The 1150630-nt window shown below is 36.9% G+C and overlaps 18 protein-coding genes and 2 long non-coding RNA genes across 47 annotated transcripts; 10 read left to right on the forward strand and 10 right to left on the reverse strand.

Annotated features, from left to right (window-relative positions):
• Window positions 1-36837: 36837 nt before the first annotated feature.
• LOC137247092 (trypsin alpha-4-like) lies at window positions 36838-38036 on the forward strand. The gene is made up of 2 exons (XM_067778158.1): window positions 36838-37531; window positions 37607-38036. The coding sequence occupies exons 1-2, from the start codon at window positions 36847-36849 to the stop codon at window positions 37618-37620; spliced, it is 699 nt and encodes a 232-aa protein (XP_067634259.1). The 5' UTR covers window positions 36838-36846; the 3' UTR covers window positions 37621-38036.
• A 54767-nt stretch (window positions 38037-92803) lies between these two features.
• Window positions 92804-116892, forward strand: LOC137245397 (uncharacterized). 2 transcript variants are annotated; one of them, XM_067776000.1, is made up of 5 exons: window positions 92804-93014; window positions 115740-115849; window positions 116075-116374; window positions 116428-116584; window positions 116658-116892. In XM_067776000.1, exons 1-5 carry the CDS (start codon window positions 92987-92989, stop codon window positions 116825-116827), a joined length of 765 nt encoding a protein of 254 aa, XP_067632101.1. In that variant the 5' UTR covers window positions 92804-92986; the 3' UTR covers window positions 116828-116892. The 2 variants fall into 2 exon arrangements, with proteins under 2 accessions (XP_067632101.1, XP_067632100.1); XM_067775999.1 differs by lacking the exon at window positions 92804-93014 and adding an exon at window positions 115288-115648.
• Window positions 116893-116984: 92 nt separating this feature from the next.
• Egm (Enigma) lies at window positions 116985-121219 on the reverse strand. Its single transcript, XM_067775997.1, has 5 exons — window positions 120303-121219; window positions 119740-120247; window positions 118781-118919; window positions 117901-118086; window positions 116985-117829 (listed from the first exon to the last, which is right to left on the reverse strand). Exons 1-5 carry the CDS (start codon window positions 120946-120948, stop codon window positions 117305-117307), a joined length of 2004 nt encoding a protein of 667 aa, XP_067632098.1. The 5' UTR covers window positions 120949-121219; the 3' UTR covers window positions 116985-117304.
• Window positions 121220-124230: 3011 nt separating this feature from the next.
• LOC137245396 (hexokinase type 2-like) lies at window positions 124231-126260 on the reverse strand. The gene is made up of 2 exons (XM_067775998.1): window positions 125189-126260; window positions 124231-125120 (listed from the first exon to the last, which is right to left on the reverse strand). The coding sequence occupies exons 1-2, from the start codon at window positions 126039-126041 to the stop codon at window positions 124588-124590; spliced, it is 1386 nt and encodes a 461-aa protein (XP_067632099.1). The 5' UTR covers window positions 126042-126260; the 3' UTR covers window positions 124231-124587.
• Window positions 126261-137252: 10992 nt separating this feature from the next.
• LOC137247093 (ATP-dependent 6-phosphofructokinase-like) lies at window positions 137253-150460 on the reverse strand. Of its 2 annotated transcripts, XM_067778160.1 has the most exons (10): window positions 150274-150460; window positions 150061-150218; window positions 149737-149891; window positions 147522-147630; window positions 144886-145347; window positions 142761-142924; window positions 141942-142561; window positions 141649-141871; window positions 137700-137788; window positions 137253-137418 (listed from the first exon to the last, which is right to left on the reverse strand). In XM_067778160.1, the coding sequence occupies exons 1-10, from the start codon at window positions 150449-150451 to the stop codon at window positions 137366-137368; spliced, it is 2211 nt and encodes a 736-aa protein (XP_067634261.1). In that variant the 5' UTR covers window positions 150452-150460; the 3' UTR covers window positions 137253-137365. The 2 variants fall into 2 exon arrangements, with proteins under 2 accessions (XP_067634261.1, XP_067634260.1); XM_067778159.1 differs by lacking the exon at window positions 137253-137418 and having other exon boundaries at window positions 137497-137788.
• Window positions 150461-159427: 8967 nt separating this feature from the next.
• Window positions 159428-162298, forward strand: LOC137245399 (uncharacterized). Its single transcript, XR_010951320.1, has 3 exons — window positions 159428-159732; window positions 159793-159948; window positions 160007-162298. It is a non-coding gene; the product is annotated as an uncharacterized lncRNA (long non-coding RNA).
• LOC137245398 (uncharacterized) lies at window positions 161649-164532 on the reverse strand. Of its 3 annotated transcripts, XM_067776003.1 has the most exons (7): window positions 164314-164515; window positions 164183-164254; window positions 163905-164110; window positions 163570-163830; window positions 163315-163513; window positions 162569-163235; window positions 161649-162504 (listed from the first exon to the last, which is right to left on the reverse strand). In XM_067776003.1, the coding sequence occupies exons 4-6, from the start codon at window positions 163824-163826 to the stop codon at window positions 162582-162584; spliced, it is 1110 nt and encodes a 369-aa protein (XP_067632104.1). In that variant the 5' UTR covers window positions 163827-163830; window positions 163905-164110; window positions 164183-164254; window positions 164314-164515; the 3' UTR covers window positions 161649-162504; window positions 162569-162581. The 3 variants fall into 3 exon arrangements, with proteins under 3 accessions (XP_067632104.1, XP_067632103.1, XP_067632105.1); XM_067776002.1 differs by lacking the exon at window positions 163905-164110 and having other exon boundaries at window positions 163570-163870; window positions 164314-164519; XM_067776004.1 differs by lacking the exons at window positions 161649-162504; window positions 163905-164110 and having other exon boundaries at window positions 163065-163227; window positions 163570-163870; window positions 164314-164532.
• A 1798-nt stretch (window positions 164533-166330) lies between these two features.
• Window positions 166331-248838, forward strand: TyrRS-m (Tyrosine--tRNA ligase, mitochondrial). 4 transcript variants are annotated; one of them, XR_010951321.1, is made up of 8 exons: window positions 166331-166626; window positions 166687-166834; window positions 166893-167077; window positions 167139-167710; window positions 167787-167975; window positions 168361-168536; window positions 228531-228615; window positions 228679-229076. XR_010951321.1 is itself a non-coding variant. In XM_067776026.1 (7 exons), exons 1-6 carry the CDS (start codon window positions 166496-166498, stop codon window positions 168522-168524), a joined length of 1389 nt encoding a protein of 462 aa, XP_067632127.1. In that variant the 5' UTR covers window positions 166331-166495; the 3' UTR covers window positions 168525-168536; window positions 248820-248838. The 4 variants fall into 4 exon arrangements, 3 of the variants coding, with proteins under 3 accessions (XP_067632127.1, XP_067632125.1, XP_067632124.1); XM_067776026.1 differs by lacking the exons at window positions 228531-228615; window positions 228679-229076 and adding an exon at window positions 248820-248838; XM_067776024.1 differs by lacking the exons at window positions 228531-228615; window positions 228679-229076 and adding an exon at window positions 206931-207261.
• LOC137245405 (uncharacterized) lies at window positions 168477-169543 on the reverse strand. The gene has a single exon (XM_067776027.1). The coding sequence runs from the start codon at window positions 169435-169437 to the stop codon at window positions 168607-168609; it is 831 nt and encodes a 276-aa protein (XP_067632128.1). The 5' UTR covers window positions 169438-169543; the 3' UTR covers window positions 168477-168606.
• Window positions 174255-178565, forward strand: mus201 (rad2 superfamily protein mus201). Of its 2 annotated transcripts, none has more exons than XM_067776022.1 (2): window positions 174255-174477; window positions 174529-178565. In XM_067776022.1, exon 2 carries the CDS (start codon window positions 174545-174547, stop codon window positions 178439-178441), a length of 3897 nt encoding a protein of 1298 aa, XP_067632123.1. In that variant the 5' UTR covers window positions 174255-174477; window positions 174529-174544; the 3' UTR covers window positions 178442-178565. The 2 variants fall into 2 exon arrangements, with proteins under 2 accessions (XP_067632123.1, XP_067632122.1); XM_067776021.1 differs by having other exon boundaries at window positions 174538-178565.
• On the reverse strand, window positions 193455-713116 carry atos (atossa). 11 transcript variants are annotated; one of them, XM_067776019.1, is made up of 10 exons: window positions 712780-713116; window positions 705982-706185; window positions 336442-336507; window positions 255966-256224; window positions 209537-211169; window positions 209231-209367; window positions 204638-206828; window positions 203352-204575; window positions 202240-202688; window positions 193455-201703 (listed from the first exon to the last, which is right to left on the reverse strand). In XM_067776019.1, the coding sequence occupies exons 5-10, from the start codon at window positions 211148-211150 to the stop codon at window positions 201367-201369; spliced, it is 5952 nt and encodes a 1983-aa protein (XP_067632120.1). In that variant the 5' UTR covers window positions 211151-211169; window positions 255966-256224; window positions 336442-336507; window positions 705982-706185; window positions 712780-713116; the 3' UTR covers window positions 193455-201366. The 11 variants fall into 11 exon arrangements, with proteins under 11 accessions (XP_067632120.1, XP_067632119.1, XP_067632118.1 ...); XM_067776018.1 differs by having other exon boundaries at window positions 705982-706257; XM_067776017.1 differs by having other exon boundaries at window positions 705982-706257; window positions 712603-713116.
• LOC137247094 (uncharacterized) lies at window positions 630681-631076 on the reverse strand. Its single transcript, XR_010951776.1, has 2 exons — window positions 630866-631076; window positions 630681-630802 (listed from the first exon to the last, which is right to left on the reverse strand). It is a non-coding gene; the product is annotated as an uncharacterized lncRNA (long non-coding RNA).
• LOC137245400 (UDP-glycosyltransferase UGT5-like) lies at window positions 640459-686316 on the forward strand. 4 transcript variants are annotated; one of them, XM_067776005.1, is made up of 6 exons: window positions 640459-640521; window positions 663254-663534; window positions 670252-670469; window positions 673997-674149; window positions 674234-674872; window positions 685348-686316. In XM_067776005.1, the coding sequence occupies exons 1-6, from the start codon at window positions 640470-640472 to the stop codon at window positions 685625-685627; spliced, it is 1623 nt and encodes a 540-aa protein (XP_067632106.1). In that variant the 5' UTR covers window positions 640459-640469; the 3' UTR covers window positions 685628-686316. The 4 variants fall into 4 exon arrangements, with proteins under 4 accessions (XP_067632106.1, XP_067632109.1, XP_067632108.1 ...); XM_067776008.1 differs by lacking the exon at window positions 640459-640521 and adding an exon at window positions 662608-662646; XM_067776007.1 differs by lacking the exon at window positions 640459-640521 and adding an exon at window positions 662610-662764.
• A 24725-nt stretch (window positions 713117-737841) lies between the features above and the next one.
• Window positions 737842-986679, reverse strand: LOC137245406 (F-box/LRR-repeat protein 20). The gene is made up of 12 exons (XM_067776028.1): window positions 983175-986679; window positions 973184-973537; window positions 900948-901665; window positions 887179-888545; window positions 871129-871245; window positions 775470-775553; window positions 775314-775408; window positions 773627-773804; window positions 749604-749792; window positions 749230-749523; window positions 748946-749158; window positions 737842-741577 (listed from the first exon to the last, which is right to left on the reverse strand). The coding sequence occupies exons 4-12, from the start codon at window positions 888355-888357 to the stop codon at window positions 741470-741472; spliced, it is 2457 nt and encodes an 818-aa protein (XP_067632129.1). The 5' UTR covers window positions 888358-888545; window positions 900948-901665; window positions 973184-973537; window positions 983175-986679; the 3' UTR covers window positions 737842-741469.
• Window positions 986680-999038: 12359 nt separating this feature from the next.
• On the forward strand, window positions 999039-1010052 carry Mlc-c (Myosin light chain cytoplasmic). 2 transcript variants are annotated; one of them, XM_067776030.1, is made up of 3 exons: window positions 999039-999290; window positions 999356-999383; window positions 1008584-1010052. In XM_067776030.1, exons 1-3 carry the CDS (start codon window positions 999288-999290, stop codon window positions 1008994-1008996), a joined length of 444 nt encoding a protein of 147 aa, XP_067632131.1. In that variant the 5' UTR covers window positions 999039-999287; the 3' UTR covers window positions 1008997-1010052. The 2 variants fall into 2 exon arrangements, with proteins under 2 accessions (XP_067632131.1, XP_067632130.1); XM_067776029.1 differs by lacking the exons at window positions 999039-999290; window positions 999356-999383 and adding an exon at window positions 1006822-1007020.
• Window positions 1010053-1024740: 14688 nt separating this feature from the next.
• On the reverse strand, window positions 1024741-1035501 carry Agxt (Alanine-glyoxylate aminotransferase). Of its 2 annotated transcripts, none has more exons than XM_067778162.1 (3): window positions 1035384-1035501; window positions 1026329-1027191; window positions 1024741-1024976 (listed from the first exon to the last, which is right to left on the reverse strand). In XM_067778162.1, the coding sequence occupies exons 2-3, from the start codon at window positions 1027186-1027188 to the stop codon at window positions 1024814-1024816; spliced, it is 1023 nt and encodes a 340-aa protein (XP_067634263.1). In that variant the 5' UTR covers window positions 1027189-1027191; window positions 1035384-1035501; the 3' UTR covers window positions 1024741-1024813. The 2 variants fall into 2 exon arrangements, with proteins under 2 accessions (XP_067634263.1, XP_067634262.1); XM_067778161.1 differs by lacking the exon at window positions 1035384-1035501 and adding an exon at window positions 1032724-1033584.
• An 8617-nt stretch (window positions 1035502-1044118) lies between these two features.
• On the forward strand, window positions 1044119-1049942 carry dare (NADPH:adrenodoxin oxidoreductase, mitochondrial). The gene is made up of 5 exons (XM_067776037.1): window positions 1044119-1044426; window positions 1046587-1046959; window positions 1047039-1047210; window positions 1049051-1049371; window positions 1049433-1049942. The coding sequence occupies exons 1-5, from the start codon at window positions 1044197-1044199 to the stop codon at window positions 1049759-1049761; spliced, it is 1425 nt and encodes a 474-aa protein (XP_067632138.1). The 5' UTR covers window positions 1044119-1044196; the 3' UTR covers window positions 1049762-1049942.
• Window positions 1049943-1050081: 139 nt separating this feature from the next.
• Window positions 1050082-1063215, forward strand: LOC137245411 (CIMIP2 protein GA14893). Its single transcript, XM_067776038.1, has 4 exons — window positions 1050082-1050151; window positions 1058732-1059146; window positions 1059224-1059386; window positions 1062597-1063215. The coding sequence occupies exons 1-4, from the start codon at window positions 1050111-1050113 to the stop codon at window positions 1062905-1062907; spliced, it is 930 nt and encodes a 309-aa protein (XP_067632139.1). The 5' UTR covers window positions 1050082-1050110; the 3' UTR covers window positions 1062908-1063215.
• LOC137246130 (microtubule-associated tumor suppressor 1 homolog) lies at window positions 1062600-1068108 on the reverse strand. Its single transcript, XM_067777220.1, has 4 exons — window positions 1068004-1068108; window positions 1067642-1067944; window positions 1067391-1067566; window positions 1062600-1063249 (listed from the first exon to the last, which is right to left on the reverse strand). The coding sequence occupies exons 1-4, from the start codon at window positions 1068106-1068108 to the stop codon at window positions 1063129-1063131; spliced, it is 705 nt and encodes a 234-aa protein (XP_067633321.1). The 3' UTR covers window positions 1062600-1063128.
• A 4464-nt stretch (window positions 1068109-1072572) lies between these two features.
• On the forward strand, window positions 1072573-1141435 carry Fbl6 (F-box and leucine-rich repeat protein 6). Of its 5 annotated transcripts, none has more exons than XM_067776031.1 (11): window positions 1072573-1073042; window positions 1080703-1080860; window positions 1125962-1127176; window positions 1128051-1128428; window positions 1128494-1128704; window positions 1131637-1131806; window positions 1131874-1132014; window positions 1134377-1134544; window positions 1134622-1134851; window positions 1136298-1136432; window positions 1136508-1141435. In XM_067776031.1, the coding sequence occupies exons 3-11, from the start codon at window positions 1126001-1126003 to the stop codon at window positions 1136824-1136826; spliced, it is 2928 nt and encodes a 975-aa protein (XP_067632132.1). In that variant the 5' UTR covers window positions 1072573-1073042; window positions 1080703-1080860; window positions 1125962-1126000; the 3' UTR covers window positions 1136827-1141435. The 5 variants fall into 5 exon arrangements, with proteins under 5 accessions (XP_067632132.1, XP_067632136.1, XP_067632133.1 ...); XM_067776035.1 differs by lacking the exon at window positions 1072573-1073042 and adding an exon at window positions 1080134-1080548; XM_067776032.1 differs by lacking the exon at window positions 1072573-1073042 and adding an exon at window positions 1080134-1080467.
• Window positions 1141436-1150630: the final 9195 nt, after the last annotated feature.

Genomic DNA, 1150630 nt, shown 5'->3' on the forward strand with positions numbered 1-1150630 from the left:
AGAAACTCGGCCTAAAATCTCTTCGGAGGTTATCGCGCTTTACATTTATTTTTTTTTTATTCCTCTCTGCCAGATTTTGTTACGATAGGTTTAACGATTCTATCACAAGTGGGCGGTGCCACGCCCATTTTTTATTATTTTTTTTTTTCAAAAATTTATCACGAGTCTCAATATCACTCCACATGTAAAATTTCAACATTCTAGTTGTATTTATTCCGATTTGGCTCATTTTCAATACCAATCTATTCTGGATCCAGATAAGCTCGTGTATCAAATTTGGTGAAGATATCACAATATTTACTCAAGTTATCGTGTTAATGGGCGGACGGACATGACTCAATTAAATTTTTTTTCGATTCTGACGATTTTGATATATGGAAGTCTATATCTATCTCGATTCATTCATAACTGTACAACAAACCGTTATCCAATCAAAGTTATAATACCCAGGGTACAAGTACGGCTGGGTATAAAAATTAATCACACTTTGTACATATCGACGAAAATCTAAAGTACCCATCGGAAAAAAATTTTCCCAAATCAATGGAAATTGTGAGAGTCCTATAGCTTTGTTGAACAAAAATTAATTGGGCTACAAAACTGTATAAGCAAGAAAAATTAGCGAGCACCAAAAAAAAAAATTTCTTAAAAATTTGTGGTTGTTTTTAATAGTTTCAGTTATAAAATTTATAAAATGTTATTCTTAAAATGTCGAAAATAAAAACAGAGTAATTTAATTGACAAAATTTGACAAAAATTGTCACTGATATTTTTTCGCTGTACTTATCAATTATGGTGGCCACCGTTGTTGATCCGGTACGTTCCGGTCACAAGTACTATTAAAGTACTAGCCCGACAATCTCGGAAACGATTTAATATGACCACATTGAACCCTCTAAGGTATCGAACCCCCTTAGTTCTATGAAAAGCTTAAGGTCGCCAGATCCTCGCCTGCTAAATATATGTATGATATTGGTAAAAGGATGCGCCTCGCGTAGATGAGGTTGATAATTGGGTTGTGGAAGCTATGAATTGCGCTCATCAACCCCTTGATTCCCTCTTACGAATCGCCTCCTTTTACGAACACGTGAAAACATAAATAAAAGTAATACTTATCATTTACACAGGGACTTTGCAATCTATCTTTTGCATCAACCTTTTTTTTTTTTGCCATTTCCCTTTGTTCCATTTTCATTCAGTTTAAAATTATCAAATTTTCGATTCAAATTAAAATAATGTGGGCTGCTTTTTTTCAGTATACCAGACAACGAGAATAGAGAAAGCGATGAGAACCTGGAAACGTTCCGTTTCGTTTCTGCATTTTTTATCACATGGAAACATACATTTTTATTTTATGAGAATCGATCACCAAGCCAAAAATAAAATACTAAGCTAGCCACCCGGATGTTAGTTAGTCATCTGTGAAGCCCACGAATGATCAAACAAACATGAGTCCAACCCTGTCTCCACTTTTATTTAATTTCTGTATATAGTAACTCCCTTCACATCAGACTTCCAATCAGAAGGGGTAAACTTGATTACCTATGCTGATTATTGGCCGATATTAACTTAAGGTACTAACATTGATAAACCTTTACCAAAAATAATCGGGTACATTTCCATCCAAACAAATTGGACAGATTATGAAGGTGGAGCAACCACTAGGTACCAAAGTAGACAGCCAATCAAAAATTCAAAGTTATATTTTATACGATTCCCTTTTCCACACACACATAACCGCCACTGCTTTGGGTGGAGGATCGCAAAAATGCATCACTAGCTGATTAAACATCAAAAAAAGCAAAATAAGATTGCTGAAAAAAAAAATAAAATTCAGACGACCTAAAATGCACAAAAAAAAATCCGACAAGATAAAATCTAGAGAAAAACAATATCCAAGGGGAAATCGACTTAGTTCACTCTCTCATTCTTTGTTCACCCAGGAACCAAGGAACGATCTACGTAAAATTCCATAAATCAATTTTAGACCACACAAACTCATTCGATGCTAGTTCACGCTGATCCCAGTAGCGAAATAAGCTAAAATCTGTGGGAATTTGATTATTGTTATATTAAAGATATATATATATATATATATATATATATATATATATATTTAAGGCGCGATAACCTCCGAAGAGATCCAAGGCCGAGCTTCCCTTCCAATTTGCGTCGTGCTCCTCTTGATTTTCCCTACAAATTGGCCGGACGGGACCTACATGTTTTATGCCGACTCCGAACGACATCTTCAAGGCAGATGAGTTTTCACTGAGAGCTTTTCATGGCATAAATACACTCGGAGCGCTTACCAAACACTGCCGAGGGGCGACCCCGCTTAGAAAAATTTTCTTCTAATTGAAAAACCTTATTTCTAAAATTTTGATGTTGCTTTGCCTGAGGTGCGAACCCAGGGCATACGGTGTGGCAGGCGGAGCATGCTACCATCACACCACGGCGGCCGCCGTTAAACATTTATTTCAGACTTGAATTAATGGATCAAGACCGATTATACCGGTGACCTAAACATGGTATTAACCATCGCAAAAAACGTACCATATCGACTGTGGAGCGATAGACGTACGGCATATCAATCAGACATTGAGAGCAAAGCTCTTATATTACATTCTTATTACCACACCTTGTATTGGTACAACAATACACTTTTTTCTGAAGAGCTAAAGAATTAGGAGCTTGGTAATATAAGTAACAGCAACAAGCGGTGTGTGGAAGTCAAGGCAAAATAACACAACAGCACAGTGCAGCACTTGGGTGAAAATACTAGCGCAATAGCAACACTCAGTTAAGGCGGTTGCTGAAGAAAAAAAGGAGGTGGTAAGTCGAGGAACTTGATGAAGACAAAGATTATCGAAAATAAAGATGTTGCAGGCGCAAACTTTCACCACACCAAAAACTTTAACACAATTTTTAACATAATTTAAGCACAGAAGTACACTGATTGGAGTTTTAGAGAGTAAAAGTTAAAATTCTGAACACATTACCTGAATAAAAAGTGTACAAATAATTGTTAAATAACAAATACAGACAGTGGTAGTTAACAAATTCTGCTGTGGTAAGTGGTGAATGTGACCTACTAGAAGTTTTGTGAAGCTTGCTTCACACGATTTTTCGTCCCTGCAACATCTTACTTTTCGATAATATTTGATGAAGATGACCGACGACCCACAAAGGCGTATGTACTTACGCCGGCGCTGACGACGACGTTGACGAAGGCGATTGAAAAGGAACATCGAGAGCGTATATTATTCGACAGCGATTCTGTACTCACACGCTTACACATATGAATGGGAGCATTCACACATGTGAGACATTCGAAAATGCCAAAATAAACAAACAAAAAATGGTGACAATAATGTACAGGACTCAGAAAAGCGCGTTGTGTAAACATATTTGTGATTGTGTGGACATTTGTACATATCTACATGTGCATGTTTGTATGTATTTTTATACTCAGCGTGCTTTACACACAGAGTATATCAACTTTGATTGGATAGTGGTTGGTTATACAGGTATGTATAAAGGAATCGAGATAGATATAGACTTCCATATATCAAAATCATCAGTGTTGAAAAAAATTTTGATTGAGCAATGTCCGTCCGTCCGTCCATCCGTCTGTCCGGTAACACGATAACTTGAGTAAATTTTGGGGTAGAATTATATGCAAGGCGAATTCAGTGCCAGGTGTTGTTATCCCAACATCTGATTACTTCTTGATTGTTTTCCATTGGAGCTTAAGATTTCTCCCAAGACTCGCCTTCTCGTGAGATTCTCGAAATACTCGTAAAGCTCGCGAGCTTCTCGAAATTCTGTTTACTCGATGCAGTCGTTGTTTTATATAGAGCTTACGATTTATTCTGGAGCACAAACGAAAATTTCCACAATACCACAATTAAAAAACAACGAAATGCGTAGAGTACTGCCAACAGCAACTTAATTGAATGTCGAGAAACTCGCGAGCAATACTAGTACTTCGAGGTTGGAGAACCTCGCGATAACCCGAGTTCTCGATAAAAAATTAGAATTTTAAGAACAAAATTATGTTTATAAATATGTTTTGAGTGAAGAATCGTTGGAAAAGCAATTTAATCAACAAAAAAAAAAGTAAAAAGAAAAGAGTGTAAATACTGTCAAGACAGCGACTAAGTTGAATGTCGAGAAGCTCGCGCGATTTACGAGTATTTCGAGATCGAGAATCTCGCGAGAAGCCGAGTTTTCGATTTCTCGGGTCTCGGAATTCACGCTTGTGTTCGAAACGACATCGTAAGCTCTATTTTCCATACAACGCCTTGTACAACATGTCAGTTAATCGGAATCAATGAAAATTTTCTTTTGACTTGACATTCTTCTGCACGGCGAATTGGTTGAATTCGCTTTGCCACCACCTAGTACGGATTCTCCTTGATTATATGTAAGACTAACACATAATCCTAAAAAATTTGGAGCTAAAATATGCAACTAATGGATTGGAACGTCAAGCATATACGCATCGTCTTCTTATCGGTCTTTTTATTTTCTTCAAAATAAATGTAAGGCGCGATAACCTCCGAAGAGATTTTAGGCCGAGCTTCTCTTCCAATATGCGTCGTGCTCCTTTTTAATTTTTCCTACAAATTGGCGGGACGGGACCTACTTATTTTATGCCGACTCCGAACGGCATCTGCGAGGCAGATGAGTTTTTACTGAAAGCTTTTCATGGCAGAAGTACACTCGGTGCGCTTGCCAAACACTGCCGAGGGGCGAACCCGCTGAGAAAAATTTTCTTCTAATTGAAAACCTTATTTCTAAAATTTTGATGTTGCTTTGTGCGGGGTGTGAACACAGAGCATTCGGTATGGTAGGCGGAGCACGCTACCATCACACCACGGTGGCCGCCAATCGTGGTATTACATATATAAATAAATTAGCGGTACCCGACAGATGATGTTCTGGGTCACCCTGGTCCACATTTTGGTCGATATCTCGAAAACGCCTTCACATATACAACTACCACCACTCCCTTTTAAAGCCCTCATTAATACCTTTACTTTGATACCCATATCGTACAAACACATTATAGAGTCACACCTGGTCCACCTTTATGGCGATATATCGAAAAGGCGTCCACCTATAGAACTGAGGCCCACTCCCTTTTAAATAATCACTAACACCTTTCATTTGATACCCATATCGTACAAACGTATTCTAGAGTCACTCCTGGTCCACCCTTATGGCGATATATTGAAAAGGCGTACACCTATAGAACTAAGGATCACTCCTTTTTAAAATACTCATTACCACCTTTCATTTGATTCCCATATCGTACAAATACATTCTAGAGTTACCCCTGATCCACCTTTATGGCGATATCTCGAAAACCTTTCATTTGATACACATATCATACAAACACATTCTAGAGTCACCCCTGGTCCACCTCTATGGCGATATATCGAAAAGGCGTCCACCTATAGAACTGAGGCCCACTCCCTTTTAAGTAATCATTAACACCTTTCATTTGATATCCATATCGTACAAACACATTCTAGAGTTACCCCTGGTCCACCTTTATGGCCATATCTCGAAAACCTTTCATTTGATACCCATATCGTACAAACACATTCTAGAGTTACCACCTTTATGGCGATATCCCGAAATGGCGTCCACCTATAGAACTATGGCCACTCCCTTTTAAAATACTGTTTATTACCCTAGATTCATTTTCCTACATGGTGATTTTCCCTTATTTTGTCTTCAAAGCTCCCAGCTGAGTATGTAATGTTCAGTTACACCCGAACTTGGCGTTCCTTACTTGTTTTTTTTGGTAGATGCTCGTAGGCTCTAAACTCAATAGTGGGAATTTGCATATTTGGACAAGTTCAGCGATTTCGAAAAATGCATACATACATGCATACATAAAAAATGAGGTTAAAATATATTTCGAATTTGACATTTTTCTCGCGCGCGGAGTTGGGTGCAGTGAGAGAGATTAAAAGGTTTGCATATTAGTTCATACATACATTACATTTAAAAAGTATGTCGCCAATTCGACCTTTGGTGGCTTTCCATAATTCGATAGTCGACACTCGTTAGCTCGTTACTTTAATTCGATATCGAACGCTCGACGACACAGTTTTGGTTTACGTATTTCAATTTCAGTACATTTTTCTCGTGTATCAACAAGTGTTTCGAAAGTATATGGGAATCATCAAAATAATTTCAATAGGGAAAAGCGTTTGTTTACTGACTCTTTACCTTAAAATTATTTCTCAAATAATCGCAAAAGCATTAAAAACTCTAGCTTACGAAAGACAATTCGACACCTAAGGTGCTATCGAACAGATTGTATCGAACGCAATTGCCCTGGGGCCCGGAAGGTTTTTGGGGGCCCGGCAAGGCAAAGCAAGGGTGGCTTTCCGTAATTCGATATCGATCAAGAACGAGTAAAAAATAATCGTTTTCGCTTTCCGTAACGCAAATTGTCGACGCGTCGTATCGAACGTTCGATACAAACTGTTTGATACCAAATTAGGTGTCGAATTGCCTTTTTGAAAGTTATAATTTTATGCTTTGGTGATTATTTAGGGAATGATTTTTTCATCAGAGATTAAGAAACAAACGCTATTTATAAAAGAAAATATTTATGTAGCTCCAAAAAGCTTTCTAAACACCCTTTGAAATCTGCAAACGAAAGAGATCATACCAAGATACGGGATCTAAAATGGCATCATCGAGCGTTCGATATCGACTTGAAGTATCTAAAAAAAACGGAGAAAAAGTAAAGCGTGATTGGCTCGTTTGGAGTGCAACAAAAGAAGCGCTTTTTTGTTTTCCATGCCGGCTTTTCAGCAAAATTTCCGAAAATGCCCGATCAGCTTTGACAAAGTCTTCAGGTTATTCTAAAGAAAAAGGCAGGAAGAGGTTACACGACAAAATTCTTGAACATGAAAATAGTCAAAATAATAAAACTTGTTATATAACTATATATAATATAACATCACATTTTTCGGTATTATGCAGAAATTTTATAATATCTTTAGCGCAAGCCCTCAGAGATGGAAATTCTCAAGGAAAAACCTTGCACAGCATGTCACAAACACGATGGTCTGCTCGTGTGGATAGTGTGAAACCTTTCTCACATTCCCCAAATATTGAAAGCTATTGATGAAATCAAGCTTTTGAATCTGAGCTCAGAAACAGTAACGGATTTGAAAGGTATTGAAGCATATATGGGGAAACTTGAGTGTATCCTCTTAGCCTCCATTTGGCTCAAAATGTTGACGGTAATCAACCATCCAAATCTGGTACTGCAAGCTAGAAATGCCACACTGGTCGTGGAAAAAGAAAATATACTTAGCCTGATTGATGAGTTGAAGAAGTTCAGGGATCAATGGTCGATCATACTTCAAGAATGTAAGGTTCTGGCAGGGAGTATAGGAGTTGTGAATACCTTCGCAGAGAAAAGAAGGAAGATAAGAAAGCATCAGTTCGATGAATTACCTGGCGAATCACCTGAGTGTGATTCCGAAACTCAATTCAAACAGCAAATTTTTTACGTTCTTTTGGACTGCTTGATTGGTAACATGACAAGACGTTTCGAAGCCGTCAATGTCAATTAGATTTAGGTTTTTGTGGAAGTATCAGGATCTGACGGAAGAAAAGCTCAGAGAAAAGGCAGCGGCATTCTGCACGATTTATGGTATCGATATTTCTACGGATCTAATAGATGAAATCATTCATCTCAAAGCCATCCACTTAGCAAATTTGGGATGTGATTCGCTGCTACCATTTCAAATTTTGAACAAATTTCAAGAATAGAGGATGGAAGTATTATTTCCGAACATCTGCATAGCATTAAGAATATTTTGCACACTTCCAGTCAGTGTGGCTGAAGGGGAGCGTTCTTTTAGTCTATTGTCTCGCGTGAAAATTTTTTTACTTTCTACTATGAGCCAAAATCGCTTGACAAGCCTTGGAACATTGGCGTTGGAGTCCAGCCTTGCTCGCGGCATTAGTTTTGAATCGGTAGTTTCCATATTTGCAGACCAAAAAGCACCGAACGTTTTCCTTGGCTGATTCAAGCTCTTAAAATGTACATATTTGGAAAAAGTTAATGTAAGTAAATCAAACAATGAAACCTAACATTTCATTTATGTAAGTGCTCAAGTAAATCTTATTTTATATGAAACTAGCAGACCCGGCAGACGTTGTTCTGCCCTAAATTTGGCCTATCTGCATACATTTTAATAAGCTTTTTCCGTCTAACTCTGCCCTACCCCTCTACACATTTTTTCAAATCTTTTCATTCACTCCTCCCTCCGTCTTTTTCGCTTCATCTCCATCTTCGTCTCATTCTATCTCTTTCTCAGTCTCCTTCTCTCCTTTCTCTTCTCTCAAGTTTTTCTCCTTCTTCTTCATATCTTATTGCCAGTCCCAGAGGGTAGTATGTATTTTCTTCCAGTCCTATTCCGAGTCTCAGTCCCAGTCCCACTCCGAGTCTCAGTCTCAGTCTCAGTCCTAGTCCTAATCCCAGTCCCAGTCCGTCTCTGGTATACTTCCCGGAATAAAGCATCGCAAATACTAATATAGGCAAATTTATATACTAAATTTCAGGCAAATCGAATAGGACGTATGTAAATAGGTATGTGGGTATTATTAATTCTTGTCTTTGTTTCGGCTTCGCATGCATATTTATCGGTGTGGTCAGGTTGATCCGACTAAATCGAATATCACAATGAACTTTAGAGCTCTCAGCAACAGATTTCGTTTGATATCCATAATACATACACATTCTAGGGGTACCGTGGTCCACGTTTTGGGCTATATCTCGAGACCCTAGCCTCCCAGTTGTATGAAAATTATCCTGTACTATAGCACTCATCAACAGCTTTCATTTGATATCCATATTGTATAAACACATTCTAAGGGTGCCGGGGTCCACGTTTTGGGCTATATCTCGAGACCGTAGCCTCCCAGTTTTATAAAATTATACTGTACTATGCACTCATCAACAGCTTTAATTTGATATCCATATTGTATAAACTCATTCTAGGGGTACCCGTGTCCACATTTTGGGCTATATCTCGAGATCGTAGCCTCCCAGTTGTATGAAAATTATCCTGTACTATAACACTCATCAGGGGGCTAAGATACTTGGCTTGGATATCATAAGTGGTTTCAGGCTCTGGATCAGGGACTGATTTCAGTCTTAGACCGGCCATAGTGACGAATGTCACGCGTGATAAGTTTTCACGTCCTGCACGAGGTGCCCCTGCTTCTACTGATAATGGCGGATCTAGAGAGGACAACTCGATAAAACCCGCACCCCCTGAGTCATTGTGCCGAGCTCAGGGGAGGGAGGACTCTTTAAGAGTCAAGATCGGTACACAACGGTGACGAACTGGACTGTTTTAGGGCTTTGATTTGACATTAAATTTGGACTTGATGACTTTGGGCTGGTAGGTGCGGTATTCTGCCACTTTAGTAGGTCGGGGTGAAACCCTACCGAAATGGCTGGTAGGCTAATGCTGCACCTGCCCACGTCCCGTTAAAACCGTGGCGGGCCTCAAGGTACGTTCCGGCTCCGTCGCCGTTAAGTTGGTGGTGTAGGTGCGGTTGAAGATTTTCCCGCTTCGCGTCCGGTCTGGCTCTGAACGCATTACTCATAAGGTAATGCGTCAACCCTCGCGTGGCCTCCCTGCGTAGCATAGATAACCACGAGACCGTTAAAGGGCGACTACACAATCGGCTCCGGATAGCAGCCTTGAGGGGGGACTTTTTTAGAATGGACAAGACTAATACGAATCCGCCAAGGATGGGGTGCGGAAGAAGAGCGCTTTTGATGGAAATCCGTCAAATCAATCTTCAGCACTCTAAGGCGGCTTCCGCAAATTTGTTGCTCTGCCTTGAAAAAGGCGGAGTGGATATAGTCCTTGTCCAGGAGCCGTGGCTGAGTAGTAACGGCAGTAAGATTTCTGGATTAAGGACTGGAAAATTCAACACCTTGGTGCATGGGGAGGCAAGTAGGCCTAGATCCTGTGTGCTTGTTAAAAAAGAGATTAAAGCTTTTATTCTCTCTAATTTCAGCAATGCTGACGTAACCACGGTCTGCCTCGAGCGAGGAAGTAATGAAATGTGGGTGGTATCAGCGTACATGCCCCACGGGGACGTAGAGGGACCACCACCTGCGATACTGGGTGAAATCACCGCTGAAGCAAGGCGGAGAGGTGTTGGCGTGATCATCGGTGCCGATGCTAATGCCCATCATAGCATTTGGGGAAGGTCGGATACCAACACTAGAGGCGAGTCTTTATTTACTTTTATTGTAGATGATGGACTTTGTATATGTAATAGGGGGAATGACCCGACTTTTATTACTGCGGTAAGGGAGGAGGTCCTGGACCTCACCCTGGTTAGTAGAGAACTGGAAGGTCGGATATCTGGATGGAGGGTTCTCAACGGGCACTCCTTCTCTGATCACCGATATATTCAGTTCTAAGTGAACGAAGAACGTCCCGGTAAACTATCTTTTAGGAACCCTAAAAGTACTAACTGGGACTTGTATTGTAGGAAGCTGGGAGAGCTACTGCCTGCGGTGCCTATCATTAGTTCGGGTCTGTCCGAATCTGAGATAGACTTTCTGGTGGAAAACTTCATTTCGGCAAGCAATAGCGCCTTTCAGCTGTCCTGCCCATTGAAAACTTACAGGGGGAAGGGCAAGCCGCCCTGGTGGTCGGATTCTCTTGACGACCTAAGAGCGTCCAGTCGGCGGCTCTTCAACAGAGCCAGGAGGAGTAAATTACCCTCGGACTGGGAGCTCTATAAGGTGAGTCTGGGGATTTATAAATATGAAATAAGGATAGCCAAGCGAGATGCATGGCGAAGCTTCTGCAAAAACGTAAAAGGCTGCAATGAATCCGCGAGATTTAGAAAAATACTCTCTAGGAACCCCGCTCCTCTGGGGTATCTGAGAGATGATGGTGGGGACTGGTCGATGAGTAGCGGGGAGTCCCTAAGGCTTTTACTGGACAATCATTTTCCCGATGTCCCAGTTGCGCAGGGATCTTCGCCTACATGGTCGGCGGTCGTTGGCCATGCAGAAGTGCCTGCCATTCCAATACGGGAATGTCAAATAACCTGGGCTATAGGGTCGTTCAAGCCCTATAAGTCTCCGGGCCCGGATGGAATCATTCCTGCGCAGCTTCAAAGGTCTTTGGGGATTTCCTGCCGCTGGTTGGCCATCATATATACTAACTGCCTCAGGCTTAACTATATCCAGAAGTCTTGGCACACGGTTAGGGTTATTTTCATTCCGAAGGCCGGCAGAAGCTCTCATGTATCACCTAAGGATTTCAGGCCAATCAGTCTCTCGTCGTTTCTTCTTAAGACGTTTGAGCGGTTGATTGACCTGTATCTACGGGAAAGGATACCTCGGGGGTTAATGTCGGCTTCACAGCATGCGTACTACAAGGGCAGATCGACGGAAACGGCACTCCATTCGATTGTAAAGCAAATAGAGGGGTCCCTAGAAAACAAAGAGTATGCTCTGGGTGCCTTTCTAGACATCGAGGGAGCTTTTAACAATGTCTTACCGGGGGCAATCGAAAGGGCTCTGGTGAGTTTAGGAGTCGAGGCGGCTCTGGTTGAATTTATTAACAAACTTCTATGCGACAGAATTGTCGCAGCGGAGTGGGGAGGGGCCATAATTAAGAGGAAGGTGTGCAGGGGCACGCCACAGGGGGGTGTCCTATCTCCTCTCCTCTGGGTTGTGGTAGTCAACGAGCTTCTTGTGGAGCTGGAAGCCAATGGTTGCCGGGTGGTTGCCTATGAAGATGACCTCGCTATCCTAGTCAGAGGCAAATTTCTGGGCACCCTGCGCGATGTTCTGCAGGGCTACCTGGATACTGTGGCTAGGTGGGCTGAATCATGTGGATTGGCGGTCAACCCGGGAAAAACGGAATTGGTCCTTTTCACAAGGAGATATAAGATGCCCGATTTCAGAACTCCCTCGATTGGAGGGGTACCGTTGGTACTTTCTGATAGGGTTAAATATTTGGGGATTGTTTTGGACAAGAAACTGTCCTGGAGACCCAATGTGGAAGATCGAGCAAGGAAGGCCTCCATTGCCTTGTACTGCTGCAGAGGAGCTATCGGGAAGAGATGGGGACTCTCGCCAAGAATAGTACACTGGCTTTATGAGATGGTGGTCGAACCGATTCTGCTATTGTGCTGGTCTGGTGGAAAGCACTGGACACGGCGAGCACCTCCAAAATGTTAGTGTCAGTGCAACGGACTGCGCTGATCGGTATCAGTGGCGCTCTCAGAACAACACCTACCTTGGCACTGAACGTCATGCTGAACATATACCCAGTAGATATTGCGGGAAAGGCGGCCGCGGCAAGGTCGTTGGTCAGGCTTCGTGATATGGGATATAGACTTTCTGACCGCGGACACTCTAGCCTTCTTACCAGTTTCGACTTCATCCCGGACAGAACGGACTACTGTATGCCGATAACTGCTCCCTATACAACCTTCACCCCAGTTATTCCAGAGAGAGAGGATTGGGGAAGAGGAATTATCTGGGGCATGGGACCGGTTAACTTCTTCACGGATGGGTCAAAGCTGGATGGAAAGGTTGGTAGGGGGGTCTTTTGTCAAGAGCTAAATTTAAGCCGCAAGTTTAAGTTGGCTGATCACTGCAATGTATTTCAAGCGGAAATTGCTGCGATTAAGGATGCGGTGGATGGAATGCTATCCAGTGCTACCACGGTTAGGGAATTTAACATCTACTCTGATAGCCAAGCGGCTATCAAGGCCTTGAGCTCAACTACAGTGCGATCGAGGGTGGTCTGGGAGTGCCTGACCTCGCTTGGGATTGCATCGAATTATTTTACAATTAAGATTATCTGGGTCCCGGGCCATAGTGATATCCCGGGTAACTGTCAAGCGGATCTCTTAGCCCGCATCGGTACAACTGAACCGGATGAAGATGGCTGTAGGGATTTCGGGATCCCGCTGGCCACCTGTGGATTGCTCCTCCATAGCTGGGCCTCGAATCAGCTCAGCAAACGTTACGCGGATACCACGTCTTGCAGGGTAGCAAGATCTTTCTGGCCAAAAGTGGATGGCAGGAGGTCTGCTGAAATAATTGGGTTCACTAAGGCTCACCTATCAATGGTCATTGGGGTTTTGACAGGTCACTGTCACATGGGTATCCATGCGGTATGTCTCAATATACTGGAAACTCCATCCTGCTGCAGCTGTATGGAGGATGATGAGGTGGAATCACCAAATCACTTTATGCTTGATTGTCCAGCTTTTGCCAGAAAGTACTTCGGTCGCGACTCACTTGGATCTCCCGAGGATATATCCAAAGTTGAGATCGGTATCATTCGGAGCTTTATCGTTGCTACCCAACGATTCTCTAAGTAGCTAGATCTAAGTCACCGTTATTTTTTGGATATGTGGTATCACAACGGACCTTCGTGTTGTCCAAGTGAGCTATCCTTATCAGGGCAGCTACCACCTAACCAATCCTATCCATAGCACTCATCAACAACTTTCATTTGATATCCATATTGTATAAACACATTTTAGGGGTACCGTGGTCCACGTTATGAGCTATATCTCGAGACCCTAGCCTCCCAGTTGTATGAAAATTATCCTGTACTATAGCACTCATCGACAGCTTTCATTTGATATCCATATTGTATAAACACAATCTAGGGGTACCCGGGTCCACGTTTTGGCCTATATTTCGAAACCCTAGTCACCCAGGGGAATGAAAATTACCCTGTACTATAGCACACATCAACAGCTTTCATTTGATATCCATATTGTATAAACACATTCTAGGGGTACCGGGGTCCACGTTATGAGCTATATCTCGAGACCCTAGCCTCCCAGTTGTATGAAAATTATTCTGTACTATAGCACTCATCGACAGCTTTCATTTGATATCCATATTGTATAAACACATTCTAGGGGTACCCGGGTACACGTTTTGGGCTATATCTCGAGATCGTAGCTTCCCAGTTGTATGAAAATTATCCTGTACTATAGCACTCATCAACAGCTTTCATTTGATGTCCATATTTTATAAACACATTCTAGGGGTACCCGAGTCCACGTTTTGGCCTATATCTCGAGACCCTAGTCACCCAGGGGTATGAAAATTATACTGTACTATAGCACTCATCAACAGCTTTCATTTGATATCCATATTGTAAAAACACATTCTAGGGGTACCCGGGTCCACGTTTTGATCTCAAGACCCTAGGCTCGTAGCGAAAAAAAGGTAGACGTTGGCCGATTCTCAGACCTACCCAATATGCTCACAAAATTTCATGAGAATCGGTTCAGCCGTTTCGGAGGAATTAAGCCTCTAAAACCGTGACAGAAGAATTTTATATATTAGATAAAACTGACAATGTTAATTGAAAAATTTATGTATGTTATGTTATTTTTTTTACTGGATTGAGTTTATTTTTTAGGGGGGCCCGTAAACGCGAACTGTCCCAGGGGCCCTGCATAGCAATATAGGTACTAATTTGTTTGCGTTTTGTGTAAAATATACTACAACAATTTGCAAATACAAAGATGCTAGACTATTTGCACAACATCTTGAATTCCCTTATTTTATTACATAAGTGTGCCAAAGAATTAAAACAAAGTATAGTGCTAACATTTGAAAGTATAAATACCGCGCTTGAGCTTTTGTTTGCCAAATATATTATTTTGAAATGCGAAAATAAACGAAAGTCTCTTTCGATATTGCTACTCCACTTGTTCAACGACGGCTATTACTTTGGAATAAACGAGGGAGCGAAGCAATACGTGTGAATCGAATATGCACAACGGTGCTATGACGATCCCTGCTTTAGGCCTAAACCATTCATTGGTAATGCGTTGTTGTTGAAATAAATTTTTGGTACGGGGCGTATGAGTAACATTAATAAATTTCAGTGCTCTTAGCATTTCAATAAATTGCTGAGTGGTAGTAAAAACATTTTTCAAAAAACTTAACCACATGTTTGCCCTTTACTTGTATACACACTTGCTGGGATTCAGATAAACTTAATTTCCCGTAGTATTGGAAAGGCGCACTCCAAGTGTTGAAGGTACTTCGCCGGAGTTTGAGAAGCCTATATGAGGTCAATTATAAAGCATCCCACTAAAACTAGATCTCGCAGAATGCTGTACATTTGTCCCTGGAAGTTTTGTGTAGTGTTTCGAAATCCGGGCGGCATGCTCAAAAATTCGAAATGGTCAAAAGGTTTTGTTACTGCTGGTTTTGCCAATGTCTATCGTGGATCCGGGTATATGTATGTTGGTATGCCCTTACAAGGTCTATTGTTGAGAAAGTCTTTTTCTTGTGGAGGCGCTGAAATAAATCCTCGGGAACTGGAATGAGTACGCCAATCCCCGGATTTTTTGAATCGGACTGGCCTCCAAAAACGACAACTCCCAGATGTCAGATAAAAGTAGTGCAGCTCATCTTACAGTGCAACACCAGAAGTTTGTGTAGATAGTCGTACATCGCCTAGCAATGCAATTTGCACATGGCACAGATCCAACAGTCAAAGCTTAGCGCAAATACTGTAAATTCAGTGTTTTAACGGATTTTATGTCCATTTCGAAGGCCACGTCTCAAGAGCAACTTCGCGGAACGAAATGAATGGCACAACTGCAAAACCTGGCATTATCACCGACTAAATCCTCCGCGACCTTATTTACAACATGGACGTCCCAAATGTCGACCATTTTGAACATGCAGGTCGATGGCACTACGCTATCGACTGTCCTACATACACCCGAAAATCTTGGGTGCGACGTTTGATGAGTATCTACATTTTGGTGAGCATGCAGCCGCAATTGTACCGAAAATCCAGAGCCGTAATAAAATCCTCAAATCTCTTGCTGGCAGTACTTGGGAAAAAGATAAAGAAAAGCTCATTACCACTTACAAAGCAAATGGCCAGCCGATTGCATGCTACGCGTCCCCGATATGGTCGCAAAGCCTAAAGACAACTCACTGGAAGAAGCTACCGGCCTGCCAAAATACTGCCCTCAGAACCACCACGGGTTGTCTTATGCCTCCAGAACACCTCATTATGTAGAGGCGAGAATACTTCCCATAAGGGAGAGAAATGAAATGCTAACCAAACAGTTCCTGATGAATACCCAGAAACCTGGCCATCACAACAGACATCTGATTGACGAGCCGACACCGCCCATGGGCTTAAGGAGTCATCTCCGTAAGCATTATGAGGAAATACGGCACCTGAAAACACAGCCGTATGAAGCCAAAAAACACAAGCAGGTCCTCAGTGAACTCCATAAACAGGCGTCGGACCTCTATGCCAGGAATTGCCCGGTGAATCCTGTACTCACAGAACAATACCCTAAACTTGCAGAAGAGGAACGCACACTCCCCAGGGAAACGCGAGTCGCTCTAGCTCAACTTCGATCTGGATAATGTAACAGGTTAAACTCTTACCTATCCAGAATCAACCCCGACATACAAAATGTATGCCCTGCTTGCAATGTGTCCCTACATGACACCAACCATCTCTTTAATTGTAATGTGGAACCAACGCCTTTAATGCCCCTCTCATTATGGTCCACCCCTGTTGAAACAGCAAGTTTTCTTGGACTCCCGTTAGAGGATATTGAGATGACAATTTGTGATCGGTAGCACCTATTGGATGGGCGAAGCACTGCTACAACAACAACAACATGTGCAAATATGAGGATTCGTAATTCTTCATGGTGAGCGACGACGTCTTCCATATTTTGCGAGTGTAAGGCAAGACAATAATTGAAGATCATGAACTAAGGAAGTGTAGCAACGCACGTACTTGTAGAAGCTTCAATTTGTTGATATGCATAGGTATAGAAGTTTTACTAATTTGGCTAAGGGTAAAAAAGCTTAGTGTCTAAATTATATCTGTTCAAGTCAATACTACCAACACGCCACCTCTCACTCGACATAAGCTCATCCTCACGAGGGAAAAATAGAGTGCGAGCTTAAAAACCACAGAACAGTTGTTAGCATTTTCAGTGTAGCGCGGACACTTGTGGAGTTGCTTAATTTTTTTATCGTTTGAATATCTGAACGACTTATAAACTGAATAAGAGAAGAGACGCCGAGACGGTAATCTCTTAAGCGACAGACATAATCAATTTGTAAGCGAAAGGGATTTCCTTAAATCCAAATTGTTGTTGTGTATATTTATACTAAATTCTTTAAAGAAAGTGAAACACTGTGCACACAACAAAGCAGAAGTACCGAATAAAATGCAGGCTTCATAAGTATGAGCTTAGCAAGACAGCGCGAAGGGTTTACCTTTATATAATTGTACATACAATACTAATAAAATAAAGGCAACAAATAACAAAGGGAATGATGGAAAATGAAACGCAGTACAGCGGTTTTGATGAAGAACAAGAACATGCAAAAGAAGAAGCATAAAAGATGAAAGAAGTCAATGCAAAGTGAAACAAAACTGGAGCCAAATGTAACTTTGAAATAATGATAAGACATCTACGGGGTTGAGTTTGAACAACAAGGCGAGAGGCAGTCAGTATTGCATGCAGTGACAGTTGGCAAAACGTTAAAGGCTTTTACGTTGTAGGTGTGTATGTGTGTTAGTAATGTATGCATGCCAGGGCCGTCCTTACGTTATTGGATGTCTTAAGGCATCAGTTCTTTGGGTGGATGTCAAAGTTTTTAAGCTATTGCATAGATTTTATCGCAGGCTTGGCGACTAAATCAAAAAAACCGTAACGAATATTTGTCAAAAAAGATCCGAAAAGGCTCGAAAAGGTTCGAAAAGATTAGAAAACGTTCGTAAAGGTTCGGTGTTAGCAACAGGCCAAATACATAATATTGGATCTCTATCATAATCAACGGTGGGCAGGTTACCAAATTGAGAATGTGTTAGTAAACACCAACGCGTAGCGAGCACGAAAGCAAAATCAATTATTTATTTAGTTTGATTTCAATGCTTGAGTGGTAAGCATGTGTCACACGCATTCTTTGGTACTCTGTTTTAAGCGCGCGTGCGACACTTCCTCACCGTACGACCATCGAAATCAAACTAAAAGAGCTGTTGTTGATTTTCACGAAGTAGCCATTGTGCTATCGCTTATCGCCAACCTAATAAAACCGCACTGCGTTTTTTTAGCGCACGCAAACAACCGGCGTTTTTTGCCCTAACCCAAATATACTTCGCGACAATGTAAAGCAGAGCCGGCCACACAAATACTAAAACAATTGCATAAGTGTGTGTAAAAATTGAGTGACAACTCCCAACAGTGTGCTAAAAGAAAATGTGGACTGTGAAGTTCGAAATTAAAAAGGACTCTGGTTATTTGATTTCAAGCTAATCCTAACAATATTTACTTATATTCATATAACTAAGAACGTGGAGGTCGAGCTAGCCAGATAAAACTTTTCTATAAAAGAAGGTATGGTGTTTCCTCAATACAAAATTTACTTAAAAAATCACTTTTTCATTAAGAAAGAACTATAAAACAAAGTAAATGTAAAGATAGAAATATATATTTTCAAAACATAAAGTTATTCAATAAAAAAAATGTATAAAAATTAATAAAACTAAGTAGAACGTATAAAAAGTTACTTATATTAAATTGTCAATATTTATTAATAATTAATTAATTATTATTAATTATTAATATTTAAATTGTCAATATTAATATGTATGTTCAAAGGAACTTAATAATACTAACTAAAACGTATTAAAAGTCACTTTAACATTGCAGCATATTGTTTTTATTATGTGCCCAAAAAGTAACATGGACTTTTCCTTTTGCATTCACTGTTGATTTTAGTGAGTGACAAGCGAAAGCAAACGATCGTGATCGCACATCGTTAGTGCCTGTGTGAAAATACGAACTCAAGTTGCACAATGTGCAACTTTTGGCCGGCTCTGATGTAAAGCATGTGTGCCAACGTCAAATCTAAATGTCACGCAGAACAAAAATTGGAAATCGAGTTAGGTATTCACGCAGCAAATTCAATTTGAGTTGCTCTCATACAAGTTGTATTTGCATGAGACATTTTTGACAGAAAATGACTTGCGTGCGTTTCTATTAGGTTGGCTTGTTAGCAGGTGCTAAGCTCACGCCCACCCCGGATCATAAAGTGAATGTTAAAGTTAAAGTGAAAGTTAAAAATAAAGTTAAAATTAAAGTGAAAGATAAATATTAACTTCTCATTTATTCAATAAAAGTAAAAAATTTGTTTTCTTATATGTCACCACGCTTAAAAAGGTTAACTTGAATTAATATCAAAGACAAAACTTGAATTAATATCAAAGAAAACAAAATGTTGCATAAATATTATAATTGCATAAGTTGGTAATATGTAATAGCTTTACCGCGGCATTCCCCGAGTGCCACACGTCCTTTTTTATATGTGGATATTAGAACCCTATCAGGCCTCGCGTCAGCTAAGCAAACGCTGGGTAGACATTGCTTCTTGCATCGACAGCATTCTGCCCTCAGCTGAAATTCCGTCGGCCTGCAGAAATTGTTCAATCTACATATACTCATCTATCAATGATTAAAGTTGTTGATGGTTTACGGTCCAATTGGAGTTCCTTCTGCTTCAATGAAGTCATCGAGTCCCTTCATGCTTGGCTGTTCAGCAAGTTTAAGCTGCCTTGGATGTCCGGTGGATTTCTCTGGAGTTCAGTATGTATGAGGTCTTAACGCAACGTCCAGTTTAAAGTAGCCAAGCTAAGGGCCCATATCTCTATGGGATTGCTCGGAATTGTTTTTAGAACTTATTTCATGCCGGTTACTTTTACGGACAAACAAATGGAACTTTGATGATCTTTGCAACAAAATAAACGGCTGCCACGCTAATCTCTCCAGTTTTTTCACCTCGCGTAACCTGACATTATCGCCGACTAAATCATCGGCGACCTTATTTACAACATGGACGTCCCAAATGTCGACCTTTTTGAGCATCCACGTCAATGGCACTACGCTACCGACTGTCTTACACCCCAAAATCTTGGGTGTGACGTTTGATCAGGATCTACATTTTGTTGAGCATGCAGCCGCAGTGTGTCGCCACATGACACCAACCATCTCTTTAATTGAATACCTCTCATTATGGTCCACCCCTGTTGAAACAGCAAGTTGGACTTCCGTTAGAGGATATTGATGACAATTTGTGATCGGTCGCACCTATTGGATGGGGCGAAGCACTGCTGCAACAACAACATCGAACAAACTACTTTTACGAGAAACCAACTTTTGGACATTATACTTGAGTGCGAAGAGCTCTCGATGCTGTCAGATACAAGTAATGATTACAAAATGAGGCGAAGTGTTCGTACAGAACATGCATCAATACCTTATCTCCAGAGAATATGGAATAGCCCTTGGATTCTTCGAGGAAGAGTTACGGTTCTGTCCGTGATTTCAACGGAGATTTAATGATGAGCCTCTCGTGCTAAGTCGTATTTTGCAAATGGCCGAAGAATCTTGGGCCGAACAATTATTCCTAGCGAAAACCATTTTTTGAAGGAGGGAAAGTGGAAGACGTTCACTGAGTTAGAAAAAATAGGTGGACAAAAGCTGGTGCTCCCAACATGGCGTCAGTTATAGCGAAACAGTAACTGTCGTTAAAAGAGGTCCATCAAATCTGTGCAACACAGGAGGGCCAAGATTTGCCATTTTAGTATATTGCGCCCTTTAAACTTTGGTGTCATAAAGGGACCGCCTCAAGATAGAGACCACACCGAAGTTTATATGTACATATGTATGTAGACAGAAGACAATCACCACAGTAAGCAAACGCAACAACAATTGCAAGCAATTTATATAAAAGTATGTGGCATATCGTTGAGTGCAGTGAGCGCATAGTGGCAACAACAATAAACAAGCAAAATAGCAACACTAAGTTCTACCACAAATGTAAAATTTTGTTGAATTGGCGAAATGGAAGCTTAAAAGGCAAAAACAAAAACACAAACAGCAGTAACAAAAACGCAATAACAAAAACAAGAACATCACTAAAGAGTCGTACATGTATGTACACGTGTACACCATTGATGCCCCCAGAGATTTCGGATGCGTCCAGAAAAGACGACGGAGATGATATGAGACAATATGCAATCAAAAACCAGAGGTGCACAAATCAGAGCTCCCTAAATGTATGTTTGTATGTACGTATGTATGTATTTTGCATATTGTCGCATATAAAAGCAGCAGCAGAGGCGGCTGAAAATTTAAGGCACGACGGAGTTGAAGATTGGAGCTAGATATGATATAAAAGTATATGTGGAATGAGATGAAGTAGAAATAGGAGTCGTATAGAGTGACTTGTGTGGAGTGCTGAGAACTGGTGAAGAGCAGAGAAGAGCCCGTCCAGCAGGAGTTTGTGCAACCTCGATTGTTGGTGCGGCAGTGTATGCTGGGAGGGGATACAGGCGGGGAACTGACGAACGGAGCGAAATCTAGATGAGCAAAGTAAGAATGGGCAGTAGCCAAGAAATAAAGATGCGCGTCGCGCTTATACACACACACGCATGAGCAAAAGACATACACAAGAAGAGAAAAGGAGGCATTGTGACTTGGCAGTGACAACTATAAAGTGCAATAGCAAATGATATATGTATGAACGTAAATATATACATACAAACTTAAATGCATGAAAACAAATACACAAACAAATAAAAAATAGCAACAAAAAAGTAACAGCAAAAAAAATGTGTTGCCGAACAGCAAACACTGCGGACATTTGTAATGGGGCAAGTGGCAAGCAAATGTGGCATAAACTCGTCTGACTATGATCTTAAAAGTAAAGTGGAGCAGGCTGCTATTCTAGAGGTAGGAGGGGCCGTTATCTATATCTAAATGAAACAACAATTCCAGCAGTAAACAGTAACAGCATCGACACTAGCAATTGTCATACAAGAAACAACTATGTTCCATAGTAAATGAGTGATTTATGATAAGAGTGATTATGTATGAACATTAAACTGGTTCGAAAAACAAGATGCAAAATATTGCCCCAAAATATTAAGCTTTTAGTGCGAGGGTCTAGAAACGAAATTTGTATATATTTATCCATTTAAATAGCCGTGTTTTATTTTACATGTGTATACATCAATATTTGTAGGTAAAAAACGCTTATCACTTAGACAATATTTAGGAGACCCATCTAGCGGAAGTGGATAAACAACTAGCTACATAACGGGTTTTACCGAATAGCGGAGACACGCATCCCCCCGTTGGCCTTGGTGTATAACCTATGTATAGTTGAATCGGTTGCGGCGAATAGTGGACACACACCATTTGTAGAGATAAAACTTAGAGGTAGTGTAGAGGTAAAGCATAGACACACATTTCAGTTGCATCTGAGTATAATGCCGTTTGACATTTAGGAGTTAAGTTAAGGAGGAGATAAAGTTACGCACTTGGCAGTCCATATAAAGTTTAAGTGCATATTTATATAGAGGTAAACTAAAATAATTACAACAAAAATTTTAAGCTAAACGGTTTTATTGAAAACTTAGGTACATGAAGTAATAATAATACTAAAAGCTAGAAAATAATTAGGTAGGTCCTAAGTACTAGTCATCACACTCCTCATCAATCTAAGGCGTTGATCAGACAATTAAATAAAAGCGTTGGACGCGTCAACCGTGGTGTGATGGTAGCGTGCTCCGTCTACCACACCGTATGCCCTGGGTTCACACCCCGGGCAAAGCAACATCAATATTTTAGAAATAAGGTTTTTCAATTAGAAGAAATATTTCAGGCATGCTTAACGAACGAAACGATATCATTTCGTTACGATAATCAACGCTAATAAACGGAACGAAGTCACTTCGTTTCGTTTATTAACGTTAAGAACGTCAAATTAACGTTAATTTGACGATCTTAACGTTAATAAACGAAACGAAGTGACTTCGTTCCGTTTATTAGCGTTGATTATCGTAACGAAATAATATCGTTTCGTTCGTTAAGCATGCCTGAAATATTTTCTAAGCGGGGTCGCCCCTCAGCAGTGTTTGGCAAGCGCTCCGGGTGTATTTCTGCCATAAAAAGCTCTCAGTGAAAACTCATCTGCCTTGCACATGCCGTTCGGAGTCGGCATAAAACATGTAGGTCCCGTCTGGCCAATTTGTAGGGAAAATCAAGACGAGAAAGATGCAAATTGGAAGAGAATATCGGCCTTAGATCTCTTCGGAGGTTATCGCGCCTTATATTTATTTATTTTTTAAGTATTGTTTTCAACAAAACCGTTTAACTTAATTTTTTTTATAAATTTTATTTTCATGTTTTTAGTCTTTATTTAATTGCGTATTATTTCTCATTCTACTTAGTTCATCTAGTGACTCATTATTACAAGGACTCCTTCCTGACAATTTGTTACAATCTAAGTCTCCAATACATAATCCTTCCAACGACTTTGCTCGACTCTGCGCCACGTATTCTTGTCCCTCCTCGAACTCCAAAATATTTTGATGTCACTTCTACCGCACTGTATGTAATATTTGTTCCAAATATGGACCAAATCGGACCACAAATACAATTTTTTTGAATATCTCGATCCTTGCGCCACCTAGTGGCGATTCTTTTCATAGGTACCTTTCTATTCATGTATGTATTATGTTTTCCAAATATGAACCAAATCGGACAACAAATACGATTTTTTTTTTTAATATTTCGATCCATGCGCCACCTATCGGAGTTTTTTTTTATTAGTGCATTGTCATCGGGTTCTGGACTATATTCCAAGTTTCAAGCGTGTAGCTTATCGGGAAGTTACAGCCAGCCAGCGAAATGAAATTGGCAAAATCCCGGCTTAAGAATAACAAGGCGCCTAATAATGACCGCCGAAATACCGCGGAAATACCGCCGAAATGCTGTTAAACTACGGAGGCGCAGAATTGGTGAAAATCATGCACCAACTCCTATCCGAAATCTAATGAGCGCATGCCTCCAGATTGGAATTAAATTGGCAGTTACCGCCGAACCAGCCTGCTTAATATCGCGTATAAGCTTCTGTTTAGCGTGGTGTGCGTAAGGTTGAAGCTCGAAATCACCTAACTGATTGGTCGTCTTCAGATTTGGTAAATCTACTATCGACCAGATCTTCACGACGCGCCAGACCCTGGAGAGGACTCAAAGTAAGATAATCGGCACTCACCATCTCTTTTCGACTTCAAACGGCGCAATCTATTTTAGGAGCGTGCAATTATTGGCCTTAACAAATGTGCCGTAAGTTTTTACATCCCTGGATTGAATAAAAAGGCGAAAAACGCATGACTTGTGGTAAATGAATACAATATGAAGTAAAGAAACAACCGTCCCACGCACGCCTTTTCAGCCACGTCACTGCTGACGATTATCAATTCAAGACTGTGATGAACTATCTCTGATGCAGCTTTAACAGCGAAAACAATATCAGCTTAGAAATCAAACGGATAATAACTCTTGCCAACAAGTTCCGCTTTGGACTGAGTAGGCAATTAAAAATAAAGTCCTCTGTTGACGAACAAAAATCACGCCCTACCAGTTGCTCATTATACCTGCTTCGATGTATGGCTCGTAATCATGGATGGTGTTGAGAGAAGAAGAGATGGCTCTTAGAGGGTATGAGGGGAAGTTCTCCGTAAGATGTATTTTCTTGTGCGGGATACGGGTGAGTATCGATGGGGGTATAATCGTGAGTTGTATGTAGATAGTGCAGCACATAAAAACCCAAAGGTTTAGCTGGCTAGGTTGTGTTTTGCGAGTGAACGAAGACACTCCGGCCAATAAAGTATTTCAATAGATTCCGCAGTTTGGAAGCAGAGGGAGTGGGGGTTGGGAGAGACAAGTATAGGAAGCTTTGACCCCTCTTTCTGTCTCCAATTGGCGTCAGTTAATCGCTTAGGCGATTAGGCGCCAATTAAGGATGGCTACTTAAACTATTAACTGCAAGCAGGCTCAGTGCCTCGGGTCAGCTTGAGCGCCTACCATACGGCCGTAGTAGTATAGCGTCATCAATTACAGGACGAACAGACTACCTGATTCCCTATCTGCGCTTCGAGGGAGATCTTAAAGCCACAATAGACGTGGATGGTTAGCGCAAGGGTGCTTAAATGGCGGACTAGGCGATACATGTGTACACATATGGTTACAAAGTAGTGGAAGGAGTAGGGTCTGCGGTATACTGTGCTGATCCGGAAATAAACAGATCCTACAAGCTGCCAGCCGTAACCAAAGCAGTAGAAACACTAGAAGAGAATAGCTTAAACTGCAACCGTGTTAACTTCATATTGACAGCCAATCAGCAATTACGGCAATAGTCTCGCATAGCACAGCATCTACAAGTGTGTTAGAGTGTAAGCAGTCGCGGAAAGAATCGGGACAGAGAGAAGCATACATCTATATTGGGTCCCAGGGCATATGAGAATATATGGGAATTAAAAAGAAGATGAACTAGCTTAAAAGAGCGCATCGCTTGAAGCTTGCTCCGTAGACTTGCCAATTAGATTGAAAGGCGTGGGTTCAAGCGCGGGGCTGTAAAGTGTCGAAGATTATGTGTACGTCTTACAACCTTAGACTAACACAGTTGCTTCTATCATTAAAAAGAGAGGACTGTAGACTCATGACGGGTATTCTGACTGGACACTGCCTTCTGGCGTCACATGCCTTTAAATTAGGCTTGGTCAGTAATAGCAGATGTAGGAAGTGCGGGTTGGAGGAGGAAACGATCGAGCACGTTCTGTGCTCGTGCCCTGCACTTGCCAGGCTAAGAATCCAGCTATTAGGAGTGATACAGCTGTCAGATCTAGAAGCAGCAAGTGGCTTAAGTCCTAGAAAGCTTCTAGTATTTGCCAAGAGGACGGAGTTATTTTATAACGTAGGTCCTGGTTTTTGATATGGTTTTTCAGTTCGGTCGTTAAAACAAACCTTTGGTAATACTACGGACTTATTCAGTCTATGTGAGGTCCTCATGGACCGGCCAGTTCAACCTTACCTAAACTATCTTACATTAGGATTAAACTCAGCTTCTTTACTCAACTTCGCGCTGAAGTCGATAATTTCTTGCCTTGTCTGTTTTATGAAATTGCGGTAGAACAATTATGTCAGTGATTGCGGGTGGTTTGTTTTGAAATATTGCGTGTTTATCTTATTACACGCCCAAAACGATAGGATCGCCCATGACTTTGCCAAATGTCCAAGTTTATTTTCATGATGTTCTGCAATCGGCTTTTGCTTATGTATGTGAAACAACAGACCTATTCGTAAACCCAATGCACATCTATTTGAAGAAGGATTTATACGTAACAATTCTTGATATTTTCCATATGTTGGCCCAAAACTTTTGCCTATTTGTCTTCATTTCATTGTTTACTGCAGTTTGCTTTAGTACTCGCATTCGTCCTTATTGAGCTTGTTGTCCATTTCTTTATATACGCTCATACAAAAGCCATTTACTTTATGCAGTTCCAAACAGGGCCGGATTAACAAGTAGGCAGAATAGGCAGTTGCCTGGGCCCCCGATTTTAGGGGGCCCCCGAAAAATGAGACGGACTTCTAAAATTTTCTTACAAACATAAAAATCTAGAGAGTGAAATAATAATATAATCAGAACTGAAAATAATTGTTACTCAAATAAATAAAACTCAATTTACCACATTCAAAAGGCGACGACCGACAAACTAGACAAGATTCCTAAAAAGGACATTTCCGACTCATTTGACAAATTGTATTAGCGTGCAAATAAGTGTATCGAAGTAAAAGGAGAGTATATTCAATAATAAAAAAGAATTATCTCAAATGATGTATATTGGAACGATTTTCCGTCATCCCTTGTCAAATTTGGTTTTGAGACAAACCGGTGTCGGCGTTGTGCCATCATCAGTGTCGATTTTCGTTCTGATCTGTTGTTTTCGTTTGTCCTGTATTTATAGGTCATTTTATGCTAGATACGTGGATGACATAATATGCGTTTTAACTACTAATAACGAAGAGCTTGTACTGGAGTACCTCAACAAGCAGCACGGAAATATAAAATTTACAATGGAAACCGAAAAAGACGGAGGAATCAACTATCTAGACCTCACGATAAATATTGATAAAGAAGCCAAAAGATTTAACTATGACATATATAGAAAGTCAACGGCCACAGACACAATAATACACAATACCTCAAATCACCCTCAACAGCATAAAAATGCAGCATTAAGGCACTTGATACATAGATTTGAAAGAACACCTCTTACACAAGAGGTATATAAGAGAGAACTTCAGGTCATATATAATATCACTGCAAACAACGGATATAAAAAAGCACTAGTAGATAAGCTCAGAAGGACAAATTGAGAACCAAAAAGAAATAATGAAAAGGAAAATAATAGCTGGACGACTATGGCATATACTGGAAAAGCAACATATAAATTGGCAAACTTCTTTAAAAAATACAACATTAACACAGCATTCAAAACATCGAACAATCTAGGGCGAAAACTAAGAACTAACGTTAACTCAGAAGATCCGTTTAGCAGCCACGGCGTATACAAGCTTACCTGCGGATGCCAGCATAGTTACATAGGACAAACAGGAAGGCAAATAAGAACGAAGTTCAGAGAACATATTAGAGATTACAACAAAAAAATACCGAATCCAAATATTACACCCGAGTATAACTTCGCGAATCACATGGTCGAGAATGAATGTTCCCCAGCAAACATCAATAAAACAGTTAAGGTTCTTCGCATACAAGAAAAGGGCCGACGTCTCAACGTACTCGAAAACATGGAAATATACAAACAGAAAACATTCGACGGTAGAATAATAAACGAACAGATAAACACAATTTCTGACACAATATTCGAGCCTTTAAAACTTGTTTACAGGAAACAACTTAATCACACAGGTACAACAGATAAACACACAACAACAAATAAACACAAAACAATTAACACACCAAAACAAAAAACCGACAAAGAAGGTCAAACGAGTAAAATCACAGATTTCTACCTACCCCAGTCAACCACACAAATCGATTAGTAAACCACCCTCGGTTCTGAATGAACACACAGCACATACACATAACTAAATATACACAAGCATCAATTTGACAATACCTGCTCATTATACCTACGAACTATAAATACAGGACAAACGACAACAACAGATCAGAACGAAAATCGACACTGATGATGGCACAACGCCGAAACCGGTTTGTCTCAAAACCAAATTTGACAAGGGATGACGGAAAATCGTTCCAATATACATCATTTATCCACCCTGTCGGAAAATCAACCAAACAAGATAAGTCAATTATCTCAAAATATACACTGGTTGTTTTTATTTTGAAAAATTTCGGTTGTTTTTGGAACAGAGGGTGTAGAAGCCTTCAACTATGTTTTGGCTGCTATGCGTTCAGTGAGTAAGTCATTGCAAAGTGAAAAAGCAGATTTGCAAACTTGTGCTTTTTTGTACGGATCATTAGAAAAGAATTTAGTTTCATTCCTTGAAAAGTTCAACGATTTCCAGGAAAAAACAACACAATTATTACCTGGTGTAGGTTATACAGAAATCGTAAAACGTAATCGGCGTTGAAAAAAAAAACAACCTAATGACGGAAATGCTCCAGAAGTAGAAGTTTCGCCTAGCGATGATTTTATGACAAAAGGTTTCCTCGAAATCATCGAACAATCTTCACAGTGAAAGTATATGGAAGTTTCAGAGAGATTTGCATTTCTCATCAACTTTTCTCTAAGTGATGCAGACCTCCACGAAGCTATAAATAATTTAGTTATTTTTAGTTCTAGAGATTTGGAAGGATTTTTTATTAAAATGAAACAATTCGAAAGTTACGTGAACTTAAGATACACTGATGCACAAAATACTCATAGTCATTTGTATAAGATTCTAATGGAAGATCAATTAACTGATGTATTTCCTAACACAAAAATAGCTCTTCGGATTTTTTTAACATTAATGATCACAAATTGTTCAGCCGAACGATCCTACTCGCAATTAAAAAGAATCAAAGCTGCTGAAAGAACTACAACATATTTATTGAACAAAATCGATATGGATGACATAATTGATGAATTTGACGAAAACAAATGTAGAAAACGACATGTTTAAAATGTAGATAGTAATTTTATTGATATTATTACATTGTGACAATTAAATTTTTATGAAAGATATAAGTTTGTATTTATTAGTCGAAAAAAGGAGGGAACGGACGTGAAAAAGGGCCCCTAGATTGGTAGTTGCCTAGGGCACCGTTGACGGTTAATGCGGCCCTGGTTCGAAATATTTCCGGAAAAGTCGCGTGTGCATCATTTTTATGCTTCGGATACATACAATATTTGTTAAGTTTTTGTTTTTGCTTTACTTTATGCAAGGACTTTGCACAAACTCATTGAGTGGCATTTTTTGCCTCCCTGTCCGTCTACTTTTTTCCACCTGCGAACGGCATAGTTTTCGTTGTGGCTGTTCGCTGAACTTTTCCTACGCTACACAATTTAGTTTCGTGATGGGGAGTTTCTTTATTTTTTTGTCCGCATTTCAACTAAGTAGATGGGTATGTTTACATATATATTTCTCTACACCTTTTTAAGGCTGACGTCTTTTTTGTTTATTCTTGGTTTTTTGCATTAAAACAACAAAGTGTGCAGTTTGTATGAGAATTTGGAAAAAATGTGGATAATGCAGAAAATGGCATCATTGAAATGAATGAAAAGAAAACAAAGACATGTTGGGGTTGGACTTTCTTTCTTGAGGTACGCTCGTAGAGGGCCGCCCGCCCTGGGGTGAAAAGAGAACTACGATAGGTACTGTTAAGGCGTTAAGCTAATCGCTAAACGCTTATCCTTCCCCTGATGACCAATGCGCTCTGTTATAGGAATATTTTCTCCAGCGGAGCGTCTACAACCATGCTCATAGACCTCATCCTTAAACTTACGTCGATACATGCCGTTGGTATCACAGCGATCACCATAATTATAACGGATAACTTTTATCTCGGATACTCCAAAGGCTGTCCATGATTTCGACCTATAGAGCGTAATTTTTTTTCTATCTTATTTAACTATCTTATTTAGCTGGCTCGAGGTCTGTGTTGTAATTTTTTTTCTTCAGAGGACTTAACTTTTTAATTGTCCGCTAAGTCCAAAGTAACACTTGTTGCTTCTTTACTTTAAACTTTGATCTAATCGTTATTTGGCAGGACAGAGATTGTCTCTATTTTGACTGCCGCGAACTATAATTTGGGTTAAGATCAAGTTGGCTTTGGCTTTTCGTCGATGGTCGATGGTTCGTATACGACCTCATAGCTAGAGACATATAAAACTCTCCCGGAACGCTCTTTCACTTGTATCATTAGCATATCTGAGGCAGGAGAACAGACACAGCGAAGAGAGCTATCAGATGAAAGTGGTAATAGTATCGTTGTTGCTCTATTGAGCTGTGATAGTAACGCTGTAACTGCCCAAGATTTTGCCAATAGATTTGTCTATGTCGCAAGAGCTTTACAGACGCCATGCAATGAAAATTGTGAGATGTTCATTAGCTTCATATCTGATAGATAATCGAACAGATAAATGTAAAAAATTTCATAAATGTAATAAACATTGCACCAGGGAAAAATAGAGCAGCTAAAATAACAACTCAAATTACAACAACACAAATTGCAATGACCAATCCAAGCACCGATGCAGCATCATCCAACGAACTATAGACGAATTCCAATGTAAATTGAGAGGCAACTTAAACAACAACAATGAGAGGAACAATAATAACATTCAAAGTCTTCAAATCATGGTAAATACAAAGACCTAACAACAACAAATATAACAAAAATTCGAAATGCAGGCAGTGGCAAAGTGACTAAGCAGCATTTTTTTGCAACCGAGGTGCGAAAATTTCCTTATATAAAATTGACTGCTGATATTACACTCTATCTGAAGATAAATTCAAAATATTTTTACGGGAGAAAGGGTGTGTATAGATAAAAATTCTGAGAGAAGGCGTTCGTCAACCGAATTCCGAGATAGTGTTTTTTTTTTTTTTCAACAAATCCTGGGATAGGCGTTTTTGAAAGAAGCTCTGAGATAAAACATTTTTGAATACAATTCTGAATAATGGCCAAAATACATTGATATTCAGCTCAGCCGTCGAAATAAAAAAGTTCCAAAAGACCGTCCCTAAATTAAAGATTATGTTAAGACGTCATCGAAAACAATTTTCGTGAACAACTTTTTTGATTTTCAAATTTTTCTTTGCACAATTAGCATTGGATCGACAGTTGTTAATTTGATATTCTATGTTGAGAACGTATACGACAGGTTTGATGTTGAGTACTTGCAATGAAGTTGATGTTGAGTAGGTACTTGCGGCCGCCGTCGTGTGATGGTAGCCTACCACACCGACGATGTTGGGTTCACGCCCCGGGCAAGCAGCATCAAAATTTTTTAAAACAATTTTTTTCAATTAGAAGCAAGATTTCTAAGCGGGGTCGCCCCTCGCCAGTGTTTGGCAAGCACTCCGACTGAATTTCTGTCATGAAAAGCTTCTCAGTGAAAACTCGTATGACTTGCAGATGCCGTGCGGAGTCGACATAAAACAAGTAGGTCACGTCCCGCCAATTTGCAATGACGTAGCAATATATGCGAATATGTTGTTGGTCTATTGTGTAAATGTACTGCACCAGTTTGCAAATGCAATGATGCTAAACCGTTTGCACAAATTCCTGACCTAAATGTTTGCTCGTTTCTAACCTTTGTTCTTTTTTTTCATTGCTCAAAAATTGTATTAGTATTGCCAAGCTTCACGCTCCAGTCCATGATGTGTGATTTTAGAATTCTATGGAGTCTTTATTTACGACTCGCTTACAAAAGTAGTGTGACGAATACTACCAACACTAAGCCGATACTGAGCAGTGACTTGTATGCACATAACCAAATTAATCATTATGTCTACACATATGTCCGTACAAGCAGCGGAGAGCAACGCACAAACACATGCATATATCTGAGATACTCCCAAAAGTAGGCAATAATTTGTGCAAGTATCACTCACATATACACGCGCATATGAGAAGCTATACACGTGCATCTGTAGTTATAATTTTATAGCTAGTAACTAAGTAAATTCTCGAAACGCCTAGAAGTATGGAACGAGGAAATCGAAGAGAATAAAAGAGGGCAATCTGAGCAATCAGCAATTCAGTTTGATTTAAGCACGCTATCTGTTGAGTACTTCTTCACTTCTTATTGTGAAGTTGTTATTGTGAAGTACTTTAATAAAGGCCCTTTTGCATTATTGAATAGTGGAGTTATTTGTTCAACAGTTTAGTGATTCGAACGTTAGTAGAAGGTTGCAAATAAGCGGAATTACCCAAAATTCGTTACAGTAGTATTCTTCATACTAGTCAATAAAGGATCCACTTCCATAGAGGTGCAGGTTTTATAATTATTAGATTTTGTACAGAAATAGTTCCAAACAAGTGAAGGTTGTTTAACGTTCTCTGAATATTCGGTATTTACCAAAACTTTGAACTCTAGGTGGTCCAAGTTTCACCATTGTCGAACTCGTTAAATTCCATACAGGAAATTGTAGCTGTCAACAAGGACTTTTGCTGAATTGTTTGGGGTTTCATTGACGGGTTTAGTGTGTAACTGTTGAAGGGGTAAAACGATGCAATATTCATGCACCCGCATAAAAAAATAAATGAAGGTGCTCAAGCAGTAAGCAAATTATTTGATACGTGTATGTACACAGCAACAACTACAGACAAAGTAATTGTCTGCAAAAAGCCTTACAACTTTCATGTAAAAACAAGTAAGGAAGGGACTGTGTTCGGCCGTGCCGAACACTTCATACCTTTCATGAATGGGGCTGAACAATAATCTTATCCCATTCGTAATATCCAAATATGTAATAGGCTGTATGAGATATGAAATATATAGTGAACAGGCGTACATACCTAAGCGATTATTTAGATAAATATAAAATATATAATATTAAGTAAACTAGTTTGCAGACAAACAGACTGACAGACATGGCTAAATCAACTCATTTCTTAATTTTGACCATTTCGGTATACTTATTGGTGGGTCTATCTCTTCGCCTTTATGAACTTACAATTTTGAGATTCGTGACAAAGTTAATATACCATTTTATTTTAATGAAATGTATAAAACTAAAAAATAAACAAGTAGAGGTGTCTAAGTTCGGGTGTAACCGAACATTATATACTCAGCGTGAGCTTCAATTGTACATTTCGTTTCAGATAAATTACTTTTCTACATAACACGTGGCATCGGCCGTTTAAGAGAAAAATGTCTACCCATTTCCTCTTACAGTAAAACTTGATAAGTGAAATATCATTGATCATATCATAATGCAATGTTACAGTTTTTCCAAAGTTAGAAATTTTCGATATAGGAAAAGTGGGCGTGGTTCCAGTTCGATTTCGCGCATTTTCAATACTAATTCACTCCAGGTAGAGCTAAGCTAGAGTACAAAATTTTGTTGAGATATCTTAATATTTACTTAAGTTCTCGTGTTCATTATGGTTAGACGTACAGACATGGCCCAATCACAGCCTTTTTCGTTGCTGATAATCTGATAAATCTTTCTTAATCTATCTCCTTTCTGTGATTACCTACAACCGTTATCTAATCAAAGTTACTATAATCTTGTGTACAAATAAACGCTGTGTATGAAAATTGTCTAGACCCCGACCTCAATATAATTCATCTAGCTATACTTAGAGTTCCCACACTCTCTTGCAAAAACATCCAAAAATTTAAATTTATTCTAAGAAGATTATGAGTAGTCGGTAGTGAAGATGTTTTATTTGAAGCAATGTAAACTCAATTTCTATATTCCTATAGAAGCCGCCTAACTTCAGTTTTACGAATAAATGTAATATGAACAGACATTTGGGATTCAAGGGGTTGATAAGCGCAATACAAAACTTTATAGCTTGAAAGTTTCTGCAACCAAATTATCAACCTCACCTACGCGAGGGAAATCCTGTTACAAATATGAGTGTATCATACACATATTTAGGAGGCGAAGCTTTGGCGACTCCAAGTTCCTCATGAAATTAGGGGGTTGGTAGGGCGTTATGGCCTAGGAGGTTTAATGTGGTTCCCGAGATGGTCGGGCTTGTACCTTAATGGTGCTTTCTTACCGGAACGTACCGGATCCGTATTCGGCAAAGGACCATCAACATCGATAACCAATCCCAGTAGCCTTCTGGGAGTGGATTTATCGTTAATACAACAACAACAACAACAACATGAACAGACATTTAAATTCATAACAAACTAAGGCCTCATTAAAGCCTAGAACCAGATTTTGATTACGTCAGCCTACTTAAGTTCGAGAAGAGTTATTGTTCAAAATTTATTGCACTGTTCCCAACTCTGCTTTTGTGGTAGTATACGATAGAACATATTAGCAGAGTGGAAACAAATAAAACTAATTACATATTTTAAAAATATAAAGCTCCTATAACAAGAAATTTCTAAAAAAATGTTGTTTTTAGAAGTTTTGTCGTTCTTGTTAATTAGGCGTTTAGAATTTTAGCACACGCTTTCCCCCGAAAATTTAAGCTTAAATGGGCCGCTAGTTGTATAACTCTAACTGGAATTGAGAAGTATTTTTATTGTGTCTACTTCCTTAAGTCTGAGGGAAACGTAATTGCAGTGGCGGATCCAGGGGAGGGGCCGATGCCCTCCCCCACCCCCCATCTGATCTGAAAATTATAAAATTTTGTTTTAATTACTTATAAAATTTTAAAAATTTTTAGCTTTTATGTATGTATAATCTATAATATCGTCCTAATCGCCCCCCCCCCCCCCCTCCCAAGATCTACAATTTATAATACTTCGGTTGAAATATTTTATGAAATGAATAGTTTAGCTATTAGTCTAAGAGCCCGTGACTGCCAGACCTTCGTCATTTGTCTGGCTAATCACAACCACTATGGAAAGTGTCTAGCAATGAGGCTAGTGGCTTCTTGTATTGTGACGAAGACCATATATGAAAATCAATCTTTATAAAATGACAAAAGAAAGGTATATTTTTCTGCAAAATTTTTGCACGATATCTGTTAAAGCCACTATGACTCAAGTTTTATAATAGACCAACGATCCTGCTTCAGTTGGAAGTATGTACTGGCGAAATTTCAACTTTTATAAATGACGAAGGTCTGGCAGTCACAGGCTCTTCATCTATATATATGGGGTATTCCATCCCATTTCGACCAATTTTGAACCCGACCGCTTTAGAATTGGCTGAAAGTTTTTCTTCTTTTTCTAGCTTACGAAAGACGTTTTTCAGAATTTTTTCATCCAACTAAAAAAAGTTATGAATTTTTAAAAAAACACCGTTTTTGTTTTCAAAATGCTATAACTTTTTCAAAAATTCACCGTTTGGGATCTGTTTTCTTTTTTAATTTGTTTTTAAATGCGTTTGTGTGACATCAGTATCAAATGGAAGGTATTAAAGAGTATTTTAAAAGGGAGTGGGCCATAGTTCTATAGGTGGACTCCATTTCGGGATGCCTTTTCGAGATATCGCCATAAAAATGGACCAGGGGTGAGTCTAGAATGCGTTTGTACGATATGGGTATCAAATGAAAGGGGTTAAAGGGTATTTTAAAAGGGAGTGGGCCTTAGTTCTATAGGTGGACGTCTTTTAGAAATATCGCCATAAAGGTGGACCAGGGGTGACTCTAGAATGTATTTGTACGATATGGGTATCAAGGGAAAGGTGTTAATGATTATTTAAAAGGAAGTGAGGCCGTAGTTCGATAGGTGGACGCCTTTTCGAGATATCGCCATAAAGGTGGATACTTTTTCATTTTCTTCTACTTAATATGGTAAGTGTCACACCCATTTTACAAAGTTTTTTCTAAAGTTATATTTTGCGTCAATAAACTAATCCAATTACCATGTTTCATCTCTTTTTTCATATTTGGTACAGAATTATGGCATTTTGTTCATTTTTCGTAATATTCGATATAGAAAAAGTGGGCGTGGTCATAGTCGGATTCCGGCCATTTTTTATACCAATATAAAGTGAGTTCAGATAAGTACGTGAACTAAGTTTAGTAAAAATATATGGATTTTTGCTCAAGTTATCGTGTTAACGGCCGAGCGAAAGGACAGACGGTCGACTTTGTATAAAAACTGGGCGTGGCTTCCCCCGATTTCGCCCATTTTCACAGAAAATAGTTATTGTCATAGAATCTATGCACCTACCAAATTTCAGGAGAAAAATTCAAAAAATTCTTACTGAAAGCTAAAAATTTGCATGAAAATTCGCGGAATTTTCCCGAATTTTCTAAAAAGTCTTAAGTGTATATTTGGATTGTTGGTGTTATATAATTATACATAGTTTTATAAAAATATCGAAAAGAATGAAGGTCGAAGTAAAACTTAGTAAAAACTGGAAAAATCTGAGTGATGATGACTTTTGTAGATGAGTGTAGATATGTATGTGTGTTTGTATGAAACATTTTAAGGTCACTTTATCTTACTTAAAAAGTTGACTTAAATCGCGCCCCCTCCCAAATCGGGCTGGATCCGCCCCTGCGTAATTGCTTATATTATTTGGAAAAAAGTAAACTAATTAAGTGTACGCTTTGTACACATAAAAATATAAAGCTCCTATAACAAGACATTTCTAAGAAAATGTTGTTTTTAAAGGTTTTGTTTCTGAGGGAAAAGTTATTGCGTATTTTTTATTCACACGATTCAATTATGTATAAATAGCGGCCACAAAATTTAACTTGCTTCACTTTATACTTAAAAATCGGTGAAAATAGTCTTCTAAACTAAAATGTATTCACACAATCATTACGCGTTAGTGTTTGTCGTTGTTAGTTGCCTTTTCTTGACTTATACGAATTCGAAATTTCGAATTATAAATGGCGTTGATTGGCATATAGCGAGGAGCCCATATATAGTATCAGTAAATTATTCCAGCGCCGCTCATTGCGTTGGTTCATTAATCACTTCGCAGAGGGTGGTTACAGCTGCACATTGTGTGCATCATTTAGATGTGAATCTCTTCACTATTATAGCCGGTGTCACCGATTTTCGTGATTCAAGTGTATCTGGGCAAAGTCTGCTTATGGAGGATGCATTTTATCCATGTGATTTTTCTCCGGGAACAGGAGATATGGATATAGCTGTGATAAAAACGGTTGGTTACTTTATCCTGAGTGGTGGAGTAGACTTAATACAATTGTGCCCTTGTCCATTAAACCCGGACACAGAAGTGCGAGTTAGTGGATGGGGTTGGACAACTGCAAGGAATGGCAATTCTTCGCCTAGACTCCAATCTACTATCCTGAAAATAATATCAATGGATGAATGTAACAATCGTCATTCGCTGCATGGTACAACTTTAACAGATGCAATGTTTTGTGCTGCAAGTCCTGGAAGTGATACGTCCAAAGGAGATTCTGGGTCACCGGGTGTTGTGAATGAACGACTTTGTGGGGTGGCATCACGAAATCTGGGTATTGGAGACGACCGTTATCCGACTATATTTACAAAAATAAGTAATATACATGTTCAAATATTTTTATATACAGCGGTGGCAGCCTAGATCAAAACAGCGACCAACTCAAAAAATCGCAATGTTCAGAAACGCGAAAAACTGTCTGCTTCCGCCATATGCGCCAATGCAATTTTTATTCTTTACAAAGCCTTTTCTCGCTGATTAGTGGAGATATTTATAAATCGAGTATACAGTTCGGTAGCTCTTGAATTGAGAAGCCCGGTGGTACGTATAACTTTCAGATTTTTGAGTTAGCTCCCTTTTCATCGAGGTGTACGTTATACTAATTGCAGGGTAATAGTTTAAATGAACTGCTGAGTGGAAAATCACCCTAACTGGACTAAACGCCGCATTTCATAAACGCCCCAGCTCACGTCAAAACAAAGCCTTTTCGTAACGGCAGCTCGGATATGGTGATATTTCTATCAGCAGTCGAAATGGCAATATTTCTTTTTGTGTTATCTACAAATAAATGTTCATAATTGCGATTTAACAAAATTTTTGGTTGTATGCAATTAAAGTGTGACGCATGCAAATGTCTTAGGTTGTGGGATCAAACTTTAATCATAGGTTCATAGCGGTCGTAGTATATCGGCGAACTCGGTTGCCAAAAGTGTTGCAATGTTTCAAAGCTTATTTGGCAACTAAGAAAACGATGATGTTAACAGTAATTTCATATAGCTGCAAGCCAAGATACCAACTCTAACTCATGATGTCCATTTAAAAGATAACTTGGGCAACAAGTAAAGAAGGCTAAGACTTTTCCATTTTCTTCTACTTAATATGGTAGGTGTCACATCCATTTTACAAAGTTATATTTTGCGTCAATAAACCAATCCAATTACCATGTTTCATCCCTTTTTTCGTATTTAGTATAGAATTATGGCATTTTTTTGGTTTTTCGTAATTTTAGATATCAAAAAAGTGGGCGTGGCCATATTCAGATTTCGGCCATTTTTTATAGCACGATAAAGTGAGTTGAGATAAGTACGTGAACTGAGTTTAGTAAAGATATATCGATTTTTGCTCAAGTTATCGTGTTAACGGCCGAGCGGAAGGACAGACGGTCGACTGTGTATAAAAACTGGGCGTGGCTTCAACCGCTTTCCCCCATTTTCACAGAAAACAGTTATCGTCATCGGATCTATGCCCCTACTAAATTTAACAAGGATCGGTTAATTTTTGTTCGACTTATGTCATTAAAAGTATTCTAGACAAATTAAACGAAGAAGGGCGGAACCACGCCCATTTTGAAATTTTCTTTTATTTTTGTATTTTTTTTGCACCATATCATTACTGGAGTTGAATGTTGACATAATTTCCTTATAAACTGTAAAGAGGTTCAATTTTTTTGTTTAAAGTGGGCGTGTTCTTTATCCGATTTTCCTATTTTTATTTAGCACATATACAGTAATAGTAGTAACGTTCCTGCCAAATTTCATCATAATATCTATTCTGCGTCATAAGGTCAACCCACCTACAAAGCTTCATCGCTTTATCCGTCTTTGATAATGAATTATCACATTTTTTCGGTTTTTTGAAATTTTTGATATCGAAAAGGTGGGCGTAATTATAGTCCGATTTTGTTCATTTTAAATAGCGATCTGAGATGAGTGCCCAGGAAGCTACATACCAAATTTCATGAAGATACCTCAATATTTACTCAAGTTATCGTGTTAACGGACAGACGGACGGACGGACGGACGGACATGGCTCAATCACATTTTTTTTCGACACTGATGATTTTGATATATGGAAGTCTATATCTATCTCGATTACTTTGTACCTGTACAACCACCGTTATCCAATCAAAGTTAATATACTCTGTGTGCAAAGCACGTTGAGTATAAAAACAACTACACTGAATGTGCGGTTGTGCGCCGATTTGGGCGTGCGCCTCATGCCGATAGCAGAAAAAAAGACCGCACCTATGCGAACCGGAAGTAACTGTTACAAACATTTGAGTTAGGAAAAGAATGAGGAAAATATTTGAAAATTTTGTTTTAGGTACGAATATGGCATAAACAAAATGAAATATACATATTTTATCTTATATCGCATTTGATTCAACTCAAAAGTGTATGTTTTATACCTTTCATGAACATGAAATGGTATATTAACCTTGGTCCGATGTTTGTAACGTTGAGAAATATAGAAGATAGACTCTCCATTAAGTATACCGCATTGATCAGGGCGACGAACTGAGTTGATATAGCCATGTCCGTCTGTCCGTCCGTCCATCCGTCCGTCTATCTGTCTATTTGAAAGCTATTTGAGATATCTCAATGAAATTTGGCGCAAGGATGTATTTTGGTATTATATTATACATCTGTCGTTCAGATAAGACGATTTTGGTCATTCCTGCCGCAATTTAGAAAGTATAAACGTGAAACTCGGTGAAATATATTTTAATATATCATAGAAGATTTTCTGAAAAAATCACTTTGATCGGAGCTTTAAATAGTATATATCCCATACAACCGATCGTTAAGATAGAAAGATTTTTGGCATTTTCTCCCTTAATTTCCAATATAAAAACGTTAAACTTGGTAATATTTATTCTAATATATTGTAACGAATTTACTTGCAATTCCGTTTATTTCAAATCTTCTACTAAGGTTCGAATCACTACTAAACTATTGAATAAATAACTCCAATATTGAATAATGGAATAATGGCCTTTATTAAAGTACTTCACAATAAATAATACTGCTATTGCTCGCCAGATAGCATCTTAATCAAAACTGCTCTCGCGCCTCTATTGTTGGTGCTTTTATACTCTGTGATTTCCTCGTGGCATCTTCTGGGCGCTTCCAAAATTTACTTAGTTACCGCCATATAATTATAAATACAGATGCACGTATATAGCTTCTCATATGCGCGTGTATTTGTGAGCGACACTTCCGGAGTTACAATTGCATACTTTTGGGAGCATCTCAGCTAAGATATCTGCATGTGTTTATGCATCTCTTCTCCGCTGCGTGTACGTACATATGTGTAGACATAATGATTTATTCGTTTATGTAGATACATGATTGATTTATGGATGTGCATACAGTCACTGCTTAGCATCGGCTTAGAGATGGCAGTACCCCTTAGTGTTGCTAATATTTGTAACAATATCATAGAATATTTCCTGTAAAAAACATTTCGATCGGAGCTATATATAATATATATCCCATACAACCGATCGTTTAGGTAGAAAGGTTTTTAGCCATTTCTCCCTTAATTTCCAATATAAAAACGTTAAACTTGGTATATTTATTCTAATATATCATAGAAGATTTCCTGAAAAAATCACTTTGATCGGAGCTATATGTATATAGTATATACCTATCCCATACAACCGATCGTTCAGATAGAAAGATTTTTGGCCATTTCCCCTTAGTTTCCAATATAAAAACGCGAAACTTAGTGATATATATTCTAATATATCATAGAAGGTTTCCTGTAAAAATCATTTCGATCGGAGCTAAATATAATATATATCCCATACAACCGATCGTTCAGATAAGGGGGTTTTTTGCCATTTTTTTATTTTATATTTATCTTAAAAATCGTTTAGGTATGTACATCTGTTCACTATATATTTCTTATCTTATACATCCGATTATTTGGAGATTATGAACGGGATAAGATTATTGTTCAGCCCCATACATGAAAGGTATGAAGTCTTCGGCACAGCCGAAGACAGTCCCGTCCATACTTGTTTTTTTTTTTTTTAATTTATGACAGACTAACGAAATTAAGCTGGCATTTATAAAATACTCAAAAAGATCAAAATGGCGGACATACATACCTTAAAATCTCATTTTTATAATGGAATTCTATGAAAAAATGAAACTTTGTTTGTATTTTCCCCAAAAATAAAATCTTGTTGCAGAAGAAAACGATCGAGAACGTTCGGCAGTCGTGTCCTGCGCTCGCCATGCGAAGAATATAGCTAATAGGAGAGGCAAAGCTACCAGATCTAGAAGCAGCAAATATCATAATTCCTATTAATCGTCAATTATTTGCTAAAGGGAGGGATTTTTTTTTATAATATAGGTGCTGGTTTTTGATAGGCTTTTACAGTTTGGTCTTGGAGGAAACTTCTGGTAGCACTATGGACTCATTCAGACTATGTGACGTCCTTACAGACGGGTTATGTCAACCTAACCTACTATTCGATAACACACTGATAGCAACGCTGTCCTCGTTGTGCTTGGTGATTTTGGCTTGGCCTATTTTCCGAAGTCTCTCCAACTGTTAAACACTGCAGGGTGTTTGGTAGACGGAATGATAAATTACGGTAACTATGGTCCTTAGCATCTATATAGTGACACAGTCTTCCCTTTTGAAAACAATGTCTTCAAATTACTTGTAGTTCAACTTCTCCGAAAAGCACGGTCCGTAGGGTCAGACAGACAATCACACCGGGATTGTTTAACGCATTGAAACTCTCTGTCGGTACAAGTTGAATCCTTGTCGAACTAGTAAGCTCTCTACCGGATAGTTCTAGTTGAGTTGTAGTTGTTGCACTACAGTGTACTTAAACAATAACATACATTTGTACATCCATCGGTACCACCTTCTGAGCCAGCCCCACTCTACCGCAACGATTGTGAAAATTTGCAATAATTTAGGTGCAATGCTCATGAGACACAACCGAGACGACAGACATGAAGAGGCAAATACAAATACATGGCTTAAACGCTTTACTAACTGCATACATATGCATTGCCTTATGGTTATGCACGAAAACTGTGGTGACTTATAAATGCTCAAATTCAAATGTTGCTACCACCAGCTTTTGCCACCCCACCTTGTTTGTTGCTCTTTCGCCTCTCCAACTGGTATTGGGGTGGTAGAAGCAATTGCAATTTTATAAAATTTTTGCGCAAAACTTCTTCATTTACCGCACAATTTTGTTTTTACTTATTGCATTTATTTTCATATTTTATTTTAGTCATTTATTTTTTTAACTTTTTTTGTTTTTTCTTTCAGCAATGTTTATATGACAGGGCTTTATTAATTACTTTCATTATCTTAGTAACAATTTATACAATCTGAAATAAACTCGAACTTATGTGTGTATGTACAGGTGTATTAGGCCGTATAGGTTTCTTCTCCAAATCGCACATGCGAACTAATAAAACCGATTTCGAGCCCCGGATACCGGCAGACCGCTTGCTTTCCACTTCCTACATGCGGGATTTTGCACCATTCCTTTCAACTTCGCCTAATCCGTAAACCAATCAACTAATTCAATGCTCCAGATGATTTCCTCTCTCCAAACCTTCACCAATGAAATAACTGTGTTAAACTTTGGCCATTGGCCAGTTGTCGGCATACAAAGTCTGCCTTGCCTGGCATGAAGTCGCAGTGCAATTGATGTTGTGGTTGTTGTTGTTGTAGCGATAAGGACTCCCGAAGGCCTTGGGGAGTGTTATCGATGTTGATGGCCCTTTGCCCGATGCAGATCCGGTACGTTCCGGTACCAAGACCGACCATCTCGGGAACGATTTGTTATGACCACATGGGATCTTCTAGGCCATTCCGCCCACCCTCCCTCTACATCCATGAGGAGTTCGGGGTCGCCAGCGCCTCGGCTGTTAATGAAACCGGATTCGCCACGGATAGGTGAGGTTGACAATTGGGTTTGGAGAAGCTATATATTGCGCTGGCAACCTGAAAGGGTTGCGCTACACAACCCCTTGAATCTATTTGGTATTTTAGTCGCCTCTTACGATAGGCATACCTACCGCGGGTATATTCTAACCCCCTAACCCGCTGGGGAAGTTAGGTTAGTTAGTTGCTAAGAATGATGCACTGTCCAAAGTTAGAAAGTCATATCAAAAAGCAATATTAAGTCGTTGTTAGAGCGCGGCTTATACTAACCAATGCTATCCGTTTAATGGATACTTACATTTTGGCAGACCAGCTCCGCAAAGAGCAGAATCGGCAAAAATACCATCTCAGTGCAGCAGTATAAGGCAACCGAGGCTATAATATTCCTCCCTCTATTTTGGCCCATCAGTACAGTTTCCTGTCGAAAATAGTCCCTAGATATCTAATGTGGCAGTCGTTATGCGCAGGTAGTGTGCTCGCCTACCAGACCAATGGTCAACGGCTTAAGTCCTTCGAATAGCGAAATACTTTAGAAAAACAGTGCCGCCGCTCGGCAGTGGTTTGGCAAATAACCCGAATGTATTTGAACCATAAAAGCTTCTAAGCGAATATTGATCTGCCTTGTAGATGCCGCTAGGATTGGGTCACCAAAACTAGAGAGTGATGACAGCCAGTCTACACTTCTCAGCCCGTCTCACTGCTCATTTACTCACTCTACCCAGTGGCGTGCCTCTGCTCACTTTCAACTAATTTTTGACCCCATCTCACTCCGTTGCGACAGTTCTTGTTGCACAGAAGTTAGGTATTTAATATAAGCAAGTCCGTTCAGCTCCAATTGGTGTTCTTTAGATGAGTCCAGGTGGAACACTGTAAAGTTCCCTTCATACTTTGATCTATAGAGACCCCTTTATTTTTTGTTTTACACTTTAAAGGAGCACTACTCATTTCCGTTTCCTACAATAGGCAGGCTGCGATGCCAAGGGTAGCCCTCAAGGAATCCCGTCCCGTATGTACAATTCACTTAAGCGCTCCAAATAAATCAGAAGACTGATGGGTCTGAATCCTTAGCGAATATGAGAGAGCGCCTACCGGCTTTTGAAATAAAAGTAACCTTTCCAAGACTTCGGTTTGAGCTACAGTTTAAGGCAATTAGAGTAAATAAACTACCCAAAGATCACATGGGGTAATACCAACCGACCTTGGAGATTTGTAGGGCTTGAAATAGTTTAAAGTCCACACAATTTGGCTTTTGCGCAGGCGATACCAGGAGCGCTTGCAGTGTCAACACTCGGCTGCTTTATCCAGATTCAGCATAACGCAGAGAATAAAATTTTAATATCTACCCTCGCTGGGTCTAACATGCCTCACTTATGTATCTTGCATTTATTCATTCAAACGGGATTTTCCGCAGGAGGCTAGGCCATGTTACGATAATTTATGGCAAGGAAAATGTTCTTTACGACTCCTTCTTTGACCTGAAGGAAGAGGAAGATCTTCACGGACTTAATAGATTGAAGAAAACTTTGTCTCCCTTATAAAAAATTAAATGTAAGGCGCGATAACCCCCGAAGAGATTTTAGGCCGAGCTGCTCTTCCAATTTCCATCGTGCTCCTTTTCTTAATTTTTCCTACAAATCGGCTGGACGGGACCTATGTGTTTTTTTATGCCGGCTCCTAACGGCACCTGAAAAGCAGACGAGTTTTCACTGGGAAGTTATTCATGGCAGACATACGCTCGAAGTGCTTGCCAAACATTGCCGCGTCGCTGAGAAAAATTTTCCTCTAATTTGAAAAATTTGTTTCTAAAATTTTTTATGTTGATTTGCCTGGCGCGTGAAGCCAGGATCTTCGGTGTGGTAGGCGGGGTACGCTTATCATCACACCACGACGCACAGTGGAACGAAATTGAAAATTTGGGACTTAGGACTTTAAATGTACATTTTCGTATTCTGTGATCATTTTCCATAATTTATTGTTATATAAATAACATTTTTTCGTAAAACCTAATTTAAAAAAGTTATGACACTTTTAGTAACCGGGTTTCATATCGACATACCCTAACGAGCATATGTGTACATCTAGATATTTTTTCCAATTTCCAGCAATTTTGGCTTCGCTAAAATAATTTTTAGTATTCAGACTGGTTTATTGGTAGACGTGGTAAAGCAAGGGAACGGTACAACGAATGATGGAAATACCGCTAGACGATTTTTCGTTGACATTAAAACTACCGCCTCTATAACTGGTGTTAGTGAAAATCTCATGCAAAGATTCTCTATAATATTATGGGCACTTTCAAGTGGGCGTCCAAAAAATGTAAAAAAGTTCAACATGTACGCCAGAGAAACCATTCGAGTTTACGTCGAACTATATGAATGGTATTACATGCCTTCATGTGTACATAAAATTTTAGTACACGGAGCTTCAATAATAGAGCATATTGGTTCCATTCCTATCGGAAAGTTGTCCGAAGAAGCCAGAAATAAAGATTTTAGAGCATATCGTCGAGACCATGCAAGAAAAATTAGCCGCAAAGCCACAGATGAGGACATTTTAAATAATTTTTTAGTTACTTCTGACCCATTTATTTCATCGAGGAGATCGAAATTACCTAGTAAGCATGAGGAGATATCCGAAGAAGTGAAATCTCTACTACTCCTACCGCAAAAACCTCGACTATGATAAAGAAAACTACATATTTTAGTTTCTCAATTTTAATTGGGTACGAATATACATACTACATATGAAACGCAATATTTACTTAAAATAATAAAAATATTTATTTTTTTTTTGTGTTTTTTTTTTTTTTTTGGTCATATAGCTATATGTATATTTGGAGATTTCATGGACTATTGACCGATCGAATAATTTTTGCTTTTAATTATTCTTTTGGTACTAACGAACAAGCTGGAATAGTAAGCATCATAAAACAAAAAAAAAAAAATTTACGAACAAGCTAGAATAGCTAAATTTTTGATTTGAACCTTTTTTGGATTGTTAAATGCAAATTCAATATAAACAAGTAAGGAAGGTTAAGTTCGGGTGTAACCGAAAATTACATACTCAGTTGAGAGCTATAGTGGCAACATAAGGGAAAATAACCATGTAGGAAAATGAACCGAGGGTAACCCTGGAATGTGTTTGTATGGCATGTGTATCAAATGAAAGGTATTTAAGAGTATTTTAAGAGGGAGTGGGCCATAGTTCTATAGGTGGACGCCATTTAGGGATATCGCAATAAAGGTGGATCAGGGTTGACTCTAGAATTTGTTTGTACGATATGGGTATCAAATGAAAGGTGTTAATGAGTATTTTAAAAGGGAGTGATCCTTATTTCCATAGGTGGACGCTGTTTCGAGATATCGCCATAAAGGTGGACCAGGGGTGACTCTAGAATGCGTTTGTACAATATGGGTATCAAATGAAATGGGTTAATGAACATTTTAAAAGGGAGTGGGCCTTAGTTCTATAGGTGGTCGCCTTTTCGAGATATCGCCATAAAGGTGGACCAGGGGTGACTCTAGAATGCGTTTGTACGATATGGGTATCAAATGAAAGGGGTTAATGAGCATTTTAAAAGGGAGTGGGCCTTAGTTCAATAGGTGAACGCCTTTTCGAGATATCGCCATAAAGGTGGACCAGGAGTGACTCTAGAATGCGTTTGTACAATATGGGTATCAAATTAAAGGTATTAATGAGGCTTTTCAAAGGCGTTTTCCAGATATCGACCAAAATGTGGACCAGGGTGACCCAGAACATCATCTGTTGGATACCGCTAATTTATTTATATATGTAATACCACGAATAGTATTCCTGCCAAGATTTCAATGGTTTTTTATTTCGTCCTTATAGTAAAAGCAACCTCTCTGCCAGAATTTGTTACGATAGGTTTAACGATTTTTGATTTATGATTAATAATATTTGTAAAATTGATTTTATCACAAGTGGGCGGTGCCACGCCCATTTTAAAAAATGTTTCCTAATTTTAATCAAAGGTCTCAATATCAGTCCACACGTCAAATTTCAACATTCTAGGTGTATTATTTACTAATACTATCAGGTTTTTTGTGTTTTCCAAAATGTTATATATATAAAAAGTGGGCGTGGTTATCATCCGATTTCGCTCATTTCCAATACCAATCTATTCTGGGTCCAGATAAGCTCGTGTACCAAATTTGGTGAAGATATCTCAATATTTACTTAAGTTATCGTGTTAACGGACAGAGGGAAGGACAGACGGACGGACGGACGGACATGGCTCAATCAAATTTTTTTTCGATACTGATGATTTTGATATATGGAAGTCCATATCTATTTCGATTCCTTTATACCTGTACAACCACCCGTTACCCAATCAAAGTTAATATACTCTGTGTGCAAAGCACTCTGAGTATAAAACAAGTAAGGAAGGCTAAGTTCGGGTGTAACCGAACATTACATACTCAGTTGAGAGCTATGGAGACAAAATAAGGGAAAATCACCATGTAGGACAATGAACCTAGGTTAACCCTGGAATGTGTTTGTATGACATAGGTTTCAAATGGAAGGTATTAAAGAGTATTTTAAGAGGGAGTGTGGCATAGTTCTATAGGTGGATATCGCCATAAAGGTGGACCAGGAGTGACTCTAGAATTTGTTTGTACGATATGGGTATCAAATGAAAGGTGTTAATGAGTATTTTAAAAGGGCGTGGGCCTTAGTTCTATATGAAACCGAGTACATTGCATAGTATATAATCCTAACTATATAAATAAATTAATGAAGTTATGAGGAAATCTGAGGAAAATGAGTTAACGGTAAAAATGTGATTTTTCCCATACATTAAATTTTTTCATTTGCTATAACTTTTTTGTTTAAGACTTTATGAAAAAATACTCATATATAAAAACGTCATGTAATGAGACTTAAAATCGATCCCCATCAAAGTTGTTGTGTTATTAACTAATATTTTTTCATTTCCCTAAGTCCACTGAAAGCCAAATCCAGCCCACTGTGCGACGGTCTGCCTCTCCCTTGGTGTTTTCAAATACCGTTAATGGGCTACAAATTCGATTGGAGAGTTTAGCGTAAAGTTATGATGTATATTGGTGAAGGTCGCACTCAACCTTCGTCATTCACTCATGCTACCCCAAAAATGTATAGTTGGTTTAAAACATCTCAATCACTTCAAAAGTTCAGCAGGCAGCAAGCTCAGCTACCCTATTTCATCTTCTAACTAATACTTCAAAACCGTTCGCAGCCGCATTGCCCGCTTATTGGTTATCCTACATATCAAAGTTTTCAAATACATCCATAACCCAAAATATCGTCAAACAGCCACTCAATTCGACAACTACAAATAAGCAGAGTATATTCCATCGCAATCCTTAACAGTAGGTACCTACAGCCGCACAGGGGAGAAGCTAATGTGAATCCATTATGCGACAAGTTTGCAACCTTCCATTTAATTTTGAGCACGCAAAAAAAAGTTTCTAGTGGTAATCTCATCTTATGTATGTAGGTACAACACTGTTATATTTGCCGTTACATCTGTTATTAAGCGTGTTATGTATCTACGTATATAAATTTCTTGTTTCAAACTTTGCTTCAAAGACATTTTCGACTTCTTTTCATCTCTCGTTCGTGTGCTAAATTTTCTTAAAAATTTGATGTATAATAGTCCAACTTACACCTGGCTTCCCAACGCCTCAATTCTATTTAGTAACTGCTGAATAGAGAATTTACTTGTAGCCACTTACAAAGCCACTTCCATTTCCATCCATCGTCCCATCTTCTTCTACCACAATATTCAAGCAGACCCCACTCTCGTCTTACTTTTATTTGCTTTGTTTGTGTTCATAGGTATGCCTGATTTGCGAATATGTGCACCTTGAAGTTCGCATTTCCTTGCTGTTTTAGCTACGTACCCTCCTGCCTCTCGCCACCTCACATCCATCGTCCTATTATGTCATGTCTTCTCTTCCATTCTCGCGCAAAATAAAGTTTCCTACGCTTTGACTTAATACTAAGCGAGGCGTTGCTATACAATAAAATAAATGTACATATGATGATTTTGTTGTTTTTGTTGTTATAAGAGTTCAACGTCGCATGATAATACAAAGGGGAGCGAAGTGTGGAATATGTGGTATAGCAAAATGGGATTAAAAAGTGGGCTGAGGTTGTGGATACTTAGTTTTGACGTGCTTGCAATATATTACCAACTACCGAATGGCCAGGTTATGGCGCACCGCTTTGACAATTTCTGCTCTGAATTTAACTACCGCGTTTGTAGCAGCTCTAAATTGTCCTTCCTTGCTCATGTAAATACATATTAGAAAATTATACGGAACTAACATATGGTATATGTATGTACGGTCGTTGTGTAGAAGATGCGTTTACCCAGCGAGCATTATTCTCAGTCGAAGTCAAAAGATTGGTTGTGCAGTTCGCACTTACTCAAGCGAATTCTTTGGTTTCACAACGCTAGCCTGCTCCCAATATACATATATGGTCTTCAGGCGAGTTGTAATGATGCTAGACTGAATGCAGTGTTGCCCTTGAGCTATACCACTATTCTAGAAACAATCCCGGAAATATTTCGTGAACTAGATTATACTTGATGTATATTGGAACGATTTTCCGTCATCCCTTGTCAAATTTGGTTTTGAGATAAACCGGTTTCGGCGTTGTGCCATCATCAGTGTCGATTTTCGTTCTGACCTGTTGTTGTCGTTTGTCCTGTACTTATTGTTCGTAAGTACATGATCAGGTATTGTCAAAATTGATGCTTGTGTATATTTAGGTATGTGTATGTTTTGTGTGCTCATTCATGTACTTACGAACTATAAATACAGGACAAACGATAACAACAGATCAGAACGAAAATCGACATTGATGATGGCACAACGCCGAAACTGGTTTGTCTGAAAACCAAATTTGACAAGGGATGATGGAAAATCGTTCCAATGGACATCATTTATCCACCCTGTCGGAATATCAACAAAACAAAATAAGTAGATTATACTTCTTCGACCCTTCCTTCTAGACAAAAGTTCTAGACAGATATCTCCACTCAATACTCAGAACCCACATTGGATGGATTCAAACTTAATGGCAATGTGGTCAGTTGTATCTGCTAAAAAGATCTTACGCTCTCCTTAAATAAAAGGCTAACGATTGCAACCTCTTTCAGAAAGAACTAAAAGTCACAAAAGGGGCTGCTTGATGAAAACTATCTAAAACCTCACGTACGATGCAATCTACTTAACAGTTAAGCCGCGATCAAAGCTCTACAAGGCAAGAGTACTTCCTCAGAGATAGCAGTTGCAGATAGTCGCTAAACGAACTAAGCTACACCATACTGCTGATGTGGGTCCCGGCAACTGTGTTGCTAGCTAAGCTAGCGATGAAAGCCATGGAACAAACCGAGTTAATTCATTGGAGACACATCGATCCACCTCTTTCCACGTGAAAACACTTCCTCATATCTGTATTAAACGAAAAAACTGATGTCAGATGGGCACTGGAGCTCAGTTGTAAGCTGTATAGACAAACTTCGCTTTGTATAAATGAGAACAGTTTCCTTATCAAACTCAATTGCCCACTGTCTGGTGGGAAAGTCGTAAGGTTAAAGAGGAGGTGGAAAGCGTTGAATATTTCTCTGCAAATGCCAGACTCTAGCCAGGATACGCATGAAATAACTGCACAAACATTTAATCGGCTGTTAAGCAGAGCTTGGCTTTAGACACTAATTGGTTAAACTTTTTAAATATATAAAGGAGAAAGGGTATTAGCTCACTCAGTGTTACCACAATGGACGAGCCGGCCTAATTGTGGCTCACGAGCTTGCTGGGGGCAGCCATTATAATCTAAAATAAACTAACCGTCTCGGCGCTTTTTGGAGTCTAGTAGCAAAGTACGCCGTTAATTCCTTCTTGCTTGTAACGGACAGCAAACACCTCCTCTTCGTCCTTGCACCTTTAATTTGGTTTCAAAAGTATCGGAGAGATCCTTCACAATCCTGTTGAAACTCATGGTGTTACCTAACGTCATTTGGCATAGCCGTATAACCTTTTCCCAGTAGAGGGGATTGCCCACTAGACTTAGGAGCCGCCACTTAAAATCTCTCTCCATCGAAAATTCTTTCAAAGAATCGGATAATGAGGCAATCTCCTTCAGAAGGCTACTGTTGCAAACCTTAAAAAGCCTACGACTTGAGGACGTGCACGTGGGATATCGTCCCATTAATTGGGATGAAACAGCTGATTTATGTTCTGGTGAAGACAAAAGCTGACATCGCTGCCATCCAAGAGATACGATGGACGCGATAGAGATCACTAAGTGATCCTGCTGACGAGCGAGGGTTCGATGCCGGATTCGTTGTGAGAGAGAAACTTGATCGCCAAGTCTTGTCGTTCACTCATGAACAAGAACATCCTCATTGGCAAAGGGGTCAAAAAATTGTATCCGAATCATCGAACTAGTGCCAGATGGTGCTAGTACCGGAGCGTACTGGATTCATGTCCCCCAAAAAGACTGCATGCATCCGTTACACTTTCTTAAACCTAAGGGGAGTGATTTTGGGGTTAGAACAATACAAACATTGCACGTTGACCCAACGTCCTTGAGAGCTTCCGCATCAAGGAGAGGATGCGAATGCTACCGCAAGTTGCGGAGGAAAGTGAAAGGTCTGTTCAGAAGAAAAGTAGTAGAGGGAGAAAGGCGCGATTATGAACAACTTTCACCATTTTCCTATAGGAATAGCGTACTATGGGTTTCAAGGCGTTGAAAAGCGCAATACAGAGCTTTATAGCTATAAAGCTTCCACAACCCAATTTTCAACCTCACCTACGCGAGGAGAATCCTGTTACAAAAAAATGAATATATCATACACATATTTAACAGGCGAGGCTCTGGCGACCCCAAGGTCCTCATGGAACTAGGGAATGGGGACGGGATGGCCATGTGGTCATATTAACCGTTCCCGAGATGGTCGGGCTAGTACCTTAATGGTGCCTTGTTACCGGATCTTTATCCGGTAAGGGACCATCAACATCGATAACACTCCTCAAAACCTTTGGGGAGTGTCTTTATCGTTAATACAAAAACAACCACAATAGCGTATTATGGGAAGGAGTCAAGCTCCCAGGTCCAATCAGTTCGTTGCCTCTGGTATCCAGCCTTTATCACAATGCGTTAAATTCTAATATACATGCGATATTAAGGAGATTTATTCCTCGGTAATTGGTGGGGTTTGCGGGATAACTTTTGTTATTCATTGGGCAGAGCACACTCAAGCTCCAACGTGAAGGCAGCCCTTGTCCGGCAATATTTGGTCTTTTTACCATCGGCTCCAATGTCAGCCATTTGTGGCATAGCAGGGAATGTGATGAAGAGTACTGGCTGAAGGCAGCCCACCACAATACCTCACATTCAGTTATGTATGTAAAATAAGTTTGTTGGGTAGTTCCACAATCCTCCACGTAGTGGGTATATGATTCGTGGCATCCACTTCGCTGCTGTTGTCACTTCAATAATTGTCATTTCCTCTGCAGCTTTGTCGTCTTTACATTGACCAACAAGTTCGCTATCTTGCTTCTCAACTCATTTTGTGTATTTCAGTTGCAAAATTTTTCATAGAACATAAATCTAAAAAAAGGTTGGCGTTGTTAATAAAAAAAGGAAGTTCATCTCTTCCTAGCAACTATTTGCAATAACACCAATATTTGTTAACCTTATAAATACTCGGCGGCCACCGTGGTGTGATGGTAGCGTGCTCCGCCTATCACAGCGTATGCCCTGGGTTCAACTCCCGGGCAAAGCAACATCTAAATTTTAGAAATAAGATTTTTCAATTAGAAGAAAATTTTTCTAAGCGGGGTCGCCCCTCGGCAGTGTTTGGCAAGCACTCCGGGTGTATTTCTGCCATGAAAAGCTCTCAGTGAAAACTCATCTGCTTTGCAGATGCCGTTCGGAGTCGGCATAAAACATGTAGGTCCCGTCCGGCCAATTTGTAGGGAAAATCAAGAGGAGCACGACGCAAATTGGAAGAGAAGCTCGGCCTTAGATCTCTTCGGAGGTTATCGCGCCTTACATTTATTTATTTTTTTATTTTATAAATACTCGACGCTGACATTGGCATACCCAACGCACGCAGTTCCTACATAATACACACAACGAAAATATTATTCGAATCCAAAAGAAGCAACAGAGAATTGTCCAAATCATACAACGCGCTTATCTCCTTCTACTTAAATACCTCCAAGTTTTTCATTTACCAGTGAAAATCTTAAATCGGCGCAATTCTGGTTTTTTACGCTATCGATTCACTATTAGAAGGAATGGAGTGGGCAAATAGCAAGGGTGAAGGCGATGTGGCATAGCGAAAGTATTGAATGAGGATATCCGCGAATAATCTCTATAAGCAAAAACAAAAAAATATACGCAATTTAAGATGCTGAAGCGTAAAGAGTTTGCACATTTCGCGATTTTTGAGGAACAGCGTGATTTGATGCTGTGACTTTTTAGTCGCAGTGATTTTTATTCGTGACCTTAACTGATCAGTGATTAAAGAGGAATATTAGCTTAATCGCATTTCACAATCACGTTTGCCAATAATAGCAATGACAGACTCAATCACAGCTCTCGTCACATAAGAAAAATTAGATGTGACAATATAAATCACTGGATTCGTGATACATACTATTATATATTGCTAGTTGTCGCAGTTAGTTGCGAGCGAGTGCATTTGCCTAGCCGACTATGTCAGTATATATCGCAGTCGCAGTTAAATCGATATCTTCTGCAACAGATAACACGGCCGGCCTCATTGCCTTATATTCGCGGCGCAAGTGGTTTCTGTGACAAGAGCAGTGGTTGTTATCAATGATTTTTATGAATGGTCAGGGTGATTACGACCGTGATACAGATGCCGTCTCAGTCGATCAGTTATGACGATTTATCCTAAGGAGTCGCTGCGATTTAATATAATAAAAAGTCACATTTGCAGTGACAAAGTCAGTCGTACATGAATAATCACCATCTCTGTTGTAAATTGAAGTTGGGAACGTCAATCTTGCCCAAAGAGCAACAAGCGCATTCATTGAAAACGAGAGTTGTTTGTACGTAGTGTATAAAACAGTTTTTAAGAGAGCAAAAAAAATTATATAACTAAGCGCTGAAATCGATTATCTTTTTTGGTGACGGATACATTTGAAATTTGAAATGAGACACTCACCGCGGATATGAAATTGGCAAAACTGAGAGGGCGTGTATCTTAGCTTCCTCCACTTCCAATCGAAGAAATCGCATCAGTGAGACGCGGGTGAGGCCACTCAATTCCTTTTTGAAGGGCTCCAACAGGAATTGGTGGGCGCTAGGCAAGCTTCAAGACTCTAGGCACTTCTGCAAGTCATATTATTGATGACACTGCCTGGGGATAGTTGGCAAAGTGCCTCTTCTATCCTCCTTCGCTTTCCAAGAAGGTGTAGCGTAAACCGTTTATATTTCCGCAGCATAGTCAATTTGAACTTCCCATCTTATCTATTCTGTGGAGATATTTACAAAAGTAAACCTCTCCGTATGGTTGTTTCCACCATGGGTTTAGTTCATAAGGTCATTCCCTGGTTCACTTTTTGTTGTTATTAATTGCCCCAACTGTGTATTACTCTTTGTTCTTTTCTATATCCATTTGGGAATCTATCCTGGCCATCTCATCAGCAATAATTTAGTACTGCAAAGGCCGGAGACCCTGCAAAAGGTGACATTAAGGTGCCCTATGGACACCAGCGCAATTCTACACCTCCGTACAATATCCGATTTTATTATGGTTTTATTTATTGGGATTCACGGGGTTTTTAAGTGCAATACAAAGCTTTATAGCTTTACAGCTTCCCAAACCCATATGCCAACCTCACCTGCTCGAGCGAATCGTACACATATTAAGCAGCCAACGCTTTGGCTACTCCAAGGTCGTCATGGAGCTGAGGGTGACTTCGGGTAGACTTTTTTAAACCATTAATATTAGGGGGACTCATGTAACCGTATAAATGCCTTATAAAGTGTGTAAACGTATAAATTTATCTAGTGCGTGAACGAACTGTCAAATTTTGTATGAAAAATCATTTACACAATTTGTATAAATTTACGCGCACATTTCATTGTGTAAACGCGGTAAACTCAAAGGAATGCAACCTTGCAGACATTACAGCAGGCATTTTCATCAGAAATCTCCAACATCAGCAAGTCATTTTCTAGAATATCTTAGTAAAGACGTTTTAGTTTTGATTTTTCACTTAATCTTGGCATTTTTTAATTTATATAACAATCAAAAAATTTTTGTTTGGCAATAATACAGCTGATAAACAATCAAGTTTATCAAGAGTATTTCTAGGTGCGTTCATATAACAGCGTGTGTAAATGGATATAATTTTACACCTTATAAGTTTATATGCTTTCATGAGACCCCTATTGTACTGGTATATAACTATAACTACAGATGCACGTGTGTAGCTCTCATATGCGCGTGTATTTGTGAGCGACACTTCCACAATTACAATTGCATACTTTTGGGCGCATCTCAGATAAGATATCTGCATGTGTTTGTGCGTCTCTTCTCCGCTGCGTGTACGTAAATATGTGTAGACATAATGATTGAATTATTGATGTGCATACAGTAGGGCCAATGATGACAGTAGGGCTGATCACATTCAACACGGCGTCTACAGACCACAACCACGATAAAGCAATGCTTGTCGACAACCGTAGCCAAGCATTGGCTTCTTGATTACTTTGAAAGCGGTAGCCACCAATATAAATTACAGTCAACAGTAGCGAAAAAAATATTAATTATGTTTAAAAGATGTTCAAAAGAATGATTTTGGCTTTTATTATCTGTTATTTACTTCTATTTTAGTTTTTATTGACAAAATAAAAAGGACGCCACTCACTGTGGTTTTCCAAAAATAGAATTAGGTTTACTCTGGCTACAACGGCTTTCGTGATTGATTGTCGTGCTGCTCTGTCGCGCCGAAAATAACGACGCTCATAAGAACATGTGTAAAAATATATGACAGATGTGGCGGCTATACTGCCGTCGTGAATGTAGTCAGCCCTAGTCACTGCTTAGCATCGGCTTAGAGATAACAGTACCCCTTAGTGTTGCTAATATTCGTAACAATATTGTTAACAGTCGCCAAATGTCAGTTGATCCAACCTTCTCATGAAATTTAATTTTTCAAAAAGGGCATCCCAACTAACCTCGCACCTAAAAATAATTAATTCATTCATTTATTTATTTAAATAAAAAACTAGTACAATGACCGATTAAAAATCAGAAAATTCAGTATATAACTCGCAGTAAAAACAAAATACGAACACAAAATAAAAGTTGTAAAAAGACTGTCCCTGAATTTGAACCTCTTCAGCCCTTTTCATTTAGTAGTCCACATGTAGCCCCATACAGATTGCTTCTTATTTCCAATTCTCAAAAACGGTTGTCAGATATTCAAGTTACAATAAAACACGTAACGAAACCGAACATTATATACTCAGCGTGAGCTTCAATTGTACATTTCATTTCAGATAAATTACTTTTCTACATAACACGTGGAACCGCCCGTTTAAAAAAAAAATCCCTCCATTTCCTCTTACAAAAAACTTGATAAGTGAAATATCATTGATTCAAAACTATTTTTTGCTAAGTCTAAAACCCTTTTAAATTTGTTTTATATCTAAGTTAATGTGGTCTTTAACCGATCCCGTCCATTTTTACTAGAAATATTTCCTGCCACAAGGAAAATATGTGTACCCAATTTTATTACGATCCGTAAATTTTTCTTCGAGTTATGGCTCTATTCTATTGATACAAAGCTCTTTTTCGCTAAGATATAGCTTATTTTATTCGTCCACGCCTCTTTTAAAAATCATTTATATAAAGGTGGGCGTGGTCCTCAACCGATTTCGTTAATTTTTCTTCAAAGCATTCCTTATAGTAAAAGCAACCTCTCTGCCGGATTTCGTTACGATAGGTTTAACGATTTTTGATTTATGATTAATAATATTTGTAAAATTGATTTTATCACAAGTGGGCGGTGCCACGCCCATTTTAAAAAATGTTTCCTAATTTTTATCAAGAGTCTCAATATCAGTCCACACGTCAAATTTCAACATTATAGGTGTATTATTTACTAAATAATGAGGTTTTTTGTGTTTTCCAAAATGTTATATATATAAAAAGTGGGCGTGGTTATCATCCGATTTCGCTCATTTTCAATACCAATCTATTCTGGGTCCAGATAAGCTCGTATACCAAATTTGGTGTAGATATCTCAATACTTACTTATCTCGATTCCTTTATACCTGTACAACCACCCGTTACACAAACAAAGTTAATATACTCTGTGTGCAAAGCACTCTGCGTATAAAACAAGTAAGGAAGGCTAAGTTCGGGTGTAACCGAACTTTACATACTCAGTTGAGAGCTATGGAGACAAAATGAGGGAGAATCACCATGTAGGACAATGACCCTAGGGCAACCCTGGAATGTTTTTGTATGACATGGGTTTCAAATGGAAGGCATTAAAGAGTATTTTAAGAGGGAGTGGGGCATAGTTCTATAGGTGGACGCCATTTAAGGATATCGCCATAAAGGTGGACCAGGGCTGGCTCTAGAATTTGTTTGTACGCTATGGGTATCAAATGAAAGGTGTTAATGAGTATTTTAAAAGGGCGTGGGCCTTAGTTCTATAGGTGGACACCTTTTCGAGATATCGCCATAAAGGTGGACCAGGAGTGACTCTAGAATTTGTTGGTACGATATGGGTATCAAATGAAAGGTGTTAATGAGTATTTTAAAAGGGCGTGGGCCTTAGTTCTATAGGTGGACGCCTTTTCGAGATATCGCGATAAAGGTGGACCAGGGGTGACTCTAGAATTTTTTTGTACGATATGGGTATCAAATTAAAGGTATAAATGAGGGTTTTAAAAGGGAGTGGTGGTAGTTATATATGTGAAGGCGTTTTCGAGATATCGACCAAAATGTGGACCAGGGTGACCCAGAACATCATCTGTTGGATACCGCTAATTTATTTATATATGTAATACCTGCCAAGATTCCAAGGGTTTTTTATTTCGCCCTGCAGAACTTTTTCATTTTCTCCTACTTCATATGGTAGGTGTCACAACCATTTTACAAAGTTTTTTCTAAAGTTATATTTCGCGTCAATAAACCAATCGAATTACCATGTTTCATCCCTTTTTTCGTATTTGGTATAGAATTATGGCATTTTTTTCATTTTTCGAAATTTTCGATATCAAAAAAGTGGGCGTGGTCATAGTCGGATTTCGGCCATTTTTTATACCAATACAAAACGAGTACAGATAATTACGTGAACTGAGTTTAGTAAAGATATATCGATTTTCGCTCAAGTTATCGTGTTAACGGCCATGCGGAAGGATAGACGACGACTGCGTATAAAACCTGGGCGTGGCTTCAACCGATTTCGCCCATTTTCACAGAAAACAGTTAACATCATAAAATCTATGCCCCTACCAAATTTCACAAGGATTGGTAAATTTTTGTTCGACTTATGGCATTAAAAGTATCCTAGACAAATTAAATTAAAAAGGGCGGAGCCACGCCCATTTTGAAATTTTATTTTATTTTTGTATTTTGTTGCACCATATCATTGGTGTTGAATGTTACATAATTTACTTATATACTGTAAAGATATTACATTTTTTGTTAAAATTTTAATTAAAACAAGTAAGGAAGGCTAAGTTCGGGTGTTCAGTTCATCAAGTTCATTTGATACCCATATTGTACAAACAAATTCTAGAGTCACCCCTGGTCCCCCTTAATGGAAATATCTCGGAAAGGCGTCCACCTATAGAACTAAGGCCCACGCCCTTTTAAAATACTCACTAACACCTTTCATTTGATACCCATATTGTACAAACGCATTCTAGAGTCACCCCTGGTCCACGTTTATGGCGATATCCCGAAAAGGCGTCCACCCATAGAACTAAGGCCCACTCCCTTTTAAACACTTATTAACACCTTTCGTTTGATACCCATATTGTACAAACGCATTCTAGAGTCAACCCTGGTCCACTTTTATAACGATATTCCGAAAAAGGCTTCCACCTATAGAACTAAGGCCCACTCCCTTTTAAAATTATCATTAACACCTTTCATTTGATACCCATATAGTAAAACAAATTCTAGAGTCACCCCTGGTCCACCTTTATGGCGATATCTCGAAAAGGCGTCCAGATATAGAACTAAGGCCCACGCCCTCTTAAAATACTCATTAACAACTTTCATTTGATACTCATATCGTACAAACAAATTCTAGAGTCACCCCTGGTCCACCTTTATGGCGATATCTCGAAAAGGCGACCACCTATAGAACGAAGGCCCATTCCCTTTTAAAAATACTCATTAAAACCTTTCATTTGATACCCATATCGTACAAACAAAGTCTAGAGTCACCCCTGGTCCACCTTTATTGCGATACCTCGAAAAGGCGCCCACCTATAGAACTAAGGCCTTTTAAAATACTCATTAGCACCTTTCGTTTGATACCCATATTGTAAAAACGTATTCTAGAGTCTCCCCTGGTTCACCTTTATGGCGATATCTCGAAAAGGCGACCACCTATACAACTACCACCGCTCCCTTTTAAAACCCTCATTAATACCTTTAATTTGATACCCATATCGTACAAACACATTCTAGAGTCACCCCTGGTCCACCTTTATGGCGATATTTCGAAACGGCGTCCACCTATAGAACTAAGACCCACTCCCTTTTAAAACACTCATTAACACCTTTCGTTTGATACCCATATTGTACAAACGCATTCTAGAGTCACCCCTGGTCCACCTTTATGGCGATATCTCGAAAAGGCGACCACCTATACAACTACTACCACTCCATTTTAAAATCCTCATTAATACCTTTAATTTGATACCCATATCGTACAAACATATTCTAGAGTCACTGCTGGTCCACCTTTATGGCGATATCTCGAAACGGCGTCCACATATGGAACTAAGGATCACTCCCTTTTAAAATACTCATTAGCACCTTTTTTTTTTTTTGATGCCCATATTGTACAAACAAATTCTAGGGTCTCCCCTGGTCCACCTTTATGGCGATATCTCGAAAAGGCGACCACCTATACAACTACCACCACTCCCTTTTAAAATCCTCATTAATACCTTTAATTTGATACCCATATCGTACAAACAAATTCTAGGGTCACCCCTGGTCTACCTTTATGGAGATATCTCGAAACGGCGCCACCTATGGAACTAAGGATTACTCCCTTTTAAAATATCATTAACACCTTTCATTTGATACCCATTTCTTGCAAACAAATTCTAGAGTCAACCCTGATCCACCTTTATGGCGATATCCCTAAATGGCGTCCATCTATAGAACTATGGCCCACTCCCTCATAAAATACTCTTTAGTGCCTTTCATTTGATAGACATGTCATACAAACACATTCCAGGGTTTCCCTCGGTTCATTTTCCTACATGGTTATTTTCCTTTATATTGTCACCATAGCTCTCAACTGAGTATGTAATGTTCGGTTACACCCGAACTTAACCTTCCTTACTTGTTTAAATTTGACTTTAAAATTTTTTTTTAAGTGGGCGTGGTCGTTCTCCGATTTTGCTAATTTTTATTAAGCATACATATAGTAATAGGAGTAACGTTCCTGCCAAATTTCATCATGATATCTTCAACGACTGCCAAATTACAGCTTGCAAAACTTCTAAATTACCTTCTTTTAAAATTGGGCGGTGCCACTCCCAATGTCCAAAATTTTACTAATTTTCTATTCTGCGTCATAAGTTTACGTCACCTACCAAGTTTCATCGCTTTATCCGTCTTTGGTAATGAATTATCGCACTTTTTCGATTTTTCGAAATTTTCGATATCGAAAAAGTGGGCGTGGTTATAGTCCGATATCGTTCATTTTAAATAGCGATCTGAGATGAGTGCCCAGAAACCTACATACCAAATTTCATCAAGATACCTGAAAATTTACTCAAGTTATCGTGTTAACGGACGGACGGACATGGCTCAATCGAATTTTTGTTCGATACTGATGATTTTGATATATGGAAGTCTATATCTATCTCGATTCATTTATACCTGTACAACCAACCGTTATCCAATCAAAGTTAATATACTCTGTGGTCTCTGCTCAACTGAGTATAAAAGGACATTTCAGTCGTATTAAGGAGCGGTCTTTTGCAAGTTTTCTTACTTCGTATGCGGACCAACCCAGCCTTTTGCTCATCTGGCTACTCAAATTCAATTTTGTTTCAGCACAAATCAAGATTGGCATATTCGACGTTCGCCAATCCAACACTCGTCAATTGACGCATTCGCTTTTTTTGGCAAACAACACGAATTGAGGCGAATAGCATTGCGCCATACCGCGCGGCGCTACATAACACATTGAAATAATTCAAAACTGGCAAATAACGACAAAAATAAAAAGAAATAAAACGAAAAAAAATAGGAACGAAAATTTAATATTCGTTTGAATAGCATTAGCGCCTAAAGCGATTTGTGAATAACAACGGGGTAATCGGTGTATGTGTTGTTGTTGTATGATAATAGCAACTCTATATTGGGTAAAATATTTAGGTAGATATGATGTTCACAGTTTTATTGAGAAATAGATACCCACTGTATACTAAAAGGCCAATCATTCGATTAGAATTAATGCAGTATTATTCAATTGGAAGGCTTTGTCAATGCCTTCAAAGGACCATCTACACCGACAAACCTCCCCAAAACCTTCGGGGAATCTCCTTATCGCCACAAGAAGAAGGAGCACATTTCCCACTTACTGCGCATCTAGCGATCCCGAAAAAACAACTCTAGCAAAATGCGTACATGACGTTATCAGTCATTCCGGAGAAGTAACGCCCTTCGAGTGTAGAAGGGGGGTCACAAAAAACAACAATAACAACACCAAGGATTTGCGCGTTATAACTACAGCAGAAGATGTTTAAACCGAGGCTGCCAGTATTTTCAGTATAATTGCGAGTCTCTAGCTAAAACACGGTTAATATTGATTTTTTGTAGATCTTAGAGGTTGTCTAAAATAGAGTCATTAAAATTCTTTATTTTATGAACTGCTCTGACTTGTTGAAGCATACAACCGTTTCACCTTGAATGGATTTAGACGAATTTCATGATATGAAGACGGCTCCTTATTAGGGACTACTTGAGTAACCTGGATAGCAAACATTCTTCTTCTGTTTTTCTTTCGTTGGAACAAACACATGCAGGGTATTCCTCTTCTAAAACATCTATCCCAAGGAGCGTAAAAAATTCTCAGGCGTGCTCATCAACCTCAGGAAGGGGAGGTTGGATTGTCTTGTATCGTGATCACAGCCATGAGTTTATGCATGTGAGGTGACCTGTCAGCAATCCCACAAGTTTTCAGTAGTCCCGTCGTATCAATGAAAACATCATGGATTTTGCCCGCGTGCAACCCCTTGGTGCTTCCCAGTCTAAACTGCGATGGCCGAAGGAGGGATTGAATAAACTGGTTGCGGTCCCAGGAATGCTTGAGATTGATGGCATCACCAACTATCCCCGCCTACAGCGACTCGATGCTTCCTAGTGGCGAATTTGCGAAATAATCACAACGTTTCTGAGTGTGGCTTTGATGGCCGAAGGAGAGCGAAATAACTGCTGGCGAGTGCAGGAATACTGTTGTGGACCCAGCGTACCAATTGGTCTGCCGCCTCATTCCCAGGGACTCCGGTGAAGCCCGGCATCGAGAGTGTAGTAAGTGCGTTATGTTCGCAACATTTTTTGTCCTAAACCTACATTGCCCTACCAGTTTTGAAGTAGTTAGAGAGTTAGCCAGCGCCTTTGCGCACAGTTTGTCTCTCCATCCATTCTTCACGACAACGTAATTGGCTTGCGATAATGACCAGGCGGCGCAGTAGCAGCTACCCGTCAGCAAATTATCCAACGTAACCAGATGGAGAATATTATATGCTACACCAATGTGGCTCGGATCTAAACTGATTCACCAAAAACATATAGTAGTAGCCTACCGACTAACTGCTATAGGAATAGCAAGTGGATATCGGACAGCGTCTCACCTGAAGATCCCTGCTTCATCTTGAAAACCCCTCCTTAAGTGCTGGTAGGAGGAGCTCAGCCAGCCTTATTCATCTAGTAAACAGAAAAACACTACGTTTGGCAGCGCCAATAGCCCCGTCTCATCACACTAAGTGTTAATCATATTCAGTGTAATTTCCGCTTTTCTACCAACTCTTGCAAAAGGAGTACCTGCAGCATCTGTATAGGCCTAAGTAAAAATTTTCGACCCGTTAAGAGAGAAATCACAAAACACTGCGACAGCCTCACCAATCCTACCAACCAAACTCGGCAAGGCGGTCTCATATGATTACCTCTCCTGGTAGGCATGTTAATGGAGAGGCAGGAGATGTAATGTCAACGCCTATTTTCGAATATCAAACTCAACTAGCCTCTTCATACATGTCAACAAGAACTAGTCCATTTTAAATCTAGTTACCATTTCGGCAGAACATCTCGGTAAATTTATACGGTTCATTGTACCTCAACAAGCTTTACACCTCATGTTAAACTTAAAATCAGCCTTGAATTACATTCCTTTTTTCGAATTCCACTAAAGTTTATTTCGTCCTCCATATGCAAACATTCCATCATTCTAAATCTAGACATACAGAACAGATTTTGTTTTTTTTTTATAGCCAATATATTTTGCCAATTCATCGATTATTGGCAAACAACTTGGCATATACAAGTTGACTGAATTTTTATGAAGCTCTTGCGGCAGTCTTTTATCTCAATCTTACATATGTACATATCTAAAAGTCTACATATAACTCGACGAGCTCGTTTGTATCAAGGTATATTCTTGGCTCGCTTGCAGCTGCGTTTTTACACTCACAATACAAGCACCAATCTTATTGTATCTGTTATTCTTTTCTCCCTCCTTTATTGCATCATTTTTTATTGTCACAAAATTTCCATCAAAGTCACCGTCTCGCTGTCATTTAATCCACTCTCTGCCATTCGTTTGATATTAAGCGCTAACGAATAGTTTAACAATGGTGGGGTGGGGATTGGAGATAAGGTTAATTCGCCACTGATTGTCCAACTCTGAAATAGTAAGTCATCAAGGTGTAAGTATTAGTACATAAACATACGAAGACACAGTGAAAAGTCAGTTACTTTTTGATGCAAAACCTAGCTTCTTTAATTTTTGATATCCCTCTAAATGCAGTTTGTCCAGAATTATTCATATCTAACTAATAAGACATCTGCACGGATCATAACCGAAAGCAGCTTTGAGCATTCTTCAGCATATCTGGAACGCATAGGTGTATCCATTTACCTGAGAAGAACCATACAGAGCAGACGCTTCGGTCGGCTGCTAGGCGACACTTCTGCTCGCATAGGTGTTCCACAGGGGTCCGTACTCAGTCAACTACTGTGGAACATTGTATACAAGGCCTCTATAACCGTCGAAATAACGGCGTTATTGCAGAGTGATACCGGAACATTTTGCTTAAACTTGTAATAAGCGAACTGCGGGTTTGTACCTCTAGAACTCACCGTTCTTAGGAGGGGCAACGAAAATAAAGAAAGACAGAGGAAAGGACCATTTGGTTAAAATCCTAGTATATATAAAGCATGATCTAGAACGGCTGAGCCTAGTTCCTATACAAGGTTAAGTTAGGTTGAACTGGATGGTTAAGAATGTATCCATAGTATTACCAGCATTTGTTTGACAAAAACCGGAAAACCTCAATTAGCTGCCAAGATTTATGTTATAAAATAACTCCGTCCTCTGGTGGCTTGATACCGCGAGAGCAGGACACGAACAAGAACTAGGGGTTGGGAGGGCGCATGCGGGCTGGAAGGTTAAATGTGGTTGGACTTATACCTTAATGGTGCTTGTTACTGGAAGGTACCGGATCTGTGTCCAGCAAAGAACTATCATCGCTAATATGATTCCCCCAAAACCTTCGGGAGCACTTCTGTTTTCGTGTTCTGCGCTTGCAAGGTTAAGGTTCCAGCTACTTAAATGGCGAAATTACCAGATTTCGAGGCAGCAATTAAGCTCCATATGCTCCGCCTATCGCACCGAAAATCACGGTTCACATCTCGGGCAAAGAATCATCAAAAATTTAGAAACAACTTTTTTTTAATTAGAAATGAGTTTTTTTAAGTGGGGTCGTCCCTCCCCAGTGATTTGGCAAGCACTCCGAGTGTATTTCTGCCGCTTCTCAGTGAAAACACATGTGCCTTACAGATGCCGTTCGGAGTCAACATAAAACATGTAGGTGCCGCCCCGTCAAAGTGTAAACTTTGTAGCTCCGCGTTTCTTTCCTTCAAATTTGATTTGAACGTCTGCCGTTGATTCGTCCAGTGCAATTACCCTCCTTTAACAATTCCTCGGCCCTTTAGTTACCTTCTTTTCTTTTATGACCGGGAACCCAGCCTGAGCGAAGTCTCACCAATGCTTGTTTGCATTCCAGGACACTTCTTGATGAAGTTATGTCTTAGATTATTGCCTTAATGGCCGCCTGAACATCAATATTTATATATATTAACGCGACTGCAGTTTAAGCCAACTTCCTCCAGAATTTCTGCCGCTTACTTACTTAGTTGACGCTTAGCCGTTTAAATGGTTATGGCTCGTTATCAGTAAAGTGTTGTCGAAGCTCCTATGCAAAATCTTAGTCGAATCAACACCAAGTCAGTCCCCTGGTGCGAACTGCTTATTAACTGTATGGATCGTAACAGCCTATTTCGGAACTAGATTGAGCGTGTAAAAACATAAAATTAAGTTGATTCGCTAGACGGCTCGGTAGCTCGTAGTATGGGCATTGCGGCTAGAATGCTTGTAAACTTAAGCAAGTCGGTAGTTTAAGCTTTTGCATTGGTTTTTGAACAATGGATAAAAATCTGACCACGAGATAACTGACATGGTGGAAGCATAAAGAGAAGGTAGTCATAACTAAAGCCCAAATTAGTTTAGAGCGGAATGCAGGTAATTACTTATGTATTTTATCAATCTTCTCTGATGTGAACCAGAATCGATGCAGGCTTAGCGCAAGAGTACCAAGGCAAAGAAAATATAATTTACGTGTTAACAACTCTGCCAAAGGAGAGCGCGTGAACGGACTCTATTTTTGGGAAATTTAACCCTTCACCCCTGATTTATTCGCTATTGCTACTACCAAGGCTATGAGTCTTTAGATACATCTCAGCAAAGGAGTGAACTGACGTTGCGGTGTCCCTGTGAGAGATTCGTTCCCAAAATAGTAACAATAATTTCAAAAGCCGTTTTCAATGTAATAACATCTTAAACCTAGCAAATAACTGAGTGTCCTATGTCGATGGCTGATCCACGCATTTGCTACCTCGAGTTCTCTCTATCAATCCCCTGATTTTCTTGACGGCGCACATAGAGGTATTTGAGCAATCTGGGCGGCCAAAAATTAATTTTTCAAAAGGCAGCAAATAAAAAAAAAGAATTATTTTTAGTAGGCCAATACTCTAGCGTATTAGAATAAATAATTATTTATTTTGATAATTCAAATGCCTAGTGTGGACATCCACTCAAAGTTGGACCATTCGTGCGTATCTTGCGGCAGTTTTTCACGTTCTTAGAGTATATACATTTTCAATTGATATTTTTACGGGTTTCAGTGAAGTTTATAAAAAAGAAGCCATGGATTCTTATGAAACAGGTAAGTGTGTATAATATTTATGTATTTTAAGATTTATATGGTCCTTAACGCCTTCGTTATACAATTTTTAAAAAGTGATGTATTGGGCAAAATTTTTTTCCTAACTTTTTTTTTCCAAAAGCTTTTTGTTTTATTGCCCCACTTTGCCCCGCATTGATTCCAATTTTTTTAGAAAGCCTGTGTTTTGTTTATTTAAATAGTGGAAAAATTGGTCCCGCTTATTCCCGCTTTTTGAAACAAAGTGTAATTTTGAGCGTTGCACAGTGGTGCCATCTCCAATGGAGATTCTCCATAGGGTGAGCAAAAAAGAATAGTAAACGTACTCCAATTTTGCTGAAATTCGGCGCGTGATCTTGTTGTAGCATATAAAGAATATATATGCAATATAGTGATGATTGGTACCGTGCCACGACCCCTACTCTTGTGGGCGGTTATATTAAAAGATGTCTGATTTTTATGAAACTCAGTTTGGTCGTTAATCTCGCGTTTAGAAACACAACTGTAGAATTTGATCTTGTTTGGTGAATCAATGTACTGATACAGAATCCTAGATCTATTTGGCCAATGTACCCCAAAAACTGCAATCGATGACTAACATTTTTTTTTGTGTGTTCTGTATATAGCTGTATTAAGATTTTTTTAATTAAGGTTTCTCTGGTCGAGTAATCATCCGTAAGAAATTATTCAATCACATGAAAGCATCAGATGCGGAAAGTATTAACGAGAAATTAAAGAGTTTAGACAAATACCTTCTAAGCTTGGGACCTTATTCAAAAAAGGATACCATTGAACTCGAAAGAGACATACGTCGTTTGAAATCCAAGATGATGACCTGCCTGATGAGCCCTAAAGAATGATAACTAACCATGCAACTGGACTTCTGTTACAAATAACAATGTATCGGATTGGGATACGAGTTTTAACTTTAGTATTGATTATTTACTAGTCTGGTAATTCCGCACACGTAAGCCATGTATAGAAATTCACTATTTTTCCGCAGGCTTAATTTTTTTTGGTAATTACTTAATAAATTGTGTTAGAATTTTCGATGCCAGGCATATAAAAATAAATGCCAAAAGTCAGCGAAACGTGCGATCTGCTTGTAAGTTTTACATTATTATACTAGAATGAATAATTATACTAGAATGTCCGTAGACTTTTTTGGACCACTGTATATACAATAAAATAAAATAAAAACTTAAATATAACTGAAATCACCATGAATAACATAATTAAACTATTTAAAGCCAAAAAATAATTTTGGTCGCCCAGATTGCTCAAAAACCTCTATGTGCGACCTAATATAAATAATAATATGAAGTAACAAGTAAGGAAGGCTAAGTTCGGGTGTAACCGAACATTACATACTCAGTTGAGAGCTATGGAGACAAAATAAGGAAAATCACCATGTAGGAAAATGAACCTAGGGTAACCCTGGAATGTGGTTGTATGACATGTGTATCAAATGGAAGGTATTAAAGAGTATTTTAAGAGAGAGTAGGCCATAGTTCTATGGATGGACGCCATTTAGGGATATCGCCATAAAGGTGGACCAGGGCTGACTCTAGAATTTGTTTGTACGATATGGGTATCAAATGAAAGGTGTTACTGAGCATTTTAAGAGGGAGTGGGCCTTAGGTCTATCGGTGGACGCCTTTTCGAGATATCGCCATTAAGGTGGACCAGGGGTGACTCTAGAATGTGTTTGTACGATATGGGTATCAAATGAAAGGTGGTAATGAGTATTTTGAAAAGGAGTGATCCTTAGTTCCATAGGTGGACGCCGTTTCGAGATATCGCCATAAAGGTGGACCAGGGGTGACTAGAATGTTTGTACGATATGGGTATCAAACGAAAAGTTTTACTGAGCATTTTCAGAGGGAGTGGGCAATAGGTCTATAGGTGGACGCCTTTTCGAGATATTGCCATTAGGGTGGGCCAGGGGTGACTCTAGAATGTTTGTACGATATGGGTATCAAACGAAAAGTGTTACTGAGCATTTTAAGAGGGAGTGGGCAATAGGTCTATAGGTGGACGCCTTTTCGAAATGTCGCCATTAGGGTGGGCCAGGGGTGACTCTAGAATGTGTTTGTATGATATGGGTATCAAATGAAAGATGGTAATGAGTATTTTAAAAGGGAGTAATCCTTAGTTCTATAGGTGGACGCCTTTTCGAGATATCGCCATAAAGGTGGACCAAGGGTGACTCTAGAATGTTTGTACGATATGGGTATCAAACGAAAGGTGTTACTGAGCATTTTAAGAGGGAGTGGGCATTAGGTCTATAATTGGACGCCTTTTCGAAATATCGTCATTAGGGTGGGCCAGGGGTGACTCTAGAATGTGTTTGTACGATATGGGTATCAAACGAAAGGTGTTACTGAGCATTTTAAGAGGGAGTGGGCATTAGGTCTATAGGTGGACGTCTTTTCGAGATATCGCCATTAGTGTGGGCCAGGGGTGACTCTAGAATGTTTGTACGATATGGGTATCAAACGAAAAGTGTTACTGAGCATTTTAAGAGGGAGTGGGCAATAGGTCTATAGGTGGACGCCTTTTCGAAATGGCGCCATTAGGGTGGGCCAGGGGTGACTCTAGAATGTGTTTGTACGATATGGGTATCAAATGAAAGGTGGTAATGAGTATTTTCAAAGGGAGTAATCCTTAGTTCTATATGTGGACGCCTTTTCGAGATATCGCCATAAAGATGGACCAAGAGTGACTCTAGAATGTTTGTACGATATGGGTATCAAACGAAAGGTGTTACTGAGCATTTTAAGAGGGAGTGGGCATTAGGTCTATAGGTGGACGCCTTTTCGAGATATCGCCATTAGGGTGGGCCAGGGGTTACTCTAGAATGTTTGTACGATATGGGTATCAAACGAAATGTGTTACTGAGCATTTTAAGAGGGAGTGGGCATTAGGTCTATAGGTGGAGGCCTTTTCGAGACATCGCCAATAGGGTGGGCCAGGGGTGACTCTAGAATGTTTGTACGATATGGGTATCAAACGAAAGGTGTTACTGAGCATTTTAAGAGGGAGTGGACATTAGGTCTATAGGTGGACGCCTTTTCGAGATATCGCCATTAGGGTGGGCCAGAGGTGACTCTAGAATGTTTGTACGATATGGGTATCAAACGAAAGGTGTTACTGAGCATTTTAAGAGGGAGTGGGCATTAGGTCTATAATTGGACGCCTTTTCGAGATATCGCCATTAGGGTGGGCCAGGGGTGACTCTAGAATGTGTTTGTACGATATGGATATCAAATTAAAGGTATTAATGAGGGTTTTAAAAGCGAGTGGCCCTTAGATGTATATGTGAAGGTGTTCTCGCGATATCGACCAAAATGTGGACCAGGTGATCCAGAAAATCATCTGTCGGGTACTGCTAATTTATTTATATATGCAATACCACTAACAGTATTCCTGCCAAGATTCCAAGGGCTGTTGATTTCGCCTTGTAGAACTTTTTCATTTTCTTCTACTTAATATGGTAGGTGTCACACCCATTTTACAAAGTTTTTTCCAAAGTTATATTTTGCGTCAACAAACCAATCCAGTTACCATGTTTCATCCCCTTTTTCGTATTTGGTATAGAATTATGGCATTTTTTTCATTTTTCGTAATTTTCGATATCGATAAAGTGGGCGTGGTTATGGTCGGATTTCGGCCATTTTTTATACCAAGATAAAGTGAGTTCAGATAAGTAGGTGGGCTAAGTTTAGTAAAGATATATCGGTTTTTGCTCAAGTTATTGTGTTAATGGCCGAGCGGAAGGACAGACGGTGGACTGTGTATAAAAACTGGGCGTGGCTTCCACCGATTTCGCCCATTTTCACAGAGAACAGTTACCGTCATAGAATCTATGTCCCTACCAAATTTGAGAAGGATTGGTAAATTTTTGTTCGACTTATGGCATTAAAAGTAGTCTAGACAAACTAAATTAAAATGGGCGGAGCCACGCCCATTTTGAAATTTTCTTTTATTTTTGTATTTTGTTGCATCATATCATTACAGGAGTTGAATTTTGACTTAATTTACTTATATGCAGTAAAGATATTAAATTTTTTGTTAAAATTTGAATTTAAAAAAATTTTTTTTAAAAAAGTGGGCGTGTTCTTCATCCAATTTTGCTAATTTTTATATAGCACATACATAGTGATAGTAGTAGCGTTCCTGCCAAATTTCATCATGATATCTTCAACGACTGCCAAATTACAGCTTGCAAAACTTTTAAATTACCTTCTTGTAAAAATGGGCGGTGCCACGCCCGTTGTCCAAAATCTTACTAACTTTCTATTCTGCGTCATAACGTCAACCCATCTGCCAAGTTTCATCGCTTTAACCGCCGTTGACAATGAATTATCGCATTTTTTCGGTTTTTCGAAATTTTCGATATCGAAAAAGTGGGCGTGGTTATAGTCCGATATCGTTCATTTTAAATAGCGATCTGAGATGAGTGCCCAGGAATCTACATACCAAATTTCATGAAGATACCTCAAAATTTACTCAAGTTATCGTTTTAACGGACGGACGGACGGACGGACGGACATGGCTCAATCAAATTTTTTTTCGATCCTGATTATTTTGATATATGGAAGTCTATATCTATCTCGATTCCTTTATATATGTACAACCAACCGTTATCCAATCAAACTTAATATACTCTGTGAGCTCTGCTCAACTGAGTATAAAAATACATCGAACTGCACACAATTTTTATACAACTTTAGATGTGCGTGGTTAGGTCCGTTGACTTTGCAGACAGCTTTTGGGGTATGTATACTATTCAATGGACATCTAGAAACGCCAGGGAGTATATTTAAAAAAAAACTGGAATATTTTGGAAAATCGACTTTTGGCCACCTAAATTGATCTAATACCCCACCGTGCGGCTGTGGCGCTATTAACTCGAAAAACTTTGAGTTGATCCACAGGCTGAAAGAGTAAAACATATCGCTTCCATGGCATAGGACTATACATAACACTCCCCTGGGACAGTTTATGGGGCTACAACAACAACTCCATACAGGCATGGCTCATTTTTTCATTCCAATCTACAACTTTCGAGATCTTAAAATATTTGAAATGGAATTTGTGAAAATTAGATATGTATGAACGAAGTGGTTATACCCAGAACAACAATTAAGAAATGTAGATAATTACAAATAAAATATAACTGTATTTGCAACCTGCAAAGCGATGTCAATGTGCCATTTACTCAGCCCCGCACGCAATAAATGCTTTTGGGTGCAACAAACCCATTTAAATGGAAAATCTTGTTGCGTGGGTAATACGTAAACGTATCTCCGTAGAGTCGACTAGTAGGCGAATCAATATGAGGTAGACAGGTGTTGCACTAGCCGGTTGAATATATAAATTTATGTATATCGTTTACATATCCACAACGGTATGCGTAACTGAGGTGGGGTAGCTGGTGGGGTAGATAATACTACGCTCAATTACACTTTTTGGTTACATTTTTCTCATAGAAGGTAGCAACAACAAATACTCTGTGTCAAGTCTACAAACGGGCCTTTGAAGGTAATCAAAAATACTCAGTCAATTATTTTCTTAACTTATCGATAGCAGAGGAGGAGTGTAATCTACCGCTAGGGTCGCACGTTACTCTTTATAAAAAATATTATAAGCCGATCTCTGATGTATATAGACTTAACCACGACATACTTAATGTGTATAGAAAACTCCGTATGACTCTTAAATAATCAACATAATCTGCCGATGTCCAGGACTGCAGACAAGAGTACTAACATTTCTGGGCGCTACTACTTAAGTTCATATGGTGCAAGGCGTGATAACCTCCGGAGAGATTATAGACCGAGCTTCTCTTTCAATTTGCGTCGTGCTCCTTTTTAATCTTTCCTACAAATTGGCGGGACGTGACCTACATGTTTTACGTCGACTCCTAACAGTATCTGCAAGGCAGATAGTTTTCCACTGAGAAGCTTTTTGCGGCAGAAGTACACTCGGAGAGTTTGCCAAATTACTGCCGAAGGGCGACCCAACTTAGAAAGATTTCTTTTCTAATTGAAAAAACTTTTTTCTAAATTTTTGATGCTGCTTTGCACGCAAATCGAATCCAGGATCTTCGGTGTGATAGACGGAGCACGCTACCACCACACCACGGCGGCCGCAAGCCGTAAGAGCTGTAATCGAGACTAATATGGAAGCATCTGGACGGAACTCACCATTCATAACGGAAAAACATTGTCTCTTAGTGAAAGTGTGATAGTTCCCATACACGCTCTATCAGCTTAACTTGACCTTGGGCGTTTGAAGAATATATAGACATTGGTATCCATTCAAATCCATGGATTGATTATCTGTGCTGCTGCTAACAAAATACTCCAATGATATCAAAGTAAAGACTAAAAAATCGCATCTCGCAAAATTTTGTTTCAAACAATTCTTCCCGGAACGGTTAGGACGGTCTAAGAAGAAGAATCAGTTATCTATTCAACGTCTTCAAATAAGCTACGTGTTAGAAGTAAGACCATTAGGAAAGGCTGAAATTATAAGAGTTTGTTAAAACTGTGAGGACATTACATTACCTAGTTATTTATACTACGGATGTGTACACAATGGTCTGAAGTCCATCAGGCAAATATGTGACTCGGCAACGGATAGAAAGCACAATTCAAGTTTCCTAACAGTTTTCAACTATTAGAGGGTTAATACTCTTCTCGGTTCCAGAATATGGTGGATTGCTATAAACTAGTGGACCACCTGCTCTGAAACTTACTTCACATCTACCTTTTTTTTGGCTACTTCTGATGTCTGGCATAGTCGTTCTCAATCACTGCTTGACTACCTAACCTTATTTTATTATTTACTACACGAAAGATGCTACCACACTTGAACTGGACTACCTAGTTAGCCTCAGAATTAAACCCTTATCCCAACACACATTTTGACTATCATTATGTGCTCGCTAACGCAAACTAAGCATCCAAACCACTACGCATTGCTGGCTGCTTCCCTATGAGTGCCAGTGACCTTAACAGCATGTATTAAACTGTAGCTACTCAGGGGAAATCTGTAGCCATTAAAACTACTTCGTTGTAAGTGGTAAATTTTTGGTAAATTGAAAAGCAACATGGACCTTCTCAACAACAACATCATCAATGAGCTGACATAAATTGAGCTAATACTAAAATTATTTACGCCCGAACGCACTCACAATTTTGAAGCATTTAGTTTTGGTTTTATGTGTTGCACTTTTAACCAAGCTGTTCTTGTCGGACTTGCTGCGCCCTCAATAAGCTTTTGAACTGCCCAACTTGTAGGCAATCGGCAAACATGCTAGTTGCCCGGCGGATAATGTAACTCGAAAAGGCCGCCTTTGCAAGTTTTTCTGTGCCTTAAAAAATGAAGAGTTGGCATGGTCATGGGTCATGATCAGTGGCTAAGTAATGACGACAACAAAATTTCTAGATCGAGCTATATAAAATACAATGGTGCAGAGGCTGTCCGGAAGGTTAAGATCCTGTGAGGATCAAAGCGTTTCTTGTGTGAAATGTCAGTAATGATGACGCACCTGCGGTTTTTCTGAACAGTGGAAGAAAGTTTTTGCTAATCTCACACCAGGCCACCGCCATTACCTTCGAAGCAAGACCGATATCATAGGAACCGATGCTAGTTTCCTCCACCACACATGGGATAGCCCATATACCATATCTTCAGTTGCCACTTTAGGCTACCCTATCTTTGAATGGCCTTATACAAGGAAGGGGTCGCTATTACGGATAGATAAGATGCTTTAGCAACTTTATAATTTAGGGAATTAATATTTTCTCAGATAGGCAGGTGGCTATCATGTTTGCGTTCAAACTCTGTGGAGGGCTGTCAGTGAATGGTTGATCTCAATCGCTGTGGTATTGATAATTCTTAGCAACTGTCACGCTGATCCCCTAACCCGGCAGGCACTTGTGAGCTGAGCGCGGCTGTCAGCAGAGACTTTGAAATTCCGTTGACCACTTACTCTCTTCTTCTGAATAAGTGGATCTCAAGGAAGATAAGCAAGTACTGGGCTGACACCACCTCTTATTAGGCGTCGATATCGTTCTAGTATTCAGTTGTTTACTCATGTAGGGAGCTTTTTAAAACTTTCCCACAGATTGGCGCTCATTTTCAAGGCAAAAGCTTTTTTCCACCATGAGATGTGAAGGTTTGTTTGCCAATAATAGTTAAGCTTAGGTTAGGTAAAAAGATGTCTATGAGATTTCCACTCGGAAATATTTTATCCATTGTGAGCGATTGATTTCTTTTTCCCTATTAACTTAAGCAGGAGCCAACGACGAGCTTCCCTTACCTACAGTTTATCTAGAGAACGCCCACTCCCCTCCTCCTCCCCAACCTTACATTATCCAAAGAGCTCTATTTGCCATAAATTAGGTACAGTAGGATTTTTGGCGCTTTAGCACAGCGTCTAATAATGACACTCCTCTAAGTACCCATACTCCAACATTACATTCTTTGAATTCAAAGGTGTTCATATTTAAGTGTCCGCCTCTTCATATCTATTTGAGAACTTTCTTCGACCATCTTATCATAAATACATTTCTTTCAATATTGTTGTGTTTAGCCAACAAGTAAATAGAGAACGCTGACGAGAAAGATCGTGACCTTGATTTGTTTTGTTAGAATAGCATAAACCCGCATTTGGAAACCGAAAACATAGTAGCAGAATGTTTGTACATATGTTACGGATATGTGTAGTCCTCTGACGGATGTGAATCTGGTACGATCCAGTACTAACACTTTCTTGTACGAGGTCACGGGCCACGGCAGTCAGTTTTACAGACTACTCGATCTTTCGGGGCTATGGATTTAAGCTGCCTCTTTCGACAGGCAACTTAACGCACCAGTGATATGAGTCCGGTGGTCGGTCTGATTAACGGTAGCTGTTAGGTTGATGTCATTAGAACGTCCTCTTATCATATCATCTAATATCGTTAATTCTTTATATAAAATAAGGTAGTGCGGAAAATCCAATATATTATTTAAAGTTCTTGGGAAAAACATTTTCTCTTACCTAACTAGCTATTAGCATACCTACCTTATGCAAGGATTGTTGTCCTGTGACTTTGTCTAAGGTGTCTATCATACATATCTATCAGCATTGCATCCAGCCACTATATCGGCTGCCAGTTCGAAAATGACTTATCTCAAAATATTTCTTTAAAGCGCTCTGACCCAGGACATGTTTCAAAAACGTCCTATTCTAAATATCGATTTGAGAACACCCATTTCCAGAACTTTTGTGACTAACGCCCAGTTTCAAGATTTCAGGTTCAAGAGCGCCATATGTCATAATTTTTCATAAACTTGTTATTCCACGTAAAAATTTATTAAATTTATGCTTTTTATTCCTCTTCATTTAGCGATAAGAAGACACCGCGAAGGTTTTGTGGATTTTTATTTATATTGGTGGACCTTTGGCGGATGTTGATCTGGCACGTTCCAAGAAACAGTACCATTAAGGTACTAGCCCGACAAATCGATTTAATACGACCACGTTGAACCTTCTTCTTCCTTCCGTCCTTCCGTGAGGAACTTAGGGTAGCCAGAGCCTCGCCTGCTAAATTAACAGGATTCACCACGGCTAGGTGAAGTTGACAATTGGGTTGGAGAAGTTAAAAATTTCGCTGGCTCCCCCTAGCAAGGGTTGCGCTTTACATTTCCTTTAATCTCTTGAGTCTATGATTTAAAATAAATTCCGAAATGGGCGCTTTTTTCTGATAAAAGGCTTTTCGGAGCGGTAGCATGATATTCCACTAGGGAGTCGAAATACGAATTAAATTTGTATTCGGAAATTCCTATAGGGCATCTCATAAAACAAAATTTTGCATATATACACTCTCCCAATTGTTGCTTTAACCGATTGCAACTTTAACAAAGCCTAGTAACCGCAAGTGTGTTTGTTGGCTTGGCGCACAACAAAGGCTGAAAACTGAAGAGCCGAAGGCTGAATGTGTGATTGTGAGGCTTTACCAGTGATCATTCCATATCCGGTTAATGTCAGCGTCTGACAATGCCGTATCATGTCTGCCTTGTTTGTATCCTTTTGTGGTGTCTTTAATAGGCTGATATTCGTTTCGGCCCATTTTATGCTTTTTAAATTGCAAGAACTACAAGTACTCAAAAAATAATTCCTATTGAACTACAAAAATACCCTGCAGTGAAGCGTAGTTGCAAACTTCTTAGTTGATTTTGCTATGTGTTATATACTTGAAGTCGTAAAGCAAAACGAAGCGAACGATTTGCGCTAATTCCCAATGGGATTGCATTATCGATTGACATTGAGGGTTTGCGATCTTAATTTTTTTCTGCATACTTCAGTTGCTCGACAGTACAAATGAATACATTTTATTGTTGTTGCGTGGTTTAATAAAACTTTATATAAGCCGGAGGATGAAGATTCAATACGAAAAAAATTTATTGACTATTTTGAATTGCGTTGGTTATTGGTTATTGTATTGAATTACATGTGAGGTGGCATAAGGTCAACGGCCACAACATCAATTGACCGTATGGCCATTTGATTTAAAGTTTTTTAAATTTGACCTAATGACCATTTAGGAAGTTTGCGTTTGACTTTATGACCATTTCGAGAAAAATTTAGGTCATAAACCTATTTTACTGAATTGAGTCTATTACAAAATTAAGCTCAGCAGGATCAATTAGACGTTTAGCTGAATAAGTTCTTTTTATAAACACAAAAAAAAAAAACAAAAAATCTCGCCGAATCAGCCTTTAATCCAAATGTTCACTGTTATGAACCGAGAATGAAATAATAGAAACACCGCAGGCAAAAATTTTGAATAAGTTGTTAACATTTTGATAATAGGAGGTGCAAACAAGTAAGGAAGGCTAAGTTCGGGTGTAACCGAACATTACATACTCAGCTGAGAGCTTTGGAGACACAATAAGGGAAAATCACCATGTAGGAAAATGAACCTAGGTAACCCTGGAATGTGTTTGTATGACATGGGTATCAAATGAGAGGTGGTAATGAGTATTTTAAAAGGGAGTGGGCCTTAGCTCTATAGGTGGACGCAATTTCAGGATATCGCCATAAAGGTGGACCAGGGGTGACTCTAGAATGTATTTGTACGATGGGTATCAAATTAAAGGTATTAATGAGGGTGTTAAAAGGAAGTAGCCCTTAGTTGTATAAGTTGCTTTGTATAAGGCGCTTTCGAGATATCGACTAAAATGGGAACAGGGTGACGCTGAACATCATCTGTCGGGTACCGCTAATTTATTTATACATATATGTAATATCACGAATAGTATTCCTGTCATGATTTCAGGGGCTTTTGATTTCGCCCTGCAGAACTTTTTCATTTTATTCTACTTAATATGGTAGGTGTCACACCCATTTTACAAAGTTTTTTCTAAAGTTATATTTTGCGTCAATAACCAATCCAATTACCATGCTTCATCCCTTTTTTCGTATTTGGTATAGAATTATGGCATTTTTTTCATTTTTCAAAATTTTCGTTATCGAAAAGGGGGCGTGGTCTTAGTCGGATTTCGCCCAAGATAAAGTGAGTTCATATATGTAAGTACGTAAACTAAGTTTACTAAAGATATATCAAGTTTTGCTCAAGTTATCGTGTTAATGGGCGAGCGGAAGGACAGACGATCGACTGTGTATTAAAACTGGGCGTGGCTTCAACCACTTTCGCCCATTTTCACATAAAACAGTTATCGTCATAGAAACTATGCTCTTACCAAATTTCCCAAGGATTGGTAAATTTTTGTTAGACTTATGGCATTAAAAGTATTCTAGACAAATTAAATGAAAATGGGCGGAGCCACGCCCATTTTGAAATTTTCTTCTATTTTTGCATTTTGTTGCACCATATCATTACTGGAGTTGAATGTAAAAATATTCAATTTTTTGTTAAAATTTGACTTAATTTTTTTTTTTTTTTTAAATTGGGCGTGTTCGTCATCCGATGTTGATAATTTTTATTTAGAACACATATAGTAAGAGGAGAACGTTCCTGCCAAAATTCATCTTGATATCTTCAACGACTGCCAAATTACAGCTTTCAAAATTTTTAAATTACCTTCTTTTAAAAGTGGGCGGTGCCACGCCCATTTTCAAAATTTTCCATTCTGCGTCATAAGGTCAAGCCACCTTCCAAGTTTCATCGCTTTATCCGTGTTTAGTAATGAATTATCGAACTTTTGCGGTTTTTCGAAATTTTCGATATAGAAAAAGTGGGCGTGGTCATAGTCTGATTTCGTTAATTTTAAATAGCGATCTGAGATGAGTGCTCAGGAACTTACATACTAAATTTCATTAAGATACCTAAAAATTTACTCAAGTTATCGTGTTTACGGACGAACGGACATGGCTATATGAATTTTTTTCTTTTTTCGCCCAGATCATCTTGATATATACAAGTCTACATATATCTATATCGATTAGTTTATGCCGTTACCGGGTACCGTTATGCGAACAAATTTAATATACTCAGCTGAGCAGAGCTGAGTATAAAAACAGAGATGTCATATTGTCCCTCTCGTTGACATTGTAACCATTTGAAATTTGACATTGTGATCATTTATAAGCCCAATTGACATTAAAGTCATTTGAAGTGATCAAAGGTTGACCTTTTGGCATCCCTAAAATTTACAAGCATACTCACACATTCTGTTTGAAAAGTAATTGGAAATGATTGTAACAAATATTTACAAGTTTAACTCGATATTTCAGCTTCTTTCGGTGGTTCTGCTTTACTGTTAAATATCAAGATTTGAGGTATTTAATGGAGCTCATTTATAGACTGCAAATTAATGGTAGATTAGGTGAAGCTGTAGTTTGTTTATTATGTCTCACGTTATGCAAGGAGGCTCAGTTATAGTGACTAGAAGTACAAGATTCTACAAGGATATTTAAATCATACAAAACTTTTTGCTGTCCGAACTCATTGAAGCGCCTTACAAGCAGAGATCAAAGATATGGTGGATGGAATACAATCAAGCGCTCTAACAGTTTGGACATACTTGCTGTATTGTATGTCTTGAGGATGCCGAAGAGACATTTTTCAGTACATGCCAACCCATTTGCTTAATTCTGATAAACAAGCCAAAGTCGCCGTTACATACTTTAGTATCAGCCATTAATGTCCAAATCCGCTCTTAGTGTATTTTTCATATGCTAAATTGATAAGGCAAATTACCAGTCGGAACCGGTAAAGTATTAATAGCGAAATCAATGTCAGACTAGAAATGATGGAAATGCAAATTCCTCTCTCGACGGACAAAAATTATGTTCTATAATTATTTCATCATACTTGTCCTGATGTATGGTTAGGAATTATGGACTGTGTGTCTAGAGAAAAGCTGTCGAGAAGATTTATAGCCCCGTCTGTGGTGCCAACGTTGGCTCACTTGTATGAACTTTACGCTGCAACAGACATGTGGAGGAATACTTGACATCCTTTGTTGCTACTAATTGGTCTTAATTATTTACGGTAAAAATAGCTTAGGCGGTTAAGCGCCTATTAATGAAGATGCTGAATGAACCTAACACTAGCCAACTCCTAAATCTCTTCAAAGGCGTAAATACTCCCAAAACTTTTTCTTTTGTCCAGAGAATCACGATTCTGAGGTACCAAAATTGTTGATAAAATGTTAAACCTTAGGTGTTCTTAGATCTGTCCTGGGAAGATCAAAATCCTTAGAGAATCCGCTATTATAAACTATCGAAATCTGACCATAATTTTAATATAAAACAACTTAAGGAGCTGAGCTGGTCCCAATTGAAGCGTTTTTCATCCGGTTTCATCTTGTAACCGGTATTTTGCGCATTTAAGGAAATCCCGATTTGGCAAATACTCCGAGCGTATTTCTGCCATGCAAACTTCTCAATGAAAATTCATCTGTCTTGCAAATGCCGTTCGGAGTTGGCATAAAACGTGTAGGTTGCGTCCCGCCAATTTTTAGGAAAAATTAAAAGAAGCACGAGGCAAATGACGTTGAGCAACACCATCAGCTCAGTCAGAATTGGGAAGGACCTCCCCGAGCCGTTCGAAACTAAACGAGGTTTCAGACAGGGTGACCCCCTATCGTGCGATTTCTTTAATTTGATGCTGGAGAAAATTATACTAGCTGCAAAACTTAACCGCACTGGAACAATATACTATAAAAGCGTGCAATTACTGGCATATCCTGATGACATTGATATCATCGGCCTAAATACCCGCGCTGTTAGTTCTGCTTACTCCAAACTGGAAAAAGAAGCGGTAAAGATAGGTTTGATGGTGAATGAGGACAAAACGAAGTACCTGCTGTCATCGAGCAAAGAGTCAGCGCATATGCGCCTTGGCAACCACGCTACTATTGGCAGCCATAATTTCGAAATAGTAAAAGACTTCGTTTATTTGGGAACCAGCATCAACACTAGCAACAACATCAGCACTGAAATCCAGCGAAGAATCAATCTTGCCAATAAATGCTACTTTGGACTAGGTAGGCAATTGAACAGTAAAGTCCTCTCTCGGCGAACGAAAATCATACTCTACAAGCCACTTATCGTACCCGTCCTGCTATATGGGGCAGAAGCATGGACCATGACAACAGCAGATGAAGCGGCTTTGGGAGTGTTCGAGAGAAAAGTTCTTCGAAAGATTTATGGACCTCTACGCGTTGGCGATGGCGAGTACCGAAGAAGATTTAATGATGAGCTGTACGAGCTATACGCAGACATCAACATAGTCCAGCGAATTAAAACATAGTGGCTGCGCTGGCTAGGCCGTGTTATGCGAATGAAAGATGATGCTCCGGCCAAGAAAGTGTTTCTATTGGAACCCGCCTATGGAAGCAGAGGTAGAGGGCGGCCCCCACTCCGTTGGAAGGACCAGGTGGAAAACGATTTAAACTCCCTTGGTGTGACCAATTGGCGCCGGTTGGCGGAGCGAAGGAGCGACTGGCGCGCCTTGTTGGACGGCCATAACCGTTTATACGGTTAAGCGCCAATTAAGTAAGTAAGTAAGCACGAGGCAAATTGGAAGAGAGGCTCTGCCTAAAAACTCTACGGAGGTTATCGCGCTTTGCATTTATTTTTTTTTATTTATAAGGAAATCTCTGTGGCCAAATTTTCATGTTGTTGTTGTTGTTGTTGGAGCGATAAGGATACTCCCCGAAGGCCTTGGGGAGTGTTATCGATGGTCCTTTGCCGGATGCAAATCCGGTACGTTCTGCTACCAAGCCCGACCATCTCGGTAGCGATTTGTTATGACCACATGCAACCCTAACACGCCAGATATGCATCATCTACTTCTGTATGTTTTCAATGCACATATCAGATTTTGGTATATTGGAAAGTAAAAAGGTACCTGACCACCAAAACTTTTAAACGTAGTAAGGCCTACCTCCCCATCCTCTCACTGTCTCCAAGTTTGAAGATTTCTTTCTTAATAGGACGGAGCACTTCTTTAAGATAGTTTCCCTTCACTTCTTTAAGTTAGCTACCCTGTAGATTCGAACAAGGGAATGTTTCCAGAGCAGCAGTCTGTCATCTACTGTTCTTTAAATTCCACTAAAGTCCTACTTTTTGAACTGCAACAAGGATGCTAGAGGCTCGAACCAGTCTTAGCTACTCATCAAGATCCCCTTAGCTTTAAGGACTGTAAAGTTCATTGTTTAAACACATATTTTTAAAGAGTCTCACTTTAATCCGTAACTCAGCTCTTAAGATCCTGCACCTTGCCTTTGTTCTCTCCCTAAACTGACCACAAAAGTACATTTCTTAAGTCATTAAACGATCCTTCCGCAGCTATTTAACGATGGCAACGAGTATAACAGTACTTGAAACCGTTACATCAACTCCACAATGAACAAGTAAGGAAGGCTAAGTTCGGGTGTAACCGAACATTACATACTCAGTTGAGAGCTATGGAGACAAAATAAGGAAAATCACCATGTAGGAAAATGAACCTAGGGTAACCCTGGAATGTGATTGTATGACATGTGTATCAAATGGAAGGTATTAAAGAGTATTTTAAGAGAGAGTAGGCCATAGTTCTATGGATGGACGCCATTTAGGGATATCGCCATAAAGGTGGACCAAGGGGGACTCTAGAATGTTTGTACGATATGGGTATCAAACGAAAGGTGTTACTGAGCATTTTAAGAGGGAGTGGGCATTAGGTCTATAGGTGGACGCCTTTTCGAGATATCGCCATTAGGGTGGGCCAGGGGTGACTCTAGAATGTGTTTGTACGATATGGATATCAAATTAAAGGTATTAATGAGGGTTTTAAAAGCGAGTGGCCCTTAGATGTATATGTGAAGGCGTTCTCGCGATATCGACCAAAATGTGGACCAGGTGATCCAGAAAATCATCTATCGGGTACCGCTAATTTATTTATATATGCAATACCACAGTATTCCTGTCAAGATTCCAAGAGCTGTTGATTTCGCCTTGTAGAACTTTTTCATTTTCTTCTACTTAATATGGTAGGTGTCACACCCATTTTACAAAGTTTTTTCCAAAGTTATATTTTGCGTCAATAAACCAATCCAGTTACCATGTTTCATCCCTTTTTTCGTATTTGGTATAGAATTATGTCATTTTTTTCATTTTTCATAATTTTCGATATCGATAAAGTGGGCGTGGTTATGGTCGGATTTCGGCCATTTTTTATACCAAGATAAAGTGAGTTCAGATAAGTACGTGGGCTAAGTATGTATGTATGTATGTATTTATTTGAAAATTTGTTCCTATCACAACAATTTTGACAAATTATTTAACAGTGCTAGTCATGAATAGCATGAGCTATAAAAATTGAACATTTATAATAATAAATTAGATTAATCAAATTAAATTAAATATAGCGGACAATAGTGAAATATTTATGTATGTAAATGTAAATCTTAAAACTAAAGAAAAGTAGTTAATAAATATTAAAAGACAGCAGTAGTGATGATAACCTTTGGCTGGTTATAGATTGAATAGTATTTAACAAATAAAGAAAGACACAGAGAAAGGAAAAGGACTTAGAAATGAACATTTTAACAACAACAATTTGAGATCCAGTTTAAGAGTCGTTAAAAAATGATGTTAGCTCTTTTCTGAAGTGCAGAGCATCACTTAAGAGTCGAAGACTAGTAGGTAGCGAGTTCCAAAGACGTATTGCAGTAACAAAGAATTGGCGCTCAGAGGTTAGCGACCGGTATCTGATGTGCTTAAGAAGAAGCACCGATCTTGATGATTGCAGAAAAATAAGATTACGATATAGATAGTCAGGTTCCTTCGTGTGTATCAATTTATGGAGGAAGGACAGTGTTTTGACTTTTAAAAGATTTTCGAAAAAATGTTTAGCAACCTTTCAGCATGTTGAGATACGTGGTCAAATCTTTTCAACCCATAAACATATCTAGCAATGTTGTTGTAAACAACATTTAGTTTGTTCTTGCACAGATAGTCACAGTTTGAGTAAATCACACAACCATGGAGTAGCGTAGGTATTAAGTACGCTTTAGCCAGAAGTAGTCTTATGTGCAAAGGCGTGAAATACTGTGTTAACCATAGTGTACGAAGCATTCCATACACTTTCCCAACCTTTCTAAAAATATGGTCTTTCCATGTCAATGTTTTGTTAAAAATTACACCTAAGTTTTTCGCCGTATCTACGTTTTCTATAACGGAATTGTCGAACACTACATTCTCTAAATCATTAGTGGGAAAAGACCTTCTATGAATAACAATACATTTTGACTTATTCGGGTTTATACATAAGCCATTCATAGCAGCCCATGAAAATATTTGATTCAAATCGTGGTTTAAGTTACTTATGCACAAGCTAGTTTGATCACGAGGACAACACGTAAATAACTGCACATCATCAGCGTAGATATGAACATTACAATACTTAAGGACATCGGGTAAGTCATTGATGTACAGAACAAATAACAGAGGACCCAGGATAGAGCCTTGAGGGACGCCTCTTAAGACATGAAGGAAGTCAGACTTTTCACCATCTATACATACTGCTTGAGTCCTATCGCCAAGATATGATCTTATAAGGGCAACTGCATTACCAGAGAAGTTAAATAGGTTTTCCAGCTTCCTACAGAGCAGAGTGTGGTCTACAGAATCGAAAGCTTTGGAGTGGTCAAGAAGTGTTAAGAAGGCAATGTAACTTTCATCCACTCGCTCACGAATTTCTTCTGTCACAGATAATAGTGCCGTTGTACAGCTCCGCTTTGACCTGAAACCGGACTGACTATCTGACAGGAGCTTGTATTCATGTACATATGATACGATTTGCCCATGTAGAATACGTTCAACGACCTTAGAGAGGAAAGGGAGTATGGCTATTGGTCGATACTCATTATTTTGTTTACGGATTGGAATAACTTTTGCAGCTTTCCAGTATATTGGGAAGACACCGGTCGTCAAAATTGAGTTGACCAAGTAAGTAATGTGGGGAAGGATTTTGGGAAGAATGACTTTTAAAAACTTTGAACATATACCATCAAGCCCCATTGCGTTAGACTTCACAGAAAGTATGGCTTGGACAACATCACAATTATCGACACAAACAAACTCGAAAGGGCTAGTGTCAACATTAACACGCACGGAGTAGTTATCAATACACACATTGTCGGCTGAGTTTGGTAGTCTTACAAAAGTATTATTTAATTCGTTGATGTCGACATCAGGGGGATGAGACAGGTCACTTTTGGGCTTACCAATTCCTATTTGTTTGATTTTGTTCCACTTTTCCTTTGTATTCAAAGCAGAACTAAACTTATACTTAAAATAATTTGCCTTGGCCAGCCTTATGGCTTTGTTTGCAATAAGCCGAGCTGTTTTAAAGCAGCTAGTTTAGTAAAGATATGTCGGTTTTTGCTCAAGTTATTGTGTTAACGGCCGAGCGGAAGGACAGACGGTGGACTGTGTATAAAAACTGGGCGTGGCTTCCACCGATTTCGCCCATTTTCACAGAGAACAGTTACCGTCATAGAATCTATGCCCCTACCAAATTTGAGAAGAATTGGTAAATTTTTGTTCGACTTATGGCATTAAAAGTATTCTAGACAAACTAAATGAAAATGGGCGGAGCCACGCCCATTTTGAAATTTTCTTTTATTTTTGTATTTTGTTGCATCATATCATTACTGGAGTTGAATTTTGACTTAATTTGCTTATATACAGTAAAGATATTAAATTTTTTGTTAAAATTTGAATTTAAAAAAAATTTTTTTTTAAAAAGTGGGCGTGTTCTTCATCCAATTTTGCCAATTTTTATTTAGCACATATATAGTAATAGTAGTAACGTTCCTGCCAAATTTCATCATGATATCTTCAACGACTGCCAAATTACAGCTTGCAAAACTTTTAAATTACCTTCTTGTAAAAGTGGGCGGTGCCACGCCCATTGTCCAAAATCTTACTAATTTTCTATTCTGCGTCATAACGTCAACCCATCTACCAAGTTTCATCGCTTTATCCGCCTTTGGCAATGAATTATCGCATTTTTTCGGTTTTTCGAACTTTTCGATATCGAAAAAGTGGGCGTGGTTATAGTCCGATATCGTTCATTTTAAATAGCGATCTGAGATGAGTGCGCAGGAATCTACATACCAAATTTCATCAAGATACCTCAAAATTTACTCAAGTTATCGCGTTAACGGAGAGACGGACGGACGGACGGACATGGCTCAATCAAATTTTTTTTCGATACTGATGATTTTGATATATGCAAGTCTATATCTATCTCGATTCCTTTATACCTGTACAACCAACCGTTATCCAATCAAAGTTAATATACTCTGTGAGCTCTGCTCAACTGAGTATAAAAATGTGCTCGTACACTGTTCTTATAGGTACGTCTTTCATATTTTATTACCAATTCAAACACAACAAAGATACAAAAAATATGCACAAAACGGAATGACAAAATATCAAGAAATAAATAAGTAACTGAAGAACTTTGAAACGAATAAATTTCAAGCCAAAAGAATAAAACTTCTGCTAAAGCACAAAGAATGAAAGTGGGCGTCATATAATTTGGTCGATAAAAAAAAACAGAAGTAATGTCAATTCAACGTAGAGGCTCAACAATTCTCATAAGGAGATTTCCAACAATAAACCCACCCACACACAGCAAGACAGCACTGTATTCACCAGTAACGACCTTTCACCTCTCAAGCGCAGGAACGGTGTGGATTGTTCAGCCAATAGTGATGTGAGGTTCCGAATATTTACATAACCAGTTATGTTGAGTCTGGTTCCAAGCTGTACCGGGTATTGGTATCAAATGAAAGGTGTTAATGAGTATTTTAAAAGGGAGTGATCCTTAGTTCTATAGGTGGATGCCTTTTCGAGATGTCGCCATAAAGGTGGACCTAGGGTGACTCTAGAATGTGTTTGTACGATATGGGTATCAAATGAAAGGTGTTAATGGGTATTTTAAAAGGAATGGGCCTTAGTTCAATAGGTGGACGCCTTTTCGAGATATCGATGAATGTGGACCAGGGGTGACTCTAGAATATGTTTGTACGATATAGGTATCAAATGAAAGGTGATTATTTAAAAGGGAGTGGGCCTTAGTTCTGTAGGTGGACGCCTTTTCCAGATATCGCCATAAAGGTGGACCAAGGGTGACTCTAGAATGCGTTTGTACGATATGGGTATGAAATGAAAGGTGTTAATGAGTATTTTAAAAGGGAGTGGGCCTTAGTTCTATAGGTGTACGCCTTTTAGAAATATCGCCATAAAGGTGGACCAGGGGTGACTATATAATGTGTTTGTATGATATAGGTAAAATGTGGGTTTTAAAAGGGAATTTTACAAAGTCTTTTCTAAAGTTATATTTTGCGTCAACAAACCAATCCAATTACCATGTTTCATCCCTTTTTTCGTATTTGGTATAGAATTATGGCATTTTTTTTTTCATTTTTCGTAATTTTCGATTTCGAAAAAGTGGGCGCGGTCATAGTCGGATTTCGGCCATTTTTTATACCAAGATAAAGTGAGTTATCGTGTTAATGGCCGAGGAAGGACAGTCGGTCGACTATGTATAAAAACTGGGCGTGGCTTCAACCGATTTCGCCCATTTTCACAGAAAACAGTTATCGTCATAGAAGCTATGCCTCTACCAAATTTCACAAGGATTGTTGATGTTGATTTTTGTTCGACTTATGGCATTAAAAGTATTCTAGACGAATTAAATAAAAAAGCGCGGAGCCACGCCCATTTTGAATTTTTCTTTTATTTTTGTATTTTGTTGCACCATATCATTACTGGAGTTGAATGTTGACATAATTTACTTATATACTGTGAAGCTATTCAATGTTTTGTTAAAATTTAAACAATTTTTTTCATCCGATTTTGCTAATTTTTATGTAGTAATAGTAGTAACGTTTCTGCCAAATTTCATCATGATATCTTCAACGACTGCCAAATTAACGCTTGCAAAACTTTTAAATTACCTGCTTTTAAAAGTGGGCGGCCATTGTCCAAAATTTTTTCTAATTTTATATTCTACGTCATAAATTCAACCCACCTAGCAAGCTTCATCGCTTTATCCGTCTTTGGTAATGAATTATCGCATTTTTTCGGTTTTTAGAAAATTTCGATTTCGAAAAAGTGGGCGTGGTTATAGTCCGATATCGTTCATTTTATATAGCGATCTGAGATTAGTGCCCAGGAACCTACATACCACATTTCTTCAAGATACCTCAAAATTTACTCAAGTTATCGTGTTAACGGACAGACGGGCGGATGATTTTGATATATGGAAGTCTATATCTATCTCGATTCCTTTATACCTGTACAACCAACCGTTATCCAATCAAAGTAAATATACTCTGTGTGCAAAGCACGCTGAGTATAAAAAGAGTAATCTTGATATTGTGACGAATATTAGCAACACTAAGGGATACCATCATCTCTAAACCAACACTAAGCAGTGACTTGTATGCATATGAATAAATCAATCATTATGTCTATACATATGTCCATACAAGCAGCGGAGAGCGACGCACAAACACATGCATATATCTGAGATACTCCCAAAAGTAGGTAATAATTTGTGCAAGTATCACTCACATATACACGCGCATATGAGAAGCTATAAACGTAGTTATAGCTGGTTATTTTATAGCTGGTAACTAACTAGTAAATTCTAGAAATAAAAACGCCTAGAAATATGCCAACGAGGAAACCAAACAGTATAAAAGCAGCAACAGTTGAGGCACGACGAATCAGTTTGATTTAAGCAAGCTATCAGTTGCGAAGTATAAGTGTTATTGTGTAGTACTTTAATAAAGGCAATTTTGCATTATTGAATAGTGGAGTTATTTATTCAACAGTTTAGTGATTCGAACGTTAGTAGAAGGTTGCAAATAAGTGGAATTGCTCTAAATTCGTTACAATACGTATGTTGGCAATACTACGCCCTCTACAGGTAAATGTGTCGTTTAGGCAAAAATGGCTTGACATTTTGTGGTGAGCCCCCGAAGTGGCAAGGTTAAGGTAAGAGTAACTCTAAGCGTAGTTTAAACTGGCGCTGTAGAGCTAAGGCTTCGAAAAAAATTAATATTAAACGAAGTCTTCTGTATGTGCACATGGACTTAATTACTCGGAGGTTTTTCATCCTTTAGACCCGGATTAGTTGTAATTGCAGAGACATTCATAAATTGTCATCAACATTGTCTCCCTGGGAGATGACCTTGTTTTAGAAGACGTGTGAAAATGTGATTTGTATACCGGAGGAACTCTTCTCATGCAAGGCATACATTGGCTATGCGGGCTAAAGTGCTTACTAGTGCGATTACCTAGGTCACGAAATGTTCCCAGCCCTAGGCAAGTACCATTAACTATTGCCAGTGGTTGACGCGCCCTCCGAGTGTATTTGTCCCATGAATTGACTAACACCGCATTAACATTATAGGCTATGTGATCAAGTTGAAAAAATGATAGACAAAACGTAGATTTTAAAGCCAGAACTAACAGCATGAATTTTTACAACAGTTAACCGGTCGACGGGTTCTAAACTATAGAGAGATAGTAAATTCGCTCAAAGATTCAATATTTGCTCAGACTTATCTAAAATTGTTTGTGAGGCGGGCAGCAGCGATAGTCTGTGCAGCAATATCTGCTTCGTTCATATTGAGATAGATCTTCCATTAGAAACGACATTATCCAGACTGGATGATCAGGGTAGAGTGTGGACCCTGTATCCAGGGAAAGGACATGGCTGATGAGCTAGCTGTACGTGGATGTTGCTGTAGATAAGTAGGTTCTTACACCCCTTTATTAGTATCGGAAGCTTTGCACTATCTTAATAAGGCTAATAGATAAAACCGGTAGCAATTCTTTGGAGTTCCGATGAGTCTGAAGGCTTCATGTTACGAACGACGTTCTATAACCTTCCGATTAGTTATGGTGTACTTGACTATTGTGTCCCGCGTTGTATGAATCGAATGGAAAGACAATACGGCATGCAGCTGCAGGTGCCGTCTTTCGGAGCCGGACCGGCATGATTGATTTTATTTTGGATTCGGTTGCACAAGCTCTTTCCCCTGGAATGGTTTGCGTTGGTTGAAATTGCTAAAAATCTAGATGTTAATGTCGGTCCTATCAACTGCTAACGAATCGCCTGCTTATTCTACGTTTAGAAAAGTTGGTACTTGCTAGTGTACTTAATAATTAACTATCTCCGTTGAGGCTATGGAAAGGCTTTGCCGTGTGTACCTTTTTGGTCTGTTTTTTTTTCTGCTGCCCGTCAAGCCATTTTTTTGCGCATGTCAAACGATTCTTACGTCGAGAATTGCCAAGAGAATAACTAGCTCGGGCTTGATATTATCTTGTGCTATTTTGCCGCTAGTGTTGTCATCCTCGATTACGCCAATTCACTGTTTCCTGGTCTGCAGCCTGTCCGAAATGCTTCCTGATTGTTCAACGGCGGCTTCGATTCGTGGTTTCTAACCTCAAGATCGGTTATAACGAATTTGGGTCCTCTTTACCATTGTCAATTATCAGCCGCTGATTTCGCCATTTGTAAGGAAATAATTCATTCCTTACTTACGTTCTTACTTAATTGGAGCTCAATTGTTGAAACAGTTTTGGCCGTCCACCAAATCGAGCCAGTACCTTCTTCTCTGTGTTACCTTTTGCCAATTGGTAACACCAAGGGAATTCACATCGTTTTCCACTTGGTCTTTCCAGCAGAGTACGAGTCGCCATCTCCCTCAGCTTCCATAGGTGGTGTCCGATAAGGATACCTTCTAGGACGGATCATCTCTTTCAAGTGCATAACATGGCATTTGCCATTGATTTCAATTGGTACAGCTAATTATTAAATCCTTCGTTCCTCTGGCCGCGTTTTGTAAGTTCTTTAATGGCTTCTGCTGGAATGCTCATTGCCACTGTAGTTTTAAATACTATTGTAACGAATTTACTTGCAAATCCTCTTATTTGCAATCCTCTGCTAAGTTCGAATCACTAAACTGTTGAATAAATAACTCCAATTTGTAATAATGCAAAATGGCCTTTATTAAAGTACTTCACAATACACTCAACTGTGCAACGAATAGCTTGCTTAATAACCACACTGATTGATAGCTCAATGAAACTCTACTATTCAAAATAATACTGCTATTGCTCGCTAGATATCGTCTTAATCGCAACTGCTTGACAACTCAAATCAAACTGAATGAATTCTTACTCGCTTGCACCGCTTTTATAGTTTACGCTGCATACTTCTAGGCTCTTCGATTTCCAGAAGTTACTAGTTGTTTCGGCTACAAAATCGCCAGACAACTACGTGCACAAATTCTTGCTCTCTCTTGTGACAACTCAGATAAGGTATATGCATGTGTTTGTAGTTTACAGTCTCCCGCACACACATAAGCGTATAAGTAAATTCATCGGTGTGTGACATCTCATCTCTTGCTGCCTTGTATGTAAATGTTGCTCGTCGGAATGTGTACATATGTGTAGACGCAATTATTGATTCGTTTATGTAGATACATAATGATTGAATTATTGATGTGAATTCACGTCACTGCTTAGCATCGGCCTGGAGATGGCAGCACTCCTCAGTTTTGCTAATATTCGTAACACTATAAACACTTTCGTCACTTCGATGAATGAGTTGTAGGTCCTCAGGTATTCTTCGAGTGGTTTTATTTTTGCTTACGATATACTCTTAATTTGCACTTCAAGGTAACCGATTTGGGAGTCACAGTATACCTAACCCGGTTCTTCGGCTCTGTACATCATCAGCTGCCAGTAAACAAACAAAACATACGCAGGATAAAGTGGGCAAAAACCTTCATTACACAGCACCACATTTAAGTCAAAGCAAAAGGTTCTTACAACAACAACATCACATTAATAAAATATTCTCCACATATCATTTTAGCCAGCAATAGCAACCATTTGTCGTATGCACATTGAAATGGAGTTGTTGTTGTTGCTATTATTTATATTTTTCCTATTATAGTTTTTGTTGTCATTGTTGTTATGCTCCCCTTTGCTAGTGTCGTTGCCGTTTTAGAATAATAATAATAATAAACAAGTAAAAATTATCTAAAAAACCAATGCGAAAGACAGGAGCTCTGCAAGTAGAGGGAAAAGGACGGCAACCGAGCGCCAACGTCACGACGACGAAACGTGAGGCAGCGCTGTAAACAATGTCGACGTTTGCTTTTTGTGTTGGCATATCGACGCGACGTTGCTGCAGCCCCTTATCTCAGCGTATGTGGTGTAGTGGATATTGCTCTGGTGCATAGTTTGGAGCACTTCGTTGCGTGAGAATCAGCGTCGGAATAGTCATCGGCAAAATCGCAAAATTTTGCACCACCAACCGCCTTCTATTGCATTGTTAATGGGAATGTGATATATAACAAGAAAAGCAAGAAATGTTTTGTAGCGACATTTACGCGCGCGGCCTCGGAGTAAATCAACTGTTGTCGTAGCTCCACTTTGCATTTACTTACACACACTTTGATCTCCATCAACTCATTCAAAATGGCAATACAAATCGATTCAAGCCGAGGTGAGTGTGCGTCGCCCATATATTTGTAGACTCCACGAACTCGCTCAGTTGGTCGAATAAATTGTTTGTTGGTGAACAGATGAAATTACTTGTTAAGGAATGTAAAGCCATAGAGCTCAACTCAAGCTGCTTTGCTATTTAATAAGTATGTACCTTGCATTGTTTTCCTTATATTCGTTGTTTGCTTGTTTGTAATTGAAACTGTTGGGTGTTTTTGAATGTGGCTGCGTCAGCAATTCAGATTTATAAATAAAAGGTGCTGATTTAATCATAAAATAAAAAAAATTAAGCACTTCCTTTATATAAATGGACAAAAATCAACGAAAAATGTCTTCTTATATAAAGACATATTCTTGCTACTATTGCTTTGATTTTTAAATTTAAGTGGAGCACACATTACTTGGATTGGAAAGTTGGTAGGAAAGAAGATATTAATCAAGGCGAATCTATACCAGGTGGTGGCAAAGCGAATGTCAAGTCAAAAGAAAATTTTCATAGATTTCGATTAACTGACATTTTGTTGTACAAGGCTTTGTAAGGAAAATTATCAAGAAGAAGCAATCAGCTGTTGGGATAACACCACCTCTACTGAATTCGCCTTGATATTAATAGTCAATCAATTACGCTCCACCTTTATATTTTTACTTCTCATAAATATTTTTGCAATTTCTGTGTCAAAATTTAAAAGTCAAAGTTTAGCAAGAATATGTCTTTATATAAGGAGACATCTTTCGCTGATTTTTGTCCATTTATATATGTAAAGGAAGTGCTTCAATTTTTTTTTTTTTCTCCTTTTCTTACATTTTCTCGGTGTCTTAACCTATCTGTTAAGTTTTACAGTTGTAGTTCAATGAGAACTTACATAAAAATCAATCCCCAAAATTCCCTCGTACGATTTTTCTAAATATATCATCCCGTGCGCCCCCTAGCGAATCTTTTTGTATCGTGTCATCGGCTGTCATCGACCTCTGAATTATGCTTGAAATTTCAAGTATTTAGCACATCGAGAAGTTACTTAAAAGCTGGTTTGAAATTTTCAAATTCTTATCTAAGTATTTCGATCCGTTCGCCACCCAACGGATTTTTTTCCTTTTATCGCTTTTGTCACGGTTTTCTAACCTATGTGTAAAGTTTGACGTTTGTAGCTCAATGAGAAGTTACTTAAAAATCGATTGCAAGATTTGTATGAAAAGCGGACAAACATTCAACCGACCTAATATAAAGGAAGTAAAAAATTACTGGTAGAATATTTTTTTTGTAGTCTCGTGGGTGCGAAACTTTTTTTGTTTGCTCAATGCTATATGGTGTAATACAGTGTCTACATAATTTCACCGAATTTGGGACTACGCACCGTCCTTCTTGGGTCATATACATACTGCTTTTTGCGTATTTATAGCAATTGTAAAGCCTATCCTGTACTATAGAGTCAATGTTTTGTGGACAGACACCTCATAAAAGTGGTCTAGCAGGCGGCCGCCGTGGTGTGGTAGTAGCATGTTCCGGCGGCCCTGGGTTCAAGTCCCGGGCAAAGCAACTTTTAGAAAAAAGATTTTCAGTGCGAGATAAACATGTAGGTCCCGCCCCGACCATTAATTAATATCTAAAAAGGAGCATTGCGTTAATTGGAAGAGAAGTTCGGCGCAAACTTCCTCGGAGGGACACGGTCGATGTCTACCAATGCTTAGCATAACGGGAGTCCTGACAACAACGCCGATGGCTGCGCTGTATGACATTCTGCCCATTTCAAACGCAGGCCGGTGGCAAAGAACATAGCGTTAGGAGACTCAATGTCTCGGTGAAGCATGAGCGCATACCAAAGGGCCATATTAGTATAGCGTCATCTAATACTCTGCGGACAGACTACCTGATCTCGTGTCACTGCCTCGAATAGGGCGTTAGAGCTACTACTACAAACTAGTGGAAGGTTTATGGTATACCGCAGACTGTGCTCACGCGGAAAAAAGCAGATCCTACTACCTGCCAGATTACTATAGGATCTTTCATGCAGAAGTAGTAGCCGTGGCCAAAGCAATCAAAATACTGGAGGAACACCACTTGAACTCGCATAGCACAACATCTAAAAGCTTTTAGTGTAAAAATATCTTATAAGAATCGGGATAAGGAGAAGCATAAACCTATAAATGGTCTTGGTCATATGCGATTAGATATGTAGCTATGATAAGCTAGCTAAGGAGAGTTGAAGCTTGTACCACAGACGTCCCAATCAGATTGTGCGGTATAAACGGGACGTAAGATGTGCACAGGATCAATCAAATAGTAAATGCTTTGTGACGAATATTAGTATCACTAAGTCATACTCACATCACTAAGCGGTTATTAAATAAACAAATCAATCATCATTTACACACATATGTACATAAAAGGCAACGAAGAGATACTACAGGTCCTATGGCATTAGACTAACAAAGTTAGTGTTGTCATAAAAAGGAGTGACTCTATGCTTTTGGTGAGTATTCTTATACGGTATTGCGTTCTGACGTCATATGCTTTTAAATTAGGCCTCGTCAGTTATAGCTGAAATAGCTGGAAATTCGGGTTGCACGTTCTAGAAGCAGAAAGTAGAATTGGCCAAGAGGACGGTGTTATTTTATAACCTGGTTTTTTATGGGATTGGTAATACTATGAACGCTTTCAGTATATGTGAGGTCAGTACGAACTGGTCCGTTCCATCTAATTTAATCTAACTCAAATGATGATGAAGCTTTGTAGGTCCATATATACACATATGTATATACATATGTACCAGATGTCGTCATAATATTCTGAATAGCTTGAAATTTAGGGGGGGACGTACATATATTATTTACTTACTTGCTTAATTCTCACTTAACAGTTCAAACGATTATCACCGTCCAACAAGGCAGGCCAGTCGCTTCTTTGCTAGGCTAACTGGCGCCAGTTGATCATAGCAAATGAATCTAAATCGTTTTCCACCTGGTCCTTCCAGCGGAGTGGGGGACGCCCTCTTCCTCTACTCCCATGGGCGGATTCCGACAAAAATACTTTCTTATCCGGAGCATCACATTTCATTCGCATAACATGGTCACACGATTTTAGTACATTTTGAGTGGCAGATAAGATTTTATAGCGGCCGGAATGGATGCTTTGAAAGGTATTACCCAGGAATTCCAAATGCAGTAACAAATACTCCAAGGGTAAAAGCTCATCCTTTCTGCGACTGTGTCTGTTCATGGCATTAAAAGAGACACCTTTTGAGACCATTCTGAAGGCATAAGGAAACTAATATGAAACATTGCAGGCCACCATTGAAAGCCTCTAAGACTAATAAAGCTTTGCATAAATTTGCATTTGTTATCACCCTTAAAATGCGGACGCAATCGTAGTTTCTGTGAAGCGTAAAAGGAACTTTTTCTAAACGATATGACATGTTCTGCCGCATGAAACAGTCTCGGCTTAGAGTCAGCCTGCGTTCGAAACTCATCGTGCGGAAGTAGAAAGGCCAGACTGGGTAGACATTATTTAAGGAGCGATGAAGTGAAAATGTCATGATGATGATATAAAGTTTCTCAAGGGGATTTGAAGCCTCGTAATGTTGTTGTTGTTGTAGCAGTGCCCAAGCCTCTTAATCATCCTGATTATTCAATAGCACGATCGTTCCACAGAACATCCTGTAGATGGATATTTATAACTGTTGTGATATACTCCGTGTCAGACTGTCAGTTTTGATACCGTTTAATTGTCCAGCTGCCATGTCATCTAAAGTTGGTTCGTGTTCGTAGTGGGTTGATATCTACATATTGGTTTCTCCTAGTCGCAGACCTAATAATGTTTGAGGTACCAGGTGAAAAATTAATTTCTGTCCGAGATGCGCTGCTGCCTGCATGTCTTTAAAGTGGAGTGGGGGCCGCCCTCTCTCTCTGCTTCCATAGGCGGGTTCTGATAAAAGTACTTCCTGAGCCGGAGCATCATCTTACATTCGCATAACTTGACCTAGCCAGCGAAGCGTAAATCTCATACAGCTACGAGTAATCTAGAAGAGGGTTTATAGTTGCGCCGTTCGAGTTCGGGAAGTTGAAGGTGATAATTTTTGCTTTTCTAATAAAAAGGACGCTCTGTTTTAGTGATAGTCGTATGAACGCACTTAGTTGTTGTTGTGTTAATATGCGACTACCATTTTTCTTTTTTCTCAAAAGGTTTCCACCCCCTTGAAGGGTGCGCCTGGTAGTGTTGATGATCGTACAGGTGAGCGTATTGAAAATCTATGTAACGGTAGACCCTAGAGTTCCGTGTCGTACATGTTCCCTACTGAAGGCCATTGTTTTTTCGTCTACGTCTATGTCTACGAAGCTTGCCAGGCAGTAATCTGTGTTCCTCAGATCGTAATCCTGATTGAAGGCGATGCTGTGGCATCATAGGAAGGTATCCCTGGGGTCAGAGTTCTGATACTGCGGTTTATTTAATCCCTGCGACCATATTGGCGATGCTAACTTGAAAACGTCCGAGTCTGCCATATACTTCAGACATGATCAAATATATAAATTGTAAAGAGAAACCCAACTTCGCTGTTTGGACGAGGTACTTAAAAACGAATTTTTTAACTTTTTAATATAGACGAAGTATTCTAATCCGCGTGCGCAGTTTCAAAATTTTTTCAATGATACGCTCTAATGTACTTGATATTGAGTTTGATGCAAAAAAAGGCGACACGAATGGCCTACCTAAACGTGACAACTTCGGCTTATTTTATGAAAACACCGAAGTTGACACGTTGTAATTTTTTTTAATGAGTGCATATATGTATGTTTACCTAAAATCAAAATATATAAACAAGTGTGTAATTTAATGGATTTTCATCTGATTTCGATTAAAATGAACTATCAATGAATAAGGGGGTTCGCTTTCAAAATGTATTATGAAATTTGACAATTGATGAATAAAAAAAGACAAGCGACCCGTGGGCACCTTGTGCAATCAATATAAAAGCCTCTTATCAAATATCAACAAAAATCAGCTGTTCTATCAATCAATTAAAACTTACAGCAGCTTGCGCTGCCATCTGGCGAATGTTAGCAACTGCCGGTAATGCAGTGTTAGTTCTAATTAAATATTCACAATAGTGCCATAGTACAAATAGATTTTTTTGTGTGCTCATAATCGTTTATTTTTAACAAATTATTTTAATAAAATATAGCTTAACAAAAGTACTACGACCAATAATGTCCAAAGCTTGCTAATAGCCCGAATCTCCATCTTTACAACTATAACTTTTTTACAGATTTGAATTTCAAATAAGAGCGAAAAATGGACCCGTACATAAAACCAGCAGTTAAAAAAAAAAAAATGTAAGGCGCGATAACCTCCGAAGAGATCTAAGGCCGAGCTCCTCTTCCAATTTGAGTCGTGCTCCTATTGATTTTCCCTACAAATCGGCCGGACGGGACCTACATGTTTTATGCCGACTCCGACCGGCATCTGCAAGGCAGATGAGTTTTCACTGAAAGCTTTTCATGACAGAAATACACCCGGAGCGCTATTTGTATGCAATATTTTACTTTTGGCAACTCTGTTCGATCGCCATCGTGTCGTGATCACGGTCGTTAAAAAACGAGCAATGATCGGCTGATGGTGGTCCGCAAACGCATTGCAAAGGAGTATTGTTAGAGTAAGGGTTTTGTTTATATGTATTTAAGGACATCACCGTGTTGGCCATTTCGGAAAGATCCGGGGGTTTTGCATCAAAAGACGGTTCAAAAATTTTCAGGAGTAGCTCCTTGCGAAGGGATTGTCCCTCGTTCGCTTGCTCTAGAGAGGCTTTGAACCTAACCCCGGTCTATGGAATTGGTACTGCTGCGTCTGCTGAAAAGAAATAGAGATACATAAAATATTCACACTTTTGCTTGTATATCTCGTGCAAAGCGTAGTAGTTTCACCTAGGGTTAACTCCTAATAATCGTCGCGAACACAATTTCTTTAAATCATTTGTCGCTCCTTGGCGGTCACGCATAAAGGCGACTTAGGGTTGCTACTAATGGTCTATTAATACTCATGACTCTCGTGGCACAGGGTGCCTCCAGTTTTTTCGGCTGTTTTTTAAAAGCTATAATTCCCGATGTGCAAACAGTAGGGATCCCTACCACCAGTCGCTACCACGCCTCCTGAGCCTCACACCATATGCCAGCACAGAAGCTATAGCGCTGCGGCTTCGAACTCATACCTTCGTCGACGTCACTTTCCTAGAAGCTCTAGGCGTAGCCCCGAAGACTTTCCAACGGATGCTTTTGTCGAGCTATGCTTCCGATCTACACCACAGAAGGACCTTGAAACGTTAGGGAGTGACTATTCGGCCAAGGATGCCGCCCTCGTCTAAGTGTATGTCATTGCGGAATGGGTGAAAATCGTATAATCGTATTACAAGGACCCTGGATAAAATTTTTAAAATGTAGACCAAAGATTGCAGACGTTTGTGTTCACAATATTGACTTCAATAGTCTTCGTTAAATCATATTTAGAATGAAAGTCGACAGATTTTAAGTTGAAAGTTGTTAACTACTGTTTTCCGGCCTTACGATATAGGAGCTCATTATGGATGACCGCGTAGCTTCAGTTTTCAGACAAGTTCGACTGTCCACTACGTTAGTGTAGTATCACACACGGTCATTAGTTCCACTGTCTTGGGAAAGCTTTTGCTTCACCACTTTGAGTGTTCTTGCGAAGGACAAAGCCTCACCTGGTAGATATATGTGCCTACGTATTGACATTTGTAAAAGGAACCGTAACGTGTAGGTGATATTTAAACTTGCTTGATAGGCTATAATCAATGCGATTCACTCCAAGGGACTAGTTTTTGATAGGGCCGCCAACTTTACGAAATGTCAAACCGGGAGACTTGGGTGTTGAAGGATGAAGTGTGAAAATCAAAATTAACATTTCAGACGCTATTAGTATAGTTTCGCAAATAAACAACAGATGTTTGAATGCAAGACTAATGATTTTTCAAGCCTTTCTCATAAGTACATATATCCTCAACTTAAGTATGAGGTAAGAATAATTTCAAAGGAGTGTTTATGCCCCTAGAACCAGCTAAAGGATTTTGCATCACTGATTTCGCTTATTCTTGAGGACAAAACATGTTCGCCTTGGGTCATTTTATTTGAATTAATTCTTCATTATTAATTTTTTTAAAAATATAAAGTGAGCATATAAATTAATTATATAACTTTCCCTGTAGTGTTTTGTTTTAATAACTTGCTGAATTGGGTGATGCAAAGTCCGTGTTAAGCTGACATCGAAAGCGTCTGTTATTTTAAATAACTTTTGAATAGTTATAAAGAGTTAAGTTTCGCAATTAGTATCTTATAACTGGCAGTGATGCGCATCCGTTTATACCACTTTCGACCATATCAGACCAATTTTCGACATGAACAATAAATGGCCTAAACAGTGTTAAACGAGTAGAAAATATAGTAACGCGCCGATATTTTTGACATTCGGCGGCGGCGTGCGAAAAACGACCAAAATCGGCGGCGGCGTTTATCGGTGGCGTATATCTCTATTATGTACCCACAAAAAAACTGTGGGTAAAAGTGTTTTGCATGGATATAGATTTGGTCTCCCATGGTAATTTTTTATACGCGCGGCCGAAGGCCGCCAACGCAGAAAGGCTTAACTCCTCCGAAACGGCTGAACCGATTCTCATCAAATTTTGTGAGCATATTGGGTAGTCCTGAGAACCAGCCAACGTCTACCCTTTTTTCGCTACGAGCATAGGATCTTGAGATCAAAACGTGGACCCGGGTACCCCTAGAATGTGCTTATACAATATGGATATCAAATGAAAGCTGTTGATGAGTGCTATAGTACAGGATAATTTTCATACAACTGGGAGACTAGGGTCTCGAGATGTAGCATAAAACGTGGACCCGGGTACCCCTAGAATGTGTTTATACAATATGGATATCAAATGAAAACTGTTGATGAGTGCTATAGTACAGGACAATTTTTATATAACTGGGAGGCTAGGGTCTGGAGATATAGCATAAAACGTGGAGCCGGATACACCTAGAATGTGTTTTTACATTATGGGTATCAAATTGAACCTGTTGATGTATGCTTTAGTACAGAGTAAGTTTTACACCGCTGGGTGACTACGGTCTCGAGATATAGGCCAAAGCATGGACCCGGATACACCTAGAATGTGTGTGTATTATGGATATCAAATGAAAGATGTTGCTGAGATCTCTAAAGTTCATTGTGGTATTCAATTTAGTCGCATCAACCTGGCAAAACTGATAAATATGCATGCGAAGACGAAATAAAGGCAAGAATTAATAATACCCACATACCTATTTACATTCGTCCTATTCGATTTGCCTGAAATTTCGTATCGAGAGGGACTGGGACTGGGATTAGGTCTAGGACTGCGACTGAGACTGCGACTCGGAGTGGGAGTGGAACAAAATACATACCACCCTCTGGGACTGGCAATAAGAGATGAAGAAGAAGGAGAAAAACTTGAGAGAAGAGAGAAGGAGACTGAGAAAGAGATAGAATGAGACGAAGATGGAGATGAAGCGAAAAAAACGGAGGGAGGAGTGAATAAAAAGATTAGGAAAAAGTGTAGAGGGGTAGGGCAGAGTTAGACGGAAAAATCTTATTAAAATGTATGCAGATAGGCCAAATTTAGGGCAGAACAACGTCTGCCTGGTCTGCTAGTGTAATATATATTGTAACGAATTTGCTGCAAATCCTCTTATTTGCAATCCGCTGCTAAGTTCGAATCACTAAACTATTGAATAAATAACTCCAATTTGTAATAATGCAAAATGGCCTTTATTAAAGTACTTTACAATAACAAACTGTCCAACGAATAGCTTGCTTAATAACCACACTGGTTGATAGCTCAATGAAACTCTGCTATTCAAAATAACACTGCTATTGCTCGCTAGATATCGTCTTAATCAGACTGCTTGACAACTCAAATCAAACTGAATTACTTCTTACTCGCCTGCCCCGCTTTTATAGTTTACGTTGCATACTTCTAGGCTCTTCGATTTCCAGAAGTTACTAGTTAGTTTCGGCTACAAAATCGCCAGCCACAACTACGTGCACAAATTATTGTTCTCTCTTGTGACAACTCAGATAAGATATATGCATGTGTTTGTGCATTGCCGCTCCGCTGCTCGTATACGTACATACGTGTAGACGCAATTATTTATTCGTTTATGTAGATACATAATGATTGAATTATTGATGTGAATGTTTGTAATTTACAGTCTCTCGCGCATACATAGGCGTATAAGTAAATGCATCTGTGTGTGACATCTTTCGGCTGCCTTATATATGTGTATACATGATTTGATTATTGACGTAAATACTGCTTATCGTGGCCTTGGCATCGCCTTAGTGATGGTATAACTTAGTGATGTTAATATCCGTGACACTGCCCTCCACCTAAGTCTGATCGTACCGATCAGACAAATCTCCCGATCTAAACGTTGCCAGCCTTTCCAAATGGACCACTTTCATTTTGGTTCGTGGTTTACCGATGGTTTGTATGCGTACACTACATCGTCGATCCGTTTTATAACTTTGTATGGGCCTTCCCAATTACACTGCAATTTCGGGGACAAACCTTTTTTTCGTTGCGGGTTGTATAACAGCACCAAATCTCCTTCCTGTAAACCTTCTGAATTAATTGCTTTATCATATCCGGCTTTCATCTTGTCACTCATAATCTTTGTTCGTTGCCTTATCAGATCATGTATTTCTCTTAGCTCTTCTTCCAAATCACTAGTGGATTTCCTGACATTTCTCTCCGCGTTGGCATCTATCCCAAACTTCAAATCAGCTGGCAGTCTAAGGTCATTGCCAAAAATTACTTTTGCAGGGGTTTGGCCCGTTGTCTCATGCACTGCTGATCGGTAAGCCATCAAGAATAATGGTATGCGGGTATCCCATTCTTTATCGTACTTGTCCACTACTTTCCTTAAGTGCTCCTCCAATGTTCTATTGAATCGTTCTACCATACCATTGGATTGAGGATGCAATGCAGTTGTCCGTGTTTTTCGAATGCCCAATAACTTACACTTTTCCTGGAACACAGCTGATTCGAAATTCCTGCCTTGGTCAGAATGTAACTCCATTGGTACACCATACCTTGCAACCCAATTGTTTATAAACACTTCTGCTACCGTTTCCGCTTCTTGATTTGGGATTGGGTATACCTCTGGCCATTTGCTGAAATAATCCATAACTACCAGTACATATTTGTTTCCGCCGTTGCTAGTAGGAAATGGACCGGCGACATCCATAGCGATCCTTTCAAATGGCGCACCTGAGTTATATTGCTTCATCTGGCCATGACTTCGTGTTCTGGGCCCTTTCGCTCTGCTGCAAACCTCGCAGTTCGCAATCCACTTAGTGACCGACTGACGGCAACCAACCCAATAGAATCTCTGTTTAATCTTCTCGAGCGTCTTCGTGATTCCAAGATGACCTCCGCTGGGACCATTATGCAGCTCGCTGAGCACATCAGGAATCCTCTTTCTGGGAACAACTATCAGTGTATTCTTGTATTTACCATCCTCACTCTCCCATACTCGATGAAGACAACCGGATATCAATTCTAAACTGTTCCACTGTGCCCAATATGACTTCGCAATGGGACTCTCTGCTGACATCTCTTCTCTGTTTGGTCTTTCATTTCGTTCGAGCCCTTGCATAACACGTGACAGATCTGCATCTTCTAGCTGGCACTTTCTTAGCTGTTCCTTGTCCCATTCATCTGTACATGTTATAGTCATTAGCCGGACATCTATAATGTCTTCTTTAGCCTCGGCTTTTGAACAGTGCTTGCATTCCAAACTACATGGTCTTCGTGACATTGCATCGGCATTTCCATGGGTACTACCTTTTCGATGCTCAATGGAAAAGTCATAGCTTTGTAGTCGCTCGATCCACCGTGCCAATTGTCCTTCCGGATTACGGAACTGCAGTAGCCATTTTAAAGCTGCGTGATCTGTCCTGACACGGAATCGCTGGCCGTAGAGGTATTTGTGAAAATGTTTAACGCACTCTACCAATGCCAACAGCTCTCTCCGCGTAACGCAGTAGTTCCTCTCTGGTTTTCCAATCGAACGGCTGTAATATGCAACTACCTTCTCCTGTCCATCGACCAGTTGTGATAAAACGCCTCCTATAGCATATCCACTCGTATCTGTATCTAGAATAAATGTTGCTCCTGGAATCGGATATGCTAACATTGGGGCAGTGCACAAACGCTCCTTCAATGTTTGGAAAGCCACTGCTTGCTCCTTCTTCCATTCAAAAGCTTTATTTTTTCTTGTAAGCTCATGGAGGCTATGGGCTACGCTGGAAAAATTTTGTACAAATCGGCCGTAATATGTGCACAGCCCAAGGAAACTTCTTAATTCATGTAGGTTCTGTGGTCTTGGCCAATCCTTTACAGCCTCTATCTTTTCGTTCGCAGTGCAGATGCCCTCTGTCGTTACCTTGTGACCCAAATAATTTACTTCCTTTTTAAACAGCGCACACTTTATGGGACTTAACTTCAGACCAGCGCCAGCTATTGTTTGGAAAACTTCCTCCAAGTTCTTAAGATGTTCATCGAAATTCTTGCCCAATACGATGATGTCGTCCAGGTACACCAAGCATGTTTTCCAATGTAGTCCTTTCAATACCTGATCCATGAGTCTCTCGAAAGTAGCTGGTGCATTACATAGTCCAAAGGGCATTACTGTAAATTGCCAAAGACCATCTCCGACGCTGAAGGCTGTTTTCTCTTTGTCTTCGTCTTTTACCTCCACTTGCCAGTAGCCGCTTTTCAAGTCCAGTGTGGAAAACCATTTCGTACCCGAGAGCGAGTCCAGAGTGTCGTCAATTCTTGGAAATGGGTAGCTATCCTTTTTCGTAACGTCATTCAACTTCCGGTAGTCCACGCAAAACCTCATTTTTCCATCCTTCTTCTTTACAAGTACTACCGGTGAGCTCCAGGGACTAGCTGATGGTTCGATGACGCCGCTGTCGCTCATTTCTTGTATAATTTGACTCACAACTTCCCGCTTCGCCAGTGGAACACTACGTGGATCTTGACGGATCGGCCTCGCATCTCCAGTGTCAATTTGATGTTTCACAACGTTGGTGCGGCCTGGTTTAGAACCATCCTGGTCAAATATGTTCGCGAACTTTAGGAGCAGTTGTTTTGCCTTACTCTGATATGCTTCCTCTAGCCCCTGCGTCCATGCCGTGATATCATTTGAAAGATTAGTATTACTAGCTGAAACGTGTTCCTGGAGCTGTTCACAGTTAATAACTACTTCAGCCTCTAGGCATCTTCCCAAAATAGCTCCTTTAGTCAGTTTGAGTGGTGAATTGAACTCATTGAGTACTCTTACCGGAATACGTCCATTTTGTTTTGTCATAGCCAGGGTGTTTCCTACAAGTATGTTCAGTGCTGATTTGTTTGCTGCTTCGACAACCCACAATTTGTTTGTCCCACAATCTCCATCAACCTTTGCCCAGATGACTGCTTCGGATTTTGGTGGTATTCGCTGACTCTCTTCCACCAGCATTCGTTTACTGCTGTAGCCTCTCTCGTAGCCGAAATTAAGTGGTACATCCATGTTCTTATATCGCATCGTCTTGCTTTGCATGTCGATCTTGATGCCCTGGTCGATTAAGAAGTCCACTCCAATTATGATTTCATCAACAATCTCTGCCACTATAAAATTGTGTACTACCGTGACGTTCCCAATTGCGACTTCACATGATACTTCTCCTAGAACCGTGCTGTCTTCTCCAGTGGCTGTACGCAATCTTGCTCCATGTAATGGTGTTATCTTCTTGTTGACTAAATCCGCTCGAATGATGGAATGAGATGCACCCGTATCTACAGTCAGTAAACGTTCCTTTCCATCCACATGTCCTCCGACAGTAAGATTGTTTGACCTTCTTCCAATTTGTGAGATAGAGATTATGGGGCATTCAATTGAGGGAGCCAGCTGTCGCCCCTTGCGGCTGACTCGCTTTAGTTTAACGATTGAGTGGACTTGGAGATTTGCTCATCTCCTTCAGCTCTGCGTTTACGGCCACCCACATTGTTGGAGCTATTGGGACCGGTGCTGCAATGTCGTGCAATATGACCTGGGTTGCCGCACTTGAAACATTTAATAACTCCGGCATTTTTCTGTTGTGATCCCTTCAGTGCTTCCAAAATTGTGTCTACCCATTCTGGCCTTTCTACTTCTACACGATGAGCCTTATATGCTGGTTTACTCAATAGGGAGGCAGTTTCCTGAGTCAATGCATGTTATACCGTTTCAGCAAATGTCAGTTTTGGGTTCGCGTATGTAGCTCGCTTCGTTTCCACGTCTCGTATGCCATTTATAAAACTCTGGATTTTTACCCTCGCGGTGTATTCCACGGGTGCGTCCGCATTTGCGAGATGAGCCAACCTTTCAACATCTGAAGCAAACTCCTGCAATGTCTCATTTGCTTTTTGGTAGCGGTTTTGCAACTCAATTTGGAATATCTGTTTTCTATGCTCGCTTCCATAACGTCGTTCTACAGCAGCCATAAATGCTTCATAATTGTTCCGCTCTCCTTCGGGAATCGTGTGTAGGATTTCCGCTGCTGGCCCCTTCAATGCCACGAACAGTGCAGCAACTTTATCTTCCGCATTCCAGTTGTTCACTGCTGCGGTCTTCTCAAACTGTAGCTTAAAGACCTGGAAAGGAACAGAACCGTCAACGGATGGTGTTTTTACCTTTGGATTACTCGCTGATACTGCTGGACGATTTAGTTGTAACTGCTCGATACGCCCTCTCAAAGCATCCACCTCGGCCTCGATTTTATCCTGTCGACCACTGAAACCTTCATGAAACTGGGTTAGTTTTTCTTCCATATGCGCTTCCAGTTTAGATGATATACGGGCTTCCTGCTCTTCGAGTTGTGTGGAGATCTGAGATGATATCTGTGCTGACATTTCCGAAATACGCGTTTCTTGTGCTTCAATCTTTGATGTTATACGTGTCTCTTGGGATTCCATCTTAGATGTTATATCTGTTTTCTGTTCTTCTAGTTGAGATGACATATACGTTTTCTGTTCTTCTAGTTGAGATGACATGTTGGTGGATATTTGCGATGATATTTCTGTTATACGTGCCTCTTGCGCTTCCAGTTGGGATGCCAATTGCGACGACATTGATGATACTGTCGATGTTTGTGCAGATATTGCAGCCAATATCATGTTCAAGTCTGTGCTGGTAACCGTCTGCGATGTTTCGTTTTTCTCTTCAATTTTTGTTGTCTCCTCGCCATCAAGGTGAAAGACATACTCTTCCACATCAATTCCTTCTGCTTCCATTGCCTCTCGTAGCCGTGCCTGAAGTTCGAGTTTAACGCCGCTTGTATTCAATCCACGGCTCTCAAACTCCTTCTTCAGTTGCTGGATCTTTAATTCACTGAACTTTGCCATGTCCTTGTTGTCTTCTGGAATTTATTCAACAATTCCTCTTCTGACACCAATTGTAACGTATTTGCTGCAAATCCTCTTATTTGCAATCCTCTGCTAAGTTCGAATCACTAAACTGTTTAATAAATAACTCCAATTTGTAATAATGCAAAATGGCCTTTATTAAAGTACTTTACAATAACAAACTGTGCAACGAATAGCTTGCTTAATAACCACACTGGTTGATAGCTCAATGAAACTCTACTATTCAAAATAAAGCTGGAGACATTGGTGCTTTATCGGCAACCGTATCGGTAACCTTTTAACAGCTGATTCGACCAACCTTATGAGAATCAATGCAATCGATTATTGGTGCCACTAAGGTCGTAACCGTATTGTAGCCAACCAATTGGGTTTTGGTTTACCGTCGTAACGATAAACAGCTGATTACGTTAGGGATACGGATACAGCGTTACGACATACGGCTCCAATGACTCCAGCTTAACACTGCTATTGCTCGCTAGATATCGTCTTAATCAAACTGCTTGACAACTCAAATCAAACTGAATTACTTCTTACTCGCCTGCCCCGCTTTTATAGTTTATGCTGCATACTTCTAGGCTCTTCGATTTCCAGAAGTTACTAGTTAGTTTCGGCTACAAAATCGCCAGCCACAACTACGTGCACAAATTATTGCTCTCTCTTGTGACAACTCAGATAAGATATATGTATGTGTTTGTGCATTGCCGCTCCGCTGCTCGTATACGTACATATGTGTAGACGCAATTATTTATTCGTTTATGTAGGTACATTATGATTGAATTATTGATGTGAATGTTTGTAGTTTACAGTCTCTCGCGCATACATTGGCGTATAAGTAAATGCATCTGTGTGTGACATCTTTCGGCTGCCTTATATATGTGTATACATGATTTGATTATTGACGTAAATACTGCTTATCGTGGCCTTGGCATCGCCTTAGTGATGATATAACTTAGTGATGTTAATATCCATGACAATATATATGATGATAACCATCACAAATCACACACACAAGATTGCGCATTGCGCATGTAAACAAAAGATCAGCTATTTTTTATGGGCAATTTACACATCATTTTCCTTTAGCTCTTGTTTTTTTTTCTCTCTTTCTTTCATTCGCTCAAGCAGTCAAGTGTGACGTAGATACGCAGAACGAAGCAATTTTGAAATCGTGAATGCGCAATCTTCAATTAATAATGCCTTAACCTAAAAATCGTGAAAATTTCATAAAAATTTAGAAAACGCATAAAATTACAAACATGTTCCACAAAAAATAAATCTCTTAGTCATAAAGTATCCAAAACAATGAATAAAATCTACAAACAGTTATTAAATTCACCAACTCAAATATTTTTAGGTTATGGATATGGCGGAAAACCAAAAACCAATTGGTTGGTTACGATCCGGTTACGACCTTAGCATTACGATATGGCACCAATAATCGATTACATTGATTCCCATAAGGTTGGTCGCATCAGCTTTTATAAGGTTACCGATACGGTTACCCTGCAAAAATTGTTGGATTACGTGTTCCATTTTCTTCATGTTGGAGTACTCTAACAATACTCCTTTGCAATGCGTTTGCGGACCACCATCAGCCGATCATTGCTCGTTTTTTAACGACCGTGATCGCGACGCGATGACGATCGAACAGAGTTGCCAAAAGTAAAATATTACATACAAATAACTGATAATAAAATTTTACTATGGCAACTGTGATAAAATGCAACTGCGCACTGGTTTTATGTATACATACTATAGTATGTATAGAGAAATATTAGTTTCTTTATTCACGCAAATGCTAAATAACATAAGAATATTCGTAGTATAAAATATACAAGTTGTATTGCCCCTCTTCATTTACTTTCAGTTTAAATTAAATTCACTTCGATAATTCTTTCCGACACAATTCCTCTTTAGTACTTTGGCATATGATCCTCTGTGGGTGCTCCATGGAGTACAACAGTGAAAGTACTTTGGAAAGTACTCTCACGTATGTACTCTATGGAATACTCACAAACAAAGCGAGAGTGGGATCACCTGCTCCTCTCCTAGGACATCGCAATGTTAATTGGAGTACATTTTTTGTATGAATACAGATTAGATTTGGAGCAGTCCTATACTCCCAAAGGAGTATTCCTTACATTATTTATAGAGTACTCGCGTTTTTTGAAGGGTGCCGATAACGCACCAAAGTCTACAGCTTAAAACCAATTGGTCGCCTATGGTATGGTTATGGCGTTAACATTATGCCATACCCATTAATCTATTCAATGTAATATATATATATAGACTTTGGTGCATCAATTTGATAAAAAAAAAAATAAATGTAAGGCGCGATAACCTCCGAAGAGATCTAAGGCCGAGCTTCTCTTCCAATTTGCGTCGTGCTCCTCTTGATTTTCCCTACAAATTGGCCGGACGGGACCTACATGTTTTTATGCCGACTCCGAACGGCATCTGCAAGGCAGATGAGTTTTCACTGAGAGCTTTTCATGGCAGAAATACACCCGGAGCGCTTGCCAAACACTGCCGAGGGGCGACCCCGCTTAGAAAAATTTTCTTATAATTGAAAAACCTTATTTCTAAAATTTTGATGTTGCTTTGCCCGGGAGTTGAACCCAGGGCATACGGTGTGATAGGCGGAGCACGCTACCATCACACCACGGTGGCCGCCTTTGATACCCATAATATAAAACACATTCTAGGTGTATCCGGGTCCATGTTTTGGCCTATATCTCGAGACCGTAGTCACCCAGCGGTGTAAAACTTACTCTGTACTAAAGCATACATCAACAGCTTCAATTTGATACCCATAATGTAAAAACACATTCTAGGTGTATCCGTGTCCACGTTTTATGCTATATCTCCAGACCCTAGCCTTCCAGTTATATAAAAATTGTCCTGTACTATAGCACTCATCAACAGTTTTCATTTGATATCCATATTGTATAAACACATTCTAGGGGTACCCGGGCCCACGTTTTATGCTATATCTCGAGACCCTAGCCTCCCAGTTGTATGAAAATTATCCTGCACTATAGCACTCATCAACAGCTTTCATTTGATATCCATATTGTATAAGCACATTCTAGGAGTACCCGGGTCCACGTTTTGATCTCAAGATCCTATGCTCGTAGCGTAGACGCTGGCTGATTCTCAGACCTACCCAATATGCTCACAAAATTTGATGAGAATCGGTTCAGCCGTTTCGGAGGAGTTAAGCCTCTAACACCGTGACAGAAGAATTTTATATACCTATTGAATTTTTTCTAAAAAAAAATCATAACTCAAGAATGGCTAAACCGATTTGGGATTTCAAAATCAACAAACAATCATCATCTTTCGTAAAAATTTCATGGCAATATTTCTATCCGTTCTCGAGTTATGGAGTGACAATCAAAATGTACACTTCTTTTTATATATATAGATTGAATCGATTAATGGGTGCCATATCGTAACGCTAACGTCATAACCATACCATAGCCAACCAATTGGTTTTAGGTTTCTCGCCATATCCATAACCTAAAGATATTTGAGTTGGTGATTTTAATAACTTATTGTAGATTTTATTCATTGTTTTGGATACGTTATGACTAACAGACTTATTGTTTGTGGAATATGTTTGTAAGTTTTGCGTTTTCTTAATTTTTCTGAAATTTTCACGATTTTTAGGTTAAGGCACCATTAATCGATCACATTGGAGATGGTTAAGGATATGAGTATGGTTACGACTATGACGTTAGGGTAAAGGAAGTGTAATTAGCCCTTTCCATAGAATTTTCTACAAGTTTCGCGAATTACTATGACTGCACAGCGCATTCCATGGTTCAATTATGTACAGGTTGGCTCATCTCATCAGCTGATTTTATTTATGTCATTGCATGGTCGAAGGGATTGCCAAAAGGAGATGGCAAACTCAACATGAAACCAACACATTGGCAACATTTTACTTACACATACAAAAGCTGCTAAGTTTTATGTTTCCATTCCATACCATTCGCACCAACACCAATACACAGATTTTGACAATTTGAACAGACATATTTTGTTGCTTTACAGATGAGCCAACCTGTATATAGTTGAACCATGGCGCATTCGTAATTCAGTTGCAATAGGAGAACAGTTGCTTGTTATCATTGTTTACTATATAGTTTGGCAGCTTAAGTAAAGGTTATGTTGCGAATAGAGTGGAAGGCAGTGGACTAGGCAGTCGAATATCATATAATGAAGGAATGGTGTTCGGAGTTTTTTCAAAGTTAAAAAAAATGATAAAAGCTTTAATATAAATAAAACTATTGTTTTAATAACAACAAAAACGCCATATATATTCTGTATACATAAATTGGCAAGAATTATCTCACCTTAAAATTTGAATTAAATAATTTAAAGTTTTTTTTTGAAACTGAGTCGAGAACTGTGCGTGTGAATGTGCGAATTTTCACCGATCAGCTTTTAGTTGCGCTACTTGGTAAAATTTACAATGCTTGTTATTTCGCAACTGATTGTTTGTGCTGAGAGCACTGGGGCATCATATATATTATTTATAACTGCTGGCGGCCACCGTGGTGTGATGGTAGCGTGCTCCGCCTACCACACCGTATGCCCTGGGTTCACACCCCGGGCAAAACAACATCAAAATTTTAGAAATAAGGTTTTTCAATTAGAAGACAATTTTTCTAAGCGGGGTCGCCTCTCGGCAGTGTTTGGCAAGCGCTCCGGGTGTATTTCTATCATGAAAAGCTTCAGTGAAAACTCATCTGCCTTGCAGATGCCGGTCGGAGTCGGCATAAAACATGTAGGTCCCGTCCGGCCGATTTGTAGGGAAAATCAATAGGAGCACGACGCAAATTGGAAGAGAAGCTCGGCCTTAGATCTCTTCGGAGGTTATCGCGCCTTACATTTTTTTTTTTAACTGCTGGTTTTATGTACGGGTCCATTTTTCGCTCTTATTTGAAATTCAAATCTGTAAAAAGAGTTATAGTTGTAAAGATGGAGATTCGGGCTATTAGCAAGCTTTGGGCATTATTGGTCGTAGTACTTTTGTTAAGCTATATTTTATTAAAATAATTTGTTAAAAATAAACGATTATGAGCACACAAAGAAATCTATTTGTACTATGGCACTATTGTGAATATTTAATAAGAACTAACACTGCATTACCGGCAGTTGCTAACATTCGCCAGATGGCAGCGCAAGCTATAAGTTTTAATTGATTGATAGAACAGCTGATTTCTGTTGATATTTGATAAGAGACTTTTATATTGATTGCACAAGGTGCCTACGGGTCGCTTGTCTTTTTTTATTCATCAAATGTCAAATTTCATAATACATTTTGAAAGCGAACCCCCTTATTCATTGATAGTTCATTTTAATCGAAATCAGATGAAAATCCATTAAATTACACACTTGTTTATATATTTTGATTTTAGGTAAACATACATATATGCACTCATTAAAAAAAATTACAACGTGTCAACTTCGGTGTTTTTATAAAATAAGCCGAAGTTGTCACGTTTAGGTAGGCCATTCGTGTCGCCTTCTTTTTTTGCATCAAACTCAATATCAAGTACATTAGAACGTATCATTGAAAAAATGTTGAAACTCCGCACGCGGATTAGAATACTTCGTCTATATTAAAAAGTTAAAAAATTCGTTTTTTAGTACCTCGTCCAAACAGCGAAGTTGGGTTTCTCTTTACAATTTATATATTTGATCATGTCTGAAGTATATGGCAGACTCGGACGTTTTCAAGTCAGCATCGCCAATATGGTCGCAGGGATTAAATAAACCGCAGTATCAGAACTCTGACCCCATGGATACCTTCCTATGATGCCACAGCATCGCCTTCAATCAGGATTATGATCTGAGGAACACAGATTACTGTCTGGCAAGCTTCGTAGACATAGACGTAGACGAAAAAACAATGGCCTTCAGTAGGGACCATGTACGACACGGAACTCTAGGGTCTTTCGTTCCATAGATTTTCAATACGCTCACCTGTATGATCATCAACACTACCAGGCGCACCCTTCAAGGGGGTGGAAACCTTTTGAGAAAAAAGAAAAATGGTAGTCGCATATTAACACAACAACAACTAAGTGTGTTCATACGACTCTCTCTCTCACTAAAACAGAGCGTCCTTTTTATTAGAAAAGCAAAAATTATCACCTTCAACTTCCCGAACTCGAACGGCGCAACTATAAACCCTCTTCTAGATTACTCGTAGCTGTATGAGCTTTACGCTTCGCTGGCTAGGTCATGTTATGCGAATGTAAGATGATACTTTTATCGGAACCCGCCTATGGAAGCAGAGAGAGAGGGCGGCCCCCACTCTACTTTAAAGACATGCAGGCAGCAGCGCATCTCGGACAGAAATTAATTTTTCACCTGGTACCTCAAACATTATTAGGTCTGAGACTAGGAGAAACCAATATGTAGATATCAGCCCACTACGAACACGAACCGACTTTAGATGACATGGCAGCTGGACAATTAAACGGTATCAAAACTGACAGTCTGACACGGAGTATATCACAACAGTTATAAATATCCATCTACAGGATGTTGAGTACCTTTCAGTGGAGATATCCATCTCCAGGATGTTGAGTACCTTTCAGTTGAGATATGGGCAGAGTTACAACGTACACAGGCGGATAAAAAATTGAAGGAAGAACTAGGGTTGAGCTTTATTCGAATGATCTACAAGGTTAGTCAATCTCATGCCGTGTCTGCAAAGCGAAGTTCTATGCCATACAAAAGGCAGCTGGATTGCTCCAGTTATGCCTCTTGACAGCTAGGGTTCCTTATAATCATTATATTGAAATTGTGAGGAATATATATATATATATATATATGTATATATACAAATCACTCACACAAGATTGAGCATTCATGATTTCAAAATTGCTTCGTCCTGCGCAACTACGTCACATTTGACTGCCTGCTTCAGCGAATGAAAGAAAGAGAGAAAAAAACAAGAGCTAAAAGTAAATGACGTAACAATTGCCCATAAAATAATGTTTACATGCGCCACCTTCTATAATTCCATCATGATATATGATCGAACCTACCTTATGGAAATCAATGTAATCGATTAATATCACATATATATAATTTATATGAATAAAAGTCACCATTTATTGGTCCTTTAGCCAAAGCAAATGGCATTTTCTTCTTCTTGTGCTTTGCTTGTAACAAAATTTGGAAGTTGGCTACTTTTCCATGCCAGATGGCGCCAATGTCTCTCAATCTACCGTCCTCCATAAAAATACATGCAATCTACCCATAACGATCTTATGCGTTAGTAGAACGCATCTATACGAAAATCTGCTATGTGTCGTGGCTTATGAATGGTTGCCAACTAATGGGCGAATTAATGGTGACTTATAACCATAAAGCCATAATCAGATAAAACAGCTGATCCCACCTACCTTATGGAAATCCATGTAATCGAGTTAGCGTTATGGTGTGGCACCATTAATCGATTACATTGATTTCCATAAGGTAGGTTCGATCAGCTGTTTTATCTGGTTATGGCTTTATGGTTATAAGTCACCCTTAATTCGCCCTTAAAGACAAGAAATTACCAAATTATCTGGCTCACAAATTGAATCAGTCTTTTATATGGCTGGAGTCGTTGTTGCTTTTACATTCAAAATTATTTATCTGGCTCAGGATCGATGCGGCGGGATGATGGCTATTGTCAATATCGATACAGTCTAACCTATACACATCTCTTGTTTCGGATCAATATATCGATATTCTCGAACTATCGATGTATAACTTGCATTTCTGCTGAAGCCGCACAGAAACAGTAAACAAATTAAAGAAAAGTCAAATAAACGAAACCTGCAAACAAAAATAAAACAGCATATATTTGAAATGGATAGAAGTTTTAGTACTGCGATGAGTGAAGAAAGGGCGAATTTTAAGAAAAATATAGAAAACTACAGGGATATTGATAGGTTTGCGCGTACCGATGTGCCGGAAATAAAAGCTTCCGACAGCGAGGACAGTGTAGAAGACGAAGAAACCCTGCGTCTTTTAGATAATATCACGGACTTGGATCCATTACTAGATGGAGAGTCCATTGATGGGATAGCAAAAGCTCCAAAAATTGATCCCAGTTCTGCATTAGGTAGCTTAATTATAAAATCTGCACTGCTCAAATGGTTGGCACATACATAGCCGCTACTAATTAAATAATTGTTTAATTTTTTCCAATATAGATTGCAGTTCTATTTTTATTCAAATTTTCCAAACCCAAAAAGTAATTATTGCAAATCAGCAAAAAATTGAAAGACGACTTCATGCATTAGAGACAACTTTTGAAGAAAATGTAAGAGAATATGGATACCATTTTACAAAACGGTTCAGTGGATAATTAAAATTTTTTTAGACGGGTTTTGACCCTTGCATAAATAACCAAAAACAGATACTTGTATGACACGAACAATAATTTTCGATAAGAAAGAATCTGGCTCTGAACAGTATTGTAAAATGATAACAGATTTTCGTTCGTAAGTCCATAGGAATGTTGTAAACAAAGTTGAACATATTACAGGCCGTTGACAAAGTAGCACTGATGGCTCAAAATAAATGCATTCGCGAATGTAAAGTACTGGTAAGCAAAGTACTGAGTGGAGTGAGTCGTTTGACACAAAAACTTGACGATGAAGAAGCCAAGGCACTCAAATCCGATAAGCCAAACGACCCAGTTGCAGTACCAGAAAACTTTCAGTACATGGGACTTCCTATGGATGAACTTCAAATTGAAATTTCTGCCTCCTTTCCCATGGCCAGTATCGACGCAATTAAAGATTTTGAAGAAAAGTTGGAGCAAAAAGAATATGTTAACGCAATGGTAATACGAAATTATATTGAATCTAAAATGACTTCAATTAAACATTATTGCAGGCACTCTACCTTAATCAACTAAAAGGTTCCAATGGTACTTTGGATAAAGTTTTTCGTAAAGTCATGACCGACGATCTCATATTTGCATTTAATTATGATGGAAGAAATACAAAGAGAGCTCTGTCAAAGTTGAAGCTAATAAATCATGTTTTATACGGTAATGGTTTTCTTAATTTGGAGTTGCTTTCTAATTGAAATAATGAATGATAATTATCTTCTTCATTTTGTAGGCGTTTTTTCTGAGGAAGGTCGGGATCAATTCGAAAAAGCCATAAGAAAAAGTGTTGATATGAGCCACAACCGCATGCATCAAAAGAAGTTTCAAAAAAATAAAAATCCATCAGGTAGTGTTACTGTAAAAACCGGTAAAAAAAGGCGTCAGTCTGAATCGAGTATGTAAATATATTTACATATGACTCGTTATTTATTGCTGTTCAAATAAAAAAAAGATAGGTTACAACTTAATGAACGATTTTAGTTTTATTTGAACTATTGCTTACATTTTTGTTTTAAGAGCTTAGCATTGTTTTCTTAATTTGTCGTTCTCCGGGTAGTCCTGAAAGAGAGAAAGTGGTGCTTGTTAAATTGCAGGGCTTCCCTTATGGAAGGTGCTAGCCCGACCATCTCGGGAACGATTTATATGGCCACATTAAACCTTCAGGCCATCATACCAAAGTAGCCATTCGCTGATCGGATGACGGGTACCTGCCATCCCCGTCTAGTATAATATTACATGATCTACGTAGCACTTTATTGATTATTTACTTTGTTAAAGTATTAAGAAAACGTTTATTGTTTAAATTTTCAAACATAATCTGTCAATCAGCCATTATTTTTAAACCAGTTAAGCTACATCTAATCTACATACATATACCTTTTAAAAATTATAAGTAAGCGCATGTACTGGGAAGTAACACTTCTTGGTGATGATTTGCTTTGCCAAACGTCTCAAATTACTATCATTATTTACATATTGTCCATTGAAAATATCTGTGCAAAGAACATGTACCTTATCACGACCATACGCACACACAGATGATGCAAGCACCGTTTCATAATCAGCCAAAGGCAAGCCTATACAATATGAGCGTGATGCGCGTGCTGTACTTGCAAACATTGCATAAATTATGGTTGCAACCTCTGCTATACGCTGCATTTCCTCATGTTTCTCCACCACAGTGCTGCCATAGCGCGTGAACAACAATTCAACGCTCATCTGCAAACGTGCCACCGACTGCTCAATACAATGTGCAGCTGGTTCCAATGTAGGGTGTACATTTTCATGTAAACGCCATTGAGTCTTTGGATTGTCGACGTTGGAATTTTGTAGAAATTGTTTCAAAATGTGACCGGGATGAAAGAGGGGATTACGTTGCATACGTACAACATCAGCAAGTATTGGCTGTGTGGATAAAATGGATAATGCAAAAATGAAGTTGAATTGAAAAACAAAAATAATAACGTTTAACTTACGCCTCCATGTTGTAAACCGATGAGCGCAATATATAAGCGTAATGTATCCATTGATTCGTTTTGCGTATAGAGCTGTGCAGCATCACGGAATAAAACATCGGTGTCTTGGCCCGATAGCAAAGATTTGGGACCAATGCAATCCATACATTTCGTTGCAATTTTGAACAACTGCGTGATGGTATAATACTAAAAAATACGTAAGTGTTACAACATTTTTCGAACTTTATCTATAAAATTCAATCAAGGCCACAATCTGCTTGATCTTCTTATTATAAAGTTTGTACTGGGAATGTAATTGTGTAAAATACTATCAATTAGACGGGAATAGTACTTAATACCGGGCCTTTTGGAAACCCCAATAATAAAGGCGGAAAGAGGTTGTAATAGCGTGACTGACACCCATCGTAATTTGCGAAGTTAAAAAATCTATCGTGATATTTATTACTTCTGATTTCAGAGTAGACTGGCGTTGAACCACAGATCACACCAAGCCTAGGTTTTACTATTAAATAGGAGTGAAGGTTTTAGAATAATATAGGGAAAACCTGCATAAGAGTCAGAGCTTCAACAGAATGTGTCGACCAATGATTATCACGTAGTCAGTAGTCCCAAACGCTTATCTTGTATTTTTGTTTTGGAAAATAGCACGTCGAGGTGGTTCTTACGTGTCTGCCAGGTCACCTCTACAGGGTTTCTAACCTGTATTGAACTAAGAGTACGTCTATATCTATTAAAAAGCTTGAGGGAAGCATGCGCTTTCCAAAGCAGAAGAAAGGTTCAGGGAATATAGAGATGTTGTGTTTTGAAGATAAGAGGGCACTTAAGATTTAAAATTGCTGTAAAAACTCAAACTTCTTTCTACATCTTTATATCAACGTACCTTCGTAATTGCGGCTTCCAAAGCTACATCGGGCGCAGCAAATTCATCTAATATACCAGCAGTCATATAAATCATACTCTCCATAGCATATGTAGCACACGAAGCCTTGGATATATGCATTTGTAACACTTCCATATCTCTGCCAAGGCATTAAAGAGAATGAGCATCATTTAATCATGTATTTAATACATACATAGCGTAATACTGCATAGCAAAAAGGCAGTAAAGTTCATACTGCCTTTTAGGCATTTTAAGGCCAATAAATGTCTACTACTTTAATTTACTAATTAACTAAAAAAATTAATTGTTAATTTTTTTAATTAATTGTTAAAATTGTCTTTCAAATATCTTAAATTTCCTTACCAGAAAGGCAGTAAATCAATTCTCCAAGGGAAAAAGCAGTATACATAAATATTACTGTTTCGCATCAAGGGGTTGTGTAGCGCAATATATAGCTTCTCCAACCCAATTGTCAACCTCACCTTCGAGCGGCGAATCCCGTTTCACTAACAGACGAGGCTCTGGCGACCCCAAGCTCCTCATGAAACTTGGCGGTGGGGAGGGAGGGATGGCCTGAAGGTTCAATATGGCCATATAAATCGTTCCCGAGATGGTCGGGCCAGCACCTTAATGGTGCTGTGTTACCGGAGCGTATCGGATCTGTATCCGACAAAGGACCATCACATCGATAACACTCCCCAAAGCCTTCGGGGAGTAACCTAATCGCTACAACAACAACAACAACAGTTCGCATCTTATTCCAGGCTCCGAAGAGAATTATGTAATAGAACCACAAGATAATGGCCCTCCATAAAGCCATTCAGTGATTCATTAAAGTTCGTTGTGTAGAAAATGAAGCTATTTATTTACTTAAAACCCGTACTTCGTATTTCTTTGATTTCACTTTTTACATTTTACTGCCTTTTTGCTATGGACGGCAGGATGGGGTAGCTGCTTACTTTAGGGACACGTTACACTGTCTGGTTTCAATGCAATATGTGGTCATATGGTTTATGAATTTCTTGGCTATTCCCACTCCCAAAACTGCTATTCTTAAGCGATTGCTACGCAACAACACCTCTGCCACTTGATTGCCTTCATGTACTGCGCCCACAATACTACTGCTCGGTACATGCACTTCATTGAATTCGATGCGACACATATGTAAACCTCTGCAGCCAATAGTAAAATGTTGTTCACCCAGCTTTACACCGGGCGTACTGCCGTCTACCAAGAAAATGCTCGTACCACGTGCTGCATCGCCTTTCACATTCGAACGCCTTGTCTGTGCGATTACCAGGAATAGTGGTGTGGCATGAGTGGCAGCAAACGGACCAGCCACAGCATACGCCTTTTGGCCATTCAAAACCCAATCCTTAGTTTCGTCAAAGTACTCAGCAGTTGTGTTGAATAACTCATTTTCTGCAACATCATATTCGAAAATTGCTTCCACACCAACGTGTGATCCTGGGTGAAGAGAAGTTGTTTGATTTACTTCTAAAAATATACATCAAAAACATACCATTTGCCAATTTTGGTAAAAAACGTTCTTTTTGTTCGCTGCTACCTAGTGAATTTAGCAAATCTACAATGACACGATGGGATAGCAGACCAAGAGCTACATTTGTACAATCCGCCTCTGGTTCTGTAGCCATTAAACTAGCTGTCCAACCCCAACCCTTACCCCCATCGTGTTCGCTAGGCACATTGATACCATACAAACCTAGCTGGCGTACACCATCAACCACATCAGCTGGCACTTGGCGTGTACGATCAATTAAGCAATTGTTTACTTGATCAGCAAAGAAATTTTTTGATGGTAACTGTTCGTTTTGCAACTGTGCCATATCGTCACGCTGCACAACTTCTGGATAGCCTAACATTTCTTTATCAATTACACCAACAAAAAAGTTCTTCACAAGCGGTTGTCGCGCTCGAAGTTTTCCAGACGTTGGTGCAATTTTTATACCTTCACCAGCGCCCCGTTTTTGTTCAATGGATGTTGCATCACCAGCTGGTGTATTGTCGTCCGGGGCTTTAGCTGACGGGTGGCTACCGCGTCCGGCGCTAGTGCTGGTAGCTCGTAGGCTCTTTCCGTTCACATTTTCAAAACAGCTTCCATGTTTTTTTTGCACAATTCGACAAAATGTTGGCCGGAGACGTAACATTTTGGAATCGATAATCCTACAGAAATAGCCGGCTAGTGACAGATGAAATGTCTGAAAACTGTTCTCACCGAATCATTGTAAATTTTACCAAGTAGTGCAACTAACAGCTGATCGGTGAAAATTCGCACATTCACACACAGTTCTCGGCTCAGTTTCAAAAAAAACTTTAGATTATTTAATTCAAATTTTAAAGTGAGATAATCTTTGCCAATTAATGTTTCTGTATACATAGGGGTTTTTGTTGTTATTAAAACAATAGTTTTATTTATATTAAAGCTTTTATCATTTTTTTTTTTAACTTTGAAAATACTCCAAACACCATTCCTTCATTATATGACATTCGACTGCCTAGTGTCCACTGCCTTCCACTCTATTCGCAACATAACCTCTACTTAAGCTGCCAAACTATATAGTAAACAATGCACCGAATTTTAGACAACAATTGACGCTTTCAGCCAATACAACTGTCAAACCTCATGATGGAAAAATAGAAGGTGGCGCATTGCGCATGTAAACATTAATTCAGCTGTTTTTTATGGTCAATTTAAGGTCATATTCCTTTAGCTCTTACTTTTTATCTCTATCATTCGCTGAAACAGTCAAGTGTGACGTAATTGCGCAGAACGAAGCAATTTTGAACTCGTGAGTGTGATTTTTGGTTGAACCTGAACTGTTGAGCGATCACTTTCTGAACGCATCGTTGAGTATATTGGACAACTCAATGGTTTGGATTGGTCGAGAGTAAATACGCGTCAAAAAAGTTGTTAAAAGACGGGTTTCGACCTTAGCATCAATAATCCAAAAGCGAACAAAAATTGTGAAGATCAAAATTATAACCCCGCAAAACAAAAGGCTGTTCGGGGAGGTTGGGGAATGAAGGCGAATAAAGAAATAATTGGGCAAACGAGATCGCTTGTTCTTCGAAATTATTGGTTGATATCATGGTTGAAATATATGGATGGCTCATCTGTACACAAGGCGAATCAAGTCGTCAAGTCAAAAGAAAATTTTCATTGATTCCGATTAACTGACATTTTGTTGTACAAGGCTTTGTATGGAAAATTATCAAGAAGAAGTAATCAGCCGATGGGATACACCACCTGTAATGAATTCGCCTTGGTACCAGGTGTTGTTATCCCAACAGCTGATTGCTTCTTCTTGATCATTTTAACTTTAACTGTTGTTTGAGCCATTGTTTACTATATAGTTTGGCAGCTTAAGAAGAGGTTATGTTGCGAATAGAGTGGAAGGCAGTGGACTAGGCAGTCGAATGTCATATAATGAAGGAATGGTGTTCGGAGATTTTTCAAAGTTAAAAAAAAAAATGATAAAAGCTTTAATATAAATAAAACTATTGTTTTAATAACAACAAAAACGCCATATATATACTGTATACATAAATTTGTAAGGATTATCTCACTTTAAAATTTGAATTAAATAATCTAAAGTTTTGTTTTGAAACTGAGTCGAGAACTGTGCGTGTGAATGTGCGAATTTTCACCGATCAGCTGTTAGTTGCGCTACTTGGTAAAATTTACAATGGTTTGAGCTCTCACTGAAAAACTGGTCAGGAGGGTTATACCCATATATGTAATACTCCTATATTGCTACAAAAGGCTAAGTCCATTCCCAAACATCGGAGTGCCGATATATTGCTGTTTAAACGTTTTTGTTTTTGTATTCAAAAATCGAATGTACCTAAATTTAAACTTTTTCTTGTCACACTTATGCTGCTCCAATCACAAAAATTGTATGGGCTGTCTTGTTTCGACTTCGAATTCAAAACACATTACGAGCATTTTCTATTAGAAATATAGGAGAATTACATATATGGTTATAACCGACTAAAGGCCGTTATTTTATCAGAAGCTTGTCGTGGCTGAGGAATTCCCTATCAAATTGGAATCAGTGGAGGTCTTGAATATTCCGGTCCTTACATTTTCCGTAACTTATCGAATATTCCTTCCGTGTTTTCCAAAGAAATTTGCAACCTAAATCTATCTCGAGCCGTTGAAATATGTAAAAAGAAGTTCATCTTAAAAGCAAAGATCGAACACTGTCTACCTAAAGCCTACTTTGGACTCTGATCACATCATTAATGGAGCCATAACAAAGCGAGCCACAAGCACTCATCTGTGATTCTACCTTCTACCACTTTTCACCAACAAGAATTCTATAGACCGCTATAGAACTGTCCTGACAAACATCATCGTGTGCAGCATAATTTTTTCATTTCGAAATACCACTCCGCGACCAAACTTGCACTGTCTTTACCAAAAGTAGTGAATAAGCACCAGCTCTTGATCCTCTGAGCCTTTTGCTATGTGGGGCAGTTCAGAATATTCACAATATTCACACTATCATGGCGGGTTGCAGCAATACTAGCAACAAGCCAAAATTTGCCTTATTGCCCTTTCCCAAAATTCACATTCCGATACTAAGGTTGGCCTCTGTGCGCTTAGGTGATTTAGATTTCTAACGAAATATCTTAATATTTATTTAACCAACTTTTGTATTCTTGACCTACGGAAACAAACAAAAGCGACAGGGAAGTTAAGAAGTGGTACTATATCCTGTTTTTCTATACCTGTCAACACCCTTCTGCGCTATAGAAAGATACAACGACACAACGCAAAATAATGCATCACAATATACAAAACGTAAAAACCAGACATCGTCAAAGCAAGGCTAACACAATACTTTACTTAACTATGTGCCCCGTCGAAGGCCATCCCTGAGGCACCGCGAGGATTAGTAAAGTGCAACTCTTTGACCCATGCATAGAAATCAAGGAGTTTACATACTGTATGAATGCGGTACTGGGCTTTTTATTGTTCCTTCGAACCAAGCCGCTGGGATAGGCAGTGCCGCAACTCATCGAAGTTGATGTCCAGGTATATGACATTGAAATAGGAACTGCCTATTCAGCATATTATTACATTATGTCATGAAAATATATCAGGCGGCTGTTCTGCGTTGCGTTGCACCATCATTAATGTCATTCTTCGCTCTAATGCTGTCATTTCAGTATAATCCCGCTCAGTCCACTGTGTACTTCCCATAAGTGTCTTTTATGGGTTTTGTTAGGAGGGCTAAGATCACCCGACAAAGATAGATAACGACTCCTTTTGGGATTTCCGGCTCTTGTTTAGGTGGCCTGAGACCTAACTGGCAAGGTGTTCAAATACAAATATATAACGAAAGGGGTTCAGCACTGGCATCTCTGTAATTAATGAATGCCACTCTTATAAAATTTGATTCCCTTTCTATACATTCAACGTCTTGTTCTAGAAGATTGAAAAGGTTTCTTTCCATCATGTATGTATTTTTGTTTTTTAATTCCATTACAAGGCGCCACTCGTTGTTATTCTGGTTACTTATTTTTATTCAGGATCTTATTATTTGGATAACTTTGAACCTTTTTAATATATTCTATTTTATGGAGTTTGTTCAGACGTCAAAAATTCGGCTGGTTCTTACATCAAATATCTAATCAACGAATTTCATCATCCTACTTTAGTATTCTTATTTCATATAAAATCATCACAGGAGTGTGATGGGAAACCGTGAAGCTTTTCAATCTCTCACTTTATGGGTGATCACAATGTAAATTTGTATAGTTTGCTGAGTCTTAAAATTTCAAGGTCCCCTACTTCTTTCCATTCTATCATTATGAACGACAGCGGCCACTAATGCTGCGCCTCGGCCAGAGCCATCCTCAGATAGCATAATATCATATTTGTATTCCTGATCAACGAATTTATCCAAAGTTTCACGCATATAGCCATCGAAATTTGGATGACAACGATATACTGTGCCATCTACGCCGATAACGGTAAAATGCTCGCCCACTTTATTGACCAGTGCGGCAAGTGTTACGCCTAGCATATTGCCGGCACGTTTCACCACAACATCGCATACATATTTAAATTTCTTGCAATCTTCAGGATCGGGTTCATTTAAATTAAACACTTGTTTGAAAACCTCACGCACCGCAGGCCAGTCATCACCCTTATCATTGGCTATATCCGATAGTACTTTCGTTGCAATACAATCGGGTTTCTTTGTTAATATGTCAGTGATGGGTTTACGTAGACGACATTGCGAGAAAACTAAATTTTCATTAACTGCACGCAGCATAGCCAAGCGTACAAGTTCGCCCAGATACATGCCTAGCAAAAAAAAAAATGGAAGTTGAGCATAACAATAACCTTATGGACTTTAGCTCAACTTAACTTACCCGCCACCATTTTTTCATAAAGTTGTGCACCCGGATTTAATGAGTTCTTGTCAATAACTCGATCATACTCTGTAGTCACATGATCGATACCACCTTTCTCGCCGAATGCGCCCCATTCCACATTGATAATGATTTTTGGTTTATCTTTATATTTTGCTTCTAAACGTTCACAGTTATCTACACTCTCCGTGTAGCATGCATTACAACCAGTGCCTATAATCAACCCAATATGACATGGCGGATTACGATGTGCGCATGACATTTGTGTCCCCGTTGTATCATTCAATATGGCAACAACTTCGATTTTAAGACCCGATCGTCTCGCAATTGCCGTCTTCAACATTGTTCCCACATCTTCACCCACCGTATCAGAACAATTGAAACCCTTTGTCCAACGCAGCAATATGGCCTTAGTCAAACCAGTCTGTATGCATGGGAATGAGAATGTAAAACCCAATGGTAAATTTTCCGATTCCAATTTATTTTCACAAACGAATTCATGCAAACACTTGGCGATGAAATCGAACAAATGTGGACCGCTACCAAGTAATTCAGTTTCCGTTAGTTCAAATGTTTTTGATATCTGTTCGGCATCGTGATCTCCCTTCAAAATGATGAGTAATACACGAAACTTGGAACCACCCAAATCGAGTGCCAAATATTTACCCGTTTCATTACCCGTTGGAAAGTCTTGTACGTAGGTTAGATAACATTTTGTACTCGCTTCCTTGTTCGTTTTAGAGCCAAGACCTTTGCGTATTTGTAAACAAAAATTTTGATATAAACGTTGTAGTTGATCTTCACTGGGTATTAATTCGTCTAGAAACTCCCGTAATCGTATAATTTCGCTCATTGTTCCTTAGTTTAGCTGTTTTTTTTTCTTTTAGTTGTCGTTAACTGCAGTTTGTCCTTGGTTAGATTTTTTAACTTTTCTATTCTTTCTATTGTTGTTGTTTTTCGTATTGCGAGCACACGTTGGATCCGCGATCAACTAACGATCCTCAATTTTGTATTTATGTATGATTTAATAAAAAGAATGACACCTAAACAGTGGTCAACGAACGAATTTTGTTATTTTAAGAGTAATTTTGAAAAATAGCTAAAATATTTTGAAGTTTTCTACTGAGTAATCAAAGAGCTACTTGGTTGCTAAGTAAGGTGGAAGTCAAGTTAGGTTCGGTAGAGAAATTCGTTTGTGAGACTACACCTATTCCAGTTTAAGTTCAGAAATGTACATCTCAAGTTTAGAAAATTGCAATTCAAGTTCAGAAAATCACAATTCAAGTTCAGAATTTCCAATTTAAATTCAGAAATTTACAATTCAAGTTCAGATTTTCCAATTCAAGCTTAGAATATTACAATTCTAGTTCAGAAATTCCAATTTAAATTCAGAAAATTACAATTCAAGTTCAGAAAATTACAACTCAAGTTCAGAAAATTGCATTTCAAGTACAGAAAATTTCAATTCAAAATCAGAAAATTAAAAGTAGGGTGTTATTTTTAAAAGTTATTCCAATTCATACTACGTAATGTAATACTTATATGTTATTTGTGGAACTGTTGATGCTTCGTTAACAATGGTGGCTTGGATATACTGTACCCCAAGATTTCTCCAAGGCTTATAGGTACATCCCGAGCTAAGAAATCAAACGGAGGATAACTCTTTGCAACAAGTGCAAGAGGATGCTCCGGCCATGAAAGTACTTAAGTCGACATCGCAGTTTGGAAGCAGTGGAAGGGGAAGACCTCCACAGAGTTGCTAGAGGCAGGTGGAGGGAGACTTGATCTGTGCACACAGTACTTATACGTTACTTGCGGCCATGTGGACGCTCCGTTGATTTCGTCATCACTGCTGTCATACTCAATGCAGTTCAATGCTTGTGACATTTAGAATATAGCTGGATGTTCTTGTAACTGACCTCTTATCAGAGGAGAGAGAAGAGAGGAAACGGTTTTTTCGCTATCCCCTTCATGTGAGCGAAATTGATTTAAGTGAGTTAAGAAGTCCAATGCTTCCTTGGCAAATAGTAGGCCTTCATATCCTTGTATCCATGCATGAAAGAAAAAATTCCTGACAAACTTTCTGAACTTGAATTGTAATTTTTTGAACATGAATCATAATTTTCTGAACTTGAATTGTAATTTTCTGAATTTAAATTGGAAATTCTGAACTGGAAATGTAATTTTCTGAACTTAAACTGGAAAAGGTGTAGTGTTTGCATCATCCAATCAATACATCGATCTTCGGCTATCCAACTTCCAGACCGATAGGTAAGAACAGAAGCTGGGTGAGTTCGCATACGATTGGATGGCTTACTTTAATACCATTTAGAATACCTTTTGGTATTCACAGATAACTCCTGCTCTCCCTGTCCAGCGAATGTTCCATAACATAAGGAGACTAAGTAGCAGAACAAAATAAGCTGCACAGAGGGAAAGAGTAACCGTAATCTTGATTCATTTGAAGCTTGTTATGCGGAGTGGGAAAGTTATTGGCAACCGTAGAAAACCAATCGATCCGAAAGATAGTGTCTCCGTTTGGATGCTGAGCATATCGACAATTAAGGTGCAGCTTTCCTACTGTAATACCACTACGAATGCTTCTTGAAATTCACAGAGAGCACTTTCGCTTTCCTCGCCGCACCATCAAGAATCCTACAAGGGTAAATGAAGGTCGGTATGATCATTGCCCCTGTGTGGTTTTGCTGTTTTCCTTAGCAAAAGATCTTGATCAAATGCTTCAGTTCGAACCTCTATTAGTGAAATAAGGGCAATGGAAACCAATATATTTCCTCTGACCAATTGCAAAGGCACTCGCGGCTGTACTCCTTCCATAATAAGCCACGAATTTGAGAGAACTTTTAAAGATGGAAAAAATAATACATACATAAACCGCATTTGTGGCCGCTTAGAATATAAAAACAGCCGATCCTACAAGAGGTTCCACTGGCTGACGTGTTATTCACGCATTTTTTTATACATTCATATGAATACTCCTTTCCTGTAGTTGTTGTTATTATTTTAACCGCAAAAACACTCCCCGAAGATTAAGGACAGCGTGGCCACTGTGGGTACAAATCGGCCACTAGCCCGACTGCTTCTGGAACGAGTTTTTTTTAACACCTCGAACATTCGCGTCTGTTGATTTTTGTCGGCTTCTGTTACAGGTATTCCTACCGTGGGAATATCCTTAGCCCCTTTACATACTGAGTTGAGACTCCCTTTCTCACCCGCAGAAGTTAATATTGTGGCGAATATTAGCATTTTGGTCTTTAACTAACACAAATTTAAACCTAATTTTATTTTTATGTAATTTGACAACGAGACTTGTATTGAATTAAGACTTCTGATTCATTATCAATATTATCCAAAACATGATCTCCAGGAGAAACGCTGCGTTCCCCAACTCATATGATACTGTCACGGATATTAGCATCACTAAGCTATACCATCACTAAGGCGATGCTAAGGCATGCTAAGCGATATTTATGTCAATGAGCAAATCATGTATACACATATATTAGGCAGCCGAAAGATGTCACACACAGATGCATTTACTTATACGCCTATGTATGCGCGAGAGACTGTAAACTACAAACATTCACATCAATAATTCAATCATTATGTATCTACATAAACGAATAAATAATTGCGTCTACACATATGTACGTATACGAGCCGCGGAGCGGCAATGCACAAACACATGCATATATCTTATCTGAGTTGTCACAAGAGAGAGCAATAATTTGTGCACGTAGTTGTGGCTGGCGATTTTGTAGCCGAAACTAACTAGTAAGTTCTGGAAATCGAAGAGCCTAGAAGTATGCAGCGTAAACTATAAAAGCGGGGCAGGCGAGTAAGAAGTAATTCAGTTTGATTTGAGATTTCGATTAAGCGCTATCTAGCGAGCTATAGCAGAATTATTTTGAATAGTAGATTTTCTTTTGAGCTATCACTCAGTTTGGTTATTAAGCTTGCTATTCGTTGCAAAGTATAAGTGTTATTGTGAAGTACTGTAATAAAGGCCATTTTTCAATTATTCAATATTGGAGTTATTTATTCAACAGTTTAGTGATTCGAACTTAGCAGAGGATTGCAAATAAGAGGATTTGCAAGTAAATTCGTTACAATTGGTGTCAGAAGAGGAATTGTTGAATAAATTCCAGAGGACAACAAGGACATGGCAAAGTTCAGTGAATTGAAGATCCAGCAACTAAAGAAGGAGTTGGAGAGCCGTGGATTGAATACAAGCGGCGTTAAACTGGAACTTCAGGCACGGCTACGAGAGGCAATGGAAGCAGAAGGAATTGATGTGGAAGAGTATGACTTTCATCTTGATGGCGAGGAAATAACAAAAATGGAAGAAACACCGCAGACAATGGCGAACACAGACCTGAACATGATATTGGCTGCAATATCGGCACAAATGTCCGAAATGTCATCACAAATATCCACCAACATGTCATCTCAACTGGAATCGCAAAAGACAGATATTACATCCAAGATGGAAACTCAGCTGGAATCGCAGGAGAACCGTATAACAGCGAAGATTGAAGCACAAGAGGCACGTATAACAGAAATGTCATCACAAATATCCACAAATATGTCATCACAGCTGGAAGAACAAAAGACATATATGGCAACCCAACTGAAAGAAAAAGAGACACGCATAACAGTACAACTAGAAGCACAAGAGGCGCGTATATCATCAAAACTCGAAGCGCGCATGGACGAAAAAATAATGCAGTTTGAAGAAAAATTCGAGGCAGAGGTGGATGCGTTGAGAGGTCGTATACAGGAATTGCAACTTAATCGGCCGGCTGCTTCAGCGAGTAATACGAAGGTAAAAACTCCATCTTTTGACGGTTCTGTTCCTTTCCAGGTCTTCAAGCTACAGTTTGAGAAGACCGCAGCAGTGAACAACTGGAATGCGGAAGATAAAGTTGCTGCACTGTTCGTGGCATTGAAGGGGCCAGCAGCGGAAATCTTACAGACGATTCCCGAAGGAGAGCGGAACAATTATGAAGCATTGATGGCTGCTGTAGAACGACGTTATGGAAGCGAGCATAGGAGACAGATATACCAAATGGAGTTGCTGAACCGCTTCCAGAGGCCTGGTGAAACATTACAAGAGCTTGCGTAGGATATTGAAAGGCTAGCACATTTAGCGAATGCGGACGCACCCGTGGAATACTCTGAAAGGGTAAAGATTCAGAGCTTTATAAATGGCATACGGGACGTCAAAACAAAGCGAGCTACATACGCAAACCCAAAGCCAACATTCGCAGAAACGGTGTCACAAGCTCTGATTCAGGAAACAGCGTCGCTTCTGTGTAAGCCAGTTTTCAAAGCACGCCGCGTGGAAGTAGAAAGGCCAGGGGGGGGGGGGGGGGGGGAGACGCAATATTGGAGGCACTGAAAGGATCGCAAAAGCGAAGTGAAAAAGTTTTCAAATGCGGGAAGTCCGGTCACATAGCACGTCATTGCGATCTTGGTCTTAATAGTTCCAACAATGTGGGTGGCCGTAAACGCAAAGCTGGAGGAGATGAGCAAGAGCGAGTAAGAGGTAGAGAGCTAGATCCAGCTATTGAATGCCCTGTGATATCTGTGTCGCAAATTGGTAGAAAATCGAGCAGTCTTACCGTCAGAGGGAATGTGGATGGCAAAGAACGAGTACTGACTGTAGATACGGGCGCATCTCATTCCTTGATCCGATCTGACTTGGTCAACAGGAGAGTAAAACCGTTACCTGGAGCAAAGTTGCGTACGGTCACTGGCGAGTATAACCAAGTTCAGGGAGAAGTGATATGTGAAGTATTGATTGGGAAGGTCATGGTTCTACACAAATTTGTTGTGGCGGAGATTGTTGATGAAGTTATATTGGGAGTGGATTTCTTGGTTGACCATGACATCAAGATCGATATGCAGAGAAGGGTGATGCGTTATGAGAACCAAGGTGTGCCACTTAACTTTAGTTTGGAAAAAGGGTTCAGCAGTAATCGGGTACTGGTGGAGAAGACTCGACGAAGGCCACGAAATTCAAATGTAAAGATTGATGGAACAAATGGGCCAAACAAATCAAAACCGAAGGTACCTGTGAGAGAAACACTGGCATTGAAAAGCCCTAACGGACGTACTAAAACGAAGAAAGAATGCAAGGGTGGTTTCAAGCCAAGGCACACTACTGTTGTGAAGTGTGGGAACGATACTGATTATGCGAAGACAATCCGTCAAGCGCAAGCTCTACGAAGTAGTTCATTGGCCAAACAACAGAGTGTGAAGGAACGAACCAAGGTATTGAGTGGTACGATGAAACACAGGTACCATGAGAACAATAATTCGAAAGGTTTCTTGGCGGGAGATTTGGTACTGTTATACAACCCTCACCGGCGGAAAGGTGTTCCATCCAAATTTCGGTGCAGTTGGGAAGGCCCGTACAAGGTTTTGAAGAAGATCAGCGATACCATCTACCGCATACAAAGCATTGAGAAACCACGGAGTAGAAGAGTGGTACATTTGGAGAGATTAACAGCGTTTAGATGGAGAGATTTGTCTGATCGGGACGATCAGACTTAGGTGGAGGGCAGTGTCACGGATATTAGCATCACTAAGCTATACCATCACTAAGGCGATGCTAAGGCATGCTAAGCAATATTTACGTCAATGATCAAATCATGTATACACATATATAAGGCAGCCGAAAGATGTCACACACAGATGCATTTACTTATACGCCTATGTATGCGCGAGAGACTGTAAACTACAAACATTCACATCAATAATTCAATCATTATGTATCTGCATAAACGAATAAATAATTGCGTCTACACATATGTACGTATAGGAGCAGCGGAGCGGCAATGCACAAACACATGCATATATCTTATCTGAGTTGTCACAAGAGAGAGCAATAATTTGTGCACGTAGTTGTGGCTGGCGATTTTGTAGCCGAAACTAACTAGTAAGTTCTGGAAATCGAAGAGCCTAGAAGTATGCAACGTAAACTATAAAAGCGGAGCAGGCGAGTAAGAAGTAATTCAGTTTGATTTGAGATTTCGATTAAGCGCTATCTAACGAGCTATAGCAGAAATATTTTGAATAGTAGAGTTTCATTTGAGCTATCAATCAGTTTGGTTATTAAGCTTGCTATTCGTTGCAAAGTATAAGTGTTATTGTGAAGTACTGTAATAAAGGCCATTTCTCAATTATTCAATATTGGAGTTATTTATTCAACAGTTTAGTGATTCGAACTTAGCAGAGGATTGCAAATAAGAGGATTTGCAAGTAAATTCGTTACAATACATACGGAATGTTATACATTTCATTCAAAGTCTGCATGCATATAATTCATACCTCTTTTGACGCTCTGTGCCTTGTTGATATAACTGGCACACAAAAAAAAGTACCATGTACACGGTACTCGGCCAATATTCCCATATGTATTTCGTGTGCTGATTCCAAACTTTTTGTCGGATTTTCCAATACACGCTCAAAATCTCGAGATATTTGCAGACAAGTATAAAGTTCAACTATTGCGGCTATGAAAGTAAAATCTAAAATTCTCCAATTAAATCAAGGATATTTCTAGTGTATTGAGATGTTGTGAATAGGAATTGGAAGTGTGTATTTTGCTTCGAACTCAGATTTTGTAATGATGAAATGGGAAACGAACCATATTGGTTTTACTGTTGGCTTCGCCCAACCTTGGTTCAGTATTAAAATACATATATGGTTAAAAACGCTGTACATTCTCTTTAATCTCACGATTTGAATAATTTTGTTTTTAAATGAAAGCCTTTGAGATTTGAAATTCCATAGTTGAGATTGATCTTTGCATTTTTGATTCTTTATATTGTGACGAATATTAGTGACACTAAGTGATACTCACTTCACTAATCTGGAACTCAGTAAATAAAGCCACAACAACAATAAAACAAGCTGTGACACTTGTATGTACGTAAACAAATTAATCACTATGTCTACACATATGTCCATACAAGCAGCGGAGAGAAACGCACAAACACATGCATATATCTGAGATATTCACAAAAGTAGGCAATCATCGGTGGAAGTATCACTCACATATACACGCGCATATGGCTATGCGAGAAGCTATAATAGTGCATCTTTAGTTATAGCTGGTGAGTTTATAGCTGGTAAACAAATAGTAAATTCTAGAAACGCCTAGAAATATGCAAACGAGGAAACCGAAGAGTATAAAAGCAACACCAGTTGAGGCATGGCAATCAGTTTGATTTAAGTACGCTATTTGTTGCGAAGTAGAAATGTTATTGTAGTCTAATAAAGGCCATTTTACATTTTTGAATATTGGAGTTATTTATTCAAGAGTTTGGCGATTCGAACGTTAGCAGAAGGTTGCAAATAAGCGGAATTGCACTAAATTCGTTACAATATATTATTTTTATTCTAATAAGTTGTAGTAAACATAACCTAGCTCGAAATAATCATAGAGCCAACCCAAAATGGAAATAAAGTTTAAAAAATTATACTTGAAATGCTCAGAAAAAGGTTTTTTAATTTTTTGTTGATTTTCGAATAAAAGATTTTTTTTAACATTTGAATTTTTTTACTTTTAGTTTCTTTTTGGGTTGGCACTTCAATTAGTTTGAACTAGTTTTTGTTTACTTGAATTTAGAGAAAGCAGGAGAATTAATTACCTCTAAAATTTGCCAGTTTCGTGAACGTTGCACTAAAAAAAACTATGTAAACAAAAGTACAAAACAAATAAATTCAAAGATCAATCTCATTTTTTTCAAATCATAACTCCCGGAAGAAAAGGCTTTGAAGAGATTTACAAGGTATAATCGAAACAGCTGTCGCTTTGTCCATCCTGATGTCACGTTGTTTAAATTTTTCCCAAATTATTAAATAAATTACAAAAGCTTTTATTTAAACAAAAAATTATTCAAATCGTATGACAGAGAGGATTGTACAGCGTTTTTAACCATACTATTATCGCCCGGGTCGAATATTCAACCAATTCAGATTTTTAGATAATTTTTAAATCTTTAATAGAGATTTCTATACATGGCACACACAAATTTCTCTTTATTTGAGATGTGCCACAGCACCATCGCATAATTTCTTCTCCTCTGTATAACACGATGTTTATGTGGAGTGCCTCCAAACCAAATTTCACTAACCAAGCGTTTTTGGTATTTCAGCTCCGATGATGTAAATGGTCTAAACCAAAATAAAGCATAGGCAACAAACTCGTCATATGTGACCAGGCCTATGAAAAGGTGGCTTATGACTCAAAAAAAAGAAAACTACTAAGAACCTGACGAAATGCATTGTTTATCTTTAACAGCTGTTTCTTGCAATTTAATTTTTGAGTCATGAGCCACCTTTTCATAGGTCGGGTCACATATAGAGTTCTTACTATGTGCATGGTTAATATTTAAGGCATCAAAAAGGAATGTTTACCAAAAAATTGTTCTTAGCAAGTTTACAATCCAGGCCGACGATATGATAATAGAATTCTATGAGTGCACACTTCCTTTTGCGAGACATACATATGGAAATTTAAACTTATATGGTAGGAAACCTCTCCCATAATACATCCCAATTTTCGTTAAAACTTTGACATTAAAAATACTCACAGCTATGCCAAATTTCAGCAATATGAATTAATCGGTACAGGAGATATGCGATATGGAAAGAAACATTAGTATGGGAGGTACCACATTCCAATTCTTCCCACTTTTCACCACTGATATAACATCGTTGTTGAGCATCTGCCTGCCTTGGTGATAGTACCCTCTACGCACAGAAGAACTCTATTTGCTATTATATTTAATCCAAATCGGCCAAACGGTGCGTCAAAAAACGGAGATAGATATTTTAATAATGAACCACTATTGGGCGAAGCCAACATTAAAACCAATATGGTTCGTTTCCCATTTCATTATTATAAAATCTGAGTGCGAACATCGTTATTATTTTTCCTCTAAACACTCTCAATACATTTTTATACTCAGCTGAGCAGAGCTCACAGAGTATATTAACTTTGTTCGCATAACGGTAATCCGTAACGGCATAAACTAATCGAGATAAACATAGACTTCTATATATCAAAATGATCTGTGCGAAAAAAGAAATTCATTTAGCCATGTCCGTCCGTCCGTCCGTCCGTCCGTAAACACGGTAACTTGAGTAAATTTTTAGGTATCTTGATGAAATTTGGTACGTAGGTTCCTCGGCGCTCATCTCAGATCGCTATTTAAAATGAACGAAATTGGACAACAACCACGCCCACTTTTTCGATATCGAAATTTTAGAAATCGAAATTTTCGAAAAACCGAAAGTGCGATAATTCATTACCAAAGACGGATAAAGCGATGAAACTTGGTAGGTGCGTTGACCTTATAACGCAAAATAGAAAATTAGTATAATTTTGGACAATGGGCGTGGCACCGCCCACTTTTAAAAGAAGGTAATTTAAAAGTTTTGCAAGCTGTAATTTGGCAGTCGTTGAAGATATCATGATGAAATTTGGCAGGAAAGTTACTACTGTTACTATATATGTGCTAAATAAAAAATCGGATGACGAACACGCCCACTTTTAAAAAAAAATTTTTTTTAAGTCAAATTTTAACAAAAAATTTAATATCTTTACAGTATATAAGTAAATCATGTCAACATTCAACTCCAGTAATATGGTGCAACAAAATACAAAAATAAAAGAAAATTTCAAAATGGGCGTGGATCCGCCCTTTTTCATTTAATTCGTCTAGAATACTTTTAATGCCATAAGTCGAACAAAAATTTACCAATCCTTGTGAAATTTGGTAGGGACATAGATTCTATGACGATAACTTTTTCTGTGAAAATGGGCGAAATCGGTTGAAGCCACGCCCAGTTTTTATACACAGTCGACCTTCTGTCCTTCCGCTCGGCCGTTAACACGATAACTTGAGCAAAAATCGATATATCTTTACTAAACTCAGTTCACGTAATTATCTGAACTCATTTTGTACTGGTATAAATATGGCCGAAATCCGACTATGACCACGCCCATTTTTTCGATATCGAAAATTTCGAAAAATGAAAAAAATGCCATAATTCTATACCAATTACGAAAAAAGAGATGAAACATGGTAATTGGATTCGTTTGTTGACGCAAAATATAACTTTAGAAAAAACTTTGTGAAATGGGTGTGACACCTACCATATTAAGTAGAAGAAAATGAAAAAGTTCTGCAGGGCGAAATCAAAAGCACTTGGAATCTTGGCCGGAATACTGTTCGTGGTATTACATATATAAATAAACTAGCGGTACCCGACAGATGACGTTCTGGGTCACCCTCGTCCACATTTTCATCGATATCTCGAAAAGGCCTTCACATATACAACTAAGGGTCACTCCCTTTTAAAACCCTCATTAATACCTTTAATTTGATACCCGTATCGTACAAACGCATTATAGTCACCCCTGGTCCACCTTTATGGCGATATCTCGAAAAGCCGTCCACCTATAGAACTAAGGCCCAATACCTTTTAAAATACCCATTAAAACCTTTCATTTGATACCCATATCGTACAAACACATTCTAGAGTCACCCCTGGTCCACCTTTATGGCAATATCTCGAAAATGCGTTCACCTATAGAATTAAGGCCCACTCTCTTTTAAAATAGTCATTAACACCTTTCATTTGATACCCATATTGTACAAACACATTCTAGAGTGACCTCTGGTCCACCTTAATGGCGATATCCCGAAATGGCGTCCACCTATAGAACTATGGCCCACTCTCTTTTAAAATACTCCTTAATACCTTCCATTTGAAACCCATGTCATACAAACACATTCCAGGGTTACCCTAGGTTCATTTTGCTAAATGGTGATTTTCCCTTATTTTGTCTCCAAAGCTCTCAGCTAAGTATGTAATGTTCGGTTACACCCGAACTTAGCCTTCCTTACTTGTTTCATACTAAAATCTGTCATAAATGCAAATGCGAAAATAGTTTGAATCCATTGATTTCTTCTATTAATAGTACATAAGTTTCTCAAAATATACACACCAGTCTTTATTTAGTAAAACAACAACTATGTTTTATTGAAAAATTACTTATTTAGTGCCATATAAAATATATAATATTTTAATAAAGCATAATAATCCTGCGCTATCCAGCAATTAATAACTTCTTCGGTTTTAATTAACAGAACAGTTTATATCGACGGGATTTGGAATAGGTGAAGCCGGACCTTAAAAATGTGTCAATTAATTATGGACATGTATATATAGTATGTACATACATATGTATATCGACGACTGTGCCAAAAAGTGCTTTTTCTCTAATTCGGTCCAAAACTTCCCTATCGCAGAATTCGGTTATATTATGCGCTATATCAAAATTCGAATTCTCGGATGAGCAGTTCTACAATCATTTGCAGATATAGAACGTTTCTGGGACAAGTTTTGAGAGATGCATTCTTCCAATCAGTTGTCGATATGTATTGCAATGAAGAAGTTAAAGTACACTTACATTTTTTATCGTACGCAGAATTGTGTATTGAAAGAACTTTTAATAAAGGTCGTAGTTCCATCCACCATTGGGTCTTTGGTATTCGATGACTAAAAATAATGAAAGAAAATGGAGGTTATAAGGAGTTTGTTCTTAAAAGCTCTAGACTTCCAAATCAGATTTCTGTCAATATGTCGGATCAAACTTCAATCATTTAACTTTATCCTAATCTCTTCACATACAGCAACGAACAGCAAAATAGCAGTTTCATCAGTTAAGTCAATTAAATGTCATTTGTTTATTTTCGATATTTTAAGAAAAAATATTTGATGTAATATGTTTCATGAGCCTGAGGCTACAAACTTATTGTTGGTTTTGTATAAAACTTTTAATGGGACGATGTTTCAATCAAAGTACATGGAGTTTATATTTATGTTTGTATAGTTCCACCGCCTTGTATAGTTCCACCACGCAATCTTCGGCAACAATTTTGTAAAAAAAACAATTCAAACTCTGAGGGACCTATAACTTATACTTTATTAGACTAAATTTGGCTGGGCTACAAAGTTACATACCCAAAAAAAGATCAGAGAACCCAAAAATAAATGTTTACGAACTTTTTCCAAAACGTTTTTGAGACTGATTTGTATAGTTTCAGCAGTTCTAGCAGTTTTTTCTTAAAATTTCGAAAATAAAAGACTATCGACAAAATCTGAAAAAATTCACACTACTGTTTTTCTTTTCGCTTTTGTACAGCAGAAAGAAATGTGAAAAAAAAATTGTGAAAATGGACGTGGCAAGCACGTTCGGCACACATAACACGAAAAAAAATGTATTTATCTTAATAAAATTTCTTTCCACATATAACGAGAAAATTAGCTGCTAATTTGCATTGCATAAATTGCACAGAGCGTAAAGTCATAACAAAATATATGCAAAAAATGTATGGCATGCTCAAACCTATGTAAATTTGCAACGAATGGTAGATAATGTAAATCAACCCTTCTTCAATGATATTCCACCCAATACTCTCTTCATTTCGCTCACGAAAAGATTTAGCAATATGCCCATTTTTTAACGGTTTTATTTATGTAGGTTGACTTGACGGCGGCCACCGTGGTGTGATGGTAGCGTGCTCCGCCTACCACACCGTATGCCCTGGGTTCACACCCCGGGCAAAGCAACATCAAAAATTTTAGTAATAAGGTTTTTCAATTGGAAGAAAATTTTTCTAAGCGGGGTCGCCCTTCGGCAGTGTTTGGCAAGCGCTCTGAGTGTATTTCTGCCATGAAAAGCTCTCAGGGAAAACTCAGCTGCCTTGCAGATGCCGTTCGGAGTCGGCATAAAACATGTAGGTCCCGTCCGGCCAATTTGTAGGGAAAATCAAGAGGAGCACGGCGCAAATTGGAAGAGAAGCTCGGCCTTAGATCTCTTCTGAGGTTATCGCGCCTTACATTTTTTTTGGGCGGCACGAATTTTGTAATTGAAATTTAAGTAACTTTCTGATAAGCCACAAGCTTGAAACTTGGAATATAGTTATGAAAAAAAACTCCGATAGGTAGAGCATGGATCGAAATCGCCGCTAGGTGGCACAAGGATAGAGGTATTCAAAAAAATCGTATGTGTGGTCCGACTTGGCTCATATTTGGAACACATAATACATACAAGAATAGAAAGCGACTTATGAAAAACCGCCGCTAGGTGGCGCAAGGATCGATATATTCAAAAAAATCGTATTTGTGGTCCGATTTGGCTCATATTTGGAACACATAATACCGACAAGAATAGAAAGCGACCTATGACAAAAAATGCCGCTAGGTGGCGCAAGGATCCAGATATTCAAAAACGTCGTATTTATGGCCCGATTTGGCTCATATTTGGAACACATAATACATACAAGAATAGAAAGCGACTTATGAAAAACCGCCGCTAGGTGGCGCAAGGATCGATATATTCAAACAAATCGTGTTTGTGGTCCGATTTGGCTCATATTTGGAACACATAATACAGACAAGAATAGAAAGCGACTTATGAAAAACCGCCGCTAGGTGGCGCAAGGATCGATATATTCAAAAAAATCGTATTTGTAGTCCGACTTGGCTCATATTTGGAACACATAATACATACAAGAATAGAAAGCGACCTATGAAAAACGCCGCTAGGTGGCTCAAGGATCGATATATTCAAAAAATCGTATTTGTGGGCCGATTTGGCTCATATTTGGAACACATAATACAGACAAGAATAGAAAGCGACTTATGAAAACCCGCCGCTAGGTGACGCAAGGATCGATATATTCAAAAAAATCGTATTTGTGGTCCGACTTGGCTCACATTTGGAACACATAATACATACAAGAATAGAAAGCGACCTATGAAAAAACGCCGCTAGATGGCGCAAGGATCGATATATTCAAAAAAATCGTATTTGTGGTCCGATTTGGCTCATATTTGGAACACATAATACATACAAGAATAGAAAGCGACTTATGAAAAACCGCCGCTAGGTGGCGCAAGGATCGATATATTCAAAAAAATCGTATTTGTGGTCCGATTTGGCTGATATTTGGAAAACATAATATATACAAAAATAGAAAGCGACTTATGAAAAAACAGCCGCTAGGTGGCACAAGGATAAAGGTATTCAAAAAAATCGTATTTGTGGTCCGATTTTGGCTCATATTTGGAACACATAATACATACAAGAATAGAAAGCGACCTATGAAAAAACGACGCTAGGTGGCGCAAGGATCGATATATTCAAAAAAATCGTATTTGTGGTCCGATTTGGCTCATATTTGGAACACATAATACCGACAAGAATAGAAAGCGACCTATGACAAAAAATGCCGCTAGGTGGCGCAAGGATCCAGATATTCAAAAACGTTGTATTTATGGCCCGATTTGGCTCATATTTGGAACACATAATACAGACAAGAATAGAAAGCGACCTATGATGTCCCATTTGGCTCATATTTGGAACAAATATTACATACAGTCCAGTAGAAGTGACATCAGGAAAGAGTCCTTATAATAATGAGTAACTAAATGAATTAAATTGAATGAGAAATAATAGGCAATTAAATAAAGACTAAATACTTGAAAATAAAATGATTAAACATTTTTTTTAAGTTACAAGATTTTATTGAAAAGATTACTTACATGAAGTTATAATAATACTAAAAGATAGAAAACAATTAGGTGGGTCCTAGGTACTAGTCATCGTACTCCCCATCAATCTAGGGCGTTGATCAAACAATTAAATAAAAGCGTTGGACGCGCAAATTTCTATTGAAAGTCATATATAAGACCAACTGAACCTTAATCAGGTTATGATGCTACGCCTCACATTTTTAGAAATTTTACGCGCCCAAAGCTTTTATTTAATTGTCTGATCAACGCCCTAGATTGATGAGGAGTGTGATGACTTGTACCTAAGACCTACCTAATTATTTTCTAGTTTTTATTATTATTATTACTTCATGTAAGTATTGTTTTCAATAAGACCGTTTAACTAAAAAATTTTTTTTAAATTATTTTATTAACACTTCACTTTGATGCACGCTTTAACTTCGAAATGGGGCGATTTTAATCAGATGAATTTTCGCAAGCTTTTCAGAAACATGAAGTTAAAAGTTTGCCAGCCACTTCCGAGGTGTGACATGATTTTTCAAAAATGTTTCTGAACTGTATTGATGTAACCTCTCCCGGGACCTTCTAATAGTACGCTTGTACACCAATCTTTTTACGACATCGGATGCTTATATGGCTACAGAACTATGAATGAATTCTAGTACTACACGAAGGCGGCGCTTATCGGCCTTGTATGAATTTCTAAAATTCCCGAACGTGTCTATATTCCTTTTAACAGCATTCTTTTATGAAGAACAGATGCCGTCGACATCATTCATCATTTCAGTCCCTCACATGATGTTCCAAAGCAGAACTTCCTTTGGAATTTTTAAACTTACTGAAAATCCGTTTCCTTTGATAAATCTTCCACTGGTGTAAATTTACACTTCGGACCCATTATGCCAAGCATGCATGCTGATTCCTTAGTCGTGGCCAACATCGTGCCATCGGGCTGTAAGCATTTCTTCATTTCTTCACGTATAAAATCAGCACAAGATATACCCATTTTCGTTGCTGTACAACGATCGAATGGTGAAGGATAGCCACCTTGTTGCATATGACCTAAATAAATATCAGTCCAACCCAGTGAATAGATGACGAAGTAATTTAAAAAATTCAACAAAACACTTACCCAATATATTGGTACGACAACTAAAATTACCATTTCCCTCTTCTTCATAAAGACGTTCCATAAAATTTGCTGTATAGTTCTTGTTAGAGCATTCACAACGCAACACTAGACCACGTTCGATGCCTTCGTTCATTTTCGCCACCATATTATGACAATCGCGTTGGATATCGTTAACACGAAATTTCTCCTCAAAAATATATGCCGAATCAGCGCCACTTGCCATAGCTGCCATTGTAGCTAAATAACCGCAAGAACCGCCCATAGTTTCGATAATGAAGACCCGTTTCTTGTACCCGCGTGCCGCATTGCGTATCAAGTCACAACTCTTTGTAATTTCATTTAGGCTTGTATCCGATCCGACACTATAATCTGTCCCGGGAATATTGTTGGAAATTGTGGATGGTATTACGACCATAGGTATGCAAAATTCTGGAAAAGTACTGCGTTCCATTGCAAAAGATAATACTGTACGATATGCTTCAAAGCCACCTATAACGACTAAAGCCTGTATTTTAAATTCACGCAATCGTCGTGCTATTTCCGCAAATTTTCCTTCTGGTGTTATGCGATTCATACCAAGAAAAGCACCACCTTGACTACACCAACCGATGACATCCCTCCTGCAAAGCAAAAGCAAATATGTGACAATAAAAAAGCAAATTTTTGGGTAATAAACAAAGGTCCCGTATTCGTTGTAATGTCTCAAGTTTTTAGTTGTTTCCATGGTTTACATTATAAAATTTAATTAAAACGTAGTACATACGCCGAAAAGAAACCCTTGTGCATTGTCTAAATATGTGAAGAACATAAGCCACTTGCCAATTCATTTTCATCACTTCACCAGCCATTAGCCCTGTAAGACCCTTTGATATTGCATAAATCTCGTCGCCGTTATACAGAGTTGCCCGTACCAAACTACGTGTAGCTGAATTTATACCGCACGCAGGAGATCCTATTTGCATAACACCAACTTTAAAATGAGGCTGTGAGATAAATAGAGATTCAGATTGTTAGATACTTAAGTGTCGAAAAATTCGCCGTACGTCCCAAAATTGCAAGCATATTGTGAAAACCCTGTATCTTATTATTTGGACCAACTTGGGTTACTAGGTACCTTTCATCTTAATAAGAGGAAAATAAAGAGGGTAAGCAGTGAGAAAATAAAGGGGGAAATCCTGTAAATAAGAAGCCCACCACGGAAAGTGCCACACCCCTTTAAGGAAAATGAGTAATTCGATCATCTATATATATCCAATATTTAGTTTAGTGATTTTATATACATACTAGAAGACCCGGCAGACACTGTTCTGCCCTAAATTTGGCCTATCTGCATACATTTCAATAAGCGATTTCCGTCTGACTCTGCCCTCCCCCCCTCTTCACTTTTTCCTAATCCTTTTATTCACTCCTCCCTCCGTCTTTTTCGCTTCATCTATCTCCATCGTCGTCTCATTCTATCTCTTTCTCAATCTCCTTTTCTCTTTTCTCTTCTCTCAATTTCTTCCCATTCTTCTGCATACCTTATTGCCTGTCGCAGAGGATGGTATGTATTTAATTCCAGTCCCAGTCCCACTCCGAGTATCTGTCCCAGTCCGTCTCTGGATAATATATTTAAAAAAATGTCATAGTACCTCTAAATCGCAGGCCCCTCAGAAACCCCGGGCCTGGGCCAAACCCCCCCCCCCCCCCCCTCCTTCTCGGCGGGCCTGGTGATGTGCTATACTTGACATCATTCGCTATAATATTTTCTATTGATAAGCACGTTGTTTAATTAAACACCAACCAATTACACGGAAGTATATCCGCACTACCTGAAAATGTGAGTGTCGGTGCGCATACGTAACGTTTATTACGTATAAACAAATAAAAAAAATTGCAATAAAATAATATTGCGACCGAACTACACACGGGGTGCCAAACAAATTCAAAATCGGTTCAGTAGTTTAGGAGTCCATCGGGAACAAACATAGTGACACGTGATTTTTATATATTAAGATAAGGCAGATGAGAGAAATCGAGCAGAGATGAGGAAGCGAGGTAAGGAGAGAAGATGAAGATGAGGTAGAAAAAAGAGAGTGATAGGAAAAGAAATGAGCATAATTAAAAGAAAAGGGAAAGGTAGAGAGTAGAGAGAAAACAAAAATATGAAGAGGGTGGAGAGCGGCGAGAGAGAAAGGAAGGGGAAGACGCAGAGAAAGAAAAAAGGGAGGAGAAAGGAAGATGAGAAAGAAAGTGAAATTGGAGTGGAAAGGAAGAGTAAAGATTAGCCAACATAATAATAGGGTGGATGGGAGATGCGGATGAGGAGAGGGTTGCAGAAAACGAAAAAGGAAGAAGAAAAATATTAGAGAGGGTAGGGGCAGAATGTCGTATATACTTATAAGTTGGGGTCTGGTCAAAAGTATAAAATCTCTTCTTTTTACCTTGGGTGCCGGTCTAAAGTTTCATCGACTGGTGAGTTGCTGAGACCAACCTTTCCAACATCTTTATGGATGTTACCTTTGTGCTTTTAACCTCTATTTTACTAACTAGTAATGAATGTTCTTTTAACACAGTAGTTTACTCATATGCCCCAGAGTTCGAAAACTCCATACCGTATACAAAATCGCACTTATTTTAAGGGCTGAAACTATGATTTACCTGCAAATTTTAAAGGTTAATATCTCTTACTCTGCTCTCCGTCTCTCTTTCTTCTTTTCGTGTATCTCTCCCTCTCACTTCCTTTTCCTCTTCCTCTCTCTAAATCGGCGGAAGCAAGCGTCACGGTTAATCACGCGGTAGCCTCTTGGTTATTGGACGTTTATCTACAAAGCTCTCGATATGCGAAATCAAAGTACTTATAAAAGTGGGAGTAAAAAAATATTGAATATTATTCAACTAAGGAAACACACCATCTACTCTTAGCTTCAGTTCCTCGATATCGTAGTTCAATCTAATTACTTACATCATCCCTGTTTGGCTCCGTGGATTTTGGTGGTTTTAAAAGCGATAACATTCTCAATGCTTTCAAATTCTCCTGAAATGCTGTACCGCGCAATTCAATTGCTGTCGCCCAATTCCTAGCTTTCATAGCGAGATTTACCGCTTGTGTTTTCTTCACTGCTTCCATTAGAGGAATTCGTTTGATGCAATTATCGACCATGACAATGACTTGGGGTGAAGTGTCTGACTTTGATTCCAAAACAGCTATAGTAGCTTCAGCGCCCATCCGACAAGCAACAATACGATCGAAAGCAGTTGGTGCGCCACCACGCTGTACATGACCCAAAACTGTAATTCGACTTTCCCAATTCAAAACGTCGTGAATAACTTTTTTTACAATTTCTGCTGTAATGGGGGCTCCATTTACATCGTTGGCACCCTCGGCAACAATAATAATATTGAGACGTTGACCAGTATTGCGTTCCTATATAAATGGAAATAGATTAGTTGAATATTATATGTATGTGTTTATAAAAAGGGATGTGAGCGAAACTACGGACAAATGGGATCCATGGTACTTTTTATACCCACCTGTACTTGTATGCAGGGTATTATAACTTTGATTGGATAACGGTTGGTTGTACAGGCATAAAGGAATCGAGATATGGAAAAAAATCATCAGTATGGAAAAAAATTTGATTGATCCATGCCTGTCCATCCGTCAGTCTGTCCGTTAACACGATAACTTGTGTAAGTATTGAGATATCTTCACCAAATTTGGTACACCCTAGAATGTTGAAATTTGACGTGTTGACTGATATTGAGACTTTGATAAAAATTTGAAATTTTTTTTTAAATGGGCGTGGCGTACTTGTGATAAAATCAATTTTACAAATATTATTAATCATAAATCGAAAATCGTTGAGACTATCGTAACAAAATTCGGCAGAGGGGTTGCCTTTACTATAAGGAATGCTTTGAAGAAAAATTAACGAAATCGGTTAAGGACCACGCCCACTTTTATATCAAAGATTTTTAAAAGGGTTGTGGACGAATAAAATAAGCTGTATCTTTGCAAAAAAGGGCTTTATATCAATGGTGTTTCATTTCCCAAGTGGATTTATAACAATAAATAGGAAAAACTTCAAATTTAAAAAAATGTGCGTGGCACCGCCCCTTTTAGGACTAAGCAATTTTCCATGTTTCGGGAGCCATAACTCGAAGAAAAATTGGTTCAGAATAGAACCATATGTATATGTACTACTGCGCAGCTTTGTGACACTATTAAGCACACAAAACAAACAACAACAGCATTTCAAGTGTACAGCTGGGTATGTAATGTTCGGTTTCACCCGAACTTAGCCTTCCATACATGTTTCAGAATGGCTTCGATGGACGGTATTCGAATTATTCTTGAAAACTTTCGATTACGTTCAACACCTCTAAAAAATCTGCAACTTAGACCTACGCTTGGAGGACATCATTAAAAGGCATGAAGTAAGTGAGACTGCTTCACCTGCAGATGCTACAAGACATAGAGCACAGCTCCAATTTCCTCCTATCGTGAAGGAATATTCGCATAAAAAAAGGATTTATCGTTCTGCCGATTATTTAAAAAACCTTCCTTAAACATTTAGGCAATTCACAAACTCTCCTGTTCGTCGTGTGTGCTATGTTGTAATCAAATTTTCTAATTTTGACGACGAATACGACAATTTTGAGAATCGCCAAATTGCTTGCTAGTAGCATTCCGTTATGTTCTATTGATACAAAAGTTAACAGGTAAATATATTGTTTGAGAGGTAAACGATTAATGTCCGGCTTTTCAGTACAAGTTTAGACATCCTTAGAGGTGACTGAAGTTCAACTTTGCCACTTTGATCAATGGCATAACCTTTTGCTGCTCAACTTATTTTAATCGGCCAATGTGGCAGGATTTAACTCTAGGTAACTTAAACAAGTACCGAGTACCGAAGAAGATTTAACGATGTACGAGCTATACGCAGACATCAACATAGACCAGCGAATTAAAACGCAGCGGCTGCGCTGGCTAGGCCATGTTATGCGAATGAAAGGTGACGCTCCGGCCAAGAAAGTGTTTCTATCGGAACTCGCCTATAGAAGCAGAGGTAGAGGGCGGCCCCCACTCCGTTGGAAGGACCAGGTAGAAAACGATTTAAACTCCCTTGGTGTGACCAATTGGCGCCGGTTGGCAGAGAGAAGGAGCGACTGGCGCGCCTTGTTGGACGGCCATAACCATTTTAACGGTTAAGCGCCAATGAAGTAAGTAAGTAACTTAAACAAGAGTTTAAATTAGTACTGAAAAGCCAGGCCTTAGTTGAAACGAATTTGGAGGCGATGTGAACTTTATGTAGTGAAAAGTAGGTGGATACACGAGGCGTTCTCGGTAAAAATAATAAAATGCTCAACATGAGCGTGGCCGAATTCGGGGTTCAGCAGTTCAGTAAGGGCATGAACGCTTTCAATCAAATCCGCAAAGAAAAGTTTAGCTTTTGATTAACTTCGAACATCATGCATGTTGATTGACATCGGACCTTATTGGGATTCCTTGGAGCTTAGCTCAACCGTAGATAAGTTATCGATATGTGGAACACTAAAAGCTCTGCCTTCTAGAGAAAAGAACTGACACCGTATTACCTTTTGTAACTTTTCACATAAACGCTCATGCCAATCTTCAGGTGGGGGCGATTCGGGACAAAATACGTAATCCGCTTCTGATATTATGCCGGAAATTATTGCTAAGTAACTGAAAATAAAAGAAAAATAGATATTTCCTATAAAACGGAGCTTATTCTCAATTCAAAGCTTTCTAAACTGAAAGAATCGCATCTGCTTTACTGAATAGTTTTGTTGTTGTATTAACTGTCAAAAAATTCCGAGATGATTGAGGAGAGTGTTACCGATATTGACAACCTTTCCTCGTACATATATATTTGGTACGCTTCAGAAGATCTGTCAGGGGAATAAATTTTGACTCCGTGAGTGTGACGCACGGTGTACGCAAGATACGCGGACCTAAAATCAATTCTGATCACTATCTCGTTGTGCCTGTCTCTGCCCGGCTAAAAGTAAAGAGCAAAAATCACAAGGAAAGTTAGACGTCGAAAGACTGCCAACGCAACAAACAGCCAAGGATTTTGATCGACTCTCACACCTGCTCTCTAAGAGCACAAGTCAACCCGACGGAATCAGGAGCAGTGAGGGCATATCTGTAAAGAACTACGTATCGCAGGCCAGGAAAAAATTGGTACAACAGCACAAAAAGGCGTTGTTTATAAGACGCTATGTCTAAAATTGCTTTTCCCCGAAGTAGGTATACTGCTGTGCGAAATGTCGTTGGCCAACACCATAAGCTCATTCAGAATTGGGAAGGACCTCTTCGGGCCGTTCGAAACTAAAGGTTTCAGACAGGGTGACCCCTATCGTACGATTTCTCTAATTTGATGGTGGAGAAAAGTATACTATCTACAGAAATGAATCGCTCTGGAACAATATTTCATAGAAGCGTGCCGTTACTGGTGTATGCTGACGACATTTAGGCAATTCACAAGGTCTCCTAATCGTATATGCTATGGTTTAATCAAATTTTATCGAGAAAGAGTCATTGTTTGCAGCCATAAATTCGGAAAAATAAATGATCTCATGAATTTCTTGTGAATCAGCATTTAAACAAACAACAACTTCAGTCTAGAAATCCAGAGAAGAATCACTCCTGCCAACAAATGCTACATTGGGCAAATGAAAAGGAAAGTGCTCTCTCGACAACCGAAGATCATGCTCTACAAGTCACTTATCGTCCCCGTCCTACTATATGGTGCAGAAACATGGACCATGACAAAATCGGATGAGGGGGCTCTGGGACTGTAAGAGAAAAGTTCCTCGAAACATTTATGTGCCTCTACGCGTCGTCGGCGGCGAGTACCAGTGAAGATTTAATGATGAGCCGTTCGAGCTTCATGCAGACACCAACATAGTTCAGCGATTTGAAGCACAGCGGATACGCTGGCTAGATCTTGTTATGCGAATAAAAAAAAGTGTTCTTTGTCCGGCAAAAAAAGTGTTCTTGTCGGAACCCGCCTATGGAAGCAGAGGCACAGGGCAGCACCCACTCCACTGGTAGGAGCAGGTGGAAATCGATTTAGATTCCCTTGGTGTTGCGAATTGGCATCAGTTAGCCCAACGAAGAAGTGACTTCCGCGCCTTGTTGGACGGTCATAGCTGTTTACACAGTTGGGCGCCAATTATGTAAGTAAGAGTGGGACGCAACAATTAAATGGGGTTACACTGAAATGATAGCTCAGCCGGTTGGCGTGGGTACTATTTCTGTAAAGCGCTGGGACCTTAATGTTTTTATGTCGACTCATAACGGCATCTGCGAGGAAGATATCACTTTTTGTTAAGCTTTCCGTGGCGGAAATAAAACTTCGAGTGTTTGTAAAATCTGTGCCGTGGGAGTACCCTGTATAGAGAAACGTTGTGCCTTTGGTGTGATAGGCGAGCACACCTCCTTCCCACGGCGGCCGTCCGTCAACAACAGCATAATTTCTCTACATATCTAGTCTTAAGCTGGATCTAATTTTGGAAATTGGCTACATACTTTCTATTTATGGGCTATTTTCTTTCTATTTCTGGGAAAGTCTTACTCACAACCTTGTTTTATTAAGCTCACTGCCTTCCACTAGGATACTGCTACCTACGTAAGATACGACTAAAAAGGTTCCAGCAGGCCACAATATCGTTCCAAAGACTCATATATACGTAACACTCCTCCGGGCCTTCGGGAATGTTTTCACGGCTATGACAACAGCAACTCATACGGCAGCCGTAGCTAATATACAAGTATTTCACTAACCCACAATGTCTGCCCATAACCTCCATTATAAAAATTCGTTGATGAGAATAAGCAGTGCTCGCAATCGAGTCAATAGCCTCTGTTATGCGTTGTAAAGCGGTATCCGTACCAATGGTGACGTCAGTACCACAGAAATCATTATCAATAGAGCCAACCTAAAGCGAGAAACAAATTTTTTCAAAAGCGTATAAAAAGATGTTGACTGTCGAGACGATATAGAAATAGATAATAGAAAGTGAAAGTGGTTGCTGTCTTAGATATAGTACTGCTCGTAGGCAGCCTAAACATCGTTTAAATTTAGGAAAACCTTCTCATGATACCTACCACGCCCACTACGTGTAGATCGTTAAATTTTTCTTTTTGCTGTACCGTTATTTTACCCGATACAGTTAATTCATTTAATAAACCTTTCCATTCCTCACGGAATAAATTTGCACCGGTAAGGGAGCCATCACCGCCAACTACAACCAAACGATTGATGCCTAAAAAGTTGTAAAATGATTTATAGTATCAAACTAACTAAATATCTAGCTTTACCGTTTTGTACTAAATTGTAAGCCGCTTTTCTTCGTCCCTCACGTTCCATAAATTCCATGCAACGTGCCGACCCAATAATTGTACCACCTACGTGTATTATTGAGGATACTGATGACCATTTCGCTTTAATAAAATGTTCGCCACCCTCAACCATACCTTTATATCCCTCACGTATCATATATGGCTTAAAAAAATAATAAGATAAACGCAGAAGGTAAAAGTTAAAAAAAAAAAATTACAAACACATGCGACATACATATGTACATACTTGACAGCCCAAATAAATGGCCATGCGTACACAAGCTCGTACTGCCCCATTCATACCACACGCATCGCCACCGCTTGTGAATACCCCTAAAGTTTGACCCTTGTAAAGATTTAAACTAATCTTCGACATATTTATTAACATATCCGAACAAAATCCAGAATATTTAAAATACTTTTGAAGAGTTACAATTTTTAAAACTTTTTTTGTTAAAATTGAAATGTCTCTTCTAATCATTTAAATATTATGGCATTTTATAAGAACGTATGTTCAGTTAAAAATTTGTTTATATTTTTTTTTAAAGGAAACAAGAAATTTAATAATAAATGTGACATATATTTCTTAAATTTTTGTTATCTGCAGTATATTTAATAAAGCTGGCATTTATTCGAATTACGCTTTTAAAATTCAAATTATTTTCTGTGAAAAGAATATTAATGTAGAACACTTAGCAGAACTGGAATTGGGTGGTTTGCTTTGGGGCTAGATTCAGTAAGTGTGAGTTTTGAAAGTTTTACTTTCTTTTCTTACAAATTACTTACTTACTTAATTAGAGCTCAGCCGTTTAAATGGGTTTGGCCATCCAAAAAGGCGAACCAGTCGCTTCGTGGCGCTAACTAGCGCCAATTGGTCAAACCAAGTTAATTTGGTAATGTTTTACAAAAAAGGTGGTATCAAAAAAAAAAAAAAAAAAGTTTCGATCTCCGTTTTTAGAATACGAAAGCGGATATTAAAAACTTTATTTATGTGAAAGATATTAACAAAAAACCAGAAAATGACTCCTAGAGGGTCCGAAATGGGGGCCCGATCCGCATTTTTTTTTTGCACAGAACATCTTTCTGCGTTGGAGGCCTTCGGTCGCTATTAATAGAAATAGCCCTCGGTGGGTCCAACACTGGTTTGGGGGTCAAAATTATATCCGCGCAGAGCAGCTTTCTAAATAGCGTGTGTATGTGTGTGTGTGTACAACAAATCTTGCAAAATACAAAAACCACATGAAAATTTTAACCGATTATTTGCTTATATATCTTTTAACAGAAATAAAATTTTGTATTTTCGCTTTCGGATTCTTTCGATCTACATAAAGCTCGTACAGCTACTCATTAAGTCTTCTTCTGTACTCGCAGTCACCGACGCGTTGAGGCTCCTACATCTTTCGAATAACTTTTCTCTCCAACACTCCCAATTCCCTACGAATTGGCGGGACGGGACCTATATGTTTTATGCCGACTTCGAACGGCATCTGCAAAGCAAATGAATTTTCACTGAGAAGCTTTTCATGGCAGAAATACACTCGGAATGCTTGCCAAATCGCTGCCGAGGGGCGACCTCACTTAGAAAAATTTTATTTTATTTAAACAACTTTTTTTCTAAATTTGTGATGTTACTTTGCCCGGGAGTTGAACACAAGACCTTACCTTTGGTGTGGTAGGCAGTAGAATATCGTAAATATCGGCGCGGTTCTACATGTTTACTGTCTAATGTGTTGATATTGATGTCGAGATTTGGTCCGATATTGTCGAAAGGGGTATCAACGGATGGGCATCACTGCCAGTTATAAGAATCCAGTTGCGAAATTTAACTTTTTCTAGTTAACAGTGTAAAAGTTATTTAAAAAAAAAAACAGGGCCAACTTGGCAGCATAAAGCGAATGAAACAGAGCTTCTAGGAAAGTGACGTCGACGAATTCGATGTCTCAGTCCTACTGGCTCTGTGCTGGCATACTGTGTGAGGGTCAGGAGGCGCCAACTGGTATTAGGAATTGCTACAGTTCAAACTTTGGAAATTTTAGCTCTAAAAACGGCCGAAAAAACTGGAGCCACCTTTTGGCGCTATCAACTACTAATAAACAATTAATAGCGGCCGTAAGTCGCTTTAGGGCGTGAACAGCAAGGAGCCACGAATGATTCAAAGGAATCGTGTCGGCGACAAGTATTATGAGTTAGCCCAGGACATCTCTTTCGGCGAAATTACGCTCTCAATGAGACATACAGACAAAAGTGTGACCATTTTCATAAAAGTGTGATATTTGTCATATTCTCTAGGATAGGGGTTAGGTTCGAAACCTTCCTGGAGTAAGTGAATGAAAGACAGTCCTCTGCAAGAAGCTACTCCTGGCATGACATTTTCTGAACGATCCGCGAAAAATTTATCAGCCTTTCATTGCAATATCATAATTATTCCTGGCAAAACCCCGGATCACTCCAGTATTTAGAACCGGTTGCTGTGAGAGATCCGTCACGCCGGCATACTGTAGATCATACGCCGCCGCTGCCGATAAAGTGATCGGCGTAAATCTTTAGTAGGCAGAGCACGCTATCATCACACCACGGCGGCCGTGGGCACCCACAAATCACTCACACAAGATTGCGCATTGCGCATGTAAACAAAAGATCAGCTGTTTTTTATGGGCAATTTTTACGTCATTTTCATTTCCATTTTTCTTACGTAAAATTGCCCATAAAAAACAGCTGAACTAATGTTTACATGCGCAATGCGCCACCTTCTATATTTCAATCATGGGTAGCAATAACTCCGGCTTACAGGGCTCCGGCGATTAACAACGAGATTGACGGAATTTTGTGTGTATTAGAGAGTCGGGTGGCTTTGGGACACATGTATTTTTTGTAGGCTACACGTTGATGAAAATCAAAAATTATTGTGAATCAAACTAACAGCATCATTCTGTTTGGCGATATCGTCTCCAAAACGATCATCGTTCGTGTTTTCGTATTATGAATTGCAATACGATAGACAAAACGATAACAGCTGACTGTTACGTAACGAAAATGCTCGTCGATTGGTATTCTGTATCACGAAAAGTTGCTACCAATACGAAAACAAAGTGTCAAAAACAAACAACAGATATTCACCTACCGTTTTGGTTTAAAATGAGCGACACAAACCAAAAAAGTGAGTATTATTAATTAATTAGTTATTATTGTATAAAAAAAACTTGTATTTTATATTAGAAAATTCAAAAAAGGCCACAAGCGCCCGATTCCTCGTGCTTGTTCATGAACTGGAAGCAAATGTGGATCTGGCCAGAGGAGCACCGGAATATGGCGCAAATAATAGAGCAATAGCTTGATACATTTTTATTATATTTTTATCTCTATATTTATTTCACTAACAACTTTATTTTTATTTCACTTATTTTGTAAACTTTATGACGTGCGCAAAAACAAAATATATGTGCACAAAATTGCAAGTTTGACACTTGATATCGTGTAGTTGACGAACGACGTAAAGCTACACGATAAACGGCAACGTAAGATCGTTCAAGCAGGTATCGTTCGTTGAGCGTATCGTTCGCCAAACAGAATGAGGCTGTAAGTGTGATATCTTATCTGTCAACAGGATGTTCAATATGACTACTTTTCAGCGTTTTGACAGGGTGTTCAATATGGCGGCGCATTGGGCCGGCTATCTTCAGCGGGTGATAGAAAGAGATACAAAATGAGACAGCGATAATCAATTACAAATCAGGTGGTCCAATCACTTTGTAAATTTGACGTCTATGCAGAAGATATCACATTTAGTTTGATTCACAATGTCAAAAATATTAGATTTTTTCATTTGACGCTTGCTTATTTGATAGTCGCGGGGTGTGATAGACTAAACAGCAGTGTTGTATTTAGTTTGTGTTGACATTCAAAATAAATAAATGCGCGAAAGAACAGCAATTCATATTAAAATTTATTGAAAATTATCAATGTATTACGTTTTGCGTACAAGCTTTTCATCCGTAATTTCTTTTTATCACTCATTTTCCTTTTCTTTTTTTTTAATAAAACTGCTGTAGTTGCAAGTAAAAAAATCATAATCCGATGACGTCATATTCACGTCCGGACGTGGGTTTCTCAATGCAAATGTTGATCGTTGGCTGTTTTGATAGTCGCAGGGCAAGCGTCATATACCCGACACGCACACATACAAAAATTCAGTCAATATTGTTGTTAATCGCCGGAGCCCTTAACATATCTGCTGTTAAACGGCAGTTACCCACCGACGTGCGCCGTACGTACGGACGTTTGTCGTACGAAACACGTTTGACCGAACCTTCAAGCCCGTAGGAATCAATGTGTGCGGCTGTGTACATGTACATAACATATTTGTGTGTGTATTCTTTACAGCAAAGCACTGTTGCCATTGACCAGTTTGCATGCATGCTTATGGAAACATCAACTTTTTCCAATTTAATTTTTGATGTTGTAAAAGGCTGGAATTAATATTAAATAAATATAAATAGATTACATATTTATAATCTGCACTTTTACATAATTATTTCGAATTATTTTCACAATTTTTCAAACTTTATTAGGTGTTTTTGCATAAAACTGCAAACGGTCAAAAATTAGCGCACAAAAGTTTACTAGGCAACTCTGTCTAGTGAGAGAGCGATCAGCTGACACGTTCTTACGGAAAAAATCAAAATTGTTTTCATTTCTACGTTCCGGGCTACGTACGTACGGGCGGTGCACGTCGATGAGTTTTCGTTTACATTATCTGTATTTCGTTGCAAACTATTACAATTAAAACACTAGCTAGCTTACCGAATTGCATGGAAAGCAACAATAAAAAGTAATCGAGTTGAGTTGGCTAAACGGTTTCAACTGAAACCGCTTAGGTAGTTGTCGACCTGATTGATAGTGTTGTATAGTGTTGCATATTCAAAAATAGGGCACTATTGTGAACGAGCGAATGAAATGAACATACGAATATGCAGATAAACAAAAATAACTGTTATGGAATCGCATTTACGATGGAAGCAGTAAGGAAGGCGGTCGGCATGATGTGTTGGTGCACAGTGGCTAGTCATTGTCGGCTGGGGCGGGTCCTTGCCAACCTTACTGTTCCTGCGCCATAAACAGAGAAAAGTTCCTATCATGCCTATCAAACTAGCAGCTGTCAAAATCAAAATAAACTGACAGAAGCGCAGAGACCGACTCAAAACGCTTATCAATACAAAAATAAAACAACATCCGGCCGAACTGGATGTCACGGACAGACCGTTAACATTCAAAAATTTAAATTCAAATTCAAAAAAAACCTAAACGCAAAAAAAAATTACCCAACCGGACATGGCCGGTTACTAACGCTGAAAATCAAATTAAAAAAAAAAAACTGCTGAAAAATAAAATTGCAAAAAAAAAAAAGCTGAAAATTAAAATACAAGAAAAGGAGGAAAAACAAAAAGGGCCGAATATATCTTGGGGGCGCCGCGGGTGTTGTTGCGACGCCCGGTGCTAGTCCCACCCTCAAAATCCTTGGCACCGACGCACCTATGTTTCGGTGGCCCCTTACCTGTATTACCCTATGCCTTCTAAATCATTAGTGACGCCAGCATTCCCATAGTGTCAACAAATTTATTCAATGTTCATTATTACTAAAGCTTTCTTTTTCTGTTCTTACTACAAGGTTTTTGAATATGTTTATGTTTATAAATTCATTGAAAGTAATAATAATCGGTTTGTTTTATAATCTAATATACTATATATGTAATAAAAAAAAATCTTTTTTTTTGTAGAACTTTGGTCAAATGCCCTTTTCTCTTTTTTTTCACAGATCTATCTTAGGGCTGTACAGTTTGGATACAACTTCTGATAATTGGGGCCCCCTTACAAAATTAATAGGTTGTTGTATTAGACTTACTTTGAGTTTAACAGAACATCAATTTGGTATTACACATAGTCTAATGACACCAATATGTACTATGCACTAAGAAATTTGTTATAAATGCAACTAGGACTAAACTTGGGGTAAATCCTACCCCTCAAAAAATATTGTTTCACAAGTTCAAGTAAAACGTAAGCTTTAAATTTATTGTAAACTCAACGAAATTGTTTTAGAGGTTCAGGTAAAGCATGAACTTTTTAAACTTATAGTACAATTACTGAAATCGTTTTACTTGTTCAAGTGAAACGTAAACTGTTTTACATATAACAGTCAGGGTTGGTATTGTGTCGGGTTTAGTTCAACTCAGTCACCAAAAAAAATGTATACAAAAGAAAGTTTTGTTTTGATAATGCAAGCTAACCCGCATTACTTGTTATTTGCGTCTCTTAATATAGATTTAATGCATTTTAACTGACAATGCAACGGAACTTGAATTACCAATAAAACTTTATTCCTTACCGAAACAATATCAATACTTTTGCTCATTCCAAAATCTTATTCGCAACGATTGCATCAATAAAAAAAAATGTAATAGTAAGATTTTACCGTAACGCAAAGCAAATTTTAATAACTGAAACACTTTTTTTTGTTTCACAGGCCGTATAAATTGCATACCTATGACCATTAAAATATGCTTTGGTTTTTTGTTGGGTAATTTTTTTTTTTTTTCCCAGTATGCAACAATTTTGAACGTACAACAAGAACTGCTTTTTTTCTTTTTAACTTATCATTTCCTTCGGTCAATGTGCATATTGCATTCGTATTCACATTCGCTTTAATTCTACACTAGGGTGATAGCCTTAAATTGGAGTATGTTGGTATATTAACATTGTATAATGTTGCGGAGTCAAACATATAATTTTAAAAGAAAAGGTTAAGGCTACAAATACATAATTTTAGTTCAGTAGTGGAACGAACTCACCGCTTTAACCGCTGATGTTCGTTATCGCAATTGGAATGGCCACAGGCCTATATTCGCTGCCCTGTGATTGTCATTGTAGCAGGTTTATTGTAGCTCAATCTGGTCGTAGTTGATAAGGGTTGCGCTAGTATTGTTACAGCCGGTATGGACGCAGCCAATAAGGATGCGCTAGTAGTGTTATTGCTGGTATGGACGCAGCTAATGAAGATGCGCTAGTGGTATTATTGCCGGTATGAACGCAGCTAGATAAGATGCGCTAGTATTGGGGTCGGTGGTACCGCCTGTTGTTGGTGTTAACATTAGTGGCCGCAAGCCTATGTACGTGGCCCTGCTACGTGCGTTGCAACTGGTGGGGCGGTACGTCTGGTGGTTGTTGCGCTCGTGGATGGCGCTTATGAAGGAGTTGGGGGAGGTATTACCGATGGTGATGCCCGTAGTAATAGTAGGCACCGTTGGTGGTGGTTGGCGCTGTGGTCCGAGGTAACCAAATGACCCGGGTGGCGATAAAGCTTCGTGCTGGCCTTTACGCCGGAGGTAGTGCCCGTAGTAAACGTAGGGGAAGAGGTTTATCTCGCTAAAAATGCCGCAAACGCCGACCTACTTCCACTGGATCTTGTGTTCATTCAACATAACCTGTATGCGTTTATTATCACCCCAAAATAGCCTTACACAGCGAGATTTGTCGCAAAGAACTGTTTCGGTGCTTTGCGCTACTGACTCTTTCCTCGCTTTTTTTACCGATCCTCGGGTAAATGCACCGCCGGCGAGGATGTTTCCCGATTTTTCTTAAAAATTTTACGTACCTCCACCTGTTCTGCCGGAAAATTAATTGTATTGTTTACTATATAGTTTGGCAGCTTAAGTAGAGGTAATGTTGCGAATAGAGTTGAAGGCAGTGGACTAGGCAGTCGAATGTCATATAGTGAAGGAATGGTGTTCGGAGATTTTTCAAAGTTAAAAAAAAAAAATGATAAAGGCTTTAATATAAATAAAACTATTGTTTTAATAACAACAAAAACGCCATATATATTCTGTGTACATAAATTTATAAGGATTATCTCACTTTAAAATTTGAATTAAATAATCTAAAGTTTTGTTTTGAAATTGAGTCGAGAACTGTGCGTGTGAATGTGCGAATTTTCACCGATCAGCTGTTAGTTGCGCTACTTGGTTAAATTTACAATGATTAATTGCCTTCTTTTTTCCTCTTTCCTCTAGTGATGGCCGGTCTGTCTTTTTCTTGTTTTCGATATTTTTTTATCGCAACTTTCGCCACATCGCTAGGTGTGTTCGCGTGAACACGCTCCCAGGTGGATCGTAGCCGTAGACCGTAGCGGCAGACCGTAACATAACAAAATAACAGCGTGGCGGCAGGGTGACATACATACAAACAAACACACGCATTTCATGTATTTTGTTTTTCTAATTCTCTGGTTGAGTATCAAAAACATACTGCGCTAGAAGTAGAAATGTCAAAGCAGCTAAAAAAGTAACCATCTGTATGGTTTTGCCATAATGAAACTGTTTAGCTAGTTGAAGCGTTTTTTTCAAGCTCGCTTGCAACGAAATGCAGCTATTGCACACTCATAAGATATGTCGTGTCAGCTGCCAAGTTTTTTGTACGTACGTTCGTGGGTAACTGCCGCTTCAGAAATCAAATTGCTCCCCAACAGCGTCAGCTGTTTAAAGTGTGAATTAAACTTCCTTAAAGGCCAATTAATGGTGACTTATAACCATAAAACCACAACCCGATAAAACAGCTGATCGAACCTACCTTATGGAAATCAATGTAATCGATTAATTGTGACATAACATAACACTAGCGCCATAACCATACCATAGCCAACCAATTGGTTTTTGGTTTGTAGCCATATCCATAACCTAAAAATATTTGAGTTGGCGAATTTATTAACATTTTGTATATTTTATTTATTGTTTTGAATACGTTTTGACTAAGAGACTTATTTTTTGTGTAATATGTTTGTAATTTTTTGCGTTTTCTTAATTTTTATTAAATTTTTACGATTTTTAGGTTAAGGCATCATTAATCGAACACATTGGAGATGGATATGGATATGGGTATGGTTACAATTATGGCGTTAGGGTTAAGGAAGTTTAATTTGGCCTTTATTAAGGCCGAATTAATGGTGACTTATAACCATAAAACCATAACCAGATAAAACAGCTGATCGAACCTACCTTATCGAAATCAATGTAATCGATTAATGGTGCCATACCATAACGATAACGCCATAACGATACCATAGCCAACCAATTGAATTTTGGTTTTCTGCCATATCCACAAACAGCTGATTGTTCATTCGCCTATTTTTTTTGCCATTTTGTGTGTCTATATAATTTTTTTGTGTTTGCCGCTTTTTTGTTTTAGTAATTAAAAATTCTATTGTTTTGTTTATTTTAAAGACAAATTAATTTCGTTTATTGTTTATGCAGATCATAATAGACGACTGCAAATTAATTGAATTTGTTCGCGATTTCCCATGCCTTTATGACAAGGCAAACCGGGATTTTAAGGACGCAAATAAAAAAAGTGCCGCTTGGAAGGACATAGCAGAGAATTTAGGTGTGGATGGTAAGTAATAATGAATGATCTTATAATATATGCGTACTAAGGTATTATTATTCCCAATAGTGGCAGTAGCAGTAAGGCGATTGGGGAATTTAAGAGAGCGTTTTAGTAAGGAGATAAGAAGCAGTAAAAACACTTCAGGAAGTGGCGCGTCTGATGGAAGGCAGTGGGTTTTCTTAGAGAGTCTTCAGTTCTTAAAGCCCACATTATACCCCGACCGTAAGTATAATGGAATTACTTAACATGTTTGATTATGAAAAATTTTCTATTACAACAGAATGCGGCAGAGCTCTCAAAATATAAACAGAAGTGTTGAAGGTGGCAAAAGTACACCCACCATTTGCGAGTCACGCCCTGCAACTCCCACTTTACCTGAGCTGCTATCTACAAGTACGCCGTCCCCTCCTATTCCTCCAGCAGTCTGAGCCATCAACGTCTCGCGGACGAAAACGAACGGCAGTATTGCGTGATGAATTGGACGCTGCCATAATGGAGACCGTCCAAACTTTTAGGGATGTGTGTGCGCGTAGAGCTCGCCTCGAGAATTACAGTGCCGATATAAGTGCATTTGGCTCCATGATGTGCTCCGTCATATCGAGTTTGAAGAAGAAAAATCAGGCGGTGGTGATGCAACGGTGCACTGAGATTGTCATGCAAGCTCAGATTGAGGAGAACGACGAAGCAGAGATTGTGGAATACTTGTATGACAACCAGTAGGGCGATTGCCATTTTTATAATTTTAATATTAAATCTAAACGGCTGGCACTAAAAGCAGATAAGAAATGGGTAATTGTTTACTTTAGCTCACAACAACTAAAACACGTCTAAAAATTTCGGGAGGGGAGTCAGAAGCCGGGCCTTGACCTCGGGATCAATACGAAGGAAAAAAAAACATTTTGCTTCTATCAAAAGGTGTTCAGAAAAAACCAAAAAACTTCCGGTTGAGGCAAAATCGAGAGCCTGATCCAACGCCGGGTACGCGATCTAAATTATTTCTGCATAATTGTGTGTGTGTGTACAACAAAACTGGACGTGTTTTATCAGTTTGGAGCTAAAGTAAACAATTACAAAAAAAGGCAGGCATACAAATATATGTAAGTAAGAAGTTTTTGTATATCCACATTTTATACATATTTGTATGTCTGCCTCTTTACGCTTTTTAATGCAAGCTTTGCAATAGCAAAACCTATCTTTTTAGTTTATAAAGAAATTGACTGATTTTTCTATTTAATTTCCTTTTAAGTTGTAATGAAATGTGAATACATCCCGTGACATATATTAAATATGTCAATATGAATGCGACCAAATATGCCACGGGATGTTTAGTTGAGATTCTATCGGTTATTTGTTTCATTTATTAATTTTACAAAAAACTTGAATATATTGTATAACGAAAACTATGTAAACCATTTTCAAAAACGTTTTCAAACAAATTAGAAAATTGAAGAAGTTTTTGTAAATCTTCATAAAAATTTCAAACTTTTTACTTGGATATTTTAGAAAACTTTTTAGCATGGAGTTTTGTAGGTTAATGAATTTTAGTCTAACAAAGTGCAATTTTGAAGTCTGCCAAAATTGACATTGATTTTTGAGACACTTCAAAATTGCACTTTGTTAGACTAAAATTTATTAACCTACTAAACTCCATACTCAAAATTTTTTTTTAAATTCCAAGTAAAAATTTTGAAACATTTATGAAGATTTTCAAAAACTTCTTGAATTTTCTAATTTGTTTGAAAACTTTTTTGAAATTGGTTTACATAGTTTTCGTTATACAATACATTCAAGTTTTTTCTAAAATTAATAAAATTAAATAAAAGAAACAAATAATCGATAAAATGTTGCAATAATTTTTGCTACTATTTTTGTATGTAGATATATTTGAGATTCCTAAGAAAGTACAAAATGTAGACTACAAATCGAATTGTGATACATTAATTTCTTTATTTATTAATATATTATATGTTGTATTGCATGTAACATGAAAGTTGACCTATCCTAATATAATAATACGTTAATTCGAGTATAAAAAAATATGGTGAATATTGAATTGTGATAATGTAACAAAGAAACACACATAAGAACTTAAATTTTTATAATAGTAGATATGTACACACCTGCTCATATTAATAGTGAAAATAGTTTTATTCGTTACATATATTGATGTACAGCGAGCACTAAAATAGCAGTGAAAATTATTGATGTATTTTATCAGTTATTTTCTCCTTTTATTTATTTTCGTTATTTTATATTTCGGATTTTTAAAGCTACATATATTTATTTATATGAACTAAATTTGCGTATTTATGAAAGTGCAAAAAATATGTATTTAAAAATTTTTTTTGTTTTCCTTCAAAATGTTGAATTAAATTTTTCCTTTTCCGGCAAAATATTTAATCTGAATTTTTCATTTTCCATTTCATACTAAATATTAGTATGTGGAAACACTAAAGTGGAAAACTAGAATAAGAATTCACAATACAAACTTTGTGGTATTATATTATGCTCTATTTAATATACAAGAGGCAGAATTGCAATATTTGATTTAGTGAAATTATTTGAACTAACTTTCTATATAAAAAACCGTAATATATGTTTTAAAAATATATGAATTATTGTTCTTTACTGTATGTATACAGAAAAAAATTAAATAAACAATATTATTCTATGTAAAAATAATTTGAAAAGCTTATGATTTTGTAGCAGCATTGTGTTTGTGCAGCACGAATAGTTGTTGCTTTGTTTTGATGTGTATCCGCATTCCGCCGAAATGATCTATAAGAAGGTAGTGAAAATGTAAAATAACTTCTAGATAAGTGTATATAAGTTGGGTTCTTACCTCCTGAAATATATTACTCGATGTGATTTTGAAATGCTACTGTACCATCGGTCATAAAGTAGTTGGTAAGGTATTCCCGATACTCGTATGCACTATTTCGACCCCTTCTTCGAAATGAGTGTACTGTTCGCAGCGGACCTCCACAAGTTCTTAGTTCGTTCCTCCATTCTGCACTCGCCCCTTCTCCGTCAGTGTAGTTTTCTGGGCAATACCACCGACTACTATCGTGGAACATTATGAAATTATGCAGCACTAAACATGCGAGTACGATTTTTTCTGCATTTTCAGGATAAAACTCCATTGTAGTTTTCAATACTCTCCATCGCGCAGTCAAAATCCCAAATGCGTTTTCTATAACGCGGCGGGCCCGCGACAGTCTGTAATTAAAAATTCGCTGTTCCCTTGTCGTATTCCTTCCCGGATATGGTTTCATTAGATTGTTTTTTAAGGGAAATGCACAATCTCCAACGAAGAAATGCGGAAAGGGTTGTGACGATAATGGAAGAGGAGTATCTGGTGGAAGTGGTAATCGATTTTCCAACAGATCTTCCCCAAACTTTGTTGCATGAAAAATGCCTCCATCGCTTTGACTTCCATAAGCTCCTACGCTTACAGCGGTAAACTTGTATTTAGCATCGCATGCTGCCAACAAGACGATGCTGAAAAACTTGTTATAATTAAAAAAACAGTGATCCTGACTTCGGAGGGCATTTTATAGCAACGTGCTTTCCATCAATAACACCTACACAATTTGGCATGATCCACATTTGGGAAAAGTCAGTGGTTATATCTTTGTATTGCTGCTCTGTGGGTTCACTTAAATATATCGGGGAAAGCGTTTGCCAGATAGCCTCGCAAGTCTCCAAAACAATCATCCTCACAGTGCTCTTTCCAATTTTGTGGCTCCAAGCTATTTTTTTGAAAGGAATACCATGTGCCAAGTACCTAAAAATCATACTAATTAATACAATATACGATGTTAATATTTGGGAATTTTTTACTGAAGTGTAATGGATAAACGTTCTTCCACACCAATTTGTTGTTTGAATTCGGTTAGTGATGGAGCCATTAGTTTCAAAAAAGTGTCATAAACCGGCAGCGACATTCTTGTATGCGCAAAAAACTCGCTTTCGTCCCTATCCTTAATTCTTAAGAAAGTTTTTTGGTGATATCCGGCATGAGTCCTATTAGCATTAATGGGGCGGGCATGCCATCGTCTTTTTTGTCTTAATTTCCTTCTTTTGGCATATAACGCCATTATGCTGAGGAACAAGTTGTCAATTTCGTCACTGCTCATGTTAGCTTAAACAAGAATAAATATATATGTTTTATTTACTTCTTTCTTAATTATCCATTATATATATTGCGGTTCATAGATGCGATAGCAAGGAATTGCCGGCAGACGAAACCCCAACCCAGGAGATAAGAAAATTATTGCTCTCAATACCGAGATGAAGCAATTGGTCGACCAACACAAACAGGATATGCAACCTCTTTGCTGGTGTTGGTAATATGTGCTCAACCGTCAATCCCTAACAGACCCTACCAAATATAACGACAGAGTATTAATGCACTTCCCACGGCAGTTTCCGTGTTTTATTTGAAGATACTTACTGTTAAATTCACGTCCTTGCACTCAAATATATATAAATCTTCGCCTATATGTAGTGCTATATTTAATTAAATCTGTAAGAATACAGAAATCCTTATTAATTTGTTAAACTTGTAATATGTGAACAACTTACATTGTGGTACATGTAAATATGGGGCTTTATTCACCACCTAATTGTTTCATTATGTAGATATGCACCCAATTTGTTGCAGTATTAATAAAAATAATATTAAAAATGTTTTCTTTTACTTTATTTTGATTATAAATTACAAAATTTTGCAATCACTTTGCACAATCACTTTTTATAAACAAAACATTCCCAGCTCATGACAGCAATGGTCAGCTGTTTATGGTTATGGCACCATTAATCGATCACAATAGAGATGGTTATGGATATGGGTATGGTTACGACTATGGCGTTAGGGTTAAGGAAGTTTAATTTGGCCTTTAACCCTAACGCCATATTCGTAACCATACCCATATCCATAACCGACTCCAATGTGATCGATTAATGGTGCCTTAACTTAAAAGTAGTGAACATTTCTTAAAAATGACGAAAACGCAAAAAATTACAAACATATTCCACAAAAAATAAGTCTCTTAGTCATAACGTATCCAAATAATAATTAAAATCTACAAAAAGTTATTAAATTCACCACCTCAAATATTTTTAGGTTATGGATATGGCGAGAAACCAAAAACTAATTTTGTCTGTTTGTATGATTTAATAATCGGGGATTGCCCGTATTGCTTTTTTTTTTTTTTTTTAAATGTATGAAAACATTTATTTGAAGCAATTTTTTAATTTTATAATTTATTTAATAATTTGGGAAATATTTAAACAACGTGATATCAGGACGGACAAGGCGACAGCTGTTTCGATTATAACTTGTAAAGGCTTTGAAGAGATTTACAAGGTATAATCGAAACAGCTGTCGCCTTGTCCGTCCTGATGTCACGTTTTTTAATTTTTCCCAAATTATTAAATAAAAAACCAATTGGTTGGCTATGGTATGGTTGTGGCGTTAGCGTTATGGTATGGCACCATTACAAGCTGGAGACATTGGTGCTTTATCGGTAACCGTATCGGTTACCGTCGTAACGATAAACAGCTGATTACGTTAGGGATACGTCGTTACGACGGTAAACCAAAACCCATTTGGTTGGCTACGATACGGTTACGATCTTAGCGGCACCAATAATCGATTGCATTGATTCTTATAAGGTTGGTCGAATCAGCTGTTAAAAGGTTACCGATAAAGCGCGAATTAATGGTGACTTATAACCATAAAGCCATAACCAGATAAAACAGCTGATCGAACCTACCTTATGCAAATCAATGTAATCGATTAATGGTGCCGTACCATAACGCTAACTCGATTACATTGATTTCCTAAAGGTAGATTCGATCAGCTGTTTTATCTGGTTATGGCTTTATGGTTATAAGTCACCATTAATTCGCCCTTAAAGCTGGAGACATTGGGCTTTATCGGTAACCGTATCGGTAACCTTTTAACAGCTGATTCGACCAACCTTCAAGCTGGAGACATTGGTGCTTTATCGGTAACCGTATCGGTAACCTTTTAACAGCTGATTCGACCAACCTTATGAGAATCAATGCAATCGATTATTGGTGCCGCTAAAGTCGTAACCGTATCGTAGCCAACCAATTGGGTTTTGGTTTACCGTCGTAACGACGTATCCCTAACGTAAAAGGCCAATTAATGGTGACTTATAACCATAAAACCACAACCCGATAAAACAGCTGATCGAACCTACCTTATGGAAATCAATGTAATCGATTAATTGTGACATAACATAACACTAGCGCCATAACCATACCATAGCCAACCAATTGGTTTTTGGTTTGTAGCCATATCCATAACCTAAAAATATTTGAGTTGGCGAATTTATTAACATTTTGTATATTTTATTTATTGTTTTGAATACGTTTTGACTAAGAGACTTATTTTTTGTGTAATATGTTTGTAATTTTTTGCGTTTTCTTAATTTTTATTAAATTTTTACGATTTTTAGGTTAAGGCACCATTAATCGAACACATTGGAGATGGATATGGATATGGGTATGGTTACAATTATGGCGTTAGGGTTAAGGAAGTTTAATTTGGCCTTAATCAGCTGTTTATCGTTACGACGCTAAACCGATACGGTTACCGATAAAGCACCAATGTCTCCAGCTTTAACCTCACTAATTATTCAACCGGTTTGTTTAAGCTTTAGCTGGAGATAAAAATATTTATATAATAAAACTAGATTTACATTAGAGAATAAACAAAATAAAAAGTTAAAACAATATGATACGGAGGCAGGCAGAACTTTTAACACAAATTCAACGTGTTGTAATCAAGCGAAGTATTACATACAAAAACCTACTTGCACTGAAAGAGCGCGGCTTTTTTCAAGACATATTTCCAGATACGGCGAAGTAAGTAATTTTGTAACTAAATTAATATGGTCATGGTTATATGATAACAAAATTTAATAGTGATCAAATGAAGGAGCTCTTCACAAAACGAGTTCAAACCGTCTACGCCGGCTTTGATCCAACTGCTAATAGCTTACATGTTGGCAATCTCCTAGTAATAATGGGTTTGATACACTGCCAACGTGCCGGACATAATCCAATTGCACTGGTGTGAGGCATAATAATTGAAAACACTAAAAAACTTTTATAAAATGTGTGGTCTTTAGGTTGGCGGTGCCACTGGCTTAATTGGCGATCCTAGTGGACGCAAAACGGAACGCAATCAGATGGGTGAGACCGAAATAGAAACAAATTTAAAAAGCATAACAAGTCAATTAGAGCGCATTTTCGAAAATCACCAAAACTATTTACATGATGAAAGCAGGAACAAGCGAAAGCTACCTGATTTACGGTAAAAAATGTTTGCACAAGCGTTGCCTTAAAAATTGTATTTCTTGTAATTTTTCCCTAAGTGTCGTCAATAATGCTGAATGGTATGCGAATATGACCCTCATAGATTTCATTGCTAATATGGGTCGACATTTTCGTATGGGATCCATGCTATCACGTTCCTCCGTTCAAACACGATTGGAAGCAGAAGGTGGCATGAGCTTCACAGAGTTTACCTATCAAATTTTTCAAGCATATGATTGGTTGCATTTATGTCGTACGTACGATTGTCGTTTTCAAATGGGAGGCTCAGATCAGATGGGCAATCTGATGACTGGACATGAGTTGATAAGTCGTGTAGTTAAAAAACCTGTCTATGGTATGACTGTACCTATAGTGACTAATGAAGAAGGTGATAAATTTGGTAAATCAGCTGGTAATGCTGTATGGTTGGATGAGGAGCAAACATCAGCATTTGCATTATACCAATTCTTTGTACGCATACCAGATTCAGCAGTTGAAAAATTATTGCATTTGTTCACCTTTATACCATTAAAAGAAGTAGAGCAATTGATGGTTGAGCATCGTAAAGAACCAGAAAAGCGTAAAGCGCAAACAATATTAGCAGAAGATGTAACGTTGCTAGTACATGGAGGTATTTATACATATGTTTTTTCAAATTGTTTTATTAAGGAAGTATTTAAGATAATTGTTTATTTTATCTAATATAGAAAAGGGACTGAAACAAGCTGAACGCGTAACAGACGCACTTTACAGAGGTAGTGTCGACGGTTTGGGTGAACTGAACTACGACGAAGTAAAAAAGGTTTTTGCTGGCGCTACTGTCGTTGAAATACTACTTGAGCCGGGTACTTCAATTCTGGATATAGCAATGAAGGCTAAATGCTTTAATAGTGAGGGTAAGTATTATTTATATCGTATAAACGACTCAGTGGTATATCGCCTTGTCTTTCGGTTCGAAACTGCTTCAACTCAGAATTTCTGTGAAAAAGTCTTATCTCTTGAATATTTTCAAAAACGTACTATCTCAGATATACAATCAGAGTATTTGTTTTAAAAACAATATCTCATTCTAAATTCACACTTTAAGCTTTGGTTGGCGGGTTGAAACGAATTGTGAGACAGCACCCTTCAATAAAGTTTTGAACTGTGATATAGAACTTTTCTTAGCCCTTTGCTGAGATAGTTCCTTTCGAACTTTAAGCCAAATTGATCCTCTACTCAGACGTTGATGTTAAAATATAGATTTGAAGACAATTTGAAGCTAACTGAATATCTCTTCAGGCGATGCTATACGCATAATTGCTGCTGGCGGATTTTATATAAATCAAAAACGCGTTCAAAATATTGCTGAAATTATTACATCTGGCATTCACATACTCAAAAATGGACTATCACTGTTACGCGTGGGGAAAAAGAATTTCTATATTGTACGCTGGTTGAAATAGACGCATTACAAGGTATTGTTTTATGTTAAAATTCATAATTTGTTAAAGATAAAGAGTCTTAATTCTATTAAAAGAAATGCAACTAAGTGTTCGATCCCCTTGCCGCTCCTGCTGGTTTGCGCCAACGTTTCCGTGCCAACAAGTCCTTAGCTTTCTCTTTTTTCAAATTCTTATCATAGAATTTTCCACTCTTCGTAAATGTTTTTCGTTCATTACGCATTTCAGCTAATTTCCTATTTTTCTGTTTTAGTATATTTTTCTTATTAGCAGATTTCTTCTTGCCTGCCTCTGAGAATTGCACTTTAATTGTGCGTCCTTGCAAGGTAGAATTATGTAGTTGAAAGCCTCGTTGGTAGCTTTCAACGTCCGCCATTTCAACAAAAGCAAATCCACCACGTCGATTCTTCGGTATACGCACTCCTTTAACCGTGCCAGCACTGGCAAAATGATCCTCCAAATCTCCCTTTGTAGTTTCAAAATTTAAATTTGTTACGTAGAGCACATGACGGTTAGCCTTCGCCGATCCACGCATTAATGTTGCCAATTGCTCTTTCGTTATATTCGTTTTCACTTCGTCTTTATCCTCGGTGTCACTGGCATGTAAATTATTTCCTGCAGTTTTGCCGCTGGTGGTACCATTCGTTTTAATGGTTTCATTTTCAACTCCACCGTTTCCATATTCTTCATCGTCCAGATCTACACCTTCTGTGTCCGTTTCTTCATCAGTCTCACTATCGCTAGGATTTCGATCCGTTTCCTTTTCCTCATAAGTGCCATCGAATATTTGCTGTCTTTTGACATCATCGAAATTTCCTAACAAATCCGCTGAGTCGCCATTCGCTGTTTGTCGCACCCGCTGTGGCTTCACACATTCTTCCACATTATAATCGCTGTCGGACGAATTGTCATCCATATGATTAACTTTATGGTCTTTTCTATAAAAAAAACTGTTGAAAGTTGTGTGAAACTCAAGAAAAATTTAACAATCAAAACAAAGACACATGGTCTCCAATTCATGCCGCTTCTTCTTCTGAGCTATTCACAATGGTCGCTTGCAGAGAAAATTTTTATTGATATGTTACAAACCAAGGCGAATCCATACCAGGTGGTGGCAAAGCGAATTCAACCAATTCGCTGTGCAGAAGAATGTCAAGGCAAAAGAAAACTTTCATTGATTTCGATTAACTGCCAGGTTGTAGTACAAGGCGTTGTATGGAAAATAATCAAGAAGAAGCAATCAGCTGTTGGGATAACACCACGTCTACTGAATTCGCCTTGGTTGCAAACATGTCCGTCAGTCAGTTGGTGCAAGGCGATTAAGTAGAAGATGGTTTTGTGCCATTAGCTGATTGCTTGTTCCTTCTATTTTCGGGACAACATTTAGTACAGCAGGCTGTCAGTAAAACGAAATCCACGCTACATTTCTTTCGATTTGATGCTGCCGTACGGCAAATTTAGTTGATTTCACTTTGCATCATCTTGTATTTAGTCAACTTGGTTGGGTGCAAGGCGAATTCGGTACCAGGTGATGTTATCCCAACAGCTGATTGCTTCTTCTTGATAATTTTCCATGCAACGCCTTGTACTGCAACATGTCAGTTAGTCGAAATCAACGACAATTTTCTTTTGACTTGACATTCTTCTATACGGCGAATTGGTTGAATTCGCTTTGCCACCACCTGGTATGGATTCGCCTTGGTTGGGTGATAGAAATTATATTAGTCCCTCCAACATACCCAAAAAAAGAAATTATGTTATATGAACGGCGAGTTGAGCCAACTTCCCAATGAAATAGATATTCATAAATTTTAAGGAAACGGACTTCCTGGATATTTCACACTTGTTGTAGTGATCTACCTCACTTGCAAACATTTTTCTGGAGCTAGATTGTGCCGAAACAACAAACGTGTTTGTGCGGTACGATCCTTGAGCAATGAAGCGCAAATGAGACACTTGATTTAACGAATGCAGGTACAAAAAACCACCTTTTTACTAGTACTAATGCATAATTTAGCACTTCCACCTGTTCTGTAAAGCAAAGCTATTGGATCTATTAAAAAAGAAAAGAAGTAATTAAACGATGAAATGCGTATGCTTGACACATTCTACAAATACTTCAAGATATCTTGATTTGAAAATAAAGTGCACACAAAACAGCTGTTTTGAACTTCGAATTCCATCTCCGGAAATTTGTGCAAAAATCTTCTTCCAGGGAGTTCATAGTTGGCAGGAACTATTTTTGCGGGAAACCAATTGGGATATTTGGAATGGGGCTTTATAATATTAAGAGGAAACATATCGATCATAACCAACACTTAAAGATGTCGAAGAACTGCCTGATATCCGCATAAACTCGTTGAGTGAACGTAGCGTTGGACGAATTAAAAACCAGGGCTCACACCTGTTCGAACCGAACCGGTACGTGAACCGAACCACCCGCTTTTAATCGAACCACGAACCGACACGTTTTTTTTTTAACTACAAAAACCGAAAACCACAAAAAAAAAAAAAATGGTTCGGTTCGGTTCAAAATAAATTTTCAACAAAAATCACTTAACTTATTTAATTCACCACTTTGCTTGAAAATACAACTCTAAGATAAAATTGCATTTTTAAAGTTAAATTAATCAAATTTTTATCAATTTTCGTAACTTTTTATTAACGGTTTTTAGAAAATTTCTGAATGTGCAGTCTTACAGTCATTCAATTGTAGTTAAATACTGTGCAAGTAGCTGAGAATTACCGTTAATTTTTAAAAATTTCTTTTCCCGAGGGTGTTGCCCATATCTTCCATATAAAAACAAATTTAGTTCATGCGGTGTATGGAAAAAAATACGAACACCCTCTTGAAACTTGCACATTATTACACTACAGTTAGGAGAGCTACAAAACTGCACTCAGACATTTTGTGAAAGTCGTTAATCATTTGGAAAACTGATGAAAATTTTTTTAATTGTTGGAAGCTTTGTGTAAGCTTTGAAATGTATATATATTAGACTGGGTCGATTTATTAACCGATATGCGATTGTATTTGTGAAAAATTTTTTTTTCAAAAAACTGTTATCGCCAACGTTTTTAGCGGACATTTTTGGGTCGGATAGGGTATACATATGAAAATTTTTTTAGTATGTCATGAAAAAACCTTAAAAATCAAGGTCGAAAAAAGTAAAAAAAAAATGAAATTTCGCAGGCTCGAAAATTATATTTTTGGGTATGCGTAGTGGAACTTTTTTCCTGAGCCCAAATCCTATCGAAAAATTGAGGCGCGACATCGGTTAACTTTCGTCCATACAAATCGGCCCACCCTAATATATATAGTTTGTGTTATATTTAGAACGGTATTTTAAATTGGAATTATTAAAAACGTTTTTTTTTTGCACGCGCATACGTTTCATTTGCGCGTAAAAAAAAGGCCATCCCCGCTTAGGAGACCCATCTAGCGGCCGTGGTTAAACAACTAGCTACAGTACCCTCTGTTGTATTTCCGTGTATAACATATAGCTCAATCATTTGTGATAAATAGCCGACGCGCATAGAATACATAGAATTTGTGCAGAGGGTGAAACTTAGACACATATTTCAGTTACATCTGAGTATAATGCGTATTGAAATTTAGTAGTACTAATTTTATGCGTAGGAATTTCAGAGGTGTATTTAAAGTTTGTCGTTTAGCAGTCCATATAAAGTTTAACCGTAAACGTACTAAGATGTGAAAAAAACACAGCTTTTATCACAAATCACACACAGAAGACTGTACATTCACGAGTTCAAAATTGCTTCGTTCTGCGCATCTACGTCACTCTTGACTGCTTCAGCGAATGAAAAAAAGGGAGAAAAAAACAAGTGCTAAAGGAAAATGACGTAAAAATTGCCCATAAAAAACAGCTGAACCAATGTTTACATGCGCAATGCGCTACCTTCTATAATTCCATCATGAGCTACTAGGGCCGTTCCATTGGTTTATCGAGCTCTGGCTCTGGCTCAAATCTCATTGGAACGATCTGGATCAACTTTATGAGAACTGGCAGCACTAATATAAAACGTCTGTTTTGTTGAAAATAAGAAGAAACGTACACAAAATTTTAAGATACTGATAGAATTATTGTAATTTAAATAGTTTCGCACGTAAGCAAACTATTTATTTTCCTTACATCATCTTCAAGTTGTTTACTCTTTCAGTGTTTTTGCTTTTAAATATGGCGAATTCTTTTATGTATACACAAATGTACACATATTTAGTTCAGTGCTACAATGGCTCAACTATATGGTCGGCTCATCTCACCAGCTGATTTTATTTTTTTCATTTCACTGTAGTAGAGATTGTCAGAAGGAGATGGCAAACTTAAAATGAAGCCAACGAATTTACAACATTTTCTTACTACATACAAATGCTGCTAAGTTTTATGATTTCATTCCATTCCATTCGTCTAACAGCAACACTCTGATTTTGGCAATGTGAACAAATGTATGTTGTTGCTGTAGAGATGAACCAACCATATAGTTGAGCCATGAGTGCTACCAACTCAAAAGTGGTTAGCTGTCAAAAAATCTACTACAGAAAACGAAACGAACAGAACTGCTATACGGATCAGAAATTGAACCAGATATATATCAGGATCACAACGTTGTTGTTGCATTTGCATGTTAAATTTCTATCCGTATCTCGCTCAAGTCTCAATGGAACGTAACTACTATTGCGCAAATGATTTAAGTAATCGAACAGCGATTGAACAGGTGATCGAGCCTCTTTGCTATTGTGAACGTTTTTATCAAACATTCGTCACTTGCATGAATTCACAATGGTAGCGAACAAAATGTTTGCAGAGTGATTTGACTCAAAATACCAACCGTACAGTGCGTGCAGAAAATAATAGTTACGTTCCATTGAGACTTGAGCGAGATACGGATAGAAATTTAACATGCAAATGCAACAACAACGTTGTGATCCTGATATTTATCTGGTTCAATTTCTGATCCGTATAGCAGTTCTGTTCGTTTCGTTTTCTGTAGTAGATTTTTTGACAGCTAACCACTTTTGAGTTGGTAGCACTCATGGCTCAACTATATGGTTGGCTCATCTCTACAGCAATAACATACCTTTGTTCACATTGCTAAAATTAGCGTGATGGTGTTAGGCGAATGGACTGGAATGAAAACATAAAACTTAGCAGCATTTGTAAGTAGTAAGAAAATGTTGTAAATTCGTTGGTTTCTTTTTAAGTTTGCCATCTCCTTCTGACAATCCCTACTCCAGTGAAATGAAAAAAATAAAATCAGCTGGTGAGATGAGCCAACCATATAGTTGAGCCATTGTAGCACTGAACTAAATACGTGTACATTTGTGTATACATAAAAGATCTCGCCATATTTAAAAGCAAGAACACTGAAAGAGTAAACAACTTGAAGATGATGTAAGGAAAATAAACAGTTTGCTTACGTGCGAAACTATTTAAATGGTAATAATTCTATCAGTATCTTAAAATTTTGTGTACGTTTCTTATTTTCTACAAAACAGATGTTTTATATTAGTGCTGCCAGCTCTCATAAAGTTGATCTAGATCGTTCCAATGAGATTTGAGCCAGAGCCAGAGCTCGATAAACCAATGGAACGGCCCTAATCGCTCAACGATTGATCAGCATGTTGTGTTTACAGAAAGCACCATTGAGGTAAGAATTGGCCGTGTGAATTGACATAAGAAGTGACATTGGGCTCATTGAAAACATTCTGATCGATATCATATACCATATGATCGTTATTTGTTAAGTAAAATTCAGATTTTCGAGTATAACAACAACAAAGTAATCTAAATAGTGTAGCGGAGCGTAAACAAACTGTATTACTACAGCCATTAGCTAAAAAGCAAGCTGTGGAGCAGGCACTTGGTTATTACTATTAAGGTTAAGGTGCACAATGCACCTGGCATTAATGTTGAACTTCTAATAAAGTCACCAAGTAAGGGAAACATTTGTAGAAGTAAAAAATGAAAATTACAATATTTTTAAGTTTCTGTAGGTTTATAATGGGAGTAACAGGTCTTTGGAAACTCGTTGAACAATGTGGCAGCCCTGTACCAGTAGAGGCCTTGGAGGGCAAGATATTGGCCGTTGATATATCTATTTGGCTACATCAGGTCGTTAAAGGTTATCAAGATAGTAAAGGGTCTTTGTTGCCGCATGCTCATTTACTAGGCCTCTTTCACCGGTTATGCAAACTGCTCTATTACAGGGTCCGCCCTATTTTTGTTTTTGATGGATGTGTCCCGCAAATTAAACGGGACACCATTATCCGAAGGCAAATTCAACGAAGTAAACTAAATAGTGAAGCGGACCGTATTCAAACTTTATTACTTCAGTCATTGGCTAAAGAGCAAGTTGTGCAACAAGCACTTGGCATTAATGCTGAACTTTTGATAAAATCACCAAGTAAGAGGCAAAACAGTTTGAGAAGTGATAAAAATGAAAATGACGATATTTTTAAATTACCCGAACCCGTAAACGGAAGCGAAACGGAAAATGAAATCAAACATGATAAAACCAACCTTTCATTGGAATCATCCACATCAACAGATGACAGTTCCTTTGATGACTCTAATCCTTGGCGGGAATACAATGCAAATTTACAGGCTATCGATGTCCGTAGCGAGCACTTTAAAAGTCTGCCACCAGAGGTGAGACATGAAATATTAGTTGATATTAAAGAAACACGAAAGCAATCGTCATGGGGCCGTCTACGTGATCTACCTTCCTGCAGTGACGATTTTAGTTCTTTCCAAATGAAACGATTACTTAAACGACGTTTAGTTCAACAAAGTATCGAAGAAACCGAGAAAGAAATGGGTGGGAAAACATTAACTTTTACAGATTTACAAAATATGTTTACTGAAGAGGGAATTTTGGATCCTGAAAACGTTAGTCATAGTGTAAAGCCAGTATGCTCCGATGAGGCAGTGCGATTTACCCTAGTAAGAGATTTAAAGAATACCACGAAAAATGAAGCAAACAAAAATGAGAGCAAAGAATTAAGCCAAACCAAATATGAAGGGGGAATATCTGAAAATCAACAAGAAAATGCCAATGAAAAATATACCACCGACTTAGAAATGGCTATTGCATTATCAATGAATGATAATTTGGAAAATGTTTACGACGAAGTAGATTATGAGTACGAGTCTAACGAAATTATTAAACTAAATCGGCAGCAACGTAATCAATTACAAAAAACAGCAATAGGGCCTGCTCGTGCCTATATGATTGAGTATGGCGGATTGAACGACGAAGAAATACATACAATTGCGGATAAAACGCAGTGCGAATTAGCAAGTGAAGATGAAGAAACAAGTTTCGAAAAACCAGCATCATTTGTTATGTATGGGGAAGAAAGTGGAGAAAGAAATGAAAGTTTGGTGACAGAGAATAAATGCAATGCAACTGAAGAAGATAGTCAAGAGATTTGCCTTAAAATTAGCGATGATTCGGAAAGTGATTCGGATTTAGAAAGAGTCGATACAAATAAGCCATTGTCAAATGCTTCCATAAGGCCAATGCATGTCGAAGGTCTGAAAGGCGATATATTTTCAGACGTTCTCAAATCTCCAAATAAGGAAACTGTTTCAATTGATGTAAAAAAGCCCTTTCAGATTTCAACTCAAACTGATGCAGATATATTTTTAAGTAGCGACAATAAACCGCCTGAGGAATGTAGCATGTATGGAAGAGAAGGAAGTCTAGGAATTCATGAAAGTTTAGAAAAAAATCACGAAACGATAGAAGTTAGTCAAGGGATATGCATTGAAGTGAGCGATGATTCCGAAACAGATTCGGATTTAGAAGAGGTGGATGCAAATCAGCCACCATTAAATAACAAGCATATAAAAAACTTGGAAATTACTATAAGGCCTAAGAATCGAGTAGACCTGGAAGACGATATGTTCGCAGATATTTTTATATCTTCCAAGGAGGAAACTGCTTTAAATAATGAAAATAATTTGTTCCAAACTTTCACCAAAAGCGATGAATCTGTACTTTTTAAAAGAGATATTAATACGTCGATTGATTGCGGCGTCAGCAAGCAACAAGACGAAACAGAAAAGTCTGATAATATTAAGCAGACGGGCACAACAAAACTCGCACCAAATACAGGAGCCGCTGAAGATAATAAGGTTACCATGACCTCCATACTGGAAGACTTAAAAAAACAAGTTGGAGACATTAAAAACATAAACCTAGATGCAATGAACATACAAAAATCGAATATCAGTTTTGAAACTATTGAAATATATGATAGTGATGATCAAAAACTTGCACCAGTAATAGAGTCAAGTAAATCACCAAAAATAGTTTCGTCAAAAACTAATAGTATAAATCAATATTTCGAAACTGAATATGTGATAAAACGAACACCAGAAAAAAATCCAATTGAGCCAGAAGAGAAACATACACCCGGGTTAAAGTCTCCTTTCTTTGTGAAAAAATTACCATTATCTCAACGAAAGAGCTCTACAGGTAAAGGTCATCAATCTTCTGGTCATGGGCAAAAACTTTCAAAAGCATCGAAAACATTATTCAAAGACTCGACCAGTTCAAAGGCAGATAATACACAACTGATATCCGAGGATTTATTGGAAAAAAGCGTTATTGACTTTAAACAACAAAAAACTGCTGAACAATTAAAAACAATGGCCACAGATTTGGAAAAAGAACGACTTAATTTAGAGAACGAGCGCAACCGCCAAGATCGAATGGGTACGACTATCAACCAAAATATGCACAACGACTGTCAAAGTTTACTAAAACTTTTCGGCATTCCTTACATTATAGCTCCGATGGAGGCTGAAGCACAATGTGCGTTCTTAGAATCAGCAAAATTAACAGATGGAACCATCACTGATGATAGTGACATTTGGTTATTCGGAGGTAGAACTGTCTATAAGAATTTTTTCGAACAAAATAAACATGTTTTGAAATTCGAATCTGATAAAATTAAGCAAAGCTTTAACTGTGATCGTGAAAAACTTATACAATTAGCTTGCCTGGTCGGCAGTGATTACACAACAGGTATACATGGTATTGGTGCGGTCACTGCTTTAGAAATTTTGGCAACGTTTTCTAGCACATCAAAAGGCATACAAGAAAAGACTTATAATAGCGATGTATCAACTACTACTGTGATTGCATCATTGTGTCGATTTCGAGATTGGTTAAAAACACAAAAGGATTCAAATCATCCCGCTGGTAGCACTTCCCGTCTCAATCTACGAAAAAAATTGAAGAACATTGAGTTATATGAAGGATTTCCTAATCCTGCAGTTGTCGATGCATATTTAAACCCAACAGTTGATTATAATGATGCGCCATTTTCCTGGGGCTACCCAGAAGTTAATTCCATACATGAATTCACAAAAAAAGTTTTTGGTTGGACAAGAACAAAAACTGATGAAATACTGAAACCTGTGCTAAGCCGTATTACTGAAAAGCACACTCAACAGAGCATACGTAATTATTTTACTATCAAGAGTGCCATTAAGCCTCGAGAATTAAAAGTAAGTAAGCGAGTTCAAAAGGCGATTGATACCATGGCTGGTAAATTAGATGATGCTGAGAGTGTATCTACTAAGAAAAAAAAAGTAGACCAAGCTCATAAGAGAGAGAAAAAAGAGAAAACACAGCATGGATTAAAATCCACCCCGATTGATTGCTCTGATACTAAAAATTTGGATTATATTCCACGCACAGGTGCGGCAACTGAAGTAAGTAAATTTAAACCACGAATACCGGAAACCAAAGAAGTTATTCCTCAACGAGAAAAGGACAAAGAAAAAATGCGCCAATATAAGAAAAGAGCAGCAACCTTGCTCAGACAAACTGTATCTAAAACATCAACTTCAAAAAATAAAAAAAAAAAAATCGGCATGACATGAAACAAGCGTTATTATGAAAAATTATAAAATGTATTATACATAGCTTGTTATGGTATTATCAATACCTCCGAAATAAAAACAGAATAAGTTTTGCGAGAAATAAAAATTAATCATTAAAAAAAAACACTACTGACTCGTCGATATATGTAGCAAATCAGCAACTGTCAATACAAAACAAAATGGAAAATAAAATGTGTACTCAATCCCGACTCTTATGTTTGGTTCGGACCTTCCGAACTCACTTATTCGATACGACAATTGTGAAAAAATTATGATATCGCCGTTGTTCCGAATTCTTATCTGCTTTCGGGAAGATCTGCCCTAAATTTGGTCTATCTGTATACATTTTAATAAGCTTTTTCCGTCTAACTCTGAATAGGACGTATGTAAATAGGTATGCGGGTATTATTAATTCGTGTCTTTATTTCGGCTTCGCATGCATATTTATCAGTTTTACCAGGTTGATGCGACTAAATCGAATATCACAATGAAAATTACTCTAAAGCTCTCAGCAACAGCTTTCATTTGATATGCATATTACACACACATTCTAGGAGTATCCGGGTCCACGTTTTGGCCTATATCTCGAGACCCTAGTTACAAATAGGTATAAAAATTACTCTGTACTAAAGCACACATAACAGCTTCAATTTGATACCCATAATGTAAAAACACATCCTAGTGTTACTCTGATCCACGTTTTGGCCTATATCTCGAGACCCTAGTTACAAATACGTATAAAAATTACCCTGTACTAAAGCACTCATCAACAGCTTTCATTTGTTATTCATATTGTATAAACACTGTCTAGGGGTACCCGGGTCCACGTTTTGGCCCATATCTCGAGACCCTAATCACCAATAGGTATGAAAACTACCCTGTACTAAAGCACTCATCAACAGCTTTCATTTCATATCCATATTGTATAAACACTGTCTAGGGGTACACGGGCCCACGTTTTGGCCTATATCTCGAGACCCTAGTCACCAATAGGTATGAAAACTACCCTGTACTAAATCACTCATCAACAGCTTTCATTTGTTATCCATACTCTATAAGCACATTCTAGGGGTACCCGGGTCCACGTTTTAGCCTATATCTCGAGACCCTAGACACCCAGGGGTTCATCGGTTCATCCGATCTTGAGTTATAAATAGTGTAACACCACTTTATTTTATATATATAGTAGACTGGGTCGATTTATTAACCGATATCACGCCATCGATTTTTCGATAGGACTTGGGCTCAGGAAAAAAAGTTCCACTACGCATACCCAAAAAAATTATTTTTTACGTCAGCCACCGTATTCTGCTTAATGAGCCAACATGTTACCGCTTCGTTTACATAGATAAATGTTGAGTCTCGGAACCTTGTACCGACAATCCCGAGTTTTAGTATTACAAACCTCCCAGATACACATACGCAACTCCATAGTATTGTTCTAGATCGTCAGTCACGTCAGCGGTATCTTTCCATATTCCTTAGTTATTGACAATGTGATACTCTGAAGATTCAACCATTCAGTTCCGTTGACTAAAACTTTTCCATTTCCTCTCAGAAAAAGAAAATAAACCGCAGGCGTTATTTTTCTGCACGTTACTTCATATTTCAGAAAGGCATTAATGCAGTATTTTTTTTATGATATGTACTGAAAAAATCAGTGCTGCAGATAAGTCAAGTGTCAAATGCGACTCCATTTTATTCCTTTATATTAGGTCGGTTGAATGTTTGTCCGCTTTTCATACAAATCTTGCTATCGATTTTTAAGTAACTCCTCATTGAGCTACAAACGTGAAACTTTACACATAGGTTAGAACACCGTGACAATGCAACAAAAGGGGGAAACATCCGTTAGGTGGCGCACGGTTCGAAATAATTAGATAATTTGAAAATTTTCAAACCAGCTTTTAAAGTAAGTTTTGCTGATCTTACATTTCTTTGCCAACTCTCGTACACTTAGTTTTTCTTTCTTATGAATTTCAATGACATTAACTTTGTCTTTAATACTCAACACTATTTTAGGCATTGCGTTTCATAATGTGCGCTCCACTTTTATATTTTTACTTCTCATAAATATTTTTGCAATTTCTATGCCAAAATTTAAAAATCAAAGTTTAGCAAGAATATGTTATTATATAAGGAGACATTTTTCGCTGATTTTTGTTCATTTATATAAAGGAAGTGCTTAAAATTTTTTATACCCAGTTGTACTTGTACACAGGGTATTATAACTTTGATTGGATGACGGTTGGTTGTACAGGTATAAAGGAATCGAGATAGATATAGACTTCCATATATCAAAATCATCAGTGCCTGTCCGTTAACACGATAACTTGAGTAAATATTGAGATATATTCACCAAATTTGGTACACGAGCTTATCTGGGCCCAGAACAGATTGGTATTGAAAATGAGCGAAATCGGATGATAACCACGTCCAGTTTTTATATATATAACATTTTGGAAAACACAAAAAACCTGATAATTTAGTAAATTATACACCTAGAATGTTGAAATTTGACGTGTGGACTGATATTGAGACTTTTGATACAAATTTGAAAAAAAAAATATTTGTTTTTAAATGGGCGTGGCACCGCCCACTTATGATAAAATCAATTTTACAAATATTAATCATAAATCAAAAATCGTTAAACCTATCGTAACAAAATTCGGCAGAGAGATTGCCTTTACTATAAGGAATGCTTTGAAGAAAAATTAACGAAATCGGTTAAGGACCACGCCCACTTTTATATAAAATATTTTTAAAAGGGTCGTGGACGAATAAAATAAGCTATACCTTTGGAAAAAAGAGCTTTACATCAGTGGTATTTCATTTCCCAAGTGGATTTATAAGAATGAATAGGAAAAACTTCAAATTTTAAAAAATGGGCGTGGCACCGCCCCTTTTATGACTAAGCAATTTTCTATGTTTCGGGAGCCATAACTCGAAGAAAAATTTGTTTAGAATAGAATCATATGTATATGGGGTATTCCATCCCATTTCGACCAATTTTGAACCCGACCCCTTTAGAATTGGCTGAAAGTTTTTCTTCTTTTTCTAGCTTACGAAAGACGTTTTTCAGAATTTTTTCATCCAACTCAAAAAAAGTTATGAATTTAAAAAAAAAAAAACCGTTTTTGTTTTCAAAATGCTATAACTTTTTCAAAAATTAACCGTTTGGGATCTTTTTTTTTTAAATTTGTTTTTAAATGTACTTTTCGGAAAAAATACAAAAAAATTTGTAAAGTTCTTTTTTTAATTTTTCAGTTTTTCGAGATTTTTCGAATTTTTTTTTTTTTCATAAAAAACTTCAATCAATTCTGCAATCATCCCCACTAATCCCGGAGTGGGCCGATTTTTTTTATATTTTTTTTATTTAATTGAAAAAAAAATTTCAAAAATAAAAGTTTTTTTTTTATCAATTTTTTTTATATAACAAAAAAATGTAAGAAAATGATTTTTAAGTACTCTTTTCTTTATATATTATGGTAATCTACGATTAAAATGACTCGCTTTCGCTGTCCAGCAACTGCATTAGGCCGGTATACACATACATTCGTATGTATGTATGTATGTAATGGTTGTTTGTATGTTAAAAACTTTTCAAATTCAGAAGAACAAAGAATTTGTAAAATATTTAAACGCCAGAAAATAAATTCATAATTTGTTACATTATTTTTAGAAAACTTACATGTTTACTGTGTCAGTCATTAATCCTGGTTATTTTAATCGTAGATTACCATAATATATAAAGAAAAGAATACTTAAAAATCATTTTCTTACATTTTTTTGTTATATAAATAAAATTGATAAAAAAAAATGTTTATTTTTGAAAATTTTTTTTTTCAATTAAATAAAAAAAAATATAAAAAAAAATCGGCCAACTACGGGATTAGTGGGAATGATTGCAGAATTGATTGAAGTTTTTTATGAGAAAAAAAAAAATGGCGAAATTCGAAAAACTGAAAAATTAAAAAAAAAACTTTAAACATTTTTTTGTATTTTTTCCGAAAAGTACATTTAAAACAAATTTAAAAAAAAAAAGATCCCAAACGGTCAGTTTTTGAAAAAGTTATAGCATTTTGAAAACAAAAACGGTGTTTTTTTTTTAATTCATAACTTTTTTTGAGTTGGATGAAAAAATTTGAAAAAATTCTGAAAAACGTCTTTCGTAAGCTAGAAAAAGAAGAAAAACTTTCAGCCAATTCTAAAGGGGTCGGGTTCAAAATTGGTCGAAATGGGATGGAATACCCCATATGCACTATTGCGCAGCCAATCGATAGTTTTGATTCAATATAATTTGAAACAAAACTTGTAGAGAGAAGCCATTAATTTTTTTTTTAACAAGCATTTGATTTTATTGATAACTGCATAGATACGTATTTTTCAGTTTTTTTTTATATTTTTAATTTTGTTTTTAAAACCCTTTTGCAATGGGCTGTTAATTGGTTTTTCTAAAATAAATTATTTAGCTGTATTTATGTGTGTATGTATTTTATTGGTTTTCTATTTTAGTATATTTGTTTGTAGTGACCACATATTGTTATACACACATACATATATATTTATATATTAATACAATACATAATATGTTATTGTATATTTAGTAGCTATTTCAATGATTTCATTTATTGAATTACAACTATTTTAAAATTAATTATTTAATTTCAGTTTGATTTATTGATAATAGTTAACATTTGCATTTTTCTCTCTCACTACTGTATGTATTTAACTCACTACTGTAGCTGCTTTTCAACTGGCAGGGTTTTGTTCTGAACTTTTTTATTTTCACAATTGTTATTTTTGTAACTTTCTTCATTCTATTTTGTTTGTAAATTTACAGCTATTGCTTTTGCTCATACTTTGCTCATAGCATACCTAAAATCTCTGAGGAAGAATAAAATTTGCACATTTAATTTTATTTCAGTAAGTGTAAATAAAGGAGATGACAAAGTTTTCCCAGCATTTTCACTCATGCTTTTTTGATATTCATCAAAGAGAAGAGTTTCGTTTTTAATTTATTTAACTTGCCCTTTTATTTTGCATTATTACTAAATACGTCTACATACATATACTTATACATCTACATTTGTATATTTGTAGTTTATGGCCATATTAGTTTGATTTTTTTTGTTTTGTTTAATATTTCGACTTTACCAAAATACTTTTTTTAATGTTTTCATTGGTGTTTATTAATATTTTTCATAACACAAAATACGCTACTCTATGGTATTTTTTTAAGATTATAATTATTTGTTTTTTATTTATTATTTAATTATTTAGGTATACATATGTACATACTTAAAACTAAAATGTTAAATTCTTATTTTGAAATTTTTTTCATTTCTAATTTTACTTAATTATTTTAATTTATCACACATATTTATGTTGTTGTTTTTTTTTTCATATTTTTAAGACAAACTGCAATCACTACTGTTATGTTAGAATAAAATTTTAATTGCCTCTTTTCAAAAGCGTTCTTCAAACAACACCAATACTTTAAAGCGATTTTCATTAATTGTGTGTTTAAGCTCTTATATAAAAACACTACGGACTCAATCAGTCTATGTGAGGTTCTCATGGACCGGCCAGTTCAACCTAAGCCCTTATAAATGAGTAACTCGATTTATTACTCAAATTGTCCAATTTTATGTATATACATTAGAATATTAACCGATATCGCGCCAAGACACTTCCCAAAACCGAAAAAATTTTTTTTTTTTTCAAAAAACTGTTATCGCCAACGTTTTTACAACAGTTTTTTGGAAAAAAAAAACATATTTTTTGGGTTTTGAGGAGTGTTTTGGTCGAAAAATTAACCCTTTCGCCATTTTTTTTCTCAGGCTCGAAAATTATTTTTTTGGGTATGCGTAGTGGAACTTTTTTGCCTGAGCCCTAATCCTATCGAAAATCGGTGGCGCGATATCGGTTAACTTTCGTACATACAAATCGACCCGACCCAATGTACATACCCTGTAGGAAATGTCAACAGCTAAACAGATTATCTTCTGTCATCAAAACCACTAGTCGTAGTTTCTTTAACTGTGATTTTTGAGATGTACACTTCATTAGGCATTTCTGAAAAACTTAATTCCAAGTTTTCTTCAAAGTTGTTAAGTAATGCAATCACATCGGAATGCAATCCATGCATATCCATTACTGGACTAACAGCTTTGGATTGCAACCTTTATTACCTTTTTTTTTTGGAATAATGAGCAAATTTTTTTTTAGTCATTATTCCTTTTTGTTAGTCCGGACTAATAATTCCTTTTTGAATTCCTAATGTGGAATAACAAAATTCAAAAGTATTTAATAATATTGAAAACAAAAGAAATGCAAAGGATTGCGGAATTCATTTCTCCGAGTATTGCCGCCCAAAAAATGGAATAAAAATAAAGAGAAATAAAAAGTCTGGAATGCAAACAGGAATAATGACTTGTTAATTTTTGTATACCCAACTGTACTTGTACACAGAGGGTATTATAACTTTGATTGGGTAACGGCTCGTTGTACAGGTATAAAGAAACCGAGATAGATATAGACTTCAAATATCAAAATCATCAGTATCGAATAAAAAAATTTGATTAAGCCATGCCCGTCCGTCTTTCCGCCCGTTAACACGATAACTTGAGCAATTTTTGGGACATCTTCACCAAATTCGGTATACGGGCTTACCTGAACTCAGAATAGATATAGAAAATTTAGAAAAATGAGATAATTCAAAAACGATTTAAGTACGCCAAGATTCTGTCAATGCAAAATACTCTAATTCCTTCCAGAATTACAAGTTCGAATTTGTTTGCATTGTAAATTCTGCTAGGAAAAACTTTCTAAAAATTCTTGACGTGTGCATTATGACACCATATAGAAAGCGATATAATTCCAAGAAGAAACAAGGTAATTGCGGGTCTGAGTTGACCTGAACAATAAACTGATGAAATTTGAAAAATTCATAAAATCTGAACAATCAGATTTTGGTGGTTTTTTCAGACAATAACTTATTTCATATATGAAAGCATCTGGTAAAATTTCAAGCCTCTAGCTGTTAAAATCTAATAATATGTATATGCTATATTGGTCCGATCCGGTCGGTTTCGACAAATGATGACTAACACCCAAATATACCCGCTACCCAAATTTCATCAAGATATCTCAAAAATTGAGAAACTAGTTTGCGTCCAAACAAACGGACATACGGACATGGCTAAATCAACTCAGCTCGTCATCCTGATCATGTTGTTTTTTTTGTTGGAGTGAAAGACACTCCTCGAAGGTTTTGGGTAGATTTATCGATGTTGATTGTTTTTTATCGGATATATGTAGATCCGGTATTTCGGAAACGATTTAATATGAACACATTGAACCTTGTGTCGATTTTGGTGGTTTCAAATTGAAACTAAATGCTGTATATTCTAAATTTTAAACCAGTGTTGGCTTATGTTGCACTGGCCGGTCCATGATGAACTCACATAGAGGGAATGAGTCCGTAGTGTCCAATATTGGCTTGGTCATATATGAAGTAAAAAAAAAACTATCAGATCCGTGTGATTTTAGCCCAAAGAGTGAACAAAGTAGAGGTCCACAGCTGTACAAAGACTGCCATAAAATGTCTTGTGCGCGTTTGAGCCTTTTAACCTCAAACAGCACAAATATCAGTATTTCGCAATACTTCCTTTGCTCTAATCTAATCGACTCTGCATTCAAAATTAACCCACTTTGATATAGAGCGCGCAGTTCTTAAAAGTTCAACGAAGTTTTAGTGCCCAGCAAAATTAGAAGAAGTTGAAGTAATATGGGAAGTTAGTTCGATACATTTGCAATGAGTAAAGGGGTCACATTGGAAAGCCACAAAAACCTGCAAATGCTGCAAAGATATTCCGCAGATCATCATCTTTTAAGATTTCGCAAATGGAGATTATCAATAATATTTACTTATTCAATTCAATCTTTTGAGCAGAAAATTCTTAGCGCTCATCGCTTTTTTTTTGCCAAAGTTAAGTTGGTTGGGATTCTCTACCTGGAAATTTTAGTTAGGATAGCTTGAATAACTTCATCGGTGACAGTTTCAAAATGAGAGTCCAACGTGAGTGCCCACGTATAGTCCGAAGGCTGTTGTAGGGTACTTCTTTTTTCCAGGTCCACCTACAGATGGCTTCGTTATCAGCTTAGTTAATCTAAAGTTGAAGTCTTTAAGTCGCATCCCCAAAAATTAGTGGTGACAAGATTTCACATCATTCACCGATAAAAATGCTTCATGTACAGATCATTTCCTAGCAAGTAGCCGAAATCTAAGGCTGACGACAGAGTGGAAGCGAGAAGCGTTGCAATAATATAAAAATATAAAGCTCTGCAAATTACTTCTTACGGAAAGTTCTTAAAGTTGTCAGAGTGCCAGAAGCTTGTAAAATATAAAAAATAATACTCGCTTCTCGCCTAGCATTGCTTATAGCGAGCACTCTGCCGTCAGCCTAAAAAAAAGGAAAGAAAAAACCATTCTTATTCCTCAGCTGGCCATTTCTTTCATCCAAAGCCCATTAATGGAAACCTGAGCGGGTCCTCAACTAAAAATTACACTCTTTGTGCTGTTCTTAACCGGATTACGGCGAGTGCAGTACATTCCGTTCGTATAGTTCGATTTCGGTGATTTGGTTTTCCTATTATTCTTAAATGTTTGTAAAGAGTTGGGCCCTTTTCTTTCTCATATTAATGTTAGCATTATGAGGAGTTTTTGTGTTTAGATTTAGTCGTCTGTTCACATAAATTTAAGCGCTGCATTATCACTATAGTATATAGAGTTTACAACTTCTTTTCGAATACAACCTAGCTTTATTGAATGTATAATCGAGTGAAAAAACTGGTCGGTTTTGCTTAGTGTAACAAATGACAATCAAAAATAAATTATTTTCAATAATTTACGAAAAATAGAATAGAATACGAAAAAATTTCAAAATTAAATTTTTGCTGCTTTTGCTGCAAAAGGTAACATGGCATTTTCGAAAATAGGCACATATTTGGTTAGGTGCAACATCTATGAATAGTTGCGCATGCATTTTATTTTGATTGTATTTTTAATTAAGAAGGAAACGGCTGATTTCCATTTTAACCATTTTTTGTAAGAACGAAATATTTGTTTGAGGATGCCGACAGCTGTTCGCTTAATGAAGCAAAAGGCCCTGTATGAAAAGGGAAACTTAATTATTTCATTAAATAGAATTGCTATTCGATTAAGTTTCTTTGTGAAAACGGTATTAGGCTTAATTTCAGTTTTAGCACCAAAACACTTTTCAGTAAATTTTTTTAACAACTGAACTTTTTAAATTAAAAAAAATTTTTTTTTCTTGTGTTACTGACTTCTTATCACACAAATATAAAATTTATTAAATACATAAAAGAATATATTTATTGTTATAACGTCAGAAGGAAAAATGAACAAATATTGCAACTACAACTCTACCAGAAACAAAAGTATCTTAGTAATTTTTTTTATTATTTTCTTATTTTTCATTTTAAAGGCGGGGAGATATCGCACGTTTTATTGCAATTTTTCCAGATTTTATGACACTCTAAAATAGCATACTGTTAAGATTATGCTCAGAGATATGGAAATAATGGACAAAAATAACCGGCATAACTGTCTTTGAAACTTTTTTTTTTAATGAAACTACACGGTTAAAAATTCCAAACTAAATTTTAAACAATTCATGTGTTTAAGCAATTTTTGAAACGCTTTTGTACTAAACATGGCTTAACTATATGGTTGGCTCCTCGCTAAAGCAACAACATACCATTGTTCAGATTGTCAAAATCTGCGTGTTGGTATTAGGCGAATGGAATGGAATGAAAACCACACTTAGCAGTTTTTGTGGGTTGTAAGAAAATGTTGTCAATGTGTTGGTTTCATTTTGAGTTTGCCATCTCCTTTTGACAATCCCTACACCAGTGAATTGAAAAAAAAAAAAAAATCAGCTGATGAGATGAGCCAACCATATAGTACAGACATGGTACTAAATTAGAAACCTCTCAATTTACTACTGTGTTTTTTAGTTTTATTCGGTTTCAGTTTTAAACTTATTTAACAATATCTCAGGAATCCTAAAATTGTGTTTTTAGGCAAAAAAAAAACAAAAAAGTTTAAAAAATCTAAAAATAGAAGCTGGATACACCGCTGGTTTTAAAACAAACCCCAAGAGTTTAAACATGGTGCTGAAAATATAAAAATACGAAATTTAATTTGTGAAAAGTGCTGCAATTCACAGATTATTTATTGAAACATTTTGTTATACATATCAGGTTGTTAAGATATGTTTTCTTACAAAGATGTGATATCTCAGACGTTAGAGCAAGCTACTTGAATCCGTGGCACGTCGGGCCACCCCCACTAGATTTATTCCTTTTTATAACTACAATTAACATAGCTGCAGCCCGACAGCAGCAATATACACCACTCTAAACATCCCGCCTGCAGACCTAATGGTCAAAAACATCGCGTTAGCAACTGCAACAAGGCTTTAGGCCTCGGGGCAGCTTGAATGCAGGCCATATGGCCATAGCAGTATAGTATATATACATATGTATATAATATCGGGCAAACGGAATATATGGCGCCGTGTATGAGCTTCGAAAGTGATCTTGGGGCCACAATTGAGCCGGAGGGTTAGTGCTAGGGTGCAGAAATGGCAGAACATACTATACGTGTGTATACGTATGGTTCCAAATTAATGGAAGGGGTCGGGTCTGCTGTGTGTGTTCTGCAATGCAAAGAAGCATTGGAAAAACTTCGCTCAGGCCGGAACATACATCTATACTGGGTTTCCGGTTATAAAGGGATAGAAGGTAACGAAAAGGCCGATGAGTTGGCAAAGGAGAGTGCAACACTCGCTGAAACAACGATAGACGTCCCAATACGTTTGGGAGAAATTAAAAGGGGACAGAAGTTGCATATGATCCGTAAAGCAGGAAAAGCGTGGACAAAAGCGCGGAGCTACAAAATTTCTAAGATCATGTGCAAAGCCTACGAAATTAGACTCACAAGGTGACTCATATCTCTAAAGAGAGAAGGCTTAAGGCTCATGATGGGCATACGAACTGGACACTGCCTCCTGCCGTCACGTGCTTATAAGTTAGGTCTCGATTTGCCAAGAGGACGGAGTTATTCTATAACATAAGTCCGGGTACCTGATTGGGGTTCCTCCTTATGGTCGTCAAACAAATTCTGGTAAAACTATGGTCACATTCAGTCTATGTGAGGAGGTCTTTATTGACCGGCCAGTTCAACAAAACCTATAACTACAAGTGTAGACCTATCTAGTTTCAAATTTAAACCCAGTTACGTGCATTCATTTCCAGGAAGACCGATATAAACTATATTTGAAAACAAATTCGGTTTGTTTATATATGTAGTACTAAAAAATTTTAGCCCAAACTTTTAACCTTTGTAGAAAATTGTACAAAATACATTTAATTTATATTAGGGTGAAACGAAGGAAAATCATATTTTTTTCTTAGCTGAATCAAAGTATGAGCATGGGTACTTTTAACTAGGGCTGGGACTATCTGCATATTGGAATATCCAGATATCCATACGGATAAAATCCGGACGGCATGGCTATCCGGTTAATATTCGTTTATGAAACTATCCGGATATCCGGATGTATGAAGATCCGGTTAATTACTGTATTTTTGGATATCCAGTGAAAGCAACAAATTTATGTACCATATATGTTTATTAACATTAATAACAATAAATTCGTGGGGCACTTAAATCAATTAACAGCGTTTTTTCAGAATATAAACAAATGACACTGTTCTATTTTCACTTGTTTGTAAAATTGTAGCTTTTTAATTTTTGACGTTAATTTAATAATCTACAAACATATTTTGTGAATAATTTTTTGATGTTTGCTTCGTTCAATTCTGATATGCAGATATTCATCTTTTATATTCCAGTATCTGTACATACGGATATCTGGATTTTCCGTTTACGTATCCGGATTGCCGAACAGCGGATATCCGGATTTCCCATTTGTGAATCCGGATATCCGGATAGCCGGATTTTTTTCTTAGCTATCGGTTATTCGAATATACGGTTTATCCGGATAGTTGAAAATCCGGTTGCAGTTCACAGCCCTACTTTTAAGACATATGTATGTTTGATGTGAATGGGACTTGAAAACCAAAACCCAATATATAAATATCGCGTTGACATCAAACAAATATTTTTGCGATTTCCACGCCTAAGCCACAATTACAGATTGTAATTGATTGATCGCTAATGTACCGATTTGATAATGTGACGTCATGCTCAGAGAGCATAATGAATATATCGCAAGCAGACATTTTTCTTAAACAAAAGGCGATATTTTGCATCCACTGTCCTTTACAAAAACTATTACTTTTGAACTATTACAAAATTTAAATATATTAAGGGGATTTCTTTTTATTAATTTAATACTTTTATCAAATTCTGCATGATGATTAATCGACGTAAACGAGTAACTGAAGGTAATCGTTCAATTGATCGTTTGGTCATATTTTTAGCCTTAATCGGCTTGATCCTTTCTGTACGACTGACGCATCTTGATTTTACTTTTCGTCTTCATCTTGAACGGGATACATAGCCGTCTTTACTTCAATTCAGCATCTTTTTCATCTTTTCTTATTTATTACCTCTCCTGTCTGATAATAATTACCTGTTATTCTTATTTTTTCTGTACACTCACTAAATCTCTCTTATTGTTTAATTTCACACCATGCAAAATGTCATAATAATGATGGCAAGATTTCCGATAGCTGATTGTAGGCCACATACGAAGTTTAAACAAAAGCCGCTACAAGAAAGTTTTGTCTGCAGCTCTCCACCTTACAAAGTTTACTTTTAAGGCAGCATTTAATGTATCTAAAACTTGTGCAACTCGCCCATCATTTAAGAGAGATAGTAATTTTGCAGCTGCATTAGATTTATTTCCCAACTCGATACGATACTAGGATTCAGATGCTAAAACCTTAAATAAGACGTTCTAAAACAGTAGAGTATAAAATACCGGTGCCGAGGGACAAAAATATTGATGTAGTATTGTATCGTAACGTAATTGGTGCCCCCTTAGGTGAGACATTAGAACAACTTCCAAATATGAACACTATTTGCATCAGAATACACAGCAAGCCCTCAGATCCCTGTTAGTCCACTTACTCCCATTAGTACTTGCAATACAAAAGCAAAGCCGGATTGACAAGATTTCAATGAACTCACTACCATTCTTATGCTTTGCTTTAAACACATTGAGCGGGTGTAAACAAATCTTTTTCGAGACAAAATTCTTATCAAGATATAAATACTAAAGGCAGTTCCACTCAAAAAATAAAATTGACGTATGGAGACAGTTTTTTATTTGCATTTTTCATAAACATTATCACCAACTTTGCCCCACTTATGAAAAAAATTGTGCAAGTTTTTTTTGGAAATTTCGAAAAAAGTAGGGACTTTTATTTTTTATTTCATAGAAGTATTTGTATTTACGTAGGTATAGGGAAATTTAGGTGTTGGGTCATTTGTGTACCGATAAATTCCCATTTTTACCTTTAAGGGTTAACGATGGAACTTTATATCAAATTGTGGATTAATCTTAACGATTAAGACGCTAAATGGATTAATCGCTTTATTGACAACTACTGTCCCTAATATGTATATCAAATTAAGGATTTATCTGCAAGCGGGTATTGAAATTTTGCAAAAACAAAAACATTGCTATTACATTTGGTTCAAGAGATATACACACAGAGACAGTAGTTATCGATAAAGCGATTAACCCACATAGTGCCTTAACCGTTAACGGTAGAACCTTAAAACAAATTGTGTCTATCTAGAAGTAGGTAGCTACATAATGCAAAAAAAAAAACTCGAAATTATGCCTGGTTCCAGAGACATACACAATAATCGGTTTAGGCGTCCTTAGTTATCGATAAGCCGGGTATCTCACGTAGCGCTTGAACTGTTCATGATAGGACTTTTGGTCAAAGTGTGGATTAATATACAAGTAGGTGGATATATAATGCAATAGAGTTTAGAAAATATTGCGTTTGCTCAAGATATATTGAACAATTTAGGTGCTGGGTCATTTGTGTACAGATAATTCAAATTTTTGCCTTGAAGGGTTGATGATGGAACTTTATATGAAATTGTGGATTAATACTTACTTGTCGTTTAATTAAAATTATAAAATATAAGAAATTTTTTTTTTTAATCTTGCCTGATTCCAGAAATATTCGACAATTTAGGCGCCGGGTCATTTGTGTACATATAAATGCCCATTTTGCACTGAAGGGTTAATGATAAAAGTGTATGTCAACATGTGGAATAATCTGCAAGTAGGAACCTATACATATATTACAAAAGAAAAACTTTGCTATTTGGTTTGGTTCCAGAGATATATACAAAGGGACAGTAGTTATCGATAAAGCGATTAACCCACTTAGCGCCTTAACTGTTAACGACTTAAAACAAAGAGACGAGACTTAAAACAAGTTGCGTCTTATTCTACAAGTAGGTAGCTATATAATGCAAAAAAAAACTCGAAATTATGCTTGGTTCAAGAGATATAGACAATAATCGGGTTAGTCGTCAGTAGTCGATAAGCCAGATATCTTACGTAGCGCTTGAACTGTTAATTATAGGACCTTGGATCAAATTGTGGATTAATCAACAAGTAAGTGGCTACATAATGCACAACAAGAGTCTAGAAAATCTTGCTTGGTTCAGGAAATATTGAGCAATTCAAGTGCTGTGCAAAATATGTGAGCTGCAGATGGCTTACAAAAACTTCAGAACGTCTTTACTTTCAAAAGTGATAGAAAAATTACAAAATCCACTACTCGAATAGTCGAATATATCACTAATCGAATGCAAACAACTAGTCGATTAGTGATAATCGATTTTCCAACTAAACAACTTCTGCTAATCGACTAATCCATTATTCGAATAATCGATTATCAAGAGCTCGAGTGACAAGTCTTTCTGTTAAATCAGTGGTTCACAGCTTGGCGCTAATGATTTGACTGGCCCTATTTGTTGTACTATACAATGTGCAATACTGAGTATAGAAATGAAATCTTCAATTCCTTTAGCCGCGAACATTATTGCAAACAATTGCTATTTTTTTTTCTAAACTTTCTGTTGTTACAGGTTTCAAATTCCAACCTCAGCTAAGAAAAAAATAGAATTTTTGCATCCACCCTAATTTGTATATGCATTCATGCCCTTCCATAGTTTGCATGTTGTTTTTGTATACAATCTCTGTTGCTCTTTTTATCTGCACTTCAATATTTTTTGAATAGCATCTTTACCTCAAAAATATATTTTTTTATTTACGTAGTAGATATGTACACACACAAATACATAGATATGTACATATGTATATTGCAAATTTGAAATAAGTATATATAGTAAATACATAGCATAATTATTGCATAAACACAATTCTTTTATTTGAAACGAATTAAATTTTACATATTTTATACTATTTGTTTAAAATATTTTAGTTTCTCTTATTTCTTATTTTTTGTTTTTGTTTTTAATAATAAAGAACACTTGATTTTCATTTAAATTTATATTCATACATTTTTTATTCTTATTTTGCATGTTGTTTAAAAACTAATCATTTAATAACTTATATATAAATGTTGTTATGTATTCACATGCAACATGTGGATAATTAAATAAATTAATTTAAAAAAAAAAACGATAATGTATATACTAAATATTGCATTATAAATATGTATTCATTTATTTATGTATGTTTTGGCTCTAAATATTGTACGCATTTTATTTTATTTTTTATTAATTAATTAAATTTATTAAATATATATTTTTATACACAAAAAATCACTTTCATTTCATTCGTCGAATATCGTAAATGCACAACGCTCATATCGTATCACAGAAATGCTTGCAAACACACATACCCACACGCACACGACACGCATACCTTCACAAACATGTCATAGAAAAAAAAAAAACAAATATGTTCCTTCAACAACTGTCGTTTTTATAAAATAAAACAAAAATTGGCGCGATTAAATAATATAAACTTTTTGAAACAAAAAAATATATATATTAGGAAAAATTTAAGTATTTATATATATATATTTTTTTTGTTAATTGAAGACATGTTTTTCAGAAAACATCTTTTTCTAATATTATAAAATAATGTTATCTTGTTTAAAAATGAAATGTCTGTTGCTATTAGTTTGAAAAATGCAGCAGGTACAAAAATTTCCTGGTTTTTCTATTTAATTTTTTTTTTCAACACTACCAACTTAAAAAAATCCTCCTTGAAAAACAAATTTTTAAATATTTTAAAATATTAAACATACAGACTAAGAAATATATTTAAAGAAGAAAACTAACGACAATTTTAATTGAAAAAAATGTTAGTTTAGTTTTTGTCATCAACCGTAAAAATTTGCCCCCTTTATTATCATTCTATAGTTTTATTTTAAATTTTTGTTTCATAAAACAGCTTAAGAAATTTTAAAAATAATTAAATAAAAAAAAATTCTAAGAAAAATATTTTTAATTTATTTTCAATTTTTGTTTTCGTATAAATATTTGTTTAATTAATTAGGAACCAAAAACATTGCACTTCGAAACAAACAAGTAAAGAAGCAAACATGTTTATAAAACAGATTTGATAACAACATTTCTTAACCAAATTATTTCGTTATAAAATAATATTTAAAAACATATTCTGAATAATTAAAATATTTCTGTAAAACAAAATTAAAATATAAGGAAATGCGATAAACCTGATGTAAAGAAGTTTTTAATTAAAAAAAATTTCAAGCAAAAACATAGAATGAAATGAAAAAATTTTAAAAACTAATAATTACAAAAAAAAATTGTAATAAAAATATTTTATTTTTATTTAAAATTTCGCGTCTTAAAAATCACTTTAAAAAATAAAAAAAGTTGGCAAGAAAAATATTTTTCAAATCAAATATGTTTGAAAAAAAAAAAAAAAATGTAGGCATGAAAAAAAATTAAAACATTGAAAAATACAAATATGCATGAGAAATAAAAAATAACTAATAGTAAATATTATGGAATAAAAAATATTTATTTAACAATTAAAAAAAAATTATTGAAATTAGAAAAGCAGCTTGCAAAAAAAGAGATAACATCGAAAAACTGCGATACAAACAAATAAAGAAGCAACCATTTAAAAAAAACATTTTCGATAACTAAATTTTTTAACCAAAGATTTTTGTTATCAAAAAATATTCTTTAAAAAATCTTTCTGAAAAATTTTAATATTTTTGTAAAATAAAATTAAAATATAAAAGAAAATTTTTTAAAATTTTAAACAAAAAAACTTCGAAAGAAATATATTTTTTCCACAAGAAAACTAACAAAAGAGAAAATGATTAGAAACAAATAAAAAAAGTTCTAACGAAACTTCCATTATCAGAACTTGAGTTCTGGGGAAAAAATGTCGGTTAAAGTAAAATGTTTACGAATAAAGACATTAAGCAAAAATTAAAAAAAAAAGAACAGAAATTAAGTTTAAATAGTTTTTATACGGTCGATCGTTCTTAACAAACGCCTTAATTTGTATTTAACTTTTGTTAGTGCACTAACAGTAGCTTTTCTAATAATATACATATATCAAATTTTTGCAAATTGTTTGCCCTTCATAAAAATTTACCCAGACTAAAAGACTAAAATTCATAAAAGCAACAAACTTCAAAGCAGACTTCAAAAAAATTTTGTTTCAGTGATATTTAGTTTTTTAAAATATCCGTAATTTTTTTTTGTTATTATTCATTGCATTTATATTTTCAAAATTTCTTAAAAAAAATTTGTTTTTAAATTTTTGGAAGTTAATAATTTTGGTTAATACATTACGGTACTCTTCACCTTTATGAATTATGAAATATCAACATTTTTATGGAATAAAAAATTATTACCAATTTTTTGAAATTGTTTTGACAACCATTAAGATAAACAAAATGTTTAACTAAAAAAAAAAAAGAAATTGTGCATCGACCCTTAAATGTTCATGGTCAATTTATGAAAATCTCATGTGAACAAACATTTTAATTAAATTATGCTTAAAGTTGTGAATTTCATAACATTTTTAATATTTTTTATTTATTTGTAATATTTGTAAATAAAAAAACCCCATTTACTTTCCAAAGGCTAATTTCATATTCGGATTTACGGATTTAACATAATTATTTACGCATGCATAAATGGGTACTGTTTTCTTTAGTTGTCGACTAGTCTAATCAAAAAGAATTAAACATATCATTGGATTTTTGCTTCTTTCCCTTTTTTTGGTTAGTAATCATGAATATTTTTTATTTTTATTTCATAAATTTTCAATCGACAAAAAAAAAATTATTACAAATACACACCCACATAAACTTACAAACTTAATCTCTAGCCTACATTCACACACAAAATTGATCGATATTAGCGTTTGCACATTATGCCATTTCAACGAATTTTTCGAATTAAATATTAAAATACTAATATAGAATAAAAATTAGTAATGAATACAATTCAATATGCAGAGAAACCAAACGATTCGCTTTGTTAATTAAGCAGCAGTAACCACACATCATTAACCATTTAAAAAAAGGGATTTAGGGAAGCAAAATAACGCCAATGCCGGTAAAGAAATAGCTGGTTAAAATGCTATTTTCTAAAAAAATAACAAAAACAAGAACAAAAAAGAAAGGGCAACGAATGCTACGTGTTTTTGTTTGCCAAAATAGGCGATAAAGTCGAAACTAATATTATACAGATTTGTGTAGCATAACATCAGTACATACAAAGATGTTGATATTTTATTTTAGTTCAGCACTAAGAGCAAGCCCACAATTAGAATATACATGGTTTTTATTATTTTTTTTTTGTATTGCACAAATACAACGCAACATTTCACTACTTCAGTAGCTGAAACAACAGCAGCACTTCAATTCCACATAAAACAGAAGATATCGACTGCTGAGTGGAATATCACCCTACCTATCTCGGCTGTCGTTGCGAAAACGCCTTATCTCAGAATTCGATTGAAGAACGTCCTATTTCCGAATTTGTTTCAAAAACACCTTATCTGACCTTAAATTTAATACATTGTGACATTAGCTGGGGCGTATAAGAAAACTATTCTCAAATAGGGCATTCTTCCACCGAATACTGCGATAGGGCATCTTCGAACTGGCAACTGAGATATGGAGATTCTGCCCTCAGCCGGCAATTTGTGTACATAACAATATCAACGCAGCAAGCAGACCCATGTAAGAGCTTAGACTCAATAAAAAAAAATCAAGAATAACACCGATTTTTTTTCTAGCTCAGCTACAGGAACCTCGAATTGTTGCGCACTCATTATTTTCATTTTGAATATCTAAAAAAACAATGCATATTCAATGTTTGTATATTTAATTAATCAAAAAAGAAATGTTTTACTGAAATATTTTCTTTCTGTCGTCAGTAAAAACAGCGTCGAAAAAAATGGCGACGACGACAGCAAATTTGCTTAGCCAATACCAAAGATGTGTCGATAGTCGTCAATAGTTATCGAAAAAGACGATGACAATACCGAATTTAACACGTCGTCGTTCAGTGACGACGACGACAATGACAATAAGGGTGAATGTTTTGAGTGTCCATAGAAAAATCTTAACTTTAGCACCTGAGCGACACTCCTAAACCGTCTCCAATCAGGACTAAACTTCATATGTAACATTTTTTTGCCTTGGTATTTCCCTTCAAGACTATAAGAACTACGTCACCAATAACAGTTTAACAGGAAAAAAGTTGCTAATGTCCGCCCCTAAATTTAAAGATTATGCTGAGAGGGTTTCGGAAAAAAATTTAATTTTTTTTTTTGATCCTTCGAAATATAGCCGAAAGGGTTTTTTGTTGTAACTTGGTTATTTGACGTCATTATTAAAATTGATATGTCGTTATTTTGGCCTTGAGAAGCTTCACTTTTCCGTTTAATGTCCTTTTAAGCTATGAAGTCGATTTCACATGATTAGGTCAGCTAACAAAGTTTTACATTCGAAATTTTATTTTTTTTTTTGTTAACGCGTTCAGCAAATTGAAAAAGTAAAAATGTGGTCGTGGTCCGCTCTTTTCCCTTATTTGAAGGGATGAATTCTTTTTTTGAGAAATTTGGTATAACATAAAATTTCGAAATGTAGAATTTCGAACTTCGAAAACCGATATCTATTTTTTGGAGACTAACTTCGAAAAACGGAGGTAGTACTTTGTTAACTTAAGCCTCAATCTCTACAAAAAAGTGGGTTTTGTCCAATACCCAAAAAAAACAACTTTGTTAGCTGACCTAATCATGTGAAAACGACTTCATAGCTTAAAAGGACATTAAACGGAAATGTGAAGCTTCTCAAGGCCAAACTAATGACATATCAATTTTAATAATCGGACGTCAAATAACCAAGTTACAACTAAAAAACGTTTTCAGCTGTATTTCGAAGGATAAAAAAAAAAAATAAAAATAAATTTTTCCGAAACCCTTTCAACATAATCTTTAAATTTAGGGGCGGACATTAGCAACTTTTTTTTCGACCCAGTCTAATATACATTTATAGTAAGCATCATGGAAATAAATTTCAATAAAAACTTGACTGTGAAATTTAAATTTTCTTTATGCTTTCATTGTTTCCTTTACGAACGCTCGAAACAAATTATGCATTTAAATTATTTCCCACAAAACGATTTTTTTTTTTGCATTGCCAGCGGAATTTTTGTTTTGCATTACCTTAGAATATATTGTTTGTAAAAACAAATTTCAGCAACAAGTAACAAGTCAATTTAAATAAAAAGTAATGGAAATAAAATCTCAGCAACACTAAATTTTTACAGCTTTATGCTGTCAGATCTCCCAACACTTACATTTTCTGCTACACGCTCAAAACAAATTTTCCAGTTGAATAATTTTGTACATAATTTCATTGTTCCTTTTCATTAAAATTTGTAAATTTCATATCAATTTGTATTGTTTTTCAATTTAAAAAAAAAATATATATATCCATAATATATCGCATATTGTAAGTTTTTAATATTTTAATAATAAAAAAATTAAAATATTAAGTAATATTTATAAAATAAAAAAGTTTACACAATGTATTTTTTTGCTATCGATTCTACACAGCAAACATTCAGAGTCATATGTGACGCAAAAATGACTCATAAATAGGCATGCTTATATTGGTTTTGATTATTAGATGTCTTTGGAGAATGGATTGCGCTTCGTGCGGTAATCATCATTCATACACCTAATGAGTTTGAATAGAATTCATATCTGACTATAGAGTCGGCTTTTCGGTACAAGTTCAACTCTGTTTGTCAGTTAAAGTACGCTTAAATATATTCTGCAGTTTTTCAGTCTATATGGCAGCCGCTCGTTTCTGACACATCACATGAACCTTAATAGGAGTCATATTTGACTATGTTTCTACATAACCTATTGCATATATATATTTATGTTGAACACATATCTTTACGAAATGTTTGCTGTAAGATAGGTATGTATTACACGTTTGCAAAGAGAATGTGTATATATAACAGAGTACAGAAATACATATGTAGCGCCCAAATATCATGGGAGAATGTGGCAATTTGAAAAAACAACCTAATTCGAGTTAGGATATAAGTGATATTCTGGCTTCATAACAGAAATCCGTTACAGATATCTCTGTGTTACTTATTCATAGCCCTAGCGCCAAATGCCTGCTACAAAATATAGGAAGTTATAATGGTGAATTGTGTCCAACTTTTCAGATAAAGGTTTATATATCGCCATTATCTTAACTCGAATTAGGTTGTTTTTTCAAATTGCCACGGATATATAAAGGACATTAGCATGTTATGTTTACTGAAGTGTAACAATGATGAAGTGTGTATATATATGAACATGAGAAGGCCTTAAATTAGCGAAAATAGAGCATGTGGGCACTGCCAAAATCCAAAAACAACTTAACTACAGAAATGTTTGCAACCGTCAATGCTATTGCAAAACTGTACATCCGACTGATTTCAAAACAGCCTAATGCTGAGCTCGAGATAACGAGCTTCATATGTAATAATCAGTAAAACAGTATTAAAACAAAGTTCGTAAAGTATGATATTAATTATAAAATAGATGTTTAGCTTTGTAAAGCTAATTAAGCAACTAATTATTATAATGCATTATTAGTTATAGGTAAACTAAACACTTGTTGCATATTTAAAAACAATTTTAATTTAATTTTCCAATGCATAGTATTAGAAAAAATAATCGTGAAATAAGTGTTTTCGCACTCTTGTCAAATTTTGAATTTCGTCACATACGCGGTTTTGCAAAGACATCGACGATTTCTATACGTCCAATACAAATCAGATAATTTTTTGTTTTTTGGTTTGCCGTGTATACATTTAACACATTATTAATATTGTTAAGCTCTTCTAATGCTGCTGAAGAATTAAGCTAAAACGCTATACCAGCCAGTTAAGGCGTTGAACGCAGTTTAAAATTGCATCACTTATATTAGCTAAGTAGATGAAATATTGAGTTCTGAAATGCCTAAACAGCTTGGTATAAAGTTCTAGTTTAAGTTTAAAATGACAATTCGCTTTTTTACCGCCGTATTGCTTATTTGGCATCAAAAGTGGTTTGCTTTGCTTTTTGCTTTCCCCTCCAGGTAGTTATCACCTTTTACCATGTGCACCTATACCAGGCACACAGTCGCATCTTTTTCCAACATTTCCATAACTTTCGCTACCCTATATCTCTTGCTTCCCTCCCTAATACTAATTAATTATAACTGCAGTGCCAGTGTTGCAAACGTAAACGCAACTCCTTCCAAAACAGCACAAAATAATGATGCGTTTGTGTGCACACTGCCCGCACCAACTACTAAATTTTATTGCTACTGCTACCGTTATTGTTGTGAGTTGTTGTTGTTTGAGTTATTATTGATGTTGGCAGCATACTATTAGTTAAACTATTTGCCGACATGGCCGTTGCTACGATAATATTTGTACTTGTGCTGCTACCGCCACTGTTGCTACTTTGGTCTTGACGTGCACTATATTTGGGATTTGTTGGCATAACTGTATCTGTGACGAGATCATTGGGCGCTTCTAAAACACCCTTGGCATGTGCCGCTGCCGTATCATATTCGGTGCGGCGTGAGATCAGTAGGCGTATATCGGTGTGTAATGATAGGCGACCAGAGCGCGAGGTTTGAAATCTGTAAAATAAGAGAAATTAATTGTTTATACAATATTGTGACGAATATTACCCTCTCTAAGGTTACTAAATAAAGGCACAACAACAGAAACATTAAGCAAGCTACATAAACACACTAATCATCATTTACCCACACACATACAAGGCAACGAAGAGATAACTCACATATACACGCGCATATGGCTATGCGAGAGGCTATAAACGTGTATCTGTAGTTTATAGCGGGTAGCGTATAGGTGGTAACCAAGTAAAAATTCTAGCAGAAGAAAGGTCTAGACATTTGGGCACAGAGTATAAAAGAAGCGAAAGCTGAGTAATCTGTAATCAGTTTGATTTAAGCACGCTATTGGTTGCGAAGTTTAAGTGTTATTGCGAATTACTTTCAAAGTAGTCTAATAAAGACCATTTCGCATTATTGAATATTGTAGTTATTTATTCAACAGTTTAGCGATACGAAAGTTAGTAGAAGGTTGCAAATAAGCGGATTTCAGTAAATTCGTTACAATATTAAACACACTATTATGAATAATAACTTACCTTAAATGAATGGAATAACGTAATCGTTTCATATGTTCTGCTGATATGAAGTGTCCCAAATTGCTTTCGCCATGTAGGCCACCACTAGGTGATAGACTATATTTGTTTTTGGCATTGGCGTTATTGTTACCATCATTGTTGTTATTGTTCATATTTAAATTATCATCTCCACCGGCACCAAAACCATTTGTGAAGGCTGGCATATGATTGCTAGTAGTTTTGAAACTTTCGTTTTGGTTGGACTGTACATTCTGTATGGTCGCTTCATTGCTACTGGCCTCAGCCAATATTCGTTGTCTTATAAATGTTTGATGTAATGGTGGCATATCGCGCATATCGTAGGGTATAACAAACATACGCACCACAGTGCCCATCGGATTTAGTAGGGTGGCTTGTATAGTGCCAGCACGTGGCACGGAATAGCCTTTGCGGGGCAAACGTATTTCACACTGAAACAAAGTAAAAAGAATTGATAAGGCAAATATATATGAAAAGTTTCATGTAGGTGTCATGTAGGGACACATCACATGCAGGACATTCATTACGTATGTCGGGGCCCGAAGGTCTTGGGGAGTGTTATCGATGTTGATCGTCCTTCGCCGGATGCAGATCGGGTACGTTCCGGTACCAAGCCCGACCATCTCGGGAACGATTTGTTATGACCACATGCGACCTTCTAGGCCATACCGCCCTCCCACCCCCTAGATCCATGAGGAGTTCGGGGTCGCCAGAGCCTCGGTTGTTAATGTAACAGGATTCGCCACGGATAGGTGAGGTTGACAATCGGGTTTGGAGAATCTATATTTTGCTCTGGCAACCAGAAAGGGTTGCGCTACACAGCCCCTTGAATCTATTTGGTATTTTAGTCGCCCCTTACGGCAGGAATGCCTACCGCGGGTATATTCTAACCCCCTAACCGGTGGGTTAGTACCTTAATGGTACTTGTAACCGGAACGTACCGGATCTGCATCCGGCAAAGGACCATCGACATCTATAACACTCCACAGATTCGAGGAGTATCCTTACAATAAAAACAACAACACCACCACCAACAACAACAGCAACAACAACAACAACAGCAACAACAACAACAGAAAATAGCTTCAACTTACCACATATGGCGTACTCAGCGTTTCACCTTGCAATTCGTAAAAATATGCTGCCGCAGGTATGGTAAGCTGAGTTGGACAAAAACCGCCAGATGCACCTAAAAGCACTTTAAAACCCAGCACTTCGACTTTAGGCATCAAACGCTTTTGCAACAGTGACTCTTCAAGGTTACCCAACAATGGCTGACGTCCAAAAGCTGCTGCAACACGGGCACACTGTTTCAATGGAGATGTCGCTGGGCTATACATGCCGGCACTTTCTAAATCTTCATCAGAGAATTGTTCATCTGAACCAAGTGATGAGCGATCTGAATGATCGGATAAATGACGTGACCGACGTTTATAAATTGCAGCCTGTTTGGCAAAACGTGGCGATAGCGAAGGTGAATTAGGTAAAGTTGGTGCAGAAAATGATTTTTGTACAGGTATATTATTGGCATCGGTGGTGGTGGTGATGAGTGGTGAAGCACAAAAACTACTACCGTTACTGGAATGCATAAGTTGGTGGTGCAGTTGCAATTGATTTCCGCTAAGATTCAGCATTGTTGGCTCAAAACAAAATGTATTATCACAATTTGTAGCACCATGTATTGGTATAGGTAATGAGTAGCTGCTTTTTATGTTGTCATCGGCGCCACTGCTGCCGCCTATTGTTGTTGGCATAGGATTACAAAAAATTGGAGTTAGATTAACTTTAGGTAGACCCTTGCGTGGAGGTAGGGCATTATGAGTCCCTATTTGCAACTGCTGTTGTTTCTGTAGCTTACTGTTAGGCGAATTATGTGTCGGCACTATAGTTGTCAACTTGCCAAAGCCATCACCAGAAGCGCCAATCGATTGCATGCTCTCGCTAGCAACACTCATTTCGTCATGATAATTGCAACGTAATGGCAGTAAATTTGGTTTTGGTGTTTGCTTGTGCGTCAATGCTTTTTGTGCGTTTTGCTGCTGTTGCTGCAATGATGTTTGCTCATATTTAATGCAACTCGAAGCGATGTTCGTGGGCGTTCTGAACTGTGATTCATCGAAGCCACATTCACTATCCATGTATGTGGTTATTGTGGGTGGTGTATGATTTCCATGGCGGCTAAAAGCATTAGCTGACTGATCGCCATCAGCACGATCGCCTGTCGTCAAATGTTTAAAGTTTGGCGAATTGCTTTTGTGCGAGGAAAGCGTGCAGCGGTCAATTTGTGGTGTTAGCTTGGTGGATGATATAAACGATTCCTATTGCAGAAATAGATTATGTTTAAAATTTAATAAAAAGAAGTTACAAATTGAACACTTACCGCTTCCATTAAATCTGCGCAAGGCGCCAATACCGTGAGTGGTGTAGTGAGATCTTGATTTGTATCTGTAGCGCTTTTTGTACTCTTTTTGTAATTTCGCCCACCATCATCATCATCCGCATCCTCATCCTCATCAGTTTTATCACCAAAATTGTCATCGGATTTTTCGCCCTCTGCCGTATCGCCATTGTCAGTCAAATACTCACTACCGGTTGCTTTGTACTCTAAAGTGCCATTGCTGTTACCAAAATTATGTTGCGTCTTCTGTCGTTTGCAAACTTGACAACCCGAGCTTGTGGACACATTGTCAACTCCATTTGCCGTTTGACAGCCAGCTTTCAACTGGTTATTATTTTGTCCCTTCGCGCCACCACATGGATGACGTGGCTGCTCGTTCTTGTGCTTTGCTGCCGCCACTTTTGGTGTACGTTGTATGGCTTGCAATAATAATTCTGCTTTGTTACGTGGCGTATGTATAATCTCACTGCTACTTATGCTAGACGCCGTCGAGTCGTCCATATCCTCAACGCCTTTATGCTCGGTGGGATTATCTATGGCTTGCGATCGACGACGTAATTCGCTGCTACCATCAGCTGTGCATCGCAAGCAGATGAGTGTTTTTTCGCAGCCACACTGACGGCAACAACTCATGGGTGTTTGTGTTCCTGTTGAGATCATTTCGATTTGTTGGGCACTGCTGTGCGATGTGAGCATTGTAGTTACCGTCACGCAATCATCCTCATCACCCTCCTCCATCGGTTGACAGCCATTTACTGTACGACGTTCCTGCTGTATACTCTGTAGCTCGTATGACACATCCGAGGCAGGCGATAATTGTTTGTTTTGGTGGTGTTGATGCTGATGCTTCTTATCACGTTTTAGCATACGTTTGCGGTACTTCATTAATTGCTTTTCTCGATGTGACACATGTGCATATGTGCCGGTCATACTATCTGCTGTGCTATTAGCAGTATCACTACGATTGTCATCATCATCGTAGGCTTCAATATCACCATCAGCCTCATCAACAGCATGTAGCTCATCTTCGCCAATGAAAAACGCACATTTGTGTTTCGTTGACGTAGAGCTGGTGGTAGTGATGTGACTTATATGCCTCTCACCATTGTCATTGCTATCGGTACTGCTGTGCGTCAGATCATCAGCGCCTTCATCACTTTTACCATTTGAAAATGATGGCGCGTTAGTGTGAATGCTTGAGTTGGTAGCGCTGCTAGTTGATGATTTAGAAGATGCAGACGTAGTAGAAGAAGATTTTGCAAGGGGCGAGTCGCCTATAGCAGCATTTTTTATGAGCACACATGATTTGGCAGCACTACTGGTTGCTGTTGATGTTGAAGGAGCTTCAGACCGAAAAGATGAGACAAGCGACGTTGGCGCAACGCCAGATCTGTGCGTACGACTACTGCGCGGCGTTTCCGTCGACTTAAAACTGTGACTATTGCCATTGCGAAATATGTTGGGATCACTATTATTAGTACTGCCGTTCGCTGCTGTCAGCTTTTGTATAGAAGCTCTCATTGCAGATGATGAGCTGGGTATAGTTGTTACAGCTGCTATTGTTGCTGTTTTAGAACTTTCATTTCTCTTTGTTTTGCTTGCTGCCATTTTTGTTATTGTTGTCGTAGTTGTTATGCTTACCGCTGCACCTGGATTGGACAACATTAGCGTACCAATTTTTGGTATGCCGCCGTTGATACGTGGAAGACTTTTGAGACAAACCGATATGCTACAATTCTCCGAAATATTGACATTCGGAAAATTATGTACATTTGGTTTTGAATTAAAGCAGGCAGTGGAATCGAATGACTTAATGCGGTAGTATATATTAAGGCGTGGCCGTTCATTCACCAACAGCGAATTATTTAACTGTTGAAGCATATATGAATTTGGCGATGTGCTTGGCGTGATGTTGATATTGTGATTTGTATTTCCGACAACAACTCCACCAGTGCTGCTACTACTACCGCTGGTGTTAACAGTGACACAACCGATTGGAGTAGCCAGATCACCGGCAGCTCCAGTGGGTGCTGGAAATATAATACGTCCAGTATCGTAGATTGTTTGATCCGACTTTTTGATCAGATCACACCAGGCACTAATTTGTGAAAAATACAATTGGCTGCGTATTGCACTGCAGAGTGATGGTAGCGTCATGGTGGGCGGTGGAACTCTGTTTGGAGAAAAAATGAAAGAAATAATAATTTTTAATTTTTAGCGAAATCTTATATTACTCTATTTCACTCCAACCCAACCTATGTTCGCCTTTCCGTAGCTTCAAGTAAACCCTATTGTGACGAATATTAGCAACACTAAGCTGATACTAAATAAATAATCGCGGAACAATAAAAAAACATGAAGCAGCCACTCGTATATACATGAATACATCAATCATAATTTACACACGAAGGCAACGAAGAGATATTTCTCGCAAACGCTTGTGGTCATCAGCCGGAGTAGTTGCTCACGCATACACACGCATATGACTATGAGAAACGCATAAACTACAAATATACATGTATAACTCTGGTAACCAGGCGGGAGATTACAAAAGGTGAAACGTCTAGACCTTTGGAGAAATATGCTGACGAGGCAACAGAGAGTATAAAAGCAGCACAAGCTGAGGTATCAGTAATCAGTTTGATTTAAACACGCTATCAGTTGCGAAGTGAAGTTTAATTGTGAAGTATAATTGTACTACTCCCAAAGTAGGCTAATAAAGACCATTTTGCTTTACAGAATATTGGAGTGATTTATTCAACAGTTTAGCGATTCGAACGTTAGCAGAAGGTTGCAAATAAGCAGAATTTCCCAAAATTCGTTACACTATTTAAAAATTTTCCTGATTAACCTCGCCAGCACACTCACTTTCTTCCTTTCGTATTCACCTCTGTTTACTTGTCTCTTATCGTCTTATATCATTCTGTTTAATACTTATCGTTTTTACCCTCTTCCTTTTTATAGTTTCATTTTCCTTGAAATTTTTCGCTATGTCTCTCCGTTTATCTTCTTCTCTTTCTTCGTTTCTCGGGCAATTCAAATTTTACCCCCTTTTGCTCTTTTCTACTCCTTTTTTGTATATATTTTTTTCAGTGAGCTCTCTCTATCCCTGTATCGTGTTATACGATCCGTGATCCAAATCAATGTTTTAAGAGCCAATTAAACTTCCTTAACCCTAACACCATAGCCGTAACCATACCCATATCCATAACCATCTCCAATATGATCGATTAATGGTGCCTTAACCTGAAAATCGTGAAAATTTCATAAAAATGAAGAAAACACAAAACATAAGTCCCTTAGTCATAACGTATCCAAAACAATGAATAAAATCTACAAAATGTTATTAAATTCACCAAATCAAATATTTTTAGGTTATGGATATGGTGAGAAACCAAAAACCAATTGGTTGGCTATGGTATGGTTATGGCGTTAGCGTTATGGTATGGCACCATTAAGCGATTACATTGATTTTCATAAGGTTGGTTCCATCAGCTGTTTTATCTGGTTATGGTTTTATGGTTATAAGTCACCATTAATTGGCCCTTTAAATAGCAATTGATTTGAAATGGCAAATCTAATTAAGGAAATATGTGAAATAATGGCTACGAGTATACACTACATCTTCAACGTAATATCATTTCCACGAATAGTTCGACAGATTCATATTTATCGTTTGGATTAAATTTTTTCGATACGTGATCGTATAACACGATAAGAGCCCTGCTCTTACTCTCCATCAAATTGATCCAGAGTGTTACGACCAAACTGGAGAACCCTATCAAGAACCAGGATCTGTGTTATAAAATGACTCCCTTCCCTTGGGAAAATACTAGAAGCTTTCTAAGACTACCTTACTTCCAGCTTCGAAATCTGATAGGTGTGTCACTCCAAATTACTTTCGGGTACGAAACAGCAGAGAGTTAGCCATCAGTAAGCTGCTCACGAAGCAACTCTCCCAACTTCTCACTGAGAGCAATCTACGGCCTAGCAGTGGAACTACTTTTCTCACTCATTACGTCCCACCACCGCTGACTACATAGAGTTCGCGTCGGTGCAGTTCGATCCGAAACAAAAATGGTTAAAAGTTTAATAATGCTCTGCGTTTTCCTTTTCTCTGCAGATAAATTTTGCTTTTCCTCTTACTGATCCCATCCCTGTACTATTCTTAGATTCTCTTTTCCTCTCCACTCCTCGCTCATCCTACCTTATCCCATACTCGTTCTCTCCTTCGTATTGCGTTCCGGTTTTGTTCCCCCTTCCTTTCCCTCACTTTTATTTACCTTATTTCGTTCAGACTCCTCTCCCTTTCTTTTTCTTTCTATCGACCAACTCTTTCTACATTTCCTTATCGCTACCTCTTCCCGACCCTTTCTCTATCCCCTTCCCTAACCAAATCTCTCATCCTCTATCTCTTATGGAATGCAAATAAAATTAAACTTAGAAATCACAAGTCAAACGGTAACATTTAAAACAAAATTCGTGGCTACCCGAGTTCACGTGTGATGTGTATCTCCGGACGGTTTTTGGCCATTCCATATTATAATATATTTCCACATCAAAGAACATACTTACTTGACTCCTTGGGTTATAATCCATTGTTCGAGTAGAATTTTATGATTCATTGGTCCCAAGTAAACTTCTATACAAACCGGTTCACCACGAGCCATTATCGATTCTATCCTATTGCAGTACGCTCGCCAGCGTGAGCACTGAATAATAAAGGAAATTTTTTTCTAAAAATTATATCTTGCTTGTGAGATAATAAATTAAGAACTTCATACTCGAGCTGAATTCATTTAATTGGCTTGGAACGTCCAAAATGCCAGTATTGAGTATAGCTTGGGTAGTTTAAATACAAGTTTTACTTTTCCAACTTACACTTAAATTTAAGTTCGAACTATCACAGACATGATCCTCAGCTTCAGCGGCCTCACCTTTCGCAAGACCCATCTTCTTGAGGAACTGATCACAGTGCGGCCCCTGTTGTGGGTACTTCGAGGACGACGACGAAGATGGTGTGGCAGCAGGGGCAGTCGGCGCTGACGCCTTTTTCGTTGTTTTGCCTAAGTTTGTAGTCTTGTCTGTCGTCCCTCCTATTGTTGCATTGATTGCTGAACCTGGTATTGGTAGACGTCCTGTGCCCAAACTTATGCCAGTACACGCCACATGACGCATATACTTTTCCTTTGCATGCAACATCTGGCTATTTTCTGCTGCTGCGGTGGACCAATGTGGTCTTGGTGATTGCACCCCACTACCACAACTACTCGCCGAACCATGTTGATCACGAAAGCGTTGTTGATGCATTGCTGACAATGTGGGTGTCGGTGTATTGGCACGGTATAGGTACGTTGAATGTTGTGGTGGTGGTGTGGAGGAGAGTGCTGCATAACGATAGCTATTTGGAGTAGCGGTGGTACTCGCACTCCCGCTCGGTTCGAGCGATGGGCTACCGCTACGCAAACAAGTTGTCGCCAGAGATTGCAGCGAAAGTAAAAAGGTATCCGAACCTGAAACGGAGCTGGGTGATGAGCTTGCACTACCCGCACCAGTACCGCTTGCAGCTTGGCCACCACTAGATCCTGTCATCGAAATACCGCTCATTGCACTTAAATTGGCGCGATTGAGTATAGTACGTCGCACAATCTCGAATTCACCGCGTTCGCTCGCACCAGATTCATTGATTGCAAGTGCGACTAGTTCGGGTTCACGTGCCTCTACTGTTACTGGTTGCTCGTATGCTGTGCTAAGACTGGCAGCTGGTGAAACTTGACGTAATTGACATAATTTCTGTGTCCAACGTTGATGTGTGCTTTCAGCCGATGAAGAAGCCGATTCGGAGCTGCTATGCGTATATGGATCAATGTAAAGGGGCCGGGAATCAGCACGTGCGTTATAAGCACTACTAGCGCTACTGCTGTTAAAGGCATACGGATTTGTTGTTATATTTATTACATGTCCACGTGTAACACCATCGCTACCCCCACCACTGCTGCTACAAAAGCTAGCTGCTGCACGAGATGTTGAGGGTCGACATGTAGGTGATTGCCGTCCACCACCAACTGGACCATTGCCGTTTCCACTAAGTATGCCATATGAGGTAGTCGCAAGCATACTGCTGTTGGTGTTGTAACTTTGCGAACTGATGTCGACACCAGCATTACTACTACCACTACTTATGCCTGTGCCAGTCCCACTCCCACTAAAGCTATTGGCATCATTGGTAACGGCAGTGGTACGCGTCTTACGAGGTTGAAATTCATCGTCAGCTATGGCTCGACCTTCCAATATTAAAGCGGCTAGTCCCAACATGATAGAGGACGTTTGTGTGGATTGTGGTGATGTTGCGGAGGCAAATACGGAACTAGATGTTGGCGTCCCTGTCGAAAATGAGTTTAGCGTGCCATTATTACTTGGGTTGTGGTGGTTATTGCCGGTGGTACCGCTGATGGTAGCGGTGGATGGGGAACTGCTTACTGTGGTTGGTATCATTTTGGCTTATTTGATTGAACTGCAATGAGAAGAAGAGAAAAATATATATAAGTTTAAGCTTAAAAGAGCACATACTTATTTACAAAGCAATACATACTACTGATAATTTTATAATAAAACTTCTATGGGGAGGGAGAGGGAAGAGTATGAGAAAGTACTTTATGTAAACAGTTATTCACGTGTTCTTGAAAGGCCAAAGGCTTAACCACGGAGAGTTTGATATTGTGACGAATATTAGCATTACTAAGCTGCTACTAAATAAATGCACAACAACAATAAAGCAAGCTGCCACTCTTGTGTACATGAACAAATCAATCATCATTTACGCACACACATACACACATACAAGGCAACAAAGAGGTATCTCACAAACACATGTAATCATCAGCCGAAGTAGTTACTCACACATACGCCCGCATATGGCTATAAGAAAAACATAAACTACAAATATACATGTATATAGATAGTAACGAAGCAGGAGAAACAAAAGTTCTAGAAGGTCAAACGTCTAGACCTTAAGAGAAATATGCGAATGAAGCAACAGAGAATATAAAAGCAGCGCAAGCTGAGTAATCAGTAATCAGTTTTGATTTAAGCACGCTATTGGTTGTGTAGTATAATTGTGAAGTACTACTCCCAAAGTAATCTAAATAAAGACCAGTTTGCAATACTGAATATTGGAGTGATTTATTCAACAGTTTAGCGATTCGAACGTTAGCAGAAGGTTTCAAATAAAAAATCGAAGAGTAAGCAAACGGGGAACACTTGTCACACACAACACCGCCAGTAAAAGAACTGCGATGCTGCATGCAATATATGTGGACGCTGCCGCCGGATCTTATGCCTTTTGTGGAACCAACAGTTAAAAATTTGCTCAGACGCCTTCTTCTAACCGGTTCTGGCGTGTTACGCTACGTTCGGTGGTGTGCTTATTGCTGCTTTTGCACACTCGCCATTTGCTTGGACGCCATTTGCAAGGTGATTTTTCTCAAAGGGTAACACTGACGCAATCCAGAGTCGAGTAAAGGTTCCAACACTTTTATTTATGACCAAAATTATCTGTGAATGTGTGGATGGTGAAACAGCTGATGGTTGATGTGTGGTCAAAGTCATCGTCATTGTTCTTCTGATGGATGTTGAAGTGGCGAGTTTTAGAATGAATTGCTTTTTTGTAGACCTTTGGCATACATACCTCCCGCCCATCCCTGATCCAATAAACCAGTTTTCTAACAACGCCACAAGCCCTCTTTGTTTCTGGTACCTCTTCTACGAAGAAATAAGCAGATTTGTGAAGGCGAATGGAAAGTCGTCCCCGAAGTAAGAAACTGCTGCTTCGACACCGCAGTATATTTTTGACCCAACGCTGTTCTTGTAGAAAGATCAATAAGGTTGGTAGGTGGTCCGATGTCGAGTTAACTCCGGAAAGATTATTTAAGATACCATTTATAAGTTGCAGTTAAGCGCTTGTGAAGGTCTAGTTTTATATACTCAAGTACTACATTTAGCGTGTTTGTTGGGAACGTTTAACTGCACCTGTTACGCCTGCCCACACTGTCTCATTCGTCTTATTTGTTTCGTAATATAATTTGAAAAAAGGCAGTATACCTTCATTTATCCCATAAGGACACGATTGGCAAAGTACATAGCTCACAAGAGCCATTGGCTCATCGGATCCGGCTGGGGTCCCTACCATCTCGGAAGCGGCTCTACCGATTTGAATGAAATTTAGTTTATAGATGAGTGTACCATATTCTAAGACCTTTTGCTTAGATGTCACCACTGAGAATGTTTTTGCAAGGTTGCCATTTATTTCCAATTTTTTTATAATTAAAGGATATATGCCAGTATTAACATAAGTAAACGGTGTTTAATGTCGTATTCCAAAAAAAATTCTGAGTGGGGCTACTAGCTGAGGTTACCACCTAATCCTGTTTTTCTATTTATACATATTGCCATTAATATTTCGCAAAGGCTTAATCGATTTGGGTGCAATTTGGTACATAGATAGCGTATCACATGATACTCTATTTTGCTCCTTCTAGTAAGCATGGCTTTGCAAAGGTTGCCACCTATTTGTATTTTTTTTAATTTAATGAGTTTTGCCAATATGGGGATAAAATAAAAGATATTTTATGCCGTATTTGAATATGAACATTTTTAAGAAGGGTTCCCAGGAAGGGTTTGCAGTAGGATCTTTTCCAAATTAAGTTTGCATATTTTACGCCGTTACAAATATATTTGAGTAGGGTTGCCATTTAACCTTAGTTGCATATGTATTCATTTCATTCATTGGCGCTCAACCGTCAACGATTTTGGCCGTTTCGTAACAAGTCACACCACCTATAACTGACACCAATTGACAGCACCAAGGGAGGTCAAGTCATTCTCCACCTACCCAACTCAGTGGAGTTCTCGGCTTTTCTTTGCTTCCAAACTGCAGCGTCGACTGAAATACTTTATTTTCTAGAGCATCTGCGCTCATTCGCATAACATGACCTAGCCAGCGTAGCATTTGGGCTTTTATTCGCTGTACTATCTTCATATCTGCGTAAAGCTCAGACACCACATCATTATAGATCCTTCGATACTCGCCGTCGGCATCACGGGCAGAACCGTACATCTTTCGAAGAAGTTTTTTTCTCTTAAACACTCCAAGGTTCATGCATTTCAGGGGCAGAAAATATGCCCATCCTTACCGTAGAGGAATTCGTTTTATAATCCTCCCAATTTGGTAAGACTGCATTTAAAGTACATATATCTAAAAATCACAATTTCACAGTGTTGTACAAATACACAAATTCAATGGATATTATCAGTGATAGAAGAGTACTTAAGCTTTTGAGTAAGCAACACTTAAAGTGCTCCTTAATTGACAAGTGCCAATCACACATCGTTATGATTATTTATTTCAGTTACTGAATAGCTAGACGGCTGACGGAACTTTTAACTGTTCTAACAATTTTTATTGGCGGTTTGAGAACGCGCTTGAATTTTTGCAAATGACCTCGGTAGATGCAAATTGAAGTGCATAGCTGAGAAAATTATGTGCGAGTATGTATGTACATTTGAATGTATATAAGAATCTATGTACTAGTATATACAGATACGTGTACTTGATAAGTGGCTTGATGCTCAAAACTAGGTCATGGTCCACATAAACACATAAGGCATTTTCAAAAGCAGCCGTGCGTACGTATACACATATTTATATAATACAAGTACAAGTACATATATGCTAAATGCATTTAGAATATCACAGGTTTATATATATACATACATACATACATACATACATATATGTAAATAGGTGCATTAAGTTATGCTATAAATAGCTAAAATTATGACATAGCAACAGTTGCCCAATACGCGCACGCATAAATTTACGACGAGCATATGATAGCTTCACGAGATGTTTCTTTTCACTTTATCGGCATTGAAGTTTGAATAAGCCAAATTGATATACTTACATTGATTGAAACTAGAGCGTACGATTTCTCGAACTTGTTCGATAAGAGATTTCTCGCAAGTCTCGCCTTCTCGCGAGATTCTTGAATCTCGAATTACTCGTAAGGCTCGCGAGCTTCTCGACTTTCAATTCTCGCGAGATTCTCCAATCTCGAAATACCCGTAATACTCGCGAGCTTCTCGACATTCAATTTAATCGATTCATTGGTTGACAATTGGCTTTGGAGAAGGAATATATTGCGCTGGCAACCTGAAAAGGTTGCGCTACACAAACCCTTGAATCTGGTATTTTAGTCGCCTCTTACGACAGGCAAACCTACCGTGGGTATATTGTAACCCCCTGACCCGCTGGGGGATCACGAAGTGATCCTGATATGCTTTTATTGGAGTAAACTATGCTGCAGCTTTATGTGTCCTTATTCAGTATTTTATACCGCAAACTTATCTGACACCCTTAGTGTGTATGCTGTGATAACATGCTGTGGGCGCGTCGAATGCCTTTCAGTGGACTGAAATCGTTTTGTCAAGTACAAGGATTCAGTTAATGGTGACAACTAGTTACGTGCATGTATATGTGTAATACATAACAACAAAACTACATTAACAGAAACATTTTCACATCATTTTTAAGCTCATTCCTCTGAATTTTGCGCTAAAAACAGGTGTGGGAGAGAATAAAAAAAAAAGAGGGAGAGAGCTTTTCTTAAAAAGTAGAGCACTTTTTTATGCACCATCCACCATTCATTGTTGTTGTCCTTATCACTTTCGACCTCGATGCATTCATTGTACGTTTATTGTAACGGCAATTGGTTACGAGGACATTAACACGACAACAACAAAAAGAAAACGAGAAATAAAAATAATCGTACAATGCAATTTCCGCTATTTGAATGCTGTACAAGTACAACAACTATTTTAATGGCCGAAGGATACGGATATGAATACGATTTGTAATTGAAACAGCTACCATATAAGCATTCACGCACACAAATACACATATGTAAATATGTGTGTGCGCAAAATTTTGCATGCTTGCACGAATTGTTTTTCTTTTTTTTGTATTCGTATGCGAGGAGCATGAAATTGAGGTTACATCATAATTAATTTACAAACTTACATATACATAAATGACATCGTAGAAAACTAGGTCAGCCAACATACAAAATATACACAAAGTGCCACCTCCGCGCGAGAGCAGGGACAATTTCTTTAAGTTATTTAGATGACTTTTGGCTTTTGCATTTTTGTTTCTTCGTTAGCTTTGATTGAAACTTATTGTAAATTTGAGAATAATAGCAGGCATACACGTAAACGGGTGCAAATATTTATTTCTATACAAACTTTTGATGTTGTGTGGCATCGTAGCATGAAGGCATAAAAACTCTCATAAAAATCGTTACGTGTTAAAACTATGTCAATGTGCATTCAAAACAAGTGCATCGCCAAGAAAAACAACGAATAATTAACTTTAACATAACATTTTTACTAAAGTTAGTTGCTAACGGCCGCCGTGGTGTGATGGTAGCGTGCTCCGCTATCCACACCCAAGATCCTAGGTTCACGCACCGAGCAAAGCAACATCAAAATTTTAGAAACAAGTTTTTTCAATTAGAAGAAAGTTTTTCTAAGCGGACGCGCCCCTCGGCAGTGTTTGGCAAGCACTCCGAGTGTATTTCTGCCATGAAAAGCTCTCAGTGAAAACTCATCTGTCTTGCAGATGCTGTTCGGAGTTGGCATAAAACAAGTAGGTCCCGTCCGGCCAATTTGTAGGAAAAAATCAAGAGGAGCACGACGCAAATTGGAAGAGAAGCTCGGCCTAAAATATCTTCGGAGTTGATCGCGCCTTACATTTGTTTTATTTCTTAGTTGCTACCAAGCAGCAAATAAAAAATTTAATGCCTAAAAGCACGCTAGCATATTGATATTTGTAAGGTAAATGTAAGCATACACATGGGCATATTTGGGAGGTAGGGTATTTAGAATATTCCCCCCTATCTATCCCGCAAAAGTTGCAGGTGCCGTATTTCCCCATAATGCTTACGGAGATGACTCCTTAAGCCTCTGGGCGGTGTTTGCTCATCAATCAGATGTCTATTGGGATGCCCAGGTGTCTGGGTATTCAACAGAAACTGTTTATTCACCATTTCATTTCTCTCCCTAATGAGGAGTACCCTCGCCTCATTGTGTTGGTGGTGTTATGGTGACATAAGAAGACAGCCCGTGGCGGTTCTGAGAGCAGTATTTTGGCAGGCCTGTAGCTTCTTCCAGTGAGTAGTTTTTAGGCTTGGCGACCATATAGTGGACGCGTAGCATGCAATCGGCTGGCCAATTGCTTTGTAATGAGGCGTAATGAGCGTTTCTTTGTCTTTTCCCCAAGTACTGCCAGCAAGAGATTTGAGAATTTTATTACGGCTCTGGATTTTCGGTACAATTGCGGCTGCATGCTCAACAAAATATAGATCCTGATCAATCGTTACACCCAAGATTTTGGGGTGTAGGACAGTCGGTAGCGTAGTGCCATCGACGTGGATGTTCAAAATGGTCGATATTTGGGACGTCCATGTTAAAAATAAGGTCGCGGAGGATTAAAAAAATAAAAATAAATGTAAGGCGCGATAACCTCCGAAGAGATCTAAGGCCGAGCTTCTCTTCCAATTTGCGTCGTGCTCCTCTTGATTTTCCCTACAAATTGGCCGGACGGGACCTACATGTTTTTATGCCGACTCCGAACGGCATCTGCAAGGCAGATGAGTTTTCACTGAGAGCTTTTCATGGCAGAAATACACCCGGAGCGCTTGCCAAACATTGCCGAGGGGCGACCCCGCTTAGAAAAATTTTCTTATAATTGAAAAACCTTATTTCTAAAATTTTGATGTTGCTTTGCCCGGGAGTTGAACCCAGGGCATACGGTGTGATAGGCGGAGCACGCTACCATCACACCACGGTGGCCGCCAAGGAGGATTTAGTCGGTGATAATGCCAGGTTTCGCGAGGCGAAAAAACTGGAGAGATCAAAATTTCACTCGTCCCCTTTCTTTTCCCATTTTTCTCTACCTCTTCTACTTTCTCACACTCTGCATCTACCTCTAGCTCTACCTTAACTCCTATATCTATGTTTACATCTAACCTTCCTTCTTTTTTAACACCCTTATATTAGCTTCATCTGTATGTTTGTATGTAAGCGAATCCTTTGGACTCGACTTTGACCCTATTTAAATGGACAGATTTAATTCAAACTTATCAAAGATCAATGACAATGTAATAATTTAATGCTGGAGTGACAGAAGGTCAACGGACATAAGTTAATTAACCCTACTACCACTTCAAATGGCCTTTATGTCAATTTTAATTTAGCGCACGTATCAAGGACAGATGAAAATAAAATAATTTGATAGTGAGGTGACTTAAATTCCATGGACATACGGTCAGTTGACCCCATGAACACTGCTATTGGCATTAAAGTCAGTCGAAACTTTGCGCACGTATCAAGGATCGATGCACTAATTTGATGGTGGGAGGACATAAAGTCAACGGACATAAGGCAAATTTAGCTTATGAGTATATGTATTGGCCATTTAAAGTGGCCATAAGGCCAACTGACTTTGTGACTTTTCAAAATTTGGTGAAGTGACCATTTAGAAAATTTCCGTTTTACCATATCACAACTTCGGCAAAAACACCATAACCATATTTTAAATGAATTGAGACCAGCACAAAAACAAGAACTAAAAGACTTGCAACAAATAATAGTTAGCGACAAATTTATATAAAAACCGCGCACTTTTTAAGGTACTTCTTCAGAACTGGGTACTTTTTCGGATCCGGGAAGTTTTAAGAATCGGTTACTTTTGCGAATCTGGGCCTTGTTCAGAACCGGGTCCTTATTGAAAACCGCCTGCGAAATTCGAAATGATCTCGAAATTATCACAATATCCAACTCGAAATGGAATAGAATATAGATAGTACCGAAACAGTGTGTAAATTTCGTAAATGGCATTCTTGTAAAAACACCCTCAATGGCAAGACCTAGGCGAGCAGTCTCAGAATATGACACACTATGTTTATATGAACAAAATGTAATCACAAGCGGCTAACCCAGAGAGGACAATCCACTACATTTTTTTAAATACGACGTAAATACCCTCAGTGGCACCACGTAGAATAGAATGTGATGCACTATATATGTACCAAATTTGATCCAAATCGTTGGAACCGAAATTCTAGACAGTACTGCATATACCCTCCCACTCCTACAAGACGAAAAATATTTTTGTTATTAGAATAAAAGTACTGATAACATCATTCCAATTCGCAGAGAGCTTCCCAGTAACATATGTCGACTCTCATTACTTAAATAATCTATTTAGCCTCAATGACGTCTGAACAGAAATACACTTCCCTTGTATGATTAGCCTAGACCACTTTTGTTCGCCTGCTCTCAAGCGTATTATACATACCTCTTCGCTTACAAGGTAAAATCTGAATTCACTCCTGCCTCACTTTCAATACGGGTTTACATCAGATTACTTAGAGTATGTAACTATATACCGGACTAATTTTCGAGGAGTTGGTAAGGCGCGAACGAGTGCATATCCGACGATTGGAATCTAAGTGTTCTTTGCCCAGTCCACAAGAAGGGGGATACTGCAAACTGAACTAACTATCGCGGAATCAGCCTTCTTAATATCGCATATAAGGTCCTGTCAAGTGTATTATGCGAAAGATTGAAGTACACCGTGAATCAACTGATTGGACCTTATCAGTGCGGCTTCAGACCTGGTAAATCTACCATCGACCAGATTTTCACAATGCGCCAAATCTCGGAAAAAACCCGCGAAAAATGAATCGACACACATCACCTCTTCGTCGATTTAAAAACCGCCTTCGACAGCACGAAAAGGAGGTGCCTATATGCCGCTATGTCTGAATTTTGTTTCCCCGCAAAACTTATACGGCTGTGCAAAATGACGTTGAGCAACACCATCAGCTCAGTCAGAATTGGGAAGGACCTCTCCGAGCCGTTCGAAACTAAACGAGGTTTCAGACAGGGTGACCCCCTATCATGCGATTTCTTTAATTTGATGCTGGAGAAAATTATTCTAGCTGCAGAACTTAACCGCACTGGAACAATATTCTATAAAAGCGTGCAATTACTGGCATATGCTGATGACATTGATATCATCGGCCTAAACGACCGCGCTGTTAGTTCTGCTTACTCCAAACTGGAAAAAGAAGCGGTAAAGATGGGTTTGATGGTGAATGAGGACAAAACGAACTACCTACTGTCATCGAGCAAAGAGTCAGCGCATATGCACCTTGGCAACCACGCTACTGTTGGCAGCCATAATTTCGAAATAGTAATAGTATAGACTTCGTTTATTTGGGAACCAGCATCAACACTAGCAACAACATCAGCTCTGAAGAAGAATCACTCTGAAAAGTAAAGTCCTCTCTCGGCAAACGAAAATCATACTCTACAAGTCACTTATCATATCCGAGAGAAAAGTTCTTCGAAAGATTTATGGACCTCTACGCGTTGGCGATGGCGAGTAGCGAAGAATATTTTAAGGATGAGCTGTACGAGCTATACGCAGACATCAACATAGTCCAGCGAATTCAAACGCAGCGGCTGCGCTGGCTAGGCCATGTTATGCGAATGAAAGATGACGCTCCGGCCAAGAAAGTGTTTCTATCGGAACCCGCCTATGGAAGCAGAAGTAGAGGGCGGCCTCCATTCCGTTGGAAGGACCAGGTGGAAAACGATTTAAACTCCCTTGGTGTGACCAATTGGCGCCGATTGGCAGAGAGAAGGAGCGACTGGCGGGCCTTGTTGGACGGCCATAACCGTTTAAACGGTTAAGCGCCAATTAAGTAAGTAAGTAATTTTCGCAATCTTGGAATTTTTACTTGATTCTAATTTGTGCTCTTTAATGTGCCCTTGCTAGAATTCTATGAACAAAGTACATAAGAATAAACATAAGTACATAAGTAAAACATATAGTGTGCCACATTTCAACAGGTCATATCAGTAAAGCTTTACTTAAATTGTTTTTTTCCTTATCCTTTTCCTTATATGAAATAGGTGACCCGGTGATCTAGTTGTCGGTACGAATTACACAATAAAGGATTCAGAAATACATTGCGTACAGATGTTTTTAGTACAAAAGTTGTACATACTTTCATGTACATAAATAACTACTATATCACCTTCATGGATGCCATTTGTTTGGAGGTGGAGGTAGTAATTGACCCAATTCCCTATAAATCCAACCAACGAAAATAATAATAAAATTATTGATTTTTGCAAAATTGTCAGCAGTTTCGAATGCGGAAATGTTAAGCACAACAATAACAGGCATAGATATGTACTTAAATTAGGTATATAAGACACCCTTACCTACTTTTCATTTACTATGTAGGTCAAGTAAAAAGTTATTGTGAAAATATTAAGAGCAGATACTCCCCACTCAGCATTTATGTGATTCAATTTTGAATTTCCCTACATATCAATACAATTTGATTACTCTTTCTGTCTAAATAATGAGTTATCATACAATTGAACAAAAGATATAATCAAATATGAATACGTTTGATGATGAAAAACTAAAAAGCATTTTTCGATCACCTTTTGGAATCATTTTTGAAGCCCTTTAACCACTAAATTTTAATATTTCATAAAAACCAACAAAAAGAGTAATCAAATATGCTTACCTTTGATGATCGAAAACTGAATATAGTTTTTCAATCACATTTTGGAATCATATTTGAATTAAATGTGTTTACTTTAGGTGATCAAAAATTTATAATCATTTTTCATTCAGCTTTCTGAAGCTTTTATGAATATATGTATTTGTTGACTATGAATTTTATACTTGTTGAAATTTTACTTTTCATTAAAAATTTTATTTTTTTCACATACACATATTTTTTCAATCATGAAGCTAAGAAAAAATACATATATAAAAATTGTATTATTTATGCAAAAGATATTCTTCAAGACAAAAATAATGTAATGCTGCTCGTGAACGAAGATTTCCCCAAACATTTCTCCCGTTCAGTTTCCCAGAAAATACATAATGATTGGACAATACATAGGTTGTGAGCTATTTAAACCCCAGGTAAGTGAAACTATCTTGACATACATACCTGGATACGGCTTCAACATCCCGTATCGTATCCGTATTTTAAGATGCAGACGATAATGCTGATGTTAGATGGTGTAGTCGCAGGTGTATATCGGTCAAGTTTATTTGCTAGTTAGCTGTGGTTCGAATAGCTCACTTTCGCATGCTTTCTTCCCCTGGTGAAATAAGATTATTATGTAGTATCTTATTTTGAATGAGATATGAAGAATAAATGCATCATAATCGCATTCAAAAATGATTCAAAAATCTCAACCAAAACGATTGAAATATATTCACGAATATGATCAGAAAATGACTGTGAAAAGCCGTCAAATATTACTCTAAAACAACTAAAGTTCAATTTTACAATGATATCAAATATGAATAACAAACGTCTCGAAATAGGAATCATAAATGATTATTCAAGAATAATCACATTTATGGTACATTTTTCTCCCGACGATACGTCAATTTTCGAACAGAAAATGCTTTTAAATTTGAACGTTTTTAATCATCTTGGGGTATGATATTTAAATATTTTTTGATCAAAATTTTCAAAAAATGCTGGCTGGGTCATAGATGAAAGAGCTCGAGCTCAGGAGAACTATCATATTTGATAATTTTAAGAATCGGCGCATTCGCGCCTTGGCAGTCGGATTTAAATCAACTTAGAAATCAAACGGAGAATAACTTCTGCCAACAAGTGCTACTTTGTACTGAGTAGGCAACTGAAAAGTAAAGTTCTCTCTCCCCGAACAAAAAATCATCATACCTGTCCTGATGTATGGGTCGCAATCATGGGCGGCGGCGAGAGAAGATGACATGGCTCTTGAAATGTTCGACGGTAAGTATCGAAAGAGATATAATGATGAGCTTGTGATACTTATGCAGGTATGGAGATGGTGCAGCGAATAAAAGACCAAAGGCTTCGCTGGCTAAGTCATGTTATGCGTGTGGACGAAGCCGTTCCGGCCAAGAAAGTACTACATAAATAATAATAATAAATTTTTCATCTTCACACACAGCCATTGTTGTTAAAAAATTGTTAAAATGGCAAGCAGCTTTTCATTTTTTGACGTTGTAGTTAATCTTAATAAAATAAATAAACTTGCACCTAAACAAATATGTACTTATTTTCTCAAAAGATTCTCTTTTCCTGCTAACACTTCTGAAATCAAATTTAACATAAGTACATATAAGCGAACAACAAATGAGTGTATGGGTGGAACACTTCAAGAAAGTATTAAATAATCCTGTAGGTGAAGCGACCTTAAATTCCAACACTATTGCTGCAAACTACAACAGCCAACCCCACTTCAATGGGGTAAACAGCGCGCCCCCTACGAAAAATGAAATAATTTCAGCAATCAAGTCCTTAAAAAAGGGCAAGGCCCCAGGAACTGATGACATATATGCTGAATACCTCATAGCAGATCCAGATACCGCAGCTGAAACCTTACTTCCAATCTTCCGTCAGGTATGGGAAGAAGAATCCTACCCTCGTCAGTGGAATGAAGGCATACTTGTAAAAGTCGCAAAAAAGGGAGATACCTCTGATTGTAACAACTACAGAGGTATCACCTTACTCTCGATTCCTAGCAAAGTGTTCTCCACGATCTTACTGTCCCGAATTGAAGAGGCGGTGTATCGAACTCTAAGAGAAAATCAGTTTGGCTTTAGACAAAACCGATCCTGTGTTGATCTAATAAATACCGTCCGAATCATTGTTGAACAATGCTGTGAATACAGAACATCAGCTTATTTACTTTTTATCGACTTTAAAAAGGCTTTTGATAGTCTCGACAGGAAATATATTTGGGAAATACTACGAAAACGAGGGATGCCCAATAAAATAATCAACATTATAAAGGCAATGTATGCCGAATTTAAGTGCCGGGTCAGTCACGATGGGCGCCTCTCAGAACCCTTCGAAATTAAAAGCGGGGTGCGACAGGGATGCATACTCTCCCCGCTCTTGTTTATCTTGGCATTAGACGAGATTATGAGGAACGCAGAAAATGGTGGACACGGTGTACAGTGGACGCCTTTCACTCAGCTAGGGGATTTAGAATATGCAGACGATGTCTGTCTGCTAAGCCACAGAAGTACTGACCTTCAACACAATTTAGAAGCTGTCAACACACATGCAAAGGAGGCCGGACTAAGCATCAATACAGCGAAAACCAAAGTCATAAGATGCGGCTATAGTATTTCATCAAGGCCATTGACGCTTACGGTTGACGAAAATGAAATCGAAGGTGTAGAGTCCGTTGTTTATCTTGGTAGTATTGTCTCAAATAAGAGCGGTGCAGATGAGGACGTTCAGTCTCGCATAAACAAAGCAAGAATGGTTTTTGGGCAACTGGCAAACGTGTGGAGGTCCAGCCAAATATCTTTAAAAACGAAGCTTCGTCTGTTTAATTCGAATGTTAAATCAGTACTGTTTTATGCTTGCGAGACGTGGAAAAGCTCAACTTCAATTCAGAAACGTCTACAAGTTTTTATTAATAAATGTCTGCGCCGAATCCTGAAAATTCGATGGCCGGAAAGAATTTCAAATGACGACTTATGGTCTAGAACAAATCAACCTAAGGCTACCACAGAAATAACCAAGCGTAAATGGTCGTGGATTGGTCACACTCTCAGAAGACCTCCAGTAAATATAGCCAGACAAGCATTGCGATGGAATCCACAAGGAAGCCGACGACCTGGTGCACCTGCGAAAACTTGGCGCAGAACTGTGGATAAAGAACTCGAAGACGCAGGATATACGTGGAATGACATCACAAGAACTGCACCTAACAGAATAAGATTTAAGTCGGTGGTCGAGGCCCTATGCTCCAATAGGAGTTGAGGAGGATGATGATGATGATGACATATAAACTGTACATATTTTGAATGAAAAATTGAGCTCAATAAGCGCTTTAACATATAAAACATGACTAATTACTTAATTAACTGTCTTTGTGAAATTGGTGTAATATTAATATACTAAGCAAGATATTATTTTTTCAATCCAAATTAATACTGCCAGATATTCGATCACTAAATTTAAAAGGTCAAGCAATTGTTTCTTCGTCCATAGTTAAATACCTATACGTTCTGCGCTTATGATCTTGTCTCACACGAATGTTTCTCTGGGTAAAAAAACGAGAGGCGTATAGTGGCTGGCGCTTGGGGTTGATCTCCAGTTCGAACTTCGGAGGCTTTAGCTCTAATAGACAGCCGTAATACTGGAGACTCCCTTTGTTGCGAGCAAGAACCTGATTTTTGTCTGGCTATCTGGCAAGCATTGGCCGCCGTGGATGGTAGCGTGCTCCGCCTACCAAACCGCAGATCCTGGGTTCACGCCCCGGGCAAAGCAACATCAAACATTTTAGAAACAAGTTTTTTCAATTAAAAGAAAATTTTTCTAACCGGGGTCGTCCCTCGGCAGTGTTTGGCAAGCACTCCGAGTGTATTTCTGCCATGAAAAGTTCTTAGTGAAAAGTCATCTGCCTTGCAGTTGCCGTTCGGAGTCGGCATAAAATAAGAAGGTCCCGTCCCGCCAGGGTTAGATTTGATTTAAACCGAATTACTTGTATTTATTAATTGAAGTACAATTGAAATTAATATAAATTGTTATATAACCTTTTGACCTGATTCTTTTATATTGTACGCCATAGTTTCTTGCATACAACTATCATAAGTAGGAGCTCGTAATTGAAGATGTTTTGTATTGTGCCATAATTGCATTTGCGGCGCACATCAATTAATTAACAAAAGTACGTAATTGGGCAGCTTAAGTCATAAAACTAAAATGCATTAAAGAGGTCATTATATTAAACGAATCATAATTTTCAAACTATCAAAATAAATCAATGAACTAAACGCTGACTAAATATGTATGTATATTGTATATGTAAAAATTACAAATCAGCTGAGATCAGTTGCAGTCCACAGACCAATAAAAAATAAATTAATTTAAGGCGCGAAAACCTTCGAAGAGATTTTAGGCCGAGCTACTCGTCCAATTAGCATCGTGCTCCTTTTTTAGTTTTTCCTACATTGGCGAAGCGGGACCTACTGGTTTTGTGCCGACTCCGAACGGCATTTGCAAAGCATATGAGTTTTCACTGAGAGATTTTCATGGCAGAAATACACTCGGAGTTCGACCCCGCCTAGAAAAACTTGGTTCTAGTTGAAGAAACTTGTTCCTAAAATTTTGATGTTGGTTTGTCCTGGGCGTGAACCCAGAATCTTCGGTGTGGTAGGCGGAGCACGCAGTCACCACCCCGGCGGTCACTGGCAAATACAATTTAAAAAAAGCTATATTAATAATTGCATAACTATTTAGCAATACAAATTTTAAAGTTTTTTATGATGAGACATAAAAATTACAAAATCATTTACTTGCACATTAATATGAACAAATGAGAAATAACAAGTAAAAGTCTAAGTTCGGGTGAAACCGAACATTACATACCCAGCTGTGTACTTGAAACACTGTTGTTGTTTGCTTTGGGTAGTTAAAAGTGTTATAAGGATGCGAAGTAATACATATATGATTCAATTCAGAACTAATTGTCGTTCAGAAGATGCAAAAATACTAAAGAGGCTACCACTAAGGAACTTGAGCGGATAAAAATGAAATTTTAACAGTTGTAGCTATAAAAAAATATCTATGCCATATTTCGTTCAGATTGGGAGATTTTTGTTCGACTTAAGGCATTAAAAGTATTTTGAAAAGAGTAGCAAATAAAACCGTTTAAAAAGGGGTGGGTCACGCCCATTTTCAAAATTTGTTATAAGTTTTGTTCTTAGCTCAACCATACCACTACTGAGGTAGAATATCAGTAAAATGTAGTTAAATACCATAGAGTTATTGAAAACTTTGCTAAGGTTAGACCTTTAGGAAAAGTGGGCGTGGTCTTCAGCCGATTTTGGTTATCGTCACTCAGTTTATATAATTTGGCAAGGATAGTGACTCTGCCAAATTTCCATGTAATATGTATCTTTAACGGCTTTTGATTTACGGCATGTTAAATTTCCAAATTTTCTTCTAAATGTAGGTGATGCCACGCCCATATGCCGAAATTTTTTCGAATTGATGTTTTGCGTCATAAAACCAACCCACCTACCAAATTTCATTACCCAACAAACATTTAGGTTAGAAAACGATTAGAAGACGAATCAAATTCTAATGTATTTCTCCAAGGTAGAATGTTAGAAGACGATTTGCGAAACTGTCGCGAATTATAGCATTCTCGACAAAAAGGGGACTTCGTTCTCGATATCGAGAAAAGGGTTAGAATTCTAATCGAATTCTAACGTCAAATTCTAATGAGTTTCTAATGAGAATTTTGAAGTGATGCGCAATTAAGTTCAATTATTTAAAATCAGCGAAATTTTCATTGTTTCATTATATCCAATACGTTTATATGGTTATAATCTTATGTATTAAGAATGAACATATGTATATCAAAGGCTTTTTCTATTATAATAAATTAAAACCGTGGGGAGGGGTTTTCTTCATGCCATTCAAATAGCATGCTTTCCTTTTTTAACTTTTTTTTATTAATTTTCACTTACTAGTATTTATTAGTATAAATAAAAAAACTTATTTCGCAACTTTTAATATTTCCACTATTTTAATTTGTTTGTATAACACTAAGAATAAGTGATCATGTCGTGCAAATAATCGATAACTGTGACAATAATCATAACATCGCATTTCTAGTGTTATTCGAATCGTTTCACAGTCGAATTCTAACCTAGTTTTCGATTCGAAATACATTAGATAACTACACTAGAATTCTAATGTAAAATTACAATATTTCTCTAACGTTAGAAACTTTGTTTGCTGGGTAGCTTAGCGGTATTCGTTTTTGAATTACAGTAGTAACTCGATTCGTACACATACTCAGTACTTGCACTCCTAGGTTCTTGCACCCCTAGATTCTTGCACCATAGAAAATTTTTCCATTTCATACTCAGTACTTGCGACATCCAAAAAATTTGAACTCGATACTTGCGACATTGCCTTGCTGCTTTTGGTAACGGTTTCTTAGATTCAATAAAATTCGGGGAAGTCCCGATTTATTTCGCAAATGAATTGCTGTGATTGGCTAATTCTCTTACGCACGTGTATTTTGGGAATTTTGAATCAGTTGTAACTAACGTTGTAGTGAGTACGGACTCATAACGGCAGGGAAAAAATTTACGTTGCTTACAATAAAATAAAAAGCTGACATTTTAAGGAAGATACGTGAAGGATTGTTGTCAATGCCTTAGCCAAAAGTTTTCACGTGCATAGATCAACAATAAACCGTATTAAGAACAAGGAGAACACCATAAGGAAGTTCCTGGGGCATGCTGAATCTGGTCCTGGGAAGAGAAAAACGTATAAACCTTCTGAGCTTCCTAAATTAATCAAATGGTTTGCAAATCAACGAGCTAAGTTTTTCCATGCTAAAATCCAAGAAAAATTGGGAGACTTTCATGCTAGCAATGGATGGGTTACAAACATTAAAAAAAGATACGAAGGAATACGACGACTCAATATATGTGGGGAAAAACTTTCCAATAAGACTAATCCAGTTAAACCATTTTTGCAAAAACTGAACAAAAAACATTGCTGATTTAGGTTTGAGCAAGGACCAAGTTATACAATGCCGATGAATTTAGTCTCGTTTGGAAGCTTTTGCCTGATAGAACTTGTGTGCGCTCAAAAGAAACTTTCGCTCCAGGACATAAAATCAGTAAAGTTGTAAAAAATTCCGTTTATTAATTTAAAATTTCCTAAAATTTCAGGTAAAATAGTTCCTTCTTGCCGAAAATCTTCCAGAAAATGCTCTATTGCTTATTGATAATGATGGAGCATTCCATCCCAAAAAAGGTGAGTTAATGAGAATAGACAAATCTCTACGAAACATTAAAAAATACGCAATATACTTTTTAGCTAATACCTGGAATGCTGCTAATGTGTCTTAAATTCAGTCATCATTTCAAAAAGTGTTTGAGGTAGCATCCGAATGGGATAGTGAAGATGTTATCCCTCTTTCAGAGTTACGTTTACAGCTTGTTGAAGATACACCCAATATTCAAACAATTTCAAATTTGCTTCAAGAAATAAAACCATTGCAGCACATATCCGATTCTAAAAATCAGCATACAATATTTGCTTATAATGGGCTGAACAAAATAACGCCTCTTTAGGTGATATTATGACGCTGCAGAGACTTAGAAGCAGCGTAATACTGAACAAGCGAGCTTGCTCAAAACAAACAAAAATTTAAAACTTTTAGTTCCACATAAAGTATGTGAGCCTTTCTATATTTATGTATATGAACGAATTGAATTAAAATACATTTTAAAAATAATAAACTTATTTACAAACAAATTCTTTCATAAAAATACCTTTCATTTCATACGAAAAAAATTGGTACTTGCGACAACCTCAAAACTTGCACCGAGCCCGGTTTCCATTACGTACAAGAATCGAGCTACTGCTGTATATCTTTTTTTCCATTTTACTAAATCTTCGATATCGAAAAAGCTTCGCTCATTTTCGATACCAATCTATTCTGGGTCCATATAAGGCCCTATACCGAATTTGGTGAAGATATCTCAATATTTCTTCAATTTATCGTATTAACGGACGGACATGGTCTTATCAATTTTTTTTCGATACTGACAATTTTGATATATGGAAGTCTATATGTAGCTCGAATCCTTTATACCTGTACAATCAAAGTTATAATACCCTGTGTACAATTACAGCTGGGTATAAAAATAATTAACATGTCGCTCAACATTAAACGCTAGCAACACATCGCGTAACCAGCAACTTTATTGCTTAATGCACCAGCAACATTGGTGCCATTTGTTTACGAACAACACAAAGACAAAATAAAGTATCTATGTAATGCCACTTTTTTTATTTTGTGTATCTTTTCTAGTATCTTGACCTGTTTACTGCTATCGCTATCGCAACTTTTAGATGCAAAAAAAAAAAAAAACAAATATAAATAAACAAAACACAAAAAAACAGAGAGCAAACAAAACAAATATATGTATGTACATACATACGAATAACCTGAAAATCCACTAAGTGCAAAAACAATAAAATCAAAACAGAAAAAATACGAAATGGAGAGCAACGCTGACAGCGCATATTGCGGTCAAAACAAGTGAGTTGGAGAGTTGTTATCAGCAAAAACACCCTCTTAAATAGCAAATACACAACAAAAAAATGAAAGCAAAAGCATTTAGAAATAAACATCTGATTTCGGCCGTGGCAGAATGAGAAAATTAGTAGTGCGACGAGAGAAAGAGAGAGAGCGAGAGAGAGAAATAATCATATGTTATTACAGAAGAGTAAATTTCGTTATCTACTATTTCGAAAGAGCTAATTCAGCTGCCAACAGTGTTACCAGATTTGATAATAATAAAATAGTTGGTTACTTTTAAATTGACTAGAAAGTTATACTAATTTTGCACACAGAGCTAATGCAAGATGGGCTGGTACAAAAATTCTGCAAAACTTTAATTTGTTTGCACTTTTGTTTTTATTAGTACGGAAATATATATTAGCTGCGTTTTTTTTTACATATACGTTTAAACTTTATATGGGCTGCTAAGCGTTTAACTTTATCTACACTTCTGAGAACCCAGCAAACAAAGTTTCTAACGTTAGAGAAATATTAGCTGTGTTTTTTTCACGTCTATATACGTTTACGCTTAAACTTTATATAGACTGCTAAGCGACAAACTTTAAATACACCTCTGAAATTGCTACGCATAAAATTAGTACTACTAAATTTCAATACGCATTATACTCAGATGTAACTGAAATATGTGTCCATGTTTCACCCTCTGCACTAATTCCATGTATTCTATGCGCGTCCACTATCTATCACAACTGATTCAGCTATATGTTATACACAGAAATACAACAGAGGGTTGTATCTCCGCTTTTCGGTACACCCTGTAGCCGTAGCTAGTTGTTTAACCACTGCCGCTAGATGGCTCTCCTAAGCATTATCTAAGCGAGGATAGGCGTTTTTTCACGCGCAAACGAAACGTATACGCGTGTAAAAAAAAAAACACGGCTATTGTAATTTTACATTAGAATTCGAATGTAGTTCTCTGATGCATTTCGAATCGAAAACTAGGTTAGAGAACTAGGTTAGAATTCGACTGTGAAACGATTTGAATAACACTAGAAATGCGATGTTATGTTTATTAGCCGTTTTTTTTACACGCGTGTATGTTTACGTCTGCGTGTAAAAAAAAAAACGCTTATCCCCGCTTAGATAATGCTTAAGAGACCCATCTAGCGGCAGTGGTTAAATAACTAGCTACAGCACAGGGTGTACCGAAAAGCGGAGACACAACCCTCTGATGGCCATAGTGTACAACATATAGCTGAATCAGTTATGAATTGTGGACACGCACCATTTTAAGAGGTGAACCATTTAAGAGTACTAATTTTTATGAGCAGCAATTTCAGAGGAGTATTTAAAATTTGACGCTTAGCAGTCCATATAAAGTTTAAGCGTAAACGTCTATAGATGTAAAAAAAAACACAGCTAATTTTAAGCTTATAACTAAATAAAAGTATTTGATATAATGAAAAACTAAAAATTTCGCTGACTTTAAATAATTGAACTTAATTGCGCATCACTTCAAAATTCTCATTAGAAACCCATTAGAAATCGACGTTAGAATTCGATTAGAATTCAAACACTTTTCTCGATATCGAGAAGTCCCCTTTTTGTCGAGAATGCTATAATTCGCGACAGTTTAGCACATCGTCCTCTAACCTTCTACCTTGGAGAAATAGATTAGAATTCGATTCGTCTTCTAATCGTTTTCTAACCTAAATGTTTTTTGGGAAATTGCTACGCAGAAAATTAGTACTTACAGTCCGGAAATTTTTTTCTTAAAATATCCAAAGTAAAGAAAGAAGAATTTAATTGACGAAATTTTACGCGCTCGTTGCTCTCGATAATTTGAAAACAAATAAGCGAAGTATCGAATTATTGTAAAATATTGCAAAAGGGTTTTACTAGGAAAGGCATTTAGAAAGATTTCTCCATACCTGATATTTTATCAAGTAGGGTTACCAAATGCTTCACAATTAAAATTCTTATATATAATTAGTTAGCGAGACATAAGTATTTTACACAAATAGGATTACAAACATATTGAATTAGTATGTACCTAATGGCAATACTTAGAGACCAATTGCAAAGCGAGCATTCATATGGCTGAGTTGATAAAGGCATCTGCCTTTACACTAGTATAAAGTATGAATGTTGGAGATTTCGAGTTCAATGCTCAGCTCCCGAAAAGAAAGCTGATGAAGTAGTGAAATTCAGAAACATTTCCTAGTAACCATCGCGGTTAGTAAACTTTGTAATTTTCTCTAATATCAATAATAAAATTATTATATTTATTTTTTGACAACCTATATCTCAAATTTAATAACTTTGAATATGTTCAGTGAAAATCAATGAAAAACAAACATGCAGCCATATTGAAAATCAGCTGACGGCGTTGTATACATGTAAATAAAGAGACATATATATGTATATACATGTAATTTGTAACTCAAGGTATGTGAGAAAGAGCATAGACATATACCAACCTTTTAAAACGGGTGTAAGAGAAAAAACCAAAAACACAGCTGGTGATGAACTTGCGCAGTGTTGCATGCCAACTTACGTAAAAACAAATGTGTTATGTACTTAGTTGGGTATTGGGGCTAAATACATATGTACATAAATATCTACATACATGAACAAATATATGGTCCCAAAACAACTTTTAAACATGGAAACGTGAAAGAGAGTACAGGAGAATGAGCAGCAGCAAAAAATTTATATGATGATGAGTGGGTAAATTCGAGGTCGGGGAAACTTTGTAAAGCACGTGCGAGATTTAGACATGTTATATTTATTCAAATGTATGCGCGTGTATGTATATATATATATGCAGTTAAGAAAAAACAAGTAAGGAAGTCTAAGTTCGGGTGAAACCGAACATTACATACCCAGCTGTACACTTGAAATGCTGTTGGTGTTGGTTTTGTGTGCTTAATAGTGTGACAAGGCTGGGCCATAATATATATACATATGGCTCTATTCTGAACTAATTTTCGTTTAAAAGAAGCAAAAATGATACAGAGGCTAACACCATTGACCTTGAGCGGGTAATAATGCAGTTTTCCTGCAGATATGGAGATTTCCCTACTGTTTATTTTAAAATAAAGATATAACAGAACAATAAAAATACGATTGGTACAAAACTATTTTTCGCTAAGATTTAACTTATTATTTTTGTCTACGACCCTTTTTAAAGTCATTTATATAAAAGTGGGTGTGGGCCTTAACCAATCTTATCCATTTTTACTAGAAATATTTCCCGCTATAAGGAAAATATGTGTACCCAATTTTGTTACGATATGTAAATTTTTCTTCGAGTTATGGCTCCCGAAACATTGAAAATTGCTTAGACAAAAAAGGGGCGGTGCCACACCCATTTTCAAAAATTTTTGTGTTTTCCAATTAAATGTTATAATTTAATTTAGAAAGTAAAATTCTATTGATACAAAGCTCTTTTTCGCCAAGATATAGCTTATTATTTTCGTCTACGTCCCTTTTAAAAATCTCGTATATAAAAGTGGGCGTGGTCTTTGACAGATCTCGTCCATTTTTTCTAGAAATCTTTCCTGTTATAGGGAAAATTTGTGTACCAAATTGTATTATAATCCGTTAATTTTTCTTCGAGTTATGGCTCCCGAAACATAGAAAATTGCTTAGTCACAAAAGGGGCGGTGCCACGCCCATTTTTAGCATTTGAAGCTGTTCTTATTTATTGTTATAAATCTACTTGGGAAATGAAATACCATTGAATAAAGCTCTTTTTTGCAAAGATATAGCTTATTTTATTCGTCCACAACCCTTAAAAGTGGGCGTGGTCCTTAACCGATTTCGTTAATTTTTCTTCAAATCATTCCCTATAGTAAAGGCAACCTCTCTGCCGAATTTTGTTAGGATAGGTATAACGATTTTTGAGATATGATTAATAATATTTGTAAAATTGATTTTATCACAAGTGGGCGGTGCCACGCCCATTTAAAAAAAAAATTTCAAATTTTTATCAAGAGTCTCAATATCAATCCACACGTCAAATTTCAACAAGCTAGGTATATTATTTACTAAATAATTTGTGTTTTGCAAAATGTTATATATGTATATAAAAAGTGGGCGTGGTTATTATCCAATTTCGCTTATTTTCAATACCTATCTATTCTGGGTCCAGATAAGCTCGTGTACCAAATTTGGTGAAGATATCTCAATCTCGTATTAACGGACAGACGGACGGACATGGCTCAATCAAATTTTTTTTCGACGCTGATGATTTTAATATATGGAAGTCTATATCAATCTCGATTCCTTTATACCTGTACAATAGGGCGGTTCGATTTAAAAATCGCTCATTGCTCTGTGAAAATCGTATTCTAGGGATCAAAATAAGAAACTTTACCGAAGGAACCATACCTCTAAAACGAATTCTGATGTCCCCCCTTTGGGTCGAACTTTTGGGTAGGCGCAATTTCAATTCTACCTGCTGTGTCTTGTGGTGGCTTAAAAAAAACAACACAAGCAATTTTACGATCTGCAATTGTGTCACATGATGCCTTGGTTTTAAAAGGGGGTTGTAAAAACGCTAATTTCTAATAATTTTTTTTAATTTCTTTTCTATTACTAAGTTAAATTCATTTTTTCATTTACATATGTTCTGATTAAATAAATTTCTAAAGAGAAAAATAAACTCCAAAAAGAAACAAGTAAGGAAGGCTAAGTTCGGGTGTAACCGAACATTACATACTCAGTTGAGAGCTATGGAGACAAAATAAGGGAAATCACCATGTAGGAAAATGGACCTAGGGTAACCCTGGAATGTGGTTGTATGACATGTGTATCAAATGGAAGGTATTAAAGAGTATTTTAAGAGAGAGTAGGCCATAGTTTTATTGATGGACGCCATTTAGGGATATCGCCATAAAGGTGGACCAGGGCTGACTCTAGAATTTGTTTGTACGATATGGGTATCAAATGAAAGGTGTTACTGAGCATTTTAAGAGGGAGTGGGCCTTAGGTCTATCGGTGGACGCCTTTTCGAGATATCGCCATTAAGGTGGACTAGGGGTGACTCTAGAATGTGTTTGTACGATATGGGTATCAAATGAAAGGTGGTAATGAGTATTTTAAAAGGGAATGGGCTTTAGTTCTATAGGTGAACGCCTTTTCGAGAAATCGCCATAAAGGTGGACCAGGGGTGACTCTAGAATATGTTTGTACGATATGGGTATCGAATGAAAGCTGTTAATGAGTATTTTGAAAAGGAGTGATCCTTAGTTCCATAGGTCGACGCCGTTTCGAGATATCGCCATATCAAACGAAAGGTGTTACTGAGCATTTTAAGAGGGAGTGGGCATGAGGTCTATAGGTGGACGCCTTTTCGAGATATCGTCATTAGGGTGGGCAGGGGTGACTCTAGAATGTGTTTGTACGATATGGGTATCAAACGAAAGGTGTTACTGAGCATTTTAAGAGGGAGTGGGCATTAGGTCTATAGGTGGACGCCTTTTCGAGAAATCGCCATTAGGGTGGGCCAGGGGTGACTCTAGAATGTTTGTACGATATGGGTATCAAACGAAAGGTGTTACTGAGCATTTTAAGAGGGAGTGGGCATTAGGTCTATAGGTGGACGCCTTTTCGAGATATCGCCATTAGGGTGGGCCAGAGGTGACTCTAGAATGTGTTTGTACGATATGGGTATCAAATGAAAGGTGGTAATGAGTATTTTAAAAGGGAGTAATCCTTAGTTCAATAGGTGGACGCCTTTTCGAGATATCGCCATAAAGGTGGATCAAGGGTGACTCTAGAATGTTTGTACGATATGGGTATCAAACGAAAGGTGTTACTGAGCATTTCAAGAGAGAGTGGGCATTAGGTCTATAGGTGGACGCCTTTTCGAGATATCGCCATTAGGGTGGGCCAGGGGTGACTCTAGAATGTTTGTACGATATGGGTATGAAACGAAAGGTGTTACTGAGCATTTTAAGAGGGAGTGGACATTAGGTCTATAGGTGGACGCCTTTTCGAGATACCGCCATTAGGGTGGGCCAGGGGTGACTCTAGAATGTTTGTACGATATGGGTATCAAACGAAAGGTGTTACTGAGCAATTCAAGAGAGAGTGGGCATTAGGTCTATAGGTGGACGCCTTTTCGAGATATCGCCATTAGGGTGGGCCAGGGGTGACTCTAGAATGTTTGTACGATATGGGTATCAAACGAAAGGTGTTACTGAGCATTTTAAAAGGGAGTGGACATTAGGTCTATAGGTGGACGCCTTTTCGAGATACCGCCATTAGGGTGGGCCAGGGGTGACTCTAGAATGTTTGTACGATATGGGTATCAAACGAAAGGTGTTACTGAGCATTTTAATAGGGAGTGGGCATTAGGTCTATAGGTGGACGCCTTTTCGAGATATTGCTATTAGGGTGGGCCAGGGGTGACTCTAGAATGTTTGTACGATATGGGTATCAAACGAAAGGTGTTACTGAGCATTTTAATAGGGAGTGGGCATTAGGTCTATAGGTGGACGCCTTTTCGAGATATCGCCATTAGGGTGGGCCAGGGGTGACTCTAGAATGTGTTTGTACGATATGGATATCAAATTAAAGGTATTAATGAGGGTTTTAAAAGCGAGTGGCCCTTAGATGTATATGTGAAGGCGTTCTCGGGATATCGACCAAAATGTGGACCAGGTGATCCAGAAAATCATCTGTCGGGTACTGCTAATTTACTTATATATGGAATACCACTAACAGTATTCCTGCCAAGATTCCAAGGGCTGTTGATTTCGCCTTGTAGAACTTTTTCATTTTCTTCTACTTAATATGGTAGGTGTCACACCCATTTTACAAAGTTTTTTCCAAAGTTATATTTTGCGTCAATAAACCAATCCAGTTACAATGTTTCATCCCTTTTTTCGTATTTGGTATAGAATTATGGCATTTTTTTATTTTTCGTAATTTTCGATATCGATAAAGTGGGCGTGGTTATGGTCGGATTTCGGCCATTTTTTATATCGAGATAAAGTGAGTTCAGATAAGTACGTGTGCTAAGTTTAGTAAAGATATATCGATTTTTGCTCAAGTTATTGTGTTAACGGCCGAGCGGAAGGACAGACGGTGGACTGTGTATAAAAACTGGGCGTGGCTTCAACCGATTTCGCCCTTTTTCACAGAAAACAGTTATCGTCCTAGGAGCCAAGCCTCTACCAAATTTCACAAGGATTGGTTAATTTTTGTTCGACTTATGGCATTAAAAGCATCCTAGACAAATTAAATGAAAAAGGACGGAGCCACGCCCATTTTGAAATTTGCTTTTATTTTTGTAATTTGTTGCACCACATCATTACTGGAGTTGAATGTTGGCATAATTTACTTATATGCTGTAAAGATATTAACTCTTCTTTTAAAATTTGAATAAAAAAAAATTTTTTTTTAAAAAGTGGGCGTGGTCGTTCTCCGATTTTGCTAATTTTTATTAAGCAGACATAAAGTAATAAGGGTAATGTTCCTGCCAAATTTCATCATGATATCTTTAACCACTGCCAAATTACAGCTTGCAAAACTTCTAAATTACCTTCATTTAAAAGTGGGCGGTGCCACGCCCAATGGCCAAAATTTTACTAGTTTTCTATTCTGCGTCATAAGCTCAACTCACCTACCAAGTTTCATCGCTTAATGCGTATTTGGTAATGAATTATCGCACTTTTTTGATTTTTCGAAATTTTCGATATCGAAAAATTGGGCGTGGTTATTGTCCGATATCGTTCATTTTAAATAGCGATCTGAGATGAGCGCCCAGGAACATATATACCAAATTTCATGAAGATACCTCAAAATTTACTCAAGTTATCGTGTTAACGGACAGACGGACGGACGGACGGACGACTGTGTATAAAAACTGGGCGTGGCATCAACCGATTTCGCCTATTTTCACAGAAAACAGTTAACGTCGTAAAATCTACTCCCCTACCAAATTTCAAAAGGATTGGTTAATTTTTGTTCGACTTATGGCGTTAAAAGTATCCTAGACAAATTAAATGAAAAAGGGCGGGGCCACGCCCATTTTGAAATTTTCTTTTATTTTTGTATTTTGTTGCACCATATCATTATTGGAGTTGAATGTTGACAGAATTTACTTATATACTGTAAAGATATTAAATTTTTTGTAAAAATTTTACTTAAAAAAAAAATTTTTTTTAAAAGTGGGCGTGGTCCTTCCCCGATTTTGCTAATTTTTATTAAGCGTACATATAGTAATAGTAGTAACGTTCCTGACAAATTTCATCATGATATCTTCAACGACTGCCAAATTACACCTTGCAGAAGTTTTAAATTACCTTCTTTTAAAAGTGGGCGGTGCCACGCCCATTGTCCAAAATTTTACTAATTTTCTATTCTGCGTCATAAGTTCAACTCATCTACCAAGTTTCGTCGCTTTATCGGTCTTTTGTAATGAATTATCGCACTTTTTCGGTTTTTCGAAATTTTCGATATCGAAAAAGTGGGCGTGGTTATAGTCCGATATCGTTCATTTTAAATAGCGATCTGAGATGAGTGTTCAGGAACCTACATACCAAATTTCATCAAGATACCTCAAAATTTACTCAAGTTATCGTGTTAACGGACGGACGGACGGACGAAATTTTTTTTCGATCCTGATTATTTTGATATATGGAAGTTTATATCTATCTCGATTCCTTTATATATGTACAACCAACCGTTATCCAATCAAACTTAATATACTCTGTGAGCTCTGCTCAACTGAGTATAAAAACATAGGCATTTCAAAGTGGGATTTTTCAAAATTTGCCCCTACGACCCAAAGGGGGGGACATCAGAATTCGTGTCAGAGGTATGGTTCCTTCGGCAAAGTTTCTTATTATGATCCCTAGAATATGATTTTCACAGAGCAATGGGCGATTTTTTTGCCTCCCCACAAATCGACCCGGCCTACTGTACAACCAACCAGTTATCAAACAATAACAAAGTTATAATACGCTGTGTACGCTAGTACAGCTTGGTATAATAATATAAACTCGACTGAAATTAGTTTTTAGGTAAGTAGTTATGTTTAAGTTTGTAACTAAATATGTATGTGTATCCACGGTTAGCCACCCTGCAAAAACTACTGCGACTAATCCCTAAAGAGAACGGTTTCCGATTGATCTTCTTTGTCTACAATATTGATCGTCTCTAGTCCCTTTTGGGTATAGTTGGGATTAGTCAGCTTGAAATCTAGGTAGCAATGAAGTGAGTTAAATTAAAAGATTATAGCTGATTGATTCGAATTATTTAAGAAAAATGCGGAGCTCTATACCGAACCTAAATAACTTGGACTATATGTTCCATTATCGTCGACCCATATCTCTTGGAATGAGTTGGCTACTTAATAATTTTTTTACATAGATGCATCTAACACATTTTTGTACGTTTTAATATTACGTTTCTACTAATCTCGTACCATACGAAAACTAACACTTTCTGATGAGAAAAGAGATTAGTCTTCATTCGTACCTGGGTATAAAGGGTATTGGTCCCATCGCTGCCGTTCGGGTATAAATGGGTACAATTGGTCTCCTCATAGGACATGCTCCAACAAAAAGGAACAGTTCAACGCATACAAACAGAACCAAACTGGCATTAGTCGCATACTCCTTTGTGACTCATCCCGGACGCATCCTAGAATATACGCATTTTTTGCAGGGCAAGTTTGTATGCACACATGTACAATGTACACATACAAAATTGATATATATGTATGTGTGGATATGATTTTGGAGATGACCATAAAACTGTTGATAAATGTGTAGTGGTAAATGCAGTTTATATGTACATAAATGTTATATGTATATTTGTGCTTCAAAAGACTTTCAAGTGTCTAAGTATCTTTATTCATATGTAAATATTTGGATAGATATGGCTCATTTCATGTAAAGCCATCTCACAGACGGATTTTGTTATCGCCGATTTCGCTTAAAATTGGACGCATTTTTGTATGATTTAAAAAAAAAAAACATTGATAACATTTCTTTGAATTTCTTAATTTAATAATTAATTTGTTGAATAATTTTTCAATAAATTTCTTTTACAATAGGGCAATTCTCTTAGTTTAGTAAACATAGTAAACGTAGAAAATATTCCAAGATTTTTAGATTAAATATACAACATATATGTTAAGGGGCGTAAAATATACTCGCGGTAGGTGTGCCTGTCGTAAGAGCGACTAAAATACCCAATTGATTCAAGGAGTTGTGTAGCGCAACAATTTAAGGGGATGCCAGCACAATTTGTAGCTTCCCCAACCCAATCGTCAACCTCACCACACATCTGGCGACCCTAAGCTCCTCATGGAACTAGGTGGTCGGGCTTATACTTTAATGGGGAGGGAGACCAACAAACTGCTTAGCAATGGTTTGCAGTGAAACCACCCACTTACGAAGCCAGAGATTAAGAAGCACTACTGTCCTTAAAGGAGTGTACAGGTTTTGATTTACTTTTGGGATAAGGCATCACTATCCCGAGAGAAGAAGTAAACAAAAAAAAAAATTAAGGATACAAATGACAAAAACCATATTTCCGTTGAAATAAAAAAACGAGTTTGACTAAAAAGACATCCGTATTTGTAACAAATTATTATTGTTTTAGAACATCCATAAAATCACTATAAATAAAAAATGTTCATCAAACTAGCTTATCGAATGATGAGTGGAATATCACCCAGTCTCGGTTGCCATTTCTCAGAAATGCCCTATCTCAGAAAACTTTTGAATAATGCTCTATTTCAAAATCCACTTGAAGAACATCCTCAGATTTTTGCTTCAGAAACGCCTTACTTCTCTTCAAAATGTATTGAATATATGCGTTTTCGAAACAAATTTTGAAATGGAGGTTATTCTACCGAATTTCGAAACAGGACGCTTTTAAAACGGCAGCTGTGATAGGGTGATATTCAACTCAGCAGGCGATATATTAAAAACACATTTGTTTAGAGTTGTATACCAAATTTCTGAAACTTTCAAAAATTCATATCCATCAAATGACAATTAAAAAAAGTGCCCTTAGACATACAATTTTTTTAATGTTTTTTAAAACAAATAATAATAAAAAAATGCTGAAAAAGAAATTGTATAAAATCATTGCACCTTTCTCGAGCGGTACAAAATTCAACGAAATCGGTGATACAAAATGCATGTGGAGGATGAGCTCGTATGGAATGCCCCATTAATAAGTATGTAAATTTACAAAAATGAAAGTGGAAAACGAAAAAATGAGGGCAAGGTAAATTAATAGAGAATTCTTCTTTGCGATTTTTATTTTGTTTTTGAAGCATAAATATTTACTACATGTAAGTAAAAGTTTATAGCGTACAACGCAAAGAGGCGTTATAAAACTAATTTTTAACTAACATTTAACTAAACATAATCGGATAACGTTATCCAAGCTATCAATGATTAGGTGATTTTTGTTTTTAAGTTTTTGCGTTTTCTGTTTTCGTTTTTATTTTCTTTGCTTGCTCGCTCACAAGAATATCTAGATAAAAGTGAGCCGCAGTTATAAGATCTATGTGTTTGTATTTGTTAGTTTAGGACTGTTTGTACATTTAAGTATAAGCATACATATCTAATTTGTAGGCAAGTGTTTTGGGCTTGTTAATTGTGGTAAGCCACATCCGTATAGATACGAAGGTTACATGATAAATATACGTTATATACGTTATATACGTTAAAGCTAGTATATACATCGCTTGTACGGTCTAAACTGGAATATGCTTCCTTCGTTTGGAGACCATACCATGCTTGTTATATACAGCGACTTGAAATGATGCAGAACAAATTTTTGCGTTTTGGGCTCCGGTCATTACGTTTTCACGATCCCTTACCTCTTAATACTTTAGATGACTGAAGTTCCTGGATAGTAGAAGATCTATTCTAGCGCTAACCTTTATTTATGATTTGACAGGCGGCACGATTGACTCGTCGTTTCTTTTGTAGCGTATTCGTTTCAATATACCATCTAGAACACTTCGAAATCATGATGTTTTTTTATTGGATAGAGCCAGAACGACATATGTCGCTAATTCGCCTATTGCTAGGATTTTTCAGTAAATAAATCAGAGCTTAAACTTCTACTAAATGATTTAATATGGTAGATAATATTTAAGCTAATAATTTGTAAATAGTCTGTAAGGATATTTTAACCTGTCCTAGATTTACTTTGGAATAAATAAATAACTAAATATAACGCAGTAAATGAGGAAAAGCCAACGAGCTACATAAATAACAAAAAAAAAAAAGTTAGTAAAAAAATTTATTTAAATTCAAAATTAATAAAAAAAAAAGGTTGATTAAAAAAAATTTCTTAACTTCAAATTTATACTTCGAAATTTTGAGGAGTTGTTGAGTATGTAGTTTTGTATGAATTTTTTGTTTAACAAAATATTTCCGAAACGTGTTTCAGATTACCATACAAAAAAGTTTTATAGAGCAAAATCTAAAAACACACGAACTAGGCAAAAATTAATGCTAACTTTGACAACAAACTTATCAACTCAAAAAGTTTCTGAAAATTCTAAGTAAGAAATTTTTATGCACATTTTTACAAAATTCTCGGGATTTCGAATTTTTCCGAAAACGATTTAAAGTTCATTTATATAGTTTTTGTTAAAAATTTGTTTAAAGTTCTTAAAAAATTAAATAAATCGTACAAGTATTTTCTCTTTTGGTGCTTCCTGGCTACCGGAAATTGAATCTGACACCTTTGGTATAGAAGTCAAGCACATCACGCTATTTAGCACGAGCTGCAGCGCTCTATATCTTAAAGTACATAAAAACAAATACCATGTTATTAAAAATACTTTATTTCCAGGCAAATAAATATCACTCATACGCCATGTCACACTCTTAAAATTCAGATCAGTATCCAAGTGAAGTAACAACAAAACCTTTTGTACATTCTTAGAAATTTTACAAACATATACAGCAGTGAACACGAAAATAGCAGTGGTAATTTTTATCAAATTTTCACGATTAAATTCAACTTTTTTATTTTCATTAACAGGGCTGTACAAAATTTTGTATATTGCAGTGCAAATCATAATACATATACAAAGTTATATGTACACTGATATATTTTTAAATGGAAAAAAATATTTTTTTAAATCTATAAAGAATTTTGATGGTCCCCTTAATGAAACTTTTCTCAGTGCTGCAATATTTTTGAAAAATTTTTTAAAATAAAAATAAAATAAATGTAAGGCGCGATAACCTCCGAAGAGATCTAAGGCCGAGCTTTTCTTCCAATTTGCGTCGTGCTCCTCTTGCCTTTCCCTACAAGTTGGCCGGACGGGACCTACATGTTTTATGCCGACTCCGAACGGCATCTGCAAGGCAGATGAGTTTTCACTGAGAGCTTTTCATGGCAGAAATACACCCGGAGCGCTTGCCAAACACTGCCGAGGGGCGACCCCGCTTAGAAAAATTGTCTTCTAATTGAAAAACCTTATTTCTAAAATTTTGTTGTTGCTTTGCCCGGGGTGTGAACCCAGGGCATACGGTGTGGTAGGCGGAGCACGCTACCATCACACCACGTTGGCGGCCGGAAAAATTTTTTGGTTAGTGTAAATTTGAATATCATGCCGAAGTGCCTTGGATTCATATGGAAGTGCTTTTTCTTTGCACTTTCATATGAAATTCAGGCACTTTCATAAGAATCGAATTTATATGTGAGGGCATATGGGAGTGGTATGAAATTTTTTTCTTTATATTCAAAGTGTGAATTTGCATCTGGGCCTATTGTTCAGGGAAAAATAAAAACAAAATTGCTAGTGGTGTATAGGGGTTGAGCAGCTCTGTTCATCAACTTAAAAAAAAAATTCATGAATTTTGTTATTGAAACTATGCAAACCAATCACAAAAATGGTTTCGAAAAAGTTCGAGAAAATTTCGAACCTTTTATTTATTTATTGGGAGTTTTGTGAATTTTTTCGAGCATGGAGTTTTGTATCCGAAGGACCGCTTTTTCATGTGAACTTTAAAATTTATATGCCCTAAAAACCAGGGGCTGAAACTGTTAATCCTTTTATAATATAATTCCTTGCAAAACTATTAATTTTGAACTTTTAATATATTTGGATCAAGATAAAAATTATTTTCGTATTTTTATTTTTTGAGTCCGAAAGAACTAGTTAATTTAGTTAGTTAATTAAGGCCAAAATAATAATAATAAAAAAATTTGTTTAATTCGGATAAGCCGTTTCTTTGTTATCAAGCCGGACTTTTATTTAACATTTATTTCCGGACTTTTATTTTTAATTTTTTTTGACCAGGACTTTTTCGACTCCGAAAAAAAAAATTTTTATTTTCCGTCCCTGCTATAAACACAAATTTTGTTTTGACAAACATTATTTTTAACCGACAGATGGACCTTCAAATTTACTTGGGAAAACTAACCTAAGTCTAACAAAGTACAATTCATAGGTCACCCCTACTGATTTTTGACAGTATTTTTTCCGAAGGGAAATTGATTGGGCTACAAAACTTCATGGTCAAACAAATTCAAATCACTCCAAACAGAAAGTTAGAATATTTTACAAAATTTTTTTCGAATATTCGAATTTTTTCGAAGATATTTTTGAGATTGGTTTACATAGTTTCAGTTACAGAATTCTTAAAAGTTTTTTCTTAAAATATGAAAAATAAAAAACAGAAGAATTTAATTGACGAAATTTGAAAAAAAGAAATTGCCACTGCTATTTTTGTGCTCGCTGCTGTATGTTGGGATGTATATATAAGTGGTCATCTACACGCGTCATTCCGAAACAAAATTAAATTTGTTAATCCCAAATACGTCAACTTGTCTGCAATGATATTTAAATTATTTGAATTAGTGCCAATTATCACGTATCAAATACGTGAAAATACTAAAACTTTTATTAATGATATTGACTGTCAGAGTTGTCGAAAAAAAAGGGTTTTTCGGTAGCCATTATCGGCTTAATCGGTGGTAGCGCCTAGCGATTTGGTTTCCATTCCCCCAGATCCTCCCCCGGCGTGGATCCGCCATTGATATTAGAGTGTGTCAAAATATATTTTTTTTAACCTTTTGGTATAGTGAAAATATTGTTCAGGACATCCAGAATGATAACCTGTAAAAATTTCATCTTTTATGGCTGAACGGGATTTAAATTTTTCCGTACAAACCGTATGGAGAATTTTCAAGTTTTTGAAAAAGTGTACCAGAGCTCTAAAGCGTAGTATCCAAATCATAAGCTATACATAATCCTATAAGAAATGTAATAGTCTGCAGAAAAGGCCTAAACAGATTTTTTGCTTAGTTGAATAGTCAATGAGTTATTCGAGGTTAAAGTTCAACCTCAAATGGTATGAGATTTCCCATTATGGAAACACTAAAGACCCGATGGAACACCTTTAAACTTTAAAATAAAAAGCTGAAATTTTCACAGGCTATCTTTTTGGATGTCGTAAGCAAAATTTTCACCATACCAAGAGGAAAAAAATATATAAATTTTTTTTTTTGGCTTATAAGAAGATGGCAGAAAACAATAAAATCTGGCACTAATATCTACCCGAAAGCAGTGATTTTCACATATGAAAATATAATACCCAAGTCCGTCGCATACTTTAATTGACAACACGCGTGCACACGTGCACGCTCAACAACAGACAAAAATGTGCAATAAGCAGTTACAAGGCCATGCGCAAAAGTTAAGGTTTGCGTAAAACAACAGCAACCGTGCGACAGCTGGCCAACCCCTCATCACTGCACATGAGATAGCAACAAACTAAAGGATAAGTAATGACAATAAGTACCACGAATGACGCACTTAAATAAATACACCATCTAGCTGTAGTATAATATAAATATGTATGTATGTATTTTTGTATGCTTATAAATGAATGTGCATTTATTAAGACGGAAAAGTGAGAGAAGCGGTGATTTGATGTTTATTAGCCTAAAATGACAAAGAAATATGTAAATGCATCAACACTTAATATAAATGAATGTACAACATCAAAGAAAACAATAACAGACCAATTCTAAATATTCTCGCGGATTTTTTTATTCCCGCGGAAAAATTCCTCCAATTCTTTTCTCCTAGGGAGAAGAATAATTGGGGAATAGGAATTTCGAATTTTCGAAGTCAGCTGTTTTGTCAATTGAAATTTCGTTGCGCATTTCTTATTTTGTTTAAAGAATTGTAAAGTTTAATTATTGTTGCCAATTTGTTTCAAATTAAGAAATAAGGTATAAACAATGCACATTATTGCATTTTATGTTGTATTCACTGAAATAAGTAATGAATTGGTGCCCCAGCAATATCAACAGAGGAGCATAAGAAGCAGAAGACGGCGGGATAACACAAATCCGCCGGAGTTGCATGCATTCATTCTGCAAAGCAATTATCTGGCGGCCAAGTCGAGTTGAGTTCGCCTTTCGCCATATGCCAAAATCTCTTTAAGCCTTCTTAAAAAATCCTTGCGCAATTTCTGGATGGCTGCATCAAATATACTAAGAGCTCTTCCGTTGCTTATGATATATTTTTCGACTTAAAATAAAGAATATTGTGGTTGTTGTTGTTGTTGTATTAACAGTGAGAATATTGTGGTAGAATGTAAATATATATTTTAGAACAAATTTGTACAAATAAGTGTTCTTTCTTAAAATAACCAATTTCCTTTAACTATTTTGATGCATTCCCTTTAATTTAACTAGTGAAAAAACGCCTATGAAATGACAGAGAAATCTCCCTCTTCCTCACATTCATAATACCTACTTTTCTCCCATTACCGGTTTCCGCTTTTTCGAACATTGTTCAGAATAGGAGGAAAGGGAGAAGTGAAAAAACTCACAAGGAATTTTTATTTAGAATACGAGGAATGGGAGAAGGGAAAAACTCGCACGGAATTTTCGTTTAGAATTGGGCTGTAAATGATAAGTAGGCACATGTCTTATGGGATGTGAGGTAAATATATATTTGAAACAGAAAACCAATTCCAAATGTTTCCAACGTAATTTAATCTCCGTATAAATATTTGGGCAATATTTTGACAAACAGAAAACTGGAACATCTGCAAACTTCTCTAAATACCCAATAGCTTGTTCTAACTTTCAACGTCTTAATCAGCTTTGTTATAAAGATTACTTATGTTGTTGTAAAGCTAAATTTTTTGAAAATCCAAAAAAGTTTTACAGTTTCGTAAATTCAAAACGGCAAACTTCTGGGTATCCTTCCACATTAACCTTTGGATGTAAAAAAGCTTGCACTGATGACGACGGTGCTGAAATATTTTCTGAGTTCTTTAAGTCCACGTATTCATCCCGTGGTTTTCATTCCAGTCAATACCCCTATCGCTTAGATAGCTCGAATTCCATTAGGAATCCTGCTATTGATGGTAATATTGTTCTTCAGAGTCTTCAATCTTTGAAGTCCAACTTTTCTCCGGGACCAGATGGTGTTCCTAGCTGTGTGCTTAAGTACTGCGCTGAAAATATATATGAGCCTATTTTAAAATTATTTGAGCTATCTCTTGGATCTGCGTCATTCCCGTCACTTTGGAAACAGTCTTTTATTATACCCCTGTATAAAAAAGGTAGTAGGTCAAAAGTTGAGAACTACAGGGGTATTGCTAATCGGTTATTCCTAAAGTTTTTGAACAGATTGTTACCAGTCGACTTCAATATCAGTGCTCTTCCCTTTTATCTCCATGCCAACACGGCTTCATTTGTAAAAAGGTCAACCACTACAAACTTGCTAGTATTTACCTCTTTAGTTATGGAAGGATTTTTAGCGAACAAGCAAACGGTATAGATGATACTGATTTCAGCAAAGCATTGGATACCGTCAATCATGAGTTACTTATTCATAAGCTTGATTTACTGGGCTTTCCGTTTGACCTATTAATGTGGCTGAAAAGCTATCTTTCTAACCGGATCCAAAAAGTCCTGTTCAAATGCAATCTCTCCGAATCGTTTGGAGTTTCCTCCGGTGTACCTAAGGGAAGTCATCTAGGCCCTTTGCTCTTTACATTCCCATATTATAATGTATGCGCATGATGTAAAACTTTGCTACACTTACTGTCCTACCGATTTGAGTTCCTTGGATCTTCTTCAGGCCAACTTAGACTCGTTCCACAACAAATTTACTAGCTTTAAATTGCTCTATATGTAAGCATATGACACTTCATCGAGTGAAACCAGTTTTGAAACCGTATGTAATAGATGGTACCCCTTTGGAGCGTATATCTATTGTAAATGATCTAGGTGTTCTTTTTGATCCGAAACTGAGTTTCAACATGCATATTTCATCTATTGCCAACAAAGCGTTGGGTGTACTTAGGTTCGTTAAAAGATGGGCTAAAGAGTTCGATGATTCGTACCTCACTAATATTCTTTACACATCGCTGGTCCGTCCAATACTCGATCGAAATACTATCTATTGCTCATGCGTTTGGTGCCCTGTTTCTCAAAATCATATAAAGCGTCTTGATTCAGTTGAAAAGCAATTCTTTGATATTCGCATTACGTGGCATTAACTGGGACTCCAGTCTCCACATTCCACCATACAGAAATATACTTCTTCTTATTAGCTTACCCACTCTGGAAAACCGGAGAATATTACTGGGGGTATTGTTCATCCATAAGCTTATTATTGGAGAAATTGATTCTGCTGACCTTCTCAGCCGATTGTTTTTTGCAGTTCCTCCTAGGGTTTCCAGACACTACGTTCCTTTTACTTATTTAACCCTTTATCGTCGAAACTTTGCTAAAAATAATCCTCTGCTTATCTGGTGCTCGCACTACAATGACTGTAGCTGTATCAGTCTTGAATGTACTTTTGCCAGTATACGTAATGCAATACTCGGCTATCTAAACTAAGAGATATAAGCTAATTTATTCTTTAAAGCTGGAATTATTATTTCTTCCGTAGAAAAGAGGCACGATATCGTAAAAGGATGGATTGGATACATCGGTACTTCAACCAGTTCACGTGTTCCCCTGCTGGGCATCCGGCTCCTTTATGAGCACGTCGCGTCAGCCCTCTTATGAGCTCCTCACGATGACCCGCCACTGGGGACACTTATATTAATATTAATCCTTAATAACAGTACTTTCTGTATAAGAGAAATTGTAATGCCAATAATTATATACAATTTACATCAAATTTTTACCAGTCGACCGCTTTGTTTTTGAGTCGACTATAATTTTAAATAAATAAATAAATAAGAAAATCTTTTTTACTTGTTCATAGTAAAAAACTCATTTAATAAAAACCACATTATTTACTTCTCATAAATACAAATATTTGTAGTCAAAGCTACAATGTAATATAAAACTTAGGAAATAAATAATAATTATCTAACCATTCACTGCATAGGAGGTTTTCATGTCTCATAAATTCATTGGATGACTCAACGACAGGATGTTGTATTGAAATTCAGGTTTTATATAAAAATAAAACTTAAATAGCTGATGACTCACCAATATGTGTGTAAGTTCTAATGAACTAAAGCGTATTTTTGAAAATTATGTTTTGTATATTACGGAAAAAATTTAAGGTTTTTTTGCGTATTACAAATGTTTGCAGGTGAATTACTACCCAGCAGGAAAAGAAGCTTAAGTACTACGAGCTAACTGATATCTGTTTATATTATTTAAGAAAAGTTAACTACTTTTTTATCGCAATGGCTGAAAAAAGTCAGACGTGGTTATTTTTGCACTACTTGTCAACTAACTAATAGTCAACTATTTTTAGTCAAAATATGAGAGCATGCTACCAAGTGTTATAATCATATATGTATATTATGTCTAATTGCTGTTTTTATGTACGGGTCCCTTTTTCGCTCTTATTTGGAATCCAAATCTATAAATAAAGTTTTAGTTGTAAAGATGGAGATTCGGGCTATTAGCGAGCTTTGGGCAATTTTGGTCGTAGTGCTTTTGTTTAGCTACATTTTATTAAAATAATTTATTAAAAAGAAATCTATTTGTACTCTATGGCACTATTGTGAATATTTGCACTGCATTACCGGCAGTTGCCACCATACGCCAGATGGCAGCGCACGCTGTAATGTTTAATTGATTGATAGAACAGCTGATTTCTGTTGATATTCGATAAGAGACTTTTATATTGTTGCGCAAGATGTGCACGGGTACAGCTCCTTAACAGTTATAATAAAAAAATAGCTTTGTGTTTTTTACATCTATATACATATGCAACAAGAGGGCGCAATTTTGCATTTCGCTTGGACGAGAAGTTGCAAAATTGTACCCGATAGATAGGTGTCCCGGTATCTCATAATTTTTGCACAGTAAATTCAAAAAAGGGTTTTTTCGTTTTGTATTGATAACTGAAAAACTAGTTTATTGTTGTTTTCCCATTTTGTGTATTTTTTCGATTTGATGGTTTTCTTATTTTGGTGTTTTTTAACAAGTGGCACCATCGTCATAAGTACAAAGTAGAGAGTGCAATGAGCGTAAAATTCTCTTTGATCATGTATTGACAGTTGATCGCCGTTGAATTGACCTGTAAGATCAGTTGTGTTAACAGAAAAATCAGTTAGATTGACCAGGAATCTGTAAATTTTACAGAATTTTGTTAACTTAAGAGCGACAATTTCTCTTCTGTTGAAATGACTAAACTAATTTCTTCGTTTGACAAAGAACTCGGTCGAATTAACCGTAATTCGATCAATTTTACCGAACCTCTGTTAAGTCAAGAATAACAGAACCGATTTGTTGATTTTACTAGCACCATTTCTTTCAGTGTATATTGTTTAGGAGGCCCATATAGCGGCAGTGGTTAAATAACTAGCTACAAAATGGGGTGTACCGAATAGCAGAGACACACACCTCTGTTGGCCATAGTGTTTAACCTATAGCTGAATCGGTTGCGGTGAACAGTGGACACACACCATTTGTAGGGGTAAAACATAGAGGTGGTGTAGAGGTAAAACATATACACACATTTCAGTTGCATCTGAGTATAATGCGTATTGAAATTTAGGAGTACATACTAATTTTCTGCGCAGCAATTTCAGAAGTGTAGATAAAATAATGCGCTTGGCAGTCTATAAAAAGTTTAAGTGCATATGTATATAGATGTAAAAAACACAAAGCTATTTTTTTATTATAACTGTTAAGGAGCTGGACCCGTGCACATCTTGCGCAACAATATAAAAGTCTCTTATCGAATATCAACAGAAATCAGCTGTTCTATCAATCAATTAAACATTACAGCGTGCGCTGCCATCTGGCGTATGGTGGCAACTGCCGGTAATGCAGTGCAAATATTCACAATAGTGCCATAGAGTACAAATAGATTTCTTTTTAATAAATTATTTTAATAAAATGTAGCTAAACAAAAGCACTACGACCAAAATTGCCCAGAGCTCGCTAATAGCCCGAATCTCCATCTTTACAACTAAAACTTTATTTATAGATTTGGATTCCAAATAAGAGCGAAAAAGGGACCCGTACATAAAAACAGCAATTAGACATAATATACATATATGATTATAACACTTGGTAGCATGCTCTCATATTTTGACTAAAAATAGTTGACTATTAGTTAGTTGACAAGTAGTGCAAAAATAACCACGTCTGACTTTTTTCAGCCATTGCGATAAAAAAGTAGTTAACTTTTCTTAAATAATATAAACAGATATCAGTTAGCTCGTAGTACTTAAGCTTCTTTTCCTGCTGGGTAGTAATTCACCTGCAAACATTTGTAATACGCAAAAAAACCTTAAATTTTTTCCGTAATATACAAAACATAATTTTCAAAAATACGCTTTAGTTCATTAGAACTTACACACATATTGGTGAGTCATTAGTAACATTTTGTTCAAATTTTTACGAATTTTCACTCACGCGAACGAATTTAATAAGATAATAAAAAACATCCTTTTTTAATGTTGATGTTTCCGACAACATAAAAGTTTGAGTTGTTTTGCAATCGTTTCAACTTAAAGTGTTACGAAAATTAAACTTGCCGAATTACATATAAAGTTACTCCAGTGGTGAATTACCTTCCTGCGATTCGATTCTTTACTTTTGTATAACTTACAAGTTCTCTTTTTAAAATGTTACGTCAAACATTTATACTACAAGTTTTGTTCGAAACAATCAAGTGTGGCAACTACATGCGAGAGAAGAAATTGAGAATGAGCTGAGCTGCAACTGAAAGAATTGAGAAACAGTTTTGTGACTACTATTTTCATTTCTATTTGCAATGCGAAGTTGAAAACTATAAATTAAATAAATTATAAAATATGGTGAAAGTGCGTTTAATAAAACAAAATAATAAAGTGTATAATGTTTAATGTGTACCAGCATATTTGATGTAGCCCAATTGACGTTCGGTTAGTAAGTGCCACCGTGGTGTGATGGTAGCGTGCTCCGCCTGCCACACCGTATGCCCTGGGTTCGCACCCCGGGCAAAGCAACATCAACATTTTAGAAATAATGTTTTTTCAATTAGAAGACAATTTTTCTAAGCGGGGTCGCCCCCCGGCAGTATTTGGCAAGCGCTCCGAGTGTACTTCTGCCATGAAAAGCTCTCTTTGAAAACTGATCTGCCTTGCAGATGCCGTTCGGATTCGGCATAAAACATGTAGGTCCCGTCCGGCCAATTTGTAGGGAAAATCAACAGGAGCCCGACGCAAATTGGAAGAGAAGTTCGCTTAGATCTCTTCGGAGGTTATCGCGCCTTACATTTATTTATTTATTTATGTATATGGCAACATAGGTACTTTCGTACAAAGCTGTCGCAACAACTTTTTTTGTTCATTTGACTACTAAAATGGTCAATTACGAATCAACGATTTGTGCGCAGTTGATTCCACATCTTGTTGCGATGGAAAAAAAATAACAGAAATTTCGGTTGAAATGACCCGTATTTCGGTTGATTTTACTAGTCTTTTTCTTTCAGTGTATAAGTAATGATAAGCGTTTTTTTACCCGCCAATGCAGTTGTATATACATCTAAAAAACACACGGCTAATATTTTCTATCTGCGACGGGTTCAAATCCAACCAAAATCCGAGCACAGATCGCTTTTAATCTAGACGCATGAAATCAGATCTGAACAGAGTCAAATAATTATTCACATTTTTTTTTTGCAATTTTTAAGAAAATTTTAAAGCCAAAAAATATCCAATGCCACATGAAAATATAGCATTTTTCTTATATTGAAAAATTTTTGTTACAGTGGTTGCCATGGCAACGCTGCATGACTTAACAACCAGTAAATAGCTCACTTTTTGTAATCAACTAAAAGTCAGTTACTTTTTAGAATCCCGTAAAAGTGAATTATTAGTTTGCGAAAATCTAAAACACCCTGCGGAAAAAAAATTGTCAAAAAAAAAAAAAACAATGCGAATTTTGAGAGACCTACAACTTGTACTTTGTTAGAAAACTGATTGGGGATCAAAACTCAAAAGTACAAAAAAAAAATCAGAAAACTCTAAATAAGAAGTTCGAAATTTTGAATTATTTCGAAAATTTTTTTGAGATGGTTTGCATAGTTTCAGTTATAAAATTCATAGAAGTTTTTTTTTTAAATATCGAAAATAAAAAAAAGAGGAGTTTAATTGACGGAATTTGATAAAAACGTGCTTGCTCTGTTGAACAAAGAGAGAGTGTTGATGAAGCCCCAGCGGGTTAAGATACTTAGAAAATGCCTGTCATAAGAGTTGACTAAAATCCACAGACCCGAAGACAAGAGAAGTAAAAAATCGTTCCCGAGGCAGTCGGGCTAGTACCGAAGGTAGCGTATTCTTATTCGGCACAGCCCTGCCTTTACCTTCGGATAGTGTTTTACGGCTACAATCTTCAGTAATTGTCAGTAGTCAGCTTTACGTCCATCTCTTCATAACGAGTTGAGAAGAAAATCATGATTCGTTAAAGAACTTAATCATTTAATGACAATAACTCTAAAGGGAGCAATATAAAACCAAGCAAACTGCATCGACTAGTTTGTATTGGCGTAGCCTTCCTTCTATTTTCTAATAGGGAAAGAGGCAACACTTGCTGCACTAAGACTTCAAATATCTCTGAACTACAGAGCGGAAATAAGGCAGGGCATATGAAAGTAATAAGAAAATTCAATTCCGTATTGCAATTACTGGATGCATGCTCATAATCTCACGGAATTTTGAGCTGTCTAATGTGGACAGAACTCATTGGGGAACATGGAATCCATATACTGACCCTGACTCAGAGGTCTGGTTCACGGATGAATACAAAATTTGATGACGAAAAAACGGGAGGTGTCATCTATGGGTCAAACTTCAAGAAATCGATATCAATGGGATGCCACCTCACTATTTTTCAGTCAGAAATCCAGGCAATAGAAGTTTGCGATAGATAATGTCTACGCAGGGGCTTATCCTAGGAGAGTATTCTAATGATGTCAGACAGCCAGGCAGCCTTACGTGGAAGAATATATTGGAGTCCTAAAAGATCTCAATGAGCTTAAAACAAGGTTTTGTTATGATGGGTTCCCGGTCATCAGGGATATGAAGATAATGAATAGCAAACTACCAAGCCAAGCATAACCCAGAGGCCTTCTGTGGACTCACAAAGGCACACACTAGGAAAGGCATAAGTATCTGGGATACAAAGCAGTTCAGGCGACACTGGATTGCATGCCCAAGGCAAAAGGCAGGCCAAATTGTTTACACTCAGAACAACGAGAGTATTAGCCAAAGCATTAATCTTATCAGAGAGGACCTACGAACTCTCCCTGAGGACTATACGGGCCACTGTAGTCTACGATATATCCTAAGTAAGTTAAATTTATACAATACACAAATCTGCCGCCTTTGAGAGCTGGAGGAATGTATTATGATAATGCCAGTAGTGTATAAAATAATTTTGGGGGCTAGCCCGATCCACCTTTTCAAAGAAACACCGCACCGGCGCCACGAAGCAACGATTTTTTATAAATCTCTAGCTTTTCACATGCCATTTCCAAAGGTATTTTCAAAATATGCTCAGAATTGGATCAGAAATACAAATTTTCTAAATATCACGATTTGTGCGCCACCTATCCGAACTTGTTATACTCAGCTGAGCATAGCTCACATAGTATATTAACTTTGTTCGCATAACGGTACCCCGTAACGGCATAAATTAATCGAGATAGATATAGACTTCTATATATCAAAATGATCTGGGCGAAAAAAGAAATTCATTTAGCCATGTCCGTCCGTCCGTCTCTCCGTGAACACGATAACTTGAGTAAATTTTGAGGTATCTTAATGAAATTTGGTATGTAAGTTCCTGGGCACTCATCTCAGATCGCTATTTAAAATGAACTAAATTGGACTATAACCACGCCCACTTTTTCGATATCGAAAATTTCGAAAAACCAAAAAAGTGCGATAATTCATTACCAAAAACGGATAAAGCGATAAAACTTGGTAGGTGGGTTGACCTTATGACGCAGAATAGAAAATTAGTAAAATTTTGGATGTGGCGTTGCACCAGCCACTCTTAAAAGAAGGTAATTTAAAAGTAGTGCAAGCTGTAATTTGGCAACTGAGTATGTAATGTTCGGTTACACCCGAACGAAGCCTTCCTTACTTGTTCTGAAAAGAAATATATAGTTATCTGAATATTTTTTAGAGTTTACGACTTCTTTTCGAACACAAGCGAGAATTTTGAATGAAATTGTGTGAACCTTTCTCAAACTTGGTAAGTTAGTTTTAAGGGCTTTAAATTAGTTGAACGTCAAAAAATCGACCAAAAATCCGACTCGTTTGTTTTTGCAATTAAAACTTGATATTTTGCTTAAATAATGATTTGAGAAGTCTACTATAGAATTTTGACTTCAACTCCGATTTATTTTCTTTTTACTACGATTTCGCTCATGGGTAGGCTCTAACCCTGGTAGGAAGAGGGCTAGTAGGAGAATGTTCGAAAGCGCAGCAGTTGAATATTTGGTCAATGCAGTTTTAATTGAATTTAATTTTTGAATATTTTTGTTTAAGTTTTTGGAAAATATTTGTAATAAGTATGTATCCCTAACAAACTTGTTTCATTAATTAATATAAGTTAAATTTTTACTCACCAAAGTTGTGTTAAGAGTTGCTAGAATATTGTGTTTCTAATTTCTGCCCAACCGCCCCTCGCTTCCCTTTCGGCTGTCTGCACCAAGTAACGTTACGACTGTTACTGTTGCACTACAAAACTCCTGCTATTACTTTTTAAAACTTTCACTTCCGCTTTTCCGTCGACGGTTGCAGTAAAGACCACAAAGATCTTTCAACCTCAAAAAACGATAGCTGCTTTTTTATCAGACATTTTTATGGATAAACTTTTGAGCTTATCTGCAATGGAAAAAGAGGAAAAAATGCGGTTATAAAATATTCTTGAAATGTGCATAGCGAAATAAAACCGTGAATATAAAAAAGTTCAAAAATAGTAAGCAAAGCAATTTATGTAGGTTTAGGAAATATGTTGGGATTGGAAGATCATGTATTCGCTTCAAAGTTCGATTTTATTCATCTTTACGCTTGCCGCTGCTATTAAGGCTACCCTTATAGTGACACTTATGTCGACTTTAAGGTTATGGTTATTCTTGCGGAAGTCAACAGAATAGGTCCGACCTGTTTAAGCGGGAGTCATTGTAAAGGATTATGTTTACGGTAACAGTTTCGCAGAATGTTACGGTTATGATTGTAATTTTGGTTACGGCTAAGTTAAACAGTCATGGTCATGAGTAAGGTCACTGCCATGGTAACGGTTGCGATTTTTATTGTGGTTACGGTGCGTATTATGGTTGCTGTGACGTTTATACTCACTGTTACTGTTATGGCTACGGTTGCATTGACAATGACGCCTATAGTCACGATTAAGGCAAGGTTGACGGTACAGCTATGGCTAACTCAAACAAAGGAACCTATTTGCACATCAAGCTTTACGGGCTCATTTTACTTATGGTTTTTCTTTCGAAAATGGTTTGTCCTTGGGCAGGGCACACTACTATCGTATTTTGTTTGATTATAGCTACATCTGCGCTTCGTTCGCAATCACTCTTATTAATAATGGCAGTCGCATACCAGATCACTGTGAACGAGGGCGGTTGCATAGACGCGAACGCAATTGCTTCCTGCGACATCTAGCAGTTTATAACACCACAAATCACGGACTCCTCGTTCGTATAACCACAGTCAATTGTCGTGCTGGAAGCGAGCTCAGCTTGGGTCTGTGATTGCGAACATTATATTGCTCTTCTATAATTTTTCAGTCACCGTCACGGATAAAAATCGCTGCGAGTTAGAAGTGATTGTCAAAAACCACGCTGTTTCGCTTAGTCGGCGAACTCTCTTCCGTAATGTAATTTTCTATTAGACGAAAAAAATACGAAATAGTTACTTTAGAAAACCTTAAAGGAATTGCAGAGATAAAGCAATAGCTTTATTGAACAATATTTAGTGCAATTTATTCACCTCAATTTTATGCACTTAACTTTACTTTTCAGACGGGCAACTACGAACGAGAAGCGCAATCAAGCTACAATCGTTTTGGGGTCACGAAAGAAGCAGCAGAAGAAGTGAGAATGAGCATGCAGAATAGATAATCGGTTAACGGTATATGGCGTAACAAAATGAAATTCAAGCAGACTTATTATAGATAAAACCGTAAGAACTAAGTATAGATTGTAGTTGATGGACAAGCGACGTCACCCGTGAAATCAAAAGGAGCAGTAGAAAAAAACACAACACCGATCAATATTTGGCTGTAGGCGTTGTGCTGCACGTTTCCAATTTCTAAATGCATTCAAAGCCAAAGTAATGATGCAAAAAGAAACGAATTCTTGCATCAAGCAAGTCCCTTGTGCAATATTTAACTTGGTCATTGCCGCTTGATGCAAAGGCAACAATTGAAAAACGTTGAACAAATTTGGCAGTTTGTATTACTATTCTAGCTGTAGTTTTAGGTTTACTCAAATCAATAAAACCAGTCGACATTTCGAATACTGGAACAAGTCTACTTCCCTTTTTGAAATATTATTCACACTTATTTTTGTAAGAGGGATTACTGTAGACATTTTTTTTTTTAATTTAAGTAATCTTGTCATTAACAAAAATGTTGGCTGTAAAATGTAAAAATAAAGCTGCACAATAAAGTTAGCATATCCCGCAATTTTTTTGGAACAACTTTGTTTTTGACTGGGTTGGCAGTCGCTGCGATTTATATTCGTGACTGCGACTGAACAGTTGCTAATATTCGCAGATCTAATTGAAGCTCTCAAAGCAGAGCAATAAGCTGCGAAACAATGAATCTGTGACTTGTGCTGCGACTAAAAAGCACTAGACAACACAGTGTGCTGCGAGTCAGGACATTTGCATAGCCGACTAAGTAGAAGTAGATTGTTTAGTTAACTCTGATTGCGCCATCTACAGCTAAGTAGTCGCAGCAAAAATCACTGGTTCATTAGTTCATAATATCGCAGCTAATTGTACTTATGGCGAGTACTGTGTTTGTGACTCTGAGTAGGCGTGATTGCGAACGAGATGCAGATGCTATCGCAGTTAATTAGTCACGACGATTTTTTCGAATATGTCGCTGTAGTTTACCATGATGTTATAGTCGCTGTACCAAAATTATAGGAAAACTAATATTTTCAAGCTCGCATGCACTAAAACTAACAACAGGTATAAAAAAAGCTTGCCCCTTCTTTTTGAAAAATATAAGCAAAGTTGTCCGTGAGAAAAGCAAGGGGAACGTAGGTATAACCCTGCAACTTGGAGCGCTTGGTTTTGATTTTAAATGTTTCCGAAATTATCAAGAAGTGCTAGCAAAGTGATTTCGGATTGAGCTCTCTCGCAATTTTCGTATTATTCCAAAATGTCCCAGGAAAGAGTCTCGACATGGGCCCAAAAATATAAGATCTGAATTCGAAATACAACCTTAGGCTGTTCCAAAAGAGCATATGTACGTGCGGTATGAGTTTTTTTTTTTTTTTGTTTAGCAATCATTTCGAACTAGCCCTTCTTCCTAACTACTAGCTTACAAATTGTCTGAAAGCTTCCATCTCAGCACCCCACATTTCTCTAATACCTATCTCAAATGGTTTTCAAGGGGTTGTGTAGCGCAATATATAGCTAGTCCAAACACCTACCTGTGGTGAATCCTGTTTCTCCTCTGAAGACCCCAAGCTCGTCATGGAACCAAGGGGCGGGGCGGTATGACCGGGAAGGTTCAATGTTACCATATTAAATCGTTCCTGGAATGGTCGGGCACCTTAATGGTGCTTGTTACCGGAACTATATTATACGGCAATGGACCATCAACATCGATAGCACTACCCAAAACCTTCAGCAAATTCTATGAGATATTGTCATTGTTGTATCCTGTAGCCGGTGCCCTTTAACAAGTCCCGGATTAATAAGTGTGGAAATTAAATGGAATTATAAAGGAATATATATAATAAGGTTGGGTGGCAAACCCACGTGGTAATTCTACCTAAAAATATTTCGATTGCAATACAAAGTAAAACAGCTTTCGTTTGATACTAGTATTGAAATAGATGACAACGTCGTAAAGCCATCTTTGTTGGCAAGTTAGCTTCTAAAATTAAGGCCCGGGTTTAAACTACAAAGAACGCTTAAGCAGACGAAGTGGTAGGGTTAAACTTTAGTCAACTTTATTTTAAACTGAAAACCCGGCCCTAAGTGTACGAAATTTCAGGAAGATTTGTTCAGTATTATAAGCGTGATGCTCTTGCAAACATTCTCAGAAATTTTCGAATTTATAAATAAGTAAAGCTGCAGTTACCCAGCGACGTGTGTAACGTACGTCCCAGGCATATGCCGTACGTACACACATTTGAGCGAAATTTATGCCTGTAGTGGTAACGAAAAAAATGTTGCCATTGACCTGTTTGAATGCATGCTTATGGAAACATCAACTTTTTCTATTTTAATTTTTGATGTTGTAAAAGGCTTGAATTAGTATTAAATAAGTACGAGCCGGACCCGTGCGCATCTTGCGGAACCAATATAAAAGTCTCTTATCAAATATCAACAGAAATCAGCTGTTCTATAAATCAATTAAAACTTACATCTTGCGCTGCCATCTGGCGTATGGTAGCAAATGCCGGTAATGCAGTGCAAATATTCACAATAGTAAATAAATAAATGTAAGGCGCGATAACCTCCGAAAAGATCTAAGGCCGAGCTTCTCTTCCAGTTTGCGTCCTGCTCCACTTGATTTTCCCTACAAATTGGCCGGACGGGACCTACATGCTTTATGCCGACCCCGAACAGCATCTGCAAGGCAGATGAGTTTTCACTGAGAGCTTTTCATGGCAGAAATACACTCGGAGCGCTTGCCAAACACCGCCGAGGGGCGACCCCGCTTAGAAAAATTTTCTTCTAATTGAAAAACCTTATTTCTAAAATTTTTTTGATGTTACTTTGCCCGGGATGTGAACCCAGGGCATACGGTGTGGTAGGCGGAGCACGCTACCATCACACCACGGCGGCCACAATAGTGCCATAGTACAAATAGATTTCGTTGTGTGTTCACAAATAACATTTCTAACAAATTATTTTATTAAAATATAGCTAAACAATTATTGACAGTCAAGCAGCAATTAAGGCAATAATCTCGCTAGCACAGCATCTAAATGCGTGTTAGAGTGTAAGCAGTCTCTGGAGAGAATCGGGACAGGGAGAAGCATACATCTATATTGGGTCCCAGGGCATATGGGAATAGATGGGAATGAAAAAGCGGACGAATTAGCTAAAAAGGGCGCATCCCTTGAAGCTTGCTCCGTAGACGTCCCAATTAGATTGGGCGAGATTAAGCGAAGGCGAGAGGTGCACATGATCGACCAAGCAGAAAAGGCGTGGGTTCAAGGGCGGGGCTGTAAAGTGTCGAAGATTATGTGTAGGTCTTACAACCTTAGACTAACACAGTTGCTTCTATCATTAAAAAGAGAGGACTGTAGACTCATGACGGGTATTCTGACTGGACACTGCCTTCTGGCGTCACATGCCTTTAAATTAGGCTTGGTCAGTGATAGCAGGTGTAGGAAGTGCGGGTTGCAGGAGGAAACGATCGAGCACGTTCTGTGCTCGTGCCCTGCACTTGCCAGGCTAAGACTCCAGCTATTAGGAGTGATACAGCTGTCGGATCTAGAAGCAGCAAGTGGCTTAAGTCCTAGGAAGCTTCTAGTATTTGCCAAGAGGACGGAGTTATTTTATAACATAGGTCCTGGTTTTTGATAGGGTTTTTCAGTTTGGTCGTTAAAACAAACTTCTGGTAACACTACGGACTCAATCAGTCTATGTGAGGTCCTCATGGACCGGCCAGTTCAACCTCCCTACCTAGCTAAACAAAAGCACAACGACCAAGATTGCCCAAAGCTCGCTAATAGCCCGAACCTCCATCTTTACAACGAAAACTTTATTTATAGATTTGGATTCCAAATAAGAACGAAAAAGGGACCCGTACAGAAAAACAGCAATTCGAAATAATATTATGATGATAAATAGACTACATATTTATAATCCGCACTTTTACGTAATTATTTCGAATTATTATATTCACAATTTTTCACACTTCAATTAGGTGTTTTTGCATAAAACTGCAAACGGTCAAAAATTAGCGCACACAAGTTTACTAGGCCACTCTGTCTAGTGAGAGAGCGATCAGCTGACACGTTCTTACGAAAAAAATCAAAATTGTTTTGATTTCTACGTTCCGGGCTACGTACGTACGTGCTTTGCACGTCGGTGAGTTTTCGTTTACATTGCACATTTATAAGATAGGCCGTGTCAGCTGACACGTTTTTTGTACGTACGTTCGTGGGTAACTGCATCTTAAGATTCACATACAAGATTACGTTCCATTACACGTGTACAGTAAATTCATAAAACTGCATACTCGTACATACATGGATAAATAAAAGTAATAAAGCTAACGTAAGACTAGTAATTAATATACAAACATGTTTTCTACTACTTTTCAAAAGTCAAAAACAAAAATTATAGAAAAATCCGCTTCTTGTATTACCAAACATAAACAAAACAAGCAAACTGCATTACATTGAATAAATTATGAAGGAGCGACGAAAAGAAAACGTAAACGTGACCAACAACGCTCAACTGCGCATGTGCAACGTCACGTTATGAGTTGCTTTATATGTAACTCGTTGTGTAGGCTTCGAAGAGGTGGTGGTGTGACAGGGTGGCGCTACTAATGTAGCACGGTCGCTGATTACGGTAAAATAGTGTTGGAAAACGTGTTTCCTTGATTGTGAGATATGGTGCTCTTTGTGTGCAAGTTAACATGTGCATAAGAGCACTCATTTTATATCGATATAGCTGAACAAAATGTGTAAAAGTAGTTTTTTCTTTGCTCAACATGCACTTTAGTACAGATTGTGTCTTAAAAATAAGATAAGCATATACTCCATGGCTGGTATTCCTCAACCCACTATTCTCCTTTTGTCTTTCTTCAAAATTTAATCATAAATACGATTGTTTTGAAAAGATCGGTGCTAGGTATACTTCCCCTAAGATAAAGTAATCTAACTTTTAAACAAATAGAACGTAAACTAGGATATTTTCGAATATATCGATTTCTCATCCACCTCCCAGAAAAAAGGTATCCTCAAATTTTGTTTATCTCCATAATTCTAAGAAACTTTCTTTGCTGTAACCTTTTCCTCTCTCTATCTCTCTCTCTCCATCTCCTGTGCAGTCCGTTCTTGTTCAAAAATCTAGCAAATCAATAGTTAACACAAATTGAATAGAACGGTCTAACGACCATTTATTCGTAAAAAAGTTTTTTATATTTATTTATAGAAAAAAAATGTGGTCTGAGGCCAGTACTCACGACGAAGGTTGGTAGAGTCGCAATCTTTGCAACACTCCCGGCCACGCCTTTTTATCTTCCGGACTCAGCGAGTGTGTTTCAAGACGAGACGTTCGCTAAATAGGAAACATTTAAAGCATAACTGGATACAGCCAGACGGCGCTTAGCGCTCTCGGTACAGGGACAATAACAGCAAAAAAGGTTGGTCAATGTAGGGAGTGGACCATGCATCTGGAACACGCATAGGGCATCGTATAATATATATGGCAAAGATATGGCCGATGAGATGTCACGACGTGAATCGACTCTCGGTGTCGCAGGAGCGAAGGAGGCCCTTACACCCCTTTTGCATATCAAGGGTACACTATCCAATAAATAGAACTTCATAGAGCATGTGGCCGTCATACGATGAAAAGTTCGTTTTCGATATTAAACTGACAAGTTTTTGAAAACATTTCAATAAATAGTAGATAATAATAGATTGGTAAATTATCGCTAATCTTTTGACAACAATTCGATAGGTTTTTGAGATTTTTCTATAAGTTTGTCGAGACCAAATTTATAACATTTCGATACTAACTGATAACTCATCGAAAACAAACCGTTAGCACATCGATAACAAATTGATACCACGTCGTACGGCTTCAGTTTCGTCTTCGATTTGGACTTTTAAGCTTTCCCTTCCTCTCTCTTTCTTCTACCTTTTCTTTCCTTATCTTCCCGTTCCTTTATTTTTCTTTTTTTCCTCTTTTCTTTTCTTGCCTTAATTTACTGTCCGATTTCGCTCATATAAACTCTACCACGTTTATTTTTTCCATATTATGCTACAGTGTATTGACCTCACTTACGCTTACATTCCGTATTCCCTCATACCGTGAGAAAAGATGTTTACACAGAAAAAATGAGGTAATAGTCACTTTCTAATGCTAGGTGGAACATCAAACTATCTCGGATGGCAGTTCAAAAATGGCCTATCTCAGAATATTTTTCAAAAATGTCCTATATCACGTCAAAATGTATTGAATGTGAGCTGAGATATGTAGTTTAAACGTTTTCTGAGTTAGGACGTATCCGAAACGACAGCCAAGATATGGAGGTATTTCACTCAGGAGTCGCTATTTAATGAATTGATATAATATTGAAAAAATGATTTTTAAAAAATTTTTAAGTTAAACGGTTTTATTGAAAACAATACTTACATGAAATAATAATAATATTAAAAGCTAAAAAATAATTAGGTAGGTCATAGGTACTAGTAATCACACTCCTCGCCAATCTAGAGCGTTGATCAGACAATTAAATAAAAGCGTTGAGCGCGTGAAATTTCTAAAAATGTGAGGCGTAGCATCATAACCTGATTAAGGTTCAGTTGGTCTTATATATGACCATCAATAGAAATTTGACGCGTCCAACGCTTTTATTTAATTGTCTGATCAACGCCCTAGATTGATGAGGAGTGTGATTACTAGTACCTAGGACCTACCTAATTATTTTATAGCTTTTATTATTATTATTATTTGATGTAAGTATTGTTTTCAATAAAACCGTTTAACTTATAATTTTGTTTTTTAATTATTTTATTTTCAAGTTTTTAGTCTTTTTTTAATTGCCTATTATTTCTCATTCTATTTAGTTCATTTAGTGACTCATTATTACAAGGACTCTTTCCTGACAATTTGTTACAGTCTAAGTTCTCAATACATAATCCTTCCAATGACTTTCCTCGACTCTGCGCCACGTATGCTTGTCCCTCCTCCAACTCCAAAATATTTTGATGTCACGTCTACCGGACTGTATGTAATATTTGTTCCAAATATGGACCAAATCAGACCACAAATACGATTTTTGTAAATATATCGATCATTGCGCCACCTAGCGGCGATTTTTTTCATAGGTCGCTTTCTATTCATGTATGTATTATGTGTTCCAAATATGAGCCAAATCGGACCACAAATACAATTTCTGTTAATATCTCGATCCATGCGCCACCTAGCGACGATTTTTTTCTTATTATTGCATTGTCATCGGGTTCTGAACTATATTCCAAGTTTCAAGCTTGTAGCTTATCGGGAAGTTACTTAAATTTTAATTACAAAATTCGTTCACAACGGCCGGCCGTGCACGACTGCCAAGTCAACCTAAATAAAACCGTTTAAAAAAAATCTAGATAAATATTACATCATAAGTTCTCTACGTAAGTGAATACATAAATAAAAACTATAAAAAATCACGTTGCCAGCTTATGCTGACACTTAACAATTAGTACATACATACATATGTACATATATCTACTTATTGTTCACTTAGTAGAATGGAAGTAAAAACTAGTAGAGCTAATTAAAGTCAGTAATTACTTTTTCACAATTCCATTATTGTTTAAATAGTTAATATTAGTTGTATGATTTATAAATACGGCAGCGAACAGAAAAATAGCAGTGACAATTTCTTTAAAATTTCGTCAGTTAAATTCTTTATTTTTAATATTTTAAGAAAAAAACGTCAACTAATTTTGTAACTGTAATTAACTGTACACTGAACGAAAAACGTACATGTTTTCTTAAGAAAAAGTTTCATAGAAAATCACTCCGATTTTTTCTTAAAATGTAAGGAAAATTGCATATAATTTAGGAAATTTGCGTATGATCTAAGAAAAAATTCGTAAAATTATATTTATGACAAAACTTCGTTCTTATAATGTAAGAACCATATTCATGAAGCTGCTTGACTAAATTTGTTGATTGTATTTATATTCTTAAATTCTATGAATACGGCTTTTCGAGAGGTTTTCAATGAACATTTCTTAAAATATACGCACTTTTTCTTAGTATATAGATATGCATGCACTTTTTTGGTTCAGTGTAACTATGCAAGAGAAATAAATCTCTGGGATCTCCTTTCTTTGACGATATTTGTGATCTGGTTAACTTGGAACCTAAGAAATTCGTGACGTTTGCTAAATCGACCTGTTGGTTTGTGTAGGGGAGAGATCCACGTGTTATCACAACGGGACCTTTATGGGCCTAAGTGCACTGGTGCTCGCACCGGTGGCCACTCTAACCTAACCTAACGTTTTTGAAACAATTCTAAAATTTCCAAATTTTCATTTGGAGTCCTTTGAATTTTTTTGAGTATGCTGCGTTATATATACTGTAATCAAATTTTTTCAAACTCGCATTGATTTATGAGAATTTCTTGTATTTATGAAGGGTATTTTAGATTTTTTTCAATACAAAGTGGGATAATTTTTATTTGCGAGAAAATCTGAAGCTTCTTTCGAAAAATAATTGGTTAAAAATCAATGCAAATTTTGAAAGCCCTATAAGTTGTACTTTGTGAGACTAATTCTGTAATTCAATCTCATATCAAGTCTATAAATTTGTGATTTTTCCTTAGAGAGAATTTTTGTGATTTGAGACGATTTCGTTATTCAGTAAACCAAAGTCACAAAAAAACGCACCACATCAACAAAATTCACCAAAAGGACAATTTACTCATACACGGAACAAAAAAAAATAAGACTGTATTTTCGCAATGTAACTTTGTAAGGTGTTGTGGCTGAGTTTGCTAAGGCGGCGTTCTAATTTCTGTATAGAAACCCGAAAGAGTGTAGGTTCGAATCTCTGCGGCGTCACATTGATTTCGATTTTTTTTAATATTTGTTTTTTTTTTATTGCTTTAGGAATGAAACAATAATGTTGTAATATGTATGTAATTAGCGAGACTTGTTCATATTCATATATGTAATACTCATATATTGCTATTAGAAAATGCTCACAATGTGTTTTGGAAGCGAAATCAAAGCAAGACAGCCTATAAAATTTTTGTAATTGTAGCAGCATAAGTTTGACAAGGAAAAACTTAAATTTTGGTACATTCGATTATTGAATACAAAAACAAAAACATGTAAACAGCAATATATCGGCACTCTGATGTTGGGGAATGTACTTAGCTTTTCGTAGCAATATAGAAGTATTACATATATGCTCATATTGCTTTATACAATGGTTTTTGTTATTGATATTAAAGAAAAATTATAAAGTTTACAAACTGCGATGATTACTAGGACATGTTTCTGAATTTCACTTCTTCTAGTTTCTCGGGAGCTGAGTATTGAACTCGAATCTCCAACATTCATACCAGTGTAAAGGTCTTCATACCAATGCCTTTAACCGCTCACCCATATGAATGCCCTGCTGCTCACTTTGCAATTGGTCTCTAAGAATTGCCTAATGTTTAAAGCGTTTTTGGCAAATAATTTTCATACTTTTTCTGAAATATTCATGTTTGTGATATGCCCCGGCCCAGCTCAGAAATTAGTGACCGTTTTTTGTGAGACTGGAGACGCGAGACAGCTTAGAGAATAGCAAATTTTCTCACAACAGATTTTCACCCCAAATAGTCTCTTATAGTGAATAGAGACAGCTTAATGAATTCAGCAGTAAAATTAATTGGTCTCCAAACCTGCATACCAAAAAAAAAAAACAAAAAATTTTTGAAAATCTATATATGTATATAAAAGAAAGTCGTGTTAGTTACACTACGCATAACTCAAGAACCGATGAACCGATTTGGCTGAAAATTGATGGAGAGGTAGCTTAGAACCAGGGAGCGGACATACGATACTTTTTATCCCGTTCTGGCTAGGGTCTTGAGATCAAAACGTGGACCTGGGTAATCCTGGGATGTGTTTGTTCAATATGGGTATCAAATGGAAGCTGTTTATGAGTACTTTGATACTGGGTATTTTTTGTACCCCTGGGTGACTAGGGTCTCGAGATATAGGCCAAAACGTGGACCCGGGCACACCTATAATGGGTTTATACAATACGGATATCAAATGAAAGCTGTTGATGAGTGCTTTAGTGCAGGGTAGTTTTCATACCTATTATTGACTAGGGTCTCGAGATATAGGCCAAAACGTGAACCAGCCCCCCCTAGAATGTGTTTATACAATATGGATATCAAATGAAAGCTGTTGATGAGTGCTTTAGTACAGGGTAGTTTTCATACCTATTGGTGACTAGGGTCTCGAGATATAGGCCAAAACGTGGACCCGGGCACCCCTAGAATGTGTTTATACAATGTGGATATCAAATGAAAGCTGTTGATGAGTACTTTGCTTTTCATACGTATTGGTGACTAGGGTCTCGAGATATAGGCCAAAACGTGGACCCGGGCACCCCTAGAATGTGCTTATACAATAAGGATATCAAATGAAAGCTGTTGATGAGTGCTTTAGTACAGGGTAGTTTTCATACCTATTGGTGCCTAGGGTCTCGAGATATAGGCCAAAACGGGGACCCTGCAACCCCTAGAATGTGTGTGTAATATGCATATCAAATGAAAGATGTTGATGAGTGCTTTAGTACAGGGTAGTTTTCATACCTATTGGTGCCTAGGGTCTCGAGATATAGGCCAAAACGTGGACCCTGTAACCCCTAGAATGTGTGTGTAATATGCATATCAAATGAAAGATGTTGATGAGTGCTGTAGTACAGGGTAGTTTTCATACCTATTGGTGACTAGTGTCTCGAGGTATAGGCCAAAACGTGGACCCGGGTACCCCTAGAATGTGCTTATACAATAAGGATATCAAATGAAAGCTGTTGATGAGTGCTTTAGTAGAGGGTAATTTTCATATCCCTGGGTGACTAGGGTTTCGATATATAGGCCAACACGTGGGCCCGTGAACGCCTAGATAATGTTTTTACATTATGGGTATCAAATTGAAGCTGTTGATGAGTGCTTTAGTACAGGGTAGTTTTCATGCCTAATGGTGACTAGGGTCACGAGATATAGGCCAAAAGGTGAATCAGGGAACACTAGGATGTGGTTTTACATTATGGGTAACAAATTCAAGCTGTTGATGAATGCCTTAGTAGAGGGTAGTTTTCATACCTATTGGTGACTACGGTCTCGAAATATAGGCCAAAACGTGGATCAGGGTAACACTAGGATGTGTTTTTACATTATGGGTATCAAATTGAAGCTGTTGATGTGTGCTTTAGTGCAGAGTAAGTTTTATATCACTGGGTGACTAGGGTCTTGAGACATAGGCCAAAACGTGGGCCCGGATACCCCTACAATGTGTGTGCAATATGGATATCAAATGAAAGCTGCTGCTGAGAGCTTTAAAGTAATTTCCATTGTCATATTCGATTTAGTCGCATCAACCTGGCAAAACTGATAAATAAGCATGCGAAGTCGAAATAAAGCATGAATTAATAATACCCACATACCTATATACATATGTACGTCCTATTCGATTTGCCTGAAATTTGGTGTATTAATTTGCCTGTATTAGTATTTACGATCCTTTTTCCGGGAACTAGACCAGAGACGGACTGGGACCGGGATTAGGACTAGGACTGGAACAAAATACATACCACCCTCTGGGACTGGCAATAAGAGATGAAGAAGAATGAGAAAAAATTGAGAGAAGAGAAAAGCGAGAAGGAGACTGAGAAAGAGATACAATGAGACGAAGATGGAGATAGATGAATCGAAAAAGACGGAGGGAGGAGTGAATAAAAGGATTAAGAAAAATATAAGAGGGGGGGAGGAGGGGGGGGGGGCAGAGTTAGACGGAAAACGCTTATTAAGATATATGCAGATACACCAAATTTAGGGCAGAACAACGTCTGCCGGGTCATTTCATTTTCATTTCATTTATTAGGCATTTTCCTTATATCTATGTATGTACATATTAAAATAACATCGTAAAAGCAAACAATTTAATCTTATATATATGGGATATATGTACAAGTAGATATAGGAAAAGTTAAGACATTTTTATGCCAATTCAGCATAGTGACAAATGTCAATTATAGCAAATATAAAAAATACAGTGGGGTGAACTGTTAAATAAAGTGATTAAATTATAAATGGTTGTTTAATTTAATTATAGTATATAAAAAGATTCAGCTAAAATTCCAACAAACCCATGGGTAAATGAAAGGAAAAGCAATTAAAATTATGAAGTATTTGTTATTATAAACGGTTTATGTAGCTGGCTGAAGCAAAACTTCGATTTCATTGTGTGCGAGGCCTAAGAGGAAGGACTTAACACTTTCTGTAAATTGCCGAAGATTCCGTAAAGTACGTATTTCGGTGGGAAGTATATTGAAGGGTTTTCGTGAAACAATTGTGAAAAACTTGCTTGAATGTGTGGTTATGGTCGAAGGTACAACGACTCTAGTTTGTGAGTTTGTCCTCAGGTTATATGTTTCCGACCTCATACTTTGCAGATTGCCACATCTAATAAAAAAAAATTTTTAAACTTTGAAATAATACAGGTCCTTGACTGGGAGAATCCCTAGACTTCTAAAAAGTTCTCTCGATGGATGCAGCCGGTTAACATTAGATATTTTTCGAACAGCATACTTTTGCAATACTAGTAACGGCTGGGTTTTGTTAAGGGTGGCGCCACCCCAGCAGCTGATTCCGTATTTTAATTTAGAATGAAAGACCGCATAATAAACTATTTTGAGAAGATTGTTGGAACCGGAAGTTCTGAGATGATAAAGACAACGCAAAGAGAATTGAAGATATTTTTTTAGACGGGATATATGGTTACCCCAGCTCATATTCGTATCAACCGTTACACCCAGATACTGAAATTCATCAACATAGTCTATCGTGAAGCAGTACTTACTACAGGCCACAAGCGAGGCGAAGGTACCGGACTGAAAAACTTGGCACATATTGTCATGTAAAGCAAATCGCTCGCAAATCGCAGAATGAAAAACAATACTTACATCCGGTGGTTTTTTTATATTTAGACTAAAACTCATGAGTTTGGTCTTATTGCTAGCGACGAGCTTATGTTTTGCAAACCAAGTTCTCAGTAGATGTACATCATGGTTTATACTACTTATCAAATCAAAGGTGTTAGGAGAACTATAGGCCATCGCAAGATCATCTGCGAATGCAGTGACTTCCCCCAAGAAGGGCATATCAAAAATTGAATTAACATAAATTAAAAATAAGATGGGACCGAGCACGGAGCCTTGCGGAACCCCTCTCGTGATTGGATTAGTCTTCCCCAGCTTTCCGCAAACTCTGACGCATTGTACCCTTTCAGAAAGGTATGATTGAAACCACTTATGTACAAATCCTCGAAAACCGGCATCATACAATTTATTTATTAAAATAGCATGATCTACCGTGTCAAAAGCTTTGGTTATGTCTACGAAAAGACCAGCGCAATTTTTTTTATTGTCCAACTCTTGATAAATAAAAGAGCAGAATTCTAGTAGAGCATCTTCAGTAGAGCGGTTTGCTCTAAAACCAAACTGCCTTGGACTAAAAAAGCTTCTGCTTTCTAGAAACTGCATAATTCGATTTTTAAGAGCTTTTTCAAAGACCTTAGATATAGAGGATAGAAGTGAAATAGGCCTATAGTTATTTTTATCTTCCCTGTTACCCTTTTTAAACACGGGTATAATAATTGCACATTTCAAGGCATCGGGGAAAATTCCTGTAAAAACACTAGTATTAAATAGATGCTTTAGTACGTCCAGCATATTAAGGGCTATGCTTTTAAGAAGTTTATTTGAAATACCGTCGTATCCACTAGAGCCAGAGTTGCTTAGACTTTTTATTATTGCAAGGAGCTCAGTGCCTGTGAAGGGTTCAAACATAAAACTGCACCTAGAAATAGATGCGTCACCACTGGACATGATGCAGTTGCAGGAAGAAGTATTGCATTGACCAACAGACACAAAAAAATCATTAAAAATATCAGCAACAACAGAGGGGTCGTCAATCATATTGCCACAATTATTCAGAGCAATAACCCGTTCACTACCAGAGCTATTTCGGTTGATAATGCTATTTACAACTTCCCATTCTTTTTTAGTGTTCCCATGGCAGCTCAATAGTCTACTCCGGAAATAAGTATCTCGGTGTGATTTTATGTCTTTATTTAATTTTTTGCACAACTTTTTGTAACGAGATCGAAGCGCAAGATTTCTTGGATGCTTTCTACACTTAACACCTAACTTATTTTTCAATTTAATACTTTTTAAAAGGGCAGAACGCATCCAGGGTTTAAGCTTGGTTTTGGATTTACGTCGAGCACAAGTGAAACTAGAGAATTCTATGTGACCATAGAAATATCTTTCTCAGCGTAGACAACAACTCAATCCTCATAAAGCAGCTTTTCATTAAGCATGGAATAGTTTATCATATTCGTTTTTGTATTGCTCGTTAAATCTTTCTTTTTCATATGGAACTCAAGTTTGACACCAGTCATACTGTGATCTGTAATACCTAGTTCCAAATTAATACCAGTGCACGCACACAAGCTGCTAAGACGGCAAAAAGTATGATCCAGACAAGTGCCAGAACAGTTCCTTGTCGGCTCATTTAAGTACGATGTAAAACCGTGACTGGCCAATAGTGCTAGGTAGCTTTCAGATACCGCATTCAACTGCATTATATCTATGTTCAAATCACCTAATATAACTACATCCCTCTCTTTTAAACCATTTAAAAAATCTGAGATCTCTTCCAGAAAGGCCTGACTAGTTTCAGAATGTAACCTATATACACATATTAAGGCTAAAGTTTTTTCACCATTTTTTAGCAAAACTTTCAAAATATCAGCACTTTGCACGTTGTATTTAGCAATAGTACAATCAAACGTGTTTCGCACAAAAGCTCCCACACCTCCAGCAGAATAATCGTCATTATTAGTTGCAAAAAAGTTATAATTAGGAATATCATAAAAGCTATTCTCATGAGAATATATCCATATCTCCGACACAACTATTATGTCTGGGTAGACTGGAAACGATTCTGCATTACACATTAGAGAATCGAAGTTTTGCCGCAGACTACGTATGTTTTGATGCAATATATAAATACAATTTTCAATGTAAGAAAGCTGGTTAACATTATTTAAAGGGCTGTTATTGATAGGGTTGTCGATGTAGAGATCATTGAAATTCATTATAAGTTAAAGAACTCAAAACAAAATAATAAAAACGATAAAAATATAAAGTTAGTCTGGAATACCAGACAGATCATCAAACGATCGTACAACAACAACTGCATCATTATCAGCTTTTCTCAACATAAACTTAGTATTACTAAACCACGCATATTTATATTTTTTTTCCTTTTTAATTTTATTAACAGCATTATACAGAGCTCTGTTAGAGGGTGTGAGGCTGTTATTAATATATATCTTGTGCTTACTGCTGGCGCCCGTAAAAATCTCGGTTGTTAGTTTCTTTTTCGCCACTTTTTTTGCACTCATTACTTTTTTCTTAAACTCAAGCGAAGAGAATCGCAAACAAAGAATTTTGCGCGGTGAAGAGGAAGAGTCATTGTATTGCTTGATGTAACTTCTCTCAATTTGACCAGGCGACACAGAAACACCCAAAGCGTTTACAATTATTTTTCCAATGCACTCGTCTATTTTGTCGGTGGCTATGTTAGGAATCCCAACAATTTCAACGTCTCTCTCCAGTCGCTTCTGCTCACTCCAATTTACTTGACGTTCCAGCTTTGCGACTTTTTCTTTCAGCGCGATATTCTCCCCTTTCAGTCTATTGATTGTTTCCAAAAAATCAATGTTTATTGCTTTGAGACTCATTATCTCGTTATACAAGAGTTCAAGTGTTATGTTTTTATCACTTTTCTCTGCATTTGCCGTAGTGCCGCTAATTGGCATTTGGTTTGTTGTGTTATTGGAATTTTGTGTGGTATTTTGTTGTAGCTGCTCAGCTGAAAAACTGGTTTTAGTTAGTTGTTTCAAAGGTTGATTTGGTGCCAATGTATCTCGACTCAAAGAGTTTCGGCGCTCAGACGAGCACTTTTTGCAGCGATATTTCACATTCTGTGTCTTCATGAACTCTATTTCCGCGGCGTTCATTTTGACACACAGGCCATGGAAATAACTATTGCAATCTCTGCATTTAATTTTTGTTAAATCAAAGCGATCAACCTTTTCTCTGCACACTACACAGTTCATTTTTTAAATAGTTAAAATTTTGTGGAGATGTGTATGAAACACTTAAAAACAATATTTTATTAATCCTTGTAGCAAACAAGAGATTTTCAGTCGTGTATACTAAGCGCGCACCCCACAGCACAAAGCAAACACGTCCGTTCACGACGATAATCGAACTTTTTTTCTGCTAGTTCTGAATAAAAATTTCGAAATTTTTCTCGAATTTTCGAAATAACGTTTTTGAAATTGGTTTGCTTAGTTTCAGTCACAAAATTCATAAAAGCTGTTTCTTAGAATAAGGAAAATTTTATTTACGAAATTTGGTAAAACTTGTCACTGCTATTTTTCTGTTCACATGTTCTGTATGTTTGCATATACATACTACGTAGGTACATATATACATTTGTAATATTGCATGTGGAGATTTTAAATCATTCCATAAGTGTATATGCGAATATAAAACAATTACTTATTATTTATGTAATAAATTGAAAGTGATCAGCTGACATTGACGTCAGGGAAACAACAATACTGACACATTTAAATGTGGGTGATGGAGGACGACGACAGTGTGCAGCAAAATAAATGAAAATGAAACATAGTGAAGAAAGTTATAAAATTAAATTATTTCTTTTTGTTACTATTCTTTATAGCGTTTGGGGATACGATTTAAAATTATATACAGCTATGTTATTAGATTCAAATTTGTTCAATATTTACTGGTTATTTTAAAAAAATTACATATGTATATCGCTATTGCATCTACAGCGGGTGAGTTTCAAGTAGAGAAGCTAGTTAAGCATCTGGTTACTATTACCCAGGAATAAGTGCTCTATATAACAGGCTTATTACTAAGTCAAATCAGTTTGCCTTTTTGATGAGATTTGCAAATTCAGTGCGCTTGAAGGCACACTTAGATTTCCTTACTAATTTTCATTTAAAATCAACAAAATACTCATAAAAAAGTACTAACAATAAAGAACTACTTTTAATTACTCCATTGCATAATTTTGCAAAAACACAAAAATATGCATGAATTCAACCACTGTTTCAAGGCGTTCTACCTGCATTGGATCTAAATTAAAAGAAAAAAAGGAAAAAATCACCAAAAGCCGTTAACGTCAATAGGCAAACGTAGACAGCCAATATATATGCAACATACTAACCATGACCCACTTTTTGTCATATAAAACTGTGCTAACAACAAACAACACACATGCACATATACATAGCACATAGCACAAGTGTTGCTGCAACAAATTGTACATAAAAAAGATCTGCGTTGCTCTTGCTTGGGCAATCGAAACAAAAGCTCAGCGATTGCAATTACAAATTCAAGCCTTTAAATGACTGCCAATTTATACGTAAGGTTGTCTATGTTCACGTATAGACGCTTGTTTCAGTTACTAACTGTGCCACTGCCGTCAATTAGATTCTAAAGTAAAAATAATAAAAAATTAAGTACATATCTATGTATGTATATGAAAACAAAGTTAAATAGAATAAAAATTTAAAAACACAAAATAGGCGCATTGCCAAAGACCCACAAGTTTTTACAGTTCTTCGAGCGCAGTCAAAGCATTGCACAGTGGTCTGGAATCTCCAGAATATGGTTAGAAATTTGGAATCTATGCAAATGAGGTATATGTTTGACATCACAACAGAAACGACTAAAATTTTAATTAATTAGCTTTTAAATTTTGTTTATTAAAAAAACAATAACATTTCGTGCTTAAATTTTTTAAATGTGCTCTGTTTAGGTAAATATAGCATTTTTGGGTCAAATAAAACTTTTTTCAAATCAAATTAAAATTTGGGAAAATCAAATTATTGTTTGGCTTATGAGATCCAAAGGTTAGAACCTTGCACCTAGAGCTGGATTTCGATTCGATATTTAATCGATTCAATCGATTTTTTTTAAGAAATGAGGAATCGATTTTTTTTATTAGAATCGTTCGATTTTTGAGCCTTCGATGTCTTGATCATCTTTCAGCAAATGTACCATATTTATTGATAAAAACGTGCAGAACATATATTTGTTGTAATTTTTTATAAATTTAGCTTTATTGGCGCATATTCACAGACCAAATAAAAAAGTGTTTAAATTTTCAAAAAGGTAGACTTCTTTAAAAACCATGAACTATGAATATACGCGATTATGATGGTGACTATGAGCAAAAGGAGAAATAGCGCTTAGCCGCCTAGAAGATTTTGGCATTGCAGTTGCGCAAGTCAGTTTAGCTATCCCGGCTTCAACATAACTCACACCAATAGCGAGCACCAAGGGAGATCAAGTCTTCTTGGCGGAGGTCTTCAGCTTCGTCTGTTTTCAAATACGGATGCCGAAACTTTTTCATAAATTCCCATAATTCATCGGCATAACTTTTCTCTAGAAAAGGGCCATGCCATCGACTCTCGATGCCGCAGCTATGATGAGAGATTAATAGAGGGTTATAGCCAAAAGTTGTTCTCCATGTGATTTCCAAGCTAACACTGCAGAGAAGGCAGAACTAAGTGAAGAAACGTCTGCGCACAAGATTGGAATATCTGGAAAAAACACAGAAAGCATGCTATTTAGGTATCGAATACACTATCAATCTCCCCACTCCGATTGGGGGAACAAGTGAATAACCCTGTGGTACTCTTTGATGTTGCCAAAGAGCCTCAGTCAACGAAACGTGAAAGAAACTGGCGAGCTTTTTTAGCGGTAAAACCTTGGTAAACAATTGCGCAACAATCAACTATTTTCAGCTCGATTTAATCGATGAAGTCGATTTTTTTTTTGAAAATCGAATCGAAAAAATTTATTCTCCAAATCGAATCGAATCTAGCTCTACTTACACGTACAAGTTATTTTGCTAGTAAAGGTGTCCTGTGTTAGCTGCATATATCCATATAAAATTTCATTTGATTTGAAAAAAAAAAAAATTCATTCGACTTTAAATGTATATTTATTTTTTTAGGTTGGACCAAATATTAAATTTGATTTTTCTTCTGGTATATTGAAAATATATTGACAATACTTTCAAAAAGCTATGATACATTATGCAAAGTCAACAATTTTTTTTTCATTTGTTTTAAAAAAGGTTTCACATGATAAGCTGTCATGGAAGCTCAACGTGGAGGAGAGGGTGAAGAAGGCTTCAACGCCACTTTATGCATGTAAAAGAATGCTGGGGTGTACGTGGGGCTTATCGCCCTCTCTTTCTCATTGGGTTTTTACAGCGATTGTAAGCCCTATCCTATACTATGGAGTTCTTGTTTGGTGGAAAGCCACACAAAAAGCAACCTACCTCAAAAAATTTGAGAGGGTATGCAGACTATCAATGCTTAGCATTACGGGAGCTCTGAAAACAACCCCGACAAGTGCAGCTGTCATATGCCATTCTGCATATTCCACCTATAGACCTGGTAGCAAAGAACATAGCGTTAACAACTGCAACCAGGCTCGGTGCCTCGGGGCAGCTTGAGCGCCGACCATACGGCCATAGTAGTATAGCGTCATCAATCACAAGACGAACAGACTACCTGATTCCCTATCGGCGCTTCGAGGGCGATCTTAAGGCCACAATAGAGGTGGACGGTTGGCGCAAGGTTCCTCAAATGGCGGACGAGGCGATACATGTGTATACAGATGGTTCCAAAGTAGTGGAAGGAGTAGGGTCTGCGGTATACTGTGCTAATCCGGAAATAAACAGATCCTACAGGCTGCCTGATTACTGTAGCGTTTTCCAAGCGGAAATAGCAGCCGTAACCAAAGCAGTAGAAAACCTGGCAGAACATAGCCCAAGCTGCAATCGTGTTAACTTTTATATTGACAGTCAAGCAGCAATTAAGGCAATAATACCGCATACCACAGCATCTAAATGCGTGTTAGAGTGTAAGCAGTCCCTGGAGAGAATCGAGACAGGGAGAAGCATACATCTATATTGGGTCCCAGGGCATATGGGAATAGATCGGAATGAAAAAGCGGATGAATTAGCTAAAAAGGGTGCATCCCTTGAAGCTTGTTCCGTAGACGTCCCAATTAGACTGGGCGAAAATAAGCGAAGGCGAGAGGTGCACATGATCGACCAAGCAGGAAAGGCGTGGGTTCAAGCGCGGGGCTGTAAAGTGTCGAAGATTATGTGCAGGTCTTACAACCTTAGACTAACAAAGTTATTTCTATCATTAAAATGAGAGGACTGTAGACTCATGACGGGTATTCTGACTGGACACTGCCTCCTGGCGTCACATGCCTTTAAATTAGGCTTGGTCAGTGATAGCAGATGTAGGAAGTACGGTCTGGAGGAGGAAACTGTCGAGCACGTTCCGTGCTCTTGCCCTGCGCTTGCCAGGCTAAGACCCCAGCTATTAGGAGTGATACAGCTGTCAGATCTAGAAGCAGCAAGTGGCTTAAATCCTAGGAAGCTTCTAGTATTTGCCAAGAGGACGGAGTTATTTTATAATATAGGTCCTGGTTTTTGATAGGGTTTTTCAGTTTGGTCGTTAAAACAAACTTCTGGTAACACTACCGACTTATTCAGTCTATGTGAGGTCCTCATGGACCGGCCAGTTCAACCTAACCTACCTCACATGATTTGAAAATAGTTTTATTAATTTGAAAATAGTTTTATTTAATTTGAAAAAAGTTTTATTTGATTTCAAAAAAGTTTCATTTGAACTGAAATGCTATAGAGCAGGCATGCTTAACGAACGAAACGATATCATTTCGTTACGATAATCAACGCTAATAAACGAAACGAAGTCACTTCGTTTCGTTTATTAACGTTAAGATCGTCAAATTAACGTTAATTTGTCGTTCTTAACGTTAATAAACGAAACGAAATGACTTCGTTTCGTTTATTAACGTTGATTATCGTAACGAAATGATATCGTTTCGTTCGTTAAGCATGCCTGCTATAGAGACACTCCATAAAAAAATTGGAAACTTTACGTCCACGTATTTGATGAGCACAAACTTTTTAAATTACATATCCATGATTCTTAAACCCATGCGAGCAGTATTTTCACGTAGTGTCTGTAGGTCAGGCAAATAACAGTCTGAATGATTTTATTCAATAAATCGACTAAGAACTGATAATAAAGAAGCTTCTGAAAACTTGGGGACTGCTGTTTAAGAAATTTTTATTTTATTTTACTTTTTTCTTTCAAATTTGCTACAAATGTGGACAACACGAAGGTTTATAGGATATTTTTCTGTAGATTTTTAGATATAATCGGAGTTTTTTGAAAATGTTGTCGAAACTTGTAAACATCGTTCCCATTAAATGATTCATAATTTTTTTTATTTATTTATCGAATATAAGAATATGTTTACTTATAAGCCAATAATTTCTCCGAAATTTTGCCAAATCAATCGGGGTGAATTGACACGTCACTTATATTTTTATCGACTACTTAATACCTATCACTATTATGGTAGTAGAATTTCATAATTCAAATTATTCTCGAGCTTCACTTACAACGTGTTAAAATTTAACTGTCTGAATATTTCCCAGACTTTGCTGTTTATATATTCGCTGATGCCTTGTTCGCTTACTTCTCCCAGAGTCTCGACTTTTTGCGAACAGCCTTCTCGATTAGTTGCTTATTTACTTATCTCATATCTCTGCACATGCATTTGACATTGAAGATGTTGGTCTTGTACCGCCAATTTGTAGACAAAAGTAGGACGACCAAAATATCCACGGAGGTATATCGCGCCAAATTATTATTATTATTATTATCACTTACAGCTTTATGAGATACAAACCAGTTGATCTCGAAATGTCTCAATTTCGACTTATAACAATCTTATCCTTATTCCAGCCCACTGTAGGTTGTTTGTTGACAGGCAAACACAAAAATAACAAGTAAGGACGGTACTGTCTTCGGCTGTGCCGAAGACTTCATGCCTTTCATGAATGGGGCTGAACAATAATCTTATCCCGTTCGTAATCTCCATCAAATCGGATGTATAAGATAGGAAATGTATAGTGAACATATGTACATACCTAAACGATTTTTAAGATAAATATAAAATAAAAAATGGGAAATAAACCCCCTTATCTGAACGATCGGTGGTATGGGATATATACTATATAGCTCCGATCAAAGTGATTTTTCAGAAAATCTTCTATGATATATTAAAATATATATCACCGAGTTTCACGTTTATACTTTCTAAATTAAGGGAGAAATGCCCAAAAATCTTTCTATCTGAACAATCAGTTGTATGGGATATAACTATATATAGCTCCGATCAAAGTGATTTTTTCAGGATATCTTCTGTGATATATTAGAATATATATCACCGAGTTTCACGTTTATACTTTCTAAATTGCGGCAGGATTGACCAAAATCGTCTTATCTGAACGATCGATTGTATGGGAGATATATGTTATAGTGGTCCGATCCTACCGGATCCGACAAATGTCTAATATAATCCAAAAATACATCCTTGTGCCAAACTTCAGTGAGGTATCTCAAAATTTGAGGGACTAGTTTGCGTTCAAACAGACAGACGGACGGACAAACGGACATGGCTATTATCAACTCAGCTCGTCGCCCTGATCAATTCGGTATACTTAGTGGTGAGCCTATCTTCTATATTTCTCAACGTTATAAACATCGGACCAAAGTTAATAAACCATTCCATGTTCATGAAAGGTATAAAAACTTACGATAATAATACTCGTAATAAAAACAAACATTTGTTTTGCATAATCGCTGTGCTTTGAAAGCATCAAAAAGCGCAGTTGCAATTGCAATAATACCAACAACAACACCAAAAGCATATACTTATGCACTTTTATGAATATTCATACCGTCAGCTGTGATTGTTGTTTTTGCCTATTCATTTACTTGAATTTACGTAAATTTGTATGTGTGTCGTTGTGTTGCTATGTGCCCCATTCTGTTTACATGATTTGCACAACTTAAATTGGAAAAATAAAGCGTTACAAGGCAGCCACAAAGCGGGCGAAAAGCCACATCTCGACCGCGAGCCGCAATCAAATGCGAACATATGTATATATAGAAAATTATATAGACAAACCCACATATTAGTATATACATATGTCTACAAGCATATATATTTGGCAAGTTGTACGCGTACGCAGCTTGTTCGAATTTCGTGCGACCTAATCTACTTTGTCTTTTCTATTTATTGCTGTTATTGTTGTGTTTTTTCGTTTGCTTTGTAATAAAAATTTTCTTTTGCCAATTGTTACTGCACTTTAACTTTAAATATTTAAAAACTTTTTTTCTCTTGCCTTTTGTCTGTTGCTAAGGGCTTCAATCGCACGAGCAATCAGCTCCACCACCCACAAGCGAACTGAAACTGCGAGACAAAGACGTCGCATTAACGAGCCTGCCATAAATATTAGCCTCCGAGTAGTCGGCTATAAAACAAAAATACTGATTCCTCGGCAGTATCCGCAAAGCTAGAAGCAATTAAGACTGCAGGCTAAAGGTGGAAAACGTTAAGAAAGGTCAGCATGTTGGCAGAACCGGATCTGATAGCTTCTTGATCGCCGTGATTCTTATAAGTCTACGTCTACGGAAAAGTAGCAGTCTATAGAGAACGCTATTGCCAGAATGATGCGAAGCGACCCGCAGAGAATGATAGCCACTTTCGATGCAATATTATGATGGCTAGAGAGTAGTACCCAACCGCAAATGGTTTGAGATGGTAGATAAGAAATTGATAGCCGAGATATCTAAGCCAGTAATGGGTTTTTGCTGTTTTTTTTTTTTGTAGCTCTGATAAAGTAACTCCACGTGGATTTGAGGGCTGTTGGACATCATGAACCAATAAACAGATCTCGCATTAAAAAATGAGAGAGCAAAAAAATCATAGTTGGCTGGGAAATAAATTTCTCGGCGTAACGTCACGCTTTTGACAACATGTTTTATTGCTGACGCAGTGTTCAGACTTTATTCCAATCGGAGTATTTTGCTCCGCTCTTACCTCCTACTACATTTTTTATCTTAAAGATTTATTTGGGTCGAGTTGAAAACTAAATAGTATTACTACCTAATATCTTTTGGTTGAAGTTTTCAATGCATATGTACGTATGAAAAGCTGATTGTTTACAAGTGACGATTGGACGAAATGATTGTTCGTGTCTTAAGACATGTTTGTTCACATTTTTCGTATGGAATCAGAATAGGAGTAAAATGCAAGCAAAAAATGTGTCCGGACGCGATCTGTAAATCCTGCCTAAATTCAACATACTGGTCTTCTTGAAGTTTTATATAAAAATAAAGTACGTTGAGTCAGTGAGGTCAGCTAACCCTGTTTTGCGATAACAGTCGCCAATTGGGAGCACCAAGCGAGGTCAAAGCTTCCTCCAACTGTCTTTCCAAACTCAGTGAAGGTCTTCTCTTTCCTATGTTTACAAACTGCCGGAGCGTATTCGTTCATCCGCATAACATGACATAGCTAGCGAAGCTTTCTGTTTTTATTGACTGCACTATCGTCATATCTGCGAAAAGCTCATATAGCTCATCATTATACCTTCTTCGATACTCGCCGTCGACATCACGGATAAGACTATAAATCCTCCGGAGAACTTTTCTCTCGAATACTCCAAGAACCATCTCACGCTCTCCCGACACCTTCCATCATTCCGAGCCATACATCAGGACAGTTATGATGAGTGACTTATAGAGCGAGAATTTTGTTCGTCGAGACAGGACATTCCTTTTGAATTGCTTAAAGAAGCATTTGTTGGCTAGAGTTATTCTCCGTTTGATTTCAAGGCCGACATTGTTTTTGCTTTTAATGCTGCTTCTCAAATAGACGAAATCCTTCACAGTCTCCAAATTTGAATCCGTCAACAGTGACGTGGCTACAAAGGCCACGATGACAGCAAGTACTTCGTCTTGTCCACATTTACTGCAAGACCCACTTTTTTTGCTTCTTTATCTTATACCAGCTCTTCACCTCCATGTTTGAACAGCGCGACGGGTATCCCGTCATTACTTGGCACCTTGTGATTTTTTAGCCGTAATATTGCCATTCTCACATCGCCAAAGTTGGATGCCGGAGCGTGTTTTTCATCATCGGCAATCGGGGTATCGGGTTCGTCTTCCCCCACACTCTGTACGTCAGCTACCAGGTCGCCATTATCATTCCTAAAGAAATCTGCACCGGTCTTGAAACCTTCTGTCATTAAAAGAGTATGAAAAATGTATGATAAACCAAAAATAATAATAATATTTTTCGCGATATATATCCGGGGAGATAGAGCCCACTTTTCTTCTAGAATTTTGTGTGCTAATGGGAGCATTATTTGGCAATCCTACACATTTTAGGCCGACTCCATGTGCATCTGATAAGGCAGATAACTTTTTTGCCGACAAACTCTTCATGACAAAAACACAATCGAAGGGATTGGCAAGCCACCAAATCAATTTGATGTTAGTTGTTCTCCCGCTTTCAAAAATGAAAAAAAAATATACTCCGAAAATTTTATTTTTACTCCGCCGTAGTCGTTTACTCAGGTAACAGTTTTAAATACTACGAACACTGGTTGCGAAATATGAGAGAAATGTAATAAATCGAAAAACTTCAAAAGCGCTACGTCATCAAACTTTTTTTCAAATTCGATTACAAATACAACAATTCCGGAATGCGGGATCTTTGCTGATTTGTTTATGGTTGGACATGGTCATATAAATCGTTGTCGCACTATTCGGGCTAGAAGATTAACATGCTAGTTTTGGAGGGAGGATTATAAAAATCGGTATGCTCCCCAAACATGGTGAATTCGAAAGACTCGCTGTGCTTGCTCTAGTTTCAAAACCTGAAATATTGACTGGCATTTGAAGGTAGTTATGGTAACTAGAGCAAAGGATAAGAGGTGGCGATATTTATACGGAATTCAGGAAGTTGTACTGGGGCATTCGCAATATATGTTTGGGCTCATCCAGAAAAACACAAAAGACAAAAGAGAGCAGAAATCGAAGAAGAATCCTGAGTTGAGAATTGTGGAAGATAGTGGGAAAACCGAAAGATGATGATGTTCAGGCCCCTTCAAACTAATGTCCATCACTGTAACGTGGCTACAAACGAACATCTCATAAAGTTAGGAGAGATGCTGTTTGAGAGCATAGGCATCCGGACTGAATACGTATGATAACACGTTTCGCTGCGCTAATGTTCCTTTGTGTATTCCGAATTTTTTTTGCTCGATCTATGTAGTTATACAAATGTTGCCTATTATGTAACGTTTTAACCATCTAGCGATCTACATATATGCCCATTTTTTTTACTCTCCTAAACGACTCTGTCGTGTAATAGGTATGGGTTGGCTTAGATTTAGTGATAGCAACTCTGGCATAGTAAGTCTACCTGGGAAGCATGAATGTCCGTTGCGATACCACATAAGATAACGATGACGTAAGGTATAGTACTAGAGAATCTTTGCATATCAACGATATACTATCGAAAAAACCGATCGCGAACATTAATATAAATCCTACGGAGATGCAAATCAGTCGAGACCGAAATACATTTAAAAGCGTGAAGTGACTCAATGACTCCACCGGTTACCATTTATAGATAAGCCTTAGTGGCCCAATAATTTCGACAGCCCACCTGGTATTCACTTTCGGTCAGAAAGAACTCGCTATTGCGCACACTGAAAGAAAAAACCTGGTAAAATCAACCGAAATACGGGTCAATTCTACCGAAATTTCTGTCAATTTTTATCCATCGCAACAAGATGTTGAATCAACTGCGCACAAATCGTTGATTCGTAATTGACCGTTTTAGTAGTCAAATTAACAAAAAAAAATGTGTTGCGACAGCTTGCCTATGTACCTATGTTGCGGCATTTGCAAGGCAGAAGAGTTTTCACTGAGATCTTTTCATGGCAGAAATACACTCGGAGTGCTTGCCCAACAGTGCCGAAGGGCGACCCCGCTTAGGAAAATTTTCTTCTAATTGAAAAATCTTATTTCTAAAATATTTATGTTGCTTTGCCCGGGGTGTGAACCCAGGATCTTCGGTGTGGTAGGCGGAGCACGCTACCATCACACCACGGCGGCATACATGCATACATACGTAAATATGTGCATACATATAGTACACAGCATACATAAGTACAACGTAGAGAGCGCAGTGAGCGTAAAATTCCCTTTCAAATTTGCTCATGTATTGACTGTTGATGGCTGTTGAAATGACCAGTGAGATCAGTTGTGTTAACAAAAAAATCAGTTAGATTGATTAGGAATCTGTCAATTTTACATAATTTTGTCAACTTAAGAGCGACAATTTCTCTTCTGTTGAAATGACTAAACTAATTTGTTCGCTTGACAAAGAACTCGGTCGAATTAACCATAATTCGATCAATTTCACCGAATCTCCGTTAAGTCAAGAACAACAGAACCTAATTTTTTATTTTACTAGCACCATTTCTTTCAGTGCAAGAATTACTCTCTTCTTGTAGCACTTCTACAACAACAACAACAGGTAACAGCTGATTCATTTTCAAATTATTTTATTCACAAGCGTGATGCATAGTGTCGATTAGTGGGTAAACAGCAACTCAACTCCAATTACGTACAATTGCAATTAGAAACAAATGTAACGGTTTATACGAGCTTATACACTCACCAAGCTATAAAACAATGAATGCATTTTTATAAATTTATGATGAGTGTACATTTGAATGCATGAAATTGAGATGCCAGATCCGCATTTAGATATCAAATGTACCTGCATAGCTGCATGCAATTGTAATCAAAAATGGTATTTGTAGAGGAAATCCTAAACCATTCTTATACTTTTTTATTTGATTTTAACTTGAAAAATGTGTGATGAAAATAAAAGCAGTTTTCATAAAGGAAATGTAAAAACTCATTACTAACTGTTCAAGCATTGCACACACTTCGTTATTATTATACAAAAAGGGCTTAACTCAAATATAAAATATTTTACAAGGAAGTGGAAAATTGTCATAAAAATTTTAAAGCGATAGCTAAGTTTTTTTTTTATTGAACTGACTATAATACTTAAGTGAGACTTAATTTTTGTAGGACGGATTATTTTCGACTGCACCAAGAGTAATAACGCTAGTAAAAATAACAAATTGGGTTTGTTGTTCTTGCATGAACAGACATTCGATAAAATGTGACACTTTATGAGTATTTCAATCGAGGCTTTTGTCAAGAGAACAAATTTGTTTGGTCATTTCAACAGAATAGAAACTACTGCTCTCAAGTTAACAATATTCCGTAAAATTTATAGATTCAGTTTATCTGATTTTTCTGTTCAAACAACTGATTCACTAGTCGTTTCAACAACCGTCAATATTATGCAAATTCAATAGCTAACTTTAGAGAGAAACTTACGCTCATGTCGCCTACTACTTTGTTCTTATGACCTTGGTACCACAGAAATCTCTGTCATATCAAAAGCCCTCACTGTTATTCTAATGTTAAGGGAAATCTGTTATTTCAACAGTTTGCATTGGTGCTTTGAGGGTGGCAGTAATAATTGTGAAGTTAGTAGCAATCATATGGTTTAGGTATGATGCGATTTTTTTTTGTTTTCTGCGAAGTTGACTCAACAGCTACTTGCGATGGATAAAAATTTACAGAAATTTCGAATTATTGACCCATAAGTCTGTTGATGTTGCAAACCTTTTTCTTTTATTGTGACCAGCCTCTAAATGCAAAATGCTTTATTTCGAAAAAGTTACACATACGCTATTCTTCCCATACCGCGCTGTGTGGTAATTTAATATATTAGTGTTATCAGAGTTATTTTTCATATGTGGTTTACCACAGTTATGTGTTATCTAAATAAATAAGAAGTGACAAGAATGTGACTTTTGTAGAACAATTAATGACATGATCTTTATCTTTTCACGAGGCTTCTACGGATATAAATAAGGTCGTTTGCGTGAAACTTTTTTTAATTTATTTAATAAAACCTTTACAAAATGATATGTCACGTTCTCATTTTTGTCATTATAATCTTACTCGTCGGATCTTAAGAGACGGAATTGATAAAATTTTTGTCGGATCGTCGTATGCTCTTATTTGATGTAGACTGGGAAAAATACTAAAAATTTAACCAGAAGTCTATTCCATAAGAAGTCAGTAGTAAGTTCTGTAAAAACAAGACACTCATGCAATTTTTAGACAGTATGGCCGAACGAGTTAAGTCTCTAGAAAAAATTTGTCGCGCTTGAAAAGTCCCGAGAAGAAAAACTTAGGTTCCTCAACTACAGCTGGTCAAGAGTACCTATACTACGCATTGCACAAGGCTCGGTGAGATCAATTTCAAAAACTAATCAAACAAAACAAGTAAGGAAGGCTAAGTTTGGGTGTAACCGAACATTACATACTCAGCTGAGAGCTTTGGAGACAAAATAAGGGAAAATCACCATTTAGCAAAATGAACCTAGGGTAACTCTGGAATGTGTTTGTATGACATGGTTTTCAAATGGAAGGTATTAAAGAGTATTTTAAAAGGGAGTGCGCCATAGCTCTATAGGTGGACGCCATTTCGGGATATCGCCATAAGGGTGGACCAGGGGTTTGTACGATATGGGTATCAAATTAAAGGTATTATTGAGGGTTTAAAACGGAGTGGCCCATAGTTGTATATGTGAAGGCGTTTACGAGATATCGACCAAAATGTGGATCAGAACATCATCTGTCGGGTACCGCTAATTTATTTATATATGTCATACCACGAACAGTATGCCTGCCAAGATTCCAAGGCCTTTTGATTTCGTCCTGCAGAACTTTTTCATTTTCTTCTACTTAATATGGTAGGTCTCACACCCATTTTACAAAGTTTTTTCTAAAGTTATATTTTGCGTCAATAAACCAATCCAATCACCATGTTTCATCTCTTTTTTCATATTTGGTACAGAATTATGGCATTTCCTTAATTATTCGTAATTTTCGATATCGAAAAAGTGGGCGTGGTCATAGTCGGATTTTGCCTATTTTTTATACCAAGATAAAGTGAGTTCAGATAAGTACGTGAACTAAGTTTAGTAAAGATATATCGATTTTTGTTGAAGTTATCGTGTTAACGGCCGAGCGGAAGGACAGACGGTCGACTGTGTATAAAAACTGGGCGTGGCTTCAACCGATTTCGCCCATTTTCACAGAAAACAGTTATCATCATAGAAGCAATGGTCTTACCAAATTTCACATGGATTGGTAAATCTTTGTTCGATTTATGGCCTTAAAATTATTCTAGACTAATTAAATGAAAATGGGTGCAGCCACGCCCATTTTGAAATTTTCTTTTATTTTTGTATTTTGTTGCACCATATCATTACTGGAGTTGAATGTTGACATAATTTACTTATATACTGTAAAGATATTGAATTTTTGTTAAAATTTGACTTAAACAAAATTTTTTTTTAAAGTGGGCGTCTTCGTCATCCGATTTTGCTAATTTTTATTTAGCACTCATATAGTAATAGGAGTGACGTGTCTGCCAAATTTCATCATGATATCTGCAACGACTACGAAACGCTTGCAAAACTTTTAAATTACCTTCTTTTAAAAGTGGGCGGTGGTACGCCCACTGTCCAAAATTTTACTAATTTTCTATTTTGCTTCACAAGGTCAACGCACCTACCAAGTTTCATCGTTTTATCCGTCTTTGGTAATGAATTACCGCACTTTTTCGGTTTTTCGAAATTTTCGATATCGAAAAAGTGAGCGTGGTTACAGTCCGATTCCGTTCATTTTAAAGAGCGGTCTGAGATGAGTGCCCAGGAACCTACATACCAAATTTCATCAAGATACCTTATAATTTACTCAAGTTGTCGTGTTTACGCACGGACGGACGGACGGACGAACGGACATGTCTAATTGAATTTCTTTTTTCGCCCAGATCATTTTGATATATAGAAGTCTATATCTATCTCGATTAGTTTTTGCCGTTACGGATTACCGTTATGCGAACAAAGTTAATATACTCTGTGAGCTCTGCTCAGCTGAGTATAAAAACAATCGTTCTTAAACTTGTTAACGAAATATTTGTGAGATCCCCAGCTAGAACCTTTGACAGCCTTACAGATGCCCATTTTTGGGCTGGCCCTGAAAAAATAGCACAAATATAATAAACAGCACTCCAGGAAACACCTGGAGCGTTATGTGTTGATTTGCGGCACTTTAGTATTACGTTCTGTGTTCTAAAAACATTCGAAAGATTACTGGACATACTTCATACGCCAGGGGAATATTACCAAAACTATGTAGGTGTTCAAAAGAATGTGTCATTAGGTTTAATATGGATCTGATACTCTTTATAGGAACCATTTACTATCAGTTTGCCAAAATTGAATAGGCAGCAATTAAACCTATAACCTAGTACCAAGTGCTTGGGTATAGCAATTGACTTCAATTAGAATATAATTTTTGCAAGCGTGATCGACCTTGACAGTAGTTTGGCAAATACTCCGAGTGTATTTCTGCTCAAATCTTCTCAGGAAAAACCCATTCGCATTGCAGATGCCGTTCGGAGTCGACGTAAAACATATAAGTCACGACCCGCCAATTTATAGGAATAATAAAAAGGAGCACGACGCAAATTGGAAGAGAAGCTCGGCCTAAAATCTCTTCGGGAGGTTATCGCGCTTTTTACTTATTTTTATTTTATCCAGAATCAAACCCAACATAACCAATGCATGCCCCGCTTGTAACGTGTTCCCCACATGACACCAACCATCTTTTCAATTGCAATAAGAAACCAACGCCTCTAACACCCAAATCTTTTTGGTCCAACCCTGAAACAGCAAGTTTTCTCGGAATCCCGTTTGAGGATATTGAAGTCTATTTGTGAGTGATCGCAAATGTTGGATGCGGCGAAAGTTTGTTAGAACAACAACGAATAATATTTTCGAAAGTGCTGCCGGCTTGGTCTGGTAGGAAACCTGGTCGTAGCTTTGCTTGAACCAGAAAACCGAGGGGACGGTAACAGCATAGTTTGTGATCATCGTTGCATCATGTTTTAAAAATTTAATTAGTCGAATTGCAATTCAAGCGTAGTTGTTATTATAATTGGTTTTGCGCAATCCAGTTTACGATATGAGTTAAAAGTTGTAATCTGACAACGCAGAATAATGGCAAACTCTCTATTATATTGTAGTAATATTATGTTTTTTTTTTAACGAATAGAAATTGTTGATGATATTTTGTATTTTATTAGCATAAATTAGTGATTGCAATACTTGGAAGAACAAGAGAACGCGCGGAGCAAGTGGGTAATGTAGTAAGCTTTAATGAGTAGGAAATTGTTCAGAAATGATGAAAATTACTGGAAATTTACACGAGCAGAATATAAAATGCAAAAAAAAAAAAAAATTATAATAATAATGCTACAGAACGAGATTAAAAACTAGATTTAATTAAGTATACAATATAAACAGCTGAGTTGGAAATAAATGCGCAATGCCACGATTCAATTGCTGCTTAAGCAACAACGGCGGGGGTGGGCGTTAATCGTTAAAGGCTGGTACTTGCGGGGGGTGTGATTGTGTTGATGGTTGTGCAATATTGGCGTCTTTATGTGAAGGCGTGTTTCACTCTTATCGTATTTACTTTATTTTTTTTCAATTTTTTTTTTTTATTAAAACAGTTGGCAGCTTTGGAGGTGCGCGCGCTGGGTGAGTGAGTGCTGCTTGAATTATGTTTACCCATTGCTCGGCTTGGCACAACTCAGCTGTAATCTATTATGAGCTGCGTCGTGTACAGGCACGCCCACAACAACAACCATAACAGTGGAGAAACAGTTGATATCAATAGTCGAAAAATAAATAAAGAGGCGCAATAACAACTCAAAAATAGCAAAGGCGTTAGTAGCAAATGTCAGTCATGCCGAACACAAACAAAATACTCAGAACACAATTTTATAAAAAAAAGCTATAGAAATTTGAATTTGAATTGAATCACTTTTTTAAATATCAGCCATATATGTAATACTCCTATATTACTAATAGAAAATGCTCGCAATGTGTTTTGAATTCGAAATCGAAACAAGACAGCCTATAAAATTTTTGTGATTGTAGCAGCATAAGTACGACAAGAAAAAATTTAAATTTAGGTACATTCGATTATTGAATACAAAAACAAAAACGTTTAAACAACAATATATCGGCACTCTGATGTTTGTGAATGTACCTAGCCTTTCGTAGCAATATAGGAGTATTACATACATATATGATATCAGCTTTGAAAAATTTGATTTCTTTTATTTTTTAACAATTACATAAGTATATACATTAGGGTGGTTACAAGGTATATAGTGAATTTTAATTTTTGTTCTATCTTACGGGGCACCCTCCTAAAATATGCCAATAGATCAGAAAATGATTATTGCAAAGTTTCAGGCCAATCCGATAATGTTAACACGTGCCTCATTGAGGTCAAAGGTAGGAAAAACAGCGAGTTTTCTGAAAAAATTTTAGTGTTTCTTCAGTAAAAGCGAAACCATTTATGCCAGGAACTTCACTCGTAGACCATTCGATAGGTAATTTTATTTGTATTAATTTTGATCTTAATAATATTTTTATAAAACGGCTATCTTTAACATAATTTGGCATTTATCCGATCAGGGTGGCCGCATTAAGATTAAGATGATCGGATAAAAGCTAAAACTGCTAAAAATTAATACAAATAAAATTACCTATCGAATGATATACGAGTGAAGTTCCTGGCATAAATGGTTTTGCTTTTACTGACGAAACACTAAAATTTTTTCTGAAAAATCGCTGTTTTTTCCTAACTTTGACCTCAATGAGGAACGTTGTAACATTATCGGATTGAACTGAAACTTTGCAATAATAATTTTCTGATCTATCGGCATCATTCTATCATTCGGGTGCCCGAAAGATAGAACAAAAATTAAAATTCACCATATACCTTGTAACCACCCTAATATACATATATTTTATTAATTAAATTGCTTATCTTAGCTAAAATGTCTACACCCAAACAATTGATTCTAATCATTAGCAATTTATTGAATTTAAAAATAAATAAGTAGCTTTTTAAAGTTGCCTGAATGTCTACTGCAAAAATCTAATCTTATCAATAAAACTCTAAATAACGAAAATAGTTAATGACTTAGACATTTCAATGTGGCATGATTAAGTGACTATAGCACTATTTCGAAATATGAAAAATAATGATGATGTATACATAGCTAGAATATATTTATAATACATTTCCACTGCAAGATTTCAAAGAGACACCTCACTATACTGAGTAAAAATGTTAGTGTTGGAATTCTTAAAGACCTTTTATTTTTGATTATTTCAATTTTGCTTCTGGGAACCGGGAAAGCGCATAGCAAAGCTCGTACAACGTGTAAATCTCACAAACTTTTATGGAAAATGAAAATGATTTGCCGCCATAGAAATTTCAAATCAGAGATATTTTTCTAAAACAAGGAAACCTGGAAGCTTTCTTCATTGGCAAAAAAAAAACTAAGCTGGAGAAAAATTGATATGCGAAAAATCAGTCGCACTTTTCATGCTCTGAGTAAGTTTTTAGGTGTAATTATCTTTACTCACGATACGCGGGATTTCAGAGTGGAAGCGCAAGTGTACACTCAGAGAAAAACGCCGTTCTAAAATCCAGCACCACCGGACTCAATTCAAGATTTTCATGTTCTTACTTTTTTGTTCTTGAAACACGACCGATCTGTTCTTAAACAACAACCTTGTTCTTGAACTGACAACCATTTTCTTAAAATATGAACAAATGTTCTATTAATGAGAACAATGTTCTTAAATTAAGAACAATGTTCTTATATTAAGTTCAAGTAAAAAGAAACGGTAAAATTCGTGCGTACTACAATGTTAAATACAACATTTGGCGGTCGTAGTGGCCCAGCGGTTATGATGTTGTGGCTGCGATCGCGTGGCGCGAGTTCGATCACCGTCAAACTATAAAATTTTTTAAAGCAATTTTTTAACTTTTATTTTTTGTTCAATTATTTTTCCATTCACTTATGCACAGATAATTCTCAAACTTGTTATGAAATGGTGTAAGTATATATACAGATTACATCCTCAAATAAGAATAATTTCTCAATAAGATAAACATATGAAAAAATGCATATTATGCATTTTTCCTTAAATTTTTGGACTATAATAAAAATTTTTTTGTTATAAATATTTTCTATTTATGACAAAAAAATTATTATTAATAAAAAATAAATCGGTACCTATTGAAAAAAATACTTTCCCATCCCATCAATGGTCAAGCACAAACCGTTCATGAATTGAGAACGAAAACTGTTAAATCGACCACAAGTCGTTCTCGAAGCGTGAGAACGAAAAATCTTATTTTAAGCACAAATATACCAAAGGGGTCATAAAATAAGAACGGTGTGCCTGGAGAAACTGTTCTTAAAACAAGCCGTACTTACGTACTTAACAGACTTTTTTCAACGAATGTTCTTAATTTTGAACTTGTTTCGTTCGTTTTAGAACGATTTTTTCTCTGAGTGTAGTCACTACACTGCAGCATAATGTGGGAACGATGTACATGGTATTGGTGTCGATATGAACGAAATCAAACAGCAAATCAAGGCAAGGCAACAAAAAGAAAAGAAAGTTAAGTAAAGTAAGACGGGGTATAGACAAGTTATCGATTTATTTAATAATTTGGGAAAAACTTAAGCAACGTGACATCAGGATGTACAAGGCGACGACTGTTTCGATTATACCTTGTAAATCTCTACGAAGTCTTTGTTTCAAACGGATTCAAATAAATTAAAAATTGCTTTAAATAAATGTTCTCATACAATTAAAGGCAATGAGGGCGATCCCCGCTTAATTCATAACAATTTATCGATTTGTTATCGAAAAGTTGTCGATTCATTATGGAAATGTTATCGAATGTATCGAAAAATAATCGATATGTTATCAAAAAGTTATCGACATTAAGTCGGTTATTATTGTTAGGGATGTGTTATCAAAAACTTATCGATTATATCGAAAAGTTATAGTTTTACTATCGAAAAGTTTTCGCTTTACTATCAAAATGTTAGCGGTTTGTTACCAATTTAATATAGGCTTGTTATCTATTTATTATCGAAAGAATATCGGGTTTTAATCGCAACGTCTTCGATTTGATAACAGAAACGTATCGATTTCTTTTAGAAGTGCTACCAATTTTGTTATCGCCGTGTTATCGGTTCTTAAAATAAATTCGATACCGATAAAAGTTCAAAACAAAATCGCTGACACATCTGTAACCCTTCGATAACATGCCGATTACTCGGCAGTAAGAAACCGATAACTCGACTATTATAATTCGCTATCGATGATAAGCCGGCATCGGCTTTTAACGACAAGAAGTAGACGAAGCTCTTCTCAAAACTCCCGAAATTATTTGTTTTTGTTAAGATGCCTCTGTTGTGAATTAACTTCAACTCCTGGACGAGCGCCAGTTCAATTACAACATTAGTTTACAAGAGCTGCATTTGTACATTTACACAACTTTACGAGTACTTTGTATTCACGCCAGTGGCAGCTCCACACCAGTTGCAACTGGTCACATTTCTGCAGCTTCATCACTGTTGACAGTGTCGGATTAAGTTTCATATGTCATTAATCCGCTCCACTAATTTAGAGCTATTGTGATTAAAAAAATTAGTTTCGATCATTGTTCGTAAAACGAAATACGCATCATTTCCGCTCCTCCCTCTTTCTGCCTCTTTTACGCCATCCACCTTTCACCTTCTCTTCCATCCTTTTTCATTTTCTCTTCCTTTCCAAGTCCTTCATTTTCTTCCCTGTCCTCTTAATTATATTTTTTCTTAATTTTACTTTCACGGCTTTTTTTGGTATTACTTTTACTCTTTTTCTTACTTATCCGCCTTTCCGTTTTCTTGCTCTACCTTTCTTCTACTTCTAACCTTTCCTTCCTTTACCCCCTCCTCATCCTTCCTTTTCTTCGACCCTTTTATTTTCATACCCCTTCCCTTACCGTTTTCCCGTGTCCCTTGTCCGCGTCTGCTGCGAAAGTATCGAAGAAATTGCATTTGAAACGTTTAAAAGTAAAGTTTTGCTGTGCTGTGCTTATAAACTGAAGTACACAAGTCAGCCGTCTTAAGTACTATTGGCAGCTGTTTGACTGATTAAAAACAAGTTAAGCTTAAAGGTATGTTTATTTATTAAAGCTATCACACTTATCTTATGTACACACCCTTCGCTTGCAGCTATTTCATTATATTTTTTTTAATATGCGCATTTATGAATTAATAATCGCATAAAACAAGCGTTATAAAAAAGGCGTTGTATTGAATTCTAAATTGAATGAATGTTTTGAGAAACAAACAAACACACAAACATTATAATGCTCGCTTTTTCTGAAATCTTTACAAAGAATGAATCGACTGCTGAGAAAACGTTTGAACAACTTCCTATTTCAGTATTTTTTTAAATTCAGTACATTTTTACACTTGCTGGGGCGTTTATGAAACAAATGTTCAGATAGGGCGTTTTAAAACTGGTATCTTTAAAACTGGTCAAAATATGGGCCGTAAACATTTAGCTCGACTACATTTATAAAAAAAAGTACGTGTGGCACTCGGGGACGGCCGCGGTAAAGCTATTGCATATTATCAAATTATGCAATTAAAATATTTATGCAACATTTTGTTTTATTTGATATTAATTCAAGTTTTGTCTTTGATATTAATTCAAGTTACACTTTTTAAGCGTGGTGACCGATAAGAAAACAAATTTTTTACTTTTATGGAATAAATGAGAAGTTAATATTGGTTAAAAATTTTTTATTATTATCTTACAAGATATGTACATATGTACATAAGTTATTCAGGAATATTTATAATTGAAATTATAGGTTTATGGTAACTGAAATAGGAAATATACGTTTGAGACTTGATATCCTCTAAATATCTTGAAAATACCGCGTCAATGGTGGTCCCATATTTTGTTGTGGATTCTTTTGGATCATTATTTATTCTCAAATTGAATTTTTCAAAAAGAAAACTTGTCAACCGCTCTGATTTTTTATCAGCGAAATTGATGTTGAAATCGCCGGCCAAGATAAGTGGAAATTTATTACCATTTGTACCAAGTATTTTTGCCCCTTCTTCAGAGTACCAGTAAAGAGCGATGAATAAAATGCTCTACCTCGTCCAATTTTGGATTCGGAGAAATGTAAATTGCTACCATGACAATGTGTAGACCATTTCTAAGTTTGCATAAGCACGCACAAATATCTCCAACAAATGAGCGCCTAACATTAACATCGCTAACGTGTGCAATATTTATTTCAATATTCAATATTTTTAACTTTAGCTTTAACATTCACTTTAACTTTAACTTAAAAAAAACTTTAACTTTATTTTTAACTTTAACTTTAACATTCACTTTAACTTTAACTTTAACTTTCACTTTAACTTTAAATTTATTTTTAACTTTAACTTTAACCTTAACTTTAACTTTAACCTTAACTTTCACTTTAACTTTAACCTTAACTTTCACTTTAACTTTAACATTAACTTTAACGTTCACTTTAACTTTAACTTTAACTTTTTTATTTTTAACTTTAACTTTAACTTTCACTTTAACTTTAACATTCACTTTAACTTTAACTTTGACTTTAACTTTAACCCTAACTTTAACTTTAAATTTCATTTTAACTTTAACTTTATGATAGAGATCCAATTTTATGTATTTGGCCTGTTGCTAACACCGAACCTTTTTCGAAGCTTTTCGAACCTTTTTGGACAAATATCCGTTACGGTTTTTTTTTGATTTAGTCGCCTTTGACTTTAACTTTAACTTTATTTTTAACTTTAACTTTCACATTCACTTTAACTTTAGCTTTAACTTTGACTTTGACTTTAACTTTAACCTTAACTTTAACTTTAAATTTCATTTTAACTTTAACTTTATGATAGAGATCCAATTTTATGTATTTGGCCTGTTGCTAACACCGAACCTTTTTCGAAGCTTTTCGAACCTTTTTGGACAAATATCCGTTACGGTTTTTTTTGATTTAGTCGCCAAGCCCGCGATCAAATCTATGCAATAGCTTAAAAAGCTTATAAAGCTTTATAAAAGGGCATTGCCATGCAACTTTTCAATTGTAAATCTATTTTATTGTTAGTGAATTTGTGGGTGAGCCTTTCGGCCAATCAAATGAAGACACAGTTTTTCTTTTGTTCCTACGCGTTTCTATACATTTTTTTCTTCATCAGGGAATCTGCCTACACATAAAATTTTTAAATACTTTCCCCTTACATTCGATGCTAAATTAAAAATTTGTCTAACACTTAACTACATATCTTTTCAGTCTTCCCGGATCAAATAGTACGTTTACCTAAAAAACAATTACCCAAATTTTTATATGTGTACATACATACATGAACATTTTTCTTTGATTAAAATTTATGTATATGACAAAAAATCAATTTAATTTTCCTTGTTCTGAACAAATTTCTTTTTAGTATTGAATTCAAGTACTTCATTCTGTACATATGGCATATTTTATTTATTTTCGATACGATCTACTGTGTTTACTGTTACATAAATAATTACTGCAATCATTGAAGTGCAATGTATCATGCTCATATGACACATTCTTACTCAGCTATAATTATTTATTCATATCCCTCATTTATCATTCATTAAATAAACTTTAGTTATCTCACGTTTCTTTTTTGATTACGAATTGAATGATATATTGCACAATACGAAATAAGAATGAATGCAAATGTAATCAGTAATTACAAAAAAAAAAAAACTATAAGCAAAAAACACGAAGAATGTATCTATTCAGTTGCTTGCTACTTACTCTTATCACCGCTTCTTATATAATCCAGTGTTTCTCATTAAAACACATACCAGATACTAAGACTACTCATATCAGAATTGTATTGTTGATGCTGTCGGAATAGACGCGATTTCCAGCATGCTAAATAATTGTTTATAATCTTTGTATGTTATCGGAAGGAACGCGATTCCAATCAGCACATGCAAATCTATCACACGCATCAATTAATGCTGCGTTGTCTGGGAGGTTGGAAAGCACGCGTTTCCAAGCCACTCTACCATTATTGTGTTTGTTAGGTAGAGTGTGTCAGAGATATGAAAATGAGTGCAATGCTTATTGAAATTCTGACACGAACAACGAAATTTTTCATCAATTTTGAAATCTGATCTACATTTGCTTCATAAAAGTGATTAAAAATTTCCGCATTGATATGTCTAAGTCAAAGACGGACTGCTGCTGATACTGAGCGTGCTCTTACTAAGCATAACAGGGTTGTTCAAAATGCATTTGGTTCACTTCGCAATTAATATTACACAGAAAATTTCGCTCTAGCTAAGTAAAATTGGTAGGTAGCTGTTTTAGTTTCAACCGTCTAGAGTAGGTGGGGGAAGATTTCATTATGGTTTAAAGTCAAGTCTTACTATTGCGTTCGATTGCCTGCCCATTTCGACAGTTTTGTAGGAATGTGGACAACCCTCAAATCCCTCACACAAAAAATAAGACACGAGTTTCAAAACTACCGGCTTTTTGTCAACTTTTGTACATTTACATTTTGGAATAAAGACTATCCCAATCGACGTATATCAAAAGATTTTTCAACAACCCTTCTCAAATTTGGTTTGGAGGAAAACCAGCTACGGAACTGTGCCATCTTCAGTGCTTCACTGTTTCAATAAACATCAGATCTCCAGCCTGTCGGAAAATCAAAACAAAACGAACCACTACTTTAATTAATGGGAACATGACTTTGCCGAATGCCAGCGAAAATTTAATCGTCAGTGAACCAGTTTTATGTTGCTGGAAAGGTCCCTAGCGGCCCTACGGCTTTTTATAAGGAGGGTATTCGGCTTTTTATTCCCGTGATTTTACTTGACTTCAAAGATGCGACTTGTACACGATCCATACTCTTTTCTAAGAAAATAAAATCAAGATACTTATCGTCGGTTCCTTAGCTGCTTCCCTAAGGCCTACTTGCAGTAAGGCAAATTAATTTTTGAACTTAGGGTTTTGCTTCTTATGAGGGATTAAACTCACACATTTTTTGACAGATTTTAAAATTTACTTTGAATTAAAAAGTTCTGCAAGTGCGCATAAATGTACTTCCAGGATTTCGAATTTTGTAATACAGCTCGCTCTCCTTGTATGTTTCTAAGCACAAGAATGTCCTTGCCATTGTCCTTGTAAAGACATATTTGTGTTAGCAACAACTACAAATTTGATTTGCATTTTTTGTAATTTTATAAGAAAAAAAATCGCCTATTTTTTGCTACAAATATACAGGGACACTTTTTAATAAATAGCATACTTCAAAACACTTGTGTTCGCATTCATTGCAAGTGAGTGTTATAAGGACACGCCCTTGATAGTCACTTAACCGGTAAGCTAGCACAACGCATACATATGTACCTACATAGCCAACATGCACAAACACAAACGCGCACCTTCAGATCGCATCATAAAAATTGCCTAGCTGAAGGGCGTGCACACGCTGCGCTAATAAATTGCAATGACCTTGAGGAAAATATTTTTTGCTTTCGACTTTTTCTACTTTTTATTTATTGCTGCAAATTTGTAATTTTGTAAATATGTACATTAGACTGGGTCGATTTATTAACCGATATCGCGCCATCGATTTTTCGATAGGATTTGGGCTCGGGAAAAAAGTTCCACTTCGCATACCCTAAAAATAATTTTCGAGCCTGCGAAAAAAAATGGCGAAAGGGTAAATTTTTCGACCAAAACACTCCCCAAAACCCAAAAAATATTTTTTTTTTTCAAAAAACTGTTATCGCCAACGTCCTGAGCCCAAATCCTATCGAAAAATCGATGGCGCGATATCGTCCATACAAATCGACCCAGGTTAATGTACATACAGCAGCGAATAGAAAAATTACAGCTGCCACTTTTTTTTTCAAATTCCGTCAGTGAAATTCTTCTTTTTTATTTTCGATATTTAAAAAAAAAAGTTTCATAAAAAAAAATTCTATAAATTATGTAAGCACACCAATCTCAAAAAGGTTTTCAAAAAAAATCTAAAATATTTTGAACTTTTTTGTGGAGTTCTCTGAATTGTTTTTAGTATGCAGTTTTGTAGATCCATTAATTGTAGTCTAGCAAATAACAGGTTATAGGTCTCTCGAAATTCACATTGATTTTTGACAATTTTTTCGGAAGGGTGGAAAATCTGAAAAACCCGCAAAAAGTATTGCTAAAATCAAATGAGAGTCGCGAGAGACCTACAACCTGTAGTTTGTTGGGCTAAAATTGATTGGGCTACAAAACCGCATTATAAATTATTCAGAGAAATGCAGAAAATTAGTTCAACATTTTCGTAAAATTTTTCGACTTTTCAAAAATTTTTCGAACACATTTTTGAGATTGGTTCGCATAGTTTCAGTTACAAAATTCATAGAAGTTTGCTCTTAAATATCGAATTAAGAGGGACTTATTTGACGAAATTAAAAAAAAAATGTCACTGCTAATTTTATGATCGCTGCTGTACATATATATACATTATTAGCTTCAATCGAAATTTATTTTTACATCACAGCGACAGAAAAAAAATGAAAAATAAAAGAAACGTATAGGAAAAGTTTAAAGGTAAAATCAAAAAATTTTTTATTGCTACACAACAACAAATCGGTTCTGTTGTTCTTGACTTAACGGAGATTCGGTGAAATTGATCGAATTATGGTTAATTCGACCGAGTTCTTTGTCAAGCGAACAAATTAGTGTAGTCATTTCAACAGAAGGGAAATTGTCGCTCTTAAGTTAACAAAATTCTGTAAAATTGACAGATTCCTAATCAATCTAACTGATTTTTTTGTTAACACAACTGATCTCTCTGGTCATTTCAACAGCGATCAACAGTCAATACATGAGCAAATTTCAAAGCGAATTGTACGCTCACTGCGCTCTCTACTTTGTACTTATGTATGTTTTGTACTATAAGCTGGAGACATTGGTGCTTTATCGGTAACCGTATCGGTAACCTTATAACAGCTGATTCGACCAATCTTATGAGAATCAATTATTGGTGCCGCTAAGGTCGTAACCGTATCGTAGCCAACCAATTGGGTTTTGGTTTACCGTCGTAACGATAAACAGCTGATTACGTTAGGGATACGGATACAGCGATACGACATACGGCACCAATGACTCCGGCTATATGTATGCACATATTTACGTATGTATATGGCGGCCGTCGTGGTGTGATGGTAGCGTGCTCCGCCTACCACACCGAAGACCCTGGGTTCACATCCCGGGCAAAGCAACATAACAATTTTAGAAATAAGGTTTTTTCAATTAGAAGAAAATTTTCCTAAGCGGGGTCGCCCCTCGGCACTGTTCGGCAAGCACTCCGAGTGTATTTCTGCAATGAAAAGATCTCAGAGAAAACTCATCTGCCTTGCAAATGCCGCAACATAGGTACTTTCGTACAAAGCAGTCACAACAACTTTTTTTGTTCATTTGACTACTAAAACGGTCAATTACGAATCAAAAATTTGTGCGCAGTTGATTCAACATCTTGTTGCGATGGATAAAAGTTGACAGAAATTTCGGTTGAATTTACCCGTATTTCGGTTGATTTTGCCAGTCTTTTTCCCTCAGTGTATTGTATTTTTTTTTAATTATGCAAACAGAAGTACAAACAAGTAAGAGTATGCTTGTAACTAAAAGAAAAAAAACAAGTAAGGAAGGCTAAGTTCGGGTGTAACCGAACATAACATACTCAGTTGAGAGCTATGGAGACAAAATAAGGAAAATCAATCTGGGGTAACCCTGGAATGTGGTTGTATAACATGTGTATCAAATGAAAGGTATTAAAGAGTATTTTAAGAGAGAGTAGGCCATAGTTCTATGGATGAACGCCATTTAGGGATATCGCCATAAAGGTAGACCAGGGCTGACTCTAGAATTTGTTTGTACGATATGGGTATCAAATGAAAGGTGTTACTGAGCATTTTAAGAGGGAGTGGGCCTTAGGTCTATCGGTGGACGCCTTTTCGAGATGTCCCCATTAAGGTGGACCAGGGGTGATTCTATAATGTGTTTGTACGATATGGGTATCAAATGAAAGGTGGTAATGAGTATTTTAAAAGGGAGTAATCCTTAGTTCTATAGGTGGACGCCTTTTCGAGATATCGCCATTAGGGTGGGCCAGGGGTGACTCTAGAATGTTTGTACGATATGGGTATCAAACGAAAGGTGTTACTGAGCATTTTAAGAGGGAGTGGACACTAGGTCTATAGGTGGACGCCTTTTCGAGATATCGCCATTAGGGTGGGCCAGGGGTGACTCTAGAATGTTTGTACGATATGGGTATCAAACGAAAGGTGTTACTGAGCATTTTAAGAGGGAGGGGGCATTAGGTCTATAGGTGGACGCCTTTTCGAGATATCGCCATTAGGGTGGGACAGGGGGACTCTGGTATGTTTTTGTACGATATGGATATCAAATTAAAGGTATTAATGAGGGTTTTAAAAGCGAGTGGCCCTTAGATGTATATGTGAAGGCGTTCTCGCGATATCGACCAAAATGTAGACCAGGTGATCCAGAAAATCATCTGTCGGGTACTGCTAATTTATTTATATATGCAATACCACTAACAGTATTCCTGCCAAGATTCCAAGGGCTGTTGATTTCGCCTTGTAGAACTTTTTCATTTTCTTCTACTTAATATGGTAGGTGTCACACCCATTTTACAAAGGTTTTTCCAAAGTTATATTTTGCGTCAATAAACCAATCCAGTTACCATGTTTCATCCCTTTTTTCGTGTTTGGTATAGAATTATGGCATTTTTTTTCATTTTTCGTAATTTTCGATATCGATAAAGTGGGCGTGGTTATGGTCAGATTTCGCCCATTTTTTATACCAAGAAAAAGTGAGCTCAGGTAAGTACGTGGGCTAAGTTTAGTAAATATATATCGGATTTTGTTCAAGTTATTGTGTTAATGGCCGAGCGGAAGGACAGACGGTGGACTGTGTATAAAAACTGGGCGTGGCTTCCACCGATTTCGCCCATTTTCACAGAGAACAGTTACCGTCATAGAATCTATGCTCCTACCAAATTTGAGAAGGATTGCTAAATTTTTGTTCGACTTATGGCAATAAAAGTATTCTAGACAAACTAAATGAAAATGGGCGGAGCCACGCCCATTTTGAAATTTTCTTTTATTTTTGTATTTTGTTGCATCATATCATTACTGGAGTTGAATTTTGACTTAATTTACTTATATACATTAAAGATATTAAATTTTTTGTTAAAATTTGAATTAAAAAAAATTTTTTTTTAAAAAGTGGGCGTGTTCTTCATCCAATTTTGCTAATTTTTATTTAGCACATATAGAGTAATAGTAGTAACGTTCCTGCCAAATTTCATCATGATATCTTCAACGACTGCCAAATTACAGCTTGCAAAACTTTTAAATTACCTTCTTGTAAAAGTGGGCGGTGCCACGCCCATTGTCCAAAATCTTACTAATTTTCTATTCTGCGTCATAAGTTCAACCCATCTACCAAGTTTCGTCGCTTTATCTGTCTTTTGTAATGAGTTATCGCACTTTTTCGGTTTTTCGAAATTTTCGATATCGAAAAAGTGGGCGTGGTTATAGTCCGATATCGTTCATTTTAAATAGCGATCTGAGATGAGTGCTCAGGAACCTACATACCAAATATCATCAAGATACCTCAAAATTTACTCAAGTTATCGTGTTAACGGACGGACGGACGGACGGACGGACGGACATGGCTCAATCAAATTTTTTTTCGATCCTGATTATTTTGATATATGGAAGTCTATATCTATCTCGATTCCTTTATATATGTACAACCAACCGTTATCCAATCAAACTTAATATACTCTGTGAGCTCTGCTCAACTGAGTATAAAAACAAAAAAATAAGGTAAACAAAGGTAAACATAGGAATAATTAAAAACATCAAGGTAGCTGTATTAGTTGTGTCATTATTTGTATGTGTAAGTGCATGCAATTGACTTCCATGTACATTTCTACACTTCTATTGTGCCACATGTATTAAAAGCCAAAGCCAACTCAAACCCAACCCGAACCCTCATGCAGTCATGGTCGTTATGAGGAAAACGATTATTTTGTTTTTCCTAGTATTACATTAATAAAAAAAGACCAGTTGACAACAAATGTCTGCTTCCGCTAATGTTGCACGTTTGGCCAATGGCACCCATAAAATGCAGCCGCTCATGTGCAAATACTTGTAATGGACACGCATAAGCTTCTGATTTGGCTTATCGGTAGACTTAAATGTACATCAAAATAAACAAAATTTAAGGCGCGATAACCTCCGAAGAGATCTAAGGCCGAGCTTCTCTTCCAATTTGCGTCGTGCTCCTCTTGATTTTCCCTACAAATTGACCGGACGGGACCTACACTCGGAGCACTTACCAAACACTGCCGAGGGGCGACCCCGCTTAGAAAAATTTTCTTCAAATTGAAAAACCTTATTTCTAAAATTTTGATGTTGCTTTGCCCGGGGTGTGAACCCAGGACATACGGTGTGGTAGGCGGAGCACGCTACCATCACACCACGGTGGCCGCCAATGTGCAGCAAGGAACACGAAAATAGCAGTCAAAATTGGTCAATTAAATTCTTCTTTTTTCAATTTTGATATTTTAGCGAAAAAAACGTGCATGAATTTTGTAACTCAAACTATAAAATCCAATCTCAAAAACGTTTTCAAAAAAATACGAAAACGTAACACGAACGTTTTATTTAGAGTTTTTTGTGTTACCAATTTCTAGTCCAATCAATTTTGGTCTGGCAAAGTACAAGTTACAGATTGGTTTTTGACAAATTTTCTTGAAAATGGAGGACCCGCTGATAGCTTTATTATTTATAGAGAAAAAATCGGTTAAAGGAAGTAACCAGATCAATGACAGGTCCCAAAAAAGCACCCGGTCCAAAAACAGTACCTTGTTCTAAAAATTATCCGGGTCTAAAAAGTATTCGGTTCTAAAAATTACCCGGTTCTTAAAAGTCAGTGGCTCTAAAAAGTACTCTGTTCTTGAAAAGTTCCCAGTTCTAAAAAGTATCCGATTCTAAAAAAGTGCGCGATTCTAAAAAAATGTGCGATTCTAAAAAAGTGCGCGATTCTAGAAAGTGTGCGGCACTAAAAAGTACCAGGCTCTGAAAAAGTACCCAGTTCTAAAAAGTATTCCAACCTAAAATGTACCCGGTTATTAAAGGTCATCATCAGTAAAGGGTTGTCTTTTTATGCGAGACTTGTTTAGTCTTTTCATTGGAGCGTGGTTTTACATGGCGAGTCCAAAGCCCAGCGCACAACTCGCTCAACGGGGATGAATATTACTTGCACATTTGTATAGCGAGCCGCTTGTTCCAAGACAGACGCCCGCCTGCAGCTGCACCATCAAACGTTTCCAATGAAATCGCCCAGCTAGCCCTTAAACAGTTTAAGTCGGCGTGGCATAGCCAGGCTGCCGCCCTCTCACCTTAGCTCACAAATGAACGGATGTTCAGTGGGCACACAGAGTATGCTTGGCTGCAAGCGAACGGCAATAGTGAGCTGCTTGAACTGCATTTAAAAGAATCATCCTCGCCACGGCTCCCCCTCAACCAAAGAAGTCGTATAGGAGCTGGAAACGCATGAGTTTCCAGCTGTGAACGTAACTACACTGAAAAATAAATGTTTTTTAACCATTTGCAAGACCATCTTTAGTGTAATTTTCTCATTAAAATGGCATCGCCTAATAAATAAGCAGCAACCAGACTACATAAAATAGTACTGGATTCCGACAGTTTGTAAGGAAATTTGAAACAAATCTAAATAAATTCTCATATTTTTGGTCAATATTATAAAGTGCAATTAATTGTAAGTAAATAGAAAGAGCCAACTTGGCACACATCTCACGTACCACACGTTCACGTCAACTGCCTGCAAAAACGTATTCACATTTTGGTTTTATGTCATCGTATTTATTTTTCTTTTCTTATTCGGTAGTACTCTATATTCAGTTTATCTGCATCTTAACGTGTTTTTGCATTTGTTAGTTCTGCTGTTTTCTGCATACGTGTATTTTCATTACATATGAGTGCATCATATTGACGTTCAAAGTTCGAATCACTTCCGTGCATTTATTTTTTCAAAAATTTTCCCCACTCTTTTAGTGGCTTAGCTCTTACGACTAGCGTCATCGCCAACGGCGGTGGATGGTTATTTTGTGGTGGAGCTGATTGCCTTCAATTATATACGATTTATTCCATGCAACTAACTACATATTTATAGACGAATGCATCATATATGTATGTAATGCCTGTAAGATCGATTATTGAAAAAAAAAAACGGCATAATAAATATTCTAGTAATTAGCTCTGTGTGTGCGTTATTATATAAATATTGAATATAATCTAATATACTCTTAGAGAAAAAAGATAAGTACTTTTTTTTCTTAACTCGTGACTGATGGGCTTGTTATAAGAACAGTTTTTTCAAGCACACCGTTCGTATTTTATGACCAGTTTGGTATTGAAACAAACACTCAAGATGGCTTATCTCCATTACGAATATTATTTATGGAAACTCTATAACTCTCGAGATAAAGTACATAAGTATCATGCAAAGAAAGGCAGAGCGATTTAGAGGAAATTTATGAGGTGATTTCAGCGGCTAATCTCCTAGCTGTGCCCTGGCAGAACATAAACATTCTTGAGCAGATGTAGTTTATTTTGTTTCACCTGCCTATTATATATATGAAGTAATTTCTAATTGACAACTCTGGCCACATCTTGGCACATAAGTAATTATCCTCAATTGCCCTTTATCATCCTAGCGTGCTCCGCCTACCACACCGAAGATCCTCGGCAGTGTTTGACAAGCACTCCGAGCGTATTTGTACCATGAACGGCTATAAGAGAAAATTCAACTGCCTTGCAGATGCCGTTCGAAGTAGGAATAAAACAAGTAGGTCCCGTCCCGCTAATTTGTGGGAAAAATTAATTTTAGGTAAGGTTTAGAATATTCATCTATCAGAAATTAATAGAAATTGTTAGCGAATATCTTAAAGTCGACGGTTTGACAAAAACTTTGCGACAATTTCTTTGAACTACCGTTTGCTTGAAATCATTACGACTATCATCATTCAATCCCTTTAGTATCACTCTGTATTGCGAACGGTAGCTCAGAAGAACGAATCGTTTCTTATCAGTTTTGTCTAGCAAAGGTATTCGTTATAATTTTTGTTCAGCCTTTACGTTTCTTACGTTTGGCCACAGAGGAAAGCGATGATCGGCAATTGTCTTATTTTATGTTTCCATCGTTTAACATAATAGCAGACTCGAACTCCGAGAAGACATTTGCTGTACTTTTATTGACGTGTCTCCGTTAGTCAAACTTCTTGATCAACTTTGCTTTAGATACACCGTAAAATCTTGTCATTAAAAAACTTTTATTTCCACAATGTGACGCGGTAGCAATAATTAAAATAAAACAAACAAAAAATATTTTAAATAGCTATAAATTTTTTGTCTTCGGCTCTTTTTACCTAAATATTTAAACAAAATACGTACATGTGTACGTGTGATGTTCTGAAAGTCCAATAAACTCTGTTTTGTATTTTAATTCATGAATATAAAAAAATATCACAACTAGTTCAAGGTTAATATTATTTCAGCTGCAGTTATCAACTACAAAAATTTTACATATTTCAAATCCAAATTTGAATTCTAAATAAAATAAATTTTTGTACGGAAGCGGGTATGTTTATAACTTAATTTTAGGGCTTCCTTCTGTATTGCGAACGATGGCGCAGACGAACGATTCGCCTCCAAACGATTTTATCTAGCAATGGAATTTTCTATCATTTTCGTTCGGCATTTATGTTTTTTACTTTATTTTAAACAGGAAGGCAAAAGCAATTGTCAAATTATACGTTGCCATCGTTAAACATAGTGCAAATGCACTAGAGATTCATCTCTGAGGCGAAATGAACGACCGTTTCGTAATAGAGAATGAGGCCCTTAATTGTTTTTTATTATTATAATAATTGTGGAATAAGACTACTTTTTTCATATCAAACATTTTTATATAGCATAACTAATATGCAGACAAAGGCCAGATGATGTCATCCAAACAAAAAAAAAAAAACACAAAACAAGAACACTCATTATGCCGTATTATATGAGTGGAAGGTTTCTTTAAAATCAAATATAATTACACTTAAGCCCTTGCCACTTCTGTTTGCAGCAGACACATCAAAACATATCAACAAAAAATTCTGGGTAGGTACCTAAAAGTCATTAAACATCACTTAACCTCCCGCAAACAATTATTTTTGGTTTGTTTGTAAATGCATAAAATTATTCAAAATACAATACTTTAGTTGATCTCATAGCAGCGGAAGAGAGGAAGTAGCAAAGACGTGATTATCATAACGTCATCAAAGGTAAAAAGCTTAAAAATATTCTAATGGGGCAGTAGAGTCAATGGCAGCTCAAGGTTAAAATGTTTGCTTTTATAATCTTATTCTACAATATTTTTTGTTCGCTACAGTTATATTTTTTATACTCAGCTGAGCAGAGCTCACAGAGTATATTAATTTTGTTCGCATAACGGTAGCCCCTAACGGCATAAACTAATCGAGATAGATATCGACTTCTCTATATCAAAATGATCTGGACGAAAAAAGAAATTCCGTCTGCCCGTAAACACGATAACTTGAGTAAATTTTGAGGTATCTTCATGAAATTTTGTACTGGGCACTCATCTCAGATCGCTATTTAAAATGAACGAAATCGGATTATAACCACGCCCACTTTTTCGATATCGAAAATTTCGAAAAACCGAAAAAGTGCGATAATTATTTACCAAAGACGGACAAAGCGATAAAACTTGGTAAGTGGGTTGACCTTATGACGCAGAATAGAACATTAGTAAAATTTTGGCAATGGGCGAGCCACCGCCCACTTTTAAAAGAAGGTAATTTAAAAGTTTTGCAAGTTGTCATATAGCAGTCGTTGAAGATATCGCGATGAAATTTGGCAGGAACGTTACTCCTATTACTATATGTGTTCTAAATAAAAATTAGCAAAATCGGATGACGACGCCCACTTAAAAAAATGTTAACAAAAAATTTAATATCTTTACAGTATATAAGGAAATTATGTCAACATTCAAGGCCAGTAATGATATGGTGCAACAAAATACAAAAATTGAAGAAAATTCCAAAATGGGAGTGGCTCCACCTTTTTTCATTTAATTTGCCTAGAATACTTTTAATGCCATAAGTCGAACAAAAATTTACCAATCCTTGTGAAATTTGGTAGAGGAATAGATTCTATGACGATAACTGGTTTCTGTGAAAATGGGTGAAATCGGTTGAAGCCACGCCCAGTTTTTATACACAGTCGACCGTCTGTCCTTCCGCTCGGCCGTTAACACGACAACTTGAGCAAAAATCGATATATCTGTACTAAGCTTAGTTCACGTACTTATCTGAAATCACTTTATCTTGGTATAAAAAACGGCTGAAATCCCCACTTTTTCGATATCGAAAATTTCGGAAAATGAAAAAAAAAACAAATGTCATAATTCTACCAAATAGGAAAAAAGGAATGAAACATGGTGATTGGATTGGTTTTTTGACGCAAAATACAACTTTAAAAAAACTTTGTAAAATGGTTTTGACACCTACCATATTAAATAGAAGAAAATGAAAAAGTTCTGCAGGGCGAAATCAAAAGCACTTGGAATCATGACAGGAATACTGTTCGTGGTATTACATATATAAATAAATTAGCGGTACCCGACAGTTGATGTTCTGGGTCACCCTGGTCGACATTTTGGTCGAGATCTCGAAAACGTCTTCACATATACAACTAAGGGCCTCTTTTAAAACCCTCATTAATACCTTTAATTTGACACCCATATCGTACAAACACATTCTAGAGTCACCCCTGGTCCACCTTTATGGTGATATCTCGAAAAGGTGTCCATCTATAGAACTAAGGCCCACTCCCTTTTAAAATACTCATTAACACCTTTCATTTGATACCCATATCATACAAACACATTCTAGAGTCACCCCTGGTCCACCTTTATGGCGATTTCCCGAAAAAGCGTCCACCTATGTAACTATGGCCCACTCCCTTACTCTTTATTACCTTCCATTTGATACCAATGTCATACAAACACATTCCAGGGTTACCCTAGGTTCATTTTTCTACATGGTGATTTTCCCTTATTTTGTCTCCAAAGCTCTCAGCTGAGTGTGTAATGTTCGGTTACACCCGAACTTAGCCTTCCTTACTTGTTTTTGTTGCTTTTATTTTCAGCTTTTTTAATTTTTTCCTAGGTATCTTTGCAAACCATGATACAAAAAAGAAGGTAGTTCCACTCAACATTTTTTGACGTGTTTGGGGACTTTTGAAGTTTCATAATGTTTGTTGTTTTGCCAGAAGCGTTGACATAACGTTTCTGTTTAAGGCGAAATTGTGTTTTTTCGGGATGGAATTTTCCTTTAGGATGAAAACGCACTGCTCATCTGAGACAATAATAATATGCTTTAGCACGATTTATGTGCATATATATATCGATTGAGAATACAGTAAAATATGCAATTTTATTGAAAAATAGTGGATAATGACTCATACATTGGTTAATAACTCATATCTTTATGGCGGCTTGACCGCTAGACAGAAAAAAAATACACGAAAAATCTTGTTGTTTTAGCATGGCCCTATTATCATGCCCCTACAGTGGATATTTCTCAAGGCATGTTGAGAAAAAGTGTACCTCCAAAGCGTGCAGTGAGTGGTAGGTGTTTAATTTGTTACGTTTGTGGGACGCTACATCCATTTCAATGCTAAAAGGGCACAGAATATGTATAGGCGGGTCTGCCCCAAGGTGACCCCTGGTACAACGGGCAAAAACACTCTCCTAACTAGTGGCTAACTTGCAGAGCTACAGGGTAATGGTTTCCCTAAAAAATGGTTTAGCAATTCCCTCCTAAAGCGCAACGCTTGAATTATACAATAAATAAAAAAATAAAAAATTAGGACTTGTAGCCAATTTATCAAGAAATTGCGGTGTCGGTTTATAAGGACCTCCTTTAAGAAAGCAATGTACAAACGTGTATGTTTTGTCAAAATGTTCTGAGCAAACGTACGAACACTTAAGAAGGCTATATTCCCCTGCTTTGCAAACTTTGATCCATGTTTCTTCCACCAAAACAATTTTCGGGAGCTCGAAAAACTTATTAAAAGCCTTCTTTTCTAGGCTGATATTTCGTATTGAAATAATTCCAAGGCATGGGGCTCATTTTTTTTTCTTTATTTAAAATAACTATAGAAGTAATTTAGTCGTGTTCGTTAATATGAAATCCATCAAAATTAGACAAATTGGTAACATTTTTCAATCTGGTAGCTTGGTTTTGGTGAAACTGTCATTGTCCCCGCAAAAGTCAAGTGGCTAACGTCATACTAAATGGAACTACCTCCATTTTTTGTATCATGTTTGCAAACATTTCAAATTTCATGCTTACTATAATCTCACTTTTAATTTAATTAAAATGTTTTTTTTTGTCAAACGCCAAAACAATTTTGTCTGCCTTGCGCTGAAATTTAAAAATGTACAAAAAATAATAATTTATAAACAAAATAAATAATAAATATATACATAATCCGAAAAATTTATATACACACATACATCTAAAATTTGCGTCACATAAACCATTTCCTATACAAAACAAAAACCACCAACACTTTTAAAATATACCCACACACTGGGAGAGAATTGTCACTCTCTTCACCTTGTATATCTCATTCCACACCTTTATTCAACTGTGGAGTCGATCAGCTGTTATTTAGAACAAATGCGCACGTTGTGCTGTCATCTGTTCGTTGCTTCTTTTCAGGCTTCCAAGCTTATATTTATTGCTTTGTTTACTTTTTATTATTGTTGCTATTAGCATTTTTCTTTATAAATTGCTTAGTTGTGCTTTTTGTTTGTATGGTTTTGTTGTTTTTAGTTTTATTCTCAATTTTATTGTGAAACGTTTGTCATATATGAATGCATGTATGTTTTTGCGCAGTTATTCCACAATACACACACATGCAAAGTATAAATAGACAGACTGGCTGTTGTACCCATTGCCAGACTGACGTTTCATTATCAGCTGATCGCGACATGGGCGCATAGAATATACTTATAATTTATACACTGGCGTTCACATTAACAGTACATTTTAATTATAGGACAATACTCTCAATTGTGTTTCACTTTTTGTAAATTTCTATTTCCAAGCCGAAAATAAAATTTTTAAAAATTTCTCATTTCCGAAAACATAATAATAACCTATTTGACGATCCCCATACAAACACATACAGTCAACTTCAGCATCGTGCGCTGACAGATGAGTTGACTGCATGTGTTTGTATGGGGATCGTCAAATAGGTTATTCTCATATGTTCGGGCCTTAAGTCACACCAATAATTTGATATGATGTTTGGCAATAGATTTAACCCAGAAGAAGTAACCAAAGTTTCACTCATTTAACAAATCGGCTAATATATCGTCTAGTCCTACAGGTCCTCATGCTCATTTTAGCATTTTCTAGCATAGGATACGCAAAAAGTATTTATGCTGCCCGCATTTTGCAAATGCCGATTTTCCAAAGTCCGAATATGTTTTTTTGATTACCAACTTTCGAACCATGTGCTTTTTGTTTATATAACAATTTTGTTTACATTACGTAACTATTTACGTAACCATGATTATCAATTCATCTGTTTAAAAATGATTGCTGTCTACTGTTTTTTGCAAGGTTGAATTGCAAAATGTCAAAAGCGGGCTGAACTTGAACAGCCCTAGAGAACGCTTTCGTCAGGCTTTTGTTTTAATACTTTTGTCGTAGTTTGAAAACAAGAAGAAAATTAGACTTTATTCGTTTCTTGATTTTCCGACAGGGTGGATAATTGATGTATATTGGAACGATTTTCCGCCATCCCTTGTCAAATTTGGTTTCGAAACAGACCGGTTTCGGCGTTGCGCCATCATCAGTTTCATTTGAAGAAGGAATGACACAAAATCGTTTCAAAAATAGATTTCTTAGTCTTTCTTTTTTTTTTTTTTTGTTAACAACCAAATTGATGATAAATTCGGGTTCAGCGACATCAAAAACATAAGAGACAGGACTATGATGGAATCACCAGGGTAAGTAAATTAAAAAAATTAAGAAGATGTACGCTATCTGAAACAGTAGGGATGTATTTTCAACGGTCAGACCCCGCTTTGAAAAAATATGAGCGAAAAATAAATAGCTTGCTACGAAAGCCATTACAGAAACTGTTTTTTTTCAGCATATCAGTGCCACACATAAAAAATTCATGTCGGCCACTTAAACTATATATAGCAGTAAAATTCAATTGATGCGGCCAAAGTAAACTGATCTCAACTTCAGCTGCAGTTGAAACTTCCATCAGACGTAGAAGGGAAATGTGTTATCCATTAATTAGGTGAACTTTACTGGTTTTTGCGGCACTTAAATGGGTTTCGGTTTCAATGAAATGTTGTACAGTCACAACTGAAAGTAATCGTAGTTCTTCTAAATGTGCTTCTATCAGTAAAAATCCATTGTAATGCTGTGCTCAGTTGATTTATCGTTCTGAGTCGGAAGTAAAACATATGACCTTCTAGTATATTATACAAACTTAATCGGAAGATCCCCCAAAAACTCTTGACAGTCCAATTCGTGATGTATTACTAATGTTACCAAGTTATTATTTACTAAAATATATCAGGGGATAGGCTAGTCCCGCTGCAATCCGCCTGAACCAAAAGATGCTGATCCGAAGCAAGCTGGATTCATATATTCTTAATTACAACCCTCTTATTTTAGTGGTCTGATTTTTAGGGCAAAACGACAACGGTGAGTTGAAATTTTTTGTAACTATGTTTAGAATACCATTGTTTTAGCGAAGCTTTTACATAAATAATATATAAACGAAAATTTTGGTGTTTTTGTTGTGGGAATGACAAAAATATTCCTCGAAAGTTTTCAGTCGCTGCACAGGAGAAACTCTTCGGTTGGACAGGACGTGAATACAAATAGTTTGCTTTAACTTTTTAGGCCTGGCACGAGGCTGAAGTTTGATGCATTTTACCAGATTCACTAATATATTTCTGCAGCAGCTTGTGGGATCCTAACGATTTTTCAAATAGGTCAGCTTAATATCAGAATATATCGATGTTACTTCTGGTGTTCGTCAGGGTAGCCACCTTGGTCCAGTGCTGTTTCTGCTGTTCATTAACGACCTTCCAAATGTTTTGATGTACGCTGATGATGTCAAACTTGTTATGCCTATCCGCTCACCAGTGGATAGATAAAACTTTCAATCGAATCTGAATAGCCTAGTTGAATGGTGAAACGTAAATGCCACTAAACTTTCCGAAGTGCAGGTTTATGTGCTTCACAAGAAAATCCTGCCAATCCTACGTTGATATGATTGCCAATTATACTATTAACCAAGTCATTAACTTCGTAGACCTTGGCGCTACATAGAAACCCTAAACTTGGCTTTAAATTTCACATAAAATGCTGCTTGAACAGAGCCAAAGGAAACGTGAAACGATGATATAAATAATTGGATCATCCATATATATCTAAAAATATCCTTATATCTTTGGTAAGGCCAATATTGGAATATGCTTCGATAGTCTGGAACATATGCTATCAGACCCACTGCGGATCAAAAGCAATTTCTGCTTTTTGTGCTAAGGGACTTACCATGGGATCCGTCAAGGATTCTTCCTCCCTACTCTTATTCATCTTCCTACATTACAGAGTCGTAGAGAGAGGGTAGGTGTGTTATTTGTATTAAAACTTATTAGAAGGATGGAAAATAGCCCATTTCTGCTTAGTGAAATTGTATTTAATATTCCATTTAGACCATCTAGACACTACTTCATATAAGCACATGCAGAATTTTGAAATGCACGAATCACTGCAAAAACATTGATACGTGCGACTCATTCCTCGTAGTAAAAAAATATCTACTACTACCTGTACAATGATTTGGGTGGGTCACGTCCTTTCCAATCTCCCCCCTTTCGCAGCTCCAATAATACGGGCAGGTGGCTTGGAATCACGTCCTTTCCAACCTCAGACAGCGCAGGCCTAATTATTGGGTGATATATATACATCAGCAGCTCGAAATCATGTCCATTCCTACAACTTATTTAATAATATACATATCTGTGGTCATAAGCAATAACCGCCTAAGTACCATGTAAAAGGATAGAACTTAGGCGATTATTGCTTTTGGCCACAGATACATATTCCATAGTATAAATTTTGTTCACTATATAATTATACGGACAAATTCTTACAGTAAAACCGTAATTATATTTATTTTGATTAATTGTTAAATTTGTAGACTAATAATAAATAATAAATAAATAGGCAGCAGCCACTATCGCTCATCAGACTACTTTGTTATTACAGAAATTAATTATAGAGTAGGAGTCGAGCCCGAGAGTATGTAGTATCAATGATTTTGTATGGTATCTGGCTATTTCTTCTTTAATTAGTTTTAGATTTGGTACCTATTATTTCGAACATGAGTGTATATACAAAACTATCAATTTATTAGATTAGACGTAGAAAATTGTGAAATTTTAAATAATCAATTCTCTTCACGTAATAATTTATTCCGCACATGAGTGATCCATTTAGATCCCCTCAACCACAAGCAAGTCCTAGTGGGGCGTTGTGTTACATACATATGTAATCTGCATAGTGGGGGATTTAGTGACAAAATGTGTAATTGTATTTTTTTTTTTGAAGTAAAGGAAATTACATAGTTCAAAGCAAGAGTGCTAAATTTATCAGTTTATGCGCACTGTTATATCATCGTTACACACAGAAAAATTTCACAGATTTTTAGCCAACATGATTCATGTTAAATCAACATGAAGAACCTTAACACGTAAAGCAAAAACAATTTCAGAAAGTCAACACGGAGATTTTAACATGAAGCTTATGGTTAAAATAACATGAAATATTTCTGCATTCAAATTACATTTAGTTTGTATCCTTACCATAAATTCGGATTTATTTAACATGAACAAGTGTTAATTTCGTTCATTGTCTGTCCCTCTTTTTCGCTGATCAAAGCTTCATAACAGAAATGTATTTCTACATTGAATGTAGAATCTACAAGAACAGAAGTTTAATCGTAAGAAGAGTTGCCAGTGATGGTAGGCTTCAATGGATTTTGGTAGATTTCAGCAATAGTTTTTTCTCGCAGGAAATATTATTTTTTTTTTTTTGAGATCTTTGACCAGACTAATATAGGACAGAAGGTCTTAATGACATTTTCGAAACATTTTTGCTTAAATTTTCTAAAATCGTACGAACAACAAATCGACTTGGCCCGGTTTTTCAGTGCGAGTGAAAACTTAGATGAGCCGTAAAATTTTATGGAAACTGACAAAGTGACAAGGCAAAACTCTAGTTAACTTTTACTGTAGTTTAAACTCGCACCCAAAAACCGAGCCTTGAACTAGATTTTCTTTCATGTTTCTAAAAAATTCTTTAGAAAAAAAGAATTAATTGTATTTTATAAAAAACCCGTTGTTTTTTTAGTTTTTAGAAGAACGCTTGTGTCGTTTTTTATGCATATTTCTATATTAGTTTAAAAAGATCAAAATTTCACACGTCCCCATAATGTTCCAAAATTCATATTTTTTAGCCGCTTATATAATTATGCACAGTATAATGAGTAAATAATATACTTGGCATAGCAAAAAATTAAAATGTGGAAAAAAATTGGGTAAATAAAACATATCGCATTATCATTATAAGCGGCAACATTATTGCATTATCATTTCTCGCGACTGTTACTACTACGCTGCCTTTTTGTGTATTGCGCGTTGTATCGAATTGTGAATAGTGAATTTTTAGTTTGTTTTTCAGCTGTGAAACAATTAATAATATTATTGTGGTTTAAGTAGATAAATATTTTATTAAAATGGATTTCGAAATAACCAATTTCGACCAGGAGTCGAATGTATTGTTTACCGAGGCTAGTGGCGAAAATTTATCGCATTTGCGGCGCAATGGAACTTGGCGAAAACATTTTTCAAAGAATATTGAGTAAGTTATGCGAGTTTTCCGATGATCCTCTGTTGTCGGATGTAAAATTTTATGCATAATTAAAACTGCAACTCGATATGTTTACTTCTGGTTTTAGATTGAAATTGATTTTTCGGCAAAGTACGCTGACGGCAACCAAAAGTTGATCAATGAATGGCCTGATTTTAGAAGACATATTATTCCCTACATGAGGGACAAAAGATAATGCATGTAACAATATGCTACTCATGATTGATGAAAATGAGGATTTAGGTAAAGTTTAATACTTTGTTAGATAGTGTCATTCTAAATTCATTTATTCATTTAGAATCAGCCGATTGTATAATAACCCTACTCGTGCATTGCATACTTAAACCACCGCTAGTTTCCATTGGCAAAACTCTAGGCAGTAAGAGAATTAAATGGAAACGATCTATATGTGACGCCCGAAACGTCACCACGCTGCACTGTGAATGTGTCAATGACTACCAGAGAAAGTATGACGAATTGAAATGTAAATCTATGGAAAATGTACTTCGTCGCAACCACTAATTTTGGTTGTAGGCAAAGAATTGCCAAGATTAGAAAGTTATTATATTGTTTTTGACAGTGTTCTGTATAAGGTACCAACATTTCTACAGCGCTTGACATTTTGTTTAAATTATTTCATGTATTAAACCTTAAATACCCAATAGAAGCTAAATGCTTGTACGATTTCATAGAAAAATACATTTAGGAAAAAATTCTATTTAATATACAGTCACTCATAAAAGTAAACATTTTTATGTTTGCTCTAAGAATAGAAAATTTATTAAAGATTTGAAACTTTGGTTTTTGTGATTTCTCGCATGAAAAATTAAGTGTGTTTTAAATAAAAAAAAAAAAAAACAACAACCAAAATTTGTATATTCACCTCAGGCTGCTTATCAAGTTATCAATTTATACATTATTTTTCTGTGGGGTATTTTGTTTTTGTAATAGATTAAAATACGTAACCACATAAGTTGATAACCTGATAAGCACGCCTACGTGAATAGCCATAACACCATGAAAAAAATTAAATCCCGATTTTTACTATAAGTAAAGGAAAAACAATTTTTGGACCTGTGAATTAATGAATTCAATAAATTTCAAAAACCAAAAAGCAAGTGTTCTATTTTAACATGGAAGATGGTGTTAATTTAACGTCACACATCGTGTTAATTCGACAGGGAAAATAGTGTTAAACTAACATTGAAGATAGTGTTAATTTAACATGAGTTACTGTTAATTTAACAAAAGATAGTGTTGGTTTACCACGAGTTCATGTTAAGTCAACCACTGTATTCATGACTTTCGCGTTAATGTAACAAGAATTCATGTTAGTTTAACGCGATTTGATCATGTTAAACTCACACTATTCCTTTATGCTGGTTTAACATGAGGGAACAGTGAAAAAGTTGATTCATGTTAAAGTAACATGAGTGATCGTGTTGAAAAATATTAACCTGAAAAAGTGTTGATTTAACACGAAAATTTCTCTAGGTGTAATTCTCCAAATTTTTAGCAGAGAAAGGTCAAGTCAACTGAATACTGAGACATGTAGGTTTCTTTTCAAACAAATTCTGATGTAATACTTAGAGCAATTTCGAACTTCCGCTCAGCCCTCAAAATTTATTTATTCATTCGAATTGCGTTCAACTTTCTAGTTATTATAGCTTTTTTTTTTGTTATAATCGCTTTTAAGACGCTTGTTGATAGATAACTACATTGAAAGCTCATTCGCGTATAATATATGAATTACAAATCAAGAAATATACAATACTAACTCGTATAATTGTCTATATGCAACTTAATCACTTTAGTATAGTAACTACAGATTACAATTACATATTTAATATTGCGTTTGACATAAATTAGATGAAAATGTCGAAGAGACCTTCAGATAAAAGCAAAAGCGGAATCAATCCAATCACAAAAATAAAACCAATTGAAATGCAATGAAGCGTGTTGTTTGAAACATTTATGTATATGTATAGAAGAGTAATAAATAAAAATAAATTTAAAACCCGATTTGCTATTTCTCACAGTGTAACGTAATGTTCTAATGAAGACGAGCAACTTATCTACTGGCAATCCACAGATATGAAAAACGTAATATAAATATCTAAGTAATGAGATTTTTTTATGTACAGCTGTGAACACGAAAATAGCAGTAGCAATTATCTTCTCAAATTGTATTAAATATATATATTTTTTCCATAATTTAAAAAAAAAAGTTCATGAATTATGTAATTGAATTTATGCAAACTAATATCAAAAACAAAGGCATGCCGTGGCTGAATGCGTTTGTAACACTTGAACCATCGTAGTCCCACTCCCGGGAGAAAAGGTTTTGAAGAGATTTACAACGTATAATTGAAACAGCTGTCGCCTTATCCGTTCCGATGTCACGTTGTTTCAATTTTTCCCAAATTATTAAAAAAATTAAAAATTAAAAATTGCTACTAATAAATGTTCTTTTACATTTAAAAACAATGAGGGCAATTCCCGTCTAATTCATACTAATATCAAAAACGGTTTCAAAAAAATTCGAAAATTCGAAGTTTTCATTAAGATTACGAATTTTTGATTCAGAGTTTTTGAAATTTTTTTGAGTATGCAGTTTTGTAGCCCAATTTTTAGTCTAACAATGTACAAGTTATAAATATCTCAAAACTCGCATTAATTTTAGACACATTTTTTTGCAAAGGGTATTTCAGATTTTCTTGCTTATAAATTAAAATTTAAACTATGCGCTCTTCGTATAAGAGAAATTGAAAAACATACTTCGGAAACAAATTTTTAAATCAATGCGAATGCCGAGAAACTTATAAATTTTACATTGTGCGACGAAAATTGATTGCGCTACAAAATCGCATACTCAAAAAAAAAAAAACGAAAAACTCTAAATAAAATATTTATAGTTTTCGAAATTTTTCGAAGACTTTTTGATATTTGTTTGCATAGTTGGCGGCCACCGTGGTGTGATTGTAGCGTGCTCCTCCTACCACACCGTATGCCCTGGGTTCACACCCCGGGCAAAGCAACATCAAAATTTTAGAAATAAGGTTTTTCAATTAGAAGAAAATTTTTATAAGCGGGGTCGCCCCTCGGCAGTGTTTGGCAAGCGCTCCGGGTGTATTTCTGCCATGAAAAGCTCTCAGTGAAAACTCATCTGCCTTGCAGATGCCGTTCGGAGTCGGCACAAAACACGTAGGTCCCGTCCGGCCAATTTGTAGGGGAAAGCAAGAGCGCGACGCAAATTGGAAGAGAAGTTCGGCCTTAGATCTCTTCGGAGGTTATCGCGCCTTACATTTATTTTTTTTATTTGCATAGTTTCAACTATTTTTAAATTATCGAAAAAAAAATACAATTGATGGAACTTGCTAAATATTACCACTGCTATTTTCGTGTTCGCAGCTGTATGCAAGTAGCTGCCCAGTAAGTTCACATTTCCGTAGTGAATGCAGTAATTGCGTGTTTGAGTAGTAGAGCACTTGTAACAATTACATATTTGATTTTCTCTACTTTAGGGACTTCTATATTTGCTACATGCAGTTACACGCAAAAAAAAAGGACCAGAAAGACTTTCGGATTATGAATTCAAATGTTGCCGAGAGGTTTCTTAGCGGTTTTTCCCTCTCATCTCCGTTAGTTTTCCATATTACTTTAAATTAACAAGTAAGAAATTCTAAGTTCGAGTGAAACCGAACATTACATACCCAGCTGTGCACTTGAAACGGTAAAGTAGGAGTGACTTTTAGGCGATTTCACTGATTTGCAGAGAGCAAACAGTTGTAGCTAAGAAAAATTTGTTTATTGGGATGGGTCGATTTGTATGGACGGTTACTAAATCGACCCAGTCTAATGTTTATGCCATATTTTCGAGTAACAAAAGAAGTGCGGGTCAACCCCTTGTTTAAGTTTTGTTCTTAGCTCACCCACACCACTGCTGAGGTAGAATATCTGTCCTATGTAGTTAAATACCATACAGTTATTGCAAACTTTGTTAAGGTAAGACCTTTGGGAAAAATTGGCGTGGTCTTTAATCGATTTTGATTAACTTCACTCAGTCTATATAATTTGGCAAGGATAGTCTCGCTGCCAAATTTCAATGTAATATCTTTAACGGCTGGGAGGGTGGGGCCGTGTGTAGAAGTCCACGAAAGTGGGGAAAGCTTCTGACCGCCATTCACCTGGGAATGGCCAGAGCGATTCTTTTGCATGCGGTTCAAGCAGCTCACTACTGCCGGTCGCTTGCGGCCAAGTATCCTCTGGGTAGCCGCTAAACACCCGTTTAGCGGTGAGCTAATGTGAGAAGGCGACAACCTGGCTAGGCCACTCTGACATAATCGGTTTAAGGGCTAGCCGGGGGAGATTTCATCGCCAGCGTCTGTACACCTCTAGGTGCGGCTGCAAGCGGGCGTCTGTCTTGGAGCAAGCGGCTCGCTATATAAACGTGCCAAGTAATATTTTCACCCCCGCTGAGCGGGTTGTGCGCTGGGCTTGGGACCCGCCACGTAAAACCATACTCCAATGAAATATAACAACAAGCCTCGGATAAATACACTCTCTATTGATGACGACCATGGCAAACGTTTGAAGGACAATGAATTGAGGGCACGCATCTGGAACGTCCGCTCCCTGAATGGGATTGGTGCAGATGCCCGGCTGGTTGATGTCCTCGTCAACGCAAAATCTGACATCACCGCCATCCAAGAAATGCGTTGGACAAGCAAGAAAGAAAGAAGATCAAAAATTGTGACATATATTGGAGTGGCCATGCGAATAAGCGCAGTTTCGGCGTCGGATTCGTGGTGGGAGAGAGACTTTGTCGCCAAGTGCTGGCGTTCACGCCTGTGAACGAGCGTCTCGCCGCTATTCGAATAAAAGCAAAATTTTTTAATATATCATTCATCTGCGCCCATGCGCCGACAGAGGAGAAAGACGATGAGGTGAAAGACACTTTTTATGAACAATTAGAACGCACATACGAGCGCTGCCCCCGTCATGATATAAAAGTCGTGCTTGGCGACTTTAACGCCAGGGTGGGCAAAGAAGGTGTTTTTGGCCCTACAGTCGGAAAGTTCAGCCTACACAATGAAACTTCTCCTAACGGACTGAGGCTGATTGACTTTGCCGGTGCTCGAAACATGGTCATATCAAGCACGAGGTTCATGCATAAAAAGATACATCAAGCTACATGGCTGTCTCCTGATCGAAATACTCGCAATCAGATCGATCACGTTGTGATAGACGGACGGCATGCCTCCAGTGTTTTAGATGTGCGAACGATCCGAGGACCTAACATCGATTCGGACCATTATCTCGTTGCAGCCAAAATACGCACCCGCCTCAACGCGGCTAAAAACAAGGAACAAAAAACACAAGGAAAGCTAGACGTCGAAAAGCTTCAATCACAACAGACTGCCAATGATTTCGCAACTCAACTCTCACAGCTGCTCTCTGAGGGCACAACTCATCCTGAAGGAATACAGGAGCAGTGGGAGCATATCTCCAAAGCACTTCATACTGCCGCCGAGGAAAAAATTGGTTACCGGCGGCCACGAAAAAACAACTGGTATGATGAAGAATGCCGCGTTACAACCGAAAGAAAAGACGCTGCCTACAGTTAAAAGCGAGCGCGACAAGAGGAGTGTGTGAACGCTATCGTGAGTTGAAAAGGGAAGCGAGACGCCTTTTCATGAAGAAAAAAGCAGAAGCAGAAAGGCGTGAGTGCGAGGAGCTTGAGCTGCTAGCCACCAGGAATAACGCCCGAAAATTCTACCAAAAAATACGGCGACAGACGGAAGGTTTTAAGACCGGGGCAAACTCCTGTAGGAATGAAAACGGCGACTTTGTAACTGATGTCCAGAGAGTGCTTAGATTATGGAGGGAACACTTCTCTGCTCTCCTAAATGGAGGCAGCAATTCACCGCGCAGAGATGAAGAATCCGATCCCGCAATCGATGATGATGGAATATATGTCCCCCCGCCCGATTATGACGAAGTTAGAATAGCAATAACCAGATTGAAAAACAACAAGGCCGTGGGCGCTGATGGATTGCCTGCGGAGCTATTCAAGTTCGGCGGCGAGGAGTTGGTAAGGCGCATGCAGCAGCTTCTTAGCAAAATATGGGCGGACGAAAGCATGCCTGACGGTTGGAATCTAAGTGTTCTTTGCCCAGTCCACAAGAAGGGGGATACTGCAAAATGCACCAACTATCGTGGAATCAGCCTTCTTAATATCGCATATAAGGTCCTTTCAAGTGTATTGTGCGAAAGATTGAAGCCCACCGTGAACCGGCTGATTGGACCTTATCAGTGCGGCTTCAGACCTGGTAAATCTACCATCGACCAGATTTTCACAACAATCTTGGAAAAAACCCGTGAAAAGAGAATCGACACACATCACCTCTTCGTCGACTTTAAAGCCGCCTTCGACAGCACGAAAAGGAGCTGCCTATATGCCGCTATGTATGAATTTGGTTTCCCCGCAAAACTTATACGGCTGTGCAAAATGACGTTGAGCAACACCATCAGCTCAGTCAGAATTGGGAAGGACCTCTCCGAGCCGTTCGAAACTAAACGAGGTTTCAGACAGGGTGACTCCCTATCGTGCGATTTCTTTAATTTGATGCTGGAGAAAATTATACTAGCTGCAGAACTTAACCGCACTGGAACAATATACTATAAAAGCGTGCAATTACTGGCATATGCTGATGACAATGATATCATCGGCCTAAACACCCGCGCTGTTAGTTCTGCTTACTCCAAGCTGGAAAAAGAAGCGGTAAAGATGGGTTTGATGGTGAATGAGGACAAAACGAAGTACCTGCTGTCATCGAGCAAAGAGGCAGCGCATATGCGCCTTGGCAACCACGCTACTGTTGGCAGCCATAATTTCGAAATAGTAAAAGACTTCGTTTATTTGGGAACCAGCATCAACACTAGCAACAACATCAGCACTGAAATCCAGCGAAGAATCAATCTTGCCAATAAATGCTACTTTGGACTAGGTAGGCAATTGAAAAGTAAAGTCCTCTCTCGGCGAACGAAAATCATACTCTACAAGTCACTTATCGTACCCGTCCTGCTATATGGGGCAGAAGCATGGACCATGACAACAGCAGATGAAGCGGCTTTGGGAGTGTTCGAGAGAAAAGTTCTTCGAAAGATTTATGGACCTCTACGCGTTGGCGATGGCGAGTACCGAAGAAGATTTAATGATGAGCTGTACGAGCTATACGCAGACATCAACATAGTCCAGCGAATTAAAACGCAGCGGCTGCGCTGGCTAGGCCATGTTAAGCGAATGAAAGATGATGCTCCGGCCAAGAAAGTGTTTCTATTGGAACCCGCCTATGGAAGCAGAGGTAGAGGGCGGCCCCCACTCCGTTGGAAGGACCAGGTGGAAAACGATTTAAACTCCCTTGGTGTGACCAATTGGCGCCGGTTGGCGGAGCGAAGGAGCGACTGGCGCGCCTTGTTGGACGGCCATAACCGTTTAGACGGTTAAGCGCCAATTAAGTAAGTAAGTAATCTTTAACGGCTTTTAAACTTCCAAACTTTCTGCTTCTAAATGTGGTTGGTGCAACGCCCATATTCCAAAATTTTTTGGAATTTATGTTTTGCGCCATAAAAGCAATCGACCTACCAAATTGCATTAGCTTAGCGGTATTTGTTTTTGAATTATCTCATTTTTTCCATTTTTTAAATTTTCGATATCGAAATTTGGTGAAGATATCTCAATATTTACTCAAGTTATCGTGTTAACGGACGGACAGACGGACGGACATGGCTTAATCAATTTTTTTTCGATACTGATGATTCTGATATATAGAAGTCTATATCTACATATCTCGATTCCTTTATACCTGTACAACCAACCGTTATCCAATCAAAGTTATAATACCCTTTGTATCAGCTGGGTATAAAAATGGTTCGGATTATTTAATTTTTTTGTTAAAACTGTATTATTTAACTCTGTACGAAAAAAAATTCTACCAAATTTGAACAAAAAAAAAATATGTCCAGCAATGAGCACGAAAATAGCATTGGTAATTCTTGCCAAATTTGGTCTGTTAAACTCTTCTTTTTTATTTTCCATAATTTAAATTATGGCGGCCACCGTGCTGTGATGGTAGCGTGCTCCGCCTACCACACTCAAACAAATTCAGAAACATCTTAGTAATAATTTTGAAATTTTCATAAAACTTTTTCGAATTTTCAAATTTTTTCGAAATAGTTTTTGAGATTGTTTAACAGTTTCAGTTATAAAATTTATTTAAGATTTCTATTAAATTATCGAAAGTACAAAAAGAAAAATTTAATTGAAGAAATCAGATAAAAATTGCTTCTACTTTTTTCGTGTTCGCTGCTGTATGTACAGCTATGGTCAAAAAAGTAGATATTAATATATTGCTTTTTCAATAATTTTGAACTATTTTTATGTATGCAGACTGTATATGCAAGACTATTTACAAATTCTCTCTCCAAGTTACCAAGTAAATAAGCTACAATTGAGTAAGTTATTTATATGATTGTTTTTGATAGCTTTTGCCTGTTCAATAGTGAAAATTTAAACGTTTTTAAATTGTTTTTATTCAATCGCCAACACACGCACGCACACTAAAGTTGATATTCACGAGAAAATTTATTGGTAAATAAAATATTTCATGAATTTTTTGAGTAGGCTAGTCTGATCTCATATTTCTGGGTACAAATAAAGACTTATGTATTTTACCTTTCGCCCGACATTTCGGTGAATATTTCAGCCTCTTCAGGGGCTACACTATTTTTATTTTCAAATAAATAAAGAAACAAATTTCTGTGTTGTGATAATTTGTTTCTTTATTTATTTGAAAATAAAAATAGTGTAGCTCCTGAAGAGGCTGAAATTTTCAGCGAAACGTCAGGCGAAAGGTAAAATAAATCATTATTTGTACCCAGAAAAATGAGATCAGACTAGCCTACTCAAAAAATCCAAGAACATAATCGAACTGATATACAATATTTTTCAGTTTCTCATTGAGCAACACAATGCTCAATGTTCTTGTTAATTTTTTCAAAAATTTTTATGTATGTCTATTCTTTTGTACATTGAAACATAACTACAACAATCGAGTGTTGTTTGTATTTGTACATTTTTGATTTATGCCTTATGTGGCAATCTGCCAATATCTATTGGCCCTTTACTAACTAAAGTAGTGTAGACGACCTTCGCACAAGCTTAACAAATACAAAAGATAATGAAAAGTGAACTAAACATTAAAAAAAAGCAAATAAAACAAGATACAGGAAATTGTTTGGGGAAAGACAGAAACAATATTTTTTTTTTGTGTTCTTGATAAGTATTTATATTTAAGTATGCGATACAAGTTCATTAGACTGCACACACTTCAGTGGAAAAAAATCTGCTTTTGCAACATGAGATTTATAAAATTTTTTGCATTAAATATTTTGAGTTCTGACTAAGTTAAGGTCATCCTAAATAGTTAGCTGCCGTGGAAACTCCATATGGAAGATAGAGCGAAGAAAATTTCCGCGGCACTGTATCAATGCAAGAGGATGCTAGGATGCACGTGGGGCCTATCACCCAAACTCTCCTATTGGGTATTTACGGCAATTTTCATACCCATTCTTTACTATGAGGTCCTTGTATTGTGGGCAACCACACAAAAAAGTACGTATGCCAAAAAACTTGAGAAGGTATGCAGATTATCAATGATTAGCAGCATTGCATGCCATTCTGCACATCCCGCCTGCAGAGATATTGGCCAAAAATATCGCGTTAGCCACTGCAACAAGGCTTAAAGCCTCGGGTCAGTTTTAGTGCAGGCCGTATGGAAGAGTTGGGACCACAATTGAGTCGGCGGGTTGGCGCCAGGGTGCAGAAATGCCATAACATACAAATCACGTGTATACCGATGGCTCCAAGTTAACGGAAGGAGTCGGGTCTGCTGTTTACTGTGTCGATCCAGAAATAAGTAGATCCTACAGGATCCTACAGTTATTCTATAACATAAGTCCTGGCACCTGGGGGTCATCAATGCACTTTTTGACTTATGCGTAAATCTTGAGATGTTCCAACAAAATTAAAAAAAAACCGTAATATGTATTCAGTTTTTTTTTTTGCCAATCACCCCAATGTACATACATAATGTAGCATAGTAGTGCCTTTGTACGTATGTACATATTTGCTTAGAAGGAAGTGGCTGATGAGAAGCTTGTGCTTGAATGGTTTAAATTAGTCGACCCATATAACATTTGTATTATATTAAATACTCGATTGAGTGGTGTTACAGAGAGAATATAAAAAAAATTCACGGAAAACATGATTAAAGTGTTAAGAAGACATAATTATAGAAGGAATAAGATGAGTCTGTAAAATAGTGAGTTCTATATCTTATGTAGCATATTTCTATCTTTCTTAGTTTTAGGACAAATATAAATAAGAGGACTTGCAAAATGTAGAATAACAACTTTCGACATTTTGGTCACGGGTTGGACAAAGCTTATACTTATAAACAGACAATCTAATCAAAAACTGATAACGTACTATTAAACTGGTAGAGTGAAATTAAATTTACAAATGAAACACAAAGGAAAAAATAAACAAATAGAGAAGATAAAGAAAAAGATCGTGTTCTGTAGCTCACCCCATGTAGTGGTTTCAGCCGAATATCAATAACCAGTATCTAAATCCTTATAAATGCAAATCAAGCTCTTCCCTACAGAAGGTATATTTTGAAAGCCTGTTAGTTCACCAAAATTATTAAACCTCATTTCATAGTTTTCATTGGAACGCTTTTCGATCATCACTCATCAAATTTGCTTTGGAGATAAACCAGTTTCGCCATTCTGGCATCTTCCGTGACATTTTTTGTTCTCCCTATTGTATTTTTAATTTAATTTTTTTATACTCAGCTGAGCGGACCTCACTGAGTATATTAATTTTGTTCGCATAAAGGTAACCCGTAACGGCATAAACTAATCGAGATAGATATAGAAAAAAAATTCATTCCGTCCGTAAACACGATTACTTGAGTAAATTTTGAGGTATCTTAATGAAATTTGGTATGTAAGTTCCTGGGCACTCATCTCGCTATTTAAAATGAACGAAATTGGATTATAACCATGCCCACTTTTTCGATATCGAAAATTTCGAAAAACCGAAAAACTGCTATAATTTATTACGATGAAACTTGGTAGGTGGGTTGATCTTATGACGCAAAATAGAAAATTAGTAAAATTGTGGACAACGGGCGTGGTGGCACCGCCGACTTTTAAAAGTTTTGCAAGCTATAATTTCACAGTCGTTGAAGTATTATGATGTAAGTTGGCAGGAACGCTACTCATATTACTATATATGTTCTAAATAAAAACTAGCAAAATCGGATGACAAACACGCCCACTTTAAAAAAAAAATAATTTTAAAAGTCAAATTTTAACAAAAAATTTAATATCTTTACAGTATATAAGTAAATTATGTCAACATTCAACTCCAGTGATGATATGGTGCAACAAAATACAAAAATAAAAGAAAATTCCAAAATGGGCGTGGCTCCGCCCATACTTTTAATGCCATAAGTCGGACACAAATTTACCAATCCTTGTGAAATTTGGTAAGGGCATAGCTTCTATGACGATAACTGTTTTCTGTGAAAATGGGCGGTTGAAGCCACGCCCAGTTTTCATACACTGTCGACCGTCTGTCCTTCCGCTCGTCCGTTAACACGATAACTTGAGCAAAAATCGATATATCTTTACTAAACTTAATCCACGTACTTATCTGAACTCACTTTACTTGGTATTAAAAATGGGCGAAATCCGACATGGTGATTGGATTGGTTTTTTGACGCAAAAATAACACTTTAGAAAAAACTTTGTAAAATGGGTGTGACGGTGTGACATATTAAGTAGAAGAAAATGAAAAAGTTCTGCAGGGCGAAATCAAAAGCCGTTGGAATCATGGCAGGAATACTGATCGTGGTATTAAAAAATAAAATAAATAAATGTAAGGCGCGATAACCTCCGAAGAGATCTAAGGCCGAGCTTCTCTTCCAATTTGCGTCGTGCTCCTCTTGATTTTCGCTACAAACTGGCCGGACGGGACCTACATGTTTTATGCCGACTCCGCACGGCATCTGCAAGGCAGATGAGTTTTCACTGAGAGCTTTTCATGGCAGAAATACACCCGGAGCGCTTGCCAAACACTGCCGAGGGGCGACCCCGCTTATAAAAATTTTCTTCTAATTTAAAAACCTTATTTCTAAAATTTTGATGTTGCTTTGCCCGGGGTGTGAACCCAGGGCATACGGTGTGGTAGGCGGAGTACGCTACCATCACACGACGGTGGCCGCGGTATTACATATATAAATAAATTAGCGGTACCCGACAGATGATGTTCTGGGTCACCCTGGTCCACATTTTGTACGATATCTCGAGAACGCCTTCATATATACAACTAAGGGTCACTCCTTTTTAAAACCCTCATTAATACCTTTGACTTGATACCCATATCGTACAAACACATTCCAGGATTACCCTATGTTCATTTTCCTACATAATGATTTTCCTTTATTTGACAGAGGATGAAGGAAAATCGTTCCAAAAAACGTCACCCTTGGTCTACAATTTGGTCGATATTTCCCAAACGTATGTGATAATTAAAAACCACTTATAAACCATCTACGAAACCCTACAAAACCAATGCGGCTTGGATCTCAGCTGAGTATGTAATGTGCTGTTACCCCCGAACTTAGCCTTCCTTACTTGTTAATCTTGCTACTTTACACATAATTGGAAACATTTGTATTCAATATTGGATCTGTGATACTATAACTGTCTCACGTCAGACGGACTAAAGCACGCTACAAACCTGATTCATATGCGACCAAGAACTGTTACTGCCAAAAATGTTGGCAGTGTATTTCTATCGCTACAAAATTAACTTAACATAAACATATTTGGGAAAAATATTATGCTGTTCAGCATTGACAGCAATCCGTATTCATTAGATCACTTGAAAAATAATCAAGTTTCTATGACCTTCCACGTAAAAATAAAAAATTTTATATATGTATACATATACTTGCGTGCTGTTACATATTTATAACTGATTGAAACGAAAGCACAAAAGCATAGAAATTTTTATGCTGAGCTATCATGCCACCGACCACAAAACAAAAATGAAATAATAAACAAAAGTCAACCAATCACATATGAAAAAAAACTAAACAATACAAATAAGCACGAATCACACAAAAAAAAAACATAAATAAATAAATAAAACGCCAACGCTTGCGCGTGCAAATGGGGAAATTGCCAAGTCTTCATTGAAACAGTTGGGCGTAAGTGTGGGTAATGGCGTTTTTATTAAGGCGTTGGGATAATAACAAAGCGTATAGTAACACTAAGATGAGATTTTAACGCATTGTTGGCAGTCGCAAAGTTCAAATTAGCCCGCCAGGATTTTCCTGCTTTAAGATAACTGACGTCATTACGAAGAAAACAGCCCCAGCGGGTAAGGGGTCTTACAATATACGCGCTGCAAGTATGCCTGTCGTAAGAGGCGAATAAAATACGAAATTTATTCAAGATTTTGTGTAGCGCAACGCTTTCAAGGTTTTGCCAGCGGAGTTTATAGCTTCTAGAGCTAGATTTCGATTCGATTTTTAATCGATTTAATCGATCTTTATTTACGAAATGAAGAATCGATTTTCTTTTTAGAATCGGTGGATTTTTTTAGCCTTCGAAGTTTTTATCATCTTTCAGAAACTGTGCCTATTTCATATTTATTAAAAACGTGCAGAAAATATAGTTGTTGTAATTTTTTATAAATTTGGCGTTATTGGCGCATATTCAAAAACCAAATAAAATATTGTTTTAATTTTCAAAAAGCTCGACTTTTTTCAAAACCATAACTATACGCCATTGTGATGGTGGCTATAAGTAAAAGGAGAAATATGAAGAAATTTAACATCACCAACAATTGGCGCTTACCCGCCTAGGAGATTTTTGCATTACAGTTGCGCAAATCAGCCTAGCTATCCCGGCTTCAACATAACTGACACCAATTGCGGGCACCAAGGGAGATCAAGTCTTCTTGGTGAAGGTCTTCCGCTTCGTCTGTTTCAACAATACGGATGCCGATAGGAACACCTGCTGTGCCGAAACTTTTTCATGAATTCTCATAACAAGACCTATCGGCTGGTTCCACGGAGATGACCATAATTTATCAGCATGACTTGTCTTGAAAAGGGCCATGCCATCGACTAACTGAAGAAATGTTTGCGCACAAAATTAGAATATCTGGAAAAAACACAAAAAGCATGATATTTAGGTATCGTACACACCATCACTCTCACTCTGATGGGAGGAACAAGTGAATAACCCTGTGGTACTCCTTGATGTTGCCAAAGAGCCGCAGTCAACGAAATGAGAAAGAAACTTGCGAGATTTTTCAGCGGTACAACCTTGGTAAATAATTGAGCATCAATAAACTATTTTCAGCTCGATTTAGTCGATTAAATCGATTTTTTTTTAATCGAATTGAAAAAATCGATTCTCCAAAAAATCGAATCGAATCCAGCTCTAATAGCTTCTCTAACCCAATTGTCAACCTCACCTGCCTGTGGCGAATCCTGTTTCCTTAGCAGCCGAGACTCTGGCGGCCCCCAGTCCCTATGAATTTAAGGGGTGGGGAGGGATAGCCCAGAAGGTTCAATGTGGTCATATTAAAACATTCCCGATATCGCCGGAAAAAAACCTTTGGGAAGTGTCTTTATCGCTACAACAACTACAGCAACAAAGGAGAAAACACTTATCACTCCGACTTCCGAAGGAGTTCATGATCCTAAAAGTCTAATCCATGAAGGTATATTTAAATATACTCTGTCAGCCAACAAGCAAAACGGGGAGAATAGCAAAATCACACCTGAAAAACCTACCCGGGAAGGACGGATTACCCGACGTGCTACTCAAGAATAGAGATGAGAACCGCGTGCCTTCAAATTGGAGCCTGAGCGGGATGTGCTTCATTTCACAAAACACCCCATCACCACTTTCAGTAGTGAAATTGAATAGGCAACAACGTCAAGTGTGTTCCTGTGGCCGCTTCACAATGAAATTTCTCATGTGAGTTTTAATGCAAAAGCGACCATCGTCACAATCGCGCAAGATGTTGCGTTTGTAAATAAAAAAAATTGAGACTTAGCAGTTGAAACTTATTTCGGGTTGACAATTCACATAGAAAAATTACTCAAAGCACTGTTATAAACATGCCCACTATACTAGAAAAATACTTGCAACATATGTATATTGTCTCCTATTCATTTGTTGAAATGCAACGAGTGGGAAAAATAATTTCACTTGCAAAGTCTGAAAACACTCATAGCTAAAGCAAAGGTAAAATTTTTCTTCTTATGCTTTGCTTGCAACAAAAATTTAAACGTTGGCTACTTTCGTATGTCAGATAGCGCTGGTAATGCGCTATTTGTCGCTCGCCATACAAATACATGCAATCTACTCATCTGTCAGCGCACGATGCTGAATCAAAAATATTATGTGACGGGCCTTTTACTGAGTTGAAGCGCAGTATGCATCAGCGCAAAAAGGCAAAGCAACGCAGTGTACCATTAACCAGTCCTACTTTGGCGCTTACATATGACATTACGTCATTTTATTGGCAACAGTGAATGAGCATACAAGACCCACTATCGTGTGCGCATCAAAAAAGGGCTCCCCTTTGCTCCCTCTCTATCTTAAATACAATTCAGTATGTTTTATTAAATAAATGCTGGTGTGATCGAATGATATTATCACGACCTCAAAACGTGCCCTTCCACACAAAATTAAATGCGGAGAAAAACTGAAATTTATTCAATTTTAATACAATGTTTTCTATGAACATTTTCTATCCTACAAACATATATTTCGTAAAATTGTGCTTTAAAAAAATTCTTTCATAATACATATCGTCGCCCACTAGCCAGAAGCATGTGCAATTTTTCCGATTTTGTGTTATAGGCCTCCTTGTATTACACTTTAGATTCTCTAGGTCCTGCTTAAATCTAGAGCTTACTACGTACATGGAAATCCCAATAAATTGCAGTGCCATTTTCACGAATGCATAATTCAATCACACAAAGTTGAGCCAGAAAAATGAATGTAGCACATTCATGTTTCTGGCTGGCAACAAGGTAATGATTTTCCTGTTTGTATGACACATTCGTTGATATGGCTCAATAATTTTTGAAAAAAAGTAAGAACAGCACACATTAGTATGTTCGAATGTTCCGGTATACGTGCCTGAAGGTTGGGCACAAATTATTTGAGGAGCTCGTAACACACCAAAACTTTTCGACGTTCACATACAATTGTATGACGATTTTTATACTCAGAGTGCTTTGCACATAGAGTATATTAACTTTGATTGGGTAACGGTTGGTTGTACAGATATAAAGGAATCGAGATAGATATAGACTTCCATATATCAAAATCATCAGTATCGAAAAAAAATTTGATTGAGCCATGTCCGTCCGTCCGTCCGTCTGTCCGTTAATACGATAACTTGAGTAAATATTGAGATATATTCACCAAATTTGGTACACGAGCTTATCTGGTCCCAGAATAGATTGGTATTGAAAATGAGCGAAATCGGATTATAACCACGCCCACTTTTTATATATGTAACATTTTTGAAAACACAAAAAACCTAATTATTTAGTAAATAATACACCTAGAATGTTGAAATTGAGACTCTTGATAAAAATGTGATAAAATCAGTTTTATAAATATTATTAATCATAAATCAAAAATCGTTAAACCTATCGTAACAAAATTCGGTAGAGAGGTTGCCTTTACTATAAGAATGCTTTGAAGAAAAAGTAAAGAAATCGGTTAAGGACCACACCCACTTTTATATAAAAGATTTTTAAAGGGTCGTGGACAAATAAAATAAGCTATATCTTTGCAAAAAAGAACTTTATATCAATGGTATTTCATTTTCCAAGTGTATTTATAACAATAAATAGGGAAAACTTCAAATTTTAAAAAATGGGCGTGGCACCGCCCCTTTTATGACTAAGCAATTTTCAATGTTTCGGGAGCCATAACTCGAAGAAAAATTAACGGATCGTAATAAAATTACGTACAAAAATTTTCCCTATAGCAGGAAATATTTATAGGAAAAATGGACGAGATCGGTTAAAGACCACGCCCACTTTTATATAAAAGATATTTAAAAGGGTCGCAGACGAAATTAATAAGCTATATCTTAGCGAAAAAGAGCTTTGGGTGAATAGAATTTTACTTTCTAAATTGATGTATAACATTAAATTGGAAAACACTAACATTTTTGAAAATGGGTGTGGCACCGCCCCTTTTATGACTAAGCAATTTTCTATGTTTCGGGAGCCATAACTCGAAGAAAAATTAACGGATCGTAATAAAATTTGGTACACAAATTTTCCCTGTAGCAGGAAATATTTATAGGAAAAATGGACGAGATCGGTTAAAGACCACGCCCACTTTTATATAAAAGATTTTTAAAAGGGTCGTAGACTAGAATAATAAGCTATAACTTAGCAAAAAATAGTTTTGAATCAATGATATTTCACTTATCAAGTTTTATTGTAAGAGGAAATGGGGAGACATTTTTTTTTAACGGGCGGTGCCACGTGTTATGTAGAAAAGTAATTTATCTGAAATGAAATGTACAATTGAAGCTCACGCTGAGTATATAATGTTCAGTTACACCCGAACTTAGACACCGTTACTCGTTTTATTTATAACTATTTTACCCAGGGAGCTATAAAACTACCCATGCGATATATATGCTGGTTGAGATACACAAAAGATGAGCTGTATAATGTATTCTTCAAAAAAAAGTATACCGATGAAGAATTTTTAATAGCTTAATATCCGAAAAAGGTCGTTAATTGAAGGTAAACCGATTTATTCGAAGCCGTTGCCTCTTGCCGAATCAAAACTAAAAGACAAAATGTGTGAAAAACTGGTTATACCAAGAATATCATTCTTATTATAAAAATCCAGAGGGCAACACTTTACCCGAACCCAACATTTCAAAAGATGTGTTAACAAAAATTAGATCAGCTTTTTAAATTTTTGATGTGCCAGAAAAATGAATATGCCAAATCTAGGAGAATAGAAGGAATGCGAGCAGAACAATTATCTCAGCAGAAAGAGCATAGTGTGAGTATAATATAAAAGTATATTTTTACACTAGAACCTAATTCTTTTAATTTTGAGGGAGCAATAAACTTTAAAACTCGATTTCCCAACATTTACATTTTTACACATTCATGCTTCTGGCAAGCGGGCGATGATATGTACATACGAATTGTATGTATGTGAAGAAAGATCCAATCAACAGCCGTGATTTTTTTTTGTCCGCCACCAAATACCAAAACAAAGCTCATTCAAGAATTATTATAAGGTGCAATTTTTATGAAGTAGAAATGCTTAGAAACGTCACAACCAAACATACACTGAACGCTCCGAAGTTGGAGCTAAAAGCCACCCTTTCAATAATCTCGCAAAGAAGCGCTCTTAGTATGGATTGCAACGGAAATTCTCAAAAGCAACGCATATTTTGCGACGATTTAGAAAAAAAACGTATGCATATTGAAATATTTTCGTTGGCGACAAACCGGTTTTTGCATTGTGTCATCTTCAGTGTCAGTTGTGGGTGTTATTTGTTAGGTCTGTTAGTTTAGTTCATTTATTATTGCATGTTTGTTCGTTGTTTCCTTCGTTTTACTTTGCTTTCTTTGTAAACCAGTTTTCTGGTTAAAACTTTTCGTCAGAGATAGTGCTTATTTGTTTGTTTGTTATTTTTGTACCGTTTAGTTTTTATTTTCAATTTTTTTGTGATAAATGGATATATTCCAACAAGAGAATTCAAGAGGTTCCGAGAACACATTAGGAACAACTGCAAATAGACGTAGAAGTTATCAAACTATACAAGGTAATGGGGATAGACAGATCAGACCAAAACACTGACACCCAAACCACATTTAATAAGAGATTACGGCAAATAGGAATATAAAAGAAACAAAATGGTTTAAAACGGACTATTAAATAAAAAACAAAACTAAATACATCAATTAAATTCTAATGTTCTACGTTTTCTAAAATTTCAGGAAAAAAGCATACATATTTTTTTTTTTATTGAAACTGTGTATGTAAATTAATTTCGAATACTTTTTCGAAAATTTTCGAATAAGCTATACGTCTCCCAAAATTTTCTTTTTGAAACTTTTTTCTTACATATAATAAAGCTATGCTCCCATTATATAGAAATAAATCTAAGAAACGCTTTGGAAAAAAGTGTCAGAAATCAGTGCGAATTTTGAGAGACCTACGACGAGTTTGTCACACTTAAATTGATTGGTCTACAAAACTGCATACTCAAAACAAATCTGAAAACTCGTAAACAAAAAATTCTAAATTCATGGAAGTTTTTTCTCAAATTTTGCAAAATAAAAGGGATGCATTTTTTTGACGAAATTTAGTACTACTATTTTCGTGTTCGCAGCTGTATAACAGTATAATTAAACTATATTTTCCAAAACTTACCCATTAGAGTTTCTGAATGAAAGGCGGCATGCTGTACTTGAATTTGCTCACAAATTTTATATAAAACTGTAATGAGAGCAAATATTAAAAATTAGTTTTGATTGAAAGGAAGTGGAAAATTATAATTATAGTGATAATGAAGATATACATAGTGTCTGCTTTGAAATTTTACAAAAACCGTGATACATACAAACTTCAAAAATAAAAAAATAAAAGACAAAATATCAAGAGATAATAGCTGTGTTTTTTTACATCTATATATATTACATCTATATACATAACTTTATATGGACTACTAAGCACTAAACTTATCTACACTTCTGAAATGCTGCGCAGAAAATTAGTACTCCTAAATTTCAATACGCATTATACTCAGATGCAACTGAAATCTATGTTTTACCTCTACATATGATGTGTGCCCACTATTCCCAACCGATTCAGCTTTAGGTTAAACACTATGGCCAACAGAGGTGTGTGTCTCCGCTATTCGGTACAACCCGTTTTGTAGCTAGTTATTTAACCACTGCTGCTAGATGGGTCTACTAACATTATCTACATTATGATAAGCGTTTTTCATCACAGAGAATTTTTACAAAATGGCCTGATCAGAACTCGTTTGAAGAACGCTCTATCGCAGAATTTTGATTTAGAAACGCTTTATCTCAGAATTTGTTTCAAAAGCGTCCTAATATAAAATGAACTCAACACATTTCAGGAGAACACTGAAACAAGGCATTTTTTAAACAAATGTGATATACATACATAGGAAGCTTTTCAATCAAAATTTGGGAAACTCCGTTTTTGCGTGTTGACCATATATTTGCGTATATACTTAGCCTGAATTATATGAACAAAAAAGACTTGCAATAGACTGAATCTGTCCCTAGTATTACCAGAAAATGCCCATATTTATAGTTACCTATATACTTATTGACGTGAACATATGCATATGTATATTTCTATTACTGTTTTCTTTACAAAATAAAAAGGTTTATGTGAACAATTTTGTAACTATCTGTGTGTTAACATTACTAGGTAACTTACAGGCAATGCTGCGAAAAACATTTCAAAAAACCCCCCGAAACCTCCAGCAGAGAATATAGAAAAACCACACACTATTATGAAAAAGTACTAAAATCGTATGTATATAAACCAGTCACAGCGCACAAAACCACGCAGTACAAGAAAACATACCTATTCACATACATATAAATTTATAGTCCCTTTATCGTATACATACAATACATTATCTATTACTGCGCAACAGAAGGCATGGCAAAAAGGTATTGAGAAGCAAAGGCCAACGAAAAAAGAGGAGAACTTGAAAAGCAAAACAGAAATACAAAAATGAAGAATACATAAAAAAGTAAACAAACTGCAGAGTAAAACCAGATTTTCAAAGAAAAGCAAACAAACAGCTGAGCCTTATAAAAAATTAAAACATAAGTAGATAGGTACAAAAGTAAAACATAGTACCAACCAAATGAATAAATAAAGAAATTAACAAAAAGAAAAACATAAAACTATAAATAAAACCTAAAAATATTGTCAAGCAGAGAGAAAAGCGAGATAAAAGCGACCAAAACAAGTCAAACAAAAAGTCAACAGGAAAATAAAAAAATTACAAACAACGCAAAAGAAACGCTGCGAGAGTACAGAAATACTAAACGAGTATTTCAAGTCAAAGAGCCATTATATGTATGTACATACTTTATACATAATAAGTATACATACTTATGTACTTAAGAAGGCTTTGTTGTTCATACCAAACCAAATGAGGCATGGTTGATATATACTCAACACCATGGACGTACATAATTATGTATTTATTCTATATCCGCGATGTCCAAAGTTGGGCGACCATATACCTACATATGTACATATGTTTTTATATATAAACCTTAATACATTTAACTCTAACAATGGGCTTAAAATGTGTGTCAATTATTTTGAATTTTCCACTCCAAAATATGCCCATGGAAAATAGAATTCACAAAGATAAGGCAGCAGATAAAGAAAATTATGCACATACATATATGTATATGCAGCCAAACCAAAGTGTACATAGATTGAGGTAGTGTTGAGAGTGGAAAAAGGTGGATGCTTTAATTGGTCCATCCCAGCAGTACCATGAACAAGAAGAGTACAAACAAATAAACGTTGGCAATCAAAATCTATAGCATTTAAAAGGCCAGTAGGAATGGTCCAAGTAAATTAGTAAATGTAGGCTTCCGATGAAAGGTATCAACTAAATGAACAATATTTCAAAAATTTCACTATGTTGTTGTTGCATACTCATTGAAAAAATGTCGATGTATTCTAAATTGCGGCAAGTTGTATTGTTAATGTGATGTGGAAATGAAATGCAGGTTATTTCGGTATTGTCGTCTGACAAGAAAAAGTTGCTAGATCCGATGCATTTTTCCTTTACAATAGTAATAGTTGGATATTGCACCTTTTGCCAGTAGCGAAGATGTTGGAAGCCGTTCAGCTCCATTACTTTACTGCAAATCTTTGTTTAGCACACACCAACATGGCTTCCGCAAAATACATAGCACTAACACCGCGCTAAACGCCGTAAACCCACCCAGATAAATTGCGAACTAAACCGCAAAAGCTTATGACACAGTCTACCACAGAACAAGTCTATATAGGATTTAAAAGGTTCACCCACTCCCCCTTGTCTAAAAAGATGAATCACAAGTTGTCTGAAGTGCCGGTTCAATTTAGGAACGAAACCTCAAACCCGCAAGAATTAAACTATGGTGATTTCTTATCTGGGTATAAGATAAAGAAACGCTGCTAACAACTTGTGGAGCAATTGGACGACTATGGGCTACGCGTCGCTAGTTGCGTCACCTGTTCGAAAAACCACACTCAGAACTGTTACGAGATGTCTTCTTATGCCCCATACTTTAGCATTGCACTTAGGCGGTTATTGCCTATGCCCACATGGTACTAAATATTGCATGCTTTTCTGAGCACATGGTATTAGCCGTGTTTTTTTACACGTAGTTACATATATACATCTACATTTGCGGGGCCCATCTAGCGGCAACTATTGAAGACTCGCGGCAATGGTAAATAACTTACTACCAATGGGCACATACCATTTTCTGTCATAGAAGTGGAGACTAGTGTGGAAATAAAATGGAGAGACACATTTCAGTTGCATTTGAGTATAATGCGTATTGAAATTTAGGAGTACTAATTTTCTGCGCAACAGTTCCATGAATGTAGATAAAGTTACGCACTTAGCAGTCCATATAAAGTTTAAGTTCACATGTATATACATTAAAAAAAAACACAGCTATTGTTTAATAGATTTTTGGCGATGGAGTTTTAGCGTGAGCGAAAGCTGGCATTTAGCGGCAGGACATCTCAGCAAACAACTGCTTGATCTATCCACGCCTCACAGAGGGGCAAGGAAATAGGATGAGATCTGACACTTGCCCACTCAGCTGTTTGATCTAGATAAGCATTCAGAGTCCCTAAGCCCATTAACCTATCACTTTCACTTTGGCTGAGAAGCGAGTTGGAAAAAGAAGAGCTCTGTGCATATACAAAACCAAATATGATTATAATATTCCTACAGGGCTAAACCAATTTTCTTAACAAAAAATAAAAAGAGAGAGAAGAATGGTAGATTTTCGCTAGCTCCCGATAATGAAAACGAAAAACACAAACGCATAATCGCTCCGAAAGTGACCTGCCAGCCTACTTTTTTTTAGATACAGGCAAGCGCACCCGAGAAAAACAAAGGATGAAAATGGAGAGAAATAGAAAAAAAGCAGATAAATACGTGCTTTGTTTATTTCACGTTGTTGTGCAATTTTTCTTTAAAGCGGGCCAAAAGCTGATATTTACTTATTTTGCTACTTTTTGCTTTGACCTTTATCTAGGTATTATATGCTTATGGTAGATATGTAATAGGTACCTATATAAATATATTACATGGGATATATGTATGTTGGGTTAGTATCTAAAATAGACTAGGTAAACACGGTTCGCTGGGAAACATATTTTTTAAGGTTTCATCCTAACTCCCATTTTCTGCGTAAACGTGGTAGTCCAAATGGCTTCAAATCGAGTTCCATAAACTTAAACTTATTTACTATAATTTATGTGATTATTTTTGCTATGATCAATTTTTTTCTTAGTTGGCTTAGTTTTTTTAATTTTTCTAACTAAACATTTTATATCAATTTAACACATTTATTTTGAGCATTACTTAAAAAATTTGTTTATCATTTTTTAATTATTTTATTAATTAGAATTTGTTTTATTGCTTTTTATTATAAATAATATATTTTTTATAATAATTTTTTCCCTGCTATTACTACTACGGTATAATTTACTACTATTACTATCCTATTTCTTTAATTTATCCTATTTTGTTTATTAAACTAATTTTTATCGCCATTACATGTTTATTGTTTTAGAATTTTGTTTACTTTTGTTTTTTTTTATCATTTTTCCTTAAAAAATTTGTTTTTTTTTGTTCTGTTAAATTAAACTTTTTATTTTTATTTTTACAATTAAGGCCTTTATTTTATTACTCATGCCGCTTAAGTCACAATAATTTTTAATATGTTTGTTATTATAATAATTTCACTAGTTCCTAAATTTATCATTTTAACTTTAAATTTTTAATTTTGTACTTTTATCATTTTTAAAAATTAAAATTTTTTTTAAATTTGTATACTCTTATTTTATATATTTAGTTTTTATGATTTTTGTTTTCATATTTTTACTTTACTTTTGTAACATGCATATATCTTTTTTACAACATATTATTATTATATTATTTCTTCTTTAGTAAAAATTTTTAGTTTTGTATTTTTATTATTTTTTGTATGCAGTTGTTTTGTTTTTCATGTTTCAATATATTATATATTTGAATTCGCATATTTTTTTTTTAATATTTTATTTTTTCTACCTAAATTTTTCCATACAAGTGATACGTTTTTATACTCAGCTGAGCAGAGCTCACAGAGTATATTAATTTTGTTCGCATAACGGTACCCCGTAATGGCATAAAATAATCGAGATAGATATATGTAGACTTCTATATATCAAAATGATCTGGGCGAAAAAAGAAATTCATTTAGCCATGTGCGTCTGTTCGTCTGTCCGTGACCACGATAACTTGAGTAAATTTTGATGTATCTTAGATTGCTATTTAAAGAACGAAATCGGATTATAACCACGCCCACTTTTTCGATATCGAAAATTTCGAAAAACCGAAAAAGTGCGATAATTCATTACCAAAGACGGATAAAGCGATGAAACTTGGTAGGTGGGTTGACCTTATGACGCAGAATAGAAAATTAGTAAAATGTTGGACTTTTAAAATAGGGTAATTTAAAAGTTTTACAAGCTGTAATTTGGCAGCTGAGTATGTAATGTTCGGTTACACCGAACTTAGCCTTCCTTACTTGCTTATTACTACAATTTATTTTGGTTATTATTTATACTTTTCATAAGCATACAGATTATTTAGTTTGAGAATTTTACAATTCCATCAGATTATTGTACAACTCCAATCATGAAAGTATGGGGTTCCGTTCGTACTTCTTTTATTAATACCTCGCTTTTGCTGTGTTTAATTTAAAATATTGTTTACAATATTTGTAGTAATATTTTTTTCAATACTATTTATGATTTTTCCTTTTTAACCTTATTCTTTTTAATTTCTTTACTTTCTTAATTATATTTCATGGGCTTAAAATTTTCATTACATTCAAAGATGTCTTATTTTTATTTGATTTTTTTATTTTTTGTTTGTTATATTTAATTTATTTATATTACATTCTTTTTTTATTGCCTATTTATTTACTACTACAATTTATGTGAATTTTTCCCCCAGCGGGTTAGGGGGGGTCAGAATATACCCGCGGTAGGCATGCCTGTCGTAAGAGGCGACTAAAATACCAGATTCAAGGGGCTGTGTAGCGCAACCCTGCAGGTTGCCAGCGCAACATATAGCTTCTCCAAACCCAGTTGTCAACCTCACCTATCCGCGGCGAATCCTGTTTCACTAACAGACGAAGCTCTGGCGACCCTAAGCTCCTTATGGAACTTGTGGTTGGGGAGGGAGGGGATGGCCTGAAGGTTTAATGTGGCCACATAAATCGTTCCCGAGATGGTCGGGCCAGCACCTTAATGGTGCTGTGGTACCGGAGCGTACCGGATCTGTATCCGGCAAAGGACCATCACATCGATAACACTCCCCAAAGCCTTCGGGGAGCAACCTTATCTCTACAACAACAACAACAACAACAACATGTGATTTTTTCAGCACATTTTTTTCTTTTTATATATTTTTTGCATATTTATTTCTGTACTTATTTGTTATTGTTTTATATTTTTTAATGTTTTCATTATTCACTTTTTATATTTTTGGATTATTTTATTTTGCCTTTTTTTCCTTTTTATCATTATTCATTGTTTTATTATTTATGATTTATATTTTTTTATATTATTTTTTATTTAATATATATTTTACTTATTTACAACTGTTTCTAATTTTTATTTCCTTTTTTGTTTTTTTTTTTTCAATATTTTAATTGACGACTACATAAAGAAATTGTGTTTCTCATTATTTAGGTTGGGGATATGTTAGTTTTAATTTATTACTAAAAATCTTTACAAATTAAAAACAAACTAAATTTCATCAAAAAAAATTACATGGAAAATGTTTGAGTAAAGAATTGACTCATGAGATGTCTACTGCTTGAAGTACAAGCTAAAACTGATTATACAGTAGTCGCTCACAAATTAGAACCTTCAGTAATTAGAATGTCCAGAAATTAGAATCAACTTTTTCAATACATTACACGATCTGAAATTAGAATCGAAAATTCTAATTTCTGAGCGTATTTTTGTTTGTTTTTTTTGTTACAAAATATACATAAAAAGGGGAATCCCCAATTTATACATGTTACGCTCGGTAGTCGTTGGATTTTCGCCGCGGTTCTGTACAGTTTTTGTTAGCTTTTGTGTGAAATTCGATACGCGTGCACGTCTTTTAGCATTGTTTGTTTAAAAGTAAAAGTAATTCGCTGAAATGGAAACCAAAGTTCAGATCTTGGGAAAGCTTTACAAATGTGTTCAATGGTATCGGTTAGCCCTAGAATTTGATGTGGCGCCGTCTGCAGTCAGCTATATCAAATCGAATAAATCATCAATTTTATACGCTGCTTCTAATACCTACCATGAGGCCAACAAAAAATCATTGCAAATCGCTGAATATTAGTTATGAAGTTTTTGATTAATTTTTGGCTTTTTTAATGTATTTTTGTCGATCTCTTATGTATTTTTAATGAAAAAATATATTTATTGTAATTCGAGTTTTTCTTTTTTGGATCTTTTTTTTTATATAGCATTTTTTTTTTTTTTTATACATATACACTATATGTATATTTAATAAAAACAACATGTGATATGTATTGTACTGGATTGCAGTTTTTTTTAATGCAAATTGACTTATTTTTTAAGGTTTTATACAAAATTAAAAAAACGTCCGAGAATTAGAATTTTTCAAAAATAAGAATCACCCTGAAACAAAGTGGTTCTAATTTTCATATACATAGATGCGTTTAGCTCAATCTTATGCGTTATGAGTAGCTTGTACGTATATTTATGGAGAACGGTAGATTGGGCGAAACTGGCGCCATCTGACGTTGAAAAGTAGTAAACTTGCTACTTTTGTTGCAAGCAAAGCATAAGAAGAAGAATTTGACATTTGGCTAAGGGTGCTGGCACACTTTGCAAGTGAAATAATTTTTCCCACTGCAGTGGGCGGTTTTCGAAATGCTATCATCGCAATATGCCAGTAAAATGCTTCTTTCTTTTCAGTTTCTCTTAAACAAACATAATAATTGAATATTCAATTGTTATAAGCCGGCGTTAAGCTCACTAATTCTTAAATATTAAGTACTAATAAAAACAAGTAAGGAAGGCTAAGTTCGGGTGTAACCGAACATTACATACTCAGTTGAGACCTGTGGAGACAAAGTAAGGGAAAATCACCATGTTGTAAAAAGAACCTAGGGTAACCCTGGAATGTGTTTGTATGACATGTGTATCAAATGGAAGGTATTAAAGAGTATTTTAAGAGGAAGTGGGCCATAGTTCTATAGATGGACGCCATTTAGGAATATCGCCATAAAGGTGGACCAGGCCTGACTCTAGAATTTGTTTGTACGATATGGGTATCAAATGAAATGTGTTAATGATAATTTTAAAAGGGAGTGGGCGTAAGTTCTATAGATGAACGCCTTTTCGAGATATCGCCATAAAGGTGGACCAGGGGTGACTCTAGAATTTGTTTGTACGATATGAGTATCAAATGAAAGGTGTTAATGAGTATTTAAAGAGGGCATGGGCCTTAGTTCTATATGTGGAAGCCTTTTCGAGATATTGCCATAAAGGTGGACCAGGGGTGACTCTAGAATGCGTTTGTACAATATGGGTATCAAATGAAAGGTGTTAATGAGTATTTTAAAAGGGCGTGGGCCTTAGTTCTATAGGTGGACGCCTTTTCGAGATATCGCCATAAAGGTGGACCAGGGGTGACTCTAGAATTTATTTTGTACGATATGGGTATCAAATGAAATGTGTTGAGTATTTTAAAAGGGCGTGGGCCTAAGTTCTATAGATGAACGCCTTTTCGAGATATCGCCATAAAGGTGGACCAGGGGTGACTCTAGAATGCGTTTGTACAATATGGGTATCAAATGAAAGGTGTTAATGAGTATTTTAAAAGGGCGTGGGCCTTAGTTCTATAGGTGGACGCCTTTTCGAGATATCGCCATAAAGGTGGACCAGGGGTGACTCTAGAATTTGTTTGTACGATATGGGTATCAAATGAAAGGTGTTAATGAGTATTTTAAAAGGGCGTGGGCCTTAGTTCTATAGATGGACGCCTTTTCGAGATATCGCCATAAAGATGGACCAGGGGTGACTCTAGAATTTGTTTGTACGATATGAGTATCAAATGAAAGGTGTTAATGAGTATTTTAAGAGGGCGTGGGCCTTAGTTCTATATGTGGACGCCTTTTCGAGATATCGCCATAAAGGTGGACCAGGGGTGACTCTAGAATTTTTTTGTACGATGTGGGTATCAAATGAAAGGTGTTAATGAGTATTTTAAAACGGAGTGGGCCTTAGTTCTATAGGTGGAAGCCTTTTCGGAATATCGTTATTAAAGTGGACCAGGGTTGACTCTAGAATGCGTTTGTACAATATGGGTATCAAATGAAAGGTGTTAATGAGTATTTTAAAAGGGAGTGGCCCTTAGTTGTATATGTGAAGGCGTTTTCGAGATATCGACCAAAATGTGGACCAGGGTGATCCAGAACATCATCTGTCGGGTACCGCTAATTTATTTATATATGTAATACCACGAACAGTATTCCTTCCAAGATTCCAAGGGCTTTTGATATCGCCCTGCAAAACTTTTTCATTTTCTTCTACTTAATATGGTAGGTGTCACACCCATTTTACCAAGTTTTTTTCTAAAGTTATATTTTGCGTCAATAGACCAATACAATTACCATGTTTCCCTTTTTTCGTATTTGGTATATAATTATGGCATTTTTTTCATTTTTCGTAATTTTCGATATCGAAAAAGTGGGCGGCGTCATAGTCGGATTTCGGCCATTTTTTTTACACCAATACAAAGTGAGTTCAGATAAGTACGTGAACTGAGTTTAGTAAAGATATATCGATTTTTGATCAAGTTATCGTGTTAACGGCCGAGCGGAAGGACAGACGGTCGACTGTGTATAAAAACTGGGCGTGGCGTCAACCGATTTCGCCCTTTTTCACAGAAAACAGTTATGGTCCTAGAATCTAAGCCTCTACCAAATTTCACAAGGATTCGTAAATTTTTGTTCGACTTATGGCATTAAAAGTATCCTAGACAAATTAAATGAAAAAGGGCGGAGCCACGCCCATTTTCAAATTTTCTTTTATTTTTGTATTTTGTTGCAACATATCATTACTGGAGTTGAATGGTGACATAATTTACTTATATACTGTAAAGATATTAACTTTTCTTTAAAAATTTGAATTTAAAAAAAAAATTTTTTAAAAGTGGGCGTGGTCGTTCTCCGATTTTGCTAATTTTTATTAAGCAGACATACATATAGTAATAAGAGTAACGTTCATGCCAAATTTCATCATGATGTCTTCAACGACTGCCAAATTACAGCTTGCAAAACTTCTAAATTACCTTCTTTTAAAAGTGGGCGGTGCCACGCCCATTGTCCAAAATTTTACTAGTTTTCTATTCTGCGTCATAAGTTCAACTCACCTAACAAGTTTCATCGCTTAATCCGTATTTAGTAATGAATTATCGCACTTTTTCGATTTTTCGAAATTTTCGATATCGAAAAAGTGGGCGTGGTTATTGTCCGATATCGTTCATTTTAAATAGCTATCTGAGATGAGTGCCCGGAACCTACATACCAAATTTCATCAAGATACCTCGAAATTTACTCAAGTTATCGTGTTAACGGACAGACGGACGGACGGACATGGCTCAATCGAATTTTTTTTCGATACTGATGATTTTGATATATGGAAGTCTATATCTATCTCGATTCCTTTATACCTGTACAACCAACCGTTATCCAATCAAAGTTAATATACTCTGTGAGCTCTGCTCAACTGAGCTTAAAAATGTATACAAAAACAAGTAAGGAAGGCTAAGTTCGGGTGTAACCGAACATTACATACTCAGTTGAGAGCTGTGGAGAGAAAGTAAGGGAAAATCACCATGTTGTAAAAAGAACCTAGGGTAACCCTGGAATGTGTTTGTATGACATGTGTATCAAACGGAAGGTATTAAAGAGTATTTTAAGAGGAAGTGGGCCATAGTTTTATAGATGGACACCATTTAGAGATATCGCCATAAAGGTGGACCAGGCCTGACTCTAGAATTTGTTTGTACGATATGGGTATCAAATGAAATGTGTTAATGATAATTTTAAAAGGGAGTGGGCGTAAGTTCTATAGGTGGACGCCTTTTCGAGATATCGCCATAAGGTGGACCAGGGGTGACTCTAGAATTTATTTTGTACGATATCGGTATCAAATGAAAGGTATTAATGAGTATTTTAAAAGGGCGTGGGCCTAAGTTCTATAGATGAACGCCTTTTCGAGATATCGCCATAAAGGTGGACCAGGGGTGACTCTAGAATTTGTTTGTACAATATGGGTATCAAACGAAAGGTGTTAATAAGTGTTTTAAAAGTGAGTGGACCTTAGTTCTATGGGTGGACGCCTTTTCGGGATATCGCCATAAACGTGGACCAGGGGTGACTCTAGAATTTGTTTGTACAATATGGGTATCAAACGAAAGGTGTTAATAAGTGTTTTAAAAGGGAGTGGACCTTAGTTCTATGGGTGGACGCCTTTTCGGGATATCGCCATAAACGTGGACCAGGGGTGACTCTAGAATGCGTTTGTACAATATGGGTATCAAATGAAAGGTGTTAATGAGTATTTAAAGAGGGCATGGGCCTTAGTTCTATATGTGGAAGCCTTTTCGAGATATTGCCATAAAGGTGGACCAGGGGTGACTCTAGAATTTGTTTGTACAATATGGGTATCAAACGAAAGGTGTTAATAAGTGTTTTAAAAGGGAGTGGACCTTAGTTCTATGGGTGGACGCCTTTTCGGGATATCGCCATAAACGTGGACCAGGGGTGACTCTAGAATGCGTTTGTACAATATGGGTATCAAATGAAAGGTGTTAATGAGTATTTTAAAAGGGCATGGGCCTTAGTTCTATAGGTGGACGCCTTTTCAAGATATTGCCATAAAGGTGGACCAGGGGTGACTCTAGAATTTGTTTGTACGATATGGGTATCAAATGAAAGGTGTTAATGAGGGTTTTAAAAGGGAGTGGGCCTTAGTTGTATATGTGAAGGCATTTTCGAGATATCGACCAAAATGTGGACCAGGGTGATCCAGAACATCATCTGTCGAGTACCGCTAATTTATTTATATATGTAATACCACGAACAGTATTCCTTCCAAGATTACAAGGGCTTTTGATTTCGCCCTGCAAAACTTTTTCATTTTCTTCTACTTAATATGGTAGGTGTCACACCCATTTTACTAAGTTTTTTTCTAAATTTATATTTTGCGTCAATAGACCAATACAATTACCATGTTTCATCCCTTTTTTCGTGTTTGGTATATTATTATGGCATTTTTTTAATTTTTCGTAATTTTCGATATCCAAAAAGTAGGCGTGGTCATAGTCGGATTTCGGCCATTTTTTACACCAATACAAAGTGAGTTCAGATAAGTACGTGAACTGAGTTTAGTAAAGATATATCGATTTGTGCTAAAGTTATCGTGTTAACGGCCGAGCGGAAGTACAGACAGTCGACTGTGTATAAAAACTGGGCGTGGCTTCAACCGACTTCGCCCTTTTTCACAGAAAACAGTTATCGTCCTAGAGTCTAAGCCTCTACCAAATTTCACAAGGATTGGTAAATATTTGTTCGACTTATGGCATTAAAAGCATCCTAGATAAATTAAATGAAAAAGGGCGGAGCCACGACCATTTTGAAAATTTCTTTTAGTTTTGTATTTTGTTGCACCATATCATTACTAGAGCTGTCACGAATATTCGGCAACTATTCGGTATTCGGCCTATTCGGCCACTTTTTTGCTATTCGGTATTCGGCCGAATAGTACGTATTATTCGGCCGAATACCGAATACCAAATCATGTAAAAAAGACACGCTATATTACTCAAAATTATGTACTTACTTCCAAATTACAACACTTTAGTATTTAAAATTGATCAGTGGTAATTTATGTTATATAAAAATAAGCTTTTCATCATTTTTGGGTAGTAAACGATTATGCTTTTCATCGTAAATGTTACCAGCATCAGAAAATAAGGTCTCACTATACACGCTACTTCCAGGAGAAGAAAGATAAACTTTAGCAAACTTTTAAACTTTGCCACAGCATTCTTCTCCACGTCCTCCTCATCATTAGCATTTCGCATATTATTTGTAGCGACTTCCTCAAAGCAGTTCCAGAAACTGTCGTGATTTCAGTAGTCCTATCATTTTCATTCAGGTCTCTTTTCTTACGAATTGGAGAAGAACCGTCATCGGTACTATTTTCAGGCTTCTAGAAGAATTTTTTGTCTTGCAATTTCTGCTTGAACCAATCTTGGGAAACACGGTTTGAAGCGAGGATCCAGAAAAGCAGCAACCAGATATTTGTTTTTTTCATCGAAGCTGAATCGCCTTTCAAACTTGCCTTGCAGTGAAGATCTCATTGTTACTAAATTTGTTACTTTCTCAGCTGTTTCTGCTTTTCCCACATATTTTAATAAATTTACTGCATGCGGAATCACTTCAGAGATGCAACAGATACCTGAGCTCGTTATTTTTGTAATCTCTTCGAATGGTTTGAGGAGTTTGATACATTGTTCCAATAGTTCCCATTTTTAGATTTATTAAAGTTTCATGATCTGTTATGTACAAGCAGGAAACCAGGTGTCCACTTGTCTTAATCCAGCTAACGCGCCCCGACAAGCATGTACATATGTATTTCGTGCCGAATATTCGGCGCTTCGGCCGACAGCGTTGCCGAATATTCGGTATTCGGCCAATTCACTATTCGTGGCATCTCTAATCATTACTGGAGTTGAATGTTGACATAATTTACTTATATACTGTAAAGATATTAACTTTTCTTTTAAAATTTGAATTAAAAAAAATTTTTTTTTAAAAAGTGGGCGTGGTCGTTCTTCGATTTTGCTAATTTTTATTAAGCAGACATATAGTAATAAGAGTAACGTTTCTGCCAAATTTCATCATGATATCTTCAACGACTGCCAAATTACAGCTTGCAAAACTTCTAAATTACCTTCTTTTAAAAGTGGGCGGTGCCACGCCCATTGCCCAAAATTTTACTAGTTTTCTATTCTGCGTCATAAGTTCAACTCACCTACCAAGTTTCATCGCTTAATCCGTATTTGGTAATGAATTATCGCACTTTTTCGATTTTTCGAAATTTTGGATATAGAAAAAGTGGGCGCGGACAGACGGACGGACGGACGGACATGGCTCAATCGAATTTTTTTTCGATACTGATGATTTTGATATATGGAAGTCTATATCTATCTCGATTCCTTTATACCTGTACAACCAACCGTTATCCAATCAAAGTTAATATACTCTGTGAGCTCTGCGCAACTGAGTATAATAAAAAAAATTCTTATTCATTACATTGAAATATTGCTCAATTTAAAAAAAAATTTTTTTTTGGTAACGTTGTCCTCATTTTAGGTAGGTGTTTTTTCTGAGTGTACTTTATCTTTTCAACTTTCTTAAGTAGAACTAAAAATTAATTGCTTATTTTTTATACTTAGTGAAAAAAATTTAATACACACCAGTTATTTTGTTTTTGCTGCAAATAGTAACTTTTTTAAAGCAAAACTTTGCTATAAATTTTATTTATTTAAATCATTATTAATGGATTTTAAATTTCTTCACAAACACTTTTATCACTAAGAGCACAAATTGTCGACTTAATTTATGTATACACAGCTGTTTATGAAGTTTTGTTGTTGTTGTTGTTGTGTCAACGCAAATGATCGTTGTTATTGTTGGTATTTACGAAAGCGTTTTTTGTTATTGCATCACATGGATTTATGAGAATTTGTTTGAATTTTCGTAGAATTTTTTTTTTCACAATTCAAATTAAATTTTGTTGTTGCAAACGACGAATAGCTGAATTTGCCAAAATCATAAAATTTAATTTGCACTTGAATAATTGTAAGAAAAGTTTTTTGTTTTGTTGAAATGTTTGGCCTTCAAGTGAAATTGAAACACACTTTAAACACGTTAATTTTTTGATTTTTTTTTCAACGGAATTTTTTTTCATTACATTGAAGGGCACTGAAAGGTTGTATGTACATACATACATGCATTTGTCATATGGTATCTATGCATGAGTTGTTGTTCTCGTTGTTGCTGTATCTGTGAAACAGGTATTCGTACTATGCTTTTATTTAAACGTACTTTCACATTTTTTTTAGTTTTTATGTCATAAGGTATTTTGTAATATTGTAATTTATTAGCACTCGAATTTTTTATTCGTTTGTTATTGCTTTTGCTGCTGCTGCTGCTGCTGATACTTCTGTTGCTAGTACTTATTATTTTTTTATTACACAAACAACACTTTTGCTTAATACGTCGTATTTTCAACTCTGCCTTTGCTTTATGGCACAGAAAATTTTCCATTAGTCTTTTGTCAGAGGCGGAAAACTAAACGTTATAAAATGTATTACTTGTTTATATGTATGTATGTATGTATGTAGTTAGAATCACCACAAACAACTCGACGGTCGAAAAGTTGATAATTGAATGAATGTGACTTGACACAAACGACTTGACTGCCACGACTAAAAACAGCAGTTAAATCAGCTGTTCAACGACTGGATGGGTGTTATCGATAATTTTTTTTTTACTTTTCTTGTGATTTATACTTATACATATGTATGTATAAGTTTTTTTTTCACAAATGTTCACTTTTATTATTTTATTTATTTTTTTACTTTACTCCACAGCTGAGTGCTTTTACGACCATATCCAATGTGCGACTGAACGTCTGAACGTCAACTGATGTAGAGCTGTGTTAAAACGAATAGTTCACGTCAATGTGGGGACAATTTGTAAGCAAAGCAAGAAAAGAAAAAATACTTGACTAACTCGTCGACTGACCGTCAGACTGATATCTGCATATACATATGTATATATGAATATGTATGTATATCAAAATGGAAAAATTACAAAATATCTAACGCATATATCGTCGTTCTAAGTGTGAAAACGCGTATCGCACATGCTCGAAAGGGTTTAAGTGCTAACACAAAAATTATACCATAACGACGAAAGCAATCGGATTTAAGACGATTTATCATTCGGTTGTTTTATACGTGCTAGGTATGTATTTTTAAAATGTTTTTAAAACAATTCCTGAAACACAATTTATTATTTAAAAAAAATTATTTTTTAGCACTATCCATTTAAATGCATGTTAATGCTATTTCCGAAATATTAGATGAGCGTTATTGCACTTTCAACGACGACACACTCGCAGCTTGCGGATAAACACTTGCATACGTTCGCATGTCGATAAATTTTATACCAACAAGTAACTTGTTTAGAGGTACATAAATACATACATACACGTTTGTACTCTGTTGCCAAAGGTTTGGGTCAGGAATTCACAAACTGTGTACCGAAGACTGTTGGGTAGAGTTAACAACCCGAGTTTCTTTTGTCAATTTAATTTAACAACTATCTGTCAAAAGCAATTAACATTGCAGCAGCTCCAAACCCTCTTTCTGCGCGAATGTATTGAACCTAGCCCTATACCTGGCAATCTGAACCCGATGCGTCTGCGGAGAAAATATACATTTAAGACGATCACACTCCTGGAAGTGTCTCATGTAAAGAATGGTTACGTCATACGGGATGTTCTGGGCTAGATATTACTACTCACCATCCCGTTAAGTCTTCAACAATAGCCGTGTTTTTTTACACGTATATACGTCTATGTTTGCGGGTAATAAAAACGCTTATCCTCACTTATATACTGTTTAGGAGACCCATCTAGCGGCAGTGGTTAAATAACTAGCTACAGAACATCCGAACAACCGAAAAGCGGAGTCACAAACCTCTGTTATATGTCTGTTTATAACCTATAGCTGAATGGGTTGCGGTGAATAGTGGACACACACCATTTGTAGAGGTAATACATACAGGTAGTGTAGAGTTGAATGAAACATAGACACATATTTCAGTTGCATCCCAGTATTTAGGAATACTAATTTTCTGCGCAGCAATCTCAGAAGCGTAGATAAAGTTTAACGCTTAGCAGTCCATATAAAATTTAAGCGTATATGTATATAGATGCAAAAAAAAAATATAGCTAATGTTTGCTGTTCGCTTGTAAAGCTATCTGCGCCTCGTCCACCTGTAGCATCTACAAATCAATACGCGTCAAAGGAGTATAAATGTCAATATCGCTTTCCAATTCCTAAGAAAGTGACTTTATCGCCACAAGAAGAAGTATAAGAACCTCGATCATCTCGTAAACGTGTATCATCAGCGCTGCTCAGCAATCCTTACCAAACTCATTACTTACATTGTATGAAATAATTAACAGATATCACGTTCCCTTCTACTCCATGTTTTCGGGACAAGCATAAACGTGAGACAAGATCATCCGCTTTTGGCCTCGCACACACTAAACTTCAATGGATTAAGTGATAATTTGAAATGATGTGGTCCGAAAATGAATTGCTGCGATCAAAAAGACAGAAATAAGCGCCAGATCGAATCTTCGAATTCTCGACGGGAATGATATCGGACGCTAACAACTACGCCATGACTTTGCCATACCAATTTAACTGCCGATGGTAGGTGACAGGAACATGCAGCGCAAAATACTACAACATTCAGCACTCCCTCAAAAGTGGTAATAAAATGAACTTATCAATAACATCATTTGAAATCCCTTGAAAAGCAGGAAGAACCAAAACAAAGGAAAACGCGGTTGATAGTAGGAAAACAGGGAGTACCAAAAAGCTACGAATGTTTGATGGTTGAAAAACTTTAGCAAAGTAGAAGGGATAATTAATTATGTGGTTTAAGTTTCGTATTAAACCGACGGATGTTACTGTAAACCTTCCAGTGTTACCAATTTGAATAACAAAGTATGGTTAAAAAAACTGGTATCGTAAACTATTTGTACTAATGACCACTTGTAATAGTCGTAAAGGGGACTACATTCAAGAAATAAAAACTTGGAGGGTTCCCAGTAACGTCAACATTGTGTCAGCTTAATTATGACCCAATTTGGGCTCTGCACATTACAGCAGGATTGTCTAACGAAAACGTTTGATCGGTTAATTCAAAAGAAAGGAATCTACCAAACTTTAGAAACAGAATGGCGCCCAATGAAACGGTACTGGGTTAATGACATGCTCAACATGTCTTTGACATTATAAAGTGTTAGTTATGAACACAATGTTTCCTTGACGATGCAGAGCTTTCTGATACCACGTACTTACATGCTTGAGGGGACAGAAATCCGGCATTTCGAAACGGACACGACCTATGTATTACGAATAGGCAACAAGTATCCGCAATTTAGCAAAGATTTCAAGTATTGGTATGTGCATCATTTTTTATGTCTAAGCCTAATTGAAGATTGTCTCTTTAAAAAGATTTTTAGATTACTTCCTCTGGAAACTCCGCGAGTCAATTGAGACAGTTATAACCCTGCTGTTCTAGCAGTGGCAAGATAACCTATTCTACAAGCACTGTCTCATAGCCCTATTACCATGCATCTTCGGTGGATATTTCTGAAGGAATTTAGTTTACAATGTGGGCGATGTTAAGAAAAAGCATACCCCAAAGTCTGCAGTGCATGGCATGTTGAGAAAAGGTGTATCCTAAAATCTGCAGTGTGTGGCTGGACGCTCTTGCTGTAAAAGCAAGTAGATATGTGATATTTCTCACGATTTGTAAAATGCTACGTGTGGCGGGGCGCCACCTCCAATGACATGCTAATGTTAAAAGGGTATACGAATTGCATAGACGGGAGTCGCCGATATTGTTGTTGTTATAGCGATAAGGTTGCTCCCCGAAGGCTTTGGGGAGTGTTATCGATGTGATGGTCCTTTGCCGGATATAGACTCGGTACGCTCCGGTACCACAGCACCATTAAGTGGCTAGCCCGACCATCTCGGGAACGATTTATGTGGCCACATTAAACCTTCAGGCCATTCCCTCCCTCTCCACCCCCAAGTTCCATGAGGAGCTTGGGGTCGCCAGAGCCTCTTCTGTTAGTGAAACATGATTCGCCGCGGATAGGTGAGGTTGACAATTGGGTTTGGAGAAGCTATATATTGCGCTGGCAACCTGAAGGGTTACGCTACCCAGCCCCTTGAATCTGGTATTTTAGTCGCCTCTTACGACAGGCATACCTACCGCGGGTATATTCTGATCCCCTAACCCGCTGGGGTTAGAAAGGGTATATTAGAAAGGGTATACGAATTCTCATGCCGCAGAGCTACAGTGAGACAAATAAAATAAATATACATTTTAAAAATCCATTTTACCAGCCCCCTCGCTATATAAGAAAAGTTTGGGAAGTAATGCCCTTGGCGAAATTGAGGTTTGTGGTTTAAAAAAAAACAACATTTGTTATTTACATATACTTATACATACATACATAGATATGTATCTACGTGATTTCGGGCGATTTTTTTTCTCTTTAGAATTTTTTTGGTTTTTAATAATGTGTTTAAAATTCATGTGGTTTTATATGTATATGTATGTGGGTATAAAGTTGCCTGTTGTCCGTTGGCACTATTGCAGACACACCTCCCTCAAAATTAATGCACACAAATGGGGCTGCTATGCACTCTCTGCCTGTCTGTCATGGTCATGCACTGCTCTGTTAAAATCACAGCATTTCACTGTTACCGAGCAACCGTTATTACGATCCGTTATTATGCACTGCACTCAATTTGCTTGCCAACTGAATTGGTGTCGCACTAAATTGTGATTGAATTTTCCTTTCCTTTCAAACGTGCTTTATATATGAACGTATGTATGTATGTAACGAGTATGAATTGAATTGAGTGTCTGCAACATAGGCATACATACAAATGACGTACATTGCTCACTTACACTCACTCAAATATCTCAAAATCGTTTCTGTTAGTTGCTGTTACGCCGGAGGTGAATATGCTCTGCTATTCGCAGTTGTTGTTTTTTGTTGTTTGGGCGTCAAGTTAGCATAAATTCATATGAGCAAACGAATACGCGTTAGGGCGTTAGGTTGAAGATGTGCCATTGCTCCTGCTGCTCTGCTGGCAGTGATTTTGATGCTTTGTATATTTTTTTCACTCAGCAAACAAAGGAAAGTCGAACTGTTTGACTTGTTCGCTTTTTGATTTGCACTTTAGTGTTTTCAAATACGATTATTTTGTTTGATTTATTTACTTTTTCGAAAATATCTGAAGATTCAAAATTCTTGTATCGCACATGACACTCAAATACCCCACCGAAGAAATCCAGTTGCACTGGTCACTTCAAACTCAAAAGCACTGCACTGCACTACACTCTCTCCATCAACTTAAGACCACTCAGCGCTACACTGCAACAAAACTTCTTTTGTTATTTCCTCACGACTGTGGTCAACGCTGTTGTCACTAGCGATGTATCTATTCGACTGAATTCCAAAAGCAAAGAATTGACTTTCTAAACAGCTGAGCGAGGAGACCAGTGCCACACAAACCAAAGCAACCAAGTAGGAAAATTTACTTATGTATATTACAATTGCATACATACATACATATATATATGTATACCCATATGTTTTAATACATGTTCCACGTAGCAAATTTATATGTAACACTCTATGTAAACATCCATTTATACGAGCAAACAGCAAGCAAAGTAAATTCAAACACAATTATAATAACAAAATAAATGAACGAGTTCTAATAAAAGGCGATAAGTGGTGTTGAAATATTTTCATATTCAACTCGCAGACGCAGAGACTTGTTATTGTGGATTTTCTTTATTTTTAAGAGAGAAACGTCATCAAGGTAGCCATACTTAATTTTTTTGGCGACCAATTTTTTTTTTTAAATGGACAAAATAAAATATATATGAGACTTCAAAATCCTAAACGGTACGAAATACCTCTGCTTAATCTTAATATCTGGTGCGAAATTTCAGGAGACAGTCCCAGCCCATTGACTGTTCTTGGTGTAGTAGCGAGAAAGACACTACCCGAAGGTTTATGGGTAGTGTTGTTGTTGTAGCGATAAGGAAACTCCCCGAACGCCTTGGGGAGTGTTATCAATGTTGATGGACCTTTGCCGGATGCAGATCCGGTACGTTCCGGTACCAAGCCCGACCATTTCGGGAACGATTTGTTATGACCACATGCCACATGGCCATCCCGCCGTCCCACCCCCCAGATCCATGAGGAGTTCGGGGTCGCCAGAGCTTCGGCTGTTAATGAAACAGGATTCACCACGGATAGGTGAGGTTGACAATTGGGTTTGGAGAAGCTGTATTTTGCGCTGGCAACCTGAAAGGGTAGCGCTACACAATCCCTTGAATCGGATATCTTAGTCGCCTCTTCCGACAGGCATACCTACCGCGGGTATATTCGTATATTCTGACCCCCTAACCCGCTGGGGGATTTATGGGCAGTGTTATCGATAGTGATGGTCCTTTGCCGAATACAGAGCCGGTAACAAGCACCATTAATCGGGAACGCTTTAATATAACTACATTGAGCTTTCTAGGCCACCCCCACCCCCTAGTGCCATGAGGAACTTGTGGTCGCCACAGCCTCGCCTGCTAAATATGTGTATGATATATTCTAACGGGATTCGCCTCGCGTGGGTGACATGAACAGGTGGGTTACAGAAGCTGCGAATTCTGCTTATCAACCCCTTGAATCCTGAGAACATTTGCTCTATAAATCTTTCGGAAAACAATGTTTGATAAGTTACACGAAATTGCCCATTCTGGCACCAAAGCTTCTCGTAGATCAATGGTGCACTCGAGAGCTACGAAAACTATTCGGCTGAACCTACATGTCGTGTTAGTGTAGCGACAGATATTCAGTAAAGCAATCAGCCAATCAGTGCCCGTATCGTGTTTTACGATCCGTGATCGAAAACAATTTTTGAAATCACAATAGATCCAGCATAGTGAATCACATATGTGAGATAGGGACAATTCGTGCTCATAATATCCATAATTGATTGTCATTTTCAAAAAAAAGATTGACCGTTTCATATCTATCGCTTGAGTGAAAACGGGGTTCGATCCGTGATCGTAAAACACGATGCGGGCCCAGTTTAGCTTGGTCTTCAAGCAGTAAAAACCTCATGACCGAATTCCACGCTCAAACATTCTCCATACCTACTACTAAAGAAAAGGTGCGATATAGTTAAAAGGTCTTTTGGGCCAAATATGAATAAACAATAATGTATGGTCTAAATCAAAGGTCGTCAACTAGTGAAATAATTATTCGCGCTCAGCTCACACATAAAATTATTCTCTTCACTTTAGTTATCGCTGAGCAAGCGTCGTAGCAACATGGGAGGATGCTGTCGTTTATTTGAGCTGGGAATTAGAAAATATGCGTACATATGTCTTGGCTCGTTGCTCTTGCTAACACAGTAACGGTTTCAATTTTGCTGATCGCTGGTCTAAATAATGTAAAAGTTGTCAGAAACCAAAAGGAACGTTTCAGAAGTAACTATTGCAAGACCGTTTTTTTAGTGAATATATTTCGCGTTTTGGTGTTCCATGTAACTTAACTACGGATCAGAGCTCACAGTTTACATCAAATTTGTTTTCGGAATTGACAAATCTCTGGGATGTCAGCACATAAAATGACCCTAAAACGTTTTCATAGACAGTTAAAGTCCTCAATAATGGCTAAGAATGGGACCAGGGATTGGTACGAAGAGTTACTAATAATACGTTAAGGTTTTCGAACTACTTTCAAAGAATATACATACTTTAGCTACACTACCTGGAACGGGTTTGGGTCAAAATTTAAGATTACCTGTGAGCTTGTTGTCTCAACTACTGAGAATTCATCTAAAACAGATGCATTGAGCAGTTAACGTAAACATTTTATAAATTTCAGATCAAATCTGGACCACTATCAAAGTTCTTTTGGAGTTTATGTTAACAAACATTCCATACAACATCCATACGAGAGAGCTCAGGCCCATTTTGAAAGATTTTTGTGGCATCGAAATATGTTCTAAATTAAAGTGCACGGCAATTCGTTACCATTCCACGGCAACTGTAACATTAACAGATTTCCAGGTGTACTAGTTGCCAAAATGTAAACTCATATCCAAGATGGACAATGGAACTTGATGATATTTTATATCACAGGGCGTCAACTAATGAGATATGGCTCAAAAGTCTAAGAGTGCAATATAAGGGTAAATTTTTTTCCAGAAAAGAAAATGCCAATAGTCCTTCGCGTTCACATATCACATATGTATGTATATTATTAATATCTTTCTATGTATATTATTATTATCTCTCGCTTAGTAGTCGCTGAACAATTAGAGTAGCAACATCGAAAGGGCTCATTTCAAAGAAGATATTTTACAAGCAAACGCCAATTAATGTTTTAATTGTTCGCAACCAATTTTGTTTAAATTTTTTGTCACAAGCAATAAAGTAGGAGCACTTTTACGTCTCGTTTCTTAGCTTGTTAATCAACGAATCATTACGATAATTTTACTCTTATCGACACAATGACAGTTTCGATTTCGGTGACCACTATTTTATATATTTATGCGACATCAAAGAACACTCCAAAAATGTGTATTGTAACCAGGGCCCGTATTACGTGTTACGATCCGTGATCCAAACTCATTTTTTAAATCACAATAGTTCTGAAATAGTGGATCGGATTAATGGCATATCTGAACTAGCGACAAATAGTCCTCTTTAGTTCCATAACTTATTATAATTTTTAGAAAAAGTTTGACAGTTGCATAGTTTATGGGCCAAGGGGATGTTTGGGCAGTGGAAAGTTAAAAAACGTGTTATCTTTTGTCAAATTAGTTTTAATATGGCAGCCTGCGATGTAATTAAATGTGATATGTTGGGAGTGTGAGAGAGCGAAATGCACCCTGCGCTGCACAGAAAAAGTTTAAATACCGCAGGTACAAGGCAGCGTTTAGAGATGACCATTCTTATGAATGTTGGTCAATTTAAAGGTAAATAAAAATTAATAAATTGATATTTGTTAAATTTTTTAATGAAGTAATAACTGCGGTTACAATGGACGTGTTAACATTTCAAGCATCCTTGTAAAAATATTGGAATGTTCAAAATTTCGAGTAAAATGTACCTATCACAAGACAGAATAGGCCCTCTACCCCAAAATTGTTGGGTTATTGTTACTCTATATATATTAGATTAGTATATCATTATCAAACATATTACCTATAGAAAGGAAGTACCTAGAACATATACCTGACCCTAAGTTAGTTTTCAAGGGTCAAGGATGAGTCCTAAACCTCTTTGATGCTTGGCAATAGCCAACCAACGAGATGTTTCGCTAATGAGCTAAAAACCAACACACTCCCACTTTTACATGTTATAAATGTTATTCTGTGGCTTTGGAGCGACCAAATTTAGAACATGACACCTAGACAAAAAATTCACTTAGAGGGAAAGTTAAACCCCTATTAAAAAAAATTTGTAATAGAAAAAGTGCAAAAGAAATATACGACGCAATTCGAGTAGTGGAAGCAAAATAAACCCAACACAACAAGTATCTATGTAGGTATAAATGTACTGAGAGTGATATAAGGAACTGAAGTTACAGAGAGAAAAAAAAAAACATTGAGAATCCTATGTAGAAGTAAGAGAGTGAGATTTAAAACTAAAAACATACGAAATAATTTAACAAACCAATACATTAGGCGGGGATCAGATAGGGAAAATTGTTGCCTGATTTTGGTCCTGAAAACGGATGGTGTATGAATACGTTTTCTTTAGGCCTGGTTTTTCAGTGCGAGTTTAAGGTACAGTTAAAGTCGACTAGAGTTTAACCCTGCCACTTTGGCCAGTTAATTTGAGATGGGCACACAATTTTATGTTATCGCACAAAGTGGCAAGGTTAAACTCTACTCAACTTTAGATGGAGCTTAAACATGCACTGAAAAGCTGGACATAAATGTATGAAACTGAAAAAGGTTTGAAAAGTGTATTATGATATAGCAACTATTTGATAACACAACCGGCAACGAAGAAGAATAGCCCAACAATCAGCAGCAACGAGTTGTCGGGTTTGAACACTGTTTCAACATGCAAACAATAGGAACATGTTGCTCAAACGCAATTCAAAACCAGTCCGAGAGTGAGAGTGTGCTACCGAGGTATGTACGTTAGACTGGGTTGGTCCCCATACAAATAAAAAAGAGTTGCTAATGTCCGCCCCTATTTCAATTTGCTGAACGCGTTAACAAAAAAATAAAATTTTGAAATGTAGAATTTCGAACTTCGAACTTCGTAAGCCGATATCTATTTTTTGGAGGTTTAGTTCGAAAAACGGAGATAGTACTTTGTTTACTTAAGTCTCAATCTCTACAAAAGTTTGTTTTGTCCAATACCCAGAAAAAAGTTGATTTTGTCGCATAGCGTTATTATTATAAATACGAAACAACAGGTAGGGGGTAGGGGTAGGGGGGGGGGGGGGTAAAATTTTTTTAGCTGACCTAATCATGTGAAAACGACTTCATAGCTTAAAAGGACATTAAACGGAAATGTGAAGCATCTCAAGGCCAAAATAATGGCATATCAATCTTAAAAATCGGACGTCAAATAACCAAGTTACAACGAAAAAACCTTTTCGGCTATATTTCGAAGGATCAAACAAAATTATAAACAATTTTTCCGAAACCCTCTCAACATAATCTTCAAATTTAGGGGCGGACATTAGCAACTTTTTTTTCGACCCAGTCTAATGTACGTGTAGGTACGACTGATAAGAGTTGTATGTTGCTCGGCATGGGGTTTTGACAGATAACAAGAGATGTAGGAAGGGCAACTACAACAAACTGAAACGAAATAAACACAAATCATATGGTTTCTTTGCAAAGACAAAAGCATCTACTTACTTAGGTACTTATATAAATTTATATATATATATATACATATATATATATATATATACCTGCATATATATATATATATATATATATATATAGTTATGAATGATTGTATAAGGGATATGTATTCATTTGAGATATAAATATGGGTTCATAAAACATATATACATATGCAAATATGTATTTTTCATGCTACCCGTAGATTAAAGTACAACGCATTTTAAACACGAAATTTTGGTAAGAAAATTCATTTAAAATTTAGCATCATACATGCATACACTTGTATGTACATATGTATGTATGTATATGTGTGTTCCTGAATACAGCCCAGTTTATCAGAAAGGTGTGGACCTAGGTATTACCGAATATGGTGTCGCACAACTTAGAGTATTTGTGTGTAACACCCTTCCCCTCTCAAAATACAACAAGCACTTGCAAACAGACTGTATGGAGATTTAGATGCCAAGTGGTGTTTTTTTTCGAAAATAGCTGAATATCTTTAGAAATATTATTGAAATTAATCCTTGTGCGGAAATTCTGTTGTTAAATTATTCGCAATCAAAGCAAGGCAACAAAAGAGCACCAATAACGCAATAAACCCAACAAAAGAAAGAAAAAAGGAAGGAAACCAAAAAAATAGAATTATACCTGCATAAAGGTTTCATGCTACAAAGAATTCATGCCTATCCAGGATATTAATAAAATTTATTAAAATATATCACGGGTTCGAAAGGAGCTGAAAGCTTTAACAGTAATTTTTTTCATGCTTGTGTTAAGAATGATTCTGTACTTTGAGGGCTGATTTCGATTAGATTTTTTGGAGAATAGACCTTTTGGATTCGATTCTCAAAAAAATCGTTTTAATCGATTAAAAAATTATCAGTACTTAACTGTTTACACGATTTTTACAATTTAATAAAGGTGTCGTTTCTTTTTCGTTAACTGGCACTAATTCCCAACATAAAGGGCCCACATGGTTCTTCACTTGCTCCTTCCTCTTATAACATAAATTTTTTTTTCGAAGCTTATTATATCACCTCGGGTAAAATTTTTTTAAGGTACATATACCAATTTTGTGCGGAGTAATTTCTTCTGTATGTTCTGCCTTCTCTTGATTGGATTGAGGAAACATTTTAGGCAATTTGGACAATTTTTAATGATGTTATTGATTAGCTTTTTTTGGAAAAACCTTAAGCTTACAAGTCAATCGGAGTGCAATAATGCATTAATATTTATCACTTCTACAGTTATTTAATTTTTTTTCATACCGAATCCTTCTTGTTTCAACAGAAAGCGGGGTCTCAAATTTCAAGGCAATATCTCATTTTTAGCAAACTTTATACCGAAAAAACAGGTGAAAATTTACTATGGAAAAGTATAAGTATAGTACTATGAGAGTTCGTTATGGTTTTTCGAAGACAAATCTCCTGTATTAGTAACACAAATTTTACGTGAAGAAGAGAATCGGTTGGTTAAAAATTCATTTCATTTGGATTAGCCGTTCCTTGGTTATGCGGCTGGAATTTTATTCTGTCCTTAGAAAATCAAGATCCGGATTTAATTTTTATTTTCGGACTTATAAAATAGAAGCCCGGTCTTTACTTTTACTTGCGGATTTAAAAAAAAATTCGTCATGAAAATGCTCTGGGGATCCCATAAACTTTCATTTAAGACAATTTTTTTTACTCAAAAACAAAAAAAACTTTTATAACATAAACAAATGAGGGACATTTATAAAAAAATTACGAACACTTCCTGTTGCCTGCCGAGAAAAGCAATGGACCGACGTTTGAAGAACAGAACCACCCGTCAAAACAAGGAACGTATGAACGTACCCTAATAAAGGAGTCCCTTAGGAGAGGTTAGTAAATTTTTTCAATGCAGCGGCTGCGTGATTATCTCGGGAACATTATGTAAATATTTTTTGCAACGAGGATAGAACCGAATAAAATTTGTTACAAATGGCATACAGACTGTTTTTAATTGCAAGCCTTCATATATGCTGCCATCCCAAAATCATGGTTATTTCCCGAAAATGGCCAACATTGAAAAAATGGAATCACCACACCAAACGAGTTTGGAGAGGACCATTTCATGTCCAAATGGACCAAAGTGGCAACCGTGCTGTCAATCCAATAACAAAATTATCAAATTACAACGGTAGCACTTTTTGAGTATTCATATCACGAAAGAAAAATTATAGCATTGTATATGGATGTGCTGCTCCCAATGAAGTGCAGAAAAACTCACAACAAAAAGATATGTTGACTTTGTATTTATGTACAAGTATATGTATGAACTTTTCCAAAATAGGTAGATATGTATGTACACATCTACATTTGTATGGGTGATTTTCTTTGTTATGTTCCTTTAGCTGCATTAGTAGTGGTAGGTAAGGTTTGTTGATCGTTATCGATTTGTTTTTGCCCCGCACAGCTGATGCGCTTGTTCGATGACTAGATAAGTAAGTATATATATATATATATATACATATGTATATGGGAGATAAAAACAAAAACTATTGAGTATACGAGAAAACGGATGGATGTATAGATTGTCAGACGATTTATTACGAAAACCTGTCTCATACAATTTCTTCCTCAATTTTTTTCTTTTCATTTCGTGTGTTTTGTTTGTATTATTTTGTCGCGTTTCAAAATATTGCCCGTTATGGCAAGGTCCAGCTGACCGACAATATGTAGATGTGAACCATGGCGGAACGATACAAGGTGGCAGCATGGGACAGCTGATTATTTGATTTGATACATCAACTTTCGGCGCAGTACGATTTTGACATTTGCCCATCGAATTTACAAAAACAAAATACATGGAATTTTTATTTATGTTTGTAGGTATGTCACCATGCTGCCACCTTGTATCGTTCCGTCATGATGTGAACATAGCGACAAATGTCAATATAAACAGTTTTTGGAGACATATTTATATAGTTCGAGAGACAGACAAAAGTCTGTGTGCTCAACTATCTCGCCAAACAGCAGAACAACATTTTCTTTTATCATTTCAAAATGACTCAAACCAACAACAAACAAATACGCATGTGCTCAACCGTAGTTTGTAAAGCAGCAACAAATCTTGAGACAGAGCAAGTCGTCGTCGCCAGGTCTTGCAAAGTAAATTAAAGCCACACATAGGTACATAAGTACACATCCCACATGTATACTACCCACCAAAAAATGCGATTAGTCTAGGACGAGACGCAAAGGAGTATGCGACTAATGCCAGTTTAGATTTCTTGAAATAAAATTTTCAATTCCCGCTTTCGGATTCGTTATCCTGGGTCAAAGCCGTGTCTTTTGACACCTCTACCGATAATTTTGAACGAGATTTAGCAGTTGTGAACTAAAGTAAAGAATTACCGATCTTTTTGTATGCGTTGAACTGTTCCCTTTCGTTTGAGCATGCCCTATGAAGAAACTTATTGAATGTAAGTTGGAACGATTTTCCGTCATCCCTTGTCAAATTTGGTTTAGAGAGAGTAAGAGAGCTTGAAGTCATATACAACACTGCTGCAAACAACGGATATAAAAAAGCACTAGTAGATAAGCTCAGAAGGACGCATGGAGAACCAAAAAGAAATAATGAAAAGGAAAATAAAAACACCTGGACGACCATGACATATACTGGAAAAGCACAAACTTCTTTAAAAAAATAAAATACAACATTAACACAGAGTTCAAAACATCGAACAATCTAGGGCGAAAACTAAGAACTAACACTAACTCAGAGGATTCGTTTAGCAGCCACGGCGTATAAAAGCTTACCTGCGGATGCCAACATAGTTACAGGGAACACATAAGAGATTACAACAAAAAATACGGAATCCAAATATTATACCAGAGTCTAACTTCACGAACCACGTGGTCGAAAATAAATGTTCCCCAGCAAACATCAATAAAACAGTTAGGGTCCTTCACATACAACCAAAAGGCCGACGTCTCAACGTACTCGAAAACATGTAAATCTACAAACAGAAAACATTCGACGGTAGAATAATAAACAAATAGATAAACACAATTTCTGACAATATTCGAGCCTTTAAAACTTGTTTACAAGAAACAAAATAATCACACAGGTACAACAGACAAACACAAAAACAAATAAGCACAAAACAATTAACGCACCTAAACAACAAACCCACAAAGAAGGTCAAACGACTCAAATTACGGACTTTTACCTGCCTCAGTGAGCCACACAAATCGATCAGTAAAAACCACCCTGGGTTCTGAATGAACACAGCACATACACATAACTAAATATACACAAGCATCAATTTTGACAATGCCTGCTCATGTATCTACGAACTATAAATACAGGCCAAACGACAACAACAGATCAGAACGAAAATCAACACTGACCAACGCCGAAACCGGTTTGTCTCGAAACCAAATTTGACAAGGAACGACGGAAAATCATTCTAATATACATCATTTACACATCATATACACCCTGTCGGAAAATTAACAAAACAAAATAAGTCACACTATTTACACCCGAACGGAAACGATTGGACCAATCCCCTTTGTACCCGTATGGGAGCGAATGAAGATTAATCTATTTTCTGGTGAAATATTGTTAGTTTTCGTATGGTATATGGTTATGTACATTTTAAATGCAATATTAGAATTTACAAAAAATTGTTAGATATGTACATCTATGTAATAAAACTATTAAGTCGCCAACTCATTCCAAGAGATATGGGTTGGCGATAATGGAACATATGGTGCAAGTCATTTAGATTTGATATAGGGCTCAGCATTTTTCTTAAATAATTTGAATCAATCACCTATAATCTTCTTTATTTAACTCACTTTGTTGCCGCTTTCTTTTATGTTTCTTACATAGATTTCAACCTGACTAATCTCAGCTGTACCCTAGAGGGACTGGATGGGATCAATTATGTCCCAATGTAGATATAAGAGAACAATCGGAGACCGCTCTCTTTAGGGATTAGTCCCACTATTTTTTGCAGGGTACTCGTGCATGTGATCTATGTATGTGTAAGGTATCTAAACACGACGTTGACGCTGATATCGACAGCTAAAGTGCCTTCGTAGCTGGTGCAGACGGTCAACAGTTCAGTTTGCGTTACACAGCTGATATGGTTGGAAAATGAAAAGGCACAAAATTCAGAGGCAAAATGGAAACAACAACGGGGTGGTACAAAGAGTACCTACATTCATTTTTACATACATTCCTGAAACTGAAGAATAAACAGTGTAGTAGAACTTAAATATAATCTATTAAAAGAACATTGACCCTTAAAATCGCATCGTAAGTTTGGCCTTTATTGTGGTCCAAGTTATAGTAAGTTCGAATACGGGTTTAGCAACTAAATACGTCCATTTTTAGGCTAGGTCGGATCGATTTAAGTCTGATAAAATTCATTAGCAAGTTGCTGAGCCGCAGCACGGCCACATCAAGGTGGTGGGGATAGCTCAGAGAAAGGTGAGAAGTGGTACACCACAAAGGAGGTGTCCTTCTTCCCTACCATGGGTCGTGGTTAAGAACGACTTGCCTCAGAACCTAGAGGGCTGCCAAGTTATGTTGTAGTAGGAACCTGTCATTGCTTGTCAGTGGCACCTGGGCGCCGTGATCAGGTGGTCTGAATTATGCGGTCAAGCAGCACTAAAAGAAAAAAGCTGCTAAATTTAAGCGAAATTTCTGTTAATTAACTTAGCACAAATTTTTGATTATGATTTAACTGTCTCATCATTCAAATCAACAAAAAAATATCTGTTAATTTAACAATTATAACTGTCACCCTAAGAGTACTGTTGAACAGATTTCCGTCAACATTAGAATAAATTTGAAGGCTGTTGATGGAACAGAAATTTAAAATTGGCTGATGGTGTTGCATAATATTGCCACATAATCGCTGTTGAAATGACCAATGAAATCAGTTCCTTTAACAGAAAAATTACTTATTTTGATTGAGAAGCTGTATTTTTTACAGAATATTGTTAACTGGAGACCAACAGTATCTCTTCTGTTGAGATTACTAATTCAATTGAGAGAAAATTTGGTTGAATTAACCCTATGGTGACCAATTTTACAGAAAGTCCGTAAATAAACCCAATTTGTTGATTTAATCGGTACAGTAAGCAAATGTTGGGGGGTGTCACCAAGCCAGTCCTCTTCTTTGGAATTCTGGTCTGATTGAAATCGCTAGACATTTCGTCCACAGAGAAGTGGATTGGTGCTGGTTCGAAAAAGCGGGGCCTTGAGTCCAATGCCGATACAGAAGCTATACACAATTAGCTTTGTGAGTCACGGGCACTCCAGCATTTTCGTTCCTGGCTCGAAAGGCAGATATGAGCCGGATTCAGCTTTTTGTGTTAAATGCACCACTCATATAGAGGAGTATGGTGGGGAATTAATATGAAGAAGTTTGGTGAAATTGCTCTAGGTTGGATCCAGGCTGGACAAGAAGGTTAGGGTGATATTCCTCCAGAAGTTTGGTCACAACCGATAAGATAGGCTGACGATAATAGGCAAAGGCCGGTACTAAGGGTGCGGTAAATGGAAAGATATACATATACATATGTACTTGTTTGTCTAACTAATATCTCGCATAGCACAGCATCTAAAAATTTGTTAAGAGTGTAAGCAATCCAATCGGAAAAAGGATAAATATATATATAAAGAAAGAAATGAATAAATATATATTTATATATGGGTCAAATTTAAATTTATTGTTGAAAAGGCACATCCTGTACAGGTTTCTGAATCTATGGGTCATACTGAGTAATATCGTCCATGGACCATAGGTCTGAAATAAATTTCGAGCCTCCCTAATTTTGTTCGAAAATTTTATATCCCAATCCGAATCCGAATTTAACATTTATTTTCATGTATTTTATTTGTGAGAGCCGCTATTCGGATGGGAATATAAAGATTTCTAACAAAATAAGGGAGGCTATCGAAATTCATTTCAGACCTATGGTCCCATGGACAATATTACTCAGTATGACCCATAGATTCAGAAACTGGATGTCCACCTGAAGTTTTTTCCCCCAATTTTCCCCATAAAATTTTACCCACCCTAATATATATATATTGGAAACCGGATGAGCTAGCTAAAAATGGAGTACCCCTCGAGCTTGTACCGTAGACATCCTAACCAGAGATAGTTGCACATGGTCAAACAAAACAGGAACAAGCGGGGCTGCAAAGACTGGAAAATAATTTGCAGGTCTTATGAGTATAGACACATTCAGTCAATGCGAGGTCTTTATTGACAGGCCAGTTCAAAGTATGTGTAGGTCTTATCACTGAAAAGAGAAGACTACAGGCTCATGATTGGTATTCTGACTGGATACAGCCTTCTAGAATAACATGCTTTTAAATTAAGGCTCGTCAGATAGCAGCTGTAAGAAGTACGGGTTGTAGGCAGAAACGTACTGTGTTCGTGTCCTGCGCTCGCAGAACTAAGACTCCAACTATATGGAGTGACATGGCTATCAGATGTAGAAACAGCAAGTAGCATATGTCCTAGAAAGCTTTTTGTACTTGCCAAGCGGATGAAGCTATTTTATAACATATGTCCTGGCTCTTCGTTTTGACCCTACAGTAAACTTTTGGTAACACTATGGACTCATTAAATCTATTTGAGGTCGTCACGGTTCAACATAAGGGTCTCCAGAGCTCCGCCTGCTAAATAAACTGAATTCGCCACAGGTAGATAAAGCCGAAAATTGGGTTGAAGAAGCAGTTATTTGCGCTGACAAGCCCTCGGTTGTTGCGCTACACAACTCCTTAAATCCAAAGGTATGTCGATAACTTTCTGGCCTAAAATTCATATACCTGTGGAAAATGGAGTGTAGCAGCGCACTGCGGACCTCAAAATCCTGAACAGCCCCAACTGCGTTAGCTGTATGCAGGTCTAGTGAGTGAAGTCACCCAGTCCCTTTACGCTCACCTGTCGATATTTTGTGAAGATTAAGCGCCAAATTAAGTATGATGCCGTGACTCTTTGCGTCACTGGCACTCACATTCACCGCTATATAATATAAAAATTTACTGTCACTCACTGAGGTGAATGAATGCTGCTATATAACATTCTTGTTCACACGATAAAATACGACTTGTTGCGTTATACATAATATGCCCCTAAGCGTACATTTCACGGTCGGGACGTATTGGGCGTCATTTAAAGGCCGCACTCAGCAATTTGTTAAATAAATGGATCATCGTTACAGAATGCAGTTATACAAAAAGAGGACTGAAAAAACGGAGCTGTCCCTTAATTAAGAAGTGGCCACCCACCCTAATCCAAAGTAACTTTAGTTAAAAGGTCTTCGTTTATAGACGGGCTTTCTATTTTTTAGTAGCGGTACCACCCTTATGTGGTTGCCTCCAAACAAATACTCCCTTTTAATATATAAATTTAGCATAACACCATCATTTGCAGTCCCTTGCTATGGAAATTCGTTTGCATTTCTATTTCAAAATATCAAGGTAAAATGGTTGTCGATGAGAGAGTTAGAATGTATTTACATAGTGTACATGCATATATATGCACGTATGTATATATGGGATAAATAAAATTACAATGGGCCCTTTCAGCGAACACCATTTTTTTTTTGATACGTTGCAAACGTGTTTCCGTCAGTTGAGTTATAGAAAATTTGTTCTCTGAACGGCAAGTTGAGCAAACTGCCAAATAAAATAATCGTCCTTAAATTTTAAGGAAAAGACATTTATAAAATATTTTTCGCACTTAAGAGGAACAAGTAAGGAAGGCTAAGTTCGGGTGTAACCGAACATTACATGCTCAGCTGCCAGATTAAAGCTTGCAAAACTTTTAAATTATCTTCTTCTAAAAGTAGGCGGTGCCACGCCCATTGTACAAAATTTTACTAATTTTCTACTCTGCGTCATAAGGTCAACCCATCTACCAAGTATCATCGATATCGAAAAAGTGGGCGTGGTTATAGTCCGAATTCGTACATTTTAAATAGCGATCTGAGATGAGTGCCCAGGAACTTACATACCCAATTTCATTGAGATACTCCAAAATTTACCCCAGTTATCGTGTTTACGAACGGACGTACGGACATGGCTAAATGAATTTCTTTTTTCGCCCAGATCATTTTCATATAGAGAAGTCTATATCTACCGTTATGCGAACAAAATTAATATACTCTGTGAGCTCTGCTCAGCTGAGTGTAAAAATTGTATTCATAACCAACTTTTTAAAACTTCCAAGAACAGTCAGGTAGCCGACGTGTTTCGTTGAGCGAATGTAGCAAAAAAAAATGTATGCTGAATAATTTGATGTCGAGTGGATCAAAAATACGCAACGGGGAATTCAGGAAATTATCACCCAACGATTGATCAACACTTGTGTTCGCTGAAAGCGCCGAATGTCAGCAAACAGTAAGAAAATTTGGTTTAGCACTTTTCGTGATAATGCTCTGAATGCCTTTAATGGTTGGTCGCATATCAAACTTTTCGTTTCCTATCAAATTCACTTATTCGACTCTGAACCTTGATTTTCACAAAACGGTAATTTCATTCATACCATAGCTGTAAAATGATTCAATCAATACAGTTATAAATCAAGATTGAATCATTTTACAAATATGATTGGGTGATTTCAAATATATAAGCCAAGTTTGAATGCGATTTCATTTTTTTCATTCAAAAATTCCGTTAGTGATTGCATGATTGTAAAAAAAGCATTCAGCGTGATTGTGAATGCATCGAGAGCACTCCCACTCACGAGTGATTGCAAAATTTGTTGACTGCAATCACTTTTTCATTCACTTCCATTCAAATATCCGCTTTCAGGGTTGATACTTTCGTACTTTTGATGGCTAACATACCTGTGATTGGTTTGAAGGCTGCCATATTTTATATAAAACATTTTGTTTGATTCTTAAAAGCTTTATTCGGGGAATTTTGCCCCAAATCAATGAAATTAAATTTTAAATGCTTCAGTTCTGAATGAAATAAATAAGAAACACGAATAAATGAGTTAATACATTCATAAAACATAATTGGAATAAAATATTATTGCCAAAAAAATAATTTCCAATCATAAATCCAAAATGTGGTTCTCGCATCAATAACGACGGTAACTCTGACTCAATGTTTTGACATTTTATATTGTAAAACTGTATTTTTGTATTTTCTACAAAAATAAGCATAATTTTTTTTAAAAGTTAAGTAGAAATCAATTGCCACATAAATAAGGAATATAATGAAGTGCTTCTTGTAGATTATAGTGCAGTGAAGGTGGAGAAAAATGCGTTTAAAAACCTGAAACGGTAGACGTCAAATAGTTGTGCACAGTGTTCCTCTTTATATCAAAAACACATAAAATATGATTGTATTATTCAAAGGGCCGGCATTTCTTGATCTTCCCCAAATATATATTTTAAGACTGCGAGACTATTTCACTTGCAGATTTAAGCTTGCCATTGCAATAAATTTATTTCAGCATTTCTTAATATGGTTAACTATGCTAATCAGTGATTTAATATTTTGTAATTTTGGACCCCTGTCTATTTCACCATGCACAAGTAACTTGAATTAGTTTACTAGAGCATGTTAATGATATCTTTATGAAGTAAAAGTCACATCTGGGACAGTCTTGAATACTGTTACTAGCAAATACCTATGTATCAAAATTCAACAACCTCTGTAAAGCATATTTCAATGTATATAAGTATAAGTCAAAAGTAAAAGTCATTATAAAAAAAAACAAGCTACTCTGAAATTTAAAAAACCGATTTTTCCGATTTACAAAGTCTTCGGCATTGTGTGCATAACTTAAAATAAACCAAGATTTGATAGTTACTTTCCGCTAGATCTAGGGGTGTGAAGTCTCTGTGCATTGACTAAGCTTCCCATTGCGTTTGGTACAAATGGCCTAAAGGCATCAGGGCAGCGGTCGTCACCTCATAAGCGCTTTCACGCAATTGTTTTTGTAAAACGCTTAGGCAAGCGCATCGCATAGGAATGTACTGCTGTGCTCATTAGGAACTCAACTGCGATAATTTCGTGTAAAATGACTTTTGAAACAATATTGTAACGATTTTACTTGCAAATCCTCTTATTTGCAATCCTCTGCTAAGTTCGAATCACTAAACTGTTGAATAAATAACTCCAATTTGTAATAATGCAAAATGGCGTTTATTAAAGTACTTCACAATGACACTTATACTTTGCTACTCGCAGGCTTAATAACCAAACTCATTGATAACTCAAATTGAACTCTACTATTGGCCGCCAGATCGCGTGCTTAATCAATAACTGATTGATTGCTCAACTCAAACTGAATTACTTCTTACTCGCTTGCCCCGCTTTTATAGTTTACGCTGCATACTTCTAGGCTCTTCGATTTCCAGAACTTACTAGTTGTTTCGGCTACAAAATCGCCAGCCACAACTACGTGCACAAATTATTGCTCTCTCTTGTGACAACTCAGATAAGATATATGCATGTGTTTGTAGTTTACAGTCTCCCGCACACACATAAGCGTATAAGTAAATTCATCGGTGTGTGACATCTCATCTCTCGCTGCCTTGTATGTAAATGTTGCTCGTCGGAATGTGTACATATGTGTAGACGCAATTATTGATTCGTTTATGTAGATACATAATGATTGAATTATTGATGTGAATTCACGTCACTGCTTAGCATCGGCCTGGAGATGGCAGCACTCCTCAGTTTTGCTAATATTCGTAACACTGCCCTCCACCTAAGTCTGATCGTCCCGATCAGACAAATCTCCCAATCTAAACGCCGCTAGCATCTCCAAATGTACCACCCTTCTAATCCGTGGTTTCCCAGTGGTTTGTATGTGGTAGATGGTATCACTGATCTTCTTCACAACTTTGTACGGGCCTTCCCAACTGCACCGAAATTGGGCTGGAACACCTTTACGCCGGTGAGGGTTGTTTAACAGTACCAAATCTCCATTCCGGAAACCTTCCGAATTATTTTCCCTGTCGTATCGTACCTGTGTTCCATCTTACTACTCATTATTCTGGATCGTTCTCTCGCACTCTGTTGCTTGGCCAATGAAGAACTACTTTGTAGAGCTTGTTCTTGACGGATTGGCTTCACATACTCAGTATCGTTCCGACGTTTCCCAACAAAAGTGCGCGCTGGCTTGAAACCATCCTTGCATTCTTTCTGAAAAATTCTTTCAGTGAATTTAGTGCGTCCATTAGGGTTTGTTGATGCCGGTTTTTTCCTCGCAGGTACTTTTAATTTCGCTTTATTTGGCACATTCGATCCATCAACCTTTGCTCGATCTACTTTCCTTGACTTTCGTGGTCTCTGTCGAATATCCTCCACCAGCACTCGCTTACTGCTGAACCCTTTTTCAAAACTGAAGTTAAGTGGCACATCTTGGTTCTCATACCGCATCACCCTTCTCTGCATATCGATCTTGATGTCATGGTCAACCAAGAAATCTACTCCCAATATAACTTCATCAACAATCTCCGCCACAACAAATTTGTGTAGGACCATGACCTTCCCAATCAATACTTCACATATCACTTCTCCCTGAACTTGGTTATACTCGCCAGTGACCGTACGCAACTTTGCTCCAGGTAACGGTTTTACTCTCCTGTTGACCAAGTCAGATCGGATCAAGGAATGAGATGCGCCCGTATCTACAGTCAGTATTCGTTCTTTGCCATCCACATTCCCTCTGACGGTAAGACTGCTTGATTTCCTTCCAATTTGCGACACAGATATCACAGGGCATTCAATAGCTGGATCTAGCTCTCTACCTCTTACTCGCTCTTGCTCATCTCCTCCAGCTTTGCGTTTACGGCCACCCACATTGTTGGAACTATTAAGACCAAGATCGCAATGACGTGCTATGTGACCGGACTTCCCACATTTGAAGCATTTGATAACTTTTTCACTTCGCTTTTGCGATCCTTTCAGTGCCTCCAATATTGCGTCTACCCACTCTGGCCTTTCTACTTCCACACGGCGTGCTTTGAAAACTGGCTTACACAGAAGCGACGCTGTTTGCTGAATCAGAGCTTGTGACACCGTTTCTGCGAATGTTGGCTTTGGGTTTGCGTATGTAGCTCGCTTTGTTTCGACGTCCCGTATGCCATTTATAAAGCTCTGAATCTTTACCCTTTCAGTGTATTCCACGGGTGCGTCCGCATTTGCGAGATGAACTAACCTTTCAACATCCGGGGCAAACTCCTGCAAAGTCTCATTCGCTCTTTGGTGACGGTTTTGCAACTCAATTTGGAATATTTGTTTCCTATGCTCGCTTCCATAACGTCGTTCTACAGCAGCCATCAATGTTTCATAACTGTTCCGTTCATACTCTGGAATCGTCTGTAAGATTTCCGCGGCAGGACCTTTCAGTGCCACGAACAGAGCTGCAACTTTATCTTCAGCATTCCATTGGTTCACTGCTGCGGTCTTCTCAAACTGTAGCTTAAAGACCTGAAAAGGAACAGAACCGTCAAAGGATGGTGTCTTTACCTTTGGATTACTCGCTGAAGCAGCCGGCCGATTAAGTTGCAATTCCTGTATACGACCTCTCAACGCATCCACCTCTGCCTCGAATTTTTCTTCAAACTGCCTTATTTTTTCGTCCATGCGCGCTTCGAGTTTTGATGATATACGCGCCTCTTGTGCTTCTAGTTGTTCTGTTATGCGTGTCTCTTGTTCTTTCAGTTGGGTTGCCATATATGTCTTTTGTTCTTCCAGCTGTGATGACATATTTGTGGATATTTGTGATGACATTTCTGTTATACGTGCCTCTTGTGCTTCCATCTTGGATGTTAAAAGTGTCTCCTGCGATTCTAGTTGTGAAGAAATTTGTGTCGACATTTCTGAAATACGTGTTTCTTGTGCTTCAATTTTCGATGTTACTGTCGACGTTTGTGCAGATATTGCAGCCAATATCACGTTCAAGTCTGTGCTGGTAACCGTTTGCGATGTTTCGTTTTTCTCTTCAATTTTTGTTGTCTCCTCGCCATCAAGATGAAAGACATGCTCTTCCACATCAATTCCTTCTGCTTCCATTGCCTCTCGTAGCCGTTCCTGAAGTTCAAGTTTAACGCCGCTTGTATTCAATCCACGGCTCTCCAACTCCTTCTTTAGTTGCTGGATCTTCAATTCACTGAACTTTGCCATGTCCTTGTTGTCCTCTGGAATTTATTCAACAATTCCTCTTCTGACACCAATTGTAACGAATTTGCTTGCAAATCCTCTTATTTGCAATCCTCTGCTAAGTTCGAATCACTAAACTGTTGAATAAATAACTCCAATTTGTAATAATGCAAAATGGCGTTTATTAAAGTACTTCACAATGACACTTATACTTTGCTACTCGCAGGCTTAATAACCAAACTCATTGATAACTCAAATTGAACTCTACTATTGGCCGCCAGATCGCGTGCTTAATCAATAACTGATTGATTGCTCAACTCAAACTGAATTACTTCTTACTCGCTTGCCCCGCTTTTATAGTTTACGCTGCATACTTCTAGGCTCTTCGATTTCCAGAACTTACTAGTTGTTTCGGCTACAAAATCGCCAGTCACAACTACGTGCACAAATTATTGCTCTCTCTTGTGACAACTCAGATAAGATATATGCATGTGTTTGTAGTTTACAGTCTCCCGCACACACATAAGCGTATAAGTAAATTCATCGGTGTGTGACATCTCATCTCTCGCTGCCTTGTATGTAAATGTTGCTCGTCGGAATGTGTATATATGTGTAGACGCAATTATTGATTCGTTTATGTAGATACATAATGATTGAATTATTGATGTGAATTCACGTCACTGCTTAGCATCGGCCTGGAGATGGCAGCACTCCTCAGTTTTGCTAATATTCGTAACAATATTTTTGGTTATATTTTTCGGTCACTTGTACGAAAACAATGAAGCTTTGTTTGATCTATTTAATTGAAGGCATGTAGAAGTATTTTTAAATGCATTCAAGAAAACAATGCGATACGTTAATTTTGGAAGCTACCAAGTCCGACTGGGTTTGTTTACATGCCAGCGCCATTTCTGGTCGCTGATTGGTTGTCGCAATTTTTTTAGAAAACAAAATGAAGAATAGACATCCACTGAAAAAAATTTATTTCGTCTCACTTGAACTTAAAAATTGAATACGGAATATACATATTAGTGAAAAGTTTGAAGCTAAGAAAATAATTTAAGATTATCACTCATTTATCTAATAGAATATAATAAATAATAGCCGTTATTTTTAGAGGGTTTTATTTAGCTTAACTCTGTGTAGCGAACAGAATTTTGTAATCGAAATTTAAGTAACTTCCCGATAAGCTTGAAACTTGGAATATGGTTCAGAATTCGATGAAAATGCAATAATAAGACAAAAATTTCAGATAGGTGGCGCATGGATCGAAATATTTAAAAAAAATCGTATTTGTACTCCGATTAGGCTCATGTTTGGAACACATATTAAATACGGGAATAGAAATCGCCGCTAGGTGACGCATGGATCGAAATATTTCAAAAAATCGTAACTGTGCTCCGATTACGCTAATATTTGGAACACATGTTACATACATGAATAGAAAGCGACATATGAAAAAAATCTCCGCCAGGTGGCGCAAGGATTGAGATATTAAAAAACTGTTATTTTATGAATTTTCGAAGTTTTTACAGTGTACATTTTACTAGCTTCGTGGCCATTTTTTTTTTATTTTTGGATTTCAAAGTAGATGTGGTCAAAACCAAGGAGAAAAGAGGATTTTGTACAGGTTATTATTTATAAAAACATTTTTTTTTGTTTTCTTGGAGCCCCTGCAATAGTTTTGAAAGTTTAGAAAGTCTTGGCAGCGAATTGTATCGAAATTGACCACTTTTTTAATAAAAAATACGACCTATATCGTTTTCAAGACTTTTAGAAAGTTTATTCATATAAAAAGATGAAATTCGCATGACACCAACGTAATTTTTTATTAATAGTTAATAGTGTAACTATATTACTATTAATTACGTTAGCTGGCTATAACCTTTTTACTTTATATCTCATGTTTGTTGAAAATGCTACACTGTGTCTGGATGCGACGTTTTTTCTATTGTCATAAGCAAAAAAATATATAAAAATAAAAAATGTCATTAAATGACATAAGTACAATATTGGACTACCTACCCAATTGGAAACTTTATTGCTCATACAATATATATCGCCGTGTCTTTTCCAAGAATATGTTAGCAAGAAAATTTTGGATTTGGCCCAAATAAATAAGTTAATAATAATAATTAGTTTTTCTCTCGCAAAGGAAAATGTAAATTTTTTGTATGCTATGCGTCAAGCGAAGAAAGGTCTATTTTACAATCATATTTGGACACATTGCTCAATTGGTGCACCATCAACTATATGCCACTTAATCTTAAAAAATGCAAATTTATGTAGATTACTTCAGCCAGCTTCCTACACTCTTAACAATTAAAACCTTGAACAGGTATGTATACAGTTTTATAGACCTTGGGGTTGATATTGACAGTAAACTAAACTTCAACCTTCATATTACTACAACTGTTAATAAAGCTAGAGGTATTCTGGCGTTTGTAAGGCGATGGTATAAAAAATTCAGCGACCCGTATGTTACTAAAGTTCTTCTTACAACATTAGTCAGGCCGATATTAGAATATGGTGCAATAATTTGGAACCCGAGCTACCAGGTTCATATTGATCGGCTAGAATCAGTCCAAAAACAATTCTTACCTTTCTCCTTAGGGGATTTCCTTGCTAGTAGTAGGGAAATGCTTGGTATATTGGTAATTGTATTTATGATTAAATTACTAAATGGTTCGGACCCTAACTCATTCCTGTTGAGCGAAGTAAACAACTTGAATGTGCCTGCCGGCCTTCAAGACATCTTAAACCTCTCTACCTAAAATATTTTAGATCAAATTTTGAACTAAATGAGCCCTTCCGCTGTTTGTGTCAGAATTACATCTCCCACTCTAGCACATTTGATGTTTCGGACTCGCTTTTTTGTATTAAAAAATCTGTTCCTTCCTCTCTTAATAGTAACTAACTGTATTCATTACCATATTGAATTCATTTTCTACTAATTCTATCCATTATATGTCTGTATATTTAATACTAATACGGCATTTATTTTACTTAGCTGATGAGGGTTCCTCTGTAGCTGAGCAGTTTTAGATTTCGGCGGTTAACAAACCATTGCCTTACAACGAACGTATGAACAGGATTAGACTGGTTTCATTTGACGCCTTGAGGGCAGTGCGGTGTCACAACGTCTATAAAAAAAATATATAAAAAAAACTCTTTCCGCTCTGAACACTTTTTTTTTTAAAGGAATTTTTTCTAAATGCTCCATTTACTTGATGGGATCATTTAAAAAGAAGTAATAAAAACTTGAATTCTTTAAGTCCTTTAATTGGTGGTGCTAAAACGTACAATAAGAATCATAATTTTCTACTTTGGTTTATATTATGAAAACAACTTCTTAGTACTGAGAATAAGTACGTATATTTTTCTGAAAAAAAAAAAAAAAATGTTGGGGAAACGGTTAAGCAGAATTAATGTGTACGGTGGGGGCCGTCAGTATGCAAAAAAAAATTGTAAAAGTAGTACTGCGGAAGTGCTTAGATTTCAATTGTTCAATTTAAGAGTGAAGTTTATGAAACAAACTTATAAAACCCTACCCCACTCCTGGCAGTGGACATGTTTGTGTTCTTTTCTGGAATAAATATTGCATGATTTTTGCAGCTCTCCCGAAAGTTTGTGTCGTCATTTAGAAAAATATTGTCCGAAAAAGCATCATTTTGTACAAATTTAGTAATCGTTACATTATTAAATAATAACAATAAGAAAGAAAGGAAATCCCCATTACATAGGATTACAGAAACTTTGCCATACATGCGCTAATTTCCTACTGGTGCGCTAGGTGTGTAAAATTATTTGAATCAATTTTTATTTTTATTTGACAATTGCCTAAACATGAATGCTAACGATGTAAATTCAGAGACTTCACCTTTAATACAAATTTTAGCGTTTTCGGGACTCCAAATTTCTTAAGAAACATGAAGTGCCGTCAGAAAACCGTTTTTTAAAGCTTACCTAATTCAATATTAATTTAACATGCGCGCATACATATACATACGAATATATACAAACCTATAGTAGTAGTACTTATTTGAATGTAGGAATACTTTTTGAAGTTTTTGAATGTTGCTTAGTATTAGAACATACACATAAGTAGGATGTTATGCAATTTCTTTTACTTATCAGATCACAATAGATTAAAGGTTCTCAAGAAATTATGGTCTTATTATACAATGTATATTATTTTTTCAAAATATGTGATTGTTAGTTGTTCTTCCAAAGAATTTAGACCAATTAGCCTGTTGCCAGCCTTGTCTAAGGTTTATGAGAAGCTATTAGCTAAGCAGATAATTGATTATATATATAATAATAACTTACTATCTGAGGACCAATCGAGATTCAGGAGAGGGCATAGTTGCGCTACTGCCAAGACATACGCCCTGCCTTTTAGATTTCTCACGAGCTTTTGGCACAGTTGACTTCAGAATACTTCTTCATAAGCTGGAAATAAACTATAACTTCAGCTCTTATGCTATAAAGCTAATCCAAAACTACCTCACAGCTCGATTTCAGCAAGTTCAATGCGGTGATAATGTCTCAAACTTAAAGCTTATAACATCTGGTGTACCACAAGGATCTATTTTGGGTCCAATATTGTTTACACTTTTTATTAACTACATAGTTCCTTGTTGCCAAAATGCCAAAATACATCTCTACGCGTACGACACACAAATATACTTGTCACGCCCTATTGGGCTTACCGAAGACTTGTTCGTCAGGCTGAATGAAGACTTATCACGCATAGGAAATTGGGCTCACAGAAATAAGTTATATATGAATGCAACGAAATCTAAGGCGTTAGCAATATCAAGCGCAACATGTGACTTGAACAGCCTTCCTGAAGTTATACTTAATGAAGACAAAATATTATTCCAAGACGTGGTCACCAATTTAGGCTTCAGAATTAACTCTAAATTAACATGTGTGGACCATGTTAACCTTATGGTCGGTAAAATATATAATACCCTTCGAAATTTGTACAGAACTGCCTATTTACTACCACGTGAAACAAAAATGAAGCTGGTCAAATCTCTTATAATTCCAAAAATTTCTTATGGGAAACTTATATACGGTAATCTTGATTCATCTTCATATAAAAAATATTGCAGCCTGCCTTAAACAATGCTGCCCGTTTCGTTTTTTCTAAAAAGAAATTTGATCGTATCTCTGCATATGCCGTACAAATTCTCGGAAGTAATGTTAATAACTTCTTAAAACTTGGAAATCTATGCTTCTTGCATAAGCTACTTCATTCCAAAAATCCACCTTACTTATTTGAAAAACTAAATTTGTGTCAGTCCACTCGGTCTATTGGTCCCTAAGTTTAAATACACAACATCCTCAAGACTGTTCTTTGTCAGTACAATCTGTCTATGGAACTCACTTCCCTCCAAAACAAAAACTATTAAAGAAGCAGGATGTTTCAAACTAGCAGCATTTTCTTTTCTTAACTCTTAAGTTACTCTAAATCTTCAAAGTTTTAAGTGAATGTTTGATAATATATACTATTGAAAATTTGTATGTATTTAACTTTTCTGTTTTTTATATATACTTTGTTATATCTTTAGATGAATAAGTAAATTTCTTTTTGTAACATTTAGGTATAATTACTTAATCGGATTGATGTACTGCCTAAAAGACTAAGTCTTCCTTGTACAAACACTAAATAAATAAATAAATAAATAAATTGAAAATGTTATGCAACGAAGTTTGCAACCTTTTTATTTCTGAATTAATTTTAACCCTTATAATTTGAAGCATAAAAGATTATCCTAAATAATATTGTGCACTTTCGTAGGTTAGGTTTTTGAAATCTAAAGAATATCTAATCCCGGTATTAATTACAATACAAGATCCCGAAATTCCCGTGGTTCCGAAATTATAAAATATTGACATCCCTAATATAAGGTGAAATTTTAGAATTTGTTGGCATATTCGTTAACCCATTTGTCGGCATATGTTGCTATTATTCGGAAACTAAAAAATATATATCCATTTTACTTTATTCTACCAAAGATAATAAGGTTATTGTTTTCATCTGGCACTCTCCATCGTAATGGCATCAACTAATCGAGATAAAATGTATCAAAATGATCACGTGAAAATAAGAAATTGATTGAAACCGATGATGCAATCTTTACAGTTGGGTAGAAAACTTCTGTAGACAACTTTTTCTTTTCCAATTTTTACCATGAGAAGATAAGTAATAATTTTTCTAAATTAAAAAATGCTTCTGCTTACTGAAAGAGTCTATAGCATTTGTGAAAGCAACATTTGATTCAACCGTTATTTTGCAAAATTAAGGTTCAAATAAAAAATTTATGATTTTTATGTATAGAGCGTTCAGAGCTGTAAAATCTTACGTTTGCGATTTGTGTTATTTCGGTGGTTTTGCACTTTGTCTATGACAATTTCCAAAAACAAATTTTTCATAAGCATTTATTTTCCATTTAGCTTTATTTTTTTACAGCTGTGAGAGCGAATTCAAGGGCTCCTTCGAAAAAAGCGAGCAAAATTTGTTAAAAAACCTAACAAAATGAATCACCAAATATGCTCCGAGGGTTAATTCAATATGCCCAAGTAAAAAAATCACTATATCAGCAACTCCAAAAAAAAAAATTTAATATGAAAGACAGGAATGTTCAACTTGCCGGAATGATACTTTTTGTCAATATAACTCGACATTTTTAAAATTGTCATGCTTAATGCTCTTGAGCAAGTTGTTTTAACTCTTCTCACGCTAATTATCTTCATAACAACTTTTTCAACCAATTTTTAAAACTAAGCTTTCATAAAATGGAACTTAACATTTTTTCGTACTATTTTAGGTACTATTTACGCATTTTTGTAGCAAGTGATTGGTACTGAATGCATGACTTCACCCACAAAAAATGTGAAATCACCTGAGTGCACTCATTGATTTCAGTACATTTATTTCTGCAGTCTGATTTAGCATTCTTTTCAATTGCATGCGGTGCTGAATGAAATCCTTATTTCTCTGCATGATTGTAGAATTAAAAAAATGAAAGCTCTAATTTCAAAAAGCAAATGATCTCATTCTTCATCAGCTCTGATTCATACATATGTACATTCATATCTCATAAACCCATGCACAAAAAAATATATTTAATTCATATATGTATATATACATATGTAGCTCATACATACATATTTACACCTAAGAAAACACTAAGCTAATGTGGAATTTAAGGGTTTCATTTGTGACCGAACAAAGAAAAGTGCGTTGTTGTTGCGTTTACAAGTCAGTGACCGAGTGGAAATTGAGAAGATAAGTGTTGTAAACTACATATTTTCATATGTATGTACTTGGATTGAACAAAGGACAGCAAAATATTGAATAAATAAACAACAAAGAAAGGATTAATGCGCCTTAAAATATGCTTCTTTTGTTTTTTCTTACGAAGCCGCATATTCGGAAGATAACGAGCTATAAAATGTTATCGAGAGTCAACAACTTCTGGAATAGTGCGATTTCATATCAACACCTCTGTTATCACTGCACTGCTGATAGGGAAGTTGTTTTGAACGAATAAGGCATTTGATTAGTAAACAAATATAATCTCAGACAATAATCAACGAGCAGTTCTTGTTTATTTGTATGTCACCTACAATCTCGGAAATGGCTCCACTGATTTGAAAGAAATTTGTCACATAGATGGTGTGTTATATCATAAGACCTATAGCTAGGTTTGCCACTAAATATGTGTTTATAAGACAATGAAAATAAAAAAAAATTAAGGAGAAACAAAATTATGGGTATCGAAGAAAAGATATTTTACTTCATTTCTATAAAAACAATTCTGAGTGAAGGTGCCATCTGACTACATATTGTTTATTCGCATATAACTCTAAAAAGGCTTGACCTTTTTATACCTTTCATGAAAATGAAATGGTATATTAACTTTGTCACGAATACCAATTATAAGTCCATAAAGGAAAATAGATAGACCCACCAATAAGTATACCGAAATGATCAGGATGAAGAGCTTAGTTGATTTAGCCATGTCCGTCTGTCCGCCTGTCCGTCTGTCTGTTTGTATGCAAACTAGTCCCTAAATTTTTAAGATATCTTGATAAAATTTGGTGAGCGGGTATATTTAGGTGTCCGATTAGACATTTGTCGGAACCGGCCGGATCGGACCACTATAGCATATATCCCCCACAACCGATTGTTCAACTAAGAAGCTTTTCGTAATTACTGCCCCATTTTAACAACTAGACGCTTCAAATTTCACCGAATGCTTTCGTATATAGCGTACGTTTTCGTCATATATTGTTGAAATAAGTGATTCATGGTCATAGCTATTTCATGCAGACCACAAAAGACGTTCAATTTTGCATCCTCACACAAAGCACTTACCTATTTATACCTTTCATGAACATGAAATAGTGTATTAAATTTGGTCCGATGATTGTAACGTTGAGAAATATAGAAGATAGACTCACCATTATGTATACCGAATTGATCAGGGCTACGAACTGAGTTGATATAGCCATGTCCGTATGTCCGTCCGTCCGTCCGTCTGTCTGTTTGAACGCAAACTAGTCCCTCAAATTTTGAGATATCTGAACGAAATTTGGCACAAGGATGTATTTTTGTATTATATTAGACATTTGTCGGATCCGGTAGGATCGGACCACTATAACATACATATATCTCCCATATAACCGATCGTTCAGATAAGACGATTTTGGTCATTCCTGCCGCAATTTAGAAAGTATAAACGTGAAACGCGGTGATATATATTCTAATATATCATGGAAGATAATCTGAAAAAATCACTTTGATCGGAGCTATATATAGTTATATCCCATACAACCGATCGTTCAGATAGAAAGATTTTTAGCCATTTCTCCCTTAATTTAGAAATCATAGACGTGAAACTCGGTGATATATATTTTAATATATCATAGAAGATTTTCTGAAAGAAACACTTTTATCGGAGCTATATATAGTATATGTCCCATACAACCGATGGAGTCCCCAAAAACCATCCCGAAATGACCCCCAAATGACCCCGATGGAGTCCCCAAAACCATCACGAAATTACCCCCAAATGACCCCGAGGGAGTCCCCAAAAAGATCCCGGAATGACCTACGAATGACCCCGGGAGGACCCCGAGGGAGTCTCCAAGACCATCCCGAAATGACCCCGATGGAGTCCTCAAAACCATCCCGAAATGATCCCCAAATGACCCCGAGGCAATCCCCAAAACCATCCCGAAATTACCCCCAAATGACCCCGATGGAGTCCCCAAAAAGATCCCGAAATGACCCCACAATGCCCCGAGGGAGTCCCCAAAAAGATCCGGGAATGACCCCGAGGGATTCCCAAAAAGGTCACGGAATGACCCCGGGAGGACCCCGATGTACTCCCCGAAACCATGCCAAAATGACCTCCAAAATAACCCGAGGGAGTCGCAAAAGCCATCCCGAAATGACCCCAAAACCCTAGGAGGATCTCGAGGGAGCCCCTGGAATGGACCCCAATAGGCCCTGGGAGGATCCTTAGAATGTCCCAGAAATTACCCCCAAACAGCCCCCAAAAAACCCCGCGAATACTCCCCAAAATCATCTCAATATTACCCTAAGAAGCTTCCGAGCTACACGCGAACTGGTTACGCATATGAGTATATTTTCAGGGCATTTCGATGGTTTATTTTTTTATTTTTGAATAACTGAATAAAAACCAAAATTTTATTGTTATTCCATATTTTGTAAATAATGAATAATAACTCAACTCTTTATTCAAAATTTGCAAAAATAAAAATAAAAATAAGAATGGGCAGTTATCATCAATTAGAATATTTTGAATAACGAGAAAATGTATTCATTATTCAAGAAATGCTTGAATAAAAAATAACTTTTTATTCATCAATAAGAAAATTTAAAATGATGAATAATTTTTTATTTTTTATTTTGATTTGTTTCATTTCAAAATGACTCAACTCTTGGTACATATAAGGCAAGCTTCGCTGCATGTTTAATACTAATTTCACACAGACGGCTTATTGAATAATAAAGGCAATTTTCTACATTAAGACGCTTATTGAGCTCAATCTTCCCTACAAAATTCGAATCTATTATTATTTCATTAGTAGCTAATCGAATGCCTAATGAAGTCAAAAGCACAATGCAACTCTGTTGGCAGCGTTCCGCTTCCGTTTCCGTTTCTTAGTTTTCAAAGCAAATGTCATTGTCTGCATGGCGGAACGATACAAGGTGGCCGCATCGAACAGCTGATTATAACCTTTTTTATTTGATTTGATACATCAACTACCGGCACAGTACGATTTTGACATTTGTCCATCGAATTTACAAGTACATGGAATTTTTTTTGTTTGTAGGTATGTCACCATGCTCCCACCTTGTATCGTTCCGCCATGATTGTCTGTCTCATCCTTCATACTAATCGAGCAGTTACTTCTGTGTGAAAGCAAAAAATTTACGATTATAACTTTGGGTTCACCCATGTTTTAAAATATAAAAACTTTGATGAAAAATATTATGTACATACAGTCTCTGATGCTGAATTCGCCTTGTTTATTTCATTTTTGATACAGTGTTACATTATTGTAGTTATTACTCAAATTTATATTAGATGTGTTTTTTTCACGTCTATATACGTTTACGCCTAAACTTTATATGGACTGCTAAGCAACAAACTTTAAATACACCTCTGAAATTGTTACGCATAAAATTAGTACTACTAAATTTCAATACGCATTATACTCAGATGTAACTGAAATATGTGTCTTTGTTTCACCCTCTACACTAGTTCTATGTGTGTCCACAATTCATCGCAACTGATTCAGCTGTATGTTATACCCTATGGCCATCAGAGGGTTGTGTCTCCGCTTTTCGGTACACCCTGTGCTGTAGCTGTAGTTGTTTACCCACTGCCGCTAGATGGGTCTCCTAAGTATTATCTAAGCGAGGATAGGCGTTTTTTTTCACGCGCAAACGAAACGTATACGCGTGTAAAAAAAAAACACGGCTATTATTAGGGTTGGCCTTCAAAAATAAATACGATATATAATTGCGATATGCAAAAGTATGCATTTACTGCTAAATATGTAAAAATATGCTCTTTGAAATATAGCTCAAACTTTATGTTTCGTCGAGAAATGTATACATATTTGATTGGTTTGTTGCTTACTTGCCTGTTAAATAACATGCGTTGGCATACTTCGGGTTGCCCTGCTGATGAGTATAAGTATGTACATATGTATGCCTAGTAAAGTAGCCTATCGATATAACGGCTAAATTTGGGTATTTATTTGGAGGTTAAATTGGGGTCGTGCAACATAAACATCATATATATATGTATGTACTTTTTTATTGATTCACAAGCATACGTACATATGTACATATACAGCTATATATATTGTAGGCCATTGCATCTTTGCCATGTAATGGAGAAACATGTAAAACAAATGATATTTTATTATCTACAGATATGATACTTTCACTGTGTCCATCCGGAAATAAATAGATCCTACAGGCTGCCAGGTTACTGCATCAGAATTTCTGGAGAAAGCATGCTTAAGCTGCAGTCGCGTCAATTTATATATTAATAGTCAGGCGGCGATTAAGGCAATAATCTGACACAGTTCTTCAACAAGAAGTGTTCTGAAAAGCAAATAAGCATTGGAAAAACTTTACTCAGGCCGGACCATTCATCTGTACTGGGTACTCGGTCATAAAGTGATGCAAGATAACGGCATGACCGATGATTTGGTAAAGGAGGGTGGAGCACTCGCTGAATCGACGATACACGTCCCAATCCATTTGGAAGAAATCAAAAGGAGACAGGAGTTGCATATGATCCATCAAACAGGAAAGGCGTGGACAGAAGCGCGACGCTGCAAAATTTCTAAGATCATGTGCAAATTCTACGATATAAGACTCACAAAGTGGCTCATATCTCTGAAGAGAGAAGACTTAGGGTTTACGATGCACATACTAACTGGTCACTGCCTTCTGGCGTCACATGCGTATAAGTTAGGCCTCGTCAGTAACAGCAGGTGTAGGAAGTGCAAGCTATAGAAAGGAACGGTTTAGCACGTTCTGAGTTCTTATCCTGCGCTCGCCAGGTCAAGTCTCCAGCTATTAGGGGCTGCAGAGTTGCCACATATCGAGGCGGCAATTAAGCTACGTCCTAAAAAGTTTCTAGATTTGCCAAGAGGATGGAGTTATTCTAAAATTTAAGTCCTGTCACCCAATTGAGGTTCTTTCGTTTGGTCGCCAAACAAATTCTGGCAACACTATGGACACATTCAGTCTATGTGAGATCTTAATTGACTGGCCAGTTCAACCTAACCTATGTACAAATATATGGAATTTGTTTTGGGAGACAGCTAGGCATGTAAGTTTTGAGGTGCTGCATAGCATAACAATAAACGCAGATGTTATTAGACCGTGAGTACGAAATTCACCATTCAGTATCGAAGTTGATCTCATTTAATTTCGGAGACGTAGGCGTAAGACATATAGGTCCCGTGCCGCCAATTTGTGGCAAAAGTTAAAAGGAGCACGACGCAAATTGGAAGAGAAGTTCGGTATAAAATATCTTTCGAGTTTATAACGTCTTGCATTTTATTTTTTAATGATAAATATTTTTTTATAATTAATTTTTTTATTTAATAGAAATGTAAAAACAACCGCCGTTGCTATGATGAGGAAATTAAGAGTTTGTTGGGTGCAATAAATATGTAGGTGCTCGACTTCTCCAGCCCAACCATTAACCTCACCTATACGAGTTGGTTGCTGTATCAGCGACGCGCTGGCGACACCGAGTTCCATTCGCAGGGGCTAGGGGTGTCTTATCATATCGTTCCCGATATGGTCGAGCCAGGTAATCACTTAAGCTCTCGATATAGGAGCGTTTCGCCTCAACATCCAGAAAAGGTCTATCAACATCGATAATACTCTGCTAAACCTTTGAACAACAACATAGCTTATCCAAAAGATGTTTTTCATAGATTGCTTGCCAATCCCACTTCTTTACAAAGGCGGTTGATATTTTTGTGCATTTTACTAATTGTTATGCTCTCATTTTTGCGCTATGCACTATACGATAGTAAATATGAATGTAAGTATTTGAAGCTTGCAATGAAATTGAAATAACAATGAAACAACTAACGGAAGTCTTACAAAAAATTCATGGAAAATTCACTTTAATTACGGAAATTTAAGGTGATCAAGTGTAGAAAATGGGTTATTAAATTAACACGCCACTAAAAAAAGGCCTGCAAAAGCTCATAAAATCTAGCTCCCCTCCTTTGTATTAACCAGGCATGCTTAACGAACGAAACGATATCATTTCGTTACGATAATCAACGTTAATAAACGAAACGAAGTCACTTCGTTTCGTTTATTAACGTTAAGATCGCCAAATTAACGTTAATTTTACGTTCTTAACGTTAATAAACGAAACGAAATGACTTTGTTTCGTTTATTAGCGTTGATTATCGTAACGAAATGATATCGTTTCGTTCGTTAAGCATGCCTGGTATTAACACGCATACAAACATAAAACACATGGACACGCAAGGTACAAAATATTTTTATTATTTTTATTTATTTCATACGCATATTCATGTAACTTTACGTAAATTTAGTTAAGCTTTTATTATTTGCTATGTTAATAGATTTTTTCTTTATATGCATTTGCTTTTGGTTGTTGTTGGTGCTACTCTACGCCTAGTAGGCGCTGATGTTTGTGACACGTGAATGGGCCAATTGAATAAAGTGTCATGATGGGTTCCGCAGAAATAAAAAACCAACAAACATAAACAAAGAGGCATCAGCACAAAAAAGACATTAAAACAAAAAAATATTGTTGAAAAACAATAACAGTGAACCCAAAAACAAGTAAGGAAGGCTAAGTTCGGGTGTAACCGAACATTACATACTCAGTTGAGAGCTGTTGAGACAAAATAAGGGAAAATCACCATGTAGTAAAAGGAACCTAGGGTAACCCTGGAATGTGACATGTGTATCAAATGGAAAGTATTAAAGAGTATTTTAAGAGGGAGTGGGCCATAGTTCTATAGATGGACGCCATTTAGGGATATCGCCATAAAGGTGGACCAGGCCTGACTGGAATATGTTTGTACGATATGGGTATCAAATGAAAGGTGTTAATGAGTATTTTAAAAGGGAGTGGGTCTTAGTTCTATATGTGGACGCCTTTTGGAGATATCGACATAAACGTGGACCAGGGGTGACTCTAGAATTTGTTTGTACGATATGGGTATCAAATGAAAGGTGTTAATGAGTATTTTAAAAGGGAGTGGGCCTTAATTCTATATGTGGACGCCTTTTCGAGATATCGCCATAAACATGGACCAGGGGTGACTCTAGAATGTGTTTGTACGATATGGGTATTAAATTAAAGGTATTAATGAGGGTTTTAAAAGGGAATGGCCCTTAGTTGTACATGTGAAGGCGTTTTCCAGATATCGACCAAAATGTGGACCAGGGTGACCCAGAACATCATCTGTCGGGTACCGCTAATTTATTTATATATGTAATACCACGAACTGTATTCCTTCCAAGATTCCAAGCGCTTTTGATTTCGCCCTGCAAAACTTATCCATTTTCTTCTACTTAATATGGTAGGTGTCACACCCATTTTACCAAGTTTTTTTCTAAAGTTATATTTTGCGTCAATAGACCAATACAACTACCATGTTTCATCACTTTTTTCGTATTTAGTATATAATTATGACATTTTTCATTTTTCGTAATTTTCGATATCGAAAAAGTGGGCGTGGTCATAGTCGGATTTCGGCCATTTTTTACACCAATTCAAAGTGAGTTCAGATAAGTACGTGAACTGAGTTTAGTAAAGATATATCGATTTTTGCTCAAGTTATCGTGTTAACGGCCGAGCGGAAGGACAGACGGTCGACTGTGTATAAAAACTGGGCGTGGCTTCAACCGATTTCGCCCTTTTTCACAGAAAACAGTTATCGTCCTAGAATCTAAGCCTCTACCAAATTTCACAATGATTGGTAAATTTTTGTTCGACTTATGGCATCAAAAGTATCCTAAACAAATTAAATGAAAAAGGGCGGAGCCACGCCCATTTTAAAATTGTCTTTTATTTTTGTATTTTGTTGCACCATATCATTACTGGAGTTGAATTTTGACATAATTTACTTATATACTGTAAAGATATTAAATTTTCTTTTAAAATTTGACTTTAAAAAATTTTTTTTTTAAAAAGTGGGCGTGGTCGTTCTCCTATTTTGCTAATTTTTACTAAGCATACATATAGTAATAAGAGTAACGTTCCTGCCAAATTTCATCATGATATCTTCAACGACTGCCAAATTACAGCTTGCAAACCTTCTAAATTACCTTCTTTTAAAAGTGGGCGGAGCCACGCCCAATATCCAAAATTTTACTAGTTTTCTATTCTGCGTCATAAGTTCAACTCACCTACCAAGTTTAATCGCTTAATCCGTATTTGGTAATGAATTATCGCACTTTTTCGATTTTTCGAAATTTTCGATATAGAAAAAGTGGGCGTCGTTATTGTCCGATATCGTTCATTTTAAATAGCGATCTGAGATGAGTGCCCAGGAACCTACATACCAAATTTCATCAAGATACCTCAAAATTTACTCAAGTTATCGTGTTAACGGACAGACGGACGGACGGACATGGCTCAATCGAATTTTTTTTCGATACTGATGATTTTGATATATGGAAGTCTATATCTATCTCGATTCCTTTATACCTGTACAACCAACCGTTATCCAATCAAAGTTAATATACTCTGTGGGCTCTGCTCAACTGAGTATAAATATACCTAAATACATATTTGCTATGACGTAAACATATTACATGCATATATCAAAACGGCAAAAATCGTTGGCAAAAATGATTGAGCAATTGGGGCTCCAAATAGTCAACTACGTAATTCGCAAATTACAATGTCCAAATGACGTATTAGTAATTCTTTATCATCTAACGAGTAAATGATTCTTTCCGAGCTGCAATATTTCCACTGAGCCCAGTGCAACCTTTTCATTAACTTTTTTTGTAGCCAATGTGTTAATTTCTTCTTTTGCTTCCTTTTTAATTTATTTTCGACGCTAGTCTCGGTTTCATAATTCTTTGTTTCAAAGGTGCTTGCCTTCATTTACACAGCACCAAATGTGTAATTTTGGGTGAATAATTTCAAATGCATTTTGTCATACAAATCTCACTTCCCAAATGATTCATTTGATGGCATTCGGTCTGCATATGCAGTCCACACATCCGATTCTCACGCGCTTTTGATTTTTTCTTACTAAAAGAAACCCTGCAGGAATACAATGGTCAAATGACGTGGCATAAGCTTAGTGCTGTCCTAGAGTTATAAATGATAGTTTCCACTAGTTTGCTAAAGCCAAACTAACAGTTGTGTCAGAAACTGTTTGGTGTTTTTGATATTTTTTTCTTTTTTTAACCTACTATTTTGTAATTATGTCAGTCCGTTTTATTGCGATTGATTGGTGTCCTCGTAGTCGAGTCCTGCAGGGAAGGTTGTTATTATTATATTAAATTGTTATTATTATGTATTCACAATATCCCTTGCAAGAAAATGGAAGAACTGGAACTGGATACAAAAGAAATTTCTTTCGAATTTGAACAAAAAACTAAAGTATGTAAATATAATTTGACAGCATTCGAATGACATTCCCTTTCGACTCGAATCACAAAACTAGGCCGCTGACATTGTGAATTCATACAAGTGAAAAATCTTTATATTCATTCTTTGCCCTACCTACCTGTCAAATAATTGCTGACAGGGAGAACGGCTGCCGCGAATAGCCAAAGAATGAAAGAAAGGTTTGTTTTTTGCTCACGGTTAATAAATTAAAGTGCCATGAATTGCCTATTCATGTTTCAAACGATCTTTTCTTTTAAATGACTCTACAGAAAATGAGACTACAAATTAATATTGATTTTTAAAATGTAGTTAATAGAGAAAATATGAGCATCCAGCTAAGCAAACATTTTAAAATATGTGAGTAGCGCAATTTACCAGTCGTCTACAAAATCGTTTGAAAAACACTATTGAGCAAATGATTTGAGTAATCGAACAGCGATTCAACAGGTGGTCCAAGCTGTTTACTATTGTGAACGTTGTTTTTCAAGCATTCGCTACTTATATGGATTCACAATGACCGCTAACTTGTTTACTCACGAAACACTGTGACACCAACAACCTTATTGTTTTGATAAATATGCTTGCTGAAGATGACATAAACCAACGAAACGCGTAGGAGAATAATGAAATTTTGACATTTTCTCTTAATATTAGAATGGCCTAATTGGCTTCTACCCAACAAAAAAAATATATAAATAAGAATAGATATCTCTGCTTCACTTTGTTCTCAGTGGGTTGGATGGTTTGAGAAAGAGTATTCATTTGCAAGGGAGTTTTTATGATTTCCACGAAGGAGACCACACCGCCTATTTTGTGGTCACATTTACTTTCACTTCAGAGGGGCGATCCTGTTTAGAAAAACTTTCTTCTAATTGGAAAAAAATTATTTTTAAATTTTCGATGTTGCGTGCAGGATATCCGGTGTGGTAGGCGGAGCATGCAGTGAAAACTTATCTGCCTTGTAGATGCCGTACGGAGTCGGTGTAAAACATGTACAAAGGTCCCGTCCACTCAATTTGTAGAAAAAATTGAAAGGAGTACTACGCAAGTTGGAAGACAAGCTTGACCAGAATCTCTTCGCAGATATATAGCGCCTTGTATCAGTTTGCGTTTAACGGATTTACGTCTAATGAATTCTTATTTGTTGCCTTATGTTGTGGGTTTAGTAGCACCACTCAAATATGCTCACGAACCAGAAAAAAGAGATGGGACTACTTCAAGGGGCAATTGAATACATGCCTAGTATAATGCGAGTACCCTCGATATGTAGGGTATAGGTACGCTAGATATCGAGCTATCCTAATATGTAGAAAGATCGTAACTTAAAAGTTTAGTTAAAAAGGACGTATCTCAAAAATTCAGTTGATAAGACCGTATATGAGCGAAGTCGTATCTCAGGAGACCGGTTAAAAAGGTCGTAATTGAAATTTAAAAAAATTCTGAAAGATTAGATATGAACTAAATTTAGTTTTATTTAAACGCTTAACTATACTAAAGAAGACACATGAATCTATATATAATCTATATTTATTAAAACGAAAGTGAATGCAAATTCAGAATTTACGCAAGGGTATGGAATGAATTTTATAATTTTGAGTGTTATGGAAAGTGACTTACCTTCGGTGGCTTGGCTACTGGCGGCTTCTTAGACGTTCGCAAAAGAAGTGACAGAGGTAAAAAGGCTTTAGTTCGCGGTCACCGCCGAATCCTAGGCTTAACTATTATCCGGCGGGGTAAACGGTTATCGGTATAAACCGATAGGAATAAATGAAAAATGTGAGGTGAAAAGATAACGAAAAGGAAAAGTAAAGCGATACGAGGGTGCACCGCCATATTTAGGCTTGTGGCCTAAACATAGTATATATATATTTTTTTTTGCGATTTCGGCTCCATGATAACAGCTAGAAGCTTCAAATTTCACCAAATGCTTACGTGTATAGCATATATTGATGTCTGAAAAAATCATTGAGATCGGTGGTATATATATTATATACTTCATATAAACTGTAATTTTTGCCCCTTTTTTACGGCTAGAAGCTTCAAAATTCATCAAATTTCATCAAATAGTTACGTTTACGTCATATATTTTTGAAATACGTGATTCTTAGTCATAGTTTTTACATGCAGACCACAAAAAACGTGAAGCTTTGCATCCTCACACAAAGAACCTACCTATTTTTATACCTTTCATGAAAATGAAATGGTATATTAATTTCGTCACGAAACCGAAAATTGTAAGTCCTTAAAGGAAAATAAATAGACCCACCATTAAGTATACCGAAATAATCAGGTTGAAGAGCTGAGTTGATTTAGCCAGGTCCGTCTGTCCGTCTGTCTGTTTGTATGCAAACTAGTCCCTCAATTTTTGAGATATCTTGATAAAATTTGGTGAGCGGGTGTATTTGGGTGTCCGATTAGACATTTGTCGGAACCGACCGGATCGGACCACTATAGCATATATCCTCCATACAACCGATTTTTCAGAAAAAGAGGATTTTTGTAATATCTTACCCAATTTAACAAATTGAAGCTTCAAACTTCACCATATACTTTCGTATATTGCACATATTGTTGTCTGAAAAAATTGATGAGATCGGTCTTATATATAGTATATATCCCCCACAACCGATTGTTCAGATAAGGATCTTTTCGTAATTACTGCCCTATTTTAAGAGCTAGAGGCTTCAATTTCAACGAATGCTTACGTATATAGCATATATTGTTGTCTGGAAATAGCATAGAGATCGGTCGTATATATAGTATATATCTCATACAACCGATTGTTCAGATAAGAAACTTTTCGCAATTTCTACCCCATTTTAACAGCTATAAGCTTCAAATTTCACCGATTGCTTACGTATATAGCATTTATTATTGTCTGAAAAAATCATAGAGATCGGTGGTATATATATGATGGTACATATAGTATATATATATATATATAGTCGTATATATATATATATAGTTTATATATATTTTTTTGCGATTTCGGCCCCACTTTAACAGCTAGAAGCTTCAAATTTCACCAAATGCTTACGTGTATAGCATATATTGATGTCTGAAAAAATCATTGAGATCGGTGGTATACATAGTATATATCTCATACAACCGATTGTTCAGATAAGAAACTTTGCGCAATTTCTGCCCCGTTTTAACAGCTAGAAGCTTCAAATTTCACAAAATGCTTACGTATATAGCATATATTGTAGTCTGAAAAAATCATAGAGATCGGTGGTATACATAGTATATATCTCATACAACCGATTGTTCAGATAAGAAACTTTGCGCAATTTCTGCCCCGTTTTAACAGCTAGAATCTTCAAATTTCACAAAATGCTTACGTATATAGCATATATTGATGTCTGAAAAAATCATTGAGATCGGTGGTATACATAGTATATATCTCATACAACCGATTGTTGAGATAAGAAACTTTGCGCAATTTCTTCCCCATTTTAACAGCTAGAAGCTTCAAATTTCACCAAATGCTTACGTATATAGCATATATTGTAGTCTGAAAAAATCATAGAGATCGGTGGTATATATATTATATACTTCATATAAACTGTAATTTTTGCCCCTTTTTTTACGGATAGAAGCTTCAAAATTCATCAAATTTCATCAAATAGTTACGTTTACGTCACATATTTTTGAAATACGTGATTCGTAGTCATAGTTTTTACATGCAGACCACAAAAAACGTGAAGCTTTGCATCCTCACACAAAGAACCTACCTATTTTTTATTTTATATTTATCTTAAAAATCGTTTAGATATGTTCAAATTTCACCAAATGCTTACGTGTATAGCATATATTGTTGTCTAAAAAAATCATTGAGATCGGTGGTATATATAGTATATATATGATCTCAAACGGTAAATTTTTGAAAAAGTTATAGCATTTTGACACCAAAGACGGTGTTTTTTTTTTTTTAAATTCATAACTTTTTTTGAGTTGGCTGAAAAAATTTTAAAAAATTATGAAAAACGTCTTTCGTAGGCTAGAAAAAGAAGAAAAACTTTCAGGCAATTCTAAAGGGGTCAGGTTCAAAATTGGTCGAAATGGGATGGAATACCCCATATGTTGATATCTCAATGATCTGTGCAATATCTTTTATTAGCCAAATTGTGGTCATAATTATTTCTTTCAATTTAACGCTACTTTAATCATTTGACGACATTGTGAGTGTGGCAATGAATGTGTAAAGACTTTGTCGATTTATTTTATTTATTTTCATTTATTTCTGTCTAATCTTGTATTTTCCTTCCAATTGGCGGTTGCCGTCATACCAAACGCCCACGGCTGTGGTCAACCTTAATTAACCTCATAAATTTTTAGCGCATCTCTTTTTATTTGTTAATTTGGGTTGAAACTATTTTCTTTACTTTTGCGGTCGCAATATTTTTGACTCATGATTGCTAATTTACTAAATAAAATGTGGGGCTTTTAAAATTGTGTAAATTTAAATTAGTATTACTATGAAGTAACCCATTTAAATTTTGTAATGTGCTAAATTTATAAAATAAAATACCTGAAATAATATACGCAGGTATTTTGAACACTATAAGCTGGTGCTTTTTGTTATATATGTGGGCAACTCATTAAAGTTCGAGATATAAAATATGAATCAAATACACCTCTCATCCTCTGTGAAGCCTACGAAGCATATTTTGGCTGTCCTGTTCGGAATCAAGACAAGACATGGGCTCCACATGTTGCTTGTAGTTATTGTAAAAGATGTTTGGAAGGTAAGCTAATTTTATTTAAATAGTAAATTAAATAAAGTAGACATACTGATTTCTCTTTCTGTATTTTAGGTTGGTATTGAGGTGAGAAAAGATCAATGAAATTAGCAACACCAAGAATCTGGCGAGAACTAAAAGACCACATTAACGACTGCTACTTTTGCATTGTGAATCCGAGTAAAGGACGTAGAGGTAAAAATTCAAAACCTATCGAATATCCTGATCTTGAATCTTCTTCTGTTCAAGTCGCACACGATCTGACACGACCAGTACCAGAGCCACCGAACAAATTATCGCAGAGGAGTGGCTCATCTCATAGTTCTTATAAAAGCAATGCCGACACCAGAACAACCAAAACATCATTACATCACTAATGACGATTTTAATGATTCTAGTTCTATGGGTGGACGCCTTTTCGAGATATCGCCATAAAGGTGGACCAGGGGTGACTCTAGAATTTGTTTGTACGATATGGGTATCAAATGAAAGGTGTTAATGAGTATTTTAAAAGGGGTTGGCCTTAGTTCTATAGGTGGACGCCTTTTCGAGATATCGCCATAAAGGTGGACCAGGGGTGACTCTAGAATTTGTTTGTACGATATGGGTATCAAATGAAAGGTGTTAATGAGTATTTTAAAAGGGAGTTGGCCTTAGTTCTATGGGTGGACGGCTTTTCGAGATATCGCTATAAAGGTGGACGAGGGGTGACTCTAGAATTTGTTTGTACGATATGAGTATCAAATGAAAGGTGTTAATGAGTATTTTAAAAGGGAGTGGGCCTTAGTTCTATAGGTGGACGCCTTTTCGATATATCGTTATAAAGGTGGACCAGGGGTGACTCTAGAATTTGTTTGTACGATATGGGTATCAAATGAAAGGTGTTAATGAGTATTTTAAAAGGGAGTTGGCCTTAGTTCTATAGGTGGACGCCTTTTTGAGATATCGCCATAAAGGTGGACCAGGGGTGACTCTAGAATTTGTTTGTACGATATGGGTATCAAATGAAAAGTGGGCGTGGTCATAGTCGGATTTCGACCATTTTTATACCAATACAAAGTGAGTTCAGATAATTGCGTGAACTGAGTTTAGAAAAGATATATCGATTTTTGCTCAAGTTATCGTTTTAACGGCCGAGGGGAAGGACAGACGGTCGACTGTGTATAAAAACTGGGCGTGGCTTCAACCGATTTCGCCCTTTTTCACAGAAAACAGTTATCGTCCTAGAATCTAAGCTCCTACCAAATTTCACAAGGATTGGTAAATTTTTGTTCGACTTATGGCATTAAAAGTATCCTAGACAAATTAAATGAAAAAGGGCGTAGCCACGCCCATTTTGAAATTTTCTTTTATTTTTGTATTTTATTGCACCATATCATTACTGGAGTCGAATGTTGACATAATTTACTTATATACTGTAAAGATATTACATTTTTTGTTAAAATTTTACTTTAAAAGAATTTTTTTTTAAGTGGGCGTGGTCGTTCTCCGATTTTGCTAATTTTTATTCAGCATACATATAGTAATAGGAGTAACGTTCTTGCCAAATTTCATCATGATATCTTCTACGACTGCCAAATTACAGCTTGCAAAACTTTTAAATTACCTTCTATTTAAAAGTGGGCGGTGCCACGCCCATTGTCCAAAATTTTACTAACTTTCTATTCTTCGTCATAAGTCCAACTCACCTACCAAGTTTTATCGCTTTATCCGTCTTTGATAATGAATTATCGCACTTTTTCGGTTTTTCGAAATTTTCGATATCGAAAAAGTGGGCGTGGTTATAGTCCGATATCGTCATTCATCATTTTAAATAGCGATCTGAGATGAGTGCCCAGGAACCTACATACCAAATTTCATCAAGATATCTCAAAATTTACTCAAGTTATCGTGTTAACGGACAGACGGACGGACATGGCTCAATCAAATTTTATTTCGATACTGATGATTTTGATATATGGAAGGCTATATCTATCTCGATTCCTTTATATATGTACAACCAACCGTTATCCAATCAAAGTTAATATACTCTGTGAGCTATGCTCAACTGAGTATAATTAAAACCACAGATTTTGAAAAATTACGTTCAAGCGGTTTCATAAATGGGAAAGCAAACTTGTTCATGCCATATATATTTTATTCGTCAAATTACAACCTAAAGAATTGCAATTTAATGCTTTGAAGTCAAAGTCAAATTTTATGTTAACCCGTGTAATTGATGTATATTCGAACGATTTTGCTTGGCGACAAACCGGTTTCGGCGTAGCGGCGTCATCAGGGTTTAGGTTTTCGAGAACGAAAAATAACACTGATGATGTCGCAACACCGAAACCGGTTTGGCTGCGAACCAAATTTGGTGTTGCTTTGCTTGTTAATAATTCTGCCGTCAAATGTTTTGAGTTGGCATTTTTCATACTTGTAAAATATACTGACTTTCTGGTGATATTCGCTGGTGAGCAGTTATTTTTGAAAATGCGACTCGTTAGACTTTGGTATCGACATTAGGTTTTCGTGTACAAGTTTGTTAGTTCAACAGCATCAAGTTGGTATTTTAGTTCTGTTGTGATGGTTAAAGTATATGTTCTTTATAATTCCAGTTTAATACCATCTTGAGATTTTGATCACTTTATATCACGTTGCCAATTTAAAAATGATTAGGCATCTCATTGAAGTATCCAGAAGAGTAGCTGGTAGGTTCATTTGGGTTAACGCATATGCTATGTTTGATTTACGACTCTTTAGTGCATTTTTTCATCTTTAAGTATTCTAGATGAATTTGCTCTGCAGTCTCATCCGCGCATTGACAGAAGCGACCATGCACTCCTCCGTGGCCTCAAACATCACGCTTCTAGCTGCACACAGTCGTGGAACAGTGAGAATTTTATCTCAGCCAAAAAAAAATTGGCTTGAATGCAGCCTGATAACCTCAAAGTGTCACTATGCTCGTATTCCATTCCGAGCAGGTTTATCTTCGGCAATGCTTTCGCCAGTAAGATGTTCTGGAAATGGCAAGGAAATGTAGGTTCCATTGCCCACAAACAAGTATATGGTGAAAGCCCTCAATTCGCTTTGCCTCTTAGGTCTATTATATATTTCTCTTTAGAAATCTGATCTCGATAATGTCGCTTTTCGGAAATTGAATGAGTGGAAGCTGCTCTTCCAGTTTTACTATCTTTGAGGAACTTATTGACCTCTGCCAAAACATACTTAAGATATCCTCGAAGTGCGCGGGCTTTCTGTTCTTCTTTCTAAAGATGCCACGTTTTTGACAGCTCTTTCCAAACTTAATTTCTACCGTGCGGTCATCAAGTGAAGGTTTGGTTATTCTAGTACGAAATAAACTTCTATTCCTATAGAGCGCTGATCTTTCCTTGTGGGCTTTGTTTTCGAAGGCTCCCACTATGTCTTAGAAGGCACAAACCACTACTTATATTCTAAATTTATTTAGTAAGCTTTACCAGTTTCGTCTCTGTCGTTCTGCCTGTCCTACAGGCGTAGTGACCTTGATGTAGTGACATTTGCCTCAGGGCATTTGATCCTAACTTATGGTATATGATTTTCTTAATTGTTTTCTGAGCAACGAGCTTTAGACTGATTGTTCGAAGTGACTTCGCCAGGTATATGTAACTTCAAATTATCAATATATAATTGTAGCTTTAATGCATAAATACCATGCCCTTGGCAAACATTTACCTTTTTTAAACTATATACAGCAGTGAAGAGAAAAATAGCAGTGCCAATTTTTAACAAATTTTGTCAATTAAAATATTTTCTTTTAGTTTTGGTATTTTAAAAAAACTATGAATTTTGTAAGTGAAACTATGCAAATCAATTTCGACAACGTTTTCGAAAAAATTAGAAACTTCGGGAAAACTTTACGAAAATTATGATCTCTTTTTTTTTGTAGTTCTCAGAGTTTTTTGATTATGCACTTTTGTAGCCTAATCAATTTTAATCCAACAAAGTAGAAGTTGTAGGTCTCTCAAAATTCACATTGATTTTAAAAAAATTTTTTTCGAGCGGTGTTTTAAACTTTCTTCCATACAAAAAAAGGACCACACTTTGTTTGTAGGAAAATCTAAAATACTATTCGAAAGAAAACTGTGAAAAATCAATGCAGATTTTGAGAGAACTATAACTTATACTTTGTTACACTTAAATTGATTGGACTATACTAAAAAAAAATCAGAGAACTCCAAATAAAAAGTTGAGAATTTTCTTTCGTTTTCGATATTGGTTTGCATAGTTTCAGTAAAAATGTTCATTGAGGTTTTATCTTAAAATATCGATAATAAAAAGTGAAGAATTTATTTACGAAATTTGTTAAAAAAATTGCCACTGCTATTTTTCTGTTCGCTGTTGTACTTACAGTAAATTGATAACGAAACAATATTCTATTATTTCTCTGCTTAGTTCAGAATTCAATTAATATCCCTTCACTTACGTAATTACATTGACATTCACTTTATTTTAATTTTTCACATCAAAAAACCACTGATATCAAGAAACTCCAGCAAACTCAAGCAGAATATTAGAGGTCGAGAGGCAAGCACAACAACTACAACATGTAAGGAAGGCTAAGTTCTGGTGTAACCGAACATTACATACTCAGCTGAGAGCTATGGAGACATAATAAGGGAAAATCACCATGTAGGAAAATGAACCTAGGGTAACCCTGGAATGTGTTTGTATGACATGAGTATCAAATGGAAGGTATCAAAGAGTATTTTAAAAGGGAGTAGGCCATAGTTCTATGGATGGACGCCATTTAGGGATATCGCCATAAAGGTGGACCAGGGCTGACTCTAAAATTTGTTTGTACGATATGCGTATAAAATGAAAAGTGTTAATGAGTATTTTAAAAGGGAGTGGGCCTTGGTTCTATAGGTGGACGCCTTTTCGAGATATCGCCATAAAGGTGGACCAGGGGTGACTCTAGAAAGCGTATGTACAATATGCGTATCAAACGAAAGGTGTTAATGAGTATTTTAAAAGGGAGTGGTGGTAGTTGTATATGTGAAAGCGTATTCGAGATATTGACCCAAAATGTGGACCAGGGTGACCCAGAACATTATTTGTCGGGTACCGCTAATTTATTTATATTTGTCATACCACGAACAGTATTCCTGCCAAGATTCCAAGGGCTTTTGATTTCGCCCTGCAGAACTTTTTCATTTCCTTCTACTTAATATGGTAGATGTGACACCCATTTGGCAAAGTTTTTTTCTAAAGTTATATTTTGCGTCAATAAACCAATCCAACATATTTCATCCCTCTTTTCGTATTTGGTATAGAATTATAGAATTTTTTTAATTTTTCGTAACTTTCGATATCGAAAAAGTGGACATGGTCATAGTCGGATGTTGGCTATTTTGTACACCAATACAAAGTGAGTTCAGATAAGTACGTGAACTAAGCTTAGTAAAGATATATCGATTTTTGCTCAAATTATGGTGGTAACGGCCGAGAGGAAGGACAGACGGTCGACTGTGTATAAAAACTGGGCGTGGCTTCAACCGATTTCGCCCTTAACCCCAGCAAACAGTTACCGTCCTAGAGTCTAAGCCCCTACAAAATTTCACAAGGATTGGTAAATTTTTGTTCGACTTATGGCATTAAAAGTATCCTAGACAAATTAAATGAAAAAGGGCGTAGCCATGCCCATTTTGAAATTTTCTTTTATTTTTGTATTTTATTGCACCATATCATTACTGGAGTCGAATGTTGACATAATTTACTTATATACTGTAAAGATATTAAATTTTTTGTTAAAATTTGACTTTAAAAGAATTTTTTTTTAAGTGGGCGTGGTCGTTCTCCGATTTTGCTAATTTTTATAAAGCATACATGTAAAGGGGAATGTATTTGAATATTTATTCCCGGTTAATAAAATAATATAATATAAGAAATTTAGTATCTAAGTTTACACTTAGCGTATATGTAATTAAAAAGTCCAAGTAATAACGGTTGAATATGGCGCGGCGGTTCGACAACTGAAAAGAACGACTTTCGATTAGCAGCTGTACGCAAAACTGAATTAGGCAACTTAACTCACCGACAACTTAAGGCGAACTGAACTGTACTCGCTCCCTTACATATATAGTAATAGGAGTAACGTTCCTGCCAAATTTCATCATGATATCTTCAACGACTGCCATATTACAGCTTGCAAAACTTTTCAATTACCTTCTTTTAAAAGTGGGCGGTGCCACGCCCATTGTACAAAATTTTACTAATTTTCTATTCTGCGTCATAAGTTCAACTCACCTACCAAGTTTCATCGCTTTATCCGTCTTTGGTAATGAATTATCGCACTTTTTCGGTTTTTCGAAATTTTCGATATCGAAAAAGTGGGCGTGGTTATAGTCCGATATCGTTCATTTTAAATAGCGATCTGAGATGTGTGCCCAGGAACCTACATACCAAATTTCATCAACATACCTCAAAATTTACTCAAGTTATCGTGTTAACGGACAGACGGACGGACGGACGGACGGACATGGCTCAATCAAATTTTTTTTCGATACTGATGATTTTGATATATGGAAGTATATATCTATCTCGATTCCTTTATACCTGTACAACCAACCGTTATCGAATCAAAGTTAATATACTCTGTGAGCTCTGCTCAACTGAGTATAAAAATAAATATTGTAAATGAGTTCCAACAAAAACTTAGCATGTTGATGTCATTTATGTATGTATATTGGTATGAAAATACTTATATATTTATTAACACACAATAGAAACGAGCATACATAGATATATATTGGCTGCTGACCTTGTAATCCAAGTTCAAATACCCCAGCCCAAAATTCCATTACACAAAACGCCTAAAATATTTAAGTATCTTGAAAAAGAACTTTTGTAAATGCTATAGGCAAACATATCTACACAACTACACACACATCGTCAAACATTATCATAGTTATAAAACATATTGACTATAAGAATAAATTTAATGACAAAAGCAATCAAATAAAGCTACTTCTATGGATTTTTTCGTTGATGTCTACTTTATGTATTACAAAGGTTCTTTTTATAGATTTTGCTGATTTGACGAAAAATTGAGGACAGTGAAACTGAAAAAGTTTAAGAAATTATCTAACATATAAAATTCTTCTGTCACGGTTTTAGAGGCTGAACTCCTCCGAAACGGCTGAACCGATTCTCATGAAATTTTGTGAGCATATTGGGTAGGTCTGAGAATCGGCCAACGTCTACCTTTTTTTTCGCTACGTGTCTAGGGTCTTGAGATCAAAACGTGGACCCGGGTACCCCAGGAATGTGTTTATACAATATGGATATCAAACGAAAGCTGCTGACAAGTGCTATAGTACAGGATAATTTTCATACCCCTGGGTGACTAGGGTCTCGAGATATAGGCCAAAACGTGGACCCGGATACCCCTAGAATGTGTTTATACAATATGGATGTCAAACGAAAGCTGTTGATGAGTGCTATAGTACAGGATAATTTTCATACAACTAGGAGGCTGGGGTCTTGAGATATAGCCCAAAACGTGGACCCAGGTACCCCTAGAATGTGTTATACAATATGGATATCAAATGAAACCTGTTTATGAGTGCTATAGTACAGGATAATTTTCATACAACTGGGAGGCTAGGGTCTCGAGATATAGCCCAAAACGTGGACCCGGGTACCCCTAGAATGTGTTTATACAATATGGATATCAAATGAAAGTTTTTGATGAGTGCTATAGTACAGGATAATTTTTATACAACTGGGAGGCTAGGGTCTCGAGATATAGCCCAAAACGTGGACCCGGGTACCCCTAGAATGTGTTATACAATATGGATATCAAATGAAACCTGTTTATGAGTGCTATAGTACAGGATAATTTCCATACAACTGGGAGGCTATGGTCTCGAGATATAGCCCAAAACGTGGACCCGGGTACCCCTATAATGTGTTATACAATATGGATATCAAATGAAACCTGTTGATGAGTGCTATAGTACAGGATAATTTTCATACAACTGGCAGGCTAGGGTCTCGAGATATAGGCCAAAACGTGGACCCGGGTACTCCTATAATGTGTTTGCACAATATGGATATCAAATGAAAGCTGTTGCTGAGAGCTCTAAAGTACATTGTGATATTCGATTTAGTCGCATCAACCTGGCAAAACTGATAAATATGCATGCGAAGTCGAAATAAAGACAAGAATTAATAATACCCACATACCTATTTACATACGTCCTATTCGATTTGCCTGAAATTTCGTATATAAATTTGCCTATATCAGTATTTACCATGCTTTTTTCCGGGAAGTATACCAGAGACCGATTGGGACTGGGATTAGGACTAGGACTGGGACTGAGACTGAGACTCGGAGTGGGGCAGGAACAAAATACATACCACCCTCTGGGACTGGCAATACGAGATGAAGAAGAAGGAGAAAAACTTGAGAGAAGAGAAAATAGAGGAGACTGAGAAAGAGATAGAATGAGACGAAGATGGAGATGAAGCGAAAAAGACGGAGGGAGGAGTGAATAAAAAGATTAGGAAAAATTGTAGAGGGGTAAGGCAGAGTTAGAAGGAAGAAGCTTATTAAAACGTATGCAGATAGGGCAAATTTAGAGCAGAACAACGTCTGCCGGGTCTGCTAGTATGCATATAATATTGTGCATCTGTTAATTTAATTGTCGAAATCTGTGTTGGATATTTTAATAAAACAAGGATGCAAAGTTTAACGTTTTTTGTAGTCTGCATGAAATAGCTATACCACGAATAACTTATCTCAGCAATATATGACGTAAACGTAATTTATAGATGAAATTTTAAGCTTCTAGCCGTTAAAAAGGGGCAGAAATTACGAAGTTTATTATCTGAACAATCGGTTGTATGGGATACATACCATATATACGACCGATCTCTATGATTTTTTCAGACAACAATATATGCTATATACATAAGGATTTGGTGAAATTTGAAGCCTCTAGCTGCTAAATGGGACATATATTACGAAAAGCTTCTTATCTGAACAATCGGTTGTCGGGGATATATGTTATACATACAACCGATCTCATCCATTTTTTCAGACAACAATATGTGTAACATACGAAAGAATATGGTGAAGTTTTAAGCTTAAATCTGAAAAATTGAGGAAGTTATGACAAAGATCCTCTTTTCTGAAAAATCAGTTGTATGGGTGATATATGCTATAGTGGTCCGATCCGGCCGGTTCCGACAAATATCTAATCGGACACCTAAATATACCCGATCACCAAATGTTATCAAGATATCTCAAAAATTTAGGGACTAGCTTGCATACAAACAGACAGACAGACATGGTTAAATCAACTCAGCTCTTCATCCTGATCATTTCGGTATACTTATTGGTGGGTCTATCTATTTTCCTTTAAGTACTTACAATTTTGAGATTCATGACAAAGTTAATATACCATTTCATTTTCATGAAAGGTATAATTAATTCAAATATGCTTTCAAAACATTTAGAATTCATAACCATGTTAAGAGCTTTTACATGTTGTTACGAATATTAGCAAAACTAAGGGGTGCTGCCATCTCTAAGCCGATGCTAAGCAGCGCCTTGCATGCACATCCATAGATCAATCATTATGTATCTACATAAACGAATCAATCATTATGTCTACACATATGTAGGTACACGCAGCTGAGAGCAACGCACAAGCACATGCAGATATCTTATCTGAAATGCTCCTAAAGGTATGCAATTGTGATTGGGGAAGTGTCGCACACACATACAAGCGCATGGGGTATGAGAGAAGCTATAAAAATTATATATCTGTAGTTGTAGCTGAGAAATTTATAACTAACTAAGTAAATTCTGGAAGCGCCTAGAAGATGCTACGAGGAAATCACAGAGTATAAAAGCATCAGCGGTAGAGGCGCTATGGGCAGTTTTCAGTTAAGCACGCTATCTGTCGGGCAATAGTTTAGTTTCCTCAGTCAGTTTGGTTATTAAGCCAGCTAGTTGCAAAGTATAAGTGTTATTGTGAAGTACTTTAATAAAGGCCATTTTTTCCATTATTCAATATTGGAGTTATTTATTCAACAGTTTAGCGATACGAATGTTAGCAGAAGATTGCAAATAAGGGGAATTGCGGTAAATTCGTTGCAATATACATATCAAGGGAAGTGAAGTCAAATACGGATTCCGGTAGAAACACTTTACATGCCTAATGTTTTGCACAGTTTTATACTGAATCTCGAAATCCCGCGCGCTACCCCCCAGCGGGTAAGAAAGGCAGATATGCTTATCGTAAGAGGCGACTAAAATACACAAATTATTCAAAGGGGTTGTGTACCGCAACCCTATCAAAGGGTTGCCAGCCCAATTTAAAGCTTCTCCAAGTCAATTGTCAACCTAACCGACCCGCGGTGAATCCTGTTTCTTTAGCAGCCGACGCTTTGGCGACACCGAGTTTCTCATGGATGCGTTGAACGTTCTGTGTGGTCATATTAAATCGTTCCCGAGATGGTCGAACTTGTACCTTAATGGTGCTTGTTGCCGGAACGTACCGGCTCTTTATACGGCAAAGGATAACATTCCCCAAAACCTTTGGGGGAGTGTCTTTATCACACAACAACAAAAAGCCCCGTACTAACAATATGTGGATTTTTTCAAACATATAAATACAAATTTCCCAAATTTATTAATGGATTATGGCTGATCGATTTCGCCGGTGCCCGAAATAGTTTCAAATCCAGCTCTCTGGTATAAACATACAAAGATACATGAAGTTATCACCCGATCGAAAAACAATACGCGGCCGTCATGCCTACAGTGTTCAAGATGTTTTCACGATTTGAGGTCACTACATCAAGTCAGATCGCTACATTACCGCAGCTCTTTGCGAGCACTGCGAGCTGACGCTGAGAAAAATATAGGAATGGGAGCATCTGGGACGGTAATGAACGCTGAAAAATAACGCCGTATATACACTGCGTTGAGAGCGAATGCAACTAGAGGAGTGTGTGAATACTGTCGTAAGTTGAAGAATGAGGGAGGCTTATTTTCAAAAAGCAAAAAAAGTGAGTATGAAGAGTTTGAGTTACTAGCCAACAGAAAGGCGTCAATTTTAGCAACAATATCATCCATAGAGAGCGCTGACCTGGGAACCCATGTCTTGAGTGCTTAGATTAGTTTAATATGGAACACTCTCTTTCATCTGAGCCGCAGACAGCAATGGAGCAACTTATGATCCCGCGCCCACAATCTAATGAGACATTGCCTACGGAGATATTAAAATATTGCGGCAAGCTGCGAAACTGTCGCGGAATCAGCTTTCTAACTGATTGATCTTTTAAGTGCGGCTCCAGACCTGGTAAATCTACCAGATTTTCACTGTACATACAAATTGGAAAAAGTCCGTGAGAAGAAATGACAAACATCACCACGTTGTCGATTTTAAAGCCGACTTCGCTAGCATTAAAAAATTTGTTGTCTATTTGCAGCTTAATCTGAAATTGGTTTCCACGCAAAACCTATACGGCGTGGTGAGGCTATGCCGAATGAAGTAGCTTGATATTTATTTCTGATGTGATACCAACTTTTTGATCGTACAATATATCTAGGGATTAATTTCAAAGAGAAAATATTTTCGAAGCTCAATGCGGAGCATATGGCAGAAGGTCATAGGGTATGGAGAACGAAAAGATTAGAAGTCAAAACTGGAGCTTAAACCGAAGCCGGAACCCAACCCGAAATTTGTTATCAAGTTGTTGGCAATTTATTATCGAGTTATCGGTTTTCTATCAACAGATTATGGGCGTGTTCCATTTCTTTTCGATATCGAGTTATAGGTTTTTATCGACGACTTAGTATGTTATCGATAATTTATTGAGAAGTTATCGATATAATGAAAAATTGTCGATTTGTTATCAGCAATTTATTTATATGATATCGACAATTATCGATGTGTTATCAAAAAGTTATCGGTTATTTATAGAAAAGTTAACGATTTGTAATAGAAAAAGTATTGATTTCTTATCCGAATGTTACCAATTTGTTCTGCACGTGGTATCGAAAACGTCTCGATTTATTATCAGTGTTAGGCACTTGTTATTGGTGTGTTATCGATTTGCTATCAAAAATATATCGATTTAATAACAAGAAATATCGATTACTTATCAAAACCATCCGATTTCCTATCGCAGTGTTTAAAAGCATAAGATTTCTAGACTTGGACTTGAATGTTTACCCATCGAACTTCATGAGTACTTGGTACTCACCTTTTTTCTCAAATATTAATGAAATACATTTTTCTCCGGTTTCGCAGAACCTAGAGCAAGAGTTTTATAGCTTACGGAATAGGAAAAAGATGATGGCGTACAATTTTTAAAACATATTCTGATATTAGGCTTTGTTGAATCAAAATAATATATATGTACATAGATCGGTCTCCAACAAAAACCTGAGATGTGGCCCTTTTTAATGAAAAAATTTGTTTGTTTGTTTAAGTTATTGGACTAGCCTCCCTGATAGAGGATGATTCGACGAAAATTTCACAGATCAACTGGCAGGCGTTCAACTATTCAGCCGTTGATATGCTTATCAAAGAAATTCAATATAAATTACTTTGTCGAGATTAATTTCGTGCAGAATCGAGTGATTAAACTTGGCACTGCTTGTCAAAAAACAATAAATTTGAAAGATTGTGATTGAAGATATAATGTGCAGTTATATTTCAAATAGTGCCATACATATATGCACATACGTCAAATAGCTAATCAAAAACTATGTTTCCATATGCGGAACACAGACATAGCACATATTTTTTCTCACAATTTCGCATGCATAATTATAATTGCTCATCCAAAATGACATTCACCAGATGTTGCAACATCAAACTAAATAAGGAAATACACACGCGAGCGAATGCATGGGGTGTGCAGTGGCATTAGAAAAATTGCAAACATTTTAAATAAGTTTGTGTACGTAAATGTGTGTATACACTGAAAGAAATGGTGCTAGTAAAATCAACAAATCTGTTCTGTTTTTCTTGACTTAACGGAGATTCGGTGAAATTGATCGAATTACGGTTAGTTCGACCGAGTTCTTTGTCAAACGAACAAATTAGTTTAGTCATTTCAACAGAAGAGAAATTGTCGCTCTTAAGTTAACAAAATTCTGTAAGATTGACAGATTCAATCAATCTAACTGATTTTTTTGTTAACACAACTGATCGCACTGGTCATTTCAACAGCGATCAACAGTAAATACATGAGCAAATTTCAAAGAAAATTTTACGCTCACTGCGCTCTCTACTCTGTACTTATGACGATGGTGCCACTTGTTAAAAAAAAAACACCAAAATAACAAAACCACCAAATCGAAAAAACCCACAAAATGGGAAAGAACAAAAAAAAAGGACGTGTGGCACTCGGGGACTGCCACGGTAAAGCTATTGCATATTATCAACTTATGTAATTATAATATTTATGCAACATTTTGTTTTCTTTGATATTAATTCAAGTTCTGTCTTTGATATTAATTCAAGTTAACCTTTTTAAGCGTGGTGACCGATAAGAAAACAAATTTTTTACTTTTATTGAATAAATGAGAAGTTAATATTTAACTTTCACTTTAACTTTAACTTTCACTTTAACTTTAACATTCACTTTAACTTTATTTTTAACTTAAACTTTAACTTTAACTTTAACATTCACTTTAACTTTAACTTTAACTGTAACTTTAAATTTAACTTTAACTTTAACCTTAACTTTAACTTTAACCTTAACTTTAATTTTAACTTTAACTTTAACTTTGACTTTAACTTTAACTTTATTTTTAACTTTAACTTTAACTTTCGCTTTAACTTTAACATTCACTTTAACTTTAACTTTAACTTCAACTTTAACTTTATTTTTAACTTTAACTTTCGCTTTAACTTTAACATTCACTTTCTGTTCTCTTTGGTTTGCTGCGAACACAGAGACACGGAGAGGTCTAGTGATTTCTTCTTTTCCGAACAGAAAATGGCGGTCGTCGAAGTGGACGAGAATATTGGCAACGCCCTACTCAAAAAAGGTAAAATTCCGATCGGATGGATACAGTGCCGAACAGACAGCGAGCAGAAGTACAACGCTGCTTTAGGTGTCTCGGCTACGGACACCGGAAGGCAGAATGCAAGGGTCCAGACAGGAGTAACGCCTGCTGGAAGTGTGGGCAAAGCGGCCACAAAGCTTCGGCCTGTACCGCAGCTCCAAAATGTTACCTGTGTAATACACAAAAGCTCGATCATGTCCCTGGATCTGGAGCATGCAGCATTTTCAGAGCGGCACTCGCTGTTGCAAAGGCCAAAGTCTCAATTCAATAGTGATTAGTTTTATCCAAGGCAACCTAAACCGGAGCAGACTTGCTGATGAGCTACTACAACAGTTGGTCTTAGACCATAAAGCTAACAGCGTTATCATCAGCGAACCCTATAGAGCCCGAAATGATTGGCATATAGACAACACCGGCACCGCCGCAATCTGGATGACAGATGCAAACGCCAATATTGTGAACCGTGTTGCCGGACAAGGCTACGTCCGCCTAACTACGAATAATACCACAATAGTAAGCTGCTACTTGTCCCCGAATGATCCCATTCAAATGTTCAGGGAGAAGCTTGAACTTATTGAAGACGACCTGAGGGACTTAACTAGTAACCTGGTTGTGGCGGGAGACTTTAACGCAAGAGCCGTCGAATGGGGAATGCCGCAGACTAACACCCGTGGAAGGTTAGTCCTTGAGATGGCAGCCAGGCTCGGTTTGAACGTGCTTAACACTGGTACGACCCCTACATACCGAAGGCCAGGCTTTGGATACTCGATCCCCGATGTAACACTAGTGTCAGAAAGCCTGCTGCTGACCGCTGCTGGATGGAGAGTCATAGAGGATCTGACTGGCAGCGATCACAACTACATCACTTTCCACCTAAACGATCCCGGTCAGAGGCAGATTCCGAACGGGCCACGCAGAACAAAAGCATGGGACGCATCCAAGGTCGACTCTGCCACGTTCTCCGCATCAGTACTGGGGGATGCCCGACGGATAATCAACAACTCCAGTCCGACGGAAGAGACGGTTGAAAAGACAATGAGCTGTCTTCGCCACGCTTGCAACCTCTCTATGCCACGGAGGGGAGTGTGGAGGGGTAAAAAGCAGGTATACTGGTGGAATAGCGAAATCGCGGAGCTGCGGAAAATATGCCACAGGATGCGAAGGCTAGCAACTCGCGCGCGCGGCAGGCCTGAGGCTCTAGAAAAGTCGGAAGCGTACAAAGGAGCGAAGAAAGCTCTTAGTGCTGCCATTAAGCAAAGCAAGCTTAAGTGCTGGAAAGCGCTTTGCGAGGAAGTGGATCGAGACCCATGGGGGCAGGGATATAAGATAGTAATGAAGAAGTTCCGTCCGCCAAACCAGCTGATGGACGAGAACCAAATAAGGAACATTGTGGATGGCCTGTTTCCCACCCAACTGCCTAGGGAGGGCGGGTACGTTACCCATGAAGATCGCAACGTGGAACCATTCCAAGAAGAAGAGCTTAAAACTGCCGTGCGAACTATGAAACCTAGGAAAGCATCTGGGCCCGACGGAATACCCGCGGAGGCAATTAGACTAGCTGCAAACGACTGCCCAGAACTTATGTTGCACATGTACAACAAATGTCTCGAAGAAAGAATTTTCCCCACCATATGGAAGACAGCACGACTGGTTCTCATTCCAAAAGGGAAAGGAGATCCCAACTCTCCATCATCCTACCGTCCCCTATGTATGTTGGACACAGCAGGGAAATTGATGGAGAGTCTCCTGAAGCAACGCCTCACCAGAGCGTTACAGGACGCCGGAGGACTGTCGCCCAGACAGCATGGTTTTCGGAGGGGGCACTCTACAATGGATGCCATAGCAGAAGTTATAGACGCAGTCAAGAAAGCCGAGACAGCGTGCCACAGAGCAAGACCTATAGTGTTGCTGGTCACGCTGGACGTCAAAAACGCTTTTAACTCAGCTAGGTGGGAGGACATGCTTGAGGCACTAGAAAGCACTTTCAAAGTACCGCAATATTTGTTAGAAATTTTAAGGGACTACCTAAGAGAGAGGTATCTAATATATGAAAGTACTCACGGTCAAAAAAAGGTAAAAATAACAGGTGGAGCAGCCCAGGGTTCGGTACTAGGTCCCGATCTCTGGAATATAACTTACGACAGTCTTCTTCGATTAGACATGCCAGAAAGCACCTTCCTCGTTGCATTTGCAGACGACGTGGCAGCTGTGATAACAGCACCAAGCTGCGAGCTGGCACAGCTAAAATTAAACCAGGTCATGCGTAATGTAAATAGGTGGATGGCTGAGCACGGTCTCCAGTTAGCAACAGCCAAAACGGAGATCGTCATCCTCGCAAAGAGACGTATTCCCACTACCAGGAACATGATGGTTGGGGACCAGCCAATAGAAACACTCGCTTCAGCGAAATATCTGGGAGTGAGGTTAGACAGCAAACTCAACTTCTCGGATCACATACGAGGGACCTGCGAAAGAGCTGCGCGCATAATAGCGCAGTTGAGTAGATTAATGGCAAACACAGGTGGCCCAAAGCCATGCACAAGGAAGTTGCTTGCATCAGCCTCGGATTCTATACTCTTATATGGTGCAGAAATCTGGGCGGACGCAATGAAATACCGGAAGAACCGAGTCGCCCTCACCTCGGTCCAACGCAGAGGGGCGCTGCGAATATCTTCGGCTTACCGCACGGTATCAGCTGAAGCTGTCCTGGTCGTTGCGGGAACCATACCGATATATCTTCTCGTTGAGGAAAGAAAAACAATATATGACAACGGATCGCAAGCAAGTAGAGCTGCTGTTGCCATGCAGGCGCGAGAAGAATCGATCCGACGTTGGCCAGATCAGTGGAGCAACAGCATCGTAGGAAAGTGGACTAGGGAACTAATCCCTGAACTTGATCCATGGTTGAAGCGACCGCACGGAGAGGTAGACTTTTACCTGACCCAGTTTCTAACGGGACATGGTTACTTCCGCAAATACCTACACAGAATGGGTAAGGTTGATAGCCCGAGCTGTCTGTACTGTGGGGAAATAGACGATGTCCGCCACACCTTCTTCGAATGCAGGCACTTCTCCCATCATCGAAGGAGGGTAGAAGAGGTACTTGGCGACCTATCCCCGGGCAGTGTCATTAATAACATGACCTGTCGAAGAGACAGATGGGATACGGTCAGCACATATGTGAGGCATATACTTACCAGTAAACGAGAAGACGGATGCCTAGCCCATTAGCGTGAGAGTAGCCATAGAGCTCACGTAGCGCGCACCCGTACCCGAAGTAATGCTAAACGCGGTCCCAGGTACGGGGATTTGCGCGGGCCGTGGGAGGTTAGGTTTTAATGGGTAGGCCTTCATGGCAGAAGGGAGTCCTACACTCGGAGAGTCTCGCAGTGAGGCTTAAATATCCCGGTCAGTGCATAAAGCATTTCCTCCTTCCACGAAACACAAAAAAAAAAAAAAAAAAAAAAAAAAACATTCACTTTAACTTTAACTTTAATTTCAACTTTAACTTTAATCTAAACTTTAACTTTGACTTTAACTTTAGCTTTAACTTTAACCTTAACTTTAGCTTTAGCTTTAACTTTAACCTTAACTTTAACTTTAACTTTGACTTTAACTTTTTAACTTTAACTTTAACTTTCGCTTTAACTTTAACATTCACTTTAACTTTAACTTAAACTTTAACCTTAACTTTAACTTTGACTTTAACTTTAACCTTAACTTTAACTTTAACTTTTTTTTAACTTTAACGCTTTAACTTTAACATTCACTTTAACTTTAACTTTAACTTTAACTTTCCCTTTAACTTTAACCTTAACTTTAACTTTAACTTTATTTTTAACTTTAACTTTCGCTTTAACTTTAACATTCACTTTAACTTTAACTTTATGATCCGGGGTGGGCGTGAGCTTAGCACATGCTAACAAGCCAACCTAATATAAACGCACGCAAGTCGTCAAAAATGTCTCATGCACATACAATTTGTATGAGAGCAACTCAAATTGAATTTGCTGCGTGAAAACCTAACTTGATTTCCAATTTTTGTTCTGCGTGACATTTAGATCTGACGTTTGCACACATGCTTTACATTGTCGCAGCGCATGCTTATTTGGGTTTGGGCAAAAAACGCCGGTTGTTTGCGTGCGCTAAAAAAACGCAGTGTGGTTTTATTAGGTTGGCTTGTAAGCGACCATATATGTATACGATAAGCGATAGCACATTGGCTACTTCGTGAAAATCAAAGACAGCTCTTTTAGTTTGATTTCGATGGTCGTACGGTGGGGAAGTGTCGCACGCGCGCTTAAAACGGAGTACCAAAGAGTGCGTGTGACCCGTGTTCACCGTTCAAGCATTGAAATCAAACTAAATAAATAATTGATTTTGCTTTCGTGCTCGCTACGCGTTCGTGTTTACTAACACATTCTCAATTTGGTAACCGTGTAAATGTAGTGGTGCCCACCGCTGTTTACGATAGAGATCCAATTTTATGTATTTGGCCTGTTGCTAACACCGAACCTTTACGAACCTTTTCGAGCCTTTTCGAACCTTTTTTTTCAAATATCCGTTACGGTTTTTTTTTGATTTAGTCGCCAAGCCCGCGATAAAATCTATGCAATAGCTTAACTAGTTTTTCAGTTATCAATACAAAACGAAAAACCCTTTTTTGAATTTACTGTGCAAAAAATTATGATACCGCGACACCTATTTATCGGGTACAATTTTGCAACTTCTCCTCCAATTGCGCCCTCTTGTTGCAAAAGTTTTGTTTGAACGAACAGGATTTTTCCAAACTTAGTTACATTTTGTTCAAGTTTTTACGAATTTTCACTCACGCGAACGTATCTAATAAGATAATAAAAAACATAATTTTTTAATGTTGATGTTTCCGACAACATAAAAGTTTGAGTTGTTTTGGAATCGTTTCAACTTACAGTGTTACGAAAATTAAACTTGCCGAATTACATGTAAAGTTACTCCAGTGGTGAATTGCCTTCCTGCGATTTTCTATAACTTACAAGTTCTCTATTTAAAATGTTATGTCAAACATTTATACAAGCTTTGTTCGAAACAATCAAGTGTGGCAACTACATGCGAGAGAATAAATTGAGAATGAGCTGAGCTGCAACCGAAAGAATTGAGAATCAGTTTTGTGACTACTATTTTCATTTCTATTTGCAAAGCGAAGTTCAAAACTATAAATTAAATAAATCATAAAATATAAAATTTGGTGAAAGTGCGTTTAATAAAACAAAATAATAAAGTGTATGATGTTTAATGTGTGCCAGCATATTTGATGTGCGCACAATTGAAGTTCGGTTAGTAAGTGCCACCGTGGTGTGCTCCGCCTATCACACCGAATGCCTTGGGTTCACACCCCGGGCAAAGCAACATCAAAATTTTAGAAATAAGGTTTTTCAATTAGAAGACAATTTTTCTAAGCGGAGTCGCCCCTCAGCAGTGTTTGGCAAGCACTCCGAGTGTATTTCTGCCATGAAAAGCTCTCAGTGAAAACTCATCTGCCTGGCAGATGCCGTTCGGGGTCGGCATAAAACAAGTAGGTCCCGTCCCGCCAATTTGTAAGAAAAATTAAAAAGGAGCACGACGCAAATTGGAAGAGAAGTTCGGCCTAAAATCTCTTCGGAGGTTATCGCGCCTTACATTTATTTATTTATATGACAACATAGGTACTTTCATACAAAGCTGTCGCAACAACTTTTTTTGTTCATTTGACTACTTAAACGGTCAATTACGAATCAACGATTTGTGCGCAGTTGATTCAACATCTTCTTGCGATGGATAAAAATTGACAGAAATTTCGGTTGAATTGACCCGTATTTCGGTTGATTTTACTTGTCTTTTTCTTTTAGTGTAGGTGCGGAGAAAATTCACTTTTTAATTGAATAAGAAAACTGCGAAAAATAAAAAAAAACAAGTAAGGAAGGCTAAGTTCGGGTGTAACCGAACATTACGTATTCAGCTGAGAGCTTTGGAGATAAAATAAGGGAAAATCACCATGTAGGGAAATGAACCTAGGGTTACCCTGGAATGTGTTTCTGACATGGCTATGAAATGGAAGGTATTAAAGAGTATTTTAAAGGGGAGTGGGCTATAGTTCTATAAGTGGACGCCTTTTCGAGATATCGCCATAAAGGTGGACAAGGGGTAACTCTAGAATGTGTTTTTACGGTATGGGTATCAAATTAAAGGTATTAATGAGGGTTTTAAAAGCGAGTGTTAGTTATATAGTTAGTTGTATATGTGAAGGCGTTTTCGAGATATCGACCAAAATGTGGACCAGGGTGACCAAGAACATCATCTGTCGGGTAACGCTAATTTATTTATATATGAAATACCACGAACAATATTCCTGCCAAGATTCCAAGGGCTTTTGACTTCCCCCTCCAGAACTTTTTCATTTTCTTTTACTTAATGCGGTAGGCGTCACACCTGTTTTACAAAGTTTTTTCTAAATTTATATTTTACGTCAATAAACCAATCCAAGTACCATGCTTCTTCCCTTTTTTCATATTTGGTATGGAATATTGGATTTTTTTTTTTCATTTTTCGTAATTTTCGATATAGAAAAAGTGGGCGTGGTCATAGTCGGATTTCGGCAATTTTTTATACCAATATATAGTGAGTTCAGATAAGTACGTTAACTAGGTAAATATGTACCCTGCGCTTGCCAGGCTAAGACTCCAGCTATAAGAAATGATACAGCTGTCAGATCTAGAAGCAGCAAGTGGCTTAAGTCCTAGGAAGCTTCTGTATTTGCCAAGAGGACGGAGTTATATATAACACAGGTCCTGGATTTTGATAGTTTTTCAGTTTGGTCGTTAAAACAAACTTCTGGTAACTCTACGGACTCACTCAGTATATGTGAGGTCCTCATGAACCGGCCAGTTCAACCTAACCTAAGGCAGCAATGTTGGTAAGAGAAGATAAGTCCGTGGTCAGATACTGAAAGCAGTTTCCATTTGCGGCTGCCACTGAGATCAAAGATGCCTTAGAAGTGTCTTAAAGCGTTGTGACTGTTCGTCGGCGTTTGCGTGAGCACGACCTGGGTGACCACAGTCCAAGAAAAGTACCGCTGTTGAGTTAAACGAAGTCTCTTCTTCGAATTGCCCAAGAATATTTAAATATCAGAGGAGTCGAAAATTGTCATGCATCGTGGAAATGGATCATGCCAACATGTAAGACGGCCACCTAATACCGAATACCATCTGCAGTATATAACAGAAACCGTAAGGCTTCGAGGTTCCAGTATTTTGCGTGGGTATACTTTCCTTGGCTAGACGTGGGATCAATTCATTGGGTCAGGAAAATTATAACTGACGCTTCATATGTTGATATACTCAATGACGAGTGGAACAAATAATTTCACTTGCAAAGTGTGTCAACACCCTTAGCCAAAGCAAATGTCAAATTCTTCTTCTTATGCTTTGCTTGCAACAAAATTTGAGAGTTAGCTACTTTTTCATATCAGATGGCGCCAGTGTCGCTCGATCTACCGTTCTCCATAAAAATACGTGCAGAAAACACATAATGCAACAAGATTGTGTTAAGCTTATCTATATGAAAAACTGCTTATGTGACGGGGCTTTAATTGTGAAACCGACTGTAACATAATGAATAATATGCTCTTTGAGGTGGCAATGGAATCGAGATCATTACACTGAGATATCAACACAACTCAAGTGTTATAAATTTAAAACTATTAGCAATGTAAATCAAAGATAGACAAAATGGTATAAGTAAAATTGTATAAAGATAAGATTAACTATTTTATAACGGTTGTAATGAGATAACATTACATGTAATATAGATATAAGTAAGTAAGTAATATAAGCAAAGCTAACTTAGGTTTGGTTGAAGTGGTCGGTTTCTAAAAACTTATCACAGACTGAACATGTTCGCACTGTTATGGGTTATGCCTGTGTAACTCTGCGCGGTGTTGAGTTATTGCCACTAGGGTGGCGCCACTGACACTATTATACCATTTCGTATAGCGTGGCACAATGGCGCCAGCTTCGCCAGTCGCATCACCTAAATGCAAACAGTTCATGTATGAAGAATAAATTGGCTACACTCTTGTTGTTGTTGTAGCAGTGCTTCACCCCATCCAATATATGCGATCTCATTAATATCCTCTAACGAGAGTCCGAGGAAACTTGCACATTTAAAAAGGTTGGTATCACGAGGGTACATGTAACAAATGGGACATATATTGAGTATGTCGGGGTTGACGCATGTCTCCCTGGAGAGGTTGCTTTTGTCAACTGCGAGTTTAGAGCATTTGTCTTTGAGAACGGGGTTCACCGGGCATTTGATGGCATAAGACAGCCTGCAGTGTATGTAAAAATAAAAATGTAAGGCGCGATAACCTCCGAAGAGATCTAAGGCCGAGCTTCTCTTCCAATTTGCGTCGTGATCCTCTTGATTTTTCCCTACAAATTGGCCGGACGGGACCTACATGTTTTATGCCGACTCCGAACGGCATCTGCAAGGCAGATGAGTTTTCACTGAGAGCTTTTCATGGCAGAAATACAATCGGAGCGCTTGCCAGACACTGCCGAGGGGCGACCCCGCTTAGAAAAATTTTCTTCTAATTGAAAAATCTTATTTCTAAAATTTTGATGTTGCTTTGCCCGGGAGTTGAACCCAGGGCATACGGTGTGATAGGCGGAGCACGCTACCATTACACCACGGTGGCCGCTGCAGTGTATGTGGATGTCAAATATTGGCGACATTTGCCGTGTACATAAGCTTGCCGAGGATTAGATCGGTGACAGTGCCAAATTTCGTGAGGTTAAACTGGAAATAATAGAGAGATAGTCGTTAATTGAATAGCAAAGCTCATGAATGGACGGCATGCCATTATCGTGCAGTCATCAGCGTAGGACACATTGATAACTTCTTCTGGTGAGGAAAGTAGTTTCCATATGTAAAAATTAAGCAACAGAAGGGATAAGACACAACATTGGGTGCCTCCTTGTTTAATTCTTCTGTGTTTTGATGTTAAATTTCTAAACTGGACCGATGCTTGGCAACCACAAAGATAATTTGCAGTCCACATTTTGAGGCTTGGAGAAAGAGTAGACCCTTCAGAGCCTTTTTTGAAATCAATGCAAGTGCGTTGGCTGATCGATCAAGCGTTTAGAGTGCCATCGGCTGCTAGTTTACAAGCCCTGCGCTCCCGATGGCGATTTCTTACCATATATGTGGGGGGCGTCCACGTTTATCCTGCAGGAAGCCGCTCGTTGTAGCGACAGCACGTCTGTTAAGTAGATTTTGCAGTGAGCATATGCTGACGATATAGTGGAAACGAGAAGCGTATAACGAGTATTCTGGCGTCAAACTTAGTCTCTTACATCACAGCTATGTGGATGTAGTGTCGCTTTATGATGAAGTCGCCTTTCCCCGTTATCTTCCCAGTTGACTCATCACAGTTTAACTGCAGTATTCTGAAGTGCAACGGGGTAGATATCGTCACTCTGTGGATAAGGGACCGTGCACTAGATGCCAACGAAATGGAGCAAAGAGTTTAATTAGGACTACTAATAAAGCAAGTGCCATATGTTACCAGATAGATTCGGTTATCAAAAGGTCATATGTGGTAACTGAAGTTATATGGACCCCAATTTCATAATCTATTCCAAAAGTTGAATTACCAGCATCATCCTTTAAAGAACATCTGTTCGCAAACACGTTAAGTTAATGGCGCCACTAACGCCTTGTTGCCCCCAATTGATGCCAGTAATCGCGAAACAGGGGAAAGCGGGATTGACTTGTTACGCAATGATGATGATATTTATTACCGTCTTTGTTACGCTGTTACCGGACTCATTTACACTCCTTAGGTTGCTCAAGCTTCCTATCTACAACTTTTTAGAATGTGATTCAGTTTGGTACTTTATGGTTTTTCTTTTTTCATTTTGATATATAGAAGTTTATATCTGTCTCGATAAGTTTATGCCGTTACGGGGTACCGTTATGCGAACAAAATTAATATACTCTGTGAGCTCTGCCCACCTACGTATAAAAATATGGAATAACATTGCATACCCAGCTGTACATTTGAAATGCTGTTGTTGTTTGTTTTGTGTGCTTAATAGTGTACAAGGCTGCGCAATAATACATATACATATGGTTCTCTTCTGAACTAATTTTTCTTCGAGTTATGGCTCCCGGAACATAGAAAATTTCTTATTCATAAAAGGGGCGGTATCACACCCATTTTTTTAAATTTGAAGTTCTTCCAATTTATTGCTATAAATCTACTTGGGAAATGAAATACCATTGATATAAAACTCTTTTTTGCAAAGATATAGCTTATTTTATTCGTCCACGACCCTTTTAAAAATCTTTTATATAAAAGTGGGCGCGGTCCTTAACCGATTTCGTTAATTTTTCTTCAAAGCATTCCTTATAGTAAAGGCAACCTCTCTGCCGAATTTTGTAACGATAGGTTAAACGATTTTTGATTTATGATTAATAATATTTGTAAAATTAATTTTATCACAAGTGGGCGGTGCCACGACCATTTAAAAATTTTTTTTAAAACCTTTATCAATAGTCTCAATATCAGTCAACACATCAAATATCAACATTCTAGCTGTATTATTTCCTAATAATGAGGTTTTTCGTGTTTTCCAAAATGTTATATATATAAAAAGTGGGCGTGGTTATCATATGATTTCGCTCATTTTCAATACCAATCTATTATGGGTCCAGATAAGTTGGTGTACCAAATTTGGTGAAGATATCTCAATATTTACTCAAGTTCTTGTGTTAACGGACATACGGATGGACGGACGGACGCTTTAATTAGAAATTTTCTGTGTCCATATTTTAAAAAGCGGTTAATATCCGACATAGATAACAATACATTTAGCTTAATAATAGATGAGTCCATAGACATAAGGGTTAATAAGTACCTCGGAATAGTAATAAGTAGGGCAACCGAAAACATGCCGTAAAAAATTGTTTTAAGCGCTTAAAATATTGTAACGAATTTACTGAAATTCCGCTTATTCCAAATCTTCTGCTAACGTTCGAATCACTAAACTGTTGAATAAATAACTCTAATATTGAATAATGCAATGGTCTTTATTAGACTACTTGAAAATAACACTTATACTTCGCAACTGATAGCTTGCTTAAATCAAACTGCTTCTATGATTGCTCAGATTGCGCTCTTTTACACTGTTCGATACTTCTAGGCGTTTCCAGAATTTACTTAGTTGCCAGCTATAAAATTATAACTACAGATGCACGTGTATAGCTTCTCATATGCGCGTGTATATGTGAGTGATACTTGCACAAATAATTGCCTACTTTTGGGAGTATATCAGATATATGCATGGGTTTGTGCGTTGCTCTCCGCTGCTTGTATGGACATATGTGTAGACATAATGATTAATATGGTTATGTGCATACAAGTCACTGCTCAGTATCGGCTTAGAGATGATAGTATCCCTTAGTGTTGCTAGTATTCGTCATAATATGCTAAAAAAAATACAAAATTATGCCTTAATATGCACGAAAAATATAGAAATATGCATAAACATGAACTATTAAAATCACGCTTCACTTAAATGCATTTAAAAATATAAACAAATTCAGTTTCTTTCAACAAAAATACTATATTGAATTTTATTCAGGAAGGTACAAAAACAGGTTAAAATAAAATATTTAGACAAATTTTTAAAAAGAATTGATTAACAGGCAATATATTCTTAAACATAGAAAAGCACCTGTCCACATCTATGCTGAAAATAGGCGCAAACTTGAAGGCAGAGATTTCAGTGATGGTATATTTTTCAAGCGGTTGAATCGAATTACCAGATTCAATTTGGCTTACAATACTTTTTAAAACGTCAATCCCCTTGTTCTTGTTAAGAACCAAATTAAGCTTATCGCTTACAGGTGAAAAATTTACAGCACTAATTTTATCTTCAGTTTTCACAACAATTTCTACTTGGGCGGATAGAGCCAATGAACTTGCTTCTAATTTCGAAATTGATTCTGGCTTCTGTAGTTCTTGTAGATAAATAAAATCTGGCTACGTAGTTTGTAATTGCGCAACAAGCCCTGCGCTTCCTTAACTGACTGTGAATCTAGACAAGGGAGTTAATGATTTGACTTATGATAACGAAGTTTTCAGCTTAGTAGCTGACGGCATCCAGCCACGTCCCCCACCGTGTTATTATTGGGCGTGGAGGAAGCGGTAGATTTGGAGCTAACTCTTGAAGTATTCCTAAACAAGTCGGAGATTTTAGAAAGATTTTCTTTGCAATAGAAATAAAACGGTCAACCAAAGGATGCTGATCTCGTATTTCCTCACAAACTCGATGAAGCCCATGAGCAACACAAGTAACGTGCGTAATCTCAGGGAAAAAATTTTCAATCGCTTTGGCAGTAGCACAATCTTGGTCCTGTCGTAATCCACGCCCAAAATCCTTACAGAGTCGTCGAACAGCTTTGCTATAGAACTGTGGTCTGCCTTTTCCAAAAGCGCAGTGTTTAACAAAAAATGTTTACTAGACAAATGTTCGTTACAATCTAACACTCCTACTGTGACATTGGCAATGAATGTTTCTGCCCAAAGTATCAGTGGTCTTGTCAATTGACAACCAAATATTTTTTATCATATTCTTTATATCATTTTTGTTGACGAAAACACACTATAAATATTTTCCCGTTAAGTAGTTTCGCAAGGCATTTTAAAATTTCTGTATTTATCCAAAAAAGCTTTAAAATGTTTGTTTCTCACTTTATAGAGTCGAATATCAGCAGCTAAAAGTGCCTCGCACAAATCTTTATTAACACTGCCAAGCGTTAAGCTTTCTTGTACGAACTGTTGCGTAGTGTATCCAGGTTTTGAGAACCTTTTCGCCCCTTTAATAGAAGGGAGAAGCTGCTTTCAAATGCTGTTTAATAGAAAACAACTTAGTTTTACAATACCTTAGGGTATATAGCTGAAACTAGTGGGAATAGTATAAGTAAATCCCAGTTCTAAATTAAATTTATTTTTTCCTTGTTAACTTCTAACAGCTGAATTAGTTTCAACCTCGATAGTAGAGAGTCCTGTATAACCTTGCGCAGCGTTGCGATGTTTCGCTAATACCGAGAGCGCTTCACTGGTGCTTATACACTATTTTGCAACAACAGTCACGCCAGTAACTCTCAAAATATTTGAAATGCAATCGCGAATAAAGTGTTAAGCGCCAATCGAAATGTAACTTGACTTCTTGGAGATTATTCTCCAATCGCTCTTTTATTTCTTTGTTTTAAAATAATTATGTACTTGTGATATTATCACAGTGTAGGTTTGTAAGTTTATTTCTTTTTCTAACCTTGCGTACAAATTTGTTTCAGCACGCGTTGTTTTTTAAATTTTTTTTATCTAACAGGTCTTCCTTTAAGTCGAGTCTTGTAGGGGTTTTTACGTTTAATGTTTACTATGGTGATTTAAAGCAAATGCATAACTTTGCCACCTCATATGAAATTAATCGTGAAGTGCCTTATTGTTAACCTTCACAAGTAGCGCAACTCACAGTTGATTGCTCAAAATTAACACACACACAAGCATTACTAAAGTCCATATTACGAAAAACTCTAAGAAATTTTCAAGTTAAATATTAAACAGATATAAACTTTGCTAATTTTGGAATGTATAGTATTTATTACACCTTATTTGCAGTAATTAAGTGGAAATTTTATGGCGGCCACCGTGGTGTGATGGTAGCGTGCTCCGCCTACCACACCGTATGCCGTGGGTTCACACCCCGGGCAAAGCAACATCAAAATTTTAGAAATAAGGTTTTTCAATTAAAAGAAAATTTTTCTAAGCGGGGTTGCACCTCGGCAGTGTTTGGCAAGCGCTCCGGGAGTATTTCTCCCATGAAAAGCTCTCAGTGAAAACTCATCTGCCTTGCAGATGCCGTTCGGAGTCGGCATAAAACATGTAGGTCCCGTCCGGCCAATTTGTAGGGAAAAGCAAGAGGAGCACGACGCAAATTGAAAGAGAAGCTCGGCCTTAGATCTCTTCGGAGGTTATCGCGCATTACATTTATTTTTTATTTTATTTGTAAGTGGAAATTTTAGTTAATGTTCAATTATTCAATATTTTTTTTCTTATCTGTTATTATACAAAGATTGAAGGTATATTTGTGCAATGCAATTCTGTTCTTCCTGCTAGTCTTCATAATCTCAATTTAAGCTGAACAATGAAATATATTACTTATGCCGTAAATAAGCATTTATTTTTAAAATATCCAAAACAATGCTTTTATTGCAAAATATGCTGAAATATGCTCTAACAAATATGGCTTAAACACTTTCCTTTTTTCAAAATAGCATTCCTACATTACATATTTCGTGATAGAGCATACGAAAATAAACATGCTTGAGCATATTTTTGGTTGCCCTGGTAATAAGATATTATAGTTACAATAGTAAATCGAGGATTGCACGGCAAAGGGATAGACTGCTTAAATTTTAAGAACATTGAATGAATTTGGGTTGGATGTTGAACATTTGAGGGGCTTAGGAACAGATAATACCAGAGTTATGGTAGGCAGAAATAGAGGCGGAGTAACTTTACTAAAACAACATCAACCTAAAACCATTTTAGTTCCGTGTGTCTGCCATTCCATTCAATTGGCTGTTTCCTCTGCTTCGAAGCTACTTCCGAATGAAATTTAATTTTTGATTGCAGAAACATATAACTGGTTTTCTAAGCCCGCAAGTTGACAAAGGAGCTATGCAATGCTATAAAAAAAAAATAAATATAATAAATCTAAGGCGCGATAACCTCCGCAGAGATTTTAGGCCGAGCTTCTCTTCCAATTTGCGTTGTGCTCCTTTTTAACTTTTTCTACAAATTGGCGGGACGGGACCTACTTGCTTTATGTCGAATCCGAACGGCATCTGCAAGGTAGATGAGTTTTCACTGAGAGCTTTTCATGGCAGAAATACATTCGGAGTACTTGCCAAACATTGCCAAGGGGCGACGCCGTTTAGAAAAATGTTCTTCTAATTGAAAAAACTTGTTTCTAAAATTTTGATGTTGCTTTGCCCAGGGGTGAACCCTGGATCTTCGGCGTGGTAGGCGAAGCACCCTACCATCACACCACGGCAGCCTATGCAATGCTATATGCTGCCATAAACGAAGGACTCGAGCCATTGCAAATTGTTAACTCGGTGGTTGTTCATCGAAGGAGCCGTAAAAAGGGTGGCGAATCTATGGATAGAGTTGAAAAACCACTTTGATATTGCTGCAGATTCGTGCCATAAAGCAAAGCTTTTGTCAAATCTTTTCACGGACGATAATTTGGCTTATTTATTTTTCCTAAGCACCATATTAAAGGAAGTCCAAACCGCGAATAAACTCTTTGAGAGCAACTCGACAGATCACCTTCAAATAGTTAGTGATCTCAAGTATCTGCTTTCAACCCTCTGTTCACTTGTAACATTTCACTCAGACACTTTTGATCCGGTGTCTTCTCCTTTAACGCCGTTATTGGTTCCTATGCCCAATTTTCACTACTCCTATGAGGACTTTTTAAAAACCAAAGCTAATGGTACACATTCCCAAAAAAGTATATGAGCAGACTGCCGTAGTTTCATTATAAAATTTATAGAGCAACTACGGCAACGTCTGCCTAGTTATATAGAAACTTTAAAAGATATAAAGTTTTTCTCTTTTGAAAAGGCGCTGAGTGCTGTCAAACCACTTATTTTCGATAGCCTCACACAAGAAAAATATAGATATTCAAATGATGAAATAAATAACATTGAAATGCAGTGGAAAAAATTGCATCTACATGGATGGGACAACGTAGGTTGGGCAGAGCTTCGAGAGAATAAAAACGCTCTTGGGGAAAATCCCTTTGCCAGCCTTTTCACTTTTGTTTTAGATTTTTTAATTTTGCAACTCAGTAATGCAGAAGTTGAGCGAATTTTAAGAACCATGAACAATGTTAAAACGAAGCAGCGTAACAAGTTACATTTAAAAATGTTCAATTCAATTTTATATTGTGACGAATATTAGCATCACTAAGCTGCTACTAAATAAATGCACAACAACAATAAAGCAGCCACTCTTATGTAGAAGCCGACGATGAGATATCTCATCTCACACATACAAATATGTAGTCATCAGCCGAAGTTCTTACTCACACATACACACGCATATGGCTACAAACTACAAATATATATGTATGTAGATGGTAACCAAGCATGAAGTTCGCGAAATTACTACACGTTAGGAGAAATGGGTGAACTAGGAAACCGAGAGTATAAAAGTAGCGCAAGCTGAATAATAAGTAATCAATTTTGATTTAAGCACGCCTTTGGTTGTGAAGTTTAATTGTAAAGTACTACTACCAAAGTAATCTAAATAAAGACCAGTTTGCAATATTAAAATCTGGAGTGATTTATTCAACAGTTTAGCGATTCGAGCGTTAGCAGAAGGTTTCAAATAAGCGAAATTTCCCAAAATTCATTACAATATGTAAAGTACTGACTAAGAAAATAAAATAAGTGGTGCCATGATTTTATTATAACAAACGATCTCACTAATGAAAAAATCAAATATTTATTCCAATTCATCAGATGATGATATCGAAATATTTTAAGACTTTATGTATATTTTTATCTCACACATACTACCTTTTATATGGATATCCTGTCTCAAGCAGTTAAATAGTTGTAGCAGTAGTAGAGGAGTGGTCAAATGACTGACTGAACATTTTTTTTTATAAAACACAGATTGAATCTGTAAATTATTTTATTTATTTGTTATGAAATCGGAGTACAAATTAATTTTAATTTTTTGCTAGATAAAAAAAAAAAAAAAAATAAAAAAAATTTAATTTAATTTAATTTATTTTGAAAGTGGTTTAAGTCAAAAAAAAAAAATGGAGTTATTGATAACAATAATCTGGCGCTACAGTTGATTTTGCCTATTATTACATACTCTGAGTTAGTATATAGTAGACTTGATTCTAGTTCTTCTCACAAAATCGACGTTCTATTTAAACACGTTTCCCGATATGTTTATAGATTGGATTGCGTAAATTTGACCATATTTCTGCATGGAGAACCTCTCTTCTGGGATGTGAGATTTCTGAATATATGAACTCCAGAAACTGTATTTTCTTATATCAGCTTATTCACTGCAAAACACCTCGGTATCTATATGATAAACTCACATTCCCCAGATCGGAGCGCTCCTTGGAGTTAATACTTCCCACATTTAAATTTAAAAATTCGAAAAGGCCGTTTATCATTAATGCCGTTCGTCTTTGGAATTCAATTCCTTATTCTGTAAAAAGACAGTTTAACAAAGGCAACTTCAAAAAACTGATCTACAGTCACTTCTCTGCTTGTCAATAAATCATTATATTTGTAAGAGTGACTTAATTTCAATCTGTAATGTTTGGCATACACATTTTAATCTTAACATAATTATAATTATTTTATTTTATGATATTTATTTTATTTTTAATTATTTATTTTATCGGTCCTAGCAAGCCAAGATTAGTGGGGTTGCTGATTTGCATTACTTTTAAGATATGATGTATCCGATATCTCTATTTTATTTTTTCCCCAAGCATTTATATTTTGATAATTTTGCTGTTGTACCTACTATAAAAGACTAAGTCTTATTGTACTAATGTTGAATTACTAAATAAATACAAATACAAATAATCACAATCCTATATAATCTTTTTTTTATAAACAATTTAAGTCTAGTATCATTAAAATCGCTATGATTTTGGGGACTTGAAAATTACTAGTCCCCAAAATCATAGCGATTTTAATGATACTAGACTTAAATTGTTGATAAAAAAAAGATTATATAGGATTGTGACAAAATCAAAAAAAAAAAAAAAAAAAAAATATTTTGGAAGTGGTTTAAGTCCACTGAAATGAAACTTATTATTTTATATTTTGTTAAAATTTATTATTGTTAAATATTATCTGAAAGAAGCAATTCATAAAAGATTACAGAACTCTTGTGGCGAACCTGTAAATTGGCTAAGGATATGTTGGAAGCGATTTATAAAAAATACACCCTATAAAATGCTTTATAAAGAATCTATGGAAGTGGATAAAGAAGTCAAAATACTTGATTGATTACCTTGTCGGGGAAGAACAAGGAATTTCAACAAAACAAAATTAACACCATTATACACAAATGTGCGTCCCATTTCAACTCCTAAGTATAAGGATATGATGGAGTTACTAAGGTACATATATACAACCTATGCACCATGAATATTTTAACAACCTCACACATAATCTAAATGAGAGGAAATAATATGACAAAATCTTCAATATTATCCTTAATAAATAAATGAATGTAAATAAAATTTTTTAATAAATGAATTAATATTTATTTTTAAAAACATGTTTTAACGACATAAATAAAAATCTGTATCTAACTTGAAAACTTCCTTATTTATTTTAAAGCTATTACATTCATATACATCAAAGATAAAAAGTACTTACAATTTCTTTTATTTAATTTCTTAAAAATAAGTGGACTTATTCGTTTTCACAAACAAAAAAGTCATTTTATTAATTTTGAAAGTGGTTTAAGTCCATTTTTATTTTTTTTATAGTAAAGTTCACAAAACATATTACGTTATATATTTTAACACGTTTAAGGTCACAAAACTCTTAAAAAAATTAAAACTACTTAAAGATATTTTTGAAACAAATCAAACACAAACTCTTAAATATCTCAATATAAGAAAAAATGGACTTAGACCACTTTCAAAATAAACGACTCACTGCAAGCAGTGAAATAGCAGTAGACGAGTGGTCAAATGATTGACTTTAAAAAATTTTTATAAAACACAGATTGCATCTGTAAATTATATTTGGAGTAAAAATTAATTTAAATTTTTTACTAGCTGTATAAAATGTCTAAAATGCTAAGATTTTTATGAAAAAAAAAAAATTTATAAAATGGTTGAAAAGTTGCCTTAAATTATTAGCTTTTTTTTTGTACATTTAGCTTCTTCTCTGAAAATGTTCTGGCAACACTGAACCTAAGGCATTTGCATGCGTCACACTTTAATTGCATACAACCAAAAATTTTATTAAATCGCAATTATGAACATTTATTTGTAGATAACACAAAAAGAAATATCGCCATTTCGACTGCTGATTGAAATATCACCATATCCCAGCTGCCGTTTCGAAAGCGCTCTATCTTAGCATACATTTTATGTTTTGAGGTGAGCGTTTATGAAAAAATTTCTGAAATGAGGCGCTTAGTCGAGTTAGGGTGCTTTTCCACTCAGCAGTTGATTTAAAATAATACGCTGCAATTAATAGAAGGCACACCTCGATCAAAAGCGAGCTAACTAAAAAAGGACGTGTGGCACTCGGGGACTGCCGCGGTAAAGCTATTGCATATTATCAACTTATGCAATTATAATATTTATGCAAAATTTTGTTTTCTTTGATATTAATTCAGGTTTTGTCTTTGATATTAATTCAAGTTAACCTTTTTAAGCGTGGTGAACGATAAGAAAACAATTTTTTTACTTTTATTGAATAAATGAGAAGTTAATATTTAACTTTCACTTAAACTTTAACTTTAACTTTATTTTTAACTTTAACTTTATCTTTCACTTTAACTTTAACATTCACTTTAACTTTAACTTTTTTTAACTTTAACATTCACTTTAACTTTAACCTTAACTTTAACTTTAATTTTAACTTTGACTTTAACTTTAACCTTAACTTTAACTTTAACTTTGACTTTAACTTTAACTTTGACTTTAACTTTAACTTTCATTTTAACTTTAACTTTAACTTTATTTTTAACTTTAACTTTAACTTTCGCTTTAACTTTAACATTAACTTTAACTTTATCTTTTACTTTTACTTTAACTTTAACTTTAACTTTAACTTTATTTTTAACTTTAACTTTAACTTTCGCTTTAACTTTAACATTCACTTTAACTTTAACTTTCGCTTTAACTTTAACATTCACTTTAACTTTAACTTTAACTTTAACTTTATTTTAACTTTGACTTTAACTTTAACCTTAACTTTAACTTTTACTTTAACTTTAACTTTATTTTAACTTTAACTTTAACTTTCGCTTTAACTTTAACATTCACTTTAACTTTTACTTTTACTTTAACTTTAAGTTTAACTTTTACTTTAACTTTAACTTTATTTTAACTTTGACTTTAACTTTAACCTTAACTTCAACTTTCACTTTAACTTTATTTTTAACTTTAACTTTAACATTCACTTTAACTTTAACTTTCACTTTAACTTTAACTTTATTTTTAACTTTAACTTTAACATTCACTTTAACTTTAACCTTAACTTTGACACTAACTTTAACTTTAACTTTAACCTTAACTTTAACTTTCGCTTTAACTTTAACATTTACTTTAACTTCAACTTTAACTTTAACTTTCACTTTAACTTTATTTTTAACTTTAACTTTCGCTTTAACTTTAACATTCACTTTAACTTTAACTTCATGATCCGAGGTGGGCGTGAGCTTAGCACCTGCTAACAAGCTAACCCAATATAAACGCACGCAAGTCATTTTCTGTCAAAAATGTCTCATGCATATACAACTTGTATGAGAGCAACTCAAATTGAATTTGCTGCGTGAAAACCTAACTCGGTTCCAATTCTTGTTCTGCGTGACATTTAGATTTGACGTTTGCACACATGCTTTACATTGTCGCAACGCATGCTTATTTGGGTTAGGGCAAAAAACGCCGGTTGTTTGCGTGCGCTAAAAAAACGCAGTGCGGTTTTATTAGGTTGGCTTGTAAGCGACCATATATGTATACGATAAGCGATAGCACAATGGCTACTTCGTGAAAATCAACGACAGCCCTTTTAGCATTGTGAATGATGACAAAGTGTGATCTCTTCTGCATAAACGTCAAAATTCCAAAGTGATTGGATCACCTGATTCGTATTTGACTATCGCTGTCTCATTCTGTATCTCTTTCTATCACCCGCTGAAGATAGGCGCCGCCATATTGAACAGCCTGTCAAAACGCTGAAAAGTAGCCATATTGAACAGCCTGTCAGGCAGTTGACAGATAAGAGATCACACTTTGTCATCATTCACAATGCCTTTTAGTTTGATTTCGATGGTCGTACGGTGAGGAAGTGTCGCACGCGCGCTTAAAACAGAATACCAAAGAATGCGTGTGACACGTGTTCACCGTTCAAGCATTGAAATCAAACTAAATAAATAATTGATTTTGCTTTCGTGCTCGCTACGTGTTCGTGCTTACTAACACATTCTCAATTTGGTAACCGTGTAAATGTAGTGGTGCCCACCGCTGTTTATGATAGAGATCCAATTTTATATATTTGGCCTGTTGCTAACACCGAACCTTTACGAACCTTTTCGAGCCTTTTTGGATCTTTTTTGACAAATATCCGTTACGGTTTTTTTTGATTTAGTCGCCAAGCCCGCGATAAAATCTATGCAATTGCTTAAAAATATGAAAGTTATGCGTACCACCACGCTTCTCAATTCAAGAGCTACCGAACTATATACTCGATTAATAAATATCACCACTAATCCGCGAGAAAAAGCTTTGTAAAGAATAAAAATTGTATTGGCGCATATGGCGGAGGCAGACAGTTTTTCGCATTTCTGAACATTGCGCCTTTTTGAGTTGATCTCTGTGTTGATCTAGGTGTACGCTACCATCGCTGCATTTAAAAATTTTAGAACATCTACATTACTTATGTTTGCAAATATAGCCGGAAAACGGGAGTCTCCACTACCCAGATTGCGTGATGCCACCCCACAAAGTCGGTTATTCACAACACCCGGTGCACCAGAATCTCCGATGGACGTATCAGTTCCAGGATTTAAAGCACAAAACATTGCATCTGTCATATCATGCATCGAATAATCCTCCCTACATTCATTCATTGATAATATATTCAGGATAGTAGATTGGAGTATAGGCGAAGAATGCCCATTCCTTGCAGTTGTCCAACCCCATCCACTAACGCGCACTTCTGTGCCCGGGTTTAATGAACAAGGGCATAATCGTATTACGTCTACTCCACCAACCAGGTTAAAGTATCCAATCGTTTTTATCACAGCTATATCCATATTTGCTGTTGGCGTAATAAATTCACATGGATAAAATATACGCTCCACACACTGAATTTGCTCAACTACCCTTGAATCACGAAAATCGGTGACACCGGCTATAATAGTGAAGAGATTCACATCTAAATCAAGCACACAATGTGCAGCTGTAACCACCCTCTGCGAAGTGATTAATGAACCAACACAATGAGCGACCCTGGAATAATTTACGGATACTATATATGGGCTCCATTCTATATGCCAATCAACGCCATTTATAATTCGAAATTCCGAATTCGTATAAGTCCAGAAAAGGCAACTAACAACGACAAACACTAACGCGAAATGATTGCGTGAATACATTTTAGTTTAGAAGACTATTTTCACCGGTTTTTAAGTATAAAGTGAAGCAAGCTAAATTTTGTGGCCGCTATTTATACATAATTGGATCGTCTGAATAAAAAATATGCAATAATTTTTCCCTCAGATTAAATTCTAAACACCTAACTAGTAAGAACAACAAAACTTCTAAAAATAACATTACTTTTTTCCAAACAATATAAGCAATTACGTTTCCCTCAGACCTAAGTAAGTATACACAATAAAAATACTTCGCAATTCCAGTTAGAGTTATACAACACTCGGCCCATTTAACCTTAAGTTTTCGGGTGAAGGTGTGTGCTAAAGTTCTAAACACCTAATTAATAAGAACAACACAACTTCTAAAAGCAACATTTTCTTAGAAATTTCTTGTTATAGGAGCTTTATATTTTTGTGTGTACAAAGCGTGCATTTAATTAGTTTTATTTGTTTCCCAACTGCTAATATGTTCTATAGTATGTATACAAGATCTTGTTCTAAGTGTTAATTAGGCCTTAGTTTGCTATGAATTTAAATGTATGTTCATGTTGTAGTTGTTGTATTAACGATAAAGACCCTCATCGAAGGCTTTGGGGAGTGTTATCAATGGTGATGGTCCTTTGCCGGCTATACATCCTATACGTTCCAGTAAGCACCATTAAGGTACCCGCCCCACTCACTCGGGAACGATTAATATAACCACATTAAACCTTCTAGGCCATACCGCGCTCTCCACCCGCTAGTTCCATAAGGAACTTGGGGTCGCCAGAGCCTAGCCTGCTAACAGAATTCTCCTCGCGTAGGTGGGGTTGACTATTGGGTTGCGGAAGCTTTGAAGCTATAAAGCTTTGTATTGCGTTTATAAACCACTTGAATCCCTACCCATCACCACAAACCGTGCGCTCATGCCATGCCTTGCCTTTATAGACTTGAAACAACTGAACTGAACTTAATCGCATTGTATCAAATTAGTGAATAAAAGATGCAAGCGGTTGGTTTCGTATCATATTGATCATGGCGCAAAGCAGCACCCTTTCTACAGATCTCCAGATAACTGCTGATAGGGATTTCTGCAATCAATTAGCATCACACCTAGGAACTGCTACGTAACCTCAGTATTTCACAAAGAAACCCAGAATCACAGCGTTACATTTCTTTGGCTTCTCCGAGTTAGCCGGTTGTTGGGATTTATTTACATTCCTTGGCTTATTAACTACTTCAACCATCTTCTTCGCTAGTTTTGGCATACTGCAACAACATGGGAATATTTTTGCTTTAAGGTTTTCGAGTTACATGGATTGTCACTCTTGCGTGTTCTGCCATCCTCTTTCCTCTCGTATTTGCGAATTTCCTGTCCAGGGTAATTTCCTTTAAAATGTCTACCTTTCACAAGATGTCTTCTTTAGGCTTGTCGCTTTAAGCCAATCGCTGTCGTTTCCTAATCGAGCTCACTGGCCACATGCTTTCCATGTCCTGGAAGAAATCTGTACTTCGAATAGCCGTCCGAGACAGTTGCGCCTCGTGCCATGGTAAGACCACCGTTACTTTCCGAAGTGGCGTGGTGTCGATAAAACTACTTTTAAATACATTCGAATATAGTCCCAGGGGTTCAAATGCAATGGACACGGGGTTGGCTGTTCTTGGTCGACGGCATCCCAAGGCCTGCTATGTCTCGGAACAGTACAAGTACAACACCACTCCGTTATATATTTCTCGCCTTGGAGTTCGGCTAATTTTCACACACTCAACAAGATTCCTGCCCTGGCGAGAGTTACCTGCAATTTATTTTTACTATCATCATCATATATATTATTTCCAATTACTGTTTTTTATTTACGGGTCCCTCTTTCGCTCTTATTTGGAATCCAAATCTATAAATAAAGTTTTGGTTGCAAAGCTGGAGATTCGGGCTATTAGCGAGCTTTAGGCAATTTTGGTCGTAGTGCTTTTCTTTAGCTATATTTTATTAAAATAATTTGTTAAACGATTAATAAATAAATAAACGATTGTGAGCACACAATGAAATCGATTTGTACTATGGCACTTTTGTGAATATTTGCACTGTATTACCGACATTTGATACCATATGCCAGATGGCAGCGCAAGCTGTAAGTTTTAATTTATTGATAGAACAGCTGATTTCTGTTGATATTTGATAAGATACTTTTATATTGTTTGCGCAAGATGCGCACATATTCGACTCGTTTTACATATTATTATTTAATTTTACAACTTAACTCTAATACATTTCATTTTCTGGGGGAGAAATGTATTTTTGATGCACTGTACGTCAAACAGCATCTCATGTGTGTCGTTGGTGTCGATGGCATTAATTTCATGGGTTCATTAATGACTGTGGAAATTACGTGAAGTGTTGAGCGTATATATTAGAAACGCCTTTGCTCATATCAAGTAAATATGTATGTACTTAGCAATGATAATATATAATTTCAATTTCGCTTTCATCTAATTTTTGCTTTACGATTTTTCGATATTCAGTGAAAGTAGAAACTTTATCGCCTAACCACACAGCATCATCTACAACAGCAGCAACAACAGCGGAACAATTGACACCATGCAAACTGGCAACAAAAGCTGGAAGCGCTGCCTTGCAACATGCGGTGGCATTTACGTGTTTTCTAATACAATGATACATACAAACAATAAATGTTGGTGGTAATAATCAACGATAAGATTGAAAAAATAAAATAAAATTAAAAATATTACAACAACTGTCGAATGCATGTGGCATGTGGCATGAGGCACATGGGGTGCAGCAGCCGCCAACGGGCACAAAATAAAAATTATCGAAAAGACGAAATTAGCCACTGTTTGCAACACTTTATTTTGAAAGTCATTATTGGGGTTTCCTTATAAAAAAAAAAATACAAAAATTATTTCTTTTTCCATATCGTATTAGTTGCAAAGAATTGTTGTAATTTGCTTGCGGTTGTACTTTTTATTACATTTGAACTTCAATTTAACTTCTACACATTCGCAATTTTTTTACATTTGTTCACTTTTGCAATTTCAATGCAAATTGACGCTGTTAAGTGGCTTAATAGTTGAAGTTTGAAAATGTACCGTTAATGCACAACTCGTGCACCCATAAAACGTTGTAACCAAGTAATAGGCAACATTTTGGCTAGATTAGATAATAAAGAAAAAACTTTTTACAGCTCGTGGCGAATTGCTTCCTCCCAAAGGTAATAAAATGGGTTGGCTGTTTCATAAAGACAATAACCGAACAGCGAATTTTAAGACGATATCGAATTTAGGTACATTCCGACCAAAGACGAACCAAGCATTTTTCAAAGTCAAACAACAAGCAAAAATAATTTACCTACAACCCGATATATATATTTTGGGAAAAAACCGAACACTTATGCAAAATGTTCGCACAATGTTGAACTTTTTTTCAGACGCTGAAGTGAAAATTTGTGTTCGAAAAGTTATCGAATTGTTACCGAAAAGAGATCGATTATTTATAGAAAACCTATCAAAAAGTTATCGATTTACTATAAAAAATGCATCTATTTGTTTTCGGAGTGTTATCATGTTAATATGTTATAAAAAAATTATCGATTTGTTATTGAAAAGTTATCGATTAGTTATCCACTTCTTAGCCAAAGGTTACCGATTATTTACCGACAAGTTATAAAAAAGTTATAGATTCTATAAAACAGTTATCTATTTGTTTTCGGACTGTTATGAAATTGTTATCGGAGTGTTATCGATTTGTCATCGAAAAGTAACCGATTTGTCGTCAATATGTTATCCATTTGATATCGACAAAATTTTCATTTGTTATCATAAAGTAATCGATTTGTTATCCGAAAGTTATCGATTTTTTATCAAAAAGTTATCGACTTGACATTGAAAATTAATCGATTTCCCATCTGAAAGGACGATGTTTTCGGCCTGTTATATCCGACTCATTGGTCTGTTACGAAACAGTTACCGATAAAACTTCAATTAAGCATCGATCACACAGCTGTAACCCATCGATAACAACCCGATAAGAAATTTATAAAAAGACGATGACTCGGCGACAATAAGCCGATAACAAATCGATAAATCCACAGTAATAACTCTTAATGGGGTGGCCATGGCTTACATCAGGTTCTCCCTCGACCTTGCAGCTGGAACAGAAGTGATTTGTCTCATGCGTTCTTCATCTATCCCATCAAACAATGTAACTAGCAAAGCAGTCACGTGGGTCTCTGTGCCTATTTTCGAGCCTGAGCTTAAATATAGACAAAGAGAGATGTATGTTTAGTATATCTGTCCGGTAGATATGTGGCTCTTCCAGCTAGGCTCATCTGTGGTACAGTTGCAGGAGTAGATTAACCACATACGTCAAACCACGTCCTACGAACTATTGTTCACGTCTGTAGACCAGTTTCTCGCCATCAATCATACGCTTCAAAGCGAGGTTCTTCAATACATCGTTTTTCAGAGGAGGCGGACACTCACTCCTTCCATGGTAGACTACTTGAGAAAAACGATAGTTGCTCCAGTTTTAAGGCATAAAACCGGAAATTTTGGCTACGTGATGAAATATCTCCCAACGAGGGGCGGCTAACTATCTTTGCCGCCTCTTCAAAGATGGTGAGCACCTCGTGATCAAGAGCAGTCATAGCTCCAGCGATCGTATGAATGCATTCTACAAAGTGCCAATATCTGGCAAGCTGTTATCTGCCATTCAGCTCAAGGTTTGGTAATGTCGGAAGCAATTCTCCAAATTTTTCTATAAATAGGGAGTGTAGATAAAGCCGCATCTCAATAAATGACATTGGCAATTACATTCGACCAAAAGTATTAAAGAAGTAGGTAAAGATCCCGTTTTGGAAAATGTTTTTAAAGTATTTTGACGGTAGTTGCGCCATCACTTGGGAGTCACTAGGTAGTGAGACCAACACACTTACACTTAACCATACCGGCCGTCCACGATAACGTCACCAAAAATTACGGCAACTTCCTTCACGTAATTACAAAATTATAATTGCTTAACCCGAAATAATTTTGGAGCTGAAGAAGAACAAATAATTGGCTAGTATTAAATGAATGTTGATCGATTGTTAAGCTGTTTGCTTTAAAGGTGCGCTATGGCGAAGCCACTATGCTGTGATTGTTGTTGGGAGTCAAACGGAGGCAAAGTGTTGTTTGGTGTGAACCATTGACGGGCATTTGAGAAATACGACGAAGTGTCACCTTTACTAACAAGTTCAAGTTTGGACCGCTTTTTCTAACCTCGGTCGGCAAAAAAAATAAGCTCTATATGCCTCTTAACATAGCCGTCCTCATATCATTGAAAACTTTCAACATCAGATGAGATGACCCCCGGAGTATTGGAGAGAAAAGTTCTACTTTAGCATTACATAGATATGGCCATGGCGCAGGCAATAAGGCTCATGTTATTGGAATGTATGAAACTACTCCGAAAAAAGAAACTTATATGAGGATGTCAAGTCCAATATCATGGAAAGACTTATATACAGTAGCGGACACGAAAATAGCAGTGGTAATTTTGATAAAATTTTGTCACTTAATTTTTCTTTTTTATTTCGATAATTTAGGAAAAACTTTCTATGGATTTTGTGACTGAAACATTGCGTACGATCCTCAAAAACGTTTTCAAAAAAATTCGAGTAAATTTTATGAAAATTTTGAACTGTGTTTTTTTTGTGGCTATACAATCAATTTTAGTCTAACAAGTTACAAGGGTAGGTCTCTCGAAATTTCCACCGAGTTTTGACAACTTTGTTTTGCGAAAAGTGTTTCAGATTTTCTTCGATATAAAAAATAAGCTATGCGCCCTTTGTATGGAAGGTAGTCTAAAGCAGCCTTTGGAAAAAAGTTGGCGAAAATCAATGCGAATTTTGAAATTAAATTGATTGGGTTACTAAAAATAATTCAGTAAACTTCAGATAACAAGTTGAAAATTTTCGTAAAATTTTCACTAAAACGTTTTGAAGAAACCAATCTCCATTATGAATCAATAAACCAGACAGATTAACAATACTTGCACTCACAGATTTAAGTGTTGCTTCTTGACTTATCTGCAGCAATGATTTTTAAAGTAACAAAAAAAAAACTAAGTTATTGCTTTTCAGCAACGTGCAGGAAAATAACGAATGTGGTCTGTATTTACTTTTGTGGGGGAGTTTATTTCCTATTCCTGAGAGGAAGTGAAAAGGTTTTAGTCAACGGTATTGAATTGCTGGAGTGGCACATTGTCCACAACTAAGGAATATGGAAACATATAGCTGACGTTAATGAGATGATTGACGATCTGGAATAATACCATGATGCGCATAAGTATCTGGGAGGGTTGTTATACGAAAGCTCCGGACAGGAGGTATACGGTCCCAAGACCCAAATTTATCTATGTAAACCAAACGTTGAGATAGGCTCATTGAGCAAAAAGAGGTGGCCGGTGTTACAATATATAGCGGTAGAGGTTTAATAGCAACGATGCGTCAATAAATCAGAGCTTTTAGATTTTCCTGTTGGCAAAAAACTTTAGACTTCTCAGAACTTTGTTTTAAACAGCGCTGGCTAACTCTGAAAACGGTGGACAGGGGAACGCCGCAGGGAGGGGTGCTATCACCTCTGCTGTGGACGCTGGTCATCAACCAACTGCTCAGGCGATTTGATGAGGGACCCGTAAAACTTACGGCTTACGCGGATGACGTTGCAATTATCATAAGTGGAAAGTGCCTTCCAACGATTAGCTCTTTGATGGATCGGACGCTTCGGGATATTCATACCTGGGTATCAAATGTCGGGTTGAAAGTCAACGCGGATAAGACGGATATGGTCTTGTTTACAAAGAGGTACAAGGTCAAAAATTGGATCAGGCCTAAGTTAGGAGGGGTGACCCTGCAGGAGAAACCTTGCACAAAGTATCTAGGAATCATCCTAGACAGTAAGCTGTCATGGAAGCTTAACGTGGAGGAGAGGGTGAAGAAGGCCTCAACGGCACTTTATGCATGTAAAAGAATGCTGGGGTGTACGTGGGGCTTATCGCCCTCTCTTATTGGGTTTTTACAGCGATTGTAAGCCCTATCCTATACTATGGAGTTCTTGTTTGGTGGAAAGCCACACAAAAAGCAACCTACCTCAAAAATTAGAGGGAGTATGCAGACTATCAATGCTTAGCATTACGGAAGCCCTGAAAGCAACCCCGACAGCTACACTGTATGCCATTCTGTACATTCCATCTGTAGACTTGGTAGCAAAGAACATAGCGTTAACAACTGCAACCAGGCTCGGTGCCTCGGAGCAGCTTGAGTGCCGACCATATGGCCATAGTAGTATAGCGTCATCAAACACAAGACGAACAGACTACCTGATTCCCTATCTGCGCTTCGGGGGCGATCTTAAGGCCACAATAGAGGTGGACGGTTGGCGCAAGGGTGCTCAAATGGCGGACGAGGCGATACATGTGTACACAGATGGTCCCAAAGTAGTGGAAGGAGTAGGGTCTGCGGTATACTGTGCTGATCCGGAAATAAACAGATCCTACAGGCTGCCGGATTACTGTAGCGTTTTCCAAGCGGAAATAGTAGCCGTAACCAAAGCAGAAGAAACCCTGGAAGAAAATAGCCCAAGCTGCAATCGTGTTAACTTTTATATTGACAGTCAAGCAGCAATTAAGGCAATAATCTCGTATAGCACAGCATCTAAATGCGTGTTAGAGTGTAAGCAATCCCTGGAGAGAATCGGGACAGGGAGAAGTATACATCTATATTGGGTCCCAGGGCATATGGGAATAGATGGGAATGAAAAGTGGATGAACTAGCTAAAAAGGGCGCATCCCTTGAAGCTTGCTCCTAAAGTCGCAATTAGAGTGGGCGAAATTAAGCGAAGGAGAGAGGTGCATTTGATCGACCAAGCAGGAAAGGCGTGGATTCAAGCGCGGGGCTGTAAAGTGTCGAAGATTATGTGCAGGTCTTACAACCTTAGACTAACAAAGTTGCTTCTATCATTAAAAAGAGAGGACTGTAGACTCATGACGGGTATTCTGACTGGACACTGCCTTCTGGCGTTACATGCCTTTTAATTTGGCTTGGTCAGTGAAGGCAGATAAGGAAGTGCGGGCTGGAGGAGGAAACGATCGAGCACTTTCTGTGCTCTTGCCCTGCGCTTGCCAGGCTAAGACTGCAGCTATTAGGACTGATACAGCTGTCAGATCTAGAAGCAGCAAGTGGCTTAAATCCTAGGAAGCTTCTAGTATTTGCCAAGAGGACGGAGTTATTTTTTAACATAGGTCCTGGTTTTGATAGGGTTTTTCAGTTTGGTCGTTAAAACAAACTTCTGGTAACACTACGGACTTATTCAGTCTATGTGAGGTCCTCATGGGCCGGCCAGTTCAACCTAACCTAACCCTGAAAACGTGTATACACACATGAAATACTCCCAGCCGTATAACAAAGTCGGCATTATTCTGACTTTCTCTATCTATTCACCTGCCTAGCCCTTTTCCACTCTTATATCCTCTCCTCTCTACATTTTCTAGTTTACCTTAATCGATTCATTCAGTTTGCGTATCCCTTTCATTCTTCCGTAAATCTTCCCGCTTTTCATCTTACTCTTCTCGCTCTTGCTCTTCTAACCCTCGCTTTTACTCCTAATATTATCCTTATTCTTAATCTTCCTGTTAACCTCTTTTTAGTCTTTTGTGTCAAACCACCCTTATTCTTACTCTCTATCTTCCTTTTGTTCTCTTCCGACATCGCTCCTACTTCCTCTACTTTTTCTTGCCAGTTCCTCTTCTCTTTTTTTCATGCATCCGTTTCCAATGTGGGATTATATCGAGTTTGGCTTTTTTCTATACATTACATTACTAAGGTGGTAAAAAAGTAGCAAAGTAGTACCAAAAATGTTCCCTCCCTAGTATTTTAAAATTCATGACCGGATTATGAGCGCCGTCAAATTTATGTTGTTTAATTTTGAAATTTAAAAAAAACTCGCACTGAACTTCTTATTAAAACAATTGAATTAAATAAATTTAATTATGTATTTTTCATAAAAAGCATGCCAACAACTTTCATGCAAATGTGCAAATACCCTTCAGCGAATCTCACTGATTCCGTACTAGCGCTGAACTATCTCATTTGGAGACGGCAGTAGTTCTAATTTTGTTCCCTCGCAGTGCTTCAACAGGGGCCTTTTAACATTGTAATGTTCTACGAAATGGCAACTGTCCCCCTTAGCAGATCTTTTTAACGCGCAAGAGTGCGGGTTTGCGTCCCACTCCCAAGAAAAAAAAAACTTTGACGAGATTAACAAGGCATGCTCGTTGCCTGACGAGTGCATTTAAAGCAGGCATGCTTAACGAACGAAACGATATCATTTCGTTACGATAATCAACGTTAATAAACGAAACGAAGTCACTTTATTAACGTTAAGATCGTCAAATTAACGTTAATTTGGCGTTCTTAACGTTAATAAACGAAACGAAATGACTTCGTTTCGTTTATTAACGTTGATTATCGTAACGAAATGATATTGTTTCGTTCGTTAAGCATGCCTGATTTAAAGCATGAGTTACTACATGCGCACAAAATTTATTGACAACTCCATTAATGTCCCATATCACTTCGGTATTCCTTCACAGCTCATTTGACAATGAGTTTTACAGTTTTTGTACTAAAAATTTCAACAGTTTAATTTTGCTGCAGTTATAAAAAATCTATTCTACTAATTAATGTATATATGCAACTATGTATGTGTATGCAAATTCCGCGCACTCTTTCAAATCTGCTTTTTGGACAAGTTCCAAAGTAAATATGTAATGAACAGCCAAACAGCTGCACGTAATGCTAATGTTTATAAAAGCAAGTAAGAAAGTCTAAATTCGGATGAAACCAAACATTATGTACCCAGCTGTACACTTGAAATGCTGTTGTTGTTTGCTTTGTGTGCTTAATAGTCTTACAATGCTGCGCAATAATACATATATGTGACCCGGTCTATGAAAAGGTGGCTTATGACTCAAAAAAGAAATTGTGAGAAACAGCTGTTAAAGATAAACAATGCATTTCTTCAGTTTCTTAGTAGTAGTAATTTTTTTTGAGTCATAAGCCACCTTTTCCTAGACCGGGTCACACATGATTCAATTCAGAACTCATTTTTCTTCGAGTTATGGCTCCCGAAACATAGAAAATTGCTTAGTCATAAAAGTGGTGGTGCCACGCCCATTTTTTAAATCTGAAAATTTTCCTATTTACTATAAAGCCACTTGGGAAATGAACTACCATTGATATAAAGCTCTTTTTTGCAAAGATATAGCTTATTTTATTCGTCCACGATCCTTTTAAAAATCTTTTATATAAAAGTGGGCGTGGCCCTTTAACGATTTTTGATTTATGATTAATAATATTTGTAAAATTGAATTTAGTGGGCGGTGCCACGCCCATTTTAAAAAATGTTTTAAAATTTTTATCAAGAGTCTGAATATCAGTCCACACGTCAAATTTCAACATTCTGGGTGTATTATTTATAGAGCTTCCGATTTCTCGAACATGTTGGAGAAGAGATTTCTCGCGAGTCTTGCCTTCTCGCGAGATTCTTGAATCTCGAATTACTCGTAAGGCTCGCGAGATTCTCGAATCTCGAATTACTCGTAAAGCTCGCGAGCTTCTCGACATTCCACTTAATCGATTCATTGGCTGTTTTATGTAGAGCTTACGATTTCTTCTGGAGCACAAGCCAAAATGTTCGCAAAACCACAAGTAAAAAACCCCGAAATGTATAGAATATTGCCAATGCAGCGACTGAATTGAAAGTCGAGAAGATCGCGAGTATTACGAGAAATTCCAGATTCGAGAATCTCGCGAGCCTTACGAATAATTCGAGATTCGAGAATCTCGCGAGAAGCCGTGTTTTTGATGCCTCGTTGAAAAATAAAATATTTGGTACACATATTTAAATTCAAAACTGTTTTTTGCTAAGTTATAGCTTATTATTCTAGTTTACGACCCTTTTAAACTTGTTTTATATCTAAGTTGCCGTGGTCTTTAACCGAAATATTTTCTGCTATAGGGAAAATTTGTTTTCCCAATTTTATTACAATCCGTTAATTTTTCTTCGAGTTATGGCTCCCGAAACATAGAACGTTGCTTAGTCATAAAAGGGGAGGTGGCACGCCCATTTTTTTAATTTGAAGTGTTTCCTAATTATTGTTATAAAACTACTTGGGAAATTAAATATTTTTTGCAAAGATATAGCTTATTTTATTCGTCCACGACCCTTTTAAAAAACTTTTATATAAAAGTGGGTGTGATCCTTAACCGATTTCGTTAATTTTTCTTCAAAGCATTCCTTATAGTAAAGGTAACCTCTCTGCCGCATTTTGTTACAATAGGCTTAACGATTTTTGATTTATGATTAATAGTATGTAAAATTGATTTTATCGCAAGTGGGCGGTGCCACGCCCATTTAAAAAAAGAATTTCCAAGTTTTTATCAAGAGTCTCAATATCAGTCCACACGTCAAATTTCAACATTCTAAGTGTAGTATTTACTAAATAATCAGGTTTTTTGTGTTTTCCAAAATATTATATATATAAAAAGTGGGCGTGGTTATCATCCGATTTCGCTCATTTTCAATACCAATCTATTCTGGGTCCAGATAAGCCCGTATACCGAATTTGGTGAAGATATCTCAATATTTGCTCAAGTGATCGTGTTAACGGACCGATGGACGTACGGACGGACATGCAGGGCCGCATTAACAAGTAGGCAGAATAGGTAGTTGAAGGGGCCCCCCATTTTAGGGGGCCCCCGAAAAATGAAAAAGACTTCTAAAACATAAAATTCTAGAGAGTGAAAGAAAAATATAATCAGAACTGAAAATAAATTTTACTCAAATAAATAAAACATTTCCGACTCATTTGACAAATTGTATGAGCGTTGTTTTATTTTGAAAAATTTCGGTTATTTTTGGAACAGAGGGTGTAGAAGCCTTCAAGCGGAAATTTCAACTATAATAACATTAGAGAATATGATTAATGATCGGATAAAATAAATGTATTGTAACGAATTTGGGGATTTCCAGATATTTTTTGTACGGATCGTTAGAAGAGAGTTTAGTTTCATTCCGTGAAAAGTTCAATGATTTCGAGCAAAAACAAAACAATTATTACCTGGTGTAGGTTATACAGAAATTGTAAAACGTACTCGTCGTTGAAACAACAACCTAATGCTCCAGAAGTAGAATTTTCGCCTCGTGATGATTTTGGGACAAAAGGTTTCCTCGAAATCATCGACAATCTTCACAGTGAAATCAAACGACGTGCGAAAGAAAGATTTGCATTTCTCATCAACTTTTCTCTAAGTGATGGAGACCTCCACGAAGCTATAAATAACTTAGTTATTTTTTATTCTAGAGATTTGGAAGAATTTTTTATTGAAATTCAACATTCCAAAGTTACGTGAACTCCAGATACACTGATGCACAAAAAACTCATAGTCACTTGTAAAAGATTCTAATGGAAGATCAATTAGCCGATGTATTTCCTAACACAGAAATAGCTCTTCGGATTTTTTTAACATTAATGATCACAAATTTTTCTGAAGACGTATCTTCTCGCAATTAAAAAGAATCAAAGTTGCTGAAAGGTCTACAACGCGACAAGAGCGACTCGAGATGTTAGGTATACTTTGCATTGAGTCAGATTTATTGCACAAAATCAATATTGATGACATAATTGATGAATTTGACGAAAACAAATGTAGAAAACGACATGTTTAAAATCTAGATAGTCATTTTATTGACATTATTACATTTTCACAATAAAATTTGTATGAAAGATATAAGTTTGTATTTTTTAATCGAAAAAAGAAGGGAACGGACGTGAAAAAGGGCCCCCATATTGATAGTCGCCTAGGGCCCCGTTGAGGGTTAATGAAGCCCTGCGGACATGGCTAATTTAATTTTTTTTTTCGTTACTGATGATTTTGATATATGGAAGTCTATATCTATCTCGATCACTCTATATATGCTGTGTATAAAAAAAAAAACAAAGTCTTTAGTTAAAAATTATATAGAAATTTACATGCCTTCATTAGCGCAATCAATTTATTTATTTACATTCCCCTTTTTTTTTTGTCGGAATGTATTTTAACCTAATTTCAAATTCTCTCTTGCTTTTAAGTTACATACTACAAACAATTTGATTTTTAGACTTTTCTCCAACGAACATAGCCAATTTTAATTATGCGTTGTCAGATTTATGTAAATGTGCTAGATTTGAGTTGGGAGGAAAATTTTGTTTAAAATGAAGGAATGCATTTTGATAAGTGCACAGAAAAAACTCACCACAATTAAAATTATTATTTATTTATATTTCGATATTTGTTAGAAATGGTACGTAGTACGTGATTTAGTTACCTACAAAGAGAAAAAACCATTAAAAACAAAAGAAGTGACAGAAAGAAGAAAGTGAAAGTAAAGATTATAAAAATATTTTGGGGTATTTATTTCAACGCTTAAATTCACCAGACGCATAAAGAGTAGCAAAAATATTAACAAGCCAGTAAGGAAAGCTAAGTTCGGGTGGAACCGAGCATTATATTGCGACGAATATTAGCAACGCTAATGGATACTATCATCTCTAAGCCAATACTAAGCAGTGACTTGTATGCACATAACCAAATTAATCATTATGTCCATACAAGCAGCGGAGAGCAACGTACAAACACATGCATATATCTGAGATACTCCCAAAAGTAGGCAATTATTTGTGCAAGTATCACTCACATATACACGCGCATATTAGAAGCTATACACGTGCATCTGTAGTTATAATTTTATAGCTGATAACTAAGTAAATTCTGGAAACGCCTGGAAGTATGGAACGAGGAAATCGAAGAGTATAACAGAGCGCAATCTTAGCAATCATAAATTCAGTTTGATTTAAGCACGCTATCTGTCGAGTAGTAGAAGTGTTATTGTGAAGTACTTTAATAAAGGCCATTTTGCATTATTGAATATTGGAGTTATTTATTCGAAAGTTTAGTGATTCGAACGTTAGCAGAAGGTTGCAAATAAGCGGAATTTCCCCGAATTCGTTACAATATACTCAGCTTCAATTGTACATTTCATTTCAGATAAATTACTTTTCTACATAACCCGCGGCACCGCCCGTTTAAAAAAAAAATATCGCCCCATTTCCTCTTACAATAAAACTTGATAAGTGAAATATCATTGATTCAAAACTATTTTTTGCAAAGCTATAGCTTATTATTCTAGTCTACGGCCATTTTAAACTTGTTTTATATAAAATTGGGCGTGGTCTTTAACCGATCCCGTCCATATCTTCTGCTATAAGGAAAATAGGTGTACACAATTTCATTACGATATGTTAATTTTTCTTCGAGTTATGGCTCCCGAAATATAGAATATATCTTAGTCATAAAAGGGGGGCGCCACACCCATTTTCAAAAATTTTAGTGTTTTCCAATTTAATGCTATAATTCAATTTAGAAAGTAAAATTCTATTGATATAAAGCTCTTTTTCGCTAAGATATAGCTGATTATTTTCGTCTACGACCCTTTTAAAAATCTTTTATATAAAAGAGGGCGTGGTCTTTAACCGATCTCGCCCATTTTTTCTAGAAATATTTCCTGCTATAGGGAAAATTTGTGTACCCAATTTTGTTACGATCCGTTAATTCTTCTTCGAGTTATGGCTCCCGAAACATAGAAATTTGCTTAGTCATAAAAGGGGCGGTGCCACGCCCATTTTTAAAGTTTTGAAGTTTTTAAAAAAAAAATTTCAAAATTTTTATCAAGAGTCTCAATATCAGTCCACATGTCAAATTTCAACATTCTAGGTGTATTATTTACTAAATAATGAGGTTTTTTGTGTTTTCCAAAATTTTATATATATAAAAAGTGGGCGTGGTTATCATCCGATTTCGCCCACTTTCAATACCAATCTATTCTGGGTCCAAATAAGCTCGTGTACCAAATTTGGTGAAGATTTCTCAGACGGACATGGCTCAAGCAAATTTTTTTTCGATGCTGATGATTTTGATATATGGAAGTCTATGTCTATCTCGATTCCTTTATACCTGTACAATCAACCGTTATCCAATCAAAGTTTATATACTCTGTATGCAAAGCATGCTGAGTATAAAAATTATTTAATACTGTGGCGAATATTTGCAGTTTAATATATCACTATGATGCTACTAAATAAATCCACAGCAACAATAAAGCAAGCAGCCACACTTATGCACATAACGACAGTACCTAAGCCATTTACACACGGCATGTTCGTGAAAAATCTAGACCTTATCAGAAATTGGTGAACGAGGCTTGCTGAGAGTATAAAAGCAGCGCAGTGCATGCGGTATCGAATCAGTTTGCTTTTCATGGCAGAAATACACTCAGAGTGTTTGCCAAACCAGATGGGCGACCTCGTTTAGAAAAACTTTTTATTAAGGACTGGTATAGAAAGTTCTGCAAAATGTTCATAAAGTGTTAACAGTTACTTTGTTTGTATTTTTTTTTTTATTAGTATAGAAATACATACTTATATCAATGACAGATAAAGAAATTGTATAATTTTACTCATTGGTATCCGTATGACCGAACTTTTCTGGAGAGACCCGACATAAAGTTTTGTACAACTGTTTTATCCACTTTTAGTGACATTTTTCGCCACATTCTTTTTGCTTCTATAACGATTTTTTTTTTTTTTGTTTCCCTATTCTCAAAAGTTTTGTTTTCATCTGAACCTAATATCGCTTAATTGGCCGCAAGTAAGAGGCGTTAGGTCGATCCAGGTTTTTCTTAATACAATGTACATTGCTATCTTCGAACCACTCTTAGATTATACGAGCGTAATGTTCTGGAGCCAAGTCCGTACCAAATATAGATTAACCTTTATGGGGACGTAAGAATGGCAGAATACGTTTTTGAAGACACTCTTTCACGTTTAGGCTTGACTTCCGGAGCTAATATATTTTAAAAAATGTTATGAAACACCAGTTCATTCAGTTCTAATTCAAAGCCTACTATGTCATTACTAAAAACCTTATAGTGAGCTCTTAATTTGCAGAACTGAAAAAAACATTTACAATTTACATTTTTCTATGTTGACCGGCATATAATTCGCATTACATCAAGTAACTAAACAGTTTAAATCCGACAGGAGTACTGAACGTTCGTCAATCGACGCGAAAGACTTAAAAAGTTTTACGTCGTAAGCATATGAACATCAAAATTTTAGAAGATTTTATAGTTGTGGAAATATCGTTTATAAAGAGCAAAAACAGAATCGGACCAAGATGGCTGCGCTGAGGCACACCCGAGGGAACGTCGATAACATTCGAACAAATACATTTAATAAAAATAAAAAAATTTAAGTTTAACGGTTTTATTGAAAAGAATACTTACATTAAGTAATAATCATCATATATATTATTTCTAATTGCTGTTTTTATGTTCGGGGCTTACGGGTCCCTTTTTCGCTCTTATTTGCAAGCCACATCTATAATTAAAGTTTTGGTTCTAAAGATGGAGATTCGGGCTATTAGCGAGCTTTGGGAAATTTTGGTTTTGTTTAGCTATATTTTATTTAAAAAAATTGTTAAAAATAAACGATTGTGAGCACACAAAGAAATCTATTTGTACTATTCTGAATATTTGCACTGCATTACCGGCAGTTGCTATTATACGCTAGATGGCAGCGAAAGCTGTAAGTTAATAGAACAGCTGATTGCTGTTGATATTTGATAAGAGAGTTTTATATTGATTGCGCAAGATGCGCACGGGTTAGGCTCGTAATACTAAAAGCTAGAAAATAATTAGGTAGGTCCTAGGTACTAGTCATCACACTCCTAATCAATCTAGTGCGTTGATCAGACAAATAAATAAAAGCGTGGGCCGCGTCAAATTCAATAAAACCATTTAAATTAAACAATTTTTTTAAATATTTTATTTTGAAGTTTTTAGTTGTTTAAAAAATAAATGTAAGACGCGATAACCTCCGAAGAGATTTTCGGCCGAGCTTCTCTTCCAATTTGCGTCGTGATCCTTTTAGTTTTTCCTACAAATTGGCGGCACGGGACCTACTTGTTTAATGCTGACTCCGGAGGCAGATGAGTTTTCACTGAAACACTTTTCATGGCAGAAATACACGCGGAATGCTTGCCGAGGGGCGATCCCGTTTAGAAAAATTTTCTTCTAATTGAAAAAACTTGTTTCTAAAATTTTGATGTTGCCTTACACGGGGCGTGAACCCAGGATTATTTGTTCCCAATATGAGCCCAAACCAGACTACAAATACTATTTTTTTTAATATCTCAATCCTTGCGCCACCTGGCGGCGATTTTTTTCATGGGTCGCTTTCTATTTCTGTTTGTAATATGTGTTCCCCATATGAGCCAAATTGGACAAATAATACGATATTTTGAAATATATCGATCCATGCGCAACCTAGGTGTTTATTGCATTGTCAATGGGTTCTGAACTATATTCCAAGTTTCAAGCTTGTAGCTTATTGGGAAGTTACTTAAATTTCAATTACAAAATTCGTAAACAACGCTCGCTATACAGAGTTAAGCGACAAGCTAAATCAAACCGTTTAGAAATTAATATATGGGCACTGCCGCAAATATAGTAGGAGATCCAGCTAATGAAACAAGTTTGAAAGCAAAGCAATTCGAGTTTATAGGAGTAATGAGTGGCTTAATTTGCCGAATGCTTTGCTGAAATCGGTGTATATAACGTCGGTGTGATGCTTGTTTCGAAAATCATTCGAGACGTGAGTTGTAAATTCAAGCAAATTGGTTGTGGTCGATGCACCCCTACAGAAGCTGTGCTGGGAACTATCGATCAATGTAGAAATCGAAAATGTGAGGTGATTAGTAACGATTGTTTCGAATAGCTTAGGGATAATTAAGTGAATTGATGAATTGAATATGCATCTCGATTCCTTTATGTTCTTAAAATCTGGGTATGAAAAAAAAAAACCGCGCAGGAAGATATAAAGAAATTACAGTGAAGAGCAACAAATGGCAAGGAGGCACAAACCAAACAAGATAGAATAGCAAAATATCATCCAGACGATACAAAACAGTTTTGGTCAAGGGACAGACGTTAAGTTTACTACTTGGTTTGGAAATAGTAATGCGTTTATTTGAAGAATATGGATACGCGAAAGGTTACGGCAATGAGTTCGTCATTGATACATTGAGTATCTTCATACATGCAGTTCGTATATATGTACATATGTATGTACATTACAAACATGTGTACATCTGAGAAGATACAATATTTACAGAATTGAGCACAATTTTCAACGCACATTCTAGGGAAGATGTGGGTAACTAAGAAATTTCCAGACAACAAAAGACTTTTTTAAATAACATTTGCTAAGTTGAATGAACAGCTGATTTCCATTACCAAAAAAAAAACTTTCCAAGCAAGTATGATGATGGCAAGACAAACATTTCGAAGGATGCATGGATATCGCATTGTTGGTTTAGAGTTTTATGCGTATGAACGCGTGATAATGAACTCAATATGTATATATGTATGTGTGCTTATTCGGTCAAAAACCTAGAGGTACGTAGCTCTTAAGTACGCATATATTATTTGCTGTAGGTAGATCAGACAACTAAAACCTTATCCTTGTCATTGTCGAAGCAGCGGAGCGTTAAAGATGAATGAATGTCAATCATATTATCATATAGGACGTTTGCATCACGCGCACAGTGAAACAATAATAACACTTTTGTACACAAAAACTAACGTAGTATGTGTAGAAAAGCGATGCATTGGGGGAAGGGAGGAGGAGAGCGAAGAAGAAAGAAGGAGGAAACCGAAGTAACATGAATGGACCGGGGAGATCACACTAGATGGAACGGTCATATGACTGAACGGAGTGCAGTCTGAATATACGCCGCCCCACCTCATAAGATGGCGGCGGGAGGGACTTCGGTGACGAAGAACCGACCACTCCCCCGAACCAGGGTGTTGTGCATAGCGGGTATAAAAATACAAGAATGAATTGTGTAGCACTTTGGAGCCGTAGCCGACCTAATCGAATGGAGGAAGAAAAAGCCCCGGGCGCGAAGAAAAGGCATCGGCCGGCTGAAGGCAGCAAACCTGACCTTAGCATGCGGAAGTGGGAGGGGCAATTATTCCAGTCCCAGGACCATGATGCAAGCAAGCTGCGATGACAAGATTCACCTCTACCTCTACAAGGCAGAACGAAGGTGAAACCCACAAAAGCAAGAAACCGTGCACTTTGAAAGGTGCACAGCAGAAAGACATACAAATCTTTGCAGCAACCCAATTGTCAACCTCATACATATATTTAGCACATATTTAGCAGGCGAGGCTCTGGCGACCTCAAGTTTTTCATGGTACTCCCCACGGATAGCACTCCCCAAAATCATCGCGATGTGTCTTTATCGCTTGAACAACAACAGCAGCAGGTAGAAAATAGTGATAGTTTGTCTAGAAGGGATGAAGTGGCTGACAATAAAGCTCAGGGGTGGTGAAGTTGGAAAAAATTCAAACAAAAATTTATTAAAATGTGTTTTTTTTTTTACCTATTTCGTTTTAAAATAAGAATTCCTTTCCTAGGGGTTTTTTCAAACAAATTTCGGCAACATAACAAATACATCAGTCAATTTGAGATCCTTAATTGCCTTGTCAGAGGAATAATAAAAAAATCTATGTAAAATTGGTAAAGATGCAGTAAAGAGAAAAAATAATGAAATGAAATAAAAAATAAAATATTTAAGATGAATGAGGAAATCCGTACCAAAACTAAAATGCTATCAACTGTTTTTTCATTATCGAATGAATTTTTATTTGTCTACATAACCAATACAATAGGTGAACTCTCTTCGACCGGAAACCATAGAGAAGGTAGACAGTTTTCCTATCAAACATATTCTAAATGCAACAAATACATTTGTGAAAAATGTTCAACGGTTTTTATTACATTTTTAAACGGTTTTATTTAGCTTAACTCTGTATAGGGAGCGTTGTTTACGAATTTTGTAATTGAAATTTAAGTAACTTCCCGATAAGCTACAAGCTTGAAACTTGGAATATAGTTCAGAACCCGATGGCAATGCAATAAAAGAAGAGGAAAAAGTCCGCTAGGTGAGATAATCAAAAAAATCTTATTTGTAATCCGATTTGGTCCATAGGTAAGGTTAGCTTGAGTCCGTAGTGTTACCAGAAGTTTGTTTTAACGAGCAAACTGAAAAACCCTATCAAAAACCATGACCTATGTTATAAAATAACTCCGACCTCTTGGCAAATACTAGAAGCTTCCTAGGACTTAAGCCATCCCGCTTGGTCGATCATGTGCACCTCTCGCCTTCGCTTAATCTCGCCCAGTCTAATTGGGACGTCTACGGAGCAAGCTTCAACGGAAGCGCCCTTTTTAGTTAGTTCGTCCGCTTTTTCATTCCCATCTATTCCCATATGCCCTGGGACCCAATATAGATGTATGCTTCTCCCTGTACCGATTCTCTCCAGAGACTGTTTACACCCTAACACACATTTAGATGCTGTGCTATGCGAGATTATTGCCTTAATTGCTGCTTGACTGTCAATATAAAAGTTAACACGGTTGCAGTTTAAGGTATTCTCTTCCAGGGTTTCTACTGCTTTGGTTACGGCTAATATTTCCGCTTGGAAAACGCTACAGTAATCCGGCAGCCTGTAGGATCTGCTTATTTTCGGATCAGCACAGTATACCGCAAACCCTACTCCTTCCACTACTTTGGAACTATCTGTGTACACATGTATCGCCTCGTCCGCCATTTTCGCAGCCTTGCGCCAACCGTCCACCTCTATTGTGGCCTTAAGATCTCCCTCGAAGCGCAGATAGGGCATCAGGTAGTCTGTTCGTCTTGTGATGGATGACGCTATACTACTATGGCCATATGGTCGGCACTCAAGCTTCCCCGAGGCACCGAGCCTGGTTAAAGTTGTTAACGCAATGTTCTTTGCTACCAGGTCTACAGATGGAATGCACAGAATGGCATACAGTGTAGCTGTCGGGGTTGCTTTCAGGGCTCCCGTAATGCTAAGCATTGATAGTCTGCATACTCCCTCTAATTTTTTGAGGTAGGTTGCTTTTTGTGTGGCTTTCCACCAAACAAGAACTCCATAGTACAATCGCTGTAAAAACCCAATGAGAAAGAGAGGGCGATAGGCCCCACGTACACCCCAGCATTCTTTTACATGCATAGAGTGCCGTTGAGGCCTTCTTGGCCCTCTCCTCCACGTTGAGCTTCCATGACAGCTTACTGTCTAGGATGATTCCTAGATATTTTGTGCAAGGTTTCTCCTGTAAGGTCACCGCTCCTAACTTAGGCCTGGTCCAATTTGGGACCTTGTACCTCTAAATAAGATCATATCCGTCTTCTCCGCATTGACTTCCAACCCGACATTAGATGCCCAGATATGAATATCCCGAAGCGTCCGATCCATCAAAGAACTAATCGTTGGAAGGTACTTTGCACTTATGACAATTGTAACGCCATCTGCGTAAGCCGTAAGTTTTACGGGTCCCTCATCGAATTGCCTGAGCAGTTGGTTGATGAACAGCGTCCACAGCAGAGGTGATAGCACCCTTCCCTGCGGCGTGCCCCTGTCCACTGATTTCGTGGCCTCGTACAATCCGCATTGTGATGTAACCTTTCTGCAACTTAACATGCAGCCCATCCATCTGATTAAGGCAGGATGTACTTTAATGTAATTAAGACCATCCATAATCGCCCATTTTGCAACATTATTGAAAGCCCCGGCAATGTCCAAGAAGACTCCTAGAGCATACTCCTTATATTCCAGGGATTTCTCTATGCTTATTACCACCCTATGCAATGCGGTGTCTACCGACTTGCCTTTGGTGTACGCATGCTGTGTTGTGGACAGCAGCTTTTCATCCACGTTGGACTTTATGTACACATCTATCAGCCTATCAAAGGTTTTGAGCAGAAATGATGTTAAGCTAATGGGCCTATAGTCTTTGGGATACACGCGACCGATCTTCCCCGCCTTTGGTAGGAAAGCTACACGAGCAGTTCTCCAAGAGTGCGGTACATGATTCAGCCTTATGCACCCATCGAATATTATTTTAAGCCATTCCACGACCGCCATACTTGAAACTTGTAGCACGGCCGGGAATATACCATCTGGGCCCGGCGATTTAAACTTAGAAAACGTTTTCACTGCCCATTCGATCTTGGTATCGGTCACCAAACCCGGCACTACCCGCTCCGTGATCGAAGTGTGAGTGATGTCTGCGGGCTCTTCTAAACCGTCTCCCGATGGGAAATGTGTGTCGAGAAGCAAGGGATTCCGCACTATTACGTGACCATTCCCCGTTCTCTTTCTTTATTAGTCCCTGGACTATGTTTCTCCTTACTAGGACTTTTTTCAACCGTGCTGTTTCGCTGGAGCACTCTATGTCCGTACAGAAATTTTTGCATGAGATTCTCCTCGCCCTGGAAATTTTACGCTTGTAGATCCTCAGTAGATCCCTGTACTAGTCCCGACACGCTTCGCTTTCCGCGGTCTTTGCGAGCTTAAACCATTCTTTTACCTGTCTTCTTAGAAGACTCAGCTCATTGCTCCACCATGGCGGCTTTGCTTTTCCTCTGAATCTTCTTAGAGGGCAAGCTTTGTTATACGCAGTCATAAGCGTCCTTGTTAGGAATTCATTCGACTTCTCCAGTTCCTCCACATTGACAACCTCTTTGGGTTGTCCCAGTTTTGTTTCCACCTGTTTCTGGAATTTAGTCCAGTTCGTTGACCTAGGGTTTCTGAAGGTACCTCCCTTCTCTACCCTCTTTAGGGGGATGCTGAAGCTGATATACGCATGGTCGGAGAAGGATGGTCTATCAAGAACCATCCAATTATACCTTGATATATCACGCTCGGAGCTCAATGTAATATACAGAACATTGCTGGATATTGGACCAATGTATGTAGGGACAGTTCCCTGTTGGCTATCTGCAAATTGGATTGCAGGATGTAACAAAATAGAGTTTCGCCTCTTTCGTTCGTATATGCTCCTCCCCACGCATTGTGGTGCGCATTTGCATTTGCGCCTATGACCAACCGCCCTTTGCGCCCTTCGTCCTGTACTAGCCTTTTGCACTCCATAGGTGGAACCTCCGCAGCATGGGCCATGTAGCAGGATGCCAGGATAAATGCCTGCTTATTCTTTTGCGTAACGGCCACGACGCTTAAGTCCACAACCAATTCGTGTCATTAATACACAGGATCTTGATTATGTCAGCCCACTTAACTTGGAGCAATGGTGCTGCTCAAAACTTGGTGCACTGCTCCCAAATCTGGTTTTGTGACGGTATAAAATAGGCAAATTAGCAGTTTGGAAACAGATAAAACTCATTAGTGTACCTCTTGTACTTTTCTGTGTTTATTCATTAAAAATACAAACATCATATCACATAGCCTTTCTAAATTCAATAGCACAATTAAGCTGAGCAAATATAGAAAGAAATCACAATGAAAATTTCTTTTGAAAACAGCCAAATGTTTTCTTTGTGCCCATTTCCTGATATCTAGAAGTGTCGACTTGTTTTTTTTCACACAGTCCAATAATGTATAAATACGCCCACAAAACTTATCTTGATTTATTTAATATTTAAGAAACATCTGAAATAGTCATAATTTAAAATGAATGTACGAAATAATTTCGGGCTCTTGTTGGTCGCGCTTAGCTTCCCTTTCACCTACACGAATGCGGAATTTCGCGGTGGAGATAGCACTTCTATGAACACAAAGAATAAATCGCATGTGGTGCCAATATATAAAGACGAGGAATATATATATATATGTGGTTACAGCTTTAGAATGCCTGAAGAGAGAAGGGAAGACCGCAGTTAAAGCAGTTTATCTCAAACGAAGCAAGGGCTAGTTCGCTATATTACTATTTGTAAAGAAGACAAGTGAGCGAACGATATATCTAATATATAAAATTCTTCTGTCACGGTTTTAAAGGCTTAGCTCCTCCGAAACGGCTGAACCGATTCTCATGAAATTTTGTGAGCATATTGGGTAGGTCTGAGAATCGGCCAACGTCTACCATTTTTTCGCTACGTGCCTAGGGTCTTGAGATTAAAACGTGGACCCGGGTAACCCTAGAATGTGTTTATACAATATGGATATCAAATGAAAGCTGTTGATGAGTGCTATAGTACAGGATAATTTTCATACAACTGGGAAGCTAGGGTCTCGAGATATAGCCCAAAACGTGGACCCGGGTACCCCTAGAATGTGTTTATACAATATGGATATCAAATTTAAGCTGTTGATGAGTGCTATAGTACAGGATAATTTTCATACAACTAGGAAGCTAGGGTCTCGAGATATAGCCCAAAACGTGGACCCAGGTACCCCTAGAATGTGTTTATACAATATGGATATCAAATTTAAGCTGTTGATGAGTGCTATAGTACAGTATAATTTTCATACAACTGGGATGCTAGGGTCTCGAGATATAGCCCAAAACGTGGACCCGGGTACCCCTAGAATGTGTTTTTACAATATGGATATCAAATGAAAGCTGTTGATGAGTACTATAGTACAGTATAATTTTCATACAACTGGGATGCTAGGGTCTCGAGATATAGCCCAAAACGTGGACCCGGGTACCCCTAGAATGTGTTTTTACAATATGGATATCAAATGAAAGCTGTTGATGAGTGCTATAGTACAGTATAATTTTCATACCACTGGGATGCTAGGGTCTCCAGATATAGCCCAAAACGTGGACCCGGGTACCCCTAGAATGTGTTTTTACAATATGGATATCAAATGAAAGCTGTTGATGAGTGCTATAGTACAGTATAATTTTCATACAACTGGGATGCTAGGGTCTCGAGATATAGCCAAAAACGTGGGCCCGGGTACCCCTAGAATGTGTTTTTACAATATGGATATCAAATGAAAGCTGTTGATGAGTGCTATAGTACAGTATAATTTTCATACAACTGGGATGCTAGGGTCTCGAGATATAGCCCAAAACGTGGACCCGGGTACCCCTAGAATGTGTTTATACAATATGGATATCAAATTTAAGCTGTTGATGAGTGCTATAGTACAGGATAATTTTCATACAACTGGGAGGCTAGGGTCTCGAGATATAGCCCAAAACGTGGACCCGGGTACCCCTAGAATGTGTTTTTACAATATGGATATCAAATGAAAGCTGTTGATGAGTGCTATAGTACAGTATAATTTTCATACAACTGGGATGCTAGGGTCTCGAGATATAGCCCAAAACGTGGACCCGGGTACCCGTAGAATGTGTTTATACAATATGGATATCAAATGAAAGCTGTTGATGAGTGCTATAGTACAGGATAATTTTCATACAACTGGGAAGCTAGGGTCTTGAGATATAGCCCAAAACGTGGACCCGGGTACCCCTAGAATGTGTTTATACAATATGGATATCAAATGAAAGCTGTTGATGAGTGCTATAGTACAGAATAATTTTCATACAACTGGGAAGCTAGGGTCTTGAGATATAGCCCAAAACGTGGACCAGGGTACCCCTAGAATGTGTTTATACAATATGGATATCAAATGAAATCTGTTGATGAGTGCTATAGTACAGGATAATTTTCATACAACTGGGTCTTGAGATATAGCCCAAAACGTGGACCCGGGTACCCCTAGACTGTGTTTATACAATATGGATATCAAATTTAAGCTGTTAATGAGTGCTATAGTACAGGATAATTTTCATACAACTGGGAAGCTAGGGTCTCGAGATATAGCCCAAAACGTGAACCCGGGTACCCCTAGAATGTGTTTATACAATATGGATATCAAATGAAAGCTGTTGATGAGTGCTATAGTACAGTATAATTTTCATACAACTGGGATGCTAGGGTCTCGATATATAGCCCAAAACGTGGACCCGGGTACCCCTAGAATGTGTTTATACAATATGGATATCAAATGAAAACTGTTGATGTGTGCTATAGTACAGGATAATTTTCATTCAATTTGGAGGCTAGGGTCTCGAGATATAGCCCAAAACGTGGACCCGGGTACCCCTAGAATGTGTTTATACAATATGGATATCAAATTAAAGCTGTTGATGAGTGCTATAGTACAGGATAATTTTCCTACAACTGGGAGGCTAGGGTCTCGAGACATAGCCCAAAACATGGACCGGGTACCCCTAGAATGTGTTTATACAATATGGATATCAGATGAAAGCTGTTGATGAGTGCTATAGCACAGGATAATTTTCATACAGCTGAGAGGCTAGGATCTCGAGATATATCACAAATCGTGGACCCGGATACACCTAGAATGTGTTTTTACATTATAGGTATCAAATTGAAGCTGTTGATGTATGCTTTAGTACAAAGTAAGTTTTACACCGCTGGGTGGCCACGGTCTCGAGATATAGGTCAAAAAATGGACCCGGATACCCCTAGAATGTGTGTGTATTATGGATATCAAATGAAAGCTGTTGCTGAGAGTTCTAAAGCTCATTGCGATATTCGATTTAATCGCATCAACCTGGCAAAACTGATAAATATCCATGCGAAGCCGAAATAAACACAAGAATTAGTAATACCAACATACGTCCTATTCGATTTGCCTGAAATTTCGTATATAAATTTGCCTATATTAGTATTTATGATGCTTTTTTCCGGGAAGTATACCAGAGACGGACTTGGACTGGGATTAGGACTAGGACTGGGGACTGAGGTTTAATAATTGTCTATCTCTGTGTACGGACGTGTTTCACTAGAGCTCTGTGTTTTTCGTTTTACGATATTTTACGATATTTTTCTATTTGTGTAATACAAATGTATTTTGTGCTAAACAAATATTAACAAATATAATCAAATATTAACAATTTGTGCAAAGGAGATTTAAATTAATTCCGTGCAATTCATTATATATAAACAATATAAATTAAAAAGCAGTGCAGGTCTGTTTTACACAAACAATATGCCCTGTTTCTGTGGACACAGAGTTGAACGCGCTCAAAGCAGTGTGCAGTGTGAAAAATGTAAAAAAGTTTATCACCTGCAGTGTGTTGTTGGTACCTTAGTTGCCGATTTGGATCATTTTAAAAATTCGGATGAGATGTATATTTGTGGCGATTGGGCTGTTGATGACAATGCTATTGCTGTACAAAAACAACAGCAACAACATGTAAATGATAATTATCTAAATTTTATGTTATCGTCTATTCTTGCCGAAGTGAAAAGTTTGCGAGCACAGCAAGCAAGCGCGGTTGCCGGTATACACTCTCTGCAAGCGGACAAAAACCGGTTATTAGGCGAATTAGAAATTTTACGTTCTGAGCTCAGTAATTTACATAAGCTCTATGATGAAGCGGTGGGTGGCGTACTGCGGGGTAGTGCTGGCAAAAAAAGAAACGAAACAAAGACAAAGGCACTATCATGGTTAACAATTCTGCCGACGCTAACATTGAAAAGAGTTCCGGCCCCGTTTTTGCTGCTAATGTCCAAAGCAATTTCAATGATGCTGTTAGCTCTGCCGAAGTGCCTTGCGCTACTAACACTGCTAATGCCGGCGCTAACATTTCTACGAACACTGCCTCTTCTCATGCTGTTAATAACTAAAATATTGTAAATGATAGCAACACTGCGCGTACTTTAAATGGTAATGACGCTGTATCGAATGACGATAACATTGTTGATGTTGCTGGAAATTTGGGTGATACTAATTTAGATCCGGCTGGTCCTAGGTTGGTTACTGCCGTGCCGCCCCGACGGGCAATTTTCGTATCAAGATTGCATCCATCTCTGACGGAGTCTGATGTCGTTAATTATATCTTAGCTAAGATTAATAGTACAGGTTCTATTAACATTAGTGCACATAAATTTGTTTTTAAGTATGTGAGGGATTTTTCTTCATTTAAAATATCAGTTCCAGATGTATATTTTGATATGGTTCTTGACAAATCTTTTTGGCCTATACATTCGGTGGTACATTTGTACACCACAAAGTCGAAGGTTGAGCCTCGCGCACGTATAGTTTCAAAAAACTTGATTACCAGCCCTGCAAATACGATTCAAAAGTAACTATTCACTATCAGAATGTTCGTGGTTTGCGTTCTAAATTAAATGCATTTTACGTTAACAGTTTTACTTTTACTGCGGAAGTGATTGCTTTCACAGAGACTTGGCTAAAACCTGATAATTTAAATTCAGAGTTATTTTCAAATGACTACGTTGTTTTTCGGTGTGATCGTCAATCGAGAGCAGGCGGTGTCCTGATAGCTGTATTGTCCAGTATTTCAACTGAATTGTTGAACTTTGAGGACGCGCTTGACATTGAATTCATAGCTGTAAAGCTCTTTTTCCCGAATTTTTTCTTATATATTTCTTGTTCCTACATACCGCCTCGGTCAGATATGTACGTTTATGATTGCCATAAAGCAGTTATCCACAGCCTACATTCTCGTTTGCGTGATAACGATCGCCTAGTGGTTCTTGGGGACTTTAATTTACCATACGTTAGTTGGATTGGCAACGATGATTCAAACTTTTTGACTCCTGTTACTCAGCATGATTTCATTGGTTCGCTTATGGAATTGCCGCTAGTTCAGATTAATAACGTGGTGAACTCTAAAAATAAGTTGTTAGATTTAGTTTTTGGTGATAGTTCAATAGGTACTGGTCTCAGTCGAATCCCTGCCTTATCCCTGCCTGAAGATCCCTTGCACCCTACACTTGAGGTTACACTGGACAATTTACTTGCTAAATCAACTGTTAGCTTCCCACGATTGGTCTGACCTTTATGCTTGTACTGATGTTGAGGCTGCCACGTCTATTTTTTATAGTTACCTAAGTGACTTTATTAATCGTTGCGTTCCGGTTCATTTTGTTAAGGCTAAGAGTAGTAAACCACCTTGGTTCTCGAGGCAACTTGCTAACCTGAACAATATTAAATCGAGGCTCTATAAGCGTTTTAAAAGATCTGGTTCTTCTGAAGATTTTTCTAAATATTTAGTTGCCCGTTCCAATTTCCAACGCCTGAATCAAAACTGCTACAAGTCGTATTTAACAAGATGCAAAATTGAGTTTTTTAACAATCCTAAAAAATTTTACGGGTTTGTTAATTCAAAGCGCAGATCTTCGGGATTTCCATCATCTTTGTCTTTGGGTGGCGAGAATGCTAGCCTTGACCATGATATTGCCGACTTATTCGCAGACTTTTTCAAATCGACCTATTCGTCAACCTGTACCCAAACCGGTAGTTATCCGTTCGAGATAGTTAGTTCTAACTGTATTCTCAATCCAGTCATTGATAGTGCCACTGTACTTCAGAGTTTTTTAGCTCTGAAACCGATTTTTTCTCCAGGGCCCGATGGTATTCCTGGCTGTATGCTTAAGTTCTGTGCTGTGAACTTAACAGAACCGATCGTAAAATTGTTCAATTTATCATTGCAATCGGCGTCATTTCCATCAATTTGGAAACAGTCATTTATCATACCTCTGCACAAGAAGGGTAGTAGATCTAATATTGAGAATTATAGGGGAATTGCTAAGCTTTCAGCTATTCCTAAAACCTTTGAACAAATAATTACCTGTCAGCTTCAACATTCGTGTACTTCCATATTATCACCCTTTCAGCATGGGTTTGTGAGATGTAGGTCAACCACCACAAACCTACTTGAGTTTACCTCTTTAGTTCGGGATGGTTTTTTGGCTTGCAAGCAAACTGATGTGATTTATACGGATTTTAGTAAAGCTTTTGATTCAGTGAATCACGAACTTCTGATTCTGAAGCTTGATTTACTGGGCTTTCCGAAGAGTCTGACTTCATGGCTCTCAAGCTATCTTTCTAATAGAACCCAAAAGGTGCTTTATAAAAATATTATTTCAAAATCAATTCATGTTACCTCTGGTGTACCTCAGGGCAGTCATTTAGGCCCATTGCTTTTTACTCTTTTTATAAATGATCTGCCACAGATTTTGAATCATTCACGAGCTCTAATGTATGCCGATGATGTAAAAATTTGCTATACATGCTTGCCTTCGGAGTTAACTCGCTCAAATCTACTTCAGGTTGATTTGGACTCATTTCAACGCTGGTGTACAATAAATGCATTAGTTCTAAACTGTTCCAAATGTAAGTTCATGACATTTCATCGCGTGAAGCCTGTCCTGTCGTCTTATGCACTTTATGGCACTCTTATGGAGCGTATATCTTCGATTAACGATTTAGGGGTTCTGTTTGACTCGAAACTGAGCTTCAACTCACATATTTCAGCTATTACTAATAAAGCAATGGGTACCCTTGGCTTTGTGAAACGCTGGGCTAAGGAGTTCAAGGATCCGTATCTGACCAAAGTCCTCTACACTTCGCTGGTCCGCCCAATACTTGAGTATTGCTCGTGTGTTTGGTGTCCATTATATATTACTCATATAAAGCGTATTGAGTCTGCGCAGAAACAATTTTTAATTTTTGCTCTACGGGCCTTTAACTGGGACTCAAATCTTCATCTTCCGTCTTATAGAAGTAGACTTCTTCTCATTAATTTGCCAACTCTGGAAAATCGTAGAATATTACTCGGGGTAATGTTCCTGCATAAGCTAATTCTAGGTGAGGTTGACTCCTCTGAGCTGCTACGTCGATTGAGCTTTGCAGTTCCTGCTAGGACGTCCAGACACTACGTGCCCTTCCATTTACCCCTGTGTCGTAGAAATTTTGGCAAAAATGATCCTATACGTGTTTGGTGCTCGTACTATAACGACTTGTATAATTGCATTAGTATCGAATGTTCGTTTGTTGCCTTACGCAATGGTATACTTTTCAGTCTCAACTGATATCTTAAAGTTTATTTGTTTAATTTGTAATGATAGTTTAATTTTAGTTCTTGTTCAATGTTAAAAGAAATTGTAAATTTTTAATTTATTCCATTTTTAATTCTATACTTGTATATACTTTTACGCTATCTTTTTTTTATGTTACTTTCCTTTGTATTTTGTTAGTCGACCACTCTTGTTAGTTGACTTTAAATAATTAAATAAATAAATAAATAGAGACTCGGAGTGGGACTGGAACAAAATACATACCACCCTCTGGGACTGGCAATAAGAGATGAAGAAGAAGGAGAAAAACTTGAGAGAAGAGAAAAGAGAGGAGACTGAGAAAGAAATAGAATGAGCCGAAGATGGAGATGAAGCGAAAAAGAAAGAGGGAGAGTGAATAAAAAGACTAGGAAAATGTGTAGAGGAGTAGGGCAGAGTTGGACGGAAAAAGCTTATTAAAATATATGCAGATAGGCCAAATTTAGGGCAGAACAACGTCTGCCGGGTCTGCTAGTATATAGGTATAATTCAAGTGTAGGTCCCCGGCCAATTGTAGGGAAAAGCAAGAGGAGCACGACGCAAATTGGAAGAGAAGCTCGGCCTTAGATCTCTTCGGAGGTTATCGGGCCTTACATTTATTTATTTATTATCTGCTGGAAGTCCTGCTTTTCGTTTTATAAAATCAGTTATTAAATAGGAATAATTGTTGTTATAAATAAAATGCTGATATACTGCTATTAAAATGTTTGTCGTTTTTCTTTTCCGTGAGGAAATGTATCTAAATAATAATTTTTTATTGTAAAACTTCAACTGCTATAATCAAAACACTTCGTGAGTTAAAAACTCATTGCGCACATATTGTTGTAGCAATATCGTAGGAGATTCATATCGCCCGATATCTCTCCTATCGCCAGTAGCTTGACGTTTGAAGCCATTTTGCTCCCCTATTTTAAAACAAATTTGCACTAGCCTATCATCAGCATGGCTTTAGAAAACTTCATAGCACAACCACCGCGCTAGATGCCATTAGCACCCAGATAAATTGTGGTTTAAATCAAAACCCTCACCACAGAACAGTACTCGTCACGCTAGACCTATCAAAAGCTTTTGATACGGTATACCATGGCACGTTACTGCAAGACCTGGTAGGGTCTACCCTTCCCCCAAGTCTTAAAAGGTGGACCGCAAATTATCTGGGTGCCCGGCAGGCATCAGTGCAATTTAGAAACGCAACATCAAAACCAAGAAGAATTAAACAAGGGGTGCCACAGGTGGTGTCCTATCCCCACTTTTGTTTAACTTCTACATATCAAAGCTACCTTCGCCACCAGAAGGAGTCACTATCGTTTCATACGCCGATGATTGCACAATAATGGCCACAGGCCCAAGCCCACAGATCGATGAGCTTTGCAACAAAATAAACGGATACCTCCCTGATCTCTCCAGTTTTTTCACCCCGCGAAACCTGACACTATCCCCGAGTAAATCATCGGCGACCTTATTTATTTATTTCTTTTTTTTTTTCAGTCAATGGTACAAAACCTTACAGACTAGAAATACAAAATTTCTTCAAGATAAAACTTAATAATACTTAAAAATAATTTGATTGCAAATTAGCCAAAAATATGGATCTGGACTGAGCAAAATCTAGATTGAGAGTTATGAAAATTCGATTGAATTCTGCAAGCGACCTTGTAATGGGTGCGTACAATACATAGTTAGATCTAAGCGTTTTAACGTGAAAAGGAACTTGAGTACGTAGGACCCTTTGGGGCACATTAAAGACAATTTGCTCGAGAAGGTTAGGACAATTTATCATGCCAGAAATTATATCATAAACAAACATGAGAGAGTGTATTATGCGCCTCGACTTAAGCGATTTAAGGTTAATTAATAGGCAACGGGCCTCATACGATGGGAATGGCTCAACAAAATGAAGAGGTTACAGAGAAAACCGGGTAAATCGGCCTTGAATTGTTTCCATCCTGTCGGAGTGTAAAGCATAAATAGGGTTCCAGATTACTGAGGCATACCCTAACTTAGATCTTACAAGGCAATTATAAAGTGATTTTCTAGTGTATGTGCCTTTAAAATCACGCGCATAACGACGCAAGAAGCCCAAGATAGAATTTGCCTTAGATACAATATGATTGATGTGATTGAGATAGGTGGAGCCTGAGTCAAAAACCACACCTAAATCCCGATACTCATGTACATTAGATAGGGGGTGTTAGAAATAGTGTAAGTAGAGACAATTGGATTTACAAATTTCACAAAAATCATTTGGAAGCATTTCTTTATGTTGAGCGACAGTTTATTTCTCACACTCCAATCAGATAGCTTATTTAGATCGCTTTGCAATGATAATGTATCTGACAAGCAGGTTATTTCATTAAAAAATTTTAAGTCATCCGCATATAGTAAGAATTTTGAAGTACTAAAACAAGTTTTAATATCATTAATAAAAAGTAGAAATAGCAATGGGCCAAGAATACTACCCTGAGGCACACCAGAAGTGGCAACGTAGGGGTACGATTTAGTATGACTAATTTCAACATATGAGACTCGATTAGACAGGAAAGAAGAGTTGAATGGAATCCAAACTCTTCTAACTTCAATAAGAGAATGCTATGTACAACGGTATCGAAAGCTTTCGAAAAGTCTGTATAAACAACATCGACTTGATGACGAGATTTAACGGATGAGATGCAATATTGGGAAAATTCAGCATGGTTTGTAACTGTGGAGCGACCGCAGACAAACCCATGCTGATGCGGATCAATTATTTCTTTTACAAAGAAATACAATTTATCTTTCACCACCTTTTCAAAAAGTTTAGAGCAGGTGATGAGCTTAGAAATAGGCCTAAAGTTTCGTATATTATTTTTGTTACCAGATTTGAACATCGGAGAGACTGATGCAACTTTCCACCGATCAATAAAAACACATTTGGCAAGGGAAAGATTAACAAGTAAGGAAGGTTAAGTTCGGGTGTAACCGAACATTACATACTCAGTTGAGAGCTATGGTGACAGCATAAAGGAAAATAACCATGTAGGAAAATGAACCGCGGGTAATCCTGGAATGTGTTTGTATGACATGTGTATAAAATGAAAGGTGTTAATGAGTATTTTAAAAGGGAGTGATCCTTAGTTCCATAGGTGGACGCCGTTTCGAGATATCGCCATAAAGGTGGACCAGGGGTGACCCTAGAATTTGTTTGTACGATATGGGTATCAAATGAAAGGGGTTAATGAACATTTTAAAAGGGAGTGGCCCTTAGTTCTATAGATGGACGCCTTTTCGGGATATCGCCATAAAGGTGGACCAGGGGTGACTCAAGAATGCGTTTGTACAATATGGGTATCAAACGAAAGGTGTTAATGAGTATTTCAAAAGGGCCTGGGGTTTTGTTCTATAGGTGGACGCCTTTTCGAGATATCGCCATTAAGGTGGACCAGGGGTGACTCTAGAATGTGTTTCTACGATATGGGTATCAAATTAAAGGTATTAATGAGGGTTTTAAAAGAGAGTGGTGGTAGTTGCATTGGTGGTCGTCGCCTTTTCGAGATATCGGCATAAAGGTGGACCAGGGGTGACTCTAGAATTTGTTTATACGATATGGGTATCAAATGAAAGGTGTTAATGAGTATATTAAAAGGGAGTGAACCTTAGTTCCATAGGTGGACGCCGTTTCGGGATATCGCCATAAAGGTGGACCAGGGGTGACCCTAGAATTTGTTTGTACGATATGGGTATCAAATTAAAGGTATTAATGAGGCTTTTAAAAGGGAGTGGTGGTAGTTTATATGTGAAGGCGTTTTCCAGATATCGACCAAAATGTGAACCAGGGTGACCCAGAACATCACCTGTTGGATACCGCTAATTTATTTATATATATAATACCACGAACAGTATTCCTGCCAAGATTCCATGGGCTTTTGATTTCGCCCTGCAGAACTTTTTCATTTGCTTCTACTTAATATGGTAGGTGTCACACACATTTTACAAAGTTTTTTTCTAAAGTTATATTTTGCGTCAATAAACCAATCCAAATACAATGTTTCATCCCTTTTTTCGTATTTGGTATAGAATTATGACATTTTTTCGTTTTTGGTAATTTCCGATATCGAAAAAGTGGGCGTGGTCATAGTCGGATTTCGGCCATTTTTTATACCAATACAAAGTGAGTTCAGGTAAGTATGTGAACTGAGTTTAGTTAAGATATATCGATTTTTGCTCAAGTTATCGTGTTAACGGCCGAACGGAAGGACAGATGGTCGACTGTGTATAAAAACTGGGCGTGGCTTTAACCGATTTCGCCCTTTTCCACAGAAATAAGTTATCGTCCCAGAATCTAAGCCCCTACCAAATTTCACAAGGATTGGTAAATTTTTGTTCGACTTATGGTATTAAAAGTATCCTAGACAAAAAATAAATGAAAAAGGGTGGAGCCACGCCCATTTTGAAATTTTCTTTTATTTTTGCATTTGGTTGTGCCATATCATTACTGGAGTTGAGCGTTGACATAATTTACTTATATACTGTAAAGATATTAAATTTTTTGTTAAAATTTGACTTTAAAAAAATTTTTATTTAAAAGTGGACGTGATTGTTCTCCGATTTTGCTAATTTTTATTAAGCATACATATAGTAATAGGAGTAACGTTCCTGCCAAATTTCATCATGATATCTTCAACGAATGCCAAATTACAGCTTGAAAAACTTCTAAATTACCTTCTTTTAAAAGTGGGCGGTGCCACGCCCATTGTCCAAAATTTTACTTATTTTCTATTCTGCGTCATAAGTTCAACCCACCTACCAAGTTTCATCGCTTTATCCGTCTTTGGTAATGAATTATCGCACTTTTTCGGTTTTTCGAAATTTTCGATATCGAAAAAGTGGGCGTGGTTATAGTCCGATATTGTTCATTTTAAATAACGATCTGAGATGAGTGCTCAGGAACCTACATACCAAATTTCATCAAGATACCTCAAAATTTACTCAAGTTATCGTGTTAACGGACAGACGGACGGACGGACGGACATGGCTCAATCAAATTTTTTTCGATACTGATGATTTTGATATATGGAAGTCTATATCTATCTCGATTCCTTTATACCTGTACAACCAACCGTTATCCAATCAAAGTTAATATACTCTGTGAGCTCTGCTCAACTGAGTATAAAAAAATCTGTTTTTGTTGAGGGCTGTAAAGAAGAAGGCGGCCACCGTGGTGTGATGGTAGCGTGCTCCGCCTATCACACCGTATGCCCTGGGTTCGCACCCCGGGCAAATCAACATCAAAATTTTAGAAATAAGGTTTTTCAATTAGAAGAAAATTTTTCTAAGAGGGGTCGCCCCTCGGCAGTGTTTGGCAAGCGCTCCGGGTGTATTTCTGCCATGAAAAGGTCTCAGTAAAAACTCATCTGCCTTGCAGATGCCGTTCGGAGTCGGCATAAAACATGTATGTCCCGTCCGGCCAATTTGTAGGGGAAATTAAGAGGAGCACGACGCAAATTGGAAGAGAAGCTCGTCCTTAGATCTCTTCGAAGGTTATCTCGCCTTACATTTATTTATTTTTAAAGAAGAAATGCCGTTCATAATATCAAGCTTAGATACCCCCAATGTTCCAAGGTCCAAAGAACTTGGAGAACAACTGGTATTTGAGGCAATCCTACTGTCATGGTCAAAATTTGAACTAAAAAAATCGGCAAATAAATTAGCGGTATCAGATAAACACTGAGAATGCTTATCATCGAAAGTCACACAGGTGGGAATGTTTGTGCAACCTTTTTTTGAACGTATGAAATTCCAAAAAGATTTCGGATTGGATTTAAGTTCAACTTCATACCGAGCGATGTATTGATTGTATAACTGTTTATCAAGAGCATTAAACTCTCTTGAAAGTCTACAATACTCATCTTTAAAATTACAGTTACAGGTAGATTTGTGCAGGTTAAACTATTTGTTTCGCTTATTTTTAAGCCTTTTTAGGTTTTTTGTATACCAGGGGGGGGGGGGGGAGGGCGGGGTGTACGGGTACGATGTTGCAAACTACTTCTAAGTTCGGGTGTAACCGAACATTACATACTCAGTTGAGAGCTGTGCAGACAAAGTAAGGGAAAATCACCATGTAGGAAAATGAACCTAGGGTAACCCTAGAATGTGTTTGTACGACATGTGTATCAAATGAAAGGTATTAATGAGTATTTTAAAAGGGAGTGGGCCTTAGTTCTATAGGTGGACGCCTTTTCGAGATATCGCCATAAAGGTGGACCAGGGGTGACTCTAGAATTTATTTTGTACGATATGAGTATCAAATGAAAGGTGTTAATGAGTATTTTAAGAGGGCGTGGGCCTTAGTTCTATATGTGGACGTCTTTTCGAGATATCGCCATAAAGGTGGACCAGGGGTGACTCTAGAATTTGTTTGTACAATATGAGTATCAAATGAAAGGTGTTAATGAGTATTTTAAGAGGTCGTGTGCCTTAGTTCTATATGTGGACGCCTTTTCGAGATATCGCCATAAAGGTGGACCAGGGGTGACTCTAGAATTTGTTTGTAGGATATGAGTATCAAATGAAAGGTGTTAATGAGTATTTTAAGAGGGCGTGGGCCTTAGTTCTATATGTGGACGCCTTTTCGAGATATCGCCATAAAGGTGGACCAGGTGTGACTCTAGAATTTGTTTGTACGATATGAGTATCAAATGAAATGTGTTAATGATAATTTTAAAAGGGAGTGGGCCTAAGTTTTATAGGTGGACGCCTTTTCGAGATATCGCCATAAAGGTGGACCAGGGGTGACTCTAGAATTTGTTTGTACTATATGGGTATCAAATGAAAGGTGTTAATGAGTATTTTAAAAGGGAGTGGGCCTTAGTTCTATAGGTGGACGCCTTTTCGGAATATCGTTATAAAAGTGGACCAGGGTTGACTCTAGAATGCGTTTGTACAATATGGGTATCAAACGAAAGGTGTTAATAAGTGTTTTAAAAGGGAGTGGGCCTTAGTTTTATGGGTGGACGCCTTTTCGGGATATCGCCATAAACGTGGACCAGGGGTGACTCTAGAATGCGTTTGTACAATATGGGTATCAAATGAAAGGTGTTAATGAGTATTTTAAAAGGGCGTGGGCCTTAGTTCTATAGGTGGACGCCTTTTCAATCTATCACCATAAAGGTGGACCAGGGGTGACTCTAGAATGTGTTTGTACGATATGAGTATCAAATGAAATGTGTTAATGATAATTTTAAAAGGGAGTGGGCCTAAGGTCTATAGGTGGACGCATTTTCGAGATATCGCCATAAAGGTGGACCAGGGGTGACTCTAGAATTTGTTTGTACGATATGAGTATCAAATGAAAGGTGTTAATGAGTATTTTAAGAGGGCGTGGGCCTTAGTTCTATATGTGGACGCCTTTTCGAGATATCGCCATAAAGGTGGACCAGGTGTGACTCTAGAATTTGTTTGTACGATAATAGTATCAAATGAAATGTGTTAATGATAATTTTAAAAGGGAGTGGGCCTAAGTTTTATAGGTGGACGCCTTTTCGAGATATCGCCATAAAGGTGGACCAGGGGTGACTCTAGAATTTGTTTGTACTATATGGGTATCAAATGAAAGGTGTTAATGAGTATTTTAAAAGGGAGTGGGCCTTAGTTCTATAGGTGGACGCCTTTTCGGAATATCGTTATAAAAGTGGACCAGGGTTGACTCTAGAATGCGTTTGTACAATATGGGTATCAAACGAAAGGTGTTAATAAGTGTTTTAAAAGGGAGTGGGCCTTAGTTTTATGGGTGGACGCCTTTTCGGGATATCGCCATAAACGTGGACCAGGGGTGACTCTAGAATGCGTTTGTACAATATGGGTATCAAATGAAAGGTGTTAATGAGTATTTTAAAAGGGCGTGGGCCTTAGTTCGATAGGTGGACGCCTTTTCAATCTATCACCATAAAGGTGGACCAGGGGTGACTCTAGAATGTGTTTGTACGATATGAGTATCAAATGAAATGTGTTAATGATAATTTTAAAAGGGAGTGGGCCTAAGTTCTATAGGTGGACGCATTTTCGAGATATCGCCATAAAGGTGGTCCAGGGGTGACTCTAGAATTTGTTTGTACGATATGAGTATCAAATGAAAGGTGTTAATGAGTATTTTAAGAGGGCGTGGGCCTTAGTTCTATATGTGGACGCCTTTTCGAGATATCGCCATAAAGGTGGACCAGGTGTGACTCTAGAATTTGTTTGTACGATATGAGTATCAAATGAAATGTGTTAATGATAATTTTAAAAGGGAGTGGGCCTTAGTTTTATGGGTGGACGCCTTTTCGGGATATCGCCATAAACGTGGACCAGGGGTGACTCTAGAATGCGTTTGTACAATATGGGTATCAAATGAAAGGTGTTAATGAGTATTTTAAAAAGGAGTGGGCCTTAGTTCTATATGTGGACGCCTTTTCGAGATATCGCCATAAAGGTGGACCAGGGGTGACTCTAGAATTTGTTTGTATGATATGGGTATCAAATGAAAGGTGTTAATGAGTATTTTAAAAGGGCGTGGGCCTTAGTTCTATAGGTGGACGCATTTTCAAGATATCGTCATAAAGGTGGACCAGGGGTGACTCTAGAATTCGTTTGTACGTTATGGGTATCAAATGAAAGGTGTTAATGAGTATTTTAAAAGAGAGTGGGCCTTAGTTCTATAGGTGGATGCCTTTTCGAGATATCGCCATAAAGGTGGGCCAGGGATGACTCTAGAATTTTTTTGTACGATATGGGTATCAAATGAAAGGTGTTAATGAGTATTTTAAAAAGGAGTGGGCCTTAGTTCTATATGTGGACGCCATTTCGAGATATCGCCATAAACGTGGACCAGGGGTGACTCTAGAATGTGTTTGTACGATATGGGTATCAAATTAAAGGTATTAATGAGGGTTTTAAAAAGGAGTGGCTCTTAGTTGTATATGTGAAGGCGTTTTCGAGATATCGACCAAAATGTGGACCAGGGTGATCCAGAACATCATCCGTCGGGTACCGCTAATTTATTTATATATGTAATACCACGAACAGTATTCCTTCCAAGATTCCAAGGGCTTTTGATTTCGCCCTGCAAAACTTTTTCATTTTCTTCTACTTAATATGGTAGGTGTCACACCCATTTTACCAAGTTTTTTTCTAAAGTTATATTTTGCGTCAATAGACCAATACAATTACCATGTTTCATCCCTTTTTTCGTATTTGGTATATAATTATGGCATTTTTTTCATTTTTCGCAATTTTCGATATCGAAACAGTGGGCGTGGTCATAGTCGGATTTCGGCCATTTTTTGCACCAATACAAAGTGAGTTCAGATAAGTACGTGAAATGAGTTTAGTAAAGATATATCGATTTTTGCTCAAGTTATCGTGTTAACGGCCGAGCGGAAGGACAGACGGTCGACTGTGTATAAAAACTGGGCGTGGCTTCAACCGATTTCGCCCTTTTTCACAGAAAACAGTTATCGTCCTAGAATATAAGCCTCTACCAGATTTCACAAGGATTGGTAAATTTTTGTTCGACTTATGGCATCAAAAGTATCCTAGACAAATTAAATGGAAAAGGGCGGAGCCACGCCCATTTTGAAATTTTCTTTTATTTTTGTATTTTGTTGCAAGATATCATTACTGGAGTTGAATGTTGACATAATTTACTTATATACTGTAAAGATATTAACATTTATTTTAAAATTTGAATTAAAAATTTTTTTTTTTAAAAGTGGGCGTGGTCGTTCTCCGATTTTGCTAATTTTTATTAAGCAGACATATAGTAATAAGAGTAACGTTCCTGCTAAATTTCATCATGATATCTTCAACGACTGCCAAATTACAGCTTGCAAAACTTCTAAATTACCTTCTTTTAAAAGTGGGCGGTGCCACGCCCATTGTCCAAAATTTTACTATTTTTCTATTCTGCGTCATAAGTTCAACTCACCTACCAAGTTTCATCGCTTAATCCGTATTTGGTAATGAATTATCGCACTTTTTCGATTTTTCGAAATTTTCGATATCGAAAAAGTGGGCGTGGTTATTGTCCGATATAGTTCATTTTAAATAGCGATCTGACATGAGTGCCCAGGAACCTACATACCAAATTTCATCAAGATACCTCAAAATTTACTCAAGTTATCGTGTTAACGGACAGACGGACGGACGGACGGACATGGCTCAATCGAATTTTTTTTCGATACTGATGATTTTGATATATGGAAGTCTATATCTATCTCGATTCCTTTATACCTGTACAACCAACCGTTATCCAATCAAAGTTAATATACTCTGTGAGCACTGCTCAACTGAGTATAAAAATATCATAACATTCAGCGACTGATTTCGAATTGAAGAGACATTCCCAGTTTACATCCAAAAGCCTATCAAGTCGTCAAAGTTAACTCCTCTAAAGTCATAAGTACGCGGTTCATTGAGAGAAACTGGGCTAAAATTTAACACTTCTAGAGTTATTGAGAGAGGAACGTGGTGCATGTCCGAGCTACAGAGTGAACGTCCCAAATGTCGAACATTTTGAACTTCCACGTCAATGGCACTACGCTACCGACAGTCTTACACCCCCAAATATTGTACCGAAAATCCAGAGCCGCAATAAAATCTTCAAATCTCTTGCTGGCAGTACTTGGGGTGAAGATAAAGAAACGCTCATTACCACTTACAAAGCAATTGGTCAGCCGATTATATGCTACGCGTCCCCGATATGGTCGCCAAGCCTAAAGACTACTCACTGGAAGAAGCTACAGGCCTGCCAAAATACTGCCCTCAGAACATCATCTACATAATGAGGTGAGAATACTCCCCATTATGGAGAAAAATGAAATGCTAACCAAAGAGTTCATGTTGAATACCCAGAAACCTGGGAATCCCAACGGACATCTGATTGATGAGCCAACGCCGCCCAGAGGCTTACGGAGCCACCTCCGTAAGCATTATGAGGAAGGAAATACGGCACCTGAGAACGCCGCCATATGAAGCCAAAACCCACAAGCAGGTCCTCACCCTGCGTCGAACCTCTATGCCAGGAATTGCCCGGTGAATCCTGTACAAATACCCTAAACTTGCAGAAAAGGAACGCACACTCCCTAGGGAAACACCAGTCACTCTAGCTCAACTTTGATCTGCTTACTGTAACAGGTTAAACTCTTACCTATCCAGAATCAACCCCGACATACAAAACATATGTCCTGCTTGTAACGTGTCCCCACATTACACCAACCATCTCTTCAACTGTAATGTGGAACCAACGCCTCTAAAACCCCTCTCATAATGGTCCACCCCTGTTGAAAGAACAAGTTTCCTTGGACTCCCGTTAGAGGATATTGATGACAATTTGTGATCGGTCACACCTATTGGATGTGGCGAAGCACTGCTACAAGGAAATAGTTTATAACTATAGCACATTTCAAGAATTGTCTAAAATTCGAGTTTTTTCATTGATACCTTTAATTCATTAGATTTCCATTTTGTTGAATACATTTAAAAATTATTATACATAGAATTTTTTAAGTTTAATAGTCAATTATGCTCCAGGTGCTTCCATTTATCCACAATGGCACACTTCCGTTTGTTTGTGGAGCGATATATTCTCCATGGGATAACGGTCGGGCAAACAAGCTGCCCAATCCAAAACATTAACTCCATTTTCAGAAATAATTTTTTTTTGTCTCGCGACTGACATTTATGGGTGCATTGTCCTGCTGAAAAGTCCACCGTTTGCTATTTGTTCGTAAAATGGGACGAAAACTGCGTTGTAGTACATTAACGTATTGTGAACTCTTTAATTTTTGAGCTCACAAACTGCATCTCTAGTACGGCGTCGCCTCTAACTGTTCTCCAAACGATTAACGACCCAACTCCAAAATTCCTCTTTGAAAAAATTTGGGGCTCCTTAAAATCTCCCCAATATCCTCTATTTTCGCCCATTCGTTCCATTTTTTCTCATCTGAAAATATAACCTGCAACAAAAGGCGAGACATAAATATGAGTTCAAAAAAGCAATTAAACTTCCTTACTTGAGACCGGTCCATTTTCATATGTTTCTTGGCGAACTCAATGCGAGTATTTTTATGTCGCTCTATTAAAAAAGGAGCAGTCTTCAATAATTGGCGTCAAATATTTTGAGCTTCTTGGAGAACCATCCATATCGTTGATTTGCTTACACTTGTCCTGTTGTCGTTATTGTTGTTGTAGCGATAAGGTTACTCCCCGAAGGCTTTGGGGAGTGTTATCGATGTGATTGGTCCTTTGTCGGATACATATCCGGTACGCTCCGGTAACACAGCACCATTAAGGTGCTAGCCCGACCATCTAGGGAACGATTTATGTGGCCACATTAAACCTTTAGACCATCCCTTCCTCCCCACCCCCAAGTTCTATGAGGAGCTTGGGGTCGCCAGAGCCTCGTCTGTTAGTGAAACAGGATTCGCCGCGGATAGGTGAGGTTAACAATTGGGTTTGGAGAAGCTATATATTGCGCTGGCAACCTGAAGGGTTGCGCTACACAGCCCCTTGAATCTGGCATTTTAGTTGCCTCTTACGACAGGTATACCTACCGCGGGAATATTCTGACCCCCTAACCCGCTTGTCCCCACTACGAGGTCCTCAGTAGTGTAATTAGGCAACATATATGAATGCAGCTATTTCCTTACCATTACTACAGCTCGCACCCGTTCTTCCGTTTGCGCGTAGTAAACGCCAAACCCGCGCGCGCTAAGGCCAGAAACCTTTCCTCCCGATGAGAGCCATGGCTCCTGGATCAGCACCATTGGGCTGTTTATCCCCCTCCAGCACCTTCGTCGTGACGTCGTCGTCCTCCCCTTGCCCTTTTGGTTTAGAGTATTCGAGGCCCCTTCAGCCTCTCGTAACTGTTGCGCCGGGTGTTCCTCTGTGCGAGTCACAGCACCATTTGGCGGTTGGTCCTCTTCTAACACCTTCGTGGTGACGTCGGGGACCTCCACCTGTATTTTTTCCCTTAGGCTTTTGAGGTCCTTTTCGACTTTGCCCACCTCTAGCGTGTTAGGATTTTTATCTACGGGACTTCTTTTCCTGAGTCGCATGTAAATTTTGCCAGTGCCAAAGGACATTTTGTCAAGCTGCGTGTACAAAATATCCTCCGCCTGCTTGTTTACTTGGAAGATGTAGAATTGACCTTCCTCGGTAGGCCGAGATACAGTAAGTACCTTCCAATCCTGTGTCGGTATGTTCGGGTTCTGATTCTGCAGAAGTCGCAGTGTATCCTCCGACTTCATCATGCATGGTCCATATTTGGAACACATATTACATACAGAAATAGATTTTGGTTTGTGAAAAAATTTCCCCTAGGTGGCGCAAGGATCGAGATAATCAAAAAAAATCGTATTTGTAATACGATTTGGTCCATATTTGGAACACATATTACATACAGAAATAGAAATCGCTTTATGAAAAAAATTAAAAATACTTTGTTATAATTTAAAAAATTGGTAAACTTTCCCGTAGGGGTAAAAATAATACTTGTCCGACAGCACTCAAAGTTATACACAGTGGGACTATCGAACAGTGCCAATAGGGTTAAAAAGAGGAGTAGACATGGGACAAAAGCTCGACCTAAATCGATTTGTTTTTATCTCTATATGTCTATAAAGATGGATGTGTGTTTGTATGCAGCTTATGGACCCTGAAACCACTACGCCGATTTTATACAAATTTGCAGGAGAGCTTCAAAGCCACCCGAGAGTGTTCCTTGGAAGTCCCTTTCCGGGAAGTGGACCAGGGACCGATCTATTCGAACAAATTATATTCACGGTTCAATTTGCTGAAATTTGGTATATACATAGGTAGCCCCTTGCCTAGATTAGTATTTACAACACTTCTTATTTCAGGAAAGGGACCAGCAAACGACAGGGAATAAAAGTTGGAGAAGAATAAGAAGAGCTAGAGAGAAGGAGAAAGATACCGAGAAAGAGATAGAGTTGGATGAAGATAGAGAGATAGGGATAGATGGAGCGGATAAGAAGTGTGGAAAAAGACGGAGAGGAAGAAAGAGAACGGCAGAGGGAGGAGTAAATAAAATGAAAAGGGGAAGAGAGGGGAGTGGAGAGTAACAGGTAACCACTTCTTTAAAGCTATGCAAATATACCTAAGTGAGGGCAGAACAAAGGCTGCCGGGTTTGTTAGTCAGTTATACATACTATATGAAAAATATTTTACTGCATATTTTAAATCTAAATTTATAAAAGAACTTGGGAAAAAATAAAATATTGTAACGAATTATGGGGTATTCCGATTATTTTTACTCTCTGCTAACGTTCGAATCGTGAACTGTCGAATAAATAACTTCAATATTCAGTATTACAAAATGATCTTTATTTAGACTAGTTCGGGAGTAGTACTTCATAATAACAATTATACTTCACTGATAGCGTGTTTAAATCAAACTGATTACTGATTCCTCAGCTTGCGCTGCTTTTATACTCTCGGTTATCTCGTTCGCCCATTTCTCATAAGATCTAGACTTTTCACGAACATGCCTTGTAGACCAGTTATATCTCATGCTTGGTTAATTAGCTATATACATGTATATCTGTAGTTTATGTTTTCCTTCTAGCCATATGCGTGTGTATGTGTGAGTAACAACTTCTGCTCTTAGCTGCCGGTTATGTGGAATATTCTTCGTTTCCTTGTACATAAGTGTGGCTGCTTGCTGTTTTTGTTGTTGTGATTATTTACTAACACCATAGTAATGTTAGAAATGTTAATATTCGCACAATATATTCTTTATCTGAGTGCTGCCATTTATTAATCGATATTAAACCACTGTACATCAGCAGTGTCCGGTACAGCAGTGAAATATGATTTTGACGCACTTACCTTCATCTTCACCAACCTTTTATCTTGGCTCGATAGGAGTTGACCGATGTGTTTATTATGTTTCAAATTAAAAAAAAAAAAAAAATTAAATGCTAACATCAATACTAAACAATGCAAAACATACATACATATGTACATACATATTCAGATTGATGATTTATGCATTTAGTTTCAGAACTTTTTATCTACATATATGTACATACAACATTCTTGCTTATATCCGCAAAATTTTTGGATCGCCCACTAAATTGTCGGCGTTTATACTTTACTTGATTGGATGAACAGGCATTTATTAGCAATGACGATGACTGGGACAATGCTGCTTATTTTCATCTTCATTCATACACAGCGTTAACTGCTGCTTCATTGAGCTCTGTCATGCCATGCTTTATAGCACGCAAGTTAAGAGGTTGAATTTGTTATACTCAGTTGAGCAGAGCTCACAGAGTATATTAACTTTGATTGGATAACGGTTGGTTGTACAGGTATAAAGGAATCGAGATAGATATAGACTTCCATATATCAAAATCATCGGTATCGAAAAAAAAAATTGATTGAGCCATGTCCGTCCGTCCGTCCGTCTGTCCGTTAACACGATAACTTGAGTAAATTTTGAGGTATCTTGATGAAATTTGGTATGTGGGTTCCTGGGCATTCATCTCAGAGCGCTATTTAAAATGAACGATATCGGACTATAACCACGCCCACTTTTTCGATATCGAAAATTTCGAAAAACCGTAAAATTGCGATAATTCATTGCCAAAGATGGATAACCGATGAAACTTGGTAGGTGGGTTGACCTTATGACGCAGAATAGAAAATTAGTAAAATTTTGGACAATGGGCGTGGCACCGCCCACTTTCAAAAGAAGGTAATTTCAAAGTTTTGCAAGCTGTAATTTGGCAGTCATTGAAGATATCATGATGAAATTTGGCAGAAACGTTACTACTATTACTATGTATGTATGTGCTAAATAAAAATTAGAAAAGTCGGATGAAGAACACGCCCACTTTAAAAAAAAATTTTTTAAAGTCAAATTTTAACAAAAAATTGAATATCTTTACTGGATATAAGTAAATTATGTCAACATTCAACTCCAGTAATGATATGGTGAAACAAAATACAAAAATAAAAGAAAATTTCAAAATGGGCGAGGCTCCGCCCTTTTTCCTTTAGTTTGTCTAGAATACTTTTCATGCCATAAGTCGAACAAAAGTTTACCAATCCTTCTGAAATTTGGTAAGGGCATAGATTCTATGACGGTAACTGTTTTCCGTGAAAATGGGCGAAATCGGTTGAAGCCACGCCCAGTTTTTATACACAGTCGACCGTCTGTCCTTCCCCTCGGCCGTTAAAACGATAACTTGAGCAAAACCTGATGAACTCACTTTATCTTGGTACAAAAAATGGCCGAAATCCGAATATAACCGCGCGAAATCGAACATTACGAAAAATGAAAAAAATGCCATAATTCTATACCAAATACGAAAATAGGGATGAAACATGGTAATTCGATTGGTTTATTGACACAAAAAATAACTTTAGAAAAAACTTTGTAAAATGGGTGTGACACCTACCATATTAAGTAGAAGAAAATGAAAAAGTTCTGCAAGGCGAAATCAAAAGCCCTTGGAATCTTGGCAGGAATACTGTTCGTGGTATTACATATATAAATAAATTAGCGGTACCCGACAGATGATGTTCTGGGTCATCCTGGTCCACATTTTGGTCGATATCTCGAAAACGCCTTCACATATACAACTAAAGGCCACTCCCTTTTAAACCCCTCATTAATACCTTTCATTTGATACCTGTATCATACACACGTATTCTAGAGTCACCCCTGGTCCACCTATATGGCGATATCTGGATAAAGCGCCCACATATATAACTAAGGCCCACTCCCTTTTAGAATACTCATTAACACCATTAATTTCATACCCATATCGTACAAACACATTCTAGATTCACCCCTGTTCCACCTTTATGGCGATGTCTCGAAACGGAGTCCACCTATGGAACTAAGGATCACTCCCTTTGAAAATACTCATTAACACCTTTCATTTGATACCCATATCGTACAAACACATTCTAGAGTCACCCCTGGTCCACCTTTAGAACTATGGCCCACTCCCTTTTAAAATACTCTTTAATACCTTCCATTTGATACCCATGTCATACAAACACATTCCAGGGTTACCCTATGTTCATTTTCCTACATGGTGATTTTCCCTTATTTTGTCTCCAAAGCTCTCAGCTGAGTATGTAATGTTCGGTTACACCCGAACTTAGCCTTCCTTACTTGTTTCATCTTTTTTCACAAACTTAAGCTTTGTTGAATAAGTCGTCGTAGGTGGGTGAAAGCTGGAAGAACAAACGAACGGAAATCATGATATTGTCCAATAAAAAAGTCTTGTTTGCCGGACATGGTACGACAGCAATGGCTATTTAAATCCAAACACATGGGGAAACTCCTAACTCCTACCACACACAGAGCTCAACTGTATCTATGCTGTAATTATTGGTACATTAGATGATTTAGCATAGTTGTTCCCTCGTCAGCTAAGAGAAGTTGTTCTTTTGTGAATTTCGCAATTTCGTTTCAGTTCAGCAGCTATTTGACATACCTACAAACATAAATAAAAGTTCCGTGTACTTTGTTTTTGTAAATTCGATGGACTAATGTTAAAAGCGTACTGCGCCGGAAGTTGATGTATCAAATCAATAAAATAAATAAGTACAAATCAGCTGTCCCTTGTATAGTTCCGCCATGGTAACAGTGACTTTTACCGAAACTTAGTGTTATCTACCGCATTGAGCCTTATGTGGGAAATTAATCTGCGAGCTATAATATTTACGTGAGATTCGACCGTGCCGCCTATGGTTGACATTGAAGCTACTATTTACGGTCTTTAAAAAAAAAACTTTATTCTGGACTAGAGTTGATGCGATTTTTTAAGAAGTACGGGTCACACACAGAAAGTGATAGTAGAGCAATGTGGTGAAAATCGCAGCTACTTTTAGCAATAATAGTAGCTACAGACGCAGTTCGCCAAAGATGTCCTGCAGTGAGCTATGAATGGTTTGAGTTCAAGGGGTTGATAAGCGGAACTCAAGCTTTATAGCTGTACAACTTCCACAATTCCATTGTCAACCTCACCATCGCGATCGGAATTCTGTTACAAATATGTCTGTACCTATCATACACATATTTCGCAGGCGAGGCTCTGGCGACCCCAAGCTCTTCATGAGAGACTGAGGTTAGCGGCTCAAAGGGTAAATATGGTAATATTATATCGTTCCCGAGATGGTCGGTCTAGTACCTTAATGGTGTTTGTTATCGGAACGTATCGGATATACATCCGGACAAGGACCATCGTGGAGTAGTGTCGTTATCGCTACAACAGAAACAACAACAGCATCACAATCAGTTAGTCATGGTGATTCTAAACTATTTTTATTTTAGCTATGGTTTTTCATGGCATCTAGTTTCAGTTAGGAAATATCTTGAATAAATAGACAAGCATGTCTGCGAAAATTCATGAATCTAGGATATTACAAAATCTATACGACTCGGTCGACCTGCTCAAATTGAACCTGAAAAGAGAAGCAAGACCAAAATTGCAACCAAAATAGGAACCAGAAAGAAATCGAAACGGAAGCGAAACTGAACAGGAAGCAAAAAAAAAACGTGAAGCTGAAGTAGAACCGTAAACTGAAACGAGACCGATCTTAAAACCAAATAGATACGGAGGCAAAACCGAAAGTTCTGAGGCGAAAAGCATATCGAAGCGGACTTAAAAACGGAACCAAAGGCGAAACCCAAATTGAAGTTGTGACAGGAAACGAGATCGAAAGCGTCACCAAAACTGAAACCGAAATTACACAACTAGAAATAAATATCAAAATTGATACTGGAATCGTACCTAGAACCGAAATTGGTGCCATCATAACGATATCGAAACTACCGAACTGGGAACGGAAACAGCACCCGTAATCGAAACCAAAACAGAAATTCAAACCGAAACTCAAATAAAGGGATCTTCAATTAAATTTGCAGAGGGCAAGAGAACTGGTTGGAAGACAAGATTTTTTTCTTCCTCTTGTATGGTCCTATGCCGAATATTGATCCGGTACGCTCTAGAAAAAATCAACATTAATCTTCTGCCCCGACCATCAGGCAACGATTTGACATGAGCGCGTTGATCCTTCTAGATCATCGAACCAGAGTCTCGCCTGCTAAATAAGCAAGATTCGCCATGGGTAGGTGAGGCTCAAAATTGGGCTGTATAAGCTATAAATATAAACCCCCTTGAAATGGTTACCACTTGAATCTCTTGATACGGTTGTTAGGGGGTTCTCTGTAATTCGATGTAAGATGCAAGTTCAAACTCCAGTGGTCAGACAGTTAGAGAGCTCAACAGCGGCACGGGTTAGGGTGGTCTGTTAGAACCTTAGCTCACTTTCGATTGCATGGGGCTATTTTAAGATTATTGTTATCTTAGGCACAAACCATAACAGTACCTCGGGCAACTGTTATAAAGACTCTCGTTGTTCGGATGGGTACAATTTAGCCGGAAGAGTCGAGATAAAGGGTATTCAGAATTCGACCGGTTACCTGCAGTCTGCTACTGACCTCGGATCCACTTAATTTCACCTGCCCCTCACTCTTATACTCATACTTGGGACACATTCTCCAAAAAAGTCTAGGAAATATGTTATCTGTATACAAAATTTCTACCAAATTGTATGGCCAGCGTTGTAGCCCATTGAGGACAACAATGTGGCACCAGAATTTTATACATACTGATGAGGAGGAATAAGATTTCATTGGTCTTATATTTTCCAAGCTGTTTTACTTCTCGACAACGTCATAAATCAGCGTGATCTACATCGTTTTATATGTTTTAAATGCCAATAGCGTATATCTCTTATGAAATTTATGAACTTTGCAAACTAAAGTACAAACAATTTTTATGTCGTAATTTTTGTCTGTTTTGTAGCGCACATCTGTTTTAAAGCTCCACTTGTATACTCCTGCTTTATGGGTCATTTGTTCAAAGCTTGTGATTGGTTTGACGATTTATGAACTCATTACTTTTTATGTATGTATGTACGTAGATTCGTGGGTATAGTATTTATAAGAAATAAACCATATGTATCAACAACAAACAAAACGGTTCTGTTACATTTTAAACATTAAATGAGGCTACCAACTCAGCAGAAGTAATGACTACTTGCACGACCAATGTCGGAACTATGTCAGAACTTTACTCATTTCAAGATACTTCCCTTTAAATTTTTGGGGGCCGGCCTACTGAAGCGGAAAATTATTAGGGGGACTCATGATAGCATATAAACTTATAAGGTGTAAAATTATATCCATTTACACACGCGGTTATATGAACGCACCTAGTAATACTCTTGATAAACTTGATTGTTTTTCAGCTGTATTATTTCCAAAAAAATTTTTTTGATTGTTATACAAACTAAAAAATACCAAGATTAAGTGAAAAATCAAAACTATAACGCCTTTACTTGCTGATGTTGGATATTTTTGATGAAAATGCCGTCTGTAATGTCTGCAAGGTTGCATTCCTTTGAGTTTACCGCGTTTACACAATGAAATGTGCGCGTAAATTTATACAAATTGTGTAAATGATTTTTCATACAAAATTTGACAGCTCGTGCGTAAACTAGATAAATTTATACGTTTACACACTTTATAAGGCATTTATACGGTTACATGAGTCCCCCTATTAATGAAGCCCTTTTTTCATTACAGGCACTAATTCAGAAAGAGTTCGTCGAAGGGTGGCAGTGATTCGCAACAATAATTGCAGCACCTCCGAAGCCGCATTCAAGCTCACGACCTCTAACCTAATGTCTATTAAACACATATTTACAGCTTACATAAGTGATAAACAATAATTAAATACAGTTATATTAGTTAGCAAATAACATGTTGGCATATTTACAGTCCTAAGATGAGATAATAACAGTTATAGCAAACAGCTAGGTGACCGTAAATATTCAAATTATCCGTAAACTCATCTCAACATTAACAAGTAAGGACGGGAATGTCTTCGGATGTGCCGAAGACTTCATACCTTTCATGAATGGGGCTGAACAATAATCCTATCCCGTTCGTAATCTCCAAATAATGGGATGTATAAGATAAGAAATATATAGTGAACAGATGTACATATATACCTAAACGATTTTTAAGATAAATATAAAATAAAAAATAGGTAGGTACTTTGTGTGAGGATGCAAAGTTTCAAGTGTTTTGTGGTCTGCATGTAAAAATGGGGTAGAAATTGCGCAAAGTTTCTTATCTGAACAATTGGTTGTATGAGATATATACTATATATACCACCGATCTCTATGATTTTTTCACACAACATTATTACGTAAGCAATTGTTGAAATTTGAAGCTTCTAGCTGTTAAAATGGGGCTGAAATTGCAAAAAAAAATATATATATTTTATATATACTATATATACCACCGATCTCTATGATTTTTTCACACAACAGTATATACTATACACGTAAGCATTTGGTGAAATTTGAAGCTTCTAGCTGTTAAAATGGGGCTGAAATTGCAAAAAAAAAATATATATATTATATATATACTATATATACCACCGATCTCTATGATTTTTTCACACAACAGTATATACTATATACGTAAGCAATTGTTGAAATTTGAAGCTTCTAGCTGTTAAAATGGGGCTGAAATTGCAAAAAAAAAATATATATATTATATATATACTATATATACCACCGATCTCTATGATTTTTTCACACAACAGTATATACTATACACGTAAGCATTTGGTGAAATTTGAAGCTTCTAGCTGTTAAAATGGGGCTGAAATTGCAAAAAAAAATATATATAGTATGTATATACTATATATACCACCGATCTCTATGATTTTTTCACACAACAGTATATACTATACACGTAAGCATTTGGTGAAATTTGAAGCTTCTAGCTGTTAAAATGGGGCTGAAATTGCAAAAAAAAAAATATATATATTATATATATACTATATATACCACCGATCTCTATAATTTTTTCACACAACAGTATATACTATATACGTAAGCAATTGTTGAAATTTGAAGCTTCTAGCTGTTAAAATGGGGCTGAAATTGCAAAAAAAAATATATATATTATATATATACTATATATACCACCGATCTCTATGATTTTTTCACACAACAGTATATACTATATACGTAAGCAATTGTTGAAATTTGAAGCTTCTAGCTGTTAAAATGGGGCTGAAATTGCAAAAAAAAATATATATATTATATATATACTATATATACCACCGATCTCTATGATTTTTTCACACAACAGTATATACTATACACGTAAGCATTTGGTGAAATTTGAAGCTTCTAGCTGTTAAAATGGGGCTGAAATTGCAAAAAAAAATATATATATATTATATATATACTATATATACCACCGATCTCTATGATTTTTTCACACAACAGTATATACTATACACGTAAGCATTTGGTGAAATTTGAAGCTTCTAGCTGTTAAACTGGGGCTGAAATTGCAAAAAAAAAAATATATATATTATATATATACTATATATACCACCGATCTCTATGATTTTTTCACACAACAGTATATACTATATACGTGAGCAATTGTTGAAATTTAAAGCTTCTAGCTGTTAAAATGGGGCTGAAATTGCAAAAAAAAAATATATATAGTATGTATATACTATATATACCACCGATCTCTATGATTTTTTCACACAACAGTATATACTATACACGTAAGCATTTGGTGAAATTTGAAGCTTCTAGCTGTTAAAATGGGGCTGAAATTGCAAAAAAAAAATATATATATTATATATATACTATATATACCACCGATCTCTATGATTTTTTCACACAACAGTATATACTATACACGTAAGCATTTGGTGAAATTTGAAGCTTCTAGCTGTTAAAATGGGGCTGAAATTGCAAAAAAAAAATATATATATTATATATATACTATATATACCACCGATCTCTATGATTTTTTCACACAACAGTATATACTATATACGTAAGCAATTGTTGAAATTTAAAGCTTCTAGCTGTTAAAATGGGGCTGAAATTGCAAAAAAAATATATATACTATATATACCACCGGTATCTATGATTTTTTCAGACAACAATATATGCTATATACGTAAGCATTCGTTGAGATTTTTAAGCCTCTAGCTCTTAAAATAGGGCAGTAATTACGAAAAGTTTCTTATCTGAACAATCGGTTGTGGGGATATATACTATATATACGACCGATCTCATCACATTTTTCAGACAAAAATATGTGCAATATACGAAAGAATATGGTGAAGTTTCAAGCTTCAATCTGATAAATTGAGGAAGATATGACAAAAATCCTCTTTTTCTGAAAAATCGGTTGTATCGAGGATATATGCCATAGTGGTCCGATCCGGCCGGTTCCGACAAATGTTTAATCAGACACCCAAATACACCTGCTCACCAAATTTTATCAAGATATCTCAAAAATAGAGGGACTAGTTTGCATACAAACAGACAGACGGACATGGCTAAATCAACTCAGCTCTTCGTCCTGATTATTTCGGTATACTTAATGGTGGGTCTATCTATTTTCCTTTAAGGACTTACAATTTTGAGATTCGTGCCAAAGTTAATATACCATTTCATGTTCATGAAAGGTATAAAAACAACCTGTTACGTAAAAGGCTAGTAGCCGTGAACAAAGAAGTTGAGAAAAAGCTGTGTAAGCTTAGAAAAATCTGGCGAGACTAATAAAAGTTCGATAAATAACTAAAAACTCAAGTATTTTTGAGACATTTCTTGGTCTTTATAGGAACAGTTCTAAACCAGTCTTAAGATCTGTATTTTGTACTCTTTATCAGTTTATTAAACCTTTCATTAAATCAAAATTGTAAGTAGTTAAAAGAGAAAATATAGACTCACCAATAAATATACCGAGTTGATCAGGGTGACAATCTGTGAACTCGTTTCTGTATCTTTGCGATACAAATTTTAACCCAAAATGCAACAATGCATACTAGTTTCTCAATTTTTGAGATATCTTGATGAAATTTGGTAAGCGGGTATAATTTGGTTTCCGATTAGGCATTTGTCGCATATATCCCATACACCCCTATTGTTTAGATAAGAAGCTTTTCGTAACTTCTGCCCCATTTTCACAGCTAACAGCTTAAAATTTCACCAAATGTTTACGTATAGGGCATATATTGTTGTCTGAAAAAATTGGAGATATCGGTCGAATATATAGAATATATCCCATACAACCAATTGTTCAGATAGGAAACTTTTTGTAATTTCTACACCATTTCAACAGATTAAATCTTCAAATTTCACCAAATGCTTACGTTTACGTCACATATTATCAGATAAGATATTCATGGTCATAGCTATCTCATGCAGACAACAAGAAACGTGAAACTTTGTGTGATGATTGCCGATATATTATTCATATGATATACACTGAAAGAAATGGTGCTAGTAAAATCAACAAATTTTCTGTTGTAACGGAGATTCGATGAAATTGGTCGAATTACGGTTAATTCGACCGAGTTCTTTATCAAACGAACAAATTAGTTTAATCATTTCAACAGAAGAGAAATTGTCGCTCTTACGTTAACAAAATTCTGTAAAATTGACAGATTCCTGGTCAATCTAACTGATTTTTCTGTTAACACAACTGATCTCACTGGTCATTTCAACAGCGATCAACAGTCAATACATGAGCAAATTTCAAAGAGAATTTTACGCTCACACTTTGTACTTATGACGATGGTGCCACTTGTTTAAAAAAATACGAATATAAGAAAGCCACCAAATCGACAAAACACACAAAATGGGAAAACAACAAAAAACTAGTTTTGCAGTTATCAATACAAAACGAAAAACCCTTTTTTGAATTTACTGTGCAAAAAATTATGAGATACCGGGACACCTATTTATCGGGTACAATTTTGCAACTTCTCCTCCAAGCGAAATGCAAAATTCCGCCCTCTTGTTGCAAAGTTTTTTTGAACGAACAGGATTTTTCCAAAGTTAGTAACATTTTGTACAAGTTTTTACGAATTTTCACTCACGCGAACGAATTTAATAAGATAATAAAAAACATCCTTTTTTAACGTTGATGTTTCCGACAACATAAAAGTTTGAGTTGTTTTGGAATCGTTTCAACTTACAGTGTTACGAAAATTAAACTTGCCGAATTACATGTAAAGTTACTCCAGTGGTGAATTGCCTTCCTGCGATTTTCTATAACTTACAACAAGTTCTCTATTTAAAATGTTATGTCAAACATTTATACGAGTTTTGTTCGAAACAATCAAGTGTAGCAACTACATGTGAGAGAAGAAATTGAGAATGAGCTGAGCTGCAACCGAAAGAATTGAGAATCAGTTTTGTGACTACTATTTTCATTTCTATTTGCAAAGCGAAGTTCAAAACTATAAATTAAATAAATTATAAAATATAAAATTTGGTGAAAGTGCGTTTAATAAAACAAAATAATAAAGTGTATAATGTTTAATGTGTACCAGCATATTTGATGTAAGCCCAATTGACGTTCGGTTAGTAAGTGCCACCGTGGTGTGATGGTAGCGTGCTCCGCCTGCCACACCTTATGCCCTGGGTTCGCACCCCGGGCAAAGCAACATCAAAATTTTAGAATTTTCAATTAGAACAACATTTTTCTAAGCGGGGTCGCCCCCGGCAGTGTTTGGAAAGCGCTCCGAGTGTATTTCTACCATGAAAAGCTCTCAGTGAAAAGTCATCTGCTAAAACATGTAGGTCCCGTCCCGTCAATTTGTAGGAAAAATCAAGAGGAACACGACGCAAATTGGAAGAGAAGCTTGGCCTTAGATCTCTTCGGAGGTTATCGCGCCTTACATTTACTTATTTATATGGCAACATAGGTATTTTCGTACAAAGCTGTCGCAACAACTTTTTTGTTCATTTGACTACTAAAACGTTCAATTACGAATCAACGATTTGTGCGCAGTTGATTCAACATCTTGTTGCGATGGATAAAAATTAACAGAAATTTCGATTGAATTGACCCGTATTTCGGTTGATTTTATCAGTCTTTTTCTTTCAGTGTATATCGAAAATGTTGCTTATATACATCTATTCTCTATATATTACATATCTCATTCAGCCGATTATTCGGATATTACGAATGGTATAAGATTATTGCCCAGCTCCATTCATTAAAGGTAAGGGAGGAGGTATGTATTCCAGAATAGGACTTCCAGGTTAGCAATATTTTCGGTAACCGAATTCACGATTTTAAGTTCGCAACTGCCTACAGAAACCAGAACGTACGGCTCCACCCTAAAAGCAAACTATAACGCTATCATCATGTGGCTGGTTGGGTAGGCAAGTACTATCACGTATCAATGTACAGACTTAATATAGTTGAGTTTTGAAAAGCTCTCGAAGTGGAATTTCGGAAAGAATTTCATTGCACTTCGACAGTGCACAGAAGGTATACCACCATCCGCGCCCGAAATATTGCAACTGAGACGATAAGTATTATAGTTCCTCCCTGGCGCATTATCTCTTAAGTCTACTACTCTGTGAGCACTGCAATGGCTTTGAATATGTCTTATTGTCGTACTAAGAATGACTGAAGATCGTATTTCGGAAACTATTATGGACCGCAATTGTTTGAATGTATATCACGCTAAACCAATGCTGCAAGATACGATTTTGAAAAATACAAACCCAGGGGCACATAAACTCCCTCCGCTAATGCTTATCAAAGAATGACCTACTTAACCTACCAAATAGCCGCCTGGCTATCCTAGAAAATTATTGTATCACTCGTATTGAAACACATTCGCTCAATCCGGAAGCCGAATGTGACAGATCTTCGTCAACATTAGAATAACACTAAAGGCGGTTAATATTACAGAGATTTCTGCGGAATCATGGTCATAAGAACAAGTAGCGAGCACCGTGAGAGTAAATTTTTTCTTTAGAATTAGCTGACGTAATTGCATTGTAATTATAGTTGTTCGCTGTTGAAATAACAACCAAATCTTTTAACAGACAAATTCGTTAGATTGATCGAGAAATCTGTTCTCTTGACAAAATGCTCGGTTCAATTATATCACAACTTTATCGAACTTTTGTTAGTTTCAGCTGACAGCTTGTACGAAGTGAACTATTCCTCAAACAAAGTAATTCAAAAACAAGTAAGGAAGGCTAAGTTCTCCGATGTAGCTGAACATTACATACTCAGCTGCCAAATTACAGCTTGCAAAACTTTTAAATTACTTTCATTCTGCCTCATAAGGTCAACCCACCTACCAAATTTCATCGCTTTATCCGTGTTTGGTAATGAAATATCGCACGAAAAAGTGGGCGTGGCTATAGTCAGATTTCGTTCATTTTAAATAGCGATCTGAGATGAGTGCCCAGGAACCTACATACCAAATTTCATTAAGATACCTCAAAATTTACTCAAGTTATCATGTTTACGGATAGACGGACGGACGGACATGGCTAAATGATTTTCTTTTCTCGCCCAGATCATTTTGATATATAGAAATCTATATCTGTCTCGATTAGTTTATGCCGTTACGGGGTACCGTTATACGAACAAAATTAATATACTCTGTGAGCTCTGCTCAGCTGAGTATAATTAAGCCATTAAAGTGAAGAATGGCCTGAAAATTAGAAGTAGACAAACTATTAAAAATATAGAACTTCATAAAATTAACAACAAAACACAGAAGCGCTAAATCCGTTTAAAACAAGAACAGCCAAAAAGGTGAGTATTCGACGTGTTCACCTATTCGACAAAACATCAGCAGAGAAGCATGAAATCAAAAACGCAAAATGTGTTTGATGGTTCTCCTCTTCCTTATTTCTCGTTTGCTGTTGCTGAATCGACAAAAAACAATCAGCAACCAGCCCCCTACCCTGACCCATCTTTATCACGGTCACAGCTATGGCCACAGTCAATTTGAGTCTGTTTGTGCCATTCAAAGCCATTCAACCTAACCGAAAGGTCAGTGTGCTCAACGCAGCCGCAAACAAATGGGGTAAAAAAAACAAGTAAGGAAGGTTAAGTTCGGGTTTAACCGAACATTACATACTCAGTTGAGAGCTATGGTGACAACATAAGGGAAAATAACCATGTAGGAAAATGAACCGAGGGAAACCCTGGACTGTGTATCAAATGAAAGGCGTTAAAGAGTATTTTATGAGGGAGTGGGCCATAGTTCTATAGGTGGATGCCATTTAGGGATATAGCCATAAAGGTGGATCAGGGTTGACTCTAGAATGCGTTTGTACGATATGGGTTTCAAATGAAAGGTGTTAATGAGTATTTTAAAAGGGAGTAATCCTTAGTTCCATAGGTGGACGCCATTTCGAGATATCGCCACAAAGGTGGACCAGGGGTGACCCTAGAATTTGTTTGTACAATATGGGTATCAAAAAAAAGGTGTTAATGAGCATTTTAAAAGGGAGTAATCCTTAGTTCCATAGGTGCACGCCGTTTCGAGATATCGCCATAAGGTGACCAGGGGTGACCCTAGAATTTGTTTGTACAATATGGGCATCAAACGAATGGTGTTAATGAGTATTTTAAAAGGGAGTGGGCCTTAGTTCTATAGGTGGTCGCCTTTTCGAAATATCGCCATAAATGTGGACCAGGGGTGACTCTAGAATGCGTTTGTACGATATGGGTATCAAATTAAAGGTATTAATGAGTATTTTAAAAGGGAGTAATCCTTAGTTCCATAGGTGGACGCCATTTCGAGATATCGCCACAAAGGTGGACCAGGGGTGACCCTAGAATTTGTTTGTACAATATGGGTATCAAAAAAAAGGTGTTAATGAGCATTTTAAAAGGGAGTAATCCTTAGTTCCATAGGTGCACGCCGTTTCGAGATATCGCCATAAGGTGACCAGGGGTGACCCTAGAATTTGTTTGTACAATATGGGCATCAAACGAAAGGCGTTAATGAGTATTTTAAAAGGGAGTGGGCCTTAGTTCTATAGGTGGACGCCGTTTCGAAATATCGCCCTAAAGGTGGACCAGGGGTGACTCTAGAATATGTTTGTACGATATGGGTATCAAATTAAAGGTATTAATAAGGGTTTTAAAAGGGAGTGGTGGTTGTTGTATAGGTGGTCGCCTTTTCGAGATATCGCCATAAAGGTGGACCAGGGGTGACTATAGAACGCGTTTGCACGATATGGGTATCAAATGAAAGGTGCTAGTGAGTATTTTAAAAGGGAGTAATCTTTAGTTCCATAGGTGGACGCGGTTTCGATATATCGCCATAAAGGTGGACCAGTGGTAACCCTAGAATTTGTTTGTACAATATGGGTATCAAAAGAAAGGTGTTTATGAGTATTTCAAAAGGGAGTAATCCTTAGTTCCATATGTGGACGCCGTTTCGAGATATCGCCATAAAGGTGGAGCAGGGGTGACCCTAGAATTTGTTTGTACAATATGGGTATCAAAAGAAAGGTGTTAATGAGTATTTTAAAAGGGAGTGGGCCTTTGTTCTATAGGTGTTCGCCTTTTCGAGATATCGCCATAAAGGTGGACCAGGGGTGACTTTAGAATATGTTTTTACGATATGGGTATCAAATGAAAGGTGTTAATAAGTATTTTAAAAGGGCGTGGGGCTTAGTTCTATAGGTGGACGCCTTTTCGAGATATCGCCATAAATGTGGACCAGGGTGACCCGAACATCATCTGTTGGATACAGCTAATTTATTTATATATGTAATACCTGCCAAGATTTTAAGGGTTTTTTATTTCGCCCTATAGAACTTTTTCATTTTCTTCTACTTAATATGGTAGGTGTCACAACCATTTTATAAAGTTTTTTCTAAAGTTATATTTCGCGTCAATAAAACAATCCAATTACCTTACCATGTTTCATGCTTTTTTTCGTATTTGGTATAGAATTATGGGATTTTTTCATTTTTCGTAATTTTCGATATCGAAAAAGTGGGCGTGGTCATAGTCGGATTTCGTTCATTTTTCATACCAAGATAAAGTGAGTTCAAGTAAGCACGTGAACTAAGTTCATTAAAGATATGTCGATTTTTGCCCAAGTTATCGTGTTAACGGCCATGCGGAAGGACAGACGGACGCCTGTGTATAAAAACTGGGCGTGGCATCAACCGATTTCGCCCATTTTCACAGAAAACAGTTAATGTCATAAAATCTATGCCCCTACCAAATTTCAAAAGGATTGGTTAATTTTTGTTCGACTCATGGCGTTAAAAGTATCCTAGACAAATTAAATGAAAAAGGGCGGAGCCACGCCCATTTTGAAATTTTCTTTTATTTTTGTATTTTGTTGCACCATATCATTACTAGAGTTGAATGTTGACATAATTTACTTATATACTGTAAAGATATTAAATTTTTTGTTAAAATTTTACTTTAAAAAAATTTTTTTTTTAAAAGTGGGCGTGGTCCTTCTCCGATTTTGCTAATTTTTATTAGGCGTACATATAGTAATAGAAGTAACGTTCCTGCCAAATTTCATCAAGATATCTTCAACGACTGCCAAATTACAGCTTGCAAAACTTTTAAATTACCTTCTTTTAAAAGTGGGCGGTGCCACGCCCATTGTCCAAAATTTTACTAATTTTCTATTCTGCGTCATAAGTTCAACTCATCTACCAAGTTTCGTCGCTTTAGCTATCTTTTGTAATGAATTATCGCACTTTTTCGGTTTTTCGAAATTTTCGATATCGAAAAAGTGGGCGTGGTTATAGTCCGATATCGTTCATTTTAAATAGCGATCTGAGATGTGTACTCAGGAACCTGCAAACCAAATTTCATCAAGATACCTCAAAATTTACTCAAGTTATCGTGTTAACGGACGGACGGACGGACGGACGGACATGGCTCAATCAAATTTTTTTTCGATCCTGATTATTTTGATATATGGAAGTCTATATCTATCTCGATTCCTTTATATATGTACAACCAACCGTTATCCAATCAAACTTAATATACTCTGTGAGCTCTGCTCAACTGAGTATAAAAAACGGAAAGAAACTAACCTAAACTGGCTGGCTGATTGCTGTCGCCAAGTTTTGTTAGTGCTAACGCCGAAGCAGCAAGTTCACGTCTGATGTTTTTACGCTTCTGCGCTGTTGATATAATCAGTACATAAGGATGGCTGTATTGTATAAATATTTCTGTCGGGGATATTGTAAACATGTCACACGGCAAAATGATTTCGATTTTGTTTTTCGTTTTTTTTTTTATACCTTTCATGAAAATGAAATGGTATATTAACTTCGTCACGAATCTCAAAATTGTAAGTCCTTAAAGGAAAACAGATAGGCCCACCAATAAGTATACCGAAATGATCAGGATGAAGAGCTGAGTTCATATAGTCATGTCCGCTTGTCCGTCCGTCTGTTTGTATGCAAACCAGTCCCACAATTTTTCACATATTTTCATAAAAATTGGTGAGCGGGTGTACTTAGGTGGCCGATTAGACATTTGTCGGAACCGGCCGGATCGGACCACTATAGCAAATATCCCCTATATAACCGATTTTCAGAAAAGAGGACTTTTGTCATATCTTCCTCAATTTATTAGATTGAAGCTTCAAAATTCGCCATATGCTTTCGTATATTGCACATATTATTGTCTGAAAAAATGGATGAGATAGGTCGTATATATAGCATATATCCCTCACAACCGAATGTTCAGATTAGAAGCTTTTCGTAATTACTGCCCCATTTTAACAGTTATAGGCTTCCAATCTCACCGAATGTTTACGTATAGAGCATTCATTGTTGTCTGAAAAATTGTATAGTTCGGTGGTATATATAGTATATATCTCACACAACCGATTGTTCAGATTTTCGTAATTTCTACCCCATTTTCACAGCTGGAGCCTTCAAATTACACCAAATGCTTACGTATATAGCATATATTGTTCTCTGAATAAAATAATAGAGATCGGTGGTATATATGGTATATACCCCATATAAACTGTCATTTCCATTGATCCCCTATGCACCTAACGCTCAACGCTTCATTGGTAGGAGCAACTTCCACTTGCTGACTCCGAGTTGCTGACACAATACGCCCTCTCCAACCTTCCAATCCTTCTTGGCCCCATATGTAAACAAGTGCACAAGACCCCTGCCCCAGATGAGTTTCCCAACCTACTCCTCCCTCCAGGATATATTTATTGCATTCTATTTCCCTAAAGTTTTGATTTGAAGCTGGTACACATTTGAACTTTTCGGTATAGTTCGATATATCTCTCAGATAATTCTAGTTTTAAACTAGTTTTTTTTTCGGTCTACATAGTTTATCGTTTCCCCTCTTACTTTAATAGGTAGCAAAAAAGTTAATACAAAAGCCTAAAATAAATCAACGCACCGTAACATATAGACAAGAATTCGTTTAATCATAAACTAGAGAAAAGGTGTAATGGAGTCCATTGACTCTGCTTGTGGTGATGGTAGTGCGTGGTATTGTGCAGCAATATAATAAGCTCAGCAGATACAATCCGTCACCGTCGCTGATAGCTCGTACGTGGCGTAGGGTGAGACACACAACGACTGACGTAACTACTATTATTTAGCAATCAAATTGTAGATTCTACTATCAAAATGATATTAGTTGGTCAACTAATATAGCATTGGTTAAACACCAATTTTCCACAGACTCGAACTAAAAATGTCAAAAAAATTAGTTGCAAGATATGTGACATCGCTGACGTAGGTCAAAAGAAGAAAAATGATTAAGTATGAAGGATGCGACGACTGATGCGTTGCCTATATGGCGTTTACCATTAAAAAGAACACTGCCAGCTCTGCTGTCAGTCTCCTCTTTGTCCGTCAAGTAAGTGACGTATTGTATCTGCTTAAGCCATAAGCAACGATTTCAGTTGTGGGCGCTTGTACTGGGACAACAAAAAACAAAAAAATGGGAAATAAGTGTGGGAAGCATGTCACAAGTATGCAAGAAAGAACAAAAAAATAGTAACTGTGAATAGTTTGCAAAAAGGAATAGAGGGATGATTTGATTTATTTCTTTTTTAATAATATTAGCAAATTAAATAGGGCATTAGAGATTGCGCAAGAACATAAGTAAGTCGGTTGACAGGGATAGTAAATTATAAGTTTTGTTTTATAAGTGGGAGGTGAAAGGGAGACTTAATAAAAGGGAGGAGAGTCTATAATGAAAAACGAGATCTGTATTGAAGCACTCCAAGCCAAGCATATGAAATAGTAAAGAAAAACACTTATCATCACTTAGATAATGTTTAGGCACCCATATAACGGCAGTTATTGAAAGAGCGTCTAATCATTAAATTTTTCTATAATTGAAAAATTGTATTTTGTTTTTGGAGTAGTAAGTAGAAAATTTTTCAGACAACTTGCCATAGCTGCGCAGATGGATCCATTTCGAAGGGTGCTAAGCCTTCATCATCAGTACGCTTTAAGCTGGAGACATTGGTGCTATATCGGTAACCGTATCGGTAACCTTTTAACAGCTGATTCGACCAACCTTATGAGAATCAATGCAATCGATTATTGGTGCCGCTTAGGTCGTAACCGTATCGTAGCCAACCAATTAATTTTTTGTTTACCGTCGTAACGATAAACAGCTGATTACTTTAGGGATACGACTACAGCGATACGACATACGGCACCAATGACTCCCGCTTTAGGCACGCTGCGCTAAACATTTAGCTATACAGCGGTGGTTTGTTTGACTGATAAATTGCTACTTCCATTCCTTCTTACCACCCTTGGAAATGGATCCATCTGCGCAGCTATGGCAGGTTGTCTGAAAAATGTTCTACTTACTATTCCAAAAACAAAATACAATTTTTCAATTATAGAATAATTAAAAAATAACAATAATTATCGTTAGAAAAAATTATTGTTTTGGCCTTGAACTGGAATCAAACCTTGAATAAACATTTATATGTACACATTTGTGTCCACGGTATGGAAAAATTTAGGGAGTTACGCTTTAGGTTAATGGCTGCGGTCAGGGCTACGGTAAGAGTTACTGTTGCAATTAGTACAGCATATACTTACGGCTAGTGTTATGGTTATTATTAAAGCTACGTTAACGGGTAGGTAAGAGTATGTTATGTCCGATTTTGTTACACTGAGGATTATGGTTACGGTTAAGGTGAAAACGTAATATGAGCATTTCGCTTATGACCATTTCAAACATGTGTGATGAGCATCTTAGTCGACTTTTCCATTACATGACTACGTTTTTTTTTTTCCTCAAGACCATAGGAAATATTGGTTATGTTCTGGATGGCTGGTCCTGATAAGGTTCGACAGCTTGTTACTTGTGAAACACCGCCGATAAAATGATGCTACTGCACTCGGATGATGAAATCGTAATAGAAAGGGTAATAAAGATACCTCAAGATAACGGATACCCGCGAGATGTCTTATGCAATCAGTTTCCTGTTGTTTTTTTTTTTGTAGCGATAAGGACACTCCTCGAAGGTTTCGCGAGTTTATCGATGATCCTTTGCCGGATATAGATCCGGTACGTTCCGGTAACAAGCACCATTAAGGTACTAGCCCAATCATCTCCGGAATGATTTAATATGACCACAATGAACCTCCTAGGCAATCTCCCCCACCCCTAGTTCCATGTGGAACTTAAGGTCGCCAGAGCCCTGCCTGATAAATATTTGTACGATAAATTCATATTTGTAACAGAATTCGCCTCGCGTAGGTGAGGTTGACAATTGGGTTGCGGAAGCTATGACCGCTTGAATCCTCAATCAGTTCACTCATAACGAGTTCTAATCCAATATAACTTTGTTTAAAAACCCTAGCGGTCCTATTTTACCAAAAGTTTGAGAAATTGATGAGAATCGAAATGAGATAACTCCAGCTGTCAATATTTAACTCATTTGTAGATGTCGGCACCAACACTACCTGCAGTAGAAATACTTGTTGGCCCCGAACCCATAGCAGCGATTTCCGGGACGAAAAAAAACGCTATAAAAAAGTCACCGGATGATTACTCTCACAAAGGGAACGTTCAACATTACAATCTACAGGGCAGAAAAACCACCTAGATGAAAAAGGCAACTATATACATCTGAGATGGTATGATCTCCAGGACGCGGTGGTATTCCCAGCAAATGTGTTTGAAACAGTTTAGAACTTGATACTGCCTCCAAACATGGAATTCTAGATACCACTCAGAATCCCTTTAAGGTGTGAATGTGGTGAGTTTGTCAGACTACCTCTTGATGAATATCACCTTCACTTTAACAGGCACTTGCGAACTGGACATGGCCATAAGCAGGAACTACCTCTCGACAGATGCGTCTCGATTTAGTTTTCAAAGCGGTGGGCTGACACTAATTACCAGGTTTTCAGGGCCCTTTGGCGCCTTGTTGGCACTTAGAACACGGCGGAAATGCTAGATTTTACTAATGCTCAACTATCTATGGTGACGGCAGTGTTGATAGGAAGTTTATGTGAATCGGATGAATGTTCTGGAGAACTTCGGCTGTGTTAGCTGGCATTGGGAGTCTATGTGATGCGGCCAAATGTTCTGGACAACTTCAGCTGTGTGTGTTAGCTATATCGAAGAATGCGAGGTGAATTCATCAAGTCACTTCATGCTCTGCGGTTGGAATGGTTATGATTATCCGGCAGAACTATCTAATAAGACCGATGTCCGCCTTATCCGGAACTATATCGTTGGTAACTAAAATACCTAGTTCAAGGTTATTCCAAGCAATCAAGTGAACCAATTATGAGTACATTTAGGCCCTAAGACAACATGGTACATTGATCTTTTACATTTCCCTTTATTCCGCAATTTTTACTTAACGAATTCTTTGGACTTTATATCAAATTACGCGAAAATGCTGCCAGTCCCCGCCAAGCGCTCCAAACTTGCAATACTTGGATTAATCAATTAGGCGTCAGCAAAGTCTAAAAATATTGGGATTTAAAAATATACATACATGCATATTTCATAAAAATAAATTTCGAAAAATCTTCAACGTAAGAGCACTACCGTCAAAAATGTAAAAAGAAACAAGTAAGGATGGCTAAGTTCGGGTGTAACCGAACATTACATACTCAGCTGAGCGCTTAGCTGCGTTGGTTTCGTAGGGTTTCGTAGATGGTTTATAAGTGGTTTTTAATTCCATATCACATAAAAAGAAAAAATAAACGTAAGGCGCGATAACCTCCGAAGAAATCTAAGGCCGAGCTTATCTTCCGAACGGCATCTGCAAGGCAGATGAGTTTTCACTGAGAGCTTTTCATGGCAGAAATACAACCGGAGTGCTTGCCAAACACTGCCGAGGGGCGACCCGCTTAGACAAATTTTCTTCTAATTGAAAAACCTTGTTTCTAAAATTTTGATGTTGCTTTACCCGGGGTGTGAACCCAGGGTATACGGTGTTTTAGGCGGAGCACGCTACCATCACACTACGGTGGCCGCCCATATCACATACGTTTGGGAAATATCTAACAAATTGTAGACCAAGGGTGACGTTTTTTGGAACGATATTCCTTCATCCTTTGTCAAATAAGGGAAAATCACGATGTAGGAAAATGAACCTAGGGTAACCCTGGAATGTGTTTGTATGGCATTGGTATCAAATGAAAGGTATTAAAGAGTATTTTAAAAGGCAGTGGGCCTTAGTTCTATAGGTGGACACCTTTTCGAGATATCGCCATAAAGGTGGACCAGGGGTGACTCTAGAATGTGTTTGTACGATATATAATAATAATAATTGGACGTTGGGCAGTGGTTTATCAAGCGTCGAGATCTAAAACTGCTCAGCTACAGAAGAAATATCATCAGCTGAGGGTAAAAATTAAAAGAATATAGAAACAAAAATATACAGCATTAACGATTAAGAGAGATAAGGACAGTCTTTTTTATAGATAAAAAGGAGTCCGACATATCAACTGTGTTTGAGTGAGAGTTATAATCTTGGCACAAACACCGGAAGGGTTCGTTAAGTTCGAAATTCGTTCTACATTGTTTTAAAAGAAGAGGTTTGTAGTGTCTCGTAGTAGGGAACACTAAAGTTCACTTCGTTCAGAAGAAATGGGCTTGAAATCGATCCATTCAGTAGTTTTGTCATAAATATTACGCCAAGCATTTCTCTACGACTGGCAAGAGTTGAAAGATTGATAAGTTTTAATCGATCAGTATAAGGTAGAAAATTAAATGAAGAGACCCATTGAAAATTCCTTAATCAAATAGTAAAAACTGTTCTTGTATTGATTCGAGCCTGTCAGTATGGGCTTGAAAACGCGGACTCCAGACTATTGAGCCATACTCTAATATCAGTCTAACCAATGTTGTGAAGAGGGTTTTTGTAACGTAGCGTTCGCTAAACTCTTTCGACCACCTTTTCACAAATGCCAATACACCTTTAGCTCTATTGACAATGACACTTATATTTGTGTTGAAGCTAAGTTTGCAGTTCATTGTAACTCCCAAGTCTAGAAAAACATTAACACTTTCAAGGTTTTGGTTGTTAATTGTGTAAGAAGCTGGTTGTAAAGTCCTACGCGAAAAACACATAAATTTACATTTCTGAAGATTAAGCGGCATGTGGTTCACATTGCACCAAGCAGCTAAGCAATTTAAATCCGTCTGAAGTAAAGAACGTTCTTCAATAGACGCGTAATGCGGTAGTTACCCACCGACGTGTGCCGTACGTACGGTCGTTTGTCGTACGAAACACATTTGACCGAACCCTCAAGCCCGTACGAATCAATGTGGCCGCCTGTGTACATGTACATAACATATTTGTATGTGTATTGTTTACAGATAAGCACTCTTGCCATTGACCATTTTGCATGCATGCTTATGGAAACATCAACTTTTTCCAATTTAATTTTTGATATTGTAAAAGGCCGGAATAAATATTAAATGAGTATAAATAGATTACATATTTATAATCTGCACTTTTACATAATTATTTCGAATTATTTTCACAATTTTTCAAACTTTAATTAGCTGTTTTTGAATAAAATTGCAAACGGTCAAAAATTAGCGCACAAAAGTTTACTAGGCAACTCTGTCTAGTGAGAGAGCGATCAGCTGACACGTTCTTACGGAAAAAATCAAAATTGTTTTGATTTCAACGTTCCGGGCTACGTACGTATGGGCGTTGCACGTCGGTGAGTTTTCGTTTACATTGCACACTCATAAGATAGATCGTGTCAGCTGACACGTTTTTTCTACGTACGTTCGTGAGTAACTGCCGCATAAGACTTAACAAGTTTTACATCATCAGCATACATCAAGATTTTAGATCAGCATACATCAAGATTTTATAGTTGTAGAGATATCGTTTATAAATAGCAAAAACAGAATCGTGCCAAGATGGCTGCCCTGAGGGACACCAGAAGTGACACTAATGATACTAGAAAACATATTTTTAAAGATTACTCTTTGTGATATGGGTATCAAATGAAAGGTGTTAATGAGTATTTTAAAAGAGAGTGGTCCTTAGTTCTATATGTGAAGGCGTTTTCGAGATATCGCCAAAATGTGGACCAGGGTGGCCCCGAACATCATCTGTCGGGTACTGCTAATTTATTTATATATGCAATACCACGAACAGTATTCCTGCCATGATTCCAAGGGCTTTTGATTTCGCCCTGCAGAACTTTTTCATTTTCTTCTACTTAATACGGTAGGTGTCCCACCCATTTTACAAAGTTTTTTCTAAGGTTATATTTTGCGTCAACAAACCAATCCAATCACCATTTTTCATCCCTTTTTTCATATTTGATATAGAATTATGGCATTTCTTTTTTTAATTTTTCCTAACTTTCGAAATCGAAAAAGTGGGCGTGGTCATAGTCGGATATCGGCCATTTTGTATAACAAGATAAAGTGTGTTCAGATAAGTACGAGAACTAAGTTTAGTAAAGACATACCGATTTTTGCTCAAGTTATGTGTTAACGGCCGAGCGGAAGGACAGACGGTCGACTGTGTATAAAAACTGGGCGTGGCTTCAACCGATTTCACCCATTTTCATAGAAAACAGTTACCGTCATAGAAGCTATGCCTTTACCAAATTTCACAAGGATTGGTAAATTTTTGTTCGACTTATGGCATTAAAAGTATTCTAGACAAATTGAATGAAAAAGGGCGGAGCCACGCCCATTTTGAAATTTTCTTTTATTTTTGTATTTTGATGCACCATATCATTACTGGAGTTGAATGTTTACGTAATTTACTTATATAATGTAAAGATATTAAATTTTTCCTCGGCAGTGTTTGGCAACTCCGAGTGTATTTCTGCCATGAAAAGCTCTCAGTGAAAACTCATCTGCCTTGCAGATGCCGTTCGGAGTCGGCATAAAGCAAGTAGGTCCGGTCCCGCCAATTTGTAGGAAACATTAAAAAGGAGCACGACGCAAATTGGAACAGAAGCTCGGCCTAAAATCTCTTCGGAGGTTATCTCGCTTTACATTTATTTATTTATTTTTATCTTTAACGACTGCCAAATTACAACTTGCAAAACTTTTAAATTACCTTCTTTTAAAAGTGGGCAGTGCCACGCCCATTGTCCAAAATTTTACTAATGTTCTATTTTGCGTCATAAGGTCAACGCACCTACCAAGTTTCATCGCTTTATCCGTCTTTGGTAATGAATTATCGAACTTTTTCGGTTTTTCGAAATTTTCAATATCGAAAAAGTGGGCGTGGTTGTAGTCCGATTTCGTTCATTTTAAATAGCGTTCTGAGATGAGCGCCCAGGAACCTACATACCAAATTTCATCAAGATACCTCAAAATTTACTCAAGTTATCGTGTTTACGGACGGACGGACATGGCTAAATGAATTTTATTTTTTCGCCCAGATCATTTTGATATATAGAAGTATATACGTATCTCGATTAGTTTATGCCGTTACGGGGTACCGTTATGCGAACAAAATTAATATGCTCCGTGAGCTCTGCTCAGCTGAGTATAAAAAAAAAAATTAAATAATTTAACGCAAAATCAACGATCACAAAGTATGCAAAAATGAAATTAAAATAAAAAAGCCGAAAAAAGAACAACGAACAAGAAATTGAAATTTCGCCAGCAGTCACGCAGCTATTTTTTATTTATTGTTTTTTTTCAATTCCGAATTCGGCTAAAATAATAATAAACACACTTAAAACAGAAGAGACCAAAAACAAAATAAAGTTAAAGGAAACTTGCAAAATGAAAACAAACTGAATAATGAACTCAAGTACAATGATCCGATAAACAGCAACAACAATAATGACAATAACAAAAAAAGTAAGTAAAACAATAAAGCCAATAACAACCCGGAGGGTATAATCTAAAGCAAACGAACAGTGGAGTGATGGCAGAGGCTCCACAGCACATGGACAAACGATTGGACGGACGGACGCACAGAAAGGCGTACGTGCAACATGATGCGGCAGACGCCACAGTGTGTCAGTAGAGAGTTGGCTGGGGAAGATACCAACTAAATACGTTGGCAATGTGCAAGCATTTGGAAATGATGGCGACCGGCGCAGACGGAAATGTTGTGATCCACGATTCGATGGATGAGGAACGGACCATTACACACATGTGTTTGCCAGTAGAATGTACACACATCCCCATATATATATATATATATATATGCAGCCATGCACCATCAGGTTGCATGTTGCTTTCGGCATGTCGCACAAAGTCTATATGGGATCGGCTATATATGTAGATCGGTTAAAGCAAGAAAATCGTAAAGGAAGAAAAAAAATTAAAAGGTGAACGCGACAAGTTGAAATGCGCATAGAAGAAGAAGAGCGGCGAGAAGAGGCTACCAAAAAAAAAAAGATAGTAAAGGAGAGAAAAATAAATAAAAAAAACAAAAATTTTTATTGTAAAAAAACAGAATTAGACCATTTGCCTGTCATGCAATACAAACGAGTCTGCTTTTTTTTAATAGCCACTCAACCAATGGTAATTTTATGCCATTGAGATCTCCTGCAGCGTGCACTACTGATCGCAAAATGGCTATAAAAATCATTTAATTATCGAGGACATTAAAATAAAAAAAAATAATTTTATGTCAATTTTCAATTTACAGACAATGGAGATGCGTAGAAAACGATCGCGCAAATCAGAGTAAATGATAAAGCGCAATACGAATATGTTTATGTATCAGTATACAAGTGATGTGCGGTTTTGGGTATTTTTTGGAACCGGGTTCAGGGAGTGCCGTTTTCAATTAGAAGCTGAGTCACATTTCAGGCTCACATTTGAAATGCGATCAGTTCTGTTTTTTTTTTTGTATCACTTGTTTGCACTTTTCTGGAAATCTTAAATAATTTCTTCCTGTCGAACAAAAAAAAACCATTGCAGCCCCAATCTTGAACGCCAAAGACGCGCTTGACTATATACACAACGGTGGCCCTTATACATTTTTTTTTCGGTCTCATCCCTTAAGAGTAATATCTAGGTCAGAAATAGGATATATATTAGACTGGGTCGATTTATTAACCGATATCGCGCCATCGATTTTTCGATAGGATTTGGGCTCAGGAAAGTGCTTCCACTACGAGAACCAAAAAAAAAATAATTTTCGAGCCTGCGAAATTTAATTTTTTTGCCTTTTTTCGACTTTGATTTTTAAGGTTTTTTTCATGACCTACTAAACAAATTTTCATTTGATTGTAAAATTTTCATGTTGTAATAAAATTTTTTTTAGTAGGTCATGAAAAAAAGCTTAAAAATCGAAGTCGAAAAAAAGTAAAAAAAAAAAATGAAATTTCGCAGGCTCGAAAATTATTTTTTTGGGTATGCATAGTGGAACTTTTTTTCCCTGAACCCAAATCCTATCGAAAAATCGATGGCGCGATATCGGTTAACCCTTGTCCATACAAATCAACCCACCCTAATATATATACATAAAAATAGCATATATGTACATTAATTTATAGTGTAATATGAGCTATGGGCCCCTTTACAACATGCCTCAAGCATTTTCTATAGGGAAAAAATATGGTAAAGTGATATCGCCAACTTTAGTTTTATTGATTTTTGGGTTTATATGTGAAAAAAAAATAAATTTTAATTCCTCCATAGAGCAATCATAACTTTTATCTCTGTGCGACTTCCCTTAACCATCTCAAATTGGGAAGAAAATGTATATGTGATATCTTTGGCCGCGGAATTACTGTCTGAAGGGGGAGACTGGAAAAACATTTTATTTTATTTTTTTAAGACCCACCCTAATCTTCATGTATGCATGTATTAGAGATCTTCGATTTCGAGCTTTTTAGGAACCGGTTTCATGATATAAGTCTTCAATCGGACATTTCATACTCACACTTTGAAATGAGAACAGTTTTTATTCCACCACTTTTTCGAATTTTGTCCGCAGGTATATAAAATGTTTACGTGTTGCTAAAGATCAGCTCAGTATTTTAAATTTTTTCAAGAATCAATTTCTTTTTTAACACCAAAGCTCTATCTATGTAGTATTGTGTGCAAAAAATATCCCCAATAATCCCCAAGAAGTCAAACGCACTTAACTGCATACATTGGGATGGTCTTTGTAGATCCAATTAATGATTTTTTCGTAGCCGTCCTGCTATATGGCGCAGAAGCAGGGACCATGACAACGTCAGATGACGCAGCTCTAGAAGTGTTCGAGAGAAAACTTTTTCGAAAAATTTACGGACCTCTACACCTTGGCGACGGCAAGTACCGAAGAAGTTTTAATGATGAACTGTACGAGCTTTACGCAGCCATCAACATAGTCCAGCAAATTAAATATCAGCGGCTACGCTGGCTAGACCATGCTATGCGAATGGAAGATGATGCTCCGGCGAGGAAAGTATTTTTATCGTAACCTGCCTATGGAATCAGAGGAAAGGACTATGTGGAAAACGATTAACTTTCCTTTGTGTGACCAATTGGTTTCAGGTAATCCAGCAAAAAAGCGACTGACGGCAGTACTCGTTTAAACAGTGAAGCGCCAATTAAGTAAGTGCCGCAAAAGTTTTCATTGCCCGATTAACCACCGCAGATCACCGAACCTATTCTGTGAGATATGTAAATTGCAGTTCAGGGTTATACGAAGATGGTAGAAATATACATAAGATCTGTACAAATTTAGATGGTACTTTTTCTGCAAACAAATTGAATTTGGATTAATTATATTTTCCAAGAAAGTTGTAACTTTTATAATTATGGTCTTCTTTGGGCTTTTCGTTATTGATATTTTTAAAAGGTCTTGCTTTGTTTCTTCATCATAGAGAATTAGGTCTATACTATTTCCTATTTTACTTGATCATCAATTCACCACTCAACACATCAAATTTTCATTTTGATTGTCTTCCATCGCCGCACTGTTATTGCCAATGCATCGACCTTGTCGTTATAACCTGAACTCAATAAGAACAAGTATCGACGGGACTGTCTTCGGCTGTACCGAAGACTTCATACCTTTCATGAAGGGGGCTGAACAATAATATTATGCCATTCGTAATATCCAAATTATCGGCTATATAAGATAGGAACTATATAGTGAACAGATGTACATACCTAAGCAATTTTTAAGATAAATGTAAAATAAATAAACAAAAATTTTAAGTTAAACGGTTTTATTGAAAACAATATTTACATGAAATAATAATAATACTAAAAGCTAGAAAATAATTAGGTAGGTCCTAGCTACTAGTCATCACACTCCTCATCAATCTAGGGCGTTGATCAGACAATTAAATAAAAGCGTTGGGCGCGTGAAATTTCTAAAAATGTGAGGCGTAGCATAGCCTAATTAAGGTTCAGTTGGTCTGATCAACGCCTTAGAGTACCTAGGACCTACCTAATTATTTTCTAGCTTTTAGTATTATTATTATTTCATGCAAGTATTGTTTTCAATAAAACCGTTTAACCTAAACATTTTTTTTTTTAATTATTTTATTTTCAAGTTTCTAGTCTTTATTTAATTGCCTATTATTTTTCATTCTATTTAGTTCATTTAGTGAATCATTATTACAAGGACTCTTTCCTGACAATTTGTTACAATCTAAGTCCTCAATACATAATCCTTCCAAAGACTTTACTCGACTCTGCGCCAGGTATGCTTGTCCCTCATCCATCTCCAAAATATTTTGATGTCACTTCTACCGGACTGTATGTAATATTTGTTCCAAATATGAGCCAAATCGGACCACAAATACGATTTTTGTGAATATCTCGATACTTGCGCCACCTAGCGACGATTTTTTTCTTATTATTGCATTGTTCCAAGTTTCAAGCTTGTAGCTTATCGGGAAGCTACTTAATTTTAATTTCAAGTCAACCTAAATAAAACCGTTTAAAAATAGGTAGGTACTTTGTGTGAGGATGCAAAGTTTCACGTTTTTTGTGATCGGCATATAAAAGCTATGACCACGGATCACTTATTTCAACAATATGTGACGTAAGCGTAAGTATTTGATAAAATTGGAAGCTTCTAGCCGTAAAAAGGGGGCAGAAATTACAGTTTATATGGGTTATCTTCTTCTTAATATATAAAAAACACGTGTCACACAATTGAGGCCAATGGACTCCTGAACTACTGAACCGATTTTGAATTTTTTTTGCACCCACGTGTAGTTTGATCTAGCTTGAAATATAGGATAGGTGACTGGGTGACTAGGGTCTCGAGATATAGGCCAAAACGTGGACCTGGGTACCCCTAAAATGTGTGTATAGAATATGGATATCAAATGAAAGCTGTTGATGAGTGCTTTAGTAGAGGGTAATTTTCATACCCCTGGGTGACTCGGGTCTCGAGATATAGGCCAAAACGTCGACCTGGGTACCCCTAGAATGTGTGTATAGAATATGGATATCAAATGAAAGCTGTTGATGAGTGCTTTAGTAGAGGGTAATTTTCATACCCCTGGGTGACTAGGGTCTCGAGCTATAGGCCAAAAAGTGGACCCAGGTACCCCTAGAATGTGTTTATAGAATATTGATATCAAATGAAAGCTGTTGATGAGTGCTTTAGTAGAGGGTAATTTTCATACTCCTGGGGGACTAGGGTCTCGATATATAGGCGAAAACGTGGACCCGGGTACCTCTAGAATGTGTTTATATTGGATATCAAATGAAAGCTGTGGATGAGTGCTTCGGCAGAGGGTAATTTTCATACCCCTGGGTGACTAGGGTCTCGAAATATAGGCAAAAACGTGGACCCGGGTACCCCTAGAATGTGTTTATAGAATATGGATATCAAATGACAGCTGTGGATGAGTGCTTTGGCAGATGGTAATTTTCATACCCCTGGGTGACTAGGCTCTCGAGATATAGGCCAAAACGTGGACCCGGGTACCCCTAGAATGTGTTTATAGAACGTGGATATCAAATGAAAGCTGTTGATTAGTGCTTTAGTACAGAGTAATATATTATCCAGAGACGGACTGGGACTGGGTTTAGGATTGGACTAGGACTGAGACTCGGAATGGGACTGGGACTGGAATAAAATGCATACCATCTTCTGGGACAGGCAATAAGGGATGCAGAAGAATGAGAAGAAATTGAGAGAAGAGAAAAGAGAAGAGAGGAGATTGAGAAAATGGAGATAGATGAAGCGAAAAAGACGGAGGGAGGAGTGACTAAAAGGATTAGGAAAAAGTGAAGAGGGGGAGGGGGAGTGCAGAGTCAGACGGAAAAAGCTTATTAAAATGTATGCAGATTGGCTAAATTTAGGGCAGGACAACGTCTGCCGGGTCTTCTAGTATACTATAAATACCACCGATCTATACAATTTTTTCAGACAACAATGAATGCTCTATACGTAAGCGTTCGGTGAAATTTGAATGGTATAGCTGTTAAAATGGAGCAGAAGTTACGAAAAGTTTGTTATCTGAAAAATCGGTTGTATAAGATATATCTATATTACATATATAAAAACCAAATTCTGTGTGTGTGTTCCCTATGGAAACGTATTTCCCACACTTCAATAGTCACCAAATTTTGGCTATAGGTTACTTCGATCAATACGAAGGTTTTTCATATTTCATATTTGAGAACTGAAAATTTTAAATAAAATTTTTTTCAATTTTATGTGCGTCACTGAGTGCTGTGAAAAAATTTTGTGTCAGCAAAAGTTACTCATACGCCATGTATGTACGTACTTAAGTACAGTATTTGTTTGGTTATGGCATTGAATTCACAAAAAGTTAAAGCGATTGCATTGAGTGATTTAAAAGTTTTTATTAAATTTAAGTATTCCACTGTAAAAATAGCTGTCTATATGAGATGATAGACAAAAATTGTGCAGCTTAAAAATTTGATTAAGTTATGAGATTTTGAGTATGAATTGTGTGTGACAAAACAAAATTTGAAAAAAATGCAAAGAATGATAAATTAAGAGGAATGAGGGCGGGAGGGAGGTTGAAAAAAAAAGAAGAAGGATAGATAAGGAAATTATAAAGGGTAAGAATAAGCAAAATTGGGAGATACATTTTGAAGAAGATTAACAAAATCTTATATACTGATTGCTTGAATTTGAGCAACGGGAAGGAATGCGTTAAAATACACTTTCTTATTTAGGTGTGGTATCTGCCCAACCCGAGCAACGCCGGGTACCCTGCTAGTACTTTATATACCACCAACCTATACAGTTTTTTCAGACAACAATGAATGCTCTATACGTAAGCATTTGGTAAAATTTGAAGCCTCTAGCTGTTAAAATGGGGCAGTAATTACGAAAAGCTTATCTGAGCAATCGGTTGTATGAGATTTATACTATGTACACTTACGGCAAAAAAAAGTCGAGGAAAATGTTTCCCCTGTTACGGTGTTACCACAGTCACTACAGCTGCGTAACGAAACTTTTTAGTTATTGTGATTAAAATCGACAATTCCTTTACTCATTAGATGCTATCTTACGGAGAGAAAGCTAGAAAGTGCCTAGCAGCTTTCGTAAAAGCAACAATATTTCATGAAAGTAATAGTTTTATCCTTGAAGGAAAAATTTATAATTGTTTACGAAGGACAAATCACGTAAAATATGGAAATAGTAGGCGGAGTACAATGAATTATCCTTAAAAAGATTATGGACGAAATATATTAAATAGATGACTTTATCCTCTCATCTTTGAAGTAGGCGGCCACGAAAGGCCACTGAAAGCGTTGATAGGAATATCGTCATCAAGGCTCTTCTGAATACATTTGAAACGGATCCAGAAACTTTCGCGGAATTGAAGGATAGTACAAACATGAAAATTAGAATCGCAACGGTACAGCGTCTCTTGAGGAAAAATAATTTGATGGCCCATGGCTAAAGAAAAAACCCCGCAATGAATGCAGTAATTACGAAAAGCTTCTTATCTGAAAAATCGGTTGTGGGGATACATGCTATATATGCGACCGATCTCATCCATTTATTTCAGACAATAATATGTGCAATATACGAAAGCATATGGTGAAGTTTGAAGCTTCAATCTGATAAATTGAGGAAGATATGACAAAAATCCTCTTTTCTGAAAAATCGGTTATATGGGGAATATATGATATAGTTCTCCGATCCGGCCGGTTCCGACAAATGTCTAATCGGACACCTAAATATACCCGCTCACCAAATTTTATCAAGATATCTCAAAAATTTAGGTACTGTTTTGCATACAAACAGACAGACGGACAAACGGACATGGCTAAATCAACTCAGCTCTTCATCCTGATCATTTCGGTATACTTATTGGCGGGTCTATCTATTTTCCTTTAAGGACTTACTATTTTGAGATCCGGACGAAGTTAATATACCATTTCACTTTCATGAAAGGTATAAAAATTCAAGTCAACGAAAGCCATTAACCGTAAAACACATAAAGCAGGCATTCACCAAAGACACACCAAAAGAAGGACAGATACGAAAGCAAGCAAACAAAAAATTGATTTAACAAAGTTAAAAAAATGCAAAAAAGTAAACACCAACAATGGATACAAGTCTACAAATAACGAACTGCTGCATATTTTTTATAGGAAATTTCATTAAAAAAAATCCGATTTAAAAACGCACAAAATATGCAAGAAAATCGTAAATCAACAAAGCAAAAAAAAAATGACTGCAAAAAGTGTAAGGAAGCATCCATGAGCCAAGACAAATGAGTTGTAAATAATTTACAGTTCCTCAAAGCAGTCTTTTTTTAAACAATATTACTTCATGTAAATGTTTGTGTGTATGTTTTTTTTTTAGACATGTTAGTCCCGAAATGCGATATTTTCGGAATTTATTCATTCATTACTATCGTGGTGTCATTATTTTATGAAATTCGGTATGAAGGTATAATATATGACCTTAGTAAGCAGTAGAATCTAAATTCGTTTAAAGCAGATTAAAAGGCTGGCTATCAGTTGCCAATCTCATAACAAATAAATATAGAAAACAGCTTCTCTTTAAAATTGTCTAGATCAACCATTCCAAAATCATAATCATAATCGGATCTGTGCCCAGACATTCCAGAAATAGCTTCATAACGTATTCCTCCCAAAACTTTTTAATAAAATTTCATCCAAGAGTTACCCATAACATAAAGGTAAAAAACACTAAATCTTTTGCAGCAGGTTCAGGAATATTAGAGCACAAAATAACCTTAATATTTTCAAACTTTCGAGTTTTAATACCAATAAACTCGAACCAAATCAGACTGAATGTGTCCCTAGTGTTACCAGAATTTGTTTGACAACCAAACGGAAGAATCCCAATCAGGTGCCAGGACATATGCTATAGAATAACTCCGTCCCTTTGGCAATACTAGCAGTTTTCTAGGACCCAGCTTAATTGCTGCCTCGAGACCTGGCAACTCTGCCACCCCTAATAACTGGAGCTTTAACCTGGCGAGTGCAGGACACGAGCACAGAACGTGCTGAACCGTTTCTTCCTGCAGCTCGCACTTTCTACTGCTACTGACAAGGCCTAACTTATAAGCATGTGACGCCAGAAGGCAGTGTCCAGTTAGTAGGCTCATCGTGAGCCTTAAGTCTTCTCTCGTCAGAGATATAAGCCAATGTGTGAGTTTAATATCTTAGGATTTGCACATGATCTTTTTCTGCCCCGCGCTTCTGTCCACGCCTTTCCTGCTTGATTGATCATATGCAACTCCTGTCTCCTTTTGAGTTCTCCCAAACGGAATGGGACGTTTACGGTCGATTTATCGAGTGTTGCACCCTACTTTGCCAACTCATCGGCAACATCATTAGTTACCGTCCCATTACCCACCCACCTGCTTTAAAAAAATACTGTATGCCCAGAAATTCGTGCTAGATGATCATAGTTCTGTCTTTCACCCGGAGGTCGCTGTCATTACGGAACTGTGGAATATCTCTGGTCACTGCAGGACATTCTTAGACATATGGGCCTCGCTTCAGCTTAGCAGGCACCGGGCTCACGCCTTTGACACAAAGCACCCAATTGAGCTTTCTAGATCAATTATTGAACATTTATCTCAAATGGTTTCGGTTCCATTTTTTTCTTCTTCTGTTTTAGACAAATGTTTTGCTTAAGTAATCATATTCGTTAAAGTATTGGTTTTGTTTTTTTCCGGCTTTGGCTTCGTAATTTATCACATCATCATTTATATGTGGCGAATGTTGACATCACTGGGCTGTTAGTAGATAATCACGCAACAACAGAAAACATAAAGGGAGCCACACTGGTGTACATGAACACATAAACCACCATTTATACACATACATACAATACAACGAAGAGATACTCACAAACACATGTAGTCATCAGCCGAAGTTCGTTCTCACACATGCACACGCATATATGTAGCTCAATTACCAAGCAGGAGATATAGCAGAAGGCGAAACGTCTAGACTTTAGTAGAAATATGCGAATGAAGCGACGGAGAGTATAAAGCTGCGCAAGCTGAGCCATGACTAATCAGTTTTAATTTAGGCACGCTATTGGTTGTGAAGTATAAGTGTTATTGTGAAGTATTCTCAAAGTAGTCTAATAAAGACAATTTTGAATTATTGAATATTGGAGTTATTGATTCAACAGTTTAGCGATTTGAACGTCAGCAGCAGGTTTGGAATAAGCAGAATTTCTCTAAGTTCGTTGCAATATAATGATTACTGCTACGATTTTGTTCTTTGTCAGACCAAACTCGTGATTATGGTTTCTGTATCGTTCATTTCATATTAAACTCGTGATTATGGTTTAGGTTTCGTCTTTTTTAGTTAGTTAGACTGTGGTGTTTTCTCTGTTATAACCACATATGTACATCCATGGTTATATATATTGTGACGAATTTTAAAAATTGTCGATTATACCTATTGCTACGTTATCGGTTGGAATCACTGAACCATCAAAAAAAATAAACTCTAATATTCCGTATTTAAAAATTATGTTTATTCACCACTATTAAAGTAGTGTCTGTTCACAATTGAATGTATTCGCGTATTTCACTGTTCACTGTTAATATCAAACGCACTGATCGTTCCTCAGATTGCGCTGCTTATATACCACCCAGTTCGTTCGTCATTATATTCTTCAGGACTGATCTAGACTTTTCGCGAACAGACTTCCCGCATACTTTCTTCTGTGTCTCATATTCACTGTGGCTATATAGATATGTGTGTTTTTCCAACGACGCCTTAAGCTGGCTTTCCCGGTATTATGTATATCTTTGCTGTGTTTGTAGATGCATTTGCGTAGCCGTTACTCTAACACAAAGTAGTTCTGTTCCCGAAATTTCAAAATCCCGAAATTATTATAAGCATCACTAAATAGCGCACACTGTATTTTACGAGCACTGTCTTCGTCTTATTTCTTCACCTTCACCTGTTCCATATTTTTTTGTTGCCTTTCGCCTACAATTACAAACAATTACTATTGTTGTAATTTGTTTTAGGTGAGCATTTTTGTTTAGTGATTTTGTGCTTGGTGTTGATGTGGCAACGACCCATACCACTAGCCTTACAAATTATGTCCGCTGATTCCTTGAGCTTGCGGTTCGTCGTACGATTTATCGACGAACTGTGGTTTGTACTATTCCACTTTAATTGAATGTTGGGTCATTGCAGCGCGCACACTTTGGAATCGAAGGAGCTAAGTGGTGCGCTCGGTTGAAAGCATGGAATTTGTAGGTGGGTTGTAGATGTTTCCAAGTAAATAATTGCCTGACCGAGGCCTATCCTTGCGCGTTCAGCACCACATTTCTGCTCAGTCATTCGTTGTGGTGACTCCTCTCTTCCTGTTATTTGCTACAGCGCTCCTTGACTTTGCTTCTTTCATTTTATGTTTTCTTACTCTTACACAATAGCTGTTTTTAATTATTGCATAGCAATTATAATTTGAAACGTTTGTTCAGTAAATGCGCGTAAACCGTCATGGCTATGGATTGTGTTGTGGATATGCGACGATGGCGAGTTCGATGCATTGGCCTGCACCGGATTTGCATTGTTTGCAAAGAGGATAAATTATGATAAGAGCCACCAGTTTGCTACGAGTGGCGAGTAACTCGCTGGAAATCAAAAAATTGATGCGGAATGTTTTCTATGAGGAACATTTTTGAATTGTCTGCCATTTATTTATGCGCTGTAGGCACCTTGTGAAAATGTGATTTTTGGAAAGAGAATTAAGTAAATACAGTCGGAAAAATAAACACAAATACCCCAGGAAAATTTATAGAAGACATTTTATGCACATCTCGCAAAAAAAAAAAAACAGCGCCTACCCCGGAGAAAACATGGAGCAAATGGCTACGAGTAAAGGGCTAATTAAACTTCCTTAACCCTAACGCCATAGTCGTAACCATACCCATATCTATAACCATCTCCAATGTGATCGATTAATGGTGCCTTAACCTAAAAATCGTGAAAATTTCATAAAAACAAGTAAAGGTGTCGAAGTTCGGGTGCAACCGAACATTATATACTCAGCGTGAGCTTCAATTGTACATTTCATTTCAGATAAATAACTTTTCTACATAACAAGTGGCACCGCCCGTTAAAAAAAATGTCTCCCCATTTCCTCTTACAATAAAACTTGATAAGTGAAATATCATCGATTTAAAACTATTTTTTGCTAAGTAATAGCTTATTATTCTAGTCTACGACCCTTTTAAATTTGTTTTATATAAAATTGGCGTGGTCTTTAACCGATTCCGTCCATTTTTCCTAGAAATATTTACTACTATAGGGAAAATTTCCGTACCCAATTTTTTTACGATCCGTTAATTTTTCTTCGAGTTATGGCTCCCGAAACATAGAAAATTGCTTAGTCATATAAGGGGCGGTGGCCACGCCCGTTTTTTTAAATATGAAGTTTTTCCTATTTATTGTTATAAATACACTTTAGATATGAAATACCATTGATATAAAGCTCTTTTTTGCAAAGATATAGCTTATTTTATTCGTCCACGACCCTTTTACAAATCCTTTATATAAAAGTGGGCGTGGGTCTTAACCGATTTCGTTAATTTTTCTTCAAAGCATTCTCTATAGTAGAGGCAACCTCTCCGACGAATTTTGTTACGATAGGTTTAACGATTTTTGATTTATGATTAATAATATTTGAAAAAATAATTTTATCCCAAGTGGGCGGTGCTACGCCCATTTAAAAAAAAAAATTCAAAACTTTTGTCAAGAGTCTCAATATCAGTCTAGACGTCAAATTTCAACATTCTAGGTGTATTATTAACTAAATAATAAGGTTTTCTGTTTTCCAAAATGTTATATATATAAAAAGTGGGCGTGGTTATCATCCGATTTCCCTCATTTTAAATGCCAATCTTTTCAATCGGTCCAGGTAAGCTCGTGTACCAAATTTGGTGAAGATATCTCAATATTTACTCAATTTATCGTGTTAACGGACAGACGGGCGGACGGGCGGACATGGCTCAATCAAATACTGATGATTTTGGTATATGGAAGTCTATAATATCTCGATTCCTTTATACCTGTACAACCAACCGTTATCCAATCAAAGTTAATATACTCTGTGTGTGAAGCACGCTGAGTATAATAAACACAAATACCCCAAGAAAATGTATAGACATTTTATGCACATCTCGCAAAAAAAAATAAAATAAACCAGCGCCTACCTCATAGAAAGCATCGAGCAAATGACTACGAGTAAAGGGCTAATTATACCCATATCCATAACCATCTCCAATGTGATCGGTTAATTGTGCCTTAACCTAAAAATCGTAAAAATTTCATAAAAATGAAGAAAACGTAAAAAAATACCAACATATTCCACAAACAATACGTCTCTTAGTCATAACGTATCCAAAACAATGAATAATATCTACAAAAAGTTATTAAATTCACCAACTCAAATATTTTTAGGTTATGGATGTGGCGAGAAACCAAAAACCAATTGGTTGGCTATGGTATGGTTATGGCGTTAGCGTTATGGTATGGCACCATTAATCGATTACATTGATTTATATAAGGTAGGTTCGATCAGCTGTTTTATCTGGTATGGTTTTATGGTTATAAGACACCATTAATTGGCCTTTAACGAGTGACGTCTCTTAATACAATTTATCCTCTTTGTTGTTTGTGCATGATAAATATTCAACACTGTCGATTGATGTGGTAGCGAGTTATATTTATTGATGACTTAAAAGTTTCCCAAGTCTAAGCAGCATATTTCAGCGAAAGTGTATATAAAGTAAGGAAATCCAATGAAATAAAAGCAACAAATAAATAGTATGCAATGGGATACGGAAAAATATTTTGTATGGCTTTCAGATAAAGTAAAGCTAACACACACATATAAGACTGGAAATTTTAGATAACATAAAAGGTAAGTAAGAATATACAGGAAAGGTGAAGACATCGAACAATTAAAACAAAAAGACCTAAGGTAAAATAAAACTCTTCAAATATAGAAAGTAAAACACAAAGATAGTAAAAAATTGCCGAGAAACATATTTCTATTACTTCCTTAATATTAGGACAGTTTCATTTTTCTCCGCAATTTTCATTACACAAATGGGGAATCTTATAATCCATTTTTGAGTCTTGAAACTTGGAACATTCCTCAGTTCTTCGAAGGATTTACGGACCTCTACACATTGGCAACAGCGAGTACCGAAAATATGACGTTTACGGCCATAACCGTTTAAACAGTTACCGCTAATTATGTAAGTAAGTGAAGATCTGGAACTTTAAAAAAAATCTTCAGGATGGGACAGGGATTGAGATATTTAAAAAAACGTATGCGGGGCATGAGAACTCTTCTGATCGATTTTAAATTAACTTCTCATTGAGCTAAATACTTGAAACCTTACACTTGGTTCAAAGCATCATGAAAAAAGGGCAACAAAAGAACAAAAATGTCCGGTAAATAGTGCACGTGTTGGAACAATAAGAATCTTCATAAGATATTTGGAATCTGGTCTGCTAGAGACTTGAAATTTTTAATGTGCATGATAAGTCAATGAGAATTGAAGACCTAGGACAAAGAGTTCCACAAGGCACGGATCTATAATTTTTTACCGACCTCCCATTGAGCTACAAACTTAATACCTCATACGTAGTTGAAAACTCGATGAAAATGCATTAAATAAGGGGAAAATGGCACCAGGATGGAGATATTTGCAAAATTTCGTATCAATAGGCGGAGATACAAACTTGAAACCACACATAGCTCAAATGTCCGAGAGTTAGATGGGAAAATTCATACGTATAGAGGTATTTCCATAATTTTGAAGAGCCTTTCCATTGAAATACCAGCTTGCAGTTTCACACATACAGCAGCGAACAGAAAAATAGCAGTGGCATATTTTATTTTATCAAATTTCGTCAGTTAAGTTCTTTTTACTTCCTTTATATTAGGTCGGTTGAATGTTTTCCCGCTTTTCATACAAATCTTGCAATCGATTTTTAAGTAACTTCTTATTGAGCTGCAAACGTGAAACTTTCACATAGGTTAGAATACCGTGACAATGCAACAAAAGGAAACAAAAAGTCCATCAGGTGGCGCACGGATCGAAATAATTAGATAAGAATTGGAAAATTTTCAAACCAGCTTTTAAGTAACTTCTCGATGAGCTAGAGGCTAAAAATTTAGAGCTTAATTCAGAGGTCGATGGCAGCCGATGACACAATACAAAAAGTTTCGCTAGGGGGCGCACAGACTGAGATATTTAGAAAAATCAAACGGAACGGAGGGAATTTTGGGATTGATTTTTATGTAAGTTCTCATTGAGGTACAAGCGTAGAACTTAACAGATAGGTTAAGACACCGAGAAAAATATAAGAAAAGGAGAAAATAAAAATAAAATAAAAAAACTTTAAGCACTTCCTTTATATAAATGGACAAAAATCAGCGGAAAATTCCTCCTTACATAAAGACATATTCTTGCTAAACTTTTATTTTTAAATTTTGACATAGAAATTGCAAAAATATGTATGAGAAGTATAAATATTTAGGTGGAGCGCAATTGATTGACTAATAATATCTCCTTTCCCACCAACTTTCCAATCCAAGTATTGTGCGCTGCACTGTATTATTTTAACTTCTCATAAATAATTCAAGGTTCGAATCGAGCTCAAGGCCAGAACAATAATTTTTTTCTAATGATAATTATTGTTATTTTTTAATTTTTCTAAATTTGAAAAATTGTATTTTGTTTTTGGAATAGTAAGTAGAAAATTTTTCAGACAACCTGCCATAGCTGCGCAGATAGATCCATTTCGAAGGGTGCTAAGCCTTCATCATCAGTACGCTTTAGGCATGTTGCGCTAACCATTTAGCTATACAGCGGTGGTTTGTTTGACTGGCAAATTTGCTACTTCTATTCCTTTTTACCAACTATATTTATTCAGTGTTGCGCCATCTGGTGCAAATCACTGATAATGCTGAATTTTTTTTGTTTATTGTCAGTTACTTTGTTTGACATTCCCAAGTGCTCATGGTTTATTAACAATTGTTTTTTTGTTTTTATCGGCCTATTGATAAATCATTCAAGGTTCGAATCGAGCTCAAGGCCAGAACAATAATTTTTTTTCTAATGATAATTATTGTTATTTTTTAATTTTTCTAAATTTGAAAAATTGTATTTTGTTTTTGGAATAGTAAGTAGAAAATTTTTCAGACAACCTGCCATAGCTGCGCAGATAGATCCATTTCGAAGGGTGCTAAGCCTTCATCATCAGTACGCTTTAGGCATGTTGCGCTAACCATTTAGCTATACAGCGGTGGTTTGTTTGACTGGCAAATTTGCTACTTCTATTCCTTCTCATAAATATTGTAACAAATTTAGGGAAATTCCGCTTATTCCAAATCTTCTGCTGACGTTCGAATCGCTGAACTGTTGAATAAATAACTCGAGTATTCAATAATGCAAAAATGGTCTTTATTAGACTACTTTGAAAGTACTTCACAATAACACTTAACTTCACAACCAATAGCGTGCTTAAATCAAACTGATTACTGACTACTCAGCTTGGGCTGCTTTTATACTCTCTGCCCCAAATGTCGAGACGTTTCTTCCTCTAGAATTTTCTACTTGGTTACCAGCTATATGCGTGTGTATTTGTAGTTTATAGCCTCTCGCATAGCCATATGCGTTTGTATATGTGAGTACTATTTCGACTGATGACTACATCTGTGTGTGTTATCTCTTCGTTGCCTTGTATGTATCTGCGTAAATGATGATTAATGTGTTTATGTAGCTTGCTTTAATGTTTTTGTTGTTGTGCATTTACTTAGTAACAGCTTAGAGATGGTAATATTCGTCACAATAGTTTTGCAATTTCTATGTCAAAATTTAAAAATTAAAGTTTAGCAAGAATATGTCTTTATGTAAGGACTTTTCCGCTGATTTTTGTTAATTTATATAAAGGAAGTGCTTAAAATTTTTTTATTTTATTTTGATATTTTGAGAAAAAATGCAACCCAACCTCGAAATAAAAATTTAAACTTTCACAAGTTATAGGTCTCTCGAAATTCGCATTGATTTTTTAAAGTTTTTTTATCGAAGGTTGTTTCAATTTCATACGAAAAATAAAGCTTTGTGACCTATGACGTATGAAAGAAAGAAATACAAAGGTAGATCGCAATTTATAGACGTTTGATATCTTACGACGCTTGATACCTTACGGCGAAGACTCCAATCCTTTTAAGTTACGTAATTGTTCACCTAAGTGTGGTAATAGACCTTTATAGTTTTTAAGCGGTTTTATTTAGTTTGCCTCGACAGGCTGGTCGGTCGCCACGAATTTTGTAATTAATTAAAAATTTAAGTAACTTCCCGATAAGCTACAAGCTTCAAACTTGGAATATAGTTCCGAACCCGATGACAATGCAATAATAAGAAAAAAGATCCGATAGGTGGCGCGGGTATCGAGATATTGAAAAAAATCGTATTTGTGCTCCGATTAGGCTCATATTTGGAGGACACATTACTTACATAAATAGAAAGCGACATATGAAAAAAATCGCCGCCAGGTAGCGCAAGGATTGAGATATTTAAAAAAAATCCTATTTGTGGTCCGATTTTGCTCATATTTGGAACACATATTATATACATACATACATAAATAGAAAGCTGCATATGAAATGAAATAAATAAAAAAAATTTTAATATTGATATTAGAGAAAAATTGAAAAGTTTACAAACGACGATGGTTACTAGGACATGTTTCTGAATTTCACTTCTTCATCGGCTAGCTTCTCGGGAGCTGAGTATTTAACTCGAATCTCCAACATTCATACCAGTGTAAAGGCAGATAGACGCCTTTAACTACTCAGCCATGTGAATGCCCCGCTGCTCGCTTTGCTATTGGTCTCTGTTCTATTTTTTAGTATTATTGTTACTTAATGTAAGTATTGTTTTCAATAAAACCGTTTAACTTAAAAATGTGTTTGATGAGATTTTGCAATAGCTTTTGTTAAAACCTCAAAATCAAAATTTTGTCAACCTTTTGTCGGTGTTCAATGACACACTTTCCGATGCGTTTTGTTCCAGTTATATGAAGGAAGTATTTAAAATCTTTTTATCTCATTTTCATTCAATTTTTAATTCAAGGCCTTTGAGAGACCGGCCGCACTTTGGCGGTCGTAACATAGCGGCACCGCTTTTGGAGGAAATCAAGCCTTAAAACTCCAAAACCAATAACATTTGTAATACTTTTAGCGAAGCCTTTTATTCCTCACTCTATTCGAATGTTAAAACTTGTCCTCATGGGCATCTAACCTTACTTTTTGCTTCGGATATCGCCATACTTCTACTGGTCAATGCTCCATCTGCTTTGCACCTGTGGCTTTTTTGCATGATTTCTCTATGTTGTGACCTATGCATACATAAGCGAGTTCTTTGCGATTCCGCAGTAAACTTCTATCGTCTTTTGATAATATGAGTGAAAATTTCTTAATTATTATTAAGCTGAGAAGCTTTCTTAGGCGTGCTTGCCAAATCACTATCACTAACGAGGGGCGATCCCGCTTAGAAAAACTTTTTTCTAATTCAAAAACTCGTTTCTAATTGAAAAACTTGTTTCTAATTTAAAAAATTATTTCTAAATTTTTGTATGTTGCTTTGTCCGGTGCTTGAACCCAGGATCTTTGGTATCATAGGCGGAGCAAGCTACCACTACGCCACAGCTACCGCCAATAATAAGAGAGATAATATATATTTGATCAATCTGTAAATTTAATAAATAATAATAATAATACCCAACGGATTAAACCCTCCAAAGCCCGCCCGACCGGCGCGAGGGGCGCATCCGCATGACGCACGGATTTGTTATTGCCGAGTTGTTGATAGGCGGAGGTTTGTTAAGCGTCGAGATCTAAAACTGCTCAGCTACAGAATAAAAATCATCAGCTGAGTACTATACATAACAGTTAGAAATTACATAGAAATTATACATATATATACTACAATGTTAAATAAGTGAACATTTTTAATTTATTTGATTTTTTTTTTTTTTGTTAAGAGTTAAGATAGGATAAGACAGTTTTCTTTATGGTAAAAAGTGAATCCGTTATATCAAATTAATTAGAATGAGTGTTAAAATCATGACACAAACACCGAAAAGATTCATTTAATTCGAAATTAGTTCTACACTGCCTCAAAAGAAGAGGTTTGTAATGTCTTGACACCCGTGATGGGACGTTGAAATTTACTTCGTTCAAAAGAATTGGACTATAAATCAGTCCATTCAGGAGTTTAGCCATAAATATAACGCCTAGCATTTCTCTACGACTTGCAAGAGTTGGAAGATTGATAAGCTTCAACCGACTAGTATAAGGTGGAAGATTATACGCAGAGTCCCACTGAAAATTCCTTAAAGAGAAAAGTAGAAATTGCTTTTGTATTGATTCAAGTCTATCTGCATGAACTCGATATTGTGGATTCCAGACTATTGATCCGTATTCTAGTATCGGTCTAACTAAGGTGATGAAAAGGGCTTTAGTTACATAAGGGTCACTAAATTCTTTGGACCACCGTTTCACGTATGAAAGAATACCTCTAGCCTTATTGACAGTAGCATTAATATGAAGGTTGAAACTAAGTTTAGCATCTATCGTGACTCCCAAGTCCTCAAAATAGTTTACTGATAGAAGACAAAAATTATAAATTACGTAAGAGGCTGCTGGCAAAGATCTTCGAGATAGGCACATGAATTTGCATTTATTGAGGTTCAGCGGCATTGAATTTACGTTGCACCAAGTAACTAGGCAGTTTAAATCCGCTTGAAGCAAGGGACGTTCTCGATGACGGAGTAATGAAGTAGAGAGAGGCTAATTTTATGTTGGATTTTAAAATGATTATCAAAAGATATTAAAGATCATATCAAACTTTCAGTTCTAACTTAATGTCAGAAAAACGGAAAATATGCGAATATCATAATCTGTGTGATTGCTCGTATTATAAACAACGCATCATCAAATAAACAAATAGATCAACCTATTTACTTAATTCATTTACTATATTAAAATTTATTTTTCTGCGCCCATACACACCCAATTAATTTTGTATTCAGCTCATATTGTTGATAGAGCTTTTGTATACATTAGTATTCTATAGTTATATGAATTATGCATAGGCATGAATTTAAATGAAAACAAGTAAGGGGGTCTAAGTGTGAGATGCTCCGAAATTTGTATACTCAGCTGAGAGCTTTTTAGCCAGCTAAAAGTGTGCACATCCCTCGAAGCTTGCACCAACGGTGTCCCAATTAGAGAAGGCGGGAATTGCACATGATCGACGAATCGGAAAAGGCGTGGACCCAACCGCAGGGCTGTAAAATGTCGAAGATCATGTGTCGGTATACAAAGTTACTCAAATCTTTAAAAAGAGAGGACTGTAGATTCATGACGGGTATTCAGACTGGACACTGTATTCTGTCTTTAAATAAGGCTTTGCCAGTGATAGCAGATGTAGAAAGTGCGGGTTGGAGGTGGATACGATCGAGCACGTTTTGTGCTCGTAACCTGCACTTGCCAGGCCAAAACTCTAGCTATAAGAAGTGATACACCTGACAGATCTAGAAGCAGCCGGAGCTTGTATAGGTCCGATAAAGCTCCTAGTACTTGCCAAGAGACGGTGTTATTTTATAACATATTTTTATCAACAGTCTCAATATCAGTCCACACATCAAATTTCAACATTCTAGGTGTATTATTACCAAATAATCAGGGGTTTTATCGGTTTCCAATCTCAATATTTCCTTAAGTCATCTTGGTCACAGATAGACGAACGTTCAGACAGACGGATAATCAATTTCTTTTTTCATCCTGAGCAGTTTGATATATGGAAGCCTACATTTATCTCGATTCGTCTATGCCGTTACGATCAACCGTTATGTGATTTGTGATTTATGATTTTAGACCAGGGACGGAAAATAATAATTATCTTTTTCGGAATCGAAAAAAGTCCTGGTAAAAAAATTGTTCTAAGTGAAAATGTTTGAGTTCCCAGGTATCCGTATAGCAATATCATGTCGAATCATGCATCCTTTTTATTTTTCGAACTTTTTTCATAAAAGACCACAAATAAAAGTAAAATCTGTATTTTTATTTCTTGAGTCCGATAGAACTAGTTAAACTCGGACTTTTAAAAATAAAAGTCCGAAAATGAAAGTTAAATCCGGACTTTTATATTTTAAGGCCAAAATAAAAGTCCAGCTTGATTAAAAACCTTGATTATACGAATTAAAAAAAATTTTATTTTGGATAAGCCGTTTCTTTGTTATCAAGCCGGACTTTTATTTTGGCCTTAAAAAATAAAAGTCCGGATTTAACTTTCATTTTCGGACTTTTATTTTTAAAAGTCCGAGTTTAACTAGTTCTATCGAACTCAGGTAATAAAAATCCGAAAATAATTTTTATCTTGATCCAAATATATTTAAAGTCCAAAATTAATAGTTTTGCAAGGAATTATATTATAAAATAAATAACAGTTTCCGCCCCTATTTCAGACCGCGCTTCTCGTCCAATTCGCGTCGTGCTCCTTTCTTAATTTTTCCTAAAAATTGGGAGGACAGGACCTGCTTTTTTTATGCCGACTTCGAACGGCATCTGCAAGGCAGATGTGTTTCCACTGAGAGCTTTTCGTGGCAGAAATACACTCGGAGTGCTTGCCAAACACTGTCGAGAGCCGACCACGCTTAGAAAAAGTTTCTTCTAATTGAAAAAACTTGGTTCTAAAATTTTGATGTTGCTTTGCTCGTGGCGTGAATCCGGAATCTTCGATGTGGTAGGCGAAGCACTCTACCATCACAACACGGCGGCAAAGATACTACCTTTTATATACGCCTACAGTCCTTTCAATTACCTTTTGTACAAAAAGGACATGGTCCTCAACCAAATACGTAAATTTTTCCTAGGCTTATTCGATAACACGGGTAATTAGTTAATCTAGTTTTGTGGTGACAAATTAAACGTGAGCGGTGCAACGCCCCTTTTTGAAAATTTCCAAATATGCATATTAGGGGTAAGGTAATTTGGTTATTTTAGCTGCATTAATTGCTGACTAATCGGATTTTTGGTGTTTTCCAAAATTATATATTATAATAATAATTCCCAAGACCGCTCAACCGACACGAGGGGCGCATACGCACGGATGTTTCATTTTTGTTTGCCAATTCATTGAAAGACAGGGATTTACTAAGCGTCGAGATCTAAAACTGCTTACTAAACTGCGATTCCGAACAATCAATTGCGCTGTAGTGAGCGTTGTAGTCCTTCCGCAGTCTGGGAAGGGCCCGATTATATCTAAATTGGTTCTACATTGTTACGGAAAAAAGGCTTAAAATGTCTAGTTGGCCAAGAAGGAACATTCAGGATAACTTCGCTTAGTAGAAACGGAATAGAAATATAACCGTTCACTAATTTGATCATAAAAATTACTCCAAGCATCTCTACGACTTGCAAGGCTAGGAAGATTAATAAGCGTTGCGCTGCATAATTGCTAACGCTGCCCGTTCTAACGTCAGTGCTTGGTCCTGGCTGGTATACCGCTCCTTTACCGAGCTCACTGACTGCATACTATCATCGCTATCCGCGTTCGAATCATCGCTGATGGCGATTTCTTCTTCGCCGGCTTGCGTCGCCATCGCATTTTTTTTCTCATCCTTACTTTAGAAGGTTATGATTCATCTGTCCGACAAGGCGGGCGGAGCTGTGGTAAGCCCATCATTACAGCCAAAAATACCTCCTGACTGCAAATCATCCAATAGGCACGGTCCGCATAACACCCTGGAATAAGATGTTGTAAGTAGAATACACTACATAGTATTTTTCTTTTGAATTTCATCTGCTTTTCAAATCGATCGTTGCAGTACAAATATTTGTCAATTAGTGACAACCAAAATAGTAAAGAAAAAGGTTACCCAAAATGCAAAAATTCAAAGCTTTGGTTATTTTTATACTGTTTCTCAGATACTTCTGTCCATAAAACTTACATTTGTACAGCGGTAGAAGCAAAAAAATTAACTAATTTGAATGACCCCCAGCGGGTTAGGGGGTCAGAATATACTCGCGGTAGGTATGCCTGTCGTAAGAGGCGATTAAAATACCAGATTCAAGGGGCTGTGTAGCGCAACTTTCAAGTTGCCAGCACAATATATAGCTTCTCCAAACCCAATTGTCAACCTCACCTATCCGTGGCGATCGTTTGTTATAACAAAGTCATGGCATCACTTCTTTTTATACTCAGTTGAGCAGAGCTCGCAGAGTATATTAAGTTTGATTGGATAACGGTTGGTTGTACAGGTATAAAGGAATCGAGATAGATATAGACTTCCATATATCAAAATCATCAGGATCGAAAAAAAATTTGATTGAGCCATGTCCGTCCGTCCGTCCGTCCGTTAACACGATAACTTGAGTAAATTTTGAGGTATCTTGATGAAATTTGGTATGTAGGTTCCTGAGCACTCATCTCAGATCGCTATTTAAAATGAACGATATCGGACTATAACAACGCCCACTTTTTCGATATCGAAAATTTCGAAAAACTGAAAAAGTGCAATAATTCATTACCAAAGACATATAAAGCGATGAAACTTGGTAGGTGAGTTGAACTTATGACGAAGAATAGAACATCAGTAAAATTTTGGACAATGGGCGTGGCACCGCCCACTTTTAAAAGAAGGTAATTTAAAACTTTTGCGAGCTGTAATTTGTCAGTCGTTGAAGATATCATGATGAAATTTGGCAGGAACGTTACTCCTATTACTATATGTACGCTAAATAAAAATTAGCAAAATCGGAGAAGGACCACGCCCACTTTTAAAAAAATTTTTTTTTAAAAGTAAAATTTTAACAAAAAATTTAATATCTTTACAGTATATCAGTAAATTATGTCAACATTCAACTCTAGTAATGACATGGGGCAACAAAATACAAAAAATAAAGAAATTTTCAAAATGGGCGTGGCTCCGCCCTTTTTCATTTATTTTGTCTAGGATACTTTTAATGCCATAAGTCGAACAAAAATTTCCCAATCCTTTTGAAATTTGGTAGGGGCATAGATTTTATGACGTTAACTGTCTTCTGTGAAAATGGGCGAAATCGGTTGAAGCCACGCCCAGTCTTTATACACAGTCGTCCGTCTGTCCTTCCGCATAGCCGTTAACACGATAACTTAAGCAAAAATCGACATATCTTTACTGAACTTACCGACTATGACCACGCCCACTTTTTCGATATGGAAAATTACGAAAAATGAAAAAAATGCCATAATTCTATACCAAATACGAAAAAAGGGATGAAACATGGCAATTGGATTGGTTTATTGACGCGAAATATAACTTTAGAAAAAACTTTGTAAAATGGTTGTGACACCTACCATATTAAGTAGAAGAAAATGAAAAAGTTCTGCAGGTCGAAATAAAACACCCTTGAAATCTTGGCAGGTATTACATATATAAATAAATTAGCGGTATCCAACAGTTGATGTTCTGGGTCCCTCGGTTCATTTTCCTACATGGTTATTTTCCCTTATGTTGTCACCATAGCTCTCAACTGAGTATGTAATGTTCGGTTACACACCAACTTAACCTTCCTTACTTGTCTTATTTAGTCTGTACTTTGTATGCAATATTGAATTTTAAATGAATTTTATTTCGCTGCTTCGTATTCTGTTGTTCATAGTACTTAAAACTCGCTCCACTCCTGGCAAGACTAGAAATTCGAAAACAAGCCTGGAAAGACCGGCAAATGGATTTTTATCAAATTCGTTCTTATACCCTCGAACCTATATCCGAAATTCAATTGTTGTAGTTATATGTTTCTGAAATCAAAAACTCAATTTTGCTCGATCATAGTTCCGAAACAGAAGAAACACCCAATCGAATCGAATGGCAAACACACAGAATAAAAACGTTTCTACGCCTCGATTTCGACCTACCATAACGCTGACCTTATCTATTCTTAAACCCCCCAAATGTTTAAAATCCAGCTCAAATGAATTCAATGTTTTTAAAATTGATCTATACCAAACTGTTTATCTAGATTTTATAAAAAAGCTAAAAAGAGCTACAAATTTCCGAAAAAGAAGTTTGAGGAAAAGGAGAAAGAGGAGAAAAAAAACTAAATCTTACTTGAAAAAGCTAAAATGGCAACACTGACCAACATATTATAGCAAATTAATATGCAGCCGTTACGCTGGCTAGGCCATGTTATGGGAATGAAAGATGATGCTCCGGCTAAGAAAGAATTTTTATATCAGAACACGGCTATGGAAGAAGATGAAGAGTGCGGGCCCCACTCCGCTGGAAGGTAAAAAGTTATTTAAATTAGCTTGGTGTCAGTGAAAAGAGCGAAGAAGCGACTGGAGCGCTTTGTTGGACGGCCATAACCGTTTAAGCGGTTAAACTCCCATTAAGTAAGTAAGTAAGATCTGATTTCTGTAAAGATAGCCCAGTGTATGCCATTTGGGAAAGATATATTTTTCTCAAGTTATCTTTTAAATGGACACCTACCGACATCATGAGTAAGAGTTGGTATTTTGGCTTGCAGCTATATGAAATTAATGCTAACATCATCGTTTTCTTAGTTGCCAAATAAACTTTTAAACATTGCCACATTTTTGGCAACCTAGTTCGCCGATATATTACGACCGCTATGAACCTACATGATTAAAGTTTGATAACACAACCCAACAAGGCATTTCCATGCGTCACACTTTAATTGCATACAACCAAAAATTTTAATAAATCGCAATTATGAACATTTATTTGTAGAAAACACAAAAAGAAATATCGCCATTTCGACTGCTGATTGAAATATCACCATATCCCAGCTGCCGTTTCGAAAACGCTCTACCTTAGCATACATTTTATATGATTTGACGTGAGCGTTTATGAAAAAATTTCTGAAATGCGGCGTTTAGTCGAGTTAGGGTGATTTTCCACTTAGCAGTTGATTTAAAATAATACCTTGCAATTAATACAACGCACACCTCGATTAAAAGGGAGCTAACTCAAAAATTTTGAAAGTTATGCGTACCACCGGACTTCTCAATTCAAGAGCTATTGATCTGTATACTCGATTTATAAATATTTCCACTAATCAACGAGAAAAGGCTTTGTAAAGAATAAAAATTGCATTGGCGCATATGGCGGAGGCAGACAGTTTGAACATTGCGATTTTTTTAGATGATCGCTATTTCCGCTATCATCGCTTTATTTAAAAATGTTAGAACATCTACATTATCTATTTTTGTAAACATAGTCGGATAACGGTCGTCTCCACTACCCAGATTGCGTGATGCCACCCCACAAAGTCGTCCATTCACAACACCCGGTGCACCAGAATCTCCGATGGACGTATCAGTTCCAGGACTTGCAGCACAAAACATTGCATCTGTCATATCATGCATCGAATAATCCTCCCTACATTCATTCATTGATTTTATATTCAGAATAGTAGATCGGAGTCTAGGCGAAGGACTCCCATTCCTTGCAGTTGTCCAACCCCATCCACTAACGCGCATTTCTGTCTCCGGGATTAATGAACACCGGCAAAATTGTATGAAGTGTACTCCACCACTTCGGCTAAAGCAACCATCCGTTTTTATCACAGCTATATCCAAATATCCTGTTTGCCTAATAAATTGCCATGGATAAAATATACGCTCCACACTCTGACTTTGCCCAGCTCTCCTTGAATCACGAAAATCAGTGACACCGGCTATAATAGTGAAGAGTTTCACATCTAAATCAAGCACACAATGTGCAGCTGTAACCACCCTCTGCGAAGTGATTAATGAACCAACACAATGAACGGCGCTGGAATAATTTACGGATACTATATATGGGCTCCTCGCTATATCCCAATCAACGCCATTTATAATTCGAAATTCAGAATTCGTGTAAGTCAAGCAAAGGCAACTAACAACGACAAACACTAACGCGAAATGATTGCGTGAATACATTTTAGTTTAGAAGACTATTTTCACCGATTTTTATGTATAAAGTGAAGCAAGTTAAATTTTGTGACCGCTATTTATACATAATTGGATCGTGTGAATAAAAAATAAGCAATAACTTTTCCCTCAGCTTTTAAGAAGTAGACACAATAAAAATACTTCTCAATTCCAGTTAGAGTTATACAACACTCAGCCCATTTAAGCTTAAGTTTTCGGGTGAAAGTGTGTGCTAAAATTCTAAAGACCTAATTAATAAGGACAACAAAACTTCTAAAAACAAAATTTTCTTAGAAATTTCTTGTTATAAGAGCTTTATATTTTTATGATATGTACAAAGAAATTAGTTTACTTTTTTCCAAACAATATAAGCAATTAAGTTTCCCTCAGACTTAAGGAAGTAGACACAATCAGCCCAATTCTAACATTTCCTTCCTCAGTTGCTGGATCTTCAATTCACTCCACTTTGCCATGTCCTTGTTGTAGTCTGCAACTCTGGAGCTTATTCAACAATTCCTCTTCTGACACCAATTGTAACGAATTTCGGAAAATTCCGCTTATTTGAAATCTTCTGCAAACGTTCGAATCACTAAATTGTCGAATAAATAACTACAATATTCAGTAATACAAAATGGTCTTCATTAAACTACTTTGAGAGTACTTAACAATAACACTTATACTTCACAACTAATTGCGTGTTTAAATCAAACTGATTACTGATTACTCGGCTTGCGCTGCTTTTATACTCTCCGTTGCTTCATTCGCATATTTCTACTAAAGTCTAGACGTTTCGCTTTCTAGAACTGCTGTATCTCTTGCTAAGTAATTGAGCTACATATATGTATACCTATTTGTAGTTTATAATGTTTCTCTTGTAGCCATATGCGGGTGTATGGCTGAGTAACACTTCGGTTGATGACTACATCTGTGTGTGAGTTATCTCTTCGTTGCCTTGTATGTATGTGTGTAAATGATGATTGATTTGATGTACACAAGAGTGGCAGCTTGCTTATTGTTGTTATGCCTTTATTTACTTAGTATCAGCTTAGTGACACTAATATTCGTCACAATATGTACATTCTACCACAATATTCTTTATTTTAAGTCGAAAAGTATATAATAAGCAACGGAAGAGCTCTTGGTATATTTGATGCAGCCATCCAGAAATTGCGCAATGATTTTTTAAGAAGGCTTAAATAGGTTTTGGCATATGACGAAAGACGAATTCAACTCGACTTGGCCACCAGAAAATTGCTTTCCTGAATGGAAGCAGGCAACTACGGCGGATTTGTGTTATCCCGCCGACTTCTTCTTATGCTCCTCTGTTGATGTTGCTGTGGCACTAATTCATTATTCATTTCAGTGAATAGGTCCCACATCAAATGCAATACTGTGCATTGTTTATATTTTATTTCTTAATTTCAAACAAAGTTGCAACAAGAATTAAACTTTTCAATTTTTTAAACAAAAACAAGAAATGCGCAACGAAATTTCAATTGACAAAACAGCTGACTTCGAAAATTCGAAATTCCTATTCCCCAATTATTGTTCTCCCTAAGAGAAAAGAATTGGGGGAATTTTCCCGCGGGAATACAAAAATCCGCGAGAACAAAATTCCGAGGGAATATTTAGAATTGGGCTGAATATAAACTCTTCTCAATTCCATTTAGAGTTATACAACACTCGGCCCCTTTAAGCTTAAGTTTTCGGGTGAAAGTGTGTGCTAAAATTCTAAAGACCTAATTAATAAGGACAACAAAACCTTTAAAAACAACATTTTCTTAGAAATTTCTTGTTATAGGAGCTTTAAATTTTTATAATATGTACAAAGCACGCACTTAATTAGTTTAATTTTTTTCCAAACAATATAAGCAATTACGTTTCCCACAGACTTAAGGAAGTAGACACAATATAAACACTTCTCAATTCCATTTAGAGTTATACAACACTCGACCCATTTAAGCTTAAGTTTTCGGTTGAAAGACTTAAATGTCTGTTCATGTTGTTGTTGTATTAACGATAAAGACACTCCCCGAAAGGGGAGTGGTTATCGATGTTGATGGTCCTTTGCCAGATATAGATCCGGTACGTTCCGCTAAGAAAGCACCATTAAGGCACTAGACCGACTATCTCGGGACCCACATTAAACATTCTAGAGCATATCGCCCTTCCCTCCCCCTAGTTCCATGAAGAACTTGGAATCGCCATAGCCTCGCCTGCTAAATATGTGTATGACACACCCGTATTTGTACGCGAAGGAATCGCGTAGGTGAGGTTGACAATTTAGTTCCGGAAGCTTTGAAGCTATAAAGCTTTGTATTGCGCTTATCAGCCCCTTGAAAACCAAATGGATGTTCATATTCCACTTATTCGTAAAACTGAAGTTAGACGGCTTCTATAGGAATATAGAAATTTAGTTTACATTGCTTCAAATAAAACTTCCTTACTACCCACTACCCATAATCTTCTTAAAACAAAATTTAAATTTTTTGATGTTTTGCAAGAGAGTTTGGGGCCTTAACCAGACCTGTTAAATTTGAATTAGCATTAGCAATCAATTATCATGATTTTTGATTACTTTCGATTATTTTTGTTTTTGTTTCGATTTTTGTTTGATTATTTTTCCGCTTTGTTGAAAGAAAAATTCTCTTTTGTGGCATGCACGGGATAATTTCTGCATGCAAGTACATTTTAGGATGCAATAGTAAATCATAAGCGCTTATCTAGGCTTTAGGTACATACATCCCCACCCACAAATTATCGTGTCTAAAAAGGTATCCGACGAATACCTTGCGGCGGAGTGCGTATTGTTTTACGACAAAACAATACTCTCAAATAATATGTATGAGGAATACTGCTAAAGTTGATAGCTTCACTTCCAACTGGAGCGATCCTCTAAGTTGTCATTCATCATCATGATCAGTTGTCTAAACAAATGTTGTTATCAGATAAATTTATTAATACATATTTCCATGAACATTAGGTTGAAACTTATTTTTAATTCTTTATCCTATTCTATGATATTTCCTATAAAATTTTATGTTTTACATAGTGAGCCATATTTTTATACTCAGCTAAGCAGAGCTCACAGAGTATATTAATTTGTTTGCATAACGGTACCCCTAACGGCATAAACTAATCGAGATAGATATATACTTCTATATATCAAAATGATCTGGGCGAAAAAAGAAATTTATTTAGCCATGTCCGTCCGTCCGTCCGCCTGTCCGTAAACACGATAACTTGAGTAAATGTTCAGGTACCTTAATGAAATTTGGTATGTATGTTCCTGGGCACTCATCTCAGATCGCTATTTAAAATGAACGAAATCGGACTATAACCACGCCCACTTTTTCGATAACGAAAATTTCGAAAAACCGAAAAAGTGCGATAATTCATTACCAAGGACAGATAAAACGATGAAACTTGGTAGGTGGGTTGACCTTATGACGCAGAGTAGAAAATTAGTAAAATTTTGGACAGTGGGCGTGGCACCGCCCACTTTTAAAAGCAGGTAATTTAAAGTATTGCAAGCTGTAATTTGGCAGTCGTTGAAGATATCATGATGAAATTTCGCAGGAACGTTAATCCTATTACTATATGTGTGCTAAATAAAAATTAGCAAAATCAGATGACCAACACGCCCACTTAAAAAAAAAAAATATTTTTTAAAGTAAAATTTTAACAAAAAATTTAATATTTTTACAGTATATAAATAAATTATGTCAACATTCAACTCCAGTAATGATATGGTGCAACAAAATACAAATATAAAAGAAAATTTCAAAATGGGGGTGGCTCCGCCCTTTTTCATTTAATTTGTCTAGAATACTCTTAATGCCATAAGTCGAACAAATATTTGCCTATCCCTATGAAATTTGGTAAGGGCATAGCTTCTATGACGAGAACTGTTTTCTGTGCAAATGGGCGAAATCGGTTGAAGCCACGCGCAGTTTTTATACACAGCCGTCCGTCTATCCTTCCTCTTGGCTGTTAACACGATAACTTGAGCAAAACTAGATATATCTCTACTAAACTTAGTTCACGTACTTATCTGAAGTCACCTTATCTTGGTATTAAAAATGGGCGAAATCCGACTATGACCACGCCCACTTTTTCGATATCGAAAATTTCGAAAAATGAAAAAAATGCCACAATTCTATACCAAATACGAAAAAAGGGATGAAAAATGGTGATTGGATTGGTTTTTTGACGCAAAATTTAACTTTGGAAAAAACTTTGTAAAATGGCTGTGACACCTACCATATTAAGTAGAAGAAAATGAAAAAGTTATGCAGGACGAAAACAAAAGCCCTTAGAATCATGGCAGGAATACTGTTCGTGGTATTATATATGTATATAAGTAAATTATCACTGTTCGATCGATCGTGTAAGCTGCAGGTTCGCCATGCTCGCTCGCTCCTATACTTATTTTTTTCTAATTTGTGTACGGACTAAAAACCAAAAAAAAAAAACATAACTAAACGAGGAATTGCATTTAGTGAAGACATATCTAAAACAATTCAATTTAATGATTCATCAGGCAAAAGTGGTGCATCACGGCACAATTTTTATGCCCCCCTTCAAATGTTAAACGATGATGATAGTGACGATATCGATGTTGATGAACCAATAGAAATTATTAAAGAATCAATTTCACCAATAAAAGTGATAACTCAAAACAGAAATCAAGTTCTATAAAAACGTTAAAAATTTCGATTGGTATTAAACTGGTTTGTAAAGCAAACAAACGTTTGACGCAACTATAACTGTTCTCAAGGAAAATAACTTGCAATTCTTTCATCATGATATGAAACAAGATCGACCTTTCAAGGTCGTAATTCATGGGCTAGAAGGTGTATATGCCGACGAAATAAGAAGTGAGCTAATAACACGCGGTCTCAAGTGCGTTGAAGTAAAAGCAGTGACAAAAACTTACAACAACTAAACACTACTCTCTATATTGTTGGTTTCGAGAATGGGAGTATAAAGTTACGTGATTTACGCTCAAACATAAAGTCTTTGTTTCGTACGATTATTATCTGGGATTATCAAAGAAGACTAAAAACAAACCTGTGCAATGTCATAACTGTCAAATGTTCGGTCATGGCGAAAAAAAACTGTCATGTGGGAGCAAGCTGCTCAAACTGTGCCGGAAAACACAAAACAAGTGAGTGCATAGCTCCATATAAACTGCGCTGCGCAAACTGTAATGGTGAGCATAAGTCAACTGACCGACGCTGTTCAAATTGTGAAGCTTTTTTACGTATAAGAGAATCTTTCAACATGAGAAACCAGCGAAACTCTTCAAAAAAAAAAAAAAGAATAAACATACAACCTAAGTCGTTTAACTACAACTCTTCTTCATTTCCTTCATTACACAATACTTCGAGAGTACTTCCACCAACTCTGCCTCCCACCCCTGCCAGGCATCACAGCAGTTCACATAACACAAATCATCAAAATAATGAGTTATTCACAGAAAGTGAAATAACCCAGCTAACGTTAGATATTTTAATGAAATTAAAAGAATGTAAAACCAAAATAGATCAGTTCAATGTTATCACGCAACTGGCAATTAAATATTTATATCAAAATAACTCATAACGGGTGATTGTACACTAAAACTAACTATGTGGAACTCTCGTAGTATCCTAAATAAAAAAAATGAATTATTTGATTACCTAGAAACCAACAAAACAGATATATGCCTGTTTTTTTTATTATTTTAATAAATTAAAGTTATCTCACTCAGACTACTTTGTCATAAGAAAAGATCGCTTACATAGAAATGGTGGTGGTGTGGCTATGCTCATCCGAAAATCGTTTCAAATTTAGTGTTATCCCAAGCATTGTAACAGAAGTAATTGAAAATATTGGTATTGAATTGTGTTCCAAAAATGGTACAAAAATAAAATTGTTTAGTATTTATTTCCCAGGTGGGTCACGTTCTAATGGCATCCAAAGTAAGTTTAAAGCAGACTTGAGAAAACTTTTTAATCAAAACTGCAAATTCGCTCTATGTGGTGATTTTAACAGCAAGGATATGGGGCTGCTTGTGTGCAAATTCGTGGGGAAATATTTTACAAGAGGTCTCTACCTCGTATCCTGTATCAATGTCACATTCCCAAACTCCTACTTACATTCCCCCTGCTTCCAGGAGTAGACCTTCTACAATTGATCTCATTTTATCAAATATACCTGAATTCATTTCTCAACCAATCACAGTAAACGCGCTCAACTCCGATCACCTGCCAGTCGAGTTCAAAATGAAACTCGATATTTCATTTAATCAGCCCCTACGCTTTGACTACAAGCGTGCCAATTGGTACAGATACAACCAGTTTCTAAAACGATAATTCAATAACATGTCTATGGACATAAGTGAAGCTACGAGCAAAATTAGTGTAGATAAAGAAATTGAGCTCTTTACAGGTAAGATTTTGGACGCTGTGAGACTCTCTGTTCCTAAAGTAACCTATGATGAATATCATTCCAAATTACCTGCATCCATTTTGAACATAATACAATTAAGAAACTCATATCGCAGAGAATGGGTACGATATCGACAACAAACAGACTATGAGTTGTTGAAATACTACAATGCTCTGATTAAGAATGAGATTTTTAATTTTAGGAACGAAAAATGGAACAACAGACAGAGCTCCCTTGAAGAAAGGTCAAAGCCCTTCTGGAATATAACCAAAATACTGAAAAATAAAAATGACTTTATTCCTCCCATTGTATCAAACAACATTACATTATATACAAATGAAGAAAAGGCAGAATCTTTTTCTGAAAATTTTCTGGAATATCACACGGTGTCCGAAAATCTTGGTTGTTCTTCCCACACCACCAGAGTTAACACCTTTGTGGCTCAATTTGATACTCAGGTAGTTGAATCCCCTCAATCTTTCTATGTCACACAGAATAGCGTATCTACTACTATTTCTTTCCTAAATTCCAAGAAAGCTTCTGGCTTAGATGCAGTCAACAATAGTATGTTGAAATTTCTCCCAGAAAATGCCATTGCATATCTAACCCTTATCTTTAATTGTTGTCTTAAACTCCAATATTTTCATGACACTTGGAAAGTAGCCACCGTCATTCCAATGCATAAAAAGGTAAGCCAAATAATCTTAAGTCGAGTTATCGCCCCATAAGTCTACTCAGCAGTATTGGCAAAGTACTCGAGAAGATATTAAAAGAAAAAATCTGGGAGTTTTTAGAATCCACTGAAATCATCCCTCATGAACAGTTTGGATTTCGTAAATTTCATTCCACTGCACATGCCATCAAACGACTCTGCAATGATGTAAAAAATGAATTTGGCAAAGGGAAGTCAATATCTCTCGTCTTACTAGATATTGAGAAAGCATTTGACTCAGTATGGCATAATGGGCTAATTTACAAACTTATAAATTTTCGGTTTCCACCTCATTTAATTAAGATTATTCAGAATTATCTAACCAATCGTTATTTCTGCGTACAAATTGGAGATACCTTCTCATATCTCGTACAACTACCAGCAGGGCTACCTCAGGGCTCAGTGCTCGGCCCCTTCTGTATATTATTTTCTGTTCTGATACAGAAAAAGTTAGCAGTTGCAAATATTCTTTTTATGCAGACGATGTTGCTGTGTGGTTTTCGCACAAATTCGGTCAGCAAACGGCGATCGAATTACAATGTGACTTAGATATATTAGTTGATTATTTCTTCACATGGAAAATCAAAATTAACCCTGGAAAAACACAAGCAATCTTCTTCACGAGAAGAAGAAAACCTTGTTATCTTCCAATTTCAACTCTACAAGAAAATAATTTCGGGTTCACCTGGTCCGACAAAGTCAAATATTTAGGCGTAACGCTTGATATTAAACTAGTTTTCAAATATCATATTCAGAATAAAATGAATTAAATTGAATAAATAAATAAATTAGCGGTACCCGACAGATGATGTTCTTGGTCACCCTGGTTCACATTTTGGTCGATATCTCCAAAACGCCTTCACATATACAACTAAGGGCCACTCCCTTTTAAAACCCTCATTAATAACTTTAATTTGATACCCATATCGTACAAACACATTACTGAGTCACACCTGGTCCACCTTTATGGCGATATCTCGAAAAGGCGTCCACCCATAGAACTAAGGTCAACTCCCTTTTAAAATACTCATTAACACCTTTCATTTGATACCCATGTCGTACAAACACACTCTAGAGTCACCCCTGTACTGGAATTCACTAACTCATAACGATGGGATTTGTCGAGATTTTAATTTACGATTTTGTCGCTTGCCTTATAGATTGTAATATTCACTAACTTAGTTTTAACGACTCGAGATAAATGACATTTAAATTTCGTTTTAATAGTAGAAAGGTGGCAGCACAGCTTAACAAAACCTAAAAAATCCGAAAAGTACAAAAGGACTGCCAAAAATAAATAAATTCGTATACTAACTGCTTTCAAAAGTCATTGTTGTGCAAGTTTTTACATATTTTAACAAAAGGTAAGTAAATGCGGTATTAATTTCTTTTTTTCTCTGTTGATATCGCAGTTATTATTGTACCCCTTAATTGACCATCAAGTTGAGAAATAATATCAGCCAAGTCTTGGGTTAGTCGGTACAGAATTTAAGTGGAATGGGTTATCTAGTTCTCTAAGAAGGTGTCTGTCCACTGGCGATGGACTTAGTAATTCGTCATCTTGTGATAAAAAGTACGCCAAGTGCTCAAATGCCGTTTGATTTATAAAGCAGCTTTTCGGGTTTGAAAGTATTTAATTAAAGTTCCGATTTTCTTTTTTAACTAAAATTGCCAGAAATATTAATTTCGTGATTTTTAACTCAGCCAATTTACTTGCCGTTTATTTAACAACACAGTTGATCGTCGATAAACAAATATCGATACAAAATAGTTACTGAATAACGAAATCGTTATAGTTATCGATTGGCAAATAAAGCGATGGCAAATGCGGTAAAAAATTTTTGTGAATTCCACTTCTGGTCAACCTTTATGGAGATATCTCGAAAAGGCATCAACCTATAGAACTATGGCCCACTCTCTTCTAAAATACTCTTTAATACCTTCCATTTGATACCCATGTCATACAAACACATTCCAGGGTTACCTTAGGTTAATTTTCCTACATGGTGATTTTCCCTTATTTTGTCTCCAAAGCTCTCAGCTGAGTATGTAATATTCGGTTACACCTGAACATAGCCTTTCTTACTTGCTTTAATTTGTGATTTGCATTTTCTTCTTCACCCAAATTAACATGTCCAAATAATTCAGCATTATTCTCTTTTAGAACAACTAAATGGTATGGTGTCTTAAGCAATTTTTCTTAGAATCATCTGCAGATTACGTGTTTGCTATATTCCTGATGAAAAAAATCCATCCATACAATTTGACCCACTCTAATGTATGTATATATATATATATATATATATATATTGTCTATAACAGCGGTCGACTGCTAATAGGCATCCTGAAAGTCTCGGCTTGACCTTAGTATTAATATCCGAAGAGAAAACAAAAATTTTGAGTCGTTCAAAAGAAAATAATGAAAAACAAGTAAGGAAGGCTAAGTTCGGGTGTAACCGAACATAACATACTCAGTTGAGAGCTATGGAGACAAAATAAGGAAAATCAATCTGGGGTAACCCTGGAATGTGGTTGTATAACATGTGTATCAAATGAAAGGTATTAAAGAGTATTTTAAGAGAGAATAGGCCATAGTTCTATGGATGAACGCCATTTAGGGATATCGCCATAAAGGTAGACCAGGGCTGACTCTAGAATTTGTTTGTACGATATGGGTATCAAATGAAAGGTGTTACTGAGCATTTTAAGAGGCAGTGGGCCTTAGGTCTATCGGTGGACGCCTTTTCGAGATGTCCCCATTAAGGTGGACCAGGGGTGATTCTATAATGTGTTTGTACGATATGGGTATCAAATGAAAGCTGTTAATGAGTATTTTGAAAAGGAGTGATCCTTAGTTCCATAGGTGGACGCCGTTTCGAGATATCGCCATAAAGGTGGACCAGGGGTGTCTCTAGAATGTGTTTGTACGATATGGGAATCAAATGAAAGGTGTTACTGAGCATTTTAAGAGGGAGTGGGCATTAGGTCTATAGGTGGACGCCTTTTCGAGATATCGCCATTAGGGTGGGCCAGGGGTGACTCTAGAATGTTTGTACGGTATGGGTATCAAACGAAAGGTGTTACTGAGCATTTTAAGAGGGAGTGGGCATTAGGTCTATAGGTGGGCGCCTTTTCGAGATATCGCCATTAGGGTGGGCCAGGGGTGACTCTAGAATGTGTTTGTACGATATGTGCATCAAACGAAAGGTGTTACTGAGCATTTTAAGAGGGAGTGGGCATTAGGTCTATAGGTGGACGCCCTTTCGAGATATCGCCATTAGGGTGGGCCAGGGGTGACTCTAGAATGTTTGTACGATATGGGTATCAAACGAAAGGTGTTACTGAGCATTTTAAGAGGGAGTGGGCATTAGGTCTATAGGTGGACGCCTTTTCGAGATATCGCCATTAGGGTGGGCCAGGGGTGACTCTAGAATGTGTTTGTACGATATGGGTATCAAATGAAAGGTGGTAAGGAGTATTTTAAAAGGGAGTAATCCTTAGTTCTATAGGTGGACGCCTTTTCGAGATATCGCCATAAAGGTGGACCAAGGGTGACTCTAGAATGTTTGTACGATATGGGTATCAAACGAAAGGTGTTACTGAGCATTTTAAGAGGGAGTGGGCATTAGGTCTATAGGTGGACGCCTTTTCGAGATATCGCCATTAGGGTGGGCCAGGGTGACTCTAGAATGTGTTTGTACGATATGGGTATCAAATGAAAGGTGGTAATGAGTATTTTAAAAGGGAGTAATCCTTAGTTCTATAGGTGGACGCCTTTTCGAGATATCGCCATAAAGCTGGACCAAGGGTGACTCTAGAATGTTTGTACGGTATGGGTATCAAACGAAAGGTGTTACTGAGCATTTTAAGAGGGAGTGGGCATTAGGTCTATAGGTGCACGCCTTTTCGAGATATCGCCATTAGGGTGGGCCAGGGTGACTCTAGAATGTGTTTGTAAGATATGGGTATCAAATGAAAGGTGGTAATGAGTATTTTAAAAGGGAGTAATCCTTAGTTCTATAGGTGGACGCCTTTTCGAGATATCGCCATTAGGGTGGGCCAGGTGTGACTCTAGAATGTTTGTACGATATGGGTATCAAACGAAAGGTGTTACTGAGCATTTTAAGAGGGAGTGGGCATTAGGTCTATAGGTGGACGCCTTTTCGAGATATCGCCATTAGGGTGGGACAGGGGTGACTCTAGAATGTTTGTATTATATGGGTATCAAACGAAAGGTGTTACTGAGCATTTTAAGAGGGAGTGGGCATTAGGTCTATAGGTGGACGCCCTTTCGAGATATCGCCATTAGGGTGGGCCAGGGGTGACTCTAGAATGTTTGTACGATATGGGTATCAAACGAAAGGTGTTACTGAGCATTTTAAGAGGGAGTGGGCATTAGGTCTATAGGTGGACGCCTTTTCGAGATATCGCCATTAGGGTGGGCCAGGGTGACTCTAGAATGTGTTTGTAAGATATGGGTATCAAATGAAAGGTGGTAATGAGTATTTTAAGAGGGAGTGGGCATTAGGTCTATAGGTGGACGCCCTTTCGAGATATCGCCATTAGGGTGGGCCAGGGGTGACTCTAGAATGTTTGTACGATATGGGTATCAAACGAAAGGTGTTACTGAGCATTTTAAGAGGGAGTGGGCATTAGGTCTATAGGTGGACGCCTTTTCGAGATATCGCCATTAGGGTGGGCCAGGTGTGACTCTAGAATGTTTGTACGATATGGGTATCAAACGAAAGGTGTTACTGAGCATTTTAAGAGAGAGGGGGCATTAGTTCTATAGGTGGACGCCTTATCGAGATATCGCCATTAGGGTGGGACAGGGGTGACTCTGGTATGTTTTTGTACGATATGGATATCAAATTAAAGGTATTAATGAGGGTTTTAAAAGCGAGTGGCCCTTAGATGTATATGTGAAGGGGTTCTCGTGATATCCACCAAAATGTGGACCAGGTGATCCAGAAAATCATCTGTCGGGTACTGCTAATTTATTTATATATGCAATACCACTAACAGTATTCCTGCCAAGATTCCAAGGGCTGTTGATTTCGCCTTGTAGAACTTTTTCATTTTCTTCTACTTAATATGGTAGGTGTCACACCCATTTTACAAAGATTTTTCCAAAGTTATATTTTGCGTCAACAAACCAATCCAGTTACCATGTTTCATCCCTTTTTTCGTATTTGGTATAGAATTATGGCATTTTTTTCATTTTTCGTAATTTTCGATATCGATAAAGTGGGCGTGGTTATGGTCAGACTTCGCCCATTTTTTATACCAAGAAAAAGTGAGCTCAGGTAAGTACGTGGGCTAAGTTTAGTAAAGATATATCGGATTTTGCTCAAGTTATTGTGTTAATGGCCGAGCGGAAGGACAGACGGTGGACTGTGTATAAAAACTGGGCGTGGCTTCCACCGATTTCGCCCATTTTCACAGAGAACAGTTACCGTCATAGAATCTATGCTCCTACCAAATTTGAGAAGGATTGGTAAATTTTTGTTCGACTTATGGCAATAAAAGTATTCTAGACAAACTAAATGAAAATGGGCGGAGCCACGCCCATTTTGAAATTTTCTTTTATTTTTGTATTTTGTTGCATCATATCATTACTGGAGTTGAATTTTGACTTAATTTACTTATATACAGTAAAGATATTAAATTTTTTGTTAAAATTTGAATTTAAAAAAATTTTTTTTTAAAAAGTGGGCGTGTTCTTAATCCAATTTTGCTAATTTTTATTTAGCACATATAGAGTAATAGTAGTAACGTTCCTGCCAAATTTCATCATGATATCTTCAACGACTGCCAAATTACAGCTTGCAAAACTTTTAAATTACCTTCTTGTAAAAGTGGGCGGGGCCACGCCCATTGTCCAAAATCTTACTAATTTTCTATTCTGCGTCATAACATCAACCCATCTACCAAGTTTCGTCGCTTTATCTGTCTTTTGTAATGAGTTATCGCACTTTTTCGGTTTTTCGAAATTTTCGATATCGAAAAAGTGGGCGTGGTTATAGTCCGATATCGTTCATTTTAAATAGCGATCTGAGATGAGTGCTCAGGAACCTACATACCAAATTTCATCAAGATACCTCAAAATTTACTCAAGTTATCGTGTTAACGGACGGACGGACGGACGGACGGACGGACGGACATGGCTCAATCAAATTTTTTTTCGATCCTGATTATTTTGATATATGGAAGTCTATATCTATCTCGATTCCTTTATATATGTACAACCAACCGTTATCCAATCAAACTTAATATACTCTGTGAGCTCTGCTCAACTGAGTATAACAAAAATGCTTATTTATGCTAAATCTCTATAAAAGTGTGGGACGAAGAACACTCACATAGTCGCGTTGATATGAGACCAATATTACTAAAATAAAGCTAACAATATGATAAACATTGATTATAAAATCATTAGTGCATAGCCATAACTTAATCCAAAATAGCGGATATATTATTTTTGGATATAACAAAATTGGCTAGATTTAAGGATGAAACTATAGAGGATCGTTATTATTTTATATCTTCTTCTTCTTTCCTTCCTTAACTCGTATTGAAGCATAGGGCCTCGACAACCGATTTGAATCTTATTCTATTTGGTGCTATACTCGTGATATCATTCCACGTGTAACCTGCATCTTCCAATTCTTTATCGACAGTTCCATGCCAAGTTTTCGCTGGCGCCCCGGGTCTTCTGCTTCCCTGCGGGTTCCACCGCAATACTTGCCTTGCTATATTGTCTGGAGGCCTCCTAATCGAGTGTCCAATCCACGACCACTTGCGTTTTGCAATCCCTGTGGCTGCTTCTGTTTGGCTTGTCCTTCGCCATAATTCGTCGTTTGTTATAGATCCGACACATAAACAGTTTTTCATATAGATGAGTTTAACACATGCTTATACATTATGAGTAGATTGCACGTATTTTTATGGAAAACGGTAGAATGAGCGACACTGGCGCCAACTCCACAATTTTGTTCCAAGCAAATCATAAGAAGAAGAATTTGACATTTGCTTTGGCTAAGGGTGTTGGCACACTTTGCAAGTGAAATTATTTTTCCCACTGGTTGGTAAATTTTCTAACATTTTTCGTAATTAAAAACTGCTATATAACAATCTAATATGTCACCAAATATGTTAGCAAGTATTTTTGTTGTATAGGGAGAATGTTTACAACACTGCTTCGCGAAATTTTGTATGTGAATGGGCAAGGCGTAACAAACTTCAACTGCCACGTCTGAAGTTCCTTCATATTTACAAACGCAACATCTTGGTTGATTGTGGCGATGTTATTGGAATGCATAAGCTTGTGTTAAACGCATCTATGTGAAAAATGTCATTGTGTCACCGTCTTCATTGTTTCGGGCCATCGAATTTTCAGGTGTCGGCGTAGGCATTTATTAATAAACATTTGCAGGCGCTTCTCAATTAAGCTTGAGCTTTTCCACGTCTCACAAGCATAAAAGAGCACTGATTTAACATTTGAATTAAAAAGTCGCAGCTTAGTTTTCAATGATATATGACTGGACCTCCATACTTCCGTCAGTTGGCCGAAAGCCGTTCTTGCTTTATTTATGCGGGATGTAACGTCCTCATCCGCACAGCTTCTATTTGAGATAATACTGCCGAGGTAAACTGCGGATTCTACACATTCAATTTCGTTTCCACCGACAGTGAACATTGTTAGTCTTGCTGAAACATTATAACCGCATTTTATGACTTTTGTTTTGTTGGTATTGATACTTAGCCCGGCCCTTTTGGCGTATCTGTCCACGGCATCTAAATTATATTGTAGGTCTGTGCCCCTGTGACTTAGCAGACAGACACCGTCTGCATACTCGAAGTCTTCTAACTGATCGAAAGGTGTCCACTGTGTTCCATGCCTGTCGTTTGTCGCACGCCTCATAATTTCATCCAATGCCACGATGAACAAAAGCGGAAAGAGTACACAACCCTGCCGTACACCGCTACCCAGTTTTTTGTAGAGATTGAGGCTTAAGTTTTATAAAGTTATCCTCCAAAAAATAGATATCGGGGTTCGAAGTTCGAAATTCTAGCTTTCGAAATTTTACTTTTTTTGCTAACGCGTTCAGCAAGTTAAAAAAGTAAAAATGTGGTCGTGGTCCGCCTTTTTCTTTTATTTAAATGGCTGAATTTTTTTTTTTTTTTTGAAAAATTACCGTACGAGTGGAGAGTATGTGCAGACATGAAAGTAGTAGCCACTATAATGGGACTATCTAGACTTTTCACCTCGTATAATAGCTGTTATACACAATTTCTCAAAAAAAGAATTCAGCCCTTCAAATAAGGGAAAAGAGCGAACCACGACCACATTCTTACTTTACTAATTTGCTGAACGCGTTAACAAAAAACAATTAAATTTCGAAATGTGGAATTTCGAATTTCGAAAGCTGATATCTATATTTTGGAGGCTTACTTTGTAAAACGGAGATAGTACTTTGTCTACTTAAGCCTCAATCTCTAATAAAAAAGTGGGTTTGGTCCAATACCCAGAAAAAAAGTTGATTTTGTCGCATAGTGTAATGAGTGTAGCAAATTATGCACATGTGTATATACTTACCTCAGAATATGTTTAAATCAACGCTCATATACCATTCGCCCTAAATGTTGCAAGTATCGATACGCCTAGATACGCGCTTAAGATTCACTATTGCTTCCTAAAATGTACTTGCATGCAGAAATTACTCCGTACATACCACAAAAGAAAATTTCAACAAAGCGCAAAAATAATCAAAAAAAAAATAAAACAAATAAAAAAAAAAAATATCACTGATTCAAAACTATTTTTTTCTAAGTTATAGCTTATTATTCTAGTCTACGACCCTTTTAAACTTGTTTAATATAAAAGTTGGCGTGGTCCTTAACCGATTTCGTTAATTTTTATTCAAAGTATTCCTTATAGTAAAGGCCACCTCTCTACCGAATTTTGTTACGATAGGTTTAACGATTTTTGATTAATAATATTTGTAAAATTGATTTTATCACAAGTGAGCGGTGCCACGCCCATTTAAAATTGTTTTTTTTTTTTCAAATTTTTATCAAGGGTCTCAATATCAGTCCATATGCAAATTTCAACATTCTAGGTGTATTATTTACTAAATAATCAGGTTTTTTGTGTTTTCCAAAATGTTATATATGTATATATAAAGTGGGCGCGGTTATCATCCGATTTCGCTCTTTTTCAATGCCAATCTATTCTGCGTCCAGATAAGGTCGTGTACCAAATTTGGTGAAGATAACTCAAGTTATCGTGTTAATGGACGGACGGACGGACGGACATGACTCAGTCAAACTTTTTTTCGATACTGATGATTTTGATATATGAATGTCTATATCAATCTCGATTCCTGTATACCTGTACAACCAACCGTTACCCAATCAAAGTTAATATACTCTGTGTGCAAAGCACGCTGAGTATAATAATCGAAAAAATTATTAAAAAAAAATGTTTATGTTAAACGGTTTTATTGAAAACTATACTTACATTAAGTAATAATAATACTAAAAGGTAGAAAATAATTAGGTAGGTCTAGGTACTAGTCATCACACTCCTTATCAATCTAGGGCGTTGATCAGACAATTAAATAAAAGCGTTGGACGCATCAAATTTCTATTGATAGTCATATATAAGACCAACTGAACCTTAATCAGGTTACGCTACGCCTCACATTTTTAGAAATTTCACGCGCCCAACGCTTTTATTTAATTGTCCGATTGATGAGGAGTGTGATGACTAGTACCTAGACCTACCTAATTATTTTCTACCTTTTAGTATTATTATTACTTAATGTAAGTATTGTTTTCAATAAAACCGTTTAACATAACCATTTTTTTAAATTATTTTTTTGATTATACTCAGCGTGACTTGCAAACAGAGTAAATTAACTTTGATTGGATAACGGTCGTCGCGACATTGCCGTCGCTAAATGTGAATAATAACACTGGTTTACAGCCAAAATGCACCAGAGACGCCATTATGAAATTTCTATGTAAAATCACCCCCCGATTCCGAAAATCAAGGTTATTTTTAATTCTATGGTAACGTTTTTGAGATATTTACGAATAACCGTTAAAAAAATAATAAAAAATTGGGTCCACTTAATCATATATATCTCATCAACGAATTGAGCGATTCGAAAACGGTTTGAAGCTTTTAAAAGGTATTAGAATTTGCTATAAACTTTTTGCTAGGCCCTACAGATTCAAAGATAACGAACAATCATTACAGATTTTTTCAATATAAAAAAAATTTTAATTTGCGAGGATCTCGAAAACTTTTTTTTTTCAGATTTTTTTTTCTCTCTAAGCTCTATTTTATTACAAAACAAATAAGCTTTCGTTCAATAAATTCGATGAACTAATACAAAAGTTATAAGCATTCAAATAAATATATCCATATAGTAAAACTTAAGTACCCTACAAATAATAGCATATGTACATATGATTCTGTCTTAACTCTACGATCTTATTTTATAATTGAAAAAGTTACGTTTCTTTTTTTGACGCTTTTTTAGATTAGGATGGGTTTCTCTTATGAGAAACCAACAGTAGTCACCCATCATAGCGACATCCCAGATTCCTTGATACCGAATTTCAGTCATTTTCATTTGCTGGTGAAAGCTTTCGCCATGCTCGTCACTTTCGTCGCCAAGATTTTGCGGAAAAAAAATTTACATGGAAGTGTAGAAAATGAATTTTTAAAGTCATATTTACTCCTGAAAGGAAATAAAAAAGTATATTAGATAAATACATAAGTGACACATTAAAAATAAAATAAATGTAGGGCGCGATAACCTCCGAAGAGATCTAAGGCCGAGCTTCTCTTCCAATTTGCGTCGTGCTCCTCTTGATTTTCCCTACGAATTAGCCGGACGGGACCTACATGTTTTATGCCGACTCCGAACGGCATCTGCAAGGCAGATGAGTTTTCACTGAGAGCTTTTCATGGCAGAAATACACCCGGAGCGCTTGCCAAACATTGCCGAGGGGCGACCCCGCTTAGAAAAATTGTCTTCTAATTGAAAAACCTTATTTTTTAAATTTTGATGTTGCTTTGCCCGGGGCTTGAACTCAGGGCATAAGTTGTGGTAGGCGGAGCACGCTATCATCACACCACGGTAGCCGCCAAGTGGCACAATAGTATATAATTTTCTTAGGCTGGATTTATCTTTCAATTCAGAACAAATTTTTTATTTACATTTTTCTGGTTCTTGTTTGTTCGGAACTGGACTATGAATTCAGATTTAGGGCATATATTCTAAATTTAAAAATTTTCATACAAATTTTTTGTTTATCGGGCAGATAGGTTTCAAAGTTAACTGAGAAAACGGTCTTGAATATGTTTTTTATTTACCCATTTCCGCACAGTTTTTGATTAAGTCGTTCACTATCATCTCGTAATTAGGACTTTTGTGTTTGCCTAAAAAAGAAGTAACGACCTTTTCAAAAGAATCCCACGCTGCTGCCTCCACTGGTGACAATAGTTCTTTGAAATGGTTATTGGTCATCATTTTCCTTATTTGCGGTCCCACAAAAATATCTTCCTTTATTTTTGCTTCTGAAATCTCTGGAATGATTGTCTTCAAATGATGAAAAGCTTCGCCTTCTTTGTCCAAAGCCTAAGCCGAACTTGATGTGGAGCGGAGGTAGAATTATTTGTTCCGTCTTTATAAGTGGGGAGTATTTTATGTTATCCACCCCAACTTGAAACTCGATTCGTTCTGGCCAATCCTTTATGATGTAGTGGTCTTGACGAGCTGGGCTATCCCATTTGTATAGAAAGCAACAGTATTTTGTGTATCCGTTTTGTAGACCACATAGCATTCCAATGACTTTAAAATCGCCACATATTTCCAATCATAATTTGAGCAATTTATGCATTATCTCATGCGTTTCCTTCGTATTTACTGCATGCGCGATCGGGATAGATGGCTTTTGGTTCCAATATGCAATAATACGGTCTTTAAACTTAATTTATTGCCGTCTATGAACAATCGCCACTCTTTTGAATCATATGGTTCACCAAACTGTTTGAATAGACCAGCAATGTCTTTGCAGTAACAAACACTGTCCTCCTTCGTATAGTACTTGGAAAATTGTTCGTGACGAGATCTATAATATGTTACCTTAAGATCGGATGAAACAAATTTAAATTGTTGTATACGAGAGGCGTGTAGTTCGGCCTTTTCCTTTGACAATTCCAAATCCCTTATCCAATCATTGAGTTGTGCTTGTGACAAAGAGTTTCTTTCGTTTTCCGTTTGAAATCCAGTAAAACATGATGCCGCGTAATCAGATACTGCTGTTGACTAAAGTTAAATTTGAATCTGGCAATGTAGCTTCCGTTGAATTTAGTTCTGGTAATGACACTTTAGATACGCTCACATAGGCTAGTTTTATTGACTTTCCAACCCCAAGTACTTTTGTATTACAAATATAGCTGTCCGTTGAATGGCAAGTTGGTTCCCTCCACTTCATTGGTGTAATAAATTTCATATGTTGCCTAAATAGATAGTTTCAGAAATTAGTCGGCTATGCATTTAAAGGGAGCAAATTCCTAATTCGACTCGACATGTGGTGCACACAGTATTCGGTGTCCATGGTTTTTCACTGCTTTTAGGCTCAATTCCAAAATACTTAAATGACGGGTTATAAACTGCAATTATAAACTGAACAGTATCCGGCGAGCCTGGCAGATATTATGAGGGAAAAAGGCGCATGTATTATTACTTATACTTAGATCAAGTAAAAATTCAAGCCTACCTAGACAAAAAGGTTCCCTAGTTCTGCAAAGAAAACACTACCTGCCTTAAAAATATGCTCTTGTTTGAAATGTACTGGGTTCGAGGGAACGACACTAACAGTTTTTTGTATCTAATAACCCTTCGAAAATCTACCTGCTAACTAACTGATATACGAATTCTAACCAGTAGGGTACTTAAGCATTAAATGGATATATTTACTTAAATGCATTAACTTTTGTATTAGTCCATCGATTTTGTTGAATGAAAGCTTATTTTTTTGTAGTAATACAGAGCTTAGAGAGAAAACATAAATATCTCAAAAGCGTTACCATAGAATTAACAAGTAAGGATGGGACTGTCTTCGGCTGTGCCGAAGACTTCATACCTTTCATGAATGGGGCTGAACAATAATCCTATCCCGTTCGTAATCTCCAAATAATCGGATGTATAAGATAAGAAATATATAGTGAACAGATGTACATACCTAAACGGATATAAATAAAAAGAAAAATAATACAGCACTATCGCAACACACAACGGAAAGCGAACACTCTATTGATCTACGTAAAGTGAGAATATTGGACAAGGAAAGGCAGGAAAAAGTAAGATACACAACAGAAAGCTTAAGAATTATGCAAAATAGAGAGAGAACTGTTAATAGAAAGGAAGACACAGCTGACATCTCCGCCGCATATCTTTTATGTTTATAAAGTTTTTGTTTACATTTTCACATTCTTAGGTATTCACTGAACACATCCTTTCATACATACTTGCATATGTAAACAAAACATACCAAATATGTTTGATGATCAAAGTCCAGTTTAATGACAGGTGTACTTACTACATATTACTAGTACCATTTTTATACTTTTAATTTTCATGTATAACTTAGTTAGTTTATACTAAAATATTGCAATTTGTGACGCCTAATGTAATCTAGGGATACATACTTTTATATATGTAAATTTTTTACTAAACAATCTGTTTGCTTAATTCTAACCGAAATTTCTTTTAATAACTTTCTTTCATGTACATTGTTGTTGTGATAAAATTACTTGTTTGTGATAAAAATTACTAAATAAATTCAGTTTTGCTCCTGAAGAAGCTAAGGTGCTTAGCGAAACGTTGAGCCGAAATAGTGGAGTTTAATTTAGCTTTGCACTAAGCAAATAATGGTCAAAATGCCTATTTATACTGCTGTTAAACACATAATTGGCCGGCTATCTTTTAATATTAAATTTTTTGTTAAAATCTGACTTAAATTTTTTTTTTTAAGTGGGCGTGTTCGTCATCCGATTTTGCTAATTTTTATTTAGCACACATATAGTAATAGGAGTAACGTGCCTGCCAAATTTCATCATGATATCTTCAACGACTGCCAAATTACAGCTTGCAAAACTTTTAAATTACCTTCTTTTAAAAGTGGGCAGTGCCACGCCCATTGTCCAAAATTTTACTAAATTTCTATTTTCCGTCATAAGGTCAACGCACCTACCCAGTTTCATCGCTTTATCCGCCTTTGGTAATGAATTATCGCACTTTTCGTTGCGTGGTTGTAGTCTGATTTCGTTCATTTTAAATAGCGATCTGAGATCCAGGAACCTACATACCAAATTTCATCAAGATACCTCAAAATTTACTCAAGTTATCGTGTTTACGGACGGACGGACATGGCTAAATTAATTTCTTTTTTCGCCCAGATCATTTTATCTATGTCTATCTCGATTAGTTTATGCCGTTACGAATTACCGTTATGCGAACAAAGTTAATATACTCTGTGAGCTCTGCTCAGCTGAGTATAAATATATATACATATTATATGGGTAAGGCTTCTTCAACTGAGCACCGTTTTCACCAAAGCCAATATTTTGCGATGATATTTGGTCAGCGCCAAGTCTTGTGGTCGAGAAGAACACTGTATGAATTTTGTTGCAAAATTCTGCATGTTTTTTTTTAAATTGGCAATTAAATATTTTTGGATTGTTTTGGGAAATTAATTGTTTATCCGAAAGTAAGCGTCCAAATGGGAAAATTTTTTATGTATAGATTCAAAAGACATTCAAGTAAAGGGCAAAATTATTTTTTTTGCAAAAATTGTTTTTGTTGTTGGTTTGCAATAAATTTTCTATAAACAATTGAATATTTAAACAATTTCTTCGCCTTGCAGAGGGAAATTTTAAAGAACAGCTTATGTAAAAACCATTCCTGGGATAATCTACGATAAAAAATGCTTGAGATCTGACATAGTTTGAAAACATTGCTTTGTTTTACGAAGCTTTTAGTACTAAAAATTTTGTTTTCAATAAGAAAAAAAATAAATAAAAAGATGATAAAAAAATTTTAACAGCTACCTTTATATAAATGGACCAAAAAATAGAAGGCAATTTTTACTTTAATACAGACATAGTCTTGTTGAAGTTTGACTAAAAAAACTTTAACAATAGCTTTTGTAAAAGAATTTTGGGATTTAAAACTGTAAAGGTGGAGCGCAATCATTCAATTTAATGCAAACCATGTACTTGGGATTAACTAATTGATTATTAAAATTTAAACACGCGCTCTACCGTTATAATTTTAAATCCCAAAATTCTTTTACAAGAGCTATTGTTAAAGTTTTTTAGTCAAAATTTAACAAGGCTCTGTCTGTATTAAAGGAAAAATTGCCGTCTATTTTTTTGTCCATTTATATGAAGGTAGTCCTTAATTTTTTTTTTATCTTTTTAAAATTTTTAGTACTGCCTACAAAAAGGCAATTGCAACTTTGATTAGTAATTTAAGTAATTCCTAAGTGAACATTCTTATCTTTATTTGTTTGTTCAAAATAGCAAGATTTAATAGAATTAGTGGAATTTTCGCTGACAACATTGGCGAAAACAACAGAATTCCACCTCGCATCATAACAAGAGAATTCCACCTCGTTTGTCAGCTACTTAATTTGCACAGCTGAAAATCGTGGTGAAATTCGCATATGCCTGAAAGTCTAAAATAATCGTGGTGAAAGTCGCGTACGCCTAAAAGTATGCAAGGACGTGCATTGAGTTGGGCCTTGGGTGGAATTCTACAATGCCTACAACACTCAGGAGGCTAGCCATGAAAGTATGGCCTAATCTTCTAAATAGTTCGACTTTTGCATTACGTAGCTCAAATTTTTTGATCAAACATTGCACTGTCACCGAGTTTTAAACTATATTTCAGGTTTCAAGTCTCTAGATATCCAAGAAGTTAGTTAAAAATCGATTGCAAGATTCTCAATTTAAAACTACTTTTCTCAATATGCGCCACCTAGCGGGATTTTTTGATAAAGTATTGCATTGTCACTGGGTTCTGATTTACGGCCCAAGTTTCCTGTCTCTAGCTCATCGGGAGGTTACTCGAAAATCGATATCAAGATTCCCCCCGTTTTTAAAGGATTTGCAGTTATCTTGTCTAGCGCGCCACCTAGCGGAACTTTGTTTTCTATAAGTTGTATTGTCACCAGGCTTCTAACTAAGTGCCAATTCCAAGTATCTAGGTAACCGGGAAGTTAGTTAAAAATGGATTGAAATATTCCCAAATTAAAATTTGTTTTCTTACTATCTCGATCCGCGTGCCAACTAGCAAACTTTGTTTGATCAAATGTTGCTTTGTCACTGGCCACGGCCCAAGTTTCAAATCTCTAGCTCACCGGCAAGTTACTCAAAAAGCGATCGCAAGATTCCCCTCGTTTTTCACGGATTTGTTGTTATCTCAATTAGCACGCCACCTAGCGGAACTTTGTTTTCTATAAATTGTATTGTCACCGGGTCTCGAACTATGTGCTAAGTTACAAGCCTCTAGGTAACCGGGAAGTTAGTTAAAAATGGATTGAAAGATTCCCAAATTAAAATTAATTTTCCTAATATCTTGATCCATGCCACACCTAGCGGAATTTTTTTGAAAAAATATTGCATTGTCACCGGGTTCTGACTTAGGGCTCAAGTTTTTTATCTGCAGCTCACCGGGAAGTTACTAAAAAATCCATTGCAAGATTCCCTGGGTTTTTTCAGGGATTTTCGTTTATCTCGATTCGTCTGCCATCTGGCGGCATTTTGTTTCCAGGAATTGTAGTGCCATCGACTCGCAAACTATGTGCTAAGTGTCAAGTCTCTGGATCACCGAGAAGTTAGTTAAAATTCGATCGCAAAATTTCCATTTTAAAATTAATTTTCTGTATATATCGATCCGTGCGCCACCTAGCGGATTTTTTTCACTTGCATTGTAATGTCTCTCAGATCTGAATTATGTCCTATGTATCAAGTGTCTAGTTACCGGAAAAGACTTTTCCGTGGGTCAAAAATTCGTATGGAAATGGGGGGACAAACATGAAAGCGACTTAATATAAAGGTATAAATAACATTAAAGTTGGCTTCTAGGGAATTAGATAAAATGAATGAGGAACGTACATTAACTTTGAGACAAACTTACGTCAGAAATTTTTCGCAATGGGTTCCCCAAGAAAGGAATATAATGACTTTTATTGATGAATGCGGCTTTAATCTTCGTCTAAGAAAATCGCAAGCTCGTTCCAAAAAGGGCAAGAGAGCACATGTAGTTATACCTACTGTTAAAGGTAGGAACGTTTCACTGGTCACTGCAATTAACATCGATGGTGTTGTTCATCACAAAATCGTTTCAAACGGAAACGTGAAAGCTGAACATTTCAAAATTTTTTTTTTGAGCTTTTTGAAAAAATTTCAGACTTGCAAACTGTGTTTTTAATTATGGACAATGCTAGTATTCATAGGGCTCGAGAGGTTCAAAACTTAATAGAAAATAGTGCACATATCGTTAAGTTTCTTTCACCATATTCCCCTATGTTAAATCCTATAGAAAACGCATTTTCTAAAGTTAAAACCAGTGCTCATATTAGGTAGTCCGGGACTCGACAGTAACATGCGTGATGTAATTGAACAAAGCATTGCCAATTTGACACAAAATGATTGTACTAATTATGTTATAAATATGATAATGAAAATTCCTTTAGCTTTAGAAAAAGAAATCCTTCACTAACGAATGTTTTTTGAAGTACTGTTTATACTTTCTGGGTTCATATATATAGGGTATTCCATCCCATTTCGACCAATTTTGAACCCGACCCCTTTAGAATTGGCTGAAAGTTTTTCTTCTTTTTCTAGCTTACGAAAGACGTTTTTCAGAAGATTTTCAAATTTTGTATCCAACTCAAAAAAAGTTATGAATTAAAAAAAAACACCGTTTTTGTTTTCAAAATGGTATAACTTTTTCAAAAATTTACCGTTTGGGATCTTTTTTTTTTTAAATTTGTTTTTAAATGTACTTTTCGGAAAAAATTCAAAAAAATTTTTAACGTTTTTTTTTGTAATTTTTAAGTTTTTCGAGATTTTTCGAATTTCGCCCTTTTTTTTCTCATAAAAAACTTCAATCAATTCTGCAATCATCCCCACTAATCCCGGAGTGGGCCGAGAATTTTTTTTTTTTATTTAATTGAAAAAAAAAAAAAACTTTAAAATTTTTCTGTATTTTTTCCGAAAAGTACATTTAAAAACATATTTAAAAAAAAAATGATCCCAAACGGTCAATTTTTGAAAAAGTTATAGCATGAGAAAAAAAGGGCGAAATTCGAAAAATCTCGAAAAACAGAATAATTACAAAAAAAAAAGTAAGGAAGGTTAAGTTCGGGTGTAACCGAACATTACATACTCAGTTGAGAGCTATGGTGACAACATAAGGGAAAATAACCATGTAGGAAAATGAACCGAGGGAAAACCTGGAATATGTTTGTATGACATGTGTATCAAATGAAAGGCATTAAAGAGTATTTTATGAGGGAGTGGGCCATAGTTCTATAGGTGGACGCCATTTAGGGATATAGCCATAAAGGTGGATCAGGGTTGACTCTAGAATGCGTTTGTACGATATGGGTATCAAATGAAAGGTGTTAATGAGTATTTTAAAAGGGAGTAATCCTTAGTTCCATAGGTGGACGCCGTTTTGAGATATCGCCACAAAGGTGGACCAGGGGTGACTCTAGAATGTGTTTGTACGATATGGGTATCAAATTATAGGTATTAATGAGGGTTTTAAAAGGGAGTGGTTTTGTTGTATAGGTGGTCGCCTTTTCGAGATATCGCCATAAAGGTGGACCAGGGGTGACTCTAGAATGCGTTTGTACGATATGGGTATCAAATGAAAGGTGTTTATGAGTATTTTAAAAGGGAGTAATCCTTAGTTCCATAGGTGGACGCCGTTTCGAGATATCGCCATAAAGGTGGACCAGGGGTGACCCTAGTTTTTGTTTGTACAATATGGGTATCAAAAGAAAGGTGTTAATGAGTATTTTAAAAGGGAGTGGGCCTTAGTTCTATAGGTGTACGCCTTTTCGAGGTATCGCAATAAAGGTGGACCAGGGGTGACTCTAGACTTTGTTTGTACGATATGGGTATCAAATGAAAGGTGTTAATGAGTATTTTTAAAAGGGAGTGGCCTTCGTTCTATAGGTGTTCGCCTTTTCGAGATATCGCCATAAAGGTGGACCAGGGGTGACTTTAGAATATGTTTGTACGATATGGGTATCAAATGAAAGGTTTTAATGAGTATTTTAAAAGGGCGTGGGACTTCGTTCTATAGGTGGACGCCTTTTCGAGATATCGCCATAAAGGTGGACCAAGGGTGACTCTAGAATGTTTGTACGATATGGGTATCAAATTAAAGGTATTATTGAGAGTTTTAAAAGTGAGTGGTGGTAGTTGTATATGTGAAGGCATTTTCCAGATATCGACCAAAATGTGGACCAGGGTGACCCAGAACATCATCTGTTGGATACCGCTAATTTATTTATATATGTAGTACCTGCCAAGATTTTAAGGGTTTTTTATTTCGCCCTGCAGAACTTTTTTAATTTTCTTCTACTTAATATGGTAGGTGTCACAACCATTTTATAAAGTTTTTTCTAAAGTTATATTTCGCGTCAATAAAACAATCCAATTACCTTACCATGTTTCATCCCTTTTTTCGTATTTGGTATAAAATTATGGCATTTTTTTCATTTTTCGTAATTTTCGATATCAAAAAAGTGGGCGTGGTCATAGTCGGATTTCGTTCATTTTTCATACCAAGATAAAGTGAGTTCAAGTAAGCACGTGAACTAAGTTCATTAAAGATATGCCGATTTTTGCTCAAGTTATCGTGTTAACGGCCATGCGGAAGGACAGACGGACGACTGTGTATAAAAACTGGGCATGGCATTAACCGATTTCGCCCATTTTCACAGAAAACAGTTAGCGTTATAAAATCTATGCCCATACCAAATTTCAAAAGGATTGGTTAGTTTTTGTTCGAATTATGGCGTTAAAAGTATCCTAGACAAATTAAATGAAAAAGGGCGGAGCCACGCCCATTTTGAAATTTTCTTTTATTTTTGTATTTTTTTGCACCATATCATTACTGGAGTTGAATGTTGACATAATTTACTTATATACTGTAAAGATATTATATTTTTTGTTAAAATTTTACTTTAAAAAAATTTTTTTTTTAAAAGTAGGCGTGGTCCTTCTCCGATTTTGCTAATTTTTATTGAGCGCACATATAGTAATAGCAGTAACGTTCCTGCCAAAGTTCATCATGATATCTTCAACGACTGCCAAATTACAGCTTGCAAAACTTCTAAATTACCTTCTTTTAAAAGTGGGCGGTGCCACGCCCATTGTCCAAAATTTTACTAATTTTCTATTCTGCGTCATAAGTTCAACTCATCTACCAAGTTTCGTCGCTTTATCTGTCTTTTGTAATGAATTATCGCACTTTTTCGGTTTTTCGAAATTTTCGATATCGAAAAAGTGGGCGTGGTTATAGTCCGATATCGTTCATTTTAAATAGCGATCTGAGATGAGTGCTCAGGAATCTACATACCAAATTTCATCAAGATACCTCAAAATTTACTCAAGTTATCGTGTTAACGGACGGACGGACGGACGGACGGACATGGCTCAATCAAATTTTTTTTCGATCCTGATTATTTTGATATATGGAAGTCTATATCTATCTCGAGTCCTTTATATATGTACAACCAACCGTTATCCAATCAAACTTAATATACTCTGTGAGCTCTGCTCAACTGAGTATAAAAAAGATCCCAAACGGTCAATTTTTGAAAAAGTTAAGCATTTTGAAAACAAAAACGGTGTTTTTTTAAAAATTCATAACTTTTTTTGTAGTTGGATGAAAAAATTTGAAAATCTTCTGAAAGACGTCTTTCGTAAGCTAGAAAAAGAAGAAAAACTTTCAGCCAATTCTAAAGGGGTCGGGTTCAAAATAGGTCGAAATGGGATGTAATACCCCATATATATTAGGGTGCTTTTTTCCCATACTGAAATTTTGTGGTAAATACCTAAAAAAACATTCTTTGAAAATGTTAGCCCTTAATATTAATATTTAATACTCGCCCTCTACGTATGAAGCTTTCCCACATCAAATACACGTAAACTGGAGTTTTTTTCAAATACGTATATCTAAGCGATTTTTATGCGACTTCATTGTTTCAAAAAACATTTTACTCAGAATGAAAGGATCAACAAAAAATCGGCTTTATTGCACAGCACTGGCTCAGCAATTTTGTACATCCTTTCATATTTGGTAATATGTTTTTTTGAAACAATGAAATTGCATAAAAAACCGCTGAGATAGAGGGATTTAAAAAAAAACTCTAGTAGTTTGATATGGGAAATCTTCATACGCGGATGGCGAGTAATAAATATGTATATTAAGAGCTAAAATTTTCAAAGAATGTTTCTTTAGGTATTTCCCACAAAATTTCAGCGTGGCAGTAAAGAAAAAAATTGATGGTGAAAACCAGTACCCTAATATATGTACTGTGACGAATGTTAGCAACACTAAGGCATACTATCATCTCTAAGCCAATACCAAGCAGTGACTTGTATAAAAAAATAAATGTAAGGCGCCATAACCCCCGAAGAGATCTAAGGCCGAGCTTCTCTTCCACTTTGCGTCGTGCTCCTATTGATTTTCCCTTCAAATCGGCCGGACGGGACCTACATGTTTTATGCCGACTCCGAACGGCATCTGCAAGGCAGATGAGTTTTCACTGAGAGCTTTTCATGGCAGAAATACATCCGGAGCGCTTGCCAAACACTGCCGAGGGGCGACCCCGCTTAGAAAAATTTTCTTCTAATTGAAAAACCTTATTTCTAAAATTTTGATGTTGCTTTGCCCGGGGTGTGAACCGAGGGCATACGGTGTGGTAGCCGGAGCACCCTACCATCACATCACGGTGGCCGCCTTGTAATGCACATCAACAAATCAATCATTATGTCTATACATATGTCCATACAAGCAGCGGAGAGCAACGCACAAACACATACATATATCTGAGATATTCCCAAAAGTTGGCAATCATCTGTGGAAGTATCACTCACATATACACGCGCATGGGCTATGCGAGAAGCTATAATAATGCATCTGTAGTTATAGCTGGTAAGCGAGTAGTAAATTCCAGAAATAGAAACGCCTAGAAGTATGCGACCGAGACATTACAGAATATAAAAGGAGTTAAAGCTGAGTAAGCAGTAATCAGTTTGATTTAAGCACGCTATCTGTTGAGAAGTTAATAAAGACCATTTTGCATTATTGAATATTGGAGTTATTTTTCAATAGTTTAGTGATTCGAACGTTAGCAGAAGGTTGCAAATAAGCGGAATTGCACTAAATTCGTTACAGTATGTATATAAATTCGAGTATGTATATATTCTAAGTATTACATTTAAATACAATATACAATGAAAAATATGGAATGGAATCCACAGTCCACATGCTCTACTATATAGTTGGTAAAAGTAATGTTTCTCTCAATACCTTGCTATCGTTCTATGTTGTTTGGTAAGTCGTTGGTCTCTACAAAGAGCAAAGCATAATACAGAGGATTCAACCGATGTGTTAGTTGGTGTCAGACAATGAATAGGAAATTCGCTCATACTCTTTGGTTCCTTATCTTTGTTATCTACGTTGTTTTATTCCTACGTTATTAACGAAGTATATGTAAGAAGAAGAATGTGCTTTATGTATAAGAGGAGTAGATACAAGTAAAAAATATAGGTGCTCATTTTCATCGGGAGGTTAAACTGTAGTATATAAATTGCCTAGCGTTTAACCCTGCTACTTTAATTATTAAACAATTGAAACGATAAAAAGGTAAGGTTGAACTAAGCCGACCTTAACTGCAGCTTAAATTCACAAAGAAAATTTGGGCAAAAACTTTGCCTTCAATGTGGTTAATTATAAATAGTTTTCGTCTTAAAGAAAATTTAATAAATAGCGGTATAAAGTACGATATAAATATATTGACAATTACCTTAGTAGAATATTATATGGTTTCATTTGACTTGAAAAAAGTTTCATTTGTAATGAAAAAAGTTTCATTTAAAATTAAAAAAGTTTCATTTGAAATGAAAAAAGTTTCATTTGAGTTGAAAAAAGTTTCATTTGACTTGAAAAAAGTTTCATTTGAAATGAAAATAGTTTCATTTGACTTGAAAAAAGTTTCATTTGACCTGAAAATGCTATATTCTCTTTGTACTTAAATGACCTAAATGACTCTTTGTGCGGGGTGTCAGGGTTAAGAACATTAATGTGAAGGTGCTTATGTACGCAGATGATCTGGTGTTGCTTGCGGAATCACCTGAACAGCTACAGGAAATGATAAACTCCCTTTACAACTATTGTAGTCAATGTGCACTAACTGTCAACTTGAACAAGTCAAAAATCATGGTATTTAGAAAAGGTGGTAGAGCCCCCGGCTTATGGAAATTGATCTACGATAGCGAAGTTATTGAAGTAGATAACGAATACAAATACTTAGGTGCACTTCTCACTTGTCAACTACCTTTTAATAAACATTTGGACTCTAAGCTAGTGGATGTTAAACACGCTATTAACGCAACGTGGCTGAGCTATATTAATAACCCTCGAATCTGTTTGTCGCAGAAAATAAAAATCTTCGAAGCTGCAACCAGGTCCATTATGTTTTACGGCGCGCAGGTATGGGGGGTTAACGAATTCGACCAAGTTGAGAAACTTCTTGGATTTTTCGTAAAGAAACTGATCTCCCTTTCCTCTAATACGCCAAACTACATGTTGCATCTGGAAACAGGCTTGCAGCCCCTATATTTACATACGCTTCGCCTGCACATGCTCTATATCGCTCGTTGCTTTAGCCTATCAAATGACAGACTCCAGCGTATCCTAGCGGAGGAGACTTTCAACCTGGGGATTTCTTGGATAAAAACTTGGAAAGAACTTGCTAACACCGTCAATCTACCTTTCATTACGCAATTGCCATCTAATATACATTCCTTCTCTTCCTCGCTCTTAGAACGCTTAGCTGAGTATAATACAAATAGGTTCTTTGAAATGGCTCGGAAGTCTACTACCCACGACCTTTACCCGGCCGTTGGAGAGTATGTATTTCACTGATGATTACAGTGCATATGCAGCCAGTCTGATTCTCCGGGCACGTGGAGGTTTGTTGAATCTAAACGCAAGAATCTATGAAAACATATCGTCTCCACTTTGCACAGTATGTAACTGGCAGGAGCCAGAAGACGTTTTTTACTTTATTGGCACATGTTCGATATATAACAACATTCGTTCCCTTTACTTTGGTGAAAGAACTTTAGATATGGCCAAGGTGGTTGCCACTTTAAATGGATTTAACTTGGAGGCTCTGGCCAAGTTTCTCACGGAATGCTTTAAAATTAGAGACTTATTATTAAATGCATTTTTGTAACTCGATAATATTTTATTTAACACGTGGTGCGACACACAACATACTCTGTTATTGTCGCTAGTATCTACTTTAATTTATTTATTTAAGTGTTTGGATGTACGCAAAAGCATAAGTCATACTCTGTATCTGATTTTTTGGAAGAAATATATATATACTACTACTACTACTTCTTGGCAAGGTGGATGATGAATCCAAGAAAGATTGGGCAGAATCCAGCGATGCTGTGACAGGACGTACATTCAAGGAGTTATTACAGTTTTTAGTTCGCCGATGTGATGCTTTGGAAGCATGCCAATCTTCTACACACTCAACAGGTCGACGGTCAGCTGTGGGTAATTTTGCTGATTCGTCAAAAGGGAGGCATAATAATCATTGTGCAATGCAATGTACAGATGTACACACACTTACTCATTGCCCTAAATTCAAAGCTCTTGGTGTTACTGCCAGAAGATCTGTTGTTAAAAGTAAGAAGGTGTGCTATAATTAACTAATCACCAATCACCAGTTTGTAAAACCAGCTCTTTTTTGTGTAGTTGATTGGTGCAAAGCGCAAAGATGCCCGTGTTCCAATAACAAGGCCTTCTTCCCGAACGCTGGCATTACGCGCGGTCTTGTGTTTGTTACATTACAATCTGCTGAAAACGAAAACATTTTTGATGTAGGTTAGGTTGAACTGGCCAGTCCATGAGGATCTCACATAGACTGAATGAGTCCGTAGTGTTACCAGAAGTTTGTTTTAACCACCAAACTGAAAAACCCTATCAAAAACCAGGACCTATGTTATAAAATTGCTTCTTCTAGATCTAACAGCTGTATTACTCCTAATAGCTAAGTATTAGCCTGGCAAGCGCAGGGCACGAGCACAGAACGTGCTCGATCGTTTCCTACTCCAGCTCGCACTTCCTACATCTGCTATCACTGACCAAGCGTAATTTAAAGACATGTGACGCCAGAAGGCAGTGTCCAGTCAGAATACCCGTCATGAGTCTACAGTCCTCTCTTTTTAATGATAGAACAGCTTTGTTAGATTGTTAAGGTTGTAAGACCTACACATAATTTTCGATACTTTACAGCCCCGCGCGTTGAACCCACACCATTCCTGCTTGGCCGATCATGTGCACCTCTCGCCTTCGCTTAATATCGCCCCGTCTAATTGGGACGTCTACGGAGCAAGCTTCAAGGGATGCGTCCTTTTTAGATAGTTCATCCGCTTTTTCATTCCCATCTATTCCCATATGCCCTGGGATCCAATATAGATGCATGCTTCTCGCTGTCCCGATTCTCTCCAGGGACTGCTTACACTTTAACACGCATTTAGATGCTGTGCTATGCGAGATTATTGCCTTAATTGCTGCTTGACTGTCAATATAAAAGTTAACACGATCGCAGCTTGGGCTATTCTCTTCCAAGGTTTCTACTGCTTTGGTTTGATGTAGAAGCGCTTCTTCTCCAGAAGTTAACTTCGACACTACCATCACATCCGATCAATTTATGCAAACAGACTTGTGATCAACTGAAAAAATTATCATTAGCGGATCCAACGTTCGGTACTCCTGGTCCTATAGCTATGATCCTTGGTTCTGATCAACTTTGGAAGATTCTAACAGGTGAAAATATTCAGTTAGCCAATCAAACTTTGAACGCTGTGAATAGTGTCTTCGGTTGGGTGATAACTTGTGCCTGTTCGTCGGAGGATGAATATCCATCACATGTTTCAGTAAGTCATGCCTTGCAAGATGTAGGTCACCTTATTCGATCCCTATTGGAAATGGGCAATGTACAATCATCAAAAAACAAAATCGGCGAGCATGATCCAGTAGAAAAACACTTCGTTTCAACAGTTCAAAGAGCTGACGATGGAGCTTATGTGGTCAAGTATCCATTCAAAGCCGATATGAAGCCCATCGATGATACTTTACCACAAGCTATTTCACGTCTCAATAGTACGGATGCCAAATCGTAACGTGAGCTGCTCTGAAACAACGACAGAAAGCAGTTTTTAACGAGTATATAGAATTGGGGCATATGGAGTTGATTTCAGATTAGGAGGCTGATGTGCCCACGTCAAATCGCTTTTATTTAGCACATCATCCTCTTATTAAGAACGACAGTACTACGACTAAGTGCCGTGTGGTTTTTGATGGCTCCCTTAAAGATTCATCCGGAATTTCATTACATGATCGGTATGCCTTCGCAACTGATATTGAGAAAATGTTTAGGGTCATAAAACTGCATTCAGAAGAGACCGATTTTCAACGCATCGTACTGAGGAATGAACGAACATCCGAATTTGAGCATTATCAATTGCTAACAGTTACTTACGGACTTGCGCCGTCTCCATTTCTTGCTGTGCGCATTTTGAAACAAATTGCCGAGGACTATAAAGATAAATATCCAAATGCTTTGATGACATACCCACTGGATGTGACACGTAGACGACCTCATTGTGCTCAAAGCCGAACTAAGCGAACTCTTGTCAAAAGCTAAATTCAATCTCAGAAAGAGGAGCTCCAATTGTTGGCCTCTGCTAGAAGCGTTACCAAAAGCATTATGCGAGTACAATGCCTTTGCGATACAATTTCAGACAACCTGAAACATCAGTCAAAATTCTGGGGAGTCATTGGCATCCATCTAGTGACAAGCTGCTTTGGAACATTGACGATTTTGTAATTGATCTGAAACCAACGAAATGAATGCTTTTGTCACAGATGTCGAAGATTTATGATTTATTAGTTATGGTTGCACCTTTTTTAGTTATATTGCAAGTTTTGTTTCAGGAATTATGGTGTTACTGCCTTGGTTGGGATGATTCATTACCTGAGATGATGTGCAAACGTTGGTGCAACTACATGTGGGGAGTCCATCACTTAAAACAACTTAAGAAAGCCTGTGGAGTTAATAGGGTTCTCTGTTGCATCAACAGCAGCTTGCGCGGCTGTTGTTTACTGTCGTGTACCTATTGATGGTACCTATGTCATACGATTGATCGCTCCTAAAACACGTGTGGCACCTCTACAACCTATTTCAGTTCCGAGGCTTGAACTAAACGTTGCCTTATTACTAACGAAGCTAATCACTCTAGTAAAGGGATCGCTAACTTTGACAATTTAAAATATTACGTGTTGGACGGATTCAGAAATAGTTCTGCATTGGCTTTCCGCTCCACCAAGGAAATGGACTACGTTCGCTAGCAAGAGAACAGCGAAAATATTAAGCAAAGCTCCTCGAAGTCAATGGAGACATGTTCGGTCAGAAGACAACCCAGCTGGTTGTGCTTCTCGTGGTCTTCTACCCACACAACTAGTTGGGCATATACTTTGATGGTCAGGGAGCTATTGGTTAGCAATTCTTGAACAATCATGGCCTTGAAAAGAAAAAGAAATTGGTAGCACTATGTATCAACGAAATCAATAATCCCTTGTTATTACTATGCAAAAAAGTTTCCTCTTGGTGGCGCTTGATACGTATAGTTGCTTACTGCTACCGATTTATAAACAATACGCATCGTCGTCAAAAACCTTCCATTGAGTCGTTCCTCTCTATGAATGAACTCAAACACGTAAAAATCCAAATAATAAAACATGTGCAGCAGCATGCATTTTTTAAAGATATCAGTCAGTTACAGAAGTTACAACTACATCCAAAATCTACGCTTAATCGGTATTCGCCATTCAGTCAGGTTTACTCCGGTAGGTGGCCGCATAAAACATGCCAATATAATCTACATGTACCTGGGCGACCGAGCTTTTGCGTTTCGTTGTGCTGGCAACGTTTCTCGAGTATCTTCATGCGCCGAATTATTAATTTCAAACATTTTTTTAGTCATACACTATGAAAGTCTCACAATTTTATTACATTCCAAAAACTTGTAAATTTCACGAATGACAACTATCAGTTAGTTTAATTAAATGTCAACTTACTTCCCTAAGCGCCATCTGTTGATAAGTAATTAAATGGTTAGATGTCGTTTTCAAATTGAACATATGCCTCTAGTGTTCAACGGTAGCAAATTACCATGGTGAGATATCTTTTTGCTATGGTGAGAAATCTTTCTAGTAGTAATCTGTGAAAAATTGCAATTATTCATTTCATATTTGCCAAACATATGCATTTAAATATATTTTGCTAGAATTTTCCACGGTGCCTTGATATTGCATTTGAATTTTATTAGCGTGTGTCAAATTAAGAAAAGTAAGTGGAATCATGTATAAGATTTTTTTACGAAGATTTTTAACTTTAATGTTCTCAATTAAAGCTTTAATAGAATATGAGTAAGTAGAGTACTATGTCGTCTAACTACCCCAACCCTAAATGGCAACCCTACTAAAAAATATCCCTATTGTAATGCGGAGTGAAATACCTTTCGTTTGATATCCATATCGGCATATCTCTTGCAATTTTTTTTAATTTCGAATAGGTGGAAACCCTAAATGGCAACCCTACTCAAAAATGTCCCTATTGTAATGCGGAGTGAAATACCTTTCGTTTGATACCCATATCAGCATATCTCATGCAATTTTTTTTTAATTTCGAATAGCTGGCAACTTTGTGAAACATTCTGAGTGGCAACACCTAGGTAGAAAGTCTTAGAAGGTGATACATTATCTCTGTGGCAAATTTCATTTAAATCGGTTGAGCCGTTCCCGAGATCGCTCGGCTATACAAACAAACAAGAATTGCTCGTTTAAAGTAATAAGATATAAAGTCTCCGATTCTGCTACCCAACAAATGGGATTTTTCAGAACTGTGGCTGCCGTACAAACTTCGGTCATTATAACAGCTAAAGTATGTGTGGGGTATGTGTGCTTTTCCGTATTTAATCTGGTTTTATGGCAGTGTACAATAGATCACATTATTAGTTTGCGCACAAATCTGTGGCAATTTGAAAAAAACGACCCATTTCGAGGTAGGATAATGCCGACTACATAGCCCTTTATCTGAAAAGCTAGCCACAATTCACCATTGTAACTTCCTATATTTTGTAGCAGCCATTTGGCGCTAGGACTATGAGTAACTAACACAGGGAGATCTTTAACGGATTTCCGTTGTGAAGCCAGAATATCACTTTTATCCTAACTGGAATTAGGTTGTTTTTTCAAATTGCCACAGAAATATAACTTAACTTAAAAATAAAATGTATTTTTTTAATTCGAAAAAAACTGTATTGTACTATTCACGTAAGCGTGCCTTTCAGGTTTTCAACTCATTTAGCTATTTTTATACCTTTCATGAAAATGAAATGGTATATTAATTTCGTCACGAAACCCAAAATTGTAAGTCCTTAAAGGAAAATAGATAGACACACCATTAAGTATACCGAAATAATCAGGATGAAGAGCTGAGTTGATTTAGCCATGTCCGTCTGTCTGTTTGTATGCAAACTAGTCCCTCAATTTTTGAGATATATTGATAAAATTTGGTGAGCGGATGTATTTGGGTGTCCGATTAGACATTTGTCGGAACCGGCCGGATCGGACCACTATAGCATATATCCTCCATACAACCGATTTTTTAGAAAAAGAGGATTTTTGTCATATCTTCCTCAATTTAACAGATTGAAGCTTCAAACTTCACCATATACTTTCGTATATTGCACATATTGTTGCCTGAAAAAATTTATGAGATCGGTCGTATATATAGCATATATCCCCCACAACCGATTGTTCAGATAAGAAACTTTTCTTAATTACTGCCCTATTTTAAGAGCTAGAGGCTTCAAATTTCAACGAATGCTTACGTATATAGCTAATATTGTTGTCTGAAAAAATCGTAAAGATCGGTGTTATATATAGTTATATGTATATATAGTATATATATGGTGGTATATATAGTATATATGTATATATAGTATAACTTACAGTTCCCAGGATAGGAACCTTTAAAAAATTAAAGTTGTGACGAACCAGCAGTTCGCCAATGGTTAAATCAAACACAAGAATTCAATTGAAATTCGCAAGACAAATTTATTGTGCACTGGTGGCACTCACTATCATAACTAACTCTAAACATAATTACTTCTTCCCATGAAACCTTTAACTCTACGCTACTTATGTTAACGTTGCAGATCCCACCACCATCAAATATTTCGCAATCGATGAGTTGTGCGTGCACGTCAATATTGCCTATGCTGCATTTCTCACGGGTTGTTGATCGTGTTGTGTTGTGTTGGGGGTATTGGGAATATGGGTGTGATAACTCCTCCCCCTTTAAAGATCTGCGTCCCGCAGATTAAACGAAAAACGTGAAAGGTTTATGGTAGGTATGGAGTGGTCGCATCGGCATATCTCATGGAATTTTTTTTAAATTTCGAATAGGTGGCAACCTTGTGAAACATTCTGAGTGGCAACGCCTAGGTAGGAAGTCTTAGAAGGTGATACATTATCTCTGTGGCAAATTTCATTTAAATCGGTTGAGCCGTTTCCGAGATCGTTCGGCTATACAAACAAACAAGAATTGCTCGTTTAAAGTAATAAGATATAAAGTCTCCGATTCTGCTACCCAACAAATGGGATTTTTCAGAACTATGGCTGCCGTACACACTTGGGTCATTATATAAGCTTAAGTATGTGTGGGGTATGTGTGCTTTTCCGTATTTAATCTGGTTTTATGGCAGTTTACAATAGATCACATTATTAGTTTGCGCACAAATCTGTGGCAATTTGAAAAAAAAAACAACCCATTTCGAGGTAGGATAATGCCGATACATAGCCCTTTATCTGAAAAGCTAGCCACAATTCACCATTGTAACTTCCTATATTTTGTAGCAGCCATTTGGCGCTAGGGCTATGAGTAACTAACACAGGGAGATCTTTAACGGATTTTCGTTGTGAAGCCAGAATATCACTTTTATCCTAACTGGAATTAGGTTGTATTTTCAAATTGCCACAGAAATATAACTTAACTTAAAAACAAAATGTATTTTTTTAATTCGAAAAAACTTTATTGTACTATTCACGTAAGCGTGCCTTTCAGGTTTTCAACTCATTTAGCTATTTTTATACCTTTCATGAAAATGAAATGGTATATTAATTTCGCCACGAAACCCAAAATTGTAAGTCCTTAAAGGAAAATATATAGACCCACCATTAAGTATACCGAAATAATCAGGATGAAGAGCTGAGTTGATTTAGCCATGTGCGTCTGTCTGTTTGTATGCAAACTAGTCCCTCAATTTTTGAGATATCTTGATAAAATTTGGTGAGCGGGTGTATTTGGGTGTCCGATTAGACATTTGTCGGAACCGGCCGGATCGGACCACTATAGCATATATCCTCCATACAACCGATTTTTCAGAAAGAGTATTTTTGTCATATCTTCCTCAATTTAACAGATTGAAGCTTCAAACTTCACCATATACTTTCGTATATTGCACATATTGTTGCCTGAAAAAATTGATGAGATCGGTCGTATATATAGCATATATCCCTCACAACCGATTGTTCAGATATGAAACTTTTCGTAATTACTGCCCTATTTTAAGAGCTAGAGGCTTCAAATTTCAAAGAATGCTTACGTATATAGCATACATATATTGTTGTCTGAAAAAATCATAAAGATCGGTGGTATATATAGTATATATATGGTGGTATATATAGTATATATATATAGTATTTCAATTTCAATTTATTACAAAAAGTGGTTGTGATTGTAAGACAGAGTCTTTTATAGCACATCAACGATTATACATTGCAAAATAATTAACAATTAAGCCTAAATTCTTATAAGACAAATACTAACAATAATTATAAACTTAACGAATAGAAAGTTTTGTTGGTAAAAGAAAGAAAGGTGGAAATACAAGGAAGAGGATAAAGTTTTATCACAATCACATTAAGCTCACTGAACTGAAGTAGTCATGAATCACCCTTCTGTAGCTGTTCCTACACAACACACCCTTAAGGAAATTTGGGATAGAATTCCAAAGCCTTACAGCATGTATAAAGAATAGCCTCGAAGAGCACAAATAGAAATATCTGGGAATGATCAATTTGCGATGTCTACCAGACTTGGAAAATTTAAGTTTCTCAAAAAGATACTTTGGTGTTTGAAATTCAATGAGTTTGTACATGTATATACAATTTCGAGCTGCTATATACTCAAAAATACTGCATCCGAGAACTTTGCGCTTCCATGGAGATATATGATCATATTTTTGTAGGCCGTAAACATACCGTGTGACGTTGTTAAAAGTAGCATCAATTTTATGGGACTAAGCAGATCAAGTTGACTGTAAACGAGCTCTGAGTACGTTATTTGTGGAAGGATCAGCTGCATAGCTAGTTTTTGCTAGTCTCTAGGGGAGTAAACGAAGCAGACATTCTCAATCTACGTAAAACAGAATAAACATTACTCACAACTTTATTTACATGGTCGACACAGTTTAATTTTGAGTTAATCACAAAGCCCAGATTTTTTATTTTGCTAGTAAACGAAAGCACGTTTTCACCAACGAACAGTTTTGGAATATCTTCAGTATGCACAACACTATTGCTTATAGGCAGAACATATGACTTTTTGGCATTCAAGCACAGACCGTTTTCACAAGCCCATTTCGCAATAGCAGACAAGTCGCAATTTATTTTGTAACACAAATCATCAACAAGACCAACACGACTAGATAAATACAATTGAATGTCATCAGCATAAGCATGTGCATTAACATACTGACACCTAGCGAACACATCATTGATAAAAAGAGTAAACAGAAGAGGACCAAGGACAGAGCCTGGCGGTACACCAGAAGAGACAATACATGATCTAGATGCAGTGCCTTTGCATACAACTTTCTGAGTCCTTTCGGCAAGGTAGCTGGCCATAAGGCTAACTGATATAACTGAAAACCCAAAAAAACATTTGAGCTTTTCACAAAGAAGTCTATGACTAACTAAATCAAATGCCTTTGAAAAATCCAGGAGGCAAAGAAGAGTTAGGTCACCTTTATCAAAATTAATTCTTATGTCGTCCAGTATTTTCAACATAGCTGTAGAACAACTGTGCTTAGGACGAAGCATCAAAGACTCACACACTTTAGCGAAGGCTGGAATAACGCTGATTGGCCTGTAATCAGAAGGTGTTATGGCTGCATTTTTTTTGGCGACAGGAACAATCACAGCCTTTTTCCCATTCCACTGGGAAACACAAAGTTGTAAAGCAATGATTGATTATGTGTGTAAGGGTTCCTAGCACGAAAGGCAGTACAATTTTCAAAAACTTCAAGGATATTCCGTCCTCCCCAATGGCATCGGACTTGATTCTCATAAGGGATTCATGACCATCTTTTTCACTTACTGCGCTAAATTGAAATTCTCTCTCCGGTGAAAATGTGTGTTCTAGGTACTCAGCTCTGTCCTGAACAATACCCGAACTACTAAAATAATCGTTAAGAGTATTAGGATTAATCTGACACTCAATCGTCTGTTTACCATGGATGTTGAGATTCTTTAAGTTTCGCCATAAATCTTTAGATGGTAGTGCCGGATTTAACTTTCGGTGACAGTATATTTGCTTTGCTTGCCTAGTGATGTAAGTGGCCTGGTTGCGAGCGATTTTATACTGCGACCAAGCAGTTTCAGTGTTGGTCTTTTTCCACTTCGTGTACAGCTTATTGCGTAGTTTAATAGCAGATCTGACTTTTTTATTGTACCAAGGACAAGAATTTTTTATAAACCGGACTTCACGTAACGGTACGTGGACATCAAATAGATTGCAGAGGGTGTTTTTAAAAAAATCAAGCTTCTCATCCACGGTAGCAAGAAACCAACATGAGGCCCAATTGACATATGAAAGATCAACAACAACTCATCCACATTTAGAGAATTGAAATCACGATAAACAGAAGTAACGGTGTCAGCTGAACAATTAAACGTAACATCTAGTGTGCAAAAAATAAGATCATGATCGGAGATGAAGCTAATTTGTTGAAATTTTAAAATGTGGTCAGGGCTTGCCGTTATAATGATGTCCAGCAGGCTCGGAGTTGAGTTATGTGAATATCTTGTTGGTACAATATTGTTAACAACGGTAAGACCAGCGCCCGCGACATGATCAAGTAGTTTCATAGTGTAAGCACCATTACACAAAAGATTTACGTTAAAGTCCCCACAAATTACAAAACGCTAAAAATCAATTAAAAACTGGGATAACTCCTCAAAATATGAATCTAACAAATTACACCTATGGGGGTTGTACACGCAAGATACCAAAACTTTTTTCACGTTGTCCGATATTTCGGCAATGATAAACTCCGTGTCACTATTTTTTGATTCTGCCAAGACACTAATTTTCAAGTAGGACTTACAGTAGATAGCAACTCCTCCCCCCTCTTTCCTTTTCTGCCGACGCGTGTCAGACTATAGTTAGGGATGCTGTAACAAACGTCAGGAATATCACTAGTGAACCAGGTTTCCGTGACACAAATAAGATCAACATTACAATCAGAAAATACATCCCTAGCATAGTCCAGCTTATAATTATTTAAACAGCGGGCGTTGAAGTGTACTACATTCAGTCCATCAGATTGCTTACACAAGATATCTATTAATGCCTTGTTGCCATCACTAATGCTGAAGGCAGATTTCCTACAGGGGTCTAAGTCCATTAGATGGTGAAGGAACGACCACAAAAAGTATGATACACATAAAAACCGCAGCAGTGATGCAAATATATGTGACTGCAATAAATAAAAAGCACAAAGAGAAAAAGAGCAGAGAAAAAAAATAAATGAGCATGACTGAAATTAAAGCTAGAAACAAAATAAGAACGAAAAAATAGACGAGTTAAAAGAATTGAGTATATATATATTTTCGCAATTTCAGCCCCATTTTAACAGCTATAAGCTTCAAATTTCACCGATTGCTTACGTATGTAGTATATATTGTTGTGTAAAAAAAAATCATAGAGATCGGTGATATATAATATATATATGATGGTATATATAGCATATATATATAGTATACTAGCAGACCCGGCAGACGTTGTTCTGCCTTAAATTTGGCCCATTTGCATACATTTTAATAAGCTTTTTCCGTGTAACTCTGCCCTACCCCTCTACACTTTTTCCTAATCTTTTTATTCACCCCACCCTCCGTCTTTTTCGCTTCATCTCCATCGTTGTCTCATTTTATCTCTTTCTCAGTCTCCTTCTCTCTTTTCTCTTCTCTCAAGTTTTTCTCCTTCTTCTTCATCTCTTATTGCCAGTCCCAGAGGGTGGTATGTATTTTGTCCCAGTCCCATTCCGAGTCTCAGTCCCAGTCCCACTCCAAGTCTCAGTCTCAGTCCCAGTCCTAGTCCTAATCCCAGTCCCAGTCCGTCTCTGATATAATTCCCGGAAAAAAGCATCGTAAATACTAATATAGGCAAATTTATATACGAAATTTCAGGCAAATCGAATAGGACGTATGTAAATAGGTATGTGGGTATTATTAATTCTTGTCTTTATTTCGGCTTCGCATGCATATTTATCAGTTTTGCCAGGTTGATATTTAATAATTTTATTTATTTACGGTCTTTAAGACCTAGTTCAAGGTAAATCTAATATATATTATAAATGGCAAAGTTTGGATGTGAAGATGTTTGGATGTTTGGATGTTTGTCCAGACGTTTGTCTTTGTGACTCAATAACGCAAGAACGGCTGGACCGATTTGGATGAAATTTTGCACACATATAGCTAATGTTCTAGAAGGATCTACTAGCTATATATTTTTCAAAAGGGGCGTGGTCTCAGCCCCCTAGGAACAGTGATAATTTAATTATTATATTTTTTCGTCTTTGCGACTGAATCACGCCAGAATGGCTACACGGATTTTGATGAAATTTGGGACACAGACAGTGGTCTACTAGCGAAATTTTTTTCGAACATGGAAAGAGGGGTGGGGTCCCACGACCCCTTCGAGAAATAATTTTTCAATAATTTTTACACATTATAACTTTACGTATACTGGCCTTCACCAATATCACAGACTCAAGGGGTCAAATAAGTCGAGGGCTTACAAAGTAAGCAGTGACACCCTCCGCCCGCCCCCCTTTATCACCCCCTCTGGTGTAAAATCTATAAATTGTTATAACTCAATATAAATTTTCTTCTAAATCAATAGTTTTTGGTATCTGGTACATACAGAACGAGATCTAGACAATTTTGGAGGAACGATCAGTGGTCCTCTCCTCTACTCCCGCCATCCGCCCTCCATCAATTGTTTTTATTAGCACGCTTTTATTAGCTTTACCTGTATGTTTCTATGTAACTTTTTATTCGCTCCAATGCGCCTGCTGCCTTATTAACATGGTTTTATAATTAGCTTCACCTTATTTGTAATCCCGTAAGGGTCATATCGAGACCCTTCCGGGATCATTTCTGGATGGTTTTCGGGATCGGTCCGGGATTACGCCGGGGTAATTTCGGGACTTTTTCAGGACTATTTCGGGATCATTTTGGGACCCTTCCGGGATCATTTCTGTATAGTTTTCGGGATCCGTCCGGGATCCCGTCGGGGTTATTTTGGGACATTTTCGGGACTATTCCGGAATCATTTCGGGACTATTTCGCGATCATTTGGGGACCCTTCCGGCATCATTTCTGGATGGTTTTCGGGATCCGTCCAGGATCCCGTCGGGGTACTTTCGGGATCATTTGCATACCTTCGAGAGATAAATTCTTGATGGTTTCCGGGATCATTACGGGACTTTTTCGGGGTTATTTTGGGTCCCTTTAGACATCATTTCTGGATGGTCCTCGGGATTCGTCCGGCATCCCGTCGGGGTCATTTCGGGACTTTTTCGCGACTAATACGGGATCATTCGGCATCATTTCTGGATGGTTTTCGGTATCCGTCCGGGATCTCGTCGGGGTCATTTGGGGACTTTTTCGGGATCATTTGGGGGCTCTTCCAGCATCATTTCTGGATGGTTTGCGGGATCCGTCCAGGATCTCGTCGGGGTCATTTGGGGACTTTTTCAGGATCATTTGGGGGCTCTTCCGGCATCATTTATGGATGGTTTTCGGGATCCGTCCGGGATCTCGTCGGGGTCATTTGGGGACTTTTTCGGGGTCATTTTGGGGCTCTTCCGGCATCATTTCTGGATGGTTTTGGGATCCGTCCGGGATCCCGTCGGGGTCATTTCGGGACTTTTTCGCGACTAATACGGGATCATTTTGGAACCCTTTCGGCATCATTTCTGGATGGTTTTCGGGATCCGTCCGGGATCCCATCAGGGTAATTTCGGGACTATTAGGGGATCATTTGGTAACCTTTCCGGCATCATTTCTGGATAATTTTCGGTATCCGTCCGGGATGCCGACGAGGTCGTTTCGGGATTATTTCGGGATCATTTGGGACACCTACCGGCATCATTTCTGGATGGTTTTTGGGATTCGTCCGGGATCCCGTCGGGGTTATTTCGGGACTTTTTCTCGACTAATACGGGATCATTTGCGGACCCTTTCGGCATCATTTCTGGATAGTTGCCGGGATCCGTTCGGGTCATTTCGGGACTATTAGGGGGTCATTTGAGAACCTTTCCGGCATCATTTCTGGATAGTTTTCGGAATCCTTTCGGGATCCCGTCAGGGTCATTTCGGGGTTTTTTCGGGATCATTTAAGGATGTCTTTCAGGATTCGTCCGGGAACCCGTCAGGGTAATTTCTGGACTTTTCCGAGACTATTTCGGGATCATTTTGGGACCTTCCCAAGATCATTTCTGGATGGATTTCGGGATTTGTCCGGGATGCCGTCAGGGTAATTTTGGGGCTATTAGGTTTGCATTTGAGGACCTTTCCGGCATCACTTCTGGATGGTTTTCGGTATCCGTTCAGGATCCCGTCGGAATAATTGCGGGACTTTTTCGGGATCATTGGCGTCCCTTCCGACATCATTTCTGGATGGTTTTTGGGATTCGTCCGGCATCCCGTCGGTGTCATTTCGGGACTTTTTCTCGACTAATACGGGATCATTTGCGGGCCCTTTCGGTATAATTTCTGGATAGTTGTCGGGATCTGTTCGGGATCCCGTCAGGGCCTTTTCGGAACTATTGGGAGATCATTTGAGGACCTTTCCGGCATCATTTCTGGTTAGTTTTCGGGCTCCTTTCCGTGTCCCATCAGGGTCATTTCGGGACTTTTTCGGCATCATTTAAGATTGGTTTTCAGGATTCGTCCGGGATGCCGTCAGGGTCATTTTGGGACTATTAGGTGATCATTTGAGGACCTTTCCGGCATCACTTCTGGATGGTTTTCGGTATCCGTTCAGGATCCCGTCGGAGTAATTGCGGGACTTTTTCGGGATCATTTGGTGTCCCTTCCGGCATCATTTCTGGATGGTTTTTGGGATTCGTTCGGCATCCCGTCGGGGTCATTTCGGGACTTGTTCTCGACTAATACGGGATCATTTGCGGGCCCTTTCGACATCATTTCTAGATAGTTGTCGGGATCCGTTCGGGATCCCGTCAGGGTCTTTTCGGAACTATTAGGAGATCATTTGAGGACCTTTCCGGCATCATTTCTGGAAAGTTTTCGGGATCCTTTCGGGGTCCAGTCAGGGTCATTTCGGGACTTTTTCGGGATAATTTAGAGATGGCTTTCAGGATCCGGTCGGGGTCATTTAGGGGTGCGTTCGAGATCCCGTCAGGGTCATTTCGGGACTTCTTCGGGACTATATCGGGATCATTTCTGGATGGTTTATGGGATCCGTCCATGACCCCTTAAGGGTAATTTCGGGACTATTAGGTGATCATTTGAGGACCTTTCTGGCATCACTTCTGGATGATTTTCGGTATCCGTTCGGGATCCCGTCGGAATCAATGCGGGACTTTTTCGGAATCATTTGGGATTTCTTCCGGCATCATTTCTGGATGGTTTTCGGGATTTGTCCGGGATTCCGTCGGGGTTATTTCGGGACCTTTTCGGGGCTAATACGGGATCATTTGGGGTCGTTTCGTGACTTTTTCTGTATTATTTCGGGATCATTTTGGGACCCTTTCGGCATAATTTCTTGATGGTTTGACGGATCCATCAGGGTCATTTCGGGACCATTTTGGGAACATTTGGGGAACTTTCGAGATCATTTCTGGATCCGTCCGGGATGCCGTAGGAGCCATTTCCGGATTTTTTGTTACTTTTCCGGGATAGTTTTTGCACCCTTCCGGGATCATTTCTAGATCTGTGCGGGATCCCATCTGGGTCATTTCCGGACTATTTCGGGACCATTCTGGGATCCTTCCGGAATCATTTCTGTATGGTTTTCGCGATCCGTCGTGGATCCCCTGGGAGCCATTTCGGAACTTTTTCTGGAGTATGTCGGGATAATTTAGGGACCCTTCCTGGATATTTTCTGGATGGTTTTTGAGATCCGCCCGGGAGCCCGTCTAGGTCATTTCGGAACCTTTTCGGGATCATTTTGGAACACCTTCAGGGATCATTTCTGTGTGGTTCTCTGGATACGTCTAGAATCGTGTCGCTGTCATTTCGGGTTTTTTTGGGACTATTCGGGGAACTTTTGGAGACCCTTTCGGGGCATTTCTGGATGGTTTTCGGGATCCGTCCGCGATAGCATGGAGGTAATTTCATAGCTTTTTCTGGACAATTTCGGGATCATTTGGGATCCTATCAGGTTATCAGCTCATTTAGTTCTTTTTTTTTACTCAGTTACAAAAATAAAATGCATTAGACAGAAAACAAAATTGTAAACAGATAATAAGCAGGCTAACGCGAATAGCCCATATATTTAAATTTATCCTTGCGGACGGGGCCGCGGGTAAAGGCTAGTATATATATATATATAAATAAATTTTTTACATTACATGCTTAATGACTTACAGTATAAAAATAATTTTGCTTTAAACTTATTAATATTTTCACAGTCTTTTATCGCATTTGGTAATTCATTGTACATTTTATAACCTATATATTCTAGTCTTCTTCGCGAACTCCGTTCTTACTCTAGGCAGTCTTATATTTCTGCTGCTTCTAGTTCCATAGTTATGTATTTCATGATTAAAATGTATTCTCCCGTTCAGATAATTCGGTGTTATTCCTAATTTCATATGATGAATAAATTTCAATGTAAAATAATATATCGACTGTTTTACCCTGAGCCAGTTTAACATATTTAGCATTGTAGTTTTTGGTGTTCTAAGCGAACATTTTAAAATTAATCGCACGTTTTGTTGTATCTGCAGTTTTTTTATATGTGTGTCATTTGCTAATAGCAGGATTGTTGGACAATAAATAAAGTGCCGTTCAATAATTGATCGATACACTAATATTTTGTGTCGTTGACTAATATATTTACATGTTCTGTACATAAAACCTATTTTTTTTTTGTTTTCTAAATAACTTATGTGTTCTCCAAATTTAAGGTTTTTGTCGATCAAGACTCCTAGGTACTTGATCTTGTCTACTTGCTGAATTTCAACGCTTCTTATCTTCAGAGTAATATTGCTTAGGTTATTGGCACCCATAATGCTTTGATTTTTGCAAAATATCATACATTTGGTTTTATCCACCTTCACTTTCAACTTTCTATGGCATAGCTATTTGTAAAGGGAGTCTAAGTCTTCTTGCATTTTCGATACCGCAAAGGCCGCATTTCTTTCACTGATGGTTATCAATGCATCATCCGCAAATAGTCGAATATTGCAATTTTTCAAGCATTCTTTAATATCGTTAATATATATTGTAAACAATAGCGGTGCTAATACTAAACCTTGCGGTAGCCCAATATTTACATCAGCAACCAGTGAAACTGCACTTCCAATTATCGTTTTCTGCTTTCTATTACTCAAATAGCTTCTGAACCATTCCAAGGCTTTTCCTCTTATCCCATTATTAAACATAACATTCAGCAGTTCCTCTCTATCCACAGTTTCAAAAGCACGTTTTAAGTCTAAAAAGACTGAGATCACAACTTTCTTGTCAGTTATATCCTCTTTCCATTCCGCAATAACCATATTCAGTGCTGTTTCACAAGAATGGCTCTTCCTTGATGCGACTAAATCGAATTTCACAATGAACTTTAGAGCTCTCAGCAACAGCTTTCATTTGATATCCACACACACATTCTAGGTGTATCCGGGTCCACGTTTTGGCCTACATCTCGAGACCCTAGTCACCCAGCGGCAAAAAACTTACTCTATACTAAAGCACACATCAACAGCTTCAATTTGATACCCATAATGTAAAAACACATCCTAGTGTTACCCTGATCCACGTTTTGGCCTATATCTCGAGACCCTAGTCACCAATAGGTATGAAAACTACCCTGTACTAAAGCACTTATCAAAAGGTTCAATTTGATACCCACAATGTAAAAACATTGTCTAGGCGTTCACGGGCCCACGTTTGGCCTATATCTCCAGACCCTAGTCACCCAGGAGTATGAAAATTATGCTCTACTAAATCACTCATCAACAGCTTTCACTTGATATCCATATTGTATAAACACATTCTAGGGGTACCCGGGTCCACGTTTTGGGCTATATCTCGAGACCCTAGCCTCCCAGTTGTATGAAGATTATCTTGTACTATAGCACTCATCAACAGCTTTCATTTCATATCCATATTGTATAAACACATTCTAGGGGTACCCGGGTCCACGTTTTGATCTCAAGACCTTAGGCACGTAGCGAAAAAGGGCAGACGTTGGCCGATTCTCAGACCTACCCAATATGCTCACACAATTTCTTGAGAATCGGTTCAGCCGTTTCAGAGGAGTTAAGCCTCTAACACAGTGACAGAAGAATTTTATATATTAGATATATATATGGGGTATTCCATCCCATTTCGACCAATTTTGAACCCGACCCGTTTAGAATTGGCTGAAAGTTTTTCTTCTTTTTCTAGCTTACGAAAGATGTTTTTCAGAATTTTTTAAAATTTTTTCATCCAACTCAAAAAAAGTTATGAATTTAAAAAAAAAACACCGTTTTTGTTTTCAAAATGCTATGACTTTTTCAAAAATTGACCGTTTGGAATCTTTTTTTTATTTTTTAAATTGTTTTTAAATGTACTTTTCGGAAAAAATACAAAAAAATTTTTAAAGTTTTTTTTTTTTTAATTTTTCAGTTTTTCGAGATTTTTCGAATTTCGCCATTTTTTTTTTTTCTCATAAAAAACTTCAATCAATTCTGCAATCATCCCCACTAATCCCGGAGTGGGCCGATTTTTTTTTATATTTTTTTTATTTAATTGAAAAAAAATTTTCAAAAATAAAAATTTTTTTTTATCAATTTTATTTATATAACAAAAAAACGTAAGAAAATGATTTTTGAGTATTCTTTTCTTTATATATTATGCTAATCTACGATTAAAATTACTCGCTTTCGCTTTCCAGCAACTGCCACTCATTAATCCTGGTTATTTTAATCGTAGATTAGCATAATATATAAAGAAAAGAATACTTAAAAATCATTTTCTTACATTTTTTTGCTATATAAATAAAATTGATAAAAAAAATTTTTATTTTTGAAATTTTTTTTTTCAATTAAATAAAAAAAAAAAAATAAAAAAAAATCGGCCCACTCCGGGATTAGTGGGGATGATTGCAGAATTGATTGAAGTTTTTTATGAGAAAAAAAAAAGTGGCGAAATTCGAAAAATCTGGAAAAACTGAAAAATTAAAAAAAAACTTTAAAAATTTTTTTGTATTTTTTCCGAAAGGTACTTTTAAAACAAATTTAAAAAAAAAAAAAAGATCCCAAACGGTCAATTTTTGAAAAAGTTATAGCATTTTGAAAACAAAAACGGTGTTTTTTTTTTTAATTCATAACTTTTTTTGAGTTGGATGAAAAAAATTGAAAAAATTCTGAAAAACGCCTTTCGTAAGCTAGAAAAAGAAGAAAAACTTTCAGCCAATTCTAAAGGGGTCGGGTTCAAAATTGGTCGAAATGGGATGGAATACCCCATATATATATTTTTTGCAATTTCAGCCCCATTTTAACAGCTAGAAGCTTAAAATTTCACTAATTGCTTACGTATATAGCGTATATTGTTGTCTGAAAAAATCATAGAGATCGTTGGTATATATATTATATTTCGCAATTTCTACCCCATTTTTACATGCAGACCACAAAAAACCTGAAACTGCATCCTCACACAAAGTACCTACCTATTTTTTAATTTATATTTATCTTAAAAATCGTTTAGGTATATACATCTGTTCACTATATATTTCTTATCTTATACATCCGATTATTCGGAGATTACGAACGGGATAGGATTATTGTTCAGCCCCATTCATGAAAGGTATGAAGTCCAGTCCAGTCCTTACTTGTTTTTTTTTTTTTTAACTTGATAAGCAGGATAAAGTAAATAGCCCATATATTTTATTTTCTCCTTGGGGAAGTGGGGCCGCGGGTAAAGGCTAGAATGGTTCTATTATGAACTAAGTTTCGTTTAAAAGAAGAAAAAGGATGCAGAAGCTAACACCAATGACCTTGAGCGGGTAAAATTGCAGTTTTCCTTCAGATATGGGGATTTCCCTACTGTTTATTAAAAAAAAAAAAATTTATCAGAATAATAAACATAAACACACAAGTGTCATTGTACTAAAAAGCGTTATTACAAAAAAAAAAAAAAAAGGGCAGGGTTATTAACGGAATTTTCCAACTTTTACTAGAAATAGCTTATTACCTGCATATACGCACTTTTACAAAAAATCTTTTATACAAAAGAAGGCGATTTAACCGATTTAGTCCATTTTTACTGAAAATATTTCCTGTTAAAAGGCTTACATGTGCACCAAATTTTTCGTTGAATTATGGCGTCAGAAACGTTCAGAAATGCATTGTAAGAAAGGGACAGTACCACGCCCATTTTTCAAGATTTGAATTTTTTCCCATTTCTTGCTATAATGGCACAAAAAGCGATTGGTACAAAACTATTTTTCGCTAAAATTTAACTTATTATTTTTGCCTACGTCCCTTTTTAAAGTAATTTATATAAAAGTGGGCGTCGTACTTAACCGATCTCGTCCATTTTTTCTAGAAATATTTCTTGCTGTAGGGAAAATTTGTGTACCCAATTTTATTACGATCCGTTAATTTTTCTTCGAGTTATGGCTCCCGAAACATAGAAAATTGCTTAGTCATAAAAGGGGCGGTGCCACGCCCATTTTAAAAATTTGTTCCTATTTATTGTTATAAATCCACTTGGGAAATGAAATAACATTGATATAAAGCTCTTTTTTGCAAAGATATGGCTTATTTTATTCGTCCACGACTCGTTTAAAAATCTTTTTTATAAAAGTGGGCGTGGTCCTTAACCGATTTCGTTCATTTTTCTTCAAAGCATTCCTTATTGCAACCTCTGTGCAGAATTTTCTTACGATAGGTTTAACGATTTTTGATTTATGACTAATAATATTTGTAAAATTGATTTTATCACAAGTGGGCGGTGCCACGCCCGTTTTTATCAAGAGTCTCAATATCAGTCCACACGTCAAATTTCAACATTCTAGGTGTATTATTTACTAAATAATGAGGTTTTTTGTGTTTTCTATAATTTTATATATATAAAAAGTGGGCGTGGTTATCATTCGATTTCGCTCATTTTCAATACCAATCTATTCTGAGTCCAGATAAGCTCGTGTACCAAATTTTGTGAATATATCTCAATATTTACTGAAGTGAAGGACATGTTTCTAAGACTAATTGTACAGCGAACAACGGGACATTCATATGGCTTAGCAGCTAAAGGCATCTACCTTTGCACTGATATGAATGTTGGAGATTCGATTTCAACGCTCAGCTCCCGAAAAGCTAGCTGATGAAGAAGTGAAATTCAGAAACATGTCCTAGTAACCATCGCCGTTTGTAAACTTACAATTTTTCTCTAATATCAATTACAAAACCATTGTAAATTGTATATGAGCAAAGCTCGCTAATTAAATACATATAAAAGTAATTTATCTGAAATGAAATGTGCAATTGAAGCTCACGCTGAGTATATAATGTTCGGTTATACCCGAACTTAGACACCTTTACTTGTTTTTCGATACTGGTGGTTTTGATATATGGAAGTCTATATCTATCTCGATTCCTTTATACCTGTACAACCAACCGTTATCCAATCAAAGTTATAATACCCTGTGTACAAGTACAGCTGGGTACAACAACATTGGCGTCACCTGCAGGTGATGGTATAAGGCTTCTGGAAGCGCTGGTACACAGAGTACTTGACCTCTTTACAACAAAGTCCACAACTAATATTGAGATCAGAAAACTGGTCGTGCTGAAAGAACCAAATCTTCCAATATCGAAATGGATTCTAGGGCGCATCGTCGACGTGCACAATGGTGATGACAACTGAGTCCACGTGGTTGAGAGTGCGAACGTCCAATTTCAAATGTGGCAACACTACCTTTCTGAACGAGCGGTTCAGTGGTTTTTTTGTTTTTACAGTCCACCTATTATTTACAATATTTTTAATGAATATCTATGTACGTATGCTTATTGCCTATGGACTTTTTTGATAATTTTTACAAATAAAGTAAAGTTGGTCTACTTTAGCGTTTATGCGATATCGTCGCGACATTGCCGTCGGTAAATGTGAATAATAAACTTTGTTAAAGTCAGCAAAAATGCTAAGTGTTTTATTGTTCTAAATCACCTCTTTAGGGGGTCGCTGAAGCTGATTCATACCCCGATATATCATGCTCAGAGCTCAATTTGATACCAAGCACATGGCTTGACGTTGGCCCAACATATGTATGAACGCTAACCCTGTAAGCCACCTGTAGACAACTCTGTAGTATATAACAAAAAAGAGACTCACCTCTATCGTTAATGTCGTCTCACCCTTCTTGATACCCCAGGCTTTTTAACTCTTGTGGTAGGGCTTCCACGTTAGGGCCATGCAGCAGGATGCCATGATAAGGGACGTTTATTTTTTCCCCTCTATTGCGACCACCGCTAGGTCTTCGATGCAGAAGTTAGATAGCATACACAAGTATATGTGTTTCCTAACCATGACTGCAGCTCTAACCCTGCTTTTCGTCTTTGCCTAATAAACGCCGAATCCGCGAGCGCTGAGTCCAAAAACCTTTCCTCCAGATGAGAGCTATGGCTCCTGTACAATTTCGTGATGGCAACGGCGCGCACCCACGGAATTGTAGAAGATTGTGATTAGGTGGGAAAAAGGAAGAACAATAAAACCACCAAAAGGATTCGTATTAATAAAAGGAAATACAATGGTTTTTATTCAATATATTGCAAGGAAACAACAAGTGTTAAGGAATAGTTTAACAGATGTCGTGAAAAATTTAAGTATTGGAAAATTATTAGCGCTTACGTGACGTAGGTTGGCAGGATGCTTTCACTTCGACGGCTGGATCAAAAGAGACCGCGCGCTTGGCAGAGAAAAGCTATGAGCCCACTATACCGCCACCTTCGTTGAGTTTCCCCGCCGAAAGTTGCTATATAGTCGGTCCATAGCAGAAAAGTAAAGAAAAGTTTAAAGTAATGTGTATAAACAATTGCAGCTTATACATATGAATGTGTGTGTGTGTGTATTTGTGAACACACCTTTACGAAAGTATTGGTTAACTAAGTACATTGCAACGAGGGAGGGCAGATACATTTAGGCCTGTGGCCTAAAGGGCTCCTGTATCAGCGCCACATCAAACGCACTCTCTTCAAGAGTCAGGAAGAGCTCGCCCGACGCCACTTTACTGTTTTGGAGACTTATAGGTAAGCCTCGCAGCGGCACCGAGATGTCTGTCTCTCTAAGCCACTCCGCTCACGCAATGCGCTTTTCCGCTGTTTCCCGGGTCTGAAGGTCCGTTTCTGCCTCCCCTGCTCGAAGCGTATTTCGTAGACTCGCAGCATAATTAAGCTGTTTGACCCCCTCCAACACCTCAACCTCTACGCATATACTTAAGTTTTTTCTTGCTACTTCCAGGTCCTTTCCTGCTTCTCCTGCTTTTAGCATATTCTGGTTATTCTTAAAATTCTCAGCATCATTGATCTGTTTGCGAACCTCTGCACGTCATTTGCCGCTACTTTTAGTTTCTCGAGATCCTTTTCCACCTCCCCTGCTTTAGCGTATTGGGGTCATTGTCATGAGGACTCCTCTTTTTAAACTACATGTAAATACTACCTGCGCCCCAGGATATTTTCCCAAGCTGTGAGTGCAGCAGATCCCCCGATTCCTTATTTGGTATCGTGGGTATCAGTGCTCTATCCACTACCTTCAACCTTGCGCTTTCTTATTTTTGAATGTCTGAACCAATTCTCTGCAACCATTCTAAAGCCGCGTTATTGGTGCAGGTCAACAGTTTAACTCCATTATGCGATCCAGATGTTTTCGAAGGATGGTAGCAATTTAATAACTCATTATGTATAACTTTGATCATGATACTTATCAGCTCCATTTAAGCGGATTCCCACCTTTCGGTTGACATCTGCCCATTGGGGTCGCCGCAATCTAGTAGTGCCACAGTCAGAGACTTATTTGCAACTCCGTCCATCTTCTCAGTGAAAACCGGAGCTTCAGCGTTAGCTCCCTATAGTATTTCCGAGTAAGCTGTAGTCTGATCGTTACCTCCATTTAGCTTTTTACAATTTGCGACTTAATTTCTCAAATACTCTTCCTGTATTGCAGCTTTTGAGGTACATGGCTTTCCAGTATCTACCTCTTCCATCCGCTTTGCAGATTTTGAGGTCTGTCTCCTGTTATTCCGGCTATTTATTTCGCCTCCTGGTTCTGGGACTGGGGTGTTTGCCGTCCCCCTTCTGCCTCTTAAAATCAGGCTTGTCAGGTGCAGCCGATCGTTGCCTCTTGCCTCGCGGGGCTTTCTCCTCCCCGATTTTGCGGTTGCAATACTGAGGATTGGTAGAATCAATTCGTCAGTGAATTGTCTTCGACATTCTTTCACTGTCTGTGTGCCAAGAGATAGCTCTCGTCGTTGGTTGGGTTAACCACTGGACCCAAGCGCTGCATAATTCTTAACGCTACCCGTTCTATCGTCAGTGCTTGGTCCGGGCTGGTAGACCGCTCCTTTACCGATCGCTCTGACTACATACTATCATCGCTATCCGCGTCGAAATCATCGCTGATGGTGTTTTCTTCTTCTCCGGCTTGCTACGCCATCGCATTTTTTTCTCATCCTTACTTTCTTTAGAAGTTTTTGATTCATCTTGGTCGTACGGCCACCTGTCCAACAAGGCGGGCTCAGCTGTGGTAAGCCCATCATTACTTCGGGAGGCGACCCGGTATCGAAAAGGCACCGTTCAACTACAGCCATACCTCCTGGCTGCAAATCATCAAATAGGCACGGTCCGCATAATACCCTGGATTAAGAGGTTGAAAGCAGAGTAAACTATCTAGCATTTTTCTTTTGAATTTCATATGCTTTTGAAATCGATCATTGCAGTACAAATATTTGTCGATTAGTGACAACCAAAATAGTAAAGAAAACGTTTCCAGGTACTTCTGTCAATAAAACTTACATTTTCCTTTCTCATAATTTTCATTAATATAATGGTATTGCACTTCAATGTGCTTTGAATTATTTGTAAAATATCCGAATTGCACAATTACAATTGCACCAGAATTGTCGTCATACATCTTTACCGCTTTATCAAATTTTACATTAAATAATTCAATTAATAAATTTCTTATAAATAATATTTCAGTTACTGCTTCGGACATAGCGGTGTACTCTGCAAAGGTTGAAAATTTTGTTACAGTATTTTGTTTGTGTGTTTTCCAATATATCAAATTTCCATATAATCTTATTACAAAACCCGTTGTGGATTTCCTATCTACATTGTCTCCTGCAAAGTCAGAATCTGCCATACAATCCAGTATCACTTTCTAAATTGTCATTAAATGTTAACTTTAAGTTTTTAGTTGAGTATAAATACTTTAATACTCTCATAGCATATTTAAAGTGTGTAGCGTTGTAACAACTTTGGTAGCGACTCAAATAATTTGTAGAGTAAGCTATATCCGGTCTTGCGCCACGCGGCGGTAGCCACGGTTATACCACACACCTTCATTCGTTGGTACTATTCTAAACAAATAAATCATTAAATTTTACAATAATACGCAAATTTAAACAAATGAAAATAGTTGATTGTGGTTTTACCTAGCCAGTATTTTTTGAAAATATTGATCAAAAAATATTTAAATATCATACCCCAAGATGATTAAAAACAAATCTAAAAGTATTTTCTGTTCGAAAATTAACGTATCGTCGGGAGAACAATGTACCATAAATGTAATTATTCTTGAATAATCATTTATGATTCCTATTTCGAAACGCTCTTTATTCATATTTGATATCATTATACAATTGAGCTTTAATAGTTTTAGAGTAATATTTGACTGCTTTTCACAGCCATTTTCTGATCATATTCGTGAATATATTTCAATCGTTATGGTTGAGATTTTTGAATCATTTTTGAATGCCATTATAATGCTCTTATTCTTCATATCTCATTCAAAATAGGATACTACAAAATAATTTTATTTCATCAGGGGAAGAAAGCATGCGAAAGTGAGCTATTCGAACCACAGCTAACTCGCAAACAAACTTGACCGATATACACCTGCGACTACAACATCCAACATCAGCATTATCGTCTGCATCTTAAAATACGGATACGATACGGGATGTTGAAGCCGTATCCAGGTATGTCAAGATAGTTTCACTTACCTTGGGTTCAAATAGCTCACAACCTATGTATTGTCCAATCATTATGTATTTTCTCGGAAGCTGAAGGGGAGAAATGGTTGGGGAAATCTTCGTTCACGAGCAGCATTACATTATTTTTGTCTTGAAGAATATCTTTTGCATAAATAATAAAGTTTTTATATATTTTTTCTTAGCTTCATGATTGAAAAAATATGTGTATGTGAAAAAATAAGATTTTTAATGAAAAGTAAAATTTCAACAAGTATAAAATTCTTTATTCAGTCAACAAATGTATTCATAAAAGATTCAGAAAGCTGAATGAAAAATGAATATAAATTTTTGATCACCTAAAGTAAACACATCTGATTCAAATATGATTCCAAAATGTGATTGAAAAACTATATTCAGTTTTTGTTCATCGAAAGGTAAGCATAATTGATTATTCTTCTTGTTGATTTTTATGAAATATTAAAGTCATCAAAGGACTTCAAAAATGATTCCAAAAAGTGATCGAAAAATGATTTTCGATTTTTGATCATCAAGAGTATTCATATTTGATTATTTCTTTTGTTCAACTGTATGATAACTCATTATTTAGTCAGAAAGAGTAATCAAATTGTATTGATATGTAGGGAAATTCAAAATTTAATCATCTAAATGCTGAGTGGGTATAAACATTATAAAGTGTACTTATGTATAAAATTCTTTTGAAAGAGTTCGTATGTAGATAAAAGTGATAGTTATACCATGGTAACTTTAACTACTAATTACTAGTAAATTGTTAATAACAATTAAAAATTACTTACTGATTCTCGTTGGGGAACTCCCTGAGAACCTATGTGCAAATTTCAAAGTTCAAACCCCTTTGGTTTACGAATAAAGCCAATTGGTCCCTTAATGTATAGCCGACCCTTAGAAACTGTTAGAAGAACGTCAAAGTTTGATAAAATTGTATTTTTAAAAAAATTAAATAACTCCCAACAAAAATGAAATAACTCCCAATGCCTGAATTACAAACAATGAAGTAAGTCCCAATAAAAATGAAATAACTCCCAATCTCAAAAAATTATGAAATAACTCCCAAAGAAATTTTATTGGGGATTATTTCATTTGGGAGTTATTTCATTATGAAATAATTACCAGCACATGGTGAGATATCTTTTTGCTATGATGAGAAATCTTTCTAATAGTAATCTGTGAGAAATTGCAATTATTCATTTCATATTTGCCAAAAATATGCATTTAAATATATTTTGCTTGAATTTGCCACGGTGCATTGATATTGCGTTTCAATTTTATTAGCGTGTGTGAAATTAAGAAAATTAAGTCTAATCATGTTGTAAGATTTTTTTACGAAGATTTTTAACTTTAATGTTCTCCTTTAAAGCTTAAAAAGAATATGAGTAAGTAAAGCACTATTTTGTCTAACTACCCCAACCCTAAATGGCAAAAATGTTTCTATTGTAATGCGGAGTGAAATACCTTTCGTTTGACACCCACATTGGCATATATCATGCAATTTTTTATACTCAGTTGAGCAGAGCTCACAGAGTATATTAACTTTGATTGGATACCGGTTATGACGCAGAATAGAAAATTAGTAAAATTTTGGACAATGGGCGTGGCACCACCCACTTTTAAAAGGCAATTTAAAAGTTTTGCAAGCTGTAATTTGGCAGTCGTTGAAGATACTTACTTACTTAATTGGCGCTTAACCGTCTAAACGGTTATGGCCGTCCAACAAGGCGCGCCAGTCGCTCCTTCGCTCCGCCAACCGGCGCCAATTGGTCACACCAAGGGAGTTTAAATCGTTTTCCACCTGGTCCTTCCAACGGAGTGGGGGCCGCCCTCTACCTCTGCTTCCATAGGCGGGTTCCGATAGAAACACTTTCTTGGCCGGAGCATCATCTTTCATTCGCATAACATGGCCTAGCCAGCGCAGCCGCTGCGTTTTAATTCGCTGGACTATGTTGATGTCTGCGTATAGCTCGTACAGCTCATCATTAAATCTTCTTCGGTACTCGCCATCGCCAACGCGTAGAGGTCCATAAATCTTTCGAAGAACTTTTCTCTCGAACACTCCCAAAGCCGCTTCATCTGCTGTTGTCATGGTCCATGCTTCTGCCCCATATAGCAGGACGGGTACGATAAGTGACTTGTAGAGTATGATTTTCGTTCGCCGAGAGAGGACTTTACTTTTCAATTGCCTACCTAGTCCAAAGTAGCATTTATTGGCAAGATTGATTCTTCGCTGGATTTCAGTGCTGATGTTGTTGCTAATGTTGATGCTGGTTCCCAAATAAACGAAGTCTTTTACTATTTCGAAATTATGGCTGCCAACAGTAGCGTGGTTGCCAAGGCGCATATGCGCTGACTCTTTGCTCGATGACAGCAGGTACTTCGTTTTGTCCTCATTCACCATCAAACCCATCTTTACCGCTTCTTTTTCCAGCTTGGAGTAAGCAGAACTAACAGCGCGGGTGTTTAGGCCGATGATATCAATGTCATCAGCATATGCCAGTAATTGCACGCTTTTATAGTATATTGTTCCAGTGCGGTTAAGTTCTGCAGCTAGTATAATTTTCTCCAGCATCAAATTAAAGAAATCGCACGATAGGGGGTCACCCTGTCTGAAACCTCGTTTAGTTTCGAGTCGTTGAAGATATCATGATGAAATTTGGCACGAGCGCCCAAGCCCAGTTTTTATACACTGTCGACAGTCTGTCCTTCCGCTCGGCCGTTCACACGATAACTTGAGCAAAATCGATATATCTTTACTAAACTCAGTTCACGTACTTATCTGAACTCACTTTGTATTGGTATAAAAATCCGACCATGACTACGCCCACTTTTTCGATATCGAAAATTACGAAAAATTAAAAAAAATGCCATAATTCTATACCAAATACGAAAAAAGGGATGAAACATGGTAATTGGATTGGTTTATTTACGCAAAATATAACTTTAGGAAAAAACTTTGTAAAATGGGTGTGACACCTACCATATTAAGTAGAAGAAAATGAAAAAGTTCTGCAGGGCGAAATCAAAAGCCCTTAGAATCTTAGCAGGAATACTCTTCGTGGTATTACATATATAAATAAATTAGCGGTAGCCGACAGATGATGTTCTGGGTTACCCTGATCCACATTTTGGTCGATATCTCGAAAACGCCTTCCCATATACAACTACCACCACTCCCTTTTAAAACCCTCATTTATACCTTTAATTTGATACCCATATCGCACAAACACATTATAGAGTCAGCCCTGGTCCACCTTTATTGCGATGTCTCGAAAACGCGCCCACCTATAGAACTATGGCCCACTCCCTTTTAAAATACTCACTAACACTTTTCGTTTGATACCCATATTGTACAAACGCATTCTAGAGTCAACCCTGGTCCACCTTTATAACGACATGTCGAAAAGGCGTCCACCTATAGAACTAAGGCCCACTCCCTTTTAACTCATTAACACCTTTCATTTGATACTGTAGCATTATGCGTCATGCCCACCTATGCAATACATTTGCGGTATTACGCATCATGAACTTCTATGCCAATACATTTTTGTAATAGCATAATCATATTACAATATTATGCGACATAAATTACATTGACCTAACACAGCGGTAAGCCAACATCAATGGAATGCCGAATATGAAACCCTTGTCAGTTCACACATTACAAATTTTGCTTAGTCACTCACCCCGGTCAATACACTTGCCGATCGTCAATGTTAGTTTGCCACCAAAATATTTACATACAACCAATAATGTGAATTAACCAAATATTCACAAACATTTTACATGAATAGCAATCTGCTGACTTTGCATACAAATCTACATGTATGCATACCGTTTATACAAATCTACATATATGCATACTATTAATACAAATCTACATATATACACACCACTAATACAAATCTACATATCTTTAATTCGTAAGTATTAGAATAATTATGAATGTATAGGTTAAGAAATTATGTATAAAAGGGAAAGAATTTCTTTTAATAAAAACAATCACTATCTGACATTCAAAGTCTCCTAATATTTTATTTGAACATTTCATGGCGATCCTGCCATTTCAGATAAAATCAGCACAACTGCTAAAAACGATCTGACTGGAAAAGATCCTGCCAGTTCAATCTTTTAATTAAAAAGTTGCTGATCAAGCAACGCTAAAAAGATTTTTCCGGTAAAGATCCTGCCAGTTTGAAAAAGCAGGACATTAAAGAAATCCTGCCAAATTTGCAAAGCAAATACTTTGGAAGGAGCAAAGGATAAATAACGCATATGAATACCCAAATGCAAACACAAACCAAGGAATTATTTCCCAGCAACCAACAAAAATCAATTTAACGCATACGCAAACGCAATTGCAAACACAAACCACAGGAATTATGTTCAACCACCTAATAGAATGCATTAATTTCAAACAATCAACATACGAGCAATTTTGACAGGCGATATTTACATCTTTTACAACGCATAAAAGGGTGGAATAAATCTGAGCAATTTAGCAGCAAAACAGGAAACAACTGGCAGCATGACTGGCGAGCGGGCATAAATCAAGTGGAATATCTACAATAACAATAGATCAGCACTAAGACTGGCAGCGTAAAATATGAAGATTGGTAAGTAGCAACATTCTAACTGGCAGCAATATAAAATATAAGAAGGTATAAAATTTAGAAACAAATTGGGCGGCCTTTATGGACGCTAAACTATGAGCAAAAACGAAAGTTTTTGCTTAAGAATTTTTTTTTAAGTAGGAATCGAAAAATAAATAAAATGTAAAACGCTCCTTTTCAAAGAAAATTTCATGAAAAAAAGGAGTAGGAATAAAATTAAAATGTATTATTTGAAAAAGAAATTTTAAATATTGAAAGCTAAAGAAATTTCTTAACACTATCGATGAAAATGACATAGATATTAATATTTTGTAAATTGAAAAAAAAAAAAATAATAAAAATGCTAAAATTTTCTAAGTTAAACAAATTTTTCCAGTTAAGAATAAAAATTTTCTTATACGCTAATAATGTTAACTAAATAAACAAGTAAAATGGAATGCATAGGATAAAATTTTATTAAAAATTAAATTTAGTTCATTTCTCAGAAAAATAATTATAGAAAATTTTTCAAAATGTCTTGGTGGACAAAGATAGCACACGGCATAATGATAGCATTAGCCGGATATGAACTAGGGAAGGAAAATTCAGCAAGTTCAGAAAATAAAGTATCTGAAAATATATAAAATAGTAAAATACCAAAATCATTTAAAATTCGAACAAAGAGTCTTACACAATTGTTCACAAAACAATTATATAATCCTCTTTTTCTAAGGCGCATATTACAATATTATGCGACATAAATTACATTGACCTAACGCAGCGGTAGGCCAACATCAATGGAATGCCGAATACAAAACCCTTGTCAGTTCACACATTACAAATTTTGCTTAGTCACTCACCCCGGTCAATACACTTGCCGATCGTCAATGCTAGTTTGCCACCAAAATATTTACATACAACCAATAATGTGAATTAACCAAATATTCACATACAAACATTTTATATGAATAGCAATCTGCTGACTTTGCATACAAATCTACATGTATTCATACCGTTTATACAAATCTACATATACGCATACTATTAATACAAATCTAATATATACACACCACTAATACAAATCTGCATATCTTTAGTTCGTAAGTATTAGAATAATTATGAATGTATAGGTTAAGAAATTATGTATAAAAGGGAAAGAATTTCTTTTAATAAAAACAATCACTATCTGACATTCAAAGTCTCCTAATCTTTTATTTGAACATTTCAATACCCATATCGTACAAACAAATTCTAGTCACCCCTGGTCCACCTTTATGGCGATATCTCGAAAAGGCGTCCACCTATAGAACTAAGGCCCACTCCCTTTTAAAATACTCATTAACACCTTTCGTTTCACACCTTTATGGCGATATCTCGAAAGGGCGTCCACCTACAGAACTAAGGCCCACTCCCTTTTAAAATACCCAACAACACCTTTCATTTGATACCCATATCGTACAAACAAATTCTAGTCACCCCTGGTCTACCTTTATGACGATTTCTTCAAAAGGCGTCCACCTATAGAACTAAGCCCACGCCCTTTTAAAATACTCATTAACACCTTTCATTTGATACCCATATTCTAGAGTGACCCCTGGTCCACCTTTATAGCGATATCTCGAAAAGGCGTCCACCCATAGAACTAAGGCCCACTCCTTTTTAAAGTACTCATTACCACCTTTCATTTGATACCCATATCGTACAAACAAATTATAGAGTCACCCCTGGTCCACCTTTATGGCGATATCTCGAAAAGGCGTCCACCCATAGAACTAAGGCCCACTCCCTTTTAAAATACTCATTAGCACCTTTCGTTTCACACCCATGTTGTACAAACGCATTCTAGAGTCACCCCTGGTTCACCTTTATGGCGATATCTCGAAAGGGCATCCACCTACAGAACTAAGGCCCACCCCCTTTTAAAATACCCATCAACACCTTTAATTTTATACCCATATCGTACAAACAAATTCAAGAGTCACCCCTGGTCCACCTTTATGACGATTTCTCGAAAAGGCGTCCACCAATAGAACTAAGCCCACGCCCTTTTAAAATACTCATTAACACCTTTCATTTGATACCCATATCGTACAAAGAAATTTTAGAGTCAGCCCTGGTCCATGGGTTATGACGATATCCCTAAATGGCGTCCACCTATAGAACTATGGCCCACTCCCTCTTAAAATACTCTTTAATACCTTCCATTTGATACACATGTCATACAAACACATTCCAGGGTTACCCTAGGTTCATTTTCCTACATGGTGATTTTCCCTTATTTTATCTCCATAGCTCTCAGCTGAGTATGTAATGTTCGGTTACACCCGAACTTAGCCTTCCTTACTTGTTTTTAATTTCGAATTACCCCCGGACCCGGGGTTTCTGAGGGGGCCCGCGATTTAGAAGTACTAAGACATTTTTGTTAGTTCAGGAGAGTCTTTAATTGTTCCATGTGGAATTTTTAAGCCGAATTTCAAAAGCAATGAATATCTGCTTTTCGTTTTAATATTATAGTGAAGTGTGAAAAATAAAAATCTATATATATAAAAGGAAAGGCTAAAATGTGTGTTAGTTGGTCGCCGGTGTTTGAAGAGATGCGCCAGTCGATTTTGTTCAAACGTGGACCAGGGTACCCCTCGAAAATGTTTATAGAATATGGATAACAAATTAAAGCTGTTGATGAGTGCTTTAGTACAGAGTAAGATATTGTAACGAATTTACTGCAATTACCCTTATTTGCAATCTTCTGCTAACGTTCGTATCGCTAAACTGTTGAATAAATAACTCCAATATTGAATAATGGAAAAATGGCCTTTATTCAAGTACTTCACAATAACACTTATACTTTGCAACTCTTGCTTAATAACCAAACTGACTGATAGCTTAAATGAAACTGATTCTCGCCTCTACCGTTGTCGCCTTTTTATACTGTCTGATTTCCTCGTTGTATATTTCTAGGCTTTTCTAATTCCAGAACTTACTACTTAGTTATAAATTTCTCAGCTACAACTACAGATGTATGATTTTTATAGCTTCTCTCATACCCCATGCACTTGTATGTGTGAGCGACACTGTCACAATTATAATTGCATACCTTTAGGAGCATCTCAGATAAGATATCTGCATGTGTTTGTGCATCTCCTCTCCGCTGCTTGTACGTACATAGGTGTAGACAAAATGATTAAATTATTGATGTGCATTCACGTCACTGCTTAGCATCGGCATAGAGATGGCAGTACCCCTTAGTGTTGCTAACATTCGTAAAAATATTATACCGCTGGGTGACTAGGGTCTCGAGATATAGGCCAAAACGTGGACCCCGATATCCCTAGAATGTGTGGATAATATGAATATCAAATGAAAGCTGTTGTTGAGAGCTCTAAAGTAATTTTCATTGTGATATTCGATTTAGTCGCATCAATCTGGCAAAACTGATAAATATGCATGCGAAGCCGAAATAGAGACATGAATTAATAATACCCACATACCTATTTACATACGTCCTATTCGATTTGCCTGAAATTTGGTATATAAATTTGCCTATATTAGTGTTTACGATCCTTTTTTCCGACCAGAGATGGACTGGGACTGGGATTAGGACTAGGACTGGGACTGAGACTCGGAGTGGGACTGGGACTGGAACAAAAGAGATAGACTGAGAGAGAGATAGAATGAGACGAAGATGGAGATAGATGAAGCGAAAAACAGGTAGGGAGGAGTGAATAAAAGGATTAGGAAAAAGTGAAGAGGGGGAGGGCAGAGTTAGACGGAAAAAGCTTTTTAAAATGTATGCAGATAGGCCAAATTTAGGGCAGAACAACCGCTGGAAAGTGGAAAGTTATTTAAATTAGCTTGGTGCGACCAATTGGTGCCAGCGAGCAGAGCGAAGAAGCGACTGGAGACGGTCATAACCGTTTAAACAGTTAAACTCCAATTAAGTAAGTAAGATACGATGTCTGTAAAGATAGGCCAGTGTAAACTATTTGGGAAAGATATTTTTTTGCTAAATTTATCTTTTTCGTTTTCTTAGTTGCCAAGTAAGCTTTTAAACATTGCAACATTTTTGGCAACCCAGTTCGCCGATATACTACGACCGCTATGATTAACGTTTGATCACACAACCTAAGGAATTTACATGCGTCACACTTTAATTGCATACAACCTAAAATTTTATTAAATCGCAATTATGAACATTTATCTGTAGATAACACAAAAAGAAATATTGCCATTTCGACTTCTAATTGAAATATCACCATATCCCAGTTGCCGTTTCGAAAACGCTCTATCTTAGCATATATTTCATATGTTTTGACGTGAGCGCTTTTAACCAAATTTCTGAAATGCGGCGTTTAGTCGAGTTAGGGTGATTTTCCACTCAGCAGTCGATTTAAAATAATACCCTGCAATTAATATAACGCACACCTCGATCATAAGAGAGCTAACTCAAAAATCTGAAATTTATCCGCACCACCGGGCTTCTCAATTCAAGAGCTACCGAACTGTATACTCGATTTATAAATATCTCCACTAATCAGCGAGAAAAGGCTTTGTAAAGAATAAAAATTGCATTGGCGCATATGGCGAAGGCAGACAGTTTTTCTGGTTTCTGAACATTGCGAGTTTTTGAGTTGATCGCTCTTTTGATCTAGGCTTCCATCGCTTTATATAAAAATAGTTGAACACATATATTACTTATTTTTGTAAATATAGTCGGATAACGGTAGTCTCCGATACCCAGATTTCGTGATACCACCCCACAAAGTCGTCCATCCACAACACCAGGTGACCCAGAATCTCCTCTGGACGTACCACTTCCAGGACTTGCAGCACAAAACATTGCATCTGTTATAGTTTTACCAAGTATCGAATGACGATTGTTACATTCATCCGTTGATATTATTTTCAGGATAGTAGATTGGAGTCTAGGCGAAGAATTCCCATTGCTTGCAGTTGTCCAACCCCACCCACTAACTCGCACGTCTGTGTCCAGGATTAATGGACAAGGGCAAAGTGGTATTAAGGCTAATCCATCAACCAGGTTAAAGTATCCAATCGTTTTTATCACAGCTATATCCAAATCTCCTCTTCCCATTGGAAAATCACATGGATAAAATGCATCGTCCATAAGCAGACTTTGCCCAGCTACACTTGAATCACGAAAATCGGTGACACCGGCTATAATAGTGAAGAGTTCCTTACGTCTATCAAGCACACAATGTGCAGCTGTAACCACCCTCTGCGAAGTGATTAATGAACCAACACAATGAACGGCGCTGGAATAATTTACGGATACTATATATGGGCTCCTCGCTATATCCCAATCAACGCCATTTATAACTCGAAATTCAGAATTCGTGTAAGTCAAGCAAAGGCAAGTAACAACGACAAACACTAACGCGAAATGATTGCGCGAATACATTTTAGTTTAGAAGACTATTTTCACCGATTTTTATGTATAAAGTGAAGCAAGTTAAATTTTGTGGCCGCTATTTATACATAATTGGATCGTCTGAATAAAAAATAAGCAATAACTTTTCCCTCAGCTTTTAAGAAGTAGACACAATAAAAATACTTCTCAATTTCAGTTAGAGTTATACAACACTCGGCCCATTTAAGCTTAAGTTTTCTGGTGAAAGTATGTCCTAAAATTCTAAACACCTAATTAATAAGGACAACAAAACCTTTAAAAACAACATTTTCTTAGAAATTTCTTGTTATAGGAGCTTTATATTTTTATGATATGTACAAAGCGTGCACTTAATTAGTTCAATTTTTTCCAAACAATATAAGCAATTACGTTTCTCTCAGACGTAAGGAAGTCAGGGTTTGGAAATGCTGAACTAATTTACAGTATTACAAAATTGCTTGAATTTAAATTTGGAAAATTTTTCAGCAACAGAAAAAGACAAAGCAAACAACTTTTTTTTTTTTCATTTTACTTCAGATGTAACTTGAATGGTAGCGAGCTATCGTCGTCAGCAGGAAAAAAACTTGAATATTTTACTGTGCTTTGAAGCACATGATCAACCATTTTTAAGTAAACATTTTTCAGTTTTTTAACAGCCGAAATTCTGATTTCGAATTACTTGCTGAAAATAAGTAAAAGTAATTTTTTCTTTTTACTATTTCAGCAGAAATATATGATTTTCAACGGGACATACAAATTTACATATGTACAAATTGTACGATGTATTGATCATAATAGCCTTCATTTCCGAGTAGGTATTTCTTATTTTTATGTTGTTTTAACACCCGACACACATATATACGCATGCTTCTACTGAAAAAAGACAAGTACGTACGTTAAAAATCTGTACCTCCACCGGTATCTTGGTATATGTACTGGAGTCATTCGGGGCTTTTTCCGGGACCAAAGCATGGCGTTTCAATGTAGCATGGCTCAATTTCTCGCGGGTCGCTCAAAATTTGTCATCCAATGAGTAGCTCCTTGTGGAGAGACTGTCCTTCATTCGGTCCTAGAGCCCAGCACTGCCGCGTCTACCGAAGAAATACATATTTGTAAAACGGGCACATATATGTCACATGCAAAACGCGATGTTTTAGGCTAACCCCTAATACTTGTTGTCGATGCGATTTCTTTAAAACATGTATGGCTCGTTTAAGCGACCTCCGTTCCTTCCTCATCTATTAGCACCAAATCTGGTCTGATAGTCAGACAAAATTCTCGTTTGTTGCTAGCGCTAAAAGGCGCCTGAAGTTAAGAGATACAATCTCACAAGCTCGAAATGCCCGACTACCAACATTTCCGGCACAAACATTCATGTGAGACAACATCATAAGATCACTCACAACGTGTGCACCGTATGTCAACGATAAAGACACTCCCCGAGTGCTTTGGGGAGTGCTATCGATGTTGATGGTCCCTTGTCGGATATAGATCCAGTACGTTCCGGTAACAAAGCACTATTAAGGTACTAGCCCGACCATCTCGGGAACGATTAATATGACCACATTAAACCTTCTAGGCCATTCCGCCCTCCCCACCCCATGCTTCCATGAGGAACTTGGGGTCGCCAGAGCTTCGCCTGTGAAATATGTGTATGATACACTCATATTTGTAATAGGATTACCTAATGTATTTATATGAAAAGCTTTTCAGCGAAAATACATCTTCCTCGCAGATGCCGTGCGGAATGGGTTTAAACAACGCAGATTGAAAGAGAAGCTCGGCCTAAATCTCCTCGAAGGTATATCGTGCCTTATGTTGATTTTTTTTAGGTTTTTTAAGGGACATTGTGTCATGGTCGTCAAAACAAGTGCAATAGTATACATGGGCCAATAAGCCGTTGCCACGCCAGTTTTTCAAAATTGTAAAACACGTAATTTAAGTCATCATTACGAGGATATTCTACTTAATTTTTAAGATTGCAGCTCTTCGTAAGTTACAGAGATATCTTATATGTATATGTTTGTATTTTTATAAAGAAAGTGGGCGTAGTTGTCTGCCGATTTTATTTTTTGTTTGAGCACTTCCTCCTTGAATAGGAATATCTGAAGATATTGCTCACGACTTGAAGGCAATAGCTCAATTAGGTATTTAAATATCGAAAAGTCAATTTAGAGGATATATTTGATATACATATAAAAACTCCGATTACGGCCACTTCTTGTAGGAACCTTACTCGTGTTCGAAAGTAGCGGCATGACAAATTTCATTACAAAAATTAGCAACAAACGAGAATTTTGTCTGGCTATCAGACCAGCTTTGGTGCTAATAGATGCTAAAGGAACGGAGGTGCGCTTAAACGCGACGTGAATCACTCTAGATTGTGAACAGAAAGGAGCCATACATGTTTTAAAGAAATCGCGTCGACAACAAGTATTAGGGGTTAGCCTAAAACATCGCGTTTTGCATGTGACATATATGTGCCCGTTTTATAAATATGTATTTCTTCGGTAGACGCGGCAGTGCTAGGATCTAGGACCGAATGAAGGACAGTCTCTCCACAAGGAGCTACTCATTGGATGACAAATTTTGAACGATCCGCGAGAAATTGAGCCATGCTACTTTGAAATGCCATGCTTTGGTCCCGGAAAAAGCCCCGAATGACTCCAGTACATATACCAAGCTACCGGTGGAGGTACAGATTTTGTACGTACGTATTTGTCTTTTTTTCAGTAGAAGCATGCGTATATATGTGTGTCGGGTGTTAAAACAACATAAAAACAAGAAATACCTACTCGTAGATGAAGGCTATTACGATCAATACATCGTACAATTTGTACATATGTAAATTTGTATGTCCCGTTGAAAATCAAATATTTCTGCTGCAATAGTAAAAAGAAAAAATTACTTTTACTTATTTTCAGCAAGTAATTCGAAATCAGAATTTCGGCTGTTAAAAAACTGAAAAATGTTTACTTAAAAATGGTTGATCATGAAATACTTATAGCTTCAAAGCACAGTAAAATATTCAAGTTTTTTTCCTGCTGACGACGATAGCTCGCTACCATTCAAGTTACATCTGAAGTAAAATGAAACAAAAAAAAATAAATTTGTTTGCTTTGCTTTTTTCTGTTGCTGAGATATTTTTCAAATACAAATGTAAGCTGTATACAAAAATTTCTAGCCGACAAAAAACTCATTGCTTGTAAAGCCAAAAATTTGTAAATTTTACTATTTTTCAGTAACCAATTCAAACCCTGAAGGAAGTAGACACAATAAAAACACTTCTCAATTCCAGTTAGAGTTATACAACACTCGGCCCATTTAAGCTTAAGTTTTCTGGTGAAAGTGTGTGCTAAAATTCTAAACACCTAATTAATAAGAACAATAAAATCTTTAAAAACAACATTTTTTTAGAAATTTCTTGTTACAAGAGCTTTATATTTTTATGATATGTACAAAGCGTGTACTTAATTAGTTCAATTTTTTCCAAACAATATAAGCAATTACGTTTCCATAAGACTTAAGGAAGTAGACAAAACAAAAACACTTCTCAATTCCAGTTAGAGTTATACAACACTCGGCCCATTTAAGCTTAAGTTTTCTGGTGAAAGTGTGTGCTAAAATTCTAAACACCTAATTAATAAGAACAACAAAATCTTTAAAAACAACTTAGAAATTTCTTGTCACAAGAGCTTTATATTTTTATGATATGTACAAAGCGTGCACTTAATTAGTTCAATTTTTTCCAAACAATATAGGCAATTACGTTTCCATAGGACTTAAGGAAGTAGACAAAACAAAAATACTTCTCAATTCCAGTTAGAGTTATACAACACTCGGCCCATTTAAGCTTAAGTTTTCTGAAGAAAGTGTGTGCTAAAATTCTAAACACCTAATTAATAAGAACAATAAAATCTTTAAAAACAACATTTTTTTAGAAATTTCTTGTTACAAGAGCTTTATATTTTTATGATATGTACAAAGCGTGTACTTAATGAGTTCAATTTTTTTCAAACAATATAAGCAATTACGTTTCCATAAGACTTAGGGAAGTAGACAAAACAAAAACACTTCTCAATTCCAGTTAGAGTTATACAACACTCGGCCCATTTAAGCTTAAGTTTTCTGGTGAAAGTGTGTGCTAAAATTCTAAACACCTAATTAATAAGAACAACAAAATCTTTAAAAACAACTTAGAAATTTCTTGTCACAAGAGCTTTATATTTTTATGATATGTACAAAGCGTGCACTTAATTAGTTCAATTTTTTCCAAACAATATAGGCAATTACGTTTCCATAGGACTTAAGGAAGTAGACAAAACAAAAATACTTCTCAATTCCAGTTAGAGTTATACAACACTCGGCCCATTTAAGCTTAAGTTTTCTGGTGAAAGTGTGTGCTAAAATTCTAAACACCTAATTAATAAGAACAATAAAATCTTTAAAAACAACATTTTCTTAGAAATTTCTTGTTACAAGAGCTTTATATTTTTATGATATGTACAAAGCGTGTACTTAATTAGTTCAATTTTTTCCAAACAATATAAGCAATTACGTTTCCATAAGACTTAGGGAAGTAGACAAAACAAAAACACTTCTCAATTCCAGTTAGAGTTATACAACACTCGGCCCATTTAAGCTTAAGTTTTCTGATGAAAGTGTGTGCTAAAATTCTAAACACCTAATTAATAAGAACAACAAAATCTTTAAAAACAACTTAGAAATTTCTTGTCACAAGAGCTTTATATTTTTATGATATGTACAAAGCGTGCACTTAATTAGTTCAATTTTTTCCAAACAATATAGGCAATTACGTTTCCATAGGACTTAAGGAAGTAGACAAAACAAAACCACTTCTCAATTCCAGTTAGAGTTATACAACACTCGGCCCATTTAAGCTTAAGTTTTCTGGTGAAAGTGTGTGCTAAAATTCTAAACACCTAATTAATAAGAACAATAAAATCTTTAAAAACAACATTTTCTTAGAAATTTCTTGTTACAAGAGCTTTATATTTTTATGATATGTACAAAGCGTGTACTTAATTAGTTCAATTTTTTCCAAACAATATAAGCAATTACGTTTCCATAAGACTTAGGGAAGTAGACAAAACAAAAACACTTCTCAATTCCAGTTAGAGTTATACAACACTCGGCCCATTTAAGCTTAAGTTTTCTGGTGAAAGTGTGTGCTAAAATTCTAAACACCTAATTAATAAGAACAATAAAATCTTTAAAAACAACATTTTCTTAGAAATTTCTTGTTACAAGAGCTTTATATTTTTATGATATGTACAAAGCGTGTACTTAATTAGTTCAATTTTTTCCAAACAATATAAGCAATTACGTTTCCATAAGACTTAGGGAAGTAGACAAAACAAAAACACTTCTCAATTCCAGTTAGAGTTATACAACACTCGGCCCATTTAAGCTTAAGTTTTCTGGTGAAAGTGTGTGCTAAAATTCTAAACACCTAATTAATAAGAACAATAAAATCTTTAAAAACAACATTTTCTTAGAAATTTCTTGTTACAAGAGCTTTATATTTTTATGATATGTACAAAGCGTGTACTTAATTAGTTCAATTTTTTCCAAACAATATAAGCAATTACGTTTCCATAAGACTTAGGGAAGTAGACAAAACAAAAACACTTCTCAATTCCAGTTAGAGTTATACAACACTCGGCCCATTTAAGCTTAAGTTTTCTGGTGAAAGTGTGTCCTAAAATTCTAAACACCTAATTAATAAGAACAATAAAATCTTTAAAAACAACATTTTTTTAGAAATTTCTTGTTACAAGAGCTTTATATTTTTATGATATGTACAAAGCGTGTACTTAATTAATTCAATTTTTTCCAAACAATATAAGCAATTACGTTTCCATAAGACTTAAGGAAGTAGACAAAACAAAAACACTTCTCAATTCCAGTTAGAGTTATACAACACTCGGCCCATTTAAGCTTAAGTTTTCTGGTGAAAGTGTGTGCTAAAATTCTAAACACCTAATTAATAAGAACAACAAAATCTTTAAAAACAACATTTTCTTAGAAATTTCTTGTCACAAGAGCTTTATATTTTTATGATATGTACAAAGCGTGCACTTAATTAGTTCAATTTTTTCCAAACAATATAGGCAATTACGTTTCCATAGGACTTAAGGAAGTAGACAAAACAAAACCACTTCTCAATTCCAGTTAGAGTTATACAACACTCGGCCCATTTAAGCTTAAGTTTTCTGGTGAAAGTGTGTCCTAAAATTCCAAACACCTAATTAATAAGAACAATAAAATCTTTAAAAACATTTTTTTAGAAATTTCTTGTTACAAGAGCTTTATATTTTTATGATATGTACAAAGCGTGTACTTAATTAGTTCAATTTTTTCCAAACAATATAAGCAATTACGTTTCCATAAGACTTAAGGAAGTAGACAAAACAAAAACACTTCTCAATTCCAGTTAGAGTTATACAACACTCGGCCCATTTAAGCTTAAGTTTTCTGGTGAAAGTGTGTGCTAAAATTCTAAACACCTAATTAATAAGAACAATAAAATCTTTAAAAACAACATTTTTTTTAGAAATTTCTTGTTACAAGAGCTTTATATTTTTATGATATGTACAAAGCGTGTACTTAATTAGTTCAATTTTTTCCAAACAATATAAGCAATTACGTTTCCATAAGACTTAAGGAAGTAGACAAAACAAAAACACTTCTCAATTCCAGTTAGAGTTATACAACACTCGGCCCATTTAAGCTTAAGTTTTCTGGTGAAAGTGTGTCCTAAAATTCTAAACACCTAATTAATAAGAACAATAAAATCTTTAAAAACAACATTTTTTTAGAAATTTCTTGTTACAAGAGCTTTATATTTTTATGATATGTACAAAGCGTGTACTTAATTAGTTCAATTTTTTCCAAACAATATAGGCAATTACGTTTCCATAGGACTTAAGGAAGTAGACAAAACAAAACCACTTCTCAATTCCAGTTAGAGTTATACAACACTCGGCCCATTTAAGCTTAAGTTTTCTGGTGAAAGTGTGTGCTAAAGTTCTAAACACCTAATTAATAAGAACAATAAAATCTTTAAAAACAACATTTTTTTAGAAATTTCTTGTTACAAGAGCTTTATATTTTTATGATATGTACAAAGCGTGTACTTAATTAGTTCAATTTTTTCCAAACAATATAGGCAATTACGTTTCCATAGGACTTAAGGAAGTAGACAAAACAAAACCACTTCTCAATTCCAGTTAGAGTTATACAACACTCGGCCCATTTAAGCTTAAGTTTTCTGGTGAAAGTGTGTCCTAAAATTCTAAACACCTAATTAATAAGAACAATAAAATCTTTAAAAACAACATTTTTTTAGAAAGTTCTTGTTACAAGAGCTTTATATTTTTATGATATGTACAAAGCGTGTACTTAATTAGTTCAATTTTTTCCAAACAATATAAGCAATTACGTTTCCATAAGACTTAAGGAAGTAGACAAAACAAAAACACTTCTCAATTCCAGTTAGAGTTATACAACACTCGGCCCATTTAAGCTTAAGTTTTCTGGTGAAAGTGTGTCCTAAAATTCTAAACACCTAATTAATAAGAACAATAAAATCTTTAAAAACAACATTTTTTTAGAAATTTCTTGTTACAAGAGCTTTATATTTTTATGATATGTACAAAGCGTGTACTTAATTAGTTCAATTTTTTCCAAACAATATAAGCAATTACGTTTCCATAAGACTTAAGGAAGTAGACAAAACAAAAACACTTCTCAATTCCAGTTAGAGTTATACAACACTCGGCCCATTTAAGCTTAAGTTTTCTGGTGAAAGTGTGTGCTAAAATTCTAAACACCTAATTAATAAGAACAATAAAATCTTTAAAAACAACATTTTTTTAGAAATTTCTTGTTACAAGAGCTTTATATTTTTATGATATGTACAAAGCGTGTACTTAATTAGTTCAATTTTTTCCAAACAATATAAGCAATTACGTTTCCATAAGACTTAAGGAAGTAGACAAAACAAAAACACTTCTCAATTCCAGTTAGAGTTATACAACACTCGGCCCATTTAAGCTTAAGTTTTCTGGTGAAAGTGTGTGCTAAAATTCTAAACACCTAATTAATAAGAACAATAAAATCTTTAAAAACAACATTTTTTTAGAAATTTCTTGTTACAAGAGCTTTATATTTTTATGATATGTACAAAGCGTGTACTTAATTAGTTCAATTTTTTCCAAACAATATAAGCAATTACGTTTCCATAAGACTTAAGGAAGTAGACAAAACAAAAACACTTCTCAATTCCAGTTAGAGTTATACAACACTCGGCCCATTTAAGCTTAAGTTTTCTGGTGAAAGTGTGTGCTAAAGTTCTAAACACCTAATTAATAAGAACAATAAAATCTTTAAAAACAACATTTTTTTAGAAATTTCTTGTTACAAGAGCTTTATATTTTTATGATATGTACAAAGCGTGTACTTAATTAGTTCAATTTTTTCCAAACAATATAAGCAATTACGTTTCCATAAGACTTAAGGAAGTAGACAAAACAAAAACACTTCTCAATTCCAGTTAGAGTTATACAACACTCGGCCCATTTAAGCTTAAGTTTTCTGGTGAAAGTGTGTGCTAAAATTCTAAACACCTAATTAATAAGAACAACAAAATCTTTAAAAACAACATTTTTTTAGAAATTTCTTGTTACAAGAGCTTTATATTTTTATGATATGTACAAAGCGTGCACTTAATTAGTTCAATTTTTTCCAAACAATATACGCAATTACGTTTCCATAGGACTTAAGGAAGTAGACAAAACAAAACCACTTCTCAATTCCAGTTAGAGTTATACAACACTCGGCCCATTTAAGCTTAAGTTTTCTGGTGAAAGTGTGTCCTAAAATTCTAAACACTAATTAATAAGAACAATAAAATCTTTAAAAACAACATTTTCTTAGAAATTTCTTGTTACAAGAGCTTTATATTTTTATGATATGTACAAAGCGTGCACTTAATTAGTTCAATTTTTTCCAAACAATATAAGCAATTACGTTTCCATAAGACTTAAGGAAGTAGACAAAACAAAAACACTTCTCAATTCCAGTTAGAGTTATACAACACTCGGCCCATTTAAGCTTAAGTTTTCTGGTGAAAGTGTGTGCTAAAATTCTAAACACCTAATTAATAAGAACAATAAAATCTTTAAAAACAACATTTTCTTAGAAATTTCTTGTCACAAGAGCTTTATATTTTTATGATATGTACAAAGCGTGCACTTAATTAGTTCAATTTTTTCCAAACAATATAAGCAATTACGTTTCCATAAGACTTAAGGAAGTAGACAAAACAAAAACACTTCTCAATTCCAGTTAGAGTTATACAACACTCGGCCCATTTAAGCTTAAGTTTTCTGGTGAAAGTGTGTGCTAAAATTCTAAACACCTAATTAATAAGAACAATAAAATCTTTAAAAACAACATTTTCTTAGAAATTTCTTGTCACAAGAGCTTTATATTTTTATGATATGTACAAAGCGTGTACTTAATTAGTTCAAATTTTTCCAAACAATATAAGCAATTACGTTTCCATAAGACTTAAGGAAGTAGACAAAACAAAAACACTTCTCAATTCCAGTTAGAGTTATACAACACTCGGCCCATTTAAGCTTAAGTTTTCTGGTGAAAGTGTGTGCTAAAATTCTAAACACCTAATTAATAAGAACAACAAAATCTTTAAAAACAACATTTTCTTAGAAATTTCTTGTCACAAGAGCTTTATATTTTTATGATATGTACAAAGCGTGCACTTAATTAGTTCAATTTTTTCCAAACAATATAAGCAATTACGTTTCCATAGGACTTAAGGAAGTAGACAAAACAAAAACACTTCTCAATTCCAGTTAGAGTTATACAACACTCGGCCCATTTAAGCTTAAGTTTTCTGGTGAAAGTGTGTGCTAAAATTCTAAACACCTAATTAATAAGAACAATAAAATCTTTAAAAACAACATTTTCTTAGAAATTTCTTGTCACAAGAGCTTTATATTTTTATGATATGTACAAAGCGTGCACTTAATTAGTTCAATTTTTTGCAAACAATATAAGCAATTACGTTTCCATAGGACTTAAGGAAGTAGACAAAACAAAAACACTTCTCAATTCCAGTTAGAGTTATACAACATTCGGCCCATTTAAGCTTAAGTTTTCTGGTGAAAGTGTGTGCTAAAATTCTAAACACCTAATTAATAAGAACAATAAAATCTTTAAAAACAACATTTTCTTAGAAATTTTTTGTTACAAGAGCTTTATATTTTTATGATATGTAGAAAGCGTGCACTTAATTAGTTCAATTTTTTCCAAACAATATAAGCAATTACGTTTCCATAAGACTTAAGGAAGTAGACAAAACAAAAACACTTCTCAATTCCAGTTAGAGTTATACAACACTCGGCCCATTTAAGCTTAAGTTTTCTGGTGAAAGTGTGTGCTAAAATTCTAAACACCTAATTAATAAGAACAACAAAATCTTTAAAAACAACATTTTCTTAGAAATTTCTTGTCACAAGAGCTTTATATTTTTATGATATGTACAAAGCGTGCACTTAATTAGTTCAATTTTTTGCAAACAATATAAGCAATTACGTTTCCATAGGACTTAAGGAAGTAGACAAAACAAAAACACTTCTCAATTCCAGTTAGAGTTATACAACACTCGGCCCATTTAAGCTTAAGTTTTCTGGTGAAAGTGTGTGCTAAAATTCTAAACACCTAATTAATAAGAACAATAAAATCTTTAAAAACAACATTTTCTTAGAAATTTCTTGTTACAACAGCTTTATATTTTTATGATATGTACAAAGCGTGCACTTAATTAGTTCAATTTTTTCCAAACAATATAAGCAATTACGTTTCCATAAGACTTAAGGAAGTAGACAAAACAAAAACACTTCTCAATTCCAGTTAGAGTTATACAACACTCGGCCCATTTAAGCTTAAGTTTTCTGGTGAAAGTGTGTGCTAAAATTCTAAACACCTAATTAATAAGAACAACAAAATCTTTAAAAACAACATTTTCTTAGAAATTTCTTGTCACAAGAGCTTTATATTTTTATGATATGTACAAAGCGTGCACTTAATTAGTTAAATTTTTTGCAAACAATATAAGCAATTACGTTTCCATAGGACTTAAGGAAGTAGACAAAACAAAAACACTTCTCAATTCCAGTTAGAGTTATACAACACTCGGCCCATTTAAGCTTAAGTTTTCTGGTGAAAGTGTGTGCTAAAATTCTAAACACCTAATTAATAAGAACAACAAAACTATATCTGCCGTAACACTTAGAAATATGATAATTAAGAAGCACTATAAAATGTATAACAAACAAGTAAAGGTGTGAGCTTCAATTGCACATTTCATTTCAGATAAATTACTTTTCTACATAACACGTGGCACCGCCCGTTTAAAAAATGTCTCTTTCCTCTTACAATAAAACTTGATAAGTGAAATATCATTGACTCAAAACAATTTTTTGCTAAGTTATAGCTTATTATTCTAGTCTACGACCCTTTTAAACTTGTTTTATATCTAAGTTGCCGTGGTTTTTAACCGATCCCGTCCATTTTTACTAGAAATATTTTCTGGTATAAGGAAAATATCTGTACACAATTTCACTATGATATGTTAATTTTTCTTCGAGTTATGGCTCCCGATACATAGAAAATTGCTTAGTCATAAGAGGCGGTGCCACGCCCATTTTAAAAAATGTGTGTTTTCCAATTTAATGTTATAATTCAATTTAGAAAGTAAAATTCTATTGATACATGGCTCTTTTTCGCTAAGATATAGCTTATTTTATTCGTCTACGACCCTTTTAAACATCTTTTATATAAAAGTGGGCGTGGTCTTCAACCGATCTCGTCCATTTTTTCTAAAAATATTTCCTGCTTTAGGGAAAATTTGTGTACCAAATTTTATTACGATCCGTTAATTTTTCTTCGAGTTATGGCTCCCGCTACATAGAAAATTGCTTAGTCATAAAAGAGGCGGTGCCACGCCCATTTTTTAAAATTTGCAGTTTTTCCTATTTGCTGTTATAAATACATTTGGGAAATGAAATACCATTGATATAAAGCTCTTTTTTGCAAAGATATAGCTTATTTTATTCGTCCACGATCCTTTTAAAAACCTTTTATATAACAGTGAGCGTGGTCCTTAACCGATTTCGTAATTTTTTCTTCAAAGCATTCCTTATAGGAAAGGCAACCTCTCTGCAGAATTTTGTTACGATAGGTTTAACGATTTTTGATTTATGATTAATAATATTTGTAAGATTGATTTTATCACAAGTGGGCGGTGCCACGCCCATTTAAAAAAAATTTTTTCAAATTTTTATCAAGAGTCTCAATATCAGTCCACACGTCAAATTTCAACATTCTAGGTGTATTATTAACTAATAATCAGGTTTTTGTTTTCCAAAATGTTATATATATAAAAAGTGGGCGTGGTTGTCATCCGATTTCGCTCCTTTTCAATACCAATCTATTCTGGGTACATATAAGCTCGTGTACCAAATTTGGTGAAGATATCTCAATATTTACTTAAGTTATCGTGTTAACGGACAGACGGACGGACGGACGGACATGGCTCAATCAAATTTTTTTTCGATATTGATGATTTTGATGTATGGAAGTCTATATCTATCTCGATTCCTTTATACCTGTACAAGCAACCGTTGCCCAATCAAAGTTGATATACTCGGTGTGCAAAGCACTCTGAGTATAAAAATAATAAAGCGGATACTATATCCGCCGTAACAGTTTGTACAAATTTTACAACAACCCCATACAACAGTGACAATCATTTAACTTTCTATCACAAAGGCTGCGCATGGCAGGAAGGAAGCGACAACTTGAGACGTGGCGTTTAATCAGAAAACAAATGTATAAATAGCAGACATTTTTAGTTTTTGCACAAGAGTTTGTGAATTCTAATATGATAAGTAAATAATAAAGCCTTATTTGGCTAATTCTTTATATCCATGATATCCGTTTTCGTTGTGGGCTTTAAGTAAAAGAAAAAACAAATAGGTTTGGGAAGGATTTTTGTTAGATTTATTGCATTCTATTAAAAAATTGGGTACACCTTCCAACAACCGAATGCATTCATTCATCAATTGGCGCGTGCGCAACCGCTTATGCTAATTTAGCCAGGTCTTCTTTCACGTTTCGAATCTGTTGCAGTCTTTTCCTTCCCCAATACCACTACCGCTGATTGTGGCTTACCATGGCGATCTAGTGGATGGTAGCCTTACCAGATCTTCAACGGCATTGATAAAGTTTTAGACAATAGTCTTAGGCTTTCCTGCGATTCGATAGATGTACCTTGCATTGATATTGACATTCTCGCTTCCCTGCAAAAAATGCGATTAGTCTAGGATGAATCCGGGATGGGTCGCAAAGGAGAATGCAACCAATGCCAGTTTTGATCTCTTTGTATGAGTTGAACTGTTCCCTTTTGTTTGAGCATGGCCTATGAAGAGATAGAGAACATATGGAGACCAGTCCCTTTCGATTCAATAAGGACTCTAATAGGGACTAGTCGCATTTTTCATAGCAGAAACACAATCGAATAGTTTGCCAAGCCACCAAACCTATTTGATGTAAGTTGTTTGCCCGCTTTCCAAAAAGGAATAAAATATATTCTCCGAAAATGTAACCCTAACTCCGGCGTAGTCGTTAAGGCCTCGTAATTTAGGTTCGGTATAGGGTTCCGCATTTTTCATAAATAATTCGATTCAAGCACCTGTAATCTTTTTTTTTTTACTTTACTAATTTCGCTGCGGTGATTTTTCATGGAGCCCCCATTGATTTCAAACTGACTAATTCCAACTGTACCCGAAAGAGACTAAAGAAAATCAGTTATGACCAAATGTAGAAAAAATAGATCAATCGGAGACCAATCTCTTTGGGGATTAATCGCACGATTTTTGGTAGGGTTGTTATGGACGGAATTAGCATGATTTTCCAAGCTCAGGGATTGAGGTATCGTGCTCATCACCCCCACGCTATTAAGTTACGATAAGTCACTTGCAGATCATGATTCTAGTTTGAGGAGACAGGATTTAACTTTTCGTTTGCCTGCATAGTCCAAAGTAGCATTCTTGAGCAAGCGTTATTTTTCGCTGGATTTCAGAGGTGATGTTGTTGATTGTTTTGATTCTGGATCCCAAATAAACGAAGTCTTTTACTATTTCGAAATTATGGCTGCCAACAGTGGCGTGGTTGCAAATGCGCAAATCAGCTGACTCTTTATCCGATGACAGCATCGTTTATCATCAAACCTTCAAGCCGTTCCACATGAGTAAATCTTTAAACCCTACCAAAACTTATGCAGTGGCGCTGGTTCGTTTAGCAGAAAAACTCACTAGGTGGCGCTATACAAATCATATTTAAAAGTCCGCTTTCCTTCAATTAATCATGAGTGCCTCTTTTTCGCTCAAGAAAGCGTAGGAATATATCGAGATCGATGTTTTAGTTACGAAAATTATTTATTGTGCTCAGTAATAAAATCCCCCTCGCAACTTTCTTCTCATCTCCCATTTATACCATTTATATTGTAGCGTTTATAATACTAAAAGTTTTAGATATGGAACAGAAATAAAAATAAAATAAAAAAAATTTTAAGCACTTCCTTTATATAAATGGAAAACTTTCAGCGAAAAATGTCTCCTTATATAAAGACATATTCTTGCTAAACTTTAGTTTTTAAATTTTGACATAGAAATTGCAAAAATATTTATGAGAAGTAAAAATATAAAAGTGGAGCGCACATTACTTGGATTGGAAAGTTGGTAGGAAAAGAGATATTATTAGTCAATCAATTGCGCTCCACTTTTATATTTTTACTTCCATAAATATTTTTGCAATTTCTATGTCAAAATTTAAAAATCAAAGTTTAGCAAGAATATGTCTTTATATAAGGAGAAATTTTTCGCTGATTTTTGTCCATTTATATAAAGGAAGTGCTTAAAACTTTTTTTTTCTCCTTTTCGTACATTTTCTCGGTGTCTTAACCTATCTGTTAAGTTTTACGCTTGTATCTCAATGAGAACTTGCATAAAAATCAGTCCCAAAATTCATTCCGTTCCGTTTGTTTTTTTCTAAATATCTCAGTCCGTGCGCCCCCTACTGAAACTTCTTGTATTGTGTCATCGGCAGTCATCGACCTCTGAATTAAGCTACTTAAAACCCGGTTTCAAATTTCCAAATTATTATCTAAGTTTTTCGATCCGTGCCCCACCTAACGGAATTTTTTCTTCCTTTTGCCCCTTTGTCACGGTGTCTTAACCTGTCTCTGAGGTTTCATGTTTGTAGCTCAATGAGAAGTTACTTTAAAATCGATCTCAAAACAGCAAATTTTCAAATTCTTATCTAAATATTTCGATCCGTGCGCCACCTAACGGAATTTTTTTCTCCATTTCCTAAATTTTCTTCGCATTTTATCTAATCTGTGAAGTTTTACGCTTGTAGCTCAATGAGAACTTACATAAAATCAATCTCGAAATTCCTTCCGTTTCATACGATTTTTCTAAATATCTCATCCCGTGCGCCCCCTAGCGGTTCTTTTTGTATCGTGTCATCGGCTGTCATCGACCTCTGAATTTAGCTTGAAATTTCAAGTCTCTAGCTCATTGAGAAGTTACTTAAAAGCTGGTTTGAAAATTTTCAAATTCTTATTTAATTATTTCGATCCGTGCGCCACCTAACGGATTTTTTTCCCTTTTGTTGCTTTGTCACGGTGTTCTAACCTATGTGTAAAGTTTCACGTTTGTAGCTCAATGAGAAATTATTTAAAAATCGATTGCAAGATTTGTATGAAAAGCGGACAAAGCCGACCTAATATAAAGGAAGTAAAAATGTATTCCTCAAACATATCATAAATTCCTTAATGCGCCAACTTTATGATTTCCTACTAATTTATAAATCCATTTTAAATCTTGGAAGAAAAATCATAAATTGCAGCACTGTAAACACATACAAATGAAAAATGAAAACAAAAGTTTCTTGTTGTGCAAAAATTATCTAACAATAAACAAACCAACAAATTTCACTAGTTTGTATGTGGCTGTGGTTACAATATGTTGCAGATCGCTTGACAGACAAATAAACAAACAATGCGAAAGTACATACATATGTACTAAATAAATAGCACATTTATGAGCATGATATTAAAAATAAAATAAATGTAGGGCGCGATAACCTCCGAAGAGATCTAAGGCCGAGCTTCTCTTCCAATTTGCGTCGTGCTCCTCTTGATTTTTCCCTACAAATTGGCCGGACGGGACCTACATGTTTTATGCCGACTCCGAACGGCATCTGCAAGGCAGATGAGTTTTCGCTGAGAGCTTTTCATGGCAGAAATACACTCGGGAGCGCTTGCCAGACACTGCCGAGGGGCGACCCCGCTTAGAAAAATTTTCTTCTAATTGAAAAACCTTATTTCTACAATTTTGATGTTGCTTTGTCCGGGAGTTGAACCCAGGGCATACGGTGTGATAGGCGGAGCACGCTACCATCACACCACGGTGGCCGCCAAGCATGATATTAAATCATGGAAAATAAGCATACAGTGGTGTGATGGCAGCGTACGCCGCCTACCACACCGAAGATCCTGGGTTCACGCCCCGGGCAGTGCAACATCAAAATTTAAGAAATAAGGGGTTTCGGTAGTATTTGGCAATCACTCCGATTGTGTTTCTGCCATAAAAAGCTTCTCAGTGAAAATTCATCTGCCTTGCTGATGCCGTTCGGGGTTGGCATAAAACATGTAGGTCCCGTCCGCCAATTTGTAGGGAAAAAACCATATCCCAGCCATATTTTTAGTTTTAGTTCACATTACCGTTACAAACTTTAATTAAAACAAGTAAGGAATGCTAAGTTCAGATGTAAACGAACATTACATACTCAGCTGAGAGCTTTGGAGACAAAATTGTCTTTTTCATGGATACATACAAATGTGTGAAATAAGGTGAAACGTAAAAAACACATAGTATATTTTTATGGAAATCCAATAACTTTTATGAATAGTTAAATATGCATTTATTTAAAATATAAAATTTTATTATTATTATTAAAATCTCGTTATTCATTTTCTTCGATTTCATCAATATCTGAGTCTACTTCCACTTCGCAATCGCCTTAAACTTTTAAATTTTTGTAGTAACAGTGGAACTCTGTATTTATAAAAGGTAACACATCCAACAAGTCTTTCTTCTTGCTGGAAGAAATAGCCAGGGGTCCTGCGTAGCAATTATTTAACGAAAAATCCAAATTTTTTCGTCGTCTTTGATTAATATTTTACTCCTTGAAACTTTCATTACAGTCAAAGGAATTCTTATAATGCAATACGCCTGGTGTAGACTTTTTATACCGCAACCAGCGTATCTTTTTCTATTCGAATTTCTCGCCTGTGGGAAAACATAATTTAAAAGTGAATAAATGAAGTATATATGTATACATATCATCAAAAGTTTAAAATGCTGCCTCCGGGTTTGAAAACTTCTATTTATGACTATTTCAAAAAGAAGTTTTTGCAGTGTGCTGCTTATTCCATTTTTTAAATCCATTTTTGACAACTTGTGAACCCGGGGAAAATATTTTCTACTATAACTTATGATAATATGATAATGCTTAACAGATTTGTAAAAGTAAAACGACTTCGCATAGTTTTACAGATATTATCGAAGTCTGAATGTATTATCAATCTATCTTCGCTGCAAGTTCGAAAACGAATAAATCTAAGAAAAACGTTTAATAAAGCTCTATCTCAGAATTTTTCTATAAATCCCATATTTTAGTGGATAATGTTTTGAGCTTATGCTGAAAAAAATACGGTGTTATTAAAAAAATACTGGCATAGGGCGCTAAGAAAATCCTCATAAAGTTCTTTAAAGATATACAGATATAGTATAGTAGATTACTGCGATAGAACCTTCTCGAAACGCCAGCAGACCTAAAATGATTTTTCACTCAGACTTTGATAAAATAAAGTATGTGTGTACCTGAGCTATTTGTTGTTTTCCAATTAAAGTTATTTTTTAACAAGCCGGAAAAATCAAAGAAGTCGTTTTGTTTTAGTTCGTGATCGATATACTTTTTGTTCGCAGCTGTGATAAGGTTTGCCCAATCATGTGGATGTTGGATAGATCCTGAAGAATTTTTTTCTTTTTTTCGATTTGGGCATGTACTGTGTCACATTCCATATGGGTGTGACCAACTACAAGAAATTTGTGGTCAATAATTTCAATAGTTGTGCTTTTAAAACCATTTGGAACATTGCACAGATATTGGCATTGCGATTTTGCCCAGGACATGAGTCACTATATAAAATAATGTGTTTGACCATCGGAGGTACCGTTGAAAGGCATTTAAAAATACACGACCCTATATCCCCTCTTTGCGATTGTCTCATTCCAAATGAAACAATGGGCTTTGTTTGTAGATCCCTCATGCATTGTGAAATTATATGTTCATAACGGACGCTTGTAAAAAAACATTGATGCATTTATATGTGGAGTCGGCAAACATTGTTGTAAATCCATTGAAAACATCATGACAGTTTTGTCGGCTACAGAAAGTTGTTTATCGGCTTTCTTACAGCTATAGGCAAAGTCTGCTTGGTCCTGATGCTCTTTTTGTAGTGATTTAAGACTAGATTTTTCTTCGGCGTCCAAAGAATTTTGTATTTGCAACATAAACTTTTCGCAAGTGTTGCACAAATCAAGCTGCGGCTTTTTAAATTTGATATTCAAAGAACGAAAAATTTCACAATATTTCGATTTTGAAACTGGATCATCAAATTTTTCCGCATACAGATTGTATAACTTCGAAATATTGAGATAACTTTGGAAGTACAACATGTTGGTCTGTCTACGGCTGTAATGACTTTGATATGTTGGTATGCTGCTTATGTGCTCCAAAACTTCATTATGCTTTTCGATTGAGAGTTTGTGTGATGGAGCGTGTTTTCCGCGGCGATCCCCCGTAATAAGTCCACCACACTCCAGCTGAACTTTGTATTTGATTACTGTTTTGATCATTTGCTCGGTTTTTCCCAAATATTTTTAAGAAACACATTTTACATACCCGATGGCTTGCGGAACTGATCTCAAAGTGATACAAATAGTTATATTTGCGATCTCGAGGATTTGCTCATTTTCGAAAAGTTTCAGAATGTTTCGCCTCAACTTCAATTAAACTTGATACAAATTGTCGGCGTTTAGTGTAGTCCCCCAAACTCCAATAATTTTTAAAAAGGGTTTTCTGCTGGTCAAAGTTTAGTTTTAAGTGACAGTTCCTGCGGCATTTTTTTAACCTTTCAAATTGTTTAGCTGGAATTTTTTTTTTTTATTAGTATAGTACTCTTTACCCATTTTTTTATTTTGCTTATTAAGTTTTTTCATTTCCTTCATTCTTGGGGAGAATCATTTTCTTCGGGTAGATCCCAATTAGTACTATAACTTGCGACTACTGATCTGTCTTCGATATTCTCCGAAGTAGAACTCAAATTCGACAGAGTAGATGGTATATAATCCGAGTAAAGAAAATCTGTCTCATAAAAAATATCTTCATTATAACAAGATTCTGGATTTTCTGTATCACTTTCACTGTTTTTCGTATTTTGTTGTTGCACGTTATATGAATTTAGTATATCAATAACACCAGTATCAAAAGATGTCATTGTCTCATTAGGTAGTGGCTCTACCACTAATCCATCATCATGAAAATATGGCTTTGACACACTTGGATCTGATAAATTAACTAGATTTGTATTTTTAGACACTTTCCTAGCCATATCTGCCATCTGGCGTCCCCTTTGCATATTTAGTTTTAATGGTTTTATTGTAACCGAAATCACTTATTTTTGAAATTTTTTCAATACAGCACTTGGCAAAAGCACTCATTTATAGATAAAAAATATATTGAACACTCTTTTCACTTTTACAAAGGCACGTATTTCAAAATAAGACGTCTTGTTTTTTCAAAATTACCCCGATACTAATTTCACAAAACAACCTATTTCAATATAAGTTGCCAAAAAAAATTTATGGTAATTTGGCATAACAATTTATTTTGAAAAAGGTTGCTTTGTGAAATACGATTTTTATTTTCATGGCCGCCTTAAATCGAAATAAGTTGTTATAGGAAAACTACAATGATTACAATTAATTGAAGTTTTTTGAGTTTTTCGACTTAACTGAGAAAAGTTGTTTTCACCGACGCAGTTTGGAAAAAAAATTAGTTAAAATGATTTTTAGGATACTGTAACTTTCTAACTAAACATCATAGAAATAAACCAGTAAGACCAAAATATGCATACCAATTGACAAAATTACATGCAATTAATATCTAAAATATTTCCTATCTTGAGATAAGTTGTTTTGTCAAAACTCCACAGATATATATTGTAAGCCTATCCATAAAAGCTAATTTGTAATTTGTAATCTGGTACTCATTTGCGAAACAAGATGAGATTATAGGCAAATTATATCTTCAAAGGAACAAATTGGGAAATCTTTGGATATGCGAATCGTCCAAGAACTCATTCCCAATTAGATTCCTTATTTGAAAAATAATATCCCATTAAAGAATACTGCAATGATAGTGTTCTGAAAATAGATTGAAATTCAAAGACTTTTTCAAATTATTTTCAGCTGCCCTATGTTGCCTCTTCAATGACGAATCTCTTCGCGGCACTATCAGATCGGATGGGCTTTATGGAGCGTCTTGACAATTGGTTCAACCATTACTTAATAAATTTTCTTAACAACTAAGTAGTCGTTGATCTGGATTTAAATACCGACTTGACTTACGTCTCTTCCTCCATTCTATTCTAGGTACCACAGCATACCCATTGCCGATGCCATGGTACAAAAGAGATTTTTTGGTCAGAATATACCTTCTGTTGGTGAATTGGCCTAAAAAGACAGCTGGGCTCTTTGCAAATGCACAGTTTTCATTGAAGGGCGTAAAACCTCTTCCACCCTCTGTTATCGAAGTAAGTGGATTACATATTCGAAAACCTAAAGCATTGAACGCCGAACTACAAAAATTCCTCCATGAAGCTAAACATGGCGTGGTCTACATTAGTTTAGGTTCTATGATACGGGCCTAAACTTTACCACAAGATAAACGTGAAGCAATTGTACACGCCGTGAGACGTCTGAAACAGCGCGTGCTCTGGAAATGAAAAAATACAATATTGACTAATAAACCAAATAATTTGTATATAAACAAATGGTTGCCTCAACTTGAGATACTTTGTCATCCGAATGTTAAAGCTTTTATGTCACATGGCGGTAATTGGTAATACTGAAGCTGTACATTATGGTGTACCTATGGTCGTTACTCCTTTATATGGTGATCAATTTATAAATGCGGAAGCATTAATGTGTCGTGGTATGGGTGTTGTTTTGAATTATCTGTATATCACTTGGACACATCGGTTCATGCAATAAAAGAGGGACTCATCAGGAAGGGATGGTTGTGCAATTCAACTAATAAGTACCAGCTTTGATTTTGAATGGTATGGAATTGTATCGCATATTCTTGGACCATTTTGGAATTAATTCTGGACTGTTTCATGTAGACTTCAGGATTATTTCGATGCAATTCCAAGATAACTTCAGGATTATTTTCGGAATGATTTCGAGACTTTTTAGGACCACTTTGGAACAATTTCATGATCACTTCGGTATTATATTAGGTATCACTTTGGGACAGTTTCAGGCTTATTTAGAAACTATTTCGGAACCATTTTGCAAGAGTTACAGGTTCATTTCAGGTTTACTTCGGTATTATTTAAGATAATATCATTTAGGAACAACTCTAGATAATTTACGGGATTACTTCGGGACTATTTTCGAATTCATTTTGAGACTATTTCGGGACCGATTTTGAACAATTTCAGCATCACTGCTGGGTTATTTTAGGTATTGTGTCGGGAAAACTTCAGAATCATTTCGAGACTGTTTCGGGACCGAGTTGGAACAATTTCAGGATCACTTTGAGATTATTTTAAGCATCGTTTCGGGAAAACTTCTAGATCATTTCGATATTGTTTCGGGGTCGATTTGGAGCAATTTAAGGATTACTTCGGGGTTGTTCTAGGTAACATTTCGGGACGTCTTTATCTTTTCGAGACTATTTCGAACCCACTATAGGACTGTTACAGTATCACTCCGAAAATATTAGCGGAATCAGTTTGAGGAGTTTTGGAATTATTTTAAGACTATTTCGGAACCAACCCGAAACGATTACAGGATCACTTTGAATTGTTTAGGTATTGTTTCAAAACAACATTTAGATAATTTCGAGACCACTTCGAAACCATTTTAGCACCGATAGACAACAATTTTAGGATCCGTTTGGGTTAATTTAGGTATTATTTCGGGACAACGTCTTTATCTTTTCGAGACTATTTCGAGCCCATTATAGGACTATTACAAGATCAATTCAAATTGTATTACCGGAATCATTTTGAGGCTGCTTCGGGACCAAATTGGAACAATTTCAAGAATCACTGCGGGATTATTTTAGGTATCATTTCAGGAAAGCTTCAGAATTATTTCGACACTGTTTCGGGACAGTTTAGGTTCACTGCGGTTTAGGAGTCGTGGGGAAAAACAATAATCCTGTTTTTACTGCCTTTTTTTACTGCACTTTAACGGACATTTTATATATTTTGTTTTTATTCACTCTTAATCCCCTATTTAACGCCGGCCATTCATATATCTCAGCTGAAATTCTTCTCTGTGCCTTTAATAATTTTACTCGTTTTATATTAATTTTGCTCCGTTTTAATATATTTCATTCGAATGATTTCTTTAATATTGTCGTCGCAAAGTTAGGGAAACATGTTTCAGTCCCTTCAGGTTCATGAAAGATGATATATATGCAATGAAACTTTTTCTGAAACCTACTTCAATCATTCGTTGGTACCTTGAGCTAGTTCGCCTTTTAAATCTTGTTTATGCTAGTTATCGGGTTCTCTTCTAAGTAGAATCACGATAAAATAGTGTAAGTAGGTATTGATTTGGTACTCGTTCCATATATCGCTCTAAACATGTCTGGTACTTAATAATGATGAAACAAAACTATTGGATACTCAAAATTTGAAAATCAATTTAATAGATACATTTTTTTTAAACCAAAGAAGTAGTTTGGAAGGACTGGAAGAACAAGAAACAGGGAACTTTTTGCACTGACCAGGTGCTTACGCTGCGTGCTCTATGTGTTCCAGTGCTGGCGGTGTACTTCAGTTTAGAAAACATTTCTGTCTCGTAAAATTGGTATTGATATTTTGAGTGCTAAGCTAAATTGTTATGGCATTATCAATTAGTTATCCGATGTTTTTTAGAATGTTTCTTGAAACTAGTACCGTAACATTTCGTGTTCCCAAGATTATAGTTTATTACAGGATGTGTCTTCGTTATTCTCGTTCATAGCAGCAATTCCAGAATTCTAAATATTGATCTCTTTTATTTTTTGTCCGTTTTGCGCTCGAAACTTTTATTTGCTGGGTGGAATATGTCGCTAAAACTGGTGGCGCTTCACTCACCCAATCAGAAGCGATTCATTCAGGCTTTGTTTACTACTCTTTGGATATTTATCTGTTTATTGGTGATATTTTGCTAATGTCTGTGTTGAGTTGAAGTTTTGTTTGTGCAACATTTTTTGCGGTTCCCCCACTTAGTACTTTAGAAAAAGAAGAGTTATTAAGAGAAGCACTGGTTTTATCTATCAGTTTTTGTGATAACTATTATTTATAATTAAGATAAATATTTGAAATTGTATATAAGCACGGTTGCCACTTTGGCCCATTAGCACCAAAAATAGTCCTTTCCGACTGCATTTGGTTCGTTGGTCCATTTTGGAGTGGAAAGTTTTGAATAAATTTACGGTTTAAAATGTATTTTTTGCCCTTTTTAATTGAAAAAGAATTATTTCAAATAAAACACCCCCTTGAAATTCAAAACTTTTGAAAGTGTGCGAGTGACGACATTTTCTTTTAATCAGTTAGGGGTTTGCCTCTCTCTAGAATCATAGAAAACGTAGAAAGTTTTCCATGTTACTGCCAAAAGTTTTCTACACGCAACTAAAAAATATACAGCAGCGCACACAAAAGTAGCAGTGGCAATTTCAATCAAATTTAATCAATTACATTTTTTTTATTTCGATAATTTAAGAAGAAACTTCTACCAATTTTTTAACTGCAACTTTGCAAACCAATCTGAAAAAACGTGCTCGAAAAAATTCAGAAAACCTTAAATAAAAAGTTCGGAAATTTAGTAAAATTTTTTCGAAAACCCTTTCGACATTGGTTTGCGTAGTACCAGTTAAAAAATTCATAGAAGTTTTTACTTTTGAATATCGAAAATAAAAATGAATAATTCTCAAACCAAGATAAAATGAGCTTCACTCCCAAGAAGTGCTGAAAAAAAATCTTAACCCAGGAAAGGCGGATCACGCTACCACCACGTCGCAGCGACTTACTGTTCAATCTGCCATTACTCAATACAACGAGCAACAGCGTTGACTTCAAAATTAGTTTAGATATTACTCCGAAAAGTGTTAACACTGCGCTTAATTTGTTTGTATGTAATATGAGATCAGAGAACAAAGCGCATAGTCTAAGAGCTGGCTACTGAGATAGCAACATGACTTGGTCCAAGGAATATCTCACCTGGAAAATGTTCCATTAGTAAGGGCAGACCGAAAGCCCGACCGCCAGAACGGGCACTGGAAACTGTATGCGTTGGCGGGCGGATAAAGATGGGTTTTTTTTCTTTTCTTAAAAAACTGTTAACGGACAAGGCTGAAAACTTGTTGAGGTATTCGGTAAGTGGAAGCAAAATGGTTGCCAGAAGTCGACCAAGTTGCGAAAATTTTGCAAAATTTACATGTTGAGGGACACTTCTGGCAATCTTATTATTTATTTATTATGCTTTGAAAAGAGTTCCTGTAAAATGCCAGAAGATAATATGGGAGCAATCCCGAGATATCGACGAGAGTAGGCGTGAGCGTCGGCCAGCGGCGCGCGGCTATTATGATTAATTTAATTAAAATGTAAGTTTTACTTAGATTTGTTTATATTTAACTCTAACTAGTCGTATTATTGCAAAATAAGTTTAAAGAAATGAATATTTTTCGACAATCATTTTATTAAATAATTGAAACTATAAAATCGCCGAAATGTATGTCAAAAATCCCCATATTCAGATCTATTAATTTTTGTTTGCAGTGACATCATTGACAAAAATGTGCATTTTGACAGTGCTCTTTCGAAACAAAGCGTCCCAAATCCATTCATCTATGATCAGGTATATTCTCGCAGAGGTAATTTGGAGTGTAACTCTGTGGCTGTAGCAGCAAATTTCGTGTGCTTCTTCTTTAATTTCGATTGTGCAAATGTAGAAATGAGTTCGAAATTGACGTGTGTTTTCAATTGTAATGAAGTGTCTGATAAAGTTTTGAATTTTACCGAAGAAAATCTTGAGCAATGCAGAGAAAAATTGAGTATCCGAATAGAATTGCACATGAAATAGAAGGATGTTATTCTTCCTGATCGTCTCGATGACGGTATTCATGGCTATCACTCTGCTTGCAGAAAAAACTTTCTATCCATTCAGAAAAGGAATATTGAGAGATATGAAGCTCTTCAAAAAAAATTTACAGAAGATAAGTGTGATTACATTTCGATTGCTAGCGTATACAAGTATATCAATTCATTATATTATTTAATGTAAACATTCTCGCGTGACAGAATTTTTCTTTGACAAAAATGATAAATGATTTTGTATAAGAACAGTACAGAAAAATTTGAAACAATGAATCTAATCTTATATTATAAATGGGAAAGTTTGGATGTTTGTCCAGACGTTTGTCTTTGTGACTCAATCACGCAAGAACGGCTGGACCGATTTGGATGAAATTTTGCACACATATAGCCAATAGTCTAGAAGGATCTACTAGCTATATATTTTTTAAAAGGGGCGTGGTTGCCGCCCCCTATATTATTATATTTTTTCGTCTTTGCGACTGAATCACGCCAGAATGGCTACACGTATTTTGATGGAATTTGGGACACAGACAGTAGTCTACTAGCGAAATTTTTTTCGAACATGGAAAGAGGGGTGGGGTTTTAATAATTTTTACACATTATAACTTTACGTATACTGGCCTTCACCAATATCACAGACTCAAGGGGTCAAATAAGTCGAGGGCTTACAGAGTAAGCAGTGACACCCTCCGCCCCCCCCCCTTTATCTAACCCTCTGGAGTAAAATCTATAAATTGTTATAACTCAATATAAATTTTCTCCTAAATCAATAGTTTTTGGTATCTGGCACATACAGATCGAGATATAGACAATTTTGGAGGAACGATCAGTGTCCTCTCCTTCTACTCCCGCCATCCGCCCTCCATCAATTTTTTTTATTAGCACGCTTTTATTAGCTTTACCTGTATGTTTCTATGTAACTTTTCATTCGCTCCAATGCGCTTGCTGCATTATTAACATGGTTTTATAATTAGCTTCACCTTATTTGTAATCCCGTAAAGGTCATATCGAGACCCTTCCGGGATCATTTCTGGATGGTTTTCGGGATCGGTCCGGGATCCCGCCGGGGTAATTTCGGGACTTTTTCGGGACTATTTCGGGATCATTTTGGGACCCTTCCGGGATCATTTCTCTATAGTTTTCGGGATCCATCCGGGATCCCGTCGGGGTTATTTTGGGACATTTTCCGGACTATTCCGGAATCATTTCGGGACTATTTCGCGCTCATTTGGGGACCCTTCCGACATCATTTCTGGATGGTTTTCGGGATCCGTCCGGGATCCCGTCGGGGTACTTTTGGGATCATTTGCGTACCTTCGAGAGATAAATTCTTGATGGTTTCCGGGATCATTACGGGACTTTTTCGGGGTTATTTTGGGTCCCTTTAGGCATCATTTCTAGATGGTCTTCGGGATTCGTCCGGCATCCCGTCGGGCTCATTTCGGGACTTTTTCGCGACTAATACGGAATCATTTGGGGATCCTTTCGGCATCATTTCTGGATGGTTTTCGGGTTCCGTCCGGGATCTCGTCGGGGTAATTTGGGGACTTTTTCGGGATCATTTGGGGGCTCTTCCGGCATCATTTCTGGATGGTTTTCGGGATCCGCCCGGGATCCCGTCGGGGTCATTTCGGGACTTTTTCGCGACTAATACGGGATCATTCGGGAACCCTTTCGGCATCATTTCTGGATGGTTTTCGGGATCCGTCCGAGATCCCGTCGGGGTCATTTCGGGACTTTTTCGCAACTAATACGGGATCATTTGGGAACCCTTTCGGCATCATTTCTGGATGGTTTTCGGGACCCGTCCGGGATCCCATCAGGGCAATTTCGGGACTATTAGGGGATCATTTGGGGACCTTTCCGGCATCATTTCTGGATAATTTCTGGGTCCGTCCGGGATGCCATAGGAGCCACTTCGAGATTTTTTGTTACTTTTCCGGGATAGTTTTTGGACCCTTCCGGAATCATTTCTGGATCTGTGCGGGATCCCATCTGAGTCATTTCCGGACTATTTCGGGATCATTTTGGGATCCTTCCGGAATCATTCCTCTATAGTTTTCGCGATCCGTCGTGGATCCCCTCGGAGCCATTTCGGAGCTTTTTCTGGAGTATGTCGGGGTCATTTGGGGACTTTTTCGGGATCATTTAGGGCTCTTCCGGCATCATTTCTGGATGGTTTTCGGGATCCGTCCGGGATCCCGTCGGGGTCATTTCGGGACTTTTTCTCGACTAATACGGAATCATTTGGGGACCCTTTCGGCATCATTTCTGTATAGTTTTCGTGATCCGTCCGGGATCCGGACGGGGTCATTTCGGGGCTATTTCGGGATCATTTGGGGTACCTACTAGAGGTTTACGCCGATCACTTAATCGGCGGCGGCGGCGCAGGCTCTATTATATACCAGCGGCGGCGGCGTGTGCGGCGCGCCGGCGTACGCCGGTGTTCTTCCTTTAAAAGGCTTGATTTTTCGCTTTAAAAAAATAGTATTTATGAAAGGGTTTGCTTGTATGTATTTAAGGAAATCAACGTGTTGGCCATTTCGGAAAGATCCGAGGGTTTTGCCTCAATATCTCGCAGACTGTTCAAACATTTTCAGGAGTAGCTCCTTGCGGAGGGATTGTCCCTCGTTCACTTGCTCCAGAGAGGCTTCGAACCTAGCCCCGGTCTTTGGAATTGGTACTGCTGCGTCTGCTGAAAAGAAATAGAGATACATAAAATAGACACACTTTTGTCTGCATATCCCATGCAAAGCTTAGTTTCACCTAGGGTTAACTCCTAATAATCGTCGCGAACACAAATTCTTTAAATCATTTGTGGCTCCTTGGCAGCCACGCACAAAGTCGACTTACGGTTGCTATTAATGGTCTATTAATACTCATGAAACTCGTGGCACAGGGCGCCTCCAGTTTTTTCGGCTGTTTTTAGAGCTACAATTCCCGATGTGCAAACAGTAGCAATCCCGACCACCAGTCGCTACCAGGCCTTCTGACCCTCACACCATATTCCAGCACAGAAGCTATAGGACTGCGACTCATACCTTCGCCGACGTCATTTTCATAGAAGCTCTAGGTGTAGCTGCGAAGACTTTCCAACGGATGCTTTTGCCGAGCTACACCAGAGAAACAAATTGAAACTTTAGGGAGTTCGGCCAAGGATGCCGTCATTGCGTAATGGGTGAAAATCGTATAATCCTCGGCGCATCTATATAATTAAAATTTTACAAGGACCCTGGATAAAATTTTTAAAATGTAGACCAGAGTTTTTAGACGTTTGTGTTCACATCATTGATTTCAATAGTCTTCGTTAAATCAAAACGATATTTTAGAATTAAAGTCGACCGATTTTAAGTTGAATGATGTTTACTGCTGTTTTCCGGCCAAACGATATAAGAGCTCATTATGGATGACCGCGTAGTTTCAGTTTTCAGACTAGTTCGACTCCCACTTCGTTAGGGTAGTAGCACACACGGTCATTTTTTCCACTGTCTTGGGAAAACTTTTGCTTTACCACTTTGAGTGTTCTTGCGAAGGACAAAGACTCACCTGGTAAATACATATATGTGCCTACGTATTCACATTTCCCACTCAGCATTTAGATGATTAAATTTTCAATTTCCCTACATATGAATACAATTAGATTACTCTTTCTGACTAAATAATGAGTTATCATACAATTGAACAAAACAAATAATCAAATATGAATACTTTTGATGATCAAAAATTGAAAAGCATTTTTCGATCACTTTTTGGAATCAATTTTGAAGTCCTTTGATGATTACATTTTAATATTTCATAAAAACCAACAAAAAAATAATCAAATATGCTTACCTTTGATGATCAAAAACTGAATATAGTTTTTCAATCGAATTTTGGAATCATATTTGAATCAAAGATGTTTACTTTAGGTGATAAAAAATTTATAATCATTTTTAATTCACCTTTCTGAATCTTTTCTGACTATATTTGTTGACTGAATAATGAGTTTTATACTTGTTAAAATTTTACTTTTTATTGAAAATCTTTTTTTTTCACATACACACATTTTTTCAATCATGAAGTTCAGAAAAAATATGTATTTAAAATTTTTATTACTAAGACATTCTTTAAGACAATGCAATGCAAATGCTGCTCGTGCCCGAAGATTTCCCCAACTATTTCTCTACCTTCGGCTTCCCCGAAAATATATAATCACCCCTATTCTGCATTTCGATTACGTTCCCGTTCTACGCTCCGCTCAAATCGAAGTTTGGTATTCTGCATTACGACGGAATCGTAACGAGAAGAGGAAGAGCAAATGAGTTTTCGAAAGCAGCTGTTTGTACGGAATGTGTGAACATTGGAACAAAATAAATTAAAGAAAATTTGTAAAAAACACTCAAAAACGTTTATATTTTATTATCCAAGCCATTTTGTACAAAAAAAGGAATAGAATATATTGCCGCAGTGTTATATTTTTTTGAGTGAAGTGCTTTCATAATTGTAAGTGTGTTTTTGTCGTTCTTTTGGCCAATTCCACGCCGTGGCCACCAAGTTTTGTTAAAACGGATTCCTACACGAATATAGCTGACATTTTCTGAATTTTATGGATGCTAGTTTCATTGCAGTGGCCTAAAATACTCTATGAAGATTTATTTGTTCTTTCCGCAAGGATTGTTTACGTTTTCGCTTCAACTTCCTCTACTCCGGCAGCTTGCTTTGGCATATAACTGGACCCAACGAACAGACATAAATACCCCCAGCGGGTAAGGGGGTAAGAATATACCCGCGGTAGGTATGCCTGTCGTAAGAGGCGACTAAAATACCAGATTCAAGGGGTGTGTAGCGCAACCCTTCAGGTTGCCAGCGCAATATATAGCTTCTCCAAACCTAATTGTCAACCTCACCTATCCGCGGCGAATCCTGTTTCACTAACAGACGAGGCTCTGGCGCCCCAAGCTCCTCATGGAACTTGGGGGTGGGGAGGGAGGGGATGGCCTGAAGGTTTAATGTGGCCACATAAATCGTTCCCGAGATGGTCGGGCTAGCACCTTAATGGTGCTATGGTACCGGATTTGTATCCGGCAAAGGACCATCACATCGATAACACTCCCAAAGCCTTCGGGGAGCAACCTTATCGCTACAACAACAACAACAACAACAGACATAAATACCCCAGCGGGTTAGGGGGTCAGAATATTCCCGAGGTAGGTATGCCTGTCGTAAGAGGCGACTAAAATTCCAGATTCAAGGGGCTGTGTAACGCAACTATTCAGGTTGCCAGCGCAATATACAGCTTCTCCAAACCCAATTGTCAACCTTATCTATCCGCGGCCACTCCTGTTTCACTATCAGACGAGGCTCTGGCGACCCCAAGCTCCTCATGGAACTTGGGGGTGGGGAGGGAGAGGATGACCTGAAGGTTTAATGTGGCCACATAAATCGTTCCCGAGATGGTCGGGCTAGCACCTTAATGGTGCTGTGGTACCGGAGCGTACCGGATCTGTATCCGACAAAGGACCATTACATCGATAACACTCCCCAAATCCTTCGGGGAGCAACCTTATCGCTACAACAGCAACAACAACAGACACAAATTATAGCTGTCTATTATAATGGAATCAACAGCCGCGGCATTATTTGTTGAGTTGGAAAGCAACGCATACGAAAATGGCCAGGCGAGAATCGAAAGGCAAATATTGCGAGATTTGTGTAATCCATTTGAGATGAGTGACGAATTGCAAGAAATTTAACATAAAAGTGGTAAAGTTTAATGACTTAGTTTCTTATTTAGGTTACAAAAAATTTTCGACTTAATAAGGATGCTTTCAAGTATGTGTTAGATACTTTTGCGGAGCAAATACGTCCAGGGACTTCGACATCGACATGTTGTTTTTGGCCTGGAAACATATAAAAAACAATCATCATCAAGCCTTTTACGTTTCTCAAAAAGTTTTACTTACATTTTTGCTAAAATTCTGTTATAAATTAATAAAAAACTAAAAAGAAAATATTTTTCCGCCAACTAATTTGCAACTTAGAAAAACGGAACTACGATCGAAATGCAGAATACACAAAATCGAACGATTCGAAGTTGGATCGAAAGAGATTGGAACACAGAATACCAAAATTGCCAAATCGAAAAAATTCCAATCCAAGTCGAAATGCAGAATAGGGCTGAATAGTTGGACAATATAAAAGTTGTGAGCTATTTGACCAGGTAAGTGAAACTCTCTTGACATATGTACCTGGATATGTCTTCAACATCCCGTACCGTATCGTATTTTAAGATGTTGACGATCATAGCTGATGTTGAATGTTGTAGTCGTAGGTGTATATCGGTCAAGTTTGTTTACGAGTGACCTGTGGTTCAAATAGCTCACTTCCGCATGCTTTCTTCCCCTGATGAAATAAAAGTATTATGTAGTATCTTATTTTGAATGAGATATGAAGAATAAATGCATCATAATCGCATTCAAAACTGATTCAAAAATCTCAACCAAAACGATTGAAATATGTTCACGAATATGATCAGAAAATGGCTGTGAAAAGCAGTCAAATATTACTCTAAAACAATTAAATTTAAATTTTACAATGATATCAAATACGAATAAAAAGCGTTTCGAAATATGAATCATAAATGATTAGTCAAGAATAATCATATTTATGGTACATTTTTCTCCCGACGTTACGTAAATTTTCGAACAGAAAATGCTTTTAAATTTGAACGTTTTTAATCATCTTGGGGTATGATATTTAAATATTTTTTGATCAAAATTTTCAAAAAATGTTGGCTGGGTTGTAAAAGGAGCCGTAACGTGTAGGTGATATTTAAACTTCAAACCCTTCTCAAACGTACATATATTCTCAACTTAAGTATGAGGTAAAAAACATTTCAAAGGAGTGTTTATGCCTCTAGAACCTACTAAAGGATTTTGCATCACTGATTTCGCTTATTCTTTCAGCCAATCGCAATATAAAATTTTTAAAAAAATCGGTACTTTTTTTTGCTTTTTTTAACAACTTGAAAATAATTTGAAACGACTTGAGTAATTTTTTTTTGGAAAAAATATGCAAAGTGATTATATAAATTTCCCAGCCAACAGCCCAGCGTACCTTCGAGAGATAAATTCTTGATGGTTTCCGGGATCATTACGGGACTTTTTCGGGGTTATTTTGGGTCCCTTTAGGCATCATTTCTAGATGGTCTTCGGGATTCGTCCGGCATCCCGTCGGGCTCATTCCGGGACTTTTTCGCGACTAATACGGAATCATTTGGGGATCCTTTCGGCATCATTTCTGGATGGTTTTCGTGATCCGCCCGGGATCCCGTCGGGGTCATTTCGGGACTTTTTCGCGACTAATACGGGATCATTCGGGAACCCTTTCGGCATCATTTCTGGATGGTTTTCGGGATCCGTCCGGGATCCCGTCGGGGTCATTTCGGGACTTTTTCGCAACTAATACGGGATCATTTGGGAACCCTTTCGGCATCATTTCTGGATGGTTTTCGGGACCCGTCCGGGATCCCATCAGGGCAATTTCGGGACTATTAGGGGATCATTTGGGGACCTTTCCGGCATCATTTCTGGATAATTTCTGGGTCCGTCCGGGATGCCATAGGAGCCACTTCGAGATTTTTTGTTACTTTTCCGGGATAGTTTTTGGACCCTTCCGGAATCATTTCTGGATCTGTGCGGGATCCCATCTGAGTCATTTCCGGACTATTTCGGGATCATTTTGGGATCCTTCCGGAATCATTTTTCTATAGTTTTCGCGATCCGTCGTGGATCCCCTCGGAGCCATTTCGGAGCTTTTTCTGGAGTATGTCGGGGTCATTTGGGGACTTTTTCGGGATCATTTAGGGCTCTTCCGGCATCATTTCTGGATGGTTTTCGGGATCCGTCCGGGATCCCGTCGGGGTCATTTCGGGACTTCTTCTCGACTAATACGGAATCATTTGGGGACCCTTTCGGCATCATTTCTGTATAGTTTTCGTGATCCGTCCGGGATCCGGACGGGGTCATTTCGGGGCTATTTCGGGATCATTTGGGGTACCTACTAGAGGTTTACGCCGATCACTTAATCGGCGGCGGCGGCGCAGGCTCTATTATATACCAGCGGCGGCGGCGTGTGCGGCGCGCCGGCGTACGCCGGTGTTCTTACTTTAAAAAGCTTGATTTTTCGCTTTAAAAAAATAGTATTTATGAAAGGGTTTGCTTGTATGTATTTAAGGAAATTAACGTGTTGGCCATTTCGGAAAGATCCGAGGGTTTTGCCTCAATATCTCGCAGACTGTTCAAACATTTTCAGGAGTAGCTCCTTGCGGAGGGATTGTCCCTCGTTCACTTGCTCCAGAGAGGCTTCGAACCTAGCCCCGGTCTTTGGAATTGGTACTGCTGCGTCTGCTGAAAAGAAATAGAGATACATAAAATAGACACACTTTTGTCTGCATATCAGATGCAAAGCTTAGTTTCACCTAGGGTTAACTCCTAATAATCGTCGCGAATACAAATTCTTTAAATCATTTGTGGCTCCTTGGCAGCCACGCACAAAGTTGACTTACGGTTGCTATTAATGGTCTATTAATACTCATGAAACTCGTGGCACAGGGCGCCTCCAGTTTTTTCGGCTGTTTTTAGAGCTACAATTCCCGATGTGCAAACAGTAGCAATCCCGACCACCAGTCGCTACCAGGCCTTCTGACCCTCACACCATATTCCAGCACAGAAGCTATAGGACTGCGACTCATACCTTCGCCGACGTCATTTTCATAGAAGCTCTAGGTGTAGCTGCGAAGACTTTCCAACGGATGCTTTTGCCGAGCTACACCAGAGAAACAAATTGAAACTTTAGGGAGTTCGGCCAAGGATGCCGTCATTGCGTAATGGGTGAAAATCGTATAATCCTCAGCGCATCTATATAATTAAAATTTTACAAGGACCCTGGATAAAATTTTTAAAATGTAGACCAGTTTTTAGACGTTTGTGTTCACATCATTGATTTCAATAGTCTTCGTTAAATCAAAACGATATTTTAGAATGAAAGTCGACCGATTTTAAGTTGAATGATGTTTACTGCTATTTTCCGGCCAAACGATATAAGAGCTCATTATGGATGACCGCGTAGTTTCAGTTTTCAGACTAGTTCGACTCCCACTTCGTTAGGGTAGTAGCACACACGGTCATTTTTTCCACTGTCTTGGGAAAGCTTTTGCTTTACCACTTTGAGTGTTCTTGCGAAGGACAAAGCCTCACCTGGTAAATACATATATGTGCCTACGTATTCACATTTGTAAAAGGAGCCGTAACGTGTAGGTGATATTTAAACTTCAAACCCTTCTCAAACGTACATATATTCTCAACTTAAGTATGAGGTAAAAAACATTTCAAAGGAGTGTTTATGCCTCTAGAACCTACTAAAGGATTTTGCATCACTGATTTCGCTTATTCTTTCAGCCAATCGCAATATAAAATTTTTAAAAAAATCGGTACTTTTTTTGCTTTTTTTAACAACTTGAAAACAATTTTAAACGACTTGAGTAATTTTTTTTTGGAAAAAATATGCAAAGTGATTATATAAATTTCCCAGCCAACATTTTTTGAAAATTTTGATCAAAAAATATTTAAATATCATACCCCAAGATGATTAAAAACGTTCAAATTTAAAAGCAACTTCTGTTCGAAAATTTAAGTAACGTCGGGAGAAAAATGTACCATAAATATGATTATTCTTGACTAATCATTTATGATTCATATTTCGAAACGCTTTTTATTCGTATTTGATATCATTGTAAAATTTAGCTTTAATTGTTTTAGAGTAATATTTGACTGCTTTTCACAGCCATTTTCTGATCATATTCGTGAACATATTTCAATCGTTTTGGTTGAGATTTTTGAATCAGTTTTGAATGCGATTATGATGCATTTATTCTTCATATCTCATTCAAAATAAGATACTACATAATACTTTTATTTCATCAGGGGAAGAAAGCATGCGGAAGTGAGCTATTTGAACCACAGGTCACTCGCAAACAAACTTGACCGATATACACCTACGACTACAACATTCAACATCAGCTATGATCGTCAACATCTTAAAATACGATACGGTACGGGATGTTGAAGACATATCCAGGTACATATGTCGAGTTTCACTTACCTGGTCAAATAGCTCACAACTTTTATATTGTCCAACTATTATATATTTTCTGGGAAGCCGAAGGTAGAGAAATAGTTGGGGAAATCTTCGGGCACGAGCAGCATTTGCATTGCATTGTCTTAAAGAATGTCTTAGTAATAAAAATTTTAAATACATATTTTTTCTGAACTTCATGATTGAAAAAATGTGTGTATGTGAAAAAAAAAGATTTTCAATAAAACGTAAAATTTTAACAAGTATAAAACTCATTATTCAGTCAACAAATATAGTCAGAAAAGATTCAGAAAGGTGAATTAAAAATGATTATAAATTTTTGATCACCTAAAGTAAACATCTTTGATTCAAATATGATTCCAAAATTCGATTGAAAAACTATATTCAGTTTTTGATCATCAAAGGTAAGCATATTTGATTATTTTTTTGTTGGTTTTTATGAAATATTAAAATGTAATCATCAAAGGACTTCAAAATTGATTCCAAAAAGTGATCGAAAAATGCTTTTCAATTTTTGATCATCAAAAGTATTCATATTTGATTATTTCTTTTGTTCAATTGTATGATAACTCATTATTTAGTCAGAAAGAGTAATCTAATTGTATTCATATGTAGGGAAATTGAAAATTTAATCATCTAAATGCTGAGTGGGTTATTATATAACGTTTCTTTTAGTGTTTGTTTTAATTACTTGGTAAATTGGGTGATGCAAAGTCTGTGTTATGCTGACATCGAAAACGCCTGTTTTTTTAAATAACTTTTGATCAGATAGAAAGAGTTAAATTTCGCAATTAGTTTCTTATAACTGACAGTGATGCGCATCCGTTGATACCACTTTCGACCATATCCGACCAATTTTCGACTTGAACAATATATGGCCTAAACAGTGTTTAACGAGTAGAAAATATAGTACCGCGCCGGACGCCGCCGCCGCCGCGTCGATATTTTTGACATTCGGTGGCGGCGTGCGAAAAACGACCCTAATCGGCGGCGTATATCTCTAGTACCTACCGGCATCATTTCTGGATGGTTTTCGGTATCCGTCCGGGATCTCGTCGGGGTCATTTGGGGACCTTTTCGGGATCATTTGGGGGCTCTTTCGGCATCATTTCTGGATGGTTTTCGGGATCCGTCCGGGATCCCGTCGGGGTCATTTCGGGACTTTTTCGCGACTAATACGGGATCATTTGGGAACCCTTTCGGCATCATTTCTGGATGGTTTTCGGGATTAGTCCGGGATCCCGTCAGGGTAATTTCGGGACTATTAGGGGATCATTTGGGGACCTTTCCGGCATCATTTCTGGATAATTTTCCGGATCCGTCCGAGATGCTGACGAGGTCATTTCGGGATCATTTGGGATACCTACCGGCGTCATTTCTGGATGGTTTTTGGGATTCGTCCGGGATCCCGTCGGGGTCATTTCGGGACTTTTTCTCGACTAATACGGGATCATTTGTGGACCCTTTCGGCATCATTTCTGGATAGTTGTCGGGATCCGTTCGGGATCCCGTCACGGTCATTTCGGGACTATTAGGGGATCATTTGAGGACCTTTCCGGAATCATTTCTGGATAGTTTTCGGGATCCTTTCGGGGTCCCATCAGGGTCATTTCGGGACTTTTTCGGGATCATTTAAGGATGGCTTTCAGGATTCATCCGTGAACCCGTCAGGGTAATTTCTGGACTTTTCCGAGACTATTTCGGGATCATTTGGGGTACCTACCGGCATCATTTCTGGATGGCTTTCGGTATCCGTCCGGGATCTCGTCGGGGTCATTTGGGGACCTTTTCGGGATCATTTGGGGGCTCTTCTGGCACCATTTCTGGATGGTTTTCGGGATCCGTCCGGGATCCCGTCGGGGTAATTTCGGGACTTTTTCGCGACTAATACGGGATCATTTGGGATACCTACCGGCGTCATTTCTGGATGGTTTTTGGGATTCGTCCGGGATCCCGTCGGGGTCATTTCGGGACTTTTTCTCGACTAATACGGGATCATTTGTGGACCCTTTCGGTATCATTTCTGGATAGTTGTCGGGATCCGTTCGGGATCCCGTCACGGTCATTTCGGGACTATTAGGGGATCATTTGAGGACCTTTCCGGAATCATTTCTGGATAGTTTTCGGGATCCTTTCAGGGTCCCATCAGGGTCATTTCGGGACTTTTTCGGGATCATTTAAGGATGGCTTTCAGGATTCGTCCGGGAACCCGTCAGGGTAATTTCTGGACTTTTCCGAGACTATTTCGGGATCATTTGGGGTACCTACCGGCATCATTTCTGGATGGTTTTCGGTATCCGTCCGGGATCTCGTCGGGGTCATTTGGGGACCTTTTCGGGATCATTTGGGGGCTCTTCCGGCATCATTTCTGGATGGTTTTCGGGATCCGTCCGGGATCCCGTCGGGGTCATTTCGGGACTTTTTCGCGACTAATACGTGATCATTTGGGAACCCTTTCGGCATCATTTCTGGATGGTTTTCGGGATCCGTCCGGGATCCCATCAGGGTAATTTCAGGACTATTAGGGGATCATTTGGGGACCTTTCGGGCATCATTTTTGGATAACTTTCGGGATCCGTCCGGGATGCCGACGAGGTCATTTCAGTACTATTTCGGGATCACTTGAGATACCTACCGGCATCATTTCTGGATGGTTTTTGGGATTCGTCCGGGATCCCGTTGGGGTCATTTCGGAACTTTTTCTCGACTAATACGGGATCATTTGTGGACCCTTTCGCCGTAATTTCTGGATAGTTGTCGGGATCCGTTCGGGATCCCGTCAGGGTCATTTCGGGACTTTTTCGGGATCATTTAAGGATGGCTTTCAGGATTCGTCCGGGAACCCGTCATGGTAATTTCTGAACTTTTCCGAGACTATTTCGGGATCATTTTGGGACCTCCCCAAGATCATTTCTGGATGGATTTCGGGATCTGTCCGGGATGCCGTCAGGGTCATTTTGGGACTATTAGGTGATCATTTGAGGACCTTTCCGGCATCACTTCTGGAGGGTTTTCGGTATCCTTTCAGGATCCCGTCGGAATAATTGCGGGACTTTTTCGGGATCATTTGAGGTCCCTTCCGACATCATTACTGGATGGTTTTTGGGATTCGTCCGGCATCCCGTCGGGGTCATTTCGGGACTTTTTCTCGACTAATAAGGGATCATTTGCGGGCCCTTTCGGTATCATTTCTGGATAGTTGTCGGGATCCGTTTGGGATCCCATCAGGGTCTTTTCGGAACTATTAGGAGATCATTTGAGGACCTTTCCGGCATCATTTCTGGATAGTTTTCGGGATCCTTTCGGGGTCCCATCAGGGTCACTTCGGGACTTTTTCGGCATCATTTAAGATTGGTTTTCAGGATTCGTCCGGGATCCCGTCAGGGTAATTTCTGGACTTTTCCGAGACTATTTCGGGATCATTTTGGGACCCTCCCAAGATCATTTCTGGATGGATTTCGGGATCTGTCCGGGATGCCGTCAGGGTCATTTTGGGACTATTAGGTGAACAAGGTAAATTTCAGTTTCCGTTCAAGTCAATTGAGTACGTGAAAACTTCGATACAATAACGCATTCCTTTTTTTCTGTTGACACCGACGTGTCTGAATATGATAGCGATGAAGATCCAGACTATGAAGATAATGAAGAAGGTGTATTCGATACTAATTATGAAACTGACTGAATTATACTTCGTTGGTAAATTTTAATTGAGCGTAGTCATTGATCTACATATATGCTCCAATTAAATGGATTTTCGAAGTGCTAATAAAATAATAAATTTTCCGAATAAGCTTCTGCCATTTGTGTGGTAGTTTTCTTAGTTCCTTATGAAACTTCCAATAAATTTCCAGAAGTGTCCATAAACTTTTTATCAGATAAAATAAGTTAGAAGCGATCGCTGCCCGAGCCGCTGAGCAGCGTTCTGCTGGCCGACGCTCACGCCTACTCTCCTAGATATCTCGGGATTGCTTCCATTTTATCTTCTGGCATTTTACAGGAACTCCTTTCAAGGCATAATAAATATATAATAAGATTGCCAGAAGTGTCCCTCAATATGTAAATTTTGCAAAATTTTCGCAACTTGGCCGACTTCTGGCAACCATTTTGCTTCCACTTACGCTTCTGGAAATTGTTTTCCTATTACAGGTAAGTATACTGAATACCTCAACGAATTTTCAGCCTTGTCCGTTAACAGTTTTTTAAGAAAAAAAATGTGCATCTTTATACGCCCGCCCACGCATACAGCTTCCAGTGCGCCTTTTGGCGGTCGGGCTTTCGGTCCGCCATTACTAATGAAACCTTTTCCAGGTGAGGTATTCTTTGGACCGAGTCATGTTGCTATCTCAGTAGCCAGCTCTCCGTCTAGCAACTTCTGGGTAAACTTGTGCGAAAGCATGTGAAGATGTAATGAGTTTGCAAGGCTCATTGGGGTTCCTCTGAAATCTGAATGGAAGCCGGTTGACGAGCGGTGAGAAATGCCTTGTATTTTTATTGGACTATTATTTGCCGAATGTCCCAGTTGCGCAGAAATAATACGCATTAGGAAAGAATTTCTTAAGCTTTTACGAACATGGCGAACTTCCGTAAACTGTATTATATATAGAGAAATATTTCCCTATTAAACCCTAATGGAAAATAAGCCATATACCCACGCAATATTCGCAAAAGAGACCTTCAAATATACACTCGGATACGCTTGGGTCATACACGGCTAACCCATTCCCACATATTTTCCCGAACATCGCCGCCGATATGCAACCTCTGCGACCAAGCACAATTAACTGTACCACATCTAATATTTGATTGCAATAAAATCTCTAACATGTGTAATAACCACAACAAAACCATGGCAGAACTATTAACAATTGGGTCATTCTTAGAAAACATGACCAATTGGTGTCCCCAGACTTTACTATTTTATATTTTGTTTCTCCAAAAAGAAAATAGAAAAATATCTGCATTTTTATAAATTATTATCGATTCTACGTAACTATATTATAAAAAAAATTATTAATTATCTGAAAATAACTTAAAAAATATTTTCAATGTCAAAGGTTTAGCAAAAATCTGTCGGGACAATTATAAAAATTTAATAGTTATTTTCAGTTGAAATAAAATTGAAAAAAAATAATATTTACAATTTTTGTTATTCAGTTTGTGTATATTAATACCATATATAGAAAAGAATGATGAAAAATAATTTTTTTGTTTAATTTTTATGAAGAAAATTTTTGTCCCCAGGTTTTGGTCCCCTCTGTTACGTCCACTCATTTTATTGAAAAATGTTTGTTAAACGTTATGACGCGTATATTTCTCTTATGCTTCTCCATCATAACTTAGCTAAAATCAACAAAATGTGTTTTGAACTGTTCAGTCTTGTTTAGTGCGTTGTTGAGTAAGGAACCCAATTGTATGCCGGGTACGTACCCTTATTCAGTGTCAACTCTGTTACTGTTGAAAAACGGTGAGTAAAGTGATTTTTTATTTATTTTATAATTTTTTTATAAATATTTTATGTACATTAATTAAGTGGACAAATAAATTCTCCAAAATTCGAATTAAAAGCTAAAATATGGTATTTTTGAGTTAATTTATCCCCTCTGTTACCGGTCCACTCTGTGACTTATTAAAAAGTAACAGAAGGGACTCAAAAGTAACAGAGTGTACAATTATGCTTAAATTTGCTATTTGTTTCTCAGAAAATGGGCAAGAATAAACCATTATCTGCAGCGGAAAAACAACGCCGATATAGGGAAAAAAGGAAGCTTAATAAGGAGAAAGTTGAAGAAAATCAGAAGAAAGATTTGGAAAGGTATCATAATAAAAAAAGACTTATAAGTGATATGAAAATTAGAGAGGCTAGGTTAGCAAGAAGAAAATGGCGCACAAATAAAAAAAACTATCGTGAACGTGTAAAAAAATTGAAAGCCGTCATCGATATTACACCACCATCGTCGCCTTCTACAGAGCAGGTTCGAAATGTCGTCTGTGGCCGTAAAAAAATGCGTATGGAAAAAGCAAAAGTACATAGGAAGAATATCAAATTGCAAGTCGAAGTTAATAAGTTAAAAAAAAAAGTTGAAAAATTGAAGAAGCAGAGACAGCGATCCAAAAAAGTTAATATTAGCAGTTCAGCGTTAAGCACACTTTCAAAAACCAACGAGCTAATAAACACATGTTTGCCAAATGTACGAGGTGCTGGAGTTGAAACTGTTAAAAAAAATTTACTGAAATACGCCACACTAACAGAAGGGTTAAAAAATAGGTATGCGGAATTGCGAACAAAGAGCCAAAAAGAAGGATTTAAATCAATTTTGAGCAATAAACTTATTCGGAAATACAAGCTAAAAATGCAATTTCATCGCGATGTGTTCAATTTAACAAGAGTACGTAAGAGTTTTTCAAAAACAAAACCAAACGACGATATCTTAAGTCTGCAACGTTTTTACGAAAGAGATGACATAAGTCGTGCCACTGCTGGCAAGAAAGAGACTAGAACTAAATTAAAACAGAAATTACAAAAACGATATCTTCTTGACACCTTACAGAATATCTACAAAAAGTATAAGTCTGAAGGAGGTCGGTATTCTTATTCATATTTTGCTGCTCATCGTCCATTTTATGTGGTTTCACCAACAGTTGCATCAAGAGATACATGTGCATGCAAACTCCATGTAAACTTTGAATTCAAATTGTCCGCTTTGAAACAAATTAATGCAATTCATGTCAGCAATTTAAATGAATTATTAATGTCTATAGTTTGCGATATGAACAGCAAAAGATGCATGTACAATGAATGCACCTCATGCAAAAATAAAACTTGCACTTTAAGTATTCAAAATGAATCTGAAGTATCCTGGAAAGAATGGATTCGAAAAGAAGAGCGGTTCCAAAAAAATGAAAAAGTAACTGTTGCTATTAAAATGATACGAGTAGAGCATACCACAACAACATCGTTATTAGCAGAGAAATTTAGTTCTCAATTACAAGTTTTTAAAAAACATATATTTAATATTCGCACTCAACATAAAGCATATCGCAGCTGTATCGATCAATTAAAAACCAATGAGGCTGTATTACACGTCGACTTCAGTGAGAACTATAGTTGTAAAATGGGTCAGGAAATCCAAAGCCATAATTTTGGATCTTCGCGTAACCAGATCACACTACATACAGGGGTATTATATTTCTCAGGTAAGGTGAACTTACCCCATTCTTTTTGTACACCTATCAACCTTATATTATATTTTTCAGGTGAAAATAATCCTTTTTCTTTTTGTACCATATCGGCCTGTAACGAACACAGCCCCAGCGCAATATGGGCTCATTTGCAGCCAATATTTGATTTGATAAGAAATTCAAAAAATTCATATTTTCTCAGACGGGCCCTGCACTCAGTATAGACAAAAACAAAATTTTTACCTTTTCGGAACAAAACTTTTTGAAAATGGATTTCAGCTAGCAACGTGGAATTTTTTTGAAGCAGCTCATGGTAAAGGAGCAGCCGATGGGATTGGTGGAGTGCTAAAAAGAATTGCTGATAGAATGGTCGCACACGGAGCAGACATCATGAACAGCCAGCAGTTTTTTGAACAGGTACAAAAAGAAACAACAATAAAATTATTTCTAATTGATAAAGCGGCAATTGATTGCATCAGGAAGACACTTCCGTTCAATATACCATTACTGAAAGGTACCATGCGTCTCCACCAACTTATGACTAAAATTCAGGGTACTGTTTTATATCGTGATGTTAGTTGCTTTTGTAGCAACATTCCACGAGGATTTTGTAGCTGTTTTGAAAGCAAAGTATATAAAACTAATTTAATCAGAATAGAAGAAGGAAAAACTACTCAAAAAAAATTATTTTATAAAGAAGTCTATACTCCGTCGTCGTCAGAAGATGAAAGTGAAAAAGAAAATACGGATATTGAAACTAAGAATGGAATTATGAATGGGACATTTTTACTAATTCAAGTGTTAGGAAAAAGTATAACTTATAGATACGTTTGTATAGCACAAACGTGTGTTGATGAAGATGGTTATATCAAGGTAATTTTTCTACGTTCGAATGACAGCACAAGTGCAAAATTCAGGATTCAAGAAAATGACATTTCGTATATAAAAAAAGAAGCAGTAATTAAAATCCTGGAAAATGCGAACATAAAATTGAAAGGTGGTCGAATTTACTACAATTTCAACCATCCAATAGATATATTAGAAGCACAAAATTAATAATCTACTTTGTAAAAAAAGTGATGGTAATAGCGGATACTTAAATAGTACAGTGCCTCAGTAACAGTGTCTCCTCTGTTACGTTACGTCTCCTCTGTTACGTTAAGTCTCCTCTGTTACCATCTACTTTTCTTTAATTAAAAAATAAGGCTAAGTCATTAGATTTATTATATGAGTGTAATTTAATAAGGTACACTGGCCTAAAGTCATTAAAAATAATTAACCAGTATTAAACTATTTAATATTTTATTTATCATTAACTTAGTTCACCAAAATGAAATTTGAATTAATATGGGTGATATTATGTGTTATTTTTTGTTATTTTTATATTACTTTTTAAATTTTTTATATAATAAATTAAAATGAATTATCTTTCCTGGGGAAAAACAATAAAAAGAATTTAATTTTCAATTGTTGATGTTTTTTTATTTCGTATTTAATTTAGGTAACAGAGTGGACGAAAGTGCATTGGTTTCTTCATGTTTTTATCTGTAAAAACTCCAAAAATTAAAAAAAATACTGCTGGTTATGGATTCCTATTGTTGATACCATCCGTAACCACATGAGGCCAATTATAAACATATTTGGCCAACTTAATTTTTAAAAATTACAAAATTCAGAATGGTTTTTTAATGACATGTTTTTTAAGAACGAACCAATTACATCTGAAGAAAATATTAAAATATTTACAAAAATACTGAGAACTTGTCAACTATATTTTGATATTTGACTTTTATAATTGCAGGCTGGAAACCTTAGTCGTTAGTGCCTAGCTTTAAGTTTATTGTATAATTTTTATGCAAATAAATAAATAATAATAATAATAATATTTATCTATTGAACAGTTTATAAACTCCCATAACGATCGAGTTTACTTAACTAAGTGCATTGACGGAAATTCGAGCCTACAAACAGCCATCCGAAGTAATTTTCCATTTCAAGTTGAAAATAACATAGCTGTTACCAATACACTGTAACGAAGCTTTTTCCGTCCCGGCGCTTCTTCAATAAGTGCTAGGGGTATACTCGCCGTGTCCAAGGTTCGCTTACAATAGATTTGTAAATTTGGGACACCGTACAATTCGTCTTCATATAAATTCACTTTATTTCTCTAATTCTATATATGTATGTACACTATAATTAAAATGAAAAATTTTACGTAATCAAAAGAAGAAATATTTGTTCTTTTCGTTTCACTGTATGCTTGCTCTATACTGCGTGGTGGGCCAACGGGTACTCGTGTCCCGTTATGACGCCTCGATGGTCGTTGCTTGTGGGTGTGTAAACCCTGCAAAAATCGTTGGACCATGTGGTCCACTGGAGTACTTACCATTCTACTCCACTGTAATGCAGCGATGGACCAACTCATGTTTCTACACGAACATGTTGTAAGCCGATCATTGCTCGTTTTTAACGATTGTAATCACTACACGATGTTTATTGGACTGTGGGTACTCCATGGATTACTCTGATGTAATGCGGAGATGGAGTATATGGTCCGGTCCTAGGACATCGCAATGTTAATTGGACCATATTTTTTGTATGAATTGCGGTTAATTTTGGAGCACTCGCTTGGTCCATAGCGTGTACTCCATACATGCATGCATGGAGTACTCGCGATTTTTGCAGGGAATGTGTTTTGTGACGCCCTGCGTCGGCGTGCGTGTCCCGTTAGGAACGTCCCGTTAGGACGCTCGGCTGGTCGTTGCCTGAGTGCGTGTAAAACGTGTTTCGGTGACGCCTTGCGTTGACGTGTATGTACGCAACCCTAGTGTGGTTGACGTTGTTGTTGTTGTTGTTGTAGCAATGCTCGCCCCACCTAATAGCCGCGACCGATCACAAATTGTCATCAATATCCTCTAACGGGAGTCCAAGGAAACTTGCCGTTTCAACAGGGGTGGACCATAAGGAAAGGGGTGTTAGAGGCGTTGGTTCCACATTACAATTGAAGAGATGGTTGGTGTCATGTGGGGATACATTGCAAGCGGGGCATACATTTTGTATGCCGGGGTTGATTCTGGATAGGTAAGAGTTTAACCTGTTACAGTATCCAGAACGAAGTTGAGCAAGAGTGACACGCGTTTCCCTGGGGAGTATGCGTTCCTCTTCCGCAAGTTTTGGATAATTTTCGTTAAGTACAGGATTCACCGGGCAATTCCCGGCATAAAGATCCGACGCTTGTTTATGGAGTTCACCAAGGACCTGCTTGTGTTTTTTCACTTCATACGGATGGGTCCTCAGGTGCCGTATTTCCTGAAAATGCTTACGGAGATGACTCCTTAAGCCCCTAGGCGGTGCTGGTTCATCAATCAGATGTCTGTTGGGATGCCCAGGTTTCTGGGTATTCAACAGGAACTGTTTGGTCAGCATCTCATTTCTCTCCCTGATGGGGAGTATTCTCGCCTCATTATGCAGATGGTGTTCTGGGGACATAAGAAGACAGCCCGTGGCGATTCTGAGAACAGTATTTTGGCAGGCCTGTAGTTTCTTCCAGTGGGTGATTTTTAGGCTTGGCGACCATATGGGTGCGCGTAGCACGTAATCGGCTGGCTAATTGCTTTGTATGTAGTCATGAGCGTTTCTTTATCTTTTCCCCAAGTACTGCCAGCGAGGGATTTGAGGATTTTGTTACGGCTCTGAATTCTCGGAACAATTGCGGCTGCGTGCTCACCAAAATGTAGATCCTCATCAAACGTCACACCCAAGATTTTGGGGTGTCGGACAGTCGGTAGCGTAGTGCCATCGACGTGGATGTTCAAAATGGTCGACATTTGGGGCGTCCATGTTGTAAATAAGGTCGCGGAAGATTTAGTCGGTGATAATGCCAGGTTTCGCGAGGCGAAAATACTGGAGAGATCACGGAGATAGCCGTTTATTTTATTGCATAGCGCATCGATCTTTGGGCCTGGGTCTGTGGCCATTATTGTGCAGTCATCGGCGTAGGAAACGATTGTGACTCCTTCCGGTGGTGAAGGTAGCTTAGATATGTAGAAATTAAACAAAAGTGGGGATAGGACACCACCCTGTGGCACCCCCTGTTTAATTCTCCTTGGTTTTGATGTTTCGTTTCTAAATTGCACCGATGCCTGCCGACCACCCAGATAATTTGCGGTCCACCTTTTAAGACATGGGGGAAGGGTAGACCCTTCCAGGTCCTGCAGTAACGAGCCATGGTTGACCGTATCAAAAGCTTTTGATAGGTCTAGCGCTACGAGTACTGTTCTATGGTGGGGGTATTGATTTAAACCGCAATTTATCTGGGTGCTAATGGCATTTAGCGCGGTGGTAGTGCTATGGAGTTTTCTGAAGCCATGCTGATGAGGGGCTAGCTGCAAATTTGCTTGGAAATAAGGGAGCAAAATGGCTTCAAGCGTCTTTGCCACTGGCGATAGGAGAGATATCGGACGATACGACTCACCTATGTTAGCTGGTTTCCAGGCTTTAGTAGCGGGACCACCTTGGCCATTTTCCATTTCTCAGGTATGACAAAGGTGGAAAGAGACATGCGCTAAATATTTGAACCCCTCTTTCCCTAGGCTTTTAAGCATCGGCATGGCTATGCCGTCTGGGCCCACTGCTTTGGATGGTTTAGCACGACCAATGGCGTCCTCAACCTCTTTAGCGGTGATGGTGATTGGTGACGCGCTGAATTTGTGTTTATGTGCGCGTCTATTGGCTCTCCGTCTATCTTTGTCGACCGTAGGATGCATTATATATTGTCGGCAGAAAGCGCTCGCGCATTTTTTCGCGTCCGACAGCACTTTGTCGCCAAAGGCGATGGAAACTTTGTCCTTGTGCTTAGTCGGATTCGATAGGGACTTTACGGTGGACCAAAGTTTACCGACACCGGTAGAGAGGTTACAACCTCTTAGGTGCTCCTCCCATTTCGCCCGCTTGTGTTCATCTACAAGCAATCTAATGCGTTGGTTTATATCCCTTATTTGGGGGTCGCCTGGGTCAAGCTGTCTTATAAGGTCACGCTCTCTCGCTAAGTTTGCGGCCTCCGCCGGGAAGTGGGGCCGGATTTCGGGAATTCTCCCGGCGGGAATGAAATGTGCCGAGGCGGATGTAATGACCTTACGGAAGGCACGCTCCCATTGGCGGGCATCAGTCGGGATAGGGAGGGCAGCTAGGCGGCTGTCTGTAAAGGATTTATATTCTTCCTACTCTCCTTTTTTGAAGTTTATGAAAGTGCGTTTTTCAGTGACGATGAAGTCGGCGTTACGCTCAAGCGAAATAAGTATGGGCAGGTGGTCGGATGCCAATGTTACCATCGGCTGCCAGTTGACGCAGTTTACGAGTTCTGCGCTCACGATTGAGATATCTGGCGAGCTGTGACAGCTTCCTATACGTTTCTTCTATTTGATCCGCCAACATCTCACCCCTACTGTCCGCCCGCAAGTTTGAATGCCATAGATCATGATGGGCATTGAAATCGCTAAGATAATGCGATTGTTGCCAGTGAGTAAGGCCGTGATATTAGGGCGGTATCCACTGGGGCAACAGGTGGTAGGAGGGATGTAGATGTTGATGATTTCTAGGTTTGCATCGCCTGACCGGACAGATAGGCCTTGACGTTCTAAGACATTGTCCCTGCGGTCGATGCCAGGATCAAATATACAATATTGCACAGAGTGGTGTATGATAAACTCGAGACCGCCTCCATTTCCGCTCTCGCGATCTTTCCTGTGGACGTTATACCCAGAGCAGGTCTGCAATGCAGATCTTGCTGTGAGTTTAGTCTCTTGAATCGCAGCAATGCGGATGTTGTGCCGCTTCATGAAATCGACTATCTCCGTAATCTTCCCAGTTAGTCCATTACAGTTTAACTGCAGAATTTCTGGGGCGCTTAGACGTAGACTACGGGATGCCCTTGGGCGTGAACAGCAAGGAGCCACAAAAGATTTATAAAAGTTACGTGGACGTCGGGTTTTGGGATCAAGCCCAGAACAACCTGTCCGATGCAACCATCCCTTGCACGAGACACACAGAACAGAGTATGACCGTCCTAAAAAGATTCTTTTCCGGCAGATGCAGCAAAACCATTTCTCAGGACCGGGGTCAGGAGACGGTCCCGGATTGGATTCGATGCCTTCCCGGAGTAAGAGAATATGGAGCAGTCCTGCTGCAAGGAGCTGCTGGGAGGATGACAATTTGTGGGAGGGACGAAACAAATTAGATGGGGTCACACTGAAATGACAGTCCTTGGTCGGGAAAAATCCCGAGTCGCTCCGGTACATAGAACCGACTGCCTTGCGTGACTCTGCTGTGGTCACCGTAGTATCTGTGTGCCTCGTTGTATGTTATCTCGAACTCAAGATGTAGGTTATGTAACAACTTCTCCATTATTTCTTTATCGCTGCCACATATTAGCCCGTCGTCAACGTAGAGTAATAGGAACATGATGTCCTTTTCGGTTTGATAGATGAATACACATGGATCAACCCGTGACTGATTAAACCCAAACTTCAGTAAAAACTTTGCAATGCACTTGTTCCATTGCCTTGAAGCTTGCTTGAGGCCATACAAGCTCTTTTTTAATAAGCAAACTCGATCATCTGTGACAAAACCATACGTTTGTTCCATGTATATGACTTCGTCTAAATTCCCATGTAGAAAAGCAGTTTTGACGTCGAAATGAACCATATCTAAACCACGAGCTGCTGCAACGGCTATAACCATTCTTACTGATTCATGTCTGACAACGGGAGCAAAAACCTCTTCATAGTCGACGCCATATTTTTGAGAGCATCCTCTTACCACTAATCGAGCCTTAAACTTGTCTATCTCTCCATTGCTTTTAAACTTTTTCTTAAAAACCCAACGATTTGTGATAACATGCATATCACTCGTACGTGGTACCAAAATCCATGTATTATTTGCTCTCAAAGATTGAATTTCACTTTGGATCGCTTCAGTCCATTTGTCGCAGTCTTCACTTGACAAAGCCTCTTCTAATGATGAAGGTTCTATAGATGCTATGCATAATTCAGCAACCACTGTGTTAGCAGTTTGCCTTTTAGTCTTTGTTACACTTCTCGTATTATATGGACTTCTCATTAATGTTTGTTGCTTTTCATTTTCTAGCGAGTTTCTTCGTTCAGGTGATGTGGATCATACTGTGGGTTTTGTGCCCACTCCCTCTGACACTGTACTATCATCCATTTTCTTTTCACATACCTCGTTGATTGTTGTAGGTAATTCATTAAAAATAACATCGCGCCGGATTAGGACCCTTCTGGTCTTAGGATCATATACTCTATATGCTTTGCTCTCTTCATTGTAGCCAACTAAAATACCCTTAAAAGCATTTCTCTCCCATTTTGTACGCTGTTCTTTCGGTATGTGAACATACACGTCACCACCAAAAACCCGAAGATGAGTCACTGACGGTTTCTCACCAAACCACAATTCATATGGGGTACGCCAACCAATAACGCTCGAAGCTGTTCTATTTTTTAAATAAACTGCTGTATGTGTAGCATCAGCCCATAAATGCAAAGGTAGCTGCCTACTGTAAAGCATTGATTTTGCACTTTCAACTATGGTTCTGTTTTGCCTTTCAATAAAACCATTTTGTTCGGGCGCTCTTGGCGTAGTAACTTCGTGTTTTATGCTGTTTTTCAGGAGCAATTGATTAATGTGTTCATTACAAAACTCTAAACCACCATCTGAACGTATGCGCTGTACAGAATGTACGTCTGCTCGAACGTCTACCAAGAACTGCGAAAGTTTTTTATAAACATCTGTTTTATTTTTCAAAAAATAAACAAAACAATAACGCGAGTAGTCATCTTTCAAAAGAAGAAATTAATTGGACCCACCAGCCGATGGAATACTCATCTTTCCACATAGGTCCATGTGAAAAACTTCTCCGGGTACTTGGGCACGTTTCGCATCGCTTTTTGGGAAAGATTGTCTGTGCTGTTTTCCGTATGCGCAGCCTTCACAAAATACATTGGTTGTTTGTATATCGGTTAGATTCAGCCCATCTACCACACTCCTCTCACACATTTTTTGAAGTGTATTAAAGTTCACGTGACCCAATCTCTCATGCCATAACATTGCAGTCTCAGATGTTAGAACATTTGGAGCTGATGCCACCTCAGGTTTCAAGTCCATACGATACAAGCCGCTCTCAATTTGATCTTTGCTAATTACATTCTTTTCATTCATAAAGTAAACGTGTTTACCACCAGATTCGAATACTACACTTGCACCCCCTCTGGTTGCTTTGGATATTGAAATGAAATTTTTGTCTAAATCTGGAACTAGTAAAACGTCCTTGAATATGTGCAAGCAGTTCATGTAGCCACGTACCTCGATATCGCCTTTACCTTCAACTTTGAGACGCCTGCCGTCGCCAACTGTTACATATACGTTGCTCACTTTGTTATTAAAATTCGTTAAGAGTTCTTTCTGAAATGACATGTGATCTGTTGCACCAGAATCTGCATAGAAAACATTCTCAATTTTATTTGCATTTTTTGATGCGTTCAAAATAAATAAATATGAGCTTTGACGATCAGCTGTTTCTTTTGTTTGCCCTTTCTTGTCATTTGTTTTACTTTCAAGTAATAGATTTTGAGACTCATTTTTCTTCTCTATTACGTTTTGTTGATGTTTTTGACGTTTTCGACATTCGCGAGCCCAATGGCCAGGCTTATGACCATAGTTGCAATTGCCTTTTGGCTTTGCATTATTGTTGTTCTTACCTTTGTTTGCTGAATAGTTGTTGTTGTTGCCTCTAAATTTACTTGCTGAGTAGACCGAATTGCTCACATTGTTGGTGTCTACATTTGATCGGGAATTCATGAGACTTTCTTCGTTTACTAGATGCTCTGTTAACCGCTCAATATTTTGGCTTTCACATGGAACTGCATACAAGGCTGTGCGTACATGATCAAATCTAGCTGGCAAACTGCTTAAGATTTTTGCAATTACCATAGGCTCCTTCTGCTCTAACTCCATATCTTTAAGTCGTTGTGCTACGGATGTAATATCTGCGACGTAATCGACAATTGGCTGCTCATCGCTCATTTTAGCACTCACAAATTTTTCTAAGAGAACCTGCGCTGATTTCTCGCTTTTTTTGGCATGGACAGCTTTTAATTTAGACCACATTTCGGCTGCTGTAGAGCATTCTGTAAGATACTTTAATTGTTCAAGCTCGATACCTCTCATGATGAAGGCTTGCGCTTCTGCATCCTTTTCGTCCAATTTTGTGGCATTTGAGTCCGTTCGCTTTTCCGCTCCCAGGATGTATTTCTTTAGCTTATTTTCAGCCATGTATATTTCCATTTGTCTACGCCATAGTTGGTAGTTCTGCCCATTAAAACGATGTATGTGATACACCTTCGATTCACTCATCTTTGTCTCAGTAATGTATTCACCCTCGGCTTGAATAGACCTATCACCGTCGGTTAAACTCTCTGTAAGCTCCGTTCCAATCGCAGAATCTATATGGGAAGATGGTTCTTTACTTTCCATATAAAAATGTTATGCGTTTTGTGCAGTTAGGATCCTGGGCCCATAACCTGTTAAGATAATGAAGATTTTTCCAGGATCACCCAAAATAAAAAACGTAGAACAGACCAAGTAATAACGAAAAAGGTTTGTGATAAATGATTTAATTCAAGTAGTTAATAGATGAGTATTGATTACAATTTATGAAATATACAAGACGTATCAAAAAGAAACGTGTTCACCTTAGCGAGATCTTTTAGAGAGAGATAACAAAAAAACGGAAGAAGAATTACAGAATCCGCCATATTTTTAATTATGACATACAGAAAACGAAATGTAGTTGCCACATTGTAAAATAATGTGCTTGCGTAGCGCTGTTGTGGCCCGTGTTGTATGTTGGCGCTTGCGGTCAACGTAGTGGGTTGGCGCAATGCTGTGGCCAACGTCGTATGTTTGCGTAGTGATGTGGTCCACGTAATATGTTAGCGTGGTGCGGTCGCGGTCAGCGTAGTGGCTGGCGTAATTCTGTGGCCGACGTAGTATGTGTGCGATTGTGTCCGGGGTAGTGGATTGGCGTAATGCTATGGCCAACGTAGTATGTTTGCGATTGTGACCAGCGTGGTAGTTTGGCTGGCGAATGTCACCTGCTCGCGGGGCGCGTCACTGTGGTGGTGCCGTTGCTCACGAGGTCTCAAGCGGTGTTTGGTGGTATAACCGACACATTCACCACTTGAGGCCACGACTCACTCCTGTGAAGCGACCTGTCCGCATGGTAGAACCGACAACTTCAAGGGACGCTCCACAAGTAGCTCTGGTCACGACCACAGCTCCGTGCTTCGGAACGAGGGTAACTCTGGTACAGTTGACGTAGTAGGTTTGCGTAACTTTGCTGTGTCAACGCAGTATATTATCGGGGCGCTGTCGTGGTCAGCGTAGTAGATCGGCGCAGTACTGAAGCCAACGTAGTGTGTTACTTATGGTGCTGTTGCGGCCAGCGTAGTAGATTGGCGTAATGGTATGGCCAGCGTATATATTAGCTATGATGCTGTTGCGGCTAGCGTTGTATGCTTGCGTAGTGTTGCTGCGGCCAACGTATATGCTTGCGTAGCGCTGTTTGTGGCGCTGTTACTGTCGGCACAGGCGGGCGGACGCTGCCTGTTCGCGGGTGCGCGTTACTGTCGTTGTGCCGTTGCTGGCGAAGTCTCAAGCGGTGACTTCTGTCCTGCTGTGTTGCTCCTTTTATTGCTTTGTTTGGTATTGCTGGTTCAAATGGTTGCGTTGCCATGGTTGCTGTTTGATGTTGCGAACGCTCGTTGCGTTGCTGAGATTTGTTAGTTTGTTGTGTTGGCATTAAAGTGTTGTGCTTGTCCGTTGTGTTGCTGAGACTTGTTGGTTGGTCTGCTGCTATAGCCTTTTGTGACTGGCTGTTGTGTCAATGCTGTATTGAACTTGTTGGTTGGTCTGTTGCTATAGCCTTTTGTGACTGGCTGTTGTGTTAGTGTTGTATCGAATATGATGTATGCTGTATTGAACTTGTTGGTTGGTCTGTTGCTATAGCCTTTTGTGACTGGCTGTTGTGTTAGTCCTGTATCGAATATGATGTGGGGTCGTTTTGTGTGGGCCAAATTAATGGTGTTATATTTGGTCCTCACAACACCTTCGGTCTAATCATTTCATCGAGCGTGGTATCAAAACCAATGCAATTTATCAATGGAAAAATGTTTGTGAGCATTCAAACCTTCAGTCGTACGTCATAGATGTTGCAACACACAACCCGACACGATGTCACAAAGATCTTAGACAATAGTTGGCCAGTTGCAAATCGGATGGACTATTCCATCCGTACGTATGTGAGAATTAAAAAATATACCTATTATCATAAATGCGTTGAATAAAGCCTTTGTATCCAAAATAATCGAAAATCTTCTTGCAAATTGGAATCCATTCGTTAACCATTTTAAGGCTATAGTCAAGTCAAAAATTACCGCATCGAGTTAAAGCGAACGGATTCTATAATTTTTATTATTTCCTAAAATATTTTGAATTAAAAAAAATTAACAAAAATTAGTATGTTTAGGTCAATCAGTTACGCCTCAATTGGCTAACCCTGTACTTTGCTTCGAATTACAGTGGTGAACAAAAAAATTTCAGCAAATAAATTGTTCTTTTTTTAGATGTTTTGAGAAAACACTTATATAAATTTTGTAACTGACACCTCCCCAACGAACCTCGCAAGTGTTTTCGAAAATTCGGAATTTTTTTTTTTTAATTTCGAACATTGTTTCTTTTTTGGTGTTTTATGAATTTTTTTGGGTTTGCAGTTTTATCGTCCAATCAATTTGTCTTTAACAAAGTACAACTTGTAGGTCTCTCAAAATTCCATGTTTGAAAATTTTTTTTCCGATGGGTGTTTCGAACACCTAAAACAACCTTCGGAAAAAATTTTAAAAATCACTACGAATTTTGAGACGCCTGTGACTTGTACTTGGTTAGACTAAAATTGATCGGGCTAAAAAACTACATACTAAACAAATTTTAGGGAACTCCAATACTTCGAAGTTTTCGTAAAATTTTCTCGAAAACGTTTTCCAGATCGGTTTGCATTGTTTCGGTTACAGAACTCATAGAAGCTTTATACAAAAATTAATTGAAAAAATTTGATAAAAGGTGCCAATGCTATTTTTCTGTTCGCTGCTGTACAAATTAAAGAAGTTAAATTGGCCAACCATAACTTATGCGCACTTAATTTTTATTTACTCTGTTAAAAATTTTATAATTTTTTTTTAGATATTTCTTTCTACAAGTATTTGCGCATTATTTGATTTAGCAAAAACAAAAAAAAAACTTCTTCATTGCCGTTATTTAAGACCATAATACTCATTTATGGAATTCAGCCACGTTCAACACAATTGGCGCCAATAACAATCCGTAAATAATGTCTTAAATATTTGTTGTCTAACAATCAATCTATAGTCTATATTTTTGTTATATACTGAAAAAAAAAATTAAAAAAAAAGCTTTACGTCAGCAAGAAAATTTTGCGGTGTCCGTATATATATCTAAACAAGTATGTTTTTTGCTGATTATATTATACAGTGTTATTTCCTTCCTTTTATTTTAAATTGCTCAAGTGTACATAGCACATACAGTAATTCACAATGTTTTAATAGTAAAATTTCAAAGCAGAAACGAGTCCAGACAGATATAGGTAGACTTCCATGTATCAAGATGTTCACCATTAAAAGTGGATAGATTGATACATGCTTCCTTGGCACCTAAGGATACCATAGTTGCACTAAAGCCCGCTTCGATTCGACTCTCAAAAAATATCGATTTAATCTAATCAATCGAGTCGAAAATAATTGATTTAAAAAAGCTAGCCAGTTTCTTCCTGCTTTCGTTAACTGGAGCTAATTTGCAAAGTAAGGGGTACCGCATGGTTTCCTGGATACTGAAATATCATACCTGTTTTTTTTTTTCAAATTTATTTATAGCAGTAAGAGAGAAACCGACCTCCGGACCTCGGAGCAGGAACAATTTTTATCTAAGATATTCCAATTTTGTGCACAGAAATTTCTTCAGTAAGTTCTGACTTTTCTACAATGTTAGCTTAGAAATCAAATAGAGAATAGCTCTTTTCAGTAAATCTCTTTAAATCTCCCATCACACCTGTTTTGACGTATGGGTCGGAAGCATTAACCGTGTCGAGAGACAATGGTATAGCCCAGTGTACGTGGGAAAGTCCTTCCGCCGATTTATGGTCCTCTACGTGATACCAACCTCTAGGTCATGTCATGGGAATGTATGAAGAAGCTCTAGCACAGATACGTATTCCTATCGGCACCTGTATTTGGAAGCAGGCGAAGGGGGAGACCTTCACCATGAACACTTCAGCTCCCTTGACATCAGTTATGCTGCAACAAGGATAGCTGGCGTTATTAGTTATGTAACGCCAAAATTGCCTAGGCAGTTAAGCGCCAATCGATGGTGATGATTCAATTTCTTCCTTTTCCTCCTTTCACTTTCAACACAATAGCGCATAGTCATAGTTTATGGTTGTAAATTAAGTCGATAAGTCGGGGGGAGCGCAATACAAAGAATGTACATAAACTAGAAACTACTATGAATATCTACGAGTATAATAGCTTTGTGATTCTAATCATAATCCAAATTTTATTACGACACAGCTCGACAGTTGGATTATTCCCATAATGTGGTACACACCTGTATATTTTCGAAAATCGGTCTGACTTGGGCACCATACGCAAAAATGAATTCAGAAATCATAATAATATTTGGTACAAGGATTTTTTATAACTCAAAGTATACACAGTAAAAGTTAGAGACATCGGTGAATAACCGCTTCCACTTATTGTTATGGTATTAAAGATGTATACAGCTTTTAAAATTAACTTGCTCGGGCGCCATGCACAAAAACCAATTGAGATATCAATTCAATATTAGATATAGAAAGTGTAGAAAATTAAAAATATTTTCATTAAAATTTATTAACAACCATTGACAAGACAAGCAGAACGGACGGAATTCTTATGTATTTTACCCGTAGTTGAAGGTTTCATCTCCTTCTTTAAGCTGAATGTCAATAAATTAAGCTAACGTCAGATGTCGGGAGAAAGTTGCGAAGTGTTTCGTAACGTAAAGGTAAAACCAGACATTGATTTTAAGAAGTCAAGTACCGAATTTCTGTAGTGCAGCCATTTATTTGCACCTCACAACATCTTATGGCATTATTTGCGATTTTTGTGCTGTGTTTGGGAATAGGAACGTTGCGGATACGGCATTTCAGACAATATCAGATAGGGATGCGAATACCAACGACTGCAGAGGCCGGTGTCAAGTATTTAAAAAATTATATTTTAGTGAAGAGCCGCAATTTTGTGGATCTGGCTAGAACTTTGAGCCAGCATTTCTAGTGAGCTCTTTCTCTCCTGTTAATACATCTTAAGTAACTTACTTTTAATTGATTTTAAAATATTTACATTACCTTCGTCGTGATATGGAGGTACAGTGTTGAGTTGTACGAATGCTAAGCTTCAAGTCCAGGTACAAGCAACATCAGAGAGGCTTTGGACAAACGTTCATTAACGAGGTCGCCACTTCGGCAACGAGGACAGGCAGTGTGTTATAAATAGAAACGATTTTCCGTCTTTCCTTGTCAAATTAGTTTGGAGACTAACGGTTTTGGTACAGTACCATCTTCAGTATATCTCTTCGTTGTGATCTGTTTGTAAACATAATTTTTTTATATTGTTTGAATTTAAGTGCTTGTGAGTAGCTTTGTGTTTTTTTGTTATGCTCAGCTGAGCAGAGCTCACAGAGTATATTAATTTTGTTCGCATAACGGTACCCCGTAACGGCATAAACTAATCGAGATAGATATAGACTTCTTCTATATATCAAAATGATCAGGGCGAAAAAGAAATACATTTAGCCATGTCCGTCCGTCCATCCGTCTGTCTGAAAACACGATAACTTGAGTAAATTTTGAGATATCTTAATGAAATTTGGTATGTAAGTTCCTGGGCACTTCCATCAGATCGCTATTTAAAATGAACGAAATCTGAGTATAACCACGCCCACTTTTTCGATATCGAAAATTTCGAAAAACCGAAAAAGTGCGATAATTCGTTACCAAAGACGGATAAAGCGATGAACCTTGGTAGGTGGGACAGAATAGAAAATTAGTAAAATTTTGGACAATGGGCGTGGCTCCGTCCACTTTTAAAAGAAGGTAATTTAAAAGTTTTGCAAGCTGTAATTTGGCAGTCGTTGAAGATATCATGATGAAATTTGGCAGGAACGTTACCTCTATTACTAATTTCCTAATTTTCCTTTTCCGACTCATGCTCACTAAGACGCCCCTATATCTTTATAATAAGCTTTCTTTCACAAGATCCGCTCGTTCAAACGACCTGATAGTACCCACATTTAAATCTGTTGTGTCGACTAGACTATTCTTCGTGAACACTATACGTGTCTGGAATTCTATTCCCAATGCTATAAGAAATAGTATAAGTAGGAGCAACTATAAGAATGTTATCTATAACTATTTTTCTGATAATAGTATGTAGACTGGCCGTGTATTTGATCACGATACTAGAATAAATTACAAATTACAAATTAGGTTTTATGGATAGGCTTACAATATATATATATCGTGATCAAATACACGGCCAGTCTACATACTGTTTATATCAATATCATGTAACTGTTTATTTTCTTTTTGTACTACTACTTATAACTATCTTTCCTTTCATGTTGTACTATAAAAGACCTCAAATCTTATTGTACTAATAATTTTGTACATTAAATAAATACATACATACATATGCTTAATAAAAATTAACAAAATCGGATGACGAACACGCCCACTTTTTAAAAAACAAAATTTTTTAAGTCAAATTTTAACAAAAAATTTAATATCTTTACTATATATAAGTAAATTATGTCAACATTCAACTACAACATTTGTCTCCAAAGCTCTCAGCTGAGTATGTAATGTTCGGTTACACCCGAACTCAGCCTTTATTACTTGTTTTGTTATTGCTGTGTTTGCTTTGATTTTTGTAAATCACATTTAAAAGTTCAAATATTTCGTCAGAGTTTGTGTTTGTTTGTTCGTTTATAATTCTGCCACCGAACGTTTTTTGTTTGTATTTTTCAATGTTTTCGAACGATTTTTTTTCTCAAAATAAAGAAACTCGGGATCCATTTTGAGCCAAAGAGTTTTTATTTCACTTAGGTGTGTTTTATTGTTTTTAGAACCAATTTTACAGTTAAAGGAAAAAATATTCCTAAAAATCATTGCTATTTTGGAAAAGATTGCTATTTAGAGCATATACAAAATATTTATTTTCGATCGATATTCGTAGAACAAAGTTCCAAAAAAAATCTTTATATGCTAAATGTTTTTATCTTACCAAATTTTGCATAAAAACATCCGCAACCGCAAAATGATCTGCTTAGATTTTTTTTGGATACGGAATGCGGATGCTGAGCTCTGCGTTCGGTAATGTAAATGTTTGCAGTATCCCTATTTGGGAATGCACTCTGAATTAGTTCTTTACTTCATTGAAAGAAGCGAGAAAAATCGTTTGGTAGTATAATCGTAAATGTAATTCAGTCAACTGGCCTTGTATCATCCTCATCAATAGCGGATAGTGTTCACTAGCGAGCTTACATTTTTTGAGTGCAGCGAGAATTAACATTTACATAAGTGCATGTATGTGTGTATTTGCACATTTCCTCTTGTTTATACTTTATATGTAATTTCTCTTCGGTTTTTTATTTTACTATTTTTTTTAAAGCTTTTAGCATTCGTTTTGCTTGTTATCTTCGTACCGCAGTCATTTAAAATACGGGAAAAAATTATTTGCTCTGATTTTTTTCCAATAATCGGCGGCAGAGGAACTGTTTTTATGTGCAAAAGTTTTTCGTACAACTTAAGTCTAGTTTCAGCAATGAACTTACGAAGGGGAAACGCTTTATTTGCATTTTTATGTCACTGTTGTCATACTATCCGAATAAACTTTTGAGCCACTGTACAAATACATGCATGTTTGTATGCATGTGTGCTGTTCGTGTGGAAAATGTTTCATTGTTGCATGTTACGGCGATTTACTACGTTCGTTTATATGTATGCACCATATAAGGGCACTTCGCACTAAAAATTTTCTAAGCATTGCGCTAATCGACTCAGAATTACTGATTATGAAATAACGCCTGCAAGCTTTTGTCGGCGGACGGTTTTTCCCTTTTGAGCGGGAAATATGTAAATCTCGCGGACTAAATTTCCTTTTGTTGAGAATCACACCCGCGCCACTTTTGTCCTTTGTCAAATTAAAACTTTATGTGATTATATTTTATTATCTTTTTTATTTTATTTTATTTATATTTGTTTTTGTTTATCTCCTACTAGCTTTACCCGGCGTCCAACGCTTTTATTTAATTGTCTGATCAACGCCCTAGATTGATGAGGAGTGTGATGACTAATACCTAAGACCTACCTAATTATTTTGTAGCTTATAGTATTATTATTACTTCATGTAAGTATTGTTTTCAATAAAACCGTTTAACTTAAAATTTTTTTTTAATTATTTTATTTTCAAGTTTTTAGTTTTTATTTAATTGCCTATTATTTCTTATTCTATTTAGTTCATTTAGTGACTCATTATTACAAGGACTCTTTCCTGACAATTTGTTACAGTGTAAGTCCTCAATACATAATCTTTCCAAAGACTTTACTCGACTCTGCGCCACGTATGCTTGTCCCTCCTCCAACTCCAAAATATTTTGATGTCACTTCTACCGGACTGTATGTAATATTTGTTCCACATATGAACCAAATCGGACCACAAATAAGATTTCTGTGATTATCTCGATCCTTGCGCCACCTAGCGGCGATTTTTTTCATAGGTCGCTTTCTATTCTTATATATATTGTGTGTTCCAAATATGAGCCTAATCACAACACAAATACGATTGTTTTAAATATCTCGCTCCTTGCGCCACCTAGCGTCGATTTTTTTCATATGTCGCTTTCTATTCATGTATGTATTGTCTTCCAAATATGAGCCAAATCGGACCACAAATACGACTTTTGTGAATATCTCGATCTTTGCGCCACCTAGCGGCGATTTTTTTCATAGGTCGCTTTCTATTCTTGTATGTATTATGTGTTCCAAATATGAGCCAAATCGGACCACAAATACGACTTTTTTGAATATCTCGATTCTTGCGCCACCTAGCGGCGATTTTTTTTTCATAGGTCGCTTTCTATTTTTGTATGTATTATGTGTTCCAAATATGAGCCAATTCGGCCCACAAATACGATTTTTGTGAATACCTCTATCCTTGCGCCACCTAGCGGCAATTTTTTTCATAGGTCGCTTTCTATTGTTATATATATTGTGTGTTCCAAATATGAGCCAAATCACAACACAAATACGATTTTTTTAAATATCTCGCTCCTTGCGCCACCTAGCGTCGATTTTTTTCATATGTCGCTTTCTATTCATGTATGTATTGTCTTCCAAATATGAGCCAAATCGGACCACAAATACGACTTTTGTGAATATCTCGATCTTTGCGCCACCTAGCGGCGATTTTTTTCATAGGTCGCTTTCTATTCTTGTATGTATTATGTGTTCCAAATATGAGCCAATTCGGCCCACAAATACGATTTTTGTGAATACCTCTATCCTTGCGCCACCTAGCGTCGATTTTTTTCATATGTCGCTTTCTATTCATGTATGTATTGTCTTCCAAATATGAGCCAAATCGGACCACAAATACGACTTTTGTGAATATCTCGATCTTTGCGCCACCTAGCGGCAATTTTTTTCATAGGTCGCTTTCTATTCTTGTATGTATTATGTGTTCCAAATATAAACCAAATCGGACCAGAAATACGATTTTTGTGAATATCTCGATCCTTGCGCCACCTAGCGGCGATTTTTTTTTCATATTATTGAATTGTCATCGGGTTCTGAACTATATTCCAAGTTAAAAAAAAAAAAAGATATCTTCAATCGGTCTGGGTTTTACCGAAATTCTAAAAATTTGTATATATTAAAAAAAACTTTAATTAAGAACAAAATAAAATAAATTCGTCTCCTTTAATTGATTTTGGGTTGTTCGCGAGATTCCCAAAAAAGCTAAGAACTCAATGTTTTACAAAATAAAAATTGAAACATATATTTATTTGTTTTTTTCTACAAATTTTTTAAACAAAAAACGATTTTGCAAACTAAAAATATAAAATAAATAAAATTAGGAACCTTTATTTTCAATAATTTGGGAAAAATTCAAACAATGACATCAGGACGGATAAGGCGACAACTGTTTCAAATAAATGTGTTCAACATTTAAAAGCTTAATTCATACAAAAATTAGGTATCTTCAACCGATTAAAGTTTTTCAAAAACAGTGAAAAAATCTAAGAGCACAGTCATTTTTTTTAATATTGCTTTTAATAAACAATTTTTTTCTTGTTTGAGGAATAATCAGGGAAAATCAACATTAGCAAAACAAGAATTGATAAATTATTATTTTTTTATATATGTACATTTTGGAAAAAAAATGATATTTAAATAAGTGTAAAAAAAAATTCACATGTTCAGTCGGTTTGGTTTTTTTTTTTTTCGATTCTGGAAAGTCTTAGAAAACGAAACTTTGTTTAAAAAAGAAAATTTGTATGATGTTTTTTGGTTGTTTTTTCTTGAAGCCAATTGTTAGAAATACATTATTTTTTGTTTTTTTTTTTTTCTAACAATCTACATTTTTTTAAATTGGAGCAAATTCATGTAACATCATATGTGTCGATATTAAGCTGCATACGCCTGAAGCCTGATTTGAGTAAATAAAAATAAATGTAAGGCGCGATAACCTCCGAAGAGATCTAAGGCCGAGCTTCTCTTCCAATTTGCGTCGTGCTTCTCTTGATTTTCCCTACAAATTGGCCGGACGCGACCTACATGTTTTATGCCGACTCCGAACGGCATGTGCAAGGCAGATGAGTTTTCACTGGGAGCTTTTCATGGCAGAAATACACCCGGAGCGCTTGCCAAAGACTGCCGAGGGGCGACCCCGCTTAGAAAAATTTTCGTCTAATTGAAAAACCTTATTTCTAAAATTTTGATGTTGGTTTGCCCGGGTTGTGAATCCAGAGCATACGGTGTGGTAGGCGGAGCACGCTACCATCACACCACGGTGGTCGCCAACAGCCAACAGCTTGATTTGAGTGCTTTATTAAAATTGGTGCAAAGTGCCTATCTATGATAGGTACACAGTTTTCATGCCGGCAAATTCCTTGATTCAGTCAGTCGTCGAAGAAAGCTGCAGCAAAACGGTTCGGTAGCTGGTTCAAGGTTTCGGTTTTTATTTTTATGTGATTTTAATTAGCCGCTAATCGAAATTTGTTTATTGTATATTGAGTTAATATAATTTATTTTATCGTGTGTCGTAACGTAAAGCGTTTATGAGCGAGTAGGCAGTTTTTTGATATTAAATATGAAATTAAATAAATTAAAGTGAAAAGGAAAATGAAAAAAATATAGTAGTTATAGAAAAGCAAAGTGCGATAATAAGTAATAAATTAATACATGCACAAATGCACCTATGAACAACTGATTTTGTTGTTGCCAAAGCAGTGCATCTTTACCTGATTTGTTTACATTAAATAAATATTTATCACAAACAAGTGGTCTATCGAATGATTAATTGTTAAAATTTATTGCAAACGCAACTGCATTACATCACAGAAAATTGCGTCTTACATAACAGCAAATGACAAACAGTTTTTTTTTTTTTTTAATAAATACAATTTGCGAATAGTTGTCTAAAACAATTTATGACAGCAATTATTAAAGATTTCTTTTAATTCATTTTATTTTTATTTTTGTTCACACAAATTAAAAAAAAATTCAAGCTTAACCCACTTTTCACGCTTCATTTTCTTGTGTATTTTTTTTGCAGCAATGGCGCCACTAACGTCTGGCCACTTGTTGCTTTTGCTTCTTGGCCTTTGTTGCTGCTGCTCATTAGTGCACGCCATTTATCCGCTTAAGATACTTGGTTTATTTCCTCATCCCGGCATAAGCCATTTTAAGTTTTTCCATCCAATTATGCGCGGTTTGGCTGAGAAAGGTCATGATGTTACTGTAATCAGTCATTTTCCGGATAAAGCTCCACCCATAAAGTATAGAGATATACCATTGTCTAATCAGCCAACATTATCGAATAGTGTGGATTTGAAGGTAAGTGAAACATATCTGCATTATCATCTTTAATTGGTGCTTAAACGCTAAGCAAAGTACGCCAGTCATTCCTTAGCTGATAACAAATTTCAGAGAAAATCGAGTCTGACTAGGATTCAATGGGTCAGAATCTCACGAAACTTTGAAGTGTCCATTGTGGGCAGGACCCACGGGGAAACAGGGAATCCCTATAATGACCCTGACTCAGAGGTCTAGTTTACGGATGGATCGAAATTCGATTACGGAAGAACGGGAGCTGGCATCTATGGGCCGAACTTCAAGCAATCGATTCCTATGGGATACTACCCCACCATATTTCAGGAAGCAATCCATGCAATGGAGGTCTGTGGTAGAGAATGTCTGCGGAGAGGCTCAACATTGAAGAGCAGCTACTTTATGTCGGACAGCCAGGCGACCCTGCGTGCCTTACAATCCTACACACTTACATCTAAGCTAGTGTATGACTGCACTGAAATCCTTAATGACCTGGGAGCCTAAAACAAGGTTTTGTTATGATGGGTTCTCGGACGTCAGGGACTTAAGGTAATGAATGGTTAGCCGCTGAGTCATGTACCGCACTCTTGGAGAACTGCTCGTGTAGCTTTTCTACCATAGGCGGGGAAGATCGGTCACGTGTATCCCAAAGACTATAGACCCATTAGCTTAACATCATTTCTGCTCAAAACCTTTGAGAGGCTGATAGATGTGTACATAAAGTCCAACGTGGATGAAAAGCTGCTCTCCACAACACAGCATGCGTACACCAAAGGCAAGTCGGTAGACACCGCATTGCATAGGGTGGTAATAAGCATAGAGAAATCCCTGGAATATAAGGAGTATGCTCTAGGAGTCTTCTTGGACATTGCCGGGGCTTTCAATAATGTTGCAAAATGGGCGATTATGGATGGTCTTAATTACATTAAATTACATCCTGCCTTAATCAGATGGATCGGCTGCATGTTAAATTGCAGAAAGATTACATCACAATGGGGATTGTACGAGGCCACGAAATCAGTGGACAGGGGCACGCCGCAGGGAGGGGTGCTATCACCTCTGCTGTGGACACTGGTCATCAACCAACTGCTCAGGCAATTCGATGAGGGACCCGTAAAACTTACGGCTTACGCAGATGACGTTGCAATTGTCATAAGTGGAAAATGCCTTCCAACGATTAGTTCTTTGATGGATCGGGCGCTTCGGGATATTCATACCTGGGCATCTAATGTCGGGCTGAAAGTCAATGCGGAGAAGACGGATATGGTCTTGTTTACAAAGAGGTACAAGGTCCCAAATTGGACCAGGCCTAAGTTAGGAGCGGTGACCTTACAGGAGAAATCTTGCACAAAATATCTAGGAATCATCCTAGACAGTAAGCTGTCATGGAAGCTCAACGTGGAGGAGAGGGTCAAGAAGGCCTCAACGGCACTCTATGCATGTAAAAGAATGCTGGGGTGTACGTGGGGCCTATCGCCCTCTGTTTCTCATTGGGTTTTTACAGCGATTGTAAGCCCTATTCTATACTATGGAGTTCTTGTTTGGTGGAAAGCCACACAAAAAACAACATACCTCAAAAAATTAGAGGGGGTATGCAGACTATCGATGCTTTGCATTACGGGAGCCCTGAAAACAACCCCGACGGCTGCACTGTATGCCATTCTGCACATTCCACCTGTAGACCTGGTAGCAAAGAACAAAGCGTTAACGACCGCAACCAGGCTCGATGCTTCGGGGCAGCTTGAGCGCCGACCATATGGCCATAGTAGTATAGCGTCCTCACAAGACGAACAGACTACATGATTCCCTACCTGCACTTTGAGGGAGATCTTAAGGCCACAATAGAGGTGGACGGTTGGCGCAAGGGTGCGCAAATGGCGGACGAGGCGATACATGTGTACACCGATGGTTCCAAAATAGTGGAAGGAGTAGGGTCTGCGGTATACTGCGCTGATCCGGAATTAAGCAGATCCTACAGGCTGCCGGATTACTGTAGCGTTTTCCAAGCGGATATATTAGCCGTAACCAAAGCAGTAGAAACCCTGGAAGAGAATAGCTTAAGCTGCAACCGTGTTAACTTTTATATTGACAGTCAAGCAGCAATTAAGGCAATAATCTCGCATAGCACAGCATCTAAATGCGTGTTAGAGTGTAAGCAGTCTCTGGAGAGAATCGGGACAGGGAGAAGCATACATCTATATTGGGTCCCAGGGCATATGGGAATAGATGGGAATGAAAAAGCGGACGAATTAGCTAAAAAGGGCGCATCCCTTGAAGCTTGCTCCGCAGACGTCCCAATTAGATTGGGCGAGATTAAGCGAAGGCGAGAGGTGCACATGATCGACCAAGCAGAAAAGGCGTGGGTTCAAGCGCGGGGCTGCAAAGTGTCGAAGATTATGTGTAGGTCTTACAACCTTAGACTAACACAGTTGCTTCTATCATTAAAAAGAGAGGACTGTAGACTCATGACGGGTATTCTGACTGGACACTGCCTTCTGGCGTCACATGCCTTTAAATTAGGCTTGGTCAATGATAGCAGGTGTAGGAAGTGCGGGTTGGAGGAGGAAACGATCGAGCACGTTCTGTGCTCGTGCCCTGCACTTGCCAGGCTAAGACTCCAGCTATTAGGAGTGATACAGCTGTCAGATCTAGAAGCAGCAAGTGGCTTAAGTCCTAGGAAGCTTCTAGTATTTGCCAAGAGGACGGAGTTATTTTATAACATAGGTCCTGGTTTTTGATAGGGTTTTTCAGTTTGGTCGTTAAAACAAACTTCTGGTAACACTACGGACTCAATCAGTCTATGTGAGGTCCTCATGGACCGGCCAGTTCAACCTACCTACCTAGCCGCTGAGTTGGATATCCGTCACGTAAAGGGAATGAAAGCAAAGGTACAGTGGCTCGGATTAGAACCCTATTTGCTTATGAGGGTACATGGAATGACCGTTTTTCAATGGAAGTTACTGGCTACCGTGCTGGTTGGTTTGTGTCCCCGTGATAACAAGAACTTACATCACCGTTATACAGGAACAGCTATGGGCGGTACAAAGGCAGGAAAGGCAATCGAACATTACGACACCTACCATAGAAACAAAAGTGGAAGAAGTAGACATTAAGTATGATTATAAGAGACCTCACCGCCAAGTGTTGCAATTCATTGCTTTAAATGAGCATCACCTTAATGGTGCTTTGTTACCGGAACGTACGGATCTATATGCGGCAAAGGACCATCAACATTGACAACACTCCCCAAAACCTTCGGGGAGTGTCTTTGTCGTTAATACAACAACAACAACCATCATATAAAGATACACCAAGCTACTAGGTTATCTTTACACCAAACACCAAACAACTTGGGTGTCTCTTGATCAAGCTAACAACAACAAGTCCAAATATCGACTCGAAGAAATTGCGTGCAGGAAAGCTTGAATGAAAAGATGCTTACAAAACAGGCAGCTAATGATTTTTCACTCGACACTCACAGGTTCTAATTTAGGGCCAAACGATGTGGCCAAGCAGTGGTAGAACGTTCCTTATTCTCTAGGGTTGCAGCGAGAAGACGCAGTAGAGAAACGCCTACTTCGAAGAAAGAAAGGTGATGTCGAAATCGAGGAGCTTTCAGATATTGCTTCAATGAGTATTGATGAAAAACTCTATCAGAAAACCAGAGGCTGAGAGAGAGTTTTTCCAGACCGGGGAAATCTCATGTCGGAAGAATATTGACGACCTGGTAACCGTAGTTCAGAGTGTGCTTAAGTTATATAGGAAACACCTCTCCTTGTTGTTAAATGTCGATGGATATAACGAACCAGATAACACAATCCCTAGCAAGGAAATACGTTTCAGCATCCAACTAAGATGAAATGGGAGTATAAAACGGACTATCAGAACGAAACAAAAAAAAAAAAATACATCTTTATTTACATGAACACGGAAGGCAGTTGATTGGGGAGCAGCTGCTGATCACAGATTGGGGAGCAGCTGCTGATCACAGATTGGGGAGAAGGAGAACCTCTTCAGTTTTTTTTTTTTTTTGAAACTAGGGTCTACCAAGTCGCAATCTACACCAATGAAATGGAAATTCTAAACTTCTTTTCAGCCTTTCAGCCAAAATATAAAAATAAAATACACGTTTCCTGAGTGCTGAACTCCAAAACTGTATCATTTAATCTTTCTCACACAGTAACGTATGGTACCGAGATAGTCTAGTGCCAGTTGTGATACACTGACTTCATCAAAAGGTTGCAGTTTTCTTTCAAACACTTAAGGCCAGAAGCAAATTAAGTTCGTCGGGTCCTTGCATTTTCTTGATTGATTTCAAAGTTTGCATGTTCGATACTTGCTCGGGGCAAAATGGCAAATAAAAGCCGGTCGGGCGTAGTCTGTCAAACCTGGTTGCTGTCGCTCTTGATTGATTCGAAGTATGTCGGTAAAAAAATCATTTGGTAACTTTTTGGGTTACACTTGGGCCGCTAAGCAAGCGCTGAGACAACATCACCCCGCAAGGTAGTGAGATCTTGATTGCTAGATATTGATGACAAGAGCCCAACTGAACTCGTGGTTTTACAATGACTTCATTATTCTTCATGCCAAGGGCTTTAACAGTCAGAGAAATTAGATTGATTTTTCGTCATAGCCACTATAAAGACGCTAATGGATTGCATTTTTACTGGGCTTTAGATGTAAGCAAAAGTCAACGTACAAAAATTAACTCAAACCAACTAAGAACGACACGGGTGATGGAAGGAAGACCTGTAACCGCGTTAGTAATGTGAATGAAGGCGATCGGTTCGGAATAGATATTTTTTAGTAAAGCTTGTGGAAAAAGATGAGGTCTGTTTGGAAAATCCTTGGTTCACTTTGTTGGATCAGCTCTACGATTTCTAACCAAGGTTGTAGTCTTGTGTATGGACACTCATCAGTTACGCCGTACTGTTCCAGCTGAGCTCAAACACTATTGATCGAAATTATGTGTATAGTGATCAATAAATGAGCGAAGAATAAAAACACTATCATCCCTGAAGAAGGCACAAAAGCGCCAAAACGCGTAGGAGAATACAAGAACACTGAATGTTTTCCTTTCAATTTACAGCCTGTAAAGCTCTCACTTCTTCGCGCTGCCAACTGGCGCCAATTAGTCAGACCAAGGAAGTTTAAATCGTTTTCCACCTAGTCCTTCCAGCGGAGTGGGGGCCGACCGCTTTCTCTGCTTCCATAGGTGGGTTCCAATACAAATACTTTCTAATACTGAGTGTCGTCTTTCATTCCCATAACATGGCCTAGCCAGCGCATCCGTTGTGTTTTAATTCGCTGGACTATGTTGACGTCTGTGTAAAGCTCGTACAGCTCATCAATAAGTCTTCTTCGGTACTCGCCATCGCCAACGCGTACAGGTCCGTAAATCTTTTGAAAAACTTTTCTCTCGAACACTCCCAGAGCCGCATCATCTGATGTTATCATGGTCCATGCTTCTGCACCATATAGCAGAACGGGTACAATAAGTGACTTGTAGAGGATGATTTATGGTTGATAAGAGTTTACATGATGTTGTTGTTTGTGTAAATGCTGGTTCAAAAATAAACCAAGTTTTTACTATTTCGCTTCTTTTTCCAGTTTGGAGTAAGCTGAACTTACAGCGCGGGCGTTCAGGACCATGATATCAATGTCGTTAGCATACGCCGTAATTGCACGCCTTTATAGAATATTGTTCCAGACCGGTTAAGTTCTGCAGCTAGTATAATTTTCTCTAGCATCAAAGTAAATCGCACGATAGGGGGTCACCCTCGTTTAGTTTCGAACGGCTCGGAGAGGTCCTTCCCAATTATGACTGAGCTGATGGTGTTGCTCATTTTGCACAGCCGTATAGGTTTTACGGGGTAACAAAATTCAAACAAAGTGGTAAACAGGCGGTTCCTTTTCGTGCTGTCGAAGGCGGCTTTAAAATCGACAAAGAGATGATGTGTGTAAATTCTTTTTTCGCAGGTTTTTTTCCAAGATTTGGCGCATTGTGTAAATCTGGTCGTTGGTAGATTTACCAAGTCTGAAGCCACACTGATAAGGTCCAATCAGCAGATTCACCATGGGTTCAATCTTTCCACAATACACTTGATAGGAACTTATATGCGATATAAAGACGGCTGATTCCGCGATAATTGGCGCAGTTTGCAGGATCCCCTTTCTTTATGGACTGGGCCAAAAACGCTTGGATTCCAATCGTCGGGCATGCATTCCTTCGACCACTTTTTGCAAAGAAACTGACACATGCGCCTTACCAACTCCCCCCCCCCCCCCCCCCCCCCCCCCAATTTAAATAGCTCCGCAGGCAATCCATCAGCGCCCGCGGCCTTCCATCATCCAATTCCATCATCATCGATTGCGAGATCTAAATTGATGTGCTCTAGGTTGCATAAATTTAGCTTTGTCGAGGTTGTGGTACAGTGTGTAAATATGATCATGGAGTTTGTGCTAAGGCTGGATCAATACGGGTAATTGAAATATGCTTTGACAATAACAATATTATGCATTTCAAAAGAACACCAGAAACCTGACAGCATATGCATAAGACTCCTATCGATCAGCATCTATCAAACAACATGTAAAACACAACAATATCACAAAGCCAGCAATTTCGCAAGCGCACCTATTCAACGAAATAAATATGATGCCATATTTATATTGTTTTCCGCTTAATTAACTGTTTTTCTTGGTATTTTCTTTACCTTGCAGTTCTTTGAAAACCGGCGTTTCTACAATCATTTTGTAGAATTTTTTTTGCTCTATGATTGGGGGAAGGACGCCTGTAATCATACGTTGCGTTCCGATGCCTTGGCACAGGTGTTGCGACAACGGCAGCGTTTCGATGTAATTATCATGGAGCAATTCAACACCGATTGTATGACGGCTGTGGCACATCAACTAAAGGCGCCATTCATTGCAGTGTCTAGGTGAGTAGCACAGCGGGGGTTCCTGAAGATGTGTATTTATCGTTATCAAGCTTGAATAGCTTTTGAAAAGCGCATTAAAACAATCATGATTGTACTCGTACAATTAAGTTTGGCTCCACTCACGCAAATTATTTACATTGCAAACAATGGTTTTCGATCACGAAACGCATGTGACGATTTGGCCAACGTAATTGTAAATACAAATTAATTCTAACTTAGACCAAGTTTTTCATTGCGAGTAGTAAGTAAGAATTAAGTTAAGTAAGAATTGAGTTAAGCGAAGTGTCGAGTTGCCGCTTTGAACAAGGTCACTTTGCGGGTACTTCGAGTTGTGGGTTCTTTAGAAATTATTTAAGGAAGTATTCGTGGCCAAAACCATTTTGCGATCATTTAGGAAAAATTTCTCAGTTATTCAGGAAATTTTCGGGTTAGGTTGGGGTTATGCCAGGACCTTTTTTGCACCACTGCGGCGATATTTGTGGACCTTTTGAAGAATAAATCTGAATCAGGATCTTCCGCAACAGTTTCGAGGTTGATTTTGCATTATTTTCTGGGTTTCTGGGGGATAACTCAGGATAATATTGAAATTAGTTTTGGAAATTATTTTAGGAGCATTTTGCAAAAAAATTCTGCTATATTGTGGAAACCTTTCGGAATTATTCAAAATTCTTAAGGAGGTATTCGAGATAGCTTATATGTTGTTATTCTTGTATTAACGATAAAAACACTCGATGTATTATCGATGTTGATGGTCCTTTGCCGGATATAGATCCGGTACGTTCCGGTAACAAAGCACCATTAAGGTACTAGCCCGACCATCTCGGACTATTATTAGTAATTATCCCATCATTCAAGGTTCGAATCGAGCTCAAGGCCAGAACAATAAATATAGTTGGTAAAAAGGAATAGAAGTAGCAAATTTGCCAGTCAAACAAACCAACGCTGTATAGCTAAATGGTTAGCGCAGCATGCCTAAAGCGTACTGATGATGAAGGCTTAGCACCCTTCGAAATGGATCTATCTGCGCAGCTATGGCAGGTTGTCTGAAAAATTTTCTAATTACTATTCCAAAAACAAAATACAATTTTTCAAATTTAGAAAAATTAAAAAATAACAATAATTATTATTAGAAAAAAATTATTGTTCTGGCCTTGAGCTCAATTCGAACCTTGAATGATTTATCAATAGGCCGATAAAAACAAAAATAATTGGTAATTATCCCATGCTTATTTGGCGACCACCTCATGACTATTCTTGTACCCTTTAAGATTATATATAAACTAAAACCCTTACATATATGAATGTTTTTTGTGTAGGATTTGCTGGTCTTTTGAATTTAAAATGAAAAATATTTTTTAGAATTAGTTAAACTCATATGATATCACAAAAACAAAGTGATTACAAACTGAAAAAATTATCGGTCCCATCATCGTACTTGGAGTACGACAAGTGTACCTAAAAATGATGGTACCGATAATTTTTTCAGTTTGTAATCACTTTGTTTTTGTTATATCATATGTTTTTAACTAATTCTTTCTATATTTAACCCCTGATGATGTCAAGGAGTTTGGCGAAACGTTGGGTAAATCTGGAGGAAAAATAAAGATTTTTCATTTTAAATTGAAAAAACCAGCAAAGCCTACACAAAAAACATTCACATAATTCAAAACTGGTCAGAAAATTACAAGAAGCACCCTTATATATATTTTCCAGTTTTTTTCTGAATTATTTTCGCGATCACTCCGCACAAATTTAATGTTTTTTCGGGACAGTTTTGAAAATTATTCCAAGTACATTTTTCGAAAAGTTGTCAGAACTATTTCGAAATCCCTTTGAGAGTGTTTCGAGGTATTTTGAAGATCATTCAGGAATTAATTCGGAATTACTCTGTATTTTTCAGGAGCTATTATTCAGGTTAGTGCGGGGTTATGTCAGGATCTTTTGGTACCTAACTACTTCAGACTTATTTTTGTAACTTTCTGAGATCACATCGAAAATATTTCAAGATCATTTAGAGTTAGTTTCTCATTTTTGTCGGTACTATTTCAGAATCTCTCTTTTATGATTATTTTCGAGATCGTTTCTCGAGACCATTTCTGAAACTATTTCTGGTGTATTTTGTGAATTCACTTCTTCAGATAACTTAGGAACTATTCCTGATTCATTTATCAACCATTCATTTAGAGTTATTCGGGATAGTTCAGGGCCAGCTGGGATCCACTTCATGATTAGTTTAAGACTCATGAACAATTTCGATTTAATTTAGGAGTAATTTGGGACACTTTCGGTATAGTTGCGGCATTATTTTCGAGGTTATATCAGGGCCAATTGGGTCCATTTTAGGGTTAGTTTCCGATCTTTTGGAAATTAAATTGGATCTATTTTAGGATCATTAGGAATAATTTCGTGGTTATTTTTGTATTATTTTCGATACCGTTTCGGTAAACCTAGGAACGATTTTAAGGTTATTTTTTGAAACCATTTCGGAAATTATGTGGCGTGCAATTTGGCATCATTTCTGGTTTATTTCGTGACCCTTTAACATTACTTTGGGTCTATTCAGAGTTTTGTTTGAGAGCCATTTAGTGAGATTACTAATGGAAACGTTTCTGAAACATTTTTAAATATTTTTTTTTTTGTCATTTCGGGTGCATTTTGAGGTTTTTTTGGAATATAGGGACTATTTTGATATAACTTAGGGACATTTTAGGACAATTTGGGAATTACTTTGGAACAATTCCAAAATAGTTTAGGTGTTTTCTAAACTTCTTCGGTAACAATTTTAAATGGGGACTATTTCTAGATTATAAGCTATTTCGGTTTTATTTGTAGTCAGCACAGGGGGTTATGCCAGACTGATTTGGGGACAGCTTAAGGGTGTGTTATCTATTCCTTTTCCATTTTCGTGGAACCGTTTTGAATTATTTTCGAATTATTGCGGGATCACTTTAATATTACTTCGGGACTATTTTGCGATTTTGGAAAACCATTTTGAGACGATTTCGGGAGTACTTCTGCATAATTTCTGGACTTTTGGCGAAAACAAAATGCACAACCCATTTAGGGTAATTTCGGTATCACTTCTTTCTTTCACTTTCTGGCCCATTTCAGAGTAATTTTTTAAATCAGTTCGGGTGAATATCGGTACATTTCAGTATTATAATGGTACCGTTCTGAGACTACTTCAGACCTATTTTAGAACCGTTTATGTGCCACTTCGCCATTACTTCGGGACTATTTCATGAGCGTTAGGGAGCTTCTGCAATACTAATTCAGAAGTCTTTTGAGATTATTTTCGGGGCAAGTGAAGGATACTTTCACGGCTTATTTCGAAATCAGATTTTGCTGAGTGGGAGTGGAACATTAAGACAAGACAAAATGGGATGTAGATGGCCAACAAGGAACTATTTGGACAAGATGATGTATTTGTCCTGAAAATATAAACATTTATGGAGATCTCTCTGAGTCGCACCATAACTCTGAGGGTGTTATAGATATAATTCACACATTTTTTTATTTTTTTTTAGCTGCGCAATGATGCCTTGGCACTACGATCGTATGGGTATGCCATTCATTGCCTCATCAATGCCAGAACTCTTTATGGGAAAATCAGAGTCTATGAGCTTTAGCGAACGTCTTGGCAACTGGTTTACGTTCCACGCTATGCGTTATCTCTATAAGTACGTATAAAGATGTAGATAAGAATCTTAAGTACTTTCACACTTTCACTTTATCTCTTGCTCTCTCCCTCTTCAATATGTCAGCGTTTACAGTATACCCTCGGCCGATGCTATGGTACAATATAAATTTGGCCATGATCTACCATCTGTTAGTGAATTGGCTAAGGAAACAGCTGCGCTATTTGTAAATCAACACTTCTCTTTGAGCGGCGTAAAACCTCTACCACCATCTGTTATCGAACTAGGCGGCATACATATACAAAAAGCTAAACCTTTAGAGGTTGAATTGCAAAGATATCTTGATAATGCTGAGCATGGTGTGGTCTATATTAGTTGGGGTTCTATGATACGTGCTAACACCTTACCGGCAGCTAAGCGTGAGGCAATTCTACGCGCCATCAAACGCCTCAAACAACGTGTCATTTGGAAATGGGAAAATTCGACACTAGATGATAAGCCAGATAATTTATATATCAGCAAATGGTTGCCTCAGCGTGATATACTTTGTCATCCTAATGTGCGCGTTTTTATGTCACATGGTGGTTTGATGGGCACTTCCGAGGCGGCTTATTGTGGTGTACCTGTGGTGGCGACCCCCTTCTATGGTGATCAATTTTTAAATTCGGCAGCTTTAAAACATCGTGGCATGGGTGTTCTTTTGAATTATGAGGATATTACAGAGAATTCCGTGCTGAAGGCTATTAGAGAGGTGCTGAAGAAACAGTGAGTATGTTTTTGTGAAACGTGATGTGTTTAAAGAACTTAAAACAGGTTACAATATTGCTTGACCTAAATCGTGCGTTGTTCTGTGAGGCGTGCAACTTTTTCTAAACATCTTTATTTAAATGGTGATGCATAGCTTCAGACCGATCGACGAGTTGTCTTGTATGTTGCCAGCAAAGTTCCCTAGTACTGCCGGCGGTTGTTTTAAATAATTGGTTGCGACAATGCACATTCGCAAAGGTTTTCTTAGAGGTATGCAACGCCATGTGTTACCTTCGTCGTTTCGCTTAAAGTGTATGAGAAGGGCTTTGTCGAAGGCTGAGGTTATACCTTAGTCATTTTAGGGTGAAGTAGAGGTTCCACAAACTGCCACTGAAAAAAGTACAGCATTTAAGTATGTTTTAAAATTGAAACACTGACAAATGGAGCAAGGTCTTACGAGGACAGCAGCTTTCCTTACCAAGAGAAAGATGTGACCTGTCTTGTAGTACTAGACGGATGGAATAGTTGAGGACGGATGGAATAGTCGGGGATTACTTTTACGATGCGATAATCGATGGTCGGAAACTTTTGGGTATACGGTTTCTAGAAGAGGGACCAAGGGTTGTAGTGGCGGGAAGTTTAGTGAGCGGGATGAAAGTGGGCCACACCAGTCGAGTAGGGGGGCAACCAACAGCGGCAGTCAGCCGACGGGGAGGTTACCAGTAACGGAGTCGGAGGTATGTTTCTTTTCCAGGAAAAGTCGGTAGGTGGTCGATCGACGGGGCTCTCATCTACAAAAAGAGCTGTGAAGACCTTAATTAGTGCTGGCTCGGGTTATGTTGAAGATGACAAAAGGAGGGAGAGGTTATAACAGGCGGAACTTCGTACACCTATCCGATGCTGTGTGCTCGCAGAAAGGTGAGAGAAACCGGCAGAATGTTTTGGTTATTATTAGACGTTAGTAAGGTGAAGTTTCCTTTGCCAAAAATATAGTAATGAATAAATCCGTCGATTAGTCTGTTGCATTTTCTAGATGGCATTGTTGACATCAAACATATTAATATAATACCAAATCCATATCCGACTAAGAACTGCCTCATCATCATCATTAATTGGCTCTTAACAGCCGAAGCGATTTTGGCCGTTCGAAATAAGTTTCGCGATAACTGACGTCCATTTGGGAGCACCAACGGAGGTCAAGTCTTCCTCCAGTCGCCTCTCCACAACTCAGTGGAAGTATCCTCCTACCTCTTCTTCCAAAATGCCGAGTCGACTGAAATACTTTCTTGGCCGGAGCGTCTTCTCCCATTCGCATAACATGTTCTAGCCAGCAAAGCCTTTGGGCTTTTATGCGCTGCACAATCTGCATATTTGCACAAATCTCATACAGCTCATCATTACACCTCCTTCGATGCTCACTGTCGGCATCACGGACAGGATCACCGGAGAACTTTTCTCTCGAACACTCTAATAGCCACATCATCTTCTCTCGACACCGTCCATTATTCCGAGCCACACATCACGCCAGATATGATGAGCGACTTTTAGAGCGTGATTTTTGTTCGTATTTACTGTTCAATTGCATACTCAGTCCAAAGTAGCACTCGTTGGCAAGAGTTATTCTCCGTTTGATTTCTAAGCTGACATTGTTTTTGCTGTTAATGCTGGTTGCCAAATAGACAAAGTCCTTAATAGTCTCAGTGTTGCGACTAAACAACTTTTGGCTAAATTTACGAGGCTTTCGAAAGTATAAAGAACAGGCTTTACTGAGTTTTACAGAATTCGCTTTTATTATTTATAACGTGTGAATATTGTTTAGTTTAAAATGAATAGTTAAATGCAATATATGGCGCACTTTTGCGCTTTACTAATAGTTATAGAGAAATTGTTTAAATTAGTTAAATTGGTAAATCGTTTCAACACAGCTCAGCTTAGTGGCGGTTTTGTTTGGTTTCGTTTGTTTTTATATCTTTTCGTGCTTCGTACGCGTCTGAATTCTCGTAGCAAACTAAACTCCTCGAAGGAACGTTTCGGTTAATTCAAACGCGCTTACATTTTTGGCACGGTTGCATTTTTGAGTATCAATACAGGTAAGTTGCAATTTTTTGTATAAATAATAAGATAATTCAAATTCAGTTTCGAAGTGATTGACAAGCAGTTTCATTTAAATAAGATTTAAAATACTGTAACGTTCTTAAGGAATATTTCCGAGCATTCTATGGTTTAAACTGTAACATCCTCCCCCCCGTGATTCACGTCACTGGTAAGAGAATCACTACCAACGTCAAGTATTGCAATTTTGGATGCTGGCCTTCGTATGACTCCGGTTGATGTCTTAACTAAAACGGATCTGACTTGACCATCTGGAGCTGGCTTTGCCTCTGTGACGATGTCCCTTTTCCAGTGCCCTCGGCTTTCGTTGTCGTCGCAGATTATAACAACGTCACCTACCGCTATCGGCTTTACTCTCTTATACCATTTAGTACGACGTGTCAAAGTGGGAAGATACTCAAGTATCCACCTCTTCCAGAAGGTTTGCTTCAGTTGCTGCGCTATATGCCATTGTTTGCGCAGACATTTTTCGTATGAGAGTGCAGGAGTTTGTATTTCATTTGCGCACCCTAGCAAAAAATGATTTGGTGTTAGAGGTTCGGCGTCTTTGTTTTCTAGTGGAACATGTGTTAATGGACGCGAATTTATCAAATTTTCTGCTTCAATCAGTAGACTCTGTAACGTTTCCAACTGTGGCGCTCGTTCTTTAAGTGTGAATATTAAAACGCGTTTTACGCTTCTCACCATTCTCTCCCATGCGCCTCCTGCAGATGGATTGGCAGGTGTGTTGAAAACCCACTCAACTCCTCTACGATCGCATTCCGATTGCATGCCAACCTGCACACTTACCCAGTCTTCCTTGATCGCGCCGACAAAATTTGTTCCCATATCGCTCCTAAGTCGCACCGGGACACCTCTTCGGTTTACAAAATTACGACAGACAATTATGGCGGAATCAGTCGACAGGTCCTTAGCTAGTTCTAAATGGATGGCTCTGATAGTTAAACAAGTAAAAAGCGCGACCCAACGTTTTTCTCGACGCCGGCCTATGGATACCAATATGGGCCCGAAATAGTCGACCCCTGAATACGTGAACGGGCGAGCGAAGGGCGTAGTTCGATCGCTGGGTACTTGGCCCATGATTGGTGGTTCAGGTACAGCTGATAAGTTTTTGCACATTTGACAATTAGCTTTAATTGACCTTAGTACTCGGCGTGCGCTTGGAATCCAAAACTTTCGACGTATTGCGCATAGTGCTGCATCAAAATTATGGTGATGGAAAACTTCATGATAGTGTTTGGCTATAAGGCGGGATATAGGGTGGTCTTTTGGCAGAATTATTGGTCGCCTAGTTGACAGTGGTAGACATTCTGCGTAATCAATCCTCCCGGCCAATCGTAATGTGCTTTTATCATCTAATATTGGGCTGAGCTTAAAGAGAGAATTACATTTCGGAATTTGAGCACCCTTACGTAACAATTCTATCTCGGCAGCAAACACATTGTGCTGTACTAGTGCGCAAATCAGTAACTCAGTTCGCTTAATTTCATTTGCATTAACAAAATTTGACGCATATTCATAGCCTTTACCCTTGCGAAATTTTATTATAGCATATCGTACCCATGTCATTACTCTTTAAAACTTATAATAATTTGAATACTTGTTGAATGGGATTACCACGTCTGGTAAAGCTATCGTGTATATTTGCTTAGAGCGTCTCTCCTCTTGGCATTCGTTTCGATTAATATCGCTTGGCATTACTGGCCATTCAGTATCAGGTAATCTCAAAAAGTTAGGTCCATTTAACGACTTACCATTTCCAGAAAATGTTTTGATGCGCGTTGCATCATCGGCTGGGTTTTCTATACCTGGGACCCACCTCCACTGACTGGGTTCAGATGTTTGCAATACCTCAGCTATACAGTGTGCTACGAACTGCTTGTAGCATCTGGCATCGGACCTTATCCACTGCAGAACTATTTTTGAGTCTGACCAAAATATCACTTTATTTGGCTGAACGTCATGGCTATTGATGACCGCTTCTTTCAACCTTATACCCAGGACAGCTGCTTGCAATTCAAGCCGTGGAATGGACAGGGGCTTGAGCGGGCTGCATCGGGATCGACCAGCTACAAACATAACTTCCGTGTTGTTTGTGTATTGAATGCGCCAGAAAGCGACGGCAGCAAATGCGATCTCGCTCGCATCGACAAAAACATGCAGTTGTATGTTAGCATTCGGGTTCAAAAAACTTACGCTATAGCATCTGGGCATCTTGAAATCTTCGATGGTGTTCAGTGTTTTGTACCACTGCATCCATTTCTTATAAATGTCCTCAGGGATTGGCTCATGCCAGTCAACGCATCTGTGCCACAAGCTTTGCATTAGCACCTTTGCTCGTAAAACCATTCCACAAACAAAACCAAGTGGGTCGAATATCGACATAGTAACGCTTAACATTTCACCTTTCGTCGGTCGTCTACTATAGTCCAAAACAGCTTTTGGCACTTTTGAAAATGTTAGCTTGAATAAAAAATAATCTTCGTTTGGGTTCCAGTGCATACCCAGCACCTTTTCGGTAGCACCTTCACCTCGGCATATATAGTTATTTTGTTGCGTACACGATTGCGCATTGTTCGATACGGCTCGTATAAGCTCTTCTGAATTTGATACAAACCCTCTTATCTCGAAGCCAGCGCTGCTGTGGATGTCAATTACATCTTTGGTTACTTTAATACTTTCTTTGACGGTGTCAAAACTGTCCATGTAATCATCTACATAGTGCCTGTCGACGATGGCATCTACGGCTCTTGCGTTCATATTTCGATATTTTTCAGCATGCATATTTTTTATAAATTGCGCCGAGCAAAGGGAACTTATTGATCCAAATATCATTGCGCACATCACATATACTTCAGGTGCTTTTGATTGGTCGCCCTCTCTCCAAAGAAAGCTTTGCGCTCTTTGATCTTCTTTACGAATCAAGATCCGATGAAACATCTCGCGGATGTCACCACCAACTGCTACTTTACCCTGCCTAAACTTGCATAATATTGCTAAAAGCGATTTGGGTTGGTATTTTTCCGGCCCTTTCATTAAGGCACAGTTCAACGACATATTATTGATTTTTGATGCAGCGTCGAAAACAAGTCTGCGTTTGTTACCCTTATTTATGTTACATGTAGCAAAATGTGGTAAATACCACGTACGATCGGCACTTACACTTAATTCATCGGGGGAAAGCCGCTTCGTGTATCCCTTGTCTACATACTCGGCAATTTTTTCCTTGTACCACTTTCCATACTCTTGATCTCGTGCCATTTTTGCTTCAATTTGCTCTAAACGTTTTACGGCCGTACTGTAACTCTGCGGAAAATTTATATTATCTTTATTCCACAGTAAACCAGTTTCATACCTGCCGTTTACATAATTTGTTGTCTGTTGCAATAAATTTTCGGCTCTTATATCTACTTCTGATTTTACAATTGGCGATTTTACAACTTCAAACTTTTCTGCAGCAAAATATTCTGACATCTGTTTGTTTATTTCATGCAGTTGTGTGTAATCAATATTTACGTGACCAACTGTGACGTCATTAGAGCGATATTCGTTCGATCCAAATAGTGTCCAACCTACCATTGTTTTGTGGACTGCAAAACCATCATCTAAATTGACATGTTTACTTGTTCTTATTAAATCTGCATGCGAAAGTCCAATTAGAATTTGTGGTGTTACATTGTTATAATCTGTGATTGGTATATTTCTCAGCTGTTCGTGACGTTGCATGAATTCGCTCAAGTTCAACGATTGCTGTGGTAGATACAACTTCTTTGTTGTACGAACTCCCCTCATTTGATAACTCGGTGCTGCTTCCTTTATGCCGCCGATCTCAAACGAAACTTGCCGCGACTGTTCGCTCATACTTTTATTTCCAATCCACTTCAGCCGAAGTAAATCGGTTTTGCCTTTGAGGCCAATGGCGTCTGCTGCCTTTTCTTCTAACAGCGATATTTTTGCGCCTTCGTCTATAAAAGCAATAACATTGATTTCTCCTTTTGGACCTTTTCTTTTTACAGGCAAATATTTTAGGAGTGTTTGTTTACGTTGTGGTGAATTCGACATTTGGTCAAATGGTTGCTTTGGATTCAAATACATTGTAGCGACAGCTGTTTCAACTGATGAAATATTTGTTTTGTTATTATTACTAGGATTGTGAAGCAAACGATTATGATATTTATTACATGACGATATACCACATACACGTCGTTTTCGGCAGTTTTGCACACTATGACCGGGCTGTAGACAACAAAAACACAAGTGTTTCTTTTTGATCAAATCCCACCGTGTGGAATAATTTTCCTCTTTAAATTTTGGGCATTGATTTAAGCTATGGTTTTGATCACATAATGAGCATGATTTTTCCTCTTTTGTGACAGTCATTATGGGTTTGAGTGGGCCTTTCGGCTTGTGGTGTGAAAGATCGTTGGACATATTTCGTGTCGGCATAACATCTATCGCCATTGACACGTACATGGCGGTGTTTTGCAACCAGTTTGAGAACTGATGCACATTTGGGTGTGGATTCTGCATTTCGAAGATGTGGCGTGTCCACTCTTCTCTCTTGTTGAGCGGCAATTTGCTCACTAACTCATCTATTAATATTGGGTTATTCAGATGTGGCGTAGCACCCGAAGTTTCTAAAAATGCTACTAAATTCGACACCATCGAACTAAAATTTAGTATATCGCCGATTCGTCCGGCAGTGACAGGTGGAAAGGTTCGAGCCTTGGCAATTTGGCTTCTAATCAGAAGCTCTGGGCGCCCGTAGTGAATTTCTAGTGTTTTCATGGCTGCATATACGCTAGATGGGTGTATCAGTAGTGACTCTACTCGCTGTCTAGCCTCTCCTTTTAGGGCTTTCTGAAGACGCAGCAAATTCTCCAACTGGGAGTACGAGTGCATTTCAGTGGTTTCCTTAAAGGCCACGGAAAACATAGGCCACTCTTCAGGGGAACCATGGAACTCTGGTAAATCTAAAATCTTACGTGTAGCTGAATATCGTATCGGACTCCAGGATGGGTGTTCCTGAGGGGTGGTTTGTGGGTTATACACTGAAGTTGTCGTGGGCGGAAAATTTCTTCCTGGTGGAAAATTACCTCGATAGAAGTTGTTTGTGTAGCAGTGTGGCTGCATTATTGGTGGCCGGCATGTTGGCGACCACATGAAAGCGCCACTGGTTGCATCGAGTTTGACGTTGGCTGTATTAACGTCGGCAGAGTTTAACATTGAGGCGTTGGCGGGGTTAACGCTGACTGAAGCTGGGTCGAAGAGGTTTGCAGTGGTATATAGGCCACTGTTATAATGACTGCAAGTACCCGTAGTGCTGGCAAAATTAGCGCTTGTGGTTATACAGTTTGTAGGTATGGTGCTGATACAATTAGCACCTGAAGATATAAAATTGGCATGTATGGTGCTGGCAGAATTAGCACCTGGAAATATAAAATTGGGATGAATGGTGCTGGCAGAATTAGCACCGGCAATATAGGCACTAGCTGAAGTAGTGCTGACTTTAGTGAGGTTTTCATGACTTATTGTGCTTGCGATCGAAGGATGGGGTGTCTCAGATACAAATACACGATTACCTGAGTTAACAAAGATGACTTCACCGGGCTTGAAGCCGGCAGGCTTGGCTTCGTTGCTAGGTATGTCGGCGGCGGTGACGTTGTTAGCTGTTTGACGATGTAGGGCATCCTTGTATTCTACCTTTTCCTTCTCCGATGATACAAGTGACATTTGCAAGGTTTTTATTTGCTGGCGTAAGTCTTCAATGAGTTGACCATGTGCCACCATTGTGGTGTTGGCTTCGTCCTCACTGCTGGAACTCTTATTCGTACTATTGTTGTCGGCCATTTTCTTGTCTCGAATATTCGATGAACGCTTTCTCATACGAAGATTATAGCGTGAATTTACTGGTGCAGATTTTACGCGAGTACTTTTTGCGTATTTCATTAACAATATTTACGATTTGCGATTATATAAGCGCGGTTAGCGTAGCAATTTGTACGTAAATTGCGAAAAGATATAAAAAGATGTTGCGACTAAACAACTTTTGGCTAAATTTACGAGGCTTTCGAAAGTATAAAGAACAGGCTTTACTGAGTTTTACAGAATTCGCTTTTATTATTTATAACGTGTGAATATTGTTTAGTTTAAAATGAATAGTTAAATGCAATATATGGCGCACTTTTGCGCTTTACTAATAGTTATAGAGAAATTGTTTAAATTAGTTAAATTGGTAAATCGTTTCAACACAGCTCAGCTTAGTGGCGGTTTTGTTTGGTTTCGTTTGTTTTTATATCTTTTCGTGCCTCGTACGCGTCTGAATTCTCGTAGCAAACTAAACTCCTCGAAGGAACGTTTCGGTTAATTCAAACGCGCTTACATTTTTGGCACGGTTGCATTTTTGAGTATCAATACAGATAAGTTGCAATTTTTTGTATAAATAATAAGATAATTCAAATTCAGTTTCGAAGTGATTGACAAGCAGTTTCATTTAAATAAGATTTAAAATACTGTAACGTTCTTAAGGAATATTTCCGAGCATTCTATGGTTTAAACTGTAACACTCAGTTTATATCCGTCAACAGTGACGTGGCTGCCAAAGCGCGAATGCCCCGATTCTTTCTTGGATGACAGCAAGTACTTCGTTTTGTCCTCATTTACCGCAAGGACCACTTTTTTGCTTCTTTATCCAATCCTGAGAAGGCAGAGCTCACAGTGCGTTTGTTCAGGCAAATAATATCAATATCATCAGCACATGCCAGTATCTGTACGCTTTTATAATAGATTGTACCATCGCGGATTAGTTCTACTGCTAGAATTATCTTCTCCAGCATTATGTTGAAGGGATGTTAAATATATCGCACGAAAGTGTGAAGCCTAGTTTGGTTTCGAATGTCTCGGAGAGGTCCTTCGCAATCGTTACGGAGGTGGTGGTGCTACTCAGAGCCATATGAAGTTTGCAGGGATTTTAAATTCAGACATTGCAGCATACAGCATCATCTTTTCCAGCTGTTTTTGTTGTTGTAGCGATAAGGACACTCCTCGAAGGCCTTGGAGAGTGTTATCGAGTTGATGGTCCTTTACCGGATGCAGATCCGGTACGTTCCGGTACCAAGCCCGACCATCTCGCGAACGATTTGTTATGACCACATGCGACCTTCTAGGCCATAACGCTCTCCCACCCCCTAGATCCACGAGGAGTTCGGGGTCGCCAGAGCCTCGGCTGTTAATGGAACAGGATTCGCCACGGATAGGTGAGATTGACAATTGGGTTTGGAGAAGCTATGTATTGCGCTGGCAATCTGAAAGGGCTGCGCTACACAAATCCCTTGAATCCGGTATTATAGTCGCCTCTTACGACAGACATACCTACCGCGGGTATATTCTAACCCCCTAACCCGCTGTCAAAGCCTGCTTTGAAGTCGACGAAAAGATGGTGAGCGTCGATTCGCCTATTGTGAGTCTGGCGCACCGTGAATATCTGGTTTGTACTAGATTTAAGAGGTCTGAAGCCGCTCTGATAAGGTCCAATCCGTTTGTTGATAATGGGCTTCAGTCTTTGGCACAGTACGCTACATAAAACCATATGCGCGATATTATGCAGGCTGATTCCGATATAATTGGCCCGATTTACGGGATAGCCTTTCGTGTCAATTGGGCAGAGTACATTTAAGTTCCAACTGGAACTGCTAACATTTGTAGAACTGACCTAAAGCTTCGGCGAGCTTATTTCCAGAAGTCATCAGGTGATAAAAGCGACATGTCTATACGGGATAGATTTGACATATTTAGATGATATCGTACAATACAGTATCTCCATAGTACACATCCAGAATTCGTAGGTCCGCAACAATTGTACACCCGTTACTCCTGACTTTATTTATATGAGCTAACAGAGAGACTTTGGACCATGAAAGTCTGCTCTGTAGGAATCTGTTTGGCAAGATGGCCTGCCTGTTTAATAGATTCACGTCACAGAGGAACCTTGTTTTTCGCTTTTAGTTCATTGAGTACTGTAATGTTGCCATCTACAAGTAAGCTTAGAAGTGGTTAAGTAAGACTGCAATGTACGCAAGTCTGCCTGGCGTGTGACATAATGTAGATAGAAATCGAGGATAAACCTGGGTATACTCCCGCGCAAAACTTGGTGCATATATTTCTGCCTGAAAATTTGTGATGTAGCATTCCATTAATATCGATTTCTCGCACCCTCAGTTTCATCATAATACAATTTTGATTAATTCGTGAATTAGAACACTGATACAGGCGCGATAAAACTTTATTTAATAAATCGCCTACTAATCAGGTGTCAGCTATCTAAGTCCATAGTAAGAAATCCTTAATACTTAGTAATTGATTTTTACTTTTTTTCCTTTCAGGTATATGGACCACGCTAAAGCAGTTTCCTTCTCCTACAAACATCGTCCACAAACTGCGCTCGAAACTGCCATTTGGTGGGTTGAATATGTCGCTAGAACGGAGGGCGCTCCACTCGCCAAAGCTGAAGCAGTTTATTTATCACGTTTCACCTATAACTGCCTGGATATATATTTATTTATAGGTTTTATTTCATTAATTGCCATGCTAAGTTGGGGTTTCGTTTGTAGCAAAATTTTCGGGCTTCGTCGTTCACTGTCAGAGAAACAAAAGACAAATTGAATGCAGCACTAATGTGTACGAGTGTATGTGTGTGATATGTTTTGTGGGTAGATAAGAACGTTTTTTTTTTTTCAGTGCACTTCTAAATCGTTGTAAAATTTATGAAAATTCATAAAGCACTAACCAAGTGGGCTTTAGTGATATAAGTTATAAATTACAAATTGAAAAGGCTGTGTTTTTTAAAATAATTTACAGCAGCGAACAGAAAAATAGCAGTGGCAATTTTTATCAAATTTCTTCAATTAAATTTTTTACTTATTTTTGATATTTTTAGAAAAATTTTCTTGTAGTTTTGTAACTTAGACTATGCAAACTAATATCAAACCCGTCTTCGAAAAAATTCGAGAAAATTTCGAACTTTTTATTTAAAGTTCTCAATGTTTTTTGTTTTTTTTTTTGTTGGAGATTTAGTCAATTTTAGTCTCATATAGTCCCAGTTAAAAAATTCTCAGAAGGTTTTTGTTTAAATATCGAAAATAAAAAAATGTAATAGACCAAATTTGATTAAAAAATTTGCCACTGCTATTTTTCTGTTCACTGCTGTGTGTACAGAGAACTGCAAAATTTATAAAAAATTCAATCGGATTAAAATGAAAAACTGCTAGAAAGTACAAAGTTATAGAAATTTTGCCCCTATTCTATGGTAGTTAAATAAATATAAATATTTCCAGAAACCTCGCATAAAATAATGTTTAATTACTGGGCGATAAAAATTAGTTAGCAACCTTCAGCTGAAATGATTGAGTTTCGTTAGGCTGCTCTTAATCAATCCGCTACAGGCGTACTAAGATCTATGAATACAGCGCGATTTGTTTCATAGTAGCTGCAGGCTACTTTTTTTATTGAAGTTATTGATTACAATAAAGCCAAATTAGGTGTTGATATATCCGATCAAATGACTTCCTACGACATCACTCTCAGGTGTTAAGTGGTACCGCAAAGTGAACTGTTACTTGTTTTGAATTGTTACTTGGAATGTCTGTCGTAAATGCCTTTATAATATATAAAAAGGCTACAAACAAACAAATTTCAATAACCAAGTTTCGTCAGGAGATTTCAAATGCTTTGTTGGACTTCATGTCTCCAGAACCCATAACAAAAGGAAAACATTTTATAGCAAAAATAAAGGACGATAACGGAAAAACAATAAGGCGTGCTTCCGTATTGTGTTATGCAATGTCAAAAAAATCTGCTGATAGGCTAACAGCCAGGAAGAGCTTAAAAAGGACCACCACCTATTGCCCAATATGCCCTAATAAACCGCAACTATGTGTAGAATGTTTTCCTAAATATTCCTACCAGAAGAATTAAATTTGCTAAATTAACAAATTTTTAATTTTAAGTTTATTTTTTTTCTAGTTATCTCCATTTGAATTTACCTACAAATGTATGTATGTATATATTTTTATATTTTTTTGCTCATAAATAAATTGATTTTTAGAAGAATTAGTAAAAAGAAAAATTTAAATTTCCAACTTTTTGTATTGAAGTAAGTGACTACTACGAACACTATGGGCTCATTTAGTCTATGTGTGGTCCTCACGGACTGGCCAGTTCAACATAAGCGGCCCCCTATGGAGCTTGCGCCTATACTGGGGTGATATATAACGCTGCGATGACGAAAATAAAAGTAAAAACGTTTAGCAAACATGCTATACTGATTTCTCTTCATCTGCTTCTTCATTATTTTTGTAGCCTTTTCTTGCTCATACTCTCATTTTCCTCTTTTTTTTCTTCTTCTTCTTCCTCTTCCTTTCACCAGCCCTTCGCCCGTTCTGCTGCACCCTCTTTCAGTCTCTTCATCTCCTTTTTTTAATAATTCCATTTTCCTTCTTGCTCCATTTTTCAACTTCTTTTGTTGTCTCCTTCATTTTTAACTTTTCTTTTACTGTCTTCCCTTTTCTTATGTTCTTTCTCTCCGTTTGCTTTTCGGCTTACTACCAACGCTTCCTTCTTTTCTACGATTCGAAATTTCTCCTTTTTATTTTTCCTCACTCTCTCACTTTTCGTTTCTCCCCCACTCCTTCATGATTTCCTTTGCAATTGCACATCTTTTTCTCATTTTCTTTTACTCTGTCTTCCCATACATCCCTAACTCCGCAGTATAATCTATCTCCGCCTCCTATCCTATAAATCTTACTCTTTCTTGCTGCTCCTCTCGCAGTTTATTTTCCTTCCCTTTCTCCTTTGTAGTTTTTGCTAAAACACCCCCAGAAGGATTTGGGGAGTATTATTGGTGTTGATGAGTCTTTGCCGGATATATGTTAATAAGGAACGTTTCATAATACATTAAGGTATGAGCTTGACATCTCGGAAACTTTTTGATAATACCGCGGTTAACCTTCTAGGCCATCACACCCCTATTCAGTATTCCATGAGCAACTTGGGTTGCGAAAGCCTCGTCTGCTAGAAATGTGCATGATATATTCATATTTTAACAGGATTCACTTCGTTTAGGTGAGGTGAGGGAACCTGTGAACCTATAAACATATTTTAGCGTTTAAGATCCGCTCTAACTCCTCCCACTCTCCTCTAACTTCTTTATTATCCACTTCGTCTTTCCCTCCACCTCCCTATCTATTTCTCCGTTCACACTATCTCTTTTCCTAGGTGTTCTTCTCTCTGTTCCCATCACTTTTCGCTTCTTACTGAAAGGCTAATTTCAGTCGGGTTTTCCCTATCCCCATCTCTTCTCTATTTTCGTCTTTTCCTCTTACGCATCTCCTTCATATTTAGCATCATTATACCTAGTACTTTATCTTTAAGATAACTAATCTTGTTCAAATAATGGTACTCATTTCTAAAGGGCTATCTCTGTTATTATTCGCTTTGCCCTACTTCTTTCCCCCTTCCCTTTCGTTTTCACCACTCCTTTATTTATTTAATTTATATTTTAGGTCCTATTCCTTTCTCCACTCATCTCCATCGTACTTAAATGGTTTCACAACAACAGTACTATATATCGCCTAAAGTATCCAGTAGCCAAAATTCGACCATATTACAAACGCTTTTCAACATGAATGTACGTACCTTAACCCTAAAGGTAAGATACTCTGCAAGGCTGGAGGTTGGCATCTTCGACCTACAGCAAATGAAACGGAGACAGCTAAGAATGCGTTTCATAGGATCGTCGCAAGATCAACAGCGAACAGAAAAATAGCAGTGACAACTTTTTTCAAATCTTGTCAATTTATGAAAATTATTTGGGAAAAGTTCAAACAACGAGACATTTGGAGGGACGTCGCTTTGTCCTATCCCAATTATACCTTGTAAATCTCTTCAAAGCCTTTTCTTCAGGGAGTATGATTTGAACTCGTATGAACAAATAGTCTCGACCAACGCCATGTCTTGTAGTTTTATAACTTTTCCCAATTGCCTTTTTAGAATAGTTTATTGGTCAATTAAATTTTTTTTTCGATATTTCAAGAAAAAACTTCTTCTACAGAGATCAAAGTGACACTATAGAGCCCACAAGAACTCCTATCGCCCCCCACTGAGCCACAATTTGTTTTCCTAGGGGTATACAGACTACAATCTGTTCCTATTTCTGTATTTATTCAAGAATACTCCAGTTTCGTGCTGTGTGAAGAAACTACAAACTTTTTTATACTGGGTGATTTTAATTTAGACCTTTTGCATCACTGTAATACAACTGACGATTATTTGGCCTTAATGGCTGGAAATGGTTATACTTCCTAGATTAATGAGCCGACGCTCTTAAGTTCGGGTACGTGTATTGATCATATTTTTTGCCGCTTTAATGCCGTACCATATAGATATTGTAATCGTTTTAACATTGATCACACGATGACGGGTTTGCAAATAGATGGAATTGTTTTCGACAAATCAAACGCAAACCGTGTTCAGAAATCATATACCAAAGTTAATTTCCCTATGCTGAACCATAAGCTATGTTTCGAAAATTGGTCGAATGTCCTCGCTGAAAATGACACATCGGTAGCTTTTTCCATATTTTTAGATACCTTAAGCGCGCACATTCTCAACTCTTCGTATACTGTGAATAATCGTAAACAAAATGTGAGACTTAAGCCTTGGATTACTCGGGATGTCCTACAGAAAATAAAGCTCAAAAACCAATTAAGAAAAAAGTGTGCTAAGCATCCTAGTAATAGAAGGCTCCGCACTAGATACAACAAAATAAGTAATAGTACCAATAAGGCCATACGACTGACGCGGGAAAACTTCTTTCGAAACAAGTTTAATTCAGCACTTGGTAATATTAAAAAAGAATGGGAAGTTGTCAATAATCTTCTTAATCGAAACGGTGAAAAAGATAATAAGCGAATAGTATTGCAAGCTGGAAGTCAGCCGATTACGGATGCTGTGGAAGTATCTAATAAATTTAACAAGCACTTTACAAACGGTTGGGAACACAGTATTAACTGACTGCAATTGTCAGTCTGCGACCCATTTACCATCGGGCCAAGATGCTCGAAATAGCTTCTTTTTTGGCCCTATCACAGGTTTTGAAATTATAAGCATTATAAAAACCATAAAAAACTCTAGTTCATGTGGTGAGGATGGTATTTCCAATTTAATTTTAAAAAAGATATATTTTAATGTGGTTGATATACTGATATACTTATTCAACACCAGCATTACTCAGGGTATTTTTCCCGATGGTTTGAAATGTGCGATTGTAATTCCGATCTTGAAAAAAGGGGATAAAAAAGAAGTTAATAATTACAGACCTATTTCACTGCTCTCGGCCATATCTAAAGTTTTTGAAAAGGCTGTTAAAACCAGAATTGTTAATTTTCTAAATAAAGCGAGCTTTTTTAGCTCCATGCAGTTTGGCTTTCGTTCTGAACTATCAACATTCGACGCTCAGCTGGATTTTTGCACCAACGTCTACAAAGCTCTGGATGAGAAAAGAAGTTGCGCTGGTCTCTTTGTGGACATAACAAAAGCTTTTGATATGGTCGATAGTGGTGTACTATTGGATAAACTATATAGTGCAGGATTCCGCGGTGTTATGCATAAGTGGCTTAAATCGTATCTATCGGGCAGAATACAAAAAGTTAAAAGTTAAAGTTTGCAGACGATCTTGCAATTGCGTACAGTACACCGAATTACTTTGAATTAATATGTGACATTAGCCATGATATACATTTGTTACGAACCTGGTTCGCTTCACACAAACTGATTGTAAGTAGTAAGACTAGACTTATGTATTTCAGTCATGTTCTCAAAGAACAACCAAGTTATGATGTCACATTTCACTCCGCAGTATGCTCTTGTTTTAACATTCATCATATAGCGTGCACTCAAAGTGACGCGATGAGATCTTTTGATTGTAATAGAAACTGTAGTGAGAGCTGCTTCAGGGTTGAAGTTGTTGAGAATTTCAAATACCTAGGAATTATAATAGACAACCGCTTGAGTTGGTATGAGCACATTAATACTCTAAAAAAATACGTTCTTTATACCACTCGTCACTTTTATCGTCTGAAAAAGTTATGTTCTATATCCACTCTAAAAACAGTTTACTACGCAATATTTCAATCTAAACTGCAATATGGTATCACATGCTGGGGCGGCGCTTCGGCTAATAAGCTGTAAGCAGTGGTAACAATTCAAAAGGGGGGTATAAGGCGCATCTGTAGTGCAAACTATAGGTCTCACTATATGCTATATTTTAGGAAACTAGATATATTTCCGTGTCGACATCTCTATCTTTACAAAGTTTTAAAAACATTATTTAAACGGTGTGGCTACCTGGAAAGCTTTCCTTCGGAAGTCTACAACTTACGAAGAAATCTACTTCCGATGGTACAAATTACATTATGGTACAATACTAGGACGTCGCACTTTAGAAGTTTTTACACATACACGTCGTGCAAATTTTTCAACTCCCTTCCTGCCACTGTACAGGTAATAAGAAATGTCAACTTATTTAAAAAAGAAGTTAAGCTGCATCTTTTTGGTTATAATCACTTTGAATTAGAAACGATGCTGAGGACGACCCTATAAACCGTACCTACCTTAGGAAACTGCAAATATTTAATATTGATTCTCTTTCATATCTTTGATGATTTAATTTAATGTATAACTTAAACTCTTCATGATATTTTTATTTTTGTACACCCCACACAATGCAATATACCAAAGATAGAACTGGCATTTAGAACTATGTTAAACTTTAATATAAAAAATGCCATATACTTTTCCTATGCTGCATAGTAATTTGAAATTATTTAATGTAATATTGTAATCTTAGGTTAATAAGTATGCATCTAGAAAATGTTTAATAAAATACAATACAATACAATACAATACACATATGACTCTTGGTTCGATTATCACAAAATGTTTCGAACAGATTACAATATGCGACAATATCAACTTTTTTTCTGGGTATTGGACCAAACTCACTTTTTGTAGAGACTGAGGCTTAAGTAGACAAAGTGCTATCTCCGTTTTTCGAAGTTAGCCTCCAAAAAATGGATACCGGCTTACGAAGTTCGAAATTCTACATTTCGAAATTTTATTTTTTTTTGTTAACGCGTTAAGCAAATTAAAAAATTAAAAATGTGGTCGTGATCAGCCTTTTTCTTTTATTTGAATAGCTGAATTCTTTTTTTGAAAAATTAGAATTTCGAACTTCAAAAGCCGATATCTATTTGCTGGAGGCCAACTTCGAAAAACGGAGATAGTACTTTGTCTACTTAAGCCTCAATCTCTACAAAAATTTGAGTTTGGTCCAATACCCAGCCGACTGTTGCACAGTGTTATGATTAAGCATCAGTAACAGACTTCAAAGTCATACATTTGAAGAGAACTGGTGCTGCATGAGCTTGACAAACTCAACAATGAAAATTCTACTTCAAGCAAGTACTTAACCGATTGAAATAAAACATCAAGTTTCTGTCCTTCAATTTCGTTTCTTCTACAAACATCAGATGCACCCCTGAATTTAGCTTTGGCTTCTAATATGCTGAACGTGCACAACAAATGTTTGCCAAATAAAAATTAAACAATCATCACGCTAACTAAATACTTCATTTACATTTGTAATTACGAGAATACTTATTGGCATGCAAAATTTGCTCACTCATTTGCACCTTGGAACCTTGGCACATTTTCAAACTTATTTACACTTTTTTTCGCTTTAAAATTTGATTTTAGGTTGTTTTTATACTCAGTTGAGCAGAGCTCACAGAGTATATTAACTTTGATTGGATAACGGTTGGTTGTACAGGTATAAAGGAATCGAGATAGATATAGACTTCGATATATCAAAATCATCAGTATCGAAAAAAAATTTGATTGAGCCATGTCCGTCCGTCCGTCCGCCTGTCCGTTAACACGATAACTTGAGTAAATTTTGAGGTATCTTGATGAAATCTGGTATGTAGGTTCCTGGGCACTCATCTCAAATCGTTATTTAAAATGAACGATATCGGACTATAACCACGCCCACTTTTTCGATATCGAAAATTTCGAAAAACCGAAAAAGGGCGATAATTCATTACCAAAGACGGATAAAGCGATGAAAGTTGGTAGGTGAGTTGAACTTATGACGCAGAATAGAAAATTAATAAAATTTTGGACAATGGGCGTGGCACCGCCCACTTTTAAAAGAAGGTAATTTAAAAGTTTTGCAAACTATAATTTGGCAGTCGTTGAAGATATCATGATGAAATTTGGCAGGAACGTTACTCCTATTACAATATGTATGCTTAATAAAAATTAGTAAAATCGGAGAACGACCACGCCCACTTAAAAAAAAATTTTTTAAGTCAAATTTTAACAAAAAATTTAATATCTTTACAGTATATGTATAAGTAAATTATGTCAACATTCGACTCCAGTAATGATATGGTGCAATAAAACACTAAAATAAAAGAAAATTTCAAAATGGGCGTGGCTCCGCCCTTTTTCATTTAATTTGTCTAGGATACTTTTAATGCCGTAAGTCGAACAAAAATTTACCAATCTTTGTGAAATTTGATAGGAGCTTAGATTCTAGGCCGATAACTGTTTTCTGTGAAAAAGGGCGATATCGGTTGAAGCCACGCCCAGTTTTTATACACAGTCGACCGTCTGTTCCTCCGCTCGACCGTTAACACGATAACTTGAGCAAAAATCGATATATCTTTACTAAACTCAGTTCACGTATTTATCTGAACTCACTTTGTATTGGTGTAAAAAATGGCCGAAATCCGACTATGACCACGACCACTTTTTAGATATCGAAAGTTACGAAAAATGAAAAAAATGCCATAATTCTATATCAAATACGAAATAAATAACAGTTTAAAAAAAATAAAAAAACACGCTTTTATAACTAACCGAATTAAAAAATAGAAAATAATTTTCAATTAGAAAGAGTTCATATAACAGTAGTAGAAGGTCAAACAATCATTTATAGTTAATCACCTCAAAATAAAATTATAATAAAATTTAAGTTATTAACAGAATAATTTAATTCAGAGTAAAAGCGCTCTTTTAAAATACTCTTTGACACCTTTCATTTGGTACCCATATCTTACAAACAAATTCTAGAGTCGCCCCTGGTCCGAACTAAGCCTTCCTTACTTGTTGTTTCTATATTCGGTAAAGGCAGACTATGCAGATCTCTAGTTGAGCTAGAGACCATATCAAACGAATCATCAACTCACGCATTCGGAATTTTCTAGACATGAGAGCAGTGAGCGGCATGCACGCAATTCAATTCGTGACTGTACGTATCGCACCTAAAATTGAGATTAGGATCAACAAACGACCCAAGCGGGTTAGGGGGTTAGAATATAACCGCGGTAGGTATGCCAAATGCTACTTTGGACTAGGTAGGCAATTAAAAAGTAAAGTCCTCTCTCGGCAAACGAAAATCATACTCTACAAGTCATTTATCGTACCCGTCCTGCCATATTATGGGACAGAAGCATGGACCATTACAACAGCAGATGAAGCGGCTCTGGGAGTGTTCGAGAGAAAAGTTCTTCAAAAGATTTATGGACCTCTACGCGTTGGCGATGGCGAGTACCGAAGAAGATTTAACGATGAGCTGTACGAGCTATACGCAGACATCAACATAGTCCAGCGAATTAAAACGCAGCGGCTGCGCTGGCTAGGCCATGTTATGCGAATGAAAGATGACGCTCCGGCCAAGAAAGTGTTTCTATTGGACCCCCCTATGGAAGCAGAGGCAGGGGCGGCCCCCACTCCGTTGGAAGGACCAGGTGGGAAACGATTTAAACTCCCTTGGTGTGACCAATTGGCGCCGGTTGGCAGAGAGGAGCGACTGGCGCGCCTTGTTGGACGGCCATAACCGTTTAAACGGTTAAGCGCCATTAAGTAAGTAAGTAAGGTCGTAAGAGGCGACTAAAATACCAGATTCAAGGAGCTGTGTAGCGGAACCCTTCAGGTTGCTAGCGCAGTATATACCTTCTGCAAACCCAATTGTCAACCTCACCTATCCGCGGCGAATCCTGTTTCACTTACAAACGAGGCTCTGGCGACCCCAATCTCCTCATGGAACTTGGGGGTGGGGAGGGAGGGATGGCCTGAAGGTTTAATGTGGCCATATAAATCGTTCCCGAGATGGTCGGGCTAGCACCTTAATGGTGCTGTGTTACCGAAGCGTACGGGATCTGTATCCGGTAAAGGACCATCACATCGATAACACTCCCCAAATCCTTCGGGGAGTAACCTTATCGCTACAACAACAATAATAACAACAACGAAGCGAGGGTGGCCGTGGTTCATTTGTAAGCATTGATTTTTTTATAACGTAAGTAACTACAAAGACAAGGCACACAAACGAACGACACTCATGCTCGAATCGCAGTTTGCTTTTTCCGGGTCTCATTTTTTATTTTGTGTTATTCAGGTGGCACGTAGGTGAGCCACATTAATATTTTCACAGCCAGCTCTACGAACCATGCTGCGCCCTTAACTGCTCTTCAGTATCGATAAGAAGTTGTTTCCTAAAGACCCGTACATGGAATCGAAGGAAACCTTTACTCGGTCAAAAATATAGAAAACTCAACACTACTACGGGCAACTGGTTCTAAAAATTTACTCTCAGATTGGGTACTTTTGAAACAAATTCTGATATAAGGCGTGTTACAACACGAAATTGTTTTTTCTTAGAAAGGGTGTATCTGGAACAAGTTAGGAAAAGGTAAATGCAGAATATCTCCTGATTAAGGAATCCTGAACGAGCCCAATGCCGCGATGGAAGATGAAATCCACTTTCTCAGCGACGCAATAATGTGCTCAGTTACGTTGAGCAAGAAAGACTCTTTCTTCGGGATTCCTCTGTTTTGCTCCTTTCGGTATTTTAATAGCGTCCCGCTGTAGTTTTCATCATTGGGATGCACACCCGAGTCGGCGGTATTCTGCGAGCTTCGGCGGTTGGTATAAGCAAAACATTAAGCGCCCACACAACGCCTAGTGGTAGTATAGACTTCTCGAAGAAGTTCTTGAACTGTTTGTTCTGGTTTGAGCACACTATATCCAAGGACAGGCAGAGTCGTAGACAAATTTACAGCTTTTAACACTCTTATATTAGCTTCACTGGTATGTATGCTTGTTTGCAACTATCTATGCTAGGCGCGCAAATGAGAGTTAGAGCCATCTAGCGGTAATTATTGATAACTCGCTACAAAACGAGTTGTGCCTAATAGCTGAGACTGGAACCTCTGTGCTACGGTGTGTTTTTTTAGTTTTTTAAACTATATTTATGTTATTATGATCGCTCCGACCAGAGCAGCTAAAAAATTACATCGAACCCCTTTCTTATCCACCAGAACCCCAGCACTTATCCACCATCGCCTGATAGATAACACGAACGGCCTTCTCCTCCGGATGGATGGAACTATTTGCCCTGTTTCCTTATATCATATCCAGATAGAGGAAGCTGGTACTGCCTTATTTTTTTTTTTTTGTAATGCTTTGGGCGGCGCGTTACTGGCATTATCCGGCTGCTCCTTAGCAGCTTTTGCAAATTGTTGATTACTGTTACCCGCAGTGCTGGCTCCACCACAATCTATACCTGCCTCCTGTCTGAAAGATAGGAACTCCTCCAGCCTAGGTCAGTCGTCTCGTTTTAGTTTGTGCCGCAGCCCTTCTTTCTGTTCTTTTGTCTTTATTGCTCTAAGGCTTTACTTTTAACATGTAGCACATTTGAACCCCCCTCCAGAAGATATTCCAATGCATTACTCAATGGCCTTCACTACGATAAGACGCACAACAATGAATGAGAATCCATTAATATTTTCGGTTAATCAGTATAGACTTTGATTTTTGTGCCAATTGCAAAATCTTTTTCGGATTGTGGCTTCGTATTTAGCTCGCCTCACGGACGGCATGGTTTGAGCTCCAGTAGAGGTTTTGATTTGGATTTCGGTTCATGTTTCTTCTCCGTTTTCAGTCTCATTTTCAGTGTTTATATCTGTTCTTAGGCGGCCACCGTGGTGTGATGGTAGCGTACTCCGCCTATCACACCGTATGCCCTGGGTTCAACTCCCGGGCAAAGCAACATCAAAATTTTAGAAATAAGATTTTTCAATTAGAAGAAAATTTTTCTAAGCGGGGTCGCCCCTCGGCAGTGTCTGGCAAGCGCTCCGATTGTATTTCTGCCATGAAAAGCTCTCAGTGAAAACTCATCTGCCTTGCAGATGCCGTTCGGAGTCGGCATAAAACATGTAGGTCCCGTCCGGCCAATTTGTAGGGAAAAATCAAGAGGAGCACGACGCAAATTGGAAGAGAAGCTCGGCCTTAGATCTCTTCGGAGGTTATCGCGCCTTACATTTATTTTTTTTTTTTTATATCTGTTCTCAGTATTGGTGCTGGATCAAGTTTCAGTTTCCTTTGGATTTTTGTTAAGGTAAGGTTTCGGTTCCGGCATTGAGTCTGGTTCCGACTGCGTTTGCTGTTTCAGTTTCTGTATGGGTTTTTGCTTTTTGATTCTTCCAACTTTCTTTTCTCCATTCCATTCCCTTCCTTTCATTGCCTTCTTTTTTATTCTGAACTTATTTATGTCCTTTCACTGGGTCTAACTGCGATCATTATCGTACTTTTGTTATTCCCCCACATATGTTTGATATAAAACTTAGTTCTTTATGTGGTGGAAAGGAAAACGGTTCAATTGTTATTTTTTTAACAACAGCGGACTATGTACATGCTACAATGCATTATACATATTTAAGTCTGCTCATTTACATCAAACCCCCCTTTCAGGGGTTGCCAATGCAATTTATAGCTTCTCCAACCCAATTGTCAACCTCCCCTATACGTGGCGAATCCTGTTTCTTTAGCAGCCGAGGCTCTGGCGTCTCCAAGTAACTCATTGAACTAATGGGTGGGGGCGGAATGGCCTAAAAGGTTCAATGTGGTCATATTAAATTGTTCACGAGATGGTCGGGACTGTACTTTAATGGTGCTTGCTACCGGAGAGTATCTTAATCGCTACAGCAACAACGACGCCCGGTAATTTTTTTGTGGCATTCAGTTGTTATATAATTGGTGATTAAATATACATGTACATGCTTATATCTGTTTGAAGGAGGAAAAAAGAAATACGCCTAGCTTTCACTTCAACCACGATGTTTTTTTGTTTTTTGAAATAACTGTTTAACAAAAGATGGACAAACGAAAAATTTTCCTGGATAAACATGGGCACACGATGGGCAAGCGACGGACATACGATTTAGCACAATAAAGCGAAAAAATCTAAAATATTTTTGTTATAACTTTTTAACAAAAGGTGGACAAACGAAAATTTTTCCTGGACAAACGTGGACAAACGATGGACAAACGAATGGCATTTGGTTTTTTTTAATTACTCGCTAATGGAGGTGCCAACTTCACACACGTTTTTTTTTTTTTTAATAACTTTTTAACAAAAGGTGGACAAACGAATGACATTTAGTTCATTTAATTACTCGCATATGCAGGCGCGATTTTTTTTTTAATTTTTCTTTGAAATAATAAAAAAAATTAAAAAAATATAAAAGTAGTATGTATGTATGATAATAAATAAAAAAGGTGGACAATAGTAGACTAAGGATGGAAAATTGCCTTATATAAGCCACATTTTTTATATTTTGTATTATTATTAGTTTACAAATTGTAACCAAAAGGTTAATAAGCAAAACTTTTTGTTAGACAAACAAAAATCGTACGCATTTTTAATTTTTTCCATAATACTTTTAATGCCATAGGTGGCAAATTAATTAATTCTATGTAATACGTAGATCACAGCTGACATGGTCTGTCCGAACTAAGCCTTCCTTCCTTATTTTAACACATGCAGAGTTAGTACAAAAAACGAGCACGATGCAATTTGAAGTTTCCCGAAAAAATTATCTTCGAGAATTAGAAGATCAAGCCGAATTTTATAACACGTTATGTTAGCAAATGTTTGTCATATATTTCCACATAAAAAAGACTAAATGCCGCAATTCAATTTACACATAATTTCATGAGCAGCAATTGTTTAGGTTTTTTTGGAAAAAAAATGATTTTGTTATATCATTTTAACAAAAGGTGGACAATTGGAAATCTTTCGTGGACAAATATATGGACAAACGATGGGCAAACGACGGTAATACGATGTAGCACAAAAAGCGAAAAAAGAAATTTTGACGTTTTTCGAAAAAAAAAAAAATTTTTGTTATAACTTTTTAACAAAAGGTGTACAACGAAAATTTTTCCTGGACAAACGATTGGAATTTGGTTTTTTTTAATTACTCGCAAATGGAGGTGCCAACTTCACGCACGATCTTTATACCTTTCATGAAAATGAAATGGTATATTAATTTCGTCACGAAACCGAAAATTGTAAGTCCTTAAAGGAAAATAGATAGACCCACCATTAAGTATACCGAAATAATCAGGTTGAAGAGCTGAGTTTTTTTAGCCATGTCCGTCTGTCCGTCTGTCCGTCTGTCTGTTTGTATGCAAACTAGTCCCTCAATTTTTGAGATATCGTGATAAAATTTGGTGAGCAGGTGTATTTGGGTGTCCGATTAGACATTTGTCGGAACCGACCGGATCGGACCACTATAGCATATATCCTCCATACAACCGATTTTTCAGAAAAAGAGGATTTTTGTAATATCTTACCCAATTTAACAGATTGAAGCTTCAAACTTCACCATAAAAATAAATAAAAATAAATGTAAGGCGCGATAACCACCGAAGAGATCTAAGGCCGAGCTTCTCTTCCAATTTGCGTCGTGCTCCTCTTGATTTTTCCCTACAAATTGGCCGGACGGGACCTACATGTTTTATGCCGACTCCGAACGGCATCTGCAAGGCAGATGAGTTTTCACTGAGAGCTTTTCATGGCAGAAATACAATCGGAGCGCTTGCCAGACACTGCCGAGGGGCGACCCCGCTTCGAAAAATTTTCTTCTAATTGAAAAATATTATTTCTAAAATTTTGATGTTGCTTTGTCCGGGAGTTGAACCCAGGGCATACGGTGTGATAGGCGGAGCACGCTACCATCACACCACGGTGGCCGCAAACTTCACCATATACTTTCGTATATTGAACATATTGTTGCCTGAAAAAATTTATGAGATCGGTCGTATATATAGTATATATCCCCCACAACCGATTGTTCAGATAAGGAACTTTTCGTAATTACTGCCCTATTTTAAGAGCTAGAGGCTTCAAATTTCAGCGAATGCTTACGTATATAGCATATATTGTTGTCTGAAAAAATCATAAAGATCGGTGGTATATATAGTATATATATGGTGGTATATATAGTATATATATATAGTATATATATATATATTTTCGCAAATTTTAGCCCCATTTTAACAGCTAGAAGCTTAAAATTTCACCGAATATTTACTTATATAGCATATATTGTTGTCTGAAAAAATCATAGAGATCGGTTGTATATATAGTATATATCTCATACAACCGATTGTTCAGATAAGAAACTTTTCGCAATTTCTACCCCATTTTAACAGCTATAAGCTTCAAATTTCACCGATTGCTTACGTATATAGCATATATTGTTGTCTGAAAAAATCATAGAGATCGGTTGTATATATAGTATATATCTCATACAACCGATTGTTCAGATAAGAAACTTTTCGCAATTTCTACCCCATTTTAACAGCTATAAGCTTCAAATTTCACTGATTGCTTACGTATATAGCATATATTGTTGTCTGAAAAAATCATAGAGATCGGTTCTATATATAGTATATATCTCATACAACCGATTGTTCAGATAAGAAACTTTTCGCAATTTCTACCCCATTTTAACAGCTAGAAGCTTCAAATTTCACCAACTGCTTACGTGTATAGCATATATTGATGTCTGAAAAAATCATTGAGATCGGTTATATACATAGTATATATCTCATACAACCGATTGTTCAGATAAGAAACTTTGCGCAATTTCTGCCCCGTTTTAACAGTTAGAAGCTTCAAATTTCACAAAATGCTTTCGTATATAGCATATATTGTTGTCTGAAAAAATCATAGAGATCGGTGGTATATATATTATATACTTCATATAAACTGTCATATTGACCCCTTTTTACGGCTAGAAGCTTCAAGATTCATCAAATTTCATCAAATAGTTACGTTTACGTCATATATTTTTGAAATACGTGATTCGTAGCCATAGTTTTTACATGCAGACCACAAAAAACGTGAAGCTTTGCATCCTCACACAGATTACCTACCTATTTTTTATTTTATATTTATCTTAAAAATCGTTTAGATATGTTCAAATTTCACCAAATGCTTACGTGTATAGCATATATTGTTGTCTGAGAAAATCATAGATACCGGTGGTATATATAGTATATATCCCATACAACCGATTGTTCAGATAAGAAACTTTGCGCAATTTCTTCCCCATTTTAACAGTTATAAGCTTCAAATTTCACCGATTGCTTACGTATATAGTATGTATTGTTGTGTCAAAAAATCATAGAGATCGGTGATATATATAATATATATATGATGGTATATATAGTATATATATATAGTATATATATATTTTTTTTACGATTTCGGCCCCATTTTAACAGCTAGAAGCTTCAAATTTCACCAACTGCTTACGTGTATAGCATATATTGATGTCTGAAAAAATCATTGAGATCGGTGGTACACATAGTATATATCTCATACAACCGATTGTTCAGATAAGAAACTTTGCGCAATTTCTGCCCCATTTTAACAGTTAGAAGCTTCAAATTTCACAAAATGCTTACGTATATAGCATATATTGTTGTCTGAAAAAATCATAGAGATCGGTCGTATATATATTATATACTTCATATAAACTGTCATTTTGACCCCTTTTTTACGGCTAGAATCTTCAAAATTCATCAAATTTCATCAAATAGTTACGTTTTCGTAATATATTTTTGAAATACGTGATTCGTAGTCATAGTTTTTACACGCAGACCACAAAAAACCTGAAACTTTGCATCCTCACACAAAGTACCTACCCGTTTTTTATTTTATATTTATCTTAAAAATCGTTAAGGTATGTAGATCTGTTTACTATATATTTCTTATCTTATACATCCGATTATTCGGAGATTACGAACGGGATAAGATTATTGTTCAGCCCCATTCATGAAAGGTATGAAGTCTTCGGCACAGCCGAAGACAGTCCCGTTCTTACTTGTTTTTAAATAACTTTTTAACAAAAGGTGGGCAAACGAAAATTTTTCCTGGACAAACATGTACAAACGGTGGACAAACGAATGAGATATGGTTTTTTTGCGAGTAATTGCACATTTAGGTGCCAACTTCACAGAGCTTAAATTTTTGATAGCCTTCCAACATAGGTTTTCTGAAGCTTCGACGTTCAGATGTAATGAAATCCGGTGACGTATCTAATGAGAGGAGTATGAACAGGTTGTAAGTCTGACGTTGATGATGGAAATATCGGACGGATCCTTACCCTCGGCTGGTAAGAAGAAATGCCAGATTTCATAGTGTGCATTCTGATAATGACTTATATAAACAATTTTCACGTCGATAGTCTGGTCGCCTGGTCTAAAAAGCACACGTTTAAAAAGGCTGCAGAACGGCCACGGCCTTATGACCCCTCAACATCATCTACGTAGTGAGGCAAAAGAGCTCAACATTAAAGAGCATTTGAAAATGCTGAACAAACAGTTTTTGCTAAATTGTCACAAACCGGGACAAACAACTGCTTGATCTGGCCCGCCTCCAAGAGTGATAAGGCACGTGCCTACATAGCCGTTTTATCCAGGAAAGGATATGGAGGCCCTAAGCCTTATTCACGCAGAAGAGGTAAACAGCTTTGCTATGTCGCGCCCGGTTAACTCTAATATACACTATTCAACCTTTGCAGAAGAAGAAAGCAGACCACCAAGAGAGATACTAGACACTCTGGCCCAATTTCGTTCTAGATACTTTAACGGTTTAAACTATTACTTGTCCAGAATCAACCGCAACACACGTAACGTATGTCCTACATGCGTTGTATCCACACATGACACCAACCATCTTTTCAATTGTAAAGTGGAATCTGCACCTCTAACAGCAACTTCCCTATGGTCCACCCCTGTCGACACTACTAGCTTCTTTGTCCATCAGCGGACTTAGAATACAATTTGTGAGTAGTCGCTTCTATTGAATGGGGCGAAGCACTGTTAACACAACGACAACATTGAAAATTGTTGCAAATATTTTATTGCAATAAACAATTGTTTCTGATTTCCAGGTTGTTGTTGTAGCAGTGATTCACCCCTTCCACCAGGTGCGACCGATCACAAACTGTCATCAATGTCCTCTAACGGGAGTCCAAGGAAACTTGCTGTCGACATCATCTGTCCGGACAGTTATGCCATGACGCTCAAAGGTGCTGACCCTGTGTACAAAGTCGGGGTCAATATATTGTATTGAATGGCTAATTAAGGCGAGACCCTAAGTTCCCCGAAAATTTCTATGGAGCGATGGCTATGCAGATTCGTAGTTTCGATCAGGCAGTAAGTTTCACCTAGAAGAGATAGCAACTGATACTCTTAACATTGTGATGTATTAAGAATTGGCAATTACCGTCTACAGTAGGACTTAAGCTCCCTTCTTAGCGTTGTTGTAGCGATAAGGTTCCTCCCCGAAGGCTTTGGGAGTGTTATCGATGTGATGGTCCTTTGCCGGATACAGATCCGGTACGCTCCGGTAACACAGCACCATTAAGGCACTAGCCCGACCATCTCGGGAACGGTTTATATGGCCACATTAAACCTTCAGGCCATCCCTCCCTCCCCACCCCAAGTTCCATGAGGAGCTTGGGGTCGCCAGAGCCTCGTCTGTTAGTGAAACAGGATTCGCCGCGGATAGGTGAGGTTGACAATTGGGTTTGAAGAAGCTATATATTACGCTAGAAACCTGAAGGGTTGCGCTACACAACCCCTTGAATCTGGTATTTTAGTCGCCTGTTACGACAGGCATACCTACCGCGGGTATATTCTGACCCTCTGAGATGGTCATTACCTCTTTATCATGGTGACTCGCTCAACAATTGAGCATTTAGCTGATATTTATTTTACCGCAAGTGATTCTCCTTGTAAACCTTCGCCTCAAATGACGAAATCTATAGATTTTTGTTTGCCAAGCATAATAGCTAATTTTATGCGACTCGCCACTCAGTTCGGGTTTCAAGCGACTCGGAAACCTTAGTAAAGGCATCAAATACACAAGTGCATAGTTATAGTCAAAATAAAATAGATTTTAAATGTATATGCACATTTTTTGAAGTAGATCGGATTTTCAAATGCATGAACCTCTTCGTTGTCTGTGTCAAGATTTCAATAATCACTGTAATAATATTGATACTTCGACACACTTTACAGTATAAAAAAATATATACTCACTGCCTTGAACTCATAACTGTTTCAAAATCATATGTTAAACTAAATATGTTACCTGCTCCAGTTACTTTGGGCGGGTGGCTTGGAATCACGTCCTTTCCAACCTCCCACACATTGCAGCCCTACTCATTGTGTGTTAAATATATATCAGCTGCTCGAAATCACGTCCATTCCGACAGCACTAATAATCAATAAATACTTTGGGCGGGTGGCTTGGAATCACGTCCTTTCCAACCTCCCACACATCACAGCCCTACTCATTGTGTGTTAAATATACATAAGCTGCTGGAAATCACGTCCATTCCGACAGCACTAATAATCAATAATTACTTTGGGCGGGTGGCTTGGAATCACGTCCTTTCCAACCTTCCACACATCGCAGCCCTACTAATTGTGTGTTAAATATACATCAGCTGCTCGAAATCACGTTGTTGTTGTTGTTGTTGTTGTAGCGATTAGGTTACTCCCCGAAGGCTTTGGGGAGTGTTATCGATGTAATGGTCCTTTGTCGGATACAGATCCGATACGCTCCGGTAACACAGCACCATTAAGGTGCTGGCCCGCCATCTCGGGAACGATTTATATGGCCACATTGAACCTTCAGGCCATCCCTCCCTCCCCACCCCCAAGTTCCATGAGGAGCTTGGGGCGCCAGAGCCTCGTCTGTTAGTGAAACGGGATTCGCCGCTCGAAGGTGAGGTTGACAATTGGGTTGGAGAAGCTATATATTGCGCTACACAACCCCTTGAATCCCTCTCGAAATCACGTCCATTCCGACAGCACTGATAATCAATTCCGTTGCTCGGCATCACAGTCCATCCCGACAACGGATTCAATAATATATGTATATACATATTTTATAATATAATTTTGCTCACTATGTATGCTTGTTAATTTTACACTGTAATCCGCATTTATATTCATTCATTCATTCATATTTAGTCTGATTAATTGTAAAATTTGTAGACTAACAAATAAATAAATAAATAAATAGCTCAAAAAACTATGTAATTTGACCATTCCGTACACAGTTCAGACTTTTTCGCTGTTGGCACAAGCTTGCAAGCGTCGTTGTAGCACTGATTAGCACCATTTTGGACAAAACAATCAGTTTTTGCGACTGCCCTAACTTTTCCGCAGGTTATCTACCCACTAACGTTCTTGTGGGGTATGTTGTGTAGATTTGACATTCGAACGAAAATTGCGATATGGCAACTACGTGCGCATGTGTAAACAAACAAATGACAACAAAGAAATATTGCCATACACAGCTGATTGCTTGAATTCGCCGGAGAGCTTCTGCATCTTTTAAACACCGAGCAGACGTCAGCTGATAGCTGAAAATATTTTTGAGATCTCTGTATAAAGAGAATTTTTCAAGGTAAACGTTTAAGAATGTTGCAGTACCGGCAACTATACAATTTATGTGAAGTCATTTATATACATACATATTTGTAAAATTTAAAATCATAACTTTATAAGCATTAATTACTTACCTAACGTAAAGATGAGCGAATATTACAAAGCATTCGTTGCAGGCAGAAACAAAAACAAACAGCAAACAACAATCTATAGATTTTTCAAGTCCAAAGCAATAACAATAGCTTAGTTTTAGTTCTTATAAGTGTGTATGAAGCAAAGATATACCTCTTTATTTCAAAATATTTTTTTTTTATTGAAAGCACTTAAATCGTTATTTTCTTATTTTATTTAAAACGAAATTGCACACAAAATATTTACATGTGTAAAATTAACAGGACGCAAGGGTCAAACTTAATAAATAAACCAATTAATTGCTTCTCAAAAAACTTAAACGCGAATTGTTTTTGTTTTACCACCAAACACTTCTATTAGTTTAATTATTTGATTGAAAACTCATATTTTTTTTATTCAACTAAACGCATTTTATTTTCGTTTCTTGAGTGATTTGTATAAAATAAAATTGGTTTTTTATTTTTCAAATGTTTTATTTTTATATTGAAATTGACGGTTGCCAAACGCACATTTTTTATAGACCTAAATTTGTTATAAAATGAGGCTTAAACTTGAAAATAGACTAATGCTGTAGACAAATGAGTTATTTAAAATGAAAATCTCATCTCAACATACGGAAATAATGTGAGACAGCTGATTTTAAAGGCTCGTGAATTTGTCTTGAACAAGGTTTGTGGGATAGGGATATTGCCGTTAGAGGCGTTGGTTCTGCATTTCAATAGCTGCATTCGACTCGCCGATTGGTTTGTAAGTTGTTCGTAGTGTTGTTGTTGTTGTTTTAGCGATAAGGACACTCCCCGAAGGCCATGGGGAGTGTTATCGATGTTGATGGTCCTTCGCCGGATGCAGATCCCGTACGTTCCGGTAACATGCACCATTTAGGTACTACTCCGACCATCCCGGGAACGGTTTGGTATGACCACATGAAACAAAACAGCAGAAATACTGTTCTTTTTCTTGTAACGAAGCTTCGCCCCATCCACTAAGTACCATCACTCCATCACAAACGGCAATTAATGTTTCCAACGCCTCTAACACCCCTCTCATCGGCTCAACCGATATATCCGAAATATCACCAGGCTTGGATTGATTTTTTAATTTAATTTAATTTATTCATTATTACGGCTGTTTAGGCCTAAAACTTAAACTACTAAGTACAATTCATTATTATATCATTTATTTCTATTGAATATGCTGTTGGAATGCCATGTGATTCCGATCAGCATATTTACTGGCGTAACAAACGGACGAGTCTGGGAGCCAGTCATTTAAGGAAGGTTGGAAAGGACCCGTTTCCAATCCTCCAGGGCTCCCAGCTTAAGACAACGAAATTTGGAACTTATATTTTTCAATTATATTTGTATTTTAAGCTGTCGGAATGTATTGGTCTTCGATCAACACAGCTAAACATGTCTTTGGATGTTGGAAATTGAAGTGTACCCAATCACCCCTCAACTTTGTTTAGTAAAGACGCTGTCGGAACGCATGAAGATTCCGATCAGCACATCTCAAAATATATTGGGAGGTTGAAAAGGACGTGTTTCCAATCCCCCTGCTCCAACTTTTGTTTGACCTTATTTTGGTTACACATCATATAATTTTATTGTTATATTAATGCTGTCGGAATGTGAGTGATCCCGATCAGCAACAGTAAATATAGGCTGAAAATACCGAATTCCAGCGAAATTTGTTGTTGGAACTGTCTGGAGTTACAGGTGGCGACTGATTTTCTTTTCCTTAGGGCCGGGTGCATTGTATTTTGCTGCTACCAGTATTACCATTCCCTTTTCGCGCTTCAGTATCGGTATGTCATGTAAAAATAAAAGAAAAAAAAAACTTTATCTTATTGGAAGGGTTTTACAATGCTCCAATAAACTTTTTTTAAAGGTATTGAAGTTATTACTACTTTTTATGTGATTAGGAAGTTCATTGAAATATTTCAGGCCATTATAAAATATATTTTGCTTGTCCACTTCTGTTTTGAAGAGGTAATCTAAAATTATTGTTTTCTCTGATTACGTATGAATGTGCATCATTTACATATCTAAGCTTTTCGCTGAGGTATGTTGGTAATTTACCGTGCTTAATATTAAAAACAAATTTCATACTGTGGTAGAATATGAGCTGTGATGACGTTGGCTCCTAAACTTCTTTCAGACAAATTGCCAAAGTTGGGATGTGCAATGATTCCCTAAACTAAAGTTAGGAAAATATTTTGGTAATTCTTTACTTTAGCTTACAACTACTAAAACTTATCCAAATTGGAAATTGGACAAGTTTTATCAGTTGTGAGCTAAAGTAAATTGTGACATCTATTGGCGTGGCCATACGAATAAGCGCAGTTGCGGCGTCGGATTCGTGGTGGGAGAGGGACTTTGTCGCCAAGTGTTGGCGTTCACGCCTGTGGACGAGCGTCTCGCCGCTATCCGAATAAAAGCAATATTTTTTAATATATCATTCATCTGCGCCCATGCGCCGACAGAGGAGAAAGACGATGAGGTGAAAGACACTTTTTATGAACAATTAAAACGCACATACGAGCGCTGCCCCCGTCATGATATAAAAGTCGTGCTTGGCACTTTAACGCCAGGGTGGGCAAAGGTGTTTTTGGCCCTACAGTCGGAGAGTTCAGCCTACACAGTGAAACTTCTCCTAACGGACTGAGGCTGATTGACTTTGCCGGTGCTCGAAACATGGTCATATCCAGCACGAGGTTCATGCATAAAAAGATACATCAAGCTACATGGCTCCTGGTCTCCTGGTCGAAATACTCGCAATCAGATCGATCACGTTGTGATAGACGGACGGCATGCCTCCAGTGTTTTGAGATGTGCGCACGAACCGAGGACCTAACATCGACTCGGACCATTATCTCGTTGCAACCAAAATACGCATCCGCCTCAACGCGGCTAAACCAAGGAACAAAAAACACAAGGAAAGCTAGACGTCGAAAAGCTTCAATCACAACAGACTGCCAATGATTTCGCAACTCGACTCTCACACCTGCTCTCTGAGAGCACAACTCATCCTAAAGGAATACAGGAGCAGTGGGAGCATATCTCCAAAGCACTTCGTACTGCCGCCGAGGAAAAAATTGGTTACCGGCGAACACGAAAAAACAACTGGTACGATGAAGAATGCCTCGTTACAACCGAAAGAAAAGACGCTGCCTACAGGGCTACGTTAAAAGCGAGCGCGACAAGAAGTGTGTGAACGCTATCGTGAGTTGAAAAGGGAAGCGAGACGCCTTTTCAGGAAGAAAAAAGCAGAAACAGAAAAGCGTGAGTGCGAGGTGCTTGAACTGTTAGCCACCAGGAATAACGCCCGAAAATTTTACCAAAAAATCCGGTGACAGACGGAAGGTTTTAAGACCGGGACAAACTCCTGTAGGAACGAAAACGGCGGCTTTGTAACTGATGTCCAGAGGGTGCTTTAGATTATGGAGGGAACACTTCTCTGCTCTCCTAAATGGAGGCAGCAATTCACCGCGCAGAGGTGAAGAACCCGATCCCGCCACCGATGATGGAATATATATCCCACCGCCTGATTATGACGAAGTTAGAATAGCAATAACCAGATTGAAAAACAACAAGGCCGTGGGCGCTGATGGATTGCCTGCGGAGGTATTCAAGTACGGCGGCGAGGAGTTGGTAAGGCGCATGCAGAAGCTTCTTAGCAAAATATGGGCGGACGAGTGCATGCCCGACGATTGGAATCTTGGTGTTCTTTGCCCAACAAGGGGGATACTGCAAAATGCACCAACTATCGTGGAATCAGCCTTCTTAATATCGCATATAAGGTGCTTTCAAGTGTATTGTGTGAAAGATTGAAGCCCGCCGTGAACGGCTGATTGGACCTTATCAGTGCGGCTTTAGACCTGGTAAATCTACCATCGACCAGATTTTCACAATGCGCCAAATCTTGAAAAAAAACCCGTGAAAAGAGAATCGACACCACACCTCTTCGTCGACTTTAAAGCCGCTTTCGACAGCACGAAATGGAGCTGCCTATATGTCGCTATGTCTGAATTTGGTTTCCCCGCAAAACTTATACGGCTGTGCAAAATGACGTTGAGTAACACCATCAGCCCAGTCAGAATTGGGAAGGACCTCTCCGAGCCGTTCGAAACTAAACGAGGTTTCAGACAGGGTGACCCCCTATCGTGCGTTTTCTTTAATTTGATGCTGGAGAAAATTATACTAGCTGCAGAACTTAACCACACTGAAACAATATACTATAAAAGCGTGCAATTACTGGCATATGCTGATGACATTGATATCATCGGCCTAAACACCCGCGCTGTTAGTTCTGCTTACTCCAAACTGGAAAAAGAAGCGGTAAAGATGGGTTTGATGGTGAATGAGGACAAAACGAAGTAGCTGCTGTCATCGAGCAAAGAGTCAGATCATACGCGCCTTGGCAACCACGCTACTGTTGGCAACCATAATTTCGAAATAGTAAAAGACTTCCGTTATTTGGGAATCAGCATCAACACTAGCAACAACATCAGCACTGAAATGCAGCGAAGAATCAATCTTGCCAATAAATGGTACTTTGGACTAGGTAGGCAATTTAAAAGTAAATTCCTCTCTCGGCGAACAAAAATCATACTCTACAAGTCACTTATCGTACCCGTCCTGCTATATGGCGCAGAAGCATGACCCATGACAACAGCAGCTGAAGCGGCTTTAAGAGTGTTCGAGAGAAAAGTTCTTCGAAAGATTTATGGACCTCTACGCGTTGGCGATGGCGAGTACCGAAGAAGATTTAATGATGAGCTGTACGAGCTATACGCAGACATCAACATAGTCCAGCGAATTAAAACGCAGCGGCTGCGCTGGCTAGGCCATGTTATACGAATGAAAGATGAAGCTCCGGCCAAGAAAGTGTTTCTGTCGGAACCCGCAGAGCTAGAGGGCAGAGCTAGAGGGCGGCCCCCACTCCGTTGGAAGGACCAGGTGGAAAACGATTTAAACTCCCTTGGTGTGACCAATTGGCGCCGGTTGGCGGAGCAAAGGAGCTACTAGCGCGCCTTGTTGGACGTAAACGTTTAGACGGTTAAGCGCCAATTAAGTAAGTAAGTAAGTAAGAGCTAAAGTAAAGAATTACTGAGATTTTGCTCTTCCATCCGGAAGTATTGTGAAAAGAATGGATCTGAATCATATAACTGTGATCACAATAAAATTTCTCATGTTCGTGAGTTTTCGTGCAAAAGCGACTTTTGTCACAATCGCGATGTTGCGCTTGCAAATATAAATGTCTTTATTGATACAACAACAACATAATTACATTAGGAAAGTATGAAAGCACTCAAAGCCACAAGACATATCAAATTTTTTTCCTATGCTTTGCTTCCAACAAATGTTGGAAGTAGGCTACTTTTTCATTTCAGATAGCGCTTGTGATTCGCTCTTTGTCGCTCTCCATGCAAATATATGCAATCTACTCATCTTTCAACGCACGAGGCTGGATCAAAAATCATATGTGACGGGGCTTTGACGGAACAAAGAAAACAAAAACGTTTTGAAACAATACAAAAGACTTGGCAGCATGCCTCATACAGAAATCGAGACACATTTATTGATAAAAATTAGAGAAAATTCTGTTGTTGTAACGATAACGTTGCTCCCCGAAGGCTTTGGGGAGTGTTATCGATGTGATGGTCCGTTGCCGGATACAGATCCGCTACGCTCCGGTAACACAGCACCATTAAGGAGCTAGCTCGACCACATCAGGAACGTTTGATATGACCACATTAAACCGTGAGGCCATACCTCCCTCCCCACCCACAAGTTCCATGAGGAGATTGGGGTCGCCAGAGCCTCGTCTGTTAGTGAAACAGGATTCGCCGCGGATAGGTGAGGTTGACAATTGGGTTTGGAGAAGCTATATTGCGCTGGCAACCTGAAGGGTTGCTCTACACAGCTCCTTGAATCGTGTGTTTTAGTCGCCTCTTACGACAGGCATACCTACCGCGGGTATATTCTGACCCCCTAACCCGCTGGGGAGAAAATTATCGTAGTTGATAATGCCCAAATAATTCAATATTTCGCTTATGTTAATAATCAACCACAAGAAGCGGAAGTAACTTAAATCTCCAAGAGAAAAAAACCGGGAAATGATTTAAAATACTAACATTTCTATACCTATCCTGCTATTTCTAAAGGAAATAAAGATTTCCATTTTTCGTCCAAATTAACTAAATTTTACTCTTTTTGATACTGCGTTCTCTTTCGTCAACTTGCTCTCTGTACACTACAGATGTTTCCAATTAGACAATTTGTTCTTTTTCCTTGTTGCTGAAAACAACAACAACAAAAACCTGGCGAATTGAAGAGGGTATGAATAAAAAGAAAAAATGCACATCGATTTTTCACGAAGCTTTTTATGAAAAATGCATTTATTGCATGAAATGAACCAAACAAAAACAATTTGTAATTGTTTAAAATGCAATTCAGTGTGTATTTTATCAAAAGAGATTTATATTTTATCTAGAAAAATTGACAGAAGTACGGGGTATCCGAAGTAAAATCGCGTGTAGTCGCAGTTATTTAATTATACTTAAATGATTTCTTTTGCATATAACGGCGATTTACTGCTTTACACTTAAGTATAATACATACGCATTAACCATTTTGTAACGGCCTGGCATATCCATTTTTATTGCATTTAATTTTAGGGCTTGGGGGTCACTACATTTTTCTCGTTGGCAAAGTCGAACGCCCAATGGGTGAACCTTTTTCTGATAGCGTCTATTAATTTAATTTAGCACAACTTTAGACTTTTTTCTATTTATTTACCTCACAACTAAGCCGAACAAATGCATTTTTATTTTATAAAGTCAAAAAACTGTGGCTAAACTTTATAAATTGCCTATGCAAATTCTCTTGTTCGTCCATCTTTAACTGAGCTTGCTGCAGCAAAAACACACTTTTTCTTTTTTTTCACCGGCATGAATGTATATTTAAACCTTATAGAATGTAATTCAGTTTAATTCACTTTATTCTAATACGGTTTAGTTTATTTATTTTCTAATAAATCACTTTAAACTTTTCGAAAAACGTTCGACCAACTCGCGACCACAACCGACGACGATGCTTGCAATCGCCTTTTTTTGTTGTTTTTCCAACATTGAATAATTCCAATTGGATTGCAGCCGGCGAAGTTTGTTTGTGTGCATGGAATAAATTCAGTTAATGTTGGCAGCTCCATTTGTATCCTACAAGAACATTATCGTTTATACCCATATGACACTACCATTGTGCATGATGGAATTATAAAAGGTGGTGCATTGCGCATGTAAACATTATTTTAAAAGCAACTTTTACTTCATTTTCCTTTAGCTCTTGCTTTTTTTCTCTCTTTCTTTGATTCGCTGAAGAAGTCAATTGTGACGTGATGCGCAGAACGAAGCAATTTTGAACTCGTGAATGCACAATCTTATGTGTGTGAATTGTGACCATTGTGTACCAAACTAACGCCCCGATTCTGAGCGTTACCGGTAAAATAATACCCAGAACATTATGTAACCGAATATCGTTACCAGTTCTTTTTTCCGCGATTCTGGCCCAAGGGTTAACGCTGTCAGCACCGAAGAACTCACAAGTGTCTGTGGAGAAATTTGAAGGGTAGTTATCTTCGCTTTCACGGTTGCCACTTTGTTCGATTTGGACCAAAAATGGGCGCTTTCAACCCCATTTGGTCCGCTGGTCCCTTTTCTTCAATTTTGGTCATTTTTAGGCAGTAGTCACGATTGGTACGTTTCTTTCTTTTTCGCTCAGGTAACATTTCACAAAATTGCCCAAAAATTCACCACACTTTCATTAGCCCCCATATAATTTTGAATTTACTTCAATGGAACTCTCACCCAAAAAAATTGCTCAGTCAATAAAATGTACCAGAACAATAACATTTCACCTAGGATATAATTTATGCCAGGCATTAAAAAGAAAAGTGTTGGTAAACACATTGTCGTTAATTGTTGGTGAAATAACCGACTAATCAAAAAAAACTCTTGTTTTATAATAATATATAAACGGGTAGATATTTCGATGGGTTATACAATACTATGTAAAATATATGAAAATAAAAATTGCTTCTCGCCTAGCATAGCTTATAGCGAGCACTCTGCCGTGAGCCTAACACTTTCAAAACTTATACAAAGAAATTCTATGCATTACTTCTCGTTTGGCACGTTGATATTTAAATCTTTCTCACCCAGCTCCATGAGTTCAAGAAGTTCCAGGACTATTGTGGTGTTAAGCCACGCAAGGTAATTGAAAACTAAGTATCTTGGCACAAGAAATATTTCAACTCGAAGACAGAAGGAAGCAAATGCAAACGAGATTTGATTTTGGAAGAAATGTTTTGTATAAAATTTTTTCCGTAGGTGCTAGCAGAACCCCTGAGGCCTGGGATCAAAACTCACACTTACTGATCTAGGCACTGATATGAAGTTTAAACGTTAAGGGAAAAAGTAAGCATCTATAAAAATAGTACTAACAAACTCGCCTAGTTTCATTTATGATTTACTTTTTTCCACATACATAGTTCGGCAACACCAGAACGCAAATTTTGAACATTTTCTTACTAGGTTTCAATATACATTTTATTTCATTGCAATCAACAACATAATGAACGTGTTCAAAAAGTATTTATGAAATATTGCTTATCTGACATAATATATATAATATAATAATAGTAATTTTAAACTATTTGTATTAATCGTATATATTGTAGGATGCTTTATATTATTAAAATTAATATCCATACAAAAATTATTTAAAAGAAAATGTTATATTTTCATAATGCAAAATTGAATAATAATGAAAATTTTTGAAAAATCAATTATTGAAAATGTAAATGTAGTAAAACCAATTAAAATTAGAAAGTTCAAAGTAACATAATAACAAAGTTAAATAAAAATAATTGAGTCAATATAATTTAAGAACCCTACATATAGGTCCAAGGTCGTGAATTCAAAATAACTGCTTGGAAGATTGGTTTAAAAAATTGGACTAAATCCGTTTATAACAAATGGAACATGCAGAAAGGATCAGGTGGAAAAAATTCCGAGTGCATTCTCGTACCCGATTTTCAGTTGAGACAATCCCTAGCGCAAAATCTGAGAATGGTTGCCAATTTCAAAAAGGTTGGAATAGACTTGGCTCTTGTGCATTGTTGCAGCCATTCATCTTTACTGGATAGCAAAGCCATGAACGCTTCTATGGTCATTATGAACTTTTTAACACATGTAACAATATGTTTAGAAAGTTACAATGTTTATAAAGCTACAATTACGCGTTGAAATTCATTTCAGCGTTTTATACTTATGGCTAGTTGCAGTACTTAAGCCTTTTTCTTCATAATAAATAATTTTGCTTTTATTTTATTTGACAGATGATGGGAAAGTGCTTTTCCGAACGGATGAATTTATCGAATTATCGAACAATGACACTAGTCTTGATCGAATGAGTGTCATAATACCGAATGAAAATTCGTTCGATCAACTCTTTCGATCACAGTCGAAGATCGAATTTGTCTCATAATAGGGGCCATAGACTTATCCTATGTCAAAATATAGAACCATTTTTGGTTGCATGCACATATCTTTGTTTGTTCAGCTTGAATTAAAGGAAAGTCTTCACTATGTTTAGTAAAATTTTATATGGAAACATCCTAAAATTTTGTATTTTATACTAATAAAATAAAACAAAAATTTGGTAATTTTTTCGATAAAGTTTGGTCTTAAATGAAAACATGGTGTGGCAACCGTGTTCGCTTTACCGAAAATGTCTCAGTTGTAGATACGAGGTTAAAGAATAAACGGGACGATGTGTGTACCCTTCAGAAAACGCGAGTACCCTTCAAAAAACGCGAGTACTCCATAAATAATGTAAGGAATACTCCTTTAGGAGTATAGGAGTGTTCCAAAACTAATCTGTATTCATACAAAAAATGTGCTCCAATTAACATTGCGATGTCCTAGGAGAGGAGTAGGTGATCCCACTCTCGCTTTGTTTGTGAGTATTCCATGGAGTACATAAGTAAGAGTACTTTTCAAAGTACTTTCACTGTAGTACTCCATGGAGCACCCACAGAGGATCATATGCCAAAGTACTAAAGGGGAACTGTTTCGGAAAGAATTATCGGAATGAACTTAATTTAAAATGAAAGTAAAAGAAAGAGGGGCAATACAACTTTTATATTTTATACTACGAATATTCTTATGTTATTTAGCATTTGCGTGAATGAAGAAGCTAATTGCCGTCTTTCAGTGAGTTTTACTGCTCCGGCTCACGCTCAATTCTCACGGGAATGCTCTGGATCATTGAGAGACTTGAGAAGCAGATTAAGGCTGAGTAACATAGCACTGTGCTGTGTTATTGTGTTAACACACAGTAATGTGCGGCACGCACACGCACACTTATCGATTAATTTATAACACAGTGGCACACTCGATGGCACAAAGCTGACTGTGCAATGCCGCTCAAACTGGTAAATGCTCATAACACAGTAACACGCTCTATAGCACAGAGAATGACACTCAGATCGTAAGTGCACATACATAGATAGTCCATTGTGCTTGTGTGTTGATTGTATTGCTTTCCAATGACACTTCACTCAAAACATTTATACACATGATACAAATATTACAAGATAAAACCGGTAAGAGGATAATGACATTTAAAAAGATTTTAAAATTCTCACTGCGCTCTCAAAATTTTAATTTTATTTTGATTTTTTCATAAAAAAATGATGTCCATAGGGGCACTTACTATCCTCTTGACCAGATGATATGTCTTTGAAAAATTGGAGTATGAAAGAAGATAAATGTTGCCATGATTTATTCTTCTAAATGGCATCAAACGTGGCGTTAGAGGTAAGTAACACAGTACTGTGCTCTGATATTGTGCCTACACTCATATCGACTTTCGATAATCAGTTATAACACAATTGTGTCAACACAATGTGTTAACACTGAAAAGTGTGCCTGTGCTAACACTCAAAAAATAGTGTCATTACCCACCACTAAAGCAGATGTCCTGAAATTTTCGCACACGTGAAATGTGATAGGCAGATGTCCCCGCTATTTTTCATTTAACTCATACGGCGAAAGGCTAAGTAGCGACATCTATTTTTGAAAAAGTAGGTATATTAAAGGCCGCGTTGCCAACCTAAAAAGAAGTAATTAACAAATTATCTGGCTCACAAATTGAACCAGACTTCTATCTGGATTTATCTGGCTCAAATCGTTGTTGTTGCATTTACATGCAAACTTATTTATCTGGCTCAGGATTTTGCCACCGGATGATAGCTAATATATCTCTATACTATAGTATGTATACATAAAACCAGTGCGCGGTTGCATTTTATCAGAATTGCCATAGTAAATCTTATTATCAGTTATTTGTATGTAATATTTGACTTTTGGCAACTTTGTTCGATCTTCATCGTGTCGTGATCACGGTCTTTAAAAAACGAGCAATGATCGGCTGATGGTGGTCCGCAAACGCATTGCAAAGGAGTATTGGTAGAGTACTCCAACATGAAGAAAATGGAACACGTAATCCAACAATTTTTGCAGGGTACTCCATAAATAATGTAAGGACTACTCCTTTGGGAGTATAGGAGTATTCCAAAACTAATCTGTATTCATACAAAAAATGTGCTCCAATTAACATTGCGATGTCTTAGGAGAGAAGTAGGTGATCCCACTCTCGCTTTGTTTGTGAGTATTCCATAGAGTACATACGTTAGAGTACTTTCCACCCACAGAGGATCATATGCCAAAGTACTAAAGAGGAATTGTGTCGGAAAGAATTATCGGAGTGAATTTAATTTAAAATGAAAGTAAATGAAGAGGGGCAATACAACTTTTATATTTTTTACTATGAATATTCTTATGTTATTTAGCATTTGCGTGAATAAAGAAACTAATATTTCTCTATACTATAATATGTATACATAAAACCAGTGCGCTGTTGCATTTTATTAGAGTTGCCATATTAAAATTTTATTATCAGTTATTTGTATGCAATATTTTACTTTTGGCAACTCTGTTCGATCGTCATCGTGTCGTGATCACGGTCGTTAAAAAACGAACAATGATCGGCTGATGGTGGTCCGCAAACGCATTGCAAAGGAGTATTGTTAGAGTACTCCAACATGAAAAAAAGGAACACATAATCCAACAATTTTTGCAGGGTATGCATATTATGCATGATAAGTTTCTACATAGGTATATTGTAATTTATTTTGTGAAAGTACATAATATAAACAAATATGTATATCAAGAGGCAACACTTTTTTACTATTATCTTTACCTTTTTGCGCTTACAATTCTTTATTTTTTAGTTTTGCCTTTTTCTAAACAACAGCTGTTGTGTGGTTATTTCGATGTAAGCACCTACTTTTGTGGGTAAAAATTATCCGGCTACTTTCGCGGGTAGAATACCAAAAGGGTGTAAAAGTTGCCTAATGATTTCGTTACCGTGGTGAAGAATGTTGTTACCACACTAGAATCGGGGCGTAAGTGTGATATCCCACAAATCACAACCACAAGGTAGGCGCATTGCGCATGTAAACAAAAGATCAGCTGTTTTTTATGGGAAATTTTTACGTCATTTGCGATAGTCAATTATAAATCAGGTGATCCAATCACTTTGGAATTTTGACGTCTATGCAGAAGATATCACACTTAGTTTGATTCACAATGCACACTACTTTTTCTTAGATTCCAAGCTAGAAACACTGACAGAAACTTTACGGATCTTCAAAATACAAAAACAATTTCTATCATGAGAAAGCAAGACCACTATACCCCCAAAATTAGTAAGTTTGACATGTTGTTATTTATGTTTAAAATTTTATTTGGGTCGGCTATACATTAAGGGACCAATTGGTTTTATTCGTGAACCAAAGGGGTTTGATCTTTGAAATTTTGCACATGGGTTCTCAGGGAGTTCACCAACGAGAATCAGTGAGTAATTTTTAATTGTTATTAACAATTTACTAGTAATTAGTTGTTAAATTTACCATGGTATAACTATCACTTTTTATCTACATACGAACATTTTCACAAGAATTTTATACATAAGTACACTCTATAATGTTTATTAAACCACAAAGAACTATTTTCTTTTGTTTAAATTTATGTATTATTGTAAAATTTAATAATTTATTTGTTTACTTTCTGCGAGCACAAGCATACAGCCATTTTATATAAATCACCGCTTGCTTGGTGCTACCAGAAGCTTTGAATAGTACCAACGAGGAAAACGGACCTTTTTCATTGAACTCCGTATATTTATTTCACGAAAAATAGAAAATTTTCCCCTGCGGCGCTTTTTATTTTTATAAATTATTTACGTAAAAAAAATAAAATATAAGGCGCGAAAACCTCTGAAGAGATCTAAGGCAGAGCTTCTCTTCCCATTTGCGTCGTGCTCCTCTTGATTTTCCCTACAAATTGGCCGGACGGGGCCTACATGTTTTATACTGACTCCGAACGGCATCTGCAAGGCAGATGAGTTTTCACCGAGAGCTTTTCATGGCAGAAATACACCCGGAGCGCTTGCCAAACACTGCCGAGAGGCGACCCCGCTTAGAAAAATTTGTTCCTAATTGAAAAACCTTATTTCTAAAATTTTGATGTATTTACGTATACTTTATAAAAAATTGAAAATTTGGAATAACAAATGGCGCGCTTTTTTATTTCACATTTTGGCCTGCGGCGCTTTTTATTTTTTTTAATAAATTATGTTTATTTCATAAAAAAATAGAAAATTTGTAAATTAAGATCGCGATTTTTTAAAGTAAATTAAGTTTACTTCACAAAAAAAAAACAATAGAAAATCTGGACTAAAAAATGGCGCGATTAAAATAGATTGAGTCGTTTCTTATTTATACATATTTTGAAGTCTGGTAGCACCATATTTGCCCAATTCCCTGCGTTTTCTTGCATTTTTTTTTTGGTAACTTTAATATTAAATTATGTCAAACTATAAGCCTCCTGTGGGTGGGGGTGGTGTTTTTAGAAGGGGATTCACCCCACCCCCTCCCACCACTCCCAACCCCCTCCACCTGGTCCCATAATGTATAGTCTACCATTTATTTTTTCATTACTATTTTTAACCATAAAAACAATGCAAATAACACGGGGTAATAATTTAGGTCTCTCTGATGGTTTACTTTTTCACAAGCAAGTTGATTTCAATTGTGTTTCTATGCACAAAATTTTCAAACTCAAAACAAAATTTTTATTTGTCAGAAAATATAAAGAAAAAACGGCCGAATATCAAAAAAAAAACTATCGAAATACGAACCGGCTCGTTTGTTTTTAGTGAACTAGGTTGTGTTTTTCTTGTATTACGTTAGTTTTTTGAAATATATTTTACACACGCCAGTACTGAAACCGTACTAGGAGGGAGGGCGGCAAAAATATAAGGGAATACAGGAAAAATACAGAGACAATAAAGTAGTGTCATATAGGTATTAAGTTAGCCTAGTCATAACGCGATAGTCATAACCATATCTTTATTTATCCATATCAATTGGCATTGGTTATTGTTGCCTTAACCTAAAATATTTGACAATTTCATAACAAAAAAGAAAATGCAAAAAATTACGAACCAATTCCACAAATAATAAGACACTTAGTCAAAACGTATCAAAAACAAGAAATAAAATATCCAAAAAGTGCATGAATTCACCAAATGAAATATTTATAGGTTATGGATATGGCGAAAAACCGAAATACAAATGGTTTGAATTGCAGGGATTTCTACCTAAAAAAAAATGTGAGGTAGCATCCCGTTTGTATAAATTTCTACAAGTACGGTCCCAAGATTTCATTTAATGTCTTTTCAAGCTGAATTGAAAATTGTAGTAGCAAACATCGTTACTATAAACGAAAAATCATCTTTAAAACTGCGACTCATAAGACATTTTTAATAAGAAATCTTCAACTTAAGATTTTGAAAATGTCCATATCAACTGCTGAATAGAATATCACCCTACCTTGGCTGGCGCTTCGAAAACGCCCAATCCCAGAAAAAAGCGCCATATTTTGGGATTTGTTCCAAAAATGTTCTACCTCAGAACTCTTATCTCAGAGTTTGTTTCAAAAAGACTTTATATGAGCTAAAATTCAATACATTTTGTCACTAGTTGAATCGTCTATTGAAAAAATTCAGAGAGGGTGTTTTTCAATCGAATTTTAAGAAAGCGGGTAGCAAATACGGTGTTTTTGAAAATACTGTTGGATAGGGCTGTTTCGATATCACAGTCGATACAAAGTGATGTTCCACTCACCCGTCGATATATACCACTGCAGAAATGTTCATACATTCCAAAAAATTATACTATCAAGTTGATTTCTTTTTCTATCTCGAAAAAAATTTGGAAGGAGAAAACAACTGAGAAGTAAAGTTTGGAGCAGATGAAAATTAAACACTAAAAGTTACTCGTTGGCGACTGTGAATGCCGAAGAAGATTAAGTGATGAACTCTATTGAAAGAATTCAGCCGTTCATGAGTAAAAAACGAAAAGAGATTAAGGCATATTTGTAAAAACGTTTTGGTTGCGTTTCTGCCTTGAATTCAGCCTAATCTCAAAGGAAGATATTTTAGACTAATTGCTCTGGTAACTCTGTCCGCAACACATACGCAGACCTGGAACCTGGGCCAATTATAAAGGTTTATTTAACTGACGTCATTAAAAAGTATCAAGATGGATCAAGCTTTTCTCAAGCTAGTTCTTCATACTCAATCCAATGAGTCGATGCGTTTCACCTTTTGCTTTGCACTATGGCCATATCAGTTTATTATTAAATTTACTTCAATACACTGCATCACAGAAAGGATCATGCGACTTCCAAGGAAACAATTTTTTGACTACTAAGGGGAATAACTTCTTCTTTCGATAACGACCATGGGACTTATAGTGTTTAATTTTTTTTTTCGTCGTAAAAGGTGACTACTACACGCGACTACTCATTCAAAAGTAGCACCTCTAGGCTGACATTGTAGTCGCTGTTAGCACTGCTTCCCAGATAGACAAAACTCATCATGATTTGAAATTTATATCTAGTAGTATATCTAGTGCTGGGAATCGCACGGTCTTGTAATATACTGAATCAGTATAAAGAAATCGTACGATAAAAAGTCGCCTGGTCTGAAGCTTTGCCCAGTTTCGAATGGCTCGCACACGTCCTTCTTAATCCTGACCGAGCTGATGGTGTTGTTCAACATCATTTGGTATAGCTGCATACGTTTTGCAGAGCACTAAAATTAAGCCATTGCAGCATATAATCAGCCGCCACAACAAAAACAGAAAAAACACTACATAATAATTATTTCATGAAATATTTTCTTTATTTATTCACTTAAAACCATCGCTTATCTTTTATTGTTGCAGTTCTCTGAGGAGCAAAGCAAAATACAACATCACATTACGTTTCATACGCTTGCTGCCTGTACGAATCACACAGATTGACGTTCACTTCTATATTTATTTTCATTATTTTTATTTTATTTTGTCATGAATACTTTTAATAATATTATTTTCATATTTCAAGATATTATTTATATATTTATATATAATATTTGTGTTTTTTCTTATTTGTTGTATATAAAAAGCTTGTGTAAATAATTTAATTTGATTTTACTTTATTATTGTTTTTTTAATCTATAATTATTTTTTTCTTTTGGGTTTACATTTTTCATAATTTTGTTGCTGGGATTTTTAAACATTTGCGTAAAATCTTTTGTTGATCCTATAGTGATTTTTTGTTTATTAAGAATATCAAATAAAGGAAACGGAACAGTTCTTTAGGTGTTTTTTTTTTCTTGTTTTGCCAAAATTTTGTTTGTTAATGGGTCATTAACTTTAAGTGGGCGTGGTTTGCTTGGTGTACGAACGTGTTGTATTTATTTATTTTACAATTAATTTTTCGTGTGGATTTATTATATTTTCACGAATATCATTAGCTCATAACTTATGCCATTGACGCTTATGGCGAATCTAAATTTTTCTTAAGCGGTAATTTTTTTATTTGTTTATTACTAATATTTTACTTTTGTAGCATATCTACTTATATATCATAATTTTATAATAGCTAATATACACATTTATTTATGAAATGTTAACTAAGCTAAGAAGAATGAAGTGAAACACAGTACCAACTTACAATTTAGTTTATGACAATGAAAATGAAAAGCCAAAAGTTGCAGCTGGGTCTCAAACCGCTGATATTAGTAGGTAATTCACCACGGAAAAGAAAATTGCCGCTATAAATCTACGCAAGTAGCGCTGGAATCGCGATAGTCCCTCGCAGATGCCGTCGCGATGGAATAGTTTCTCGCCAGACGTTAATTGGCAACGGAGACAGCTGCGGCCGCCTTGGTGTGGTGGTAGCATGCACCGTTTTTACACTCCTGGGTTCAAGTCACGGGCAAGACAACATCAAAAACTTAGAAACAAGTTTTTTTTTTCAAAAACTTTTATTTAAGCTATATCGCTCCACAACAATTGGGAAAAATTAAAAAGGGACACGACGCCTACTTGAAGAGAAGCTTTGCCTTAATATTTTCGGAGGTAAGTAGATTTTGTTTTCTTGTGATTGATTCGGGCACCTATAATCACGAGTTTTGACGACATATATCCTTTACGGGCAAACTTTGCTATGGTCCTTTCCAATTTTATACAATTATTATTCTGCTTAATTATGGACACAAATTTACAAAAATCACCTACAGCCGCATGGTCATTGCGACGAAATGTTTCGACAATAACGATATACATATGTACTTCAGTCGATTGCATGTTTCCTGGGAGTGTGAGTGGAACTCTCATCCCAACTTCAATTTTTGAATGTTTAGTGTGCTTAGTCTCTGGCTCTTTTGAAGTCCATGTGCTTTGTTGTTATATTTTATATAATTTTGCTGTCTGTTGATTTTTTTTTTTTTTGGCAAATATGAGCTAGCTTGAGAATAGTATACTTCTGAGTGAAAACTGACAAATTTCATGTTTTTGTCCTAACATTTAGAACGCCGTACTTGTGGGGACGGAGTACGTTATAATTATTTTGAATTCTCAGACTTCAGATTCAAGAGGTACAAATCTTTGATTTACTTCAAGCTTATCAGGATGCCAGTTTGCAACATACATTCCCTGCGGTATTGACGGGAGTACAGCGTAAGGTTTGCTACTCCTTTAACGGAAGCTCTTGTATAAGGGGAAATATTGGTAACGTTTTTTTGAATTATTCACGCGTAAGCTTCTTATTTCGGCTATCACATCACTACAGCGTTTTCACAGCTGAAGTTTCTAATTTTATATTATTGGAAATAAAGCTTCCACTAGATGTTTCAGAAGCCGTCAAGATAAGGGAAGCAATCAAAAATACTTATCCTCGGAAAATGCGCGCCCTGGGTGGTATCCGATTTCACTGCTTATATTAAGCAATTTTTGAGAAGCCCAAGAGGTCTGTAGTAGTTCACTCAAATCTGTCGTAAACTACTGTCACTTCCACCAAAATTCAGTTCAGTTAAAATGCAAGTGAAATATACCACTTATTTACCCAATCAGCAACACAGCATGGAGGAATGACAGTCATTGGCAGTCGTAGCAATGATGAATACGCTTTCTACCGTATAGCGTTCCGGTAGGGTTACTTATTCAAATTACCCTAAGCGGTTTGGAACTTGACTACATCAGCTGGCTTCATATCCACCACAGTTGGGCATGGTGCACCGCAATTTTCACTATCAGAAAATTTTTATTTTAGTGAAAATAAATTTTTTTTGCAATTTGCCCAACTATAGTATCCATATACTTTTGATTTTTTTATTAAAAACTACAATGCTAAATATGTTAAACTGGCTCAGTGTAAAACAGTCGATATATTATTTCACATTGAAATTTATACATCATATGAAATTAGGAATAACACCGAATTATCTGAACGGGAGAATACATTTTAATCATGAAATACATAACTATGGAACTAGAAGCAGCGGAAATATAAGACTGCCTAGAGTAAGAACGGAGTTCGCGAAGAAGACTTTAGAATATATAGGTTATAAAATGTACAATGAATTACCAAATGCGATAAAAGACTGTGAAAATATTAATAAGTTTAAAGCAAAATTATTTTTATACTGTAAGTCATTAAGCATGTAATGTATACAATTTATTTATATATATATATATATATATTTTTTTTTTTTTACCTTGAACTAGGTCTTAAAGACCGTAAATAAATAAATTATTATTATATTGTTTTTTCCTGCCTTCACCATTATTTATTACTTTTATCTTATTACATATTCGTTAAAATATGACTTCCGATTCATAAATTTTCGTTTAACGTAAATTGTTTTTAAAACTGATTTTGAACTGTGTAATTTTGTTTGACAACTGTTGTTACAGATATATGTTTGTCTTTATTAAATATTTGTGTTTTTAGTAAAATAACAAACATTTAATTGTCGAAAAATTGTCCTTTGCACTTTTTAAGTTTTTTTTTTCCAAAAACGGCAACGGAAATCTTTTTATACTTTCGTGTTTTCAAATGGATCGGAGAATGAAAAAATATATTAATAAAAGACATTTATTAGTTAATTAATAATGGATTCGATTTTTTTTGCTTTTAAAAGCACAACAAACAAAAAATATGCGATTTCGCGTAAAGGGTAAAAGTAAACAAAAAAATTATATAAAAAAATTAGGCTAAAACAAAAGAACATCACCAAATAAAATTAAAACTTAAGTGTAAGAGGCACTGAACAGAACTAAGTAAGAAAATGTAAACAAACATATAAAATAAAAAAGGTAATAGAAATATTCCGTCTACGCCGACTGAAGGCTATTTAACACATCTGCGCTTGAGTTCTGTTTGGTAAACGCCGGCCAGCGTTAACCGGACATGAAGAACACGGTCGTTAAAGTTTGAGGGTCATTCCATAGCAATGTGGGCTGTCAACTAAGATGAATATAGGGTCAAGCACATCTTATTTATTTTTAGTTTACATCTTAAGCTTAAGGTGGTCGTACCACATTAACATAATACAGACGATTTTTTTGTATAAGGAGGTATTGATTCTTATGTAATGATTTACATTTGATTGTAACTCTTAGAAATGCTACCATTTCTTTTATAACCACTTTTTTCTGGATTTTTTGCCTAGTGGAACCTGAAAGCTGAGTTCCAGGACTGTACCGAATTTTAGCCTGTATGATTTTTCAAGAAAATTGCAAAACATTAGTGAATTTTCCAACTTCAGTAAATTCAATAACCGAATTCTCAGAACTGAGAAAAATTGTCCCAGAAGTGGCATGACCTCAAATGTATCTTCCTAAAAGGTGTTTTTGCACTTTTAGGTTTGAATATCGAAAAAATTTGAAGAGGCGTGATTGTTTTGGCTCAGATACGGGGTCACCACGTTTTCCTGGTTACAAAAGATGGTTGTCGCAATTTTCGCGAAAATATCTCGAAATCCGGAACCAATTTGGAAAATCTGACTTCAGAAAAAGATTTTGTGTCATGAAAAACCTTAGAAACCAATAACAAAAACCTTGCCACCAATTTTTCATGTATGTTTTGTCCCCCAGTTGCTTGTTTTGCACTTAAATGTGGGATTATTTGCAGAACAAGTATTAAATTAATTAAATGGATATTAAAATGCTATTTTCAACAGTGCCGGAGTTAAAGTCCAACAATCCCGATATCGTCATCTCTAGTGGCTACTCTCTTAAGAAAAAGTTATACTTTTGCATAATTCATTTCAAACGCTTTTATCCCCTTAGGGGGATATGAACTCACGTGTTTGATTAATTGCAACCATTGTCAAATTTGACATGGAATGACGCATATTATTTTGTTATAAATTATTAATATTGTACTTAATTTTCGTTTTTATATCGCACTGTTTGTGTATGGTTTATAGGAAAATATATGAATATCCTTGTTGGCAGAGTTTTTTTAAATAACGCCAAGTTTTAATTTACTTTTTAATTATGATATTTTACCGGCCACTTAAGACATCTCTGCGCTACACACATGTTTTTCAAACATTTTTGTCAACGACTGGTATATTGCATTATTTACACATTTTAAAACTTTTTTTTTTAGCTGGCGGCTCATATTTTCTTTATAAAGTAGATTTTAAAAATGAATTTTAATATACAATCTGATTTTCTATAGATACAATAATAAAAAAACTGGTTTGAAGCACAAATGGGCAATTCGTGACAATTAAGTTTATTTACCGCGAACGAACAAACAAACCTTTCTTCCACTCTTTGGCCATTCGTGACGGCCATACTCCCTGTCAGCTTAATTGACAGGTAGGTATGGCAATGGAGGTATAGAAAATTCTCCAGTAGTAGGAATTAAAAATGGTTTGCATTTTCTGAAATTGAAAAAAAACTTAATCCAAAGATTCACCTTTTTGAAAAAATCAATAAAGTAAATTTGAAAAATTGTTTCGTAACGTCGAATTTTTTATGCCAAAAGGATTTTTAAAAAAATCACGAAGGCCCATGACGTAATTAAACCAGGGCCCGTATTACGTGTTACGATCACTGTCTGAAAACCATTTTCAATCAAGCGATAACTATGCAATTGTCAAACTATTTCTAAAAATTATTATAAGTTATGGATCTAACGAGTATTTCTTGCCACTAGTTCGTATATGCCATTAATCCGATCCACCATTTCAGAGCTATTGTGATTTAAAAAATGAGTTTCGATCACGGATCGTAACACTTAATACGGGCCCACAGAGGTGAAGTTAATATTACAAAATGGAGTCGCATTTGACCTAACTTGCCCAAATAAATTTAAGTGTTGCTTCTTGACTTATCTTCAGCACTGAATTTTTCATTATCAGAAAAAAAAACTGTTTATTTCCTTTTCCTGAGAGGAAATGGAAAAGTTTTAGTCAACAAAACTGGATGGGTGAATCTTCAAAGTATCACATTGTCTACAGAAGAAAGAAAGATACTACGAGAGAAATGGAAAGATATTGCTGACGTGAAATGAAGTTCAGAGCTTTTAAATGAAATTCAATTATACAGCCCAATCACGCAATCCATCGTAGACTGTTTTTTCGGGATTCGTAACATTCGAATTCGTAACATTGCTACGATGGATTGCGTGATTGGGCTGTTTGTTTTAAATATTTTTAGCGTTTCGTAAAGTTTCTCCGTTGGCAAGAACTTGTCGTAGAAAATTTCAAATAAACGTCAAAAGTTTACGTTCCGAGTGAATTCAGTGATGCCACTGTACGAATTTCGAATTTACTTATTACTTTCGGAGACGTTCGGAAACACGGTCGAATTGTATGATAGCAATTTCATAACTTTCCCGAAAAAATAGTCTACGACTGATTGCGTGATTGGGCTGATAGTTTTCTAAGCTTTAACTGGTATTTTCCGAACTTCAATTGTAATTTTCTGAATTTAACTACAATTTTCTGAACGTCAATTGTAATTTTCTGGGCTCCAATTGAAAATTCTACCAGTTTTTCTACACGTTTTCAGGTTTAGTTCAGAAAGTTGCAATTGAAGTTCAGAAAGTTACAACTGAAGCTCAGAATTTTCAATTGAAGTTCAGAAAATTACAATTGAAGTTCAGAAATTATAGTTGAAGTTCAAAAAATTACAATTGAACTTCAGAACTTTCAATTGAAATTCAATTATAGATTTCTGAACTTTAACTGAAATTTTCTGAATTTCAATTGTAATTTTCTGAGCTTTAATTGAAAATTCTACCGGATTTTCTACATTTTTTTCAGATTTGTTCAGAAAGTTGCAATGGAAGTTCAGAAAGTTATAATTTAAGTCCAGAATTTTCAATTGAAGCTCAGAAAATTACAATTGAAGTTCAGAAAATTACAATTGATATTCAGAATATTACAATTGAAATTCAAAGTTTTCAAATTTCTGAACTTCAGTTGCAACTTTCTGAACTTCTATTGAAAATTCTACCAGATTTTCTACATTTTTTTCAGGTTTTTAGTTCAGAAAGTTGCAATTGAAGCTCGGAAAGTTATAATTGAAGTTCAGAATTTTCCATTGAAGCTCAGAAAATTACAATTGAAGTTCAGAAAATTAGAATTGATATTCAGAATATTACAATTGAAGTTCAAAGTTTTCAAATTTCTGAACTTCAGCTGCAATTTTCTGAACTTCAATTGAAATTGTGACTTTCTGAACCAAACTTGAAAAAGGGGTCGAAAAAAGGGTTGGTTTTTTTTTAATTTTACCTTGTTATTGAAAAAAATAAATTTTTATTGTAATTATATTTATTATATTAATATATTAATTTGGTTGGTATGAAAGCCGGCTTCGACGTTGTGCCGTCTTTGACAAAATTTTTTGCATCTTAAAAAATTTTATAATGGTAAATTGTATGGTTGGCTTATCTCATCACCTGATTTTATTTTTCTTCATTTCACTAGCATAGGGATTGTCAAAAGGAGATGGAAAACGCCAAATGTAACCAATACATTGACAATTACTTACTGCTGTGGCGGTAAATTTTTTATAAAAAAATATTTTCACATCACTTTAAGTAATTTTTTTTAGTAAATGCATCCAATTTAGCGCATTATTTTCCCACAACACACAGGAATTGCAAAGTTGTAGGTTTGCTCTCCATTCCAATCGCCTAAAACCAACACGCAGTTTTTGACAATCTGAACAAAGAGGTATGTTATTGCTGTAGAGATGAGCCGACCACATAGTTAAACCATGATTCCATTGCAGAATTCGTTACTCACAAATTGGCCTTAAGCCTTTCCAAGCATTTTTGAAGGCTCTTCAAGATTTTCAACTTTGAAAAGGCGTTTTGTGTTTTCTTTTACTTCCGTTTTCGAATTTTAGTGCTTTAACTTTCTACTACGCATTCTACGCTTCTTCTATGATGAAAATGTTGATTTATTTTAATTTTTGTTTTGTTCTACAGCTAACGTTTATTTTTTAACATCACAGACTAAATACAAAAAAGTGGCTGCTTAAATATGTTTTTTGCTTTACTTATCAATTAATTTGTATTAAGTATATACTTAAATCGTATTTATAGGTATGTACCTACTTACTTACACATATATAGGTGTGTATGATATTTTCTCGCCTCTCCTGGGCACTGCGAAATATGAAGCTCATATTTATACATAAGTTTTCACTTAAGTACTTACGCACTTGTGCACTCTTCAAATACTCTCAAAACAGAGATTAATTAGGTATTCATAGAGATGGGATTCTACTCGTACCGGGTATTTACCATTTTTGTGGGTAAATACCAGGAAAATACCCGGAATATTACTTTTTTGTACCTTTTTTTGGATATTTAAAAACAATTTGAATCGAGGCTGCTTGGAATGACAGTTCAGAAATTAAATTGATACTTCATTTGAAATTTTCGTTTTGATTTTAAACAAGCAACCCAGCAAACATTCGAAGTCAACAATTAGTCCGAACTCATTTAGAAGCGTGAAGTGAAAACGATATGACTCCGAGCAGGTTCATAAGTAGCTCATATTTTATCACTAATATGACTCCTACACAGGCCTCTTTCCGATGTCATTTTGTTATAGATTTTGTTATTTAATGCCAGTGTGTCATTTGTCAACAATTTTTTAGGTTATAATGACGTTGGGAAGAGTCCCAGAAGAGGCAAAATATGAGCTGTTTACAAGTTTTTTAAGATTCATATAGGGCTCTTATTTAGGTTATTTAGGCTTATATGATATTTGAGAATAGGCTCACATAGGACGACCGTCGCAAGGAGGTCATTCATTGCGGCCTCCCAAATGAGCTCATAACGACTGAAAACGCCCCGATTTAGATATATTTTCTGGCCCCTTTTTGACTTTAAATCTTTGCTGGGCAAATTAAAATTTTTGCAACGGCATGCATTATTGGGTAAAGATTTTTGGAAAACCCTGGATTACAGATTAAAACTAATTCAATCGACAGCAATGGATAACTACCCAACAATTTAGTACATTTTGGATTAAATTTGTCTGTTTCTTTCCCATATTTTCTAAAAGATAATTTATACCCCTCTTTTGGGTAAATATTAGGGTATTTACCCATTATTACCATATACCCCCAATTTACCGGCTATTTACCATTTGGGTATTTACCCCTTTCCCATCTCTAGGTATTCAGAAGAGCTGGAAGTGTATAAAATAAAATTTAAGAAAACAACTAAAAATTAAAACGAAAACTTACGCCAATCGATAGCAACAAGAGAGATTGAGCTTCTTCCAACCCAATGGAGACTTCCTCTTCATCTGCTGTAAATTTCGAGAAGCAATGGGAATACTTTCTGGGTCGCAGATTTTTTTATTTATTCCCATGACTAGGTCAGCGTTGACTTTGGGCATTTATTCCTTGTACGATGCTGATGTCCGCGTAAAGCTCATATTGAACATTCATACGATATCAGGGAAAAGAGTATAAATCTCTCGGAAAACTTTTCTCTCGAATACTCTAAGCCACAATTACTTTTAGGTATGATAGACTTTGTTTTGTCGAGAGAAGTTTTTGTTTGATTTCGAATGTCACGAAAGGCTCTTATGCAATTCATGCGGAGCTGATGGTGTTACTCGACGACTTTGGAAAAGCTATATTAGCATCGTCGCGAACTTAAATTCAGACAGCAACATACGAGCAACTCCTTTTGGCGCTGTTAAAGTCTGATGGAAGTCGACAAACATATAGTACTTGTCTATTTGCTTATCATGGGTGTTTTCCAAAATTTTACGTATCGCGAAAATCTGCCGGGTAGTGGATTTAGCAGTTCAGAAGTCGCACTGACATGGTCCAAACGGGTTAACACAAAAATAACAGCAAAAATAATTAACAAATTTTGTATTATTTTTTTAAAACTGAAACGAGTTGTATAAAAGAACAATGTCAAGAAATTTCAAAACCGTTTTCGAAAATAATTCGATCATTAAAAAATGGATTTTATAGCAAGAACTATGGAAACCAATTACAAAAACGTTTTAAAAAATTTCAGTTTCCAAAAATCTGCATTTGAAATTTTCGCTTAGAACTTCGAAATTCATACTGAAAATTTATTGCTTACGGCTTTCAAAACAAAGGTTCGAATCGAGTTTGTGTCTACTTGTACGATGTGCTGCTTGTTATTTTAGTCACCGTATTATAAGTTTTTATTAAAAAAGAAATACATTTTTCACGGAAACTCGAATTTAAATCTAAAAATTGTGTCGATTTTTTTCCAAAGGATGTATTTGATGTTTTAAATAAATTTCGAAATTTTCCAAAAACGTTTTTAAAATTTTCAAAATTTTTTCAATATTGGTTATCGATTGTTCGAATTCGAGCTCAGTTCTATATCAATATTTTTTTTTAAGTTCTTTTAAGATTGTTTTTTATTTTTTAATCAAATTTCGAAAATTATTAAAAAATTTCAAAAATTATTTTCAAAAACTTTTTCGAAATTGGTTTACACTCTTTTTCGACAACATTCAACTCATTTTTCGAAAACGAAAAATTTTATCTTAGGAGAATTAAGCAGATTTCTCAACAAATTTCGAAATTTCATGAAGATTAAATAAAATGTTTGATGTTTTCATCAAGATTAAATTACGATTCGCTTTTTGCTGCTTTAGTAACAATATTTAAAAAGCAATAAATTTATTTTTTCAAAGCTATTTGATTTAAGAGTATCAAAAACGCTATTACATCGAATTCCGATTTCGAAAATCAAAACTAAGCTGATTTAATTTTGACACTTCTTTTAGTTATCAAAAGTGTTTTTAATTTTCTAAATAAACTTCGAAAATTTCATGAGAATTAAAAAAAAATGTCTATAATTTTTTTCGAAATTGATTTACATTTCTTTTTGGCGCCCCTGTAACTGTATTGAAATTTTTCGAGGCACCTCGAGAATTAAACAAATTTTTGATCGCATTGGAAAAAGTTTGCAGAATTCGAAATCATAATATAGTGAATAGAAAATTTGAGATTTTCTTTTTTCAGAAAATGCTTTAAATAACCTAAACAAATTTCAAAGTTTCCAGAAATCTAACAAAGGAATTCTAAAACTTTTTCAATAACAAGACAACTCGTAATGAAATCGAAAAATATCATCGATCTAACAGAGTCAGAATAGGTTTTTAAAGCGAATTCGAAAACATATTTCAAACTTGGCTTAATGACCTTTTTTCCAAAATACGTTTTTGATTTTCTCAATAAATTTCGAAATTTTCATGAAGATTAAAAATTTCGAAATTTTCATGAAGATTTTCATAACGTAAGTTTAACGTACGATTCCCTTTTTTGACGCTCTGTTAACAGTATTGAAAATTCTCAATAGCTTTCAATTCATTTTTTCATTTGCATTTTAAACGATTTAAGAGAATCAGAATAGCTTTCGAGTTCTTGAAGTTTTGTTTAGAAATTTTAATTTAAATTAAATTCTGTTTCATGAAAATTTAAAAAAATTTGTTTGGATTGTTTTAAAAACGTACGATTCGCTTTTTGCTGCTGTAGTAACGGTATTGAAATTTTTGAATAACAGTAATTTCTGCATTTTTTTGAACATTCAGTAAAATTGCTTTTATGGCTATTCGAATTGTAATTGCAAAAATTTAATCGATTTGAAATAATCAGAACAGTTTTTCAAATCGAAATCGAGAAATTTTGAATTCGAAGGCCAGAACATGATTGACTGATTTTATGATAATTTTTTTCGAGAGATATTTTTGGTTTTTTAGATAAATTTTAGAATTTTCATTCATATTTTTTTTTGGAAATTTCTGAGTTTTTTTTTCAAAAACGTTTTTCGAGATTGGTATACATAGCTTTTGTTATAAAATTCACTTAAGTTTTTTTTTTTTAATTAAATTAAATAAATAAAAGAAAACCTGTCATAAAATGGTTTAATCGTTTTTGCTGCTATTTTTGTGTGCACAGCTGTATATTGTCCCTTGTGTCTGCTAAGAAATTACTAAAATAGGTGGCGTTTTTCAGTTACCGCTAACACAAAAAAAAATATGAAAAAAGAAAAACAAAATAAACATTTTTTTAGTGCACATTCGCTTTGTTTAATTTTAAATATTTTTGTTTTTTGACTTTCGAATACATACATAGATAGATAATTTGTTAAAAATCAGTCCAAACGTGCCGCAGCGCCGCTAAAAATTTTATATAATTTTTTTTTGTTACATCAAATAATTACGAATTTTTACCCACTGATTCGTTATAAACAAAATTTAAATAAAATAATAATAAAATTAGTATATTTTATAAAATTATATTTTTTCATCGAAATAAGTTTTTTTAATGAAATATTTGTTTAGCTAATTTTATTTCTTATACATAAAAATTTACGCATAAAACTTTACCACACGCCGCTTTGCTATTGTTCTTCCATCATATATGTAGATGTATATGTATGTATGTATATAGTATATATATGTTCACTATAAGCATAGCATACATTTTAATGAATTTTTGCACACACATTTATTTTTAATTATTTGTTTATAATAAAAAAAATAATTGTTTCGCATTTTGTTTTAAAGTTTTTTTTTGTGTTTTTTTAATTTAGTTATGTATGTGGGTGTATATTATGAATGCATGTATTAGTTTTCATACGCACTGAAATTTAATTAATTTATTTATTTACTAATATTTATTACATACATTTAGTATATATATGTATGTATGGTATCTACTACGCATTCCTTTTAAATAGTATCGTGTTTTTTGTGTTTAATATTAACTTTTGTTTTATTATTTATATATTCTATTAATATTAATTTAAAAATTAAATATTTATTAGTTTAAAAATTTAAAAGCATTTATCACACATCTACTTACTTAAACATTAAGATTAGTTCTTTGCTTATTCATACACATTAACTTAATTTTTTCGTGTCCTTAAATTTTTATTATGCTTTTGTTTTGTTTTTCTATTTATTGTGTATTTCCTTGTTTATCGCTATCTGCTTTATACGTTTTTTTTTTGTTTGTTTTGTCTATACTTTTTTAGTACGTTTTCCATGTACTTTCCTTGTTTTGTTTTGCAATGGTATGCTTATAGTAATTCTGCCTCTCGCTCTTGAGTTGTTCAGAGATTTTGTTTTGAATCACCCTTTACAGTTTTTTGGTAAGATGCGCATACTGTGAAGTGTTAAAATGAAAAAAAAAAAAATTTTCATACAAAAATGTATTTAAATGCATGGAAATCTGTTTTCATTTTATTACTTCATGGAACTAAAATTGCTCCCAGCTCAGCAGTAGTTTTGAAGTGGCTGAGTTTGTGGCTATGAAATCACATCGTCGGAATAGCACCCCATCTCAGCTGTCGTTTCGAAAACGCCGTACCTCAGCAAAATTTTAAGTTTTCAAAAACGCCACATTGCAGCATAAATTCAATTAACTCTGTATGTTTTTCAATTTTAGTAGAGTCCCTGAAGATGGTAATAATAGTACCGAAACGCATTGGAAGAAAATTTAGTTTTTGCCTCTACTAGCTTAGCAGTAGAAAATGAAAAACATTTTAAAAGAAACTTCAGAGATAGAGCCTTCTTCAACAAAACTCTGAGATAGCGTGTTATTGAAAAAAAAAAATAAAAGAATCTGATCTTTCCCTCAGCTGACGATTCAGAAGTCTCCCTTTCAGACCTAGATCACATTTCAGACCTCACCCATTAAACGCACATCAGAGCATAGCATATTGTAAAAGGGAAGAAGCTAAGCTGGCTGACGTGGTAAAGAGGTGATTTGCTTGCCTACCATAAATTAATTCCCACATTAAAAAACTGTGCCAAGTTATATTCAGTTCTATACTCGGCAGTGGTTTGGCAGACCTCTAGAAGACAACCTCATATGCTGATCAGAGAAACTCTTTTGAAAACAATTCGCTTCTCACAGCAACCGGTTCTATGAGCCGGAGCGACTTGGAATTTCATTCTACCAAAAAAGTTTTTTTTTTCAATTAGAAAGGCAGTCATTTGGCAAACATTTCTAATATATTTCTGCCATAAAAAGCTTCTCAGTGAAAATTCATCGTACAGATGCTGCTCGGAGTCGGCTTAAAACATGCAAATCCCGTCCGGCCAATTTATAGGGAAAATTAAAAGGAGCTCGACGCAAATTGGAAAAGAAGCTCGATCTAAATCTCCTCTGAGAGTAATCGCACCATTTAATATATTTAAAAGTCTACGCGATAGGTTGGCAGTCATGCGGACTAGCAGTATATTCTTGCAATACGAAACCTCTTATTTTTTAAAGCAGATATTAGACATCAGTGCTGTCTGTACCAAAATCTTTTAGAAAACTGTATTGCCATCACATTGCGCCATAAAATCACGTTTATGGGGTATTTTTGTGTTCTATGTATATTGTTAAACTCCAAAAACCAAATTCTATGGCACAATAGTAAGCTGGTTCTAAGTTTGGAAGTGCTATTTGAACTTGTCTGATTTTTATAATTTTGCAGTTATATTTTTGTTATATGTACACTTGTGAGCAAAAAAAAGCATCGAAAAATTATTAACAAATTTCATTACTTAATTCTTTTCGTTAATATTTATAACATCTTTAACAATTTCAAAGACGTTTTCGAAAAAGTATATTTAAAAAATTTTAAGCTTTTAGTTAGTTATTTAAAAAAAAAATTACCCATGCAAATCAAATTTTGAGAAACTTCAAATTTGTAGTTTCTTACACTAAAATCTATTGTACTGCATGGTTGTAAGTTTCTAATACTTCAAAGTTTAAAGTTAAAATCAAGACTTTTTCCAATTTTCCAAATTTTCGAATTTTTTTCGAAAACGTTTATTTTCACAATTTTTTAAAGATTTGTTCTAAAATCAACGAAATAAAAAAGGAATGTGAAAAATTGTTAAAAAAATATTGCTGCTATTTATGGATTCACAAATGTATATATGTACTTGTATAGTTTTTCAAATTTAACTAAAAATAATTTTTTATGTAACTTAAATGTTAAAAAAACAATATAAGATTCGTATAAAAAAATAAAAAATACAAGCATTATTACTGCGTTAAATCACAAACAATCTCTACTAAATCCCTCTCTAACTTAAATTAATTCCAAATATATGAGTCATAAATTTAAAAGAGCTCAGTTACATTTTTTAGGTGCTGGATTGTAAATGGCTCATAAACATGTACAATAATAAAGTCGACTCTAAAGTTAGATGCAGCTTTTAAATTGTAGTCCTAAGGCTTCAGTCTGAGAGAAGAGCAATGCCAGATGACAGATTAAAAAAAAAAAAAAAAACACGACCCAACTCAGTAATTAGAATATCACCTAACTCGGCTGCCAGTTCGAAAAGGCCCTATCCCAGAATAGTTTTCAAAAACGCTCTATCTCAGCATTTGCTTCGAAAACAATTAACCTCACGACTCGGTTGAGCCTTCTCCAGAAGAATTTATTTTATAAACGCCCTATCTAACGTCAAAATATATTGAATTTATACTCAAAAAGGACGGTTTTGAAATGTTGAAATGCTAATTTTGAAGTAAGGGACTCTTCAAAAAATAAATCCTAAATAGTGAGTTTTTGTCACGAATCATGAGAAACGACAGCCGAGCTGATATTCCATTCAATACATCGGTGTCTGATAAGGATCGATTTCGAAATATCTTTTGATACAAATCAGTCTTCGTACTCTTCATGCGTTTTTGCTGAGATGGCACGTTTTCGAACTGATATCTTTAAAAGCTTCTTCTTCCATCAAATATTTCGAAAAACCATTGCCCAAAAGCAGTCGACTTTTGTTTATTTTTTGATTATAACAAGGCGCCAAACTATTGTTTATAAAAGTTAGTTAATGTACATCTGCGTCTAAAAAATAAGCAGGTAGCGTGATTTTCTTCTATGTTCATTTTCGTTAATTTAATAAAATAGAGCTATGACAAATTGTGTAACGAAAGCTTATTTTAATTTCGAAAACTTTAACACTTTGGGAAAAAATTAAAACAACGTGACATTAGGACGGACAAGGCGACAGCTGTTTCGATTATACCTTTTAAATCTTTTCAAAGCCTTTTCTCCCGGGAGTGGAATTTGAACCCGCACTCCTACGATGGTTGAAGTTTTACAAACGCATTCAGCCACGTCATGCCTTAGTTGTGGTAAACTTTATCCCAATTGCCTTCATTGCATATTTTATTCTTTTTGCACAGTACCTACTTTGTAAAAAATGGGAAGATTCCAAAACTATTTAAAAAATTCTATAAAATCTCTAAAGTTTTATGAACAATTTTAGCAAACTTTTTAAGTATGCAATTTAATAGTTCGAAGAATTTTAGTCTGAAATATCAAGTTTGAAGTCTCTCAAAGCTGGCATTGATTTTTGATAATTTTTTTTATAAAGGGCGTTTTCGAAAGGCATGTTTTTTCGTATTACAATTCCTTGAAGTTGTTGCTTAAACTAAACGAAAATAAAAATAAAAGTAGAAAATAGCTAAGAAAATTTTCAAAACATTTTAGCTGCTATTTTTTACTCGCAGGTATTTGTATAGTTTTTGTTGCAAATTGTTATTGTTCAATACATAATTTTGCCTTTTTAATTTGTTTTATTTTTAATTATGCCTGCATTTAAATGATTTTCATCTCTTAAAATTTTAAACAATTACTAATAAGAATTTCGCTTTACATATTTAGAGTCTCTTATAATTTTTTCGTTTATTTAAATGTAGTTTTGTGCATTATATTTTGATTTTAGAATTTCGTAAAAAAAAATTATACCACATTTCCAGAATGTATCGTACTTATCATGTATGCAGATTAAGATATCCCATTTCTTGATGAGACTTAAATTACAAAATTTCATCTATTTATATTAGTTTCTATTCTGCACAATTACATGAACAGGTGCACACTTCAACGAAATCAAGTTAATTTCGCAAATCACACTGCTATGCAGAGGCCATACAAACTCTCAAATGCTTCGTAAATCACATAAACCTACTAAAGTTATATTGAAATTGATTGTATTGTGTATAGGACAAGTGTGATATCTTCAGCATAGACATCGACCTGATTTTTAAAGATACTATCGTGGCAAGGCCAATTCAGTACCAGGTGTTGTTATCCCAACAGCTGATTGCTTCTTTTAGATTATGTTCCATACAACGCCTTATACTATAACATGTCAGTTAATCGGAATCAATTTAAATTTTCTTTTGACTTGACATTCTTCGGCACGGCGATTTGGTTGAATTCGCTTTGCCATCACCTTGTATCAAGGCGAATTCAGTAGAGGTGGTGTTATCACAACAGCTCATTGCTTCTTCTTGATAATTTTCCATACAAAGCCTTGTACAACAATATGTCAGTTAATTGGAATCAATTTAAATTTTCTTTTGACTTGACATTGGTTGAATTCGCCTTACTATCGTGGTCTCATCCTGCGTTTCTTTCAATTGCCCGCTGTAATAGCTAGCCGTATGCGACGTCAAATTGAACATTTTGTCAAAAAGCTAAAAAGTAGCCATCTTAAACATTCTGTCAGCAGTTGTCGGATAAGATATCACTCTTGTTTTATACACTATGATGGATTGGTTTAAGACAAGGCCAATTCAGTACCAGGTGTAGTTATCCCAACAGCTGATTGCTTCTTTTTGATTATTTTCCATACAACGCCTTGTACTACAACATGTCAGTTAATTGGAATCAATTTAAATTTTCTTTTGACTTGACATTGGTTGAATTCGCCTTACTATCGTGGTCTCATCCTGCGTTTCTTTCAATTGCCCGCTGTAATAGCTAGCCGTATGCGACGTCAAATTGAACATTTTGTCAAAAAGCTAAAAAGTAGCCATCTTAAACATTCTGTCAGCAGTTGTCGGATAAGATATCACTCTTGTTTTATACACTATGATGGATTGGTTTAAGACAAGGCCAATTCAGTACCAGGTGTTGTTATCCCAACAGCTGATTGCTTCTTTTAGATTATGTTCCATACAACGCCTTATATTATAACATGTCAGTTAATCGGAATCAATTTAAATTTTCTTTTGACTTGACATTCTTCGGCACGGCGATTTGGTTGAATTCGCTTTGCCATCACCTTGTATCAAGGCGAATTCAGTAGAGGTGGTGTTATCACAACAGCTCATTGCTTCTTCTTGATAATTTTCCATACAAAGCCTTGTACAACAATATGTCAGTCAATTGGAATCAATTTAAATTTTTGACTTGACATTGGTTGAATTCGCCTTACTATCGTGGTCTCATCCTGCGTTTCTTTCAATTGCCCGCTGTAATAGCTAGCCGTATGCGACGTCAAATTGAACATTTTGTCAAAAAGCTAAAAAGTAGCCATCTTAAACATTCTGTCAGCAGTTGTCGGATAAGATATCACTCTTGTTTTATGCAATATGATTGATTGGTTTAAGACAAGGCCAATTCAGTACCAGGTGTAGTTATCCCAACAGCTGATTGCTTCTTTTTGATTATTTTCCATACAACGCCTTGTACTACAACATGTCAGTTAATTGGAATCAATTTAAATTTTCTTTTGACTTGACATTGGTTGAATTCGCCTTACTATCGTGGTCTCATCCTGCGTTTCTTTCAATTGCCCGCTGTAATAGCTAGCCGTATGCGACGTCATATTGAACATTCTGCCAAAAAAACTAAAAAGTAGCCATCTTAAGCATTCTGTCAGGCAGTTGTCGGATAGGATATCACTCTTGTTTTATACACTATGATGGATTGGTTTAAGACAAGCCGAATTCAGTACCAGGTGTTGTTATCCCATCAGCTGATTGCTTCTTCTTGATTATTTTCTATACAACATCTTTACTACAACATGTCAGTTAATCAAAACCAATGAACATTAACTTTTGAAATGACATTTTTCTGCACGGCGAATCGGTTGAATTCGCTTCGCCGCCTCGTGGTATAGATTCGGCTTGGCTAACGAAGTTCGAAGTTTGCATTTCGAAATTAGAAATAAAATTTATTTCACACCTCATTTTGCATTAAACTAATTATAAATAAAAAAAATTTTGTAATTCATGCCTAAACATTCTAAATATGCATTTTATCTTGCTTTGTTTTTAGACATTTGTCAGTTCATTTATTACATTCAATTTCGTTAAAAGTATCTTATTTCATATATTTTGTTACAATCGCATTTGCATGGACATTCCATCTCTAATCGGTTTCTGTTTCTTTTTGCCACATGCAATTTTTAGATGCTTTTTTTGTCATGCTATATCCTATTTTGTTTTTTTGCTTTTACAGTTCTTGTTGTTGTTTTTGTTTTTACTTTTAGTTTTTTTTGTAGCGTATTTAGTTATTTTTCAAAAAACATAAAAAACCATCGAAAAGAGATACATGAGTGTTAGCGATGTCATAATGATCGTCAAAACAATTAGAAATGTACTAGTAAATATATACAAACATCAGTCAGTTGGGCCTTTGCACAAGAGTTTCCTGGCGAAGCCGATGGCCGAATCTCAGAGAATCTCACAACATCGACAATAACGTGGGCGATGTCCAGTGGTGACTGGTGGCGGTGTAACTGGTGCAAAATAGGCGTGTACTTTAATATTTGGTAGATGATTCTGAAAGTAAAGTAGTAAATTACATAAAATGAAATGTCATAGTTTAAGATACGGATCACAGAGTGTTCGGGCTAACCGATTTTCCAACTAATTTTCAGTACATATATAAAGTTTTTACTACCTTTATATTAAGTCCCTTTCATGTTTGTCCCTCATTTCCATACGAATTTTTGACCCACTGAAGTCTTTTTCAGTAACTTCCCGTTGAGCTAGACACTTCATACTTAGAACATAGTTCAGATCTGGGAGACATTACAATGCAAGTTAAAAAAAATCCGCTAGGTGGCGCATGGATAGATATTAGAAAAATTAATTTTAATTTGGGAATCTTTCAATCCATTTTTAACTAACTTCCCTGTTACCTACAGACTTGTAACTTAGCACATAGTTCGAAGCCCGGTGACAATACAATTTATAGAAAACAAAGTTCCGCTAAGTAGCATGCTAATTGAGATAACTACAAATCCCTGAAAAACGAGGAGAATCTTGCGATCGATTTTTGTGTAACTTGCCGGTGAGCTAGAGACTTGAAGCTTGGGCCGTGCGTCAGAACCCGGTGACAATGCAACATTTGAACAAAAAAATTCCACTGGGTGGCGCATTGATCGAGATATACAGAAAATTAATTTTAAAATGGAAATTTTGCGATCGACTTTTAACTAACTTCTCGGTGACCCAGAGACTTGAAACTTAGCACATAGTTTGCGAGTCGATGACACTACAATTCGTCGAAAACAAAATGCCGCCAGGTGGCAGACGAATTGAGATAAACGAAACTCACTGAAAAAACGAAGGCAATCTTGCGATCGATCTTCCCGGTGAGCTAGAGACTTGAAACTTGGGCTGTGGGTCAGAACCCGGCGAAAATGCAACATTTGATAAAAGAAACTTCGCTAGGCGGCACGCGGCACACTTGGCACTTAGTTAGAGGCCTGGTGACAATACAACTTTTGAAAAGAAAGTTCTGCTAGGTGGCGCGCTAGTCAAGAAAACTGCAAATCCTCAAAAACAGGGGAACCTTGCGATCGATTTCGAGTAACTTCCCGATGAGCTAGAGACATGAAACTTGGGCCGTAAGTCAGAACCCTGTGACAATGCAATATTTTATCAAAAATATTCGATTCTTTTAGACTTTCAGGCGTATGTGAATTTCACCACGATTTTCAGCTGTGCAAATTAAGTAGCTGACAAACGTGGTGGTATTCTCTTGTTATGATGCGAGGTGGAGTTCTGTTGTTTTCGCCAGTGTTGTCTGCGAAAATTCCACTAATTCTCTTAAATCTTGCTATTTTGAACAAATAAATAAAGAATTTTCACTTAGGAATTACTTAAATTACTAATCAAAGTTGCAATTGCCTTTTTGTAGGCAGTACTAAAAAATTGAAAATAAATAGATGATCACAAAATTTTAAGGACTACCTTTATATAAATGGACCAAAAAATAGAAGGCAATTTTTCCTTTAATACAGACTTAGTCTTGTTGAATTTTGACTAAAAAAACTTTAACAATATTTCTTGTAAAATAATTTTGGGATTTAAAACTATAAAGGTGGAGCGCAATCATTCAATTTAAGGCAAACCATGTACTTGGGATTAACTAATTGATTATTTAAAATTTAAATACGCGCTCTACCTTTATAATTTTAAATCCCAAAATTCTTTTACAAGAGCTATTGCTAAAGTTTTTTAGTCAAAATTCAACAAGACTATGTCTGTATTAAAGGAAAAATTGCCTTCTATTTTTTGGTCCATTTATATAAAGGTAGTCCTTAAAATTTTGTGATCATCTTTTTATTTATAATGAATATGTTAATGCGGAGCCCAAATTTTCAAAAGTTTCTCAGCAAAGGAATTGCCACTTAAAAGAGTTTTATTAAAACACATCCTATCTCCGAATTTGTTGCAAGAGTGTCCTACCTGACATAAATTCAAATCATTTTGATATAAGCAAGGCGAATTCAGTACCAGGTGTTGTTATCTCAACAGCTGATTACTTCTTCTTGATTATTTTCCATACAACGCCTTGTACTACAATATGTCAGTTAATCGGAATCAATGAAAATTTTCTTTTGACTTAACATTCTTCTGCACGGCGAATTGGTTGAATTCGCTTTACCACCACCTGGTATGGATTCGCCTTGGATATAAGATAGGCTGTTTATGAAAAAAACTTGTTATGGCATTTTTGAAACAAATCCTGATTGATATGGGGCGTTTTTGAAAAATAAACAATTATGAAGGGACCTAGAAGAGAAGAGGGAGAAGAAGACGGAAATAGAGGGTGAGAGAGAAGGAGAGGGGAAATCGAGGATGGGAAAAGAGAGTTACAGAGAACACGAGAGAAAACAAGTAAGGAAGGTTAAGTTCGGGGGTAACCGAACATTACATACTCAGTTGAGAGCTATGGTGACAACATAAGGGAAAATAACCATGTAGGAAAATGAACCGAGGGTAAACCTGGAATGTGTTTGTATGACATGTGTATCAAATGAAAGGCATTAAAGAATATTTTATGAAGGAGTGGGCCATAGACGCCATAAAGGTGGATCAGGGTTGACTCTAGAATTTGTTTGTACGATATGGGTATCAAATGAATGGTGTTAATGAGTATTTTAAAAGGGAGTGATCCTTAGTTCCATAGGTGGACGCAGTTTCGAGATATCGCCATAAAGGTGGACCAGGGGGACCCTAGAATTTGTACGATATGGGTTTCAAATGAAAGGGGTTAATGAGTATTTTAAAAGGGAGTGGGCCTTAGTTTTATAAGTGGACGCCTTTTCGAGATATCGCCATAAAAGTGGACCAGGGGTGACTCTATAATGTGTTTGTACGATATGGGTATCAAATTAGAGGTATTAATGATGGTTTTAAAAGGGAGTGGTGGTAGTTGTATATGTGAATGCGTTTTCCAGATATCGACCAAAATGTGGACCAGGGTGACCCAGAACATCATCTGTTGGATACCGCTAATTTATTTATATATGTAATACCACGAACAGTATTCCTGCCAATATTTCAAGGGTTTTTTATTTCGCCCTGCAGAACTTTTTCATTTTCTTCTACTTAATATGGTAGTGTCACACCCATTTTACAAAGTTTTTTTCTAAAGTTATATTTTCCGTCAATAAACCAATCTAATTACCATGTTTCATCCCTTTTTTCGTATTTGGTATAGAATTATGGCATTTTTTTCATTTTTCGTAATTTTCGATATCGAAAAAGTGGGCGTGGTCATAGTCGGATTTCGGCCATTTTTTATACCAATTCCAAGTGAGTTCGGATAAGTACGTGAACTGAGTTTAGTAAAGATATATCGATTTTTGCTCAAGTTATCGTGTTAACGGCTGAGCGGAAGGACAGACGGTCGACTGTGTATAAAAACTGGGCGTGGCTTCAACCGAATTCGCCCTTTTATTAATTATAATTTATTATTAAGTTATCGTCCTAGAATCTAAGCCCCTACCAAATTTCACAAGGATTGGTAAATTTTTGTTCGACTTAAGGCATTAAAAGTATCCTAGACAAATTTAATGAAAAAGGGCGGAGCCACGCCCATTTTGAAATTTTCTTTTAGTTTTGTATTTTGTTGCACCATATCATTACTGGAGTTGAATGTTGACATAATTTACTTATATACTATAAAGATATTAAATTTTTTGTTAAAAGTTTACTTTTACGTTCTGCCAAATTACAGCTTGCAAAACTTTTAAATTACCTTCTTTTAAAAGTGGGTGGTGCCACGCCCATTGTCCAAAATTTTACTAATTTTCTATTCTGCGTCATAAGTTCAACTCACCTACCAAGTTTCATCGCTTTATCCGTCTTTGGTAATGAATTAAGCACTTTTTCGGTTTTTCGAAATTTTCGATATCGAAAAAGTGGGCGTAGTTATAGTCCGATATCGTTCATTTTAAGATGATCTGAGATGAGTGCTCAGGAACCCACATACCAAATTTCATCAAGATACCTCAAAATTTACTCAAGTTATCGTGTGAACGGGCGGACGGACGGACGGACATGGCTCAATCAAATTTTTTTCGATCCTGATGCTTTTGATATATGGAAGTCTATCTCGATTCCTTTATACCTGTACAACCAACCGTTATCCAATCAAAGTTAATATACTATGTGAGCTCTGCTCAACTGAGTATAATGAGAACGAGGAAGATGAGAGTGAGAGGTAACAAGACGAATTGTAATACGGGCCAAGTAATGATAGAGAGTTAAAGAACAAGAACAACGTCGGCAAAAATGAAGCCACGCTTAACAACCATGGCAGATGCCTACGTAGGCCGCCATAACCTAAAACTAAGGATGCAAGAAGAAGACTGCGCCGAACGTGGTGTAGAGGTAGTGTGCAGGCCTTTCTAGCTGAAGCTTCCCGACTCAAGTGACTGGAAAACGAAAGTGCTTTAGACAAATTTTCTAAAACAGGGTCGACATTTGGTAGTGGTTTGGTAAGCTCTCAGATTGTATTTCTGCAACAATTAATCTATTTATCTATTCCCAAATACCGTTCGGAGCCAACATAAAACATGTAGGTCCATCAATTTGTAGGAATAACTAAGAAGCAGCACACCACAAATTGGAAGAAAAGCTCGGCCTTAGTCTAGTCTGAGGTATAGTGAGCGAAGTTATTATTATTATTATAAAGGCCGACCCTACGTCGTAAAGTCAACGGTGTTTGAGGTAAGCAAACGCCTTAATAATGCTGGGCTCAGCGCTCGTGGATTCAGAGTTTACTTCGCGCAAACGGAAGGCTGGTTGACAGTTACACTCATTGATGTTTAATAACAAAATAAGAGCACCGAGCACCTAGCGTTAGTAGCGGTGAGGTGAGAGAGATAGAGAGAAGGCTCTTATCTTGGTTTCATGTTATATGGCCAAAAACAACCGACCACCCTTAAATAATCGAAGATTATGTTCGGTTTCAAAGTTAAACTTATGTTTTAGCGTCGCATTCTAGAATGAATGCACTGCAGATTCACATTGTGACATTGTCTTCTTATTGGCTAATTCATAAGGTTCTTGAGTCTGCAGAAAGCTGTAAAGACTTCTGTTATGATCATGATATTAGCCCTTTTATTGTTTGGATATTGCTGTTGTGTGTTTTCCTTGTGCAGTCTGGTAACTTTGTTTGATTGTTTAACTGCAACTAAATCTGAGAGGTATAAACGCAAAACGCTCAGGTATTACTAGTTTATTCGGATAATGCCGACGGAACAGAAGTCTTGCTCTTTGACGCACGTTAGTCCTCCTTCCTTATATTTGTATATTTCTTCATCAGTCCATACTTAATCGTGTGCGACCCTATTGCCAAACCGATTCCATTGGCTCTTGACTGTTTGCCACCTTCTTTCCGCCTAAGCTATCTGCCTACGCCTATCTCTCTACCATTTTATCGCCAGACTGGTATATGCTATCAAGAGCTACCAAGCTGTTAAGTCTTTCCATGTACTCAAGCATTAGTGCCAATTCCATGTCATATGATGGGTAGCCGGCCTACAACTTAAATTGATGATGCTCTCTTTTAAATAACTGCGAATACTAAGGGTTGCAACGTTCTCGTGAGCTGTTTCGGTCGGTTTAGGGTAATATGGATGTAGTGACATTCACTCGCCGGATTTGAGTATCGCGGTACGCTATGTAGAATTGTCGTGCGAATGATTTGATATGGTCCCGTCCGTCCGTCCGTCCTTATATGTACGTATACTTAATATCCATCTTAATATATAAAAAACACGTGTCACAGGTTTGAGGCCAATGGACTCCTAAACTACTGAACCGATTTTGAATTTTTTTTGCACCCCGTGTGTAGTTTGATCTAACTTGAAATATAGGATAGGTTATATCTCAGCTTATAGTCGCAATATTATTTTATTGCAATTTGTTTTATTTGTTTATACGTAATATTAAAATGTGACGTATAAGCAGTGGCACTCATATTTTCAGGTGGTGCGGATATAATTCCGTGTAATTGCTTGGTGTTTAATTAAACAACCTGCTTATCAATAAAAAATATTATAGCGAATGATATCAAGTATAGCACATCACCAGGCCCGTCTAGGGAGGGGGGGGAGGGGAGTTTCTGAGGGGGCCCGCGATTTAGAGGCACTATGACATTCTTTTTTAATACAGGGGAGTCTTTAGTTGCTCCATGTGCAATTTTTAAGCCGAATTTCAAAAGCAACGAAAATCTACATTTCGTTTTAATATTATAGTGAACTGTGAAAAATAAAAATCTATATATATAAAAAGAAAGGCTAAAATGTGTGTTAGTTGGTCGCCGGTGTTTGAAGAGATGCGTCGGTCGATTTTGTTCAAACTTTCAAACAAGTTGCGTAAACCTCACGCGGTGGTTACTACAGGTACAGGGTCTCTAAATATAGGCCAAAACGTGGGCCAGTGAATGCCTAGACAGTGTTTATACAATATGGATATCATGTGAAATCTGTTGATGAGTGCTTTGGTACAGAGTAATATATTATCCAGAGACGGACTGGGACGGGGATTAGGACTAGGACTGGGACTAGGACTGGAATAAAATACATACCACCCTCTGGGACAGGCAATAAGGGATGCAGAAGAATGAGATGGAATTGAGAGAAGATAAAAGAGAGAAGGAGATTGAGAAAGAGATAGAATGAGACGAATATGGAGATAGATGAAGCTAAAAAGACAGAGGGAGGAGTGAATAAAAGGATTAGGAAAAAGTGAAGAGGGGGGAGGGCAGAGTCAGATGGAAAAAGCTTATTAAAATGTATGCAGATAGGCCAAATTTAGGGCAGGACAACGTCTGCCGAGTCTTCTAGTATTTAATAAAATCAACGGGCGAGGTGTGGTTGACACGTGGACCGGAGATACTTATTACAATTTTCCTTTACTCTCTTACGCGTTTTGGCACTTGTTTGTCTTCTACAGGGGTCTATTTTTTATTGAAAATAAGAGGGTAAAATAAGATTTAGTTTATTTATTTTACCGCCAGTAAAGCTTCAACTAAGTAGGTAAATTTAATTTTTTAACGACTGGTGGCTGAGACAAAAACGGGACAAATTCAAAAGGTACGGGCGACTCGGCACTATTCCCACGGCTCTCTCGCCCATCACTCAGTAAATAAGAGACTCTCTGTAGCTGAGTTCCAATTTAAGATACTACTCCGCCCCAAAAATTTCTAAAATATATAAGGTGCTCCTAGAAGTATGCAACCTTCAGATACATGTAAATAAATTTCTACATGCTAAGCCTTAGCTAATACTAAGCTATAATCCGCATGCTGAGTACATATGTAAATTCCGTGTAGAATTGTGCGCAGCAAATTTTAGTCCGGCTTGTATGTTAGATTTCTTGTCTATTTTAACACATACATACCTTTAATTTTCGTATTGCTGCTCTCGATATCATTTGGCAGTCGAATAGCTCGATTCTTTGTAAATTGTGACAAGATACTAAATGCTCTAATGTACGATCGGTGATTAATGGACAATTATCCAATTCGAGGACGGATAAACTTTCAGCTGCACAACTACCAGCCGCCAGCTGACGTATTCCATCGTCAGTGATAAGCTCACAATGCGACAAAGTCTGTAAGAGAGACAGAAACAGAGAGAGATAAAAATTACCAAGCAATCTTATGCTCATCAACATATACCAACCAGTTTTTCTAAACTAGGACAACCAGTGGCCAGATGCGCCAGCGTTAAATCTGTTATCTGATTGCATTCTTCCAAATCCATACGTTCTAAATATTTGCAATTTTTGCCTAATGCTTGAAAGCCAATATCGGTAAAATTACGGCACCCAGACACTTCGAGCGTATTCAGCCATGGATTATTCTGTGAGATAGCCATTAGTGAGAGATCAGTAAGTTCGGCACATTTTGAAATGCATAGCTTTTGCATTTTAGGACAATTAGCTGCGATCTGTCGTATTGAGGCATCGGAGACTGACTGCAAGGAAAGAGAAGAAGAAAATTTTATAAAATTAAATTTCTTTAATTTTTTAAATATTATTTACAATTCTTGCATACCTCGCAGCTGTGTAAATTGAGCACCATTAGGTCAGGACAAAATTTCGCCAGATAGGTAATAGCATTGTCGTTGACTTGTTTACAACCTTTGCTGCAAAATTTGCGCAGCTTCTTGCAACCGCGCGCCAAGGCCTCAACACCATTCTCTGAGATGAAATGACACCATGAAATGTTGATTTCGAGTAGGTTCTGAAAGAGAGTAAGAACAAAGTAAAATTTTTGATTTTAAAGGTGAACGCACATTGGCCTCAAATAAGCTACATTCATAAAAGAAAATAAAGAGCAAAATGAACCGGAAGCGTGTATGAAACAGTCGACGGCAGGCGAGCGGAAAATCAATTATGAGGATTAGGAAAAATATAGAGGTCAGGAGTAACATAAATGGAAAATAAAAGGGGGGAAATGCCAGGGTCGTAACATAAGGTGAAGATTTGGTGACTCAGAAAAATGCGCGAGCCACTTGTGTGCTTCCTTGTTATTGTTAGTAGATCTTTCCGACTATTTTTTTCTAGTGTATGTTTCTCGGCCACCGTGGTGTGATGGTAGCGTTCTCCGCCTACCACACCGTATGCCCTGGGTTTACACCCCGGGTAAAGCAATATCAAAATTTTAGAAATAAGGTTTTTCAATCAGAAGAAAATTTTTCTAAGCGGGGTCGCCCCTCGGCAGTGTTTGGCAAGCGCTCCGAGTATATTTCTGCCATGAAAAGCTCGCAGTGAAAACTCATCTGCCTTGCAGATGCCGTTCGGAGAGGAGCACGACGCAAATTAGAAGAGAAGCTCGGCCTAAAATCTCTTCGGAGGTTATCGCGCCGTACATTTATTTATTTTTATGTTTCTCACAAGGGTGGCCGCCGTGGTGTGATGTTAGCGTGCTCCGCCTATCACATCGAAGGTCCTGGATTCTCGCCGCGGGCAAATCAATATCAAAATTTTAGAAACAAGGTTTTTAAATTAGAAGAAAATTTTTCTAAGCGGGTCGCCCCTCGGCACTGTTTGGCAAGCACTCCTAGTGTATTTCTGTCATGAAAAACTGTCAGTGAAAACTCATCTGCCTTGCAGATGCCGTTCGGAGTCGGAATAAAATAAGTAGGTCCCGTCCCGCCAATTTGTAGTATAAATTAAAAGGAGCACGACGCAAATTGGAAGAGAAGCTCGGACTAAAATCTCTTCGGAGGTTATCGCGCCTTACATTTATTTTTATTTATGCTTCTCACAACAGCCAGACTTAAGGATCCTTACTTCAGCATTGCTTCTTAAGTCCTTCCAGGCTCTTTTTTCAATATTGCACCACCAGGTTCTTTTATCCAAGAGTTTGCAATAGCGGAATAAGTAAATGACAAATGAAAGAAGAGAAGTATCGCAACATGTTGATATTCTCAATAATCCTCTATATCAGCTGACCACAGAAACCCAAAATGAGCTCGAGTTTTTGTACAGAGAGTGTGAATCGAGCGCTTGAGAGAAGATAGGTTCAATTCGGAAGTGGATAAACGCTCTACTCGACATGGCACAGTGCATATGTGGACTACGAGAGGGCGTTTTGTTCCCCTACTGTGGAGCTTGATACTGTATGAAATTGGAATCCGGTATCAGGGGTACGGTGACTACATTGTCATAATCTCATTGAGCTGGACAACATAATGGTACACAGGGGTAGGGCTAAGCATCATCCCTAACAAGACGATTATTATACCCTTCACCAAGAAGAACACTGTGCGGTATGTGGCAAATCGTAATGGATTGAGGCTTGAGCAATGGACCGAGGTAAAGTACTAAGCTAATACTCTGAGCTAATGTGGAGAAAACATATTGCAGGAAAGTACTGTGGATGCAGCTCCAAGATCTTAAGATGGTGATGATAATAAGAATCATACGAGTGATTGGAGGAAATGCGTGGTCACCACGAGCAACGCTGCTTCACATAGCAATTGAGCTGGTAGCCAGGCGCGCGATGGTGAACATTTCTAAGAAGGGCTTTGGTAGAGGCAATGTGATATAGTCCCAGAATAAAGAAATTAAAAAAACAAATCCCACTCATCCTACTTTTCAGAGATGACAACAGGCGGCACATTAGACTTGAATAGACTTGCTGAATAATAACGTTTCGTTAAGTTACCCCAAGGACGATTTGCAACATTTTGGCTCTCTACGCAGAACAAACTTCAACAACTAATTGATTTGTTTTGTTTAGTAAAAAGAGTTCATTTAATAATAATAACTGTTTGGAAACATTAACAGCTCTGAAAATCAATTAGCGCCCTAAAGTATGCAATGCAGCTTTGAAAAAATTCAATTCAAGGCTTTTCAGATATAAATAAGCGATTTTAACAAAAACATTAAAAAAAAAACGCTTACTTTGATTAATAAATTTATATTTTTCAACGCATTTCTCAAAAAAGCAACCACACATTCCCTTACGCCCAAAAGTATGCAATTCATAACTATGATTAATAGCTTTGACGACCTCCACACACCCAACGGAATCAGCTGTGTTTGCCACCAGCAGGGACTACACCAACGCAAAATATATAGGGGATGACTAGAGAATAAAAAAATAAAAATATTGCAGAGAAGGAAAGAAAATGAAATAGCAAAAAACAAAAATTACAGAAAAAAAACGAACAAATACCAATACCCAGCGGCATAAAATTCCACCACTTTCACGCGGCGCAAGAATGTCCAAGTATAGTTTTAAATAAATTACAGTACATTATTGATCCCAATCAAATATATACAAATATGTATGTATATATGAAGGAGTAAATAAAACGCATGTCAATATCGACTAGCATCAGGGGTCGCCAATTATGACATCGCATGTCATAGCCATTAACTGACTATGCTTAGCGAGCTAAACAATAAAAATCCACTCTCTGCGGCGCTAACCATGACTCTGTTGTTGTCATTATGAGTGGGTGCTTTGGATTGCATTGCTTAATTTTTTTCCTATTGTTTTTAAATGTTTGTTATTGTTTTTGGTTACATGCTACTTGCATGGATTTTTTTTTGGTTTGTCTATTGGCCTTGAGTAAGCTAAGGAAACTAGGTGAATGTAATATCGAAAGAAGAGGAACGTGATTGCGATTCCACAGTAGCGAACAGAAAAATAACTGACAATTTTTATCAAATTTCATTAGTTAAACTCTTTTCTCCTATTTACGATATTTCAAGAAAAAACTTCTATGAATTTTCCAACGGAAATTATTCAAACAAATCTCAAAATCGTTTTGGAAAAATTCGAAACTTTTTAACTTTTTGTTTGGAATTTGCTGGATTTTTTGAGTATGCAGATTTGTAGCCCATTCAATTTTAGTCTTGTCTATTTAAAAATCTGCATTGATTTTGAACAATTTTTTTCCGAACGCTGTTTACTCTATTTCTACCTTATAAAAAAAAATTAACATTTTGTATGGCAGAAAATCGTGAGCACCCTTTTGGAAAAAATTGTTAAAAATCAATGCGTGTTTTCATAACTTGTACTTTTTGAGACTAAAATTGATTGGGTTACAAAGTTGCATAGCCAAAAATATCCAGAGAGCTCCAAATAAAAAGTTAAAAAGTGTCGTAAAATTTTCTCAAATTTTCGAATTTTTTAAAAACCCGTTTTTAGATTGGTTTGCATGGTATCAGCTACAAATTCATAGAAGTTTTTTTTTAAATATCGAAAGTAAAAAAAGGAGAATTCAACTGAAGAAGTTTGATAAAAATTGCCACTGCTATTTATTTGTTCGACACTGTAGGGGGCGAGCGCAGCGGGTAAGGGGGTCAGAATATACCCGCGGTAGGTATGCCTGTCGTAAGAGGCGACTAAAATAGCAGATTCAAGGGGTGTGTAGCGCAACCCTTCAGGTTGCCAGCGCAATATATAGCTTCTCCAAACCCAATTGTCAACCTCACCTATCCGCGGCGAATCCTGTTTCACTAACAGACGAGGCTCTGGCGACCCCAAGCTCCCCATGGAACTTGGGGGTGGTGAGGGAGGGGATGGCCTGAAGGTTTAATGTGGCCACATAAATCGTTCCCGGGATGGTCGGGCTAGCACCTTAAGGATGCTGTGGTACCGGAGCGTACCGGATCTGTACCCGCAAAGGACAATCACATCGATAACACTCCCCAAAAGCCTTCGGGGAGCAACCTTATCGCTACAACAACAACAACAACAAGCGCAGGAACGGAGAGCAAAAGAACGTTCAGTTATATAAATGCCTGTTTATATATACATAATTGTACGCATTTTAAAGAACATCAGCATAAAATTCTAAGAATAGATGCAACTGTTGATATACGGGGCTAAAGAGCTTTTAAAAATAATGCAAGGAAAGTCATTACGGAGTACAGAAAGAAGGAATACAAAATCCATATTTTACCTCAAAATGTATGAAAGAAGAAGAAATGCATCTTTTCATAACTAACATTTGAATATATTTGGGTAAATGCAGTCGTTCACAATTGAAATGGTACCCTTTATTTTTTAAATTTTAATAATTTGTCGCATAGATAAAAAAACAAGCAATTGCTTTTGCTTCAGAATTTTGGAAATTTGAAAGAAATTTTTATTAACAAAAATTCAAATTTGGAATAAAAGTTCCAAAATACTAAGAAAACCCAACTGACTAGTTTCCTCTCAAACGTTTTTGGAGCGGTTCTAATTTAAGAGTACGAAATGAGGCTGGAATATGTGAGAAGTTTGAGCCTCAAAAATATGATCATATAGGAAGGAGTCTCTTATGAATCCGATATGATGGAAAATATGAACCGTATGCCCAGAGGGTTCAGCAAATATAGTAAATTTGTAATAGATATTCATATTTTATTTTGGAAAAATTTTCTTTTAAAATAAATTGAAATATAATAATCACTTTTTTTGCTCTTTGTAAATTGTTTGTAAGTATTTGTCATTTTTTTGGTGTGTTGAACCCCACCTTTAAGGGTTTCCTATCAAATAATAGAATTGTTTTTTTGTAAAAATAATTTGTTATATAATTTTTTTGGGGGGTTTTATTTATTAAAATGTTGCATTTTTATTTTTTTACTTAAAATTTTTATAATTTATTTTTGTTTTAAGTGTTTGGAACATTGTTCAATTTTTTACTGACAATGGTTTGCAGATTAAGTTTTTAAGCAAATTTTGTTTTCGTTGAAAACAAAATCTATAATATAATAAAATAATTAAAAAAATTCTTAAGTTAAACGGTTTTATTGAAAACAATACTTACATGAAGTAATAATAATACTAAAAGCTGGAAAATAATTAGGTAGGTCCTAGGTACTAGTCATCACACTCCTTATCAATCTAGGGCGTTGATCAGACAATTAAATAAAAGCGTTGAGCGCGTAAAATTCCTAAAAATGTGAGGTGTAGCATAACCTGATTATGGTTCAGTTGGTCTTATATATGACTATCAGCAGAAATTTGACGCGTCCAACGCTTTTATTTAATTGCCTATTATTTCTCATTCTATTTAGTTCATTTAGTGACTCATTATTACAAGGACCCGTTCCTGACTATTTGTTAAAATCTAAGACCTCTATATAATCCTCCAATGACTTTACTCGACTCTGCGCCAAGTATGCTTGTCCCTCTTCCAACTCGAAAATATTTTGATGTCACTTCTACCGGACTGACTGTATATAATATTTTTTCCAAATGTGAGCCAAATCGGACATTATAGATCGCTTTCTATTCTTGTATGTATTATGTGTTCCACATATGGACCAAATCGGACCACAAATACGATTTTTTTAATATCTCGATCTTTGCGCCACCTAGCGGCGATTTTTTCATAAGTCGCTTTCTATTCTTGTATGTATTATGTGTTCCAAATCGGCGCACAAATACGATTTTTGTAAATATCTCAATCCTTGCGCCACCTAGCGGCAATTTTTTTCTTATTATTGCATTGTCATCGGGTTCTGAACTATATTCCAAGTTTCAAGCTTGTAGCTTATCGGAAAGTTACATAAATTTCAATTACAAAATTCGTTCACAACGGCCGTGCATGCTAAATAAAACCATTTAAAAAATAAGTCGGATTTTCCTTCCTGACGCTATAACTCCAGAACGGCCGAACCGATTTCCACAGTTTTGCATTCGTTGGAAATGTCTCGGGCTCCGTGAGGTTCATAGCAAAGAAAATTCAGGATCCACACACAGGGTCTCCAGATATAGACCAAAACGTGGACCCGGGTACCCCTAGAATGTGTTTATAGAATATGGAAAACAAATGAAAGCTGTTGATGATTGCTTTAGTAGAGGGTAATGTTCATACCCCTGGGTGACTGGGGTCTCGAGATATAGGCCAAAACGTGGATCAGGGTAGCAATAGGATGTGTTTTTAAATTATGGATATCAAATTGAAGCTGTTGATGTGTGCTTTAGTACAGAGTAAGTTTTACACCGCTGGGTGACTAGGGTCTCGAGATATAGGCCAAAACATGGACCCGAATACCCCTAGAATGTGTGTGTATTATGGATATCAAATGAAAGCTGTTGCTGAGAGCTTTAAAGTAATTTTCATTGTGATATTCGATTTAGTCGTATCAACCTGGCAAAACTGATAAATATGCATGCGAAGCCGAAATATAGACATGAATTAATAATACCCACATACCTATTTACATACGTCCTATTCGATTTGCCTGAAATTTGGTATATAAATTTGCCTATATTAGTATTTACGATGCTTTTTTCCGGGAAGTAGACCAGAGACGGACTGGGACTGGGATTAGGACTAGGACTGGGACTGAGACTCGGAGTGAGACTGGGACTGGGACTGAGACTCGGAATGGGACTGGAACAAAATACATACCACCCTCTGGGACTGGCAATAAGATATGAAGAAGAATGAGAAAAACTTGAGAGAAGAGAAAAGAGAGAAGGAGATTGGGAAAGAGATAGAATGAGACAAAGATGGAGATAGATGAAGCGAAAAAGACGGAGAGAGGAGTGAATACAAAGATTAGGAAAAAGTGTAGAGGGGTGAGGGCAGAGTTAGACGGAAAAGGCTTATTAAAATGTATGCAGATAGACCAAATTTAGGGCAGAACTACGTCTGCCGGGTCTGCTAGTATTGTATAAAAATAATTTTTTCGAAGTTTTCCACGTTTATCCAATTGTTTTTTCTTTTCAAAATGTTTTTTAAAAACTTTAATACATCATTGAAATAGTTTTTTTTATTATTTTCGTTTTTTTTTTCACTTTTAAAACTGTTTTACAAAATTTATATTTTTAAAATATTTTTGAGTCTGTTTTCAGTTTCTATTAAAATTTTACTTAAAACTAGTTTTAAATTAATTTTAAAATTTGCTGATTTTCGTTGTTTTGTTTTTATATATCGTTATTTTTTATAAAGTTTTGGTAATTTTATAAAAATATATTAAAAACCTTTAGGTTTCATTACAAATTAACCACTTTATTAAAATATTATTTTTTATATATTAAAAGTATATAATTATTTCTTTGCAAAAAAAGTTTTGAATTTTTTCCATAATTTTTGTTAACTAAAATTTTGTCAATGTTCTTTTTATTAAAAGCTTTATTTTTTAAATAAATATAAAGTCTTTTTTATTTCTTCACAAAAAATATTTATTATGTTTTATATTAAAAAAATATTTATTTCTGGAGGCAATCGGGTTGTTTTTTGTAATTATAATGACAGTTTTTTAGAAAATTTATTTCAAATCAAATCTTATATCAAAAGGCCTTATATAAATGAAAGTATTTTTTGTAAGAAACATTTATATAAATCTCTTTTCAAAATGTTGCAATACTTTCTTTTGTTTTTAATGATCAATTTGTGCTGAATTATATGTTTTTTATATTTTTTTTTAACTTTTTTTCGGTTTTATGTACACATATTGATTTGCTGTTTTTTTTATAATTCTTTTTTCATATATTTGGATTTTTTTCATCAAATATGATTTTTTTTTAATTTTTCTATATGTTTAAGTTATTTTTTTTAAATGTTTTTAGGTTGTTTAAGAAATATTACTAAATTTATTGCAAATTTTAAATCAAAACGTTTTAGAAATTTACTATACGATTTTATACTCAGCTGAGTAGAGCTCACAGAGTATATTAATTTTGTTCGCATAACGGTACCCCGAAACGGCATAAACTAATCGATGAACACGATAACTTGAGTAACTTTTGAGGTATCTTAATGAAATTTGGTGTGTAAGTTCCTGGGCACTCGTCTCAGATCGCTGTTTAAAATGAACGATATCGGGCTATAACCACGCCCACTTTTTCGATATCAAAAATTTCGAAAAACCGAAAAAGTGCGATGATTCATTACCAAAGACGGATAAAGCGATGAAACTTTACAGGTGGGTTGACCTTACGACGCAGAATAGAAAATTAGTATAATTTTGGAAAATGGGCGTGGCACCGCCCACTTTTAATAGGAGGTAATTTACAAGTTTTGCAAGCTGTAATTTGGCAGTCGTTGAAGATATAATGATGAAATTTGGCAGGATTGTTACTCCTATTACTATATGTGTTCTAAATAAAAATTAGCAAAATCAGATGACGAACACGCACAATTTTAAAAAAAAAATTTTTAAAGTCAAATTTTAACAAAAAAATTAATACCTTTACAGTATATAAGTAAATTATGTCAAGATTAAATTCCAGTAATGATATGTTGCAATAAAATACAAAATTAAAAGAAAATTTTAAAATGGGCGTGGCTCCGCCCTTTTTCATTTAATTTATCTAGAATACTTTTAATGCCATAAGTTGAAAAAAAATTCACCAATCCTTGTGAAATTTGGTAAGGGCATAGCCTCTATGACCATAACTGTTTTCTGTGAAAATGGGTGAAATCGGTTGAAGTCAAGCCAAATTTTTATACACAGTCGACCGTCTGTCCTTCCGATCGGCCGTTAACACGATAACTTGAGCAAAAATCGTTATATCTTTACTACACTTAGTTCACGTATTTATCTGAACTCACTTTATCTTGGTATTAAAAATGGGCGAAATCCGACTATGACCACGCCCACTTTTTCGATATCGAAAATTTCAAAAAATGAAAAAATGTCATAATTCTATACCAAATATGAAAAAAGAGATGAAACATGGTAATTGGATTCGTTTGTTGACGCAAAATATACCTTTAGAAAAAACTTTGTGAAATGGGTGTGACACCTACCATATTAAGTAGAACAAAATGAAAAAGTTCTGCAGGGCAAAATCAAAAGCCCTTAAAATCTTGGCTGGAATACTGTTCGTGGTATTACATATATAAATAAACTAGCGGTACCCGACAAATGATGTTCTGGGTCACCCTGGTCCACAGTTTCATCGATATCTCGAAAACGCCTTCACATATACAAGTAAGGTCCACTCCCTTCTAAAATACTCATTAACACCTTTCATTTGATACCCATATCGTACAAACACATTCTAGAGTGACCTCTGGTCCACCTTTATGGCGATATCCCGAAATGGCGTCCACCTATAGAACTATGGCCCACTCTCTTCTAAAATACTCTTTAATGACTTCCATTTGAAACCCATGTCATACAAACACATTCCAGGGTTACCCACGGTTCATTTTCCTACATGGTGATTTTCCCTTATTTTGTCTTCAAAGCTCTCAGCTGAGTATGTAATGTTCGGTTACACCCGAACTTAGCCTTCCTTACTTGTTTCATTTAATGATTTTATAAATGTTTTTATTTGCTTTTTATTTTTATTCATTCCAAAACTCTTTTTATTTTAAATTTACTTTTGAAATTTTTTTAATGCTGTATTAGTTTATTTTGACATTTGTTTCATAAAAAAATGTATAGAATTTCTAAAACAATATCTCTTTTCTAATAGTATTCCTGGTTTAATTTCATTATTAATAAAAAAAAAATTTTATTAAAAAAATAAAAATATTTCAAAATGTCTAGGATTTTTAAAATCTATTTTTTTTTTTTTTAATTTCAATGTATGAAATTTCTAGAAGATTTTTTCACGTCATTGATATCTTGCATCTGAGCATTGTGGAAATTAGTCGCGAAAAAATTTCCTAATGATTTTGTAATCGTAAAATTTTGCAAAAAAATGTCTTACGGTCTAAAGAATATAATAATTCCGGAATGCCTGAAATTGATGGCCCGTATCGTGTTATACGATCTGTGATCGAAATAAATTTTTTAAATCGCAGTGCCTCTGATACGGTGAATCGGATGAAGGGATGAAGAAAATATGTGATATGGATCCATTATTTATTATTATAATAGCGAATAGTTTCGCAGATTCATACTTATCGTTTAAGTGAAATTGGTTTTTCCATACATGATCGTATGACACTATACGAGCCCAGGAACTTTGGCTTAGAGCTCTCAAACTCATTTTAAGGAGTTAAACTGTACCATTGATTTTGACTGATTTAGTGTAAGTACATAGGAGTATAAGTGCCTTTTATAAAAGACTATATATGTATATGTATACATGTAAGTATGTAACATGTACAATAGAAAATCATGGTTATGGAAAATGTGGGACAATTACATATGAATGTACGCATGTGTATAAATGAGTGAGTGAACGTAAGGATGCAGGACTCAACCATCACATGTACCAACATAGATATACATACACACAATCTCAACATACGCGAAGGACATTGAAAGGTTTCTTCGAATTCATAGCTTCCTTTATTGTTCTTCCTGCAATAACACGGTCTATACATATTTCATAGAAAAGCCACAATCTGATTGCATATCACTAAACATGGATATCACTCATTCATTGAACAATGTGTGCATGAGTGGGAAAATTTCAAGAACTTGGGGAAACTTACAGAGAAAGTGAAAAAATAGAAATATAAGCAAATTTTCCAGTTAGAAAAACCGTCTTTCCTTGAACTGCATGTGTGTAGCAAAAAATCTTGATGGGATTAAAAATTAAAAGTTAATTGCATTCCCTTGCAGGTTAGAATTTGAACGAGATATTTAAGGAATTGCTTCCTTTAATACAAACATATTTTCTTTATCTCATCCTTTGTACATAGAGTGGAACAGTTTCCAATTGGGAAATTTTCTTATAATTTAATTAATTGAAAATATTTGCGTTAAAGTTATCCACCTAACCAAAAGAAGAGGAAAGGGGATAATTAAGAGCAATAAGGCACTTAATGCATTTAGTATTTTTTTCTTTATTGATGAGGGCTTTCAAATAATATAAAGATCCTGATGTTTTCCCTTATCTATATATATAAAAAGAAGTGTACATTGTGATTGTCACTCCATAACTCGAGAACGGCTCGACAGATTGCCATGTAATTTTTAGGAAAGATACAGGAAGGAGAGATGATGGTTAGTTGATTTTGAAATCCCAAATCGGTTTAGCCATATATATAAACGTATTTCCCACACACCAATCATCACCAAATTTTGGTTATGGGTTCCTTCGATCAACGGGAAGGTTTTAGGCTAAAAATAATTTCGATATATAAAAGGGGCGTGGCACCTCCCATACAAATGGAATCTTTGGTACTGCATACCTTTGAGGGTATACATGCCAGAACATTGAAATTCAATGAGGAGTTATATGAGGTCAATCCCTAACACCACCAAGAAAATGCGGAATTTGGAGAAAGGGGGCGTGGCACCTCCCATACAAACGGAATCTTTAGTAATGCATAACTTTGAAGGTATACATGCCAGCACATTGAAATTCAGTAAGGAGTTATATGAGGTCAATCCCTAACACCACCAAGAAAAGGCGGAATTGGGAAAAAGGGGGAGTGGAACCTCCCATTCAAATGGTATATTTGGTACTGCATAACTTTGAAGGTATACATGCCAGAACATTGAAATTCAGTAAGGAGTTATATGAGGTCAATCCCTAACACCACCAAGAAAAGGCGGAATTGGGAAAAAGGGGGCGTGGAACCTCCCATTCAAATGGAATCTTTAGTACTGCATAACTTTGGAGGTATACATGCCAGGACATTGAAATTCAGTAAGGAGTTATTTGAGGTCAATCCTTAACACCACCAAGAAGATATGGAATTGGGAAAAAGGGGGCGTGGCACCTCCCATACAAATGGAATATATTATACTGCATATATCTGGATGTCGTAATGGTAGGATAATTAAAATTGGTAAGGAGCTATGTGACGTTAAGTCCTAAAACCTCCAGTAAAATGTGGAATGGGGGAAAACTATGGCTGCCGTACAAACTTAAGTTATTTTAACACCTAAAGTTTGACTGCATTGTTGAGTTTAGCTGTTATGCATTTTCGACGTTTAGTAATCTGCCGCTGTTAAAAAATTGTTTAGCTTCAGTCTATCTACATCTTCTATAAAAATCAAATTATGTGTGTGTGTTCCCTATGAAAACGTGTTTGCTATACTTCGATCATCACCAAATTTTGGCTCGAGGTTCCTTCGATCAAGACGAAAGTTTTTCATATTTCAGAATTAAGAATTTTAAATTTATATGTTTTTGTTTTTTGGCTATGCGAAAGAACTATCTTAGCTCCCAAAAATGATCATGTTAGCAAAATCAATGATCGCTTTCAAAATCAATTTCCTGGTGAAGTGACGAAATATAAATCGATCGGCACAGTTACAGATGAAGATAAAATTGTGAATTATCCAAATGAATTTCTACACTCCTTAGAACCAAAAGAAATGCCTGCGCATATATCAACTTTGAAAATTGGCTCACCAGTCATGCTTCTTCGGAATGTAATCAAAGCAACAATCATCAGCGCTAAAAGCAATACAATAATATAAAATAAGATACAAGAATAAAATGTTTTAACAGAAAAATTCACCAAATATGCGTACAAAATTCAATTCAATTTACAGAACAATAAATTAAATTATGAACAAACAAAACAGAAAAAATAACGCAACATCCATTCGATCTCGGGCGTTACAAAGTGCGCCTGGTAAAACTAGTATCTTATAACTTTAAACGAGCAATTCTTGTATATTTGTATGTTTGTATAGCCGAACGATATCGGGAACGGCTCAATCGATTTAAATGAAATTTGCCACAGAGATAATGTATCATCTTCTAATACTTTCTACCTAGGTGTTGCCAATCAGAATGTGTCACAAGGTTGCCACCTATTCGAAATTGAAAAAAAAATTGCATCATATATGCCGACATGGGTATCAAAAGAAAGGTATTTCACTCCGCATTACAATAGCGACATTTTTGAGTAGGGCTGCCATTTAGGGTTGCCACCTATTCTAAATTTAAATAAATTGCATTAGATATGCCGATATGGGTATCAAACGAAAGGTATTACACTCCGCATTACAATAGGGATATTTTTGAGTAGGGTTGCCATTTAGGGTTGGGATAGTTAGACGAAATACTACTCTACTTACTCATATTCTATTAAAGCTTTAAAGGAGAACATTAAAGTTAAAAATCTTCGTAAAAAATCTTACACATTATTCGACTTAATTTCCTTAATTTCACACACGCTAATGAAATTGAAATGCAATATCAAGGCCCCGTTACAAATTCTAGCAAAATATATTTAAATGCATATTTTTGGCAAATATGAAATGAATAATTGCAATTTCTCACAGATTACTATTAGAAAGATTTCTCACCATAGCAAAAAGATATCTCACCATGGTAATTTGCTACCGTTGAACACTAGAGGCATATGTTCAATTTGAAAACGACGTCTAACCATTCAACTACTTACCAACAGATGGCGCTTAGGGAAGTAAGTTGACATTTAATTAAACTAACTGATAGTTGTCATAACTGATAGTTGTCATTCGTGAAATTTTCAAGTTTTTGGAATGTAATAAAATTGTGAGACTTTCATAGTGTATAACTAAAAAAATGTTAGAAATTAATAATTCGGCGCATGAAGATACTCGACCTAAATAACTTAGTTCTCGATTTCACTAGTTGTCATAACAATACGCGGCCACCGTGGTGTGATGGTACCGTGCTCCGCCTACCACACCGGATGCCCTGGGTTCAAACCCCGGGCAAAGCAACATCAAAAATTTTAGAAATAAGGCTTTTCAATTAGAAGAAAATTTTTCTAAGCGGGGTCGCCCCTCGGCAGTGTTTGGCAAGCGCTTCGGGTGTATTTCTGCCATGAAAAGCTCTCAGTGTAAACTCATCTGCCGTTCGGAGTCGGCATAAAATCATGTAGGTCCTGTCCGGCCAATTTGTAGGGAAAATCAAGAGAAGCACGACTCAAATTGGAAGAGAAGCTCGGCCTTAGATCTCTTCGGAGGTTATCGCGCCTTACATTTATTATTATTTTTTTTTTGAAAATTAGTTTTTTTCGCTTTTTGGGATCATATTTGAGATTCGATTTGTCCTTTTCTGATGTTTCATTCATAACGGAGTCAGAAAGGATACACAATTCGGATACGATCATTCTGAGCTCATTCACTTACTTACTTACAAAATTGGCGCTTAACCGTTTAAACGAGCTCATTTACGAATCTGAGTTACTTATAAATAGTTAGGTGCGAGTTCAGCTAAATAGACAAAAACCTAAGTCACGAGAAAATGTCGGTAAGGCAGTGGAAACGAAAAAATTTATAATTTTTTCGAGCATACTAAAAGTCAAATATTAAAATATATACAACATTTTTGATTTCTTTTTTTTTAACTTTAAAATCATCAAATCGCCTCACGCTAATGACGGCTGCTGTGGAACATAATTTTCCAATGTTGGCCAATAATTGGCCAAAAATAGTGTAACGAATTTTGGGAAATTCCGCTTATTTGAAACTTTCTGCTAACGTTCGAATCGATAAACTGTTGAATAAATCACTCCAATATTCAGTATTGCAAACTGGTCTTTATTTAGATTACTTTGGGAATAGTACTTCACAATTATACTTCACAACCAATAGGGTGTTTAAATCACAACTGGCTAGTTATTACTCAGTTTGCGCTGCTTTTATACTCTCCGTTGCTTCGTTCGCATATTTCTCTTAAGGTCTAAACGTTTCACCTTCTAGAACTCTTGTAGCTCATGCTTGGTTACCAGATATATTACATGTATATTTGTAGTTTATAGCTATATGCGTGTGTATGTGTGAGTAACTATTTCGGCTGATGACTACATGTGTATGTAGTGAGATATCTCTTCGTCGCCTTCTACATAAGTGTTGCTAGCTTTAACGTGGACATGTATATAAGAGTGGCTGCTTCATGATTTTGTTGTTGCGTGACTATTTATTAACAGCCCAGTGATGTCAAAATTCGCCACAATAGTTATTGATTGAGCCCTTGACTTTAGCCACATAATTTTCATGCTCAGATAGTAGATGACACCTACCTCGACATGCTCCACGTAACTAATAGGCCATTCAAGTTGGAGCCGATTCATTTTGTTTTATTGCGGAGTGTTTTCGGACTTATTTAAATCACTCCTCTCATTTAATTCTAAAAAGAGATTTTTTTGAGGAAGAAGCTCCGAAAAAAGACATTTTAAATTCATTTAAAAAATTTAAAATTAATCGAATTCGGAGTATTTCGGAGCGTTTTGAATATTTAGGTCTTAGGAAAATGTTCCAAACAATTATTTTATGGCTACGTGTGGAGTCTTCCAAATATGCAGTCAAAAGTTTTATTCCAAAATGACTCCAATCAAGCTCCAGAAAACGATACAAGAAGGCTCCAAGAACATTTGAAACGATTCATAAAATATTAAAAATTCCTCGGATTTGAATTACCTTTGGAAATATTTTTATGACCGCATTTAGAGCCAAAAAGAGGTAACTTATTAAGTAAACGCTCCTAAAAATTAGTTTTGCGGCTTTTTAATGGAGTCTTTTTAAAAGGGTGCATTTATCAGTCCAGGAAGGCTTCAGAAAAATTTCAGAAATGGTTAAAAAATAAAGCTTTCAGAATTCATTTAAACACGGATTAAAACGACTTGAGCCTCAATCGGGTTCGGAGTCTTTTCGGAACCCTCCGGATTGCTCCTTTTTGCACATCTAGGGCTCCGAAGAGAGCTTACTGATGAGATATATTAAAATTTGTTATATGGCTTCTAATGGCGTCTTCAAATATTACTTCAAAAAGCTACACTTTAGTCTGAAAAGACACCAAAACATTAAAAAAGCTGCAAAATAACTTCACAATGCCTCCGATATTCGTTTGCAAAAGAATAACAAAATTAAGCTATTCATCAGATTCGGAGTAATTTCGAAATTACATCGGATTTACTTTTATGGCATCTTTTTATAAATGCATGGCTCCAAAAAGAGCTCATTTATGAAGAAAATGCTCAGAAAAATTAGTTGTATTGCTTCTAAAGGAGTCTTTTTTATATTACTCAAAAAAAAATTTGATTTATGAGTACGAAAAGACTTCAACAAATCTTTAAAATAAGTAACAAACGGTTGAAATTTATTTCTGAACATCATTTAAAATTTATCGGATACAGAGTCATTTCAAATGAGCACTTTTGCTTCTTTAAGTCTTCGAAAATAACTTATTTATGAGAGAGTCATTGTGAAATATGACCCCAAAAAGCTATGTAAGTAAATTTATGAGTCCGAAAAGACGTCAACTAAGCTTCAGAACAAAAATGACCTAAAAATAATCAAAAGATGTAATAAATCGCTTAAAACTCACCGGATTCGAAATAGTATCGAAATTATTTTCGTGTTTACCTTTTACTTATTAAGGGCATGGAAAATAGCTCATTTATCAGGGAAATGCTTCGAAAAATGAGTTTTATGCCTTCCAACGGCGTCTTTATTAAATATGCCTCCATCAAGCAACAAAAAGGCTTCAAAAAAACTACTAAAATTCATCACATTCGGAGTTATTTCGGATTTATTTTTATGACTCCTGTTTGCATATTAAGGGTTTCAAAAAAGGGATATGGCCCGAGAAATTAATATTTTTTATGCCTTCTAATGTATTAATCTTTAAGAATTGTTTTCGATGATTGGACGATTTTCTGGCATCCCATGTCAATATTGGTTTTGAGACAAACCGGTTTCGGCGTTGTGGCATCTTCAGTGTTTAACCTCGTTGGGTTACAAAGCTGAAACCAAAATTGACAAAGGACGACGAAAAACAGTTCCGAAATAATTCTAACTCTAACAAAGGATATTTCTCTCTTCTTTTAAGTTGAATGTGGAAATGCTCTAAATGGGCTCAAAAGTTTTTTAGATCTTCCCGGATCTTGTCTTAAGGTAAGTACGTATGTATATATGTCATATGCATGTAAAAGTACTTCTACTATACTTATTGAAGAACTAAATAATTTTGCGCTTATGTAAAAGTGCATACTAAATACTTATGTATGTAGGTATGCATACATTTATATACATTTTAAAGTACCAGTATATAGTTCAGCTCGAAAGTGGGCCAATGCAATAAAGGCTGAAAGTTCTAAATTCGTTAATACATACATTTATGTAAATACATATCCATATACATACATGCATATACGTACAATTAAATAAATAAAGATTTTATGTAGATCTTGCACATATTAAAACACTTGAACTATATAGAAGCGTAGTTGAAAATTCAAGGCCATTATTGTGTTACAGCTAAAATGTACAGACGAAATAATATAAAAAAATTTAAATAAATGAGAAGATGATTAAAGCGCAACCATATTATAAATTATGATTTGAGGGTAAGCACTAGATCCTTGATGGGAAAGGTGTCACTGGCGAACGCACAAGGTGCTATCGTCAATGCGAAGGCTAGCATCGCGGGGTTATGGTCTCAGTCGATATTTGGAACGCGTAAAGTGCACCAGGAGCTCAACTAATTTATTAAAACTCAACGTATCGATATCAATTTATATTCGATGACATTTCGATAGTATATTGATACTTGCTCGATAACAAACCGATAACCCGTCGATCGATAGCACGCCGATAACCTATTGGTTAAACTCCAATAAGGTTTCGATACAAATCGATACATTTTTGACAACATATCGATAAATAATTGATCGATAACTCGTAGAAAAAAATTTTAGCTTATCGGTAATCTTTGTTATCGATAGAAAATTTATAATAATTCGATAAGAAATCGACAACTTGACTATACCTCACTGTTCTTCCTTTTCCTTTCCTTTCCTTTAATTTTTTTCCTTTTCTTTACTTTACTTGCCTTTCATTTCCTTGTCTTTCCTGGCCTTTATGATAGGTGCATAGGACCTCTGGAAGTTAATGCGAGTGTTACGAATATAGACATTACTTTATCGCATTATGAATTTGAGGAAGTTTTTCAATGACTGCACTCAGGGAGTGACTTTCAGGGGTAAAGGACTTGAATAATGGAATATAACGCAACCGTATGTATTGCGAACGGTTTTATTTCGGTAAGAAAATGTTGGCTGTTTTGAGGCCACGAACGGCGAAGGATATCTACTCGGAATTTCGAAAGAATTTTGCATTAGTTAATATCACCCGTCATTCCCGCGATTTGAGAGCTTGTAAAGTAATTATTAAAACTCCACTTCCAGTTCAATTTCCACTTACACCACTCTTACTTGCACCTTCAATCCTATTCCCCCTCCCACTACGAACTATCATATAATGCTTTATCGTTAGCACTTCCAGAGATACGCAATATGATAAACAGCCAAGCTGCAACAAAAGCGCTAGCTGGCCACATTATAGAAATACCTAACGTACCATAATTGACAACGCCAGATGCATCCTTATGTCCGTGCACTAAAACACTTCCCAAATTTGGAATCATCGTACACTCCTGAACCACTGTTGCATTGCTTAGGGTGGCGTTCCATATTACTCTCGCGTTCGGGAACAGTTGATTGGTTGCCCCTCATCTGGGCCACTCAGCCTTTTTGCTTTAAATTTATTGACAATGGGCGGAGCGGAGACATTGCTCCATCATTGGTTTCCTTTGCTGATCTGCATGACTTTTATAGCCCGCGAGCCCTCTTAGGTTTCGTACATGCATATGCAATCTCTAGAAAAGCTTAAAGGCTTGATGCCATGCTTGCTGGGTGATAGCCCTCATGTTTGTTCTACTGCAATACCATGATTTCATATGCCTCATAAATCAAGGCAAGCCAAGACAAGGAAATGATCAGAAAGGTCAGTAAAGGCAAGTAAAGTAAAGAAAAGGGAAGGCAAATGAAGGAAAGGAAATAGAAGGAAAGGAATGGAGGCTAACATTTTTTTATCGACGTGTTATCGATCAATTATCTATCGAAAATTTATCGATATGTTGTCAAATAGGTATCGATTTTGTATCGAAAAGTTATTGCAGTTTAACCAATAAGTTAACGAGATGTTATAAAAAAATATCGATTTGTGATCATAAACTTATCGGAGTTTTACCAATTTGTTATTGGTGTGTTATCGAAATTTATTCATATGTTATCGAAAAGATATCGATGGAACAATTTCTCAACGTGATATAGAAAGGTGGTCCATTTGTTATCAAAAAAATTTGAGCAAAGCTATCGATTTGTTCTATCGTTTTCTCGAGTTGTTAACGATGACTCATCGCTTTGATGTGAAATGGATACCAATAAAACTTCTATATAAAACCGATGACACATATGCAACCCGTTGATAACAAGTCGGTAAGAAATGTCGATAACTCGGTGATAGTAATTCGCTATCGACAGTAAGCCAGTAATGTAAGAATAACTATTGGGCTACAAGACTGTATACTCAAAAAAAATATTTAGATAACTCCAAATATAAAATTAGAAATATTCGCAAAATTTTCTCGAAATTACGAATTTTTTCGAAAACGTTTTTGAGATTGGTTTGCATAGTTTTGCTTACAAAATCCATAGTATCCCAGTATTTACTTAATATAACGAAAATAATAAAAAAATAAGAAAAGGAAGAATTGAATGGAATTCTTCGCTGCCTTATGTGCTTACACAACGACCTTTACGATTACTCAGTAGTCACGCCTATTTTTTCCATGCGACAGGCAAAAATCAGGGCATGTATATAGTTTAACGATCACGGAACGGAAACCATTTTCACGTAAACGATAGTGATGAAGCGGTAAATTTTTTTTTTTTTAAATGACAATCAACTATGATTATTATCAAACGAGCCAGGACCCGTGCGCATCTTGCGCAATCAATATAAAAGTCTCTTATCAAATATCAACAGAAATCAGCTGTTCTGTCAATCAATTAAAACTTACAGCTTGCGCTGCCATCTAGCGTATGGTAGCAACTGCCGGTAATGCAGTGCAAATATTCACAATAGTGCCATGGTACAAAAAGATTTCTTTGTGTGCTCAGAATCGTTCATTTTTAACAAATTATTTTAATAAAATATAGCTAAACAAAATCACCACGACCAAAATTGTCCAAAGCTCGCTAATAGCCCAAATCGCTATCTTTACAACCAAAACTTTATTTATAGATTTGGATTCCAAATAAGAGCGAAAAAGGGTCCCGTACATAAAAACAGCAATTACAAATAATATATATGATATGTTGTTGCTCCAATTCACCAGCTGAGAGTATTGTGATCCAAAAATAGTTTTCAGTTACGGAGCGGGCCCTGTTCTTATATCATGAGTTTAGATATCCAGCCGGGCCGATGAGCTGAAGCTTTTGACTGAGGGTTACAGTCTAGCTGCCAAGTCCAGTGCTTGTCCTCCTCGTCAGTTTCTCAAGCATCTATTCAGCATCAAGCATCTATTCAGCTTGAGAAACTCACGAGGAAGACGAGCACTGGACTTGGCAGCTAGACTGCAACCCTCAGTCAAAAACTTCAGCTCATCGGCCCGGCTGGATATGTAAACTCATGATAAAAGAACAGGGCCCGCTCCGTGACCGAAAACTATTTTTGGAATCACTTAAATTCGGGTATTAGATCCTCAAAAGACTGGTCCTTTAGAATTTTTCCAACTACTGCAGTAACATACTTTCACTTACACTACATGTACTTAATAGCCCTTCATAAAATCTGACACAATTTAAAAAAAAACTCATACAAAAAACAAAAATGGAGAAGGAATAAATTGAGTAAAAAAATTTACATTTTAAAAGCACTTGCAAAACTATTTTCAAAAGTTGCAAAAGTCCAGCGTGACTTAGAAACAGCCACAAGCTTGTGGGTGCAAAACACGCGCTAAATGCATGTACATTGTATACATATGTATGTATATATGAGAATACATAAATACATACATATATGTATATGAATTAATATATGGAAAATGTTTTGAAGATTAAACCACAAACTGACATGAACTCATTACATGAAAAGCGTGGGCAGTGGAATTCAACAAAAATAGCAACACTCAGCAGAACCAAACCAAAAAATATACGAAAAAGCAACTAAAAAAATAAACACAAACAAATATATTTGAATGAAAAAGAGAGGAAAAAGAAAAAAAGAGAAGAAAAAGGAAAAAATTTGCCAAAACGCCTTAATGTAGGCCATAATTTTTTAACACAGCCACGAATACATATAAAATTCCAAAATTTTGAGAATGCGTAACATTCAGCCTCTGTGCCTTGATGTATGTGTGAACTATGCAAATTCCTGTGCACTTTTCGGAAAAATTCCAACAAAAACAAAAACGCTGTTGATGGCATATAAATATGTTTTAGTATATGCATAGATTCATGTGTGTGTGTGTGTGCGTGTGTGTATATGCTAGGGCATGGAGGTTGAGAGCTGTTAAAAAAAGAATGTCCCATCAAACACATATGTAGGTACATATGTGTGTAGTTGTATATATACATATATAAACATGCTCTTCTTGGCCCAAATTTATTTGTTTATTACGAAACTGAATGTGCAAGGACGAGCAAAGCAACATTTCTTGTATAGAAACAGAGAGTCTGAGCCTGAAACAGAGAACGACATTTCGCTAGAGAGAGAGCGTGTGAATATAGAAGGAGAGTTTTATGAGAAATTTTGGGTAAATAAAAAATGTAGGGCAAGAGCATTCTAAAGGGCAATATTATTTAGTAGCAAATTATAACTAATTATTTTCATGCGCAAACTCAACGGAGCGCGCTTTTTAATATTCATTACGAAGGGTGGGTTGATAATAAAAGAAGAGAGGCAAAGTTTTTCGTTTGAGTGCTGCGTATGCAACAGATTGCGAGGGTAGGGGATCATTTATGGACTTGGCAACAATTTTAACATTAGCAGTGAGAAGTTTTAAATTTGGGAATTTATCGCATTTTTTTTTTTTTTTTTTTAAATTAAAACTGTAAAGTCAACGAAAAACACCGTGAGAGTATAGAAATCAAAGAGCATGCTGCAAGCTTCAACAGAATTTGAGAAAATACTTGGACAGTAACTAAATATAATGAATGTATAGATATGTATGTATGTACATATGAATGTAAATATCTTCGTAGAAATTTAATCAATGAACATTGACAAATTGAACGGAGTATGGGATGAAAATATGAATGAAATCTAGCCAAATACTTCTTGCAAGAAGAGTGTTTAAAGAAATATGTAGAGATGGCGAATTAAAAGTTTTAAATCTCGTGGAATAACAAAAAACAAAAAAATATTGTTTTAATTGAAACCTTTGGAAGAATTTGTGAAAAGTGGTAAAGTTATACCATCTACCTAAGACGAGGTTAGGTTGGGTAGCATCTGTATAGTTAAAGAACAGCTCACTTGGGGACTTTATATTGGTTCGTTGTCTTACCACATATTCTAACGGTGATACTGGCTTCCAGTTATTTAGCGAATCGCTGCGTGACAACGCTAACGTACGAACACATATCCATCTTGGAAATTCCCGACTACGTTTCGACCGAGATATTTACGTTTCATCCTTGCAAAGGTTGGACAGCTGAACATATAATGGCTGGACGATTCCATCTCGTTGTCCCCCGTAAAGCTAACAAATCTGAGGCTGTACAGTATATTAAGGTGTACCGCATGGACCCCAATTAGCCAGTGCCCTGTTAACACCCCAATAGAAATGGATATAGATGGCTCCGCAAGGTCCTTGGAGTCAACAACTTATCAGAAAGGCCTTGACACACGGCAATAGGAAGTGTCAGCTTAGCGTTTGCTAAGCTCACTCGAGGCCCACCCGTCCAGAGGGAGAGAGTAAGTGGCCAGCGGAGTCCCAAAGTCCTCACTGACAGACACGTTGAACTTGCCCGTGGCTTCCCGGGCCAAGATATCAGCTGACTGTTGTCATGGATATCCTTATGCGCTGGCACCCATATAATTTTTATCAAAAAGTAAATAGATGCCAACGTAAGTGAAGCAGTCCCGCACATCCCTCGATATGTCAAATGTCAGTGCATAAATGTATTCAAAAGTTCACACCTCACAAGAATTGCCAAATCAGCGAGGGAAGAACGCGCCCCTGTGGCGTGCTCCTTATCATCTTTCTCTGAGTGCCGCGTGGAAACCCTTACCAACTCATCAGATCTTCAGTTCCTAGATCGGTGAAATCCATAAGTGGGTAAGCAAATTATGGATGAAAGATTAGTTAGTTAGATGTTTATTAGTTTCCGGGAGAACATTATTAAAGTTACGTACAGACTGACGTATCAATGCATATGCTTTACGCTTCCCTCCTCCTCAATACATCTGCAACTGTGGCAATAATCGTAAGACTCGATGCCCATCCTAGCGACGGACGTGAAGACCTATCAAACAAAGACCAGTAAGGACCCTTACCAGGGCTGAAATACCATATTTTACTCAGGGCAAAAAGAGTGTTAGTGTGTCCTCTTTCATAGAAAGGACCAGCCAACCTTGGTAACTGACATGTAGAAAGCGCTGACCAGAGCATATTAACGCTGCTTATTGTATTCGTGTTCACGCGGAGCTTTAAAGCGGCCCGAAGTGCTAGGTTATCTCATTGCGGCTTTAATTGGTAAATTTTTTGTTGTCGACAATTGAGTTCAAGGCCTTAGCGCGGCCTGGCTGTCCGAGAAAAATCCATCTATAGACAGGTAAATTCCCGCTTGATAAATGCAACCATGGTCGGGAAGCCGGCATGTCTGAGTATCTACTAATCTTAATCCATAAACATGTAGAGCTACAAAATAAATCATTCCCTTCCTTTATTTAATTTTAATTTGATTTACTTACCGGACAGCCATCCGAAATATATTTTAAACTATCATCGGTTATATTAGAGCACGATTGCAAATTGATTGCTGTTAATCTTGAACAATTTTTACTTATGGACTGTGTCGATATATCGGTGATCTTCTTACATTCGGATAAGTCCAAGTGTTCTATGTTGGGGCAGTGAAATGCTAATGTTCTGTAAATATTTAGAAGGCAAACAGGTTATGATTGTAGACTAATGTTAAATAATTCACAAGGCAAAAACTTAATGCGACAAAACCACGGAAACCGATTTTAAAAAATTTACAATAGAATTGGATTGCAATCAAATTATAAATAAAAGTAATATAAGAAGGTTTTTGGTTGCAATCAAAATTAATTGTTTCTTATTTTGACCGCAAAAGTAACAAATTGAAATTATTAATTAGGTATTGACTGCATTCACTGATTGTATCAAACCGTTTTTCTTATTGCAGTCATTTATTGTATACATAATATAATTGCAATTAAAGCGAGTCGATATATTTATTAAGTTTAAAAGAAATACAGATATTTCATAAAATAAAGATTGACTGACTTTTTTTATTTTATATAATTTGATTGCAATCACAATTCGTTACTTTTGCTTTGATAAAAAAAATTTTGAGTCGTACAATCAGCAATTTTTTAGTGCACTCATTGCTTGTTCTAAAATTTATGATTGCAATCTAGCTTATTTAATCGAATTTTTAGTTGTCTAGAAAAAATGTGCTTAACTTATACCATACACGAATTATGGCGTAGGATAGGAGTTCCTTAATGGTTGCTTGCACTTTTTATAAAAAAAAATAATAATATAAAAATTTACTACTGCTTTATTTTACATAATTTCGACTGAAATCACGATTAACTGTTATTTTAATTGAAAAAAAAAAAAAAAATTGGAATCGCAATAAGCAATTTTTTATTACTTCTATCTTATTTCATCGAATTTTTAGTTGTTCAGAAAAATTACGTTATGCATATTATGCAAATATTAGGGTGTACGATAGAAGTTCAATGGTTAATTTTAGCTTTTGAGTGAGCTTATTTTGTGGTTATTGCAATCAAAGCCATTACATATTGTGGCGAATTTTAGCATCACTAAGCTGTTAGTAAATAAAGGCACAACAACAAAACCATTAAAGCAAGCTACACTTGTGTACATGAACACATCAATCTTCATTTATACACATACATAGAAGGCGACGAAGAGATAACTCACTCACACACATGCAGTCTTCAGCCCAAGTTGTAACTCACACATACACACGCATATAGCTCAATTACATAGAAGGAGATACAACAGTTCTAGAAGGCGAAACGTGTAGACCTTAGTAGAAATATGCGGACGAGGCAACAGAGAGTATAAAAGCAGCACAAGCTGAGGAATGATTAATCACTTTTGATTTAAGCACGGTATTGGTTGTGAAGTATTACTCCCAAAGTAACCTAAATAAAGCCCAGTTTGCAATACTGAATACTGGAGTGATTTATTAAAAAGTTTAGCGATTCGAACGTTAACAGAAGGTTTCAAATAAGCGGAATTTCCCAAAATTCGTTACAATATTATAACTTTTGCAATCAACATAAAAACAACTAATTTTTGATTCGCAATTACATTAGTAAGAAAAACTTTGACTACAAAATCAAAACTTTTTTGAGTTTTATTCATTAGTATTCTTACCTTATTGATTTATCTACAACTGATTGACAACCGCGCAATGAAAGAAATTTCAAGAAACCACCACATCGTTGGGATATATTTTCAATAACTGGACCCTGTGAGGATGAATGTATTAGTGTGATCTTTTTTCGCTCAACTAATGAGGCTCTGACTTACCTCAATGTCACGTTGAAAATCAAATAAATTGATTTTTTGCCAACTTGATCCATCTAAGGCTAGCACATTCCAATATTTGCAGACCTGCAAATAAAAAAAAGTTAGAACAATTAAAATTTGCATAACGATCTTCAATAAAAAAAGCAAATAAATTTATATAAATACAAATTTACATTGCAAGAAAAAAAAACTATTAAAATTAACCAAATTTTTTGCCAATTTGTATCAATCGCAAATAGTTGTTAAATCAACATCCCTCTGTCAACTTAACAACTATTACTGCCCCACTAAGAATACTAATGACAACTATAAAATTAACAGATAGAATGTTGGTGATATGACAGAGATTTCAGTGGCACCATGATAATAAGACCAAAGTAGTGAACGCCGTGACAAAATCTTTTCTGTAAAATTAGCTGATGAATTGGAATAATATTGGCAGTTGTTCTCTGTAGAAATTACCAATGAAATCAGTTCTTTTAAAAGAAAAATCGATTGACTGAGGATCGGCAGAGAATGAGATGAGTCGACTACCCTTCCTCCTCATCTAATCAGCTTCTACAGAGGGAGCTTGTTTGTATACGTCACCTTCGGATGCAGTAGCGCAATAACTTGTAATGACACTCGTTAGTTCCCTCATCACTGATTTGTTTAGCTTGATAAGGAAGCTAGTTTCCTTTATACCCAAATATGGCCATAAGAACTTTGATACCTCGGAATCAGCCTGGTTGGTCTACAGCAAGTCCGTCGCGCCAATTTTTTATTCCTCCATTTTCCTCAGGAAATAACTCAGCGGCGGTCGTATGCAGCTGCCTGCGTCGCTTATGATCATTTCCGTACCTTTCCTGGTCATTTAATCTGGAAATTCATTCCCTCCAATATCGCTGTGTCCACGCACCCAGCAGAGAAAAATATTGTGATGCCCTATGGCCGGCAGCAAGGCTCTACACCTCCGCAGGATATCCGACATTATCAAGTTAGATTCTAATGCCTTTTATGCGGCCTGAATGTCGACAAATATTGTTACATTGATGTCTGGGACCGTGCTGTTCTAGAGCAGCCTGGGTGAGAGTTAAATGAGCGAGCAGGTGGTTTAGCCCAAGGACAGTAGCTGTAAACCCGCTCCGGTTTAGTTACGGCTGCTTTGAAGTTACTACACCATCGCTCTTAAGAAATAACTTTCTTATCAGTGCAGTTTCTGGTTTCTAACAAATCTATCTCCAGTCCTAAAGTTGGTCGTTCTCCTATTCCGACTGTTGTTGTAGCGATAAGGACACCCCGCGAAGGCCTTGGGGAGTGTTATCGATGTTGATGGTCCTTTTCCGGATGCAGATGCGGTACGCTTGGCTAACAAGCACCATTGAGGCACCATAGCGATCATCTCGGGAACGATTTAGTATGACCACATGAAACCTTCAACCCCAAACCGCCCTCCCATCCCCTAGATCCATGAGGAAGTTGGGGTCGCCAGATCCTCGGCTGTTAAAGTAACAGGATTCGCCACAGGTAGGTGAGGTTGACCATTTGGTTGGAGAAGCTATATTATTCCCTGGCAACACCTTGGAAGGGTTGCGCTACACAGCCATTTGAATCAATTTGGTATTTTAGTCGCCTCTTACGACAGGCATAAGGCCCCTAATCCGCTGGGGGGACTACCGGTATATGTTTTATAAGGTTTACACCAAGAAATGGCAATATAAAACAGTATTATTGAAACAAATATTTTTTGCCAGGTGCAGTGAGAACGAGCATCGTTGGCCGATTTCTTCTATTAGTTTTGCTGATCATTTTCTTTTTGCATTGCTTTACTTTCAAGTTCAGTGTCAAGAACCAAATCTAGGGCAAATAATATTTGTTTCCTTATTTCTGATTTATTTTCTTCGATTTTTGCTTAGTCACTTAAATAAATGTGCCAATGCTAGCATAAGCACGTGCAAATGAGACACACCTACATACAAATAAACACTGGAACATAAGAACGTGCGTAAATAGGCTCAAGTACGTACTCTCATACCTCGTTCAACTTGAACTTGATTATCTGTTAATTTGCCACATACAGAGATATCATTGTACATATGTTGGCTAATTATATCACTACATAGACATATGTAAATACATAACAGGAAGGCTCTAAAAACAAATTTTAGCAACAAATAGATTTACAATAGGAAATAACAAAAAATAGCCGTTTAAAAAGCAAGCTGAAGAACATTTGTTTGTATATGCTATATATGAAACTTATGAGATAATAGCCAACCCGGCCTCGAAACTCAGTCGTATATACAAATAATTGCAAATTAATAAGCACCATTGTAAAGATTATCTCTCTCCCTTCTGCGATCACCCTACCTTTTCATTTTCCCTTAGCAGTCTTACTTTTGTCCTTACCTCGCTTCCTCCTTTTACATTCCTCTCCCACTGCTTATTCTTTTTCTTCTTCTACCACTTCTCTCATCATCCCTTTCGCTTTTTTCCACCCTTTTCCACTTCTTCCTCTTTTTATACTCAGTTGAGCAGAGCTCACAGAGTATATTAAGTTTGATTGGATAACGGTTGGTTGTACAGGTATAAAGGAATCGAGATAGATATAGACTTCCATATATCAAAATCATCAGGATCGAAAAAAAATTTGATTGAGCCATGTCCGTTAACACGATAACTTGAATAAATTTTGAAAATTTCGAAAACCCGAAAAAGTGCAATAATTCATTACCAAAGACAGATAAAGAGATGAAATTTGGTAGGTGAGTTGAACTTATGACGCAGAATAGAATATTAGTAAAATTTTGGACAATGGGCGTGGCACCGCCCACTTTTAAAAGAAGGTAATTTAAAACTTTTGCAAGCTGTAATTTGGCAGTCGTTGAAGATATTATGATGAAATTTGGCAGGAACGTTACTCCTATTACTATATGTACGCCTAATAAAAATTAGCAAAATCGGCGTGGCACCGCCCACTTTTAAAAGAAGGTAATTTAAAATTTTGCAAGCTGTAATTTGGCAGTCGTTGAAGATATTATGATGAAATTTGGCAGGAACGTTACTCCTATTACTATATGTACGCCTAATAAAAATTAGCAAAATCGGAGAAGGACCACGCCCACTTTAAAAAAAATTTTTTTAAAGTAAAATTTTAACAAAAAATTTAATATCTTTACAGTATATAAGTAACTTATGTCAACATTCGACTCCAGTAATGATATGGTGCAACAAAATACAAAAATAAAAGAAAATTTTAAAATGCGCGTGGCTCCGCCGTTTTTCATTTAATTTGTCTAGGATACTTTTAATGCCATAAGTCGAACAAAAATTTACCAATCCTTTTGAAATTTGGTAGGGGCATAGATTTTATGACGTTAACTGTTTTCTGTGAAAATGGGCGAAATCGGTTGAAGCCACGCCCAGTTTTTATACACAGTCGTCCGTCTGTCCTTCCGCATGGCCGTTAACACGATAACTTGAGCAAAAATCGATTTATCTTTACTAAACTCAGTTCACGTACTTATCTGAACTCACTTTATCTTGGTATAAAAAATGAACGAAATCCGACTATGACCACGCCCACTTTTTCGTCATCGAAAATTAAGAAAAATGAAAAAAATGCCATAATTCTATACCAAATATGAAAAAAGAGATGAAACATGGTAATTGGATTGGTTTATGACGCGAAATATAACTTTAGAAAAAACTTAGTAAAATGGTTGTGACACCTACCATATTAAGTAGAAGAAAATGAAAAAGTTCTGCAGGGCGAAATAAAAAACCCTTGAAATCTTGACAGGTATTACTTGTATAAATAAATTAGCGGTATCCAACAGATGATGTTCTGGGTCACATTTTGGTCGATATATGGAAAACGCCTTCACATATACAACTACCACCACTCCCTTTTAAAACTCTCATTAATACCTTTAATTTGATACCAATATCGTACAAACACATTCTAGAGTCACCCCTGGTCCACCTTTATGGCGATATCTCGAAAAGGCGTCCACCTATAGAACTAAGCCCCACGCCTTTTTAAAATACTCATTAACACCTTTCATTTGATACCCATATCGTACAAACAAAGTCTAGAGTCACCCCTGGTCCACCTTTATTGCGATACCTCGAAAAGGCGTCCACGTATAGAACTAAGGCCCACTCCCTTTTAAAATACTCATTAACACCTTTCGTTCGATACACATATTGTACAAACGTATTCTGGAGTCACTCCTGGTCCACCTTTATGGCGATATCTCGAAAAGGCGTCCACCTATACAACTACCACCACTCCCTTTTAAAACCCTCATTAATACCTTTAATTTGATACCCATATCGTACAAACAAATTCTAGGGTCACTCCTGGTCCACCTTTATGGCGATATCTCGAAACGGCGTCCACCTATGCAACTAAGGATCACTCCCTTTTAAAATACTCATTAGCACCTTTTTTTTTATACCCATATTGTACAAACAGATTCTAGGGTCACCTCTGGTCCACCTTTATGGCGATATCTCGAAAAGGCGACCACCTATAGAACGAAGGCCCACTCCTTTTTAAAAATACTCATTAACACCTTTCGTTTGATACCCTTATTGTACAAACGCATTCCAGAGTCACCCCTGGTCCACCTTTATTGCGATACCTCGAAACGGCGTGCACCTATAGAACTAAGGCCCACTCCCTTTTAAAATACTCATTAACACCTTTCGTTTGATACCCATATTGTACAAACGCATTCTAGAGTCACCCCTGGTCCACCTTTATGGCGATATCTCGAAAAGGCGTCCACCTATACAACTACCACCACTCCCTCTTAAAACCCTCATTAATACCTTTAATTTGATACCCATATCCTACAAACAAATTCTAGGGTCACTCCTGGTCCACCTTTATGGCGATATCTCGAAACGGCGTCCACCTATGGAACTGAGGATTACTCCCTTTTAAAATACTCATTAGCACCTTTTTTTTGATACCCACATTGTACAAACAAATTCTAGGGTCACCCCTGGTCCACCTTTATGGAGATATCTCGAAACGGCGTCCACCTATGGAACTAAGGATTACTCCCTTTTAAAATACTCATTAACACCTTTCATTTGATACCCATATCGTACAAACAAATTCTAGAGTCAACCCTGATCCACCTTTATGGCGATATCCCTAAATGGCGTCCACCTATAGAACTATGGCCCACTCCCTCATAAAATACTCTTTAATGCCTGTCATTTGATACACATGTCATACAAACACATTCCAGGGTTTCCCTCGGTTCATTTTCCTACATGGTTATTTTCCCTTATGTTGTCACCATAGCTCTCAACTGAGTATGTAATGTTCGGTTACACCCGAACTTAACCTTCCTTACTTGTTTATCTTCCTCTTCTCCTCTGTCTCTCAGCCTCGGACTTGCTTCATACACTCCTGTTGCAATTTCACGCTATCTCCCTTTATATATATACTTTCTTCTCTATTCCTTCTCCCGTGTTATTGCCCTTTTATTTTTTACCTCTTCTTTATATATCATCCGCTTCTCTCACCATATTTCTTTCTTTCCCTACCTCTCCTTTCCGTCCTCGTCGTCCTTCCGCTTTCCCTTCTATATTTCCTACATTCTCTACCTTCCCTTTCCATTTCCTCGGCTTCTCTCTACTCTCACTCACCTTTTTTATTCTTCCACTCCTCTCTGATTCCTCTCTGTCTCCCATTTTCCCTTCTTATTTCTGTACGTCTTTCGCTCTCGTCTTCCTCGTAATCCATTCCCACTTACCCTTTAGTGTGGAGAATTCAACTAAGTCGATTATTAGGTCTTCACGGACCGCTACTAGAGTAGTTAGGTCCCACATCTCTCACACAATTGCGTGGTATACAGACTTCTTGAAGCAGCGGTGACTCTGGAAACATATCCAAGCATTTTTCAAATAGAAACCTGTGTGTTCAGATAACTTTGGAGGGTAAATACTCTACTCGAGGCGATTTTTTTATACGAAATAAAATCGACGCCAGTCTCGGAGTGCGTAGCATGCCTGAATCACCTTCAAAAGGCCAATACTGTACTACTGACCTGGTAGTCGCGCCACACTGAGCTGAAAGAAATTAGGAGGCGAAAAGCTTAGAGAGACGAATAAGTGAAAACTCCATCAAGACTTACATAATCGCTTAATAACAGCTATAAATCTTGTACCTGCCTTACAGATACTTTTCTGCTTTAATGGATTTTTAGCCGCGATATCAAGTTCTAGTTTAAGACTTCTCGGAAAGCTCGTTGTGTAAGCATACAGGCATATGTCTAGAAAACTAATGTTTTTACGTTAACTAGAACTCGTCCAGGAGTTGAAGTTATACCACAATATAGAGAAACAAATAATTTGGAAGCTTTTTATCTGTCGACTTCTTATCTGGAACAACCGATATCAAAAATGTATTGTTTTATTAACGGTTTATTAATCAGTACGTTATCGCCGAGTTAGCGCCTTCTTACTGGTTTCTTAACGGCTTCGTAATCCTGATAACCGATATGTCATCGATTTTATAGTGAAGTTTTATCGGTATGTTTCATAAAAAACTGATCAGTCATCGATAACAAATGGATAACATGCCGATAGCAAATCGGGAACACTTTGATAACAAATCGATAGCTTTTTGATAGCAAAACGATGGTATATCGAAAATAAGTCGATAACATTTCGATAAAAAATCGATAACACACTGATAGCAAATTGGTATCACTCAGATAGCAAATCGGTAGCAAATCGCAACTTTTTTTACAACAAATCGATAAGTTGCTCATAACTTTCCGGTTAGTTATTGATAAGTTATCGATAAGACTTCCAAAAATAATTGATAACTTTTCGATAACAAGTCGATAAATCGTCTATAACATATCAATAACTTATTGATAACCTTTGTTATCGTTAGCAAATTTATTATAACAAATTTACAACACGTTGATAACAAATTCATAACTTGTTTGTATCGTCGATAACACACCCATAACAAACTCATTGATAACAAACCGGTAGCAGTTCAATAACCAACTGAATATTATTATTTCCTTTCCTCTCTTCTCATTTTCTTCTCTTTTTTGCAAAGGTATAACTTATTTTATTCGTCCACGACCCCTTTAAAAATCTTTTATATAAAAGTGGGCGTGGTCCTCAATCGATTTGGTTAATTTTTCTTCGAATCATTTCTTGTAGTAAAGGCAAGCTCACTGCTGAATTTTGTTATGATAGGTTTAACGGTTTTTGATTTATTATTAACTAGCAGGGTACCCGACGTTGTTCGGGATGCGTATTTATGTATATTAAAGTGTCCCTTATTTTTTTTTTTTAAATATCGATATCTTAGGTCTTTAACTTAACAAATTTTAAAACATTTCTGCTAACCTAAATCACGAAACCATGTGCAGGCTCTGTTTATATAAAACAATATTTATTTTCCCACATTATCCCTCCTCCCCTTTTATTGCTTGGTCCATCCCACTTACCTTATTCTGTGCCTTTTTCTGGTGATCCCATTCTTCTTATCTCGCACTCAACCTCTTTTCGGTATTTTCTTCACTCTTCCCCCACATTTCTATTACCATATCTTATTTTCAGTTCTTTTGTCTAAGCTTACCGCTAAAGCATGCAATAAAATCAGTAAATATTGCTTCAATCGGTTAAAAGTTATAAGCCGTAACTTACATACATATATGGATATACATACACATTCAAAATATAAAACAGAAAATACTTACAGATCCTGTTGATATACCAGAGAATAAAAGAAATTTTTTTTTTTATATATGGATACATATGTACATGTTTATTTCGCTTGCAAAATCGTTGAGTTTGACAAAAAAAAACCACGTACACATTTTTAAAATTGTTAGTTTTTACAAATTAGAATAAATAATAATTTTTTGTTGAGTGAATAATTTTAAAAGAATTCATTTTGATAGCTTTTTACGACTTTCCAATTTTTAATTTTTGCATACATTAAGGCGAATTATATAAAACTGTTATAGAATAACTTATGCGCATACATAGACATATATAGCATTATGATTGTTATAAAAGTGAATGCTTACATACTTAGCACACATAAAAAAAAATTATTCCAAGCTCTTCAGTGTGAATGTATGTGTATGTGTGGAGAGTTAACTTGTAATACAAAATTTAACATTTTTAATGCTTATTTAAAAAAAAGAATTGTTTTATAATGCTTCCTTATAAACAACGTTTGATGTTGAAGTGTTAGGAACATAGACGATTAATTTGTCTGCTTCACTAACACGTGAGAGCGCCACGTAGAGCTGGCCATGAGAAAAGCAACTCACAGTCAGATCAACGCCCACAACACTCATCGTCTGGCCTTGTGCTTTGTTGGTTGTCATAGCATAGCAAAGGCTCACCGGGAATTGAAAATGTTTAAATCTAAAGGGAAAGTTGTTTGGTATAAGGTGGATATGTGGTATAAAACCTCTCCTCTGCCACTGCCTGTCAAAATTTCTGCTTCAATTATATTTTGTTTTAGAGAAACAACCTTGAGCCTCGTTCCATTGCACAATTTTGGTGGGCTTAGGTTACGCAACAGAATAATTGTTGCGCCGATTTTCAAAATAATTTTATGGGATGGAAGTCCAGGTGCACTAAGGCTATTTAAAAACTCCACAGGGAAATTTGTTGAGTCATCTTGATCCAAAACTCTGATGATTGAAAAGTATTCGACCTCCTCTCCCTGAATATCGTTGAGTATATACGAATTGATTTTCAAAACCTGGTCATTTCGTGGCATCAAGATAGCCCTCTCGCAAAGCCAAAAGTTATCATGACAGCCTCCTAGATCATTATAAACAGTAGAAATTAGTTCTTGCAAAGAATGTACGGTACGGCACAAATTATCGGGCAGTGTAATTTTGCCCTCTTCTTCGGGGTATGTACCATTTCCAATCTTTAGCAAAGTTTCGGAGAAGTTCTGCACATTTAAGTTGCCTCCGATTCGAGCGCGCATATTTGCTGTTAAATGCATTCTTTTAATGTTACACCATAAATATGAGCTCTTCAAACACGCTCGTATTTCATCTGCTCTTGTACCGCGTGGTATGACCGGTAGTATATGCCGAAAATATCCACAAAAGAGAAAAGTAACACCACCCATAACTTGGTCATTTTGGCGTATGTCCCTCAGCGTTCTGTCCACAGCTTCTATGGCTGTCCGGTTCGCCATGGTGCATTCATCCCATATTACCAACACACAGGTCACTCGACCGAATACCAGCTGGTAATGTCAATAATTAGAGCCCAATTACATACAACTTTGAGAACTTTGACAGAAGTTGCGCTCCCATTGCTATCACACGGTCCTGTCAAAAAAGTTTGTGGAACGTAAGGTTGAGAAAAATTTTGAGCCATGAGCAAAAAACGAAGCGCTCATCTGTCAAAGTTGCACAAAGTTGTATGTATTTCGGACATAACACGTAAAACTTCGAAGGATCCAATTCCATACAAAGTTGCTCTACGTTCCACGAACTTTGTATGGAAATGACAACTCCAAAGTTTTATGTAATTGAGCCATTAGTTACTGGTGAAACTGCTTGGGGTTCAAAAATACGTATCTTCAGATGAGGCTACCAAAATTGAACTACATCATCCGAATGCACCTCCCAAATAGCAATAGGTTGAGTTTACGAATATGTAATTAAAAATATTCAGGGTATTCGTTTAAAGTCGTATATGCCTCGAAAAGCTCATATAATAGTGTAAACCTCGCATTTATTTCTGTGGCAACAAATCTTACCAACTTAAGTCGAGTTAAGAAATTATACCAATTGAAATTTCCTCCAGCGATTTTTTAAAAGAAAACTGCTTCATAACTTAGCCAAACGTATTAATTGGTCTAGTAACCAAATAATATAAAACCGATAAAAGTTCTACGAAACTAAGCTTTTTTGTTACTAAAAACCGGCAGAAGAAATTCTGATTGGTCTAATTTCTTAACTCGACTTAAGTTGTTATGATTTGTTGCCACAGATTTATTTATTTAAACGAATACATTAATTGATTAACAATAAAAATTAAAGGAAAAACAATTTGTACTCACCAGTTTAAAATTCACTTACAACAATACAACTGCACAACACAAAATACAACTGCACAACTGAACTTCTTCAAACATCTAAAATTTATGTCCAGCTAAAATTTATAAAACCTCAAAAAATCAAAGAAGAAAATCACAGCTACTTTGATGAAATTTTTTTCATGAAAACTGGTAATAACGCTTGTCAACAGAACTTTGCGCCACCTGTCAGCGAATAGATAAAACGAATTGCACCAAAAGGTTTTAGTCCCTGATTAACTCGTGTAAAAGGTTTAAAATCTCAGCTAAAAGTATTTCATATTGTAGGTAAATTTATAGATTTTGGAGCAAATACATTTTGACCGATAACTCAGTTATCGATTAATTTATCGAAATATCACAAAATTCAAATGAAACCTGTGACCTTCCTCTATTGTTTGATGCCCATATTGTATGCATATTTAGAGGTTTTAGGTAACCTCATTTTAACCGATTATCGTAATATGGCAGCGTGAAATATTTTTTCTTTGATACGCCACTGTATCTATTCATGAATTTGATTTTTAATTTATATGAAATTGAAAAAAACTTTGCAAAGGCATTCTTTGATATTTGTTTGGAAACTAAGTGCATTTTCCTTCGTTTTTCAAAAAAAAATCCTTAAAAGTAGCTTAATTATAGCTTAAACAACTATATCTTTTTTGTTTCTCATCGCGATTTTAATGAAATAAGTTCTACATTCCCTTCTGGATTACAGGCTATCCATCTGTGAAAGTCTCATATAAATCCATTTGTTAGTTTCCGAGATTATCGATATCATACAGACAAACAGACAAACCGACAAACAGACAAACCGACAAACAGACAAACAGAAAAAAGTGGTGCCGATGGATTCTACGACATTCCAAACGTCAAGTACACTCATTTTTTTTAGAAATCTTGGATGTACAGACACGATTTTCTAGAGATTTATTATATTATAGATAATAATAGTAAGATAGATTTGATCACAAGTTAGCGGTGCCACGCCCATTTAAAAATTTTTTTCAAACTTTTATCAAGAGTCTCAATATCAGTCCACACGTCAAATTTCAATATTCTAGGTATATTATTTACTAAATTATAAGGTTTCTTTTTGTTTTCCAAAATATTATATATATAAAAAGTGGGCGTGGTTATCATCCCATTTCAATCATTTTCAATACCAAACTATTCAGTCCAAATAAGCCCGTATACAGAATTTGGTGAAGATAACTCAATATTTTTTATACCTTTCATGAACATGAAATGGTATATTAACTTTGGTCCGATGTTTGTAACATTGAGAAATATAGAAGATAGACTCACCATTAAGTATACCGAATTGATCAGGGCGACGAACTGAGTTATATATTGACATGTCCGTCTGTCCGTCCGCCTGTCTGTTTGAACCAAACTAGTCCCTCAAATTTTGAGATATCTCAATGAAATTTGGCACAAGGATGTACTTTTGTATTATATTAGACATTTGTCGGATCCGGTAGGATCGGACCACTATAACATATATCTCCCATACAACCGATCGTTCAGATAAGACAATTTTGGTCATTCCTGCCGCAATTTAGAAAGTATAAACTGAAACTATGTGATATATATTTTACTATATCATAGAAGGTTTTCTGAAAAAACACTTCGATAGGAGCTATATATAGTTATATCCCATACAACGGATCGTTCAGATAGAAAGATTTTTGGCAATTTCTCCCTTAATTTCCAATATAAAAAACGTTAAACTTGGTGATATTTATTCTAATATATCATAGAAGATTTCGTGAAAAATCATTTCGATCGGAGCTATATATAATATATATCCCACACAACCGATATTTCATATAGAAAGATTTTTAGCCATTTCTCCCTTAATTTCCAATATAAAAAACGTTAAACTTGGTGATATTTATTCTAATATATCATAGAAGATTTCGTGAAAAATCATTTCGATCGGAGCTATATATAATATATATCCCACACAACCGATATTTCATATAGAAAGATTTTTAGCCATTTCTCCCTTAATTTCCAATATAAAAACATTAAACTTGGTGATATTTGTTCTAATATATCATAGAAAGTTTCCTGAAAAAATCACTTTGATCGGAGCTATATGTATATTAGGCCGGGTCGATTTGTGGGGAGGCAAAAAAATCGCCCATTGCTCTGTGAAAATCATATTCTAGGGATCAAAATAAGAAACTTTGCCGAAGGAACCATACCTCTAACCCGAATTCTGATGTCCCCCCTTTGGGTCGTAGGGGCAAATTTTGAAAAATCCCACTTTGAAATGCCTATGTTTTTTTCTTTTTGGAGTTTATTTTTCTCTTTAGAAATGTATTTAGTCAGAACATATGTAAATGAAAAAATGAATTTAACTTAGTAATAGAAAATAAATTAAAAAAAATTATTAGAAATTAGCGTTTTTACAACCCCCTTTTAAAACCAAGGCATCACTGTGATGCCTTTGCATGTCGTAAACATAGTTGTGTGGGTTTTTTATTCAACCGTTTTAAAAAATGTAGGTATCACTGTGACACAATTGCAGATCGTAAAATTGCTTGTGTTGTTTTTTTTAAGCCACCACAAGACACAGCAGGTAGAATTGAAATTTCCCCGTCCCAAAAGTTCGACCCAAAGGGGGGGGGGGGGCATCAGAATTCGTTTTAGAGGTATGGGTTCCTTCGGCAAAGTTTCTTATTTTGATCCCTAGAATACGATTTTCACAGAGCAATGAGCGATTTTTAAATCGACCCGCCCTAATGTATATAGTATATACCTATTCCATACAACAGACCGTTCAGATAGAAAGATTTTTGGCCATTTCCCCCTTAGTTTCCAATATAATAAAGTGAAACTTGGTGATATATATTCTAATATATCATAGAAGAATTCCTGTAAAAAACATTTCGATCGGAGCTATATATAATATATATCCCATACAACCGATCGCTCAGATAAGGGGGTTTTTCGCCATTTTTTATTTTATATTTATCTTAAAAATCGTTTAGGTATGTACATCTGTTCACTATATATTTCTTATCTTAAACATCCAATTATTTGGATATTACGAACGGGATAAGATTACTGTTCAGCCCCATTCATGAAAGGTATGAATTCTTCGGCACAGCCGAAGACAGTCCCGCCGTTACTTGTTATTTATTTATTTTATTTTATTTATTTTTAAGTTGAGTCTTTGAATTTATAGATTCTTATAGACTATATTATGCAAGTTTACTTAATTCTAAGAAAAATAAGATCTTAGATTATTAATAAGGGCGGGGTAAGGAAAAGTGTAGTCAGCACCTGAGGAGTTAAAGAACATATTCAGATCAGCACAAGCGCTAGAAATAGGAGCCTTTATACCATAAATAGTTCTAGAAACTTTTATTCCTTTTATAATATAATTCCTTGCAAAACTATTAATTTTGGACTTTAAATATATTTGGATTGAGATAAAAATTATTTTCGTATTTTTATTTTTTGAGTCCGATAGAACTAGTTAAGCTCGGGCTTTTAAAAGTAAAAGTCCGGAAATAAAAATTAAATCCGAACTTTTATTTTTTATGGCCAAAATAAAAGTCCCGCTTAATAACAAAGAAACGGCTTATCCGAAATAATTCGGATTGGCCTTAAAAAATAAAAGTCCGGATTTAACTTTTATTTCCGGACTTTTATTTTTAAAACTCCTAGTTCTATCGAACTCAAAAAAATGAAAATACAGATTTTACTTTTATATGTGGACTTTTATGGAAAAAGTTCGAAAAATAAAAAGGATGTATGATTGGACAAGATATTGCTATAGGGATACCTGGGAACTCAAACATTTTCACCTAGGACAATTTTTTGACCAGGACTTTTTCGACTCCGAAAAAATAAATATAATAATTATTTTCCGTCCCTGAAAACTGTCGGAGGTTGCTGCATGGTACATTAAACTGAATTTTATCAAGAAGTGATGGACAATCAACGGTCCCTGAAATTATGCCAATGACAAATGAGCAAGATAAAAAGGCATCGAGATTCATATGAAGGCATTGGTTCAGAGAAGTTTAAAGATCGAAGAGCAAATCGTAAAAAAACTTTCTGAACACGCTCAAGCCGATAAGAGAGGCCAATTTGGTAGGGTCTCCATACGACAGCCGCATACTCCAGCTTCGATCTGACAAAGGCACAATATAGTGATTTCTTAGTGTAGGGGCTAGTGAATGCGGAACAGTTACGACGTATGAACGCAAGTATTGCGTAAGATCGAGTTATGACATAGTTTACATTCGTAGAGAAATTAAATTTAGTGTCAAAATACACCCCTAGGCCTTTGATTTATTCAACTGATTGCAATGTATAGCCAGCGATACTGTAGCAAGTACGAAGGGTATTAACTTATGGACAGGCGGACGGGACATGGCTTAATCAAATTTTTTTTTCGATTCTGATGATTTTAATATATGAAAGCCTATATCTATCTCGATTCTTTTATACCTGTACAACCAACCGTTATGTTACCAAAATTAATATACTCTGTGTGCAAAGCACGTTGAGTATAAAAATTGTTGCCAAGGTAACACACAGTGCAGCCTACTCCAGTCACTTTGAAACAATTATCCTCCTTTAAAGCTTGAGAAGAAGCCATTTCAGTGACACAAATTCAATATTTACCTAATTATATAACATTTACCATAAAAAGCTGTGGCGTGATTTATAAGAATCTTATTTCCGCATTTTCTGCTTGCTTCATTAGGCTATTTCTTTCACTTTTACTCAATTTAATTTTTCGCATAGTTAATGACTGACTGAATAAACTGAACATTAAGAAGCTATAAGACGCCCAGCACATGCCAGTAAAATTTAACTGTGCGAAGAGAAAGCACTGTAGGGATTCCATCAACTAATTAATTAAAATGCCAACAGATAAAAATGAATTCAGTGCTTTAAGGCAGCGATCGCCAGAAGCTTCATATGGATGCGTGAGCACAACTACATTGAAACAAAATTGATGACCAACAATAAAAAAAGCCGACGGACGTAGTAAAAAGTACACTGTAAAACAATTTAAATATATATTGTAACGAATTCCGCTTATTTGCAACATTCTGCTATCGTTCGAATCGCTAAACTGTTGAATAAATCACTCTAATATTTAGTATTGCAAACTGGTCTTTATTTATTACTTTGAGAGTAGTACTTCACAATTATATGTCACAACCAATAGCATGTTTAAATCAAAACTGTTTACTGATTACTCAGCTTGCGCTGCTTTTATACTCTCCGTCGCTTCATTCGCATATTTCTACTAAAGTCTAGACGTTTCGCCTTCTGCTGTATCTCCTGCTTGGTAATTGAGCTACGTATATGCGGGTGCATGTGTGAGAACCAACTTCGGCTGATGACTACATGTTTGTGATTATCTCTTCGTTGCCTTGTATGTATCTGTATAAATGATGATTGATTTGTTTACGTACATACGAGTGGCTGCTTAGTATCTGCTTCGTGATGCTAATATTCGTCACAATATTTTACTTAGAGTTGGGTCGTTTCGTTCTGAACTTGTTCAATTGACCGGGTCTCTCAACTGAACAAGTGAACTAGATCTTCGATTTCGGTTCTATTTGTTCTTTTAGTTCTTTCTCTTCTCGTGCGCGAACATTGTAATTTCATACATACATATGTACGTAGAATTTCACAGTGAACACGAATGTCGATGATGCCAATCATGGTTCAACTATACATGGTTGGCTCATCTGTAAAGCAACAAAATATGTCTGTTCAAAGTGTCAAAATCTGTGTATTGGTGTTGGTGCGAATGGTATGGAATGGAAACATAAAACTTAGCAGTTTTTGTATGTGTAAATAAAATGTTGCCAATGTGTTCATTTCATTTTGAGTTTGCCATCTCCTTTTGACAATCCCTTCGAACATGCAATTACATAAATAAAATCAGCTGATGAGATGAGCCAACCTGTATAATTGAACCATGATGCCAATTACACTAAAGATATGTATGTGTGGCACTGCTACAAAAAGATATGTGTGGACTATCTATGAAAAACATCTTTTGTAAGAAACTAATTATTACATTTATTAAACTTGAAAAGTTCATAATTTGTGTCTGTACTATTTCAACTTCCTGAAACTTCCGAAATTTGTAACTTTTTTTGAAGTTAATTATACATATATATGTATTAACTTATTTATTCATAGCACATTTAAATATACCTACACAGCGAATTGCTGCATATACACCCCCATCTATACTTGTTGACGTTTCCGTGGGAGTGAGCAGCAGTGAACAAATTTGCTTGAAAAAAAGGAATAGATGAACAAAAAGAACAACTTGTTCGTTCATCAGAAAAAGAACGAAAGAACCGAATCTCTGAAATGAACGAAAAAGCACAACTCTAATTTTACTTTTTAGAAATATTCATAGTTTATTTGATTACTTCAAAATTCAAAAATCAATTACATCAAAAATCAAAACCTGCCAGCTCAAACTACCTTGACATAAGGTTTGGCTGATAGAATGGAAAAATACGGTCTGCGAATGTACGTCATAGGATTTGGCCAACAGAGGGACGAAATAATTTACGTTTTGCGCATTTACGCACTAATAAAAAATACGATAAAGCAATCAACGCTTAAGCTAGTTTTATTATATTCTTTCAGATAAAGGAGCTATAATCCTCAATTATCTCCTCCGGTTAATAATCATGAAACAAATCATGCATGTACTTCAACCTTCAAAATTTCGCTAATATATTTCTTATTCAATTTTTAAGTTCTAAAAAAAAATAGCGATAACCAATCAGCGAGCAGAGATGACGCTGGCACGTACACAAACCCAGTCGGACTTGGGACTTTCGGACTTTCAAAATTATGCATTTAAAAATACTTCTACATGCTTTCAATTAATCAATTAAATGAATGTGTTTGTAACACTTCAACCATCGTAGGAGTGTGGGTTCAAATCCCACTCCCGGGAGAAAAGGCTGTGAAGAGATTTACAAGGTATAATCGAAACAGCTGTCCTGATGTCACGTTGTTTAAATTTTTCCCAAATTATTAAATAAATTATTAATTAAAAATTGCTTCAAATAAATGTTTTCATACATCTAAAGCAATAAGGGTAATCCCCGCTTAAAAATGCAATCAAACAAAGTTTCATTGTTTTCATACAGATGAACCAAAAAGTAATAAAAAAACAAGTAAGGACGGGACTATCTTCGGCTGTCCCGAAGACTTCAAACCTTTCATGAATGGGGCTGAACAATAATTTTATCCCGTTCGTAATATCCAAATAATCGGATGTATAAGATAAGAAATATATAACGAACAGATGTACATACCTAAACGATTTTTAAGATAAATATAAAATAAAAAATGGCAAAAAACCCCTTTATCTGAACGATCGGTTGTATGGGATATATATTATATATAGCTCCGATCGAAGTGATTTTTTCAGAATATTTTCTATGATATTGTTACGAATATTAGCAAACTAAGGGGTGCTGCTATCTCTAAGCCGATGCTAAGCAGTGAATTCACATCAATAATTCAATCATTATGTATCTACATAAACGAAACAATAATTGCGTTTACACATATGTACCATGTACGTATACGAGCAGCGGAGAATCAATGCACAAACACATGCATGCGTCTGAGATGCTCCTGAAAGTATGCAATGAGAGAAGCTATAAAATCGTGCAATTGTGGTTACAGCTGAGAAGTTTGAGAGCTGATGGCAACTAGTAGATTATGGAAGCGCCTAGAAGATGCGAACGTTGAAATCAGAGAGTATAAAAGGCAGCAAATGTAGAGGCGCTGGAATTCAGTTTGAGTTGAGCTATCAAGCAGTTTCGATTAAGACGCTTTATAGCGAGAAATAGCAGTATTATTTTGAAAGTCAGTTTCATTTGAGCTATCAATCAGTTTGGTTATTAAGTCAGCTAGTTGCAAAGTATAAGTGTTATTGTGAAGTACTTTAATAAAGGCCATTTTTCCATTATTCAAAATTGGAGTTATTTATTCAACAGTTTAGTGATTCGAACTTAGCAGAAGGGCAAATAAGAGGATTTGCAAGAAAATTCGATACAATTGGTGTCAGAAGAGGAATTGTTGAATAAATTCCGAAGATTGCGAATACATCTTGGACATGGCAAAGTTAAGTGAATTAAGGATCCATCAACTGAAAAAGGAGTTGGAGAACCATGGATTGAATACAACCGGCAATAAGGTTGAACTGCAAGCACGTCTACGAGAGGTAATGGAGTCGGAGGGAATTAATGTGGACGATGATGTCTTTCATCCTGATGGCGACGAGACAACAACAAAAATTGAGGAGAAAACCGAAACATCGCAGACAGTTACGAGCACAGACTTGAACATGATTTTGGCGGCAATATCTGCTCAAACATCGACAATGTCATCTCAACTGGCAGAACAGAAGACATATATGGCATCTCAAATGGAATCACAAGAAACGCGTATTTCAGAAATGTCAACACAGATTACATCGAAGATTGAAGCACAAGAAACGCGTATTTCAGAAATGTCATCGCAAATGTCATCTCAACTGGAAGAACAGAAGACGATCAGACTTAGGTAGAGGGCAGTGTTACGAATATTAGCAAAACTAAGGGGTGCTGCTATCTCTAAGCCTATACTAAGCAGTGACGTGAATTCACATCAATAATTCAATCATTATATCTAAATAAACGAAACAATAATTGCGTCTACACATATGTACCATGTACGTATATGAGCAGCGGAGAATCAATGCACAAACACATGCATGCGTCCGAGATGCTCCTGAAAGTATGCAATGAGAGAAGCTATAAAATCGTGCAATTGTGGTTACAGCTGAGAAGTTTGAGAGCTGATGGCAACTAGTAGATTCTGGAAGCGCCTAGAAGATGCGAACGTTGAAATCAGAGAGTATAAAAGGCAGCAAATGTAGAGGCGCTGGAATTCAGTTTGAGTTGAGCTATCAAGCAGTTTCGATTAAGACGCTATCTAGCGAGCAAAAGTAATACTGCTACTTTTGGAAGTCAGTTTCATTTGAGCTATCAATCAGTTTGGTTATTAAGCCAGCTAGTTGCAAAGTATAAGTGTTATTGTGAAGTACTTTAATAAAGGCCATTTTTCCATTATTCAATATTGGAGTTATTTATTCAACAGTTTAGTGATTCGAACTTAGCAGAAGGGCAAATAAGAGGATTTGCAAGTAAATTCGTTACAATATATTAGAATACATATCACCGAGTTTCGCGTTTATACTTTCTAAATTGCGGCAGGAATGACCAAAATCGTCTTATCTGAACGATCGGTTGTATGGGAGATATATGTTATAGGGGTCCGATCCTACCGAATCCGCCAAATGTCTAATATAATACAAAAATACATCCTTGTGCCAAATTTCATTGAGATATCTCAAAATTTGAGGGACTAGTTTGCGTTCAAACAGACAGACGGACCGACAGACGGATGGACAGACGGACATGGCTATATCAACTCAGTTCGTCGCCCTGATCAATTCGGTATACTAAATGGTGAGTCTATCTGCTATATTTCTCAACGTTACAAACATCGGACCAAAGTTAATATACCATTTCATGTTCATGAAAGGTATAAAAAATCATTTTACATGAAATTATAGCACTTAAGTTCCTAGTGGGCACAGCAGACTACCTTCGGTTGCGGGAGAGAGGATGAAATACGTGCGCGCGAGGATGTGTGGTGCGCTTGCCTATGTGATGCGCTTGCCTAAGCGTGATGATCGCTGCTTTAAGGAATTAGCTGATTTAAAAGAAATTACTAATATTCTGTCTGATTTTAAGGGGTGTTGGTGCAAGATTTTCGTGTAATTTAACTTTGATTGGTAGCAGTACTTCAGTTTCGTTCTGGGAGCTGGGCCTTAGACAGGTTTACGAATATTTAGAATGTGGGTCACATGGCATCACTAATTCAAACTAGGCGGCAAGTGACAAATTTCGTCGAGATTTACTTCGATCCTTCCAGCTTTGAATCGGTTGGAAACTATGCTAGGGTCTCTCCGGTGCACAAAATGCTCAAATCTTGTCAGCTTTGGTTACTGGAGTAGATCTGCGACGTCCCTACTGACTTCCCTCTGGTGCAGAGTTTATACAAATTAACATCACATCAGATGAACCGTTGCAGACAATGAACAAATGACAGTAAAAATTATTACTTCTGCTTCGAATAACGGCAAAACTTTGACCTACCATTTAAGCGAAATAAGAAGTATATATAAATTGAAAGCATTCAACTGTGTTGTGTAAAGTTACAAAGCAAAAAAAAAAAAAGAAAACTTACATATTATTTTAAGAAAAAACATGAAAAGCGCATTTTGCCCAGAGGCTCAAGATGGCAATTGTGGCGACAACAGCTGCTCCTGTCACTCAGCGCATTTGGTTAGGAAGCCAAAGGCGCACACGATCGGCAGTAAATTGCTTCGTAATAGCAACCGCGACTCCAATACAACTACAAACAAGCTTTTGTATAAATACATAAAAACTACAGTGGTCCATTGAAAAATTAGAAGAGCTGATAAATACCGAATAACTTCAGTGGAACGATAAAACTAAAAATAAATATTTGGCGTGAGTTAGATGCGAATATATTTAGGCCGCACTTCTCTTTCAATTTCAGTACTGCTTCTCATAAATTGTTGGGACAGCCCTAAATGTTTTCAGCCGGCTCCAAACGGGAGTTACGAAGTTGATGAATTTGCACTGCGAAGCTTTACATGGCGAGAGACGGCGCCGCTTCAAAAAAATTGTCGTTAATTTTTGATAATTCTTTGCCCGGGCTCTTAATCCAGGTCAGGGTAAGAAAAATATGAAAATCTAAACCAAATCCAAATAATTGAAAACTTTTTTGTTGCATTTTACAATTTCAAAATTCAGCTTTATTCTAATATGGTGTCTTACAAAAGATTAGTAAAAACAAGTAAGGAAGGCTAAGTTCGGGTGTAACCGAACATTACAAACTCAGCTGAGAGCTATGGAGATAAAATAAGGGAAAATCACCATGTAGGAAAATGAACCTAGGGTAACCTTGGAATGTGTTTGTATGACATGGGTATCAAATGGAAGGTACTATAGTACATATAGTACTAAGTTCTATAGGTGGACGCCTTTTCGAGATATCGCCATAAAGGTGGACCAGGGGTGACTCTAGAATGTGTTTGTACGATATAGGTATCAACTGAAAGGTGTTAAATAGTATTTTAAAATGGAGTGACCCTCAGTTGTATGTGAAGGCGTTTTCGAGATATCGACCCAAATGTGGACCAGGGTGACCCAGAATATCATCTGTCGGGTATCGCTAATTTATTTATATATGTAATACCAAGAACAGTATTTCTGCCATGATTTCAAGGGCTTTTGATTTCGCCCTGCAGAACTTTTTCATTTTCTTCAAGTTAATATGGTAGGTGTCACGCCCATTTTACAAGGTTTTTCTAAAGTTATATTTTGCGTCAAAAACCAATCCAATTACCATGTTTCATCCCTTTTTTCGTATTTGGTATAGAATTATGGTATTTTTTTAATTTTTCGAAATTTTCGATATCGAAAAAGTGGGCGTGGTCATAGTCGGATTTCGCCCCTTGTTAATACCCAGATAAAGTGAGTTCAGATAAGTACGTGAACTAAGTTTAGTAAAGATATATCGATTTTTCCTCAAGTTATCATGTTAACGGCCGAGCGAGAGGACAGACGGTCCACTGCGTATAAAAACTGGGCGTGGCTTCAATCTATTTCGCCCATTTTATCAGAAAACAGCTATCGTCATAGAACATATGCCCTCACCAAACTTCACAACGATTGGTAAATTTTTGTTCGATTTATGGCTTTAAAAGTATTCTAGAAAAATTAAACGAAAAAGGGCGGAGCCACGCCCATTTTGAAATTTTTTTCTTTTTTGGTATTTTGTTGCTCCATATCATTACTGGAGTTGAATATTGACATAATTTACTTATATGCTGTAAAGATATTAAATTTTTTGTTAAAATTTTACTTACAAAATTTTTTATTTTTTTAAGTGGCGCGTTCGCCATCCGATTTTGCAAATTTTTATTAAGGCACACATATTGTAATAGGAGTAACGTTCCTGCCAAATTTCATCATGATATCTTCAACGACTGCCAAATTACAGTTTGCAAAACTTTTAAATTACCTTCTATTAAAAGTGGGCGGTGCTACGCCCATTGTCCAAAATTTTACAAATTTTCTATTCTGCGTCATAAGGTCAACCCATCTACCAAGTTTCATCGCTTTATCCGTCTTTGGTAATGAATTATCGCACTTTTTCGGTTTTTCGAAATTTTCGATATCGAAAAGTGGGCGTGGTTATAGTCCGATTTCATTAATTTTAAATAGCGATCTGAGATGACTGCCCAAGAACTTACATACCAAATTTCATTAAGACACCTCAAAATTTACTCAAGTTATCGTGTTTATGGACAGACGGACGGACGGACGGACATGGCTAAAATGAATTTCTTTTTTCGCCCAGATCATTTTGATATATAGAGTATATATCTATCTCGATTAGTTTATGCCATTATGGGAACAAAATTAATAGACTCTGTGAGCTCTGCTCAGCTGAGTATAAAAAAAATAAAAATATACTTCAAAAATCTTTCTCACCACTGTTGAAACTTCAAAAAGTCAAAAACTAACGACAGTCATCAAGTAGTCTTTGCAAACGCCATCAATTCAAGCTTAACCTAACTGAACAACAGCCGCTCCAAGCAAATGCGGCAATGAGTCACAGAATTCAATAAATGCAAAATTTTTGCGTGCCGTGTAAAGTCAGCAGCACAGCCGCAATAAAACCAAATAAACAAACAATAAAACTTAAATTAATTTGAATATGTTGCTATTGCGCCTTCCGCATTCATTTCACGGATTACAAAGTAAATTTTCTACGCCGCTTTGTAAATTGCATTATGTAAAAATCGAGAAATGGAAAACAATATCGCCCTTCAAATGTTAAACAATTCATTCTTAAGTTCAGTATATCTCAGACATAGTGTTAATTGAAAAAAAAAAAAAAAAAAAAAACAATATTAATATTAATTCATTAGTCAGCAAGAATTAACAACAAGAATTAATCATTGCAATGTTATCAATTGCAGCCGCCGTGGTGTGATGGTAGCGTGCTCCGCCTACCACACCGAAGATCCTGGGTTCACGCCCCGGTCAAAGCAACATCAAAATTTTAGAAACAAGTTTTTTCAATTAGAAGACAATTTTTCTAAGCGGCAGTGTTTCAATTCGAGTATATTTCTACCATGAAAAGCTCTCAGTGAAAACTCTTCTGCCTTACAGATGCCGTTCGGAGTCAGCATAAAACAAGTAGGTCCCGTTGCGCCAATTTGTAGGAAAAATTTGAAGGAGCGCGACGCAAATTGGAAGAGAAGCTCGGCCTAAAAATTTCTTCTGAGGTTATCGCGCCTTACATAAATTTATTTTTAATGTTATCATTCATTTTATTCAAGCATTTAATTACTTTGATTTTATTCCATATGAAGATCTGATATATTTGGGCTAACTTGCAGAATTCGGTCTTCTGTAAGCGCAAGTTTAGTCACTATACCATAAAGTAATGTGGAAACAATGTACGAGGTGTGGTAGTTAAATTCCGGGAATTCAGGTATAATATAAACAAGTAAGGAAACCTAAGTTCGGGTGTAACCCAACATTACATACTCAGCTGCCAAATTACAGCTTGCAAAATTTTTAAATTACCTTCTTTTAAAAGTGGGCGGTGCCACACCCATTGCCACCTGCCAAGTTTCATCGCTTTATCCGCCTTTGGTAATGAATTACACAGGTCAACAAAAAAAAATTCTATGTTAAATTCTATAAAAAAAAAGCAACTACGAATCAAAAATATTTGGTTTTGTAGAAGTTATAGCGATTTGAAAATTTTGCATTTTTGCACCAGGCTATTGTAGGTCCTTTCGCGCTATTTCGTTCGATAGAGGGCGGCGGGTAGCTACTTGATGCAGCGATGCATCGAAAAAAGATCTACTTAAAGCACAACATACTCATCTTAAAAAAAAAAACCAAAAAAATGTGGCTGAGAAACAGTAAAAAGGAGATAAAAGGTCCCAGATACACATGATTTTAGGTAGATTTGGCAATTCGTTAAGTACATATTAAGAAACTCATCGAAACTTTTACTGACGGATTGGCAGGCCTAGCAATAGAGAATGCTAGCTACCTGATAGCGTTTTTGTAAGTAATTTTTTTTTTAAGAAGCTGTGGTTTCTTGGGTCATTCGTTGTGGGCGACACTATGTTTTTGCATATCACAGAGGAATGATGTCTTCGAGAAGTTGTAAACGAACGGCTAATTCGTTTTGCTATATATGTGGCGAATGTATTAAAAGCCAAAAAAGTTTGATTTAACTAAAAACACAAGGATTTGCGAGACCTACCTAGCCTACTTCGGTCTACCTGTCAAAAACCAGGACAAAAAATGGGCTCCACATGTTTCATGTAACTCTTGCAGAAGCATTCTGGAGCGTAAGTTTATTTTATCTTTTTTATTGTACTAACTGTTTCATATATATATACATATATCTACATATATATAATTACATAATAACTGAAATTGTTATGAAATGTTTTACATTTTATTATAGTTTGGTACCAGGGTGAGAAAAGAGCCATGAAGTTCGCAGTGCCGAGGATTTGGAGGGAACCGAGTAATCATGACACTGATTGCTATTTTTGTGTAGTGAAACCACTGAAAGGGAAACGTTTAAGGAAAACAATATATACGGAACTAACATCGACATCCGCTCCAGTACCACATTCGGAACAAAATCCTGTACCTGATCCACCTGTGTTGGAAAAGCAACTATTCCCTCAAGGCAGCTTTCAAACACCGAGTTCACCTGCATCCGTACATTCCGAATTCGTTCCTCAATTTGAACAAGGAATACCACATCTCATCAACTCTGAAGATCTCAATGACTTAATAAGAGACTTAAATCTGTCAAAAGACAAAGCAGAGTTATTAGGATCGCGGCTTAAACAACGAAATTTACTTACTTCTGATGTTCGAATATCTCGGCAAAGAAAGCGTCATGAAGAATTTTCTTGTTTCTACAGTAAGGAAGATGGACTCTCTTGTCGCTATGACGTGAAAGGTTTATTTGAAGCAATTGGTATTCCTTGTAATACAAATGAATGGCGCCTCTTTATCGGCAGCTCAACAAAAAGTCTAAAAACAGTTCTACTACACAATGGGAACAAATTTCCATATATTCCACTGGCACATTCCATACATCTCAAAGAAAATTATGACAGTATTAAAATACTATTAACTGCAATCAAATATACGGAATACTAGTGGGAAGTTATTGGAGACTTCAAGATGGTTAGTTTTTTTTTACTGAAATGCAAGGTGGATATACCAAACACTCCTGTTATCTTTGTCTATGGGATAGCAAAAATGATGCCGCCCACTATCTCCAAAAACATTGGCCTGAACGTACTGAGTATGGAGTGGGAAGATTTAATATTAAACATGAAGCAATTCTCGATCCTAAAAATATATTGATGCCGCCATTGCATATTAAATTGGGCCTTATTAAACAATTTGTGAAGGCTCTTAATATTGAGTCTAAAGCTTTCAAATATTTGCAGACTTTTTTTCCAAAGCTGTCAGAGGCGAAAATTAAAGCTGGAGTCTTTGTTGGCCCTCAAATAAAAAAAATTATGAACTGCGATATTTTCCCGGACCTACTTAGCAATGAGGAGAAACTAGCGTGGAACAGTTTTAAGGAGTAGTTCATGGCTTTCTTGGAAATCACAGGGATGAACATTATGATGAGCTGATAACTGGCATGATTACGAATTTTTCCGCCATCGGATGTAGAATGTCGCTAAAGATGCACATGTTACATTCACATCTGGATAAATTCAAAGATAATATGGGAGCTTATTTAGAAGAACACGGGGAGCGATTCCATCAAGATATAATGGAGTTTGAGAAACGCTACCAAGGCCAGTATACGGAAAGCATGATGAGGGACTATATTTGGACGTTAATAAGAGAAAATATTACCGAGTATGGCAGGAAAAGCAGGAAAAAGCATTTTTAAACATTTAAACTGTATTCTAAAACTAAATTTATAAGAATAAATCTTAAATTGATTTTTACTATACTAGAATAAATCAAATCTATGTCAAATTTTGATGAGTTTTCATGTTTTTCTCATTTTTTTCGAACAAAACCAAATCAAAAACTTTTTTATGTTCATATTCTTATTTCTGGATGCAAAAGCAATAAAAAAAATATACGCACACCCCATGTACAAAAATGTTGTTGACCAGTGTTTTCGCACTTTTTCGGTTTTTCGAAATTTTCGATATCGAAAAAGTGGCCGTCCGATTTCGTTCATTTTATATAACGATCTGAGATGAGTGCCCAGGAACTTACATACCAAATTTCATTAAGATACCTCAAAATTTAGCCCCGAAGATGAAGTCGCATTTCAAGGCGGCGTACAGTAGGGCATAGAAGCTGTAACCGTGGTGCTAAACGGGCTTACTTCGCAGGACTACCAAGAAAGAAACGTTGGAATCGTATTGTAAAATTAGAGGAATACTATTGTGAAGGTCAATAATAAAAGCTTTCCTAAAACTTCATTTTCTTTTTTTTATTGACAAATTTCAGGAACTTAATTGCCACAGCTCGTATGTGTAAATTAAGGCAATGCAAAGCATGGAAAATAAAGTAACGGAAAAAAAACGAAAGGAAAGATTAAAATTGAAAACCGAAGCAGAACCAAAACCGGATGTGGTGTTATCAAAACTTTTTGACGTAGTGTTATTGGTTTGCTTTCGATGAGCATGTTATTCATTTTGTATCGCTAACTTATCGAGGGTGGAGCCGTGTGTAGAAGTCCACGAAAGTGGGGAAAGCTTCTGATCGCCATTCACCTGGGAATGGCCGGAGCAATTCCGTTTAGTGGTGAGCTAATTTTAGAAGGCGACAACCTGGCTAGGCCACTCTGACATAATCGGTTCAAGGGCTGGTCAGGGGTCTTTCATCAGCAGCGTCTGTCCACCATGAGGTGCGGCTGCAAGCGGGCGTCTGTCTTGAATCAAACGGATCGCTATATAAGGGTGCAAGTAATATTTTCACCCCCGCCAAGCGGGTTGTGCACTGGGCTTGGTACCCCACGTCACGTCAAAACACACTCCAATTAAAAGCATCAACAAGCCTCGCATAAAAAGACAACCCTGTACTGATGACGACCATGGCAAACGTTTGAAGGACAATGAATTGAGCACATGCACCTGGAACGTTCGCTCACTGAATGGGATTGGTGCAGATGCCAGGGTGGTTGATGTCCTCGTCAAAGCAAAATCTGACATCACTGCCATCCAAGAAATGCGTTGTGCGAAGCAAGGAAGAAAGAAGATTAAAAATTGTGACATCTATTGGAGTGGCTATGCAAATAAGCGCAGTTTCGGCGTCGGATTCGTGGTGGAGAGAGACTTTGTCGCCAAGTACTGGTGTCCACGTCTGTGGACGAACGTCTCGCCGCTATCGGAATAAAAGCAAAATTTTTTAATATATCATTCATCTGCGCCCTTGCGCCGATAGAGGAGAAATACGATGAGGTGAAAAACGCTTTTTATGAACAATTAGAACGCACATACGAGCGCTGCCCCCGCCATGATAAAACAGTCGTGCTTGGCGACTTTAACGCCAGGATGGGAAAGGAAGGTGTTATGTAATGGACTGAGGCTGATTGACTTTGCCGGTGCTCGAAACATGGTCATTTCCAGCACGAGGTTCATGCATAAAAAGATACATGGCTGTCCACCGATCGCAATTAGATCGATCAGGTTGTGATAGACGGACGGCATGCCTCCAGTGTTTCAGATGAGCGCACGATCCGAGGACCTAACATCGACTCGGAGCATTATCTCGTCGCAGCCAAAATACGCACCCGCCTCTGTGCGGCAAAAAACCGAGGAACAAAAAACACAAGGAAAACTATACGTCGAAAGGCTGCAATCGCAACAGACTGCCAATGATTTCGCAACTCGACTCTCACACCTGCTCTCTGAGAATCCAACTCAGCCTGAAGGATTGCAGGAGTAGTGGGAGCATATCTCCAAAGCACTTCGTACTGCCGCCGAGGAAAAAATTGGTTATCGGCGGCCACGGTACGATGAAGAATGCCGCGTTGCAACCGAAAGAAAAGACGCTGCCTACAGGGCTACGTTAAAAGCGAGCACAACAAGATAAAAAACTTATTATTGAAGCTTAAAGAAGCCGAAAAAACCGATAACTCGCCGATAATAGTTCACTATCGATAATAAAAAAATAACTAGTCGGTATCAATGGCCCCTATTATCTTCTCAAAAAGGTCTAAGTTATTTGTTTAGGGTAAAGTGGTTGTGTTTCACTTCAATCTTTTCAGAAATAATTATACATATGTGTGACCAATTGGCGCCAGTTAACCCAGCAAAGAAGCGACTGTTTGGACGGCCAAAAACCATTTAAACAGTTACATATATAAGTTATGTAGCTAAAGCCTAAAATATCAATCATATCTATCCTAACTTAAAACGTCATATACATTTTCTTTATAACATTACTCATTTAGTACGTCGCCCTGACCACGTATATGGCTTCGTTGCTTCCCTAGGCAAATACGAGTCAATAAAAAACCAAAGCAAATTAATTCATTCTTCATTAAAATTGTGCTGTCTGACTTTGGTCCAATCAATTTATGCGTGGTTGTTAAAAATATCCGCACTAATTTTATGTGCATACAAACAAACACTACATACATATGGATATTGTATTTATATTTTTTCGATTTTGCATATTTGCTGTTTAACCTTTTACGTTTCAAGCATTTGCCCGGATCAATTGTATTATTTACCGAAGAAAAACAATGTAAACAAACATGGAATTGCAGTGAGTGCCGTATTATATACAACGATGATTTTTCTTTGTTCGCAAGTATATGTAGCTAAGCGTGTGCATTAGTGGGGTCCTGAAAAGGTAAACCAATTTGATAATATCCAATACTAATCCTTAGGTCAAATAGTCTCATAATCACAGCGATTTGAAAGAACTGTTTCAAGGCGAATGACGTTGCTCAGTTTTCCACACTTGTTCGACCTATATATCAATCAAATAGTCACAAGTTGCAATCAAAGTCCTGTAACAGGAGTCGAAGGCAATTTGTAGTTTCAATAGGTTTGAACTATAGGGATGCTGCGCTTAGAGGATGCGTTATCCTCTAGTGATTATGTACACGTCTAGCCTTCCATTTTAATTTTCCCAACGTTAATTTTTATTTACCAGCCGCATGATATCCATGTTGAGATTCCTATTATGAGTCCAGGGTCAAGCCGTCTTGGCAAGTCACGTTTTATCTCTTAGGTTGCAGCTACGGCCGGGAAATGAGGTCTAATCAGTCGGTATGAAGCGAACCGAAAATGAAGCGATGACCTGGCGAAACTCACGCATCCGGACACCGGTCGAAATCGGGAGGACAGCGAAAGATAAATTTTTTTTTTAAATTTACGTATGCGCGTCTTTCAAAGGTAATACAATTTAAAGGACGTCGTCGTCTCAAAAAGTTTAGCCAATACCGATTTGGTGTCGAAGTGACGACGACGTCTATATGATGTGACGTCAACTGAGAAACGACGACGACGATAATGACAATAAGGGTGAATGTCTAACTACAATTGAAAAGATGATCAAGGCAACTGTGAAAAAACTTACTTGCTATGTTTTATTATAATTTTCTTTTCTAGCTCTGCTTTCACGCTGCGCTATTTCGAACGAAATAAATGGCCTTAATTTGTAATTCAATACGTAAAGCAGGCCGCTGGCGCGCTAGAGATGATGGAGAAATGCATGTTAAAATGGCTATACAGCCCACGGACATTGAAATAGGGTATGTAGTTAATATTTGTGCAGTTATTCGTTTTTATTAAAATGCGTTTTGAGTTTAACAAAGATATAATTGTACTATGTGAGAACACCAAAACGATTACGACAATCCGAGTGATGAGAAATTAATGTTAAATTTTCTCGTTTCCCTTTGATTATTTTATTTTAGTTAAAAACAGGTCATTAACAACAAGCATAAATACAATTCAAGAACATGAAGTTGAACACTTACTTCTAGGTAATAATAATGGTGTCGAAGATCATGTGCAGGTCTTAGTTACAACCTTAAAACAACAAAGTTACTCTATCAGTAAGGAGAGAGGACTGTAGGCTCACTACGGTTATTCTTACTGAACACTGCCTTCAAGCCTTACATGCTTTCAAATTAGGCTTGGTCAGTGATAGCAGATGTAGGAAGTGAGGATTGAGGGAGGAAACGATCGAGCACGTTTCATGTTCGTACCCTGCGCTCGCCAGGCTTTGACTCCAGCAATTAGGAGTGATACAGCTATCAGATCTAGAAGCAGCAGGTGGCATAAATTCCAGAAAGCTTCTAGTATTTGCTGAGAAGACGGAGCTATTTTATAACATAGGTATTGGTTTCTGATAGGGGTTCTCAGCTTGGTCGTTAACAGAGAACAGCAAAAATCGAACACAACAACGTTCGATTACATTTGGCAACATGATCGTGTTCAATGATCCAACTTACTTAAACGAACATAATCGACATTGATTTAAAATCAACCAACTTATTGCATGCGTGAATATAATCAATTCAGGCGTTTGCTCGTTTGCCTCAACAGCGATTACATTCATCGGAATGAAAAGGCAAATATGAAAACTATATGCGTCTGAATATTTGCATGATTCTTCTGCCCTTACGTCACGGCGACAAGCTACATATAAACATTGCTTACGATTCTGTTTGTTTGCCGAACTAAACGATACTAATTCTCGTGGTTTGATTTTATTCTCCGCTTGCCTTCGTTTAATCAATACAATCGTACGCAAAAGTTGTTCGGTCATTCAATCGCAATCATGCTAACGGAGTCTAGTAAATACAGATGCTGAGTTTATTCAGTTATGAGTTTATTCAATTATGAGTTTATTCGCATGATTAAATGTGATTGCAAGTTTTAGTGTTTGAATAAATCAAGAAAATTGTAATTTTTGCAGTTCTCTGGTCGTTAAACAAACTTCTGGTAATGCTATGAGGTCCTCATGGACCGATCAGTTCAACCTAAACTAACCTAAGGAATTAAAATAAAATAATTAAAACAAAATTTTAAGTAAAACGGTTTTATTGAAAACAATGCTTATATTATTACTTAATATATAATAATACTAAAAGCTAGGAAATAATTAGGTAGGTCCTAGGTACTAGTCATCGCACTCCTCACCAATCTTGGATGTTGATCAGACAATTAAATAAAAGCGTTGGGCGCGTGAAATATCTAAAAATGTGAGGCGTAGCATAACCTGATTAAAGTTCAGTTGGTCTTATATATGACTATAATTAGAAATTTGACGCGTCCAACGCTTTGATGATTGATGAGGAGTGTGGCGACTAGTACCTAGTAGAGATATACGCCGCCGCCGCCGATTGTCAAAAATATCGGCGCGGCGGCGGCGGTGTCCGGCGCGTTACTATATTTTCTACTCGCTTAAGACTGTTTAGGCCATTTATTGTTCATGTGGAAAATTGGTCGGATATGGTCGAAAGTGGTATCAACGTATGCGCATCACTGCCAGTTATAAGAAATTAATTGCGAAATTTAACTATTTCTAACTGTTCAAAAGTTATTTAAGAAAACAGGCGCTTTCGATGTCAACTTAACACGGACTTTGCATGACCGAATTCACCAAGTTATTAAAACAAAACACTAAAAGAAAAGTTTTATAATAAATTTATATGCTCACTTTGCATATTTTGTCAAAAAATTAATAATGAACAATGAATTCAAATAAAATGACCCAAGGCAAATTGTCCTCAAGTTGTTAAAAAAAGCTAATTACCCAAAAAAGATGCCGATTTAAAAATAAAAAATGTACAGTGCGATTGGCTGAAAGAATTAGCGAAATCAGTGATGCAAAATCCTTTAGTAGGTTCTAGGGGCATAAACACTCCTTTAAAATGATTCTTACCTCATACTTAAGTTGAGGATATATATACACACGTATGAGAAGGGTTTGAAAAATACTTGGGCTTACATTCAAACATATTTTGTTTATATACGAAACTATACAATAGGGTCTGAAATGTTAATTTTGATATTCACATTTCATCCTTCAACACCCAAGTCTCACGGTTTGACATTTCCTAAAGTTGGCGGCCCTATTCAAAACTAGTCCCTTGGAATGAATCACATTGTGTATAGCCTACCAATCATGTTTAAATATAACCTACGCGTTACGGTTCCTTTTACAAATGTGAATACGTAGGCACATATATTGACCAGGTGAGGCTTTGTCCTTCGCAAGAACACTCAAAGTGGTGAAGCAAAAGCTTTCCCAAAGACAGTCGAACTAATGACTGTGTGTGCTACCTTCCTAACGTAGTGGACAGTCGAACTAGTCTGAAAACTGAAGCTACGCTGTCATCCATTCTAAAATATCGTTTTGATTTAACGAAGACTATTGAAATCAATGTTGTGAACACAAACGTCTGCAAACTTTGGTCTACATTTAAAAAAATGTAGATACGCCGAGGATTATACGATTGTAACCCATGAGTTACGAAATGGAATCCACTTAGACTGCTTATGATTTCGAGGGCGGCATCCTTGGCCGAATAGTCACTCCCTAACGTTTCAACGTGTTTCCCTGGTGTAGCTCGGCAGCATAGCGCGACAAAAACCTCAGTTAGAAAGTTTTCTGAACTACACCTATAGCTTCTAGGAAAGTGACGTCGACGAAGGTACATATGAATTCGAAGTCGCAGTCCTATAGCTTCTGGCCTGGCATATGGTGTGAGGGTCAGGAGGCTTGGTAGCGACTGGTGGTAGGGATTACTGCTGTTCGCACATCGGGAATTGTAGCTCTTAATCATCGGGTATTGTAGCTCGAAAAAACTGGTTACGCCCTGTGCCACGAGAGTCATGAGTATTAATAGACCATTAATAGCAACCGTAAGTCGCCTTTGTGCGTGACCGCCAAGGAGCCACAAATGATTCAAAGAAATTGTGTTCGCGACGCTTATTAGGGGTTAACCCCAGGTGAAACTACGCTTTGCACGAGATATACAGACAAAAGTGTAACCATTTTATGTATCTCTATTTATTTTCGGCAGACGAAGCAGTAACAATTCCAAAGGCCGGGGTTAGGTCTGAAGGTACCCCCAGCGGGTTAGGGTGTTAGAATATACCCGCCTGTCGTAGGAGGCGACTAAAATACCAGATTCAAGGGGTTATGTAGCGCAACCTATTCAGGTTGCAAGCGCAATATATAGCTTCTCCAAACCCAATTGTCAACCTCGGTTTCGAGCGGCGAATCCCGTTTCACTAACAGATGAGGCTCTGGCGAACCCAAGCTCCTCATGGAACTTGGGGTGGGAGGGAGGTATGGCCTGGAGGTTTACTGTGGCCATTTAAATCGTTCCCGAGATGGTCGGACTAGCACCTTAATGGAGCTGTGTTACCGGATCTGTATCCGGCAAAGGACCATAACATCGATAACACCCCCAAAGCCTTCGGGGAGCAACCTTATCGCTACAACAACAACAACAACAACCGGGGTTAGGTTCAAAGCCTAAATGGAGTAAGTAAACGAGGGACAATCCCTCCGCAAAGAGCTACTCCTGAAAATTTTTGAACGATCTGCGAGTTTTTCAGGCAAAAACTCCGGATTTTTGAGAAATGACCAAAACGTTGATTTCCTTAAATACATACAAATAAAACCTTTCCTAAATATTATTTTTTTAAATAGAAAAATCAAGCTTTATAAAGTAAGAACACCGGCGTACGCCGGCGAGCCGCCTACGCCGCCGCCGATAAAGTGATCGGCGTAAACCTCTAGCACCTAGGACCTACCTAATTATTTTCTAGCGTTTAGTATTATTATTACTTCATGTAAGTATTGTTTTCAAAAAAAAAAGTTTAACTTAAAATTTTTTTTTAATTATTTTATTTTCAAGTTTTTAGTTTTTATTTAATTGCCTATTATTTCACATTCTATTTAGTTCATTTAGTGACTCATTATTACAAGGACTCTTTCCTGACAATTTGTTACAATCTAAGTCCTCAATACATAACCCTTCCAAAGACATTACTCCACTCTGCGCCACGTATGCTTGTCCCTCCTCGAACTACAAAATATTTTGATGTCACTTCTACCGGACTGTATGTAATATGTGTTCCAAATATGAGCCAAATCGGACCTTAAATGCGATTTTTGTGAATATCTCGATCATTGCGCCACCTAGCGGCGATTTTTTTCATAGATCGCTTTCTATTCTTGTATGTTTTATGTGTTCCAAATATGAGCCAAATCGGACCACAAATACGATTTTTTTTAATATCTCGATCCTTGAACTTATGGACTCCGAAACCACTCCGCCGATTTTATTGAAATTTGCAGAATAGCTTCACAGGAACAATCTCCAGGTTACTGTGAAGCTATCTTTCCGGGAAGTGTACCAGGGAATGATGGTTTCGAACAAGTTCGGTTCATGGTTCGATTTGCCTGAAATTCGGTATATAGGTAGCCCATTGCACAGATTAGTACTTACGGCACTTTTACTTGCAGGAAATTGACAAGAGACCGATTGGGACTGGGACTTGGACCGGGACTGGGAATAAGAAGAAGTAAAGAAAAGAGGGAAGAAGATATTACTATTATTATTATGCATACAAGATATGAACCACCAAATTACAATATAAGGAACACGAGCAACAACAGACCTTCGGCGAGAAAGAGATAGAGTCAGACGAAAATAGAGAGATAATAATAGATGGAGCGAAAAGAAGTTAGGGAAAAGATGAAGAGGGGGAAAGAGATGCAGAGAGAGGAATGAATAAAAGGATAAGGAAGATGAGGAAAGAGGGGAGGGAGGGGGAGGGAGGGGGAGGAAGAGTAAGTGGCAAAAACTTCTTAAATATAATACAGATAGACCAAGCTAAGGCTGAACAACCTCTGCCGGAACTGCTAGTATAAAATAAATTTTGAAATTATGCATTTTTCAGTTTTATTTTACAAGTTCAAAAACAAGCTTACTTTTTACGTGAAATTTTTTGATCGAAAATAAGACTATATATAAGGTTTTGAATTTTATCTATTTAGCAGAACGTGAAAAGAAAGTTAGCAGCCTAAAACTAATTAATATAAAAATATTTTTTCACCTTTTTTGAAAATATTAACTTAGCAAAAAATTTGATTTTTTTTAGCTCTTGATCACAATTTAATAGCCAGCGACTGTGTGCGCTTCATGTAGAAATGCAGCTATGTAATTTTGATACTACTAAAGGCATGGGGTACGGTGATAACTGTCATAGGTAAAGCGGCATGTAAAACCAAAAACAAAAAACACAAAAAAAACTTATCAAACAATAATGAAGCGTCTTTGTGCCGGAGTCGATGATTAATATAGCAAGCGATACAGATAACACGATTTCGGGGGTGTGGAAGGCAAGTGAAAGAGAAAGAAAACAGAAAATCACTTAAATAAAATTCAAGGAGATGCATGTATGTACATATGTATGTATGTAAACTTCCAGTAATGCAAAATAAGCAAGTTAAATTTACACTTCGAAATTGTATTACACACAAATACAAATACAAGGCGGTACGATACAAGAATCAGAAGTAAAAGACGCCTACACTTTGTTGCACAAAATTTGATATAAAGAGAGAAAATGTATTTTTCAGACATTTATTTATGTTTGCCTGTAAAGTGCACGCATTGTTGACGATGCACTTTTATAACATTACATACTTGAAAATTTGTATATGATGTAATTGCATAAGCCCATGTAAGTACACACATATATGTATTGTGACGAATACTAGTGACACTAAGTGATACTCACATCACTAGTCTAATGCAAAGTAAATGAAGCCACAACAACAATAAAGCAGGCAGTCACTTGTATCTACATAAACGAATCAATCATTATGTCTGCACATATGTACCTAAACGCAGCGGAGAGAGACGCACAAACACATACATATATCTTATCTGAGATGCTCCCAAAAGTAGGCAATTATCTGTGGAAGTATCACTCACATATACACGCGCATATGAGAAGCTATAACGTGCATCTGTAGTTATGTTATAGCTGGTAATTTTATAGCTGGTAGCAAATTCTAGAAATAGAAACGCCTAGAAATATGTCAACGAGGAAACCAAAAAGTAAAAAGGAGCAGCAGCTGAGGCACGACGAGTCAGTTTGATTTAAGCACGCTATCTGTCGAGTAGTAGAAGTGTTATTGTGAAGTACTTTAATAAAGGCCATTTTGCATTATTGAATAGTGGAGTTATTTATTCAACAGTTTAGTGATTCGAACGTTAGTAGAAGGTTGCAAATAAGAGGAATTGAACTAAATTCATTACAGTATATATATGTATTAGAGCGAGTCAAATTGTATGGATGGATTCTTTTTCATCAGGAGTATAGCAAAAACGTAATCTACAGATGATGCTAAGAAAAATTGCTGAAAACACCATAGCTCTAAGTCCGATTTCGAGTCCCCCACTTTTGTGAAATGGATATTTATATGAATGTAGGGTTTGGCTAAAAAATCTTAATTGCTTCTGATAGAATTATAGGAAAAAATATCATATTGGGCTTACTTTAAAGGTATTTCACGTACATTTCAGAATCTGTATTAATATCTATAGTGTTTTTGAATTTTAGTAGAGAGTAGATCAGGCTTAAATTACGAGAAATGCCTAAAATGTACTTTTAACTACTATAGAGTCATTTTTAACAAATTTCTTATGGAAATTTGTTTTTTTCTTTACAGCTAAAATACGTTCAAACATTTCCAACAACTTTCATTCAGACAGTTTTTCTTTTTTCGAATTGTTTTAGTAGAAAAAAATTTAAAAAAAGAAAACCTATATTTTCAAGAAATAAGCAAAAAAACACAATTGTTATAATTTTAATGTAGTTTATTTAAAAAATTATTTTTTACTTAGAATTAACCATTTTAACGTATTTTAAAAAAAAAAATTAATGTAATTTTATTATTCTTTAAAATTTTTTTTGCTCTCCATTCGTGGTTGGTTTTCACGACTTTGTGCTGTAACAGTTATAACACCTTCAGGTTTTTTTGTATAACACGTTTGGATCAGATGTTAACAAATGTACATATCTTTCTGTTTTTGTATATACATTAGAATATTAGGATCATCTAGTATTGGCTCATCATCAGGCCCGACGAGAGGGGGGACGAGGGGGTCATTTACCCCGGGCCCGGGCTTTGGAGGGGCCCGGGAATCTCAAAATGCTATCCAAGCTTTTTGCTTACAGGAAATAAATAAATTATAAGTTGAGGCAGTTAAGCCTTTATCAAATCGTAGCCAAGGATTGAAACAGGCACTAAACGAGTTACTTGGGCTAAATTTGACAGCGGAAACATATGGTGATGTTAATGGCGTTAATCAATACATCAACAAGTTTGAATGTATTTTGTTTTCCTCCATTTGTCTCAAGATTTTGACAGGTATTAATGAAAGAAACATTATTCTGCAAGCCACGGATGCTACGATCGATATCGAAGTTATAAACTTCGAAAGTTTGATCTCTGATTTAAATCTGATCAGAAATCAGTGGGAAAACATTTATGCGAATGCAAAACAGACACCACTGGATTGGGAATCTCACCAAAGTTTTCTGACGTTCGAAAAAGGAATAGTAAAATACATTTTTATGAATGTGAAGAGAACGAGACAATCAACGACGATCACGAGACTGATTCCAAAAACAACACCTTTTTGGTGATAGTTGATTCGGTTATTGCAGGTATTACCGAACGATTTGCTGTCATGAAAAATTTGAAGAACACCTTTTCTTTTTTGTGGCAATTTGGATACATGGATAAGGTTTCAATACGAGAAAATGCCTTTCAATTTGTCAGCAAATACAATTAAACGTTTCCGAGAGTTTAGGAGATGAAATGATCCACTTGAAGCACATTTACTCATCAAATTTTAACGAAAATCTGTCACCATTTGAATTGTTGAATGCTATCTGTGCTCTAAATCTAGCTACAATTTTTCCTAACATTTGTGTTGCTCTACGTATTTTTTGCACGATACTTGTTACGGTAGCTAGTGCTGAACGCTCCTTCAGTGTTCTGGGAGGGATAAAGAACTTCCATTGATCGTGTTCAACTCAAGAACGCCTTACAGGACTTGGCATGCTCTGTATTGAAACACCAACAGCGCGACAGCATATAAATATGTAAAACACGGTAATTTTGATTTTGAGAATTTGTTCATTTTAGTTTAGGGGCCTGCATTTTTTTTTGCCCACGGACCCGGATTTTCTCTCGGCGGCTCTGCTCATCATAATCTAAGAATTGTACCAAGTGATCGTATGGAATATTTCTTGTGAATGCCGGTTCAAATAGTAAATTATCGTCATCCAGATCAATCATATCAGCATAATCTAAAAGCATTAAAATTGGTATTATATTTTTTGTAAACTCGGAGTTTAGTTGGATCAAGTATTTTTTCTCGATAGTATAAATTTACATAACAAATAACAAATGACATTGTTAATAAAATGTTTTCTGGATGATCATAATATGAATTATTTTGGATTACACCATCTACAATATTAAGTAAAATCCATTTTAAATTTAAAAATAAAAAGCTGTAAAGAAAAAAAATTCCATAAGAAATTTGTTAAAAATGACTCTATAGTAGTTAAAAGTACATTTTAGGCATTTCTCATTTAAGCCTGATCTACTCTCTACTAAAATTCAAAAACACTATAGATATTAATACAGATTCTGAAGTATGCGTAAAATACCTTTAAAGTAAGCCCAATATGATATTTTTTCCTATAATTCTATCAGAAGCTATGAACATTTTTTGGCCAAACCCTACATTCATATGGCAAAATATCTATTTTGCAAAAGTGGGGGACTCGAAATCGGACTCAGAACTATGTTTTCAGCAATTTTTGTTAGAATCATCTGTAGATTACGTTTTTGCTATACTCCTGATGGAAAAAAATTTGACCCGCTCTAATGTGTATGTAAATATAGCAAATGTGTGCTTATTCCCAGCATACAAGGTAGTGGTTGGCGGGGGCGTATGAGCAACCACTAGAAATGCACTTAAGATTAGCACTTATTACAGATATATGTACATTAGGCCGGGTCGATTTGTGGGGAGGCAAAAAAATCGCCCATTGCTCTGTGAAAATCATATTCTAGGGATCAAAATAAGAAACTTTGCCGAAGGAACCATACCTCTAAAACGAATTCTGATGTCCCCCCCTTTGGGTCGTAGGGGCAAATTTTGAAAAATCCCACTTTGAAATACCTATGTTTTTTCTTTTTGGAGTTTATTTTTCTCTTTAGAAATTTATTTAGTCAGAACATATGTAAATGAAAAAATGAATTTAACTTAGTAATAGAAAAGAAATTAAAAAAAATTATTAGAAATTAGCCTTTTTACAACCCCCTTTTAAAACCAAGGCATCACTGTGATGCATTTGCATGTCGTAAACATAGTTGTGTGGGTTTTTTATTCAACCGTTTTAAAAAATGAAGGTATCACTGTGACACAATTGCAGATCGTAAAATTGCTTGTGTTGTTTTTTTTAAGCCACCACAAGACACACCAGATAGAATTGAAATTGCCCCTACCCAAAAGTTCGACCCAAAGGGGGGAACATCAGCATTCGTTTTAGAGGCATGGTTCCTTCGGCAAAGTTCCTTATTTTGATCCCTAGAATACGATTTTCACAGAGCAATGAGCGATTTTTAAATCGACCCGCCCTAATGTACATAGGTATGAGTTTAGTACAAGTACAATGTAATGCAATTTATCATGAATATAAAACCATTATATGAGTTAAATGTAAACACTCCGAAATCTAGAGGTACATATGCCTGTTCATTAGGGTGTTCCAATATCAAGCAATCAGCTTTTTTCAGTCTTTGAGTTTGGTTTATTTTTTGGCAGGATGGAAAGCTGATGTAAATTGCAGCGTCTTTGAGTTACCTCTTGTAAAATTTGTCGAATCTGTTTCGGCGTTGTGCCATCTTTTGTATAATTTTTCAGTCTCGGAAACGAAATTGGACTGAGGATGGCACAAATAATCGGTTTTAAGTTATTTAGATGCACCAATTTTCCGTTATACCCTCATCAAATTTGTTTAGAAGACAAACTGGTTTCCAGTTTTGTGCAATCTTCAATGTAATATTCCATCTTAGAGAACGAATTGTCACTGAAGAGACCACAACGCACTATTTTAAATATTTTTTGTCGATGCATATTGCACCGATTTTCCGACATCGCTTGTTAAATTTGGTTTGGGTACTACCAAGTCTTGAGGCGGTGCAATCTTCAGAGTAACTTTTGACTCTCGTGAACGAAATGATACAGGAGATGGCACAAAACCCGGTTTCAAAACTTTTTTTATATATATCGAGCCCTACTTTCCGGCATCTTTTGTTCAATTTGGTGTAGGGACAAACTGGATTCCGGTTTTTATCCATCTCCAGCATAATTTTCCGTGCAACTACAACGAAAGGTTGGCTTCAATATTTTTTTTAATGCTTATTGCATGGATTTTCCGTTATCGCTTGTTAAATTCTTGACAAACCCATTTCACACAGTTAAATACAGTTATTTTTATATATATCACACCGATCTTTCGTCATACCTTTTTAAACAAGTGCCACCTTCAGTTTTATTTTTCGTTTTCGAAGACATAATGACACTGAAGATGTCCTTATGCCGCTAACCGCATTTTGCCTATCTCGTAGCCATTCAATTGAAAACACAAGTTTTTCACCACCCGATTTTCCAGAATTGTTCGATAGGGATTAGTTTTGTTTGAAGTCTCGTTTTATTTCAAATTTTCGGAGCAGTCCCTCCTAATCTCATTACCAAAGCTGTGTAAGATTTGCACACATCTCAAATTCAGACGGCGAAGCATACAAGAAACTCCTTTTCGCGCTGTCAAAAGCTGCTTTCAAGTCCATAGAAGGTTGGTGTTTGTCGATACTCTCATAGTGAGTTTCCTCCTGTATTTAGTTTTAGTAAAAATCTAGTCTGACAAGGATCAATGAGGTTGTAGACTTTGGGCCCAAATCTTTTTTCTTCTTATTATTGTAGCAAAAATGAGACTCCCCGAAGATTTCGTGGAGTTTTATCGATGTTGATAGTCCTTTACAGGATACGGATCCAATATGTTCCAGAAAATAGCACAACTAAGATATTAGCCCGGCTACCTCGTGAACGATTTGGCATGGCCACGTTGAATCTGCTAGGTCATCCAACTTCTCCTTTTCGTGAGAAGTTTGAGGTCGATAGATCCTCGCCTGCTAAATAAACATGATTCGCCACGGAAGTTGAACTTGACAATTGGATTGAAGAAGCTATAAGTTGCTCTGGCAGTCCCTTGAACCCTGGCTTCAATCTTTCATACGTTTGTTCACGAAGTTTTACACGCTGTTTCAGCGGTGATTTGCGAGATTTGCGGGATCGCATTTCTTGTGGATTGAGCAGACCGCACTTAACTTCCAAACTGAAAGCATGCGCCTTCCGAGCATATTTTGAGTTGGTGTATTTTTTTTTGCCAGTTCTGCGCCTACCAATTCAGCTGGTAGTCTATTGTTTCTATTTTTATTTTTATTATATTCAGCTTGAATATTATTGACCTCACTTTATCATAGTCCGGTGGTCAAAGGGATATTGCGTCTTCAGGGATTTGGATTTCGGCTTTGTTGATATCTACTAATGGGGAGAAGTGTTCCTTACATAACTTAAGAACTCTCCGTTATAGCAAAATATATGTACCCCTTTTAGCTTTTACGCACTGCATATATGGAAATTTCCTTTAATTTCCGCTCACTCTTCTGATAAACATTTTACATCTGTTTGTATCCATTGCTTCTTTGCTCCGCCTGCCTGTAATCGAATTTTATGTAAACTGCATTCCTTTTGTAATCAGACGCATAGTTAGCAATTGATTGTCAGATCTCTGTGCTCTATGGTCTATTTACGGTTGAAGCCACCGCCTGTGTTGGCTCTTGCATACAAATCAACTTCAATTTATTCCTGTCAATTGAAAACGAGCGTTGATTGAATTGTATATTCGCCGCCATAGTGAGACAAGGAAACATTTTGCTCGACATGGCGAAGGCCAAATATTAATGAAATTCATTTGATTCTGTTATAAATCATGGGCATTCAATAAAGTTGTTAATTTTCGGTATGAGCGTTATAAATAACTTTAACTATGAAGGGCATTTCAATGTATGAATAATTATTTTAATAATTCTTAAGAAAAAAGCAATAGTTCAGAGTCTCCAAACACCGAATTTCGTTACAATGCTTAGAAGAAATACATAAGATACATGTCTTTCAGAAAACTTAAAAAGCTGTGCCATAAGTAGTTTTTGCGAAGAGGGCAGCGATATTTTATAGGATCTCACATTGGTCTTTCAGTTTGGTCTAACAACTTTCTGTTGATTTACGGGCATAGTCACGCTCGGACCGGCACGCTCAAGCTAACATAACGATCTGGCTACACAATCTACAGCAGAGTTCTTCTATAACGACGGTTGGTCCCAAAGGAGGTAAAACACAGACAACGTTGACTGGCGGAAAAGAAAATGCACTCAGCACTGCGATTAAGGGCAATATTCGGATATAGTGTCAGTAGCATTACAATAGAAAGGATCTTCCTAGACAATTTCCAAGAAGAGAGCTGACTGTGAACTTGCTATGTATAATCGCGTGAAAAGAGAGTTGCAATAGTTGGGGAGCATTTCTGGATAGTGTTCAGGTTTCATTTTCTGTTCGTTTTCCTGTTTCCGTTCCTGCGAACATTTCGGTTTCAAGTAGATTGCAGTTGTTATATGGATTCCTATATCGTTTGCTGTTCAAATTCCGGTTCCTGTCCAGTTTCGGTTTCTGTTCTAGTTTCGGTTCCTGTTCTAGTTTCGGTTCTTATTCTAGTTTCTGTGTTGGTTCTCATTCTGGTTCCTGCCCAGATTCAGTTTCGTTTCTGAATTGGTTACTCTTGCGAGTTCAATTTATGTTCCGGTTCCGTGAATTTTGTTTCCTTTTCGATATTCAATATTGCTTTTTGTAGGTTCTGTTTTACTTCCTGGCCCATATCCGGTTTCAGTTTTGTTCCTGATCTGGTTTTGGTTTGTAAACAATTTAGTTTCGGTTCTGTTTTGGTTCCTTTACCTGTTTTGCTTGTAGTTTTGTATCTATTCTGGTTCTTGTTTCAGTTTCGTCAGTTTTGGTTCCTGTACCAATTTACGGGTCTGTTCCAAATTTAGTTTGGATTTCTGTGTGGGTTTCGGTTGGTGTATGGTCTAATATCGTTTCGGTTTTGATTTGATTCCTGTTCCACTTTATTTCGGTTTACATTTCTATCTGGTTTTGGTTTCGTCAGTTTCAATTTCTGTTGCTATTTCGGCTCCTATTCCAGGAGACTGATCTGATGGGTACTCTACGTGATACGATGCCAGTTTACTTAAAAATGGAGTTTACAAGTCGAGATTCTATACACAACGTCCATTAAAAAAAAAGTACAAGAAAGGAAAATGTTCCTGTCCGAAAGGATTGAGTATCTTGTAACTGAAGCCAGTAGTTTACCCTAAAAGCTTAATATATGTGCTGAAGGCTCCCATATTTACTCTCAGTTCTGTTTGGATTTTTGTTATGGTTTCGGTTTCGTCAGTTTCGGTTTCGATTCCTGTCCCAATTCCGGTTTCTGTTAAAGTTTTGGTTATTGCGCTGGTTTTAGTTTCGTTTCGGTTTCCTTTTCTGTTCTATTCCCGATTTCGATTCTATTTAAGATTTTTCTTTTTGATTGATTTTTAGGTGACGTGAAATAGTGTCAATGGAACTAACTTCAATTGACATTAATGCACTCTTCGTTGGTTATTTGGAAATAATTCCTGTGGTTTGACGTTTTCCGATTCTTTATTCATTTCAAAGTATATGTTCGTCACAATTAAGAAAAGTGACCAACTTTTTTCAACTGAGAGATGGTCAACCGCCTAATTTAATTTGCTTTTTGTTCCGGTTTCGTGAATTTCGCTTCCTATTTCATATTGAATTTAGCTTTCTGTTCCAGATTTGCTTTTGGTGCTGTTTTAATTTCTATTCCGCATTTGGTTCTGTTCTGCATTCGGTTTCGGCTCGGTTTCTAATTTCGTTCCTGTTTATAATTCGCTCCTGTTTTGGTTCATGTTCCAGATTCAGTTTTGGTTCATGTTTCGGTTATGGTTTGGAAGTTCAACGTGGAGGAGAGAGTGAAGAAAGCCTTGACGACACTTGATGCATGTAAAAGAATGCTGGAGTGTACCATCGCCTTCTCTCTCTCATTGGGTATTTACAGCGAATGAAAAACCTATCCTTTGTCCTTGTGTGGTGCAGATCCACACAAACGAACCTACCTCAAAAAATTAGAGGGGGGTATGGAGGTTTTCAATGTTAGGGATTACGGGAGCCTTGAAAACAGCGCCGACGGCTACACTGTATTCCATTCTGCACGTTCCACCTGTAGACCTGGTGGTAAAGAACATAGCGTTAACAACTGCAGCGAAGGCCCGTATCTGCGCTTCGAACGAACTCTTGGAAACACAATAGGGGTGGATGGTTGATGCGGCGCAAGGGTGCCCAAATGACGGACGAAGCGATACACGTATACACCGATGGTTCCAAAGTAGTGGAAGGAGCAGGGTCTGCGGTATACCGTGCTGATTCAGAAATTATCAGATGCTACAAGCTGCCGCGTTTTTCAGGCGGAAGAAATATCTTAGGCTGCAGCCGCGTCAACTTTTATATTGTCAACCAAGCAGAAGCATAGCACAGCATCTAAAAGTGTGTTGGAGTGTAAACAATCCCTGGAAAGAATCGGAATAGCGAGAAGCATACATCTATATTGGGTCCCATGGCATATGGGAATGAAAAAACTGATGAACTAGCTAAAAAGGGAGTATCCCTCAAAGCTTGCACCGTAGAAGTCTCAGTTAAATTGGACCAAATTGAGAGAAGGCGAGAGTGGCAGATGATCGGGAAAGCGGGAAATGCGTAGACTCAAGAGCGGGGCTATAAAATGTCGACGAACAAAGTTACTCCTATCATTAAATGGAGAGGACTGTAGACTCATGAGGGGTATTCTGAATGGCCACTGCCTTCTAGCGTCACATACCTTTAAAAATTAGGCTTGGTCAGTGATAGCAGATGTAGAAAGTGCTTAAGCTTGCCAGGCAAGACTCCAGCTATTAGGAGTGATACAGCTGTCAGATCTAGAAGCAGCAAGTGGCATAGGTCCTAGAAAGTTTCTAGTATTTGCCAAGAGCACCGAGTTATTTTATAACATTGGTTTTGGTTCGTATTAATCTTTTCATTTTGGTCGATAAACAAACTTCTGATAACACTGTGGACTTATTCAATTCATGTGAGGACGTCACAGACTGGCCAGGCCAACCTAATCTAACGTTACGGTCTGTTTTCGTGAGTTTCGGTTTTTGTCTTAATTCTTTGATTCCTGTTCTGGCTTCGGTTCCTGTTTCGATTTCGGATCCTTGTCAGTTTCTTTATTTGTATACGGATTTGTTCTCACGGTACATAACATTTTTGAGTGACATTTATACCAAGCGATCATGTGAAATGGCTAAGCGATATTAGCCTCTGATAAAGCTAAAGGCTTTACTGTGGAGTTAGTGATAAGTCATCGAATGTTCCGTTATCTTAGCGGATATCCATCTTTGATGGCGCGATGTAACAGCTCCTGATTTGTATCGCACACAATATCATATATATTATTTCTAATTGCTGTTTTTATGTATGGGTCCCTTGTTCTCTCTTATTTGGAATCCAAATCTATAAATAAAGTTTTGGTCGTAAAGATGAAGATTCGCGCTATTAGCCAGCTTTGGGCAATTTTGTTCGTAGTGCTTTTGTTTAGCTACATATATTTCATTAAAATAATTTGTTAAAAATAAACGATTGTGAGCACACTAAGAAATCTATTTATACTGCGGCACTATTGTGAATATTTGCACTGCATTACCGGCAGTTGCCACGATACGCTAGATGGCAGCGCACGCTGTAAGTTTTAATAGAGTTTTTATAGAACAGCTGATTTCTGTTGATATTTGATAAGAGACTTTTATATTGGTTATACAAGATGCGCACGTGTCTGGCTCGTATGTACACATTCTAAAGTACCTAGCCCTCACTTCGCGCGACCGGCTAAATGACAGCTAATGAATTAACATTAAATCGATTTAAAATAAATTCTGAACACATCAAATTTGTAAAACAAAAAAAAACTAAAACCAAAAGCGTTAAAAAAACACATGTCGACAAGCTCGTCGACACAACGGCTGCATATCATCTAGCCTGTCTGTCTGTCTTGTCTATTTTATAGCTGTCTGCAAGTGCTTGCAATGGCACAACAACAAAGCTGTAGTTATGTGTAAGTGAAGATAACACTCCAGCGTTGCAAGCGTCTGGACATAGTGAAGATACTAAAATTACGCTTTACTTGTCGGTTTAACTACAAAAATTATTATGTAAACTTGGAGCGTACGAGTTTTTTTGCAATAACCCATGCAAAAGTATAAACTTTGATAGTTGATCTTTCTTCCCTGTATTGCATTAAGCTGACGTCTTCAAAATAGAATGAAATTGAACGTCTGTCATTAAAATGCACATGGCATATTGGGTGGCGAAGCAGTGGGTACGCATCAGTTGAGATATATTCATAAATTTATAAATTTATTACCTTCGCGGTGCAATGTAAAAAAAAAAAAGATTACAGACAATAGCAAAAGTTTATGGAAATGTTTTGTGATCTGACTTTGAAGGCGACTAAAATACAAATCTACTGGCTGATGGTTGGTATGGAAAAATTGACAAAAGGATTGACGCAAGTAGTTGCAAATACGCGAGGGGAATCATGTTACAAATATGAATGTATCATACAACTCCCAAGCTCTTCGTGAAACTGGGGCGGTATATCCCATAAGGTTAAATGTGGTCATGTTAATCGTTCCCGACATGGTTGAGCTAGTACCTTAATGGTGTTTTGTTACCGGAACGTACCGAAACTACATATATCCAGCAATGGACCATCAACGGCAAAGGATGCAAAACCTTCGGGGAGTGTCAAGATCGAACTAGGCGTATTTTTCGAAAAAATTATGAAGCCCAGTGTTTGGATGCGGAAATGCGGAAACATGTCGCACCTCTCCTCCAAAAATTTCAGAGCAACCGATCTTGTTATGCACTCTTTAAAAACTATTGAGTCCTGATAGTTTTACACTCACAGACTATACTTTTTTCAAGTGGAAAATCTGCGGTTAATAGAAATTCGACTTGGGTACAAGAAAAAGGCTTTAAGCGCTGTCCAATTTCTTATGTGATTCGTCAGATACCTAGTAAAACTGAGAGTTGAGTTCGTCGCGATTCACTTCACTTTTGCCTCTTGACTGTCCGATTTATGGGTATGAAGTAGAAACTGAAGTGCAGAGAAGGATAACACAGCACAAGAAGTGAACTATGGCCCGACTTTGGTTCTTATTGCAAAAAAAACTTGCTTCAAAATGTGGGGACTACTAACTAAGAAGTGATAGGCCCTCTGCGTGATAAACTACAGGCTTACCTGAATATGGTGATCGAACGTCTAAATTCTATGACTATTTGAAGCAGTGCAAGATATTCTGTTGACGAGATTAACAAAGTATCTGAATTTAGGTCGGCTTTTATGGGAAATTATTGTATTTTAGGCCTAATGGAGCTAAGTGTTTGAAGATCATCGTAGGCTTAATGTAGGCACTGGAGAGCTCTCACCAATAATTATTCCTACAAACGTCGGGTGTATGTATCGGAATTACTCGGGATTTGATTGATGAGAGTTCCCCAGTACCTACACTGCAAGAAATGGTGCTAGTAAAATCAACAAATCGGTTCTGTTGTTCTTGACTTAACGGAAGTTCGGTGAAATTGATCGAATTATGGTTAATTCGACCGAGTTCTTTGTCAAACGAACAAATTAGTTTAGTCATTTCAACATAAGAGAAATTGTCGCTCTTAAGTTAACCAAATTCTGTAAAATTGGCCGATTCCTGGTCAATCTAACTGATTTTTCTGTTAACACAACTGATCTCACTGGTCATTTCAACAGCGATCAACAGTCAATACATGAGCAAATTTCAAAGAGAATTTTACGCTCACTGCGCTCTCTACTTTGTACTTATGGTACGATGGTGCCACTTGTTTAAAAAAAATACCAAAATAAGACAACAACCAAATTGAAAAAACACACAAAATGGGAAAACAACAAAAAACTAATTTTTCAGTTATCAATACAAAACGAAAAACCCTTTTTTGAATTTACTGTGCAAAAAATTGTGAGATACCGGGACACCTATTTATAGGGTACAATTTTGTAACTTCTCCTCCAAGCGAAATGCAAAATTGCGCCCTCTTGTTGCAAAAGTTTTGTTTGAACGAACAGAATTTTCCCAAAGTTAGTAACATTTTGTTCAAGTTTTTACGAATTTTCACTCACGCGAACGAATTTAGTAAGATAATAAAAAACATCCTTTTTTAAATTGTTGTTTCTGGCAACATTAAAGTTTGAGTTGTTTTGGAATCGTTTCAACTTAAAGTGTTACGAAAATTAAACTTGCCGAACCTTCCCGCAATTTGATTCTTTACTTTTCTATAACTTACAAGTTGTCTATATAAAATGTTATGTCAAACATTTTACAAGTTTTGTTCGAAACAACCAAATGTGGCAACTACATGCGAGAGAAGAAATTGAGAATGAGCTGAGCTGCAACCGAAAGAATTGAGAATCAGTTTTGTGACTACTATTTTCATTTCTATTTGCAAAGCGAAGTTCAAAGCTATAAATTAAATAAATTATAAAATATAAAATTTGGTAAAAGTGCGTTTAATAAGCCCAATTGACGTTCGGTTAGTAAGTGCCACCGCGGTGTGATGGTAGCGTGCTCCGCCTGCCACACCGTATGCCGTATGCCCCGGGCAAAGCAACATCAAAATTTTTGAAATAAGGTTTTTCAATTAGAAGAAAATTTGTCTAAGCGGGGTCGCCCGTCGGGAGTGTTTGACAAGCGCTCCGAGTGTATATCTGCCATGAAAAGCTCTCAGTGAAAACTCATCTGCCTTGCAGATGCCGTTCGGAGTCGGCATAAAACATGTAGGCTCCGTCCGGCCAATTGGTAGGGAAAATCAAGAGGAGCACGACGCAAATTGGAAGAGAAGCTCGGCCTTAGATCTCTTCGGAGGTTATCGCGCCTTACATTTATTTATTTATGTATATGGCAACATAGGTACTTTCGTACAAAGCTGTCGCAACAACTTTTTTTGTTCATTTGACTACTAAAACGGTCAATTACGAATCAACGATTTGTACGCAGTTGATTCAACATCTTGTTGCGATGGATAAAAATTAACAGAAATTTCGGTTGAAGTGGCCCGTATTTTGGTTGATTTTACCAACTTTTTTCTGTCACTGTAGATTAAGCCTCCAGGTCAGTTTTCTTGCTACAATAATCCACAAATAATTGTTTTGATTGGGTAAACCCGAGTAATTTTGATACAAGGACCCGACTATCGTAGAAATAATTATTGATGAGAGCTCCCGAGTGCCTACATTGAACCCTCAGACCTCGTGGAACTAGGGGCGGGGCGCAGTGGCCAATAAGAATCAATACGTCGGATCTGCATCCATCAAAGGACCATCAGCATCAATAACACTCACCAAAGCCTTCGGGGGCATCATAATCGCAACAACAACAACAAGTAGGGGTTATTTAAAATATATACAAAACGGTCAGGTGGACATATTTGTATTATTTTCTATTGTGCTGGTGAGTTACATAAAACATTGGAATTATTATCAAAAAGTTGTAGAGCGTGTACTGGATAACTTTGGCTAGAATAAGTGGATCTCTTTGTACAACAGATAGAATATCGAGTTGTATATTTGATCGTCGATGGGATGCGAGCACTGGATTTCAATTCAGAGAAAACTACTGTTAGCTGACTTCGGCTGCATCTATTAACTTCAGTATTTTCATTGGGCTGTTGAGTCAAAGTAGGATGGACCCGACAGAGCGCATTCTGTTAGGAACTCTTGAACAACTAAAAGCTTAAGCCGTGCGTCTTTAGTTCGATACTTACTCGGGCGACCAATAATGTTAAGCTCGAGGTAGACGTGAGAATTTCTGATCTTGCTCTCAATCATCTTCAACTTACAGTATAAAAATGTATTGGAGCTCGGAACATAATGGCATCATTGGTGGCAAACATGAAGACCTGAGGGCCAGCAGTTGGAATGCTATTAGTTTGAGGAATGCTGCCAGTCTATGACAGATTAGCTCTATGCTTATAACGCCTCGAATTGGAGGTTAGAAATCCCTGCACGACTTGTATGTAAGAAACTGCGCCAGTAAATTGGCCGCAGCTCTACTTATCTCGGAAAGTTATTCCTATCAGCAATCAGAAATATTTGGGAACTTTACAAATATTGAAGATGGAGGGGAGATGCTTTTGTCGATAGACAATAATGGGGAAAAAACAACGGGAGGAGAGTTGTTGTTTCTGTATTAACAGTGCTTCGCCTCACTCAATGGCTGTGACCACAGAAAAATTGTCATCAAAGTCCTCTAATGGAAGTCCAACGAAACTGACAGTTTCAACAGAAGTGAACCATAGGGAGGTTGCTGTTAGAAGCGTAGGTTCCATATTACAATTAAAAAAGTGGTTGGTGTCATGTTTACCGATTCTTGGTGGACTTTGCCTAGATTCTTCTTATGCTTGTCTGGCTGCGTTGGCAGGTGCCGGATCTCATTATAGTGCTTGTGCTTAACCCTCTAGGAGCCGGGGCTAGATCAAGCAGTGATTTTCTAGGGTGCTCCGGCTTTCCGCCTGTTCAGCATTTCGTTATGCTTTTTAACGTTGATCTCTTTGGCGCTACTATGTAGGTGATGATCAAGGGTCGTAAGGAGACATCTCGTGGCAGTTCTGATTGCAGCATTTTGACAGACCTGCAGCCTTTTCTGGTATGTGTTTTTAAGACCAGTCGACCCAACGGGTTTATTCATGTTTTCCCCGGGTGCTGCCGGCAAGCGACTTGAGAAGGAGTATGATGGGAGCGTTCGCTTAGAGCTCTAGAAGTGTAAAATTCTTAATAAAAGAAAAGTATAATAAATTAAAGATTTAACGCTAAACTTTTGGATATTCGAAAATTAAGAACGAGGTTAAAAATGGCGTCCAACGTGGGGCATACTAATGTGCCTTTGGTATAAACTAATGTGGTTTTGCTGACCGTAGAGAAGATTCATATTAAATCCTCTTAAATACCATAGCATAGTTAAAGATGTGTACAAAAATGACAATAATCGACTTAGACATCCAGTTCCATGACTGATGAAGTAGTTTTATTACTGAAAGAATGAATCCAAAGGCTGTGGTACAATTCAGCGGAACCAGAGACCTTTGTTAAAATTGTAGAAGGAAGAGATGCCTTTACCTATTTACAAGCAAGACATAAAAAGGCGCCCAACGTGGGGCACACTAATGTTGCGCTTCAGCAGAAAATATGAAACACAACAGATGTTTCAAATAATCGGGGTTGCGATATGCATTTTAGTAGTCAGGAAGTATATGCAAAAGAGTTATTGTGAGAAATAGATAAAGTATATCCGAATGGCAGGAACAGCTGCCGATATTCGCCAATTACGCGCGAAGTTCATGAGATGTTCTACAAGGAAATGCTCCCTTGCAATGTAGTGCAATTAGTAGGGGTACGTATGGGATAAAGCCAATAACCTAGACCCAGAGTGCACGACCATCTTCACCGATGGCTCCAAGCTCAATGATAACGTGGGTAGTGGGATCTATTCAGAGGATCTTTCACTTTCCCTAAGCATAGGGCTGCCAAGCCACTGTAGCGTCTTCCCGACGGAATTAACTGAAATAATGGGGGCCGCCCATTGGCTATATAAGAATCCCACATCAGTAACAATTTACTCAGACAGTCAAGCGAGAATAAAAGTCCTCCAAGGCAAGAACATTTAATCGAAATTAGCAATAGAATGCAGACAGCCCTTAACGAACTTGCATCGCGGTGCGAGACAGCTGTTGTATGGGTCCCAGGTCACATCGGTGTACCCGGGAACTGTGCTGCCGATGAACTAGCAAGGAAGGCTAAAGAACAGACAGAGCTAAGCCAGCTGAAGGACGTGGGAGCGTGTCATTATTCTGTATTACAAAATTCTGGGTGACTTAATTTTAGAAAGCAGAATTTTAAAAAAGCAGAATTTTGAAAAGCAGAATTTTGTTTTTAGAATTTTGTACATACAGAATTTCGACACCAACTCGAAGGACATTAATCCTCCCCTTGCTGCGTGGAAATACTGGCTGACATCATTTTTCACCAAGAAGGCAAATTCCAGATGGACGTTGGAACCCAAATGCGAGGTGTCCAAATAAACCTGGCCTCGCATAAATGAGAATCACACTCGGTTCCTCATTAACCTCAACCGTCTCTCCTTAGGTCCACTGATCGGGATACTAATGGGCGACTGCCTGATGGGAATACAAGGCGAACGCAAGGGAATTCCAACCAACGATTTTTGTCGGAGCTGCAGGGATGAAGAGGACATAGCAAGTGTCGAGCACTTCCTCGGTAAATACCCTACTCTGGCCAGTATACGTATGGAATGTCTGAATACGTATTTCATCGACTGCTTAGCGGAACTTGGCTCTGCGGAAATCGAAAATATTCTACGCTACATCAGAAGGACAAATTGGTTCAAATTCTTACACATCTAAAGGAGGAAGGTCTATAGCCCACACAGTGATATCACAATGGGCCAGCCGGCCTAAGCGAGTGCCTCACATTGCTACATCAGAAGGATAATATGGTTCAAATTCTTACACATCTAAAGGAGGAAGGGCTATAGCCCACACAGTGATATCACAATAGGCCAGCCGGCCTAAGCGTGTCTCTCACATTGCTGGGGGGCAGCCACTTTAACCTAACCTAATCTAGTAGGAATCGTTGAGCAATCGAAAAAAAACAAACTTTAGGTTAATATCTTATTTTTTAAGATTTCTTCAGCTATTAATTTACGGCTATGCGCTGTAGTTATCAGCTTCAGTGCTTAATAGAGGATCAATGTTTGCAAAAATATGTGATGACAATCGAAAGTAGAGTTTTACATGACAACCTGAAAGCTATAAACAGTGGATTTATTGCTTTTACAGTCTCAGAGTTTCGCTAACAAACAAGGAAGGAGTATAAAAATCGTCAAGCCGCTAAAGCTTGTTTAATCGTAGAACTCTATGAGTGTAGCACTGTACACACCAGCATAGAGACCAAAAAACATCCAACTAACTACTTTGAGTAGACAATTTTAAGACATGAAGTAGTTACAAAGTAATTGCTGTTTTTTTATACCCAGCTGTATTTGTACACAGGGTATTATAAATTTGATTGGATAATGGTTGGTTGTACAGGTATAAAGGAATCGAGATAGATATAGACTTCCATATATCAAAATCATCAGTATCGAAACAGAATTTGATTGAGCCATGTCCGTCCGTCCGTCCGTATGTCTGTCTGTCCGTCTGTCCGTTAACACGATAACTTGAGTAAATATTGAGATATCTTCACCAAATTTGATGCGCGAGCTTATCTTGGCCCAGAATAGATTGGTATTGAAAATGAGCGAAATCGGATGATAACCACACCCACTTTTTATATATATAAAAATTTGGAAAACACAAAAAACCTGATTATTTAGTAAATACTACACTTAGAATGTTGAAATTTGACGTGTGGACTGATATTGAGACTCTTCATAAAAATAAAAAAAAAATAAACATTTAAAATGGGCGTGGAACCGCCCCTTTTATGACTAAGCAATTTTCTATGTTTCGGGAGCCATAACTCGAAGAAAAATTAACGGATCGTAATAAAATTTGGTATATTTCTAGAAAAAATGGACGGGATCGGTTAAAGACCATGGCAACTTAGATATACAACAAGTTTAAAAGGGTCGTAGACTAGAATAATAAGCTATAACTTAGCAAAAAATAGTTTTGAATCAATGATATTTCACTTATCAAGTTTTGTTGTAAGAGGAAATGGGGAGACATGTTTTTTTAAACGGGCGGTGCCACGTGTTATATAGAAAAGTAATTTATCTGAAATTAAATGTGCTAGTGAAGCTCACGCTGAGTATATAATGTTCGGTTACACCCGAACTTAGACACCTTTACTTGTTTTTCATATTTTTGCACGCAAGTTTATCGACTTACATCAGCAATGGAAGAGACAAGACGGAACATCACATTATCGGCAGTGCAATGAATGGAAAAAACATCTATTTAGAGGACTCCTCCGAGACAAAGTGGCTTTGCTAAATAACCCAAACAACAGCGCCAATAACTTTGACAAAGAAATGCATACAATATAAAAGCGAGGATGTACGGAGTGGAATGTTAACATATTGACTTGATGGTGGTGGTGATTTACTGGTGACAGCCAATGCAGCGCGACGGGATAGTTTTAAATATAACGCATGCAAAATTTGTTATCTTGAACGTCAGCAGAATAAGAGCTCAGCACAGCCAGGGAAGCTGCTCAATTTAGTTAATTTCGTTTTTTGTGCGCCAGCTGCCCCTGCAGTGCGTGAAATTACATCAACAACAAAAAAAATGTAATCAACACTTTGGATATTATATATGTATGCATGTGTATATCTTGTGATTATATATAAAATTGCGTTCATAGGTCATCGATTCACGGAAGAACAGGAAGACCAATTTAAAGTTTTTTTCCGATATACGAACAACTCGAAAACTCAAGAAAACTTTACGAAAATTTCGAAACTTTTATTTGGAGTTCTGTAGTTTTTTATAGCATGCAGTTTTGTAGCGCAATCTATTTTAGTCTAACAAAGTGTAAGTTAAGAAAAGCAATACAAGATTAAGAAAGTAAAAAAGATGCAGCGACCGGCATATGCAGGAGTAACAGGAGCACTTAGGTCGAGTCCAACGGTGGCGCTAAATGTTATCCTTAAACAGCTGCCATTGTACCTCCACAAACGCCTTACAGCTATTAGCTCACTTACTTAGGGAAGCTAAAAGCTGGAACGAAACAACTGTATGGCCACAGCGGTATCTTTAGAATGTTCCCAATGTGGATGCGACAACAAATTGCCTATCATCGACATTGAACTTTGATAAGAATTTCAAGGTGAGGTTTCCTTCAAGAAGGCATAACCTCACTCTACATTGCTGAGCTCAAAATGGTATACGGTTTTGTCGCGGGGGTTTTCTCCGAACAGCTAAAAGTCGCCATATCCATTAGTCTACCAAACTCAGTTAGTATCTTCCAAACAAAGATAGTAGGTATAGAGGTGGCCTGTATTTTCTTGTTACAGGATCGGGTAAGCCAAGGTGAGATACACATTATAAGATCGTCGAGCACTTTTTTTCTTTTTATCCAATCTAGAGAATGCAGAACTTATAGCGCTTTTGTTAAGGCCAATGGTATTAAAATCGTAAGTAATTGTACCATAGCGGTTCTACTTAAACAGGAACAATTAACTTCGGGCTTTTTGGAAAGAGCTTCGGTGGCTTCTCATCAGTAAAAAGCGTTCCCAACAAGTTATTGTTTTATTAACTGCTTACTAGCAATAGCGAAATTGTTGTCCAGTTATCGGTTTGCTATAGGTTTGTCATTGCAGAGCTATCTTCTTCGTATTGGCTTTTTATCGGTAACTGTTCCATAACAAACCCACAAGTCGGCGATAACAAATCGATAGTGCGCATACAAGAAATCGATAACTTTTTATTTAACAAATCGATTTCAAATCGATAACAAATTCGTAATAGACTGATAGAAAATTAGCTATTTTAAGATAGCAAAACGATTACTTTTACATAACATAACCATAACTTTTCGATAGTAAATCGATTACTTTACGATAAATATCGATATATTTAAAAAAATAGATAGCTTCGTGATAATCAATAGATAATTTTTCATACCCAATCCACACCTTTATGATAACACATCGATTAAGTTTCGATAAATAATCGATGACCTTTCGATACCAACTCGATATCTTTTTGACAAGACATAAAACTAAAGACGGTGTGTTGGAGTTTCAAAAAATTGGTAAGTATTCCTGAAAGACAAAAAGTGTACCTGACGGGAAAGGAAAAACCTGTCCAACAGTAAAAATTCAGGCACATGCAACCACATATTAGTCTTTCTACAGGACATGCTGAAACAAAAGTGGTATAATGAGGGCCTATCCCACAGTATCTGGGATAGTGCAAAGACGAATAGAAAGAGTACCTGTTCGAACCTACCTGTGGTAGAAGAAAAGAACAATCCTAAAGTACACGCTCAGGCAATAACAAGTACAGGTAGTCTCTCCATAGGACAAGCTGAAACAAGAGGGATCAGTTCAACCCATATAAAGAGATCGAAACTAGTTTTAGTAACATGCTACTTTGCAATACATCCCGTACTCATCCTATTACTAATCGCATTTTATGCAGAGTGTACATACAAAAACACACGTTTATACATAATAAAAAAAAAACCTTTTTTGCATTCAGCATCATTCAAATAAAAAAATGAGAAGACAAACATAAAATCCTATAATCTAAACAATCAGCATGCTTCCATTTTCTTAAGCGCATTCACCTCTGTAGAAGCATCACCAAAAATTAAATGTATTCATGCTTTTGCATATTTACGTGGTGGATGAATGAACCGGTGGATTGAGAACGCATGAAATTTTCTTTGTCCCTTAGTTACCCTTGACAAGGGGGGAACGGTATGTTATCTTACTTAATATGATTATATTTTATTTTTTATTTTCTACAGTTGGAATGTGCAGCCGTAGGGATTGTTTTCAGAGCGCTTGTAACGGTAAAGATTTATAACCTGCATATCCCGTCTAATTTCTTGAGGTTGCTTTTTTTTGTGGGTCTCTACACAAATAACTCCATAATAAAGGCTGTGCTTCACAATTGTTGTAAATATTCAATGAGAGAGAGGCGATAGATCCCACGTGTACTCCAGCATTTTTTTACATACATAAAGTGCCGTCGAGGTTCTTCCCTCTCTTCTCCACATTGAGCTTCCACGACAACTTACAGTCTAGTCCTAGCTTTCTCTTGCAGGGTCACCCTTTCAAGCTGAAGCCTAGTCCGATTTGGGACCTTATACTTCTTAGTAAAAAAGACCATATCCATCTTCTCCGCGTTGGCGTTCAACCCGCCATTAGATAACCTGGCATGTATATCCCGAAGCGACCAATCGATTAAAGAGCTAATGGTTGGAAAGCACTATCCACTTTGACAACTGCAACGGAATTATTTTAACTAAAAATATCCAAAAACTTTGGCATGTTGTTTGATTACCTTCTCGAAATTACTATGCACAGATTATTTTCTTACCATTCAGCTTAATAAAGGCTGAAGATCATAGTTCGTTATACGACTTCCACATGTTCCTGGACACTCGACAGGATTGCTTTCGCTTTTGTATATTCTTAGTCTCATGTGCTTGATGAGTGGCAAGGTTGGAGTGGTCTCCTTCCCTGCTGAGACATCAAGAGGCGATGCACGCCATTCTGTCTCAACTGCCATCTCGTTTACATGTACATATGTATGATCAAATAACCAAATTACAGAAAGACTATGTCAACGAAGTAGATTCTACATTTGCTAACTCCACTTTATGTTTTCGTTTTTCACCTGAGAGCCTATAGATCTGGATTAGCTGTCTTTAACCGATACTATACATACCCAAGTACTTTATGCTTTACACGTTTTCTAGATATCAATGTACTCGGTGTGAAATAAGCTCGCTGAGTCCACATATATAACAACGTGGCCGACAGTGCTTTTACAGTCCATTTTTAATCTGTCCATTACAATTGAGATGTCCAATCTGAGTGAGCTCTCACCTGGCTTTCTTAGTACGGAAGATAATCCTAAAGCTTGCATCGAAAACTGTTATAGGACAAATTCAGTTCATTTTTTTTTTGTTATTTACATTGAGCAGCGAACGTATGTACCCTCATTCCGAAATCTAAGCGCCCGAAGCGTTTGTCTCTATCTTGTGGACAACTTCAAATAGCGCAGTCTCGGTTGAAAGGCTCTTGAAATAATCTTATTGGGTTTTTGACAGACTCGAGGTGACCCACCCAGTGCGAAAGCTGACATCAAGTAATCTTTCAAAATACAACGAAATATTAATTGCTCTGAAGACGTTGTGTTTTTTATAATTCATATTGCTGACCTTTGGAATGAAGACCTCCGTGGTACCTGCTCAGAGGAGATATTGATGCATACCTAAGGGGGAAAAAGTCCACCCGGACTGTGGGATTTACGTGCGGAAAACTGTTGATTTCGCATTCAATCCTGTTCGGCATTTTTAGCACATTTATTAGCCGAAGTGAGAGTAAAGTCCCATTGTACTCCTCTGACTCCATTTGGCTAGATTTACAGCCTGGCGAGTTTGTTTGTATAAGTATCTCCACTATTGCTACAAAGCCGCCTGACAATTATCAATAGCCTTTTCTTTGAAAATCTAGGAACGCTTGTTTTTTTTTAGAGAATTTTCCCATTTTCGACGATTTTTCGCCAATTCATAGCAAAATTCCTTCCAGCAATCCTCTATTGCTTTGAACAGCTGTTTTATAACAGCTGAAGCTATCGTTGCTGTCGATTTCTAGTGGAAGAGCACATATTGAATAATCTTCCAGAGGATGCAAAGATTTCAATTCTACTAGGGAGAATATATCTCGTTGCTTAAACTAGGTGAGCAAACATTCTATGGGGCATACTCCAAGGTTAACTACTATAGGCCTTAAGATTCTCTACTGATCTAAAGACTGTTGCCCTCAGACTTGAATGAAGAATAGAAACTTTAGAAACCCATATGAAAAAGTATCCTACAAATCAACCACTAAACAGCTTTATGCTACCCTAAATCTTGTGAAACCTTTTCGATCGTAAAAAAGTATACGCAATCTTCGAAATGTAAGTTTTAAACGAGAGCATGAGCTAACATTCGACATTTCCGCCAGGAAATACCATTGACCTACCATAACCACAACTGAATTACGGGCGCACAATCAAAATAAACGCATCACAACGAAGCGCACCTAAAATGCCAAACAACCTAAAAGGCACAGACAACAAAGAACTCTATAGCTTCACTTGGATGGATGGATGTGGTTGGTTGGATAAGCGAATAACCGAATTAAAAAAGCGAGGGTGAGTATTCATCCACACGGTCATAAGTACGAAGTAAAACAAAGTCAACTTGTTGTTTGCTAAAGTTCCATGACCTCTACAGCTCAGAGCAAAAAGAGGAAGAAAGGAACACTAATTCGTACCCGCATTCACAACGAAAACGAAATAAAAGTGAGAACATAAAAATTGTCTGCGCAATATATTTTCCATACATACATACATTGGTGTCGTTTTGTCAACAGCTAACGGAAACCTTAACCAAACCGAGTGGAAGTAGCTGATAGTATTCCCGAAATCATGGGGCATATGTGATTCCATAAAAAGCGGCAACAACGTCTGGAATCAAATAACTGACGTGAGTTGAAGCCCATTTTCGTCATCCCGTGAATATGGCCATCTTCAGTGCAATTTTCACTGGATGCGGCACAACGGTGAAATCGGTTTTAATGGATATACATACATATATTAGATAACGAAAAATGTTAGTCTGCGAGCAAAATTTTTCAATGCCATTTTTACTGAAGATGGCACAATGCCTAAACCAATTTCGACATTTTTCCATCGCTATTGAAAATTACACCGAAGCTGGCACATTGCAGTCTCCGCCCCAAATGCGATGAAAAATCTTAAAGGACCAGCTTGAAATAAGCTACACAATACAAAATTTAACTGAGCGGTCCAAACTGGGCTGGAGTTGACTTTAGTTAATACCTAGCTTGGTTGGACATAACTCTAGAACGAAAATCGGCACTGATGATGGCACAACGCCGAAACCGGTTTGTCTCGAAACTAAATTTGACAAAGGGTGACGGAAAATCGTTCCAATATACATCATTTATCCACCCTGTCGAAAAATCAACATAAGGGGAAAGTTGGGGCTGAAAACTAAGAGAGACTGAGGTGTTTTGGACTGCAGTTAAGAAAAGGACGAGTTGCCTTATACTGGACTCCAGTCAGTACTGGGTTGTGTTAAAGAGGACTCTTTTTAAAAGATGTCGAGCGTTTTTAGATTATGTGAGTTTTACTGGATTCTTGAGATATTGACCTCGGCTGTACTTTATTCTAACAGAGGTCAGCATTTATTAAGACTCTGGTCTTAAGTATATGAGTCTGCGTTAAACTGCACTGTATCAGATACAGAATAGTTAGAAGAGGACTTCTAGAATATATTGGGATAGTTGCGCCTGAACAATAGTAAACTCTGGGTTGGAACTATAGCAGATAACGTGATTGGTCGGACTAGATTCCAAAAGAAGCATAGCAGGGTGGGACTTGACTATAGTAGAGTCTGAGCTGGGTTGGACTGAACTATAGTAAAGACTGAGCTGGTTTGTAGAGATTGAGCTAGATTGCACTGAAATAAAATAGAGCCGGAGTTGAGTTGGACTGGATGCAAAAATAAACTGAGCCAGATTGGACTGGACTATAGTAGAGACTGAGCAGGGTTGCACTGGACTATAGTAGAGACGAAGTTGGGTTGGACTGAATGCAAGAATAAACTAAGCAGAGTTACACTGTATCGTAGAAGGGGCTTAGCTGGGTTGAAATAAACCCTAGCAGGGAGTGAGGTGGGTCGAACTGGGCCTTAGTAGGCACCAATCTGAGTTGGACTTGACTATATAAGTGATCGAGCTACGTTGGACGAAACTACAGTAGAGAGTTGGGTTGGACTCGACTATCTTAGAGACCAAGCTCTGTTGAAATGGATTCCAGAATAGACTGGGCTGCGATGGATTGGACTATAGCTGATACTGAACACGGTTACATTGAATTCAAGAAATCTGAGCTAGGTTGTACTGGGTACAAGAATATCCTAAGATGGCCTGAAACGGAAAGTAGGAGAAACAGAAGTAGTTAGAACACAACCCTAGTAGACTAAGCTGGATCCCACTGTATTAAAGAAAAGTGAGCTCATTCACAATGAATTCTAGAAGGGAATAAGCTTATTTAGACTTTTTAAGTGAGTATAATGAATTATAATAGATAATAAGAAGGACTACACTATGGAGCCTAGAATATTCTATGAGATCAGACTTGTCAGTGTAAGCTGGAATACGAATATTCTTAGCTGGATTAAACCGAACTCTAGAAGATACTGAATTGGGCAGGTCTGCGTCATAGGTGATATCGACATTCATTAGACAAAGTAAGATTTAGAACAACAAATCACAAGTCTATCTTTTCAGACGTATGCGTTCAAATTCGTGCCCCCACACACTTTACCTGACAGATCCAAAGAAAGATAGGTCGATAAAAATTTACAGCAAAGCAATACAGTAAGTGCGTTGCTCCAGCTACACTTTAAAGTTGATTAATTGACTAGCAGTGAATTAATGTCGATCAGTGGTTGTACCGTTTGCATTCAGTCGAAGCCAAAGCAATTCAAAGCATGCTATGATACTTATTCGTGTCATTCTATAGAAATCGAGTTATTTGTTGTCGGGAGTCAAAGAGAGCCAAAGTGATGTTGCTGTTAGCCAAGCATAGCCATCAGAGTTTATGCATTATTGGCCAAGAAATGGCTTGTCATGAACTAAGCTGGAGTACATGAGTATAGGATGGACTGGAAAAAATTAACCAGACCATGAGGGTGTAATCTGAACTGGAGATGCGTTGACAGTATTGGAGTGGACCTGAGTGAAGTGTAGGGAATAATCACCCTTATTGTCATTGTCGTTTTCGTCACTGAACGAAGACGACTCATGACTTCGTGTTAAATTCGGTATTGCCATGTCGTTTTCGATAACTATTGACGACTGTCGACACATCTTTGGTATTGGCTAAGCAAATTTGCTGTCGTCGTCGCCATCACACGACACTATTTTTGTCGACGATATTTTTACTGACGACAGAAGTAAAATTTATAAATAAAACATTTCTTTGTTAATTAATTAAATATACAAACATGTAATATGCATTTTTTTAGATATTCAAAATGAAAATACGAGGTTCTTGTAGCTGAGCTAGAAAAAAATCCTTGCCTAGCAAAAAAAATTTTATGTGAGTTCCATCGATGCAGCCAATAACTCCTGGAAAGCCAGTTTTTTGGAAAAAATACTCGTTGCGTTCCGCGTATTCAGCCTCTGTCATATGAAATTTTTTCCAAAGAGGACATATAATAGATTCCAAAACGTCGAGTGTTTCAGAAAGTACTGCACTAACGGATGGCTGGGAAAGTCCAAGATGGAAATCATTTCCCACACTTAATTGATAGGAACCTTGCGCCAAAAATCGCAACGTTGCTGCCAATTTTATAGTTTTTGAAATCGCCGTTGTCCTGATTTCGTTTTTCATTTGCGGCTGAATCGTTTCCAGAACATATCTGTAGGCAGATTTATTGAGACGAAAATAGTCTTCAAATGTGAAATAAAGTAAAATATTTCCAGCTGAAACATTAATAAATTCTAAAACCCCCGAAAGTTGTTATACTTATTTGTTGTCTGGTAAGCGAAATACATCAGAGTTATTCCTGATTTTTTTTCTATTGAGTCTAAGCTCCTCTTTATTATTTTCCTCACTAGAGCTCGCACTACTGTCATAATAAAACATTTTTGAAAATCTTGAAATGAAATATTTAAACAAATCTCAAATCGCGAAAAAAGCTACAGAAATAGTAAAAAACAAGTAAGGAAGGCTAAGTTCGGTTGTAACCGAACATTACATACTCAGCTGAGAGCTTTGGAGACAAAACAGGGAAAATCACCATGTAGGAAAGTGAACCTATGGTAACCCTGGAATGTGTTTGTATGACATGTCTATCAAATGAAAGGTATTAAAGAGTATTTTAAGAGGGAGTGGGCCTTAGTTCTATAGGTGGACACCTTTTCGAGATATCGCCATAGAGGTGGACCAGGGGTGACTCCAGAATGTTTTTGTAGGATATGAGTATCAAATGAAAGGTGCTAATGAGTCTTTTAAAAGGGAGTTGGCCTTAGTTCCATAGGTGGCCCCCTTTTCGAGATATCGCTATAGAGGTGGACCAGGGGTGACTCCAGAATATGTTTGCACGATATCGATTTTTGCTCAAGTTATCGTGTTAACGGCCGAGCGGAAGGACAGACGATCGACTGTGTATAAAAACTGGGCGTGGCTTAAACTGATTTCGCCCATTTTCACAGAAAACAGTTATCGTCACAGAATCTATGCCCCTACTAAATTTCAGAAGGATTGGTAAGTTTTTGTTCGAATTATGGCATTAAAAGTATTCTAGACAAATTAAATGAAAAAGGGCGGAGCCACGCCCATTTTAAAATTTTCTTTTATATTTTTATTTTGTTGAACCATATCATTACTGGAGTTGAATGTTGACATAATTTACTTATATACTGTAAAGATATTAAATTTTTTGTTAAAATTTGACTTTACAAAAAAATTTTTTTTAAGTGGGCGTATTCGTACTCCGATTTTGCTAATTTTTATTTGGTACACGTATAGTAATAGGAGTAACGTTCCTGCCAAATTTCATCATGATATCTTCAAGGATTGCCAAATTATAGCTTGCAAAACTTTTAAATTACCTTCTTTTAAAGGTGGGCGGTGCCACGCCCATTGTCCAAAATTTTACTAATTTTCTATTCTGCGTCATAAGTTCAACCCACCTACCAAGTTTCATCGCTTTATCCGTCTTTGGTAATGAATTATCGCACTTTTTCGGTTTTTCGAAATTTTCGATATCGAAAAAATGGGCGTGGTTATTGTCCGATTGCGTTCATTTTAAATAGCGATCTGAGATGAGTGCCCAGGAACCTACACACCAAATTTCATCAAGATTCCTCAAAATTTACTCAGGTTATCGTGTTAACGGACAGACGGACGGACATGGCTCAATCAAATTTTTTTTCGATACTGATGATTTTGAAATATGGAAGTCTATATCTATCTCGATTCCTTTATACCTGTACAACCAACCGTTATCCAATCAAAGTTAATATACTCTGTGAGCTCTGCTCAACTGAGTATAAAAACGAACAACTGATCCAGAAATGGCAGAGATGGTATATTTTCCTTTCGTTTTATCGATAAATTGCCGTCGTCTTCTCAACAAGCTTAGTCAATACCGATTTGGTGTCGAAGTGACGACGACGTCGATACGATGTGACGTCGACTGAAAAACGACGACGATGTCGACGACGACAATGACAATAAGGGTGAATGAACTAGGTGCTCGAGTACCAACAAAATTGTATACACTTCCTTAATCCAAAGATAAAATTTAAAATTCAACTCAATCATCATATCGTCGGTACAATGCCAAAGTCACGAATGTGCCATTTTTGTTTTCACGCAATATTATATATGTCAAATTTTGCAAAGCCAAAACAACAAATGTGCATTTTTTTGAAAAAAAATTTAAAAATCATTTTTCAATTAACATTACTTAGTGGTTTACAAAAGTAAACCTTCCAATAGAGGTTGAAAAATACAAAATTAAATCTCTATTTTTATACACAGCGTGCTTTGCACACAGAGTATATTAACTTTGGTTGGATAACGGTTGGTTGTACAGGTATAAAGGAATCGAGATAGATATAGACTTCCATATATCAAAATCATCAGTATCGAAAAAAAATTTGATTGAGCCATGTCCGTCCGTCTGTCCGTCTGTCCGTTAACACGATAACTTGAGTAAATATTGAGATATCTTCACTAAATTTGGTACACAAGCGTATATGGATCCAGAATATATTGGTATTGAAAATGAGCAAAATCGGATGATAACCACGCCCACTTTTTATATATATATCATTTTGGAAAACACAAAAAACCTGATTATTTAGTAAATAATACACCTAGAATGTTGAAATTTGACGTGTGGACTGATATTGAGACTGTTGATAAAAATTTTAAAAATTTTTTTAAAATGGGCGTGGTACCGCCCACTTGTGATAAAATAAATTTTGCAAATATTATTAATCATAAATCAAAAATCGTTAAACCTATCGTAACAAAATTCGGCAGAGAGGTTGCCTTTACTATAAGGAATGCTTTGAAGAAAAAATAACGAAATCGGTTAAGGACCACGCCCACTTTTATGTAAAAGGTTTAAGGTGGACGAATAAAATAAGCTATATCTTTGCAAAAAGAGCTTTATATCAATGGTATTTCATTGCCTAAGTGGATTTATAACAATAAATAGGAAAAACTTCAAATTTAAAAAAATGGGCGTGTTACTGCCCCTTTTGTGACTAAGTAATTTTCTATGTTTCGGGAGCCATAACTCGAAGAAAAATTAACGAATCGTAATAAAATTGGGTACACAAATTTTCCCTATAGGAGGAAATGAAATATTTCTAGTAAAAATGGACGGGATCGGTTAAAGACCACGGCAACTTAGATATAAAACAAGTTTGAAAGGTTTAAAAGGGTCGTAGACTAGAATAATAAGCTATAACTTCGCAAAAAATAATTTTGAATCAATGATATTTCACTTATTAAGTTTTACTGTAAGAGGAAATGGGGAGAAATTTTTCTTTAAAACGAGCGGTACCACGTGTTATGCAGAAAAGTAATATATCTGAAATGAAATGTACAATTGAAGCTCACGCTGAGTATATAATGTTCGGTTACACCCGAACTTAGACACATTTACTTGTTAACAATGTCTTACGCGTTTTTCTCAAAACATCGAATATGCACATTCGTGACTTTGGCATTGGCCCGACGATATGTGCTAAAAAAATTTAACCACAAAAGCGCTTTCGAACAATTACTAAGTTTATAGCCAAATTAAAGTGTCTGTGGCGTCTCTTCAACTTATCACACATACATATACAGGACCAGCATTTATATACATCGTCCACATTAAATGATTTTGTATAAAACTTTATTATATACTCCGTATGACTCTCGAGGATGTTTGATGCCAGTTTTTTGTTTGTGTTTTGCAAGATTTTGTTGATTTTACGAGTTTCACTTTTAAACGGAGTCTGACTGGCGTCATACGAACTCACACACACATGCATAGGAATAGTTTGCTAGTTCCTCTTCCGACTCGGCACGTTCGACCATCAACTTAAGTGCATTTCATTTTATTTTCAATTCAATGCGAGCACTCACCCTTAACCAATGTCCCATGCAGGGATGCACCAAAGTAGAGAGTGAAATTTTGTTTTTGACAAGCTGAAGAGTTTCGACTTGACCCATTCTCGTTTTCACTAGCATTCTTTATAATTTTTTTTTTTAAGATTTGCTACTTTTAATCAATATAAACATTAAAGCTTCTCTGTTACCTCACATTTCCAAACACATAGGTTATGAGCGTAGTCAAGCTTCAATCAAGAAAGGGGCCGTCCACATTTTACACGGAACAAGAACAAATTGTTTGCTTTTCTGTGAGGTTGGGACTTTACTGAAAATATCCCTGTGGAGTTTTTAATATGCGAAGCGAAGTACTTTTGTCAAAAAGTTCGCTAAGTTTAGCAGAAAGGATGAAGTGAATGACTCGCCTTATAACATAGTGGCCGTATCAAGCCTACTTCACCTTTCTAAGAGCACGAAAGATAACCTAGTATAGAGAACCGAGAAGACTTATACTGTATTTTACCACATTAAGCAGCCCATTGAGGGTTATTTCAAGGGGACATGATCCTAATACTTGTCGTTCGGTCTTTATTGCGATAGTTAATTCTAATTCTGATGTCTGGATTCTCAGTAAAGTTCACGAGCTCGAAAAAAGAGGCGAGTCCGAATTTTCTGACAAAGATGCAGAGATCTAGTATGATTCGTTTCAGTGGAACACTTAATACAAGAAGATGAAGACGGCTTGCATACAAGGGATAAGAAGAGTAATCCAAGGGTTTGGGTTAGGGATAAGGATAGGGGGAATAGGTATAGGGATAGGAATATGAAGAGGGATAGGGACAGGCGGCTTATCAGTTAGGAATTTGGAATTTAATATCCTCGGTAGATGCAAAACAAACAGTTGTCAATATATATATGTATCTCGCGAAGCCATAATCGCAGGTCAAAGTAAAAGGAAGCTCTGTGCACTGATCACGTTGGATATAATAAATGCTTTTAAAATTGCGAACTGAATGGAAATAATGACAGCGGCCCGAAACTTTGGCACACCTGCATACCTGCGCAGAATAACTGGTAGCTATGTTAGCGACAGAGTACTCCTTTTTGATACTGATTAGGGACCAAGAAAGCGTAACATCAATGGCAGCGTCCCTAACGGATATCTTCTAGGGCCAACTTGATGTATGACGGTGTGCTACAAATCGTCTTCTCGGACGCACGCGAATTGTCGGCTATGCAAATGATATTGGCATCTGAGCAGTGGCTAAGAAACTGGATCTGCCCCAAGCATTATGTATTGACGATATAGGAAGGCAAAATGCATAACTGACGAATATGGGGCTGGAGATGGCCAGCAATGCGACATGAGTGGTTTTGGTGGACTCAAAGCGGACTGCGGAGGAAATTGCCAAATAAATTCAAACCCCTACTTGAAATATTTAGGAGTAAACATTGATTTAAAACTAACTTTAAAGGAGCACTTTAGGGAAGATTTCTTATGTGAATAATACCCAACATCGGCGGCCCAGGCAATTAACGGTATCTGAGGACGCGATTCCTGTTTTATATCGGAAAATCCAAGTAGATCTGCTGTCGAGTGGAATGGCCTATATGTATATATAGCATTGCATTTGAGCGACCATCTGAAAGTGCCAAGAAAAACGCAAGATTTACAATATCTACATGGTAAGAACGATGGGAGGAAGCTAGGGAAGGGTGTTGGACCTACAAGTTAGTTTGGAATATAACGAAACAGGATGAGCGAAAGCACGGCGAACTAAACTACCATCACACATATATTGAGTGGGCACAGCACTGTCCTAACGAACTAGAAAACTCAGACCCCGTAATGTTTTATTGCCCATGTGTTTTAGGGGAAGGACTCAATGTACACATAGTTTTTGGGGAGGAACATGTCATAAGAAATTTAGTTCTCCTAATATGTTGACACATAGATTGTTGGCCGGCTGTGATCAAAATCGTATAATAACGGTTGATGCATGCTATATTCCAAGGAAAATAAAACAATAAAAAAAAAAATGTCTGATAAACGCCCTAGATTGATGAGAAGTGTGATGACTAGTACCTGGGACCTACCTAATTATTTTCTAGCTTTTAGTATTATTATTACTTAATGTATGTAAGTATTGTTGTCTCCGTTGCTTCGTTCGCATATTTCTCCTAAGGTATAGACATTTCACCTTCTAGAACTTTTGTATCTCCTGCTTGGTTACCATCTATATACATATACATTTGTACTTTATGTTTATCTTCTAGCCATATGCGGGTGTATGTGTGAGTAACTACTTCGGCTGATGATTACATGTGCTTGCGAGTATCTCTTCGTTGCCTTGTATGTACGTGTGTAAATGACGATTGATTTGTCCATGTACACAAGAGTGGTTGTATGCTTTATTGTTGTTGTGCCTTTATTTACTAACATAGTGATGCTAAATTCGCCACAGTATAAAATATTTGTTCCAAATATGAGCCATAAAGCGATTTCTATCTGTGTATATAATATGTATTCCAAATATGAGCCAAAGCGGACCACAAATACGAATTTTTTGAATATCTCGATTCTTGTGCCACCTGGCGGCGGTTTTTTTCTCATTATTGCATTGTCAACCGGTTCTGAACTATATTCCAATTTTCAAGCTTGTCGCTTATCGGGAAGTAAACAACGGCCGGCCGACTACACAGAGTCAAGCTAAATAAAACCTTTTAAAAAAGCATAGGAATAGGGATTAAAAATGAGATTATGAGTTTGGTAGCAATCTTACTATTAATCCAGAAAAAGCCATTCTGTAAGTCCTGTCAAGGTTATGCTACATTTACTCCAAATTCTCCTCTAACTTGAGGGCTTTCTGAGTTTGACGTCAGATCAGAAATATATTCATTTACTGAAAACAATTCTTTAGTCTGAGGTGACGTACGGACTCTTACTTTCACCCTAAATCTGCGCCTATGTAAATACATGAACCATTGCCAGTTCGCCGTGCCGCAAATGACTCAAAGCAATGAAAGTCCTTCGTTTATCTGCTTGTTTGCTTTTATTTGATTTTACTGCATTTCCTTTGTTCTTTCAACGACAGTGAAACTCTTAATTTCTTGGCAACTCATAGCAGACAGCAATGGAAGACCAAAATGAGGATGAGAACGAAAAAAAAAAAACTTAAATGCAGAGACAAAGCAGAAGTGCAAAAAATTAAATGAAGAAAAAATAAAATTAAATAAAAGAACTTCCCGAGTCGTATTTATTTACACATTTCTGGCAAGGATTACAGTCGAAGAGGCACTTGAAACGAATATGAAAACAAAAAAAATGTGCAATGATTCATGTTTGGCAATATAGATATGTACATATACATCCCTGTAATAAATCGTGCAATTAATCCCTAAAGAGATTGGTCTCCGATTGTTCTCTCTTGCCTATATTTGGGCATAATTGATCCCCTTTAGCCCTTTTGGGTACAGTTGGGATTAGTCAGTTTGAAATCTATGTAGCCTATTTTAAGAAATATTAAAAAACTGCAACGAAATTAGTAAAATAAGAAAGATTACAGGTGATTGAATCGAATTATTTAAGAAAAATGGGGAGCCCTATACCGAACCTAAATTACTAGGACTTAACGACTACGCCGGAGTTAGGGTTAAATCTTCGGAGCACATTTTTTATACCCAGCTGAGCAGAGCTCACAGGGTATATTAATTTTGTTCGCATAACGGTAATCCCTAACGGCATAAACTAATGAAGATAGATATAGACTTCTATATATCAAAACGATCTGGGCGAAAAAAGAAATTCATTTAGCCATGTCCGTCCGTCCGTCCGTAAACACGATAACTTGAGTAAATTTTGACGTATCTTAATGAAATTTGGTATGTAAGTTTCTAGGCACTCATCTCAGATCGCTATTTAAAATGAACGAAGTCGGACTATAACCACGCCCACTTTTTCGATATCGAAAATTTCGAAAAACCGAAAAAGTGCGATAAAGCGATGAAATTTGTTAGGTGGGTTGACCTTATGACGCATAATAGAAAATTAGTAAAATTTTGGACAATGGGAGTGGTACCGCACACTTTTAAAAGAAGGCAATTTAAAGGTTTTGCAAGCTGTCATTTGGCAATCGTTGAAGATATCATGATGAAATTTGGCAGGAACGTTACTCCGATTACTATATGAGTGACAAATAAAAATTAGCAAAATCGGATGACGAACACACCCACTCCAAAAAAAAATTGTTTAAAGTCAAATTTCAATATCTAAGTAAATTATGTCAACACTCAACTCCAGTAATGATATGGTGCAACAGAATACAAAAATAAAAGAAAATTTCAAAATAGACGCCCAGTTTTTATACACAGTCGACCGTCTGTCCTTCCGCTCGGCCCTTAACACGATAACTTGAGCAAAAATCGATATATCTTTACTAAACTTAGTTCACGTACTGATCTGAACGCACTTTATTTATATATATATATTTTTCATATTAAAAATGTGCGAAAACCGACTATGATCACGCCCACTTTTTCGATATCGAAAATTTCGGAAATGAAAAAAATGCCATAGTTCTATACCAAATACGAAAAAAGAGATAAAATTGGTTGGTTTTTTGACGCAAAATATAACTTTGGAAACAACTTTGTAAAATGGGTGTGACACCCACCATATTAAGTAGGAGAAAATAAAAAGTTCTGCAGGGCGAAATCAAAAGCCCTTGCAATCATGGCACGAATAATGTTCGTGGTATTACATATATAAATAAATTAGCGGTAACCGACAGATGATGTCCTGGGTCACCCTGGTCACATTTTGGTCGATATCTCGAAAACGCCTTCACATATACAACTACCACCACTCCCTTTTAAAACCCTCATTAATACCTTTAATTTGATACCCATATCGTACAAACACATTTTAGAGTCACCCCTGGTTCACCTTCTTGGGGATATCTCCAAAAGGCGTCCACCTATAGAACTATGGCCTACTCCCTTCTAAAATACTCTTTAATACCTTCCATTTGATACCCATGTCATACAAACACATTCCAGGGTTACCCTAGGTTCATTTTCCTACATGGTGATTTTCCCTTATTTTGTGTCCAAAGCTCTCAGCTGAGTATGTAATGTTCGGTTACACCCAAACTAAAGGGCCCATTACTCATACTTAGCATAGCCTTGACTTGACTTGAGAACTGTCACTTACAGTTCTGGTAAATGAACATTGCATGTTACTGATTACTCAAAACTTGGCAACACTTAACTTGACTTAGAAGTCCGTTGAATTTTGATTTTCTATGCAAGTTCTAAGTGACGTTTACATTTTGATATGCCATTTGTTTGTTTCCATTTCATTTTGACATTTTGTCTTACAAATTGACATTTATTTTAAAATAAATTTCAAAGCTGATTATGATGCCAGATTGTATGCGCTAAGTGGAGTATAATCGTGGCTAAGTTGTCAAGTTTACGCCAAGTCAAGTCAAGTCTATGCTAAGTATCAGTAATGGGCCGTTTAGCCTTCCCAACTTGTTATTCCTTTTTGAAAAGCGGGCGAACAACTTACATAGATTTGGTAGCTTGACAAACCCTTTGATTGTGTTTCTGCCATTAAAAATGTGACTGGACCATATTTGAGTCCTTCTTGAACCGAAAAGGGACTAGTCCTCATATGTTCCCATATGGGTACAAAGGGGATAGATTCTATCGATCCCTTTGGGGTATAAATGGGTACACTTACTCTCTTCATAGGACATTTTCAAACAAATGGGAACAGTTAAACTCATACAAAGAGATCAGAAGTGGCATTGGTGGAGTATGAGTATGAGTTTGCGTCGAGCCCCGTATTCATCTTAGACTAATCACATTTTTTGCATGGATATTACAGACGTTCGTACATACACACACTCGTACATACATACAAATAATTATAAATATGAGAGTTTCTCAAGTTAGACGCCGTCGTTGCTCTTTCTTCCTTTTCATCGTTCGACGCCACAATTTGGTTTCTTTGTGTCTGGTGCATTTGGTTGCTGCAATTTATTCTCACCATACATTCTTTACTGAATAAAAATAGCGGTGCTTTAAAATTAATGAATCTCACACGTTTGCTAGCACAAATGAATATTACTTAGAAAGTAACTTTTTATTTACATAGAAATTTTGGTTTCTGTTTGTAAAATTTGATGAGGTCAAGACCAGCTAATAATGGTGTCTAAGCTTTGGGGCTCGGAAGGTGAGTATTTTTGTAGGTCTGAACAAAATGGACGCGGAAAATTTGTTTGTGCCACAAAAAATTTTAGCTCGATCGAATTTGGTTAATAACTTACTTAATTAACGCTTATACGCTTAAACGTTTAAACGACTATGGCCGGCGCGACAGTCGTTTCTTCTCTCTGCCAACCGGCGCTAATTGGTCACACCAAGGGAATTTAAACCGTTTTTCATCTGTTCCTTCTAGCGGAGTGGGGGCCGCCCTCTTCCTCTGCTTCCATAGGCGGATTTCAATAAAAATACTCTCTTAGCCGGAGCGTCATATTTCATTCGCATAACATGACCTAGCCAGCGTAGCCGGTGAGTTTTAAAACGCTGGACTATGTTGCTGTCTGCGTAAAGCTCGTGCAGCTCATCATTAAATCCTCTTCGGTACTTCGGCCATCGGCAACGTACAGGGGTTCGTAAATCTTTTGAAGAACTTTGCTCTCGAACACTCCCAGAGCCGTTTCATCTGATGTTTTCATGGTCCATGCTTCTGCACTATATAGCAGGACGGGTACGATAAGTGACTTATAGAGCATGATTGTTTGCCGAGAGCAAGCTTTACTTTTCAATTGCCGACCTTGTCCAGAGTAGCATTTATTGGCAAGAGTAATTCTTCGCTGGATTTCCTAAATGAACGAAGTCCAAGGTGGTCCAAGGTGGTTAAGTTCTGCTTGACCTGGTAAAATAAATAATTGGAAATGTCCATTAAAACCTCCCAAAGAATCCCAAAAATAAAAAAAAGTAAATGTAAGGCGCGATAACCTCCGAAGAGATTTTTGGTCGAGCTTCTTTTCCAATTTGCGGTGTTCCGATTAATTTTTCCTACAAATTTGGCGGGGCGGGACCTACTTGTTTTATACCGACTCCGAACGGCATCTGCAAGGCAGATAGGTTTTCACTGAGAGCTTTTCATGGCAGAAATACACGCGGGGTGCTTGCCAAAAATCGCTTAGGAGCGACCCCGCTTAGCAAAATTTTCTTCTAATTGAAAAATCTTATTTCTAAAATTTTGATGGTGCTTTGCCCGGGGCGTGAACCCAGGATCTTCGGTGTGGTAGGCGGAGCACGATATCATCACACTACAGTGACCGCCATAAGGATAAGATGTCTGCCATGATTTAAATTGTGTTGCAACAACCTCATGACGCAATCAGATTGCTTCCTTCCGTTGTGGGCATTTAAAACTGCCTGCCGAATTTTTTCCCTCACATAACGCACATTTCAGTAGGTTAGAGCAGTTCGCGGCCTAATGGCCCTATTCATCGAATTGCGTGCATAGTTTGACTCTATATATTGTCACTTTGCACTTCTGAGCTATATGCCTATAACCCCAGCACCTCTAACAACATCTATCTTGCTTCATATCTCTAATTCGGCAGGATATCCATCCTTCTCGTATTCTTTGCGCCTTTAGAACCACTTTGGCATCATGCGTTGTATGGCTCATAAGTCAGCAAATCTCCTCGGACGTAGTAATCTTTTGAGACGTTCGCCAATTTTTGTGGAACTTCTTCAATTTTGCTTGGTACGCACTTGTTTTTCCTAATACGACCTTTTAATTTGAAGTAACAAAAACCCTTTTGCCCTTCTTCTAATACCTTTGACGTCACCTCCAAGGACTTTAAATTCATCGAATAAGGACTTTAGAAGTACTTTAGTAGCATCTCCCGCCTTAAAAATAATGGTATCTGACCTGGCTTTAATAATTTTTTCGAGTATTTAGTTAAACCCACTACCTCCTACGATCCCGCATTTTGAGCTGTCACGTCTTGCTTCCTTTCGATCTTTTTCTGCCTAAGTGGCCGGCACGAGTGACTTCCCTCCTGACCTGGCGTAGCGTCCTTTGACTCATTCGTAGAGTTCTCCCTATGTATCTTTCCAGGGGCTTCGCTCCATCACTGGCAACAGTTGTCTTCTTTTATTCTTTCACCTCCGGAGCCGATTCGATGTGGGGGCCAGTCGTTATATTTCCGCATATATATTATTACACGCTGTAAAGAGTTCAACGAAATCGTTATCTTCCTAGTTAGGACATTACTTGCCACTGAGAAGGGATTCCGGAGGTCTGCGGATTTGGGTTTGTCCCCGCCATCTTAATAAAGTCACTTAATTTAGCAGTGCCTGTTTGAGTCTTGCTGCCGCAGCTTTGATGTTTTGATCCTGTAATAGGTGTATATGTTCCTTGCGCGCTTTTGACCTCCGATCCCTTCGACACAACACTGTGAGCTACGAAATTTTTTGATCAACGGCTGATGGGCCAGGCTCTTCTGGAGAGCTTGGTAGCTTTCGCCCTTTAAATAGATTGGATACCATTTCCCTATCTTGCTGTCGTTGTAGCTTCCATTGGTTCATCGTTCTGTGATAAGGGCCCCACTTCGGCTGCTATCTTAGTCCGAATGTCTAGTTACCTTTAATACTAGGGCAGGGAGGCTACATGGAGGTTGATGCAGTACCTCATGAAGATTGCGCTCAGGCCCAAATCACAGTTAATCGGGAGGATCTCAACCGAACCTCCACCCACAACTGAATGATGATGGACACTGAGGGTGCCTGAAGTAAGCATGTGTGCCAAAGTTTCGTAGCGCTGTCATTATCTGCGTTGTTAATGGCATTTCTGATATCCAAAGTTATCAGTGCACAGAGCTTCCCTTTATTTTGGCCCCCGTAATGGCTCTGCCGGCCATATCTCTACATAAGTCTCTACCTCTACTTCTACCGCTACCTCTACCCCACCCTTTACCTCTCTCTATACCTTAAATACTCTAAAAACTCAACGGTGCGAAATGCACATCGAAAATCAGGATTTTGAAAAGTTACTTCACATAGTACTTTAGGCTTCAGTCGGAACTATGTCGCTATTATCTTCTCGAGATGTATTCGATTTTAAGGAGCATTCGTTTTTTAAAGTCCGTTCATAAAAGCGAATAAACTTTAGTTTGAGTTTCTCGCCAGCATTTACTCTACGGAAGCTGTCTATAGCGTTAAAAATCATAGACTAAAGGCCTTTGTACCCAAACAAACTCATACGAACAACAATAGCGACATAAAAATTTATTAGCCATTTCAGCCATAATCGATAACGTCACTTTTATCGCTTTTCGTCATCGTTGTTTGCACTCACTCTGATTATCACCGAAATTCGCTATTAATTTCAACTGCTGCCTTCCTTTTTTATTTTAATCTGTATGCAAATGCAAATTTTTTAGAAGTAATTTGGTTTTTATATATACCCAGCTGCTTAATTACAAGGAATATAATTATATTGCTCAGATTTAGACCTCCATGGCAAGAGTTTCACAGTCCTTCCTGTTGACAGTGCGTCTGAGGAAATTTACGCAGATATGAATACAGCGAATAAAAGCTCAAGTGCTTTGGACTTTTGGTGTTGTTATCCGACCTGATGAGAGTTATCTAACCTAAAAGATAATGCTATCGAAAAGATATTGCTATCAAAAAGCGATATCTTCGTTGGCACATACTACTCAAGTGGTGCCGAGGGACGGAAAATTGGAGCAACTGAGAGAGAACGCCTACTGTGTTGAAAAGTAGATAGTTAGAAGCTTGGCATTTGTTATTGCGCTCTAATTGGCTGCCATAAGCACGAAAAGGGAATGACTGGCACGCAAGAGTTATTTTTAAACAAAGTCGCTGGTTCTGGATAGGACCGTTCAGTTTGGACGAAAAAGAGTCTGGTAACACTATGCACTGGCCGGATCAAATCTTATTAAGTTTTCTCCCGGCGCATAAACCTTATAGTTCCTAGTAAACCGGGTCAGATCTTCTTCTCCACATAAGGAGTCCACCCGACCTCAGATACCCGTAGCCTTTGAGGTACAAGATTGGGGCACATGATTCAATCGGGTCTCATATTTTCTAGAGAATAGGATTAAATTTTATCAGAATTGGCAGTTTAGCCGGCCTCAGATACCCATAGCCTGTAGGTAGAAGACTGCGGCATATGATTCAATCAGATGCACTCATCAAAGGTAATGGGACTATCTATGCTCGTTATCCCCCACATTTGAAGCATGTCAGTGAATATACCAAGGGAACTGCGCATAAATCAGCAACTCTGGCGCTATAGCTCCGATATCGGAATGTCAGACATCGGCTCATCCGGCTCATCTCACAATGGATGATGTGCATCGTTGAACGTCTTAAGGGACTTTTTACTACCAATAGTAAATTTTCGATTACTTTTCGTTATCAGTCCGCGAATTCTTTCACCCTTTTTAGAGCATTCGACGCCTGCACAAATGTTTTTTTATGACGATTTCTTTACTCCACCAAATTCTTGTTTGTAGATTCTTCTATCTTCTCACTAGTACTCTTCGTGCTCCACGCATTTTGCACACCTAAAATTATCCCTCACATGCTCGACCATGGCGGCTTTGTTTCGCTCCTGGATAGCATTTACCAACGCTTTGGTTACAAAGTTTATGGATTCCCTCAACTGTTCTATAGTGGTACAAAATTTTCTAGAGCATTGCTCTCTACTTTCTAAGGGCTTAGCCAATCCTCACCCACTTTAGGAGGATGCTGCATCTGATACATATATTAATGATCGGAAGATTGTGACCTAAGTATCAAGGACCTTCTAGCCATGCTCGACGCACAATGTAATATCAAGTATATTACATGATGTTGGCCCAAATGTAGGAACTCTGTCCCTATATCCATAAAAGGAATCTCCTCTACCAAGATGACGATTTCCATATGATATTGTGCGCATTCAATCTCGCCCCCATGACGAGGCGTCTCCTGTGCCATTCTTTATCTACCAACCATTTCAACTCTCGGTGAGGCCTCTGTGAGTCATGTAGCAATATGTCTGGAAAGGGGACGTATCTTTCTTTCGATGGATACCTCCAACCTCTATGTCGTCAGTGGTGAAATTAGGTACCATACATGAGTGCACATAAGTGTTTCCTTGGTAAATGCTTACCATGCCTGCAGCTCTCATCCTGCCTTCTGATGTTACTATGTAAACGACGAATCCGCGCGTGCGCTATACTCGTAGTTCCTTCCTCCCGATGAGAGCTTTGTCTTCTGAATCAGGGCCAAGTCAAACGAACGTTTCTCAATGTTTAGAAGAAGTAGTCGTCGAATTCTGCAGCTGAGTATATTTTCTCTCAACCAACCTTAGTAGTATTTAACATTTATTTTATTGTTGTTTACGTATTTGATGGTTATCTGAATATTAAATAATAATTAAATGCGTCTCAGGTTCGTCGTCTACATAAATGATTGACAACTGCACACATACCATACAAACATACAAACATCTGAGCACTTTTGTAGTATTGTAATATTTCAACAATCTTGTTCAAACTGCATCTAAGCAAAGGCAGGCGTTTTATTATTTGTATATGAAGTTTTATATTTGCATATTTTATTACCTTTATATTAAGTCCCTTTCATGTTTGTCCCTCATTTCCATACAAATTTTTGACCCACGGAAAAGTCTTTTTCGGTAACTTCCCGTTGAGCTAGACACTTGATGCTTAGAACATAGTTCAGATCTGGGAGACATTACAATGCAAGTGAAAAAAAAAATCCGCTAGGTGGCGCACGGATCGAGATATACAGAAAATTAATTTTAATTAAAATGGAAATTTTGCGATCGACTTTTAACTACCTTCTCGGTGATCCAGAGACTTGAAGCTTAGCACATAGTTCGCGAGTCGATGGCACTACAATTCGTGGAAAAAAACGCAGGGAATCTTGCGATCGATTTTTAAGTAACTTCCCGGTGAGCAAGAGACTTGAAACTTGGGCCGTGGGTCAGAAGCCAGTGATAATGCAATATTTGATCCAAAAAAATTCGCTAGGTGGCGCATGGATCGAGATATTAAGAAAATTAGTTTTGATTTGGGAATCTTTACATCCATTTTTAACTAACTTCCCGGTGACCTAGAGACTTGAAACTTGGCGCACAGTTCGACGCTTGGCGACAATACAATTTACAGAAAACAAAATTCCGATAGGTGGCGCGCTAAGTGGGATAACTACAAAACCTTGAAAAACGAGGGGAATTTTTTAATCGATTTTTGAGTAACTTCCCGGTGAGCGAGAGATACGAAACTTGAGCCGTAAGTCAGAACACGGCGACAATGCAATATTTTATCCAAAAAAATTCCGCTAGGTGGCGCATGGATCGAGATATTAGGAAAATTTATTTTAATTTGAGAATCTTTCAATACATTTTTAACTAACTTCCCGATGACCTAGAGACTTGTAACTTAGCACATAGTTCGAGACCCGGTGACAATACAACTTATAGAAAACAAAGTTCCACTAGGTGGCACGCTAGTCAAGATAACTGCAAATCTTTAAAAACTGGGGGAATCTTGCGATCGATTTTCGAGTAACTTCCCGATGAGCTAGATACATGAAACTTTGGACGTAAGTCAGAACCCGGTGACAATGCAATATTTTATCAAAAAAATTCCGCTAGGTGGCGCATGGATCGAGATATTGAGAAAACTAGTTTTCAAATGGGAATCTTGCAATCGATTTTTAATTAACTTCCTGGATATCTAGTGACTTGAAACCTGAAATATAGTTTAAAACTCGTTGCCAGTGCAATATTGATCAAAAATTTGAGCTACGTAACGCACAAGTCGAACTATTTAGAAGATTGGGCCATACCTTCATGGCTAGCCGCCTGAGTGCTGCAGGCGTTGTAGAATTCCACCACGTTGAAGGCCCAACTCAATTCACGTCCTTGCATACTTTTAGGCGTACGCGACTTTCACCATGATTCTTTTAGACTTTCTGGCGTATGAGAATTTCACCACGATTTTCAACTGTGCAAATTAAGTACCTGACAAACGAGATGGAATTCTCTTGCTATGATACGAGGTGGAATTCTGTTTTTTTCGCCAGTGTTGTCAGCGAAAATTCCACTAATTCTCTTAAATCTTGCTATTTTGAACAAATAAATAAAGATACGAATTTTTACTTAGGAATTACTTAAATTACTAATCAAGTTGCAATTGCCTTTTTGTAAGCAGTACTAAAAAATTTAAAATATAAAGATGATAAAAAAATTTTAAGGACTACCTTTATATAAATGGACCAAAAAATAGAAGGCAATTTTTCCTTTAATACAGACAGTCTTGTTGAATTTTGACTAAAAAACTTTAACAATAGCTCTTGTAAAAGAATTTTGGGATTTAAAATTATAAAGGTAGAGGGCGTGTTTAAATTTTAAATAATCAATTAGTTAATCCCAAGTACATGGTTTGCCTTAAATTGAAAGATTGGGTTCCACCTTTATAATTTTAAATCCCAAAATTCTTTTACAAGAGCTATTGTTAAAGTATTTTAGTCAAAATTCAACAAGACTATGTCTGTATTAAAGGAAAAATTGCCTGCTATTTTTGGGTCCATTTATATAAAGGTAGTCTTCAAAATTTTTGTATCATCTTTTTATTTAGTTTTACATTTCCTTTTTTTTAATTTTCGCTCGAATTTCATATTAATATTACAAGGTCAAATTTTCTGATAGTTTCTTTCTCATTCACACCGCAATTTAGCCTCATTTGGCTGTTGGCCATATGCTTACCTATATATATCTATATAGTATCTATATCCTATACATATGAATTCTAATATGTACAGCAGCACACACAAATAAAGTACTGGCAATTTTTATCTTTCGTCAGTAAAACTCTTTTTTTGTTTCGGATGATTACCGATTCAAAATTAAATTATAATTTAAAAACAAAAACGTCTATGAATGTTGCAAGCGAAACTTTGGAAACCAAACTCGAAACCGTTTTCGAAAAAATTCGAAAATTTGAGAAAATGTTTCGAACTTCTACTTTGCCAGACTAACGTTTATTGGGCTACAAGCCGAAGTACTCGAAAAAATTAAGAAAACTCTGAACAAAAAGTTCGAAATTTCGAAGTTTTCTCGTATTACCGATTTTTTTCGAAAGTTTTTTTGAGCATAGTTTTCACTGTTTTACTTACAAAATTAAATTTTTTGAAAATTCGAGAAAATTTTTCGAAAATTCCGAATTTTTTATTCATATTTTTCTGAATTTTTTCGATTATGTAGTTTTGTAGCCCCATCAATTTTAGTCTAGCAAAGTAGAAGTTATAGGTCCCTCGGAATTCGCATTGATATTTAACATTTTTTTCTCAGGGTCTTTTATATTTTTTGGAAATAAAGTTGAGGCAAGCTTCGAAACAAAAATTGTCCTTCAAAATCAATACGAGTTCTGAGAGACCTATAACTCGTGCTTTGCCAGACTAAAGCTGATTGGGCTACAAAACTAAATACTCGAAAAAATTAAGAAAGCTCTAAATAAAAAGTTGGAAGTTTCGGAAAATTGAATCGAATTTTGGTTTTCTTTTTTTTAAGTTTTTTCAAACATTGCATTGTTTTACTTACTAATTTCAATTTTTGGAAAACACTCGAAAATTCTGGAAAATTTTTCGAAAATGCAGTTTTGTAGCCCAATCAATTTTAGTCTAGCAAAGTATAAGTAATAGGTCTCCCAGAATTCGCATTGATTTTTATCATTTTTTTTTTTTTTTTCTGAGAGTCTTTTATATTTTTTGGAAACAAATTTCAGACGGCCTTCGAAGCAAGTTTGTCCATCAAAATCAATACGAATTCTGAAGGACCTATAATTCCTGCTTTGCCAGACTAAAGCTGATTGGGCTACAAAATAAAATACTCGAAAAATTAAGAAAACTTTGAATAAAAAGTGTGAATTTTCGAAAAATTTTGTCGTATTTTCGATTTTTTCGAAACTATTTTCGAGCATGTTTGCATTATTTTACTTAAAAAATTCAAGTTTTGGAAAATACTCGAAAATATCAAATTTTTATTCAGAGTTTTCTAAATTTTTTCGAGTAGGAAGATTTGTAGCCTAAACAAATTTAGTCTAGCAAAGCGCAAATCAAGGCCCCTCAGAATTCGCATTGAGTTTTAAGAATTTTTTCTGAAGCTCTTTTATATTTTTTGGAAATAAAGTAGAGACAAGCTTCGAAACAAAAATTGACCATCAAAATCAATATGAATTATAGGTCCCCCAGAATTCGCATTGATTTTTACAATTTTTTTCTCTGAGGCTCTTTTATATTTTTTGGACAAGCTTCGAAACATAAATTCTGAGGGACCTATAACTTATACTTATTATTTATTTTCGATATTTTAAGAAAAAACTGCAATGAATTTTGTAAGTAAAGTTATGCAAACCAATTTCAAAATCTTTTTCGAAAAAATTCGAAAATTCGAGAAAGGTTTTCGAAAATTTCGAACTTTATATTTAGAGTTTTATGAATTTCTTGAGTATGTAGTTTTGTGATCCACTGAATTATAGTATAGCAAAGTACAAGTCCAATCGAAGAAAATATAAAAGACCAAAAAAATTTGTCAAAACTCAAAGCGAGTTCTGAGGGGCTTGACTTACACTTTGCTAAACTAAAGCTGGTTGCGCTACAAAACTAAATACTTGGAAAAATTAAGAAAACTCTCAAGTAAAGTTTGAAGTTTCGAAAAATTTTCTCGAATTTCAAATTTTTTTCGAAAACTCTTTGGAGTTTGGTTTGCATTGATTTACTTACAAAATTCAAGTTTTCGAAAACACTCAAAAATTTATATTTTTATTCAGAGTTTAGTCTAGCAAAGTGCTAGTTAAAGTCCCTTAGAATTTGTGTTGAGTTTTAACAAATTTTTTCTGAGACGTCTTTTATATTTTCTTCCATACGACTTGTACTTTGCTAGACTAAAATTTATTAGGTCACAAAGCTGAATACTCAAAAAATTCAGAACACTCTAAATATAAAGTTCGAAATTTTCGAAAGCCTTTCTTGAATTTTCAATTTTTTTCGAAAAAGATTTTGAAATTGCTTTACATAGCTTTACTTACAAAATTCATAGAAGATTTTTTTTTTTTTTAAATATCAAAATTAAATAAAAATTTTATAGGCAAAATTTGATAAGAATTGCCACTGCTATTTTCGTGCTCGCTGTTTTATGTATTACATATCATATGTGTTATAATTTATGCTAATTGTGCAACTTAAGCTGATGGTTGATTGAAAGTTCACACCGTCGTTTAGACATTGAAGTCATTATTATGGAGCAAAATTGCATTATCTGTTTTATTCATAAGAGTACTAGTGTAATTACAAATACCATATTGTACATATAATTGCAAATAAAAGAATATGAACATACATACGTGGGTACATTTCTGTGAAACATATTAATAGCGATTGAACTGCATTTGTTAACAAGAGATTCGCTGTTGATATACATGGAATCATTAACACTTAGTCAGATACGATATACTCATTTGAGACTATAGAAAAAATAATGATGAATAAACCTTGCCTTTATATTTGTTCGTGCATCATTTGAAAACTACTCAATTAATTTGAACCATTTCAAAGCGCGGCCACCGTGGTGTGATGGTAGCGTGCTCCGCCTACCACACCGTATGCCCTGGGCTCACACCCCGGGCAAAGCAACATCAAAATTTTAGAAATACGGTTTTTCATTAAAAGATTTCTAAGCGGGGTCGCCCCGCGGTAGTGTTTGGCAAGCGCTCCGAGTGTATTTCTGCCATAAAAAGCTCTCAGTGAAAACTCATCTGCCTTGCAGATGCCGTTCGGAGTCGACATAAAACATGTAGGTCCCGTCCGGCTAATTTGTAGAGAAAATCAAGAGGAGCACGACGCAAATTGGAAGAGAAGCTCGGCCTTAGATCTCTTCGGAGGTTATCGCGCCTTACATTTATTTTATTTTTTTTATTTCAAAGCGCTGTAGGGAAACACACCGATAAGGTTATTGCGTACTTGTTTTTTATACTCAGAGCGCTTTGCACACAGAGTATATTAACTTTGATTGGATAACGGTTGGTTGTACAGGTATAAAGGAGTCGAGATAGATATAGACTTCCATATATCAAAATCATCAGTATCGAAAAAAAATTTGATTGAGCCATGTCCGTCCGTCCGTCCGTCTGTCCGTTAACACGATAACTTGAGTAAATATTGAGATATCTTCACCAAATTTGGTACACGAGCTTATCTTGACCCAAAATAGATTGGTATTGAAAATGAGCGAAATCGGATGATAACCATGCCCACTTTTTATATATATAACATTTTGGAAAACACAAAAAACCTGATTATTTAGTAAATAATACACATAGAATGCTGAAATTTGACATGTGGACTGATATTGAGACTCTTGATAAAAATTCGAAAAAAATAGTTTTAAATGGGCGTGGCACCGCCCACTTGTGATAAAATCAATTTTACAAATATTATTAATCATAAATCAAAAATGGTGAAACCTATCGTAACAAAATTCGGCAGAGAGGTTGCCTTTATTATAAGGAATACTTTGAAGAAAAATTTACGAAATCGGTTAAGAGGGATCACGCCCACTTTTATATAAAAGATTTTTAAAAGGGTCGTGGACGAATCAAATAAGCTGCATCTTTGCAAAAAACAGCTTTATATCAATGGTATTTCATTTTCCAAGTGTATTTATAACAATAAATAGGAAAAACTTCAAATTTAAAAAAATGGGCGTGGCACCGCCCCTTTTATGACTAAGCAATTTTCTATGTTTCGGGAGCCGTAACTCGAAGAAAAATTAACGGATCTTAATAAAATTGGGTACACAGATTTTCCCTATAGCAAGAAATATTTCTAGAAAAAATGGACGAGATCGGTTAAACTCAGCAACTTAGATATAAAAGAAGTTTAAAAGGGTTTAAAGGGTCGTAGACTAGAATAATAAGCTATAACTTAGCTAAAAATAGTTTCGAATCAATGATATTTCACTTATCAAGTTTTACTGTAAGAGGAAATGGAGAGACATTTTTATTTTAAACGGGCGGTGACACGTGTTATGTAGAAAAGTAATTTATCTGAAATTAAATGTGCAATTGAAGCTCACGCTGAGTATATAATGTTCGGTTACACCCGAACTTAGACACCTTTACTTGTTTTCATTCGTTAATTGATGGATAACACTCAAATTAATGAATTGGTTGACTTTCAGTCATAGCTGACAGTTAATGCACCCAATTGAGAATAGTGAAGTTTATTATATTTTTTTTTGGCGTTCAACTCCCTATTTATACTTACGGCAAAGAAAAGAAAAATAGCAGTAGTCATTTTTCAAATTCTGTCAATTATTATACTCAGTTGAGCAGAGCTCACAGAGTATATTAAGTTGGATTGGATAATGGTTGGTTGTACATATATAAAGGAATCGAGATAGATATAGACTTCCATATATCAAAATAATCAGGATCGAAAAAAAATTTGATTGAGCCATGTCCGTCCGTCCGTCCGTTAACACAATAACTTGAGTAAATTTTGAGGTATCTCGATGAAATTTGGTATGTAGGTTCCTGAGCACTCATCTCAGATCGCTATTTAAAATTAACGATATCGGACTATAACCACGCCCACTTTTTCGATATCGAAAATTTCGAAAAACCGAAAAAGTGCGATAATTCAATACAAAAGACAGATAAAGCGACGAAACTTGGTAGATGAGTTGATCTTATGACGCAGAATAGAAAATTAGTAAAATTTTGGACAATGGGCGTGGCACCGCCCACTTTTAAAAGAAGGTAATTTAAAACTTTTGCAAGCTGTAATTTGGCAGTCGTTGAAGATATCATGATGAAATTTGGCAGGAACGTTACTCCTTTTTCGTTTAATTTGTCTAGGATACTTTTAACGCCATAAGTCGAACAAAAATTAACCAATCCTTTTGAAATTTGGTAGGGGCATAGATTTTACGACGCTAACTGTTTTCTGTAAAAAAAGGCGAAATCGGTTGATGCCACGCCCAGTTTTTATACACAGTCGTCCGTCTGTCCTTCCGCATGGCCGTTAACACGATAACTTGAGCAAAAATCGACATATCTTTAATGAACTTAGTTCACGTGCTTACTTGAACTCACTTTATCTTGGTATGAAAAATTAACGAAACCCGACTATGACCACGCCCACTTTTTCGATATCGAAAATTACGAAAAATGAAAAAAATGCCATAATTCTATACCAAATAAGAAAAAAGGGATGAAACATGGTAAGGTAATTGGATTGTTTTATTGACGCGAAATATAACTTTAGAAAAAACTTTATAAAATGGTTGTGACACCTACCATATTAAGTCGAAGAAAATGAAAAAGTTCTGCAGAGCGAAATAAAAAACCCTTAAAATCTTGGCAGGTATTACATATATAAATAAATTAGCGGTATCCAACAGATGATGTTCTGGGTCACCCTGGTCCACATTTTGGTCGATATCTGGAAAACGCCTTCACATATACAACTACCACCACCTGATACCCATATCGTACAAACGCATTCTAGAGTCAACCCTGATCCACCTTTATGGCTATATCCCTAAATGGCGTCCACCTATAGAACTATGGCCCACTCCCTCATAAAATACTCTTTAGTGCCTTTCATTTGATACACATGTCATACAAACACATTCCAGGGTTTCCCTCGGTTCATTTTCCTACATGGTTATTATCCCTTATGTTGTCACCATAGCTCTCAACTGAGTATGTAATGTTCGGTTACACCCAAACTTAACCTTCCTTACTTGTTTTTTTTTTTTGTGATATTTAAAGAAAAAGCTTTTAAGAGTTTTGTTACTGAAACTATGCCAACCAATCTCAAAATAGTTTTCGAAAAAAACTAAATATGTAAAAAAATTTTACAAAAACTTTATTTTTTAGTTTTCTGAATTTTTTTGGGCATGCAGTTTTGTAGCCCAATTATTTTTAGTGCAAAAAATGATAAGACATAAATCTCACCAAACTGGTCAAATTTTTAAAAAACTTTTTTTATACGAAAGAAAATCTCAAACACACTTCGGATAAAATTTTGAAAAGTCAATGCGAGTTTTGTAAAGTTATTCTTTCTAGTCTAAAATAGTTGAAACTCCAAATAAATAGTGCGAATTTTTCTCGAATTTTTGTACTTTTTGGAAAAGGTTGTAGTATTACCGTTTAAACGAGAAAGAATGAAAAAAATCTTTCATATTATTTTTAAGAATCACCCTAATGTACATACTTTTAATATATAAAGTATGTTAGTTCCTATTTTAAAATTTAATCGAAGTCCTTAAAAACGTGCACAAATTTAACGCGGAATATAGATAATCTTATCTAAAAAAAAAACTACTAAAATCAACCGTACATGATTTTATCACATAGCAAAGGTTATATAGCATAGGTTTATTTCGTCTGATCCCAAAGAATAAAAAGTTAATAGTTTTTACCGTTTATTTGATTCTGGTATTACTTAGTAAGTAACTCTGGTGCTACTCGCTCCGAGAACGGAACGTCAGCACTGCTTATCGGCTCTTTCGCTTCTTCTTGCGATGGAGTTTTGCACAGGGGCTGAAACTGTTATTCCTTTTATAGTATAAGTCCTTGCAAAACTATTAATTTTTGGACTTTAAATATATTTGGATCAAGATAAAAATTATTTTTGGATTTTTATTTTTTGAGTCCGATAGAACTAGTTAAACTCAGACTTTTAAAAATAAAAGTCCCGAAATAAAAGTTAAATCAAGACTTTTATTTTTTAAGGCCGAAATAAAAGTCCCGCTTGATAACAAAGAAACGGCTTATCCGAATTAAAAAAATTTGGTACCAATCGATTCTCCTCGATTCCTAAAATTTAAAACCTTATGGACTTTTGAAAATTTCTGTAAATAATACTAGAAATTTATCATAAACAAACTAGATCGAAAATCTCCGTCGGCATGTACAAATACAAATATGAAGTTCGCTTACCAATTTGCAAAAATATTGCTCAAAGTATGTACGAGTTATCGCACTTAAAAATCCAAAAAATCTTATTCGGAAAGTAGGCGGTGCCACGCCCATTGTCCAAAAAATTATGTGGATCAGCTACATGCAATGTCAGTAATTTACGTGCCAAATTTAAATAACGTGGCTTCTTTAGATACTCAAATATTGCATGTCCTGTGCGGAAATTTCTATATACATAAAGAGGCGTGGCTACTGACCGATTACGACGATTTCTTTTTTTGGAAAGCTTTGCTATCATAGCAGAATGCGGTTTACCAATTTTCACTCTAAAAGTTGTATCGGAACGAAATTTATTGCAAAAATCCACTGCAAGTTCACCATTTATACTACGACATTTTCGATCTAGTTTGTTTATGATAAATTTCTAGTATTATTAACAGAAATTTTCAAAAGTCCATAAGGTTTTAAATTTTAGGAATCCAGGAGAATCGATTGGTACCAAATTTTTTTAATTCGGATTGGCCGTTTCTTTGTTATCAAGCGGGACTTTTATTTCGGCCTTAAAAAATAAAAGTCTTGATTTAACTTTTATTTCGGGACTTTTATTTTTAAAAGTCCGAGTTTAACTAGTTCTATCGGACTTAAAAAATAAAAATACAGATTTTACTTTTATATGTGGACTTTTATGGAAAAAGTTCGTCAAATAAAAAGGATGCATGATTCGACATGATATTGCTATAGGGATACCTGGGAACTCAAACATTTTTACCTAGGACAATTTTTTGACAAGGACTTTTTCGACTCCGAAAAAGAAATTATTATTATTTTCCGTCCCTGGTTTTGCATCGTTAAACGCATTAGGATATCCTTTACTACTACATTTTTATTTCTCATCATCTCTCTTTATCAGTCCCTAAATTACTAAGCATATGTATTCGAGTTTCATTGATATTGCTGTTTCGCTGGCCTATTCTCTGACCGTTTTGAAGATCCTCAATAGATACTTACATTCGTCACAAAACTCTTCGCAATCCACATTGCTATAAATTTGCCCCACATTCTTCTCCATGGCGGCTTTGCTTCGATCCTCGATAGCATTTACTAGCGCCTTTGTTTACAATGTTGTTGAATTCATCCAACTATTCTATAAAAAATTTTGAAAATTGGTCCAGTCGTTTCCCTAGAGTTTTTGAAAGCTTCGCCAAACCCCATTCTCTTAAAAGTGATGCTGCAATTGATATAAGCATGATGGGAAAATTGAGACCCATGAAGAATTTTATAATCATGCTCATTACAAGAGCAAAGTAGTGAGCGCTGTGAGAGCAAGAGCTTCTCTTTTAAATTAGCTTATACATTGGCAGTTATTTGCTGTTGAGAGGACCATTGGCATCGGTTCATTGAACAGAAAAATCAGCTAAATTGATTAGGAATCTGTAATTTTTACAGCTTGAGACCAAAAGTTTTCCTTCTGTTGAAATGTCTGAACAAATTTGTTTCCTTGACAAAGAACTCGGTGGGATCAATTATACCGAATGTTTGTTGACTCAAGTACAACCAAATCGTTTTGTTGATTTAACTAGCGTAATTTCTTTCAGTGTGACTTCAAAACAAACAAACAAATTCCAAAGATCGCTAAAACGTGATTTGACTATCTGTTCGATATTGTCAGTGGCCTGTTCATCAGCAATTCTGAGCAGAAAAAGAAACGTACGCCTACAATATTAAATTTTATAACAATTTTGCTACATTATTTTTTTTTTTATTCGTACATTGTGACTTTTAGCGGAAAAATTAAAAATTGAAGTAAAGCATTGCAATCATAAATTCGGAGTATAGAATCACTTGAACTTGAATATTGATCTCAATTAATTTCAACAGAGTACGAGCAAATCTTCTGAGTTGTTGAAGCAGTATCGGTTTGATTATTTAAACAAATATTTTTTTTGTTTTTCGTCTACGGTTAGGTTAACAGTCTGACACAATGTTATGAAAAAGAACGTAATTTTATTGTCGTTATGTGGTCCTCATTTTTGATTAAAAAAGAGATTATTAAAGTTTCTCATGATGTCAAAATTTTGCATAGCGTTCTCCAATCCAAAATAAGTAGGAGGGGGTAATTTTAAAGCAAATATTGGGTATTTTTTTGCAAAATGCTAATACCAGAAGCATTTAGTATCTTCAGTACTTTGTTTAAGAGATTGTTTATGGATTGTATTTATACTGACTTCTCCAAAGCCTTCGATAAGGTATCACATGAGATCCTTATTCATAAACTTTCCTGTCTTGGTTTTCACTCAATCTTTCTGCAGTGGTTAAAATCTTATTTAATTAACAGATGGTGGTGTGTCTGTATTATTGGTGTATCATCCGATCCATACCTTGCGACTTCCAGCGTTGCGCAAGGCAGTATTCTTGGACCCTTGCTCTTTGTCCTGTTCATCAACGACATCAGCGCTTGTTTTTCGTAGGCTGGGTTTCTCTTGTACGCTGATGATCTTAAAGTTTTCTCCATTAGAAAGTATTCGCGTGATATGTTCGAACTTCAGTGTGAAATTAATAGTCTCTATTCCTGGTGCACACCTTTCTTAAAATATTAGTAAATGCTTTCACGTAACCTACTCTAAATTGCGCTTTAAGTTTAATAGTTCATATACCATTGAACACAATCCACTGCAGACTGTTGATAAAATCAAGGACCTTGATGTGGTTTATGATACCAAATTTTCTTTCAACAGCCATGTAAACTTTATCATAGCCAAATCGTATGCAATGCTTGGTTTTATACGGCGTAATAGTTCAGAGTTATCTGACCCGTATACACTTAAATTGCTCTACAATTCATTTGTACGATCTCATCTCGTCATTTGGCGACCGTTCCAACAGTTTGCAATTAACAGGATTGAGCGAGTTCAAAAAGTTTTTCTTAAATACTGTGTGCGATCACTTAGAATTAGTAGCCCTCTTCCCTCATATAATGCACGTTTACTTCTTTTAAATCTTAAACCTTTAGAAGCGAGAAGCTCTGTTCTTTCTTTGACCTTTTTATATTACATCATCCATGGGGATACAGATTGTGCTGCTCTTATTGAGAAAATTTATTTTAATGTTCCAAGAAGAGAACTTAGAAGCTTTTACCCTTTTTATGGCATTAATAGTAGAACGAATTATGCGAGAAATACCCCAATTACCTGCGCTATGAGTGAATTTAATAAGATCTCATATTTTGTCGAGCTTGATTTCTCTTTGTCGAAGAATGTTTCTATTAATTTATTAAAGTGTGTTTTTTAGTTATCAATACTTTTATATTAGTCTGTAAGTGCTAGTTTTTCATTGACTTGTTAACTTTTTGTATTTCTTAATTGTAGTCTGTTTTTTAATTGTATTAAAATTGTTAGTAGTCTGTAAGAACTTGTGTTCATAGACTTAATAAATAAATAAATAAATAAAATGAGAACGTCAATGATAAAAAAAGGACGCGTGGTACTCGGGGACTGCCGCGGTAAAGCTATTGCATATTATCAACTTATGCAATTATAATATTTATGCAACATTTTGTTTTCTTTGATATTAATTCAAGTTACACTTTATAAGCGTGGTGACCGATAAGAAAACAAATTTTTTACTTTTATTGAATAAATGAGTTAATATTGACTTTAACTTTAACTTTAGCTTTATTTTTAACTTTAACTTTAACTTTCTCTTTAACTTTAACATTCACTTTAACTTTAACGTTAACTTTAACTTCAACTTTAACTTTAACTTTAACTTTATGATAGAGATCCAATTTTATGTATTTGGCCTGTTGCTAACACCGAACCTTTTTCGAACCTTTTTTGACAAATATCCGTTACGGTTTCCTTTGATTTAGTCGCCAAGCCCGCGATAAAATCTATGCAATAGCTTTAAAAAGAATAGGCGGAAAGAAAAAAGTTTTTGATTTCTATTTTTTTTTAATTTAAGGTTATCTGTTCATTCTGTTCTCTTGACGATTTCGTTTAGCAATGATGTTCTCTATCGTTTTCTCACGTTTCTTACCATATCTCAAAGGGAAGGCGAGAGCACTTGTCAAATAACGTGTTGTCAGTTAAGTTTTTAAAAGTTGTATATTTTAACAATTTTTGTTGTCGTTGCCGATGAAGGAATTTAGCAGTTCCCGAAATGGATCTATACAACGAGCTTTGACAGTTGTCTAACATTTTTTCTTCCTTCTATTCTAATTTAAAATTTAAGAAAAAATATATCATAACAATAATAATGATAAACAAGTAAGGAAGGTTAAGTTCGGGTGTAACTGAACATTACATACTCAGTTGAGAGCTATGATGACAACATAAGGGAAACTAACCATGTAGGAAAATGAACCGAAGGTAACCCTGGAATGTGTTTGTATGACATGTGTATCAAATGAGAGGTATTAAAGAGTATTATATGAGGGAGTGGGCTATAGTTCTATAGGTGGACGCCACTTAAGGATATCACCATAAAGGTGGACCAGGGCTGACTCTGGAATTTGTTTGTACGATATGGGTATAAAATGAAAGATGTTAATGAGAATTTTAAAAGGAAGGTTTCTGAACGAGCTCCGCTTTACAAGGATCGTGAAGGTTGGTGCAACGCGATCCGATCGTGATCTTTAATCAGCTGTTTTGTGTGAGAAGATTTGTGACCCGGCCTATGAAAAGGTGGCTTATGACTCAAAAAAGAAATTGCGAGAAACAGCTGTTAAAGATAAACAATGCATTTCTTCAGTTTCTTAGTAGTTTTTCGTTTGCATTATGAACAGTCATGCCCAAAAGGCAAAAGAGCATAAATGAGATAAGTTCGTGTGTGTATATAAATAGCGATGTTTTTTTTTTTCAATGCAAAGCACAAAGCAGTTTCTGACCGAAAAAAAATCGTGTGAGTGCTCAGATTTAAAAGCAATGCTGAACGAGTAGGACGTGTGTCGCTTGTGAATAATGACTGTCGAAGAAGAATTTAGCGAGGTTTTTCAAACATATTTGTGTGAAAACGAACAGAATGATGATGATTCTTTCGATGATGTTGGTATCAATTACAAGGACGAACTACAAGCATTGTTTCAAGCTGAAGGTCAAATGGAAGTGGATGAAAATATCATTTCCAGAACACTTCTAAGTAAGTTAGGACTTTCTAGTTTTCACCCGTGAAAGAGCGTCTCAAAAACTATCGAAACCAGAAAAAAAGGGGACAATTTTTTTTTGAGTCATAAGCCACCTTTTAATAGGCCGGGTCACATTTATAGTATGGCACACACTCTCTTTTAACTACTAACTCAACCATTTATCGCTAATATTTTGGTGCCATTAATTCCTAGGCGTATCCCCAAACGAAGCAAGCAAAGCCTAATAGCCAACCTTGGCAGGAATTGGTGGTCTAGGAGGTTGGCTTTCTCACTGCAACCACTAAGTAAATGCATAAGTATTTTATAGAAATATTTGCATATGTATGTATGTATGTTCGTAGACAAACGGTGACCAATTTGTGTTCTTTTTGGTATATGACACATTTATTCTGTTTTGCGAACGATTCTTTATAGATAATTTTAAATCTTTACATTATCGTCACGTAAGACTCACCTGTTTTCGTCTTGTGGCTTGATCGTTTAACATAATGCAAAGAGGCGAACGCTTCGTCTCTGTGACGAAACGAACGTTCGTTTCGCAATAGAGAATGAGGCCCTAAGTATACTTATAACACATTCAAAAGACGTTAGTAGAAACTTAATGCCATTTAGATGTTTAAAGTTCAGTTCTAGACCCATTACTCTAAATTGTGAAGAAAAACAAATGTCTTTCGCATTTGAAAAAAAGTATATAATTTGACAGCTTAGAAATCGTTTTTCCTGTCACATCGCGATACAGAGTTTTGCGCTAGTAAGACACCCCTTTGACGAAGCCCTTATACTTAACTTCGGGGTAATATCAGAAGGTAGCCATTTATGTCTACGGGATGTTGGCAGACATGAAGCTTGGCAGTTGTACCCGTAATAGGCTGCGTGAGTCGTTCCTTCATTCTTACCAAGTACTGTGAGGGAGGAGTTGATTTTATCGAAACCGCGGATGCTCAGCGAAGTCACTATTTCTGGATAAAGTTGTGCCAAAGCCGTTGATTTCAGGCCGAATTCGGAGAGATATTTGCTTCAACGACATTTGACGGAATCTTTAATTGACTAGCCGTTTTATTAGCGGTTTCATGATGTTAGAGCTGAAGGTTACAGTATGAAAACAGAAAACCGCCTTGAGGCACTGCTTTGAATTTAAAGTGAAACCTCCGAAATTACCGAGTCAAAGCGACATTGCGGAGTATTTTTAAAGCAGTGGTCGGCAAAAATTTAAATGTAAGTGGATTAGTGAGATCGAGAGCATGAGCATCCCAGTAGGAAATTGAAGTGACAATTACAACATGCAGAAGACACATTTATAGCAAAAACTTTGCAAAACTTCATTTTTGATTCAGAAATAGTTTGAAATATTCTCAAGTCCCTCAAATATCGCAAAAATAGTGGCGATCTCTCGCTTCAAAAATCATATTTCCGAAACTAATACATTTGCCGCAACCGGAAAATACAAAATGTTTAAAATATGCTTATGTAGCTGAGTGATACATTCATGTCAATATTTTTACTATAACGCTAAGTTTTTAAAAATTCTATAGTAGTTTTTTGCAGTGCTGAAGTAAATTTTTTTTTCGGCTCATAAAAAAAAGAGTCCAGAATGAAATTGTTTCAACTTTTGTTAAAATAATTTTGAAAAGTCACATTGTAGTGAAAAGTTATTTAGTACAACATACCCAAAAAGGTAAAAACCCAAAGCTAAACATGTTTGGAAGATAAGCTACCTATGAAAAGGTCGTCGTGACCATCGTAATATTTCTCACTTGGAACCTTAACATTTTTGCGACAGCCGTGCGCAGTGTTTTTTCGTTTCTGTCTCGCTAACGACTGATGATGGAGAGTAAAGGGCCCATTACTGGTACTTAGCATAGCCTTGACTTGACTTGGCGTAAACTTGGCAACTTAGCGATGATTATAATCCACTTAGCGCATACAATCTGGCATCTAATCAATAAATTAACAATTGTTTTTGCTCGAATCGAATCTGAATCACTAATCAATAAATGTCTTTTATATTTTTGCCGGCGAATTCAAGAGTTTTTAAACACATACAAAAATGCAGTAAATTTTCAAACCAATTAAAAAATATTAAAGATTTTGTGTATGTTTGTTTAATGGTGTGTTCAGTTTATACTTATATTTAAGAATTCATGAGCTTAACACCGGCTTATAATAATTGAATTTCAATTATTATGTTTTTCTAAGAGAAATTGAAAAGAAAGAAACACTTACTGGCATATTGCGATGGACCCATTTCGAAAACCGCCAACGTAATCATCATCAGGCAATTTTGTAATGTTATCAAAGGTTTCAACGGGATTCGAACCGTGAATCACATGGTGAAACTGCAGTAGCCTTTAACCACTAGGCCATTCTGCTGGTATTTGTTTTCATGCTTAATTCAGTTTTTCTCTCATTTCTACACTAATAACACAATTGAGACATTTTTTCTCTATATTGATTTGTGTGCCATGTAGATTTGTTTTTTTAAAGTTCTTCTTCGTTGTATTGCGAATGAGAAGCTTTGTAAAATTGCCTGATGATGATTACGTTGGCGGTTTTCGAAATGGGTCCATCGCAAAATGCCAGTAAATGTTTCTTTCTTTTCAGTTTCTCTTAGAAAACATAATAATTGAAATTCAATTATTATAAGCCGGTGTTAAGCTCATGAATTCTTAAATATAAGTGAAAGATTTTCTTTAGTTGAGATCAGTCAATTGTCCAATAGCTAAGTAATATAGCGACCGATAACTGACAATGCAGCTACTTTCATTCTTATACCATGGTCTGACACGCAAATTTCAATTCTTTGCAGAAAATTTTAAATTACGTATATTTATGTTTCACTTTCATCTTTATACACAAATAAATTTTAATTATAAATAAATATAAAAAAACATTTTTTAAAAAACTCACTTGTGCACATCTGCATAAAGACACCACATCCAAATAGGAGAAAATACGTAAAAGAATTTCCTTTGGCAGTTGTTTTATAGGTTCATCATCCGTATCTGAGGAACTGAGGAATGTTTGCTGTAAAGAAAAAAATAAAAATCAAATTTATATTTCAACAAAAATTTAATATTCAAATCACAAGCTGTCTTATGCATAATGAAAGGAATGCTAGAAAATATTATTTGAAATTTCATATGTCATACAAAAATAGAACTTATTTTTATAATCACTGCTAAAGATCAGAGGTTTATAATGAATGTACAGTGATCGATTTGCTCTCGCTCGCTGCACAAAATTTATTCGTAACAAGTCACGCCAGCTATCCCTGTTTCGCAATAACTGACGCCAATTGGGAGCACCAAGGGTGCATCTGCCAGTTCAGTAGAGATCTCTCCCTTCCACTGCTTCTAAACTGCGATGTCGATTACTTTCTTGGCGGGAGCGTCTTCATTAGGGCGGGTCGATTTAAAAATCCCTCATTGCTCTGTGAAAATCGTATTCAAGGGATCAAAATAAGAAACTTTGCCGAAGGAATCATACCTCTAAAACGAATTCTGGTGTCCCCCTATTTGGGTAAAATTTTGGGTAGGGGCAAATTTTGAAAAATCCCACTTTGACCCATTTAGAGTGCTCCAATCGAGTCCAAATGTATGACCGAACCCCACTAACTTTGGAGGCCCGACCCACCGATGCCAGTGGCACACCCCCTGGAACCCCCCTGGGGGTTCACCATAGAAACATTTCAAAAAATCGCCGGTTTTGCACTTTACATGAAAAAATCAGCTAAATGGCTATGTTTTTTCTTTATTTTTATTTATTTATTTATAATAATATTTATTATTTATTTATAATAATATCTATTTTTTCTCTTAAGAAATTTATTTAGTCCGAACATATGTAAATGAAAAAATTAATTTAAGTGAGTTATAGAAAAAAAAACTAAAAAAAATTATTGTTTGAAGTCTTTTTTACTTTCAAGTCTGGGCAATTTCGCACGGCTCTCTAATGTCGTCGCCATAACAGCCTCTACATTTTCCGGTATAACCCGTTTGGAAACGCTAGCTAGCAATTGAACATGTCGTTCCGTTCCTTGTATGTGTGATGCAATTTTTGGATCATTAAACGGTGGATCATCTTGATTTAAATATTCTTTCAATGTATCGTACGGAATGCTTCGCGTGAATGGTGGTTCAAATACGATATTTATATCATTCAAATTGATCATTTCCGTATAACTTGTGCAATTAAAGTTTATATCTGGTTTTTTATAAACTCTAAGTTCCATTGGCTCGTCAACATCGGTTCGATAGCGTAGAATTTTCTTGATGGCACAGTCGCGCTTTTCTTTGCTATCATCAAACAACATTGATAACAAGATATTTTCCGAATGCGCATAATATGTATTATCTTTAATTACTTGATTGACAATTTTGCCTAAATGAGGTTCTAGAAATCGTGACCAACCAATGAACTTGAAAATAATGCACTGCCGTACACGACAGCGCTGTAATACTTGATATTGAAGTACATTGGCACATAACATTTAATTATAAATTCCACCAGAATTCTTAAATTTGCATCTGGATTTTCCGTTGTCACATATAATCGCAATAATCTAGCGGCCTTGGTGAGCCACCGAGAATGTACAATATTCCCTGGTTTGATAGCCAGATCCACCGGAATCACGCCGCTAGAAATTGCATGGGCCATGTCGTATAAGTACTTCGAATCGGTGGAAAATTCAATTTTTTCTGGAGCAGGGGGCATATTTTGCAACACAATTTCCTGGAAGCCGTCCACCACATGAAAATATATAATAATAAAATAATTAAAAATGGTTGACAATTATAATAAATGAGTGATAGCAATAACTTACCGGAAGAGTTTCACAAGTTTCGATTTGACGGCTCAGTTTTCCGGTTGCCGATCTTGGTCCAGTGCTGGTTGATTTATCCAAAGCTTCAAACAAATGCCGAAATGGAAGTTCGTTGAAGTGTAGAAGGCAAACGAACCAATGCAATGGTCTTTTTAACAGTAATTCTAATCGTCGTATAATTCCACCGTGTGGGCCAGTGTTTGTTGGCTCACCGTCAGTGCATATTCCAATTAATGCATCCAGTGATATATTTTTATCGTTGAAAAAACCATTTAATTTGGTTGTTTTGTATTCAGCGGTTTCATGTTCCAGTCTTACGTAACCAATCACTTCAGAATTGGGTTCTCTCAAAATAACAAGATGAGGTTCTTTTACCTTCCTAATTTCTAATAATTTTTTTTAATTTCTGTTCTACTACCAAGTTAAATTCATTTTTTCATTTACATATGTTCTGACTAAATAAATTTCTAAAGAGAAAAATAAACTCCAAAAAGAAAAAACATAGGCATTTCGCTGATTTTCTCATATAAAGTGCAAAACTGGCGATTTTTTTAAATGTTTGTATGGTGAACCCCCAGGGGGGTTCCAGGGGATGTGCCACTGGCATCGGTGGGTCGGGCCTCCAAAGTTAGTGGGGTTCGGTCATACATTTGGACTCGATTGGAGCACTCTAAATGGGTCAAAGTGGGATTTTTCAAAATATGCCCCTACCCAAAAGTTCGACCCAAATTGGGGGGATTGGAATTCGTTTTAGAAGTATGGTTCCTTCGGCAAAGTTTCTTATTTCCATCCCTAGAATACGATTTTCACAGAGCAATGAGCGATTTTTAAATCGACCCGCCCTACTGTACAACCAACCGTTATTAAATCAAAGTTATGATATCTTGTGTAATAGTACAGCTGGGTATAACAAATGTATATAGCATAGCACCAGGGCACAAGGAACGTGAAAATAATAAAAATAGTGTAAATGGGTACATATGTAAGACTATAATAACAAATATATTACACACACACATCCACGTACAACAACCGCATTCCTTTGTGTAAGGTAAAATAAAGATATAGGCAAAATAAACTAACAACAAACACCTCTTTAACAATGACCTTGTAATAATAACAACAATAAAAATCAGTAACCAAAACAAAATGACCGACTAATGGCAAGGGGCTCAGTGTTTAAATATCGATTAATTTTGTCATCGTGATAGGGATTTTTTGCCTTCACTAATAACAACTAGAAAACTTTATTATTTATTTACTTCCTTTGGCTTCGTAAAATTGTTTGACTGCATAATGGGAAAATAATGATGTCTAATCACATTCACTGAGTGATTCCATGCTCATGCGGGTGAGAAATTGAATTTCAGTGAATTTTAGTTATTCATTGCTTTTCTTGCGGTGGGGTGACATAAGATTCATGGTAAAAATGTGAATTGATGTTATAACCACTTCAATTGATCTTAATTTATTTAATAATTTGAGAAAAATTTTAACAACGTGACATCAGGACGGACAAGGCGACAGCTGTTCCGATTATACCTTGTAAATCTCTTCAACGCCTTTTCTCCCGGGAGTGAGAGTCGAACCCGCACTCCTACGATAGTTGAAATGGTTATAAACGCATTCAGCTACGTCATGCCTTAGTTGTTGTAAAGTTTTTCCCAATTGCCTTCTTTCGCATATGTATATTATCTTTCACACATCACATAATTCGTATGTAGTTATGTATTAAAGTTATGCATGTTTGTAAGGCGGTTTTCGGAGAAACTTGGTATTGTGTTGTTGTTTTTGTTCTATTTATAGAACTACAACGAATTAACCAAATGTTGTCTACTTATATGAGTTTGCCGGGGATTGCCCGTATCGCTTTAAATGTATGAAAACATTTATTTCAAGCAATTTTTAATTTTATAATTTATTTAATAATTTGGGAAAAATTTAAACAACGTGACGTCAGGACGGACAAGGCGACAGCTGTTTCGATTATACCTTGTAAATCTCTTCAAAGCCTTTTCTCCCGGGAGTGGTGATCTTAATTTAACTTTAATGTCATTTAAGACATTTCTGTTTGACTTTATTACCAGTGTTTGCATTTGTTACCTCAGAGCAATAGTAGTAACGTAAAAATATGTACTGCTACTGCTCCCGCTCTGAACATGAACAGAACAGAGAGAGCACAGCCGTAGTATAAAGAAGTGATAGCATTTCTTATGCTAGGCTACGAGCTGCGTCGTGTTTTATAGTGGAGCAAATAGCAGTATAAAAACTCCAAACGGAATGCTGTTTGTAGTGGAGCGAGAGAAAAATAAAACAGATGATATTTGCTCTGTTGGGCATTGTTAAGCAGAACTTTGGATTTTACCCGGCTAATGAGGTACCCGGGTGGTGGGTATCCGGTTATAACCCGGGCTCCTTGAATGTGTTTGAAGTTAAGCCCTTATGCGTTGCCCGATATAAAAAAAATAAGTTAGAATATTGCAACCATCAATGTTATCTTCCGTCAGCCTTCTATTTTAGGTGTCATCTCTTCATTTTTGCAATAACTTGCATTTCAATAAAAGTAATGGAATGAAATTTGACACAAAGCTTTTTCTCGCTACGATTAATGTTCTTACTAAAAAGGGGCGTAAGCGGAATATATCCACGACCCCCTTTTATGTATTAAGGAGTAGTAAATTGAGATAGTCTCTTTAAATTTGGTACATTGGTTCCCTGTGTAGAGCGGACACAAAAAAAATGTACAAAAGGGGAGTGGCAACGCCTACTTATTGAAGGAAACCAACGGGATGCTACCCTACTATTTTTCAGTCAGAAATACATGCAATAGAAGTTTGCGGTAGATAATGTCTACGAAGCGGCTCATCCTCGAGGATAAATGCATTGTGGTCCTGAATGATCAGGGAGTAAAGAACCAGGTTTTAGGACAGGTTTCCGGTCATCATAAGGGAGTTGAAGATAATGTACAGGCAGATTACATAGCCCAGGAGGGCGATATATCAGTATTCTATGGTCCAGCTCCGTTCAGTGGGCCCACAAAAAACACACACTAGGGAAACCATAAGTAACTGGAAAACAAAGCAGTTGAGCCAACACAGGATTGAATGCCCATGGCAAAGATAGGTCAAATTTTTTATAATCTAAGCAGAGAAGATCTACGAGCTCTCGCTGGGTACTATACGGGACACTGCACAGTGGTCGGTTTCATAGGCCAAAAATAAAAAAATCAAAGTGAAAAGTGAAAAGTTTGTCACCAAATGTATCGTTAGTATCTCTTATTAGATCAGCCTTTTAAAAGGTATATTTGTTTTTGTAGTATTCGAACTTTACTCTTTAAAAATAGCTTTAAAAGTTAGGTTATGTTATTAGTTGGTTTTTGCAGTGTGAGCAAGTTAAAAATAAAGTGCAAGTTTAAGCTATTTAAAAATACATAAAACATCGTTGTTTTGAAATAAATAATTAAGAATACTGAAGTCAAGGTATTTACTTCATTTTGAAATAATTTTAGAGTCTTTAGCTTCTTGTGTTTTTTTTGTTATTTAAAATTTCAGTGTTTATATGCACAAATATTTAAATTTCATCTAAATGGTTTGTTGGGTTCCGCACCGATCCTCACGTGGGGACTTATATCTTATTATTAGTCAAAGATTTAAGAATCTTAATTGTTAATATCAGCTGTCACTTTCTGCCACTAACTATGTTTTGCGACAGTTTTCTGATAGCGTCACCCTGATAAATTATTGTCGTATGTTATATGTGCTCACACGTAACATACGACATTATTTTATCCAGTCGACGATATGCAAATGTAAACTTTTGTGTGTGTTTGTTGTTTTGTTATTGTTATGTATGCAAGATCTTTTAATAACTTTAATTTCTTTATTTAATCCAATTAAACACTGTATTTGCGATAGACACATCTTACCACTTCCCCCCCCCCCCCCCCCCCCCCCACATCTACTTACTTTTTGTATGCATGCGGTGAAAGTGGCTGGTTGTGGGTCGGTATGAAGGTATCACCCGCACCAATATTATGAAAAAATAATTCTCACATATTTGTAAAGCCGTGACTAAAGTTTCACGTTCATATCTCTACTGGAAGTATTTTTGGCCACCAACCGATCAGTGTGCACTGTACACTACGATATAACCTATGTTAGGTTAGGTTGAACTGGACGGTCCATGAGGACCTCACATAGACTGATTGAGTCCGTACTGTTACCAGAAGTTTGTTTTAACGACCAAGCTGAAAAACCCTATCAAAAACCAGGACCTATGTTATAAAATAACTCCGTCCTCTTGGCAAATACTAGACGCTTCCTAGGACTTAAGCCACTTGCTGCTTCTAGATCTGACAGCTGTATCACTCCTAATAGCTGGAGTCTTAGCCTAGCAAATGCAGGGCACGAGCATGCTCGATCGTTTCCTCCTCCAACCCGCACTTCCTACATCTGCTATCACTGACCAAGCCTAATTTAAAGGCATGTGACGCCAGAGGGCAGTGTCCAGTCAGAATACCCGTCATGAGTCTACAGTCCTCTCTTTTTAATGATAGAAGCAACTGTGTTAGCCTAAGGTTGTAAGACCTACACATAATCTTCGACAATTTACAGCCCCGCGCTTGAACCCACGCCTTTCCCGCTTGGTCAATCATGTGCACCTCTCGCCTTCGCTTAATCTCGCCCAATCTAATTGGGACGTCTACGGAGCAAGCTTCAAGGGATGCGCCCTTTTTAGCTAGTTCTTCCGCTTTTTCATTCCCATCTATTCCCATATGCCCTGGGACCCAATATAGATGTATGCTTCTCCCTGTACCGATTCTCTACAGAGACTGCTTACACTCTAACACGCATTTAGATGCTGTGCTATGCGAGATTATTGCTTTAATTGCTGCTTGACTGTCAATATAAAAGTTAACACGGTTGCAGCTTAAGCTATTCTCTTCCAGGGTTTCCACTGCTTTGGTTACGGCTAATATTTCCGCTTGGAAAACGCTACAGTAATCCGGCAGCCTGTAGGATCTGCTTATTTCCGCATCAGCGCAATATACCGCAGACCCTACTCCTTCCACTACTTTGGAACCATCGGTGTACACATGTATCGCCTCGTCCGCCATTTGAGCACCCTTTGCGCCAACCGATCACCTCTATTGTGGCCTTAAGATCTCCCTCGAAGCGCAGATAGGGAATCAGGTAATCTGTTCGTCTTGTGATTGATGACGCTATGCTACTATGGCCATATGGTCGGCGCTCAAGCTGCCCCGAAGCACCGAGCCTTGTTGCGGTCGTTAATGCTTTGTTCTTTGCTACCAGGTCTACAGATGAAATGTACAGAATGGCATACAGAGCAGCCGTCGGGGTTGTTTTCAGGGCTCCCATAATGCTAAGCATCGATAGTCTGCATACCCCCTCTAATTTTTTGAGGTATGTTGTTTTTTGTGTGGCTTTCCATCAAACAAGAACTCCATAGTATATAATAGGGCTTACAATCCCTGTAAAAACCTAATGAGAAAGAGAGGACGATAGGCCCCACGTACACCCCAGCATTCTTTTACATGCATAGAGTTCCGTTGAGGCCTTCTTGGCCCTCTCCTCCACGTTGAGCTTCCATGATAGCTTACTGTCTAGGATGATTCCTAGATATTTTGTGCAAGGTTTCTCCTGTAAGGTCACCCCTCCTAACCTAGGCCTGGTCCAATTTGGGATCTTGTACTCTTTGTAAACAAGACCATATCCGTCTTCTCCGCATTGACTTTCAACCCGACATTAGATGCCCAGGTATGAATATCCCGAAGCGCCCGATCCATCAAAGAACTAATCGTTGGAAGGCACTTTCCTCTTATGACAATTCATCAATTCAATGTCATCTGCGTAAGCCGTAAGTTTTACGGGTCCCTCATAGAATTGCCTGAGCAGTTGGTTGATGACCAGCGTCCACAGCAGAGGTGATAGCACCCCTCCCTAAGTAAGTTAAATCTTTTCGAATATTTATATAACTAACACAAAAAGTAAACGACAGATCCTAATCCTCATTTGAATAAAATAATTACCAATTAAATTGCGTTCTTTTATAACGGTACTTAATTAACCACCCACGTTGCTTGATGTGTTGGTCAAAGTTGCCATAGTGTCGCAATGGCTAAGACAAATTTTACGGACTAAGGCATACTCGTTGCAGTAAATATGTTGTTGTATATACATATGTATATGTATACAAGACTGGGTCTCTCCTGACAAGTAATGAAAAAAAGTTGCAGAAGACCGCTCCAAAATTTGACACCTATTTTGTGAGGATATCAGGTAAAATAGTTTGTCCTACATAAACACCGTAGAAATTGTTTTATAATTGCAACTTGGTTAGCATAAATTCCAGTTTTAAAGTGGAAATGTCTTTTATTGGGTTTTGAGAAGCTCTATAATGTGCTTTTCAGCTTTGCAATCATTTTTAAATAGTCGATTTTTAACCTTATGTGGAACAAGAAGCACGATTTAAGGGGCTACAGCTTGTTAAACAAGCAAATCCAAACCAAAGTACTTCAGAGCTCAAAAGCACGTAAAGAAAATAACCAAGGAAAAATTAAAAAACAAATTCGATGGTAATGAGAATAAATAAAATAACCTTATTCCTAAACCCTCAAAATTAGATCAGCATTTAAGGCAGCTCTGTTTCAACTTTTTTTGCGACCCAGTCTAATATACGCTCTTATACATTTGTACATCTATTTGTACATTTATGTATGACATATTCTAGGAAAATTATTTTCCACTTCATATTCTCTTTTATATTATAAGCGTTGGTGTTGTCAATAGCAGCAACAATTACTTACTTGTCACATAACAGTAGTCGTCAATCTGCTTAATTCTCGCACATGTCCTGCGGTCACACGCCATGAATTACCATTCTTCCATTAAAGCAATCATACACGGCGTATGATTGATATTCTTAACCCTGCGATGAACAAATTTAGCCTGCTATGCTTTTTTATAACAATTTTTTTTTGTTTGCTGGATTTAAGTAAAACGAACAACACCGTGGTCAAATTTTTAATAGTTCTTCCCACAGAAAAAACAGAATTAGGTTTTTTAATCAAACACCACTGATTGGATCTTAGCAAGCTTACAAATCTTCACTAAGGGAGTTAAATTGCCTTTTTGGAGAACTTTTGATGCAACATAGAAACACACCCCAAGACCTACAGACTATATACGATAACCTAGGAAAGCCCAACTGCTCCAAGCAATACGAAGACGACCGACGGCTGAAGAGTTTCTTCTAGCAGCGTCATGTAGAAGGCTCTACTGGATACGCAGTCAGTGAAGACGACACTAACGCATGACCACGGCACAAAAAAATCATTTTATGGGGCGTCTTAGCAATACTCTTAAGACCGAAAGAGGCTCATTTGGATCCAGACAACGTATGTCCCGATAGGAAGCACAGCTGGAACCTGATGGTTGGCGATTGGTTACTTCCAATTTTCAAAAGCACTGGTTGTCGATTCATCGCTTGGTCGATGACGTAATTATTGGCAGACGGAAAACATCTTCAAACTTTAGGCGAGCTACATCAGACTATCTTAAGTTACGCGTAGCGCTGGTCACCTGAAAGCAGCCTCTAAGTGAACCCTGCTAAGACCAATATCTTTCTATTCAACAGGAACTGCGATATATAATTCTTTAAAAACCACTGCTAAATAGCGAGAAACTCAAAACTTCATCTTAAGTTGAATGACGCTATGATTTCAAAAAGTTAACTAAATTAAAAGATGCCGGTCATGGGCTTATCCAGAATGGCTATAACTGCCCTGGTATTGCTATATATAGTGTTCCAAAACAGAAAACAGTTTTGTATATTATGCTGGCCTTTATTCAAAATAAAAAGTTTTTGAACCAGGTCAATTTTTATCTCAGTCCGTCCTCTATAATCAGCAAGCCCACGCAATCTGATACTTCATCTCATTTTCCTTTAAGATCGTTTAGATTGTGGGTAGTCAAGAAAATTGCCAAGTAAGATATGGAGTCCAGGTTCGGTAGAGCCGGTGCACATAGATTTGTTTAATCAAATTTGCGGCAAAGGTGAACAAAGAATTGTAAATAAATGAACAAAAGATGCGTGAGTCTTTCTTGGCATAGGCTACCTATTCAACTTTTCTGAATCTCTGGGTGCCTGAGCGCAGCAATATGGAAAGCAATGAAATTATATACGAGAATAACAGGAAACGCTCCGAAATGGACTTAAACGAAGTTAACAAATCTGCACGATCATCTCATGAGAAAAAAAGCGAAAAGTAAGGACCCACTGGGATGATTGCGACGTTTCAAGATTCCTATGACTTTGTTCGTATAGAAGTAGAACTAGCTTTTTTCTCAAACTTAACAAATGGGCGATGAGAATACTTACAATCTTAACTAGAGAATATTGATCTATCCCCTCGATGATGGCGTACTCGTATACCACCACGTTCCCGCTACAGAAAAAGTCATCACTTTATTAATTTTTGTTGGGATTCATGGGGTTGGCCAACGTAATTCATAGCTTCTCCAACGTAATTGTCAACCTCGTCTGCCCGTCGCGAATTCTGTTTCTTTAGTAGACGAGGCTCTGGCTGGATGATCTGGTCAAATCAAACCATTCCCCATAAGATCGGGCAAGTACCTTAATGGATGACTATCAACATCGATAAAACTTCACAAAACCTTTAGGCAATCTGCCTATCGCTACAAAAAGAAGAAGAACCCTTAACTAACTCAACGGTGCCAATTAGAGAGCTGTACAGACTCCGGCTGCCATTTACATTCTGATATCAGCTGCTGCTCTGACGTGAACGTCTAATGGGAGCCTGCAGTGATGGAGGCTTTACTAAAGACCTTTGCAACTATAAAACCTTTAAAACTTTGTTATCAAATTAAAAATGTTTCCCATAGCGACTTGGAATGTGATTGAACACTGAAAAGCCGGCGTAGTGCGGTGTCCAAGACAACAAACTTGTGGTTGAACTGTTGAATTGTGGATTATGGGAATATTCAATGAGTATTGTTTTATGTACGGCGGGGTTATGAATTGCATCAAGCATTCAATAAAGGCAAAGAAATGCTGGTACTCTACTGACTGCTGCCGAGTAATCAAGCGGGTTTTGAAAGAGCTAAAAAAAAATATTAACTTTTCAAAAAGAGAAGAAATAAGCTGCGGGTACTTCTAGGCCAGACTCATGAGAGACGCTCCAGCGGGTTAGGGGGCTTAGAATATACCCGCGTAAGGTATGCCTGTCATAACAGGCGACTAAAATACCTAATTGATTCAAGGGGTTGCCAGCGCAATATATAACTCCTTCAACCCAATTGTCAACCTCACGTACCCGTGGCGAATCCTGTTTCATTAAAAGCCGAGGTTTTGGTGACACCGAACTCCTGATGGATCTTGGGAGTGGGAGGGCGGTATGGGCTAAAAGGATTCATGTGGTCATACCAAATCGTTCCCGAGATGGTCGGGCAGGTACTTTTATGGTGCTTGTAACCGCAACGTACCGGATCTGCATCCGGCAAAGAACTATCAACATCGCTAACACACACCAAGGCCGTCGGGAAGTGTCCTTATCGCTACAACAACAACAATAACGCTGATATTCTGCTAAGTAACAATGCGTTCTCTAAAAATGCTGGCACTGGCCAAAACGGTGTCAAAGAAGTGAGTTAGAAGCTATGTGTGGCAGAACCAAAGTGCCAGCGGGCACTCTGCCGTTGCCTGCAAAGTCGCTTTGCTACATTTCCTAAAAATATGGATTTGAACTAGGAAGCTTAATGAGATAGATAAGAGGACAAAACTTATGTGGCAAATATGGGCTTCATAGGCAACACCTTTCCGGAAGAGTTACAGAACATTTTTTGGTGTTTCTTCTGCAATTCGGCACAGATAAATTCTTTATTCCACAATAACTCATCACAGCCCCACTGAGTTGATAACGTCATTAGTTGACTAGCTTCGTAAATGTTGGTTTAATGTTATACATTTTTTCTAAATATTCTTTGCGTTAATTCGTTTAAAATGCGCTCCCTGCAGCTCCGAGTTTTTTTTTTTTTTTCATTCACATATTGATTTACGATTAAAGTCATTAACTTTTTTGTTGTCGGGTGCATTGTTTAGTTTTATACTCAGCTGAGCAGAGCTCACAGAGTATATTAACTTTGTTCGTATAACGGTAATCCGTAACGGCATAAACTAATCGAGATAGATATAGACTTCTATATATCAAAATGATCTGAGTCAAAAAAGAAATTCATTTAGCCATGTCCGTCCGTCCGTCCGTCTGTAAACACGATAACTTGAGTAAATTTTGAGGTATCTTGATGAAATTTGGTATGTAGGTTCCTGGGCGCTCATCTCAGATCGCTATTTAAAATAACGAAATCGGACTACAACCACGCCCACTTTTCCGATATCGAAAATTACGAAAAATGAAAAAAATGCCATAATTCTGACCCAAATATGAAAAAAGAGATGAAACATGGTAATGGGATTGGTTTTTTGACGCAAAATATAACTTTAGAAAAAACTTTGTAAAATGGGTGCAACACCTACCATATTAAGTAGAAGAAAATGAAAAAGTTCTGCAGGGGGGAATCAAAAGCCCTTGGAATCTTGGCAGGAATACTGTTCGTGGTATGACATATATAAATATATTAGCGGTACCCGACAGAAGATGTTCTGGGTCACCCTGGTCCACATTTTGGTCGATATCTCGAGAACGCCTTCACATATACAACTAGGGCTACTCCCTTTTAAAACCCTCATTAATACTTTTAATTTGATACCCATATCGTACAAACACATTCTAGGGTCACCCCTGGTCCACCCTTATTGCGATATCTCGAAAAGGCGTCCACCTATAGAACTAAGGCCCACTACGTTTCAAATAATCATTAACACCTTTCATTTGATAAACATGTCATACAAACACATTCCAGGGTTACCATAGGTTCTTTTTGCTAAATGGTGATTTTCCCTTATTTTGTCTCCAAAGCTCTCAGCTGAGTATGTAATGTTCGGTTACACCCGAACTTAGCTTTCCTTACTTGTTGTGTTTTTCCCTTCATGCAAATAACCGTACTTTTACGAGCTCGTATTGATTTATAGCACATTCAACATTCGCATCGCGGCGACATTGCAAAACCACAACAGGTTTGCCACCACAAAACGCCTCTCAAAAAATTCAACATTCAAATGAGCACCGAAAGTGGGGTGCCACACAATGAATGCTGCTGAAAAGAAGGCGCAGACTTAGAGGCAGGCCAAAAGCTGTTTGGCTGATTGACTTTCGTACAACCTCAACCATGTGTAAAATCGATTTATTAGAATTGTGCTAATGTAAGTATTTGTGTGCATGTGTGTGTGTGTCTGTATATACAATCAGGTTATTACCACTTTGAGGAAACAATTTACGGGAATTGGCGTAAAAGTTTGTTGGTAGTAAAAAGTAGAAAAAATTGTTTATTCGTTACATGAGTTATTGCCTTAAAATCATTATGGCATAATTTATGGATCAACAAGATAATATTTTGTTGATATATTAGCAGAAATTTATGGATTAATCAGATTAGATTGTTTAACAAATGTACAGCAGCGAACTCGAAAATAGCAGAAGCAATTTTTATCAAATTTCGTCAATTGAATTGTTCTTTTTTTAAATTTCGATAACTTAAAAAAAAAACCTGTATTAATTTTGTAATTAAAATATATTCAAAAAAATTCGAAAATTTTATAAAATTTTATGAAAATTTCGAACTTTTTATTTAGATTCCTGTGAATTTTTTTGCGTATGCAGGTTTGTAGCCCATTCAATTTTAGTCTAACATAGTATAAGTTTTAGGTCGCTCACAACTTGCGTTGATTTTTGACAAAATTTTTCCGACGGGTGTTTAAGATTTTTTTCGATGTTAAAAATAAAACCGAAAAAAAAATCAAAAATCAATATAAATTCTGAGAGACCTATAACTTTACTTTGTTAGACCAAAATTAATTGGACTAAAAAATTGCACACTCAAGCATATTGGGAGAATTCTAAATAAGAAGTTGGAATTTTACGTAAAATTTCATCTAATTTCCGATTTTGTTCAGAGATGTTTTTGAGGCTAGTAGGCATTGTTTTAATTAGAAAATTCATGGGCATTTTTTCCTAAATTATCTAAAATAAAAAAGAAGCATTAAATTGATATTGATAAAAACTGACACTGCTATTTTCGTGCTTGCTACTGTACATGAAACCGGCCTGTACGATACTAACAGGTAGCATATTTTCTCCTTTTAGTAACAGACATGTTGTTGCTGCAGCGATAAAAACACTCCCCGAATTGGAGGAAAGGTTAAACTACAAAAAAGAAAGAGGGGTACTGAAGATGAAATTCGGAAAAATTAGCTACTTCATTCATATTGAAGTAAAAAATATCATAGAAGACGTGCACAGACGTGCACTTGAAAGACTTAAACCTCTATAAGGAAAAAGGCAAATAATGAGGAGACAAAGACAAAGAACAAGATAGGAAGTGTGAAGAAGCGAAGACAGACAAGGAGATGTGAAACTACAGAAAGATGACGATAGAGAATAATAAAAAGATATTTTTGAAATGAGCCCACTTCGTTCATATTGGAAAAACCTCATGATAAGAATAAATAAGACTTAAAAACTTAACCCACAGGTGGCGTACAACGCATCAAATTCGATCGAAGGAGAGCGAGTTCTAGAATAAATTAAGAAAAAGAGGCAGATAGAGAACGAGAAAATGAGAAAGAAAGCGGATCGTGAGAGATGCAAATAAAGAGAATGATAGGAATAGAGAAAATCGAAGTGGAAAAAATAGACCGAAAGGCAATGAAAGAGATGATGGCGGAACTATACAAGGTGACAGCACGGTGAGAGCTGATTTGTACTTTTTTAATATGAGTTGATACATCAACTTCCGGCGCAACACGATTTTGATATTAGTCCATCGATTTACAAAAACAAAGTACATGGAACTTTTATTTATGTTTGTAGGTATATCACCGTGTTGCCACCTTGTATGGTTCCGCCATGGAAAGAGATGATGACGAAACGAGAGAAAGAAATATAGATTAATATGGAGAGGAAGAGATCGGAAGTGAGGTAGAGCATGAGTCCGAAAGCAGAGATATGGTAAGCAGCAAAAATGAATAAGTGTAGTGTTATTTGATCGTGCTGAGATGTAGGATTGGCACAGTTCTTGCAAAAATCGCGAGTACTCCATGCATGCATGCATGTATGGAGTACTCGCTATGGACCAACCGAGTACTCCAAAATTAACCACAATTCATACAAAAAATATGGTCCAATTAACATTGCGATGTCCTAGGACTGGACAATATACTCCAGCTTCGCATTACATCAGAGTAATCCATGGAGTACCCACAGTCCAATAAACATCGTGTAGTGATTACAATCGTTAAAAACGAGCAATGATCGGCTTACAATGTGTTCGTGTAGAAACATGAGTTGGTCCATTGCTGCATTACAGTGGAGTACAATGGTAAGTACTCCAGTGGACCACATGATCCAACGATTTTTGCAGGGGTATGTCTAGCTTGAGCAAAGCCAGGTAGGTATCCGACTAATTATCAGGTAAAAGAAAAAAGTAGCTTAAAACCAACGAAGGGTCTTCTAATTTGGCATAAAAATTCTACTTTGCTGACTAAAGTAAAAACTGTCCCGTTTTGAATATGTGTCACTGTAAATATGAATATACAGTAGCGAAAACGAGAATAGCAGTGACATTTTTTTTTCTAAATTTCATGTAATTAAACTTTCCTTGTTTTCGATAATTTTTGAATAAACTTACTCAAAATATGCAAGACAATCTCAAAACTTGTACGAAAATTTCGAACATTTTATTTTTATGGACTACAAAACTGGGCATTCGCTCGAATTTCCGATTTTCTTGAGATTAGCTTATTTGGTTTCATTTACAATTTGGTTTCATTTCGATTCTTTCTTAAACAATCGAAAGAAAAAAAAAAATTGAAATAACGAAATTTGACAAAAAATTGTCACTGCTATTTTCGTGCTCGCCGCTGTAGATAGCAAAAGCAAATACTATATGATATTAAAATATAGTCAATAATATATTTACTGGCACTTCCTCATCCAAAGAATCCTCCTCGTCCATTTTAATGATGGCGCTACTATCGCCAGTTAATGAGCTCACGCCGCTACCCGTTGTTGCTGCTTTTTGATTCACCGTTTGAAATAATAAAGTTTTTGTAGGACCGCGCAAATAGTTGCTGCCGCCGCTATTGACAAAACTGCTATGTGCGCTGCTACGATTGCAACCAGCGCTACAAACAATTGCTGCTGCTGTAGCTGCAGCTGCTACTGCTGCCGGAGCGCTACCGCTTAAAAAGAAATTGCTACCACTTGTATAACTGCTGTTACGACCTTTAGCTATGGTTAATGCGATAGCACTACTGCTGGCTGTACAGTTTGCATACGAAGCGGTAAGCGATGAAGTCGATGTTAAATTTGACGATGAGGCGTCAGCGAGTGCGTATGAGTTTAAGTTCAGAGCTGGCGCAGTGGCAGCAACTAAAGCTGACGAGTATGCTGATGAGGACTCTGTTGAGGATGAAGATGTTGTTGATGTGGCTGAACGCCAAATACTACCACCAAGACCACCAATTAGACGACGACCGCTGCCTACAATACCACCAACGCTATGACCGCCTGAAGCAGATACAATACCAACACCGTTATTGGTATTTTGATGGTTGTTAGTGTGATTGTTTTTACTATTATTATTGTTATTCGTGTTGTTGTTATTGCCGCTGTTGCTGCAGATGCTGCTATGTGTATTATGTAATAAACTCAAATTGAGTCCGCGTCTACCGTTAGCATCGTTATTATTGTCAGTCTGTGCGACGTTATGACTAGAACGCATTGGATTAAGTGGCGTTGCGCTACCTGCACTCACACTACTACTGCTGCCGCTATGACTACAAGCGCTACAGGCGTGACCGCTAGCGCTTGAACTAGAACTCGAGCTGCTACTGCCGGGATAGAGCAACTCGGCACTAACGTCACCAACGCCAACGCCACCGATGCTATTACTGCTGCCGCCGACGCTGCTATTGCTTGCGATGCTAAGATTTCCTGCCACACTGCTAGCGCCCACACGTTGCTCACTACCTGCACCACCACCAATTAAATTGCTGCCAAATTCTAAGCTTTCACTGCCGCTGCTTCTGCCACTAATGCCGACACCTACACCAACATCGCTGTTACGATTTAAAATTGTATTATTTTTGATAAACATTTAAATTTAAGAAACCGAAACGGTTGCCACGCTAAGCTCAGGCGTTGAGTGTGGTAGCTCAACAAATTTTGTTGTTTTTTCTATTATTAATAGAACAAGCGCCTTTGTATTGCACTTTTAGTTCTATTCTTTTTCCCAAAGTGTTTTATTTGCAAATATTTTTTACACTTCTGCTATTTTTTGAGTCACTGAAATAAAAATTAAATTTCTAGTATTAATACTTAATTGATTTTTAAGTTTTAATATTTAGCTTTTTATTCGTTTTTTCTTTACAGTTTTTTCAACACTCTTAATTTGTAGTTCCATTGTTTGCTATTTTATTATTTTCTCCGTTATAATTGAATAACAATTATTATTTACCGGTGTTAAGCGCATTATGTCTTAAATATATGCCTTTTTAATATTAATTTTTATTTCATTTTTTTTATTAAATAAATTAAAGTCTTTTTTTATCTCTTTCTCTTTTTATATAAAATAATATACATAAATTAATGCAAGGCGCGATAGCTTTCGAAGAGATTTAGGACGAGCTTCTTTTCATTAATGAGTTGTTTCTAATTTTTGACTACATACACTAGGCTGGGACGATTTGTATGGACGAAAGTTAACCGATATCGCGCCATTGATTTTTCGATAGGATTTGGGCTTAGGAAAAAAAGTTCCACTACGCATACCCAAAAAAATAATTTTCGAGCCTGCAAAATTTTATTTTTTTGACTTTTTTTCGACTTTGTTTTTTAAGGGTTTTTCATGACCTATTAAAAAATTTTCATTTGATAGTAAAATGTTCATGTATACCCTGTCCGACCCAAAAATGTCCGCTGAAAACGTTGTCGATAACAGTTTTTTGAAAAAAAAAAAAAAAATATATGGGGTATTCCATCCCAATTCAATTCAATTTTCAATTAAATAAAAAAAAAAAAATTATCGGCCCACTCCGGGATTAGTGGGGATGATTGCAGAATTGGTTGAAGTTTTTTATGAGAAAAAAGGCGAAATTTGAAAAATCTCGAAAAACTGAAAAATTACAAAAAAAAACTTTAAAAATTTTTTTGAATTTTTTCCGAAAAGCACATTTAAAAAAAAATTAAAAAAAAAAAAAAGATCCCAATCGGTCAATTTTTGAAAAAGTTATAGCATTTTGAAAACAAAAACGGTGTTTTTTAAAAATTCATAACTTTTTTTGAGTTGGTTGAAAAAATTTGAAACACTTCTGAAAAACGTCTTTCGTAAGGTAGAAAAAGAAGAAAAACTTTCAGCCAATTCTAAAGGGGTCGGGTTCAAAATTGGTCGAAGTGGGATGGAATACCCCATATATATACATCAAAATTTTACAATCAAATGAAAATTTTTTTAGTAGGTCATGAAAAAAATCTTAAAAATCAAAGTCGAAAAAAGTAAAAAAAAAGAAATTACGCAGGCTCGAAAATTATTTTTTTGGATATGCGTAGTAGAACATTTTTCCTCAGCGCAAATCCTATCGAAAAATTGATGGCGCGATATCGGTTAATAAATCGACCCACCCTAACATACACACTTTCTTTGTTGTTTTTATATTAAATATTCAACCCAATTCTAAATAAAAATTCCTTGCGAGTTTTTTCCCTTCTCCCATTCCTTGTATCCTAAAAAAAATTCCTTGTGAGTTTTTCACTTCTCTCTTTCCTCTTTCTTTATTCTGAACAATGTTCGCAAATGCGGAAACCGGTTATGGGAGAAAAGTAGGTATTATGAATGTGTGTGAGAGGGAGATTTCTCTGCAATTTCTTTGGAGTTTCTTCACTTATTAAAATAAAGCGAATGCATCAAATTAGTTAAAGTAAATTGGTTCTTTTAGGAAAGAACACTAATTTGTACAAATTTGTGCTAAAATATGTACATTCTACCATAGTATTCTTTATTTTAAGTCAAAAAGTATATCATAAGCAACGGAAGAGGTCTATATTTGATGCAGCCATCCAGAAATTGCGCAAAGATTTTTTAAGAAGGCTTAAATAGATTTTGGCATATGCCGAATGACAAATTCAGCTCGACTTGGGCGTCAGAAAATGACTTTGCTGAGTGGAAGCAGGCAACTCCAGCGTATTTGTGTTATCCCGCCTTCTTCTTCTTATGCTCCTCTGTTGATGTTGCTGTGGCACCAATTCATTACTCATTTCAGTGAATACCATATGAAATGTAATACTGTGCATTGTTTATACTTTATTTCTTAATTTCAAACAAATTCGCACTAATAATTAAGCTTTTCAATTTTTTAAACAAAATAAGAAATGCGTGCACGAAATTTCAATTGACAAAACAGCTGACTTCGAAAATTCGAAATTCCTATTCCCCATTTATTGTTCTCCCAAGGAGAAAAGAATTGGAGGCATTTTTCCGCGGGAATAAAAAAAAACCGCGAGAACAAAATTCCGAGGGAATATTTAGAATTGGGCTTAATATCTATTTTTCATTCAATAATTTTTCTTTGCTTTATTGTTATCTATAATATAAAAATAATTCGGGTTTTTCTTCCTGACGTTATAAATCCAGAACGTAAGAACCGATTTCCACGGTTTTGCATCCTTGGAAAGGTCTCGGGCTACGTGAGGTTTATGGCAGGATCGACGCACAGGGCCTCGAGATATAGGCCAAAACGTGGACCCGGGTATCCCTAAAACGTGTTTATAGAATATGGATAACAAATGAAAGCTGTTGATGAGTGCTTTAGTGGAGGGTAATTTTCATACCCCTGGGTTACTAGGGTCTCCAGATATAAGCCAAAACGTGGGCCTGTGAACGCCTAGATAGTGTTTTTACATTGCGGGTATCAAATTGAAGCTGTTGATGAGTGCTTTAGTACAGGGTAGTTTTCATACATATTGGTGAATAAGGTCTCGAGATATAGGCCAAAACGTGGATCAGAGTAACACTAGGATGTGTTTTTACATTATGGGTATCAAATTGAAGCTGTTGCTGTATGCTTTAGTACAGAGTAAGTTTTACACCGCTGGGTGACTAGGGTCTCGAGATATAGGCCAAAACATGGACCCGGATACCCATAGAATGTGTGTGTATTATGGATATCAAATGAAAGCTGTTGCTGAGAGCTTTAAAGTAATTTTCATTGTGATATTCGATTTAGTCGCATCAACCTGGCAAAACTGATAAATATGCATGCGAAGCCGAAATAAAGACATGAATTAATAATACCCACATACCTATTTACATACGTCCTATTTGATTTGCCTGAAATTTGGTATATAAATTTGCCTATATTAGTATTTACGATGCTTTTTCCGGGAAGTAGACCAGAGACGAACTGGGACTGGGATTAGGACTATGACTGGGACAGAGACTGAGACTGAGACTCGGAATGGGACTGGAACAAAATACATACCACCCTCTGGGACTGGCAATAAGATATGAAGGAGAATGAGAAAAACTTGAGAGAAGAGAAGACAGAAGGAGAAGGAGACTGAGAAAGAGACAGAATGAGACGAGGATGAAGATTGATGAAGCGAAAAATACGGAGGAAGGAATGAATAAAAAGATTAGGAAAAAGTGTAGAGGGGCGAGGGCAGAATTAGACAAAAAAAAGCTTATTAAAATGTATGCAGATAGACCAAATTTAGGGCAGAACAACGTCTGCCTGGTCTGCTAGTATATATATATTTCTTTATTTTATAAATGGGGCCATTTTTTATTAAATTTTTTGTTTTTGTTTTTTAATTCAATGTTGCTAGTAATCCGGAATACTAATGGTATAAAAATTCCATATGCATATATTTTTTATTAGTCCAAAAATATTTGACTTGATATTATTTTGTTAATATATTCTAAAACATGTGCTACTTTTTTCTAAGTTAGATTTTTTCATATACACTTCTTTCAGTTTTTTATGTAATTAAATTTTTTTTGCACTCAGTCCATTGCTTCATTGCATTACTTAATATTTCTATTATTTTATTTTATTTAAGTATCTTAATTATAATTATTAATGAATATGTTATTTAGTTTGTTACTTAGTCCTTTTTAATATTTTTCTATCAGGAAGCAACTGTCGAATTTTTTTTTTAATATTATTTTCTTATAAAACTTCAAATTTATCTTTCAAATCTGTGCTGTTAGATTTTTATTTTTTCGTCTTCATTCGTGTTTCAATTTCAATTTATTTTAACATTTGAATTTAACATTTTTTTTGTTTCGATTCTCAAAGTATTTTGAATTTTCGAGTAAATATATATTTTTTTATATTATATTTTGTTATTTATTATATCGTTTCGCGTATTTTAAAAGTTTTGTATTTTATGTCTAATATGTATAGTTTTTTTTAAAATATATTAATTAAATGCTACGAAAACTCGCTTGCGGCACTTTTGACACAATTATCTCTTTTTCTGTCTCAAACCGCTTAACCGCGCACGCATGCGTCACAAGAACTGGTTTCAAGTGGTGTAAGTTAAAAAATATAAGGAAGTAAACAAGAGCAAATATTTTAAATTATAAAAAAACCAAAAAAACCAGTTCAAAACTATCGTCATCGTTTAATTGTTATGTTAGTTGTTTTGTAAGTGGGCATGCACGATGTGTATTTATGTACACATCGTCGCCGTCCTGCCAAGTAACTAAGTCAAAAATTACTTTTTCCTGTCATAAAGAGGTTTGTGACTTGGCGATAAAATCCTAAGTATGCAAGCAGCTCTACATGCTGAAATGGACTTGATGAGCTTAGCCTGTCCTTTTTGGTCCTTTTTGGAAATGTATGCTGTCACTAACTCAAATGCTAAAAATAAACATAGTGTCTTTTGCTTGAACGCCGAAGATATATAAACAAGTTTTATTTGCATATCAACAATTGTTTATGAATTAATTGCATTCGCAAGGCGCCTAGACAGCAAACGCCTGCGAGTTGACCGGCAAACATGCTAACTTGTAGCAGACAAAAATAAAATAAAACAATGTACCCAGTAGTCTTAATTCAGTTAGGTAAAAGGCATATACCGTTAACTATACTACAAAATGTTTAATGGAGAAAAATAAAATGAAAATATTTAGTAAAAAACTAAAAAAAAATTTATTTAATGAAAAACTTATTTAAAAAAAGTGAAAATAAAATTCATAATTTTTTTTTTTTAATTTATTTATACAAGGCGTCACCGACAGTTTCGATTAATTCGGTGTGAACCTAACATGAACTACATTGTTGCTAATTTGCCCATTTTCCTTATTCGTTGTTTTAATTTCACTTTCCTACCTAGCATATAGCATACAAATATATGATATGCTTTGTTACATACTCCCATGTATGAATATTTTTTATGTACGATCTAACGGCAGAATCAGCTCATACTTAAAAGGTATAAATACTGAAATAACTGTGTAAAAATGTCTAGTTTTATCAGAGGCAACGAATAAAGTTAAAGTTTAAAAGCATACGCTTATTAAAATCTTTGTTCTTATTTTTTCTGAAAAACAGGCGCGTTAAGTGAACGCAACAATTCTTTTAAACCTTAAAGTGTAATTCGAGATTAAAACCAATAAACATGGATCAAAATTGTCAAGTATGTGAAGAGGTGGACAATGAGCGAATGGTCCAGTGTGACGCCTGTAACTCGTGGTATCAGTTCGACTGCGTCGGAATGGACAGCAATGTTGCTGACGTTAGCTGGAGCTGCGTCGGGTGTAGGCGCGACGTATTAGCTACAACTGCTCAACCAACAGCTTCATCATCGCCAAATACTAATAAAAGTAACGGGCATACGCAATATGTTCCACTGTGTCAACCACTTACAACAGCACAAATAATGGGAACGATCGTAAGGGCATCAACTCTGACCACAACATCCACCACGGTTATCCCAACACCTATTGCTGAGAGCATCGCAGTGCCTGTAACAACAAATTTTTCAACTTCGCAACATCACAACCTCGTAAGCACGACTGTTACGAATGCTGTCTCGCACACAATTCCACAAGCACCCTTTACGGTAAAGTCGTCGACGTAACCCGTAGATATTGGAAGGCACCCGCCGATTCCCTTGGTACATCCCACAGCATTTAAATGCTGGCTATATAGCTAGCTCGTCAACTAATATTTCATGTACTAACGCAAATACAGTGCCACGTCAAGAAATAAGTGCATTAAACGACAAGTGTGATAAGTCCGACATACAGCGAAACTTTCAATTAGAGCGTCTTAAAGAAGAAATGGAGATACAACAACAATATTTGGATAGCAAATACAGAATTTTGTCACAATACAGTGAGCTTCCTTCTACTGTTTTTTCTCCATTCTCGCAGAGTGTAGGACCGTCGCATTCGCAACTAGTGGCAAGGCAAGCGATCCCAAAGCAGCTTCCTATATTTAGTGGCGACCCAGAGGAATGGCCACTTTTTATCAGCAATTTTGAAAATAGTACAGCAGTTGTCGGATATACCGATGCGGAAAATCTCATATGGCTCCAGGCCTGTCTCAAGGGTAAAGCTCGCGATATGGTTAGAGCGAAACTTTTCCTGCAATGGTTCCCGAGATTATTCGTACTTTGAGAATGTGTTTTGGAAGGCCCGAGTACATACTTGAACGCATGGATAATAGAGTTCGAGCAATGCCTCCTCCAAAAGACAAATTGGAAGGCCTTATTGATTTCGCGCTTTGTGTCAGAAATATTTGCAATACTATGGAAAGTTGCCAGATGCATATGCATAAGATGAACTGGGCTCTCCATCCAAAAGATAATACTATTCCGATCGTGAAGCAATTTAGTGACTGGATATTCAGTTTAGCAGAAGCGCCTAGCATAGCTGTCAACTTAGCACCAGGTAAGATCAATGCCACGGTTAACACCCATTCAATTGAAAGTAGTGCAAAACAGTCGAAGTTAGTATCTTATAATACAGCTAACAAACAATGTTGCGTATGTAAAGGCTACGACCATAAAATGCCCCAGTGTGAAGTATTTAAAAGGTTTGCTTTACCACGTAGATGGGAAGTAGTTGAAGCCAAAAAATCTTTGTCGGCAATGTCTTGGTTCGCATAGACGCAAATGTTTCATAAACAAAGCGTGTGGAATAGAGGACTGCACTACAAAACACCACCCTCTACTACACAAATACGCCGAGGTATCAATTGAACAAGTTAACACTCACAACAGTAGCGACGAGGACTCGCGTCCTCTTTTTAGAATTTTACCTGTTCGTTTGTATTCAGACAATACAGTGGTTGATGTTCACGCATTCTTAGACGAAGGCTCGTCAGTGACTCTTATAGAAAGGGAAGTGTTTAACAAACTTGGCGTAAAAGGTGAAAAGGGAACTCTATGTTTGCGTTGGACTGATAATACCACTTGCATCGAAGAAAACTCTGAAAAGGCGTCCATAGATATTTCGGGTAGGACCCTCAACCATAAATTCACACTGGAAAATGTACGCACGGTAGATAACCTTGATCTCCCAGTACAGTCGCTTAACACAACTGATATGCAATCGAAATATCAGTACCTTAGAGGGCTTCCCATCGAATCGTACAATAACATAAAACCGTCGGTACTTATTGGTGCTGATAACTGGAAGTTGGCCATACCGCTTAAAGTTAAAGAAGGTGACTGGCGTCAGCCAATAGCCTCCAAGACGCGTTTGGGGTACACCGCAGGGGTGTGAGAGAAACCAAAACGACAAATTTCATCTGAATGTACACACGTGTGACTGCCAACTGAAATACGATCACCTGCATGAAATAGTGAAGGATTTCTTCGCACAGGAGTCCCCAAAATCAAAGGAGATCCTTTCAAAGGATGATGCTAAAGCTTTAAATATCATGACCAGCACGTATCAGCAACTTGGCGATAGTTACGAGATTGGGTTGTTGTGGCGAGATATAAATGCGCATCTGCCTGACAGTTATCCAAATGCAATACGACGTCTGATGTGCTTAGAAAAGAAATTCGCTAAAGATCCTACCCTGCGATCTATCATGCAACAGAAGATTAACAACTTGGTCAGCAAGGGGTACGCGAAGAAGCTATCGACAACCGAGATTGAAATTCCCAGAAACAAAGTTTGGTACTTACCAACATTCGTCGTTACAAACCCCAATAAACCTGGTAAAATTCGTATGGTTTTGGACGCTACTGCGAAAACTAATGGAGAATCACTAAACGATTTTCTCTTAACTGGTCCTGATCTGCTGAACCCACTTGTACAAATCTTGCTAGCGTATAGGGTCGGTAGAGTTGCCGTATGTGGAGACATTGCCGAAATGTTTCACCGCATAAAGGTTCGAGAAACGGATATGCACGCTCAGCGATTTGTGTGGCGCGATGACGGGGACGATCCGAAACATCCTAGCGTTTATGTTATGCAAGCGCTGACATTTGGGGTCAACTGTGCTCCTTGCATAGCTCATTTCGTACGTGATAAAAATGAAGATAAATTCGTCGATGAATTTCCACGGGCAGCGGAATCCATAAAGAAAAATCATTACGTCGACGATTTCATTGACAGCGAAGACGACGAACAATCCGCCCTAAAATTGGCTAGGCAGGTTAAGGATATACACCGCGCAGCTGGGTTCGATATTCGCGGTTGGTCCACAAACTGCAAACCCTTGCTGGATAAATTTACGGATGACCCCTTATCGGTACACGAGGTCGAAGAGTGAGCATCTACTACAAAGATACTGGGTATGTTTTGGCATCCAACTAGTGACAATTTTAAGTATATTTGCAGGTTTACGAGACTTCGCCGCGATGTCATTAATGAAAACTTGGCGCCTACAAAAAGGGAGGTTCTGCAGGTGCTAATGTCTATTTTCGATCCTTTGGGGTTCGTCAACTGCTACACTGTAGGATTGAAAATTCTCCTCCAAGATGTGTGGCGATCCGGTATTGCCTGGGACGATCCGCTATATGACAAACTTTACGACAAATGGTGCCATTGGAAAAGTATGGTGCAACTTGTAACTGCTGTACAAATTCCTCGCTGTTATTCCTCATTGCTTAAAGGGGCAGACGATGTACAACTGCACACTTTCGTAGATGCGGGAGAAAACGCGTATGCAGCTGTTTGCTATTTAAGAATACAAAAGGGCAACGATGTCTCTGTCACCCTAGCAGCGACCAAATCCAAAGTCGCACCCCTCAAGCCATTGTCAATCCCGAGGCTGGAATTACAAGCAGCGGTTGTCGGCACCCGACTGGCCTCTACGGTAGCCAGTGTGCAACGAATTGGCATAACGTCTATGCATTGGTGGACCGATAACTAGCCCTACTGCTACGGGCCGGAGTTTTTAACGTTAGAGCAGAAGAACTGGCCGCATTTCACCGACGTAAACTCAAATGATGATGACTTAAAGGAGCTCAGACACTATTGTTTACAAATTGGAATTATACCATTACGAAATATTAAGCTGAACGTTAAATACTTTTCTAACTGGAGACGCTTGTATAGAGCAGTAGCGACCTTCATGCTCTACATACAAAAGCTACATTCAAAAATATCATCTAAAAGAACAAAGTCAGCTATTGACTACGAAATGATCTAAAAAGCTCAGCATTTTCTCATTAAGTATGCTCAAACAGATTTCAACGAGGAGATAACCTTTTTGCTGCACGGGAAACCTTTGAAAAGGTCGAGCAAATTATATTCTCTGGATGTCTACTTGGACGAGACAGGTATAATCAGGAGTAGGAGTCGCGCGGGAAACTTGAATAACCGAAAATACGCTATAGTCATGTCTGCTTCTAACTACGTCACATTTCTCATCGTACGTTCGGCTCGCGAGCAATTTCACCACCAAATGCACGAATCAATTATCAACCATGTACGCGGACAATACCTTATACCACGTCTTAGGGTTCTCTACAAAACTGTTCGTAAATGTTGCCAGCTATGCAAAAACAACAGAAGTATGCCGAAAGCCCCACAAATGGCAGCCCTACCATCGGCAAGACTTGCCGCGTTCGAGAGGCCGTTCACGTACGTCGGCATAGACTATTTCGGTCCACTACAGGTGGTTGCAGGAAGAAGGCGCGAAAAAAGATGGGGAGTAATTTTCACGTGCTTAACAATCCGTGCCATTCACATTGAAGTAGCGTCCAGCTTGGACACAAGCTCATGCATAATAGCGATACGCAACTTTATTTCACTACGGAGCTATCCCAGAGAGATATTCACAGACAATGGCACTAACTTCAAGGCGACGGAGAAGGTTATATGCGCTAAGCCCAAGGAGATCAACTTCCCGGATCTTACGCTATCCTTTGATACAATAAAATGGACATTCAATCCTCCAGGTGCACCTCATATGGGTGGAGTGTGGGAAAGACTTGTGAGATCTGTCAAAAACGTACTGTATCATATTCTTCCATCTAAGAGTTTCAACGACGAGAGTCTACGTAATGCATTATGTGAAGTGGAGTTTGTTATCAATTCCAGACCACTCACCTTTGTATCGCTCGAGAGTCACGATGACGAGGGGCTTACTCCCAACCATCTGCTTATTGGATCGTCGAATGGCTACAAACCTATTTGCAACGACAGCTCCAGCCTTCGTGAAAGTTGGCGTCAGTCTCAAAACTTTGCTGACAATTCTTGGAACAGATGGATTAAAGAATACATTCCTATCATATCGCGACGCAGTAAATGGTTCGCGAAACAGCCCCCGGTACGCGTAGACGATATCGTAATAATAGTAGATCAAAATCTCCCCCGAAATTGTTGGCCGAAAGGTAGAGTAATAGACGTTGTTTCAGCTAAGGATGGCCAAGTTCGAAGCGTGAAAGTCAAAACATCAGCTGGTATACTTCATCGACCCGTAGTCAAAATCGCAGTACTAGAAGTAGGCGATATACGAATTAAACATACTGAGACTAGTTCGCTTACAGGCGAGGAGATATCATCGACAGTTTCGATTAATTCGGTGTGAACCTAACATGAACTACATTGTTGCTAATTTGCCCATTTTCCTTATTCTTTGTTTTAATTTCACTTTCCTACCTAGCATATAGCATACAAATACATGATATGCTTTGTTACATACTCGCATATATGAATATTTTTTATTTACGATTTAACGGCAGAATCAGCTCATACTTAAAAGGTATAAATACTGAAATAACTGTGTAAAAATGTCTAGTTTTATCAGAGGCAACGAACAAAGTTAAAGTTTAAAAGCATCCGCTTATTAAAATCTTTGTTCTTATTTTTTCTGAAAAACAGGCGCGTTAAGTGAACGCAACACAAGGATTCCAGGTTCCGTTTTGAGCTTAAGGCCAGAACAATACTTTTTAATAATTTAATAAATGATAATTATTGTTTTTTTTTTTTATTTTCCTATAATTGAAATTTTTTGTTTAATTTAGAATAGAAGATAGACAATTTTTCAGACACCTGCCAGAGCTGCGCAGATAGATCCATTTCGAAGGTTTCTAAGCCATCATCATCAGTAGGCTTTAGGCCCGCTGCGCCAAAACAAAAACAATTGTTTTTTTATAGATAGAATTTAAATATGTTAGTACATATATCATTAGAGTAAATATTTTTATAAAATAATGAAATAGAGTTTAATAAAACATTTTTTTATTTTATTTCATATTATATTTATTATTGTAAAATTTATTTTTTACCATTTATTATATTTTTTAGTTTTTGTTTTTAAATATATAGGCAGTTTTATGCTAACTTCCCTTTTTTATAATTTTTATTTTTTTTTTATCATTTTTTTTTCTTTTCTAATTATATTTTATTTTTATTTTTATAACTTTTTTGATCTTGTTTTATTTAATTTTGCCGTCTTATTTTTAAGATATTTTTTTATTGTTTTGTTTATTTGATTTTTTCAGCTTATTTTTTTAATATTCTGCATTTTTTTAAATGGTTTAAATTTTGTTAAACAATTTCTTCTAACTTTTTTCATAAATTGTTTCAACAATTTTTTTCATTTCTTTTTTTTTTTAGTTTTTCCTTCTTATTTTAATTATCTTCTATTAATCGTCTTAGTTTTAAAATAAGTGTTTTCTTTATTTTCTATTTAAATCTGTTTTAATTACTTTGTATTTTATTTTCTTATTGATTCTTTTTTACAACTTATTTGTATGCTATTATTTTGTTTGTTTGCTTCGTCTTGGTTTATTTATTATTTTGTTTGTTATTGTGCTTCTTTTATTTTTATTCCTTGGGGTAGCTTTTAATTTTTTTTTTAACTTTTTCTTTTCTTTTTGTGATCAGTTTTGGTATTTTTCTATTAAGAAAATAATTTTTTTTCGTATTCGTATTGAAATTTTTTTGTAAATTTTTTTGTACCTTTGTTTTTTGCACTTTTTAGCTTTCTTTTTTAAACTTTTATTTATTTTAACTTTAATTTATTTCATATTATCCTGATATTTATTGGATGGCCGCATCCATCCGGAATTTTTCACTATATAATAATTTTTTTTTTAATAATTCTAAACTAATAACATGTTTCAAATTTGTCCAGAAGATTTATTTGAACTACATATTTCTTTATTTTATTATTTTCCGTGAAGCTTTTATTTCCTTAATTAGTTATTGTTATTTGTTTTATATAGGTGTATTAGTCCGACTAATTTACGCTTTGTTTGCGAATAACTTACCACCATACACCACACTTTTCTTGTTTATTTTTCTTATAAGTTTTCACCTATGAACATTTTCTTTTTTATTATTGCTTTACTTGCTTCTCTCATATATAAGCTTTTCTTTTAATTAATAAGTTTTAACAAGTCTTGAAATATTTTTTTCTTTACTATTCATTTTATTTTATTACTATTTTTTTTTTTTTATTAATTTATCATTTTATCTATTTTTCAGTTATTATTCTTTTTTTATTTGGTCTTTAGTTTTTTTGCTCGGAGCTGTTTTTTTATAGTTCAAAATTTTATTTTTGCATCACGATTTTTTGTTTTATTTTTACTTCTTTATTATATTTATTTTACGTATATGTAATCTATTTTTTTTTCTATTTCATTTTATTCAATATTAAATTTCAACAACAATCTTGTCACTTTGTAGATTTTTTTTCGCGCGCTTTTTATTTAGGCTCTTTTGTCCCCATTATTATCGCCTCTTTATTAAAAAAAGTTTCATCTGGCACTATACAATAATTCTATTCTAATTTCAATGTTTTACTGTTTTTTGTATTTATTGTTTATTTCGCTCAAACAAGCTCACGCTTTACGCTCACTTCTTATTGCTTTGACATTATTTGCTCATCATTATTCGCTTACTTAATCAGCTGTTGCTACGACGCCAAATGGGCCATACGTGACGTATACGTAACGAACATAGAGGAGCTAACGGTTAAAGGTGTTGCTGCCGTTGACGTCATTGTTGCGACGTGTTGTATTAAAAAAAATACATACACATACCCAAACAGTTGGCAGCGTAGCATGAGAGCACAAAAAGATGCAAAAGGGAGAGAGAGAGAAAAAAAGTACAAATACATTTTAGATACATTTGTATGTCTATATGTAATATCTTTGTACAATTTAGTTAACGATCAATTTGGGAAAGAAGAAAGAAAAACATTAACAAACAAAAATATCTTTAGAGAGAAATTTGACTGGTGATAAAAAAAGAAAACAACAACAAATTTGTATGTTTTTTTAATGATTCTCGCGAGGAATAATAATGCAAATATCGAAATATACTATATGTATGTACATATGTAAGTATGTGGCTAATGAGCTGAAATACGAAAATGCTAAAATGGGCTTAAGTTGAATTATATTTAATGAGTGCTGTGTGTAAATAACTGAATGCGCATGACGACTATATTTGATGTGCAACGACTTCTTAATGTTCGCGGCGGGTAAAATTTAGCGGTAAGCAAAAGAGTATGTGAACTCTAAAATGAATTTTCGAGAAAATCAATTGATTTATTTGTGCCTTTTTTATACTCAGCGTGCTTTGCACACAGAGTATATAAACTTTGATTGGATAACGGTTGGTTGTGCAGGTATAAAGGAATCGAGATAGATATAGACTTCCATATATCAAAATCATCAGTATCGAAAAAAAATTTGATTGAGCCATGTCCGTCCGTCCGTCCGTTAACACGATAACTTGAGTGAATTTTGAGGTATCTTGATGAAATTTGGTGTGTAGGTTCCTGGGTACTCATCTCAGATCGCTATTTAAAATGAACGATATCGGACTATAACCACGCCCACTTTTTCGATATCGAAAATTTCGAAAAACCGAAAAAGTGCTATAATTCATTATCAAAGACGGATAAAGCGATGAAATTTGGTAGGTGAGTTGATCTTATGACGCAGAATAGAAAATTAGTAAAATTTTGGACAATGGGCGTGGCACCGCCCACTTTTAAAAGAAGGTAATTTAAAAGTTTTGCAAAGCTGTAATTTGGCAGTCGTTGAGGATATCATGATGAAATTTGGCAGGAAAGTTACTCCTATTACTATATGTATGCTTAATAAAAATTAGCAAAATCGGATAACGACCACGCCCACTTTAAAAAAAAAAATTTTTAAGTAAAACTTTAACAAAAAATGTAATATCTTTACAGTATATAAGTAAATTATGTCAACATTCAACTCCAGTAATGACATGGTGCAATAAATTCAAAAATAAAAGAAAATTTCAAAATAGGCGTGGTTCCGCCCTTTTTTATTTAATTTGTTTAGAACACTTTTAATGCCATAAGTCGAACAAAAATTTACCATGCATGCATTATGTGTTCCAAATATGAGCCAAATCGGGCCACAAATACGATTTTTGTGAATATCTCGATCCATGCGCCACCTAGCGGCGATTTTTTTCGATAGTTCGATGTCTATTCTTGTATGTATTATGTGTTCGAAATATGAGCCAAATCGGACCACAAATTCAATTTTTGCGAGTATCTCGACCCTTGCGCCACCTAGCGGCGATTTTTTTCTTATTATTGGATTGTCATCGGGTTCTGAACTATATTCCAAGTTTCAAGCTTGTAGCTTATCGGGAAGTTACTTAAATTTCAATTACAAAATTCGTTCACAACGGCCGTGCATGCGGCCTGCCTGTCAAGTCAAGCTAAATAAAACCGTTTAATGAATTAGCGGTACCCGACAGATGATGTTCGCGGTTCACATTTTGGTCGATATCTCGAAAACGCCTTCACATATACATCTACCACCACTCCCTTTTAAAACCCCCATTAATACCTTTAATTTGATACTCATATCGTACAAAGACATTATAGAGTCACCCCTGGTCCACCTTTATGGCGATATCTCGAAAAGGCGTTCACCTATAGAACTAAGGCCCACTCCCTTTTAAAATACTCATTAACGCCTTTCATTTGATTACCATATCGTACAAGCATATTCTAGAGTCATCCCTGGTCCACCTTTATGGCGATATTCCGAAATGGCGTCCACTTATAGAACTATGGCCCACTCCCTCTTAAAATACTCATTAATACCTTCCATTTGATACACAAGTCATACAAACACATTCCAGGGTTACCATAGGTTCATTTTCCTACATGGTGATTTTCCCTTATTTTGTCTCCAAAGCTCTCAGCTTAGTATGTAATGTTCGGTTACACCCGAACTTAGCCTTCCTTACTTGTTTTTATATTGTTAACATTTTGGTTTGAAGTTTTTTTCGTCAAATTTTTTCAATAATTCTTTTTAGCAATTTTTGTCTTGCTTATTGCATAGTATTTGTTTTTTCTTATTTTGTTTTTTATTTATATGTCCGAAAAGCTTTTTTAATTTAACATAATTTTTTTCCTGTATTTTTTATTTTATATACTAAGTTTTTGTTATTTTAATTTTTGATTATTAAACATTTTTTTACAGGTTTTCTTTTCCTTCTTAAGATCCTGGTTACTTAGTCCAGAGTAAGGGCCGAATACTCAACTGGTTGAATATTCTGTATTTTTACGAATCTTTCTAACCTGAGGAAGATGAGACAACGGAGCATTTGCCTCGCCTACGCTAGAATCAGGTATCAGGCTGCAGCGATCACACCAGTTGAAAACTAGCGCAAAACTATCGCACTAAGAGACGATACCAGTTTTTATTCTGGTTTTACTGCTCTTCCTCTATGATTTCCAGAAAAGGGGAAAAAAATAAGTGGCACCAAAAAACTCAAGCCGTCTTTATTTGTCAAGGGCGCTAATATATATACATACGCAAGCGAAAAAGAAGGACAAACAACAATTTTTTAAAGATGAAACAAAGTAGCAGCGTTTTACAGAATAAAATGCCATAAGTATATATATATATATATGGGGTATTCCATCCCGTTTCGACCAATTTTGAATTGAACCCGACCCCTTTAGAATTGGCTGAAAGTTTTTCTTCTTTTTCTAGCTTACGAAAGACGTTTTTCAGAAGTTTTTAAAATTTTTTCATCCAACTCAAAAAAAGTTATGAATTTTTAAAAAAACACCGTTTTTGTTTTCAAAATGCTATAACTTTTTCAAAAATTGACCGTTTGGGATCTTTTTTTTTTAAATTTGTTTTTAAATGTACTTTTCGGAAAAAATACAAAAAAAAATTAAATTTTTTTTCAATTAAAAAAAAAAAGAAAAAAAATTCTCGGCCCACTCCGGGATTAGTGGAGATGATTGCAGAATTGATTGAAGTTTTTTATGAGAAAAAAAGGGCCAAATTCGAAAAATCTCGAAAAACTGAAAAATTTCAAAAAAAAACTTAAAAAATTTTTTTGCATATTTTCCGAAAAGTACATTTAAAATTAAAAAAAAAGATCCCAAACGGTCAATTTTTGAAAAAGTTATAGCATTTTGAAAACAAAAACGGTGTTTTTTTAAAAATTCATAACTTTTTTTGAGTTGGATGAAAAAATTTGAAAAACTTCTGAAAAACGTCTTTCGTAAGCTAGAAAAAGAAATGGGATGGAATACCCCATATACTGTATATATACAAATGAGTATACGGTGGAGAATATTACGTTAAAATAAAAAAATTTGATTTTTAAGAAAAAATTCATTGAAACCAGACGAAGTTAATTTTGGTCACAGCATATTTTTTTGATGGCCATTACTGCGTTGTATTTATAGCAACAAAACAAGTCGTATCTATGTACTTTAAAAATTGGGTTAATGCTGATAACGCATAAATCTCAAAAATTTATTATTTTTATTACTTTTTATATGCAAGACTGCACACAAAAAACAACAGCGCATACTAAGTCTTCATACGACAGCTACAACAATTTAGATGGATTTGGAAAAATGCGTAGAAGCCTAAATATGCGAACACACAACTTAGCTAAAAATACTGAGTACATATTGATAAACGAAGAGATACATGGATGTACGAAAGTGCTGTGTAGCAAATTGCAGTAGGAAGGAAACCTGCTTTTTGGTTTTTATACTACACTGAACCAAAAATTTAATGAAAACCTCTCCAAAAACCGGTGTTCATAAAATTAAAAAAATATTTCTTAGAATATATATATTTTTTCTTATATTTTATGAATGGGTTCATAGATTTTAAGAAAAATATTTATATTCTAAGAAATATTTTTTTTGATTCTATGAAAACTGGTTTTTGGAGAGGGTTTCATGAAATTTTTCTTAGAAACATGTACTTTTTTGGTTCAGTGTAGGATACGGACATTTTAATACATTTAAGAGATTTATTGACAAGATATTAGTACAATTAGATCTAAGATCTTTTATAGTATAACCAAAATGTATAACTTATTTAATAATTTGGGAAAAATTTAAACAACGTAGCATCAGGACGGACAAGGCGACAGTTGTTTCGATTATACCTTGTAAATCTCTTCAAAGCCTTTTCTCCCGGGAGTGTGATTTGAACACGCACTGTGCGAAGAATAAAATATGCAAGGAAGGCAATTGAGATAAAGTTTACAACAACTAAGGCATGACGTGGCTGAATGCGTTTGTAACACTTCAACCCATGGCGAAACGATACAAGGTGGCAGCATGGGACAGCTGATTATAAACTTTTTTTATTTCATTTGATACAGCAACTTCCGGCGCAGTACGATTTTGACATTTGTCCATGGAATTTACAAAAACAAAGTACATGGAATTTTTATTTATGTTTGTAGGTATGTCACCATGCTGCCACCTTGTATCGTCCCGTCATGCTTCAACTATCGTAGGAGTGCGGGTTCAACTCCCACTCCCTGGAGAAAGGCTTTGAAGAGATTTACAAGGTATAATCGAAACAGATGTCGCCTTGTTCGTGCTGATGTCACGTTGCTTAAATTTTTCCCAAATTTTTAGATAAATTATAAATTAAAAATTGCTTCAAATAAATGTTTTCACACATTTAAAAGCAATGAGACCAATCCCTGCTTAATTCATACCAAAATGAATAGCACTTATAATAACAGTTGCATCTAATCTGTAATTTTCTTGAAAAGCGCTATTTTACGCAATTTTTTTTTTAAAGGATTTAGAGAACAGAAGTAATTCATTGTTTGATTAGACAAAGTCTTTAAGGAACTTTTGATATTTTACACTTCTATATTGATGGATTGGAGCTTGAAGGCAATAAATAAATAGGTAACATTAGACTTTCATATTCCTCTCACGCGTTTTGGCACTACTGCGCCTTCATCAGGGAGTATGGTTATTATTATAACTAGACCTCGTTGCACCTTTATTTAGTTCTAGTGTGATTTACCTTCCAGAATTTTACAGTAGTGGGAGGCTTTAATGTACTTAAGTAGATCTTCTTTTTTCATATCACGAAGAAACTAAGAGTCACGCCACTTACAAGGGCCTTGTCAGAACGAAGCATTAGCAGAGAATGTGAACCGACGTTTCCAGCTTACAAAAGCGTCATTTCTGTGATAGATTTAACTAACTGAGGCGATATGGTAGACTACAATGTCCCGTATGGAACTCAGTGAGAGTTCGTAGATCCTCTCTGTCCAAATTAATAAGTTTGGCTGATACTATCGTTGCTGGGAGTATTAACAATTTGCCCTGGCTTTGGCCTGGGCATTCAATCCACTGTCGTCTGCACTGCTTTGTTTCCAAGACACTTATAGTTTCCCTAGTGTGCCTTTTTAAGGCTCAAAGATTTCTGTGCAAAATGAAGACCTCAAAATTATGTGACACTTTGAGCGTAGGGGCCATTGTATCACGTAGTGGCAGTACGGGATTTCCTATGAATTTTCTTATTACCTTCATATGCTCTTTAGCTCAGATATATTTTAAAGTCTTAGTGCAGCAAGTGTTGCCTCTTTCTCTGTTCAAATAGGGAAGGGCCGTATTCCCACTACGACACTAAGTGTGTCAGCAAAGGACGTTCTTATCGCATCATACAAACTAGTCGCTGCAGTTTGCTTCGCTTTGGTATTGCTGTTCTTTACGTTGCCAAACCAAGGAAGTGAATGTTAATATTGGCTTCACAATAGTATTAAATGTCCCGTAAAGTTCTTTTTGCTTTGTTCAAGAAGATCGTTCCATGTGGGTATTTTGCTTCCATTGGAAATCGGATTTAAGTGCCACTCAGGAATGGTTCTGGCAGGGATACTTTCCTTCTTCGTGTAAAAGTCATTAGGACAGTTTTGTTAACAGTGATAGACAGTCCTTTGGTATCACACAACCTTTCTATGATGCGCAGGGCTTGTTGCATGTCATTTAATATTGTTTCCTAAGTCATCTGCATACCCTTGTATATCAAATCAATTCGATTTCAAAGTTCATCCATGACTAAGGTCTACAAGGGAGGAGAGTACACCCCCTTAAAGGCACTGCGTCCATTCCGGCAGCATGAATAATATAAAGGCACGTAGAATTTATAATGGTGGAAAATATTTTGTTTATAAAAATATTTAAAACTCTTACAACAGTAAATATTCTGCAGAAAAAAATTTGGAATTGCTACAATAAGCTAACAAATAGTTTACTATTTTACTTGTTTGCGGAAAGTATCTGACTTCTCGTTCACTTTAAAAAGTGAGTAATGTATTGCTTGAAAAGTAATGCAGAAATAATCACCCCCGACTATTTTTAATTGCCATACAAGTAGTTAGCTTTTTCAAAGAAACCAAACAGATAATAGTGCGCGTTAGTTTATTAGTAACCAGCTTGTAGTTAGCTCGTAGCTAGCTTTTCCTCAAGTTGGGTATCTAGGTATTGCTTTCATTGTCATATTTATTGCGCTTACGAATATGTTGTCGGACTATTTAATACATTGTATCGAATATGAGTGACACTAAGTGATACTCAAATCCCTAGTGTCAGCCGACATGGCAACTCTAACTAAGTAAAAGACGATTTGAGGAGAGAAATGAAATGAGCGAGACGAAGCAGTCTGTCTCGAACCTTCAGAACGAAACGTCGTATTTAACACAATCATAATTCGCTTATAATACATTAAAGTGTATATTCATTATTTCTAATAATAATACTTTCTTCATTTAACATTAAATAAACTAGCGTGCGTCTAATTAATTATTCGGAACTCTGACAAACGTAAGTAGATATGCCATCGTGATAATATCAGAAGTGTGCGAAACCTATGCCACATAAGGATTGTCGCGTTAATAATAATTCGAGCATATTATAAAAAAATGTGAAAAATCTTTGCAACAATAAAAAGAAGTGTTGTGTTAATGATAAAATGCATTGAAAAACGAAAGCGTGCATAGTAAATAGTCATATATGTACATATGTACGAGGAAAAAAGTCCAACCGTGTCGAAAAACGTACAACGAAGTAGAAAAATTGCGTCGAAATTGTGAAATTGCAAAACACGAAAAAAATAAAAGAAACGGTAGTATACATACACACATAAATGTACATGCGTCTATATGTACATACGAACGTGCAACGCGTCGAGTTTGCAACGAACGGTCGGTTAAATTGAAAATTCTACGACTTTAGAGTTTCATCATAAAAACGAAAGGGATAGCGAAAATATTCCTATACTAAAACATATATGTGTTTATGTTGTATGCAAGAGCGTCGTTTCAACCATTTTAAAACATCGCAAAACTTCTCAACTCGTAAAAGCTGAACTCGCATTTTCAATTTCTAATTAGACAAAAACATGAACTTTCGTAGTATGACAGTTAATGATCTGCGCAACAGATGTCGCGAGCGCGGAATTGCAAAGACGGGAAAAAAACACACTTTAATCGAACGACTCGAAGAATATGAAAATGTAAACAAAACCGCGAACGCGAACGCAAATGATACATTTATGAGTGCAAATGAAACGATGCTAATGCAAAGAATAAATGAATTAGAAAAAACAATTACCGATTTGCAAGTGAGTGTAACGCAACGTGAGTGTGAAATGCCAACGCAAAGCAAAAGCACTCAAGTAGTATCTGAATTTCGTCCGTCGGTTGGTTCGTCACCACAGTCCGAACAAATTACAAGTTGCATAAATTCGTTTGTTTCGGTACCGCTTACGTGCGTGCCGCCAACTAGTGTATCATATACACACGCACATTCATCGCGAATGAGTACAAATATTCAACCACCGTATATATCAATAGCAAATGACGTGCACCCGTATATGCAAGTCAACGAGCATTCTTATTGGAATAGTGAGAATATTCACAGTGTAAATTATATGCCACCCATGTCTGTTTATAATGGGCATGCTCAGTTGTGTTATGACGAAAATTTCACGCAAACGCGATTTTATAATGAACCGAATATAAGAAGCAATATGCAGTCGAATAGTTTTCATGCTCATATGCAACAAAATCATCCATTTTCAAATGTAAATATACGACAAAATCCGTATAGTAATGTGAATGAAGTGATAGCACTTCTACCCGAATTCGACCCGTCAAATGAAACATCACTAAGTGCAAATCAAGTTATAAGAAGAATCGAAATGCTACGTACTGCATATCAGTGGAGTGACCAAGTGTTATTATTCGCCGTACAACAAAAATTAAAAGGGCATGCGAAATATTGGATTGATTGTCAAAATATTTTTAAATCGTGGTCGGAATTCGTCGCGAAATTTTGTATTGATTTTGCAACCGTTGAAAACGTCGCGGATATACACATAAAATTGGGACGAACGCGTCGTCAACGTAACGAAACTCCCCAAGACTATTATTACAAAATGTTGTCGATGGGTACAAAAGGAGGAATTCCTGAATTTGCTATCGCGCGGTACATAATAAACGGCATTAACGACCATGATCTCCGTAAAAAGATCTCGAACGATTACGAAAATTGCAATAAGTTGCTACGCGATATTCAAAATTATTCGGTGTACAATAACATAAAATACGAACCGCTGAACTATAAACAGAAAATCGACGAATATACGGCTACGTCCAAAAGCCAAACGAAAAATGTTGGTGAACGTGAAATACCAGCAAACGCTAAAGTAGGTGAACGCGAAACACCTAAATCGGTTAAATGCTATAATTGTTTAAAAACGGGACATATTTCAATAAATTGTTCAGAACCACAACGTGTCGAAAGATGTGAGACTTGTAAACGTACAGGTCATAAAGCAATAAACTGTAAACAAGCGAAAGCAAAACCTAAACCAAATACGACGGTGAATAAAATAAATGATGTAATTCAAGATACAAACTTGACAAAAGTAATCAAAGTAAACGATTTCGAAACAAAAGCTATCATCGACTCTGGTAGTACGTGTTCGCTAATCCGTCATTCTATAGCCGAAAAAGTGGGCAAACTTGTAGAATGTAAACGCGTCTTAAGAGGATTCGCAGGAGGCGAATATATGTGTAAAGCAAACATTTCAGTTGTACTTGAAATTGACAAAAATCATAACCAAGCCGTATTATTAGTGGTTAACGATGATCACATTGATGAAGATGTACTCCTCGGAAGAGATGTGTTTTGTAATAACAAAAATAGGCTGGTTATAGAAAACAACAAGTGTAGTTTCGAGAAATTAGAGAACGTGTCGAATATCTCAACGAATGAACGATCGGAATTGAAAGCTATTATTGAAGCAAACCGCGATATATTTTCTGAGTCTGTATCCGACCTAGGTACATGCACAGTCTCGAAAATGAATATCGAATTAACCAACGATAAGCCAATAACTTTAAAGCCATATAGAGTGCCGTTCGCTAAACGTAAAATAGTATCTGATATTGTATCTGAACTATTAACAAATCGAATAATTCGTCATTCGGAATCACCTTACGCGTCACCGGTCGTGTTAGTTGAAAAAGCCAATGGGGAATCGCGATTATGCGTGGACTATAGAGCGCTAAATAAAATTACGGTGAAACACCCATATCCCATGCCAATAATCGACGAACATTTCGCACAACTATCGGGAAATAGTTATTTTACGACATTGGACTTACGGATGGGATATCACCAAATAGAAATCGAAGAGTGTGCGAAAAAGTTTACTGCTTTCGTGACTACGGATGGTCACTATGAATACAATAGAATGCCATTTGGCCTGGTAAATGCGCCTTCTGTATTCCAACAAGTAATGAATAAAATAATTGCGAAAATGAGAGCGGGTGAAATACTCGTATACTTGGATGACGTCATAATTCCAAGTAAAACGGTTAAAGAAGGTTTATCACGTCTTACAAAATTCTTAAATATCTTACGAGAAAATGGTTTAACACTACGTTTTTCAAAATGTAATTTTCTGGCTGAAGAAATACACTATTTAGGCCACGTAATAAATAAAAATGGTATAAAACCGGGAGAAAAGAAAATAATCGCTATCAAAAACTTTAAAGTACCATCTAGTATAACGGAAACTAGACGATTTTTGGGTTTAACTGGGTTCTTCCGGAAATTCGTACCGGAATACGCGCTAATTTCGAAACCAATAACGAAACTTCTCGCGAAATCAAACGAATCTTTTGTATGGGGTCGTGAACAACAAGAAGCATTCGAAACCTTGATCGAACGTTTAAGCAACGCTCCAATTCTCGCGTTGTACGATAGGATGGCCGAGCATGAAGTACACACCGACGCATGTAGTGTTGGCCTTGCCGGTGTGCTACTTCAGTCAAACGACAATAAAACGTGGAAACCAGTATTTTATTTTAGTAGGCATTGCACGAGTGCAGAAAGTAATTATCATGCGTACGAACTCGAGGTACTCGCCGTAGTCGAATCCCTCGAACGCTTTCGAATGTATGTACTAGGCAAGCATTTTCGACTAGTAACGGACTGTTCTGCCATAGCTAAAGTCAAAACTAATAAAGAATTAAAATCTCGTATCGCGCGTTGGTGGATGAAACTTTTAGAATTTGATTTCGATATAATTCATCGCCAAGGCACACGTATGGCTCATGTCGACGCTTTGAGTCGCGCACCAGATCAGCCACCAAACGACGTAGAACCGGCTGGGTTGGTAATGAAAGTTAATACTTCATCCGAAGACTGGCTCTTGACAATGCAGTTGCAAGACCCAACGTTATCATCGATAGTATCAGTACTTAAGCAAGAGAAGAAAACAGATCAAGACGCCCAAATTCGACAAGACTACGAAATTAAGGATCATCGATTATATCGCCGTACGAAAGATGGGTTACGATTCGTTGTACCAAAATCAGTTCGTTGGAGAGTAGTGCATTCTTGCCATGACGAAATGGGACATTTTGCACTCGACAAAACGATCCAACGAATTTCGACACATTTTTGGTTTCCTAAAATCCGCAAATACGTTAAAGATTATTTAGCAGCATGTCCAGATTGTTGCTACAACAAATCTCGTCACGGTGTGGCTGAAGGTAGGCTGCATTATAGTGAACCTGATCCCATGCCATTTCGGATCCTTCACGTCGATCACTTAGGACCTTTCGTCAAAAGTAATCGTGGAAATTGCTACGTTCTGGCAATATCCGATAGTTTTTCCAAATACCTGGTAGTGAAGCCAGTACGCAATACGAAAACCACCGCGGTAATCAACGCACTAAACGATATGACAAGCTACTTTGGACTGCCTGTCAAAATCATCACCGATAGAGGTACATGTTTTACCTCGAAGCAATTCGAACAGTTTTGTGAAAAAAATTCGATCCAACATATTAAAAACGCCGTACGTACACCTCGCGCCAACGGCCAGGTTGAGCGAGCTAACCAAACCATATTAAATTATCTTCGAACATCGACCGATAAACCGAAAGAGTGGGATTGTCATCTACGAAACGTGCAATGGTCAGTCAACTCACAGCGCAACGATACGTCAGGGTATTCGCCGAACGAACTAATTTTTAATTTTCGTCTCCGCGATATCGTACAAAATAAGCTAATTGCAGCTATTCACGATACAACCGATAATCCGAATCCGCTACCAATCGACGAAAAACGGCAACAAGCCCTTGAAAATATTAACCACGAACGAGAAAAATGGAAACGTAGGTTCGATGATAAGCACCGTACTCCGACAACATACACTGAAGGTAACCTCGTTGTTATTGAGAACGAGCCAGCAGCAACTGGCGAATCGAGAAAGCTGGAACCCAAGTTTCGCGGTCCATACGTTATTACCCGAAGCTTGGGAAACGACCGATACCTCATAGAAGATATTCCTGGTATAAAAATAACAAATCGCAAATTCTGCTCAATATTTAGTACCGACAAAATAAAGCCCTGGTGTCACAGTGCACCCGAGCTCGACGAATACGACGACGACGACGACGACCCTGATCAAATCGAGGTCGATTTGGAGTCAGGAAAGGCCGAATTGTCAGCCGACATGGCAACTCTAACTAAGTAAAAGACGATTTGAGGAGAGAAATGAAATGAGCGAGACGAAGCAGTCTGTCTCGAACCTTCAGAACGAAACGTCGTATTTAACACAATCATAATTCGCTTATAATACATTAAAGTGTATATTCATTATTTCTAATAATAATACTTTCTTCATTTAACATTAAATAAACTAGCGTGCGTCTAATTAATTATTCGGAACTCTGACAAACGTAAGTAGATATGCCATCGTGATACTAGTCTGATGCTAAGTAAATGAAGTCACAACAAGAATAAAGCAGACAGTCACTTGTATCTACATAAACGAATCAATCACTATGTCTACACATATATACGTACACGCAGCTGAGAAGCAACGCACAACCACATGCATATATCTGAGATACTCCCGAAAGTATGCAATAAGAGAAGCTATAAAATCGTGCAATTGTAGTTACAGCTGAGAAATTTGATAGCTGATGGCCAGCTAGTAGATTCTGGAAATGGAAGCGCCTAGAAGATGTGAACGAGGAAGTCAGAGAGTATAAAAGGCGATACCAGTAGAGGCGCTTAAATCAGTTTTCGATTAAGCACGCTATTTGTCGAGTAATAGCAGTATTATTTTGAAAATCAGTAAAGAATTTGAATAAAGACCATTTTGCATTATTAAATATTGGAGTTATTTATTCAACAGTTTAGTGATTCGAACTTAGCAGAAGGTTGCAAATAAGAAGATTTGCAAGTAAATTCGTTACAATATTTTAATTTAGCAATAATTTTTTATACTATTTTTAGATATTTTTGTATAAGTTGTGCTGCCACTGACAGAAACCTAAAGCTTTATATGTAGCTTCATATATTTTAATTGATTCATTTAAAATGTCACGGCCCATGACAGAACAAAGATTGTGGATTTCAATGAAGCTGCGCTTTTGTAATTTAAAACTTTTGTGGTGTAATAAGCTGAATGTAGACGTAAAGCATATGATATTCATTAAGATAATTCAGCACTGCTCAGATGTGCAATAATTTTCAATTACTTTTAACCATATTAATGAGCTGTGAAAGCCCTTATATAACAAGTGGGATATTAAAACTTTAATTCGAAACCGATTTCAATAAAAAAATGGGACATGACTCTAACAATCAAAAAAAATATTTGTGCTGTGTTTGTTCACTCAGCCACACAAAGCAGCTTATATTTCTAATGAGAGAACACTGAAGGCCCACGATGTTCATACTAACTGGACTCTGCTTTCTGGCGTCACATGCTTATGAGTTAGTTCTAGTCAGTAGCAGCAGATGTAGGAAGTGCGAGCTGCAAAAAGAAACGGTTGGGGTTTTGCTGTTTGGACGTCAAATAAATTTTGGTAACACTGTGAACACATTCAGTCTATGTAAGGTTGTTCAAAGAAACAAGGTCTCTTAAGCTAGCCCAACCCATATGCCCAATCAAGAAACGAAAATGTATTTAATTACACCATATTTAATGCTAATTGAACACAGGTTAATTAAATTTATTATGCCAATTTCGACCAGAGGCTTAATGAAATAATTAGTCAAGTTTTCTACATTAAAGCCCTAATCGAACTCAATCTTCCATACAAAATACAAATTCTTAATTATCTCATTATGGCTTTATTGAATGCATAATCGAGTGAAAAATCCAGTCGGTTTTGCTTGGTGCTTCGAATTTTATTGTCAATGTAACAAACGACAATCAAAAATTTATAAAAAGACACGAAAAAATTCAAAATTTAATTTTCGCTGCATTTGCTGCAAAAGATAATAGGGCTTTTTCGAAAATAGGCACATATTTGGTTAGGTGCAACATCTATGGGCGGTTGCGCATGAATTTTATTTTGAATTTATTTATAGTTAAGAAGGAAACTCCTGCTTTCCAATTTAACTATTTTTTGTAAAAACGAAATATTTTTTTGTATGAAAAGGGAAACTTAATTATTTCATTAAATAAAATTGCGTTTCGATTAAGTTTGTGTGTGGAAACGGTATTACACTTGTTTTTTAAACTTAAGCTAGACCAACCCTCGATATTTAAAAAAAAAACAAGTGTAGTAAATTTAATTAACCCGTATTAGATTAGCATTAAATATTGTGCAATTAAGTATGGTCTCGTTTTTTGATTGGGCTAGCTTAAGAGACAGAAAGAAACAACTCATTGGTATAAAGTAAAAAAAGCTCGTTATGTTTTTCCAAAACTACCCAGATTTGATTACAGAGTTATAGTTGAAACGTAACTTTTTATATGAAAACTAAAAATTTGTAGCAACTAATCCATAAAATTATTAAATTTGAAGCGTGAAAATATGATACCTAAGATATGATGTACATTAGAGCGTGTCAAATTTTTTTTTCATTAGGAGTATAGCAAAAACGTAATCTACAGATGGTTCAAAGAAAAATTGCTGAAGACACCATAGCTCTAAGTCCGATTTCGAGTCCCCCACTTTTGCAAAATAGATATTTGGCCATACGAATGTAGGGTTCGGCCAAAAAATCTTCATAGCTTCTGATAGAATTATAGGAAAAATATCATATTGGGCTTACTTTTTTTTAAGTATATATTAGAATCGGTATTAATATCTATAGTGTTTTTGAATTTTAGTAGAGACATCAGCCTTAAATTCTGAGAAATTAGCCTAAAATGAACTTTTAACTACTATATTACCATTTTTAACAAATTTCTTATGGAAAATTTGTTTCTTTACAGCAAATAAGTTCAGAAAATTTCCAACAACTTTCATTCAGACAGTTTTTCTTTTTTCGCATTCGTTTTAGTAGAAAAAAATTTTCAAAAAAAACCTATATTTTCAATTAATAAGCAAAAAAAAACACAATTTTTAATTTAAGCAAATCTTACAATTTTTATAATTTTAATGTAATTTATTTAAAATATTATTTTTTTTTTACTTAGAATTACCATTTTAACGTATTTTTCAAAATAAAAGTAATGTTATGTTATTATTTTTTTAAATATTTTTTGCTCTCCATTCGTGGTTGTTTTTCAGGAATTTCTGCTGTAACAGCCATAACACCTTCACGTTTTTTTTTTATAACACATTTGGAAATAGATGTTAACAGCTGTACATATCTTGGTCCAATCGTGACTGTTTTATCTATTGCTCTAAATAAATTACCAAATGGTAATTCATTGAAATGAAGCAAACATATAAACCAGTGTAGTGGTCTATTTAAATGCTTTTCAAATAGTCTTATAACACCATTTTCTATTCCAGTATTAGCTGGTTCTCCATCACTGCATATGCCAATTAATTAATCTATTGACAGTTTTTTGCTATTAAAGAATTCATTAAATTTTTTTTTTTAATTGGTGGTTTGCATTTTCTTCTTCACCCAAATTAACATATCCAAGTAATTCACCATTCGGCTCTCTTTGAACAACTAAATGGGGTTCTTTTACCATATTTGTATGAAATTTCTCATTAATTTTCTCTCTAGTTAATGAATAATTTTTTCTGCCATCGAAAGAAAATACAGTTATGTTGGAATCTATGTATCGTTTACGAAGTACTTCATCTCTAGCTTTAATTTTTTCTCTTGCAACTTTTATGACAAGTTCACCACGAACATCTCGAAAATTTATATCTTCGAAAAGGGCTGTTGCTAAACATGAAGCAACTCTATCTGCAACACCGAATCTGTCACACATTATAGCTAAATTTATAACATCGTATCGTTGAGTATAATGTCCTCGTTTCATTGTAACAGATACTTCTGCAACTGCTTCATTTGCAATTTGTGCTTCACCTGTTTCCATATCTGTTCCAAGTGGTTCGTATGTTGGATCATCACTAACTGTTGGCATTGTTAGTATTATTGTAGGTGTTTCTTGTACAATTTCATCCATATATTCAGGTATTGTGAATTTTCTATCATTATGTTGGTCCATCATAAATTCTTTTAAATGGTTTGGTATTAAACCACATGAGCATTCTGTTGTTTTTAACTTGCATTTACATTTTCCAATGTAAAATAATTCATTTATTGATTGTACGAGTGCTGTTAATTCCTGAACTTTTTCTCTGTGTTTAATGCTTTCGTGATATTTTTCAATTAAAACATTTAGTTTTCTTAGAATACTACGTCTATCAATTAGTTGAATATTCAATTTATTCCAAATTTCAACCAATTTATAAATTACATGAGGAGTAAAATTTTTATGCGAAAACATTTTACTTCGAATTTTAGCATGATCACTTAAAAACAAATAAAATCTTAAAATGTCACGACTAGACGGTAAATTCAGATTATTTAATTCACTTGATAAACCAAATGCAATAATATCGTGTTCAAGTATATGTGATAAAGTAGATTCAGATGATGTAGAAGGATTTTGTTAATTAATTTTAAATTTAAATATAAAAAGCTGTAAATAAAAAAAAATTATTCCATAAGAAATTTGTTAAAAATGATAATATAGTAGTTAAAAGTTCATTTTAGGCTAATTTCTCATAATTTAAGCCTGATATCTCTACTAAAATTCAAAAACACTATAGATATTAATACCGATTCTCAAATGTACGTAAAATACCTTTAAAGTAAGCCCAATATGATATTTTTCCTATAATTCTATCAGAAGCTTTGAAGATTTTTTGGCCAAACCCTACATTCATATGGCAAAATATCTATTTTGCAAAAGTGGGGGACTCCAAATCGGACTTAGAGCTATGGTGTCTTCAGCAATTTTTTTTAGAATCATCTGTAGATTACGTTTTTGCTATACTCCTGATGAAAAAAAAAATCATGCATACAATTTGATTCGCTCTAATGTACATACAAACATACTATACATTCTAATAAACCACACAACAAGCTCTCAGAGCATCAATATAGCGCGTGGTATGTTGATTAAAGCTAATAATGAACAATAAAATAATATGTATATGACAACGGACAACAAAGCGTGGAAGAAACAGAAAAACAAAATACAGTAATAAATATTAAACAAATCACAAAATTTAGTAATAGACCAAATTTATGGACCAACGGATCGACAAACGAAGAGAAGTTGAACGAACAGCGCAACCAACAACAACCAACATCACTAACAAAAGAACACCACAAAACGGTCGTTGGACTCTGTCTTTGTTGTTACATCTTACAATCATATTGGGCGTGAACCGATTTCTCTCCTTCCAAATTATTAAGCTGATATAAAAAGTTTGGAATGAAGGATGAATTTAAAAGTACACTTAAGTAAACGAAAGTGATATAAGATATGTCCAACAAATACAAAGCCATTGCAAGTGTTAACGACCCTTATTTTCTGCAGGTACTGCACTTGAAAGGAAGTACAAGCGCAAATAAGGAAGAATACAAATGCGATCTAGATTGGCTGGAAGATTTAAATTGCAACCAAAGTAGCAGTCCGCACGATTATTCGAATGTGTAAATTTACATAGCGAAATTTAAGCATAAAAACTCAATTTTTTTCAATTTAAACCAATCTTTGGATTTGCTACTCCACAGCAGCAGTAGCAACGAAAAATATGCTCTGCTACTGCTCCGCCTCAGATATGAACAAATTATAGAGTAGAGTCATTCTATAAAAAAGTGTTAGTAATGGTTTTTGTAGCAAAGTGGATTTCGGGATCATTTCGGTCACTCCAAGAAGGTTTTAGGGACTATTTCGTTGTAATTTCGGATGGCTTTTATGATCATACGGGATGGTTGTAGGGACTGGGAGATAATTTGTGGACTATGTCGTGGTTCTTCCAACATTCCCCTGCAAAAATCGTTGGATCATGTGGTCCACTGGAGTACTTACATTTATACTCCACAGTAATGCAGCAATGGACCACCTCATGTTTCTTCACGAACATATTGTAAGCCGATCATTGCTCGTTTTTAACGATTGTAATCACTATACGATGTTTACGGGACTGTGGGTACTCCATGGATTACTCTGATGTAATGCAGAGCTGGAGTATATGGTCCAGTCCTAGGACATCTCAATGTTAATTGGACCATATTTTTTGTATGAATTGTGGTTAATTTTGGAGCACTCGCTTGGTCCATAGCCCTGCAAAAATCGTTGGATAATGTGGTACACTGGAGTACTTACCATTATACTCCACTGTAATGCAGCAATGGACCAACTCATGTTTCTACACGAACATATTGTAAGCCGATCATTGCTCGCTTTTAACGATTGTAATCACTAAACGATGTTTATTGGACTGTGGGTACTCCATGGATTACTCTGATGTAATGCGAAGCTGGAGTATATGGTCCAGTCCTAGGACATCGCAATGTTAATTGGACCATATTTTTTGTATGAATTGTGGTTAATTTTGGAGTACTCGGTTGGTTCATAGCGAGTACTCCATACATGCATGCATGTAATACTCGCGATTTTTGCAGGGCCGTGACCATTTTCTGATGATCTTGGGACCATTTCGGGGTTCTTCCGGGGTCATTTAGAGATCACTTCGGGGTAATTTCGGGATAGCTTTGGATACTATTTCGTGGTAATTTTCTATTTCGGCATCATTTTGGGGACTATTTCGTGGCCAATTCGATGACTCTACATATTTGAGTGTTTTAAGACCCCTATTATATTCTTATTTTTTTAAATAACAGGCTGAAGCTATGCAAACAAATCTTAAATACTTATTCGACAAAATTCTCATAATCTAGACTTACTTACTTACTTAATTGGCGCTTAACCGTCTAAACGGTTATGGCCGTCCAACAAGGCGCGCCAGTCGCTCCTTCGCTCCGCCAACCGGCGCCAATTGGTCACACCAAGAGAGTTTAAATCGTTTTCCACCTGGTCCTTCCAACGGAGTGGGGGCCGCCCTCTACCTCTGCTTCCATAGGCGGGTTCCGATAGAAACACTTTCTTGGCCGGAGCATCATCTTTCATTCGCATAACATGGCCTAGCCAGCGCAGCCGCTGCGTTTTAATTCGCTTTAATGCTCATAATCTAGACAGTTCTACGAAAATTTCGGAATTGTTTTTAGTGTATCCTGAATTTTTTTGAATAAGCAGTTTGGTAGCCCTACCAATTTTTGTCTAACAAAATAAAATTTATAGGTCTTTCAAATACCGCATTGATTTTTTCTAACTTTCTCTCACACAAAATGCGAGCATCTTTGTATTATATGTAATAAAATGTGAAATAGCTTTTGGAAAAAAGTTTTCAAAATTCAGAATTCAATGCGAATTTTAGAAGCACAAACAGCAAGCAAGCTTAGCAGACTATGCCTGACCGAATACTTGGCGCCCGAGCAGGTATGGAATACGCAAACTTTGGGATCAGTCCAGAAGGTGCAAAGAACCCAAAAACTTAGTTTGTTGCTGGCCTTAGCTGTTTGAAAGAATTCGACAACCTTTTCATGCAGTTGGTGCATTAAAACTGACGCTAGGCTCTCGCGTAATATACTTTACTGCATGAGAGCGATTAAACGAGTGCTAAGAGAACAATTTCCGTTTTCTTTCACAGGTGGAAATGAAGTTTAGGGTTTCCATCTCCTAGCTGTAGAGTGCAACTTAGTAGACCCTACTTTAGAAAGGTACTGGCACAGGTATTGCATCTCTCTAATCTTTGGGTAGTAGCCGCTCCCCAATCAACTGCCTTACATGTTCTGCAAATTTGCAACTTGGTAGACCCTACTTTAGAAAGGTACTGGCACAGGTATTGTTTCTCTCTAATCTCCCCAATCAGCTGCTTTACATGTTCTGCAAATCGTGTAAAAATCTTTTTCATGAAAATAGATGTATTTTTTGCGTCCTGTTAGTCAATTGTTTTCAGCTGCTTTATTGTTTTTAGGTTGAAATATTTCAGCTCTCACTTCATCATAGTTGGGTGCTCAAACATATTTCTTCGTCAGGGATTGTGATATCGGGCTTGTCATATACCTCGCTATTTAGCAATGAGGAGGTGCGTTCCCTACATAACTTAAGTACGCTCTGTACTTCTGTTACCAGGTCGTCAATATTTTTCCTGCATGAATTTACCCCGGTATTGAAAGCTTCCATCATACCATGGATTTTTAGTGGAGTTTTTGATCAAGACTTCTATGAAGCAATATCTGAAGCTCCTCGCTTGCGATATCAACTTTTTTCCTGCGATCTGGGCGCCTCTCTTCACCATCTTCTCGATGCAACCCTTATGAATGAGAAAAGTGATACTTGTACTTTGTACTACATACTCAAATACTTCAAATATATCGAAACCGTTTTTGAAATTGATTTGCTTAAAAGTTTTTCTTATAAATAAATAAAAAAAATCAATTTATCTATTTGATGAATTTTCAAAAAAAAAAAACCTGACCACTGCTATTTTTCTGTTCGTTGCTGTATATGTAATTCTTTTTTTTTAATCAGATTTCAATATCAAGTAGATCTCTGATACATAGTGTTATCAAGCCATTATGAACCCTTGAAGAAAAAAGCTGTTCAGCCCTTTTACTTATTTATCTGTCAAGTGCATTTCTGCAGTTTATTAAAATATAACTCAAAACAACTTGGCAATAAACTGTAAGACAAAATTGTAATACTTTACAACCAACCACTTGCGCACAATTTCCATTCAATTAATTTCATTTGAAGTTATCAATCTAGAAATGTGCTCAAATGGCAACAAAGTTGAAAAAATGTCAACAGTGATACATTTACGCCCCGATTTTTGTGAGGTAACAACATTCTTCATCACGGTAACGAAATCATCCGCGCAAGTGGCCGGATAATTTTTTACCCACAAAACTAGGTGGTGAAATTTGAAGGTTCTAGCTGTTAAAATAGGGCAAAAATTAGTAAAAGTTTCTTATCTGAACAATCGGCTGTATGGGATACATACCATATGTATATACAACCGATCCCTATTATTTTTTTTCAGACAACAATATATGATATATACGTGAGCATTTGGTAAAATCTGAAGCCTCTAGCTGTTAAAATGGGGCGGAAATTACGAAAAGCTTCTTATCTGAACAATTGGTTGTGGGAGATATATACTATATATACGACCGATCTCATCAATTTTTACAGACAACAATATGTGCAATATACGAAAGTTTAAGGTGAAGTTTGAAGCTTCAATATGATAAATTGAGGAAGATGTGACAAAAATCCTCTTTTCTGAAAAGTCGGTTGTATTAGGGGAGTTACGGTATAGTGGTCCGATCAGGCCGGTTCTGGCAAATGTCTAATCGGACACCTAAATATACCCTGCAAAAATCGCGAGTACTCCATGTATGCATGTATCGAGCCTGCGAAAAAAAATGGCGAAAGGGTCAATTTTCGACCAAAGCACTCCCCAAAACCCAAAAAATATTTTTTTTTAAAAAACTGTTGGAAAAACGTTGGCGATTTGGCGATAACAGTTTTTTGAAAAAAAAAATATTTTTTGGGTTTTGGGGAGTGTTTTGGTCGAAAAATTTACCCTTTCGCCATTTTTTTCGCAGGCTCGAATATTATTTTTTTGGGTATGCGTTGTGGAACTTTTTTTCCTGAGCACAAATCCTATCGAAAAATCGATGGCGCGATATCGGTTAATAAATCGACCCAATCTAACGTATATACACATCGTCCTGTTTATTCGTTAGCGTCGTATCTACAAGTGAGACATTTTCGGTAGAGCGGAGAAAACTAATTTTCAAATTTCCCTGCAGACATAGGTGAGTTTTTCGGTGATGACCGCGTTACCACATTGGCCAGAATCGCGGATAAAAGAACTGATAATGATATTCGGTTACATAATGTTCTGGGTACTATTTTACCAGTAACGCTCAGAATCGGAGCGTTAGAGTCAAATTGAGTAAAACGCAGTGAGTCATTTTTAAACGGTTTTATTTAGCTTGACTTTGTGTAGCGAGCGTTGTTTACGAATTTTGTAATTGAAATCTAAGCACCTTCCCGATAATCTACAAGCTTGAAACTTGGAATATAGTGCAGAACCCGATGACAATGCCATAAAAAGAAGAAAAAACTCCGCTAGGCGGCGCATGGATATTTCAAAAAGTCGAATTTTTGGTCCAATTTGGCTAATAGTTGGAACACATATTACATACAGAAATAAAAAGCTTTATGAAAAAAAAATCCCGCTAGGTGGCGCAAAGATTGGGATACTCAAATAAATCGTATTGGTGGTCCAATTTGGCTCATATTTAGAACAAATATTACCTACAGTCCGGTAGAAGTGACATCAAAATTCTTTGGAGGTCGAGGAGGGACAAGCATACGTAGCGCTGAGTCGAGTAAAGCTTTTGGAAAGATTACATATTGAGGACTTAGATTGTAAGAAATTGTCAGGAAGGAGTCCTTGTAATAATGAGTCACTAAATGAACTAAATAGAATGAGAATAATAGGCAATTAAATAAAAACTAAAAACGTGAAAATAAAATAACTAAAAACAAAATTTTTAAATTGAGCGGTTTTATTGAAAACAATACTTACATTAAGTAATAATAATACTGTGACGAATATTAGCATCACTAAGCGATACTAGCATCACTAAGCCGATACTAAGCAGCCACTCGTATATACGTAAACAAATCAATCATCATGTACACACATACTTACAAGGCAACGGAGAGATACTCACAAACACATGTAATCATCAGCCGAAGTACTACTCACATATGCACACGCATATGGCTACAAACTAGAAATATTCATGTATATGGCTGGAAACCAAGCACGAAGTTCGCGAAATTACTAGACCTTAGGAGAAATGGGTGAACGAGGAAACCGAGAGTATAAAATCAGCGCAAGCTGAGGCATGACTAAGCAGTTTGATTTAAACACACAATTAGTTGTGAAGTAAGAGTTATTGTGAAGTACTCTCAAAGTAGTCTAATAAAGCCCATTTTGCATTACTGAATATTGGAGCTATTTATTCGCGATTAGCGATTCGAACGTTTGCAGAAGGTTTACAATAACCAGGATTTCCCAAAATTCGTTACAATACTAAAAGCTAGAAAACAATTAGGTAGGTACTAGTCATCACACTCCTCATTAATCTAGGGTGTTGACCAGACAAATAAATAAAAGCGTTGGGCGCGTGAAATTTCAGTTGGTGTTACTTATACATATGTACATATATGAAAATATCATTTGTAAAGATATGACTATGGTTCACTATCAATAGATGTTTGACGGGACCCACGTTTTTATTTATTTGTTTGATCAACGCCCTAGATTAATGAGAAGTGTGATGACTAGCACCTACGGCCTACCTAATTATTTTCTGTCTTTTAGTATTATTATTACTTAATGTAAGTATTGTTTTCAATAAAACCGCTTAACTTAAAAAAATTTTTAAAGTATTTTAATTTTCATATGAACCAAAATTCGTATGATATAAGAGCATTCACTCCCTTCAGTGAAGGACAGTAAACCTGAGTGCCTCTGGAATTATATAGTGGTGAATATGAATGCGAGTGACTTCGACGCAAAATGACACGGCGTAATACATAAAATTACCATAAAACAGTCTAATAGTTAAGACAAATTTAAATTATGTAATACTTTTTTTTCTCACAGTCAGATTTTAAAATCATTAAAACAAATGATATAAAAAATTCAAAATCGAATCAAATATAAATTTGGACATAAATAAAACGAAACGTTATTGATGGCATGGCACAAATAAGGCGTGAAATTAAAATGAAGGAAGATAGATTTAGAATACATAGACAAAATAGAATGAATATATTTTTATTGAAAGTGACACAAGGCTATTGAAGTAGAGCAGAACGTTGGTTAATCAAGTAGGTGACATACAACTCAAGAGCATCATAAACAACAGACACTTTAATGAAAAAATATATTCACTAAATTAGGGTAAATGGATAAATGACATCAAGTATGCAATGTCAATGATACCGTAAATGGAAGAAAAGAAACTCGTGCTGGCGGTTAATATTGTAAGTGTCATCAAATACAAAGTAATGAGAGCCTTGAAGTTTAACGCAGATGCAACAGTAACCAAGCTAAAATCCTTGTAAAATTAACTAAATAAGTTTAAAGACAGCTTTAGCTTAGTACTTTGTGCTAAATAGTACAAAGAAAGCGCTCAACCAATTCAAAATGTCTCCTAATAACAGTTAGCGAAGAGGAGTTAAATTTTGATCAACAGAAAGCTGTTTACGCTTCTAAAAACGTATTCGTGGTTTTAATTGTGAAAAACATTCATTTTGGAAAAATAGAGGTTTCTATTGAAAAAGGAGAGAATATAAAATTCACGAATCTCTCATAAACGAATATTCGACGACATCATTAATTTGGGCAGTTCGGTATAGTCATCTTCCACTAAGGACTGTTGCTTTCATCTAACGATTTTAGGCAAATTCCGCTTATTTGCAACCTTCTGCTAACGTTCGAATTGCTAAATTGTTGAATAAATAGCTCCAATATTCGATAATGCAAAATCATCTTTATTACACTACTTTGTGAGTACTTCACAATAACACTTATACTTCACAATCAATAGCGTGCTTAAATCAAAACTGATTAGTCAAGCCTCAGTTTGAGCTGCTTTTATACTCTCGGTTTCCTCGTTGATCCATTTCTCCTCAGGTCTAGTAATTTCGTGAACTTCATGCTTGGTTACCAGCCATATATATGTATATTTGTAGTTTGTAGCCATGTGCGTGTGTATATGTGAGTACTACTCGGCTGATGATTACATGTGTTTGTGAATATCTCTCCCTTGCCTTGTATGTATGTGCGTAAATGATGATTGATTTGTTTACATACATACGAGTGGCTGCTTAGTATCAGTTTAGTGATGCCAGTATCACTTAGTGATGCTAATATTCGTCACACTATTTTGTGTAAATCGAAAAACTATTAATCTACTATTTATTTCTATGGGTTCAACAGTTGCTAATGAATTCATTGACGGCCACCGAGTCACTAAAGTAGAGCACCACCATCGCGACTAATTCAGCTCATTCAGGAATTGTAAGGTCACCAAACTTTGGGCCAGATTCACATAAGCACGCTTGAAGAATCTCCGCCATTTTCGTCAGCACAGCTTGCAGTCAGTAGCTTCAAAAATAATAAGGCTCCAGCGCCTGATGGTGTCCCAGCAGAACAACAACAAAAAACAAGCTGCCACTCTTGTGTACGTACACAAATCAATCATCATTTAAACACATACATACAAGGCAACGGAGAGATACTCACAAACACATCTAATCATCAGCCGAAGTAGTACTCACATATACACACGCATATGGCTAAAAAACTACAAATATACATGTATATGGCTGGTAACCAAGCATGAAGTTCGCAAAATGACTAGACCTTAGGAGAAATGGGTGAACGAGGGAACCGAGAGTATTAAAGCAGCGCAAGCTGAGGCATGACTAATCAGTTTTGATTGAAGCACGCTATTGGTTGCGAAGTATAAGTGCTATTGGGAAGTACTCTCAAAGTAGTGTAATAAAGACGATTTTGCATTATTGAATATTGGAGTTATTTAGAAAGAAACGTTTAGGATGTTTCAAGAACTGTGGGAAAATGAACAACGAGACAGGTGGACAGCTAGACTGACAATGTTACAGCAAAATTGCTGAGTGGTCCAGAAGAGTGACAAGGGCGCAATTAAAATAAACTTTGAATGTCACCAAGGGAATGAAGAAACCTTTAAACTAAGAAATTATATAATACGTCAAAATATTAAGCGATCTTACTATATTTAAATATTCCGTTAGGTTGGATGTCATAATGTCAACGGCCATAAGGTCAATTGACCTTTTTACCACTTTAAATATTATAAGGTCATTTGACCGCAATTTTAGCAGATGTTATCGGTATTAATACGTGGACGAGCAAACCAAAATAATGTATCTTATGGCCAGATGAGAATATATGAGTCGACTTTACGAACAGAAGCAAAATGGTAACAATGCCATATTGCTGATATTGTAATCATTTGAAATGTGACGTATTCTCACCAGAAATGTTAACGGTAGTACTTCAATTAGGCTGCTCGCTGCTATAAGCTATGCTAGGCGAGAAGCAGCTTTTATTTTTATATATTTTACAAGCTTGAAACGTTTTTGGCACTGTGACACCTTTTTACAAGTTTCCATAAGAAATCATTTTCATATCTTTCTTTCTTTATATTATAGCAACGCTTCTCGCTTTCACACTGTCATCAGCCTTAGTGTCCTTGGGGATAATACTACAAGTACTCTTCTTGCAGATTGCTTTATCTTTGGCAATTACTTTCTCTGTAAGCAAATTAAAACGAGTTTCCACAATTAGGGAGGGAGTCATTGATGTTTCTCACAAGGTTCACCTCGGTCATATCAGTAGGTTTCCTGGCTAAGTCGTTTATAACTCTTTACCCAGCTATGCCAGTAATGATTAGGAGCATGAGCGCTATGTAGCTATCCGCGTTTAAATTGAACATTGTAGACTTATGCCAATTTCACACCGAGGCTTAATGAAATAATTACTACATTAAAGGCCTAATTGAACTTAATCTTCAATACAAAATACAAATTCTTAATTATCTCATTATTGCTTTATTGAATGCCTAATCGAGTGAGAACCGAGTGATGCGACCACCGTGGTGTGATGGTAGCGTGCTCCGCCTACCACACCGTATGCCCTGGGTTCAAACCCTGGGCAAAGCAACATCGAAATTTTAGAAATAAGATTTTTCAATTAGAAGAAAATTTTTCTAAGCTGAGTCGCCCCTCAGCAGTGTTTGGCAAGCGCTCCGGGTGTATTTCTGCCATGAAAAGCTCTCAGTGAAAACTCATCTGCCTTGCAGATGCCGTTCGGAGTCGGCATAAAACATGTAGGTCCCGTCCGGCCAATTTGTAGGGAAAATCAAGAGGAGCACGACGCAAATTGGAAGAGAAGCTCGGCCTTAGATCTCTTAAGAGGTTATCGCGCCTTACATTTATTTATTTTTTTTTTTAATCGAGTGAGAAAACCAGTCGCTTTTGCTTGGAGCTTCGAATTTTATTGTCAATGTAACAAATGACAAGTAAAAATAGATTATTTTCAATAATTTACGAAAAATAAAAAAACACGAAAAAATTTCAAAATTTAATTTTCGCTGCATTTGCTGCAAAAGATAATATGGCTTTTTCGAAAATAGGTACATATTTGGTTAGGTGCAACATCTATCGGTAGTTGCGCATGCATTTTAGTTTGATTGTATTTATAGTTAAGAAGGAAACGGCTGTTTTCCGTTTTAACTATTTTTTTGTAAAAACGAAATATTTTAATAGGGCTGCTGACAGATTTTCGCTTAATGAAGCAAAAGGCCCTGTATGAAAAGGGAAACTTAATTATTTTATTAAATAGAATTGTGATTCGATTAAGTTTCTGTGTGAAGACGGTATTACGTTTGGACTAAGTAAGAGCCCGTCTGAGCAGATATAATTGAGGATCCAAATTTGTACTATTGAGCTGTTGTCACCCTATCTGGTCCCGGCGATTACAAAGGGTCAAACGATTTTATAACAGCGGTATTTAAGGCCAGATTATGTATGAAGCCGTGACACTTTTCGCCGCAATCACTCACATTCACAGGCACCACTATATAATACCAAAAATTTCATAAAGGCATTCAGGTTAACTCTCACTTACTGAAGTAAATGAATACTCTTAAATGATTGGTACTTTAGTTCACACGTTCTACATAATTTACCCTTTAATTATTCGATTTTTTCATTCACTATATCAATATTAAGTATTTATGCTGAGAAAGATTTTTCTAATTTATTGAAAGCAAATGTTTCACTAAGTGAGATTTTAACTAAGTAAGTACGAACAACTGTCGGTTCATTCAACTGAAGTACAGCGACCCCTGTAGGGCAATGTCTTCGCCACTTACCAGTTTTTAACTTTGTAACAACAAAACATAACAACAAACAAAGAAACAGATTGCCGGCAGTAGTAAAGTAAAAGCTTATGTAACTCATCACTTTCACAGGTTTTAAAGACGCACTATAGAAACACGCATTAGGGTGATTCAAGAAGTTAAATAAAAGGCGCTTTTTATTCTAAATTATTTGTACAAGGAATTTTGAGTAAAAAAAAAATACGCCAAACTTAGATTATTTGGTTTCGATAGATGGCGGAAATATTACCTAATATTACCTAATTATCGGAAATATTACCTAAAAGCTATTTGAAAATCAATTTTGAAGAGAAAGTTTTCACTTCGAGGGAGGTGTCGGGAAGAAGTCTATCCGACAGAGAGCGTTGTGTGAGAGTAATTTTGAGATTTAGCATTGAAAGAAAATTACAGTTTTTAGAATCTTTGCTTACCTGTTCGCATCACTCGAAAACAGTTTTTTGGAATGAAATCCGAAATTCCGCGTTATATAGAAAGAAGTCTTACCCGATATCATTGTAAACCTTACCAAGTAGCGCAACTAATAGCTGATCGCTCAAAACTAGCACACACACACAGATATCACTAATGGCCATCATCATATATATTATTTCTAATTGCTGGTTTTATGTACGGGTCCCTTTTTCGCTCTTATTTGTAATCCAAATCTATAAATAAAGTTTTGGTTGTAGAGATGGAGATTCGGGCGATTAGCGAGCTTTGGGCAATTTTGGAGGTAGTGCTTTTGTTTAGCTATATTTTATAAAAATAATTTGTTAAAAATAAACGAGTGTGAGCACACTAAGAAATCTTTTTGTACTATGGCACTATTGTGAGTGTTTGCACTGCATTACCGGCATTTGCTATTGTACGCTAGATGGCAGCGCTAGATGGCAGCGCAAGCTGTAAGTTTTAATTGATTGAATTGGCGCACGGGTCCGGCTCATATTACTAAAATATATTAGGAAACGCAAGCTAAACGTTTAAATAGGCATAAACTGTGATAATTTTGGAATATATGGCATTTAGTACACAATATTTGCAGTAGTTAAGAGAAAATTTTTGCTTATATTCAATGACTTAGCTATTTTTTCTACATCTTTAATATTGATACAAAGATTGAACGTATATGGGTGCAATGCAACTCTGCTCTTCCTGTTGTTATTCATTCCACTCCATTCGAATATAACCTCAATTTTAACTGCCAAACTATGTACATTAGGGCGGGTCGATTTAAAAATCGCTCATTGATCTGTGAAAATCGTATTCTAGGGATCAAAATAAGAAACTTTGCCGAAGGAACCATACCTCTAAAACGAATTCTGATGTCCCCCCCCTTTGGGTCGAACTTTTTGGGTAGGGGCAATTTCAATTCTACCTGCTGTGTCTTGTGGTGGCTTAAAAAAACTACACAAGAAATTTTACGATCTGCAATTGTGTCACAGTGATACCTTCATTTTTAAAACGGTTGAATAAAAAACCCACACAACTATTTACGACATGCAAATGCATCACAGTGATGCCTTGGTTTTAAAAGGGGGTTGTAAAAACGCTAATTTCTAATAATTTTTTCTTAATTTCTTTTCTATTACTAAGTTAAATTCAATTTTTCGTTTACATATGATCTGACTAAATAAATTTCTAAAGAGGAAAATAAACTCCAAAAAGAAAAAACATAGGCATTTCAAAGTGGGATTTTTCAAAATTTTCCCCTACGACCCAAAAGGGAGGACATCACAGTTCGCTTTAGAGGTATGGTTCCTTCGGCAAAGTTTCTTATTTTGATCCCTAGAATATGATTTTCACAGAGCAATGGGCGATTTTTTGCATCCCCACAAATCGACCCGGCCTAATGTACATAGTAAACAATGCTCCATATATTGTTCATTTACATCTAAATTAAGTTAACTCAAAAATCTGCATTTTCACCATAGATGCCGTTGTCATCAAAATCTTTTGTATATTCTGTTCTACTCTCCGTATAAGCTCATAGCTTTGGGCTTCAACATGTTTATGTTCCCATATTTTTTAAAAATTCCAACTACTCCTTATATATGGCGATTAAATCAAGACAACTGTACAAACCATTCTTTATAACCTCATACAATTTCAGTATTTAGCTTCAAATCCTTTGAATTCTATATTTTCATAACATTCTCTCCTTGAGAGCCCACCTCATAGTAGGTTTTCGTTCCTTAAAGGGATCTATGTTTACAGTAAGCAAACATAAACTTACACTCAATGATACCCAGACAACAGTTAGTCGGATAGTTATTGGATGAATTGGATTTACGGAGTATTTCTATTGAGTTCAATGCCATGCTCAAGCGTTTTTCACTATATTATTATTCGCATATTATTTCACTTTAACTTTTTTGTGTTGTGTCTCGCATTTCATTGCATACATTAACATGTAGATGTGCAAGTCTATGTGTATGTTGGCGACGATATTAACAAAAGTTCGCTTAGTCAACCAAATAGAAATATTCAAAAAAGATATGCCAAAAGCTTACTTGAGGAGGATTGATAAGTAACAACTGAGACATCAAGGTCTCGCAAAAAATTTTCGAGTTCTAACTTACCTTAAGAAGCTCACCGTCATGAGAAAAGAAAATTAAACAGGCCAGCCTGACCCGTGCACATCTTGCGCAACCAATATAAAAGTCTCTTATCAAATATCAACAGATATCAGCTGTTCAATTAACTTACAGCTTGCGATGCCATCTAGCGTACAATAGCAACTGCCCGTAATGCAGTGCAAATATTCACAATAGTCCCATAGTACAAATAGATTTCTTTGTGTGCTCACAATCGTTTATTTTTAACAAATTATTTTGATAAAATACATATAGCTAAACAAAAGGACTACCACCAAAATTTCCCAAAGCTCGCTAATAGCCCGAATCTCCATCTTTGCAACCAAAACTTTATTTATAGATTTGGATTCCAAATAAGAGCGAAAATGGGATCCATACATAAAAGCAACAATTAGAAATAATATATATGATGATGGTGACAGATGACAGAGGTAATGTTGAAATACGCTGGTGACAGTACGGAAACCCATCTAATAGGCACATTCTCAAGATGTCTTCACTTGCTTCTGCCTTTGACAATGCTAAATCGGTGGCCATCTAAAAAGCGCTTTTACAACAAAGAACCCAGGGCTCTATAATTGCACGAGTTCAATGTGTACTCAGGAGCACGGTCATTCGGGTAAAAGCAGAAATCCAAAACTTGCCTCTTGGAAGTCTCAACCATTATAAAATTTTGGAGCGGTGACATAAGGTTAACATAAAAAAATAAAAAATAAAAATAAATACAAGGCGATATAGATATTAGGCCGAGCGTCTCTTCCAATTTGCGTAGTGTAGGCCTACATATTTTACACCGGCTCTGAACGACATCCGCGTGGCAGATGAGTTTTCAGTGAGAAGCTTTTCTTGGCAGAAATACACTCGGAGTGTTTGCCAAATCACTGCCGAGGAGCGACCTCGTTTACAAAGACTTTTTTCCAATTAAAAAAAACTTGTTTAAATTTCTTCGATGTAGTTTTTCCCGGGAATTGAACCCAGGATCTTCGGTGTGGTAGGCAGAGCACGCTACAACCATACCGCGGCGTCCATAAGGTCAACAACCATAACGTTAATTGACCTAGTACTCACCACGATTGGCCTTTTTCTTGAAATGGTCATAAGGTCAAACGAAGTTTTCTTAAATGGCCACTAATATAAATTTAAAAAGGTCACAGAGTCAAATAACTTGTATGACTGTTGGAAGTGGTCAATTGACCTTGTGGCCGTTGATCTGGTGTCATCTCAGCAGAATGTTACCTTATTTTCCAGCTTTTTCATTTATACAAAAAAAACAAACGATGTGAAAGTCGGATATACCGAAAATAATGAAAGGATGCCCATGGAGTGTACAACTCAAGAAGTGGTCTCCTCCGGATATTGGTAGTTAACGAAGCTCACGATAGTTTAAGAGTAGGCCCATGCTAACCCTGCCTGCCTATGTTCAAGGTTTAACCACGAAAGAAGTTCATAAGCTGGTTGGATATAACATGTAGAAATCAGCCTGCTAGCCTAATAAGAAAACTTATGACAAGAGGGCGACTAAAAGGTATAAAAACTGAACTCTGAATATAGAGTACCTAAAGGGATAAATGAATGCAGATTTGACCTCTGGAAGGTAAGTTACAATCAACATCGAATACTTAAAAATAGAACATCGACCTGGGGTTGGTTAAACTTGAATGATGCCAACAAGACATACATAAATACATTTCAAATATAAGGAATATAATCTGAAATTGTGCGAACGTTTCGAACTTTTTTGACGAGGTCGAAAAATACTTAAAAATAGATATAAGCGAGACAAAAAACCCTGTAAAACTGCGATAAGATGATTTCCTAAGGAAAATCGAAAAATCCAGGGCAAAGAGTACGCTGTGGACGGAGCGCTAAATGCGAGATCTGAAGGTCCCTATAGTAAGGTAGAGAAATGGAACTAGCATCATTGTTAAACTGAACAAATCTGCAGTGAGAGTACTTTTGGGCGACAATGGCGTAAATCATTAAATGCCTCTATAGCAACCATCAGGATAAAAAGGAAGAGGAGCTAACTATTCAACAGTTTTTTTTTCGATGACCAGGACAAAGCGATTCGGCTTGTTTGCTACTAATCTATTATCTGCTAATTCACTCTCGTGATGGTGTGACACTCTGATATTCTCGCAGCCAGCCGTTAATACATTAACTTCTTCAGAGCCATAGCAACGAAATCATCGGCGTCAGAGGAATGTGGCGTCTATAATTCTCGAAATGCCTTGGAAATCGAATGCAAACAAATTTTAAATTACAATTAAATAAATATTGTAACGAATTTGGGGGGATCCTGATTATTTTGCAGATTCTCTTAAAGTTCGAATCTCTGAACTGTCGAATAAATAACACAAATATTCAATATAACATAACGTTCTTTATTTAGACTACTTTGGGAGTAGTACTTCACAATTATCGCGTACTTCACTAAGCGTATTAAAATCAAACTGATTGACTATTCCTCAGCTTGCGCAGCTTTTATAATCTCTTCTGCCTCGTTCGCATTTTTGTTCTAAGGTCTAGACATTTCACGAACATGCCTTCTGTAACAGTTGTATCTCATACTTGATTATTTAGCTATATGCATGTGTATGTGTGAGTAACAACTGCTCTTAGCTGATGATAACGTGAAGTGTGATTGTTTCTCTTTCGTCAAGCTGCTGGTTATGTGTATGTGTGGCTGCCTGCTTTGATGTGTTCATGTACATAAGTGTGACTGCTTGCTTTAATGTGTACATGAACATTAGTGTGGCTGCTTGCTTTATTGTTGCTGTGCATTTATTTAGTAGCAGCATAGTAATGTATAGAACTGCTAATATTCGCCACAATATTTATACGTAGTGGGTCTTTAGCCTACTTCAAAAACCTAAGCGAACTATTTTTGGTCCCCACATATAACTGAAAAAGAATTTCTTTAGCTTTTTGTCGGCTTTGGACGCTACAGGTTCTTTGTTAACATTGTTAACTTACATTGCCTTCTCAGATTTTTCGTTTTTGTTCAATGCTTTAGCAATTCAGCTCACATAACTACAATACGTGAACTCATGAATTTCAAACGAACCTTCCAATCTCTTTGCGTCCGTCATCGACGCATTCAGGCAAGCTTTTAACCATTAGTCTGTAGTCTTAGTTGGTGTTCGCTTGGTCCGTTTCGGCTCATATACGGATTCTTGGTTATTAACATGAAATTATGGACTTGACATGTTTCATACCCAAATTGAATGAGTGACCGAATGAGTGAGTGACTGACGGGTTGATGGTTTGCTTCATTGTTGTTATTATCTGTTAGCAAATTGTAATGTAAGGTGGCGCGGGTTGGTCGTTTTAACCGAAGGTGGTGTTACCAAAGTCGCACTGCCACTGACAGAAAATTGACAATCAGGTTTTACAGAAGCTGCTGAGACAAGAAAAGAATGTCAAGTATGAGACACTTAATACGTTAAACCGACGATTAAAACTATTCAGTTGCTTGTTCGAGTAATTATATAGTTTTGTTTAAGTTTACGGAAGTATTGTGTTACACTTGTCTTTGCGAATATGAAAAAGAAACAGTTTTACTCCGCTAGCACCGTTATATATTATATGGAATATTTGAACCTTTCACTAAGGAAGTAATAAAAAAGTCCAAAAAGATTTTCGACTTCGACCTTGCAAATAGAGGTTCTTTACTCTTTATAGTCTGGGCAAAAAAGAATAGCCATGTGATGAAATGATAAGATACTTGACGACATCGTCTTCCAAAGTTTAGAGGTCATTACACATAAACAAAGGCACAGAAGTTTTTGTAAGACCCAGATGCTACGATGAATAATGTGCTTCAACTGTTCGTTTTCTCGAATATCAGTTTAAGCAATACTATCCTCTCTTTGGACCACACAATTATTTTTCTTCTTGTAGCAGTGGAAATTTTCCGGCAAACGCAACAAAACCAATTCTTTAGACCAGGTTTTGCTAGGATCTGCTTCGAAATTGACAAGGGACGAAATAAATTAAATGGATGTACACTTAAATGACAGCATTTGGTCCCGAGTCACTCCGGTACATAGAACTGGCTGCAGTGGGCAGCGTGGGAACCGTATGAGCTACGAGATTTCAGTTAAATGTCTGACCACAGCGGGTTAGGGAGCTTAAAATATGCACACGGCAGCTATGCCTGCCTTAAGAGGAGACTAAAATACCAAATTGTTGCAAAGGGGTCGTGTAGCGCAACGCCTTTCAAAGGAATGCCAGCGCAGTTTATAGCTTCTCCAACCGAATTATCAACCTTTTATAGCCGTAGCGAATCAAGTTTCTTCAGCAACCGAGGCTCTGGCGACATCAAGTTAGATGGTTCAATGTAGTCATATTAAATCGTTCCCGATATGATCGGGATGGTGGTGCTTGTCACCGGAACTGACCTGATCTATATCTGGCCAAAACCTTCGGGGATAGTCTTTATCGCTACAACACAAACACCAGTTAAATGTCTGGTTTGTAGCTTGCAGGTACCGAGCCCTGCAGATGTACCAAGTTTGTGGTACAAAAAGAAATAGAGCTCTACGTACCAACCCAAAAAAGCTATGACAGAGAGAAACCAGAAAATACGATGGGCAATTTTGTTGGAAAACTTATTTTTTTAAACATCAGCAAAAGCTTCACAGCACTTGGATAAATGTCAATTCAATGCACTCGTCAAAGCAAATGAAAAAAAACTTTAGAAATTCCATTAGCCAAAAATTGATTGCGGTCGATGAATTGAGCTTTTGAGTTATTTTAAATTACGGTTCTCTAGAGTCAAATCTTAGAAGTAACCATATATATAATACTTCTATATCAATACCTTCCTATCTTCCTAATGTGCAAATTTTCTGTCAATCATTATTTGCTGAAACTGTGCAAATGTATGTTCTGCGTATGCGCGGGCTTTGTTAGTGTTAGTGAATTGTAGTAGCGTGTGTACAAAAAAGTATTAAAGGGGTAACAACGGGTCACTATCCCCTTTACCCAACTTCTGCATACTAATTGTTATAAAATCTCAATTTAGTCGATTAAACAATGAAAAGGGCAACAAATACAATACAAGGATTGATGTATTTATTATTTAAGCATGGGCTGAAGCCATATAAAATACATTGTTTACATAAAAACAAGGCGAAGAACTCATATTTTTGAAATGGAAAAAATTCAAATATAAATGTATAAAAATATACTTATACATACATCCCAACAAGTATTTCTTCAAACGTTTTTAAAAATAATTTTAAGTGAATTAGCTTCAACAAACGATATATAAACGTTTTCAAAATTTTACTTATTTTGAGTTTTTTAATGAAGTAAATTTTTGATGTAGTAATCAAAATATGAGTACTGGGCTGGCTGCTATTGGTGTTGAAATAATATCAATTTTGTAAATTTGTTTCTAACATACTCTTGTTATAAGTTAAGTTATGATGCCTATTGCACATCTCTGCTAAGTCAACAATATGCCTAGCTTCTCTACGCAGCCTCAAACTAGTTAGCAACCAAGTCAAATGGCAAGGTCAATTGATGCAGAGCAAAACAAACCAACAAATGATCATCGCTTGCCTAACAACAATCCAGCTCAAATGCCCATCGCTTGCCTAACAGAGCTTGCCCAACAACAGCGCAACTAATCGCGCGAAAGCACTACGTGATGCTACCATAGTAACATCATGTGCAAGCCAACAGCATAACAATCCACTGCATACGATCACAGCATAGCAACATCATATGCACGGGCTTGGTAGGCAACCCAACGGTAGAACAAGTAATCGCTCGTGGTTCTATCATAGCAACAGCAGGTTTAATATCCAGCCCAGCAACGCACTGCACAATGCAAATATTATCGAAAATAAAGATGTTGCAGGGACGAAAAATCGTGTGAAGCAAGCTTCACAAAATTCTAGTAGGTCACATTCACCACTTACCACAGCAGAATTTGCTAAACTACCACGTTATTTAACAATTATTTGTACACTTTTTATTCAGCTAATGTGTTCAGAATTTTAACTTTTACTTTCTAAAACTCCAATCAGTGTATTTCTGTGCTTAAATTATTTTAAAAATTGTGTTAAAGTTTTTGGTGTGGTGAAAGTGACCTACTAAAATTTTGTTACGCTCCGCTGCTTTCCACCGAAGTTTGCGCCTGCAACATCTTTATTTTCGATAATCTTTGCAATGTCACTGCTTTCGCTTGCTTATCATAGCAACGTGATGGTCGTAGGCAAGCATAAAGAGAAGCGATAAAACTGATCGCGCGACGTCGCTGCTTGCACTTACCTAGCAACTTGCACTTATCATAGCATCACATGCGCTAGCAACAACAACTGAATGTGCGACCGTTTTACATATGATAACAGCAGCAGCAGAATGGCATTAGGAAAGGTATTTAAGAAGGCATCATTGCCTTTCGAGGGTAATTCAGTTTAATAAGAGAAGTTGCACGGTCAACTAATTAGTCGCTAAATATTTAAATAAAGTGTTAAAGTGTATTAAAATAAAGTGTTGTGTTGTGTTATTTATTTAAGGAAAGCAAGGACCATAAGGATCTGCATAACTTATACTGCTTGTTGAAATATACATATATTGAAGCCCCTTTTTTACAAAAATTTAACGACAGCCTTGAGAAGCTGCTAAACATTGATAATTTTCAATAAATTTTAATATGAATTGCTGTTCTTTCGCGCACTTGTTCATTTTGAATGTCGACACAAACTAAATACAACAAATTTTTGATTTTCATCAACGTGTAGCCGACAACAAATACGTGTGTCACGAAGCCACCCGACTGCACTAACACACACAAAATTCAGGCAATCTGGTTGCAAATCGCGAAAGGCTTTTACATATATGGAAGTAGCCGGATATTTGAAACAGTGCCGAAATGGTTGTGTCTTAGCGTTTCACACACACATGGCGTGGCGATAGCACACAACTAAAAATAAGATCAGTATCAAACGAACTACGAAGCGAGCAAGACTGCTTGCTGTTCGTTTGTTGTTCTGAATTGTTTGCACTTGTGAGAATGTCAGTTCCTGATCAAGTTGATGCAACGCACATTTTTGTAAATTCTTCAATATGCGATTCTTATATAAGAAGCTTATTCCGGACAGTTTAAGAGTCTTTTGGCACTGAGTTGTAGTTCTCTATACCATATTTTTCGAGTATTAATGATGTAATACCCGTAGCTTCCGCTTCGTTAAAGTACCCGATTATCCGCATCCACGGTTATGTGCATCACTAGCCAAATTGTCAATGACACAGACTGACAATGGAGGAAACTGCAGGCCTGTCAAAATACTGCGCTGGAACTGCCACAGGATGTCCTACTATGGTATGCTATGGGAGACAGCCTCATCTACACAGTGAAGCAAAAATTTTCCCCATAAAGGAGAGAAATGAAATGATGAACAATCAGTTTCTGCTGAACACCAAGAAATCTGGGTATCCAAACAGGAATTTGATTGAAGAGGTCGTGTCTCCCAGAAACTTAAGAAGTCATCTCTATAAGCACTAAAAGAAATCCGGCGCCCAAGAAGTCAGCCGTATGAAGAAAAGGAGCACAAGAAGGCCCTCAAAAAGATACACCTCCTTCTTAAAGACAAATACCCTGAATTTGCAGTTGAGGAAAGCATAGCCTTCCGTGGAGACGTACATCACTCTAGCTCAACTTAGATCTGGATACTGTAATAGGTTAAACTATTAATTATACATAAGCAAGCACGTCATACCCAATTTATATCCTGCTTGTAACGTGTTCCCACATGACAGCAACCATCTTTCCAATTGCAATGTGAAACCAACCAACAGCAAGTTTCCTTGGACACCCGTTAGAGGATATTGATGACAATGATCGCACGATGAGTGCTCGCATCTATTGGAAGGGCGAAGCACTGCTGCAACAACAACAACACCTCGTGCAATCTGGCGACAATTTTTTCTAAGAGGATTTTCATTTTCTTAATTGCCAACTTCATAGTCATCTGAACGATATTAGTCACGTTCCACAAACTACGCCATTCGTGTCCTCTTCACGATAACTAAAGCAAATTACAACTTCCATAGGAAGCCAAATGTTTCTAAACTTTACACTGCAGTGGGGGTACCTCTCCGTATTCTGGCGCCAATGTCCAGTTTCGATAGGAATATTGTCTGAGCTGAAATATCTGTATTTAATTGCACAAGATCTAGGCAGCATGGCTAGTATGGGATCGTAAACGCAATTGTTAGCAATAATCTACTTTAGTTCCTCCTTTCGGAATTAATGCACTCATAAGAAGTTTTCAAAGTGCTCTTCCACTATCATATTGTGACGAATATTAGCATCACTAAGCTGATACTAAATAAATAATCACGCAGCAATAAAAACATGAAGCAGCCACTCGTATATACATGAACATATCAATCATCATTTACACACATATATAGAAGGCAACGAAGAGATATTTCACGCACACACTTGTGGTCATCAGTCGGAGTAGTTGCTCACATATACACAGGCATATGAGTATGAGAGACGCATAAACTACAAATATACATGTATATCGCTGTGAACCAAGCAGGAGATTCTGGAAGGTGAAACGTCGAGACCTTTGGAGAAATATGCCGACGAGGCAACAGAGTATAAAAACAGCACAAGCTGAGGAATGACTAGCCAATTTGATTTAAACACGCTATTAGTTGCGAAGTGAAGTATAATTGTGAAGTTTAATTGTACTTCTCCCAAAGTAAGCTAATAAAGACCATTTTGCAATACAGAATATTGGAGTTATTTATTCAACAATTTAGCGATTCGGACGTTAAAAGACGGTTTAAAATAAGCGGAATTTCCTAAAATTAGTTACAATATTTCTAAAACTGAATAAATATACCAATATCCCTATGCACAAAATCAAATAGCATTATATTTTAGTGCTCGTCTAGCATACGCTTTCAATCCTAAAGAAACGTACTCGTATAAATAAAGTAAAAACACTTGCAATGCAATTATGCCCCCAACCATTTAGCTACACGACTGATAACTCCTCCTCCTAAACTTATCATTGCAACAATTCAAATACGTCTAGTCAATTTGACGCTAGCGTTTTTGCTTTCTTTAATAAGTTGAACGACTCAGGAAATCGGGAACAGAAGGAAACAAAGTCTCAAGTATGCATTTAGAGAGTTTTAAGTAAGTGAGCATGAATGTTTGTATTTCCATTTACATGAATGAGTTTGTGTCGCTAAATGAATTGGTAAATTGATCAACATAAACATGTCCACATATATACATACAAAATATTGGTAGAACTTCGTAAGAGTAAATATCCGTATTGTATATCCAAATCAAATTAAATAAGATGAGTCAAAAGCCGACAATACCAATGTCTTGTGCAATCAACGGGAAACAAAGTTGGTTTGTCGTAAATTCCGCCTTCTTATAATAGGTCGGTGAGGGGGAGCAAAAAAGAGTATAGTGCAGATAGGAGGTAAGCATGCGAAATATGCTGCTCAATTTAAATAGAAGATGCGTTGAGAAAGGTACATGAACTTATGTTAAAAATCTTGCAAGACTACTAACTTGTATACAATAGCGCTTAATACACAAATACAGCTATATTCAAAAGTGAACATACAGTGGTGGTGATAATAATAGAAACGCTAAAAAATTACAGAAACGCTAGAAAATTACAGCTTTTACTAACTTTTTGATATGTGTTTACACCAAAGCAGACTTCACTTAGGCCGGACCATACATCTATACTGGGTTTCCGGTCGTAAAGAGATAGAAGGTAACGAAAAGGCCAACATTTCTAAGACCATGTACAGACAAGGCCTAATCTGAAAGCATGTGACGCCAGAACGCAGGGCCCAGTAAGAATATCCGTAATGAGCCTACAGTCCTCTCTTTTTAATGAGAGTAACTGTGTTAGTTCAAGATTGTAAAGACTGCACATGATCTTCTATACTTTACAGCCCTGCGCTTAGATCCACGCTTTTCCTGCTTGGTCGATCATGTGCAGCTCTCGTGTTCTCTTGGTCCCGTCCAACTTATTCGGATTTCTACGGTACAAGCTTCGAGGAATGCGCCCTTCTTAGCCAGCTCATTCGCTTTTTCATTCCCATCTATTCCCATTAGCCCTAGAACCCAGTATAGATGTATGCTACACTGACTTGGCAGCTTGGGGGATCGCTTTATTTTCGGATCAGCGCTGTTTACCGCAGACACCCTTCTCCTTCGAAGCGTAGATACGGAATTAGGAAGTATGTTCATCCAGTAATTGATGACGCTACACTATTATGGCCATACGGCCTACGCTCAAGCTACACCGAACTAATGAGCCTCGGTCTACAAGTTGAATGTGCAGAATAGCATACAGTAACCCCGTCCGGGTTGTTTTCAGGGCTCTAATTTTTTGGTGGTAGGTTATTTTTTGTGTGGCTGTCCAACAAGCAAGGACTCCCTCCATAGTGTGGAATAAGCTGTAAATATGCATTGAGAGATAGAGGGGACGATATACTCCACGTACAGCATTAAAATTGCTAATGTACGTCTTTAATATATTTAATTAGCCATTTAGTACGTGTTTGTCCGTAAATTGGCTCTCTTTATAATTTTTATTTTAATCTACATATTTTCTAAATTTGTTTTCTACCTATAATTCCATTAAGTTGGTGCTTTACACGTGAAGTTAGAGCTATTGGCGGCTCCGTAACACTTTGCACGCCCTGCTCAGCCATGCAAATTGTTTCGCTGCAAAAACACAATATGTCTGCTATCTTTATTGTTTGCATTCGATAAGAGCTCTCCAACAACTTGTGGCTCATCTAATGCTTTGATACGAATGGTACTCTTTTTTTGCTTTTTATGTACTTAAATTTGATGGTGGATACTTCTTTTTTATTGCATGTTACGTGACTTGCATACCAAATCGTGGATACCAAATCCAAGGAGCTGTTACTCAACCGACCGAGACATACTAATGCACCACACAACTTTAACAATTCCCCATCCTGTTATGTATGTATGTATGTATGTAGCTTAATTCTGCGCGTCGTTGCAGCAACATGTTCTACTACTCCATTGCGCCACTGCTCCCATATTCCACTTCTAAATTGAATTTATACTTTGTTGTATTTTATAATTTTATTTAATTAAATTTTACATGCCGCGATGGTTTTTTCTCTGTGAACTCTTTTTCAAATGTGTGTATGTACTTAATAAGTATGTATGTATGTATGATGGTAGTTATTGCAAATTTAGTATAAATTTGCATTTAATTAATTTTTTTACAGTGCATTTACTCTTTTAATTGTTTGTATTCTTACTTAAAATATGTACTTGCCCAAAGAGCTTGTAAAGTGAAATGAACTTTGTATGCCATTCTAATAGTTTTGTGGTAGAAAAAAGTCGGCTCAGCAACTTTTTGTATTATGATAATCAGATTTTTATATCAAAACTTTAGACTTTATTTGTGTATATTACTAAATTTTTTAGAGCATTCACAAGCGCTTATCTATAATCCGAATTAAATAAATAAATAAATGTAAGGCGCGATAACCTCCGAAGAGATATAAGGCCGAGCTTCTCTTCCAATTTACGTCGTGCTCCTCTTGTTTTCCCTACAAATTGGCCGGACGGGACCTACATTTTTTATGCCGACTCCGAACAGCATCTGGAAGGCAGATGAGTTTTCACTGAGAGCTTTTCATGGCAGAAATACACTCGTAGCGCTTGCCAAACACTGCCGAGGGGCGACCCCGCTTAGAATAATTTTCTTCTACTTGAAAAACCTTATTTCTAAAATTGTGATGTTGCTTTTTTCCAGGGTGTGAACCCAGGGCATACGGTGTGGTAGGCGGAGCACGCTGCCATCACACCACGGTGGCCGCCAGCAATCAGAATTACAACCATTATTAACAAGTTATCGACTCAATCGAACTACTTACAGCAGCGAACAGAAAAGAAACAGTGAGAATTTATTATATAAAGAGGCAAGCTGAAATTTTCTCACCCCTTTTACGGCCAAACCATAATTCTAAGATATAAACAACTATACATGTATCTACAGGTCTTCTCAAAAGGACAGGGCGGCCCACTAAATAAATTTCAAAAAAGTTAAATATTACTCATAAATATCAATTTAAAAATGATACCAACACAGATGCCAAACACTTATTTAATCTATGAGACTATTGGCACGCACAGTACCGATGCTACGTGTGTTTGATGTTGTTGTATTAAGAAAACCAACAGGCCTCATGCAACGATCTCAGATTTTACCCCGTCAGCTAATGTGCGAAGAGTGTTTACATAGTTGTTTTGTTGGAAGTATAACGGGAGAGTCAGCAGATACGAGTAAATGTGTTATTTTGTTTGCTGATATTCAATGTGTTTACAAGAACAGAATGAGAATATTCAAGTCGGGATATTTATTCCTTTTATTGGTTGCAACAATTTTGTATACTAAGTACTTGTTAAGCCAGTCAAAACATTTAATTAAATTTAATGAGAGGAAATAAATAAAATAAAATAAAATAAGATTAAATAAAATAAAATAAAACAAAATAAAATAAAATTAAAATAAAACAAAATAAAATTAATTAAAATAAAGTAAATTAAATTAAATTAAATTAAATTAAATTAAATAAAATAGATGTACATATATATAAAATCAAATATGAATGAAGCATTATTCTCTTCAGCACAACATTCTTACACCAAAGGCATGCCAGTCTATACTGCAGTACATAGGGTGGTCATTGATACAGTTCTGCCCTGGAACACCAGGAATATGTCCTTGGTGTTTTCTGGGCATTGCCAGGGCTTTCAACAATGTCTCGAAACGAGCAACCATCGACAATTTCAACTCTATGACGTCGTTATGGGGTTTATGCAGAGATATTATCACCAGTTCTGTAGACGTTGGTCATCAACCAATTGCTTAGGCGATTCGACAGAGAACCAGTCAAACTCAGGGCGTATGCGGATGACGTTTCAGACATCATAAAATAAGAATAAAAAGGGTAACCCTACAAAAAAAAGTGTAGCACAAAATATCTACGAATTAAACTAAATATTTAGGTCTTCATTCTGTATTGCGAACGATAGCTCAGACGAACGATTCGCCTCTAAAAGATTTCATCTAGCAATGGTATTCTCGATTATTTTCGAAACGAACGTGCGTTTCGTAATAGAGAATGAGGCCCTTAGTTGGTGTGGAAACCTTATATGGAAGAGTGAGCGAAGAAAGCCTCCGTTTCACTGTATGCATGCAAAAGGATGCTAGGATGCAAGTGGGGCCTTTAGCTGACACTCTCTCATTGGGTAATTACGCCAATTTTCAAGCCTTACTATGGGGTCCCAGTTTGGTGGACAGCCACATAAAAAAGTACGTATGCCAAAAACCTTGAGGTGCGATGTACCTCCGAAGAGATTTAGGCCGAGCTTATCTTCCAATTTCGGTCGCACTCCTTTTAATTTTTCCTACAAATAGGTCAGACGAGGCTTTCATGTTTTACGTTTTCAGTGAGCGGCTTTTCACGGCAGAAATACACTCGGAGTGTTTGCCAAATCACTGCCGAGGGACGGCCCCGCTTAGAAAAACTTTTCTTTTTCTAATTGAAATAACTTGTTTTAAAATGTTCGTGTTGCTTTGCCTTCCGCTTGAACCCAGGATCTTCGGTGTAATAGGCCTAGGGGATGGACTAGAGCGTTCAATGTGGTCATATTAATTCGTTCCCGAGATGATCGGGCTAGAACCATAATGGTGCTTATTACCGGAACGTACCGGATCTATATCCGCCAAAGGACCTCAACATCGATAACGCTTCCCATAACCTGCAGGTAGTGTCATTATCGCTACAACAACACTCACATACCGATGGTTTCAAATTAAGGGAAGGAATCGGATCTGCTGTTTACTATGTCGATTCACAAATAAGTAGATGCTGCAGTATGCCAGATCACTGCAGTGCCTTTCAGGGGAAATTTTAGCAGTGAAGAAAGCAGTCTGGTCAATATATATACGTTCCAACCCAACTTGAGAGAAATCAAAAGGAGACAAGAGTTGCATATGATCCATCAAGCAGGTAAGGCGTGAATAGAGGCGGTGTTGAAAAATGTCTGAGGTCATTTGCAAATCCTACAATAACAGGCTTACAAAGTTGCTCATATCTCTGAGGAGAGAAAACTTAAAGCTCATAAAAGGTAACTGGACACTGTTTCATGGCGCCCACATGCATATAAAATAGGCTTCGTCAGTAACAGCAAATGTAGGAAGTGTAAGCTGCAGGAAGAAACGGTTAAGTACGTTCGTTGTTCGTGTTCTGCGCTACCAAGATCAAGATTTCAGTCTTTGTCAGGTCTTTATTTACCGGCCAGTTCAAGCTCACCTTAACTATTTATAGAAAATGCTTGCTTTACTAAATGTATGTTGAGGTTTTCTCGTTAATTAAATCGAAAAATATTTGAATACATGTATTTTTTTCTGAGGATTTATTTCGAGTTGACGTTATATGTTTTCACTTCAAGCAAGCACACAGAAATAGATATTTTAACACTAATATTTAGTTAGTATACATTTCATATTTTCCTGTCACGCATACGCCATGGAGTATTTGGTTGTCAGTTGATTTGAGCTAAATAATAGGTAGACGTGAGGGAAAACAAAAACATATTGCAACATCGGAAAAAACCCAAATGCAAATAAATTGCGCGTGGAAACCAAAAATAAAGGCAAATCGAAGAAAATTATTGTGTAAATAAAAAAAAGTAAAAAACGACAAAATGAAAATGGGGGAACAAGTAAAATTTTTTTTAATGAGGGAGACCACATAGCCAGGTCAGTACCGAGCAGTAAGATAAAAACTAAAACAACAAAATAAAATTAAAAACATGCGCGCTGACATGAACAGCATTTAAATGAAAACAAGTAAGGAAGGCTAAGTTCGGGTGTAACCGAACATTACATACTCACCTGAGAGCTTTGGAAACAAATAAGGGAAAATAACCATGTAGGAAAAATGAACCTAGGGTAACCCTGGAATGTGTTTGTATGACATGGGAATCAAATGAAAGGCGTTAATGAGTATTTTAAAAGGGAGTGGGCATTAGTTCTATAGGTGGACGCCTTTTCGAGATATCGCCATAAAGGTGGACCATGACTCTAGAATGTGTTTGTACGATATGGGTATCAAATTAAAGGTATTAATGAGGGTTTAAAAGGGAGTGGCCTTTAGTTGTATATCGTCGGTACAATGCCAAAGTCACGAATGTGCCATTTTTGTTTTAACGAAATATTATATGTATATGTCAAATTTTGCAAAGCTAAAACAATAAATGTTCATTTTTTTTAAAAGATAAAATAAAAAATAATTTTTCAATTAACATTACTTAGTGGTTTACAAAATTAAACCTTCCAATAGTGGTTGAAAAATACAAAATTAAATCTCTATTAATTAAATCTCTATTTTTAACAATGCCTTACGCGTTTTTCTCAAAACATCAAATATGCACATTCGTGCATATTGGACCGACGATATGTGAAGGCCTTTTCGAGATATCGACCCAAATGTGGATCAGGGTGACCCAGAACATCATCTGTCGGGTACCGGTATTTTATTTATATATGTATGTAATACCGCGATCAGTATTCCCGAATCGTTCCCAAGATGGTCGGCCAAGCACCTTAATGGTGCTGTGTTACCGCAGCGTACCGGATCTGTATCCGGCAAAGGACCATCAGATCGATAACACTCCCCAAAGCCTTCGGGGAGCAACCTTATCGCTACAACAACAACAACAACATCAATTCCTGCCATGATTCCAAGGGCTTTTTATTTCGCCCTGCAGAACTTTTTCATTTTCTTCTACTTAATATGGCAGGTGTCACACCCATTTTACAAAGCTTTTGCCAAAGTTATACTTTGCGTCAAAAAGCCAATCCAATCACCATGTTTTCGTATTTGGTATAGAATTATGGCATTTTTTTCATTTTTCGAAATTTCCGATATCGAAAAAGTAGGCGTGGTCATAGTCGGATTTCGGCCATTTTTTACACCAATACAAAGTGAGTTCAGATAAGTACGTGAACTGAGTTTAGTAAAGATATATCGATTTGTGCTCAAGTTATCGTGTTAACGGCCGAGCGGAAGGACAGACGGTCGACTGTGTATAAAAACTGGGCGTGGCTTCAAGCGATTTCGCCCATTTTCACAGAAAACAGTTACCGCCATAGAAGCTATGCCCCTACCATACAAGGATTGCTAAATTTTTGTTCGACTTATGGCATTAAAAGTATTCTAGACAAATTAAATAAAAAAGGGCCAATTTTTTAATTTTCTTTTATTTTTGTATTTTGTTGCACCATATTACTGGAGTTGAATGTTGACATAATTTACTTATATACTGTAAAAATTATTTTTTTGAAAGTGGGCGTGTTCGTCTACCGATTTTGATAATTTTCATTTAGCGCACATATAGTAATAGGGGTAACGTTCCTGCCAAATTTCATCACGATATCTTCAACGACTGCCAAATTACAGGTTGCAAAACTTTTAAATTACCTTCTTTTAAATTGGGCGGTGCCACGCCCATTGTCCAAAATTTTACTAATTTTCTATTCTGCGTCATAAGGTCAACTCACCTACCAAGTTTCATCACTTTATCCGTCTTCGGTAACGGATTATTGCACTGTTTCGGTTTTTCGAAATTTTCGATATCGAAATAGCGATCTGGGATGAGTGCCCAGGAACTTACATACCAAATTTCATTAAGATACCTCAAAATAACTCAAGTTATCGTGTTTACGGACGGACGGACATGACTAAATGAATTTCTTTTTTCACCCAGGTCATTTTGATATATAGAAGTATATATCTGTCTCGATTAGTTTATGCCGTTAAGGATTACCGTTATGCGAACAAAATTAATATACTCTGTGAGCTCTGCTCAGCTGAGTATAAAAATAAAATAAAAATCATACCAAAAGTTCCATATCACGCCTTCTACTACTTTGAATATTGAATAGTTGTCTGCTTTGTTCGCTCGTTGGCTTGATTTATTCAATAAGTATGCACTGCAGCTGGTAAATATTCGTGTACTTGTGATTTTGTCACAGCTACTGAAATATCACAGTAACTTTCAGCGACAGCTTGAAACAAATCACCGTGACTGATTAACTGTGACAGCAACTGCTACCTGTTCACAATCACGCTTATCAATAATAGCAATGACAGATTCATACACAGCTCTCGTCACAGGAACAATTACATACAATGCTATGAACCAATTACTTGAAATGCGACTGAATAGCACTAGATTCGACACCACATTATCTTTCGCCTACATTAAACAAGAACTTTAAGGTGCAAATACCCTCTAGAACGGATGAGTTAGCCGATATGATAGGTAAGCAGGGTGTCACCACACTAGGCACTGACGGGTCCGAAATTGTCGGTGGTGTTGGTGCTGGGATCTTCTTCGAACAGTTAAAAGTCTGCGTCTTACAAACTCAGCTAGTATCTTCCAAACAGATCTACTAGGAATTGAGAGGGCCTGTTGCTTTCTGTTGGATAACTCTGTAATCGGTTGAAATGTATGCATATTTTCAGACAGCTAATCAACGCTAATGGCGTTGGATTCGCCACTTACATCCCCAAGGCAGTCGATAACTGTAAGAAGGCGCTGCGCAATGCAGCAAATGAAAAAGCTGCTAAACTGACAAAGGCAAGTGCACCGTAGGACATCACTGAGGCTTACATCAACAAAAAGTGACCTATCTCAAGAAACCCGCTAATCAAAATTGGTACTCTCTATGGACTCGTACGGGATCACCAAAAAAATTTGGTCGGACTTCAAACCAAAAAAAAAACAGAGGATTTCCTAAAATTGTCTAAGAAAAAATATTTCGAATGACAGCCACAATTACAGGAAATTGGCCATTTGGCCCACACGCAGGAAGAATGGGAATCCCGTTCAACGACAGTTGTAGGAGTTACAATTAAGAGCGTTGTAATGAAATGGTCACCCATTTCCTCTGCAAAGGACCAGCTCTGCCCAAGATGCCGAGCTCTAGGCGGTTTTGTGGTACCTGATATAAGAGAGGTATCAAAATGCTCCATAAATGAAATCAACAGGTTTATTGAATGAACCAAATGACTCGAGTAAAAACAGCAGCTTATTGTACAGTAATTTAATTTACATAATAATTCATTGTTTCCAGGAGAAATTGCATAAAAATGGCGCTACTTGGGCCCGGTCTCGACTGTGCAAACACGTTCGCAATTAGTAGATATCGCCTGTATATTTCATAGGTTTTCTTAGGTGAGCTGGGGATCTTAACGCTAGATGCAGGTAAATAAATTTTATTTTATTTTCTTTTTTATTGATATTGTAACGAATTTAGGGAATTCCGCTTATTCCAACCCTTCTGCTAACGTTCGATTCGCTAAATTGTTGAATAAATAACTCCAACATTCAATAATGCAAAATGGTCCTTATTAGACTACTTGAGAGTACTTCACAAGAACACACAACTTGAATATTCTCGTTTGTTTTTGTAACCACTTTGAATAGCAGCAAAGAAAATTACAAATTTTGTCATATTTGCTGGTTCTCACACTATACACCCAACAGAGAGTTATGTACACACTCTCCGCTCATTTGCTCCAGAGAAAAAGCACCATTTCAAATTATTTAGAAAAAGTTGTTTCAGTTAGAAAAAAAATTTCTAAGCGGAGTCGGCCTTCGGCAGTCGTTTTGCAACACCTCCGTTATTATTTTTCCCATGTAAAGCTTCTCGGCGAAAATTCGACTCTTGAAGATGCTGCTCGGCGACGGCATAAAACATGTAGAGACCGTGCCGCCAGTTTGTAGAAAAGATTAAAAAAAAATCAGGCCACAAATTGGAAAAGAAACGCGGCCTAGAACTCCTCTATCTATATCGCATCTTGTATTTATTATTTACTTTATGTATGTATGTATGTATGTGTGCAATACTAAGTATGAATGTATGGAAGTTTGTATTTCAACAACACGCAAAATATGTTTATTTATATATTAAACATACATTCAAAGCATGTCGTGATATACTTACAAACAATATTATGAATAAATTTAAGCAAGTCTATTTTTATTTATCATAACGAGGGCCCAAAGCATCTTTATATTATAAAACGGGTGCTTTGGAGTACTATTTTGTTAGTGCTTATTTGTGTTTCGGAACTCGTCCATTGTAGCAGGGGAAGAGGGCGGCCGACACTCCACTGGAAGAGCCAAGTGGAGAAAGATTTAAGTTCCCTTGGTGTTACCAATTGGCGACAGTTAGCCTAACGAAGAAGCGACGAGCGCGACTTGTTGGACGGCGAAACGGTTAAACGCCAATTATGAAAGTATGTTATTTGGGATTTTTAACTAATATGTAAGAAAATGTTCACCTTAGTTCTAATTACTTTTCCAATCGGGCCAGAACAACCATATGACAGCGAACCCAGTACAGTCTGATCTAAGCACGGAATGACTGCTAACAAGATCATATTATCGGGTTCCGGTACATGTTTTTGTTTTTTTTTTATCTGTACGAGGAAATTCAAAATGATATTAGGCATTCTCAAACTAGCCTTGACCTTGCAAATTTTTGGCATCTGACTTCACTGAGAAGGTGTTGAACTTGTCGGCTAGGCTGAACTTACAGTTTTTCGAAAGTTCTTTACAGAACACACTTTTCTCCAACATGACTCAAAAACCATTGTGAGATATTTTAAATAAAATAAGAAGTGTTGTTTGCATGTGGACATAGAAAGAAAAAGGATGTTAATTGTTATTTATATTATAGCTCTTTGTATACTTTTCACCTTTACGATAACAACTTTTTTTCATGTCTCTAAAAAAGTTTTCCTGCGTACATGAACAGCATTGATTCCTAAAGCTCCTATAAAATGCTGTCGTTAACTTTTCACTTAGAATTTATATTTAATTTTTTATTGTTGCGTACAATGACCTGGCTCTGGAAAACCACGCGACATATTGGTACAAAAATTTTGCGAAGATCACATCAAGAATTTGGGACAGGTTACGCCAGAGAGGCCAACGCTGATTTAGAATACGTAACTCCTGACGTTAATGACATTTATATATTTTAAATTTCTGAGCCCTAAACTAGTAGTACTCAAAGTAAATGAATAGGAAAGTCATAATATATCTATAATAATGAAAAAATAATATTAGGCTAGACCAATGCGCATTCCAATTTGGAGAGCATCTGGCGGATGGCACTTTACTGTAGCCTAATGTGGAAGAATCAAATGAGCGAAATCACACAGCAACTCAAGGCAACACATTTACATATATGTAGAATTAAAGTCTCTGAGCATATACAAAACTTTTATGCATGCAAGTGCACGAAGAGCTGTAAACCATGCTGTTTTGCTGGAAATATAATAGCAAACATGAGCAAATGTGCGATTTTTATTTCTGATACACAAATAAAAAAAATGTATGGCGCGATAACCTCCGAAGAGATTTTAGGCCGAGCTTCTCTTCTAATTTGCGTGCTGCTCCTTTTAAATTTTTCTACAAATTGGCAGGGCGGGACCTAATTTTTTTAGTTATGCCGACTCCGAACGGCATCTGCAAGGCAGCTGAGCTTTCACTGAGAGCTTTTCATGGCAGAAATACACTCGGAGTGCTTGCCAAACACTGCCGAGGGGCGACCCCGCTTAGAAAAATTTTCTTCTATATAAACAAAAAATTAAAAAGCATGACGCAAATTGAAAGAGAAGCTCGACCCAAAATGTCTTCGGAAGTTATCGCGCCTTACATTTATATATTTATTTAAATTAAATAAAAATCAATTTTTAATCGACGAGTTTTCCTTTTGTTATCGAAAATTCTTTATCGGGGTGTAACGATTTGTTATAGTAAAAGTTATCGATTTCTTATTCAAATGTTACCAATTCGTTATCGATTAGTTACGACGACTCGTCGGTTTCATATGAAAAAGATACCTTTAAAATATAAAAATATAAAATCGATGACACATGTGTAACCCTTCGATAACAAGCCGATATGAAACCAATGAGAAGACGATGACAAGCTTATACCAAATCGATAGCAAACTGATAACAAATCGAAAACCCAATGTTAATAATAACAAGCTAACTAAACAATAGCTTTTCGATATCTGTGGCCTCTTTGTGGTTTAACTTCGCCCTATGGCGAACTCTAGCTAACATAAAAATATTACACCTGTATTTTTACACATCGAACATCACGAGTACTTCGTACTCACGCCTTTTATTAAATAACTTTTGCTTCATTTTAATATGAAAAAGAAAATGTTTCTGTGAGGCGTAATACGTACATTAGGGTGGCCCTAAGTGTTCCGATTCTTCATCTAAGGTTTGTAGCTCATTCAATTTGACTTTAACGACGTACCAGTTTCAAGAGGCTATGGACGACTTCTATTTAATTTTGAAAATTATTTTCGTGACAGGTATTGGTCATTTTTTCCTATATAATGAATAAAGAAAAACTGTTTTTATTTTTATTATATTTCAGTCTGTAGCGCTGTTATTAATGGACCGATTCCTAAGGTTGTAGTAATTTAAAAAAAAGCAAGGAATTAAGCATAAACAATTCTTTGGAAAGGAGTAAACATTTCTAGGCCAAAGCAATATAAACACTTTACATATTTAAAATTCGTCGTTTTTCAAGACTTCAAGTTCCTTCTGCGCCTCTAAATCCTTATAAATTGGCATAAGACTTTGTATATATTCGTTTTTGCGGTATACACATTTTTAGGGCCACCCTAATGTACATATGTAAACGTAATTTACATAACGAATTTCTTTAGTTGTTGCTTCTAAAATCTTACATGCATCGTTTGCAGCCCAATCCTTCATTTGGCAAATCGAAATGCAGAGCACACAAAAACAAAATATTCATTTTGCAGAAAATTTTCGTATAAGTAACAACAAAATGCAGCTTACAGCAATCAACAGCGCGATATAAATAACCCAAATGTGCGTTCAGAGGGATTGGTCGATAGTTATGTATGTAGATAGCTGGTCATTGATTGTTGCGAAGAAGATGGAGAGAGAAGAGGCTTACATAAAAATTTGTTGGAAACAGCTGATCTAAGCAAACTAAATATGTAAGTAAAACAGCAAATAATGTATTCAATAATGGAAAGAAAGAGCATGAAAGGCAAAGTGGAATGCAATGAGCAGAAAGGCTGAAAAAGAAAAATATTTAGATTTGAAAGTAATGAATTAAAAAAAAAATTTTAAATGTAGAATGCAAAATGAATTCCAAGATAAGCGAGAAGGAAAAAAGTAAAAGAACTAAAAAAAGACAATGCAACAAGAGAGGGATGAAAGGCGTTAGAAACAGCTGATGGTGGCTTGGCGAGAGCACATACTTACTTCTTGCGGAATTTTATTGAATACTTAATTCCTTTTTTTTTAAATAATTGTGTTTCATGCTACGTAATTACGTTCATTACAGATGACTAATTTTCATTTTGAACAGAACCGAAACATTTTTCTTGTGCTTTTTGGGCCGGTGTAACAATATACTAAGTATAATAATGATTTGGTTCGATGTTTTTCTGAGCAGATCGCGGTCGAGTTTCGCCTTCAATTTATGATGTGCTCCTTTGTTTTAATTTTTGAAATGCAATGAACTAAAAGGTTTTACGTGGCATATCAAATCGTTCTCAAATTAGTCAGATTCAAGGTCTAACAACGGAGCGTATCTATTGTACATCAGGCAAAGAGCTATTAACGTCGATAACACTCGCCAGAGATGCATTTCTATTGACCAGCTTTTCATGGCAGAATTACACTGCGAGAGCTTCCCAAGCTACTACCGACCCCGGATCTAGGAACTTCGTTATGGTAGCCCTGTACACTACCTATATAGAGCGGTACGCACATTTGGTTCGTCGTTCGGTTCAAAAAAAGCGGTTTGGTATAAAAGTGTTTTCAGATTGGAGAGAAACGAGAACATTATTCCCTCACAAAATTAAAAAAATAATGTTCACACGTAACCATGCTGCAAATTGGTACCACTTTGACTCCCTGGTTTAATTTTAAGTCTTTTTTTTATTTTTTGTTTTTTACTTAAAATTCTTTTTATTTATTATTTTTTTTTGTAATTTTTTCTAAATCAGTTATTTTTATTTTTATTTTGTTTATTATTTACCTTTTTCCAAATTCAATAATTTTGTATTTGCGTTTTAGTTGGACTTAATTTTTTGTACTATTTTTGTTTTTTAAATATTTTTATTTTTATTTAATTCCGTTAATTCAATTTTTTGTCTTGGTGTTTTTTTGGCAGTCCCTATCCGTCCGAAAAATTTTGTAAACAAGTTTTAGAAATTTGTTTAGTGTTTCTATTATTTTTTGTTTTTTTTTTTTGATATTCTTCCCCATTTTCTTTTAGTTTGGATGATAAAAAATATGGGTCAATAGCCATTGATATAACTTGATCTTTAACTTTTGAAATTTATTTATAAACATATTTTTTTTTTGGAATTTAATTTTTTTTACTTTTTACTTATAATTTTTTATTTCATGTGTTTTATTTCCATTGTTTGCATATTAGTACAATATTTTTAATATATTATATATGTATTTCACAATTCCCTTTTATTATAAACTTTTCTTTTTTATTTACCTTTTCTTCTTCTTTTGCATAAGCATTTCTTTATTATTTTATGTTTTTTATTTTTTCCATAATTTGCTTATTTATAATTTTTGCTTTCTCTTTTTAATTTTTACTTTACATATATTTTTTTTTATTATACTTTTTATTAATTTTTAATTAATTTTTTACTATGGTAAGTATTTGTTTGTAAGAAACTCCTGACGTTTGCTGTATCGACCTGTTGGTTTGAGTAGGGGAGAAATCACCGTGGTATCCCAATGGACCATTTGTGGGCCTAAGTGCAATGGTGCTCGCACCGGTGGCCACTCTAACCTAACCTAACCTAAGTATTTGTTTTTTTATTCTTTTTAATTTTGATCGTATTAATTTTACATATCATGCACTATTTGATTTTCTTTTGTTTTTATTTCTTTTTTATTCTTTGTTTGCCTTCTTTTATTGGCTTTTTTTACAAATAGTGTTTTTATTCTGAATTTTTCTTTTAATTTTGATTTTCATATTTTTCAATTTTCATTTAAAACAGATGTTCTATCATTTGCATTTTTTTCGGTTTTTTTTTTTTTTGTTTTTTTTTTCTAATTTCTAAAATAGTTTTTAATAAGTTTTTAATACTTGTTTTTTTTTTTTTTTGAGTGTTTGCCTATTTTCATTCTTATATTTTATAACTTATTATTGTATTTTTTCTCATTTTTTGTTTCTATTTTCACACATAAATTTTTTAATTTGTTAATTTTTTTTCCTTTGTCCGAAAGTTCAGTACAAAAATTTCCGTATGTTTTGATTTGTTTTTTTTTTATTATTATATTCCATTGTTTTTTATACAAATACGCTAGATCGTATTTGGTATTGGTTTTTCTTTTTTAATATTTTTAATTTTGTTACTTAATTTAATAAATCGATTTTATTATGGCACTTTTTATAAATCTTTATTTTTTTTGGATTAATAATCAAATTCGTTTTTAATAATTTTAATTTTTTTCTTACTTATTTTAGTTAATACATTTTTTTTAACATTTTTATTTATTTTAATTTTTTCAAAATTCTTTTATGTATATGTACCTACATATCGCACACTATCTACAAAAGAGTCATAACTTAAAATTTTTCAAAATCGGTTTTTTTCCATAAACCAATTCACAGTATACATCTCTAACTGCCCCTTAAATTTCGTTGTCATTATTTTCTTCTTTAACTGGAAAATTACCGTTATGCCAGTTTTGATGTTGATTGCATCGCTTGCGCTTTATCAACTAATGAGTACTATTTTTAGTTGTGTCAATGTGCTTAAGAACAAGTGAACAGTTTTTTTACGCATAAAGCGTATTATTTTAGATTCTGACTATCTTGTTGCAAAAAAGTTTTAAATTTGTTGTGTATTAATTAAAACTGTGTCTTTTTATACGTAAAGAGTGCGTAAATTTGCTTGTATTATTGTGAAATGTGCCTTTTTTGATGAAATAATTGTGAATGTACGAGTAGTAAGTTTTCTTAGAAATAGTCATAATTCAAAATTGCTATATATTTTGCCCGTAAACAAATAATTACAACAAAATGTCAATTCATTTTATAATTAAGGTCTCCTTCTGTGTAAAACTGGATTTCAGTATAATATTACAGACTTTTCACATAAACCGGGTTTCTTCCCTCCTACATTTACATTTTTCAAGTTGTGACTCTTTTGTAGTTAGTGTGCGATATATGTTCAATTTTGAGACAATTCTTTTTTTAATATACATTTTTTTAATTTAAATAAATATGTAAATTTTTTTATATATTTTTATTTCTTTTCAATTTTTAGTTACATGTATATTTTTTATTATACAATTTTGTATAATTTTTTTTTTAATATATTTTTTTTTGTTATGAGAAATTAATTTATATTTATTGTTTTTTTCTCATTTTTTGTTATTTATTAAATTTTTTATTTGTTAATTTTTTCTATGGCCCGAAAGTTTCAGTACAAAATTTCCATATTTATAATTTTTTTAGTTATTTTAATAAATCGATCTCTGTTTTTTTTATTTTTTAATAATCAAATTCGTTTTTAATACTTTTAATTTTGTTCTTAATTATTTTAGTTAATACATTTTTATTGATTTAAATTTTTTCGAAATTCTTTCATTTATGTTACTATATTCAATTTTGAAACAATTTATTTTATATTATTATTATAAATATATTTTTTATTTATTATTATTTTTTGGACTTTTTTTGAATTTTTTAGTTACATGTACATTTATTTATACAATTTTGTTTATTTTTAATTTTTTTTGTTATGAGAAATTAATGAAACATTACCCTTCTTGGCAATCTCACAATCCATAAGTGCTCTTTTTCGAAAGTCAACACTTTATCAACACTTCAATAGGACACAGCAGCCATTCATTCATTTTTGAGGAACTTTTTTTCGAAATTCTTGTTTTATATTTTTAATTTCTGCATTTACACGTTTGCTGACGTGAATTTATCGACGTGAATAGACCAAAAATGATTTAAATTGTACTCGTTGAAAAATCGAAATTTCCAAGTACAACAACACACCGCTATACATTCATTACACAGAAATTTTTCATTGCATTTTTTTTAGCAGAGCGTAAAAAATAAACAGCAAAGAAAATTATTTTGCTTCTGCTTTACACTTGCATTTACCGCTGATTACCTTTTTTTACTTTTATTTTGTTAATTTCACTTTAATTGAGTATGACCTTTAAATTTCACAAAATTTTCTACACTTGATTGAAATTTAACATTTTCTGAACTTCACTTTCGTAAATGCAGCTGATTGCAATGCCAATGTACGAATGAAATTTTCACATCAACAACAACAAAAAGTAAAATTCATTTTTAAACAAACACTGGCTAATAAAAATTTACTTTTACTTGTTCTTGTTTTTTCTGCATTTTTTTATCTCTTTTCGTTGTTAATTGCTACTGTTAATACATCTGATACACACCAAAAAAATGCTTAATGGCGAGAGTTTCTTATATAAAATCGTCATATCACCAGCGACGCTGTGGCTGCTGAGAGCAAGAAGATAAAAACTATTGCGATATTTTTGAAAAAAAAAAAACTTTAGTAAGCGAACATCTACACGGCGGTCAGTTGGTGGAGCAAGACGTTCTTCTTGTTTTATTTGTAATGCAAAACATTAGCCACCAAAATGTCTAACAACGATCATGACAACACAACGGATGGGACGACAATGAGACAACATTGCCTATGAATTCAACTATTTTGCTAGGGCAGGTAGACTGTCGTTGTCTTCTGCTGATGGAGCGAACTATGTGTATTGGGGCTACATAGCAGAGAGGCGTTAAACATACAATATATATTGTGCAGCCATAAAGACGATAACTACAACTACAACACCATGTAAACATTAACGTATGTATGTATGTACTCCGCTCGACGTTTCCATTGCGCTGGGAAGATGGGAAAATGTTGTCAATGAGCTAAATGAAGGGTACATATGCAGTAGTTTGAGCAAACAACTAAATGAATATTCACTGTCAGAGCCGAGTGGCCATAACAGCTGTTGATGGGACTAAAAAATAAATAAATTTTAAGAGCGCAGCTACCTTAGCATGTTTGACGGAACTTGAAAACTATCTTTTCCAAAACCATCTCGATTAGTCAACAAACATGCTCAGAGTATGAGAGCCAAGCTGTTAACGTAAAGTTTTTGTTTTTAGTTTCAATACAATGAAAAAATCATAACAAATTGTAATGTTATTGCAAAACGTAGTATATACAACCCTCTCTCACCACATTTTACATAGGCGAACTCTCTCTTGATGTACACAGACGTTAAAGCTGTAGCACGTTTACAGGGTCACGTAAAAATATCTGTTTTATCAAAAGCATTATTAACTACGCCCAGTCGATAGTTTATTGAACTACACATCGTGAAGTTCGATGTGTAAGCATACAGGTACATATAGAAGAAAATAATTTCTTATCGCTAACAACCGATACCGACAAGTTATGGCTTAACTATCGGTTTTTTATCGATCGATCATTATCGTAGAGTTATCGGTTTGTTCTCGGCTTGATATCGGCGGGTTACAGATGCGTTATCGATTTTACATTGAGATTTTATCGGAAGCTGTTGCATAACAAGCCGATGAGTCGTCGATAACACTTTGATAAAAAATCGAAACGAGTCAATTACTTTTTTGAAACAAATCTAAAACTTTTCAACAAGAAATCGCTATTTGCAGTCGCAAATCGCAGCTCATTGATAACTTTTGTTTCCGATGGAAAATTTATAACAGTTCGATAACAAATCAATAACTGGTATATGTCTCTTCATAAAATTTATAACACATCATATAACAAACTAAAAACTCGTCGATAATAAGTTGATAATACACCGAAAAAAACCAATAACACTCCCATAACAAATTTATAACACGCCGGCCCGTTACTGTTCCGGCTTCTGTTTTTACTACGAATCTTCTTTATTCCCTTCCTTTCCGTCTCTTCCCTTTGCTTTACGTTCTTCTCATTTTCCTCTCTTCCTTCCATTCCTTCCTTTTTCTTTGCTTTCTTTTCCACCCCCTTTCTTTACTTTCCCCTCCTCTTCATTCCTTTCCTCTCCTCTAATTTCCTTCTTTTCCGTTCCTTTGCTTTTCTCTTTACCTTTCCTCTCTTTTAATTTTCTTTCCTTTCCTTTCCTTACATTTACATTAAACGAGGAAAAAATTTTCCTACAAAAATAGCCTTTAAATTGATAACATTTTTCATGGAATGAGTGCGTTAAGTTCGATGATCGCTGGAGTGGTAAGCAATGTCTTGCCAGACGAGCTCTTAATCTAGGAAATAAAATTTCAAGGTGCTTGTAGGCTTCGGGAGTTCGGCCTCTGAAAAGAGCGTACACATGGCATGGCCGTATTTTTCTCCCTGTAAATGGCCTCTTTATCACCACGAAAATGGACTACATATGTCCTATGACAGTCTTCAATACAAACTATACTATCCTCTCTCCTACAAGAATAGAGACATATGCGACATTTTACTCTTATCGGACGGATTTAGATGGCTCGTGGACTGAAAGAAGGAGTCCTAACAATACTTCCGGCCACGTTCACACCTATTCGTCTTCCGGACTAAGCGAGTGTGTTTCAATTCGAGATTTTCTCAGATAGCCAGGCGGTTCTCCTTGCTTTCGGGTGCCATGAAATTGGCAGAGTTGATGACTTTTTCGGATTAAAAGGCAAAGAGATTACCGATGCGTTCATACAGCGGGGATCGACGTTAAATGTCGTAGATCAAAGGTAGTCCTTGCCCTCTTAGAAATCATCAGGATTCGCACCTCCCAGCATTAGCTCAGTGAGGCTACACGGAAACTCAAGAAATTTTTTAAACTTAAGCTAAAATGTTCGGGGACTCCGTGGTGATCATTTACGGGTCATTTAGGTATGGTTTTGCGATCTCCCGCAGGATCCTCCCTGGGTAATTTTGGGGACTCCCTCACGATACTCTCCGGAGTCATTTGGAGGTAATTTTGGGATGATTTCGAGGACTCCCACGCGGTATGGTCATTTGGGGTCTCAAATGAATAACTCTATCAAAACACCGAACCTAGGTATGTTATAAAATAACTCCGTCCACATCGCAAATACGAGAGGATTTCTAAGACCTATGGTACTTGCTGCTTCTAGACCTGATAGCTGTGCCACTTCTTATAGTTTTAGTCTGGCAAGCACTATCACAAAACGTGCTCGATCGTTTCCTCCTCCAACCAGTACTTCCTACATCTGCTATCAATAACAAGGCCTATATTAAAAGTGACGCCAGAAGGCAATATCCAGTCAGAATACGCATCGTAATCCTATAATCTCCTATTCCTTCATTGATAAGAGTAAATTTTTTTTGTCTAAGGTTTTAAGACCTGCACATGATCTACGACACTTCGCAGTCCTGTTCTTGCGTTCACGCCTTTCCCGCTTGGTCGATCGTGTGCAGCTGTCGCATTCTCTTCATTTTGTTCAACTTCATTGGGGCGCCTATGGTGCCAGCTTCGAGGCATGCGTTCTTTTTAGTTAGCTCATCAGCTTTTTCATACCCATCTATTCCCGTATGTCCCAGAACCCATTATATAACCCATTAAACACACTTTTACGCGTTATGCTATGAAAGGTTACAGGTGGAATGTGCAAAATGGCGTACAGTGCAGCCATCGGGGTTGTTTTTCCCAGATCGCGCAATCCTAAGCAACGGTTACCTCTCAAAGCTTAGGTCTACTCCAATTTGGGACCTTATATCTCTAAGTAAACAAGAACATATCCGTCTTCTCCGCGTTGGCGGTCAGCCCAACATTATATGACCAGGCGTATATTTTATCACGACGCGCCCGAAACATTAAAGAGTTAATTCCTGGAAGGCACTTTCCACTTATGACAACTTAAACGTCATGTGGGTACGCCGTAAGTTTGACGGGTCCCTCGTCGAACTGCCTGTGCAGTTTGTTGATAACCAGCGCCCACAGCAGAGGTGATAATACCCCGCTCTGCGCCGTGCCTCTGTCCACTGATTTCGTGGCCTCCTACAACCCCTACTGCGAAGTAATCTTCTTGCAATTAAGCATGCAACCCATCCATCTGGTTAAATGGGGTTATACAAAAAAACACAACCAGGTCCTCAGTGAACTCCACAAACAGGCATCGGACCTCTATGCCAGGAATAGCCCGGTGAATCCTGTACTCAAAGAACAATACCCAAAACTAGCAGAAGAGGAACGCACTCTCCCTAGGGAAACGCAAATCACTCTAGCTCAGCTTCGATCTGGATACTGTAACAGGTTAAACTCTTACCTATACAGAATCAACTCCGACATACAAAACATATGTCCTGCTTGTAATGTGTCCCCCCTCATGACACCAACCATCTCTTTAACTGTATTGTGGAACGAACGCCTCTAACACCCCTCTCTATATTGTCCACCCCTGTTGACTCTCGTTAGAGGATATTGATGACAATTTGTGATCGGTCGCACCTATTGGATGAGGCGAAGCACTGCTACAACAACAACAACATCCTTCTGGTTAGGGCTGGATGTAGTTAAATGTACATAGGACCCTCCATGATTGCCTGTTAAGATAAATTGTTGTAATCACCGGCAATGCCTTTAAAGGCTCCAAAGGAGTACTCCTTATGTTCCAAGGCTTTCTCTGTGTTTATAAGCACCCTAAGTAGTGCCGTGTCTACCGACTTGCCGTTAGTGTACGCATGTTGTGTTTAGGAGAACAGTTTTTCATATATACACATCAATCAGCCTCTTAAAGCAGAAATTATGTTTAGCTAATGGGTCTGTAGCCTTTGGGATAAATGTGACTGATCTTCCCCGCCTTTGGTAGAAAAACGACACGAGTAATTCAGATACAGTTTTATGCACCCGTCGAATATCGTTTCAAGCCATTACTCGATCGCTCTACTCGAGATTTGTGGCACGACATAAATATACATTAGCATGCAGCCGATCAATTTGGTTACGCCTAAATTTAGTTAAACCAACTAATAAATATTTATGTTTATGCTATTTTTACGCCTGCCACTGTATTTATGGTTCATATTCATATTGAATGCAATTAATTAGCGCCAATAATGGCTTAAGTAAGTAGTTTATTATGTTGCAATTACAATTGAAGATATCACTGAAAGAAATGGTGCTAGTAAAATCAACAAATCGGTTCTGTTGTTCTTGACTTCACGGAGATTCGGTGAAATTGATCGAATTATGATTAATTCGACCGAGTTCTTTGTCAAGCGAACAAATTAGTTTAGTCATATCAACAGAAGATAAATTGTCGCTTTTAAGTTAACAAAATTTTGTAAAATTGACAGATTCCTAATCAATCTAACTGATTTTTCTGTTAACACAACTGATCTTACAGGTCATTTCAACAGCGAACAACAGTCAATGCATGAGCAAATTTCAAAGAGATATTTATGCTCACAGCGCTCTGTACTTTGTACTTATGACGATGGTGCCACTTGTTAAAAAAAATACCAAAATAAGAAAACCACCAAATCACAAAAACACACAAATTGGGAAAACAGCAAAAAACTGATTTTTCAGTTATCAATACAAAACGAAAAACACCTCTTTTGAATTTAATGTGCATAAAACTGCAAAAAATTATGCGATACCGGGACACGTATTTATCGGGTAAAATTTTGCAACTTCTCCTCCAAGCGAAATGCAAAATTGTGCCTCTTGTTGCAAAAGTTTTGTTCGAACGAACAGGATTTGTCCAAAGTTAGTAACATTTTGTTCAAGTTTTTACGAATTTTCACTTACGCGAACGAATCTAATAAGATAATAAAAAACATCCTTTTTTAATGTTGATGTTTCCGACAGCATAAAAGTTTAAGCTGTTTTGGAATCGTTTCAACCTAACATGTTACGAAAATTAAACTTTCCGAATTACATGTAAAGTTCCAGTGGTGAATTACCTTCCCTCAATTTTACTCTTTACTTTTCTATAACTTACAAGTTCTCTATTTAAAATGTTATGTCAAACATGAATACTACAAATTTTGTTCGAAACAATCAAGTGTGGCAACTCTACATGCGAGAGAAGAAATTGAGAATGAGCTGCAACTGAAAGAATTGAGAATCAGTTTCGTGACTATTTTCCTTTCTATTTGAAAAGTGAAGTGACGCGCGGCGAAGTTCAAAACTATAAATTAAATAAATTATAAAAAATAAAATTTGGTGAAAGTGCGTTTAATAAAAGTGTATAATATTTAATGTATGCCAGCATATTTGATGTACGCCCAATTGAAGTTCGGTTAGTAAGTACATACATATGTACTTATTTGTCCGATTTTTGTTTTAAATTCAAAGAAAATGGAAACATTTTATATCAAGTGTGCGTACACAAATATAACTATGATTATAATATAACAATATGGTGAAAATTTTTAAAGAAAAAGTTGAAATAAAATTCTTGAAACCAATGCCAATGTGGTTCGCTAGAGAATGTACTAACGCGTGTGTGAATATATATGTAGCAATCATGTGTATTTATGTATTCACATATTTACGTATATATATGGCAATATACTTTCGTCCAAAGCTTTCGATGGTGATTCGGAACAAGTTTTGTTTATTTGAATTCAGATTTAAGTTATTATTATTTTAATTAATATTACTAAATATAGCAATAAAATCATTAGAAATGAAATGTACTTATGTGTAATTTATACAAATAAAAAAAACTACGTAAGTTTAAAATTATATTTATCCGGCTTTTATTTTTTCCACAGGTATTAATGTCATATGAACAGAAAACTCTGTGGATGTAAAAGTTTACGCTGTTAATCTAGAAAAAACAGAAATATCTGTTATGTCAATAGATTTCACTGTCAGTGTCATTTCGACAATAAACACTGTTAATTTAACAGTTTACGCTGGTTATTTCGAATGAAAATAAATCCTTTTCATACTAACAGTTTTGATTGGTATTCTTAGAGCGACAGTAATAATTGTTAAATTAACAAAACTATGGGTAAAGTATAATGAAATAACGTTTTTTGTTTATTTGACTACTAAAACAGTCAATTACGAATTGTGCGCAGTTGATTCAACACCTTGTGCCGATGGATAAAAATTAACAGAAATTTTGGTTGAATTGACCCGTATTTCGGTGTCTTTTTCTTTCAGTGTATGTATTTGCGTGTATATGTATATGCTTTAGGTTGCGAAAATCATCTCCATCTCACACTCTCATCGTTATTAGCGTACAATAGCAATAAAATATGAATAAGTGGGTAAATAGATTTGCACTTTGGATATGACATGAAATGTAAGTAGGTAAATTAGCAGGTATTATTTATACCATCGCATGCCGGTATATACCAACTAAAAGCGCAACAACAACGTCAGCATCATATGATGAAGAACTCTCAAATATTTGTTCGATGTAGTAGAGAAGATCGGCGGCTGCGGCAAGATCGTTGTAGTCGCTATAAAGTGATTGCGTGTTTTTGCTCATTCACAGATGTATTAACATATTTGCACATGTTGCTCCAATTTTTCAGCTCATTAAGAAATGGAGGCAAAAACAATGCGGCTGTGAAAATCAACAAATTAATGCATAATTTCCACATTATCAAATGTATTATTAAAAGTAGTCTTCTTTAGGCAAATGTTAGACTTTGTGGAGTGGCAAATCAAAGGCGGCCAAGTAAACATGCAACAGGCCGTGGTGTTGGGATACCGTGGTTTGCCTACCACGCCGAAAATCCTGAGCTCAACTTCCGGGAAAAGCAGCATCAAAAATTTAGAAACAAGTTTTTTCAATTAGAAAAAAGTTTTTCTAAGCGGTAGTCGCCCTTCTTGTCAGTGAAAACTCATCTGCAGAAGTCCTTGCGATTTGCCAAGCCTGCAAATCACTCAAGGTCTGTATAGTAACTGGTAAAGTATATATATGTATGTATACTGAAAATTGGAAGTGCACCACGAGCTGCGCGATTTCAAGAGCTACATGGCCAGACAACAATGAGAGGAGGACAAGGAATCTACTGGGTAGATCTAGGGCCGACCCCATAAACTAATGGGGGTCGGCACCGGAAAACATGGATATTGCGCGTAATTATCACTTCGGAAGTTGTAAAGACGTAACTGCAAAAGAGACTGTAGAGCAGCTCGAGTTAAAAATTGTTTAAAAATCTTGTTGGAATATCAGCAATCGGGATACCAAATATTCTCGGGCTGGTTGTAGTACGTATACGATGTAGAGCTCAGTAGATACAAGCGAGTTTTATGGCATAGTATCGGCTTTTCATTAGCTACTTCGGCGAGCGGGGTCGCAGCGATTGTACATACCTACCTACCAATCCAACTTATGTATACAAAGCTCATCCATTGCAAGGCTATATTACAAACAGATCGTCAAGAAGAAAAGGTCGTATTCATATTAAACCCGGGTGAAACCGAGCAACTGTTTTCGTCAACTTGGCTCATTGACCTTAGTTATTTTCTTCTAAAAGCGTAAACACAAATTTTATCACACATTATTAGGGAAGTCAATATAAAGAAACTCTGTATAGGAATCAATTTGCCTACTATATAGCATTACGGGAAAAGTTTAATTAAAAGGCAACGGATTTGAAATCGAAAAAAATTCTATTGTACGGAATGAAACATGTAATTCGGCAAGTTTAATTTTCGTAACACGTTAAGTTGAAACGATTCCAAAACAACTCAAACTTTTACGTTATCGGAAACATCAACATTAAACAAGGATGTTTTTTATTATCTTATTAGATTCGTTCGCGTGCGTGAAAATTCATAAAAACTTGAACAAAATGCTACTAACTTTGGAAAAATCCTGTTCCTTCAAGCAAAACTTTTGCAACAAGAGGGCGCAATTTTGCATTTCGCTTAGACGAGAAGTTGCAAAATTGTACCCGATAAATAGGTGTCCCGGTATCTCATAATTTTTTGCACAGTAAATTCAAAAAATGGGTTTTTCGTTTTGTATTGATAACTGAAAAACTATGTGTTTTTGTGTTTCTTTTTCGATTTGATGGTTTTCTTATTTTGGTGTTTTTTTTTAACAGGTGGCATAGTCATAAGTGGCAGGTCATAAGTACAAAGTATAGAGCGCAGTGAGCGTAAAATTCTCTTTGAAATTTGCTCATGTATTGATAGTTGATCGCCGTTGAAATGACCTGTAAGATCAGTTGTGTTAACAGAAAAATCAGTTAGATTGATTAGGAATCTTTCAATTTTACAAAAATTTTTTTACTTAAGAGCGACAATTTCTCTTCTGTTGAAATGACTAAACTAATTTGTTCGCTTGACAAAGAACTCGGTCGAATTAACCATAATTCGACCAATTTCACCGAATCTCCGTTAAGTGAAGAAACAACAGAACCGATTTGCTGATTTTACTAGCACCATTTCTTTCAGTGTAAGTGACCAACCGAAGATGGTGGAAACGGCTGCGGGAATAACTTCTTCTGATAGAGAAATGGACCACACTAGGTAGATTAGATATGAAGATAATAAGAAAATACAAAGCTTTGTTGGTTTTGCTACAACAGTCGACCTATCTTGGTGCGCATATTAAGATCCTAGATGAATTGAGTTTAATGATCATAAAATTAAGAGGGTGACTGTAATTTTAATGTAAGCGACAAATCATGAATAAAATGAATGAATTATTTAAATCTCGACATAATGTAAGCAAATATTTAAAATTGTAATTTTTGAGATTAAAATAATTTAATATTTTCTTTGTTGACTTAATCACTAAGCAAAGAACAGAGTAAGACAAACGAAAAATATGTATGCTTTTAAGTATAAAGTTTCCTGTCAAAGCAACTAAAAAGTTACTTAGAAACGAGTGAAAAAATTCTTTTTTCCACAACCAATCTAATAAGCGACAAAACGTAAGCTTAGTTGTTTTTCGATCAGTGAAGTGTAAGTATTTTTTAAGAGTTTCTTTCGCAAAGTTCACGCGAGGCACCCAAAACAAAAGCACTTAGAAAAGAGCAACAAAATTGTTTTCTTCGTAGGTAATGAGCACGGTTGCCACACCATGTTTTCATTTGGGACCAAAATTAATCGAAAAAAAGGAGCAAGACCCAAAGAAATTGACCAAATTTCTGTAGTTTCAATTGGCTTACAAACAATTCGACAATTCACGAATGTGTCGAATTCTTTGTAAAATCTTTGATTTCAGGTTGTGGTAAAGTACAAAGTCAGACACAATTTCATTCTTACAAAAAGACTTATATAAATAATTGTTTTAACGAAAAACCTTAGATCAAACCCGTGCCGCAAGCCAACCTAGTACTGTTTTATTTACATAAAAATTGTATTTTTAAACTAAATTTCTCCAGGGCTCGGTTGTATCAATTTTATTATAAAATCAGACAAAAAGTAAAAACAAAATTGTTTCCAATAGCTGAATGCTCCACTTTTTTTAAATTTAATTCTTTACACTTCCATTTACCAGTGCACCCTCACGCTTCAATTTTCCTATCTATGGCCTAGATTCAGTAAGTGCGGGTTTTGAAATGTACATTATTTCCATGTAATTTGTGTTAGAGAAAAATATAAATTTCAAAACTCACATTGATTGAATCTAGCCATAGTCCTCAGATTTACTATTGAAAAGTCTTAAAAGTTTGAACTGTGTAGTACTGGTCGAATTTCCATTTGACGAGGTACGAGAAATTAGTTATTATTAACAATGTTATTATTAAACTTTCTGGGGTTCGTTTCTCCAACGGGAATAATTTGGCACAAAGCGTTTATATCCGATCTACGTTGAGGATTTGTTAAGTTATCGCTTTCCAAAAATATTCCTGCCTTACTTCCAATAAAAATATTTCTTGGGTTAAGATACTTAGTATGCTAAATTATGTACACTGACATTTTTTAAATGTCCAATATTTTAATATAATCATTGCACCTAAAATTACTCATATTGATGGAATAATATAAGCAGACTTAATTTTTCTGATTTAACTCTTTAGCGCAGGTCGGAAATATATAGAAACTTTTAATTCCTTAACTGATATTGAATTTGACGGTTGTATAGCAGAAATGCTATTAACTTCCAGACACAAAAATAGAAAATATAGCCGCATCGCAGTGTGAAGAACATAATAGCCTTGGCATTCCTAAAACCATTAATTTGTTTTGTGCTGTGTGAGAAAAATTTAAAAACTCTCATTACCTATCGAAGCATATCGTATAACTTGAACATAAAACAGTGGTAAGTGCACTTAATATAAAATAAATTAGTCTCATTAACTTATTTAGTTTTCAATACAAGAATGTCTTCTATCAGTGGACAACTCCGTCAAATTAATTTGAGATCATTGTTTACTATATAGTTTGGCAGCTTAAGTAGAGGTTATGTTGCGAATAGAGTGGAAGGCAGTGGACTAGGCAGTCGAATGTCATATAATGAAGGAATGGTGTTCGGAGATTTTTCAAAGTTAAAAAAAAAAAATGATAAAAGCTTTAATATAAATAAAACTATTGTTTTAATAACAACAAAAACGCCATATATATTCTGTATACATAAATTTGTAAGGATTATCTCACTTTAAAATTTGAATTAAATAATCTAAAGTTTTGTTTTGAAACTGAGTCGAGAACTGTGCGTGTGAATGTGCGAATTTTCACCGATCAGCTGTTAGTTGCGCTACTTGGTAAAATTTACAATGTTTGAGATGTACGTGCATTTGCAACAACTTTTGTTAAGCTCAAACAGTGACAAAAGTCTATCACGAAAAGTTTTTGATAAACGATCGAAATATCTAGCCACCAAAACAAGATTAACCAAATGGGGTTGGAAAGGACCATTTTTGGACCAAAAGTGGCAAACGTGGTAATGAGCGCCTTATTTGCGGCAAAACACCGACCGGGTAGTTTTTTGATCCGCCGAAGGTGCTTCGCTAACTTCATGTTCGTGTGAAGATCGTAGATGAGAAGAGAGAGAGAAAAGTTTTAACTTAAATTCGTATAACAAGCATTGGGTTTAATAGTCATGAAATTACGAGGGTGGCTGTAATTTTAATGTAAGAGTACAAATAACACTCAAACATGAGTATTTATTTAAATCTTAAAATAAATTAGGCAAATATTTAAAGTAGGGCTAGGATTATCCGCATATTCGAATATCCGGATAACCATACGAATATCAGTTGACACGGATAAAATCCGGACGGCATGGCTATCCGGTTGATATTCGTTTGTGAAACTATCCGGATATCCGGATTTATGAAGATCCAGTTAATAACCGTATTTTTGGATATCTCGTGAAAGCAATAAATTGATGTACCATATATGTTTATTTAACATTAATAACAATAAATTCGTGGGGCATTTAAATCAATTAACAGTGAATATAAAAAAGGCTCGTATTGAGAAATATGTAATATGATGCTAAGCTATTTTATTTATTTTTTTTTTTTATTTAATAATTTACAAACATATTTTGTGGATAATTTTTCGATGTTTGCTTCGTTCAATTCTGATATGCAGATCTTCAACTTTTATATTCCAGTATCCAGACATACGGATATCCGGATTTTCCGTTCACGTATCCGGTTATTCGAATATCCGGTTTATCCGAATAGTTGAAAAATCCGGATGCAGTTCACGGCCCAAATTAAAGCAACAGTTTTTTAAACTAAGATAATATCACATTAGCGAGTTGTTTTCTTTACTGGATTAGCTGCTAAGCAAACAACTGATAAGAACAAAAGGGAAATATATGTTTAAGTATAGAAGTATAATCAGCACAAGTAAATTTTACTGTAAAATCAACTGAATGTTTTGTAACAATAACTTGATATTTACAAATGTACGTAGATAATGTTCATGTTTGTTCTTTAATCATGGTATCCACATCGCAAGGAATGAAAAATTTCTACCAAAACCACTGAAGAAAAATTTCGTTTGTCAAGTAGTATACACCCCTCAGGAAAACGCGACCTTTTTCTAAAGATTTTTTAGCGAGCGCCCTCGTTTCGCCAACAAATATATGTGCATCTTATTATTTCTTGAGCATCGACCCTGTAAAAACACAGTCGGTTAAATACCAGGAATAACAGTGACTGTATTTATGAGTTTTTTGAATGGAATTTGCCATTCCATTTGAGCACAAGTGTTCTTTTTCTCTTTTTTAGGGTATTCTTTTCACTTAAGTGCATTTTAAATTCGAATACGTTAATCTTAACAAATTTTCTTGTAATGCATTGCTATATCTGACTTTCTAGTCTTGCAGCGAAGTGACGCCACTACTTCATAGAGAACAGGGATATAGAGACAATGTCAAAACTACTTGAGGTCTCTTAAGCTAGGCCAACCTTTCCAGCCCAATCAAAAAACGAGACCGTACTAAATTGCACAATATTTAATGCTAATTTAATACGGGTTAATTAAATTTATTACACTTGTTTTTTTTTTAAATATCGAGGGTGAGGCTAGCTTAAACTTAAGCTAAAGCTGAAAGTGTGTCCTTTTTTGATTGGGCTGGAAAGGTTGGGCTAGCTTAAGGGACCTAACTACTTGGCTACTACTATTTTTCACACAAGTAATATATACGAGATATTTCTTGAACAATTTCTTATGATGTGTATACCGCGCTTAAAGCAAACGATAACATGATTAAACAAAAGTTGCGATATTGTATTCACCTATAAAATGAATGCTGAATATTTAATAAACAATAACAATTTGGCTGGGATGAAAATGTCTTAAACGGCTGATGAGAAAACCTATATGAGCAGTGAAAACTAATAAAAAGATAATACATATGGGGTATTCCATCCCATTTCGACCAATTTTGAACCCGACCCCTTTAGAATTGGCTGAAAGTTTTTCTTCTTTTCCTAGCTTACGAAAGACGTGTTTCAGAAGTTTTTCAAATTTTTTCATCCAACTCAAAAAAGTTATGAATTTAAAAAAACACACCGTTTTTGTTTTCAAAATGCTATAACCTTTTCAAAAATTGACCGTTTGGGATCTTTTTTTTTTTTAATTTGTTTTTAAATGTACTTTTCGGAAAAAATTCAAAAAAATTTTTAAGTTTTTTTTTTTTTGTAATTTTTCAGTTTTTCGAGATTTTTCGAATTTCGCCCTTTTTTTTCTCATAAAAAACTTCAATCAATTCTGCAATCATCCCCACTAATCCCGGAGTGGGCCGAGAATTTTTTTTTTTTTATTTAGTTGAAAAAAAAAACTTTAAAATTTTTTTTTGTATTTTTTCCGAAAAGTACATTTAAAAACAAATTTAAAAAAAAAAAAGATCCCAAACGGTCAATTTTTGAAAAAGTTATAGCATTTTGAAAACAAAAACGGTGTTTTTTTTTAAATTCATAACTTTTTTTGAGTTGGATGAAAAAATTCTGAAAAACGTCTTTCGTGAGCTAGCCAATTCAGCCAATTCTAAAGGGGTCGGGTTCAAAATTGGTCGAAATGGGATGGAATACCCCATATATATATGCTATGTTATTAATAAATAAATATATTAAAGCAAGCACATAGCTAAAAAATTCAAGTAAACAAAATATAGAAATTTAAAAGATTTGTTACTTACATCGTTGCGTTGCAGGCGAAACCCGGTCACGGAATTTATGGCAATGCTAGTCATTTTGGTCACTTTTCGTTGATTTTGTTTGTTTGTTTTTAATTTTTGTAAATTTTCTGCTATCTGCGCGAAAATGGTGTGTACGAAATCGCCGACAGCGCCACCGCCAAAGACGCCAATGTTACAGACACTTTTGTTGTATGAACGACAAAATAGCTAGAATTTTTCTTTACGGTGTGCGTTATTGACATCAACGCTATCTATTATTATTAACTTTTATTTTCGTTTTGTTTCAATTATCAGTGATCGTTGATTAAGAAAATCTGCGCATTTTTCCTTTTACATACTTCGTTTTTTATTTACCTATAGAGAATATTTAACAGTTAATAATTAACATTTCTTCTTTAAATTTTTATTTTTATTTTATTTTTGCTTTATGGGCGCATTTTATTTTTAGTTTATATTTATGTATGTATTGTTACTCATTTTATATAAAATACCAAATATTTTTGTATAGTAAAACAATTTTTTTTTATAATTGTTTATTATCTATATATATAAAAATGAAGTGATGTTCGTTCCTGTCCATTTTTTGGGGCCGATACGGGGCCAATTTTATTCGTTCTTTTTTCATATTATAGGGATCAAATAGGGGAAGGTTTTTAGCAAAAAAAAATTTTTTTATTTTCTAGGGTCTTGAGATATAGGTCAAAACGTGGACCCGGATAACCCTACGATGTGTTTTTATAATATGGGTATCAAATGGAAGCTTCTGATGAGTACTTTAATATGGGGTACTTTTCGTACCCCTAGGGGACTAGGGTCTCGAGATATAGGCCAAAGTATGGACCCGGGTACCCCAAGAATGTGTTTATACAATATGGATATCAAATGAAAGCTGTTGATGAGTTCTTTAGCAGAGGGTAATTTTCATACATCTGGGTGACTAGGGTCTCGAGATATTGCTTAAAACGTGTATCAGAATAATATTAGATGTGTTTTTACATTATGGGTATCAATATTCACATATGATAATAATAATCTCACAAATGTGATTTTTTTTTAATCCAGGCGCAGAAACGAAAAAAAAGTTAGTGCTATGAATTATTATTCATATCGATTAATGATTCGTGAAAATGAAGAATCTCACATTATGAAATGCAGAAGATTGTTTCACCAATTTTTCGTGGATATGTATGCAAAAATTGAGACCGAGCGCTTAAACTATATCAAATTCAACCAGACTAAGTTATGGTCCGAGGTATACATTCACTTACGGGATGCAGTGAATAACGATGGAAATGTGAATGACATCGGTAGAATGATCATATTACCAGCAACATATACTGGTAGCCCGCGACACATGCATGAATATGCACAGGATGCTATGGCGTATGTTCGCGCTTATGGACGGCCGGATCTGTTTATTACTTTTACATGCAATCCGCAATGGAGTGAAATCAAAGACCATTTGTTTCCTGGCCAATCCCCAATTGATCGACACGACATAACTGCACGTATTTTCAAACTAAAACTAAAATCATTTATGGACTTTATTGTCAAACATAGTGTTTGGAGAGGTGCGTTGTTATATGTATTCTGTTGAATGGCAAAAGCGGGGATTACCGCACGCACACATTTTGATTTGGTTGGTTGATAAAATTAAACCGAGTCAAATTGATAGTGTGATATCAGTTGAAATACCGGATCAAACGATTGATCCAGATTTCTTCGAAGTCGTCACAAAAAATATGATACATGGACCTTGAGGTGCATTGAATGTGAACTCTCCGTGCATGGTTGATGGAAAATGTTCGAAGCGATACCCACGAGCATTAATTTCGGATACGGTCACAGATGACCATGGATATCCGGCATATCGTCGTCGATCCACTGATGACAATGGTAAATCAACGATAATTAAGATCGGAAATCAAAATGTTGAAGTTGACAATGGTTGGATTGTTCCATATTGTCCATTGTTGTTCAAAATATTCAAAGCGCATATTAACGTGGAATACTGTAATTCCGTTAAATCAATTAAATACATTCGCAAATATGTAAATAAAGGAAGCGATATGGCTGTATTCGGTGCAGTCAAAAATGACAACGACGAGATTAAAACTATCAAATGGGGCGTTATATAAGGAGTAACGAAGCAATATGGCGAATTTTTTTCATTCCCAATACACGAAAGACATCCAACAGTCGTTCATTTAGCGGTTCACCTTTAAAATGGCCAACACGTTTATTTTACTCCTGAAAATGCAGCGCTTAGAGCAACAAGTGCACCGTATACAACTTTGACTGCCTTTTTTCATTTATGTCAATCGGACGATTTTGCAAGAACATTGCTATATGCAGAAGTGCCACAATATTTCACATGGGATAAATCCAGGAAAACATTTCAAAGACGAAAACAAGGAAAACCAGTTCAAGGTCATCCTAATGTGTTCTCAACGGATGCATTGGGATGCATTTATGCAGTTCATCCAAATAATTCTGAGTGTTTTTACTTGCGATTGTTGTTAATTAATGTTCGTGGCCCAACATCATTCCAAGCTTTAAGAACAATTAATGGTGAATTGTGCGCTGCATATCATGAAGCATGTCAACAATTAAATTTGTTGGAGGTTGATAAGCATTGGGAAGATAAGCTTTCCGTTTCAGCTGTAATAGCCAGTCCACATCAAATACGAACATTATTTTGCAATGTGCTCCCCATCTAATCCATTGGAATTATGGAATAATTTCAAAGATTATATGGCAGATGATATTTTAAACCAAATGCGTCGAAATACTGCAAATTATAAGTTGGAATTCACATTGGAAATTTACAATGAAGCATTGATAAGAATTGACGACATTTGTTTGTCGATGTCAAACAAATCGTTAGTACAATTGGGCATGCCAGCAGCAAATCTTCCAATGCATGATATGTTCAATCGAGAACTGGAGCGTGAATACCATTGTGATTGTAATGAACTAAACACATTAACATCAAACTTAACGAAATTGAATGACCAACAGCAACATGTTTATGATACAATCATGAATAATGTTAGCCATGGAACTGGTGGATTGTTTTTCTTGGATGCTCCTGGGGGAACAGGCAAGACCTTTTTGATTTCATTGATATTAGCAGCAATTCGATCAGATAACGTTGCATTGGCACCCGCTTCTTCCGGAATAGCGGCTACATTACTGGAAGGCGGTCGCACAGCACATTCTGCATTAAATTTGACTTTGAATATGCAGGTAAATGAAACAACAACATGTAATATTTCGAAAACATCTGGAATAGCAAAAGTTCTTAAAGTATGTAAGCTCATCGTATGGGACGAGTGTACTATGGCACACAAGAAATCATTGGAAGCACTTGATAGAACTTTGAAAGCTTCTTCGTAGAGCCGAACAGTCTTTGAAGGTGCCATGATTTTATTGGCTGGAGATTTCAGGCAAACATTACCTGTCATCCCAAAATCCACGGCTGCAGATGAAATTAATGCATGTTTAAAATCATCGTATTTATGGAGACATGTAAACACGCTTACATTTACTACAAACGTACGTGTTCAACTACAAAACGATCCGTCAGCAGCTGAATTTTCACAGCAATTGCTGAAAATCGGAAATGGTCAAATGTCTGTCGATCCAACAGGAATGATTACATTGTCTAACAATTTCTGCACTTTTTCACAGTCTAGGGGCATTGATACAGAGTGTATTTACAAACATAAGTAGTTCAACATTACAAAAACTATGATTGGCTCAGGGAAAGAGCCATTTTAGTTGGGAAAAATAAGGACGTCAATGTTATAAATGCAGCTATTGTGGATCAAATACCTGGTGACATAGTTGCATATAAGTCAATGCACACTATTACTGATCAAGATAATGTCGTAAATTATCCAACTGAAATCTTAAACTCACTCGATTTGCCAGGCCTACCACCTCATAATTTACGATTAAAAATGGAGCACCGATTAATATGCTGCGCAACATAAATGTGCCACGACTTTGCAACGGTACCAGACTCGCTGCGAAGAAGCTAATGGGTAACGTTATCGAAGCAACAATTTTGAAAGGGAAGAACAAAGGAGAAGGCGTTTTCATACCCAGAATTCCACTGATTCAGACGGATTTACCATTCGATTTCAAACGTTTGCAGTTCCCTATTCGCCTTGCCTTCGCTATGACAATTAATAAGGCACAATGATAGTCTCTACAAATGTGCGTTATTAATTTAGAATACCCAATTTTTTCTCATGGACAATTGTCCATGTATGTAGCTTGCTCTCGAGTAGGCAAACCATCGTCATTATTCATTTACGCGAAAGATGGAAAAACCAAAAACGTTGTCTACCAAAAGGTGTTACAATAAAGTTCGAATGAAATTGTATCAAAGAATTTGCTTTATTTCGTATTAATTTTATTCTCTTTAAGCAAATCGTTGAATTTATCGCCTAGCGAAGCGGACGAGGGTACGCTAGTCTATAATATAAAAATAAGTCGGGTTTTCCTTCCTGACGCTATAACTCCCAAACGCACTAACCGAATTCCACGGTTTTGCATTCGTTGGAAAAGTCTCGGGATCCGTGAGGTTTATAGTAAAGAAAATTCAGGATCGGCGGACAGGGTCTCGAGATATAGGCCAAAACGTGGATCCGGGTACCCCTAGAATGTGTTTATAGAATATGGATAACAAATGAAAGCTGTTGATGAGTGCTTTAGTAGAGGGTAATTTCCATACCCCTGGGTGACTAGGGTCTCGAGACATAGGCCAAAACGTGGGCCGGTGAACGCCTAGATAGTGTTTTTACATTATGGGTATCAAATTGAAACTGTTGATGAGTGCTTTAGTACAGAGTAAGTTTTACACCGCTGGGTGACTAGGGTCTCGAGATATAGGCCAAAACATGGACCCGGATACCCCTAGAATGTGTGTGTATAATGGATATCAAATGAAAGCTGTTGCTGAGAGCTTTAAAGTAATTTTCATTGTGATATTCGATTTAGTCGCATCAACCTGGCAAAACTGATAAATATGCATGCGATGCCGAAATAAAGACATGAATTAATAATACCCACATACCTATTTATATACGTCCTATTCGATTTGCCTGAAATTTGGTATATAAATTTGCTTGACTGAGACTCGGAGTGAGACTGGGACTGAGACTCGGAATGGGACTGGAACAAAATACATCCACCCCCTGGGACTGGCAATAAGATATGAAGGGGAATGAGAAAAATTTGAGAGAAGAGAAAAGAGAGAAGGAGAAGGAGTGAATGCGAAGATTCGGAAAAAGTGTAGAGGGGCGAGGGCAGAGTTAGACGGAAAAAGCTTATTAAAATGTATGCAGATAGACCAAATTTAGGGCAGAACAACGTCTGCCGGGTCTGCTAGTTTTTTAATAAAAAAATTTATATTTTATTACATTCGTACTATTTTTGTTTTTTAATAAAAAATTATATTTTTTCTTAACAAAAAATTTCATCACGGTTAAATTGTTGTATCAATGTGCTAAATTAATAAATTTATCGCGAGTCTGAATCGAGCTCAATGCCTAACAATAATTATTTTATCATTATTATTGTTATGATATATTTTTTCTTAATTGAAAGAAAAAATTTAGACAACTGGCAAAGCTCGTTGTATAGATCCATTTCGGGAACTGCTAAATTCCTTCATCGGCAACGTTGAGGCGTCGCTGCTATAAGCATTCAGCTATTACAGCGGTTGTTTATTTGCCTTCATTATTTCTACTTCTATTCGGTTCTTTGCCAATTGATATTCACAGCACTGCGACATCTGTTGCAGAATAGTTGTGAAAATTGGAATTGTTTATGGCGATGATTCCATAGTGTCATATTTTATTGACACTATTTCCCCGAGCTCTGGGATGTATTAACAATTGTTTTGTCCTACTGATTTGTAAGATCGTGAGTTTGAAACGAGCTCAAGGCCTAACAATAATTATTTCATCATTATTATTTTTATGATATATTTTTTCTTAATTGAAAAAAAAATTTTTTTTTAATAAATTTATGTTTTTTTCGAAAATATGTTTCTGTTTCTTACAAACTTTTTATTTAAAAAATTTTTTAAATGTGAACTTTTCTGTAAGTAGCGAATTGAAAAATTTTAAAAAGGCTCATACATATGTATATAAAAAAATTTAAGCAAACCAAAAAAAATATATTTTCTTAAAAAATAAATGAAACTAAACAAAAACTAAGATTATTTAAAAAGACATTACAAAAACAATAACTTTTATAAAAAGAATTTGGGTTTTTTGTAAATGTGAAATTGAAAATTTTTAAAAAAATAAAAACGATTCCAAGCACATTTTAATAAGCCAACCAAAAAAAGTGTATGAAAAAATTATTTTCCCAAATTATTAAATAAATTTTAAAAATCTAATTTTAAAAAAACAAACAAATTAAAAAGGGACAGTAAACCAAAATTTAGTTTAAAAGACAAAAAACGTTAAAAAATTAAGGCTATAATAAAATTCTATTTAAATGATAAGAAAAGGAATACGTTTATTTAAATGATAAGAAAAGGAATACGTTTAAGACAAACAAAATATTTTATAAAAAGAAAGTTTAGGGAAGAAACATTTTTTTTTATATAATACAATAAAAATAGAGATACACTTACACAAATATACAAAAATACTATGAGGAAAGACAAAAATAATGACAAAAAATCTATCTTGATAAAAAAATTAAATAAGTATTTGTAAAGCAAACTTTAGATAAAAATAAAGTAAAATGTATTACCATTTTTAAGCTTTAATGAAAGACTAATAAATAAATAAAAAAATAACAGTGATTAAAATTCAGGATAAAAAAAATTTTAGTTTTAGAGCAGCTTCAAAATGAATAAGTTTAACATAAAATAATATTAGAGAAAATAACAAAAAAAAAAACAATTGTATAAAGCAATATGAGCATAACTCGCTAATAAAATACATAAAATAATATTTTGTAAAAACAAAATTTAGGAAATATTGAAGAAAAACTTGCAAAAAGAATCAAAATAAACTTTATTCAAAATTTAATAGACTTCAAAAAATATAATTTCATACAAAAATATATAAAAACAAAATTTTAATAGCCTTATAAGTGTATTTTTATTTTGAGCCTTGAGCTTAATAATTAACCAAAAAATAAAAACAAAATTTTAGAAAATAACAAAAAATTTAATAAGGATAAAAAAATTTCGAAGGTAAAATAAAATTTGAAAAATGTACAGAAAAAATTAAATTGAATCAAAAAACAAGTAAGGAAGGCTAAGTTCGGGTGTAACCGAACATTACATACTCAGTTGAGAGCTATGGTGGCAACATAAGGGAAAATAACCATATAGGAAAATGAACCGAGGGAAACCCTGGAATGTGTTTGTATGACATGTGTATCAAATGAAAGGTATTAAAGAGTATTATATGAGGGAGTGGGCCATAGTTCTATAGGTGGACGCCATTTAAGGATATCACCATAAAGGTGGACCAGGGCTGACTCTAGAATTTGTTTGTACGATATGGGTATCAAATGAAAGGTGTTAATGAGTATTTTAAAAGGGAGTGATCCTTAGTTCCATAGGTGGACGCCGTTTCGAGATATCGCCATAAAGGTGGACCAGGGGTGACTCTAGAATGCGTTTGTACAATATGGGTATCAAACGAAAGGTGTTAATGAGTATTTCAAAAGGGCGTGGGGCTTAGTTCTATAGGTGGACGCCTTTTCGAGATATCGCCATAAAGGTGGACCAGGGGTGACTCTAGAATGTGTTTGTACGATATCGGTATCAAATTAAAGGTATTAATGAGGGTTTTAAAAGGGAGTGGTGGTAGTTGTATAGGTGGTCGCCTTTTCGAGATATCGGCATAAAGGTGGACCAAGGGTGACTCTAGAATGTTTGTACGATATGGGTATCAAACGAAAGGTATTAATGAGTATTTTAAAAGGGAGTGGGCCTTAGTTCTATAGGTGGACGCCTTCTCGCGAGACATAGCCATAAAGGTGGACCAGGGGTGACTCTAGAATATGTTTGTACGATATGGGTATCAAATGAAAGGTGTTAATGAGTATTTTAAAAGGGTGTGGGGCTTAGTTCTATAGGTGGACGCCTTTTCGAGATATCGCCATAAAGGTGGACCAGGGGCGACTCTAGAATGTCTTCGTACGATATGGGTATCAAATTAAAGGTATTAATGAGGCTTTTAAAAGGGAGTGGTGGTAGTTGTATATGTGAAGGCGTTTTCCAGATATCGACCAAAATTTGGACCAGGGTGACCCAGAACATCATCTGTTGGATACCGCTAATTTATTTATATATATATAATACCACGAACAGTATTCCTGCCAAGATTTCAAGGGTTTTTTATTTCGCCCTGCAGAACATTTTCATTTCATTCTACTTAATATGGTAGGTGTCACACCCATTTTACAAAGTTTTTTTCTAAAGTTATATTTTGCGTCAATAAACTAATCCAAATACCATGTTTCATCCCTTTTTTCGTATTTGGTATAGAATTGTGGCATTTTTTTCGTTTTTCGTAATTTTCGATATCGAAAAAGTGGGCGTGGTCATAGTCCGATTTCGGCCATTTTTTATACCAATACAAAGTGAGTTCAGATAAGTACGTGAACTGAATTTTGTAAAGATATATCGATTTTTGCTCAAAGTTATCGTGTTAACGGCCGAACGGAAGGACAGACGGTCGACTGTGTATAAAAACTGGGCGTGGCTTTAACCGATTTCGCCCTTTTTCACAGAAATAAGTTATCGTCCCAGAATCTAAGTTCCTACCAAATTTCACTAGGATTGGTAAATTTTTGTTCGATTTATGGCATTAAAAGTATCCTAGACAAATTAAATGAAAAAGGGCGTAGCCACGCCCATTTTGAAAATTTCTTTTATATTTGCATTTTGTTGCACCATATCATTACTGGAGTTGAATGTTGACATAATTTACTTATATACTGTAAAGATATTAAATTTTTTGTTAAAATTTGACTTTAAAAAATTTTTTTTTTAAAAGTGGGCGTGTTCGTTCCCCGTTTTTGCTAATTTTAATTAAGCATACATATAGTAATAGGAGTAACGTTCCTGCCAAATTGCATCGCTTTATTCGTCTTTAGTAATGAATTATCCCACTTTTTCGGTTTTTTGAAATTTTCGATATCGAAAAAGGGGGCGTGGTTATAGTCCGATATTGTTCATTTTAAACAGCGATCTGAGATGATTGCTCAGGAACCTACGTACAAAATTTCATCAAGATACCTCAAAATTTACTCAAGTTATCGTGTTAACGGACGGACGGACGGACATGGCTCAAACAAATTTTTTTTCGATCCTGATGATTTTGATATATGGAAGTCTATATCTATCTCGATTCCTTTATACCTGTACAACCAACAGTTATCCAATCAAAGTTAATATACTCTGTGAGCTCTGCTCAACTGAGTATAATAAAAGCAATTTTAATAAAAAAAATTAGGCATTGATATAACTAAAGCTTTATAAAAATGCTCAAACAAAATTTTATTAAGAATTTTTGTTGTTATTCCGTCCTAATATAAAATAATAAGAAAAAAATAAGTTCCAGCAAAAGATAATAAAATAAACTTAATCAAAGTTTAACAAATTATTTTTACAAAATAACTGCTTTAGACAAAAACTAAAAGAATCATGAAAAAAATTTCAAAAAAATTAAAAAAGGAAGCAGTAAACAAAAAAAAATTATAAAATTGTAAACAGTAATACAATTTTAATAAATCTGTAAAAAAAAAGTTAGGTAAGAATGGAATAAAAAAAATTCAATAGAAATATAATGAGAACCAAATTTGACAAAGAATTAATAAATCAAATTACAAACATGCAATAAAAGATTTAAAAATACATTTTTAGCTACATAAGTAATTCAAGTTTATAAAAAAGAAATAAAATTGTCAAATAAAATTTCGAAAATGATAACAAGAAACGTACATAAGCAAAAAATATTTTTTTTTGAAAGCAATCAAGAAATGCAGCAAAATAAAAGACATTTAAAAAAATTTCCGAATTTAAATGAATAGGGACGCAAAAAACACGATTTTATGAAAAGAAACTTGTAAATTATAAAAATTATAATACAGAATCTTTTTATGAATTTAAGTTTATTTAGTATTAAACTTTTTTATTTAAATTTATGCGTACAGTTTTTATTTTATTTGTATACTAATTAATCAATTTAAATTTATTTTTATTCCGATTCCCCGTTTTCTTATTAAGTTGTATCGTTCTATAAACTCTTTCATTTCTTTTAAACCTTGAATGTATTTTTGTTTTTGATAATGTTCCGCAACTCTTACATATTTTAAGATTTCGTCAGCTATGGTTAGCTTATATAGGTTTTTAATAATTGTTAAATTATTATATCTTGTTTTTGGTTTTTATTTCAATTTTTTTTGCAAACAAATTTTGATTTAAAATAAAAAAATCAGATCTCTTATGAAAATTTATTTTTTTATACAATTTTGTTTTAATAAGCTTTTTATTTTATTTTTAAATTTTAAATTTGTTATTAATTTATTTAAAATCTTTGATTTTATTTGTGTTGTTAAAATAAAATTTTCTTATAGAAAATAGTCCATAAAGATATTGCCTTGGGAAAGTTATTTAAGTTAACTTTTTATACAATCTCTTACAGGTTTAGTTTTTTTTTTATTTAAATACATATTTTCAATTGTAAATAATTTAATTGCAAAATGCAATTTGAGATTTAAGTGCAAATACTTTTAATTCAATTGATTTAATTGCTATTAACTTTTTTAATCCATTAATTAATTGATTAAAAATTTAACTGTTTAACGCCCAACACTGCTCCAAACTATTTTCCTTAAATATTTTCTATAAAATTTTAATCATTTTTTTATTTTTTTACAATATTATTTTATCAAACATTTCATTTTATTTTATTTTATTTATTTATTATTATTTTTTTTTTCATTTTTTGATTCATGTTTTCTCTTGTTATAGAATATATTTTTTTTATTCGATTTACTTTTGTTAAACCTATGAGATTTCACTTTATTTTTTGTTAATTTTTTTCCAATTTTACTCAAAATTTGGGCTGCCATTCAATTTGATTTTTTTGTTTTATTTCGTCTCAGTTGCATTTATTAATAAAAATTTTTTTCTTATTGCCTTAAATTTTATTTCATTTTACTGTTCACTTCGTTTAAAAATTACTATTTTTTTTAATAATTTCAACTTTTTAATTTTTTATTATTGAAGTTTTATTTTGAGTCAGACTAGAAGAAATGCAAGCCATCTTTCCTACCAGTTTAAATTAACTTTTTCAAATTTTTGCCTTTCGCTCGCTCAGTGCATGGTAAATGGAACAAAACTGCAGCACCTTTGTCAAGTCTTGCACTTTATGTATACAAGAGATATTTGTATGCGTAGGCCTCCCGCACGGAATTTGTGCGAATGTATGCATAAAATTTAGTATACCAACAAAATTTCGGAAAGTTATAAAGAAATTATGACTTTCTGTTCGTTTATTACGTATTTATTTATTTAATTATCTCAACTCTTTCATAACTTTTATCAACACGCAATCGCTTTTGTTGTTTGAATTCTTTATTTTTTTTTTTTTCGTAGTTATCAGCTGCACGTTAACTAGAAGAAGAATCAACTGGCTGCACTTTGTTATCAACGTTGTTGTTGTTTTTTTTTTCACCGTTTTCTTTTATAAGTTTCGTTGTATTCAATAGATATTTTATTCGTTCCTTTTTAGTTTATTATTTGTTTTTGATTAGTGCAAACGTAGATATAAATTGATTTTTGCTTCTTTGTTGTATTTGCTGCTGCGATTGCTGCTCAGTTGACATGTTATTCTGCTTTGTGTTATCTACAACGGTTAGCTAAACAGCGCTATGTATTTTATATCATTTTTGCAATTCTTTTTTGTTTGTTGATAAATTTACATACATATTTTCATTTTACTTGGACTTCCGCTTATGATTTTCCAGCTCTTTTCGGTTTCTTATCTATTTTGAACGAGTATGGCCCCAATCAAAATAAGAAATACAGCAAAAGTTACACACCTACACAGAACTCTGTATAGCTATGTATATGGAATTGTAAATACGCACTCACTCATATAGATTTATAATATATACGCCAATGAATGTATTGTAATTAACACGAACTCGTCAATTGTGCATTTTGTTAATCTAAGCTTAAGAAAAAAGCTAAATTTCTTTTTTTTATCGCAAAATGTCTTTTTTAATTTCAAATTACTTTTTCTCAATATTTCGTAAGAGCATACACACACGCACACACTAATGCAAGATATCGAATCCGATCGAATCACTACCGATTTTTGTTTAACAAACTTATCGTTTTTATTTTTTCAAACAATTTTTTCCAAGAAAGGAACAATTTGCTTTCAAATTGATATTAATTTTATGTTTTCTTTTTTTTCACTCTGCTAATAATCTGCTCGTAGCATAAAGAATACAATGAGAATTACTTCGATAAGCAAACGAACGTCGCCGACGACGAATGATAGCGAATTGAATTGCGTTGGAGCTGCTCCAAGCATTCACAGCGTATAAAATTCTTTCTGTTGGCTACTTCTTATTTTTTCTTTTATTCTTTGCTACACATTTCTTTTCATTTGGCTACCCAAATTGAAAAGTGTCCGACGAAATGGTAAAAAAATAAAGCGCTTGAAAAATAAACTTCGGCGGAATACACAAGTTTGTGTGTTGTAATTTTGCACGAGCACAAGAATTCGCACCGAAGTGAAGTGTACACAAACATGAACACTTACGTTGAGTGGTGGTTTTTGATAATTGCAAATTTGTTATGCGTAGTTGGAATTGTTCCTGGTCGAATGACTTGTTTGTTGCCTGCACAGCTGGTTGTTCTCTGCATGCTCTGCTCTGCTGCTGCTGCAACTCTCAATTTCGCTTCGCCTCCATTTTCGTTGCACTTTTTTTGTTCTCTTATGGTTCTCTTGTTGTTGCTATATATTTTTGTCCAATTTTCTTTTGTGTTTGTATTTATCGTTTCGTATTTTTAAATTTCGCACGGTTGCATTGCTTTATTATTTTTAGGACTTTAAGGCAGACTTACATAACGCTTTGGTTAAAATATTGTTAAAGTGCGTACACACTAAGTGGAGCGAGGGGAATATTTTGAATAAGGTGCCACGATTTTCCAACTTGTTTATTTTTCGAGAGGTGGCGTGGGTCCTAAAAATCACAAAATTATCATCCGCAACTCCAGGAAACTCTTGGTTTATGAAATATAAGCTTTTTAATTTCCAAATTTAGTAAAATTTCAACTTAAGTGCTGCACTTAAAATTCGAGTCCCATATGTCGATAGCGGTATCAAAAGACGCGTATTTGCGTCAAGATTCAAAATCCGAAAGAAGAAACTATATTTTTAATCTCGTTTAAAAGTTATTCGCGGAAAACACGTCGGTACTATTGTCGCTTTTTTCGTTGTGGCAATTAAACAAACGAAAACAAATGAAGGTTGTGAATAGTGTTGCCAGCTCCGCAACAATATCTTTTTATCTGGGTAGAACATTATAAGGTGGTGGCACGTCGACATAAATGGAAACAAACATACACTATCAATGTATACCACCTTCATTTGTTTTCGTTTGTTTAATTGCAACAACGAAAAAATCGACAATAGTACCGACGTGTTTTCCGCGAAGAACTTTAAACGAGACAGAAAATATAGTTTCTGCTTTCGGATTCTGAATCTTGACGCAAATACGCGTCTTTTGATACTACTATCGACATGTGCGACCCGAATTTTAAGTGCAGGACTTAAGTTGAAATTCTACTAAATTTGAAAATTAAAAAGCTATATTTCATAAACTAAGATTTTCCTAGAGCTGCGGATGATAACTTTGTGATTTTTAGGACCCCCTCTACCCCTCCAAATCAACAAAAGTTTGAAAATCGTGGCACCGTATATAAAATCCAACCCTATGTCACACTTGACTGCTCGAGCGAATGAAAGAAAGAGAGAAAAAAAACAAGAGCTAAAGGAAAATTACGTAAAAATTGCCCATAAAAAACAGCTGGTCTTTTGTTTACATCCGCAATGCGCAATCTTGTGTGTGTGATTTGTGGCGCGACATGTAGCGGCAGGGGCGCCTCACTTATTTGCCCATTTCATCAACATTGCCGCCCATGGACGCGCCGCGCAGTGCTGCTGCCTCTAGGTATGAATTGATCCATAAGAATACATGGAAATAAGATGTGGGCGTGACCACCGTTCCTAAAAACATCACCCCGGGCACAGGAGGCTTAAAGTTTGATATTAAAGTTACCAAAAAAATGCAAGAAAACGCAGTGAATTGAGCACATATCTATATATATATAAATCAAATTCTGTGTGTATGTGTGCGTGTGCAAAGAGGATAAATACAATAAGAGCCGTCACTCGTTATTTTGTGGCGAGTATCTCGCTGGAAATTGAAAAAATTGATGCCGAATGTTTTCTGAGAGGGACATTTTTAATTGTCTCGCATTTATCCATGCCGTGTAGGCCCCTTGTGCAACTGTGATTTTTGGAAAAAGAATTATATAAACTAATTAAATACAGTCGAAAAATAAAAACAAATACCCCACGAAAATGTATAGAAGACATTTATAAACATCTCGCCCAAAAAAAAAGTAGCGACTACCTCTCAGTATACATCGAGTAAATGCCAAAAAAATAACGAGTGACGGCTCTTATTGTATTTATCCTCTTTGGTGTGTGTGTGTGTTCGCTATGGAAACGTGTTTCCCACACTTCAGTCATCACCAAATTTTGGCTATAGGTTCCTTCGATCAACACGAATGTTTTCGGCTAAAAATAATTTCGATATATATAAAAGGGGCGTGACACCTCACATACAAATGGAATCTTTGGTACTGCATAACTCTGAAGGTATATGCCAGAACATTGAAATTCAGTAAGGAGTTATATGAAGTCAATCCCTAACACCACCAAGAAAATGTGGAATTGGGAAAAAGGGAGCGTGGCACTTCCCATACAAATGGAATATATCATACTGCATATTTCTGGATGTAGTAATGATAGCATAATGAAAATTGGTAAGGAGCTATATGACGTTAAGTCCTAACACTTAACCTACTGCGATAAAAGATTGTGAAAATATTAATAAGTTTAAAGTAAAAATATTTTTATATTATAAAACAATATTTAATGAAACAAATGTTTACTTAACATCAACTAGGTCTTAAATAAATCAAAAAAAAAAATATACACACCTCCAGTAAAATGTGGAATTGGGAAAAAAAGGACCTTCCCTACAAATGGGATTTTTCAGAACTATGGCTGTCGTACAAACATAGATTATTTTAACACCTAAAGTTTGACTGCATTGTTGAGTTTGGCTGTTATTCCTTTTGGACGTTTAGTACTCTGCCCCCGCTAAAAAAATTTGTTAGCTTCGGTCTATCTCCATCTTCTATAAAATTAAAATCTGAGTGTGGGTTCCATACAGAATCGTATATCCCACACCTCAATCATCACCAAAAATTGGCTATAGGTTCCTTCGATCAAGGCGAAGATTTTTTAATATTTCACAATTAAGAATTTTCAATTTAAATTTTTTTTTGCTATACGAACGAGCAATCTTAGCTCCCAAAAATGATCATGTTAACAAAACCATTCAAAACCAAATTCCTGTTGAAGTGACGAAATACAAATCGATCGACACAGTTACAGATGAAGATCAAATTGTTAATTATCCAATTGAATTTCTAAACTCTTTAGAACCACCAATCATGCTTCTTCGGAATTTAGACCCACCAAAATTGTGCAATGGAACCAGACTTTGCGTTAAGAAATTAATGCCGAATATAATCGAAGCAACGAAGGACAATCGCTTACTGTTGCAGGATTAAATTTAGAGAGATCATGCTTTACCCATGGCCAGCTATATGTTGCTTGCTCTAGAGTTGGAACGCCAAAAAATTTGTTTATCTTTGCACCGAACGAAAAAACCAAAAATATTGGGTGCCCACTTGCATTACAATAAGATACAATAAAAAACTGTTTTAAACGAAAATTTCACCAAATATGCGTACATAATTCAGTTCAATTTACAGAAACATAAACTAAATTATCAACAAACAAAACAGAAAAAATTACGCAAATTCATTATATCTCGGGCATTACAACGTACGCTGGGTAAAGCTAGTGTATAAATAAAAAGGAATGATCATGTTCAAATCCTGCGTCGTTAGACTGACAAAGATGCTTATATCTCTAAAGATGCAGGATGCAGGCTCACGATGGGCATATTAACGCCATACTTCCCTCTGGCCTTGCTGCTGTTGTTGTATTAACGATAAAGAAACTCTGCGAAGCCTTTGTGGAGTGTTATCGCTGTTGATAGTCCTTTGCCGGATATGGATCCGGTACGTTCCCGTAGCAAAGCACCATTAAGATACTAGCCCGACCATCTCGGGAATGATTAATATGACCACATTAAACCTTCTAGGCCATAGCGCTTTCCCACTCCCTAGTTCCATGAGGAACTTGGGGTTGCCAGAGCCTCGCCTGTTAAATATGTGAATGATACATTAATATTTGTAACAGGATTCCACTCGCGTATGTGAGGTTGACAATTGGGTTGCGGAAGCTTTGAAGCTATAAAGCTTTGTATTGCGTTTATCAACCCCTTGAATCCCTGCCTTGTGGTGTCCCATGCTTATAAGTTGGGCCTCGTTAGTAACAGCAGATTTAGAAAGTGCGAGCTGGAGGAAGAAACGGTTGAGCACGTTCTGTGTCGTCAGGTCAAGGCTCCTGCTACTAGGAGCGCCAGAGTTGCCAGACCTGGAATTATCTATTAAGCTATATCCCAGAAAACGGTTCGTATTCGCCAAGAAAATTAAATTATTTTATAACATTAGTCCTGGCCCCAAATTTCAACCTTCGCTAACGCTAAAACGCTATCTCAAAAAAAAAAAAAATCTTAAACAGTATCAAGCGCGCAGAAAAGTACGCAACATACAGTACCATCAAGGAGGATAAATAAATAAGAGCCACCAGTCTGCTACGAGTGGCGAGTAACTCGCTAGAAATCAAAAAAATTGATGTCTAATATTTTCTGTGAGGAACATTTTTAATTGTATCGCATTTATCCATGCCGCGTAGGCGCCTTAAGTTAGGTTAGGTTGCAAGGGCTGAGCTGAACACTATGGTAACAGCTCACTACTTAGACCACCATTGGGCCCATTGTAATACCCTATACGGTCTCAAAAGAGGACCCCTGCCCTGCCTAAATCGGGTCAAACCACCTCGTGGAAATTATAAATTTTGCCAGAGTCTTTACTTCATAGCAAGAGACCTCAGCGAGGTCATGTAGAAAAGGTTTACCAAGGATAGCCATCCTACGCCTATTAAGCGCTGGACAGTGACAGAGAAGGTGCTGGACGCTCTCTTCCTCTTCTATACATTTGCAGCTGCGACAATAGTCGAAATTCGTTACCCCCATTCTAGCACCATGCGTGCCTATTAAGCAATTCCCTATTAGAACCCTTATCAGGGACGATAGAACTGAATTGTTTAAAATCAGAAGCGCTTCTGTGCGCCCCTTGTCATATGAGGGCGAGGTTTGCCTGGATGTCTCACACGATGATATGGCTGACCATAGTCAATTTGCGATTCTTATAGTGCTTGTGTTCCACGAAGCCTGAAAGTGGCCATGGGTATGCCTACCGAATCATTTCCCGGAAGGATATCGTCGGTGGTGCCTCTTCTGGCCAGCTCGTCTGCTCTGCAATTGCCTTCGATATTCCTGTGCCCAGGTACCCATATAAGGCTGATACTGAAGTGCTGAGCCATCTCGTTAAGAGATCTGCGGCATTCAGTGACCGACTTTGCGTTGTCGACGAATGAGTCCAGGGCCTTTAAAGCGGCCTGGCTGTCTGAGAAAATAAACACCCGTTTCCCATCCTTAGGCATAGACCGTAGATGGTTCACAGCCCTGTGTATCGCCAGCATTTCCGCTTGGTAAACACTACAGTAATCTGGTAGACGAAAAGAGACCTCTAGACCTAGATCCGGTGAAAAGAGGCCTGCTCCCACCTTCCCGTCAAGCTTAGAACCATCCGTGAATATTTTGATGGCACCCGGTACCGTATGTTGTCTGGTATTCCAGTCCTGTCGCGATGGTATATATAACTATAATTTTTAACGAAGACGTTTTTTGGCGTGCAGTAGTCAGTGCGCACCGGTATTGGGAATGGGGCGCTCGTGCCCAGGATTGTTGCGTGTCCACTACATCCATTTGACCAGAGACCAGTTTCTCTTATGCGTAGAGCGGCGATGCCCCTATTTCCTTCGCCACCAGGTCAAGAGGTGGAAGGTATAGCATTGTGTTGAGTGCTTCAGATGGAGTGGAGCCGAGAGCATCGGTGATGCGGAGCTCCGAACTCCGTTGCACCTTTTGAAGCGTCTTAAGATAGGTAGTTTTAGCTAGTGCAGGCCACCAGACCAAGGCACCATAAAGAAGAATCGAGCGCACAATGGCTGTTTAAATCCAGTATGTCATCTTGGGGGAGAATCCCCAGGAGGTGCCAATTGCCCTCTTGCAGGTGAACAGCGCTGCTGCTGCCTTCTTGCATCGCTCCACTATATGGTCACTCCATAATAGCTTCCTATCCAGAATTACTCTCAAATACTTGACTCGATCGCCAAACGCTAAAAGCGTACCCCCAATTCTTGGCGGTGTTAGATTTGGTACCTTATACCTCCTCGTGAAGAGGACAAGCTCGGTTTTATCCGGGTTGACTTCCAAGCCTGTGGCTGTGGCCCAGTGCGAAATTTTGGATAGTGCCCCTTCCATTAGGTTGCAAAGAGTTTGCGGAAATTTCCCCCGCATCTGCTTACGCGATCACTTGGTGACCTTCTGATTCCATGAGGCGGAGTAGTTGGTTGACGGTAACCACCCGAAGTAGCGGAGAGAGAACACCTCCCTGCGGAGTGCCTCTGCCGACCGGTCTGCGGATCACGCATCCACCTAGCTCACTTTTAACCTACGCGTAAGCAGATTGTATATAAACTCCACCTGGCACGCGTCCACCCCCAGATCGGTCAGCGCCAAGGTTTTGACCTCCGGGAGAACGTTGTTGAAGGCACCCGCTATATCTAGAAATGCCACCAATGTGTATTCCTTGAGGTCTAGTGACCTTATGTAAATGTGATTTTTGGAAAGGGAATCAATTAATTAATTAAATACAGTCGGAAAAATAAACACAAATACCACACGAAATGTATAGAAGACATTTATGCACATCTCGCACAAAAAAACCTGCGATTACCCTAACCAAAAACATTACGCAAAGTAGCGAGTGACGTCTCTTACTATATTACCCTATTTGGTACCATATGGTCACAAGGAATAACAGCGTAACTGCTAAACTTATACACGGGACTTAGGAGGTTATTCCTTGGGTCCGCATGATACTAAATCTTGAATCTTGTATCCTTTTCTGCACACTTGATACTGTTTTAGATTTTTTTGGTGACAGAGTTGTGGATTTAAGGCTTGGTTTCCTCGGAAAACGGTTCCCCTTAATTACGACCGCTAAAGAACGATCGCTACACTCACCGTCATTAGCGGCACCACTTCTTTGTAAAGCTGGAAAAGTTTATCCAGCCGATTCAACCGATAATATTTTACCTAATTGATTCGTTTTTCCGTTGTTTTTTTTTATTTTACTTTTTTTATTTGTAAATATATTTTCAAAAATAAGTTTGAAATCTAAATATTTGTTTATTTTTGAGATATTTGACAAAATGTTCACCGCACTCATAATAAATAAATAAATGTAAGGCGCGATAACTTCCGAAGAGATCTAAGGCCGAGCTTCTCTTCCAATTTGCGTCGTGCCCCTCTTGATTTTCCCTTCAAATTGGCCGGACGGGACCTACATGTTTTATGCCGACTCCGAACGGCATCTACAAGGCAGAGCTGTAAAACTGTGCAATCATTTGAAATTTTAAATCATTGATTTAAGAATGCTTGCTCTTCATTCATTTATTCTTTGCTAAGGAATATGGCTTAAAAGTCAACCCTTTCTTCATTCATAGTGGAAAAAAAGACTGCACTCCTGAACTCATTCGAAGAAGGAATGAAGTAATTGAATGAAACACAAACATTTTTTAACACAGAATAAGCATTCAAATGAATGCAGTCTTTGCTGAGTGTGCACACACTTTTCTGGTACCAATCAATTATGAAAAATATCGTATATCCGCAAAACCCGCTCAAATGTCACATGGTTGTATTTAATTAAAGCCACTTCAAAATATCAACACAAATATTTAATTATTGTCCGTAATGACCAGCTTTTTCCATATTTAAATGATAATAAAGTACGAAGAAGTTAACTGGAAAAGTATTCTTATTGAAATTTTCCTAAAAATTTAATAATAAAAAAAGCAAATGACAAATATTTCAACATCCCTGTTCCGAAAACTGTCATCGTTCTAAATAAGTGTTGCCAATGTGTCATATAAAAGCCTTGCCTTAAAAAGTACTAGACTACATTTGCACGTCCTCAATTGGTCATTAAATAATTGAAGAAATGGCAATACATTATAAAAGCTCTTAGGTTCCTCCATATATTCTTCCTAGCGGTATATGGTCAAATATTGTATCTATACTGGTTTGTGAGTTTGCAAATTGCAATAGCAATATACTATTTTCTAAGAAAAATTTTCTTCTAAGCACAATTGTTTGTAATTACAGCCATTTAAAGTAGGCTATAGGTAGTTGTAGCCTTTTTGATAGCAAGGAAATTAACTTTGAATACAAATCTGCTCAAGTAAGATAGAATTCAACCAAAGCAATTCTTCAATCTTTTACCAATGCCGTGCTATAAAAAAACTGTAGTCCGATGGAGCCAGTCAATCTCTTTGTGGGGAGGGAAATTAATAACCTGTGAAGAGTTTCTCCCTATGGAATTTTTTTTTTTTGTGGCACAGATGAAGGAAAACGGGGAAGGTGAATCAGGTGAATAGAAAAAGTCTGAAACACCGTATGACGATGCCATGGAAATAGATATATGTTTATCGAAATTCTCGGAACTAGGAAGCTCCAACGAAATCGCCGATAGCATATGCACTTTGATGCATTTAAATGACTTGAACTGAAGTATCTGTTTTTGTTATATGATCGACAAAAATACCCACAATTTACTCAATGCACAATGTGTTCATTTACAAAATCCATTTTACAACAATAGCAAAATAAGTAGGACATATAGTAACATTTTGACATATAGCAAGAAAGCTATACATTGTCATTGCGAATTTTCAGCCAAATTCGACTATATCTTCATGTCTTTGGAATAATTTATATAATCAAGAGCCCTATGGTTTTATGTAAGCAAGTTATCCGCGAGATTTACCTAAAAAGGAAACCAATCAACTCACAAGAGCCTAAAATTTTTTGTTTAATAATTTGGGAAACATTTTTAAACAACGTGACATCAGGACGGACAAGGCGACAGCTGTTTCGATTATACCTTGTAAATCTCTTCAAAGCCTTTTCTCCCGGGAGTGGGAGTCGAACCCGCACTCCTACGATAGTTGAAATGGTTATAAACGCATTCAGCTACGTCATGCCTTAGTTGTTGTAAAGTTTTTCCCAATTGCCTTCTTTTTTTTTTGCATATTTTAATCTTTTACACATTGCATACTTCGTATGCAATTATGTGTTAAAGCTATGCTTGGTACGGCGGTTTTCAAAGAAACTTTGGCTTTGTTGCTGTTTTTGTTCTATTTATAGAACTACAACGAATTAACAAATTTTGTCTGTTTGTATGATTTAATAATCGGGGATTGCCCGTATTGCTTTTTTTTATTTGAAGCAATTTTTTAATTTTATAATTTGTTTAATAATTTGGGAAAAATTTAAACAAAATAAAATTAAACTAAAATTTTTTGATCTCACCCGATTAATTAAAGAAAAATCAACCCAGTTACGAAGTATACAAAATCTGATATGAAGTAGTATTTCTTATATGTCTTATGTTCGGACACAATGAGGATGATTTATGACTTTCCTGGTTTCTAATTAACTACTTCTTTATTTGTTTGCGAAATAGTACCATCGCAATATACCAGTAAATGTTTCTTTCTTTTCCGTTTCTCTTAAACAAACATAATAATTGATATTCAATAATTATAAGCCGGTGTTAACCTCATGAATTCTAAAATATTAAACTGCTTGAATTATTAGAAGGGGCTATTTTTCCTATTGACCAATTTTACGAATTTCTTGCACCCAACTCCTAAATTGATTTAACATATCTGATGGCAATGAAAGTATACAAAAAAATAACCTTGGGTAAAAAGTATTTAGTACTGAATGGAAAAAAGTGTGCATTCATTTCAAGTTTACATTCATAAAAGATTGGAAATGGTTCCCATATTCACACTCTATATTGAATTATATTTTACCATTCAATAACACACACACTTTAGCTTTGAGTTAAAGTATTTTAAGCCATTCAGGAATGGGGATATATAATATGCAACCAAAAAATCACAAATTTTTGAAGAATGCTGAGAGAATGCACACTCAATTGATTGAATCTTTTTACAGCTCTGCTGCAAGGCAGATGAGTTTTCACTGGGAGCTTTTCATGGCAGATATACACCCGGAGCGTTTGCCAAACACTGTCGAGGGGCGACCCCGCTTAGAAAAATTTTCTTCTATTTGAAAAACTTTATTTCTAAAATGTTGATGTTGCTTTGCCCGGGCTGTGAACCCAGGGCATAAGGTGTGGTAGGCGGAGCACGCTATCATCACACCACGGTGGTCGCATTCATAATAGCTGTGGGAAAAACGTTGATTAACGTATGTACCGTCATGACGGCCGTAATATTTTATGGCCTGCCGCTTTATTACGTTATGGTGGACTTCACCGTCTTCTTAGTTTCCACATAATTACTTTTACAGGCACACATTTTTGACAAAATACTCTACCGCTATGGAGCGGCCGCTATATAGCGGCACCGCTTTCGAGGAAACCAAGCCTTTATTTGTGGGGTAGTTGGGCTTTTAATGTTTGGTCGTTAAACCAATTCTTCTAGCACTATGGACACATTCAGTATATGTGAAGGTCTTTACTGACGGGCCAGTTCAACCTAACCTAACGGGTTTGTTTTTATCAATGGCCGATTATTTTCATACTCAGCTGAGCAGAGCTCACAGAGTACATTCACTTTGTTGGCATAACGGTAATCCCTAACGACGTAAACTAATCGAGATAGATATAGAATTCTATATATCAAAATTATCTGGACGAAAAACGAAATTCATTTAGCCAAGTCCCTCCGTCCTTCCGTACGTCCGTCCGTAAACACGATAACTTGAGTGAATTTTGAGGTATATTGATGAAATTTGGTATGTAGGTTCCTGGGCGCTCATCTCAGATCGCTATTTAAAATGAACGAAATCGGACTACAACCACGCCCACTTTTTCGATATCGAAAATTTCGAAACACCGGAAAAGTGCGATAATTCATTATCAAAGACGGCTAAAGCGATAAAACTTGGTAGGTGCGTTGACCTCATGACGCAAAATAGAAAATTAGTAAAATTTTGGACAATGGGCTTGGCACCACCCACTTTTAAAATAAGGTACTTTAAAAGTTTTGCAAGCTGTAGTTTGGCAGTCGTTGAAGATATCATGATGCAATTTGGCATGCACATTTCTCCTATTACTATATGTGTGCTAAATAAAAATTAGCAAAATCGGATGACGATCACGCGCACTTTAAAAAATAATTTTTTTAAGTCAAATTTTAACAAAAAATAAAACTTTTACAGTATATAAGTAAATTATGTCGACATTCAACTCCAGTAATGTGATGATGCAACAAAATACAAAACTTAAAGAAAATTTCAAAATGGACGTGGCTCCGCCCTTTTTCATTTAATTCGTCTAGAATACTTTTAATGCCATAAGTCTAAAAAAAATTTACCAATCCTTCTCAAATTTGGTAGGGGCATAGACTCTATGGCGATAACTGTTTTCCGTGAAAATGAGCGAAATCGGTTGATGCCGCGCCCAGTTTTTAGACACAGTCGACCGTGTGTCCTTCCGCTCGAGCGCTCTCGGCCGTTAACACGATAACTTGAGCAAAAATCGATATATCTTTACTAAACCTCTTTCACGTACTTATCTTAACTCACTTTATCTTGGTATAAAAAATGGCCGAAATGCGACTATGACCGCGCCAACTTTTTCGATATCGAAAATTACGAAAAATTAAAAAATGCCATAATTCTATAGCAAATATGAAAAAAGAGATGAAACATAGTAATTGGATTGATTTATTGACGCCAAATATAACTTTAGAAGAAACTTTGTAAAATGGATGTGACACCTACCATATTAAGTAGAAGAAAATTAAAAAATTCTGCAGTGCGAAATCAAAAGCCCTTGGAGTCTTGGCAGGAATACTGTTCGTGGTATTACATATATAAATAAATTAGCGGTACCCGACAGATGATGTTCTGGGTCACCCTGGTCCTTCACATATACAACTAAGGGCCACTCCCTTTTAAAACCCTCATTAATACCTTTAATTTGCTACCCATATCGTACAAACACATTCTAGAGTCACCCCTGGTCCATCCTTATGGCGATATCTCGAAAAGGCGTCCACCTATAGAACTAAGGCCCACTACGTTTTAAATAATCATTTACACCTTTCATTTGATACCCATATCGTACAAACACATTCTAGTCACCCCTGGTCCACCTTTGTGGCGATATCTCGAAAAGGCGTCCACCTATGGTACTAAGGCCTACTCCCTTTTAAAATACTCATTAACACCTTTCAATTGATACCCATATCGTACAAACACATTCTAGAGTCACCCCAGGTCCACCCTTATGGCGATATCTCGAAAAGTCGTCCACCTATAGAACTAAGGCTTACTCCCTTTTAAAATACTCATTAACACCTTTCATTTGATACCCATATCGTACAAACACATTCTTGAGTCGCCTCTGGTCCACCTTTATGGCGATATCTCGAAAAGGCGCCCGTCTATAGAACTAAGGCCCACTTCCTTTTAAAATACTCATTAACACCTTACATTTGATGCCCTTATCGTACAACACACATTATAGAGTCAACCCTGGTCCACCTTTATGGCGATATCCGGAAATGGCGTCCACCTATAGAACTATGGTACACTCCCTTTTAAAATACTCTTTAATACGTTCCATTTGAAACCCATGCCATACAAACACATCCAGGGTTACCCTAGGTTAATTTTGCTAAATGGTCATTTTCTCTTATTTTGTCTCCAAAGCTCTCAGCTGAGTATGTAATGTTCGTTTACATCCGAACTTAGTCTTCCATACTTTTTTAACCTGTAAAATGTGATTGCGCTGCCACAATCATTGTAAATTTTCCCAAGTAGCCCAACTAACAGCTGATCGGTGAAAATTCGCACATTCACACGCACAGTTCTCGAACAGTTTCAAAACAAAACTTTAGATTATTTAATTCAAATTTTAAAGTGAGATAATCCTTACAAATTTATGTATACAGAATATATATGGCGTTTTTGTTGTTATTAAAACAATAGTTTTATTTATATTAAAGCTTTTATCATTTTTTTTTTTAACTTTGAAAAATCTCCGAACACCATTCCTTCATTATATGACATTCGACTGTCTAGTCCACTGCATTCCACTCTATTCGCAACATAACCTCTAATTAAGCTGCCAAACTATATAGTAAACAATGGCCACAATTGAGTAACATTTGTATAAGGTTTGTACGAACCGATGGTTTTGGATACGGGATACGGTTACGTCACCATTAACGTGGCGTTTAAAACGGAGATCCACAATATAATGTGGCATCCCCTTTCATGTAACACTGTTGGCAATGCCATCAATTGTCACAACATTTCCAAAAAGAACGTCATCTTTGAAAAGAACTCCAAACTATTTTGACGTGACCGACGTGACGACAGATTTCTGCATTTTGTTTTTGGATTTCCCACTTTCTTTAGAAAACTGCAAAAAATGGTAGGTATTTAGTGCAATTTCATTTTCTCAATGCAAATACTAATGATTTTTGTAACTCTTTACAGACCAACTTTAGCGAGGATCAATTGGCCGGTGAGTAAATGAGGAAACAATTGGTTTATATGACGGGTTCAATGGCATTCACATAGTGGGTGTTCTGCGGATTATTGGAAAAGGCGAAATATGCCTAGGAAATCTTTATTTAAATAAGCCAATTTCTTTTAAATAAATCTTTCTTTAAAAATAATCTTTTCGGTTAGCGAGGATCGACAAGCAGTATGTTTTTTTTTTGCTTTTGATGACTCACTTTTTTGTTGGAGACAACAAACTGCAAACAAAGCAAAGTACTTGAGCGTCTTGACAAAAAAAAAAAAAACATAAAAATAACTATAACATATCAGAGAATTTTTACTTATATGTTAAGTGCCAAAACGATGACTACATCAATAAGTGGTCACCATTTTGTGTTAAACCAAAAGCTAGAAAATTTAACTACGAAGTAAAATTCTAAAACGGTGATTAATGAATTTATGATCAAACTAAAATTTATCAATTTATTGCTGTGCCTTTTGTGAATAATAATACAAAGATCAAAATGCTTCGACTGGTTGTCTCAACGCTTGAATGGAATTGTGTTGCTATTCGAGCTGCTTATTTATATCAGTTTTAATGTATTTGCTAACATCTAAGTATCGACGTTTTCCTACCTTTTTAAGGAAACTGACCGCAATACACATATGTATATAGCTACATACAAGTCAAAGTCCTTTTATAGTCAAGTTGTTTGCTTTTGGACGGTGTTGCATGCAACAACTCGAGATGCACTTTACTAGAGCTGAAGGTACCATTTTAGGAACATACGTTTATGATGAAATATTTGTTTGTGATGAGACACCTGGACTTAAAAAACACATTTATTTATGGCTGCTGTTAGCAGGAATCCTGTGTTAAGGAATCCTGTATTAAGGTATGCCTGTTGTAAGAGTCGAAAGAAACAGTTCCCCAGGTATGCAGTCTAGTGCTAGAAAGCAGTATCACCGGTGCGTACCGTATGCATTTTCTGCAAAAGACTACCAGTATTCCAAACATTAATTTACATTTCTTACTTACTTAATTGGCGCTTAACCGTCTAAACGGTTATGGCCGGATCAATAGAGAGTGTATTTATCCGAGGCTTGTTATATTTCATTGGAGTATGGTTTTACGTGGCGGGTCCCAAGTCCAGCGCACAACCCGCTCAGCGGGGGTGAAAATATTACTTGGCACGTTTATATAGCGAGCCGCTTGCTCCAAGACAGACGCCCGCTTGCAGCCGCACCTAGAGGTGTACAGACGCTGCCGATGAGATCTCCCCCGGCTAGCCCTTAAACCGATTATGTCAGAGTGGCCTAGCCAGGTTGTCGCCTTCTCACATTAGCTCACCGCTAAACGGGTGTTTAGCGGCTACTCAGAGGATACTTGGCCGCAAGCGACCGGCAGTAGTGAGCTGCTTGAACCGCATGCAAAAGAATCGCTCTGGCCATTCCCAGATGAATGGCGGTCAGAAGCTTTCCCCACTTTCGTGGACTTCTACACACGGCCCACCCTCCCCTAATTTACATTTCAGGGAGTCTTTTTTTTTTTAGCTGCAACAAGAAAAACTTTTAAAGTTAGGAACGAAACAGCAAACTTAACAGATATTGAGCATTTGAAACCCATGTCATACAAACACATTCCAGGGTTACCCTTAGGCATAGGTTTTTTAATTTCTACCCGTCCATGCTAATTGAGCTACGAAGTAGTCACTCCCTCCTAAGACCCCTTATCACCGTTTTCGTTCCTATAATTTTTTTTTTTTTTTTTATAGCTGTAACCCAACAGAGCTACATAGTTATACAACAGAGACACGATTGCGGTAAGGGTTACTTGGCAATGGTACACTTTTCCCGAATGGGGACAACTTGAATAAATTTGAAATGATTTGGCACACTGTTGAGAAAGTCAAGTATTTTGGAGTCATTCTGGATAATAAGCTATTATGGAGTTACCATATAGTGGGGCGATCCAAGAAGGCAGCAGCAGCGCTGTTCACCTGCAAGAGGGCAATTGGCACCTCCTGGGGATTCTCTCCTAAGGTGACCTACAGGATTTACACAGCCATTGTGCGCCCGATTCTTCTTTATGGTGCCTTGGTCTAGTGGCCTGCACTAGCTAAAAATACCTATCTTAAAATGCTTCAAAATGTGCAACGGAGTTCGGAGCTCTGCATTATCGGGGCTCTCGGCTCCACTCCATCTGAAGCACTCAACACAATGCTATACCTTCCACCTCTTGACCTGGTGGCGAAGGAAATAGGGGCATCGCCGCTCTACGCATAAGAGAAACAGGTCTCTGGTCAAATGGATGTAGTGGACACGCAACAATCCTGGGCACGAGCGCCCCAGTCCCAATACCGGTGCGCACTGACTACTGCACGCCAAAGAACGTCTTCGTTAAAAACTTCAGTATATATATACTATCGAGAGAAGACTGCAATAACAGACAACATACGGTACCGGGTGCCATCAACATATTCACGGATGGTACTGAGCTTGACGGGAAGGTGGGAGCAGGCCTCTTTTCACCGGAGCTGGGTCTAGAGGTCTCTTTTCGCCAACCAGATCACTGTAGTGTTTACCAAGCGGAAATGCTGGCAATAAACAGGGCTGTGAATCATCTCGGGTCTATGCCTAACGATAGTAAACGGTTGTTCATTTTTTCAGACAGCCAGGGCGCATTAAAGGCCCTGGACTCATTCGTCGACAACGCAAAGTCGGTCACTGAATGCCGCAGATCTCTTAACGAGATGGCTCAGCACTTTAGTATCAGCCTTATAAGGGATATTGAAGACAACTGCAGAGCAGACGAGCTGGCCAGAAGAGGCACCACGGACCATATCCTTTCGGGAAATGATTCGGTAGGTATACCCATGGCCACTTTCAGGCTTCATGTGAACACAAGCACTATAAGAATTGCAAATGGACCATGGTCAGTAGGGCGGGTCAATTTGTGGGGAGGCAAAAAAATCGCCCATTCCTCTGCGAAAATCATATTCTAGGGATCAAAATAAGAAACTTTGCCGAAGCATCCATACCTCTAAAACGAATTCTGATGTCCCCCCACCCCCGGAGAGGGGTAAATTTTGAAAAATCCCACTTTGACCCATTTAGAGTGCTCCAATCGAGTCCAAATGTATGACCGTCCCTCACTAACTTTGGAGGGCCGACCCACCGATGCCAGTGGCACACCCCCTGGAGCCCCCCTGGGGGTTTACCATACAAACATTTAAAAAAATCGCCGGTTTTGCACTTTACATGAAAAAATCGGCGATTTTTTTAAATTTTTGTATGGTGAACCCCCAGGGGGGTTCCAGGGTGTGTGCCACTGGCATCGGTGGGTCGGGCCTCCAAAATTAGTGGGGGTCGGCCATTTACAGTGCTCCAATCGAGTCAAAATGTATGACCGACCCCCACTAACTTTGGAGGCCCGACCCATCGATGCCAGTGGCACACCCCCTGGAACCCCCCTGGGGTTCACCATACAAACATTTCAAAATTTTGCACTTTACCCCCAGGGGGTGTGCCACTGGCATCGGTGGGTCGGGCCTCCAAAGTTAGTGGGGGTCGGTCATACATTTGGACTCGATTGGCGCACTCTAAATGGGTCAAAGTGGGATTTTTCCAAATTTACCCCTACCTGGGGGGGGGGACATCAGAATTCGTTTTAGAGGTATGGTTATTTCGGCAAAGTTTCTTATTTTGATCCCTAGAATACGATTTTCACAGAGCAGTGAGCGATTTTTAAATCGACCCGCCCTAATGGTCAGCCATTTAATCGTGTGAGACATCCAGGCTAACCTGGCCCTCATATGACAAGGGGCGCACAGGAGCGCTTCTGTTTTTAAACAAATCAGTTCTATCGTCCCTGATAAGGGTTCTAACAGGGCATTTTTTAATTGGCACGCATAATAACTTCTAAGTCAACCGTCATTTCCAAATATTTTATGAGAATCTGCGCAATGCATTTTATTCCCAATTGTATTGAGCATAATCAGCTTTTTACTTGTTCATGTTTGTAGAATTCCTTTTGCCAATTCTCTAATTATACGCTTCAGTTTAACATAAATGCAGTTGCAACTTTTACTATATGATGATCTTTGTTTGATGCGGAGGGGGTCAATGGGGAGTGTAGACAGTTAGTAATGTCGATTTGTTACCAAAAAAGGCATTTATACGCTGAGAAAAAAACATGTTTTGCCTTATATAGATGAAATTACAACACAGAAATGATCGTAAATGCAGATATACAAATACAGGGTGCTAGTGGGGAAGATTAATTTGTGTAATGGGTAAAATCTGTTAAAAAGAAAATCTATTGAAAAGTGAATTTGAAAAAAAAATATTTTTGGTATTTTTGTTGAATGTATATTTTATTAGTTATTCTTTATTAAACTAATATATGTATAAAAGAAATGAGTAAACTAAAAGAACCACACATGATACAACCGACTAGTATAAGGGAGACCCCAAGCTCGTCATGGAACTAGGGGTCGAGATGTTCGGGCTAGCACCTTAATGGTGCTTTGTTACCGGAACGTACCGGATCTATATTCGGCAAAGGGCCATCAACATCGATAACACTCCCCAAAGCCTTCGGGGAGTAACCTTATCACTACAACAACAACAACAACCTCTTATCGCACGGTTTTTAAACGGTTTTATTTAGCTTGACTTGACAGGCTGGTTGGCTGGCTGGCTGGCACGAATTTTGTAATTGAAATTTAAGTAACTTATAATATATACAAGAATGGTAAGAGGCCTATGAAAAAATCGCCGCCAGGTGGCGCAAGGATCGAGATAATCAAAAAAATCGTATTGGTGGTCCGATTTGGCTTATATTTAGAACACATAATACATACAAGAATGGAAAGAGACCTATGAAAAAATCGCCGTCAGGTGGCGCAAGGATCGAGATATTCAAAAAAATCGTATTTGTGGTCCGATTTGGCTCATATTTGGAACAAATATTACATATAGTCCGGTAGAAGTGACATCACAATATTTTGGAGTTCAAGGAGGGCCAAGCATACGTGGCGCAGAGTCGAGTAAAGCCTTTGGAAGGATTATGTATTGAGGACTTAGATTTTAACAAATTGTCAAGAAAGAGTCAGTGTAATAATGAGTCACTAAATGAACTATATAGAATGAGAAATAATAGGCTCCCCCAGCGGGTTAGGGGGGGTCAGAATATACCCGCGGTAGGTATGCCTGTCGTAAGAGGCGACTAAAATACCAGATTCAAGGGGCTGTGTAGCGCAACCCTGCAGGTTGCCAGCGCAACATATAGCTTCTCCAAACCCAATTGTCAAGCTCACCTATCCGCGGCGAATCCTGTTTCACTAACAGACGAGGCTCTGGCGACCCTAAGCTCCTTACGGAACTTGGGGTTGGGGAGGGAGGGGATGGCCTGAAGGTTTAATGTGGCCACATAAATCGTTCCCGAGATGGTCGGGCCAGCACCTAAATGGTGCTGTGGTACCGGAGCGTACCGGATCTGTATCCGGCAAAGGACCATCACATCGATAACACTCCCCAAAGCCTTCGGGGAGCAACCTTATCGCTACAACAACAACAACAACAGAAATAATAGGCAATTAAATAAAAACTAAAACCATGAAAATAAAATAATAAAAAAAAAAATTTTTAGTTAAACGGTTTTATTGAAAACAATACTTACATGAAGTAATAATAATACTAAAAACTACGAAATAATTAGGTAGGTCCTAGGTACTAGTCATCACACTCCTCATCAATCTAGGACGTTGATCAGATAATTAAATAAAAGCGTTGGACGCGGCTTCTTAGCAAAATATGGGCGGACGAGTGCATGGCCGACGGTTGGAATCTAAGTATTCTTTTCCCAGTCCACAAGAAGGGGGATACTGCAAAATGCACCAACTATCGTGGAATCAGCCTTCTTAATATCGCATATAAGGTCCTTTCAAGTGTATTGTGCGAAAGATTGAAGCCCACCATGAACCGGCTGATTGGACCTTATCAGGACCTCTCCAAGCCGTTCGAAACTAACCGAGGTTTCAGACAGGGTGACCCCCTATCGTGCGATTTCTTTAATTTGATGCTGGAGAAAATTATACTAGCTGCAGAACTTAACCGCACTGGAATAATATACTATAAAAGCGTGCAATTACTGGCATATGCTGATGACATTGATATCATCGGCCTAAACACTCGCGCACAGTTCTGCTTACTCCAAACTGGAAAAAGAAGCGGTAAAGATGGGTTTGATGGTGAAGGAGGACAAAACGAAGTACCTGCAGTCATCCAGCAAAGAGTCAGCGCATATGCGCCTTGGCAACCACGCTACTGTTGGCAGCCATAATTTCGAAATAGTAAAAGACTTCGTTTATTTGGGAACCAGCATCAACACTAGCAACAACATCAGCACTGAAATCCAGCGAAGAATCAATCTTGCCAATAAATGCTACTTTGAACTAGGTAGGCAATTGAAAAGTAAAGTCCTCTCTCGGCGAACGAAAATCATACTCTACAAGTCACATATCGTACCCGTCCCGCTATATGGGGCAGAAGCATTGGGAGTGTTCGAGAGAAAAGTTCTTCGAAAGATTTATGGACCTCTACGCGTTGGCGATGGCGAGTACCGAAGACGATTTAATGATGAGCTGTACGAGCTATACGCAGACATCAACATAGTCCAGCGAATTAAAACGCAGCGGCTGCGCTGGCTAGGCCATGTTATGCGAATGAAAGATGATGCTCCGGTCAAGAAAGTGTGTCTATCGGAACCCGCCTATGGAAGCAGAGGTAGAGGGCGGCCCCCACTCCGTTGGAAGGACCAGGTGGAAAACGATTTAAACTCCGAAGGAGCGACTGGCGCGCCTTGTTGGACGGCCATAACCGTTTAGACGGTTAAGCGCCAATTAAGTAAGTAAGTAAGTAAGTTGGACGCGCCTAGATTGATGGGGAGTGTGATGACTAGTACCTAGGACCTACCTAATTATTTTCTAGCTTTTAGTATTATTATTACTTCATGTAAGTATTGTTTTCAATAAAAACGTTTAATTTAAAATTTTTTTAAATTATTTTATTTAAATAAATTAATTAACACGAAAGTTATCATGAAATTGTTGAAACAATTTAATCTGATTGACAGTCATATGCGATAAATTGATCGTTCCAATTTTAACTTAAAAGTAAAAAGATAATTAAACAAATTGCATTATAATAAAAACGAATTAATTCATATTAATACCAATTTAAATAAGAAAAAAAATATTTAAAAGAATTTATTAAAATAAATCAAGCCTTTTTTTAAATTTAAATATAAATTAAATTAAATTTTGCTAATTCACCTTGTTATTGTTTGTTTTTATCTACGTACGTACACGCCCAACACCGGACCCTGCACTGCATCAGATCGCTCTCAAGTTCACCTTCATAATTTTTGCGGTGGCACAACACCAAACCACTTTTGCGCAATTTAGTTGTTCGTTGCGCGTGTGTCATGCAACATAGTGCCATAAAATAAACGGGATATTTGAATTGATTTCACGTACTAATCAATTGAGTTTGAATAAAAACAAAAAAAAAAATATAAAAAGTGCATAATTATTTTACAATTTACAATGTATATCTACGAGCCACCAACTAAAAACTCATTTACCACCGTGGAAGGTCAGGGGGAAAAGGGGGACATTTGATTTTTATACTCAGCTGAGCAGAGCTCACAGGGTATATTAACTTTGTTCGCATAACGGTACCCTGTAACGGCATATACTAATCGAGATAGATATAGACTTCTATATATCAAAATGATCTGGGCGAAAAAATAAATTCATTTAGCCATATCCGTCCGTCCGTCCGTCCGTCTCTCCGTAAACACGATAACTTGAGTAAATTTTGAGGTATCTTAATGAAATTTGGTATGTAGGTTCCTGGGCACTCATCTCAGCTCGCTATTTAAAATGACCGAAATCAGACTATAACCACGCCCACTTTTTCGATATCGAAAATTTCGAGAAACCGAAAAAGTGCGATAATTCATTACCTAAGACGGATAAAGCGATGAAACTTGGTAGGTGGGTTGACCTTATGACGCAGAATAAAAAATTAGTAAAATTTTGGACAATGGGCGTGGCACCGCCCACTTTTAAAAGAAGGTAATTTAAAAGTTTTGCAAGCTGTAATTTGGCAGTCGTTGAGGATATCATGATGAAATTTCGCAGGAACGTTACTCTTATTAAAATTTTAACAAAAAATGTAATATAAATAATAAGTAAATTATGCCAACATTCATCTCCAGTAATGATATGGTGCAACAAAATACAAAAATAAAAGAAAATTTCAAAATGGGCGTAGATCCGTCGTTTTTCATTTAATTTGTCTAGAATACTTTTAATGCCATAAGCCGAACAAAAATTTACCAATCCTTATGAAATTTGGTAAGGGCATAGCTCCTATGACGATAACTGTTTTCTGTGAAAATGGGCGAAATCGGTTGAAGCCACGTCCAGTTTTTATACACAGTCGACCGTCTGTCCTTCCGCTCGGCACAATAACTTGACCAAAAATCGATATATCTTTACTAAACTTAGTTCATGTACTTATCTGAACTCACTTTATCTTGGTAATAAATATGGCCGAAATCCGACTATAACCACGCTCACTTTTTCGATATCGAAAATTTGGAAAAATGAAAAAATGCCATAATTCTATACCAAAATTTTCAAATAAATACATAGATATAAATACGAAAAAAGGAATGAAAAATGGTGATTGGATTGGTTTTTTGACGCAAAATATAACTTTAGAAAAAACTTTGTAAAATGGGTGTGACACCTACCATATTAAGTAGAAGAAACTGAAAAAGTTCTGCAGGGCGACATCGAAAGCCCTTGGAATCATGGCAGGAATACTGTTCATGGTATTACATATATAAATAAATTAGCGGTACCCGACAGGTGATGTTCTGGGTCACCCTGGTCCACATTTTGGTCGATATCTCGAAAACGCTTTCAGATATACAACTTAGGGCCATTTGATACCCATGTCATACAAACACATTCCAGGGTTACCCTAGGTTCATTTTCCTAAATGGTGATTTTCCCTTATTTTGTCTCCAAAGCTCTCAGCAGAGTATATAATGTTCGGTTACACCCGAACATAGCCTTCCTTACTTGTTTTATGCACTTTCGTTACGCATTTGCTTTTGTTTAATAAAATTTCTTTTTTTTATAGAATTCCAAGAGGCCTTCAATCTCTTCGACAATCGTGGTGATGGAAAAATTCAATTGAGTCAAGTTGGTGAATGTTTGCGCGCGCTCGGCCAAAATCCTACCGAATCGGATGTAAAGAAATGCACACATCAACTTAAAGCCGATGAACGTATTAGTTTTGAAGTATTTCTACCTATTTATCAAGCGATTTCAAAGGCGCGCTCAGGCGATACGGCTGATGACTTCATTGAGGGTCTACGTCATTTTGATAAGGATGCAAGTGGTTTTATTTCATCAGCTGAATTGAGACATTTACTTACTACACTCGGCGAAAAACTAACCGATGAAGAGGTTGAGCAATTGATGATCAATCAGGAGGATACACAAGGCAATGTCAATTATGAAGAGTTTGTGCGCATGGTGATGAATGGTTAATGGACGGCTGAGCGCATCGAATTTTTTTTGAATTTCCCGTTTCGTGCATTTAAGCAAAACACTTATGCAAGTTCTAAAGTAGAAAAAAGAAAAAAAAATTTTATAATTCCCTTTAACATAGATACCAACATAGGCATACCTGTTTCATATGTATTAATAAACTTATATAAGGAAAAAAAACACAAATTAACAAGAATTTGAAAATTTTAAAAACAAACTAAATTAACAGCCCTATTCTGAGGATCTGTGACATTAGTAGTCGGGTTTCAAATTCAACGCACTCATCACACTTGGTGAAAAACCGCTTGCTGTTAGAACGCTGTATTCGATTTAAAATTATTTTTTAAAATAATGATTCAAAAAGCCTGACAAGTCTTATCAGATCATCAGATTAGGGCTTATTTATATTATTCGCCCTATTCTGTAACGATCACATTTTGTTTTGTACTTTTTGTTTCTAAACCAAGACGTTTTTTGAATTCTTCAGTTACAAATAGTAGTAAAACAGTATAGTGTGGTATATAAGTATTCTTTATCCATATGCAACTATATATTTATGTGCAATGTACTTAAGTTGCCAATTTTAAAGCTTTTTTTTTTTAAATTTTTCGTATCCTAAAACATATCGCTCTTTTACTTCAATAGTGTTATAACTCAAAAAACACAATTTTCCAGGAGAGCCATTCAAAGGTTTTAACTGCCATATGTTGCGCATATAAAGGCATATTTTCATTTGTATAGCACGTGGTAAATTTTTAACGGATCACAAAGATTTTTTTATACACCATAGATCAGGTTAGTGGGTACGTTTATATATTATTAACTCAGAAGTCATGTTTATTGAGTTATGACACTATTGAAGTAAATAACCGATATATACAAAATAATTGTTATTGTAGCGCAATGCTGCTGATTGAGTCAATGCAACATTTGCATATCTTCCCCCCATTAGTGAAACAAAAGCAAGAAAAGTTGTTCCACGTAAGCATGCAATGGCGTAATATTACTTATATAACAATAATAAAAACGTGTAATTTTTTGTACAGAAAAGTTAAATGGTGGTTGTTTGCTTTACTAATATATGTAATGTTGTTATAGCGATCAAGCAACTACCCGAAGGTTTTGGTGAGTGTTATCGATGTTGATGGTCCTTTGCTGGATATAAATACGGTGCGTTCCGGTAACAAGCACCATCTCGCGAACGATTTAACATGACCACATTGAACCTTCTAGGACACAGCGGCCCAACATCCCCAGTTCTATGAGGAACATGTGTCGCCAGAGCCTCGCTTATACGTGTGGAAAATAATCTTGCATGGGAGTTATCCCGTAATTACATACAACAACATAATACGTAAAATACCGATGTAATAGCCACGGTATCAACAATTATCCCAAAATTGTCCCGAATAAACTCGAAGTTTTTGCAAAGTAGTTTGAGACCAGTGACGCTTGATTGTGGTAACTTATCCTTTTTGAGGAATATTTTACGTCAAAATTTAGTAGAAGGAAAAAAGGGAACTTTTTTTTCTTCCATTTAAATAAAATAATTAAAAAAATTTTTTAAGTTAAAAAATATGATACATAGCATAAGCTGGTTAAGGTTCAGTTGGTCTTATATATGACTATCAATAGAAATTTGACGCGTCCAACACTTTTATTTAATTTTCTCATCAACGCCCTAGATTGATGAGGAGTGTGATGTCTGGTACCTAGAACCTACCTAATTATTTTCTAGCTTTTAGTATTATTATTACTTCATGTAAGTATGGCTTTCAACATAATTTTTTTTAAATTATTTTATTTTCAAGTTTTTAATATTTATTTAATTGCCTATTATTTCTCATTCTATTTAGTTCATTTAGCGACTCATTATTACAAGGACTTTCCTGACAATTTGTTACAATCTAAGTCCTCAATACATAATCCTTCCAAAGACTTTACTCTGCGCTACGTATGCTTGTCCCTCCTCGAACTCCAAAATATTTTGATGTCACTTCTGCCGGACTGTATGTAATATTTGTACCAAATATGAACCAAATTGGACCACGAATACGATTTTTTTGAATATATCGATCCTTGCGCCACCTAGTGGCTATTTTTTTCATAGGTCCCTTTCTGTTCATGTACATATGTATTATGTGTTCCAAATATGGACCAAATCGGACCACAAATACGATTTTTTTGACTATCTCGATCTTCGCGCCACCTAGCGGCGATTTTTTTCATAGGTCGCTTTCTGTTCTTGTATGTATTATGTGTTCCAAATATGAGCCAAATCGCACCACAAATACGATCTTTGTGAATATCTCGATCCTTGCGCCACCTAGCGGAGATTTTTTTCATAGGTCTCTTTCTATTGTATGTATTATGTGTTGCAAATATGAGCCAAATTGGACCACAAATATGATTTTTGTGAATATGTCGATCCTTGCGCCACCTAGCGGGGATTTTTTCATAGGTCGCTTTCTATTTATATATGTATTATGTGTTACAAATATGGGCTAAATCGCACCACAAATACGATTTTTGCGGAGATTTTTTTTCATAGATCGCTTTCTATTGTATGTATTATGTGTTCCAAATCGGACCAGAAATCCGATTTTTTTAATATCTCGATACTTGCGCCATCTAGCGGCGATTTTTTGTCATAGGTCGCTTTCTATTCTTGTATGTATTATGTATTACAAATATGGGCTAAATCGGACCACAAATACGATTTTTGTGAATATCTCGATCCTTACGCCACTTGGCGGCGCTTTTTTTTCTTATTGCATTGTCATCGGGTTCTGAACTATATTCCAAGTTTCAAGCTTGTAGCTTATCGGTAAGTTACTTAAATTTCAATTACAAAATTCGTGCCAGCCAGCCTGTCAAGTCAAGGGATTTTCTTGTAGTCAGCACTCTTAACAATACTGTAAAATGATTCGTTGATTTTCATTCGTACAATACGTTGACACAATTTCTCTAAATCATGATGCAATCAAAGAGGATAAATAGCGGCATAATGTAATGATAGAAGGTGGCGGAAGATTTGAAAGCTGTCATATCGAACGCCCTTAGCTCCAGTGACCTCCAGGTTGTATTTTGGAAGTACAAGAGAATGGAGGCATAAAAGAGGGCCTCTTTTGAAATAGTACTTAAAATTAATACTTTTTAAGGAATGATAGAATATAGATGTAACTTGATTTTAGTGCAACTTTTTGATAAAAACTATGAAATTAAGTTTGCTTTATTCATTTTTGAAACGTATGCAGCTTATCGATGTTACTGGTTATACTCTAGGACAGAGGTCGACTGCTAATACACTGCCAAAAATGTTGGAAAAGATTTCAAAAGACGTGCTTTGATATCAGTAACCTCGAAGTAAATACCTTACTAATGTCAAAAGGTGTTTGCAAAAAAAAACTAATTAAATTTTATGCTGAAAGGGGTCCTGCGACAAAAGACTACGGATCGTACTCCTGGTCTTGGAGCGGTTGAGGGCCATTGTTCGTATTTAAATACCGAGCCAAAAACGTGTCTTTTGAACACGCTCCTGACAGTTTTGAACGGGTATTAGCAGCCTACCACTGTCCTGTAGTATAACTTACTTAATTGACGGTTAACCGTTTAACGGTTATGGCCGTCCAACAAGGTGCACCAGCCACTTCATGGCTCTGCCAACTGGCGCCAATTGGTCATACCAAGGGAGTTTAAATCGTTTTACACCTGATCTTTCCAGCGGAGTGGTGTAAAAATTTAACAACATACAATAGTAGGTGTATAAATTACTTTGGATATAAGTTGAAGTTCTGAATTTGAGTCTTTATCACGTAAACCTGAGAAGTTTCCGCTGTGATAAGATTCCTTGTTGGCCAGCCACCATTACAATTCGACGCTCATATCAACTGTAGGCAGGGGTTGGGAGCCAATGGCATAATGTAATGATAGAAGGTGGATGAAGATTTCACAGCTGTCATATCGACCGGCCTTAGCTCTAGGTTGTAGGGGGCATAAAAGAAGGGAAAAATAGTAGGAAGGTAATATAGTATTTAATTTCATACTCTTTCAAAATATAGAAAGTAGGTTAGGTTACATGATTGTAGTGAAATTTTACGATAAAAACAATTAAGGACGGGACTGCCTTAGGCTGTGCCGAAGACCTAATACCTTTCTTTTATGGATCTGAACGTATATCTGATGAAATTTCAAAAGTTCATAAAATCTGAACAATCAGTTGTATGGCATATATATTATAAAAGCTCCTAGCTGTTAAAATTAAGAAATTTTGAAAACTCCCTTATCCGACAAATCGGTTGCATGCGATATATATCGATTCGGTTTAGACAAATGATTCATCGGGCACCAAAGCATACCCACTCATTGAATTTCATCAAGATATCTATCTGTTCTCCTTTAAGGCCTTAGCATTTTCAACCAACTTTGATATTCCATTTTATTTTCATGAAAGGTATAGTAATAAGACTTAATTTCCTTTATGCAATTATAATAATAATTAATAATAATAATAATTTTTATCCCCAATGTCGACAGATGTACTCAAAAGTATTACGAATCCAACCCGCATCGTTTTTCAATTTTTGTTAACATCTTTTGAAAGAAGCAAAATTCTTATTTGCCGCCTTCAAGTTGTTGGTAGGAAGATCAAGGTGTATGTTTGGACACCTCTCCCGACATTTTTGGACAAGTATTAGCAGAAGACCACTGAAGTACATTATTACCGTTATTTTAACAACTTGCCACGTTGATTGGAGAGGTACATATGAACAAATTTTCATTTATGATCATAGACAGACATCGCCTCATGATATTAATAAAGGCATGAAGTTTTAACATTTAATTTTACTGAGCTCTTCTTCCGATGGAGAACATAGTGAAGAGGACGCAGGAGCGCCTGCAAGTCATATATGAGCACTGCCCATGACATTATACATACATATGTATAAGTTGTAATTGATGAATAATAATAAGGTTTATTTAATCTCGTCAGACTTTTCAGCCTCTACGAATAGGTCTCTTGCATTCATTGAGCCTAAATATCTCTGTCGGTGGCCCAGACATATTCTCATTCAGCATCATGTTTAAAAATAAAAATGTCCCCATGTCCGTCTCTCGGTACCAACAAAACGCACAAAGGAAGCTGTAAAAACATATTTAAAACAATTACCATTTGTATTATTTAAACTACAATGCATCTTACCAGCATTTAACGCCTAAAATGTGCAGATTTTAATAATTTTGTTGAATTAACAAAATTATTGTATGAGAATTGTCATAAGTTTGAATAATAGAAAAGTCAACAGAAAACGGAATTTGGGAAAAAAAGGGATGCCGTTGTATATTTTTTTAGAAAAAACGATTTGTAATGTTTTACATACACGTTTTCCATTGAATAAAAAAGGAGTTTTGTGAAGCGACAACATTCTTATTTCTAAGGGCGTTCAAGATGGCGGCGTTAGAGCGAGAAACTGCTTACATCCGCCAACTTCTATAATTCCACCATGAATAGGGGGACTCATTAAAGCATATAAACTTATAAGGTGTAAAATTATATCCACACGCCGTTCTATGAACGCACCTAGTAATATTCTTGATAAACTTAATTGTCGATCAACTGTATTATTGCCAACAATTTTTTTTTAATTTTTATACGCACTATATAAATTTATACGTTTACACACTTTATAAGGCATTTATACGGTTAATTGGATTCACCTGTCTTGTTTATCGCCATATATGTAATACTAAAGAGGATAAATGCAATAAGAGCCGGCACTCGTTATTTTTTTGGAATTTACTCGATGTATACTGAGAGGTAGTCACTACTTTTTTTTTTGGGCGAGATGTTTATAACTGTCTTCTATACATTTTCGTGGGGTATTTGTGTTTATTTTTCCGACTGTATTTAATTAATTATTTAATTCTCTTTCCGAAAAACACGTTTGCATAAATTGACAACACCGCATGGATAAATGGAAGGCAATTCAAAAATGTCCCTCATAAAACAAAAGTAGCGACTACCTCACAGTTTACATCGAGTAAATGCCTAAAAAATAACGAGTGACGGCTCTTATTATACTCAGTTGAGCAGAGATCACAGAGTATATTAAGTTTGATTGGATAACGGTTGGTTGTACATATATAAAGTAATCGAGATAGATATAGACTTCCATATATCAAAATAATCAGGATCGAAAAAAAATTTGATTGAGCCATGTCCGTCCGTCCGTCCGTCCGTCCGTCCGTTAACACGATAACTTGAGTAAATTTGAGGTATCTTGATGAAATTTGGTATGTAGGTTCCTGAGCACTCATCTCAGATCGCTATTTAAAATGAACGATATCGGACTATAACCACGCCCACTTTTTCGATATCGAAAATTTCGAAAAACCGAAAAAGTGCGATAATTCATTACAAAAGACAGATAAAGCGACGAAACTTGGTAGATGAGTTGAACTTATGACGCAGAATAGAAAATTAGTAAAATTTTGGACAATGGGCGTGGCACCGCCCACTTTTAAAAGAAGGTAATTTAAAACTTTTGCAAGCTGTAATTTGGCAGTCGTTGAAGATATCATGATGAAATTTGGCAGGAACATTAGTCCTATTACTATATGTACGCTTAATAAAAATTAGCAAAATCGGAGAAGGACCACGTCCACTTTAAAAAAAAAATTTTTTTTAAAGTAAAATTTTAACAAAAAATTTAATATCTTTACAGTATATAAGTAAATCATGTAAACATTCAACTCCAGTAATGATGTGGTGCAACAAAATACAAAAATAAGAGACAATTTCAAAATGGGCGTGGCTCCGCCCTTTTTCATTTAATTTGTCTAGGATACTTTTAACGCCATAAGTCGAACAAAAATTAACCTATCCTTTTGAAATTTGGTAGGGGCATAGATTTTATGACGTTAACTGTTTTCTGTGAAAATGGGCGGAATCGGTTGATGCCACGCCCAGTTTTTATACATAGTCGTCCGTCTGTCCTTCCGCATGGCCGTTAACACGATAACTTGAGCAAAAATCGACAAATCTTTAATGAACTTAGTTCACGTGCTTACTTGAACTCACTTTATCTTGGTATAAAAAATTAACGAAATCCGACTATGACTACGCCCACTTTTTCGATATCGAAAATTACGAAAAATGAAAAATATACCATAATTCTATACCAAATACGAAAAAAGGGATGAAACATGGTAAGGTAATTGGATTGTTTTATTGACGCGAAATATAACTTTAGAAAAAACTTTATAAAATGGTTGTGACACCTACCATATTAAGTAGAAGAAAATGAAAAAGTTCTGCAGGGCGAAATAAAAAACCCTTAAAATCTTGGCAGGTATTACATATATAAATAAATTAGCGGTATCCAACAGATAATGTTCTGGGTCACCCTGGTCCACATTTTGGTCGATATCTGGAAAACGCCTTCACATATACAACTACCACCACTCCCTTTTAAAACTCTCATTAATACCTTTAATTTGATACCCATATCGTACAAACTCATTCTAGAGTCACCCCTGGTCCACCTTTATGGCGATATCTCGAAAAGGCGTCCACCTATAGAACTAAGCCCCACGCCCTTTTAAAATACTCATTAACACCTTTCATATTGTACAAACAAATTCTAGGGTCACCCCTGCTCCACCTTTATGGCGATATCTCGAAACGGCGTCCACCTATGGAACTAAGGAATACTCCCTTTTAAAATACTCATTAACACCTTTATACAACAACCACCACTCCCTTTTAAAACCCTCATTAATACAAATTCTAGGGTCACCTCTGGTCCACCTTTATGGCGATATCTCGAAACGGCGTCCACCTATGGAACTAAGGATTACTCCCTTTTAAGATACTCATTAACACCTTTCTTTTGATACCCATATCGTACAAACGCATTCTAGAGTCAACCCTGATCCACCTTTATGGCTATATCCCTAAATGGCGTCCACCTATAGAACTATGGCCCACTCCTCATAAAATACTCTTTAATGCCTTTCATTTTATACGCATGTCATACAAACACATTCCAGGGTTTCCCTCGGTTCATATTCCTACATAGTTATTTTCCCTTATGTTGTCACCATAGCTCTCAACTGAGTATGTAATGTTCGGTTACACCCGAACTTAACCTTCCTTACTTGTTATATTTATCCTCTTTGCCCAAACATCAGAGTGCCGATATATTGCTGTTTAAACATTTTTATGCTCAGTTGAGCAGAGCTCACAGAGTATATTAAGTTTGATTGGATAACGGTTGGTTGTACATATATAAAGGAATCGAGATAGATATAGACTTCCATATATCAAAATAATCAGGATCGAAAAAAAATTTGATTGAGCCATGTCCGTCCGTCCGTCCGTTAACACGATAACTTGAGTAAATTTTGAGGTATCTTGATGAAATTTGGTATGTAGGTTCCTGAGCACTCATCTCAGATCGCTATTTAAAATGAACGATATCGGACTATAACCACGCCCACTTTTTCGATATCGAAAATTTCGAAAAACCGAAGAAGTGCGATAATTCATTACCAAATACAGATAAAGCGACGAAACTTGGTAAATGAGTTGAATTTATGACGCAGAATAGAAAATTAGTAAAATGTTGGACAATGGGCGTGGCACCGCCCACTTTCAAAAGAAGGTAATTTAAAACTTTTGCAAGCTGTAATTTGTCAGTCGTTGAAGATATCATGATGAAATTTGGCAGGGACGTTACTCCTATTACTATATGTACGCCTAATAAAAACTAGCAAAATCGGAGAAGGACCACGCCCACTTTTAAAAAAAAATTTTTTTTAAGTAAAATTTTAACACAAAATTTAATATATTTACAGTATATAAGTAAATTATGTCAACGTTCAGCTCCAGTAATGATATGGTGCAACAAAATACAAAAATAAGAGAAAATTTCAAAATGGGCGTGGCTCCGCCCTTTTTCATTTAATTTGTCTAGGATACTTTTAACGCCATAAGTCGAACAAAAATTAACCTATCCTTTTGAAATTTGGTAGGGGCATCGGTTGATGCCACGCCCAGTTTTTATACACAGTCGTTCGTCTGTCCTTCCGCATGGCCGTTAACACGATAACTTGAGCAAAAATCGACATATCTTTAATGAACTTAGTTCACGTACTTACTTGAACTCACTTTATCTTGGTATGAAAAATGAACGAAATCCGACAATGACCACGCCCACTTTTTCGATATCGAAAATTACGAAAAATGAAAAAAATGCCATAATTCTATACCAAATATGAAAAAAGGGATGAAACACGGTGAGGTAATTGGATTGGTTTATTGACACGAAATATAACTTTAGAAAAAACTTTATAAAATGGTTGTGAGACCTACCATATTAAGTAGAAGAAAATGAAAAAGTTCTGCAGGGCGAAATAAAAAAAACTTAAAATCTTGACAGGTATTACATATATAAATAAATAAGCGGTATCCAACAGATGATGTTCTGGGTCACCCTGGTCCACATTTTGGTCGATATCTGGAAAACGCCTTCACATATACAACTACCACCACTCCCTTTTAAAACTCTTATTAACACCTTTCATTTGATACCCATATCGTACAAACATATTCTAAAGTCACCCCTGGTCCACCTTTATGGCGATATCTCGAAAAGGCGAACACCTATAGAACGAAGGCCCACTCCCTTTTAAAAATACCCATTAACACCTTTCATTTGATACCCATATCGTACAAACAAAGTCTAGAGTCACCCCTGGTCCACCTTTATTGCGATACCTCGAAAACGCGTCCACCTATAGAACTAAGGCCCCCTCCCTTTTAAAATACTTATTAACACCTTTCGTTTGATACCCATATTGCACAAACGAATTCTAGAGTCACCCCTGGTCCACCTTTATGGCGGTATCTCGACACGGCGTCCACCTATGGAAGTAAGGATTACTCCCTTTTAAAATACTCATTAACACCTTTCTTTTGATACCCATATTGTACAAACAAATTCTAGGGTCACCCCTGGTCCACCTTTATGGCGATATCTCGAAACGGCGTCCACCTATGGAACTAAGGATTACTCCCTTTTAAAATACTCATTAACACCTTTCTTTTGATACCCATATTGTACAAACAAATTCTAGGGTCACCCCTGGTCCACCTTTATGGCGATATCTCGAAAATGCGACCACCTATACAAAAACCACCACTCCCTTTTAAAACCCTAATTAATACCTTTAATTTGATACCCATATCATACAAACACATTATAGAGTCACCCCTGGTCCACCTTTATGGCGATATTTCGAAACGGCGTCCATACTTATGCTGCTACAATCACAAAAATTTTATAGGCTGTCTTGTTTTGATTTCGAATTCAAAACCCGTCAGACGTTGTTCTGCCATAAATTTGGTCTATCTGCATACATTTTAATAAGCTTTTTCCATCTAACTCTGCCCTCCCCCCTCATCACTTTTCCTTAATCCTTATATTCACTCCCCCTCCGTCTTTTTCGCTTCATCTATCTCTATCTTCGTCTCATTCTATCTCTTTCTCCGTCTCCTTCTCTATTTTCTCTTCTCTCAAGTTTTTCCCATTCTTCTTCATCCCTTATTGCTAGTCCTAGATGGTGGTATGTATTTTGTTCCAGTCCCATTCCGAGTCTCAGTCCCAGTCCTAGTCCTAATCCCTGTCTCGGCCCGTCTCTGGTCTACTTCCCGGAAAAAAGGATCGTAAATACTAATATAGGCAAATTTATATACCTAATTTCAGGCAAATCGAATAGGGCGTATGTAAATAGGTATGTGGGTATTATTAATTCATGTCTTTATTTCGGCTTCGCATGCATGGCGCGATATCGGTTAATAAATCGACTGTTGACAGCGAACAACCACACGCACGCATTTTTTGGTAAACATTTTACTTTTGTTTAAACAATTTGGCTGATATAAGAAAGGAATCAAGTATTTTTTTTTTTTTTTTTTTTTTGATGCAGGACGAAGGTAAATATTTCAAAGTTTTACTGCAAAGTAGAATTTTTCAGATCCATCCGTTTATGAGTTATAGCTGTGTAAACAAAAATTTGATGATTTTTTACCACATTTTGGCAATTTGCCACGCCCCTATCATATAATTATATTGAAAATATCCATCTCACGTAGCTAAGCTTTCAAATGCAAAAACCCGTTTTAAAATCGGAGCATTCTGTGTGAAGTTATGTGCGTACAACGACATTTAGCCACTTCCCACCGAGCTTTTAGGTGACTAAATTTTGAATTTCCCTACATTTCAATACAATTTGATTACTCTTTTTGACTAAATATGAGTTATCATACAATTGAACAAAAGAAATAATCAAATATGAATACTTTTGATGATCAAAAACTGAACATAGTTTTTCAATCACATTTTGGAATCATATTTGAATCAAATGTGTTTACTTTAGGTGATCAAAAATTTAAATCATTTTTCATTCAGCTTTCTGAATTTTTTCTGACAATCTTTGTTGACTGAATAATGAATTTTATACTTGTTAAAATTTTACTTTTGATTGAAGATCTTATATTTTCACATACACACATTTTTTTAATCATGAAGTTCAGAAAAAATATATTAAAATTTTTTCTTCAAGACAAGAAATAATGTATATACTGCTCCTAACAAAAGATGTCCCAAACCATTTCTCCACCTTCGGCTTCCCAGAAAATACAAATCCAACCATTAGACAATGCAAAGGTTATGGTCTATTTGAACCCCAGGTAAGTGAAACTCTCTTGACATATGTACCTGGATATGGCTTCAACATCCCGTACCATATCATATTTTAAGATGTTGACGACCATAGCTGATGCTGGATGTTGTAGTCGCAGGTGTATATTGGTCTAGTTTGTTGGCGAATTACCATTGGTTCAAATAGCTCACTTCCGCTTGCTTTCTTCCCCTGATTAAATAAGATTAGCTTGTAGTATCTTATTTTGTATGAGATATGAAGAATAAATGCATGATAATCGCATTCAAAAATGATTCAAAAATCTCACACAAAACGATTGAAATATGTTCACGAATATGATCAAAATATGACTGTGAAAAGCATTCAAATATTACACTAAAACAATTAAAGCCCAATTTTACAATGATATCAGATATGAACAAAAACCGTTTCGAAATATGAATCAAAAATAATTATTCAAGAATAATCACATTTATGGTACATTTTTCTCCCGACGATACGTTAATTTTCGAACAGAAAATGCTTTTAAATTTGAACGTTTTTAATCATCTTGGGGTATGATATTTGAATATTTTTTGATAGAAATTTTCAAAAAATGTTGGCTGGATTTATTTTATAACATTTATAGATGTATTTACCTGATGGCAAAAAAAAACTTTGGCTTATCAGAACTTTACTTTAAATAGCTCTGGCTAACATTTTGACACATATTTTATACTCCCAGCCGTATGATCAAACCCGAAAAACGTTGTTCTGACTTTATATCCATCCACCTGTCTCCCCTCTGTCTAACCCTATTCCTCTCTTATTTCATCTTCCCTTTGCATTTTCTAGTTTGCCTTAATCGGCTCATTCAATTTCCCTATCCTTTTCTTTCTTGCGTAAATATTTCCGCCTTTCCTTTTACTACCCGCTCTTGCTCTTATCCAAGTCTAACTCTCACTATTACTCTTAATCTTATCTTAACTGGGATTAGCCTGGTTTCATTGGGCTACTTGCGGACAGTGCGCTGAGAGTGCCTCGAAATCCCCCAAAATCAAAATCCCCAAAATCGAAATCCACAAACACAAAATCCCAGTGCTATGATAAACATCATGACCGTGTAAAAAATAGCAATATCTCTTTCCTCTTTCATTCATTTTTATGTATGTATAACTATTATTCACGTTTTGGCAATACATATTTTTACTTATCCATATATAGGACTGCTAGTCGCTCTAATTCGAACAAGCTAACAGAAGCGTGTCCTACGCAGAAGGGCATCACCGTGGCGGTAGCCACGGTTATACCACACACCCGGACTTGGCATGGCGTAGTCCAGGGTTATTTTTTATAACCGCGGCCGAAGGCCGCCTATGGAGAAAGTTGGTATGGATTATTAGCCTTTTTTGGTCGCGGCGATTTTAAACCTAATTTGAATTTATTTGACACATAAAATGGGGATTTTGTGTAGGGGATTATGAGTTTTGGGATTTTGATTTTGGTGATTTTGATTTTGGAGAATACCATTGCTAGATGAAATCGTTTGGAGGCGAATCGTAGATCTGAGCTATAATTCGCAATACAGAATGAAGCCCGAAACTCCGAAATAAATTCCTAAATATTCCCGAAATATCAAAATTCATTTGAAAAGAGTAGTAAAACTAATTCTGAAATCATCACCAAAAGCTCGCGAATATCACACCGAAACTATCGCTAAAAAAATTTTTTCCAAAAACATCGCTATAATGTCTTAAAATTTTATCCGAAATCCATCCTAAAGTGGGCCGAAAATAATACCGAAAGACCTTCCACATAACCGTGAAATAGTTCGGAAATTAATACAACTATAGCCCAAAAATTTCCAATATAAACTAAAAATAGCTCTAAAATAACCAAGAAATAATTCCAAAAATACGTCGAAATAATGCTGAAAATATTCAAATGCTTCAGAAATATTACCGAAATATTTCCGAAAATAATACAATAAAGTCCAGAAATTATACAAAAATAATTCTTCGAATCCATAATTGGACAATACCGAGAGTATGTTGCCAATACATATATCAATCTCTTTGCGTCCGTACCTCCTTTAAGTTAATATTGTGGCAAATCTTAGCATCACTAAGCTGTTAGTAAATAATCACGCCATAACAAAAACATGAAGCAGCCACTCTTATGTACATGTACACATTAAAGCTAGCAACACTTATGTAGAAGGCGACGAAGAGCTATCTCACATACACAGATGTAACCATCAGCCGAAGTTCTTTCTCACACATATACACGCATATAACTAATTACCCAACAGGAGATACATGAGTTCTAGAAGGTGAAACGTCTAGACCTTTGGAGAAATATGCGGACGTAGCAACAGAGAGTATAAAAGCAGCGCAAGCTGAGTAATAAGAAATCAGTTTGATTTAAACACGCTATTGGTTGAGAAGTGAAGTATAATCGTACTATTCTCAAAGTAGTCTAATAAAGACCATTTTGCAATACAGAATATTGGAGTGATTTATTCAACTCGATTCGATCGTTAGCAGAAGGTGCATAGATATCAGAAATCCCCAGAATTCGTTACAATAAGTCTATCTCGTGAGCTTAAATATCCGCGAAGCCCCGCAGATCCGTACATTCTGAGCTCTAAGAGATGAATATATTTGATCCTATTTACTGAAAAACTGCTGCTATTGACATGAGAATCTCATGATGAGATCTTATGAATGTCGTATTATTTCGCATATCCATCTTAACCTTGCAGGGATAATATTTGTAAGCCCCAAAAATCTTAGTTATAATTACAAATTGCATTATAAAGTCCCATTTATGGTACCAACTGCAAAATATAGTTATAAAATTGCGTGAGCTTTGGTTTTTTGAATAATTTTCCCAGATATCTGGTAAACTGTGGATTCTATAATTTTAATTTTAATGTAGAAATCGAAGTTGCTAAAACTACCACTCCATAACAAAAGGAAGACTTAAGATTTCAAAGCGCCAAAAATCGGTTGTTTCCAAACTCTGTTTGCAAACGCAGGACGAAAAATCGTTCCAAAATGCATCAGCTCGAGTCAAGTAAGTTCAAGCTTGGCATTTTCGTCCTAATGATAAGAGTGCTTACTTTGGATATGCTGTAACCTTACTAGAGCAGACCTTGGTGACTGTCCCTTTTATGTTAGGCACTATAATACCACTAGCAGAGACGTTGTTGACGGAGCGCTCACTGTCCAGGAAAGCAGCTGGATCAACTGTTAGCTCTGAAGGACTGCCTCCGTTTTGTGAGTCACTTGGTAAGATATGTATGTTGAGCTTATGACAATTACAAAGCTTGGAGTTTTCTCGGGAACATGATCAAATCCAACCTGGATTCTACCAGCTAACAGCTGGTTTGTGAGTCACTTGGTAAGATATGTATGTTGAGCTTATGACAATTACAAAGCTTGGAGTTTTCTCGGGAACATGATCAAATCCAACCTGGATTCTACCAGCTAACAGCTGGTTTGTACCATCGCCGAGAAAACTCCGGCCGTACTTTTCGGCTTGATATGGTGACAAACTGTTGGTTGCTCATTCAATATTTCTAAGTTTTTAAGCTTATCTATGAGCCGAAGGAAGAGTATGGCCAGCGTATATTCTATTTGTACCCTTTTGACTGGAACCAAAGCTTGGAAATGGCTTTTAGATTTTTGGATAAAGAGGAAGCGGTTTTTGAACTATATGTAGGAAAAATAGCTATACCCGAGATCAACGAGGTTACTATTCAGAAGCCATTTTATTTTAGTTGCTGGACGTTTAATCTTGGTAGTCTGAAAGTAGGTAGTTTGTACTTCCTCGTAAAGAAAAGTTGTCCTTGTTCAACCTTGTGGCGTGTCTAAGTTCATATATGCTTGTCAAGTCTCGCTCGTGCCATCTCGGTTGATTGAGAAGTAGACCGAGATCCGATTCTTAATGGTTCCTTAACCCCCGTGTTAAATAACCCCAAGAACGTTTTCCCAACCTAACAAAACCTACCTCCTTGGAAATACAGTTTATAGCTACGTTCACTTATTTATTTCACATTAATATTAAAAATTCTAAACAATAACCTTAAGCTAAAATTAAGAAAATGTCATATCTTAGATTTCTCTTGCAATTTGGTGCTTTGTATGGCTTCATGTAAAATGTTGAGTACCAGATCGACACGCTCAAAAGTGGCATTCTCACCCATCAGTCCAATGCGGAACACCTGTTCAGCAGTAGGTCCCAAACCGCCGCTTATTTCCAAATTGTATCTAGCAAATAAATTCATTGTTAGAATTATAACATTTCCAGACTACACCTTTTCCAGTTTAAGTTCAGAAAATTACAATTCAAGTTCAGATTTTTCAATTTAAATTCAGAAATTTCAATTCAAGTTCAGAAATTCACAATTCAAGTTCAGTGTTTCCAGTTCAAGTTCAGAAATTACAATTCAAGTTCAGAAATTCCATTTTAAATTCAGAAATTTACAATTCATATTCAGAAAGTTACAATTAAAGTTCAGAAATTCCAATTTAAGTTCAGAAAAACACATTTCAAGTTCAGAAAATTTCAATTCAAGTTCAGAAAGTTTGTCAGGATTTTTTTTCTTTCATGCAATTGCAATTAAAGTATGTAACATGGTAAATGTTAGCGCTAATAATCTGATTCAAAGATATGAAGGCCTACTATCTGTTAAGAAGGCATTGGACTTCTTAACTCACTTAAATCAACTTTGCTCACATCAAGGAGATAGCGAAAAAAACCCGTTTCCTCTCTTCTCTCTCCTCCTCTCATAAGAGGTCAATTACAATGGCATCCAGCTGTATTCTACATAAAGGTCGCAAGCACATTGATCTGCATTGAGTATGACAGCAGTGATGACGAAATCAACGGAGCATCCACAATCCCGCAAGTAACGTATAAGTACTGTGTGTACAGATCAAGTCTTCCTCCACCTGCCTCTCGCAACTCTGCGGAAGTCTCCCCCTTCCACTGCTTCCAAACTGCGGTGTCGACTGAAGTACTTTTATGGCCGGAGCGTCCTCTTGCACTTGTTGCAAAGAGTTATCCTCCGTTTGATTTCTTAGCTAGGGATGTGCACGCCTTGGAGAAAACTTGGGGTACACTATATCCAAGCCACCATTGTCAACGAAGCATCAACCCTTCCGCAAATAACATGTATGTATTACAATACGTAGTATGAATTGGAATAACTTTTGAAAACACCCTACTTATAATTTTCTGAATTTGAATTGTAATTTTCTGAACTTGGAATGCAATTTTCTGAACTTGAATTGTAATTTTCTGAACTTGAATTGTAATTTTCTGAACTTGAAATGAAAATTCTGAACTATAATTGTAATTTTCTGAACTTGAATTGTATTTTCTGAATTTAAATTGGAATTTCTGAACTTGAATTGTAATTTTCTCAACCTGAATTAGAAAATCTGAACTTGAATTGTAAATTTCTGAAGTTGAATTGTAAATTTCTTAATTTAAATTGGAAATTCTGAACTTGAATTGTAATTTTCTGAACTTGAATTGCAATTTTCTGAACTTGAGTTGTAAATTTCTGAACTTAAACTGGAAAAGGTGTAGCTGATATCGAGTTTCTCATTCTTACTTTGTCATCGCATATTCGGACACCTTACGCCAATCAACACCCGTCGGCACCTTAATCGTATTCACTGTGGGCAAACGATCATTAGCATTTGGTACAAACATTTCCAACTTAATATCCTGAACGCCACACTGCAATCGATGTGAACATTCCTGATGACGAGTTATTACATTTTTACGACCCGCAGCACACACCTGAGCCAATGCTTCACGCAAACCATAGAGCAGAGTTGAAGAGATTGTATGATGATAAATACGTGGTAAATCGAAACAATTCCAATACTGTCCAACAAGTAGTGCGTCGAGGTAATAGGACTTAACAAGCGTTTTTCGAGATCGAATACGTGCGATAGCACGTTCACTAAACGAGACAGGTGTAATGCCGGGTGGTGCACCAAGTACCTTGTGCGACCCCGTATAAGCCATATCGACTTTCCAAGCATCCATTAAGAATTCTGTACCACCTAACGAGGTGACTGTGTCCACAACGAAGAGACAATTATATCTTTCACAAAGTTCACCAATTTCTTTCAAATGTTGTTGTAGTATGCCAGTTGAAGAATCGCCTTGTGCTACAAAAAATATCTGCGGTTTATGTCCTTCGAAGGCAAATTCGATTTCTTTCATTGTTAACGAGCGTCCGAAGCGTGCCTCAACATAACGTATATCACCATTGAGACGTTTAATCATTTCGGCGGCACGATGACCCCATAAACCGGTACAACCTAGAAGGACAACATCACCATCTTCTACGAGGTTAACGAAAGCCGTTTCCATGCCAGCATGGCCAGAACCGCTTATACACATTGTTGCTGTGTTCTTTGTTTGAAAAAGATGCTGTACGCCGGCTTTGATATCGTCCATTATCTGGAAAGAGGTAATGGAAATAATTTGAAATTGTGATCTGAATATTGCATTCCTTTTACGGAAAAAAATTTTAGTTGGGAAACAAAACTGTAAAGTTCACACATCTTTACAGTTTTGTCCGAAAAAGGAAAAACACAAGAAATCAAAAAAGTTTAAACAACTGTCCTAATTTGGCAGTTCCGTAATAAGTCACGCCAGCCATCTCTGTTTCAAAATAAATGACGCTGATTGGGGGAGATCCAGTCTTTCCCCACCTGTCCTGTACTTTTTTCCTTTCGGATGATAGCAACGAAAATCTTCTATCCTTGAATACAATAAACTTTTATAAAATCGACTCTTAAAGTTGTTTCGTTTAGCCTCAAGAGGATATGAACGAAAATATCTTACAATCTCAAAGCGTACTTTATTACAGCTAAAGCTTTCTGGGCATTTCTCAAAGGATTTCTTTGTAACTTTCTTACTTAATTGGCGTTTAAACGGTTGTGACCGTCCAACAAGTTGCGCCGGTCGCTTCTTCGCCGTGCTAACTGGCGTCAATTGGTAACAGCAAGGGAATATAAATCGTTTTTCACCTGGTCCTTCCAGTGAGAACGAAGGCCATCCAAAGTGGGGGCCGCCCTTCTCCTCTGCTTCCATGGGCTGGTCCCGATAAAAATACTTTTTTCGCCGGAGCATCAGCTTTCATTCGCATGACATGGCCCAGCCATCGTAACAGCTGATTAAACCGCAGCGGACTATGTTGATGTCTGCAAAAAGGTAACTTGACAAGAGTATTCGACCCACTTTGAGACGTGTAAAGATGAGCCTGACTGTAAGCAATAAAGACATCTCAATATAAGCCCATGTCCCAAAGATGGTCGATACAAGTCCAACCCCGTTGCTTACGGGGGTGTAGCCATCTCCCTGTCAATGTCGCTGATGATCCACGGTACTCCAGGGGATGGAAGGGCTTTTTTCGTGGGAGCAGTTCACCTCAGGCAAATATCTCTTGGGGTGCTTCCAGGATTGCTTGTTAAAAGTTTCATTGAATCCTGATGAAAGTGATTCTCTGGCGCAAATATCGTTTGGAAGCGGGTTGAAGGTCCTTGAAAGGTTAGCGCTTTTAATATAGTTTTCGGACAGGATAAGTAAAGGGTTTGGCGCAATTTACCTCCGAAGTGATTGAGACGGAGGTTCTCTTTCAATTTGCGTCGTGTTCCATTCAAATTGGTGGCACGGGACCTACATGTTTTGTGCCGACTCCGAACAGCAGCTGCATGTCAGATGAATTTTCACTGAGAAGCTTTTCATGCCAGAAATACACTCGGAGGGTTTGCCTTTAATCGGTACTATTCAGTCCCGAATACCATATGGTCGGTTTTGTTATGTCGACGGTTAGCTAGACTTGTATAGAACAGGGCAATTTGGGAAGTAGACGATGGAAAGGCATTGTAGTCAAAATTGTTTGAAAATATAAGCAGTCGAGAAGAATATTCGTAGCGTTCATCGAAAGACCTTCCACATAACCGTGAAATAGTTCGGAAATTAATACAACTATAGCCCAAAAATTTCCAATATAAACTAAAAATAGCTCTTGGTAACTTGACAAGTGTAATCGACCCACTTTGAGACGTGTAAAGATGAGCCTGACTGTAAGCAATAAAGACATCTCAATATAAGCCCATGTCCCAAAGATGGTCGATACAAGTCCAACCCCGTTGCTTCCGGGGGTGTAGCCATCTCCCTGTTAATGTCGCTGATGGTCCACGGTACTCCAGGGGATGGAAGGGCTTTTTTCGTGGGAGCAGTTCACCTCAGGCAAATATCTCTTGGGGTGCTTCCAGGATTGCTTGTTAAGAGTTTCATTGAATCCTGATGAAAGTGATTCTCTGGCGCAAATATCGTTTGGAAGCGGGTTGAAGATCCTTGAAAGGTTAGCGCTTTTAATATAGTTTTCGGACAGGATAAGTAAAGGGTTTGGCGCAATTTACCTCCGAAGTGATTGAGACCGAGGTTCTCTTTCAATTTGCGCCGTGTTCCATTGAAATTGGTGGCACGGGACCTACATGTTTTGTGCCGACTCCGAACAGCAGCTGCATGTCAGATGAATTTTCACTGAGAAGCTTTTCATGCCAAAATACACTCGGAGGGTTTGCCTTTAATCGGTACTATTCAGTCCCGAATACCATATGGTCGGTTTTGTTATATCGACTATTAGCTAGACTTGTATAGAACAGGGCAATTTGGGAAGTAGACGATGGAAAGGCATTGTAGTCCAAATTGTTTGAATATATCAGCAGTCGAGAAGAATATTCGTAGCATTCTCATTCGCTGTAACGTAGAACCGACAAGTTCTCTGACAGGATGCCCAGTTCCTTTATGTGGTTTTCAGCTCTCAGTGGGCTGTATACATGCTTGTTAATGATCAAAAGGGTTCTGTTATTAAACTCTATATTATATTCTCGCAAAAAGAGGTTTGATTAACGGAGATTTTTAGTGCGGCACAAATATCTCTCTTTAAGTCTCTTCTCATCTTCCTTGCGTTTAACGTCTACATTGTGTGAATCACTTGAAGCTTATCTTGTTATACTCTCCGCCTGCCTGCTCTATAAATTTGTGACGATTGCAGTAACTTGTAGGCCGTCCGACAGTTCAATTTATATGTTGGATCTGGAGCGAAAATAACAAGATGCAAAGCCCTTCTGCATGTTCGGTCCATAAGTGTGGATACTCTGGAGGCATTACATGATTGGGAGAGTCTAACTTTTCTCTCAGTCGGGGTTAATATCACTTTCCTGCTCTAACAGCACTTCAACTGTATTTCTTCGTCATAAACTCAGGGCTCTCGTGATATAGGCAAATGCTAGCTTTTGCAGGTTGACGAGTGACAGACCTATCGTCGACACAGTTGCCCTTGATTGCCAAGCTAGGCCTTCCCATAATAGTGTGTATCCATTTCAGCGTATGGACTGCCTTCAGGGGCGCCTGCATACCAATATAACTGTATAGCCCGAAGATGACTCCTACTCCTGTCGAGGCCGTTGGCGTCATACCTAAACGGAATGGTGGCAGTCTTGTGCAGATTTATGCTTAGATCCACACTCGTCAAACAACGACATTTAGTTTAGCAAATGTTAAGAAAATTTAAATAGGTCTGACTTCGATTCGAAGTGGGTATATATATATCAGAAAAAATAATGAGCAGGTCGCCTGTAGGTTTGAAGCTCTGGGTAGCCAAGTTCGCTACATGACACAAAAATATATCTGAGGGTGAACTCCTACTTTATTATCGGAAGAAGGATGGCTATTCCTATGCCAAAAGTTCGAGCGCCACTTAATTGTGAGTCCAATAAGACTTTGTACTAAATCAATCAGGTTATTGATATGGTTTGTATGTTATCATTTGACTTAAGCTTTTTATTGTTTTTGTAAATCATTCGGAACCGCAATGAGCATTAGCCCAAACGCAAGAGTTTTGCAAAGTAATTACAGATACAGTTCAAGACTCAGTTGAAGCACCCAAACGTAGGTACTTTTGTTATTAAGAATTGTGAGCGATGGAGCTGAACGAACCGGCTGTCAAACCTCGTACATAAATACTTAAATACATATTATGTATGTCTGCGCGTATAAGCTTGGTATATCTGATCATGTCCCTTAAGAAGTCCATTGGGATTTAGTCATGCCTTAATTGCAGCAAACGGATATTATATTAAACAATACTAGATTATACCGTACGACGTGATCTCAAACCAGTTCAACAGATCGCTGCAGATGGTCTGAGTGCAACAACGCCTATATCGACTGTCAGTTCGAAAACAACTCATGTCAGCATTTGTTTTAGGAATTTTTTTCATACATGCCCTATCTCAATGAATTTTCCAAGAGAGGGGCGTTTTTCAACTAATTCTTAGATATTGTGTTCTTTAACTGAGTTCTGTGACAAGGAATTTTTTGAAAAGTCGCTGAGATACAGCGTTTTCAAAAGGTAGGGTGTTATTCAACTCAACAGCTGATATGTGATCGACATATACATGTGATATACATTTTAGGTAATGCTCATACGAAAGCTTCCCTTCGTAGTTCACTTTCGGACTTTATTTTTATTATATATATTTTTTTTTCATGAGAACGATTTGTGCATTGATATCACATCGCGAAGTCGCAAAATATTATCATATGTTGCAATATCATATCATCAAATCAAATCGTGTTGCATTGAATTTTTTCAGTGTACATCACATTAAAAAACTTCGTTTTATATCAAATTACGTTCAATTTATGTCAAGTATGTTAAAATAAGCTCATATAACATCAAAACATATAAGATCACATTCTTACGATATCACATCATATCATGACGTTCTAAAGGCATTCTTCAATGAAATTTCAGCTGTGTCAAACTTGCTTGTTATTTATCCAACATAGCGCCAGTCACTATTCGAGAGGGCGGCCCCCAGCGGGCTAGGAGGCTTAGAATATACCCGCGGTAGGTATGCCTGTCATAAGAGGCGACTAAAATACCAAATTGATTCAAGGGGTTGCCAGCGCAATATATAGATTCTCCAACCCAATTATCAACCTCACCTACCCGTGGCGAATCCTGTTTCATTAACAGCCGAGGCTCTGGCGACCCCGAACTCATGATGGGTTTAGAGGGTTGGAGGGCGGTATGGCCTAGAAGGTTTCATTTGGTCATACCAAATCGTTCCAAAGATGGTCAGGCTAGTACCTTTATGGTGCTTGCAAGCAGAACGTACCGGGTCTGCATCCGGCAAAGGACCATCAACATCCTCCCCAAGGCATTTGGGGAGTGTCCTTATCGCTACAACAACAACAACATTCGAAAGGACTAATCAGTGTCGATGTTCGAGTTACATCTGCAGCTAAATACACAAATGATGGTTGGTTAGGACAGGTTAGGTTGATCTTGTAAAAAGAGATTCTCACTTGGATTGAAAGTGTACATAGTGTTACAAAATGAATTGCAAACTTGTAACATCATAAAATACATCCCATTCGCAGACGGGCTGAACTATGAGTCGCCCCAATTTTAAGATTTGAGCTTCTCCTTAAGTGTTTAACACGTCTTTTATTAGAAGACTGAGAAGGATATTTGAGGAGTGTTCCATAGACTAGAAGAATTTCATGAAATTAGTTTCACATGGCGGGTCTCCAGACCAGCTTAGGTTTCTAGGTTTCGGGATTAGAAAAAATGTAAACTTTTATAAAGCGAGTCGCTTGGGCTAAGACAGACCTTGAACTAAGCGGGCGACAGCTTGCTTACTGCACCTTGCTGCTAAACTGCTTTGCGCAGCGATCAGGCTTCCGTCGTTTTTCCAAGATCGTCTGGACAACGAAGCGTCAATTAACGTTTGTATGAGACGGGGGAAGCCGTAATAAGTAAAACTAATCACACATGATTAATTTCTCCGCAGTCACATACGTTATCAGTTCGCACAACTTATGTTTATTTTAGTTGAGTATGTATCTATATTTGGCTTATTAATTCTAGCTAACTTAAAATTAGAACATCTAATCTAGTATGCATACCTCAAAAGATTCAGGATGCATATGTCCCAGAATTGGATTACTTAGCGAATCGAGTACACGTTGGGAACCATTCGATGGACCTGGACCCATAAGCGTCTTATTTGGCACATAGAGTGGCTGCTTCAACGATACAGGAGCAGGCAACTCCATTTTGATTGTACTTTTATAAATATTTTTTTTTAAAGAACACGCGTTTTTGAACCCGCAATTAAGCTTTATCGAATATAAAATTTTTTGTACTTAAAATTATTTTTTGATCCAATTTTTATTTTAATTTATTTATTACTCAGAAATTTGTTTGTACTCGACTTATTTTAGATAAAGTTTTTTCGAAATCATATATTTTCAAACTCCAATTTTTTACTAAAGACTTGCTCAATTCAAATTTATTCGCTGCAGTTATTTGAAAAAGATTTATTTACAACCTCGTTAACAAAAGCACAAATTTTATTCTACCAAAATGAAACTTTTTCGAAAACGAGTTATTAGCGAAAGTTTTTTGAGCTCGAATAGTTTTGATCCCGATTTTTCACAACAAAAACTTTTTCTAGACCGATTTATTTTCGAGTAAAATTTTTTTTCTAATTATAAGTATTTCCAGCAGTATTTATATTTTGTAATAATTTATATTTTCTTAGCGCTCTCGCCTTTTGTATAAACTTCTAGACCTATTATCACTACATTCGCTGACCGCAGTTTATTATCACAGTTGTTGACTTTTCCAAAAAAAAATTTATATTGAAAACCACACAAATGTATCAAGCAATCGTGTTCACACAGTCTTGTTTATTAATATATTTGTAAATAATAAAATCTTCCCTTATCACTTAGAATTCATTTAAATCAAGCTAAATATATATTTTTTCACACGCGGATATGTTATTAAACATACATATACACATCCATGCACTAGTGATGTGTAATTCAGAGTATTTAAAGAACCGGGGTTTGGCAAGTACATTGATAAAGAAAAACGGTACTGAAGACGGCACAACGCCGAATTCTGTTTGTCTCGAACAAAATTTAACAACCGCTGACTGCAAATCATTCCAATATACACTAATTATACTCAGCGTGCTTTGCACACAAAGTATATTAACTTTGATTGGATAACGGTTGGTTGTACAGGTATAAAGGAATCGAGATAGATATAGACTTCCATATATCAAAATCATCAGTATCGAAAAAAAATTTTTATTAGTTTTTCCAATTACTTATGAAAAAAAATTTGATTGAGCCATGTCCGTCCGTTAAGACGATAACTTGAGTAAATACAGAGATATCTTTACCAAATTTGGTACACGAGCTTATCTAGACCCAGAATAGATTGGTATTGAAAATGAGCGAAATCGGATGATAACCACGCCCACTTTTTATATATATAACATTTTGGAAAACTCAAAAAACCTGATAATTTAGTAAATAATACACCTAGAATGCTGAAATTTGACATGTGGACTGATATTGAGACTCTTGATAAAAATTAAAAAAAAAAAATTTTTAAATGGGCGTAGCACCGCCCATTTGTGATAAAATCAATTTTACAAATATTATTAATCATAAATCATAAATCAAAAATCGTTAAAGCTATCGTAACAAAATTCGGCAGAGAGGTTGTCTTTACTATAAGGAATGCTTTGAAGAAAAATAAACGAAATCGGTTAATCTTTGCAAAAAAGAGCTTTATATCAATGGTATTTCATTTCCCAAGTGGATTTATAACAATAAATAGGGAAAACTTCAAATTAAAAAATGGGCGTGGCAGCGCCCCTTTTATGACTAAGCAGCATAACTCGAAGAAAAATTAACGGATTGTAATAAAATTGGGTACAGGAATTTTTCTAGAAAAAATGGACGAGATCGGTTAAAGACGGCGCCCACTTTTATATAAGAGATTTTTAACAGGGTCGTAGACGAAAATAATAAGCTATATCTTAGCGAAAAAGAGCTTTGTATCAATAGAATTTTAATTTCTAAATTGAATTTTAACATTAAATTGGAAAACACTACAAATTTGAAAATGGGCCTGCCACCGCCCCTTTTATGACTAAGAAATTTTCTATTATTCGGGAGCCATAACTCGAAGAAAAATTAACATATCGTAATGAAATTGTGTACACATATTTTCCTTATAGCAGAAAATATTTCTAGTATAAATGGACAGGATCGGTTAAAGACCACGGCAACTTAGATATAAAACAAGTTTAAAAGGGTCGTAGACTAGAATAATAAGCTATAACTTAGCAAAAAATAGTTTTGAATCAATGATATTTCACTTATCAAGTTTTATTGTAGGAGGAAATGGGGAGAATTTTTTTTAAACGGGCAGTGCCACGTGTTATGTAGAAAAGTAATTTATCTGAAATGAAATGTGCAACTGAAGCTCACACTGAGTATATAATGTTCGGTTACACCCGAACTTAGACACCTTTACATGTTTTATTTGCATTTGGTTGTGAATAATGCACTCTGTCTGCCAATACTCTTAGAATGCGATTTCTCAATAGGTAACGGGTTCGGTTTTGATTTTGATACCGCTTGATCGAAACATCCCTACTCGAATACTTATGCATAGAAAGCATTGGGTATAGTTACTAGGGCTAACCCCGTCTTCACTAAATAATGATATGAGTTTCTTAAAGGCAAACTCACAAACTTACCCAACACTCATTTGCGCGTGTGGTATTTTTTCTCCCCTTTACTGTTGTTCACCCATTTACTCTAAACCTGTAAACAGAATGCCCTGACGCCGCAAAATAAACGCGACGAACTTCGCCTTGTCAAAAATAGATCCGCCATAATTACATGAAGTTGAGCACAATGAAAGCGTAGAGCGAAATTTGCGCGACGGCATTTTGCGACGATATATTTATTTCTTAATGCATTTGTTATGCCTGAGTATTAGCTTTATTTCATTTTCATTCTTTGTATGGGATCTGGGAGGCTGGTTGCAATGGTTCTTTAAAGACCCTGGTTCTACGTCTACGGCTGCACGGTTCCTTAATTCACTAATGTGTATGTTCGTTTAATGGAAATATAAATACATTAGTACGATTTCACACATACCATCATCACAAAGAATTTCCCTGCAAAAATTGCGATTAGTCTAAGATGAATCCGGGATGAGTCGCAAAGGAGCATACGACCAATGCCAGTTTTGATCTCTTTGTATGAGTTGAACTGTCCCCTTTTGTTTGAGCATGTCCTGTGAAGAGACTAATTGTACCCATTTATACCCGAAAAGGATCGATAGGATCCATATCCTTTGTACCCATATGGGAACATATGAAGACTATTCCCTTTTCGGTTCAATAAGGATTCAAATAGGGACCAGTCGCATTTTTAACACCAATGGTAGTAGAAATGATACTCACCGATGTAATCCATTTTAAAAAATTATTATAATTGTTTTAGTTTCATTTCCTTCTGCACATTCTACCTGTAGACCTGGTAGCAAAGAACATAGCATTAACAACTGCACCCAGGCTCGGTGCCTCGGGGCAGCTTGAGAGCCGACCATATGGCCATAGTATCAATCACAAGACGAACAGACTACCTGATTCCCTATCTGCGCTTCGAGGGAGATCTTAAGGCCACAATAGAGGTGGACGGTTGGCGCAAGGGTGCGCAAATGGCGGACGAGGCGATACATGTGTACACAGATGGTTTCAAAGTAGTGGAAGGAGTAGGGTCTGCGGTATACTGTGCTGATCCGGAAATAAGCAGATCCTACAGGCTGCCGGATTACAGTACCGTTTTCTAAGCGGAAATATTAGCCGTAACCAAAGCAGTAGAAACCCTGGAAAAAAATAGCATAAGATGCAACCTTGTTAACTTTTATATCAAGCAGCAATTAAGGCAATAATCTCGCATAGCACAGCATCTAAATGCGTGTTAGAGTGTAAGCACTCTCTGGAGAGAATCGGGACAGGGAGAAGCATACATCTATATTGGGTACCAGGGCATATGGGAATAGATGGGATGGGCAGATGAATTAGCTAAAAGCGGCGCATCCCTTGAAGCTTGCTCCGTAGAGGTCCCAATTAGACTGGGCGTGATTAAGCGAAGGCGAGAGGTGCACATGATCGACCAAGCGGGAAAGGCGTTGGTTCAAGCGCGGGGCTGTAAAGTCTCGAAGATTATGTGTAGGGCTTACAACCTTAGACTAACAAAGTTGCTTCTATCATTAAAAAGAGAGGACTGTAGACTCATGACGGGTGTTATGACTGGACACTATCTTCTGGCGTCACATGCCTTTAAATTAGGCTTGGTCAATGATAGCATATGTAGGAAGTGCGGGTTGGAGGAGGAAACGATCGAGCACGTTCTGTGCTCGTGCCCTTCACTTGCCAGGCTAAGACTCCACCTATTAGGAGTGCTAAAGCTGTCAGAGCTAGAAGCAGCAAGTGGCTTGAGTCCTAGGAAGCTTCTAGTATTTGCCAAGACATAACATAGGTCCTGGTTTTTGATAGGGTTTTTCAGTTAGGTCGTTAAAACAAACTTCTGGTAACACTACGGACTCAATCAGTCTATGTGAGATCCTCATGAACCGACCAGTTCAACCTAACCTAGTTTCATTTACAGTCTTTAATAAGTTTTATTTTATTCAGGTGCTACATTAACGCTACTCGTTTTTCTTAAATAATTCGATTCAATCACATGTAATCTTTTTTATTTTACTAATTTCGTTGCAGTTTTTTTTAATATTTCTTAAAATGGGCTACATAGATATGAAACTGAATAATCCCAACTGTACCCGAAAGGCACTAAAGGCGATCAATTATGCCCAAATGTAGACAAAAGAGGCAATCGGAGACTAATCTCTTTAGGGATTAATCGCACCATTTTTTGAAGGGTTAGTTCGATTTGCCTATGTATGAGTGTTTCTCTTTGTATAAGTATGTGAACCCATATGTAATCTCGGATAGATCAACTCTTATCTATTTGCTGTGGTTGGAGGTACATAACTGAGATTTTATTCCTCTTCTTACTTGCCGTGTAGTCGTTTATTCGCTCGACAAAAATACTTCCTGAGCTGCGACATTTCTACCAGGGAGAGTAGAAGGATTTATTAGGTACGTCTTAGCAAGAGTGTTTCTTTAGAGCACATTATTTAATTGACAGTTGACAAAGATATATAATACAATTATTACCCCAAGTGGATTCATGTAACAATCCGTATTAAAGGATAATATCAACATTTGATAGCTTTTTAACATTACATGAGGGCCACTTATCAATACAATAAGACTTAAGAGGCACACGTTTAAACACTGATGTCGCCCGCGAATATTAATATTCTAGACATATGGAGCTGTACAACAATTATTAATTTATTGAATGCAACGAATCTCTGATATTAAAAAATAGTATACAATCTTAGGCATATAGGGTCTTTCAAAACGATTGGGTGGGACTGTGATAAGCAAGTACCGTTGTCACACGCGATCCCTATATTTTTCAAGTTTATATCGGTTTTTGGGGAGACAAAACAGCTGCTATGGTTCCCTAAAGTGGCCTGTGAATTGGCATTTAAAATTAATGTTAAATGTTGCGCACCTTGGGTATTTGAAATCTGATTCAATAGCCCTTGGCAACATTTAGGGCAACATATTTTAAGACGTCGTCTTAATTTTGTTAAGTTATCACAACCATCCAGGGGCGGATCCAGGGGGGAGAGGGGGCGATCGCTCCCTCCCCCGCTCTGATCTGGAACTTATGAAAATTATAAAAGATTGCTTTAATTTTAATATTTTTAGCTTTTATGTATGCATAATCTATAAGATCGTCCTAATCGCCCCCCCCCCCCCCCCCCCCCCCTCCGAAGATCTGCAATTTATAATACTTCGGTTGAAATATTTTTTGAAATGAATAGTTTAGCTATATATTTAGTTCTTAGTAGTTGTCGGTTAATGCAGCAGAAATTCTTTGAAAGTCGAGGGCTCTTACTTTATGAACAATGTGGAGAGTTGCTTAAATGTAGATAAACTTTTAGTATATATAATGTTTCAAAACCTGTATAAGAGCTTTCAATACACGACCCGAAAAAACGGAGTAATAAGATATCCTTTCCAACCGGTTGTTTAGGGTTCACAATAAGTCTAAATTTTTCATGAGACATAAACTTTCTCATCAAGATCAATAAAAAATGAGGGTTTTCCCAAAACAAAGTGAACACTTGTTATTTTCATCTAATAATTATTTAAGCGGAATTTAAGCTTAACTTATTGCTTTTGCTGGTTCAAGACTCTGGCGGCGCCGTGGTGTATTGGTAGCATACTCCTCCTACCACACCGAGGGTGCTGGGTTCAAGACCCGCGCAAAAGCAGTGAAGAGCCTAATTTGTGCCAAGCAGCATGGTTTTGTTGCGGGACGTTCGACGGTCACCAATCCAGTGGAGTTTAGTGAGTATTGTATATCTGCTTTTGCATCTGGATACCAGGTGGATTGTATTTATACTGACTTCTCAAAAGCCTTCGATAAGGTATCACATGAGTTCCTTATTCATAAACTTTCCTGTCTTGGTTTTCACTCAAATTTTCTGCAGTGGCTAAAATCTTATTTAATTAACACATGGTGCGTTGTCTGCATTGATGGTGTATCATCCGATCTATACCTTGCAACTTCCGGCGTTCCGCAAGGCAGTATTCTTGGACCCTTGCCCTTTGTCCTGTTCATCAACGACATCAGCACTTGCTTTTCGTATGCTAGGTTTCTATTGTACGCTGATGATCTTAAAGTTTTCTCCATTATAAAGTGTTCGCGTGATATGTTCGAACTTCAGTGTGAAATTAATAATATCTATTCCTGGTGCGTTAGATCGCACTTTTCTTTAAATATTAATAAATGCTTTCACGTAACCTACTCTAAATTGCGCTTTAAGTTTAATAGTTCATATACCATTGATAACAAACCACTGCAGACTGTTGATAAAATCAAGGACCTTGGTGTGGTTTATGATACAAAATTTTCTTTCAACAGCCATGTAAACTTTATCATAGCCAAATCGTATACAATGCTTGGTTTTATTCGGCGTAATAGTGCAGAGTTATCTGACCCGTATACACTTAAATTGCTCTACAATTCATTTGTACGATCTCATCTCGTCATTTGGCGACCGTTCCAACAGTTTGCAATTAACAGGATTGAGCGAGTTCAAAAAGTTTTTCTTAAATACTGTGTGCGATCACTTAGAATTAGTAGCCCTCTTCCCTCATATAATGCACGTTTACTTCTTTTAAATCTTAAAACTTTATAAGCGAGAAGGTCTATTCTTTCGTTGACCTTCTTATATTGCATCATCAATGGGGATACAGATTGTGCTGCTCTTCTTGAGAAAATTAATTTTAATGTTCCAAGAAGAGAACTTAGAAGCTTTTACCCTTTTTATGGTATTAATAGTAGAACTAATTATGCGAGAAATGCCCCAATTACTCGCGCTATGAGTGAATTTAATAAGATCTCATATTTTGTCGAACTTGATTTCTCTTTGTCGAAGAACGTTTTTATTAATTTATTAAAGTGTGTTTTTTAGTTATCAATTCTTTTATATTAGTCTGTAAGTGCTAGTTTTTCACTGACTTGTTAACTTTTTGTATTTCTTAATTGTAGTCTGTTTTTTAATTGTATAAAAATTGTTAGTAGTCTGTAAGAATTTTGTTAATAATATGCTGTATAGTTTTTTCATTGGTAGTCTGTAAGAACATGTGTTCATAGACTTAATAAATAAATGGTAAATGGTAAAAGCAACATCAAAATTTAAGAAAAAAGTTCATTCAATTACAAAAAAGCGGGGTCGCCCCTCGACAGTGGTTGGGCAAACACTCCGAAGAAAAAAAGAAGAAAAACTAAAAAGGGACAAGATGCAAACTTGAAGAGAAGCTCAGCCTAAATATTTTATGAGATAAATCGCGCCAAGTATATATTTGTTTTTATTTATTTTTTTTATCACGCTTCAGGCCTGCTTATTCAATCGTTTATTTGTCAATTTAGCAATGTCTGGCTCCGTCTTAAAATGCTGTGATAATTATTTCTTTGTGCTAAAAAATCTGAGAATGTGTGTTAAGTGATCATATTGCCCTACTATGAAAAAAGATATAGACACATAAAAATAAATCTTTTATTTCACAGTTTTGATATCGGCTGACACTTCGGCCAAAAAGCCGCCTGAATATGCAATGCAATGTGATATCTTGGAGAAAAATCTATAATTTTCTTAATCGGTCTTGATTTAAGTGTATATATTAGTGGCGCAAACAAATCTATTTTTTTTATCACTTTTGCTCTCGCTTCCGTACAAAGAACCAGACTGGAGGAATTTGGCTCGACCTAAATTATTGTCGCTATTTTTATAAAAATATCTATTGTTATATAACACCTAAAATCCAAATAGAAACTTAAGACTTTTGAGAAAATTCAGCAAAATTCCGCGAATTTTCAGCTTTTCGGTAAGAATTTTTCTGAGAGATAAATTCCAAAATTCTTACTTAAAGCTAAAAATATGCGTGAAAATTCGCGGAATTTTCCCGAATTTTCTAAAAAGTCTTAAGTGTATTTGGATTGTTGGTGTTATATAATAATACTGTAACGAATATTAGCACCACTAAGGAATACTATCTTACTATTTTATTTTTTTTTAAGGGATACTATCATCTCTAAGCCGATGCTAAGCAGTGACTTATATGCACATAAATAATTCAATCATTTTGTCTACACATATGTACATACCCGCAGCGGAGAAGCAACGCACAACCACATGCATAAATCTGAGATACACCCGAAAGTATGCAATGGTTGTGCAAGTGTCGCTCACACATACAAACACATGCAGATATCTTATCTGAGATGCTTCCAAATTGCAATTATAATTGTGGAAGTGACGCTCACAAATACACGCGCATATGAGAAGCTATACACGTGCATCTGTAGTTATAATTTTATAGCTGATTCTGGAGATGGAAGTGCCTAGAAATATGTGAACGAGGAAACCGCACAGTATAAAAGCAGCAACAGTAGAGGCGCGACAATCAGTTTCATTTAAGCTATCAATCAGTTTCATTTAAGCAAGCTATTGGTATTAGTGTTATTGTGAAGTACTTTAATAAGGGTCATTTTGCATTATTAAATATTGGAGTTATTTATTCAACAATTTAGTGATACGAACGTTAGTAGAAGGTTGCGAATAAGAGGTTGTCAGAAGAGGAATTGTTGAATAAATTCCGAAGATTGGGAATGCAACTTGGACATGGCAAAGTTGAGTGATTTGAGGATCCAGCAACTGAAAAAGGAGTTGGAGAACCGTGGATTTAATACAACCGGCAATAAGATCGAACTTCAAGCACGGCTACGAGAGGTAATGGAGTCGCAAGGAATTGATGTGGACGAGTATGTCTTTTATCCTGATGGGGACGAGACAACATCAAAAATTGAAGAGAAAAACGAAACATCGCAGACAGTTACGAGCACAGACTTGAACATGATTTTGGCTGCAATATCTGCACAAACATCGACAGTAACATCAATGTTGTTGCAAATGTCAGAAATGTTGACACAGATTACATCCAAGATGGAAACTCGGCTGGAATCGCAGGAGAACCGTATAACAGCGAAGATTGAAGCACAATGGGCAGGAATATCCGAAATGTCGGCGCAAATTTCAGCACAGATATCATCACAGATCTCTGCTCAACAGGAAGAGCAAGAAGGACGTATTTCCTCGAAGTTGGAGGCGCAAGATACAAAAATTTTACAGTTTGGGGAAAAAATCGAGGCCGAGGTGGATGCTAAGGCAACGAGCCAAGATTATGAGTGACAAGATGAAAGCGAGGTACGATAAAGCAATTAATTCGGAAGGGTTTCAGGAAGGAGATTTGGTGCTGTTATACAACCCACAACGAAAAAAAGGTTTGTCCCCGAAATTGCAGTGTAATTGGGAAGGCCCATACAAAGTTGTAAAACGGATCAAGGATGTAGTGTACCGCATACAAACCATTGGGAAACCACGAAACGAAATGAAAGTGGTTCATTTGGAAAGGCTGGCAGCGTTTAGATCGAGAAATTTGTCTGATTGGGACGATCAGACTTAGGTGGAGGGCAGTGTAACGAATATTAGCAGCACTAAGGGATACTATCATCTCTAAGCCGATGCTAAGCAGTGACTTGTATGCACATCAATAATTCAATCATTATGTCTACACATATGTACGTACCCGCAGCGGAGAAGCAACGCACAACCACATGCATAAATCTGAGATACTCCCGAAAGTATGCAATGGTTGTGCAAGTGTCGCTCACACATACAAACACATGCAGATATCTTATCTGAGTTGCTTCCAAATTGCAACTATAATTGGGGAAGTGACGCTCACAAATACACGCGCATATGAGAAGCTATACAATCAGTTTCGTTTAAGCTATCAATCAGTTTCATTTAAGCAAGCTATTGGTATCAGTGCTATTGTGAAGTACTTTAATAAAGGCCATTTTGCATTATTAAATATTGGAGTTATTTATTCAACAATTTAGCGATACGAACGTTAGTAGAAAGTTGCGAATAAGAGGATTTGCAGTAAAATCGTTACAATACATATTTTTATAAAAATATCGAAAATAATGTCGAAGCAAAACTTAGTAAAAACTGGAAAAATCTGAGTGATGATGACTTTTGTAGATGAGTGTAGATATGTATGTGTGTTTTTATGAAAGGTCACCTTATCTTACGCGCATCTACGTCACATTTGACTGCTTGAGCGAATGAAAGAAAGAGAGAAAACCAACAGCTAAAGGAAAATGACGGCAAAATTGCCCATAAAAAACAGCTGATCTTTTGTTTACATGCGCAATGCGCAATCTTGTGTTTGTGATTTGTGGGCTGCGAAAGCTGCAAATTGTAATCAATTTGCGAAAGATACAATCATAGTGTACAAGTACAAGTGTGTTGACTTATCTGTCAAGCATTCTGACAGGCACTCGCTGGATTCGGAATGACAGCGAATTCAAAATGGATACCATTACCGAATGCTCCGAATGATTGAAAAATTGAAAAAGTCCATACGATTGGTAGTCAAAAATGTTGTCGTTGAGACCATGACGGAACGATACAAGGTGGCAGCATGGTGACATACCTACAAACATAAATAAATATTCAATGTATTTTGTTTTTGTAAATTCGATGGACAAATGTCAAAATCGTACTGCGCCGAAAGTTGATGTATCAAATCAAATAAAAAAAGGGTATGATCAGCTGTCCCATGCTGCCACCTTGTATCGTTGCGCCATGGTTGAGACTAAAAATGCGACTCTAGACCTGAGATTTCCATCAGGTGAGCGAGGCTGTTTGTAGTTTTGACGTTTATCGCTTAGTGAACACACTTGGTATAGGTACACTATGGATACAATTTGCACTGTGATAATATAAACTAAAAATTAGCAAATGACAATATTCGACATAGATTTTAGGCCATAAAACAGTGTTATGGTGATCATACGACGATTACCATTTACATCAAATGCAAAACAATTCTGTCACAACATCAGGCGGAAAGGGTCAAACACCAGTCAGAATGGGAGTCAATCTACAAAACGAATTTGTATAGTTGGCGCTGGACCAGCTGGCTTTTATGCGGCACAGTACGTCCTCAAACATCTTAGCAGCAGTGCTGTAGATATAATAGAGAAATTGCCAGTTCCGTTCGGTTTAGTGCGGTAAGACAAGTATACTCAAGTGCTAATGCCACTTATATAGTGGAGAAATTCCGTGATTTTTATTGAGATCAATGTTGTCATAATTTGGGATACATTCTCAAAATTGTAAGGTCATCTGTGGCGTAAAGAAGATACATCACGGTTAAGAGTACTTAATTTTCTGCCAACCGATGCAGCCAGAAAAAAACTTCGTATTTTCTCCCTGAGGAGGTTTTCGACGCGTCTAAGATGGTATGAATCGATGAATTTTAGCCGGTAGCATACCTTTGACTAAGATGCGAATAGGGTAGACTTGAAGTCAATACACGAATTTAAGAAATATTCCTGCATTCTTTAACAAAACTCACCAATGTCACGAGTCCCTGATCGAGCTGATCATGTTAGTGTAAAGATAAAAGCGTTTCGAAAGTTTTGGGAAGCGTTATCGATGTCTATAGCCCTTTTCCGGATATAGATCCGACATTATCAGGAAACTAGCATTAAGATACTCGCTCTACTATCTGGGAATGATTTGATATAACTTCGTCAAACTTTCTGGGTTATTTCCTTCCACGAACCCTCATTCCTCAGGAACAAGGGCTCACCGTAGCCTCATCTTCAAAATGTCTATGTGTGTTTACGTTCATTTTTGTAACAGTTATCTCCTCGTGTAGGTGAGGTTGACTCACCAGCGGGTTAGGAGGTCAGAATATACCCGCGGTAGGAATGCCTGTCGTAAGAGGCGACTAAAATACCAGATTGAAGGGGCTGTGTAGCGCAACGATTTCAGGTTGCCAGCGCAATATATAGCTTCTCCAAACCCAATTGTCAACCTCACCTATCCGCGGCGAAAACTGTTTCACTAACAGACGAGGCTCTGGCGACCCCAAGCTCATCACGGAACTTCGGGGTGGGGAGGGAGGGATGACCTGAAGGTTCAATGCGGTCATGTTAAATCGTTCCTGAGATAGTCGGGCTGGTTCCTTAATGGTGCTGTGTTACAAGAGCGTACCGTATCTGTATCCGGCAAGGACCATCACATCGACAACACTCTCCAAAGCCTTCGGGGAGAAGCCTTATCGCTACAACTGCAACAACTGAGGTTGAGAATCTGTGCAGAGGAAAAGCTATATATGACTTGATTTTCCACTCATCTTTGACTAAATAAATCTAAAAAAGGGACACTGCTTTAGGGCACCCTCTTTTCGAGTCTTTTTGGCTTAGCTGTTCTTTTGACAACTAGTGTGGTGAAGGTATATATCGCGAAGGCTGAGGGAGTGTTACGGATATGGACAGCCGTTTCCACAATTGAGTACGGTACTGGCTTCTGGTACTAGCTCCACTGTTTATCTTTTTGAAGTTTTGTTCATATATATTCGGTGAAATGTAGTTTAGTTCAAGCTATGCGTTGAACACCCCTACCATACTGTAGACCTCTTATTCAAAAAAGATTAGCCTGCATTCTACTGAGGCATGTCGATCACTCATCTTCAATTAAACTCTTGAGGTAATATCTTATAGTCATCAAAGGCAATGGGTGCTTTGTCATTGTTTTTTGTTGCGAAGGACAAAGCTTTCATGGTGGCCGAAGCCTTTCTTATCTAAAGAGTTACTGGTCTCCTTGTCTTCATTGAGATCCCAAGTAGTGCTCGCGTATGAAATCAAGAAGCTGGTTGGTAAACGCAATTCAAAGTTTTTAGTTTCACAGTATTCTTAACTCTACATACTCGGGGGTAATCCTATTATACATATGAACGTATCTTGTTCCCCACGGAACTAGAGGATTGGGGCCAGGATGGCCTAGAAGGTTCAATGTAGTCTGTTAAATCGTTCATGAGATAGTCGGGCTGGTTCCTTAATGGTGCTTGTAGCGTTGAAGACTCACATTTCATGTATTTGTGTCGCAACTAATTTCGCTGTATTTGGGTCGAAAACTTACACAACTGAACCATGCCTATAACGAAACATATTTGTCTTCCATGAGAACTCGAAACGTACTAATGTTCGTTGCGAGCGACGATATTGTGTCAGATAACGTTTCCAAATAATCTAATGGACCCAGTAAACTTCGAAAGGCTAAGATGTAGTATAATCACTGAAAATTTAATTAGTTTAGTTTTGACTTACAATCGCCACTATATCACAAAAGCAATAACTTCAATATTTTCCAAAACTTTATAGTTATGGTGTTGCGCCCGATCATCCTGAGGTGAAAAACGTCATTAATACTTTCACCAAAACGGCACAACATCAAAATTTTAAATTCTTTGGCAACGTTACACTAGGCAAGGATATTAGCTTACAAGATTTACGTGAACGATATCATGCCGTTCTACTCACATACGGGGCGGATATGGATCGTCAGCTCAATATACCCAATGAAGATCAGCCCAATGTTGTATCTGCGCGTGAATTCGTTGCCTGGTACAATGGCCTACCCGGTGCACAACATCTTAATCCCGATTTGAGTGGACAGATTGTAACAATCTTAGGTCAAGGTAATGTTGCTGTAGATGTGGCGCGTATGCTACTCAGTGCAACGGATGCATTGCGGGTTGGTTATATTTTGAATACTTATATGACTTTGTTATTGGAATTGAAGTAATATATACATGCGTTTATTTTCTTGTTAGAAAACGGACACTACTGAGTATGCATTGGAGGCACTTTCACGTAGCAAAGTTGAGCGTGTTTATTTGGTGGGGCGACGCGGTCCACTGCAGGCTGCTTTCACAATAAAAGAATTGCGTGAAATGTTGAATTTACCGAATGTGCAAACGCTGTGGAAACAAGATGACTTTAAAGGTAAGATAAAATGCGCCTGCCTATAATGAGATTTAGATAACTATTTTTTTTTTTTTTTTTGCAAACGGCTAGAGAAAGTATTATATTTTCCTGAAAGTAGTCCTTTTACTTTCTGGGCCGTGGTGTCTTTTTCCTTTGGGCTTTTATATACTTTGATATTTGCACAAAGCTATTACAGCTCATCATTAAATTCCCTTGGAAATATCGTTGTCATCAAGTGAAAGACCATAACATTTTCGAAGAATTTTTCTCTCGAAAATTCCAAGCGATCACCTTCCTTCGATACCGGCCATGATTCCGCGCGATGCATTTTACTTACTTACTTAATTGGCGCTTAACCGTTTAAACGGTTATGGCCGTCCAAAAGGGCGCGCCAGTCGCTCCTCTTTCCGCCAACCGGCGCCAATTAGTTACACCAAGGGAGCTTAAATCGTTTTCCACCTGGTCCTTCCAACGGAGTGGGGGCCGCCCTCTACCTCTGCTTCCATTGGCGGGTTCCGATAGAAACACTTTCTTAGCCGGAGCGTCATCTTTCATTCGCATAACATGGCCTAGCCAGCGCAGCCGCTGCGTTTAATTCGCTGGACTATGTTGATGTCTGCGTATAGCTCGTACAGCTCATCGTTAAATCTTCTTCGGTACTCGCCATCGCCAACGCGTAGATCCATAAATCTTTCGAAGAACTTTTCTCTCGAACACTCCCAGAACCGCTTCATCTGCTGTTGTCATGGTCCATGCTTCTGCCCCATATAGCAGGACGGGTACGACAAGTGACTTGTAGAGTATGATTTTCGTTGCCGAGAGAGGACTTTACTTTTCAATTGCCTACCTAGTCCAAAGTAGCATTTATTGGCAAGAGTGATTCTTCGCTGTATTTCAGAGCTGGTGTTGTTGCTAGTGTTGATGCTGGTTCCCAATTGAGCCGTGTGTAGAAGTCCACGAAAGTGGGGCAAGCTTCTGACCGCCATTCACCTGGGAATGACCAGAGCGATTCTTTTGCATGCGGTTCAAGCAGCTCACTACTTCCGGTCGCTTGCGGCAAGTCTCCTCTGGGTAGCCACTAAACATCCGTTTAGTGGTGAACTAATGTGAGAAGGCGAGAACCTGGCTAGGCCAATCTGACATAATCGGCAAGGGCTAGCCGGGGGATCTCCCATCGGCAGCGTCTGTTCACCTCTAGGTGCGGCTGCAAACGGGCGTCTGTCTTGGAGCAAGCGGCTCGCTATATGAACGTGCAAGTAATATTTTCACCCCCGCTGAGCGGGTTGTGCGCTGAGCTTGGGACCCGCCACATCAAACCATACTCCAATGAAAAGCAGCAACAAGCGCGATGCATCAGGACAGGTATAATAAGATACTTGAAAGTACGATCTTGGTTCATTAACAGGGAGCACTTTACTTTTCAATTTCCCACATAGCATAAGTTTTTATTTTGTTGTATTAACGACAAAGACACTCCCTGAAGATTTTGGGGAGTGTTAACGATATTGATGGTCCTCTGCCGGATATAGATCTGATACGTTCCGAAAACAAACCACCAGTAATGTACTAGACCGACCATCTCGGGAGTTACATGAGGAACTTGGGTTCGCCAGAGTCTCGCCTGCTAAATATGCGTATGATATATTCATATTTGTAACAGGATTCCCCTCCCGTAGGTGAGGTTGGCAATTGGGTTGCGGAAGCTTTGAAGCTATAAAGCTTTGTATTGTGCATAACAACCCCTTGAATCCCATAAGCGTTTATAGTCGTTCATAGCGTAAGACCTACTTATTTGCCTCTTTATCCAGGTCAGAGAAGCTAGGAGCTATAACTTGTATACGTATTCTGTATATTTCAGATGTACCTGAACAAATACCAAATCTGCCACGACCACGCAAGCGTCTAACCGAGTTAATGCTGAAAAGTTTGTCCGAGCAAAAGATGGCTAGTACCAGTAAAAAAAAATTTCTGCCCATATTTTTGCGAGCGCCTAAAGCGATAGATGGCAATAAAATCGAATTAACTGTAACACACCTCCAAAACGATATGGCTGTGCCCACTGATAAAACTGAGCATCTTCCATCTGATTTATTTCTACGCAGCATAGGCTACAGATCTAGTTGTGCTGATAATGGAATTTGTTTTGACGAGCGAAATGGTTGCGTCTACAATGCGAATGGTAATAAATCATAGTTCAGTTAATACCATTGGCATAATATTCCACTTCATTCCCAATATAGGTCGTGTATTGAGGGATGCTGTTAGCAAAGTAGTAAACAAGGGCCTTTACGTAGCCGGCTGGTTGGGAACTGGTCCCACAGGTGTAATTTTGACTACAATGAATGGCGCATTTGCTGTTGCTAAAACTATATGTGACGATATTTTATCAAATACGGTGGACATAAAACAAACTAAACCAGGCTTGAATGCAAAACAATTAGACCGTGCTGCAACTTGGGCGCATTGGCAGCGCATAGATCAAGCTGAGCAAGAAGCTGGAAAAGCGTTGGGCAAACCACGTGAAAAGTTGGTAGATATTGAAGAAATGCTTAAAGTGGCAGGACTTTAAATTATAGCACAAAAATGCATACATGCCTAAAATAGAAAATGTAGCATACACAGAATATAATAGATATAAGTGGAAAGTTGAAAAGTCAAAAAGTATTGAATATAAAAAATTAAAAATTAAAATATTTTCTATCTATTTTCTTTTACGTTTACATTTGCTGCACAAACAAAAAAAATTAAAATTGGGACAGTCAACGTTTTTTTTATGTAAATTAAAACTGTGTGTTAAACAATTTATTTGCAAAAAATTGTGAGCAAAATTTTATAGTGTAAAAATATAACAAAAAAAAAAAACTCGAAACAAAAATCGCAGTAAAATAAAAAAAAGGCAAAAGCACTAAATTTCTAATATGGATTTGGTGATTACTTCAGAACCACACTTCGTACCAGGGTAAGGAGTTTTGGTAATTCTTTACTTAATCTCACAACTGCTAAAAACTCGTCCAAAAATATCATTTCTAAAGACGCGATAAATTGCGGTTTAAATCAAAAACCCCACCATAGAACAGTACTCGTTGCTCTAGACCTATCAAAAGCTTTTGATACGGTCAACCATGGCACGCTACTGCAAGACCTGGAAGGGTATACCCTTCCCCCATGTCTTAAAAGGTGGACCGCAAATTATCTGCGAGGTCGGCAGGCATCGGTGCAATTTAGAAACGCAACATCAAAACCAAGAAGAATTAAACAAGGGGTGCCACAGGGTGGGGTCCTATCCCCACTTTTGTTTAATTTCTACATATCAAAGCTCCTTATGTCCCCAGAACACCATCTACATAATGCGGTGAGAATACTCCCCATCAGGGAGAGAAATGAGATGCTAACCAAACAGTTCCTGTTGAATACCCAGAAACCTGGGCATCCCAGCAGACATCTGATCGATGAGCCAACACCGCCTAGGAGCTTAATGAGTCATCTCCGTAAGCATTATGAGGAAATATGCCAACTCAGCTGTATGAAGCAAAAAAACAAGCAGGACCTCAGTGAACTCCACAAACAGGCGTCGGACCTTTATGCCAGGAATTGCCCGGGTAATCCTGTACTAAAAGAACAGTACCCAAAACTTGCGGAAGAGGAACGCATACTCCCCAGGGAAACGCGAGTCACTCTAGCTCAACTTCGTTCTGGATACAGTAACAGGCTAAACTCTTACCTATCCATAATCAACCCCGACATACAAAATGTATTCCCCGCTTGCAATGTGTCCCCACATGACACCAACCATCTCTTTAATTGTAATGTGGAACCAACGCCTCGTAACACCCCTCTCATTATGGCCCACCCCTGTTGAAACTGCAAGTTTCCTTGGACTTCCTTTAGAGGATATTGATGACAATTTGTGATGTTGTTGTTGTTGTAGCAATAAGGTTGCTCACCGAAGGCTCCGGTACCATAGCACCATTAAGGTGCTAGCCCGACCATCTCGGGAACGATTTATGTGGCCACATTAAACCTTCAGGCCATTCCCTCCCTCCCTACTCCAAAGTTCCATGAGGAGCTTGGGGTCGCCAGAGCCTCGTCTGTTAGTGAAACAGGATTCGCTGCGGATAGGTGAAGTTGACAATTGGGTTTGGAGAAGCTATATATTGCGCTGGCAACCTGAAAGGTTGCGCTACAGAGCCCCTTGAATCTGGCATTTTAGTCGCCTCTTACGACAGGCATACCTACCGCGGGTATATTCTAATCCCCTAACCCGCTGGGGTGACAATTTGTGATCGGTCGCACCTATTGGGTGTGGCGAAGCACTGCTACAACAACAACAACAGCAACGCGATCTGAAGCCAGGATCACGAATCCGAAAGCAGAAACTGATGTTTTTTTCTGTCAACAAATATTTGGAAAAAAATGTGCATATGGTTGTTGTAAAATTGTAAAGAAAAGATTTTTGAGCGGATAAAATTGATCTCAATAAAAGATGGATAGAGACAAAGACAAAGACTATCTTCATATCCAAAGAAGAAAGATGTTAATATACAAAGGTAAATCATTTCAGAACCATCTGCCGAACATCCTTTCTACCTTAGAGAACCTTTAGGAGTGCACATTCATAAGGTCTCTAGTTATCAACAAGTAACTATAAAAGTTGAGAAATAATCTGTCATCAAACATTCGGGGAGTGTACTTATCGCTGCGACAAGCGTCTTATCACGTCTACTGTAAAATCTAACACGGCACAGGTTGCCAAGTCTTCGCGAAGGAGATTACATTGTTCTAACAATAGCCGGAAAACATAACAAACTGACAGTAACAAACCCACAGTGAAACGAATATGATGGTATATATCTACCCTTATTTTAAGGTGCTCTTTACATATGAGTCTTAACTGAATGGCAGTGCGGGTATCTTTTACCCCAGCGGGTTATGGGATCAGAATATACCCGCGGTACGTATGCCCGTCGTAAGAGGCGACTAAAATACCAGATTCAAGGGGCTGTGTAGCGCAACCTTTCAGGTTGCCAGCGCAATATATAGCTTCTCCAAACCCAATTGTCAACCTCACCTATCCGCGGCGAATCCTGTTTCACTAACAGACGAGGCTCTGGCGACCCCAAGCTCCTCATGGAACTTGGAGGTAGGGAGGGAGGGAATGGCCTGAAGGTTTAATGTGGCCACATAAATCGTTCCCGAGATGGTCGGGCTAGCACCTTAATGGTGCGATGGTACCGGAGCGTACCGGATTTGTATCCGGCAAAGGACCATCACATCGATAACACTCCCCAAAGCCTTCGGGGAGCAACCTTATCGCTACAACAACAACAACAACAACAGCGGGTATCTTTTCAAGCCATTGCAGCGTCTGTAAGGCGGTATTAGCAGCCGAAAGGGATGCCGATCGATGGTTAGGTGCTGCTTGAGTTAACGCCTCTCCATATAATAATTGAGCAGGCAGCCGGGGGTACTTTAGTAAGCATAGCTAAAGAGGGATGTGGGATAGGAGGTCAGAATATACCCGCGGTAGGTATGCCTGTCATAAGAAGCGACTAAAATACCAGATTCAAAGGGCTGTGTAGCGCAACCCTTCAGGTTGCCAGTGCAATATATAGCTTCTCCAAACCCAATTGTCAACCTCACCTATCCGCGGCGAATCCAGTTTCACTAACAGACGAGGCTCTGGCGACCCCAAGCTCCTCATGGAACTTGGGGGTGGGGAGGGAGGGGATGGCCTGAAGGTTTAATGTGGCCACATAAATCGTTCCCGAGATGGTCGGTCTAGCACCTTAATGGTGCTGTGGTACCGGAGCGTACCGGATCTGTATCCTGCAAAGGACCATCACATCGATCACACTCCCCAGGGCCTTCGTGGAGCAACCTTATCGCTACAACAACAACAACAACAACAACAGGAATGTGGAAGAGGCAAAGTGATACAGTCACGTAACATGGAGAAGCTGAAGGAGCAGATTCCACTCATCCAACTTCCCAGAGATGGCACGAGGAAGATAATTAAGTTTGAGAAGTGCTTTAAATTAGAGCTGGGGGACAAATGTATGTAGGACACCTCCAGGATTGAAGCGGTTCACCAGGAACACACTATAATATGGTACACCGATGGCTCAAAGACACCAGAGGGCATAGGAGCGGGGATCTTCGGCCCCCGAACCAAAATATCCCTACCACTCCGAAAATATCCGAGCATCTTCCAAGCCGAAGTTATCGCCATAAGCCGGTGTGCAGAGATAAACTTACAGCGGGGTTATACCACCGAGAAAATAACTATACTCAGCGACAGTCAAGCTGCGCTCAAGGCATTATCTTCAGTTGAGATTAAATCATCAACAGTCCTTGAGTGCGTAGAGAGGTTAAACAGGCTAGGAGTCAATAAACCCATCCGTCTAGCATGGGTACCTGGACACAGAGCAGTGGATGGTAATGAGCAAGCGGATGAGCTTGCTAGGTTGGCAGCGGCCGAAAAGTCAATAGGACCTGAGCCCATCATGCCAATAGGATCACATACAATAAGGGAAGAGTTTAGACAAAAAGAGGCGTGCCTCAGAGAACAACACTGGCGCGAAAGTCCACGACTTCGGCAGGCAAAGGCACTAATAGGAGAGTACAACCCAAAGCGATACAAATCTATGATTAACCTCCCAAAAAGTAGCCTTAGGATTTTAACAGGGATACTCACAGGACACTGCAGGCTAAAGAGCCATATGCATAAATTGGGCATATCGTCTAGTAGCCTCTGTCGATTCTGTGATCGCGAAGATGAGACTGCAGAACACATCCTGATGGAATGCGATGTAGTCGCGAGACGAAGACTTAGGATCATCGACACTAGAACTTAGTCACATACACTCTCTGAAGCCGAGAACCATTCTGGATTTTCTCAGGGAACCCGGCTTGGATGAGGTGTTGTAAAGAGGATGAGGGCAGACCAATAGGTCGCAGTGCTTAACTTCACAACATCTATCTATCTATCTGAATGGATAATGTTGAACTAGTTGAATGGCATGGCTCCTTCACCCGGCTGCGTACAAGTACTGACTACAATTTATTGACCGACCCAATAGGTCGCAGTGCTTAACTTCACAACATCTATCTATCTATCCGAATAGATAATGTTGAGCTAGTTGAATGGCATGGCTCCTTCACCCGGCTGCGTACAAGTACTGACTACAATTTATTGACCGACCCAAAGTAAACTAATATTAGATTGAAAATATCGCATTGCAAAAAATGAGAGTGGAGATGGGTTCCTGATTATTTTTAATCACCTCTCCTTAGATCTATTTATTGACTTTAAGGGTCACCATCTGATAGGGGTATACACGAATTCTTTGTTGAGGTAAAACCCTTCTGAAGCAGCTACCAAGATAGCTTGATCTTCCACACTGTCCATGACATGGAGTAACATTTTTCAAAAGTAAAGTATCTGGCTATATTGATTTAGAAGCGAAACACTCCACACCTAATCTTCTAGGTCATCTCACCATTCTTTAATGAGCTTGGGAATGAAAACATTCGTCATGCGGACGTGTCATTAGTACTGGGACTGGCTAGTAATGTTATAGTGTATCACAATCTCTAGAATTGCTCTAATCTAGTGTAATATTAAAGAAATAAAATAAGTACCGTTGATGTGTAGCGAACACAAAAATAAAACGCAAATCGCGTTCCTTCAAGCTGTAAAGAAGACGGGTTCACACTCCGACTACTTGAAGTACTCTATATTCCGGCATAAATATTTTGAATTAAATAAAAAGTGTTACAATACCTATCTCTGTGCGATGAAAAAGAAAATAACTTGTAAGCCGAAAGTTTTCTACGATTTAGTGAACTCTAAACGTAGCGTTAAAGGGTTTGCTTCTGGTATGAAATACCGTGATGATTTCTCTAGCGACGATCAAGATATTGCTAACTTCTTTGCACAATTTTTCAAATCTAACTATTCCGCTGAATTAATTTCTTTGTCTAATGAATACCCGTATCAACTTTACTCACTTAATGCAAATAATATTCCAGCAATATCTCAAGAAGAGGTTTTTACATATTTAAAGTCTTTGAAGGAATCTTATAAATACGGTCCTGACCTAAGTCCCACATGTTTTCTCAAAAGATGCGCTGAACATATTTATCAGCCCCTAACTGATTTATTCAACATGTCTCTAAAACATGGTGTTTTCCCTGCTGCTTGGAAGGAATCTTTTCTAATACCACTGCACAAAACGGCAGTAGGTCATGTGTAGAAAATTATCGAGGAATTGCAAAATTGTCTGTCATCCCAAAGGTATTTGAAGCCATTGTTACCAATCAGCTAACATTTTCCATTTTTACATTGATTGCAGACTCTCAACATGGATTCTGCAAAGGCAAATCTACCATTACCAACCTACTTGAATTCACAACTCATGTTTCTAATTGATTAAGAGAAAATCTTCACACCGATGTTATTTACACTGATTTCAGTAAAGCATTTGACAAAGTTTCCCACTCCTTGCTTATCCACAAGCTGGATCGGCTTGGCTTCCAACCTGGTCTCACCCAGTGGATATCTTCGTATCTCTGTGGTAGAACGCAACTAGTAATTTTTAAAAATACTCTTTCATATGTCGTTAATGTTCCCTCTGGCGTCCCACAGGGCAGTCATCTCGGTCCAATTCTGTTCTTGCTATTTATTAACGATATATGTACCACAATAAAATTTTAATGTATGCTGATTATGTGAAACTTTTTAGGTCCTATGCGTCTATTGAAGAGCGTCCCTTGCTTCAGGCGGATTTAAACTGCTTAGTTGCTTGGTGCAACGCGAATTTAATGCCGCTGAACATCAATAAATGTAAATTCATGTGCCTCTCTCGGAGATCTGTGACAGCAGCCTCTTACGTAATTGATAATTTTTGCCTTGTATCAGTAAATTATTTTGTTGACTTGGGTGTCACGATAGATGCTAAACTTAGTTTCAACCTTCATATTATGACTACTGCCAATAAGGCTAGAGGTGTTCTATCATTCGTGAAGAGATGGTCTAAAGAATTTAGTGACCCTTATGTAACCAAAGCCCTTTTTACCACATTAGTTAGACCCATACTAGAATAAGGATCAATAGTCTGGAATCCGCGATATCAAGTTCATGCAGATAGGCTTGAGCCAATACAGAAGCAATTTTTACTTTTTTCTTTAAGGAATTTTCATTGGGACTCTGCGTGTAATCTTCCACCTTATACTAGTCGGTTAAAGTTTATCAATCTTCAACCTCTCGCTAGTCGTAGAGAAATGCTAAGCGTATTATTTATGGCTAAACTACTGAATGGTCTAATTTCTAGCCCCTTTCTTTTGAACGAAGTAAACTTCAATGTGCCATCACGAGCGTCAAGACATTACAAACCTCTTCTTTTGAGGCAGTGCAAAACTAATTTCCAATTAAATGAACCTTTTCGGTGTTAGTGTCATGATTTTAACTCTCATTCGAATTTATTTGATATAACGGATTCACTATAAAGAAAACTGTCCTATCCTATCTTAACTCGTAACAAAATAAAAAATAAAAATATAAAAAAAATAAAATCTTTATATACTAAAAGCGGTAGCAAAGAACAAAGCGTTAACGACCGCAACCAGGCTCGGTGCTTCGGGGCAGCTTGAGCGCCGACCATATGGCCATAGTAGTATATCGTCATCAATCACAAGACTAACAGACTACATGATTCCCTATCTGAGCTTCGAGGGAGATCTTAAGGCCACAATAGAGGTGGACCGTTGGCGCAAGGGTGCGCAAATGGCGGACGAGGCGATACATGTTTACACCGATGGTTCCAAAGTAGTGGAAGGAGTAGGGTCTGCGGTATACTGCGCTGTTCCGGAAATAAGCAGAACCTACATGCTGCCGGAATACTGTAGCGTATTCCAAGCGGAAATATTAGCCGTAACCAAAGCAGTAGAAACCCTGGAAGAGAATAGCTTAAGCTGCAACCGTGTTAACTTTTATATTGACAGTCAATCAGCAATTAAGGCAATAATCTCGCATAGCACAGCATCTAAATGCGTGTTAAAGTGTAAGCAGTCTCTGGAGAGAATCGGGACAGGGAGAAGCATACATCTATATTGGGTCCCAGGGCATATGGGAATAGATGGGAATGAAAAAGCGGACGAAATAGCTAAAAAGGGCGCATCCCTTGAAGCTTGCTCCGTAGATGTCCCAATTAGATTGGGCGAGATTAAGCGAAGGCGAGAGGTGCACATGATCGACCAAGCGGGAAAGGCGTGGGTTAAAGCGCGGGGCTGTAAAGTGTCGAATATTATGTGTAGGTCTTACAACCTTAGACTAACACAGTTGCTCCTATCATTAAAAAGAGAGGACTGTAGAGTTATGACGGGTATTCTGACTGGACACTGCCTTCTGGCGTCACATGCCTTTAAATTAGGCTTGGTCAGTGATAGCAGATGTAGGAAGAGCGGGTTGGAGGAGGAAACGATCGAGCACGTTCTGTGCTCGTGCCCTGCACTTGCCAGGCTAAGACTCCAGCTATTAGGAGTGATACAGCTGTCAGATCTAGAAGCAGCAAGTGGCTTAAGCCCTAGGAAGCTTCTAGTATTTGCCAAGAGGACGGAGTTATTTTATAACATAGGTCCTGGTTTTTGATAGGGTTTTTCAGTTTGGTCGTTAAAACAAACTTCTGGTAACACTACGGACTCAATCGGTCTATGTGAGGTCCTCATGGACCGGCCAGTTCAACCTACCATACTAAAAGCGTTAACTTATTTAACAATTTACTCTATGTATAATTTCCTACTGTTATGTATAATACTCAGCTAATGATTTTTATTCTGTAGCTGAGCAGTTTTAGATCTCGACGCTTAACAAACCTCCGCCTATCAACAACTCGGCAAAAACAAAATCCGTGCGCCATGCGGATGCGCCCCTCGTGTCGGTTGGGCGGGCTTTGGATGGTATTAATCCGTTGAGTTTATTATTATTATTATTAAACAAAAGTAATTGTCTTTATTAAAGAAATGCCTTTCTTTTTATACAAAATTTTCTATTTTACACATACGTAATTACACTAATACTTACACACTAGGTATCTACATTCCTAATGCATACATTCTGTGTCAGCATATTAGTTTGACCTAATTTTAGATATTTGTTATTGTATACATATTTTGGCAGACACATTGACAAACTGTCATTGACGCTCAGTCACGCTATTAACGAATTGGTCAATGCGCCAGTTAAACGTAACCGGATATGGATCTTGCTGTTGGCATTTGTATGTGATGTTGAACTCCCGCTGTGTTAGGGTTAAAATAATTTATGTAGGTCGATATTGTAATATAAATACAATATGAATGTGTGTGGTCGATATTTATATATGCATATAAAATGCATTATCATAGAAGAGCATAATGCATAATGCTACAACTGCATTGGCATAGGAGGGCATAATGCATAATGCTACACTAGGTCATAACATTTGTATATCCAACCTTCCCAAACCGTTTTTAAACCCACAAAAATTGTCAACCGTTTCAGCTACACCGGCCATTGCCCACAATTTCGTTTTCGTGCTGGCAAAACGTATGGTAAACTAACACATAAATTACTCATTGATCCATGTGTCATACATGCTCCAGAGCTAATTGTAACACCTTCGAATCGTCCACCTATCTCGTTGGAGTATCCCACATCACCTGAGATAAAATTACTGAAACGACGTGAACAATTTGTAGATCCAGTTTACCGCCATCCCATCATTCCTGGTTATGATGGTTTTGTACCAAATTTGGCCTCGAAGACTGGACAGCGGTATAATGCTGCTGCTACAGCTGGTGTGGCAGAGCATGAACTATTGATGGAGCAACTTCGGTGTGAACGAAGAAATTTAAAACATCGTGATATTTTGGGTAGCGGTTTTGGTCTATTCGAAAGTAAAATGAATGAACGTTTGGTAAGTGGTCAGATCGGTGGGAAGATTCAACAAGTGAAAAATTTTCAACTTCTTTTCCTTTCATACGTTTTGTATAGCTTCCTCATACCCGCTATCGCGCTCCTCTAATACCGGTTAAAGGACGCGCTAAAGCTGTTGAAATGATTGATTGTAATTTTGTAGAAAAGAAGGAACCGTACTCTAAATTTACTGTGCCACATTTCATGGAAAATGATGACGAAGAGAAATATATACTTAACGGTAAGTAATTGTTAGGTTAGGCGGTAGGCCCGCAGTTGAATTCTGAATAAGTACTTCAGAAAGTTGGAAATTGCTGAGAGGAAGTTGTTGTTGTAGCGATGAAAATACTCCCTAAGGTTTTGGTGAGTGTTATCGATGTTGATGGTCCTTTGTTGGGTATAGCTCCATTACGTTACGAGACGAAGAAATACGCTTCCGCCTTCGCTGGTAAAATACGGCTGGCATAGCTTAACGTCCTAGGAAGATAATAATTCATAATCCTCATCATACAACGGTGCAAGTTATATCCGCATCGATGTGGGGTACTGAAGAAGCACTCAATAAATATGATGTAGACACTGTCTAAGTCTACCAGAAACGATGTATATTGGAACGATTTTCCGTCATCCCTTGTCAAATTTGGTTTCCAGACAAACCGGTTTCGGCGTTGTGCGATCATCAGTGTCGATTTTCGTTCTCATCTGTTGTAGGCGTTTGTCCTGTATTTATAGTTCGTAAGTACATGAACAGGTATTGTCAAAATTGATGCTTGGGTATATTTAGATATGTGCATGTGATGTGTGCTCATTCACAACCGAGGGTGGGTTTTACTAATCGATTTGTGTGGCTGACTGAGGCAGGTAAAAGTCCGTAATTTTAGTCGTTTGACCTTCTTTGTGGGTTTGTTGTTTTGGTGCGTTAATTGTTTCGTGTTTATTTGTTGTTGTGTGTTTGTCTGTTATACCTGTGTGATTACTTTATTTCTTGTAAACAAGTTTTAAAGGCTCGAATATTGTGTCAGAAATTGTGTTTATCTGTTCATTTATTATTCTACCGTCTAATATTTTTTTTATTATTATATGTTTGTAGATTTCCATGTTTTCGAGTACGTTGAGACGTCGGCCTTTTGCTTGTATGTGAAGAACCGTAACTGTTTTATTGATGTTTGCTGGCGAACATTCATTATCGACCATGTGATTCACTAAGTTAGACTCTGGTATAATGTTTGGATTGCGTATTTTTTTGTTGAAATCTCTAATATGTTCTCTGAACCTCGTTCTTATTTTCCGTCCTATTTGTCCTATGTAACTATGTTGGCATCCGCAGGTAAGCTTGTATACGCCGTGGCTGCTAAACGGATCCTCTGAGTTAGTGCTAGTTCTTAGTTTTCGCCCCAGATTGTTCGATGTTTTGAATGCTGTGTTAATGTTGTATTTTTTAAAGAAGTTTGCCAATTTATATGTTGCTTTTCCAGTATATGTCATAGTCGTCCAGGTGTTATTATTTTCCTTTTCATTATTTCTTTTTGGTTCACCATGCGTCCTTATGCATATTATGTCATCCATGTATCTAGCATAAAATGACACGCCTAATTTAGAGTTCAGCTCCTGTATGTACTTTTCGTCCAGATTGTGCATGAAAACTTCCATAAGAATGGCTGATTTGGGGCTTCCCATTCCAAGACTGTTTGTTTGTCTATATATTTTATTGTTGAATTGAAAATAGTTTTGACGTAAAGTGGTTCTTAGCGTATTTGTGATTTGCATACTTTTAACTATGTTTTTTGTATTATGAACTATTGTTGTCTACCAAATGTCCACCAGAAACATTATATTGACACCTCCTGCGGATTGCAAGCTTAGACTGCTCATGCATTAGGCATGCCTGCCATAAGAGGTGACTAAAATCAAAAGGTCCCATGGTTTGAAGAATACAAAAAAGGGCCCGTATTATGTGTTATGATCAGTGACTGAAAGCCATTTTCATTCAAGCGATAACTATGCAACTGTCAAACTTTTTCTAAAGATAATAATACTTTATGGTTCTAATGAGTACCATTTGTCACTTGTTCAAATATGCCTTTAATCCGATCCACCATTTCAGAGCTATTGTGATTTAAGAAATGAGTTTCGATCACGGATCGTAACACGTAATACAGGCCAAGGCTAGTTCCAGCAGATGTCAGTATCGGATCATACTGATTCATATCCGGCAAAGGGCTGAGCCACATCCTCGACACTCCGCTAAACTTTCGGGAGTGTTTTTGCGGTTAACAGTAAAAGAAGCTGCCTATATGCCGATTTGTCTAATTTAATTAACAAAATGATGCTAAGCAAAAACAACTAGCCCAGTCAGCGAAAACTCATTTGACTTAGGAAATGTTATTTGTGGTGGGAAATGCAGGTCCGCAAATTTATAGGAAAATTAAAAAATTATCAAGTTGGAAAAAAGCTCGGCTATAATCTCCTCGGAAGAAAATTATTTATAGTTGAGTTCCATGTTGTATAGCTGCGAGAAAGCCTACAAGCAGAGCGTTATAAACTGGTATGCGTGCTGTTGTTGTTGTAGCGATAAGGTTGCTCCCCGAAGGCTTTGGGGAGTGTTATCGATGTGATGGTCCTTTGCCGGATACAGATCCGGTACGCTCAGGTAACACAGCTCTATTAAGGTGCTAGCCCGACCACCTCTGGAACGATTTATATGGCCACATTAAACCTTCATGCCATCCCTCCCTCCCCACCGCCAAGTTCCATGAGGAGCTTAGGGTCGCCAGAGCCTCGTCTGTTAGTGAAACGGGATTTGCCGCTGTTGTTGCTCGAAGGTGAGGTTGACAATTGGGTTTGGAGAAGCTATATATTGCGCTGGAAACCTGGAAAGGTTGCGCTACACAACCCTTGAATCTGGTATTTTAGTCGCATCTTACGACAGGCATACTTACCGCGGGTATATTCTAACCCCCTAACCCGCTGGGGGTTCGTGCTGATGTGCGTCTATTTGCGTGCTGTTATTGTAGTGAGTTTGCTGCTGGTACACTTGCGTTTTACCTGGGGCGGAAGGGGTTAATTCATACCTGTAGTTCGTATGTAATTAAATGTGGTTGTCAAGCGTTACCCTTTATCAACTGCCATATATCTGACGGAGGCAAATTTCAATTTATTGTTGTTGTATTTTAAAATGTTTTAATTTGCTAGGATAACTAACTTACTGCAAACACTTATTAAGAATATTATTGATCCAACAGGCTATTTGTGGAGCTTTAAAAATTCCTTAAAATTTAAGTCAAGAAATTATCAAGTTGAAACTGTTCTGTTTCTTGTATTGTTTTTGCTGTAATTAAGAAATGCATTAAGGATGTCGTATTCTACGCGTAACTGCCAATTATTATTTATTACAATTAATTAAACATTGTATGTCAAATTGTTCATAATTTCTTTTAATTTTTATTTGCAGGCTATGGTGGTCACATACCAATGGCTTTGACGCGTTTTGGTGGAACGAGCAAACAATTAACAAATAGTGCATTATGTGAATTTACAAATAATTATCATCATAGACGTAGTGCCGAATGGTGTCCACAAGAGAATGCTGGCATTGGTAGTGCATGTACGAACTCTGGACATTTTGTTATTTATCATCGTACAATTGGTATGGTTCCCAAATATGCTGGTCATGTGCCTGGTGAAGCATTCACATTTGGTCGTACATTTGGTGATGCGACAGTAGATGCTAAGCGTTGGCTGGCATTGCATAAGGACTTATGAGTCAAGATGAATTCATATAATTATAATGATACCACTAATGTGTGTATGTAAACTAAGTTATGTTTTTGTGTATAAATGTTTGTATCAAAATTAAAGAGTAATGACTTGAATGTAATTAAATTAAATGTATTAATGTATGTAAATTCAAAGATGGCACTAAGTAATTAATGAATTTTATAAGCTCATGAAAGTGAAGATTTTTTTTGAAGCGCTGCCGCTGCCTATTCGTAAAGCTCCAGTTTCTTTTTCAATGCGGTGATTTCTTGTAATGCCAAATTAGTTTCCTCCAGTGATTTTAATTTATTTTCTTTTAGGTGGTCAATGAGTTGTTGCTGTATAACTCTATAAAAAAATAAATATCTTTACTAAATGTGATAAATATTTGATTATAAATGAATAAATATATAAATACATGGCGCGATAACCTCAGAAGAGATTTTAGGACGAGCTACTACAATTTGCGTTATGCTCCTTTGAACTTTTTCTACAAATTGGCGGGACGAGACATAAGATAGGTTTTCACTGAGAAGCTTTTCATGCAGAAATGCACTCGGAGTGTTTGCCAAGTTATTGCCGCGGGGCGACCCGCTTAGAATAACTTTTTATACTCAGCGTGCTTTGCACACAGAGTATATTAACTTTGATTGGATAACGGTTGGTTGTACAGGTATAAAGGAATCGAGATAGATATAGACTTCCATATATCAAAATTATCAGTGTCAAAAAAAAAAATTTGATTGAGCTATGTCCGTCCGTCCGTCCGTCCGTCCGTTAGCACGATAACTTGAGTAAATATTGAGATATCTTCACCAAATTTGGTACACTAGCTTACCTGGACCCAGAATAGATTGGTATTGAAAATGAGCGAAATCGGATGATAACCACGCCCACTTTTTATATATAAAAAATTTTGGAAAACACAAAAAACCTGATAATTTAGTAAATAATACACCTAGAATGTTGAAATTTGACATGTGGACTGATATTGAGACTCTTGATAAAAATTTGGAAATTTTTTTTAAATGGGCGTGGCACCGCCCACTTGTGATAAAATCAATTTTACAAATATTATTAATCATAAATCAAAAATCGTTAAAAAAATCGGTAAAAAAATTCGGCAGAGAGGTTGCCTTTACTATAAAGAATGCTTTGAAGACAAATTAACGAAATCGGTTAAGGACCACGCCCACTTTTATATAAGCGATTTTTAAAAGGGTCGTGGACGAATAAAATAAGCTATATCTTTGCAAAAAAGGGCTTTATATCAATGGTATTTCATTTCCCAAGTGGATTTATAACAGTAAATAGGAAAAACTTCAAATTTAAAAAATGGGCGTAGCACCGCCCCTTTTACTACTAAGCAATTTTCTATGTTTCGGGAGCCATAACTTGAAGAAAAATTAACGGATCTTAATAAAATTGGGTACACAAAATTTTCCTATAGCAAGAAATATGCCTAGAAAAAATGGACGAGATCGGTTAAAGACCACGCCAACTTTTATATAAAAGATTTTTAAAAGGGTCGTAGACGAAAATAATAAGCTATATCTTAGCGAAAAAGAGCTTTGTATCAATAGAATTTCGCTTTCTAAATCTATATACATATATAAAAAGAAGTGTACATTTTGATTGTCACTCCATAACTCGAGAACGGATAGAAAGATTGCCATGAAATTTTTAGGAAAGATACAGGAAGGAGAGATGATGGTTAGCTGATTTTGAAATCCTAAATCGGTTTAGCCATTCTTGAGTTATGATTTTTTTTAGAAAAAATTCAAATATTTATATAAAAGAAAGTGGTGTTAGTTATACTACGCATAACTCAAGAACGGATGAACCGGCTGAAAATTGGTGGAGAGGTAGCTCAGAACTAGGCAACGTACACGGCATACTTTTTATCCCGTTCTGGCTAGGGTCTTGAGATCAAAACGTGGACCTGGGTAATCCTGGGATATGTTTGTAGAGTATGGGTGTCAAATGGAAGCTTTTTATGAGTACTTTGATACTGGGTACTTTTTGTACCCCTGGGTGACTAGGGTCTCGAGATATAGGCCAAAACGTGGACCGGGCACCCCTAGAATGTGTTTATACAATGTGGATATCAAATGAAATCTGTTGATGAGTGCTTTAGTACAGGGTGGTTTTCATACCTATTGGTGACTAGGGTCTCGAGATATAGGCAGAAACGTGGATAAGGGTAACACTAGGATGTGTTTTTAAATTATGGATACCAAATTGAAGCTGTTGATGTGTGCTTTAGTACAGAGTAAGTTTTATGCTGCTGGGTGACTAGGGTCTCGAGATATAGGCCAAAACGTGGACCCGGATACACCTAGAATGTGTTTTTACATTATGGGTATCAAATTGAAGCTGTTGATGTGTGTTTTAGTACAGAGTAAGTTTTACACCGCTGGGTGACTAGGGTCTCGAGATATAGGCCAAAACATGGACCCGGATACCCGTAGAATGTGTGTGTATTATGGATATCAAATGAAAGCTGTTGCTGAGAGCTTTAAAGTAATTTTCATTGTGATATTCGATTTAGTCGCATCAACCTGGCAAAACTGATAAATATGCATGCGAAGCCGAAATAAAGACATGAATAATTAATACCCACATACCTATTTACATACGTCCTATTCGATTTGCCTGAAATTTGGTATATAAATTTGCCTATATTAGTATTACCGATGTTTTTTTCCGGGAAGTAGACCAGAGACGGACTGGGACTGTGATTAGGACTAGGACTGGGACTGAGGCTGAGACTGAGACTCGGAGTGGGACTGGGACTGAGACTCGGAATAGGACTGGAACAAAATACATACCACCAAGAATGAGAAAAACTTGAGAGAAGAGAAAAGAGAAGGAAAAGACTGAGAAAGAGATAGAATGAGACGAAGATGGTGATAGATGAAGCGAAAAATACGGAGGGAGGAGTGAATACAAAGATTAGGAAAGAGTGTAGAGGGGCGAGGGCAGAGTTAGACGGAAAAAGCTTATTAAAATGTATGCAGATAGACCAAAAATTTAGGGCAGAACAACGTCTGCCGGTTCTGCTAGTTGAATTATAACATTAAATTGAAAACACTAAAATTTTTGAAAATGGGTGTGGACCGCCCCTTTTACTACTAAGCAATTTTCTATGTTTCGGGAGCCATAACTCGAAGAAAAATTAACGGATCGTAATAATATTAGGTACACAGATTTTCCCTATAGCAGGAAATATTCCTAGAAAAAACGGACGAGATCGGTTAAAGACCACGCCCACTTTTATATAAAAGATTTTTAAAAGGGTCGTGGACGAAAATAATAAGCTATATCTTAGCGAAAAAGAGATTTGTGTCAATAGAATTTTGTTTTCTAAATTGAATTATAACATTAAATTCGAAAACACTAAATTTTTTGAAAATGGGTGTGGCACCGCCCCTTTTACGACTAAGAAATTTTCTATGTTTCGGGAGCCATAACTCGAAGCAAAATTAACATATCGTAATGAAATTGTGTACGCATATTTTCCTTACAGCAGAAAATATTTCTGGTAAAAATGGACGGGATCGGTTAAAGACCACGGCAACTTAGATATAAAACAAGTTTAAAAGGGTCGTAGACTAGAATAATAAGCTATAACTTAGCAAAAATAGTTTTGAATCAATGATATTTCACTTATCAAGTTTTTTTGTAAGAGGAAATGGAGAGACATTTTTTTAAACAGGCGGTGCCACGTGTTATGTGGAAAAGTAATTTATCTGAAATGAAATGTACAATTGAAGCTCACGCTGAGTATATAATGTTCGGTTACACGCGAACTTAGACACCTTTACTTGTTTTTACTTGCTTTTCCCACTCAGGATATTCGATTTGGCAAGCGAGCACGTTACCCCCACACCAAAGCGGCCGACCATGTTTAAGTTTGGCTTGCCTAAGTTAGCAGTGAGGAGCAGAGAATTTCTTGTTGTAATTGATTTCAAAAAGGAAGTAGCTTTTCGTCTCTCAAATGAAATATAATGAAAGTAAAGAAGTAAATTATACAAAAACAAATTGCTGAAAATTTAGGATTGAATTTTCTGAACGATGTTGTTGTTGTTGTTGTAGCGATAAGGCTTTGGGGAATGTTATCGATGTTTTGGTCCTTTGCCGGATACAGATCCGGTACGCTCCGGTAATACAGCACCATCTCGGGAACGATTTATATGGCCACATTAAACCTTCAGGCCATCCATCCCTCCCCACCCCAAGTACCATGAGGAGCTTGGGTCGCCAGAGCCTCGTCTTTTAGTGAAACAGGATTCGCCGCGGATAGGTGAGGTTGACAGTTGGGTTTGGAGAAGCTATATATTGCGCTGGCAGCCTGAATTGTTGCGCTACACAGCCCCTTTAATCTGGTATTTTAGTCGCCTCTTACGACAGGCATACCTACCGCGAGTATATTCTAACCCGCTGGGGGACGATAAGGGACAGCGCTTTAGGAAACTATAATGCTTACCCCATTTCGGATTTCAGAGAGCTTAGCATATTATTTTCCGCCTGCAATATTTTTATACCATCTCCCAAAAGCGCATGTTCATTATTTGTTGCTACCTCAAAAGCATTGAGTTCTATTTTCGCATTTTCAGCTTTTTTCCTCCATGTTTCAATTTTGACCTCAAGCTCAGGTTTGGACTGAAATATACAGATAATAAATACATATATAGGAATGTGGTGACGCTACTGACAGTCATGCCCACGATTATTTACCAACTCAAATATTTCATCACCGCCAAGCGTATTTCGCACTTGCTCTTCCAATTTTCTACGCCAATCTATATAATCTCCTTGGAAATTGTCTAGTACCCCATCAACTTGTTGTGTACCCATACGAAACTGTTTTATTTCGGTTTGCATATGTTGAGACAATTGCTGTGATAGAAAGGAATCAGGCATTCTTCCATGTGTAATGGTGAATATATCACGAAGATGTTGGTCCTTAGAAGCTAGCAAATATTCTTTAGACTTTTTTAACTTTTCACAAGAGGCATTCAACCGTGAGATATCATTTTTCTAATGAAAGTGAATTAAAATGTCTAACGTACATTACATAAGAAGTTTCTCTTACTTACTAGGTGAGTTAGTAATTCCTTAAGGAATTCTTCTAGTAGAGGATTTTCCATTACTTCATCGTTATTTGTATTAACTTCTATTTTTGGAAATTTGGGTAGCTCCATTGTTCAACTTCTATTTGAAAATTAAATTAAATGTAGGAAACAACACTTGGCGTAAGGAAACGGAAACGAAATGAGAATAACGGAAACAGTGGCTGTACAGCAGTGTTGCCGTTTTCACGCAATTGCTAAAAAGGTTTTATATAACATTTAAGGTAAGGCCACATTAGGCTGCACTACGCAGCACTGCACTGCTCTACAAAATATTCTTTGCATGTATTCTTATGAGGCAATTCACACCTGCGCGACCAGGCACAGCGCGGCAAATTTGATCAACTAGGCAAAAAAGCCGCGTTGGGAAGTGTCGCGCAGTGCTGCTGCCGCTAGGTGTGAATTGCCTCATAAGAATACTTGCAAAGAATTTTGCACCATCTTTTTTCAATCTGGGCAAAAGAGTGTGGAACTCTCCTTCTTCATATCTTGAGGATGAGATGTCTTGGACCCATAGCCACGACCTTTTTCTTTTCCTTTCCTCTTCTTCGCACAAAAATGAAATAATTACATCTTCAAAAACTGTGTCGTCCATTTTGCAAACAAAAATAAACACAAACTTTTGCCGCAATGTGTCGCTCGATTGCCGCTTAATATGAATTTCCAAAATATGTCGCTCTGTGAGGCGCCGCTGCCGCTACGTGTCGCGCAGCGTAATGTGCGCGTACCTTTACACTGCACCAAATGTGTCATTTTGTGAGACGCATTTCCTGCAATACTCGATGGCGAGGACCCCAATCCATCGCAAGAAAATGCATTGTTTTCGGATTCGTGATCCTGGAACAAAATCGCGCATTTTGACAACCCTCCCGATATTTTTGGACGTGTATTTAGTGTCATGTGTTGTATAGAATTACCACGTTTTCTTATGGTGTGGATACCGCGCTTAAACTATTGCCTCTATTACGGTTTACAACTCAACTTAGTTATATTGTAAATAAAACAACTCAACCTTCAGATAACTCATCTCCTGTTTGGTATTACGAATTACGACTTATTTCATTTGAAGTTTCATTGATGTTGCCAATCTAAAATAGTGATTATTTGACAGATAAATGAACAGCTGATCAATTTGTAGCGGAAAGTTAAGCATTTGCAGAAGTGATTTTATTATTAAAGCAAAATGAGTATTAGCTTAGGTTAGGTAAGGTTGAAGTGGCTGCTTGTTAAGGGTTTCTCTGCACTTCAACGTCACTAGTGACGAGATGTTACTGCATTGCAGGAATTTTATGGCGGCTTGGCTGTCCGAGAAAATTGAAATAGAATTGGTCACCTACAGGTTAGCAAGAATGGATATTAGCTTAGATTTATTTTATAATGACAAAAATGGTGGTGACAAAATTAACATGTCGCGAATAGGGGAAAAAATTCGCGTGATCTCTTCAATCCCTTGGAACTACCAAGCACATATTAAGAAAACGTTTTAGTGACAAACGGTGAGCTTCTAATAAAGTTATTTCGCAGATTTCTAAGTTATTTTCGGTTAAGTTAGGAAGCATTTTGCTTCTTACTAATCAAAGTTAAGGACTATTCCCGCAAACTCATTCTAGGGACGGCTGTATCCCTATTTTAAAATTATGCGCTGCACTCCGTTCCTTGCTGACGGCAGCTATCAAGAATGCTGTGGAAATTATTGAAGTGTTGGATTGGAAAACATCTACAGTTTTTAGAGAGGTTTAAGATATATAGAATATTTGTGGGAATGGATTAAAACCAAATGACTTCAGAGGAGCAAAGTGCTTCAAAAGTCGAACTTGACTCTAAAACAGGATTCCCATGAGTATTGGGTAGTATCGATGGGACTCACGTTCGCATAATTTCACCTATTTTGGCTGCATCTAAACTGCGGGTTGCCTCGTCCATCTTCGGGATGTCGCTCCAAGGTCTATAAGTTTTTCAATGTAATCCGTGGTTGAAACCTTGTATTTTCAATAAATGTGTATAAAGTTGCTGATTATACAATTTTTTAAAAATAATTTTAAAAGATTTAACTACCCGTTTTCCATTTTTTTATTTTATTTTTTCCAAAGAACTTCAAAATTTTCTGAGACAACTGGTAGTAATCAGTTGTCAGATTTTGTTGTCTTTGACAACTACACCAACACAAAGTTGTAAGTGGTATGCCACAAAAAGTTGTAAGACTAGGCAACTTCAACCGACATTTTTTTTTTGACAGGTTGAGTTGTAATATGTAATAACAAGTTGAAACTTTTCAACTGAAAGAGACTTGAGTTGTAAACCGTAATAGGGGCATATGTTTTCCGACATCAAAATGTACAAACTGTACCGTACTCCACAAATTACCTACCCTTGTGTGATTTGTGACCGTACTCTGATTTTAGGGCTAATTAAACTTCCTTAAAGCGGAGTCATTGGTGCCGTTTGTCGTATCGCTGTAGTCGTATCCCTAACGTAATCAGCTGATTCCCATAAAGTTGGTGCTATCAGCTGTTATATGGTTACCGATAACGCACCAATGTCTGCAGATTTAACCCTAACTCCATAGTCGTAACCATACCCATATCCATAACCATCTCCAATGTTAAACTTCCTTAACCCTAACGCCATAGTCGTAACCATACCCATATCCATAACCATCTCCAATGTGATCGATTAATGGTGCCTTAACCTAAAAATCGTGAAAATTTCATAAAAATGAAGAAAACGCAAAAAATTACAAACATATTCCATAAAAAATAAGTCTATGAGTCATAAAGTATCCAAAACAATGAATAAAATCTACAAAAAGTTATTAAATTCACCAACTCAAATATTTTTAGGTTATGGATATGGCGAGAAACTAAAAACCAATTGGTTGGCTATGGTATGGTTATGACGTTAGCGTTATGGCATAGCACCATTAACACGTTGGCTGCCACGTCGCTCGTTTTCGTGCGACACCCAGATGTTACCCTGAGGAAACGTCGCACATTTTCGTGTGTCACCTAAATGTTACCCTGAGGCCACGTCGCACATATTCGTACATTTTAATATGGAATTTTATATGGAATTTGTATTCTCTGGCCTGTGGTGAACATTTTGGTGTTTTTCCCATGGCCGCTGTGTATTTTTAATGGTAATTTTTTGGATAAAAAAAGTTAGAAATTTAAATTTTCTTTTTACTAATTCTTTTAAAAATAAATTTATTTATGAGTAAAAAAATATAAAAATATATACATATGTATGTAAATTCAAATGGAGATAACTAGAAAAACAATAAACTTAGAATTAGAAATTTAATTTGGAGATCAGTAGAAAAACAATAAACTTAAACCAAAAATTCAATTTGTCAATTTCTCTTCCTGGCTATCAGCATATTTTTTTAACATTGCATAACACAATACGCAAGCACGCCTTATTGTTTTCCCGTTATCGTCCTTTCCTTTTTCTATAAAATGTTTTCCTTTTGTTATGGGTTCTGGAGACATGAAGTCCAACAGAGCATTTGAAGTCTCCTGCAGAAACTTGGTTATTTAAATTGGTTTGTTTGTAGCAATTTTATATATTATAAAGGCATTTACGACAGGCATTCCAAGAACCAGTTCAAAAACCACTTTGCGGTACCACTTAACACCTCTTCTGAGAGTGGTGGCGTAGGAGGTCATTTGATCAGATATATCAACACCTACTTTGGCTTTATTGTAACCAACAACAGCAAGGGGGTTTTCTTGCCTTCACTTCCTGGTGCATGGTGGATTGTTGGTACTGGTGGATGGTTCATTATTTTCTACATTTGGATAACTCGACGTGGCTACCATTACAGGGGATTGTTTCGTCGAATGAATCCTTACATCTCTGGTGTCCTTCCTTTTTAACACAACCACTCTATTTTCCTCCTCACGGGCTACCATCTCGCCTCTTTTCATATTAGATTTCATAACTACAGCCGGACAATTCTTTTTGTTGGCCAAAAAGGGTATCTATTTTTATTTATTATTATTATTTTTGTTTCTTAGTGCCTAAAAATAAGTTTTGACTATCCGCCAACTTTATTTTGTTGCCTAATTTTGCAGTTACAAGGGTTGTTTTGTGTCGCACATTTTCGTGCGACATGGCCCCACAACATGTTTTATGTTCTCCCAGGCCATTTCGCACGAAAATATGCGACACAAAAAAACCGTTATAACTGCAGAATTAAGGACCAAAATAAAGTCGCGATAGTCAAAACTTCTTTTTAGGCACTAAGAAACAAAAAAGAACAAAAATAAGTTCTTAGCCTCAGGTGACCAAAATTGTTAAATTATATATTGTCACTGAACGATCAAACGTGTTAATCGATTACATTGATTTCCATAAGTTAGGTTCGATCAGCTGTTTTATCTGGTTATGGTTTTATGGTTATAAGACCCATTAATTGGCCTTTAAATCATGAGGTATATCATCGATAACTGCTGATTGAGGCAATCGATAGTTTGGAGAAAGAAAGGGAAATAAATGTAATGGATCCGTAGTGTCATCTTTGGTTCTTTGGCGTAGTAATTTGCATTGTGAATAAAACAATAGAGAAAATTTAATATTCGTAAATACGAAACAATTTTGCAGTGTGAATTGTATCCAATGGCGTAGAAATTTGTCTGAATTTCGTAAAAAAAACTTGCATGGCGTTAATAAAATTAAAAGTTTGTCATCAATTAGTAAAAATTAAAGTTAGAGAAGAGAGGCAATCGGAGTATAAAGAAGCAATAAAAAAGATTCAGAAAAAAAAAATTTAACAAAGTGCGCTTTTATTTATATGTACCTGCAATTGCCAATTGGTCAATGTAGGTGGATTATTATTATATTAACAATAAATATAAATTATAAAAGCCAATTTAAAAAATATGAAGAGTCCGTATCAAATAATGTTTACATTGTGTTGCCTGAATATACATCCGTGTGGTTACGTGGCCAAGTTATTTTGAAAAGCAAAATCTATCCGTTGCTTAACGAATTCATCAATGAAATTGGTAAGCAAAATTAAAGATTAAAATCAATAGAAAACTTATATTCTAGTTTGTTAAAGAAAAAAGTGAAAATGTCGGATAATCCCCCCAACGAGAGATAATAGTAATATGAGCTGCCGGACTGAAAAAAATTGTGGGCTAAATATTTAATAAGAAAAGACCTTCTAAATGTTTCTTGTTGTTATGATCACGCAAACACTTCTATCGGACTCAATTTATCGCAATTTTTTTTTACTAAAACGTTGCGTGTTCTTTAATTGATTCGAAAGATTTTTGGCTCAAAAATAATATGGAGGCCAACCACCGGTTTCGGAGGGGCCGGGGTGATATATCGGTTTTTCGTTTATCAGAGCCGTGTTTTTTTACACAAAACAAACTATTTGAATTCACGTCATATGCAACAAGGATTTCCGCCTGTGCAGCGCTACTGAAGACTTTCGAGAAATGTGCAAGAACAACTTCATACTTCTCTAAAACAATGGATTTCTAAATATAGTTACAAAAAATTTTAACTCACTGTTGTTGTTTTGGCCTAAAAATTATACCACTAAGATAATAGGAATGTTACAGTTATGGATTGTAATTTAGAATATATGAATCCGGCTTAATCGGATTAGCACCTTCTGGTTCTAGGCCGACTCCTATAATATCCCCTGACATATTTTAGTAAATAATAACTTGGGAACATTAGTAATACATCATGAATTATGAATGTCAAATGAACAGATCAGACGGATGGATGGATGGAACAATGGATTTTTAGCGATGGAAACACATTTAAAAGTATTACGATCACCTCCAATTGTGACTGTAAATCTTTTCATCAAACCCGAAACCCATTTAAGTGCGCAAAGTTCCTACAGTTCAACTATATAATGGATAACACCTCTCCCACTTATGTCCGGTTTTTCGATAAAAACTTCAACTAAATTTCAAGTTGAGGTCAGTTTACTTTAGACGCACAGTTTAAGTTTTTTATTCGATGCCAAAAGTAATATAAGCTCGCACTGGTCCTGTGTATCCCTTTTGTATTGGCATTAGGTGGCACTAATATGCTGAAATAACAGTCTGTAATGTCGTTCGTAGCAAGGCATTTATTTTTCTAGTCCTACTTTTCCAAAGCGGGTAAACATTTTACCATTGTAAATTTTACCAAGAAGCGCAACTAACAGCTGATGGGTGAAAATTCGCACATTCACACGCACAGTAGTATTTACGGATGAAATAATTGCATATATTTCCGCGGAAATAGGAATACTAGAAGATTTGTAGCCTGCAACAATGCGGAAACATACGGAAAGCAAAATTTATTTAAACTAGAGTCAAAATATAAAGCGGCACCGTGTAACATGGTCAATTTTCACTTCTAGGGCTGTTTACACAAATGCATAAGGGCAAAATTATATAAACGCTTTGGTCGCCTCAAAGTAAAGATAACGTACGGCGTTTCATTGTTTTTCGTATGGCGTTGTCAAAGCGTAGGCACTCAACCAAAGCATTTATGTAAATTTTTCGATACTTCGCCGACAGATGAATTAATGAATGCAACACAACCAAAGCGTCTGTGTAAATCCGCTTTAATTTTTGTAGCTGTGAAAGTCTCCTGCAAATAAAATGGCGCTGTTAGTGCCAACAAATCATTTCATGTATTTTTCTTGTATTTTCTCTTATATTTTTTGTCGAGGGAGCCAATAAGGTTTCAGTACTGATGTAAGTGTGTGAACTATATTTAAAACAACTAACGAAATACAAGAAGAATACAACGCAGTTCATTAAAAACAAACAAGCCAGTTTGTATTTCGATAGGGTTTTTTAAAATTAGGCCGTTTTTTCTTTATTTTTTCTGACAAATGAAAATTGTGTTTTTAATTTCGAAATTTTGTGCATAAAAACACAACTACATAAATTCAAAGTGTAAATTGTGTGTGCAAATGGGTTTTCAATAAGTGTACATTTTTCAGTTTTTCGTAGTTAAGGAATTGACCTCCAGATTCTTGTGTTACACAAATATAGTGAACTTGGGTACAGAAATTGAAATTAAAAAGTTTTTCACAATAATTTGAAAAACTCTACGTTTTCTCTGCTTTTTACACTTAAAGGAGTAAAATAAATTAAACTTTTAATGAAAATCAATAACTCTGAACTGAACACTTTTCGCCATGATATAAAATGAAAATGCTGTGGAACAGGAGCAACACTTTTGTGACTACATAAACCCTGTTTCAATCTTTTACGTCTCTGCACAGAACCCTTATTGACCGTTTTCAACCGAAACAACAATAGCAACCCAGATTTTCCCGTTATGCTCACTAAAAGCTGGATACATTGGTGCTTTATCGGTAACCGTATCGGTAACCTTTTAACAGCTGATTCGATCAACCTTATGAGAATCAATGCAATCGATTATTGGTGCCGCTAAGGTCGTAACCGTATCGTAGCCAACCAATTGGGTTTTGGTCTACCGTCGTAACGATAAACAGCTGATTACGTTAGGGATACGGATACAGCGATACGACATACGGCACCAATGACTCCGGCTTAAGCGAGTGCCTGTCAGAAAGCAGTCAACACACTTGTACTTGTACATTATGGCCTAGTCCACTGCCCTCCACTCTATTCGCAACATAACCTCAAAATGAGCTGCCAAACTATATACACCCCTATTATGAACTCATCCGATACACGATAAACGCTTGCAATCTGTTATACCGTATTATGAAATAAATTCTAGCGTGTGAAACCCGATCGGTAGCGTTTATCGTTTATCGTGGTGTTGCCACCCGCTAATTATCGCATCAGCTGTTAAATTTTGTACGCTAGCTATCGTTGATAAATTTTTCCACGATACTTTGGGAGCTATTTAAATAAAAGTAAATATAAAATTATAACATAATCCAAAAGAATCCAAAGCCTTATTCCCAACACTCTGTTGCAACACCCTGGGCAAGAAACCTTGAAGTGCACAAACCTTCAAAATATTTGGGATGGATGACCTATTTTTATGGGCGCGCAAACTGCCTTCTATTTCTGTTAAGGCACTCTGAAGTCAATTTTTTAATTAAATTTTTTTTTTACTTTTAGTACGTCAAGTACTTACAGTGTAGAGTTCATTTCAAGAGGGATTCAAGGGGTTGTGTAGCGCAATATATAGCTTCTCCAACCCAATTGTCAACCTCACCTTCGAGCGGCGAATCCCGTTTCACTAACAGACGAGGCTCTGGCGACCCCAAGCTCCTCATGGAACTTGGAGGTTGGGAGGGAGGGATGGCCTGAAGGTTCAATGTGGCCATATAAATCGTGCCCGAGATGGTCGGGCCAGCACCTTAATAGTGCTGTGTTACCGGAGCGTATCGGATCTGTATCCGACAAAGGACCATCACATCGATAACACTCCCCAAAGGCTTCGGGGAGTAACCTAATCGCTACAACAACAACAACAACAACAGTTCATTTCAAGAAGATTGGAAGCATCTCTCATTTTTCTTCTTTCAGTGTCCTCTATGCGAGTTTCGTCAATATGTTCATTTGAGTTTATATAAAAGGTAACAGAAGTTGCAGAAAATAGTTTATTATTACAGCTTTTAAAAACTTTTGCCACTTTTCGTACAAGACAAATGAATTGTTAGTATTTACGTTTTGTTTTGCTATCTGTTTCGTATAGATGCACAAAAATTTGTAAACAAAACTCTGCTGTCATTCACAATAGTACATCTATCGGGCGTGTGGAAATCGCAATATTAAAGCTGATTTTTTACGATACGCTATCAAGCGTTTATCGTCTATCGTATGAAAATTCATAATAGGGGTGATAGTAAACAATGCATTTTACCCTCTTCGGACCGTTGAAAATACATCCCTACCGTTTCAGATAGCGTACATCTTCTATCTTTTTTATTTACTTCACCTGGTGATTCCACCATGTATAAAGTTCAAGTACAATATGCATGGTAAAAGAACACAGCGAACAATACCAGCCGGAATAAATTTATTTCGATGATGAAAAGTGGCAACCATGTAAGGAACACCGTATGTGATAAAAAAAGGAGCCAAAGGTGGACACTTACGATGGAGGCTTGTGTGCGTAACAAGCGGTTGTATATATTGTCTCGCTTGTGCACGTACTTGTTTACGTTTGCATCGGCAATTGAGATTGCAAATTGCCAAGTGTGGTGAGTAAGAACTCGCAACTTCATAAATATAGAATGGAAAATTATAATGAATGGTACGAAAAGCGACGAAAAATAGAATTATAGAATTGAAAATCGTTAAAATGAAATGCGTACAGTATGTATGAGAGAAACAATTACTTCGTTATTTGCTATTGGCGTAGAAGGGTTGCAGTGTTATAAAAAGTTCAAACCGTACGACATTAAGCCGAAGTCATTGGTGCCGTATGTCGTATCGATGTATCCGTATCGCTAACGTAATCAGCTGTTTATCGTTACGACGGTAAACCAAAACCCAATTGGTTGGCTACGATACGGTTACGACCTTAGCGGCACCAATAATCGATTGCATTGATTCTCATAAGGTTGGTCGAATCAGCTGTTATAAGGTTACCGATACGGTTACCGATAAAGCACCAATGTCTCCAGCTTTATGTAATCTCACACTATATTTGATATTGGATTTTGAAAATAAATCCATTTGAATAAATTTTCCTGATGTCAATATGTTATCCGATAACTGGACGAATGGAATAATCACCCATGTTTCTACTTGATAACAAAAAACTGATCAAACGACCTGAAGTTCAGTAATAAATTATCGGCAGCCCTTTTCTCAGAAACACTTTAAAAACCGGTCACAATTCGGTAGTAATATAAATTTACACTACTACACTCGCTATACTATGGTAGTGGTTCCTATCTCACGCGAATTCGTTTCATTGCGGTTCTTTTTCTAGATGAAGAATCTCTTATTACGCTTGATGTTGTTGTTGGTGTCGTATTAACAATAAAGACACTCTCCGAAACAAGTTTTTTCAATTAGAAAAGCTTTTCATAATCGGCGTCGCCCCTCGGAAGTGATTTGGCAAACTCTGCGAGTGTATTTCTGCCATGAAAAGCTTCTCAGTAAAAATTTATATGCTTGCAGATGTCGAACTTTCACTTTTCTCTTTTCTTACGTGCTTCCATTTAGAGATTACTGCCTAGAGGTGGTTCTTTGTCTATGAAAAAAAATCGGCACCTCCAAAATTTTTTCATAATTACCGATTATGGTATAGAAAAATGTAACGAGAAATCTAGTTAAGAAGACTAGTTAGAAGAAGACTAATTAATTTGGGATATGTCACCTAACAGATTATTGAAATTCAGTAGTCGATAATCTAGGGAAATAGTCGGACTATATTATTTTCATAAAACTTAATATCAAATCAATAGAAAATTAGATCATAGTCTGAGATTAAAGACATTTGATCAAACCTTAAAAAAATCGACCCATTAGATACAATAAAATAATTGGGAAGGCTAGACAGCAATTTTGTTGGAACCATGGTTCAACTATATGGTTGGCTCATCTGTACAATAACAAAATATGTCTGTTCAAATTGTCAAAATCTGTGTATTGGTGTTGGTGCGAATGGTATGGAATGGAACCATAAAACTTAGCAGTTTTTGTATGTGTAAGAAATGCCCATGTGTTGGTTTCATTTTGAGTTTGCCATCTCCTTTTGACAATGCCATCGACCATGCAATGAAATAAATAAAATCAGCTGATGAGATGAGCCAACCATATAATTGAACCATGGTTGGAACGTTGTTCCTTTTTGATTTCTCTTTGTCGAGAAGTATGTTCAAGTCTTCTCTGAAATTGTGCTGTAATTTGTTTTTATATATTCATTTAACACATTGTTTTTTTTTCACGTTAATTACGTTTATAACTTGTTTATATAGTTTTAATATCTTGTAATTCATTTGTATCTAGTCTGTACGATTCTTTTGATCATCGGCTTAGGCTGTGTGCGAGTTGACCTAAATTTCTACCTAAGTAGAGAAAAAACCTAAATCACTGGACACTGTCGGCAAGGCAGTGCAAAATAAAAATTTAGAATTTTTATGAGCATACGTTTCAACCTAAATTCAAATGTCAAATTTCAAAAACAAAAATATTGATCCCTGCTGCGATTAATGTCCGATCGATTGTACATACGTGACGGTGAGCTCAATTTTGTTCAAGCTGATGTTGACGACACAAGAATTATATCCTTCTCAAATATGGACCGTAATCTGAACATATTTGGTAGCCAATTGCTCTAATTGGCCTAAAGAAGTTATTGGAGGCATACCAACATCACAGTATTGAATTCGAGATTGTGGAAAAGGCCATTGTACACGTGCTCCACTATGTCCGAAAATAAACCGTATACAACGGAAGCACTGCATCTTCTTGAACTGCTATCTTGGGATAGGTACTTACCGCGGACCCTAATTGACCTCTGTTCTTTTTAAGCGCGAAAACGCATCAAAAATACTAAATTTCCCGTATTGTTATTATTTTCTTAGCAGAAATAAACAATTTAGGTTTTCAAATCAACTCGCACAGTTTTGACAGCTTTTTCCTAAATTATTGCAGTGCTGGAAAGTTCCAGTGGAATATTAGTTTAGGTACCTAAAATTTAGGCGAACTCGCACCCAGCCTAAAGCTTAATATCAAATCAATAGAAAATTAGATCATAGTCTGAGATTAAAGACATTTGATCAAACTTTAAAAAAATCGAACCATTAGATACAATGAAATAATTGGGAAGGCTAGACAGCAATTTTGCTGGTACACCGTTTACATTAAAATCGCCGCAGATAGTTATAACAAGATTGCCAGCTTAGGTTTTCTGTTTCAAAATTTTTATATGAACAACAAAATGAAAGTAGAAATGTGAATTGAATCCCAACATATAAACCATAAATGAAATTACAAATCATAGTGAAACTGTAACTGTGGTACAAATTGAAATCCAATCACAAAACAACCCTGAAATAATAAAAATGTAGTGCAAAATCGTACTGGTCCCAACAAATGCAACCATATACCACATTTAAAGCTCGGCCACAATCAATGAGAAAACAAAGCCGATAGCGTACGAATTGTTAATTTCATTTCGTATTTCATCCGCTATGCAATTGTTCTACGACGTTGCTAGTGAAAATTTGTGTTTGCTTTATATATAGCAGATAAATGCATTAAAAGTGGCCTAAATTATAAGCAGCCAATATTAAAATTACATCGAAAATATGAAATAAAAACGCTAGTACATAAAATTTAAGCGCATACAATTTTGAAAGTGCTAAAAAACAATTGGAGAAAATTTTCCGATTTTCAGAACCGCATACGCAGTAATGGTAAAGTGCACTCTGATGCCATCTCGTTCGCGTAAATATTGCATTTACCAAGACCTACACCACATAGCTTCGTATAAGGCGTAAGAGCGTAGGTGTGACTGAGAGCAGTCGATACGAAATGGGAGTGAATAAAATATGAAAAGAAAAACTGAAGAAGCACTAGTGTTGAGTATGAAAGGGCGCCAAAAACTTGTAATAAAATTCAACACAAGTGTATAAAATAAAAATAAACCAAATTAGCGAAATGTGAATGTGATATTTTAAATGAGTTTTTTAGAGAATATAATTATATGCTTAATTGAAACAAATGTTTTTATTTTCAGTGAAAGTGCTAGCAACGAAATGGTTGGTGTCCCGGCCTAAACAACGTGGGAAAAGAAAGATGTGTAATTGTTATGAATGAGATGATGTAAACAGTGAAAAATAAGAAGCAATACTACAACAGTTAAAGAGAAACAAAGAAGAAAACAGAACAGCGCAGGTGAGAGAGTAAAACAAAACAAATATTTATACAGTTTTTAAAGGTAAACAAATGGTTACTTTTCTTTAATATGATAAGGTACACATAATTGTAAAATTTTATGAAATTTTTAATACACAAGCTCAGCGGTTGCAATAAGAACGAAAACCATCGTTCCATCTAATCCACTGCATCTTTTTCAATTAAATGGCTCATTAAACTTCCTTAACCCTAACGCCATAGTCGTAACCATACCCATATCCATATCCATCTCCAATGTGATCGATTAATGGTGCCTTTACCTAAAAATCGTGAAAATTTCATAAAAATGAAGAAAACGCAAAAAATTACAAACATATTCCACAAAAAATAAGTCTCTTAGTCATAACGTATCCAAAACAATGAATAAAATCTACAAAAAGTTATTAAATTCACCAACTAAATATATTTAGGTTATGGATATGGCGAGAAACCAAAAACCAATTGTTTGGCTATGGTATGGTTATGGCGTTAGCGTTATGGTATGGCACCATTAATCGATTACATTCATTTCCATAAGGTAGGTTCGATCAGCTGTTTTATGTGGTTATGGTTTTATGGTTATAAGTTACCATTAATTGGCACTTTAAGTGGTAAAAACTCAAAAATTTCTGCGGAAACAGTGAAAAAATTACCATCACCTACCAAAATTTCGCGGCCTAAGATCGAAATTAAGTACCTTTTTTCTGAACAGTTTTATTTTTACTTCTCTAGTTAGTTCTAAGCTTTTACTGAAACCTGGTTAAAAGCTGATCATTTTAACTCTGAACTCTTCTCACGTAAATATGTAGTTTGTCGGCGTGATCGTGACGCTAGAGCAGGTGGTGTCCTTATTGCAGTTGACTCGACGCTTCCATCTGAGTTGCTGCTATTGGACATCACAACTGACATGGAATTCATAGCAGTAAAGCTTGCATTGCACAATTTTAGTTTGTTTATCTGCTGCTCGTATATACCGTCACGATCGGATATATACGTTTATACATGTCATAGCACTGCTATTTGTAGTTTTCACTCGCAATTGCGAGACAAAGAACGCCTAGTAGTTCTTGGTGATTTCAATTTATCATCAGTAAATTGGATCAATACCATCGACTCAAATTTTATGACTCCCACTACTCAGCACGAGTTTTTAAATAGCCTGCTAGATACATCTCTTCTCCAAATGAATATTTTAAATTCCAAAAGGAAAATCTTAGACTTAGTGTTTACCATCTACTTTTATTTATGGGTGCAAAACGCAAATTCTGATTATGAAATCGCAGATTCATTGAATTCTGTAAATCAACCTATTTATCCCAATGTGTCCAGTCTGATGTTTATCCATATTGGTTGAAAAGTTCTAATAATATTTAAAACCCATTTATTGATAAAGATACTGTTCTTCATAGTCTTCTTGCATTGAAACCGATATATTCACCGGGTCCAGATGGTGTTCCTAGTTGTGTACTTAAGTACTGTGCTGTCAGCTTATCTGAGCCTATCATTAAATTATTTAAAATATCTCTCGAATCCGCATCATTCCCATCTATTTGGAAACAATCGTTTATTATACCTTTGCATAAAAAAGGTAGTAGGTCTAATATTGAGAACTACAGAGGCATAGCTAAGCTCTCAGCTATCCCTAAAACTTTTGAGCAGATAGTTACGTACCAGCTTCAATATCTGTGTAGCTCTTTAATATCACCTTGTCAGCATGCTTTTGTGCATCAGAGATCAACAACTACAAGTCTTGTTATTAATAAGTCTGCTGCGATCAAGTGATTTAAGCTCTTTGTATAATACTGGAGTAGAAAATAGAGTTATAAAACTGAACGATATCCTAGCTGAAGCCATGTAAGCATTAACGTATGAGAAGAGAACAAAAATACAGCTAGGAAATAAGTGGTATGACCGCGAGCTGAGATCCCGGAATGACCCCCATATGACCCCGAGGGAGTCCTCAAAAAGATCCCGGAATGACCCCCAAATGACGCTGAGGGAGTCCCCAAAAAGATCCCGGAATGACCCCCAAATGACCCCGAGGGAGTCCCCAAAAAGAACCCGGAATGACCCCCAAACGACCCCGAGGGAGTCCCAAAAAGGTCACGGTATGACCCCCAAATGACCCCGAGGGAGTCCCCAAAAAGATCCCGGAATGACCCCCAAATGACCCCGAGGGTGTCCCCAAAAAGAACGCGGAATGACCCCTAAATTACTCCGAGGGAGTCCACAAAAAGATCCCGAAATGACCCCGAGGGAGTCCCAAAAAGGTCACGGAATGACTCCCAAATGACCCCGAGGGAGTCCCCAAAAAGATCCCGGAATGACCCCAAATGACGCCGAGGGAGTCCCAAAAAGGTCACGTAATGACCCCCAAATGACCCCGAGGGAGTCCCCGAAAAGATCCCGGAATGACCCCCAAATGACCCCGAGGAAGTCCCCAAAAAGATCCCGGAATGACCCCCAAATGACCCCGAGGGAGTCCCCAAAACCATCCCGAAATGACCCCCAAATGACCCCGAGGGAGTCCCAAAAAGGTCACGGAATGACCCCCAAATGACCCCGAGGGAGTCCCCAAAAAGATCCCGGAATGACCCCAAATGACCCCGAGGGAAACCCCAAAAAGACCCCGGAATGACCCAAAATGACCCCGAGGGAGTCCCCAAAAAGATCCCGGAATGACCCCCAAATGACCCCGAGGGAGTCCCAAAAAGGTCACGTAATGACCCCCAAATGACCCCGAGGGAGTCCCCGAAAAGATCCTGGAATGACCCCCAAATGACCCCGAGGGTGTCCCCAAAAAGATCCCGGAATGACCCCAAATGACCCCGAGGGTGTCCCCAAAAAGAACCCGGAATGACCCCCAAATGACCCCGAGGGAGTCCCCAAAAAGATCCTGGAATGACCCCCATATGACCCCGAGGGAGTCCTCAAAAAGATTCCGGAATGACCCCCAAATGACCCCGAGGGAGTCCCCAAAACCATCCCGAAATGACCCCGAGGAGTCCCAAAAAGATCCCGGAATGACCCCCAAATGACCCCGAGGAAGTCCCCAAAAAGATCCCGGAATGACCCCCAAATTACCCCGAGGGTGTCCCCAAAAAGAACCCGGAATGACCCCCAAATGACCCCGAGGGAGTCCCCAAAAAGATCCCGGAATGACCCCCAAATGACGCCGAGGGAGTCCCCAAAAAGATCCCGGAATGACCCCCAAATGACCCCGAGGGAGTCCCCAAAAAGAACCCGGAATGACCCCCAAATGACCCCGCGGGAGTCCCAAAACCATCCCGAAATGACCCCCAAATGACCCCGAGGGAGTCCCAAAAAGGTCACGGAATGACCCCCAAATGACCCCGAGGGAGTCCCCAAAAAGATCCCGGAATCACCCCCAAATGATGCCGAGGGAGTCCCAAAAAGATCCCGGAATGAACCCCAAATGACCCCGAGGGAGTCCCCAAAAAGAACCCGGAATGACCCCGAGGGAGTCCCACAAAGGTCACTTAATGACCCCCAAACGACCCCGAGGGAGTCCCCGAAAAGATCCCGGAATGACCCCGAGGGAGTCCCCAAAACCATCCCGAAATGACCCCCAAATGACCCCGAGGGAGTCACAAAAAGGTCACGGAATGACCCCCAAATGACCCCCGAGGGAGTCCCCAAAAAGATGCCGGAATGACCCCCAAATGACCCCGAGGGTGTCCCCAAAAAGAACCCGGAATGACCCCCAAATGACCCCGAAGGAGTCCCCAAAAAGATCCCGGAATGACCCCCATATGACCCGAGGGAGTCCCAAAAATATCCCGGAATGACCCCGAGGGAGTCCTCATGAAGATTCCGGAATGACCCCGAGGGAGTCCCCAAAACCATCCCGAAATTACCCCGAGGGAGTCCCAAAAACGTCACGGAATTACCCCCACATTACCCCGAGGGAGTCCCCAAAAAGATCCCGGAATGACCCCCAAATGACACCGAGGGAGTCCCCAAAACCTTCCCGAAATGACCCCCAAATTACCCCGAGGGCGTCCCCAAAAAGATCCCGGAATGACCCCCAAATGACCCCGGGAGGACCTCGAGGGAGTCCCCAAAACCATCCCGGAATGACCCCGAGGGAGTCCCAAAAATGTCACGGAATAACCTCCAAAGACCCCGAGGGAGTCGCAAAAGTCATCCCGAAATGACCCCAAAACCCTAGGACGATTGCGGGGGAGCCCCTGGAATGGACCCCAATAGACCCCGGGAGGATCCCCAGGGTGTCCCAGAAATTACCCCCAAACGGCCCCCAAAAAACCCCGCGAATACTCCCCAAAATCATCTCAATATTACCCTAAGAAGCTTCAGAACTACACGCGAACTGGTTACGCATATGGATATATTTTCAGGGCATCTCGATGGTTTATTTTTTTATTTTTGAATAACTGAATAAAAACTAAAATTTTATTGTTAATCCATATTTTGTAAATAATGAATAATAACTCAACTCTTTATTCAAAATTTGCAAAAATAAGAATGGGCGTTTATCATCAATTAGAATATTTTGAATAACGAGAAAATGTTATTCATTATTCAAGAAATGCTTGAATAAAATATAACTTTTTATTCATCAATTAGAAAATTTAAAGTGATGAATAATTTTTTATTTTTTATTTTGATTTGTTTCATTTCAAAATGACTCAACCCTGATTATAATACAGCTAAAAGAACATACAAAAAAACTATCAAGTATAAAAAGAAAAGATATATGGAAGATAGGGTGTTCGATAATCATGGAGACATGAAACGGATGTGGAGGTGTTTGAAAGATCTCGCAGAGATGACTGATACCAAAAAACACATAACCAAAATAATAATTAATGATGAATGCATTGAGAAGGAATGTGAACAATTTTTAAGCTATTGCATAGATTTTATCGCGGGCTTGGCGACTAAATCAAAAAAAACCGTAACGGATATTTGTCAAAAAAGATCCGAAAAGGCTCGAAAAGATTCGAAAACGTTCGGTGTTAGCAACAGGCAAAATACATAATATTGGATCTCTATCGTAATCAGCGGTGGGCAGGTTACCAAATTGAGAATGTGTTAGTAAACACGAACGCGTAGCGAGCACGAAAGGAAAATCAATTATTTATTTAGTTTGATTTCAATGCTTGAACGGTAAACATGTGTCACACGCGATCTTTGGTACTCTGTTTTAAGCGCGCGTGCGACAGGTCCACGTACGACCATCGAAACAAACTAAAAGAGCTGTCGTTGATTTTCACAAAGTAGCCATTGTGCTATCGCTTATCGTATACATATATGGTCGCTTACAAGCCAACCTAATAAAACCGCCCTGCGTTTTTTTAGCGCACGCAAACAACCGGCGTTTTTTGCCCTAACCCAAATAAGCATGCGTTGCGACAATGTAAAGCATGTGTGCAAACGTCAAATCTAAATGTCACGCAGAACAAAAATTGGAAATCGAGTTAGGTTTTCACGCAGCAAATTCAATTTTAGTTGCTCTCATACAAGTTGTATGTGCATGAGACATTTTTAACAGAAAATGACTTGCGTGCGTTTATATTAGGTTGGCTTGTTAGCAGATGCTAAGCTCACGCCCACCCCGGATCATAAAGTTAAAGTTAAAGTGAATGTTAAAGCTAAAGCGAAAGTTAAAGTTAAAAATAAAGTTAGAGTTAAAGTTAAAGTGAATGTTAAAGTTAAAGCGAAAGTTAAAGTTAAAAATGAAGTTAAAGTGAAAGTTAAAGTTAAGGTTAAAGTTAAAGTTAAAGCTAAAGTTAAAGCTAAAGTTAAAGTGAATGTTAAAGTTAAAGCGAAAGTTAAAGTTAAAGTTAAAAATAAAGTTAAAGTTAAGGTTAAAGTTAAAGTTAAAGTCAAAGTTAAAGTTAAAGTTTTTTTTTTTTTTTTTTTGTGTTTCGTGGAAGGAGGAAATGCTTTATGCACTGACCCACTAAAACCTAACCTCCCACGGCCCGCGCAAATCCCCGTACCTGGGACCGCGTTTAGCATTACTTCGGGTACGGGTGCGCGCTACGTGAGCTCTATGGCTACTCTCACGCTAATGGGCTAGGCATCCGTCTTCTCGTTTACTGGTAAGTATATGCCTCACATATGTGCTAACCGTATCCCATCTGTCTCTTCGAGAGGTCATGTTATTAATGACACTGCCCGTGGATAGGTCGCCAAGTACCTCTTCTACCCTCCTTCGCTGATGGGAGAAGTGCCTGCATTCGAAGAAGGTGTGGCGTACATCGTCTATTTTCACACAGTACAGGCAGCTCGGGCTATCAACCTTACCCATTCTGTATAGGTATTTGCGGAAGTAACCGTGTCCCGTTAGAAACTGGGTCAGGTAAAAGTCTACCTCTCCGTGCAGTCGCTTCAACCATGGATTCAGTTCAGGGATTAGTTCCCTAGTCCACTTTCCTACGATGCTGTTGCTCCACTGATCTTGCCAGCGTCGGATCGATTCTTCTCGCGCCTGCATGGCAACAGCAGCTCTACTTGCTTGCGATCCGTTGTCACATATTGTTTTTCTTTCCTCAACGAGAAGATATTCGCAGCGCCCCTCTGCGTTGGACCGAGGTGAGGGCGACTCGGTTCTTCCGGTATTTCATTGCGTTCGCCCAGATTTCTGCACCATATAAGAGTATAGAATCCGAGGTTGATGCAAGCAACTTCCTTGTGCATGGCTTTGGGCCACCTGTGTTTGCCATTAATCTATTCAACTACGCTATTATGCGCGCAGCTCTTTCGCAGGCCCCTCGTATGTGATCCGAGAAGTTGAGTTTGCTTCTAACCTCACTCCCAGATATTTCGTTGAAGCGAGTGTTTCTATTGGCTGGTCCCCAACCATCATGTTCCTGGTAGTGGGAATACGTCTCTTTGTGAGGATGACGATCTCCGTTTTGGCTGTTGCTAACTGGAGACCGTGCTCAGCCATCCACCTATTTACATTACGCATGACCTGGTTTAATTTTAGCTGTGCCAGCTCGCTGCTTGGTGCTGTTATCACAGCTGCCACGTCGTCTGCAAAGGCAACGAGGAAGGTGCATTCTGGCATGTCTAATCGAACAAGACTGTCGTAAGTTATATTCCAGAGATCGGGACCTAGTACCGAACCCTGGGCTGCTCCACCTGTTATTTTTACCTTTTTTTGACCGTGAGTACTTTCATATATTAGATACCTCTCTCTTAGGTAGTCCCTTAAAATTTCTAACAAATAGTGCCTCAAGCATGTCCTCCCACCTAGCTGAGTTAAAAGCGTTTTTGACGTCTAGCGTGACCAGCAACACTATAGGTCTTGCTCTGTGGCAAGCTGTCTCGGCTTTCTTGACTGCGTCTATAACTTCTGCTATGGCATCGATTGTGGAGTGCCCCCTCCGAAAACCATGCTGTCTGGGCGACAGTCCTCCGGCGTCCTGTAACGCTCTGGTGAGGCGTTGCTTCAGGAGACTCTCCATCAATTTCCCTGCTGTGTCCAACATACATAGGGGACGGTAGGATGATGGAGAGTTGGGATCTCCTTTCCCTTTTGGAATGAGAACCAGTCGTGCTGTCTTCCATATGGTGGGGAAAGTTCTTTCTTCGAGACATTTGTTGTACATGTGCAACATAAGTTCTGGGCAGTTATTTGCAGCTAGTCTAATTGCCTCCGCGGGTATTCCGTCGGGCCCAGATGCTTTCCTAGGTTTCGTAGTTCGCACGGCAGTTTTAAGCTCTTCTTCTTGGAATGGTTCCACGTTGCGATCTTCATGGGTAACGTACCCGCCCTCCCTAGGCAGTTGGGTGGGAAACAGGCCATCCACAATGTTCCTTATTTGGTTCTCGTCCATCAGCTGGTTTGGCGGACGGAACTTCTTCATTACTATCTTATATCCCTGCCCCCAGGGGTCTCGACCCACTTCCTCGCAAAACGCTTTCCAGCACTTAAGCATGCTTTGCTTAATGGCAGCACTAAGAGCTTTATTCGCTCCTTTGTACGCTTCCGACTTTTCTAGAGCCTCAGGCCTGCCGCGCGCGCGAGTTGCTAGCCTTCGCATCCTGTGGCATATTTTCCGCAGCTTCGCGATTTCGCTATTCCACCAGTATACCTGCTTTTTACCCCTCCACACTCCCCTCCGTGGCATAGAGAGGATGCAAGCGTGGCGAAGACAGCTCATTGTCTTTTCAACCGTCTCTTCCGTCGGACTGGAGTTGTTGATTATCCGTCGGGCATCCCCCAGTACTGATGCGGAGAACGTGGCAGAGTCGACCTTGGATGCGTCCCATGCTTTTGTTCTACGTGGCCCGTTCGGAATCTGCCTCTGACCGGGATCGTTTAGGTGGAAAGTGATGTAGTTGTGATCGCTGCCAGTCAGATCCTCTATGACTCTCCATCCAGCAGCGGTCAGCAGCAGGCTTTCTGACACTAGTGTTACATCGGGGATCGAGTATCCAAAGCCTGGCCGTCGGTATGTAGGGGTCGTACCAGTGTTAAACACGTTCAAACCGAGCCTGGATGCCATCTCAAGGACTAACCTTCCACGGGTGTTAGTCTGCGGCATTCCCCATTCGACGGCTCTTTCGTTAAAGTCTCCCGCCACAACCAGGTTACTAGTTAAGTCCCTCAGGTCATCTTCAATAAGTTCAAGCTTGTCCCTGAACGTTTGAATGGGATCATTCGGGGACAAGTAGCAGCTTACTATTGTGGTATTATTCGTAGTTAGGCGGACGTAGCCTTGTCCGGCAACACGGTTCACAATATTGGCGTTTGCATCTGTCATCCAGATTGCGGCGGTGCCGGTGTTGTCTATATGCCAATCATTTCGGGCTCTATAGGGTTCGCTGATGATAACGCAGTTAGCTTTATGGTCTAAGACCAACTGTTGTAGTAGCTCATCAGCAAGTCTGCTCCGGTTTAGGTTGCCTTGGATAAAACTAATCACTATTGAATTGAGACTTTGGCCTTTGCAACAGCGAGTGCCGCTCTGAAAATGCTGCATGCTCCAGATCCAGGGACATGATCGAGCTTCTATGTATTACACAGGTAACATTTTGGAGCTGCGGTACAGGCCGAAGCTTTGTGGCCGCTTTGCCCACACTTCCAGCAGGCGTTACTCCTGTCTGGACCCTTGCATTCAGCCTTCCGGTGTCCGTAGCCGAGACACCTACAGCAGCGTTGTACTTCTGCTCGCTGTGTGATTCGGCACTGTATCCATCCGATAGGAATTTTACCTTTTTTGAGTAGGGCGTTGCCAATATTCTCGTCCACTTCGACGACCGCCATTTTCTGTTCTCTTTGGTTTGCTGCGAACACAGAGACACGGAGAGGTCTAGTGATTTCTTCTTTTCCGACCTCCCTCCTTATTGCGTCTTGGATTTCTGTTTCAGTTGTGAGACAGTCCATGCCAAGTACTTCCAACTTCATCCGCTTGGAAAGCTGTTGTGCTTCACCGACCTCTCCTACTGCACTACCTATAGCTGCTCTGAAGGCCGTCTGGTCACTGCAGCGCGCCGTTTCAATCATTACGTTACCAGATTTGGTTTTTCGTACTGACCGTACCACCGTACCTGTGTCATTAGGGCGGAGCTGGCCGCGTATGGCCCCTAGTACCTGGGCATAGCTTTTGCCTTCCACAGGTTTTACCACAAAAGTTGCTGCTTGTCTCCTCTTTCTCGCCCGTTTTTGAGCTTTAGGAGCTTGGACGGGGGTTGCCTGCTTGACTGGCTGGGCCCGCTGTTTCAGCCTCCGGCGCGCTACATTGGACCAAGACTCACCTTGTGAAAGCGTATTTGTTCTTTCATCTCGTTTCTTTTTGGCTTCCAAGTCCTCTGAGTGGGAATCTGAGCTCGTTCGTGCCCTCTTGCTTTTTCGGCCCGATTCTCTGCTCTCATCTACCTTTTGGGCCCTTAACGATCCCATGCAGCTTAACGCTTCCTCGAGAAGAGCCATACCGGTTCTTATGTCCTTGGACACGGTCTTCTGCTTGAGAGCGGTTCCCTGCATCTGGCGCAGCACTGATACCGCGTACTCCAGCAGTTCGTCTTGGCTCTTCCCTTCGAGGCTTGTGTATGAGAGTGAGCCTCCTGGCGGAGTCGCACGTTTCTCCTTCCCAACAGCGCGCTGTGCAACGACACTGGGTGAGCTAACCGACGCTTTTTCCCTTGCAGTAGCAAGTGTTGACTGGCTGGGGTTGTCGCGCAGCTGTGCTTTCGCCGCCTTTGTCTTTTCCGCCGATTCGGTGCCTTGTGTGGGCATTACCGACAAGGTCGCTTTAGCGGGGGTTGTTAAAACCGGCGATCTCAGCACTTTAGTGCTCTTCTTGAACACCGCTTCATCGCCCCTTTCTTTCTACTTTTATCTTCCTTTGTTGTTTTTATTTTGTTGCTCATTTGTTCTGTTGGGTCTCCGCTTCAAGCCGCTATCTCCGCACGATGTGCAGTCGCTGTCTTCAATTCCCGTGGTTATCTTTGCAGAAGCAGGGAGGCCACGCGTGGGTTGACACAGGTCCTTATGGGAGTCTGTGTTCAGAACCAGAATACAGCGTTAGTCAGGAGTCGTCTCAACTGAGCCTGCACCACCAACTTAATGGCGACGTGCTTCCAACGTACTTGAAGACCTGCCAAGGTTTTAACGAGACGGAGACGATGCCGATATTAACCTACCAGCCGTTTCGGCAAGGTGTCACCCTTGCTTATTAAGGTAGTAGCCTATCGTCATCGCCAGCCCGTAGCAATCAGTTCATAATCATATTTCCAGTTTTGGTCAACAGGATCTTACTGGTCTCGATCCTGTGGATGCTTGATGGGGTATTTTAGGGCGGCATCTTATCGCCCTTCCACCGGAACTTTGGGATGTGTTGCCCTTAGAGCAACACATTCCCATTTTTCCACTGGATTGCTCGTTTTGGTTCGCCCTGAGTACTTAATTCACTCAGTACCTCCCGTCTTGTGGGAAGCGTTCCTCTATCCACCACCTGAGGAGGCGCCCGGTAGGGGACCGATACCCCCGCGGGTAAAGTTAAAGTTAAGGTTAAGGTTAAAGTTAAAGTTAAGGTTAAAGTTAAAGTTAAAGTTAAAGTTAAACTTAAAGTTAAAGTTAATGTTAAAGTTAAAGAGAAAGCTAAAGTTAAAGTTAAAAATAAAGTTAAAGTTAAAGCTAAAGTTAAAATGAAAGTTAAAGTCAAAGTCAAAGTTAAAGTTAAGGTTAAAGTTAAAGTTAAGGTTAAAATTAAAGTGAAAGTTAAAGTTAAAGTCAAAGTTAAAGTTAAGGTTAAAGTTTAAGTTAAAGTTGAAGTTAAAGTTAAAGTTAAAATTAAAGTTAAAGTTAAACTTAAAGTTAAAGTTAAAGTGAATGTTAAAGTTAAAGCGAAAGTTAAAGCTAAAGCGAAAGTTAAAGTTAAAAATAAAGTTATAGTTAAAGTTGAAGATAAAGTTAAAGTTAAAATTAAAGTTAAAGCTAAAGTTGAAGTTAAAGTGAATGTTAAAGTTAACGAGAAAGCTAAAGTTAAAGTTAAAAATAAAATTAAAGTTAAAGTGAAAGTTAAATATTAACTTCTAATTTATTCAATAAAAGTAAAAAATTTGTTTTCTTATCGGTCACCACGCTTATAAAGGTTAACTTGAATTAATATCAAAGACAAAACTTGAATTAATATCAAAGAAAACAAAATATTGCATAAATATTATAATTGCATAAGTTGATAATATGCAATAGCTTTACCGCGGCAGTCCCCGAGTGCCACACGTCCTTTTTTTTTGTTAAGAGCATAGTCGAAATTAATGAAAGTATTGATATAATTCCTTATGCTGCCGAAATAAGCGTAAATAACCAAATTGAAGCCATTGAAACATCAACTGCAGTGTTTTAAGCTTGCTAAGGAGTCGGAGTCGATTAACCGTAAATATGTAAATTTTAAACTTGGTGTAGATGAATTGCACTTTGATAAAGTTCTGAAGCCTGAGTTGTGGCCAGTCAATGTAACGATCTGCCACTTCCGTTTTTTCAAAAGGACGCAAAACTACAACAGCGGACTTAGTTCATAGTGTCAATCACATGCCATGCAAATATATCAATATCTTTTTTCAAAATGTTTCTGGCCTTAGAAGCAAGACCGAAAATGTGCGCCTATTTAGTTCTTTATTGGAGTATGATGTATTTGTCATCATTGAGTCTTGGCTGAATAGAAATTTCTTAGATGCTGAAATGTTTGATCCCAAGCTTTATCATGTTTTCCGTAAGAATAGAGATGCAACAAAGACTGGCCTAAATAGAGGAGGTGGTGTGCTGATTGCCGCCCGGGTCGGTCTCCAGGCCTCGCTTATTTCTTTAACTGTTAGTGATACGCTTCTTGATCAACTTTGTGTGCGGATTCATAGATCTTTGGGTCAACTGCTCATTTGTGCTTAAATCTTAAGCGAAGTTTAGGAGAAACGCAGCTATGTACACTGGGGGATTTTAATTTAAGTAATGTTAGCTGGATCTCTCTTGAAAACAATCTCTATTTAACTCCTACTAATATTAACAGCTCTTATGAATCGTATCTTATTGATAATTTTGGAGTGGTTGGTTTATCTCAAATTAATAGTTGATTTAATATTTGTAACTAACAATATTAGTTTTGTTATCTCGGAGCCTGCGTCTTCAATTTCGCAACCAAACTTGCATCACCTGCCCTTAAAGCTTGAAATTCAGTTCTTTGAGTATTTCTGTATTCCTACATCAAATATGAAAACATCGTTCAATTTTCGAAGATGTGATTTTAATCGTTTAAATTCTGCTTTACGTGGAGTTGATTGGGATGCTATGCTTGGCGAAAGTGGAGTTGGAAAGTCTTTTAATGTATTTAAAAATGAAATTCATAAGATTTGCGAAAAAATCGTGCCGGTATATAAAAAGAAAATTTATAAATCTCCCTGGCACAATAGTGAGCTCAAACATCTAAAAAATTTGAGAAACAAGTTCTTTAAAAAATATAAGTTTTCTAATCAGCGTCGATTTTATGATTTGTTTATTGTCTATAAGAAAAAACTTAACAATCTTAATAAGTCTTTATATGCTAAGTACGTCAGAAATTTTGAGGTAAAATCAAGAGCAATCCGAAGAACTTTTGGAATTACATAAACTCCATGAAGAGCGTATCTAGCATACCGAAATCAGTATGCTACAATAATATTATTGCCAACTCTGTTAATGAGGCTGCTAATCTCTTTGCTGACTTCTTCTCGGCAAACTTTATCACAGATAATGATTTAACTGTGGAAGATACAGATAACATACACAAGTTAATTAGGTCTCCCTCCGCTAATAATTTTGGGTCACTTACTCTCACTGAGGCAGACATAGTTGAGGGGATTATAAAGCTTAAAAATTCCTCCAGAACTGATGTTGACAATCTTTCAGTTATTCTATTGAAAAAATTGTCTTTCGCTAATACGACCGTTAATGATTATATTCAATAAATCATTGGCATCGGGTATTTTTATTGATGACTGGAAACAAGCATCCGTCACTCCCATTTTTAAGTCTGGCAACAAAAGTAAGTGTTCTAATTACAGGCCTATTTCCAAATTGTCTACAACTTCGAAGCTTTTTGAATGTGTTGTTAATGACAAACTTTACTTTAGTATTACGCACCTGATTTGCGCCAATCAACATGGTTTTGTCCCGGCAAGATCCACATTAACGAATCTCGCTGTCTTTCCTGAGGATTGCTACGCGGCATTTAGACGGGGTTTTCAGGTTGATACAATATACTTAGACTTCTGCAAGGCATTCGATAAAATTTCTCATAAAATTTTAATTGCGAAATTAGCTTGTTATGGGTTCCACTCTACGTCCCTACAGTGGATTAAATCTTACCTGCACAACAGAAGTAATGTTGTAAATATTGACGGTGTTTATTCGAAACCATTTTGGGCCACCTCTGGAGTGCCCCAGGGCAGTATTCTGAGCCCTTTACTATTTATCTTGTTCATTAATGACATTAGCTTCTGCTTCTCATCTACCAAATTTCTGCTTTATGCTGATGATCTCAAGATCTATTCTGAAATCAGTTGTTATAATGATGTCGTTCTTCTTCAATCTGAGATTAATAAGCTTTATATCTGGTGTGTTAAGAACCGTATTTTCCTTAATATAAGTGCCACACTGTGACGTATGGTAAACTGCTAAGGCCCCTTCATACCTCCTATCATATTGCAGACACTTTTCTTCGAACGACTCTTGAAGTTAAAGACTTGGGGGTATACTTCGACTCAAAGTTTAATTTTAACACTCACGTCAGCTTCACAATTTCTAAGGCGCTTTCAATGCTTGCTTTTGTCAGACGCCATTCCGCAAACTTCTATGACCCCTACACACTCAAAGTTTTATATACGTCCTTTGTGCGGTCCAAACTTGAGTATGCGGCTTTCATTTGGCGGTCTTACCACGCAGTTCACAGCAACCGCCTGGGGCGGGTTCAAACAATCTTTATGCGCTTCGCGCTTATTTCATTACGATTCTCTGAACCGACCCCGTCCTATGAGTCTCGATGCCAACTAATATCCTTACTATCCCTAAACAATCGCAGAATTCTTTTGGCCTCGTTGTTCATTTTCGATCTTTTCACGGGCAAAATTGACTGCGTGTTGCTTCTTGAAAGACTATGCTTAAATACTCCCTGTAGAAACCTCCGCCACTTTGAAATCTTTTTCATAGGGCTGAGTAGAACTGTTTATAACTCAAAAACGTCTATTAACAGAGCCATATCAGAAATTAATTCCTTCTCAAGTGTTTTGGATATTGATTTCTCCGACTCAAAATACGCTTTTCAACTTAAACTAAAAAATTACTTAATCTGTAATAATATAAATTATTTTTGCTAGTGTTTTCCATAGCTTAATATAAGCTGATTTCTATAATTTAGTCATAAGTGTCTGTACTAAACGTTTGTTACTAGACTAAATAAATAAATAAATATCACTAAGAAATTTAAAAACAAATATGGCGGGAAAAAGTTTTTGTCGGAAGGTGTATTTAAAGATGCCGTGATATATACTGTTCACTTCTACAAAGAAGTCATAAACGATTCATTAAACAACAGCATTGTTCCTAAATTCTGGAAAATATCTACAATAGTACGTGTGGAAAAAGTTAAAAATACAGTGAAGCCGGAGGAGCTACGTCCAATGAATACATTACCTGCAGATGAAAAAATAATGGAAACAGTGGCATACTTAGAAAAACACGATATAACTATACCTGAGCAATCTGGGTTTAGGAAAAGTCATTCTTGTGAAACAGCACTGAATATGATAATTGCAGAATGGAAAGAGGATATAAGTGACAAAAAAGTTGTGCTATCGGTCTCCCTAGACTTAAAACGGGCTTTCGAAACAATTGATAGAAATATTCTGTTGGATGTCATGTTTAAAATTGGTGTAAGGGGAAAAGAGTTGGAATTGTTCCGAAGTTACTTGAGCAGAAGCAAAGAACGATATTTGGAAATTCAATATCATCAGTTGTTGATGTAAACATTGGCCTACCGCAAGGCTCAGTACTGGCACCAATATTGTTTACAATATACATTACGATATTAAATCATGCTTAAAACATTGCAAAATACGTCTATTTGCGGATGATGCGTTGATTACCATCATTGAAAGAAATACGGATTGTGCTATGTCAAAGATGCAAGAGGATTTGGAAACCTTATACAAATGGCTTTGCCTAAGAAAGTTGAAAGTAAATGTGGATAAAACCAAATTTATGGTATTTTCGAATAACCTAAGTACCACTGTTATCAATAATCCAAGCAATGTTAACTTGAAAATAACAAACAGTAAAATTCAAAGAGTCGACAAAATGAAGTATTTAGGAGTCTTGATTGATATGAACTTGAACTTTGGAGAACATATAAGTAATTTTGAAGCTAAAATTGCAAAGAAAATAGGCTTCATGTACCGCACATGTAAATATATTAACCAACGTCATAAGATATTAGTATACAGATCGATCATTGAACCACATTTTATCTACTGCCCTACAATTCTACTATTAGCAAACGATACACAGATAAAAAAAACCTCAAATACAGCAAAACAAGGCAATGCGATTAATTTTAAAATGTTCGAATAGAACACCTAGAAGTACAATGTTAAATATGTTAAATTGGCTTAGTATAAAACAGTCCATAAGTTACTGTAACGAATTTAGTGAAATTCTGCCTATTTTATACAGACTAAAGTTCGTATCGCTAAATTGTTGAATAAATAACTCCACTATTCAATAATGCATATGGCCTTTATTAGACTACTTTGAAAATACTTCACAATAACACTGATACTTCACAACCAATAGCTTGCTTAAATCAAACTGAAAATGGACTACTCAGCTTCTGCTGCTTTTATACTCTCTGCCCAAATGTCTAGATGTTTCCTCTTCTAGAAGCTTCTACCTGGTCATCAGCCATACGCGCGTGTATTTGTAGTGTGTAACCATATTCGTGTGTATATGTGAGCGAAGTAGTAGCTGATGATGACATGCGTTTGTGAGTATCTCTCTGCTGCTTGTATGTATGTATGTGTGTACATGAAGATTAATTTGTTTACGTACATACAAGTGTGGCAGCTTGCTTTATTTATTGTTGTTGTGGCTTTATTTACTTAGTATCAGTGATGTGAGTATCACTTAGTGTTACTAATCATTGCACGGACTTTTAAAAAGAGAATGTTGGTAGACGAAAAATTAAAATAGTGGTAGAAGTTGGTAGATATTTTTTTTTCAAGAAAACAATAGCTACAATTTATATTTGTACGAAACAATTCATAATTTATTGTAAAATAAATAAAGCACATTTCACGGAAATAACACTTCAAAAAATCATGTAAACAAAACAAGAAAATACATGTAAATTTGTATATACGTACATAGCTTATGCCTATATGATACTTTATTTTTTCCTGTATTTCGAGCTTTAAATACTGACGAAAATTTGCCGAACTTCGGCATGTTATCGTCTACTTAAAACTTTTTTATTTTCGTTCTAAATTATTCGCAAAAAACTGATGAAAATGGCGCAGGAAAATATTTGAGTGCCCGTTTACTACATTGATTGCATAAACAAATTTATTTCTTATTTGAATTTTTGCCTAAATTTTTCAAAATTGGTTAGTTTTGTTAGTGTCACCTCTTAATGTTATTTTTGGTGTGCTCAGCAATTAAATACGTTTACCTAATGATCGCAGTATTTGGTTTCAATGCGAGTATATTGAAATGTTGGTAGATTTTTAGGTTTTGGTTGTAGACGTGGTAGAAAATGAAAATGGGCTAAAAAGCTGGTAGATCTACCAATAAAATGCTAAAGTCTGTGCACTGTTACTAATATTCGTCACATTACTTTACATTGAAATTTATTTATCATGTGTAATTAGGAATACTTCCGAAGTACCTGAGCAACAAAATACATCTTAATCATGAAATTGACAACTATGAAACTAGAAGTAGTAAAAATATAAGACTGCCTATGGTAAGAACTGAGTTCGCTAAAAAGACTTTAGAATATATAGGTTATAAAATGTATAATGAGGTACCAAATGAGATAAAAGGCTGTGAAAATATTAATAAGTTCAACGAAAAATTATTTTTATACTGTAAATCATTAAATTTGTATTGAACTTTTTCTTTTTTAATTTAAGCTAGGTCTTAAAGACCGTGAATAAATACAAAAAAAATCAGTTCGCTATGTGCTTTCGCTTAAGCAAGACCTGTCGTCTGCGAAGTGTATAATAAAATCGTAAATCATTGCCATGTGCCAACAACAAAAATACCGAAGCGCGTCGTTAATTTTAGTGATGAAGGTGAAGTGTCTTCATCCAAACTAAGAAAAGCAATGGCTAATCGTAAAAGCAATTGCACAAAAAACTCGAATTTTTGGAAACCTCTACAAGCCTTATCAGACGATGAGTCAGATATAGCCGACGTAGAAGGTAATAAACCTGAAAAACCAAAAAAAGTGTATATACCACCAATCAAAGTTCTTGCTGTCAATACCGCAACCTTGTTGCAGAAATTGCAAACAAATACATAAATGGTACTCCTAAAATAGTTGATAAGCGCGTTTTTCACTCAGCAGAAGAAAAGCAGAGAAATAATTAATGTATCACTATATTAACCAAACACTAGGGGTCTGCGAACCAAATTAAAAAAATTCTTGACGTTATCTGACTGTGGTAACCGTGACATTATTTGCGTAAGTGAATCTTTGCTAAATCCTTTCATCAATGATGGTGAGGTGATAAGCGAAACCTACACCTTCTTCAGAAAAGATAGAGACGACGTGACAAGTAACCTTAAACGCGGTGGGGTAGTGTAGTGTCAGCCAACTAAAAATAAAACAAAACTAAAATAGCTGGCATCACCCCCACATGCAACCATGCATGTATGCACTTGGCATTACTGGGTGAAAGAGTCGAATGACGGAGAGAATTCTGATTAGCTGAATCCTCCGTTATTCGACTCTATCACGCCACTGCGTCATGCGATTTTACCGCTATGCACTTTTGGCATAGCGGCAGGGCTGCTTTGAAGCGTAAGCAGTTTTCAGTTTGAGTTGAGTTTGGATTGAGCCGGCACGCAGCCAACAAGGCGACTTTTGTAAAAGCGCGCTCGGGTTTGGTGAACTAAAAATGTGTGTACTACAAAAAGAATATTTGTAATGCAACTAAAACGAAAGTGTACATATTTTAAAGAAAACTAAAGAGACTAAGCCAAACTTAAACAAAAACTAATTAAACAAAAAATGGTTTTTTTTTATTGTTGTGTGTATGCGTGCGTGTGGCTTTATGCCAAAATAAGTGGCATTCAAAATGCCACTTTACAGGAGTCTATAGCAGTTAAACGAAATATCTATGCTGAAGTGTTACCTATTGAACATAATGAAATTGAACAACTTTTCATCAAAATTAATTGTGCTTTGCATGACCTTATAGTCGGGTGCGTATATATACCCCCACAATCGCCAACTGAGATGTATGGCAACCATGCTTCTACTATATCGCTCTTAAAATCAAAACACCCTAGTTGCAAGCTGGTTATTATTGGCGACTATAATCTTCCGAGTAGCAATCGACTAGGAGAGTGTCAGAGTATATTATTTAATCAAATGGAAAAGTTGGGGTGTCAGCAACTTAACGAAGTTAGTAATGCAACCGGTCGAATCCTTGACTTGTGCTTCTGTGACATAGACATACTTGTGGTTAAAGCGTCGCCTATAATTGAAGAAGATAAATACCATCCAGCATTAGGTTGCGAAATCGAAATTACGCCTAAATTAAAGCCAAATTATACCCCCACATACGCCTTCAAAAATGGCGATTATGTTAAGCTAAACAGGTTTTCTTGCAAACCAATTGGGTGGAACTATATGAACTACAAACAACTAATGAAAAAGTAAATTTCTTCTACAATAAAATCCAAGAAGGGATCGACAAGTTTATTCCCATCCAAGCGCCAAGAGCAACTAACTACCCGATTTGGTACTCAACTAGATTGATCAACAAAATAAAACTTAAAAAAAAAGCTCATAGAACACAAGAAAAAACATTCACCTGCTGCTTATCGAAAATTCGTTAAATTGAGACAGGAATGCGAAATCCTAAGCAAAGCATGTTACAATAAATACACATCAAGAATCGAAAATCTGCTAATGACCGATGCGAAGCAATTTTGGAAATTCGTAAAGCAAAAGAGATCTAATAACGTAGAGATTCCTAACTCAGTGACTTGGGGTGATATGTCCGCGAACGGCGGTAAGGAAGTTAGCAAAATGTTTTCCTTATTTTTTAGAAACATTTACAACAACAACGTACCTATTCGTCCCAAAAACGGTACAGTTGCCAATGACAAAACACTTGGAAGTAGCGACGTAAATATAAAAATGTTTTATACCCGTTTCGATGATGTTTTCGAGGAGCTAATAAAGCTAGATATAAAAAAGGGTGCCGGGTCTTATGGATTGCCTAACTTATTTCTTAGAAAATGTGCTGTTGGACTCGTAGAACCCATAACTGCTATCTTCGATCACTCGTTTCAGACAGGTATGTTTCCCTCAGCTTTGAAATCGTCGTACATTACCCCAATACACAAATCAGGTTTGAGGTCAGATGTAAGTCACTACAGACCAATCTGTATACAATCGTCGATCGCAAAAATATTCGAGAAAATTGTTCTCCCGCAATTAACTTTTAGCTATAAAAATATAATTTCAACTCGACAACACGGTTTCTTCGGTGGTAGATCAACTACAACGAATCTTTTTCTATACACAAACCACATTTTAAATACTATGAACTGTAATTTCTACCTTCAATGGTTAATAAAACAGCAGAAACGTCCGGATTAATTATCTTAATACTTTATTCTTCAGTCGTCAATCCAATAATGAACCGGAAGTCCACCATCTTCTCTTTTCTTCCTTTACATTGATGTATTTTTGCTTATTCTATTAATTAGTTGACATGGTTGCATTTATGATCTTACAACTCGGCCAGCCTGAAATTGTATCGACCTCGATACATTGGCGCATAATTTCTAACAAATATTAGTCTGTTTCTACTGTGAAATATTTTCTTTGAAAACGGCTCACTAATACCTTCTACTCATCAAGTGTTTTGGCCGGTAACATTAGATCTTTTGTCACTACATTGCCTATACCGTCTATTATGAAATCGATGATTTCTGTTTCGCATATGTTTGCCCGTTTTCCTATTGCCTGCATCAATAGAACGTAGCAATGTAATGACTCGCTCTTTTTGTCCCACTTGCGTCTTGCCGACATCTTATAAACTTCGTTCCTCTGTATCGGCACGTCAAATTCCGTCGTAAGGGCCTTTTTTAACTCGGCATAGCTTAACGCTTTGGTGGTGGTAAGGAAAACTTTGGCTGTTCCCACCAGGCAGCGACGAAAAGCCAGCAATTTAAATCGTTCGTCTACTCTTGACGACTCCATTACTTCTTCGAAATCTTGAAGAAAATGTCCCACCGTCACTGATATATCGACACCACTGAACTTGGGCATAGCATGCTCTATATCGGCAAAATCCCCTCTACGTTGCTGTTGTACCCCAAAACCAGCTCTTAGCTCGTCGATTTCTTTCATTAATTTTAACATTTCCATACGTTTTCGTAGCGCCACCAGTTCGTCATCCACACTTATGGTCGTGGCTCATGTGTCAATTGGGGCAGAGTTTGATGGGGCGGCAGAAAAACATAGTGAACAGCAGGTATTGAATTGAATTCAACCAAAACATCTGTAGTAAAGACAGTTGGAACGGCAGATGGTAGCGGCTGCAGCAAAAACATCGTGAACGGCTGGTGTTGAATTGAATTCAACCAAAACATCGGTAGTAGAGGCAGTTGGAACGGCAGTGGCGGCAGTATGAACGGTGGTAATGGCAATGGTGGCAGAGGACTCAATACAAACAGCGGCGTTTTTCTCAATCATTTCGTCCGGAATGTTCTCCAATATACTTGTGTTCGGAGTGGTATTCATCGTTTTTGCAGAGCTATTATCTCCCACGCCAACTATATTTTGCAGTAATCTGCGTAATTGTATTATGTTGGCAGTAGGAGGAAAATCCACATTATTTTCAGTTAAAACTTTAATAATGCCTTGTCGAGCATCCATTTTACAAAATAGTTGTTTATAATAGTGCGCGAGGTTCGTTAACACACCTGAGATGTAATTTCTACTTTCGATGATTAATAAAACAGCAGAAACGTTCGGATTAATTATCTTAATACTTTATTCTTCAGTCGTCAATCCAACAATGAACCGGAAGTCCACCATCTTCTCTTTTCTTCTTTACAGTGATTTATTTTTGCTTATTCTATTAATTAGTTGACATGGTTGCATTTATGATCTTACAGAACCAAGGATTTGATGTACATGTAATTTATACAGACTTTAGTAAAGCGTTCGACATGGTGGATCACGTAATTCTAATTAAGAAACTGAACCACTATGGTGTGAAAGACAAAGCCTTGGACTGGATACGAACTTATCTATCGGAAAGGTTTCTAAAGGTGCGTGTCAACGGTCATGTATCCCAAAAATATGAAGTAGCTTTTGGCGTTCCACAGGGTTCTCATCTTGGCCCGATCCTTTTTAACATCTTTATTAATGATATTGGTGACAATCTTATGTCAGAATATCTATTATATGCAGACGACTTAAAACTATATAGATCAATCAAGAGCAGCAACGATGTCTCTATTCTGCAAAACGATGTCGATAAGCTGCATTGCTGGTGCGTGGAGAATAAACTCAATTTAAATATTAAGAAATGTGCCGCAATGTCTTTCACGATCACGCTCTCTGTACCCTGTTCAGTACTATCTGCAGGGTGAAATACTGGCATCAGTTACATCAATAAACGACCTAGGTATCACCATTGATAACAAATTAAATTTTACCAATCATGTGGACAAAATCACATCACAAGCATACAGAACACTTGGCTTCATCTTTAGATCTAGTAACGACTTCTGCGACGCCAGAACAATTACGAGACTTTACATAGCACTGGTTAGACCAACATTGGAGTATTGCTGAACAATCTGGTCGCCGAACACCAATGTGCTAGCTAACAAAGTGGAAAAAATACAGTACAAACTCTGCAAGCACATCGCATACATTTTACAAAGAAAACGCCTTAATCTAAGCATTGAAGAAGTTTATAAACAGTATAATATAACGAAGTTAGAAAACCGCAGGCAAGCTGCAGACTCAATATTTTTCTGTAAAGTGATCAATGGACACATCGACTGTCCTGAAATATTAGAGCAATTTGGATTGACTTGCAACAAGCCAGATCTAAGGGCAAGAAGACTATTACACAGTGTAAACTCAACAAGATCGTATGTGTGTAACGCACCAAGAAATAGAATAGCAGACACTGTTAATTGCAATGGAGGCGACGTCGACTTTTTCAATGGGACTTTATCGATATTCTCTGCTAAAATTAAAAAATTTAAAAAAAGTTTATAAATTTCATTGTTACTATTCAAGTAAATTTCCATATTTGTATATTCATAGTTTGCCATTCTCTTTTTTTCTGTTCTTTAATCAAATATGTTAAACAATTATGTTGTTGTGTAATGCCGATTGGCGTAAATTTTTATTTCATTTATGTTTATAATAATATTTCACCAACTATAAACAAAGCAACTGGTTGGTGTACTAGGATTTATAAAACGTTGGGCTAAAGAGTTTGATGACCCTTATTTCACCATGATTCTTTATACCTCGCTGGTACGTCCTATTCTCGAGTACTTTTCATGTGTTTGGTCTCCAATCTATCAAATCCATATAGATCGGATTGAGTCGGTCCAGAGACAGTTTTTAATTTATTTGTATTACTAGGTCTCAACTGGGAATCAAGTACTCATCTTCCACCATACAGGAATGGGCTTCTTCTAATTAATTTGCCATCTCTAGAGAATCGTAGAGTATTACTCGGCGTTATGTTCATTCACAAGCTCATCATCGGCGTGTATAACTGCTTTGGGTTTGAATGTTCGTTTGCCATTTTACATACTGCTATACTCTTAGGTTTAGCCTGATATTTTAATTTTATTTTTTTTATGCAATGCGATGTCAAATTTTTATAACATACTAATTTTCTATGTACCTCTTTTAAACTTTTTAATTTTAAGGACGGCTCTGTATTTACATATATATCTGTTCTATTACAATAATTAGTCGACCGCTTTGTGTTTGCGTCAATCTATATATACAAAAAGAAGTGTACATTTTAATTGTCACTCCATAACTCGAGAACGGCTCGACAGATTGCCATGAAATTTTTAGGAAAGATACAGGAAGGAGAGATGATGGTTAGTTGATTTTGAAATCCCAAATCGGTTTAGCCATATATATATAAAAGTCAAATTCTGTGTGTGTGTGTGTGTTCGCTATGGAAACGTATTTCCCACACATCAATCATCACCAAATTTTGGTTATGGGTTCCTTCGATCAACGGGAAGGTTTTATGCTAAAAATAATTTCGATATATAAAAGGGCCGTGGCACCTCCCATACAAATGGAATCTTTAGTAATGCATAACCTTGAAGGTATACATGCCAGAACATTGAAATTCAGTAAGGAGTTATATGAGGTCAATCCCTAACACCACCAAGAAAATACGGAATTGGGAAAAAGGGGGCGTGGAAACTCCCATTCAAATGGAATCTTTGGTACTGCATAACTTTGAAGGTATACATGCCAGAACATTGAAATTCAGTAAGGAGTTATTTGAGGTCAATCCTTAACACCTCCAAGAAAATATGGAATTGGGAAAAAGGGGGCGTGGCACCTCCCATACAAATGGAATATATTATACTGCATATATCTGGATGTCGTAATGGTAGGGTAATTAAAATTGGTAAGGAGCTATGTGACGTTAAGTCCTAAAACCTCCAGTAAAATGTGGAATGGGGAAAAACTATGGCTGCCGTACAAACTTAAGTTATTTTAACACCGAAAGTTTGACTGCATTGTTGAGTTTAGCTGTTATGCCTTTTAGACGTTTAGTAATCTGCCGCTGTTAACAAAATTGTTTAGCTTCAGTCAAATTCTGTGTGTGTGTTCCCTATGAAAACGTGTTTGCTATACTTCGATCATCACCAAATTTTGGCTCGAGGTTCCTTCGACCAAGACGAAAGTTTTTCATATTTCAGAATTAAGAACTTAAAATTTAAATGTTTTTGTTTTTTGGCTATGCGAAAGAACTATCTTAGCTTCCAAAAATGATCATGTTAACAAAATCAATGATCGCTTTCAAAATCAATTTTCTGGTGAAGTGACGAAATATAAATCGATCGACACAGTTACAGATGAAGCTAAAATTGTGAATTATCCAACTGAATTTCTATACTCCTTAGAACCAAAAGGAATGCCTGCGCATATATCAACTTTCAAATTTGGCTCACCAGTCATGCTTCTTCGGAATGTAATCAAAGCAACAATCCACAGCGGTAAAAGCAATACAATAATATAAAATAAGATACAAGAATAAAATGTTTTAACAGAAAATTTCACCAAATATGCGTACAAAATACAATTCAATCTACAGAACAATAAATTAAATTATCAACAAACAAAACAGAAAAAATAACGTAACATCCATTCGATCTCGGGCGTTACAACGTGCTACTGGTAAAGCTAGTAAATAAATTAAAAAAAAATCATCCACCTTTACCGATATCGATGGCCTATCGTCTTACCTTTTCAAAAATTGTCTGGCATTGGCGATCCCACTCCTTATTTTTAACAAATCTCGAGTGTGGTGAATTTATTGATGCATGGAAGATAACTTTCATTAGCCCAGTTTTCAAGAGCGTAACAATCAGCATGGTTTCATGTCCGGTAGATCCACTGTGACAAATTTAGCACCTTTCTCTGATTATTGCCTATCCGCATTTAATAATCGTTTACAAGTCGATACTGTATACATTGATTTTTGAAAAGCATTTGATAAAGTTAGACACTCAATCCTAATTTCTAAATTGCTTTCTTTGGGGCCGTAGCTTTTTGTAATCTTTATAAATGGTATTTCAGCCTGCTTTCAGCACTCTAATTTTCTTTTGTACGCTGAAAGGATTCAATCTGATCTCTACAATGTCGATGTGTGGTGTGATACCAATAATCTGCCGCTAAATGTTGGTAAATGCTTTCATGTTACCTTCTCAAAAGATCGCGATAATCTCCCCACCTCTTCTTTTATTGGCGGAATCCGCCTCTCAACCCTTAACGAGATAAAAGACTTAGGGGTAATATTCGAATCGAAATTTTCTTTCACTACTCACTTGAATGCTACCATTGCTAGGTAATATTCAATGACAAAAGACAACTTCTCCTTTATGATTTTTTCGAAAAGCTTTGAGCATACTGTGAGTTTGGCAATAAGTTAGAGATGTCATTTCTGTTACCGGATTTGAAAATAGGACGAATTGAGCTCCTTTTCCATCTATCGATAGAAGTGCCACAGGACAGAGATAAATTGAAGATATGGCAAATGGGGGCGCAGAGAGTTAAACTGCAGTGCTTCAGTACAAAGACGCAAAGCCCATCAGTGTCACAACTTAGCGAGGGTTTAAGGGAAAGCATATCATTGCGAACATCATCCTCGGAGAAAGTGAGAGAGCCATAATCTATCTGATCACAAAGTCCCGAGCGCGAATGAGAGTCAGCCAAACCTACATTGGCATCGTCAAAGTTAGATTTAAAGAATTCCGCAAATAGCTCAACTGTTTCAGTTGTCGACTGGGAGCTTACCCCATTAAAGGTCATGCAGATCGGAATATTCGTTGAACCACGTATTGAGCGGATAAAGTTCCAAAAGGCTTTTGGATTTTCTTTAAGCTTATTTTCGAGCCTACGCAAGTAGCGATTATAAAGAAATTTGTCGAGAACATTACTGCCGCACACTAATTAAGATACTGTTCCCTAAGAGAAATGTTTTCCTTATTTGCCTTATATAATTTATTGAATTTGTTATGCTTGTTTTTCAACCTCTTAAGAGTTATGTTATACCAAAGTAATTTATGCAACCTAGGCACTGTACTGTGATATATCTCAGACAACTTTGATAAGAAAAGATCATAACACATGCTGACGTCATTGGAAAGAAATATATTTGCCCAACTAAGTGCAAGTAAGACATTGTTCAACTCACTGGAATCAGTAAATCGAAAGTTAAAAGGTGAGTTATCCAATGGCGTCAGCGTAGGAATAGCATTATTAAATTTAACGTCAAGTACCATTCGTAAGTTCTACCCGTATGTACGCTTCTGTCGCGTCATAGTAGCCCGATTAGTGTACTTAGTTCATAGTTTGGTTACTTTGCAGATTTTTGTGCATTGCATGATGAATACTGCACAGGAGATGGGTGGGTTATGGAGCAGTATGATGATGACCACGACGATGTTGTAATCCCCCAGCGGGTTAGGCCCCCAGCGGGTTAGGGGATCAGAATATACCCGCGGTAGGTATGCCTGTCGTAAGAGGCGACTAAAATACCAGATTTAAGGGGCTGTGTAGCGCAACCCTTCAGGTTGCCAGCGTAATATATAGCTTCTCCAAACCCAATTGTCAACCTCACCTATCCGTGGCGAATCCTGGTGGGGAGGGAGGGAATGGCCTCAAGGTTTAATGTGGCCACATAAATCCTTCCCGAGATGGTCGGGCTAGCACCTTAATTTTGCTATGGTACCGGAGCGTACCGGATCTGTATCCGGCAAAGGACCATCGATAACAATCCCCAAAGCCTTCGGGGAGCAACCTTATCGCTACAACAAAAACAACAACAACAACTCATATGTACCTTCGTTGACGTCAGTTTCCTAGAAGCTGTAGGTGTAGCTCCGAAGACTTTCCAACGGATGCTTTTGTCGCGCTATGCTGCCGAGCTACACCAGAGAAATACCTTGAAACGTTAGGGAGTGACTATTCGGCCAAGGATGCCGCCCTCGAAATCATAAGCTGTCTAAGTGGATGTCATTGAGTAACTCATGGGTGAAAATCGTATAATCCTCGGCGCATCTACATAATTAAAATTTTGCAAGGACCCTGGATAAAATTTTTAAAATGTAGACGTTTGTGTTCACAACATTGATTTTAATAGTCTTCCTTAAATCAAAACGATATTTTAGAATGAAAGCCGACCGATTTTGAGTTGATAGATGTTAACTGCTGTTTTCCGGCTTTATGATATAAGAGCTCATTATGGATGACCGCGTAGCTTCAGTTTTCAGACTAGATCGACTGTCCACTACGTTAGGTTAGTAGCAGACACGGTCATTAGTTCGACTGTCTTGGGAAAGCTTTTGAGTGTTCTTGCGAAGGACAAAGCCTCACCTGGTAAATATACATATGTGCCCACGTTTTTATATTTGTAAAAGGAGCCGTAACGTGTAGGTGACATTTGAACTTGGTTGATAGGCTATAACCAATGTGATTAACTCCAAGGGACTAGTATTGAATAGGGCCGCCAACTTTAGGAAATGTCAAACCGGGAGACTTGGGTGTTGAAGGATGAAATGTGAATATCAAAATTAACATTTCAGACCCTATTGTATAGTTTCGCAAATAAACAACAGATGTTTGAATGTAAGCCCAAGTGATTTTTCAAACCCTTCTCATACGAACATATATCCCCAACTTAAGTATGAGGTAAGAATCATTTCAAAGGAGTGTTTGTGCCCCTAGATCTTAGTAAAGGATTTTGCATCAGTGATTGCGCTTATTCTTTCAGCCAATCGCAATATAAAATTAAAAAAAAAAATCGGCACCTTTTTTGGGTAATTTGCTTTTTTTTTAACAACTTGACAATTTGAAAACATGTTCGCCTTGGGTCATTTTATTTGAATTCATTGGTCATTATTAATTTTTTGAAAAAAAAAAAAAGATCCAAAGTGAGCATATAAATTTATTGTATAACTTTTTTTTATTGTTTTGTTTTAATAACTTGGGGAATTGGGTAATGAAAAGTCCGTGTTAAGCTGACATTCGGCGGTGGCGTGCGAAAAACGACCAAAATCGGCGGCGTTAATCGGCGGCGTATATCAATGTACTCTAGTGTTTATAAAAATATATCGACTGCTTAGAGTAATATCATCCTTTTCGAGAGATGTTTTCCAAAACGGACTATTTCAGAAAACTCACAATTTCCGAACTTTTTCGCGTAACAGAATTTTATTTGCGCTAAAGCGCTATCTGAACATAAATTGAAGACATTTTGACGTGAATAGCGCGTTTATGGAAAATTTTCTGAAATAAAAAGTTAAGAAAATTTTCTGAGATAAGGTGTTTTTGGCGAGGCAGATATTCCAATCAGAATTAGAAGTCGATGGGGCTCTTACACACAGGGTTACGTTTTCACTAATCACAGCAAATATTCTAGAACAAGGGTCGAATGCTGAATCACGTGAATATTTTCAAGCGTTTTTTGCAAATACATATCTTAATCAGAAGTAAAATTTTTCGATGTGTATCAGCTGTACTACCTTATTCTGAATTAAGGGTGACCATCTCCGCTAGATATGTATGTTGATGACATTTTAGAGAAACAAATTCTTAACTCCTATATGTAGGACACCAATTTCATGTCGACTCACGCACACGCCCGATGGCCAGGAAATAACGGGAATGTATTTTTGTATGCAGTAGAAATTGCGCAACAGCGTTAGTTAGTAGTAGTTCCGCGGAGGAAACATTAATCCCTGAGAGGGAACAGTGGGTGAATGACCCTGATTGACCACTAACAGCATTCAGATCTATACAGATTGATCTAAACTAGATAACAGGGTCGGAGGGGGTGTCTATTCGGAACGATTGGAGATACAAAGATCGTTTCGCCTTCCGGATCACTGTAGCGTATTTCAGGCCGAGTTTGCGGCCATACAAGACGCTGTGGGCTGCCTTAGGCAGAAGGCAGTCTCTCAGAAACACATTTATATTTTCTCAGACAGTCAAGCAGCACTGAAAGCCCTTGACTCTGTCACAACTAATTCTGAAACTGTAGTAGGCTATCGCAGATCACTTAACATGATGGCTCTGAACAGTTTACTCTGCATCTGGTATGGGTTCCGGGACATAATGGCATACCAGGTAATGAGATGACGGATGAGCTTGCAAGAAAGGGTACCTCCCTTCTTTTTTCGCCATCCTGGAAGAGGTTGGGCATGCCGCTCTCCACCTGCAAGCTCAAGATAAAGGAGTCTCTACTGATGGAAGCGGGAGCCAGGTGGAAGCATCGTGATAGATGCCACACGACAAAACTCACATGGCCGGAATGGAATTAGGAGAGATCGCGAGAGCTTCTTGCCCTCCGTATGAGGGATCTTTCCTTAGTTGTAGGTCTTCTCACTGGTCATGTTTGTATTGGACTGCATGCGGAAAGGATGGGCGCTCCATTTAATGATTATTGTAGAAGCTGCGGCAACGAAGAGGAGCCTGAAGCTGTTAGGCATCTATTCTGTGAATGTCCAGCGCTCGGTAGAAGAAGGCAGCTTTTTATGGGCAAGATGTTTCTCGTAGATCTGACTGATATAGCTGAGGTCAATACACGATGCTTAATTAGCTTCACAAACTCAATGAAGTGGTTTGATTAGGAGAATCCGTGTGGTTTCACAATGGACCTATAAAGGTCTTAGTGTGACCGCTCCGAAGTGGCTGCCCACTTGAACCTAACCTAACCCAAGTGTTTATATGATTTAATCGGGGATTGCCAGTATTGCTTTTTTAAATGTATGAAAACATTTATTTGAAGCAATTTTCTAATTTTATAATTTATTTAATAATTTGGGAAAAATTTAAACAACGTGACATCAGGACGGATAAGGCGACAGCTGTTTCGATTATACCTTGCAAATCTCTTCAAAGCCTTTTCTCCCGGGAGTGGGAGTCGAACCCGCACCCCTACGATAGTTGAAATGGTTATAAAGGCATTCAGCTACGTCATGCCTTAGTTGTTGTAAAGTTTTTCCCAATTGCCTTCTTTTTGTATATTTTAATCTTTTACGCACTGCATACTTCGTATGCAATTATGTGTTAAAGCTATGCTTGGTACGGCGGTTTTTCAAAGAAACTTTGGTTTTGTTGCTGTTTTTGTTCTATTTATAGAACTACAACGAATTAACCAATTTTTTCTGTTTGTATGATTTAATCGGGAATTGCCCGTATTGCTTTTTTAAATGTATGAAAACATTTATTTGAAGCAATTTTTTAATGTTATAATTTATTTAATAATTTGGGAATAATTTAAACAACGTGACATCAGGACGGATAAGGCGACAGCTGTTTCGATTATACCTTGTAAATCTCTTAAAAGCCTTTTCTCCCGGGAGTGGGAGTCGAACCCGCATCCCTACGATAGTTGAAATGGTTATAAACGCATTCAGCTACGTCATGCCTTAGTTGTTGACTCCCATTCCCGGGAGAAAAGGCTTTGAAGAGATTTACAAGGTATAATCGAAACAGCTGTCGCCTTATCCGTCCTGATGTCACGTTGTTTAAATTTTTCCCAAATTATTAAATACGTGTTTACAGTTCCTCAGTGAGAGAAGTGCTCATTGTCTTACACAGAAAATTACTAATTTTGAAAAATGCAAAATTATAACATACGATGAGTTAAAATTTATACGATAAAATTTAACAAATATATTTTTATTATTAAAAAATTATAGAGAAATAAATGAGTTTTCAAATGTGTAAATTTATAGTTAAATACATTGAAAATTAGTTAGTATTAAAAATGAGCAAATGCTAGTGTCCTACATATAGGACACTAGGAAGATACGTATCTACAAGAACTATTTTTTGCAGGGGTCTCTCGCTTCATGAGGTTCTTGTTTTGTTGGAAGATGGTGAAGAAAACACTGGCGACATTGATGAAGTTGTTTTGTTTCCTCCAGTTAATGCAAACGACGAAGATTCTGGTGCTGAGGAAGCTTTTGGCGTAAATAATTTTCCATCTGCCCAACTGCAAGCGCCAGCAGAAATAAAATTTAGTGCAGCCGGGCCTGAAAGCTCATTCGATGAATCCGACGATAATATACCGTTATATATGTAGAACAACCGCATTTGATTTACCTGTATAACTCTAACATGGGAGGAGTGGACCGTTCTGACCAAAATATAAGCTTGTATAGGGCTTCAATCAGGGGCAAAAAATGGTACCTGCCTTTGCTAGCATTGATATGGCGCTCCAAAAAGCTTGGATCATACATCGCGAACGGGGCGGAAGTTTTGATCAACTGAGCTTTACCAAAAAGGCCATGCAAGTTGCTCCAAAGAAGCCGAGATTCGCTATGACCGTATGGATCATCATGTAGAGCCACAGGAAAAATAAACCCGATGTGGATTTTATTATTATTATTTATTTATTATTGCGGCGTTTTAAGCCTAAAACTTAGATTATTACAATTTGTAAGTACATTTTAATAGTAATAGGATTTCTAAAATTTGGGCCGTCGGAATGCATGCGATTCCGATCAGCACGGGAACTGGCGATCCCAACGGGTACGGAAACTTTGGTTTTGTTGCTGTTTTTGTTGTATTTATAGAACTACAACGAATTAACCAATTTTGTCTGTTTGTATGATTTAATCGGGAATTGCCCGTATTGCTTTTTTAAATGTATGAAAACATTTATTTGAAGCAATTTTTTAATTTTATAATTTATTTAATAATTTGGGAAAAATTTAAACAACGTGACATCAGGACGGATAAGGCGACAGCTGTTTCGATTATACCTTGTAAATCTCTTCAAAGCCTTTTCTCCCGGGAGTGGGAGTCGAACCCGCACCCCTACGATAGTTGAAATGGTTATAAACGCATTCAGCTACGTCATGCCTTAGTTGTTGACTCCCACTCCCGGGAGAAAAGGCTTTGAAGAGATTTACAAGGTATAATCGAAACAGCTGTCGCCTTATCCGTCCTGATGTCACGTTCTTTAAATTTTTCCCAAATTGTTAAATAAGTGTTTACAGTTGCTCAGTGAGAGAAGTGCTCATTGTCTTACACAGAAAATTACTAATTTTGAAAAATGCAAAATTATAACATACGATGAGTTAAAATTTATACGATAAAATTTAACAAATATATTTTTTTTATTAAAAAATTATAGAGAAATAAATGAGTTTTCAAATGTGTAAATTTATAGTTAAATACATTGAAAATTAGTTAGTATTAAAAATGAGCAAATGCTAGTGTCCTACATATAGGACACTAGGAAGATACGTATCTACAAGAACTATTTTTTGCAGGGGTCTCTCGCTTCATGAGGTTCTTGTTTTGTTGGTAGATGGTGAAGAAAACACTGGCGACATTGACGAAGTTGTTTTGTTTCCTCCAGTTAATGCAAACGACGAAGATTCTGGTGCTGAGGAAGCTTTTGGCGTAAATAATTTTCCATCTGCCCAACTGCAAGCGCCAGCAGAAATAAAATTTAGTGCAGCCGGGCCTGAAAGCTCATTCGATGAATCCGACGATAATATACCGTTATATATGTAGAACAACCGCATTTGATTTACCTGTATAACTCTAACATGGGAGGAGTGGACCGTTCTGACCAAAATATAAGCTTGTATAGGGCTTCAATCAGGGGCAAAATATGGTACCTGCCTTTGCTAGCATTGATATGGCGCTCCAAAAAGCTTGGATCATACATCGCGAACGGGGCGGAAGTTTTGATCAACTGAGCTTTACCAAAAAGGCCATGCAAGTTGCTCCAAAGAAGCCGAGATTCGCTATGACCGTATGGATCATCATGTAGAGCCACAGGAAAAATAAACCCGATGTGGATTTTATTATTATTATTTATTTATTATTGCGGCGTTTTAAGCCTAAAACTTAGATTATTACAATTTGTAAGTACATTTTAATAGTAATAGGATTTCTAAAATTTGGGCCATCGGAATGCATGCGATTCCGATCAGCACGGGAACTGGCGATCCCAACGGGTGAGTCCTGGAGTAATCTTATTGTGAGGTTGGAAATAACGTGTTCACAATCCTGCCCTACTCCAAGACTTATGAATACATAGTTTTATTATTTATGTTGTCGGAATGCAATAGATTCCGATCAACACATATCACTTGGAGCTCAGAGTTATAAGACACTTTTATTGGGAGGTTGGAAAGAACGTATTTCCAATCTGTCCTGTTCCAAAACTTAAGATTACACAGTTTTGTTATATATGCTGTCGGAATGCATTTGATTCCGGTCAACCCAAAAGCTAGCAGCTCAGCAGAATGAGCCACTTTTATCGGATGGTTGGAAAGGACGTGTTTCCAATCCTCCCTGCACCAGCTTTTATATAAACATAATTAATCATAATATATTATTGTTTTATTATTTTTGTTGGAATAGACCTGATTCTCATGAACCCTCCAACTGTTTGTCTGAGACGATGTTTTCGGTAACTCATCCCCAATTTAATTGCGAGCGATATATTTGATCTGACGCATAAGGTTCCTCTGTGTCTGTTTGGATTGCCCATGTACGCTCAAGGATCAGTAACATGAAATACAGATACAAAATATTTTATCTTATTGGAAGCGTTTTGCAATATTCTAATAAACTTTTTTTTAAAGTGTTTACGTTTTCACAATTTTTAACGTCATTGGGAAGTTCATTAAAGCATTTCAGGCCTTTGTAAAATATATTTTGCTAGTCCATTTCTGTTTTGAAAAGAGGTAATCTAAAATTTTTATTTTCCCTAATTATGTAAGAGTGGGTTTCATTCACATAAGCAAGTTTTTCACTTAGTTAGGCTGGTAATTTACCATGCTTGATATAAAATACAAATTTCATACTATGCTAAAATATCAACTGTTTCACACTCAACCAGTTTAGTGTGCCGATCATACTCTTTATGGAAGTGTCGTACCTCATTTTCAATATAAATCTCATAGCTTTGTTTTGCATAATTTGTAACCTGTCTACTTGTGTTTCATTGGCAATAAAGAATATTGTAGGGCAATATAAGAAGTGCGGTTCTATGATGGATCTATAAACTTTCAATTTATATTTCTTACTAATAAGTTTACATGATCTCTTCCAAAATCCAATTTGTTTTGCCCATTTTGGCAACAATATAATCAATATGATCCGTAAACCTCAGTTTATTGTCAACCAGGATCCCTACCCAACAAACATTTAGGTTAGAAAACGATTAGAAGACGAATCGAATTCTAATGTATTTCTCTAAGGTAGAAGGTTAGAGGACGATGTGCGAAACTGTCGCGAATTATAGTATTCTCGACAAAAAAGGGACTTCGTTCTCGATATCGAGAAAAGGGTTAGAATTCTAGTCGAATTCTAACGTCAAATTCAAATGAGTTTTTAATGTGAATTTTGAAGTGATACGCAATTAAGTTCAATTATTTAAATTCAACGAAATTTTCATTGTTTCATTGTATCAAACACGTTTATTTGGTTATAATCTTATGTATTAATAATGAACATATTTCAAAGGCTTTTTAATTATAATAAATTAAAACCGTACTTAAAGATTGAGCTCAGCGTTGGTTTGAGGTACGGATGAGGAAGCGTTTTTTTCATGCCATTCAAATATCACATCAATAATCTGCTCGTTTTCCCTTTTTAACTTTTTTTGATTTATTTTCACTTACTAGTATTTATTATTATAAATAAAAAATCTTATTTCGCAACTTGTAATATTTCCACTATTTTTATTTTGTTTGTATAACAGTAAGAAATCACTCATTTTCATATCATGCAAATAATCGATAACTGTGACAATAATCATAATATCGCATTTCTAGTGTCATTCGAATCATTTCACAGTCGAATTCTAACCTAGTTTTCGATTCGAAATGCATTAGAGAACTACATTAGAATTCTAATGTAAAATTACAATATTTCTCTAACGTTAGAAACTGTGTTTTCTGGGTAAGTACTTAAATATTTTCACATCCTCAATGCTCGTATTCATTATTTTTAGATCTAAATTAAGTGATTCTCTATTGGTCGTCCTAGATAAAACCACGAACTTAGTTTTGTTAACGTTAAGCTTGAGTTTATTAATGCAAAGCCATCTAAACAATGAGTCCAGATCTTCTTGCATTTTGCTCCTAGCTATTGAAATATTCGTTTCATTTACTTCAAGTAGCACATTATCTGCAAACAGCCTAATTTTACTATATTTCAGTGCCGATGATATATCGTTTATGTAAATGTTGAAGAAGATTGGTGCTAATACCGACCCTTGTGGTAAGCCTATGTCCACTTGTGCCTCGGATGAGACTACTGACTCGATGGTTGTTCTTTGTTTCCGGTCTAATAATAAGCTACCAAACCACTGCAACTCATTTTTCCTTATACCAATTTTTTGTAGCTTATCGAACATTATATTCCTATCAATTGTTTCGAACGCTCTTTTCAGGTCAATGAAAACTGCTACTATATTGTAATGAATTTAGGGAAATTCCGCTTATTTGCAACGTATCGCTAAACTGTTGAATAAAACACTCCAATATTCTGTATTACAAAATGGTCTTTATTACACTACTCTGAAAGTACTACGCAATTAAACTTCACTTCGCAACTGATAGCGTGCTTAAATCAAACTGATTGCTCATGCCTCAGCTTATGCTGCTTTTATACTCTTTGGTTTCCTCGTTCGCATACTTCTTGGCGTTTCTTCTTCTAGAATTTACTACTTAGTTACCAGCTATAAACTACAGATGCACGTTTATAGCTTCTCGCATGGCAATAGGCGCGATGATTGCATACTTTTGTGAGTATCTCAGAAATATGCATGTGTATGTGTGAGAACTACTTTGCTGATGATTGCATACTTTTGTGAGTATCTCTCCTCTGCTGTATGTACATATGTGTAGACATTATGATTGATTTGTTTATGTACATACCCGTGACTGCTTAGTATCGGCTTAGAGATGATAGTATTCCTTAGTGTTGCTAATATTCGTCACAATATGTTTTTTTAAACTCAGTTCTTCTTTCCAGCTAGATATGACGTAATTTAACGCCGTCTCGCAAGAGTGCCTTTCTCGGAAACCGGATTGTTCCTTTATAAGGATTTTATTATTTTCCAAGTACTTAACCAGTTGATTTTTTATTACAATTTCCAGAATTTTTTCTATGTTCGGCAATGTATTTATTGGTCTTAGTTCCTCTGCCATTATTGAGTCTTTTATTTTCCTAATTGGTACTATTGTCAAAATTTTCCACATGTCTGGCACAATTCCAGTAGCCATGGATTTGTTTATAGCCTTTGCATAGAAGAAACCCATGTACGATACCGAATCTTTAATTACGCCTTCTGAAAGTTAATTTTCCCCCCAGTTTTATCATTTTACAAGATGTGTAAAATGCAATATTGGAGTACATACCAAGTGTTTTGTAAACTTCCATTCCAATAAATAAAAATATGTTTTTATCCCTTATATTCCTAATGTTCTATATATAGGACACCTCTAAAATAATAAAATTTTTTTTTGTTTTTTTTTTAAGTATCAGAGTTTCTTTCTATACGGTTTTAAACAGACATTTCCAAAAAAAATTAAAAAGTTTTCGCCTGAGTAACTTTTAGGGTTATCTGGGTTAAATAAATATAATAGCACCACCGGTCAACGTCGATTTTATTATCCATTGACTATAAAATGGAGGTGGAAAAACTTTTTTTTTTGTCGTCCAGAAGAAATAAAAATGCCAAACAAATCATTATTTTTCTGCAATCATCACGATCAGTGTTTCTTCTTACGCACTGTAGGCTAACATCTGAACGCCAATTCTTCGTTACTGTAATACGTCTTTGGAACTCCCTACCCGAAGTCTACGACTCTTTAGTAATGCTCTGCACTTCAAAAAAGGGCTAACACCTTTTTTAATGACTTAAGCTGGAAATCAACTTGTTGCGCTTACTGTATTTTTATCCTCAGCGTGCTTTGCACACAGAGTATATTAACTTTGATTGGATAACGGTTGGTTGTACAGGTATAAAGGAATTGAGATAGATATAGACTTCCATATATCAAAATCATCAGTATCGAAAAAATATTTGATTGAGCCATGTCCGTCCGTCCGTCTGTCCGTCAACACGATAACTTGAGTAAATTTTGAGGTATCTTGATGAAATTTGGTATGTAGGTTCCTGGGCACACATCTCAGACCGCTATTTAAAATGAACGATATCGGACTATAACCACGCCGACTTTTTCGATATCGAAAATTTCGAAAAACTGAAAAAAATGCGACAATTCATTACCAAAGCGATGAAACTTGGTAGGTGAGTTGACCCTATGACGCGGAATAGAAAATTGGTAAAATTTTGGACAATGGGCGTGGCACCGCACACTTTTAAAAGAAGGTAATTTAAAAGTTTTGCAAGCTGTAATTTGGCAATCGTTGAAGATATCATGATGAAATTTGGCAGGGACGTTACCCCTATTACTATATGTGTGCTAAATAAAAATTAGCAAAATCGGATAACGAACACACCCACATAAAAAAAAATTTGGACTCAAATTTTAACAAAAAATTTAATATCTTCACAGTATATAAGTAAATTATGTCAACATTCAACTCCATTAATGATATGGTGCAACAAAATACAAAAATAAAAGAAATTTTCAAAATGGGCGTGGCTTCGCCCTTTTTCATTTAATTTGTCTAGAATACTTTTAATGCCATAAGTTGAACAAAAATTTACGAATCCCTGTGAAATTTGGTAAGGGCATAGCTTCTATGACGATAACTGTTTTCTGTGAAAATGGGCGGAATCGGTTGATGCCACGCCCAGTTTTTATACACAGTCGACCGTCTGCCCTTCCGCTCGGCCGTTAACACGATAAATTGAGCAAAAATGGATATATCTTTACTAAACTTAGTTCACGTACTTATATGAACTCGCTTTATCTTGGTTTAAAAAATTGCCGAAATCCGACTATGACCACGCCCACTTTTTTAATATCGAAAATTACGAAAAAAGAAAAAAATCCCATAATTCTATACCAAATACGAAAAAAGGGATGAAACGTGGTGATTGGATTGGTTTTTTGACGCAAAATATAACTTTAGAAAAAACTTTGTAAAATGGTTGTGACACCTACCATATTAAGTAGAAGAAAATGAAAAAGTTCTGCAGGGCGAAATGAAAAGCCCTTGGAATCTTGGCAGGAATACTGTTCGTGGTATTACATATATAAATAAATTAGCGGTACCCGACAGATGATGTTCTGGGTCACCCTGGTCCACATTTTGGTCGATATCTCTAAAACGCCTTCACATATACAACTAAGGGCCACTCCCTTTTAAAACCCTCTTTAATACCTTTAATTTGATACCCATATCGTACAAACGCATTCTAGAGTCACCCATGGTCCACTTTTATGACGATTTTTCGAAAAAGCGTCCACCTATAGAACTATGGCCCACTCCCTTTTAAAATACTCATTAACACCTTTCATTTGATACCCATATCGTACAAATACATTCTAGAGTTACCCCTGGTCCACCTTTATGGCGATATCTGGAAAAGGCATCCACCTATAGAACTAAGGCCCACTTCCTTTTAAAATACTCATTAACACCTTTCATTTGATACCCATATCGTACAAACACATTCTAGAGTCACCCCTGGTCCACCTTTATGGCGATTTTTCGAAAAAGCGTCCACCTATAGAACTATGGCCCACTCCCTCTTAAAATACTCATTAACACCTTTCATTTGATACCCATATCGTACAAACACATTCTAGAGTCACCCCTGGTCCACCTTAATGACGATATCTCGAAAAGGCATCCACCTATAGAACTAAGGCCCACTTCCTTTTAAAATACTCATTAACACCTTTCATTTGATACCCATATCGTACAAACACATTCTAGAGTCACCCCTGGTCCACCTTTATGGCGATATCTCGAAAAGGCATCCACCTATAGAACTAAGGCCCACTTCCTTTTAAAATACTCATAAACATCTTTCGTTTGATACCCATATCGTACAAACACATTCTAGAGTCACCCCTGGTCAACCTTTATGGCGATATATCGAAAAGGCGTCCACCTATAAAACTAAGGCCCACTTCTTTTTAAAATACTCATTAACACCTTTCATTTGATACCCATATCGTACAAACACATTCTAGAGTCACCCCTGGTCCACCTTTATGGCGATATCTCGAAAAGACATCCACCTATAGAACTAAGGCCCACTTGCTTTTAAAATACTCATTAACACCTTTTATGTGATACCCATATCGTACAAACACATTCTAGAGTCCCCTGGTCCACCTTTATGGCGATATCTCGAAAAGGCGTACACCTATAGAACTAAGGCCCACTTCCTTTTAAAATACTCATAAACACCTTTCGCTTGATACCCATATCGTACAAACATATTCTAGAGTCACCCCTGATCCACCTTTATGGCGATATCTCGAAAAGGCATCCACCTATAGAACTAAGGCCCAATTCTTTTTAAAATACTCATTACCACCTTTTATGTGATACCCATATCGTACAAACACATTCTAGAGTCCCCTGGTCCACCTTTATGGCGATATCTCGAAAAGGCGTCCACCTATAGAACTAAGGCCCACTTCCTTTTAAAATACTCATAAACACCTTTCGTTTGATACCCATATCGTACAAACACATTCTAGAGTCACCCCTGATCCACCTTTATGGCGATATCTCGAAAAGGCATCCACCTATAGAACTAAGGCCCAATTCTTTTTAAAATACTCATTACCACCTTTTATGTGATACCCATATCGTACAAACACATTCTAGAGTCCCCTGGTCCACCTTTATGGCGATATCTCGAAAAGGCGTCCACCTATAGAACTAAGGCCCACCTCCTTTTAAAATACTCATTAACACTTTTCATTTGATACCCATATCGTACAAACGCATTCTAGAGTCCCCTGGTCCACCTTTATGGCGATATCTCGAAAAGGCGTCCACCTATAGAACTAAGGCCCACTTCCTTTTAAAATACTCATTAACACCTTTCATTTGATACCCATATCGTACAAACGCATTCTAGAGTCACCCCTGGTCCACCTTTATGGCGATATCTCGAAAAAGCATCCCTATAGAACTAAGGCCCACTCGCTTTTAAAATACTCCTTATTACCTTCCATTTCATACCCATGTCATACAAACACATTCCAGGGTTACCCTAGGTTCATTTTCCTACATGTTGATTTTCCCTTATTTTGTCTCCAAAGCTCTCAGCTTAGTATGTAATGTGCGGTTACGGCCGAACTTAGCCTTCCTTACTTGTTACTAATGGAAATGCATTTAATTAAGCAATGTTAAAATGTTCATTACTAACTCCCTTTTCCTTTCTCTGTGTTTTCTTTGCTAACAAATACTCACCCCTATTCTGCATTACAAGTCCGTTTCAGTTCTCCGCTCCGCTTGAACTTAAAGTGGGTATCCTGAGTTCCGCTTCAATTGAAAGAAGAAGAGGAAGAATGAACGAATTTTCGAAATCAGCTGTTTGTGGAGAAATTGATGAAATTAGAACACAACAAAATAAAGAAATTTTTTGAAAAATTTATAAATTAGTGAATATTTCGTAATTTAACATTTATTTAATATAAATAAATTATGGAAACATTAGCCGTTGCAGCTTTAATTTAAGAGGAGGACAATGCGTCCCACAATGTAGACATGAGAGTGGAAAGACGGAGATTTAGGGACATGAGTGATCCATTCAGGATCAGCGATGAATTGTAAGTTGGTGCTGGAAGTGCTAAACCCTCATTCATGTTAAATATTTTTAAATTAAAAAAAAAAAAAAACTTTACGTTAAATTAAAACGCATTTAAGTATGTCTTGGATATAGTTGCAGATATAGTTCCGAGAAATTCTTTGAGTTCCTTAACATCAATTTACTGCGTAATGGCTGCTTTGAGGTTTTTTGCTGAAGGCAGCTACCAGCATAGTGTTGGTACAGATTACGATGTGGCGATGGGTCAGTCAATCGCTTCCAAGTCACTATCCTATTTTCTGGATGTAATGGAGCGACGGCTTTGTCCAGAGTGGATAAAATTTCAAACCAGTGAGGAGGAAACACTGCAAGCGAAGCAAGAGTTTTATACTAAGGCTGCCTTTCCAGGTGCAGTAATGTGCCTAGATGGAACACATATTAAAATAACTTGTGGATGTTTCTAAACCCGTCAGCCCAATGACCCTCTCCTTAATGAGACTGATTCTCCTCAAACGGCATTGTCCACCACCAGTTTTCAACATTTCCTTTTTGTGGGACGACATCTTCTTCTTTACATAGCACTTCCAATCAAATCACGTCTGCAAGAATCATTACAAGTATTAGGAAAACATAAGTTATTTTCAGCATAACCTTACCTTTCTCCATAATTTCGCTTCTTACATTCAATGCCGATGCAACCTCTTTCCAAAACGCCTTCTTCTTTAGGCCTTTTTGAGAAACCTTGTGCAATTTTTTTTTTGTTGACACCATTTCCAAAAATTTTTATATCCAGCTGAGCAGAGCTCACAGAGTATATTAACTTTGTTCGCATTACGGTAATCCGTAACGGCATAAACTAATCAAGATAGATATAGACTTCTATATATCAAAATGATCTGGGCGAAAAAAGAAATTCATTTAGCCATGCCCGTCCGTCCGTAAATTTTGAGGTATCTTGATGAAATTTGGCATGTACGTTCCTGGACGCTCATCACAGATTGCTATTAAAATGAACGAAATCGGACTACAACCACGCCCACTTTTTCGATATCGAAAATTTCGAAAAACCGAAAAAGTGCGATAATTCATTACCAAAGACGGATAAAGCGATGAAACTTGGTAAGTGCGTTGACCTTATAACGCAAAATAGAAAATTAGTAAAATTTTGGACAACGGGCGTGGCACCGCCCACTTTTAAAAGATGGTAATTTAAAAGTTTTGCAAGCTGTAATTTCACAGTCGTTGAAGATATCATGATGAAATTTGGCAGGCACGTTACTCCTATTACTATATGTGTGCTCAATAAAAATTAGCAAAATCGGATGACGAACACGCCCACCTTTAAAAAAACAAAATACAAAAATAAAAGAAAATTTCAAAATGGGCGTGGCTCCGCCCTTTTTCATTTAGTTCGTCTAGAATACTTTTAATGCCATAAGTCGACCAAAAATTTAGCAATCTTTGTGGTAGGGGCATATATTCTATGACGATAACTGTTTTCTGTCAAAATGGGTGAAATCGGTTGAAGCCACGCCCAGTTTTTATACACAGTCGACCTTCTGTCCTTCCGCTCGGCCGTTATCAAGATAACTTGAGCAAAAATCGATATATCTTTACTAAACTTAGTTCACGTACTTATCTGAACTCACTTTATCTTGGTATAAAAAATGGCTGAAATCCGAATATGACCACGCCCACTTTTCCGATATCGAAAATTACGAAAAATGAAAAAAATCCCATAATTCTATACCAAATATGAAAAAACAGATGAAAGATGGTAATTGGATTGGTTTATTGACGCAAAATATAACTTTAGAAAAAACTTTGTAAAATGGGTGTGACACCTACCATATTAAGTAGAAGAAGATGAAAAAGTTCTGCAGGGCGAAATCAAAAGCCCTTGTATAGAAATAAATTAGCGGTACCCGACAGATGTTGTTCTGGATCACCCTGGTCCACATTTTCATCGATACCTCGAAAACGCCTTCACATATACAACTAAGGGCCACTCCCTTTTAAAACCCTCATTGATACCCATATCGTACAAACATATTCTAATAGAGTCACCCCTGGTCCACCCTTATGGCGATATCTCGAAAAGGCGTCCACCTATAGAACTAAGGCCCATTACGTTTTAAATAATCATTAACACCTTTCATTGGATACACATATCATACAAACACATTCCAGTGTTACCCTAGGTTCATTTTCCTATATGGTTATTTTCCCTTATTTTGTCTCCAAAGCTCTCAGCTGAGTATGTAATGTTCGGTAACCTTCCTTACTTGTTTATCGTAATTCGGTCAGGTTTGCCTGGTTATCTTGCAATTGGAGTACCAGTAGGTGACTGCTAACTCCTTCATGCATGGTTCTTCGACCTAACTTCGCTGCCTTCAGCAGCGCCCCTGCTTTCTCGTTGCCCTCGATAATGATACCCAGCTGCTCGAAGTTAAAGGGGACAATATCATGGCTAATAAGCAGTTTCTGTTAAGATCTCGCTGTAAATAGTGTTTAATAATTTAAAACTAGGTCAATAAAATATCTGATGGGATTGAATAGTGTTGGCCAATTGCTTCAGAACTCGCAAACAATTGCATGCTGCCGCAATAGTAGCGAAAATCCAGAGCCGTAATAAAATCCTCAAATCTCTTGCTGGCAGTACTTGGGGGAAATACAAAGAAACGCTCATTACCACATACAAAGTAATTGGCCAGCCGAGTGCATACTACGCGTCCCCTATATGGTCGCCAAGCATAAAAACTACTCACTGGAAGAAGCTACAGGCCTACCAAAATACTGCTGTCAGAACCGCCAGGGGCTGTCTCCTTATGTACCCAGAACACCATTTACATAATGAGGCGAGAATATTCCCCATCAGGGAGAGAAATGAGATGCTAACCAAACAGTTCCTGTTGAATACCCAGAAACCTGGGCATCCCAGCAGACATCTCATTGATGAGCCAACACCGCCTAGGGGCTTAAGGAGTCATCTCCGTAAGCAATATGAGGAAATACGGCACCTGAGAACTCAGCCGTATGAAGCCAAAAACACACAAGCAGGTCCTCAGCGAACTCCACAAACAGGCGTCGGACCTTTATGACAGGAATTGCCCGGTGAATCCAGTGCTCAAAGAACAGTACCCAAAACATGCGGAAGAGGAACGCACACTCCCCAGGGAAATACGAGTCACTCTAGCTCAACTTCGATCTGGATACTGTAACAGGTTAAACTCTTACCTATCCAGAATTGCAAGGTGTCCCACATGACACCAACCATCTCTTTAATTGTAATGTGGAAGAAACGCCTCTAACACCCCTCTCATTATGGTCCACCCCTGTTGAAACTGCAAGTTTCCTTGGACTCCCGTTAGAGGATATTGATGACAGTTTGTGATCTGTCGCACCTCTTGGACAGTACCCAAAACTTGCGGAAGAGGAACGCACACTCCCCAGGGAAACACGAGTCACTCTAGCTCAACTTCGATCTGGATACTGTAACAGGTTAAACTCTTACCTATCCAGAATTGCAATGTGTCCCACATGACACCAACCATCTCTTTAATTGTAATGTGGAAGCAACGCCTCTAACACCCCTCTCATTATGGTCCACCCCTGTTGAAACTGCAAGTTTCCTTGGACACCCGTTAGAGGATATTGATGACAATTTGTGATCGGTCGCACCTATTGGATGGGGCGAAGCACTGCTACAACAACAACAACGTAAGTCTTACCATAAGCTTGGCGTGAACTATTGCTCCCAAAAGTTATAAGGCTTTGCTGACAAATTCAAGGGAAAATTTATTCTCATTTCATAGTTATTGTAATTGTTCTTTGCTGTTTAACTAATAGATGTGTTATAATTGTTTTAGTTTTAGATTATTTATTTGGCTTAAAAACAACCTTCTAAAATGGAAATAGAACATATTTCGGCGAGTCCATCTAATAGTAGCGATGATACTGCAATACAACAACAACAAAGAGAATCTCAGATATCTATTGTGCCGAAAGATATTTCCAAAGTTTCAAATGACGGAGAGAATAAAAGCAAGCAAAAAAATAACAAAGCTAAAGCAGAACCAAGAGAAGGCAAAACAAGACATATGCTATATAATAATGCAGGAACCGAAAATCCCCTGAGTGGTACTTGTGCGACCGAAGATACACGCGATTACAATATAGCTGATAGCTTATCTAAACCGCTGAAAAGCAAAACAAATATCGCAAGTGGTAGCGTAAAAACGAATCACGCTAAGAAAAATAATAAACACGAAGTAAATGCGGCTGCTTCTAATAAGGAACCTGATTGTACCGCGAATATTTGGAAAGAACCAAAAGGGACAGCAATTGATACAAATGCTTTAATTACATTAAACAACTCCCAGCACACTGCTGGTGTTGACAATGATGAAGGTGAGGATGATGACAGCCAAAAAGAAGATACATCAATGGCATCTGATAACATTGACAATTCTCGTTCACCATTAATACAGTCCCAAACGCCGCCAATCAGACAGCCAGCACCAAGAAAAACAGAACAAGCAACAACAAAAAGTGCATCTATTATGCAGGCAATGGGGGTAGCCGCGTCTATAGTTGTTGCCGCTGCTGGTATAAATGCTACCATTCCAGATACAATAATCTCTCCACCCAAGTCAGATACAACACAAACAGATGATGCTAACACAGCAACATCTTCTTCACCAGCATCAGACTCACAATTATCTCCAGGCGCTGTAGTTGGTGCAAGAGTAACAGGCTCAGAAGTCTTAGCATCAGCAGCTATATTACAAGTAGCTACTGAAAATACACAAAAATCAGGAGCTATAGCTACTAATGATACTGCATCTAAATCAGCTACAAAAAGATCAGCTTCGGCAAGTAGCAGCGCGGTAAAGAACGATGAGGATGCTGGTGGTGGTGGTAAACGCGTCGTACAACCTATAAATGTGATTGCTAATGGTACCATACCCAAGTCAAGCGGGAAACCGCATATGTTGGCCATGAATAAAAAGTTAAAAGAAAAGGCGGCACGTACTCCAAGACAACGTAAACAAAAACCCATAGTGCCGATATATGAAAGCGAGGTGTGTATTTATTGACTTATACTATTATAAATTCACTGTGCGATAGCCAAAACGAAACACTAGGTTTCAATACTATTATAAATTCACTGTGCGATAGCCAAAACGAAACACTAGGTTTCACCACCAGCGGGTTAGGGGGTAGGTATGCCTGTCGTAAGAGGCGACTAAAATACCAAATAGATTCAAGGGGTTCTGTAGCGCAATCCTTTCAGGTTGCCAGCGCAATATATACCTTCTCCAAACCCAATTGTCAACCTCACCTATCCGTGGCGAATCCTGTTACATTAACAACCGAGGCTCTGGCGATAGGGGGTGGGAGGGCGGTATGGCCTAGAAGGACGCATGTGGTCATAACAAGTCGTCCCGAGATGGTGTTGTTGTTGTATTAACGATAATGATACTCCCCGAAGGCTTTGGTGAGTTTTATCGATGTTGATGGTCCTTTGCCGGATATAGTCCGGTACGTTCCGGTAACAAAGCAACATTAAGGTACTAGCCCGACCATCTCGGGAACGATTTATATGACAACATTAAAACTTCAAGGCCATCCCTCCCCCTAGTTCCATGAGGAGCTTGGGGTCGCCAGAGCCTCGTCTGTTAATGAAACAGGATTCGACGCGGGTAGGTGAGGTTGACAATTGGGTTGGAGAAGCTATATATTGCGCTGGCAACCCCCGAGATGGTCGGGCTTGGTACCAAAACGTACAGGATCTGCAACCGGCGAAGGACCATCAGCATCGATAACACTCCCCAAGACCTTCGGGGAGTGTCCTTATCGCTACAACAACAACAAGCACTAGGTTTCCATTTTATCGCGCAGTGCACTTATTTCCTCAAAGTAGAAGATTAAAATTTTTTTGTATATTCGTTTTAGTTAAGCGACAATAAAACAGGAATCAAATTATGCATAAAAAAATCAGATTCATCGGGCAACTTGTCTGCCTCAGCCGGTGCTGCTACACCGCCTATGACTGGCGTCAGATCAACATCATCTGCTTCTAATGCCGCCTCAACAGCTTCTGGTAAGCAAACATCACGTAAACGCTCAAGAAAAGCAAAATCAAAAGCGCGTCTTGATAGCGATGAAAGCGATATTGAGTTAACAAGCGGTGGGAAGCGTGGTAAAAAAGATAAGAGCGTTGGTCAAAAGAAAGTCTCAGCTACTAGCGTGGAAGAGCAGGGCGAAAAATATCGTGCTTCGGTTGAGCAAGGTGATTGGGGTGCGCGTATACCACAAGAAATATTATACAAGGTAAATAAACTGAAAATTCTTTCTACATAAATACATATTCATATAGATATTCAAATAAATTTCAGATTTTCGAAATACTAATCGATCGAGAAGGTTGCTTGCCAACACTTTGTCGGCTCGGGCGCGTTTGTTCGTTATGGCGAAATGTATCGCTGACGCCAACATTGTGGAAAAGTATGGATTTATCTGCATGGATAAAGGAAAAGTACCGCACCGAGTTGAAATTGAAATGGTTCGTCGATAATCGATGCAGCGAATGCACAGATTTAAATGTTGGTTAGTAGATACACTGCTTTTTTCAGGGACCCAAAGAGTGTAGCAAGTGTGCCAAAAGACAAAAAATTACCAAAAATCAGAGAAAACATCACAAGGCATATTAAAATTGATTTTGCTGGAAAACTACGAGCTCAAAACTTTTCTAAATAAAAAAAATAAAATTTTGATAAATCGATTTTTTTGTTAAATTGTGATACTGAAGTATATTTTCCAGAGTTTAAATTAGCCGATTGATATAAGACTTATAGAGCAAGAGCCCGTGACTGCCAGACCTTCGTCATTTTATAAAAGCTGAAATTTCGTCAGTGCATACTTCCAACTGAAGCAGGATCGTTGGTCTATTATAAAACTTGAGTCATAGTGGCTATAATAGATATCGGGCAAAAACTTTGCAGAAAAAGAAATTTTATAAAGACTGAGTTTCATATATGTGACCCGGCCTATGAAAAGGTGGCTTATGACTCAAAAAAGAAATTGCGAGAAACAGCTGTTAAAGATAAACAATGCATTTCTTCAGTTTCTTAGTAGTTTTTCTTTTGCATTATGAACAGTCATGCACAAAAGGCAACCAAAAATGGCAAACGAGCATAAATGAGATAAGTTCGTGTGTGTATATAAAGAGCCATGTTTTTTTCAATGCAAAGCGCAAACCAGTTTCTGGCCGAAAAAGAATCGTGTGAGTGCTCAGATTTAAAAGCAATGCTGAACGAGTAGCACGTGTGTCGCTTGTGAATAATGTCTGTCGAAGAAGAATTTAGCGAGGTTTTTCAAACATATTTCTGTGAAAACGAAGAGAACGATGATGATTCTTTCGATGATGTTGGTATCAATTACGAGGACGAACTACAAGCATTGTTTCAAGCTGAATTGGAATTGGATGAAAATATTTTTACAGTGGACTTGTGTATTACAGATAACGAAGAAAAGGAACTGGTAAATAAATTTATTTCGCTAGATTAAAAATAAATGTAAGGCGCGATAACCTCCGAAGAGATCTAAGGCCGAGCTTCTCTTCCAATTTGCGTCGTGCTCCTCTTGATTTTCCTTACAAATTGGCCGGACGGGACCTACATGATTTTATGCCGACTCCGAACGGCATCTGCAAGGCAGATGAGTTTTCACAGAGAGATTTTCATGGCATAAATACACCCGGAGCGCTTGCCAAACACTGCCGAGGGGCGACCCCGCTTAGAAAAATTTTCTTCTAATTGAAAAACCTTATTTCTTCTATTTTTGATGTTGCTTTGCCCGGGGTTTGAACCCAGGGCATCCGGTGTGGTAGGCGGAGCACGCTACCATCACACCACGGTGGCCGCCACCGTAAGATTGCTGTAATAATAAATGCCAAAATATTATACGCGAAAGATGATAGAAACTGCAAGAAATAACTATCTAGAATTATCAAAACATGAACTTGATTTGGTTATACTGAGAGCCATATCGAATCAGCAATGATGTGCACAGACAAAGTGCATCGTACAATCGTCACCAGGTGGCCATAATTCAGCTGTTTCGTCGAAAAAAAGTCGTTTGGTATGAATGGAATAGTTATTTTAAACCATTCTACAAGCCACTTAAAGGATTACACAAGTCCACCATTTTGTAATGGGCAAAAACTCTTTGAAAACTTTGCTGACAGTAAAGATGTTGAATCATTTCAACTGTCATTAATCCCAGTTGATGACACCATGCCCGATATTATTCACCCAATCGATTTATCTCTGCAGCGTCTGTGGTATATTTATCAGAATCTCAGACGCTTGGTTTTAGACCCCACGAATGCGGATATTTTGGTTCCATTGCCAGCGAAAAAAATGCTATCAAACAAATCTGAGGATGCTTCACCAGCCACCAAAGTGGCATCGAAGGAACCAAAGGCTTCGTCGTCAAAACTTAAACCGAAGAAGTCTGTAGCTTCATCTTCAAATCAAGATCCAAAAAAGAAAGAACTGAAGAAACCTGCGACATCAGCTGCAATAAAAAAAATCAAGAAAACGTAAGGCCCCATCTCCAGAACACTTCTAAGCAAGTGAGGACTTTCTAGTTTTCACCACGTGAAAGAGCGTCTCAAAAACTATCCAAACCAGAAAAAAGTGGAACATATTTTTTTAGTCATAAGCCACCACCTAGTGATGATAACCTTTGGCTGGTTATAGATCGAATAGTATTTAACAAATAAAGAAAGAAGACACAGAGAAAGGAAAATGACTTAGAAATGAACATTTTAACAACAACAATTTGAGATCCAGTTTAAGAGTCGAAGACTTGTAGGTAGGGAGTTCCAAAGACGTATTGCAGTAACAAAGAATTGGCGTGCAGAGGTTAGCGTGCGGTATCTAATGTGCTTAAGAAGAAGCACCGATCTTGATGATTGCAGAAAAATAAGCTTACGATATAGATAGTCAGGTTCCTTCGTGTGTATCAATTTATGGAGGAAGGACAGTGTTTTGACTTCTAAAAGATTTTCGAAAGAAATGTTTAGCAACCTTTCAGCATGTTGTGATACGTGGTCAAGTCTCTTCAACCCATAAACATATCTAGCAATGTTGTTGTAAACAACATTTAGTTTGTTCTTGCACAGATAGTCACAGTTTGAGTAAATCACACAACCATGGAGTAGAGTAGGTATGCACTGGCTAAATTTCAACTTTTATAAAATGACGAAGGTCTGGCAGTCACGGGCTCTTAGACTATTATTCAAGACATTTGAATTTATTGGAAATAACAAAAATCTTGTCACAGATGTGAAAAGATAGAGCTCGAAAAGTATAGTATAGTAAAGGCCAAGAACTGGTGCTAAGGAGAAACGAAGATTTTAACTGCATTTTTTCAAGCTTGCAAATCTCTTAAATTTGGTCCCCGCTTATTTTCAACAATTGCAAAATCACTTATATAACTTAAAAAAAAAAACTGGCTTTGTTTCCTTTTTTAGCGAATTGGAAAATGACAGATATTAATTGTTTTCTAAACAAATTGGCTGTTGGATGCCCAAATATTACAAGCATTACCTTGTCGGGCTGGAAAAATTTCACATGCGATCATCTAGCTTATCTCACAGAGAATATGCAAAAATTGCAGCGTCTCGATTTGAGTTCGGTTAATGTAAGAAATACGTTGATTGGTAGCATTTTTAGCTAAAGGATTTTATATCAATTGTATACTTTTGTAGGTGGAAATGAATGCGAGTAAAAGTGCGGTTGGTCCGCAATCGTTATGTAATGCGTTACAAACAATGAATGGGCGATTAACGCATATTTATTTGGCGCATAATCGTTTGGCTGGTATACCGCAGATTGTAACAACTCTGGCTGTAAGTTGAAGTCGTTATTTCACTGTTATGTGCATAAAAGGCTTATCTGATAGGACCGTAAAATGTTTTTTCTAAATAACCAGTCCTTTTTCAAATCAACTGCTGTGCACGCTTTTTTTATACTCAGCGTGCTTTGCACACAGAGTATATTAACTTTGATTGGATAGCGGTTGGTTGTACAGGTATAAAGGAATCGAGATAGATATAGACTTCCATATATATCATAAGTATCGAAAAAAAATTGGATTGAGCCATGTCCATCCGTCCGTCTGTCCGTCTGCCCGTTAACACGATGAGCCCAATTCTAAACGAAAATTCCGTACGAGCTTTTTCCCTTCTCCCATTCCTCGTATTCTAAATAAAAATTCCTTGTGAGTTTTTTAACTTCTCCCTTTCCTCGTATTCTGAACAATGTTCGAAAAAGCGGAAACGGGTTATGGGAGAAAAATAGGTATTATGAATGTAAGGGAGAGGGAGATTTCTCTGCCATTTCATAGGAGTTTTTTCACTAGTTAAACTAAAGGGAATGTATAAAAATTGTTAAAGGAAATTGGTTCTTTTAAGAAAGAACACTTATTTGTACAAATTTGTGCTAAAATATGTATTTACATTCTACCACAATATTCTCACTGTTAATACAACAACAACAACAACCACAATATTCTTTATTTTAAGTCGAAAAGTATGTCATAAGCAACGGAAGAGCTCTTCGTATATTTGATGCAGCCATCCAGAAATTGCGCAAGGATTTGTTAAGAAGGCTTAAATAGATTTTGGCATATGATGAAAGACTAATTCAACTCGACTTGGCCGCCAGAAAATAGTTTTGCTGAATGAAAGCAGGCAACTCCGGCGGATTTGTATTATCCCGCCGTCTTCTTCTTCTTATGCTCCTCTGTTGATGTTGCTGTGGCTCCAATTCATTACTCATTTCAGTGAATATCACATGAAATGCCATACTATGCATTGTTTACATTTTATTTCTTAATTTCAAACAAATTCGCAACAATAAATAAACTTTTCTATTTTTTAAACAAAATAAGAAATGCGCAACGAAATTTCAATTGACAAAACAGCGGACTTCGAAAATTCGAAATTCCTATTCCCCAATTATTCTTCTCCCTAGGAGAAAAGAATTGGAGAAATTTTTCCGCGGGAATAAAAAAATCCGCGAGAATATTTAGAATTGGTGTGGATAACTTGAGTAAATTTTGAGGTATCTTGATGAAATTTGGTATGTAGGTTCCTGGGCACTCATCTCAGATCGCTATTTAAAATGAACGATATCGGACTATAACCACGCCCACTTTTTCGATATCGAAAATTTCGAAAAACTGAAAAAGTGCGATAATTCATTACCAAAGACAGATAAAGCGCTGAAACTTGGTGGTTGGGTTGCCCTTACCAACCAGAATAGAAAATTAGTAAAATTTTCGACAATGGGCGTGGCACCGCCCACTTTTAAAAAAAGGTAATTTAAAAGTTTTGCAAGCTGTAATTTGGCAGTCGTTGAAGATATCATGATGAAATTTGGCACGAACGTTACTACTATTACTATATATGTGCTAAATAAAAATTAGCAAAATCGGATGAAGAACGCCCAATTTAAAAAAAAAAAAAAATGTTTAAGTCAAATTTTAACAAAAATTTGAATATCTTTACAGTATATAAGAAAATTATGTCAACATTTAACTCCAGTAATGATATGGTGCAACAAAATACAAAAATAAAAGAAAATTTCAAAATGGGCGTCGCTCCGCCCTTTTTCATTTAGTTTGTCTAGAATACATTTAATGCCATAAGTCGAATAAATCCTTGTAAAATTTGGTAGGGGCATAGATTCTATGACGGTAACTGTTTTCTGTGAAAATGGGCGAAATCGGTTGAAGCCACACCCAGTTTTTATACACAGTCGACCGTCTGTCTTTCCGCTCGGCCGTTAACACGATAACTTGAGCAAAAATCGATATATCTTTACTAAAGTTAGTTCACGTACTTATCTGAACTCACTTTATCTTGGTATAAAAAATGGCCGAAATCCGACTATGACCACGCCCACTTTTTCGACATCGAAAATTACGAAAAATGAAAAAAAATGCCATTTGATACCCAAGTCATACAAACACATTCCAGGGTTACCCTAGGTTCATTTGCCTACATGGTGATTTCCCCTTATTTTGTCTCCAAAGCTCTCAGCTGAGTATGTAATGTTCGGTTACACCCGAACTTAACCTTCCTTACTTGTTTCATTATTTGTTGCCTTTTTCTCAGAACAATCTAAAAAACTATAAGGGAATATTTTTTAATGTTTACTGCACTGTGGTTTCTCTAGGCCTACAATTTTTGTTTCGTTATCTTACAGACACATTGTCCCAACTTGTTGAATTTAGACCTTTCAAATGTTACTACACAAGCGACATCGCATGGTATTTTACATATTGAAAAACTACAACACGGTTGTCCGAAGTTAAAAGTTTTGCGCGTTACCAATTCACACATTACATGGAGCAATGCAAGTCTGCAAGAGACAGTAAGCCTACGAATAGACCTATGTCAATAAAAATAAAACGAGTATCAGGGTCTATAGCTTTTTTTTTCTTCCCACAGATGGATTCTCCCGGTTTTCCCGACCTTGAAGAACTGTCCGTTGCTGCTTTAACCGACGAATCGCGCGTAATTGGCGATGATCATTTGCAGCGCATATTAAAGACAAGCTCAAAGCTGAAATTGTTGGATGTGCGCGGTTGTGCACGACTTACGCACGAAAGTCTCATACGTTTGCCAGCATGGGATATTAAGCATTTATACTTATCCGGTTGCTCAGTAACACGTGATGGGTGAGGTTTTTTTAGCGATACGCTGTTATAAACCTTTTTTTATACTCAGCGTGCTTTGCACACGGAGTATATTAACTCTGATTGGATAACGGTTGATTGTACAGGTATAAAGGAATCGAGATAGATATAGACTTCCATACATCAAAATCATCAGCATCGAAAAAAAATTTTATTGAGCCATCCGTCCTTCCGTCTGTCCGTTAACACAATAACTTGAGTAAATATTGAGATATCTTCATCAAATTTGGTACGCGAGCTTATCTGGACCCAGAATAGATTGGTATTGAAAATGAGCGAAATCGGATGATAACCACGTCCACTTTTTATATATATAACATTTCGGAAACACATAAAAACCTGATTATTTAGTAAATAATACACCTAGAATGCTGAAATTTGACATGTGGACTGATATTGAGACTCTTGATAAAAATTTGAAAACAAATTTTAAAATGGGCGTGGCACCGCCCACTTGTGATAAAATCAAACAATCGTAACAAAATTTACTATAAGGAATGCATTGAAGAAAAATTAACGAAATCGGTTAAGGACCACGCCCACTTTTATATAAAAGATTTTTAAAAGGGTCGGGGACGAATAAAATAAGCTATACCTTTGTAAAAAAGAGCTTTATATCAATGGTATTTCATTTCCCAAGTGGATTTATAACAATAAATAGGAAAAAATTCAAATTTAAAAAAATGGCCGTGGCACCGCCTCTTTTATGATTAAGCAATTTTCTATGTTTCGGGAGCTAGAAGAAAAATCAACGGATCGTAATAAAATTGGGTACACACATTTTCCCTATAGCAGGAAATATTTCTGGGAAAATGGACGAGATCGGTTGAAGACCACGCCCACTTTTATATAAAAGATTTTTAAAAGGTTCGTAGGCAAAAATAATACTCTATATCTTAGCGAAAAAGAGCTTTGTATCAATAGAATTTTACTTTGTAAATTGAATTATAACATTAAATTGGAAAACACTAAAATTTTTGAAAATGGGTGTGACACCGCCCCTTTTATATTAAGCAATTTTCTATGTTTCGGGAGCCATGACAAAGAAAAATTAACATATCGTAATGAAATTTTGTACACATATTTTCCTTATAGCAGGAAATTTGTCTAGTAAAAATGGACGAGATCGGTTAAAGACCACGCCTACTTTTATATAAAAGATATTTAAAAGGGTCGTAGACTAAAATAATAAGCCTATAACTTGGCAAAAAATAGTTTTGAATCAATGATATTTCGCTTATATTTCGGAGATATTTTTTTTTAAACGGGCGGTGCCACTTGTTATGTAGAAAAGTAATTTATCTGAAATGAAATGTGGAATTGAAGCTCAGGCTGAGTATATAATGTTCGGTTACACCCGAACTTGGACACCTTTACTTGTTTTCTATTATCATTGTTGTTTGTTTATTTATTTTATCTTGTAAATAGTTCTGGCCTTGAGCTAATAGCATCAAAATGGGCGCACAGTCTTATCGAGCTAGATTTGGCATGGGCGAATGTACAACAACCTTTGGATAATGCATTGCGCGCATTAGCAGAAAAGGGCAACGAATCGCCTTTAGCGTAAGATTAAGAACTTTTTTTTATCTATTTGTTGAAGCTTGAACTATGCAATAAATGTGCTATTTTTGTTTACAGGCATTTGAATCTCTGTGGCTCATCGGTCTCAGATGATGCAGTTAAGGAGATATTAGCAAACTGTGTGCATATGAGCTCAATAAATTTAGCATCTTGTCGTGGTTTACCACGTGGTGTTAAACGTCTTATGCAAGGTCAACAGGAGCTACAAGAACTGCGTGAAGTGCTTAAAGTGCAAATGAAATTTAAATTGCCTGCACAAATTAAGCACGAGCAAGAAGAAGAGCGACGACAGCGCGCTAAAGAAAGTGGTGCAATTGCAGCTGATGGTGATAGTGGAGGCGGCGATGGTAGTGTTGGAAATAGTCAAACCAATTAATATTAAATCAACGCAACATGCAATTAGTTTTTAGTGACAAAACAACAACAAAAATGAAAAGCGAGGAAAAAGCATGCACATATGCGAGCAAAAAAACATCAGTTATTAATTTAAATTGCAAAAGTTAGCTTAAATGTTGAATCTTCAATTGAAGCGTTATGCTGCGGCTCGCAGTGTTTACTAATTACCATAGCTCAATTTGAATTGTACTATCGAAACATGCCCACAAAGCAGAAAAAAAGCACATTTGATGCCACTAGCTTAGAACGAAACAAAAAGTAAAGTTGACTCTTAGCTTGGTATTGAAACTTGTCGCTTATAAAGTTTATTCCAGTCCAGCTCCCAATAAAACTAGTAATTTCTAGAATTTTAAGCCTATATCGAACGGGGGTTTATCGCTGCAGCAAATAATCGATAATGCCATTTACATATGTATATATCTCGCTAAGGGCTGGGACTATCCGCATATTCGAATATCCGGATATCCATATGGATATCCGTTGACACGGATATAATCCGGACGGCATGGATATCCGGTTAACATTCGTTTGTGAAACTATCCGGATTTATGAAGATCCGGTTAATAACCGTATTTTTGGTTATCCAGTGAAAGCAACAAAATGATGTACCATATATGTTTATTTAACATTAATAACAATAAATTCGTGGGGCATTTAAATCAATTAACAGTGAATACAAAAAAGGCTCGTATTGAGAAGTATGTAATATGATGTTAAACTATTTTCTTCTTGTTCTGGTGTGAGAAAACAAGTGCCGATATCATTTCCCGACTCAAAAAATTTCGTGTGGCACTAACTACATTTCCAGCAATTGAAAATACCCTTGCAGAAGCTGTTGAAGTGGCAGGTACCGCAAGATATCTTTCGGCGATTTTCGACAGATTGGGATATATTTTTTCATGGTCTTGCAACCAATTGCTGGCACTGAGACTGTGGTTTATTTGTTCTTCGAATAAGTAGCGCTGAAACTCGTTGTTGTTGTTGTTGTAGCAGTGCTTCGCCCCACACAATAGGTGCGACCGATTGTCATCAATATCCTCTAACGGGAGTCCAAGGAAACTTGTTGTTTCAACAGGGGTGGACCATAATGAAAGTGGTGTTAGAGGCGTTGGTTCCACATTACAATTAAAGAGATGGTTGGTGTCATGTGGGGACACATTGCAAGCGGGGCATACATTTTGTATGTCGGGGTTGATTCGGGATAGGTAAGAGTTTAGCCTGTTAAAGTATCCAGAACGAAGTTGAGCTAGAGTGACTCGCGTTTCCCTGGGGAGTATGCGCTCCTCTTCCACAAGTTTTGGGTACTGTCCTTTGAGTACTGGATTCACCGGACAACTCCTGGCATAAAGGTCCAACGCCTGTTTGTGGAGTTCACTGAGGACCTGCTTGTGTTTTTTTTTTTGTTTTTTTCTTCATACGTCTGAGTTCTCAGGTGCCGTATTTCCTCATAATGCTTACGGAGATGACACCTTAAGCCCCTAGGCGATGTTGGCTCATCAATCAGATGTCTGTTGGGATGCCCAGGTTTCTGGGTATTTAACAGAAACTGTTTGGTTAGCATCTGATTTATCTCCCTGATGGGAAGTATTCTCGCCTCATTATGTAGATGGTGTTCTGGGGCATAAGGAGACAAACCGTGGCGGTTCTGAGAGCAGTATTTTGGCAGGCGCGCGATATCGGTTAATAAATCGACCCATCTAATATATATATTTTTTTTAATGCAATCAGTTTGATTATTCATCCATCACACAATTAGCTTCCAAAATTAATTGCAAAATATAAAATTTATATGATATATTATATAACTGAATTGTATAAAGTTCTATTACATATAAACGTTCAGGTTTATAAGTTAGTTAAGGCTTTAAGTCAGACAAAATTGCAAGCACACCTGCTCACACAACACAGCTGCCTTCAAAAAAGAATGTTTTTGTCGAAAATATAAAAGGATTTACCCAATACAGATTTTTTGAACGTTGCATACAAATTAATATGAAAATAATATAAAGTCTTACCACGTATTAAGCGCGCGGCACAATGAAATTTTTCATATAGATGCGTTTAACACAAGCTTATGCATTCCAGTAACATCGCCACAATCAACCAAGATGTTGCGTTTATAAATATGAAGGAACTTCAGACTTGGCAATTCAAGTTTATTTCGCTATGCCCATTCACATACAAAATTTCCCGAAGCACTCGTACATATCTACTGTTTACATAAATACATGTGTAAACTGGATGGTACAATTACGGATTCTGATTAGTATAACATTTACGTCTACAATTAAGGTCGGGCTAGTATCCTGCTTGGGGGGAGTGACATTATCGTTAAAACAACAGCTTCAGAGCAGATCGTACGACCATAGCACTGTAGCGCCATCTAATACTGGCATTTCGATGGAGACCTTAGAGCTAAAGTTGAAATGGTAGACGCACATGATCCGAAAATAATCAGAACCTACAAGCTGTCAGATCTTTCAGGCAGATGTAGTAGTGACCAAAGTAGTAGAAATACTGTAGAAAAGCCATCACAATCTGCAGTATGTTTTTACAATGAAATACAGTTAAATTTTTAACACTTTTCGCTTATTTACTTCAATGGTGTCATAATTCAAAAAACACAATTTTCCAGGAGAGCCATTCAAAGATTTCAACTGCCATATGTTGCGCATATAAAGGCATATTTTAATTTTTATAGCACGTGGTAAATTTTTAACTCATCACAAAAAATTTTTTATAACGAATTTAAGTGAACTCCGCTTATTTGCAAACTTCTGCTTACGTTCGTATCGCTAAACTGTTGAATAAAACACTCTAATATTCTGTATTACAAAATGGTCTTTATTAGACTGCTTTGAAAGTACTTCACAATTAAACTTCACTTCGCAACTTATAGCTTGTTCAAAAAAAACTGAATTCTGCTTACTCAGCTGTTGCTCCTTTTATACTCTCTGCTGTGTCGTTCGCATACTTCTAGAATTTACTACTTGTTTACCAGCTATAAACTACAGGTGCACGTTTATAGCTTCGCATATGCGCGTGTATATGTGAGTGATACTCCCACCGATGATTGCATACTTTTGTGAGCATCTCAGATATATGCATGTGTGTCTGTGTGAGAACTACTTTGCTGATGATTGCATACTTTTGTGAGTATCTCTCCGTTGCTGTATGTGTAGGCATACAGACCAATCACGCAATCCATCGTAGACTATTTTTTCGGGAAAGTTACGAAATTGCTATCATACAATTCGACCGCGTTTCCGAACGTCTCCGAAAGTAATAAGTAAATTCGAAATTCGTACAGTGGCATCACTGAATTCACTCGGAACGTAAACTTTTGACGTTTATTTGAAATTATCTACGACAAGTTCTTGCCAACGGAGAAAATTTACGAAACGCGAAAAATATTTAAAACAGCCCAATCACGCAATCCATCGTAGCAATGTTACGAATTCGAATGTTACGAATCCCGAAAAAACAGTCTACGATGGATTGCGTGATTGGGCTGATAATGATTGATTTGTTTATGTAGATACAAGTGACTGCTTAGTATCGGCTTAGAGATGATAGTATGCCTTAGTGTTGCTAATATTCGTCACAATATGTTATTAACTCAAAAGTCATGTTTTTTGAATTATGACACTATTGAAGTAAATGAGAGTTTTGTTTATGACAAAATTACTCTAGAATGTTCCGTTCACTTGCTAAGAGCATTTAAAGAAAATTGTTGAAAATCGTTGAAATTTTTGAAAAATATTGCATTCATTGCGGTAAGGCATGAAGAAAAATCAATTAAATTCATTAGAAACGGTGGGTGTAGTCAAAACTCCTTTTCGGCAAAGTGATTGAATAATTTGTAATTATATCATATTTTGCAATAAATCTGTACTAGCAGAATCCTGGTAAATCTTTGAAAACGCTCTACATGCTTGAATTTGACTGCGTGATGCAGTTTGTTTGTTTATATCTACTACAGAGTCTTATACTCGTACATATATTTGCAATTGGCACTCAATAACTCTTGAGAGCCTCAGCAATAATCGATAGCATTAATTTAGATATATATTTTAAAAACAGTTTTTTGTTTAAAAAAAACAAAACATATAAAAAATATGCCAACATTAAGCTTCGTTTGTATACTCTTAGCACATTATGTTAAACATAATAGCAAGCAATAACTTTTAATAATTTTGTGGTAAAGGCGCTATATCAATGGTTTTTGTTTTTTTTTTTTTTTGCAATTTAAACAAAAAAGCATTACAATTTAATATGTATTACATATGTATGTATGTATATAATACAATAAAAAAAGTAACCGAAATAAGAAAAGTTAGAACCAGTGAAAATTATTATTTCACCTAATGAGAATAAATGTAATTTGTGTAATCAGTCAGCTATAGTATGCTACATATAAATATTTAATATTTCAATCATACTATTATTATAAATAATTTTAATTATTTTATATTTTACACATACATTATACACACATAAACTCATGCATACAATTGTGTAATTAAATAGTATGTATAAAAAAATATTTGCAATTTAAAAAGTCTACTATTAAATGAAAATCAATAAAACGAAAATATTTACAAAGATATTTAATTGTTATGCTATTTCTTACAGCCTTAAATTGCTTTACTTCGACACCAATCTGATGCTACTCCACAGCAGAGCTCAGAGAGTATATTAATTTTGTACGCATAACGGTACCCTGTAACGGCATGAACTAATCGAGATAGATATAGACTTCTATATATCAAAATGATCTGGGCAAAAAAAGAAATTCATTTAGCCATGTCCGTCCATCCGTCCGTAAACACGATAACTTGAGTAAATTTTAAGGTATCTTGATGAAATGTTGGATGTAAGTTCCTGGGCACTAATCTCAGATCGCTATTTAAAATGAACGAAATCTGACTGCAACCACGCCCACTTTTTCGATATCGAAAATTTCGAAAAACCGAAAAAGTGCGATAATTCATTACCAAAGACGGATAAAGCGATGAGACTTGTTAGGTGGGTTGACCTTATGACGCAGAATAAAAAATTAGCACAATTTTGGGCAATCGGCGTGGCAACGCCCACTTTTAAAAGAATGGAATTTGAAAGATTTGCACGCTGTAATTTGGCAGTCGTTGAAGATATCATGATGAAATTTGGCGGGAACGTTACTCCTATTACTATATATGCGCTAAATAAAAATTTGCAAAATCGGATGAAGAACACGCCCACTTTAAAAAAAAAATTTTTTAAAGTCAAATTTTAACAAAAAATTCAATATCTTTACAGTATATAAGTAAATTATGTCAACATTCAACGCCAGTAATGATATGGTGCAACAAAATACAAAAATAAAAGAAAATTTCAAAATGGGATTGGCACCGCCCTTTTTCATTTAGTTTGTCTAGAATACTTTTAATGCCATAAGTCGAACAAAAATTTACAAATCCTTGTGAAATTTGGTAAGGGCATAGTTTTTATGACGATAACTGTTTTCTGTGAAAATGGGTGAAATCGGTTGAAGCCACGCCCAGTTTTTATACACAGTCGACCGTCTGTCCTTCCGCTCGGCCGTTAACACGATAACTTGAGCAAAAATCGATATATCTTTACTAAACTTAGTTCATGTACTTATCTGAACTCACTTTATCTTGGTATTAAAAATGGGCAAAATCCGACTATAACCACGCTCACTTTTTCGATATCGAAAATTTCGAAAAATAAAAAAAATGCCATAATTCTATACCAAATACGATAAAAAGAATGAAACATGCCCTGCAAAAATCGCGAGTACTCCATGCATGCATGTATGGAGTACTCGCTATGGACCAAGCGAGTGCTCCAAAATTAACCACAATTCATACAAAAAATATGGTCCAATTAACATTGCGATGTCCTAGGACAGGGCCATATACTCCAGCTCCGCATTACATCAGAGTAATCCATGGAGTACCCACAGTCCAATAAACATCGTGTAGTGATTACAATCGTTAAAAACGAGCAATGATCGGCTTACAATATGTTCGTGTAGAAACATGAGTTAGTCCATTGCTGCATTACAGTGGAGTATAATGGTAAGTACTCCAATGGACCACATGATCCAACGATTTTTGCAGGGTGTTGATTGAATTGGTTTTTTGACGCAAAATATAATTTTGGAAAAACTTTGTAAAATGGTTGTGGCACCTACCATATTAAGTAGAAGAAACTGAAAAAGTTGTGCAGGGCGAAATCAAAAGCCCTTGGAATCATGGCAGGAATACTGTTCGTGGTATTACATATATAAATAAATTAGCGGTACCCGACAGGTGATGTTCTGAGTCACCCTGGTCCACATTTTGGTCGATATCTGGAAAACGCCTTCACATATACAACTGAGGGCCACTCCATTTTAAAACCCTCATTAATACCTTTAATTTGATACCCATATCGAACCAACACATTATAGAGTCGCCCCGGTCCACCTTTATGGCGATATCCCTAAATGGCGTCCACCCATAGAACTATGGCCTACTCCCTCTTGAAACACTCTTTAATAACTTCTATGTCATACAAACACATTCCAGGGTTACCCTAGGTTCATTTTCCTAAATGGTGATTTTCCCTTATTTTGTCTCCAAAGCTCTCAGCTGAGTATGTAATGTTCGGTTAAACCCGAACTTCGCCTTCCTTACTTGTTCGGGAAGAAGTTCTTGCAGTGGAGGATGTCTACGAAGAAGCTTATCTTCGAGGGTATCCTCATTACGTCAGACAGGAAGGCAGCTAGTGGATTAATGCATTGGAGTCCTAAATGATCTGGCAGCCAAAAACGAGTTTTTTTAGGGTGGGTTCCCGGGCATCAGCGACATGAAGGTAATCAACAGGCATACTACCTAGCCAAGCGGGGTACTTTAGCAACATTCTATGGCACACACTAGTGAAACCATAATTAACTGAGAAAAAGAAGCAGTTCAGACAACACTGGGTTGTTTATACTCCCTGCAACGAAAGTATCAGCCAAACTCATTGATCTAGCAGAGAGGACCTACGATTTCTCACTGGGTACTATACGGGACACTGTAGTCTACGATATCACCTAAGTTAGCTAAATCTGTCGCTTTTGTGAGCTGTAGGATGAAAGCCTCCACATACAGTGATAAGCTGAAAGGTCGAGCACAATAGATCTAAATAAAGGTTGCAGTGCATCGAGGCCTAATAACAATAATAATTTAAAAAAATTATTTAAATTTATTAAGTATTTTGTGAAAAATTAAACCAGCGCAGCTGTTTCTATTATATCTTTTAAATTTCTTCCAAGGCTTTTCTCATGTGAAAAAAAGATACGAACCCGCAATCCTGCGATAATCGATGTGTTGATAATCAGACTCGACTTGTTATTGTACAACTTTTTACCAGTTGCCGTATGCTGCATATATTCATACTTTCGTACCGAACATACTTCGTATATTTGCTTATACGAATGATATGCATTGCTATTGGTAAAATTTTCATACATTAAGCAATGAAGAGCCCTGCCCGCATACCATCATCTCCCTTCGCGTGTTTTTATCCAGGAAACACATTATCACTTCTACAATCATCTTGTGGTGTGTGCGACCATTAAATACAAATGTTCGTTTCACTAAGGTAACTGTACCTTTTTTTAACACGCTTATATTAGCTTCACTTGTATGTTTTGTAACTCTCTAGACTAGGCCCGCAAAGAGACCCATCTAGCGGCAATTGTTGAAGAAGGCACTGGTTAAATAACTTGCTACAAAAGGAGTTGTGCTTCTGCGGCGCGTTGTTTAGTTTTTTAAACTATACATATTGTAACGAATTTAGTGAAATTCCGCTTATTCCAAACCTTCTGCTAACGTTCGAATAGCTAAACTGTTTAATAAATAACTCCAATATTCAATAATGCAAAATGGTCTTTATTAGACTACTTTGAGAGTGCTTCACAATAAGACTTATACTTCACAACCAATAGCGTGCTTAAATCAAAACTGATTACTCACTACTCAGCTTGTGCTGCTTTTATACTCTCTGTTACCTTGTCCGCATATTTCTCCAAATGTCTAGACGTTTCTCCTTCTAGAATCTACTGCTTGGTTACCACCCATATGCATGTGTATTTGTAGTTTATAGCCTCTCGCATAACCATATGCGTGCGTATATGTGAGTACTACTTCAGCTGATGGATTACATGTGTTTATGAGTATTTCTCCGTTGCCGTGTATGTATGTGTGTAGATGATAATTGATTTGTTTACGTACATACGAGTGGCTGCTTAGTATCGGCTTAGGTATGCTAGTATCACTTAGTGATGTTAATATTCGTCATAATCACCCCTATTCTGCATTTCGATTACGTTCCCGTTCTACGCTCCGCTTTAATCGAAGTTCGGTATTCTGCATTACGACGGAATCGTAACGAGAAGAGGAAGAGCAAATGATTTTTCGAAATCAGCTGTTGTACGGAATGTGTGAACATTGGAACAAAATAAATTAAAGAAAATTTGTAAAAAACACTGAAAAACGTTTATATTTCATTATCCACGCCATTTTGTACAAAAAAAAGCAATAGAATATATTGCCGCAGTGTTATATTTTTTTGAGTAAAGTGCTTTCATAATTGTAAGTGTGTTTTTGTCGTTTTTTTGGGCAATCCCCTGCCGTGGCCACCAAGTTTGTTAAAACGGATTCCTGCACGATTATAGCTGACATTTTCTGAATTTTATGGATGCTAATTTCATTCAGCCTAATTCTGCATTTCAACTTGGATTGGAATTTTTTCGATTTGGCAATTTTGGTATTCTGTGTTCCAATCTCTTTCGATCCAACTTCGAATCGTTCGATTTTGTGTATTCTGCATTTCGATCGTAGTTCCGTTTTTCTAAGTTGCAAATTTGTTGGCGGAAAAATATTTTCTTTTTATTTTTTTCTTAATTTATAACAGAATTTTAACAAAAATATAGTAAAACTTGTTGAGAAACGTAAAAGGCTTCATGGTGATTGTTTTTTATATGTTTCCAACACAAGTGCAGTAAGAGACGTTGGCTAATTTAATGGCAACAAAGCGGGATATGATGACTCCTGGGAAGCTAGCCTTCGCATAAACATCTTGCTTCGTTTGTATATTCTCCTCTTCACTTTGTTCAAATGTTATCCACTGAGGGCATAATTTTGGTTGCATTACATCCAGAAACATAGACAGTGACTTTGACACTGTTGACTCTCCCATTCCTACATTATAATCCGCCCCTATTTCATGCTGGTGGCCACCGTGGTGTGATGGTAGCGTGCTTCGCCTACCACACCGTATGCTCTGGGTTCACACCCCGGGCAAAGCAACATCAAAATTTTAGAAATAAGGTTTTTCAATTAGAAGAAAATTTGTCTAAGCGGGGTCGCCCCTCGGCAGTGTTTGGCAAGCGCTCCGAGTGTATTTCTGCCATGAAAAGCTCTCAGTGAAAACTCATCTGCCTTGGAGATGCCGTTCGGAGTCGGCATAAAACATGTAGGTCCCGTCCGGCCAATTTGTAGGGAAAACCAAGAGGAGCACGACGCAAATTGGAAGAGAAGCTCGGCCTAAGATCTCTTCGGAGATTATAGCGCCTTACATTTATTTTTATTTTATTCCATGCTGGTAACTGCCTTCTGCAAAAAATCTCAAAGCAGCTACTACAATATTAAGGGCAGATGTCGATGCCGAAGTCCTTGGTCGAATTTTCCCCGCAAAAGTATCTAACACATACTTGAAAGCATCCTTATTAAGACGAAAGTTTTTTTTGAACCTAAATAAGAAAATAAGTCATTAAACTTTACCACTTTTAAGTTCAATTTCTTACAATCCGTCACTCATCTCAAATGGATTACACAAATCTCGCAATATTTGCCTTTCCATTCTCGCCTGGCCATTTTCGTATGCGTTGCTTTCCAACTCCACAAATAATGCCGCGGCTATTGATTCCATTATAATAGACAGCTATAATTTGTGTCTGTTCGTTGGGTCCAGTTATATGCCAAAGCAAGCTGCCGGAGTAGAGGAAGGTGAAGCGAAAACGTAAACAATCCTTGCGGAGAGAATAAATAAATCTTCATAAAGTATTTTAGGCCAGTGCAATGAAATTAGCATCCATAAAATTCAGAAAATGTCAGCTATAATCGTGCAGGAATCCGTTTTAACAAACTTGGTGGCCACGGCAGGGGATTGCCCAAAAAAACGACAAAAACACACTTACAATTATGAAAGCACTTTACTCAAAAAAATATAACACTGCGGCAATATATTCTATTGCTTTTTTTTGTACAAAATGGCGTGGATAATGAAATATAAACGTTTTTCAGTGTTTTTTACAAATTTTCTTTAATTTATTTTGTTCCAATGTTCACACATTCCGTACAACAGCTGATTTCGAAAAATCATTTGCTCTTCCTCTTCTCGTTACGATTCCGTCGTAATGCAGAATACCGAACTTCGATTAAAGCTGCAGACATTGGTGCTTTATCGGTAACCGTATCAGTAACATTTTAACAGCTGATTTGACCAACCTTATGAGAATCAATGCAATCGATTATTGGTGTCGCTAAGGTCGTAACCGTATCGTAGCCAACCAATTGGGTTTTGGTTTACCGTCGTAATGATAAACAGCTGATTACGTTAGGGATACGGATACAGCGATACGACATACGGCACCAATGACTCCAGCTTAAAGCGGAGCGTAGAACGGGAACGTAATCGAAATGCAGAATAGGGGTGATTGCACTGGCCTAAAATACTTTATGAAGATTTATTTATTCTCTCCGCAAGGATTGTTTACGTTTTCGCTTCACCTTCCTCTACTCCGGCAGCTTGCTTTGGCATATAACTGGACCCAACGAACAGACACAAATTATAGCTGTCTATTATAATGGAATCAATAGCCGCGGCATTATTTGTGGAGTTGGAAAGCAACGCATACGAAAATGGCCAGGCGAGAATGGAAAGGCAAATATTGCGAGATTTGTGTAATCCATTTGAGATGAGTGACGGGTTGTAAGAAATTGAACTTAAAAGTGGTAAAGTTTAATGACTTATTTTCTTATTTAGGTTCAAAAAAACTTTCGTCTTAATAAGGATGCTTTCAAGTATGTGTTAGATACTTTTGCGGGGAAAATTCGACCAAGGACTTCGGCATCAACATCTACCCTTAATATTGTAGTAGCTGCTTTGAGATTTTTTGCAGAAGGCAGTTACCAGCATGGACTAAAACAAAAATAAATGTAAGGCGCGATAATCTCCGAAGAGTTCTTAGGCCGAGCTTCTCTTCCAATTTGCGTCGTGCTCCTCTTGGCTTTCCCTACAAATTGGCCGGACGGGACCTACATGTTTTATGCCGACTCCGAACGGCATCTCCAAGGCAGATGAGTTTTCACTGAGAGCTTTTCATGGCAGAAATACACTCGGAGCGCTTGCCAAACACTGCCAGGGGCGACCCCGCTTAGACAAAATTTCTTCTAATTGAAAAACCTTATTTCTAAAATTTTGATGTTGCTTTGCCTGGGGTGTGAACCCAGGGCATACGGGGTGGTAGGCGAAGCACGCTACCATCACACCACGGTGGCCACCACCATGAAATAGGGGCGGATTATAATGTAGGAATGGGAGAGTCAACAGTGTCAAAGTCACTGTCTATGTTTCTGGATGTAATGCAACCAAAATTATGCACTCAGTGGATAACATTTAAACAAAGTGAAGAGGAGAATATACAAGCGAAGCAAGATGTTTATACGAAGGCTAGCTTCCCAGGAGTCATCATATCCCGCTTTGTTGCCATTAAATTAGCCAACGTCTCATACTGCACTTGTGTTGGAAACATATAAAAAACAATCACCATGAAGCCTTTTACGTTTCTCAACAAGTATTACTATATTTTTGTTAAAATTCTGTTATAAATTAAGAAAAAAATAAAAAGAAAATATTTTGCCGCCAACAAATTTGCAACTTAGAAAAACGGAACTACGATCGAAATGCAGAATACACAAAATCGAACGATTCGAAGTTGGATCGAAAGAGATTGGAACACAGAATACCAAAATTGCCAAATCGAAAAAATTCCAATCCAAGTTGAAATGCAGAATTAGGCTGATTAATTTTCGCTTAACCGCCTAATTTTTTTGTGGCCGTTTCGTAACAAGTCACGCCAACTATCCCTGCTTAGCGATAACTTACGCTGATTGGGAGCACCAAGGGGATTAAATCTACCGCTGCCTGCCTTTCTCAACTCAGTGGAAGTCTCCCACTTTCTCTGCTTCGAAACTGTGTCGACTGAAGTATTTTCTAGGTCGGACTTTTATCTCGAACACTCCCAAGAGCCATATATTTTTCTCTCGACACCGTCCATGATTCTGACTCATATATCAGGACAGGTATGATGAACGTCTTGTGGAGCGCGAGTTTTTTTCATCGAGAGAGGACTTTACTTTCCAATTGTCTACTTAGTCCAAAGAAGCACTTGTGGCCAATAGTTATTGATTTTTTAGCTGCCGTTGTTTTTGCTGTTAACACTGGTTCCCCATTATACGGAATCCTTAATTGTTTTCTATTTATATCCGTCAACAGTAACGTCACTTGAATGACAGCAAGATCTTCGTCTGGTCCCCACTTACCGCAAGTCCCCCTTTTGTTTGCCTCTTTACCTAATCCAGAGAAGGCAGAACCCGCGGCGAGTTTGTTAAGGCCAATAATATTAATATCATCAGCATACGACAGTAATCGCACACTCTTATAATAGACTGTGCCAACACGGTTTAGTCCAACTGCTAAAAGTATCTCCCCAACATTACGTTAAAGAAGTCGCAAGAAAGGGAGTCGTCTTGTCTGAAGCCTCGTTAGGTTTAGAATGCCTCGGATAGGTCCTTCCCAATCCTTACGAAGTTGGTGATGTTTTTCAACGTCATTATAACGAGATTATCATATTATTCCTTAATATTTACAATGAGGATAGCTGCTCCTAAATGACTCCGACACGAGTATAAAAGGTGGGAATTTTGAGTCCATTAATTGTAGTATACGATGTGACCATCGTCACATATGTACATGAACGTACAACTAAATGACCGCATACTTTTGTTGATCATAAATGCTTAAGAGATGCCCTTAAGGGCTTTTTTATAGAGCTTCGGAAAACAATTCGGCCTTCAACGAGTACCTAGCGCAGCGACCGAGATTCGGCGACTACAAAAGAAAAGAAATAAAACTCATTCCTAAAATTGTTTCTTATATAAATTTATTTTATGGAAGAGGTAATTTTTTATAAACAAATTAATCCGATTTATTGAATTTATGTATATAGTACATTTGAATATAAATTAAGGGAGTCCAAGGTTTGTGCTTTTGGTTAAGAAATTGATCAAACAGCAAATCTAAGACACGGATCGTGCACATCTTTTTTGATTTTATATTTGCCCATTCACTTTTTATTTTTTTGTTGACAGTTGATAATTTACTACATAATCAAGGCGAACTTAGTACAAGGCGGTGCTATCCCATCAGCTGATTGCTTCTTCATGATTATTTCCAAGCAACGCCTTGGTTCAGCAAGATGCCAGTCAAGGCGAATTCAGTACCAGGTGTTGTTATCCCAACAGCTGAATGCTTCTTCTTGATTATTTTCCATACATCGCCTTGTACCAAGGCGAATTCAGTACCAGGCGTTGTCATCCCAACAGCTGATTGCTTCTTCTTGATTATTTTCCATACAGTGCCTTGTACTTTAATATGTCAGTCAAGGCAAATTCAGTGACAGA

Source organism: Eurosta solidaginis, chromosome 3 (genome assembly GCF_040869045.1).
Source record: "Eurosta solidaginis isolate ZX-2024a chromosome 3, ASM4086904v1, whole genome shotgun sequence".
In the NCBI taxonomy this organism is placed as follows: Eukaryota; Metazoa; Arthropoda; class Insecta; order Diptera; family Tephritidae; genus Eurosta; species Eurosta solidaginis.

What these genes read in the sequence shown, in the direction of transcription:
- LOC137245405 (XM_067776027.1), bottom strand. Translation starts at nt 169,437, where the DNA reads ATGGATGACAATTCGTCCGACAGCGATTATAATGTGGAAGAATGTGTG.
- LOC137247093 (XM_067778159.1), bottom strand. Translation starts at nt 150,451, where the DNA reads ATGATACGTGAGGGATATAAAGGTATGGTTGAGGGTGGCGAACATTTT. An exon ending in TTACAATTTAGTACAAAACG is followed by an intron (nt 150,219 to 150,273) that starts GTAAAGCTAGAT and finishes ACAACTTTTTAG; the next exon opens with GCATCAATCGTTTGGTTGTA. An exon ending in TCAAAGGAAACGGATTTTCA is followed by an intron (nt 137,789 to 141,648) that starts GTAAGTTTAAAA and finishes CATTATTTTTAG; the next exon opens with TCATCGAATACCAAAGACCC.
- Mlc-c (XM_067776029.1), top strand. Translation starts at nt 1,006,972, where the DNA reads ATGTATATCTACGAGCCACCAACTAAAAACTCATTTACCACCGTGGAA. An exon ending in CTCATTTACCACCGTGGAAG is followed by an intron (nt 1,007,021 to 1,008,583) that starts GTCAGGGGGAAA and finishes TTTTTTTTATAG; the next exon opens with AATTCCAAGAGGCCTTCAAT.
- TyrRS-m (XM_067776026.1), top strand. Translation starts at nt 166,496, where the DNA reads ATGATACGGAGGCAGGCAGAACTTTTAACACAAATTCAACGTGTTGTA. An exon ending in ATATTTCCAGATACGGCGAA is followed by an intron (nt 166,627 to 166,686) that starts GTAAGTAATTTT and finishes AAAATTTAATAG; the next exon opens with TGATCAAATGAAGGAGCTCT. An exon ending in TAAATGCTTTAATAGTGAGG is followed by an intron (nt 167,976 to 168,360) that starts GTAAGTATTATT and finishes ATATCTCTTCAG; the next exon opens with GCGATGCTATACGCATAATT.
- Agxt (XM_067778161.1), bottom strand. Translation starts at nt 1,032,873, where the DNA reads ATGGAGTTGCCTGCTCCTGTATCGTTGAAGCAGCCACTCTATGTGCCA. An exon ending in TGCATCCTGAATCTTTTGAG is followed by an intron (nt 1,027,192 to 1,032,723) that starts GTATGCATACTA and finishes ACCTCTTTCCAG; the next exon opens with ATAATGGACGATATCAAAGC. An exon ending in TCCGAATATGCGATGACAAA is followed by an intron (nt 1,024,977 to 1,026,328) that starts GTAAGAATGAGA and finishes TTTATTTGCTAG; the next exon opens with ATACAATTTGGAAATAAGCG.
- LOC137245396 (XM_067775998.1), bottom strand. Translation starts at nt 126,041, where the DNA reads ATGAGCGAAATTATACGATTACGGGAGTTTCTAGACGAATTAATACCC. An exon ending in TTATGAAAAAATGGTGGCGG is followed by an intron (nt 125,121 to 125,188) that starts GTAAGTTAAGTT and finishes TTTTTTTGCTAG; the next exon opens with GCATGTATCTGGGCGAACTT.
- Egm (XM_067775997.1), bottom strand. Translation starts at nt 120,948, where the DNA reads ATGTTACGTCTCCGGCCAACATTTTGTCGAATTGTGCAAAAAAAACAT. An exon ending in TTTACCAAAATTGGCAAATG is followed by an intron (nt 120,248 to 120,302) that starts GTATGTTTTTGA and finishes CTCTTCACCCAG; the next exon opens with GATCACACGTTGGTGTGGAA. An exon ending in TGGAAGCCGCAATTACGAAG is followed by an intron (nt 118,087 to 118,780) that starts GTACGTTGATAT and finishes CGTATTTTTTAG; the next exon opens with TATTATACCATCACGCAGTT.
- LOC137245400 (XM_067776005.1), top strand. Translation starts at nt 640,470, where the DNA reads ATGCCGGGTACGTACCCTTATTCAGTGTCAACTCTGTTACTGTTGAAA. An exon ending in TCTGTTACTGTTGAAAAACG is followed by an intron (nt 640,522 to 663,253) that starts GTGAGTAAAGTG and finishes TTTTTTTTGCAG; the next exon opens with CAATGGCGCCACTAACGTCT. An exon ending in CGAATAGTGTGGATTTGAAG is followed by an intron (nt 663,535 to 670,251) that starts GTAAGTGAAACA and finishes TTTACCTTGCAG; the next exon opens with TTCTTTGAAAACCGGCGTTT.
- mus201 (XM_067776022.1), top strand. Translation starts at nt 174,545, where the DNA reads ATGGGAGTAACAGGTCTTTGGAAACTCGTTGAACAATGTGGCAGCCCT.
- LOC137247092 (XM_067778158.1), top strand. Translation starts at nt 36,847, where the DNA reads ATGTATTCACACAATCATTACGCGTTAGTGTTTGTCGTTGTTAGTTGC.
- atos (XM_067776019.1), bottom strand. Translation starts at nt 211,150, where the DNA reads ATGATACCAACCACAGTAAGCAGTTCCCCATCCACCGCTACCATCAGC. An exon ending in GTTCGAACTTAAATTTAAGT is followed by an intron (nt 209,368 to 209,536) that starts GTAAGTTGGAAA and finishes TTTATTATTCAG; the next exon opens with TGCTCACGCTGGCGAGCGTA. An exon ending in CGTTATTCCATTCATTTAAG is followed by an intron (nt 201,704 to 202,239) that starts GTAAGTTATTAT and finishes CTTATTTTACAG; the next exon opens with ATTTCAAACCTCGCGCTCTG.
- LOC137245411 (XM_067776038.1), top strand. Translation starts at nt 1,050,111, where the DNA reads ATGGATTTGGTGATTACTTCAGAACCACACTTCGTACCAGG. An exon ending in GAACCACACTTCGTACCAGG is followed by an intron (nt 1,050,152 to 1,058,731) that starts GTAAGGAGTTTT and finishes CAACCGTTTCAG; the next exon opens with CTACACCGGCCATTGCCCAC. An exon ending in GTAAAATGAATGAACGTTTG is followed by an intron (nt 1,059,147 to 1,059,223) that starts GTAAGTGGTCAG and finishes CGTTTTGTATAG; the next exon opens with CTTCCTCATACCCGCTATCG.
- LOC137245398 (XM_067776002.1), bottom strand. Translation starts at nt 163,865, where the DNA reads ATGAGCAGTGACGAAATTGACAACTTGTTCCTCAGCATAATGGCGTTA. An exon ending in CGTTTATCCATTACACTTCA is followed by an intron (nt 163,514 to 163,569) that starts GTAAAAAATTCC and finishes TATGATTTTTAG; the next exon opens with GTACTTGGCACATGGTATTC. An exon ending in TGTGGATCATGCCAAATTGT is followed by an intron (nt 163,236 to 163,314) that starts GTAGGTGTTATT and finishes AATTATAACAAG; the next exon opens with TTTTTCAGCATCGTCTTGTT.
- LOC137245397 (XM_067775999.1), top strand. Translation starts at nt 115,393, where the DNA reads ATGGATAGAAGTTTTAGTACTGCGATGAGTGAAGAAAGGGCGAATTTT. An exon ending in TGATCCCAGTTCTGCATTAG is followed by an intron (nt 115,649 to 115,739) that starts GTAGCTTAATTA and finishes TTTCCAATATAG; the next exon opens with ATTGCAGTTCTATTTTTATT. An exon ending in AAGAATATGTTAACGCAATG is followed by an intron (nt 116,375 to 116,427) that starts GTAATACGAAAT and finishes ACATTATTGCAG; the next exon opens with GCACTCTACCTTAATCAACT.
- LOC137245406 (XM_067776028.1), bottom strand. Translation starts at nt 888,357, where the DNA reads ATGTTTATCAAAAATAATACAATTTTAAATCGTAACAGCGATGTTGGT. An exon ending in ATTTTCAACGTGACATTGAG is followed by an intron (nt 775,409 to 775,469) that starts GTAAGTCAGAGC and finishes TCATCCTCACAG; the next exon opens with GGTCCAGTTATTGAAAATAT. An exon ending in TCAATTTACACAGCTGCGAG is followed by an intron (nt 749,524 to 749,603) that starts GTATGCAAGAAT and finishes CTTTCCTTGCAG; the next exon opens with TCAGTCTCCGATGCCTCAAT.
- Fbl6 (XM_067776031.1), top strand. Translation starts at nt 1,126,001, where the DNA reads ATGGAAATAGAACATATTTCGGCGAGTCCATCTAATAGTAGCGATGAT. An exon ending in TGCCGATATATGAAAGCGAG is followed by an intron (nt 1,127,177 to 1,128,050) that starts GTGTGTATTTAT and finishes TATTCGTTTTAG; the next exon opens with TTAAGCGACAATAAAACAGG. An exon ending in TGCTCAGTAACACGTGATGG is followed by an intron (nt 1,134,852 to 1,136,297) that starts GTGAGGTTTTTT and finishes TCTTGTAAATAG; the next exon opens with TTCTGGCCTTGAGCTAATAG.
- LOC137246130 (XM_067777220.1), bottom strand. Translation starts at nt 1,068,108, where the DNA reads ATGGAGCTACCCAAATTTCCAAAAATAGAAGTTAATACAAATAACGAT. An exon ending in AGGAATTACTAACTCACCTA is followed by an intron (nt 1,067,945 to 1,068,003) that starts GTAAGTAAGAGA and finishes CACTTTCATTAG; the next exon opens with AAAAATGATATCTCACGGTT. An exon ending in GTGATGAAATATTTGAGTTG is followed by an intron (nt 1,067,567 to 1,067,641) that starts GTAAATAATCGT and finishes TGTATATTTCAG; the next exon opens with TCCAAACCTGAGCTTGAGGT.
- dare (XM_067776037.1), top strand. Translation starts at nt 1,044,197, where the DNA reads ATGGTGATCATACGACGATTACCATTTACATCAAATGCAAAACAATTC. An exon ending in GTTCCGTTCGGTTTAGTGCG is followed by an intron (nt 1,044,427 to 1,046,586) that starts GTAAGACAAGTA and finishes AAAACTTTATAG; the next exon opens with TTATGGTGTTGCGCCCGATC. An exon ending in GTGCAACGGATGCATTGCGG is followed by an intron (nt 1,046,960 to 1,047,038) that starts GTTGGTTATATT and finishes TTTTCTTGTTAG; the next exon opens with AAAACGGACACTACTGAGTA.